The sequence below is a fragment of the Ctenopharyngodon idella genome, chromosome 23 (genome assembly GCF_019924925.1).
Source record: "Ctenopharyngodon idella isolate HZGC_01 chromosome 23, HZGC01, whole genome shotgun sequence".
NCBI classification, from domain to species: domain Eukaryota; kingdom Metazoa; phylum Chordata; class Actinopteri; order Cypriniformes; family Xenocyprididae; genus Ctenopharyngodon; species Ctenopharyngodon idella.
This window is the reverse complement of record NC_067242.1, coordinates 18,455,918-19,289,399: the sequence shown is the minus strand read 5'-3', so window position 1 is coordinate 19,289,399 and position 833,482 is coordinate 18,455,918. Positions and strand designations below refer to the sequence as shown.

The window sequence follows — 833,482 nt, the reverse complement described above, 5'->3', positions numbered from 1 at the left end:
TTTATCCATAAGCATGATTAATGTGTTTGATTTTAGAATTCAACACAACCCGCAGATGGTTTTCAGACAGGAAGACATGGAATAATAAAATCATGCCGTAGTCTGTATAATGCTGAAACTTGAGATCAATGTTTCATGCAAAATATTTCTCCTGCTGTTGTTTCCCTTTCCACAGTCAGCTGAGAAAATCAACTGGCATTTAACTGAAGTGAAATGTCAAGGTCATTCAAATGTTTTTTTTTTCTCTTTTCTCTTCTCTGTGAATCACCGATGTCATCCCCTCTGCGGTAGGGTCAGAAACATCTGTTCTGTTCTGTTTATCATAAATAGCTAAATTAATTAGAGATTCAAACCATGCCAATACAGTTCATATTTATTATTCTGCTACCACTGCATGGCTTTGAAATTTTTAATGAGATGCTGGAAATGCACAAATGCTTCTTAAGTGAGCTGGAAACTGTACTCTGGTGAACTGTGGAGTTTTACTTGAGATTTGTAAATGCCATGAGATGTCAATCATGTGGAGCTGTGGTATGATCATTCATAGTGTTCATTTAGAAAGCACAATAAATAGACGCTGATGAATGTTGAGTGTACGACACGAGTTAAAGGGTTAGTTCACCCAAAAATGAAAATTCTGTCATTAATTACTCACCCTCATGTCGTTCCACAGCCCGTAAAACCTTCGTTCATCTTCGGAACACAAATTAAGATATTTTAAAAAAAAAACTTTAATGGCTCAGTGAGGCCTTCATCACTTTCAATCAACACTTTCAATGCCCAGAAAGGTACTAAAGATACATTTAAAACAGTTCATGTGACTAAAGTGGTTCAACCTTAATGTTATGAAGCGACGAGAATACTTTTTGCGCACCAAAAAACAAAATAATGACTTTATTCAACTGTATCTAGTGAAGGGTGATTTCAAAACACTGCTTCATGAAGCTTCGAAGCTTTACGAATCTTTTGTTTTGAATCAGTGGTTCGGAGCGCGTATCAAACTGCCAAAGTCACGCCCCCCAGTGGTGAACCATTGAAATTTCAAAACACTTATGATGTAATGAAGCCTCGTTTACTGAAATCACATGACTTTGGAAGTTTGATACACACTCCGAACCACTGATTCGAAACAAAAGATTTGTAAAGCTTTGAAGTGGTGTTTTGAAATCACCCATCACTAGATATTGTTGAATAAAGTCATCATTTTGTGTTGTTAAAGAGCACGTCTGTGGTGGGCTCAGGCTTGACGTCTGTTGGGATGGTGGCGCTGGGTGGCTGCATTGTGATCCTCCTCCACCTCACCGATGGTAAAGGAGGACCCACAGTGGAACAGGAACCTGTCCACAAACTCCTGGAAGCTTGAGCTCTATCTCTCGGGGCAGGCACGCTCTTGTCTCCAAAAACACACACAGGCTTTTGTCGTTGTGGTGGACCAGATGGTATAAGTCCAGGAAGTCCTGCATGTGTCTTTCAACGGGGCTGTCCCCCGGGAGAGGAGTAGGATACGAACTGCTGCTTGATTCATTTGTAGGCCTGTTCTTGTCTCACAAGCGGTTGCAATAATGTGAAAACGGATCAAATTGCAGCAATATTAGATTTTATTAACAAAGAACTGAAGACTAGAAAACAGAAACTGAACAACCGAGCACAATGCAACGAGAACAGACAATGAACTAAGCGAATCACAGAGCTTAATTATACAAACAAACCAATCAATGAAATAAATGACAGGTGGGCATGATAATCAATGAAAAACCATGGAAACTAAACTAAACTAAAACAGAAAACTTAACTACCCCCCCCAAAACAAACAAACAAAACAAAAACAGAAGCAATACATGATTACCTAGAATATATGATCACCCGTAACACATGGCAGGGAACACGTTATCAGAGAAAAGAAGAGATTTTGCTGCGAGAGGGAAGGGAAGTTATTTTCATTAAAGATTATAAGTGCACATGAATTAAAAAAAAACATAATGATGTGCACGGATAAATAATTTATAATAAATACTGCAGTATTCGATAAAAAATAAGAATTGTCCATTTTAATTTCGCAGTGACTTTAAGCATGCCGACATAAAGACTTTTATGTAAACTGGTCACTTTATTTACATGATAAATAAACAATAAAGCCCCTAAAGTGACATTTGTGAAAGAAAGAAAAAAAGAAAAGAAAAAAAGTGAGACTGTCGCTTACACGAGAAACGCTGATTAAGTCTAGCCATTTTCTTGCAAATGTTACTTCTGGGGATCTGTAGAGCAGTGGTTTTCAATCCTGGTCCTAGGGCTCCAAGCTCTGCACATTTTGTTTGGCTCTTTTAAGGCACTCACACACTACAAGATAATCAGGCTTATTTTTGTCCCAATTCCCCCCTTCTGACAATCCTAGTTAAAGTCACGATTATCTTGATGGTTCTACAGATTATCTTATCAGATTTTCCTGTGGTGTGATGTGTGTTGAGAGTGATTGAATCTGCTTGGAAGAACGTCACGGCCGCATGATCTTAAATCGTAAATATCCAACACGTAATATTTACAATCAGAAATCCTGTTGTGTGGGGGGGGGAACCCTGAGGACAAACGCACACACACTCTGTAGATTGTCACGTGGAACGAAACGATACCAAATCAGAAAGCGAGCTGACGGAAACATAACACGACTTAATCCAAACCTTTTTTCTTTTTTTTTCAAGCAATTTTTTTTTTTTTTTTTTTTTTTTTATGTAAAAAGCTTTATAAACACTATTATTGCCATTTCTTCTTGCCTGTCCTTCACTATATTTGTTTCATGTTTGACCGCGAGAGATTTTGCGAGATTTCCAGTGTTCACAATCGACTTGTTTGAATAGAATGTGATAGTGTGTAGTCCGCTTTCTTGGTCACATTGTGGCACTCCATACTCTATAGGAACAAAACTGTTAAATCTATTATTTTTTTATTCATCAAATTTGTGGTCTCTCACATTTTGAAATCTGATAAGATTTAAAAAAAAATATTTTAGTGTGGGCCAGCCTTAATCTGACAAATTTAGTTCAGTTCTTGGAGCTAGATGTGTTAAATAAAGGAGATATAAAAAAGTGTGCAGAGCAGTGGGACCAGGACCAGGATTAAAAACCATTGCCATAGAGGATAAGCAGTGATAGGTTTTTTTTCTATATAGAAAAACACTGTGGTTTTGTACAGAACATTTTTATCAGTGTATTGGCAGGGCTGGAAGATTGCCTTGTCTTGTTGTTGTGGTATTTCCATATTAAACCTGGAGTTTAACCGAGGGCTTTGAAAACCTGCTTGCTCATGAGCTACTCGCAGTCCCACGGGATCTAAACAGGACGTTTATTCGCTCTTAGACCTGCACCATGCCCTGCTCGTTTTACCCTGTCACACTTCTTTCAGTGAGGGCAGCCGACTGTTAATTAAGGAAATGTTTACAGCGCTCTGCATAAATTACATGCTTGCTACAGAAAGTCAATGAGATTCATGTTTGGCTTTTCTCTAAAGGTGAGTATTAATAATGTTTTATACTGGGCTAATTATGCTAAACTTTTACATGGGTTCCAGATTCTCTCATTTACGTGATGAAGTGTAAAACACTAAAATGAGATAGAAAGGTCCACTGAACACCATGTATTCATTTCTGCATTTAATATAATGCAATGTTTAATTTAATATAGATTTGACGTTTTAAAAACCATACCTTAAATTTCATAATTTTAAAAATCCTTGCTATATTGCACCCTGTGTTTTGTTGCGCAGATCTTTTTCCTTACTTAACTGGTAAAATCACAATATATAACACAGGTATACAGTCATAAAGGCAACAGAGGATGAGTGTAGGGAAGTCATGTGGCTGCAGTTTTCTCTGCAGGCTGCGCCTCAGGCAGAGGAATTGCTTGCTGTAGTGGTTGCTAAATTGTCCACAGCACGTTTAAAGAACGTTGGGAGCTCTGTTATCTTGCCAGTTTATTTCTGTTTTCATTCAAGTGAGTTCAATCTTGGTTGTGACACAATGTTTTCAGCCGTTTCAGTACTTAGATGATGAACAAACTGAACATCTTACGTCATGTCAGCGCTAAACACAGTGATTACTGGTTACCAATCTCAACAAGTGCTCTCTGGGTAACCACAATTTACTGAAAGCAATTTGTGACATTGTTAATAATAGAACTGTCAGCGGTGTAACCTGCTACCAAGGCTGCCATTCAAGTGCTAACATAGACATGTGCGTGGAGAAATTACAGCCCATCTGCTTTTGAAAGATCTAGTTGTAAATAACTCATCTCAACAGCATCATATCTATAGGTTATGGAAATGCCCCTTGTCAATTACACAACTAGCATTGGGGTAAACTGTTTTCTGGGGGGTTATTTGTGTCTAAAGAGGTGAGTGTTGTCCGGTTGTAATATAGTTGCTTGGAGTGATTGAGAAAAATGTCACTTCACTCAGCAAGTGATGAAATTTGACATATGGCATCAAAGCGTCATTAAGGCTACACCTGCTGGAGGAGGGTCGAGGTCTTGAAGGAGATTTTATCAGGAGAGGAAGTGATTGCAGGATGAGGAAGGGCATGAAACAGCTTGGGTAGATACAATACAGAAATTGAGTAAATAAGGGCTACACTGTAAGATGTTGTATGTTGATAAACAGTGAAGTGTTAAGGAGACCAGCATGTGAAGAGATAGATTTGAAGGATCGATCAATCAGACCCTTGAGAGATTTCATTAGTGCAGACCTCATGTTATGTACAACAGTAAGTGATTTGCAGCCTATTTTAGCCTGGATCTGCCCTTTCAAAGGAAGAGACCTTCTGACTGAAATGTATAGTGACCACTCGGGGGGCGGTTTTATATACCAGAATTATAGACGCCCGAGAGAAAAAAAAAAAGCCATTTGGCAAATAGTTGTACATAAAACGTGTATAGACTCTAAGAATTTCTGCTTGTCAAAAATGTCACAGAAATAACTGAGAAAACAGCAGAATACACAGTTGTTTTCATGGACGTCTAGTTAACCCACTTCACAATTTTATTAAGCATTATAAAATATAATAAAATATTAAAATATTATTTAAATGAAATTAATCTTTTTGCGCACACTGTAAAAACAATTCATGATTTACCACATTTTTTCTTTTGTCCAATCAATTTTGATAGTTAATATGGTTCAGATGACATAATAATTTGAGTTTCTATTGATTGGTTTAATCAATAGAATTGTATTGTATTGTATTAACTCAAATTTTTAATTTCAATGAACTCAGGATTTTAAGGCAACCAGGTAACTTACTTTTTTTAACGTTAAACCAACAATTATTTTTGACAGTGTAGTTCAGTGGTCGGCAATAGGCCCGCCAGCATTAATATCTGGCCTGCGCCCGCAGGGAATCCGTTTACTGTCGGGAATGTGTTGTGTCGCGTGACTCGCGTCGCACCGTGCCGCATCCAATGTAGACAATATTACTGATTATAAAAACAGCGACAACTTTGTTGCCGATAAGACACCGGCTTTGCATTCACAAAACTAGGTAGGATGAACGCATAGTTGTCTTTCCATTCTTCTTTGTATGCCCTATTTTCGCTATCAACTTTCCTCTTTAGACTCTTTGATAGCGCCATTTTCTCTCACCAGCTAGCTTAAATGTTAACATCACTCTGCACACGACGTAAAAGCGTACCTCCAGCACGCAAACAATTTAAAATAAATGCAGTTTAGTACGTGAGGATGCCAAAGAATAATTCTGAGTGTAAAAGTAGACTACGTCAAATAATTATTACAATAAGTTAGGCTCCATTGTGTAACAAGCAAATTAAAATGATACACATTTATTATTCACAATATGGAAAGAGGAAATAAAACATAGTTCGTTAAGAGCTTGACTCAAACATGCTATTAATGGGCTTATTCAAGTCCTCTTTTATTTTTATTTTAAGTCCTCTTAGTTATTTTTTATCCATTCTGCATCTCCCACATATGTGTGTTTTAGCAAGGCGGTCTGTGTTGCAAGTTGGTGAATGAAGATACTTGTCAGGTCACTACTCCACTTTATTAATTTTTCCAGTGTAAAACCCGGACACCGCCACACAAATGTGGCTTTTTGTTAATGACTGTCCTACTACAGGATTTAACACAGAGTAACAGCTCACTACCAGTTACAAAAGACACTGTAACAGTCTGTCACAGGCAATTCTAGTTGCATTTTTCATCAATTAATTTAAATTATCCTTTGACTATGTTCTGGCCCGCCATCTAGTGGCGAAATTTTTTTTTTTGGCCCGATGCCAAACTTAATTGCCGATCCCTGGTGTAGTTGATGCCATTAACTAGACAAATTTTGTCAGATCCAGTGATTTCATCCCCAAAAGTGCTCCTTTTATCAATACGGTACCTTGGTAAGGGGCCGTTCACACAGAATATGTATTCCACTGCACCATTTTTCCATTGTTTTCTATGTAAACGTGCACTGGATGGATTGATATGTTTCTCGCATCTTTTGCAACGTTTCACACATGACACACTGGCACTCAAGTTAAAATAAGTAGCACACATAGCTCAATATTCAAGTTAAAAGAAGTTCAACTTTTTAATAACAAGTCTTTAGACCCTGAGCTATTTTTTTTGTTCATTTATCTGCCCTGTGATTCACATTTTTGTATTTCACTGTGCTGCTTTCCTATTGTTTTCAATGTAAACAAGGTAGATGGACATCTTTGACCTGTGCGCTTGTGCCTCACGTATTTTGCAGTGTCTCGGGCTTGACAAGGCATTCTAAAAACGCAACACTCAAGTTAAAGAAGTTCAACTTTTAAAAATGCATCTCGAGACCTTGCGTCGCCCCCCATTCCACTGCCTACACTGTTTTTGTGTTGAAAAACACATTCTGAGTGACTTTCTTCCCGAACAGTCATGTAGGCAGTGAGATTTGAACTTAATAGATCAAGAAAGTGATGTCCAGTTTTGTGTGCAATATGTATCAGATGGTCATCAAACAGACCTGTCTGAGTGTCCTGTCTGACTAAAACTAGTAACATAATGAGTATAACATCTAATTTCTAGGGCTGGGTCAATACATTGAATCTCGATTCGCGATATGAAGAATATGGAGCGATTCTGATATTTTCCGATATCAGTTTTCTCTCTCGAATCGATTCTGAGCTTAGTTTTTAAACAGCAGATGGCACTACTATACGTGCTTTAGAAACACTTGTACACTGCCTGCTTCCAGTTCCTTTACACACACCACTTAAACCTAAAATAATCATTCATAAAGTTCGAAAAGGTTGAAGCGAATTACAAAATCTCGCATCATAAAAGCATTCTGAGCTGAGGTGCAAGTATATTTAACCACTTACATGCCGAACGCACGAGCGCTGTCGCTGTCTGTCAGTCTTCTTCGTGAGCGTTTGAGAGTGTGCGGTTAAAAACTAGCCTAAAGCGCCATCTGCTGTTAAAACTAAGCTCAGAATCGATTTGAGAGAGAAAATATCAGGATCGATCTAGATTCATTGTATCGATTGAGAATCGATGTATTTTCTCATTTCTAGACATACGTTATCCTGATTTGGGCTTTCAGCTAGCTCAGGATCTGTCTGCCCCTCTCATCTCCATGTAATCCTGATCGTCTTCAGCAAAAGCCTTAATGCAGATTTTACACGGCTCAAGTTTGGCTCTAATGAGGCTGATTCATCAGAAACAGATGCAGGGTTGCCCACAGGTTGTGATGTGTTTGGCACAGAGCTTCAGATTCTTATGCAGGTGGTTGATTACATATGTCAATTCTTTGGCCCTTTCACCTCTCACTGTGTTAGCTTGATCTTCTAATAGCATTACACTGCACATTACGTTCCACCAAAATGAGCCACTCACTCTCGGGGCGCTGACTTTATTTCAGGCCAATTATAAAATAATGACCAGTTTCGTAATAAATAACCAGACAAATCAGTCAGATAGAGCAATAAGCCTATTGCTCCTTCTTCCTCTCTTCCTTTCTGAATGCAGATCAGTGGTCTGTTGTAGCAGGAAATATGGAGGTTCTTAACAGAATGATGAATGGATGGTTTTGCTGGCTCACCATTGCAGTGTTTCAATACGCTGCATACACTGAATGCTCCACTTGCCTTAGCAATGGATTCTCAGAATGATCTGAGTTTCTCTATTTAAAGCCATTAATTATAAATGACATGTAGCGTAATGCATATGGAGTACCAAAACAACTGAGTCATAATTAACAATTATGGAGTATGCATGCAGTCAGAGGCAAAAAAGTAGAGCCAGGATTTTTCTAGTGGGAATTTTAATTAATTCAAACGCTCAATATTATTGTTCTAAATCACAATAAGAACTGAATTTCACAAGGTCTAGAAGGTCATGATCTGTTTTCCTCAGTAATGATTTTAATAAAAAGCAGAGTGCTTCAACATTAATTTAGGCCTCAGAATTATATTTACTTATATTTCTTAATAAACTATAAACAAACAGTGTTTTAATTACCATCCATGTTTATTTTTTGGTCTTTATTACGGTACAAACAGAAAATGCAGGAAATACACTATATTGCCAAAAGTATTGGGACACCCCTCTGAATCATTGAATTCAGGTGTTCCCATCACTTCCATGGCCACAGGTGTGTAAAATGGAAAAAGAATGGGTCGCTCTCAAGAGCTCAGTGATAAGCGTGGTACCGTGATAGGTTGCCACCTGTGCAATAAGTCCATTCATGAAATTTCCTCACTACTAAATATTCCATGGTCAACTGTTGGTGGTATCATAACAAAGTATAAGCAATTGGGAACAACAGCAACTCAGCCACGAAGTGGTAGGCCACGTAAAATTACAGAGCGGGGTCAGCGCATGCTGAGGCGCACAGTGCGCAGAAGTCACCAACTTTCTGTAGCGTGAATAGCTACAGACCTCCAAACTTCATGTGGCCTTCAGATTAGCTCCAGAACAGTGTGTAGAGAGCTTCATGGAATAGGATTCTATGGCCGAACAGCTGCATCCAAACCTTACATCACCAAGTGCAATGCGAAGCGTGGGATGCAGTGGTGTAAAGCACGCCAACACTAGACTCTGGAGCAGTGGCGACGTGTTCTCTGGAGTGACCAATCACGCTTCTCTGTTTGGCAGTCCCATTGATGAGTCTGGGTTTGGTGGGTGCCAGGAGAATGGTACTTGCCTGACTGCATTGTGCCAAGTGTAAGGTTTGATGGAGGGGGGATTATGGTGTGGGGTTGTTTTTCAGGAGTTGGGCATGGCCCCTTAGTTCCAGTGAAAGGAACTCTTAATGCTTCAGCATACCAAGACATTTTGGACAATTTCATGCTCCCAACTTTGTGGGAACAGTTTGGGGATGGCCCCTTCCTGTTCCAACATGACTACGCACCAGTGCACAAAGCAAGGTCCATAAAGACATGGATGAGTGAGTTTGGTGTGGAGGAACTTGACTGGCCTGGACAGAGTCCTGACCTCAACCCGATAGATCACCTTTGGGATGAATTAGAGCGGAGACTGTGAGCCAGGCCTTCTCGTCCAACATCACTGCCTGACCTCACAAATGCGCTTCTAGAAGAATGGTCAAAAATCCCCATAAACACACTCCTAAACCTTGTGAAGAGTTGAAGCTGTAATAGCTGCAAAGGGTGGGCCAACTCCATATTAAACCCTACAGATTAAGAATGGGATGTCATTAAAGTTCAAGTGCATGTAAAGGCAGACGTCCCAAAACTTTTGGCAATATAGTGTTTGTACAGAAAATGTAAAAAAAAAAAAAAAAAAAAAAAATCAGAACAAAATGGCTTCTTTAAGCAAAAATCAGTAGTGTGACCTCCTGGACTTCTTCCAGTTTCTCAAAGAAGAAAATCTGAGAAACTTCTCATCAGATTTTAAAAGTTTTCTTTTCTTTCTCTCCATCTAAGAATCCTGAAAAAAATGTGTCATGGTTTCACAAAATATTAAGCAGCTGTTGTCAGCATTTATCAACATTAACTGTTTTCAACAGAAATACTTTTAAATTTTCAAGTTTAATAATCTGCTCACTTGAGATAAAGAATGCCTTTTCTGACCCCCATATCTGTTAAAATTCCCTCTGCCCTATAATGTCCTCTGTGCACCTCAGAAAAAGCCCTTACAATGGCTGTTTTCCCCCCTCTTACTAAATCTAAGTCTCCTCTTTATCAATTCATTGCACACTAACTGAGGACTCTTACCCCTTCCTCTTTTTATTGCCTTTCCAGAGTGTATTATGGTGGGGAATAGGAGTTGAGATTCTGTCCACTTTTTTCCAAAAAATGAATGGAATCTTTCTGTACGGAAATGAGACGGATAATCGCATATGTCCAAAAGTGAGGTGCATTTCTGTTTATAGTTTATTGTTGCAGTTGAGAACTAAATGCTTGATTTCAGCTCTGGCAGTTACATAAATAACAAAAAGAGACAAACAGAGGAATGTTTTATGAATAGAGGTATTTTGAATTGAGATACATAATTTAGGAAATTACTGTTATTGTATATTATTACTAAAATAGTGCCTCTAAATGTAGATATACATTCCCAAAGGCAATACAGCCCACAGTATCTGTGAAAACATTGTTTATTCCAACCTAGTGAATAAACAGTCCTTGTAGACTTTGGCCCCCATTCAAAAAAAAAAAAAAAAAAAAAAAAAAACTGTATTCTGAACATGTTGTTTCTTTGGCACTTTCTCAAACCAGTGTTTACAGGAATGGCCTCTGTGTGCGAGATCTCTGTTTTCAAATCATGGCTTTCTGTTGTCCTTTGCAGTAGGTTTGATTACAGGCATTGTGAAACATTGCTGTTTGTGAATTGGGGTTGAATGGGTAAACTTGAAAACTAAAGTGATGATTATAAAGCTTCTGCAGGAAGATAACGTTATTATAGTTTTGACAATGAAAGAGAAATTTTCCCTGGCGGCTTTTTCTCCAACTTCAGAACTGCTTATAGTGGTGTTCCAGTGGGAATATTGGTGGTGGACATGTAATTAGTTGTTTGTTTGTATGTGTGTGTGGCAGGGGAACTATATCCTTTGATTTAATCTGGGTCAAAGTCTGACAAAGCATACTGTATACTGTATGCTGCAGTAACATGTTAAAGGAATAGTTCACCTCTTATCAAACCAAGAATGACTTTCTTACTTTCATTTTAATAGTCCTTATATCTGTGACAGCTATGCAACTGACATTTTGACACTTCAAAAAGTTCATAAAAAGATCATAAAACTAATCCATATGAATTGAACGGTTTGGTCCAAATTTTCTGAAGAGACACCATCACTTTATACGATGAACAGATTAAATTTAGAATTTTATTCGACATTGATCAGCGAACATAAACAGAAGCTCAACCGAACCTGCTTGCGAGAACAAACCTTCTTGATTCTTGCAGTAGCTCAAACGTGCTGCGTAACCTCATTGGTTCTCGCATGTCAGGCATTTCTTAAAACTATACTGCTATAAAAGAATAACAGACAAAGTTCAAATGATGATGAGTTGCAGTCATAGTCCTCTCTGGCGGGAATAGTTTTTTATAGGGTACAATTTAACTTATTAATCTATGAAAATATGAATCCGACTTCTCTCCATGAAGCCGTAAACCATGTTGTAAAGGTTCTCGAGGGCACAACTTTCAAATTTGAATCATAACGTGCACTGGCTTTGACTGTGAAGGTCGCTGCTGAGAATAAAGATAAAGGTCGCCGGATAAAGGGCTGAATTTGGATTTGTTCCTTACAAACATGGATTCTAAAGATTTGGAGTACAGCGAACAAATAAAATTGATGTGATTTGTGAATTTATGTTGTGTTTTGGTGTATCTTAAGGTTGTATTGTCAGTCGCTGCATAGAATACGCCTTCTGTGTCGCACACCAAACAAACTAAATATTATAAAATGGTTAAACAATTACAGAAAATATTCATTTTAAGGTTTCAAAGTATAGTATTGTTTTACATTATGTAATCCTCCGAAACGAGTTTGCAGCACAAGTCATGAACAGAAATGTTATTTTATATTAAGTAGATGAGTAAAATGCATTTAATAAATGTGATATGTCACATGTATTGATATGACAATTGAATACAACAGATTTAAAACATTAATGCCACGATTTTAATATTAATACATGGGAATTCATACACATTCACACTTGGATACGTCACTGATTTACATTTTATTGCTGTTAATACGCAAGTATTTTTTTTTTTACGTTTTAGTGCTATAAATACGTCAATATTGTACGTTTTTGTATGTATGAAAACGTAAGTAAATTTACGTGTGGTAGAACCACACTTGGCGTAAAAATACACACGTCTTCTCATTAGATCACGTTGGGATTAGTTGTACAATCTCTTTATGAACTTTTTGAAGCATCAAATTTTCAGTTGTGTAGCTGTATGGAGGGACAGAAAGCTCTCAGATTTCATCAAAAAGATTTTCATTTGTTTTCCGAAGATGAACAAAACTCTTTACGGGTTTGGAACGACATGAGGGTGAGTAATTAATGACAGAATTTTCATTTTTTGGTGAACTATCACTTTAAGGAATGGGACGTAAAACAACACAACATCTCACTGACCACTTACAGTCACAGCTTTTTAAAAGAATAAACAGTCATAGCCCAGTTGTAGCCATGCTTTCTTAGTTTGTATTGACCTGCCTGATAAGCTTAAGTTTATTTCTAGTGTGTGACCATTTAAAATGCTGTATGAGTGGCTGCAGGGTTAGCAGGTGAAATAGGTTATACATACACATCAACAGGTCCCTGTAGTGTATGATAAAAACAGAGAAGAGCAAAAGACCAGAGGCCAGATCTGCCCTCAAGACTCAATAACTCTCCAGTCATCTTCCATGTTTAGTCCCAAGATGAGGTTTAAATCACATTCATTGCCATCATTTCTCCAGAAAGCCGATTTACCCGATGGCAGGATTTTGAAAGCAGACTGCACTTGTTCACATGTCATCAGAGCGGCTGAAGCACATTCAGTCTGGAGAGAGAGAGAGAGAGCGAGAGAGCGAGAGAGAGAGAGAGAGAGAGAGAGAGAGAGAGAGAGAGAGAGAGAGAGAGAGAGAGAGAGAATCAAAGAATGGAAAAAAGGGGTTTATAATGGGTCACTTTTGAATGCTAGAATAAAGAAGTGATCATTACTCTGTCAAGTAGAAATGGGTTCAGGTAGTGCAGAACTCTCTTTACTCCTTGTGAACAAGTGGAGGAATAAAGCAAGATATGCAGTATATGAACAGAAAGGTGTTTTTGTTTTTATATAGGTACATTACTCTTCAAAAGTTTGGGGTTGGTAAGATTTTTTTTAATTTTTTAATATTGTAAAAAGTCTCTTATTCTTACTAAGGCTGCATTTATTTTATCAAAAATACAGTAAAAACAATAATATTGTGAAACTCACTTTCAATAAATATTACTAAAAGTTTTTTTTTTTTTTTATTCTGTTTTAATATATTTTGAAACGTAATTTATTCCTGTGATGGCAAAGCTGATTTTTCAGCAGCCATTACACCAGTCTTCAGTGTCACATGATCTTTTAGAAATCATTCTAATATAGCATTTATTAGTATTGTCAGTGTTGATGTAATGAAGTCACCTGTAGGCGAGTAGTCCGAGCCAAAGTGCAGCTTTATTTACAAAAGTTTATAAAACAAACACACAATAAACAAAAGACTTGGCAGAGCTAAACATGACATGAGTTAATTTGACTTAAAACATGAACTAAACTCGAACAAACACCAACAGCGGGTTTCAAAGACAAAGCTAGACTAGTGAAGGGTGCTTTCGAAACACTGCTCCAAGAAGATTTGAAACCTTTACGAATCTTTTGTTTTGAATCAGTAGTTCGGAGCGTGTTTCAAACTGCCAAAGTCACGTGATTTAGGTAAACAAGGCTTTGTTACATCATAAATGTTTCGAAACGTTTCAAAATTTTAATGGTTCACCACTGGGGGCGATCTCTGTGAACTCATGAATCATGCGGATTCACTGAGATTCGCCCCCCAGTGGTGAACCCTTGAACAAGTATCTATGGTTTTTACTTGATCTCTGATCAGTTTTATGTACTTGTAATCATTTTAATGAAACAATAGTAGTTAATAGTCTCTTATTGGCCTGTTTAGCTGAGCCCTGAAAGTAATCAACACAGTGAACCAATGAGAACATTACACATGATACTAGGGAAGCACAAGACATGGGTTGTTTCTCAATATGCGTTCTTAAGTGATCTTGCGTCCTTGTGTTCTCGCTCTACGTCATCATCAACCGTCGAAGTTCAATTCTAATACTCAAGAACACAAGAACAGAGGACGCATGAAAGTACCCGGATGTGTTCTTGATATCGAGGATGCATCGAATGCAGAGAGGGAACCGTTAAAAATCCCAGAAGACACTGCGGGCTGTCGACATACGGAAGCCTGCAGGCTTTAAACTTCTTGTTTTATAATAAAAAGATATAAAATTATATGAAAACAATGTCTGTAATAATATGAAAGAAATCTTTTATGTTATGACATTTGTTTGTGATGTTATGTTGCATTTATTGTGTACTAGCCGCTACTTATAATATGCTGGGACGGTCAGTTGAGCAACAAGATCGCAGCACATCTCAATTCTCACAAGGATGCATTCTGTGTCCTCACATCCTTCCGAGTTCGTTCTTTCAAGGTCACCTGGCAAGACCAGACTCCATGAGAACGCAAGTCCGTTCTCTGCATTCTTGCAATTGACCCTTCGCCGGGAGTTTGATTGACAAGCGATCTAACCAATCATAACGCTGAATCCGCCATTTTGTCTGACAAAGCAGTCAGGAGTTAGAAGATTAACCTCGGTGGACTTTAAAATGGTGTGTATTGACGTCTTTCCGTGTTTGAAACAACATTCCTTCTCATGTTCATTCATGTTTATTTGATGCTATAAATTAACTAGTAGGAAGAGATGATCGGTTCACGAGCCGCTTGAGCTGAGGCGCTACAGCAATCTGTCACAACACATTAAAGAGCCACAAAACGGCTTTTATTGTTCGAATTTCTTAAATTACACAATTTGAAAGCTGGGACTTTATTTAATATCATAAGTAACCTGCTCTGTCTTGTCTGTCGACGTGTTGTCAGTGTCCTCTTTGCTCCGCGATGTGTTTTTCACTCTGTGTGGCATGACAGCGCCATGGCTTGTCGGACAAAGCAACAGTAACTAAGGGGGGGCGGGTCTTTGCGAAGGGTCAATTGAGAAACAGCCATGATCACATGAGGGCAAGGAAGTCACATGACAAGAAACCAGGAACAAAACTTCAAAATAAATGACATGAATATGAAACAAAACCCAAAACTAAACATGACATTATTTTAAAGGACAAGAAACATCATGTTTTTAATAGTTTTTTCTTTTGACTGTTCATTTTGATTAGCTTATCTCGTTGTGATTCTGTTCAATGCTTCATGAAAGATGGAATTTCAAACAGAAGTTAATTGGCTGGAGCAGAAAAGTTTCTTCAGAAAAACACCTGATCAATATCCAAGATTTGCTAGTAGCGAAAAGGTCAATGACCTAGTTTAAATAAGCAAAATTACTCATCAATCTGACTGAAAAAAAATGTATTCCACTCTAAAAATGCCATGTAATCTCAGTTGTAAAAAGCAACATTACTACAAGCTTATGTACTTGCACAACTGATTTTCAAGCCTATCATCAAAATCAATTGATTTCTAATAGTCATTGATTTCTAAAACAATTCCAAAAAGAACAACCTCAGCATCAAAAATATCAGATTTGAATAAAACAGTGTTCAAGTTACTGATGGACTATTTTTCTTTCACGTTATTTAATGAACTTAAAGTCACAGTTTTAATGAAGGAATGAGAGGATACTTGACGACAGGGAGGTTTGTATAATTCATAAGGCCTGAGCTGTTGGATGATCTGTTTTCTTTGGGGTGGCATTTGTACTCCGTCATTTAAAAATTCATTGTAAAGTGAGTCATTGGAAAGCAACCACATCGTTCCTCTCTGTGAAGACTATCTTTTATTTTTTGAGCCTATTTCTCAAGGAATCAAGGAGATGTTTCACTGAACAGTTTAATGAGATCATTATCTCACAGCCCTTTGTCTTTTTTAAACTTTCTTAACATCTTTAAGAATAAAGAAGTTTTGGTCAATGATACGTCAAGGTTAATTTAATTGCTGTGGCTCTTCCGAACCATTGCTATACTATTGCTAAGGATTTCTTCGCGTTTTGTGAAGGTTGAGCAGAAAGTCATGTCTTGATGCTTGACAGAATAAAAACATGGGTTAGCCATGCTTTCATCCCCCAACAGTGCTTTTAACAATGCTGTAAGAATGTGATGTTGCGAGCTTTGAGCAAAAAGAGTCAGTTCTGGTTCAGATCAACCAGATTTTCACTGGTGGTGGTAGGGAAATCAAATGTTTTGAGTTCCTAGCTTGGCTCGCGTTTAAAAAGTGAATGAGAGCTTGCCAATCTGGGTTTCTTTTTTCCTCTAAGGAAACTTTCCCACCAGCTGAAGCACTATTGTTTTCTGATGCAATCGTTAGTAAGAATGCTTACATGCTTCAGGCTCTATCTGGATTCTGACTCAAGAACTGGAGCACATGGATGTCTGATTCCACATTCCAGTCTTGTATTTTGTGCAACTTTGAGCAGGGTGGACCAGCTCCTTTCTACCATAATGTTCAAAGTGAATATCAGCTGGGTGTTCCTCTTTTACATCAACAAAGCTCCTCAATGATGGCTCTCCTGTGCATTGGCTGAGGAACCTGGAGTGTCGCTTCATAGAGTCATAAAAAGGTCCTAGTCTTATAAAATTGCAAAAATTGCCCTTTGGTGTGAAATGCTTTTTAAAATAGTTTTAGATGTAGCTAATTTCTCTAATTGTTTTGTAATTTATTATGACCTCATATGATCTGAAAGACTGCATGAAATATATAAATTCTAAATAATATATTAATTATTTAAATAATGAAATAAATAGTGAGCAGTTATGGGACCTACAGTATCTCACAGAAGTGAGTACACCCCTCACATTTTTGTAAATATTTTATTATATCTTTTCATGTGACAACACAGCTACAATGTATAGTAGTGAGTATACAGCTTGTATAACAGTGTAAATTTGCTGTCCCCTCAAAATAACTCAACACACAGCCATTAATGTCTAAACCGCTGACCACAAAAGTGAGTACACCCCTAAGTGAAAATGTCCAAATTGGGCCCAAAGTGTCAATATTTTGTGTGGCACCATTATTTTCCAGCACTGCCTTAACCCTCTTGGGCATGGAGTTCACCAGAGCTTCACAGGTTGCCACTGAAGTCCTCTTCCACTCCTCCATGACAACATCACAGAGCTAGTGGATGTTAGAGACCTTGCGCTCCTCCACCTTCCGTTTGAGGATGGCCCTACAGATGCTCAATAGGGTTTAGGTCTGGAGACATGCTTGGCCAGTCCATCACCCTTACCCTCAGCTTCTTTAGCAAGGCAGTGGTCGTCTTGGAGGTGTGTTTGGGGTCGTTATCATGTTGGAATACTGCCCTGCGGCCCAGTCTCCGAAGGGAGGGGATCATGCTCTGCTTCAGTATGTCACAGTACATGTTGGCATTCATGGTTCCCTCAATGAACTGTAGCTCCCCAGTGCCGGCAGCACTCATGCAGCCCCAGACCATGACACTCCCACCACCATGCTTGACTGTAGGCAAGACACACTTGTCTTTGTACTCCTCACTTGGTTGCCGCCACACATGCTTGACACCATCTGAACCAAATAAGTTTATCTTGGTCTCATCAGACCACAGAACATGGTTCCAGTAATCCATGTCCTTAGTCTGCTTGTCTTCAGCAAACTGTTTGCGGGCTTTCTTGTGCATCATCTTTAGAAGAGGTTTCCTTCTGGGACGACAGCCATGCAGACCAGTTTGATGCAGTGTGCGGCGTATGGTCTGAGCACTGACAGACTGACCCCCCCCACCCCTTCAGCAATGCTGGCAGCACTCATACGTCTATTTCCCAAACACAACCTCTGGATATGACGCTGAGCATGTGCACTCAACTTCTTTGGTCGACCATGGCGAGGCCTGTTCTGAGTGGAATCTGTCCTGTTAAACTGCTGTATGGTCTTTGCCACCATGCTGCAGCTCAGTTTCAGGGTCTTGGCAATCTTTTTATAGCCTACGCCATCTTTTCATCAACAGTTCTTTTTTTTTCAGATCCTCAGAGAGTTCTTTGCCATGAGGTGCCATGTTGAACTTCCAGTGACCAGTATGAAAGAGTGAGAGCGGTAACACCAAATTTAACACACCTGCACCCTATTCACACCTGAGACCTTGTAACACTAACACCGGGGAGAGAAAATGGCTAATTGGGCCCAATTTGGACATTTTTACTTAGGGGTGTACTCACTTTTGTGGTCAGCGGTTTAGACATTAATAGCTGTGTGTTGAGTTATTTTGAGGGGACAGCAAATTTTCACTGTTATACAAGCTGTACACTCACTACTTTACATTGTAGCAAAGTGTCATTTCTTCAGTGTTGTCACATGAAAAGATATAATAAAATATTTACAAAAATGTGAGGGGTGTACTCACTTCTGTGAGATACTGTATGTATAGGTAAACGTGAATATGTTTAAATATTAACCTAAAATCTTGATTATGATATATACTGTATCTAATAGTCATGAATCTCTAGAGGGCACTGGCTGATAGGTCCATTACATGCAATCTGCAAGCAATTACGTCATTACCGCATGGCACAAGCTGATAGGCCTCTGCTGATCCTGCAGCCAATGAGATTGCTTGCTCAACATTTAAATAGTCTTGTTCAGTCTGCTGTAAGCTAGTCCTGCAGCACACTGTCAGAGTTCCTCGAAACCCTCCACCTTCCCCAGCTCCACCTGCCTAGATCTGCTAATGGATTTATGTATGTTCTATTTATGCAGTAGTCTCAGCCTCAGACGTCACGCCCACAGACCTTTGGCTGAACGTCTGATGCATATGGCACACTTAACTAGAAACACGTCAGGATTTTCGAAGTCGTCACCTGGTTGGTTGAATTCTACAGGATGTCCGGGTGATGTGTGTGTCGCGTTCTTTAACGGTCCGCCTGGAAACGTTGTGACGCCAAACCCCCTCGCGGATGAAGAACGGCGTCATGTTTACAACTGTGAGAATGAGCACTTACCAGGATCAACTAAACGCTGGATTTTCAAAAGTATGTGAAGTTCGCAGCTCCATTGTTGCAGTAAACTTGCACAACTTTCTTGAATGAATAATTTATTAGATGCACGCCTGTCTGTTATTGTAGGGACATCGACCTTACATTTTCACGCCCCTAAACATGATTGGTTGCGTTACATGTCAGTCAAACATCCTCTTGGGCGGTCCTTGGCCAATGAAAGCTGTCATAAAGTCCAGACCTTCTTCCGTCATTCTGAAGGTCTGGCTATGTGAGACTATTTATGCAGCAGCAGCAGCAGCATATCTTACATGCTCACAGCAGTGTGTCTGTGTATCTATTAGCAGTAGCAAGTCCATACTTGTATGGAATATTCAACAGCAGCCACAGCAGCGTAGCAGATCTAGTCCACCAAGACCAAATACGTTAACATTGCCATATTCAAAAAATGAGTTGACAAATCAACTGTAAATGAGGAAACATCATCTAAAATATGCTGATGGTTTAAAATCACTAGCCCCAATATGATATAATCACAATAATCTGCATTCACATATTTAGAAAAGTAGTAAATATAAGTGTAAGTGATGGTTGAAGATATCTGTCAATGTAAATACAAAAACTGTATTAAATATATATTTTGTTATCAATAAAATGTGCTTTTTTGGATTATTATTAATAAAATGTGCTTTTTTTCCTTTAAAGAGAAGATACCCATTTGATTTATGCCATTTAAATATAATTTTATCGCTGATGAAGAGGCAATGCTCTGCTAAAAGCTAATTAGAAATTAATTATATATGTATAGTCAATTAAACTACTTGGAGAATGACTTCAAGGGGACGCAAAGATGAGACACGGCTCTTATCTGTAGTCAGTTTTCTGAGTTCATAAATCATTGCAGTGTCCTTCTGTGTAGTCAGTCTTTACAAAAGCATATACACCGATCAGGCATAACATTATGACCACTGACAGGTGAAGTGAATAACACTGATTATCTCCATCACGGCACCTGTCAGTGGGTGGGATATATTAGGCAGCAAGTCGACATTTTGTCCTCAAAGTTGGTGTGTTAGAAGCAGGAAAAATGGGCTTTTTTGTCTAGGAAGGAACATCACTAAACAACGTAGGATACTTGTGAATCAAGTATCCGGATTTGAGCGAGTTTGACAAGGGTCAAATTGTGATGGCTAGACGACTGGGTCAGAGCATCTCCAAAACTGCAGCTCTTGTGGGGTGTTCCTGGTCTGCAGTGGTCAGCATCTATCAAAAGTGGTCCAAGGAAGGAACAGTGGTGAACCGGCGACAGGGTCATGGGCGGCCAAGGCCCATTGATGCACGTGGGGAGCGAAGGCTGGCCCGTGTGGTCCGATTCAACAGATGAGCTACTGTAGCTCCAATTGCTCAAGAAGTTAATGCTGGTTCTGATAGAAGGGTGTCAGAATACACAGTGCATCACAGTTTGTTGCGTATGGGGCTGCATAGCTGCAGACCAGTTAGGGTGCCCATGCTGACCCCTGTCCACCCCGGAATGCACCAACAGTGGGCACGTGAGCATCAGAACTGGATCACGGAGCAATGGAAGAAGGTGGCCTGGTCTGATGAATCACGTTTTCTTTTACATCACGTGGATGGCCGGGTGCGTGTGCGTCGCTTACCTGGGGAACACATGGCACCAGGATGCACTATGGGAAGAAGGCAAGCCGACGGAGGCAGTGTGATGCTTTGGGCAATGTTCTGCTGGGAAACCTTGGGTCCTCCCATCCATGTGGATGTTACTTTGACACGTACCACCTACCTAAGCATTGTTGTAAACCATGTACACCCTTTCATAGTAATCCCTGGTGACTGTGGCCACTTTCAGCAGGATAATGCGCCCTGCCACAAAGCAAAAATGGTTTAGGAATGGTTTGAGGAGTACAACAATGAGTTTGAGGTGTTGACTTGGCCTCCAAATCTAATCGAGCATCTGTGGGATGTGTTGAACAAACAAGTCCGATCCATGAAGGCCCCACCTCGCAACTTACAGGACTTAAAGGATCTGCTGCTAACATCTTGGTGCCAGATACCACAGCACACCGTCAGGGGTCTAGTAGAGTCCATGCCTCGACGGGTCAGGGCTGTTTTGGCAGCAAAATTGGGACCAACACAATATTAGGAAGGTGGTCATAATGTTTTGCTTGATTGGTGTATATTGCAATATTATTAATTAGGTTGGTTATATTTATGAACAACACAGGGAATTCACTGTTGTCATTATTTTAGCTAAAACCTGCGTCTTATTCACTTATCACAACAATTCGGTTTTAAAAGCATTTGTGATCATTACCTGATTTGCACAATTCCTTTAGTAAGTCGGGTGCTAAAACGACACTATCAGTGGATATACTCGTTTTTAGTGAAATCCCCCCAGTATGTTGATCCTGACACTGCAGCTAATGTATTTAAAAACCCAAATGTAAAATGAGGGCAATTACACTGTAAGAAGGATCACATTCATCATTTGTTCTTGGTAAATCATGAACACATGGTCAGTCACACCTCATTAAGTGACTTTGCCATGGACATGGGCCAAATCACAATAACAAGCAGATGTCTATGGCAGTACGACTAACTAATCATAGAGTGGACATCATAACATCAATTACAGAGAATACAATAACTGTGGTAGTATGACTAACCAATCAGAGTGGACAACATAGGATCAGTTACAGAGAATACAAAAACTATGGTCTGAAGTAAGTATCTAACTGCATTGAATATAATTTTTTCTGTGCAAAGCTGAATTTTCAGCATCATTACTTGTCTTCATTGTAACATGATCCTTCAGAAATCATTCTAATATGCCGATTTGCTGCTCAAGAAACATTTCTTATTATTATCAATGTTGAAAACAGCTGCTTAATATTTCTGTACAAACTGTGATTCATTATTTTACAGGATTCTTTGATGAATAGAAAGTTCAAAAGAACAGCATTTATTTGAAATAGAAATCTTTTGTAATGTTACAAATGTATTTAATGTCACTTTCGATCCATTTAATGTGTCCTTGATTAAACAATGTGTACTATGAGTATTAATTTCTCTTATTAATTTTTTAATTTATGAAAGAAAAATCTTACTGACCCCACACTCTTGAACAGTACTATGTGTGTTTGTGTGAATCAATTTGGCTCACTTTTACGGAATGGACAAAAACAGCTGAGACATTCTTCGAAATGTTCCACAGACAGTCATATCGGTTTGGAACAACATGAAGGCGAGTACATGACAGAATTTTTATTTTTGAGTGAACTGTCCCTTTAAGTTGGTAGCATCATTACTTTAAATTATTCCTCCCTCTGCCAGTGTACTGGGGAGGAATCTCTGTATCTTTACGGTGGCCTAAATGCAGTTTCCATTCTTCAGAGCTATACAGCAATAATTTGTCTCATTAACAATTGATGATTTCACGCTATAGACCAACTAAGGACATTTCCACTCTTTGAGGTATTGCGCAGCAATGCTACATATACAGCCACATCTCTCTTAAGCCCATTTAAGTGGCTCTTCCCTGAGGTTATCCACACCATCATCTGACATTGAAGGGAATGACCCATCCATGTGAACCAGAAGGGTGGAGCACACAGTCATAAAACACCAAACATAGCTCTAGTAACAAGCTCGCGTATGTTAGGATCAAGCAACGTAACAACCCAAGTACATAAAATATTTACACCTAAGCATGGTATTGAAATCCAAAAGGCTCGTCATTTGTGGCTTAATTAGTTATTAGCACCAGAATGCTTGCCGGGATGTTTGGCATGAATAATAGAAGACAGTTTGAAGGTCATTAAAAGCAAGGCAGTTCGCCGTTGAGCAGGGGGAAAGCAGTTTGAATTGCCAAATGCTGCAGATTAACAATGCCATCGCTCGGCTCCCCACGCTCAAGCGACCAGTAAAGGCAAGGTGGGGGTAATTTGTCAAATGCTCTAGCGGGGCCATCTGTGCTACAGACTGACAAATGTCCCCCTTATTTGTCATAAGGACACATGTCGTACAAGCACTGAATTAATTCCCCCTTTGCAATACATTTATTTGTCATCCAGGTATTTAACCGGATTTCGTCTTGCATTGCTCACACTGTATTACGTGGGCTTGACAGGACAACAGGCGGTTACGCCCTGCCAGCTTTTTCTAATACTTTACAAGGGAAGGTGCAATATGAGGTGAATCTGGTGCCTGCGCTGAAAAAAGCAAGGAAAAGCACACTCAGCATTGAGAGCGATTGTGTAAATCAAGATGCGCCAATTTTGAGTAGCAGCCGTCCCCGTTTTCTGAGTCTCAGAAGGGCTGTAATGCGTGCATGTGATGAAATCTCCCTGTTGTTTTTGCTGGATTCTTCCATCTCCACAGCACACCCTTGAGAGCTGACGGCTTTGTTGTTTCCAGTCTATTTCATCTCTTCCTAAGCAGGCGTCGTGCAAATAACGCCATTTGGTAAATATGATGGAGTGCCATTAGAGCAGGTCAAGGCCAGTAATCTTCTAATCTCATCCCAGGCAATATGGCGCCTTCCTAGTGAACTCTCTCAGTCCGTGGCCCCTTCACCTGATAAAAAGACACGATAGAAATTTATTTGAAGAGGCCTTTCCTGGAGAGGGCAACATTTCCAGCTTAATCATAAGAAGAAGGAACATGACAAGCTGTGGGCTTTATTATTGCCTTTCTTTATCTATTGCATTTCATGACAGGGACGCCAGGCGTGACACAATACGTTTCCAGGGACGACCGATTTGTTGCAAAACTGCTGCACATTGTGACACAATTACAGCCAATAACATATTGTCACTATTGAGCAGAAACCTCTTATCTTAAGATGAAGTGAAGACATGACAAATCGTTGTTTGTAATTTTCAACCAGGTGATTCCGTGCTTGTGTTTCTGCCTGTATCTAATTCTCCCATGCATGCTCGGTTTGCTGGTCCATATAAAATAGTGAAAAAAAACTGAGTGACACTAATTACACAGTTCTAACCCCAGATCGACGATGCAAAAGCAGTCTGTCATGGAAACATGCTAAAAGCGTATGTTACCAGATATGTGCCTGAAGTTAACCCTTTAGTTAAAACTGTGTCTGCTGTAAATGTTATTGATCCGCCTTCCAGTTATGTGCTAGAGTCAGATGGTTTAATTGGCAAGGATGTTCAAGCCTCTTGTGGGAGACTTTCAAACTCTGCTATTCTGGCCACCTTGTCATCTTACCTCTCGTATTTGTCTGAGAATCAGCGTAATGATATTGTTGAGTTGATTCACAAGTATCCTACGTTGTTTAGTGATGTTCCTTCCCAGACAAACGTGTTAATGCATGAAATTGAAGTGGGTCAAAGCACACCAATTAAGCAGCAGCCATATCGGGTTAACATCAAGCAATGAAAGACAAAGTTGAGTATCTGGTGAGTAATGGTTTTGCTGTTGCCAGTCAGGGTCCATGGAGCTCGCCTTGCATACTCGTGCCCAAGTCTGACGGCTCTTTTCGCACAGATTTTCGCAGGGTAAATAATGTTACTAACGCTGACTTGTTTCCTCTCCCCAGAATGGAGGACTGTGTTGATCGTGTAGGTTCATAACGTTATGTGACCAAACTCGATCTCTTAAAGGGATACTGGCAGGTGCCATTGACACTGTGCGCTTCTGTAATTTCCGCTTTTGTTACACCTGATGCATTCATGCAATTTACGGTAATGGCTTTCGGGATGCGCAATGCACCTGCCACATTCCAACGATTAATGCAGATTGTGTTATCAGAAGTACAAAACTGCAAAGTCGCTTTAGATGACTTGGTGATATATTCTATATAACATGGAAAAATCACTTATGCACCCTCAGTTCAGTCATGGAGCGTTTGGCTGAAGCATCCATAAAGGCCTTTGCACACTGAGTCCGAAATTCGCGTCCGAAATGTTGGCACGTTAAAAAATAAATATGACCTCACGTTGTGTCAATCACATTTACACACTGCCTCTGAAACTTTCGTCCGTCATAAAAAAATTCAAATCAGGTTCAATTTTCTGCATTTTTCGCATCCGTGCCATGCATTTTGAGAGACGTTTTGACAATTCAGAGCCACGGTACACGAACGCCAAAATCCCCAATGCCATCTGACAAGTTGATCCACGTCGTCTACAGCACAGAGCAGCACTGTATGACAAACAAAGTGCGAAAAGAGGCAGAATATAAAGATAGAGTGTACCAGTATTGCTAGCAAAGCATCAAACTGAGGCACTGACATCCTAAAGTAAACGTTCGGGATAATCACGCAGCTCCTTGATGAGGTGGAACTCTCCTTCCTCTCTACGCAATCTCAGGATTGGATGTACCCAATATTTCTTCTTTCTTTCTGTCTTTTTAAGAAGAGAGAGGACAACTAAATCATGCTCACTGCTTGAAGACTTCATTTTGTATTATTTTGCGAATTTTTTCGCAACGGATTCATTAATACGCATCGGACTCAGTGTGCAAGGTCTCTGTGCGTGACGAATTTTTAGGATCACGAATACGAAAAAACGCATACGAAAATTTCGGACTCAGTGTGCAAAGGCCTTAACACTAAACTTCAGCAAGTGTGAGTTTGCCAAGGCAGTTGTGACTTACCTCGGCAAACTAGTTGGGCAGGGTCAGGTTAAGCCTGTGAGGGCTAAAGTTGAAGCCGTTGCTAAATTCCCAACACCCACTAACAAACACAAGTTGCAGCATTTCCTGGGAATGGCCGGGTACTACAGGGGATTCTGTAGGAATTTTGCTACAGTGGTTGCACCCCTCACTGACCTTTTAAGTACTGAACGCAAATTTGTGTGGAATGAAGTATGTGAATCTGCCTTTTGTTCCGCTAAAGATTTATTGTGTAATGCTCCAGTCCTTTCTGCCCCTAATTTCGCTTTACCTTTCAGCCTGCAGGTGGACGCGAGTGCTAATGGCGCTGGTACGGTGTTGATATTACTAATTAACTTAAATTAACTTAACATAATATTTGAAAGATATTTTAACATTCCATTTATGCCTTAATTGGTGTTGATGCAAGCAGATAACGCTGGTATCAAACATCCAGTGAGCTATTTTTTTGAAAAAATTTACCAGTTGTCAGAAGAACTATAGCACTATAGAGAAAGAAGCTGTGGCATTACTGTTGGCCATTCAACACTTTGAGGTGTATCTAAGCTCTGGTGACCGGTGTACACAGATCACAACCCTCTAATATTTCTGGCTCGTATGTCTAACTCTAACCAGCGATTAATGAGATGGGCACACTTATTTTAGAAGAGTTCAACTTTGACATACGTTATAAAAAAGGTGCAGATAATATCGTAGCTGATTCGTTGTCAAGGGCTTATACTGGTGATGCTTATAGCCGCGGTCACACTAGACTTTGACCGTGCAAAATTTCATCGGATGCTGCAATGGTCGAGATATGACATCACAGTCTACAGTGTCTTTTACAGATGTAATAGTGTACCTCCAGCACGCAAAAAAAAAAAAAAAAAAAATGCAGTTTAGTGCGTGAGGATGCCAAGGAATAATTCTGAGTGTAAAAGTAGACTACGTCAAATAATTATTACAATAAGTTAGGCTCCGTTGTGTAACAAGCAAATTAAAATGTTACACATTTATTATTCACAATATGGAAAGAGGAAATATAACATAGTTCGTTAAGAGCATGACTCAAACATGCCATTAATGGGCTTATCCAAGTTATTTTATCCATTCCACATCTCCCACATATGTGTGTTTTAGCAAACAGGTCTGTGTTGCAAGTTGGTGAATGAAGATACTTGCCAGATCACTACTCTGCTTTATTAATTTATCCAGTGTAAAACCCGGACACCGCCACACAAATGTGGCTTTTTGTTAATGGCTCTCATACTACAGGATTTAACACAGAGTAACAGCTCAATACCAGCTACAAAAGACACTGTAACAGTCTTTCACAGGCAATTCTCAATTGCATTTTTCAATAAATTTCTTAAATTATTATCTTTGACTATGTCTGGCCCGCCATCTAGTGGCAATTTTTTTTTGGCCCGATGCCAAACTTAATTGCCGACCCCTGGCCTATGAGGTTTCTGCCTAACAGCGATGATATATATATAGCCTAGTCCGAAAACTTAAAAAGCTGCCTTCGAAGGATGCATTCCAAGGTAGGAAGGCATCAAGGCACATTCTTATCCAATGTTAGCTTCACAACCTGTCTCCTGAGATACCTTCATCTGATTGATTTTTGAAGGCAGCATAAATGTATCCTTCGCTGCCTTTGATATCCCACAATCCTGTGCTTTCCATTCTGTGACAGTTGAGCTAAAAATATAAAGATGGCTTCTGAAAGTTGCGGTTGGTGGTCAGTTTGTGTGTAAATGTAAATTGTTGACCAATGCTTTCCACATCATTTATAGCGAGAAATTACTATTGTAGTTATTAAATATTTTGCTTAGTTATCACCAAAGCTAGAAATTAAATAGGGTGAATTCATGCCGACTGTAAACCACAGTCAAGCTACTCTTTTGAAAAGTAATTAACTGCTGCTAAAACCTACAAACAAAAAGTTAAGAGTATGTTTTCTTAAACAAAAAATATAACTTTTCAATATAATTTAATCTCAATTATGGTGAGTGTATCATTATTAAACAGTTAAATATATACTAAATGCAACAAAAACACCCCAATTTATATAAACATGAAGTTGTGGCTATTCATTGTATAAAGTAGCTAGTTAAAAGATACACTGCTGAAAAGAACTGAACTGTAAACCGAGAAATCTAGTTATGTTACCAGTGTCATTACGTTTAGTTAGTTATTCTCCAGCACTGGTTTCAATATTTATGATTCAATATTTTGTGGATTACGTGTGGCTGAATTTAGGAATGCTGACTAGACAGCCAATCAAAAACCAATGTGCTGCAAAATTATTCTGAAATAGAAATATATTTGGGCTAGATTGAAATCAATTATGGATATCCTAAAAATGGTGGTGAGAGCAATCTTCAAGCTTGTGAATATAATCAGAGATTGAATGTAGATGTTGAATTGTTGTAAATCCATATGGTGGTGGTTTACAGGTTGTTTACAATGACAATCATCCAATATGGATCTTAATTCTCTTTTTTTTTTTTTTTTTATTCAATTTCAGAAACTGACACATTTGAATAAATTAAATAAATTAGATCACTGCCCCATTTAGAAATTACACTTAGGTATAGAGAGATTTCCATTACATTCTATATTTTTTAAGGGATGTTCACTCTTGTTGACAGACATGGTCGAGTCTCTGACCTATCAGGAAATATGGTGAGATTATTTTTGTGATATTGTTGTAATTTATGACCTTTTCAGTGCTGCAATATCAGAGGACAGGATGAAATAAAGAGCTTAGTTTATGATCGAACAAATCAAGAATAAAGTCTAAAATCAGTTTGAACTTTAATAACCAATATACTGGCATCTTTCTTTATCTCCCAGTATATCGATGTTTCACCTTTAACTGCAAACATTGATCATCATTAAAGGGATAGTTCGCACAAAAATTAAAATTTTGTCATTAGTTACTCTAATCTAATTTCAAACCTGTATGCTATTATTTTCTCTGAGGAACATGCAGGAGGAGGATTTGGAGGAATGTACCATGAAACCATGCACCATAAAAGTACAGTAGAAAGTACAGTTTTTTTTTTTTAATTCAGAAATCTTTAAATGAGTCATTTGGACCTCTTTTATGGTGCTTTTTGTGTAATTTTGGAGCTTGACAGCTCCTCTTTTAATTTTATTGTATTAAAAATATTAAAGGGGACCTATTATTGATTTTGATTTTAGGGTCTACTAATAGGTTTTCATGCTTGATTTTAAAAAAAAAAAATTTTTTATAATTGTACATTTTTTTTGTGTCACCATTCTTCCCAGTCTGTCAGTAACGCTCTATTTAGTTCATGTGTCTATGAAGTCACACCTTCTGAAAAGCACAATGTGCATATAGCCGGGAATTGTTTAAATGAGGGAATGTTGTAATGTGTGTCAAAATTGCCCATAATTGTGTGAATGTGTGAGTGTATGTAAGAGCCCTGCGATAGACTGGCAATCAGTCCAGGGTTCTTTCCCCTGCCTTTGGCCTAAGAAACTAGAATAGGCTCCAGCCCTATGACACTAGAAGTGTAACAATTCCCCCGTGTCTCTGTTTCACGGACTCTTATTTTGATGTTCTTTTGTCTTGATGTGCCTGTGTTCAGTTCCTGTGGTTTAGTTCCTGTTTCCTTTGTTTCTATAGAGGGTATGCACATGACATCACCGTCGAACGTTATGACTGCGGTTACGCCCACTGAGTGGCAAAAGACTGAGTGGCAGCATTGGTTTTCAGCGTGAATGCCGCGAAAAACATACAAAACACATCCAAAACGGGAAAGAGCTTTGCGACTGACTGTACAAATAGCTTTGACACAAAATCTGAGGTATATTTTTACAGACTGCTGAAAGCTACAGAAAAAAGCAGCAAATAGGTCGCTGCAATTCACAGAAACAGCTGGACTCCAGGCAAAGAAACATGTTTTGCAGTTATCATTTTGTGTCAAAATGTTGGATTTTGGGGTAAAATCATACCCTATATATTGTATTGTTATACATTGTTTTGACAAATCATCAATTAAATATTTACCATCTTATATTCTGCATAATTTGGTGTTTTTAAATAAACACTGACAAAAACTATACAAGTTTTAGGGCTGGACGATATGACGATATATATATAACATTGATATAAGTGATCACTCCGATTTAGACCTACCTATATCGTAGTTATATAAAGCGTTCACAGGCTGATTTGCTTTATGTGTTTCCCCAGTGTTGAAATCAGGAACATATAAATGTCAGGAAACACGATTCCTGGCTGCATGCCAATATCCATGGATTAGGTTTCTTTGACATGTCATAAGGAACACTTTTGAGCCCAACCTTTAGTGTAATCGTTTGTTTTACTCGCGTTTTTGCAGTTTCCTCTATTAAATCCAGTCATCCAGCAGGTTCTTTTGCCACTCAGTCCAGCTGAGGAAGCGTGTTCTGGCGGGAAAGTGACGTCGATGCATACCCTCTATTACCATCTTGTTAGTTTCTGATTCCCTTGTTTGTTACCATGTCAACTAATCACCAACACCTGTCCTTCATTAAAGCCTCTTGTTACCTTTATGTATTTAAACCCTCAGTCATCGTCGGTTCATTGTCTTGTGTTGAAGTTTCATGCTGGTTTTTCTCTGTATTGTTCCTGGCATTTATTAAATCTGAGATGTGTCATGCATTTGCTTTGTTGTGGATTATCAAGTTAAGCCAGTACTTGATAAGAAGAGAGAGAGAGAGATTGTAGCACCGTGTCCTAACCAAACGCGATGCGATAAGATTTCAGCTACAAGCAGTTTGTCTGTCCACACCAGACGCGACGCGACTACGAGACGCGACAAAATAAAAAAATCACAGTCAGAAGAGCGTGAGGGTGGGCTCTCTTGGAAAGTGACAATGAAAATGGAGTACATAACCAAAATAAAATTCATAAATATTACACCATTTAAGCATCATTTAGGGCGTTTCACACCTAAGGATCATTTTGTTCCAAAACAGGGACTAAATTTGTTACAGTGTTGCATTTTCTTCTTGGTTCGGTTCGCTTTCACAAGGCAACATTTCAAAGCATACTAAAATGTGTTTATGCAAGTCACATGTGAGTACAACTGTCCTCTTATTGGTCAGAGTTTTCTCAGCATCATCCATCAAAATGATTGACAAATTAGCTCCATGACTTTATTAACTGTCGAGACACATGCAAACACTATACAATTGTAGCCGTCATTCCCGCTGTAAAATTATATACTACATTCGTATTAATACTGCAGCAAATTCAAAACACGCTCTCTCTGGATCTCCCAGCGCTATCTAGTGTTGTGACACATGCAAACACTATATGAATGTTATATTGCAAGTAGAGCCGGGATCAAGGCTTAGTTGGGACAGCGTTCTTGCACGGAGAAGCGCAATTACACAACATTTTATGATGAAGAGGCGCTCTTTGTTTTTCAAATACGGTAACTAATGTGCTCACTCACAGAATCAGACACTACTGCTTTTTATATAACACATTTCCCGTTATGAATATTGATATCATATGGTCTGTTGGGTTGGATTGCTTTCACATCTCAAGCAAACCACTCCAGAGTTTGCTTCCAATCGGGCCGAGACCACCTTATTCAGGCAATCACGGAGAGATTGTTTTGGTGCAGAACTGAGCGTGACTGCCGTGTTCACATATGCCTAAATGAACTGAACCAAGGAAGAAAATGCACCAGGTTCTGAAACAAACACTCAGGTGTTAAAGTATATCCTGAGTAACTGAAATAATATTTGTCATAGAATACACTTTTGTTCACAATGAGTTGACAGTTTGAACGTTCTTGTTTCCTTTTATTTATTTCAAAGATCTAAGGTGAATTGTCCATTGTTGCTTTCAGTATGGCTATAAAAGACACAAAATTATATTCAAACTCAAATCAGATACTTTTAACATTGAATAAAGCACATAAACAGTACCTGAGATGATCATTATCATACTTTGTGTTGTTGTTCCAGCCACGACGTCGCAGAAAAATAGAAACCATTTCTAAAATTGAGTCATCGCCTGTCGCCGTCATGGATAGTTAGGACAACAACTCTGATTAACATGGAAAAGATACCTTTTATCGCGTGTTGCGGCATTGCGTCACGTCTGGTTAGGACACTATGTAATGTGTACTGTACATTCCCAGAAGAAAACTCAAGACTACAATGGATGCTTTTTAAAGATTGTGATGACAAATCTAGTAAGGTTTTTCATATTTTCATTTTTAACAAATTTAATTCACATTTCTAAGACTATACTTTGTGTTATATCACATTGACAGTAAATGACAAAAACGAATTAACACTGCTGCAAGGGCGTTTCTAATACAACAGCTTAGGGAGTGATGGCAAATTTGACATTATTCTCCCTTATGACTACTGTAAATCAGTCTCTCTGTATTTTTCCCTCTTTTGCAAAGTCGTGGAAACACTACCACAGATTTTTTTTTTTCTTTTGCTATTGGAGCAAATGGAAATACAAAAATTATATTTGCTGTCATTTCCCGTTCTCTGCTATAGAAGTTTACCAGACTGTGATAACAATTCGTAGAACCCAGGAAATGTGAAAAGGGTCCATCGAGGCATTTCAGGGAGTTCAGAAACAGTGCTTACTGATATAGAGAATAACTTTCTTTGGAGTGACTTTGCAGATCTTTTTCATACTCAAACAGCAACATTACACACTAAAGAAAGTTGAACATGTAAAAAAGCATAATGGCCAGGTAAAATTAATCTTTCATGTTTAATGGAAGAAGAAAGTAAAACAGGTTTTAATTTTTTTGTGTGTGTGAACTATCCCTTTAATCACAGGGAAATAGCAATAGTGTGTATATTTCAGACATATTTTTCTATCACTCTGTGCTGTATGTCTCTTTTTTTTTTTTTTTTACCACCATCGTAAGGATTGATTCTTGTTTTGGGCCATGCCTTTGGGCCTTATTAAATCAAAATGTAAACTCACTCTCCTTTAACAAACAGCAGAGAAAATGCCAGTGGCCGGCTCCCTACGGGGTTGCACTCAGATTACTCTGACAAGTTAACTACCGTATAAGCTTCCACTTCTCTTCTTTTATTTAGTTAGGTGATGGAATACTCTACATCTCTCCAATATTGTGGAGGTGAAGAGCGGGGTATCACCCCCTTGCCTGTTATTGTGTTTACATTGCAGGCACTATAATGGGTATTGTATGATTATATTGTAATGCGTGTTGACAGCATCTGGGCTAGACTGTGATTACCCAGTAGAGAATATAGAGTGAACACATCTCGAGATGTGTCAATTCTTGACCGTATGGCACAGTGTTACCTTTCGCATATGTAAGCACTCACCTTGACTGATGTCCATACGTGGCTGCTGTAGCTGGATGGAGGACACAGTCAAAAAGGCCAAGGCAGCAGGGCCATCTGGACTCCATATGGATAAGGCTAATATCTAAACTATTATCATTACTCAACACTTTGGCGTGTAGGAAAGGTTAGCAGGACGGCACCTATCTGTCAGGACACTTAGAGAAGTCAAATTGTGAAGCACATTTTTCAGCCCAGGCTCATTAGGAAAAACGTACCTGTGTCAACATTTTTGCAAAACACAAAATACGTAGCGTCATGCACGTTTCGCGACAGTTTCAAAGTGAAATGTCCAGTGAGTGGTGCTAAAAGCGTGTTTAGTTTTTTCCGAAACAGATGAACGTGAATATGGCAATGTTTTATTACGTCGAAGTTTGTACTTATCACTGCAGTTCTGAATTGAAATGTCCGGTGAGTGGCGCTAAAATGCTCCATCACGTTTAATAACGTACACCTACATAAAACCCTAAACCTACCCGATAGTGTTACCAAAATCAAATCTGATATAAAAACGCAATCATAACCATGGCATTTTAGCTTGTTTTTGAACTCTTGTCTTTGAGCTCTTTAAAGCCCGGAACACACCAAGCCGCAGTTTTTGTTCGTCGGCCGACTGAGTTTTCTCAGTGTGTTCCACACCGTCGGCTGAAGTTGGTCCTCGTCTGCTTTTTTCAGCTGATTTGACATGTTGAATTGGCGTCGAAGCTCGTCGGTCAGTCGGGCCATCTGATCATTCTGATTGGCTGTTCAGCTACTGCCACCTGCTGGTACGGAAAGGCATTTCTTCTTACGCAGGTGCAGAACGGAGTGCTACTTGGCCGTTGGATGTCGAGCGTCGGTTTGTGTCAGGGCAACTTTGGATCCAGACGCTGCCAAAGTGAGCCAATCCTGCAGTCTGCATTCGTCGCCACTAGTTCGTCAGCGTCGGCTTGGTGTGTTCCGGGCTTTACCGTGACTCGTTTTTCACGGGATTCGTACCCAAGCTCTTTGCATCAAAAGTACAATTCTGTACCAGATGAGCTACCGAACAACCTTATTACTTCAGTAAAACTGAACATCTGGAGCTGGGTAAGTGATGCAAACCCCGAAATATATTCGTTTAGAAATCATGCACACATTTTGAGGTCATAACATAATTGTGCAAGGAGCTGAGTGAAAACAAGTCTTTATTAATCCATAATTGTAATGATGGGTCGAATGCGTGAGGATCCATTTGCAGCTTGTTTATTAAAAGTACTTACAGAGTAGACAGGGCAAAGGCAGAGACACAAACAGGGACAGGCAATGGTCGAGGCAGGCGGCAGACAAGCAGAGTAAAGTCACAGGCAATGGTCAGGGCAGGCGGCAAACAAACACAGTCCAATAAACAGTCCAATGGCAACAGAAATACAATCCACAAGAAACCGCTCAGAAGTGATCACCGGGGCAAATCAAGACTTCGCAAAGGGTGTGTGTGTGTGTGTGTCTTAAATAGTCCAGGTAATGATCTGCAGGTGTGTGTGGCAATTGGTGATTGGTGCATGTGATTGGAAGGGAGGATTATGGGAAGTGGAGTCCAGGAACTGACAGGAACAGACAGTGATCGTGACATAATGCCCCCCTTCCGGAAGGCGCGTCCTCGCGGCGTAAACGGCACAGATAGGGAGGGGGGGTGGGTACATTGGAGACCTGTTGGCAGACGGGAACGGGGTCTCCAATGCAGGTCCAGGAACTCGGGCAGCCACGGCGGGTCAGGTGCCACGGGCAGCCACGGCGGGTCAGGTGCCACGGGCAGCCACGGCGGGTCAGGTGCCACGGGCAGCCACGGCGGGTCAGGTGCCACGGGCAGCCACGGCGGGTCAGGTGCCACGGGCAGCCACGGCGGGTCAGGTGCCACGGGCAGCCACGGCGGGTCAGGTGCCACGGGCAGCCACGGCGGGTCAGGTGCCACGGGCAGCCACGGCGGGTCAGGTGCCACGGGCAGCCACGGCGGGTCAGGTGCCACGGGCAGCCACGGCGGGTCAGGTGCCACGGGCAGCCACGGCGGGTCAGGTGCCACGGGCAGCCGGCGAGCTTGAGTGCGTGGCAACCGGCGAGCTTGAGTGCGTGGCAACCGGCGAGCTTGAGTGCGTGGCAACCGGCGAGCTTGAGTGCGTGGCAACCGGCGAGCTTGAGGGCGTAGCGGCCAGCAGGCTTGAGTGCGAAGTGGCCGGCGGAGGCTTAGGAATGCCAGCCGTTCGTGCTGAAGTCAGCGGTGGATCAGCCACGCTGGAACGCAACCCACTCCGCTCCCAAACAGATCCAGAGACGTGATGTAATTCTAGAAGATCAACGGAGACTTGACTTGGCTCTGGAAGATCAGCAGAGACATGATGTGATGATGTTGTGGCCGCCATTTTGTGAATGCTCTCTTTAGAGGCAGCCATTACATGGGGGAACGAGGTGTCGCGTTCCTCCGCGACACCCACAGTAAACAGTGAACCAACAGTAAGCAGAGCAAAGTCCAGAAATTCCACGAACGACCCTCGGGGACCATTAATAAGTAAGTAGTCCTTCAATGGTTCGTTTAATCCATAGCCAAAGAAGTCAATGAGGGCACAGTCAGGCAGGTCAGATAAATAGGCAATGTCTAGAAACTTCCGAATGTGGTCCTCGAGTGTAGAATTACCTTGCCGAAGGCGGACGAGACGTATTGCTGGGTCCATGCTGGGGCTGGAAGCGCTCGTAGAAGCTGCTGGATCGTTTGATGGCGAAGTCTTCTGTAATGATGGGTCGAATGCGTGAGGATCCATTTGCAGCTTGTTTATTAAAAGTACTTACAGAGTAGACAGGGCAAAGGCAGAGACACAAACAGGGACAGGCAATGGTCGAGGCAGGCGGCAGACAAGCAGAGTAAAGTCACAGGCAATGGTCAGGGCAGGCGGCAAACAAACACAGTCCAATAAACAGTCCAATGGCAACAGAAATACAATCCACAAGAAACCGCTCAGAAGTGATCACCGGGGCAAATCAAGACTTCGCAAAGGGTGTGTGTGTGTGTGTGTCTTAAATAGTCCAGGTAATGATCTGCAGGTGTGTGTGGCAATTGGTGATTGGTGCATGTGATTGGAAGGGAGGATTATGGGAAGTGGAGTCCAGGAACTGACAGGAACAGACAGTGATCGTGACAATAATCTGGCCCTGTAATCATAATTGTGTGTGAAAACGATTAAAAGTGCTTGCTGTTTTACTGCCTCTAGTGTTCATTTCTGTTAGAAACTGCAGTGATATGTACGTATTGGTACGTATTTTGCATTTTGCAAAAATGTTGACACAAGGACGTTTTTCCAATTATTGCAAGTTACAACCAGTCAATTTAGTATGTTAATTTTATGGGATCAGTTATAAAGATCACACAAAGAATACAATAAAATTAATTAAATGTCATGTCTTTGTATCTTCATTTTGGAGCAAATGATATACATTTGTATATGTGCTCTACTATTCAAAAGTCTGGGGTCAGTATTATATTTTTTTAATGTTTTTGAAACATTTTGAAACTCTTATGCTTACCAAGGCTGCATTTATTTGATTAAAAGAACAGTAAAAGAGTAATATTATTATGAAATATTATTACAATTTAAAATGACTCTTTTGGTTACACGTTATTTTAAGCTGTCCTTGTTACAGTACTGATTAATATAAATTAACTATACTGTAAAAAAATATTTTGATGATTTGTTATCACAACATTTTTTCTTTTGTCAAATCAACTTAGATAATGTGGTTCAGATAACAAAATATTTTGAGTTTCTATTGATTAAACCAATCGCCTTTATTGTATTAACTCAAATTTTTAACTTCAATGAACTCAAAATTTTAAGGCAACTAGGTAACTTACTTTTTTAAGTTAAACCAACAATTTTACAGTGTATGTACTTACTATAGGGTTTGGTTTAGGGTTAGTAACTTGTAATTATGCATTTGTTAGCAAGTATATGTAACCTGTAACTGTCAACTTAAAATAAAATGTTAAAACTGTTTTCTATTTGAATATATTTAAAAATGTAATTTATTCATGTAATGGCAAAGCTGAATTTTCAGCATCATTACTCCCTTCAGTGTCACATGATCATTCAGAAATCATTCTAATATGCTGATTTGGTGCTCAAGAAACTTTTTTTTTTTTTTTTTTCTCAGAATTCTTTGATTAAGAAAGTCCAAAGAAGAGAACAGCATTTACTTGAAATGAAGACTTTGTCTGCTATCACTTTTGATCAATTTCATCTGTCCTTGGCAAATAAAATAAAAAAAATTACTGACCCCAAACATTTGATATACATTTATATTTTTGATAAGTTTTAATCGACTAATAGCTATTTTATATGATCAGTTTTATTACCACACTGACAATATTATGTTTTATATTCCTAAACAAATTAACTTTATACTTTCAACTTACACTGGAAATATATTTAATCACCACATTAAAAAAATATTAGCTCTTTAGTGCCTGACTGGATGATGAGGATGATTATTGCTGCTGTGTACAGAACACCTGCTATAAAACTTGCCCTGAGCTTCTTTTTTCCCCTCCACAGACCATATACTCTCCCTGAAAATGTGCAAATTAAATCCTTTGGCACATTGAATTAATATAGAGCATGTGTGCACTTCTTAAGGTGTTTAAAATTCACACTCAGAGGCAGGGATAAATGTATGCCCTCATTAAATCTCAGACAAGGATGTAACACCATTTGTTACACCACAGACTTGAAACCACTTAGCACCCTGATTAAATGTGAAAACAAAATGGTTGCAGTGACTTTGATAAGGTGTATTTGCGAGAAGCGTCACTATTCTTTTTCTTAAGCAACTGCAAGACAGGCGTTGTAACGGCTAAATTTAGCTTGTGCTAAACTACCTAAACCTGATAATCTATTAAAATTACTTATTTAAGTTCACACAGCATGTGTTTTTCTGTGTAAAAGAGATGACAGCGCACCACAACACAGCAGATTGTGAGAAAATAGTCTGTGTACAAAAAAAAAGGTTTCTGTTGTTTTGTTAATTGTAGCTAACAGCGCCTAACAGCACCTTTGCTGTTTTGTTCATCACTTTCTTTGTTTACATTTGAGTTGAAAAGTTCACCACACAAAAGACCCCTTTCTCGGTTTCTGCATAGATGTAGTTCTGGAGACCCGCATGTCTCAAAAGTGTCATTATAAGCCCACTCCTCCGTCTCAGAACGGCCATCAGAGCCACTGTACTGAATGTGCAGCGTTCGGCCGCAGATCCATCACACTCCTGCGTGTTAATTAGGAAGCAGAGCAGTGATAAACTGATGATTTAAATGAAACATCTTGTGTGTTTATCTGTCATTTGGGATGGAGGGAGGAGTACAGTGATAGGCAGATGGAGGTGGCTTATGTCTGCTCCGCGGCATGCTGGGAGAGGAACAGGAATGGCGCCAAACGCTTCTTGCCCCATAACACACAACCCAACCCAACACACACAAATGCACACATACAGCACACATATCAGTGCATCTGTCTCTGACTACCCACAATCCTGGTGAGAAGTGTCTCTCATTATCTAAAATTAGCAGCTTTCCATAACGTTGGTAATGAGTCAGGGATGGTAAATATGGATCCCAAAGCCCCCACTGGTTATTTCCTGAAACATACTAGTCATTCCCAATTCACATTTCCAATATCAGTTAACGCTTTAGCAACATTGACAATGGGCTGCTTTGTTTCTGAGAAAGCAATGAGCTTGCCCATACAAAAAAAGAAGTTAATTCAAGTGTGCTATTAGTATACTTCTTTTAAACTAAAAATAAGAAAGTATACTTTCAGCCTACTTTTTATGTACTTCTCAGAAATATACTTAAAGGGATAGTTCACCCAAAAAAGAAAAGTTGCTGTTAATTTACTCACCCTCAGGCAATCCAAGATGTAGGTGACTTTTTTCCTTCAGTAGAACAGTAACCGTGCGTTCTCACCGCCGCCGGCGAGAGCGTCACAGTGACAGGAAGTCATTCACTTTCAATGTGAGCCGGTGGCGAGCTCCGGCGAGAGCGGCGTGGCGCGTCTTGGACAGTGAGAGCGTCGAGGAGAGTTGAAGTCAGGTCAACTTTATGGTAATGAGCTATGACGCGGTTCAGCGGCAACCAGTCGGAATGTAGAGGTCTTCGCTTGAGAGGATTCCGATTGTTTGCCACAACTTGTCATTTACTTTGAACTCACAGTACAGCGTTGTTGGTAGGGCAGCCAAGGCGAATTTTGACGCTCTCGCCGGCGGCGGTGTGAACGCACGGTAAAGTAGTTTTTAGCTGAAACCGTGGTCCTCGGTGATTCATATAATGGAAGTCAATGGGTGCCATCACTTTGAGATTCAAAAAAACATATGCAGACAAAAAATACCCGTGGCTCCTGACGATACTTTGAGGTCTTAAGAAGCGAAATGATCAGTCTATGAAAGAAATTGAACATTATTTACAGCATTATTACCTGTAATCCACAGCCTGGGCAAACGGTTCATGACAGTCTGATGACATATGCTTGGGAGCTCAAATGTTGAGAATCTAAGAAAAGTCAATCTTCCCGACTGAGTTCACGCATATATAGGTTGTGGCATCCAGGGTAAGCACAAGTAAGTATGATTTTGATGAATAATACAACATGTGCATCTTCCCTCTCTGTTGTAAACAAACACAGCGTCAGCTCACGTGTGAGTTTGCTCACGCGCATACGTCATTATGCGACAGGAAGCTTGCACTCCAGACTGTTGTGAATGTGCTCTGGACCATTTGCAGAGGCTGTGGATTACAGGTAATAATGCTGTAAATAACATTCAGTTTCTTGCATAGACGGATTGTTTTGTTTCTTAAGACCTCAATGTATCATCAGGAGCCACGGGTATTATTTTGATTTGTCTGTATATGCTTTTTTGAATCTCAAAGTGATGGCACCCATTGACTTCTATTATATGATTCACTGAGGACCACGGTTTCAGCTAAAAACTACTTTACTGTTCTATTTTTATTTTTGGGTGAACTATCCCTATAAAATTACACTGAATTATACTTGACCTATACTAACAGAAAAGTCTACATATATTTGGCCTATACTTACTCAATCTTTTGATTTGAGATATACTTAAAAAGTATAATTAAGTATACTTGGTTTGTAGTTGTTTACTCTTTTGATTGAGTAGCCTATTAAATACATTTTTTCACATAGTATTACATACTGTCTTATAAACTTACATTGTTTGAAAATATTGATTTATAAAGAAAACAGATATGTGAATATGTGGACTGTGCAAGCTTTGGGGGCACTGATGGAAGTGATCTACACCACCTATGTTTTAATCATCATTCTGAATCCGATCTGGACGTAGTCTTTGACATAAACGGGATTTTCTCAGCTTTCTGTTCAAAATGTTCCATTTTTTTAATTATTAAACTTACCCACTTTCAAGTGTTGATTAAAAAAGAATAGATGAAGCTAGAATATTATGTTTATATATATATATATATATATATATAAAGCACTTTCTTTTGAGATATTGCATGTTCAGATATTCAGAACAGAATATTTTGGGGACCATGAAATTATCAAAAATGTTGGCGCTGACAACTTTTTTAAGAAACACTGGCGGGGAAAGAGATAAAGTACAGTTAAGTATAAAAATGAATACCTAAATAGGAACATAGTAGTATACTTAGGGCTAGATTTACTAAACGGGGCAAATTAGCGTGAGAGCGCAGTTCCACAAGTTTTGCGCGCGATGTACTGCTGACACGCAAATTAGATAACACAGATGCAGTCAAATCATTTAAATAATGACCAACGCAATCTAACAAGAGCAAATTAGTGTTGGGTCGCAAATAAGCAGAGCCGATGCTCTCATCAGGTGTGGGTCAACACAGGCGCAATTTGTTACATGTAATCTGACAAACACATACACAAATATAATGTCGTAGGCCAAGCCATGTTGGCTTATATACACACACACACACACACACACACACACACACACACACACACACACACACACACACACACACACACACACACAGGCCTATATATGGTGAACGTGATTTCACCAAGTACAACATGTTCCTGGATCAACATCTTTGTTGATCCTGGAACAACATTCCAATCAACCTGGGTTAAATGCTTCCACCTTTATTCAACTATCATTTCCCTCTGATTTTAGGGATAAGTTATGGGTAGGGTTAGGTTTAGGGGTTGGGAAAAGGTTAGGACTAAATTTTCGGATAGGAATGTTGTTCCAGGTTCAACAAAATATGTTGATCCAGGAACATGTCTTACTTGGCAAAATCACGGTGACCGCCTATATATATATATATATATAATGTGTGTGTGTGTATAGGCCAACATGGCAAACGATATGTTTAGATAACGTCTTCCTCTGGCATTCCAAAGAAATTAATAATCTCCCTTCCACCACACACTCTCTGTTCTCTGCAGTGTCTCCTCCTAGCAGCAACAATTGCAGCCATGTCGCAAAATGGGTTAAGACATGCTTTTTTTGGGCATTAAATAATGGCGCAAATACCAGAAAATTGACAAGCACAAATATTAGTAAATCGTGTTGCGTGATTCATTTAAATACTCTACTCCCATAAATTTTGCGTCTGAAAGAGAAACTACTACAAATGCATATGCAGTAAGGTCAGCCGCAAAAACAACTCAGTCCACGCCTTTTCAGCGCTAATTTTGCACTGCGTGTCTTTAGTAAATCCCGACAGTAGTTTTCTAATGCCAAAAGAGGGTTTGCGCTGGCGCAAGCTGTTAGTAAATCTGGCCCTTAAAGTGCAAAAATAATATAAATATTAAACTATAAGTATGATGTTAAGTTCACTTAAAGACTAGACTGGAGTCCCGAATAGCAGAGCTCGTGCAAACATAGCCACATCGCTATGATCAGATGCTTTCTTAACTGCTATTTTTTTTTCACGTGTCATTTTTTGTGTTTATTTTGTTGTTGAGAGGAGAAAACAGAGTAAATATTTAGATATTCATCTAAACACCGCTCTCAGCAAAGTGGGTGGCTTTGGGATGTTTGCTAACAGTATATCACTGCAAAGGTATTTCAAACTTCTTTTTTTGAAAATGTATTATTTTATAAATCATGCTCTATAGTAAAAGTGTTTTTAAGTCTTTATTAATCGCTAATATGCCCCGTTATCATAACTGGTGTGAAAAGGAATAAAAGTTGTTGGTATTTTACTGCCACTAGTGTTTATTTCAGCTGGAAACTGCGGTGAATTGTTAGAGGCATGTTTTTTTCCCAATGAGCCATGCTGACTAAAAACATGAAACTATATTCATAAACAGTTTGTCACATCAAAACTATTCACTCAGAGTCTGATGTCAATTTTTTGTAATTCTTTGACAAATTTATTTGATTTCTGTATACATTCTTTGGCATCTCAACAAAGATGAAATTTGATACAGAATTGCATGTATCCTTTGCAAAGAAAGCAATCCCAGAACGCATTGCAATATGCCTAGTGTAAAAATACAGTAAATCCAAAATGGTGGATGAGGCAAGAAAAAAAAAAAAAAAAATCATACTCAATATTGAGTTGAGTAGCACTCTGTAGAGCACTCCAAGTTTATTTTGATGATACACATTTTTATGATGCTGTCTTAGAAAGTTCCTAATAAGTACTGGGACAGATCACTAGATTTTGTAATAGGAGGTTTTCAAAGGTCTTGTCAAATTTGATGTGTACTTGTCTTGCGGACTTGTAATGGCCATTGTGACATCTATAAGAGATTTTTTTTTGTACTTTATTAAGTACATAAAGCAGTTTCTCTTTTGCAAGGCAGTTGAGCAGGGAGAACAAAAGCATAAACAGAAGGATAAACTATAGCACCCATGAAACACATGTAGTGCTCAAGGGTACAACAGCACTGAACTATTCAAATGGAGGAAAACAATTAGTGCTTATATAATATCAAGTTTATACCATTTACTATACTAGAAAATTCATCCACCATCTGTCTGCACCTTAATGAATTTGTCTTTTTAGATGTTTTGAACACTGTAATGATGTATTTACATGAAAATAATGTTAGGATATAACATCATAACGACTATAGGTCATGTTTTACAAGCACTTACATGAGGTTGTTACATCCATCATGTCAGTTATGTTCGAGATAAGTATAATGTGCAGTAAAATCCTCCAAAATATACAGTTTCTGCTGGAATTAAATATCATAACCATTGATATACAGTATATATATGGGTCAATGACGTGACGGGTCTTTTTTTTTTTTTTTTCGAAGGCCTTAATAATAATAAAAAACAAAGATATGACATCCAAAGTAAGGTAGTACAACTAGATCTCTTTTATTGAATCCAAAAGGTTTAAATTATATTTTGCTACATATAAAGCTATTTTATCGATTTTGAAGTGTCAAAAGGTCATTCGGTTTAACCATCCAAAGGCCAATACAGCCATTTCATTTGTGATTAAAATATCTTAAAATGTAATAAATGTATATATATTTTTTTTATTCTGGCATGATTTTATAACATCATATATCAATACAGTGCAAAATGGTATTACAATTATGTGCAGAAGTCGTTGCTTTGTTATGAGAAAGAATGTCCGTAAAAAATGAATTTCATCAATGTCATTCGGAGTAACCAATATAAAGGGACCATTTTGGATCAAGTCATGCAATTAATATCATGTGATATAATTCAGACACCTGCAAAGGACCACATGGTTGTAAAGCAAAGTAACTAACTCTCTTTTAACTATTTGAAAAATTCATGGTTTCACTTGCTCATATGCATGTCCCGAAACATCAGGTCATTTGGTACAACCGCTATAAAACATGGAAAATGTTATATTTTAAAAACTTGTACTAAATATAAAATGTTTGATTATCCTTTTGCTAGCTAGCTAGATATCAACCTGTTAGCATTGTTTGAAAATATTGTCATTCAGTATAACCAAATCTGTCATTTGGTAAAACTAAAACTTGGTTAAACTGAATTACTTTTTTGGTGACAAATTTTGTCCATCTTGTAAAAAATGATGTAAGCAGTGTTAATTGTGTATATATATATATATATATGCTCAGAACACTTTCTGTTTGCTTTTTGACGCAAATTGCAGAGGCAGCATTATAAAGACCTCTTCTGAGATATAGAACTTGCTAGTTTTTTCCCCATCAGCATTTTGTTTACTGATAATATTATGAACGCTCTAAATATTCAACATATTGTGTCTGAAACTATTGATTAAAGTCTTTGAGATGCAGCTTTTATAGATTGTTTGGAGTATTCCACATCTTAAACTGCTCGCTGCGCAGACAACCAGCATAAATAATTCAATTAGAGTTTCCTATTCTTGAAATAATGCGATTTACACTCATTGTCATTTTGTGCTACAAACATTCGTTTGAAAATTTCTGCAACTGCATCATCCTCAGCTATTAAACTAACTAATGCGATTTGTTGATTCCATCAGTCTTGAGCACTGTTTGGATCGCAAACACTCGGGGAGGGGCTTGTGCTAGACTCTTAAACTTCTGGTCCACAGAGTGAGACAGAGTGCTTTCATTAATTTCATTTGTTTCTGTAAAAGAGGATTATAGCGTGACCTTTCTGTGAAGCTGGACCAGCATCATCATTCGCACTCATTATACGAGAATTCGATGGGATTGAACCCGACACCTGCCTCCTAAGGGGGTAATTAGACAGTGAATGAATCCTCTGCAACTTTCTAAACTTATGTTGCACGGCTGTGGCACAAAAGTGCAGGGAAAGGGTGGAAAAAGAAAAAGCAACAACAACAGTTTCCCTGGGTACAGCTGATGTGCACTGGCATAACTATTAGGTTTAATGATATTTAGTGCAAATGTTTCTATTTTGCATGTTTCATCTAATTGAATACAATTTTTCTTTACAAATTGTAGTATCAGCATACCAATTTAAGTGCAAAGTTGAATTGAAAAATTGATGTCAGCCTTTTGCTTTAATGACGCCAATCTTTTTTTCTAGTTTTAAATGAGATTTTGAATCCCTGATTTCTTTATATTATGTTAATTTTCTAATTCCCTTATTTCCATAACAAACACACTCTAACAGCAAAAACAAGTTCTATTTTATGTGTCTGTCTATCAAGATTTTGTTAGGAATTTGACATATTTTAACATCAGAATGCAGTTAAATGTGATTGTGGTCCTATAGCCACAAGGGCCATTAAATTACATCAAGTTAGTCTGCATTTTTACAATCAGCTTTTAAAAGATTTGTATTATTTTTATTATTATTATTATTATTATTTCCACTGGACATGTTAAACAATTTATTATGCATTCTAAGAATTAATTTAAATGAATGAACAAAAAACATTAAAAAATTACAGATGTACCACATATTTAAACTCTAGTACTACATTAGTAGTTTGTGTTCGCACAGCTAAGTCTAAAATTAATTGCTTGTTTTACATGAAACTATTCTGAGAGACTAAACAACACTACAATGTTTCTCTAGCACACACTCTTGGCTCTGTAGCATCCTGACACCTCATCCCAACTTGAGTGTATTTAAAAAATTTATGAGGGCATTTAAAACTGGCTCTGTTATATAAAGACCTTGCAGATGGGTTTGAAAATGCTATTTGGCATAAATTAAAGTTTAATTTTTGTCCTAGATCACTTGTCTCATTCACAGCCATTATTTTCCAGAGACAACACTTTTTTTGTGCATAATTATTTTGACTTAAAACGTAGGCATGGCTGGCTTTAGCTGTGGTAATGCGTTGTTCATATATATTTAATGACGAAGCAGGTATTGCGCAACGCGCTAAAAGTGGAGGTGTTCTGTTTCACCTAATGCTTTTCTTGTTATCATGAGATGTTTCTTTTGCAGATTGGACTACAGTATTACTTCCTTTACATATATATATATATATATATATATATATATATATATACAGTATATGGGTCACGAACGAATAAAGTTTTTAAAAGTGTAGAATAACATAATTGAGATATAATTAATTTTGAAGTCTTAAGTGTTAACAATGAGATTTTTTTTTTATTTCAATTAACACTGCTTTTGTCATTTTTTTACAAGATGGACAAAATTTGTCACTAAAAAAAGTCATTCGGTTTAACAAAAATTTTGGTTTTACCGAATGATACTTTTGATTATACCGAATGACGATATTTTCAAACAATGCTAACAGGCTGATATCTAGCTTGCTAGCTAGTTAGCTTGCTAGCTAGCTAGCAAAACAATCAAACATTTTATATTTAGTACAAGTTTTTAAAATATTACAACATTTTCCATGTTTCGTAGCAGTTGTACCGAATGATCTGATGTTAAGAGAGAGTTAGTTACTTTGCTTCACGACCATGTGGTCCTTTGCATGTGTCTAGATGATGTCACCTCCTGTCACATGATATTGACCGCATGAATTGATCCAAAATGGTCCCTTTATATTGGTTACACTGAATGACATCAATTAAATTCATTTTTCCGGACATTCTTTCTCATAACAAAGCAACGACTTCTACACATAATTTTAATACCATTTTGCACTATGTTGATATATGATGTTATAAAATCATGCCAGAGTAAAAATATATACATTTATTACATTTTAAGATATTTTAATCACAAATGAAATGGCTGTATTGGCCTTTGGACGGTTAAACCGAATGACCTTCTGACACTTCAAAATCTTTAAAATACCTTTATATGTAGCAAAATATAATTAAAAGTTTGTTTGAATTCAATAAAAGAGATCTAGTTGTACTACCTTACATACTTTGGATGTCATATCTTTGTTTTGTATTATTATTAAGGCCTTAGACAAGACAAAAAAAAAAAAAAATGACCCATCACATCATTGACCCACGCCATATATATATATTACCCCTATTATGCTATTTTAAAGGTTCCTAATTTTGTTTTGGAGGTCTCCTACTATAGGTTTATATGCATCCAAGGTAAAAAAAAAAAAACACTTAATAATATATTGAATAATATTCATTGAAGCATCGCCTCTTTTTCACAGTGTCTGAAACGGTTAGATAAAGGGTTCAGTCTCTCTAAACCCCTCCTTTTCGAGAGCCTATGCTCTGCTCTGATTGGTCAGATGGCCCAGTCTGTTGTGATTGGTCTACCGCTTACACCACATTTTGGAAACAAAACACCTATTACCATATCTAAATTTCCACTCTGGAGGCTTTATCAGCACTTGCATCTGTTTTACTGTATCAATTCGAGCCAGAGTCCTCATCCTTAAGAACTGCATGCAACATGAATTTGCTTTCACAGTACAGAAAACAGCATCTTCTCGACATGATGACAACATGAACCAAACAATTCCAGGCCTCAGCTATAACTACAGTGTTTGAGGGCCGGTCAAAGTAGACTTTGTTTGCAGGCAGCCAATGAAAACCATAGGCTGGCATCATGCAAATCTGTTACAAGCCTACGTTGGTTCCTGCAGGAAGCAAGACTGGGATTACTGATGACTCGTTTTTCATTCGCTTTTAAACTCCATTTATCGTGCACTTTGATCTTTGAAACTTTGCCCCTTTTTTACGTTCACAAAGAGCTATATTACACAGTAATATCTAAAAAAGCATAATAGGGGTGCTATAAAGTGGCATGTTGGTTGAAATTAGCGGTGGGAGAAAAAATGGATCCATCGATGCATCGTGATTCTCTCTCCAATGATTCTGGATAGATTCTGAGAATTTTAGAATCGATTCTGAGCTTAGTTTTTATTCAGATGCGCGATGACGCTGAGTGTGCTTTAGAAACACCCGGATTCTGCTTGCTTCCAATTCCTCACACACATACACCACTCGAACCTTCCGTGAAATAATCTTTCATAAATTTTGGAAAGGTTGAAGCGAATTACAACGACATTCACTGCACAGGATGTGCTGTGAGAGACGCGCACTTTGTTTGATGTTGCTGTGGGCTGTCTCGTCCGTCGGTATTTTCCTTACAAATGCACTACGAAGGCATCGTTTATGTCGTTTGGAATGCAGTGGACTTATATATTTAAAATATGAAACTCACTTACAGAAGGCTGCTTTCAAATTCAAATGCTGACGCTTTGTTTGTGAAGAGTGCTCGCGTATGCGGCTGGGCGTGACTCCGTGTAAGTGTTTTAATGTACTTGCGTCTCAAAATGGTTTTATGACACAAAATTAATATAGCCAGCCAGTTTTGTCTTAAGGGATTAAACGGACAAGACAAACCGCATTACTTATTATATATCAAAAGAGATCCGTGCATGAATGCAGCTTATTAGATCTCCCGCTGTCTATGATGTAACAATCAAACGACAGTAAATATGAGAAAGAAAACGTTCAGATAATCTTAATTACTAAAAGCACTCTGTTTATTGCTTGTAATATGTTTTGTTGCTCCTCGTTATTATTTGCTACTTGCTTGTATGTTTTAAAGTTATATTAGTTTAAAATTCTTAATTGTTTTTTTTTAGTAGGCCTTTTTATAATTACTTATGTAAGGATATGTAAATGTAAGGATTTTAAGGTTCTTGTCTGTAAACTAATTAATTAAGAAAAAAAAAAGTAGGTCAAGAATCGTTTTGGAATCGAATCGTGACTATCGGAATCGGATCGGATTGTGAGGTGAATGAAGATTCCCACCCCTAGTTAAAAAAAAAAAAAGCTCTTTTCAAGTCTGTCGACCACAGTAGTTTATAGAGAATAACCATTAAATTTAATATTTAGGCCTATTCCAGAATGCCTGTAAGTCAATCACAAAAGGTCTGTGATATTAAAAAAGTGTCCTAAACATTTCGATTTGTTCTGAAGGTGTTTCGCAATAGCTGCAGTATTGCACATACATAAAAGTGTACTTGACACAATGATGAAAAACAAATCCAGGGTGTTTTAAGTGGGTTTTAAAACATAATTGGGAAACTATAGTCATGGGGTTTCTGTTTCATCATAGACAGATCAATAATTCCTTGGAGAGAACCCAGCAAATTATCCCCCAGATCAAGCAGCAAAGTTCTCCCTGATGGTAGGGGAGGTACAAGGCAAAAAAGCCCTCACAAATGGCAGGGACATATTGAAAAGCAGCGCACAAGGCACCCACATCACCATTTCCTGGTATCTTGCTGTGCTTTGGCAGATTTGAGGAGCAGGAAACTGGCAGAGAGCGTGTCTAGACCGGATGAAATTCTTCATTAATTCAGACTGTTGTTCTTCTGCTTCCCAATTTAGAAGCTCAGCAATTAAAACGACGCAGACACCAAAGCAGCTCAGTTTGAAAGCTTTCAGCCCGTAATGTTTTGGAACATTTTCTGAGCTCTTGGCCATATTGCCTGAAATTTAAATATGGTGTGTTTTCATGACATACTCAATTGATTCCGTCATCAATCTATGACATAAACTCCTATTTACTGTGGCATACAAAGTGTTTGCACACACTTAGAAGAGTCTGAATGCCATTGCATTACATACAAGAAATATATATTATATTCATTAATTAATTAATTCATTCCATATGTAGTGTTTTCATTTAAAATCGAACAAACATTGTTTTGTGAACTGCTTGAAATATATATTTTTTTATATGTATTTAAAAGTTACTTATTTTTAGTATCTAATGCAAATTCAACTTTTCAACAGTAGTGTACTTTTAATTTTTACTTTGTTTGTAATGTGCCCTGCTCTTACCCCCACAGTTACTCTCCATTTTTTGTGTAAAAAAATAAATAAATAAATAAAAAATAACTTTCCCAAGTGTCCACTTGAGCTTAGAGGTCATGTGGCTGTGCTGTCCATATACTCTAATGGAGATCAAAGAATAAATCACTCTGGGCGTTCTGTCTCATTTTCTCTCAGGGTTAGAGCAAAAAGGTGCTTCATGTGGTGTGTAACTGATGTATTACTTGAAAATATAACCTGTAAGTTTGATTCATTCTCTTCAGGCCATCAGCGGCCAGCCACAAGTGCCTCCATTCCCAATGAAAGTAATAAGGGGTTATCAAAATAAGCCTGTGAATGCTGTACAGCTGAGTGATTGATATGCACTGGAATTACTTTAGTCTGGATAACTTTCAGAACAAAAGAGCAAGAGAATGTGACTAAAACCTAATTTTGAGGTAAAAAAAAAAAAAAAAAGAGAGAGAAAAAAGTCACCGTGCATAATGGCCATTTTTTCAAATGGCCACTAATAGGTTGAGCCAAAGGATATTCAGAGGTATACTCACAGTACACTCTTAAAATCAAAGGTTTTGCAGGGATGCCATAGAAGAACCATTTTTGTTCCACAAAGAATCTCTCAATGACCAGTTCTTAAAAGAACCATTTTTTTCTTAGTGTGAAAAATATTTTAATAATCTAAAGAAACTTTTTTTCTGCTATAAAGAACCTTTTATGCAATGGAAATGTTCTTCTTGGAAGCACAGATGCCAATAAAGAATCTTTCCTTTTAAGAGTGTATGGTTCGAATTTAATGGTCACATCACCCAGAAGTGTCTGGAGAACAATCGGCCACATTTGATTGAACTATTGTGCCTTAAATTAAAGGAACACTCCACTTTTTTTGAAAATAGGCTTATTTTCCTACTCCCCTAGAGTTAAACAGTTGAGTTTTACCGTTTTCGAATCCATTCAGCCGATCTCCGGGTCTGGCGGTACCAATTTTAGCATAGCTTAGCATAGTTCATTGAATCTGATTAGACCGTTAGCATCTCGCTCAAAAATGACCAAAGAGTTTCGATATTTATCCTATTTAAAACGTGACTCTTCTGTAGTTACATCATGTACTAAGACCGACGGAAAATGAAAAGCTGCGATTTTCTAGGCCGATATGGCTAGGACCTATATTCTCATTCCGGCGTAATAATCAAGGAACTTTGCTGCCGTTTACGCTCTTGTTTGTGGAAGTCAGGTGCTAGGTCCGCCTTTTCTATGACATCACGCATGTCGTTAAAGATGATTGGTCGGGAAGCAACGTGTAGTCTGATATGTTTCTTTGTCATGCCCTCTACTGAATTTGCATTTCCATCAGCTTGAGGCTTATTAGCTGCTGGAGAGCAATGTTGGGCCAAAAGCGAGCATGCTAATGCATGCCAGGACCAGTCACGTTTCCACTGTCATTTTTGGGGCTTGATCAGGCCTCCTCGGGGCTAACGACCAGGGGTCAATGAATACCTTGTTCCAAAGCGGGCTAACTGGGGCTTGAGGAGTGGTCATAAACAAAGGCGTGTCAGGAGGGGGTCAACATTTCCTATGTTTTCATACCAGGCTACCAGCTATCTTCAACATTTAAGACATTGAAAACAATTTTCAGCTCAGAACTCACTTTCAGACGCTTCCAATTGCGATCTGATTCTGATCAGCGTATGAGGAAGAAATATTTATATGCGATGCTAAAGAATACTTATGCAAATCATTGGTTTGATTTTGGCTTCGAGGTCCAAGGCTATTGGCCCCACTCAGCAAGTTGTTAACCCTGGCTTTCACTTTCTTGGTTATTAGACACCATGAAAATCAATATGGAAAATATTTATGGAATATTGCAGCATTTATGCTAAATTATTTGTCTGTGCGCGTCATTATTTATTTATTTATTTATTTTTAATCACATGGCCTCGTAGCCTTTAATCAGAAAAGATTTCTGTGCTACCTTTAAATGCAATATGTTTACCTTTTGATGCAATATGTTAGCTTTGAATGCGAAACAGACTAATCATTATTCACTGAAAGTCATCTTCTTCTTCTTTCAGCTCATGAGTCAATTCTTTTAGATGAATCAGTTGATGCAGCTCACAAAACTAGTTGTTCTTTTTCTTGAGTTTTCGACTCACTGATTCAGTGATCTGGTTGCAGCGGCTAATAGCAAATAGGAGGGAAAATATTGTTGAAAAACAACTTGGATGTCTGTGACACAAAGCTATATCAAAACGGCTTCAGAAGACTTGGAGTATAATACACAAATTCCATGTACTATTTTATGACACTCAATACATTGAAAATAGTGTCTAGGATATTCACCTTCTTTATTCCACGAAAGAAAGAAATTCATATAAGTTTGGAAATACATGAAGGTGTATAAATAAATGAAAAAGAAGTCTGTCATTTCTTTCTTTTTCTTTTAATGGTTCGGGGCAACTCTGCATGATCAAAAGAATGGAATTTGCTTTGCTTTGTTTCTTGTATCGTTTAAAGGGTGAAACTCGCCTGTCTCACTCTTTGTTTGTGTTCAGCAGAAAAGCAGCTCATTAGGAATCAGTTTGTCTTTGATATGAATAAGGACTCGCAGCTGATTCACTCACAGTGTCTACAGTGCTTCTGAATATCTCCCGCTATGGCTGAGTGTCACAGTGAGTTTATTTCTTTATTTCAGCATTGACTTTTGCATCTGCGCCGCAGTGTGACTCTTTTGGATTCATTCTTTATTATCAACAAATGCTGTGTCTATAATTGACAAGGCTTCTAATGCAGAAAGAGGGAAATGTTTTCTTTGATGCATGATGCTGTGATGATTCCATCAGCTCTTCTGATTCATTACTTTAACTCTCCTCTGCAACAATACAATTGAATTACACAGTCAATATTGCTAGTCTTTTGTGTGGGACACACATCATATGAGAGACCTATGACCATCATTAATTTTCATTTAGGAGAACGATTGCCCCTCATTTGTAACGACTCTTGGGTGTATGACATATCTATAGGAGCTGGCAAATCTTCAGCGGTTTCTTGTAAGAACAAATTGGAAGTAAAAATAGAGATGTGAAGTCATTCAAAAGTTTGGGGTCAATAAGATTTTTTTTTTTTTTTTTGTAAAATTTCTTTGAAAGAAATGAATACTTTTATTTAGCAAGGACACAACTGATCAAAAGTGACAGAAAAAAAAAAACATTTATAATGTAACAAAAGATCTCTATTTTGAATAAATGCTGTTCTTCTGAACTTTCTATTTATCAACGTATCCTGAAAAAACTGTATCATGGTTTCCCCATAAATATTAAACAGCACAACTGTTTTCAACATTGATAATAATAAGAAATGTTTCTTGAGCAGCAAATCAGCACATTAGAATGATTTCTGAAGGATCATGTGACACTGAACACTGGAGTAATGATGCTGAAAATTCAGCTTTGCCATCACAGGAATAAAAATAGAAAACAGTTAATTTAAATTGTAGTAATATTTCATGGTATTGCTGTTTTTACTGTATTTTTGATCAAATAAAGATTTCTTTCAAAGATAGCGTATATTGACATTAAATGAATGAGCTAAACTCTAAATTAGCCAGCATTGTGAAGTGATATTGAAATAAAAAGATCTTGCCAGTTGGAAAAAAAAAAAAGAAAGAAAGAAAAAAAAAATCTTTATTGCTCAAAGGAGGTGAGTGATAGCGGAACATAAAACTGGGTCCAGCTGGAACAGATGGAAGCTTGGTGACTGTAAAACCCAAAATGTCCACGGAAGCTTTTCATTGGTGACTTATGAAAGCAATCTGTCAAAACAAGTGCGACGTTAGCTAAATAATATGCTAATGAGAACCGGCTGCCGAGCCACAAATCAAGTTTAAAATGTCAATTGTTTTGGAGAGATAGTGGTTGATTGTTCAAAGACATCATGTCTGAAATTGACCTGGATGAGGGACCAGCAAGATAATGGGGAGCAGTCTGTGTTCAGCTTTGCCAAGTCATCATTTCCACAGTGGTGTGGAGCCAAATGCTGTAAAAGTTCACTTTTTAGTTTCCACTTTTTTCCCCCATATATACACACTACCTTTCAAAACGTTGGGGTTGGTAAGACATTTTTGAAAGAAGTCTATTGTTCACCTAGGCTGCATTTATTTGATTCAAAATACATTTAAAACAGTAATACAGTGAATTATTATTATTATTATTATTATTATTATTAGTAGTAGTAGTAGTAGTAGTAGTAGTATAATTTAAAATAACTGTATTCTATTTTAATACATTTTAAAATGTATTTTATTCCTGTGATGGCAAGGTGAATTTTCTACATCATTACTGTCATGTGTCACATGATCCTACAAAAATCATTCTTATATGCTGATTTTGTGCTCAATAAACATTTTATTATTATTATTATTATTATTAATGTTGAAAATGTTACCAGATGAAGATGAATATGAAGGAGCGTTCAAAAGGATAAGGAGGAAGCTTAGTAGGCGGACGAAGGGATGGTGACAATAGCAGGCGAAGGGATGGTGATAATCAGCGCCGACGGAGGACTGGTGACAGGCGGGCGATGACGAGACCCTGGTGGAGATGGTGTACATCCGATGGCACATACTCAGAGCCCAGATACGACAACCCACTGCGGAGTCGACAGAGGGAGGAGCCAAGGTGGTGTAGAGGCTGAAGACAGCTGGGGGATGACGGACAGAGGCAGAGCCGATGGATCCCAGGGTGCAAACGGAGAGCCAATGGAGCAGAGCGACATCGCTGGACAGGAGGCCTAGGTGATGCCGCAGCGACAAGCCTCTGAGGTGGAGCTAGAGTGCCCGAGGACTGAGGCGATGCTGGTGTGATGGAGGACCAAGGCGTACCCGAAGGGAAGGAGGAGCCCACTGCAGCCATAGGGGTGGAGGAACGGAGCGTAGTGGAAAATCTGCAAGTCCATGGCGGAGGTGGAGTGACGACTGACCAAGGGGGAGCCGGTGGGACGTGGGAACCCGGTGGAGCCATAAGGCCGAGGGTGTCTGGTGGAGCTGACAGTGGGAGGAGCTAAGGAAGAGCCGATAGGTCGACGGGCCGAGACGAAGCGAGGTTATCAGAGGTCGGAGGCGGAGCCACAGGATCTACTCACTCAGGCACTGATGGTGGTTGCTCGACCTGCAGTTCAAAGTCACAGCATGGCATTACAGGAGATGGCGAAGGGCTGCAAACCTTCAGCAGAGGCAAGGCTGGAGGACTGGCTGAACAGGGCAGTGACAGATGGAGATTTGACAAGATCAAAGGTAATAAAATATAGTCCAAGCAGGTCTTAGTGCTGTCTAGAAACAGCGATGAAGGTTCAGAGCAAACAAACAAATTACAGTCTATTGTGTGGTCTAGAAACAACGATGAAGGTCCAGTTATGGGGTGGGATAGGGTGGGAGACAATACCTCCGTACTGAAGTCCATTAGCCAGTTCTCAGTCTCTGTTTCCACCAGTATACCCTCGGCCACAGATGTCGCAGGCTCACGCCCCTGGTCAGACTCACTGGGGGTCTCCTCTTCTGGGGCAAGGGTCAGCGCTGTCCACGTATCCTCAGGGTCTGGCTGACGCGTCGCGGTGGGTGGTAGCTCTCCGTCTGCAGGGGGCTCACACGATTGCTCCATGGTCTAAGGTGGTGAGACGGGCTCTGGATCCGGCTGTGTTCTGAACGATTACTCCATGTTCAAAGGTGGTGAAACGGGCTCTGGGTTCGGCTGTGTTCTTAACCGGAAGTAAACACTCTCCAGACACTGGATGATAGTGTCCCCCCAGTTTAGTCCAGAGGTTTCAAAACAAACTCGGGTAATCCACAACAATGAACACAAACAACAACCGACAACTGAATGGTGAAACAGAGCAACTTATATACACAGTGATAATGAGATGATAACCAACAGGCGTGATGATTAGATGAGTGTCCATTACAACTGATGAGTGGCGGGAAAACTCAAACAAAGGAACACGTGATGAATGAAAACAAACTAATAGTCCATGAAAACTGACAGAAAACAGTTGAGCTGCTTAATATTTTTGTGGGAACCATTATAATTTTTTTCAGGATTCTTTGATGAATAGAAAGTACAAAAGAACAGCATTTATTCAGCATAAATTATTCAGAATTTTATGCAGAAAAATTGGGTTTATATTTTCTTCACGTTTCTTCACTTCTTCACTATCATTTCAATTCATTTTTTTATTATGTTTTATGATTGAAATTCTGGGACAAGAGTAAAACAAAATCTATACATAAAGGACTTTTGAAGTATTAAAAGTAGCAAAAATAAACAATGAATGCATTTCTAGACATTGTGACCTTTGTATAACAAAGTGTAAAGTCTGTTAGTTTTAATAAAAATAAATCCCTTGGACATAACTGTGTCTGTAGTTGAAGAAATAATAAGTAAATTACATATAAAAAGTTTGTTTATACAAGAGATCATAATGTTTTGAAATAATTGAGAAGAGAAATGTCAGGAGACTGTAGGACGTCCACAGCAGCAGTGTTAGCATGAAACGACCGACTATGCTAGTTAAGTATAATAAGACACTTTGAAAATAAGCAGTACAGGCAGATACTATACATTCCTTCTCTATGTTACCCTATCTGAGGTACATATTACAGAAAATGTAGAGTGAGTGAGTTGATGTCAACTCTCAGTGGATTATATTAAAAAAGCAGACTGTTGCAGTCCACAAAAGTAAGAAAGGGCAACACCACATGACATTTGAAGATGGAATTATTATAGATGTTTACATGCCAGGTGTCAGTGGTGTCACAGATTGGCATTCTAGTGTGCTCAGCATGGCTCCTATGCAGTAAACAGACTTCAAAGGGCTGCTACTGTGCTCACACGCTAGCCGGGCTGAATAGGTGCCTTCACTGTCTGAGCCCTTCACACGCATCACACAGAGAGTTCATTCAGCGGGACTGACGCGCTGTGCACAGCCGGACACCAGCGTGAAAATTACACCCTTAAAAAGAACAACTTCATTCAATAATGTCAGGTCTCTGGCGCTCTCTCCCTCCCTGTCTCTCGCTCACTGTCTCTCTGTTGTTCTGTCCTCCTTTCTCTCTCTCAATGACATATCAGTATACACAGATAAACGCTATCATCATGCATTCCTAATGCTGTTTCCCTTGTCCTTGTCCCTACATATTTACACATAACTAGCATTTGCTATTGCAATAGGTCTATGTCTTTTACAATTTAAAAGAACTGTTTTCTATTTGAATATATTTTAAAATGTAATTTACTCCTGTGATGACAAAGCTGAATTTTCAGTATCATTACTTTAGTCTTCAGTGTCACATGACATTCTACACTTTGTTTTTCCCCTCGGTTATTTAAGTGCATCATCTGTGTATTTTAAGTGCACTTTTTCTTTCTGGAATTTTCAGTGTGAACACACTACTCGCTAGGGGTGTGCAATAACTGACAAAAATTATCTATCACAATTTTCTGGGATTTTGTCGATAATGGTAATTAGGCAGTATTTTGCTGAGTGTGTTTTTGTGCTGGTATCTTGACTGCTTCAGCCAACTCCTAAATCTGTTCATGCCTTCATATTCTGTGCATTTATTTTCTAACCTTATTAGATGTATGCATAATCTTTTATGTTAAATTCATACATTTAATCAATAAATTAAATTAGAATAATAAGACTGAATCCATCTAGATGTATTTTCACTGCATAATTAATGTTATGAGATTGTTTAAAAATAATATTTTGAATACTGAAATGTGAAATTATTATTTTTTAAAATGAAATATTTTAAATAAGAAACTAAAAGGCAAGTCATTAGTGGTGGCAAGTCACTGTCTTAATAAGTGAGTCATGGAGTCATTCATTAAACCGATTCGAATGGCTGATTCATTCAGGAAAAAAACAAGAGACTAGCTGTGTCTCATTTTCGAAGGCTGTGTCCTCTAGAGGGCACATTTGTCAGCTGCATCGGTCATTAAGGCTGCTTCATTTCAGTAAACCGTCCACTACGTTCCAAAGTCATTACAAAATTTTAAGCTTCACTAGGAATAACTGTCAATTTTATAATGGTTACTTCTAAATAACAATAAGGCATCTTTTATGATGTATGTGGCTGACAAATGAAACCTCCAAAGGACGCACCTTTTGAAATGAGACACAGCTACTGTCTTTATGAATGGATCATTGATTCGCTTAAACGCTGATTCATTCAGGAACGAATGAATCAGCTCGTAGACGCATATCAATTTGTTTTAGAACTATTTCGTTGGCGAAAAACAAACAGGTTCTGACAATATTATTTCTAAAATGTAACTCCCAATATTAAACTCGTTTGTTGAACTGTTGAACACAATTTTCAGTTGTGCTGATATTTGTGAAAAACAGCACACTTGCTTGTGTGATGATGCTTAACTATATCATATAGTAATATAAAACAAAGGGACAGATTTACTAACAGCTTGCGCCAGAGCAAACCCTCTTTTGCCTTTAAAAAAACTACTTGTCAGGATTTACTAAAGAAGCACAGTAAAAAAATTAGAGCTGAAAAGGCTTTGACACACTTATTTTTTGTGGCAGACTTTAGTTCATATGCATTTGTAGGAGTTTCCCTTCCAGGCGCAAAATTTATGGGAGGAGAGTGTTTAAATGAATCATGCAAGGTGATTTACTAAGGTTTGCGCTAGTCAATTTACTAGTATGTGCACCATTATTTACCGCCCCCACAAAAGCATATCTTAAACCAGTTGCTAATATTTGCTGCTCTTGGTAGGTTCCGTTGATCATTTTGGAAAGGATCTGCCTGCGACTGTGTTCTTTAATTTGCACGTCATCAGTCGATCACGCGCAGAACTTTCCACTCCCATCTGCGCTTTTATGGAATCGTGCTCTCACGCTAGTAGTTAATCAGGCCCAAAAACTCAAATGGGGGATTTTTGCCCCTGTATAATGAATTTTGGTGGCACTCTAATAGGGCCATGCAAAACCATGCAAAAAAACATCATAATTAATCACACTATATCGCCCAGTGCAATGCATGCATGCCCAATGCGTTTTCCGCACACATCCACTGATATTCAAATGTTGGATTGCGAGACAGAGCAGTAACACCTTTTTACTGTTTCTAGCTGAAGTGAGCAGCGAGTCAAAACAGCGGTGCGGCTCACACTACAAGCACTCAGGATCATTTGTGGTAATGATATTTCAGCTCTATATCCTCTAGTAGTTTTATCTAAAGCCAAACATGCTTTATTCAAGCCCTTTCAGCTCCAAGCGTTTTTAACTCGCCCCCCCATGTCATCTTCTATCACAGTGTTTCATTGTAGACATCGTCTGATGCCAATTTGGTAGACATCGCCCAACCCTACACTCTAATTGCCTTTTTTATGGAGTGAAAGCATGCACTCTCAAGGCATGTTTTTGTGTGTTATTTATTCAGTGCTTCCTTAAGACTAACTAGTCATCGAATCCTTCAGACAAATCAACAAGTAGTCGTTTTGGAAAAAGTGTCATTTTGCATTTCCTTACTATTATTGTGATAAAAATCCTCGAAGGATTTTAACTGCTGAACAGCCATTTAACACATTGACTCAACAAGTATAACATTTCTTTCGTCTGACACATGCCAAGGGAAAGACAATTTTCAAACATACCCAGAGGCCATGTAAATTCAGTTCATAGCTTGTATACCCATCACCTCTCCTAACCCCCCACCCCCGGAAATTTTCCTTCCGCATTCACACTCCTTTAATATTTAATCAAGACAGCAGATTCACAAATGATGTTAGCAAGAATGCATGCTAGATCATATTGTCTCATCCAGTGTCTCGTCCTTTGCTTGCTATCAATTACAACTTTGACTCCCAACTAAGTCATTTGCACTGGATTGGTAATTTGATTTCAGGAGCTCTCTCACTTGATTTCCCTTTGCCATTAATTTAATTTCACAGGCCCCCATCAGCAGATAGCACATGCTGAGACACCTATCTCCCAGAGCTAATCTCAGCAGCCTGGATTAAAATTGAGTGCAGAGGGCCGTCGCTTCATCCCTCTGTCACCATGGCATTATGAGCGGCTTGTCATTCATTTTGACAATTCTAGAAGATTTGGCCTTTGCATACTTGTGATACTGAGTTATTTGTTTATCATTATTTATTAGTAATACCTAGTTTTAGTTGTAAATATTAGTTCTGATGCTAGAAAGCAATTAGATGAGCCACGTATCAAACAATTGTAAATATATATACATATATATATATATATATATATATATATATATATATATATGCACACTTGTAACCACAAATCACTTGAGGTGTGTATATTAAAATGCCCCTACTATGCTATTTTAAAGGTTCCTAATTTTGTTTTGGAGGTCTCCTACAATAGGTTTACATGCATCCAAGGTCAAAAAACACTTTAATTTTCTTATACTATACATTGCACATCACCTAATTTTTCAAAGAGTCTGAAAACAGGTTGTTTGATGAAAATAGCATCATCGATGAAAATAGCATTTTATCGACATTTCAACAACACGAACCAAACTCTTCCAGGCAATCAGCTATAACCACAGTGTTTCAGAGCGGGTCAAAGTAGATGTCATTTGCAGGCAGCCAATAAAGATAATAGGCTGGCATTATGCAAATTTGTTACATTGTTACGTAAGTATGTAACAGGAAGTGAGACTGGTGACTCGCTTTAGCAGTTCACAGTCAAGTCTTTCTTTTAATAGAAAATAACTTTGTTGTGCACTTTAAAACTTTGCAGACCTTTTACATTCACAAACAGCTATATTACACACTGCATGGAAGGTAATATTCGAAAAAGCATAATAGGGGCTCTTTAATATATATTAGTTGATTAAAATTTTAATCAAATGATATGCTATTAATTAATATAACTTGCAGCAGTTGATTGATTAAAATCATTAAATTAAAATTTAAATATTTTAATTTAAATATTCTATATTGTTTGCCTATTTGCATATGCATCAGATGGACACCTTTGACCATTTTGTTTTCGGTTTCTTGCAAAATAATTTGAGTTTTTAAGTTATGGTTTAAGTTAAAAAAAACAGTTCAATCATGACAACTCTCAAAGTAAAATGTATATGGCAATGTTAATGTTTTTGTTCTTGGAGGACTAGACCTGCTACACTGATGCTGCAGAGCAATTATGGACTTGCTTATGGACTTGGCCGCCATTTTGGATTTTCGATCAGCGAGTGTACGCATATACGCTTCCGGTTTCGCTTTATGCCGGTGCAGAGTGCCGGGGAAAGCCGAAAATAATCTCTTATAGTTGTTTATAGAATCTATTATATCACTTAAAATACAACTAAGATATATTGTACAATCACATGAGCCAATGGCATTTAAGTGCATGCATTTATGGGTTAGTTAGATTAACGAACTCATGATGCATAACTAGTAAATATGTAGTTGTAAATATACAACTATGATTAGAGTTGTCTGCATAAAATGACATGTGAACATTCACGTTTGCCCTGTGATAAATTTATTTACTAAATACTATTTTCTCCATTCTGCGCATATATTTTCACTTACCTACATCAATTGCCCCATCAATATGATCACTACATATTTTACGATTTCTGATAGACCACCATCTTCTCTTTAATTAAAAAAAAAAAATCTATTATATCTAGCCAAGTTTTATATTTAAGTTTCTTCTTGCACCAAATGCAAGCGTCGCTAAGACCAGAAGGGCATGAGCAGAAGTAACCATGCCCACAGTCGCATCGCCGCAGCCAGCGCCATCTTGTGCACCTAGTCCATAAACACACAGACATGCTGCTGTGAGCATGTAAGATATGCTGCTGCTGCTGCTGCTGCAATAATAGACATACATAAATCCTGTAGCAGATTTAGGCAGGTGGAGCTGGGGGAGGTGGAGGGTTTCAAAGGAACTCTGATAGCGGGCTGCAGGACTAGCCTGCAGCGTACACTGAACCAGACTGTTTTAATGTTGAGCAAAATCTCATTGGCTGCAGAATCAGCAGAGGCCAATCAGTTGTGTCATTTGGTAAAAGTGAGAGAGCTTGCATATTGCATGTAAAGGACCTATCAGTCTGCACTATCCTAGAGTTTCGTGGCTGAACTAGATATGTAGACTATATGGCTAGAAAATTACAGCACAGGTACTTGCATGTTTAAGCAATGCAATCATTTAGTTGTTTTCGATGGACTGGATAGATTTCGCTCACTCATGTCTAATCACACATAAAGAAACCAGTCCCCTTTAGGCAGGCACACTGTGAGCCACCATTCTGATGAAACTGAGCTACTGTCACCATCACAGCATGCTGAATAAGAATTAGTGAAGCACAGCCTGAAGGATTGATTGAACTGTAGACTCTGGAGGATGATTTGCAAGAAAAACAGAGAACAGTGATCTAATGAAGGGAATTAAGTGATCAGTCTATTTGTAAGAGCTGTTTATTCTATTGTTGTCATCAAATTATATACAAGTCAACTTTTTTTATCTCTTTACTTAAAATACTTAAAGGGTTAGTTCACCCAAAAATGAAAATTATGTCATTAATTACTCACCCTCATGTCGTTCCACACACGTAAGACCTTCGTTCATGTTTGGAACACAAATTAAGATATTTTTGATAAAATTCAATGGCTTAATGAGGTCTTCATTGACAGCAAGACAATTAACACTTTCAAAAGGTACTAAAAACATATTTAAAACAGTTCATATGACTACAGTGGTTCAACCTTAATGTTATGAAGTGACGAGAATACTTTTTGTGCACCAAAAAAACAAACAAAATAACGACTTTATTCAACAATATCTAGTGATGGGCGATTTCAAAACACTGCTTCATGAAGCTTTCGAATCTGTGGATCGGAGCGTGTATCGAACTGCCAAAGTCACGTGATTTCAGTAAACGAGGCTTCGTTACGTCATAAGAGTTTCGAAAACATTTCGAAATTTCAATGGTTCACGTGACTTTGGCAGTTTGATACACGTTCCGAACCACTGATTCAAAACAAAAGATTTGTAAAGCTTCGAAGGTTCAGCAAGCAGTGTTTTGAAATCGCCCATCACTAGATATTGTTGAATAAAGTCATTATTTTGTTTTTTTTTGTTTTAAATTAACTGTTTTAAATATGTCTTTAGTACCTTTTTCTGCATTTGAAAGTGTTAAACTCTTCTGTTAATTTTCTTGCTGTCAATGGAGGCCTCACTGAGCCATCAAATTTTATCAAAAATATCTTAATTTGTGTTCTGAAGATAAACGAAGGTCTTACAGGTTTGGAACGACATGAGGGTGAGTAATTAATGACAGGATTTTCATTTTTGGGTGAACTAACCCTTTAAAGTATTATATGGTGGATCTATAAAGCGGCAATTTGTGGGTTAAAATTTATTATTAACATTTAAAAAGGTTAAATTTATCCAATGCACCCAAAATGGCTTAATGTAATGCACAAAAACATGTGTATGTATGTATTTATGTATTTACTTGAAAAATGTCTGTGTTTTGTTATCCATTCAATGAAAGTCAATGGATCCCATTGACTTTCATTGTATGGACAACAGTTTATTTAAATTACATTTTCCAAAGATTAAAGAAATAGGGGTGGAAGGACATGAAATCATGACAACATTTTCATTTTTAGATGAACTATTTGACATTTAGGCCTCAAACATGTCTTCTTTTCAATAATTTAGTGAACAGACTCAATTTTAAAATTATTTTTAGAAATATTATGCTGTTAATGCCATTTTTTCTTTTCTTTCTTCTTGGTACAAAGCGTTAGTCTGCTCGTAATGATGTCAGACTAGAGGAAAGTCATCTTATTTAGCCAAACTTCTAACCCTGAGAGTACATGACTGTTTTACAGACTAGCTGGATCATTGACTGCAGGCACCTCTGTCTATTTATAAGTCAGACTTCACAGAAAGCCGTTCCAAGGTGCAGGTAACTCTTGTACTCGCACTATTAAAGGCTAACTAAAGATAATTGCATCTGTATATACTGAGAAAGCATTCCCTTTAGCACCGAAACGAATACAGTCTTGATTGCGAGGCTAATCTGCTGTAGCATCGCAACATTCCTTGGCGTCAATATGTAGGTCAGGCTAAATGCATTACAGAATCATTTGGGCGTTACGGAAATGAGATACCTCACAAAGTTGTGCTGTAGTACAAATTCAGTCCAATTATGAAAAAATACTTCTGTTTTTTTATATGAAATGAGAAGAAAAATCATAAAAAAGTGCTTGTATTTGCATTAATATTTGCTGTGCGAATGTACCATTCATTTTCTGATGAGATGAGAGAAAGGAAGGTACCGGAGGAGGAAATAGAGAGGCCCATCATGCCACCCTCCAAAAGAAGACCCCCCACCTACATCCCCCACCCTCAATAAATAAAAACAGACTAAACTGCATTTGCGGCATAATAAGATGCAGTAATTAATGCCATCGATTCACATCCGTAAGGATCCCGACGCGGGGAATCCGATTACTTTTTATCACATTTCAAAACTCCAAGTTAGTTTCAGGAGCCGGTAACTTGGTTAGTGTTGGGCTGGAGCGGGAATGAGACGGCTGCTGAGCTTGATTGATGAGAATGCAGCAGGCAAGCTATTAAAAAACCAGTAGCTTTCATATCCCAGACAATGGCTATAAACATATTCTGAGAGCTGCATCCAAAATGACTCCTTTAGAGAGAGAAAACACTTCATCGCCGTAAACCCGCGGTTTATAGGATGTTCAATACATGAGTTCACAATATAACCATCTTTGCTGTCACTCATGTCAATGACAAATAGATATTGTGTACATATAAATTATTCCTGTTGGCCTCTATTATTATTTGAAGATTGGGAATACTGAGTTCAGTGTAAAAGAAGCATTATGAATGGGCTAGTGATATTTTAATTATTTAGCAATCAAATGAGGTTCACATTTAATCACTTGACGATGATACAGGTTTGTTAGAGGCATTATGGGCTTTTTGTAAACAATATGATTGTATAATTATTGGGAGGCTGTGTAAACTCTAGATGTATTGTATTACATCTAGGCAGAATTGTATATTCATGAACGAAATGAAAGGTGCACGGAAAAACATGTTAATGAGAGAAATGGTGAAGCAATGAAAAAAAATGAAAGGGGAAGATAGATTGGCTCAGTTATTGTTTTTATTCCAGGTGTTTCTTTATGTTTATATAAGCCCACATGTTCTGTTTGGAGTCTACGCGAGCCCAAGACCATTTTTTGACAAATTTGACTTGGTCAGTGGAACATAAAATTAATTTGAAGAGAAAAAAATTTAAAGTCAGTCTCAGCAGAACCTGAGGTTTAAAGGTGAGGTCACATTAGTGAAATTTTGCAAAGTCCATTGTCTATTGTCAATAGTTTGGCGATGTAATAAGTATCGCACGAAGCCACTTTCAAACCAAGCAGCTTTCAGTTGGTCAATGTGGGGAATTGTCACAAACCGCTCTGACACTCACAGGTTGAGGATCCAAGTGCAGTTTTAATAGGGTAATCCAAAATCGTAATTCAAATAACAGGCAAGAGAAACCATGACTGAGACCAAATCACAGGGAAATCCAGGAAACCAGCAGGTGATCGAAACCATAACACAGGAAATCGAAGAGAGAGAATTGCAGTGTGACACAAACAAGACTTTGCAAAGAATGACTGAAAACATAGGGCTTAAAGGGTTAGTTCACCCAAAATAAAATTTCTGTCATCAAGTACTCACCCTCATGTCGTTCCAAACACTTAAGTCTTTCGTTCATCTTCGAAACGCAAATGAAGATCTTTTAGATGAATCGAGCAGTTTAGTCCACATTTTCTGAAGAGAATCGATCGCTTGTTATGATGAATAGATTTAATTTAGGCTTTTACTCACATGTAAACATTGATCATCCGAACCTGAATAACGCACAAGAACAAACCTCTTCTGGAAGCTAAAACGTGCTGCGTAACCAATGAGATTTGAGATTCTGGAAGAGGTTTGTTCTTGTGCGTTATTTAGGTTCGTTTCAGCTTCTGCTTATTTACGCTGCTCAATGTTTACATGCGAATAAAAGCCTAAATTATCCTTAAATTAAATTAAGCCTTAAATTATCTATTCATCATAACAAGCAATCGATTCTCTTCAAAAAATGTGGACTAAACTGCTCGATTCATATGGATTCGTTTTCTGATCTCTTTATGAACTTTTTGTAGCGTCAAAGTGTCAGTTGCAAAGGCAGTCTATGTAAGGAAATATGACAGCATTCTGTCATCAAAAAGATCTGCATTTGTGTTCCAAAGATGAACAAAAGTCTTACGGGTGTGGAACGTCATGAGGGTGAGTAATTATGACAGAATTTTCATTTTGGGGTGAACTAACCCTTTAACACAGCTGAAAGTAATGACACATAATGAGTCCAGGCAGTGGCTTATATGAAAATGCAGTTCATGATGAGATGGTAATGGACTAGGGAGAGCCCTCTGTTGGAGATCAAGGGCAGTCCAGCTGGTGGATGTGACAGAAATACCCGTGACCAACTTGAAACCTTTGCGAAATCTGCGCTAGGAAATATTTTGCCCTCATGTGAAATTCCAGATCGCGTGGATTCTTATTGAAACTACACAATGGTACATATGACTGCACTGGAAAATGTAACTATTTTATGAGGCTGGAATTTCGAATGAATTTGTACAATGTAAATCGTATGAAAACGTGTGATTTTTATAAAAAAAAGTCCTGGAGAGCCACAGCCCTGCAGAGTTTAGCTTTAACCATAATTGATCCAGCTAATCAAGTCCTTCAGGGTATTTTAAAACTGTGGCTGCGTCTGAAATTGCATACTTTCTTGCGTAGGTACTTATTTTGAATAAATAATTACTTCATGACTGATAAAGAAAGTATTTTCAGTATAGTATGAGTATGTAATGCATGAAAGTAATCTGGATGTACTACATTTGCCATGCTGTCATTATCATGTGACCTACCAGCATCAGTTGCGTCTCTTCACTGCCATTGATAAATCTTTTCCCATGACCTTATGGGATAGTAAATTGTCCATTGTATGCACACTTCAGAATGTTGCCGGAAGTAGTAGGTCATCCAGATACTTTTTGCCTACTTACTGAAATGTATCAGCATTCATGTAATCAGTTAAGAAATTGTAGAGAAGAACATAAAGCTAAAATCTTAAAAATATTGGTAAATTATATACATTGCATAAAACTCAAAGTAACTTAACATAAATATATATATAGCCTACTGCATAAAACCCGACATGAACAAAAATGATAGCGAAGGTCACACATATGAAATTTTTAAGCAGGTTTTTCTTACTCTAATACACTTATTTTAGTAAAAAAGAATAGTACGGGTATGTAGGAATATTGCCTGTCATATTTTATGAAGCTTTAGCTGGACAGTAAGCACAGCAGTGCATTAATGAGGGTCAGAAACAGAAGCGAGACACTGTCATCCATTGCCCCAGAGTTTAACACACTTAAACTTATTCTCCTGCTGAATAACATTAAGTGCTGTAAGATGCCTATTTCTGTTTTGGAAGTTCATGACTGTTCAGCAGACTTTCTAAGGATTCTATTCTCCTCTACTTTTTTGTTGTTTTGACAGTGAAGAACCACAGATCCTCCCTTTCCTACTGTCCTGCTTCCATTAACTTCCTCCACAAAATATTATCCCAGTCTCTCCAGGGAGGTGTGCAGAAAACGTGCTTTGGAAAATAGTGAGTACTCCTCCGGCAACAACAGCTGTTTGCAAATGATCAAGTCCTAGGGAAAGGATAGGTATAATATTTTATGGGTCGAATGGGATTGTTGGCTTTTCTTACCTCTCCGTACTCCTTTATTTCATTAGCTACTACCTGTCTAGCTTGTTTTCCTTTCTTTCTTTCTACCCCCTTCTGTATCTTCCTATATTCCCTCTTGTTAGTCCATCACTAAATGGTTCCAGAAGAGTTAACACACACAGTTTATTCAGCACTAAAAACGATAGAGATTAGATGTGCCAGATTTTCCACACAGTGTGCAATGCAACAGTTTAATTAAGCTGAAAGCTATGTCATTTTTCAAGTATATGCAAATACATAAAGCATGTTGTTATGAACTCTCCATTTAGAGGAATATATTCTAGGTGATAAATCATGTGAGTGATGTTGAAATGCTGAGGGAGCAAGTCTATATAAGACGTTGTCCACAAATATATTACATTTTCTACCATTGTTTCTTCTTTTTTTTTTTTGTTAAAACTAATATTATACAGTGTGTAAACTGCATAAAAATAAATTACTTAAAAAATATCCTCTCACCTTAGAGGTCAACTGTATCCAGCAATTAAAATCATTCAAGAATGCTTTAATTTGCACATAATCTGTTGGAAAGTTATTCCATTCATAGTCGTAAAAACTATTATTATTAACTAATTTTGATGACCATGTAATGTTTAGCTGTGTTCCACTATAAGTTTATGAATTTCTGCATTTAGTACCTGACTAAATTGGCATCCCTGTTAACCATTCTGGTATAGTTGTTTATATTTTCATATTATAAATTTTATTTTTATTTACAATTTATTTATTTTATTTTTATGCATATTTAATGTTTATTGCTAGAAAATGGCACAGAAACACATTTTGTTAACAAGGTTGCAAAAGTTGCAAACCATGTTAAAGGATTAGTTCACTTCAGACTTAAAATTACCTGATAATTTACTCACCCCCATGTCATCCAAGATGTTTATGTCTGTCTTTCTTCAGTTGAAAAGAAATTAAGGTTTTTGATGAACACATTCCAGGATTATTCTCCGTATAATGGACTTCATTTGGCCCCAAACGGTTGAAGGTCAAAATTACAGTTTCAGTGCAGCTTCAAAGGGCTTTAAATGATACCAGACGAGGAATAAGGGTTTTATCTAGCGAAACGATCGGTCATTTTCTAAAAAAAAAAAAAAAAAATTATATACGTTTTAACCATAGACGCTCGTCTTGAACTAGCTCTCTTCTTCTTCTTCTTCTCTATTAGAATTCCGTCAGTGTAGACGCTGCTAAGTGTATTACTGCCCTCCACAGGTCAAAGTTTGAACTAATTGTTATATACTTGCACTAGCATATTGCAAGTGCAAGTATATAAACTAATCCTTTAAAGTTCTTAAGGGAAAACATTTCAGGATTTTTCTCCATATAGTGGACTTCAGTGAGGTTCACCGGGTTGAAGGTCCAAATTGCAGTTTCAGTGCAGCTTCAAAGGGCTACACGTGGTCCCAGACAAGGTATAAGGGTCTTATCTAGCGAAATGATCTGTCATTTTCTAAAAAAAAAAAAAATGTATTTACTTTTTAACCACAAATGCTCGTCTTGCACTGCTCTGCGATGCGCACGCATGACGTAATCACGTTACAAAGGTCAGGCGTGACATAGGCAGAAGTACCGATCCAGTGTCTAAAAAAGCGAATGTGCAAAGATTAAGCCAAACGCCCTTTACAAAAAAAAAAAAAAAAGAAGGTAAAACAACGATATCGGACGATTTTGAAGTTGGAGGAGAAAATTAGATTAAGTTTATTTAGCCCTACCGCGGTACTTCTGCCTACGTCACGCGTGACCTTTCAATGTAATGCGTGGCGCATCGCATCGCAGTGCAAGATGAGCATTTGTGGTTAAAAAGTATATACGTTTTTATTTATTTTTTTAGAAAATGACTGATCGTTTCGCTAGATAAGACCTTTATTCCTCATCTGGGATCACGTAGAGCTCATTGAAGCTGCACTGAAACTGCAATTTGGACCTTCAGTCCTTTCCTCAAAAATATTAATTTCTTTTCGACTGAAGAAAGAAAGACATAAACATCTTGGATGACATGGGGCGAGTAAATTATCAGGAAATGTTAATTCTTAAGTGAACTAATCCTTTAATAATGAATATAAAATAAACATTTAGTACCACTATAATTTAGTAGTTTGAGCTCCTGAGGTTGGCAACAAAAACTTTCACATTTCAAAACAACACTTTAACTGACCAATAATTGAAAACATTTTTTTTTTTAAGAGATACAGGCACTATTTTCTACCATATAACAGTTTATCTGAACTATTTACAGCATACTGTTTATCTGAACTATTTACCAGGTCTGGCTAACCAGGCTTGATATTGTGATACACAATTACGCTATGTAAGGCCAAACTCTCAAGCCCCCCCAACCAAAATACATTCTGTATGATATTTATTTTCTGTGTCAGTTAAGGTTGTTAGTGAAATTGTGTATTTTGGTGTGATCTTATCATAAAATACATCATGTGCTATTGTGAAAGTCAATTGTGATACCCCAGTGTTTAGTGGAGATATTGTTCTTGTAGGAAGCCGCTGTTTGTGGAGTCAAATTACGAAGGAGCGTCCGTCTTTTCAAAGTTAATATACGACAAAGTGTGTCCCTCAAACTTGTGAAAGTACTCTCAGCCTGAAAGAGCACTTCTGATTAAATTAGACTCCCTTGATAGAAAAAGTGAGACCAGGGTGACTATTTTTATAGAGACTCCTGAGATTGTCATTTGCAGCTATCAACACTGTGTCAGTGGACCTTGTGTGATGATCGTGCAACAAAATAACTTATTTTAGGTTGAGGGGATCAACTATGGCAGCATTAAGAGTGTGTGTTTCAGGTGTGCATTAAAGACAAGGCACAAGCAGATGGCATCTGTGAATATGCCCTGGACTTGGCAAACAGAGCCACCTTCAGAGTGCGCACTGCCAGACACTGGTTCCAAGTATTAATTTAAACCATAGCTTCTGTTAGATGATCATTATACCTTTCTTAATGTTTTAGTTTTTTATATCGTGGAAACCAGGGTGTTAGAACTGTTAGAATCATCTATGCACTATGTGTCTCAGACTTTAATAATACATTCCTATATTTATCTGTTTTAAATTAAAATATTTTATAAATCTACAACTTATTCCTAGAAGTCAATATTAAGAATAAAATGTGCTTATAGAAAACAGATGCTTTGAATTTTGTGCATATATTTATTGTGGTAAACAAATGGACTTGTTCAAAATAATACTTTTTAGCATTTTAATTCAGAAAGGTAGATAAACATTTTAATTTAAAACAGCAAATAACCTTCACACCTTTCAGTTTTGCAAATGCTGATCTTGATAGGATAAATGGTGAAGCTTACAACAATGAAAGTCTCTGAAAGGATTCAATTTAACTAAAACCAGAAATTTATGAAGTATGAAGGATTTTTGGAGGTGATTTCTCATCTCTTAACCCACAACATGTTTAGTGACCTGGCAACTTGTCGTGTTATGTCAGGTCTTCCTTCTCAAGAGGGTTTGCTGAAAAGAAAGGTCAGGAAAAGAGAGCTTATAAAAAGATGTGGACAGCTTCTAGCCTTCGGCTTGGCTTTAATTCCCACCAAACACACAGTCAGAGTCAGACAACACTTCTGATTTACTTCAGCAAGACTGAGCACTAGGTCTGAGTAAGATCTATGTGATTTGCTCAGTCGAGGGCTCTGACTAACCCAAGACCTGAACAGTGCCTCAGGTAAGCACACAGGCTCTGCTCGCGCATGGCACTGTAGTGCCTTCATTTGTACGTGTTTGTTTAAAAGTTCACATGATAATACTTTTAAGTCTTGCTGGATTTCTGTTTTTATTTCATTCTAACATAAATTTATCTATGTGTTTTTCAAACATCACTATTAAAGGCACAATGTATTAGATTTTTAGATTAAAATATCCAAAAAACACTAGAACAATGTTAAATATTTTGTTGACTTTACTTACATTATCCCCAACATTTCCAACAATGTTTAAATCCAGAGAAATCAGCAATTTTAACCAGGACACGGACCGTGTCATTTTGTTGCCTGTCAGTGACGTCATATCTGCGTTCCCCTCGACTTCCAGTTTTGCTTTCGTAGAAACCATGTAAACACTAGACGCTTTAATATATAATGTGTTTTATTATACAAGGCAACTGTTTGGTTATATTTATCAACAGAAAACTAATCATTCTTATATAGCTCAACACAGTCTTATTGTTTGAATGCTGACCACAATGGTAACCCTACAAAACTAACATGACAGAACCCCCTGTAAATCCCAACATAACACAACATTAAACTTACACTTATGTCTCCCTATGTTAATCTTGTGCAAAAACACACAAAATAACAGTAGTCTGAAGCAAAGCATGCTGGGAATCTGCTGCTCAAACATATTAAGTTAAGCTTACTACAATCAAATTTTGAGTTCACTCAACTTTTTTATATTAAGTACAATGAACTTTCATAATCATTTGAGTGAAACAAACTCATTTCATTTAAATTATTTAAATGTTTGGTTTTATAGTGCCACCAAGCGAACGCACAGAGTAACGTTATAACAACTTTTTAACACACTCAAGCGTATTTAATATGATTGTTTTAACCGTGTAAAACAGCACTGCGTTACCCCACATACGCAACGAAAAGAGCGGAAGCGGCTGACTGCAGCATAAGCATAATAAAAGCTCCCTTGGCCTCCCGCGGCTCTCGGCCGCCCTGCTTCATACCACAGTAAAGTTGATAAAACTTTAATACATTAGCTCATCCATGAACATGATTTCTGCCTGAGTCCGTTGGATTGCTTTCCATCAGCTGTAGAGCTGAAGATGACAACTCCCATGATTCCACACTCATTTACGGTGTCATCAAGCTACACCTTTGTTTTGAATAAGCGACCTCTAGTGGCGAAAATTACATATTGTGCCTTTAATCCTAAACTGCCCCTACCTGTATGATAAAGGGTCTAAAGTGCAAATATATATATATATATGTGTGCACGTTGTGCATGTGTGTGTGTGTGTGTGTGTGTGTGTATATATATATAAAACAGTTCCTGTCCTTGATTCTGATTGGTCAATAGCTGTGTTTTATTCACAATAAAACATGGCTATGACCACTTCACCCAACGGTTCTGTGTATCACTACACAACACCCTTAGAAACCACCTTTAGCAACGTAAACTGTATGTTCTCAATTGATATTGTTCATTGAAGCTTACTGTATTATGTAGAAGAGTGTTGTGAGAAAAAGATCGAGTGAGCGAGTTTATTACCTACATTCAGATTTAGCATTTTCATTCAGGTCAGTCCTATGTTCATAATAAAAAATCTGTTTAAATGTCTGATGTATCATCTTGTCCTTTTAACATTTAAGGGGTTTTCAAGTGACTAACAGCGCTAGTCAAAGCATTTGTCAGTTGTGTCTTGTTCCGTTTTCAAAACAATTCAGTCTTTTCAATGTAAAAGTCTTTGCTACTGACTGACACACTCATAAAGACAGTCTTTGCCGCCATCTAATGGCGTTAAAATGTAACTTCTGTTGCTGTTCACAGTCAGGGACTATTTTTTCCGGCGGAAGGAAGGCTTTTAGAAAAAGTTTACTTCATGAAAGTTGCATTGATACATATTTCTGGCTTTAATATTTGTATTGTGTGGTAACCGTTTTATAAAAGCAATAAGGTACTCGAGGCTAGTGCTGTATCGTGAATAAGTCACGGCTGAAGGGGTTGCAGGCGGCCTTCCGCTTCGCGTCGTACCTAACATCGCCCTTCAGCCGCGACTTATTCACGATACAGCAGAGCCTCTCGTACCTTATTGCTTACACACACACACACACACACACACATATATATATATATATATATATATATAAACTTCGAAATAAAATGGCTTTGAAATGATCTCACAAAGCCATTTCCAATACCAAACACAATATGGTATTTATACAGCACATTCTACAGCACAAACTGTCCAACCAGTAATAATCATTTGGATGCTCCATTAAGTTTTGATTCAAAAATTGTTGAGGTAATTATTTAGAGGGGTCTCAACAATGAAAATAATTAGTTTAAGCCTTAAATAGAGACTCTGATTGCAAACAGAATGGAGACGAAATTCTTGTCTGATTTTATGAAATCCTGAGCTGTTTAATTAACAAACAGACTTAAATGTTGCTGGTGTTTTCTGCCATCACTGGCTTTCTGCTTATCACAGTTAACCAGATAGCTAACAGTTTTTTCTATTATGAAAACATCCAATGCATCCACTCATCTTCTTTACGTTTGCTTCACAATAACATGACCTACTCGACATCCTGTAAGCATTTTAATGTTTTGACCTGCAAATAGCCCCATTTCATCTTTAGATCAGACCTTCTCCTTTCTTCTCCGTAAAGGGTCTCCCAGGTAATTACGCCTCCCTTTCCAAATAGCCCTGTTAATACTTATTTAGCACACATATTCTGTAATTAACAACACCCCCGCCTACTCAGTATCTTACTCAATTTGCAATCAAAGGCTGCCGTCTGCAAAGTTTTTAATTGTGCCCATGGCGATGATTTACGGTTGGTAATTACATTCCGCTTTACCCTCTATAATACCGGCAATATTCCCAGGTGCGCTCGAAGTTAGCGGTGCAAGTTAATTCGCCGCGTCCCATATATGAAATGAACAACACCCCGATAGCCTATGCGCACGTTTCTCCCGCACGACAGCGGGCTGGTTAATATGCTCACCAATTATTTCCACTTTGAGCTTTTATAGCCCTCCAGTGGGGAGTTGGAAGACAGAAAGCGTGCCTTGCTATCGTAATACAGTACAATCAGATTACGTGGAACATCCTTAACACAGGGAAACACAGGACGTATCTCATAACCAATAAATTGCTTCATTTTGAGATGAAGCCACACAGATGCTGACTGGAGGTACTTGCCTCGACACTGGTGATGTTAGCCATGCTAATGCCACAGTGGAAAAGGCTTATATATGCTATGACTAATAAGCATTATAGATGGAACGGCTTTGGATCTATGAATCACAAAGTCCTCAACTGCCAATTTAATATTCAGACCGCAGGAAGGCAAATTATAGGTGACTTAGTGTTCTCTCTATTGGAGTCCTGCCAGAGCATGTACTTAACTGACAACCATAAATAGAGGGAGTGGGATTTTTTAGTCGCTATTAAGTGTGAGTCTTCCACTAACGCAGCACAGCAGTGAGTGGCGCTGATTTTTTTTTTTTTTTGGATGCTTCACTTTGTAGAAGGCTTTGAAAAATGTCTTTAATATATCCCCAGCACACTGTTTGATACCTCTTCCAACCAAATATGAAAGAAAGAAAAAAATCCCACATATAAATAAATCTTATATCTAGGTCACCTTTATGTTTTTTGTATGGAAATGAGGCTGAGTTGCTGCAATATGAGCATATTTTGGCCCACTCTAACCAATTAGGCAGAGCTCCTGAGGAGAAGTGCGCTGCTCCTGATACCTAATATCAGCTTTTGGAACAGAGTTTGTGAGACACTGTGTAACTGTTAGAAAGCATAAGCAAAAGTAGCAACTGTGCTCTATGATCTCACAAAGAAGATATATATAGATATAACTTATACCAATAAATTACTGTAACTTTAAATGTTTTCTTTTTCAAACATTTTCTCATAAAATCACTAAATTTACCTACTTACCTTTGATGAAAATGAATCTAATCTGATTTTATATATATATGTTTATGGTTTTATTTAGTGTCTCTGAGGCCCCAAACCGAAATAATTAATTTTTTATGCAGGATTTTTATGCAGCGTATTATCAAATTGAAAATTAGTTTATAATCAGATTTATATAATATAATTGTTACTGTACATATCAACCTGATATTTCAACATATGTTTTTTTTTAGCTCTTAAAGGGGTCTCGGGGGCTGTCAGACCCCAAACAGAACGTGCCGGTTGACTTTGATTTACAATTAGATGTTTGAGGCATGAAAGACGCGGCAGCATTTTACTTTAAAAAGCGGTAAAATTCTTCCAAAATGCATTGCACTTGCAAAAGAGCAGGCAAGACAGCCTCATTGTTTTTCCTTTCCTTTTTTTTTTTTTTTTTTGTTTAACACACCATCGCTATTGTCATTAAATCGCTGATCATTTATCATAATAAAAAAAGAGTATGAGATGAAGAAAAAGGGAGAGAGAGAGAAACTCGGAAGAGAATGCGTGGAATGAGCAGATTAGCAGAGATATTTTTCAAGATTACGTGCCCCTTCTGTGGAGCTCTCAGATTTGTCAGCAGAAGAACAGATACAGCTCTATCAATAATCCATGGCATTGTGTATTTCCCAACTGATGCTATTATACTGCTCTGGATGACAGCCTGCCTCAACTCCATCTTCCTCTCCACCGGGACCAGAATCTCATAAACTGCTCTCAACACAGACATCTCATATAAAGGGTAATAACTCTAGCCAGTTAATACCACAGAATTATCCGAAAGTAGAGCAATGAACCTGCTATAGATGCCGGGTAGGAGGTGTTCTCGGAGAATGCGGTAGGCAACTAAAAAGAAACTAGGAGCAAGGACAACTGACAAATAATGCAGTTTGGATCGATTTAGAGTTTCTAAGGCTTCCTGTGCAGTGGGACACTGCATCTCGCAAGAAAAGATGGCTTTTCTTGGATTTCCTTAACCATTTTTTGAAACATAACTGACATTGTGGCATAAATAACACTACATTTGCTTCATTGTTCTATTTTTTACAACAACCAAGTGCCAAAATAACTATTTGATGCATTATTTTTATTTCAAAATAACAGAAACAATTGGGCTTAGAGATAGTCTACCCAAAAATGAAACATCTGTCATCATGTACTGAACCACATGTCATACCAAACCAGTATGCATGTCTTTCTTCTGCTGAGCACAAAAGAAGATATTTTGAAGAATGTTGATAACCAAACAGTTTTGCTTCCCATTTAGTGGGAACCGAAATGAAGTTTTTAGTTTTGTTTATGATATTATGCAATTAAATATATTCCACCCCAAAATGAAAATACCTCATGTCGTTCCAAACCTGTATGACTTTCTTTCTTCTATGAAAGACAAAAGAAGTTATTTTGATAACTAAACAGTTTCAGTTCCCATTGACTTCCATTGTATAGACAAAACATACAATGAAAATAAATGGGAACAGAAACTATTTGGTTGTAAACATTCTTCAAAATATCTTCTTTTGTGTTCCACAGAAGAAAGAAAGCCATACAGGTTTGGAACGACTTCAGGGTGCGTAAATGATAAAAGAATTTTAATTTTTCGGGTGAGATATCTTTAAAGGGGACCTATTATGACACTTTTTACAAGATGAAATATAAGTCTCAGGTGTCCCCAAAATGTGTCTGTGAAGTTTCAGCTCAAAATACCCCACAGATCATTTATTATACCATGCCCAAAATGCCCCTTTTTGGGTGTAAGCAATAACACGCTGTTTTCGTGTGTGTATCTTCAAATGCAAATGAGCTGCTGCTCCCCGCCCCCTTTCCAGAAGAGGGCTGTGCCTTTACACTTCTTTTAAGTTGAGTGCTGCGTTTTTAGAAAACTGTGCAAGATGCTGTAAAGATGTGAGACGCGAGCGCAACAGTCAAACACGTCCGTCTAGACTGTTTACATGGAAAAGCAATGGAAATGTAGTGTAGTGGAATGGAAAAACATGTTCTGTGTTCATAGATACAGCCAACAACAGAACATTTAGATTGGTTATCACGTAGCTGAGACATTCTTGCTCTAACACGGAGATAAACATGGCAGATTGTGAGTAGCTTATTCAGGGGAGGATCTAATGTTGTGTTCCAGACAAGGTTGGACATAGGAATATCCCAAATTAAATATCCCACTTCAGACCTTGGTGAGTTTCAGGCAATCAGATGTCACGTTCACATGTTGACCACATGATGTCTCCACGACACAACAAGAGCCTATCATGTTTTCGTGTCAATTATGGCAAAAACAGAATAAAAACAACATAAAATCACTTTGAAAACAGCTGACGAAAAGCAAAAATGAAGGTATTATTACATAAACTTAATGTCTAATGTTAAAGTTTGTTTTTATGTTTATGGTCATTGGAAGCAGGACTTGCCGACATCTTGGAAGTGTCTTGCTGAGGTTATTGTGTTGATCGATGTACCCCGAGTTCACAGGTCCGACTTTGAGTGGCGTTCCAGGCGTTATTGCCAAGAATGAGGTGGGGCAGATTCAGTCACCAGTTGTGGGCGGGGCCTGTTACATTGTGATATCACAATGTATAGAAAATGCGAACGACTCATTTTGAGACACTGTTTATAATTTATGGGGAATATAATAAAAAGGATTGAATTTTTACCACTATAGGGTGGTTGTGTACACACTGCTGACACAAACACCATGTAAAAGTGAATTTTGAATAATAGGTCCCCTTTAATTGCATAATATCCGAAACATGCACAATCATTTTAAGATAAATTACTTAATCAGAATTTCCCTACACAAATTTACTCTGGTAAATAAGCAAAGAAAGAACCAATTTATTCAATAACCTTCAATCTTTTGCTTTTGTTTGTCACTGTTAAATTCCTGTGCCAGGTGTTTGCCAATAGCGGATCATAACTAGGGAAGGCCGGATGATGAACCCAGCCTGTAAAGATATTCATTGTTTGCATTTCAGGGCACAATAAGAAAGACCATCTGTTCATGTCAATTGTGCTTTATTGTCTTCCTGTGTCTGCGGTGGAGCGTGCGTTCAGAGCGTTGTGTGGTTTGATGGCGGTAGGATGGGGGCTCATTATGGGTCTCAGCCTTCAGCACATCACAGCGGTGAGCAGAAATGAGAGTAAAGATGGCTTTGCGCTAACTGCAGGTCTGAGACCACAGTGATGGACACAGATGGAGGATGGAGGAGAGCAGGGATGAGGTTTCCATGGATGGGGCCCAGGGAGCAAACATGCATGTTGGCAGAGAAAGAGAGGAGCTCCCTGGAGCCGGATCTGCCAAGTGTCATACGTGAGAATGGGCCTGGCAGCAGAAAGATTCTCTCTGTGGAAGGGCCTATGAGCGCTGAGAGAGCCAGGCTGTGTCATACGCCTTCTATTAGCAATGGGAGGACCAAAGACTTTTACACAACTGATGTAAAGAATGCACTGAAGTGAATTTGAAAAGTAATTTGCGCACTGCATAAAAATGATTTGTGACCTTCTACTGTATGTACAACATAAAACTGGGTTTTGATACACACTTTTCAAACTTGAAGTAGTATTAAATTGACATGGCATCTAAAAAACAGCACTGACCCTGGAAAACAATGAAATACAATGGAAATCAATGGAAATGGAAATACAACAAGCGAAATATTGACAAAATATTCTAAAGCAACTTTTTTTTTTTTTTTTAATCAATGCTTTCAGCTGCCTCAATGTTGTCATTAAATTATCTGTATTTGGGGACTTTTTCCTTTCAAATTTGGACATATGTGATTATTTGAACTGTATCATGTGTATTTTATTTTGTGTTATTTTATTTTTTTTTTTTTATTTTATTTTATTTACAACCCTAATATCAAGTTGGTGCAAAATGAGTTTCATAAGAACTCTTTTATTTTATAATATATATATTTATTTATTTATATTTAATTTTATTTATTTATTTACAACCCTAATATCAAGTAATGGTGCAAAATGAGTTTCATAAGAATGTTACTTTTATTTTATTTTATTTATTTTTGTTTTATTTTATTTTGCATTTATTTATATTTAATTTCATTTAATTTTATATTTTATTTTTTTTATTTATTTAATTAAATTTATTTATTTTATATTTATTTATTTATTTTATTTTATATTTATTTAATTTGTTTTTTATTTATATTATTATTATTATTATTATTATTTTTATTTTATTTTTTTTTTTTACTTTACAGTCCTATTATCGTTATAGTGCAAAATGAGTTTCATAAGAATGTTACTTTTATTTTATTTATTTATTTATAATTTTATTTTGTTTATATATATATATATAAAATTTAATTTTATATTTATTTATTTTATTTTTATTATTTTAGTTTATATTTATTTAATTTGTTATTTTATTTATTTATTTAATTTTTATTTAATTTTATTTTGTTTACAGCCCTAATATCAAGTAATGGTGCAAAATGAGTGAAAATAGCAAGATGTAATGTAAATAAATGGAAATGGAAATACAACAAACAAAATATAACTTTTTTTTTCTTTTTTTTAATCAATGTTTTCGCCTACCCTAATACTGTCTTTATATTATCTTTATTTGGGGGGGTTTTCCTAACAAATTTTGAGATATGTGTTTTAGAACTATATAATTTTTATTTTATATTATTGACAACCATAATATCAAGTAATGTTGCATAGCGTGTTTCATAAGAATGTTTCTGTACTTTACTGCCAGAAAATGTCTCTTTATTCCAAACTCCATCCTTTATAAATATTTCAAAACCTTATTAAATATTTCAGAGACTAATGCAGAATTATTGGTGGTGCTTTGAGGGAACCTGTAACTCATTTTTAAATAATGTTCCATTTAATCCAGCCTCCCTATAGTGCAAATTTGAATGATGTAAAGGAAATAAATCTCAGACTAAATGACAACAGTTACTGCTAAAGATTACACACTAATATGTCAGTTCATCCAACAAAATGAATGAAGTTTGTCTTTGGCCAATTGTTGTAAGCTAGAGTTAAACTCTTGAGAAATTAAACAAATTGCTCCTTGAATGCTGAATAAAACAAACTAAAGCTGTAGTGCAAAAAACCCTCATGGGTTCTAATTATGGAAAACTATAGATATTGTATTCATTAATGAGTGCTGCAGACTACAAAGGGAATTTAAGTACATTTTAATAAGAACAAGACAACAGCAATAGGAAAAAATGCAATCTAAAGACAAAAATAAATTTGACAGTGTGCAGTAAATAACTATATTTATATTCGCACTACGCTAATGGCCATTAAATTTCTCTTAAAAGGTCAGCGTTTCGTGTTTGTTCCTAAATGCTATGTGAAAAGAAAATGTTCTTGCTCGGAAAGTGTGCATTTATTTATCTGAAGCAAAATGGCATTTGAATGTGTTAAAGCCATTAATCATGACCCGAGCTTTATGGCATGAAGAAGAAAAAAGAGAGAGGGAAAAAAGAAGCATCCTTTCCTGTTGTCTTTGTCTTATAATAGTATCATATTTGTATTTGTTAAATTCCAGAAAATATGAGACAATGCCAATGTGTTGATTAATTACTTCTGGAAATAAAATGGACATAGATATAAGAGAAGAAAGTCCCTAGCAGCATTATTGGTTCTTCCGCAAAATCTAGCTTTGTGAAAGCCTCGGGGATTCTCTGCTCTCGGTCACCGATCTCAGAATTCTCTCCTGGTTTACAATCACAGGTTAAATACATCCCAAGATGCTGTAGCTCAAAAAGTGGATCTTTCAGCTGGATTTACTAGTTAACAAGTGTTGTGTGTAGAAAATGTTGTTCTGCTTCACTGCCAGAGGTTGGTGGGCCAATTAGCATTGACAAAGACTCCCATGTGAATAGTCTTGTGTACAGACTGTCTGGATCTCACAGTCTCTGCCTTTAAGATGCACTAATGTGCTTTCATTGCACGATAGTTTCAACACATAACAAAGCGAGGAGTTCAAGACGGTTCTCTATGCATACAGCATCCTACGATGGAAAATTATAGAGTGTACAATATGAGAGAGAAAGGAGAATTAATGAGAGCAAGAAAGAGAAAGACAGGGGTTGGGGTTGTCTTGTGAAATAGGTCCCCAGGCAAAATTTTTTTTTGAGGAACACATTGAATTATGCATTATTTTTACCTTTATTTTTATATTTAATTCAATTATTTTTGCTTAGAATTATGCAATATTTGCAGGGTATTATTTAATATCCTTTTATAAAACGGATCGTTCCGGCCCTTGATTCTGATTGTTTGAGCTACGTTCGAAGCCGTTGTAAAATTCCCGAAAACATACAGCTAACCGCATTACATAATATCGCTGTGCCACTGTGTATGTTGCTGCATCTGTCTTAGCAACTTAAACATATGATTGTTCTCTATTGATTTTGTTCACTGAAGCTTATGTAAAAGAGTATTGCGAGAGAGATATCAAATGACCGAGTGTATTACCTGCATTCAGATTTAGCATTTTCCTTCAGGTCAGTCCTATGTTCATAATAAAAATCTGTTTGAATGTCTGCTGCGATCTTGTCCTTTTAACATTTAATGGGTTTTCCTGTGCCCTGCTGACACTGACAGCGCTGGTCAAAGCATTTGTCATTTGCGTCTTTTCCGTATTTACAACAAGTTTCAATATAAAAGTCTTTGCAACTGCGTGACTCGCTCATAAAAACAATCTTTACTGCCATACTATACTAGTTATACTATATTATTATATGGAACTGCAATGCATCAAGACCTGCTAGAACTACTTTAGCCGTGCGTTTCCCTGAAAATAATTGCACACCTTAGAATGTTGGTCAACCAATCAGATTCGAGCATTCAACATCCCTGTAGTATAATGGCGTAATAATGTTACTTCTGTTGCTGTTCACGGTCAGGGACTATTTTTTCCAGCGGAAGGAAGCCTTTTAATGATTTTACTTCATGAAAGTTGCATTGATACATATTTTTTGGCTTTAATAGTTGTATTGTGTGGTAACCGTTTTATAAAAGCAATAAGCCCTGTGAAGCCGTGGTTTACAGTGAATTTATAACAGCTAAGGGGGTTTTAGTTTCTAACAACGCCCCTTAGCTGTTATAAATTCACTGTAAACCACGGCTTCACGGGGCTTATTGCTTTAATCTACTTTAATATTGACCATAATCTATTTTATTTTGTTTTATTTATTTATTTATTTTTTGACAGCCCTAATATCAATGGTGCATTATTGCAACTAACCCGGTAACCAACTAATCATAGTGTCACTGTAATTCACTTCATTTTTATTACAGTTATTACTGAACTATGCTTTTATAATATAAAATATTTGCAGGGTATTATTTATTTAATATACTTTATCTACTTTAATCGTGACCATAAAGAATTTTATTTTATTTATTTATTTATTTTTTTCTCATTTCATTTCATTATTTCATTTCATTTTCGATTTCATTTAGTTTCATTTCGCCCTAATATAAATGGTGCGTTACTAAATGAACCCTCGCAAATTGTTTTCATAAGAATGTCACCGTATTTACTGCCATAAAACGTCTCTGTTTTCCATCCGTCCTTTATAAATAACCATGAACAGTAATATATAAAGAAGATTTGGTCTCCAGTTTTATTCTGTTGTCATGTACAAGTTCAGGCAGTTCACAGTTGCAGGTGTAGTTGTAGGAAAGCTGTGAATCTTTCTGGACAGTGTGTAGCCAATTATTCTCCATCACATGCCCATCTCTCTGTAGGACCAGGATGATTAGTCAGATATAGTTTTAGATGGTACAGAGTATTTCTTTTAAATCATGAAAGACAATTATTATTTTAAAAAAGAATGAATGCATTTGATCTCATTTTATTAAAATTCTCCCTAGCGCCTTTTGATTAACATATTTTTAAAGAAAGGTAACCCCAAGGCTGTGATGAGCTGTCATCTCCTCCCCAGAGGCAAAGGAGGCTCTGAACTCCCCCTAATGATGTGGCTGTCTTCTGCTCAGATCAGCCCTGCCAGGCCCCATCAGTTTGCTTAACCAAGTACAGAGGAGCACCTGAGTCACAAACTTCAGAGCATATCCAAATGCTTTAAAATACGCATTCCCTGATCTTTTCAAGATCTCTCTTACACTGGGGCTCTCAGCTGGTTTTGCTATAGGAACCACATTTTAAAGTAGACGTCGAGTGAGGCCACAACATAGTACCATGTTTACCAGATTTTTTGCACATTTTGTTTAGACGGGAAAGAAATATGCATACACATCTGCTGCTTATTTTATTCTCATTTGTAACTAGGTTTTGGTAAAAGCATCTGTTAAATAAATAAATATGTAAAAGACAAATTGTAGGACCTAAGGTGCTCTGTTTTTTGGCATACAGGTGGAGCTTTTTTTAGCCATTATGTCCCCAAAACTGAATCTTTTACAATCTTTACAATTTTTTCAAAGCAGCTTTACAGTGATAACAGGAAAATTATGCAACAAAGTTTGTTTCGGCTGTACAGCAGCTCTAGAAGAAAATAGTGTCATTGTTTAGCTTGAGTCAGTTCAGTGTTGATTTTGTTCCATTGTAAAAATCATCACTTATTAATTTAGTGCATTTCATCTGTTTTATCTATCTATCTACAGTATCTCACAAAAGTGAATACACCCCTCACATTTCAGTAACTATTTTAGTATATCTTCTCAAGGGACAATACTATAGAAATGAAACTTGTATATATTTTAGAGTAGTCAATGTCCTGCTTGTATAGCAGTACAGATTTACTGTCCTCTGAAAATAACTTAACATACAGCCATTATTGTCTAAATAGCTGGCAACAAAAGTGAGTACACCCTAAGTGATAACAGCTCTACATCTTTTAACCATGCAAAGCCACATGTCCTATTCATCATGTTCATGTTTTTGTCTGCTTGACAGGACCATACAAATGTGTGGATCTTGTGTTAGAGCAGTTAAAATTTGGTGCTTTGAGTACAATTCTCTCATACTGACCACTGGAAGTTCAACATGGCACCTCATGGCAAAGAACTCTCTGAGGATTTGAGAATTAGAATTGTTGCTCTCCACAAAGATGGCCTAGGCTATAAGAAGATTGGTAACACCCTGAGACTGAGTTACAGCACAGTGGCCAGGGTCATAGAGAGAGGTTTTCCAAGACGGGTTCCACTTGGAACAGGCCTCGCAAGGGTCAATCAAAGTAGTTGAGTCCTCGTGCTGTGTGTCAGGTGCAGAAGCTGGCTTCAAAAAACAGATGCATGAGTGCTGCCAGCATTGCTTTAGAAGTTGCAGAAGCAGAAGGTCAGCTTGTCAGTGCTCAGACCATACGCGGCACACTGCAATAAGTCGGTTTGCAATGCTGTCATCCCAGAAAGAAGCTTCTCTTCTGAAGAGACGCATGAATTACTGAAACCATGTCCTGTGTCTGATGAGACTAAGATAAACTTGTTTGACTCAGATGGTGTCCAGCATGTGTGGCGACACCCTGGTGAGAAGTACCAAGAAAATTGTGTCTTGCCTACAGTCAAGCATGGTGGTGGTAGCATCATGGTCTGGGGCTGCATGATTGCTGCTGGGACTGGGGAACTGCACTTCATTGAGGGGAACATGGATTCCAACATGTACTGTGACATTCTGAAGCAGAACATGATGCCCTCCCTTCAGAAACTGGGCCGAACGGCAGCTTTCCAACATGATAACGACCCCAAACACACCGCCAAGATGACAACTGCCTTGCTGAGAAGCTGAAGGTGAAGGTGATGGAGTGGCCAAGTATGTCTCCAGACCTGAACCCTATTGAGCACCTGTGGGGCATCCTCAAGTGGAAGGTGGAGAAGCGCCATGTGTCTAACATCCAGCAGCTCCGTGATGTCATTATGGAGAAGTGGAAGAGGATCCCAGCAACAACCTGTGCAGCTCTGGTGAATTCCATGCCCAGGAGGATTAAGGTAGTGCTAGATAACAGTGGACTTTGGTCACTGTTTTGACATGTTCACTTAGGGTGTACTCACTTTTGTTGCCAGTTATATAGACAATAATGGCTGTATGTGAATAGTGGGTATCCCCAACAAAGCAAGCCAAACGCGACAGTGGCAAGGAACCCAAACTCCATCAGGTGACAGAATGGAGAAAAAAACCTTGGGACAAACCAGGCTCAGTCGGGGGCCAGTTCTCCTCTGGCCAAAGAACGAACGCTATAAGATTATGTTTCAGGCGATGTCACGATTCAGAAGTCAGATTTGTATCGGAGCCAATCTCAGAGCATTTAAAATATTTAATACAGTTCCATCTGGTTGAAGATCGGGTTCATCACGGCGGTATGGAGATGGGTTTTTCATGAGGATGTGCCGATGGCTGTCGTGCCGATGGGGCCTTCACTGGGGATTGTATAGTAGACTTAGTCTCTGCTGACACTTCAGGGCTGCGATGTGGTCGTGTCTAGGTGCAGGTCCTCCATCTGATCTGGATACGGCCCGGATACGGCTGACTGCGGTAACCTCGGGATAAACAGAGAGACTAATATTAGCGTAGATGCCATTCTTCTTATGATGTAACAAGTACATCAGATGCTATAAGAAGTGTTCCCGATCAAGTTGACCTAATTTATGCAGTCTAACAATCATTTCACTGATTTGAAAATAGAAATTGATAATGTGGTATGTGTATGCCAGGTTATAGTGTATAATGGGGGTGAATTCTGCGTGATTAGGACACTTTTTGCCATTGAGATAAATTGGAAAAAGTGTTACAATCAACCTGAATTCACCATATATGTATATACAGTACTGTGCAAAAGTCTTAGTCTCATTATTTTCACCCCCTCAAAAAAGGTATTGAGACAGTTATTTATTTCTTTTGCTGTAGTCAGTAGGAAATATCAGTTCACATTTCCAAACATTCATTTTGCCATTAATTTTAATAATCCAGTGAGATTTTTGAATACACAAGGAGTCCGACAACAGCCGGTGCTCCACACAGAGATCTGATCTCACCATCATCAAATCTGTCTGTGATTACATAAAGAAACAGATGAAACTGAGACAAACTAAATCCAGAAGAACTGTGGCCGTGTCTCCAAGATACTTGAAGAAACTGCACAGTGTATATATATATATATATATATATATATATATATATGTATATGTATATATATATATATATATATATATATATATATATACACACACACACACAAACAGTTGGTTGGCATAAACTACAGTACATCCATCCTGAAACTATTGTTATTGTGCTTATATTTGCTCAAATCTAAACTACGCTATTATATGGTTTGTTGCAATTTCTTTGGATTTAGCATTGTTTTTTCCTGCTGTGCCAAACATCCAAATCCATTTTGGGGGCATGACCTTCCAATTTAAAATCCCTGTTCTTGTGTTATTGTAAATTAATGTATTTGAAACAATCAGCTTGACAATGTAGAAAATATTAATACTCCCAGATGAGGCTACATTTTGAGGGAACTACAGCCATGGTCATTTCAGTGTCCAGTGAGAAACATATACAATGAATTTACAATGAATATTCAATGTATTAGATGCTAGCAATTGTTGGCACACTGCTGCGCACTAACAATTTCAAGTCAAGGCTGACTAATGATACATGCCTGAAGAATATGTTGAGAGAGGGATAAAGAGAGAGACATTAAAGAGTAGTTCACCTAAAAATAAAAACTTCATCATTTACTCATGTCATTCCAAACCTGTTTGACTTTCTTTTTTTCTTCTTCTGTAGAACACAAAAGATATTTTGAAAAATGTCTTAGGGGTTTTTGTCCATACAATGAAAGTCAATTGTTGTTCTGTACCCCAGTGACAAACCAGTTGAAACCTTCTTCAAAATATTGTCTTTCGTGTTCTACAGAAGCCATACAGGTTTGGAACAACATGACGGTGCATGAGTAAAATTTTCAATTTGGGTGAACTATCCCTTTAAGAATGGGCAAAAAATAAATAAATAAATAAAAAAGTTTAGCTTCTACATGAATCAGCAATACTGTTTTCTCACCTGGGGGAATATGCTCTAAAACTAGTATGGAATGGATGGAGCCATGCCATTCTGCATAGCATTAATACATGCTTATTTCTTAAACAGCACTTGTGGATGTTATGCAAATGATTGATTTAAGGTAGTCGTCCGAACACATAGCATGCACAAATTGATTTCTTAGCCCCAAGCAAGAGTTTGCTTGTACCTACATTTTGACTGTTGTCAGTCATTTGGTTAGCACCGCGACGCAGTGCAACATCTCACATAACCACACGCAGCCTTGGTTTCTTCCCTATCCAAATATCCCAAGGCATCACTGCCTGCAATTTTCAGCACAGATTGATTTTAGCACTCCTTGAAGCCAATTTGGAATGTTTGCGTGTTCTTATATTCTACTGATTTGATCCACGAGGGAGAGTTGTTGGGAGGAAGGAGGCAAACGCAGAGGGGGATACGGATTAAATTCCATATTAAAAAGAATGGTAATAGCTATAAAATAGCAGCTGCCTGAGGCTGCTTGGAGCAACGATGAGGCCTGTCTTTCTTGTCCTTTTTACATTATTCAATTACTGGTGAAATGGAACACCTGGGACACTACCGGAGTGACAAAAAGAATAAAGAACAGCTTCAAAATATGTAAATGTTTGAACAGGGCTGCTCGTATCAGTTTACGAAAACTAAGCTCTCTTAACTTGTGGTTAGCTAGGAAACGCTAGGAAGTTAAACGCGGGGGACGGCGGGGTACATACAGGGCAGCGAACGTAGTGACAGGCAGGGACTCTGGGAGGTTGCATAGACGCTAGTGAAGCGAAACACCGAGGAACTGGAAATTGCTTCAACACATGCTCTCTCCTGTTCACTTTGCAGGCAGATGAAAGTGCTGAGAAAAATCTCCCCACTTTCCCTAAACTTCTCTGAAGTGAAGTCAGAAAGAAAAAGAGTTGTGCTCCGAAAGAAAAAAAAAACAGGGAGGGAGAAAAACGAGAAGGGAAAAAAAAGGGAAGTTAAAACAATCGTTGAGAGAGACAGAAACATAAAGAGCCAGTGGATGCTGCCATTCTCTCAGTGGGGAGAAATACTCCACCACGCCAGCTTTTGCGTTTAAAAAAGTCTTCGGCTTTGTGATTTAAAAGAGGGAGTTGCAAACAGCGAACACAAAAGAATATTCAAAAATGCTCGAGCAAAACAACCCTCTGTCTCTTCTTACCCACCCGCCCGCTCTGTCAGGGGAGATCTGCGTGGGGGTGGGTGGAGGAGAGGATTGAACATCTGAGGGGAGTGTCAGGAGTTGCTGACAGAACGCATGCAGACAGCCACTCTTATTCCGCAGAGGGCGTTGGGGTGAACTTTTCCAACATCTCTCTGCTCTGTGAGCCACATTTACACAAGGTAAATTATTTGCTCGAGCTTTCCTGCACAAAACGGATACCAGGGATTCTGACCTTGGTAGGAGTGTGTCCTCACTGGATGATCGTGTCATTGGCTTGAGTGGGCTTTGCATGCTTTGAATGGATGACCTAAACACCATGTTTTGGAGAAGAATATGACATTGAACCCTCCTATTGACATTCTCTTGGTATTTTAGATAAAAGAAAAGCTTTGTATACACTGTAAACCCGAATAGGTTGCCTCAAAATTTTTAAGTTAAGAAGTTTAACGTTTAAATAAGCAGAAATGGCAGATTTTTATTTTGTACATTTGAATTGTTTTTAACTTGAAATGCTTCAGTACACTAATTCATACATTTAACGAGTGCCATGGGCAAAGGATGCTGGGAAATAGAAATCTCAGCCCAGTTTCAGTTAAACTCAAGTTCGTCTAAATGAAAAGAAATAAGTTTATAACACTCAAAACAATGAAACAGTTCAGTTTACTTAAAATATATCAGTTCTGTGAACTTGAAAGAAAAAGAATACTCATAAAAGTTAATTTGACTGAACTAATTTGTTTAATTTAAGTTTGTCCTACTCAAACCAGTTAATTATTTTGAGAGAGAGGGTTTACAGTGTACTGTTTTAAATGTACACTGCCATTAAATGTTTGGGGTCTGTATGCGTTTTTGGTAACACTTTATTTTAGGGTCTTTTAACTAGTTGCTTATTAGCTTGCATATTACTAGAATATTGGCTGTTTATTAGTACTTATTAAATACATATTAATGCCTTATTCTACGTGACCATATTCTACATTCTTAATCCTACCCAATATCTAAACTTAACAACTACCTTACCAACTATTAATAAGCAGTAAATTAGGAGTTTATTGAGGGAAAAGTCGTAGTTAATAGTGAATATGTGTTCCCTATACTAAAGTGTTACCGCGTTTTTTTTTTCCTTTTCTTTAAGGAAATTAATGCTTGATTAAAGAGATTTACATGCATAATGTTACAAAAGATTTCAAGTAAATACTGTTCTTTTGAACTTTATATTCAACAAGTGACAGTTTCCACAGAAATATTAAGCAGCACAACTGTTTCCAACACTGATAATAAGAAATGTTTCTTGAGCAGAAAAATCAGCATATTAGAATGATTTCTGAAGGATCATGTGACACTGAAGACTGGAGTAATGATGCAGAAATTCAGAATTTTAAAATAAATTCAAACAGAAAACAGTTTAAATGTAATACAATTTTATAATATTACAACCAGTTTTTATTTTGATCAAATAAATGCAGCCTTGGTGAGCAAAAGAGACTTGTTTCTGTATATACAGTATTTCAACAGCATTTTCAGATCTTTTAGTACCCTCAAAAGTTATAGATAAAAGTCCATACATCTAAGTACACTACATCTGAGTACACTAAATAGATACTTGCAGAAGTTATTTTTGCCTTGGGCGGTAACCATAGCAACAGTGCATTGCTCCAGCTCTTTGCTTTAGGATAAGTATCGGTCGGTATATCAACAAAACAGTCCTGTCTCAATACAGATTACTGACATATCACAAGTAAATAACAAAAAAAAAAATAACTAAAAGACAGTAGACAGTTAGCTAGCTTGTGGCCATTTGGTATGTGCAATACTGAATTTCCTTGAAAATTACTGATAGAAAAATTGTAAAGAAGCTGTTATTTTGTTTTGGAGTACAAAGATAAACTTTTTTCTTTTGAAAAAAAAAAAAATAAATAAATCATGCGCAATAAGACAAGTAAATGTGAATTAAGAAAGTAATCACGGTCAAATTTGTTTTCATGCCGAGTAATTCGTGGTTAAATAACTTTTCAATAATTAATGAACTGATTCAAAATTTCCTCTTTTGTTGTAAATCTTCATTGAACACAGAAGGCCACATTCTCTCAGACATGATTCTGATCTATTGATATTCAGAACTGTGATCTCGCCTAAGTTTTATACCGTGCTTTAAAGTAGGAAACTCTGAAACATCAAGCAGTGGCGCGCCGCTAAGATGAGAGCGGAACAAAAACAACTGAATTCCATCAAAACAGATTGTCAAACCAGATGGGAAGCTCCCAAGAACTGGGCCAGGATGTGTGTGGTGCAGACTTTGAATAGGCAAACATGGTAGGCTTCACAAATAGTGAACAGAGCTGCCGAAAGACAGTTAGCTCATTACTTTCTGTAATCGAAGATTATCATTAAACCACGCCTAAAATGGCTATCCTCCAATTATCCTACCAATTATCCTCCCTGACGTGTATCACAATAGCAATTAAAAACTAATACGGTGGGCTGAAGTACAGTTTAGCCTTGTCAGTGGTGATTATGTGTCAAACTGTATTTTCCTCCTCTGGTCGAGAAAGAGGGTGATCTTTAAGTGGACTGGGTGAAAGTTACACAAACAGCTACTGTATAATTGGCCTCTGGTTTCACAGTCAACAGTGCAGGCGCAAAGAGATCTAATGTTGTGCTACACTGTAAAAAAAAAAAAAAAAGGCCAGAAGGCAAAGTTCTCATTTTTAATACATGACAGGCAACTCAACCATCTTTTTTTTTTTCACCCTTGCTTTCCATACCAACAACCCAATGCTGACGACATGGCACCTTCATTCAAAGGTCGAGGCGTGGATCAATGAACTTCAACATGGCTAATGAATTCCAGTCACTATTTTATAGGCTGTAGTCATTTAAAGGAATATTTCGGTTAAGCTCAATTGACCTGTTGCGTAATGTTGATTAGCACAAAAATGAATTCCCACTTATCTTAAAAAAAAAAAAGAAAAATAAAGGAGGAGAAGCAAAATCTGGGTTCCAGTAAGATGCTTATAATGGAAGTGAATGTGGTCAGTCTGTAAACACTGGAAGTGAAAGAGGCCAAAATTGAATTAAACATTGGATTAAAGCTGCAAGCAGCGATGAAATGCCTCTCGCACCCGTGCCAACACCACCCGGTGGCTTTAGGAAAACAGAGCATGGTTGGCAATATGCATTTAAGTATATAAATATAGGAGGACTACATCAGTCATTTGTATTTGCCACACTTCCTGCTACCATCTGGTGGCGATATGACTATAACTACATTTTGGCATGAAGATGTCTTCAGGCCAGGGCACTTATCAAACATGTGAGGCAGATTGGACATTGTATGCTCGGGTTACAACAACTTCCTGTTTCATGACGATAATAGCATGCTTTAGCACTCAGCTAAGCGTTGCTAGCATGTTTAGTACTCATTGCATATTTTAGTATGTTGCTAGTAGCGCATCACAGTGTTAAACACGTCACTTCCTGCTACCAGCTGGTGGCGATATGACTATAACTACATTTTGGCATGTAGATGTGTTCAGGCCAGGACTATTATCAAAAGTTTGAAGCAGATTGGACATTGTATGCCTGAGTTACAACAACTTTGTTCCATGATGATAATAGCATACATTAGCACTTAGCCAAGTGTTGCATAATTTAACGTGTTTCTAATATGTTCGGTACTTCATGGCATATTAAAATGTGTTTCAGGAAGTGAATTACAGTGTAATGCATGCCATTTCCTGTTGCCAACAGGTGGCACTATGACTAACTGAATATGTAGATGTCTTCAGGCCGGGACTCTTATCACACATGTGAAGTTTGGGGCAGGTTGGACATTGTATGCCTGACTTACAACAGCTTCCTGTTTCATGGCAAAACATCAGACTTTGTCAGGCCGCCACGGGCCGCCTGCTGCTTTGCTTCTTAAAAAAAATAAGAATAAAATGAGAAGAAATTGAGGGATATAATATACTGTATAAACCATATATATATATATATATATACACACACTATATTGCCAAAAGTTTTAGGACGCCTGCCTTTACGTGCACAAGAACTTTAATGACATCCCATTCTTAATCGGTAGGGTTTAATATGGAGTTGGCCCACCCTTTGCAGCTATAACGGCTTCAACTCTTCTGGGAAGGCTTTCCACAAGGTTTAGGAGTGTGTTTATGGGAATTTTTGACAATTCTTCTAGAAGTGCATTTGTGTGGTCAGGCAGTGATGTTGGACGAGAAGGCCTGGCTCACAGTCTCCGCTCTAATTCATCCCAAAGGTGTTCTGTCGGGTTGAGGTCAGGACTCTGCGGCCAGTCAAGTTCTTCCACACCAAACTCACTCATCTATGTCTCTATGGACCTTGCTTTGTGCACTGGTGCGCAGTCATGTTGGAACAGGAAGGGGCCATCCCCAAACTGTTCCCACAAAGTTAGGAGCATGAAATTGTCCAAAATGTCTTGGTATGCAGAAGCATTAAGAGTTCCTATCACTGGAACTAAGGGGCCAAGCCCAACCCCTGAAAAACAACCCCACACCATAATCCCCCCTCCACCAAACTTTACACTTGGCACAATGAAGTCAGGCAAGTACCATTCTCCTGGCAACCGCCAAACCCATACTCGTCCATCGGATTGCCAGACAGAGAAGCGTGATTCGTCACTCCAGAGAACACGTCTCCACTGCTCCAGAGTCTAGTGTTGGCGTGCTTTACACCACTGCATCCGACGCTTTGCAATGGACTTGGTGATGTAAGGCTTGGATGCAGCTGCTCGGCCATGGAAACCCATTCCATGAAGCTCTCTACGTACTGTTCTTGAGCTAATCTGAAGGCCACATGAAGTTTGGAGGTCTGTAGCTATTGACTCTGCAGAAAGTTGGCGACTTCTGTGCACTGTGTGCCTCAGCATGCGCTGACCCCGCTCTGATTTTACGTGGCCTACCACTTCGTGGCTGAGTGGCTGTTGTTCCTAATTGCTTCCACTTTGTTATGATACCACTAACAGTTGACCGTGGAATATTTAGTAGTGAGGAAATTTCACAACCTATCATGGTACCACGCTTGAATTCACTGAGCTCCTGAAAGCGACCCATTCTTTCACAAATGTTTGTAGAAGCAATCTGCATGCCTAGGTGCTTGATTTTATACACCTGTGGCCATGGAAGTGATTGGAACACCTGAATTCAATGATTTGGAGGGGTGTCCCAATACTTTCGGCAATATAGTATATATATATATATATATATATACACACACATACATACATACATACATACATACATAAACATACATACATTATATATTTTTATATAGCAATATTTTTTTTTTTTTTTAGGTAATAATATGCCTGGAATATTCCATTAAAGAGACTGGACTCAAGTGACTAACAAACACTAAAACTTGAAAATGTCAAGCACTTGAGTCTCTTATTTCAGCAGGGTTTGTGTTAATGTTTGAAGTGGTGTTTCATTAGTGTTCATTGAGGCCCTGAAGAGCAGTCAGACTCAGCATAGGCTTACTATTATTACATCGCCTCTGGCTACACCTGGTTTATGCTTATTCACATTCAACCACTGATTTGTTAGGACATAAAATCCAGTGGACCTAATGCGTTCCTGAATAATGTGAATAAATGCAAATTTCCATGATTGCAAAGTATACTTGATTACTTAAATGAGAGTTATTGTGTTGTCCTTCAGGATGACATGTGGTACAACTGAGTAGACCGACGCGTGTGCTGAAACTGTGGGTGAATCACCTGTGTACTATGCTGAATTGATTGCAGTTGAACTTTAATTCTCCCCTGAAGATTTTTATTTTGTTCTTTTGCCTTTAAACATGCCTGAAGCCCTCCTTACGGTCCTTCTTTTCGCTGCAAACGAGAATGACTTCAGTGGCTCGTGGCCTGATTTAATGTTTCCACTCTACCTTTTATCTGCAGCTCTATGATGTAATGAACAAGTCCCTATTTATCAAGAGTGACCACTGTGATCCCACACTGGCTATCCAGTTTGGCCCGTCTGTCCCTTTCAGCATTTCTCCTATGGTGTAGAACCAAGAGATGCATCACACAATCTTTAATTGGGTCTTATTTGAAGGTGACGGTTTGTTGCCGTTGGAGGTTGATCTCTTTAGCATTAATATATTCTCTGCGCACATAAATCTCCTCTTCTAGTCAGCACATCACTGAGCTAATTAGGGACAGCATCTCACATGTCTTATATATCAAATCAGATAGTTTTCACAATCTTTATTCCATCTCAAAAATACTTTCACCAATAGCTATACTGTAAGACAGGGGTTCCCAAGCGTTTTTGTCAGCCAAATCCCTTAGACATAAAATATTTACTAATAAATAAATGTCAAGATGATAATTTTTCTAGGCCGGATATCACTTTTGGCCACTGCTGTATATATATGGCTGCACGACTCTGCATTATATTGCTATTATTTTGTAAAAAATTGCAATTTGAACTGTTATATGAAATATAATTGCATATGAAAATGTCTTATGCTGTTGAGAAGTCCAGACAAACAAAAAACTAGGACTACTGCTAATGGAAATAGTTACTTTTAAGAGTGTTCACACTTGAGTTCATTCTTTACAAGAACCAACAAACATTTATATCCTAAATTCTTCACTTTCAAACATTCAAACCCTCACATTTTTAACATGTCAAATGCTGAAGCTTTTATTTTGGGTGAATATTAGTGAAATGTGGTCTTTTGTCCACGATTATTAGAAATTATGCGAATGTGAAGGCAATATTATCTTACAAAACAGCTGGCCAAGCAACAAGGTGGACACTGCAGCAATAATATGGAGTGCAAGAGTCAGGTAAGTAAAGATACCATTTCTTTTCTCCATAAGGAAATTTATTTCTAATGATAACTTATAAACCATTTAAAGACACTGTAAAAAGCAGTTGTTGCTTTAAGGGGCCATTCACACAGAACGCGTCTATGCGTCTAAAAACGCAAGACGCAGCACTCAGGAATGGTTTAAAAAAAGCGCAGCGTAAAATGCGAGGGTTTCGAGACCTGCTTTTGAGACGTGATGCAATAACGACAAAAACGGAAATAATAGAAATAGGCGAAAAGCAAAATTGACAGATACAAGTTTTGACATGGAAAAAAAGAAAATAAGATAATAAGGAGCGCCTCCTCCACCATGTTGCCGTCAAATAAAACAGTTGTCATGCCAACTTGCAACTGTAAACAGAAGCTCGCAACATTTGCCCCGCCTCCGAGTTCTTCTGATTGGTCTACTGTTTTGGAACTGACATTGATGAGCTGCATGTAAAAGTTGAAATTCTTTTAACTTGACACAGTGTATTAAAAACGCGGCGCTCATGTGCGAGGCGCTGCAAAAGACGCGAGACGCGAGCGTAATGGTCAGGCACGTCTGTCAAGCGCGTGTTTAGAAAAACAACGGGAAAGTAGCGCATTGGAATAGAAAAACGCGTTCTGTGTGAACGGCCCCTCAGGAGGTATTTCTTCCTGATTCTACCTGTAAAATCTAATTTTGTTGTTGTAACCTAATTCAATCAGGTTTATGTAACATAAAACAAGGGAATGCTGTTTTAACTTAATTAAGTTACATTGACCCAATATGCAATTTCCAATAAAGCTCAGTATGGACACATTCGACATATGCGCACTGTGACTGCACCAAACCTAGAGGGCAGTATAGTCATGACTCGTATCAGCTCTGAAGGACAAAAAAGAAGAAAAGGTTTGTGTTTGGCTGCTCCTTGCTGATCGTCGAATTTTGCTTTGATATATTATACACATTATGTTGCATCAAAGTGAAAATCACAATTGATATTATAAAACAAATATACACTTAAAAAAAAAAAAAAAAAAATATATATATATATATATATATATATATGTTGTTCAGTTTAATCAATTAAAATAAGTTAAAGTAACACAATTTAACAATCTAACCCTAACACATTGTGTTTGGTTTAATTATATTTTGGTGTGATATGTTCTCTTTATATTATTAATACTATTATTCTTTATTTTTACTACGTAAAAAATTCTTCATTTAAATTAAGGGTAATGAATTCATTGTTTAAGTGTATTTACATCAAGGTGGAAAAGGACTTTCATCATATAAAATAAAAAAGATTATATCAAAATTATTAAGTAATTTTACTTTGCTGGAAATCAGGTTATATCTACTGACAGTTATGCTTCAGAAAAAAAAAATCAGGTTGGTTGAATTCAGTTATAATCAGTAATCTTAAATAATTTATTTCATTTCAGCAAAACCAGTTATTTTAGATGTTACCACATGAGGTACATTTTCTAAGCTGAACTGACAAAACATTTTTTTCTTCAGTGTATTGTGAACTCTGAGGCTGTTAATCAATGGTATATGCTTTTGCTGAAGCCATCTGTTTGCATTATTTTAACAGCCTGGCAAACACCTACATTACCAATGTTTAATGCCAAAAATTGCATGAAGCACTGCAAATGACGTATTTGAGCCAGCCTCCCGATGCTCTCAGACTACGTTTTTTAAAGTGCCCCTATTATGTATTTTAAAAATCACCTTTCATGTAGTGTGTAACATAGCTCTGAATGTGAGTGAAAACATCCTGCAAAGTTTTGAACCTTAAAGTGCACCATATATAAAGTTATTGTCTCTCAAAAGTAAGAGTTGACTCAGAGTCAATTAAACGAGTCATTTGTAAATAGAATCCCAAGCCTTTTCGTTGTGACGTCACAACGAAACATTAGCATATTGCCCGCCCACTTATTGCGCACGCAGACGCCAGAGAGAATTCATTTTTTCAACAATACCACAGCAGTACAATCTTTTGTTGTGTTCCCGTCATTTTACTGACGACTGCTTCTCAAACCTCGGAGAGTTTAACGCAGGATTCACAAAACGCTTGGTCTTAAAATATGGATCAATGCCCAGTTTATTTGGATCAGCTTGCTCCTCTGAATCTCAACCTGTAAGTATGATTAATAATTGATGTTTATATTTTCTAGCGATCATTCAAAATTCGTTACAAAGTGTAATGCATTATCAGCTATTCACGTTTGTGCTTGGCTAACGTGGGAGTTTACAACATAGTTGTGGGCTCAGTTTACTTACATAACTGTAAAACACACTGCGTTTTTATTATTACAGTAGTATGGAGCTCTATCTGTATTGTAATAGGATGTTAAGATGCTAGTCTGCGCTAACTAGTTGAAATATTCTCTCTGTAAACAGTAAACACCCATTGTAATGTCAAACAATGATATAGCCATTTTTTTTACTTTGGTAATAGTTATGAAGAAAAGGTCTGACCAATCAGAGCAGTGCAGGTTTCGAGAGACTGATTCTTTGAACTGCTTTGTCAGGAAATGAACACAGACAGAGGATCCAAATGCAAGTATAACAATATTTATTGACAGAATACGCTGTACAATAACTTCACTCCAAATGGTCAGTCGAGGCAGAGACGTGCAGAAACGGTGGCATGCAGAGTGGCGATGAACCAGGTGGCGCAGGGCTACAGCGGGTATCAGAGACCAAGGATAATCCAACCCAGAAAACAGGGGACACGACGATAGTCCAGAATCCGAGAACCAGGAAGAGAAAAGCAGAGAACACGACACCGGGACAGCCTGCAACGAACTGACAAAGACCACATAAAGACACGCACAATATATAACAAACACTAACAAGACACGGCTGGCAACAGATCGCAATCAGACCATAATGGGTGACGCCCACACAATCATTCACTCACACCCATACACACACAACAAACACACGAGGGCGAGTAAATGAATCCATGAACTGTGACAGTACCCCCTCTCCTACGAGCGCCTCCCGGCACTCCCAGGAGAGCCTACCTGTTGATAGTAATCATCAATAAGAGAGTGATCCAGGATGTCCCTGGCAGGAACCCAACTCCTCTCCTCCGGACCGTAACCTTCCCAGTCCACCAAGTACTGGAATCCCCTTCGCCTAGCGTCCAAAATACGACGAACCGAATAAGCAGGTTCCCCATCTACGGGACGCGGCGGGGGGGGAACCGGAACCGGCGGATTAATGTTAGCATGAAAAACAGGTTTGATTTTAGATACGTGGAACACAGGATGAATTCTACGGTACGCTGGGGGGAATTTGAGGCGGACTGTCACCGGACTAAGAATTTTGGTGACAGTAAACGGGCCAATGAATTTGGGTGCCAACTTATTACATACGGAGCGGAGCGGAATGTTCTTGGAAGAAAGCCACACTTTTTAACCGACGACGTATACGGGAGGCTTCAGCCGGTGGCGATCGGCCTGGGCCTTGGTGCGCGCTCCCACCTGAAGAAGAGTCTCTCGGGCTTTTCTCCACGTGTGACGACACCTCTGGACGAAGGCGTGAGCGGAGGGGACCGCGACTTCGGATTCCATACTAGGAAAGATAGGTGGCTGGTAACCTAGACTACACTGGAAAGGCGACAGGCCCGTAGCCGACACTGGTAACGAGTTGTGCGCGTACTCCACCCAAGGAAGCTGCTGACTCCAGGAGGAAGGATTCTGAGCTACCCGACATCGCAACGTTCTCCCCAAATCCTGGTTGGCTCTCTCAGCTTGCCGGTTACTCTGGGGATGGAACCCAGACGACAAACTAACAGTCGCTCCCAGTAATCTGCAAAACTCCTTCCAGAATCTGGAGGTAAATTGGGATCCCCTGTCAGAAACCACGTCTACCGGGAGGCCATGAATACAAAAGACGTGATTAATGACAGTAACCGCTGTCTCCTTGGCAGAGCGTAATTTGGGCAAGGGGATGAAATGTGCCGCCTTCGAGAACCGGTCCACTACGGTCAACATCACCATATTGCCCTGTGAAGGAGGGAGGCCTGTTACGAAATCTAGCGCTATGTGGGACCAGGGTCTTGAAGGGACAGACAGCGGTTGAAGAAGCCCATCTGGGGAACGATTAGAAGTCTTACCACGAGCGCAGACAGCGCAAGCCAAAACAAAATTGCGAACATCGCGAGCCATGCAGGGCCACCAGAATTGTTGCTTAACCAAAAAATTGGTACGACTAACCCCTGGATGACAAGCCAGATTGGAATCATGGCCCCATCGGATAACGTCTGAACGTAACCTCTCTGGCACAAATAATCGACTCGGCGGGCACCCAGGCGGAGGCGTTACCCCTTCTAAGGCCGTGTGGACCTTCGACCTCCCATGTGAGTGAAGAGACAATGAGTCTCTCAGGTAAAATACACTCGGGAGTGGACGGGCACTCGGACAATCAAAAACACGAGATAAAGCATCGGGCTTGAAGTTTTTAGACCCGGGACGATATGATAGAGAAAAATCGAAACGACCGAAAAACAGAGCCCACCGAGCCTGCCTAGAGTTTAGTCGTTTAGCGGATCTGATGTATTCTAAATTCTTATGATCGGTCCAGACGATGAAAGGTACCCCCGACCCCTCCAACCAGTGACGCCATTCTTCCAAAGCTAAGTTGACCGCCAGCAGCTCCCTATTACCAATGTCGTAATTCCGTTCGGCGGCGGATAACCGATGAGGAGAAAACGCGCAAGGGTGCATCTTATTGTTCGTGGCGGCACGCTGGGATAGAACTGCACCTACCCCCACCTCTGAAGCATCAACCTCCACCACAAACTGATGTGATGGATCAGGGGCGACAAGAATGGGAGCCGAAACAAAGCGGCTTTTCAGATTGGAAAATGCAGCCTCAGCTGCATTAGACCACCTGAACGCCGTTGCGGTGGAGGTTAAGGCGGTCAGAGGAGCGGCTAGTTGGCTGAAATTGCGAATAAAACGCCGGTAAAAATTGGCGAATCCCAAAAACCTCTGCAGGGCCTTGAGGGGATCTGGGATTGGCCAATCCACCACAGCCTTAACCTTGTCAGGATCCATGCGCACCCCCTCAGACGACACGATATACCCTAAAAATGGAACTGACTGTGCATGAAAAACGCACTTCTCCGCCTTGACAAAAAGCCCATTCTCTAGCAGCCTCTGGAGCACTCGTCTGACGTGTTGCACATGTTCCTGAAGAGAAGAAGAAAATATCTATATGTCGTCCAGGTAGACATAAATGAACTGATCGACCATGTCTCTCAACACGTCATTCACGAGTGCTTGGAACACGGCAGGCGAGTTGGAAAGGCCAAAAGGCATAACCAAGTATTCAAAGTGCCCTCTAGGGGTGTTAAATGCCGTCTTCCACTCATCCCCCTCCCTAATGCGAACCAAATGATAAGCGTTGCGCAGGTCCAATTTCGTGAAAAGAGACGCGCCCTGCAGCCGTTCAAAGGCAGAAGACATCAATGGTAAAGGATAAGTATTCTTTACCGTGATGTTGTTCAGTCCTCTGTAATCAATGCACGGCCGCAGTGACCCGTCCTTCTTACCCACGAAAAAAAAGCCTGCCCCCGCGGGAGACGAGGAAGGGCGGATGATCCCAGCTGCCAGAGAATCAGAAATGTGTTTCTCCATGACCTCCCTTTCAGGATTAGAAAGTGAATATAACTTGCCTTTAGACGGAGAAGACCCTGGCACTAAGTCTATGGCACAGTCGTAGGGATTGACAGGGTTTGACAGATTCACCGACGACTCCTGTAACACAGAACGAGACACAGAAGAACAGGCAGACAACAAACAAGACGCATGACACTGGTTGCTCCATTCTGCCACGGACCCCTGACCCCACTAGATCCTGGGCTTGTGTTTAAGAAGCCACGGATGACCCAAGACGACCGGATGAATTGCAGATCTGGAAATAAAAAATGGCAACTGTTCAGTATGATTACCAGAAGTGATGACGGTTAAGGGCTCCGTGGCGTGTGTGATGGTGAGCAGCTTCTGTCCGTTAAGGGCGATGACAGTTATGGCATGTTCCAGAGGGTGGATGGGTATGTGCAGCCGCGTGGCCAGATCGTAGTCCATGATGCTGCCCTCCGCCCCTCGAGTCGACCAGAGCCTGGCAGGTGTGATGCCCCGATACCCACTGTAGTCTCACCGGGAGGAGTGTCGCAGACGAGAATTTCTCCAAGGAAAGACCACCCGACAGTAACTTCGGTTTTACTGTCGGGCTCTGCCTTTTACGGGACACTCCCTTAGAAAATGTCCCGCCCCTCCACAGTACAAGCACAGTCCCATCTCTCTCCGGTGTAATCTCTCCTCCCGGGAGAGCCGAGCTCTACCCACCTGCATGGGTTCAGGATCGAACGGGGGACCGACCGTGTTACCTCCGCTGGCTCCGCTCTCCTCCAGTTCTTTGAAGCGCGCTACGGGCCTCTTACACGCCGCGCGTTCCTGCAAGCGGGCGTCCACCCGCAGTGCGAGCTCAATGAGACCGTCGAGACTGGTGGGTAGATCCAGCTGGTAAATCTCCTGCTGAACACGGTCGGCCAACCCATGCAGGAACATATCCCACTGCGCCTCCTCGTTCCACTTGCACTCCGCTGCCAGGGTGCGGAATTTGATGGTGTAATCAGACACTGGTTGGATTCCCTGCCGCAGGTCCGCGAGTTTGCGAGCGGCCTCCCGTCCTGCCACCGAACGGTCGAAGACCCGTCTCATCTCTTGCGACAGGGTGTGGAACGAGGAGCAGCACTGATGTTTGTTCTCCCACACCACTGTTCCCCACAATGCCGCGCGTCCCGTCAGTAGCGTCATGACCAACGCGACTTTAGATTCCTCAGAAGAAAATGTATCAGGTTGCAAAGAGAAATAAAAAGAGCACTTCGTTTAAAAGGCTCTACAAACATCTGGTTCTCCAGCATACCTCTCTGGTGCAGGAATACGTGGCTCTTGTTGACTGCTGATGTTGGCGGATGGGTGGGGAACAGACGGTGGATCTGGCGCAGTGGGAGATGAGAGATGTTGAACCTGGGTAGATAACTCAGCCACCTGCGCCACCAACGCCTGAACGGCACGAGCAGTGGCCACCACTTGCTCGTCCTTATGATCCATCCGTTGAGCACTCCTGCTCAAATACTCCTGAAGATCCGACGACCTTGCTGGATCCATAAGTGGTCAGTTCGTTCTGTCAGGAAATGAACACAGACAGAGGATCCAAATGCAAGTATAACAATATTTATTGACAGAATATGCTGTACAATAACTTCACTCCAAATGGTCAGTCGAGGCAGAGACTGTGACGTGCAGAAACGGTGGCGTGCAGAATGGCGATGAACCGGGTGGCGCAGGGCTACAGCGGGTATCAGAGACCAAGGATAATCCAACCCAGAAAACAGGGCACACGACGATAGTCCAGAATCCGAGAACCAGGAAGAGAAAAGCAGAGAACATGACACCGGGACAGCCTGCAACGAACTGACAAAGACCACATAAAGACACGCACAATATATAACAAACACTAACAAGACACGGCTGGCAACAGATCGCAATCAGACCATAATGGGTGACGCCCACACAATCATTCACTCACACCCATACGCACACAACAAACACACGAGGGTGAGTAAATGAATCCATGAACCGTGACATGCTTCTAACGAATCATTTACGAACTGAGGTGAAATTAAATGAATATTATGAGAAAACGAAAGTGTTTTTTGACCTTGTATGCATGTAAACCTGTTGTAGGAGACTCCCAAAACAATAGTAGGAACCTTAAAAAAGGCATAATGGGGCACTTTAAAAATATATCTGCATATTTTGCAATAAACTTACAATATATTGTTAATACATAATCAATAACTTTAAATTAATCATTTTAAATTTCTCCATTTTTGATTTTATTGTCTTTTGTAGTGCTTCATGGGATTATACTCCGTACACGGGATTCACCTCGTAGCTGGTTGCTTTGGTTCATGGCCGCTGTTGCACTCTATTAATAGTAAAGTCTTCTTAAACCCGGAACACACCAAGCCGACGGTCGGCCGTCGGACAGTTTTTGTTCGTCGGCCGACTAAGTTTTCTCAGTGTGTTCCACACAGTTGGCTGAAGTTGGTCCTCGTCTGCTTTTTTTCGGCCGATTCGACACGTTGATTTAGAGTCGGAGCTCGTCGGTCAGTCGGGCCATCTGATCATTCTGATTTGCTGTTCAGCTAATGCCACCTGCTGGTACGGAAAAACATTCCTTCTTACGCAGGCGCAGAATGGACGTGCTACTTGGCCGTCGGCTCTCGAGCGTCAGTTTGGTGTGTCAGGGCAACTTTGGACCCAGGGCTGCCGAAGTGAGCCAACCCTGCAGTCTGCTTTTGTCGCCACTAGTTCGTCGGCATCAGCTTGGTGTGTTCCGTTACAATATTGCATCACTCCCTGAAAAGTAACTAGTTGCGTTAGTTACTTTTTATGGAAAGTAATGCGTTATGTTACTTTTTTCTTCATGGGTTGGGCTTGCTTGTTTGTTTTATTAAAAATAAAGAAAACAAAAGTTCTTTTTTTGGCAAATATAAAGGCTGTTTTACACCAAAACTGAATTGATTAAGCCTCAGGTTGAAGGAAATGCAAATTTCACGCCTGTACAGTAAAGGGTGCAAACCTTTCAGCTGTGCTGCCATTCTGGATTGCAGAAGAATAGGACGCAGGAGAAGAAAGTTCAACACTCTTATTTCAGTAATAAAACAACAACAAAAAAATATGAAACACAAATGTGGTTTATCTTAAGTCATTTTTGCTTATTATGGTTGAATTGTGTCATCGAAGGACATTAGTTAATAATGTGAGATTAAATACATAAAGTATATTTGTATTATTTAACATCATTTAATTATTCTGAGTTTGCATAATATTCTGAGTTTGCATTTCAGTTGTTATTCTTTTTGAGGAATACTGAGAGATGAGTAAATCCGTGCTCACATTTAGTCCAGAACTATAATAACCATCATATTCACACAGCGCACACATCGCCTCTGTACATTACTCTTGATTTCTCTCAACATGTGGACAGGAGAGGTGTCAGTCCATAAATGGGAAAGCAAGTAACTTGAGTTACTTATTTTGAAAAAGTAACTATTTTATATTTTACTTTTTGTTGTAAATTAAAAAGTAATGATTACTTTACCTGTTACTTGAAAAAAAGTTATCTGATTGCGTAACTCGCATTACTTGTAATGTGTTACCCTGATTTTCACTACAATCGATAACTGAGACACAATATGGCACCCGTTGCGTTTGTATAAAATGAGAGATATAGAGTGGTACGAGAGACAAGAAAGTAGCAGCAGTTTCAATTACCCAGACCTCTGATATACAGCATTGCCATAGACAACGGCAAATATTATGAAACTAGAATCAAGTATTCCAGAGAGTCATCTAATAAAGCACGTATATTTGTAATTTGCCATTTAATGTAGCCTAACATCTAACAAATGATCAAATTTTGTTTATCTAAATAAATATTTATATAGACATTATTTGAAAAATAATGTTTGTAATCATACCATTTATATTTCTCCAGTTCATATGAGATTTGGAAAACTGCTGACCAGTCAGTGTGGTTCTGAGAGTAAATCACAGTACCAGACAGGGAATTCCCTGCATTCCCAATATAATATAACATTGATATTTCTGATTTTCCCAATCATGCTTTCCTTTATTTTCAAAATTAAATCTAGCCTACATATGAGCATCACAATTTATGTGAAATGCAATTCATGTACTCACATTGCAAAGCTGCTTATGTATTATCAATGTACTGTTTACTTACTGAGGCAATTGGAGATGCAGAAGCAGGATAATTTTCTCATGTTTTGTGTATTTTAAAAAGAAACTCCTTTGTAGGGATCATCTGGATGCAGAATCTCCTGACTGTTTCCCCACTAGCTGCTGTTTGTTTTGGACTCTGCTAAGTATCTGCCGCATGATGCACTGCCTTTTATTCTTGTTCTTTTTTAATATAGTTTCCTTCACGTGTCCTTCCCATCATCTCCTTCATTTTTAATTATGAATTATCTCAAATGCCATACAGTATTGCTAGTGCACATTCAAGAGGAAACATGCTAAAATATCATGCTCAGACGAAGACTGAGTTAAAATGAGCACGCATATGAATATAAATGTTCGAGCCTGAGGATGAAACATTTTCATTCGACGTGCCATTTCCCTGGAGCAAAGCTTTAATCTATATGAAAAGTATGGTACCGGAGTTAATATCACCGTATCCCTTATGCAAAGACAAGAGACAATTGAGCTTTGAAAATTAAGGAGAGCCATTTAACAAGGAAATCTGCATTAAACAGGTAGATAAATCCATTAGGAATGGCTATAAAATGCAATTGTTCAATGTATTTGTCTTGGTAAGCTGGTAATTGTTCTGAATGGATTGATATAGGGGGTTTGTTTAACAGACGCCATTAAATGGATGTTTTGAAATGGCCTCATGGTCATTTATGCTTTTTAATTCAACAATTTCTCATATGTAATGCATTATTATTCAATGTTACGTCAAGAGTAATGACATATAAGTTGTTTTGTTTTGTTTCCTCTGTGTCTCAAGTAGAAATTGATCTCTGTATGTCTCTTTGGAAAGTCAAGGTGGACATTTCCTCAAGATGAAGGTCTCTTATCAGAGCTCAAAAGCTGTGCACAATGCTGTTCACCATTTTGATTGTCCAGGCCAATCTCAGAGGGAGCATATTGGTTTGAGCCATTTCCTGAGCTAGATTACCTTCCTCTGGACTCTTGAGATGCAGTTATGAGCCTCTAAATTGAGAGACTTCTAATGGTTAATCACAACCACAGAAGGAACACAAGAATATAAAGTTTTGGTATGAAAGTGAAAGTATTTTTTAAATTATTATTTAAGTTCTTAATATTTTATAATTTGCATTACAATGGTATAATGCAGTGAGAACAAAATGAGGTTTTATAAATATTATTTATAGAAATTTCATTCAGATTGGGTTAGGGTTAGGTAGGTAATTAGGTAATTAAAGTTAGATTAAAAAAAGCCTAATCTAAATAATTACCTATCTAATTGGGGTGTAACGGTACACAAACATGACAGTTCGGTACGTACCTCGGTATTGAAAACAACATAAAATTGCTTTTTTTCTTCTCTTTTTGTTATTAAACAGTAGTTTATTGAACAAATTGTGTCTCTCTTTGAATAAATTCTATTATAATTAACATTTTCTTAAGGATAAAAAACATCTATCTCAGCTAATGCTGTAAACTATATAGAAAGAGCCCTTTCTTGTATATTACTATGTTAAAGGTTAAAATTAACAACAGAGCCCAAACTATTAAATTAATTTGCTCTTTATTTTTAGATATAATAGTCGACACTCAAAAAACAAACAAAAAAAACATAATGCAAAACCCATCTTATGTGCAATTTAACTTCTAAATATAATTATACAATTATTATTTTTCTACTACAGATCATTTTTGAAACAGTCATTTATGCAGTTACTGTCATAACTTTTTTATGAAAAATTTATTTACACATATATTAAATAATTAAGGCATTACTAACAGGTAAAGTAAATATAATGAATACTATAAGCTAATATAGTGCATATATTTAGTGAAATGCTCCCCTCTAGAGATAATTTCTCTAGTAAAATAACATGCTGTGGACACTAAATGACTTGCCTGAGGTAAATGTAAAGCTACATCAGATATTATTCTCAAGCTGTTTTATTGATGTCTTTCCATGGTTGAAACACTGGTTGAGAGATTACACGTAAACATATCTATATACAATCTGTTCTTCTTCTGTGCATTTTCCTGTTGTGGAGGTTAGCAAACAGCATTGCATTACCGCGAGCGCCCCCTTCTGGATTGGAGTGTGAGTCGCCTGTGACTGACTGTATTCGTCATTTGACTGTATGCGCTGAACCGTGACATCCATACCGTGATGGTTCGGGATGAATACATGTACCGTTACACCCAGTAGGGGTGTATCTATGTATGTATTCCTTGAAAATTTAATTCATTAACACAGTTTATTCACTATAATTAAAAAAAAAAAAAAAAATGGTAATAAAATATGACAAGATCTCAGAGTTAAACTGTGTCAGAAAAAAATAATCTTAATTATGTCAGATAACACTTAAGCAAAACATGGTCAGGTCAAAGTGTCTGAATAATTTTTGGCTCCAAATTTTTATCAATTTTACTGGTAGTCCGCTGTATGAAGAATTTTTGGGTATAATATGTCACAGTTTACTTTATTTTGCTCTCCTCACTTACATAAATGAACTATAGTGTCCTGCACCCACTAGTAAAAATATATCAAAAATGTCTGAATAATTTTTGGTTTGTATGTATGTATGTATATATCTATCTATCTATCTGTCTGTCTATCTCAGTAATCAATATATTCAAATTGTTCCCTTTATTGACATGGTTTTAAATTATGTAGAAATTCCCAATTATGCAATATTACGCTTCATTTCATGTTTTCTTTAAATGTACGTCAAAAAGAGCAAAGTGCTTGTTTTATTAAACTATTGATAAAATCACACAAACACTCACAAGACTTACGAAAGACCTTGAAATGCCATACAGACCTCAATAGTTGGTACATGAAACATGAGGCATCAGTAGGTATCAGTGAAATTTCTCATCAATTTTAGCAGATGCATTGACATCACATGACAACAAGCTACTAAAGTTGACAACAAAAACAGTGTAATTAAAACTGGCAAATGGTCAAACAGTGCAACCTATTTATGCCCTGGTGCATACTGGGAAGAAGGTGAATGAGACTGAAGCACAAAATTAACTCACCTGCTTGTTGTTTCGACATAAAGAATCAGAGGACAGAGTAAAAGATAAACTTGTATTCCTGAAAGTTGTGAATTGATAGAACTTAGGAACAAGTAAATAACTTAAAAATAAATAAATAAATCATCAAAATAACTTCCCCTCCCTCTTGCAGTGACATCTCTTCTCTGATGACGTGTTTACTGGTGTGTGGGCGGGATAACCTGTCACTCACATGACATCACAGCAGTAGCAAACCACAACATCAAACGATCCAATCAATTCCCAGCGGACAAAATCAAGTCCCGCCCTACATTTTTTCTTGTTCAAAAAGCAGTTTCACTCAGATATACGTCACTATAGGGAAGAAAAGACTATTGCAACTTCTGTTTCATGCTGAAATTAAAACCCTAAAACCAACTGATAATATCCTTTACATCTAGTATGTGGTTCTAGAACCTACTGTAAATGGCTCAAGTGAGATAACTGGGAGGTGGATGATCCTGCTGGGTCTACTGTATGAAACTTGAGCTCTGAAATCAGTCCACATTGGAAGTTAATGAGCATTGTCTTTCTGGAGAAAACTGTTTTGGGTCTATAAACTAAAAAAAACACGAAAATTCAGAAAGTATTTTAAGGTGCTGCTGTTTTTTCCCCTCATAATTAAAAATACACAGTGTTTGGCCATCTGTGCACGCATAAAAATGCCTGTGAGTACACTAATTTACTGCGCCGGGTGTTTTATGATCTAACATCTTTAATGGGCTGTGTATATGTCTATGTCAAACAACAGGCTGCTCATCCTACAATCAATTTTAACAGAAGAGGACTATCTCCGGTGCCTTCATTTTTCTTTACATTTGAAACCAATACAACATAATGAGGCCTGCCAAAAATATCTACTGGTGACATTATGCGCTGTCTGAGAACCAATAGCAGTGCAGAGATCAGAGCTATATGAGGTCATCAGCTGCCTTTCATGATTGGGGGGTTAGGACCTTATATTGCTATCATAAATAACACCATGACAACCACATTGTAAATTGTGTATATGAATAATTAAATAGTATTGAGGGAAACTGTTGATTATCAAAGAATATGAATGTGCATATAAGAGGCCTAATTTAATTGAATTAGATTTCATTCAGTTGGGATGTATATATATATATATATATATATATATATATATATATACAGTCAAACCAAAATTGATTCAGACAACTTGAATATTTCATTCATTAATACAGTTTATTCACTATAGTTTAAAAAAATGGTAATAAAATATTACAAGCACTCAGAGTTAAACTGTGCCAGAAATTTTTTTTTTATCTTAATTATGTCAGATAACACTTAAACAAAACATGGTCAGGTCAAAGTGTTTAAAGAATTTTTGGTTCCAAATTTGTGTCAGTTTTACTGGTAGTGCACTGTATAAAGTATTTTTGGGTATAATATGTCACCGTTTATTTTATTTTGCTATCCTCACTTACATAAATGAACTATAGTGTCCTGCACCCACTAGTAAAAATATATTAAAAATATAAAATATGTCTGAATAATTTTTGGTTTGACTGTATATATATATATATGATGCTGACAAAAACAAAAAGCTGTAATTTTCAAGAAATAGTCAGCTAATTTTTGTAAATTTTTCTCTCACGCTCTAAAAGAAAATGGATGTCACATTAAAAAAAAGAATGACAATTCATAGCCCTTTCCAAGTGTATTTTTATTAAATAAAAAAACGTAAACTTTTATTTAAAAGCTTTGATCCAAATGCTTTGTGATTTTTAAAAAAAAAAATCTAAGACAGAAACGAAGGAAATTACACGTAACATCTCTAGAATGTCTCTCTGCAAAAGACTCTCAGATCTCAGATTTAGAAATTCATTGAAATTTACCTTCTTCTCTTTTAATTGTCAATGCTTGACAAAGGTAAACATTAATGAATCATTAATTTTTAAATCAATTATAATACCATTTTTATTATATTCACCTATACACTATATAACGGGTCTAAAACTAAATGAACTGAAAGAGACACAGTCACCCTTCATGCTCTTCATACACTTATGGCTTATGACAGGCGTTATTACAATACTGACACCTCAAATTACCCTTCATGACACAGTCCAGTACACATGTGTACATACAGTTCAGCACTCTAGAAATTAAGTGGCTTGTTTTAAAGCATACGAGTCGTGCCTTGCAGGTTCTTACGCTTTTAAAATGGTTATGTTGTAAGATATGTAATCTAATACCATAGACATCTTGCATGGAGACCTTCATTTTCATGCATGCATTTTAACCTACATTTGCGCACCAGTTTCTCTTTATGAATAAACAGAATTTCTAATAAAGCATACTAGACCAGCGACTGTTTTGACACCACATGTATATATATATATATATATATATATATATATACATATGTGTATATATATATATATATATATATATATATATACTGTATAATTAATACAGGGCCACACAATTTTATTTCAATTCTAATTACATGGCTAACATGTTTTTTTTTGTTTTGTTTTTTTTTACTGAAGGAATAAATGTACGTCTATTAGCAGTTTTTGTATCAGCTCTGGTTTTGTGAACACATTTGTATGTGTGCGTGTGTGTATGTATGTTTTATAAATCTTTGTGTGTGTGTGTGTGTGTGTGTGTGTGTGTGTGTGTGTGTGTGTGTGTGTGTGTGTGTGTTCTACGGGCCAGCAATGGTGGAAGCCAAGGCTAATTTAACATCACCTTGCTCCTTGCTTCAGTCCATCCATTCATGTCTGTATCATTATCATCAGTAATGGGGATAAGATTTTGGGTTTTATGCTAAAGGATTTCTGAACAGACAATGATTAAAGGTTGCAAAAACATTATTAATGTATTTAGAGCAGCATACACAATTGTTTATCATTCAGTCTTTAGACATCTGAGAAGATTTCTGCAGTCCGAGTGTTGCTTCAGCACCATGGACAGCGCCGTTTTATTGTAAAACTATTTTCATCGTAGTCAAGCAAAGAAAAAAGCCTTTTGCGCATGCGCGATTCATTAATACGAATTGTATCATTCATTAAAAAAATAATCAATGTTAATAATAAAAAAAGATTGAGTAAATATGTGTACAATACAATATTTTATTAGGCGGAACATTATATAGGGACTTTTCTTTTTCCACAACTTACATCTGTGAGCATTGTCACTGAACACTAAATCAATCAAAGCTACTTATTATCCGGAATGTAGAACACACCATAATGTAAATATGTATTTTATAAATTAGATAGATGTCTAGCAAAAAGTTTTAAGACGTCTCCATTGGCTGATATATGATTTTTTTTTTCTCATTAATAATCACTGTATAGCAGGTGGCCTACATTTGGCATATTTTAGTATGTTCAGCATCCAAACGACACATCATTGACGGCACAAAACAGGAATCTTCCATTCGTGCAAAAATGCTTTGGGGCCATAAAGCACTTCCGCAGCTCCACACCACACACCTCACTGGACGGAAGCCGAATCATTAAGGCTATACAAACACAAAATAAAGCACTGATAAATACACCTAGTTCGGGATTTGAAGTTCGTCTTCGTCTTAAATATCTTCTCATTTATATAGTGGTCCAGGTAATTGTCAGTTGCGAATTGTTTCCCATCGATAAAATCCAAGAACAATCGCGACTGGAAATCGCTGCGGCCAAAAAAGGCGGGAACTCCCTGTGGACGCGTCCATATGCAGTTTTGCTATGTTTCAGTTTTGTTCAAAGAACTGATACTCATTTTTCCTCGGTCTCTTGAAAATATCACTCGCAGGAACACGTTTGCGAGTCAATTATAGAGGAAAGACTAAAAATCCAGAGAACGTTGAGTATTTCCATCCGCCCATTAGATTCCCTCGTTCCAACTTGAGATGGACCCGATCCTCGCGCTCCACCATCAGTAGAACTCCGTTACTCGCCGCCTCCCGCGTGACATCCTGATCTCCAGCAAAAGCAGATATGACCGGGTACTCATTCTGCATCAGGTTAACCTGAATAACAGAACACAGCGCATTTAGTCCTTTGAAAGCAGAGAATAGGCTTTCCACGAGGGTTATGAATTACAAATAGTAATCTGTACAAAAGAATATGCTGCTCTGCTCACCTGTATGGTTTGTCTGTTGTAGACCTTGACCACATGAAAGCTGAAACTGTATATTCCTCTCCGTGGCGCGGTAAACACACTCGCTTTTAGGTCGAAGTGATTGCCAATGTTTACTAAGACCTGAAACAAATGCAACATGACGCGTTACAAATCCACTAGCAAATGAAAATCTGTGAATCTACATATCACATTTACTTTTAGCTCTGCAATTTTACACTGACACATGCGGATCTTCGAGCGCAGTGTGGCAAGCTGCTTTAACATATATTCCTCACAACTAACTAGTAAATATTTTTGTTCTTAGATTTTTTTTAATTGCTAGTAAGTAATCCAATAGTGACGTGTATCTTTTTATTTTCATTAGTATTCCAATAGTGAGAAATGTTTCACTTTTTCTGGCAACAAAATGCATTTCCCCCATTGAATTTTATGGTGATCTGTGGTCCAGATATCAATTCATTTTCAACTATGTATTGCAATTGTTGCTGGTCGATATTTCAGTTTTACAAGTATTCATTTGGTAGGTTACTATTACTTTTTATTTGGTTATTTGTAACTAGTCATCTACCAGTATCAGTTCCAGTTGTACCAGTTTTATTTATTTATTTATTTATTTGCACTTATTTATGAAACACTAGTATCTATCCTAATGGTTACATACATTTCTTATCTCGCTGCAATTTTTTTTTACTTGTTAAAACGGCTTGCCATAAGCGCAATGCAAACGCCAACATGTCGGGTCAGTTTTAATTACTACAGGTCTAATTTAATGACCGCGGGTCAGTTATTGTTAATCTAAACACAGTTCGCATGTTGTTTATCCATGGGGTTAAGTTTAGCATTTTTGACAGAAGGCTACGGGCGATTTATTTATGTATTTATTTTTTTCGCAACTGAGCAATTTGTTGAATGGCGACTATTAGCCATTGTACACATTATATCTGACCCACATTGCACACATTTAACTAAATAATGTTATTTACACGTGAAAAAAAATGGGATGTTTACTAAGGAGATTTACGCAACTGAATTGGTTAAAAACGTACATCATCAAATATGAAACGTTTGTCACTTCGTGAAGTTTCTGGGTGAAATTCCTGAGCACAGCCCTACATATGCAGTTCCTGTGATTACAAAGTAATCAACGGGACACCTGACCTGGTCAAAATAGATGGTCGTGGATGTGTTGCTCATCTCCGAAGGTTCGTGGTTTGTCCCTCTGACGGCCGAAAAAGCCACTTTGGCGCTACCGGAGCGCACAGATATCCCAAGCGAAGAGGTGACTCCTCCGTCAGAAGAGGGGTTGGAGTCGCACACCACCAGACACTTTCCCTCAAGAACGATGGGCTCCGTGTCATTCTGGCCCAAACAGAGCCCTATGCCACATCCCAGGAGAAAGGCGAGAGCCAGCATGGCAAAGGGTCCGGGACAGGCTGCTGGCACCATGATCGGAACAAGAATCCTGTGCAAACTGATCTAACCAGCAGCCCCTTGGAGGTTTGATGTGGCTCTATCACCTGGTCCAAACTAACCTCTCTCTCTCTTTCTCTATCTCTCTCACTTACTCTCTCTCTGTAACTCACCGTCACACACACTCCTTTTCCTTTCGTCTATGCGCATCAGCTTGAGGTGCTCAGAGTATTTGCACAATGTTTCCTGAATGATAAAAAACGATAAATCAGAACAAAAATATTTTCAAAGCAATAATAGTGTAATAATTTCTCAGTAAATAGCTATGCATCATATATTAATATTACGCTTGACTATCTTAAATTGCGCAACGATACGCAACCTCTAATCTCAACTAAAAATACAAGGTCGAACAGCGTTTAGCTCGCTTAACACATATTAACAAATAATAATAATAATAATAATAATAAAAGTTTTCAGTTATCTTCTTTCCAATGTAGTAAATATCACTCATATAATCATTACATACCTTTCCGATGAAATAAATCAATCAATAAAAACAACAACAGCACCATGAAATTTAATATCTATTTCTATAGGCTATGTTATCTTTCTACTTCATGCTGTCATTATGTTACCTGTTAAATCCATAGTTGGGTGTCATCTGTGTGCCTGCTCCTTCAGCTGTCTTGAGAAGGAGTGAAGCGCGCACCCAATAAGAGTGGAGAAAAGCAATTGCTCCTTCATCCTTTTTAGAGGGCGCTTCACGCCCATCCCTTCTTTTCAAGTACAGTAATAATTCTGAAACGTACGTTTCTGGACATAAAACTCAGGCATGGTCAGAAAATTGGATTTAAGAGTTTGTTTGCAATTTATATTTGCACAAACACAGCCAGGTTATTTTGGTGACATCTGTATTATTTTACACAGCAATGCAAATAACAAACATACAGTTTTGCATACAGGATTAGTAGACCTGTTATGCATTTGAAGCTGTTATTATATAGCATAATATCAGGAAATAAATTGACATGCACGTTAGAAATATCAGCATCCAGGTGGAATGCCTTGAAAGTCAGACAAAAATCTTGTGCTCCACCCTGTGGAGAAGAAGTGCTATGATCGTAAGTCTGGCCTCTCACAGAGTCAGATAATCTCTATAGGTTTAAAAACATTATGAAACATGATTGGTCTATTAGAAATATTACAAAAAAGTTGTGGGTTGTTTTAAAGTTCTGAAAGAGGGGGTTGTAGCAGCGATGCCATAGGCCCTCTCTACACTAGTGCGTTTTCGTTTTAAAACGGCGTTTTAAAATGAAAACGATCCTCGTCTACACTTGCGTTTCCACAGCGTTTCATAAACGATCTCCGTCCACACTACACGCCCGAAAATGCATGTCACATGATCGTTCATGCACACTGGGCATGCGCGTACAAGTGTAAACAGTTGCCTCTTGAGCATGTTGGTAGCTACAGTATTTGCACAGTTTAACTGCACAATGGCTGCTAACAATTACAACAAAGCCAGCAAAGATTGCAGTTCAGTCTCCATGTTATTGTTTACACGGTCGTCATGGATACGCAGAGCGAATGTGGGCAGCCACGACATCGTTTTCAAAAGTCTCCGTTTTGGTCTGTTTGTACTGAAAAGCAAACCTCGGCGTTTTCAAACTAAAACGGGGTCAGCAGCGTTTTCGAAAGTCTCCGTTTTCGAGGTTCAAATACGCCGGCGTAGTGTAAAAGACAGGCGTAATTGTTGCAAAACTTATGCGTTTTAAAACGAAACGCAGTGTAAACGCGGCCATAGGAGAACCATTTTTGGTTTCCCAAAGAACCTGTCAGTTCTTACTTTTTTTTATTGGTGTGAAGAACATTAAAAAAGTTCTAAAGAACCTTTTGTGGAATGGAAAGTTTCTATGGATGTTAAAGGTTCTTCATGCAACCTTTAAAAAAAACAACAACAAAAAAACTGTATAGCACAACTTTTTGTATTAAAAGATGTTGTTTATTGAATCTTTAAAATATGTGCAAAAAATAATTAGTATAAAAAGTGAAAGAAATTTTTTTTTTTTTTAAAGTTTAATTTAAGTTGTCTTAAATTACTGAGTAAAATCAAAGCTGTACCAAAGCTACATGTGCATTTGCACTTCTTCAGTAACTTCGAATTTCATTACTGATGAAGAAAATTGAAAACTGAAACTCCTAAAATCAAGCAGAAAGCAGAAATTATATTGAAAAGTTAAATGGATGGAAACAAAGCTGTTAAAATGTGCGTTTTCATGCATGTATATGCTTAATTGTAATTCTCTGGCCTTATTATGGGGGGAAAAAACTATAGCTATAAGCTATCAGTTCTGTGGTTTCTATCTTTTAAAAAACTTTTCAGTGAAGCTCTGGAGTTGCTGTAGAGTGTATAAAGTGCAATGTTGGGTTTGACAGGTCTGCTCAGTATGCGTTATGTCCACTGAACCCATTCTTAACCTCCCTAATTAATACTTTCCCTCACTCTTCAAAGTTGCTAATTGGAAATATTATGTAAGACGATTATGTCTGACAACTTCTAAAGAGTGAAATGGGGATACTGCTTTAATTCATAATGGAATGACTCAACATATTTATATCTGAAGTAAATAGGCATTTTTCAATATAGTATTCTTGTCTTTTAGGATACTTGGGAGACTTACCCTGTCAGGGTACAATCAGTGTCATCCCAACCGCATTTTATCAACAATTCTGGCATATAAAGAGCCAGAACAATGGTTTTAAAATACATATAAGCTGTTAGGTGAATGTTCACTGTGCATGTTCACTGGGCTGGTCATAGTCAACATCATCCTTCCTCACAGACTCTTCAGTCTTCATGCACATTTTTTGACAAGCATCACACTGTTGGTGCAGAGTGACAGGCTCTGTGGAGGTTGATGTTGAGTATCTGAGAGCAATGGCTGACCTAGGGCCTGCAAAGGGGTGAGTAAAAGAAAGAACACATCAAATGTCAAGTTGGGTGGGCACTGGGCCTGTGTATCACGGGGCCCAGAGCTGTTCATGCCTACAGAGAAGAGCTCTCCCCAACCACGCGAAACGGTGAATTATTGTGAATGTTATATGACTATTTAATCTGACAGGCAGCAGACCACCATCACTCTTGAGATCACCTAGTCTGCCATATACAAACATTCCCTTAGCTGTTTTCTGCTTTATTAAGATGTCAAGCAATATATTTTACAACCATTAACTAATAAGAAAAAGTACTTGTACTTGATCTATCTGTCTATTTATTTAGGTTTTACAGGTTCTGTTGCATAAATTAGGCCAAAAAGTTTTCAAACTTTTTAATGTCAAGGAGGACCACTCGTAAAAGTAATATACTTTAAAAATTTGATTACACTACTTAAAATATTAAACATTATTTACGTATATATATATATATATATATATATATATTGACGGATTCATCGGACGCACGTGCATTGCCACAGTTACGCGCCTGGCCCGAAGTTACTTTCGGTCTGTGTTTGTTGAACGGGTCTGGTATGAACTTTGTCGCATTTCAGATTGGCCAAGTAACGGTTCTTTTCTTCTACTGGTAACCAAAAATAATAGGCTACTGGCTAGACATAGTTTAACTTACTAGCTAATGTAATTTAGGCTACTTGTTATTTGTTTTGCTTGTTATCAGAAATAATCTACTCTAGAGGGACTCTTATTATTGATTCTTTGTAGAAGTCTACCGGAAGTTAAGTTTGAGCCACAAAACGTTTATGTTGTTGCCGTTTGTTATGTTGATATTTATCACATAAAAGTTTCATAAAAGACACACACACAAAAACTATATTCTAATAGGCCTTTATTTATGTTGCAAGGAATGAGAGAATGAACAGATAATAGAGAACAGAGAGAATATTTTCTTTCTGTTAAAAACACATGCAGCATTTTTTTTAAACTCTCAAATTGTTTCCGTAAGATACCATCAGCACCCACATTTGGCTCTCAGGATGTTCACGGTTTGAAAAGCTCTCGATAAGGCTGTTTCAAAACTATATTTCGCTCCTGGCCTGTTGGGGGCAGTATTTCTCCAGAGGGGAAAAACAGTTGTAGCAACAATGCTTTTTTTTTTTTTTTTTTTTTTTTTAAGTTTAAAAAAAAAAAAAAAAGTTTTTCTACGGGATGACATGGTATAATTCTACGCGTAAATGTTTAATGACCTACCTAGTGTGTCGGACTGTACCCATCAAAATAAAACAGTGAGATGTACCCTGTGTGTAGTGCGATTAAAGCGCTTGGCACCTGACCGGCAGCGCGCTGCCCTGGTTACCTTGACAGCGAGATGCCGGAAGAGCGAGACTGAACGGATAACAAATTAAGAGGCACTTAAACACGTTTCAGAAGAGATACAAATTATGTCTTCGCAATGCGTGAAGACTCAGAAGCAAGATGCTGAGAACCCCTCAATAATTAAATCAAAATCCATGTCCAGGTTGTTTGTTACTTTTCTTGGTTATTTCGCACCATTCCGGATTTAATGCCTCTGAACTCTGTTAGATCTTTTCAGTGTGTTTGTTTGCGTTTCATTTTCTCAGCAGACAAAAACAAACAAAAACGGCTGTACGACACCCACCGGTCTACAGAATGGCATCCAAACGCGGGCTAAAGGCTTGTGAAAACTCCTTAGAAAGGCAAGTTTTGCGAGTATGGTAACTTTTTAGCTTAGGTAACTTTTTAGCTTTTTTTTTTTTTTTAGCTTCACTGTGACTCTCTTGCTCGGATCACTAGAAATGAACGTATTTGTTGTTCTTTTAAAATAGCTTTAGTTATATGTTTAAACAAAAGGCTATCATCTATCTATCTATCTATCTATCTATCTATCTCTTTTGTTTTATATATTTTTTTTTCAAATAGGATGCCACCAGAGATCATTCTCAAGATTCTCTCATACTTAGATGCTGGGTCTCTTTTCTGCATTAGTTTTGTCAACAAGCTCTTGCATGAACTGTCCAACAGCAAGTGAGTGATTTTGTTTTTCTTCAGACTATTTATTTATTTAGTCTCTCTCAAAGCAGAAAATTCAAAATAATTTTCATCTAATTCTGATGTCCTTGCAGTTCTATGTGGTATCAGTTTTATATCCATGAACATACCAAAAAGAAGAAAGCCAACCAAGAAGACCATATGATGCATGAGGTAGGTGTGCAGGAGAGGCCAAAGGGATACTGGAGAAACACATTCTTCAAAGAAATTGCCGGCCTGAATGTGAACAAGTGGAGAAAAAAACTTCAACGCATCGACCCTTACTCAGGACTGCCACATCATACAGAGGAAGTCTTAAGGTTTGAGATTATGGCTTTTTTGTTTAGTTTAAATGATTATTGACTAATTAAATGTGTTATTGATGATCTTAAAATCAGTGTCTCTTAAAATCACTTTTACATTTTTTTTTGTGGTTATTTTATCCTTCATTTAAAGGGGTGGTTGATTATGATTTCACTTTTTTAACTTTAGTTAGTGTGTAATGTTGCTGTTAGAGCATAAACAACGTCTGCAAAGTTACGACGCTCAAAGTTCAATGCAAAGAGGGATATTTTCTTTAAAAGAATTCTCTTTTTAAGGACTACAACAAGCTTCTTCCCGGGTTAGTGACATCACTAACCTTACAATTCACATAAACCCTGCCCCTGAGAAAACGCAACAAAGGGGGTGAGCCCATGTTGGGCTGCTTTAGAGAAGAGGAAGAGTTTTTGTAGTAGAGTGTTGTTGCCATGCTGTCATTTTACACCAGAATGCTTCACAAACAAGGGTCAATTCAATGCTGGATTAGCACAAAAGATTAACATGACGGAACATGCTAGTCGACTACATAAATTTATCCACTAGCCATTTAGAAACATCCAGATACATTCTAAAAGTTGTAATGTAAGTTGCTGAGTCTCTCTATCAGTGTCCGACTCCGGTTTGAACAATGTAAGGCTGAAAACCGTTACTGACAATCATCATTTTGGCTGCGTGAGATTCTCCAGCTTTGTTGTTGTTGAGCAACTGAAGCGTGAGCTGTTAAAGCTCCGCCCTCTTCTGGAAAGGGGGCCGGGAGCAGTAGCTCATTTGCATTTAAAGGGACACACACAAAAACGGCGTGTTTTCACTCACACTGAAATAGGGGCAAATTTGACAAGCTATAATAAATGATCTGTGGGGTATTTTGAGCTGAAACTTCAGACACATTCTGGGGACACCAGAGACTTATATTACATCTTGTAAAAGGGGCATTATAGGTCCCGTTAAATAACAACGAGATCATTGGTTTGGCATCGTGACACGTAATCTGAATGTTTCTATATATAAATTTGTGCACATAAACTATGTTTAGTTGTAGTTTCTAGTTTCTGCGTTTCTAGATGTTTTGATTTCTTTCGTTCAACTGTCTTTCTGTATATCCCTACATTTAGTAATATGCAACAAGACTTTGTAGTCAAAATAACGTCTTTGTTGTGACCTACCTGATCTGTTGAAGATGGCATATTCCCCATCAAATATATGTCAAGGTGTGTTTTTCCCTCCTGCAGTGTCTGGGCTTATTAAAGGTGAGTGTGAGAGTCAGCGTCTTAGATTTGCTCTGTGCTCCTGGGCGATGGGATACGGAAACACGCTTGATGATCTGCAGGCCGCGGCGTGCTGTTGTCTTAACCTCTGATTAGAGCTGCCGGGCCACTCAATTTTTCGACTCAAAGAGCGTGTGGCATACAGGGGGAGTGAAAATAATTGTGGTCCCCTCAGAAGGCTGGGTGAATTGTAAAAATAAATTGCTTGGCCCCTACCTCTTGCCCAGACAAATCCCCATAGGTTCCTCAGTTACAAAGACACTGGAGGATGAGATTTACTTCGGTAATAATCATCTCCACTGACTTTCAGACACAAACAACAGCTATTAATCTCACTGGGACTCTGCTTGTATCTTTGTTTTACAGCATTAATTGATATCATATGGTGCCAGTGCCCACACATGATGCATCTTAAGTATTTCCCCAACCTAATGCCCTGTTTCTTTCAGAATTAATGTCATCTATTGCTTGTATCTTGCCAAACAAATACTTTTAATCAGCTTAATCAGGTTAATGACAGAAATAAATAAATAATCAGTATTTTTGTTTGTTTCCCAGTTAACTGAACTATCTTTTAGTTTTCATATTTCAACATTACCACAGTTTTGATTCTCAAGTAAATGTATCTTATTTTAAAGATTCTCAGGATACTTTTTACAGGAATACTAGATACAGATTAACTATTATTATTTAAGCAGCCTTCTGTTTTATGATAATTTGGCTTTTTACCTTGGATTCTCCACCTTTTTTAAATGTTTTTTTATTTTCTATTTAAAGTAAACATCCTTAAAAAAAAAAAAAATAACTTAAAATTGTAAATATATATATATATATATATATATATATATATATATTTCACTGATTTATTTATTTATTTTTTACCTATTGGCTACATTTTTATTATTATTTTAAGCATAAACCTCAGTAAACTTTATTAGATTTTTGCTTTATACTGGCTTAACAAATGTAATTAATAATAAACAATTCAAAATGTATTTTCTCAAATAGAGCTTCATGATTCTGGATAAATTGAGAATCACATTTTTATTTATTAAATAGAAATCACGATTCTCCCATGACTTTGAATGGACAACTACACAAAATTATATGTAATTAGAGGTTCTGAAAAATGATAATTGCTGCAGTCTGTTTAAAAATGTTTAATTAATTTGAATAAATATAAAAAAATAGTTTGAATGAATGATTCAATGACTCACTCATATAGACTGTTTGAAACAGACGAATCAGCATTTTTGAACAAATTTCTTGAATGAATGATTCAGTGACACATATTTGTCACTTTATCTGTCACTTTTTAACAGTCGATGTAATTGATACAATCTTTATTCGAAGCCTCAAGTTACTTATGGTGATTTACTCTATTTTGATCGCTTCTGTAGACATCAGTGTTTATATCTAAAACTATAAACTTTTATCCCAGTACTTTGGTCATAATTAGAATTATTGTAAGACAGAAATAATGATACTTAACAGACAGTTAGTGAAGACAGTTTGTGAAGCTGTTTCACACCTATACATGACAATTGCTCTTTTTCTGGAACAGCGGCAGTGCAAACACAGATTTGAATGTTCCAGTATAATTTTGTGAAAAGGTTTAATAGATATAGCGAATTGTAGTCATTTAGGAATAAGATTGTGTGGGTGTTTGAATCAAGATCATGATCTTTTACCAATTAATCGTGCAGCTCTAGTCTCAAAACAACATTATCTTTTAGTTTCATATTTCAACATTATACTTTTGTCAGTAAATCTTCAAGGGGTGCTCAAGATATTTTTTTTTACAGGAAAACAAGACAAATATACAGATTAAACATTATTTTTGTCAGCTTAGCCCTCTCTTTTATGTGTTTTATTTATGTATTAGTTTTTATCTTGCATAATTCCCCACTTCTACTTCAAAAAAGGCATTGCCCTTAAATGCTCTGAGAACAGAGGTGTCAGATGGGGTTTGTGTCATGTGTGTCTGGCAGGAGTCTGTGCATTACATGGGAGATCACAGTGACTGATGGGAGAGGACGGCGGAGCACCTTTGAGCAGTCTCATGCCTCCTTCAGCAGTACGGCTGTGTTTGTGTTCTGGGGTGCTGTCAGTTGGCCTCCTTTCAACCAGCTCACCTCGCTTGAGCTTCGTGGAGTGTCACGGGTTCCCCTCGATTGTCCTGCTCCTTACAGGTGTGGTAGATGCCAAAAATACAAAGATACACCTTTTCTCCAACCTAAGTGAGTGATGTAGTTGCTTCCATCATCTGTCTTTCAGGCCGGGCTGGAAATCGGATATGTCCAAAGTAAAGCTTCAAGGAGAACACAGTGAGTTGTGTGTTGCAGACAAGATTGTCAAGATGCTATATGTTGGACAGGGCGTCACTTTGGGATTCTGGCAGGTATTTTCCAATTCTAGAGTTGACACTGTACATTGTGGAATAAACATACATTTTGTTCAGTGGCTGCCAATCTTTTTTTTTTTTTTCATGCATATCTTTTTGCCTTTTTTACTTTTTTACTTTTTTTTTTTTCTTCTTGATGTTTTAAAATTTAGGATGATCTCTTAAAATCTTTTTATTTATTTATTTATTTTTTTTTGAAAAGAAAAAATACTTTTAATCTGCAAGGATGCATTAATTTATTAAAAGGGATGTATTAAAAGACTTTACAGAATATTTCTATTTCTAAAAATACTGTTCTTTTGAACTTTCCATTAATTAAAAAAATCTAGAAGAAAAAAGAAGTTTCACGGTTTCCACACAAATATTAAACAGCACAACTGTTTTCAGTATTGATAATAATAATAAATGTTTCCTAAACATCAAATAAGCATATTTAAATGTGCTCTATGTACGTTTTTGACTGTACTAAAGCATAAAAATACCATAATATGTTTGCAGATATTTATTAAACATGCTGAGTTCACATACTCGTTTCTCTGAAAACCATTGCTACAGCCAGTTATTTTACTTTGAAATTTGCGTTCCGTGTCGGAATTTCTGTCTTTGTTTTGGTCTGTGCAAGACCGCACATTGCCAATTTACCCAATAGTATTTCGCCACCCCGGGTTGCCAGTTGGCGGAAAACACATGCAGCAAATTGCAGCCATGGAAGCCAGCAAACAAACTGGGTCAGAGATCACAGATTCTACCCGACCTAAAAAGCCTCAGCATCCATCTGAAAATCTCTACGAACAGGAGCATATTAAAACGCGATATCAACTCATCATAAATCAATAAATCAACTAATTATCTTACAGTGTGTAAGTCTCCTCGCCTTCCAATGTCAATTGAGCTCGCTCCTGTTGCGTCTTCAAACTGGCAACCAGCGAGAGCGTCGAGCCTGAGGAGGAGGGGGCGGGGCAAACAATATTTTGAATTTGGACTGCAGTACCCATTTCAACCACTAGCTGTCATTCTTACATAGAGCACCTTTAAAGGATCTTTATTGAAGGATCATGTGACACTGAAGACTGGAGTAATGATGCTGAAAATTCAGGATTGCCAACACAGAAATAAATTGCATTTTTAAATATTTTGAAATAGAAAACAGATATTTTAATAATATTGTAATTATAATAATTTATTGTAATAATATTTCACAATATTACTGTTTTTACTGTATGTTTGATCAAACAAATGCAGCCTTTTTTTGAGCACAATAGACTAAATCTTACCAAACTTTTGAATGGTAGTATGTATGTATGTATGCAATTATTATTGTTATTATTATTATTATTAGCAGTAGTAGTATTAATAATAATATTTCATTGATAATGCAACAATTCTATGTTTCTTATACAGGACCAATGTGGAATTGCTTTTGTCATAGTGAACTTGCACAATCACAGACTTGTGGAAAGAAGTCTTCATGCGTCCATTAGGTATTCTTTTATTTCCTCATTTGCAAAAACTTTTGTTTTTGTTTCTTCTGTGTTTACAAAAGACTATTTGCATGGTCCACCTTTAATGGCATTGTTAAACCAAATGCTTAAATTCTTCACAAAATTTAGTGTGTATTTCAATTCACTGAATCCCTGTGGTCAATTTTTCTCTTCTTTCTCTTTTTTTTTAATCACAGATGTGTCTGTGTGAGTCAGAACCTAAATGTCAGTTATGTATCTCTGTCAGTATAGTTTGGTGGTGTAATAACTCCATCTTCTGGTGAATTTGGGCACTGTGTACAGCCTTGACTCATCAGTTCTTATACTGTCTGTATTACTGCCTTACTGTCTCTACAGTCCTAAGTGTGAAAAGGTGCATTGACACCCACTTTGTAGTTAATTTCTTTCTTTTCCTTCCTTATCTCTCTTTCATAGCGCTAGTCCATGTACAGCAACTGGAGTCAGTGCTTTGTTTGATGATGTGGACCCGGAGTATGGTCTCCATGGATACAGTGCTTACATTGAACTGCACAATACAGCGAGAGTCATCATGTCTGATCGCTTTTCCCAGCTGTTTTGCAGGAGAGGTAAATTGTGCACTCTATAATAAGAAAAAAAGAGATCAAAGTCCAATTTGGTGATAAAAATAAATGAAAACCTTATAAGCACATGATTGAGCAGTTGTCCAATTTTACACTGACATGCCTTGACAGTTGACGGTACTAGATGCTTGACAGTAGATGGCGCTAGATTCTCAAAAATATATCAATGTTGTCCTGCTCTAAGCAAAATTCTGATGTTTTTACTCTCCTGAAGTATCAGAGTTTCAACGTGTATTGACATATTGTAGTAACACTGTCCTAAACCTGATGCTCACATAGTATTCTTTACAAATATTTCATGAATTATAGAAATATATGTATGAAAAAATGTTCACAATACTTTTCTTACAGTGTACAACACATATCACCCTAATATATCATTCATTGATGCTGTATATATTCATCCTAAAAGGTATTCGGAGAGAACACATCAAAGAATCCTGAAAAAAACACAAATATTAAGCAGCAAAATTGATAAAAAAAAATATGAAATGTTTCTTGAGCAGTAAATCAGCATATTATAATGATTTCTGAAGGATCATGTGACACTGGAGTAATGGCTGCTGAAAATTCAGCTTTGCCATCACAGGAATAAATTACATTAAATATACAAAAATAATATATTTTAAGGCTGAGCTAAAAAACTTAGGCAGCTGACTTGTTGCTTCGCTGCCTTATCAGGCATTGACTTTGTAGGCAGCGTTTGCACACAAAGGTACATCACGAAACTGATTTCGGACAGACTTCTGAGGCAGCGTGATGGTTTAATGATCTACAGCAAAATAGAGTCAGCTTTGGTGATAAGCAAGTATTTATTAATATATAATAATAATTTCTCACTAGAAATGACATCAGTAGTGGAAAATGTTATTTACACACAAACTGACCACCAACGGCAACTTTCAGATGCCACCTTTATATTTTTATCTCAACTGTCACAGAATGGGAAGCACAGGAATGTGGGATATCAAAGGCAGCGAAGCATACATCTATGCTGCCTTCAAAAATCCATCAGATGAAGGTATTCAAACGTGCCTTGATGCCTTCCTACATTGGAATGTGTCCTCCAAAGGCAGCCTTTTTAAAGGGATAGTTCACCCAGAAATGAAAATTATCCCATGATTTACTCAGCCTCAAGCCATCCTAGGTGTATATGTCTTTCTTCTTTTAGACGAACACAGTGGGAGATATATTTTAAAATATCCTGGCTCTACCAAGGTCTTTAATGGTTGTGAACGGGGGGTGTGTTTTGAAGCCCAAAAAATGCATCCATACATCAGAAAAGTAATCCACATGGCTCCAGGGGGTTAATAAAGGCCTTCTGAAGCGAAGTGATGGGTTTTTGTAAGAAAAATATCCATATTTAAAACTTTATTAACTATGATAACTAGCTTCCGGCAGACGGCCGTACGCATCGATTTGAGGCGGAAGAGTAACCTGTGACCCAAGCATGACGCAATGATGAACGCCGAAGTGCAGAGAATAGAGCAAAGCAAAACACATATCACGAATTACAAGTCTAAAACGAGAAATTTTAAAGAGAAATGTTGGAGGATTTCTATATAAGAGAAGAGGAGCTTGAGTTTGTTGCACAGCCCTATTTGTTTAAACCGCGAGAGGCGTCTAAGCTTACGACACTGCTATATTCTGCAGGGGTATTTTATTTGGCGCAAGTCGACTTGCGCAGTATGCGTGCTGTCGCCTGGTGGAAGCTAGTTATTTTAATTTATAGCTTTAAATATGTATATTTTTCTTACAAAAACCCATCACTTCGCTTCAGAAGGCCTTTATTAACCCGCTGGAGCTGTATGGATTATATTTATGATGAATAGATGTGTTTTTGGGGGGGGCTCCAAAACAGGCCCCCCGTTCACTGCCATTATAAAGCTTGGTAGAGCAAGAATATTTTTAAATATGTAATACCTTAGTGCATAATACCTCTTTTTCACTCTCCAGATCAGATTTCTGATGGTTATCTTCCACTGGAAGTGATCAGTGAGAATAACAGATCCCTAAATACTCAATTGGTTGGAGATGTCAGCTTGCCTTGGAAGACTGAAGCTTTACATGGAACTATCAAGGTACAGTATCACCACACTATTTTATTCAATGTACTTTACTTCAAAATTTTTGTAAGGACTTAAAGTTTTTCATGGTCTAATTGGTGTCTCCAGGACTGTTGCATGATCAACCTCACTGTATGGGATGAAGCCAAGCAGCCTTTTTGGTGTGTCAGTGCTCCTGTTGTCATGACAAAAGTAAATCAGGACACGGTATCATACGATTTTGGTGCCGAGAGATTCTCCATCCTATACCAAGACTCAGAGGGGAGGGTGGAGATGAGGCTGAAGCAGATGGAGTATAAGGAACAGTATTTTGTGGTTAATCTAGTGATTTACATTTCTGTCGCCAAAGTGAATAAGCACTTTGGGAGAGATTATTGAAGCCTTCACATGCCATTTCTGTTTACATGAAGACCGTTTTAATATATTTGACTTAAGAACAAGCAGGGCAGCTGCAAATTAGTCAGTAACTGATTATGGCAAGATTAAACTCCTGTCATAATTATAGTGCTTAGCTTTTCATGTTAATTTTTTTGACTGAATGTTTCTATACACTTTATTATCATCAAACATTTTAATCCACATTTTCACGTATCATTACATTTTAAGGATATAAAAATCAGCCTGTCACAAAGGGAGGGATTTTCACGTCAAGTCAGATAAAATCTAAATAATAAGAAAAGAAAAGAAAGTAAAGGGAAAAAAAAAAAAAAAACTTGCATGGAATCAAGAGCTAAAGAATAAAAACGGACCTTTAAGCTGGATTTAAAGTGCCAATGTGAGCAGGGAAGCCGTTCCAGAACATGGGGGCAGCAACTGAGAAATCTCCCTTACAGCATGAGAGGGACAGAAGGAAGTTGATTGCATGACCTGGGGGCAGAGTATTATGCAAGCCTGTTTTCGCCACAGAATAAAAATAAATAAATAAATAAAAAGGTAATTGTGACATTTTATCTCACTTTTTTTTCTTGCAATTGTGAGTTTATATCTCACACTTCTGACTTTTTTCTTAGAATTCGGACTTTATATCTTGCAATTCTGAGAAAAAAGTCAGAATTATGAGGTTAAAAGTTAGAATTGTGAGTCGGCGCCGATAGCCTCGTGGGCAGCACGCCGACATGTGGCGCCGTTGCGCTTCGGGCAACCTAAGATTGAGTCCCGGCTCGCTGTCCTTTCCTGATTTCGTCCCCCCCTCTCTCTCTCCCACTTCGCTCTCCTGTCTACATAATGTCCTATCACAATAAAGGCAAAAACGCCAAAAATAAAACTTAAAAAAAAAAAATAATTAATTAATTGCGAGAAGTAAACTCGGAATCCCGAGAGAAAACATCAGAATTGTGAGCTGACTTTTTTTCTCAGAATTGTGTGATAAAAACTTATTGCGAGAAAAAAGTCAGAATTGTGGGATATAAACTCAGAATTGCAAGTTATAAAGTCCAAATTGTGAGAAATAAACTGATAAACTGAGTTATTAAATCTCGCAGTTTTATTTCTTGCAATTCTGACTTTTTTCCTCACAATTGTGAGTTTATGTATCACAGTTCTGAGGAAAAAAAAGTGAGAATTGCAAGGTAAAAAAGTCAGAATTCAACTCACAATTGCAAGTTATGTAGTCAAAATTGTGAGATATAAAGTCGTAATTGCCAGAAAAAAGTCGTAATTGTGAGATATAAACTCGTAATTGCGAGATAAAATAGTCAAGTCAAGTCACCTTTATTTATATAGCGCTTTTTACAATGTAGATTGTGTCAAAGCAGCTTTACATTGATATCTGGTACATTGTTTGACTGCACAGCAGCTCTTAAAGAATAGTGTCAATGCAGGCAGATCAAAAGCACTGTTGAATATCAAAATGTCAAGTCAAGTGTCCCCAACTAAGCAAGCCAGAGGCGACAGCGGCAAGGAACCCAAACTCCATCAGGTGACATCAGGTGGCAGACAAGTGGCAAATTGGTGTTAAAATGGAGAAAAAAAACCTTGGGAGAAACCAGGCTTAGTCGGGGTGCCAGTTCTCCTCTGGCCAACAGTGCTTTGTTACAATTCAGGTTGCTATCATAAGTCCAATAGGATCGCAACATTAAAAGTATTTATTTCAGTTCCATCCAATTGAGGATCGTATTCATCACGCCGGTATGGACGGTTGTTGAGGAACTGTGTCGTGGCTGTCGTGTCGATGAGGCCTTCACAGGGGATGATCTAGTTGACTCAATCTCTGCTGATACTTCAGGGCTGCGTTGTGGTCGTGTCAAGGTGCAGGTCCTTGGTCTCACCTGGATACGGCCCGGATCCGGTTGACTACGGTGAACCTCGGGATAAACAGAAAGACTAATATTAGCGTAGATGCCATTCTTCTTCTGATGTAACGAGTACATCAGGTGTTATAGGAAGTGTTCCCGGTTCCGGCTGACCTAATTTATGCAGCCTAATAATCCTTTAACGGATTTGGAAATATAAATTGGTAATGTGTTATGTGTATGCCAGGTTAAAGAGATGCGTTTTTAGTCTAGATTTAAACTGACAGAGTGTGTCTGCTTCCCGAACAATGCTAGGAAGATTGTTCCAGAGTTTAGGTGCCAAATAGGAGAAGGATCTACCACCTGCAGTTGATTTTGATATTCTAGGTATTATCAGCTGGCCTGAATTCTGAGATCGCAATAGACGTGAAGGACTATAATGAATTAGGAGCTCGCTCAGGTACTGGGGAGCTAAACCATTTAGTGCTTTGTAAGTAATTAGCAAGATTTTAAAATCTATACGATGTTTAACAGGAAGCCAATGCAGTGTTGACAGAACTGGGCTAATATGGTCATACTTCCTGGTTCTAGTAAGAACTCTAGCTGCTGCATTTTGTACGAGCTGTAGTTTATTTATCAGGCGAGCAGAACAACCACCCAGTAGAGCGTTACAGTAATCTAGCCTTGAGGTCATGAACGCATGAACTAACTGTTCTGCATTTTTCATTGAGAGCATATGTCGTAGTTTAGATATATTTTTAAGATGGAAGAATGCGGTTTTACAGATGCTAGTAACATGGCCTTCAAATGAAAGATTGGTATCAAAGAGCACACCTAGGTTCCTAACTGACGACGAAGACTTAACAGAGCAGCCATCAAGTGTTAGACAATATTCTAGGTTATTACGTGAAGAAGTTTTTGGTCCAAAAATTAGAATCTCTGTTTTTTCTGAATTTAGTAGTAGGAAATTACTGGTCATCCAATTTTTTATATCAGCTATGCACTCCGTTAATTTTGTGAATTGGTAAGTTTCGTCAGGGCGCGAAGAAATATAGAGCTGAGTATCATCAGCGTAACAGTGAAAACTAACGCCATGCTTCCTAATGATATCTCCCAAGGGTAGCATGTACAGAGTGAACAGTAACGGTCCTAGTACTGAGCCTTGTGGTACTCCATATTGAACTTGTGATCGATATGACATGTCTTCGTTTACTACTACAAACTGATAACGGTCAGATAAGTATGATTTGAACCATGACAATGCAATTCCACTAATGCCAACATAATTTTCGAGTCTATTTAAAAGAATATTGTGATCAATAGTGTCAAATGCTGCACTAAGATCCAGTAACACTAATAGAGAGATACAACCACGATCTGATGATAAGAGCAAATCATTAGTAACTCTAATGAGAGCAGTCTCAGTACTATGGTACGGTCTAAATCCTGACTGGAAATCCTCACAGATACCATTTCTTTCTAAAAAGGAACATAGCTGTGATGATACTGCCTTTTCTAGTATTTTTGACATAAAAGTGAGATTTGAGATCGGCCTGTAATTGACTAATTCTCTAGGATCAAGTTGTGGTTTTTTAATAAGAGGTTTAATAATAGCCAGCTTAAAAGTTTTTGGTACGTATCCTAATGATAAAGATGAATTGACGATATTGAGAAGAGGGTCTATGACCTCTGGAAGCATTTCTTTCAATAGCTTAGTCGGTATAGGGTCTAACATACATGTTGTTGATTTTGATGATTTAACAAGTTTAGACAATTCTTCCTCTCCTAAAGCAGTAAATGAATTGAATTTTTCCTCAGGGACACTACAATGCACTATCTGACACGATACTGTAGTAGACGGTTGCATGGTTATTATTTTTTCTCTAATATTATCAATCTTGCAAGTAAAGAAGTTCATAAAGTCATTACTGCTGTGCTCTTTGGAAACATCAGAAGTTGAAGCTTTATTTCTTGTTAATTTAGCCACTGTATCAAATAAAGAATTCTAATTCTAATTCTAATTCTAATTCTAATTCTCTAGTCAGAATTAGAGATATAAACTAGCAACTGCAAGTTATAAAGTCCAAATTGTGAGATATAAACTCATATTTTCTGACTTTATAACTTGCAATTGTGAGCTTAATTCTGACTTTTTGACCTCACAATTCTCACTTTTTTTCTCAAAACTGCGAAATATAAACTCTATAAACTCAACTTTTTTTCTCGCAATTGTTTATTTCTCACAATTTTGACTTCTCTCTCGCAATTGCTGAGAAAAGAATTGTGAGGATAAAAAGTTGGAATTAAACTCAAAATTGTGAGTTATAAAGTCAGAATTGCAAGAAATAAACTCGTAATTGCGAGGAAAAAAAGTCTTTGTGAGATATAAACTATAAATTATGAGTTATAAATATACTTGCAATTCTGATTTTCTTTCTCGCAATTACGAGTTTCTTTCTCACAATTCTGACTTTTTCCCCTCAGAATTGTGAGATATAAACTCGCAATTGAGAGTTATAAAGTCAGAATCGCAAGATATAAAATCGCAATTCTGAGAAAAAAAAAAAAGCCACAATTACTGTTTTTTTTATTATTATTGTTTAATCCTTGGCGGAAACAAGTTTTCATAGAGTATGGATGAAGGAGTTTACAAATATATTGTGGAGAAAGACCATTCTTTATAACTGAAAGCAAAATCTTAAAATCAATCTTGATTCTATTGGTAATATCTAATTGGATTCTAATAGAGGAGATGTGATATCTTATTCTTGCTTCTCTATATAAATCTCACTGGCATGTTCTGAACCATCTGGAGATGAGATTGAGACAGGCCTGCATACATATAATTACAGTAATTTAGCCGGGATTGTTTCCAAGTCCTTTCGTGAAAGAAACTCTTTTAATTTAGCAGCAGATCTGAGCTGAAAGGCCCTTAATAATGATAACTAATGTGCTTCTCAAAATTTAGTGATGATCAAAAATAACAAATTGGTGAATAACTGGTTACAGAAGCTGGAGAGCCTAAAGTAACAAATTTAGGTATTTTAAATGATAAAAAGTTACTGTGTCCTTGTCACCAAGTGGATGTATGATTATTAAACTTTTTTGTACTGACATATTGTAAATTTGGTTTATTATAGTGATGCTGATCAGTGTTTTTCATTGTTTTGAACTCATGATTCATGATCATGTCAAAACCAAAGGTACTGAATCCATTTAATTTGATTTTCCATCTAATCTTATTCAGAAATGGTGCATTTTCTTCCCATTACGCTTATTTCTAAATGAAATGATTTGCATAATGGATAGTTATGTTCAGTCCTGCAGAATGTTTTTTTATCGTGAAACATAACAGAATTCTTGTACGGCGGGCGGTTGATTTCACTATATTATTCATAGGCAATAGACATTTCTCTGCCCTAGAGGTAGATTATGTTCTTTTGTCATAACGTCAAGTTACACTTTAAATCTTCGCTGTATTGGTTTATGCAAATTTAATAGTCCATAAAATGTCTGTTGAAGTGCTTGACTTGAAGATGTATCATGCCATAACACCGAGGACAGTAAGTGCATGTAATGGAATTTTAGCGCGTGACTCCGTGAACAATATTTTGACTTCATAAAATGAAAACATGCTGTGACTTATATAGCTTAGCAATGTTCATTTGGCAGCAAAAGTCCCAGGAAATGGTTGCATACTGCATAATATTGTTATTGTGCAGTCTCAGCATTCCTAGCATATGACAATTGCATTCGAGTGAGGTATATAATCATGACATTGCTCTTTATTGCAGGCATTTTGACACAATTCCAGAGTCAGAATAAAGTTTTGCTTAGGTCAGTAATCAGAGGTGCCGATGTTATATGTCTGGCAGAAGAGACTGGTGTAAAAAAAAACTGGATAGTGCTGTAATAAGATTGCCTAGTGCTGTATTTTTTCCTCAGAGGTCAAGCTAACCTTGAAAACTACTTTTTTTTTTTCAACATATTCCGTGTCGTGACTCTGATCCAAATCCATTCCCTCTAGGCTCAAATGAATTGGCTTCTTGTCATGACTGAGGCTGTATTAAAGGTTTGCCTGAAGGTTAATACCCCTTATGTTGCCCCAATATTTCAATGGTTTATTGTACCGCAGTAGATGAACAACAGTGCAATGCAGCTATTATAAGCTCGCCCTGAGGCACATTTTAGTGTAGTAAAAACACTTTATTGATCTGGAAATATAGTTTTTAAAAGTCATAAAACACCAGCTAGATCTGTTAATCTATAAATGAGGCACAAATAATAATTAGTTAGCAAAGGCAAGTGAACACTATACTGTATAAATGGCCTACAACACAATATGAAATAGTAATAGGGTGCATTTGATTTAGAGAGACCAGGATGGGTAATATTGAGTAAATGATAGTAGTGGTTGCTAAAATGTGATTCATTCATGAATGCTGGATATTCCTTCAGTGTGATTACAGGGATTTTTTTCTATTTAGAGATGCGCTTGTAGTTAATCATTGCACAACTGAATTAGAAATAATCTAAAATAATTTAAAGGTCAGATTAAATGACTATGGCTGTTCAGAATAGCACACTCTTATCAGTACTGCAGTATGTAAGAAATATATTGTGCGCAGTATTCAAACGTTCTGCAAAATATATATTTATACCCAGTATACCTATTTGATCAGCCAAATGTGAAGACATTATCACACAAAATTGGTTTCAAAATTTAAAACTATTTTTAGTACACTCTAAAAAACTCAAGTTGGGTTGAAAATGGACAAACCCAGCAATTGGGTTGTTTTAACCCAGTAGTTGGGTTAAATGTTAGCTCAACGTGCTGGGTAGTTTTGTTTAACCCAACTATTTTTAAAAAATTACTATATTGCTCGGCTGGCTTAAAATGAACCCAAAATAGGTTGGAAATTAAAAATCAGACACATAATTACTAGAGGCAACAATAATAATCAAAAGGTGAACATTTATTAAGCAATTTAATAAATGTTTATTGTCTAATTATGATTCATTAAACATTAATAAACGTTCATTTATTAAACATAATAATAAATGTTAATTTCCAACTTTAACATACCGTAATTTTTCAACATACAGTAATTTTTAAACAATAGTTGTGTTTAATAAAACTACCCAGCAGGTTGGGCAAACATTTAACCAATTGCTGGGTTTGTCCATTTTCAACCCAACTTTAACTCAGCATTTGTTTTTTGTTTTTAGAGTGTACCAAGATTATGATATGAATTAAATAGCATTAAACATTAATTGTGGAACAAATGCCTACTTATCAATGCCTATTTTATTATTATTTTTATTTTTAATTGGTAGGCACTATGCAGTGTATACTGCAAGTAGTGAGCTACTAATTCTGAACAGCCTGACTTACTTTACCCAAAAGACGACAACATTGCGTCTTTCCAGTAGATGGCAGACTAGTGAAATTAATTTCTGTTCTCATTTCATAGTCATTGAACCACATCCATATTAATTAACAAATAAAATTTTTAGATATTGGTCAGCTGAGACTAGAAGATGGATGCAGTATTACTTATCATTAAGCATTACTAAGCATTAAGAGACTCTTCTGGGGCTTCTAAAAAGAGGTGTAAAGATGTATAATTATAAAATCGTCTGAGATGCAAAATTAATAATGTATAAATGATTAAAATGTGCTCAGAAAGCCATTTATAACATTTACAGATAAAATGATACTTCCTGTTACTGTGTACACAAAATCAGGAAGCAGATTACTATTTGAACTTTCTGTGATCTTTCGAATTAAATCCGCTGCTGTTTTTAACATAAATGGCGTCTCTAATGACTGACCAGCTGAGACCTGGATGAAATCAGCCTCTTCAACATCTTTTATTTCAGCAGCCCCCAAAAAAGACACAATAAATAACTAGCTATGCTTGAATGAATTAGTGCAGCCTTTTTAGCCCACAGAGTGTGATTTTAATCACATCATTTTATTAACATGCAGCTGAAAACTCCCAGTGGCATTTTGCAGCAACTTGGCGGTGTTCTCGCCCCCCTGATTAACATTTAACTCCGATCTGGCGGGACCTTGTTGCTACAATTAATTCTCTGTCATCCCAAACCGGGGTCACATGCTAACGAGGCCGCAGCCTTCGCTGTGTGACACAGCTCTGCGCTGCCATTTAAACTAAGGCACTTCCTTATACTGCTCATTTAGTAACTTAACACATTACTGAAATATATCTAAAATAACTCAATAGTTTGGTTATGGCACACAAGCCCCTCAATGCATTGCAAATTGTAGTTTTTGACCAGAGTTTGGACCTTAACCTAGAGTGCACTCATGTTTAGTTAGGTCTGACAATGGGTTTTGATCCCATTGTTCCCATTTGGTTTGTTTTTTAACCTCTGTGCAGATTGTAGAGCTGCATGATTAATCATTTAAAGATCACAATCTCGAATCAAACAAGCATAATCTTATTCCTAAATAACGATTCGGCTATGTCTGTTAAACCTTTGACAAGTACGATCACAGCAAAACTGTGGCAACAAATGACTGTAAAAAAATATATTTGTCATTGAATCATTCCCATTCAAACATGCAAATTCATCCAGTAATGAAACAAGTGGTCTTTATAAGCGAGTCATTGAATCATTATTTTAAACTGATTTTTAAAAAAAAATGGAATTAATTAAATACTTTTTAATTAAATATAATTCAGTTTTATCCCTTAAAACTCATATTTGATCGACAAAATGACGTTTAAAACATTTTTCCTGTGGAAAAAAAAAATCTTAATGCCTTAAAATAGCTTAAATGTAACTCTACACCCTTGCCTTATTTAATATACACGGATCTATGAATATGATGATTAGCCTCGCTCCACTCACTTGCATGAGCTCAGAGATCCACTTGGCCAGCTTACTGAGGTAAACGCTGCACAATGGTATCGCTTTTTACAACGTCGGACACATAACGGTAATTAATATGATTAGCGTTTTGCTTGACTACGTTATCAAACAGCTATAATGTGTTGCTAATGTTACACAAACCATGTTCACATTCACGAGTCAGAGTCAGACAGCTGCCTTCTAACAATCAGTATCTTTACAAATGCTCATAACGTCAGTGGAGAAAGGCATATAGTTCATCATAACATCACGCCCACCATATTGCTAAATCTACCCTTTTTTTTTTTTTTTTTTTTAATAAATATACCGGGATAACCTTCTTTTGAGACTCCCTTGTGCGGTGAGTTAATGATATGCTAAAACCCGCCTACACATTGACGTAAAAACAACAATATTGTGAAATATTATTACAAAGTGAAATAATATAATGTAATTTATTCCTGTGATGGCAAAGCTGAATCATTACTCCAGTCTTCAGTGTCACATGATCCTTCAGAAATCATTCTAATATGCTGATTTGCTGCTCAAGACATTCAGATTATTGTCAATGTTATAAACAGTTGTGCTGCTTAATATTTTTGGGGAAACCATGGTACTTTTTTAGAATTCTTTGATAAATAGAAAGTTCAAAAGAACAGCATTTATTTGAAATAGAATATTTTATAGCATTCTTAATGTCTTTACTCTCGTGTTTTATCAATTTAATGCATCCTTCCTGAATAAAAGTATAAATTTCTTTTTAAAAGTCTTGCTGACCACAGACCCTTTTGTAAGGTCTAATGGGCTTTAATTACTGTAGGCCTCATGCTGGCTGAAGCTTGATTAATATGAATTTTACTTTTTTTAAAATGTGTGAGACTTTCCAACAATTATTTAATTTGCATGTGGCTGACAAAAAAATTAATTTTGCTCTGCACTGATAACAGACATTGAGTGCAATCCGTCATGAAGGTTGTTTCATGTGATTGAGAGCCGTTGTATTCATATGCCAATTTAGAAACGAAAAACATCACTATGTTGACTTCGTTCCAGAAGGGTTTAAAAGCCTATTTAATGTGAACTCCCATTTCTGTCTAATCCATTTTAGAATCATATTTAGGCATTTCTTTTATGTTTGTTTCTTAAGTTCACTTGGCCTCCTGTTGTTGGTCATAGGAGTTCTCATAAATACGCGGAGGGTTTCTTTGCTCCGGGCAAATTGTGAAAATCCAGTGAGTTTGCTGACTGAAAAGACTTCACGCTTACTGCTCCGCTCAGGCCTGGAGATGCAGATATGTAGTTGGTGTAATGTGCATTATATGGATTGCAATAGCGAGACCCCTTGTCAAATCGAGGCAGTTTTATTTATATAGAGCTTTTCACAATACATATTGTTCCAAAGCAGCTTTACGGAAAATAAAGCCTTCACACCCCAAGCTAAAGGCGACTGTGTGAAAATGCAGGATGCATTCTTGCATTCAAAAATGGCTAGATGGAGTGTAAATGAATGTAGTAATAATAAGGATTAATATACTTAGGTGCATATTTACTAACCGCTTGCACCAGCGCAAACCCTTTTTTGGCTGTCAGGATTTACTAAAGACAAGCAGTGAAAAATTGGTGATGAAAAGGCGTGGACACATGCATTTGTAGGAGTTTCCCTTTAAGACACTAAATTTATGAGGGGGAGAGTATTTAAATAGATCACGCAACATGATTTACTACAGTTTGCGGTCAATTTACTAGTATTTGTGGGATTATTTAACGCTGAAAAATAGCATGTCTTCACCCATTTTGCGCTTAACATGGCTGTGTGCACTGTCAGTAGATCACCTGGGCTTTCCACTTCCAATGCTTCCAGTGCTTTAGGGGATTGCGGTCTCAAGCTTATTTGCCCAGTAATCACACTGTCAACTGTGACATCACTAAACAGGTAATTAAAAGAATATTCAGGGTATAGATTTATATAGATATTACATTCTGTATGTAAATTGGTTGGTTGGACGGATGGACAGACAAACCCAACTGTTAGGTTTTAAAATTTAAACCTATAGTTGGGTTAAAAAAATTAAACCAACAGTTGGGTTTGTCCATGTTTGACCCAAACATGGTTTGAAACAACCCATCATTTTTTTTTGATTGATTGATTGATTGATTGATTGATTGATTAATTGGTTGATTTGATTGATTGATTGATTGATTGATTGATTGATTTAAAATGTAAAGTTTTAAAATTTAAACCGATGGTTGGGTTTAAAAAATTAAACCAACAGTTGGGTTTGTCCATGTTTGACCCAAACATGGTTTGAAACAACCCATCATTTTTTTTGATTGATTGATTGGTTGGTTGGTTGATTGATTGATTGATTGATTGATTGATTTAAAATTTAAAGTTTTAAAATTTAAACCGATGGTTGGGTTTAAAAAATTAAACCAACAGTTGGGTTTGTCCATGTTTGACCCAAACATGGTTTGAAACAACCCATCATTTTTTTGATTGATTGATTGATTGATTGATTGATTGATTGATTAATTGGTTGGTTGGTTGGTTGGTTGGTTGATTTGATTGATTGATTTTTGGTAGGTAGAACATTTGTATAAAAATTTTGACTTTTATTTTTACTTTAAATATTATAGGACCGAACAGGTATGATATGAATATGATTTGCTCTGTAGATTGTTAGTTTTTCATTACTGTTTTGAAGAAGGTTTCACCCAAGAGCAACTTGCCACCAGAGTTTATAGAACAATTGTTGCGTAGGTTCTTTTTCCTGTTGTTTTGGTGCAAAGGTTTGCGCCTACGGCAAGTGCTCATTGATCTGTGTGAGTGCAGGGACACACAGCATATCCTGGATTCCAGCTACTCTGGAGATTGCACCCTTGTTATGTGTGAGCTCGTGTTGCCGTAGATCTTTTTTTTCCCTCTGCTGCCAATGAGGAATTTAATGGAAGTGTTGGTGGGCATGTCAGATTTATTGATGCTGTGGTCAGCTGGAACACTCAGAATGAGTCAGAAATGCTCCTGTTGTGTCTTTATTCGCTTCAGATTCCCGTTAGCAGTCGTTCATTATTCAGAGCCATGCATTGATGGCTAGCTTTGTGGTTTGGTGGCCTAGTGTGAACACACTATTCCCTCTGCTCACATTGTGGTGTTTACTAGTGTTATGAGTGAGGTTTTAGGGCTCAGAGCTGATTTGTGTGCATTAGCTGAGCCAGTGCGTTATGGAAAATGTCCCAGCACTACTGTTTTATGGGTCAGATTTTTTGCTATGCCAAGCCTGAGAAACATCAGCATCACACGTTGAATAAACAAATCATGTTTGTATAATAATTCCACTTTTAGTACAGCTGATGTGGAGAGATTTGATGCTCAAATAAGCAGTGTTTATGGTAGAAGAGTATGTGAACAGTCTGCTCAGTATGTCTGCCCTGTTTATTCTGAGTGTGATCGTTATTATGTTCACTGAACAAATTGAGGAGAAAATGGTTGTAGTGAAAACCATTTATTCGCCAGGTCCTTATTGTACAGTATGTAGAAGCCTGACATATCTGTGACCAAATAAGTGACAGTTGTTGTCATGGCGATGGTCCTTCATACTGCATCATGTGATTAGATCATTTACAGTGGAGGATACTCCTCAACAGCGGTGAAGGAAGCAGAGAAGAATCCATAGAAACTATAGTTAATATTCAATTATTCAATAGCATAGAAGTAGTATTTTATTTATTAAAATAACAATGATAAATTATTTTAAATAAGTAATAATTGACATTTTTGCTTAATAATAATATTAACAACAATAATTTGTTGCAAGCACAGGAACTAAAAACTATGCTCTGGTACCAATTTCCTGTTTGCTGTACATACATTTATTTAGAAAAATAGATTTATAATAGATTTGTTTATTCTTATTCATAATTAACAATAATAATTAAATATATTTTTATAACTAATACTATTATTATTGTTATTACTATTGTTGTTGTTGTTATTATAGTAGTTTAATTTCCATCTGATACATTTCAGAATATTCAACAATTTTCCAAAGCAAGAAATATAGATTTTGAGGATGCTGTCACATTTCATCCAAACAATCCTAATTTATCATTCTCAGCTCCTGCAGAGCAGCGCTCATCTCTCGCTAATGGTTTTCCTACCATTACAGATTGTAATAATCGTGAACACATTTTGATTTATGTTATTTTTTTCCCCATGAAAAGCATTAAAATGCAGCATTGGCTGATATGCCTCGATTAGGTTGGAAGATTGAGGAAGTTGTCCATTTATCGAGACCATTTTGCTGTTCTCTGTGATTAGTTCTCTGGTAAGGGAGTGTGGTCCTAGATAAATATAAAAGATCAGTTTCAGGGCAGAATATGGGAATGTTGTGGTACTTGTGGGATGTTATTTTTTATAATGCTCTGTGGTGTTGGAGCACCCCGTGCATAATGAGGAAACATCTCGGCTATGATGGTGATTGATTCTATCACACTCTGAGACCCTCAGCCCTGTCTCCATGCTGGATGATCAGTGAGGTTTTATATTAGCATGATGAATGTCTTGCAGTTATGCACCTTGAGAGGTAATGTTCTTTTAACCTCGCTCAAGAGTTGTCCTGAACAGATAACAGCCACTATATACCATGATTTAACGACTGTCACTACCACTGTGGGTAACATTTTAATAAGGAAAGAAGGTCACAACAAAATTCAGTTCGAAAATACTGTGTGAAATATCTCCAGAAATAGTATTTTTTAATAAATTATTTTGTAATTATTTATTACTTATTATTAAAGAGACAGTATGTAAGCTTCGCCGCTAGCGGTCTCTAATTCAAAACAATAACAAAGCTGTAGCTTGATGATGCCGTGAATGAGCATGGAATCATGGGAGTTGCCGTCTTCACATTCACAGCCAATGGAAAGCAATCTGACAGGCAGAAATCATATTCATGGATAAGTTAAGTTTTGTTAACTTTATTGTGGTATGAAGCAGGGCAGGGCAGAGAGCCTGGGACTTTATTTTACTGTATAGTCCTGTTCCCCATGTACTTATTATAATAACTGGGTAATAACTAACCCCTAAACCTAACCTTAACCTCATGTAGTACTTTCTTAGGTAAGTACACGGTAAGTACACGTAAGTGCGTGTACTGTAAAATAAAGTACAACCGCTGTTTTTACTATGCTTATATGCTGCATTCAGCTGCTGCCTCTCCTTTCACTTTGTTGTTTGTTTACAACAGGTCATACAGGTCACTTTATTTGATGAATTAAAATTGTGGGGTAACGCAGCACTGTTTTACATGAAAAGTGTTGAAAGTTGTTATAACATTACTCTGTGCGTTCGCTCGGTGACTGGTATGAGACATTGGCTGTATATTGCATAAGCTAGATCGATATTAAAGGATTAGTTCACTTTCAAATGAAAATTAAGCTTTACTCTCCCTCAAGCCATCCTAGGTGTATATGACTTTCTTCTTTCTGATGAACACAATCGGAGTTATATTAATAAATATCCTGATGCATCTGAGCTTTATAATGGCAGTGAACGGGACCAACGAGTATGAGCTGAAGAAAGTGCATCCATCCATCATAAACGTACTCCACATGGCTCTGGGGGGTTAATAAAGGCATTCTGAAGCGAAGCGATGCATTTGTGTAAATCCATATTTAACAATTTATAAAGTAAAATATCTAGCTTCCGCCAGACCGCCTTCCGTATTCAACTTAGGAAGAAAGTGCAACACCTCTACTGTAGACCTATCTCACCTGCACTGCTGTCAACAGTCGGATTCGCCGGTCGAAAGGGTCTGTGTAGCATAGCCAGGGATGGCTGTTTGTAATTGTAGCAGGTAAGCTGTCAGTTTTCTACTATGGTGTGTTAGCATTGTAGCCCGTTGTATTGTACGCTGTAAAAAGTAATACGCTACATCTACTCCATAAGATTTTGGCAACAGATTACAAGCAATATCATTAATTAAATTCAACAAATAGAATTGAGTTAGAATTAATCAAATTAATTCCTTAAATGTCAACCATTTAAAACGAGTAAAATTTGAGTAAAATTTAAAGAAAAATATCTGAATAACAGACAGACATCAAAGATGAATTAACAACTCTTTATTGCCATCATTGAAGACACCTGATGATAACAAGCAGAATCACTGAAGGAAAGAGAAACACAAGAATTAACAGAGGTTTAGATGTTGATGTTGATTTTATTGAAAATGTTTGGTCACCATTATGGTGATCAGTGTTGGGCAGTTTGACTCTTTGCTTTTTATGTCAGTTTGTGTTTTTTGTAAAGGTGTTTGCTAATTTTACATAATTTAAATGGTTGACTTTTAAGGAATTAATTTGATTAATTCTAACTTAATTCTTATATGTTGAATTTAATTAATGATATTGCTTGTAATCTGTTGCCACAATTTTATTGAGTAGATAGAGCGTATTACTTTTTACAGTGTACAACAGGTGGGCATTTTATGGGTATATCCACTACTATTTAAAAGTTCGGGTTTGTTAAGATTATTTTTTAAATGTTTTTAAGAAGGTTCTTATGCTCACAAAGGCTGAATCTTAATTTATTTTAAAATATAAAATCGCTGCCCCATAAAATCGCTCCCATTTTGTCAGTCTTTTTCAGTGAGAGTTAGTGATATTTGGTGACATGAATGAATGTTGCGATGTTGTGAATTGAGATATAGATCAATTTTAGTTGAATTGTTGTCACATTGGGGGCTCATTTAATTAGTCAATAGTTTGGGTGTTTGTAATGATAATACACAAGTGCCGTACAACCTAGAGAACGTTACAGCTGTCCTCTGAGAAGCAGCAACAAACAACAACCTTCTAACAAAACTCCTGAGGGTAACAGTCCAGATGTTTCTTTAATCCGCGGATAACACAGAGTGTGTAAACAAACAATATTTTAACATACAACCATATTTAGAGATATTTCTGTGGAAGAGGTTTAGATCCTGAATACAACAACCTGCAACTAGATGATGTTTTGTCTCCAGAATTAATTAAGGGTAATAGCAAATCATTAAATTTCCTTGACAGCACTGCAAACTGTGAAGGTGTGAAATCTTCATATTGAAGGCATGGATAAAAGACAAAAATGTGTTGTGTGCATGATAAAGAGAGAGAACATGAGTATGACTAAAATATTCAAGACAGCCTTCCAGCCAATGCAAATGAGTTCAAAACAGTTTCATGGCCAGGCTTTTAGAAGTACATGAAAGATGCTGGAGGAAAACGCTGAAGAACAAATTACACTACAGTCATAGTGATCCTGGTTCAAACACAATTTAAATGTAGCCACTATACATAATGTTCTTGCTTGAGTAAGGGAAGATCTTTGTTTAAAAAAATAAAATAAATAAATAATAAAAAATAAAAATAAAAATCACAGATCTCAATTTGCCAATGTGAAAAATTGCTCACCTGGTTGGGCGAAAACTGGTAAAGTGAGACTCTTAGTTTAAAATTATAAAAAGAGTACTTATTATGTAAATAATACTCTAAAGAATTACTCATAAAAGCAAATATAATATTTTTGGACACTTAATTGCATGTTAATTGCATGTTAATTGCAATTAAATTGAAATGTATTAACTTATATTAAAGACATTTAGAGTACAATTAAGGCAATTAAATACATCTTTATATGTAATTTCATAATTACTTCTATTGTCTTTGAAATATGGTTAAACTGTACAGCCGAATATACTGAGAAGCATTTATGATAAACTGAAATATACTTTAAATGTCATTTCTATTGAAACTTGAATGTCATGTTTTTAAATGTATTTGTCATTACATATTTGTAATGATGCAGTTTTTTGTAATTCTGTTCATTTAAAATATATTAAAAGTGTAATATTGAATAACACAGTACAGTTAAAATTATTACAATTAAGTACGTTACATGTGCTTTAGTATGTCACATCAAAACAGGTGTAAAAGATTATTAAAACAATTATTTTAAAATAAAACTTTTAATTTGACATTACTACAAAGTACACTTGACCACATGACCTTTTATTACAGTATTATTATATTATGCTTATATTATCTGTATTATACCATTTTTAAAATAAATTTTAAGATTTGAAGTTCACTGCATGTGCACATTTAATATAATTAAGTACACTTATTTTTTCACATGGGAGTCCAGTGATTTTTTTGGACCCTTTTCAATTTAATTGAATGGATAAAAACAGCTGAAAGTAGTACTGTATGTAATTATGCATTCATACACCTCATCTATTTGCTAATTCCTGGAAGTGTAGAACATGACAGAGATGGCTTGTACACTGGGCACGTTTGCTGTGTTCCGAGTCTGTGTGCGATAACAAAGGCAATGATATAGAAAGACGGTTAACTCCTATTACTCGTGAATGGGAGAAACTGCAACGCGCAATATGGCGGAATATGCCCCGCCTTCTAAGTAAAAGAGCCAATCGCTGATTGGTAAAGTCATTGCGTCCCTGCAGCTGACGTTAGAAGCTCCAATTCCCATAGAAACCTGAGACTCACGCGTAGGACTGAACATGCACTTTGGCTGGTCAATCCTGAAAAAAAGTTTCTTAACGCTATTTAAGCATATAAGAAACAACGTTTATTGGACAGTTCATGTCAGATTTTGTTGCTTATTTGAAATATGTTATTTAATTATGGAATGGGAAGCAGATTTCAGGATTCCTCCATTCAAATAGATAGGACTTGGTCTTGGATGCCCGAAATAGCTGCTCGGAGGTGTTGCAAATATGGCCGCAGAGTGAACAGACTTTCCATGAAAGGGACTTTGCTGCAACGCGCAATATGTCGGAATACGTCCCGCCTTCTAAGTAAAAGAGCCAATCGCTGATTGGTAAAGTCATTGCATCAGCCATTAGAAGCTCCGGTTCCCATAGAAACCTGAGACTTGCGCTTATGACTGCACATGCGCATTGGCTTGTCTAGCTGAAAAATAAGCTTTTTCAATGCTATTTGAGCTTAAGAAACAACATTTATGGGACAGTTAATGTCAGATTTTGTTGCTGATTTGTAAATATGTTATGTAATTGTGAGTTCGTCAAGTGGTTTTTGAGATTGCAGGATTCCCCCATTCAAATAGATAGGACTTCGTCTTGGATGCCGAAATAGCTGCCTAGAGGCGCTGCAAATATGGCTGCCGAGTGAACAGACTTTCCTTAAAAGGGACTTTGCCGATAGTTCCCCCGCAGTGTTAGTCTGGTTTCACACTTGCTTAATCTATCGAACCATGGTGCATTTGCATTCATCTTACACCATCACAACCGTGTGTATGATGGAACGCGGGTCAATATATGTGTTTTTTTTTATTAATTTGGTGCTATAATGCACAGCAGAGTGAATGACACTTGGGTTTACTGTATGTGTGTCACATGAAGCCGGCTTTCTGCTGCTTGCAAATGGAGTCTTTTGAGGACACAGCGGATTGTGAGCCATTCATTTGCTGCTCTGATTGCACAATGACACGGCACACTCACTCTCGCTCCTATCCAAGGTAAATAATAATAATAAAATGCATGCACAGGTTACTTTTATTCCTGAACAAGTGCATACCCGAGCCTTGACTTGCTTTCACATTCATGCACATTCATTCATGCAAATCGTGCCACAGTTCCAGTGTAACCGAACTTAATTTAAAGGCAGTCTCAGGTGTGCTCCCGGGTCCGCATGACAGTTTTCACATTACCATTTTTTCATTACTAAACTAGAACTAAACTGCCAGTGTGAAAGCACCCAGAGACTCTCACTCATATATGGTAATGCTCATTTAGTTTATTCATAAGGGGAAAGATACACAATTCGATTGTATTTTCAGGCTTTCTCTATAAACTTTACTGCCAAACATTTCTTTTTGAAGTGTTTGTGGCAACGACATTGAGGGTAGACCAAAGTCGGCTCATGGATGTGTCAGGGAGATGGGCGTCATCAGCGCTCTGTGACAAGAGCACTGTAGCGAAACAATCAGCAGTCGTGTCACCACAGCTCACACTGTGGAACCTGCTTCTCAAAATGCTCCCAATGTGCTGTCAGCTTCCTCAATCCTCACCAACAATCCTTCAGTACTGTCTCCCAAACAAGCTGTTCTGAAATACACATGGGCAATGCTAGCCCTTGTCAACGCTCTGTACTACTGACAGAAATACTTCTCATATTTCACAAAATCACACCACACAAGGCAAATTACAACCAAAGCTAATACCTTCCCTTTGTAATAATCTAGCATGTTTTGTTTGGCTTCATTAAGTTTGTTTCCATCCAAAGTTGCGAATTTATCTTATGCACAAAATTGGAAAATCATATAAAACATTTGTGAATAAAAAAATCCCATGTGTTTAAAAGAACAAAATATCTGTAATATATCTGTAAAATATCTGTAAAGAGCAAAACAGAAAAAAAAAAAATGGCTGACCATACACTGAATCCAAAAAGACTGAAGAGTTCTAGAAAATACAAAATTTATTTTATAAATTGCATGGTGCAATAAAGTGCAAAGTGCAAGTGAGTTAAAAACAGAAGAGCATGAGCAGACGTTTCAGCAGATTGCTATCCTCAGTGCTCAATATGCAACAAACAATCACCCTCTTTCTAGAAAGACAAGCAATTCAAAGCCATTAGCTGAATCCAATTGTCACAATCATCAATTAACACCAATATCAATCAATTATCACAAGTGTCACTGCAAGAGAGTCTAAAAAGTAACAAACGTGGCACAAACAAGAAGACAATTACAGAAAACAAGAAAGTTCAAGTTCTTCATTCATGCCATCGGGAAATAAAGATTTAAGTTCAAAAATTCAAAAGGCCTCCCTTTGCAACAATTTCTTGTCTCTATCTCCGCCTCTTCTATGAGGCAGGCCCAGCGCTACGGGGGGGCAAAGGGGGGCCCCCAGAAAGAATTTGTGCCCCCCCCAGTTTTCTTAAACGTAGCCTATACGTGAATTATTTAAATAAGATAATTAATTGGCGGAGCATTGCACCGCCTGTGCACAGCTAATCATAAGGTGTGTGCTCGACTGTATCAGTTTCTGACTTAAGCAGTGTGCCATCAAAGTAGGCCTACTGCAGGAGCGATTCACGAACAGTCGTCGCAGTTTCTCCAGGGCGGCTGCACGAGCTCTGATGACGACGACAGTTAATCTATGCGTTTCATGTATATTCTGACACATTCAGTTCTGCTAATGCTCACAAAATCATGCTTTAAACTCTATTCATGTAACATTAATGCTATAGCATATTGTCATAGGCCTATTTATCAAAATAAAACTGATAAATGAAAGTGGGCAAAAGAGGCACATTATTATCACTTTTCCAACATTATTCTTAAAAGTAGGCCTAATGTAAATTATGTTTTCAACAATAGCTGTGTTTATTGGCCTCGATGAGCGTGAGACTCCTGGCCTGAGGTTGTGTCCCAGACGGATTTAAATAATTTGTGAATCTTTATATTCGTGGTTTAAACAGCGGGAAAATTTAGGCTACTGTAATGCAGTTCTGTGGATCATTATCTTTTCATTGACCGACAAGATTAGCCTATTAAATTAGAATTAAAAAAAAATTAGAATTGATACTGTCTGTGAATTATTAAAAAAAAAAAAATCACAGGGGTTTAGTTTTAGCCTACATGAACAAATAGCAGAATAAACAACAGAACATGAGGGTTCATCATCATCACGCACCTGCAGCACTTCTGTGAACGGAAAAAAATAGGATTAAATCATATAAAAAGTAATAAATAGCCTAAGTCTATGCACAAAATTTATTTCACTTAAATAATTAACATATTAACAAAATGAAAGGGAAAAAATCCGACAGTAGACTAGGCTATATGAGTTTCGGTTCATTTTTGAGAAGTTCACAGAAAGGAAACTCATTGTTTATTTTACGAGCAATGTTTTGTTTTTATTGTGAGTGTAGAAAAATAATAGGCCTATTTAACCCTTCACAGATTTGAATGGTGTTACATATATGTGACCATAAATGTCTGAGTATTTTAAGTTGTTTCCGCTTTTATAAGAAAATTCAAGTGAACGCGCCGGCGCCTCACGCGCACACACAACATCAGTTTTAGTAACTTTACATTGCAGCCTGTTAATTGTCATAATAACATACATTCAGCAAATATATAAAAATTTACACTGCTCATTTTAAGTAGTCTGTGTACAATAAAAGTGTTTAAATATAGTTTAGCCTCCAAATATATCGTGAATATGGAAACATTTGGATTTGTGCCAAATTAGAGAGGTATGTTATAACGCCGGTTTCTGTTTCAGTTTAGCATTAAATGAATTTGTTTTGGCTTAACGTTTATATATTATATTTTTCACAACTAAAATAGCTATATAGTGGTGCCCCCCCATGGGATTAAAATGCCCCCCCAGTTAGGCCATCCTGGCGCCGGGCCTGCTATGAGGTGCAGTATCAAGCTACTTATTGGGATATCCACGTGATTTCTGTATATCTGTATATAGATTCTGGGCTTTAACATCAAAATCCTCCTTCCTAGAGCAGATACGATGGAGTCTTAAAAATGGACTATAGGGTAACCCACGTTTTAAAGGAGTTGGATGGGCACTAGTAGCATGAAGGACTGTTCTTAGCTGTATCTTTTCTATAAAGAGAAGAGACGATTTGTTTGTCAACAATTGATATACAAGTATCCAAGAAATTGATATTTGTAATTCCAACATTATGTGTGAACTTAATCGAAGGTCTTAAACAATTCATATATAAAACAGAAGCTTCAAAATCACTTGCAGAACCTTTGTAAATAACAAAACAGTCATCAATGTATCTCTTAAACAGAATGATATTGTCAAAAAAAGGATTGTTATTGAAGACATATCTATCCTCCAAAAAGACCAGATATAAATTGGCATAGTCAGGAGCCATGGTGGCCCCCATGGCAGTGCCCTCAATCTGTAAATAATACCGGTTTTCAAATAAAAAATAGTTTTATCCTTAATAGTTAATCCTTTTTTTGACAATATCATTCAATATCAAGCTTGCTCATGCAGACACTCATGTCTCTCTGTTTTTTTAAAAGCTATTCATTTGAACTTTCTATTCATTAAAGAATGCTGAAAAAAATGTAACATGGTTTCCATATATATATATATATATATAATATATATATATATATATATATATATATATATATATATATATATATATATATATATATATATATACTGTATATTCAAAGCAGCACAACTGTTTTCAACATTGGTAATAATAATAAATAATTATTGTGTAGCAAATCAGCATATTAGAATGATTTCTGAAGGATCATGATACCTGGAGTAATGAGCTTTGCCATCTCAGGAATATTATTTAAATTGTACTTTATTGTATTTTTGATCAAATAAATGCTGCCTCAGTGAGCAAAAACAGCTTCCAAAAAATTAAATAATCTTCCAGAATTCAAACAGAAGTGTAGATTTTTGGTAGATTTTTGTGTAGATTTTTAATATGCTTTTAACACCATTACCAGTGTTTTGGAGGCTTGTTTAATGCCAAAATCTCAATGAAACTCAATGAAAGTCCTTGTGATTATCATTTAATGATTCAGTCTTTTTCAAACTGAACAAAGAGAAACAATCCTCTTGTCAGCCTCTGCTTTTATGTTGCCATGGTTTGACAACATCCGTATGTCTCCGGGGCTGTGTAGCGTGCAGGCGGCATGTCTGTCTGGTTTGGTTTTGACAAGGATCGTCTCCACGTCAGATTAACGTGGTATCTTTTCATGATATCAAAGCTAAATCATTTTTTGGACTTGTATTGTTTTTGTGCTGCTCTTCATTCTCTTGACAGCGAAATCTAACTTTAAAAAGAAAATAACAATGCAGGTATCTGTTTCTTCTGCTTTGCATTATGTTAGTAGTGCTTATATTTGTATTGGACGAGCCAATGCAGTCCTGCGCCACACGCAGAGATAGCAAGCGCTCCAGCACATTAGGGAATTGATCATACAGCTGCTACTTCAGAAAGTGTTTGCAAAAAAGCCCCTAAGGAGCCCATTCAGCTTATTCCTGTATAATTACCTCAGATGGCTAATGGAAATCGATGGCATGTCTGTCGCATCAGCTTGATATGCTGTGCTTTGTAATGAAAGTTCACATACCTGTCCAAGGCTGAGCAGGAGGCCTATTGGTTGAACCCTTTGACATGCCAAGTCAACGCTTTTGGCAGTAACACAGTTATGGGGGGAAGGCCCAGCTAGACAGAGATGCTTTCCTACTTAATTAGCCAAAATGTGACATGCTGTTTTTGCACTCTTAGTGGTGAAGTTTATCTTGCCATAAAACATGCTGGGCTTTTATGAGAGGAGGTGATTTTAGTGGCATCAGGCAGAGTAGATGTTAGTGGCTGTAGGGCAAATTAGCTGTTAAACTATTCCAAAACTCAAACCAGGATACAAGGTTTAATGGAGAGAACAGATGACTGCTGACTATTGAGTTTACAAAGGCAGTTGTAAAACACTTTATGTGAATCATTTTGTTTTATCGTTTCAGTTGTTCTTTGTTTATCTGAGATCTGCACAATATATTTTTTGTCAATATTTGTATATATTCCAATTTTAATCAATATTCTCTCTTAATAATGAGTGTTTTGTTGTGTGCTTTGAACTTAGAATTTTTGTGTTAACAGTTCATTAGCATTTCCATTCATTTCAAAGGCAGTTGTTTGGCTGGCAGAAATTACAATTCCGTCATCTTTGCTCGTGGGACAGGCTTGTTTTGTATTTGTTCTGTTTTTCTGTGTGTGTGTGTGTGTATGTGTGTGTTGTTTTGTTCTTATTTTATTTCATTTTGTTCTGTTTGGTTTTGTTTAGTTTTTTTTATTTTATGTTTTCACTTTGTTCCGCCTAGTTTCATCATGTTTCACTGTTTCACTTTGCTTCATTCAAAATGTTGCTTGTTTCAATTTGTTTTATTTAGTGTTTCAATTTGTTTAGCCTTGTTTCATCACGTTCATCGTGTTTCGTGGTGTTTCCTGTTTCATTCCCCCTTTTTGTTTCATTTAGTTTCATTCAACTGTTTTAGTGTTTCATTTTGTTTCGCTTTGCTTCAGTTTGTTTCAGTTTGCTTCGGTTTGTTTCAATATACTTACGTTTGTTTCACCTTGTCACTTCTTTCATCTGGTTTTCTTTTGTTTTGTTACCAATAAACCCAGCTTGAGCAGAAAAAATTATGTCCTGATATGATAACAATGTTAACAAGAGACCTTCAAAAAAAAACAAGCATTGGTAAAGCATCTGCTATAACGTAATGATATTTGCTTTTTATATTGCTTGCAAGTAATTTTACCATTAACTTTTGAAGGACTGTCAATGACAAAAGATGCTTTTTGCCCCCGGATCGGAACAACTGGCTAACTGGATCATGCTATTGCCAGTCAAACCTTGACATCTTGGCTAACAACAACAACAACTACCAATTTACACTGATCTGGAACATCTAATACTTAAACATAAGAGCTGAATTATTAAAACAATGTTGTTAATTTACCAGATATCAAGAATTTAGAGCTGAACTCATTCTGAGCTCAAGAAGAGTGTATTTTCGTGACCTAGTGGCTGAGCATGCCAGTCCTGTAAACTGACAAAGGCCACTTTGCTGCCAAATCAAAACTGACAGCTTCTAATGAAGACAGAGAGAATTCATAGTTTCAATTTCACAGTCAGCAACATTCAGTGTCCAGGGCAGAACAGCATGTAAGTGGCTGCTCACACTGCTATTAGAATAGGTAAGGTCAAATCTTTCAATGTGTAATTATTTTCACCAGCTGTTACTCCACGGGGGGAACATAAAAGTACATGTGCCTGTGGACTTCGTTGGTTTTAAGGAAAAGCGGTTTTAATAAGGAATTAATGTTTGCTGTGTGTGTGTGAACAAGACTGCATAAAGACTGCATAAATACATTAAGAGTTTGCTTTTGCGGGCACAAGCTATTAAGTCTCTGCTATTGTTGATCTGTTTTGTTCTTTATTCAGGGGAAGAGCTTAAATAACCCTGCCCTGTAACCCCAATGCGGTTATAATTGCTCGACTTATTTTGCTGCTGAAATGAAAGCAGCTTAGCCATTAATATTTTCCCCTTAAATCGTAAATAATTCAAATATTTTGATGTGTAAGCCAATATCTGCTTTGGAGGAAAAAAAAAAAAAGTTAAAAGTAAAAATAGTAAACAAATAAAATAAAAATACTTTTTTTGTAAAATAGAAAGTCATCATTTCGAGATATGTCACAATGGTACATTATAACATTATTTATTTATAATTATTAAATATATTTCATTGTAATATAAATGATAATTACCTTTTTATTTATCTGATAAAAATGATAAATGGTGAAGTAAATACTACAGAAAAAACAAATGTAAATTCTACATGAAAAATTTAGTTCAGGCAAGAATTAAAAAAAAAAAGTAAATTCTATATTAGTACTCAATTCAAGCTTGTAGAAATAAAAGCATAAATATCAACATTATAAAATTAAGTAAAACTATTTAACTTTTCTGATACTGGTTTTCCCATCATGCACTGGGTCTTTAATAATAATGATAATGATAATAATGATTATGAATAATTAATAGGGTTGATTTTTTGCTGTTTTCCAGCTGTATTTACACTGTTTTATCATTGCTTTTGTTGTTAAGATTAGTAACTTGCCATTATGTGACATCTGTAGTTCATTTTTTGCTACTCAAAATGACACATTTATACTCAAAAGTGATCCATCGAATGTTACTGTCATTGTGTATTGTTTACCAAGTATTGAGGCCTCTGTGTTCAGGTGCCGCACTATACTTCTATTATGTAGATATGGTGTCTACACAATATCCATTGTATTATTTACTTGGATGTTTCTAAGTAAATCATACATTTTAAAAGCGTGGTTTAATCAGTATTATATTGTTTGTGTAAAAAGTATTGCAAAGAAAACTACAACGAAATATAAATTACTCAACCTTTTAGTGGCCAAGTTAAAATGACTTATTTTCTTTGTTAATTTTACTTAACTTAGTTAAGTAGAGTGTACTTAATTCCATATGTGAAATTTACTTAAAAATATGTGTGCAAATACTTGACAAAGAAAAATTAAGTAAATTTTACTTACTATTTAATTTTTTTGCTCTGCAGCAGAAATGTGCTTCAAACTATCAATTTTCTTCTTCATGCATTTATTCTGAAACAAAAGAAAACTAAAGTTTATTCACTGCAAAAACAAACAAAATTAAATTAAAATTTTTTTTAAAAAAAAATAATAAATAAATATTTTGTATTGCATTCTACTTAAAATATCTAAAAAAAATAAAATAAAATAAACTGCATAAAATATTATGGCCTGTTTTGTCCTCAATTCAGGAAGGAATATCTGGCCTGCAATTCAGAGGTAGAGCAGCATTCGATTCTATCGCTTTTTCTTGTTGTTTTGATAAAATCAGAGCTATTGCACACATGACTTGTCCTCATTTAGAGGTCTATAAATGGTTTCCTCCTTCGCATAGTCACTTCTGATTGCTTCCAACCCATTTTAAAGTCTCTCTCTGTGTCTGCAATCAAGTCCCATTTATCATGTATTTCCAGAACTTTTGCTTTCTCTATCATTTTTTTTTTTAATACCTGTTGCCATTTGTTTTGCCATGCTGTCTTATTTGCTCACCATAGTAACTGAGTCACTGGCCATTTTAGCTGACATTTGTGATGCATGTATCGTGTCTGCCATGTTGATGAAGGCCTTATGGCATTTGCTTGCATATGATATGCCACTGGCTTTATGATTATGATCATTTGCTGTCCTTGGGTCATTTGTTTCTTTGGTCTTTTAGCTAAATTGCTTCAGCAGATGGCTGTGAATTACCATACACATCTCAGGGCCTGTTTGGATTCCATTTCCTGCTTGTTTGGAGTCTGTTGTGCTGACAACACTATTCCATATGAATTTTCACTGCTGTTTTATTCTGCACATCATGAACCATGTTATGTTAAGCCAAGGTGAACATGAATGGTGTGAAAGGAAATTAAGCTGTTGTTGTTGTTGTTCAGCCATTGCATTCTCTTGATATCATATAATAAAAAAATCAATATATTTTATTATCATATTATACTATATTATTTTGCATTATTATTATTGTATGTGTGTATATATATATATATATATATATATATATATATGCAGTTCAAGTTACCTAAATGTATCATGGAGACTACATTAAGAACTGTTTTTTTTTTTTTTTTCATTTAAACCTGAAATAAATAAATAAAAATAAAATGTCACCTAGCAACAACACATCCCAGCATAAACACTTCCGATAAATTCTTTTAAAATTATTATAAATTAGCCTATTTTAAAGCGCCTACTTTCACAAACCACTATAATTTGAACAGAAAAACAAGCAGACTGTGACTTGGCATGTAACAGCCAATACGAATAGTAAATAACCATTGCCTTACCTGATGCAGCAAAACAAAAGTTTTATTCAAATTCAAATGATATATCGCCTAGAAAGTGTACAAAGAATGTTCCCTTTATAATCAATAAAAAGCTGTCACTCACCTCAATTCATCGCAATCTCACAAAGGTCCGCTATAATCAATGAATCAGACAATGAATCTCTTATTTTGCCTACATAATCAGGCACGTGCGCACATAGACATAAAAGGGGGCTTGAGCACCTGCCCTTTTTCTTCTTCGAGAGAAAGTGCCCTTTTTTTTTCTTCTTTTTTTTTAAATAAATGAATATATATTCCTGTTTGTGCACAGCTTCCCTGTCAAACAAATATATTTACTGAATAATAAAAAAAATACTATATATCAGGTCAAGTTCAGATGCCCTCCCTCCGCAACACGCCATTCATTGCCGCACGCACGCGCACTGTATTTGCTCGCAATTGTCTAGAAATGTGTCAAATGATTTTCGTTGTTATTACTTGGAGTTATGATAAAGAATAGAGCAATACATTGGTGCACAACTGCAGTTCTTTATCAATACATTTCTGCGTTGGGCTAACGCATATACCATGACTTTTGGGTGTTTACCACCGAGCTGTGGGATAGGTTCGCTAATATAAACACAAAACAACTTAATTCCTCTATGAGTCTTTATTTTTAGAACAGAGCGGAGCACCATTATTATTATAATACAATATAAGTGAAGCAAGCATTGTATACTGTACTCCGTGTTAACCAGCAGAAGTCATCTGACCAATCACCACAGATTAGCGTCACGCAAAGAAGGGGTTCGGCAAAATGAATCGTTTGGGAGTCGTTGAGCAAATAAGGTAAAAATAAATGCATATTATAAGACAATTAAAGTGTTTTTTGACCTTGCACACTTTTAAACCTGTTGTTGGGGACTTCCAAAACAAAAATAGGAACTTTTCAAATGCAATAATAGGGGCAATTTAAACACGTCTGATTGGCCATTGTGCTAAAGAACTCAATCTGATTGGCTACTTTTTTAAACGTTGCAAAACACGTAAATAGAAACCTTTGGCGCTCTCAAGAGCGCAAACACCAAATCTGTTTCACCAATATGCTATTATTACGGAGAAAACTGATCCTAGACCAGCAGTTATGGGCAGCTTTTCCCACTAAAAGCAAGCAGTCAGTGGTTTGAGTGAGAAAATTCCATGCTAGTCTCAAGTCCGTGGCCAAGGGAAGGCTAAGCCTTGCCCAGCCTTACACACGCTCCACCTAGAGACAGCTCTTAAAACTGTTGGTCCACTTTCAAAATGCTGGTCACACATTAGTACACAAAAGATAAATGATTTTAGTTGTTTACACAATTGGCCAAAACTGCAGACAGGTAAACAACCATATCTGTTGTGCAGTCAAGAAGAAAGATGTGTCCGCTCATTGTGAGTTGAGTGCTCAAAGGCATATCCATCAGATCATGAATCACAAGGATGTTGTCACTTGCAGCCATGTGTAAGTAATGCGGCAGTGCATTTGATCTATGATAATGACTGCATGCTTGATTATGTTTTGCTTATCAAGGATTCAACACAACCTTAGAGGTCACAACTTCCGAGTCCACAAAATCTAACACACCTCGAAGCTTTAGCTTCACTGGCTAAACTCAGCAGTAAATATTCTCTGAGAAATAAAGCTGTAGTTCAGCAGAGCAATCTGTGGTGCAGTTACTATTTGTGTACAGAGTTTATAGGATATTAATATTTTACTACAACTATGGACACGAATACACAAGTAGGACTTTATTGCAGTCTTGTTTTATGTTTGCCATAATGTAGTTGCCCTGTGCAAGGGAGCAAGTTAAGATTGATGTTCTTACTAGCTCAAAAATGTTTCTGAAATTATTTTTAATAATTGGGCAACTGAACACTGGGTGCAAAGGTGAGGCGAGTCATGCAATATCTGAACCATTAGATTCCATTTCTCTTAAAGTAGGTCTGAGGGCAGAACAGATCCTGGGCAGAGGTCTTCTCATTTAGTTAGTTATTATGCTATCTGTACTTTTTTTAAGGAGCGCTCAGTTTTTTTTTTTTTTTACTTTTACGTTTATGTTGCACCATGATTAAATTATTCCATGAGCAAAAGAGTGAAATAACAGGGGGGTTACCTAAAATAAAGCAAGTAGTACCTATTTGGATGCCAAGATTTGACCAGCTCCGTTGTAAAATCATCAGCTTTTTTAGGCTACTTAGCTTTTATTAATCTTCATCTGTGAGTGTATCATTAAAGACATATATATTTTTTACAATTTCATTGCTTTATGTCTAAAACAATTAATGAGGGGGAAATATTGAATGCACATTTAAGATTCTTTCATGTAATCATGAAAAGTTTTTTTTCTCACTAGAAGCCGCTTATTATTTTGAGTATTAATTAATATTAATCCAAAACAATACTGCTGTTAAATCTGCAGTTCAAGAAATAATTTGAATGATGTATTTATAATTTGAATTTCTTGTTTATTATATAATAACATAAATAATACATAATAAAAATAGTAAATCTCTTTGCATTTCACTATAAATTGATGTTCATTTTTTTCCCCATTTTTTGTGCATATTTTGTGATAAGTATATTAAGGAATAGATGTTTGTTCAGGAAGAAAGAATAATTAGCCTAAATAAACAGCTTTATTTAGTAAAGGTCTTAAATAAGATACTAGAAGGCAGGAAATGTGTGTGGTTTTTTTTGTTTTTATTCTTTAGCACTGTAAAAATTTATCTCAAAAGGGAAATATGAATAATTAATTATAAATATTTGGATCAGTTAATAGAATTAACTTGATGTAGCTGAATTAATATTACAATCAATTAATCTGTTCATCCAGCGAACACTCAGAAACTTGATTGTCTATCAACTCTCAGAAAGGATATTTTTTGTGGCCACAGAAAAATAACTCTTTCTTAAAATGTAGCTGTGATCTCATCATTAAAGGGACTTTGATTTACAAGCAGAGACCAGAATCAAAACTCACATGAATGTGCGCAAAAGTTTTATTTAACTAAATCATGAACACATAACTAATCTAAACAAACACATGCACACAATCATGCATACATGGGTAAAATGTAAAGTGAAAGTGAATGAAACCGAAAACAGAAACAGGAATTAAGCTATAGAAAAGAGTCAGTTCCCATTCAGTCAGCCACATTCAACGTTACATCGATATTGACATATTGGGGTCTCGCCCAATCACCTCCAAGTGGTAACTAAATGAGCCAATGGATATTGGGCAGTGAGATTTGCATGCTGAGTCCCACCTACCTGGACATACAGGTATAAATATGACCGGCATTACTCACTTCATTCTTACTTAGCTTCGAAGCCAAACGGTTGTGACAGCGATTGCTCATTTCTTTCATCCTTCAAGAGTAAATTTCTCTAAAGAGAGCAAACAGCAATTTTAACTGCTAAAAAGGAGATCATCTCAGAAAACAGCAAAGCCCCTACGGACCTCCCACTCCTCTAGCATGCCATGTGCTGTTGAATTGCCGAATGTTGGTGCGGGTCCCTCACATGGGGTACCTTGTGTCTCATGTCGATTGCTGCATCGGAGAGTAGGCTTTTATCTTCTGGAGAGGATGAGAAAGCAGAGCTGCTCCCATTCAGGGTGGTCGCTCAAGCTGAATCGTATTCAGAATTGATGGCCATGCTTTCCCGGGCCGCTGTGGGCATCAGGCTCAGGTGGAACCCTCTACCTTGCCCCGAGTGTTCGCGGTTGGATGATTGGGTCCTGGGTGCGGTGCCTTGTGCCTTTTTCCCAGAGATGCATGAGTAGGTTCAGAAGTCGTGGAAGGCACCTTTAACTGCCCAAAGCCGCTTTGCTGCCTCTTCCACTCTCACTACCCTCAATGGCTGAGCCACCAAGGGTTACGTAGACATTCCACAGGTGGAGCGTGCAATTGCGGTGCACTTGTGCCCACAAAGTGGAATCGTCTGCGTCTTCCGTCCAAGGCATGTAAGATGACAGCAACCCTTGCTGCTAATGCTTACAGCGGCGTTGGACAGGCCACCTTCGCCAGGGTTATTGCAGGAATTGCGCACAGCAACTGACCTCGCCCTCTGGGCGATGAAAGTCACTGCGTGTTTCCTTTGGCCAGACGACGAGGAATGCCATCTCTGGTTAGATCTGGCTGAGATAAAGGACAGCGACAAAGTTTGCTTTGTCTGTTGGCTCATTCAGACGATTCATGCGATTCAGATCACCAGGCATCCCCCTAGGTTCAGTGGCGTCCTGTTTACCTTGGTGGCAGGCAAGGACACCCCTGTCCACCTGGTGAAGGACGCAATAGAGCCTGTCCTTTCAGCCGAGATGAAGTCAGGATTTTACAGTCCGTACCTCATCGTACTCAAGAAAGGTGGGGATTGTTACGGCCAATCCTGTATCTGCGTGTCTTGAATCGGGCCCTTCACAAGCTCCCGTTCAAGATGCTCACGTAGAAACGCATCCTTACATGCATTCGCCCCCAGGATTATTTTGCAGCGATCGACCTGAAGGACGCATACTTTCATGTCTCGATTTTACCTCGACACAAACCGTTACTACATTTTGCTTTTGAGGGTCGAGCATATCAGTACAAGGTCCTACCCTTTCTCCCTTTATGTCCCTGTCTCCCTGCATCTTTACCAAAGTCAAGGAGGCTGCCCTTACCTCGCTCAGGGAGGTGGGCATTTGCACCTTGAACTGTCTTGACAACTGGCTCACTCTCTGGATCAGTTATGAGAACACAGGGACTTGGTGCTCAGGCAGGACCTACAACAGAGATCTTCCATATGTAGTACAGCCCCATGGGTCAGTCCATATGTGTATCCACCACATGTTACCTCCCGTCCAGCAGGGTGTGGTCTCCATAGTGTCCCTCTCCATTGAACTAGGCACGCTTCCCCAGCGTTAACAACACAGGTCATGGCTGAATAGCAGATCCGGGAATTGAGATCCAAAGCTCTCTTCCCCTTTAAAAAGTCACGATAGAGGAACAGCAGCTACAACCGTCCCCAGAGTAAGCCTCATTCCATCCATTACTATGGTATGGAGGACTATTTCCTTGGGCTTACGTGGGGCACTGGGTAGGTTTCAACTGTGTAAAGGGCAGTTGCCAAAAAATCTGTGTCTCCGACACTCGTAACACAGTTCAGTGGCTGTGGCGCTTTCCATGGGGAGACCAATATGTCAGTATCAACAGAACGTTAAACGTGACTGACTTAATGGGAACATCTAGGTTACTAATGTAACCCCTGTTCCTTGAAGGAGGGAATGGAGATGTTAGGTCCTTCCTGCCACAGCCCTTAACCACTGCTGAATGGCCGGGATCCTGTCTCGGCTGAATGATACAAAACACTATAAAAGAACATATGATTACACAGGAAAATTGGATACATCATTGTACACATCTCAACTGATGGTATTTGCAGGGTATAGGATTAGGATGGACTGTGTAGGAAAAGGTAAATCTAATAATTCTATTATAAGGTATGCATAAAACAGTATACAATACAAAAGACAACATAGAGAACAGCAATAATACACACAATATCCTGGAGAGTTGCTCATTCATAAGAAGGTTTGTCTATGAATGAATGGGGAAGAGTCTGTTTAATTATATGTATTTCAGTGGGGAAATGGAGTGAAAGTTAACTTTCCACATTCCTTTTGGTCATAAAACTTTTGCTACTGTGGTAACCAAAGGCCTGTTCTGATTTTCTGGGGTGTTAGTTGATCTTCGAGGGTTGTCCACAAAACTCTAACACGTAGTTTTCTTGTTGGGAGAGGGGGTTTGCTGGATTATTCATTAACTATAATGAATAATTGTGTGTTAGATTGGTCCAGATGCTACAGAACCGAGACATAAACATAAGCCCCTCATGTGGTTTATATCTCTTGGTTTGATAGAAGGATAAAACATCATATTGTTTATTTCTTTTGCATGAACTGATGGCGAAGTGCATGCAGCTAATGTTATCAATGAATCCTGCAGAGCGCCCAGTGTTTTCATGTGTGACAGAATTACTGTTGAAGAGTATCATTTCCATGAGCTCAGAATCCCACAGCAGAAAATTGCTTCAGTCAGGTTGCATATACGGTAGCATCTGAAATGACTATATCTGTTTCTGATAGATAGTCAAACACAGTAGCATCGACTGGAGTGTGTATGTTAGCAGCACATTCGTCCTCAGGTTATGAGGTCAGAAAACCTCTGACTGGCTGCCACTGAAGGTAAAAAAAAAGCTAGAAAGTTATTTCCAAAATGTTCTTCTTTTGATAAAAGTGGAAAATAAACAGTAGAAATTACAATCTAATTGTGGTTCAGTTTATTCTGACTGCAAATACATAGTTACATGCTGTTTGTCTGTAAATATATATAATCTGAATCTTTATATACCACTATACAAAATGTCAATCAGTCTAAAACAGACATGGATGACATTTTGCCATCAAACCAAGGGCAAACTATGATGGTTATGCCTATATGAAAAGCCTTTGAGAATTTAGTAGGTAATAAATCATTCATAGTGAAAGGCATGCCCTTTTATTGCACCAACATAAAAACAGAAAGAATGTACGTAAATGGTGTGATTCTCCTTGTGACTAGCGGATTGTTACCTCAATCAGTCCACATCCTTCATGGCCTTAAGAAAAATAGTACACTTTGCCAGTTTCATTTACTCTCTGCCATGTGTGTCTTATGTCAGTATATATATCATCAATTTGTCTTGGGAAGGACAGATACAGTCCTGCACGGTGGCCAGAGGGATTTTTAGCCATTTCTCTTCTTGAATAGTGGCCAGGTCGCTATGTGAAATATAATATGAGGAAAATATTTTCTGATTTGCTCCTAAAAAAAAAAACAAAAAAAAACTAATCAGTGAAGATTTGCCACCAGGCCACATATATAGGTGTGAAACTTCCAACACTATATTGGCCAGTGTTTCAGTTTCATAGTCCAACCCCTGTATATGTGATTTGTTTAGATTTTTATGTCATAGGAGTAGATTGACAAATTATTATTATTATTATTCTAGAGCTTTTTTATTTGGAAAACAGCTTTCATCACAACCGTCCAAGACCCAAATCTCTTTTCAGCCTTTCATAAAAGAAATTTAGACTCAATACAAAATATTGATATTCTCTAAAAGAAGATAATTTGTGTTTTTCCCTTGGTTGTTAACTCAATACCAAACTGTAGAGATTTATCAGTTTGCAGAAGCATCACGTATCTTTTTAATTATGTTGTACAACTAAACAAAAACAATAGTTGTTCCACGATAGCACAGACAATTATATAAATAGAGTTATAAAAAAGTGTTAAATATAATAAATAAAATACAATATTATATAATATATTATATGATTATATATAATTACTATAATGCAATAGTATTAGTTTCCTATACAAGATTAATGATAACACTTCATGGTAACAATAGGTTCCACTTTGTTAACGTTAGTTAAAGGAAATGGTTTGGAACAACTTGAAAGTGAGTAAATGATGACAGAATTTTCATTTTTCAGTGAACTATCCCTTTAATGCATTAACTAACAAACTAACAATGAGCAATACATTTGTTACAGTATTAATCTTTGTTAACATTAGTTAATAAAAATACAACTGTTCACTGCTAGTTCATGTTAACTCGGGTCCATTAAATAATATTAACAGATACAACTTTTCAAATGTTTTTGTTCTTTTTTAATTTTTTTAATTAACATATAATTAATAAATACTTGGACTATGATTAATAAAGAGTATTTTTCATAGTTTGTTCATGTTAACTAATCTAAGAAATGAAACTTTGTAAAGTGATATTAATGATATTAGCACATACAATTGTATAAATAAATAAAAATGTTAAATATAATCAATAAAATATAACATTATATAAGTATGATATATTATTATTATTATTATTATTGTTGTTGTTTGTCAGGTCTTACCTTGTCTATGGCACTAAGATACATGTAAATAATGATTTTGGTTAGTTACTGTCTATTGAAAAGCAAGTTTTACAATGAACAAATTCAGTATATGCCATGGCATGATAAACTTGCCAAACTTCTGGTAATGAGCCTTTTAGTCCGACTGAGTTTCTTAATCACTGTAATCTCTCTGGGATCTCATTGTGCCAATCGTTAAATGACTCAGCGTTTCTCTTTCTGACACACCATTAGCCACTTCATTTGTTTGTCTCTGTCAGAGGCCTGACACAGCATCCTCAGCCACACAAAACTTCATTGAAACTACATTGTTTGGAACATATACAAACTGTGTCTACTGTAATTTGATGTTTTATTACCATATACAAACCCGATTCCAAAAAAGTTGGGACACTGTACAAATTGTGAATAAAAAAGGAATGCAATGATGTGGAAGTTTCAAATTTCAATATTTTATTCAGAATACAACATAGATGACATATCAAATGTTTAAACTGAGAAAATGTATCATTTTAAGGGGAAAATAAGTTGATTTTAAATTTCATGGCATCAACACATCTCAAAAAAGTTGGGACAAGGCCATGCTTACCACTGTGTGGCATCCCCTCTTCTTTTTATAACAGTCTGCAAACGTCTGGGGACTGAGGAGACAAGTTGCTCAAGTTTAGGAATAGGAATGTTGTCCCATTCTTGTCTAATGCAGGCGTCTAGTTGCTCAACTGTCTTAGGTCTTCTTTGTTGCATCTTCCTCTTTATGATGCGCCAAATGTTTTCTATGGGTGAAAGATCTGGACTGCAGGCTGGCCATTTCAGTACCCAGATCCTTCTTCTACGCAGCCATGATGTTGTAATTGATGCAGTATGTGGTCTGGCATTGTCATGTTGGAAAATGCAAGGTCTTCCCTGAAAGAGACAACGTCTGGATGGGAGCATATGTTGTTCTAGAACTTGGATATACCTTTCAGCATTGATGGTGCCTTTCCAGATGTGTAAGCTGCCCATGCCACATGCACTCATATAACCCCATACCATCAGAGATGCAGGCTTCTGAACTGAGCGCTGATAACAACTTGGGTTGTCCTTGTCCTCTTTAGTTCGGATGACATGGCGTCCCAGTTTTCCAAAAAGAACTTCAAATTTTGATTCGTCTGACCACAGAACAGTTTTCCACTTTGCCACAGTCCATTTTAAATGAGCCTTGGCCCAGAGAAAACGCCTGCGCTTCTGGATCATGTTTAGATATGGCTTTTTTGACCTATAGAGTTTTAGCCGGCAACGGCGAATGGCACAGTGGATTGTGTTCACCGACAATGTTTTCTGGAAGTATTCCGGAGCCCATGTTGTGATTTCCATTACAGTAGCATTCCTGTATGTGATGCAGTGCCGTCTAAGGGCTCGAAGATCACGTGCATCCAGTATGGTTTTCTGGCCTTGACCCTTACGCACAGAGATTGTTCCAGATTCTCTGAATCTTTGGATGATATTATGCACTGTAGATTATGATAACTTCAAACTCTTTGCAATTTTTCTCTGAGAAACTCCTTTCTGATATTGCTCCACTATTTTTCGCCGCAGCATTGGGGGAATTGGTGATCCTCTGCCCATCTTGACTTCTGAGAGACACTGCCACTCTGAGAGGCTCTTTTTATACCCAATCATGTTGCCAATTGATCTAATAAGTTGCAAATTGGTCCTCCAGCTGTTCCTTATATGTACATTTAACTTTTCCAGCCTCTTATTGCTACCTGTCCCAACTTTTTTGGAATGTGTAGCTCTCATGAAATCCAAAATGAGCCAATATTTGGCATGACATTTCAAAATGTCTCACTTTCAACATTTGATATGTTATCTATATTCTATTGTGAATAAAATATAAGTTTATGAGATTTGTAAAGTATTGCATTCCTTTTTTTATTCACAATTTGTACAGTGTCCCAACTTTTTTGGAATCGGTTCTGTATATATATATATATATATATATATATATATAAGCACACCAAGCTTAGAGAGCAGCTTTTATAGACACAACTATCAACTACGTTTTTTTTTTTTTTTTTTTTCTTTTGTGAGGAACCTTCTTCACACTAAGCTGCCACACAGACTTGTGCAGTTCATTTTAATATTCAATCCATTAAACTTCTTTTATTAGGCCACCTAAAAATAGAAACAAACAAAGATGGTCCAGTGAAGCGTTAGACCTCTTGGATAATTTGGCCTATTCTGAGCGCAGTGTGAATTAAATGAGGTGTCTGGGCTTTTCATTCTGTTTGCTACATTGATTCAATTAAGACATGGAGGGATAATGAAGAAGTCACTTCAGGGTTGGATGATTCTGCCCTTTAGTTTTTAATTCGGAAGTTTTATATTTTGATTCATGTCTCTTTTCATAAGAAATGGGGCAGCAGAGGAAAGATTTAATATATTACACATTTGTTTTGTTTTTATGTTGTAGCTGGTCTCTGTAATGGAGTTTGTGTTTCATCTCCAGTGTTTGTTATACATCTTTTCCAGTCTGATGCACGCTAATGCACAAATTGAGAATGTTACTGTAAATTCTTGTTTGTATTGTTGCATTTTAAAGAGTACTCAAACACAAGGGTCAAACAAAGGTAGTCATTTTCATTTACAGGCAGAAAAGCATCTGAAACATTGTGATGTTCATTATCCTTCTCATTTTATGGTTCTGTGGCTTGGCTAAATAGACTTAATGATGGGGCTTCTGCTATTCGGAAATGAAAGGTTGAGGGAGCTAATTAGCTCCAGTTTACGACAGCTGATGCAGATGTTCTGCTTTCCCTACATAAGGGTCTTGTGTGACTATTTTTCCGTAGAAGGTCAGCAGAAAAAAACTACTTCAAATCCAGATCAATAAATAGGCTACATTTGTTAAACAAGGACTAAAGACAAAAATAGAGTAGTTTTACGAAAATGATTTACTGTCATGTAGTACTTAGTGTAAATACGGTGACATTTGATATAATTCGAGAACATTAGTTTTTTTTTTTTTTTTTTTTTAAATGTAGGTTGGTGTTATTTCAGAAATATACCATTGTTCATTGTTAATTCATGTTTATTCATGCTTTAACATTAACATTCTGTGCAAAACTTAATATTAAACTAGAATCTAAACCTTACTGTAAAGTTTTACCATACATACTATATATACAATATGTTGAAAAGTTTGGGGTCTGAAAGATTTTTTTAAAATGTTTTTTGAAAGAAGTCTCTTATGCTCCCCAAAGCGGAATTTATTTGGTACAGTAATAGTGTGTAATAGGCTATTGTGAAATATTATTCCTTTTTCTTTTATTATTTTTACTAATAATAAAAAAAGTATTACTTTCTTATTATTTTCAGTGATGAAAACAATTGTGCTGCTTTATATTTTTGAGGAATTTGAAATAGAAATGTTTTGTAACATTATAAAATAAAGCAATTTAAAATCATTCAAAGCCTTCCTTCCGCTTGAAAAAATAGTCCCTGACCGTAAACCGCAATAGAAGTTACATTTATTACGCCATTAGATGGCGGCAAAGATTGTCTTTATGAGCGAGTCACTCTGTCGCAAAGACTTTTATTTTGAAACTTGTTGTAAACACGGAACATGACGAAAATGACAAATGCTTTGACTAGGGGCTGTCAGTGTCCGCAGGGCATGGGAAAACCCATTAAATGTTAAAAGGACAAGATTGCAGCAGACATTCAAACAGATGTTTTTTTTATTATTATTATTATGAACATAGGACTGACCTGAAGGAAAATGCTAAATCTGAATGCAGGTAATACACTCGGTCACTCGATATCTCTCTCACAATACTTTTACTACAGAATGCAGTAAGCTTCAATGAACAAAATCAATTGAGAACAAACATATGTTTATGTTGCTAAGAGTGGTGTAGACAGATGTAGTAACGTACACTCAGTGGCGCCAAAGACTATAGAATAACACAAGATGCGTCACTCGTATTGTTTTGAATGGAAGAAAGTGCAACGCGCAATATGGCGGAATAAGTCCCGCCTTCTAAATAAGAGCCAATCGCCGATTGGTAAAGTCATCGCGTCACTGCAGCGGCCGTTAGAAGCTCCGGTTCGAAGCTCCTACAGAAACAGTCAGACGCGCGCTTCCGAAATGAGGCACAAGACATGCGCATTTAGGACTGCGCATGCGCATTAGCTTGATCCAGCCTGAAAAATACCGTTTTTTTGTCATGATGCGAGCGTTTAGAAACAAAATTAATGAGACAGTTGTTGTCAGATTTCATTGGTGATTTCAAATATGAAATTTAATCGAAAGCTTGGCAAACAGCTTTGGAGAATTTGATGTTTCCCCATTCAAAGAGATAGGAGCTGCACTTCAATACCCGAGAGGCGTTTCAAAGATGGCCGCAGAGTGAAACGACTTGTCTTGATACATGCGGTCAGCTGTTTTTTTTTTTTTTTTCCGGGAAATTTACAACGGCTTCAAACGCGGCTCAACCAATCAGAATCAAGGGCAGGAAATATCTGCTTTATAAGTCAATTTTTATCAATTTAATGCAGCCTTTTCTTTTTTCTCTATTCTTTATATATAAATAAATAAACATCCAATATCCAACTCAAGCATAAATAGCAAAAATATATACCAAAATATATTCTAGCCTAGCATGTTTTTTTTTGTGAACATATTGATCGTAAATATTTCATTAGATGTTTAATGCGTCATTGACCTCCTTTTTTCTGACTTTCACAGACATAAAATGATGGGTGGAAAAAAAAAAAAAAAAAAAAAAAGCAGAACCAGGAAAATACATGAGCCAGTCCTCAGCCGGCCTAACACTGAGAAGCAACCCATAAGCCTGCGGCAATGAAAACATCCATCCATCCATCCATGGGCGTCTCATCATTGTGTGCTTCAGAATGGCAGAAGAGCAGGCATGCCCGGGCAGCTTTCGTAATGTGAATGTGAGTCTGGCTGCAAGTCTCTGAGAGCATTGACACGGGCGGATACAAAGCTTCTGAGGTCAGATATATTCTATTAACCTGGCCGTACCACCTAACGACAGCTCTTATTTACCTGTCAGATCCTTTTTGTGTGGAGGAAACAAACGTATTGTCATGTTCAGTGCTGGTGACAGGGCCGCTATGCATTATTCATCTGCTCATGCTAATACAGCCCTGTTTCTTTTTCTCTTACCCTCCCTTTCCTTATTTCAGCTTCTAATCAGACTCAGAAATAAGACCTGTTGAATAGAAATGATCTCTAATGCTTCTTTCTGCATAGCTGTTAAGAGATATAAATTACAACCACTCTGTCAATCCAGCCGCCAACTCACCAACCCACAGTCATTTAAATCCCTCAAGGCACAGATTTCCTTCCCTTACGGACAAACTGCACGTTATTTAACAGGATAGTTGGCATAAACATGAAAATTATGTCATTTAATTTATGCACCCTAATTTTGTTCCTAATTTTGTTCCTTGTCTGTATGACTTAGTTTATTGTGCTGAATACAAAAGAAGATATTCTGTAAGATGTTTATAACCAAATAGCCCAGCTAATGTTCTCAGAACTGTGGCTAATGTTCTGGCAACTTTCTTCCGGTAACATTAGTAGAATGTTCGTTTAGAGTTATCTGGTCTTTAATAATGTTCTCAAAATGTTAGCAAAAAATGTTGCTTATACATTCTTCATGGAACATTTAATTTCAAAAACGTAGTTGGACGTTCATATAATTTTTATTACATGTTATTACTTGTTTCAGAACGTTAAGAGGACATTCAAAAGTAACATTCCCATGTTGGCAAAATAATGAAAATGAATGTTTCCTTAACATTCGCATAATCAAACATTTGAAAAACTGGATGTTTTGAATTTTCAGGGAACATTAAGAATTAACGCTTTCATAGTTTAATGGGAACATTAGCAAATCACATTTTTGAGTTTTGGTTACCATTGACATCCACTGAAGAAAAAAAAATGAGGGTAACTAATGACAGAATCATTTTTGGTAAACTATCCCAAAAGGGAAGTGGCTGTACCAAGTTTCTGCTTCAGGACAAGGAAAAAAAAAAAAAAAACATTAAGTAATTTCGTTGGGACTTTAAAGCATCAGAGTGGATCTCTCATAGACGTGACTCTTGCCCTTTAAAGACCTCCTCCTTCTCTGTCCCACAGACCTGCTCAATATTTCTCTGAAGAAAGGTCTCTCAAGATGAGCAAAATCAATAATCTCTTTCACACCACATTCATCCTCTTGTTTGCATTTGCCTCATCAGCAATAGCTAAACTGATCATCGGTCCCCTGCGTGTATCTGCACATATCTCCGTAGTTGTTAAGATGTTGGTTGGTGAGCAGAGGCATTTATTATATTATTCTTGTATTATCCTATACAGCTAATCTGAAGTTAAAGTGAGCTCTAATGCAACTACAACCTTACATCCATTAATCTGAACCCTCACTCACTGTTGAAATCAGTATGGTCCCTTAAACCTTCTGCTCCTCAGATTACACAGTCAGTTTGAACTGTTCCACAGGGACCGTCTCTTCATTCCCTGTCAATGTGTTCAATCACTGTGCCTGCTGTCATCCATTCTATTCAATTATCCTCTTCTGCTATGCTGTGTGTTTACATCACTATGTCTCCATTCTCAGAATGCCCCGCTGCTTTTGCTGAGATCTTTGAATGATGCAAACACTCAGGGGCCATGAAGCTCTCCTCGGAAACGCAAACAAAGGTGAACACATGGGCACACCAGAGGGTCAAGGTTGGTAGAAACCATAACTACAGCATTCTGCTACCAAAAAAATGTTTTTATACATTGAATTAAAAGTAGTATGGTTAGTAAAAGTAGCATGGCAATATATACAACACAGTTACTTTATTATAATATGGTGAATATTTTACCCTTGCTTGCTTATTCATTCATTCATTCATTCATTCAGGCAAGATATTAAACACAAATGTTTCATTATATTATAGTACATATTTTACCATTGCCTATTTATTTATTTATTGTTTGTTTGTTATTCTCAAATTGGTATATGAGCTTGAAATATAGTCATCATATTATTACACTTATTACACATATTATCCCTTAATCCAGAGTAGGTCAAAATCGTTCCAACAATATTAAAGGGATAGATCACCCAAAAATGAAAATTACCCCATAATTTATACTCACCCTCAAGCCATCCTAGGTGTATATGACTTTCTTCTTTCGGCCAAACACAATCAGAGTTATATTAAAAATATCCTGGTTTGTCCAAGCTTTATAATAGGAGTAATTGGAGGATGAGATTTTGAAACCCCAAAAAGTGCATCCATCGATCATAAAATGTGCTCCATGCGGCTCCACGGGGTTAATAAAGTCCTTTTGAAGCGAATCGATGTATTTGTGCAAGACAAATATCCTTATTTAAAATTTTATAAAGTAAAATAATGAGGTTTCGGCGTGACAGCCAAACGCATTAGACTTGCGTCTAAAAAGTGTTAACTTCCTCAACACAATGCCATGATAATCTACACTACACTATGCCATTACGTACTTCGTTATGTCCTACGTTATAATACGTAATACAACATGTAATTGTGTACTTCGTTGCGGAAGTTAACGCTTTTTGGATGTATGTCAAATGCGTATGTCACGCCAGAAGCTTGTTATTTTACTTTTTATGTTTTACGTTTAAGTTAAACTTTAAGTTTTGAATAAGGATATTTGTCTTATACAAACGCATCGATTCACTTCAGAAGGCCTTTATTAACCCCCCGGAGCCTCATGGAGTACATTTTATGATCGATGGATGCACTTTTTTGGGTTTCAAAATCTCATCCTCTGATCACTCCCATTATAAAGTTTGGAAGAGCCAGGATATTTTTAATATAACTCTGATTGTGTTTTGCTGAAAGAAGAAAGTCATATACACCTAGGATGGCTTGAGGGTGAGTTAATTATGGGGTAATTTTCATTTTTGGGTGAACTATCCCTTTAAGAATTAGTCGACTGTGTTGATGCTCATATTGTAATTGCGAGGGAAAAAGCTTCTAAAAACATGAATTGTTTTCATATACATTTCTCTTTGTAAATTATCTTTTCTTTTAAGATAAATTAAAAGAAATACTGACAATCACTTTAGGAAATTAAATGGCTTATAAAATACAAGATGTTATTTGAATAAAATATGCAAGTTCTCCACATGCATTGAGATTCTCGGGTCAAAACATTTTGAAAAGCTCCTAAAGTAATAACAGTCACTGTAGGATCGCCATAGAAGATTGCCTGAAGCATGCTACTAGCAGAAATATGTTTGTGCTCAGAATTACAGGTAAACACTTATGATCCTAACAGCAAACTGACTGTTCTTAATGGTGAACTTTGTTATTTTTGTGTCACTAGTGTTACCGAACGGAATTAGGTAATAACTGATTTCAAACAGTTTTCCCCATCTTCCTTTGGTGAGACAACCAGAGACTTGCCACCGAAGTGCCACAGACACAGATGTTGGGCACTGGGTTGTGGTTCACAGTTCCTGTTATTCATCCCAAAGGTATTCAGTGGGATTCAGGTCTGGCATTATGCAGTCCAGTCAAACTCTTCCTCACCAGAATCAGTGAATCTTTCTTTATGGACCTTTCTTTGTTTTTTGGACATATATTAAGCTAGGATAGGAGAAAATACTTTAAGTAAGCAATAAGGTACGAGGTAACCATTTTATAAAAGCGATAAGGTACTTGAGGCTAGTGTTGTATAGTAAATAAGTCACGGCTGAATAGCGTTGTTAGAAGGCAACCTGCAACCCCTTCAGCCGTGACTTATTTACGATACAGCACTAGCCTCGAGTACCTTATTGCTTTTATAAAACGGTTACCACACAATAAAAATATTAAAGCCAGAAATATGTATCAATGCAACTTTCATGAAGTAAACTTTTTCTAAAAGCCTTCCTTCCGCCGGAAAAATTAGTCCTTGACCATGAACAGCAACCAAAGTTACATTTTCACGCTATTAGATGGCAGCAAAGACTGTCTTTATGAGTGTGTCAGTCAGTAGCGAAGACTTTTACATTGAAAAGACTGAATTGTTTTGAAAACGGAACAAGACACAGCTGAAAAAAAGCTTTGACTAGCGCTGTCAGTCATGGGAAAACCCCTTAAATGTTAAAATGACAAGATAATACATCGGACATTTAAACAGATTTTTTATTATGAACATAGGACTGACCTGAAGGAAAATGCTAAATCTGAATGCAGGTAATAAACTCGCTCACTCGATCTCTTTCTCACAATACTTTTCAACATAATACAGTAAGCTTCAATGAACAATATCAATTGAGAACGTACAGTTTACGTTGCTAAGAGTGGTTGCTAAGGGTGTTGTGTAGTGATACACAGAACCGTTGGGTGAAGCGGTCATAGCCGTGTTTTATCGTGAATAAAACACATCTATTGACCAATCAGAATCAAGGACAGGAACTAACCGTTTTATAATATAGGCATAAATACCATTAAATTAATTGAAAAATCAATAAACAAGGATATTTAAAAAATAATAAATAAACAGTGGACAGATTCAGCTGCAGTTTTGTTTGGTAAACAGGTGGTAAAAACTGTGAGTCTGTGTTTCCATTTTCACATTGTTAATAAGGCAGGCTCACCCCCTGAGGTTCCTCCTGATGGTGAGATCCCTTCTTATAATTGCTTTGTTGTAGCTGTGAAATCTGCTCAGAAATTGTATCACCTCTTTCAGCTGATTTTAATGCGGCATTCCACCATATCAAACCATGCGTAACACTTTCTTTTCTTTTTTTTCCCCACACTTTTTTTTCAAATACTTTTCTCTCACTGCATGCAAAACACAATATTGTATTGAAGAAATTCACATGCAAGCAAAGGGCAGCTCTTTAAAGGAACGTGAAAAAGCGATGTTAAAGCTGAATTTGTCTTCCATGCTACATGGCTCACTGAAGATTGCCCCAACCCTTCACATGGCAGTTTAATGGAAAGTGTCACCCTGGGTAACCGCCTCCTCAATACTGCAAAATAAACTAGTACATGCACTGAAGCATGACTGGAAGTGTCATCATTTGATAGCGGTGAAGAAAAATTGCATTCATGATGAAATCACAAAACTATCAGATAGTAGAAATAAACATCCCTGAAATATTGGATTTTGTTTCATAGAAACAAGTTGCATCTTTGCCTGATTTAAGGTGATATATCACAGAATGCTTATCTTGATTTCTTGGTTGTTTTACCTTTATTGTTTATGGAGTTTACAGACTGATTTTTAACAGTAACATCCTTGAATCTCATATTGAAGTCTCATTTTTACGGACTATATGACTGCGAAATGAAAAGATTATGATTGATGAACCAGTCTATGTATTGTGCATTTAGTTTTACAGTTCACTTAATTTTAGTCAATAATTCATCTACAGTAATTACAAAATCCTCACAGTCTCAACTTTCCAATTTGTTCAGTTTTTATGACAAAAGTCAAACAAAAAACAAGGTACTAGATCACTAACATTACAAAGCACATTGGTTAGCTGAAAAATAACTCTATAGTGGAACATATTGCTGAAAAAATATCTAGAAAAGTTTGGTGTATTTTAATGTTTTTTTTTTTTTTTTTTAAAAAGAGGTCAAATGCTCACCAAGGCTGCATTTATTTGATTATCAAAATACTGTAAAAACAGTAATATTGTGAAATATTATTAATATATAAATGTTTACATAACATACAGTATAAATGTAAAAAAACATATATTATAAACAGTCTCATCATGTCTGAAGTGTCTTTCTCTGTCCTTCTAAATGGCTGTTTTCTTTGGTCATTCAGTAGCATTGGTAATGGCACATTACATTAGTAATGACAGGTAAGTGATGCTCTATACTCTGTTAAATGTTTTCTTCACTGAAGGGAGGTTGATGATTTCTACACACAGAGACAAGTTTCCTCATCTAAACTTATTGACAACCTATTCATTGAACATTCTATTCATGACCGGTTGATCACGATTCTGGAAAGTTGCAGGTCGATATCATGTTCAAAACTGAGAGCTGAATCCACATTGTGAGTCAAGGTCACAGACATTCAGTCAAAAATTTAAATTCTGTCATCATTTACTAATCCCGAGTGGGGTCCAAAACAACATGAGACCACATTGACTTAATATGGACAGAAAAACAAAAAAACAAAAACAAAATATCTTCATTTGTGTTGGATGAACATTTATGTTGATGATCCCTTTTATATATTGCATTTTATCTTGATACATAATCAGACATTAGAAATGAAAAGAAAAATAACAACTTGAATATAATGTATATTATTATTATTTTCTCCTATACGTAATCCAACCCATAACACACTTCTCTGAACTTCTGATATTATTTAGATTGCCTGGGTTTAGAACAAGAATTGATTTATCTCATATCACATACATAATCTAATCTAATCTAATATAATATAATATAATATACAGTGCTCAGCGAAAATGAGAACACCCCCTTTTAAAAAGTAACATTTTAAACAATATCTCAATGAACACAAAAACAATTTCCAAAATGTTGACAAGACAAGTTTTATGTAAGTTTTATATAACATCTGTTTAACTTATAACATGTAAGTAAGTGTAGTAATGTTTGTTGATACGGGAAGAAGGAGGCGGGAACCGGTGAATGTTAAATATAGCTTTAATAATATTCGAAATAAACAAACAACAAAACGAAAGTAAAATGCCGGCAGACCTCCGTGAGGGTCTGCCGGCATTTTGTTTTCGTTTTGTTGTTTGTTTAATAAAACCATAAAATAAATCCAGGCCTGGTCCTCTCTCATCCTTCACTGTGTCACTCCTCCTTTTATGCTTCCGGAGTTCCTCCGTAAGAGTTACGAGACCGGTGCAACGCGCAGCTGACACTCGTTATCACTTGCGTCACCGGCCTAGCGCCGTTCCCTCACGGCTCTCTCCCGCCCTGCTCGTCACATACCCCCATTGCCCCTTGCAGGCCGGGGGGTACCCACGAGACTGCGCTCTACTCCCCCCGGGGGCCAGTCTCGGCGGCCACAGCACCTGGGGGTAAGGACAGACGAGACGAGAGAAAAGGAGACTGAAGCACAGGGAGCGACAGACGAGAGAGGGAAGAGAGGGAAAAAAAATTCTTGGTCCGGTTCCCGGACACACTGCCGCTTGGTCCTCAGCCAGCCGAGAGGCTCTTCCTTGCGGTGCCATGTGATGGTACTGGGCACTCGGTGGACGGCTCGATCCTCCTTCACCCCCTGGCGGCCGGCGATGGCTCCTCCGACTGAGGGCAGCCGGCAGTGAGTCCCCCGTTCCCTGCTCCTCCCTTCATGGCGGACGGTAGCAGGCTCTGGCCCACGGCGAATGGCGGCGACTCCTCTGCTCCCTCTTGGACGCCAGCCACCCCACCTTGACCCAGGAGTACGGCAGCGAGCTCTCCATCCCACCTGCTGTATGCTCGCTCCAGCACCACCGCCTCGGGCAGCCACTCGCGGTCTTCAGTCTCCTCTACTGCCCGACCTCCTCAGCACCGCGATCCCCCTCAGCAGTGAGGGCTCTCCGACAGCATGTCCCTCCTTCCTCCTGGGCTACCGCACCAATGTAGTAATGTTTGTTGATACGGGAAGAAGGAGGTGGGAACCGGTGAACGTTAAACATAACTTTAATAATATTGAAATTAAACAAACAACAAAACGAAAGTAAAATGCCGGCAGAACCTCACGGACATCTGCCGGCCACACAAACATAATAAAACCATAAAATAAATCCAGGCCTGGTCCTCTCTTTTCCTTCACTGTCGTCACTCCTCTTATGCTTCTGGAGCTCCTCTGTGAGAGATATGAGACCTCGTTATCACTCGCATCACCAGCCTCGCGCCGTTCCCTCACGGCTCTCACCCACCCTGCTCGTCACAGTAAGATTAATATAACTTAGAGAACAAAATTTTCAGTTTTACTCAAATTAGGGTGATGCAAAAATGAGTACACCCCACTGAAAGTCTCTGGAGCAAAGCTAAATTTTAGACTACAAATGTCTAATTTAACAAGAATCCAACCACAGGTGAGTTGAATTATTCATTACACAGGTGTCCAGCAGACAGTTGACTATAAAAAGGTGTTAAACCCCTTCCAATTTCATGCTGTCAGCAATGGCACCACATGGAAGAGAAATGTCACAAGACCTGAGAAAGAAAATAATTTCTTTACACCAGACAGGTGAAGGCTACAGGAAGATCAGCAAAGCTTTACTTATCAGTCAGAATACTGTAGCAAAAGTGGTACAAAAATTTAAAAAAAAAAAGAAACTGCAACCATCTCATAGAGACGTCCAGGTCATCCACGGAAGTTAACACCTCGACAGGAGCGTCTTCTGATGAGAAGGGTTGAAGAAAATCGGCATGCAAGTTCACTGCAGTTATCTAAAGAAGTAGAAAGCCAAACTGGGGTGACTATTTCCCGAGACACAATACGGTGTACACTGCAGAGGAATGGCATGCATGGGTGCCATCCAAGAAGCCTCTCCTAAAGCCCAGGCACAAAAAAGCCCGCCTAGAGTGTGCCAGGGCCCATGCTGACAGAGATGAAGACTACTGGGACTCTATACTCTGGAGTGATAAGACCAAGATAAATGTTTTTGGAACTGATGGCTTCAAAACTGTATGGCGTCGCAAAGGTGAGGAATACAAAGAAAAATGCATGGTGCCTACAGTGAAACATGGTGGTGGCAGTGTCCTTATGTGGGGCTGCATGAGTGCTGCTGGTGTCGGGGAGCTGCATTTCATTAATGGCATCATGAATTAACAGATGTACTGCTCTATACTGAAAGAGCAGATGCTACCATCACTCCGTGCCCTTGGTCGTCTGTGCACTTTTCCAACATGACAATGATCCTAAACACACATCTAAGGCCACTGTTGGATTTCTGAAGAAGAACGGGTGAAAGTGATTCAGTGGCTCCTGATCTGAACCCAATCGAACACCTATGGGGAATTCTGAAGAGACAAGTTGAGCATCACTCTCCATCCAGCATCCAGTCTCTAAAAGAGGTCATTCTTGAAGAATGGAAAAAGATAGATGTTGCAAAATGTCGCCAACTTGTTCATTCCATGCCTAGAAGACTTGGTGCTGTCATTAAAAATCACAGAGGCCATACAAACTACTAGATGTTTTTGTTGTGGGGTGTACTCATTTTTGCATCACTGAAAAATGTGTAATATAAGTTATATTATTAATCTTACTTTCATGTTATAAGTTAAACAGATGTTATATTAAACTTAGTCTTGTCAACATTTTGGAAATTTTTTTTGTGTTCATTGAGATATTGTTTAAAATGTTACTTTTTAAAGGGGGTGTACTCATTTACGCTGAGCACTGTAATATAATATATATAATATCATTTAATTACTGGTCTTCAAATTTGGTGGCTTAAGAAAGAATGCAGCCTTGTCGTATACCTTTACTAATTTGAACCCATTCTACGCGCTGCAGCTGTGGATGGAGACAGGCTCTTCCTGCTGACACAGAGGAGCCAGACGCACGTTCACTAACGACACTGAGGCTGCTGGACAGATGTGGGGAAGGACAGCAACGTTCTTCAGGTAGCACTTTTCCAAACCATTGGGTCTTTGAGCTTTAGTGATGCAGCTGTAAGTGTGATCCAAACTGATTACAGCTGCCAGCTGTGAAAGCTCACAAAAGTCTGGAATGGAAGAGACACCCTCCACCAAGAATCCCCTCAGGTGTGTGGGAAGAGCCCTGATTCCTCTCGGGTGACGCTGCTGCAAGATGATGCCTGGAGACGCTCTTTCCAAATGAGAAAACTGATGAAACTCATCAAATTGTTGAATTGTAATGAGCTTGTAGCATGTGTGATCAGGCTTCAAGGCTTTAGGGACAGTTGTGTTAATTTTAAATATCAACATAGACATAGACATAGAATGTTGATGATCATTTAAATGTAAACAACACCTGATATCCGTAGTAAGGTCCCGTTTACACTAGTGCGTTTTTGTTTTTAAAATGCATAAGTTTTGCCACGGTTACACCTGTCGTTTACACTACACCAGCGTTTTGGAACCTCAAACGCTGCGGAGCCCGTTTTAGTTTGAAAACGGTCATGTGACATGCGTTTTCGGTCATGTAGTGTAGATGGAAATTGTTTCTGAAACGCTGTGGAAATGCCAGTGTAGACGAGGATCGTTTTCATTTTAAAAACGCCTAAGTCAATTAGAGCATCATGAGCTCTGTTACATGTACTATGCTTCTCTATTGCGTCTCTGTAAGTTGTGAACAGGAAACATTGAGCGTTTGGAAAGAAGAAAGCAAAGACACATTGAAGGTAGATTTAGTGATCTTCAATCATTAATGTCATTTGAATGTTGATTTGGTTTAAAGCGTGCAAGTATAGTAGTGGTGTCCGGCATCCTGTGTGTGTGTGTTTTATAGTCAATGTATGCTTTTTTCTCTGAGCATTTTTTTGCATAGTAAAATAAAACCTGTAGCTGTAGTTTGCCTTTTTTTGCCAAATAAATTTGTCAGATAAATACGTTAACCAAGTTTAGCATTTTGTTCTTCCCTCATATTTATTGTATGAGGTTTAATGGTTTAATCGAATTTGTAGGGTCATTAAAAACTAATATCCCCTCCGGACATCACTACTGTACTAATGTATATGCTTTGTTTAACTTTTTATTTTTGCTAACTTGCAAATCAATACATACTGTCTGCATCGACTAATCTCATTGGCTTGTTAAACAGGGTTATAAAATCTTTCCAATACTGTCCAAAGCATAATCTTTTGGATTTGGATAATTGGATTCAGTCAGATTTGCTTAATAGTATAGTGCTGTTTGTAAACCTTAAAATTTGTAGTTCACTCTTTATCTCGTTCCTTCATAAAAGCCTTTATTGCGAAATATTGTGTTGATAAATAAGTTTAGAGTGCAATATCAAGGGTTTTTTTTTTTTCATACAGCACTAGCAGTATGAAAGCTGTTACAGTACCTATTCATTTCAGTGACCGAAATACATATGTGCCACTTTCATATATGGTGTAAAACAAGCCTTACAATAAAAACTCTGATTCTGGTGATCATTCAGCCACGGTAACATCTCAATGCAAGATAATGTGTTATGATGTGCATTCTGCACTCTAAAAATGCCATTTCACCCACAGGTCATGACACCATCCTGTTTTGGAGTATTCAGTCTCCGCTCTCTGGTTGTTTTGGAGAGCCACACATAATGTAAGTCACCCTTAGACAACACATTCATCACATTCATTTCTCCCCTGAGGATGCTGAGGGGCCGTGCATGATTGATACCTCATCTCCTATGGTAAAAGGTTAGGGAAAGGGTCTGTGCTCAATTATGTAAAATCCAGCCCAACACAAGGCCCATTCTTACATCAGCCTGTTGTCAATCATATTGGTGACTCAGCTGAAAGGAAAGCCAGCATTTGCTGCAAAGCTTATCTGTACTGCTCAACTGCCTGGCCGCTGTCAGGTTGGCTAGCCACAGAGACATGTGGCCGTTCACTCTTTCAGTCTTTTGCTTTGTATATTTTCTCTCACTCTTCCCGTCAATCCCTCTCCCAACTCGCACAGGCGATTCTAGATCTGGTGGTTTCAGACCTAGTCTTTTATCTCATCCCCCTGAAAATCTTTGATTAAGTCAGCAGTTAGCTCACTTAAAAATCTGTGAAATATATTTGAAAAATCTGTTAATATATTAACTTTTCTTTCATTTTTTTGTTGTTAATTTTTTTTCTTTTTACTTTTTTACATTTCGGTGACAAAATTACTGGCAGTTTGTTTGTCCATTCCATTATGTGTTTTTTTTTAAATATTCATGTTAATAAACTAACATTAAATTTGACTAAGAATCGCTCCAAGAATTGCTTTAGTCAAAAGGTACATACTGGCGTCAGTTATCAGCAAACAAATGCTTTATTCAACCCAACTGCAAATAAGTCTTTCATGCAGAATTGTACAGTACAAACTAGAGCTGCACAATTAATTGTTAAAAGATCTCGATCTCGATTCAAACACCCACACAATCTCATTCCTAAATACAACGATTCAGCCATGTCTATTAAACCTTTGAAAAAAATCACTCTGGAACATTCAAATTTGCGTTTGCGTTGCTGCTGACCCAGAGAAAGCAGTTAGGCTATCTAGGTAGGCTATAAAATGGCTTCAAAAACAACTTTCAACCACACAGTATCGTTATTTCCATGTTACAAATATTCAAATTATCACAGAAGTACTGGGATAAAAGTTTATAGCTTGGATATAAACACTGATATCTACGGAAGCGATCAAAAATAGAGTAAGTCACCTTTTGAAAGTACCTTGGCACTTCAAATAACATTTGTATCGATTACATTACTAGGTGGCAACAAGTGACTGTTAAAAAAATGAATTTGTCATTGAATCATTCATTCAAGAGATTCGTTTAGAAATGCTGATTCATCCAGTAATGAAATAAGTGAAGTATTTATGAGTGAGTCATTGAATCATTTATTCAAAACTGATCTTTTTCAAGTCAAATCATTCAAATTAATTAAACATTTTAAATAGACTGCAGCAGTTAAGATTTAGTTAGAACCTCTAGTAAATGACATTATATTTTGTTTAGTTGTCAATCCGAATCATAGGAGAATCGTGATCTCTATTTAAAAAAAATAAATAAAAATGATTCTCAGTTTATTCAGAATTGTGCAGCTCTGGTACAAACCAGTTTATACTGACTTCTCTTGCAAGTAATGAGCTGTAGACAGAGAGAAAGCTTGCCAGTGCCACTTGCTTTGTATGACATAGTTGAAGTTATGACAATTTGTAAATCTTTAAATCATGCTACTAAATTATATCAGTCATCAGTCTATTTCTATATTGAACCATAGGAATTCATTTCATGCTGCAAGAGCAAGTGCTCATTAGCAGAACTGACTCATCATGTCCCTGAAGTCAGCTGATACTTTTCAAAAACTGCCACAAATAATGCTAGGAATACAGCACACTGCAATGTGAAGCAGCTTTATCTCCATCATAAATGCATTACAGAGGTAGAACTGTCTGCTTTGCATTTTATTACAGTAATTCATCAGATTGGATTCCTGAAATTACATAAAAGTTTGAACTTGTTGGTCAACAGAGTGTTTCATTGGGTAAACGTTTCCATTTTGCCTCATTATTCCTAAAAAATAGATTAAATGTAGATTAAAATAACCAATATTAATTCATCTCAATAATTTTCAGTTCATTATATTATATTATATTATATTATATTATATTATATTATATTATATTATAGCTCTAGAAGTAACCTGAAAATGAGCCTAATACCATTAAAAATGATGGTGCTCCCATGTGGCTTGTCTAGTCTAATTTGCAGAGGACCACAGAGCTTTCATCCTTTTGTTAGGAGTGTCGCAAGGAGGATAAGAAATGATCTGTTCGCCTAACCCATGCCCGCATGACCAAATGAGCTTTTGAAATATTTAACTGCTGCAAACCTTAAAGGTCCCTCTGCTTTGAAAGAGTAAAGTGTAATACCGTGGTTTTCCACAAATGGGTCAGCACAGACCTGATGGTCTATTTCCAGAATGTCCTTGGTGTGCAAATGTAAAATCACAATGTGATTGAAAAAAAAAGTCTAGATAGAGAGAGAAAACATGCTGACGTCGACAGATACGCAGCACTCCAATCAATCTCTGTCACGCACCAGCTGTTGTCACTGAGTGCTGGCAATTTCCTTTGTAAAGGGGTTCGGGAGATGGATTTGTTTTGGACGACAACAGAAATCAACTGCAACATTTTGTTGTGAGTTAGAAGTACTCAAATACTCAAATGAACTTGTGACAACTTTAGTTCCTACATCTGCTACTCTTGGTCCTGGGATGTATTTGTAGTCAGTGGGTGAATGTTTGAATCAGTATAAAGCTTCAGTTAGTTATTGGTCTAGTGAGAATGTTTTTGCTTTGATTGCAAATGCCATAAAATATATATATATATTTTTTTTTTATAAAAAAAAAAGAAAAAAAAGATGCTGTGTATTAGGAGTGGGAAACATCCATGTGCATTTTGTTTTGTGATTTACACTGGAATGGCAGAAAAGCAATTGATTGAGAGATAGTCTTTGAGTGCAGCTGACAAATGAAACATCAAAATAACAAATTGTAGTGGCACTCATAATGAAACAACCGAAATGAAAACACCTGTCTGGAAATTGGAGATACAGTACATGCCTGCTGTGAGCCATTTCATAAAGTGGTGGGGATAAAAAACGACTATGGTGAAAAGTGGTAGTTTAAGTTAGAAACTTTTTTTTTTTTTTTTTTTACTCACAGCGTGGTGTCCATGTGGATGAAATAAGTGATTTGTTGCTACAGCGTGTTGTCTGTGATCTGCTATCAAGAATCAGCTAAGGAATTAGTCTTATTAATCTTGTCCTTATGTACTGCCAAGGCATTGATTCCTTTTCTTATCCTTATATACACTGCCAGGCTTGTGTGATTTGATGGGAATTGAGACATGCATTGTGTTCATTTAAGGTTATGCATTATAAGTGCAGGGTTGTGCACTTGTATTGATAACTTTGAGGGTATGTTTAAATGAAAACGATGTACAGTACTAAAAACTGAAAAGTTTTTCATTTGCGATTTACGCGTACAGATGACAACGCTGTCAAAACGATCCAGGTTCACACGGATCTGTGAAAACGATTGAAAACGATTAAAAACGCTGTATTCTGCTGCCAGGCCAGTAGTTGGCGATGTCACTTTGTAAAGAAAAACTACATACCTATAGACAGAATATGTCATACGCATGCGCATGACGTTACTGTTTTCACAAATTCATGTTTTTGTAGTTTACACAGAGACAAAAACGGTATTGGTTTTAAAAACTTGCACTTTGAACTCCATTTTCAAAAGTTTGCATTTTTAGGCCCCCAAAACGCCATTTTCGTGTACAAACCCAATTCCAAAAAAGTTGGGACACTGTACAAATTGTGAATAAAAAAGGAATGCAATGATGTGGAAGTTTCAAATTTCAATATTTTATTCAGAATACAACATAGATGACATATCAAATGTTTAAACTGAGAAAATGTATCATTTTAAGGGAAAAATAAGTTGATTTTAAATTTCATGGCATCAACACATCTCAAAAAAGTTGGGACAAGGCCATGTTTACCACTGTGTGGCATCCCCTCTTCTTTTTATAACAGTCTGCAAACGTCTGGGGACTGAGGAGACAAGTTGCTCAAGTTTAGGAATAGGAATGTTGTCCCATTCTTGTCTAATACAGGCTTCTAGTTGCTCAACTGTCTTAGGTCTTCTTTGTCACATCTTCCTCTTTATGATGCGCCAAATGTTTTCTATGGGTGAAAGATCTGGACTGCAGGCTGGCCATTTCAGTACCCGGATCCTTCTTCTACGCAGCCATGATGTTGTATTTGATGCAGTATATGGTCTGGCATTGTCATGTTGGAAAATGCAAGGTCTTCCCTGAAAGAGACAACGTCTGGATGGGAGCATATGTTGTTCTAGAACTTGGATGTACCTTTCAGCATTGATGGTGCCTTTCCAGATGTGTAAGCTGCCCATGCCACACGCACTCACGCAACCCCATACCATCAGAGATTCATGCTTCTGAACTGAGCGCTGATAACAACTTGGGTTGTCCTTGTCCTCTTTAGTCCGGATGACATGGCATCCCAGTTTTCCAAAAAGAACTTCAAATTTTGATTCGTCTGACCACAGAACAGTTTTCCACTTTGCCACAGTCCATTTTAAATGAGTCTTGGCCCAGAGAAAACGGCTGTGCTTCTGGATCATGTTTAGACATGGCTTCTTTTTTGACCTATAGAGATTTAGCCGGCAACGGCGAATGGCACGGTGGATTGTGTTCACCGACAATGTTTTCTGGAAGTATTCCTGAGCCCATGTTGTGATTTCCATTACAGTAGCATTCCTGTATGTGATGCAGTGCCGTCTAAGGGCCCGAAGATCACGGGCATCCAGTATGGTTTTCCGGCCTTGACCCTTACGCACAGAGATTGTTCCAGATTCTCTGAATCTTTGGATGATATTATGCACTGTGGATGATGATAACTTCAAACTCTTTGCAATTTTTCTCTGAGAAACTTTCTGATATTGCTCCACTATTTTTCGCCGCAGCATTGGGGGAATTGGTGATCCTCTGCCCATCTTGACTTCTGAGAGACACTGCCACTCTGAGAGGCTTTTTTTATACCCAATCATGTTGCCAATTGACCTAATAAGTTACAAACTGGTCCTCCAGCTGTTCCTTATATGTACATTTAACTTTTCTGGCCTCTTATTGCTACCTGTCCCAACTTTTTTGGAATGTGTAGCTCTCATGAAATCCAAAATGAGCCAATATTTGGCATGACATTTCAAAATGTGTCACTTTCAACATTTGATATGTTATCTATATTCTATTGTGAATAAAATATGTTTATGAGATTTGTAAATGATTGCATTCCTTTTTTATTCACAATTTCTACAGTGTCCCAACTTTTTTGGAATCGGGTTTGTAAATGAATGGCCAAAATGCATAGAAAGATTTCTGTTTTAGTTGAAAACGTTGTGTAAACGGACCCTGAGTCTTTGTTTTACAGAAAGTATTGGAGCACACACACACAAGGGAACCACGCTGAGATGAGGGATGACTGGAAGATAACTTGGATGAGGTAACAGCAGTAGCTAGCAAGGTAGTCAGGAACATAATGCAGGTAAATATTCTGTAGCATCAGACGAGGTCAGACAATGGCTGAGGGAGTGTGTGTGCTCTATATAGTGCTGGTGACGAGGGCTAGGTGAGGTCTAGGTGTGCATGGTTAGATGTCAGGGGGGATGATGGGAAATGTAGTCTGTGGCACTTACAGTTAAATTGGAATTGCACTTCAAATTCAATTTATATTCAGGAATCTAATTAGAATTCAAAAGACAGATATGTATTTTGTTCACTAAAGGGGTTTTCTGGGTAACAAAATGCAAATGCATTCAATGAGCAAAACACATTTTGTGACATGCTGAATCATAAACTATAATATATGCTACCATTTAAAAGTTTAGGGTCAGTATGATGTTTTTGTCAGTATGAAGTTTCTTATGCACATAAAGACTACATTTATTTGATCAAAAATACAGTAAAAACAGTAATATTTCACAAATATTGTGAAAAATAATATAAATTTAAAATAACTGTTATGCATTTTAAAATGTAATTTATTCCTGTAATGGCAAAACTCCAGACTTCAGTGTCACATGATCCTTCAGAAATCATTTTAATATGCTGATTTAGTTCTCAAGAAATATTTATTATTATTATTGTTGTTGTTGTTATTATCAGTGTTTAAAATAATTGTGCTGTTTAATATTTTTGTGGAAACCATGATAGTTTCATGAAACTCTAGAGGGCGCAGACTGATAGGTCCTTTACATGCATTCTGCAAGCAATCACATTATCACCATACGGCACAAGCTGATTGGCCTCTTCTTGCTTGCTCAACATTTAAATTGTCTGGTTCATTGTTTGCTATAAGGTAGTCCTACAGTTCAGAGTTCCTCTGAAACCCTCCACCTCTCCCAGCTGCACCATCTAGTTTGCCAGGACCAAATACATTAACATTGCTCTATTCAGTAACATGCTAAAACTATTCCTAGAGTTGTCATAATTTATTCTTTTTAATCTTACTGACCCCAAGCGTTTGAATGACAGTGTACAAAAACCTTTTTGTGAAATATCTTTCTGTCTATGAAGTGCATTAAAGTGCAACTAAATTTTGTCATGAAATCAGTATGGTTACTCTTGTACATACATTATACTCTCCGTCACATACATTATATACACCCGGGGTTCACTCTGTGCTGAGGGCCCTAGTGTTCAGTTTTCTTTGGCAGTCCCAAGCCTATCCTTGGAGGCCCCTGAAAGTTTGAGCTCCTGGGCCCTCAGGTGTAAAATCCAGTCCTGACTGATGCACTATGTACAGTAGTGTAAATTTGCCTTGTGGTTTGTTTGGGATGGAAAAGTTTGTTGTCTTTTTAGTTTTGAAAGTGGATTAATTTTCCCAGAGTGTCACACAGATAACCTCTGAGCACCTCGGTTTGTGAGGACTGGGACAAGGAGAGAGAGGTAGATGTGTCATAAGGAGTTTCTGTCGTCTATTCCCCCTGCTCAGCCACCCTTATGACTTATTACAAAAGATACTGACACCCTTCCTGACGTGTTGTATCTATCATGAACCTCCACTCTCATAGCCCACTATAATTTGGATGCCAGTGATGGCTATATTTAGTCCATTCAATGTCAGTTAAGGACAGCGGCATATCTACACTGTAAGCATAATGGAAAAGTGGCTGATGTATACTGAAGACCTCTCACTAGTCTCACTGCACCTTCTGTTTAGAAATATAGCATGATTCATGATGCCGACCTCTATAGAGAAAGGAAGTTTTATTTGGTTGTGTATGCTTTGCATTTATTTGTAAATATAGTGTGATTTGAGTGAGATCTCTTGAGAATAAAAAGATGGAATGAATATTTTCTTTGCCAATGTTTGTAGGTTAATTTTACAGTCATTTCATTACATTTTAGTATTCGAAGGTACGCTTTTCTGATTGAAAAAAAAAAATAATAATAATTTACAGATATTTAAATGGAATTGATATTTCCCCTTCTTAATGCACAGAGCATTTATGACTACAATAACTGAGCCATTGTGGAGGAATGAAGATGACAAATAGCCAATTTCATGTGACAGAACTCATTTGCATTTAGCTGAAAATGACTCTAAAAGAGCCGTTCCACTGGCTCTTAATCCAAGTGATGCATTTGATGGCCTTAAATGACAAGAAGACAGGAGACATGAGGATAGCACAAGTTAAAGCGGTCCGCGTGATTTTGCCAAGTAAGACATGTTCCTGGATCAACATATTTTGTTGATCCTAGAACAACATTCCTGTCTGAAAATTTAGTCCTAACCCTATCCCTACCTCTAAACTTAACCCTACCCATAACATCCCCTAAAATCAGAGGGAAATGATAGGTGAATAACACTGATATAGAAGCACCTAACCCTGCTTATAAGCCTAAACTTGACAATAACTGTAAACTTGTCCCTCAAATCTTATTGGTTGATTGGAATGTTGATCCAGGAACATGTTGTACTTGGTGAAATCACATTCACCCCACTATAATAGTCAGATTTTAAACATCACATCAAACTGGGGCCAAAAACAAGTGGGGTTATGGTTTAAAGGAATCATTCTGTCATCATTTCTCACCCTTGTGTCATTCCAAACCTGTATAACTTACTTTCTTCTTCTGAAAAATAAGATATTTTATAGAATGTTTTGGTTATCACTGAATTCCATTGTATGAACAAAAGATTTCTTAAAATATCTTCTTTCAGACTATCCCTTTAAGATTGCTGATATATTGTACTGACTTTTACATAGGCACAAAAAAACAAGCACTTTAGATTAAAACGGTTATGCAAGTCACGTAACAGCTTTAGTTTTACCCGTTTATTGGAACATTACATTAGTTGTACAATTCTTCTGAGCAGACAGTGTTTTGGCCTTTGCTTCTCAGCAGGTGGTTTTATACAGCGCAGGAGATGCAGAGAACTTAAAGAGCTCTGTCTGTCTTGTCAGCTCTTTCTCCTTATGTTGCCTGCTTTCTGCGGTGTTTCCTTGCTCTTATTAGGTCGAGCTATTTGTAGCATCCTTATTTTTTGTTTGGCCAGTGTTAAGAATTGCTTACTTTATTTTGCTGGCTTTAAGTATTAATTATATAAGAAAAACGTATAAAAAAAACCCTGCAATATCAGATGAACCAAAATATCACATTGGTTTTTTATCAACCTATTAGTGCTGATCACTGATTATGCATGATTAAATTGTCTGACATACATCATATTTTATAGGATAAGCAACATACAAAGAAAGGTTTAGTTGTAGTGGAACTTTAGTATTACCTGTCCTTATAATGAAGCAGTAAATCATTTTGAATGGACACCATCAATGTATTCATAGAAGAATGTATTTAATGTAGCATGTATAATGTCCAATTCACTGTGGCCTCATCTTTCTGTGTGATTGCCCTTGGACCATTATACCTTTGCTTCAGAAACATTTCCACCACATTTGCACGGTTGAGTTCAGTAATGTAATAAATTGAGCCTTATCTTATATATATTGCACATTACATTACAAAAAGAAATATCACATCATCAGAAGAATGAACAAACGGACAAATGCTTGTCGAGACGTTATTCTCAAAGTAAAGGACGTCTTATTTGATATGATAGGACTATTTTCAGTTAAAAAAGGATGACCTTTACTGTACGCACAAGTCTTTATGCTGTTGCATATCTTGTTGCTTGGCTACCAGACTCGACTGACATAGGTTGAGGTTTGTCTTTACACGTTGTTAAGTTATATTGTGCAAAATGGAACAAGCATTATCATAACAAATTTAATGCCTCTGTGGCATGTAAAACATAGGGGGACAAGTCAACAATCTAAGAAAGAACCTAGAGATCATTTATGATATATATATATATATATAATATATATATATATATATATATATATATATATATATATATATATAATATATATATCAAGGACAGGAATTAACCGTTTTATATATATAACGGTCATATAAAACGGTTAGTTCCTGTCCTTGATTCTAATTGGACAATAGCAATGTGTTTTATTTACAATAAACCACGGCTATGACTGCTTCACCCAACGGTTCTGTGTATCACTACACAACACCCTTAGCAACCACTCTTAGCAACGTAAACATATTTTTGTTCTCAATTGATATTGTTCATTAAAGCTTATTGTATTATGTAGAACTAGAAGAGTATTGTGAGAAAGAGATCGATTGAGCGAGTTTATTACCTGCATTTAGATTTAGCATTTTCCTTCAGGTCAGTCCTATGTTCATAATAAAAAAATCTGTTTAAATGTCAGATGTATTGTCTTGTCCTTTTAACATTTAAGGGGTTTTCCGGTGACTGACAGCGCTAGTCAAAGCATTTGTCAGTTGCGTCTTGTTCCGTGTTCACAACTATTCAGTCTTTTCAATATAAAAGTCTTCACTACTGACTAACACACTCATAAAGACAGTCTTTGCCGCCATCTAATGGCATAATAATGTAACTTCTGTTGCTGTTCACGGTCAGGGACTATTTTTTCCGGCAGAATGAAGGCTTTTAGAAAAAGTTTACTTCATGAAAGTTTCATTGATATATATTTCTGGCTTTAATATTTGTATTGTGTGGTAACCATTTTATAAAAGCAATAAGGTACTCGAGGCTAGTGCTGTATCATGAATAAGTCACGGCTGAAGGGCGTTGTTAGGCATGATGCGAAGCGGAGTGCCTGCAACCCCTTCAGCCGTGACTTATTCACGATATAGCACAGCCTCTCGTACCTTATTGCTTACTGTCACGAATATGGCTCCTTCGGCCCTTCCTCCGGACCACCGGAGGGAGCCATCACCGGAATACTGATCAGTTCTCATTCGGACTACGTTTCCCATGGGCCCTCACTCCTGGGACTGATTGCACACACACCTGCACCGCATCACACTCACTCTATATAAGACACACTCACACACACACACATCGCGAAGTCTTGATTTGCCGAGGTGATCATTTCTGAGCGTTTTTCTGTGGACTGTTTATCTGTTACCGATTGGACTGTTTATTCCCTGCGACCCTTTGCTGCCTACCCTGATCTTTGCCTGTTTCCTGGACTGTGATTGTTTGCTGCCTACCCTGATCCTTGCCTGTACCCTGACTCTGTTTGTCTGCCGCCTGCCCCGAGCATTGCCTGTTACTGTTTATGCCTCTGCCTTTGCCCTGTCTACTCTGTAAGTACTTTTAATAAACTAGCTGCAAATGGATCCACATTCTGTCGACCCATCATTACACTTACATATATATAATATCATTCGATTGCTTCTGTGTCATTAGTGTGTAATATTTGGTCTCACACTAATTTGGCAGTTTCTCACAGTGGGCACCAGAATGTAGTGTGTCTCACAGGTGGGACCAAATTAATATTGTGAATTTTGGTCACATGTCAGTGAGTATGAGAGTGTCAGACGGCTATTTTGTTTACAGGGCACCATCCAAGGATTTCCACCATGACAGTAAAGTACAATAGTTGAAGATAGTTGAATAAATTTATATAAATTGGAGGGAGTTTGTCAACTGACCAATCTGAAGGGTGTGGAAAGGGGGTTTAAAAGCCATCCCGTTTGCCTGCTGTTCACTACAAGTGCATAATCTGAGGCACAAATGGCACCGTTCTTTGAAAAATCTCAGCAGATGGCTTTCTGGCTGAAGGTCAAAAACTGTGTAACAAAAGAAAAAAGAAATCTCCTTCTCATTGTGCTAGTGACATCAAGCCACATTTTACACATAAAATCATCTTTAAGTGATTTTGAGCCATTGTATCCATTGGGCATTACCATTAGAATGCACTTATGGAAGGTTAATGGTGCCATCCATAGGAAGGCAGCATCATAAAGTCACTGTATTACTATCTAACATTCAGTCCTATAGAGGTTCATCAAGACTTCAGCCTCTACTGGAGCACAGAGCATAACCCTAGATGGCCCTTATTCTTATTGATTATTCATCAGTGTCTCAAAGACAGCCTGGTCTGGCACCCCAGTGTGTGATTGGTGAAGATCCAGATGTCTTGACATTTGAAATGCCAGTGGATGAGTTGGAAAGAACAGTGAAGCAAAGGAGATGTGTAAAAGGCTTTCCCTTCTTTCTTTTTCCTCAAAGGAAACTCAATAATTGTGGTTTATTCTGCATTTGCTCAATTTTCCTCCCCATTTTTGCCTGATATTTTCCATTTCCACCTGACAATGCCCATTTCGCAGAGTAGCGAACAACAAACAGCTTATTACTTTGAGATTCTGAGAAACAAACAGAGAAATAATCATAATAAAACCTGAACAAATCTTTTCACAGTCTGCAAGTAAATAAAAACAAAGGAAGGTATTTGGAAGAATGTCAGTAACCAAACTGATCTCGCCCCCCTTTGACTACCATAGTATTTATTGTTCCTGCTATTGTAGTCAATGGGGGGCGAGATCTGTTTGGTTACTGACATTCTTCAAAATATCTTATTTTGTGTTCCACAGAACAAAGAAATTCATACAGGTTTGAAACAACTTGAGGGGGAGTAAATGATGACAGAATTTTCATTTTTGGGTGAACTATCCCTTTCAAGTGTGTTGCACTTTAGTATACAGATATAAGGATATTTAGTATATAAGGATTTCTTGAAAGATTCTAAGTAATGTTGTGTTTATCATTTTTATAATCAATGTTAAATGTTAAACAATGTTATATTGTTAGATTATTGAATATAAATGAGTAAATGCTTGCCACTTTTTTCTCCTTCATGACAGGTCAAAGTATTCACAATAATTTCAAGACTTATTAGAGTATAGGTGCATTTAATATAAATATATCAATTTATTTCATGTTTTTATTTTCTCAGACTCTTTTATTTGTAATTTTTGTTAATAGTTTTTGTCACTCATCAACAACAGTACTGATTAATGACATGGGTAAAATAAATGTAAATGTTTTAAATCATTTAACGCAAAAAATAATGAATGCATAAGTATTCATGCCATTGCTTTGCCCATTTAAATCACTTCATAAGTAACCAGCTGTCACGTTTCACATAATATCATGTATTAATTAAAACATACATATCTGAATCTTGAAACATCACTGCCTAGTGCATTTCCATGGAAACAGCTCTCATGTAGACCAGGAAACATTCACACTGGATTTGTGACAAGGTTCTCAAAGCTTAACAATTAGTGAAGATGCCTGGATTTCTTCCATTATAAGTACTTAAGAAATGTAGAGTGTTTTGTGTTGATTAGTGAAAATGAGAAAAAAGTACACTGGGAATGAATACTTTTTATGGGTACCGTATTATTTTCTTCAAAGCACACTTAAAGTGGATTGAAGCTTTTGAATAGCCTATTACAGCATATTCACACAGCACAGCCTAAAAAAAAACTTTTTCTCTTCTAATGCTATGATTTAATGAAACTGCAAAGGGCTTGTAAAACATACACAGTGATGTTTCCAGTAATTTAAACATATCTGCAATATGAGATCAGTGCTACAACTCCATAAGCATGACCCTTTTATTATTTGTTCACTTAGGAGCTCGCTTGTACCGTGCATCGGCATGACTGCACTTAACTGGATCCAAGGGCAGCTTGAAGGATCCGCCTCCAGAGGAAGAAACAGCCCTGAGGTAGTGATTATGGTCACATGTTACTCTTTTCTCATTGGCTGGTGGTGTAAAACAGCATTCACGCTGTATGGTTTCAAATGTTTGCTTGCTTTAACCAGAAATGAACAAATTAAATCCATAAACACAAGGACTTAAAACCAAAGTGTAGTACATGCAGAGAGGAAGGAGTTTGAACAATGTCAGAGGTTAAACCTTAATTTAATCTGCTTTTTCACAGAATGCACTGTAGAGCCTGTTATTTCTTGCTTTGTAGTATTACAGTTTTTCTCAATTGCTTTGGCACAGTTCCCAAATGAGAATTTTTCTCGAAAGATCAGATCTCTGCACAGTTAGTTTCTTATTCGCTCCAAATTTGAATTCATTTAAGCAAATTTCTTTTGTTTTTGCACCTGTATGCAAAAAAGTAAGTATTGTCTGCAATTTGCACAATAACTAAATGCACATGGCTTACTGATCAAAACTGATGAGTTGATTCTCAGTGAAATTGTCATACTCTTCACAACTTATAAACATTCTTTCATCGTATGAGCGATTACAAGCAAAATGATCCATTCAATTCGTATAACTTGTCCATGAATATTCCATAAATATCTATGCGATTTACTGTTTTCTGTTTGCATGTAGCATATTGCTACAAAGATAAATGTACTGTATACATGCAAATGTGCATATTCTTTTTCTGTGTGCTACAGAGTATTGACTTTTCCCAGTAAACATTTACCTACTGTTCATCTAGACAAAATTGACAGTCAGCATCAGAAATGTAGAACGGAAATTTGTATATAAAAAACATTTGGGTTGACTGACATGGTGGAAAACAAAACATCTAAGGAATTGCCTTAAAGGGTTAGTTCACCCAAAAATGAAAATTCTGTCATTAATTACTCACCCTCATGTCGTTCCACACCCGTAAGACCTTCGTTTATCTTCGGAACACCAATTAAGATAGTTTTGATGAAATCCGATGGCTCAGTGAGGCCTGCATTGCCAGCAAGATAATTAACACTTTCAATGCCCAGAAAGGTACTAAAGACATATTTAAAACAGTTCATGTGACTACAGTGGTTCAACCTTAATGTTATGAAGCGACGAGAATACTTTTTGTGCGCCAGAAAAACAAAATAATGACTTTATTCAACAATATCTAGTGATGGGCGATTTCAAAACACTGCTTCATGAAGCTTAGAAGCTTTACGAATCTTTTGTTTCGAATCAGTGGTTTGGACCGTGTATCAAACTTCCAAAGTCACGTGATTTCAGCAAACGAGGCTTCGTTATGTCATAAGTATTTCGAAATTTCAATGGTTTACTGCTTTGGAAATCGCCATCACTAGATATTGTTAAATAAAGTTGTTATTTTGTTTTTTTTTGACCCCCAGACCTATTGCTAGCTGCATTTCCATAGTCTAAAGTACCTTGAAGATAGTCCGGTGACGTATTGCTGTGCGTGACTTTCCAGTTCCCGCTGGATTTTGTCCTCCGCATATAAGCTTAATAACCCTGAACCTCATCGTCAGTCCATCGGTCATATTTTTTAAACTTCATTGTTGATTCGAATAGCAAACAACTCTTATGATGGTTGAAATAAAATGCTCCGCGGAGTCAATCAATCAAAATGCTGCGTGAACTCAACCAATCAGCATGTTCAGCTCCCAAGTCCCACCCCCGAGAGTTATATATATATATATATATATATATATATATATATCTCAGAGGTCGCGTTAACCGAAAATTTCTTTTTTAGCAGTGACAGAAAAAATCTGAAGCCCGTCCGTCATTTTGACAGATTACTGAGGCTGATGTAGCTTGTAAATGTAATTCCCACCCCTGTCCAGTTCGTGGTGAGTGTGCTTCATTGTGTCTGCAGAGCGCAAGTTCAGTTTCCAGAATAAATTTACTGTCCATCAAAAGTGCGAAAGTCTAACGCAACCTACCTCTGATATATAGCTCATTTCCCGTCACGGTAGTAAAAAATTGCCACCGTCACAGCCCTAACCCAGAACTTCATTTAGACCCTGGTTCCTGCGGTCGAAATACACCGAGTATCACCCCAAAGTTCCTAGTTCCTGGGGAAAGTTCCTGCGGTGGAAACACGGCTTAAGTAATTGTGTATCTTTAAAGTATAAATGTGAAAGTCAAGGACTAAGCCTGAAGAAACGCCTGTCAGCAAAATACACTGAAAAGAGTTTGGCACTATACACATTCACTTAAATGTCTTTAAACTCTACCCATCCCCCCTACCACAAGTTTTTACATTTATAACATTAGGTTGTACTGAGCTATTCGGTATTGGACATGCTTTTACTTTATATTAAGGTAAAATAAATAAATAAATCAAGATCTGAATCATCCACTGTGACAAAAATTACTGAGAACAACATTCACAGTGTGCAAGACACCTGTAACCTTTAGTCATTCTTAAATCAGCATGTGTTCTCCAATCAACTGAATGCCAGGCTCAGACCTCTTGCTCTGTGAGCAGGTGTGTTAGATTGTTTTTCTGAGGCATGAATCCTTTATCCTTGCATCATTGCGGAGCTCAGGATTATTTGCTCATAGTTGGATAACATTTGGGGTGAGACTATGTTACTGACAGAAGAACAGTAGAGAACATCAGGTCAGTCAAAGATGCTTACAAAGCATGTCAAAAGCCCCAGGGGTGCTTGGGAGGTGAAGGGACAGCCAGACAAGCAGTCACTCGATACCTTAGGGGATTTGCAAGGACTAACTCTGACTGAATGTCCATTGGCAGTGCATTTTATTCAGTGCCTTTTTTTCCTTCAAGAAATCAATCCAGAATGACTGATAGATATAGATATAGATATAGATATAGATATAGATAAAGATATAGATATGGATGGATAGATGTATGGATGAAATATTCTTTTCAACAGCATGATCACTTCTGATCTGTCTCTTACAAGACACTACAGGCTGCATTCAAAATACATTTAAAAAAAGGAATCAATCTTGTCTGAGCTTCATCCCAGATTTTCGGATCAAGCTTTATTGGCAATTATGTTCGCCAGAAGGCATAATAACTCAAGGGCATCAATTTGTGTGATCCAGGGATTTCAGGAAGGGTATTACTAGTAAATATAGAACCTCCACCTCATTGATTGCCTTTCAGCTACTCCGTTGCTCAGTCCGTGTACAGCCAAATGCTGCCTAATTCAGGTTCAAGCCAAAGACCATTCATCAGGATGAGGTATTTCCTGAGTGATTATACCTGTTTTTTTGTCCAATTAATGGAAATGCTAATGGATGACACACAGTTGAAGGAGCCCATATATCAATAGATAGAGTAAGACCACTCTGTTTGTACTAATAAAGATGCTAATCAATCAAATCAATTTTATTTAAGATTACATGATTAGGGCACCTTTGTCCATTTTCTTGTAATATATAATGACATGTAATAATTGCTAAATGTCAGTATTAGCATCACAGTCAAATCTGCATGAGAAGGAATTGTTGACAAAGACCTCAGGCACACACCTTCAGAGGCCTAAACCCCCAGCTCTTAACTAACATGCATAAAAACGAATGATAATCAATGAATGATAATCGTTCATATTGTTATAATATGATAATGCACTGCTGCAAACACAACCACTGTTTCGAAACAAAAGATTCGTAGAGCTTCAAAGCAGTGTTTTGAAATCGGCCGTCACTATTGTTGAAAAGTTTTTTTTTTTTTTTTTTTTTAATCATAATAACTCTCAAAGTAGTTTTGGCAAGTATGGACTTGCTACTGCTAATAGATACACAGACACACTGCTGTGAGCGTGTAAGATATGCTGCTGCTGCTTAAATAGACATACATAAATCCCGTAGCAGATCAGGTGGAGCTGGGGGAGGTGGAGGGTTTCGGAGGAACTCTGTTTGTGCCCTGAAGGACTAGTCTACAGCAAACACTGAACCAGACTATTTAAATGATTTTTAAATGACAATTTAAAAGCAATCTAATTGGCTGGCGAACCAGCAGAGGCCAATCTGCTTGTGCCATGAGGTGATGGTGTGATTGCTTGCATATTTCATGTAAAGGATCTATCAGCCTGTGCCATCTAGAGTTTCATGACCGAACTAGATATTTGTTCTTCAAACAAGATTATTCCGCTGGTTCCCTTTAGCCCCTCTTCATCTGCATTGCTATGAGGATCCGCAACAGTTCTTCATCAGCTCTGCCTAGTCCAGAGGATCCCCTGGCTATGCCTCCAGCGTCTGAACCCATCACTCCACCGCCTGCTGTTGACCTATCGGCTGCACCTTGGCTCCTCCCTCCCTCGGCTCCACCAGAAACCATCATCCTGGCTGCTCCACCAGGCTCCCTCATCCCACCAGCTCCACCTTGGTCAGACATCATCCTGCCTGCACCTTTGGCTCTGTCTGGCTCCGTCTTCCTCCCGGCTCCGCCTTAGTCTTCAGGCTTCCTGGTTCCACCATGGACGCTTGTCGCCGCAGCTCCACCTCGGTCTCCAGTGCCAGCAGTGTTGCATGGGCTCTTTGGCTCATCAGCTCCATCTGGGTCTCCTGCAGCTCCTTTTCCGTCAGTCGTCCCCAGGGTGTCATCTGCCTAGTTTCCACCTTAGCTCCTTCCTCTCTCGACTCTGCCCTGGGGCTTCATCCTGGCTGGTTTCTGGACGTCCATCTGGCTCCTCCTGTTCCTGGCTCCCCCTTGGCTCCTCTCACCCTTCCCTTCCCTATGGACTTATGTGGTGTACTGTTACATGTATGTGTTTTGGTTCTGTTTTCCCTGTACCTGTCATTTGACTCAGTTTCTCAGTTTGTTTGATTAATCATCCCATTCACCTTTGTTCTCATTAATTATCTTGTCAGCTCTTTTGTTTGCTCTGTGTATTTAGGACCTTAGTTTGAGTTAGTTCCCTTTCCGGTATTGTTTGTGTTAATGTGTAGTTTTGACTCTATTTCAGAGGAACTCTGTTTGTGCCCTGCAGGACTAGCCTACAGCAAACACTGAACCAGACTATTTAAATGCGTTTTAAATGACTACTTAAAAGCAATCTTATTGGCCTCTGCTGACTCACCAGCCAATCTGCTTGTGCCATGCGGTAATGGTGTGATTGCTTGCATATTTCATGTAAAGGATCTATCAGCCTGTGCCATCTAGAGTTTCATGACCGAACTAGATATTTGTTCTTCAAGCAATATTATTCCTCCTTTAAGATTATATGATAATGTGTTTGCTTTTATTGTCATGTTGGTATTGAGTAGGGAAGAACTTTAGCATTATCGTAACTGATATGGAACCTTATAAGTAACAGACAGCTCCCCAGGAATTGGATCATAGCCATTATATGTGATGTGTTTTTATCCCTTGGGCACACACTCTTGTAAACCAGTATTCATTTCCCTTTAAAGGTCAGATTGCCCTAGGTATACAAACAGCAGACAGGTTAAGAGGACCTCCTTTTTGAGAACTCTGTAAGAGAGCTACTGAAGTGAGTTTGTCCCTCATTATATACCAGGTATAAAGGCTATGTATTTAGCTAAGAGCATTTAGGCTCCTACATAAAGGCCAGTCTGGCAGTGAGTATAGAGCCTCAGGGTTTTGCTGTGTACCATCATAATGAGCAGTTTCAACTCTGGCTCAGATGACTCATCTCAGCAATACTTCATCTGAGTCACTGCCCACAGTTCTGTTCAGCTTTTGTTCTGAGGAAACCTCAGTAATAACCCAGTGTCATTTAAACACACATTTGGAATTAAGAATGGGTTTGCTTGTAATTCATGAGTGTGAACTTAAAATAAACTGTCAGGATTCTAAATTGGAATGACAAGAAGGAGATTTGTATTAGCCTGACAAAACAACATAATTTTGATAAATTATGGCTATTTATCCCTTGATATATTAAAGGAGAAAAATATATTAAAAGAGAAAAGAAACTCATCTATAACATGTGAGCAGGGTTTGATATCAGCACTAGAGGGACAGCTGCAATCTATTTGTCAGCTTGGAATGAATACTGATGTTGTCTAATTATCAGTCAAACCAGTGCCCACATACAGTCCATCTTGCTGAAATCCTTGTGTGGAGTCTGTGTGAAGAAGAGCTTTGTAAACTCTTGCAGAGTCTCTAGGGTGTAATTGCTGGGGGATACATATACCCTATGCATAAAACATATCTGCTGTCCTTTGCAATGAGACTTAAATATAGAGGTCTAGAGATCAACTTGGCATGGTGGGTTTAAATTTGAGATATACAGGACTGCAAATTCTCATTAAATATTGGCTGTTGCAAAATATGTAGAGAGAGGGAGCTCCCAATTATTATTTTTTAATGTTATAAATATGAATAATACAAATTCTGGAGATCAACTTGGCATGGTAGGTTTGAATGTGAGATATACAGAACTGTAAAATAAGATATCACATGCATCTCATTAAAACTAATGGCTATTGCAACAAATAATTTCACACACACGTTTGTAAGTCTATCTTTGTGAGGACATTAATGTTGTTGGATCATTGAAAAATATAACCATTTTTAATTTAAATACCCTGAAAAATACATGTAAATATTTCAGTGATGCTTTGGATAACCTATAATTAAGAAGTGGCTGCAGTGAGCTCATTTGATGGCACCTCACAAGGTCAGCTTCTTGTACATCTTCTCGCCAGAACACAGCAGTGGAGCGGCGCATTCACAATAGCAGCTTGTGATGCCGTCCCCTGAAGAGGTGCTTTTCTATGGTGAGAAACTTCTATGTCAGGCTTGTTTAGACGGTGACAAGTCAACGGACTGAATCAGAAACAGAAGCTTTATTGCCAAGTATGTTTGCACACACAAGGATTTTTTTCCAGTACATAGAGACAACAACAGTATACAGACAGTAAAATAAAAAATAAAGAATAAATAAGATCCACACGTGTGTATATATAATATAGGTGAGCCAAGACCTCTCCCTTACAATTACTAAAACGCTGTTGCTCTGTCTGTTCATCGCAATCTCGCAAAGTTACATTATAATCAATGAATCTGCCAACAATGCACAAAAAATCTCTTATTTACATCGTATCTACATTTTGTTTGTTAATGAGAGGTTTCACGAGCCTGTATAACTCAGCACTGAATAAAAACTCTGGTGTTTTGAGCGGTGAGTGGATTCTGACTAACTTAAACACCTCTGATTGGCCATTGCTTTCAAGAGATCAACAACTACAGTATGTCTGTGATTGGCTACATTGCTCAATGCTGCAAAACACATTGTAAATAGATACATTTGATGTTCTCCAGAGTGCAAACACAAATATGGACTAGAGCCTTTGCCAAACTTGTTTCGCCAATATATTACTACAGTATCAACTGAGGGTGCTCTTGCTTGCGTTTGAGAGTGCTTAGCACCCTCTAGCACTGGACCTGCCTTACTCTAACCCTAACCTTAACCTAATTCTAATCTTAACCCCATAATCAAGTTTTAAAGGCACACTATGTAAAATTTTTGGATTAAACTAGCCAAAAACCACTAGAACAGTGTTATATATTTCGTTGACTTGTGTACTTCCATTATTCCAAATGTTTCCAACAATGTTTAAATCCAGAGAAAAAAGCAGGTGAGAAACTGTTTGGATACCTTTATCGAGAGAAAACGAATAATTGATATATAGCTCAACATGGTCTTATTTTTTTATACTCGTTTTCTTGATTTGCCATGAGTAACGTGTTTGTACCATTCCTCAGAGACAACACCATTTTCTCAAGTAGCTAACAGCATAATCAGAAAGAGCTTTATTTGTAATAATAGTAATACAGCATTTTCTCTACCATTCATTATATTTCAAAATTAATTGCATGCCATCACAAGTCATCTAGCTTTTATTAATATGAGATTGATCTAGCTGCAATGTGCAACAAGTGCCTCATACCAGTCACCAAGCTAACACTCAGAGTGATGTTATAACATAACATTCAACACACGGTATTATCCGGTATTGTATTGTTTGTGTTTATGTGTAGTTTTCACTGTCTTTCTCCTACATGATGTTCTTTTTCATTAAAAAACTTCTTGTTATTTCTCTGACTCATGCATGTATTACTACACGTGACAAAATACCGGACCTAAACAGTTTATTATAGCTGTGTTTTTCTTCCCTTATTTCTTTGTTTTTTCCCCCTTCTATGGATCTGCCAGTTATTCAGCTGCTCTGCCTGGTGCAGGGAGAACGTCTACTAGAAGACCACACATGGGACTTTATACATCTAGCATGCCAAGTGCATGACCTGGACCACTCGCTCTGTGTCTTTTACCACACCAGCCTGAGTGAGCGGTCTGATGCACGCATTTCACTTTGTCGCATTCATGGAGTGGGGGCTTGTAAACAATGATTGTCCGTTCACCATCGGCCTGGCTGAGGACCACACCAGCTCCACTTCACATCCAGAGACCAGCCAACCACATCGCCCCCGAGCCAGAACCACATTGCCCCAGAGCCAGATCCACATGGAGAGTCTGACCAGGTGCGTGATCCCGCAACACTGCACGTCACTGAGGGAGTGCTTGTGGAGTTCGAGGGCTGGGAGGAAAGCCCCGCCCACAACCCCGCCACTGTGTATGTGGTTTATATGGCCTCTGGGAATTAATTTGAAAGAACTATTGGAAGTTTTTGAGCAGGTAAATTTCCTGTTTCCCCACTGGTTCCGTCCAGCCCTGAATCTCCTGTTTTCCCACTGGTTCCATCCAGCCCTGAATCTCCTGTTTCCCCGCTGGTTCCGCACAGCCCTGGCTCTCCTGTTTCCCCACTGGTTCCACCCAGCCCCATGTCACTTGTGATACCTCCCAGCCTCCCTCTCCTGCCTCCTTTGACAGCCAGTTCCGCAGCCCCTCCTCTGCTGGTTCCCTTTAGCCCCTCCTCATCTACATTGCTATGAGGATCTGCAACGGTTCTTCAGGCCACCAGCTCTGCCTAGTCCAGAGGATCCCCTGGCTCCGCCTCCAGCCTCTGAACCCATCACTCCACCTCCGCCTGTTGACCTATCGGCTCCACCTTGTCTCCTCCCTCCTTCAGCTCCACCAGAAACCATCATCCTGGCTGCTCCACTGGGCTCCCTCATCCCACCAGCTCCACCTTGGACAGACATCATCCTGCCTGCACCTTTGGCTCCATCTGGCTGCATCTTCCCCTGGGCTACGCCTTAGTCTTCAGGCTTCCTGGTTCCACCATGGACGCTTGTCGTCGCCGCAGCTCCACCTCGGTCTCCAGTGCCAGCAGTGTTGCATGGGCTCTTTGGCTCATCACCTCCATCTGGGTCTCCATCTCCAGCAGCTCCTTTTCTGTTAGTCTTCCCCAGGGTGTCATCTGCCCAGTTTCCACCTTAGCTCCTCCCTCCCTCGACTCTGCCCTGGGGCTTAATCCTGGCTGTTTTCTGGACCTCCATCTGGCTCCTCCTGTTCCTGGGTCCCCCTTGGCTCCTCCCACCCTCCCCTCCCCTATGGACTTACTTGTTGGACTATTTGAGTCTCCATGATGCGCCTTTCGGGAGGAGGCATACTGTTACATGTATGTGTTTTGGTTCTGTTTTCCCTTTGCCTGTCATTCGACCCAGTTTCTCAGTTTATTTGATTAATCATCCCGTTCACCTGTGTTCTCAATAATTATCTTGTTAGCTTTTTTGTTTGCTCTGTGTATTTAACCCTCTGGAGTCTGAGGCTGATTTGGAGTCCTGGTGTAGTTTTGACATGCCCTGACATTTGTGCTTTTTTCAGTTGTTTATAAACATATTAATGACAAAAGTCTAATTACACTGTATTCCGCAGAAACTAGGCTACAATAATATGTGAGCAACAAGTATGTACATGTTTGTATTTTTGAGAGAATTACATATATGCATGGTTTTTGAAAAAGCAAAAAAAATAAGTCACTGAAATAAGGCCTCAAAACACAAAAAAAAAAATTCACAAGACTTTTGGGAACTGTATATTTTAGTCTAGAGTTTTTGCTTCAAAATGATGTGGAAATTATCCTGCCTACTCGGATGCATAAAACAATGTATTGATTTTAAATTTCTAAGACACTTTTTGTGTACACAGGCCGTATGTGAAGAGGCATGAATCTTCATGAATAATGAAGAAAAACTTACCATGGCATGACATAAAATCCTCGGCTTGATCAAGTTGATCCTCAAAATGGAATTGAATCCAGTCATGCTCTTCCTCTGAGGTAAATCCTTTTAGAATTATTCCTCAGCGCATCTCAAAACGATGAAAAGTACATGAAACTGACTAAGCTTAATGCGTTTTTCCGAGCTGACGCGGGCATTGATCGCCTCAGAATTTGCGTCTGAATAACGCGCCCGCTCCGTGGGCGTAGCCGCATTAGCGGATAATGAGCTGACTCGCAAATGACTGACATGTCTCTCTTTTCAAACAGATTACATAAACAGAGAATATTTGTTTTCGATTTGACTTACATGATTTAAAACCTGACATTTCAACGTTTCTTTAGACATATGTCTAATTTTTGTGTGATTAGTATTCACTAAGTTACAGTTCATTTTCTGAGGGAGTATCAGATTGGACTTCATTCAGAGAGAGATGACAGGTCGCGCATCATGTTAGTTTTCATTATTTTGCAAAAAGCACAACATTTAGTTTTTACTGTGAGTGTACACAAATAAAAGAAGACATTCTATAATTTCAATTGATATATTACTTCTGTCTCTATGACAAATTTTATATTGATTTTGCTGCTATGTGAAAAAAATCCAGCAAAACACTCCGGCGTGTTTCCTGACTTCTGAGTGTTAAGACATTAGTTTGGACCATAGTTTTGACTCTATTTCTCCTATGTGTTCTCCTTTTTCATTAAAAAGACTCTCTGTCATTTCTCGTGCATATATTATTACACGTGACAGCTATGTCTTTGTTATTGTTTTAAATAAACAACCTCTTGCAGAGAAACTTACATACTGTGCCTTTACCCCTCAAACAGCCCTTTAAAGGGGTGTCAGAAAGTGAGGACCAGCCAAAGGGTGATAGATAGATAGATAGATAGATAGATTGATTGTTTGATTGATTTACATATTACATTATTTACAATACATTAAACAGTATGTGGGAATACTGAAGTACTTTCCACTTCAAGCGTCCAAATAAATTATACAAGAAAATATCTTCTGCTGTGTTTGTGACAAATGTCTTTTTGTCCTTGTCATGAGATTCAGACACAGTTCAGCCGTCTGAGTTTACACTGGAGTGTGCTGTTCCGCTGTGAATTTCAAGAAGGCTAAGATGAGTTCAGGAGTCTCCCCCGATGTCTCTGGCCTCCAATTTCCTTCAGTCTGGTTGTCTGACACAAGGCAGAATCCTTGCTCGGAGAAAGACTGATAACATGGAAAGGCATCTCACAGTTTAAAGCAACAAATGAAAATGCCATAGCCGGAGCAGATATCTGCCACTCTTCAATGCACACGAGCAGTTTACATCTGCCAAAACTCTGCCAAATATCTCCTATGCATAATCCCAAAATTGCAATATTGCAATGTATTTATATTTTTTCTGCGTCATGAGCATCACTAAGCAGAAAACAATTCAGGCCTAGCATGGATAAGAGCAGGGAGTGCAGCGATAACCCCTTTAGGGTAAACAGAACAGAACCAACATAAATATATTGCAGATATCATTAATGTTCTTAATGACAAATAATTTAATGTGACAACATAAATCAAGATAAATGACAGTCTAATTTGAAGAGGAATATCAGAAGGCCAAGTCCTGACTGTACACTGGGGATGGAGGAGCGTAATTAGCTCCTGAGCAACGCGATAAAGCTGCTGATAATACTGAATGGACCTTATATATAGGGATGCACTGATAGCTGTAGCATTCCTATTGGTAGATATGGATCAGCTGATGCAAGCATGACTGACGTAAGCTGCAAGAACTAACACTACGCTTGATTGTGTGTAATTCTATTAAAATATCTTGTCAGTAATGTCTGAAATCTTAGATAAACACTTGCTGGTTGATTCGGGAACACCAGTCACATGCTATGCTTCAAGACTGTTTGGTCTGTTACATTGTGCTCTTTAATATGCATAGACTTGCTAATTAAGCCCATCGAATTCTAATGATGTGGCCATGAGAGGACTCTGTCAGCTTAAAGGATAGGTGCATTCTGCAAACCCTCCACTCTACAGCTGTGTCAATAACTAAAGGTCTGGCATGAACTAATTAGTCGAGTTTTATTGTAGTATTTTTACATTGTTGAGTATCACGTATCAATTTATAATCATGAGGAAGCATGTATGCATTACATACTAATTTTTAATTATAGCATAATCACTTTTACGTCATAAGTTATGAATATATATTCTTATCATAAATGGACCAGAAATATCAATATTGTGTGTTAAAAAGTATGTTCCCTGCTGGAAAATCCAGCACTTCTGCTCACCAGCATGAGGTGTTGTGCATGCTGGGACCAGCATGGGATCCTGGTTTGCTGGTCTCCAGTAAGATCAGCACTATACTAGCTCTAACCAGCATAAAACAGCCTGGAATTCATGCTGGGTTTTTCAGCAGTGTTAAATGGTATTAACTTACTGTTTATTGAACTATTGTATGAAAGTGATGTCACAGTTTTAAACTTGCTGTTGGTCTGAATATCATGGCTTACTTTGGAATAATTTCATTGGTGATGAAAAAATACACAAACAAAACCACAGCAGAATCAACTGTCCGTTTCTGAATTTGAGCATCATACAGTAGAGGCGTTACTCAGTGAGCTGTTGAATGATTCGATTGAGTGAATAATTCAAATTGTGTCATTCCTGAATGCAATGTTTTGGAATGAATCGATTGATTTATTGACTCACTTATAAAGACACTTCTTTTGTTCCTGAATTAATCAGCATTTTCAAACGAATTTGGTTGAGTGAAGGATTCAGTGACTTGCTCATAAAAACACTTGTTTTGTTCCTGAATGAATCAGTGTTTTTCAACGAATTGGTTGAGTGAAGGATTCAATGACTCGCTCATAGAGTTTGCGTGTGAAATTGCATAACCTCTAAATAGTACTTCTTTTGAATTAGTAATTGCTTTGTGAGCATTAAAAAAGTGTGTTATATATAGTTTTCATGTCGTATGATTGGAATCCGCATGCACTACATTCGTCTTGTTGACCTACCAGCATCATTTGTGTTGCTTCACTGCCATTTACAAATCCTCTCCCATGGCCTCATGGGATAGTAAAATGTCCATTGGATGCACACTTTAGAATCTCGTTGGAAGTAGTAGATCATCTGGGTACTTATTGTTTTATGAATACTGTCAATTCAGACATACTACTCTTTTCAAATACTGTTTTTTGCCTAATAGGATATAGTAGGGAAGCATATTGGTCAAGTATGCAGTCTTTCTGGGACTTTGTGAAACCCGGACAAGTGGAGTGGTACAAAAAGTGAAAAGTCTCAATGCTGTTGGACTGCTATATCAATGTTCTCAGAATGCTGCAAATTTGGGGACAGGAACTAACTGTTGGATGTGTGATTGGAAAATGCTGTGCGCTTGACAGCATACAAAAGCATATGAGATCAGAGCTAATTGAGCAGGGCACTGAAATTTAACCCCAAACCTTCAAGGAGCTGCCCTCAAAATACCATTAAGATCCCACTCCTCTAAAATGTAGCAGAGTCATTGAATGCTGATGCAATTACAAGCATTCTGTAAGATCCAATTGCAAATAGGATGTTAACCGGAATACTGGTAAAATGCTCAAGGGAAGGTACATGTGTACTTTTTATGGAATTATGTAGAGGAACTGTAACACTGCATAAAAATTAAAGCATCCTTTAAAGCTGGATGATTTTAATGTCTCTTATTACATTGTGGGTCATAAAGCTTTTAACCTGAAACCAGCATAAACAAGACCAAACATGCTTGAATTAAGAACTGTGAGAGCAAAAGGAGAAACATCTCAGCATGTATGGACCTTCTGTAAAGGGATGAGTCATTAATTAAGCAGAATCCTATTCCACTAAATTCTTAGTGGCCGCTGTTGTGTTCTTTTGAATAACTGCAAAGAGAGAGAGAGAGATGTCTAGCACTGTAATTGGAGTTCCAGTTCATAGGAGCTGAGATATTATTTTTGAAAGTGCAAATGCTAACTCTAATGAAGCTTTTTACAAAACCCTTTTGATAAAGTGCTGATGATAAGAAGAACTTGGCTGAAAAGTGCATTTTACATTTGAAATTATCTCTGGATGACATTGCCTGGTCTCTTTGCCCCAGTTGTGTTCTCTCAGGAACTATTCCACCTTGCTCTTGCAGGTAAAACAGATGCAGAGGGGGCTGGTCATCCATCCTGCAGCAGGCAGGCTCCCATCGAGCTGTTCTCATCTCCAGGTGAACGCTATAGTGGAGCTGATAGTGCCTCAGACACAGTCAAGGACTCTGCTGGCCTTGCACTTATCTCAAGTTGCTATTCAGGAGAAGTGCTTGTGTGCAGTGATACGTGTAGAACAAAGACGAGTTGACCAGGTCAAAAGCACATAGCATTTCGAATGTAAGTGTTGAATAATATATTTTTAAAATGTTATTTATAATATTTTTATAATCATTTTATGAAAAGTAAATTACTTTTATGTTACTTCTTACAGTCAGCTGACTGAGACTGTCCTTCAGTGTGGAAGGGCTACGTTTAGGAATGCAAGTATTTTTTTTTTTTATTATTATTATTTTATGTATTATATTGTGCGTGTATATGGGTGTGTGTGTGTAACTTTTTTGCAACTTTTTTTTCTTTTTGACTTTGTCAGCTGTCTGAGACTCTTCTCCAGAGTGGAAGTGCTATACTTGGCTTGCAGGTATGTTTATATTGTCATGGTTATGGACTCTAATTTTGATATTCTGTTTTGTTTCCTTTTAGTTCCTGTTTCCCTGCTCTGTTTAGTTTCAGTTTCATGGGTTTCTGATTATGTCCTTGTTTGTTTCTATACTGTAGTTACTGATTATCCCCAGCTGTGTCTCATCTAGTTCTCAGTGTTTTTATACTGGAGCCAGAGCCGGCCATGATATCAGTCCCAGAGTCTACGTATGCTGCCCAGTCTATCCCAGAGCCAGGAGAGGACCACTGCCTAAAGACCTGTGGTTTGTGGATCCAGTTCCCTACCGAGTCCCCATACTTGAATCTATGGCTTCTCCACCGGTCCTGTCAAACTGTTTGGATACTCCAGTCCCATCCAAATCTTCCTGCTCCAATGTTCCTGCCTGACTTCCTGGTTCCATCTCCTCCACTGGTTCCGTCCAGTCCCCTGGATCTGCCGTCTCCGCTGGTCTGTTGAGGCCCCATCTCCACCTCAGTCCCGCAAGCCAGCGGCTCCACCTTGGGCTTCCGGGCCGTGGATGTCGCTCATCGCTCCATCACTCATATCTGCGTCAAGCGTCTTAGATTGCGACAGCACAACACGTTACATATATATTATTTATATATCGTTTTCTATTCATTTTTTAGAGGTTTGTGATAAACAACAGGTTTAAAGTATTTTCAAAAATTCAATAAATAGAATGAATTAAATAAAGTAAATTGAACAGTAATGCGTTTTTTATTTGAAATAAGAACTCTGAAATTGAATATTTAAAGTTTAGAAAATTAATTTAATTACAAGTTGGAACATGTTGCGCAGGGTTTGACAGTCTAAGGTTTCTTTGGTAACATTTGTATTTAGTAAAATTAACAATAAATGCTGTAAAAAGATATTGCTCATTGTTAGTTTATGTTAGCCAGTGCATTAACTAATGTTAATAATCTTATTATAAAGTGTTACCGAACTTTCTTTTTGTTTTTCTTTTTTTTTTATTGGCCAGCTAGTGGATTGTCAGATCATTTTTTTTAATACTTTCATATTCTGTAAATTCTTTGAGTGAGACTTGAATGTCGTTCAATCAGTGCCAACTTGAATAAGCACTGCCATTTTGTGACTATTTTGAGGTATCAATCTATATAGTGCGGTTCAGAAAAAGAACCAGAAGCCTGCTTCATATCTGTGCTGATGGATGCCTCTAAACCAGAGACAAATGAAAGGATGACTTGTGTTTTAATGTGCAGAGATATATGGGAGCTCTGGGAGAGCGAGAGACGGAGACAAAGCAGCAGTCTTCTTGAAGGCAATGTCACCATGGTTAATGCACATTAGTACGCCAACCGACAAAGCCTCTGACATTCATTGATAAGGCACAGATGCCTGAGGGAAACTGATGGAATGTGAATGTGTCTAAAATTGAACCGAGGGTTATGGCGTGTATCTTGGCAGAAAAACTTTTTTCTCATCTTGAGTGAAGGACACAGTCAACCCACCCATAGTAATGCCTCCTACTAAAATCAAAAGCATTGGCTGAATTACTGTGGCAGGACAGGAAGTGTCATGCCGACAAAAAATGGCACATTTTGAATGCAACTTCTGAAATATATATATATATATATATATATATATATATATTACCCATTCTCCAATCGCTAAACCAAAAATTGTCATCATTTACTGTCACTTGAAATTAATTATTAGTTCCCTTTCACATGTAACTCAATGCTGTGTCAGTTGCTGAAGCTATGGGAATGCATTCAGCGTGCACATGTGTCTGAATCACGTGTGAAATTACACCAGTGCAATTGTCTATGGCAGTCACATGACATCACTGGCGCACTAGCATGTCTATAAAAGGGCACCTGCATAAAACATAATCAGATTCTTTGTCTTCAGGAAGCCGCTTTGTTTGTTGTTTTTGTGTGAAAAGATAGGAGTTTGTTTGTTTGTCTTTAGAATTCAAATATATGATTGCAAGCAGTAAAAGTAAAGCTTTTAGAGCTTGTGCTTCACCGTGTCCCCATTTTATTATGGGAGATGACACACACAAGCTCTGTGTCATTTGTTTAGGAGCAAAGCATGCTTGGTCAGCTCTCGAGGGATCTGGTTGCACTGTGATCGCATCACATTGAGTTAGCTCCGCTCCCACCTGGCTCTCTTCTTGGGGAATGGGAGTTGGGCATCTGCACCTCGCGACTTGTGGGTTGAGCTCATGACCTGCTCCACAGCTAGACTCAGTCTAGACTAGACTAAGTCACTCCAACTAGACTCAATGAGCGTTTCCTGGCAGGTAATTGACACTTCGCGCTCGTGAGCAGGGCTGCCGCAATAACCGCAATATCATAATACCGCACAATTGACAAGCCAACCGCAGAGGAATGCAAGAACCGCAGCAACCGCAATATTTGTGTGTTTTCTTTTTTTTGTAAGGTTATGCCCTTCTCGTTTTACACTTAGTGCATGTGTACTGAATATTAAATAAGTTAATAATGATAACGTATTGTGTACCATGGTGATTTGTACAGAGGCTCTGTAGATTTGCACTTAACAAGCCAGTGAACGTGAGAGAGATCGACTGAGTGTGTGCGAATACCTGCCTCTGTCCATCAGGCCGAGACATATTTGTGAAAAAAGGTTGTCAAGGAAAGTGAAATCTCTGTTTTAGCATTGACGTATTGCTGGTCAGCTGAGCCTTCTAAAGTGGCACTCAAAGTTAAAATGATTTCAACTGCTTGTTTCATTACATCTCTCTTTGAATGAATCAGCGTTTTTGAACGTGTAGTTGAATGAACACTTTAAAGACTCACTCAAAGACAGTCCCTTGCTGCCACCTTGTGGCGTAACGATGTAACTGCACTGACTGACAGCCCATCTAGAATGCTCAGAGATGAGTAGTTATTCTGTAGTTATTCTGCTTATTCTAGTGAAATATCAGCAGAAAGTCTCTTGTCTAGTCAGATTTGAGGATCAGAACCAACTGTTATACATACAACAATAGCCATACTATCTTATTGTCAGGTTTATGTTCTGTTATGTGGACCATTATTTTGACATTCTCTTCTGTTTACTTCACTTCCTATTTCAACACTCTATTCAGTTTTGGTATCATTGGTTACTGAATATGACCTCGTGTTACATGGTAACACACACACACACACACACACACACACATATATATATATATATATATATATATATATATATATGTGTGTGTGTGTGTATCTGTGTGTGTGATATACATATGGCAATAATACCGCATACCACGTTATTGAGCCACTCAAAATTACCGCAAAGGAAATTCCTTCACCTCCTACTTATGAGACTTCGGTTTCTCCCCGATCTCTATGCTGAGGTGTAGTGATCATGCCCTCTAAACCATGTCAGATGACACACCACCAGTGTGACCTGCTGGTGCATAGACCTAGATCAAGGGGAGGGACTGTCTCCAGAAGCAGTTCTTGAACTCTGCAGAGCCACAGATGTCACCCTCTGCCCTACCAAAAAGATGGCCCACGCCATTGGCCGTTCCATGGATGCAGTGGTCGCTGTGGAGAGGTATCTGTGGTTGACCCTCTCAGGGATAAAGGAGAAGGAGAAATCCTTTCTCCCCAGTGCCACGGTCTCGCCCTCTGGCCTCTTTGACATTGCTGTTGACATGGTAGTTGAGTGGTTCAGATAGGCGAGGGTTCAGTCTGCAGCATTCAAACTCTACATCTTCCTTAGATCTCAGGTTCATTCAACCCCCATAACTCCTTCTGACCCAGGACACAGCATGACTGCTTGGAGGGTAGGGTCAGGAGGTAGGCATGGCTGCCCTTACCCCAACCCCCCAAGGGATCTTAGTGACATCTTTACGGCTTGTAAGTCTCCTGTAGGCCATAGGGTCCATCCTAGGTTTCCTGCTGCAGTGGCTCAGGCCCAGGAATGGACTGTTGGCAAACAGTCTTCCTGGTACGAGTAAGCATATGGACAAAGTTGATAGAGTAGAAGCTGGGCTTAGTCACAATTAGCATCCCACTCTCTTGCCCGTTGCCCCCTCAAGTACACTGAGTATGGAGGTGAGATATTGCTTCCCTTTTTAGTCCTATAGGAATAGGTGAGTTACGGAGTAGACGTGAACTTGTCGCCATTAGTGTCCCACTCCTTCATTTATCACCCCTCCAGCACGAGTAGCTGGAGGTTCCAGTGCAGATGTAGTTACTAATGTGTTTGCACACTTCCTGTAGGTTCACCAGGAATGGGTAATTGAAGAAAGAAAGAGTAGACTTTCTGATCTGTCACCCCCGCCTCCAGCACAATAAGTCTGGAAGCAATAGTGCAGACATAGTTAGAGCTATGTTAGCACGCTTCCTGTAGGTCTCACCAAGAATGGGCGATCAATCAGAAGAGAAGAGTGAACTTTGTCGCCATTAGCATCCCACTTTCTTAACTGTAGCCCCCTCCAGCAAGATAGGTCTGGAGGTGATAGTGCATAAGTAGTTGTAGCTGCGGCCTCCCTGGTCAGCTATGCCCCTGGTGCTATTTTTTCAGGAGCATTAGAGCTGCGGTAAGTTCTGTGCCTCTAGGTGCTAAGTGTCTGATCACTTGGTATGCATCTTGTATGGCAACCCCAGGCAGTCCATTCGGGTTGAACTATGCTTGGTTTGCAAGTCACAGCTAGTGGGCAGGCATTTGTTCAGTATGGCGTAGTGGGTATCAACATTCCCATAGCGCCAGCAACTGACACAGCGTCTCATTCCCTACAAAAGGGAATGTCTTTGGGTTACATATGTAACCTGGTTCCCTGAGAAGGAAAGAGACGCAGTATCCCGTTGCCATACTTCAGGCATGCCTACACATCTTCCTTCAGACATATTGAAGTTGCTGATGTTTTATGCAGGCACTCTTTTATAGACATGCTGGCATGCCAGTGACGCTATGTGACTGCCGTAGCCAATTGCATTGGTGTGATTTCACACGTGCTTCAGGTACTAGTACACGCTGAAGGCATTCCTATAGCATCAGAAACTGATGTAGCGTCTCGTTCCCTTCTCAGGGAACCAGGTTACATAACCCAGAGATGTTTATAGTAGATTATTTTTATATTGGTCTCTATTTGAACATTTTATTTTTATAATTTGATGACAAACTTTTCCCGCATTATTTTTTCCCTGCTTTATCTTATCAAGCACACCAAGCAACCCAGGACTCTGTGACTGCCACTGGTGCAAAATCTCATGGCAATTTTACGTTTTGGCGAATGGGTAGCTAATTCCTAAGAATTCTTACAATCTTGTTTGTACATTTTCATACAATCTGCTTATGCCCAAGTGACGGTTATGTTTAGGGGTGTACCTTCATGCTTATTTACAAACCCGATTCCAAAAAAGTTGGGACACTGTACAAATTGTGAATAAAAAAGGAATGCAATAATTTACAAATCTCATAAACTTATATTTTATTCACAATAGAATATAGATAACATATCAAATGTTGAAAGTGAAACATTTTGAAATGTCTTGCCAAATATTGGCTCATTTTGGATTTTATGAGAGCTACACATTCCAAAAAAGTTGGGACAGGTAGCAATAAGAGGCCGGAAAAGTTAAATGTACATATAAGATTCAGCTGGAGGACCAATTTGCAACTTATTACGTCAATTGGCAACATGATTGGGTATAAAAAGAGCCTCTCAGAATGGCAGTGTCTCTCAGAAGTCAAGATGGGCAGAGGATCACCAATTCCCCCAATGCTGCGGTGAAAAATAGTGGAGCAATATCAGAAAGGAGTTTCTCAGAGAAAAATAGCAAAGAGTTTGAAGTTATCATCATCTACAGTGCAGAATATCATCCAAAGACTCAGAGAATCTGGAACAATCTCTGTGCGTAAGGGTCAAGGCTGGAAAACCATACTGGATGCCCGTGATCTTCGGGCCCTTAGACAGCACTGCATCACATACAGGAATGAAACTGTAATGGAAATCACAACATGGGCTCAGGCATACTTCCAGAAAACATTGTCGGTGAACACAATCCACCGTGCCATTCGCCGTTGCCGGCTAAAACTCTATAGGTCAAAAAAGAAGCCATATCTAAACATGATCCAGAAGCGCAGGCATTTTCTCTGGGCCAAGGCTCATTTAAAATGGACTGTGGCAAAGTGGAAAACTGTTCTGTGGTCAGACGAATCAAAATTTGAAGTTCTTTTTGGAAAACTGGGACGCCATGTCATCCGGACTAAAGAGGACAAGGACAACCCAAGTTGTTATCAGTGCTCAGTTCAGAAGCCTGCATCTCTGATGGTATGGGGTTGCATGAGTGCGTGTGGCATGGGCAGCTTACACATCTGGAAAGGCACCATCAATGCTGAAAGGTATATCCAAGTTCTAGAACAACATATGCTCCCATCCAGACGTCGTCTCTTTCAGGGAAGACCTTGCATTTTCCAACATGACAATGCCAGACCACATACTGCATCAATTACAACATCATGGCTGCGTAGAAGAAGGATCCGGGGTACTGAAATGGCCAGCCTGCAGTCCAGATCTTTCACCCATAGAAAACATTTGGCGCATCATAAAGAGGAAGATGCGACAAAGAAGACCTAAGACAGTTGAGCAACTAGAAGCCTGTATTAGACAAGAATGGGACAACATTCCTATTCCTAAACTTGAGCAACTTGTCTCCTCAGTACCCAGATGTTTGCAGACTGTTATAAAAAGAAGAGGGGATGCCACACAGTGGTAAATATGGCCTTGTCCCAACTTTTTTGAGATGTGTTGATGCCATGAAATTTAAAATCAACTTATTTTTCCCTTAAAATGATGCATTGTTGTATTCTGAATAAAATATTGAAATTTGAAACTTCCACATCATTGCATTCCTTTTTTATTCACAATTTGTACAGTGTCCCAACTTTTTTGGAATCGGGTTTGTATTTATTTTAATAAAAATTGTACATTTTGTACAACTTACATTGAATTAATGAATACAAAATAGCCACCCTGTACAATAGTAATGTTTTCCTGTGAGATCAGGTTTGGTATTGATAGAATAAGTGTTCAAGCATTTTCTAAATATGAAAAGGATCCCCTCTTTACATGGATATCCTGAAGGTGAACTAGGTCAGTATGGAGCCAAGGATTGAACATGACATATGAGTTTGTTTTACCTCTAGCGCAGAAAGCATGGAGGGAAATACATAAACAGGTTGTTTGTTTACAGATAAAGATTCTAATTACAAATCAAGCACTCTGAAAACAGCATGCTAATCATTCCTTCCTATTCCCCAGTGAGTTCGGCTGGTGCTATATGCAGTGTTTTGGCATCCATGGTAATTTCCTGGCTCTGAGAAGTCATTACCCATTTGTCAACAAAACCACCTGGTGCCATGCAACACAACAGACACGCCCAGTACTGCATGTCTCCACCATCTCTCCTGCACTTTCATCATGTAAAATGGGAATTTTCTCTTTGAATAAGCACACTAGTAACTTGACTTTATCACATCAGTAGCTAAAGCTGATAACAATTGCATGCACTTTCCACTTATCAGTTGCTGACTGAATGTGTTTTCTCTCAAGCATTTTACATTGATGTTACTAGCATCCTTAAGTACTTTGTTAGTATCCTCTGATCATTTATAGGAGGCTGAAAAGGTTTCGTAATGGGCTGCAGCGTGTCGGACTGAGTGAGATGTTGGCGACTGACGTAACTCTGGGCTGCTAAACAAAAGGATGGATGAGTGATTTCGAGGTAGGTGAGGAGAAAGATTTAGTGAGACTATCGTTCTGCTTTATCCATCGCAGGAATAAATTACATTTTAAAATATATTAAAATCAAAAATTGTTATTTTAAATTGTAATAATATTTATTATTACAACATTTTACAAATGTGTTTATCCAATGTAATTTCTAGTACTGAGTAATAATTAACAACTTGTACTTACTATAGGGTAAGGGTTAGGATTAGGGTTTAGTTTAGGGTTAGTTGCATGTAATTATGTATAATTTACTGTTATTACTATAGTAAATACATGTAACGTGTAACAAGGACACTGTAAAATAAAGTGTTACCATTTATTTTCATTGATAAAACAAGTAGTTTAAAAAAAGTAAATACATGTAATTGTAATTGTGTAATCACATTCTCTCTCTATGGGTAAATTTTAACTATGCATTCTAGGGTTAACTTTCGAGTTGTAAAATTCTAATGGTTTAGATAGAGAGTGATTCAGTTTAGTTTCCTTCTTACCGATTCCTCCTCATGCAAACACACGAACACAGACGCACACATTTTGAGTTTAGCTGGAGGACAGTATAGTGCATGAACCTCCACCATCTGGTCTGCCAGGTCCTCTGCCAGGGAAGATCCTTTTAGTTTCACTAACCACCTTGACCATCTTTTTCACAACTGTAATCAATCATTTCTGACTTTCAGCATGTAGGTAATGGGGTTCTGCAGCCCCTCTCCATACTTCAATACTATATTTTCTAAAAAGGCTTTTATGAGACATTTCGCCACTTTCCATGTTAAAATGATCAGCATTATTTCATGTCATGCTTCCTTGTTGAAGAATTGGGCTTTATTCACGAAACAGTAGAATGAATTTCTGTGTAAATTGTAAGTAAAACAATTTGTACATAAATTGTCCCATTGAATCGAATGTGACAATTTACATACAAATGGATTTACACAGAATTTTGTTCTGCTTGTGTTTCATGAATAATACCCACTATGTTGAACTGTCTTTTGAATTCAATTTCCTTATATTACTCTACACTTTAATATTTTTTAAAATACTTTCAAATCTGAAAGGCTCACAACTAATTTTATTTGCAAATCTGTCAGTTTCCAATTACTACTGATGTTTCATTCACAAAAAAAGACCTTATTATGAAAGGTGAAAATTTGGTAAAAGGGGAAAAAAGCAATATATTAACAGTATGTGAAATCTGGAAGATTGGTGAAGGCCATTTTGGGATAAATTATTGAGCTGCCACATATTGCCGTATGTGCACTGTGCTCATTACAAATGCATGTATCCATATGTCAGGCAGTTCTAATATAAGTGTTATTAACAAAACTAGAAAGAGTTCAGTCACTAATTTGTTTTAATTAGCAAATTATTGTTTTATTATTTAGATGTTGAGCGCTTTGACTTTTAATTGTGCAAATAGGAGCATTAATTCCTGTCATGGTTTAGCTGGATTGGATGGTGGTTATTTCAAGTGTTTATTTATACATTTAATGAATATATATATATATATATATATATATATATATATATATATATATATATATATATATATATTGCATTTTTTCTTTTACATTTGTACATTTGGTAGATGCTTTTGTCCAAAATTAATTAAATACATCACTCTTAAAAATAAAGGCTCCAAAAGGGGGGTTTCACAGTTATGCAATAAAAGTGTTATGATTTCCATTTTGTTTTTCCCTGTTTTGTGTCATAGGACTCTTATTTTGAAGTGTATTTTTGTTCCTGCTGTCTGACTTCCTGTGATTAGTTCCTGTTTTCTTTGTTTGCATTGCTGCCTTGTTTGTTTCCATAGTTACACTTGTTAGTCTCCATAGCAACTCATTCCTATTTAAACCCCAGTGTTTTCTATGTTCTTGGTGTTGTCCTTTATGGTTTTATCGTGTGGCTAGTGATGGAAGAAACAAAGCTTTTCGAAACTCAAATCAATTGAACCAATTGCTTCGCAAAATGATCCACTGTTTAGAACCAGTCGCAAACAACACACGCTGGTGACCCCTGCTGGTCCGAACAGTGTAAATGTAGCAAAAACTCAGCCCAAACATGCTTAAAATGCCTCGGTTATGACTGTAACCTCGGTTCCCTGAAGAGGGAACGAGATGCTGTGTCATAAGTTTACGACACAATGGGAATGCCTCTGTGTGATTGCGTCTTGAAGCATGTTTGAAATTCATTCATTCATTCATTCATTCATTCATTCATTCAGTCTAATGGTGTGACGGAACATCATAAGTGGGTGATGTCATGACCAGGAAGGTACAAAGTACCCCTGAACCAAACAATAGTTGCATCCCAATTTGCGCACTATACACTATGCACTTATACACTATGTACTTATGCACTATGTACTCATCTATGTAGTGTATGAATTTTATACTTTTATTTTGTCATTAAACATCGGAGTCTGATACCCCCTCCCCCTCGCACTTGCACTGCGTCATAAGTTTGCGACACTATGGGAACATTAATACCCACAATGCAATGCTGACCAGTGCCTGTCTAGTGTGAATCCTGTTTGGAGCACAACTAAGACTGAAGCACCAGGGAGCCTAGAGTGAAGCCCAGATCAAGGTCATAAAACCTGACGAATGTGTGCGGAGAGGACTAGCCTCCCGTAGCACATACGTCATGAAGAGAAGTCCCAGAAAGCAAGGCTTTTGAAGCCACCATATTCTTAGTAGAATGGGCCTGAACAGCCACAAGAGAAGGCTGACCAGCCAATTCATAAACAAGAGAGATAGCCTCAACTACCCTCTTGCTCATTCTCTGCTTAGATGCTGGGTACCCCTTTCTGGGTGACCGAAATCATACAAAGAGTTGATCAGACTTGCGCCACATGGCAGCTCTGTGAATGTAAAGCATCAAGTGCCCTCACTGGGCAAAGCAGATTTAATTTCTCCTGGTCTGATGTATGAAGGGGCAGAGGACAGATGGCCTGCAACACTTTAGATCTGGCCACATTAGTGGGGACCTTAGGAACATAACCTGGCCTAGGGTAAAGAAAAGCCTTCACCATGCCAGGTGCAAACTCCAAACACAAAGGGGAAACCGAAAGGGCTTGTAAATCTCTAAATCTTTTGAGAGATGTAATAGCCAACAGAAATAAAGCCTTCAACATCAGAAACTTTTCTGAAACCTCCTCAATAGGCTCAAGGGGAACAGCCGAAAAGCCCTTCAGTACTAAGGCCAAATCCCATGCCGGAACCCTTGTGTGAGCTGCAGGCCTGAAGGGGTGGCCACACTGCACGTTTCGTTCCATTGACTTCCATTCACATGCATACAAATGGCAATGCAAGCTCAAAGTTTTGCATTTCGCTACATTCCAAAGTTCAAGCTTGGTGAACTCTGACCTGCGAATTTCGCATTACGTGAAGACGCATGACCAGTAGAAGATTGATACGTCACGGCGTGATCCCTTGGCTGAATTAAAAGAACAGTATTTTTAGCAGTAAAGTCATTTTGAATGCATTACTATTTGTTATATGTTGAATTCATGTTTATAAAAAAGACGCTGCAGAGCGTGACGTCATATCACAACTGTTACAGTGTCCGAAGAAATTTTGCGTGCTCAAAGTCTAGTGTGACCGCAGCTTGAGCCTCAAAGTGCCACAGAGGAAACGAGATACTAATGGGTCCCTCCCCAAAGATACACCACTCAAAGGAGTGTGGTAAACAGCTATGGCTGCCACATACACCTTTAGCATAGAAGGGGATAACCATGCAGAGAAACGTTTTTGCAGAAACTCCAGCACAGAACCAACCGGGCAGTTGAGGGTCTGGGTCTAAATGATAGGTCTAAATGATGCAACTGGGTCTAAATGATGAATCTCACACCATGAAGAGAACAATCTCCATTTAAAAGCATAAAGTTTCCTCATGGAGGAAGCTCTGGAGAGAAGAATGATCTCAACAACCTCAGTTAAGAGACCAGCCTCTATGAGTTGGGCCCCCTCAGGGGCCACACTCACAGCTTCCATAACTCTGGGCAGGAGTAAAATATTGAGCCCCCTGTCTGAGATAGAAGGTACCTCCTGATCAGAATTTCCCAAGGGGAGCAGTTGAGGAGGGAAATCAGGTCAGATATCCAAACGAGTTGGCCAAAGAGAAGCCACTAACAGGAGACGGGCATCCTCCCGGCGAACTCTCCAGAACTCCCGAGAGTAGAGCGATCGGGGGGGAAAGCATGCCTCGGGCACGTCTGCACCATGGCATCCATCCCCAGTGAAGCTGGATGCATTAGAGAGAACCACAGGGGACAGTGTGTCGTTTCCTGAGACGCAAATATATACACTTTCACATGGCCGTACCTTCCATATAAGAAGTCTCCATTCCCCGAGCCTCAGCCCCTGTCTCAACAGGACATCTGTCCCCTGATTTAGGCGTCCAGGGATATAAGCTACTCTCAGTGATAGCAACTTCCCCTGGGCCCACAAGAAGATCTGCTTGTAACCTTGATCATGGGCAACGGATTGCGCCTCAGGGAAAACAGCCTGGTCTTGAGCCACCACTGCAGGGGTCTCATGTACAACAGGCCAAAAGGTATTACATTGGCTGCTGCTGCCATCAGACCCAACAGTCTTTGAAACTGTTTGACAGTCTGTGACTGGCCTAGCTTAATTTCTTTTACTGCTGAGAGGATTATATCTATGCGTGTAGGAGACAAACTTGCCTGCATCGTCATATAATCCCATATTGCACCAGAAAAGTGGTTCTCTGTGCTGGAGAAAGCACAATCTTCTTGGCGTTCAGCCTCAGCCCCAGCTTTTTCATATGAGCGAGAAGGATGTTGAACCATCAAGTGCTCTGACTGAGCTAATATCAACCAATTGTTGATGTCATTTAATACACAAATGCCCTGGAGTTGCAGCGGAGCCAGTCCAGCATCCACGCATTTTGTGAAAGTGCGAGGTGACAGGGTGAAAGGAAGAACCCATTACTGGTATGCTTCGCCCCCAAAAAGCAAACCTGAGGAACTTCCTGTGATGTTGAAGGATGCATATATGGAAGTATGCATCTTTGAGGTCTATCGTGGCAAACCAGTCCTCAGATCTGATTTGAGTCAAGATTTGCTTTACGGTTAACATCTTGAACTTTAGCTTTCTGACCGCACAATTTAGATGCCGCCGATCTAAAATCGGACGCAACCCCCATACTTCTTTGGAACGATGAAATACCGTCTGTAAAACCTGGACTCTCTCTCTGGTGGAGGAACACATTATATGGCCCCCTTGACCTCTTGTTCCATAACCAGAGCCTGCTCGAGGCCCACCGTAGTGGGTAGAACCCCATTGAAAAGAGGAGGATGAGAACAAAACTGAATTCTGTATCCTTTTTTTAGTGTGAGCAGGACCCATTGTGACACATTTGGCAGAAGTTCCCATGCTGGCCGGATGGTCTACTAAGGTAACCAGTGTCTTGAGACTGGTCTCTGGTGTACTTCCACCTAGTCAGCTCAGTCCCCTGAAGCAGATACCTGAAGCAGGACCCATTGTGACACATTTGGCAGAAGTTCCCATGCTGGCAGATGGTCTACTAAGGTAACCAGTGTCTTGAGACTGGTCTCTGGTGTACTTCCACCTAGTCAGCTCAGTCCCCTGAAGCAGATACCTGGCAGGGAATGACTGAACTGACCACTCTAATAACCTTATCAGAGGTTGCGAGTCTCCTAGCGCCGCTACGTTTCTGGGTGGACACTGTGATAATGACTTGTTGGGAACCGCTGCGCCTTGAAACACTTGATGTGGTGGGGTTGGCAGAACGGCCCCCTGAGGTCACCGAAGAGAAGTCGGCACCATGTATTGAGGTGTAAACTACCCCCCCCCCCCATGGAAGGATGATATTCCTCAGATCTGTCTTATCCTTGCCAGGTTGAGGCTTCGAGCGTTTTCCCAGCCACCATTCTTTCTGTGGGGGAGCTCGAGAAGCAATGTTCTGCTTCTGCTGTGCCCCTGTGTGAAGAGCTGGCATGCTGCTAGGGCTGCTCCCACTCAGCCCCTGAGACCTTTGATCAATGAGGGAGAACCTGCTGGAATGCTGCCACTTGCTTTTTAGCCTCTTGAAACCTCTCAATGACCGAGTTGATGGTGTCGCCGAATAGGCCAGGAGGAGACAGTGGGGAATCCAGCAGGAAGGATTTGTCTTTCTCTTTGATGTTGGAGAGATTCAGCCATAAATGTCTCTCTGAAACTACCAGGGCTGCAATAGTATGGCCAATTGCTCTAGCCATCTCTTTGGTAGCCCGAAGAGATAAATCAGTGGCTCGACACAGTTCTTGTCGGGTCAGAGGTCCCCCTTCTGCCGGAACTGACTCTTTCATGAACACGTGGACGACCGTAACCGAAAGCTACTGATTACAGTTTATAAAGTTATAAAAATGGATACTTTTCTTACAAAATGTATGATTTATGGATGGATGCGCTTTTTTGGGCTTCAAAATCTAGGGTACCATTCACTCCCATTATAAAGCTTGGAAGAGCCAGGATATTTTTTAATATAACTCAGATTGTGTTTGGCTGAAAGAAGAAAGTTATGTACATCTAGGATGGTTTGAAGGTGAGTAAATTATGGGATAATTTTCATTTTTGGATGAACTTACCCTTTAAGCAGTTTTAAAGCCTTTAGTTGTCATGAAATCTGTGTCTTGAGTGTATGCTTCAGATGAATCATATAAGTTAAACCATATCCAGTAAAGTGCCATCTGCAGATAGCTTCAGGAAAGCTATAGGAGAGCAGGGTCAGGTGTGGAAGGGTTTGGCACTGAGGTAGTGGAGTATATTTTCCTGAATGTACCTTATAAGCAAGATGGATGGGGCAACGGGGACACGTGCAATGGCTGTTCAATCTTTTTTTCTCTCCTTTTCAAGAAGAGCCAGAAGCTCCAGCTTCCTGTGGTTAAGAGGGGAACTGGCTCTCCCTTTCCCCTGTGGAGGTGATGGGGCCCGAGGAGCGACACTCGGCAGTCGACTCTACCTCCCCCACCATCATGTTAATGAGGTCAAGTGATGAATTGCAGAGCCAAACTACAGGGGCAAAATGTATGAGGAGCAGATTGAAGAGTGTACAAAAAAAAAAAAAAAAAGCCAGCGGCCAGGACAAGCTGTTCTTTTTTGACCCCAAAACTAATGGTAATTCATTTAAATTGGCATATGGAGCAACAACCTCATAAATGTTGTAATTAAACTACAGGTTTACTACACTTTAAATGAAGTTGAGGTTTTTGGTACTGTATGTTTTAAATTGTCACAAAAATTATGGATTTTGTTTGGCTTGACCATTGATCTACCATGTTATATTGTTGGTATGTGTTATGCTACTCAATAGCAAAAAAATGTCGCTTGTTGAGCCTTACAATCAACTGTACCACTGATGCTTTTTGCATTTATTTAGTGTAATTTGTGCTGTACAATGTACGAAAATGTTAAATAATAAGCGTCCTGTCAAAGTCAGCCCCAGTCTTTATCATATTAAGTGCCATGATAGTTTTCTATATATTTAAAACATCATACTAATCACAATGTTCTTACTATTTTTTTTTTTTTTTTTTTTTTTTTTAAGATTCAAGTATGTTACTATTTTCAGTCTTCCAATGTTTTTTTGTGCACATTATTTAGGGATAGAGGTTTGGGTCCCCAAAGATGTGGCCTTACAATGCAGTCTTATCTGCACCAACTAATATGACAGATATCAAAATGGCTAACATTAAGGATATAGATAGAAAATAAGACCATAACTGACAGGAAGACATAGTCTTTATTAGATAAGAACAGGAAAAAATATATGAGGTGAAGCAAGACACCCAGAGGCAATTAAATATAATTCCTTTGTGATCTTTATTATCAAAATCTCATTGTTTTCATTTAGCAAGCTGAAGCGGAGTCATATTGCATTCTCCTCTAGACTGTCAGAAAACCCTCTAAATGATAAATGCTGATTGACACAGAGAAAATATAATTTTCTCTGGTTTTAAAAATCTAAGACATCAAGGGAAAAATCCTAAGGGCATTTTTTGAAATATCAACAAAAATTATGCTGGTATAACTGAATATTCCTTCAGTGCCATCGGGTACCACAGTGCCACAGTGTACTTACTGTCAAGCATGTACTAAAATTGCCTCTGCATGCCTTAGGATCAAAACTCGTCCAAGTTTGTGAGCTGACAATTACCGTCAACTAATAAACCAGTAAGTCTTTGACAATATTTGATCATGGTCAGGGCGCCATACTTTCTTGAAAGAGATGCATTGTTGAATGACTTTGTAGCCTACTTAATTTAATCTCTATTTTGTTTTAATGGGATCATTGAAACCTCTTATTATTATTATTATTATTTATTATTATTTAATCACTAATTAATCTATTTTTTTCTAGCATAGACCCTTTGCTTGAATTTAAAACAGGCGACTTTAGTCGGACAGTCATTATTGCAATTATGACACAGTTATCCAGCAAATAACTACATACATTTATGGACATGAAACATTGATTTGAATCAAAATTATTTTATAACTATTTATGTGTATTATCTTAAAGCTTCTGCTTTTTCACTACAATCGATAACTGAGACACAAGATTTGGCCACAGTTGCATTTGTATGAAACAAGAGAGTGAGCACTCAATGTAATAAGAGAGACATTAAAGTAGCGTCTGTTTCTGATGTTCATTCAGTTGGTATGAATATTGGTACACCTAATAAATTTCCAATGGCTAGATGTCTCGACTGACCAATCGAAATCAAATATTTTCATGTTTTTTTTATGATTGTAAATATTTGAGAACACATTCTGGGGCCGGATTCACAAATTTCTTCATAAGAAAGAAGTTAAGAAATGTAGTAATAATTATATATTATATAATAATTATATATAATATAAGGCATATACAGTATTAGGCAGCAAGTGTACATTTTGTCCTCAAAGTGGATGTGTTATAAGCAGGAAAAATAGGCAAGCGTAAGGATTTGAGCTAGTTTGACAAGAGCCAAATTGTGATGGCTAGATGACTGGGTCAGAGCATCTCCAAAACTGCAGCTCTTGTGGGGTGTTCCCAGTCAGTGGTCAGTATCTATCAAAAGTGGTCCAAGGAAGGAACAGCGGTGAACCGGCGACAGGGTCATGGGCGACCAAGGCTCATTGATGCACATGGGGAGTGAAGGCTGGCCCATGTGGTCCGATCCAACAGATGTGCTACTGTAGCTCAAATTGCTCAAGATGTTAATGCTGGTTCTGATAGAAAGGTGTCAGAATACACAGTGCATCACAGTTTGTTACATATGGGGCTGCATACTCTCAGCCTCAGACGTCACACCCAAGGACCGTTGGCTGAAAGTCCAATGCATATGGCACACTTAACTGGAAACACTTCAGGATTTTCAAAGTTGTCATCTGGTTGGTTCAATTCTACAGGATTCCCGGAGACGTGTGTGTCGCATTCTTTAATGGTCTGCCTGGAAACAAATGTCTTGATGCCTAACCCCCTCGTGGAAGAAGAACGGCGTCATGTTTACAACTGTGACAATGAGCACTTTCCAGGATCAACTAAGCACTGGAAGTTTGCAGCTCCATTGTTGCAGTAAACTTGCATAACGTTCTTAAATGAATAATCGGTCTGTTATTGTAGGGACATCGACTTTAAATTTTCAGGCCCCTAAACATGACGCGGACCAAAACGAACTGTGATTGGTTGCGTTACATGTCAGTCAAACGTCCTCTTGGGCTGTCCTTGGCCAATGAAAGCTGCGATAGAGTCCAGACCTTCTGCCGTCAGTCTAAAGTTCTAGTTACGCGAGACTAGTGGCTGCATAGCCGCAGACCAGTCTTTGGGCAGTGTTCTGCTGGGAAACCTTGAGTCCTGCCAGCATGTGGATGATACTTTGACACGTACCACCTAAGCGTTCTTGCAGACGATGTACACCTTTTCATGGAAGCGGTATTCCCTGGTGGCTTTGGCCTCTTTCAGCAGGATAAAGTGCCCTGCCATAAAGCAAAAATGTTTCAGGAATGGTTTGAGGAGCACAACGAGTTTGAGGTGTTGACTTGGCCTTCAAATTCCCCAGATCTCAATCCAATCGAGCATCTGTAGGATTTGCTGAACAAACAAGTCCAATCTTTTGAAAACTTTTAGCTTGTTTTTACTATTACAGCTCTCAAGGTTAACTAATCATGAAAAGTGTTGATTATAGCATTACATTTAGATCTATGGCATTATATTTAGATGGTGGCATGATTCGTTGAATAAAATGGTAGTTTTGGCTTGTGTCCAGAACTCAGTCACTGATAAACTCGCGCTGTTTGATTGACAGATCCAGCGTGCGCTGTTTGATTGACAGCTCCAGCGATTGTAAAGGGAGCGTTCTTTGATCGCTTTATATATATAATTTAATCACCGTTTAAATAACAGATTATTTTCATCCTAGTAAGAGAAACAACATGAAGTTGACTGTTTAGTCACTGACTAAAGCTTGCGCAATCCACTCCGCTTTTACTTTATCAGCTCACTCACAGCAGCTATATAGGAGTAAATATTTAATTTAACATTCTATTCATTTGATACATATACTTTCTCTGATATATTGACCTTCTCTGGTCAATTCTGCTCTCTGTTTGCACTGTTGTTGGTGTTTCTTTGTCACAAGCACTGTACTGTAAACGCCGCATGGTATCGGTTGTTGGTATCAGAGCATTTTAATGAGTACGAGTACAAGTACACGAGCCCGATACCAATACCCTATAATAAGTTCTAATCAAGTAGAGAGTTTTAGGTAAGAAAAGACACCTATTGGCATAAGAAATTGAAGTTTATATTGTGTTCCTGATACAATGATGTTTTACACAAAGGCACTCTTTGTTCAAATACATCTTAAGCTCATAAACAATATTTCCTCTAATGGGAAAAATGTGGTAAGGCAGGTTTAGACACAAGCCTTATAGTGAATAAAGTGTGTCACAGTGATAAGTTAAGCACTACATGGAAGACTGACAGCCTCTCAGCACTCACCTTCCTTTAACCTCGATCCTTTCTTAAAATGCAACCTGAAACTGGCAGGCATCAGCGGGGATAAGGCAGGTTTTTGTACATAAGGTTTCTGAGTCAATGCTTTACAATATACCTCAAAATCAAAGCTTTTCAGTCTCAGTCAAGCCAGGTCACTTTAAGAAATGCTGTTATGTTTAATACACAAGTCAAGCTAATCTTATTAACAAGAATATATGCTTATCTATACTTCACAAGGTGATATTGGAAAAGATCTATAGCTTTAGATCTTCTATAGATCTATAGTTTTGATGACTCATCCTGCATTATTTTGTCCAATCAAATGCTCTCTAGAATGAGAGCCCCACCCCCTAATACCAGCTATTGCAAGTAGCAATCTATGTTTATGGCTAAAACTTTTTATTATTGTTGATGTTAATATTTGGTTTAAACAGAAAATACATCAACACAAGAAAGAAAACTTTTCTGGAAGTTTCTATTGTCTTTAATATTGCTCATATGCATCACTTTATCAGAAAAGGATAATTAAATTCAGTGAGAGGCTATACTCACACACATTTTTGTTTCTCATTTGCTCATGAATGTAGTGTTTATGTGTATACATGACTGGTGTCCCATCACCCCTGAGCTTTTTAATTACAAACTCAGAGCAGCAGAACCTTAACCCTGCTTATCTCAATTCAAATGATAGGGATTCACACCCTTCATTAATAAGGTACTTTTTAGGGAAAGAAGAACAAATTACTTTCATTGGTTGCATATTTCCTCATATATATTTTTTGCACATGAGCTGAAGCAACTGAACTCTGCAGTTGTGGTGTTGCATACAGTAAGCAAGATAAGCCCTTATTTACATAATTGCCATTTTGTTATTAGTCATCCCTAAAATAACCAATCGGTGAGCTGAATTTTGAGTGATTTGGTCACAAAAATATTTAACTGGTTTTGCAGAGTCTTGCAGCATCTTTTGAAATATAACAAAAAGATCTCTAATAGGATTATCGTGTATACATTTACATTCAAATCCCTCTGAAAGTGCCTTGTTGAAGCTATATAGACAAAAAAAAAAACCTTCACTTTGGTTGCTACACAGTGTTGAATACTAAAGAGGCTTTTTTAAGCTTTGATGAGTAAAGGCGCAGTCGCAAGAAAGATAACTATAAAGATAACAATAGCTACATCCAAATTCAGAGGCTGCATCCTTCGAAGGGTGCATTCAAAGGCCAGTTGTGTTACAGCGGCGAAGACCATCCTGATTCAAAGGCTCCTTCAAATGCGGCCTCCAAATGCATCTTTCGTCTTTTCGCCTCCAAATGGATCCTTCGCGGCCTTGCCTACCCCAGAATTCATTGTACGGCGGTGGCGACAGGATTTTTTTTTTTTTTAGAAATTGCTGAATTTCACTTTTTTATTGAGTTTCAACATTGTAAAAAAAAAAAAAAAAAAAAAGCTTTATTAATTAAAAAATGTAAAAAAAAAAATTACTTTATTAACCTGTTAACTGTCAAACCCCCCTCCTTAGGTTGATATCTCAAAAACTGAGCATTCAGTAAGATTTTGTTTGGGCACAGTACCAAACTTTTTCACTAGATGACAACTTGATCACTTGATGTTTTTTCATGTTCATCGCTATTTCAAAATAAAGGTCTGAACAAGCCTTATGAGTATGAAAATATTCTTGTTGCAAATTGATAAATTCCTGCTCCTCTGTAATTTATTTTGACAATCAATTTTATGAAAACTAGATTGTAAGATTACAAATAGTAAGCTTTCAAATGATACATAGTTTGTCAAGATTAGTTTAGGTTTAGTATAGGATATTACTGTTTTAAATATATAATGGCTGTGGGCCCGGTGACACTTAACAGGTAATAATGTAACTGATTACATTTAATTACTTTTCTAAATTTCTAACAAATGTTTTCAACTGTTAATCATTGTCAAACATTTAAACCCGGCAGGGTTAACCTTAGAGTAGTACTCAGCACAGACTTTCAGAATCCTTCATTACTTGAATTAAGTATGATAATGCAACGTGATCTCATGAGAAAACGTGTGTATTTTTTACGTAAATTGTGGTTCTACCACACGTACATTTACTTACGTTTTCATACACACAAAAACGTACAACACTGACGTATTTATAGCACTAAAACGTAAAAATACTTACGTATTAACAGCAAAAAAAAAAAAAAAACGTAAATCATGTAACGTAAAGTGTGAATGTATATGAATTCCCATGTATTAATATTAAAATCGTGGCTTTAATGATTTAACGATGTTTTAGTCGAATTTATTGAAAGCAGTTTACTCATCTACTTAATATGAAATAACATTTCTGTTCGTGACTTGTGCTGCTCGTTTCGGACGATTACATAATGTTAAACAAGACTACAATTTGAAACCTTATAAATAAAATTTCTGTAATTGTTTAACCATTTTGTAATATTTAGTTTGTTTGCTGTGAGACACAGAAGGCGTTTTCTCCTATGCAGCGACTGACAATACAACCATAAGATACACCAAAGCACAACATAGATTCACAAATCACATCCATTTTATTTGTTCGCTGTACTCCAAATCTTTAGAATCCATATGTTTGTAAGGAAGAGATCCAAATTCAGCCCTTCATCTTCATTCTCAGCAACAGCGACCGTCACAGTCAAAGCTCGCGCTCGTTATGATTCAAATTTGAAAGTAGCGCCACCCTCGAGAAGCGTTACGACATGGTTTACGGCACTGATATCGAACGCTCATTGGTTCTCCCCTGCTTCGTCACAGATTGCGACATGCCGTGTTTCAGTGGATTGACATTTGAAATGAGTGCGCGCCTTCACGGAGAGACGCTGGATTTATCATATTTTCATGGATTAATAAGTTAAATTCTGCTCTATACCCTATAAAAAAATATTACCGCCAGAGAGGACTGTAACTGGAACTCATCATCATTTGAACTACTTTTGGTACCACTATTGACATTTTTGCAATAAATAAATAAATGATTGTGATTACGCTTGTTTGTCTGTCATTCTTTTATTTATAACAGTAGGTAGTTTAAAGAAATGGTTATGGGTAGGTGTAGGGGTAGGTGTAGGATTAGTGGCTCAAAATATCGTTTTAATGTTATATTTTTACTAAAATTGTAATTTTCCTACACATTTCTGTTTATGTTTTTTTCTTTTAACATTCTGTATAAAATGGGTAGGTTTAGGTTTGAGATGGGGTTTAGGGATCTTACATTTATCTACAAAACGATAAAAGGGAAATTATACATATATCTTTATGACATGAAAGATTCGTAAATATTTTACGTTTTTTCGCTGTAAAAACGTAAGTATTTTTACGTTTTAGTGCCATAATTACGTCAATATTGTACGTTTTAGCACCTTTCTAAACGTACAAAAATGTACGTTTTGTGTCTTTGAAAGTTACGTATTAATACCTACGTATTAACAATGAGACCAGGCTGGATAATACTTTAATTTTAAAGCACAGACACCACAAAATCAGACTTTAGCACCTCTTTTTACTATGAGATCATTCTGAGGTTAAATACAGATTAAAATCAGAGCTATGATACTGTTTTTGAAATCAAATATTTGCATAGCTATGACAGGAAACACTGGCATCTAACAATGCCTTGGGAAAAAAAAAAGAAAAGAAAAAAAAGTTAATCTTAAAAAATAAAGCATATAAACCCAAATAGGAAATGAAACAGTTATTGAATAAGCATGTATCCTATTCTGTGTCCTAAACTCCTGAAACATTAGTGTCTCATATTTTAGAGCAGTCAATGCAATTTGGGAAAGAAAACAATTAAATTAATATTATTCAACATATCCTAGCTTTTTACAGTAAATATTCAGATATAACCCTCTTTGTAATCGTTTCATTTTCATAAGTAACTGTAATTTAATTACACTTTTTTTTTCTTAAGTAACTGTAACGGATTACAATTTTTTTTTTTATTACATTTATTTTGTAATTAAATTACGTAACTCCGTTACATGTAACTACTCACTCCTCAACACTGTATATAGTTTATACTCTTGATTATTTATTATTTTATATTTAGAATGATTTTTAAAACTATATCTTTATGGTTATCATTATAGTTATCATCACCCTTGGTGTGAACAGGTCTTAAATGACAACGATAATGGACTGCATAAATCACAGTGAGTATCTTTTCATAAATAAGGTCCAGTGCAAGATATTCAGTTTTTCCTGGGGAAATTCCAATTTCGAGAAGCACTACCACTCGAACAAAAACAATCTGGCCTCTCCTGTGCTTTTCTATCAGGTACTATTGGATGATAGTGATGAAAAGGATCTGTTTGTTTTTTTCTTTTGCTATCTGTCTAAGGAAATAAATCAAGTCCTGAGGCCACTTTTAAATTTTATACTGCCATTGCAGTGAGACAGAACTCATTGAGTGTTCATAACTGCTGGAATTTTCCAACAGTGCTAACCTGCTGGAGCTCTATCATTGCTTTCTACTAATCACCAGCTTTGATCTGTTTGTGATTGAAATTTATGGTATGTTCTTAAATTCGGTATGAAACAGAAGTTGCCATATAGTCTTTTCTTCCCTATTGTGATGTATAGCCGAGTGAAACGGCTTTTCCAACAATAAAAAAATTTAGGGTGGGACTTGAATTGATTGTCATGTGAGTGACAGGTTGTCCCGCCCTCATTCTGGTTGCAAGAGAAAGGGGAAATTAATTTGATTATAGCTTACAAGGACGCATGGAATAAAAAAAAAAAAAAAGATGTGCATGGATAATTCATTTATAATAAATACTAATATATTCCATGGGGGGGGGGGGGAGAATTGTCCATTTTAAGTTCATGGTGACTTTAATATTACTGCTAACTTTTGACATTAAAAACACAAGAAATCCCCATGTTCAATCTCAACCCTTTTTCCTTTTTTTTTTTTTTTTTTCTGAGCTTCAACATTACATTGAGTGTATCACTCTGAAGATTAATACATTCAGTGTCAGAGTTAGCTTCTTAGAGCTGCGTTTTAATGGAGTATTCCATCATTATCTCTGTTAAAGTAGCCACTACTGAGTGAGGGGACTGTTAGGGCAGGGCAGACTGCTTTTTTAATGTCAACATCAATACCCTCACAGTTGTTAGACAGCCTATTTGGGTCGAAGATACACTTTTGAGCACATCATATGTGCCTAAATCCAAATCTTGAAAAAATGTGTAAGCAATTTCTGAGTTCTTAAACATTTTTTGATCATTGAAAAGGGGCAATTTCTTCTAATAACTCAATTTGTGACTGTGGCTGTCTGTGTATACACAAAAGCCTTTGATTTTGTGCTGACTTTCATGTTCTATAAAGATTAGCTGTCTTCAGTGTACTTCACATTAGCATGCTTAACCCTCTGGTGCTGTGATGACACAAAAATGACCAATTTTTTTATGAAATGAATGTACTATATATATTTTTAGGGAATTTTATGGCTCTAAATTATATTTATTTAATAGTTTTGATCCATTTATTACCCTGTTAAGCACTTTTTGAGAATAGACCTGAAAATGAAATTTCCAACTTGAAATGTCATAAATCTTGAATGCTTTGGAGCACTTACTGTGAGTAAAGTTTGAGCACTTGAATGCTTTTGAGCACTTAAAGGAACACTCCACTTTTTTTGAAAATAGGCTCATTTTCCAACTCCCCTAGAGTTAAACAGTTGAGTTTTACCGTTTTCGAATCCATTCAGCCGATCTCCGGGTCTGGCGGTACCACTTTTAGCATAGCTTAGCATAGTTCATTGAATCTGATTAGACCATTAGCACTTTAAAGCGGCAGTCCTTTGTCTTTGTTGCCATCTCTGTTTGAAACCTGCAATTGCAGTTATTTGCGGAATTATCATCTTTATGTGGGTTGTGCATCGGCACGGCTCCTCAGCGCGGATTAATCTAATTTTTGCTGTCAGTCACTGCACCGGTGTGGATGCTGTACTTTAAATCACAGATTCTACATCTTGGAAGTATGACCAAAATAAGAATTTTCACCAGAAAATGTCATCTGAACAAGTAACATGTCTGCCACTTTTGTTCTGACCAACTGAGAGAAAAAGCATTACAATAAACCGCGCTGCCAATGCTGATTAAATCTAACGATTGCTTATTAGCTCAGATCACGTCAAACCGTGCAAATTATTATTATTGGTATACTTAGTTCTCAAATTGTTAATGTTATCAGCATTGTGTGACTATTTAGTGTATTTAGTGTGTATTAGTGTTACCTGAAGATTTCAATTTCTGTAGCCACTCCGCAGTCTGAAGTTCCTCTTCTCCAGTTGTCACTGATGATTGTCATTTGGAACTTTCTGGATTACAATCCGCCATCAAAATGATAAGTTTAATTATTGCAGCTGCTGCGAGAAAAGACTATAAATGATTCGTCACCTCGACATGCTATATAGCCTACTAGCTGGAACTCCTACTTTATGTAAACAGACATGACTCTTCTGACTGATTCTGCTCGAATTTCCAGCAGAAACCTGCCAGTACCACTCTATTTAGAAAACATTGTTACAAGCTTACCGATGTGAATCGGGCTAAGGTAAGGAGATAGTTTTGGACACTGGCTGGTTATGTACTTGCTCAAAAATTGATTTTGGATCATTTTTAACCAAAAAAAAAAAAAAGCTTTAAGTTTGGTCTCTTTTTAAAGAAGACACTTGGCAGATTATTGCTGAAGTGAAGAAAAAAAAAGTGGGGGAAAAAAAGGTTATGTAAGTTTGTTTATTATTATGAAAAATGCAAAAAAAAAAAAATACTATTTTTATTTTTTTCAAAACATGTTTTACTCTAAAACTGTGAGAATTTGTGCTCAAAATTTGAGGTTGATATCTCAAAAAAGAAAAAGAAAAAAGCTGCAAACAATACTTTTTCATGACTATTTAACCTTTTCAAATCATGTCCATGTTTTTGTGTGTGTGTTCTCATAGCAAGTCCCAAAGCCTCATACCAAACTTCGTACCATTCTGATGAAGTAAAAATTTCTAAAAAAAAACCAAACGTAAAATTTTCCAGTCAAAAATGACCAAACAGCATCAGCAGAGGGTTAAGGGAGACTGATGTTCTGACAAAACATGGTTGATGAGATTATTGCATCAGGGAAAGGAATATTAATGCAAATGCATATTTAAAGTATAAAAATCACTTCAGATGATTGTAACTTTGAAGAAGCATTTAATCAAATACGGCAATGAAAAAAAAAAAAATCTAATTCTGTGTGTAATGGCACTTTCCAATACTTTCTGGTATGAAATGGAGAGAGGTTGCCAAAATATTGTGATGACCATGCAACTATTTTAGGCAACAAAAATTTATTGCATATAGCTTTGTTTATAATGTGAGCAGCAAGAATAGGATTTACCTGTATGCTCATCTATTGATGAAATATGATTTTCTTTCATGTAGGCCTAGTGAGCAGGCTTTTCTGTCATAAATTAACTTCGTTCAGTCATTATTTTAGTAAAAGGTGGGAATTGCCTTATAATTTATGGAGAATATAGGCTATATATATTCTATTTGTAGAAAAATATTTATGTGATAGATATTTTACACGGATAAATACCTTATTAGTTTGGGAAATTATTTCATACTGTGATTAAGGTATCTTTTATCAGCGGTAAACTTGGGGATTATAGGCTAATATTATTTTCAAAGATTATTTAATAACAATTCATTATTCCACACACAATATTACTCTACGAACCATTCTCACGTGAAAAACAAACTCATGTTAACTAATAGCTTAACACTGCGCACATTCATTCATTGGAGAGAAAGCAGCACGAGTGATTCCTCCATATTTAGATCGCGTCAAGTTAATTGATGAATGAAGTTAACATTTTTAAAGACAGATAAACTGAGAGATTGTTCCTGGAAGAGATTGGCTGACTCACACGAGCCCCGTATAAACCCTCGAATGAATTTATAGTGTCTGCATGCTTCGCTACTTCACTCCAATTGTCCGCAGGCTGCAGATGCTCTTCGCCAATCCAGCACTGCAGGTGCAGTTTATGCTGGAGATGCTGATAGTAGTTCTGGCTAGACATTATTCTCTTTGCTTGTTTCTTTTCCTCACACAGAGGTTTTTTTCTGCTTACCCCCCTAGATTTTGCTCTAGTGCTGCCGTGTGAGGTGTTGGATTCATTGGATCCCGCAGTCTGACCGGCTTTGCGGTGCCTCTTCAAGAACATCATCTACAACATTATCTTTAGTGGAAATATGATGAACAGTTCCGTGTGCTGCCGCATCATGTTGACATAACTCTGCTGAAGAACTGAAAATAATGAATGGCCGGAGAGGAGCGATGATATGAATTAACTCTTTGATGTGAAGGGAAGCTGGAACGGGATTTTGTACTGCATTTACTGCCGAGGAAACACTGGAATGAGGCTCTAAACACGTTTCTTGTCGCTGAGTTTTCTTGTTGAAGTTGGTTTTTCTCAACAATGGAAAAATGAATTGGAATGGATATTCTGATAAGTCTTCCTTAGAGATGGATGGAAGATTTCCCAACCTTTTATGAATCTTTTCGTGGTGACTCTGGAAAGGTGGAGCGATCAGGAAAAGCTAATGACGGACCTATTAATCCATCAGAAGCACCAGAGGGGTTTGGAAACGTTTGGATGGAAATGTTTACATCTTTTTCTGGTTTTATACGAAACTACTAACGCATAGTTGTGGATCTCTGCTGGAATCTCCATTGTCATTTATTAATATAGTGAAATGAATTCAGGGCTGTTGACATATATGCTGTGATTTCTTTTTTCTTTTTTTGCAAATATCCATCTTTTCTTCTGAAAGTATTCCGCTCTAAATGGAATTAGTTGAGAAAGCCCTTTGTGAAAGGAATAGACATGGTACATGGGAACAGGTTCCTTCACGGTGAGTCCAGCGGCCAGTTAACTTCATTCTTTTCTCTGTTTTATTTTACGCATAAGGTCTATCTGCATTTACCCGTGTGTCCTTTATTCCCTTAGGAACTTTGTGTGTGATTGTTAACTGATTAAAATCATTTAATGTGTTTAGAGTTAAAGTAAGTGATGCAACTGCATATGCATCATACAGCATACAGTATATCATATTTTCCCACTTACGTGTTGTTCCCTGCTGGGAAATTCAGCATAAGCTGGTTTCTAGCTGGTCACTAGCTGGTGCAAGTTGGTTATTAGCTAATCTAAGCTGGTGATTTGCTGGTCCATTAGCTGGTAAACCATTTTGGACCAGTAACAAACCAGCCAAAGTTGTTAGGCTGGTTTTTACCTGGTTCTTTGTAGCTGGTTTCTACAGCTAGCTTGCCCAAGATGCTCATTACTGGTTATTAGCTAGTTGAAGTTAGCATAGCATCTAGGAACAGAAACAAAGTGGCTACCAGCTGGTCATACTAGTTTAAGGTGGTTGAGGTGGTTTGTAGATAGTCAACCAGTCAGCTAACATATTCCAAAACAGTTAACTTAAGTTGAATTTATATATATATATTTTAATTTTATTGTAAGGATAGCCCCTTGAGATGTAACATCTCATTTTCAAGGGGGTCCCATATAATATATATATATATATATATATATATATATATATATATATATATATATATATATAAAGAAATTGTTTCCCAAACTTACAGTACATCCATAGCAAATTAATCAATCTGAAAGATGAATGCAAAATAAAGACCTAAATAAATGAATGTAATTATTTATTTTGCATTTATTTTTGAATTTTGTTAAAAACTAAGTAAGTGTACAAGTAACTTTTTCAAGGTATATACCAAATTCCTTAGGGATAAGGCTTCAGATCCCTGATTTTCAAACATTCCTTAAAATATTTCTGTGTGTTTTGTGATTTAGTGCAACAATAATATATGTGGGAACAACATCATTCAATCCAGCTGTATGTTCATAATGAGTCCACATGATTCTATGCTGTTTTGATCTTAAATCTTTTGTCGCAGTTGTTGCAGGTCTTCTCATGCTTGGGTTGTCTGGGGCAACAAAGAAGGAAGCAGGTAATGATGTTTTGTCACAGAATACCCACCCACTCGCCATCTCCATGTTTCCTGGCAATCTCTGACATTTGACTGCTCTCTCTCAGTGAAAAACAATTCAGGAGTACAGCCGGCAGGGCAGTGTGGAACCTGGGTGAAAGAACCAGAGGGAGGCCTTTTCACCTCACCCAATTACCCAAACAAATATCCCCCAGAGCGAGAATGCATCTACATCATTGAAGGTACAAAAATAAAAAGAAAACCCTTGTTTGAATAGTAAATGCAGCTCACAAACAAATCTTTCACGTGACACTTGGATGGTGGGGGGTTTTGAACTGTTCAGTAGCGCAGTGGCACTCACAGTGAAAGATGCAGGAGCAATCAGTTGATTGTTAATCCTATGCAGCGCCATTATGTTACTAATAACCCTAGTGTTTCATTTGCATTTATAACAGAAGGATCTATAGGTCAACGATCTCTCAATATCTGAACATCAATTAGATTATCGCTATTGGATTTCATTAAAATTGAAAAAAAAAAAAAAGGATTGTCTGTCAGTCGCATTCGTTGGACTGTATGCTGCAGTGCTGCTGCTAGCTGATAATCAAATTGCACTAAAAAGCTAGTAGCAATTGTCTTGCAATCTGATGGTTTATACGTGATAATCTTTTACTGTCATAATAAGATTACAAATGTTATGAGATCTGTTATCTCTAACTGTTACACCCATGTGGTCTTCAATTTTTGGAGCTAATTTCTCTTGATTAAGTATATTTTTCCCAGTCTTCATTCCTTATGATTGTGATGTTACTGTGCTTTGTCTACCAGTAGCAATAAATGCATGTGATTGCAATCCATGCACCTTTGATCTCAGAAACTTCCTTTGTATACTAATAATGGCAAACATGCCCAACCCAATCTCATGAGAAAATGTAACATTTTAACAAGGTTGCAATTTCTTTTAAATTTGTACGGTGTGATTTGTACATAAACGTACAATCTTTAGAAATAACGCAAGCATTAAAGGGTTAGTTCAACCAAAAATGAAAATTCTGTCATTAATTACTCACCCTCATGTCGTTCCACACCCGTAAGACCTTCGTTCACCTTCAGAACACAAGTTAAGATATTTTTGATAAAATCCGATGGCTCAGTGAGGCCTCCATTGACAGCAAGATAATTAACACTTTCAAATGCCTAGAAAGCTACTAAAGACATATTTAAAACAGTTCATGTGACTACAGTGGTTCAACCTTAATGTTATGAAGCAATGAGAATACTTTTTGTGCGTCAAAAAAAACAAAATAAAGACTTTATTCAACAATATCTAGTGATGGGCGATTTCAAAACACTGCTTCATGAAGCTTCGAAGCTTTACGAATTTTTTGTTTCGAATCAGTGGTTTGGAGCGTGTATCAAACTGCCAAAGTCACGCCCCCCAGTGGTGAGCCATTGAAATTCGAAACCCTTATGACATAACGAAGCCTTGTTTACTGAAATCACGTGACTTTGGCAGTTTGATATGCACTCGAACCACTGATTCGAAACAAAAGATTCGTAAAGCTTAGAAGCTTCATGAAACAGTGTTTTGAAATCGCCCACCACTAGATATTGTTAAATAAAGTCGTTTTTTTTTTTTTTTTGGTGCACAAAAAGTATTCTCGTCACTTCATAACATTGAGGTTGAACCACTGTACTCACATGAACTGTTTTAAATATGTTTTAGTAGCTTTCTGGGCATTTGAAAGTGTTAATGATCTTGCTGTCAATGGAGGCCTCACTGAGCCATCGGATTTTATGAAAAATATCTTAATTTGTGTTCTGAAGATGAACGAAGGTCTTACGGGTGTGGAACTACATGAGGGTGAGTAATTAATTACAGAATTTTCATTTTTGGGTAAACTAACCCTTTATGGTCCACCCCTAAACCTAACTATTAGAGGGGCATAAGCAGTACAAAAAGGTATGAATTAGATTGTACAAATTCATAAGAATTAGCCACCAATTTGCCAAAACGTAATATAGTTATGTATTGCCATGAGAGTATGTTGGACATATGACATCATCCATCATAAATTACAGCTGTCAGTCTTCATGAATTTTTTTCCCCTTTGCAGCTCCCCCGAGACAATGCATTGATCTTTTCTTTGATGAAAAGTATTCAATAGAGCCTTCATGGGAATGTAAATTTGACCATATTGAAGTCCGGGACGGGCCCTTTGGCTTTTCTCCAATAATTGGACGCTACTGCGGCCAGCAAAGCCCTCCATATATCAGATCAAGTGGCCGCTACCTATGGATAAAATTTGTTGCGGATGGTGAATTGGAAGCCATGGGATTTTCTGCGAGCTACAATTTCACAGCAGGTACATGTGATTTATGCTCCTTATGCAGTGTCAGTAATGTTTATGATTGTGAAAGATTGATTAATTATTACACCAGTGAGTTTTTGGCTTTGCATGATGGTCTTTAAGAGTTCTGGAATCGGTTTTGAGTAACCTCAGTAACCTTGGGTTATTGTTATCCCCTGCATGTCGACTTGAATTCCTGATGCAATCAGTAACTATACTCTTCAAAATCCAAGCCGCTGATTCATATAGCAATTATTGTGGGTCCATGTTGGTTCTGTCAATGATCCTAATCTGCAATTGAGCTTATTAGTCATTCTATTGCAATAAAGAAGAACCTGTATGTTCTAATTCATCTAAACCTTTTTAAATCGTTTACCTTGATCAGTTCTTAGTACCACAATGAATGCTGACAATCCTTCCCTGGACCTGCTTCAGATGTTAAAAATTGCCAATAAGATGCTAAGTGGTAACAACTACATCATTCCTCATATAATTGATTTCACATACCCTCAAAGGAATCCTTTGAAAATATGTAGCACATTGCAAAATGGTTGATTTTTATCAGACGTCTCATTCTCAGTGTGTTAAAATTCACTGCTTTCTGATCATTTGCTTTGATTTAAAATTGAATCTCTGAAGTGAGCGGCAAGTAATACTGTACCTGAGTTCAAGTGAGAGATGTTTGCGTAAATGGTGTGCAAATTGAACAGTGATAGATATTGTGTGAAGAATGCTAAAAGCAATATTTGAATAAAGCTGCAACTAAAGTTGTAAATGTTGAAGAATTTCACAGAGCGGTCGAGCTTTAAGGGCCTTGCAGATGAATTACACAGCTGTGGCACTGGGTGCAAGAGAAAGTAGCACACAATTGAAGGCAAAACTGATTTAGAGTCGTATCTGAGAAATGAGTTATGAGCCGAGAATTTTTTTCCATCCTTTTGTGAATTAGGAGGAAATTCCTTCGCCAAGTTTGGAGAAACTATTCAGCGTGAATGGATTCATACTCTCGCTTCGCAACTTGCCAGGGAAGAAACACAGCTTCCTCTAGTCTTGATAAGGAATATCAGTGGCATATAATTTACATAATTAAGGAGATAAAAGTCCCTGAATTCACTTCCCTTGATGTTCCCCCAAAAAAAGTGGAGAGTGCATCTGCTCTGCTGCAGCCAATGGTAACACATGCTAATGCAGAAGGTACAACAGATGAATGAAAAGCAGGGAATGGGGAAGGATAGAAATTGCATGTATTCATCTTCCGTAGTATTTTTCACATTTTATCGCTACAGAAAAGAACATTACTGTATTTAGTTCAAAATTGATGCTTCTTATTATCACAAAACAGCCACTCAATCAAAGATGTGTCAGTCTACCGTGTGAGAGAGGGGGGATTTAGTCTACTGTATTTTCATCCTGATTTTTATGGGCTCTGGTAGCACAACTTCTGAAATTCCCTGCATCAGACCTCATTAAGACTGCACTTGCTTGCTTCATATCAAATGATCTACAGATCTGATCTCCAGACTTTTTTTTTTTTTTTTTTTTTTGGTGTAGAGCTATGTGATCAACTTGAAATGGAATCAGTTTAAATTTGTGATTCGAGGCCTGGACAAGTCAGTATAAATAAGGTTTGGAAACCGTGAATCATTGTTTAAAAATGACCGGAATACCTAAATGTGACCCTGGACCACAAAACCAGTCATAAGCATGAATTTTTTTAAATTGTGAATTGTGAATAAATAAGCTTTCCATTGATGTATGGTTTGTTAGGATACAACAATATTTGGTCGAGATACAACTATTTGAAAATCTGGAATCTGAGGGTGCAAAAAAATCAAAATATTGAGAAAATTGCCTTTAAAGTTGTCCAAATAAAGTCCTTAGTAATGCATATCAACTCACAAAAATACATTTTTGAAATATTTACTGTGGGAAATTTACAAAATATCTTCATGGAACATGATCTTTACTTAATATCCTAATGATTTTTGGCATAAAAGAAAAATCCATACAATGCATTGTTGGCTATTGCTACAAATATACCCATGCGACTTATGACTGGTTTTGTGGTCCAGAGTCACAAATGTTTTCATGACGATGTGGACAAAATACTGTACTAAACCAAACTAAATACTGTTCCTGGCATCATATATTACAGTGTGGAACCTTTAGTGCGACCAGTGAAGTCCTGAGCTAATGCCTCTAATGAGCTGGTTCTTTTCAATCAAAAACATACAGCGCGACCAATGAAGTCCAGTTCTGATGTGAATGATTTTAATGACTCTTATGAGCTGGTTAGTAGATCAAAATAGTGAATTGGTTCCATATTGGATCAAAAACAAACATTGTGACTAGTACCGCAGTCTGATTCTTAAGAGATTGACACTTATGACCCAATTCTTTTTTTAGTGAATCAAAAAAATAAAGCTTAATCAATGTATTCTGACTGATCTGACTCACTTACTGAACAGCAAAACATCAAGGGCTAATATTATGTTACAGTATGTTGTTCTTAAGGCAAGACACTACTTGCATCTGTTGTTTTTTAATGCATCTGTCAATTTTGAGATTTTGGGCTTTTTGGCTTTTTATGAAGTGTTTTTTTTTCAGACTTTTTATTTGCTTCTGTAGATTTCAATTTCAGTAAATATCTTTAAAGGCATTTTCTCAAGTCAGAAATCTCCACTTCAGTAGCACTTATATACACCAAACCTTACATTTTTATTCCTGTCTGTATTCTGAAGGTTTTTACAGAGGGGTTTGTTCATATTTAATTTACCATTCAAAAAAAAAAAGAAAAAAAAAAGGGTGATTTTTATTTTTATTTTTTTGGTGATTTTTGTTTTCTTCTGGCTGTTGACAGTATTTTTTGATTTATGGAGTGATAAAAAGAGATATCCAAAAACATTTGACTCTAATATGTCAAAAAAAATTAAACAAGAATTGAACCTGGCCTTATCCAATGTTCAGATTTTTGTTCTAGAAATATCTGTAAATTAGTGCATCTTTAATTAGATAATGCCTCATTTGCATATTTAAACGTAACATTTCAGAAAACTTGTAATGCAAAAAAATGTTGCAGTACTGGAAGAACCAATCAGCGATTGTTAGAGTTTCATGACTGAACTTTTTACGCTATTCACCTGGATTGGGTAAAAAATATCGATTTCACGATTTTAATCGATTTTCATTTTTACGAACCGATATCGATTCTTAAATCCCAAGAATCGATTAGTCTAGTCTGTTTTCAGTTGATGAATGAACAGAACATGTAGCGCGCCTCCCATCCAATAAATCGCAATAATCTTTGTGCTTTGTTACTTTTGATATGAAGCAAAGTCTCAGATTTCAAACGACGTCCATCTTATTATGAGATTCAAAAAATAAATACCGTTTTGGCGCTGTTTAATGTGACGTGACAGATCACTGTAGCGCCTCAGTTAAAGAGAAGCGGCAGCGCGGAGCGCATGTAAACTGATCCTCTCCTCCGCTTTAATACCAGTTACAGCGCGAAATAAACATGACTAAACATCTGAAGGTATATTAAAATATACAGTACAACTTACCGAAATCCGTATCCTGTCTCATGGAATAGCTCAATCAGTGTTTCAACCTCGGAAAGACGTCAATAAAACAGCTTGTAAACAATGTCACGTAACGTCACATTTACCTCAGAAAAACCATATTCAGTGACCATAAACTCTAGAAAGTCAGCTATCTGAAAAATATAGCTATGCACCGTTACATATTCATTGTAATTTTTAATGTTCTTCAATATTTAATGCATGTTTGAATAGATCAGTTATGACAGTCACAATTTAAATGTTTATATTTCAAAAAATTATTATTAAAAAAATATTATAAAAAACATCATTGAGTGTAATTTAAGTGTTTGTATATAAATAAGTTAGTTATAAATAAGTTCATTTTAACAATATTATAGTAATGTAGTTTATACCATGTGTAGTTTACAGCATTAGTTGAGATTTTTTTCCTCTAGAAAATTTGCCATGTATTGTATCTGATATACTACATCCAAAATAATCGAATCGAATCGAAATCGTAATTGAATCGAATCGCAAGAATGTGAATAGAAATCGAATCGAATCGTGAAAATTGTGTCAATACCCAGCCCTACTATTCACCTGGGGTGTCTTGCCTAAAGGGATAGATCACCCGAAAATGAAAATTCAGTGATTATTTACTCACCCTGGTTTTGTTCTAATGCCATATTTTTCTTTATTTTTCAAGGAGAAATAAAAAAAAATGTCCTGCTCGCACTCGTCCATATAATGGCAGTCAATAGGAACTAGATTCAAGCTTTAAAGAAAAAGTTGCAAAATATCACAGACTGACACACAAGCACACCACTTCACACATACTTTCTTCTTTGAGGTAAATATCTATGTTTTGTTCCAGTTGACGCAACAACAAAGCGAGTTCTTGCATTCACTTCTGTGAACTGTCATTCCAACTGTCATCTAACTGGAGTTCCGGTCCAGAGATACTCACCTCAGAGAAGAAAGTGCATGTATTTTCAATTTTTCTAGGTGTCGTGTTTTGTGTACTGTTTTGATTAATCTTAATTTCTGTAAATGGGGTTCTTGTGTGCTTTTCTTGGGTGCTTTGCTTTTCTATCATGAACATGCACAGAAGACCAATGGTCAGGATTTATGCTAAATAATAATTAAAATGTCTCTCTTTTTTTCCCCATACACCCTGTGAAATGCACTCAGAATAATTGGAAAATACAGCACAAGTCATATGGAATCATTCACATCTTCTTCTTCAAAGCTCGAAGCTGGTCCCTATTCACTGCCATTATATGGATGAGTGCGAGCAGGAATTTTTTTTTTTTTTTTAATTTTATCCTTTTGCAGTCTGTAAAATAAACCATTAGAACAACACTAGGGTGAGTAAATAATGGCTACATTTATATTTTGGGGTGAACTATACTTTCTCAAAAGAATCATTAATGTTACCAGACTCGTTTAGAAGAATTGCAAACCTAAATTCCTCATGATTTATATCCCTAATTGAAACTAATAATGCCTTCAAAAAGTCAATTACATAATGAACTCCGATTGAAAGCAATTAATTGTCTCTCTAAAATGATAAGGAAAAATTATTGGTCAGAAGGTGCTGTAAGACTGCTGTAAATCTTGAACCTGGGCAACATGCATCCAGTTATAGGTACTGTAGGACATTTGAACATCACATGGTTTTAATGCTTGAGTTTCCCAATTTGGTTATAAAGTAATTAAAAGTGTTTTTACTCAAGGTTAGTTTCATCTGAAATTGCAGATGCATGGTATAATCCATTGCTGGATGGCTCAGTGATTTAAGAAGTAGAATGATGTTCACACTGTGTGTAATTACTTCCTGATATCGTGCGAAAATAAAAATGGTTGTGTGCAGTCACTCACAGCATTCAGATGCAATTATCATGCAGACGTTGTATGAGTTCATTCCAGTAGTCAGATCTTGCTGTCTGCTGAAAGACAAATGCATTGTGATGCCACTTCCTCTTATAAACCTACTATATAACTAACTGGATTAAGCAGTAAAAGCAGGACACTTTGTGGTTGTTTAATTTGTCTCTTTCCTTCCCTTTGTCCATCTGTCCTTTTCTCTGTCTCTCCTTCTCACTATCTAGAAAACTCACACGCTCATTCTCCTGAGTCTCACTTTCTTGTCTTCTGGGCTTGACTGACCTTATTACCCCTCCTCTTTTCCAAGAGATAAAGCTGTGTTACCAGACAAGATCTGGCTGGGTTAAATAACAGGGAGAGCTGCTCCCCTCATGTGTCTTTCCCCAGGCCACTAGCTGTTTGAAGCCTTTGTCCCAGCTGTAAACAGACGCAGCAGTAATAAGAAAAACAAGATGGACTAAAAAGCATTTCAGGGACCGCTTTTTTGATCCAGTGGCCATTTAATAACCTTGTTTGGGGAAGCCTCATGTGGCCTTTTCCTCTTTTCATTTTCAATAGCTTTGTCGAATGCAGGGAAAGGAAAGAGGAAGTTGAATGCAGGAGCTGAGAGCGGTCCCTTAGATCCAAATGTCGAAACACAGTCAGGACCAATTAAGAAATATAGCTCTGAGCCTTCTGATGTTTTGTGTTGTATGTTTTTTGCTGTCACATAATACGGTGACCTGCCAGGTAAAGTGGTGCATTTTAAAGACAAAGTTCACACAAAAATGAAATATGGTCATTTACTCACTCTCATGTCTTCTAAACTTGTACGACTTTCTAGATTTTAAGATATGTATTTATTTTTGTATATACAGTATAATGAAAGTCAATGGGGTCAGAGGAAAGATAGTCATACCAGTGTTGTTAAATATTAGATGAAAAATTTAAACTTAAATGAAAATAAGAGATGCTACCTTGGCAAAATATATATAAAATAAATGAAAGATTAATGGAATATCTTCAAAATATCTGTTTGGAGCTAGGGATGTGCGAGACAAGTCGACTAGTCAACTAAATGTTGCTGCTAGTCGACATTGGACCTACTTGTAATAAATGTTTCTATATTGGTTAATGCTAAGTGAAATGCTTAAGTTTAATGTACAATGATCATAATGCAAGGCAAGTACATTGCATATATAAATACATCATGCATATTTTTCAGTGACATTCATTCAAGTGGATGGCATGTATACACTTTCTTGACTGTCCTCTGGGGATTTGTTAGACTAGTCAAATTTCTGTTTAAACATTAATGAAATTAATAATGGTGCATATATGTGACCCTGGACAAAACCAGTCGTAAAGTCCAATTTTTTTAAAATTGAGATTTATACATCATCTGAAAGCTGAATAAGCTTTCCATTGATGTATGGTTTGTTAGGGACAATATTTGGCTGAGATACAACTATTTGAAAATCTGGAATCTGAGAGTGCAAAAAAAATCAAAATCGGCTTTAAAGTTGTCCAAATGAAGTCCTTAGCAATGCATTTCCACTCACAAAAATACATTTTTGATATATTTATGGTAGGAAATTTACAAAATATCTTCATGGAACATGATCTTTACTTAATATCCTAATGATTTTTGGCATAAAAAAATCGATAATTTTGACCCATACAATGTACACTGTATTGCCAAAAGTTTTGGGACACCTGCCTTTACATGCACATGAACTTTAATGGCATCCCATTCTTAATCCGTAGGGTTTAATATGGAGTGCACCCTTTGCAGCTATAACATCTTCAACTCTTCTGGGAAGGCTTTCCACAAGGTTTAAAGTGTGTTTATGGGAATTTTTGACCATTCTTCTAGAAGTGCATTTGTGAGGTCAGGCAGTGATGTTGGCGAGAAGGCCTGTGCAGGCCAGTCAAGTTCCTCCACACCAAACCTGCTCATCCATGTCTTTATGGACCTTGCTTTGTGCACTGGTGCGCAGTCATGTTGGAACAGGAAGGGGCCATTCCCAAACTGTTCCCACAAAGTTGGGAGCATGAAATTGTCCAAAATGTCTTGGTATGCTGAAGCATTAAGAGTTCCTTCACCAAACTTTACACTTGGCACAATGCAGTCAGGCAAGTACCGTTCACCTGGTAACCGCCAAACCCAGACTCGTCCATCGGATTGGCAGACAGAGAAGCATGATTCGTCTCCACTGCTCTAGAGTCCAGTGGCACCGTGCTTTACACCACTGTATCCGACGCTTTGCATTGCACTTGGTGATGTATGGCTTGGATGCAGCTGCTCAGCCATGGAAACCCGTTCCATGAAGCTCTCTACGCAATGTTCTTGAGCTAATCTGAAGGCCACACGAACTTTGGAGGTCTGTAGCTATTGACTCTGCAGAAAGTTGGCTACTTCTGCGCACTGTGCGCCTCAGCATGCGCTGACCCCGCTCTGTGATTTTACGTGGCCTACCACTTCGTGGCTGAGTTGCTGTTGTTCCCAATTGCTTCCACTTTGTTATGATACTACTAACAGTTGACCGTGGAATATTTAGTAGTGAGGAAATTTCACGAATGGACTTATTGCACAGGTGGCAACCTATCATGGTACCACGCTTGAATTCACTGAGCTCCTGAGAGCGACCCATTCTTACACAAATGTTTGTAGAAGCAGTCTGCATGCCTAGGTGCTTGATTTTATACACCTGTGGCCATGGAAGTGATTGGAACACCTGAATTCAATGATTTGGAGGGGTGTCCCAATACTTTTGGCAATATAGTATATTGTTGGCTATTGCTACAAATATACCTGTGCGACTTATCACTGGTTTTGTGGTCCAGGGTCACATATTTGGAACAGCATGAAGATGAGTAAATGACAGAATTTTTATTTTTGAGTGAACTATCCCTTTAAACAGGTCATTTATAGGGGTATTTTGAAGGGTTTGGGAGGAACAAGTTGGTTTATAATACCTGGACAAAGCCTTTGGTTTGGAATGGAGGGGCTGTGACGCCAAAAAGCTGTTTTACATTAGGGCTTTGTTTAAATTGAGTGTACACAACCCTTTTCCTAGAGATTGATTGGATATTTGGCCTTCTGTAGATATCCACTATTATCAGTGCATAAAATCTAGGATTTGACACAAATTATGATTGCAGATCCCGGTCATTATTATCGCCTCTGCTCTAACAAGACCCGATTGCCCTGCTGCTGGTGTGGCTTGATTTTCACTGCACTGAGGCGTTACATGAGCCTTGAAGTCATAAACAGCTAATTTTAACTTCCAAAGCGCAACTGTTGATAGATATACGGCCAAATACAAGACCAGTAATTAACAGGTCTCGCAACCATCACAGCATGCTAAAAAAAAACAAAAAAACAAAAACATTCAAAACTGATAAAAAATGCCATGCATGTATTCCAGCAGAGACATTCGTTAATTACTGGTCTTGTATTTGGCCGTGTACAGTGTATAGTGGTGGTGATTTTTCTGCAGGATATATATCGATACGCTAAGTAGGTGGCGACAAGTGACTGTCTTTATAAATGAATCATGAAATCATTAATTTAAATGATTTTATAATCCACTGATTCATTCAAGAATGAAGCAAGCAAGCATGTGTATTTATTTGTGAGTCATTAAATCATTCACTTAGCCAATTGGTTCAAAAACACAGATTCATTCGGAAAATAAAAACAATACTGTTGTGTGTTTCTCTGAGATGCAACAACAATGTGATCGTTTGGAATTATTTTCGTTGACAGAGCAAAAATAGACTGGCATTATGTATCTTAAAAAAGTAAGTTATATTAACTTCTTTATATTAAACTGTGTATAAAAACAATATCACACTTGCAGTCATGCTGATGGTCTGAAACTTTCAGTTTGTTGTCATATTACATTGAACTTTTAACAAGAAAAATATATTTTTCATGATCTCTTTAGTACAACTGTCTTCTGTCTGTATTTAAATCTCTCATATAATTGCATTTGCTATGCTGTGCATGTTGTTGTATACTCACTCAAATATGATTAGCATTCACAGCACTCATAACTGCATGCTTCTTGGACATAGCAAATAATATTCAACTCTATTTGCACATGTAGAGGATGTAGCAAAACCAGAAATAACTAATCCCAAGTCCAATAATTCTGAAAAGGCCATGATGTAGTGGAGATATTTAATCTTCTAATTTGTGGACTCGAGATCGTATTGAATTTAAATCATTCTAACGACATCTGAGATTAGAAAAGGGAGCTAGATATATGGCTTCTCTGTGCACAAGGACGCACTGTATTATTGGATATAGCGTGATGGATTCAAACCGAAAAATTGAAAATTTAACTCATGGAATGAACTTTGGGGACATTCAGGTGGCCACATTTCACCACCATCTACCTTATTTTCTCAGGCCCGATAAAGTGTTGGAATGGACAAGTTCTCTGTGCAATCGACATTTCAGGCTCTGGAAGGTTGAAGAGATTTACTGAAGTCCTTGACATAGCAAAATTTAATCTTGAGGCACAATAATCAGTCATTATTATTTCAAGATGGTTCACATCCTCCCCTCTATTAAAGTTAAGTGTAGGGAATGGTAATTAGCCGAGAAACTAAACAAATGAAGGCAGAGTAACAAATTAATGTAGATTTTGCATTACTGTTAATAGCTGAAGGAAGGTAAACAAAGTATCTGTCCTAGTTGTGCACAACTTTTATAGCATGCCTCAATAATGTCCCAGAATTGCAGAAAACATGTACAAATGCTTTGTGTAGATGTAAAAAACATGTGAATCGTACACTTTAATATGGCAGCATTTATTACCCATTATGATGTCTTGGAAGCTTGGGGTGGAAAATTGCATGCTTTGTGTTTCGCTTTAGATGTTACAACGATGAAAAATCAGAGAGAGGCACACGTAATGCTGTTCCCTTCAGAAAATGGATTCTGCTCTGGGTGGTTGAGTATAAGGGGAAAAAAACATGGATTTTCCACTGTGAAAGAACCTAAAGTCAGCACAGCATAAATTTCTTTTGAGGAGTGCAAACACAGTGAGGAATCTGAATGAGGAATGAAATCATGTATCTTTGAAAACATCACCCTGAACAATAAAAAAGCACTTTGGCTGTGCTTTGATGATCTTGGCCTGCTCATGTGTACATATGAATATCTATAAATTTATTTTAAAGAACTTGGATACAGCTTTTATATGATGAGTGTTTTTAAATTCAGAATTAAAATTAGTTTTGATATTTTGGGTGGGGATAAAGTCAAAAAATGTCAGAGTGATACAACTGTTCTAATATCATAATGAAGAAAAAAAATTAAAATAAAATTATTGAGGCAAGTGCATTAAAGGAGGGGTATCACACACAGTTTCTGCCAATCTCATGTTAATCTTGAGTACATATAGAGTAATATTGCATCCTTCATATCTCTGAAAAGTCTTTAGTTTTATCATGTTTATAAAAGATAGATACGCTGTACCGAGTCTTTCCAAAAAAGCAGAGCTCCTGGAGGCGTGCCTGCCGTGGGCAGAGCTAAAGAGTCACGAGCTTGCGCAGCTTTTGCAGAGATCGTCATCATTATAAATAAAAATGAAACAAAAACGTTCGTGTTGTTTACATTTTATGCACTTGCGCACCGATTGCCAACAAAACACAGACATCTGATGCAGCTTTACTCACCACCCGCGATCTGCAAATCCAGCGCCGAACTGGGACTTGTTTACAAAACATTCATCACCAAAATCCCGGAAACAAACAAACATACGTTCACAGCTCCATTGCTGCCCTGGAAAAACAAACTTCATCCACTGTTCCCTTAATGCTGGGTTCTTTGGGAAGCTGAAAAAGGTAATCTTTCACTCATAACCAAAAACACACTAGTTTGTTGACAGGAGCTGCGTCTCATTTCGGAGGCTGGGTCCTCCGGAGGTCGCATTTGAAGGCTGCACACGTCATCAAGGATGTCATATTTTAAAAAAAGTAACCGTAATAAAATTGACTGATATTCATTGTGAGGTGTAAAATACTGTAATTTCTATCTTACGTTGCAATCTAATGGTTATTTTTCTTAAATGGGACTGCCTCGATGATGTATGCAGCCTTCAAAGGGTGCAGCTCCTGAATTGGGACAGAGCCATTGCTGAAAAATCTCTCGGCTTCCGTATCCCGAACGAAGCATGTTGATGGCCGTGCTCTTGCTCTGGGTGATGTGTGTGTGCACGCTTATCAGGGAGAAGTGCCTATACAAGGAATTCCACCCTTTATGATGGGGTACAGGCCATACTCAGAAAAAAATCGGCGAAACATGTCCACAACCGGAAGTAGTATATTTGGCACAGAAATGCTCCGTCATACATCCAACTCGTGTTTTGAAACTTTAGCCAACTGTTTAACAGTGTAAATAAGTCAGAATGCATGAAATAGCATTACACTCCCTTCCCTTTAAGTTGTTTAGCATGATTTTTTATTTCTTAGCAAAAAGTATTTTAACAAAAATGCTTCACTGCTTATTAATATTTAAAGGATTAGTTAACTTTCATATAAAATTTTCCTGATAATTTACTCACCCCCATGTCATCCAAAATGTTCATGTCTTTCTTTCTTCAGTCGAAAAGAAATTAAGGTTTTTGATGAAAACATTCCAGGATTATTCTCCTTATAATGGACTTCAATGGCCTCCAAAAATGTTGAAGGTAAAAATTATAGTTTCAGTGCAGCTTCAAAGGGCTTTAAACGATACCAGACGAGGAATAAGGGTCTTATCTAGCGAAACGATCGGTCATTTGCGAAAAAAATGTAAATGTATATGCTTTATATAAACAAATGATCACCTTCCAAATGCTTCCGCCAAAACCGTACTTTCGTATTCTTCAAAGAGGAACGAACGCAGCGCCAGTTACATTTTTTCCGTAAGTAGAATAGGGAAGACGTAGGACATACAGCGTAAGCTTTTTGAAGAATACGAAAGTAGGGTTTTGGCGGAAGCATTTTTTTCGAAAATGACTGATCATTTCGCTAGATAAGACCCTTATTCTTCGTCTGGTATCGTTTAAAGCCCTTTGAAGCTGCATTAAAACTATAATTTTGACCTTCAAGCATTTGGAGGCCATTGAAGTCCATTATAAAGAGAATAATCCTGGAATGTTTTCATCAAAAACTTTAATTTCTTTTCGACTGAAGAAAGAAAGACATGAACATGTTGGATGACATGGGGGTGAGTAAATTATCAGGAAAATTTTACATGAAAGTGAACTAATCCTTTAAAACATTTTTGTTCACCAAATCAGTCCCTCATGACTTTGTGTAAAGATAATTAAGTCTCCAAAAAAATTGCATAAATATAACATAATTTGACCTTTTTATGGCAAGGTGAGGTTAGTTCAAGTTGAAAAGTCTTGTGGCGAGACTCCCCAAAAATGTAATAATATTTGTAAAATTACTTTTGTATCTTGAAAAATACAAAGTTCTGTCATGAAACTCTAGATGGCACAGGTTTAATCTGCTTGCAATTACATCATTCTCTATAGGGCACAGCTAATTGGTTCCTGCTATATCAGTAGCCAATGAGCTTGCTGCTCAACCTTCACATACTTGGGCAGCATTTGCTGAAGCAGTCTGAGAGTTGTCATGACAGACATACTGTGTATTTAAAAACCTAGTGATTAAGAGGTGTACACTCACATGTATTTTAGGTGTAAGGAAAACTGTTTTTTACTTGTTTATCTTGGGTGCTTATCAAAATCCTCATTCTGCCTTGTCATGAAAAATCCAGATAATGCCACACAGTCAAGTGTGGAGATTCCTGGAGCAGATCTAATTTGCTAAAGTAATGCTATCAGACTGAGCCGTTTGGCACAAGCGCCACACGGACAAGGTGGAAAAGAACGCCAGGGCTCCTGCTCGTGTTGTTTATCTCCTCCAGACTTATTTGGCTGTTTGCATCGTTTCAGTAACGGGGAGCCAGGTGCATTCTAGACTGGTTAATGGAGCATTGAATTGGTTTTAAAGAGCAGTACTTTTTTTTTGTAATTTGGAAAATGCTTGTCTTCATGTATTGTATTATGAATAACAGCAATTTGTCAGGTTTTATGTTCAATGTGGATTTTTTTTAACATAATATAGGCTAATGCAGAAATAATGTGGTTGTGCTCTGTTGTAGAGCTCAATGGACTGTGTTACATTACACACTAGCTGCAGTACAGAGGTCGCTTCAGAAGCACTGGCCTCGTTTGCAAGCACAGAATGTGCACAGGCTTATCGAACCTTACCTTTCACTCAAGGGAGATCTACTGTGTTTATCGCAGCCACCAACCAAAACTTAAAGAATCCAATAGTACAACGTTATTTAGCCGCCAACATTTTTATCTCCCTTTCCTGACCTGTTTTTTTTTCTTTCTCTCTCTCTCTACCAAAGCCAATTACCCCCCAAATCAATATGTGGACTAACTGTGCTTGCAGTCAGATGGTGAGAGAGTGAGTGACAGGAGGAGTGAGCGAGAGAAAGAGAGAGAGAGAGATCTCACCTCATTTTATTGTCTCTTAAAGACCCCATGAATTTACTTGATGAGTGCAGTTTTCATTCCTATGTTGACATATTTCATACAGAAAGTTGAGACGGGGCATTTTGAAAGGCTTGTCCCTTTTAAAGTCCCCATGAAATCAAAATTGACAATGGAATGTGGAATATTGCTGTATTTTTTTTTTTTATAAATAATTTATGTGCACATCATTACTTTTTTTTAATTACTGTGCCCTCATAATCCTTAATCAAAATAACTTCCCCTGCCTGTTGCAATGACATCTCTTCTCTGATGACATGTTTACTGGCGCGAAGACGGAACAACCTGTCACTCACATGAGATCACAGCAATAGCAAACCACAACCATCCAACCATCCAGTCAATCCCAGTGGACAAAATCAAGACCCATCCTACATTTTCTTTCTCATTCGAAAAGCTGTTTTACTCGGATATACATCACGATAGGGACCATCACAATTTCCATCTCATGAAGACTTAAAAACTTAAAAAATTAAAGAAGAATGTGGTAATAGCCACATTTAATTGGACAAATAATACAGTGCAGGATGACATCATTGATATTTTTAGTCTGTTTTCTCAGAAGAGAAAGACTGAAATGATAAAACTATTAGATACAACCTGGTCTCATGGAAAGACGTACCTGTGGAAATGTTTTTGCGAGTCGCAAAAATACGTACCAATATGTACATATCACTGCAGTTTTCAACAGAAATGAACACTAGAGGGAGTAAAACAGCAAGCGCTTTCATACACAGTTACGATAACAGGGTCAGATTATGGATTTAAAAAGACTTGTTTTCACATCTCCTTGCACAATATTATGTTATGATCTCAAACCGCTTTTTATCAAAGTGCACGATTTGTAAACGAATATATTTTGGACTTTGCATCGCTTAACCAGCTCCATATGTTTCGCTTTTCTGACATAAGCTTGCTTGGTAGCTCAGCTGATACGGAGTTGTACTTAAGACGAGGAAGCCTTAGGTACGAATCCGGGGGAAAAACGAGTCACGGTAAAAGAGCTCAAAGATGAGAGATCAAAACAAGCTAAAACGGCATGATTACAGATGCTTTTTATGTCACATTTGCTTTGGTAGGTTTAGGTGTAGTGTTAGTGGAAGGTTATTTAAAAAATAATGGAGCGTTACACTTTTAGCGCCACTCACTGGACAAATTTCAAATCAGAACTGCGATGATTCGTATAAAAACCAACGTCATAAAAACATACCAAATTTACGGCAAAATGAACACGCTTTTAGCACCATTCAGTGGACATTTCACATTGAAACTGCAGTGATATGTACGGATTGGTACATATTTTGCGACTTGTGAAAACATTCCCACAGGTACGTACTTCTAATGAGACCAGGCTCATTAGATAATATAACCTTATTGGTATCATGCTTCATATCAAAATGATCCTTGTTTAACTCTCTGCCCATAGTGTAAATCACCTCCTCATAATGTACATTGTATGTTTGCAATATTAAGCAGAGTATGAAGGACACAAAATTGCCAGCCCACTCTGATTATGCAAATAAGTCAGCTTCCAAAGAAAAGAACTTTGAAACTTTGAAAAGAACTTTCCCACCTGAAATTACACCCTTTCCATTGGTCAAGCCAAACTCAAGAGGTGTAACCTCTGCGAAAGTTAAAGGGATAGTTCACCCAAAAATGAAAATTCTGTCATTTATTCCCCCTCATGTTGTTCCAAACCTGTATACATTTCTTTGTTCTGCTGTACACAAAGGAATATATTCGGAAGAATGTTTGTAACCAAGCAGATCACGCCCCCCATTGACTACCATAGTACTTTTTTTCCCTAATGGGGGGTGAGATCTGCTTGGTTACAAACATTCTTCCAAATATTTTCCTTTGTGTTCAGCAGAACAAAGAAATTCATACAGGTTAGCAACAACTTGAGGGGGAGTAAATGATGACAGAATTTTCATTTTTGGGTGAACTATCCCTTTAAAATGGCATTATCTCAGTGGCTCCCTCTCTTCTTGTTGCTGTTCGTGTGGAAAAGACTGGAGACATCCAGTCCGACCGAGACCTATTTGTACACTCAACTAATAGTTTTACAATTCGTCTGTTCCTTAAAAAAAAGCTATCAGTTGACTTCAGAAGACTTTTATTGTCCTTTTTAGATCCTGAAAGCCTGTGGTCACTATGAATTCTTCTTTCCTGTATTCTGTAAATAATGACAGAAAGTATTAGTGTACTGTTCCTTTAGGGTTCTACTTGAATGATTTCTGCTGCTTTGGATTTGGCTAAACCCTTGCTGAGTACCTTTTTCTTTCCTCTCTTTGTTCTGCTGTTTGCTCAATATACTGTCTCTCCTTCTCTTTTGCTGTCTTTTTTTTTATGGTGGTGTACTTTCAGGCCCAGCAGCTGGAAAGCCCATGCTCAATTTAACCACATACAACATTCATCTTTTTACCCGTCCATTCATAATGGCTTGCCTACAGTGTGCTTTATTATTATTCCCTTGCTAATCCTTACACCCATTTAACCATAAAGAGGAACTTATACTGCAGGGGCTGTGAGTATAGGAGTTTAATGGGATATCCCTGAACATGCTGCAGAAACGCTCTAGCATGTCACATAAAGGTGAAGGATTTAGGTGAGATTTACAGTGTTGCCTCTGGCCCTGTACGTAGTTCGATCAAAATCTCTAAAATGGCTGTATATAATTCATATTCTGCCATCATGGCTTTTGCAGTGGCATGGTGAAAGTGGCTTGGTTCAAAGAGCTTTCAATTGGTTGATACTGAAATTAAAAATAAATAATTTTGTTTGAAACTTGGACAGAATGACATTCTTGATTGCAAAATGGCCAGTGATAGGCTTGTGTTCATTGAAATGACAATAAATAGTTTATTGATATGGGGGGCATGAGTCTCTTATATTGCATTTTTAATGTTTTTTTATGTATATCTATTAATAGATAGTACAAAAATTACTGTCATTTCCCCACCTACTGTATACACTAATACATCTCCTTATCCAGATATAGAAATGTGTTAGATATTCCCAAAGTCTCCATCAAGCTTCAAGTTCAAAATATTTCGATTTTTGTTTGAGGCAGTTTAGCGTTTTCTGTTATATTTTTATAGCGCAGTGTCACGGGGTTGAATCTGCGATTCACTTTTATATCAAAGCTCTCTCTCTCTCCTGCATTCATGAGGCCAAGTTCCCCATGAATGTCTGGACTCGTCCGCATCTCATTCATAGTCATGATGGCACTCGGCCCGACGAGGTCAGGGCCCCGCTAAATATTATCCCATGCGACCTGCTCTCCCCTGCAGCTATGAGGAACAGTGAGCTTTTAGCATTTTATTGGGCTCTAAGGCTTCCAGCTAAAGGTTGACATCTTTTGATACTCTATGTGCAAGGTGCGCCAACAAGTATTGAATCCACTGCAGCACTTTTTACTGCTGCTTACTTTATTAATTGATCTCACGGCACCTTTTGTTCTTGGAGGGGTTTCAGAGTGTGACATTTTCACCATTTGTGTGGAAGTTTGTGTGTTTGATTAAGGCTTGCAGCATTTGTTTATGCAAGCACAAATTGTTAGTTATGTGGCCACTTGCCGATTTCTCCTTGGCCGCTGACCGTTAAGCGTGCAAGTCCAGAAAGTCAATTATACGAAGCTTTCCCAGTGGGAATATTAACTTCCTAGAGCGGAACATCGTGGCTGCAGATCATGTGAGCTCATCATCTCTGGCACACAAACACTAAACAAGCCACTGAACAATATGGCTCCACTGACTTTTTATTTTCTGTTTGCCAAGCTCAATTAATCACACCAGTCGCACGGAAATCCTCCTCTTCTCTTTTATTATATCCAGTCTCTGAAAACGCAGAGCTGTTCGGTGCGAAAAATGGGGAAAGAGGGGGTAAAAAGAGAAAGTACCGTGGCTCTGTAGAGGAGAGAAGTGTCTGATAACAGTTCCGTGCTAGTGTGCTTCCCTAAGGCCCTGTTCCCTCTGAATATTCATAGGGCTTGGCAAGAGAGCCTGCACCATTTGTAAAAGGACAACTATCAGTTTTCAACTCTGACTGTAAAATGGGCCAGTATGCCTTTACAGATTCATCTGAAAAATACTGTGTACTAGAACAAGAAAATTGGCTTGTAAAAATGTCCTTATTTAATACTGTAGTTATCAGAGTTCCACAGTGATTTCCAAAAGTCATCAACATGTTTTGCAAATATTTACTTTGCTTTGAATGTTTTCATTTTTGTACCTTTTAACATTTTCTTTTCATAATTTTAAAACTTTTTTTAAAATATACACTACAGTTCAAAAGTATGTTTTTTTTTCTAAATAAGTCTCTTATGCTCACCAAGGATGAATTTATTTAATCAAAAATACAGTAATATTGTGAAATATTATTAAAATTTAAAATAACAGTTTCCATTTTAATATATTTTAAAATGTAATTTATTCCTGTGATGATACAGCTGAATTTTCCAACACAGGGTGTATCTCTATGTATCTACATATTTTTTTTTGTGCAAAACTCAAAAAACATACCAATACATGCAAATCCCTGCAGTTTCCAGCTGTAAAACAGCAACTATTTTTAATCCTTTTTTCACATAAAATTATGATTACAGGGGCAGATTATTAAGAAACACTAATAAAGACATTAAGTAAGGAATAATTGACGACAGGCTGTTGAATTCTTAGAAAATAATGCACATCCAAGGTGGTAATGCGGCCACAACTTGAAGCAGAGTGGACGTTACACCTCAGGTGTGGATTATTTTCTAAGAATTCAACAGCCCGGAGTCAATTATTCTGCTTATACTACGGTTACCACACCTCAAGACACTGTTCCGATGTTGTATTTCAAGACATTTGTCCGGTTTTTGTCCTTAAAACACTCTTGTGTGTTGGACTGATTTCTTACGCATCTCATCCCAAGCCTCCGTTGCTAATTCCAAAACATTATTTCAGAATTACTGATTAATTCGTCAGAGCAGCGCTGACGAAACGTTTCTGTGCGAGTGTGTCCGTACTATACAGTATGTGTGTACATTTGAAAGAGAGAGAGAGAGAGCGCAAGAGAGTATGCGCTTTCAGGACACAATAAAACTTATTTTTGGCAAAAACCATGACAATAATTTGTCGTTTTCATCCTATTGTTTACTATATTTATTTGCTTGGTCGGTGTCGTTGTGGGTTTTGTTTCTTTTGCTGTTATAGGCTGTAAGGACCTATTGAGATAACTGGAAACATTTGGCGAAGTGATATGGATCTGCAATGCGGTCAAGACCTGGTCAAGAACTACTTTAGTCATGCGTTTCCCTGAAAATAATTGCACACTTTAGAACACTGGTCAGATTTGAGCATTCAACAGCCCCGTAGTATAATAAACACTAATATTAATAAACCAATTAATGAACAATCAGCTATATGGCTTTCTGATATAGTAAACATGCTCAGTAGCTCGCCTGGTACAGCGTTGCACTTGTAATTTGGAGCGCTCGGGTACCATGACACGTCCCGTTACACACACAAGTCACAACAAAAGAGCTCAAACACTTGTAGAAGCAAGCTAAAATGGCATGGTTGCCTCAGATAATGTATTTTTATGTCACGTTTGCTTCTGTTAACACTATCGGGTATGTTTAGGGGTTTAGTGTAGGTGGTACATTATTTTCAAATGCAATAAAGCATGGACATTTCGATTCAAAACTGCTGCGATACGTACAACCAATCTAATAAAATACTGCCATATTCACATTAATCCTTTTCAGATAAAACTGAACACGCTTTTAGTGCCACTCACTACACATTTCACTTTGAAAGTGTCTCGAAACATGCTAGATGCAATGCAAAGTCATTTTGCAGAAATGTCGCCACAGGTAAGTTTTTTTTTCAATAAGCCTAGGTTGCAATTTTCAGCAATCATTACTCTAGTCTTCAGTGTCACATGATCCTTCAGTATGTGTTTTTGTAACCTAAATTATAGCATATTTGATTCTCATTCAGCTTTAAATCATTATCATTAGACACAGTTAATAATAAGCTATTTAGATGTCTTTTACCAAATCCGGAGGTCAGTAAATAGTATATTTTAATAGTTTTACTTCATAAATGTGATGGAAAAAGATTAGGAATTGATTGGTTCCTGAAAAGTGCCTGTGAAATGTCAAAATGGAACCAGACTGAATGTGAGTTTGCTAAAACAATGTCAAAGAAGCTATTTGGCTAACAGCCCACGCAAGTGACATCACCTGAAAAAGAAAAGTTGTTTCAGAGGAAGAGCAATTCGTTACTTTTGATTACAGATTACGAACCCAAACAATACTTTTCTTTTGGATGCACTGATGAATCATTCACAATAAGACCAGGAACACGCATTAGGAAAGTAAATAGGTTCAATTTCATGCTGACTTCGACCACAGGCATTTTTTTTTTTTTTTTAGTTTGTTATAGGTATCACACTGACGGTACTTTGTTATGCTTTAGAAAACAGGCCAACACATCAGAGACTTTCTTCATATTTTTATTTTACAAGGCATATAAGGCTGTTTCAAAATTCAGTCAACGTCAATCTGGTTGTGGACTTGCTCTAGGGAGCAGGATTGAATTGTTCACATGAACAGTTTGACTGGGGGCACAGCCAGAAACACTGAACAAGCTCCTACCCTGTCATCTGAGAAAGAGAGAGAGAGGACTGTACAGTGGATTTAAGTTCAGGCTTGGTAAACCCGCAGCTAGCCCTTAGATACACAGCCTCTAGCGTACCGCTGAACTGAGAAATAGACCTGCTGTTCCAACTGAACCTTCCAGCATACTTCAAACGACTACCGATTCAATATGTATTATTATGAGGCACACGTTAGGAGTTTGCGTGAGCATGTGGGCTCTCTATATCATTGTATTTTTTGTAGCATTAGGAGAAGCAGATTTGTACATCATGAGCCATGAATGGATGTGATGATCTACAATGTAGGATGGCTAATTTAATGGTAATGAAGTCTTCTCAGTTTTGTGCAGGTAAAAGATCATTTAGTGCCAGCATAGATTTTCTAGCTGACATCATTACGTCGTATAAGCAATGTCGTTTGCTCTCTCGGCTGATGTTGATTGCTTTGTGCATCAATCTTTCTTGAGTTGAGTCCACACCCCTTTGATTGATTACACACACTGGAGGGGAGAGTGTGATTGGATCGAGCTCTTCAACCCACAATGAGTAATTCTATAAAGTGATCTCATTAGTATTCATAGGCATTCATATGTAAAGTGTGGCTTTAGCACACGTACACTGATGTCAACGTGGATTGATGGGTTAGTTCACCCAAAAATGAAATTTCTGTCATTAAGTACTCACCCTCATGTCATTAAAAAAACGATAAGACCTTCGTTGATCTTTGGAACACAAATTAAGATATTTTTAATTGATAGTGTATTAACTAATTTCTTAAAGGGTTAGTTCATCCAAAAATGAAATTGATTCATTAATTACTCACCCTCATGTAGTTCCACATCCGTAAGACCTTCGTTCATCTTTAGAACACAAATTAAGATATTGTTGTTAAAATCCGATGGCTCAGTGAGGCCTCCATTGACAGCAAGATAATTAACACTTTCAATGCCCAGAAAGCTACTAAAGACGTATTTAAAACAGTTCATGTGACTACAGTGGATCAACCTTAATATTATAAAGCGACGAGAATACTTTTTGTGCGCCAAAAAAACAAAATAACGACTTTATTCAACAATATCTAATGATGGCCGATTTCAAAACACTGCTTCATGAAGCTTCGAAGCCTTACGAATCTTTTGTTTTGAATCAGTTGTTCGAAGCGCCAAAATCACGTGATTTCAGTAAACAAGGCTTCGTTACATCATAAGTGTTTTGAAATTTCAATAGTTCACGTGACTTTGGCAGTTTGATACATGCTACGTACCACTGATTCAAAACAAAAGATTCGTAAAGCTAGCAATTGTTGAATAAAGTCGCTTTTTTCCTTTTTTTTTTTTTTTGCCGCACAAAATGTATTTTCGTCGCTTTATAATATTAAGGTTGATCCACTGTAGTCACATGAACTGTTTTAAATATGTCTTTAGTAGCTTTCTGGGCATTGAAAAAGGAAATGATCTTACTGGCAATGCAGGCCTCACTGAGCCATCAGATTTTATCAAAAATATCTTACTTTGTGTTCCGAAGATGAACGAAGGTCTTACGGGTGTGGAACGATATGAGGGCGAGTAATAAATGACATAATTTTCATTTTTGGGCGAACTAACCATTTTGTTAGTTTTGAACAAAAAAAATTACCTGGTATACCTTTAACTACTGTATATATTAAACAATAAAAATGTGGAAACATATCATTTAATAATATTTATAAAATACTACTGAAAAAAATGCATGTGTATTTTTAGGTACACATCATCATATATAAACAACCAAGTCCCAGAGTTAGTGTTTGATTCTCTAAAAAGAACTGACTCATTAGAATCATTTTATGAGGAATCAGATTCCACTAGTGGCGCTGTATGGTTTTGATTCACTCCACAGAATGGCTCATAGGAGTCATTTGTTTCAGTGAATTGGACTACATTGATTGCACTGTGTTTTTGATTCACTAAAAAGAACTGACTTAAAAAGATCAGACTTTTTAGAGCCATTAGTTTTGTAACTAGTTTTGCAACATCTCTAAATGTTGTTCATGCGTAAAAGTGTTTCCATGTTTTATACTGTCAATACGCTAATGTTGTGCATTTCAGTGTCTATCCAAACATGCAAAAAATGCATGCACTTTTAAGTACAAATACCTGTGGTTTGAATACAAATGAGATCACACTGAGCCAGTGGCATAACTTTGTTTTAAAAAGTGGGTGGGACAGTGTGTATTGGGGGGTGGGTGTGTTGTAATTGTGTTATTACAATAATAAAAACACAAAATGTATTGACATAGACCTCATGTTTAATATGATAGTCTCATCCTTACATCTATATTACAATATATTGTTAGTCTCAAGAGCAGTCAATAAATACGTGGATTCATGAGTAATGTTAGACTGTTTTGATGGACTGATGGTAGAATTTTTGTTCGGCGTACCAGAGGTTCTGGGTTCTAATCCACCCTCGTATCATTTATTTTATTTTTTTCTCATTAAAACCAAAGATGTTCATCAGTGATTATATATCAAGAGTAGGGACACGTTTATGTGTATTTTGTTTTGTGATTTTACCTGAACGAATAGTGTCTCCGCAACAGCGCTAAGCGATAGATTAAAGCGCTCGTCCGTGTGAAGACTGCGCAGTGTGCACGAGCGCCAAGAGAGCACTGTTGCGCCACTGATAACAGCGGCAACGAGCACTCAACATTGTAGCGCCAGATCGCCTATTATTTAACACAAACGAACGAATTGCTAATCAACTAGAGATGTTTATTTTGTATACATCCGTGCCGCGACAAAAAGTGGTGGGGACAAAATCGACCCTGGCAAAAAGTGGTGGGGACATGTCCCACCCGTCCCACCCGCAAATTACGCCTCACTGAGCACTCTGACCCTCTCTATTTAAAAATAAAATATTTCAATGCACTTGCATTCTTTACATTAGATTTTAAGCCCTTTGTTCTTTTAGCTTTCAGCTTACTGTTTTGTTCTTTTATTTTTCTGCCGGAATTAAAAAGAGCTGAGCTTTACACATTTGCTGTGTAAAATGACCCACCTGCTTGGAGGCTAATTGCATTAAAAATATAAGCTGTATTATGTGGCTATCATTTATGATGTGGCTGAAAATAGAAACACTAGTTGACAATTAGTACTAATTATGATATATTAGCACTTATTCTATATATGTGAACACTGCGCTCTACTAGCATGGCTGGCTTTCAGATGGATGATGCTATATTTTTATTTACTAAAATGGGATTAAATAATGGTTTTATGCGAAGCTTTAAAAACATAATGTATGATAGAATAAAGATTGTTTGTTACTCATGGCTTTGTTCTTCTCTTAAGCATCTTTGTTATCTCAAGGAGTTAAATGCGATGAAAAACAACCACTCAGGTAGAAGACTGCATGGCTAATAGAAACGCAGAATCCATCTGAATGTCTCCCATGGCTATACTGATCAAATTAAAGATTGTAAACCATAAGGAATGAGAATGCCCTTGTCAGTCTCGATGCAGCAGGATTTATTCTGGAAATATTACCATATATGACCCCAGAACCCATCTGAATTTATTCACAAATGCTATTGAGGCTTGTTTGGGTTGTTTATATGGTGTAGGACCAATATTACCGTCCTAGTGCATTGTGGGTATACGCAGAAGAAAATATGTGAATCTTCTGGATTTAGCTACACTATGCTGTTCAAAAGTGAATATTTTCATTCAACATTGATGCATTAAATTGATCGGAAGTGACAGTAAAGACATTAGAATCCTAAAATAAATGTATCAGTTTTTCCACAAAAATATTAAGCAGCACAACTGTTGATAATAATAAGAATCAGCATACTAAGAATGATTTCTGAAGGATCATGTGACACTGTGATAAATGTATGTATCATGTGATACATTCTGTAATAAATATATACAGTCAAACTCAAAATTATTCAGACATTTTTTATATTTTTAATATATTTTTACTAGTGGGTGCAGGACACTATAGTTCATTTATGTAAGTGAGGATAGCAAAATAAAGTAAACTGTGACATATTATACCCAAAAATTCTTAATACAGTGGACTACCAGTAAAAGATTTGGAAACAAAAATTATTCCGACACTTTGACCTGACCATGTTTTGCTTAAGTGTTATCTGACATTATCAAGATTAATTTTTTTCTGACGCAGTTTAACTCTGAGATCTTGTCATATTTTATTGCCATTTTTTTTTTAAACTTTAGTGAATAAACTATAGTGAATAATTAATGAATGAAAGGTGTCTGAATACATTTTGGTTTGACTGTATATATATATATATATATATATATATATATATATATATTCACAATATTACTGTTTTATATTCTTGAACCAATAAATGCATAATTGGTGAGAATAAGAGAGTTTTTCAAAACATTAAAAAATCTTGTTCAACCTAAACTTTTGAACAGTAGTATAAATAAATACATTCTGTATTAAATTTGATTCAAACAATATATGTTCATGTATTTATGCATATTCATAGTTCTGTGTAGGGAAAAGTATTGTGAACCCTTTAATAACTGCTTGACCACCCTGTGGCAGCAATAACCTCCACTAAACATTTCTTGTAATTATGATTTTTATGACATTTAAGCAGAAATCCATGCAAATTCTAAGGATTTATGTGCTTTATAACAGCAGTTGTGCCTAAGGAAGTCATAAAATCAGAATGCGAGGTTTGACCCAAAAATTGAACCCAACTAATTACACTGCGTAGAATCATTACCTATTTTCAATCTTTGAAGACAGGGGTCTATTGATTATCCTTGCACATGCCTGGGTGAGTTTCTAAGCTGTAATTATTAGCCATTCTTTAGCTTCTTTATGATTTCATTACAGGCATGAAAACCCTTTTTGATCACTTTCCATATATCTTTTAATCCCAGCAGATTCACTGATTACCGCTTTATTATAGTAACACGTGCCTCTCGGATAAAAAGCCAATATTAGAAAATTAAAAATGATTTAAAAGGGATGTTGTTATCGCTTCTTCCCAGAGATGTTTTAATGTAAGTCAATTGATGTATCACAATTCCCATTAACTTTTGCTCCTGAAGTTGGTTATAAATACTCTTTTTAATTTAGATGGAGCAGAAGTCTGGGTGGGTTGTGCTTTATATGTTGCTGGGTCATCCCTAGGTTGTGTGAAAAATATTCATTCACTCACTCACTCACTCACTCACTCACTCAAAATCCACTCCATAAACTTTGAAGCAATTTCCCTCCATTCCAGTTACTGCATTTTGCCTTTGTAGGGCAGCATAGCTCCTTTTTCCTGTTTGCCAATGCCAGATAGAGTCACATAAGGAGGCGGGGGTCGTGTTGTATGACTAGCATGACTTGATGCAGTCCCTCTGATCTGAACAGTGCTGGCTTAATTTAGTGTGCAAACAATACCGTATTTCCCTTTGAGGTAGCATGAGTGGAGACTCACACTAATGGAGCATATCAAAGTCACCCTGAATACTCAAACGGTCTGGGCTAGTTAATGTTCACATCAAAGGCCAGTCAGTGTGCTGTCAGTTGGTCTGGGTGCACATCACAGATATTAGTGGGATAGCCAGAATTGATGTAATTGGACTCCAACTTTAGAGTTGGTGAGTATTGTGCTTGAAAGGTTAATGATGTATGCAGAAGGTGTCTGCGTTGTCGCTCTTATACAGAATGACTTAAAAAGAAGGATAAATCCAGCACAGGGTAATGCAGTGGTCAAAAGTGACCCAATAGGATATAATAATATCCTATTGGGTTCCTATAATATCCTATAGAATATATATATATCCTATAAATTCAATATGTTGTATCATTAATATTTTATAAGTTATACATTCAATTTATGCACTGTAAAAAAAAAAAAATATTTTTATGATTTATCACATTTTTTCTTTTGTCAAATCAACTTAATTAATGTGGTTCAGATAACATAATATTTTGAGTTTCTGTTGATTAAACCAATCGCCTTCATTGTATTAACTCAAATTTTTAATTTGATTGAACTCAAAATTTTAAGGCAACCAGGTAACTTACTTTTTTAAGTTAAATCAACAATTATTTTTTACAGTGTGGTATTATTATTATTATTATACTTTACAAAAAGGCCCAGTAATTAATGTTAGAGAATGCATTAACTAACAAACATTAACTAACAACGAGCAATACATTATATTAACACATACAACAACAAAATTATTAGGTTTCTTATATCATGAAGATTAATTACTGTTCAAGGTTCCTTGAAATGACAACATTTATGTCATTTAAAGAGGGAAATCTTTTAATTTTAGATCTAGAAATCTATTTTTATGACCAAATTAAAACAAAGCATATAATTAGCAGTTGTTTTATCACTGCGCTTGTGTATTTAGTGACCTAATTTAACTCTTTTAATGAATATATTATAAAAAAATCTCATTCTTTTTTACGCAAACCCCTGTGGTAGAGAATAATTTGCAAATTAGACATCACAATGCTTCATTTTGCTTGCACTTAACTAAGCTCACACACCAAATATGGGTGAAATAGGCTTTGGCAAATACAGTATATTGTGTGTGTGTGTGTGTGTGTGTGTGTGTGTGTGTGTGTGTGTGTTTGTTTTGAAGTGCAGTTTCATAGATGGTAAAATATTCTCAATTCACCTGCCACTTAATTTTTCACCCGCACACATGCATTATATTATTGCGTACATTGTAGCACACTGCTAGCATACACCTATGTTCTCATTCTCTCTCTTCCTGTCATTCTCTTCATTAGAGGTACAGGTATTGATCTCAGCACCAGCTATTTGTCGTTCCTCGGTAGATGTCGTGTTTCTCCACTCATCCTTTCTCCCTGCATGGCTTTTCGTGTGGTAGCTGAATCTGTCCATGTCCTTGTTTATCACCTCTCTGTCTCTCTACTTCTCATTTCATTCCCTTCTTTCTGTCTTCATGACATGTCTCACTTCACCCACGGATTCTCAGTCTCACTCTCCTTAGCAATTATCACACAGGCAGCCAGTCGGGCAGGCCCAGAATGTGAGATCGGTACCTGGGTCGCACTGGTTAACGCTGAGGTGATACATGAACAAATGTAGCGGAATCGATAACTGCAAAAGGGGTAAAATTGGTGGGAACTGCCGTGCTGGTATTGAGGGAATGTTAAGTGGTGTCTGAAATGAGCTGAGGGATAATTTACACAGAGGACACCTTGTTAAAGCCTGAAGTGAAGCTGCTCGGATGGATTTACCTAATCTTATCAGCGGCTCCAATGGAGGGTAGATAAAATGCAAAATTCAGAACAGCTGATGAGATTTTAACTAGATGTTTATAGATGTGGACCAATCAGTGTAAAACGTGTCACTCTGAATATAACATTCTGGTGCAGATTTCTTTTCTTTTTCTTTTTCTTTCTTTTTTTTCTTTTTTTTTTTTTTTAAATATTTGGACTATCTACATGAGGGATTGTTTAGAAAGAGTGTGTAAAGGGATCATTATTTATTAAAGATATTTGATTTTTAATACCTAATGAAAACTTGAAGTGGTTAAAGTAGAGCATTTTGCTGTATTTCAGTGAAATAAGTCATTTTCTGACATTTAATTAGTTGTTATTGACCAATATTCAATATAATTTGCAATCTAATGTCTTTCCTTTATCTGAATACACTCTAAAAGGGCTTTTTACTCACTCTCACTTTTTTACACTCTATGCTGGGTTAAAAACAACCCAATTTGAGTCACTTTGGCAACCCAGTGCTGGGTTAAAAATTTGGAAATTAAAATCACTTTAACACACACAGAATGACTACAGTACCAACACAGGCTACAGTAATAATCAAAAGGTGAAAATTTATTGATAAGTAAGAACACCTAGAAATAGCCAAAATATAGGTAAAAGTAAAAACAACATGTGTATGTGAATGAGAAAAAGTGCAGACGAGAATGGCAAATCTACACTTATACAGGTAAATTAAATTGCTTTTTAAGTTGCATTGAACGTCGCTGAATAAATATTGAAAAACTTACATTTAAGACCAAATTTGACCAGTTATTTAATTATTTTTTCTTCTATGGCCAGCGTCAGTCTTTGAGTGCCGTCAACTGGCGCCAAGGAACACTCAGACTGAAAGCCTCAGCCTGTAATAAACACTGAAAGACGTTAATAAAATGTGTGCTATAGGGAATCGACAGGATTTTACCTTCTCTGTTTAAAGTCCCCCTGAAACCAAAACTTAAGATTTTTAGCTTTTAGTATGAATATGTTAGCCTTAATGTTATGAATAAGCTGGTGTGTTCCAAAACAATGACAAAATTCGCATTTAGGAGATATAAGCATTCAAAACTTACAGTCTCTTACTTTCGCTAAAATGGATCACGGATTTTCATGACATCACATCGCACTTCAGCTTCTCATCAAATCTTCTGTCCAATCAAATGCTCTCTAGAATCTGAAGTCCCGGCCCCTCCTACACTATCAACAGCTATTGAAGCTGCGGCTGAAATCGGTCATTTGTTCACACATTTACTAGTTTCTACATGGTGAATGGCACATAGTGCACTATATAGAGAATATGGAACGATTCAGACAGTGTAAATATGCTTTTCATTGACGCGAATGAAGTCCGTTTTCGCGTTAGTATAACGTGAACCGCTGCAGCACGAGTACAGTGCTCTGGTCCAGGGACACGAGAGCACAGAGCGGATCATATCCGCGAGTCGGCTCAGACCACGAAAGGTATCGGACCCATTTAAATTCTGCACAGAATGCTATATTTTAAAGAGATACAGAGGAGATTAGGATGAGTAACGGTTAGCTATTAAAAGGAAACAGAGGTTTTACTGAGTTTAACGGCTCTGGCCGAGCTGTGATATAAACGAAATGCTATTGGCTATTTTAAAAAGAGGCAGGGCAGTTCGATATATCGCCCTGTCTTCCTGTTTCAGTTGAAATCACATCAACAATGCTGCACGTTCCAAGACACTTCAGTGGGCCTTCAAAGCATTTTTAATAATTCCTCTTTAGCGCCATTTCTGCTTTTTCAGTTCCCGTTCACCAGTCACTGCTTGAGTGATTTGGTTGTGAGAGAAAACACTCCAACAAAACACTCCAGTTTTAAAAGAACACACTCTCATTGTAGTCCGTTTCAAAGTTCTTTTTCCTATCCACTTTGATTAGTTTTCTTCTATTCTTTCACACATGCGCAAACATGGATAGGCAAAGTGGTATCTTTGTGGTATCTTACTTTGTTTATAATGAGGAGGATGTTTCATGCTGAAACTTGCAAGATGTTTTAATGGTACCTCTTATATGTCTTCTATGTCAAAAGATCAAGGCAAATTTGATTTCTCATGTCATGGCCCCTTTAATGCAAAGATCGGCAAATTAACTAGTGACTAGAATTTCAAGTCTTTGAATAGTGTTAATGTTTTTGCTATGTATATGTGACCCGTGCTGGCAAAATGAGCAAATTTTCAAAATGGGTTATTGTTATTTTCACAACCTCTATTAAAAAACCTTCAAAATGATTTGTTGGAATCCGACAAAAAAAAAAATGACTGAGCTACACCTGTTAATAACACCTAATTTGGCACACAGCTCAAATATATATATATATATATATATATATATATATGCTTGTTTTCAATATTTTACTTCAATATTTTGAAGTACTGTAATTCTGTGTATATCGGGATCGCGTGCTGTCTGAGGCGTCTTTGTGCGAGCGATTGGGATCTGTCGCTCTGTGCGAGTAAAATCGATTTGTTTACATCAGCATGAGTTTGAAAATCACATTTCATTGGTTCAGACTCATGCCATCAAAAATTCGCTATGAATATTCATAAAGTTGAAATGCTGAGCTTTAAAACGATACCAAACTTAGACTAGTTGCTGAGGGAAGCGCGAGTGGTGAAGCGAGCAGAGAAAAACTGTATTTTTCATGGACAAAAGAAAGGTACCCCTCTCAGAAAACATACAAATAAAGATACTTTTAGATGTTTAATTGCTATTTGAAGCATTTGGATCACTAGATGAGGGCTTAATGAACTCATTTTTGTGAAAACCTCAAAACATTTTTGACTTGTTTTGCCCGTAGCTCGAAATTAGCCCATGCAAAGTCCGGCTCATTTTGCCTGCACGGGTCACGTATGTTGGAAGCTGTTTCATATAGTAGTGAAAAAGTGCTGTGTTATGCAGTATTCTTTTATTATGTGAATGATATAAGTATATATTATGAGAATACTTTAATATGTCAGGTGCCTCCAATGGCAAATGTATGCAGTATGTGGAAGTAGCCCATTTGTTTAGCGTTGGGAATAGTGCCGTGCTTACACACACAAACACTGGGCTCAAAGAGGCGGAGCTGGCTGTCAGGATACATGCAGGAAAGTGACAGGTATTTACAGAATGTGTACTAATAACATCTTCATGTCTGTCTGCTGCAGAATGGGGTGTAGCAGTACTTAACTTCAAAAGCTGGGGGACTTTCCTAGGAATTGTTCCAACAGACTGTTTTTCAAAGCCAGGAAAGCTGACAGGCTCGGAGAAAATATCCAACACTGCCTGCCTGTGTGTGCGCGTGGTTGGCGTAAACTTCACACAAACACACACACACACCTGCTGTGTGCGAAGCCTCTAAGGTTATTAAGAAAAATCAGCAGCTTTTAGAAAATGTGCCAGTAATGTATTGAATGCAGACAATTGTTTAGCATTTTGTATAAACATAAAAGGGGAGACTTCACCCAAAATCCTGTCATTTCCTCTTCCTCATGTCATTCCAAACCTATGGAAGCTTGTTTCTGCCACGGAATAAAAGATTTTTTTTTTTTAAAATCTCACAATTCTGACTTTTTTTCTTGCAATTGCGAAATTATATCTCACAATTCTGAGAAATAAAGTCCAAAATTGCAAGTTATATAGTCCGGATTGTGAGATACACCGACCAGGCATAACATTATAACCACCTTCCTAATATTGTGTTGGTCGCCCCTCTTGCTGCCAAAACAGCCCTGACCCATCGAGGCATGGACTCCACTAGACCCCTGAAGGTGTGCTGTGGTATCTGGCACCAAGATGTTAGCAGCAGATCCTTTAAGTCCTGTAAGTTGCGAGGTGGGGCCTCCATGGATCAGACTTGTTTGTTCAGCACATCCCACAGATGCTCGATTGGATTGAGATCTGGGGAATTTGGAGGTCAAGTCAACACCTCAAACTCGTTGTTATGTTCCTCAAACCATTCCTGAACCATTTTTGCTTTGTGGCAGGGCGCATTATCCTGCTGAAAGAGGCCACAGCCACCAGGGAATACCGTTTCCATGAAAGGTGTACATGGTCTGCAATAATGCTTAGGTAGGTGGTACATGTCAAAGTAACATCCACATGGATGGTAGGACACAAGGTTTCCAAGCAGAACATTGCCCAAAGCATCACACCGTCTCCGCCGGCTTGCCTTCTTCCCATAGTGCATCCTGGTGCCATGTGTTCCCCAGGTACCCGGCGATCCATGTGATGTAAAAGAAAACTTGATTCATCAGACCAGGCCACCTTCTTCAATTGCTCCGTGGTCAAGTTCTGATGCTCACGTGCCCACTATTCTGACACCTCTCTATCAGAACCAGCATTAACTTCTTGAGCAATTTGAGCTACAGTAGCTGTGTTGGATCAGACCACACAGGCCAGCCTTCGCTCCCCACGTGCATCAGTGAATATTGGCCTCCCCTTACCCTGTCGCCGGTTGACCACTGTTCCTTCCTTGGACCGCTTTTGATAGATTCTGACCACTGCAGACTGGGAACACCCCACAAGAGCTGCAGTTTTGGAGATGCCATCACAATTTGGCACATCAACTAACACATCAACTTTGAGGACAAAATGTTCACTTGCTGCCATATATATATTCCACCCACTAACAGGTGCCGTGATGAAGAGATAATCAGTGTTATTCACTTCACCTCTCAGTGGTCATAATGTTATGCCTGATCGGTGTATAAATACGCAATTGTAAGAAAAAAAGTCATAATTGTGAGATTAAAAGTTGCAATTACCTTTTTTTCTATTTCATTGCGTAGACCATACAAACCTGTAAAAAAGGCGAAATATTGAAGAATTATACTGGTTGCTCTTTTCTAAACTTTAAAAAGGATGCCAAAGTCTTCTGAAGTCATGAGATAGCTTTGTGTGAGGAACAGACCTAAAATTAAGTCTGCATTTTCATGAGAGGTCATGAGAGATGTATCAGTATCTGATTTTGAACAGTTCTTTCTTTTGAGTCAGATCTTTGCAATGAATTAGTTGATTTGGTATACAAAACCGGTCTGAATGCTTAGCTTGTGAATCTGAATGATCTGCTAACTGGAGTGGAGGACAGTGTTCACAACTTTAACTTGAACATTTAGAGTTGCAATTTCCATTTACATGCAGGCAGATATTGAGGTTTTAACATGGAAAAGAAGGCAGATCTCATTCACACTGTAAATGTCACAGAGCTTTCGGATTATCCCCACTGCGCATATCAGATTTAGCACGATTGATGAATCAGATTTGCTTAGAATATATAAAATAGGTTGATTTTTTCCTGTCACAGGGTGCTTGTGGTTTGTTTTGTGATGGAAATGCAGTGTGTGTATGACTCAGTGATGTGTCATCCATTCACTGAAGAACAACTCTTCTGTTCTCAGCGCTCAAGCACTGTAAAACAATTGGAAAATGCACAAGTGCATTAAACTAACATAAGCCAGTGTTTGGAAACTCATTAATATGACCCTCTAGTCATTCAGAGAGAGCCATACACTCCCACATGCAAAATCTCAATATTCACTCTTCATTCAGCACTTATAGACATAAAACACTATAGCACTCTTCTATCTTACTCACCATCCATCCCCAAACACACACACACAGTCAACTTAAAGGGATAGTTCACCTAAAAATGAAAATTCTGTCATCACTTTTTCACCCTCACGTCGTTCCAAACCCATAAGACTTTGGTTAATCTTCGAAACACAAATTAAGATATTGTTAATGAAACCTGAGAGGTTTCTGTCCCTCCATTGAAAGTCCAGTTAACCAAAATGTCTTGTATAGAGATACGATTACTTATGTGATGAACAGAATTAATTTAGACTTGTATTCGCATTTAAACACACATCCACACATACATAGAGCGCATCACATATGGTAAACACAGAAGCTCATGTGTGCGTCACATGGTAAAACAAACAGCATATTTGAGCTTCTGTTTCTCCTATGTGTGATGTGCTCTATGTAGCCTATGTGTGTCAATCATTGTTTAGATGTAAATAAAAGCCTGCATTAAATCTGTTCATAATAAATTGACTGTCTCTTCACCAGACTTGGATTAAATCACTTGATTCATATGGATTAGTCTGTAGGACATCTTTAAAGGGTTAGTTCACCCAAAAATGAAAATTATGTCATTAATTACTTACCCTTATGTCGTTCCACACCCGTAAGACCTTCATTCATCTTCGTTCAATGAGGCGTCCATTGACAGCAAGTTAATTTGCACTTTCAATGCCCAAGAAAGGTACTAAAGACATATTTAAAACAGTTCATGTGACTACAGTGGTTCAACCTTAATGTCATGAAGCGACAAAAACACTTTTCGTGCACCAAAAAAACAAAATAACGACTTTATTCACTGCTTCATTAAGCTTTGAAGCCTTACGAATCTTTTGTTTCGAATCAGTGGTTCGGAGCATGTATCAAATTGCCAAAATCACGTGATTTCAGTAAGCAAGGCTTTGTTACATCATAAGTGTTTCGAAATGTTTCTAAATTTCAATGGTTCACCACTGGGGGGCGATGATCTCTTATGAACACTTATGACGTAACGAAGCCTCGTTTACTGAAATTGCATCAAAATGTTTTTTGGCGCACAAAAAGTATTCTCGTCTCTTCATAACATTAAGGTTGAACCACTGTAGTCACATGAACTGTTTTAAATATGTCTTTAGTACCTTTCTGGGCATTGAAAGTGTAAATAAACTTGCTGTCAATGGAGGCTTCACTGAGCCATCGGACTTCATCAAAAATATCTTAATTTGTGTTCCGAAGATAAACGAAGGTCTTACAGGTGTGGAACGACATGACGGTGAGTAATTAATGACAGAATTTTTCATTTGTGGGTGAACTAACACTTTAAGTCCTTTTTGGATCTTCTAAGTTTAGGTTACCTTGACTTTCAATGGAGGGACAGAAACCTCTCAGGTTTCATTAAAACTATCTTAAGTTGTGTTTCGAAGATTAACCAAAGTCTTATGGGTTTGGAACAACAGAAGGGTGAGTAAATGATGACAGAATTTAAATTTTTGGGTGAACTAACCCTTTAAGTACATGAGAGTAGGCCTGCATTTTGCTTTTGCCCATAACAAGCTATTTTAGCATTGGAAGTGATTCATTTTAACAAATATATAATACTTAATATATTTTAAAATATAATGTATTCCTATAATGGGAAAGCTGAATTTTCAGCAGCCATTACTCCAGTCTTTAGTGTCACCCAAACTTTTGTACGGTGTATATAGTCACTTCAGCTTTATGTACTTTTTCTACACTTTAAGTTACTAATAAAAATATTTTTCCCCCAAGAATAACTCGGCTGTAGTTTAAATTATGAGTAGCTCGTATCTTGGCAAGCTACCATTTCAAAGCAAGTTCTCCAACACTTCACACAACCAACCCACACCACCATCCCACGACCACATACACACATACCGCCCTCCCAGACACTCTCAAGTGGCACCTCAGTATGAGGGACAGGGCAACATATGCTCCCCTGCTGATAAACAAGGTGCTCCCTAGTTGGCTGCAATCTGAGGCAGATTGGATTCCAGTTAAAAGAGCATGCTGGCATGTAAATGAACCAGAGGGGGAGGCCATGGTCTGTGGCATCCTCCCTACTGGCACTTGGTAATGAGGCAGCAGTAGTGACAGGACAAACCCTGCAGAGTGACTATACCACATACATGTGTGCCCATCTCGAACCCGTATGGTTATGTCCCATGCCCACTCCACAGCTGAGGTCAACTCAAAGTCATTATCCACTGGATTTAAGTAGTTAAATACATTAAATGTTTGTTTCTTATTGCTAAACAATGGATAATGCCTGTGGAAATGTAATTTGTAAGGAATAATCCACAATGCAACAGGGATGCAAACGATGAGGTTTTAAAATGGAGGTGGTTGGTGGGGGGGGGGGGGGGGGGGGGGGTATATTTGTGTGTGGCACAAAGACAAGGGTTTCTGTTTCCAACATGTTTTGCAGCATTGAGGATTGTAGCCAATCACAGGCATCTCTGTTGAAAGCAATGACCAATCAGAGGTGTTTACTGTAGCTAAGTCAGAATCCACTCAGAATGAGTTTTTGTTTAATGCAAGTTCACTGACTGCGTTCTACACACTAACAAATCCTCTCATTATAACACCAAAGTGTAGACACACTGTAAATAAGAGATTAGTTGTGCAGTGTGTAGTTAGATTCTTTGATTGTAACAGTTTTCGCATGAGTGAGCTCAGTCATTCATTCTATACATGAATGAATACATTTAGCAGCTTCTACAGTTTAAGATAAAAAAAAAAATTAAAGCACTCTTTTTCATGTGTCCCTTTAAAGTTCCCTTCATCTAAATGATATGAGACTTCATGTCTTTTCCTACTCGTGCTATACTTCTGTCACAAACGCTGTGTTAAAGATCAGACACGAACACGATGATGAAGAGAGAATGCAGTCTTTAATAAATCCAAAGTTAAATCCACACAAGAGCTTCACACACACGTAACACTGATGATATCCGACAATGGTGAACAGAAACAAGGGAACTTAAATACATGTGCAAATGAGGTGATTAATGACACACAGCTGACAGTGATGATTCAAATCAAAAACCATGACAACAACCTAGTGGCGGGAAATGGTGCAAGCAGGAAAGCAAAGTCCAAACTGAGTGAAACTGTGACAGCACGCCCCCTCCCGGAAAGGCGCGACCTCGCGCCAGCAGATGAATGGAGGAGGCTCAGGTGGAGGACGAGAGTCCGGGAGAGGGACTGAATGAAAAGTCCAGGGTGGTGCAGGTGGCGTGATCCAATGGGTGGCCTTGAACAGGGGCAGGCTGATGGTACCCCAGTGCACAACCAGGGCTGCGCTCCACGGCGGCATCGCTGGAGGGAGGAGCCATTATGAAACAGCTGAATGACGTCATGGCGATGGCAGGAGGCGATGTCGACATAGGAGGTGGAGCCCACCACGTAGCCAGAGAGCCAATGACGCAACAGGACACTGATGACCTTGACGGCCGCGACAGAGCCACAGCGACGACCCCCCGAGGTGGAAGCAGGGATCCGGAGGGCTGAGGTTGAGCTGGAGGTGGAGCCTGAGGGAGGGCGGAGCTAGCCGCAACCGAAGTGGTGGAGGGCCGGAGGGCAGTGAACGGCCCGTAAGACCGTGGTGCGATGTCCGACCGAGGCGGAGCCGACGTACCGAGGGAGTCCAGCGAGGCCGAATGCCCGATGGTCACTGCTGACGTCAAGGATGGAAGGAGCGCAGGCGTAGGAGTCAGGGCGTCGGGTCGAAGTGGAGTGGAGCGCGCAGAGGCCGGAGGCGGAGCCACGGGCTCCCGAAGCCCTGAAAGAGGTGACTCCCAGCAGTCCAGCGTTGTAACCGCGCCACTAAGAGGAGGCTGAGGTGGAACAGAGGGGCTGATGGGAGACAGCGATGACTAGGTGGTAGAAATGGTTGGGGACTGAAGAGGATCTTGAAGGGTAATACACAAACCAACAAGAAATAAAACAGTCTCAATAGTATTTTGGAGAGGTGGTGGGAGAGGGAGGTTGGGTGGGAACAGAGAATTAGGGACATGACTGACAGATTCTGATGATGATGGGTCAAAAAGTTCAGTTTCTCCAAAATGATAGTTCTCCAGTGTTGAAACCAAAAACTCACTCTCAGCGGCGGGAGGGTGGGCGGGGCTCACTTCCATGCCCTCAATATCCACTAGAACTCCCTCGGCGATAGATGGTGCAGCCGGTTCGCACACCTGGTCAGACACATGTTGCTCAGGCTCCGTTGCGTTGTTCAACTTGGTCGCTCCCAAAGGCGCTGGCTCGAACGACGCGGCGGAGTCACTCACGTGGCCTGCGGTGGGCTCATGCTGCCGATCCTCATCGTCTGGGTGGTTTAGGTTGTACACTGGGTTATGATTGGGGCTGCACCCACTCCACGAATTCCATGAAGCTCCCCCAAGGACCCTCCCCGGATAACTGCGCTCTTGTGGGGGTGTTGAGTCCGACGATCAGGAACGAGCATAAGCAGTCATCCGGGAAGGTTGTTTGATGGGCCAGGTTCAGATAATCCTCTAAAAATATCTCGAGGGAGTGATCTCCCTGTTCAAGGCACATGAGGCGAACAGCAGGGAGGTCCATGGTGAAGGGGAAAAACAAAAAACAAAAAGTCACAAAAAACACACGTACAAAAAACAAAACACAAAAACACGCCGCAAATCACATTTAGGTCGGGTATTCTGTCACAAACGCTGTGTTAAAGATCAGATACGAACACGATGATGAAGAGAGAATGCAGTATTTAATAAATCCAAAGTTAAATCCACACAAGAGCTTCACACACACATAACACTGATGATACCCGACAATGGTGAACAGAAACAAGGGAACTTAAATACATGTGCAAATGAGGTTATTAATGACACAGAGCTGACAGTGATGACTCAAATCAAAAACCATGACAACAAGCCAGTGGCGGGAAATGGTGCAAGCAGGAAAACAAAGTCCAAACTGAGTGAAACTGTGACAACTTCATACTTTAGTACAATAAAAGTGTTTTTTTTAAATTTTATAATTTTCATTTCATAATAAATCCAAAAGCAAATACATGGGAAAATAACTATAGGCCTATTAGGGGGTGTAAATGGCAAATGAGCTTATCAGTGGTCCTCTGCAGCCATCTACTTGGTATAGTGGTAATTTCATGTAATTTTCATTTTAAAAGTGTTTGTTTTCCACCATGGTGACAGAAATAGTTCACTAAAGCATGGTAGGTTTTCCATGTTATCTGCATGAATGAAAATGAGAAATGTAAATCTCCTTTAAAGTGAAGGAGAAATTAATAAAGTTAAAAAATTAATAAAGCATTTAAAATATTATGCCGCTTTTCCACTGCGTGGTACAACCCAGCACGGTATGGCTTGGCTCAGCTTGCTTTATTTTCAGTTTGCTTTTCCACTGCAGTTTAGTACCGCTTCAAATTGGGTGGGATTATAGACTGATTGTATAGTTGCGCCGCCTCTACTGACGTGTATCCGCTCCTCGTCTACCAACGAGAGGAATGTCTGCACCTCATCTACTGACCACAATACAGCCATTTCTTTTTTTCAAGCTGCATACGACAGTTGTTTAAAAAGTTGTTTGAACAAATAATACAAATCCAATGACGCTGCTAGTGACGATTCTCTCTGACCAATCAGTGATCTGCAGTGTTTACACGTCTCATTTTAATATCGGTACGGCACGCTTGGAACCTCAACCGTTCACTATTTAAGTGAACCATACCGAGCAGTACCATGCAGTGGAAAAGCGCCAAAAATTGCATTAAAATTGTGTAATGCACACCTAGACGTGTATTATCCCGCTTATACCATTGTTGCTTGACAACACTGAGAGAGAGATGTGCGTGTAAATGACTTACGTCTGTGCAGCATCTCGCTCTAATAACAGTGAATCTGTGAGTTTAATTACTTCAAAAACAGCAATGTTACCCCCTCATTGCTGAGTAATATAATGAATTGATTTATTAATAAATAATAATGAAGCTAATTTATTAATAAAAGTCGCAAGGCAGCGTTGATAAGTTTCTGTGCTCCTGAATGTTTCTGTGTGTGAGCAGAGTGATCTCCCGTTTCTCTCTGTGTGTGTTTGTGTGTCTGTGTGTGTGTGTGTGTGCTCTTCAATGAAGGCAGCACATTATTATAAAACGGTGATTAAACTGACTTAAACTATGTGCATCACACGCTTTGAACACATACTTTCCAGCATATCAGAATAGAGTATTCAGACAAACTATGGTATAAACAATAATAAATAATGATTTATATTATTAATTGATCAGACATTTTTATTGAACTCAGGACATTAAAATATTTACTCATTGACACTTTTTAGTCATACTGTAAGTTACAGCTGAAAGCTGAAAGCATCATGTTTCTTATAATTAAAAAAGCATTTTATGTTGTAAAACATGCATTAATTATAACATGTATTCGGAGAGTGGTTATATTAAATGTTAACGAATGAAAACCCTGCTAGACTACATGATGTCCAGCACTGTAAATTGAATAAAGTTTCTATATAACTAAATGGGGTTTGATGTTTTAATCAGTGTTAAGATGTAGCAGCACTGCAAAGATAATTGCAAAGGAACTTCTCCGATTGCTTTAATCTCTCCAGCCTACATCCATTGTGATCTGGAATTAGGCAAACACCAGAGGCAGGAACTGAAGGATTTGTGTTGCAGCCAAAGGAATGCGATCACGTACTGTACTGTGCCTTGAAGGTCTTCTGTATAGCTGGACTTAATCTAGCATGTGGATCAATAAATGCATTCTAAGAGGTGTGAAGCATATATACATTTACATCCCATGTTTTTTAAGAAAAGATACGGTTATAGATGTAAGATTAGAATCGTTTTAAACTTTTCTATTATTTCTTTAATTACTTTTCCCTAATTTGTGCTTGACACATTTGTTACATTAATTTTTTACTTCCTAAAAAATAATACATTTATTAAATGTGTTAAAATCTGGGACCAATTCTGAATTGGTTATTTATTTATTTACACTGCTCTCTGAAATGCTTAATTCTGATTGGTCAGCACACAACATTCCGAGGTCAGTTATTCCCCTATAATAATAGCCACTATCAATAGCAAAGCTGTATAATATTTTTTAATATTTTGTATAATATATTTTGCGACAACAGCCGTCTGGATGTACATTATCCCTTTTTTAAATATCATATATATATATATATTTTTTTTTTTTTTCATTTTTCTGAAGAAGTTTGTATTTAGTTATGATGGAAATGGGCCAGCCAAGCCTTTTATAATTTCTTTAGCAAAACGTGAAAAATTTCATTACCATCACACAGTATTGAAGATCCTAATTTAATAATCACTTATAAATATTTATATATTTTTATATTTAAAAAAAAAAAAAAATAAAAAAAAAAAAATATATATATATATATATATATATATATAGTTTTTTTTTTTTGTATGTATGTAAGGTATTCAAATGTAATAATTTATGGAAAATAGGCCATGTGGTATTTTGTTTATTAAAGTAAAATTAAATACGTGCCAATTTGTTTTATCTTTTTTATTTTCAACAATATTAGTTTTGACTTAGACTAGAAAGGCCAATATGAATGATTGTTTTTTTTTTCTTGCTTTCCTTTTTTTTCTCAAAATCTGTGACTGTCACTCACATGAACGAGCACCAATTTGCCTCCAGTTTCTGGCATTTGTCGGCGATTTTAATTTATTTTATTTTAGTAATCATGCAAATTATTTATCAAAAATACTAAAATTTTTGGAGGGCTTTGAAAGTTGCATTTAAAATTCACTTGGCTTACATGTGAGAGTGAGTGATAAGGGAAAGGAAGAGAGGGAGAGGAGGACAGAAGAGGGGAGGAAGTGATGTGATTGCAACACACTGCTCCCCAAGGTCGCCTATAATGGATGACTGCCCACTCAAGCCTCTTACTCTGCATTCAATCAGACCACCAATCAATTATGAGCATAGCACAAATGCCTGCCTGGCCTTTATCACAATACAGTCAGAGCCGCTGCACCTCTGCTCCAGGGAAGAGAATCAGCGGACGGCTTGAGTTATTGTTGTCTTTGACTCTCTGATGCTTCCTGATTTGGGCTTTTTTACGAGAGCATCTGCTTCAGGAACAGTTTGAACTTTGGACGGTAGCTGTGTGGCTTTATGGAGGGCTGCTTGATTGCTTTTACACGTGCCAAATGTTTGTGCAAGCCAGACTACATTTCCATCTCTTTTATACCCCTTTACTTTCTGTCTGAAAAAGGAAGAACAGCTTTGAGTCGGTTAATTTTAAGGTCCAGTTCCAGGTTTTTCACATGACTTTAATCTGGAAACATCAACTGGAACTGGAACATGACTTTACATTGGACTAAATAACCTAAACACAGAGGGGAACCTCCTCATTTCCACACGCCACTGATCTTGACATATGGGGGTTGTGGTTCTCCAAAGGGAGGCAGGTTCAAGTCCCAGTCCGATTTCCCCCTCTCTCCCCAAAGACTGCATTTCGCTCTCAACTATATGATCTTATAAAAAGGCAAAATTCATTGCTTTAAAGAATATTTCGTTCCAACTGTTCTCTTGTCGGTTTGAGATTATAGGGGTCTTTTCTTTTCTAATAAAAGCCTGTACTTGACTTTCAGGCTCTGTAGGGTTTAAATGGAAGTCTTTTATAACAATAAAAGATGGAATTATCTCCTAAGAGGGTACTGGATTTATGTTATTTGCAGAATGGTTGTGATTCAGGATTTTAAATGCTTTTGGATTGGCTATTGTGCAACACAACTCAACACAAACCCTCCTTTCAAGTACAATTAGCTGTGAAACCGATGTAAAAATCACATTTTGAAGTGGTTGTATTTTGACCTGTAACCTGACAAGCTAGAAGCTGCTATTAATATATTAATGTCGGTTAAAATAGTTGAACTACAGTCAAGCTACCGTTTAAAAAGTACTTATAACTACGCTAAAAATTGTTAACAAACTGCTACTAGTACCAGACAGACTTTCAGTCTGTGGCGGGGCTTACAGTAGTCGCGTTTCCATTACAGATTTGCGCAAAACTTTTGTGATTTTCTATATAATCGATAAAAAAAAAACAATCGCGAAATGACAGTGTGTCAAATTAACCGATGTTATGCGACTAAAACGTCTTTTTTTTCCTCTCACGAATCATTCCAAAAATCATTTCAACGGATGTTGGTAGGTTTATGTATATCCCAGCCACTGCACTAGCCATTTTTTTTTAATCAAAGGAGATATAGGCATGTTATCCAAGCATTTATATCAAGGAAAGCCCCTTATACTTGGGAGCGGCCATGCGTGGTTTCTGGGTGTTTCTCCTTCCTATCTGCTTCGAGGTCTTGATAAATTCAAATTGTGGCATTTCTTTGTTGTTTAGAATCCAGTAGTCCTGTAATACTTTTGTCTTTTATGAGTTTAATAAAGAACTCTCGTCTTCTGTCCAAGCATACCACGTCATCTTTAAAGAATTATCAACTTTTACATATGGCAGTTGACCTGTAAATGCGAAAAAAAAACCTGTTTCCATTGCAGTTTTGCAAAATATTCCTTTTCCGAATTACCTGAAAAACCACCTCATGTGAGCATAAAAACATATATGGGAGTTTTTGAAAAATTGACATGTTTCCATTGAGCGTATTTTCAATTCGCAATTTCAATTTGCGCAATTTAAAGGGTAATGAAACCGCGGCTAGTGACTCTTTCTGCAGGTTACATCATTATGCTGGTAACTTCTTTATGAGTCAGTGAATTGTTCACCAATTTGTTCAAAAGCTTTGATTTATTCAGGAACCAACCAGCAGTGTTCGGGAAAATTTGTTTTAAACGTAATATTTTATTAGTTACTCTCTATAAAAGTAACTAATTACATTACTTAGTTACTTTTTATGGAAAGTAATATTTTACTTTTTTTTTTATTGGAATTTTAAATTGGATCATCGAAGATCAGCAGACATTTAATAAATTGAGATTAAATACATAAAGTATATTTATGTTAAAGGCACAATTTAAGTATATTTGTGTTAAAGGCAGATTTTTATATTAAAATATCCAAAAACCACTTGCACAGTGTTATATATTTCGTTCAGCTGTGTACTTACATTTTCCTAAATGTTTCCAAGAATTTGTAAATTCAGAGAAATTCACAATTTTAAATAGTGCCCGTCCCTCCCTTGTCACTTGTCGCCTGTCAATGACGTAATATCTGCGTTATCCCCGTTTTCCTTGTGCTGCATAGTAACTATGGCAACAGACGCGACAGCTGCGTAACATCTAGCGGCACGCTGTTGTTGTTGTTTCGTTCAAACATTATGGACCATGGCAAGCAAACTTTGGGACAAAAGGAGAAAAAAAACGAGGATCAATATTGGCGTGGCGTTTCCGAGACTTTGACTTGACAGAGATGCCGCTCTTGCCCGTAATTAGACAAGGTAAGCAAATGTAGGCTACAAGACTAATCAATGTTATATAGCTCAACACGATTAAATGTTAGAATATCATTAGTATGATAATCTAATGTTGATATAGCTTACTGTTAGTCTGATACAGCCAACAAACTAATACATAGAATAACATTACAACTTTCAACACACTCAAATGTAGTTTAGTATGATAGTGTAACATGAGACCAAGTGAAACAGTGCTGCGCTGCCTCACAATTTTAATTCTTCAAATAAACTGACCTGTATGAGAAGTATTTCAGCTTTGCGAGTAGTTCGGTAGAATGAAATGTCCTCATTTCTTTATATCCCCTGGGCCTCGCGTGTGGCACTGATATCTGTCTCTCATTAGCAATCGCGCCCGCGATTCTCGGCCACGCCCTGCTTTATAACACAGTCATGTTAAAAAAAAAAAAAAAAAAAAAGAATTAATTCACTCACCCATAAACATTATTTCCCCATTAACATTATTAGATCCATCGGAATGACGACAAGTTCCATGAGTCCACGCTCATTCACTGCGTCATCAATCTACGCCTTTGTTATTGTTTTGAAGAGTTTAGCGACCCCTAGCGGCGAAAAAATATACTGTGCCTTTAACATATTTATTGCAGTTTCCATAATATTCTTAGTTTGAATTTGACTGTTTATTCACTTTGATGAATAGTGAATCTGTTTTTGTGCAAGTGAGAGGAGTAAATGCATGCTTACATTTAGTCTAGAACTACAATAACCATCATGTTAACACAGCGCACACAACGCCTCTCCACTTAACTCATGATTTCTCTCAACATGGGGAAAGAAGAGGTGTCAGTCAATACACAGGGAAACAAACTTGCATTACTTATTTGAAAATCAAGTAACTCAAATATTTAGTTGTAAATTTAAAAGTAACACATTACTTTAGTAGTTACTTGAAAAAAAGTAATCTGATTACATAACTCACGTTACTTGTAATGTGTTTACAAGTAATTGCCAACCAGTGACTCTTTTCTGTCAGTCAATGAATCAGTCACTCAGGCACAAAACACAATCTAATGTGTGTCAGAGAGAGATAAATATCAGATGATGCTATTTAATTATGCAGTGGAAACATCTAAATTAGCATTAAATTGAACTTATTTCTGCAAAATACAGTATATAACTAGAAAACACAATAAGTCAAAACTAACTGACAATGATGAACACCTGAATTTACCTAGATGTTTTGCTTCAAAAAAAGAAGATTCATTAGGATTCATTGTGAAGGATTTATCTGATCAGTAAATTGTTTAAGTAGTCGATTCACTAAAATTGGACTTCACAGCATTACACATGAGAATCAAAAACTGAGTATTCAACTCACTCTCGTGGTGATTCGTAGCTATTTTATGTTTTGACACATTGGTGGCAAATTTGTATCTTATTTGGTTAACCCAAGATTGTAGGTTTCGGGGTGGACATTCATGCTTAGGTTTTTTTTTTCCCCCATAATTCGATGAATTTAAAATTGCTAACTCATTAAATCGTTTAATTTTCTCATGAGATCAGATTGGATTATTACTTCATTTCACTCTGCAGTAAAGCTGCAGATGCAATAAAATGCCCTAAAAAGTACAGAAATGTACAGCTTTTTGTCATATTACATTGTGTTACTGGAAGTGCAATGCTGGTGAGTACGCTAACAAAATTTGCACACACGTGTAGGATGACATTAACAGCTATTATTTACGCATTCCCGGAGGAAATCTATTGAAATGTGTTCCTTCGCTTCTGCTTCTAATGTGTCAGGCTCTCAAAATGAGCTATTGTTCTGCCTTCTTTAATGATAAGATGATAAGAGGAGAAATGTGACGTGAGTTAGACTGATATCTTGTTGATTTCACCACCTCATTCTCCTTGGCTTTGTTCACACTGCACATAAATCCAAGTTATTTTTCACAACTTTATTACTGACTGTCATTTTGTAAGTGCTGTGATCAGATTGGTTTGTTTAAGCACTGTTGTCGATATCCGGTATACAGCATCTACATAGGTTGCTATAGTGATGACTGAAGCATCAGCGCAACAGTGTTCAGCATCTTCTCCCTGCAGTGCTGAACTCGTAAGACGCATCAGCAACACGAGCGTCAGAGGGATTACTGTATTTACACCCTCACATATGCTGTGTCTGAAACTGTTTGCTTGTTCGGTGCATAGTAAATTCCACAGGTGAGCGTAGATGATTGAATTCAGCCACTGCTGTAGACATTATTGCTATATATGTATGAGGTTACCGACAAAAAATACTTCCAATCTCAGCATCCAGACTGAAAAGCATTATAAAATCAGATTTGAATCATATTTCAAAACATATTTGGATGTGATTTCATGTATGGTGTATAAATATATATATATATATATATATAACATAAATATATATAACATAAATAAATATATATATATATATATATAACAGTTCTTTCTGGTTCTCGAATCTGATTAGCTGAGAGCCGTGCGATATTCTAGTGATAACAACACTCCTACCTTTTCACCATTTGTATCACTTCTCTTGAAGCGACTGTCATGGCGACCAAGCAAATCGACGTTATTTTTTACAAATACTAAACTGTACTTTTAAGAGTTTTTTAGGCGACAATGTAGTTGTTTAGACCTGAAATATGTGACTCATATTTAATCATAGCGCCTATTTTACAATTTGTTTATATGTTTTCGGAGATGCGAGCTCCAGGCCATCAGCGGTCGTTCAGTGCTCGTGTACCCGCCGAGAACAGCTTCATCTCGGCCAGTGCTTCGGGGATTTGCCGCTGTTTTTTATAGTGGCTAAACATGAGAGATAATTAATTTTGGGTACATAAACGGGCAATCTTTGGTCTTATAAACCTATTACTTGTTCCAGAGCAAATCAAATTGGGCCGTGTTAAATTTAATAATCTATTATTAAGGCTATATTTAACTTACATCCTGTAGAGCACTGCTTTTGTACGTTTGACTGAATTGTACAATTGCACTATTGTTGTTAATTTAAATATTGTTGTTCAAAAATATTATTTTATATAAATAATATGTTGTATTTGGTATTGAGAAAGGGTCCATTAGTCCAAGTAGGGCATAATATCGATTGAGTGAAAGTTATATTAATACGCCATAAGATGGCGGCAAACTTTACGAGTGAATGAGTCAGTCGCAAGAGACTTTTAAATTGAAAGGGACTTTTGTAAACAAAGGACGTTGTTTTAGCTCTGTTATGGAAAATTCCCTTAACTGTAAAAAGGACAAATACAAGGATTGCTTTCCTCAGCGGACATTTAAACTGATTTTTATAATGGATATTTTATATTATGGACATCATCCTGAAGAATCTAATGATAAAGTCAAAACTTTATGGTATAAGTATGACAATCTGTCCAGGTTCATGCTGCTTTACCAACAGAACTAACAAATCAGAGTACAAACGTCTTGAAACAGAAACGTCTTCCCTAAATAAAATAGATTAAATGAATAAAACAGTGGGCAGAGTTTTTCATAGTGTATCCAGATTGTGATTGACTTATCCTCTGTGCACTGGTTCTGCCGTGCTGAGCCATGAATCCTGCTATAGACGCCAGCTGAATTTGAGTTTATTGATAAATCTGTCTGCAGTCCACAGCTGGATGGGGGAATGTGTGAAAGCCGCTCTTTTGATCTGACTCAAACTTTTCAGAAGTGAAGACCTGCACCAGGCCTGTGCATTGAACTTTTGATCAACACTGTCTAGAAAAACTGTGAGAACAGAGCTTCTCTTCTCTCTCTAAATAGTGAATTTTCATCACGTTCCTATTCAGAAAGTTACTGCCCAGAGATCATACTCTGTTGTCTGAATGATATATTGACTTTTTAGCAGTGCCTGTTAAGTTCAGCATTAAGTGAGACTTAAGGATTAGGATTTTTCAAAAATGAAGATTATTTACACGTCATGTCTCATGTTTTATTTTCCATGCATTTACAATGGATGAGGATGATATATATACGTATATATGGGTCAATGACGTGACGGGTCATTTTTTTGTCCAAAGGCCTAAATAATAATAAAAAAACAAAGATATGACATCCAAAGTATGTAAGGTAGTACAACTAGATCTCTTTTATTGAATCCAAAAGGTTTTAATTATATTTTGCTACATATAAAGGTATTTTAAAAAGGTCATTCGGTTTAAACCTCCAAAGGCCAATACATCCACTTCATTTGTGATTAATCTATATTAAAATGTAATAAATGTATCTATTTTTTATTCTGGCATGATGAAAGAATGTCCGGAAAAAATAATTTCATTGATGTCATTCAGTGTAACCAATATAAAGGGACCATTTTGGATCAAGTCTTGTGGTCAATATCATGTGACAGAATGTGAAACATCAGGTCATTCAGTACAACCGCTATAAAACATGGAAAATGTTGTAGTATTTTAAAAACTTGGACTAAATATAAAATGTTTTATTGTCCTTTTGCTAGATAGTTAGTATGCTAACTAACTAGCTAGCTAGATATCAGCCCGTTAGCATTGTTTGAAAATATCGTCATTCGGTAAAACTGAAATTTTGTTTAAACCAAATGACTTTTTTGGTGGCAAATTCTTGTAAAAAATGACAAAAGCAGTGTTAATTGATTATAAAAAACACATAAATCCAAGAGGTTTTTTTATCCTCCATAAAAGCAATGAAATTACCACATTAAAGGTCCAGAAATGTAGTAAAAACATCGTTAAAATAGTCAGCGTGACTACAGTGGTTCAACCTTAATATTATGAAGTGACGCGAATACTTTTTGTGCGCAAAAACAAAACAAAAATAAGGACTTTAATCAAAAAAATTAGTCTGTCCCGTGTCATTCTCCCATGCTATTTACGTCCAGCGCTTCCGTGTTCTACGTCCGAACGCCAGCTCAGTATTGGCCGGCTCCTGCGTCAGCATCACACGAATACGTTGTGCTGCTCACGTGAACAGCTTCAGCCAATACTGAGCCAGCGTTCGGATGTAAACATGGCGCTGCAACGTTAATTATTATTACTTAGTACTTAAATGTACTGTATAATTACACTGTAACACGGACACCTTAAAATAAGGTGTAACCTGATTCTTTTACCAATTGATTTTGGATACTTCTCTAATGAACTCTCATGAATGTGCCAAAGAGGGTTTTTTGTTTGTTTGTCGCACAAAGCTATCGTATGGCTTCAGAAGACTTGGAATATAGCACCAAGAATCGTGCAGTCCACTTTTATGATACTTTTGCATCCTTTATGGAGCTGGAAATCTTCCATCCCTTCCATTGCAATTGCAGGGAAAAGGGCAACATTCTTCTGCATGCTTGAAAATGTCATCTTTTATGTTACATGGAGGATAGAAAGTCAAATGTGTTCGAAATGAAATAAAGTTGAGTAAAAAAAAAAAACTTTTATTTTCATGCATGTGTTTGTGTTCGTATGCAGGACTATTTTGCAATGACAATTTATGAGGAGGGTCATGAGAGGTTTTATTAAAGCGCTGTGATATTCCATTATTTAATGATGAGCAGCATGACACCACCTGGTCACGGTCCATTACACCATTTATTGAGCTTCATCAAATAGTTTGAAAAGAAAAACATAAGCTGACATTGTGTTCAGAGATGGGTGAGTGTAGCGTGTAATTGTGTTTTGAAGCAGATGGATTGAAAACATAAGACTGTTTCTATAAATAGTTTTTATAGTGAAGCACTTTATTTATTTTGACAATAGGTTTAGTGAAGCATAATTGGACTGTTTGTGTTTTAACACATTGACAGTGTCTAAAAAGACACCTTAAACTTACCCAGCTACTGCTTTTATACAGTTTCAACATTGCCAGCGGTTGATGTCAAGAGTGTGTCTCAATGTAGTTTATCATTGTGGGATGGTAATATTTGTGCTTAAATGAAGCAGACCTATTTTTATAGGTTAATGCATCCAGTGAAATAAGTATCTGCATGTCTAGCACACTGTGCACAAATTAAAGACCGCAATTCATTCATGAATTGATCTTATCAAGAACTGTTTGCTGCATATTTAGCCACAGCATTCTGCGAACTCAATTCTGATGCATTGACTTGCTAAATTGGGCAAGATTAAATGTTTTGATTAGAGCTGGAGAGTGGGCAGGGAGGAAGGGGGAGCGATGCACTTAATTGTCTGTTATAAGCATTTTTGGCCACTATAGAAAGACAACAGAAAGCTGGTTTGTCTAATTCGTTGGAGCTGAAGCTGATTTCAATAATGCCTCTTCATGGCATTTAAATAAAGGAAGTTTGAGTGGGAAAGAGCTCTTTACACTGTTTTCCCAATGATTCATAAGAAACCATGAATAGCGAGCGTAATCTCTCCCTGCTGAATTTGCCAGTGGTGCTGCTCACCAGCATGTGTTGTGTTTTGGATGCTGGTTACTGTAAATGTTCATTAATCAGTACCTTTTTGCCTTGTTTTACAGAAAATTATCTATAACTTTCTTGAATGAAGATTGCAAAGCAAAACTGCAAAAAAACATTAAGGCTTGTTTTCAGAGAATGTTTATTATAAATTTTATTTTTCTACCCTGTTGAACAATTTCCATAGTGTGATAACGTAACTGTAATGTACAATTTTTTGACTTACTTATTTATTTATGATCTACATTGTGGGTTTTTCTACTTTTATTGATAAAATTTAGTTTAAAGGGGTCATGAACTGCGTTGTTTTATTGTTTTATAATGTTTCCCGGGGTGCATTTATAATGTTAGTATGCTTTTTACATAAAAAATGGTCATAATTTAGAAATAAAAGGCATTTTTCCTACCCTGATTTTAGCCCTCTTATTTGAACGCTCTGTTTGAAGGGGTGCGTCTGCTGAGAGACTTCAGTGTAAATGCCCACTGCTGTGATTGGCTAACATCTTTGCATATGAAATAGCTACTGTAAGTATTACTCTCTCGAAAACTTTTACCATGTTTTTACTATTACAGCTCTCAAGGTTAACTAATCGTGAAAATTGCTTATTATAGCATTACATGTAGATCTATGGCATTATATTTAGATTGTGGCATGAAAGGTTGCAGTGATGAACATTGTAGCTGATCACAGACATGAAAGCAGTGATCTTGTCATTGCAACTCAATTTCTGCACACTGAACGAATGCTTTCATCAACTAATAGTGCAAACGCGATGTAACTAAGAGATTCGTTGAATAAAACGAGAGTTTTGGCGCAAACCAGGACCTCAGACATTGATAAACTTGAGCTGTTTGATTGACAGCTTCAGTGCGCTGTTTGATTGACAGCTCCAACGATTGTAAAGGGAGCGTTCTTTAATCACTTTCTATATATAATTTAATCACCATTTAAATAACAAATTATTTTCATCCTACTAAGAGAAACAACGTGAAGTTGACCGTTTAGTCACTGGTTTGATTTACTGACACATAGACAAAGAACATCTGACTGTACATGAATCATTACATATCAGATCAGGCATTAAAATTAACACAGTTACTTACATGTTGTTGCATTACTGTCGAGTCCATATCGTAAAAGTCTGTTTGCAAAGCCTGCGCCGAAATGCGATTGATTTGCCAAAGAATCCACAGTGAAATGTACAGAATACAAATAAATAAAGCTCAACTGAGACATTCACATTGTTGAAAATTAATAACCAAATTCCTAGCATTAGGATCCTTTGAAAGGTAATGTTATTTTTAGTCCTGTATCGTTCTTCTCTCCTCGTCATCTCACTAACACGTCAGTGGGCGGAGCTAACGTTGCAATGATGAAGTAGGTGTTGATTTCTTCTGCGGAGGCGGTGTTTCACCTATAGATAGGTACATTCCGGGACGAGTCGTTCGTTGGGCCTGCTGTCAATAAAAGCTTTTACTGAACTAACAAGGAAGTTTTCAGTTCTGAAACTTTATATTCTCATAATACGAAGCTCAAGAAAAGTTGATTTCTCAATTCATGACCCCTTTAAATCGATATGTTTAAATGCTGTTTTAAGGCCCGTTCACACCAAGGATGACAGGACTATAACGATCTAAAAATCGTTCTAAATATAAAAGAAGATCAGAGTCCACACCGCAACTATAACGATAACGGCACAGAGAAACAATATCGTTGGAATCACTTTCAGAATGATTTTTTTTTTTTTTTCAGTTGATGAATGATATAAACATCGACAGCCAATTGGAATATATCCTGCTTTAAAGAGGTCGAACATTTAAAGTGGCAGGCGATAAAACTGCAGCGCGTGCTAAAACAGAACGCTATCGTCCGCTGGTGTGGACGCAAATATTGTTATAGTTATCTTTATAGTTATCGTTCTTGGTGTGAACGGGCCTTAATGTCATTACCCTAACAGAGTAAAAATCTGTAAAAAACAGTCTCTGTGCTGAGAAAGCTTGTCACCTTTAGGTGATCTAAGGAATCTTTTTGACCATTTTGATGATTTCTGAGAATGTTTGGCTTCATGCAGCTTGTCTATGCAAAAATCCATGAACCGATGTAAATGTTCAGCAGCACAGCGGAGTTAAGTAAGTCATGCGGTGTCCTCTCTGAAGACAAACACGCGCTCTGAGAGAAAGCCTTCTGTTTACCAGAGCCAAGCGCGGCAGTCTTCCAGAGCAGATTAAAACCTCTTGCACAAACACTCAATTAATCAAGTCCATTTTAAATTCCACACATCAATCCGCAAAAGAGTCTGACATTAGCACAGAAGTTATGCTGCTAAGGGATTCTGGTATATCAACAAACTCCTACTAGAACACAGCAGCTCCTTTGAAGGTGAATCTATATACTCCGTTTCAACTTTTCAAACAAAGGATTTGGGATTATTTTTAAGGAATAGAGGTGTTAAGCCTGTCTGTTCTGCATTTGAAGTGTGTTCATTTCTTTGTTGTTGAAGTCAGATGAGCTCTATATCAATAGAATTCAAATATCTGCATGCACAACTTGAATGCATCAACAGCATGTTGCCATATTTGAAGTGAGTGAATCAGCGAAAATGAAAACCCTCTGTGGAGTACAAAGTCTCGAAATGCAATCTGATGCTCTAATTACCTCTTTTCAAAATCACATTTGAGATTCGGCTTTGTCCCAGACCTCTACTATTACTACAATGAAAGAGCTCCACTGTATCGTGCTGATTTATTACATGAATAGCTCATTGTGAGCAGTGTTTATTGCAGCTATTGGAAAGCATTTATTTAAACAAAATGTCAGCATGTGAACAACTGCCTTGTCAGAGTTTCACTCCGAGCAGCGTGAAAGGTGTACTGTATTGATCGGTATAAGACACAATATGTGTCCTCAGCTACACTCTGGGAAATAGGAATGCCAAACTGTGGCCCCTCCAGCACTTTCCTGCTAAATTAACAGCTTGATCAATGACAGGGAGGACACCTATTCTCTTCTGATGAGGAGTCACTCTGTCGAAAGCAATAAAGCTGAGCACCAGTGAGATGTGGAATAAAATGAGCCGAGAACGTTCCCATTTCTGCTGCATGTGGTTTTAATGCAGTGAAAGACACTTGTTATGGTTCTTGTAAATGTAGCAGTGCGGTTTTGGTGTAATTTAGTAGCTATGTGGATTTGGATGTTGCGGTCTTAAAGGGGTACCATGCTTTTTTTTCTTTTACATTTTGTTACAATTGTTGCTGTTTGAGCATGAAAAAGGTCTGCAAAGTTACAAAGCACAAAGTCCACTCCAAAGGGAGCTATTCTCGATGTCAGTAAGCACTGTTTCTGAACTCCCTGAAATGGTTTGAGTTTTTTTTTTTTTTCTGGGAACATAAGTGTAACAATAATCAAGACATACTAAAAAGACATAAGCCTCATTTCCACCGAAATTACCCGGAACAATTTGTCCCAGGAAATTTTTTACCCCAGACCTGTTGCTGTCTGCATTTCCATCGCAGGCTAAAGTACCGTGAAGATTAGTCCAGTGACGTAGGACTGCCCGCTGGATTTCATCCTCATATAAGCTTAATAAAGCCTGAAACTCGTCGTCGCTCCATTTTGGAGTCAAATGATCAAAATGCTGCGTGAACTCAACAAATCAGCATGTTCAACACCCATGTCCCACCCCCGAAAGTTCCTGAACTTTGAAAAAGTACTACCTAGTGAGCAAGGACTTTCTGAGGGGGAAATTTTTACCCAGAACTTCATTTAGACCCTGGTTCCTCTGGTCGAAACACACCGAGTACCATGCCAAAGTCCCTAGTTCCTGGGGAAAGTTCCTGCGGTGGAAACGCGGCTGTACAGGGTGAGGCCTGGTTGAGTTGTGTTAGTGTTGAAACTCAAGGTTATGGTAAAGGGCATGACATTTCCGAAGCACACTCAAAGCGGTTGATCAATCACAACACACTGGTTTGAGCCAACTAATCAGAGCACACTGCGGTTTTCAAAAGGAGGGGCTTCATAGACACAGGAACCAAACAGAGCATTACTGACAGACTGGGAAGAGAGGTTCTGCAACAGTTTAAAATATGTGAAAAGTTATGTGTTTTGAACATTTACCATGAAAACCTAGTAGACCCCAAAAACAAAATCAAGATTTTGAAAAAGGGCATAATAGGTCCCCATTAAAGGGGATCTATTATGCAAAATTCACTTTTGCATAGTGTTTGGACATAAATGTGTGTTGGCAGTGTGTGTACACTACCACCCTATAATGATAAAAATCCAGCCACTCCTTTTTTTTTTAATCCCCATAAATCATAAGCAGTGTCTCAGAACAAGCCATTTGCAGGTTCCTGGCAATGTGACGTCACATTAGCCACAGGCCCCGCCCACGAATGTTGACAGACACTGCCGTTTTAACATAGAACCACCCTGAAAAAAGAAAATGCTCCCTCAACTCTACCGAAATTCATTTATGTCTGCACGAATCATTTCACACCGGACTGCTTTGTGAACGAATATCAATACCAAGGGACAATACAAAACAGAGGTTGTGCTAAAAATTTGTTACTCAAGGACAGATCAGTACAAACTGTTCATGATCCAGCTTATAGGTCCAGAGTGATACTGTATATATCAGAAATAAAGGTGAGAGCACTTTATTACAGTTAATCGGAGTTGATTTACGGATATAAAGTTTACCAGTTTATTAAGCACCACCTGAAAAGGCATAAGGTCTTTATATATTTGTTTACTGTTAGTTGTAACGAGTGTTTCTGTGTACTTCGCTATGTATGTTGATGATAATGCAAGGGAGAGAGAGAGAGTTTATGGATAATATTTTAATGCACACTTGCACTGTGTTTTATTAAGCTCTTACAGTGATTTTCTAGAGTGAAAACAGACACTTCATATTTTGTGTGAAGTACAATAAACGTTATTAAACTCTTCGGTAAACAGGGTTGTACTAATATATAGACAATAAAAACAAGAAGACAATATAAGTTATAACCGTAATTAAACTAAACTATACCTGTTCTATCACCATGCAGCATATATTCGCAGTTTCTGACATTATAGCGCGTCCTGACTGAATCCTGACACCGGAGAATGAGCTCTTGAAGCCCCGCCCTCTTAGGCCAAGCGCAGCAGCTCATTTGCATTTAAAGGGCTCACACTGAAACAGCGCGTTTTTATTCACCTGCAAAAAGTGGCAATTTTACCATGCTATAAAAAAATTTCCGTGGTGTATTTTGAGCTAAAACTTCACACACTCTGGGGACATCAGAGACTTATTTTACATCTTGTAAAAGGGGGCATAATAGGTCCCCTTTAAACATGTGATTTTGCTTTAGTTGAAAGCATGATTAACTTTGGTAGAAGGCTGTGATGACGAGCAGGAAATATAGGGGCTTTGGCACCAAATAGTTCTAGGAACTCAGTTATAGGAACTAGCCACTAGGATAGTTCCCTGAGAACTAATTTCTCCCCCGGGCCATGTTCCTAATTGCATTCGCACTGGGAATAGGAACTCTGAAGTGACCAACAGCGACGTCTTTAAGCACGGCAATTACAAATGCCAAAAACCGGTGGATGGAAGATGCCGTGATCGGAGCTGTGTTTGTTGTGTGTTGTGGGTTTTGTGATAACAAAGATGGAATGTAAGCACATAATTTACATGATTGAAAGAGCAAAAAGTGGGGCTAAGAGACGAAATCACCCATGACACTTTCAGTATTACATATCATTGAGGCGGAGAAAAGAACACAACCTTGAAGACAACAGGTAAATGCCGTTATCGCTGTTTTCCATGTTCGTGAAACAAATATGTTTACACAGCTTTTTAAAAATGCCGGGTACAAGTGTTTGACATGCGTTTGCCCAATCAACGTACACTTATGTCACTGATAGTTCCTATTGTGCTGGTTTATACCCTACTCTGAAGTAGGAGGTAATTGAGTTCCCTTATAAGGAGTTCCTAGAACTAAAATCGTTCCTAGTTCCTGCAGTGCAAACACAGCAAAATATTCTTCAGTCAATAGTTCTAGGAACTATGAAAAGCTTCCTCCGGTGCAAAAGCCCCTCATACCACAGTCCAAACTGCGACTCTTTGCCAAAGACACACTCTGGTAGAGCTTGGCACGGCTTTTACTTTCTGATGAACTCTGAAGTAAATATCATCACTAATGAACTGTTTAGAACTGTTATGCATCAATAGACTTGCAGCATGCATTAATTATACTTTGCGCAGTATGCAAATTTTCCTGGATTACCAGCTAAAATGCGCAGTATTAATACACAGTACACAAGGTAGAATGTGCACTTAACCTGATTATTTCCTCATTATTTATTACAAAAAATTGAATTAAAAATGCAAAATAAATGCCACTATATGAAATGTTTATTGTTACATCCTGCATTATGTTTCACATAGTATTAATCAGTTGCTTATTTAAATGGAAGAAAAGGAATGGGAAAAGTAATTTCAGTAGCTACTCCACAATTGGCTCATCTGGATTAGCTTATAACCACCATTATGAGCACCCTGAAATTAAAAGCATTTTATACACTCTTGTACGTGTCCTTTTGGGTACGAGATGGTGTTTGAATGTCTGCCAATTATCCAACACCAGTTTATTTAAAGACAGCAGGAGACTGCGCTGATACACTCTAGAATTCTTTGTCCGGAGGAATTGAAGTCAGACACAAGTTCGTAATGCACATCTTGACGTTATGTTGACTGAGCATTACGTATGTGTATTCTTACGAGACTTGCTTCCTCGCACAGTTTACGGATCTCTTGGCAGGCACAATTTCCAAGGCTGAAGAAATATAAATCTCCTTTAGGTTGTTATGGGTAAATACTGTAATCTTCAAAAGATTATAGTCTAAGCCAGGTTTTACAAACCAAGCCTGCACACAAGCACTGGGGGAATCTGGAAGTATTCTGTGTATGCATACAGATATATACACACACACATGTTCCCATTCATAACAGACGAGGCAAGAAATGCTATATAATACTGCTTCCTCTTAGCCAGATTATGCCTGCTTAGGATACTGAGGACGTTGTTTACAGAGGTCATGGTTTCAGTGTGGGAGGATTTACAGCTTCCATATTGTCCTCTCACAGTGCTTTATAAATGTGAAAAAATCTGCAGGATTTATGTTGGGTGTGAGAATTCCCTAGTAAATCATGACAATAGTGTGTGTGTGTGTGTGTGTGTGTGTGTGTGTGTGTGTGTGTGTGTGTGTGTGTGAGTGTGTGCACATCGTGCAGCATTGTGGGGATTGTGGGAAGTGCAGCATTGTGGGGATATTTTTCCTCTGTTTATGTTATAAAGTAAATTTAAGTAGTTGTTTTTCCATTTACAGTTTTGATAATCCATTCCTATCATTCCATTATCTGATGCATTTGGTATCATAAATCCTTGATTCTCGCTAGGAAGATTAGAATCTTGCACAGAGCTTAGTCGACTCTCGAGGGAGATGAATGCATTCATTGTGATGTGTGTTGCGGTGACTCCAGGCCCATCTATTGAGTGGTACTATCTCCTGAGGCAGTCCAAAAAAACTGTGCAAGCCACTGATCTAGCCATCTGTGCCACAAAGCACATGGCTAGTGCATCGGCTGTTTTATGGTTGTTATAGATGCCACAGAGGGGCATCTGTGATGAGGAGAAAGGGAAAATCTTTCTTCTTGATGTTTTGATCTCACACTGTCTATGAGGCTATTGTAGAGAAGTTTACGGAGTTGGGGTCTGTCAGCGGCTATCAGAAGATACATCCCTCTCTGGGGGTCCGTGAGGACTGAAGGTTACCCTCTTTAGGGTTGAGCAGAGTTGTGTAATGCCGTATAGATTCCCTCTACTTTGTTTACCTCCCTCCCCAGCTACTAGGGGTGTGACGAGATCTCGAAAATGTGATGAGATTAGTCGTCAAGGTGAAAAGCTGTCTCGCAATATCGCAATGAGGGTGAAATTAGCATAGAATATGCCACCTCTATGTTTACATTACACTGTCATTTTGCTTTTTTTATAGAAAAGAAATTAAAAATTTAATTCAGTTAGATAACGGTCGCTTCAATTGTAAACGATTGTAAACATCTGCTCTGCTTATCCAACATGAGCTATAGTCGCATACAGTGCAACAGGAATCACAGTTCACTGATCACGTGACGAGAGTAAGGTGAGATGACTGAAAGACCATGGCGGAGGATTCACTGCACAACACAGCCTAAGCGTCTGATAAATCTTGTAGAATGCGCGCACAGCACCGCCACTCACTATACACAGAGTACATGTGATCACGATTTCAATTTTATTTATACTGTTTTTATTTCTATGTTCAATTTGTGGAAAGGAGTTTAATTAGGAGGTCACAGCCTCAATCAGAAGTTCCGGAAGCTCATTATTCATGTACAATAAGGTCTGAAGAGACTCATGTGAAATCATATAGAAGAGAAGCCAGTCAGTTTAGTTTGTGGCAAAACCTTTTACAGTGCTTGTTTATTGTTGTCTTCCAATGCATATGATAATTCATAGTAGAACTGAAATGACATTCATTACACGATGATTAGTTAAAACAATTCAAAATGCACCTGCAGACTATTTTTCCAGTCATAAATTTTGTCATTGAGGATTTCTTAAAAATACTCTGCAAAAATCTTGTCTCGTTCTCGTGAACCCAATCTCATGAGCTAAATGTCTCGTCACACCCCTATCAACTACTGTTGGTTTTTGAAGTGGGGAAGTATGCTCCCCTTTGGATGGATGCTTTGATGGGTGCTCTACTATCCCTAGTTCGACAATGCTAATCTGTTGCACATTATGCTGTAGTGCTAAAAAAAAGGACGAAGTGCTAGTGGGTCTTAGGTGGAGTGCAGGGTTTGAGCTGCTCTCCCCCCAATTACATTGGGGTCTTTAAGTAGGGCCAATACTCCCCTGTGGCTTCCTTGGAGTTTAGAGCATGGGTGATGAGAATTATTAGGCAAACTGCATTTTGCCCTGCTCTCGTTTGCCTCCATTTCCTCCCCAACTGTTTTTGGGTTTTAAAGAAGGGATATACAGTATGCTCCCCTTTGGTGGGGTGCATCTATAGGGATGATCAATGTCACAAACTGATAGAAGTAGAGATAGATCACTTGTGGCGTTCCTCCTTATAATTGGAGCATTTTATAGTTTAGCCATTAACTATAATGATTCCTAAAGAAGTACCTTTACTCATGTCAGGGTATGAGCTATTCTCCCCTAATCGCTCTATAGGGTCGTTAAATGGACTAGAAGCTCCCCTGCGGTAGGCTGCTCCCTAAAAGCCCTGTCAAATAAAAGGCTGTGCTATGTATTTCCCCCTCAGAGCTCTTCTCTTGGGGCCATATAGAGCTGAAGCCTGTCTCTCAAAGGGAAGGAGGACAGTGTAACAGCCAGGACTTCCCATGCTGTTTATTGACTTAGGGAGTAACGTCACTACATGAGTTACATGGGATGTGCCCATGGGGTTGACATACTTCTGGCTCCGGCAGGGTAATCCATAGTCAATTTATGCTATGCCCACTATATTTGTGCATTTTCACAGCTTAGTGAGGCAGGCATTCCCTCAACACGGCATAGTGGGTATTGGTTCCCCATAGCGTCAATACCAGACACAGTGTCGAAATTCCACTTTGAAAGGGAATGTCTCAGGTTACGACTGTAACCCTGGTTCCCTGAGAAGGGGAACGAGACACTGTGACTCATTGCCATATACCTCAGGCCTGCCTGTGTGTCTCTTTCAGACAAAAGAGTTGATGATGTTTAACTCAGGTGCCCTTTTATACTCAGGACATGCGTATACTTTTGCAGGACATGCGTACATGCTCTAGTACGTTAGAAGGAACCTGTGATTGAATCTGGAAATAAAGCAAAATAACTGAGAAAAATGAGAATTAGTCCTCAGATGCCAAATCCGTAATTTATAGCATCATAAACCAACATAGTTGAATGGCAAATTTGTGACAATATGGTTTTGGGAAACATTCGTGACTAGCTAGTTGATTTCTTTAACGATGCACAGACTATGCATGTTATGGTAGCTAAGCAGCGAGTTACGTCGTATGGGAAACAAAGCCCAGTTGTCATTTTGGAAATAAAATAATTGTTACTTTTTGGCTTTTTTTATATATTTTCATTATTTATTTACATAATTTTTTAATTCTTACACACACACGTTGAGTTTTCATGTTTTATGGGGACTTTCCATAGACATAATGATTTTTATACTGTACAAACTGTATATTCTATCCCTTACCCTACCTCTAAACAACCCTCACAGAAAACATTCTGCATTTTCAAAAAAGCATCATTCTGTATGATTTATAAGCTGTTTTCTCATGGGGATTAAAAAAATTTCCCCACAAAGTATTTTTATGTTGATATTACTATAACATATGCCTGAACCTCACACATACACACACACACGTGTATATACAGATGCCAACCTGTTTATTTATTTATTTTTATTTTTATTTTTTTGTTGTATTTCATATTTCTTTTAATTTCATATAATTTCATAGTCATGCAATGTATTTTATTATAGTTATTTTGAGACATTTGATTGTTCAGACCTTTGCTGTAAAATCATTCTTAATGATTCTTTAACTGGCACTGTTTTTTTGTGCTTTTGTTACCCAAGTCTTCATATTTTTAAAGGTTGTATCTAAGATAACAAATACAATCAAGCAACTTACCCGCTATGCAGATGTTGAAGTGGAAGCGTTGAATTGCCACACAAAAGAAAGCTTTTTATATATTCATTGTAAATTCATATCTCCTATCTCACATTCAGAGATATGAGTGTCTTCTCCTTCACTCTTCTTGATGATAGATGCCTTTAGATAACCTTTAGAGGGATACAGTATTACACACGACTATGGCTGACGACTGATCCCATGGGGTCTGCTGGACCTTGTGGGTTAAGTGATGGCACATCCAAATCATAAATCAGTCCAGCAACCAGCTCTCTTGACCTGAAGGTCATTGTTTCATTAACTTCCTGCCACTCTGAATTTTCCATCCATATCTACCCACAAATACAGTAGTCATTGCTTCGGCGATGCTCCTACCTGCTCACACACAAACTGTACACACACACACACACACACACACACACACACACACACATTTACTTTATTGCTTATGCCTTATTGATTCTTGAAGTGGTAATATTCTAACTGATCTACAGTGTTCATAAATCTTGGCTGTGTTTGGAAGCAGCCACATTCTCTCTTACGTTGATTGACAGCCCATTGCCCCTGGTCTACCCTCGAATAGGCGTCAGATCTCTGGCAAAGGGAACTGAATGGACAGAAGGCTGTTTTCAACTTTACAGCAGCGCATCCGCAGGGAAGAGCAGCTTTCCTTCGGCTCACGCCGCTAACGCTGTGGGTGGGTAAACAGTGTTGTGCTTCTCTTTCATGAGATTATCAGATAAAGAATAAGGAGGATGACAGACAAGCACAATCAGATAACACCCCTACACTCAAGCAGCCTTTCTTTTCCTCCCTCACTAAAACAAAGAATCCACATCTTCTGTGGAAACTGAAATAGAGGGTGGCAGTTACCTTTGATTAAACTCAGAGCAGGAGAGTAACAGGATATGGTTTATTTCCTCAGCATTGTCCTAGCTGATCGCTGTATTGCTACAGGTAAAAGGTCTCAGAGGATTTCAGAGGATTCGTCTAGGAATGCTTGGATAGAGTGGCTAGATTAAGTTTGAAGACACTGGCCTTCTAGTGTAGCCTGCATAAGTCCAACTTGTTCATTTTGAATGGTCTCAGTGTTGTGGAAGCACACACTGTAGCTCTTCATTATACTATGTTGCAGGTGATACTTAATTTGACAAAAATAAAATTTCTCAAATGTCAAATATGAACAAATGTTCTCAATGTTCTAAATATGTATTAAATGTTCTCTTTCCTGTCAAAAAAAAAGTTACTTTTGTCAACAAAAATTAGATGCCATTTTAGAGTAAAATTAAATAGAATGAATATGACATGTGTAACATCTGCATCCGCCATCCATTCCTCCAACCGCCAGAGGGAGCCATCTCCCGAATACTGAATACTGCCGGTTCTCGCATCACTTTCTGTTCCTACCTGTTATAACTTATAAGCCGTGTTGTTTGTGCATTATGTTGCGAAGTATTGCCAGTTTACCCTGTTTGTACAGGGTACAAACGCTAAAGCATTTATATTACCCTGTTTGTTTGCCACATGTATGTTTCTCTGCCTGGTTATGACCACGACTTCTGGATTACGGATTTGGATTAGTTTGCTGTCTGGACTGCTGCTATTGTTATCGACCCTTTGTTTGTTTATTCACCGTACTTCTTGCCCTGGACCTTACTATGCTTAATAAAACACTGCACGTGGATTCAAATACTCAACCGAGTCAGTCATTGTTACAACATGACAAAATATTGTCTAAATTTGAAGGATATTGACTAAAAATTGTGCAAAAATTAACATTGATTACAGGAAAGGATTAAATACTGTTTGTATGAATGAGAAGTCCGTCTTCTTTTCAGTTGTTGCTAAAGCTGTAAATAACACCTGTAACGATAGTTACAGTGACTAAGGTAAACTCTATTATCAGATTATAAGACTATATTATAATAACATCTCCTATATCAACAGAATAGGCATGTGACCGTATGAAATTTTCATGTTGCGATTAATTGCTGAAGCTTTTATCACAGTATACGCAAAAACAAAAGTGATGCTTAAGAACTCTTTTTGTAATAACAATAACTCTGAATGTTTAAAAACAATAATACAATACACAAAAAATATATAAAGTAAAAATTTCAAACAGATTAAAGTGCAAAAGAATTAGGCTATAAAGAACAACAGGTAACACTTTACAATAAGGTCTCATTATTTAATGCATTAACTAAGATTGAGCAATAGCTACATTTGTTACAGAAAGTATTATTTTTTGTTAATGTTAGTTAAGAAATACAACTATCTCAGGTCCATTAAATAAGTTCTTTTGATTTTAGTAATGTTATTAAACAGTAATTAACATTAACTAAGAATAATTAATGCTTTATAAGTATTTTTCATTGTCAGTTTGGTAATAATAAATTAACATGTTAACTAATGAAGCCATATGTCTCAAAGTTTTACTGAACAATAACAAATAATCAGAACATTTCTAATCATTAGGGCATGTTGTAGTCCAAATTAAAATATAAAAATGTTTAAGTTTGAAAACAAATAGCCTATTAAGTCTTTAAGTATTAAGTATTTGGTGCTGTGATGAACAACATTGAGATTACAAAAAAATGAATGGCTGAAGCATTTTAAAAACTTCTCTAGCGCAGTTGCTTTGTTTGCGGGGTTTCCGGGGTAACCGCTGCATTTCTGCTGTTCCATCAGCGCCCTCTGCTGTCAGAGAGTGAACGTGCACTTTCATTCAGTCTCCTTCACTCATTCCGCCATGTGCTTCTCGCGCACGTTGGGCTTGTTTACATCTGAGCGCGTGTCTCTTTGACGCAGAATACAGCGATGTTGTGCATTTTATACGGTTGATGGGGAAAGTATTCTTAAATGCATTATAAAAATTTTAATAATTGGTAATAAATTATTATTTACGGTATTTTGAAGTGCCCACGATAACAATATCGTGCGTATTCATTATCGTGATATATCGCATTACCGAATATTGGCACGTCTACAACAGAAAGTCTTATCTTAGTTACCGAAATGCTATTTAATAAGCCAACTCCATAGAAGGCCAGAGTTCATCCATCAAATGTATTTACCAACAGTGGCTTCAAACTGTTTATTTTATTTTAAATAAGTACCGTATAGAGATGCAACATTAGGGTCATGCTGCGATCAAAAAACTACCCCTTTAAGGCAGTCATTTCGGTTATGGAAGCGTCTATTGTCTTATTTCTGACAGTAAATCTCTTTTGATATGGCGATTCTCTCTCGACTTATCTTATTTATGTAATATAGTCTTTCTCATTCCTTCTTTTTCTCAAGTCCTGATCTGAATCCTCAGTGTAGATGTTGAACAGAATGTGTAAATGTTAAACAAAGGCGAGTTGCTCAGAACCTTCACCATAAATTTGCATGCTAACTAGCCATACCTTGACCCCTTGACCCAAAATTAATAAAGACAATGTGGCCAGCACTGGCACACAAAGATTAGCCAATCACAACAATTATAATTTATATAGAAGCAATAAAGGTGATAATGCATCTAAATTAGAACTGTTTTTGCTGTAAGAAACCTTGACTCACATTATAAGTGGACTTGTAATGCAACAAAAGTGTAGCTTAAATGTCTTGCTGCATATCCTAGTCTCATATTGCCAGGAACCACATGTCCGTGTTCTAAAATAGGAGTGAATATGTCATAATAGTGATGGGTGTCCTCTGCGATCACACACACAGTGACCCACATAAGTGCACACAGGAGGGTGAAATGACAGAGAAATAAATCAGGCATTTTCACCAGATCAATCAGTCTCATGTAAAGGTAACTAAGGTACAATCCAATCCTCTCTTAATGAGTGCGAACTTATGTTTTGCGTGCATTTGTATATGTGTATGTATGAGAAGAGAAGTCATCTTCAGTGAGATTGGGTTCAGTAAATGCCACCATCTCTGTCCATGTATATGAATATCAGAGTGAACGGTGGGATCACAGAGCAAAATATCACCCATACTAAATATAAGCCGATCTAATCACAGAGGGGTGAGAGTAATTAAACTGCCCACCTATTAGTTCTGCATAGCACAATGCCGCTTCTGATAGAATATGTTCATTTATGTTAGGATAAAGAGTAGGGCTGTATTGAAGCATGAGATTGAAGCTATTCATTTTGACATATGGCAACCCACAGAACATCTGATGCTTATTGCACAAAACATATTGCACTTTTTTATCAAAAATGTTGACTGGCTTGTGTGAGCTGTTTTTTGAAAAGTAAAAAAAAAAAAAAAATCAAAGTTATTGGTTTGAAACGGTTTGAATCAGACTGAAACTGAACAAATGTCTGCATTAGCGCAGAGAAAATTTTCTTTCATATGTACGAAAAAATAGATATTATAACTGAAATATAACCAAAATAACAGATTCGATTTGAAAACTTTTTATTCCCATGTATTCCCAGGCCTAGTATATTTTGCATTGTTTTCAGAGTTTATGTTAGTGAAATAATCAGTACTTATTACTTTGGGATTGACAAAAAAATTGGTTAAGTCTCAAAACATTTCCCTTTATCTTTACATTGTTTCTACAATGTTCATGAAGGCTACTTCATCACGTTTGAATTCTTTTTTTTTTTTTTTAGTTCCAGTCTATTATTATGGAAAAAAAATCTATGCTAAAATGCACTTAAAAACAAAATGAACAGTGATTGGTTGCTTTACAAGTCAGTCAGACAGTCTAAGTGGTTCTTGATTATACAATAAGTTGCAGTAAAGACCACATTTTTTAAAGTTTGGCTATATGAGACTATATTGCTGGATAAACAATAATGTCTTGCACATTAGGCATTCTGCTCTTAACCGCTATTGTTAGACTGAGTATGGCATTTGCAATAAACGTGTTTCTCCAGAGACTGTGGAGCAGGATATGTACTTTTTTTAAATTGATGTGCATTTGAAAATAAAGAAATTTAACTGAAGAATTGAGACCACTGGGAACTGAGGAAATTTCACTGAATGTACAGTTACATAATGATGCTCCATAGCAGGTTAAAGTCTAAATTGTTCTTTAACGTTTAAAGTTATTTAAGGACAGCAGGTTGGATCAATACAACTTAGATTATGGCTTTCCATTGTTATTTGTTCAGACTGAAGTGGTGCAGGGATAACGTATTTTTGTAGGCCAACCCGAAAGCTAGCATCACCCATGGTTGTCTCGACAAAAAGTCAATAAGATTTTTTCCATTGGCTTTTGGATTAATGCAGAAAATAAGCCCATCTGACCATCAAAAGTTTTAAATTCTTGCACGTTTTGTTCATCAAGATCATATTCGCGAATGAACACAACTTTTATGAATTTTGAAGCCTAAATACAGTCACTACATGTAAGAAGCTAATGTTAGGCTATAAACAAACTACACCATAGTCGCATGACTTCAACATAACCATGATTAAGCTATCAACAACTCTTTTCATTTTTATTTAAAATCTGCAAGTTGGAAGGTTTGAGTTTGCAAAGAGTGTGAGTTAGTGTTGTAGTATTTGAGACCGGTCTTGTTAACCACTGACTTAACCAAAAACCCATTCAAAAAACCAATTACCTTTGAGACGATGGAAGTGGAATTGAACAAATGCTGGTTTATGGGTTTTAGGACTAAACCCAAAATATAGTTCACTTTTTACGCATACACGAGGGTCAGCTGAGCGTACAGTGCGTGTGACGGGAATTTTGTCATCAGAAGGGTACACGCATACTCACAAGGTGGCAACCGTGCCCTGGGGGCGTCGATATTCACAAGGAAGTCAAAGGAAAACTGACGAGAACACATGCAAGCTACAGCGACAATGGAGGCCTACATAGATGAGAGATTGTGTGAAGAGGTTAGAAAGTACCCTCATTTGTACAACTCTAGCATGAAAGAATACAAAGATGTTTACAGGGGTTGTAACTCGTGCCGAGAGATTGCTCAAAACTGCGCATTTGTTGCCTGTGTATGCGTATGAGTCAAATGAAGTATACTTGACAAGGCTGTGCGTTCGACTGTGTGTGTACACTAGTGTACGCGTAAAAAAAAAAGTATACCCAGGGCTTTATTCCTGCAGCACATTGCAAGGTTTCACACTCCAGGGGCCATATTCACAAAACATTTTATCTTACCACTAAGGGTTCTCCTAAATGGCAGCAAAAGTTCTTAGCTAAGAGTTTTCTCTTAAAACCTATTCACAAAGCTGCTGAGACCAACTTTGCTGATGGGGAGGAGTCTCTGTCAGCGATTTAATCATAGAAATATTGTAAAATGAGGTATCATGTTGCCATATACAAATAAAGGTTTTAAAATAAAAATGTTGCCATATTCAATTAAAGATTTTAAAATGTAGGCTAAGTGTCACTAATTAAACTAGTATATGTTCAGCTAATTGTCCGCCTCTTACATGTTTGCATCTCGAGAGATTGCAGAATTCAAGTGACAAATTATGTTTTATGAACAACGTTTTGGAGGAGCACATTTAAACGGTCTATCTATTCAGCTTGAGTGGAGGTATATATACACAGACGAGAGCCGAATCACATAGTTACCTCTGCATCCCTCCGCCAACCCGTTCCTCACATTCGGCCCTCTGAGGATACGAGGAGAACTCTGGATTTGAGCAAAATTCCAAGCTCGGAGCCCTCGATCCCCTTGGATAGCACGCCAAATATGCTTATTGTATATATTTTTTTACTCTATTTGATCATTTGTAAGTGTGAACTAGTGAAAAAAACTGCCACAGGTAATCAGGCATTATTATTAATTTATTAAAGATTTATTTTTGGCATTTTATCGTAGATTCAAATCTATAAATCAAAATATGTATTGCATTTATGAAGAAAAGGCTCAGCACCCAAGGCTCTATCACTATTGCCTCAATGAACACTACAGTATCTTTGGGTGGATTGCTAAGGCGGATTGGCACCAACAATCATTGTAGGACTGTTTTTGATTTTGTCTTTGTGACTTAGGAGTCCTCTTGACTACTCCTAGCGTTTCACAGATTTAGGAGCTAGTTTTAGCGTTAAAATGCTTTGTGAAATACTCTTAGAGCAAAAATTTAGGAGTCCTAAAATTAGGACTGACATGCCCATTATTTTTAAGAGTTTCTTCTTAAATCGGCAAGTTAAGAGCTACTTTTAGCCTTAAGATATTTTGTGAATATGGCCCCAGCTCAGTAGGTGGCGATAATTAACCTGTTTGTTTGTGAACCATCATAAAATGGCAAAGAAGTTTATTAAAGGGTTAGTTTACCCAAAAATGAAAATTCTGTCATTTATTACTCACCCTTATGTTGTTCCACACCTGTAAGACCTTCGTTCATCTTTAGAACACAAATTAATATATTTTTCATAAAATCTGATGGCTCAGTGTGGCCTCTATTGCCAGCAAGATAATTAACTCTTTCAGATGCCCAGAAAGCTACTAAAGACATATTTAAAACAGTTCACGTGACTACAGTGGTTCAACCTTAATGTTATGAAGTGACGCGAATACTTTTTGTGCACCAAAAAAAACAAAATAATGACATTATTCAACAATATTGAAGCTTTACGAATCTTTTGTTTCGAATTAGTGGTTTGGAGCGTGGATCAAACTGCCAAAGTCACGCCCCCCAGTGGTGAACCATTGAAATTTCGAAACACTTATGACGTATCAAAGCCTCGTTTACTGAAATCACGTGACTTTGGCAGTTTGATACACGCTCCGAACCACTGATTCGAAACAAAAGATTTGTAAAGCTTCGAAGCTTCATGAAGCAGTGTTTTGAAATCGGCCATCACTAGATATTGTTGAATAAAGTAGTTATTTTGTTTTTTTAGCACACAAAAAGTATTCTCGTCACGTCATAACATTAAGGTTGAACCACTGTAGTCACGTGAACTGTTTTAAATATGTCTTTAGTAGCTTTCTGGGCATTGAAAGTGTTAATTGTCTTGCTGTCAATGGAGGCCTTACTGAGCCATCGGGTTTCATCCAAAATATCTTAATTTGTGTTCTGAAGATGAATGAAGGTCTTACGGGTGTAGAACGACATGAGGGTGAGTAATTAATGACAGAATTTTTGGGTGAACTAACCCTTTAAATGTATTACATAGATATTGAATACTAAAAAGGAGTTTTGTGGAATTTTAAATGAAAGTTTCTACTTCCTACTGAGTCTTCTGCCATGTCTTCTCCTCAACTACACAGTTTTCTCTATAGGTGGTTTCAAAGCCCCTCCATTACAGACAGCTTGCCAAACATGTCTACATTTTTTCCACAAGCCTCTATAGAGCAGTGAAATGAGAAATATACTGGAAGATATTGCTAAATGAGCAGCCTAATCTATGTTTATTGAATGCTTCCTTCCTGTTCATGCCAGTTGCCTTCCTGTTCAAACTGCAACTCTGCATAATTTTTGAAACATCAACTGTGAGATTTCAAACACTTATTAAGGCTATTAAACAGTTCACATATCTTATTGATCAGTCTGTGTACACGTTGATTGTACATTGAATGGTTCAGTTGATATCTGAATTATATTTATATCCTATTTTATTTCTTTTTTTTTTTTTTTCAGATCCTGACTTTAAAGACATAGGAGTCCCCAAACCTCTTCCCTGTGGGTATTATTCATTCATTTATAAGCATCCTACATATGAATATATCTAATGGCTTTTCATTTCTGTAATCTGTCTTCTTATGTCTCCTCCGCTGCAGTTTGTGAATTCGAGATGGGAGGACCTGAAGGCATCATTGAATCGCAGCAGATCACCAAAGACGGCAAAGCCTTGCAGACAGAGGCAGTGGACTGCAAGTGGTACATCCGTGCCCCTCCTCGTTCCAAGGTCAGTCCCCCACAGTCAGACCCTATCCCAGCTTCCCCCTGCTCATGTCTAATAACTCCCCAGTTGTTTTCCTATTGTCGCTGTGTTACCCAGCCTGCCACATTTCTGACATATGACAGCTTGTATCTGCCTCAAGCTGTGCAGTAACTGCCTAACATACTTCAGCATTTGGCTTCCTGTTTTGCAGTCGTTTGCATTATGCAGCCTTTGTGAAAACATCTTGGGGCGGATTTGTATGAGGTTAGGTGGAATTCTGTTGAGGATAAAAATGTGGCAGTTCTTGGGCGTATGACATACAGCAGAATGAGCTCTTGCAGGACTGCTGTTGTTTTTATGGCAGATGAGAATCAAGGAAAAAGTGTCCATGTGGAAAAGGTCAGGTGGTCCAGTTTATTTGGGGTCAGATTTGTTTATATAATTGGAGCAGCAGAGCAGTTTACACAGCTGCCCTGGTCTCACTACACTCCTAAAAATAAAGTTTCTTTATTGGCATCTATAGTTCCAAAAAGAACCTTTAACATTCATAAAACCTTTCCATTGCACAAAATTATCTTTAGAATGGAAAAAGGGTCTTTAGATTTTTAAAATGTTCTTCACACTAAGAAAAAAAAGGTTCTTTTAAGAACTGTTTTCTGAATGGCATTACTATGAGAACCCCCTTTTGCAACCTTTATTTTTAAGAGAGCATTAATGCTTTCGTTTAGCCTGTCTTTTTCCATTTTTATGGTACAGTAACAGTAAGAAAAGATTGGAGTGCCATTTTTTCCCCCTTTTATTATGTTCTATGTTTTCTGATCCAAATGAGAAAAAAGAAATGCATCCTCATTAGGATCATTTATTAGATGGCTGTCATTGAATTCTGTTTGGTCAATTAATGCATAATTCTGCAGTCACACATTCTTTTATAATATTCTAAACAGTACAGTTGACCATTACGTTGTCCTTGGCAACCAATTATCTATATACACTAGTTCAAAAGTTTGAGGTCGGTAAGATTTTTTTAAATCGAAAAATCTTTACGTTTATTTGATCAAAAATACAGTAAAAGCAGTAATATTGTGATTGTTATTACAATTTAAAAATAACTTTTCTATTGTAATATATTTTTAAAATTTTAATATTTGAAACATTTTCAGCATCATTACTCCACTCTTCAGTGTCACTTGATCCTTCAGAAATCAATAATTACAATAATCACAAATAATTTAGTGCTCAATAAATATTTCAAATTTTTTATTATTAACATTTGCTTAATCTGCTTAATGTTTTTGTCACACTTTTGATCAATTTAACGTGTCCTTGCTGAATAATCGTTTTAAATATATATATATATATATATATATATATATATATATATATAAATTCTTTCTCCTTTTCCTGCTTAATATGCAGGGCATATATATATATATATATATATACACACACACTCTTAAAAACATCCGTAAAAATAGGGCACAATGTACTGTATTAATTTGACGGGATTTTCCATATTAATTTTTACAGGTGTTTTACCAGTATTATGAATTTTGAACTTCATTGCGTTGGGTTTTAGGGTTAACGTAAATGTCCATAAAATTAGCTTGAAAATGTCCAGGTAATAAGCTGCCAGTACTTTTCCTGTTGTTTTACAGATTTATTTTTTACAGTATATATATATATATATATATATATATATATATATATATATATATAAATATGTGCCCCACATATTAAGCAAGGAAAGGAAAGGAGAAAGTATTTTAGCATCAATAAAACTAAACACACTTCAGCTGTAACAGATGGATTTGCCCAGAGTCATTAAGTTACCTGTGGAACTGATCAGTAGCCATATGACTAAACACAATAAATTGCCTCCATTTCCTGTATATCTTTAGATAGCGATAGTGTTGACTGGAGAGCAAAAATCTGTATTTTGCTATGGCTCTGTGATAATATTTGTGTTTAATGTGATTTATTGCTTCAGAAATTGATTTTTGTTCTATCTGATGTCCTTCCAGAGGCACAAATCAAAAGCATATGCCCTTGTTCGTTTCACAGCGATTAGTTTCACACAGCTATTCAAGCATTTTTATCATCCACCAGCACTGCTCAAAGGAGACTGAAAATTCTAGCATTATGACTCATGATTGCATTTGTATGAATCTGTACACAATGCTTATTATGAAGACTTTGCCTTTTTTCCTCCAGTTACTTCAGAGAGTGTTGATAAACCAGTATTTATAAGGCAGACTGTGAGCAGAAGTAGTATAAGTGGGAGGATATGAACCACTCACAGAAAAATGATTGGAAGTAATTGTAATGCAAATGTAATATAAGTCCCAGCTATTAGTTTAAAAAAAAAAAAACTTTTTTATCTGAAACTGAATCTAGATCTGAATTTGGTTTAAGATGCACATTTTGTATGTACACTATCTTTCAAAAGTTTGGTTTCAGTACGTTTGTTTATGAAATCAATAATTTTTTTTCAGCAAGGATGCATTTATCAAAAGTGACAGTAAAAACATTAACAATGTTACAAAACTTTCTCTTTTTTTTTCAAATAAATTCTGTTCTTATCAACTTTCTATTCATCAAAAACTCCTGGGGAAAAAAAGTATCACAAAAATATTAAGCAGCACAACTGTTAATACTAATAATAAGAAATATTTCTTGAGCAGCAAATCAGCATATTAGAATGATTTCTGAAGGATCATGTGACCCTGAAGACTAGAGTAATGATGCTAAAAATACAACTTTCCATCACAGTAATAGATTACATTTTATAATATATTAAAATAGTAAACAGTTATTTTAAATATTTTTTTATTTTTATTTTTTGATCAAATAAATGCAGTCTTGGTGAGTGTAAAAATCTTATCAACCACAAACTTACCAACCAACCAACAAACCCCAACTTTTAATAATATATAAATATTTTATATATTTTTATAAAACATGTTTTTAAATATTTTATAAATTATTAATTATATTTTTACGGTTTCACCGCATGACATTTCACAACCTGACCTGACCTAACCTGGCCTTGTCGTACTGATATTTTAAGAGACTTATTAAACTTGACACATAATTATGAGACCTGCATTTTTCAAATGTTTGTTTCAAATTCAATATTTCAGCAAAACTGCTTATTGTATGCCTTTTACCTATGATTTGCCTTAAAAGGACTTTTGTCCTCCTGTTCCTAATGTCTCTCGTAATGTCCATATAACTTCATGTGGTCTCCATACAAGTGTAATATTGTCCATTTCATTGGAATAATTTTCTGTAGCAGCTCTGAATCAGTGTCATGTTTGTCTGGCCCTGAAATCTCACAGGAATGATTGTTTGGAGCACAGATGGCGGGGAAAGTGTTGTGTCTTCCTCTAGACACCAGCTACTGTTGCTCAAATGCCTGTCCTCGCCACATCTCTCTCGCAGGCTTTTATATATCTCATCCAATTAAGTCCAGAAGCGTATAACCTCCCAGACATGTACATCTCATCTTTCGGTTTCTTATTTGATTTACTGACAGATAGGAAAAGAAAAGGGGGCGGGGTGTATTACGTCATCATGTGTTTGCAGCAATTCATCCGCACATGCATTTCTGTGCTGCGACCGGTCCTGATTTTTCTCTCCGCTCCAGTGGGAACGTCAGCAGATGCAGGCTACAAATAAGTCAGCACAGAGGGGGATGTGAACAGCACCTCAAACACATCCACATGCCCTGAAGAGACAGCAGTCCCCAACTGGCCAGAGGTTGATGTCTCGATGTCAGGCAACCCTGGCTAATTTATTCCAGAGGAGCAGTAGGAGAACAAAGCTGAGTTATTGAGATACAATAATTCTACTGGGTAATTAGACTGTACTCAAGCATTCAAGCCTGCTTCTGAGTCTAGAGGGGGCTTGTTTCAGATGGCGGGGGTGCAGGAGTTTTGTATTCATATAGTCTTTTTTTTTTTTTTTTACTGATTCACATGTAATGTTTAAGGTAAGGAATCAGGATTGCTCTGAATTTGCTTCCAATAGGACAAGATACATTTATTACACTTTTTACAGGCTACATTTGTACATTTTCTGAAGAAATGTCAGTGGTGTTTCCAGGCATAACATTATGACCACCTTCCTAAGATTGTGTTGGCGCCCATTTTGCTGCCCAAACAGCCCTGACCCATCGAGGCATGGACTCCATTAGACCCCTGAAGGTGTGCTGTGGTATCTGGCACCAAGATGTTAGCAGCAGATCCTTTAAGTCCTGTAAGTTGTGAGGTGGGGCCTTCATGGATCGGACTTGTTTGTTCAGCACATCCCACAGATGCTCGATTGGATTGAGATCTGGGGAATTTGGAGGCCAAGTCAACACCTCAAACTCATTGTTGTGCTCCTCAAACCATTCCATAACCATTTCTGCTTTGTGGCAGGGCGCATTATCCTGCTGATAGAGGCCACAGCCTCCAGGAAATACCATTTCCATGAAAGGGTGTTCATGGTCTGCAACAATGCTTAGGTAGGCGGTACGTGGCAAAGTAACATCCATGTGGATGGCAGGACCCAAGATTTCCTAGTAGAGCATTGCCCAAAGCGTCACACTGCCTTCGCCGGCTTGCCTTCTTCCCATAGTGCATCCTGGTGCCATGTGTTCCCCAGGTAAGCGGAGCACACACACCCGGCCATCCACGTGATGTAAAAGAAAATATGATTCATCAGACCAGGCCACCTTCTTCCATTGCTCCGTGGTCCAGTTCTGATGCTCACGTGCCCACTTTCGGCGGTGGACAGGGGTCAGCATGGGCACCCTGACTGGTCTGCGGCTATGCAGCCCCATACGCAACAAACTGCAATGTACTGTGTATTCTGACATCTTTCTATCAGAACCAGCATTAACTTCTTGAGCAATTTGAGCTACAGAAGCTCGTCTGTTGGATCAGACCACACGGGCCAGTCTTCGCTCCCCACACAGAAAAATCCCCAGTGTTAAATCAACTCTGCTCAGATTACATATGGCCCCTCTCTATATAGTGTTAAAGTAACACTAAAGCAGAGTTAAAGTTAATGAGATAATTCAGTGATTAAGTTATGATTGAGCATTAGTGATGAACACCTGCTGTTAACAAGCAGAATCACTGAAGAGAAACACAATAACTACAAATGACTTCCAGCCGAAGCCTTAGATGAAATCAACTGAAGATAAAAGACATTAAATCTCTCAAGATCTGAATAAACAACTCCACAAACAGCATATTATCTCATTAACTTTAACTCTGCTTTAGTGTTATTTTAACTCTATGTAGAGAGGGACCATATGTTCTCTGAGCAGAGTTGATTTAACTCTGGGGATTTTGCTGTGCACGTGCATCAATGGGCCTTGGCCGCCCATGACCCTGTCACCGGTTCACAACTGTTCCTTCTTGGACCGCTTTTGATAGATACTGACCACTGCAGATCGGGAACACCCCACAAGAGCTGCAGTTTTGGAGATGCTCTGACCCAGTCGTCTAGCCATCACAATTTGGCCCTTTGTCAAACTCACTCAAATCCTTACGCTTGCCCATTTTTCCTGCTTCTAACACATCAACTTTGAGGACAAAATGTTCACTTGCTGCCTAATATATCCCACCCACTAACAGGTGCCGTGATGAAGAGATAATCAGTGTTATTCACTTCTCCTGTCGGTGCTCATAATGTTATGCCTGATCGGTATATATATATATTATAGCACACTTTTCTTCATTGAGCACAAATACAAGTGTTATTCAGTTAGTAGCACAGATGGTGTTGGATGAGTTTTGTGTCAAACTTTTGGGGTTGAAAATATAAAAATTAAAAGCACCACTAATTAGGGTGCAATGATAAGACTACTGTGACTGGTCTGAGGACAGCCCATATCTTTAGATTAAATATTTGTTTTTATCACATACATTCCTCTACCTTAGGGTTCATAAGGCACTGTTAGTAACTGGCTATTCAGTTGTCAGTGGATGCACTTTCAGCATCCGTTTCTGGATTTTGCTTTCAGCTGCCCTAAGGTTGTTAGATTATTAGGCGAGTCTATCTTAATAACCGGTCAGGTTCCCTTATGCTTTATTTACTGATCTGGACAACCTTTTGAAATCAATTCAGTATAATTGCCGTCTCGCACATTCCTCATATTCCACCTAGTGAATTGAGTCTAAAAAGTGCTAACAAGCTAGCACATACGGTAGTGAGTCTCCTTTCATCTTCATGTGATTCTCTAAGGAGATTGGAAACCCTTATACTGTATGTTTCATTTGTTCAGATGTGAGTGAGTGGAGTTTATGTACAGCATGGCTATAAGTGACGCCCCCATGCTGTTTTGCTGATGATGAGAGAGATTGTACACTCCGCAGCATTCCAGAAAGACTATGGCGTCACTAGTTCATTACTTATATCGTAGGTGTGAGTATATTGTGGGTGGCAAGGACAAACCGACTAATGTCGCTGGCATGACACACCGACTATAGTAGTGGAAATATGCTGAATGAAATACTATAACAGTAAGAAGATTTTGTGAGCTGCCGAGTAACACATGAGCCTTTACCCACTGGTTGAACTGAGGTGCTTCATTTACTTGTCATAATGGAACACCGAGTGCTTATTAAATGTAAAATCACCTCACTTTAGACTGCAAACTTCACCTGCTGAAAGCAGAACATTCTGTGCTAATATTTGGAAGGTTTTATTCTGTCAAATCTGTCAAATAGACTAGTGTTTATCATGGTATGGGTCATTCTAGCTGTGTATTTATAGGAATTGTACACCCAAAATTAAAACTGTCATTAACTCACCCTCATGTTGTTCCAAAACTGTTTGACTGACTTTTTGTGGAGCACAAAGAGATATTTTGAAGAGTGTGCTGCTCTCTTTTTTTTTTTTTTTTTTTTTGATGCAATTACAATAAATGGAAACTGGAGATTTAAATCTCCAAAAAGGATGCAAAACCATCGTGAAAGTATCATAAAAGTTATCCATTTGCATCTTCTGAAGACATATGATAGCTGAGAGACCGAAATTTAGCAGGTTATTCATTCCCACATTGTATACCTTAATGCTGCAATGTTATGGAAGTAGTGACTGATCTTTTCTTCCGTACTGTGATGCACTTCCAATTGTAAAAGATTTTTTTTTTTTTTTTTTTTAAAAAGAAAAAAATGTAGGGTTTTATCTAGGGCCCTATGAAATATTTTTTCCCAAATTCCGTTCTTTCCGTTTTAATTTTTCTGGATTCCGTTTTTTTTTTTCTCTTTTTTTTTTTTGGACTCCATTTTAATAGTTAAATTAAATTTTAGTAATCAAAAATGTCTAATTAATTGAAATAATGAAACCAACAATTTATTAAAAGTTTAACAAAAAAATCCATTTTTTATGGCCCTATGATATATGTTTTATTCTTTCCTCTCAAATTCTGTTTTTATTTTTTACCAAATTCTGTTTTCTGTTTTAACTTTTCTGGATTCCATTTTAATGGTTTAATTATATTTTAATAATCAAAAAAGCATGTCTAATTAATGGAATTCTTAAAAACAACAAAATGTATTAATTAAAAAAAAAGTATTTTTATGAAATGCTTTGCTTTTTCAAAAATTCTGTTCCGTATTTTAATTTTTCCTGCAATCAACTGAACACATACCATTTAATTTATCTTTTAATCATGAAATGAAACTTTTTTGACAATGTGCTGCACAACAGAGCTTCACTGTTAAAATTAAAAATGATAGAAAAACTGAGATTATTCCTTAAAAAGACAGTTTTAATAATTTATTATTAAATTATTTAAATTCTACTGTAAAACATTAATATGTTTCTGTCAAGTTAAATCGAACTTTTATTTTGACATGTTGCCGAGAGCTTTGAGTTTCTCTGTGTTTATGACGATAGTTTTCTCAAACGAAGTAGTTAAATGCTAATGAAGTGACTTTCAGAGCGGCTCTGGAGATGAATTTCGTGCGTTCATTTCCCAATATAGTGAGGCGACAGAGGATGAAAACACCACGAGCATCGCACGTGCTTCAGTGTGTGTATGCGTGCGTGCGTGCGTGCGTGTGTGAGGTAATGAAACCGCGCTTCCGCGTCATTCATTTCAGAGGCACACAAGACATGCAGGAATCATATTTAAATAGTCTAGTTGCGGTTTAACATTCACGGACACTAGTCTATATCGCAATTTGATTTAAGTGTACTGTCCTGCTTTTTATTCATTCATCGAAAATTTGACAAATTCCATGACATTCCGCTTTATACAGTAAATTCCGTTTTTATGACTGGATTCCACGATTCCTTCCGCGGTTTCTGCATGGCGGAAATCATAGGTTTTATCTCACTAGTTGTTGATCGGATGAAGGCAGATCTGACTATGAGCTTGCAGTCAATTGTAAGAAAGGGGCGGGGTTTAAGTGGGCTAGATGATTGGATGATATATTGGAAGCTTTTTAAGTGAAACGTGCATGGGTAAATCATTCACAACAAGATCACTAAAATGCATTTAGAAATATGCATTTTATATGACCAGTTTCTATTTCATGCTGACTTAGTAGTAATAGCATTGGAAAATGACAAATCATATGAAACATTTTTATGAAACTTTTATTATTATTATTATTATTATTATTATTAATTTTGGATATTCTTCACCTTTTATGTTCCACTGAAGAAGGAAAGTCATGCAGGTTTGGAAAGACATGAGGTTGAGTAAAAGATGACAGAATTTTCTAATATTTCAAATGGTGAAAATAGGAGGAGAGGTGTGAAGTAAGCTTGATTAGGGTTAGATTGGGTGAGAGGAGAACAGATGGTTCGTTCTAACACCTCGCTGGTTTTTAGAGAGCCCAAAGGAGCTGGCATGAGTGGATGTGTAGTTTATTGCCCTTCTTTGAGAGCTCATCATTGCAACTTTTTGAAACCTCTCAGTTTTGTATTTGGGTTGAAATTCATCTGTGCAATTATCATCAATCTGAGGCTTTTCTGACTACAGAGATCTGTTGTTAGAGCAAACACAGTTTACCAGGTAATCTAGATGTCATTGATATGACAGCTGGGATAGGTGGATTGAAACCGGTGAAAGAAAAAAAGATTCTTTTGACAGAAGTGCCCATTTCCTGAGTGGAAATCGAGTTCCCAGTGTGTTAGAAGTAATAGATTTCCAATGGGTGTAAGAGTCTGTGTTTTCGCTCTCTTCCCCTCTCTTTTAGATCTACTTGCGTTTCCTAGACTATGAGATGCAGAACTCCAATGAGTGTAAACGTAATTTCGTGGCGGTGTACGACGGCAGCAGCTCGGTGGAAGACTTGAGGAATAAGTTCTGCAGCACGGTGGCCAACGACGTCATGCTGGTGACCGCGCTGGGCGTGGTTCGCATGTGGGCCGACGAGAGCAGCCGAAAGAGCCGCTTCCGTATACTCTTCACAACCTTCCAAGAGCGTAAGCCTTACACACACACACAAACACAAACACACACACACTGCACTTTAGCTCACTTTAGCTATCCAACTCTCATGTGTACGTTTACTGTATTTATTATTTTATTATTTACACTGAATGAATTTTATAAAGAAATGCATGAGTCATATTTAACATCAAAATGACAATGACACTGCTGTTCAAAAGTTTGGAGTCTGTAAGATTTTTTAATGTTTTTGAAAGTCTTTTATGCTCATAAAACTGCATTATTTTGATCAAAACTAAAGCAAAAACAGAAATATTGTTAAATATAATTACAACTTAAAATAACTATTTTAATATATTTTAAAATGTATTTTATTCCTGTGATGGCAAAGTTGAATTTTAGCAGCTATTACTCCAGTCTTCAGTGTCACATGATCCTTCAGAAATCTTTCTAATATGCTGATTTGTTGCTCAAGAAACGTTTCTTATTACTGTCATCGTTGATAACTTAATATTTTTGGAAACCAAGATACATTTTTTTTCAGGATTCTTTGATGAATAGAAGGTTTGTTTCAAATAGAAATATTATGTAACTTTATAAATGTCTTTACTGTCACTATTGATCCAATTAATCCACCTTGTCTAAATAAAATTAATTTTAAAAAACATCTTACTGACCCTAAACTTTCAAACAGTATGTTTTGTATTCTATGCATTGTAATAGAATTTCCCCGTACTGTAATGTAGCATCAATCTAATTGTCATAATGAAAATCATCCAATTGAACATATAAAAGGCAATACAATGTACTATATATGTATATATATACATTTGCAAGAAAAAGTATGTGAACCACTTGCAGAATCTGTGAAAATGTGCAAAATTTTAACAAAATAAGAGAGATCATACAAAATGCATGTTATTTTTTATTTAGTACTGTCCTGAGTAAGATATTTTACATAAAAGATGTTTACATGTAATCCATAAGACAAAAAAAAAATAGCTGTATTTATTATAATGACCCAGTTTAAAAGTTTGTGAACCATTGATTCTTAATACTGTGTGTGGTTACCTGGATTATCTACAACTGTTTTTTTGTTTCGTGATGGTTGTTCACGAGTCCCTTGTTTATTATGAGCAGTTAAACTAAGCTCTGTTCTTCAGAAAAAATCTCCAGGTCCCAAAAATTCTTCAGTTTTCCACCATCTTTTGCATATTTGAACCCTTTACAACAGTGACTGAATGATTTTGAGATCCATCTTTTCAAATGAAGGACAACTGAGAGACTCAAACACAACTATTAAAGACTTTTGAACAGGATGAAGAGGTCCAAATTTTTCTTATTTCGCTTGAATATAATTTTTTTTCATTCAGTACTGCCCTTCGGAAGCAACAGAAGATACTTGCATGTTTCCCGAAAGACAAATTAAATACAATTTACACAAGTTTTCACCCCCCTTACTCTTAATGCATTGTGCTAAACACACAGTATTAAGAATCAATGGTTCACATACTTATGAATGGGGTTATTTTAATAAATTAAGCTATTTTTTTTGTCTTGTGGATTATATGTAAACATCTTTTATGTAAAATATCTTACTCAGGACAGTACTAAATAAAAAATATGTGCATTTTGTATTATCTCCCTTATTTCGTTAAAATTATTAACATTCTGGTAACACTTCAGTATAGGGAACACATATAAACTATTAACTACAACTTTTCCCTCAATAAACTCCTAATTTACTGCTTATTAATAGTTAGTAAGGTAGTTGTTAAGTTTAGGTATTGGGTAGGATTAGGAATGTAGAATAAGGTCATGCAGAATAAGGCATTAATATGTGCTTAATAAGTACTAATAAATAGCCAATATTCTAGTAATATGCATGCTAATAAGCAACTAGTTAAAAGACCCTAAAATAAAGTGTTACCAACATTCTGCCAGTGGTTCACATACTTTTTCTTGCAACTGCATATATATATATATATATATATACATATATATACCCTTTGGTTGAAATAAGACCTTGACATTTCTTGACAATTTTCATGAAACTCATCTCACCTCACAGCAAGCATGTATTTACACCCTTGTGTACATGTTTGTACAGAATTTGACAAGCACTGACATCTAACACTTCTGTACTCATTCCCTGTTTTATGAGCCACACACTTAGCAAAAATGCTCTCCCGCTCTCATTTTCACCAGCACATTCATACCTGACAGAACGCTAAACCGAGCAGGACTTGGGAAATAAAAACAGCTCATCAATGTGTCCATTTAAGAAACAAGGGCACATTTATTTAGCTGGTCCTGTCCTGCCAGTGATTTGAGCCACAAACACACTATAAATCTTGCATAACCCTGCTGAACAGACCAGCAAACTGGTTTATACTGGTGCTGGTATACTTTTTGCAGGTTAGAACATGGTGGACACGCACAGCGATGTTGTTCATCAAAAAAAAATGTAGTTTAAAGGGATAGTTCACCCAAAAATAAGAAATTGTGTCATTATTTACTCACCATCATGTCGTACCAAACCTGTAAAACTGTCTTTCTTCATCAGAACACAAAAGAAGATATTTTGAAGAATGTTGGTAACCAAACCATTGACTTCTATTGTAAGCACAATAAGCACTTCTCAAATGATCTTCTTTTATGTTCCACAGAAGAAAGAAATTCATACAGGTTTTGGAATGACATGATGGTGAGTAAATGATGACAGAATTTTTATTTTTGGGTGAACTATTCCTTTAACTTGCACAGAGAGTCTTTTCTAATGAAGCAAGGACACGCAATTCTCTTTCAAAATGAGGCACGTAAACTATTTGTTATTTAATTAGTACAGGAACATTACTCTGTAGCCCTGCAAAATCGGTTGCATACCTCCCCATGCTGAATATAAAGATCACTTCCCCTGTTCCCTCTGCTAAGTAGCCCTCATACAAATACGGGCTACGGGGGAGACCACAGATGCACAGAATTACAGGATTATTCATTTAAGGGATAAGCTGTTTCTGCGGGGACAGAGCATTTTCTAGGAAACGTGGGTTCTGCGGTGGTGCCCTGCCACCCGGGTGTCTTTGATTCGTTGGTCATGCGCAGTTGGAGTCGCATCTCTCCGGGTGGCAGCGCTAGCAGCATCAGAGACTATAAAGCGTAATGGGGGAGGAGAGACAGAAGAAAGAAGGATGGGTGCTCTAAAAGAGGATGAAGTATTGTGGGAAAAGAGGGCCAGGAGAGGAACGATAAAGATTGAGTATCTGGCTATGAGAGGAAGTGCTGAGAGAGAGAAAGTGGATATAGGGTGATAAAATGGGGGTTTAATGTTTGGCTGGTAGCACACTCATCATTAGTGCACACTGCCGGCATCAAACGGCTTTCTTTGTAATGGTCTCACCACCGGTCCTGTGACGCCCCGTCACCATTCGTCTTGTCCCAGTGGCCCCTAAAACTGACCCCAGCCTAATCACACCGTGCCGATGCTGATGGGTAAAAGATTAAAAGGAAATAATGCTACCATCCTCATTGTGCACAGCAAAAGCAGTGTATATATACTGTAGCGCATACGTATGTGTTATATCCCAGATAGCAAGCAATCATTGAAACAACGTTGAGTCAGTGTTGATGCGTCAATGCTAATTGCATTGAATTAACAATACAAAATGATGTTGGTTCAATATCACTTTTGCTCCGACAATTAATGTTGAAACAATGGTAAGATTTCAACAAAAATCAATGGTAATGCCATTGGATCAGCAGTACACCATGATTGGTTCTACATCACTGCTGTTGAATTAAAGGGATAGTTCACCCAAAAATTAAAATTATTCCATGATTTACTCACCCTCAAGCCATCCTAAGTGTATATGACTATCTTCTTTCAGCCAAACACAATCAGAGATATATTTAACAATATACTTAGTAAAATATACTTATACGAAAATAGCACAGTGTATGCCCAGCTTAATATTTCAACTACACTTCAATGGTACATCAACAATTTCCTGACCATTTTGGGCAAAACCTTTTAAAATATAAATGACACCTTTCCAGCAGTTGAGTCAGTTTAGTTTATTTAGCAGTTTAACACAATCAATGACAAAAAGATATTAAAAAAAAAAAAAGTGGGACAAAAAGGATAAAAACTTTACAGTCTTTAAAGGGTTAGTTCACCCAAAAATGAAAATTCTGTCATTAATTACTCACCCTCGTGCCGTTTTACACCCGTAAGACCTTCGTTGATCTTTGGAACACAAAGTAAGATATTTTTTGTTGAAATCCGATGGCTCAGTGAGGCCTACATAGGAAGCAATGACATTTCCTCTCTCAAGATCCATTAATGTACTAAAAACATATTTAAATCAGTTCATGTGAGTACAGTGGTTCAATATTAATATTATAAAGCAACGAGAATATTTACACTGCTATATAAACATATAATATAAACATATAAACATATAATATAAACACTGCTTCAGGAAGCTTCGGAGCGTAATGAATCAGCGTGTCGAATCATGATTCGGATCGCGTGTCAAACCGCCAAACTGCTGAAATCACGTGACTTTGGCGCTCCGAACTGCGGATTCGAAACGCTGATTCATAACGCTCCGAAGCTTCCTGAAGCAGTGTTTTGAAATCGGCCATCACTAAATAATTCGTTATTTTGGGGTTTTTTTTGGCGCACCAAAAATAAGTCTCACATATTCACAGAAAACACATTAAAAAATAAGGTGGATAGACTAAACGTAATACACATGTGCATGCCCCTTCACAGATTCACATTTTTGCAGTTCACACAGAGATGATAAGGGTATCGTTTTCAAAAACGTCCACTTTAAAACTGGGTTTCAAAAGTTTGCGTTTTCAGGCCATCGTTGTTGTGTAAATGAACGGCCAAAACGCATAAAAAAGTTTTTTAATACATGTGAAGTATATAGCTTTCTTTGCATTTTAGGAAAGTGGTTCTTTGCAGGAAGGATCATCATATTTGAGGGCCCTTGCCTTGGCATCAAAAAGTTTGAAAACCCCTGGCACTAAGAATAGTAAACCAGCAATTTTGTGCACAGTACCAGACTGCAGCATAGCAGCCCAGCTTCCACTTCTTCTGATTGATTGCGGAGCTTTAATAGACATTAGTGTGCGTTTAAAGAGAGAGGCGGATATCCTGAAGCATGCTGGAAAAGAATGGTTGAGGGAATGAGTCCGTGGTTTTGGTTCTTAGGCCCTTGAGGGTGCAGAAAACACATAATGCTCTTTCTGAGATGGAAAGAGGCAGCTGCGCGCCTGCGTCAGTCTTCGTTGAATGGCGATAGGTGGATTTGTGTAGGAGCCCAGTGTCCTTTGTGCAGCCCTATCCAGTGAATGAACACAGGATGTGCGGTTGCCCGGGTAACACCCCTGCATAACTTGTTCAGACACTTACTTATGCACCCCCTCTCTCACTCGCTTTCTCCCTCTGGTTTGCTAGCATCAGCAGCTGAACGGGGGAAACCACCATCCACTGAAAAGAGTCTTGCCCAACATACCTTTAAATAAGTGAAACTGTGTGTTCGCTCTAGAAGCAAATTATGTTTTTAGATCAGTGACTAAATGGTTTCAACTTTTTTTTACAACCAGATTCTTACATATATGACTAATTCAATAAATTTGAGATCTTTAAGTTTTTGAAGTTGAATGACTGAAAAAGTATTTTCTGGTATAACATTAGTTAATGCACTATTGAGCTAACATGAACAAACAATTAATAATTGTTTTTTTTTTTTTTTTATCTAACATTAACATATTAATAAATGCTGTAAAAATATATTGCTAATTGATATTTCAGCCTTAACTAATGAGACCTTATTGTAAAGTGTTACCACTTTTAGTGTAAGGTCTCTGTAAAATAATTTCTATGGAGGTTGAAGCACCTTTAAAGAAAGTCCAGTCTCTTTCAGTGCCTTTTTTAGGAGAAGTACAGGGCTGCAGCGCCACCTTGTGGTGGGAAGTGGAACTGTATCAGAATGTGAAGGCGAGAGTCGTGAGGACGGCACTTCTGGAATGATGAGTCATCCTAATTTACGTTGTTATTTCTCACCTGGGAACAGCTCGGGGATACGGTCATTAATAAATCCGCAAGGTACATTCAGTCAACCTTGAAGCTGTGTTATTTTAGGGTTTTTTTGTACGAACTAGGTGATCTATGTCCTCTGCAGACTGCAAAATGTCAAGTGAGGTATGTGGGAACTGGTCACACATTGATGGGCGTGTGAGGTAGCCTACTTATGCATGCGAGGTGATTGAGACCGAAGCTCCGCCCCTTCTGAAAGTCACCTTGGCTGAGCCTTCAGATAGTGATGTTGTAAATGTTATGAGAGGTTGTCTTAATGCGTACTTTCTCATTTATCATTTTATGATTTCAGCTGAGACATTTATTCATTTTTCAGCTCAAATGGAGACTGTTTGAACACTCTTTCTAATATATTTTTCACATATGACACAAATATTAGATTAATCTTCTTTGATCTTGAATGATTTTAGTGCTTTTGGAAATAATAAAGTACTTGCAGTTTGTGTCTGCATTAATTATCATCACCACATCTTGGCAATTAGGAGAAACTTGTGAAATTATTGAATAAATTTTAATCTATTCAGTAATTTAATTGAATTTTATTCATTGTATATGCATATGTCAACTCTTTTTTTTGAGGTAAAACCAGAATAATATTAATAGAATTATATTACAAAATATCTGTGCAGCTTCAACAGACATGGACTTGTTTCCATGCATATTTGAAGAGCTGTATTAAAATTCATGCATAGCAGAAGGCAACAGAATTTGATTTGGTTGGTTTGAGTAATGGGTTTCTAAATTTGAACTATATTGATGCACAGACACAGTCAGATAGACATGCAGTGTGATTTGTGAGATTAATTGTGTTCAGAGGATAAGATTATAGACAGCATCTTATTAACAGGAATAAATGAAGTGTAATATGACATTAGCATTATCCATTTTTCCCTCTCATCAGCTCCCTGTGAGGCAGATACTTTCTTTTGCCACAGTAACATGTGTATCAACAACACGCTGGTGTGCAACGGAGTCCAGAATTGCGTCTACCCTTGGGACGAGAACCACTGCAAAGGTAAAGTGTACTTTTTTTAATATCCTCTCAAATCTTTAGTGGTTTGTGAGTGCATATCTTGCCCACATTTTTCTCTAATGATGATCAATACTCGGAGGAAAGAATTATCTTAAAGTTTAAATGTTTTATAGTTAGTCAACAAATATCTTGCTGGCTTCACAGACCCACAGCTGTTAAAAAAGACCTTGTTATAAAGCCCTCAAACCTCGGCGCTGGGGTTCATTGACTGACTTTAATGCCTTTTGGAAAAATGAGCAGGCCACTAGAAATTAATTTGTATATGTGAATGACTTTGGCTCAGGCTGGATTTGAATAATAACATCAATTCATAAGTGCAGTTCAGCTATATCTGTGCTTATATTTCACATAAGCTGTTCAAGCTGAATTAACTGAATGTCGTAAATATTGCTGGGAGCCTCAATATAGAAGATACAGGAGTGCCGTTTTTTTCCCCACAATACTAGGGAAGAACAATTGTTTAAAAAAAAAACAAAAAAAACCTTTTTGTCTCAAACATCTTTGACATCAAACATAATTTATTAGTCATTATCAATTAAATGTCGAATGTAGAATTTAATTGATGTAATAAATACTCATGTTAATTGAATAATATTCATACTGGGGGTCCACTGAAAATTTAAGTTAAAAAAAAATATTTTAAAAAGCATTTTAACACATTTACTAAAGTAGACTTGTTTCATTTTGCTTTCTAAAGATTGATTGTAAATCATGATATTAATCACAATTATTTTAATTAGCCTTGGTTTTAAACAGTAATAAAAAAAAAAGTAAACAAAAAAAAACACAAAATAAATTACAAAATAGTTATTTTTTTAATATATATATATATATAATATTTGAATAATTTCATATTATATGTCATATTTAGTGCTTTATAATTTCGTCAAACCAAAATGAACAGTAAGAAATAAAAAGTAAAAACAAGCAATACAAAGTAAATATTACTAAATTAATTAATATTAAAATTAATATATACAAATGAAATATGCTGATAATATTTGAATCATTTATTTTGTTTTTAGTACAATGACATTATAAAAGCCAAATTCATTTAATTATTTAATGGAAACAACATGTTATTTATTAAATATATAATATATATCAACTTTATGATACAATACTTATTATTTTCCTCAGACCAAGATGAACAGTAAAAACAAAAAGTAAAAAAAGAAAACATAAAAAAAATACAATAAATATTAATAAATAATATTAAAAAATTAATATATACAAAGAAGTTGCAGATAACACACGTATATATATATATATATTTATATATTTTTTTTTTTTTTTTGGTATTGGCACAATGACATAAAGCCAAATTATTTAATTTTGAAATAAATATCATAAAGCCTTAGTTTGAGGTTTGTCTGCACATCTGAATGCAAATGCTTCTCTCCTCTGAACCATAGCCAGCGCAGATGTTATACGTTCACTGTGCTACATAAATGTCAAAGCTCTCCCATTAGAATGATTTACTACTTCTGTGTGCTGTTTGTAATCTCTTTGATACAACAGTTTCAACAGAAGGTAACCTGCGATGACATTGCATGCCTGCAGTAATAATTTATTATGCTTCTTGTTGTGTTTTGCAGAAAAGCGGAAAGCCAACATCCTGGACAACCTGAATAACACCAACGGCACTATCATCGGCGTGACGTGCTGCATCGTACTGATCCTACTGGTTGTATCGGTGATCGTTCAAATCAAGCAGCCACGGAAGAAGTACATCCTGAGGCGAGAAGACTTTGACCCCACCATGTTCCAGGAGGTGTTCCAGGAGCCACCGCATTATGAACTCTGCACTCTCCGCAGCGCTGCGGCCACATCCGCAGACCTGGCCGAGCTGGCCGAAGACTTTGAGAGCTACCACAAGCTGCGGCGCGCCTCCTCGCGTTGTGTCCACGAGCATCACTGCGGTTCTTCACAGCTGTCCAGCAACAAGGGCAGCCGCACTAACCTGAGTGCCCGTGAGGCGGCGGCGGCCATCCTGACGGACCTCCCACCACAACCCATGCGGCCACTTCCTCCCCAAACCAACCGCAGGAACATTCTGGTAATGAGACACACCTACTCACAAGATGCCGCAGATGCCTGTGACCTGGATGATGACCTGGAAGAAGTGCCCACCACTAGCCACAGGCTGTCCAGACACGAGAAAGCAGTGCAGCGGTCAGTATCCATTGATTTTTGATGATACAAATTCATCATAATGCATACTTTGGAAGGATTTACTCCCACTCTTATTTTTATTCCTCTTTAACTCCTCTACTCAGCTTCTCATTAATTTTTTTTAGCTGTCTTTTCTTCTTTGTTTGTTTTGTTTTGTTTTGCTTTGATATTCTCTTTTTGTCACTGAGACAGCCATCACAGTCAGAGTTGAGTTTGTAAAAGCTGTAGAAATAAAGAAGATGCATTAAGAATATGCCTGCGGTATGTTTACAGCTCTATTAGCAAAGGCTAACACTTCTAAGTGTTAATGTTTAGCTAAAGATATGCTGCATGAAGATGGAACTAAGAAATAAATAAGACTTTTTTAAGGTCCGTTTTCAGTGAGAATATATGTGAAATTATCAAAAGGGCTTCTGTTTTAACAAGGTTTCGTTTCAAAGTGGAACTCTACACTGCGTCGTGGAGTTGACACTATGGGAACACTCTTCGTGAGCCGGTGTCTGAAGCATGTGCCACATGCCAGTTTTGTAAGATTTGCTACCGCAGTCAAGTGACATCACAGGCGCGCAGGCGCTGTTCCATCGGCCGCTCACTTGCTGCCATGGTTGCCACAGAGAGGCATTTATGGCTTAACCTCCCTTGTTGTCTTCAGAAAGCTTGCGCTATGGAGATGATATAGACATGCTCTCTGGCGTATTGGGCGTAGCAGGTGTTGAACTTCTTGGTTACTACTGCAACCTCCATTCCCTGATGCAGAGAACGAGACGTGGTGTTGATGACTGATACTAGGGGCTGGACTTGGGAGCCCCAAACACCTCTTATACTCTGAGAAAAGGCCAATGAGAATTGGCGAGTGGAATTTACATGTTACTGCCCCGGACATATGGGTACGCATATGGGAGAAGGCATGCATCACTCATTCAGGTTTGTGCTGAGGAGTCAAGACAGTGTCCAGGCCATTTCAGCAGGCAGCTCAACGTTGTGGCAGAAGAACGTTGTGGACACCATGTCTTGTTCTCTCATTCCGAGACGTTCCCTATCTGTCAGTCACTTTGATATGGTGTCGATGACTGACACTAGGGATCCCCCAGGGAACCGTTATAAGGTTTTGGTGGTTCAGATGTTGGCAAGCCCTGCATGCTGGATAACAAAAGCATTGCACCTTTGCAACCTACCCAACGCCCCATGTAAGCCGTGTAGTCCTTCGTACCACGCAGGGACAGAGAGGACAGTACTTACCATGGGAATAGGTAAAGAACACTACAGAGACCATATCCTGCCCCAAGGCAGGTTAGTATGTGGAGAACACATAACATGTACTTACCAACTGGGAAATACCACACGTAGAATGAGGTCCCTGCGGTAAGTCCTACCTGAAAATTGAGGAACTACTACAAACACAGCGACTGGTGACAGAGATGGAGCTTTGCCTAGGGAAAGACACAGGTTTACCATTAGGGAAACTTTAGCGTGGAAAGTACATCATATGGGATTACCATCAGGAAATCACAACATATGGAGCACGTAGCCCAAGTATACAGGCTGACCTGAAAAGGGTATGCGTCATGAGTACTGGGCCTGGCCTCAAATACCTTCGCTGAATTTGGGTGCTGAGGGAAAACTCACATCCAGGGAACTCACATCACACGCCAGTCCAGGGAACTCACACAGAGTGTGCATGCACTCCTAAGGGGCAAAGCACACCTTTGGCCTGGTATGCCAAGGCAATGGCATCCACAATCCAGTGGGCAATCCTTTGTTTGGAGACAGTCTTCCCCTTCTGCTGTCCCCCAAAACAGGCAAAGAGCTGCTCAGAGCTTCTGAAGCTCTGCGTGTGGTTCAAGTAAACACGCAAGGCACGTACTGGACACAGCAATGACAAGGCTGGGTCTGCCTCATCATGAGGCTTCCAAGCTCACCACTTGTTCCCTGAAAGGGGTAATCGGAACTTTGGGCACATAGCCCACCCGGGGTCTCAGGATCACGTGAGAGTATGCCGGACCAAACTCAAGGCATGTTTCGCTGGCAAAGAACAACTGCAGGTCCCCAATCCTCTTGATGGAAGTGAGTGCGGTCTGGAGGGCCGTCTTCAAAGAGAGGCACTTAGGTCCAACCCCAAGGGCTCAAAAGGAGCTCTCTGTAGGCCTAGCAAGACTACAGAGAGATCCCATGAAGTAATAAGGCATAGCCTAAGAGGATGTAACCTACTGGTGCCTCTGAGGAACCTGATTATCAGGGCTCTAGCCTAAGTGATGGTGTCACTGCTGGTGATATCCCACACAAGTCTTCTGTGTCCAATCTAGGGGACAGGTATGGAGGTTCCGGAGGACTGGCCGCAGGTCCCAGATTGTGCCCTGTTCCTGAGAAAGAAGGTCCTTACTCAGGGGGTTTCGCCAGGAAGGGGCTGTCTCAAGGAGCATGAGCTCCAAGAACCAAGTCCATGTGGGCCAGCGTGTCCATGCCGAGGGGTACCTCGGCCAGGGAATACCACAGCGGGCAATGGGGTAATTCCTGGGAAACTTCACCGAATCAACTCCTAATCAGCTGGACCTGGAGAATGGAGCTTCCACTCCCCTTGAACCATAACTCGTCGCGAGAGCATGTCTGTTGCTCGATTGAGTTCACCTGGGATGTGAGTGGCTCACGGTGACTTCAGTCACGACTGACTCCAGAGGAGACTGCGGGTGAGTTGTGACATGTTGTCCGTCCTGACCAACATGTGCTTGCCCTGGATCAATGGTCGAAACCTCCGCAGGGCCAGCAATAATGCTACCAACTCAAGACAGCTGATGTGCCAGGACCAGGACCCTGACACTGTGTGCTGTTGCACATGGACACCAGGTCCCGGTGTGCACACAACAAATCTCGAGAGTGAACTACAATCAGCCATTCGCCAAGATAGTTGAGAATGCAAATGGCCACTTCCCTTAACAGGGCAAGAGCAGCCTCTGCGACCTACGTGAAGACGCGTGATGACAGGGACAGCCCAAAAGGGAGGACCTTATACTGGTATGCCTGACCCTCAAAAGCGAACCGAAGAAACGGTTGGTGTCAAGGCAAAATCGAGACATGGAAGTACGCATCCCTCAGATCTATTGCTGCGAAATAATCCTGGAGATCGCATGTTCGACATTGCCTCAGGCTGTAAGTTCTGGGTCACTAGGTGCACTATATGGCAATCTTTGGCTACAGCTTAGTTCTTTGATGATTTCACAGCACAGTGAGCAGGCATTTAGGCAGTATGGCGTATTGGGTATTTCGTTCTCATAGTGTGAACTCGATGATGCAGTCTAGAGTTCGAAAGGGAATGTCTCAGGTTACGACTGTAACCATGGTTCCCTGAGAAGGGGAATGAGATGCTGTGTTGTGTTGCCATACTTTCGGCATGCCTGTAAGTCTTCCTTCATACAAATCAAGCTGATGATGTTCTTACTAGGTGTCACCTGACTGCGATAGCCAATCAAAATTGCTGTGTAACACACATTTCAGAGTTCAGACTCTGACTCACAAGGAGGGTTCCCATAGCGTCAACTCCATGATGCAATGTCTCGTTCCCCTTTTCAGCGAGCAATGGTTATAGTCTGAACCTGTAACCATTATGTACACTATTGTTCAGAAGTTTGGGGTCAGTAAGAATTAAAAAAATAAAAATAAAAAAAAAATAAAAATTAATACTTTTATTCAGCAAGGATTCTATTGATCAAAAGTGACCGTAAATATTTATAATGTTATTTCTATTTCAAATAAATGCTGAACTAGGCCCCAAACAAATGAAATGTGCATTATAATTCCTTATGCAAAAAATACAGTGATATTAAACATACAAGCAATGATATTCCAGGTTCTGCCTCATTGGGTCTCTAAACAAACATGAATCTGAGTACAACACAACTAGGGTGTAACAGACAATCTGAAGGTAAGACTCTTTAAAACACTCAATTTCATGTATTTAAATGTTTGTCTAGTCAGTGTCCGTGAGTCAGTGTCGTTTTTTTTCTTGTACTATTTATTTTGTTTTGTGTCAAAACCCTTCATTATTGCCATTGAGATGGTAATCATTAGGATGTTACCATCTTGCTTATTGAGATCCTTTTTTATGTTGCTTGTCATGTTTTCTTTTTTTTTTTGCAAATTTGTTTTTGCAAATTCAAGTACTCCTGACAAGATGTCAAAAAGTATGGGTCACTTTTTTTTTGCATGGATGGCACTCACTTGTCTTGCATACACTTTGGGTCATTATTCAACCCTACTGAGAGGGAATTGCAGTTTGTGAACAAAAATAAGAAAAAATAACTTAAAATTAAAGACAAAAAAATCTGTCATTATTTACTCACCCTGACGTTTTTCAAGTGAAACACATAAAGGTGAGTTTTTTTGAAAGAATATCCTGGCTACCTTAACAAATTAAGCACTATGAAATTATAATTTACCAGTATTAATTTAGTATTATTTATATAAAATTATAGGGTAACACTTTACAATAAGTTAGTTAACTATATTTGTTAATTTGAACTATAAACAACATGAATTTCACAAGTGCAAAAACACATGTGAAACACACTTTGCACATGGGAAACATGTGGTTTTGAAACAGTTCTTATGTGAAATCCATGTGATCACATGTGAAACTTGGCAACATGTCCACATGTCATCACATGTGGTAAGAGTGATCACATGTGGAAAACATGGGAAATTCATGTGGTTTTTCTGTAACAATGAAAAATACTTCTACAGCTTTTATTAATCTTAATGATAATCTCAACTTTCGCTACTATATTTTTAAGATCAAAAGTTGTATGTTAACGTTAGTTAATGCACTGTGAACTATCATGAATATGATTTTTTTAACTAACACTGACAAAGGTTAATAAATGCTGTAAAAATAAATTGCTCATTGTTAGTTTATTGCATCAACTAATGTTAACAAATGAGACCTTATTATAAAGTTTTACCTATTATAGTATTTATTATTTTGAATTAGCTTTTATTTTTTTATTTTCTGTTTTCATTTTAATTTTAGTTTAAGTTCTAATTTTGTTGTGTTTTTGTCATTTTTATTAAAATTTTTATTAGTTGTTATTTATTATTATTTTATTATTATTATTAAATGTTTATATATAGCTTTAATTATTTCAGTTTTAATTTTATTAATTTTCGTACTTTTAATTCAGTTAGTTGGTGTCAGTAAGCGGTTGAATCAAAGACAGAAAATAAAGGCTGAATTACACTTTTTCAGGATATCAGGAAACAAAAACGCGAGAAACAGAACAACCACCTATTAGAGATGAGACCTGACAAAAGTAACAAACACAGGGCTATAAATACATAGGGAAACACTAGGGACTGAACAAATAATTAACATGATACAGGTGTAACATTAGTGCAAATCAAAAAACCATGCTAACTAATGAACAGGGACAAAGGAACCAACACAGAAAAATCTCAACCCAAACCCAAACTCAAACACAAAAACAGACATAACATCACCACCACCCCATCAAAAAGGCTTGTCCACATGCCTTAAATCAACAACAAAAGTCCAACAAAGGAGGAAGGGTGGGCAGGGGCTTAGGATGTAGAGCTAGAAGATGAAGACATCCCAGGACAAGGGGGGAGCCAGGGAGGAGATGACGGTGGGAGGAGCCAGGGAGTGACCCCAAACAATAGGCTTGTTCGAGATGCATCGGCGCTGAGCAGACCGATCGGCGTATGACATCAAAGTACAGCGAAAGCGATTGGAGAGCATACAAATCCTTATGCTTTTAAAATCGCTCTCGCGGTACTTTGATGTCATACGCCGATCGATCTGCACAGCGTCGATGCATTTTAAACAAGCATAATGTTAGCAGACTGAACGCCCGCAGTGGAGCGAATGGAGGGAGGAGCCATGGTGGAGCCTTAGTGGAGGGGCCAGAAGGAACCAGGGAGACCACTGACAGAGGTGGAGTCGGTGGAGATGTAGACCCAGGCAGAGCCAAAGAGCCAAAGAGACCGGACAACACCAAAGATCTTGGAGACCAAGATGGAGTCATTGTGATGAGTGGCCGAGGTGGAGTGCAACTGAGGCAGAGCTGGAAGGAAGAGCCAGACAGGGCTGAAGGGGTGGAGGGATGAGCCGCAGACAAAGGCACAGAAGTCCATGGTGAAGGCAGAGCAATGACTGACCAAGGTGGAGCTGGAGGAACGAGGAAGCCGGTGGAGCCAGAAGGAGGATGATCCCAGGCAGAGCAAAGGGAGTGAGGAGCCAAGGTGGAGTCGACTGGTCGACAGGCAGAGGTGGAGTGACTGGCTTGGAGGTTTGAGGTGGAGCCAGAGGGTCGACACAGAGTCAAAGGGCTGAAGGGAGCCAGTGGAGACAGGGTCAAAGAACTAGATAGCATGGGCAGAGGGTCATGAGACGGCCTCCTTGGCCATGACAGGGCAGGCAGAGAGTTCAAAAATGGCCTCTCCAGCCGATACAGGACAGAGAGCCCAAAAACAGCCTCTTTGGCTGATACAGGACAGGCAAAGAGTTCACTCATATCAGCCTTGCTACTTTGGGTGGGGCTCCATTCCATGCCCTCGTACTTTATGAGAATATCAACAGAAGTTGAGTTTTCCGTTCGGGGTGTGGCTGCTGATTGGGGGCTTGATCTATCAATTTAGACCTGCCCAGAAAAACACGCAGAGGCTGATGTTGTTGTAGTGCATGAAGGGGACCATCCAGAAACCTCTGCGCGTGCACCTTGAGGGACTGATCCCCCTGGAAGAGGAGGAGATCCGAGCTGCTGCTAGATCCATTCATTTGGTCAGATCTTTTGTCATGCAGGGGTTGAATAAAAGATAGAAATAAAGGCTGAATCTATTTGCAAGCAGTTCTTCAATCAAATCAAACTTAAAATTACACTTCTTCAGAAAATCAGGAAACAAAAACACGAGAAACAGAACAACCACCTATTAGAGACTAGATCTGACAAAGAAAGTAACAAACACAGGGCTGCAGATACACAGGGAATCACTAGGGACTAAATGGGATGATTAACAAGACATGAGGGCAAATCAAAAACCAACCTGGTCTCATGGGCTTGTGGGAACATTTTTGCAAGTTGCAAAATACGTACCAATACTGCAGTTTCCAACAGAAATGAACACTAGAGGCAGTAAAACAGCAAGCGCTTTAAATCGTTTTCATACACTCATGATTACAGGGTCAGATTATGGATTAATAAAGAAAAAAAAATTTCACATCTCCTTGCACAATATTATGTTATGATCTCAAAACGCTTTTACCAAAGTGCACAATTTGTAAACAAATAAATTTTGGACTTTGCATTGCTTAACCAGCTCCATATGTTTCGCTTTTCTGACATAACAAGTTTGCTCAGTAGCTCAGCTGATACGGAGTTGTACTTAGGATGCGGAAGGCTTGGGTACGAATCCCGTGAAAGACGAGTCATGATAAAAAAAGAGCTCAAAGATGAGAGATCAAAAATGGCATGATTACGAATGCTTTTTATGTCACATTTGCTTTTGTTAACACTATCGGATAGGTTTAGGTGTAGTGTTTGTGGTACGCTATTTTTAAATGTAATGGAGCATTAGCGCCACTCACCGGACATTTCAAATCAGAACTGCGATGATACGTATAAAACCAAAGTAATAAAAACGTACCATATTTACGTTCATCTAATTTGGACACGCTTTAGCGCTACTCAGTGGACATTTCACATTGAAACTGTACATGCCGATACGTATTTTCGTTGTGCAAAAATGTTCCCACAGGTACGTTTTTCTAATTAGACTGGGCTGTCAAAAACCATGGTAACTAATGAAAAGGTACAAAGGGAACATGAACTAACACAGCAAACTGAACAGGAAACAGAGCAAATCAAACAAGATAACAACCAAATTCAAACCCAGAAACAGAAGTTGGCAAGTTTTTAATTTTCGTTCAAGTTTTTCATTTAATATATAGATTTTTTTTAATTTCAGTTTTATTCCAATTAATCACCTTAAAGACAAAAAAAATCACCTTTTTGTATTACACAGAAGAAAGTAAGTTTGAAACAGCATGAGGGTGAGTTGGTGAAATATCCATTTAAAAATGGTTTTAATTTATGATAGCTTTAAATGAAAGAAACACAAATTTGTCTACTCTTTCAAAACAGTCTTTCAAGTTTGCCTAAAAATGCATTTTACCTATATTGTGATAAACTTTGATGTGTTAAGTACTTTTGAACGTGTCATGAAGTTTTTGACAGTCTTGATAATCTACAAAAAGCAGCATTTCTTCATATTAATGGTGTTTTTGCTATGTTTGTGTTTTGCAAATGATTTTGTGTGTGTCATACTGTGTAATGTGCAATGCTGTGTTTTTTCTCATCTTCCATCATGCATTGTCTCCATCGTGTAGACTTCTTGAAAATAGTGCAATCCTGGATCAGTACGAACGGGCTTCAATGAAATATGAAAATGTGGACCGGAGATATACACCAGCATGATAATAACATGGACGTTTTAAAGACAAATTTATCAAAACAACCTGCAGATGTAAAGGAGGACGTGGATTCAGTAACAAAGGAAGTGACTGTGATGAAATCGCTTTAACATGTAGCTCCTAATTTATTCGCATTACCTTTTCTTTTACAAGGTTACTTATTTAGGATTGCAGAACATGAAAGTTTGTTCATTTACATGAATAAATGTGAATCAGTGCTTTCAGGACTGTTGTAGTGCATGCATTTTATTGTCATGTTTTGCCACCAAACGTCTTTATATTTGTTAAAATGCTTTTAAGACATTGGATATTTGTGACTTTCAGCAAACACATTTTATCCACATATTTGTCTGAATCTTCAAAGACACTTTAATGTTAAGATTTGCATGCATATTTTCTTTATCATTTTAAAGTAAGTGACTGTGCATTTAGGTACAGCATCAAACCCAAGACTAATTTATTGTTGATAGGTTTAACTACAAAAATATATATATGTATAACAAATGGAATGACACTAAGCCCTTCCCCTCCCCTATAGTTTACTGCTATACTTACTAACTGCATGCTAAAATCATCAAATTTATAAGATACCATCTATGATTAAACTATGGAATCTTTCCTTTACATAAATCATTTTTGAAATACTGTAAACTCTTTCAGTTGCTGATGTTTAGGACAAATGAAGGATGACAGTAAGTTAACATTTGCTACATTTTAGTAGCACACAAACTTTGTATGTTAACTGTGTTCAAACTTTTGTAGACGCCGAATCACCAATACAAGCTCTGTCAAACAACAATAAACTATTATTATAAATAATGACATTAGTAATTATAAAACTTAAGTTTATGTTTTATGCTTTTGTTTGTGTGATCCATTAAACTGCAGTGAATATGATATCAAAAGAGCATTATAAAACCCCAAATGCAAAACATCAAAACATCTTATTCTCGCTCTCTTTCTTTCTCTCTCTCTCTTTCACACAAAGACACACACACACACGTTGTTTCCATGTTTTATGGGGACTTTTCATAGACATAATGATTTTTATACTGTACAAACTGTATATTATATCCCTTAACCGTATACCTACCCATCACAGAAAATGTTCTGCATTTTTACATTAAAAATCATCACTTAGTTTGATTTATAAGCTGTTTTCCTCATGGGAACCAAAACAATGTACCCACCATGTGTTGGGTGTAATTAATTACTAAGTAATCTAATTACAGTAATTTCCCTTGAAAAGGTAAAGTAAGGGATTACTCATAATTTTTCTGGAATTTAATTACAGTTACTTCTGATGTAATTGCAATAAAATGTAATGTTAAATATATATGTTTTTAATGTAACCTTCCTTTAGAAACTTTGGTCAGTTCAAGAATAATTTATGCAATTGTATATTGTTTATTTGAAAGAATTAAAAGTGCAGCTTCATGTCTATCTTTTTATTGTTCAACTGGTCGAGGTTGATATGGGATTTACAAAGTAACTAGTAATAAGTAATCCAATACTTTTTAAAGAGAGTAATTAGTACAGTAATCGAATTACACGGTTGAAGATGTAATTAGTAGCTAGTAATTAGTTCCTTTTTTAGAGTAACTTCCCCAACACTGGTCCCCACAATGTCAAAAATTACTGGTATTACTATCTTTACACACACACACACACACTCAAATACAAAAACAGTATGTTAAATGTCCCTGATTTTTCAAGCTAGATTTTTAGTCACCACACTAATTAAAATGAAATGTCAGTGTTTCTGTCTGTCTGCCCATTGTCATTACATTCTTGTTTTAGAATTTAAACTATATAAACAAAGGGAAATAAATGCTGTTGAGAAATGAATGAATGAATTTACATCATAAGTGAATTTCCACTTTCTTATTATATGTAGACAAAATGTCATCTGAAGTGGAAGGCACAAAGGTTTGTTTCAACTTTTTGCTTCTATAAATTTTGATGTTGGAGTATATACTTTCATGTTTATTTGTGACCCTGGACCACAAAACCAGTCATAAGTCGCACGGGTATATTTGTAGCAATAGCCAACAATACATTGTATGGGTCAAAATTATTGATTTTTCTTTTATGCCAAAAATCATTAGGATATTAAGTAAAGATCATGTTCCATGAAGATATTTTGTAAATTTCCTACCGTAAATATATCAAAAATTTATTTTTGTGAGTGGATATGCATTTCTAAGGACTTCATTTTGGACAACTTTAAAGGCGATTTTCTCAATATTTTGATTTTTTTGCACCCTTAGATTCCAGATGTTCAAATAGTTGTATCTCGGCCAAATATTGTCCTATCCTAACAAAGCTTTCAGATGATGTATAAATCTCAGTTTAAAAAAAAATTGACCCTTATGACTGGTTTTGTGGTCCAGAGTCACATTTGTTTAAAATGCTATTTTATGTGTGGCATACAAATTTGTGTACATAGGCCTGCAGCCTCACTACAGTGCGCTATAAATGCAGTACACTTATGACATATTAATATATAAGTTTATATAGTGTTATTTTAACTTTTTGGAGTCAATTTTTTTTAAAGAAATTAATACATTTATTCATCAAGGATGCATTGACAATCAAAATTGACAGTAAAGACATTTATGTTACAAAATATTTCTATTTCAAATAAATGCTGTTTAAAAAAAATCTACAAAAATATTAAGCAGCACTAAGAAATAAACATATTAGAATTATTTCTGAGGGATCATGTGACACTGAAGACTGAAATTCAGCTTGCCATCACAGGAATAAACTACATTTTAAAGGTGCAATGTGGAAATTTTGGGAGGATCTATTGACAGAAATACAGTATACATAACTATGTTTTAAGTGGTGGATAAAGACCTTACATAATGAGCCGTTATGTTTTTATTACCTTAGAATGAGCCATTTATATCTACATACACCGCGGGTCCCCCCTCCATGTCAGGTCGCCATTATGCGCCGGCATGTTTCTACAGCAGCCCTAAACAGACATACACTCTACAGAGCGCGTTTCGTCACTACAGGTGCTGGTCATATAATTAGAATATCATCAAAAAGTTCATTTTTTTATTATAAATTATTTTTAAAAATGAAACTTTCATATATTCTAGATTCCCTACATGTAAAGTAAAACATTTCAAAAGTTTTTTTTTTTAAATTTTGATGATTAGAGCGTACAGCTCATGAAAGTCCAAAATCCAGTATTTCAAAATATTAGAATATTTCCTAAAATCAATCAAAAAATGGATTTGCAAAACAGAAAAGTTAAAGTTCTTTAAAGTATGTTCTTTTGTGCACTCAATACTTGATCGGCAGGACATATTACAGCAAATGACTTGCTCCTAGCCCAAATTACTGCATCAGTGAAGTGTGGCATGGAAGTGATCAGCCTGTGGCACTGCTGAGGCACTATTGAGCCTTCAGATCATCTGTATATTGTTGGATCGACTGTTTCTCATCTTTCTCTTGAAAATATCCCATAGATTCAGGTCAGGCATATTGGCTGGCCAATAAAGCACAGTAATATCATGGTCAGCAAACCACTTGGAAGTGGTTTTTGCACTGTGGGCAGGTGCTAAAGTTCTGCTGGAAAAGGAAATCAGCATCTCCATAAAGCTTGTCAGCAGATGGAAGCATAAAGTGCTTCAAAATCTCCTGGAAGATGGCTGCATTGACTTTGCACTTGATAAAACACAATGGACCAACACCAGCAGACGTCACGCTGTTGCTTGTGCACCTTTGCCTACCCAATTTCTTCCTTCCAGTCAACTTTGCATTTAATATGCTTTGATACATCACTCTGTAAACAGCCACCCCATTCAGTAATGACCTTCTGTGACTTACTCTCTTTGTGGAGGGTGTCAATGATTGTCTCCTGGACCATTGCCAAGTCAGCAGTCTTCCCCATTAGTGTGGTTTCAAAAAACAAAAGATACCCGGATTTTATAATGTAGGGATGGTCATTTAATGAAACTCAAATGTAAATATTCTAATATTTTGAGATACTGGATTTTGGACTTTCATTAGCTGTACGCTCTAATCAACAAATTTACAAAAAAAAACTTTTGAAATGTTTTACTTTACATGTAGGGAATCTAGAATATATGAAAGTTTCATTTTTTTAAATAATTTACAATAAAAAAATGAACTTTTTCACGATATTCTAATTATATGACCAGCACCTGTATGTTGTTCTTCTAAATCGTTTGTGGTTTTAGAGGCAGCTCGCATCGTCACTACGTTGAATACGCACGAAGAAGAAGTAATAGTAGTAGTAGTCTGGTTTATTATTAGCAGAGACCTCTTTGTTAGACCTCTTTGTTTGACTTCGGATTAACGGCCACCGTATTTTGCTTCGAAATGGAGGAGTGAGCTGCCGTTGGTTGCAGTACGCAACCTCACCGCTAGATGCCGCTAAAATGTACACACTGCACCTTTAAATAATATTAAAAAGAGTTCTTTTAAATTGTAATTACTGTTTTTACTGTATTTCCGATCAAATAAATGCAGCCTTGGTGAGCATGAAATACATTTTTCAAAAATACTGAGATGTGAATGATCTGAAGGTTAACAGTATGTTAATTTCTTTACAGGCTATCACATCATATCCTAGACCTCTCTTTACTGACATCTTGTGGAGGCAGCCTCAAAGAACTTGAAGGGGTGCAACATAGTGACAAGTTTGCTTTTTTGTAAATTTGTAGAATTTGATGGGGGATATCTTGACACCGACTTGTGTTCTAAAAGTAGCCGATACTGTGAAGCTCTTGGGGACTAAAACAATTTTTCAGACACTGGACTGAAACTGAATATACAAACTGATGTACATTTTTCATTCAGTGAAATATGAATCAGACATGTTTTTGTTTCCTCTGATTTGATGATTGTAATGCTCAGATTATTTTTTAATACAAACTGTAATGTCCTGAGTAGGTGCATAACCTTTTTACTTTGCAAGAAGCATAGATCAAGACCTTTAAAATATTGTCAAACCATACGGTACCATACTTGAACCAACTGATAAACAGGTGTAGTTTGTAATCCTCCTGGTCAGGGGTGATTTTACTGTGACTATTGCCTATCTGACTAGCATCTCAGATGTTTAAACACAAGACTCACACGAGTTCTCTTAATGTTCAACATTAAGGTCAATTAGGTCATGTCTATGCATACAGTAAAATATAAGTGTGCCAAGCAAGATTTTTAGAGAATTGGTATCAAGTTGCTTACTGTTAAGAAATGTCAGAATATTTCCCTTCTACTTACGATTTGAGAAACAGAAACCTATTAATTTGACAACATGTTTAGTTAATATATTTGATTGATGCTGGACAGATTGTTTAAATAAAGTGAAACAAACTTGATCTTTTTGACAAACTTTGGAACTTTATTATGAATGGCTGAATTTATTATGTATGACTGAATGAACTATAGTTGATTTTATATTTCAATAACACTAGAAAGGGGTTTTTAGAAATGAGGTGTGTGTGTGTATATATATAATATATAAGTGAAAGGTTTATCATTTTTCTAAAGTTTTGCCATTTAATAATGTTCCTCAATTTTATAATGTTGCCATAGTTCAGTATTTCCAATATACTTTAGCAACTCAAATGTTCAGATTACGTTATAAAACCTAAATAAATTTTGGTCTAGTCTTGTTTTTGTGTTAAAAAAAAAAAAAAAAAGAAATATTAGCGTTTCTGATTCTACCAAACAGGTTTTTTCCACAATGTTTCATTTTGATTACATTATTGTAATTTTGAGTGTGGTTTCTAGAAATTTTTTAAATGCAACGTTTTGAAATATTGTAAAAAAAAAAAAAAAAAAAAATTGTGTTTGTTAGTGTTACAGTTAAATGTTTTATACTAGCCTACCAGGAGATTGTCCAGTGATGAAATTCTGAGGCGCTTTTTTACGTGAATTAGTACTTTTATTTTGAAAAATTAGGACAGAAATCGTGAAGCCAGGGACTAATGCATCCAGTTCAACTTGAATATACGATAAGGAGACGTGTGAAAGTCAGTATTAAAACATGTTAAAGTGATACACGGTATATTGTTTAGATTAACTGCCTAGACAGGTCATTTATACTAGAAGGAATCATGATGTATTCTTTCTTTAGAATCGGAAAGACGACAAACTGTGTGCAGCACATATTAAAATCTCTGCATGTCAGACTACCACAACAGATATCAGCTTTACAGTCACAAACGAATCTATGTTCTGGGTCAAACTGGACATTTTATCACACTCGCTCGTTTTATACAGGAGTTCGTTTCTGTAGTAAGAACGATGGACAGAAGGACACCGACCAGGTGTCAGTTTCCAGAAGTTCATACACACCTCCAAGCCCGTCTGCAGCACAGAAAGGTACGTGCATTACAGAAAGTTATCATATAGTAACCATCGTTTCCGTCAAAATACCATAGTTATGGTTATGAATTGCTACTGCCAACCACTGTCACTAGAAAAAGTAGGATATAATGAAGCAAAGATTTTCAAAGCTAGTTTTTAAAGAGATCCCAGCTGTAAATCTACTATGATTTATAGTGGTTACACTAAATATGATATTTTGGAAGGAACTATGTAACCTTGATGATTTTTATAAGACATTTAATGTCAGGATTCATTATAGCTAGTTAGTAAGTGCTTGTCTGATTCTATCTGTCTTTCCTCAACAGTCAAACAAGCCGGCAAAGATTTCACTTATTTGATTGTGGTGCTCATTGGACTCGGTGTAACAGGTGATGTGACGTGTTTGATTTGATACAAACCAGGGCTGGATTGTGGACCGTCATGCCCCAGGGCCTCAGACTGCCAGGGGCCTGGAGCTCATACTGTACCAAGAAAACCATTGGAGCTCCTAGACACCAAAACGCATTTGCTATTGACAATGACAGGGGCATCTAAAAAATTTTCAGTTTTCAATTTAGTTTTGTTATGTGCTTTTGTATGGGCCAAGCCAAAAATGGAAAAATATTTAACCATTTTAATCACAAATCACTGCTCAGGAAATTAGCAAGAATTGCACAAATACTGTAGATAAAGTAACTTAGAATGGAATAGCCTTCCCCTTTGTTTTCTTTACAAGTTTAAGCCGTGTGGGTCAAACTGCAGACAGTTTTTTACAGGAAGAAGAGTCAGTGTTGTTCCACTCAATGTTGATGGCTTCAAACAGTTCATGAGTAGTTGAAAAATGTTTCTCCGTTAGTTTGAGTTTAATGTGAGACCAAATATTCCCAAATAGTAGGGTTCAAATCTGGACACTTCTTGGTTGTCTTTGCAATTCGGGCAGGAGCATCGTCTTGTTGAAAAATAACATCTAATCATTTCTCTTTAGATAACAACTTTTCAATTGTGGGAAGCAAGCCATTCTGCAATATTCTCCAGTAATCCAAAGCATTAAATGACTTTTCACAGTGAAGCCGCTCACCAATACCATCAATTAAAAAGGCTCTCCAAACAATGACACCTCTTCATCCATGCTTCACTGTTGTAGAGGTGCATTTAGTATTATATTTCTCAGCAGATTTTTTAAGACACCACTCTGGAAACTGGTGTTTCACTGTGATTCATCTCTCCACACAACTTTCCATATTCTGCCAAAAACTTCATTCTGTTTTTATGATTTTCTGTGACAATAATGGCTTATTAAGCAGGTCCATAACCACCATAGACATTGAGGGGGACAAGTCCCCCCCCAATAATTAGAAATGGACAAATTGTCCCCCCCAATATTTGATGCGAGCTCTGCTGCACTCCATTACGCACCGCTCTGTTTGTTATTAGGATGACAAAAAATTGTTACAATTTTGATTAAAAGTTACATTTTTAGACCGGTCTGCCTCTGCGATTTGACAGCGCTCGTAACTGTCAGAATGATTGAGATGGCCAATCACATCAATGAAGGCGAGGCTTACTGTTCACCGAGGACGAGTGAGATTTCCAATTCAACGCTTTAGTTTAAGCAGTGAAAGAATGCATGGTGAGATATAAGTAGCTAAACATTTAATATTTGATGACTGTTTTAAGACAGAAAGGTTCAGCGACTGATAGTCATATCCAGTGATGCAAACTACTCAACATTTTTATGAAAGTTCATCGTTTTGAATTGAAAATACGTTATTATTTACATGATTCATTCATGTAATTCATAACTGAATTTGACGAGACAAGAAACAAATAGTTTAACTTGCTCACTTCGTAACTACAATAGACCTGTAACTTTTACCATTCTTATTTCTTTTTTCGTTATTCCCTTAAATCCCTTGTAATCCTTTAATTTGCTAATTTCCTGACCAATAATTTGTGGTTAAGACGATTAAAAGCTTAGTGTTTAGCCATTTTGGGCTTGGCCCATTTTTTTGCCTATGAGTGTGTGTGTATATAAATACACTGAACAAAATTATAAACGCAACACTTTTGTTTTTGCCCCTATTTTTCATGAGCTGAACTCAAAGATCTAAGACTTTTTCTATGTACACAAAAGGCCTATTTCTCTCAAATATTGTTTACAAATCCATCTAAATCTGTGTTAGTGAGCACTTCTCCTTTGCCGAGATAATCCATCCACCTCACAGGTGTGGCATATCAAGATGCTGATTAGACAGCATGATTATTGCACAGGTGTGCCTTAGGCTGGCCACAATAAGAGGCCACTCTAAAATGTGCAGTTTTATCACACAGCACAATGCCACAGATGTCACAAGTTTTGAGGGAGCGTGCAATTGGCATGCTGACTGCAGGAATGTCCACCAGAGCTGTTGCCCGTGAATTGAATGTTCATTTCTCTCACAACCGCAGACCACGTGTAACCACACCAGCCCAGGACCTCCACATCCAGCATCTTCACCTCCAAGATCGTCTGAGACCAGCCACCCGGACAGCTGCTGTAACAATCGGTTTGCATAACCAAAGAATTTCTGCACAAACCGTCAGAAACCGTCTCAGGGAAGCTCATCTGCATGCTCGTCGGGGTCTCGACCTGACTGCAGTTCGTCACCATAACCGACTTGAGTGGGCAAATGCTCACATTCAATGGCTTCTAGCACTTTGGAGAGGTGTTCACTTCACGGATGAATCGCGGTTTTCACTGTACAGGGCAGATGGCAGACAGCGTTTATGGCGTAGTGTGGGTGAGCGGTGTGCTGATGTCAACGTTGTGGATCGAGTGGCCCGTGGTGGTGGTGGGGTTATGGTATGGGCAGGCGTATGTTATGGACAACGAACACAGGTTCATTTTATTTATGGCATTTTTGAATGCACAGAGATACCGTGATGAGATCCTGAGGCCCATTGTTGTGCCATTCATCCACGACCATCACCTCATGTTGCAGCATGATAATGTACGGCCCCATGTTGCAAGGATCTGTACACAATTCCTGGAAGCCGAAAACATCTCAGTTCTTGCATGGCCAGCATACTCACCAGAAATGTCACCCACTGAGCATGTTTGGGATGCTCTGGATCGGTGTATACGACAGCGTGTTCCAGTTCCTGCCAATATCCAGCAACTTCGCACAGCCATTGAAGAGAGACCAACATTCCACAGGCCACAATCAACAACCTGATCAACTCTATGCAAAGGAGATGTGTTGCACTGCGTGAGGCAAATGGTGGTCACACCAGATACTGATTGGGTTTTTGGACCCCCCCCTTTGCAATAATCATGCTGTCTAATCAGCATCTTGATATGCCACACCTGTGAGGTGGATGGATTATCTCGGCAATGGAGAAGTGCTCACTAACACAGATTTAGACCGATTTGTGAACAATATTTGAGAGAAATAGGCCTTTTGTGTGCATAGAAAAAGTCTTAGATCTTTGAGTTCAGATCATAAAAAATGGGGGCAAAAACAAAAGTGTTGCGTTTATAATCTTGTTCAGTGTTTATCATTTTAAGTTTTGTAAATTAAGTTTTTCATCTAATATTTACATTTTATTTTAGCTTTATTTCAATTGCCAAAAAAAAAAATATATTTTTTTTTAATATATATATATATATATATATATATATATATATATATATATATATATATATATATATATATATATATAAGTTTTAGTCAACAATAACAACACTGATCGCAAGACGTGTGCCCCGGGCCTCATGTGACCATGATCCGGCTCTGATTCAAACATCTAGTTGATGATGCCATTATAATCAATTAAAGATCCCCTGCTCTGACATTTCCATGCATGTGTATATGTTCGAAAGTATAAGAATTGATCTGATTGTCATCCTTATTAGGTGGACTGCTGTATGTGGTCTTTCAAGAGCTGTTTTCCTCTTCAAGTCCAAGCAAAATTTATGGAAAAGCTTTTGAGAAGTGCAGATCTCACCCTGAGGTCAGCAAATGGTGATTGATTTGTTATGAACTGCAAGATAAACAAACCAAATATGTTAAATGCATGAATAAATCAGGTACTTGCTTTATGTGAAGGTAATCGGAGCTTTCGGAGAGCCCATCAAAGGCTTTGGGGAGACCAGTCGGCGTGGCAGAAGGCAACAAGTCAGGTAAAATTTTTAATATCAATAAATAAACCCTTTTGTTACACCTCACATATGCTTTTCAAGGTTTTTTCTTTAGTCATGTACAGTACATGAAGGATGGAATCAAGTACATGCGGCTGAAATTTTACATTGAGGGATCTGAACCAGGATTACGGGGAACTGTTCATTCAGAATCGAAGGAGGTACAATACAATCTCAGTGGAAAAAACAAAAGTGTGAGTTTCATGCAAAAGTAGTATTGACAAATATATAACAAACTACTACTTCTGTCTGACAGAATCCTGAGACCGGAAAGTATGAATTCCGGTATATTTTTGTAGAGATTGACGCATATCCCAGGAGGACAGTCGTCATTGAAGACAACAGATAAAAAAAGTACATATTTGGAATTTCAATCTTTCAATTGGAAAGATTCATTAAAAAGCTCTGAATTGAAACCGAAGAACCTGAATTTATGTCGCTACTAGGATTAATCGAGCTTGGATTTGTCATGCTTGAATTTTGTTGTGTTATGTAGACTAATGGAAATGGAAGATCTAGATATTTGGACATGAGAGTGTTTGTACTGAAACATCTTGTATTTTGTACAAGGATTTTCATGATTGTTTTATACAATATGTGGTTTAAAATAAAGATCAACTATAAAATTCACATAGAAAAGCAGTTTTTAATTAATGTAACTTGAATACATGTTAATAAAGCAATTTGATGCCGTTATTGCAAATGGTCCGTTATTATTTCTTTGCCTGAATTGCCTGAAGCGTTTAAAATATAAATTGATCTATCTTGTTTCTCTATTCAGATTTTTTTATTTATTTTTTTATTTATTTTATGAAATGTTTTACAGTTCTTTATTGTCATTGTTTTATAGAACATATGAATAAATAGCAACAAAAATATGTAACTGACAAATATATAACTAAATTAACCCTTCATTTTGCATATGCAGGCAGTATGTTAGTTCAAATGTTTTTTTTAGACATGCAGTATATATGCCCAGTTTTTATAGCGCAGTAGATCTCTGATGGACCAATGAGAACATAGCTTATTGACCTCCTGAGACTGTTAAGTCTTATCAGTTTAACCTTGCATTTCTGAAAGCCATTCAGTAACTTCTTGTGCTCGATAGATGGCGCTTTATTACTAAGAAAAATGTTTAATGTTATATATAAACATAATATAGGCCTATAAAATATATACTACTTTGAGGCTGCAAGGTCCTTCGTAACATATTTACAATTTTAAATTACATATAAACATTATTATTATTATTATTATTATTATTATAAAAGCGTAAACATAAAATAATCTATAACGGACTTTTAATTTGACGTTCTTCTCCCATTAATCCACGGAAGTAAGGACGCCTTGCGAGACAACAGAAGAACTACAACAAAACCCCCTTCGTTTGCTCATGGAAAAAAAAACACGGTACTCATTTCTCGGAAGTCCTTTGAGTCTCTCAAGTATCAGCATTTACTAACAGAGAGAGGAGCCACACTCGGCCTACATGCAGTTAGTGAACTCGAGCTGTTTGAAAAAATTACCTAGGTGTCCGTGTTTCTACTTTGTAAAGGTACATTATTTTTTTTAGCCCGTTAGCAAAGCGACTTCCTCTTGTGTCTATGAGGAGCAGATGCTTCGCTAGCTGTCTAAAGCTGGATTATAACGCTACTTATAAGGCGTTTACAAGGTGAGCTTATTTTCTTAATGAAAAGTTGTATTAAGGTCATATGACTAAAATTGGCCGTAATAAATCCCAATGAATATACTTAAAGGGTGCGCGTGCTCTGTTTGTTTGTTTATATAGCCGAACTAAGCGTGGTGGTAGTTTATTTTCAGTTTTCTGTTTATATAACGGTAACGTTAACCTAACCCTGTGTGTTACACAATATATGTTTTTAGTGTGACTTTAAAATTCTGAGCTGCTTTAAACATGAGATCAGTTGACAGTCTGAGTGATTATTCATATGTGGTTTGGATTTAATTATTAAAATCATGAGTAAACAATGCCCTGATATCGAAATGACATTTTCTTATGCTGACCCTGCCAATAAATCTTATTTTATTTTAGTTTGACAGCTTGGAAGCTGATTATGGTAATTGATACCAACTGGTGAGAAGCATGGAGCTGTACTGGTACATGTAAGTTTTTGTGAGACTTGATGTGATTACAGATGTATTGTCTCTTTTTTTTGTTTTAACCTTGTATAATATTTGATTTTGTTTATTCAAGTTTGTCTCTGTTTATGGCATGTATGCAACGTGTTGTAATAATAGTAATTATCAGTTATGAGTATGTCTTTGAGACTTTAAACATGTTCTTTATCTTGTTTTAGAGTCGTCATAATATTTATAATGATTAAGATCTTCTTCTACATCTGCTGGTATCGCTCAAGGCAAAGACAGCTTGCTGCGTACCTCAGTAATCCCCGAAATGCTCAGATCGTCATTGTGGGAGGACGTGCTTACCTACACCAGATCTGTGAGAGACAAAATGTGAGTAAAACTTCAGTTCAATTAGATCCTTTTTTTTTTTTTTTTTTTCAAGGTGTGGCCGAGTTGGCAGTGCGTCATCCGCTGTTGATATAATCACTCTTTGGAAGCATGACATAGTTTAGCTTCCTGTGGAGTACAGTGTGGGTCTACATTCAGTGTACATTCAGCAAAACAATAAGATAAAGTGCAATATGTTATGGTAACTTCTGTTGAATTCAAGTGGCATTTCACAGAAGATTTGACTAGGTAACTGACAGAGACACTGATAAGCTGATAAGCAGACAAATCTTTTCCCCTTTGATTAAGCACTTGCAGGGGGAAGAGGAATGTTGTGATCCTCTTTGTATAACCTTTATTACTGTTCAGTCAGTGTAGACACATAGATTACACCAAAATGATTATTAGTTTGTCTTGTTTTCTTTCTTTTTTTATTTACTTTTTCATTTGAAACCATTAATAATAAAGGTATGTATTCATGTCAGGATGGACAATCTTCGTGTTTAATGTTAAAGGTTGCTTACACCTGGTATTAACATGCTTCTCCTGCGACCTCTTTTGATCAGAATTGATGTAGAAAAAAAGTTTTATTTATATTTATTAGAGCTGCACGATTAATCATTAAAAGATCACAATCTCGATTCAAACACCCATGTGATCTTAGTCCTAAATGATAGTGATTCGCCTGTGTCTATTAAACCTTTGACAAGTGTGACCATAGCTAACATTCAAATCTGCGTTGGCGCTGCCGCTGACCCAGAGGAAGCAGCTGTCATGTATAGGTGTGAAACACCTTCACAAGTAGTCATTTCAACCACACAGTATCATTATTTCTGTCTTACATTAATTCAGGTTATCACAGAAGTATTAAAAAGTTATATAAAAGTTAATAGTTCAGGTAAAAGTTTATAGTTCGGATATAAACCCTGATGTCTACAATAGCGAAAAGTAACTTGAAGCTTCAGATAAAGATTGTATCAATTACATCATTACACCAGTAGGTGGCAACAAAATGTATTTTTCATTGAATCATTCATTCAAGAGATTCATGCAAAAACACTGATTCATCCAGTAAACAATTGAAGTCTATGAGTGAGTCATTGAATCATTCATTCTCACCAACTTTTAAAAAAGATATAATTAATTCATATTAATTAAATATTTTTTAAATAGACTGCAGCTATTAACATTTTGTCAGATCCTTTAGTAAATTACATGTTATTTTGTTTAGTTGTCTGTTCGGAATCGTGGGAGAATCACAATCTCTATTTTAAACAAAAAAATTGCGATTCTCAATTTATCCAGAATCGTGCTGCTCTAATACATCTAATTTTATTTTTTTGAAGAAATTAATACTTTTAACAAAGATGCATTCAATTTATCAAAAGAATTAGAAAGTAATTTATAATCTCAAGAATCCTGAAAAAAAAAAAAAATGTATCACCGTTTCCACGAAATATTAAGCAGCACAACTGTTTTTAACATTGATAGGAAATGTTACTTGAACATCAGCATATTAGAATGAATTCTGAAGGATCATGTCACACTAAAGACTAGAGTGTCATCACAGAAATAAATTACATTTTAAAATATTAAAATAAAAAAGTGTTATTTGTTATAATATTTCACAATATTGCTTTTTTCCACTGGATTTTTGATCAAATAAATGCAGCCTTGGGGAGCATGAGAGATGCTTTTCACAATCATTTACAAAAGTGTATATATGCGTGTTTCCAAATTTTTCTTTTAAAAGTAGCCACAAGTAGCAAAGTTTAAAAACCCCTGTTTTAATGGAGATTGACAGGTGAATAGGCGGCCCTTCACTGTTGTCTGGGACATATCAGGACAGATTAGCTTTTACACTATGAATGTTAAAGTGTCACATTTGAAGATTACATCTTCGCATGTGGGTTGAATAATTTGGACTTTTTTGACACGTGTATTTGTACACTTGTAATTGGATCACCCAAAATGAATCTTAACCGGCATCTTAGTCTATAGGGGAATCTTCAATATGTTTGAACACAGGAAATTTGAATCCGCTCACAGGTTTCAGTTTTCTTGGTTTTCAGACTGAATTGGAGTACGCTTTCAGAGGAAATGTGCAAATTTTCAGTGCGTGTGCATGTTCTGTCTTTGTCATTTATCTACAGGGAAGGTTTTGGTGAACTTCCACTTTTACTGTTTCACAACGCCATTTTTGACCTTAGGGCTGCATTTTTTTTTTGACTCATGATGTAAAAAGTTTCACTCTCTAAACTCAAAGCTACAACAAGGATCCGTTAAACCAAACCGAGGGCAGGAGTGTCAAATCTTGAGTCTGTGTTATTCGCACAGGCCACTAAATGTGTGAGCTCTTCTGTTCAGAAGAATAGTTTCTCTTGTTGGTGCTCAGCACTTGTCAAAACTAACCAGTGCCTGTGAAAAAGCCAGAAGAAGCAGACTTGATGGAACAAGAGCAGGACCCAGAGCTAAGGGCCCTGACAGTGCTGACAAAACCTTTTAGGAATGTTATTGTTTTTTTTGGCAGTTTGACTAAAGCGTATTCACTCGTACAGTTATGGTATCTGTGACTGTATTATAAATGAGATTTCTTTTAAAAGTGTCTGAAGTGTAGAATGTGTTCTCGAGTAGCTCTAAACTGGTTTGAAGCTGTAACGCTGCATTTTAAATTCAGAAAAAGCCCTTTGTTTCTAAATGAAAGCGTCTTATGTTCAGTAAAGCATCTGGAAGCAATTTGTAGCACAAGTATTGAAGACTGTTTCAAGCCAAAAAGAGCTTTGCCATTCAAATAAGGTTGCTATTTTAATATTTCACTGAATATTTTGGAGAAAAATGGACATTTATTAGCCCATCATACCATTGCAAGCTGAATTTTTATAGGTTATATGCCTATAAAACATGTTCTAGGTTATCTCAGTATTTCACAGCAGTTTTTTTCTCTTTCTTCAGATGTGGAGAGAATGATATATATAGGCCTGATTTTAGAAACCGAAGCTGTCTGTAGTTCTCCACACAGGAAATGCCCTTAATTTGACAACAGGCGGTTTAGATATATGTGAAACTTTTGGCCTGCTTACACGTTCACATGCCAGTAGTTGCTTTGTTGTTCTTACAGTAGTTTTATAAAGAAGTTTGTCACAGCATGCTGATATATCACATAATGGTTATATAGTAACTTGTTTAATGCCAAACAAACTGCTTTGTTGAGCAGTAGTGTAATCAAGAAGGGAAATACCAGACCATTAAGATCCAATCTAAAAGATGACCTTCTCTTTCAGCAAATTTTCATCTGAACTATGAAGCTGCATATGACTTAAAAAAGAAAATGGAGAACTGTCTCATATCCTTACTGAAACTGAGATAACAACATTGTGATTACCAGCCAAACTGAGACCCCAAGGTCTTATAGGTTATAAACGCATATAGACCTGGGCAAGTGATTGCACAATTCCATCGTTTAACAGCAAGCATTGACTAGATTTTGTTTCACTGCCACATGTATTTAAAATCATCTTTAAGATGCTTCTTGTGTGTAAAATGTCTGATTCCTGTCTGATTGTGGGTGTTTAACTCCCACTGCTGCTCTGCTTCACAGACATCAATCTGGCCCAGTTGGTACGGAGTTCAGGATGACGGCTCGGTGGGTGAACCCTCCGCCTCTCTTCCACCATCATCCTCGCTGTCTCAACTGGACATGCCTCCTCCATATGAGGCAGTGTCTGGAGGTAAGACTGACTCACTGTACGACTACACCCCAGTCTGCACTGGGACAGAAATAATTAATTTTAGGATTATTAAGAAAATGTATAAGCTTTTTTACTGGACCACTTTAAAGACCACTGAGGCCCAGCAATTTTTTTTTATTATTATTTATTTTTTTACGTTGTTTAATGTTTTTTTCCCTTGTGAATTTCTCTGAGAACACACATGCAACAGTTTTAGTTTATTTCTTTTTAAATTAACATATCAGGATAATTACAGAGTTTTAAAGGGTTAATTCACCCAAAATTAAAATTCTGTCATTAATTACTTGTCATGTCGTTTCAAACTTGTAAGACATTTGTTCATCTTTGAAACACAAATTGAGAGATTTTTTTTATTAAATCTGAGAGCTTTCTGACCTCTGATAGACTGCAACGTTATTACTAATTTCAATGCCCAGAAAGGTAGTAAAGACATCGTCAAAATAGTCCTACAGTAATTACAGTGGTTCAACATTAATGTTATGAAGCGACGAGAATACTTTTTTTGCGCAAAAAACAAACAAAAATAACAACTTTATTCAATGATTTCTTCTCTTCCCTGTCAATCTCCTATGCTGTTCACGTAGTGTAAACAGTGCAGCGCTTCCGGGTTCTTCGTCAGAATGCCAGCTCATTATTGGCCAGCTCCTGCGTCAGCATCACACGCATGCATCATGGCACTCACGTGTACAGCGTCGGCCAATACTGAGCCAGCGTTCTGACGTAGAACCCGGAAGCGCTGGAAGAGAAGAAATTGTTGAATAAAGTCATTATTTTACAAAAAATATTCTCATCGATTTATAACATCAAGGTTGAACCACTGTAGTCACATGGACTATTTTAACAATGTCTTTACTACCTTTCTATAGTGATAGTGGTAATAACATTACAGTCTATTGGAGGCCAGAAAGCTAATGGATTTCATCCAAAATCTCTTAATTTGTGTTCCGAAGATGAACGAAGTTCTTACGGGTTTGGAATGACATGAGGGTGAGTAATTAATGACAAAATTTTCATTTTTGGTTGAACTAACCCTTTAAGGTGGAGTATGCTTATAGATATGAGAGAATACAATTAATACATAAAATATGTACGGTTCCACCTCAGTTGAGGTTCCAAACGAGCTGTACCAATACTAAATGTGATGTGTAAACACTGCAGATCACTGATTGGTCAGAAAGAATCGTCACTACCAGCGTCACTGGATTTGAAACGTGAGACACCAATCGAAATGACTGTTGTGGTCAGTAGACGAGGTGCAGACTTGTTAGTAGCCGAGGAGCGGATCCGCGGCAGTAAAGGCAGTGCAACTATATCAGTCTATAATCCCTCCCACTTTGAAGCGGTACTAAACTGCAGTGGAAAAGCAGACTGAAAGTAAAGCGAGCTGTGCCGAACTGCACCAATAATGTACATTGCACATCACCTCATTTCTCAAAGAGTCTGAAAACAGTTAGTTCAAAGATTCAGTCTCTCTAAACCCCTCCTTTCCAGTCTACGCTGCTCTGATTGGTCAGATTTTTTTCCCGTATCAAGTCCAGCGTGAGTCTTCATCCTTTTAAAGTGCAAGTAAAGTGGGTTTGCAGCGCTGAAAACAGCGTCTTCTCGACAAGTCGACAACGTGAACCACGAGCCTTCCAGGCTCAGCTACAACTACAGTATTTGAGGGCGGGTCAAAGTAGATGTCGTTCGCGTGCAGCCAATAAAGATCATAGGCTGGCGTTATACAAATTTGTTACATTGTTCCATCTATACAAGGTCTATATTACACATTGCATAGAAGGAAATATTCGAAATAGCATAATAAGGGCACTATAATGAAACCATTTTGTGTGCCATTAAGAAGGCATTTTTATTCCTCTGTTATACAATCATGAATGTTTTTGGTCAATGGAGTGTTAGAAAAAGTTAACCATAAAGGGACTTGTCTGCTAATCATTTTCTAGTTGCACATGATTTGTGTTTGGAGGATTGATTTTGCCTTATTTATAGCTCTCTGTGTATGCGCCAAATCCCGATATTGTTGCAGCATACATGTAGACTGTTGCATTTAAAATCCTCTCTGAAAGTGCTTTTCCAAGCGATCGCCCACAGCACAGCTGGAATGTAAATGATTAAATGTTTGTTGAACTATGAGCTCTTCCACTGACGTTCTATTGTGTGTCACAGTTTAAGTTCATCCTTAAAAACATCTCTCCATGAGAAGTTACAGTAATTGGTCGATATGTTTACAAGAAAATCACCAAAAATACATATATGGTATGGTGAGGAGACTGTCAAGTCTCAAGGGTTAGACCAACGGTAAATACTTAACATGTCTCTTCACACTAATATGAGAAACAGCCTTTCAGTCACATTACATCTCTCCAGGGAAAGTCTCGTGCTTTCACCTACTCTGCTGTATGCTCTGTAAATGGTTAACAGGGACAATTTTATGACAACAGGGAACAACAGTTGGAGAGTGGGCCTGCGGACATCAGCCATCCCAAATTAGACCAATGCTTCTTAATTGGCAGGTTTTGTAACTGACATGCTGAGAAGGACGTTTATGAACACCAGCTGCCAGATAGTGACATTAAGACATGGAAAAGGTTGAAATGAATTTGGCAATCACGGCATTTGGCTTTGCACGTTGGGTTTACTTCAGTTCAGTCTCTGTGCTGAAACTGATTGTTCATTCAGCAGCAGAGAAGGAAATCTTCTGGTGCTTGTGTGGATTGGCAGCAAATGGAAGTTTCTGGCTCACGGCTCCATTCCTCTGAATCATTCTGTTGCATTTCCCCCTTTTCCCTTTCCATTTGTGCTCTCATTATCTCTTACAATGTCTCGTGAGTTTATAAACAGTGGATCTTAGCAAGTACATCTGTAAGTGTCTAAACGAACCCCAAGAACAAGACATGAGTTTGAAGATGTGACACATGCGTATACTACGTTTCCTTTGACCCAGAAGAGTGAAAGATCTTCAGAGCAGGATGTGGTTTTTATCAGCCTTCAATGCCACATCATTCAGCATTTCCACCGTTTCTTGATATTCTAGTGAAGTGGTGATGGAAACCCCCCCCCCCTTCTCCAAATGCTCTGTGTATAGTTTGTACCACCTGTTCCCTGGAAATATTTGGAAATATTTGCTTTTGTTTGCTGTTTAAAGACCAAATATGGCATTGATTGCTTGCAGTGCCCTGTCCTGAAGAATAAAACAGGAAATTATGTAATTGTTTTTTAAAGCATGACCTTGCTATTTTGCATGCATATTACTTTGAGTCATTGGAAGTTTTAGTTGTGCAGACAGTAGCTGAGAGTTACTAGTGTTATTCTAGTCTTATTACTATATTAAAAAAAGAAAGAAAATAATAAATGTATTTGTATTTTTAGTGAATCAATAAAAGTTGATTTGTTTTAATATCCCATTATATGTAATTTTGAACTGATATTTGTATTTATTTTTTTTTTAACTGAAAAAAATATAATTGCCGTATAATTTTATGGTTGAAAAACAGTAAAATGACATCCCAGAAGTTCTTACGTGACACATCACATATGATTTATTTCAATAGTTTCTCATTTTTGTTATCAGTAATGTACAGTGGGGTGTTTTTGTGTTGATTTTTCTGTTATTTAATTTGTTCCTTGGATTATTTTTTGATTTGTGTGTGTGTGTGACCCTGTGCACCGTCTAATTTACAAATATGGGCCATGTTTTATACGATGAACTCTGATTCATCATGTGGCTTTCTATTTTACGACCTGTATTATTACGCTGGTTATCAGTACATTTTAAGGTAATATTCAGATTTTGGTACTTCGAGTACATTGGTATATTAACATTACATCACTTAAAGGGTTAGTTCACTCAAAAATGAAAATTCAAGTTACTATATTTTTGATAAAATCCGATGGCTCAGTGAGGCCTCTATTGCCAGCAAGATAATTAACACTTTCAATGCCCAGAAAGCTACTAAAAACATATTTAAATCAGATCATGTGACTATAGTGGTTCAACCTTAATGTTATGAAGCGACGAGAATACTTTTGTCTGCCAAAAAAACAAAATAACGACTTTATTCAACAATATCTAGTGATGGCTGATTTCAAAACACTGCTTCATGAAGCTTCAAAGCTTTACGAATCTTTTGTTTCGAATCAGTGGTTTGGATCGCATATCAAACTGCCAAAGTCACGTGATTTCAGTAAACGAGGCTTTGTTACTTCATAAGTGTTTCGGAACTTCAATAGTCCACGTGACTTTGGCAGTTTGATACGTGATCCGAACCACTGATTTGAAACAAAAGATTTGTAAAGCTTTGAAGCTTAATGAAGCAGTGTTTTGAAATCGCCCATCACTAGATATTGTTGAAAAGTCATTTTGTTTTTTGGCAGACAAAAATATTCTTGTCGCTTCATAACATTAAGGTTGAACCACTGTAGTCACATGAGCTGTTTTAAATATGTTTTTAGTAGCTTTCTGGGCATCTGGAAGTGTTAATTATCTTGCTGGCAATAGAGGCCTCACTGAGCCATCGGATTTTATCAAAAATATCTTAATTTGTGTTCTGAAGATGAACGAAGGTCTTACGGGTGTGGAACGACATGAGGGTGAGTAATTAATGACAGAATTTTCATTTTTGGTTGAACTAACCCTTTAAAGAAATATACAGTTTATAAGTCGTAAAATATACAGGCACCAATATATATCTGGCAACCACAGCTGCCTTTTTTTTTTTTTGTAAAAAAAAAAAAAAAGTACATTTATGTAAATTTAACAGGATATATTTTACAATGGGAAGACATTTTTACATTGTCATTGATGTTTTTTTTTATGTTTACTTTGCCATTTTAAACCTAAATCATTGCACTCTCTCGTCTTTGTTTTGTGCAGCAAATGACCTGAAGCCTCCACCGTACAGCGAGTACGCTCAAAACGACGATACCGATGCATCCCTGAGCATCACCATCCCGGACGGCAACGATTCCAGTGCAATTAGCGATGCCCCACCCCCTTACACGCCCAGCATCACCTCTCCAGCCAATCAGCAAGTAGACAGCCACATCCAATCACAACCGGAGGGAAGGTCAAGTTAAACTTCTCTCAATATAGAAACACAACAAGGGCTAAGCGACTGCTTTAGCCCCTCTAGGTCTTGTTTTTCCATCTGGACTTATTTTCTTCTCAAGCAAATTATACAAAGAAAAAAGATTTCACATTGGCGGTGGATCTGACTTGTTCTCTTATGAGAGAATTTGAATAGTGCACAATATGCAGTATAAAGAATGAGACTGGCCTGATGCCATGTTCTGGCAGAGTCGAGCACTGCTCTGCCCACGCTGGTGTACCGGTGCTTTCAGTTCACCCATGCCTTATGCTCATTTCCTCCAGCAAAACCACCGCGCAGAGCCATACGGCAAACACCGCCATTTCGATATTTTAAACAATTACTTTCACTGTCATTTATTTGGAGCAGTGTGGAAGGCTAATGCCGTGATCACGTGTGGCTGCTTGAGGAACTGTAAATAGGCTAGTGGGTTGATTGGTGCCAAGCACGTTCTGCTTAGACAATGTCGTTGACACATTTCTTTATAATTATTATTTTTTTAAATCCCAAAGGGAGAGGTTAAAGGTGTAGTTCACGCAAAAATGAATATTCTGTCATTCGCTCACCCTCATGCTCACCTGTATGACTATATGTCAATGGTAACCAAATCTGTTAACATTCTTCAGAATATCTTTTTGTGTTCCACAGGAGAAATTAAGTCATACTGCGTGTTATGACATGAGGTGAAATGATAGAATTTTAATTTTTGCCTTAACTATCTCTTTAAAGTATAGAGGTCTAGCCTCAGGTTTATTTATAACCTCAGTTTATATGTGATGACAATTAAAAAAAAAAAAAAAAAAAAAGCCCTCTGAAGCACTTTTAATGTGTTGTAATTGCCTTAATTCCATCTGTTGGTAAGTGTCCAATATTCCTGAATCAACCAGAGCCAGTGTGGATAATGTGGCTTATGGTCATGACTCGTGTAAATGTGCGCAGTACTCTGTGTTGTATCGCTTATCAGGTTAAATGTAACACACTGATGCATTTGAGATCACGGTGCCCTTATTAACAATTTCTGCTAACCGAAATAGACCTTCCACGTGTGTGTGTGTGTGTGTGTGTGTGTGTGTGTGTGTGTGTGTGTGTGTGTGTGTGTGTTAAGGCATATGTTAAGTGTGTGATGAATTCAAACAGAACTTCCTTGTGAAAATGTTTGTGCTTTAGTGAGCACATGAAGTCATCTCTGTGCAATTGTCAGTATATCAGGTTCACATAATGGGATCAATATTTTTTTGTATTTAAAAAAAAAAAAAAAAAAAGTCCACATGAAAGGATGTGATCTATGTGTGCTTTTAGAATATGTGTGTGTAGTTCCGTCCCCCTTCTCCCCTGAACGCCCGGTCCTTCACTATGTAATTTCATTTAATCATAATTTGATTTAAAATGCTAATCCTGCAACATGTATTATCTCATTTAAACTGAAGTACTGTATATGCTATTTTTGTATTTATGGAAAAACCCTTTGAATCTCTTTCAAAAAATAAAGATTGGTGAAATGTCATGTTTGAAAACAGCTCATTTCTCCAACAAACTCAATGGACATGTTTCATACTTTTTTTTTTTTTTTTTAAATCAGTGATATGTGGCATTGATCTCAAAGCTGCATTTATTTGTTCAAAGATACAATAAAAACAGTAATCTTTTGAAATATTATTGCATATTTAAAATAACTGTTTTCTATTTCAATATATTTTAAAATGTAAATTATTCCTGTCATGCAAAACTGAGTTTTCAGCATCATTACTCCAGTCTTCGGTGTCACATGATCCTTCAGAAATCATTCTAACATGCTGATTTGGTGCATCGTTTTGGAGAATTTGTGGAAACTGATCATTTATTTATTTATTTATTTTTTTTAAAGATTTTTTTAATGAATTTTTATGAATATAAATTTCAAAAGAACAGCATTTAATTGAAATACAAATCTTTTGTAACTATATAAATGTCTTTACTGTAATTTTTGATCAACTTAATGCATCCTTGCTGAATAAAAGTATTAATTTCTTTAAAGAAAAATGCAGAAAATAACAGAATACTATATACTGTACAGTATTCACTGCATACCATGTTTGTTTTTTTGTTTGTTTTTTTTTAGTACAGGAAATAACTGAAAACATGACAATTCCATATGTACAGTATATAATGCATGCTATGTTCTTTAAAAAAAAAAACAGGTTTATAGCTCTTAACCCTAACAGTTAAATCAAACTTTTAAAAATTATGGCAGATATGACTTGCTGTTTGTTCCTCACAGTGGAAATTTTCTGGAAATCTAAGGTACATGCATTTTGTATACTGAACATTATGGAAATGTAGTATGTCACCTGGGTATTTTTGTGTATACAGAAAGTTTGCATGTTATACACAGTTGACTTGCTTTATATGTCAGTAATCATAATTCTTCTGTGGTTTTATAACTATTCTGTATGAAGCCATACTTTGGCCACTACTTTCTGACACCACTAGGGGGCAGTAGTACATTATTCTTCATTCCTCATCTGTTCGCTCACAGTGTGTTTTCTTTTAAGTTCTCTGCATCTTTATGATAACTTGCCGTTCAGGTTTTTATTTTTAACAGCTGGCTCTATATTCCATATTTCCATATTCATAATCCTGCAGAGCCAGTGCCCTCTGTGCTTTGCTTCCTACTCTCTTGTGTGGGACGAACGAAATCTCAGTCAAATCGATGAGGTGGGCGGCTCCTGGCATGTTGTACAACTTTAACTTATGACAAGAATACAGCTTTGCATAATGCTTTAAACGACTTGTACTACAACAGATCTTTCACCACATCACATGGAATCAAACAAGAGGATGTTGGAAATGCAATGTGTGTTTACCTTTTTGACATGTTAGCAGTACATTTGGTCTGCCCAGGCAATTATTACTCTGACCTTTATTTCAAATGCCCCAAACACAGTATGGGTTGAATCAGATCCCAAAAAATAAGCCTTTGTAATAAAATTGCTTAAATTATTAAAGGGTTAGTTCCCCCAAAAATGAAAATTGTCATACTCATCCTCATGTCGTTCCACACCCGTAAGACCTCCGTTCATCTTCGGAACACAAATTAAGGTATTTTTGATAAAATCCGATGGTTCAGTAAGGCCTGCATCGCCAGCAATAACACTCCCTTTTTCAATACTCAGAAAGCTACTAAAGACATATTTAAAACAGTTCATGTGACTACAGTGGTTCAACCTTAATATTATAAAGCGACTATAATACATTTTGTGCGCCAAAAATAACAGAATAGTGACTTTATTCCACAATATCAAGTGATCAGTGATTTCAAAACACTGCCTTATGAAGCTTCAAAGCTTTATGAATCTTTTGTTTCGATTCAGTGGTTCAGAGTGCCGCCCAGTTGTGAACCATTGCGATTTCAAAACACTTATGACGTAACAAAGCCTCGTTTACTGAAATCATTTGATTTTGGCGCTCTGAACACCGATTTGAAACAAAAGATTCGTAAAGCTTCGAAGCTTTATGAAACGATGTTTTAAAATCGCCCATCACTAGATATTGTTGAATAAAGTTATTTTGTTTTTTTGGCACACAAAAAGTATTCTTGTCGCTTTATAATATTAAGGTTAAACCACTGTAGTCACATAAACTGTTTTAAATATGTTTTTAGTAGCTTTCTGTGCATTGAAAAAGGGAGTGTTATTGTTGGCGATGCAGGCCTCACTGAGCCATTGGATTTTATCAAAAATATCTTAATTTGTGTTCTGAAGATGAATGAAGGTCTTACGGGTGTGGAACGACATGAGGGTGAGTAATAAATGATATCATTTTCATTTTTGGGTGAACTAACTCTTTAATAATTATAATTAATAAAGTTCTTGTTTCGTAACTTGGTTTGGAATAATGTTGTGTTTTGGGGATAAAAACTAATGTCTCCAAGGTATAGAAAACATCTTTCAGGTTATTGCAGTGGTCAGTTAAATCAGCACCAGAACACTTTCAAGGAAAGTAAGCCTTGTTATTAATTTTTCATGTTGTTGTTAATGTTCATGTTCATTACAAGCTTGACTTAATTTAAACCGAACAGGTTACTTTAATTCTCCACTGCAGTGTGTTTTGATACACAAGCTGAACTATGGCTTCAGTGTTTAATGAGCAGTGTTTATACCCGTTCTCTTCCACAGCTCATACTAGGCACATATAAGCTGCACCGCAGGCAGTCACGCTCAAGGGGAAATAAGTGACTTTGCTTTTGGCCACCCTGCAGGAAAACTGGAGGAGTTGCACCTGTGGCCATCATCAGTGTTCCTCATGTTGATCTGGTGTGAGAAACAAATGAAACGCACATATCAGACATCAGAAATGAGTCAGCGAATGGAGACTAGAGCTGAGGAAGCTTCTTCACATTTTCTCTGACTCATCTGTGCTTCCTCTGATTCTGTCAAATCTCCATTTTTTTTTTTTCTCTAGAGGCACGAAAGCTGACCTATTCTCTTGCTTTTCCTCATCTTGGTCGCTAGTGTGTGCTTATCAAGTATTCATTAGGATTATCGGATGAGCAGAAAATGTCGTGTCAGAATTATTCTTATCCGCACAGTTTTTATGAGGGTATGAACCAGATTTAAACTCTCCCAAAGTGCAGCGTCTGTAGCAGCTTGTGTTTAATTGCTACTTTGACATTAACAGTAGGAGGATAAATATACTAAAAGTTATTGCAAAAAATTACACCATTTTATGACAATTTAAAAGTTAGAACCGGTTTTACAAAGCGCTGAGGATTAGATTTAAATATTATTCCAATGTTATTCATATATAAGATTTATATATAGTTTGCCCAAAAATTTTGTCATCATTTATCATGTATGACTTTCTTTCTTCTGGGGGGGGGTTTCTAATAGCATGTTTCGTCAGTACACCGGCTGACTGCGGTAACCTCAGGATAAACAGAGAGACTAATATTAGCGTAGATGCCATTCTTCTTATGATGTAACAAGTACATGTTATGGGAAGTGTCCCGGTTCCGGCTGACCTAAATTATGCAGCCCAACAATCATTTAAAGGGGACCTATAATGCTCCTTTTACAAGATGTAATATGTCTCTGGTGTCCCCAGAATATGTCTGTGAAGTTTCAGCTCAAAATACCCCACAGATCATTTATTATAGCTTGTCAAATTTGCCCCTATTTGGGTGTGAGCAAAAGCACGCCGTTTTTGTGTGTGTCCCTTTAAATGCAAATGAGCTGCTGCTCTCGGCCGCTTTCCAGAAGAGGGTGGAGCTTTAACAGGAGTTAACACCAAGCTGGAGAATCTCACACAGCCAAAATGACGATTGTCAGTAACGGTGTTCAGTCTTACATTGTTCAAACTGGAGTCGGACACTGATGGAGAGACTCAGGAAGAAGTTACAAGTTTTGGAATGCATCTGGATATTTCTGAACGGTTAGTGGATAAATTTATGTAGTTGCTGTGGAGTTGATTCAACTCATCGATGTTGCATGTGCCATCAAATTGACCCTCGTTTGTGAAGCAGTCCGGTGTAAAATGATGGCATGGCAACAACACTCTACTAAAACAACTCTTCCTCTTCTCTAAAGCAGCCCAGCATGGCCTCGCCCCCTTTGTTGTGTGTTCTCGGGGGCAGGGTTTATGTAAATTTTAAGGTTAGTGATGTCACTAACCCTGGAAGAAATTTGTTGTAGTTTCTACCAGCTGTTTGTTGTAGTCCTTAGAGAATTCTTTAAAAGAAAATATCTCCCTTTGCATTGAACTTGGAGCGTCACAACTTTGCAGATGTTTATGCAGCAACATTACACACTAACTAAAGTTAAAAAAGTTAAATCATAATCAACCACCACTTTAACTGATTTGAATAAAATCAATTTATAATGTGTTATGTGCATGTATGTATGTATAATGCATTAAGGGCTCGCTCAAGTACTGGGGAGCTAAACCATTTAGTGCAGGGGTGGGGAACATTGATCCTTGAGGGCCACTGTCCTGCAGAGTTTAGCTCCAACCCTAATTAAACACACCTGAAGCTAATCTAGGTCTTCAGGATTACTAAAGTTACAGGCAGGTGAGTGTTTTTTCAGGGTTGGAGCTAAACTCTGCAAGACAATGGCCCTCCAGGATCAACATTCCCCACCCGATTTAGTGCTTTGTAAGTAATTAGCAAAATTTTAAAATGTATAGGATGTTTAATAGAGAGCCAGTGAAGTGTTGACAGAACCGGGCTAATATGGTCATACTTCCTGGTTCTAGTAAGAACTCTAGCTGCTGAATTTTGGAGGTTGTTTATTAAGCGTGCAGAGCAACCACCCAGTAAAGCATTACAGTAATCTAGCCTTGAGGTCATGAACACATGAATTTACTGTTCCACATCTGTCATTAAGAGCATATATGTCATATTTTAGATATATTTTTAAGATGGAAGAATGCTGTTTTACAGATGCTAGAAATGTGGCTTTCAAATGAAAGATTGGTATCAAAGAGCACACCCAAACATTAAAAAATCTTACTGACCCCAAACTTTAAACTTTTGAATGGTAGTATAATTACACTACTAATTACACTATCTATATATACACACTATCTAATTACACTATACCTATCAAAAGTGTAGTATAACCATTTTTGTTTTTTGGTTTCTTTTTCTTTTTTATGACACTTTTTTTATTCTCTTTTTTTCTCTCTCTCTCTTACTGTTAACCTCATAAATGTGTCACATTATAGATTTAAAATTGGTCGTGAACAGGTTTTACAGTCTTTTAAAGAGATGTCCCTGAAATCATTCAGAAGGGTGAAGATGCATGATATAATAAAAACTATAACTGTCAGATTTTGAGAACTGTGGCTCATGAGTGGCAGGACGTGGCTGTGTGCTCTAGTTGGCCAAGGCAGCACATCCATCCTCATAAATGTGTAGACTACTGTTAGCCCCGAGTGCCGTTACACTTATGAGTGCAGGAAGCTGCAGTGTCATGTTTTAGAGAGGCGCATCAGTCAGGCTGTTTTAGTTGTGACAGAGACTCGTTCAGTTATATGGCTGTACTGCTGTCATTTTAAGTTGTGGGAACACATGGATGCATGTGTGTTTGCTTATCAAGTGAATGGCAAAGAAAGATCACAATAATATTGTAAGAAATGTGTGTGTGTGTGTGTGTGTGTGTGTGTGTATATATATATATATATAAAATGTACAGTGCTTCCCACAGGTTTGAAATATACTTGCGGTGGTAGCCGGGTGAAAAATCCTCCTATTACCCACGGCACAAAAATGGTCTACTACATGTGACAAACAAATAATGTGTGATTTTTAACAGTATTTTTATTTATTGAAATTAATTTTAATTACATAGCATACTACATTTAATTACTAATATTTTGCATTATTATGCATTGTAAATTATGCAAAATTACAGCATTTAAATGGTTCTCCTTTTCCTATGTTCTCCTTGCTGTCATATAGTGTCTCTCTCAGTGAATGGGACACAGATTTTACTAGTAAAATTTATATAATGAATAATATATGTGTGTCAAATAATGTTCTTAGTCTTTTCTTCCTGTGGGGGAGACTACAATAATTTACTATGAATTAAATGGAAATCAAATTAAATACAATTTATTGTGTAACCAAAATACCAATAATGCCCAAAAGAAAAAGAAAAAACTTAGCGTGTGACTTTTAATTATAAACAAGCCCGAAATACACCGGGACTCTTATTTTGAAATGTCTACACAATTGCAGGCTGATCCTTCAGATTCTTACAACCGTCTAAAACATTTTATATAAAGGCCATAAAGTAGACAATGTCATAATTCATCAACTTGAGTTCATTAGCAATCGCTTGGCATAAATCTGCGCTTTTTATTGATTGAGAATCACTTTGAAGCAGTCTGAAGCGTTGCTGCTCGAGCTTGTAGAACGCGCCTTGTGACTATGCAACATGCAGCGTTCTTTGTGAAATATCCACCGCGTCTCTGCATCGCCCGTGGGATGTCAGCGGGAGTAAACAGTTCTGACGCACACATAACGAGCAGGTACGAAACGCGTAGGGCGAGGGGAGATTTTCCACTAGTTAATCGATCGCGGATGGTTTCATTATCTTGGGCGGATATATAAGTATAAGAGGATAAAAATAATAAAAGCAAAAATGCGTCTCCAAATATACTTGGGCGGCCGTTAATATACCTGGGCGGCCCGCCCAAGTAAAGTCTATGTGTGGGAAGCACTGATATGTACAGTATGTGTGTGACAGAAAATTTGACATCTTTCTCTCTTCTGACCAATGTAATCAATCTCATATATTTTTGTCCTCTTTTGGAATGTCATAGAAATGCTATTGTGGATTTTTTTTTTTTTTTTTTTTTGCTTTTGCTTGGGGCAAATGGGAATGCAAAAATTATATTTGTTGTTGTTTTTACCCAAATATGACGACTTACACTTCTGAAAACCCAGGAAATGTGAAAAGGGTCCATCAGTAAATTACAAAATAGATTTTTAAAGAAATAATCCTACAAATGTGTTCGGAAAATTCATGTGCCATTGTATTGTATGTTACCTGTCTTGTGAGTGACTTTTAAGTTATTTCCTGTCTGGTGCCCCTTTTCATAAGCTGTTTGAAATTGCCCCCTGTACCCGCTTTCACTATTACCTACATTGCTACACTAATATAGTCCATTTAAAGAAGAGAATGAAAATGAGTGAGCCAAAAGGGCTGCCGATTTTGCATAGTTTGTGCTTGCCGTTTAATAGCAAACTGGCAGCTCCAGTAGTGATGAAATTATTGATCTTGATCTCTGTCATGGAAACTAGCATATATAAACTTTAATTAAACAGTTTAATAATCAATTAAAAAAGACTTTGTACCTGTATGATATTACGCTGTACCCACATTTGACCAGTGATTTGGAAAATGGATGGATGGATGGGTGATTCAATTTCACACGCCATCTTCTGGCGAGACGCAGGAATTAATTCAGCATGACCCTCACAGTGCATTATGGGTATTCTCAAGCTGTTGAGTGTACATCAGTTGTGCACTCATTATTGCGGTGCATTGTGGGATTGAATAGATCCACTATGGTTTTAGACACCACAACAAATTGCTGTCCCCTCAAATTGTACCCTATTTAAGGGTATAGGGGGCTAAACTAGTCAGTTTGTAGTTTTCTTGTTGATTGTTCTCTGATTGTTCCCAGGTGTGTCTTGTTTGCTAATTATGCCTTGTGTATTTAAACCCCAGTGTTTCCTGTGTTCATTGTTAGGTCTTGTCCATGTATGTATGTATCGTTGGCGTCCTCAATTCTGTTCCTTGGTTTTCTAGTGTTTTTTTCAGTTTATTTTGTACCTTTATCTTGATTTATTAAACACGCTGCATTTGGATCCAACTCTAATTCCTTTCTGAGTTCGCCAATGTTACACATTGTAATTAGCATGCAAAGGAAAGGTTGCTTTGTCTTGATGTTTTTTTTTTTTTTTCCTGTGAGGACAAAGGCTTTATGAAACTCTCTGTAGTTTTTAATTATGATTCATTCAAGCAAGATGTGCTGTGGGCGAGCCCTGCCTGCTGTATGGAGACCTGTATGATTATTTAGAGAAAGAGAGAGAGGATGATTTTCAGGCTCAATATTTTGCTTAAAATTTATTTGGTGCCATCTTATGTTTTAAGCTGACATACAATGTCACATACTGTGGGCGATTTCTGTGTTGATAACAAAATAACTTGTAGATGAGGTTGGTTAACGGATGACAGGCATGAAAACTGGCCGCACTGCAGCTTTCACTCTCAGCAAGATGACAAGCTTTGTGCCAGAGATCCTCCAAAACTGCTGGCTCACTGTCTTAAACGTCCTGCCAGCCAGGTTTACTTCATAAATACTGACACGATTAATCTTGTCTCTTTTTTTTTTTTTTAAATTATTCAAAACAGAACAACAAAGTCACTCAAGGTCAGGGGCACCTAAAGTGTTAGACAGACAACAGTGCAGAGGCAAAATGTGCCTGCTGCAACAGTGATTTATTGTTGTGTTGAGTCAATATTTTAACATAAATTAATAGGGAGGGTTTTCACAATTGGAAAATTGTCATTCCAGCAAGTGGATTTCTAACTTATGGCAAAGACCTGTGGTGATATCATACTCTTTTAAATTGACTTCCCTAATGAGTTGCAGTACAGAGCCACTAATAAATAACTCTTTATCTCTAAAAGTTCAGATTAGGCAAACCTGGAGGCCAAACCACAAATGTAATGCAGATCCTATTTAAGAGTCAAACAGACATTCACTCAACAGTGACTGTCAAATGCAATATGGAACATCTTTAGGAATAATAAATTTAAAATGTGTGTGTGTGTGTGTGTGTGTGTGTGTGTGTGTGTGTGTTTATTTATTTACAGCCTGAATTCCGGAAAAGTTGGGACGTTTTTAAAATGTGAATAAAATGAAAACTAAAAGAATATTTTATTCACAATAGAACATAGATAACATAAATGTTTAAACTGAGAAATTTTACACTTTTATCCACTAAATGGGCTCATTTCAAATTTGATGCCTACTACAGGTCTCAAAAAAGTTGGCACCGGGGCAACAAATGGCTGAAAAAGCAAGAAATTTTGAAAGGATTCAGCTGGGAGAACATCTAGCAACTAATTAAGTTAATTGATATCAGGTCTGTAACATGATTAGTTATAAAAGGGATGTCTTAGAGAGGCAGAGTCTCTCAGAAGTAAAGATGGACAGAGACTCTCCAATCTGTGAAAGAGTGCGTAAAAAGATTGTGGAATTCTTTAAAAACAATGTTCCTCAACATCAAATTGCAAATCTCATCATCTACAGTGCATAACATCATCAAAAGATTCAGAGAAACTGGAGAAATCTCTGTGCGTAAGAGACGCACATTCTTTGACATTCTTGTTGGAAATCTCGGACGCCATGTCCTCCTGGCTAAAGAGGAGGGAGACCTTCCAGCGTGTTATCAGCGTTCAGTTCAAAAGCCAGCATCTCTGATGGTATGGGGGTGCATAAGTGCATTCAGGTATGGGCAGCTTGCATGTTTTGGAAGGCACTATGAATGCTGAAAGGTATATAAAGGTTTTAGAGCAGCATATGCTCCCCTCCAGACGACATCTAGTTCAGGGAAGGCCTTGTGTATTTCAGCAGGACAAGGCAAAACCACATACTGCAGCTATTACAACAGCATGGCTTCGTCGTAGAAGAGTCCGGGTGCTGAATTGGCCTGCCTGCAGTCCAGATCTTTCACCTATAGAGAACATTTGGCGCATAATTAAACAAAAGACGACCACGAACTCTTCAGCAGCTGGAAACCTATATCAGGCAAGAATGAGACCAAATTCCAACACCAAAACTCCAGAAACTCATAACCTCAATGCCCAGACGTCTTCAAACTGTTTTGAAAAGAAGAGGAGATGCTAAACCATGGTAAACATGCCCCCGTCCCAACTATTTTGAGACCTGTAGCAAGCAAAAAATTTGAAATGAGCTCATTTTGTGCATAAAATTGTAAAATTTCTCCCTTTAAACATTTGTTATGTTATCTATGTTCTATTGTGAATAAAATATTGGCTCTTGTGATTTGAAAGTCAAATTTAAAAAACGTCCCAAATTTTCTGGAATTCGGGTTGTACTATTTGTATTTATTAGTTTTATTTATTATTATTTATGTATTTTTTGTTCTGACTCAACAATGACTGCTACATTCATATGCAACTTTAGAAATAATAAATTAAAAAGTAAATTTAATTAGTTAAAGGTTTTGTTTTAATGTGCTAGTTTTTTGTTATGACTTATAACAATGACTGTCAAGTCCATGTTGAACATTTTTAACAATAATAATTTGAAAAGTAAAACAAACAAACAAACAAACAAAAAAGTTAAACTTAAACTTAAAGTAGAAAATAATGGGTCTTAAATATTTTATTTACTTTTATTTTAAATTTGCATAACTCATGTATAGTTTTGCCATGAAAATAGCCAAAGAAGCTAGCATGGCATTAAAAAAACAAAGAATCAAACAAATAAACTTAAAGGATTAGTTCACTTTCAGATGAAAATTACCCCAAGCTTTACTCACCCTCAAGCCATCCTAGGTGTATATGACTTTCTTCTTTCTGATGAACACAATCAGAGATATATTAATAAATATCCTGACACATCCAAGCTTTATAATGGCAGTGAGAAGGATCAAGGAGTATGAGCTGAAGAATATCCATATTTAACAAGTTATGAAGTAAAATATCTAGCTTCCGCAAGACCGCCTTCCGTATTTAACTTATGAAGAAAGTGTAAAACTCTTGCAGTTCAGAAAGCTTACGCTATGTCCTACACCTTCCCTATTCAACTTACGGAAAAAGCTTAACTGATGTTTTTTTCGTAATTTGAATATGGAAGACGGTCTGGCGGAAGCTAGATATTTTACTACATAACTTGTTAAATATTGATATTTTTTTTACACAAACGCATCACTTGAAGGTCTTTATTAACCCCCCGGAGCTGTTTCGAGTATGTTTATGATGGATGGATGTGGATGGAAGCACTTTCTTCAGCTCATACTCATTGATCCCGTTCACTGCCATTATAAAGCTTGGATGTGTCTGGATATTTATTAATATAACTCTGATTGTGTTCATCAGAAAGAAGAAAGTCATATACACCTAGCATCGCTTGAGGCTGAGTAAAGCTTGGGGTAATTTTCATTTGAAAGTGAACTAATCCTTTAATCTTCAGAAATAATAATTTAAACAATGAAAAATATTTTAAATTATTTGTTTGATTTTATTTATTTATTTATTTTATTTTTTTGCTGTTATTGTGAAGACTGTCACAGTTGTTGTAAGCTCTAACCCGACAGGCACACGTGATATTTGAGGCTTATCATCTGATTTGTTCGTGTAAACATTTCAGAGCTGCTCGGCGCTCAAGCTCATAACTTTGCGTGCATGTATGAGCGTGTCTGTCTGTCTTTGCGTCTGTGAATGCGTGCCATGTTAATCCATTGTCTGGCTCGTCAACAAGCCTCAAATAATCAGCGGCCCCCAGTTTCTTGTTACCGCCGGAAAATCCTTTGTTCCACCACATTAATTGAACAAGATTTCCATTTTAATTGAATTGCAATACCCATCTGCCTGTACTTAAAGGTGCCAGGTGTGAGATGTTAAAAGCTCATTCTCTGAGTCTGGCAGAGGTTATGTGCAGTCAGACAGACTCCCATTAGCCATGTTGAGAAGAAATTTTTATGGCCAGAACTGTTGCTCTGGAGAATTCAGTTTCAGCCTCCAGGCTGCATATATGGTCTGCTCCATTGCGGAAACCATCTGTGATAGAGGGTGTTATCACAGTTCATTTACACACAGTCTCTTTCCACAACTTCTGATCGAGGCTGAGCTATTAGAAGTGTTTGATCTGAACCTTGGCAGCAGTGCTGATGAGAGAAAGCTATAAAGATACTATACTCCACACGATTACCTACAACGCTTGACACAGCACTTATTTGTTGTTGGAATTATAACTTCCCCAGTCCGAGATGGAAATATTTACAAGCAAAAAATGTTTAGGAAGCACTTTATTTTACAGTCCTGCTCCCCATGTACATATACTATGTACTTATTAAAGTCATTCCAATAACTGGGTAATAACTAGGTACTAACCCTGAACCTTCCCCTAAACCTAACCTTGACCCATGTAGTTACCTTATATTAACTAATACTTTATTGGGTAAGTACACTGTAAGTGCACCCAATGTAAAATAAAGTATAACCAATGTTTAGGTATGAAAAATGTAACTATATAATATTTAGTGTCCAGTATATTGAACGTTTGGACAACCACATCAAATCTCATGTAAATATGAAATATAAAATGCTTTTCACCACTGTTGCAAGATACAAGCACAGCACATTTATTGCATGTGTCTCCTGCATGTGCAATTTTGTGCAAGTTTATCATCTAAAATCATTATTAATCTAATTATTTTATTTAATAAAATAATAGTAATACTAAAATATTTAGTATTTTTGACTTTTTTTAGTAAGTGTGGTGTACAGCAAATATTTGATATATAATTATTTTCCAAAGAAATGTATTATTGTTATTGTAATATATAGAATTATGTTGCTGTGGAATATATAATATAGACACAGTAGGATAAAATGCTGCTCATTGAATCCAAACATGGACATGAAATTTTCAATCTGAAATTGTTGTACAAATATATATATATATATATATATATATATATATATATATATATATATATATATTTTTTTTTTTTTTTTAAATAATCACAAGTCAAGTCATTTCAATGTACATTATATTAAACTGACTTAAAACATTGAGTCGAATTGAGTAAAAAAATATATTAAAAAGTTTAAATTACTTATTACTAATTATTTTAATGTGTTAAAGTAATGTAAAAACAGTATGTTGTACAAGATACAAGATCTTGACCAAAAAATGATGCACCTCTCGATGGAAATAACATCACAACATTTATTTCCATCGAGAGGTGCATCATTTTTTGGTCAAGATCTTGTATTGACAATGCAAGAGGTGAGCACTCTGTAAAGTCTCCTCCAGCACATCTTAAAAACTTTCAATGAAATTAAGGTCTGGGCTCAGAGGTGCCAATTCATGTGTGAAAATGATTCTTCATGATCTCTGAACCATTCTTTCACAATTTTAACCCTGGTGAATATTGGCATGCCCATGATATGTCTTCCTACATGGTTGTTTATGAAATGAAAAGCTACAAACTACAACCTTTAAGTGTTAAAAGAACCGTTGCCAAACATATAACATGCTAGAAACATAATCACTGTAATAATGATCCATTCATAGATTCTTACTATTTGCCTATTAAAGTCCAAACAGTGACTTTTTTTTTGTTGTTTGTTTTTTTGGCAAGGCAGTGTATATTACTGTTATGAAAAACAAAAATATATATTATTTATTTATTCATTTATTTTGCTTTTTATAACAGTAAAATCCTGATAAAAAAATAAATAAATTAAAAATTAAAAAAATGGTGTTACCACGTTACAAGTTCTGGACATATAATCTGTTCACTTTTCATTGCAATGTGAAGTAAACAATTGGAAGATGCTTTCTTATTCGGTTGGTTTGGTTGGCGGGTGCCCATGCTGAGTTCCCTCTAGGTAATGCAAAAGATAAACACTAGTCATTTTTCCTAACCTTGTGTCTGATTATTGATGGCTGAGGGCAGAGGAAATTTGTGCTGGCTGGTCTAGCAATCACTCTCAGTGGTCAGCGGCTACCATTGTCTCTCTCTCTCTTTCACTTCCTCACATTTTCTCCCTCTCACAGCTTTCATTTTGCAACAGAGGTTCTCTGTGTGATTTTATTTCTTTAAATAGTCATGTAATGAAATTTGTGTGTGATATATAGGAATAATATATTTAAATAAAGTAATAATAGAATATAGACATTAACTGGAATATTTTGCACAAAGGAACACAGTTTAGTTCTTTGCCATAACCATTATTTTTCAAGATGACTTCTTCACCTAATATCCATTGTGACTGTCAGCTTTCCTAATGTCACAAGGCTTCAAATGAACGGTCTATGAAAATGAGAATGCAACATCAGCCCTCCATAAAAACAAAAGAGATTCTTGCTTGTTGTCATTTTGAAAGATGCTGTTTTTGCTCTAGAAGCCATTGTGGCATGGCTGATAGAAATTAATTAAGTGATAATGTGGTTGTGCTCATTCAACAGCATTCAGAGAACGAGTGCAAAATGTGTGTGAGAAGGAAAGAAAAATGGACGATGGAGATTACGCAGCAGTTTAATTAAAATTCCTGATGGAGTTAAACATTAGAAACGCTCCTGAGAAACAAGTCAAGTTTGACTAGCAACTGCGTCTCACTTGTCTAATTTGATAGCCAGGATTCACTTCACTTATAAAGCAAGAAGTTGTTTTGTCCCAAAATGTTTTGTAAAAGGTCAGGATATAGCATATTTACTTCATTTCATTCTTTCTGAGGTAGCTGTTACCTCACAAACAGACTCCATTACAATGCCCTAACAAACCATAGAGAAAATCAAACTAAAGCAGAAAAACTTCCTTTCTTTGAAAATCACTTTGTGGAACAGATTCTTCAATTGCATGAAAAGGCAACATTTTGACTCATCTCTCTCGCTGGACTGAGACAATATGATTTGTTTGATTACAAACTAAATTCAATCCCATGCTTCACAGCTGACAGGCCACAGGATAGAATGGCGGTGTTGACACAAATCCTCCGATCCTAGATAATAGTCATGATTTGGGAAAACCTGTTCTTTCTTGTGTAACAGATCAATGCACTAGCAGTGCTAGACATTATAGGGATCAATCTGTTGTTTTTCATCTAGTATTTGGATTAGTTGAATGTTTCTTTGCTAAAATACATCAATTATATTCATTTAAATCATTGATATTTGTCAATACATTATGATCAACAGCACCATTGCAAGTGCGATATTGCTTTTATTCAACAGCTCAATAAACAAGTTAATCTTAAGTAACTTACATTTTAGACACAACAGTTACATTGTCTATTTTTGCTGTGCCAATGAAAATAGTACCAATAAAAATCATTGCATGATCACAGTAATTGCTGGATGAATCATTGCTTCTTAAACGAATCGGTTTAGTGAGTGATTCAATGACTGTGCCATGCTGGTGTAACCTACAAGTCATTGTAAATCCCCACCATATGAGATCAAAATGTACCCTATTTACTTTCTTAGCAGCCATTCACACAGAACACATTTTTGCATTTTAAAAATGCGAGATGCAGGGCAGTGGAATAAAAAAATAAAAATATTCACTCTATTTTGCAACATAGAAGTAAGCTATTTTCTGTGAATGTGTGAGACTTCCGTTTCATATATATAGCCACTATAGTATACAATGCCCTCCCACTTTTTCAGCAACGTTGGTTCCGAAAGTTTTCCATTAAATTCTCCCCAAGGGGTTTAAAAAAAAAAAAAAAAAGTATTTGTTAAAGCGTTATGAGCCATAAACCAATCCAACCAGCTATGAGGTGAATCAAAACATTACAAACTTTGAATTAAAGCAAAAAATTAGAAAAATCAGACAAAAACAAAGATACAAGACTGTGTACTTAATGGCTTTAGTCTGGAAAAGAACTACAATTCCATGAAGCTTTGCAAACAGCAGAAATAATTTAAAAGCGATAGAATATAAAACTGTAGCAAATTAGCTTGAAAGAGAAATGTGTATGATTACGATGAATTATAAATTAATTATAAATACTGGGATTAGTTTCAGAATTGACTGTAGCAGAATTAAGATTACAATTATTTAATAAGTTCATACACTGAACAGACAGGAAATAAAATATCTGTTATGAACTGCTCCGAGATTCGAAGGCAGAGGATCCAAACACAGTATTTATTGTAAAGGTAATCCACAATCGTAGTCAAAAAAAAAAAAAAAAAAAAAGACACAGGTAAACAGTCCAAACAATGACAAAGTTGCAAATGACAAAGGCAAAACAGAGAAATCCAGAAAACAGGCAAAAGAATCCAAAAACCAAGACATGGGAGAATCATGATACAAAGGCTCAGAGATGCAGTTCTAACTGTTCTAACTAACATGCAAGACAAAGAGTGACTGAAAAACCAGGCTTTATATAGGCAGAGGTAATGAGGTTAATGAGACACAGCTGTAAACAATGGATGATTAGACCGGGCAATGAACTATGGGAAATTAAGTTCATGCAACAACAACAAACAATAGTCCGGGGTGGAGTGCCCTCTGGCGGCAATCACAGGCACTCTACCTGGTGACTGCTCCTAAAGAGCAGCTTCCAGATGCTCCTAACAAGATCAGAAAAGTCCACGAGGGAGGTGAAGGGGATGTGGAACAGGGGGTGAGATGGAGGGCCAGGTCCATGGAATGGGAGCAGAACTGAAAACAAACATGGCTGATCAGGCAAGACTGAAACACAAAGCACAGAGAGGTTAGCGTTGGCCACAGAGGCCATGTCTAAACAGGCAGGTAGCTCGAGGGTGTCCTCCATGGATATAACTGGACCAGCAAGGTGTTTCAAGTTGGCAGGTAGTTCATGTACAACCTTTGCGGTCACGATGAGGCAGAAGTTTGTGTACGACCTCTGCGGTCGCATCGATACAGACAGGAAGTTCATGCAAAACCTCTGCGGTCGTGTCGAGGCAAATAGGAAGTTCATGTATGAGCTCTGCGGTCACGTTGATACAGACAGGAAGTTGAGATATGACCTCTGCAGTTGCGCCGAGGTAGACAGGAAGTTGAGATACAACCTCTGTGGTCGCGCCGAGGTAGACAGGAAGTTCAGGGACGATCTTCGTGGCTGGAACCACAGGCTGGAACCGACACAGGACTGGGCTCTAGGACAGACTCATGGGCTGAAGCAAGCTTTGGAGCAGACTTATGGACTGAAGCAGGCTCTAGACTGGACTCATGGGCTGGAGAGCAGTGTGCGGCCCAGACACACAAAATGGCCATTGCCGTAACGGGGAGAGCAGTTGACAGAAGGTCTACCTCTGAGATCCCCAGGCTTGACATTACCGTCAGCGGAGTGTCCTCCAAGTTAGAGATCAACGGTCTCAAATGCACACCTTAATGGCTTCATGCACAATGTTCATGACGACCGGGGACACTGACGTGGCGTCCATGACGGCTGAGGACTCTGGCGTAGCACCCATGATGGCTGGAGACTCTATTATAGCATTCATGATAACTGGAGGTTCTGGGGTTGGCTGGAGGTTTTAGTGTGACGGCCATGTTGGTTGAAGACTCTGGTATGGCAGCCATGTTGTGAACTAACTGGTGTGGCAGCAATGTTGTTAACAGGCTCTGGCGTGGGAACCACAGGGCAGGAAGGTACATATAGCATAGGGCTAGTGAACATTAAAACAGCCAACAACAGAGCATAATCCAAAAATTCGATTAACGACCCTCGAAGACCATCACAGATAAGCTTGGATTGGTAATAATTATTGAGTCCATAACAATAGAAGTCAATAACAGCAAAATCATGAAAGTCTGTGAGATTGGCAAGATTCAAGAAATCTCGGGTGTGGTCCTTGAGCGGTCTGTTATCTTGACGGAGCCGGATGAGGTCTACTGCTGAATCCATTGTGGGCCAAGTCTTCTGTTATGAACTGTTCTAATACTCGAAGACTGGGGATTCAATCTCCGTATTTATTGTAAGGGTAGTCCACAATCATAGTCAAAAAACAGGCAAAAGTCGACACACAGGTAAACAGTCCAAACAATGATAAAGTCCAGAAAACAGGCAAAGAATCCAAAACCCACGACACGGGAGAATCATGATACAAAGGCTCAGAGATGCAGTTCTAACACATACAAGACTTAGTGAAGAATGACTAAAAAACCAGGCTATATATAGGCAGAGGTAATGAGGTTAATGAGACACAGCTGTAAACAATGGACGATTAGAACAATGGGAAATGAAGTCCGTGCAAGAATAACAATAGTCCGGGCTGGAGTGCCCTCTGGTCGCAACCACGGGCACTCATAACTGGTGACTGTGACAGTATCTTCCTTTCCAAGGAAGAATAACTTTTTCCTACTGTACACAGTACTACCAGTATAATAGCATTGTAGCAAAATCAAAACGTTTAAGTGACTTTGATCTGTGTGCAGCGAACACAGACAATCAAGTGTGGATATAATGGTTTAGTAAATGAAACTACGGGTAGGCTACATAGTACATACAACTAAACTAAGCAAAGATTATGCAAAATAAAGAAAGTAAAGAAAGAGAGAGGGAAGAGCATGTACACACATGCTGTGTACACACAGTGCGGACACATAATTATGTTCAAAAACAATATTAAAGTGAATTCTGCATAATAGGTCCCCTTTAAGTCTTTTTAAAACTAACTTCTTAACATTATGAACGTCCCGCTTTTTGTCTGCTAAGTGGATATATTTACATACCGTGATACAAACTATAGCAAACTCTCTAACAATAGACATTTTATATTGTCGCCACGAAATAGATTTTTCATACCGCCCAGCCCTAGTAAACAGTAAAACTATTTTGCGCAATTGTCAAACACGTCCATTTAGCGCATGTTTACATATAAGAATAGTAGAAAAGAAGCGCAGTGGAATGCAATGTCTTCTTTGAGAACGGCCACTTAAATTGTTTTATTTTAAATAATTTATAATCTTTAATCATTCTTGTTGAAGTCACCAAGAGCAAGACCTCTAACTCCTCCACTCTAACCGGTGCCATTCTAGTAAGTAACATCTATTTTTCACATCCAATCAATGATGGATAAAATTAAGTCTTCTCCTACTTTTTTCCCTTATTGAATATGTCAGATTGGCTCAGTAAAATGGTTTGTGAACACATTTCAAGTTGACTTTAAAGCACCTGCCTTTATTGTTCAACCTATAAAAGTGTCCTTTCTGCTGAAGCATGAGATTTTACTGAGATGTCACAAAGCCATATCTGTGTGCTTTATCACTGCTCTTTTGCTCTCACTGCACTGCATGAAATTACACTCAGTGCTGAAACTGGCTTGCCATCTTCCACACAATCCAATTTCTAGAAAGTAAGTAGACCATGTAAGTAATTATAATGATCTTTCTGGTCTAACAAAGGGCGGCATATCATGGTCTTTTTCATTTTTACATCTTGTTGGAGTCTTCTCGGTCTTTCATTAAAAACACTGTAATTCTAATTTGCCTCTTTTGCAGTTGTCTATGAAGTAATCCTTATGATTTGTAACATCATAACATCAAATAAGTATGAAAAGAGGGTTTTTAATACATTTTATTGTCATGTATTGTATTAGAGAAATGTTAGCATTTCAATGCACCCAAATCATGATGTGCTGTACATATTATAGAAGCTTTGAAAATGTGAGGCAGACACAGAGAGAAGATTAGTGGCTGCAACAACCCGCCCTCTTGTCTCAACAAAGTTTGTGTGTTTTTTTTTTCCCTAAGTGAACAACTTGGTGGCAAACTAAACTTCTTCCCACCCTGTCTGCTCATTTTGCCTGACCTCTGCCGTTCACCGTGAGTAATTAAAATTAATTAACTTGTCTGGTGTATGCCTGAAACCAATTACCCCAATGTAAACTTGCTAGTCAACAAACTGTTTTCATGTGAGTGTTTTTGGGCAGCTTGTTAAGATGCAGTGGCCTCTTCTGTGGGAGTGAGAGATGATGGATGTTTACCTGCACTGAGGTGGGCGAATCATGATTTGAAGCTCAACTTAATTGCAACATTTCGATTAGCGAACACCACGACAGCATGATCAAACACACTGTAATGATAATAATGAATGTGCTGGTTTAGGAAGGAGTCCCTGAGGGCATCTGGAAATAAGCTCTATAGTTAAATAACAAATCTTTGGTCAGTGTTTATTAACTGTCTATCATCTGTTGACTTAAATTCTAACAAGAAGCTAGATGCTATACAATGTGTTCTTTTGTATTTATTAAATAAGTTAGTCTTTTGTGTAACCCCATAAGGCAAAAAATATATTTTCAAGTATATTTTAAAACATATTTGGTAATATATATATATATATATATATATATATATATATATATATATATATATATATATATATATATATATATATATATACTTATTCACGATACAGCACTAGCCTCGAGTACCTTATTGCTTTTATAAAACGGTTCCCACACAATACAAATATTAAAGCCAGAAATATCAATGCAATTTTAATGAAGTAAACTATTTCTAAAAGCCTTCCTTCCGCCAGAAAAAAATAGTCCCTGACCATGAACAGCAACAGAAGTTTCATTTTCACGCCATTAGATGGCGGCAAAGACTGTCTTTATGAGTGTGTCAGTCAGTAGCGAAGACTTTTACATTGAAAAGACTGAATTGTTGTGAACACAGAACAAGGCGCAACTGACAAATGCTTTGACTAGCCCTGTTAGTCACGTTAAAACCCCTTAAATGTTAAAAGGACAAGATGATACATCGGACAGATTTTTTATGAACATAGGACTGACCTGAAGGAAAATGCTAAATCTGAATGCAGGTAATAAACTCGCTCACTCAATCTCTTTTTCTCACAACGCTCTTCTACATAATACAGTAAGCTTCAATTAACAATATCTATTGAGAACATACAGTTTACGTTGCTAAGAGTGGTTGCCCCTGAAATACATTTTGAAATATATTTTGGTAGCCTATATGAAGATTGAAGCTAAATATTTTTTAAATTTCAAAAATATATTTCTTTGAGTTTCACTGTGTACAACATATATTTAGCAAATATTTAAAACATATTTTTGCCAGAAAATATATTTGCAGTATGGGACAAGATGACTTTCTAAAGCACTTTCCATTTTCCATTTCTTTGTCAATTTTTTTTAAAAGCAATAGAGACCATTTTTGGTGGCAAATAGTAGATAGGTTGTTTTTATAAAATGTGTTTTCTCCATTTTTGTGTATTGACAAGCTTAAAGGTGCAGTGTGTAAATTTTAGCGGCATCTAGCGGTGAGGTTGCGAACTGCAACAAACGGCAGCTCACTCCTCCCTTTCGAAGCAAAATAGAGAAGATACGGTGGCCATCTGGCCGAAGTCAAAGATGTCGTCATCTGAGACAGCAGAGAGTATGTTAGCCAGTCAAGCATTGAGGTTTCTTCTTACTTCTAACAAAGAACAGTCTCTGTTTCTAATAAACCAGATGACTACTACTACTACTACTACTTCTTCTTTGTGCATATTCAACGTATTGACGATGCAAGCTGCCTCTAAAAACACGAATGATTTAGAAGAACAACAACATAGTGACGAAACGCGCTCTGTAGAGTGTTTGTCCGTTTAGGGCTGCCTTAGAAGCGTGCCGGCACATAATGGCGACCTGACATGGAAAGGGGACCCTCGGTGTATGTAGATATGGCTCATTCTAAGGTAATAAAAACAAAGCGGTTCATTATGTATGGTCTTTATACACCACTGAAAACATAGTTATGTGTATTATATTGCATTTCTGTCAGTATGTCCTCCCAAATTTTGTTACCCAAGTTATAGTAAAAAAATGTATTTAAATATTTATGCTAAGTTTAAGTTTATCATTAAGAAACCACATTTGGTCCAAAAATAACAAGTTCCTACTGAGTGAAAGTTTATTTTAGGCAAATTTTTCAACCCTGTTACCCATCCTTTTTTATTTCATATGTTTGATCATCCTTCAAATTTCATGTTTTATCTATTTAATAAAATTACTTAAGCAATTTAGGCACTTTTTGCAAAAGATGGCAAATCTCATAAAATGCAGATTAGGTCTAGCAGTTTCTTTTGTTTAAAAAAAAAAAAAAGTTTTTAAACCGTTTTTATTTAAATAAAATATCTGTTTTTTTACCCTATCTGTGGAAAGTTCCATACAGAATCTACAAATCTGAGTTGTCATTATCTTAAGCTTGGAAATTAAAATTGCTTAGTGCACAAGCGGATGACTTGTAATTCTTATAATGGCAAGCTTTAGCCTTTGGTCTATTTGGGTTTGAGGTGAGAAGGTTGTGACTGTGGGCTGTGGCATTTTAACCTCCACTGAAAGGCCTCAGTTTATCATGGAGTGCAGGGAAGTTCCCCTGAAACATGAGATCTCCACATCTCCCCGCTCTCCTCATGAGGAAAAAAAAAAAAGCATCTGATGTGAGTAAAAATCCACTTAATGTAATATATTGGTTCTGTCTTCTACAGTGTTCCTTTATGGAATCCATTGAGCATTTGTTTTATGGGCCTCACATTGAGCTAAAATAATGTAATTTAATCACTGTTAATATCCCTGGAAATTCGAGCCTCAGCTTTATTTCAGTGTGAACTGACTTTTAATACTTGTATAGCCATTTAAAAAGCTCATTTTCATTTTGCACACCTAAATTGGTTTTAAAGCTGAAGGTGAACTTGACTCTGTGTACCTCTATATCGCTCAGATTACACACTTCACAGTCATATTCTTAGAATAAGAAGGTTCTAATCATATACATCTTATCTGAAACAAGCTGGACAGTGACAAATCCAATCTGCAACTAGCTAGACTTAGAAAATAAAAAAATAAAAATAAAAGGGGGAGGGGGGGGGGGGGGGGGGGACAGAGATAGCGAGAGAGAAACAGATCCCCAAGTGCATTTCATTATATCTCTTCATCCATTTTTATTCTCTGAGCATCATTCCACAAAATCCACTCCAGCTAGAAACTTCCTTCTTTATACAGGGGTCAGTAGTTCCAATACACCCAGCTCACTTCCAGCCTGCCCGAGCAAGAATAAAGCCGGGGTAATCACCTGACCAAGGGACTATTCACTACGCCCCAGCGAGCTGCGTGCAGGTACACAGAGGTGAATAATGTCTGGTGGACTTAGTTGGGCAGCTTGACATCCTCCTTCATGGTACCCTGAGTGGCCCCAGAGACCCCTGTCAGTTATGATGGAATCACTGCTGAGGTAGTTGTTTAGCTCCATGCTTCCCTTTTGTTTTAATGCTCCCAGTGGGGGCCAAACTTGGCAAACGTTTGTTTGGTGATGGATGGAGGTTGTGTAGCACAAGGCTGGTTGACATGGTGTGTTGCAAAAGTGGTGACCGGTTTGGGCAATGAGGCTTTATGCTGCATGTCTGGACAAATACACTATAAAAAAAAAAGATTTTTCAAAGTATGGAGTATGTTTTACAAGGAAATACAGCACAATGACGTGGCAATTCGCAACTATTTTACATTTTGGTGGCTAATTTGTATGGATTTGTACAATGTCATTTGTATGTTTTCATACAATTTGCTTATGCCCCAGTGACGGCTATGTTTAGGGGTTGGGTTAGGGGTGGACTTTCATTCTTACTTTTTTCTAATAATCTTATGTTTTTGTACGATTCACATCAAATTCCTATGAAATTGCCACTTTATAACACACTTTTAGAAGATACGGTTCTATGTAGAACGTTAAAAGGTTCTGACAGGTGCTTCATATATGTGACCACAAAACCAGTCATAAGGCGCACGGGCATATTTGTAGCAATAGCCAACAATACATTGTATGGGTCAAAATTATCAATTTTTCTTTTATGCCAAAAATCATTAGGATATTAAGTAAAGACAAAGTCCCTTTCAGACAAGTCATTTCACTCGGCGGCCATCTTTGAAATGCCTCTTGGGCATGTAAGTGCAGCTCCTATTTCTTTGAATGGGGAAACATCATATTCTCCAAAGCTGTTTGCCAAGCTTTCGATTAAATTTCATATTTGAAATCACCAATGAAATCTGACAACAACTGTCTTGTAAATTTTGTTTCTAAACACTCGAATCATGACAAAAAATGGTATTTTTCAGGCTGGATCTAGCTAATGCGCATGCTCAGTCCTAAGTGCGCATCTCTTTTGTCTCATTTCGGAGGCGCGCGTCTGACTGTTTCTATAGGAACCGGAGCGTCTAACGGCCGCTGCAGTAACGCAATGACTTTACCAATTGGCGAGTGGCTTTTATAAGGTGGGACTTATTCTGCCATATTGCGCGTTGCACCTACTCCCATTCAAAACAATACGAGTGATGCGTCTTGTGTTATTCTATAGTCTTTGGTAAAGATCATGCATGAAGATATTTTGTAAATTTCCTACTGTAAATATATCAAAAAATTATTTTTGTGAGTGGATATGCATTGCTAAGGACTTAATTTGGACAACTTTAAAGGCGATTTTCTCAATATTTAGATTTTTTTTTTGCCCTCTCAGATTCCAGATTTTCAGATAGTTGTATCTCGGCCAAATATTGTCCTATCCTAACAAACAGTGGTTTTGTGGTCCAGGGTCACACATAGAACTGTAACAATTTTAAAGGTGCAGGGAAGAAGGAGGTGGGAACGTTGAATAAAGTTTTAATCACCAAATAAACAAACAACAAAATGAAAGTAAAGCGGCAGCCCCTCACGGACGACTGCCACATATAAACATAATTAAACACAATGTAAGGCTTGGTCCTCTTTCACACTGTCGTCACTCCTCCTTTTATCCTTCCGGAGATCCTCTGTGGGACTCGAGAACGGTGTCGCACGCAGGTGACGCTTATTAGGACTCAATCCGTTCCCACGGATCTTGGCCTCATCCTGCTTGCCACAAGAACCTTTTGGGGTTCCCATCATGGCATCATTTTATGAATTTAGTTTTAATCAATTTTGTATTAATTTTTACTTATTTTGATTATCCTTTTATGAATTAAACAGCTTGTAAACATACTTTACCAATAGAAAATATTGAAATAACCTGTTAAATAAAAGTATTAAGCAATCATTTATAAATCATTTATGACATTTATAGATCCTCTTTGGCATAAAGGGTTCTTTAAATTTGAGTCTAGAAAATAGGTTGGAAAATACTATTTCAGTTTTTCCATTTCAAAATGTCATGTTTAATTCAATGTGTTACTTGCCTTTTCTTTGTACATGTTTGTGAAATTTACTAGCAATTTCTGAGTGAAAATTGTCTCTACACTACAAACTTTTTTCAGTGTTCTTGATAATCTCGCCGCCCTGCCAAAACATGTTCAAAAACCCACATAATAACCAGGTGAAGGGGTCTTAACTTTAGCAGACGGTTGCCTGGCAACTTAGTCATTAGACTGTCTTCAAAGCTTTCATCAGGAATCTGGAATTATGTATTGTTAAATACAGCTGTCAAGCGATACTGGATGCTCTTTGATTTGTGAGTCCTCAGAAGCCTCTATACCCTTTTTATGGACTTAATAATAGCAGATCATCACGCTTGCCTTCGGGCTGGCAAATATTTGATTGCTTTTTAGCAATGTTTTCTGGTTAATGAACACAGCAAATAAGATTGTCACAGGATTAAATTTTTAGTCCACATTTAAACTTGATAACGGCTTTAATCTCCTTGTGTTCCAGGAACACTGCATTATCCAAATGTAAATGTTTTATTGCCACTCATTTTGAACTTCTTACAGACACAGTAGGCCTATGTCATTCATGGAATTTAATACTCTGCTTTCATGTAGGCATTGCATATAATATTTGCACAGCCGTTTCGAAACTTTTTTTTCCTATCCTTTCCTGGCTGCATAGCAACTCTCTATTACAAGTAGGGCATTATATCCAAGTCATTATACTTTCTGATTCTAAAAACAGGCCTTTTCCCAAAACAGCATTGCACCCTAGCAAGTACAATCAAATCCTTTACAATGTATAGCTGTAAATAACTATGGATTTCCTTTTTCACTGCATGTGCTGAAGTTTATTGGAATATTTAAATGTGGTATTAATAGGCTATAACACATGCATTGTGTTAAAAATGATGCATTCAGAGTCCTCAGCTAAAGCGATAAGGAGCAAAATAGCAAAAGAAAACTCCACAATAGTGATTTCATTAGTTTCAAAACGAGGAAAAAAAATAAAGCGATTGATAACAGCAGTCAAAAGAGAGAAAGATGTCATTTTTACCGCCAGTTCCATAGCTGCTGTATTAGAAACACACTCACAGCAGCGTTAACTTTTTTTTTAATTTTTTTTTTTTTGTATTTTGATGCAACGGTAATATTACTAAGTATAGTGTTATAAATGTACATTTATTTAAAAAAAAAAAGTGAAAATATATTTTTTTTTAAAATGCAGGATTTACGATATTGATGACCGTTAAAACGCGTCATCACAGTCTGTGAAAAGGGTGTAGCCTATCCGCCATTTTTTTTTTTTTTTTTTTTTTTTTAGCAAGAGCAATGGAAATTTTTGTTTGTTTGTTGTTTGTTTTTTGAGCAATGGAAGTTGCGATAGTCTTTTTTCCCTATGGTGTCGTATATCGTATGGTGTGAAATGGCTTCTTGAACAAGAAAAAATGTAGGGCGGGACTTGATTTCTTCCATGGGGAATTGATTGGATCATTGGATCTTCGTGGTTTGCTGTTGCTGTGATCTCATATGAGTGACAGGTTGTCCCGCATGTCGCCGCAAGAGGGAGGGTAAGTTATTTTGATTAAAGATTATGAGGGCACATGAGTTAGAAAAATGCACATAGATAAATAAGTTATAACAAATACTGCAATATTGCAGAAAAAAAAGAATTGTCAATTTTTATGTCATGGTGACTTTAAAAAAAATGCTGTATGTAGGCTGTTTATGTGGTGAGGAATCGTGTAATAAAGGTGATTATAAAAAAAAATGAACACTCATTTATATAATTAGCCTATTTTATTGGCACTAATGTAACGTGACCTCTGGTGGTATCATAAGAATAAATATTTTACAAACCAGTCCTTAACTTTTGAGGGTGATAAAAAAAATAAAAAAAAATAAAAAAGTTATTAGGGCCTCCACTTCACGCACTGTAAATTCAAATTATGTTCTTCTGCTATGTTGCGCAAACTAAAACGCCCCTATTATCATCAATGAAGCTGTCCACGCGCTCTCTTGCAGTGCAAACAGGCTCGTTGGTTCAATGGGACGCTCTGGTCTTGTTGCGTCGCGTCGCTCGCAGTGTAGACACGGGGGCGCTCTCTGGCAGCGCGTCTCATTCTGTCGCTGTCTGACCGGAGCGCTTCACACAAACTGCCCAGTGAGTTTAGACTCCGCGGCTCTGCTGCACGTCTTCTACCGCTCCGCTCTCACAGTCGTCTGAGAAAGTAGTGGAAGTCATCTGGTCTTATTTGCGTGCGTTAGAGGTTGAGTTCATATAGAAAGCTGCGCTCATACGGACTATTTCCCCGTTGCGGACTGTAGAGATATTGGGATTACACGTCACATTTCACATAACTCACTGACTCTTTGCTTCTTCTCACCTACATGATAAGGAGGAATATTGTGGCACTTCTTTTGGTAAGTAACCTGTTATGCTTTTCTCCATACGAGACTCAGTTGTTCAAATAAGCAAGAAAACGAAATGTAAAGCTTATATATTTGCAGAATACAAATACTGTTTTTGTCGTTCTCTTGTAATGCTTATACAATAACAAGTGAATGTTTCCTAAGAATTCATTCTGAACATTAACAGTCAAAACATTATTTAGCCTATTTATTTTTCTCTCACACATTAACAAGGAAAACATTGTCGATATAATAATGTATAGGCTATGCTTTCATGTCTGTTTTGTGGAACTTTTGCTGATGAAATCATGTTTACCGCGTGGTGGTGCTGCCTCAGAGTAGTTTATAGTCTGACAGAGATCAAGCTTTTGACAGCTATAAAACAGTCTCACGTCTTAATTCAGTAATCTGCATGAATATGATTGTTAGCAGAGACAGTGAATAGAAAGGGGCTTTGCTAGTCTACACGTTGTTATTAGCAGATTCTTCCGTTTCTTAATTACTGTATTTTTATGTGTAATGTATGATTTTTAAAATGTTATTTCTGTAAATATTATTTTCCTCAACTGAGACGATCTTACTTCTCTTCAATAAATTTACCTAACACATTATTATAACTATTAAATGAAATATAAACTTTTATATGAACTTAAAGAAGCATATTTTAAATTAATATGAAAATACATAAATGACCAGCATGGTAGAAATCTTCTAAATCCAGCTGTCAATGGTAACTCATAGGCTACCATTTTCACAACAATGCATCTTTTTTATAATTCAATACGCAGTAATCATGTGTAAGGATAAGGCACAATAAACTTTTTTGTAGGTGATTTATATCCTTAATATTTTAAGAGTTGAAGCCCATTCTCATTTACTGGTGGATTTTTATTTTTTTTTTTTTTTTTTTTTTCATTGAGATTGGTTAGATGTTGAAGCGTGATCACTTCCACTGTGGTGATGATACAAGACAAATGAAGACATTTTCAGAATGACAAAGACTCTTTGACACCTTTTTATTAATGACTGGCAAGTATTAATGACTGCTACGTTTGATTGTCTCCTGATATTTAAAGGACAATCAATCATGAAATGTATTTGTTCCAGTTTACCTGATGTCCTACTCTATGTTAACAGCCACACTGAACCACGACTGATCAAGTTCATTCATTTTACCAATAGTTATATATACTACCTAAACCCCATCTGTCTTTGATTTTCCAGCATTGTGACCTTTGTAGTGCGTCCAAACTGTCGCCACGCTGCCGTTATCATCAAACATATCTCATTTAATCTAATAGAGAATGTGTCAGGTCATTAGGCATAATAGCATCAACTTTGGACGTTCACTCAAATGGTCAGCAAGTGTCAAATGTGATCTTTTTTTAATCACTCACTGTATATAACAGAGTAAAATGGAAATGACCATTTGAAGTAGTTTGGGAAGCAAATGTGTTTGCTTAATGACTCGTTCGGCATTCCTCAAATTAGTGGTTTATGTGGCTTTCCTGTTCCATTGGTCTCTCCAGACTGTATTTTACCCATGCTTAATATATGATGCATTCAAGTGCTGGAAGATATCCAAGTTCCCTTCAGTTTTTCTTTACCGACTGAAAGGTAGTTGCACTTCAGCATAGGATACTTTTTTTAAGACTAAGCTCAATATAGTGCATGTGTATAGTGTATCACCACCAGCAAGCTTCTGGAAAAACGTGACCCTAGTCCAGATGGTTAAATTACTTTTAGATCATAGCAGTGCAAGTCCTTTGAGTTCATTCGCCTGCAAAGGCACGGTCGTTAAGGTCCCGTAGGACAAAGCGGCTCGGGAATGTAAAGCAAAAAAAAAAAAAGTGCTGAATTCTGAAAGAATATGATGAGATACCTTTGGGCAATGAGAGCAGTTCAAATTACAGCGCAGATTCAACACTGAATCTCAGTGGACGTGTAAAAACAGTCCTAAACTAAAAAAAAAAAAAAAAGCCTCTGAGTCGTTGATTTTACCTAAACTCTTTAACACTGTAATTGTCCCTAGGCAATAATTTAGTCAACATGAGATCATTGAGTTTAAAGTTAACATCTATACAGATTTGCAAATGTCAGCCATTATGCCGTACACTGTTACATTGAAAGGACCTTTATATTAGGAACGCCCTGTAGATGCTTTAGAAATATGAAGACTGACTTTATTCCTATTTGTAACCCAAGTTATTAGTCTGCCACTGGCCTGCATGTTTTACCAAGGCATCACCAGCTATTGTAAAGTTGTTAGTATGCTGTCACTAACACCTGCACGTCTTGACAACCCTGAGAGCCTGTTGTTCCACTGACCTCCCCTGTTTTTATTAATACAATCAGAAGCAAATACAATAGCAAAAGGGATCTTAAAGGGATAGTTCATCCAAAACCTCTGTATGACTTTCATCCATTTGGAATATTTATAATTTTTTTGTTTTTGAAAGAAATCTTTTATGCTCAACAAGGCTGCATTTATCTGACCAAAAAATATAGTCACATGATCTTAGTTCACCCAAAAATGAAAATTACTCACCCTCATGTCGTTTCAAACCCTTAAGACCTTCGTTCATCGTTGGAACACAAATTAAGATATTTTTGATGAAGTTCGTGAGCATTTTGGCCTCCAGTAGACTGCAACGTTAGTACCGCTTTTTAAGGCCCAGAAGGGTAGAAAATACATTGTTAAAATAGTTCATGTTATTACAGTGGTTCAACCTTAATGTTGTGAAGCGACAAGAATACCTTTTCTGCGCAAAAAAACAAACAAAAATGACAACTTTATTCAACAATTTCTTCTCCTCCATGTCACTCTCCTATGTTGTTCACGTAGTAAATACAGCGGCCAATAATGAGTCGGCATTCTGACGTAGAACCCGGAAGTGCTGCACTGTGTTTACTACATGAATAGTGTAGGAGACTGACATGGAAGAGAAAAAATTGTTGAATAAATTTGTTATTTTTCCTTTGTTTTTTGTTTTTTGTTTTTTTTGCACAAAAAGTATTCTTGTTACTTCATAACTTTATCGTTGAACCACTGTAGTCACATGAACTATTTTAACAATGTCTTTACTATCTTTTTGGGCCTTGAAAATGGTAATAACGTTGCAGTCTATTGGATGCCAAAAAGCTCACGGATTTCATCAAAAATATCTTAATTTGTGTTCCGAAGATGATCGAAGGTCTTACGGGTTTGAACAACATGAGGGTGAGTAATTAATGACAGAATTTGCATTTTTGGGTACTGCTGTTTAGTTTTTTTCTAATTTTTTGCTGTTTAGTTTTTTCTAATACTAAACAGCAAAAACTGTTTTCAACTTTGATGATAATAATAAAAACCATTGTTAATAATTGAGCACCAATGATAATTGATAATATTAGAATGACTTCTGAAGGATCATGTGACAGACATGAAAAGACTGGAGTAACAGCTGTTGAAAATTCAGCTTTGCCATTACAGTTGTAAATTACATTTATTTTAAAATATATAGAAAACAGTTATTTTAAGTTGTAACAATATTTCATAATATTACTGTTTTACTCTAACAAGTAAATGCAGCCTTGGTGAGCATAAGAGACTTCTTCTTACAAAAGCATTAAAAATTCGAACTTCTGACCGGTAGTGTATATATATGGGGTCTAATGTTGTTTTGGACCCCATTGACTTCCATTGTATGTGCAAAAATAGTTAAAAATAACTTTATTTGTGTTCCACAGAACACATACAGGTTTGGAACAACACAAGGGCAAATAAATGATGACAATATTAATATTTGGCTGAACTGTCTCTTTAAATAAGATAATTCCATTCATCATAGTCTTTCACACACTTTTCATTTCACTGCCAGTGAATTGTGTTTTTCCATTGTTTACGAGCGGTTTTGTCCCTTGTCTATATTTAGCTCTCAGCTTGCCACATCTCCATTCAGGGGTGGTGCTCCGGTACTGATCACAGAACAGTCTTGGCAGTCTTGAGTGGAGAATTCAACAATGGCTACCACTTTATTACCCTTGTAGCATAAGTCAGGCTTGAGGAAACAGCTGGTCTAAAGAGCAAACAGGTCAGGGCTAAATGATGCGCCGACTTACTCAATCGGTAAGACACTGAAGGGTTGCTGTGGATACTTGCAACACAATCTTAATGGCAAATCAGACAACAATGGAGGAGCGAGTGTAACGTGGTGTAATTTTCACCTGTAAAAGTTTATTGAGGTTTCCGTTTTCCATTAGATAACTATGTTGTATGAAAACATGAGCTCTTATGTCAGGTTGGTCTGATGTTGTTGCAGTTCTTATAATTATCACTAATTGTATTTTGACTTTAATTCAAATTCTTGGCCTTGATGTTGATTATTATTCTAATTGCTGTTGTTTGGTTTCTGTAAACATTATATGCTGTCTCCTACAGGCTTTTGATTCTTTTTTTAGAAATTGGAATTGAAATTGAGAATGATGTGAACAAGATATGTAAAGTCACCATGAAATAAAAATTAACCTTTTTTTATGGAATATTGCAGTATTTATTATAAATGATTTATCTATGCATTGCACAGCATTATTTTTTTCATTCAAGTGCCTTCATAATCTTTAACCAAAAATCGATGACATCTCTTCTCAAGACAAGGTTTTCTCAAAAGTCATGAACAAACATACTTACAGTAAAGCTAATAGAATGTTCATTCAAAGATATCTGGTCTTTAATAACATTAGCACAAAAAAACATTGTTTATACATTGTTCATTTAATGTTTTGTTTCTGAAACGGGACATTCATCTAATGGTTTTTAAATGTTACTACTTTCAGAATGTTGAGAGATTCAAAAGTACTGATGTTTGATGACTGATAAAATGAACTGATCTCTTAATGTTCGCATAACCAAGAAAACATGTTTTTAAAACATTTAAAAAATTGGGCATTTAAATGTTCAGAAATAACATTTTAAAGGGAACGTCAGTAAAACATTCCTAGAACATTTTTTGTTAGCTAGGAATAGGGAAGAAAAGACTATCGTAACTTCCGTTTAATGTCGCCTTTAAACAACATGTCCTCCAACCAATACGCCCATATAGGTCGTTTGTCACTTCCATGAAATACGACCCATAGGAGCATTTACTTAAGTTGTGCCCCTATCGACAACAGGACAGCTTCATTTTAATGCATTGTACCCCTTTATTTGCGTCATATTTCGGGTTTCGCGTAGCTCAATTGGTAGAGCATTGCAATAATATACAACAATATGAAATTATGTGATCATGTGATCGTGGGTTCGATCCCAGGGAACGCATGTGCTCATAAAGTGTATATGCTCTAGAAATCACTAAGGGTAGGTTTAGGGTTGGGGTAGGTGTAGTCGTTGTTTAAAAAATGAGTTTTGCTAAATAGAAATAGTACAAATGCTGGGTAAGGAAGCGTGTAAAAAGTCCACACATTGCATTTAAATGAACACGCATTTTGATTGGTAACGACGGTCATACGTCATTTCATGATGATAGACGTAACACGACACTGTCATTATTTTTACGCCAGCTAGAGGGCGCATGACTTTAAAACGTAAATATAGGTCGTAATAAGGTGCTTGAAAAGGAGGAGGACAGTCTCCCTTTAAATTAGCAGCATCTTTAAAGTTCGATTCAGAGTTGTTCATAATAAATCTAGGAGCCTACAAGTCTAAAACGAGTAGGGATTTGTGCTGCATACAGTTTTTTTGCGAACGTACAGTCCACAAGAGAGGCTCTTTTATCATACTAGAATAGTTCATTCGATCTGCAGCGTTGCCAGATTGGAGCAGGACTAGAGTAATACGGACTGCTTTGAAATGCCGCTCTTCTGCAGGTGGATGCCAATGCTTTCAGGCTGATTTTTTGAGTTTTACAAAGAAAGAAAGCTGGTTTGAATGTGTTTTGAGTGAGCTCTTTAATACTCTCTGCTTCAATGGAAACAGATATGCCCACAAATCAGTGCAGATTAGCACCATCTCTCCACACTTGCTGATATGTTTACTTAGTCCTAAAACCACAAAACCTCATTACCCTTCTTTCGCTGTCATTATAAACCACAATCCTTATATTTAGCCCTGACTCACTGTATGTAAAATTTCACATTGACAAATCCCCTCGGTCCCTGCGTTTCCGCTCTGTGCTTGTATGAAAGACTTGTTTCTTTTTTGTGCATTTAAATAAGGACAGCGCTTCAGCAGCACTAATAGAGGTCCAGTTTATAATCCCATCAGACCTCAGGGTGTTATTTTTAGGAAAGACTTGGAGAGCATCCTGTTTATGTTTGAAACACTGGACCTTATGTTCTTTGGAAATAAAGGATGAGAGCCAGATCAGGAGTTTTTTTCTTTTTTTCTTTCCTTCAGCTTACCGTAGCTTATTAATGTGATGCCATTCCACCGGCGGTTCCTCTTCGAGCTGAATCATGAGTTGTCAGTCTTCTGAAAATGATTTTCCATGGTTTCTAAGCCCGGTTTAACAGGCTCGTAATTTTTATGCGGGTGAATGACGTTATAAAATGAGTGAAAGGGATGTTTGAGTGATTCTGAGTATGTTTCAAAGAGAGTTTATGGGGACACCAAACTGCCTTGAAGATTTCTGAAGACCTTTAATCAAATCGCTGACATGTAAATGAGGATGGTTGACGTTTGTTGTAAAAATGTATGGATTTATTTTTGTGGTCCATTTTTGTAGAGCTATTAGGACATCGTTCTTGATGTGTAAATTTGTATATGTGGTCTTTGAATTATGGCATAATAAATTTAATGGAGCATAAATTAATAGCTAGTGAACTGGATTGATGGTCACATCATATTCATCTTTTCTAATAAAAACACAAGTCTTTACATTCAGTTTTTTAAGCGCTAATGACAACAGAAATAAAATTAAATCATAGGTGTTAATTGCTGCATTTTAATGGTGTTTATAAACAGTATAAACAGTGATTAACTGATATCAGGCAGGCTAATTAAATGACTCATAATTACCTATTTTTATATATTATAGTAGATAAATGTTGTTTTACTGCCATCGATTGTATGTATGCATCATTTAATATGTTAAAATTGCAGTAAATCATATATTGACATTATATTGGCTGCTGGTCACACTTGCTTTAAAAAATTAAATCTAGTAAAATAAATAAATAAACAAATAGAAAAATGTATACTAAAAAGTAATAATGATAATATAGTTAATAATAATAGTAATTATTATTATTTCATTTACATACATATAAGTCAAACCAAAATTTATTCAGACACCTTGAACATTTCATTCATTAATACAGTTTATTCACTATAGTTTATAAAAATGGTAATAAAATATGACAAGATCTCAGAGTTAAACTGTGTCAGAAAAAATGAATCTTAATTATGTCAGATAACACTTAAGCAAAACATGGTCAGGTCAAAGTATGTGAATAATTTTTGGTTCCAAATTTTTATCAATTTTACTGGTAGTCCACTGTATGAAGAATTTTTGGGTATAAGATGTCAGTTTACTTTATTTTGCTATCCTCATTTACATAAATAAACTATAGTGTCCTGCACCCACTAGTAAAAATATATCAAAAATGTCTGAATAATTTTTGGTTTGACTGTATATACTTACTTTCTCAGATATACCATATATAATTGCACAGGTCATTGAAAAAAGATTGTATTCGACCATTAATAAAAATGACATAAATGAAAACATTATCCCACTAAAATCATCCATTTTCAGGACTTTAAGCTCTCGGGGCTCTCCATATGGTCTGTTTTACAGAAAATCCTCAGCCTCTTTTGTAATGCAGTGCAAGTGTGTCTGATGGATTCTAACAGCATTGTGGCCGTAGACTGAGTGGAGAGAGCGATGCAGATAGCGAGAGAGCACTTAATATGTATTTAGGGCTTTTTTCCAATAGAGCTGTAGCCTACCGCCTCCCCTGCTGCTCTGAAAGCTTGTGTCAGGCTGCGAACAGCATCCATCTCTGTCTGGGGTCCTGAAAATGTGGCAGAGCAGATAGAGAGAGTGTAGATTGATTCCTGAAGCCGGGGGTTTGCTTCAGGGTGAAGGAGGTCTGTGTCTAAAAAGAGGCTTTAATGAGTCGCCTTGGAAGGTGGTCTGTGTGGTTCGGCTCCACAGCTTTTGTTTTAACACTACGTGATTCTCTCGATTGCTGTTGCTGTGGACTGGAGAGTGAGACACGGGTGCTTATGGTTTTGTGTTAGTTCTGTTTTCTGCTTTCTGCACAGATAGTTTGTCAGTGTTATGTGAAAACAGTAAATGAAACATTTGAATACAAGCTTAGACTTGCATGTGTGATATCAAGTTTGTTACTTGGTTTCTTAATTATGTACTTAGCCTATAATATTACCATCTTCATTTTAAACTTTCTGCAATAAAGTATTATTGCATTATCTGTACCTGATTTTTATGCATTTTGTGATGCACCATTCCCACATTTTATTTTCCAATATTGATTCTGATCTTCTGACCTTTTCTGGTTTTTTTTGTTTGTTTTCTTTCATTCTGTTTAGAAAGAAACTATGGAAGCTTGTTTCCGCCATGAAATAAAAAATAAAAAAGGTAATTGTGACTTTTTTATCTCACAATTCTAACTTTTTTTCTCGCAATTGTGAGATATAAACTCACAATTGCAAGTTATAGAGTCAGAATTGCGTGATATAAAGTCAGAATTGTGAGTTACAAAGTCAGAATTGATATAAAGTCAGAATTGTGAGATATAAAGTCAGAATTGTGAGTTATAAAGTCAGAACTGTGAGATATAAACTCGCAATTCTGAGAAAAATGTCAGAATTGCATGTTTATATCATGCAATTCTGACTTTATAACTTGCAATTTTGAGTTTAAATCTCACAATTCTGAGAAAAAAAAGTCGCAATTACCTTTTTTATTTTTTTTAATTTAGTGGCGGAAACAAGCTTCATAATAAACACACACTTCTATCTACACAATTGTTTATTATTAAAAAGAAGAAAAAATTAAAAACAAATACATTAGAAAAAAATAATAAAATGCCTAAATAAATGGACACTAGGCTACTGTACAGTTTCCTGTAAAAATCTACCTCAGTATAGCAATAATTTTTATTTAATTTTTATCTTTTTAAATATTCATGTTTCCTCTAAATTACTGTGAACATAAAGTGAACATAATGGCATTCTTAATTCAAATCAGCGATTATAAATTACTTATTAATTATAAATGAATTATTATTTGTTTTACACATGCATTTTTATAATCCTGACATATGTGACAATGTATTGCACAAATGAAATATAGACCAATAACAACATTTTATGGCATTTTTTTTTTTACTTTTTGAAGCAGTGTTAGTTTAGTATTATTTTTGTACTATTTATTAATATTTTAAATTGAATTTATTAGTTTTTTAAACATTTCTATTTTTTTTTTTTTTATTAAAATATTAGTTTATTTTAGAACTAAAATGTATTTATTTCAGTTAGTTGCTATGACAGTATTTCTAATTTCCATTTAAGTTGTGAAAATGCAAGTAGGATGGGTAGAGTCAGCCAATGACGCAAGCCGGACTTAAACGTGTCCTTATGGCGCAACGTGTCAGCATATGTGCGCTAACCTTTAAGCCAGGGCGCCAGGGTGCCGTCTATGCGCTTTTCAAGTGAGAGGATGACTCAAACTCTGCGTTTTGCTTTCTTGACATCTGATATTTCTGATGTGTCGGCACTGTTCATCTGCGCTATCCAAATCTGAGGAAGCATCAGGGGACTTGACATCATCCCTGACAGGTGAGAATCCGGAGGCTCAAAAGATGCAGTGAAGTCAGACGGGATGTGACAGAAGAAAGAGAAAAAACATAACTGCTCTCCTCTACTTCATATAAAACATCCAACAGAGAGAATTTGACAGCTATGAGGAGTATTTTAAATATGTCTTTAGTCTGATAGTGCGTTGCAAATGTAAAAGCTGTTGTTTTGTTGTGAAGGTCTTTTATTGTAAGTGAAAGGATGTACTGTAAATATGTGCAGATAATAACAAACAAAGCCACAAGGTCACAGTAGAAGTGTGGGCAACTGGGCATGCAGAAAATCCCTGCTGTATCAATGAACAGCTTGATTTTATGGAAACCGAGCTCTTTCTAATCAATACAAAACCTCCTAAGTCCTGCTTAAAGCATCGAGCGGCTCCCTGAGAAGATGTACCGCATGGCTCTCCGGCGACTGATGGGGCCGCGCAGCTGCGTGCGACGCAATTTAAACGTGTCGACTGGCTCCTCTCAGATGGATGGTTGTTCATGCAGACTATATGAAAGGATCAATAGGAGATTTGCTCTTACTAGAGGCGTGTGCCATTTATATTTAAAGTCTTAAAATTGTTTTCAAGTGATCTCTTTCCAGATATATGTCTCAGTGAGGGGCCCCAGAATGAGTTAAGAAGGGGGAGTGGGAGACAGACAAACAGTTCACAGCGTGAAGCGGGTGGGTGTGAATCCCCCTCTAGCAGACACTGACAGCTTCCAGCCTGCTGTGAGGAGCCCACTGAAACTACACCAATCAGAGAATAGCAACCATGTTTACAAATGAGAGAATATTTTTAGCATGTTTATTTGGTATCTCTCTATCTATCTGTCTGTCTGTCTCTCTCTCTCTCTCTCTCTCTCTCTCTCTCTCTCTCTCTCTCTATCTCTGTGTCTGTCTGTCTGTCTAACATCTGTCTGTCTGTCTGTCTGTCTGTCTGTCTGTCTGTCAGTCTGTCTGTCTGTCTAATGTCTGTCTGTTACTATCTATCTGTCTGTTTGTCTATCTGTCTGTCTGTCTAACGTCTGTTTGTTACTATCTATCTGTCTGTCTGTCTGTCTGTCTATCTATCTATCTATCTATCTATCTATCTCTGTGTTTGTCTGTCTAGCGTCTGTCTGTCTGTCTAACGTCTGTCTGTTATTCTTTCTTTCTTTCTTTCTTTCTATCTATTTGTCTATTTGTCTGTCTGTCTATCTATCTATATCTATCTATCTGTCTGTCTGTCTAACGTCTGTCTGTCTGTCTGTCTGTCTAACGTCTGTCTGTTACTATCTATCTATCTGTCTATCTATCTATCTAACTATCTATATCTCTATCTCTGTGTTTGTCTGTCTGTCTATCTAATGTCTGTCTATCTGTCTGTCTGTCTGTCTGTCTGTCTGTCTAACGTCTGTCTGTTATTCTTTCTATCTATCTATCTATCTATCTATCTATCTATCTATCTATCTATTTGTCTGTCTATCTATCTCTATCTATCTATCTGTCTGTCTAACGTCTGTCTGTCTGTCTAACGTCTGTCTGTTACTATCTATCTATCTATCTATCTATCTATCTATCTATCTATCTCTGTGTTTGTCTGTCTGTCTATCTAATGTCTGTCTATCTGTCTGTCTGTCTAACGTCTGTCTGTTATTCTTTCTATCTTTCTATCTATCTATCTATCTATTTGTCTGTCTATCTATCTGTCTGTCTGTCTATCTATCTATCTGTCTGTCTAACGTGTCTGTTACTATCTATCTATCTATCTATCTCTGTCTGTCTATCTATCTCTCTATCTCTGTGTCTGTCTGTCTAACGTCTGTCTGTTATCTATCTATCTATCTGTCTGTCTGTCTGTCTGTCTGTCTAACGTCTGTCTGTTACTATCTGTCATCTATCTATCTCTCTATCTCTGTGTCTGTCTGTCTAACGTCTGTTATTCTTTCTTTCTATCTATCTATCTATCTGTTTGTCTATTTGTCTGTCTATTTGTCTATCTGTCTGTCTATTTGTCTATTTGTCTGTCTATTTGTCTATCTGTCTGTCTAACGTCTGTCTGTTACTATCTATCTATCTATCTATCTATCTATCTATCTATCTATCTATCTGTCTATCTATCTATCTGTCTGTCTGTCTGTCTGTCTGTCTGTCTAATGTCTATCTATCAATCTATCTATCTATCTATCTATCTATCTATCAAATGCTCATTCCAGATAATCTCACCCTAATTTCTTAAAATGGTCTTCATAATTGATTATGCATTATAATGTCTTATTACCAGCCTGACATTTGTCAGTTTAGAAAACAAATCAGTTTCAAATCATTTGTAAATTAATGGAAAGCTCTAACATCCCACTTATGTGTAGAGGAATTTCATCTTCCTCTCCTTTATTATGGTGGGTTTATTTATACAATATGACTCTTTCATACAGTATCAATCAATATTTTAGCAACATTTGAAAGTCTCTTTCCACCTGTTTTCTCCATTTATTTATTTATTTATTTATTTATTTCTATCTCTCTCCACCTGTTGCATTTACCTCAATCTGGCTTAATGATGCACCAAAGTAATACTTAAAAGCTAATTGCTTTGAAAGGTTACTCTGATAATGATGGTTACTTATGCGGAAGGAGACACCTTTTATTTTTTCTCCCTTTCGACTCTTTCAGACCCATTTTTTTCCTGGAAACAAATGATGTAACTCTGTTTCCATGTCCAGTATGATTGTTCAATTTAAGCTTCAGAGGAGCGTTTAGGATGTCAGCCTCCTCTGGCATTCATGAAGTGATTTCACTCACTGACCTAAATGTCCACATTAAAGAACAATTCAAATACATGATAAGCATAGTAACAACTACATCAATCCCACTATCCATCCTTTTTTATTTCCTTCCTTCGTCCTTCTTTCCTTCCTTCCTTTCTTCAATCCATCCTTTTTACACCATTTTATTCGGCCTTCTTTTCTTTATTCCATCCACCCTTTTCTTTCTTTCTTCCATCCATCCATCCATCCTTCCATCCATCCATCCTTGTTGGGTTGACCTTTTAAATTATTTAAATCCATTTTTACATTATTTTTATGAATTTTTATTATAGGCCTTTATCACAGTACGTGTCATCACATCCGGCTTTGATTAGAAGCGTAAAGGAATTTCCGCCTGCATTATTGTCACTTACATGTTATCCTACATGTATGTCATCTTTCATATTAATGTGTAACATTATATGATTGAGGCGATCATCAGCGCTGCCGGTGTACTGACTGCACGAGATTAACAAGCAGCGCGCAGCTCAAGTTACTGCCAGAGGAATCAGCTGACTGATTTCATTTTATTTGTAATGTTATTTTGTTTATTTTTGCAATATATAACCACCCATTATTGTCTACAGCATAATGCTATCCAATATTTCACTCAAACACGGAGGATATGATTTGTTTACAATAATCAAACCAGTTGAGTAATCATCTTTGCCTGGACATATTCCTTTATTTAAACAACTTCAGTTTGTTGCCAGCATCATAAAAGCTGTCAGGGTGAACATTTTTGTTTAATACAATAAATTTTCCCCAAACCTTTAATTTAATCCACCCAAAATAGACTTTAGTCGTACTTAATAATTTAAGCTTTGTCTAATTAAAGCTCTTTAAAGTGATTTGTTGTTTGTATTCTATTTTTGCAGTTCTGTGATAAAATAAAGTGATAAGACTCTGAAGTATTGCGCATACACATACAGAATGGCTTGCGCGCTCCCGTTTAAATAATGAAATATGCGTCAGAATATTATGACGCCTTTTTTCTTTGTTTCACGATACTCAATTAATGGTTGTAAACAGAGGTTGGTATCTTTAGAATAAGTATCTGTGCTAAATTTTACAAAAATAAATCACAACATTCCCGTGCTATGAGCACGGCCAATGTTAAAGGCTGCAGAGGAAGTTATTTTACACTAATACTTGAAACTTCCGCTTTTCGAACGCGGAAGTGTGATAAAAGGCCTATTATTTCTCATTATTTACTGAAGATCTGGGGTGCATTTCCTGAAAGCATCTTTAGTCAACTAAGGTCACAAGTTCCGTCGTTAAACCGTCGTGTCATGTCCTGAAACTGTAGTTCTAATGAACATTCGGAAACAGCATTGCAAACTACAGAAACTACAGCTCTCGAACTGTGGTTAGAATCATAGTTTCTTGTTAAATGGACATATCCATAGATCATGCTCTTGAGCACAACAAGCAAGCTAACATTCAGTATATTCTATATCTTTCATTCTATTTAAATATATATACATTTTAATCTACATATTTTATTGTGTCATCAATCAGTGCCGTTTTTGAAGAGTGCCATATGCACAAGGGAACTCCGGAGTATGACGTATGAGGGAACCCGCGATGAATCACACATCAAATAAAGCAAAATGACATGGAAGAAAAACTGTGAAGTAGTCATTAGGTGGCATGTTTGTTACAGCAGCATCTCAAAGATCTCATATAGAGTTATTAGCAGAAGTTAGGCCTATTACTCCTCCACCTGCGCGTGACATCATTAACATTAGTTCTATATTGCTGAACCATGTTACTGACTGTTTCGTGAAACAGTCTTGACTAGTTGATTAGTTTCTCCAGCGATGCATCGTACTATTGTAGATAATCAGCAAGTTAGATTGTTGTACGAGAAGCGCACTACTGTTTGATACAGTCTAAACATACATGTCCATAGTTACAAAAAGTCAGCTTTCAATGGCCAGTGTTTGGTTGCGTCGCATGGATGAAACAACTCCCAGTACTTTTGATTTAACAGTTTGTATCACTTGACGTAATGCGTCTGACATCAGTGTTTTATGACAACTCACTCTCTCTTTTTTTTCTGGTCCATGCTAAGATTGTACACGTTCACCTGTGGGACGCCTTACAGTCAAGTGAGGTGACAGTTCAAATGCGCTATTTCATTTGTATTCACTTTGGATAAATGTCACTGGAGGAGGGCTAGCTCGCTGGCAAATTACCCAACCTGCCGACCTGGAGTTCCTGCCGTGAAACAATCGGCATGCTGTTACTTCCTCTGTCCGACTTTCATTTATATTTTTGTTTCTTTTCCACCCTCTACTCCTTTCAAAAGAGACAATTCTGCTTGCAAGAGAATACTAAGTTAGAAAAAAAAAAGAACAGAAATCACCTGTTGTGCTTAAAACGTCCAATTTTGCCTAGTGGGCTATTAAGCCCTTAGTCCTCTTGCCTGCATGATTATAATATCAACAGGCGTCTTTTCTGTGAATAGTGTTGAATAAGACTGAATGAATTATTGTGAGCTCTGAACCCTGCAGTGCTCTAACACACTTTCCCTCCCAGTACAGAACAAACATCTGTTTTGTGATGAATAAAGCAACATTTTATAAACGAACATTTCAGACTCTACACCTCCACACCCTTCCTTCCCAGCTAGCACAAACATACTCGCAAATCATGGTTGCTAAATGGTTTTAGATGTTAAGCTGACAGAGATGACAGTGCCCTTGAGCAATTATTCAGAGTTATAAAAAGACACACTTGTTCCTTGAAACTCACTCGTTCTCATTGACCCCCCTGAGGTCTGCGTTCTCGCACTCCCCCATTTCACCTGCTGACCTTTTGACGGGTCTCACAGCAGTTTTCATCCATTCGTTCTCTTCTGACAGCACATAAACCGTGAGCTCAACCCTGACATCCCTGAAAGTTGCCCTTCAAACGCCATGACCCAGACTCAATTAATAGTCAAAAATAAATTCTATTCCAAACCTAGCAAGCTGCCTTGCTTGTCACTTGTATAGTACATACTGCTTATGCAAAGTGCATGAAAGACTGAACTAATATATAACGTATACATACATAGCACACATACAATATACTGGGTTAAATAAGACAATAAGAGTAATAATTTTATTCAGCAAGAAAGCATTAAATTGATCAAAAGTGACAGTACATTTAAATTGTTTCAAAAGATTTCTATTTGAAATGAATGCTGTTCTTTTATACTTTCTAATTATAAAATAATCCTGAAAATCCACAGTTTTCAACATTAGTAATAATTAGAAATGTTTCTTGAACACCAAATCAGCATATTAGAATGATTTCTGAAGGATCATGTGACACTGAAGACTGGAGTAATGATGCTGAAAATACAGCTTTTCCATCAGAGTAATAAATTACATTTTAAAATATATTAAATATTATTTTGTAATATATCTGATCACAAATACAGTGTCACATGATACTTAAAAAAATAATTCTAATTTTAAGCAGCAAAAACTGTTTTCAACTTTGATAATAATAACCATTATTAATAATTGAGCACCAATAAAAAGCTTATTAGTATGATTTAGTAATGATGATTTAGTAATGATGCTGAAAAATCAGCTTTGCCATCCCAGGAATAAATTACATTTTAAAATATATTAAAATGGAAAACAGCTATTTTAATTATAATGAACTATTTTGTATTATTTAATAATATTTCACAATATAAATTTTTACATCTTACTGACCCAAAACTTTTGAACAGTGTACTAATTTTTGTAATATTTTTCAGTATTGAAGGGGCTGTAAGTTTATTTATAAAGTTGCTCTTGCTTCATCCATCTTGGATTTATTTATTTTTAAGTCCTGGGATTCTCTTTTCAGTAAAGGATTACTGTCTTAGAATTTGACTAGAACAAGGAGCATAATTAGGTTACCTTTTGGAACATCCAGTGAATTGCTGCCTCTGTAGGAAGCTTACTAGGTTTTGGAACAGAGCAATAGTCTTTACAGGAGCCACTGGTACTGATACAGTGCATGTTCATCTGTTTATTTTTCTCTTTTTTTTTCTTTTTGTAAATGTACACTCTCTAATTGCAGTAAGAACAATAAGAATAGCTTATAATTCACACGTTTGGCACTGTTTTTTAAGATTCTAAAGTTTTACACATCATGTTGTTTGGCAATTATATTGGCCTCAGGCAATTATATAAGAGCCTCAGTCTTTAGCAGTTATACAGTATCTACTGCAGTCAGGACTATTATCATGTACTAAACTTAAGACAAAAACTAATAATATTTTTCATACATTTTCATAAATTGAAACAATTAATTGTTGCATTAAAGAAGTGAAAATGAAATGAAACTAAAAACAGTGGTTGTTAAAATAATTGAAATACAAGACCTAGAGGTGATATGGTGTGAGATGCCAGAAAGGTTACTGATTCCAATAATTAGACTAAAGCTAGACTTAAAGGGATAGTTCACCCAAAATTGAAAATACTGTCATCATTTACTCACCCTTAGGTTGTTCCAAACTTGTATACATTTTTTTGTTATGTTGAACACAAAGGAAGATGTTTTAAAGAATGTGGGAAACTGAACAGTTCTGGGGCACCATTGACTTCCATAGTATTTTTTTTTTCCTACTATGGAAGTCAATGGTGCCCCAAAGCAGCCTGGTTACAAACTTTCTTTAAAATATCTTCCTTTGTGTTCAACAGAACAAAGAAATTTTTACAGGTTTGGAATAACTTGAGGGTGAGTAAATGATCACAGAATTTTCATTTTTGGGTGGACTATCCCTTTAAATATACACTACTGTTCAAAATATAATAATAATAAAAAAAATAATACTTTGATTTAACAAGGATGCATTAAATTGATCAAAATGACCTTAAGGACATTTAAATTGTTACAAAAGATTTCTATTTCAAGTAAACACTGTTCTGTATCAATGTATCACTTTCCCCCAACTGTTTTCAACATTGATAATAATAAGAAATGTTTCTCGAGCTGGAAATCAGTATATTAGAATGATTTCTGGAGGATCATGTGACACTAAAGACTGGAGTAATGATGCTGAAAATTCAGCTTTGCTATCTAAATTACAATATATTCAAACAGAAAAGTTATTTTAAATTGTAGTGATATTGCACATTAGTACTGTTTTATTGTATTTTTGATCAAATCAATGGTGCCTTGGTGAGCTTTAGAAAGTTCTTTTTAAAACATTAAAAATAATCTTACCGACCCCAAACTTTTTTAATGGTATGTGTATAAAAATTAAATATGTACATTAAAAACTAACATTGCAGAAACTAACAAAAAGTACTCTGAAATGTAAAGTGGAATTGAAAACGCATTGCTTGCAGCCACCATGGAATGATTATTCTTTCTTCTATTTTTAAACACCAGACACTTGTTAGCAGTGCCACCTAACCTGGTCTATATGGACCATTCGGCATTGGTGAATTTCATGTTAATTGGAGAGGGATAATGAGGATTATGTATACTAGGGTTTCTCTCTCATTCTTATAAGGGATCAATGTTCTTTGGAAACAGTTAGGGGAACATAGTTTCAGTTTACCATGACTTCTCACCACACACATACTGTGCGGGATGGGGGAAGGGAAAGAAGAAGAATTCTGAAGGTGAAAAATGGTCAAGAGATGTGCGAGAAAAGCTTAGAAGGCACGTTCAACGGTAGTTCTGGATGATTTAGGAATCGGAGGTGTTTGGAATAATTTCGTGTTGGTAGTCCCCGTCTGACTGGCCCACCTGGAGGCCACATGTGGCGGCCCCAGAGAGCGGCAGACTGGAAAAGCTACAGTCATCATTAAAGTGAAGGGTGAGGGGGCTCATTAAAACATTATTTATGTGAGCTGCGATATTTTATCGCCCCCATACAATTTCATAGAGCTCTGTAAGGGCATGTTCAGCAGAGAGAAGAATAACTTATTGTTTAGCTTCCTGAGACGCCCATCATTAAAAAGAGAAGTTGGGGTGTGAGGCCATACTGCTCCCAATGCACACAAGAGTGCAAAATTCTCCATCTTGTTAGCACCTGTTTCTGTTGGTGTTTGTTTATGAACTGTTCGGGGAATGAACTCAGTTGCTCTTAAATTTAAATGTTGACAGGTTATGTGAGCTTGCTGTGCAAGGTTTATGAATGTTCTGCCTCAATGTTGTTTATCTGACTGAATGACTATTAACCCTTTGAGAATTTTTTTGGACATACATCGAATCCGTACGGCTGTCGCGCTAGAAGCTCGTTATTTTACTTTATACATTTTAAATAAGGATATTTGTCTTACGCAAATGCATCGATTCACTTCAGAAGGCCTTTTTAACCTACTGGAGTCGAATGGATTCATTTTCTTATGGACGGATGCATTTTTTTGTCTTCAAAATGTGGACACCCATTCACAACCATTATAAACCTTGGAGGACTAAGCATATTATCTCTGATTGTGTTCGTCTGAAAGTCATATACACCTAGGATGGCTTGAGGGTGAGTAAATCATGGAATAATTTTCATTTTTGGGTGAACTATCCCTTTAACAATCACTTGTTTGGTAATTTGTACCACATTCAGAAAGCAGCGTCTGTCTGACACTTCCACCATGTAGTTCTTGCTTATCCAGCTGCACCCACCCGTTTGTCCTTCACTTCTCAAAGGCATGTTTTCCTTCTTGATACTTTAGGGGAAATAAGGGTCCACACTGGTGTGGTTGTGTGGTGGGCTATTTGTGGTGAGCCCAGGTGCTCCTCACCCCCATCTGTTTGGGTGAGAGGGGACAGGAAGTTGTGGTGACTGTAGAAGGTGAATTCATGCAGAAGTTTGTGATGAAATCTGCCCTTGCAGTTTAGCAGATGGTGAGGGTTAGGATCAGGGTTGGCATTATTTCGGGATCTTTTAGAAAAAAAAATCAATAAGTTAGACATCTCTTTCTCTTAGTACATTTTTGCTAAATAAAACCGATGCCAGGCAGCCTGACAAATGATCAGACCCATTTAGATTTTTCTAGGCATGCATGCCTAAATCTCTTTCCTGGTAGGGTAAGCATGACCCAGTGGTAACAACCAATAATACAGAGTCATTATAAAGAGATTTTGGTAACACTTTAGGTTCATTAGTTAACATTAGTGAACTACATTAGTTAACATGAACTAAAAATGAACTGCTCTTATACAGCATTTATTAATCTTTGTTAATGTTAATTTAAACATTTACTAAGACATTATTAAAATCTTGTTAACATTAGTTAATGCACTGTGAACTAGCATGAACAAACAATGAACAACTGTATTTTCATTAACTAACATTAACGAAGGTTAGTAAATACAGTAACAAATGTATTGCTCATGGTTAGTTCATGTTAGTTAATACTTTAACTAATGTTTAACTAATGAACCTTATTGTAAAGTGTTTCCAAGATTTTTATGCCACCTGACAGAATATTTTTCGTTAAGTAACTGTATCATTACCGTTCAAAAGTTTTAAATGTTTTCGAGTCTCTTATGCTCACCAAGACTGCATCTGATCAAAAATATAGTAAAAAAATATTTTATATTTTAAAATGTAATTTATTCCTGTGATGGCAAAACTGAATTACTCCAGTCTTCAGCGTCACCTGATCCTTCAGAAATCATTTTAATATGCTGATTTGGTGCTCAAGAAACATTTATTTTTTTCACAATATTTTGTGGAAACCATGATACACGTTTTGTTTGTATTGTTTGATGAATAGAACGTTCATAAGAACAGCATTTATTTGAAATAGACTTGTTTTGTGTTGTTTTGATATTTCTTTCAAAAATAATCTTGACCTCAAACTTTTGAACAGTAGTTTATGTACATAATATACTGGACATTCTGTATCACGTGTGAATGTTGATTTATTAATTCACATGCACAGCAAAAAAGTTTTAGCCATACAATTAAAGTAAGTGGGGTCCTATGTTGTTTTGGATCCCACTGACTTTAAGTGTATGGGCAAAAACAGTGGAAACAATCTTTAAAGTTTAATAATTTTATCCCTTAAAACTCATTTTTGATCACCAAAATGACATATTTAAATGTTTTTTTTCCTGTGAAAAAAAAAATTCTTCATGCTTTAAAATAGCTTGAATGCAGCTCAACACCCTTGCTTCATTTAGTATACGCGAATTCATGAATATGCAAATTAGCCCCGCCTCCACACACTCACACCAGCTCAGAGATCCACTCGGTCAACTTTACTGTAGAAAACCCTACACAATGGCAAATGGAAATACTGGTTTAATTCAGCCATATATGTTTGAACCAGAAACTGATTCAGAAGAAGTGGAAGAGTAAAATTATAAAGGCTCATTTACAAAGTCAATGTATCAGAATGGTAATGCGTTTTATGTATCACTCTTTACTTCACTCTTCACTCTTTTCAATTAACGTTGGACACATAACGATAATTACTATGATTAGCCTTTTGCTTGACTACGTTATCAAACGGCTAATAATGGTACACAAACCATGTTCCCGTTCGCCATCTCAGTCTGCCTTTTAAAAATCAGTATCCTTAGAAACGCTTTGAACATTTTAGAACTTCAGTGGAGAAAGGCATATAGTTCATCATAACATTGTAATATACATCATATACGTAACTCACCCACTATATTGCTAAATGTACATGATTTTTCATACCAACAGAAAAATATACCAATATAACATAGTTAATGATATGCGAAAGCCCGCCCACACGTTGATGTGATTGGTTAAAAGGTAAGAAACACCAGCGATTTCAAACCACGTTTTCACTGCAGTTTACATTACCTTAAAATTACATTAAAAACTTAATTTTCACCACAGGGGGTCTTTAAAATATCTTCTTTTGTGTGTCATAGAAGAAAGCAATACAGATTTGGAATGACATGAGTGTAAGTAACCAAGGACAGAATTGGTTGAATACTACATTTGCTAAAAAAAGGACTAAATTGCCCACTGTCTGTCTCCATCAGCAATAGTTTTTCACACCCAACAAATACACTCCAAGGTTCACGGGGGTCCCCGAGATCTGTGGTCCACCACTGCATGTACTATATCAATACGCCAGTGAGTGCTTTGTTTAAACAATGTTATTCTACCCAAAAGTGCACTTAGTACAGCTCAGTTAGTTCTCTACAGTTCAGAAGGTGACCCAATGTAACCTGACTTGAGTGCAATAACACAGCTGCTCAAACCAAAACAAGCTCTCATCTGGTACTTAAGTGACTGTTGTTGGCCCAGCGCATGGCCCTCACTGCTTACAAACACATATGAAGAGTGATGCTCTCAGCGGAACCCTAGACATCTGCTACGGCTAGGAAACTGCTCACAGATGGACCGCCCTGTTTGTCTAGGTAGTAGGGTTGACATCAAACAAATTCTAGGAGTGCCGCGTACAGGTTGAAAGGTCAGCATGTAAGATTACGGCCTTGTAATGATGTTGTTGAGAATGTTAATGTCAGTCTGAGTCTCAGATAGCAATTTACCTCATGGATCACTGTATGGTTATACTTGTTCCCATATTGCAGTTTATGTTGCAAAAATAAGATGTTTTAGTAGAAATATGGACTCGCATTTTGTTTTAATGAAGCTGCTTGTTGATTTGAATGCTTTTAACTTTTAACACCTAGTCTAAAACAGTCCATAACTCATTATGCACATTTTGAAGGTGTAGAAACAATAAGCGACCACTGCTAGCTGCATAATTAGTCAATTTCTGCTCAAACATTTTAATGAGCAAAATATCCTGTAGATTCTTAATGGAAAAAACAAGAAGAACCAATTTTGAGGGTTTTACATTTTTATGTGGACTATTGTAATTCACCTGACACTGTCTGAAATTAGCTCTAAGGCCCCGATTACACTAGTGCATTTTTGTTTTAAAACGGCGTTTTAAAATGAAAATGATCCTCGTCTACACTGGCGTTTCCACAGCGTTTCAGAAACAATCTCCATCTATACTACACAGCCAAAAACACGTCACATGACCGTTCATGTACACTAAGCATGAGCGTACACAATTGCCTCTTGCGCATGTTGGCAGCTGCAGTATTAAAAAAATGCAAAATTTAACTGAACAATGGCTGCTAAAAATTACAACAAAGATTGCAGTTCACGGTCGTCAAGGATACGCAGAGCGAATGTGGGCAGAAAAGTCAAAAGTCTCCGTTTTGGTCCGTTTATACTGAAACGCAACCCCGGCATTTTCAAACTAAAACGGGGTCTGCAGCATTTTTGAAAGTCTCCTTTTTCGAGGTTCAAAAACACCAGTGTAGTGTAAAAGACAGGCGTAACCATAGCAAAACGTATGCGCTTTAAAGGGGTGGTTCATTGCGATTTCACTTTTTTAACTTTAGTTAGTGTGTAATGTTGCTGCTTGAGCATAAACAGTATCTGAAAAGTTACAGTGCTGAAAGTTCAATGCAAACAGAGATATTGTCTTTCAAAGTTATGGCAGTTTAATGCCTACAATTACGACCGGTTTGGACTACAACGAGCTTCTTCCTGGGTTGGTGACATCATAAACCCTGCAATAAACATAAACAGTTCCCATGAACTGTGAAGCAGTTCCCACTTTAAAAGCAGAAACTGCTGTTTATGGGCCCCAACCTGTAAGTATGTTTTATTGTTTATAAAGTTATATAGTCTCTGGGACATAAACAAAGACCAACGCGGTTTAGCTTCGCTAGCCAGTTAGCTAAATTCTATTTCATACTTCTCCAACAAACACCAACAAATGCCAACAAACTTCTATGTAATCACACCAGCGAACTTCTGTTGGTGTTTGTTGGTGTTTCTGTTATCAGTGTACAGCATTGTTTTATTACGGCTTTTATGTTGTGTTTACCCACATGCTCGTTCACTGTATATCGAAAGCTAACATAAACAGCAGTAACATTTACAAGTGACAGCATATCTAAACACTTTGACACAAATACAAACAAAAATAGTTTCATAAATGTCCATTAAAAGCCGTGCTTGCAGAGGTTCTGCTTGACCCTCTTCATCATTACTGCTATCTGGGTCTGATTCAGGCTCAAATTGATGCAATTATTTACATTTCCACTGAAGCAAAGACTGGACTTTGACTGAAGCACGTTTGCCCGTAATGGTAAGGGGTCTGGTGTTTCGGACAACGTGAATCGTGACAACGTATTCCGGACAGCGAATACCAATACACAGGGCCAGCTAACCAATCTGAGCCTATTGCGTATTTCTGAGGGAGGGACTTCATAGAACCAGGAACTTAATGGAGCGTTTTTAGGAGAAGGGAAACAGCAATGTAGAATAAAGCTAAAATATATGAAAAATACAGCGCTTTTTTAAAAACAAAGCATTAAGACATGTTAAACTGCGCCCCATAAACACAGTCAAGCCTAGGAAAAAAACAGTGAAACACTCCTTTAAAATGAAAAAACATTCCAATTTGCATACTAGTTCTATGCACTAAAAGTGCAGTATGTAGGCCTACTTCACTGGAGACAGGGAAAGTACATAGTTTTGAGCTTTTGGTAAGACAGCATGGCTTGATACAAACTTTGATCTTCGTCACCTTACTGTTTGCGTTTGCATATCATAGGTTGATTTTCCTGAAACATGGTCTGTTAGGTTTGGTTTGGTCTGGTTTGTTTAGCATCACAACAACATAGCAACACTGGCTCAACCAATGGTGTGAGTTTGAGGCGGAGCTATCTGTTTATCCATCCAATGGCAGTACAGTCTTTGGGAAGCCTTTTTGAAAGCAGAATTTTGTTTGCTGTTCCATTTGGTGATGCTAATGATGGCCTTTAGAGCACATTATATCACTTAACTTTGTCAAAAGTCTAAAGAAAACCCAAAACTCCTAGTAATAGCTCAAAAAGCTTGCACTGACATACTTCCATAATGATGATTTTGGACACTCTCATCATTCTTCTCACATACTACATGGCATAATATATGAATAAAGATGCAGCCACAGCGAAACTGTGCTGAGAATAGCAATAAAACTCCAATCTCTACTTATATTATGTCTCAGAACCCCTTTTGTATCGTTTGATCTCATCCCAGGATGTGACTGCTCATATACTATCTAATTAGCCTGCCGGGTCGCCGTATTTCAATTAGTCTAACGAGGCCTGCAGGATAAAGCATACGTCTCCAGTTAAAGTTTATTGTTTAAACTTCTTTGTCTAATGTCCAGACGGTAGTATTTGGAATATTGCCTCATGCAATTGTCAGACCAGTGAGAGAGAGAAGAAGAAAGAGAGTGGCTTGTTTTGTGGCTGCATTCTCATGCAAATATGGCTAGCACAACATCAGCAAATCATTTTACAATACACACTTTATTCATATAGCCTTCTTTTTTCTCTGTATAATGAGCTATTAGAGCATAAAGAGCAGTGAATAATGTTGCAGGCAATGCATTATTTTGCATTAATATTCTCCAACTAATCATTTTAATATTCTTTATATATTATAATATATTTTTACTTTTGTCAGCTGTATCATTTTTCATTTTCCTTATTACAGTTGTATTTTTTTCCAGTGATCTATATTCATAGTTACCTGTTCATGTGTAAAGTGATTTCTGTGTGTATGTTTATTCTTTGATCATTTGGAGATGTTGTCTTTGCAGCTAGTTTGCATGTTCAACTTTGAGAACTTGAAATGAATCCTTCAAGCAGGATGTGATGCAACAAGTGCCAGCTAATTGGAAAATTTAAATAACATCTCTAATCATTTCTTCTCTGGCGAGTTGTCAACATCTCCTAAATGTGGGTATAAAAAAGATGACATTACTCATAAAATAAGCATATGCTGCAGTTTCATCAGTCAAAGTCCATATAAATTCTTTTTTTTTTTCCTGAGTAGAACTCTTGGTCTCAGATTTTTTAATCTTTTTGATAGAAGTCTCTCACCAAACACCAAACAATAACATTGTGAAATTACAATTTGAAATATTATTGCAATTTTAAACAACTGTTTTATATTATATTATTACAATGTAAAATAACTGTGCTCTGTTTGAGTATATATTAAACTGTAATTTATTCTTGAGATGGCAAAGCTGAATTTTCAGCATAATTACACCAGTCTTCAGTGTCACATGATCCTTCAGAAATCATTATAATATGCTGATTGGCTGCAAGAAACATTTGTTATTATTATCAGTGTTGAAAACAGTAAATTTTTATCAATTTAATACATCCTTGCCAAATAAAAGTGTTATATATACATATATACATATGTTTAATGTTTTTTTCCTCATTCTTAATGGAGTCTTTGGAGAACTGAATGCATGTTTTGGTGTTTGGAAGTGAATCCATGGGGACTGAGTGTCTTATAATGAAATTATTCAGTCTCCTTAATACCTTAATTGGTTTAGATCTACATTAAAATTCATGTTGTTTTAATAATGTGCTGCATTTCAATGTGGCGTATACACCATCAGACTTTATTTTCTTTCTCTCTAAAATGTTAATAAGCTTATTAGGCAATGTTTTTAAAGGCAAAAGCTACTCATCAGAGGAGAGATATCTCTCTCACACATGCATTTCTCTTGACTTTGCCCCATATTTCGTGTCTCTAGAGACAATGGAATACAGGTCATTAGGCTTATCTACATACAGTAAACATCAGTTCATCATACAAGTCTACAAATGTCCAGAAAACACGGCTTTTGGTGAGTTTACTCACCCTCATGTTGCTCCAAACCTTTATGACTTTTTCTTCTCTGGAACACAAAAGAAGATATGTTGAAGAACGTTAGAAATGCTTTTGTCCCTACAATGAAAGTCAGTCAGGTTCAAAATAGCATTTGGACCCTATTGATGTTCAAAAAAACTGTAAAAGGTTCTTAAAAACATCATCTTCTGTGTTTCACAGAAGAAAAATGTTGTACAGGTTTGGAATGACATGAGGGTGAGTAAATGATGACAGAAATGTAATATTTAGTTTAACTATCCCTTTACCTGTTAGCGTTTTCCACTGTACCACCCGTGGTACAAATACCATTTAAAATAGACCTTAGGAATGCTATTGCTGTTTCTCCTTGTCCTCCTCTTATTTTCAGTTGTGTGATGTGTTGATGTCTGTCTTCATATAGGTGTTAAAATATGATCAGCAAATTGGGTGGAGGATGACGAAAGTGTGTTCCTTTGTGCTGACAGCACTGTGAGTGTCTGGCTGTTCTAGACGGGATGTGGAGTCAGCAGAGGAACTGACTATAATCTACCCAACTCAAAACTCAATGCTAGCTCGGCTATGCCTGCAGCTGTGCAACATGCTTGATCCTGTCAAGACAGCACGTCATTCATAGCTGGGCTTCATCACTTTGTCAACATCCTTTTTTCTCCCTCATTCTCTCATTAGCGCCGTCTTACAGTCGACTTGTGCGACATTGTGTCTGCTTGCATCTCCTTCGTCTTCATTTTATGGGACAAATTACAACCCACACATGTGATTAATTGGTTCCACTGGAACCAAGTAATTATTTACATTCCCACCCTCTGCATATCTAAAGACTCACAAAAAACAAAACAAAAAAAAAACGTCCTGACGATCAAGAGTCTTTTCCTGTATGCCGCACCGATTGTGGCACCAGTATCTTTTCACTAAAGTTGTTTTAGAGTTTAATTATACAGCAGATGGAGTAGTTCTCTTGTTATTATCTTCGTGCTATGACAGCATGTACTTCTGACCTGATTTACACTCACTTACACACTGCCACTTGGCTTTCTCAGGCTGGACGGATGTGCCAAGTGCATTGATTACTAGTTGTCCCACACTTGGCAATCAGCTGAATATGTAATGTAGTTTATGGAAGTTAGCTCTATTTAAAGTTAAACTCATTGACTACTGTTCAAAAGTTTGGGATCAGTAAGATTAAAAAAATAAATAAATAAATAAATAATAATAATAATAATAATCCAAAGTTTTGTCATGAAGCTCTAGATGGCACAGGCTGATAGGTCCTTAAAGGATTAGTTCACTTTCAAATTAAAATTTCCTTAAGCTTTACTCACCCTCAAGCCATCCTAGGTGTATATGACATTCTTCATTCTGAAGAAGCTTTATAATGGCAGTAAGCGTTACCAAACGAGTATTAGCTGAAGAAAGTTTCTCCATCCACATCCATCCATCATAAACATATTCCACACTGCTCAGGGGGGGTTAATAAAGGGCAAAGGGCCTTCTAAGGCAAATTGATTGCGTTTGTGTAAAAAAATATGGTAACACTTTATTTTACAGTGCCGTAGTTACACGTTACTACATGTACTTACTATAGTAATAACAGTAAATTATGCATAATTACAAGTAACTAACCCTAAACCAAACCCTAACCCTAACTGTAACTCTATAGTAAGTACATGTAGTTAATTAATATTAAATAATAGTACTTATTTGAGTAATTACAATGTAACTACAGCACTGTAAAATAAAGTGTAACCAAAAATATCCATATTTAACAAGTTATGAAGTAAATATCTAGCTTTCGCCAGACTGCCTTCCATATTCAACTTACAAAAAAACAGAACTGACGTCGCATCAGTTCTGTAAGTTAAATAGGGAAGGCGTAGTGTAAGCTTTTTGAACTGTGAGAGTTTTACACGGTCTTCGTAAGTTGAATACGGACAGCGGTTTGGCAGAAGCTAGATATTTTACTTCATAACTTGTTAAATATGGATATTTTTTTTACACAAATGCATCTCTTCGCTTCAGAAGGCCTTTAATAACCCCCCGGAGATGTGTGGAGTAAACGTTTATGATGGATGGATGTGGAAGGAGACACTTTCTTCAGCTCATACTCGTTTGGTAACGCTTACCATTATAAAGCTCGGATGCGTCAGGATATTTATTAATATTTCTCCGATTGTGTTCATCAGAAAGAAGAAAGTCATATAGCTTGGGGTAATTTTAATTTGAAAGTGAACTAATCCCTTAACTCAATCTGCTTGCAGTCATGTCATTCTTTATAGGACACAGCTGATTGGTTCCTGATGTATCAGTAGCCAATGAGCTCGCTGCTCAACCTTCAAATACTTGGTCAGCATTTGCTGAAGCAGTTGCAGCTCACTTTTAGAAACTCTCCACCTTCCCAAGCTCCACCTGTATAGATCCGCTCCAGGTAATTCATGTATTCTATATTATACAGCAGCAGCATGTCTTACTTGCTCACAGCAGCATGTCATGCATGTATTGGCAATAGCAAGTTCCTTACTTACTCTGCAGCAGAAATAACAGCAGCAGCAGTGTAGCAGATCTATTCCGCCAAGACCAAACATATCAACATTGTCATATCCTTTACCATGCCAAACACTCAGAGAGTTGTCGTGACAGAAATACTTTTATTCAGCAATGACACATTAAATTGATCATTAATGATGTTGTAATGTAAATAAATAAATAACAATTTCAAATATATGCGGTTCTTTTGAACTTCATTAAAAAACGTATCTTGGTTTCCACAAAAATATTAAGCAGCACAACTGTTTTCAACATTGATAATAATAAGAAATGTTTCTTAAGCAGCAAATCAGCATATTAGAATGATTTCTGAAGGATCATGTGACACTGAAGACTAGAGTAATGCTGACAATTGAGCTTGAATATCACAAGAATAAATTACATTTTAAAACAGAAAACCATTATTTTAAAATGTATTATTCATTATTATTATATAACTAAATTATATAACGGTCACAAAATAAGTTTCAAACCAAATGTATTACCTATACAGCATACAATTTCAGATGCCGCATATCTGTTTTATTAGCTAGTTTGCTAATAAAACTGTTACATTACTATGGGCGGTCAAGACCAATTTTGTATACAATGACAAATTACAGTAAAGCCAACTTGGGGACACTAACTATCCATCCAATCCAATGAGCAAGTTAAAAGAACAAAAAGCTGTTCATTGCATTTATCAATTTTAGCTTTATATTAGCTAATACCCCCCATCCATTTTTTGGAGGCCCACATAAATGCGACATCCTGCCTGTAAGTCAACCCAGAATAAACACTGGTGAACCGCCTTTTTACTTCACTCACGAGTATGAACCCTATTTATTCATAAAGGTGAGCGGGTTCAACCGCTGAAGGGCTTCAATACTACAATGGTGACATACAGCTGCGGATACTGATAGTGTAATTTGCTGCAGGTTTCGCCCAGCTCTTGGAGGCCAAGCGTGTAATTAAACCTCTAAAAATGTCAAATGTTCAGAGCGACAGGCATTATGGGCCTTATCACTGCACCTCCAGGGGGGTGTGTATTTGTGTATGCATGTGGTATATGACGGGTTAATTTGAACTGCATGCCTTTCAGTGGGAGTTTTGTGACACCTTAAGCACATACGTAGCAATTTGCATCAACAACAGGGCACCTGAAATGTCAATCTGTGTGTTTCAATGCGTGGTTTAAACAGATTTGTACAACTTAGGAAAACATTTGATTTCTCTTGTCATCTCTTTTGAGAGCTTGTGAAGGTTTACGTCTTAAAAAGGCTCCTTTGATGTGGGGGAGACTCACTGCCAGTGTCACGGTCTGGCATTTAAATGTCTCCAAAAACCAAAGCTTTGTAGAGCATGTGGAAAATATCTCAGTAGTGTCAACTAAAAGTGGTTCACGTTATAAGTTAGAATCAATAAGACTTTGTGACAAAACAGCCTAGTTGTATTCTAGAGATTGCTCTTTTACAGCACATGAGACTTAATTACGTCTGCAGTGTTTCATTTAAGTATCAGCTTGGTTTCTTTTACAATTCTTCAAGAGATATAAATTAGCATAAATTAGACAATTGAGATATCTTAGCAAAGTTTTTGACATTTGAGATATCTTCTGAAACTAAATTGACAATTGAGGGTTTTTTCTTAAAAGAAAAGAAGTCTCAAGCAAATGTCTCCAATTGCTCTTAACTAAATCTCACTGAAACAATTGAGACATGAAAAATGTAGAGAAAAAATTACTTCACAGAACATTGATATTGTTTATTACATTTCATTCTGCTTTTGGAAGACATTATGTAATATAAAACTATTTAAAATGTAATAATATCTACAAACCCGATTCCAAAAAAGTTGGGACACTGTACAAATTGTGAATAAAAAAGGAATGCAATAATTTACAAATCTCATAAACTTATATTTTATTCACAATAGAATATAGATAACATATCAAATGTTGAAAGTGAGACATTTTAAAATGTCATGCCAAATATTGGCTCATTTTGGATTTCATGAGAGCTACACATTCCAAATAAGTTGGGACAGGTAGCAATAAGAGGCCGGAAAAGTTAAATGTACATATAAGGAACAGCTGGAGGACCAATTTGCAACTTATTAGGTCAATTGGCAACATGATTGGGTATAAAAAGAGCCTCTCAGAGTGGCAGTGTCTCTCAGAAGTCAAGATGGGCAGAGGATTACCAATTCCCCCAATGCTGCGGTGAAAAATAGTGGAGCAATATCAGAAAGGAGTTTCTCAGAGAAAAATTGCAAAGAGTTTGAAGTTATCATCATCTACAGTGCATAATATCATCCAAAGATTCAGAGAATCTGGAACAATCTCTGTGCGTAAGGGTCAAGGCCGGAAAACCATACTGGATGCCGTGATCTTTGGGCCCTTATACGGCACTGCATCAAATACAGGAATGCTACTGTAATGGAAATCACAACATGGGCTCAGGAATACTTACAGAAAACATTGTCGGTGAACACAATCCACCGTGCCATTCGCCGTTGCCGGCTAAAACTCTATAGGTCAGAAAAGAAGCCATATCTAAACATGATCCAGAAGTGCAGGCGTTTTCTCTGGGCCAAGGGTCATTTACAATGGACTGTGGCAAAGTGGAAAACTGTTCTGTGGTCAGACGAATCAAAATTTGAAGTTCTTTTTGGAAAACTGGGACGCCATGTCATCCGGACTAAAGAGGACAAGGACAACCCAAGTTGTTATCAGCGCTTCAGAAGCCTGCCTCTCTGATGGTATGGGGTTATATGAGTGCATGTGGCATGGTCAGCTTACACATCTGGAAAGGCACCATCAATGCTGAAAGGTATATCCAAGTTCTAGAACAACATATGCTCCCATCCAGACATCGTCTCTTTCAGGGAAGACCTTGCATTTTCCAACATGACAATGCCATACCACATACTGCATCAATTACAACATCATGGCTGCGTAGAAGAAGGATCCGGGTACTGAAATGGCCAGCCTGCAGTCCAGATCTTTCACCCATAGAAAACATTTGGCGCATCATAAAGAGGAAGATGCGACAAAGAAGACCTAAGACAGTTGAGCAACTAGAAGCCTGTATTAGACAAGAATGGGACAACATTCCTATTCCTAAACTTGAGCAACTTGTCTCCTCAGTCCCCAGACGTTTGCAGACTATTACAAAAAGAAGAGGGGATGCCACACAGTGGTAAACATGGCCTTGTCCCAACTTTTTTGAGATGTGTTGATGCCATGAAATTTAAAATCAACTTATTTTACCCTTAAAATGATACATTTTCTCAGTTTAAACATTTGATATGTCATCTATGTTGTATTCTGAATAAAATATTGAAATTTGAAACTTTCACATCATTGCATTCCTTTTTTATTCACAATTTGTACAGTGTCCCAACTTTTTTGGAATCGGGTTTGTAAAAAATATTGCTGTTTTTACTGTATTTTGTTCGAATAAATGCAGCCTTTTTGATCCTAAGAGACTTTTTTCATAAACATTAAAATTCTTACTGACCCCAAACTTTTGAATGGCAGTGTATATTTATATTTTATTAAAGAAGCCATCACAAGGGCATCGCCAAGTTTGATAACTCCTGAACTAGAGCTTCAACAATTTACCCCATCGACTTGGTTTGCCATGCCTCAGGGGGAAAAAAGTTATTAAACTGGCCTTTATTCCAGCACTTTATGTTTGTTTAAGACCTTAAAGGGATAGTTCTCAAGTAGACCCTGTTGAACACAAAAGAAGATATTTTGAAGAATGTTGATAATCAAACAGCTGACAGTAGCCATTGACTTCCTGACTATAGAAATCAATGGCTACCGTCAACTGTCTGGTTACCAACATTCTTCAAAATAGTTTTTGTGTTCAACAGAAGAAAGAAACTCATATAGGTTTGAAACAACTTGAGGGTGAGTCAATGATGACAGAATTTTAATTTTTGGGTGAACTATCCCTTTAAGGAAATTCTTACATAATAATTGAAGCAAAATTTTCATAATGAAAACAAATGCATGTTTTATTGTTGATAGTGACTTTTTTGTTGATATTGGGCTTTTTTCCAGCATTGTCTGCTGTCAGCTCACAGACTTTTGCAGTGAGAGCTTGGTGCTGCTTCGACACCAGCGCTCATGTTCTCTTCTGGGGGGATTCAGCAGCACATGATGGTGACTTTATCCAACAGTTATGATAGTTTCATGAGGAGATAAATGTACAGTAAGAAAAGATAGTAGTGCACCCAGGGAAACTTGATTTTGGCTTTTGTGCCGGTATTGCTCTTGAAAGCTTCATATGTTGAATGTACTGATGATTTATCTTTTTTATCATAGGGAATATAGACATCTGATGAAAAACAGATTGTAGAGAGTGTTTTCTGCAGCGTAACAGTTAAAGTGTAACTTTTCCGATTTTAAACCCTCTCTTTTGTATTGTCTCTTTGTATTGTTACAATGTCAGTAGTATATGTAAATGAACAATGTTTACTCTTTTTTCCGTGTTACCTGGAACGAGAAATTCTCATTTATTTGTCAGCAAACGTCCACCAGATGACACAAAACATTGCCAGCTTTCTGACAGCTGACAGCTCCAGAGCCCATAGACAGTCGAATCGACGGAAGGTTATTAACAAAACAGTTATTGTAAGAGAGGGTTCATCACTGAAAACTGTATCGTACTTTGTCTACACTTTAAACAGCATTATGAAAAAAGAATACTATGGCAACAGCCTTCTTACCAGCAGTCCATCATGCAACAGCTTTTTGCTTCGGGAAGTTGGGCAGAAGGTGCTCCCCATTCCTTTTCTTACTGACGAAACTGACGTTTTTTTCAGTTTTCCCTCCATTTGGCCTTAAACACTGTGTTCGTAGTCAACCAGTTTGAAATGTTTTTTTTTTTTTTTTTAATCAGATTTTCCGTCGCTGTGTTTTCTCCATATTTACAATGCTTTGCAGCCTTTAGCCATTGCCTACAACACTCTGAATTCTTCACGGAAAACAGAAAATAACTCCCTCTAAACATTTTATCTTTGAATTCTTGCTCCCCAGGACAATACATGTCAACACCATTGTGACTAAAAGTTTGCTAAGAAGTATTTCCTGCTTAAGCAAAGCAGTAGGGGTGAATTCAGGTAAATGAACGGCAGCATGCCTAGTACGTTATGGGTGTTGAAGTTTTCCTACCTATTTGGCAAAAGGGATGATAACAGTCTTTCTTTCTTTTGCCTTTCTACCACATAGGCAGCCAAGTTTAATTGAAATCCCATTTTGCCAGTGGTGAATTACCCCTTTAAAATGACTATGAAGTAGCCCCATAGTGCACTGGTGATCTGGTGAAAAGTCAACCTTGACCTAGATTTGTTGTTTTAAGGCACAGGTTAAATGCATCCTAACAAATACCTTTTGTTTCAATGTTTATGAGCCTCAGGCTCTTCTTCTTGCCTTTGAAAATGCTTCTGTATGGGTGTTTCAATGACCTTGTGATTACAGGCTGGCTCAGGGGCTGTTACTCTTGAAGAGAGCCACATAACTACAGAGCCTCAGCTTGCTTTCAGCATCAGGAAAGCTTTGTCTCTTATATATCCAAGGATAGTCAGTGCTAGTTTCATCAGAGGCCATGTAGAGAAACAGACAGTTAAAAATAAAGGCTGGATACCTTGGGAGAGTCAGGGTGTGACGGGTTGAAATTGCTGGGTATGCTGTCCCAGATTTAAATTTTGACTTTGTATGTGGCTAGCCAGCCTAAAACTACTCTTTAACAGCTCTAAAGCTATTGCACTGAACATAACCCTCAATATGTCAGTCTTTAAGTAGTATTGTTTTTGTAACTAGCCTGCAATTGTGGCTGCCTACCACCAACAAGTTGAATCCAGTTCCAGCCAAACCCTCCATCAATTTTTGCCCAGTTGTTGGCTGTCAATGTGTGAGAGAAAGGAGAGTGGGTTTTTTTGTGCGTGTATATTATTTATTTTCTTTTTTCTTTTTCTTTTTTTTTTTGCTTAATATCGACTTCAACAGATCAGCGTTTAAGATTTTAAGATAAGTGGCTGGCTGTTGTCCGATGGTTGACAGATGTTGTGTGCTCAGATGTGCAATCTGTTAAAATGGTGTTGGTTTAACAGATTGAGAGCGCACTGGACCCAAAAGCAGTATTAGATTTGAGATGGAAATGGTTCTGTCTGGCTGAGAAAAATATCAGTTGAGGATAAAGAGGTTGCTAGCGGAAAATTCCATTCTTGCATTGAAAAGCAGTAAATGTTTACCGACTGACATGCACACGTTGCACCTGGGAAACTTCTGTGATAGTTATTTGCTCAACCAGCTATCACTTTAATGTTTTTTTAATGTTCAGCTTTGCCTCTTGTAATGTTTTTTTTTTTTTTTTTTTTTTTTTTTTTTTTAATGCTCAGCTTTGCCTCTTGTTTCCTCTTTGTCAGTTACAGATTCCCAAATCACAATCACAAGAAAATCACAAATATTTTTGTTGGACTTTGTTTTGCATTTTCTAATAACAACTTTTCTGGCTGTGCAGCATAGCCATTATATAGGCCATTATATATAGCCTATTTCTATACATGTTGCTATGACGAAATTATCTGTGTATATTCGGATGGAACCAAATGTGGACGGCACTGCATCAAAATTAAATGAAAAGCCCAGTTTTTATATGTAACTCTATTCTATTTATAGATTCCAAATAGCATTGTATAAATAATAAAATTATTTAGTTTTTTTATCACAACCTTTATCTAAAATAAAAATAAAAAAACTTTGAAAATATACGGAAAATATTAAGATAGCACTCCAATTTCATCCTTATATTATTTTGTTTTGCAGGTGACTGTGTTCACTTTGTTTTAAAATGAAATAACCCTTTTTGGTCATCATAATACAAAGAGATTTAAATATTCATAAAGTTCACAGTTTAGTCTTCACAAACTAATTGTAATTTTAGATGTTAATAAAATATTGCTTTATAATTGTGGTTGTTGGTTAATCAGTATAATAACAATTCTAATGAGAATGTTGGTAACCAGACAGTTGACGCTAGCTTTTGACTACCATAGTAGAAAAAAAAAATACTATGGACTATCCCAGAACTATCCCTTTAATATTATGTGGTTGAGCTGTTATGTTTCCCTTGTGATCTCCTGTGTATAACCATTTGGATTTATCATTAAAGACTGTGTTTGTTGATATTCTCTATTGCCGTGCGTTTACTACAGCCACCGATCCTGACAGAACATGGAACCAAAAGAAAAGATTAAATGGACTTAGAGCAGGAGCAGCGTAACCTCGAGGACCACACGAGAGACTTCTAGATCTGCCGTGCCTCACCCACTATTCGGATCGCTCGCTTCGCGTCTTCTAGAAAACTAGCCTCAGCAAGCAATCCAAGGCACGCCTGCCCGGTGATGGTCCTTGGGGAATTTTGCCACATTTGTGGAGTAGGTACTAGTAGACAATGGATTAGCGTTCACTATCTGCCTCATTGAGGAGGACATCACAGCTCCACTCTGGACCCAGAGTCCAGCCAGCCGCCTCCCACACTCTGCAAGGAGCCAGCGCCCACGCAGTCAAAGTGCCCAAGCCTGCTGCGATGCCTACGCCAGAGCCAACCATTGCCCTGGAACTCAAGCTCAACGAAAAGACCAACTGTGTGAGCCGGCAACACCTTCTGTCCCAGTGGGTGTGTACGAGGGCATGGAGGGAAGCTCTATCAACACTCCCGCCGCTGAAGGTGAGCTGTGAATTATTATGAGGAAGTGGAAGAGGATATATCCCTAACTATATTTCCCTAACTAATATTCCAAGTCTCCTTTGTCTCCGCTGGTCCCGTCCAGCTCCAAGTATCCTGCAATTCTGATGGTCTCACCCAGCTCCCCTCTCCCGCCTCCTCTACCCAAGACAGCCAGTTTCCTTCGGTTTCCCAGTTGTTTACTCCACTCTGCTGTGTGGATCTGCCTCTAGTCTTCCGGTCTCCAGCTTCGCCTTGGCAAGGGGATCTCCTGGCTCTGCCTCCAGCTGACGAGCTTGTCAACTCGTCGACCAAACAGCTCCACCTTGGTTCCTCCCTCCCTCGGCTCTACCTGGGGCCATTGTCCTAATGGCTTCACTGGGCTCCCTCGTCCCTCCAGCTTCGCCTTGGTCAGTCATCTCTCTGTCTGTGCCATGGACTTCCGGGCCTTCAGCTGCACTTCGTCATTCCACCTCTTCGACTCCGTCAGGCTCTGCCTTCCCCCTGGCTCCACCTTGGTCCTCAGTCCCACCGGCTCCACCTTTAGGTCCAGTCCTCTGGCACCCTGGCTCCATCTCGGACTCTTGTCGCTACATTCCACCTCGGCCTCCAGATCCATCTGTGTCACTAGGTCTCATTGGCTCTTAGGCTCTGCCTGGGTCTCCACCTCTATCGGCTCCGTCTCAGTCTGTCATCCCCCTATGTATGCCTGCCAAGTCTCCATCATGGCTCCTCCCTCCTTCGACTTTGCCATGGGCCCTTATTCTGGCTGTGCTCTGGGTTCCAACCTGGCTCCTTCTGCTCTCGTCGTCTCAATGCGCCCAGAAAAGCCACGTCTCAGACAGTGCACAAATTAAGCTCCGTTTAACCTCTTCTTGCACTTGAATGGACAAATACATGCAAAATTATGTCAAAAAATGCCTGTCACTGGTAAACATAGTCGGTTATGTTCTAAGGGAATGTAAACAGTTGAGAAAGATAATACATGTGTATCATTATATTGGATCAGTGTATTTGGTCTTAAAGTGGGTGACAGCATCCTAATAATCCTGCTTTCTGTGTTCAAACAACAAAGGACAAAGACAAAATCATGTGGATGTGGATCAGAATGCTAAGTCAAAAGTCTGGTTATAGTGTAGTGCATTCACAATGACCAGCTGAGAGTAATTCGTCAAGTCACCTGTCTGGATGTCACCACTCATGAATGTACAATTCCCATTACTTAGGCAACCCTTGCGAGGATGTCAGTCCTAACACTTATGGCCAATTAGGACATTTCTCCAGATGGAGAGTGCTAATTCAGACAGCACGACTGAGCCTTGTTCAATCCTCAAGAGCTCGCATGAAAATGCCCCTTTATTTATGCTTTCTGTGTATTGACGCCCGGGGGCAGCCTGAACCAGATGACCTGCGCTTTGCCTTTTCTGGACCAGATGCTGCTAATGCCTCCTCAATCCAGTTGCCTCAGGGGTTTTGGTAGAAATATCCGTTTTAGTGGAGACGTCAGAGTGAAGGACAGAGACAAGAAAGATTGAAATTGATCTACAGAGGAAATAAAAGCTGTCTTTGACTGTCTGTGCTGGTTTGTGTTTCCTTGTTGTCGATCCATAGTGTAGGAAACCTCTATTTCCCGTCTTGTCCCATTATTGGTTTTTCTCAGGGTAGAGTCTGTTTTTTTACAGCGTAAGTGTCTTGTCTGCTCTGTAACGAGAAGATACATCCTCAGGATGGTGCAATATGTGTCTTCTTTCACAAGTGGGTTTGAACTCCAAAGTTAAGAGGCATCTGTGTAAACATGGAGAAGAACATAACATGGTTGTATAGTTAAGACCACATACTTAGGTCTGCCGCACAGTATGTTCATTTTAAGTGTATAATTATGAGCTCTCGCTCGTGGCAATGAATGATAGCTGTGTTAGTCAGCGACCTTGCGTGTACAGAGTCTGTTGAATGAATTTAATGACAGAGTATTTTTTTATCAGTAATACTTTAAGATTTTTATTTGGTTGGCCTTCAAACTGGTTTGAAATCTATTCTTTTCTTTTTGATTATGGCTATTCGTTCTACCATAAAGAGAGAGAGATAGTTCACATAAAAAATGAATTGTCATCGTTTACTCACCTTCATGTCTTTCTAAACCTGTAAAACTTAAAAACTTAAATATTTAAAACTTAAATACAGTTGCATACTGACAAACAAAGAAGCACATTCTTTATTGAAATAAAGCCGAAATACAATAAAATATAAATATTAGTTCAAAGACAAAAATGAGAATGAGAAATGTTGCCTTGGCAACTAACTGAAATAAAAAGTTGAAGTACTAAAATTACTCAAATGATAATAAAATAATAAATAAAAGCTAAATAGAAATTTAAAAACAAAAGCTAAAACAAATGATAAAAGCACATAAAAATGACTAAAATTTAAAGTAAAATTAAATATATAAAAAGAAAATATTAATAAATATTATAATAGTTTATATGGGTCATTGACGAATAAGGTTTTTAAAAGTTTAAAAAAAAAAAAAAAAAAACATAATGGAGATATAATTTATTAGTTTTATGAAGTGTTAACAATGAGATTGTGTTTTTTTGTAATCAGTTAACAATTTACAAGATGGACAAATTTTGTCACTAAATAAGTAATTCGGTTTAACCAAAATTTGGGTTTTACCAAATGACACTTTTGGTTATACCGAATGACGATATTTTCAAACAATGCTAACAGACTGATATCTAGCTAGCTAGCAAAAAGACAATCAAACATTTTATATTTAGTACAAGTTTTTAAAATGTTACAACATTTTCCATGTTTTATAGCGGTTGCACTGAATGACCTGATGTTTCGGGACATGCGTATGAGCAAGTGAAAACATGAATTTTTCAGATAGTTAAGAGAGAGTTAATTACTTTGCTTCACAACCATGTGGTCCTTTGCAGGTGTCTGAATGATGGCACATCCTGTCACATGATATTGACTGCATGACTTGATCCAAAATGGTCCCTTTATATTGGTTACTCCGAATGACATCAATGAAATTCATTTTTCCGGACATTCTTTCTCATAACAAATCAACTACTTCTACACATAATTTTAATACCATTTTGCACTATGTTGATTTATGATGTTATAAAATCATGCCAGAATAAAAAAAAATATATACATTTATAACATTTTAAGATATTTTATTCACAAATGAAGTGGCTGTATTGGCCTTAGGACGGTTAAACCGAATGACCATTTGACACTTCAAAATCTTTAAAATACCTTTATTTTTATATGTAGCAAAATATAATTAAAACCTTTTGGATTCGATGAAAGAGATCTAGTTGTACTACCTTACATACTTTGGATGTCATATCTTTATTTTTTTATTATTGTTAAAGCCTTTGGACAAAAAAAATGACCCGTCATGTCATTGACCCATAATTACAAATAGAAGTTAAAGAAGTCTTTTGAAACCATATGATAAATGCGTATGAGGATCAGCCTAAAATTTAAGTCGTTAATCATTGAATGAGTTCATAGTTTATGACAGACTCAGTGACGTCCAATTCATGAATGAATCATTCTTTTGAGTCAGGTCTTTTCAATAATCTCTTTTCACTGATTCAATGATCTGGTTCCTTCAGTTAATAATGGAGATTAAGATTTTTAAAGAATAAAAAAAAATTAGTCTGTTATTATATCTGTGTTATCATATGGCTTCAGAAGATTTGTAATAAAGTGCAGGAGTCATATGAATCACATTTCAGGTTGCTTTTATTGTGGTTCTACATACTTTTTGAAGCTTAAAAGCTCTAGTCCTCAAACAAGTACATTATTTAAAAAATTGCTTCTTTTGTGCTCTGGAAGGAATGATATAAGGGTGAATAAATGAAGACAGAGTTTTCATTATTTGGGTGAACTATCCCTTTTATTCCTGCATTACATTCAATTCAAGATATAACCAGATTTCATTTTATTGCAGAAGATAGTCCTGTGATTCAGCACTGAATGTGGCGGACTCTAATATGTTGAGGATCCTGTGTTTCTATAGGAATAATTAGATCATACTGACCACTGTGCTCTCCCATTACTTCTCTTGAGTTAGAGGAGGACAGTTTAGCTCGTTTTAGCAGGAAGCCACTCAGACCTCAATGTGTATGTGTGAGAGAGAACACAGCCTGTAGTACTGGTGAATTGTTCCATTATTGTCACATACATTGTTATTTCCTGCATGGCAGACACTGGACCACAACAGGAATATGTCATGTTGTCATGTGCAGCTATGATTAAAGGGAATTCAATGCTTGTGTATTGTCTGTTTATGACACCCTGACTAACAACCAGCCATTATGTTGTCCTGTTGGTAATTGGTTAAGCTTGCAGGTGCCATTTTTCTGCTTTTTATTCAAGGAAAGTAGAGAGGGAGCAGGAAATTATGGACATGGAATCAGGCAATGTTGCGAGCCGGATTCAAACTTACAGTGTCCAAATGAGCCCCATAACTCAATGTGCCAGGAAGCGTACTGTACGTACACTGACTGTTAGGCCGTATCTGATTTTTCCAAGTTGTTTCTTAGGATGTGTTCACACTTGGCAGGTTTGGTTTAATTAAAACTAACTCTGGTGTGATTGCTCTGATAGTGCAGTTCATTTGAATAAGTGTGAACGTTGCCATTCAATCATTGGTGCTCACCAAACAAGCGGACCAAAACCCACCTTTTCAGGCTCAAGCATACCATACCTGGTTCCTCTCGTCATATGAGCTAAGGTGTCGGAACTGCAGAAGATTTTTGTTTGTATGTGCATTGAAGGAATTCCTGGCACTGTTTTGACTCCTTTACACATTTTCTAAGCTTTTCATGAGTTCTCATCTGGTAAAAATACCATCATACTGTATGTATGTAGATACAACAAGCGCATTTATCCCAGCACACAGCATTGTTTTGAATGTTCGGTAAGTTTCGTTTTAAAATATACGTCATAAAAGCTGTCCAATCAGGCTGTGACCTTGTGAATTTACCCTTTATTCTATATCTTTAGGTTCAGTGTTAAGAATGACAGTGTGAACGCTAAGCGAATCAGGACTAAATGTATCATTTTCTTTATTGGTCAGGACCAAAAGAGCCAAGAGAACAAACTACAAGTGTGAACACCATTAGAGATTAAAGAAAATCAGCTTGAATAAAACACCTCTAATAGATGTTTACACTTTTCACAAATCAAGTCATCATTAGTCATCCACGCTAATGTAATTCTTATCTTCTTTCTTTTTTTTTTGCTTTTTTTTTGCTTTTTTGTCTCTTTCTACGTGTATGAGGGGGTTGGATAGTGTTTAAGCCCTGAGCTACAGTGCAAAATGTTATGCAATGCAAGTGTGTGTGTGTGTGTCTGTGTGTCTGTGTTTGATTGATTATCTGTCAAATTGGATTGGGAATTGTTCATAAGAGAAAATTGAAAAAAAAGGTCTGTCCAGTAGAAAGCGATGGCTCCACTCTGTCCAGCATCTACTAACAGGAAACTGCATTCAACAAGACAAGAGGATGTAAAACCCTGTTTCCACGCACTACAGACATGAGTCTCCAGACCCATCAACAGGCCATTCAGATCTGCAGTGTGTCAGTTACCGAGTCCCTGTGGTCCCTGCTGATGAGAGCAACTTTGGCGTAATCGAGTTTTGTACTGCCCTTCGCGCACACTGACTCAATTTCATCTGTACTGTCATAGTGTAGAGAGGCTATAAGAAAGGAAAGATAGAGGGATTTTTGATTGACAGGCTAAGGCACTACAGCGGTACAAGTGCTTGGCTTTGAGATGGTGCTGCAAAGTCCTTCCAACAGACCTGCAATCACATCCTACAAAACAGAGACTCCTAGTATTTCATTTCATTTCATTTTATTTCATTTCATAGTTCACCTAAAAACCGAAAATTATGCTATTATGTTCTTATCCTCATGTCCTTCCAAAACAATAAAAATGGGAAAAACACTCAACAAATTTACTAAAACTTTAACTGAAATGGAAAATATAAAAATAAAATAAAAAATATTAATAAAAATGATAATATCTCATAGATACTAAAACAACACGGGTGCAGTACACTTCTGGGCAAAGAAAAAAAAAGGGGGCCAAGCCCAAAATGGCTAAACACTAAGATTTTAATTGTCATATTGGTCAGGAAATTAGCTAAATTTTAAGCAAATGCACTACTTAAATGGTCAGAGTCCAGATTTGAACCCTGTAGTGAGTATATGGTCTCACATTAACTCAAACAAACTGGGAGACATTTTTCAACTACTCATGAACTTTGAAGCCATTAACATTGAGTGGAACAACACTGACTCTTCTTCATGTAAAGAACTGTCTGCAAGTTTACCCATGCACATGGCTTAACCTTTTAAAGAAAACAAAGGGGAAGGCTATTCCAACCCGATCTCACTGCAATTTGTACGTATTTTACAAGGTGGCTAATTCGTACAACCTCACTCGTATGAAATCATATGTTTTTTTTGCTGAATGGTACATATTTTACAAGTTGCCAAATTCGTATGAATTCGTACGAATTACCTACCCCTAACCCTGCCCCAAACCTACCTGTCACTGGGGTTTAGACAAATCGTATGAATTCGTACGAGTGAGGTTGTACGAATTAGCCACCTTGTAAAATACGTACGAATTGGTCGTTGGCTATTCCATGCTAAGTTACTTTATCTAGAGTGTTTCTAGCTAATTTCCTGACCAGTAATTTATGATCAAAATGGTTAAGACTATTAAAAGATCACTAAATAATTTTGCCTTTTTTTTTTTTTTTTTTGGCTTTGCCTAAGTTTTTGCCCAGTAGTGTATTACTGTCCATGATTCACTATAAAGGGATAGTTCACCCAAAAATGAAAATTAAGTCATCCTTTATTCACCCTGGTGTTGTTCTAATGCAGTATTACATTCTTTCTGTTTCGGACTTCAAAAGGAAAAAAAAAATGTCCTTCTTGTGCTCGTCCATGTAATGGCAGTGACCAGCATCAATCTTTAAAAAAAGATGCAAAAGTATCACTGAATGATCCCATGTGACACATGCTGTACATTCCAAGTATACAAGGGGTATATACGATAGAGTTTGGTATGTATTATTTAAAGAAAACCCTGATCTTGGCCCTTGGTTTTTTGTGCACGGCTGCACATTCATGAGACTCTATGTATTACCACCGCAGTTCACTCCAACTCGTCCAGAAAAAGCACACAAGTTGTGAGAAATCAAGATCAATAAAAATGTGACATGAAATACAACAGCTAGAAATCCCCAAAAAGTATCCATGTACTTTCTTTACCGAGTTGAACATCTCCGGACCAGAACTCAGGAATGTGCAGTCATGCACAAAAGACCAATGGCAAAGGTCAGGATTTTCATTAAATGATACATTTAATTTCGGTTTGTTTTTCACCAAAACCAATTGTATACCCCCAGAACACTTGGAAAATATAACACGTGTCGCATGGGACCATTCTGTGATACTTTTGCTTCTTTTTTTTTTCAAAGCTCGATGCTGGCCGCAATTCACTGCCATTACAGTATGCAGTATAGAGCATACGACATTAGTAAGTATTTTAAAACATGAAAGAAGGAAAAGAAGGAATAAACCTGGCACTATTTGTAGAATGTGCTTTATGGGCAAATATCAGGCCACTGCCAGTTTTTGCTCTTCAGCCCATGAGTCTGAACTCAATCTATAACCGCACTGTAAGTTTCTCAGGAGTGCAAAACTACATTTTCTGGCTGTATGTGAACACTGTGAGGGCCCCTGTGGAGCGTGTTTACTATGTTCACTGATAGTGTAGGCCACTTCAGAGGAGCTAGAGTGCAGCTCCCTGTGCTGATTCGTGGAAGTGAGGTCAAAGGTGAAAGATGAGCATGCAGGAGGTTGGGGAGATGAATGTAATGACCTCAACAGCTGCATTTTCTTTATCTGGCTACACTCTGTGCCTGACGCTCTTTTACTACAGTATGTCATGTTAAGTTATTCTCAGTATATAGAATGGTATAAATGAAATATATACTGAGCTTTATAATGAGCACCACTTTATATGTAATTAAAAAATATTAAAAATACTTAAAAGATAAATATATATATATATGTATATATATATATACGTATATATATATATATATATATATATATATATACAGTGGGTACGGAAAGTATTCAGACCCCCTTACATTTTTCACTCTTTGTTATATTGCAGCCATTTGCTAAAATCATTTAAGTTCATTTTTTTTCCTCATTAATGTACACACAGCACCCCATATTGACAGAAAAACACAGAATTGTTGACATTTTTGCAGATTTATTAAAAAAGAAAAACTGAAATATCACATGGTCCTAAGTATTCAGACCCTTTGCTCAGTATTTAGTAGAAGCACCCTTTTGATCTAATACAGCCATGAGTCTTTTTGGAAAAGATGCAACAAGTTTTTCACACCTGGATTTGGGGATCCTCTGCCATTCCTCCTTGCAGATCCTCTCCAGTTCTGTCAGGTTGGATGGTAAACGTTGGTGGACAGCCATTTTTAGGTCTCTCCAGAGATGCTCAATTGGGTTTAAGTCAGGGCTCTGGCTGGGCCATTCAAGAACAGTCACGGAGTTGTTGTGAAGCCACTCCTTCGTTATTTTAGCTGTGTGCTTAGGGTCATTGTCTTGTTGGAAGGTAAACCTTCGGCCCAGTCTGAGGTCCTGAGCACTCTGGAGAAGGTTTTCGTCCAGGATATCCCTGTACTTGGCCCCATTCATCTTTCCCTCGATTGCAACCAGTCGTCCTGTCCCTGCAGCTGAAAAACACCCCCACAGCATGATGCTGCCACCACCATGCTTCACTGTTGGGACTGTATTGGACAGGTGATGAGCAGTGCCTGGTTTTCTCCACACATACCGCTGAGAATTAAGGCCAAAAAGTTCTATCTTGGTCTCATCAGACCAGAGAATCTTATTTCTCACCATCTTGGAGTCCTCCATGCGGGCTTTCATGTGTCTTGCACTGAGGAGAGGCTTCCGTCGGGCCACTCTGCCATAAAGCCCTGACTGGTGGAGGGCTGCAGTGATGGTTGACTTTCTACAACCTTCTCCCATCTCCCGACAGCATCTCTGGAGCTCAGCCACAGTGATCTTTGGGTTCTTCTTTACCTCTCTCACCAAGGCTCTTCTCCCCTGATAGCTCAGTTTGGCCAGACGGCCAGCTCTAGGAAGGGTTCTGGTCGTCCCAAACGTCTTCCATTTAAGGATTATGGAGGCCACTGTGCTCTTAGGAACCTTAAGTGCAGCAGAAATTTTTTTGTAACCTTGGCCAGATCTGTGCCTTGCCACAATTCTGTCTCTGAGCTCTTCAGGCAGCTCCTTTGACCTCATGATTCTCATTTGCTCTGACATGCACTGTGAGCTGTAAGGTCTTATATAGACAGGTGTGTGGCTTTCCTAATCAAGTCCAATCAGTATAATCAAACACAGCTGGACTCAAATGAAGGTGTAGAACCATCTCAAGGATGATCAGAAGAAATGGACAGCACCTGAGTTAAATATATGAGTGTCACAGCAAAGGGTCTGAATACTTAGGACCATGTGATATTTCAGTTTTTCTTTTTTTAATAAATCTGCAAAAATGTCAACAATTCTGTGTTTTTCTGTCAATATGGGGTGCTGTGTGTACATTAATGAGGAAAAAAAATGAACTTAAATGATTTTAGCAAATGGCTGCAATATAACAAAGAGTGAAAAATTTAAGGGGGTCTGAATACTTTCCGTACCCACTGTATATATATATATATATATATATATACATATATATATATATATATCTAAAAGAATATATAAATGTATTTATTTAGGAATATATAATAATTTATATAAAATATATATTTTTTCTTTTATCACTTAAGTCATTTTTTCCTCTTTTTTTTTGTATGCTTGGCAGAAAAACAAACAAACACATTTTCCCTAAACAGTGCGTTATGGGCTAAATCATAGAGACATAATGGAAATTACAGTCACTTTCCCCATGTAATTTGCATTACATGGGTCCTTGGAATACGTTATTTTTGCATAATGACCACTAAACTGTATAATTTATTGATAAAATAATTTTAAATCACATTAATATTTATGTTATGTTTTTTAAATGTTATGCATCTGCTCAGATTTTAAATATTTTGGAACAATTATCTGTGATTAACCTCTAAAGTAATGTACTGTAGAATACATCCATAAGAAGGCAAGACAACGCCTTGGTCTTCTTAGGAAATTTTGGAGTTTTAACATTAGCACACACATTTTAATCATAGTTTATAGCATGGTTATATATGTTTTATGCTATGGAAATTAAACAGTTAAGCAGAAGAACAAACTTTCACATGTAATTAGCCAGACAAATAAGATCACTGGGCATAAACAATATACACTCCAGGACTTATTTTCTTGTTTTATGAAGAAGAAAAAAAAGGCAATTGCAATATTTAAAGATCATACGCATCCCCTTCTCTCTATTTTTGAAATCCTCCCATCTGGACATAGACTCAAAATAAAAAAAGAAAAAAAGAAAAAGAGAAAATTGTTAAAAATCATTAATTAAAAAATCTTTTTTTCTAATGGCTTAACTGGAATAATATACAGTAATAGCAAAGTCATTATCATCAGGTCCTGACTTTAAATAATGATCTTTCATATAATGTTTTTTTTTTTTTAATTGACTTAGTCAATCAAGGTTAATCAAGGTTGTGAACATTATTATTATTAAGTTTTACCAGCAAAATCAATCAAACCATATCACACTCCTTCAATATTTCTCTAATTTTTTCTGCAGATTTCCGTGGCAGATGCCCAGCGCCTTATGCCCCTGCCCCAGCAGTACTGAGCAGAGTCCCGTGGACCCCCATGGCTCCCCCTGCGGAGGGAACGCCCCTGGCCCGCTGCCTAGTCCTGCTGCACAGCCTGCTGCTGCTGTTGCCCAGAGGAGTGCCCTGCCGGGGGGCCACACGGGCCCCGGAGTCCCCCTGCCACAGAGCTGAACACCCACTCATCTCTCACACAGGTCAGCATTTCTATCCCACATAACACAGCATGATAACAAGTTACCGGAGAGCTCTGTTCTTGATTTGGCATGTTAATTAATAGCACTTGCTGCGATATGCACCACTATTACTATTTGCCTGTTAAGCCATGACTTATCAAATACTGTTTCCGGGTCCAAAAAATTGCTCTGTTTCAAGTGAAAATACCATCTCAACAGCTGTTTATGAGCATTTTGCATTTATAGCACACCTTTAAGCTAAGCATTTCAAAACTCACAGTGTACAATACAGTCTCCAAGGTTCTGAACACCAATATTTTATTTTCATGATTTAGAAAATATGAATCACCATCTAACCAAATGAGATTACGGTATGGAGATAAAGGTTGGGATCATGATTTTTCAGTAGTACTATAGCACACCGTGAGGGTATATTATCACCATTTGTTGTTTGCTTTTGGGATCTGATCTGATAGAGCGATTGGACTCGAAAATGGTGACTTGTTACATCAGACTTAAAGGATTAGTTCACTTTCAAATGAAAATTACCCCAAGCTTTACTCACCCTCAAGCCATCCTAGGTGTATATGACTTTCTTCTTTCTGATGAGCACGATCAGAGTTATATTAATAAATGTCCTGACACATCTGAGCTTTATCATGGCAGTGAACGGAACCAACGAGTATGAGCTGAAGAAAGTGCATCTATCCAATATACTCCACATGGCTCCGGGGGTTAATAAAGGCCTTCTGAAGCGAAGCGATGCATTTGTGTAAAAAAAAATGTCCACATTTAACAAGTTATGAAGTAAAATATCTAGCTTCCGCCAGACTGCCTTCTGTATTCAAGCTACAAAGAAAGTGTAAACTGGCATCGCGTCAGTTACACTTTTTCCGTAAGTTGAATAGGGAAGGTGTAGGACGTAGCGAAAGCTTATTAAACTGCAAGAGTTTTACACTTTCTTCGTACGTTGAATACGGAAGGCAGCCTGGCGGAAGCTAGATATTTTACTTCATAACTTGTTAAATATGGATATATTTTTTTTACACAAATGCATCGCTTCATTTCAGAAGGCCTTTATTAAGAAAGCTTTTGGGATCTGATTTTATCTGAAATGGTTTTATATTATCTTATCCCAAAAAAATTGTTCGTATTATTTTATACGTTTTTTAATGAAACATGTAATCAACATCAGTCAACAGACTGGCCATTTAATATAAATAAATATATTTTATAGCGGCATTATATATATATATATATATATATAATATATATATATATATATATATATATAATGCCGTTATAATATATTTATAATGAATTTTGGGTCATGTGTTTGTAAATAGTCCTTGAGACATGACTACTAAATCCATTTTCCCTAAACAGTATGTTTTGGGCCAAATCATAGAGACCTAATTGCATTGACAAACTCAGTCACCTACCCTCCAGCTTAAATTACAGGACTCCCTTGCCTGGAGAGCATGTATTATAATCAATGTAAATTTAGCAGGTGGATTTCAGTAAGTAATTGTGGAGCTGAATGTCAAAACCAAAGGGGGTCTATTGGGGCTAATGGAGTGGAAAGGCAAGGTCAATGTTTTAGCTTAGTAATCAGCTCTGAATGTAAGTGAACTCATCGAGAACAAAGCAGTCGGTAAGCATGACCTAGTGAGTAGTAACACAAACTAGCAGCTAATTAACCCATTGATTTTTAAGATGTGTCCGTATGCCAGTTCACCATCTGTGTTACAGAATGAGTGTGAGCTTCAATGTCTAACACCTGTCTCACACACACAAACGCTAAAACACAAACCTTTTAATTAGCACCCCATTCATTAAATATGCACAGTGAATGCAGTGGGAATGACGTTTATACCCAGCAGTGACAGGGAGGTCTGTTTCACACACACACACACACACACACACACACACACACACACACACACACTGTTCATTCCAAACTCATAATGGTCCATTGACACCGGTTTGAAAATGCGATTCTTATGGTAGCTCAAATAATCTCCATTCTCCTTGTTTGACTGAGCTTTTGAATCAAAGCTTTCAGATCATTGAACGAGCCCCAGTCTACACATTTAACAGCCACCCTGCTGCAAAACAAAATACCTGCACGCCAGCTTTCACAAACAAAACCCCTTCTTCAGTAAAAACATTTATTCAAAGAGCACTGGGATCTGCGGGCACTGGCTTTTTCTTGGTTTCTCTTATGTGTTTGTTGAACTGCTCCACTAAGACTTCTAAAAAAAGCCTTGAACTCCTTATGCCCTTTATGGCCTCAGTTCTCATCTGGAGTTCAGATATGCTGTGTTTTCTGTACAAGTTCTTGTATATAGTTATAAATCTATTGTATCCAGTGACAACTACAAAATAACTCCTGCTATATATGAAGAGTTCAGATGCAAAAACCTCTAAGCCCATCTGAAATGAGCATTTTTTTTTACCAGGCTCCTATATTTAGGTTCAGTAATTTCACTTTAATGGCAATAAAAAGGTTATTAGTCAGTTATTGAAATGCCTTATTTTCAAATTCATTGGTATGTAACAAATTTGACTGTCTTTTACTGCAAAACCAGCTCTGGACAACAAGACATACTAAAACATCTGTTTCTGTCAGTTTTACAGCAGCTAAAGGAACACTGTTGTGTTTACTTGCTACTCGTGAAATCCTATCATTAGCACTGTAATGATGGACAAAACATGATGAAAACTTGCAGCTTGGCAATTGAAAGCTGACTCTTACTCATACGCATCTTGAAATTATATGATTCGCGTCTTCCGATTGGTTCTTCTGTGGACTTAGAGGTTTTTGCTGACAAAGGGACGTGGCGTTCAGGTTCTGCCAGCGAACCGGTATTTCTGAATGGGCTGATGCTAGGATTTAGTGGATTTGAAGCAAAAGTATTGATGAATGCATACTATGTCTAGAGAGCATTCACTTAATATCATCTCATTTTTGACAGAGTGGCGTTTTGCGGCTTTTGCATCTGAACTCTTCACATATATAAAATATTTTTAAAGCACTAAAATTAAGAAAATATTTAATTAATTTATTTTTTTGTTAATTAAAATAAATAAAATATAAATAAATGTGAATGTTAATCAATTTAAATATATTTTTAAAAAAAGTAAAAAAAAATCTTATGTAAAATAGGATTTTTATTTTATTTATTATTTTAAAATATTTAATTTATTTGTCAATAAAAAATAAATACATAAATTTAAATGTGTTAATATAAATTTAAATAAATATTAAATATTGCATTTAATTGTATTAAATTTTCTCTTTTTGTTTACTTTTCTGCATTTCATTTCTTATCTATAGGTAATTTGCTTACTAATAATTTATATCTGAAACTTGGCATTGTGTACTGCAAATGTTTTTGGCTCTTATGATAAATTGCTTGCAATGTTCTTCATTTGTATTTCGCTTAGGATAACAGCATTTGCTACTTGTGTAACTGTAAATTTAAGTTAGATAAATGTCCAATTATCGAATGTTGTCTCAATATCACTATGGCAAACTAGAATTCAACATAGATAAAAAGGGCATTGATTACTGAAGCTTTTCACACCTTAAATTGATACTTTCACACTGCCTTAATAAATACCTTCTGTTTCTCTGAAATTTCGTGCTTTGTAAAATAGTTTCCCCTGTAATTATAGTCAAACACACAGGCGGTGCTGTGCTTATCTTGACAAAGGCTATATAGGGAAGAGTGATTGATGGGACTTTTTTTTTTTTAATCTAAACCTTTCAGACTTTGTCATGCCACCCAGTAAGCCAATTTGGAGTGAATTGAAGGCTGAGAGAAACATTTTGCTCTCTCCTTAAATTTGCCTTTTTGAATCAAGCCTGCAGTCTGCATTTATAGTGGAGAATGTTCCTAGCAGCCTCTTTGAAAAAAAAAATCAATAAAAAGGGTTGAGTCACGGAGATGCGTGTGTCGATCCAGACCAAAAGAGAGACACTGGGAGCAAGAGACTGTGTTTTCCTAAATGGAACACCTCTGCTCTCTTCTGCAAAGTGGTGTGGTGACACGTTTCTCCATGGACCGCATAATCCTTGTCCGTTTGGGATCAAAAACTGGGAAGGACATCACGGACAGTCGGCTTTCCGCCCTCCAGACTATAAAGAAGATAAATATACGTCCCTCTCAGCTATTCCTGAACTCCAGCAGAGCTGCAATGTTAGATCTCTGTATAAAGGCACACTGGTTGACTATAAAGAAATGTTAATATGTCCGCCATGAAGACATAGTGCTCTGCTCATGAGTGCCAGTTTGTACAATAATGTTCTGGACAGATGTTGCACATTCATTGTGAGTCAGGTTTGTATTTTGTTTAGACTTCAGAGAGGGTCTTTTTTTCTTCTTTCTGGGAAAACAATGACAGGTTTAAGAAGCAGATGGTTCCCCACAGGTATAGTACATATCTTATGATCAGTAGGAGTGTTGTCTGCACAGCGTAAGCATTTTGAACTGCGAGAGGCGTTATACCTTCTTCGTAAGTTGAATATGTTATATGTTATTTGTTGTATGTTCAAACTTTTAAGTTGTATAAGCTTTAGCTTTAGTTAATGAGAAGGTATATGAATTAACAATAAACGAAAGTATATTTATAAATTAACATTAACCTAAAATAAACGCTTTAAAGAATGCTTTTTGTATGTTCAATGTTTAATGCATTAACTAATGTTGACGAATTCAAACTTATTGTAAAGTATAGTTTTGCAATTTAACAGAAACATTTTTGAGCAGTAAAATTTTCTCACTTGTAAGTCAGTTTTAACAAAAGCATCTGCTAAATGAATAAATGTTAATTATATAAGGGTTTTTTTTTTTCATTATTTAACATTATTAAGTGTCAACATTTGGTAACAATACACACTCTTTGTAAAGTGGTTTTGTCTCATTTTAGTTACAAGTTTGTCTTGAACTCCTCCCTGTGTAATTTTGGCTAGATAATTTGTTTAAGAGCAACTTTGCGCCAGAAGACCCCAACATTTACACAGCTGCGGCTTGTCAGATGTTCCTTCCTCTACTTAAAGAATTTTTGAAATGAGCAAACATATTAATGTCTATTAAACAAAACAGTCCTTGACAGTTCAAGAAAACAGAAGTTTAAGAGAAATCTTAGGCAAGAGTTCCTGAAGTTTTGACAGCCGGGACCTTGAAAGCTTTAAATTGCTTCCATGCTGAGGATGACTTTTGGAAACTGCCCACATTGTTTTGCATCTTCATGCTATTTTTATATGACATTCATTGCTAAAGTGGTTCTTTCGCACATTTAAATGTTTTTGCAAGATGATCTGAGTTGTATATGTTTCGATAGTACATAGAAATCTGTTATTCTAAAGAAACATTTAACATATTCAGTACATGCTGCAGAAGGACACAAAGATAAGCCGAACATGAATGTCCACCATTAGCCGTCATGAGTGGACTACACCCAGGTTTTAAGTTTTTAAATCATCACGGAGCCTTAAAAGAATTAATTTACATTCTCAACGTATGAAACCGCTTCTCAGAAACACTAGAGAACCACATTGAGTGTCTCCACATTCACTTACGAGTTCCACTCCTGCTGGAGTTAGGGCTATCCCATAGAGACATGCAAGATTTATGGAGGAACATTGTGGTAACTGATGCTGTGGATCTTTGGGGAATTTGGCTTCCTTTTGTATGCTTCAGACGTTCTTCTTCAGAAGAAAAACAACCCCACAAGAGTTAGGTGAAGCTTTGTTCTTCAGTAAAGCTATTTAACTGATTATTGAAATAAAAGAATTTTATTGAAGAAATGATATAGATTCTTTTTAATTCATTTGCATGTATTCAGTATGGTTTGCAAAGCACAAAAGATAAGAAAGCTAATATTTCTCTATCTGCATGTCTGTCATGTCATAATATCTTTATTATAGTAGTTTTGAAGAAAGGCTCTTAAGGCCGCATTTATTTGATCAAAAATACAGTATAGTAATATTTTGAAATATTATTACAATTTTAAATAACTGTTTTCTGTTTGAATATATTTTAAAATGTAATTTATTCCTGTGATGGCAAAACTGAATTTTCAGCATCATTACTTCAGTCTTCTGTGTCACATGATCCTTCAGAAATCATTCTAATATGATGATTTGCTGCTAAAGAAACATTTCTTATTATTATCAACAGTGTTTGCTGTTTTTGCTTAATATCACAGAGTGATAAGATACTTATTTTGTAAAAACTTTGAATAATATTGTCAATTGTACCCATAACCCATCTACAGTGCCCCTATTATACAATTTTAAAAGTTCCTAATTTTGTTTTGGAGGTCTCCTACAATAGGTTTACATGCATCCAAATTCAAAAAATACCCATAAAATACATTGCACATCGCCGCATTTCTTAATTTCTATTTCAAAATGGTTTGTTTGAAGATTCAGTCCCTCTAAACCCTTCCTTTCCATGAGCCTACTCTGCTCTGATTGGCCAGATGGTCCAGTCTGTTGTGATTGGTCTATCGCTTACAGCGCATGTCATAAACAGTGTTGGGGAAAGTTACTTTTTAAAAGTATTACAATATTGCGTTACTCCCTAAAAAAAGTAACTAATTGTGTTACTTAGTTACTTTTTATGAAAAGTAATGCGTTACAACAACAAAAAAAGTTCTAAAGTAATTTTGCTTATTAGTGTGGTTGAATTAGATCATTGAAGGTCAGCAGCAAAGGCATTGGTTAATAAAGTGAGATTAAATACATAAAGTATATCTTTGTAATCTAATATAGTTAATTATTACAGATTTGCGTAAAATTCTGAGCTTGCATTTCACTCTGTTTTTATTCATTTTGAGGAATACTGAAAGTTTTCGTGCAAGTGAGATGAGTAAATACATGTTCACATTTTGGGCCCGTCCACACAGAGACGAGTTTAGCTGTATACGCAAAAATTTTGTATCATATAGGCGTTTCGTCCAGACGGATCCGGCGTTTTCTATTTTTTGAAACCCGGTCCCAGAGTGGATAAATCTGAAAACGACGCCCTTGCGTTTTCGTGTACAGTCAATCCGTATATTTTGTGAAACGATGATGTCATCACCCCACGTGTCGACGGTAGTCAGACACCGCTAATAGCACAAAACAGCAACAGCAACAACAATAGCGGACTACATGCTTGTGTTCGTGCTGCAGAAGCTACTGAGCCTATTAGCTTTTCTGAAATAAAGCTTTATTTCTAAGCTTTACTAAAGTTTGTATACAGCGTGCAAGGTTTATGTGCACGCTCCAAGTCTTATTCTCCATTTTTAGTGTATCCCTGTTGCAGAATTACAGCGCCACTTACTGATCTGGCATGTATACTACATCGTTTTGAGTCGGTTTCAGTGGTTTCGTGTGCACGCAGATATTTCTTAAGACGAGTAAAAAAAAAGATCGGATAGGGAAAGCTCTGGCTTTGTGTGGATGTTGCCTTAGTCTAGAGAACTACAATAACCATCATGTTTACACAGCGCACAAAACCTCTGCATTTTATTTCTCTCAACATGGGGACAGGAGAGCTGTCAGTCAATGAATGTGAAAAAGTAACTTAGATATTTTTAACTTAGATATTTTGTTGTAAATTGAAAAAGTAATGCGTTACTTTACTAGTTACTTGAAAAAGTAATCTGATTACGTAACTCAAGTTACTTGTAATGCGTTACCCACAACACTGGTCATAAATGAAACACCCATTACCAAATCTTTATTTCAGCTCCAGAGGCTTCCTCACCACTTATACACAGTGATATGAAAAGGAACAATGGTGTCATTTTTTTTTTTTTTTTTTTCAATTCCAGCGTGAGTCCTCATTCTTTTGAAGTGCATGCTTGTCGATAACTCAAACCAAACTCTTCCATGCCTCAGCTACTGTACAACTACAGTGTTTGAGGGCGGGTCAAAGTAGATTTTGTTTGCGGGCAGCCAATGAAAACCATAGACTGGCATTATGCAAATTTGTTACACTGTTACGTAGGTATGTAACAGCAGGTGGGACTGGAATTGCTGACGACTCGTTTCAGCATAATATTTCAGAATAGATTCTTTCATTTTAGACAATAACTTTATTTGTCATGCACTTTAATCTTTAAAAGTTTGCAGACCTTTTAAATTCACAAACAGCTATATTACACACTGCATGAATGGTAATATTCGAAAAATCATAATAAGGGACACTTTAATGTGAAACTACACCCCAGAGCTGGAAAAAAGGCAATGACCAGTAGCACAACTTAACAAATTATAGCATTACTGGAACAGCTAACCCAGCAGCTATCCCATTACACAGAGGTAGGTAGGCAAAAAGATGTTAGACAGGCCAAGATTGAGGCTTTCATGCTGAGGCCAGAGGTTAATATGAAAGGCGCCACAGCAAGAGCATTTGCTATGCATACCATACACCCGCACACAAACAAACATGAATGCACTCTGGTGCCCACAATATGAATGGGAAATATAAAAAAATTGCAACAGTATCTGTGTGTGTCTGTTAGTGATGTGCGCTAACATGTGTCTTTTCTTGTTCTGCAGAAATCGAGCCTTGGATCCATCGGTTTAGAGCAGAGGGCACTGTTGATTATTCACAGCTGACCTTTGACCCAGGCCAGAACGAACTAATCGTGGGCGCAAGGTAATGGCACCTTCTTCCATCACCATGTGAAATTTAATTAGGACTCAGTCCATGTGTCTCATTATACGAACGAGTGTGTTTCGATGTCAGAGGTTCTGACAATGTGTCTGCAAAGCCATACATTCATCTTTTACTATATTTTCAGCAACACTAAATTGACACCCACTGCGAAAATGTCACAATTGCCAGGTTTCCCATGATTAGCCCAATACTGACACATAATCTGAGTCTTCACAAAGCCACACAATGAAACCGCAGGACTTTTGTGGCAGACAAAGAACAGCATAGAGCCTACTCACCAACAGATACTTTCATAAAAATATCGCACCATGAATGTGAGAATAGGATAGGATTTCCTGTGTCCAGCTCTAATTAATGAGTGTGATGATTTCCACATAGACTTTCACACTGTCCTGCCATACATCTTCAGCCAAATTAATCTCATATTCCCGATCTGTCAGCAGTCTGGATGGTCTCTAAGCAATTATTTTGTGACAACCGCAGAAATGGTTTGATATGAGGCACTGTAACAGTTCATTCACCCACAGGGCCGAGAGCGGTAGAATAATTACATTTTCTCTGAGAAGCAAGGATTACCATTCACTTCACTAGTGATTCATTGTATCTTGAACAGATTGTTTTTTTTTTTTTACTTGAAAGTAACGAGATGGAAAGTGTTAGTTAGCTCTCAGAACCTGCTCCAAAGTGCAACACATCATTATCAAGTCTGACTCGGCTAAAGAGTTGGAAGTAATGCGGTTGGGATTTTTGGTTCTCTCTAAACATCAGAATGTCTTGCTGGTGTTACAAAGAAGTGCACATAAGTGGTAATGACTCAAATGAAAAGACTTTTTTGTCCTGTTGTACAGGAGGAAACACTTGTTGAGTTTTTCTACATATACCATTGTGTTCTGATTGTGTTCTTATGATCAGAAAGCTCAGTTGCAGCAAATGATTTGCTCTGTCAATATGTCATGTACTTTGGTTCGGGTTTGAATACAGCAAACCCCCTCAAACAAGAAGAACACAAACAACTGGAGCTGAAGGAATTCAGTAATGCCCTTTAGATTGAGTTTGGGAACTAGAGTTGCACAATACAGTCATATCACTGTCAGCCAATAGATGTTATTTTTTAATATTATTTTTAAGTAAAATAGGCAAGTATATAAGACATAAAAATTTTAGACAAATTACCATGGGTTGTATTAATTCTCATTGGTTGAACACAAATAAAATATGTGTATAAAACAAAACACAGTAGTGGTGTGCAGTAGTGTTCTGAAATGAGGAGACAAAGTTTTATATATATATATATATATATATATATATATATATATATATAAATCAAATGTAAATTCATGTCCCAGTTACACTTAATGTTGTCACATTTTCCTGGTTAAATAAACATGACACTATCAAAAAAGAAGAAGAAGAAGAAGAAGTAAAAAACCAACTATAACTCTATCTATTTTGTATTTTTACATTAACAATGTAATTAATGTTCTATTTAAAACCAAGTATAAATGTCATTGTTTAAAGTTAGTGTTTTTAAGCATTTTTACATTTATTCCAAAGTTATAACTCAAGGCAGTAACAATTTAAACAATATATTTTATTTGTGAACTGATGTTCAGCTGTTCTTTTTTTAAATGAAAAAGATAACAGTCTTTATTTAAATAGTCAACTTATTTTCGGATCTTCAGTCATCAAGCTTGGTAAACACTGGTCAAAGACCTTTAATTTCCTTTAATTTAACCTTTAAGCTGATTGTGATTGCTCACTAAAAAACCCTCACAGTCATCATGTTTTCAGGCCATTTCAAGTTTAATTTTAATGTGGCAAAGTGGTTATATCTAAGTGGGTGAGTTGTTTACTTACTTTTTAATCAATCGTCCCATTTACGCCATCATTTATTCATTCAGAATGATTTGAGGACACAGAACACGCATGAAAACAAGAGGCGGGATTTATCGCATGAACTAATCAATCATAACCAATCATATACAATCATACAGAGCCCCGCACATGACATGCAGGAAAAAAACAGTAAATCGTGCATACGCTTTACTAAGCCGTTCCCTTGATTTACTAAATCGTGCGCACTACATACTATTTCGTTCCCTCAATTTTCTAAATTGTGTGCATGATTTAGCAAATTGAGGGAACAAATTAGTATGTTGTGCGAATTAGTATACAACCCGAATTCCGGAAATGTTGGGATGTTTTTTAAATTTGAATAAAATGAAAACTTTCAAAATTCACATGAGCCAATATTTTATTCACAATAGAACATAGATAACATAACAAATGTTTACACTGAGAAATGTTATAATTTTATGCACAAAATGAGCTCATTTCAAATTTGATGCCTGTTACAGGTCTCAAAATAGTTGAGACGGGGCAGTTTACCATGGTGTAGCATCTCCTCTTCTTTTCAAAACAGTTTGAAGATGTCTGGGCATTAAGGTTATGAGTTTCTGGAGTTTTGGTGCTGGAATTTGGTCTCATTCTTGCCTGATATAGGTTTCCAGCTGCTGAAGAGTTTGTGGTCGTCTTTTGTTTAATGATGCACCAAATGTTCTCTATAGGTGAAAGATCTGGACTACAGGCAGGCCAATTCAGCACCCGGACTCTTCTACGACGAAGCCATGCTGTTGTAATAGCTGCAGTATGTGGTTCCCTTTCGTGGGAACTGTCGACGCTGCGTATAACGCATTGGGAACCTTCTGCGTGTTTGCGTCATTGAAGCACTCATGTATCTAACCAATCGCGTAGCGAGACGTCAGAGGCGGGTGACGTCACGGACCAGGAAACTATAAAGCATACCCGGATGCAGAGATCGCCAGCTTCTGTTGTCTTCAGCAAGCACTCTATGTTATCTTGTGTGTCTTATTTGGTGTTGTTTGTCTACCAACGAAAGTAGCCTGTTTAAAATCTCTTTGTCTGAGGACAAGAGTTTTCACAAGCACCATATATATATATATATATAAAAAGACACGGGAAAAAATGGCGGACGAAAAACAGCAGCATTTTGTTAAATGTGTACATCCCTGCGATAGATATCTGACACCGGGGGATACACATGAAATGTGTGTTGTTTGCCTGGGGGTTGAGCACGCACAGGCAGCTCTCGAGGGGGCTGTCTGTGTGCATTGCGATCGGCTCACCCTCAGGGTATTAAGATCACGCCGGGCACTCTTTGATAAGGAGATTGCCTTGGCTGGTGTTCCCCGCGGATCGGGTCCCGCTGCTGCTGAGGCACAGCGCAGACTCCATTCGTGGGGTTCACAAATGGAGCTGGCAGAGGGGATGGAGACGGGCCCAGCCTTATCTCGTCCCTCACCTGCCAGGTCCAGTGTCTCTTCTCTGGTGGTGGAAGCACGCGCTGCGGTTTCTTCCCCCCGGAGAGAGACACCGGCGCTTCACCTCTCTTCCTCCGAGGAGGTTGATGTGGCGAGCGCCGAGGCTGGGGAGGAGGAACCGCCATCCTCTTCCCCAGCGTATGAGGAGCTCTTGGAGGTAGTGACTAGGGCTGTCGATAAGCTAAAAATCGACTGGCCAGCAGAGAGAGCTGAGACGAAACCGAAAAGTAAGCTTGATGAACGGTTTCTCCCTGCCCGGTCACTACCCCAGCGTCGGGGTTTGCCTTTCTTCCCCGATCTCCACACCGAGGTGTCGAGATCGTGGAGAAGGCCAGTTCAATACAGAGTGTTCAGCCCCCAAACATCGATCTATAGTAATATAGTGGGGCTGAAACAGCATGGCTATGGGGCGATGCCTCGGGTTGAAGAGACGCTCGCGGGCTATCTCTCGCCCGAATCTGCATCGTCCCTAAAAACCCCGACGCTGCCCACTAAGCCCCTAAAGACAACATCAGGCTTGGTGGGCAAGGCTTATGCGGCAGCAGGCCAGGCAGCAGCGTGCTTACATACGATGTCGCTGCTGCAAGCATATCAAGCTGACCTGCTGGGGGAAATCGATGAGAGCGGGGAGGCCACGTTTGAGTGCATCCAGGAGCTCAGGAAAGCAACAGACCTGGCTCTCCGTGCCACCAAAGAGACGGCCAAGTCAGTGGGTCGCTCTATGGCAGCCTTGGTGGCCACGGAGAGGCACTTGTGGCTGAACCTCTCGGACATAAGGGACAGAGACAAAACTGCCCTTATGGACGCGCCGCTGTCTCCTGCGGGCCTGTTTGGCGACGCTGTAACGTCAGTCGTCGACAGGTTCCAGGAGACTAAAAAACAATCTGCGGCGTTCCAGAGGTTCCTCCCCCGCCGCTCAAAAATTCCCCCCGGGGCTGCTGAGCGGGAGCAGCCTCGGCCGTCTACGAGCTCCTCTGCGCACCACAGAGCGCAACAGAAGTTTAGTGTGGCCACTCGTACCCCTCCGCAGAAAACCTGGGGGTCGGGGCGGTCCACACAGCAGAAGCCTTCTGGGGGTAAAGCGGACCTGCGGGCCGTTATTATTGCCAAGAAGGCTTCGAAGCGGTCCTGACATCTGTGGGTCAGGACCCAGTGAGGGCGGTCCCCTCCGGAGGGAGCCCGGTGTTAAAATATCTGGCACCCGCTTCCCTTCGGCGCCCTCAGGGGACCGTTATGCTAACCCTGCCATCCAGTGTGCGTCAGGGCGCAGCGGTCCCCGCCGACCCTCCGAGGAGGGCCGGCCGTCACTTGATTCGGCTATCTGTTGCCGGTGCGCCGCTTCAGAGAGCCGAGCCAAGTGCTCAAAAAACACCAGAGGCCAGTCTCGAGAGACTGGTTCCCTTAGTAGATTTTATGGCAGAATGGAAACTTCTACCGAATATATCGAAATGGGTGCTGCTCATTATAGAGAGGGGTTACAGAATTCAGTTCGGGTCTCGCCCGCCCAGGTTCAATGGGGTCCTTCCCACAGTGGTGACCCCCGAGCAGTCTCTGGTGATGGAACAAGAGGTTGTGACACTTTTGCAAAAAGGAGCTATAGAAAGGGTTCCTCCTCCCAGCAAGCTGTCAGGTTTTTACAGCCGCTACTTCATTGTTCCAAAGAAGGATGGGGGACTACGTCCTATCATAGATTTACGTGTGCTAAATCGCTCTATACAAAAGCTAAAATTCAAGATGCTTACACTCAAACAGATTATCCCACAGATCAGGTCCGAGGACTGGTTTGTGGCGATAGACCTGAAAGATGCGTACTTTCATGTGTCCATCCATCCTTCTCACAGGAAGTTCCTCAGGTTTGCTTTCGGGGGCGAAGCCTACCAGTACAGGGTTCTTCCGTTCGGCCTGTCATTATCACCCCGCACATTCACAAAGTGCGTGGATGCAGCCCTGGCTCCATTGAGACTCCAGGGCATCCGTGTACTAAACTATATCGACGATTGGTTGATTCTAGCTCAATCAGAGCAACTGGCAGCTCAGCATCGAGATGCTGTCCTGTCCCACATGAAAAGGCTTGGGCTGAGGCTCAATGCCAAAAAGAGTGTGCTAGTTCCGGCTCAGACTGCCAATTATCTGGGTGTAGTCTGGGACTCCACCACGATGCGGGCGCATCTGTCCCCCGCTCGTGTGAGTTCCATTCTCGCAGCCGTGAAAGGGGTGAAATTAGGCCAGTCACTCACTGTAAAACAGTTTCAGAAATTGTTGGGTCTGATGGCAGCTGCGTCCAACGTGATACCTTTTGGCCTTCTGCACATGAGACCCTTACAGTGGTGGCTCAAGACCAGGGGGTTTTCTCCGAGGGGAAATCCTTTTCGCATGATCAAAGTCACGCGGCGATGCCTTCGTGCTCTGGCCATGTGGAAAAATCCCTGGTTCCTGTCCCAGGGACCTGTGCTGGGGACTTCTGGTCGTCGTGTAATGCTTACGACAGATGCTTCCCTCACGGGCTGGGGGGCGATCATGAGTGGTCGCTCAGCTCAGGGTCTATGGGAGGACCATCAGCTCTCCTGGCACATAAATTGGCTGGAGATGATGGCGGTATTTCTAGCACTGAAACACTTCCTCCCAGACCTGAGAGACCACCATGTGTTGGTCCGCACGGACAACATGTCGGTGGTCTCATACATAAACCATCAGGGGGGTCTGCGGTCTCGCCAACTATATTACTTGGCCCGTCGGATCCTCCTGTGGTCCCTAGGGAAGCTGCTCTCGCTAAAGGCAGCTTACATCCCGGGGTATCAAAATGTGGGAGCAGACGCCCTGTCGAGACAGGGGCCGAGGCCCGGGGAGTGGAAGCTCCACCCGGAAGTGGTGGACCTCATATGGAGAAATTTCGGTCAAGCAGAAGTCGACCTATTTGCATCGGGAGAGTCAACCCAGTGTCCACTCTGGTACTCCCTAACACATCCAGCACCTTTGGGTCTGGATGCCATGGTACAGACGTGGCCGAGGCTACGTCTGTACGCATTTCCCCCGTTCGCTCTGCTCCCGGGGGTTCTGGAGAAAGTACGCCAGGAGGGGGCCAGCCTGATACTGGTAGCCCCGTTCTGGCCAACCAGGATATGGTTTTCGGACTTAGTGTCCCTACTAGACGGCTCCCCAATGGAGCTTCCCCTCAGACAGGATCTCCTGTCGCAAGCGGGCGGCACGATAACGCATCCTCGCCCAGAACTGTGGAAGCTATGGGCCTGGCCTCTGAGGGGGCCAGGTTCATAGATGCTGGTCTCCCAACTGAGGTTGTGGAGACCATCCTTAACTCCAGAGCTCCCTCCACGAGGAAGCTATATTCCTATAAATGGAATTTATTTTCTACTTGGTGTAGACAAAATGATACGGACCCTGTCCACTCTTCCATAAGCTTTGTGCTAAGATTCCTTCAAGAAAAATTCTCAGAAGGCTTATCCCCTTCTACCTTAAAAGTCTATGTTGCGGCTATCTCAGCCTATCATGCTCCTCTTGAGGGGGATTCCTCGGTTGGACGAGACCCCCTCGTCACACGCTTCCTCCGTGGTACACTGAGGTTGAGGCCTCCAGTGCGCACAAGGGTTCCGGCCTGGGACTTGGCCGTGGTACTGCAAGGGTTAGCCGAGGCTCCCTTCGAACCATTAGAGGAGGTTCCAGAAAAATTCCTCACTCTAAAAACTATTTTCCTACTCGCTATCACTTCCCTGAAAAGGATAGGAGATTTACAAGCACTTTCAGTTGCTCCATCTTACCTGGAATTTGCCCCAGGAATGGTGAAGGCATTTCTTCATGCTAGACCTGGCTATGTGCCGAAGGTCCCCACCAATGTCCCAGGCCCTATTGTGCTCCAGGCCTTTTACCCTCCTCCCTTTGGGAATTCGGATCAGGAAAAGCTGAATCTGCTCTGCCCAGTGAGGGCTCTAGATGCGTACGTCCACAGAGCTGCCCTGTGGCGAAAATCAGATCAACTGTTTGTCTGTTATGGGTCCCCTAAGAAAGGGGGCCCAGCATCGAAGCAGAGGATGAGCAAGTGGGTGGTCGAGGCCATCTCACTTGCATACGAAGCGGCCGGACAGCCTTCCCCACTGAATGTCCGTGCCCATTCTACTAGGGGTATGGCGGCATCAAAAGCCTTGATGTCTGGAATTTCCATTGATGACATATGTGATGCAGCTGGATGGTCATGCCAGCACACATTTATTAGGTTTTACAACCTGGATGTCGGCTCCACTCCGGGGTCTTCTATATTGTCAAGCTAACATTGGCAAGTACGTGAAGTTACGGCACAGCTGGGATTGCGTTCCCAATGCGTTATACGCAGCGTCGACAGTTCCCACGAAAGGGAACGTCTCAGGTTACAGATGTAACCCTGGTTCCCTGAGTAGGGAACGAGACGCTGCGTCTCCTGCCGTACCCCCAGCATACTTGCGAGTGCTTGCTTCAGACTTATCCCAGAAGCTGGCGATCTCTGCATCCGGGTATGCTTTATAGTTTCCTGGTCCGTGACGTCACCCGCCTCTGACGTCTCGCTACGCGATTGGTTAGATACATGAGTGCTTCAATGACGCAAACACGCAGAAGGTTCCCAATGCGTTATACGCAGCGTCTCGTTCCCTACTCAGGGAACCAGGGTTACATCTGTAACCTGAGACGTTTTGCATTGTCCTGCTGAAATACACAAGGCCTTCCCTGAAATAGACGTCGTCTGGAGGGGAGCATATGTTGCTCTAAAACCTTTTATTATTGAACTGAACGCTGATAACACGCTGGAAGGTCTCCCTCCTCTTTAGCCTGAAGGACACAGCATCTGTGATTTCCAACAAAAAAGTCAAATTTGGACTCGTCTGGCCATTGAACACTTTTCCACTTTGAAACAGTCCATTTTAAATGAGCCTTGGCCCAGAGGATACAATGGCGCTTCAGGACCATGTTCACATATGGCTTCCTTTTTTCATGTTAGAGCTTTAGTTGGCATCTGTAGATGGCACGGCGGATTGTGTTTACCGACAGTGATTTCTGAGGGCCCGAAGACCACGGGCATCCAATAAAGATCTTCAGCCTTGTCCCTTACGCACAGAGATTTCTCCAGTGTCTCTGAATCTTTTGATGATATTATGCACTGTAGATGATGAGATTTGCAAAGTCTTTGCAATTGTTTTTAAAGTATTCCACAATCTCTTTACTTCTGAGAGACTCTGCCTCTCTAAGTCATCCCTTTTATAGCTAATCATGTTACAGACCTGCTATCAATTAACTTAATTAGTTGCTAGATGTTCTCCCAGCTGAATCTTTTCAAAATTTCTTGCTTTTTCAGCCATTTGTTGCCCCCGTGCCAACTTTTTTGAGACCTGTAATAGGCATCAAATTTGAAATGAGCTCATTTAGTGGATAAAAGTGTAAAATTTCTCCCTTTAAACATTTGTTATGTTATCTATGTTCTATTGTGAATAAATTGGCTCATTGTGAATATTGGCTCATGTGATTTGAAAGTCTTTTAGTTTTCATTTTATTCAAATTTAAAAAACGTTTCCAACATTTCCGGAATTGAGGTTGTATTTATAAATTGAGGGAATGACTTAGTAAAGCGTGCACACGATTTAGCCTACTATTTTTTTCCTGCATGTCATGTGCGGGGCTCTGTACAATCATAATACAATGGAAGCATTGTTTTATTTTTGTACTATGGATTATTTTCTTATCCAGTTTTTTGAGGAGGCACTGTCTCCCTTGCCTCCTCTGAGGAAACGCCCCTGACACCCACATGCATGCGCGCACACACACCTAATAAAAATAAAATACATATACAATTGAAATAAATAAATAAATTGAAATTGTTCATAGGAGGTCTACATTTGTTGAATGATTATGGGTTAAAAATTATTCTTAGTTTTTGCCATTCTGCCATTAAAATCAGTTTTTCCAAATATTTTATTAGTTTTATTTTATTGAATTTTACTTTTTTATTATATTTTATATAGGTTAATGAATCGGTTATCAGCCTCAAAGATACATTAAAAAATGGTTATCAGATCGGTGCATCCCTACTGAGAACTATATGACAGTCATTTCTAGCAATCTGTGGAGGTGACAATCACAGTAAACAACACTTTATGCAGCTCGCCCAACTTTCTGTCGTTAATGTCCATCACTATGGATAGGATGAGTCAGGCGCTGTGGATCAATATTGTTCAAATTGAGCTGTGAAGAGGAAAACGAAAGTCTTGTCTTGGTTGAACTCCATGATGCTTTCGGCTCGACTGGTTATCCCTGGAGCAGATGGGTTTTCAGTGCTCAAGGCCTCAGAAACACACCCACAGCCTGGCCTAATGGACTGTGCAAAGGTTCTCCAGCTGAGCTGCTGCTTCATCAAGGTCACTGAACAACAGGGTTCTCGTGGAGATGCGCAGCAGCTCAAGGAAGATTTCTGCCAATTACCAACACCAGACTGAGCAGACCTGTCAAAGTACATACACTTAGAATGTGGAATGTTGAATCATGCCTCAAGCTTGCTGGTCATGGAATAAATTTTCTATTAACCAATCAGATTGTAGAGTTAAGGTGAAAGTTAAGGGCATTTTCCTCATATTAACCATTCAAAGAATGTTGACCTACTTGGCTAGATCACATTGTGCCTGATGCCCCACAGAACTGCATTCAAATTCAACAACAAAAAGAAATAGTAATTAATAACCTACAATGAGCACAGTATGATCAGAATACCTCTATATTGATAGCTGCATGGTCATTACAGAAATAATGGCCTAGTAGTCTATGCAAAGGAGCCACTGATAGTGAGAAGCTCAAAAGGCTTCAACAGTAATGCAGTGAAACACAATCAATAGACATGTCGATTCAGTAAGTGGACCTTAATCACAGCAACCTGATTTATCATGTACTCTCTTATACAATAAGACAGGCTCTGCTTTCAGGTTATGTACCATATTGTTTTAGCAAATGTGTTTGTGCTTCCGTCGTTCACAGATGGATGTAAAATCATGTCGGACGGATATGTGATTTGTAGTTCCACATAGGAAATTACATTTGAGATTAGAGTTGGCAGAACACTATATTGCTACACTAGATTGTATACTCAACCCAAGATGTTTGGAGGAACAAATTTAGTTGTATTTTTGCTTCCCAGAATTAAAATGCAGGCAGCATTTACAATCCTCTGCTGCTCCAAACAAGCATCTTATCCTTAGGCAAGGTCCAGCATCGGCTCATTAAAGTGACAGTAGGCTGCACACTTTGCATAAGAGGTTTTTGATTGTAATACATGGTTAGCCTTCAGCCAGGTATACGGATCATATGAAAAACCAAACTTGAACTGTTATGCCAAGTTATATTGAAAGTGGATGTGTATAGGGAGCATATTAATGAGATTTATTCAGCAATTAATTTGGCAATTTAGTTCTGAATCCTCTGTTTTATTTATAGACTTGTTTATCTCTGAAAAAGCTCAAAACATTCCTCTCACAACATTGGCCAATTGCTATCACACATGGATTCACTCGAAATGTTGCAATCCATAAAAATCTCTATTTATAACCACAATTCCCGCCCACCCTCTGAGACAACTTGTGTTCTGATTTGCGAGGAAATTTATACCTCTTTTTTTTTGTCTTTTCTTTCAGAAATCATCTCTTCAGGCTACATTTAGAGGATCTTTCATTGATCCAGGTGGGTGAAAAAGTATATGTGTCGTTCTGTCTTTCTTCTTGCTCAGACAGCTCAAACACCCAGGATGAGACTAACAGGTGTTGCTGCCGCCATGTGTAAATGCCAATTAGAGTGGCTTCACAAACTCAGAGAGAAAGACTTTGCCAATTTAAAAGTTGTCAGTTCGGCACAATGCAGACGTGACTGGTGTTTGTGCCCTGTGGGCTCGCACTGTCTGTTAAAACCATATGTAAACTCTCCCTGGGCTCCATTTTGCATTTGTGTTGTTTGAAATCTATTAACAGCTCTTATTTGGATGACCAGATGTCAGTTTGTGCTAAATTAAACTTTTTAATGCTGGCAAACAATCATGTTCTTTGAGTTTCTGATGCTAGCATCGTACTGGGCATTGATAATGATGTTCACTAATAAATATGATGAGGCTGATTAGGATTAGTTAGTCTTAAGGGGTGTTCACACTGACTGCGATTAATTGCTGGAAATTGTTGCGTCTCTGTGTTTTGCGAGGTGGCGGATCACTCTCAGATAGAAAAAGGCTCATTAAAAGGATGAAATTATTGTATTATTATTTCTTTTAAAAAGGCAATGAAGCAGGTTTGTCAGATTATCACTATTATTTATAATAATATTTGTATTATTTATTTATTTATTATACAAACCCGATTCCAAAAAAGTTGGGACACTACAAATTGTGAATAAAAAAGAAATGCAATGATGTGGAAGTTTCAAATTTCAATATTTTATTCAGAATACAACATAGATGACATATCAAATGTTTAAACTGAGAAAATGTATCATTTTAAGGGAAAAATAAGTTGATTTTAAATTTCATGGCATCAACACATCTCAAAAAAGTTGGGACAAGGCCATGTTTACCACTGTGTGGCATCCCCTTATCTTTTTATAACAGTCTGCAAGTGTCTGGGGATTGAGGAGACAAGTTGCTCAAGTTTAGGAATAGGAATGTTGTCCCATTCTTGTCTAATACAGGCTTCTAGTTGCTCAACTGTCTTAGGTCTTCTTTGTCGCATCTTCCTCTTTATGATGCGCCAGATGTTTTCTATGGGTGAAAGATCTGGACTGCAGGCTGGCCATTTCAGTACCCGGATCCTTCTTCTACGCAGCCATGATGTTGAAATTGATGCAGTATGTGGTTTGGCATTGTCATGTTGGAAAATGCAAGGTCTTCCCTGAAAGAGACGACGTCTGGATGGGAGCATATGTTGTTCTAGAACCTGGATATACCTTTCAGCATTGATGGTACCTTTCCAGATGTGTAAGCTGCCCATGCCACACGCACTCATGCAACCCCATACCATCAGAGATGCAGGCTTCTGAACTGAGCGCTGATAACAACTTGGGTTGTCCTTGTCCTCTTCAGTCCAGATGACATGGCGTCCCAGTTTTCCAAAAAGAACTTCAAATTTTGATTCGTCTGACCACAGAACAGTTTTCCACTTTGCCACAGTCCATTTTAAATGAGCCTTGGCCCAGAGAAAACGCCTGCGCTTCTGGATCATGTTTAGATATGGATTCTTTTTTGACCTATAGAGTTTTAGCCGGCAACGGCGAATGGCACGGTGGATTGTGTTCACCGACAATGTTTTCTGGAATCCCATGTTGTGATTTCCATTACAGTAGCATTCCTGTATGTGATGCAGTGCCGTCTAAGGGCCCGAAGATTACGTGCATCCAGTATGGTTTTCTGGCCTTGACCCTTACGCACAGAGATTGTTCCAGATTCTCTGAATCTTTGGATGATATTAGATGATGATAACTTCAAACTCTTTGCAATTTTTCTCGGAGAAACTCCTTTCTGATATTGCTCCACTATTTTTCGCCGCAGCATTGGGGGAATTGGTGATCCTCTGCCCATCTTGACTTCTGAGAGACACTGCCACTCTGAGAGGCTCTTTTTATACCCAATCATTTTGCCAATTGACCTAATAAGTTGCAAATTGGTCCTCCAGCTGTTCCTTATATGTACATTTAACTTTTTCAGCCTCTTATTGCTACCTGTCCCAACTTTTTTGGAATGTGTAGCTCTCATGAAATCCAAAATGAGCCAATATTTGGCATGACATTTCAAAATGTCTCACTTTCAACATTTGATATGTTATCTATATTCTATTGTGAATAAAATATAAGTTTATGAGATTTGTAAATTATTGCATTCCTTTTTTATTCACAATTTGTACAGTGTCCCAACTTTTTTGGAATCGGGTTTGTATATTATTTATTATTATTGTCCACTAAAACAAAGTCATGTGGTGCAACCAACATGAAGGGGGGAAAAAACAGAACAAGAAATGTTAGAATATTCTATTTTTATAATTTTTAATAAAATATTTTATTTATTAGACTCTAGCATCCCCGTAACTCAGAGGAAAAGTGGTTAAGTTTGACCTTTTAATGACAAGATACTTAATTATTTGTGACCCGTGCTGGCAAAATGAGTCAATATGAGCAAATTTTCAAAAATGAGTTATTGTTAGCCTTCACATTCTCTATTAAAAAAGCTTCACAATGATGTGTGATTTGTTGGAACCTGTTTGAAGTCGATAGAGTCAGCAAAAGTCCATTTTGAGAAATATCAAGTTAAAGTATTCTGAAGGTTCCAAAACAAAATCACCTAGTGACCATACTTTAAAATCCCTGGTAATATCACCAAATTTGGCACAAACCAAGTCAAAACCCATATCTATAGGAAATATATATATATATATATATATATATATATATATATATACAGTTGCAAGAAAAAGTATGTGAACCACTTGCAGAATCTGTGAAAATATTAATAATTTTAACAAAATATAGGAGATAATACAAAATGCATGTAATTTTTTTATTTAGTACTGTCCTGAGTAAGATATTTTACATAAAAGATGTTTACATATAATCCACAAGACAAAAAAAATAGCTGAATTAATTAAAATAACCCCATTCATAAGTATGTGAACCATTGATTCTTAATACTGTGTGTGGTTACCTGGATGATCTACGACTTTTTTTTTTTGTTGTTTTGTGATGGTTGTTCACGAGTCACTTGTTTGTCCTGAGCAGTTAAACTGAGCTCTGTTCTTCAGAAAAATCCTCCAGGTCCTGCAGATTCTTCAGATTTCCAGCATCTTTTGCATATTTGAAGCCTTTCCAGCAGTGACTGAATGATTTTGAGATCCGTCTTTTCACACTGAGGACAACTGAGGGACTCAAACACAACTTTTAAAAAAGGTTCAAACATTCACTGATGCTCCAGAAAAAAAATATGATGCATTAATAGATGGGGGGTGAAAACTTTTGAAATTTGAAAATCAAGGTAAATTGTATTTAATTTGTCTTCCGGGAAACATGCAAGTATCTTCTGTTGCTTCGAAGGGCAGTACTAAATGAAAAAAATGATATTCAAGCGAAATAAGAAAAATTTGGACCTCTTCCTCCTGTTCAAAAGTTTTCACCCCCCGACTCTTAATGCATCGTGTTTCCTTCTGAAGCATCAGTGAATGTTTGAACCTTTTTTAATAGTTGTGTTTGAGTCCCTCAGTTGTCCTCCATGTGAAAAGATGGATCTCAAAATCATTCAGTCACTGTTGTAAAGGGTTCAAATATGCAAAAGATGGTGGAAAACTGAAGAACTTTTGGGACCTGGAGATTTTTTCTGAAGAACAGAGCTCAGTTTAACTGCTCAGGACAAACAAGGGACTCATGAACAACCATCACACAACAAAAAAACAGTTGTAGATCATCCAGGTAACCACACACAGTATTAAGAATCAATGGTTCACAAACTTTTGAACTGGGTCATTTTAATAAATTCAGTTATTTTTTGTCTTATGGATTATATGTAAGCATCTTTTATGTAAAATATCTTACTCAGGACAGTACTAAATAAAAAATAACATGCATTTTGTATGATCTCTCTTATTTTGTTAAAATTTTGCACATTTTCACAGATTCTGCAAGTGGTTCACATACTTTTTCTTGCAACTGTATTCCACTTTTTTTGTTTCATTATTCCACAATTGTTTAACATTAATGAAACAGACAGCATATATTTTGACCTACTGTACCAAACGGATCTAATATAATGTTACACATCAGATGTTTTCCCCAACAGTTAACCAAATGTTCATTTAAACATAAAAGATAATGTTTGCGTGAATAGGCCTACTCACCTAGACAGATTTTTTTGAAATACTGTAATTCTGTGTATATGTGCATATCGGGATCACGTGCAGTCTGAGGCATTTTTGTGCGCCCGCTTCAGATCTGTCAGTCAGCGCAAGTAAAATCTTTTTGTTTACATCAGCATGATTTTGAAAATCACATTTCATTGGTTCAGACTCTGACATGGCAAACGAGACCATGGTTTGTGTAACATTAGCAACACATTATTAGCGGTTTGATAACAGTCAAGCAGAAGGATAATCATATTAATGACCGTTATGTGTCCGATGTTGTAAAGATTTGATATCATTGTGCAGCGTTTACTTCAGTAAGTTGACCGAGTGGATTTCTGAGCTGGCGTGAGCGAGTGGAGGCTATGCTGATTTGCATATTCATTAATCTGCATATATTAAATGAGGCAAGGGTGTAGAGTTACATTCAAGCTATTTTAAGGCATGAAGAATCACAGGGGAAAAAAAATTAAATATGTAATTTTGGTGATCAAAGATGAATATTAAGGGATAAAATTATTGACTACAGGGGGACTTTAAGAATTCATTTATGATATTTCATTAAAAAACACATTTTACCTTAAAAATAAATGATTTTGAAAATGAATGACTTTAGGTGACTTTGTCGCTTGTCACTTGGAAACGCTGCTAGTGTGAACAATGCTTTAGACTCGGGCATCTCCAGATGTTCTACTTCTATAAAGGCCAGGACTATCAAATCCTATTAATGAGCCCAGTTTAAAAGGCAAATGGACCTGAAAGAAGACCTGCATATCTCCCAAATTAGAACTGATTCCCTTAACAAATTTCAAACATAATTACCCAAGAGTAACTGCTGTCCTGTGATAGCTGCAGCAGGCAAGTTACTGTACGTTCTCTCTCCTATTGCATTGAACATCTTATAACCCTGTAAATAACCATCCAAACATTGACATGTTTGGAAGAAGTAGACTCTTTTCAGGCCAGTCAAACACTGGCCGTTTAACAACTTAAACATCATGGGGGCTCCTCAAAAAGGCTGACCTCCTGGGGAAAAGAGCAAACAGACCAGACCCAACTTTTGAGATGCCTTTTGTTCTGACCTGCTCACAGGGAACCACCATCACAAAGATGAGCCCTGCCATTCCTCTTTGGCCAATCCTCTCCTCCTTAATAGAATTCCTTCTTGCCTCACAGAATGGAGTGTTGTGTGTGCTTTTCCTTTTTGGTCTTTTAATGCCCTTTGTCACTTCTACAGCTGACTTTGCTGAAGGTTTCTCTGAAAAGAGAAATGCTCTGATGAGATGTTTTGATGAGAGGTTCCCAATTTAGCTTGACCCAAGGCCCAGTTCCATTGCGGTGTGCAAGTACTTGTAGGTTGTTTGTGCTTTTAAGCATTCATGACTTTGTTCTTGGGTAAAAATGACAGTATTGCATAAATGTAGTCCCCTTTCAAGATTTTTGTGTGGTTTTGGTATCACATAAATTATTAAATATGGTTTATTTAGAACCTATGTTTCTGTCTGTGTTTCTTCTCCTCTTATACTGTGCAACAACTTTCAAGGAAAACTGGTAATATCACAGGCAAGGGGATAATATGAATGATGCCGGCAATATGGTGCAATGAGCGAGAAGTCCTGAGACCTGAGAAGGAAATGACCTAGAAAGTACTGCTTTTATCCTTCATTGATCTCACAGAATAGAGCTTTCAGTAGCAATGATGCATCAGCAATAGGAAAAATAAACCCGCAGAGTGACCCATCATGTGTCTGCAACACCTCCGCTAGTGTTTAATAGCACAGGTTTGTGAAGCATTAAAAGTCTTTTAATGGAAGGATAAATGTGGCAGCGCTATAGATGTATATTGTGATAGTATATAATCATTATATGTACATGGGCAGGGCACATTTTATTTCATGGACCATTGTACAAAAAATGGGTGTCCATCCATCCATCCATCCATCCATCCATCCATCCATCCATCCATCCATCCATCCATCCATCTATCTATCTATCTATCTATCTATCTATCTATCTATCTATCTATCTATCTATCTATCTCAACATAACGTGCTGTGACAAACGTAAAGGCTCAGGGAAGAAGGAGGGGGGAACCGGCAAATGATAAATGTAATTTTAATAAGCATTTTAAAATAACCATAAACAACAAAACAAAAGTAAAGCTGCAGCCCCTCATGGTCGACTGTCGCATGAACTAAAACTAAACAACAATGTAAAGTCCAGGTCTGGTCCTCTCTCGTCTTCTACTGTCGTCACTCCCTATTTTATCCTTCCGGCGCTCCTCTGTGGAACTCGAGACCGGTGTGATGCGCAGGTTACACTCATTAAAGGGGACCTATAATGCCCCTTTTACAAAATATAATATAAGTCTCTGGTGTCCCCAGAATGTGTCTGTGAAGTTTCAGCCCCACAGATCATTTATTATAGCTTGTCAAATTTGCCCCTATTTGGGTGTGAGCAAAAACACAGCGTTTTTGTGTGTGTCCCTTTAAATGCAAATGAGCTGCTGCTCCTGGCCACTTTCCAGAAGAGGGCGGAGCTTTAACAGCTCGCGCTTCGGTTGCTCAACAACAACAAAGCTGGACAATCTCACGCAGCCAAAATGACGATTGTCAGTAACGGTTCAGCCTTACATTGTTCAAACCGGAGTCAGACACTGATGGAGAGACTCTTTTAGAACTTTTAGAATGCATTTGAACGTTTCTGAATGTTTAGTGGATACATTAATGTAGTTGCTGTGGAGTTGATTCAACTCATCGACTTGCATGTGCCGTCACGTTAATCTTTTGTGCAAATCCAGCTTTGAATTGACCCTAATTTGTGAAGCAGTCTGATGTAAAATGACAGCATGGCAACAACACTCTACTACAACAACTCTTCCTCTTCTCTAAAGCAGCCCAACATGGCCTCACCCCCTTCGTTGCGTGTTATCGGGGGCAGGGTTTATGTAAATTTTAGGGTTAGTGATGTCACTTACCCAGGAAGAAGCTTGTTGTAGTCCCTACCAGCCATTTGTTGTAGTCCTTAAACAGAGAATTTTTTAAAAGAAAATATCTCCCTTTGCATTGAACTTTGAGCGTTGTAACTTTGCAGAGGTTTTTATGCTCTAACAGCAACATTACAGACTAACTAAAGTTAAAAAAGTTAAATCATAATCAATCACCCCTTTAACACTCGCGCCACCAGCCTCGCTCCCTTCCCATTGCTCTCACACTGCTTGCCACATATACATTATATCCCAACATATACAGGGATATAAAGTAATGGAATATTGTATTAAAGATTGTACACAGTGCATGTGCTGTTTTTATGCAGTGGTATCAGATAGAGCTGTTTTCTGTATGGGTGACTGTAGATTGAACTGTTTTTTAGGGATAAAGGTTACCGTATATTGATCCAAAATGAAGTTTGGCATCATAATTTACCATGACTTTAGTTTCCTAGAGGTCCCATCGCAATAATGAAAAGCAGATTTAGATTAGAATTTGTTGAAAGAAAACTCTTTGGAAGTTGGTCAGATATACTTTAATCAGAAGTGAATGTCTCAGATGATTCTAATTTTATTAGAAATCTTCATAATAGAAAAAAGAAAGAGGTCACGAAGTGATATACACAACGAAATAAAGAGTGGTGGAAACTGTCAGTGCAAATATGTTGAGATACTGAGTTTGCAAACTCACTGACAGGTCCAGATGAAGTCTCCTAATGCTTGTCCTCTGTGTATCGTTATTGTTCTGTCAGGTTGTCATCCACAAGAGAGATGAGGAAAGCAGTTTTCAGATGTGATTTCACAATGTAAACCTGCTTATTGATAGACAAACTTCAGATGTACAAATCTGCATTGGATTTTTCATATATATATATATATATATATATATATATGAAAAAATAAAATAGCTGTTTAAAGCTTTTCTGATTTTTTAAAAAAAAACAAACATCTTTTTTCTCTCCACAAAGAGAAACCCCATGTTTTTGTCCACATGGAGAAACAGAAGTCATGAAACCAGGTATAGGTGTTTTTTTTTAATGTATTTGCATAGGAATGCTATGATGGTGAATAGAAAATGCACAGTGTATATACACCGATCAGGCATAACATTATGACCACCTTCCTAATATTGTGTTGGTCCCCCTTTTGCTGCCAAAACAGCCCTGACCCGTCAAGGCATGGACTCAAGTAGACCTCTGAAGGTGTGCTGTGGTATCTGGCACCAAGATGTTAGCAGCAGATCCTTTAAGTCCTGTAAGTTGTGAGGTGGGGCCTCCAAGGATCGGACATGTTTGTTCAGCACATCCCACAGATGCTCGATTGGATTGAGATCTGGGGAATTTAGAGGCCAAGTCAACACCTCAAACTCGTTGTTGTGCTCCTCAAACCATTCCTGAACTATTTTTACTTTGTGGCAGGATGCATTATCCTGCTGAAAGAGGCCACAGCCACCAGGGAATACCGTTTCTGGCCTGTAACAATGCTTAGGTAGGTGGTACGTGTCAAAGTAACATCTACATGGATGGCAGGACCCAAGGTTTCCTAGCAGAACATTGCCCAAAGCATCACAATGCCTGTGCCGGCTTGCCTTCTTCCCATAGTGCATCCTGGTGCCATGTGTTCCCCAGGTAAGCGATGCACACGCACCCGGCCATCCACGTGATGTAAAGGGTAAACGTGATTCATTAGACCAGGCTACCTTCTTCCATTGCTCTGTGGTCCAGTTCTGATGCTCACGTGCCCACTGTTGGCACTTTCGGCGATGGACAGGGGTTAGCATGGGCACCCTGACTGGTCTGCAGCTATGCAGCCCCATATGCAACAAACTGCGATGCACTGTGTAGACACCTTACAGTAGCTTGTCTGTTGAATCAGACCACACGGCCAGCTTTCGGCTTTCGGCTTTCAGCTTTTGCATCAGTGAGCCTTGGCCGCCCATGACCCTGTCGCCGGTTCACCACTGTTCCTTCCTTGGACTACTTTTGATAGATACTGACCACTGCAGACCGGGAACACCCCACAAGAGCTGCAGTTTTGGAGATGATCTGACCCAGTCGTCTAGCTATCACAATTTGTCCCTTGTCAAACTCGCTCAAATCCTTACGCTTGCCCATTTTTTCCTGCTTCTAACACATCAAATTTGAGGACAAAATGTTCACTTGCTGCCTAATATATCACACCCACTAACAGGTGCTGTGATGAAGAGATAATCAGTGTTATTCACTTCACCTGTCAGTGGTAAAGTTACGCCTAATCGGTGTATAATTACAAACGTTATGCATTGTATTGCTTGTATTGCTGAAAATGTTCAAATAATATTTCCTTAAATGCACTTAATTTTTTTTATACATAAAAAATACTGACTCCTGAATCAGTGTTAATGTAAAACATCATATTAGTTGTAATGATCTTCAATGGCAAGGAAATATAAACAATGGCCTCTTGGAAATGTAGATTCTTATACGGAGTCAATAGGATTCTCAAACCTAGATGGAATGAACAATACAGCTGCTTTCTCATTTGTCAAACGGCAGAGGTGCTCAAAAAAGAGCAGCTCTATTGTTCGCTCCTTATGGTCTCGGTCTACCCAGAGTCCACCTTGCTCAGCCGATTTTCCTCTGTCAAGTCCGCTCTCCCTTGAGCATTTTGCATATTGTACAGTAGCAGCACTCCTAGCGCCACTGATTAATTGCCTGAATAAATGCATTGTAGTCACTTCATTGTATTTCAAGCTTGACAAATGAAAGCCAGAGTCTGTTTCCCCAGTACGCCTCTATTCAGGCGAATTGCGAGAGTAAATTTAAATCAGTTGTTAATATGCAACAGAGAAATTGCCGTCTTTATTACTGATACATATGTATAAGTTTAACACTGTGTCATTAAATAATTGAAGTATTTTATTCTAAGTGAACGAGATGAGGTCTAGTTTTTCAGGGGTGTGTTTCCCAAAAGCATTGTTAGCCATTTATGGTTGCATGTTATATACATGTGGCATTTCCCGAAAGCATACTTCCAACTACGGTTGTCGAGCTGTGGGTAGAAGCATATTTTCTTTGTAACGTTGAATTGATCCTGCTCTTGGGCGCGATAAGCAAGATAACATTCAGTACATTGTATTAGTAATGAGCGAAGCTTCGAAACCCTTTCAAATAATTTGTTTTAAACCAGTTATTCTGAGCATGCATCAAACTGTCAAAATCACATGATTTGAGTAGGCTTTGTTATGTCAACTGTTTCGAAACGTTTTGAAATTTCAATGGTTCGCTGCTAGGGGGCGATGATCTCTGAACCCATTAAACCAGTGTCTTTATGGTTTTTTAAAAGTTTTATAAATTTGTAGGCATTTTTAATGACACATTTGTATAATAAAAAGGAAGGGTTTTAGTTAATAGTCTCTTATTGGCATAAATGATGAGAATTTTATTTTTGAACTAAGCCTTTAATTGAATCAGTTAGCAGACGTTATTACTCCACCACCTATTTAACGACATAATAACAAAATATATTGTTGAATGAACGTGGTTCAAACAACCGAGGGAAACAATTGTGACTAGCTAGTTCATTTTTCCACCGATGCATCATATTATGGTAGTTAAGCGGCGAGTTATATCTTTGTAGGGGAAACACATCCCAGGATAGTCTGGTTTACTTTTGGCAGGCTCAAAAGAAAATAAGCACAGACGCTGTGAGGTGGCTTCTTATCTGAGTGGCTTGTTGACCGATCGCCTCAGGTTAGACCTGCATGCCCTATGCACCACAGCTAGCCTGCTGTGTCAATTCAGCGCACATGCACTCATAATGCTGTGCTGCTCACTTACTCTCTATTTAACGCAGCAGTATAGCTCCTCAGCCCATGGCAGCTGTCTCGTTTGAAACATACCAACCCCGACCTGCCATTTACATTCACACCCACAGCAAATATGGTAATCATTGTGATTTAAACCGGTGTTTAGCAGTTTGCTCTAAGGGGATATGCCCAAGAGCACAATTCAACTCTCCGCTGTACTTACACACATGCACCAGTGCGTTTGGTTCAGCAGAAATAGAGCCATTACCGTGATCGATGATTTTATCATGTCAGCTAGTTGCGTGGTGATTTTGTTCAGCCGTGACTCTGGATCTTTTGTTCATTTTAATCTTGTTTATATTTTATTCAGTAGCACCGGAATGGTGAGTGACGTTGTGAACTCATGAATATTAAATAGCACGAACTGATGTTGCTAGTTAATATTCCTAGACAGTTTGTCACATTATTTGATTAATATACATAAATTTAACCATCACTTTGGAACTATTCATAAACTGATTTCCTATGCAAATGTACTTGAATTGTACAGTATTGAAAAACACTATTCTGACAATTTGCAATTTACTTTTTGACCTTTTTAAAATATTTAATTAAGAGTTTTTAAAAATGGAAAGCCAACAATTTACATAAGATCTATAAAGGAAATAATTAAATCAATCAATCAGTAAATAAATAAATGTTTGCTCACATTGCCTTGACTAACTGACTGACTGACTGACTGATGGATTAATTAATTGATTGATTGATTGATTGACAGCTATATAGGAAACAAGTAAATAAATAAATCAATCAATAAATAAATGTTTGCTCAGATTGCCTTTTAAATGTTATTTAATTCCGTGATGTCAAACTTGAAATGTCAACCATTTAAAATCAAGATAGATAGATAGATAGATTGATTGATTGATTGATTGATTGATTGATTGATTGACTGACTGACTGACTGACTGACTGATTGATCGATTGATTGATCGATTGATTGATTGGTTTTGAAACTTGTGTGCTTTAAAGTTTCAAACAAGTTGCCACATTAGGGATTTGCTAGTAAGTTAAAGCGCACAGCTGATTTCAACACACATTTGAGGGTAGATGTGCATAATTAGACTTATCAACGCATCTGATGCTCTTGATTTCACAGGAGTTCATGAAAAGTGTTGTTAACAGCATTTAGCTGTGATATTGACTTTGGCACATTATATCATTAACTTGCCTTTTATAAGCAATATAAACCCAAAGTAAAAGAGACAGATTGTCAGTCATGTATTTCATTAACCTCTCTTACTCACCGTCACTAAAACAATTACATGCACTGATCAACAGAACACTTGTGCTAATTTCTGAGGGCGGCTGTTTCAATTGCTTCCAGTTACTCAGCCATTTAAATTCATAAAATAATGAACATATGAGCTCCCTTTCAGCGCTCTACATACTGTAACTCCATCAGATGTCTGATTAACAAGGGACTAGGCTTGGACTGTGGTCTTATATGCCAATTACAGTCTGATAATGGCTACTTAGCAACATACTCCAGTAAATCCTGATGGGACTTTTTTCCATTTACATATATAATGAGTGGAGATGTATTGGGTTTTGGTAAAAGATCACTTTTGGCTAGAGTTTCAGTAATAGATGAGGTTTCAATCTCATTTACAAGCCATAGTTGCAGGGCAGGATGAGATCACCTTAAATTTCCACACTTCAGTGCACCGTAATTATGAAAATGCACAGTTAATCCAATTGAGAGAGATGCAATATTTTGTCATCTGTTGACTGTTGCCTCACATGCTATTTTCACCAATTGTTGAAATGAGCAGAATTCATTGAATACTCAAAGCGTGCCTGTGGTTGCATTCTTCAACTCAGATAATAGAAGCATGCACAACAGAAATGCTTGCGATCATTTATGCATGCCTTGTTTTGTCTTGGCAATGTAAATTCCAGGCAGAACTCCGAGAGTGCCGTGTGGTGGGCGACTAAACCCACACAGTGCTGACTGGCACTCTTTGGCCCACCTGTTCCTGACAATGACCGCTCAGTTATGGGGTCTGCACCCGACCATCTGGAACAATGGAGCAAGTCTACCATACAGAAGCAGTGAAACTGTAAAGACATTAAAGTGTGCTTAAATAACTGCAGATGTTGTCTGTGTTTTGCTGTAATATGTAACCGTTTGAATAGCCTCTAAAGAAAACCTCTAAAAACTAAAAGACAAACTGTTGAAAACAAAAACTGAATTTATAGAGCATTGTATTCTATACCATGTTTCTTCTTTTTTAAAAGTTCCATTCATTGTGGTGCTGAATACAAGTTAAATACAAAGTTAGTTCAAATATTTCTTCTCTGCCAATGAAAATAATTCCAAAAGAAGCCAAAAAATAAAGGAAAACAGAATGGACGTGAAATTGAGCAAGGCAATGGCAATTTCCCCTCTGCTCACACCGTTCTGTAATAACTCCACTCAAACTCCAGTCTATGTTTTTCATTTCCTAATACCCACAGAACATGCAGGTCAAAGTCCCTTTAAAGTAAGTAATTTCACTCGGTGGCCATCTTTGAAAACCCTCTTGGGCAGCTATTTAAGTCATGCAAGTACAGCTCCTATCTCTTTTAATGGGGAAACATCAAATTTTCCAAAGCTGTTCACCAAGCTTAAGATTAAATTTCATATTTTACATTTTGTTTCTAAACGCTCAAATCTTGGCAAAAAAAGATCATCAACAATTTAACTAATGGTCTAAAAACTACAATACAACCTAATATTACAGAATTGCTCCTCCAGTTTCTCTCTTTTGATTCTTATTAAAGTAGCATGGGTATGTTTGTCATTTGTTGACTGAATCATTGAATCAGTCAGTCAACCCGATTCGTTCAACAACACTGAATTATTCAGGAAGTAAATATCTCTACTTTGCTCGGAGAAGCTGTGGATTTGTATGGAACTATTTTTGTTAGCGGAACAAAACTAGACAATGTCACTGACAATATTGTGTATAAAATGTAAGTTACTTATTTATTGAAATAGTAAAACAATCACAATCAACTGTGCAGCCTTGTCACACTCTCAGAAAAAAAGGTACAAAGGCTGTCACTGGGGCAGTACCTTTTCTAAATTTACCCTTAAAGGGTGCATATTAGCCACCTAAAAGGTGCACAATAGTACCTAAATGGTACATATTAGTACCTAAATGGTACTGTAAACCCTAACACTCAAAATACTTGGTTTGAGTAGGACAAACTTAAATTGAACAAATTAGTTCATTTAAATTAACTGTTATGAGTATTTAGAACTTTCATTTTCTTTCGAGTTTACAGCAATGATATATTTCAAGTAAACTGAACTTTTTCATTGTTTTGAGTTGTATGAATTCATTTATTTTAATTTAGACTAACCTAAGTTTAACTGAAACTGGACTGGGATATTTCCCAGCATGCTTATTCTCTTTTTCCACTCGAAAGAGAGAGTAAATGCTAAAATTAAGTGTTATATAATGTTTTTCTGTGCAAGATTAATGGTAAGGGAGATTTAGTAGTGATTCATGTTTTGTTATGCTAATTTAGAAGAGTTTCTGTTAATGTAGGTTTTTGGAGAGTTACCATTATGGTGACAAGTGGTGCATGCGGTTTGATTTGAGAGCAGGTAAGTTACAAGTTTTAAGTTGCTGTACTCATGTAGTAAGTGCTATACCATGCTATTGTTAAAAAATTAGCATGTTGGCATTTTCTGAATTTTCTAAATAGGGTTTACAGTGAAGTAAATAACTCATTTGATGTGCAAGAACTCAAAATAATAAAGTTAATTAACTAAATATTTTATGTTAATTGTTATCAACATGTATGAGTTAGCTAACTCAGTACTTCAAGTTAGGAGCAATTAACATGTATGAGTAATATAAACTCAAAACTTGATAGTTCTGCTTATTTAAAATTGGGAACATCATAACTCAAAAAAAAATGATGAAAATGACTAATTACCTCAATTTTTTTGACTTAGCCCAACTTATTCGGGTTTACATATTTCCTTTTGAAAGGGCACCACCCCAGTGACAGCTTTTATACCTTTTTTTCTAAAAAAAAAAAGTACAGTCACCAAGTCACAGTCATACTTAAATTTAATTAAGAAAAACTGTCTTGCTTGTGTGATGTTGCTTAAACTGAAATAACAAATTTATGCTGTGTTGGTGTCTACCTGCCTCTTCCCCATTATTCACCTCTGAAAAATCCATTCATCCATTTTCCAAACCAATTTTTCCTCTACAGGGTCACTGGCCTTTGAAAAATGTCTTGTGTTAAAATAACATTCAAGTTGTTAATGGCCAAGTTCAAGTTGGTTAATGGTTACGTTCAGCATTATTACATCATTAAATAGCTCTACTGATGAATGATACTAACTAACGAATGACATTTTTCAGACTATCCTGGAAATTCATAATGCAATTTTCAAAAGTGTAATTTAACCTAATTTGTCAAGGTAATGGTGTAGTAATTACATTTAATTCACGTTTTACGCCATTTTTGCTGAGCTAAACACAACACCTTGAGTGGGCGACTACTACCTCTTAGCAATTTGTGCTGGCACACACAAAAACTGCTTTAAGACATCCTAATGCTGTCCTCGCACTCTGAAACGTTCTGCTGATGTGCAGTTTGTTTGTATGAGTGACTTTCCTCAAAATAGCTGGTTTCTAGCCTGGGATACAAGAATGAAGTCTGTTCCTGTTCCTTCTGTGACTAAGGCTTACAAAAGTTCATGAAATGCACATTTTTAAAAATGTACTGTTGTGCCTCAGTGCCGCTGCCTAGCTATAATTATGGCATATGACAATACGCTCTGAAACATGAAAGGCTATAGTATTCTTTCCTCAGCAAATTCCCCTTCTTTCTGCTCCTTCCTATCATTCCGCTGCTGTTATGTCAGGCAGAAAGTGCTATATCAGTTGCTAATGGTTATTTTGACACATTAAATCATCTTTCATGTCACCATGGATGTGAAGGAGTTTCCCCGTGTCTCCGTCCCTCAGCCTATTTCTCTGCTTTGCGGTGGCGATTTGGCATGAATGGGCCCTGCGGGGAAATTCGTTCAGCAGCATGACTGAGCGAGACAACAGATTTTCAGTCCTGCATTTGCACATTCACACCCTGCCATCTCCTAAGTGTCACTCGTAAGATTCCTCATTGGCCAGAGGGAATGAAAACCTGGATTTTTTCACCTTCATTTAAAACCTTGTAACACCTTTGGTGTTCCCATTCAAAAATGACTAGCATACAAAAAATAAGTTAAACCTCTCATTATACTATATTATCACAAAATACTGGATTCAGTCTTTTTGTCAGCTTGTTTTTTCAATTAGGATAGGTTTTGTATTTATTTTTGAAACTGACTGATTGTATCCCTCATTGATCTGAGCTTATATTGGTCAAAAATTACCATCCATTTAAAAATGAATGGGAAATATCAAAAATAAGTGAAAAATTTAGTGTTCAGGAACGTGTTCATCATGTTCATGTTCACATATGTACATGTGTCCTTGCGAAGATAAAGGCCTCGGACAAAAAGACTGAATCCAATATTTGGTGATAATTTTTGTAGGCCAGTCATTTTTGACTGGGAACACCACAAGTGTAACAAGTTGGAAAAAAATTCCCTGAAAAGTACAAAAATTATCCTCATAATTTTAGAAAGTAGTTATGCCCTGTGTGAGCAAAGTCAGTAAGTTTTAGCTCAATGCAATAACATTAACTAACATTTTCGGAAAAAAGAAAATTCTCTCCAGGTAAAAATGACCTGGACACAACATATGGGTTAATATTAGTCTGTTCAGGGCTCAAAACAATAAGGACTGCCCGATGACCCCCGACGCTCGGGGCAGTTGACAGAAATGTCCATGGCCCATTTGACCCTTCGCTGAGAGTTTGATGGACAGGCAATCTAACCAATCATAGCGCCAAATCCGCCATTATGTCCGAAAAAGCATTCAGGACAGTTAGTAAATTAACGTCGGTGGACTTGAACTTGAAAAATGGTACCGACGTCTTTCCGCGGTTGAAACATTCATGTTTATTTGATGCTACTATTAGGAAGAGATGATTGGTTCACGAGCCGCTTGAACTGAGGCGCTACAGCGATCTGTCACAACACATTAAAGAGCCACAGAATGGTATTTGTTGTTTAAATTTCTTTAAAAATGACAAAATTTGAGACTTTGTTTCATATCAAAAGTAACCTGCTCTGTCTTGTCTGTCGACGCATTGTCAGTGTCCTCTTTGCTCCACGATGTATTTTTCACTGTGTGAGATCATGTGTGGCGAAAGATCGGCAATGCTTGTCGGACATAGCAACAGTAACTAACGGGGGCGGGTCTTTGCGAACGGTCAGTTGGGCCAGTGCTGCATTGTCACAGAAGTCTGATATTTGCATGTGTTTTTAAGTCCTGCCATTTAAAACATTCAAGCGATTTTAAACATACTGAATTGAGTTCTCTTTTGCATCTTCTTGTGCTTTAATGGACAAATACACACAAAATGATGTCATGTCTTAAGCGAACGTAAAAAGTTGAGAAAGAAATAAGATGCATATTGTTATATCGATTTCATAAATTTGGTCTTAAAGTGACAGCAGCCTAATATACCTGCAGCTGTCTGTGTCATGAATTTTAATCAAACAACAAAAGACAAAGAGAAAATCACTCACAGCTCTTGACTGAATAACTTTCGTAGCTTTAACAAGGATTAATCTCTATTTAATTAGAGTGAAGACTTTGCAGTGTTATTTTGCATTTGATTATTCAGTTTCTGTACCTGAATACTACTGTTAGACCTACCTGAAAACCTTATAATGCTGTTTATTTAATTTTTTATTTTTGCTGTATTGTATTTATTTGTGTTTGAACTTTATATTAGTTAGGCTAATAGTTTTTGCTATGGTTGCTGTTGAAATTGGAATTTAAGAATTGTGAAATTTCACATGTAACTAAAATGTTGGTGTCATAATAAGTGTGTCATTAATTAAGGTCAAAAACTATGAAAACAATTATTTTGTTTGTTTGTTTGTTGTTTGGTTGATTGGTTGGTTGACTGGGCCAGTAGAAATAATCCTTAGGGTTGAGCCCTGCTGTTTCCAAAGGGTCATACGGCTGGGTATGAGTACACTACGTCCTGTTCAGCCTCGGGCCGGTGTGACATAACAATCCCTTCACATAAAGCCATGATCGAAGGCTCTCCAGACAGAGTAACATCTCAGCCAGCAGCCACAGGGCTTCTGCTGTGCTCTAGATCACTTCAAAATGAGGTTACTGTCTAGCCGGAGTCGTGCCACCTTGGGGAATGATAATTTCTTATTAATTTTTCAGTTCTGGAAAGAATAAAAATGGTTGTTGTGCCTCTGTAAGGTTTTCCTTAATTGTTTTTTGATAGTTAGCAGCCTGATTTCACTTGGCAAGCTTAAAGTCTCACATCTGGATCCGAGCCAAAGATCTCATGGTCAATAAATGCGAGGAGCTCATTTGATATTAAAATCCATTTGGAGGCAGTTTCAGACATCAAGCTTGGCATTATTCAGCAGTTCAGTGCCAGCGGTGAAATGTGAATGCAGCCATAGTCTGCGGACGCTGTCATTGTCTCCGGGACCCTCATCTCTCAGTGAAGGACAGCACACACGCTTCCTCTGAAAAGCCTGTTGTTTTTCCCAGAATGCCGGGGAGCTGAATACAAGTGATTATCATCCAAGATCTGCCTGCTTTCTATAGCCAAGTTCATTTATCCTCCCAGTGACAATCGATGATACCTGGCTAAACATAGAGATTCGATTTAAAAAAAGAGTTTCTTTTACACTTAATTCTAGAGCTCAGTAAATTCAGGAATCATTTTGAAGCATAAATCAATTGGCTGATGTAGCAAATCTGTTTTGTGTTTTATTAATGATGAACACACACCACTTGCCAATGTTAACAACAAAACATATAATTTCTCTAATGTTCTTCTTCATGTGTGTCTGTTTACAGGAGGCTGAATGGCATTGCGATGAGTTTACCAAAGGAGCCTGTTTCAGTCGGGGCAAATCAGAGGTAAGTATTTGTGTAAACTCCACAAAGATTTCACATTTTGGTTAAATACAATGTGTGAATTATAAAAGGAATTTTTAGGGGGATCGATTTTTGAGTTAATTTTGGGAAGCAAAATATGCAAATGAAATTAAATTTGTACCAAACAGGAACTACATTCTGTAGTATACCATATAAAATTTTGAGGTAATTTTTATTTTTATTTTTTTTTAAAGAAAGTAATACTTTTATATAGCAAAGATGCATTTAATTAATCAATTAAGATATGTATAATGTTATAAATGATTTCTGTTTAAAATAAATGCTGTTCTTTTGAACTTTCTATTTATCAAAGAATCCTGAAAAATGTATTATTGTTTCCACAAAACTATTATGTAGCACAACTGTTAAATTGATAATAATATGGTAGCACTTTAATTTACAGCCCTGTTCCCCATGTACTTACTATGTACTTATGATAGTAATTGTAATAACTGGGTAATAACTAGGTACTAACCCTGAACCTACCCCTAAACCTAACCTTACCCCATGTACTTACCTTATATTACTCAGTACTTTCTTGGGTAAGTATACTGTAAGTACATGTAAGTGCACATACTGTAAAATAAAGTGCAACCAATAATATTACTATTTTTTCTGTATTTTAATCAAATAAATGCAGCCTTGGTGAGCATAAGAGATTTTAAAAACATTAAAAAACTGTACCAACTCCAAACTTTTAAACAATAGTGTATCATTGAAATTTGAATTTAAGGAAGTAGAATTAAAATTATTTAAAATTCAAAGAAATTCAAAGAACCCTAATAAGAAAAAGGAAAGACAAACCTTAAATTCTGCATTAAAAAAAAAAAAAAAAAAAATGTCTTAAGTTTGAATGTTTTATAGGTCTTACAGACAGGCATTATTGTGGACCAGGGTGGGAAAACACTTCACTTCCCAGAATGCCATTACCTGTCATACTTCCTGACATTCCACTTCAACTTCTTGTAAGGTGTGGTCAGTTTAATTCATATTTAAAGGGTTAGTTCACACAAAAATGAACTCACCCTCATGCCGTTCCAAACCCGTAAGACCTTCGTTCATCTTCGGAACACAAATTAAGATTTTTTTGATGAAATCCGAGGGTATCTGATCCACACATAGGCAACAACGTCATTGCACTTTTTGATGTCCAGAAAGGTAATTAAAAACATGGTTAAAATAGTCAACGTGACTGGTTCAACCTTAATGTTATGAAGCGACAAGAATACTTTTTGTGCGCAAAAACAAAACAAAAACAACAACTTTATTCAACAATTTGAACCGTTGTCATTCGTAGTAAACTCAGATACCCTCGGATTTAATCAAAAATATCTTAATTTGTGTTCCAAAGGTGAACGAAAGTCTTACAAGTTTGGAACGGCATGAGAGCGAGTAATTAATGACTGAAATTTCATTTTTGGGTGAATTAACCCTTTAACCCATGGATTAAAAAGTTGCCAAATTTTAAATTTTGAAATTTGCCCAAACCTGCTAGACAAACGTCAACTATCTTTGTGACTTTTTAAAGAAAACATGTTTTTAAAAAAAGTTTATTGCAATATGTATATCCATGTATTATAATCATCTATGTATCATGCATCTATTTATAACCTATTTATGTTTTGTTGATATACCGTCCAATACTGATCCCAACAGAAAGCACTCAAGCAGCATCCTGCTGCTATAGTAACCGCCTCAGGCAATGCGATTTCTGTTTCCATTTGGCGCCACATGGAAATATGAGCTAACTAACTAGTAATCTGACCTTTATGGTTACTGAAACATTGTAGTATTTTTCAGACCTTTTGTTATGACTTCCTTTGGTGGGGGAGCGGGAAGTGAATTCAAACCTCCAAACCCCACTGTAATTCTCAGCTAGAACGAAGGTTGTTTTAAATGTTACCTGTACTTAAGAAAGCAATTGCCCTCCTAAAATAGCAAACCCATTATTTATGACACCACTCTTGCTCAGGCATTCCCATGTCTCTTTCACTTTGCTATGGAGTTGTTTCCATGGCACAATGCAGCAGCGACTCCCTTGTGTTTTGAAGGCTGACTGAATCAGATCAGATTTGTGCTACAAAATGTTTCTTAAATCTCCTTAATATTTCACTTACTCCAGCTCTGTCAAACATGAGATGGAGGGTCCCCCTTTGCTTTATAGTATGCTACACTGAGCTAAGCCATTCTAAGTCATATGGGAGCTGTATAGGGGCTGTGTTGCAAACCATCCTTCCAGTCTGGGCCGAACCCCAAGGTGTATTTCGAGTGCGGTTTCAGCCTGTGGAAACTGCCCCACGAGTGTTTTTTTAATTCGCTCGTGAAACGTGTTCTGAAGCCCATAATAAGATGGATTACTCTGACCAACATGTGATTGTAATTCAGAATTCCAGGAGGTGGCTGTTGTAACTTGCTTGCAATTGTGAAGCCTTTCTGTATTGACTGCACATATGGTAGCTCAGAATATCTTTAAAGTAGTAGTTCATCCCAAAATAAAAATTACATTTGGTTCCAAAAAAAGTAATTCCAGTTTTGTATGACTTTCTTTCTTCTGTTGGACACAAAAGATGGCATTTTGAACGATGTGCTGGTTGCTCTTTTCCATGCAGTTACGTGGAAGATTTTCAAGCTTCATAAGGTACACAAAAGCACTATGAATGTATCAAAAAGGCCTGTATTCCAGATGCTTTTATGTCATATGATAGCTTTGTGTGACGAACAGACCAAAATTCACTAATCTTCCCCTCCAGTGAGCTGTTAACCATTGTGACCAGATCATTGAACTCGATCACTCTGTATCATTCAGACCAGTTCTGTGAACTAAATCAATTGATTCATTCATTTTTTTTATTATTATTATTTTTTTTCACAAATCAGGCATCACTGCTTCTCTTTCTCTGTTTGAACTTCTTTCATGATTTCACAAAGCTGTCATTTTATTGTTTTGGTTGCACTTTAGTTTACAGTATGTGTACAGTGTACTAAACTAAGAAAGTACTGGGTAAAAGAAGGTAACTACATGGGTGAAGGTTAGGTTTAGGCGTAGGTTCAGGATTAGTACACAGCAAAATCACCAGAGTTAAATCAACTCTGCTCGGAGTACATATGGTCCCTCTCTAATTAGTGTTAAAGTAACACTGAAGTAGAGTTAAAGTTAATGAGATAATTAAGTGATTAATTAAGTGATGAATGAGCATTATTGATGAACACCTGCTGTTAACAAGCAGAATCACTGAAGAAAAAATAATCCTCCTCTGCTGAGATCTTGAGCGATATAATGTCTTTTATCTTCAGGTGATTTCATCTAAGACTGTGGCTGAAGTCAGTTGTAGTTCTTGTGTTTCTCTTTTCTTCATTGATTCTGCTTGTTAACAGCGGGTACCTAGTTATTACCCAGTTATTGGAATTACTATAATAATTACATACTATGTACATGGGGAAGAAGATATAAAGTGCTACCATTGTTTCAGAAGATTTTAAATATAGTATGCTATTTTTATAAACCATTTGGTTACACTTTATTTTACAGTGCCGTAGTTACATTGTAATTACTCAAATAAGTACTGAATAATATTAATTAACTACATGTACTTTCTATAGAGTTACAGTTAGGGTTAGGGTTTGGTTTAGGGTTAGTTACTTGTAATTATGATTAATTTACTGTTATTACTGTAGTAAGTACATGTAGTAACGTGTAACTACGGCACTAAAATAAAGTGTTACCGACCATTTTTATGATACTTTGATATGAAGTTTGAAAGCCTCAGTCCTAAAAAGAGTGACCAGTATGATTCTTCAAAATTCTCCTTTTGTGTTTCACAAAAGAAAGTCATACGACCTTTGGAACAATGTGAGGGTGAGTTTTCTACTCCTTTTAAGACTACAGCACTTTTTGATTATTTTACACATCATAAAGCAATATGAAAAGGTTTTTTTTTTTTTTTTTTTTTTTACAAAACATTATCTTTAATTGAATTCTATGAGAAATTGTCTTTTTCAACCACTGTATCTGGTTTCTGGAGTTTGTTCCCTCAAAAACAAAGGAAAGTGTTTGATGGAGTGAATGGTGTTCTGTCGACTTCATTTTGTTTATAATGCAAACAGTGCATAACAGCCACTATATTACACTATGGAGTGTAGCCATCTGTCAGGGGTTTTCATAAACATGTCACATCATGATGTGGTAGGCATATTAAATCTCAGTTTATTTACGCATACAGCAAAGCACTGCCCCCAGCCAAATTGCATTAGCAAATGTAAATCATCCTTTTCTTTTCATGACTCCGCTTAGTGCAGGGAAATGAACAGTTTCACGAGTTAACAGCCATTCTGATGAGGAAATAAAGTTGACCCCCTCAAGCACTGCCTTGAAACACCCTTAAATCAACAGAGAGAGAGAGAGAGAGAGAGAGCGACGGGGCAACGGTTTCAAGTACTTGAGACAAAAGTGATTTACTGGCTCAAAAAGCCTTGTAAAAATACACTGAACTGAAGAAGTACAATTCAAGAAGTCCTGTAGCTGGTCTAATATAGAAAAATATATATTACAAATGTAACAGCTTCTGTACTGCTTGGGCTTCGCATTTCTGGAAGTTGGCTCTTTAAGGCAAGGCAGTTCACTCAGTGGCCATCTTGAAAACAACGAAGGCAGATATTTTTGATGTAGCTAATATACATTATACTAATTAAAACTTTTATTCAGCAAGGATACATTAAATTTGTCAAAAGTACCAGTAAAGACATTTACATTGTTGACACAGATTTTTATTTGAAATAAATGCTGTTCCTTTTGAACTTTCTATTCATCAGAGAATCCTGGAAACATGTAATCACAGTTTCCATAAAAACATTAAGCAACTGTTTTCAACATTGATAATAATAAGAAATCTTTCTTGAGCACAAATCAGTTTTATTTCTGAAGGATCATGTGACACTGAAGACTGGAGTAATGATGCTGAAAATTCAGCTTTGACATCACAGGAATAAACTACATTTTTACCTTTAGTAAAATACTTTTTTTTTTTTTTTCGGCAAAATTTTGCATTTGTGATGGTCATCAAGATCGTTTTGAAACAATACATTTTCAGTTTGCAATAAATTCATGTTTAAAAACTGTATTTTTCAAACTGATCCATTAAACATTTTAGAATAAACAAACTCTATCAAAAGGATAATTGGCTCTTTTAAAAGAAAGGCCGGATTTCTATTTGTAGTGTGTTATGACTTGAATTGGTGTGTGTGTGTAATATATATATATATATATATATATATATATATAAATTGCTAATAGACAAGACCTTTGCTACACAAACATGCCTTAATATATCTTCCCTTATATCTTTTCACAGGAGGAGTGCCAGAATTACATCCGTGTTCTACTCGTCAACGGTGACAGGCTGTTTACATGTGGAACAAATGCATTCACTCCTATTTGCACCAATCGCACGGTAAAGTAAACGCAACAATACATTCAATATAATGCAGAGGCTTCCTGACCTGATGTTACGCTAACTTTGTCCCAAGCTCTCTCTCTCTCCCCCATTGACCTCTTTTGACATTTTCATCGCCGCGTGGGCTGTGTAGCATAGCATGTGGTATTTCAACCAAAGCCTGTGGTTTATTTCAATAAGACTTTTGTTCGTGCTTCACCTCAAAAGAAGCTTTCTTGAGATCTAGACAAAAACCACAACAAAAACAACAACTAAGGCCTATTTTTCTAATAAATTGGGAACTTGTAGTATCTTTAAGTCCCGTGTCCTTTGTGGAAAGTTCACACTTGTTATGCAGGTATCGTGCGAGCATTTGCACTTTATCTTTGACAAAATTTTTCCAATGCATGGGTTGCAGCATAGTTGCTAGCTATCGCAATAAGTGCCACTCAGTGCAGCTGATTGAAAGATAAGCATCTCCATCAAGCACATTTACTGACATCCCCCATTATTCCTCCTCACATCTCCTAGTTTTCATTCATGCATGTAAGTCTCTTGAGCTTGAATCCCTGAATTTGAATGACTGGATTACTCTTCTATCCTTTCCTCAAACCTGATAATGATGATGACAGTCGATTCGCGTACGATGGCAATCATCTCCTCGGTGGCTCTTTGAAGGATGGCAGGAATTATTGACTCAAAGCTAAATCACCCCAGGGATTTACCATCATGAGTACCTTGTGCCAGCAGGAAAGGACTTAGCGCAGCCAGGAAGGCACGAGCGAAAAGTCTCCATCGTGTCCTTGTAACAACGCCAGTGAAGCTGCTTCTTTAAACAAGCGGCTATCGAGACTGTAGTGCCGCTCGGTGTGTAGCGCAAACACAGCTGCCGGTGTCCTAAAGAGGAGTCTTTCAACCCTCTCCATTAATGTGCATTATGGGGTACCGTGTCAATATCTATGAAAGCTTCCGAATGCCATTTGTCAGAAGGTGTTCCATCAATAAACGCCTTTCATCTTTCTTCGCGCCCAAGAAAAGGCACATCCGTTCAGGCATTGGCTCGGGCAGAAGTATCTCCCTGGCACCGGCGCTTCAAAAAACTGCCTCGCCTTGCCAAACATGCAAATTTGCCTGACTTTATTGCCAGATAAATGGGCTCCGGGGTCCTGAAGGAAGCTGAGACACTTCCAGCCATTCGCGGAGGTTTTCTTCGAGCCAACATCAAGGATAATCCCCCTTTACATTGATTACACAGGGCAAGTGTTGTGGCCGTCAGCTGCATGTAAGATAAAAGCATTCAAGAGAGGCCACACAGGATCTAATCCGCCTTCGGGACAGACCGATAGGTTTGAACACAATGCAGTATGTCAGATTTCCTGCTACAAAAATAAGCTAGTCACTGAAGGCATGACATTTCGAGCTGCATAGATAAATTTGCTGCAGCTTGAGATATATTGCTCAGTCCCAAAACCATTCAGTTGTCATTTTTCTAGTAACAGATACCAGATGCATAAGGAAGGTAGGAACATCATTATAACAGAAGCTTTATTGGATTTTTTTTTTGTGTGTTTTTGATGCTAAATCGTTTCAATGCCATTTCTTGACACATTTTTAAATATGATGAACAGGATTTGGCTGCTTTCAAAGTGCTCTTCAAAATCTCTCCCTTGTGAAAAATGGAAGCAGTCCTTTAAATCAGTGTTTCTCAGCATTTTTGACTTCAAGGCCCCCAATTGACCGTTCGCAAAGACCCGCCCCCTTTAGTTATTGTTGCTATGTCCGACAAGCCATGCCGCTCTCACGCCACACATCATGTTCTCACGCAGTGAAAAATACATTGCGGAGCAAAGAGGACACTGACAACGCGTCGACAGACATGACAGAGCATGTTACTTTTGATATGAAACATGATGAAAAATGATATGAAGTCTCAAATGTCAAACAATAAATACTGTTTTGTGGCTCTTTAATGTGTCGTGACAGATCGCTGTGGCGCCTCTGTTTCTAGCAACTCGTGAACCGATCATCTCTTCCTACTATTTAATTTATATAACATCAAATAAACATTAATGAACGGAGGAAATGTCGTTTCAACCGTGGAAAGAAGTCAGTACACACCATTTTTTCAAGTTCAAGTCCACCGACGTTAATCTACTAAGGCTGAATCCCAAATGGCACCCTAAACCCTCACGGTCTTCCTCTGAGTCTGCACTTTCGTGACGTAATGCCGCTTTGACTGCCAGGTAAAGTCCTCTGTGTAGCTCGCAGACTTGTGGGCTCAGCTGAAGTGCGCATCGAGGGCGCATAGCGGCCGCAAAAGGGCCACTCGCCAGCACCCTTCTGAAACCTAAAATGATGAATGCAACATCCTACGGTCTCGTGGACTTAACGGACATTCGCACGCGGCAGCCATTTTAAGTCCACAAGACCGAAAGTGCATAGAAGTGTGCCATTTGGGATTCAGCCTAACTCCCCTGACTGCTTTGTCGGACAAAATGGCGGATTCGGCGTTATGATTGGTTAGATCGCCTGTCAATCAAACTCCTGGTGAATGGTCAATTGTCCACAAAAATATTCCAAGGCCCTATGACTTTTCCAGTCTAACATGATTTGCTGGATATTTTAGAACTTGGCAAATATGCAAATGTATATGTATATTCATTATAAAAGTGCCCATGATTTTGACTTACTTTTCTGGGTCTAGAAATTATAGTATTAAAATGAGGCTTCCTCGTATATCCAGGTTTTCCAAGAAGCGGCAATCTTGGTTTTTCAAAGACATTTACCTTTACATTTACATTTATGCATTTTACAGACACTTTTATTAAAAAGCTACTTACGTTCCATTCAAGGTACACATTTTATCAGTTCTTGCTTTACCTGGGAATCGAACCCATGATCTTGGTGATGATGCTCTATACTGTTTGAGCTATAGGAAGACAAAAAACAGTGAATTCAACTAAGAAATGTCAGTTGTTTTTTAGATGTTCTGGCTTATTGAAAATCATTTCAAAGCCTTCTTTGAGGTTGAGTCTAGTTGAAAACCACTTCTCCGTTTGTCTGCATGAAGGAACAGACATCGGTTCAAAAAACATGGACCAACACGAAAAGTCATACTCGCTTCCTGTGGTGGCATATCCCTTGTGCTTATTGTATACAAATGGAAATTACCTCCTTGCCATGGTAGCTTCCCTTTGCTGGCTAAATGTCACGCTAAGCAAGAATCAAGGCTTTGCCGTACTGCACATAAGGACAGAACGGGTGTGTTGCGAACGATTAGCATTTAGCCATTGCAGCCGCCACAAGCCGTGACAACCAAGTAATGAGATAAACATTTTTGCCGTCTCACAAAATAGCACATGACACGGCTGGAAGTAGGCCAAGCGTTTCCACAGTAATAAATGATTCGAACGGTGAAATAGTTTTTAATGCCATATCAGCTCCTTACATAAACAAAATTAGAACTTCTTCGAGGTTTCCGTCCGTAGAAATGTTTGGACATATTTTCTCTGCTCAAACAAACTAATATCGTATATTAGGTCTGGCTAGATTTGTTTTTTTGTATTTAATCTATAAGATATTTACTAGCCTTTCAGGTACAAGAATTGCAGTCTTTCTGAATTCAATTTCTTTGTTTCTCTGCACAGCTGACTAACCTGACCGAGGTTCATGATCAAATCAGTGGGATGGCACGGTGCCCCTATAACCCTCTGCATAATTCCACCGCCCTCATCACTTCCAGCGGGGAGCTCTATGCCGCCACTGCTATGGACTTTTCCGGCAGGGACCCGGCAATCTACCGCAGCCTGGGTGGACTTCCTCCTCTGCGTACTGCTCAGTACAACTCCAAATGGCTTAATGGTATGCCTTAGCTATTAGATGAAAAATGCTTCCTTGAATTATGACATCACAAGAAAAAACTAAAGCCATTAATAGCAATCAAGTGAATAATTGTGGTTAAAGGTTTTGAGAAAATGTCATTTCATGAAAATTTGGCATAAGTTGTTTCTTTAAAGGAATAGTTCACCTAAAAATGAATTTCATCATTTACTCACACTTATGTCATTCCAAACCTGTACGACTTTCTTACTGCAACACAAATAAGATGTAATGATATAGGGGGTGCAAATGTGACAGATTTTTTTATTTTATTTTGGGGTGAGCTGTTGCTTTAAGTAGCACATCTTTCTTTAAGAATGTAACTTAAATAATTGTGCATAGTTGGAAAAGCAATATATATATACTTATGAACCTTTAAAATCAATCAGTTGAATTTGTTGTTGACTTCAAATGGTGTGTTTCAAATCAAGCTTGATTTTTTTCAACTTCTTCAGTCATATGAGCTAGACAAATTAGGCATATGCCAACAGGAATGAGTTTCACGACATGCCGTCGTCTTCATAACTCATGAACACTACGCAAAAATGAATTCAATTTTAGTGTTTTTAGTCAACAGTTGATGTCCATCTGGCTTGTGGAGCAAAACCAGTTGAAAACCACTGGTGTTTTTGTGAAAGAGTATTTGCTTTTTGGCGCAAGAACAAAAATAACCGTCTTAAAAGGGATAGTTCGCCCAAAAATGAAAATTTGTGTGAATCATTTACTCACCCTCGTGTGATTCCAAACCTGTGTGACTTATGCTCTTCTGTGGAACATGAAAAAAACATTTCTTTAAAAATTTCTTTAAAAAACGTTTAAAAATTATTATCAAAGAATCTTGACAGAGAAGAATTTTACCTGATTTACATTTACATTAACTTTTTCCAATTTATTTTTTCCTCCTTCATGTTGTGCAAATGTGCTAAGCACCACAAAAGAAAATGAAATCGCTGTCAATCACCACCACCTAATCACTTTGAATCTTACCAAGTTGGCCATGACAGTTGCTCTTTTTGTCTTTGAGAAGCTTGTGCGTTCATCTGTTTTGAATGGAGAACGATAATTAAACGAGTAAGCTCGCTTTGAAAGTTTCTCACCGTAACCTTTCTCTTCTCCCATGACAAATGAGTTTGTCCATTACCTAAGCATAAGATTAATAAACGCATCTCGATGGACCAGCGGTTCTGCTCCATGTGCAATCCGTTATTAATCACTGTCATCCTGTCCCCTGTTTCTGTCAAACTCAGAGCCCAACTTCGTTTCCTCCTATGACATCGGCAACTTCACCTACTTCTTCTTCCGTGAGAACGCTGTGGAGCATGACTGCGGCAGGACGGTGTTCTCTCGCGCCGCCCGCGTCTGCAAGAACGACATCGGTGGACGTTTTCTGCTGGAGGACACCTGGACCACCTTTATGAAGGCCAGGCTTAATTGCTCACGGCCGGGCGAGATTCCATTCAACTACAATGAGCTGCAGGGAACCTTTTTCCTGCCTGAGCTTGAGCTCCTCTATGGGATTTTCACCACTAATGTGTGAGTAAAGCACTGTTTGATCACAACACAGTTTTTTTTAAGATGTCTGCTGTTATGTTCAAAGGTTTCAAACCACAGAAGTCAGCTTATGACCCATTATTTTCAGCAGGACTTCAATTTTGTGATCTGCGTTGTCAGCAAAAGGTTATTAATTGCATCGTTTTTTTTGTGTGTGTGCGAGGTAAAAGGGGACACTGTGATTTTAGACTTTCTTTTTTTGCTTACCTGCTGTTATATCTCTGGTATTGTGAGATCTGTATCACAGTCAGCAATGGACAGATCCATTTTTCACATTATGATCCACTATGCTTTAATGATTGTCAGTGAAAAAGTGTTGCATATAAGTGTGTGTGTTTGTGTGTGTGCTGACTGCCTACTTCTGATTCTGTTCTCAGCAACAGCATTGCCGCATCAGCAGTGTGCGCCTTCAATTTGAGCGCTATTACCCAAGTGTTCAGTGGGCCTTTCAAGTACCAGGAGAACTCACGCTCTGCTTGGCTGCCCTACCCCAATCCCAACCCTGACTTCCAGGTAAGCATCCAGCAAATGACAGCCACTTTTACGGACAGTACGCATTCGCTCCATCTACTTTAAAAGTTAAGTGGCACTTTCCACAAATAGGGCACAGAATAGGGCCCGAAACTCTCAAATGGTCAATGAAAAGAGGGTGCTTCACCTTCAGAGAATGTTTATCATCATCCTTTTTATCATCAAGAGTTTTATTTTCCATTAATTATTCCATTAAATATTTCGATGGGTAATGGGTAACGGCTAAGGGTTGCAAATTTAAGCTGAAATATGAACATTTATAGTAAAAACATTTATAATGTTACCAAAGAAAGTAGTACCAGAAAAAGTAAGTGCTGTTATTTTGAACTTTCTATTTATCAAAGAATCATGAAAAAACGCATCACATTGATGAACTGTTTTCAACATTGATAATGATAAGGATTAGTTCACTTTAAAATGAAAATTACCCCAAGCTTTACTCACCCTCAAGCCATCCTAGGTGTATTTGACTTCTTTCTGATGAACACAATCAGAGATATATTAATAAATATCCTGAAGCATCCAAGCTTTATAATGGCAGTGAACGGGACCAACAAGTATGAAGCTCAAAAAAGTGCATCCATCCATCATAAATGTACTCCACACGGCTCCGGGGGGGTTAATAAAGGCCTTCTGAAGTGAAACAATGCATTTGTGTAAAAATAATATTCATATTTAAGAAGTTATGAAGTAAAATATATAGCTTCCACCAGACCGCCTTCCATATTCAACTTATGAAAAAAGTGTAACGCCTCTCGCAGTTCAAAACGCTTACGTTACGTCCTACGCCTTCCGCATTCCAAGTTACGAAAAAGTTGAATACAGAAGGCGGTCTGGCGGAAGCTAGATATTTTATTTTATAACTTGTTAAATATGGATATTTTTCTTACACAAACGCATCGCTTTGTTTTAGAAGGCATTTATTTGCCCTCTGGAGCCGTGTGGAGTACATTTATGATGGATGGATGCACTTTCTTGAGCTTCATATACATTGGTCCCATTCACTGCCATTATAAAGCTTGGACATGTCAGGAGGAAACTTATTAATGTAACTCTGATTGTGTTCATCAGAAAGAATAAAGTCAAATATACCTAGGATGGCTTAAGGGTGAGTAAATCTTGGGGTAATTTTCAGTTGACCGTGGAATATTTAGTAGTGAGGAAATTTCATGAATGGACTTACTGCACAGGTGGCAACCTATCACGGTACCACGCTTGAATTCACTGAGCTCCGGAGAGCGACCCATTCTTTCACAAATGTTTGTTGAAGCAGTCTGCATGCCTAGGTGCTTGATTTTATACACCTGTGGCCATGGAACTGATTGGAACACCTGAATTCAATGATTTGGAGGGGTGTCCCAATACTTTTGGCAATATAGTGTATTTAGGGAGAATACTTTATATTTTAAATTTTAAAAACTACCTACATTTTATTCTAGGTTGATACCAATAAAAAAATGTGGGATTTGTTTTTCTACTGCCAAATAGAACTGTATTTGTGAAGAGTGCCAGGTCTCTTTCTGTTGGCAACACTCCAGCAGTAAACAACCAAAAGAATAATTGACTTTCTCACCTCAGCTTCCACCTATGTGCGCCCAATTAAAACGAGATGTTGACTGATGTTTTTGGTTTTATTGCCTCATGTTTTCGCCTGATTATTCTCAGGAAAAAAAGAATATGTGAGGTGAATTTTTATTTTTCTGAACAGTCTAATTATCCAAAGCCCACAAACACCCAAATCTGATATTGTTGATGATAGCAAAGAGGAGACTGCTCAAGTCTCTATCACAGTCATTAATTTGCCTCCATTTCCATGTCTTTGTAATGCTCATGAATTTATTAATAAAGTTGCCAGCTTATAACATTTTTGGCAGGACAATTGCAACGATAAGAGCTAATAAAGCCTGTATTCATCTTCTGTGGAGCATTGCCAACTTCACAATGACTGAGTCTGAAGTGCATTTAGATTTAAGACTCTCTTTAGAAATCTAAAGTCATGGTCATACTCTAGTGATCATCATGGAGGAATGTATCCATGTCTGTAGTATTAACCTTAAATGGCTGGTAATTGCTTGATAGTTAGAGGGTTAATCTAGGGCAGTTAAATGTGTTTTAAATCAGCATGAAATCCATGACCAGGCCCAGATGGAGTCTTTTTTATTTACGTCTCCTATGCTGAACTTGGGTGAAATTCTCCGGAATGAATTTAAACATAGTAAATTATGTTGAAAACCTGTTCGATTACATGCTTCACCTCTAATAACAAACACGCAAGGGCCAGATGCTCTGAATGACGTGTTCAGATTTCTTCAAATCTTCAGAGCTTTCTGTGGAATTGGGTGCAGATTCTATGTAGGCCTTGTAATGACCCCATTAAAATGACTTGACTACCATATCTAAACCATTTAAACACTTTCTGATCAGCATGTACTTAGTTTTTTGGATCAGCTGAATCAGACTTTCTCGTCTAGCTTATTGAAGCCGATCTCTGTGACCTGATAATTAAGTTTTTGTAGTCCACGTGAGGAGAAAAAAGTCTTTTACTTCATTCTTTTTTCCCTTTGGACCACTAGGATTCATGATCTTCAGGAGTTCCACTTTATCTAGCTTGCTGTGACATCTTCATCAAGCATTTGTCCATGTTGTTGAGACTAGATTTATGAGCTTCAAATTTATGGCTTCCAGCATTGGTGGTGCTGTATATTCTGTTCCTGAAAGACCAGCATGCACCCCATTTGAGTAGAGTTATGCCTGCGTTGATCTCTTGCTGATTGATGTTGATTATATGTGATCCAGGAGAAAGTGCAGGTTTTGTGAGGCCAGCTAATTTTTTTCTCCATGTAAGATCTTATTATCTAACAGTAATTTAGGGAAACAACTGCTAGCTACATTTCTAACTCCTTTCCTGTAGATTAAATTATCATGATTTCATACAACAAGCAAAATCATGATACAACAAGCATATATGGTTTTTGCTTGTTATTTGGGTTCTTCAGACCAACAGCTTTTAGTGAATTTTATAAAATTGTTTTGTATTTCCCCACAGACTGTTTTCTCATCATCTGTATTTCTCTGGTTCTTTCTCAGTGTGGCACTATAGATTACGGCTCTTATGTGAACTTAACGGAGAGGAATTTGCAGGACGCCCAGAAGTTCATTCTGATGCATGAGGTGGTGCAGCCTGTCGTTCCTGTGCCGTACTTCATGGAGGACAATGTGCGCTTCTCCCATGTGGCTGTGGATGTAGTGCAGGGCAAAGACATGCTCTATCACATCATTTATCTAGCAACAGGTATAGTACCACATTACGTCTGTATGGAAAGGTCTGAGGAGGTCTATAATTAGTATTAACATTTATGTACATGTAATATATTCTAAAATAAGCACCACATTAGATATACCTTATTAATGAAGGTTAATGGAGTTGCAGCACAAGATGTTCTACTAATAGTACACTACTTGCTGAGAATTGCTAGAATTGCTAATGCAGTCCATTAGTTGTGGCTAATAGGGACAAGTTTGGAACAAATGTTTTGCAAACATGTGAGAATTATTTTAATTAGTTTAATTTCAACAAGCTGATTGCTCACTAAATACCCCCCACCCCCCTCACGCTTTCAGGTCTTTTCAAGTTTGATTTTCACATGACTTGAGCTGTTTTCTTACTTTTTAAGTAGTCTTCCCATTGACATCATAATTTTTTTAAATTCAGACTGACGTGAACAAAAGGCGGGATTTATGGCACAAACCAATCATATCCAATCATAACAGATCACATAGTCATAGCGCGATGGAGGCCTTGCCTCCTCTCATGTGACTTTCCCCCATTCATTCTCAATTACCCCCCACAAAACCAACCGCACGCTTTAGGGTGTCTGTTGATTCTCTATGAGCTGAGAGGAGGCACGAGAGATGTGTATATATATTAATATCATGTGACAGGATGTGATATCATTAAGACACAGACAAAGGACAACATGGTTGTGAAGCAAAGTAACTAACTCTGTTTTAACTATTTGAAAAATGAATGTTTTCACTTGCTCCTATGCATGTCCCGAAACATCAGGTCATTCAGTACAACCGCTATAAAACATGGAAAATGTTGTAATATTTTAAAAACTTGTACTAAAAATAAAATGTTTGATTGTCCTTTTACTTACTAGCTAGCAACCTAACTAGCTAGCTAGCTAGACATCAGCCTGTTAGCACTGTTTGAAAATATTGTCATTCAGTATAAGCAAATGTGTCTTTCGGTAAAACCGAAATTTTGGTTAAACCAAATTACTTTTTTTGGTGACAAATTTTGTCAATCTTGTAAAAAAATGACAAAAGCAGTGTCAATTGATTATAAAAACCACATAATCTCATTGTTAACATTTATTAAAACCTCAAAATTAATTATATCTCCATTATTTTTTTTTTACACTTTTAAAAACCTTATTCGTCGATGACCCATACATATATATATAAACATTAAAAAAAAAAATCTTACCGACCCCAAACTTTTGAAAATATATAGATAAGTTTGTTATTCCATTCACAAACAAGAATATGAATAGTGCATAGTTAAAAGAACAGATCTGAGCCAAAAATAAAAATAAAAAAATAAATAAAAAATTCTGAAATGAACATTAAAGCTTGTAATATGAAAGTAGTCAGAAAATCCCAGGTGGCCGACTTCTCATTAAACCCAGCTTATTAGAATGTTACTTTTACCATCAAAACTTTGTCGAGTGAAGACTTCTGCATTGCCATGAGGAAGGCACAGGGGAAAACTAACTCTAGTAATTGGTGGTCCACTTGAATCAATGGTCTTTGAAGCAAGCAACAGTTGGTCACCAGGCTGAATAAAGGCATTCGACACGTTGCAGCGATGAAACATCAAAGCCAGCATGTGCTTACATAAGGAAAAAAATGTACTGTAAGCTGTCATTTGCCATCCAGATGCACACCAGAGCCCTAGAAAGCTCCAAGCTTGTCTGCTCTGGCCTGTGCACTGCTGAAACATACTGAACCTCTAGTTACCTGTCAACAGAAATTAAATTACAGGGAGGCACTTGTTGTTAAAGAACTGTGTTAAATAAACACTTGTTAAAGGAAAGGAGACACTTGCTAAATTGTACAACATAAACACACAGGACAGTCAGGGTTTAAAAGCTGTTTGCTAATTGGGCAAGCAGCGCATCTTTGATTTTATTTCTGTAATACACCAACTGTTTTCGATTATTGGCAGGAGTCAAAGCCTCATGCTGATTCAACAGCATTTACATTGTCTATCTGGTCTGACATTGAGGGAATAAATGAATGGAATAGCAAAAAAGAAAGAAGGAAAGAAAAGGAATCGTTCACCCAAAAAATGACATTATCAAAATGTCATGTCATTTCAAACCTGTATAACTTTATTCTTTTGTGGAACAAGAAAAAGGAAAATTTTAATGGCCAGTTTCCATTTTTAAAAGTGATACATATGCCTATGGAGCCCCTAAAGGGACATGGTGATGGAAAAAAAAAATATGGGATAGGAGGAAAAATTATGTCAATGTTTTTGTGTTCTCTCGCAAATGTTTTGTGTTCCCCGAGAAACTTTGCATCCGCCTGCAATATTTTTTACTGGGGAAAGTAAAAGTTTTGCGAGGAAACGCATATATTATTATATTATATTATATTATATTATACTCCCATCTCATATTTTTTCTATCACCATGTCCCTTTAGGGGCTCCGTACATGCCACATATTCCAAGTCTTCAAACTTTTGTGAACGGGCTCTTCATGAATTAAACATCGCTACTTCTCTCTTGAACACACCAAAGGTCAATATAAAGATTTTCAGTCAATAATAACTTTAATTTCAGTCTGTTCCCGTGTTATTTTAGTATTATTTATATACTATTATAGTATTTATTAATATTTTAAATGAACTTTAACATTTTAATTTTGGTTTTAGTAATTTTGGAATGTGCTTTTGTCACTTTATTAGTTTAGTCTATTTTTAATATATCTATTCAGCTTTAATCTACATTTATACCAGTTTTAGTTTTAGTACTTTTAGTACAACTTCAACCTATAAACCTTATTTATATCAGTTAGCTGTCAAAGCAACATTTCTAATTAAAGTTTTTCATCTAATATTTGTATCTTGTTTTATTTCAGCTTTATTTATTTATTGATATTATATATATTATTTTTTTCTATATATATATATATATATGTGTGTGTATGCTTTTAGCTGATAGAGAAAACGATTTTTAATAGTTTTAGGTTTGGTTAACAATAACAACACTGGTCTGTTTCTCATACAAACATCTCAAATTACTTCAAAAGTCTTGGAATATTGCGCACACATTGTATGGATCACTTTTATGACATGTAAATGGCGATTCTTGCAAGCTTCAATACCCATTTATTGTAGTTGTATGTAAAATAGCAACCAGCACAATTCATCGAAATCTCTCCTTTTGTGTTCCATGAAAGAAAGTCATACACATTTGGAACAACATGAGGATGAGTAAATGATGACAGAGTTTTAATTTCTGGGTGAATTAATACTTTACAGCTCAAAATTGCAGTCACTTGCCATGGACTTCAGTATAATGACGTGCACTCAAGATCAAAATATTTCACAGGTGCTATAAGATAAATCTTCTGGTATGGCAAACATTCCTTTATGTGCCATGTTTATAGTGTTAGCCTCAGTTCAATTCATACCAGACAATAATAGCTTGAAGTGTGAGGAACGTAGCTGGAATTTTCACAGTTGAATGGAATGAAATAGTGCACTGAAGCTTGTTTTGACAAGGGCAGGGACCTAATCAGTGGCTCTTGTAGTACAGTATCTAAAAGTTCATTGCCCCACACATTGTATGGCTCCTATAAAACATCTGACAGACAGCTTTGGCATGAACAGAAGAATAACAGCAACTACTCCAAGGATAAAACAGATATTATATAGCTTATCGAACCAATCCAGTTCACTTTTTGTGATATTATGAGACCAGTGAATGTCCTCCATGGACTCCGCAGCTGCACAGACCACATGCTCCGAAGAGGGATGTGTAACTTGTGAAACGGTGATAATTCTGTCCTCCTTTTGACTGCACAAAAGCCACCCTTTGGAGAAGATAATGAATCATCTCTAGAGAGTAGTCCGCCCTGTTTGCCCTTTCTGATCCAAATAGCACATCCATATTTAAGTTGACAGCCCAGGTGGCAGACTAGCACTTTATAGAATTTTCATGTGATTGAAGAGATCTGAGGTCATTCTCCTTTGCTGCTTCTCTGACATCATTTCCTTCCAATCTCACCAGGTCATCAGAGATGCCCCTCTTGATCACCTAAACTGATTCCTCACTCTTTTTTCCTCCCTCTCTTACATTCTCCCTAACACACTTGTTCTCAAATTTCTCTTTCTAGATTACGGCACCATTAAGAAGGTCCTCTCCCCGCTGAACCAGACCATGGGCAGCTGTTTGCTGGATGAGATTGAGCTTTTCCCTCTGAAGAAGAGGCAGCCAATCCGCAGCCTGCTTATACTTCACAGCCGCAGTGAGCTATTTGTTGGAGTCAGAGACCAGGTCATCAAAATCCCCCTGATGCGCTGCAACTTCCACAAGTCTAGAGAGTAAGTACTGCTGCTTCTCAGCAGACAGATGTACAACATCTCAAGGTAGAAATTCATAACTACTTTCTTAAAGGAACCGTTCACCCAAAAATTGTCTCATCCTCATGTCTTTCAAAAAACTACTTTTTTTTCTCTTTGGAATAAAAAAGGGGTTGTTTCTAGAATATTCAATGAATGGTGACCAGTGCTGCCCAGCACATTTTTCATATGAATTTAGAATATAGTGAACAATTCATATGGAAATGGATGATTTTTTTGTTCTTTCTGGAGCTTGACAGATCCTGTTTTCACTTTGATTATACCCTTTAATCAAAACATATTAACTTTGTTGGCGCCTATAGCCTTGTGGGCAGAGCAGCGACATATAGCGCCGTTGCGCTTCGAACCTGAGTTCGAGTCCCAGCCATAGACTGTAAAAAAAAATATGGGTGACGCACCTTCACTCTCTTCCAGTGTAGTAAGTGAAGCCGCCAGTGTGCCAATATGCTGCTGACATCTTGAGTCTCGAGTCTGCGCATAGTGAATTTGGAGTCCGAGTCTGCGCAGTAGTGAGCGCGAAGTGGAGCCGCGAGTTGCAGAACAACTCATTATGTCAGTGTGAAATAAACAGTTCTGGAAATGTAGAAATTAAAGTTAAAGATCCAATCTCCTCCCGAAGATCCAGAAAAAAGTCAGTTGGTGCTTCAGTGACTACTTCGCTCAGAGAAGCTGTCAATATCAGCTGTCAATCATGACGTCAAAACCCGCATTTTTATAGCATTAAATAACTAACTAAAAAAAACATATTTAATAAACGGACAATTTAACTAACATCAGCATGATAAAAACTGCCTAAAATGGCAGAAACCATCTTTGGAAAAAATACATTACATGGAGAGGGTGGGGTTTATGACCTATACTGCATCCAGCCACCTGGGGGGCGATCGAGACACTTTGGCTTCACTTTCCAGGACTCGTGTGGCACGCTTGGTCCCGGCTCATGGACTTTTCCCAACCCCTCACCCCCCACCCACCACCCACCACCTTGCTTCCTGTCCGCTCTATACTATCCTATCACAATAAAGGCAAAAATCGACAAAAATAAATCTTAAAAAACATTAACTTTTTGCACCAGACACAACTTTTTTTTTTTTTTTGTATTTTGTAAAAGTATTAACAAATAACTACGTATCCTATTTTTTTCACAATCCAATCAATTCACAAAGAGGAAAACTAAGTCCCAGCTTATTTTGTAGCGGACTATTTTGTTACACGCCTGAAGTTTTTGTTAGTAACTCTTTTCAATAAGACTCTATTTGTTACCTTTAGTTAATGCATTAGTTATTATGTATATAACAATAGATGTATATGTATATAACAATAGATTTTACAGCATTTAATAATTTAGGTTGACACCTTAATGATATGTAAATACACTATTGTTTTAATTTTTAATTCTTGTTCGTTCATAACTAACGATCATTTTTGTATTTACTTTCTGAAATATGTTAATATAAATACCGTAAAAGTATTTTTCATTGTTGGTTCATGATACCTAATGCATTAACTTAACTTAATGTAACTAAATTGAACTTCACTTGTTACCCATTCGTTTCCCTTGCAAATGCAACATTTTATGTCAGAAGTTAAATGCAGATACCATTTCACGATGGCTTTTAATAATACCAACATTTTGATTCCTGGCAAGATAAATTATACTACTAATCCAGCACGTACATGCCTGCAACTTAATTTTTCACTGCGCCAGGATAAACGTAATGTCACAAAGATCCTCTGCCAGAGGGCAACAAAGAACAATCATCATGTTTGACATTGTGCCTCCAGGCCTTCATATCAAGAGCACTTCTCTAATCTCTGCTCATAAGGGGAGATGGCAGCCTGTTCATCATCTCTCTCCATTTGCATTCCAATGAAAAGCGCTGAGTTATGTGAATATGAGCTGAGTTTTGCCTGATGAGCTTTTTCTATCCTGTTAAGCGGTTTATAGATTGGGAGAGATCAATTACTCACACCTCTATGCTTTCTGACACAAAAGAAGAGAGCTTATGCAAACTTTTTTTTTTTTTATTTAATAAACAGACAAAATGACTGGATTTTGCTGACATTCACATTGCTGTGTCACTGTTCTCCAAACTTTACATAACCGAATGCTTGACTTCATCTTTCCATTTGCGCTGATGATGTGTATGATAGTCCTCAATGAGTTTGAAAAGCTATTTAGTGTCTCAGAGCCGTTCTCTGTTTCTGATGAATGTTATTACCAAGACTCAAGGGAAATATTGCCGGATTAAGTTATGCCAAAGCAAGTAATATTTATAATAAGAAGCATGTGTGCTCTTTAAGGTGTTTAACTGTTTAAAGGGCTCATATTGTGTGTTTTTATCATTCTATTTATTTCCCTGAGGTCCACTTATAAAATTATTTAAAGTTTTTGTTCCACTTAGTGTCATAATTTAGTTTAGTTTACAGCAGTGTTTCCCAACTCTGTTCCTGGAGTTTCACAACACATATTTTCAAACTCTTCCTAATCAAACACACCTGATTTGACTCATCAGCACATTAGTAGAGACTCCAAGACCTGAAATAGATAGGTCAGATAAGGGAAACATCCAAAATTGTGCAGTGTTGGTGTGCCTCCACGAACAGCGTTGAGAAACGCTGGTTTACAGGACCATTTTCCATCTTTCTCTGCCTTTTAGAGGTCAACAGGCTGTTTTTTTGATGCTGTGCCTTTAAGATTTCTATGTAAATGCCCTTTTGCAATGTGAGAAACTGGTCATGTACTCCTGCTGATTGGATACTGTCTTGAGTAGGTACTTATTTTAAATAAGTTATTACTTTGTGACCGCTAAAAAGTACATTCTATATATAGAATGAATGTATGTAGTATAAATGTAATCTGGATGTACTAAATTGTCAATGTTGTCATTTTCATGTGACCTTATTTTTGGGAGATACGAGGGTCCGTGGCTCTACCTTGAACTAGAACTTGAATCTCGTGTGCCTTGATAACCAATCGCATTATAGCCTTGACATCATTGAATTTCGTTCAGAGTTGTGCGACAGCCAATCACTGTTTGCGGATACCATAGAAATATATGATAAGTGCTGTAAACTGAATCATACCTGTCGCGCAGTTGACCGTTCGCAAAGACCCGCCCCCTTTAGTTACTGTTGCTACGTCCAACAAGCCATGCCGCTCTCACTCCACACATCATATTCTCACGGAGTGAAAAATACATCGCAGAGCAAAGAGGACACTGACAACTCGTCGACAGACAAGACAGAGCAGGTTACTTTTGATATGAAACAAAGTCTCAAATTTCAAATTTTGTAATTTTTAAAGAAATGTAAACAATAAATACCATTTTGTGGCTCTTTAATGTGTCGTGACAGATCACTGTAGCCTGATCATCTCTTCCTACTAGTTAATTAATATAGCATCAAATAAACGTGAATGAACATCAGAAGGAATGCTGTTTCAACCGCGGAAAGAAGTCAGTACACACCATTTTTCAAGTTCAAGTCCACCGACGTTAATCTACTAAATCCCCTGGCTGCTCAGACAAAATGGTGGATTCGGCATTATGATTGGTTAGATCGCCTGTCAATCAAACTCCTGGCGAAGGGTCAATTGTCAGTGACTTCTCTTATAAAACAGCATTTTTGTTTTCGGTGTAAACTCTAAAAGTAGTTCAATCCAAAATGAATGTTTAAGAGCAAACATGTTGAAGATTAGCCGATGGGATGTCGATTCATTAAATGATAAGCCGTTTTCCCACAAAAGCAGTTTATTCAGCGCAGGGTAGCCTCTCCTTCATTGATATCCTTTAACAAAAACTGCCTCTTGTTTCCTTCCCTGCGTACCACAGCGTTAGCAGGCTTCTTTTTTCTTTTTTTGCTGGTGTTTATGAACAATAGGATCTATCATACTTGTTCCTTGTTTCACCTCTACTGTCTTCAAGTTTCTGATGTCTGAAAGTATTTCATAAGGCGCTCTTCCAGTTTAGTGTCAATAGATGGTGTTTTTGGACTGGAAAGGAAGTTTTTAGTTACATACAGTATGCTTTCATAAAGGAAAATTGGATTTCTCGTTATATGACCTCTTCACTTCTGCTCTTCTTTTGTCTTCTTTCAGTTGATTAATGTTGCCCTAAACTTTAATATAACGTGAGCATCTGCTCTTTCTCTCTCTCAGTGCCTGTGTGGGGGCCAGGGATCCGTACTGCGGCTGGGATCTGGTTCTCAAGAAATGCACCACCCTGGAAGAGAGCATCAGCATGAGCCAATGGGAGCAGAGCATCACACGTTGTCCTGTGAGTATCCAGAATGCACTTCAATCATTCATGCAGTGCCTCAGCCCTCAAAGCCAAATGTTTTTTGTTTTTTTTTTTTCGTATCAAGACTCTTGATGCTGATCCAGTCTGTTGGTGAAGAACAGTGACAAATGCGTCTGCTTCAACCGTAACGTCAGTCTTGCAAGATCAACTTTTTTTCTCATAACAGCAGACACCCTTAGAGGAGTTTTATAACAATGTTGAGGAAACATTGCAGGTGCTGAGACAATGCAGATCTGATGTCTTGCTGCTTTTGCAGCAAAACTAACTTTTCCTCCCTCTGTACTCAAAAAGAAAATATAAGGCCAATTGCACATGTGCGCAAGGAAACAAAGCGCAGCAGAAATTGCTGTCAGCCATAGTTTTTTTTAAAAGGCGTTCTCTGGTAACATGGTTTTATATTCCCACACTCCTTTGTGCTGACATGTGCCCTGGCCTGAGGCCTACCAGCCTGTAGATCACTCCCAGAATGCTTTGTCTAATCCTTCATGTCCCATTTACAGTGGCTCTGAAAATATTTGGACACTTATTCTTCTTGTGGTTTCATGTTCTAAAGGTTACATGCAGCATTCTGTGAGATACCAACATGATCCGCACACACACATCTGTAGACACGCATACTATATACTGTATCAGGCATTGTTTCTCACAGGGTCCATAGGTAAGAGACATTGTAGCTATAGCTGAGAAATGACATTTTGTGTAATAGCAAGTTGCCTCCCACACTGCCTGAAGAAAGCAGCATGGAATTGTTAAACACGCACAGGGAAGTGCAAAAGTGTGGGAGGCTTCACTCTCAGAGTCACTAGAATGCAAGATTTAGTATTGATTTAGTTTCACACATATTGTTTAAACATATTGGTTACACTTGGTTGTTGAGACCCAGATTTCCTTTGTTGTTGAAAACAAAAATCAAAAATGTGCTCCAAACATGCTCATGTTTGAATCTTGCCTTCAAAATGTTTGTCAATTACATGATACTTATTTTTTTGTACTATTATCCCCCCCCCCAAAAAAACCCACTCTAAAAAATGTTGGGTTAAAAACAACCAAAGTTGGCTTGAAAATGGACAAACCCAGCGAATGGGTTGTTTTAACCCAGCAATTGGGCTGTTTTAACCCAGCAGTTGGGTTAAATGTTTGCCCAACGTGCTGGGAAGTTTTATTTCATTTATTACTATATGGCTGCCTTAAAATGAGCCCAAAATAGGTTGAAAATTAATAATTAGACACATAATTACTATAGGCAACAATAATACTCAAAAGTTGAATATTTATTAATAAGCAATTTAACAAATGTTTAAATAATTTTGTTTAATTAACATTGTTTAATTAATATTCATTAAACTTATTAATAAATGTTCATTTATTAAACATTAATAAATGTTCATTTTTTCGAACATATTTTTGGTTCATTTTAAGCAAGCAATACAGTCATTTTTAAACAATATTTGAGTTAAATAAAACTTAACATTTAACCCAACTGCTGGGTTAAAACAATCCATTTGTTGGGTTAAAACAACCTAGTCGCTGGGTTTGTCTGTTTTCAACCCAACTTGGGTTGTTGTTAACCCAGCATATTTTAGTGTAAAATGATTTTAAAAAAAATGTTTTGAAAAAGTTGAAAAAAAAAAATTTTTTGGTAGTTGGTTCGAGGTTAAAAACTGGGGTTTTGAAACAGTTTTGTTTTAAAATGTTCAAAATTAACATTTTTAAATTTTAAACCCCTGTATCAAGGTTAGTAAGTTTCTAAAAGATGTCAGATAATTTAACCATCTGTGACTGTGTAAGATTGCAAAATGATGGTATTGTCTTTTGACCCACCTGTTTTTTCATCATAAACAACCACAAAAACCATTTACTTAAGTGCTGTTAATCAAATACAATTCAGCCATGAGGAACAACTGTTTTTGTGCCTATATCACTTAGACATATTAGACATCCTACTCATTGGATACTATATAGCAAGGAATCTTGCATATTCGTCCACGGGGTGTGATTGTGTCCAGGTGTCTGAGGTTGAATGACAGGTCTAAAATGACTTCAGTAGTAGAGCACAGTAAGACTAGATAAGAGCACAGTAAGACTAGATGGAGACACACTTCATTCACAAAGCCCATCTGGAGGCTGACGCAGTATGGAAATAAACAAAGAACCACATTTGTTTTCTCTGAGAAAAAAACTTCTAAAAACATCTACTTACTGTATCATCCCCATCTTAAAATTGGCAGAAACCCCATCTATATTTAAAGGAAAAGCGGGGCCTTTGAAAATGAGGTTTGTTTGTACTTTTTCACTGCATTGGAAATGTGACTCTCTAATGCGTTCGGTACACAAAGAGCACAGACAATTTCTCTCCACACAGAGGTTCATTTATTCTTCTCTATTCATAACGCAATGACAATCTTTTCCACAGAACTCATCGTGTTTTATGCGCTAGACAACATTACCTTCTCCTTTTGTTCCACAAAATATGTTGTCCTGTATCTGATACCTCTGATGTTAATAACCAGAGTGCAATAACAAAATTACATTAGCTATTCATTACTACATTCTCATATAATGCCTCAAATGAAAACATTTGCTCATTCTAAAGCGTGTTCATTTCCAAACAGGAGCCTGTGTTATTTTCAGCTATCACAAATCTAATATGCTGAAAGCTACAGTATATTTTAGTTTGGATTCATCTAATAACTGGCAAATGTGACCTTATCTGCACATTCTGCAGTAATAATTTATTTGCATTCATATTTTGTTTACTTGTTTCTGTGCCCATTTACTATTTATGTGCTCTCTTTCTTTTGTGTGTGTTGTGTGTGTGTGTGTCTAGGTGAGAAACGTGACTGTGGATGGTCACTTTGGAGCCTGGTCGGGATGGAAAGCTTGTAGTCACAGCGATGGCGGCAGTATTGGTTCATGCCAGTGTCGGACTCGAGCCTGTGACAGCCCGAGCCCTCAGTGTGGAGGGCAACCGTGCCAAGGAATCAGTGTTGAGGTGGCAAACTGCTCCAGGTATACAACGTCCTACAAATGTACAAAGACTAAAACACAAACAGGAAGTTACACTTTAAGCATAACAGATAGCTTGTTTATATGGAAGCCTGTTTCCACTTCAAAGTAAACCATTTAACAAGATATTTGCAACATTATTTTGTTGTAATTGCAATCTTATGTCACAATGTAACTTCATATCTCACAATTTCAACATGATTTCTCTCCGTATGACATTTGCGACCTTATGTCTCACAATTGTTACTTTATTTCTCATACATGCAATTTACAACTTTATATCTTATATTAGTTACTTTATTTCACAGTGTGAATGTTATATCTTGTAATTGGGTCATTGACAAATCAGGTTTTTAAAACTGTAAAAAAACATAATGGAGATTTAATTAATTTTGAAGTTTTATTAAGTGTTAACAATGAGATTATGTGGTTTTTATAATCAGTTAACACTGCTTTTGTCATTTTTTACAAGATGGACAAAATTTGTCACCAAAAAAGTCATTCAGTTTAACCAAAACTTTGGTTTTACCTAATTACACTTTTGGTTATACCGAATGACGATATTTTCAAACAATGCTAACAGGCTGATTTCTAACTAGCTGGGAAAAGGACAATCAAACATTTTATATTTAGTCCAAGTTTTTAAAATATTACAACATTTTCCATGTTTTATAGCGGTTGTACCGAATGACCTGATGTTTCGGGACATGCATAGGAACAAGTGAAAACATTCATTTTTCAAATAGTTAAAACAGAGTTAGTTACTTTGCTTCACAACCATGTGGTCCTTTGCAGGTGTCTGAATGATGTCACATCCTGTCACATGATATTGACCGCATGAACTGATCCAAAATGGTCCCTTTATATTGGTTACTCCGAATGACATCAATGAAATTCATTTTTCCGGACATTCTTTCTCATAATAAAGCAACGACTTCTACACATAATTTTAATACCATTTTGCACTATGTTGATATATGATGTTATAAAATTATGCCAGAATAAAAAATATATACATTTATTACATTTTAAGATATTTTAATCACAAATGAAGTGGCTGTATTGGCCTTTGGACGGATAAACCGAATGACTTTTTGACACTTCAAAATCTTTAAAATAATATGTAGCAAAATATAATTAAAACCTTTTGGATTCAATAAAAGAGATCTAATAAAATTAATTTTGAATTGCGATTTCAAATATGACATTTTCTCTAACTGTTTATTGTAATGTGATTCTATATATCTCAATGGATTTAAAAAAATATATATATATATTTCCTGTTTTAGTTCTAACTTTAAAGTGGAAACAAGCTTTCATACCATACCATACCATGAAAGAGCTGTTTCTGAGAAACAAAAGTTTCTGTGTGATTCTGAGCTAAATCATTTCATACAGTTATTTTGTTTTCATTTCGCAGTGCTGCATTGTAAACAGGTTTAGAACGGTCTTAAATAAGATCCTCAGTTGACAAACAGAAGGTCGGATTATACCAGCCAGCTGTGCCAGCGTTTGATTTGTGATTACTGCTGTTACGTATCCATCCTCAGAAACGGGGCATGGACGCCATGGACGGCCTGGGCTCCTTGCAGCACCAGCTGCGGGATCGGATTCCAAGTTCGACAACGTTCCTGCAGCAACCCCACTCCCCGCCATGGAGGACGCGTTTGCGTGGGCCAGAACCGTGAAGAGAGGTAAAAGAAAAGCAAGATAGCTCAATACATTTGCATATTTATTTATTTCATTTATTTGGAATTTACATTCAAAATCCACTTAGCTCAGAAATCTGAGGTGGCACGTGACTGTTTGAAAGGGCATGGCACTTCTTTTGTTTGTTCCTTTCTTTCTCACCTGCTGCATGTACAATTGCTACTGTGACTGCATGGCAGTTGACGATAATGAATGAATATGCGCTGCTCATTTCATTGCTTTTTTTATTACTCTGCCTATTATGCAATGTTCATCGGTAGAAAGCTTGTTAGTGCATAACTATCAGCACACAAACCAAATGTTTGAATGGAGGAGTGAGAGAGGTTCTTCTTTATCTGCCCCATAATTTGTGTGAATGACATCCAATTAAAAATAAACATGCTAAGGCTTGTTAATTACAGGAACTGCCACCACAGACTCCACACACACTCAAACTGTAGGTATGATGCAGCGCCGTCTAATCATGGCAGAATTATGTTTAAACTGTGCTGCCCTGAGAATGTGTGAGGTTTCTAAGCAACAGTGCATTGCAGCTGAAAAATTAGACCTGAAGTGGAGGGATGAAGAGAAGACGAGAGAGGCATCTGTTGAAAACCGTTATGGTCCCTCCATTGGAGGTGCCAACTTCCCCCAAATCGCACTTAAGGCTTTTGTCTTCAAACATTATTCATATTCTCACGTTAAAGACATCATTGTGTTCATTCCTTGAAACTCAATGGATCCTCTGACAGGATATAAAAAGATAAGGAAATGAAAATGATCTCTAATATCGAAGTTGTTTCTTCTAGACAGTGGTTATGCTTCCGGACCCAAGTGGCGACCGACAATATCAAACAAAATGGTACACTGTAAACCCTAACGCTCCAAATAATTAATTAGTTTGACTAGGACAAACTTAAATTAAACAAATGAGTTCAGTCAAATGAACTTTTATGAGTATTTAACACTTTCTTTTTCTTTCAAGTTCACAGAACTGATATATTTTAAGTAAACTGAACTGATTCATTGTTTTGAGTTTTATTAACTTATTTCTTTTAATTTAAACGAAGTTAAGTTTAAATGAAATTGGGCTGGGATTTCTATTTCCCAGCATGCTTTGCCCAGGGTACTCAAAAGGGAAAGTTAATGCTAAAATGAAGTGCTATATAATGTTTTTTTTTTTGTGCAAGATTAATGTTAAGTGGGAAATTTAATAGTGATTAATGTTTTGTTATACTAATTTTGAAGAGTTTCTGTTAATGTCAGCAAGTTCTATACCAAGCTATTGTTAACATGTTAGAAAATTTGCAAGTTAGCATTTTCTGAATTAGCGTGTTATAGCTAGGCTACTGATTGCCTCAATTTTTTTGAGTTTTACCAACTTATTCGAGTTTACAGTGTACACAAAAGTGAATGACACGAAACAGGACAGTTTTGTTTACTTTTGTACAGTAAACCATTTAGTTTTATTCTTAGAATCAATTGAAATTAGTAACCTTAAAATGAAAAACATTAAAATGTTACAAATATTAGTAACAAAATATTAGAAATTAGCATGAACTGCACAGGCCCAAATATAAGAAAAATTATTAACATGACTAAATTAGAAAATCAACAATTTTGAAAATGTACACTACTGTGCACAGTAGTACAGTTTGGGTTCAGTATGATTTTTTTTTTTTTTAATAAATTGATTATTTTATTTAGCAAGGAGACATTAAAAAGTCCAAAAATGACATCAAACATTTTTACATTGTTACAAAAAAATCTTTTGAACTTTCTGTTCATCAAAGAATCCACAATGTTTCCACAAAAAAAAAGATTAAGCAGCACAACTGTTTTCAACATTGATAATTATAAAAAATGTTTCTTGATCAATCAGCGTATTAAAATGATTTCCGAATGTCTAAGAATGCCTAAGTTATGTGTGATTATTTTAATATGAATCTTTCTCATTTTAGAGTGATTTTGAAAATATGACAAACTGAGCTCAGATTTGCCAAGATACCAAAATCTGCAATCACAAGTCATAAACTTTCTCATTGGAAAAAGTTATGGAATTCATCCAAGCTCACGATATGAGCTTCTAATTAATTTGATAGTTTTATACCTCTTTTGTTTCATTTAAGTGTCTTGGCCTGTGAAAGAGCGACTGCTGAGTAATAAAATTTTCTTCTGGGATGGAACAGAACGATCATGCCGCTGTCTTTTGAGTCACCATAGAAACACAGACATAGGCTTAAAACACGAAGAAGGCTGCAGATTGGTTTTTTTTTTTTTTTTTTTGCAGGTTACTGTGAAGCAGAGGATTTCTGCCACTTCTTGCATTTTCCATCTCCTGCCCCCCGCTTACACTTTTTATCCAAGGTGCTGGGGCACTTGATGCCCTTAGGTGTCTGAGCATAAAGGCTGTGAATAATCAGCAGAAAAGTTCTGGTGCAAGCTTTGAGTTTGGCTCCAGTCTAGCTAGTCTACAAGCCGTTGCGAGTTTTTCACACCACCCATCCACTTTAATACAACACCTTGGCCAGCCCAGCGGTGCATAATGGCTGTGAAAACATATCCGGGGAGCGCGTCAGGCCCTCAGTTTTCATTTAAGGTTGAAGGGAGCCAAATTAATGGCTCAAATGTGCTTTGTCAGTTCCTTTAGCAGGACGCTGCTTTGGACCAAAAGAAGAAAGCAACATTCCTGTTTTTGTTCCACTTTGGCTACTGCAAATTCTCTATAGTTTTGGGTCTTTTGTCTGGTATTGAAAGAAGCTTGGATTCACTTGTTAGTACTGCGGGGAACTTTTTTCTTTCTGTCCTGCTCAGCCATTGGGCATCTGTTCAGAGGTATTCAGCTCATATGTACAGTCACACTTTATTCCCTGTTCGCCAGACTGCTGCCAGATGGCAAAGTCCTCAGCACTCCACTCTGTGGTTCGGTCACCATGAGATGTCCTCAAAGAGGGTTAGAGAAAGAAAGAGAGACAGAGAGAGAATGAGAGTCGAAGTAAAATTAAAGTAATGGTATTAGTTAAAGTAATACTACAGTCAAAAATGAATTTTCCATCCTCTTACACACCAATTCATTCTGACTCATTCACGCATGAATCCGATATCACTACTTCTCTAATGAATTCCTATGACTGATTGCTTTTGATGAAATTATCTGTAGTTATAACAAACAAAATTCAAATTATTAATAAAAATAATCAAAAATAGGACCATTTTATTTATTTTTTATTTATTTTAATTGCATTCTTTGTACTTTTATATTTTAAAAAATATATATAGCATTTTATTTTGGAACTACTGGAAAATAAGTTAGTTGGAGTTTACAAGACTTACAAGTATGAAGATTTAAAAAAAATCCAATGTGATTTAATTCAGTGTTTTTTTGTCATCACAGGCTTTGAACATGCAATTAATATTATTTTAATGTGTAATAATTAAAATTCATAGCAAACCATTTTCATGTATATGATATATACTACCATTCACAAGTTTGGGGTCAGTAATGTTTCTTGTTTAAAGGGATAGTTCACCCAAAAATGAAAATTCTGTCATCATTTACTCACCCTCAAGCTAAACCTGTATGAGTTTCTTTCTTCTGTTGAACACAAAAGAAGATGTATTTAAGACAGTATTTTAAAGAATGTTGGCAACCACACAGTTGACTGTATAGCCATTGACTTCCATAGTATTTTTTCCTACTATGGAAGTCAATGGCTACCATCAACTGTTTGATTACCAACATTCTTCAAAATATCATACAGGTTTATAAAAACTGGGGTGAGTTTTTTTTTTTGTTTTGTTTTGTTTTTTTGTTTTTATTCAACAAGGATGAAGACAATTACAGTATAATGTTAAAAAGACTTCTTTTTCAAATAAATGCTGTTCCTTTGAACTTTCTATTCATCAAAGAATCCTGAAAAAAAGTATCAAGTTTTACAAAAATATTAAGCAGCTCAACTGATTTCAACATTGATAATAATCAAATAGCAAATCAGCATATTAGAATGATTTCTGAAGGATCATGTGACACTGGAGACTGGTGTAATGATGCTAAAAATTCAGCTTTGCCATCACAGGAATAAATTACATGTTAAAATATTAAATTTCTCATGTCATGCAGCCTGAGGCTGTGGAGGTCCCTGACAGTGGCCCCATTGGCCTGGTCCATAATCCAGCCCTGGTCAAAAGCCATATATCTATCCCGGCACTGGGTGTCTATAAACGCAGAGCCAGCAACTTCCATTTATTTGTGCTCAGAAACTCTCTAAAACAAGACAGAACGCCTGAAGGCAAAGAACTGTTGTTGCAACACTCCACTACTTTGTTCTGCCTGAAATCCATTTGATAAATGAATGTGTTTTTTACAGGCTCCCTCATTCTTTTCATACACCATCTCAAATGTGCTATTAATTACCACTTTTTTCTTTTTCTTTTGATCGTATGTTTCTTTCTCCTTTATTTTGTGCCAGAGCAGGGGCAAACTTGTTAAACTTAGCAAATCCGATTTGAATGAACACTATTTGCATATGCAAATTGGCAGTAGGTTCCCTTTGGCTATAAATCTTTCTTATATGAATCTCTCGACTTTTTTATTGCCCGCTACATCATTCACAACAAGTTACTGTGATCAATCGTTCTCCAATGGGAATGTGTACTCCTTCCTTATTTAAATGTTTTTTTTTTTCTTTTTCTTATTTGTATCTAATAATATTCTCTTATTTTCTAATTTGCACATATACACATATCATCAGATATCTTTGTTGAAGAAAGTGGTTGCAGACACAGGAAAATAAAAATGGATCTTGTGTAATTTCCCTTAAGTTTTGCTTCTACAGATAAATATCAACCATATGGAAGGTTATACAATGATTTTCTTTCCTTATACAAACATTTTCTTTTCCAGGAGGAGTGTGACGTTAATTTAGGCAGGCAAAATTTAAGATGCAATCTATAATGAGCATAATTTACATTGAAAGGAGGTGTTTTGTAGTGAAAGGATGACAATGACTTAATTTAAATACTCACGCCACAGCACTATTTCATCTACCACCTGGTTAAACTCAGTTGAGAGTGATTAAGTTTGAAATGTTCTACACGGAAATGTTTTACACAGCTTATTAATGAATTCTCCCTAATGTTTTTTAATATAATTCAACTGTGCATAGCATAGGGTTGATCCTGGAACAACATTCCTGTCCAAAAACATAGTCCTATCCCTACCCCTAAACCTAACCCTACCTATAGCTTATACCTAAAATCAGAGGGAAATGATAGATTATTAAGAATGGTGTAGAAGCCTTTAAAGGGATAGTTCACTCAAAAATGAAAATTCTGTCATCATTTACTCACCCTCAAGTTGTTCCAAACCTGTATGAATTGAACAAAGAAATGGAACAATATCCGGGGAATGGAACAACAACTTGGAACAACTTGGAACAACTTGACGGTGAGTAAATGATGACAGAATTTTCATTTTTGGGTGACATTAACTGTAAACCTATCCCTCAAATCTAACTGGGTTGATTGAAATGGTGTTCCAGGATCAACAAGGATGTTGATCCAGGAACATGTTCTACTTGGTGAAATCACATTCACCCTGTGCATAGCATCTTTTTGCGTTATATGAGGTCATTAGCTTGCTGATTTCTGTTTAAACAATGAGGAATTTTCATTGCGGTTTTCATGAATGTCTTAAAATAATACACAATGCACAAAATTGGTTCTGATTTTCCTACTTTACTTTTAAATGTTTACAACTTGTTCTTAGAGCATCTGTAGTAATTATTTTTTCTGTTTCGGGGTTATCTCAGGCTCAGGATGATTGAGGTCATTTTGTTCTGATTATGAGCGAAAGGAAGCTGACTCCATTTATTATTCGCTTCCTTTCAAAGATCCACTGATTGCAATGAGACCACATGAGAGCTGGAATGATTGACTGTGTGTGTCCAATCATCATGCTTTATACCAATTACAACTACCTTTCAATTACAACTACTTGTACAGCCCACACGTCCGGGTTTGCAAGTGGACAGACGGGCACAGAAAGTCTCCTCTCACTCTGCCTGCAGACCTCATTTAGATAAGACATAGTTCCATCAGTGCTCATTACACTAAGGTTAACCTAGGCATTTCCTGCCCCTGGGGACCTACACAACTGCTAGCCAGTCATTATTCTACAACCCGAATTCCGGAAATGTTGGGACGTTTTTTAAAACTGAATAAAATGAAAACTAAAAGACTTTCAAATCACATGAGCCAATATTTTATTCACAATAGAACATAGATAACATAACAAATGTTTAAACTGAGAAATTGTACAATTTTATGCACAAAATGAGCTCATTTCAAATTTGATGCCTTCTACAGGTCTCAAAATAGTTGAGACGGGGGCAGTTTACCATGGTGTAGCATCTCCTCTTCTTTTCAAAACAGTTTGAAGATGTCTGGGCATCGAGGTTATGAGTTTCTGGAGTTTTGGTGTTGGAATTTGGTCTCATTCTTGCCTGATATAGGTTTCCAGCTGCTGAAGAGTTTGTGGTCGTCTTTTGTTTAATGATGCGCCAAATGTTCTCTATAGGTGAAAGATCTGGACTACAGGCAGGCCAATTCAGCACCCGGACTCTTCTACGACAAAGCCATGCTGTTGTAATAGCTGCAGTATGTGGTTTTGCATTGTCCTGCTGAAATACACAAGGCCTTTCCTGAAATAGACGTCGTCTGGAGGGGAGCATATGCTGCTCTAAAACCTTTATATACCTTTCAGCATTCATAGTGCCTTCCAAAACATGCAAGCAGCCCATACAGTATGCACTTATGCACCCCCATACCATCAGAGATGCTGGTTTTGAACTGAACGCTGATAACACACTGGAAGGTCTCCCTCCTCTTTAGCCTGGAGGACACGGCGTCTGTGATTTCCAACAAGAATGTCAAATTTAGACTTGTCTGACGATAGAACACTTTTCCACTTTGAAACAGTCCATTTTAAATGAGCCTTGGCCCACAGGACACGACGGCGCTTCTGGACCATGTTCACATATGGCTTCCTTTTTGCATGATAGAGCTTTAGGTGGCATCTGCAGATGGCACGGCGGATTGTGTTTACCGACAGTGGTTTCTTGAAGTATTCCTGGGCCCATTTAATAATGTCATTGACACAATCATGCCGATGAGTGATGCAGTGTCGTCTGAGGGCCTGAAGACCACGGGCATCCAAAAAAGGTCTTCGGCCTTGTCCCTTACGCACAGAGATTTCTCCAGTTTCTCTGAATCTTTTGATGATGTTATGCACTGTAGATGATGAGATTTGCAAAGCCTTTGCAATTTGATGTTGAGGAACATTGTTTTTAAAGTATTCCATAATCTTTTTACGCACTCTTTCACAGCTCTGCCCATCTTTACTTCTGAGAGACTCTGCCTCTCTAAGACATCCCTTTTATAGCTAATCATGTTACAGACCTGATATCAATTAACTTAATTAGTTGCTAGATGTTCTCTCAACTGAATCTTTTCAAAATGTCATGCTTTTTCAGCCATTTGTTGCCCCCGTGCCAACTTTTTTGAGACCTGTAGCAGGCATCAAATTTGAAATGAGCTCATTTAGTTGATAAAAGTGTAAAATTTCTCGGTTTAAACATTTGTTATGTTATCTATGTTCTATTTTGAATAAAATATTGGCTCATGTGATTTGAAAGTCTTTTTAGTTTTCATTTTATTCAAATTTAAAAAACGTCCCAACATTTTTTTGTATGTTTGCAGTTCCTACCTCTTAAATAAATACTTTTTTCTTGTTTCCTTGTAAACCTCTGGGTTTTTTTTACACTTTATTTCGATAGTCCACTTTAGACATTCTACTAACTATAAGTAACTTTGCAACTACATGTCAACTAACTCTCATTAATTTGCAACTACTGTATGTTAGCAGACATTAAAGGGATAGTTCACCCAAAAATGAAAATTATCCCATATTTTACTCACCCTCAATCCATCCTAGGTGTATATGACTTTCAGCTGAACACAATCAGAGTTATATTAAAACATATCCTGGCTCTTCCCAGCTTTGTAATGAGATTGAATGGAGCTTGAGTTTTTGAAGCTCCAAAAAGCACATCTATCCATAATAAACATAATCCATACGGCTCCAGGGGGTTAATAAAGGTCTTCTGAAGCGAAGTGATGGGTTTTTGTATTAAAAATATACATATTTCAGAAGGCATTTATTAACCCACTTGAGTCGTATGGATTACTTTTATGATGGATGGATATGCTTTTTGGAACTCCAAAAACTCGGGCGCCATTCAATCCCATTAAAAAGCTGGGATGAGCCAGAATATTTTTTAATAACTCTGATTGTGTTCGGCTCAAAGAAGAAAGTCATATACACCTAGTATGGCTTGAAGGTAAGTAAATTATGGGATAATTTTCATTTTTGGGTGAACTACCCCTTTAAGCAGACAGTCTACTAATACTCTAATGACTGGTAGTTGACATGTAGTTGCAAAGTTACATTTCTGTGGAAAAAAAGATTGAAATTATAATATTCTTTTTTTTTTTATTATTTAATAATTTGTGCATTAGAGGATTCATATTCTATTATAAAGGCCATTGTTTTTGTTGCATAATCAATATGGGTGAAAAACTGGGAGATGGGTTTGTGAAGAAAAAATATTTATTTGCATGCTGAGATGTTTGTTTTAATCTTTCTTAGATATTGCAACGAGCACCTGCCCTGCCCCCCTCATGTCTATTGGTCAGCGTGGTCTTCATGGGAACGCTGCACAGTTCCATGCGGCGGTGGGATCCAGTCGCGACGACGAACGTGCGAGAATGGAAATGAATGCCCTGGATGCAGCATTGTATGTCACATTCATATTACTACTCAGCTTGTTTATGAGACATTGAACTAAGGAAATGGAAAGTGTGTGTTAAGTGTTTATATATAGGTTCCATTGCTACAATATTACAAGAACTAAGAGCAGAAGCATCATGGACTACCCTATGGTGTGCAAAACATCTTAATTATTTGTATCCTATATTTAAATTGCATGGTTAGTATAGGCAAAAAGTGTCTAAAACAGTGCGCAAGTTGCACCTATTGCACGCTTTTTCCTATGGAGGATTACATCTACATCAACACTAGTATTCAAAAGTTTGGGGTTAAACTTTTTTTTGACAGAAATTAATAATTTTCTTCCGCAAGGATGCATTAAATTGCTCAAAAGTGACAGTAAATACTTTTATATTTTTACAAAAACATAAGTGAATAAATAAATGTTGTTCTTTTGAACTTTCCATTCATCTAAAAATCCTAATGGTTTGCACAAGCACAACTGTTTTTAACATTGATTATAATTTCTTATTATTATCAGTCAGCTTATTAGAATAATTTCTGAAGGATCATGTGACACTGAAGGAATAAATTATATTTTAAAATATATTAAAATACAAATATTGTAATCATTTTTCACAATAATACTCTATTTTTGATAAAATAAATGCAGCCTTAGTGAGCATAAAAGACATTTTTCGTCCCAAAACCTTTGAATGTTAGTGTATATCTACACGCTGTATCAGTCAAGAGCATCTTACAATCCCAAAATGCATATCCTCCTTTGGAAAGCTGGGAGGAGCCTTGCGTGTGTGTTAGCCTTGCTAGAGTAAGCTGGGTTTTTCCAGGCATGAGCTAGCTGTGATATTCTTACACTACTTTTAAACCCACTCGCTGCTAGTTTAGAATAAGTCCAGCTCACATGCTCGCGGTTCACTTTTCATGCTATTCGTGGAAGTGGTTTGAATGATTTAGAGAATCTGGGACAGCTTTGAATAGTTCATTTGCTATTTGCTAAACTGTTTTATAAGGAATAGTAAGATCTGTCCAGTTTTAGAAATCAAGGCTGTCAACCTTTTCGATCTTCGCCATTTGATGAATGGCTCTAGACACAATGGCTTAAGAGAAAGTTCAGACGTTCCTGTGAGTCTTAATGGTAAAGCTCTGTCATATTGTGTGCGTATTTAGCCTCAAGGTCAGCTGCCTCAGATCCATCACCATGCAGACGACACCAAAAACACCAACACACCAAAGCATCCCAGGAATGCCAAAGAGGCTGCGAGGGCAGCGACATCATGTTGATGTATATAATTATGTATGTGTGTGGGTACAAGGGTGGTGCGTTGGCTGATTTAGATTTTTGTACTATTTTTGTGCCATGTGAACATGAAGTTACATATCTGCTGAGCTGCTGATCTACTCAAAGAGGTAATACTTAAGAACAGATGCTTTAATAAGCAAGCGTCATATTATTTTCTTTTACTGATGATTGCCAGACTTTGGCATGGGCCATACGTGCAAACAGCTGTTGTCGTTTTATGAAAAATTCCCCTTTGAAATACTAGTTGGTGGTTGTTTTGTCAGATACAATAAAAACATGATGTGTCATTCAGCTGGTAATTTTACACAGGGGTTTGTTTGTCAGAGTGGTTGTAACCTCTCTGTAATGATAGTGATGAAGCTTACAAGAATGTAGCCAGGTGTCAGAGTAGACAGAAAATTAATAATGAATACCTGGCAACCCTTAATTGGTTGTCTGTTTGTGAGATCCTTCATATGTTTAGTGTAATGATGCTCTGATAATAAGACTCAGATATTACCATCACTTTATCTTAGGGCGAGTATATTTTCAGAATCAACACAGCTGAAATCTGTGACAGGCTTGAATCTGTGAAGTACAGTGTTCAGTGTAAGATTTTAAGACCTTTTTCCCCCCTTTTTTTTCTTAGTGTTAATTAGGAAAGTTTTGTGTAATGGCAGACATAAGAAGGTGTTTTATACCAAAAATATACTCCTCTCAAAGTGCACATAATGTCAGCTAACACATTTCAAGTGTAAATAATACTGCTTTTTTCTTCTTTTTTTTAGTTTGAATCCACCAGTTCAAGAGTGTTGCTACTGGGTATCTGCAGTGTTTATGATTTGATATGGCTTATGTATTTTATATAATAATGCATGTATACAATATAAGTCTCTGGTGTCCCCAGAATGTGTTATTATACCATTTATTATAGCTTGTCAAATTTGCCCCTGTTTGGGTGTGAGCAAAAACACGTTGTTTTTGTGTGTGTCCCTTTAAATGCAAATGAGCTGCTGCTTTCCAGAAGAGGGTGGAGCTTTAACAGCTCGCGCTTCAGTTGCTCAACAACAACAAAGCTGGAGAATCTCACGCAGCCATTTTTTAGACGCGACATGTGAACGGCCCCTTAGAATGCATCTGGACATTTCTGAACAGTTAGTGGATAAATTTATGTACAGTAGTTGCTGTGGAGTTGATTCAACTCATCGACTAGCATGTGCCGTCATGTTAATCTTTTGTGCAAATCCAGTGTTGAATTTACCCTCGTTTGTGAAGCAGTCCGGCATAAACTTTTTGTTTTTTAGAACTTTTTATTAATTTTTAATTATTTTAATTATTTTAAGTCATCCCTCAGCAGGTGTGGCATGACTAACATTTGGTAGAACTACAGTACCACACGCAAAGTCCTCTTTTTGGATGATTTGTCCAAATGGCATGGTCATTTGCGCAGTTATTCTGATTAAATCACCCAAAGTGCACCCACAAAGTACACACACTGTTTAATAGAATGCACAAGCAAATTAGTATCTTTTATTTCTTAGTAAATCTCTGAAGTTTTATCTCTTATGACACCGTTTGGATGGTCCTCCGGGACTTGAGTTTATTAATTTCTTTTGAATATATTTCAAACTACTACATAAAACCATCCACAACCCATAAAAACTCTGCATCCCATTTCTCTACGGTGACTGTGCAGCGTGGGTATTAATTTAACCGGCGCTGTGGTCATAGAGAGACAAGTTTTCTCAGAGGAATTTGAACATTCCCAAAAGACAGCATTTTTCATTACGCCCCCTGACTGAGTGTATCATGCTCCGTAGTCTTGCCTGACTGATTGTGTGCTTTTCTGTACTAATAATTGAGACTATTTGTCTTGGTGGTCCGTTGTGGAGCGGCCAGCTGACGTGTCTCAGGTGAACCATTGGTAATGAATGCAATCAGCGACACCTGCGTAATGCATTGAAGTTTGTTTTCTGTAAAACATATTAGAGGCTGCTATCTCTGTGGAGTCGGGGGCATATAGTGTCAAAGATGTGAGCCGTAGAATGGCCAATTACGTTCCAACACGCACATATTTGCTGATACGCTGCATTTTTTTTGTGAGGACACAAAGGATTGAGGATTGTGTGTGTGTGCAAAGTGGATGTAATGATGCTAGAAAGCTCCAGAGAGCGCGGGTGGGATTACTCATTAGTCAGCAGATGCCTGGAGACTGAACGGGGACTGGCAGAGCTTCATACAGGGCATCCCCTAATCCCTGCCTCCACTACCCATAATGCATTAGTGATGGACGAGAACTGTATGTAATACAGTAATTCTGAAAATGAAAAATATTCTTGGGGAATGCGAAGTCTGAAAAAGATGGAGAGAGAGGGGGATAATGAATAGATTGTCGGCGGGAAAAACAAGAATGGAACAATAGAGAATTAGGGAAAGGAAGAGCCCGATAAAGTAAGATGGATGGAGAATTATAGAAATGAAAAACGTGAGCAGGATGAGTAATGATAGAGCTGAAAAAAGGAGTAGGAAAGAGAGCAAACAATCCGAAAGGTTGTATTAACCACACGTAACCTCATTATCAATGAGAAAACATGATTGATTTTGCTCGGTTTAGGTCGTGTCATGTTTTTACGTTTCAGACATCACGGGAGGCCCGGTATACTGGTATCAGGCTGCGTACATCACCACATCAGTAAGTGTTAAATCATCTTTATGATGTGCTGCCCATATGTAGGCATTCACCCAGCTGGTGAGAACATCTACATCATTGAATCCAATGTAGCATCAGCACCGCAGGCCGATGTGTTTGAGTGCGTTCTGCTGCATTATCACTTTCACTTAATACCCTCGAAAAGAGATTTTTGCAGTCATGCTTTGTAGCGATTGGAAGTTTATGAATTTTCTGATGGCTGCTTATAAGGTGTTTTATTGGAAACCAGAAAAACATATTTGTTTTTTCGCGGGTTGTTGAGGGAAGGTGTGATATTACTTTTCTATGCGATCAGACTTTTCAGATCAGACAATTTCCTCTTCTATAATAATGAATTATAATCCGTTGTAATCCACATTCTCCAAATTTATACACTTTATAAATATAAAATACCAAATACTATTGTATTATATATACATGTATATACTACAAACATGCTAAAATTGTGCAGGTTGTTGAGGAAAGGTATAGTATTACTATAATATACACAGATCAGGCATAACATTATGACCACCTTCCCCCTTTTGCTGCCAAAAGAGCCCTGACCCGTCAAGGCTAGACCCCTGAAGGTGTGCTGTGGTGTCTGGCACCAAGATGTTAGCAGCAGATCCTTTAAGTCCTGTAAGTTGCGAGGTGGGGCCTCCATGGATCGGACTTGTTTGTTCAGCACATCCCACAGATGCTTGATTAATTTGGAGGCCAAGTCAACACCTCAAACTCATTGTTGTGCTCCTCAAACCATTCCTGAACCATTTTTGCTTTGTGGCAGGGCGTATTATCCTGCTGAAAGAGGCCACAGCCTCCAGGGAATATTGTTTCCATGAAAGGGTGTACATGGTCTGCAACAATGCTTAGGTAGGTGGTATGTGTCAAAGTAACATCCACATGGATGGCAGGACACAAGGTTTCCCAGCAGAACATTGCCCAAAGCATCACACTGCCTTCGCCGGCTTGCCTTCTTCCCATAGTGCATCCTGGTGCCATGTGTTCTCCAGGTAAGCGACGCACACACACCCGGTCATCCATGTGATGTAAAAGAAAACGTGATTCATCAGACCAGGCCACCTTCTTCCATTGCTCCGTGGTCCAGTTCTGATGCTCACATGCCCGCTGTTGGTGCTTTCGGCGATGGACGGGGGTCAGCATGATCACCCTGACTGGTCTGCAGCTATGCAGCCCCATACGCAACAAACTGCGATTCACTGTGTATTCTGACACCTTTCTATCAGAACCAGCATTAACTTCTTGAGCAATTTAAGCTACAGTAGCTTGTCTGTTGGATCGGACCACACGGGCCAGCCTTCACTCATCACGTGCATCGATGAGCTCTGCCGCCCATGACCCTGTCGTAGGTTCACCACTATTCCTTCCTTGGACCACTTTTGATAGATACTGACCACTGACCGGGAACACCCCACAAGAGCTGCAGTTTTGGAGATGCTCTGACCCAGTCATCTAGCCATCACAATTTGGCCCTTGTCAAACTCGCTCAAATCCTTATGCTTTCCCATTTTTCCTGCTTCTAACACATCAACTTTGAGGACAAAATGTACACTTGCTGCCTAATTTATCGACAATAAGCTTCGATGAAGCAACTTAATGTTCCTTCTTTACTAGTTCTAAAGTGACGTTCTAAAGGCTTGAGCTCAACTGTTAAAATGTCAACTTGAAATTTGAAGTAGTTCTGCACAAAAGAGGGTTTTTAAGACACTCCGTTGTTGTTCTTATTTATTTACATACTTGTGCCATCGAACTGTTGTATAAATGCAATTAAAAATATCACACTCTGATATTTGTGTGTCCCCACAAAGATAGTAATACCAGTAATTTCTAACCTTGTGGGGACATTTCTTGGTCCCCTTGAGGAAAACAGCGTATAAATCATACAAAATGATGTTTTTTTGAAAATGTAAAAATGCAGTAAGTGTTATGTCATTGGTAGGTTTAGGGTTATACAGTTTGTACAGCATAAAAATCATTATGTGTATAGAAAGTCCCCATAAAACAAGGAAAGTTCTGTGTGTGTGTGTGTGTGTGTGTGCGTGCGTGCGTGCGTGTGTGTATGCGTGCGTGCGTGTGTGTGTGTGTTAGTATATTCTTTCTTTATACTCTTTATACTTTATTTAAAGACTTGTACTGTACTTTATTGATCAGACAATTTTCTCCTGGCAAGCAACAAAACAGAAGAAATAAATGGATTGTAGAGTAATTCGAACCATATCTAGTGTCCAGAATTTCATAGTGACTTGGACCAGTAAAGTAACCACCAAGCAGCACCCTAGCAACCACCCAAATTCCCCCTAGCAAATGCCTAGTAACATGCCACATTTTTTCATCATATTTATCTCTCACAGTGATAAAAAAAAACGATACTTAAAAAAAAAAAAGGTTCTATAATATTTTAATGGCATGTTTACGTAACTATATATTTGTATCACAGCTTGTAGTTGTAGTTTGTTCATTTGTGGAGGCATCCAGACGTGGATAATGGAAGCTTGTAATTATTGAGTAACTCGTTTTGCTTTTGTGTTCTGAGAGAGTGCAGTCTACCGTTAACATTTCGCTATGCGTAGTCACACAAATACAACACTAACACCCAACCCTCTTTTGTCTCTGAGAAAACATAGACTACTGCAAAAATCTCTGCATGGTAGAACCTTTCTAGCTGATGTGTTGATGCTCACTGAGGTAAAAAGCATTGAGTCAGCTGATTTGAGTTCATAATATTTACCATCATTAAATATTAACAGTGAAAGTGTGAAAACAAAAGCAGGTGGTCAGAGCGCACAATAAACAATGCCTAAACTTTTCCATATCTTTAACCTTGTCTATCTGCTCTTCGTCCTCGGGAGAAAAGAGGTGAAAAGAGACGAGTGAAGGGAGGGGAGGTGAGCTAGACTGCCGTCTGAGCGCTTCACATCAGCTCTCCCTCTGTCTGACAGATTGACGGATGAACAAAAAGGACTTTTATCTTATTTTGCCAAGGTCTGGCAGTCATTCAAGGTCTATTAAGCATAAATAAATGCAGTGAGAATGGACACAGCTCCCCACTCCACCAAATGAACACATATGATTTACAGGAAATCTATAGCTCCTTGTTTCAGGCCGATTTATTAAGGTGTCAAGACATGAATCTGACTGCCTCAAGTGCTAGACATTGGTACCAGAAGACGCTCTACATTATCATAAATCAAAGGATTGAAAGCTCATAACTGCTCTTTCAGATCAAGGATACAGGCAGTGTAAATGTCATATCAATTATAGAAATGCAATAAAACAATCAGGAATTTAAGAGGTTAGATTTGTCCCAGCCGAACTAAGACGAGACGTTAGAACAGACAGCGCTGCCGAAACTCATTTTAACTGTCCCATAGTGACAATTTTTGTCTTTTTGTCAGTCCTTCGAGGTTCCATTCAAATCGAAATGTCATTTTAGCTTGTGTAGGATGTACTCCCTTATTTATTCCCTCATATTTCAGAGTCTTTTTCTCCTTGCGGGCCATAAATTAAACTTGATCAATGACCTTTTCTGCCTGACTTGTTTGCGACTTGCCATGTTCAGCAAAGAGCGCGATGAAAATATTTCATAGGCGCCTGCGAAATGGCAACAAATCACCAAAGCGACATTCTCAGCATAAATGTTATAAAAAAAATATATATGTGTGTGTATGTGTGTGTTGTGTGTATGTGTGTGTGTGTGTATATATGTGTGTATGTGTGTGTGTATATATATATATATATATATATATATATATATATATAATAAGTATATATTATATTTATTATCTTATATAAGTGACATTCTAAGCATAAATGGTATCTATATATATATATATATATATATATATATATATATATATATATATAATAGCATATATAGATAATGTGTGTGTGTGTGTATGTATATATATATGTATGTATATATATATATATATATATATATATATATATATATATAATAGCATATATAGATATGTGTATTATCTGTACTTATTTTATATATTTATATATATAATTTATAATTTATAATTATGTATTTTATATAAATATAAATGTTATATAATGCATTTTAATTTGATAACACATATATATATATATATATAGAGAGAGAGAGAGAGAGAGAGAGAGAATACAGTTTATATATAGATATTTTATATAAAGTAGAAACATAAAATTATGTAATATATACTGGTTTTCATAATTGATAAATATATAAAATATTAAATACTATTGAAATATGATAAAATAAAAATGTATTTTTAAGTATTTTATTCTTTATATTATATTTATATATATATATATATATATATATATATATATTTTATAAATATATATATATATATATATATATATATATTTTATAAATATTATTATTTTTTTTTATTCTTTATTTTTTTATTTATTTTTGTCTTTTTTGATAGTTTATAAATACAAAAAATATGAAATTTTTTTATATCAAATACAATTATATGATATATTTTGTTGTTTTGTACAGGAATTCCAGTCCTGTAATACCCTCCCTTGCCCGGATCTAAAGAAGACCACTCCCTGGACACCATGGACGCCAGTGAATATCTCGGACAATGGCGGTCACTACGAGCAGCGGTTCAGATACACCTGTAAGGCGAGAGTGCCGGAGCCCAATCTGCTGGAAGTAGGGAGACAGAGGATTGAGATGAGGTACTGCTCCAGCGACGGATCCACGGGATGCTCCACGGACGGTGAGATCTCATTCTGTCTCTCTATCCTGCGATCCTTCATTTGTCACTCAGCCTTTTCCTTTTCTCTGCTCTCATCTTGCTTTTTCTCCCTGTGTCTTTGATGAAGTGAGCCCGCAGTGACTTTGAGGCAAGCCACTTGATCTATTTGTCCATCAGTGGAAAGACAACATGATGTGCTCTAGTGCTTCTCTCTTTCTTTCACTCTTTCTCTCATCTATGTGGGCTCGCTACATCAGTTTTTGGAGTGTCGTCTTACCCAACACAAGTGCTCTTGGCTGCGTTCTGCCTCTGAGAGACATGAGGAACATGTTAATTAAGTCAAATCAGAGAATGTTATTTCCCTTAGAGGTTGGGGTGCTTCCTGTCTGATAAAGTGCAACACATGCACTTAATTGTATTTATTTACCTCCTGCATGTGTGCAGCTACATTAGGTTGCACATCTGTGAACTGGTTGTGGTTTGTAAACAAGCTGTTAACTGACGGGTTATGAGAGTCAAAGTGGCACAGAGGTATATATAACGGATATGCAGTGAAAACCCTGTAACAGTAAATTTTGTTTGTGAGTGATGTTTATAGACACTCATATTCTACAGTGAAGCTCTGATCTTCAATAGACATTTACTAAGAGAAGCCACACAAACCTAATGACCAGAGCTATTTTTTGTTATTTTCCATCTCACTAATTTCCATTTTGTTTTACGAGCGAATGAGCTAAAATGACAAAAAAACATTCAGAGCCATATAAAGAACATAACAGCAACATTTAATTTGCCAATTTGTGGAAATCTTTTGTTTCTCTCAAATGCAGCTTTTCCATTTGAAAGCTGAAATACAGTAAATCAATGAGTAAATCAGTATTTGCTAAATGTCAAACTAAAATGACATTTCGTGGCCTAATGGTTAGAGAGTGTTGTTGTATCCCGAAGGTTGCTGGTTTGAGTCTCAGTAACGGCAGGAAATGTAGGTGGGGGAGGGAATGGACAGCACTTTCTTCCACTCTCATTACCCACAACTGAGGTGACCTTGAGCAAGGTACCTAACCCCCAATCACTTCCCGGGCGCCGCAGCAAAAATGGCTGCCCACTGCTTTGTGTGTGTTCAATACTCACTGCTGTGTGTGTGCACTTAAAGGGGTGAAATGCAGAGCTCAAATTCCGAGTATGGGACACCATACTTGGCTACACAACGTTCAGATTTCGCTCCCCTTGTGACGTAGGAAGGGGATCTTATTATAATATTACCACCCCTTAATCTGTATGTTTCCACCCACGGCAATGCCATTTTGTTTTCGCAAGCAACGACAGTGTACCAGTAACACTGGTCCTGGAGTGCACAGTTTAGCTACAACCCTGATCAAACACACTTGAATGTCTTCAGAATTACTAAAGCTACATGAAGGAAGTTGAGTTGGGTCGGAGCAAAACTCTGCAGGACAGGAGCGCTCAGGAAAAACCGTCCCTGAGCTTGTGATATGTCTCAGCTATGTAAACATTATCACTGATCTGATCAATTTTATTTATGAAGGGAATGTGTCCAGATAAATTCATATACCAGTATGTGCAAGTCATTTTACACCAGACTGCTTTGCACACAAGGGTCAGTAAAACACAGGATTTGCACAGAAGTTAATTCTCAAAGATGATCGATACCAACTGTTCATGATCCAATTTCATACATATTTCATAATGTTTTTTTGTCTTTCTAAATGTGTTTCATTAGCACGTTGCTAATGTACTGTTAAATATAGCTAAAGTTACCAGTTCTTACTGTATTCTCGGAGACCAAAGCCATGTTGTTATTTTCATTTTTAACCTGAAAACGCTTGCAGTCTGTATAATTCATAAACACATCTTCATTCTTATTGAGTCTCTCCAACAGTGTGTAGCTTTAGCCACGTTAGCCGTGCAGCACGCTATCAAACTCATTCAGAATTGAATGTTAGCAAACATCCACAAAATACATGCCATACCTACATGATCTGATATGCTGCATCACGAACAGTTTGTAATGATCCATTCTGAGAGTTATATTTGCTGTGTGACCTTCTGCTGTATTATTTATGCCTCAGTGTATTGGAATCTTGAGCTTGGGGGTGGGGAGTACAAGCTCATTTGCATTTAAAGGTACACAAATCAGCGCATTTTTTCTCCCACCCAAAAATAGGCAGTTAAAACATGGTATAATAAATAAAATTCATGGGGTATTTTGAGCTGAAACTTCACAGACACGTTCTGGGGACACCTGAGACTTATATATCACCTTTAAGCAAGCACAACTGTTTTTAACATTGATAATAATAAGAAATGTTTCTTGAGCCGCCGTCACATTTGGTGAACCAGGAAATCCAGAGAGTAGGATCCAATTGCAGTAATCATTTTTTAACAAAACAACCAAAAACACAAGGAGCAGAACATCTAAAGGAACTTATGAAACAATAAAAAATGACACCAACAAAACAGCCATAGAAGGAAAAGACTTGACAAACAACATGAGAAACACAAGGGTAGTATATACAGACAAGATAACAAGGTAACAAGACGCACCTGCAGAAAACAATCAAGGGAAATCAATGAAACAAAGGGACTACAAAACTAGACACAAGAAACAGGAAACTAGAAATACAACATAAAAATCCAAACAAACAGAAAACATGTAACAGCAGCAAATCAGCACAATCCACAATATTAATGTTTTACTGTATTTTTAATAAGTGCAGCCTTGTTGAGCATAAGATAATTCTTTAAACACACACATACATCCATATACACAAACGCTTAGGTTATGTTTAGGGCTCTAGCACCGTTTATAGACTCTCATATAATTCATCAGTGCTGCATCAGTATAATGCATAAATATTAAGTGCTCAGCATAGACATGATTAATTTCTGCATTTCAACCATTATTTAGCTTGAAGCACCCAGCTATACTGCTGCATGGCCTGTCATGACAGATGTTTCTTCTAAGGGCTTTTGGACAGTTGTTAACTTACTGCATATCATACAGAGGAGGCCTAGTCCCATAATCACCTCCACACTAAAGATGTGTGTTGATGTCAGTGAAGCCACAAGGGAAGATGAGTTCTGAAATGAATGGGCTGCCACTTGCCCAAGATTTAGCCTCACATCTCGGCTGGCCCATATCGATTTGAATCTGTAAGCCATGCCTGTGTGAGGAGAGTGTGATAAAGCACAGCGTCTCATTGCATAGAGTTCATGTGGGAAAATCTAAAATGGTGGCTTAAAATGACTGTATGTTGTTACATCAAGGGTTTTAAACTCGATCACTAAATGCGCATACGCACAAATTTGTGCATGAAATCTGCGTATGATTTCATCATTAATGAATCATGATTCATCAATAACTTTTGTTCTAAAATTTATTCTAAATTTATGAACAATGCATGTAATTGGGGGGAGGTGGCTTATAAATGTGTTAAGATTAGGGCTGTCAAGCGAATAAAAATTGTAATCTAATTCATTACATGATGTGCCGGATAATTAATCAAATTAATCGCTAATTAATCGCACATTAAATTTGGCTGTTTATTGCTGCTCAGAGGTGGCATGCATTTACACTGCAATTATAATCAAGTAATGCCATGAGATTAATGGGTTTATTAAAACGGTTAGTTCCTGTCCTTGATTCTGATTGGTCAATAGCTGTATTCACGATAAAACACAGCTATGACAGCTTCACCCAACGGTTCTGTGTATCACTACACAACACCCTTAGCAACCACTCTTATCAACGTAAACTGTATGTTCTCAATTGATATTGTTCATTGAAGCTTACTGTATTATGTAGAAGAGTATTGTGAGAAAAAGATAGAGTGAGCGAGTTTATTACCTGCATTCAGATTTAGCATTTTCCTTCAGGTTAGTCCTATGTTCATAATAAAAATCTGTTTAAATGTCCGATGTATTATCTTGTCCTTTTAACATTTAAGGGGTTTTCCCGTGACTGACAGCGCTAGTCAAAGCATTTGTCAGTTGCGTCTTGTTCCGTTTTCAAAACAATTCAGTCTTTTCAGTGTAAAAGTCTTCGCTACTGACTGACACACTCATAAAGACAGTCTTTGCCGCCATCTGATGGCGTTAAAATGTAACTTATGTTGCTGGTTACGGTTAGGGACTATTTTTTCCGGCGGAAGGAAGGCTTTTAGAAAGAGTTTACTTCAAGAAAGTTGCATTGATACATATTTCTGGCTTTAATATTTGTATTGTGTGGTAACCATTTTATAAAAGCAATAAGGCTAGTGCTGTATCGTGAAAAAGTCACGGCTAAAGGGGTTGCAGGCACTCCGCTTCGCGTCGTGCCTAACAACGCCCTCCAGCCATGACTTATTCATGATACAGCACAGCCTCTCATACCTTATTGCTTACTTAAAGGTAGTTTGTCCAAAAATGAAAGTTCTGTCATCATTATTTACTCACCCTCATGTTGTTTCACATCTGTATGACTTTCTTTCTTCTGTGGAACATAAAAGAAGATAATTTGAGAAATGTCTCAGTATTTTTTTTATTTTGTTCATACAATGGAAGTAAATGGTAACCAAAACAGTTTGGTTACCAACATTCTTCAAAATATCTCTGTTTCACAAAAGAAAGTCATACAGGTTTGAAACAATGGAGACGCACAACATTTCTGCTGTGGCTTAATAGGTAATATATAGGAAATATTATCCATTAACTTTTGAACAAAGTTAAGAACAAATCCATGTGTGAATGAGTGAAAAGTAGCTTTTTCAACCAACATCTTTGCATTTATGAATTATTTTGTTAAGACGCTAAAATGGAAAATGTTAACTCCTTATTAATTCGATTAGCTTAGTTGTTTAGCTAATACCAATTTTTTTTAAACAAATAGTGTGTATTATGTTAAAATTTACACTACTTTTTATAAAATGTACTTAGAAAAGTACAAGGACATTCAGCTGTGTGTAGATTAACTGAGTTTGCAGGTCTCTGGAAGTCACCTTGGCTTTGTCAAGCAGAAATCATGTGTATGTTGTCAAGTCTTTGAGATCTGAGCCTCTTTCTCTGCTTAATATCAACATTATGAAAGAAATAAGATCAACCCTGGCTGACATTTTCAGATTGGAAATATATTTGATGTCAGTTTTTTTATTAGGCCAATTTAAATCGGCTTTGTGCAGATAAGGTTCCTTGATTTCTCCTCTGTCTTTTTTAGGAGCAAATTAAAGAAATTATCAGTGTCCGCAGCAGCTGGCCGTTATTTACACACCGATTCAGGAGCTTTGCTTAGTGATCTGCAGTCAGTTTACTTAATTATAATAAGTAGATTAACCTGAATAAAAATATAATACATTGTCAGATAACAACATCACTTTCATTGACAAACTGTTGGCTGTATTTGTTTAATCCTTTGATGGTCATCAGTTAATTTACCAGAATTTATAAGTTCTGTCCTCTGAGATTATTAAAGATACAGAGGCTTGCTTCCTACAAATGAAAAGTTGTTATCTGAAGAGAAATGATCAGATGTTATTTTTCAAAGGAAGACAGTGCTCCTGCCCAAATTGCAAAGAGAAACAATAAGTGGCTTGAGAACAAGTTCATCAGGCTGAATTCTTTAGCTACCTTTACAGTACAGCACCATTTTTCTTTTAGAAAGCACAAGTGCAAGTGTTTAATGCTTAACCTTCAGTACAATAAAAATCAATACATGCACCATTATGTCTATTTGTTTGCTGGAATAATGGCAGTGGCTATAGAGTGAAAATGCTGCCTAACAGTCAGGCTACTTGTCTTAAAACCTTGAGTTTCTTCTGCAGCATAAGCCAGAGGCCGTAACTGATGATGGCCCAGGTTTGTAATTTGGATATGAGTGATGCCTTCATTTATCTCTGAAACAATAGCACATCATTTTAGCATATGACTTTAGCACTATTTTCTCATCTAAATACCGTGCTGCAAGGATGGCTCTCTCTCTCCATCTCTGTCTATCAGTCTTTTTTCTTTCTTTCCTCCTTCTTTTCTCTGAGAACCGCCTGATATCTCCAAGGCTATTTACTGTCGGTTCCCCACAGATCTGCCATCAGTTAGAATCCCACTCAGTGTCAGATTCTGCAGACCTTAGGATCTCAGTTGGCAAATTTCTCTGTGCTGCATTACACACACATGTCCTTGGATACAAAATAGAAAGTCTCACTGTCAGTGATTCTGGTCTCAACCTTTTACAGTCAGGCCCAAAAGTCACATCTGAAAATCTAGGGTTCAAAATTAAATATGAAACAGAATGTAAACTGATAGATTAGGATCTAAAAACATGGATGATTTTTGAATCAGGGAGAACATGATCATCAGGTTTTACACAAACTTGACCAGTTTTTGCATCTCGACTTCTTAAAGGATTAGTTCACTTCAGAATTAAAATTTCCTGATAATTTGCTCACCCCCATGTCATCCAGGATGTTTATGTCTTTTTTTTTTTCTTCAGTCGAAAAGAAATTAAGGTTTTTGAGGAAAACGTTCCAGGATTTTTCTCCATATACAGTAGTGGACTCCAACAGCTGCAGTACCAATGGGTTGAAGTTCCAAATTATAGTTTCAGTGCAGCTGTGGAAATAAGGGTGTTATTTAGCGAAACGATCGGCCATTTTCTAAAAAAATATAAATAAAAATGATATACTTTTTAACCACAAATTCTCATTTTGCTCTAGCTCTGCAATGTGCCACGCATTACGTAATCATGTTGTAAAGATCACGCGTGACAGGCGGAAGTACTGAGCAAGTGTTTACAAAGCGAACATGCAGAGAAAAGGTAAAACAATGATGTCGGACAATTTTGAAGTTGGAGGAGAAAATGAGACAGAGTTTTTCACCCTACCGTGGTACTTCTGCCTACGTTACGCATGACCATTTCAACATGATTACGTAATGCGTGTTGCATCGCAGAGCTAGTGCAAGATGAGCATTTGTGGTTAAAAAGTATATACATTTTTATAAATAAAGTATATAAATTTTTAAATGACTGATCATTTCGCTAGATAAGACCCTTATTCCTCGGCTGGGATCATGTAGAGCGCTTTGAAGCTGCACTGAAACTGCAATTTGGACCTTCAACCCGGTGAACTCCACTGAAGTCCACTATATGGAGAAAAATCTTAAAAAATGTTTTCCTCAAAAATCTTAATTTCTTTTTGACTGAAGAAAGATAGATATAAACATCTTGGATGACATGGGGGTAAGTAAATTATCATGAAATTTTAATTCTGAAGTGAACTAATCTTTCAAGGAGAAACAGACACAAGCCTAAAGACATTATATTAGACTAATAATATTTTATAATATTACTGTTTTTACTATTTCTGATAAATAAATGCAGTTTTAATGAAGACTTCTTTCAAAAACATTAAAAAAGTCTTACAGACCCCAAACTTTTGAGGGTATCTTTGTCTGTTGTCATATCTAGTAGTAACCTGCCCTATTTTTTTCCCTCAATCTAGCTGTTTTTGAAGATAAGAATGTATTACATAAGATATTATGAAATTAAATAGGTCTCAGACTTTTAAACCCTGCTATTTATGAGCACCCCACACTGTTCAGTTGGCCATTTGTTTCTCACTTACCTCTTGTGACGCTGGAACGCTGTATGTCACGGTAATTATATGTATTTGCATAGGCGTTAACCACCCACTACGCAGACCCATCAGGGAGTCGATTCTAATTGCCCACCCCCTAACTTTTAATAAGCGCTGGTGACCGCTAGACAGTTTACGACAGCTCTGGGGAATAGCGTAAAAGCCACACTCTTAATCCACAAGAGCTATTCATTTTCTTGATTGTGCAGGATATAATGCCACCCGTCTCGCTCAGCAGATGTACCACTGATCTTATTGTCTAACACATCACAGAATCTGGGTCGGGAAAGTTCAGAGCGTATGCTTTAGCTCTGACTTTTTCAAAGTATTTAATCACATTTAATTTGTGCTTTGCATCTTAACAACCATCAAGCATAGCAAAGTCAAAATCCAATTCCACAATATGACTTTATACTTTGGTTAAAAAAAATAAATAAATCAATGTAGTCAGTCATTTCTTGGTTAAAGTCATTGAACGCAGCACGGTTTGTTTACCTGTGGGTCCAGCATGCACTGACACCTGTGGTCCCCTGCCATTAGCCATCAGAGCCGGGCGCCCTGCTTTGAGGTGTGAGTAGATTATGAAGTAGTCTATTACCTTTGAGAGGGCTGTGTGCTCTGGTGCTGGAGAGATTATAGGTCGACCCATGTAGCACTAATGCCTGCTCAGAATGGATAAATGGCTGTGGCTCAGAGGGACTGTCACAGATGAATCTACCTCAAGGTCAGAGGTACAAACACAGATGTCACAGTGCAGACAAGTACTCTGCAGCAAAAACACTCTGTATGATAAGATAAATGTTCTTTAATACAAATGCATAGTAATCTGATAGTTATGAATGATTTCAATAACTATAAAAGAGAGAATTAATTTTGCTTTCCAATCTTTTGAAAAACAATTCAGGTGGTTTGGATTCAAATGTTTGTTGAAATACTGAAATTGATAACCCTGTCAAGGTAATGATACACTATATTGCCAAAAGTTTTGGGACACCTGCCATTACGTGCACATGAACTTTAATGACATCCCATTCTTAATCCGTAGAGTTTAATATGGAGTTGGCCCACCCTTTGCACCTATAACAGCCTCAACTTTTCTGGAAAGGCTTTCCACAAGGTTTAGGAGTGTGTTTATGGGAATTTTTGACCATTCTTCTAGAAGTGCATTTGTGAGGTCAGGCATTGATGTTGACGAGAAGGCCTGGCTCGCAGTCTCCGCTCTAATTCGTCCCAAACGTGTTCTATCGGGTTGAGGTCAGGACTCGTTGCAGGCCAGTTAAGTTCCTCCACACCAAACTCACTCATCCATATCTTTAAGGACCTTGTTTTGTGCACTGGTGCACAGCCATGTTGGAACAGGAAGGGGCCATCCCCAAACTGTTCCCACAAAGTTGGGAGCATGAAATTGTCCAAAATGTCTTGGTATGCTGAAGTTTTAAGAGTTCCTTTCACTGGAACTAAGGGGCCAAGCCCAACCCCTGAAAAACAACCCCACACCATAATCCCCCTCCACCAAATTTTACACTTGGTACAATGCAGTCAAGCAAGTACCGTTCTCCTGGCAACCGCCAAACCTAGACTCATCCATCGGATTGCCAGACAGAGAAGCGTGATTCGTCACTCCAGAGAACACGTCTCCACTGCTCTAGAGTCCAGTGTTGGTGTGCTTTACACCACTGCATCCGACGCTTTGCATTGCACTTGGTGATGTAAGGCTTGGATGCAGCTGCTCGGCCATGGAAACCCATTCCATGAAGCTCTCTACACACTGTTCTTGAGCTAATCTGAAGGCCACACGAAGTTTGGAGGTCTGTAGCTATTGAATCTGCAGAAAGTTGGCGACTTCTGCGCACAGTGCACCTCAGCATGCGCTGACCCCGCTCTTTGATTTTACGTTGCTGTTGTTCACAATTGCTTCCACTTTGTTATGATACCACTAACAGTTGACCGTGGAATATTTAGTAGTGAGGAAATTTCACGAATGGACTTACTGCACAGGTGGCAACCTATCACGGTACCACGCTTGAATTCACTGAGCTCCTGAGAGCGACCCATTCTTTCACATATGTTTGTAGAAGCAGTCTGCATGCCTAGGTGCTTGATTTTATACACCTGTGGCCATGGAACTGATTGGAACACCTGGATTCAATGATTTGTAGGGGTGTCCCAATACTTTTGGCAATATAGTGTACACGCTGCAACTTTTTGCCGGGCGATGTTGCTTGGGCACTTTCCCATTGAGAATGGGCAACAAATTTCTATCTGGATACTTTAGATCCCTTTAGTACCCAAACAACATCGCTCGGCACCATTGCTTAAAAATTTGCCCCATGTATCATCTCAGGGTTTAAGAGCATCAAATTCCCATGACTCTCCCATGACGGTACATCTGTACTATATGTCTAATGAGGTTAATGCTAACTGGCCCATTTATTGTGTGTTTTTATTCTTGTTTTAGGAGATTTGCTGCGTTCTGGACGTATCACTGGATTGACAGTAAATGGTGGGTGGTCCACCTGGGGCCCTTGGAGCCAGTGTAGTCGAGACTGCAGCTCAGGTGTCCGAAATCGCAAACGCACCTGCTCCAACCCCAAACCCAAATATGGGGGAATCACCTGCCTCGGGCCTGCCCAGGAGTTTCAGGAGTGCAATACTACACCATGTCCAGGTTAGTTTCCATTTATATACACCTTCTCCAATGTTTTCCATTCATATTTTTGTGACTTACACAGCTTCTCCAGGCACTGGAGTTGTCACTGTCAGTTGTCTGAAATTAAATGATATTTATAAATGTCATATATTTGAAATGATAACTATAAATTTAGCTGTACACTACTTTTCAAAAGTTTGGGGTCGGTAAGTTTTTGAAAGACGTCACTTATGTTCACAAAAAATTAAAAATAACTGTTTTCTATTGTAATATATTTTAAAATGTAATTTACTCCTGTGATGGCAAAGCCATTACTCCAGTTTTAAAGGATTAGTTCACTTTCAAATGAAAATTAGCCCAAGATTTACTCACCCTCAAGCCATCCTAGGTGTATATGACTTTCTTGTTCCTGATGAACATAATCGAAGAAATATTAATAAATATCCTGACGCATCCGAGCTTTATAATGGCAGTGAATGGGGTCAATGAGTATGTGTATGAGCTGAAGAAAAAGCTTCCATCCACATCCATCCATCCATCATAAATATGTGCTCCACTCGGCTCCGGGGCCTTCTGAAGTGAAACGATGCGTTTGTGTAAAAAATATCCATATTTAAACAAGTTATGAAGTCAAATATTGAGTTTCCGCCAGACCGCCTTCCGTATTCAAGTTATGAAGAAAGTGTAAACTTGCGTCACATCAGTTAAGCTTTTTCCGTAACTTGAATCGTGAAGGCGTAGGACGTAGCGTAAGCTTTGTGAACTGCAAGAGTTTTACACTTTCTTCGTGCGTTGAATATGGAAGGCGGTCTGGCGGAAGCTCGATATTTGACCTCGTAGCTTGATTAAATATGGATATTTTTTTTACACAAATGCATGGCTTCGCTTCAGAAGGCCTTTATTAACCCCCCGGAGCCATGTGGAGTACATTTATGATGGATGGATGTGGATGGAAGCTTTTTCTTCAGCTCATACTCATTGACCCCATTCACTGCCATTATAAAGCTCGGATGCGTCAGGATATTTATTAATATTTCTTCGATTATGTTCATCAGGAACAAGAAAGTCATATACGCCTAGGATGGCTTGAGGGTGAGTAAAGCTTGGGCTAATTTTCATTTGAAAGTGAACTAATCCTTTAATGTCACATGATACTTCAGAAATCATTCTTACATGCAGATTTCTTATTGTTATCAATGTTGAAAACAGCTGAGCTGTTTAATATTTTTCTGAAAACCTGTGATACATTTTTCAGAACAGCATTTATTTGAAATAGAAATCTTTTGTAACATTATGAAACATTATTTACTACCACTTTTATTTAATTTAATGCATCCTTGCTCAATAAAAGTATTAATTTCTTTAAAAGAAAAATCTTATTGACCCCAAAATTTTGAATGGTGGTGTAATTTTGTCAGCTTTTCTCCAGTTGTGTGAAATTAAACAATTTCAATTAAAATATCATATATTTAATTTGATAACTATAAATTTTATTAATTATATCCTGCATGTAAAAAATGTTTCATTAAAAGCTTGTGATAAATTATTGTTTTAGATGTAAAAATAAGTTCTCATACTAGAATTAGGACAGAAATGTGTGTTATGTAGTAGGGTAGTCAGTTATATCATAGTTCGGCTTAGTGGAAAATTTTCTGAAAGAGGTTAGCAGATCATCTGGCTCAGCACCAGCACCTATTTGTTGGAAAAGGAACACAGACAGTAAGAGCCTTTATCAACCATGCAATCTTTCCATAGAAAAAAAGTTCTATAGCTTATTAAAATGTTCTTCACACTAACAAAAAAAAAGGTTCTTTTAAAAAAGAACGGCCAAAGAGCTGAAAGGTTCTTTGGGGAACCTAAACTGGTTCTTCTATTGCATCGCTACGAATGAACATTTATTTTTAAGAATGTGGAAACAATCATGCAAACTGTCCGCCTTCACCTGTTTCTGGTGTGTAGGGAATAAAAAAGAAATTTCAGGCATCTACAAACAATAAAGAAGAGATATAACCCACTTTCTCGTGCAGTATTTGTACGAATGGAGGACAATCTCCCTGTTTTAAGGTGCGAGGACCCCAATTTGCCGGCGGAAATGGAGAGAAATCTCTGTGGCATCATTGTGTGTAATCACATTTCAGGCTAATTACACCGGCAGCGACGGGAAGGCAGGATTCAGTCATTAAAAGGCTTGTGACAATGGTGTACACCCTCTCTAAAGTTGAAGGGGGGGAAAAGCTCTCTAATTAAATGAGTGCTCATCATTATGTGTGCTGGAAATATGCTTTCTAAATGGAAATGTGCTTCTTGGGTATTTTATGATACCTAACGATGAGCAAGACACAATCAGGCAATGCAGAATTTGTTTTGCGATCCTAATTAATCAATAGCCTGTTTTTGGAGATGAATGTCACCCCAAACCATCAAAGCAGGGCAGACTGTAGTTTAGTCTTGCAGTCTCTCTTCATGATATGCTGGAAAACTAATTGCTCCTCGGTCTTAATTTTACAGCAGCTGTTTTCTAACAGGAAATCACATATTTCCTGTAAAGTGACAGTAGCAAGACCAGCGGGACTGCTTCATTAACAAAGACCTCGAGAGGTTTTAAGACCTGATTAGCCTTATTGATGTTTTTCTCTACAGGAATAATTGCCAACATATCAGGAATCGCTGCGCAAGTTTCATAAAATTGACAGATAACAAATTGTACAGCAAACTGAGCGCACTGTCGATCAGTAACTGTGCTCTGCACTTCACTAAGTTAATTCAGTTCTTGTCTACTTCCAGTGAAATGTCTTAGTAGAGCTTAAATTCAATAGCTTCTTTGTACAGACAACAGAATAATACAGATGACTTTCATCAAGCGTATCCCAGCAGGAAGCTTGGAAAAGAACACATCAAATTGCTCTACACCTTCATAAGAGTCTTTGAACTGGAGCTTGTCTGTGACCAATATTCTCACTGTCTTTTATTGGTTCCTTCTGCCTAGCTAAATCTTTACACGTTCAAAGTCAGACCTTTGAAATGCATTATTTTGTTTTGAGAGAGGCAGACAGAGGTCTCATGGTTTCTGTTGTTGCGGCTCTGAAACGAATGAATCTTTTCTTGTCGCTGGCCACAAGGGTGAAATGAAATGATCAGTCACACAGTGGGCGACATGAGCTGATTTGTCTTTTTTTTTGTCGATAGAGAAGTTATAACACATAGTAAACTGCAATATTTGGTTTACATACACCTTTAAAAAAAGCTACCTTTTCTATTTTTTCACCAAATATGTGAAATACAGTGAGTAAAACCTTCACTAACAACTATCCTGGGCTGCGTTTCCCATCCCTAATATATCCACTGATAGACGGATCCGCTGATGGACGCCTGCTTTCAAATGCTCTCGTGTGTATCTGTGTAAGCGCTCAGTGAAGAACGTCAAAGATGTCTATTTACAACATGTTTTTGAAGCGTTGATCATTGTAGCCAATCACAGACATATCTGTTGAGTGCGTGAACACAATGGCCAATCAGAGGTGTTTAAGAATCTGCTCAACAGCGCTCAAAATGCTAGGGGGAAATGCTGTATCATCACATTTTTAAAATTTCAGTACCGTCAGTACCGAAGTCTGTACTTTTGACAACCCTAATGCTAACCGGGCAAACCTTGACCCCTTGGATTGGACTGCCAAAAGTTAAAGGGACAGTTCACCCAAAAATGAAAATTCTGCCATCATTTACTCACCCTCATGTTGCCCAAACCCATAAGACTCCGATTAATCTTCAAAACACAAATTAAGATATTTGTAATGAAACCTGAGAGTTTTATGTCCCTTTATTGAAAGCCTAGCTAACCAAACCTTTCAAGATCCAAAAGGGTCTTAAAGGCATTGTAAAATCCATATGAACTGAGTGGTTTAATCCAATTCTTGTGAAGAGTCAGGAAACATTGATCGACACACATACATAGAGCACATCACACATTGTAAACACAGAAGCTCAAACATGCATGGGTGATTCACGAGAACCAATGAGGTTTGCTCTATACAGCGATGTGACGCACATGTGAGCTTGTGTTTACCATATGTGTACGTGTGTTTATATGTGAACACAAGCCTAAATTAAATCTGTTCATCATATAAAGCGATCACGTCTCTTCACAAGACTTGGATTAAACCGCTCGATTCATACAGTCTAGATTATGACCTTTTTGGATCTTCTAAATTTTGGTTACCTGGACTTTGAATGGAGGGACAGAAACCTCTAAGGTTTCATTAGAAATGTCTAAATTTGTGTTTCATAGATTAAGTTTTATGGGTTTGGAATGACATGAGGGTGAGTAAATGATGAAAGAATTTTCATTTTTAGAATAAACTATCCCTTTAAGACATTTTAACACAAAATCGGATTTGTTGCTTATACTGTATTCCATTTAGCATACAGTTTTTTAATGGTAGGCATACTGTGCAGTATACGGCAATCAGTAAGCTAATATTCCATACTAAACAGCCGAAATCTACTCATGTCAGTGACATAAGCTCTCACCCCTCTAAAAACCTGTCAGGGCTAATGCTAATGTAAAATGAGACTCAGTATATGCTTGTTTTCCTTTAATTAGCGCTAAGGCAGTCGTAGTGTTTTGTGAGTTGTTCTCTGTTCCCCTAGTTGTCGAGTTGATGACCCTGAGCTTGGCACTCGCTGAAGAGGGGAGGGAGTGAATTGATGGTTCGTTTAGCCTCATTAATTAGAGCAGGGGTCAATGTGAGAGCGCGAGGGAGAGGCAGGGCTCTGGAGCAGATTGTGTGAACAGCCTTTCTTTTCATCGACCCCCTGATTCTCAGCAGCCTCAGCATCTGGATTTAGCTTGTTTTGAATCCAGATGATTTCATTGTAGTGATTGTATCAGAGATAACTAGGGTGATGTCATTCATACATATTGTGGTACTAGATGCATAAATGTCCTGGATCTATTTAAATTAAATGGTCGACTTGTAATCATTGTTTCGTGATCAAAAACAGCCATAACCCTGCTGGAAAAAATACAGCTAAAAACATCCTAAGATGACTGACTGGTCTTAGCTGGTTTAAGGCTGGTTTAAGCTGAAAAGTGTACAAAATCTCTCTAAAACCAGCCAACAAGCTGTTTTTCCCCCAGTAGGGAATTGTTTTATGTCACTATTTTTATCCTCTCTCACTTATGTAAATGAGTTATGCTATAATTTGATAACCTCTTTAAATGTGAAATGAGTAACAACCCCAAATTTCTGAATATTAAATAGGTTCTGATATCTAAAGCATAATAGTTCTGATATTACAAATGTGATGCTTTCTGAATGACTTGTTTTTGCAGATCATTCCGTGTTATATAAACCACACTTGCCACTATCAATATGAAGTATTGTTGCACATTTATAGTTGCAATCACACTCATCACTCATCACTATTTACTGAAAGAAATGTCAGACTCTAGTCCCAAAATTATTCACGACACAAGCGCAGTAGTAATTTGAGTGTCCTCTTTTCCTTATCTTTCAGTGGATGGGAGCTGGTCGTGCTGGTCACCTTGGTCTAAATGCTCAGTGACATGCGGCGGAGGCCACTACATGCGCACACGCACCTGTAACAACCCTCCACCTGCCTACGGAGGTGACATCTGCCTGGGTTTGCATACTGAAGAGGCCCTCTGTAACATCCAACCCTGCCCTGGTACACACACTCACTTTATCACGTGCATGAACTCAACCTACGTGAACTCACACACACACGCACACTCACACCTTGACTCCAACAGGAAATTACATGGCTTTTTTTGGGATAGGAAGCCTTTGTCTTGTACCTGCTTTCCTTTCGTCATGTCTCGTGTCTAAAGCGGCCCTTGGGGGAATGAAAGAAGAGGAAATCAAAATGTCACACTTCATAGAAAAGCAAATGGTAAAGCCGAGCTTGCGATACGAAGATAATATGCATAAGCTCGCAGCAGGGAGTGCAATAGAGAAGGGCGAGATAAGGCGATTGATGACGGAGTCAAACCCCGCACATTGATCCACGGAAAGGTGAATGGGAGAAGAGAGCTTGTATTCAAATGTCAGTCCATCCATTAGCCAGAACTGTAGTGAGGTTACGGAGTGACCTTTTATTAGCTGCGTTCAGGTCTATCTGTCACACCATTCATTACACGCTCGCGTATAGCTGTACAGTGCAGCCGGGAGACGGGGAACGGGATAAGTGAGGGGAATGCTAATCAGGAGATCCTGTGTGGAAGTTCTCCTAAGCTGAATTTCAACCTTTTTAGGTTCTGTTGTAGAGTTTGGTTTAAATTAGCTAAGAGGCCAAATAGATAACACGATTTCAAGCCTTTCCTGCTGGAAAATAAAAGTCTAAAATGTCAAGCAGGTCGGGGACCAAATTTACCAAACGGCAAATTTGCGTGCTGCCGCAATCTATTGCCGGGTTCAGACTACACAATATCAGCCTGATTTTGGTGATGATTTGTAAACGACAATGGCCGTCGTGACGCAAGAATTGATTATTTCCTCTCTTACAGTGTGTCATAGTAGACAACAACTGACTTCACAATATCACGACAGAAAGACTAGCATGTTCATTTTTTTTGGTCCTCCACGATGGGTTCCGTCACATCTTTGATGTTGACCAATTGGAGCACAAAAGCTTTTCCGTACACAGCTTTCAAACATGGAGAAATGAGAGAGAGTCTTTGGTAATGGCGCTGCATGATGCAATTATGCAATGGAGGAAAGGTTCGTGGAGCTATGGCAACAATATTTCTGCCTTTATGATGTTTCCTCGAGGGACTACCATGACAGAGTGACAAAAGATAAATGATGGTGAACGATAGTGCTTCAGCAACCTGGTGAGTTCTGGAATTAGCATTAGGCTAGTACAACCATTGTTTGTTTACGCTCTTGTGAAGACAGTTGCTATTTCCGCCTTCACGCACGTCTTTAAAGATGATTGGTCAGGAAAGAATGTGTAGTCTGTCATGTTTTTTGTCCACGACAAGAAATTAGTAGTCAAAATTGCATAATCTGACAAAGTCAGACTGTCGTAACAGACAAAAATATTGTGTAGTCTGAACCCGGCATAATAAAAGCACTGATGTGAGTGGAAGGTTTTGTGGGTGATCTACTGAAAACATGTAAAGTTAAAGGAACACTCCACTTTTTTTGAAAATAATCTCATTTTCCAACTCCCCTAGAGTTAAATAGTTGAGTTTTACCGTTTTCGAATCCATTCAGCCGATCTTCGGGTCTGGCGGTACCACTTTTAGCATAGCTTAGCATAGTTCATTGAATCTGATTAGACCGTTAGCATCTCCTTAAAAAATGACCAAAGAGTTTCAATATTTTTTTCTATTTAAAACTTGACTCTTCTGTAGTTACATCGTGTGCTAAGACCGACGGAAAATGAAAAGTTGCAATTTTCTAGGCCGATATGGCTGGGAACTATACTCTCATTCCGGCGTAATAATCAAGGAAATTTGCTGCCGTACCATGGGTGCAGCAGGCGCAATGATATTACGCAGCGCCTGTGACCCCGTTTGCACAGGGAGCGTGCCTTGCAACCATGGAGACATAAGTGAGAGGCGCTGCGTAATATCATGTAACTACAGAAGAGTCAAGTTTTAAATGGGAAAAATATCGAAACTCTTTGGTCATTTTTGAGCGAGATGCTAACGGTCTAATCAGATTCAATGATCTATGCTAAGCTATGCTAAAAGTGGTACCGCCAGACCCGGAGATCGGCTGAATGAGTTGATTTTTGAGGGCGGTAAATAATGATGCAAATACCACTGATTTGACTACTGCAATCCTTAGTAAATCACCTTGCATGATTCATTTAAATACTCTCCGCCCATAAATTTAGCGGTCTGACAGGGAAACTCCTACAAATGCATATGCAATAAGGTCAGCCACAAAAACAACTGTGTCCACGCCTTGTCATTGCTAATTTCACTGTGTGCCTTTTGTAAATCCTGACTGTAGTTTTTTAAATAAGGGTTTGCTCTGCCGCAAACAGTAAATCTGACCCCTGGTTTCTTGGTTTTAAGGTCACATTTAGCCGGCAAAATCCAGTCAGTCCATTATGAATTTGAGTTTCATGTGAGGGCGATATAATTCCCCAAGGAAATTTCGCTCATGTTCAAGTTGGTCATGCAAATTCGCCACGCTGACCAACATAAAGGTTTGATTTGTAAGTGACTTCTGTGTGAGCTGTGCTTCAGATATCTCTATTTTATTAACAATGGACTTTTCTGAAAGCAAAACTTTGCAGAAATTTAATTATTTTGACTGTACCTTTAGAGGGTTTTTGGGTACTTGCCAGGCTGAGTAACTAGCTGGCCGATCAGCTAGACCTGCTAAAGACCAGTTTGGCCAGTCTGGGAGAGCAGCTAGACCATCTTAAACCATCTAGAGACCAGAAAACCATCTTGGGCTGGTTCAAGGGCTCATGAAACCCTCATTTTCAGCTCCGGTTCTCACTGCAGTTTTGAAATATGCTAAAAAAGTGGCATGGTAAGCTGTAGAGTGGAGGGGAAGAGGGGAGACAGACAACACAACAACGGCTTCTGATCCAGTCAGTTTTATTTCTCTCTCGTAAAAGGTTTCCCACAAATGCACAATGCTATTCACGATTTTACACATCAAAATGAACAAATATATTATGCATGGTTTGTAAGCTCACCTTACATTACACAACTACACACCTACTGTATCCTGTGACAGCTATATTTTAATGCACAAATAAATGCACAGCACCTCTCTGAAAGGGATAGTTCACCCAAAAATGAAAATTCTGTCATTACTCAAGTTGTTCCAAACTTGTATAAATTTCTTTGTTTTGCTGAACACATTGTTGAAGAATTTTTGTAATCAAGCACATCTCGCCCCTCCCCATTGACTGCCATAGTATTTTTTTTTTCCTACTATGGTAGTCAATGGGGGGCGAGATCTGCTTGGTTACAAACATTCTTCCAATAAATATCTTCCTTTGTGTACAACAAAACAAAGAAATTTATACAGGTTTGAAAGGGGGAGTAAATTGACAGAATTTCCATTTTTGGGTGAACTATCCCTTTAAAATCTCAGAAAATGTAGTTTTCTCTAAAGACTTCTTTTTTTAAAATGCTAAAAATAAATAATATAAAAAGAAAATGAATGAATGACAATCTTAACACATAATTGCATTAACAATAATAAATAAGATGGGCACTTCACATTCCCTTCCCTCTACATAACTTTGCATCTGATTTGAACTTGTTTTCATCATGTACAGAGAGCTGGTCTGATTGGTCCGAATGGTCCCCCTGTGACTCATCAGGGTCTCAAGTTCGCCTGCGGCACTGTGACGTCCTGTTTCCTACCAGCAACCAGTGCTCTGGCAACAGCAGTGAAACTCGTGCCTGTCTGCCCATCTCTAACTTCATCCCAGGTGGGCACACAAACACATACACACATATATACACACCCAAACACTTGCCATATCGACCCCTGGACAAACAAGGATCTTCCCTTATTGACAAGAAGTAATGCGAGACACACCAAACCATTGATTTCTGCAGTGCAGGGATAATTAGCCTCTCATCCTCTGCCTTGTCTAAGTGGCACGATCGAACAAATGCATTACAGTGATATGTTTCATGTAGCATTTGCATTCATACACTCAATACCTGAGATACTTCTGCTGTGAGAAGTTTTACAAACTCAAACATGAGGTAGCTAATTGAAAGAAGGAACATCTTATCTTAGAATAACTGTACTTCCTGCTCTGGTGATAAGTGTCTTGAAAATAATGAGGTTTTATGTGATCAACCATTTTGTAGAGATGGAAATAGCTAAACATATGATCATCACAGGAGTTATTACCTCACTTTCACTTACAGTGTAGCGCAGGAAGTGAATTATTAAGACTATTCTGTAAATCTTGCGTAAATATTGTCTGCTCTGCAGAGCCCTTGTATCTTCTTGCACTGAGTAACATTCCATTACAGCTTATTTGAAAAGTTTTAGACCTCATTTACTTCCATTACTGATCATAAAAATGTGTCACAGGTGCTACATTCCATATTCAGCTCTTTGAATTTCGCAATAATAGGTTGAGTTTGAAATTTGCTTGCTATAATGTTCTGAAACTTCTAAAGATCTCATTTATCAGCCTGACGGATTCATTTCCGTGTTCCTCCCTTGATTTTTTTTTCTCTTTTTCTCAGAAACGTCTGTTGCACGTTCAAGTCAGGAGGAAAGATGGTGTGGAGGTAAGCAGTGTATGCAGACTCATAAGTAGTGTACAAGCAGACTTGTATCGCTCTGCTGGGGTTTGACTGTACATTATCCCATTTAGTATATGGCTACTTGCCAAATAAATACAGAGACATGAAATATTGATAGAAGTTAAAATTATTATTATTTTAGCTTAAAGCTTCCCCTAATAAAAAGCCATGTTTTTTGTGGATGTTTTCTTTTTTGAAAGACATTAATACTTTTATTCAGCAAGGATGCATTAAATTGATCAAAAGTAAAATGTAAGACATTTATAATGTTACAAAAGATTTCTATTTCAAATAAATACATAGTTCAGTCATTAAACTCTAGAGGGCGCAGGCTGATGAGACCTTAATGCAAGCTGATGATTATAGCATTATCTACTGGAACAAGCTGATTGGTCCATGTCACATCTGCAGCCAATGAGCTTGTTGCTAACACATTTAAATGGCTGGTTACATTCACTATAGTTCCTCTAAAACCCTCCACCTTCCCCAGCTCCACCTGTATAGATCTGCTATGGGTTATTGATATATGCTTTTTGTGCAGCAGCACTATGCCTTACTCGCAGCAGCATATCGGCGTATGTATTGGCAGTAGCAAGTTCCTGTACTTGCTCTGCAGCAGCAGCAATAATCAGCAGTAGTCTTCTTCAGCTTAAAATCCACGTATTAGAATGATTTCTGAAGGACTTCGATTTGCTCTTTACGGAGTGTCTATTTACACTAAGTGCAAATAGCGTCCCTTGTTGGCAAACGCTATAGCTCCACCCACCAATGTCTGGTTGGGCCACTCAAGTTTTAAAAAAGACGCACAGATTTCAGTGTCTTCAGTGGCACCACAGTTACAGTAGACTTTGAACTAGCGAAATTTCATCGGATGCTGCAACGGTCGTGATATGACGTCACGGTCTACAGCGTCTTTTTTTATAAACATGAATTCAACAAATAACATATAGTAATACATTCAAAATGTCAAAATATACAACCTAATCGACTTTACTGCAAAAATATCATTCTTTTAACTCAGCCAAGAGGTCATGCCATGTCGAATCGATCTTCTACTGGTCGCACATCTCCACGTGATGCGAATTCGCAGGTCAGAGTTCACCAAAGTTGAACTTTGGAACACAGCGAAATGCAAAACTTTTCACACGAACTTGCGTTTCCGGTCTGACGCGTTCGCATGCGTTTGAATGGAAGTCAATGGAACGAAAAGTGCACTGTGACTGCACCTTAATGCTGTGGACACACTAGACTTTGAACGTGCGAAATTTCATCGGATGCTGCAACGGTCGAGATATGACGTGTCACGGTCTACAGCGTCTTTTTTTATTAACATGAATTCAACATATAATATAGAGTAATACATTCAAAATGTAAAAATATACAACCTACTCGACTTTACTGCAAATATAACATTCTTTTAATTCAGCCAAGAGGTCTTCTACTGGTCGCACATTTTCACGTGATGCGAATTCACCAAACTTGAACTTTGGAACGCAGCGAAATGCGAAACTTTTCGCACGAGCTTGCGTTTCCGGTCTGTAGCATTCGCATGCGTATGAATGGAAGTCAATGGAATGAAAAGTGCAGTGTGACCAACCTGGCTTTTAACGTGATAGACGTGGGTTCGAATCCGCCTTTTGCCGAGCTCGCATTTATTTTCAATAAAAATTAAAATAATGTTCTAAAAGTGGAAATAAACTGCGAATGAGTGTTTAATAATATTAAAAGTGTTTATTGGGAAGGGTTAGGGGAAGGTGTAGGGTGGGATTTTATTCTCCAAATAGGGCAGCATCCATTTAATAATTTTAATAAATATAATAATTTACACTCTATGATATTATTGCATCCTGTTAATGTACAAAAATATTGAGGTGCAAATAGTATCTGCCAATATAAAGTATAGATAATTACTTTTTACTCTTATTGCAAAGAACTGATACTTTTACATAGTGTAAATAGAATCTATCACTATTTTCACCTAGTGTAAATAGCATATCGCTAAGAAAATGCTGCTATTGTCACTTAGTGTAAATAGCATCTATCGCTAAGAAAATGTTATTTGCACTTAATGCAAATAGCCGCTGCCTTATATTTATATTATATTTTGATAATAAATAACATTATTAAAATACATTTTTAATTGTAATAATATTTCACAATATTACTGTTTTTACTGTCAAATAAACATAGCCTCTTTCAAAAACATATGGCAGTGTATATTAAAATTAAGTCCTCCAAGGTCAATTTTATAACAGAGAGAGAGAGAGTGAGACAAGAGAGATGAAAGTAGCAGCGATTCTTCAATGAACTGCAGTAAAACATAAGGTTCAGTATTTATTATACAAACATATCTGTCTGTTAACTGTCACAGCTGACCAATCAGAGTCCAATATTCCAGAAAACAACATAACTCAGTTGCAGTTAATCCAGTGTGCATCAAAACTGATGTTCAACACTGATTGCAGAGACAATGTGCCCCAATGCTTTTTTTTGGGAACCATTAAACAAATGCACATTTGGAATGGTTTGTCATAGTAAAGTCTTTCCATTTATAGCAATTATTGGCTGTTTATGCAGATTCACAGGGCAACAGCAATACTGACTGTAATTTGTTATAATGTTTAATTGGCTCAGGTAATGGATGATTGATATCCACTGGCTGTAGGATCAATGCTTGAGCCATCAAAGCATCTTGCTTGCATCAGATCATTTAGCCATTTTGCCTGTCTTGCCAGACTTCAATGTGTTCCACATGATCGCCGTGGGCCTGAGCAGCTCTATACTCGGCTGTCTGGTGACTCTACTGGTGTACACTTACTGTCAGAGATACCAGCAGCAGTCCCACGATGCCACGGTCATCCATCCCATCTCTGCTGCCCCTCTCAACACTAGCATCACCAACCACATCAACAAACTGGACAAGTACGACTCAGTTGAAGCCATTAAGGTGGGTATTATTCACTCATACTATCCGAAAATGTTATAAATAAGACGATTGATCCAGTATGTGATCTGTGTGTGTGTGAGTGTGTACGACTCTGTCTTGTGTCTAAATCAATTCATACATTCATACACTGCTTTCTCATAAGTAATTTGAAAAGTTTTGATTCAGTTTGTATACTCAGTATTTGTGTGAGATTGTCTCAAATGAAATCAGAAACCAATATGCAGCTCATGTCAGTACTTTTCTGAGAATGTTATTGTTGTTAGTAAGCTACTTAATCCTGAAAAAATGTACTGTTTTCTTAAATTTAGGGTTTTTTTTTTTTATTACATATTATGCAATACACTGTGAGATTTAGACACATGGATAATTTTTTCATAAGCATAGCAAAAAATAAAGCTCACCATCATTTTTCACATTTAGTCAGAAGGACAGTTAAGGCTTCATTAGGCTTGAATGTACAAGACTCATGACTAATTACAGAAAGTGCTCTTCAGTTATTGCTTGTTCAGACACTTTTGTGAAGTTGCATATTTCATCAGCTGGATATATTGCAATAGAATAGCATTACTTACAAAACATCCCGAGCTCAGAAGGGTAATATACCAAATGACTCTTTGTTTTACTGTCCCGAGACTGTAGAAAGTCACCAGCTCAGCTTCATTTCTACTGATGACAAGAATGAATGAAACTTCAAGGCTACACAATATTATTGTCATGCACAACTTACTTGTCGTATTGTTTTTCTCTTCTTCTGAATGCTGTCAGTTTGTTACTGTAAGTATGGAATATATTTTCCCATACAGGATCCTTAAAGGCAACATGACATAAAAATTGCCCATATTTACTTTCTTAATATGTTCCTGTGCATGATTCATCAATATGTTATTCCAAAGAAAAAACATCTTTATAATATTTCATCAAAATGATTTGAAAAGACTTCTGAAATGGCTAACATCACCTAGACCATGTTAAAAAGGAAAATAATGTTAACTAATAGCCAAAGAGCTGGTTTGACATTGTTTTAGGCCACTGCTGTAGGAAATGCAGTAATTTTAATGCTGCCAAAAGTTGGAAAAATGTAAATGTGGTCATCATTTACATAACAAACCCTTAAGACCTTCATTTATCTTCAGAACACACGCACACAAAAAATTTCTCTCATTATTTTTGTCCACCCATTGAAAGTCCACACAACCAAAACTTTCACGCATCAAAAAGTACAAAAAAGCAATCCATAAAGTAATCCATATGAATTGAACAGTTTAATCCAAGTCTTCTGAAGAGATAGATTATATAATCATATGGATTACATAATCCTTTGGATCACTTTTTGATTTGTAAAAAGGTGTGGTTGTGTGGACTTTCAATGTAGAGTCGTCAAAAGTACAGACTTCAGTTCCAAGTCAGTGCTGAAATTTTAAAAATGTGAGCGCTGTTGAGCGGATTCGTAAACACCTGATTGGCCACTGTGTTCATTCGCTCATCAGATATGTCTGTAATTGGCTTCAATGATCAACGCTTCAAAAACGTTGTAAAAAGACATTAATGACACTTCAACGAGCGCTTACACAGATACACATGGGAGTGTTTGAAAGCAGACGTCTATCGTGGACCAGCCGATTGGTACAGATTGGTACTGAAGTCAGTACTTTTGACAACTCTATTTCAATGGATGGATAAAAATGATAAGAGAATGGTAAGAGAGTACAACCCGAATTCCGGAAATGTTGGGACATTTTTTAAATTTGAATAAAATGAAAACGAGAAGACTTTCAAATCACATGAGCCAAAATTTTAGAACATAGATAACATAACAAATGTTTAAACTGAGAAATTTGACACTTTTATCCACTAAATGAGCTCATTTCAAATTTGATGCCTGCTACAGGTCTCAAAAAAGTTGGCACAGGGGCAACAAATGGCTGAAAAAGCAAGAAATTTTGAAAAGATTCAGCTGGGAGAACATTTAGCAACTAATTAAGTTAATGATATCAGGTCTGTTACATGATTAGTTATAAAAGGGATGTCTCAGAGAGGCAGAGTCTCTCAGAAGTAAAGATGAGCAGAGCTGTGAAAGAGTGCGTAAAAAGATTGTGGAATACTTTAAAAACAATGTTCCTCAATGTCAAATTGCAAATGCTTTGCAAATCTCATCATCTACAGTGAATAACATCATCAAAAGATTCAGAGAAACTGGAGAAATCTCTGTGTGTAAGGGACAAGGCCGAAGACCTTTATTGGATGCCCGTGGTCTTCAGACGACACTGCATCACTCATCGGCATGATTGTGTCAATGACATTACTAAATGGGCCCAGGAATATTTCTAGAAACCACTGTCGGTAAACACAATCCGCCGTGCCATCTGCAGATGCCAACTAAAGAGGAGGGAGACCTTCCAGCATGTCATCAGCGTTCAGTTCAAAAGCCAGCATCTCTAATGGTATGGGGGTGCATAAGTGCATACGGTATGGGCAGCTTGCATGTTTTGGAAGACACTATGAATGCTAAAAGGTATATAAAGGTTTTAGAGCAACATATGCTTCCCTCCAGATGACGTATAATTCAGGGAAGGCAGCAGGACAATCCAAAACCACGTACTGCAGCTATTACAACAGCATGGCTTCGTCGTAGAAGTGTCCGGGTGCTGAATTGGCCTGCCTGCAGTCCAGATCTTTCACCTATAGAGAACATTTGGCGCATCATTAAACGAAAGACAACCACAAACTCTTGAGCAGCTGGAAACCTATATCAGGCAATAATGGAACCAAATTCCAACACCAAAACTCCAGAAACTCATAACCTTAATGCCCAGACATCTTCAAACTGTTTTGAAAAGAAGAGGAGATGCTAAACCATGGTAAACATGCCCCCATCCCAACTATTTTGAGACCTGTAGCAGGCATCAAATTTGAAATGAGCTCATTTTGTGCATAAAATTGTAAAATGTCTCAGTTTAAACATTTGTTATGTTATCTATGTTCTATTGTGAATAAAATATTGGCTTATGTGATTTGAAAGTCTTTTAGTTTTCATTTTATTCCAATTTAAAAAACGTCCCAACATTTCCGGAATTTGGGTTGTAAATTATGACACAATTTTCTTTTTTGGATGAACTATCCCTTTATGTAATCAAAGTTACTACAGTAATAGCAAATAGCAATAAATTTACCAACATCATGATGCTTTTAAGAGTGAGCTTGACATTAAACCTTCTACACCCCGGTCAAAAATCCTCCTTAAAAGTGGGAGTTTTGGTATTTTATGAGCTAAATAGAATGCCACAATTGACCTTAAACTTCTTTCTGGTATGAAACAACATAATGGATAAAATCAACTCCTGCCCGACATTTTGTCTGGTTAATTACTATGTTTCACTTTAAAATTTGTCATATTAAGGAAGTAAAATGGGACGTGAGGGCTGTTTCATGTTGACTTTAATGTTATCTTCACAAAAAAAAAACCATACATTGGTTTAGTGCAGGCCTTCTTTCCGCCTCTTGCTGCCATGAGGATGATTGTGCTCCATTCCTCTTTTCAGCCTGACGTTTCCGTTCTCTTGCCTTTGGACGAGCACCACATTTGCCAGCCTTTGTCTTCTAACACTGGTGTAGCGCGAGGCCTGGAGATTTTCTACTAACTCTTGACTGGCATTACCATCCTCTCCTCTGACTCTCAGACCTCTCGCGAATCCCTTCTCCTTCCCCTGACCCTCGTGTACGTGGCAGGTGTGCTCGCCCATTCGTTCTGTCTGCATATGTCACCAGCATTTTCCCATCATCCCACAGAGCAGATACTCAGGCTTGTGAGAAGGCAGTGTAATTTTGGTGTCGTGTCGTGATTATGGCTGTCTACTACCATTTTGTTGCATGCGTTTTTTTCCCCATTTCTTTTATTCTCTACCTTGTAAATCGGATTAGTCTTTTCTTCTAAATTATTATTTTGCTTGCTTGTTATTGCCACCCCACTGAGCTTGGTTTTGGCTTACAGCTTTGTAACATTTCCTTTTAATTGTTCTTCTAATTATGTAGGAGACTTTGCGGTTTTACAAAAGACTGAATAAATATCTTTTCATCATTATCTTGAAATGTCTTTTTGTAGTTTGTTATCGTAATAAGCATTTTAAAACAAACATCTTATTCATATTTTTTTATATTTGTTTTAAATTTAACCTTTTAATATTTATGAACCTTGTCGGCTTAAGTCGTTTTTCTTTATTTCATTCAGCAAAATGAAACCATGTTGAGCATATGGGTGGCAGAAACAGCAAAATTCCATTTCTGGTTTTGTATAAAAAAGTTTGTTCCATATGTCTTGATGCTGTGATGTTTTGACTGCTCTTTTTTTCTTTTTTTTTTCTGTGAATGATACTAACTTCCTTGGCTGTTATTTTAAGATAATATAGTTAGCCAAGTGGATCAGTCTTTTGTTAAACCTTCTTCATGGTTTGACCATCATTCAGTCTCAAAGCAAGATTTTTGTTCAATTTTTCAAGTGATTTGTGATTTGATTTCTTCTTTGCCTAGATCCACAACTCAATACAGTCTGACTTTTCATCCATGCAACAAAAAATCAAGTGTTTTCCATTTCTGTTCTGTTATCTGTGTTACTGAAAACACTTTTTTCTCTCATCCGCAGGCTTTCAATAAGAATAACTTGATCCTGGAGGAAAGAAATAAGTATTTCAACCCTCAGCTAGCAGGAAAAACATATACCAACGCATACTTCACCGACGTCAACACATATGACGACTTTTAAAAATGGATCTGTGATTCCAGTCATCTTCACCACATCAACTTCAGCACCTAGTGTTTTTATTTTTCTTCGTGGGTTGCCCAGATAAATAAAAAGACATTTTAAGTGGGACCATTTTATCATCAAATGCCAATAAAGCTGTACAGAACCATTTTCAGAGTTAACAAGGACATCATGCTCTCCAATTGTGTGGACATCACTAAATGAAATTGAACAATGATGAACAAATAAAGCAGGCGATTCGATTCAACCGTGACGCCGATAAACTCTCGCTGTAGAGATGGCACATGGACGATTTGCATGATTCTCATCTAATGTGTTTTTCTTTATCGTTGCTTTTTGCATGGTTGGTCGCATTCCAGTGTTTGTGGGCGGGGCCTGTGTCCTAAATGGGTGGAGCCTTCTCGGACTGCTTTGTCTCATGTGCCGAATCAGAAGCCCCTGTGCCTCACTGAGGACCTACGGTGGTCTCCAGTGCATCTGCCTGCCCTAAAATGGGGTTTTGCAACACACCATCCATATGTAGATACCAAGGTCTCTGAAAAATGTGTTCATGTATCTCTCAATATAGGGGCACTTGTTAGTCGAGCGCTTAGCAGTGGTGGGGATATCTGTGTTTTTGTTGTACAATACACTTTTCATGACGCATATGTCAGTGTAGCTTTTATAGATGAGTCTATTCTGAAAAAAAAAAAAAAAGTCTTTCAAAGTAACCCTGTTCAGTCACCAAAACAAGACATTAATTGTCATATTAACATTTGTCTTTATGTGGTGTAAGGTCTGCAAAAAAGAGAGAATGTGAAACATTACAGGACCTTTTTATGTAAAACATTGAACATTTGAATATTATAAACATGTTTCTATTTGTTTAGATGTTTAGTAGTTCAAGATTTCATGAGGAAACAAGTATTATCTATAAAAAAAACAAACCGCTTTCAGCACAACAACTGTTTTTTCAGCTTTATTTTCTTTCATTTCAATGAATTTACTTATAACTTAACCATCCATCATGGAGGTGCTTGGGAATACACTTTTCAATTTCTACTAATTCTTTTCTACTTGTAAAACTTTGTTTGCTTGTTTTATGTGCATAAATTAAAATTGCTTCATATACGTCACTGTGTTCGATCTATGAAATGTTACATCGTTGTTTGAATTCAAATATTCACTCCAGATTTATTGGAAACCCTGCTTGTGGCTACATTCCTATAAAATGATATCCACAAACAGATTCCGCGACACTTTCAAAGTGAAATGTCCAGCGAATGACGCTAAAACACGTTCAATTGTCTCCGAAACAGATACGTGAATGTGGCAATGTTGTTGGTTGCAGAGCCCGTCGCTTATTTAACGGCTCTGGGGTGCGTTTTCCGAACAAGGATGTAACTCGCTGCTGAACTACCATAGTATGATGCATCGTTGAACAAATCAACTAGCTAGTCACGACTGTTTCCCGAAACCGTCGGTGCGTTCCAAACGGGATATATCGCCCTCCGAAGGGAAATTTGGAGTGAAATAATCATGGCCGCCATATTGAAGGGTCGTTCCAAACCGAAGTGCTCAAAACTGGCCACTTCAAAGAGCCCTTCTGAATGAAGGATTTCGAAGGGTACAACTGATGGACACTTCGGACCCCCGTGATCCTTTGCAGAGGGAAGTTGTTTGACGTCACAGAATGGGTACAGGAGGATCGGAGTTCGATTTTACCTATAAATGTATGTGTAGTATTTTTCTATACTACTGTAATGTATATATGAGTTAGATTTGGCACGTTATTATGGTCAAAACGACATTGTACTTCAACAAAAATACTTTACAGCTCCCTTTATCAGTCCATTTAAATGTTTAAAATACATACACAATATACAATATGGTGATAAACCAAAAATAAATAAATAAACTAACGTTAAACAAAGGGCGCTGCTTGCACAATCTACTCCTTGATTGTCTCGTTAAGATGACGCAGAAGTGCGTTCCAAAAAAAGAGTTTTTTTAACCCCTACACCCTTCATCCCTTCGAAGCACTCACTCCGGAGGGTAAACCCTTTTAAGGGATTAGGGCATAGGGAACGGAACGCATGGAACGCAGGGCGTATTGTCGCAAACCTGTCGTTCAACCACGTTGGTGAATGACGTCACGCAGGTGGTGGAGTAATAACTTATTTAAATGAATCTGTTTGAGATCGAATTAATGCTATATTTCTGCTATAAATTACGGACATGGCATTAGAGGACTAATTCTCATTTTCCTCGGTTATTTTGCTTTATTTCCAGATTGCATCAAATGCTTGTTCTTATGAACTAGAGCTTATGCACATGCGCACTCTTCAAAACGGTGCTTTAAATCTCTTGACAAACTAAAATATATAAATGACATTTGTATATATTCGAAATAAAATATATACATTGTACTTAATATCAACTTTCTTATTTTGCTCAAGATAACAATTTAAGTCCACATGTCATAAAAACAAGAAAATGCTTAACCACAGCTCCAGAGCTGTCGTTCCAACTACACAAGTTTGCGATGCAGTTTGCGAATGTTCGTTTGAACTATGGTTTCGGGAAACACCAAATCGTTGAACTATGTAAGTAACGACGGAACTTGCGATGTTAGTTGGCTGACGATGCCTTTGGGGCGCACCCCTGATCGGGGCATTTACGACATTGTGGTGGCGTTCATGTGAGTTAAGCTCTCGATAGGATTTTAGCAATCATTACTTGATCACACTGTGCGACATGAATCTACTAAACTTGGGTACGACATGCATGTAGACTGTATGATGAAACTATTGAATCGTAGGCGATGCAAGTTTCTATAGAAGAATAAAACGTCATCAGCATACGCTAGTGGTAAACAACCATGTTGAATTACACTTTGGCAGTTGTAGTCTATATGTGTGCTGAAAATAAAAAGGAAGAAGGGAAAAGAGCTTGAGGTAAGCAGTTTTAAGTTTTAGCGCCATGTCGCTTTGACTTGATTAAAGGGATAGTTCACCCAAAAATTAAACTTCTGTCATCATTCAGGTTGTTTCAAAACTGTATAAATTTATTTGTTCTGCTGAACACAAAGGAAGATATTTTAAAGAATGTGGGACCATTGACTTTCATAGTATTTTTTTTCCTACTATGGAAGTCAATTGTGCCCCAAAGCAGCCTGGTTACAAACTTTCTTCAAAATATCTTCCTTTGTGTTCAGCAGAACACATAAATTTAAACAGGTTAGGAACTATTGAGGGTGAGTATGACAGAATTTTCATTTTTGGGTGAACTATCTCTTTAAGAGCCACGATCACAGAAATCGCCACGATTGTTTCACGATGTCAATCTTTCATCTGGGACAGCCAAAAATCGTGCACTGTATCCCGGGCTTTAAGCTTGTAAATACGATATTTCCGACATGTCTTGAACGCACCATGTTGTAGGCCTATCACTGCAATTCGGAAAATAAATGTCCTGTGAGTTGGCGAAAAAATACTGTACCCTTTTCCAGATAGTGAGCAAAAAACAAATGTGAGATAAAACAAAAACAAAACAAACAAAAAAAAAAACATGCCGTTTTAGCTTCCTATGAGGCTGTGAGCTTTTTTGGAGTGTCGTGACTCGTGTTTCACGGGCTCTCACCGCATGGCAACGGCACGCTGTACCAGGTGAGTTACCGAGTAACTTTACTCTGTCAGACAGGTCATTTGGAGCTGATTTATGTGATGCATCAAAATGTATTTGTTTACAAATCATGCACTGTGGTAAAAGTGAGATCATAGTGGCAAGGAACCGCAGGAAAATCTTTATTAGGCTAATCGATAATCTGCCTCTGTAACCTATAGGGCTTCGGTTCAAGGAACGAAAATAAAAACCGGAAAAGAACGAAATTTTAACAGGATTAACAGCATTAACGAAAACGAAATCAAGTTTAATCATTCTGAACAGAAACGCTTATTTGAAATCAGACTACCTTTAACCGGTTAATAACGATATTTTAATTTGGCTGTCAACAAATAGGCAAATGAATTCAAAATTACACCAACAGACACTAGCCTACATCGGGGATTATCGAGTCTGTTGGGGACATAAAACGCTTAATGTGGCTTAATAAGTTAAGACTGTGTTTTTAAAATACCAAAGTCAGTAAACACATTATTAATAAAGCATACAATGTACAGACAAGAAGATGAGCCCATAAAATGAAAGCAATGCGTTTAATTAGGCGTTAAGCGTTTTCCTCCCATAACCGTTAAAGAAAATATTTAACGTGGCTTAATAATGCATTAAGACAGTGATATTAAAAGACCGAAGTATAGGCTACAGCTTCCTAACAAATCATGAAATTTAATGTCAACACAACATTTTCTATCAGTTGTTTTGAATTTTACACATGCATTGAGTGAACTGATTAATTTTACTCATAGCCTAGGCTATGCTTTTAGGTTTGTTAAATATGTTGTTGAATATGTTTGTTTGATTAATATGTGTTAATAAATCATGTGTTTTTAATTAATATACAGGATAGTTTTTGATAAATCATGGATGGCTCACTTTACTCACTTTGGTAGAGCATCCCAGGTGAAAAAAATAGTACATTTCTATGATGTACTTAAAGTGCTCTATTTTCACGCACTAATTTTGTACTTAATATACTAAAAATTCTTCTTTAGTACCTCTTAAGATAATCTTAAGAACATCTAAGTGTGCTCAACTGTGCTATTTTGAGACACCATGAAATATGAACTAAAATGTGCTTTTATTATACTATCTCTGTATTTAAAAAATGTATTTAGATAGTACATTTGAACCCATAGTGTACTACAAGTGGTAACTAAATATATTTTTTAAATACAGAGATAGTATAATAAAAGCACATTTTAGTTCATATTTCATGGTGTCTCAAAATAGCACAGTTGAGTACACTTAGATGTTCTTAAGATTATCTTAAGAAGTACTAAAGAAGACTTTTTAGTATATTAAGTACAAAATTAGTGCGTGAAAATAGAGCACTTTAAGTACATTTTAGAAGTGTACTTTTTTTTTCATCTGGGATGACCTCAAAATGTTTATTGGTATATACCTCGCAAATAACACATTATATCAACTGTATTCAAATGGAAATATTCTAGCAGGACCCTAAAGTTAACAAAAGTAATAAAGAAAAGAAAAAAAAAAACATCTAGGTATCTAAATTACACCTTTAACAAAAAGTGGCCCACTTTACTAGCATTCACCCTATGTATGTTTCTGGAGTTTTGCAAAAACATAGGTGGAGGCACGTTTTTCCATTGACATGCTGCATTAATTGGGCAGAAACTTCACAGTATCCACCTTTTTTAAAAGAACTTTCTCTGTTACCTTTAACCTGTGTGAGAAGGTAACTGAGTATCATAGATCTACTCATGTATGCTTATGTGTGAACTAGAGGTGTTGAAATCTCAGGTTCCTGTGTCTGAGGATTAATCACAGTTTACTTTGATTCATGATCATGGTTGCATAGTGCACTAGTCTGGTTCTGCAGGCTCTCAGGGTGTTTTGTTAAATATGTACTTTTCATTTGTTACATCGACATGCCTGAATTGCTTCATTTAAGACTTTTCTAATCTGTAAACATGGTCTGCAATGACTAATGTGGCATATAGTTCTCTCTTTGACCCAGCGCTCACCTCATATTGACATGTTTGATGTAGAGCCACCTGGTTCAACAAACAGCCACCCACACACAAACACATACTGGCCTGGTTTCACAGACAGGGATTAGATGAAACCAGGTGTAAGCCTTAGTTAGAAAAAAAACATTAATGTTGTTTGTCTTAAAAACAAAACAAAGAAAAATGTTGCTTTCAGTTAAAACAGCTCAAACATGCATTGTAGTCTGGGACTAGGCTTAAGCCTTGTCTGTGAAATGCAGAGGGATTTTATTTAAATAAACAAACAAACATAAACTGAACCAATAAAAAAAGAGCACAGGAAACCAAGATGCGCACCATCTACATTAACAACAAACACTGACAAGAAACCAGGGAAACACAAGCTAACAAGACACGCCTGGGAACAATCAGACTAATCAACAAATTAACTACAAACATTGCATTAGTAACAGGAAAACAACAAGACATGGGAAACAAATAAAGCCCGGAACACACCAAGTCGACGGTCAGGCCGTCGGGCAGTTTTTGTTCGTCGGCCGACTAAGTTTTCTCAGTGTGTTCCGCACTGTCGGCTGAAGTCGGTCCATCTGATCATTCTGATTGGCTGTTAAGCTACTGCCACCTGCTGGTACGGAAAGGCATTTCTTCTTACGCAGGCGCAGAACGGACGTAGTACAGTACGTAGCCATCGGGTGTCAAGCGTCGGTTTGGTGTGTCAGGGCAACTTTGGACGCATACGCTGCCGACGTGAGCCAACCCCGCAGTCTGCTTTCGTCACCACTAGTTCGTCGGCATCGGCTTTGTGTGTTCCGGGCTTAACACGTATGTCTTTATATTCAAGTGGCATGAGTTTCCAACACGGGTTTGTTTTGGGGTTCCACATTTTTTTACTTGCATGTCATGTGACCTTTAATCGTCATCAGAAAAACGTGAATATGCGTCTTAAATTTTTTGAAATATTAAATCATATTCTCAGGGGCTACAAGTAAATATTTTGAGTTAAAGGGGTTCTGCAAAGATGCACTGACAAAAGCGTATGATGTAGGATATAATTTACAATCTGGATCATTCCTATGGAGCATTTTCATATTTCATCATGTCTTAAATACATTGTATAGAGTATTAAACTCACAATATTTACCAGAGGAAATAACAAATAAACTAATTATATGTTTTATTTTCTTGCAATTTTACAATTAAGTAAACAAAGGGGGGATTTTTAAAAATTGAAGTCACTTCCTTTATGACATTCTCCATGAAGTGATATCATTTCTGGTGGAGGGAAACAACAATCATCCATAAGCAGCTAATTCTGTGATGCTTTGCTGTATTCGTTGGTATGTCTGATTCTGTTATTAAAAAAAAAAAGAAAATTATCAAAATATCTAAAGACGATTAAAAAATATCAAAATGAACTCTCATATTCTCAGTTCCTTGCTATGATTAAATGCTGTTAGGCATCCTGTCAGATTTCTTACCATTGTGTAAATTACAGTTATGATAAATTTTATAATAAAGAAAGTTCCTGATCTTGACCAGAGCGTATTTCTGTTATGTTATACAACAAGCTTGTTAATTAAGAGAAAAATGACAGAGCTGCACATTTGAGTTATGATTATTTCTGAAATGCTATGAAAAAGATTGTTGAATGTCAAAGGACATTTTTAACATTTAACTTGTTTCAGCACAAGCAGTGAAAATCTGATTTGAATACATTGAGCTGCTGTGGAAATCAATGCTGGTGCTCAGCTAAATGCACCGTATAGCCTGTGGGGGAATCATTACATTCAGATATGGACACTGCTTCAGTCAATGCCTGCTTTACCGTATCACATTATAAAAACAAATCGCTAAATAAAATTGATATAACTCACAAAACATGCTTCATATTTAAACCTGGTTGTGCGTTAGTTGGCTTTTCTGTTGATTGTCCTTCAACAATTTCAACATTAAAGGGTTTGTTCACTTTAAAATGAAAATTACCCCAAGCTTTACTCACCCTCAAGCCATCCTAGGTGTATATGACTTTCTTCTTTATGATGAACACAGAGTTATATTAAAGGGTTAGTTCACCCAAAAATGAAAATAACGTCATTTATTACTCACCCTCATGGCGTTCCACACCCGTAAGACCTTCGTTAATCTTCGGAACACAAATTAAGATATTTTTGTTGAAATCCGATGGCTCAGTGAGGCCTACATAGCCAGCAATGACATTTCCTCTCTCAAGATCCATAAAGGTACTAAAAACATATTTAAATCAGTTCATGTGAGTACAGTGGTTCAATATTAATATTATAAAGCGCAGAGAATATTTTTGGTGCGCCAAAAAAAACAAAATAACGACTTATATAGTGATGGCCGATTTCAAACCACTGCTTCAGGAAGCTTCGGAGCATAATAAATCAGCGTGTCGAATCAGTGGTTCGGAGTGCCAAAGTCACGTGATTTCAGCAGTTTGGCGGTTTGACACGTGATCCGAATCATGATTCGATACGCTGATTCATAACGCTCCGAAGCTTCCTGACACAGTGTTTTGAAATCAGCCATCACTATATAAGTCGTTATTTTGTTTTTTTTGGCGCACCAAAAATATTCTCGTCGCTTTATAATATTAATATTGAGCCACTGTACTCGCATGAACTGATTTAAATATGTTTTTAGTACATTTAGTACATAGGAAATGTCGTTGCTGGCTATGGAGACCTCACTGAGCCATCGGATTTCAACAAAAATATCTTAATTTGTGTTCCGAAGATGAACAAAGGTCTTACGGGTGTGGAACGGCATGAGGGTGAGTAATAAATGACATTATTTTCATTTTTGGGTGAACTAACCCTTCAACATTCATTAACTAAACTGATTTAGTTCAGTAAATGATGACAGAATTGACATTTCTGTTCCTTTTAAAGTCTGCTTAATTTCTTCTAATCAGTCTTACAATTTCTTTGGATTGTTGATTAAAAAAAGAACTGCTTAATATAGGTTTGCTACATATTGAGCATGTGCTTGTCTATTTTATTTATATTTTAATTTAATCTTAAAATGTTAATGTTTTAATAATATTGATGACATATTTTTCATCTTTCTTTTAATAAATCCATAATTAATTTCACTGTCATCTAATAAAAATCATCCCTGGCTTTCTCCTACAGTTCCTCCACCTCAGTTCTCTCAGATGCGCTGCTGCTGTGTTATAAAACACTTTCTCCAAAGCTCAGTTTGTCTTCAAATATTTACCAGGTAAGTTATCATTCTGACTCTAGTAAGATTTCAATGAAAAAGCTTATAAAGGAAAGACAAGATAAAGGCCGGAGTTTTTAACCTTCTCTAGATGTGATCGCACATCGCTTTTGAAAAATTGGTGAGCCACATGGAAATCATGTTAAAGAAGAAATCACAGTAAAACAAATGGGCTTAGGACTGCACAAAAACTTTCACGGTAGCTTAGTGTGCTCTCATTCTTTCACTCAAAGCCTATAGCTCAGATTTCTGTCTCTTTATGTGGTATGATAAAGCATGAGAACAAGAACTCACTGTGATTTCTGTAGCAAAAAGTGTAGAAACTCAGCATGAACTGCTGCTGATTTGTTCAGGACTACCTTGTTCTTCAAAAACCTACAAAGATTTAATTCATTTTTGCTTTTTCATTTATTCACCTCGCTTTAATTAGAGGTTACGACCTCTATTATAACAGCTGCTGTGGGGAACAAAAATGACAAAAAAAATGACAGTAGTTAATTTACTTCTTCCCTTTGCGATTGTACACATGTACTTATGTACGTAATAGAAGTTATGTAAGTTATGAAAGCAAAATAATTATTGCCCTCCATCCACTTCACACCTTCCAGTGTCACACATATTCATTTTTCAATGTCACACAAATCTTTAAAGGGTTAGTCCACCCAAAAATGAAATTTCTGTAAAAAAGCTCTGCATTCACTGCGCCAACAGCATAGGAGAATGACAGGGAAGAGGAAAAATTGTTGAATAAAGTCGTTATTTTTGTTTTTGCGCGCAAAAAGTATTCTCGTCGCTTCATAACGTTAAGTTTGAACCACTGTAGTCACGTTGACTGTTTTAACAATGTCTTTACTACTTCTCTGGACCTTGAATGTGGTAATTTCGTTGCTTTCTATGGAAGATTAAAAAAAAAACCTCTTGGATTTCATCAAAAATGTCTTAATTTGTGTTCTGAAGATGAACGACATGAGGGTGAGTAATTAATGACAGAATTTTCATTTTTGGGTAATCTAACCCTTTAACATTGTTGTGTTGCCTCATTTTGTTGTACACTGCAAAGTTAAAGCAACAGTTCACTAAACAATGAAAGTCTGGTCTTTATTCAGGCACATTCATGTTGTTCCAAACCTGAATTTCTTTCTTTTGTGGACCTCAATAGTTTTTTTTTTTTAAAGAATATCCTGTTCACTCCTAACCTTGACATTCATCCTAAATAAGTAGCAATATCTGACTCATGAACAAATCATTCTTTTTTTTTTTAATGAATCTAAAATGAATTAGTCTAAAAGATTTGTTCACAAATCAGACTGATGCTGTTCTCAGTGATTCACAGCCCAACGGAGGATATGATTATCAGTGAATAAAAGCTTAAAGGGATAGTTCACCCAAAAATCAATTACACTCATGAAGTTCCAAACCCATAAGGCTTTCGTTCATCTTCGGGAACTCAAATGAAGATACTTTTAATGAAATCTGAGAGATTTCTGTCCCTCCATTGAAAGTCTGTTCACCCAAAACTCTGACTCTTGAAGCTCAACCGTACTTGCTCAAACCTCAATGTTTTTTGCGGAAGATCAAACGTACTGGTAACAGCCACTGTACTTGCTTGAGAACCAATGAGGTTCATTCTTAAACCTCATTGGTTCTCAACCAAGTACAGTTGAGCTTCCATTTACCATATTTGAGTGCTCTATGTACGTTTGCTGATATATGTTTGTTTATATGTGAATAAATGCCTAAATTAAATCTGTTCATCATATAGATTGTCTCTTCAGAATTCTTGGATTAAACCGTTCGATTCATATAGATTTATTCTCTGTATGAATGTTTTAAAGCGTCAGACTTTAGGGTGAATAGACTTTCAATGGACATAAATCTCTCAGATTTCATTAAAAATGTCTTCATTTGTGTATCGAAGATGAATGAAAGTCTTATGGGTTTGGAACGACGTGAGGGTGAGTAAATGATGACAAAATTTTCATTTTTAGGTGAAGTATTCCTTCCAAGTATCGTTCACTGCAGTGCTTCACTTTTCCTTTAATTCAGCAAGGGTTATTCCCTGAAACGGTGTCAATGCCAGGCTGTTGATGATTGCTGTCAAAGAGGAATAATTCACTTGCTGTACTGAATACTCTAGCAATTTACAGTCCATAGCCTGTGTGCAGGGCTCATGGGAAATGGATGTTAGCTCCCTCTGCAAAAGCGCCTTATATCAGTGAGATTAGCCATCTTGACTCTGACACTCCATCTCTCATGCCTTTCATGACCTTCTGATCCTCTCCAAGATGGTTTCTACTGTAGTTCACCAACCACGCTTGCTACATTTGTCTTCACTACCCTTTGCTGCTCTCCTTTAACTCTGTGTAGGTCCAGGTCAGCAAATTGTCCATCAGCCAGTCCACCTGGAAGCTGATTTCTCTGCGTTTGAGCACTTTCATTGTAGCAATTATCACTGCTTCATTGATGATGATGACTTTGGTCCTTTAAACCTCACTGTCCTTACAGGAAAAATTAAATTAGCATTATCGCTATCTGTTAGCGTTAATTAGCAAGAAAATGTAGTCTTTTTATTGTTAATTTCTTTTGGGTGTTGTCCCTGCTCACAATCCCCAAGTGTCATGCCTGTTTTCAGATCATAAGTTGTTTTGTCAGACATACTTTAATAAGTTTTCTTACATTTGCAACAACACTGTCATGATGTCATGTGCTTCCAAGTGAAACTGAATATTCAGCAGGATAAAATCATAATTTTGTTGACAGGTTATTTGAACATAAGTTTAAAAAGTTTTGGAGATAAGAGCTGTACTTGAATGATTAGAAAATAACTGGGGGAGTTTCCAAGATGGCCACGAAGTGAACTGACTTGCCTTGACTTTAATAACATAAAATGATGATTTCTGCAAAAATAAGAGCAGAAAGATTTATCAAGAAGACTAATAGGTTATTTTGACTTCATGTTGCGTTTATCAACTTTTCTGCCTCTCTGTCGTATAGCACACAATCCCTGCCTCTCTCCCAGCCTTGACCAGTGTTGAGGTGAGGCCATGAAAATGATTTTTTCACAGTTCTTAGCAATATGTGAGGTTGCTGATGCCACCGCTATTGTTGTCACCTGCTGGGAAGCACAAAGCAATTTCTCGGAAACAGACACGCTGTGAAGTGCGTGGTGTGAGGCTTAGTGTGTTTGTGCGATGGGATTTGTCAAATAGAATTCTCAACACAAGGAGATGAAGGAGAGATTTCAGCTGCAGTGTACGGTTCCCTTGCTGCCGATTTCACTTTAAATATTCTTGACACAATAAGCAGCACTGTCAGTCAGCAGGGCCGCTGCTAAGATAGAAAAATGGACAGAACCATATGCGATTTATATTATGATGGTATTGAAAAATTTGTAGAGAAAAGACTATTATGATGACTGTAATGGCGCCAGTTTTGTTTTAAGATAAAGAAACGTCTGAGACCACAATCTGGGATTTAATATCTTGATATAAAGAATGTTTTAAGATTTGAGATATTTAAAACAAAGGAATGTTATGACAAAATGAATAAGAAATTTTTATGGTTCTGCACTGTCTAGGTGAAGTACATTTGTGACATTGATCATGTGACTCTTTGTACAGATGTTCTTGCTAAAGATGCTCTTTGGATCATCTAACATCATGCTGGAGAACTTATTTATCAGGTATTCCTATTGTAAAAGATGTTATTTATCATTTAAACAAGGAATCTTAAGATTGTCTAGAAGATTTTCTTTTTCTAATATAATGCATTTAATGAAAAATATCTTAATTTGTGTTCCGAAGATGAATGAAGGTCTTACGGGTGTGAAACAACATGAGGGTGAGTAATTAATGACACAATTTTCATTTTTGGGTGAACTAACCCTTTAAGATTGTTTAGAATATTTTTCTTATAATTTAATGCATTTTGTATGTTATTTCATCTTTATTCAAGACATTTTAAAATTATTTAGAAGAAATTAAGAAGAAAATGGTAATGGAGGACTCCGGAAGTTTGGAAAATTGGAAAATTTTTATTTAAGCAGTCTTAAGATTTCTTTGGATAAATAATAAATAACGATTTGTAATGGGGGAAAATGCATTGAATTAGAGAGAAGATATTCCAGACATTCGTGGATAGATAATAAATAACTTATATTGTATGTTATTTATAACACAGATAATACATTTGTAATGGGAAAACTACGCATTCAATTACAAAAAAAATCTTCTAGGTGTAGATTCCTTGGATAAATAACATAATTTGTAATGGAATATTGCATTAAATTAGAGAAAATCTTCGAAACAATCTTAAGATTCTGTGGATAAAAAATGTACAATTTGTAATGGGGGTGGGGATGCATTCATTTAGGGAAAAAAATATCTAAACAATCTTTGTAATAGGGAAAAATGGATTAAATTAGAAAAATTAGTGGTCTCATACTTTTTGAACCCATATTATGTCTTAATAAAGATCTGATTTCGAATGAATCTGCAGAATGGGAATGAGTCATTCTCATAGAGTAAAACAGTCATTGCTGAGGTGCGTGAGGTGAATGCTAAAATAAATGAAGGTGTCTCTGAGCCAGAGATAGACAGATGATGTTAGTCCCCACAGTCCTCCTCATCCGACATCTGGACCCACAGGTGGCTAAACAAGCCTGGGATTCAGCTGCAGGAAGCCTTGGTCCAAATCCCCGAAGCTTCCTTCCACCTCCAACCCAACCTGTGTGCCAATCCCATTTAAAGCACTGACATTTTTGATTACCAGCTGCAGTGTCCATTTCCCCCTCATCTATTTGGCTTTTAAAAAGGTGAATCAGAACAGTTGTGTTCTGCCTCTGCTGACACTTTGGCAGGCTGCAGCGGCATCTATGAGCTCATTGAGGGTTCAGCCATTTCCTTTTTCTGGAATGTTATCAATAGATGTTTTATGAGACATTCTTTTCTTTCAGCTGCCGTTGAGAGTAATCTATGTCAGTGCTTAAAGAGACAGTTGCCTGAAAATGAAAATTGTCATCATTTACTCTCCTTCATGTCATTCCAAACCTGTATGCCTTCCTTTCTTCTGTGGAACACAAAAGGTAAATTTTTGGAGAATATCCTGGATAATCTTTTCAATGCAATGAAAGTGAATGGTACCAGGAGCTGTCAAGATCCAAAATGACTAAAAATCATAAAAGTGGCCCATATGACTCTGATCTGTTTCAGATTTGGCAATGACAGAATTGTTGCTTTAAAGATCTGCTTAATTTCTTCTAAAGCTTACTGTTAAAATAAAATTTAAAAAAAGGGGGGTCTTTGATCCCTTTTTTGAAAGCATGAAATAACGTTGGTTGAAAATGTAATTTAAGCATTGTTGCTTACCTCATATGTTGTGGATAAGGCAATTTTCTTAAAATTTCTGTTAGAGCACATTAATACTGTATATTACAGACCTAAATGGACAACTTAAAAAGGGTTTTGTTCTTTTGGTAAAAACCTTTTTTTCATGGTAAGGATGACCTTTGCATGGAATTGCCCTAAACTGTCTTTGTATGAATGATGTTTGTGACAAATCGTCAAAGTATGAATTTGGATCCCACTATAAAACTTAAAACAAGACACCTAAAGAAGGTGGATGAGACTTCAGTACTACATGTTGTTGTTGTCGTCGTAAATCAGTGAAAGAGACCACCTGTGTCTCAGTTTCAGTGTCATTTCTCAGAGGGAAAATTTCAAAACAAAACTAACGAGTAATCCATCATGCCTCTGGGCTTCAGACATTGGGTTTGTAAGTGTGTCAGCTCTGATGTTGATCTCTCTCAAAAAGAGTGCTGACAATTCAAGTAAGGCACACAGCTTTCATCACTTATCTTACATCTTGTTTAACACATCTCCTGAATTAAATGTTAACGTTTGTTCTGTTCATGAAGTAGTTCCCTTTCGAGGTAACTTCTACACTGCGTCAGCCGCTGACGCTATGGTGATGGTCATGAGCTGTGTGTTATTTGCCTGGGAGCGGAGCCTCAAGGGGGCTCGATGTGTTCATTGCAATGATTTCTCACTGAGAAAACAATGCTCCCAGCTGACTCTCTTTACGAGTCAAGCTGCTGTGCCCCACGGCTCTAGCTTCACATTTGCTGAGGCAGCGTGCAGGCTACAATTGTGGGAATCTCAGACGGAGCTGGTAGAGGAGCGTGAGGGAGTTGCCCACACCTCTCCTGTCTTTGTGCCAGAAGCGGACTCATTGCTCGTCTGTAAATCTGATATAAGAAGCTCCTCATAAATCGTCTGGGCCCTTTTCAGGAGCAAGTTCATGGGGAGTAGAGCAAAACTGTGAGTGTGGCTAAAGCTAGTTCTCCTTCTGAGGAACTGGGGGTAAAGTGAATCAAGTCACACAGATCTGGGTGCTGATAAAGGAGAGAGTGACTGAGCCGGGACTAAGCCTGCCCCTTTTTCATTATTTTCCTTCTGCTTCCTTTCTTTCAGTCTCCCCCTCCCCTCCCTTACCTGAAGAGTGAGCTATAATGTTTACTATAGCCAGAGAAGCAGGCTATAATTTGGTTGCATGGCCCGGTTGCCCGTCGACACGCTAATGGCTCAGGGCTGAGGCCTCTGAGCTTTAGTGCTTTTGGTCAGCATGGTGTATTTGGTATGGTGTCCCCACAGCATCAGCAGCTGACGCAGCGTAGAAGTTCCCTCAAAAGGGAACGTCTGGGGTTACATGTGTAACCCCATTTCCCTGAGAAAGGGAACGAGACGCTGCGTTGCGCTGCCATGCTTCGGGCATACCGCGCGTCTTCAGACAATATGAATCTGTTCTCAGACTCCCTTCTTATGTGCTGGGGTGCACCTTGCAACGTCATCACACTGTTTTGGCCATTTATGGCGTGTTTGTACACGTCTGAGGGCGCACCCCCATAGCATCGGCAGCTGACGCAGTGTCTCGTTCCTTTTCTCAGGGAACCGGGGTTACACATGTAACCCCAGATGTTTTCCTGAGCAACCTGTGATGGTTGTTAGACATAATACACACAGTTTCTTGCAATTTCATTGATTAATAAATACACTTCAGGCACAACCATTATATTTAATCTTTGACACAATTCAACTAATGCTCTGTGTGAAATAATTGACTTAAAATGAGCATTGGAACCTCCTTATTGATTGTAGATTGTCATTTTGATTTAGTTGTTAACAATGTACATTAATTCAGGGGTTTTCAAGCTGTTTGATGCCACGGCCCCTAATTATCCCCTTGCGGCAAGACCCAATTACTAAAATATAAAGGCAGAAATATATTTTCATTTAAACTTGTTTTTTAACATTTAATTATTTTTTAATGTAATTCGTATTTTACATTTTTGTTTCCCTGAACCTTTCCGCAGACCTCCTATCAGTTTGAATACTATTCTTTACCTTATAAATATTGTTCAGATTTTCATTTATATTATGTCTCTTAAGCGTACTTTTTTTTTTTTTTTTGTCCTCTAAGCCTTAATTCACAGAAAATGATTTTCATCTGATGTTAGCCAAGTATTTAATCTTATTTTATCTATTCCTTCAGGCAATCATTAGGTGCATCTCAGAACAACAAATGCTCTGCAAAAGCTTGTTGATGACATTAAACAATCTATAGATTTCTACATCTAAAATAGTCTCATTTTTAAGGTTGTTCAAAACTGGCTATATAGTCCAGTCATAGACATGTTTTTTGTGATGTAACTTGGGATTTTTTTTTTTTTTTTTTTTTTAACTATAAAGTCATATGGAACTATACAATCCATTCCATTGAGCTCAGAATGCAATGACAAGACTCACCTTATATGAGCAACATCTCCAGAGAGAATGAACATTTCTGTGCCATATGAAACACCCCCCCCCCCCCCCCCCCCAAGTCAGAAGATTGCACATGATTGCACATAGGTCAGGGAAAAATCTTCCACGTCTTAATCCTGTTGTGAGGCTGTTCTCTATGTCTGATGCTGCCATTTATTTTCAGCTTAATTCATGGAGATGATTGCCTCAGTAGATGTGCTGAAAGTTACCCGTCAAGTGAGATAAATATTGAATGGTCCAGGCATGCTGTGTAAAACAAGGTGTTGTTCAACAAAAACCGAGATGGGTCAGGCTATGTGGTTCTTTTGTCTGTTCCAGATGTGACCTTATTTAAAATCCCCGTATTAATCATGTAGGATCTGCAGACAAAAACAAGGCTCAGTATTGAATTTCATCAGTGAAGAGTGTAAACTTGCAGATGCTTGTTACATTGATTGCCACACAAAAGAAACTGGATTCATTGTGGTTTTCAAGTGCTAACTTAATTATACTGTATACTATAATATACAGTAAATAATTGAAATATTTACATATATGAAACTTGTATATTAATATTATTTATTATATAAATTAATTGTCAGCCTTAAAGGGTTAGTTCACCCAAAAATGAAATTTCTGTCATTTATTACTCACCCTCATGTCATTCCAAACCTGTAAGACCTTCGTTCATCTTCAGAACACATATTAAGATATTTTTGATGAAATCCAAAGGGTTTCTGAATCATACATGGGCAGCAATGTCATTGCATCTTTTAAGGTCCAGAAAGGTAGTAAAGACATCGTTAAAATACTCCATGTGATTACAGTGGTTAAACCTTAATGTTATGAAGTGTCGAGAATACTTTTTACTGTGTTGTCAGAACGCCGACTTATTATTGGCCAGCTCCTGCGTCAGCATCACACGCATGCGTCATGCTGCTCACGTGAACAGCTTCAGCCAATAATGAGTCGGCGTTCGGATGTAAACACGGAAGCGCAGCACTGCGTTCACTACATGATCGGCGTAGGAGAATGACAGGGGAGTTGTTGAATAAAGTCATTTTTTTGTTTTTGCACACAATAAATGTTCTTGTCGCTTCATAAGGTTAAACCACTATAGTCAAATGGACTATTTTAACGAAATGACCTTTCTGGACCTCAAAAGTTGCAATGATGTTGATGCCTATGTGTGGTTCAGAACCCCTCAGATTTCATCAAAATTATCTTAATTTGTGTTCTGAAGATGAACGAAGGTCTTACGGGTTTGGGACGACATGAGGGTGAGTACTTAATGACGACAAATTAATTTTTGGGTGAACTAACTCTTTAAAAATTATGCAGTTATGCATGTAAGGATGGTAGCCACTACCAGTTAGATTGTTTTTAAGACTGAATTGCATCTGATGTAATATCATGCAGGTATTTCTTTACTGAATAAGCAATTAGTTTAGTTATATTTGTTGAAATTAGATCTGCTTTGAATGGTACCTTAGTGAATACAGCATAATTAGTGGTTGCATAGGCTCATGTCTAAATTCATGAGATGTGGGTGTCTAACCGTAAATAAAACTGAAAGTGGAAGCAGGTGGAATCTCATTGCTGACAAGGTAGTGGCTGGTGTTGGAGTGAATCACTCACATCACCCTCCATGTGAGAAATGGATCCTGTCATCAACAGGGCTCATATCCACTGCTTTTAACATCTATATACCTCTGGGTGCTCTAAACACCTTTACGGATTAATTCAATGTGTATTCATTTCCATGAAGCACAGTGAATTTCTGCTGTTAATACTGACTAATGCGTGTGTATGTGTGTGTGTGTGTGTGTGTGTCTTAGTACAAAATGTGTTTGAAAATGATTGATGGCTGCAGGAGTTTGGGCTTTATATATGTTTTAAATGGTGGTTAAATACTGAAAAGCATGCATTGACAGTCCTTGAAAATTTAAGAAGGCTTTTAGATATTTATTTGAGCCCTGTGCCATCTCGTAAAGACATAACAATACAGTTTAATCAGTGACTGTACTGATAGTCTGCACTATGGCATTTCAGGGATTGGTGCTCAAAAGCAAATTGAGAACCTTAAACATGAAAGAGATGAAGAGTGAAAGAATTGAAGTGATCAAGAATATGGCTCATCCCTCAAGAATAACGGCTCTAAAAAACCATCGTTGCATATTGTATGACTAAACGCTGTTAAATTAATACACACTTTAATTATCTCTGACATGCTGCAAGACAGCGTCGATTTTTCTTTGTCTGCCAAACAACAAACCCATCTACATATAATTTTCATTTCATCATATGCAGTCTGGTTTAGTGCATAAAAGAGCTACAAAATTTATCATCAAGGCTTTTATTCACACTGCATGTTTAGCACCTGTATTAACAGGTTACAGTATTTACTAGAAATGAAGCTTTTAGACCGTTTCTGAGAAGTTAATGTGAGCAGCACAGCAGCAGTGTCTTATAGGTTGTTTGCAATCACGTGGTTCTGGTGACGCGTAAAGTTCAGGTGGAGGGCAAGAATTGAAAATTAGAATGGAAGAGATGGAGAAAAGTCTGTACTGTGCTGGTTTAGAAAGTTATAAACAGAAAATCAGAACATATGTTGGACATGATCTGTATGTTATGAAAAGGAGCAATTTTTCTACTGAATTAGATAACTTGCCTGCCATCGAGACATAGAGAATGTGAAGCTGCCGTCACGAGTTCTAGTCTGGTTTGTTTATATCTTGCTGCCTTTCTGCTAGTGACGTTAAGGGCAGTATTTTGATTTTCTGTCGTGATTGTGAAAAATGTCGCCATTGTAGGTCATTTATGCTGAATTGATAATTGCAATAGGAACATCATCGCTCAGGGGAAAAAACTGGATGGTGTAATACAATTTTCGCCTTTTCTACGTGTAAAAACACTAAGGGAAGCAGGTCGACGGAAAGACGCCGTATAGCAAATCTAATAATGTCACTGATTAAACCCACTCAATAAATAATCACATAGCTGAGTGATTTTGAAAGTTTTGTATTTTGTTTTAGTATAATTAACATTACATTTGCGAGTATGACTCTCACCTGGCTTGTGAATGATTATAACTTGCACACATCCACTTCAAAAACTGTTCACAAGTTTCTATGGGTTTGATTTTGATTCTTATATAGAAAATTCACCTCCTGCCCTCCAGCCGCATTTTGCGCTACAGCAAAGATGTCATGTGCAAACAACCTATTCCTCAGTGATTGAGTATTTTTGAACAAATTGATTTTTTTTTTGGATGATTCAGTTGCTCATTCATAAAGAGAGTTTTTTTTAGTTCCTGAATAAATCAGCATTTTTTGAACAAATTGGTTGAATGAATGATTCAGTGACTCATTCATAATTACCTACTTGCGCAACACATTATGTTAATGCATGTAGCATGAAATGGCTAGACGTTCATTTTCCGGACTAGTTTGATTAGTTTGGACATGAATACCATTTTCAACATTGTTTATATTCTAAGAGCTTCAGTTGATTGCTAATATCTTTTATAGAAAGCATAATCTAGAGGTGGAACAATTCTGCTACATTTGAATGACCTGAACCAGGATATATTGATTATGTGTGGAATGACTTTGACACTTCTGTAATACTAAGCATTCCCTGAAATGTTCTATCTCTCAAAATCAATTTTAATTTTCCACTTTGTCCCCTGACCAATAATAAAATTAATTTAAACCCAAGTGTAATACAGAAACTGATATCATTTCCCTGGATAAATGTTTTCTCTTTAACCTTCCAATTAAATCCATGAGTGTATTAAATGAGCTTTAGGACGAGTTATTGATTGCTCACACTCTTCATAGAATCACTACATTAAACGTACTAAGAGTTAAGAAAGAAAACACAGCAAGACACTGAATTAGCTGAATGTTACCCAGAATGCCCCTCAAAGAACATGCAAATGAAGGTCACTGTGAAGTGTTGCGAGGCAAGCGTGGTTGTTAATATTCTCAGCTATGGCACCTTGCGCATAGATAAACCCCTGATGATCCATCAGACATCCACTTTGATGAATGACTTCACTCTGCATTCATTAGAGGAGATGGAGATCATAAGATGCAAAACCATAGGAAACAAAAAAAAAACTGCAATATCGTTCAGGACACACAGAGCCCCATTAACCTCCTCTGCAGGTATTTATCTTTATTATCATCAAGCGAATTATAATTTGTCAACATGATCCTGATGCCGGTAAACACAGCGTTTAACCTTAAGAACTTTACAGGATTACAGAAGATCAAATATTGTTTTAAATACACAAATACTTTTGTCAGAGTGAGTCTTGGGGGAAAACAACAAGATGAATGGTTTGAAATATAAGTTCTGGTGCCCTCTGTCTGGGAAATCTATAGTTTTATGTATGAATAATGACAGTAATAATAAATCAAATCTCCCCTTAATTTCAGTATAAACTTTTCCTTTTTTCGGTGGAGTGAGAATTGAATGTTCATGACTTTCATAGTTAAATATTGCAGAAATTGTGTAATTGCTGGTTTAAGGTTTCTATCTCTGTGCTTTTAATTTTTCTGAAGGACTGTTCCTTTAAAGCCTTGTTTCATGTTAAGTTAAATGATTAAATAGCATTTATTCTTCAGAACTATTCAAACAAGCTGATGTCACACTGATTGTATAACAACTGAATAAACTGTTAAAAAAATAGCTATAATTTCAATGCAGTTCTCAAAGCTCCAAGTCAGAGGTAACACTAATGTAGAATTTGAAAAGTCTGGCAATGACAGCTTATAGTAACCATGATGGCAAAGCTCCTGCGCTATATTCCTAGTCTTCTGGAAGCCTATGACATATCCTTGTGAAAAAGAAGTTTGCTTAATTGTATTGAATGTGCACTTGTAGTGTACTTCAAATCTTAAAAGTATATTTTAAAAAAAGTAGCCTTAATTCTAACGGTGTTAGAAGAAAAGGTTCTATACAACCTTAAGGGGTTCTGTCAGGCGCTTAATATATAGAACCATTTAGGGGTTCCCATTCATAGGATAATTTTTTCTTTTAATATTATTGAAATAAAAGGACAGTTAAGTGTTCTTAAAGAGAGTACACGTTCATGATTATGTTTCTTAATCAGTTGTCCTCAGGAAACAACATATTAGATCAATTTCAGTCTAACTTTAGACCACATCATAGCACTGAGATTGCACTAATCAAGGTGTTGAACAATTTACTCCTTGCTTTGGATTCCAGTAAACTGTTGTTTTAATGTTAGTATCTTAGTTCTGCCTTAGACTCAGTTGATCACGCTATCCTTCTTGAGTTGGCATTAAGGGCACTGCCTTATGGTGTACTCACACTAGGCACTCTGAACCGTACCCGAGTGCGTTTGACCCCCAAAGCCCGGTTCGTTTGACAAGTGTGATCGCTCCGTTCCGTGCCCCGGGCGCGGTTCGTTTAGCCGTCCCTGGCCTGCTTGGAAGAGGTGGGCCAGAGCACGGTTCGCATGCAGTGTGAATGCTAACAGCTACTACTTTTGTGTGCGCTACTGTCATCATTATGACGGCAAACAACTTTATTACTACTTGGATAGTACATTTTTCAATTAATGTAATTAATTTGAGTGTATTTGGGTGTATAACGGGTCTGGTTCTCACCTTATTGATGAACAGGAATTGTAGTTTGCGAGTAAAGCTGCAAATTCCTCCATTAACACCTAATCCTCTGATACATGCAGCACAATCAAGTGAAAATCGCTGCACGGCATAAATGATAAATCTATTAGGCAGTATCTTAGTGAAAGTACGTTTCTTCCTGTTTTCTTCCATACAAAAAGTTGCATTGTATATGACGTAAGCGTGCTCCGGCCTGGAACGTTAAGTGCAAGTGTCAGGCAGGCCAGCGGGCGAGTGGGGAGGGGGGGCAATCGCGCTCGGGCTCGGTTCAAGGCAACCATGCCTAGTGTGAGTACACCCTCAGATTCATTCACATCATGCTTCTCAGATAGATCTGTAAAGGTGATGATTGGAAATTCGTCCTCTCCCTCTGCACCGCTCACCTGTGGGGTACTTCAGGGGTCCCTGTTGGGACCAATTTTATTTTGTCTATACATGCTCCCCTTGGCTTGTATGAGGAGGAAATATAATATTTCATATCATTGTTATGCTGATGATCCTCAAATTTACATTCCTCTGAGCTCTGATTACTCTTATTCTGCCCTTTTTAAATGCTTTGAAGATATTAAATGCTGGAGTGTGAGAAACTTTCTTTAACAAAATGAGAGCAAAACTGAGATTGTTGTCTTTGAACCCCCTGGTGCTGTCTCTGATATCACTAGTAATCTAGATATTATGTCATCAAACATTCATCCTATTCCTAAAAACTTGGTTGTGATCTTTGATATGGATCTAAATTTTAAAAAACAGATACAGTTGTGGTCAGAATTATTGGCACACTTGGTAAATATGATCAAAGACGACTGTAAAAAATAAATCTGCATTGTTTATCCTTTTGATCTTTAATTCATAAAATTAGCAAAAATCTAACCTTTCATTGAAGGAAAAGAATTGAAAGTGGGCGAAAATCACATTATGAATTTTTTTTTTTCTCCAAAACACATTGGCCACAATTATTCGCACCCTTTTATTCAATACTTTTTGCAACCTCCTTTTGCCAAGATAACACTTCTGAGTCTTCACCTATAATGCCTGATGAGTTTGGAGAAAACCTGACAAGAGATCAGAGACCATTCCTTCATGCAGAATCTCTACAGATCCTTCAGATTCCAGCTCCATGTTAGTGCTGCTTCTCTTCAGTTCACTCCACTCATTTTCTTTAGGGTTCAGGTCAGGGGACTGGGACGGCCATGGCAGAAGCTTCATTTTGTGCTCAGTGACACATTTTTGTGTTGGTTTTGATGTTTGTTTTGGATCATTGTCCTGATGGAAGATCCAACCACTGCCCATTATTGGATTTCTAGCAGAAGCGGTCAGGCTTTGATTTTTTTTTTTTTTTTTTTTTATCTGTTGGTATTTGCTAGAATCCATGATACCATGTATCTGGACCTCCAGCAGAAAAATAGGCCCACAACATTAAAGATCCAGCAGTATGTTTAACCGTGGGCATGGGGTACTTTTTATCCATGTGTATCCATTTTAGTTTCATCTGACCATAGAAGCCGGTCGCGTTTGAAGTTCCAGTCTTGTCTGACAACTGAGATCATAGCACTGAGATTGCACCACTCAAGGTGTTGAACGATTTACTCCTTGCTTTGGATTCCAGTAAACTGTTGTTTTAATGTTAGTATCTTAGTTCTGCCTTTGACTCAGTTGATCACGCTATCCTTCTTGAGTTGGCATTAAGGGCACTGCCTTATGGTGTACTCACACTAGGCGCTCTGAACCGTGCCCGAGCGCGTTTAACGCCCAAAGCCCGGTTCGTTTGACAAGTGTGATTGCTCCGTTCCGTGCCCGGGCGCGGTTTGTTTAGCTGTCCCTGGCCCGCTTGGAAGAGGTGTGCCAGAGCACGGTTCACGAGCACGGCACGGTTTGTTTTGGATCATTGTCCTGATGGAAGATCCAACCACGGCCCATTATTGGATTTCTAGCAGAAGCGGTCAGGTTTTGATTTTTTTTTTTTATCTGTTGGTATTTCATAGAATCCATGATACCATGTATCTGAACAAGATGTCCAGGACCTCCAGCAGAAAAATAGGCCCACAACATTAAAGATGCAGCAGTATATTTAACCGTGGGCATGGGGTACTTTTTATCCATGTGTGCACCAAACCCATCTGGTGGGTTTGCTGCCAATAAGCTCTTTTTTTAGTTTCATCTGGCCATAGAAGCCAGTCCCATTTGAAGTTCCAGTCTTGTCTGACAACTGAATATGCTGGAGACTGTTTCTGAATGAGAGCAGAGGATTTATCTTGATTTATTAACCCTTCCGAACAACTTGTGGGGATGTAGGTGCTGTTTGATAATTTTTTTTAGGCTTTCTGAGACTCAAGACTCATCTAATCTCTGCAATTCTCCAGCTGTGATCCTTGGAGAGTCTTTGGCCACTCAAACCCTCCTCCTCACCGCGCATTAGGATGATTTAGACATACGCCCTCTTCCAGGCAGATTTGTAACATCTTTAGTTGATTGGAACTTCTTAATTATTGCCTTGATATTGGAAATGGGGATTTTCAATGCTTTAGCTATTTTCTTACAGCCACTTTCTATTTTGTGAAGCTCAACAATCTGTTGCTGCACATCAGAACTATATTCTTTGGTTTTTCTCATTGTGATGAATGATTAAGGGAATTTGGCCTTTGTGTTTCCTCATATTTGTACTCCTGTCATGGCTAGACAATTTCATGCTCATGATCACCCTGGTGTGCTAAAAAAATGTAAATATAAATGGGAATATACTTCAGAGATATTTTACTCATAAAAAATTCTAGAGGTGCCAATGATTGTGATTGTGATTTTTTTTTTTTTTTTTTTTTTTTTTTTTTATATATATATATATATATATATATATATATATATATATATATACAGTCATCTTTGATCATATTTACAAAGGGTGCCAATAATTCTGACCACAACTGTATGTGCTGTGGTGAAGAGCAGCTTTTTCCAACTAAGGCAGATAGTCAAATTAAAACCTTTGCCCTGACTTGGGCATTTCACTGGTCCAAGCATCTCTTCATTGGTACCGGTGCTGTATAGGATCCATTTTAAGATTGTTATTTGTTTTTAAAGCATTAAATGGTGTAGCCTCATCATATCTGTGTAGCCTGGTGTAGCCTCATCATATCTGTATTCTTCTGTATATACCACGCTCTTACTTAAAGTTTAAGGAGGATCATGCTTTTTCTGTAGCTGGCCCTGGACTATGGAACAGCATACCTCAGGACATTAGATCTGCGCCTTCCCTTCTTGTTTTTAAATCACGCCTGAAGACATATCTGTATTCTTTGGCTTTTGGATGATTTGTATTTGAACACTATGAACTCTCATTGTATGGAAAAAAAAAAACTTTGTAAGGAATCTTTATAATATATCTTTTTATATCGAAGAAGAAAGTCATACATGTTTGAAATGAAAAGTAAGGAAGAGTTTTTATTTTTAACTGAACTATGCCTTTAACATCCAACCCAACTATTTCTCCCTTTTTCACAGTCACACACTTCCCTTTTCTCACTCTCACGCCTTTCAATTCTTTGCTCACCAAAAAATCTCCTCTGGGTTGTTTGGATCTATGGACCAGAGAGTATATTTGACACCTTTCAGAGAAAATTGAGATGCACTCTAAGCAGTAGACCTCTCTGCTCTGAGGGAGTGCATGTAGCTGAATCAACCGTTACTCCATGTGAAGCTTAACAATGGATGACATTTTATACACATATGCAGCTAGGAGGAATGTGCTTACAGGACACTGCGAACCTCAAGGTCCAGTTCAGTGAGAAAGTAGAAAGAGCAGGTGGTAGAAAGCCGAATCCGCTTGACATTTTCCCTGATGAGTAGACAGCATGATGAAAGCCCACCCAAAGCCTCACGTCAAGTACCCCCAGGACCAATACTCCTCAGTCATTCTTCATTAGGTTGACTTGCTTTCGTTTTGGTCATGTGGCAGTGAAGAGCCAAAGAAATGTCTGTGAAAATTGGACTGAGATGTGATTTGTTTGCCTCCTCAGTCAGGTAATGTTCAGCCCTTTTCCTTCATTTGAAAAACTCCTTTTCTCTCTTTCTGTTAGTTTATTCTGGCCAGCGGCCAGGATGGTAATAGACTAGGGAGTTGTGTTTCATTGACCGCGCTAGAAAAAAATGTAAAGAATGTTTGAATTCTTTCTGAAACACAGTGGATCTGGTTGGCTGTGGGCCATGAGCACTACGTTCAGATAATTTGTTTTAAAGAGCATCATCTTTATTTCTGCATGGATTTGAATTCAGGCATCTTCTATGTGTGTGTGTGTGTGTTTAGGTGGATGTTTCATTATTTTTAGCTCCTGTGTTTGTTTATATATATCGATTCGTCCTCATTTTCCTCATCCTGTCATTTGAAGTTTTGACAGCACTGAAGGTGTCTGGGTCTTATACTTTACGTCAGGGGGAGATACATCTCGTATATAATAAAATGCCATCCAAATGAAAACAGATTGTGAGGCCAACCATGCAGCACCTTGGGCCTCCATTACTGGGTTGGCTTGCTGAGCGCAGAAGACGGATGAGACTATTCAATTTGAGTGCCGAACGGCCTCACTGCGTAAGTGGAGCATGCAGCAAATGCATGCTGTTGAACACAGCCCCAACATCAGCTAGTGAAATTAGTTTTGTAATGAGTGTTTAAAAAAGAAATGAATAGGAAGGTTTGTTGCATATGTTGTTTTTTGATTGGGATGCTGGCATGTTGGGCCGTAAAACATAGTCTACTTGTGGCATAAATGGACACAAAGTTACAATTTTTGCATTATAAAATATTTGAGCTTTGCACCATTAAACTTAGTTGAATTGTATCCCTACATATGGACTAAATGTTTACTCCTACAGAGAGTAACAACTGATATAAAACAGCAGACTGATTACATCAATTAGCTCATAATGTGTTCCATATGATATTGATATTTACACATTTACATTTTAAGAGACAGAATTTTGTGAATAACTCACTTGATAAAGACTCTTCAGCAAACTGATCTAAATGGTTTGTCACAAAAAATACATTCAAAATGAAAGCAAAAAAATATTAAAATAGTTAGTTCTGATAATTTCTTGTATTATTTATTTATATTATTATTATTATTATTATTATTATTATTATTATTATTATTATTATTATTATTGCCCATTATTCATTTTAGAAACAGTTTTTAGTATTATTCTACAACCCAAATTCCGGAAAAGTTGGGATGTTTTTTTTTTTTTTAAATTGGAATAAAATGAAAACTAAAAGACTTTCAAATCACATGAGCCAATATTTTATTCAGAATAGAACATAGATAACATAACATGTTTAAACGGAGAAATTTTAAAAATTTATGCACAAAATGAGCTTATTTCAAATTTGATGCCTACTACAGGTCTCAAAACAGTTGGGGCGGGGGCATGTTTACCATGGTGTAGCATCTCCTCTTCTTTTCAAAACACTCTTTTTACACACTCTTTCACAGATTGGAGAGCCTCTGTCTGTCTTTACTTCTGAGAGACTCTGCCTCTCTAATGGTGCGTTCACACCAGACGCGAATGAAGCCTTAAGCGAGAGTGATTTACATGTTAAGTCAATGCAAAGACGCGAATAGACATCCTGTGGTGCTATTCGCGCGAATGAGGCAGCACGAATGACGCGTTTCGGGCGAATCGCGCAAGTTGAAAAATCTGAACTTTGGCGAATTTTTGCACCGCGTTAACCAATCAGGAGCTTGCTCTAGTAGTGACGTGATTACGACATAGCGAGCGGAGGCAAAATCATCGTCGCTGTATGATAGATCATCGTACTTTTATAGAAACAGGAATAAAAAGGATCTTGCTTGGAAGAAAGTGAGTGAGGTGGTCGGACAATCTGGTAAGTTGTAAAAAACGGTCTTTACTCAATTTGAGCTATATATATACATATTGAAACTACAAGCTAGCTAAAGCCGGCAAATTGAGCTTTATTCGACATATTTTACAACTACTTAAACGCTGACAAGTTGATGTGTTTATTCAGAGGAAGTGTGCAGAAAGGAGGGACACATATTTAAAGGAGAGGGAGAGCCCCTCTCATGACGCGAATTCGCGCCTGTTTTGAAGTGAATTTCACGCGCGAATGAAGCGAGTAAACTCAAAATTTACATGCGAATAGCGCGATTTAGCGCAAGTCGCGTCTGGTGTGAACGCCCCATTAGACATCCCTTTTATAGCTAATCATGTTAAAGGCCTGATATCAATTAACTTAATTAGTTGCTAGATGTTCTCCCAGCTGAATCTTTTCAAAACAGTAATATTGAAAAATAACAGCTATTACACACTAACTAAAGTTAAAAAAGTGAAATCATAATCAACCACTGCTTTAATAGAAATCTTTTGAAACATTATAAATGTATTTACTGTCACTTTTGATTAGCTTAATGCATCATTGCTAAATAAAAGTATAAATTTCTTAAAAATAAAAAATAAAATAGAAGCTCCATTAAACATTACCAGCTAGGTTGGTTATAGAGCAGCTCAAATACAGCATTAACCAGCATGAACCCGCCTGAACTAGCATGAACTTGTAGTATCCAGGTTTGAAAATTTGACTGCACAGCCTAAATAGAAATCTTTGTTTAGTTTAGTACTTTTTAGTACCCAGAAATCTTGCTGTTTCATTGAAAAATAATATGCATTGTCATTTTGGGCTTCAAAGGTTCTCTATAAAAACATTTCCTTATTTTAATGAAACGTTGTGATGTTCATTTGAGATAATTTTCATGTGTTTTTGTGTGCTTTGCAGTCTAAGCTATACTGCACCGCCCATTTAGTGAATGAGAAACTGTCTGATTAAATTTCCCATTCTTGCTTTAAAAAAAAAAAAATGTATTCCTCTAATTGGTGGTTTGAACAAAGTTGTGCTGTTTCTTTTCTCCAAAAATGAATATACTGTACATTTCAAAGTACCAGCCTTGAGATATATATATATATATATATATATATATATATATAATTTTTTTAATTTTTTTTTTTTAATTAAGGTTCTCTAAATTATAATAACTTCAGGTGATGTCAAACATGGTTTCTAGTTTCTGTGCCTTTTTTAAATTACATCTTATATGGATTGCAAATGAAAAAGTCAGAGCTGTTGAGTGTTTTTTAACCTAATCATGTAAAGGTCCTTGAATTCAGTGCTATGAAATCCAAGCAAAACCAGATACTACAGACAGATTTAAAAAATTTGGAGCCATTGAAATACTGTATATAATTCCAGTTTTCATTAAGAGTCCTCGTTATCTAACCAGCTGTGTTGTTTGCTCTTGGACTATCCTTCTGACAGACACTAGAAGGAATGTTTACTTGCATTTTGATGCAGTGTTTATTACAGCCATAAATGCTTTTGTCATTGTGGAATACATGATCACCACCCAGTCACCAGAGAGTTATTCTATGCACTTAACCAAGTTTGAAACGTAATTTACTCTCTTTGTCCCTTAGTGGCAATAAAACCCTAATTTTATGCATCATAATTTGACCTGCTGTGATTAACGGCCCTGATCGAAATGGGCCATCCATAAAGCGCGAGACGGGGAACATCAGATGCGTGATTCGATCAAGTTTTCTAAAACTGACTTCACAGAGACTTAGATTTTGTTCATTTATAGTCAAATCAATCAAATCTTCACCTTGAAGTGTCAGTATGGCATATCAATTGCATACTGTAGAATAATTGCAAGCAGTTGCATAACTCAAATATGGTGATATGGTTAGGATATGACATGCTTATGTAAAATAATTTATAACTTCAATCTATGTGTTGATTCTTTGTTAAAGGTGCAGTATGTGATTTCCGAGAATCGTTGTTAAACACTGTTGATATTTGAAATCAACCCAAACAAACACCCCCGAAATGCATGCACACGCAATGAAAGAGTGGATGTTTATTTATCATAGCTGAAGCGCAGCAAAGCAATGTTTTGTGATAAATAAAGCAAAAATGACAAACAAACGACATGGAAGCACAAAAAATAAACATACAGTAAACAAGAGTATATACAAGTAAGATTTCGTTGTTAATTGCCTGCAGCACACCAGCTCCAGACATCACACTCAAAACCAATGTTACTCACGTATGGAGCAGAAACAACTCAACCTCGGCGTCCGTTTTCAAGCCTTCTCGCTTCTCCAGCACTGGAAAGCTTTTCTAATATTAATGCAGGTCCTAAAGCTCTTGCCCAAATTTTCTGAAGAGACTCGATCACTTTATATGATGAACACATTGAATTTAGGTTTTTATTCACATATAAACATTGAGTTTGTCTGTGTTTATCCTACTTCTGTTGTTATCGCATGACACTTAGAACAAGAACACACCACGTTTCAAGAGACCTCTGTCTCCCCGAGGCTGCTGCTGCTTCCTCCATCTCATTGATCAGAGTATTCTGGTTCAAACAAGTATGGTTGTGCAAAAAATTCCATGTCTAGTGTTACATCAAAATCATCAGAGATTGTGATGACCGATACTTTTAAAAAGCTTTAGATTTTTGTACTGCTGGTGAACACGCGCCCTCCCTCTCTGTAGTAAACAAACAGCGTCAGTTTATACGTCATTATGTGACAAACCTCGTGATCCAGGACCATTTGCCAAGGATGTGGATTGGTAAAAATGTAAATAATGTTCAGTTTCTCGCATAGACCAACCGTTTCACTTCTTATAACTTCAATTTATCTTCAGGAGCCACAGGTATTATTATTATTATATTTTTTTTATATTAAAGTGACGGCACCCATTGACTTCTATTATATGAATCACGAGGACCATGGTTTCAGCTAAAAAAAACATTCTTTACTGTTCTACTGAAGAAAAAAAAAGTCACCTATGTCTTGGATGGCCTGAGGGTAAGTACACTGACAGCAAATTTTCATTTTTGGGTGGTTTACTAGCAAATTTCAACTGCTCATGGTATGACCCATCTTAGTGGCGGCCAAATGACACTTTAAAAACAATCAGAGCTATAGAAATGCATGTTAATATTTACTAGTAAATAGTAAAAAAAAAAAAAAAAAAAAAAGTTTTTATTTATTTATTTAGATTGGTTGGGCATTCTATAGCCCTTCCTTCTCAACACACAGCCTACCTTAGATTGCTTTTAATCAGTGCACAAATCCTAAAAAACTGATTAACACTATCTGTGCTTAAATTCTGATTGGGTGGGCAAGGCAGATGTTTAGGTGGGCTCAGCCCACCCCTGCCCATGCCTAGATCTGGCCCCACTTTCCTGTAAATGTTATAAATTCACATATTTTTATTTCACACAAAGGATTATCCTGACAAGTGAGTCTCTTTAACTTCACAGATTTTAATGAATATGCACATCAAAAAGACAGAGCGGATTAGAATGAAAGTGAAATAATTCTAAACTTATTCTAAAATATTTTGCTAACATACACTATATTGCCAAAAGTTTTGGGACGCCTGCCTTTACATGCACATGAACTTTAATGACATCCCATTCTTAATCCGTAGGTTTTAATATGGAGTTGGCCCACCCTTTGCAGCTATAACAGCTTCAACACTTCTGGGAAGGCTTTCCACAAGGTTTAGGAGTGTGTTTATGGGAATTTTTGACCATTCTTCTAGAAGCGCATTTGTGAGGTAAGGCACTGATGTTGGCAAGAAGGCCTGGCTCACATTCTCCGCTCTAATTCATCCCAAAGGTGTTCTGTCGGGCTGAGGTCAGGACTCTGTGCAGGCCAGTCAAGTTCCTCCACACCAAACTCGCTCATCCATGTCTTTATGGACCTTGCTTTGTGCACTGGTGCGCAGTCATGTTGGAAGAGGAAGGGGCCATCCCCAAACTGTTCCCACAAAGTTGGGAGCATGAAATTGTCCAAAATGTCTTGGTATGCTGAAGCATTAAGAGTTCCTTTCACTGGAACTAAGGGGCCAAGCCCAACCCCTGAAAAACAACCCCACACCATAATCCCCCTCCACCAAACTTTACACTTGGCACAATGCAGTCGGGCAAGTACCGTTCTCCTGGCAACTGCCAAACCAGACTCGTCCATCAGATTGCCAGACAGAGAAGCATGATTCGTCACTCCAGAGAACACGTCTCCACTGCTCTAGAGTCCAGTGTTGGTGTGCTTTACACCACTGCATCCAACGCTTTGCATTGCACTTGGTGATGTAAGGCTTGGATGCAGCTGCTCGGCCATGGAAACCCATTCCATGAAGCTCTCTACACATTGTTCTTGAGCTAATCTGAAGGCCACACGAAGTTTGGAGGTCTGTAGCTATTGAATCTGCAGAAAGTTGGCGACTTCTGCGCACTGTGTGCCTCAGCATGCGCTGACCTCGCTTTGTGATTTTGCGTGGCCTACCACTTTGTGGCTGAGTTGCTGTTGTTCCCAATGGCTTCCACTTACAGTTAACCGTGGAATATTTAGTAGTGAGGAAATTTCACAAATGGACTTATTGCACAGGTGGCAACCTATCACAGTACCACGCTTGAATTCACTGAGCTCCTGAGAGCGACCCATTCTTTCACAAATGTTTGTAGAAGCAGTCTGCATGCCTAGGTGCTTGATTTTATACACATGTGGCATACATACTTAAGGGTTAAATTTTTAAAAATGTCCCCACTCATATAGTGAAAATGACTTGAGAACATTTAAAGTGGTCCTCACTTTTTAAAGGACTCATTAAACAGCCAAATCATGTATACATCGGTTGTGTGATGGTTAGATTTAGATTTAGCACATACCATATCTTCACTGTATAAAAAATTATTGCTTCTATAAACATGTCCTCCCTAGTTTAGTGAAATGTGTGCGTGTGCATGTTATCCGTTCATTATTATGTGCATCTGTTTGTACTTGAAAGCCCTACAATTAAATACATCTAAAAAAATAACCTAATTTGAACTTGAGCGAACCGGCCCACTGCTGTGATTATGCTATAGAGGAATTTTTAATTAGGATCTTATTAAGAGCTTGACAAACATGATTCGATTTAGAATCTGCATGTGGATGGTAATTATAGCTCACACTTCTGCATAAACGTGATTGAGTCAAGGACTTTTCTGAAGGGACCTTGAAATATCCTTTTGCTTGCACGAGTTGCGTGTGCAGGTATGAAACTTCAAAGAGGTTGTATAAATGTGAATGGTCATTTCTAGTGTTGGGTAGTTGGTTGTCAAGTCACATTTATTTATATAGTACTTTCCTAGCTAACATAAAGATGTTCTAAAACGTTTCGCTGATGTTCCCATTAAAACATTATTTCTGAATATTCAAAAGTATTAGTATTAAAATATTAGACGAATATCCAACTAAAATGTTTTAGTACATTTGTTTATTGAACGATGTATAAGTTTGTGTGCTGACATTTTGAGACCATATACCTTGAACGAATTTCCTATTAATGTTACTGGAATAATGTTTGTTCATAACTTTGAGAGAACCTTGTCAGAACATTCAAAGTTCTGAGAACATTCCCTCTTAGTGAGGTTATACAATATTCCTTCAAAGCAATATTAATAAAATATGGAAAAAACTGTTAACATTGTAAAAATGTATCAGTTAGGAAACTAATTCAATTCTGGCTGTAAAGCAGTTCTACAGAAGACAATAGTTTCATTATTCAGCTCAATTTAGTTCAGTGTTGTTCCAATTCAGTTCAATAACTGTGCCAATGTTGCAAAGTTCATCAATTATGGAACAAGTTAAATTCAGCTATATAAGCAGCTCTACAGAAGGCAAATAATATCATTATTCAGTTCAAGTCAGTTCAGTGTTGATTCATTTCAGCAACTGTGTCGATGTTGCAAATTTAGTTTCATTATCCAGTTGAATTTAGTTCAAATTTTGTTTCCATCCAATAGTCTGTGTACAGCTAAATCGATAATATTACTGAATATTAATTGTCCTTTAAACCCCCCAAGAAATGAATAAAGAATGTCTTTGTAATGAGGTTTTTATCCATCTATCTTTTATAAACAAAATCATTGTGAATAAAAATGTAAAGACTTGTTCATGTCTTGTTCCTTCGCTGTTCTCTTTAAGAGTGTCAGTGAGATTGAAGACGCGCATTTTGCACATCTGACGTGCTCTAACCCCTGCTTGGTGATTTATTAAAATATGTGGCTAATGTTCATTTATAGGGCAATCCAAAGGTCATGTTCATAAATCTGCCTCCTGATTAGCTACTCACTATTTTCAATTAACAAACTTTAATCGCTTAAGATAAAGTATGCCCCAATGAGAATGTTATGTTCTCTACATTACTTTAAGTGTTAGTTTTTATGATGTGGCATGGGTGTTCATCTCATCATATTTTCTGGTGTTGATCAGAATGTAGCATTTTTACATTTACATTTGTTCATTTAGCAGATTATTTTATCCAAATGAGAAAATAGTCATAAGAGTAAACAATATTCGTAGTACACAATGCCAAAATTAGTACAAAATTAGATATGTAAGCTTATTAGAACAGAACTGAAATGCAGCAAAAAAGAGAGGAGAACACTAAAAATAAATATGTAACTAAATTATACATTTTTTTTATTTAAAAAAAAAAAATACTCTGTAGAAACAGTGGAAACTGTAACACTATAAATATCACACTATAGATCACACTATAAAAAAACACGTGTAATCGCTTACTTTAATGCCCTCCGTGTTTACTTCCTTATGACAGCGTGCTGTGTGTGTTGCCAAGTTCGCAATTTTCCCGCAGAATTTGGTTACTTTTTCACTGTTGCTGCGGGTTGTTTTGCAACTCCATGGGTTGAAGTGAACGCATTACTGTGATATTTAACCCCCAGAACGCAATTTTAACCGGGTTACCCCACGGACCGCGATTGGGCTAGTTTTGGACTAGTTTTAAGAAGCAATTGAGTGGATTTTGTGGTAAAAACCTGGCAACCCCGCTTGTATCGTTCTTTTGCGCATGCATGTCAGTTCAGAGCCATGATCTGTTCACACTGGAAATCTGATATTGGCCACATTTAAAACAATAATGTGAACAGCTATACAAATCAGATCTGAGCAAAAATCAGAATTGAGCATTAAGGCTTGCAGTGTGGACATAATCTTAGTTTGATTCTCATTGTTTCCTGTTTTTCCTTTCTGTTTGCTTGATTTCTAAGTATGTTTGCATTTGCTGTCATAGTGATTCATTAGTTGATTGATTAGTCCCCACCTGTTCCTCATTTTCCTTAACCTGTGTATATATAGCCCTCATTTTCAGTTGGTTTTTGTCCATTCTCGTTGGTGTATAGTTTGGTTTCCCTTCTCCTGCGTGCTTCTGTTCCTGTCCAGTTTTCCAGAGTGTTTGTTATTTTTGATCTGTTGTTAATTAAAGTTGACTGCTGCAAATATATACTGCTTCTACTCACCCTTTTTGCAACCAACCATGACAGAAACACTGGAAATAACAGAAATTTCTACAAAAAATGGTTAAAGTACATTATAAGCACTGCATTAAGCAATACTTTTTGGCATGAGTAGTTCTTTCCCTCATTAAAGCTGTTAAATACATAGTCTTGTACATTTGTGTGTTTTGTTTGTTTCATTGCTTTTTTACATTTGCTTCAATCAAGTGTGATTTATCTCAGAGCTGGTTAGACTAGTCATTTTTTTCTAGTCATTCATTCTTTTAAAGTTTCTATTCATCAAAGAATCCTGAAAATGATCAGTTTCCACAAAAATATTGGCCAGCACCAGATCAGCATATTAGAATGATTTCTGAAGGATCATGTGACACTGAAGACTGGAGTAATGATGCTGAAAATACAACTTTTCATCATATGAATAAATTACATTTTAAAATATATTCAAATAGAAAGCAGTTATTTGAAATTGTAATAATATTTCACAATATTACTGTATTTATCAAATAAATGCAGCCTTGGTGAGCATGAGACTTCTTTCACATTCTTGAAACTCATTTCAGAGAATTCTTACCAACCCTAAACTTGAGTGTTAGAGTTTAATTTTTGAAAATGTCTTTCAAGAAAATGAATTTGAAAAAATACTTCCAGAAGCTGCTGAAAAAGCATCACTAATGTGATGAGTGATTGATTGATTTGTACAGATAAGACATACGCCCTGATTGAAATTACCAGTCGTTACCAATGCAGCAGTTATAATGTAGTTTATCTTCCATTGTGTATTTATCATTACTCTGCTGTTATCTCTGATTTCCTCTAATGGAGATAAAGCGTTTCATCCCCTACAAAACAAAAATACTATGCTTTAGTACAATTACCAGATGATTTATTAAACTGCTGTTGTCCATTTTGGGTGTAGATAACAATCATTAATCCAATTAGTGATGAGCCACTAGAGCCTGGACGACTCTGGAGAACAGGTTTTGTCATTAAAATGATTAAGCCCACATATAAGTGTCTCTTACGCACATTTTTCAGTGATGATTAAGGGAGTAGATAAGATGAATCTTGTTTCAGAGTGTTTTTAGGTGGTTGGTTAGACGTTGAAAAATATAGATGCTCGTTAGGGATAGTTATTTCTGTTACAATCGTAAAGAACATAAGTGCCACTCAAGCCATTTCTTTTTCTCCTAAGCACTCAATGAACCAAATGCAGCCGAAATAGCTGTTAACAGGCTATTTTCCTGCTGTGAGTACAAAAGCAAGGTGAAGACAGTCTTTTTGCTAGTATACATCCTTATAATCTCTACATCAAAGGTAAGGTCAAACTGGACAACTGGTATACAGATATAGAATATACTTAAAAAAAAACACTTTATTTTACAGTGTCATCGTTACATATGTTACATGCAGTTACTATAGTAATAACTATAAATTATGCATAATTACATGGAACTAACCCTAAACGAAACCAAGAATTTTTACAAGAAAATTCTAAGTCCCACTTTATATTAAGTGTCTTTATTAACATTAATAAATTAACCATTTGATACAATGCACTTAGTGTACATGCATGTTTTTACATTGTACTTACATTGTAATTACAGCTGTAATTAATTTCTGTAATTACATCTATAATTACATTGTTGAACCTTCCCTTACCCCTTAACCTACCCTTAAAGGGTTAGTTCACCCAAAAATGATTTGTCATTAATTAATGACCCTCATGTCATTCCAAACCCGTAAGACCTTTGTTCATCTTCAGAACACAAATTAAGATATTTTTGATGAAATCTGAGAGGTTTTTTTATCTCCCATAGAAAGAATGAAATTACCACATTCAAGGTCTAGAGAAGTAGTAAAGACATTGTTAAAATAGTCAACGTGACTACAGTGGTTCAACCTTAATGTTATGAAGTGACGAGAATACTTTTTGTGTGCAAAAACAAAACAAAAATAACTTTATTAAACAATTTGAACTACTGTTGTACGCAGTTGACGTAGTGAAAGCAGTGCAGGCTTCCGTGTTTACGTCTGAACGGCAACTCATTATTAGCCGACTCCTGCTTCAGCATCACACACAGGCGTCATGCTGCTCATGTGTACAGCGTCGGCCAATACTGAGCACTGCGTTCACTACGTCAACTGAGTATGACAACAGTTCAAATTGTCAAAGGGGTGGTTGATTATGATTTCACTTTTTTAACTTTAGTGTGTAATGTTGCTGTTAGAGCATAAACAACGTCTGCAAAGTTACGATGCTCAAAGCTCAATGCAAAGGGAAATATTTTCTTTTAAAGAATTCTCTGTTTAAAGACTACAACAAAGGGCTGGTAGGGACTACAACAAGCTTCTTCCCGGGTTAGTGACATCACATGTTTTTGCTCACACCCAAATAGGGTCATATTTGACAAGCTATAATAAATGATCTGTGGGGTATTTTGAGCTGAAACTCCACAGACACATTCTGGGGACACCAGAGACTTATATTACATCTTGTAAAAGGGGCATTATAGGTCCCCTTTAAATAAAGTTATTTTTGTTTTGTTTTTGTGCACAAGAAGTATTCTTGTTGCTTCATAACACTAAGGTTGAACCACTGTAGTCACGTTAACTATTTTAACAATGTTTTTACTACTTCTTTGGACCTTGAATGTGGTAATTTCGTTGCTTTCTATGGGAGATTAAAAAAAAACTCAGATTTCATCAAAAATATCTTAATTTTTGTTTTGAAGATGAACGAAGGTCTTACGGGTTTGAGGGTGAGTACATAATGACAGAAATTTCATTTTTGGGTGAACTAACCCTTTAACCATACCACTAAACCTGTCCATAACCTTACCCGTATCCCACCTCAATAGCAGCAAGTGTTTTGCAATACATTATATTTCAGTCTTTACTTCAAAATTTCACATTTAGTTTAATGTGTTACTTGCCATTTCTTTGTAGTTAATTGTGAAATTTATTAGCAATTTCTAAGTGAATTGTTTTCAGTGTATATTAATGTCTGTTAATCATAATAACCACTAAACTATATGTTTTCACCAGACCAAAGACAAACATGATTAAAAAATGTTCAGTAAAGGCTGCTACAGAATGATTTAAAAGTAAATGTTTAACAGTGTTTACCCTGTATGAGCGGTGAACACATTTTAAAGCAAAGACATTATGCATTACTTTAAATAATGCTAGGGAACCGTGCATTTTCCTACTAACACTCTCACTATATTAAATTCGTATAATAATGCTTTATATAATCTGTTTCCCTGTTTGTTTATTTTGTATGGACTTGCTCCAAAAGTTTCTGTTGTTTCAACATCAAGTCCAGTTGGGGTCAAGGTGGCCCATAGCCCATGGAAAGCGGGTCACAGAAAGTAATTAAAGTACCCTGTAATCTGTAATGGCTTTACCGACTGATGGTGTTTGTGGCATTTCTGCTGTCCAGTCTAATTTCTTTCCTAGTAATTTTTTTTTTTTTGTCTGTCATATTGCGGGTCAGAGACATGAATGTGTGAGGTGAGGTTAATGTTCTGACCTCTAAATGGCATCTAAAAGGATTTATTGGGCTGACAGGCTGCTTAGCACCTGCTAAAAGGACAAGAACGGCTGGGCAAAGAGGGAACATTATATAATTTGCAAGCAGAGAGAGTGTAACATTAAAGGGGTTCATATCATAAGAATATTCCTTGATGTTTTGAAATAAGAGCTTGATATATTATGAAAGCATACTGAAACTCCCTAGTTCATTAGGAACTTCTTTAACTTACTGATGTCAGACAGATGAATACATTGACACATGACCACTTACACATTGAAATGATTGATTTAAATTATTGAATGAATAAATAAAATATATTCTCTAAAATATCTCCCTGAAATGTCAATGCCTTTACCCTCTTTACATGTCAATAATCTCCAGAAAGGTATCATGTTAAGTACTAGTTTCAGGCAAAATGGTAATTGATGCTATTTTTCTTGTCTAGACTGGACTTTTAGATAACATTATGGAAGGAATAGTTTTTATTGGGCAAAAGAATAGAAGCCATGCTCAGTGCACTTTTCTTTTCATAGCTGGCAATAAATGGTTTTGCAATGTTATCAATATTTCATTGTGGAAGTTGCAAATCTTCTCAGACACAATGCTTTGCTGAAGACTGCTCTCTTGCGCTCTCTCTTTCTCTCATTCTTTATTTTTCTTGCTGTAAATACAACAAGGACCGTATGAGTCGAGGAGTCTCTGAGTCCCAGACCTTAATTAAAGCTGTTTGTTTTGTTTTCATCATATTCCATCATTATGCAGTGAGAAGAAACAGGCACAGAAAAGGAAAAAAGAGATTCCTGTATGTAGGGGGTTTATGCCATGCTGGATTTCATTTTTAACACAAGTATAATTGGCTCACTTATCAATCTATGATAATCAATCATATGTGAAAACCCATTGTTTCATATTAGTTTTTATAAGGTTGAAAAAGACCATATGCTTCAAATTGCTGCCTTTGTTTAACCATAATTTGTCTTTTTGAATGATTTTTGAGAAGTTCAATGTTCTAGAGCTAACCGTGTTTAATTGTTTTCATTTGAGTGAGATTGAAGTAATTATATATCTTGAAATGATCCATAATGTGATGTTTTTCATCACCGTTTTATACCAGCGAGGCATGTCAGCGGAGAAATGTGACCTGTCTAGATACAAAGGGAATGACTGATGGAAGATTCAGCACAGATTTCTTTATCAAAGGGACCTCAACTTCCATACGAGTTTCAAATATTAACCATAAAAATATTAAGTATAAAAAAGGGTGGACACCAGGCTTGTGCGTCATGCAGAAATGAATTGAGAATGCCTTTTTGAGGTAGCAAACAGGATTAAGTAGTGTAATTTGAATAAAATTAAAAGTAAATTTTTTTTTTTATATTTTTTTTTTATTTCAATATATTTAATAAATTAACTTTTATTACAGAGGATATATTATGGCCTTTTACAAAGTCTTGATTTTGTTTTTGGGGTCTACTTCACAAGGTTTTCATGCTTGAATGTACAAAAAAACACTATTTTTCACATATTTTACATTGTTGCAGCACCTCTTTTCCCAGTCTGTCAGTAACACTAGCCGGGTTTCCACAAACATACCGCACCATCTTTATAGGGTTAGTTCACCCAAAAATGAAAATTCTGTCATTAATTATTCACCCTCATGTCATTCCACACCCGTAAGACCTTCGTTCATCTTTGGAACACAAATTAAGATATTTTTGATAAAATCGGATGGCTTGTGAGGCCCAAGTTAACTTTGACTTTCAAACGCCCAGAAAGGTACTAAAGACATATTTAAAACAGTTCATGTGACTACAGTGGTTCAACCTTAATGTTATGAAGTGATGAGAATACTTTTTGTGTGCCAAAAAAACAAAATAACGACTTTATTCAACAATATCTAGCACTCGTCACTGAACTAAACACTGCTTCATGAAGCTTCAAAGCTTTACGAATCTTTTTTCAAATCAGTGGTTCGGAGCACTGCCAAAGTCATGTGAACCATTGAAATTTCAAAACACTTACGACTCAACGAAGCCTTGTTTACTGAAATTACGTGACTTTGGCAGTTTGAGATCGTTTGATACACGCTCCGAACCACTGATTCGAAACAAAAGATTTGTAAAGCTTCGAAGCTTCATGAAGCAGTGTTTTGAAATCGCCCATCACTAGGTATTGTTGAATAAAGTCGTTTTTTTTTTTTTTTTTTTTTTTTGGTGCACAAAAAGTATTCTAGTCACTTCATAACATTAAGGTTGAACCACTGTAGTCACATGAACTGTTTTAAATATGTTTTACTACGTTTCTGGGCGTTTGAAAGTCTTAGTTAACTTGCTTTCAATGCAGGCCTCACGAGCCATCAGATTTGATCAAAAATATCTTAATTTTTGTTCCGAAGATGAACGAAGGTCTTACACACCCTCATGTCGTTCCACAGCCGTAATAGAGAATTTTCATTTTTGGGTGAACTAACTCTTTAAAGAATGATCGACTTTTACGTACACCAGGTGACTGTAAATGCAGAAAAAAAAAATGTTTCCATTGCAGTTTTGCAAAATATTCCTATTTTGAATTGCCTGAAAAACCACCTCATGCGATCGTAAACTTTTTTTGCGATTATATGGGAGTTATTGCGAAATTGACGTGTTTCCATTGGGTGTATTTTCAATCCACAATTTCTATTTGCACAATTTGAAGGATAATGGAAACTCAGCTACTGTCTAGTTCCTGTCTCTTCTGAAAAACACAATGTGCTCTGATTGGCAGTGGTGGACGAAGCACACAAATCAAATACTTGAGTAAAAGTACAGATACGTATCATAAAATATTACTCAAGTGAAAGTATTTAGTGCTCCTTTTCAATTTTACTTGAGTGAAAGTACTTGATTTTTAATGTACGTAAGAAAAAATTACTGATTGATGAATGTTTATTTTGTAATTTTATATTATATGTTTTATATAATCCTATTGCTCAAAATAATTATGAATGATTATGAATTGTCAAATAACCAGCACTAGTCAGTATGGATGGAAGATTAGTGGATGCAGATACATAATATGTAATGTGTGTTGACAAAGAATATAAAAACAGATGAAACATATAGGGCTAAATGCATAACATTTTAAAAAATTGCTGCAGCAGCGGGGAAGATAAACGTGCATGTGTTATTTTAATTTGTGTTAGAGTTGCACGATTCTGGATAAAATGAGAATCAAGATTTTTATTTGCTTCTTTCAAATAGAAATCATGATTCTCCCATGATTCTGAATAGACAACTAAACAAAATTGCGTATAATTATTTACTAGAGGACAAAATATTAATTGCTGCAGTCTATTGAGAAATAATGAATTAATTAATTTAAAAAAATGGGTTTGAATGAATGATTTAACGACTCACTCATAACTATTTCACTTGTTTCATTACTGGATGAATTAATGTTTTTGAACAAATCTTTTGAATGAATCATTCAATGTCAAATAAATTTTACGTCACTTTGGCTCCTCCTAGGGCCATAACAATGTAATCGATACAACCGTTATTTGAAGCAGCAAGTTCATTTTAAAATGTGATTTGATCTGTTTGAATCGAGATCACGATCTGTAGACACAATGATGTGGACGTGTCGCATTAAAGCATTTCAGTGGGCTTAAACAGATCGCCCTTTACAGCAGATTTAGTTCAAAAACAACTGACCTAAATATGATTTTCAGTTACAATAATTCATCCTAAAATTCAACATTAGTAGGCCGACTTACTTTTCGCCATCAGTCATGCGCGCACTCAGAGGATCCCCAGTTCTTGGCTAATTTTCAGTCAGACTTGTAAATTCATTCACTGGAGAGTCGCTCTGAACGGATCACTGAATCAATGATTTGTTGACTCGAGAACAGCTGCAATACGATCAGTCCAATTCGTGAATGAATTGTTCGTGTGATTTGTGAACAGGATGATTGAAAAGAATCAGTTCGTGCACGAATCAGACACCGCTTTTGCGTCTCTGAGCATGTGACGATTTCTTCATTTTAAAATAAGGAGTAACAATATGTTTTATGAAATGTAGTGGAGTAAAAAGTACGATCTTATGCTTTGGAATGTAGTGACATAAGTAAAAGTTGCCCAAAATAAAAATACTCAAGTAAAGTACAGATACTTGGAAAATGTACTTAAGTACAGTAACGAAGTAAAAATACTTTGTTACTGTCCACCACTGCTGACCACGGCTGGACCAGGCATTTCAGGAAGTTCAGAGTGCTTTGTGATTAGTGAACTTTATGCTTTGTAACTTTGCAGACTATTTTCATGCTCAAACAGCAGCATTTCATATTAAAGAAAGTTGCAAATGCATAAAAGCATTATAGGTCCTCTTAAAATATTATAACCATAGTGGAAGAAAAATGTGAAGCAGCTTACAAGATAGAAAATAAAACATCAGAGTTCTCTGTTCTTGCCCATTTAGTCATTCTGAACTAATGAATCTCTTCAGTTGACTGAGTGTGTGAATTTCTTTGAATTGCAATTTAGTAAATTCTTCCTCCAACTCTGGGATGTAGCCAATTTAATTGAAATTCATATCATGAATGGAAAGGCAGGCATTTTTTTTTTTTAAATTCTGAATTTTGCAGAACACTGTTGAACACGATCCAAGGTAAAAATGATCAATGCCCAAACTATTTCAGCATTGAAGAGCATGAAGTGATGGAAAGTCGACATATGACCCAACAGGTCACGGCTCACCCACTCTACAGCCTCCCTCTGATAAAATAAATCCTGCTCTTATCAGTGCTAAGAGACAAATTCTTCTCAAACATCTGTCTGCATAATGAGGTGTCTGAGACAGTTCATCGTGGCCCAGTTTCTGTCTGGCCTGCCTGCTTAAAGACTTACAGAAACATGAAGAGGGGAAAAAAGAAAGGACCATGGAAATGAATCGAAGTGGAACCTCTCAGACTCCTCCAGGCTTGCATTTGAAATGTGTGAATAATTTCCGGGGAAAAAATCAGACGTGAGAGAATTGGTTGAAACTGCACTTTAATTTAATGTCACATTTCACCCAAAAAAATATCTACTCACCAGTAGTTAATGTATAGTGAAGTACAGTATCTCACAGAAGTGAGTACACCCCGCACATCTTTGTAAATATTTTATTATATCTTTTCATGTGATAACACTGAAGAAATGACACTTTGCTACAATGCAAAGTAGTGTGTACAGCTTGTATAACAGTGTAAATTTGCTGTCCCCTCAAAATAACTCAACACAGCCATTAATGTCTAAACCGCTGTCCACAAAAGTGAGTACACCCCTAAGTGAAAATGTTCAAATTGGGCCCAAAGTGTCAATATTTTGTGTGGCCACCATTATTTTCCAGCACTGCCTTAACCCTCTTGGGCATGGAGTTCACCAGAGCTTCACAGGTTGCCACTGGAGTCCTCTTCCACTCCTCCATGACGACATCACGGAGCCTTCCGTTTGAGGATGCCCCACAGATGCTCAATAGGGTTTAGGTCTGGAGACATGCTTGGCCAGTCCATCACCTTTACCCTCAGCTTCTTTAGCAAGGCAGCGGTCGTCTTGGAGGTGTGTTTGGGGTCGTTATCATGTTGGAATACTGCGGCTCAGTCTCCGAAGGGAGGGGGATCATGCTCTGCTTCAGTATGTCACAGTACATGTTGGCATTCATGGTTCCCTCAATGAACTGTAGCTCCCCAGTCCCAGCAGCACTCATGCAGCCCCAGACCATGACACTCCCACCACCATGCTTGACTGTAGGCAAGACACACTTGTCTTTGTACTCCTCACCTGGTTGCCGCCACACATGCTTGACACCATCTGAACCAAATAAGTTTATCTTGGTCTCATCAGACCACAGGACATGGTTCCAGTAATCCATGTCCTTAATCTGCTTGTCTTCAGCAAACTGTTTGCGGGCTTTCTTGTGCATCATCTTTAGAAGAGGCTTCCTTCTGGGACGACAGCCATGCAGACCAATTTGATGCAGTGTGCGGCGTATGGTCTGAGCACTGACAGACTGACCCCCCACCCCTTCAACCTCTGCAGCAATGCTGGCAGCACTCATACGTCTATTTCCCAAACACAACCTCTGGATATGACGCTGAGCACGTGCACTCAACTTCTTTGGTCGACCATGGCGAGGCCTGTTCTGAGTGGAACCTGTCCTGTTAAACCACTGTGTGGTCTTGGCCACCGTGCTGCAGCTCAGTTTCAGGGTCTTGGCAATCTTCTAATAGCCTACGCCATCTTTATGTAGAGCAACAATTCTTTTTTTCAGATCCTCAGAGAGTTCTTTGCCATGAGGTGCCATGTTGAACTTCCAGTGACCAGTATGAGAGAGTGAGAGAGATAACACCAAATTTAACACACCTGCTCCCCATTCACACCTGAGACCTTGTGACACTAACAAGTCACATGACACCGGGGAGAGAAAATGGCTAATTGGGCCCAATTTGGACATTTCCACTTAGGGGTGTACTCACTTTTGTGGCCAGCGGTTTAGACATTAATGGCTGTGTGTTGAGTTATTCTGAGGTTATACAAGCTGTACACTCACTACTTTACATTGTAGCAAAGTGTCATTTCTTCAGTGTTGTCACATGAAAAGATAAAATAAAATATTTACAAAAATGTGAGGGGTGTACTCACTTCTGTGAGATACTGTACATTCTATATGCGTTTATATAAACAAAACTGAAAATACAGTCATAAACACCCCAGAATATGCTCTTTTAATTTACTAATTTATTGCAGCTTTGACCTTGAAGACCCCCCTCATGCTGTGCTGTAAGAAGCCTGAAGTTCAACTTAATTAGCACTATTAGATGAGTTGTCTATCTAATCCTTCTCAATCCACAAAGAATGTTCTTCACAATATGCTCAAAACACCATAATTAGATCTTTCTATAGAGCAAGCCATCTATACTATTAAGGCGCAGGAACTTCCTTATTGCTAGTGACAGGTATAATTAAATCATGTCAAACATATCCTTGTCCATATTAATAAATACAGTGTACCTCAATCCTTCCATGTCAGAAGACGACATCTGTACATATACATCCAAGGTCAAAATAATGATGAGAAATGTCAGCTCGTTAAAGGAATTTGCATTCTATAGCATTATAGAATAACTCAACTTACACCATAGTATGGTTTATAAACTTTCAGAGACCCTCTAATGATATTTTAGGGATGTCCTAAATGGTCAAAAAGACGTTCTTTAAAATCAAACAATATTTACTTTGTTTTCTCAACTGAATTTTTATATTTCTTGCATAGACGCTGTTTAAAAAAAAGAACAGATTTTTGAGTCAAATACTAAGAAATTACTTTGAATCTACATAAAAAAATGCTAAGCCAACATGCAACATGAACAAATTATGTATTTTAGTCATAAGAATCATTTTTGATGTTTGTTGACTTTAAGTATTAGTTGTGTGGTGATACTAAAAGCTCATCTTGTTGATAAAACTATTACATAACTGCTTTGCAAGTTTCTTTTCGTTCTCTAAAGTTCTATGTAAGAGTTAATAGTATAATAATTTCTTGTTTTGCTAGTTGATAAAATTGATTGGTTGAAACCAATTGAAATGTGTATTTAAAAAAAACATCATTGGCTAAACAAAGTGTTACAGAAATCTATTATTAAGGCTCTATACTATTATACACTCTTGAAAATAAAGGTTCTTTATTGGCATTAAGGGCTTTCGCACCGGAGGAACCTTTTCAAAGTTCCTAGAACTATTGGCTGAAGTACTCGGATTTTGCCTCGTTCGCTCCGCAGGAACTAGGAACGATTTTAGTTCTAGGAACTCCTTTTGGGGGAACTAAATTAGCTCCTACTTCAGAGTAGGGTCTAAACCAGCACTATAGGAACTGTCAGTGATGTAAGTGTACATTGATTGGTCGAACGCATGTCAAACACTTGTACCCGGCATTTTCAAAAAGCTGTGTAAACATATTTACTTCACGAACATGGAAAACAGAGATAACTGCATTTACCTGTTGTCTGTAGGGTTGTGTACTTTTCTCCGCCTCGATGATATGTAATACTGAAAGTTGTCATGGGAGATTTCATCTCTTAGCCTTACTTTTTGCTCTTTCAGTCACGTAGATTATGCGTTACATTCCATCTCCAATATCACAAAACCCACCACAAAAAACAAACACAGCTCCGATCATGGCATCCTCCATCCACCAGTTTTTGGCATTTGTAAATGCTGTGCTTAAAGACGCCACTGTCGCCACTTCAGAGTTCCTATTCCTGGTGCAAATGCAACCAGGAACATGGCCCGGGGCAGAAATTAGTTCTCAGGGAACTATCCTAGTGACTAATTCCTAGAAATGAGTTCCTAGAACTATTCTGTGCGAAAGCCCCTATTGATGGTTCCGTAAAGAACCTTTAACAGTCATGAAAACTTTCCAATTCACAGAAGGTTCTTTATTGTGGAAAAAGTTCTTTTAGACTATTTAAATGTTCTCCACACTAAGAAAAAAAGGTTCCTTGGGGAACTAAAAATTGTTCTTCACTGCGAAAACCCCCTTTTTGGAAATTTTATTTTTATAAGTGTACTGACCTTGAAAGTTTCTCAACAAACAGTTTTCTACAGTGTGTGTAGCAGGTGAAACTAAACCAACAGCACACATATGAGCATGAGTGGATGTGTGTTTTTCTTCAGTGAAATGGAAATTCAATATAAAGTTATTTATATGAAGAATATTTTCAGTGTAATGTATGAAGGTAGAGGCCACTATGCAGGGCTACATGTTTCTTTTTTTTTTTTAACAATGATTATATTAACCTGCAGAAAGAGGGAGTCGGTGAGGTGTAAATTTTACCTCTGATTATGTAGGTCAGCCCGTCCGCTAAGGGAAAGTGAATATACCTGTTTTCCGACCCTGTGGAAAATTGCAAAATTAGTATGCCGATCAACATGAGCCACATAACAATATATATAGTGATGCCAGTATTTCTGAGAAGGCCATTATACAGATTGCTTACAGTTCATGCCTCTTTTGCATTGACAAGTCAAGCAGCACTTGTGCACGATTAAAAAAAAAAAAAAAATCCTTCTCATACTCATGGCCGGCTGTCTCCATTTCACTGTCCTCCAATGATTTCATTTGACCTCATCTGCTGAGATGGCAATGTCCTTGCATGAGGGAATGATTGGTCAATCCATCTTATTTTGACTGAATGGTGACCAATGAATGATGGCAGAGCTGATATTATTCCAAAATGAGGAAGCAGGGCTCCTCTGAACGTCAGCAATTACAGTGTTATCATCACCTGCCCAGACGGTATAAGGACTTATGGCCTTAATCGCAACCGATGCTCTGAGTGAGTCTAACCAGAGGCTATTTTCCACAATTCTTCACCAAACGCTTTATTGCCAGATTCAACAATGAAGTGCTTAAGCCCGGGTCTAATGACCGCAATACACATGGAGAGAAGGAAGGTTTAATATCTCCATTACTTTTCTCTTCCTGTCACTTTCTATAAAGCTGTTCAATTTAACAATACAGCAGAGGCATTTTGTTCCGCCCGGCAGTGACTCTTCAAAAACTAATATTGAATGAGAAGATAAATATTATGAAATAGATTAAATAATGTGTGAAGCACTTTTTTTTCTTTTCTTTTTTTTTTTACAGTAACACTGAAAATTTCTCTGCAGACAGCATCTCTTTTGCCTTCATTAAAGGGATAGTCAACGTGAACTCATGAGTATTCATCAGGCAGAAACCTTGTATCTCCATGTTTCGTCTTTTTATTTTATTTTTTTATACATATTATTGCAGTTGGTCACACTTTATGTCTGTCTTTGGATTTTGCAAACATTTAACCAATGAAAAGTTTGAAAAAGAGCTTGTAGATTGTATTGTCAGTCCTCAATCTTAAATGAAGTGCTGCATGCAGTTTGGATCGTCTCTGCTTGTTTGCAATGCAATTGTAAATAAAGAACTGGAATAATTACAGCATTTTCTTTACTTTATAAAGGCTAATGTGTGTAGGGTATTTGAGGAGTGGAGAAGAATGTCTTAGTCTAGCATTTGTCGTCGATTCATAGCTAATACTGACTTAAATAACCTGTGCGTATAACACTTCGTCTTTAATAACAGTTTTGGCCAAATCACAGAAAAAACTGAGCATCACAATAAACTTTATAACCTGTAAGTTGATGAAAACGTAATGTGATGCACTTGCTGCCTCAGATGCTGCTGTTCTAATGACAGACAAAACACATATGTTCGATATTCTCCTGTCAAAAACCTCCTAACTCCATTTGAGCTTGATATTGGTAAAATGGTATATAATGACACATGCAAGTGTCTGACCATATATAAAGATACAATATCAACTTTGACAACACAGGGCCCTATTTTAACGATCTAAGTGCATGCTGCAGGTGCACTTAGGTGTCTGAATCCACTTTTCCTAGTTTAACGACAGAAAAAAATGGTCGGCGCACAAGGTGCATGGTCTAAAAGGGTTGTACCTAGTCTCTTAATGCAACATGATCTCATGAGAATACGTGTGTATTTTTATATAAAGTGTGGTTTTACCACATGTACATTTACTTACGTTTTCATACATACAAAAACGTACAATGTTGACGTATTTATAGCACTAAAATGTAAAAATATTTACGTATTAACAGCATAAAAAAGTAAATCATTGACGTATCCAAGTGTGAATGTGTATGAATTCCCATGTATTTATATTAAAATCGTGGCATTGTTTTAAATCTGTTGTATTCAATTGTCATATCAATACATGTTTTAGTCACATTTATTAAATGCAGTTTATTCATCTACTAAAATTGTCATTTTCCTACACATTTCTGTCCATTATGTTTTATTCTTTTAACATTCTGTATAAAATGGGTATTCAGCACACCCATGGGCAAACAGGTGGCCGCGAGTGCATTTGATATTTAAACAATGTGTGCGCTGGACGTGAAAATGATAAATGCATCGGGCTGAAACTAGCAATAAACACTTGCGTTGCACCAGGCGTCGCATTGCGCCGGGTGTATGATAGGGCCCCACAGCGTTTAATTATTTAAAAAAAATAATAATAATAATTTCCTGAAAAGTTGCATTTTTGGAGATCCAAGGTTTTCAGCGACAATGTTTTTTTGTTTTGTTTTTTCACGTAAAATAGTTCTTCCACACGTACATTTGCATTGGCAACAAAACATAAATCATCTACATATGAACTTTAAAGACATACATTCAGATGTTAATGAATCCTTATTTAATCTATGAATATTAACTAGTGGAATTAATGCATTGATTCTATTGTATTTATGATCAATGAGATTGTTTCAGTTGCATTCATTTAACACAGTATACTATTATATAGTATAATGGTATATTGTAACTACAACTATTATTACTGTAGATTTTTCTACCTGTTTTGTTTTATGTTGTTTTATAACAGATTACTGTTATAAACATGAGCCTTATCTGAAGGGCAAGGTGGGGTATTGCTGCAATTTATAGTAATATTTTCAGTATAGCTCAGGTTTCAGGTATAATTCTTTTGAAATGGTGGTGCTTTATATAATGTTATATAGTGTAAGTGATAAATTCCTTTTGACATTTGTATTAGCTACAGTATACAGGCCACCACACAGACTTTATCAAAGAATTTGCAGATTTTTTTTTTTTTGTCGAGTTTTTGTGAGTAGGTACTGGCTGCAGATAAAGTCTAATTTGTTGGTGATTTTAGTATCCATGTAGATAATGAAAAAGTCATATTGGGATTGGCATTTATAGGCTCATTGCCGTAATCATACTTTAGATTTAATATTGACACATAGAATCGATGTTGATGTTGAAATTCTGCAGCAGTGCGATGGATCATTATATAGTCTTGTGTGTACTCCATTTAGACAAGTCTGAAAAACCAATTCCTTTTTACAAATATGCTAGAACTATTACTTTAATCACCTAAAGATTGCTTTATAAATAATCTTCCTGATTCGTTTCAACTCCTCAGCATATCAGATAGCTTAGAACTCGATGTTGCAACAGAAACTATATCGACTCTCTCTTTTCCAGAACTTTGGACACGGTCGCTCATTTGGTGGAATAAATATGTTAATGTATATGCTTTAAGTTCTTGGAAAAAGTCAACAGTTGGTCTAGTAATTGCACCAGAAGAGCGCCCAGAGACAAAACCAACACAAGCGCTCTGCAAACAGTCAATAACGCATAATTATTTATTTGCAGCCTCCCGCACTTGTGTGAACCCCAGAAGCATAATGATGTCCATCTTCCATATATGTTCAAAATACTAATCTCTAGCCTCTGAGCATTAGACCCAGAGTCAACAACTAATTAAACACATCTCTAAATAGAAACTCCATGGCCTCTCTCCACGGAAGGGGATGTTTTTCATCTCCTTATATTCATATCATTAAAGACATTAAATGCATAGGGAAGGATGCTGATATTATTCAGGCCCAGTCTCTGCAGACTTCACGTCAAACCAGAGGATGTTTGAGGGAGGTGTTTGGTCCCAGTTCGTGTGGATGGGTCTGAATGTGTGTCGGATAAGATGAAAACCTGAGGCTGTTCACAAACCTGCAAGCAAATGGCGGGATTAAAGCCAACTGGAAAGGCTCTGTGTCATAAATCACAGTCTCGCTGATGGAGTGCCACAGCGCTGAGACAGGAGTAATGCGTTCTTTACATGCATGTGCAGCAGAGCCAGTGGATTAGAGTTGAACATGGTGCTGGTTCCAATTCAATACAAGCCACATGACTAGCTGCACTGCAGCTACACTTGACAGAATTTACAACCCCCATGTTTTCTAAGCCCACTTTTAATATAACAAATGGACTGGACTGGTCTTGATTATTGGTGAATCATGTATTTTGTAAAATAACACTTTATATTTTAGCCCTTAAAAATATAAATGCAAATATTTATAAATAATTTTTACCAAACCTTTTTTGAATAAAGTGGCCAACTTCATCTTGATAATTTCATATCTAGCATTGAATGCATCCTCAATACAGGCAATGAAATATTTTCTCACTTTTTGCATAATTGATAAAAAAAAATACAGATTGATTGGAAATTATGCAATAAAAATATCCTGTTCACAAGCTAAACAAGTTCACAAATCCTTGACAAAACATTATTTGTATCAAGGGCAGAATTTTGTGTTGTATTATAAATAATATATTATAACATATTATAATAAATATACTATCGTTCAAGGATTTTATTTTTTGAAAGAAATTGATACATTTATTCAGCAAGGATGCATTAAATTGATCATAAGTGCATGACAGTAAAGATATTTATAATATTACAAACAATTTCTAGTTCAAATACTGTAAATGCTGTTCTTTTGACCTTTCTTTTCATCAAAGAATTCTAAAAAAATGTATCACAGTTTCCATAAAAATACTGTGGACTGTGTTCAACATTGATAATAATAGTTTCTTGAGCAGCAAATCAGCATATTAGAAGGATTTCTGAAGGATCATGTGACACTGAAGACTGGAGTAATTCATCTTTGCCATCACAGGAATAAATTACATTTTAAAGTATATTAAAATAGAAAACTGTTATTTTCCATTGTAATATTGAACTTTTAAAATGTAATATTACTGTTTTTACTGTATTTTTATCAAATAAATGCAGTCTTGAGCATAAGAGATTTTAAAAACATTAAAAACCTCAAATAGCAGTGTCTATAAACACAATAAATATCGATATGGTAATGGTATATAAGAATAATTCATATTTTTATGATGTATTATATTTTATGATTTAAAGGCTGGGTATACGGTGCAATTGTTTGTGTTCTAAAACTTTACATGTGTTTAACTAATAACTACTCAGATTTCTAACATCAATAAATCCAGCAAATTGTGCATGTTGTTGCCCCAGCTCTGGTTTTACATCAGTAAAGGTGTTCCGTTTTTAGACTTTACTAAAACAATTCACATGTATCAAGTGAAAATTAGGTTACAGCATTAGAAAGACGAAGAGTGTCTCACAAGTTCATTTGTTTATGTGACATGACCTACCTTGAGATTGCAAATTATATTTTAAATGAGAAGTTGAGAAAAATCTGTTTTCATCAACAGACATAAAAGTCTGATTAAAATAAACACAACCATAAAAAGGCTATTGTGTTTTCCCAAATCATTTACTCATTTTTTTTTTTTAAATGAGTACATACAGACTTCTATCATTTTTATATAGTAAATGGCGTAGGAAGTATATAGTAAATGGTGTAGGAAGCCTACAACCACAATTTTAATTAGAGATTAGCTTTATGCCTAAAATTGACATAGCTTTGGTTGGTGCATGAAGTGCACTAGATAATATTATCGTACACTGTGACTATTGAAATTATTATAGTAATAATTTCAATAGTCACAGTGTACGATAATATTATCTAGTGCACTTCATGCACCAACCAAAGCTATGATTTAAACCTGCAAACATCTGCATGATCAAATACCTGGATTTAAAAGACTTGCATAAGGGTTTAGCTCTCAACAATGTTTCTGTTTAGAGTTTGTGCCATAAAATCGTTGAATGGATGATGTGAAGGTCTGATAGCTCTCTCCTCAGTGAAAAACTACAATTTTACACAAGACGAATGATGAGCACATTAACCCAAACCCCCTGAAAAACATTCTGTCCTCTTGGTTTTTTTATATGAAGCCTACAACCACTATTTCAGGGTCATTACCGCTGCACTCATTAAATGGAAAATCAATTAGCTTTGTACTGAAGGCCTTTTAGTAATTATGAGGACTAATTGACTCCCCTATCGCCCTTTTTACACCGCAATACCTGAGATGGATGCGTTGTACATTTAATCTACTGAGATTTAAAAAAAAAAAAAAAATGCTCTAGACTCTGTTTGCTTTCAAGCTATTTGTCTTTGATGAGCAACTTTAACCAGTTGATTAGTTTTTTCTGTTTGTGTTCTGGTCTTAAAATGACTCAATCTTCTGGAAAATGTCACATTGACACTAAACTGTTTCTCATGGTATGGAGTCAACTATCTATGGATATCAATGGTGAAAGATAATGCCGTTTTATAAGCTTTTGTGTCAAAAAAATCACTTTCTTTGGTAACACTTTATTTTACAGTGCCATAGTTACACGTGACTACATGTACTTACTATAGTAATAACAGTAAATTATGAATAATTACAAGTAACTAATCCTAAACCTAACCCTAACTGTAACTATAGTAAGTACATGTAGTTAATTAATAGTACTCAGTACTTATTTGAGTAATTACAATGTAACTACGGCACTGTAAAATAAAGTGTAACCCTTTCTTTTTCAGTATTTTGCCTTGTTTTCTAGTAAATTTATCTAAACATCCTTAAAACAAGATATATTTAGTTAAGTAGTGAATAATATGATTGACATGTGAATATGTGTTCAGACTTGAGTTCAGACTTACTGCTTGTTTTAAGAATAAAACTCACTAGATTTCATTCGATTCATGCTTAAAATAATGCATCAATATATTTGGTAGTGAGGTAAGAAAAATAAGCTTCAAGATACATCCTCTTAAAACAATAATATTAATTAATATTTATTAATATATGATTTGCATTCATATTTCACGTGATAAAAGTACTTAAAACAAGATGTACTGGAAAACAAGAAAAAATAATAATTACAATTCATTTTTGATGGGTAGGATGATCAAATTAATAACTGGGAATTAACCCTCTGGTTCGTTTAGGAGTCACACTTGGCTTCTTCACGGTCAAAAATGACCGAAGCCTTAAAATGTAACCTATTAATTTTAATAAGTTATAAATTATCTAGTGTTTTTAGACATAAATACTTATTTTTATTGAGTTGTGGATTTGGATTTATACTTAGACATTCTCAAAGACTACTTTTTGTCAAGGTTTAGATTTTTTTTGTTTGAAATGTTAATTGAAGTGTCGGTTTTTTGCATTAATTTTACTACAGTCAAACCTGATCACAGAGGAGGACATTTTGTTACACATAACAGCAAAATTAAATAAAAATGAACAAGTATGTTTTATCACAGCTTAATAAACCTGGGACTGATCTGATTTCAACCTCCTATTTGTGTCTTTTGGCTCAATTTTACCATATTGTTACAGCCACATCAGTTCATATGTGTGTATAATAGTGTGTGTGTGTCTCTGCATGTGTGTAAGTGAGTGAGTGGGTGTGTCTGTTTTGTACTCTCTATGTTTTAGAGTGTAACCTATTCCTTGCTGTTCGTTTTTTTACTGCTTTGTGGCTGAATTATTGATTTTATTTCACACATTTGTAAAAACTTGCTCTGCGTTATAGTCAGGCTAGTTCGTGTGTGTGTGTGTGTGTGTGTGTGTGGGTGGGTGGGTGGGTGGGTGTCTATTTTGCACTCTTGACATTTTAGAGTGTCCCCCTTCATTGCTGTGCACTTTTTTTTCTGCACAGTAGCTGATTTGTAGTTTGTACCACCAAAAGTTTGAGTTTTAGTAATTTTTTGTATTTCCCATTCATTTCCTATGGCGGTTATTTTTGACTGCAAAGGAGCCAAGTGTGACCTTTTTTTTTTTTTTTTTTTAACTGCCCTTTAACATATCCGAACCATGTCCATGATTTTTTTGTGTTCACATAGCTACTGCGACAAAAGTCACCAAGTTTCATCCCATTCCGATGAAGCAAAAAAAAATTACATTTTCAAAACGTAAAAGAAGAAGACCAGAGGGTTAAAAGGTGAGCTGCTGCTCTTTTCTTTGTACAATTGGAGGCTATTCTTAGTGGATTATTGTGACCTTTGACTTTTTATACAAAATAGCACATTAATAGTTATAATTATTGGGTAACTGACAACTGAGAAATCTCTACTGAAATGAAGTTTGTATAGGTCTATAGAGATCATCAAAACCCTTTTCAACTTTTGGCAGACACGTAATGGCGGTAAAATGTCAAACCTAACAATATAATTTCCTAGAAACGGTCAGCTATCACGGACATGGACGTACTACGATAGAAACTGGGCTGAAGCAGAGGTTCCTCTAATGATAATCATTACCTCTAGCACATCTTTCTGCTTCATTTAAGCCATTCTTAACAGGAAGATCTATCATATCCACCAGCATGCTGCAAGTTTGTGGCCTTTGTGATTTATTTAGATTACCATTTCACTTCTATGCGCCACAGTCATAAAGGCACCTTGAACCGTTTTAATTAAGAGAATCTAATTTAGAAGTAAACCCATCATTAATGCAGCACATTCATTATGGGATTCATTTATGTGCCTTTTGCAGCACCGTCCTGAGAGCTATTCCCTAGTACAGATGCAAATAATACTCGTAAACAAGCAGAAAGGCTCATGGGATAGAAAAGAAGTAAATTAAAATAAGACAAAAATCTGATGATTCAATATGCCTTCGCTCTTTTGGCTTAGTCAGTTTTTAACAGGGTCAGCTAAATCAAACTTCACAAAGCATTTGATATTTACGGTGTTTGTACAGAAAACACCCATGAATGCTGTTTACAAAGAGTTCATCAGCTGCCTAGTTGAAAGGATAGTTCACACAAAACTGAAAATTTTCTCCAATTAACCTCGTTTTTTTTTCCTTTTATTAACATGATTATCATAGTTTTGTTTGTATTTTTTTTTCCCTGTGTAAAAAACATCATTCACTGCTTCTAGTCAAATGCAATTTCATCGTTCCCATAAAATTTCAAGTGCTGGTTTTAAATTTTAAGTGCCACACTTAAATGCATGACCGTCCCAAATCACAGCGCCATCATTTCTCATCGCTGTTCAGTCTGGGAGCTTGGAAACCCTCTTCCCGCTCTGAGACAACATTTTTAATCCATAGGATCCCTAAATTCACAACTGATCCTAAAGGGGTTGTGTTCATAACTTCATAACTTCATAACTTCATAACCTCATGAGGTGATGGATTCTGTAATTATTCTTCCATGATTACACTGTCTCATTAGCCTGCTGACCCTCCAGAGTGTTGACGTGAATCATCGCTTTCAAGAGTCCTTGTGCACAATCAGTGTTTACCAGACACCAGTAACACAGACAGAAAACTCTTAAGTCTGTTCTTTATGCAATAACACTTGAGACAAAAGTGGTCTGAAACGCATGTAAAGAAAGGTCATAAAGATGATTAATGCCTCCACACTAGGGAATGCAGAAAGAAAACTGAAACGAAACTGATGTTTAGAAATAGAATGATTTTAAAAAGATAAGCAAGAGATAATCTCCTGTCAGCCAGTCATTGTCACAAAAAATAAAAGCCTGAAAAGGTTTATTTTGTGAAAATTACTAGCTTATTATTTGCGACGATGACGGGCAACTGATAAATGAGAAACAAGATCACCAGTTGTGCTTTTGTATAAAACAAAAAAGTCTGTGGTGATAACACAGCATTGACCAATCCTATTCAAAAGCATTTCAGACAGCTGTATAAACAAAATTTGTATTTTAAAGCTGCAGTCCATAACTTTTTTTTTTTGGTTAAAAATGATCCAAAATCAATTATTGAGCAAGTACATAACCAATCAGTGTTCAAATCTATCTCCTTACCTTAGCCTGTAATAATGTTGTAATAATGTTTTCTAATTTGAGTGGTACTGGTAGGTTTTCTGATGAGTTTGCTGACTTTGTCTTTGCGTCATTAACTCACGTCTGTAAACAGAAAGAAGGAGTCCTGGCTAGTAGGCTATATCGCATGTGTGGATGCTGCTGGTGGCAGATCATTTGTAGCCTTTTTTTACAGCAGCTGGAATGTATTTAAACTTGAGATGGTGGCTTGTAATCCAGACAGTTCAAAACGACAATCATCATCGACAACTGTGGTAAAAAGTAAAAGACTTCAGACGGTGGAGAGACTTCAGTGAAAAAGGGAAAGTGACTGGGCCCGTGCGAAAACAAGAATATATGTCTGCAGGGCTTTTGAAAGGTGCCGTGACCTCCGTGATTTAAAAGGGTTTAAAACGGATGCAGAGATGGCTTTTTTCTGCTGGACAGGCAAGACTTTTCAATGGTTCATTGGGTAATAAGGTAACAGTAGCACACGTTTTTGCTTAATCCATACAGTTATGGATAACGATAATACACACTACATACATGTAGTCATGCAATATTGATGTTTTTAACATTAACAATTCAAGAACAAAGTAACCATAATAATTTGCACCACTGGTTGCGTGATTTTTTTGTAAAACTTATTTTTCAGTTGGTCAGAACAAAAGTGGATGACATGTTACTTGTTCAGATTTTCACATTTTCCAGGGAAACTTCTTATTTTGGACATACAAGACATAGTATCTGTAATTAGTATATACAGTAAAGATCCATACTGGTCCGTTGACTGACAGCCCAAACATAGCTACACCTCAAAACATTAGATTCATCTGCGCTGTGGAGCTGTGTTGATGCACAACCCACGTAAAGAAGATAATTCTGCAAATAACTGCAATGGCAGGTTTCAAACAGAGATGGTGACAAAGAGGCAAAACTTACAGACTGCAGCTTTAAAATAATACCAAATGAAAAAAACAAAAAAACAAATCACCTACTTCAAACTTGCATTTTCTGTGAAACACAAAAATAGACAAAATGACAGTCCATTAAAGTCGGCATGAAACGGAAGTTGCGATAGTCTATTCATCCCTATTGTGACGTATATCTGAGTGAAACGGCTTCTGGAATGAGAAAAAATGTAGGGCAGCAGGACTTGATTTCGTCCTTCTGGAATTGATTGGATTGTAGGAAGGGTTTACACGACAACGATGTACAAAAAACTGAAAAGTTTTTCCTTTGTGTTTTTCTTGTACAAACAACAACGTTGTCCAAAAGATCCTCGCTCACATGGAGCCATGAAAAAGGATTAAAAACGCTGTATTATGCATGCCAGGCCAGTAGTTGGCAATGTCACTTTGTAAAGAAAAACTACGAGCCAATCCACCTTGTTTTTTAGGTAAGAGCGGGTGCAGAATTTTTTAATTTAATGTGTGGAATTCGGGTCAGTGTATCTTTAGGTCATTTGTTTTTTTGATTTAATATAGAAATCAGATAATGAAAAAACTGCGCCTTTTTTGTTTTTCATTTTTTTCAAACAAAACGTAATTTTTCGTTTTTCATTCAGGGGTAGAAAATAAATAAACTTGAATATTTGATCTCTACATTGGGGGGGAATGAAACACCCCTTTCCGCTGATGGTCAACCAAACATTAAACCGTGCCGTCATCAGTTCTTCTGCAGTTCAGCGCAGCAGAATAATAGTCCTTCGCTGCTGTGGATTCTTAATGCGTTTATTGCAACTATATTTAATCTCTTTCCCATTGAACAGCCAGACTAACGAATGGCTTGACACATACTATACCGAGGCAGAGCCTAGACAAGGCTTTCTTCTTGCGTGTTCGGCAACCTACGAGTGTTTATCTCAGAGATATTATTAATATACTAGTTTATCTCAGAAATAATAATTACGTTGCACCTGCACTCACAACTACCTAATAGCCAACACCTTTGGCACACTGCCTGTTTTATTATTGCTGACCACCTATCAAAATCTGTGTGGCAACGCTGCGCAACTCACTGGAGAGCACAGAGATATGATAGTGAAGCCCAGACCAGTATCAGTTTAAGTCATCATACACAGAAGTCATAAATTAATAGTATCATTTTCAAAAACCTGTACTTTAAAACCCGTTTAAAAAGTTTTCAGGCCCCCAAAACTCCGTTGTCGAGTAAATGAACAGCCAAAACAAAAAATGTTTCCAAAAAGGCCTAAAAGGCATAAAAAGTTTCCTATTTTTAGTTGAAAACTGTAATGTAAACGGACCCTAAATGGAGGCAGGTCTGAATGCCAGTTTGTAATCTGCTGTTTAGTCCCACCCTCCACCAAGAAAAAAAATGTGCAGGGATAAATCATTTGTAATAAACACTGCAACATTCTGTAAAAAAAAAAAATAAAAAAAAATCCCAATTAAAATAAATGCCCAAATACTCACTTTTTTTTTTGGTATGCATTTTATTTTTGTCTACATAAGTACAGATATTGTGATGTAGATGTTTTCTTACCCTGACAGATTTTGGGGTGTAACATTAGATTCACCAACTCTGACTGCAGACTAGTATAATTGCTGTGGATGCATGAGATGAATTTCAATCCTAAATAGCAAAATGTTTGTTGGGAAGAAAATGGATGATGCTAGAGTATCCTCTCTAATCTTAAAAAAAAAACTTTTGAAATTGAAAAACACGGAAAATGCTGCAGATGATCCTGGATTTGGCAGCTTCTGACAGTTTTCCCATCCAGTGTGTCATGTTTTGGTTTCTCATGTCTAGCATCCTCCTGCCTTCTAAGTCTAATGCATTATGCATATTTTACCTGAGCTGTATCTAAACCCTACACAAACGGTCCTCAAAGAATAAAACGGTTATGCGGGGCTTCTCTTTAATAATTGCATAAAAGGCACAGTTAAAATGTTTTGACCAAACATCTGATTTAATCCAATCTAAGCATGTTTCACCGTACCTTCAGATTATGAACGTAAAGGCTTTTATGAAGGCTTTTAAAAAAAAATTCAAAAGAAAAAGCCTTGCGACTTAAGGCAGTTGAAAAGCAGTTTGTTCAGCTATCACTCAGTGGCACCTGTGGTCCAGATTTGAACTGAAACAGCCAAAAAGTAGCTTAGGAATCTGTCTGTGAATAAGATGCTATTTGTTTGTGTACTATATGTGTTCTGTCTCAGCTCCAAATGTCCTGTAGATACCGCTTCTCCTCACGAAGTCCTGCTACTATCTTCATAGCATCCAGTTTATCGAGTTGAAGTTCATTTCCTATGATCTCCAGTAGTGTGTCATTCACATCTTTTGCCATGTTCTTGGCATCCCTGTAAAATTGTGAGATATTGTCTTATTCCTGGTGAACAAAATGGCACTAGACAATAATAAATGGTGAAAAATGGTATTTTGTACCCACCCACAGACATAAAGACAGCCTTTGTCTTTAAGAAGGATGCTGGCAACATTTTTAGCATGGAGAAGCAAGTTATGCTGGACATATGTTGGTCTGTTAACGGTTCCCACTTCATCAGGCTCATCTCTGGAGAAGCACACGATCAGATGGCTCAGGGTTCCATTATGCGCAAATCTCTCCAACTCCTCTCTGGAAAAAAAAAAAGCAGTAATGTGCTTATTACCGTGTTTCGCTGTTATTTCATCAGTCAGTGGTTGTTTTGTGGTGGTTAAACTAAACTTATGCATTAAAACATACAAATGGCAAATTAGATTCTCTCAGATTTTGCGGTAGTTAAGTAACAACAATGGAGCTCATTAGTGTGCTGCATTTGAAACTCAAATTTTCATCTCTCATCCATCTGGCAAGAAAGTTTATAAAACCTCAAGGCTGCTGTTGTAAATTGTTCCTTTAACAGATTTTATTTCAGTTCTGAACAAATGTTCGGGTGCTATTTCAACAGAAATGAGAGATGGAAAAATGTGAAGTTAACGGATAGGGTCAAGCTCAAGGTTTGAGCCTCTTTTCCAATTGATTGCTCTGCTTGTCTGTTACCTTGAATATTCACTTGCCAAAGCCAGGCACTTTGAATTTTTTCATTGCCTTGAAGGAACAGTTCATCCAAAAATGGATATTGTGTCATTATTTACTCACTCTTCACAAAAGGAGAAATTTTGTACTGGTCACTCTTTTCCATTCATTTACAATAAATGGCCTTTAAGTTTCAAAAAGAACTCAAAAGCACCATAAAAGTATCATAAAAGTGGACTTGTGCACTACCAAGTCATCTTAATTTACCAAGTCATAACTACTGTGACCAGATCATCGAGTCAGTGAGTTTAACTTGAGCACCTGAACTTACTTCTTTAGTGTCATACAGAAAAAAAGTCATTCAGGGAACAGAGAACAGAAGGATGACTGAGTGAAATTTAAACAGATGGATGAAGCAAGCGTTTGCACACATCTGAAAATAGCCATGTTTAAATGGATCACAAAAACACGTATTGACACGTACTCTGGATAAGATATCACCACTTAAACAGTTTCCAATTATCTGAATGCAAAGAACATCTTTTTTTGAAAGCTTCTGAAGAAAATCGAGTAGTGCTGTGCAAAACAGACTTCGCAGTTACTTCAAAAAGCAATAGCACACCTCTCTTACACTCCCATACACACACACACACATAGGGTGAATTCAGGTTGATTGGGACACTTTTTGCCATTGAGATGACTGAGAAAAAGTGTCCCAATCAACCTGAATTCACCCTACATAATAATTTTAATGTATTTTAATTTGTTATTTATTCCTGTGATTAAAAAAAGTATTTAATGACAATATACACTGCTCAAACACATCCACTTTGAAAACACATCAGATCTCAAAGGGGAAAAATATCATGCTGGATATCTATACTGATATGGACTGGGTAATGTGTTAGGAATGAAAAGATGCCACATCTTTTGATGGAAATGAAAATTATCAACCTACAGAGGACTGAATTCAAAGACACCCCGAAAATCGATTTCATTGCAGCAACTCAAAATGGTACTCAGTAGTTTGTATGACCCCCACGTGCTTGTATGCATGCCTGACAACGTCAGGACATGCTCCTAATGAGACGACGGATGGTGTCCTGGGGTATTTCCACCCAGATCTGGACCAGGGCATCACTGAGCTCCTGGACAGTCTGAGGTGCAATCTGGTGGCGTCGGATGGACTGAAACATAATGTCCCAGAGGTGTTCTATTGGATTTAGGTCAGGCGAGCGTGGGGGCCATTCAATGGTATCAATTCCTTCATCCTCCAGGAACTGCCTGCATACTCTCGCCACGAGACCGGGCATTGTCGTGCACTGGGAGGAACCCAGGGCCCACTGCACCAGCGTAGGGTCTGACAATGGGTCCAGGGATTTCATCCCGATACCTAATGGCAGTCAGGGTGCCATTGTCTAGCCTGTAGAGGTCTGTGCATCCCTCCATGGATATGCCTCCTCAGACCATCACTGACCCACCACCAAACCAGTCATGCTGAACGATGTTACAGGCAGCATAACATTCTCCATGGTTTCTCCAGACGCTTTCACGTCTGTCACATGTGCTCAGGGTGAACCTGCTCTCATCTGTGAAAAGCACAGGGCACCAGTGACGGACCTGCCAATTCTGGTGTTCAATGGCAATGCCAATCGAGCTCCACAGTGCCGGGCAGTGAGCACAGGGCCCACTAGAGGACGTTGGGCCCTCAGGCCACCCTCATGAAGTCTGTTTCTGATTGTTTGGTCAGAGACATTCATAACAGTGGCCTTATTTTGTAGGGCTCTGGCAGTGCTCATCCTGTTCCTCCTTGCACAAAGGAGCAGATACCGGTTCTGCTGATGGGTTAAGGTCCTTCTACGGCCCTGTCCAGCTCTCCTAGTGTAACTGCCTGTCTCCTGGAATCTGCTCTTGAGACTGTGCTGGGAGATACAGCAAACATTCTGGCAAAGGCACGTATTGATGTGCCATCCTGGAGGAGTTGGACTGCTTGTGCAACCTCTGTAGGGTCCAGGTATCGCCTCATGCTACCAGTAGTGACACTGACCCTAGCCAAATGCAAAACTAGTGAAAAACAGTCAGAAAAGATGAGTAGGGAAAAAAATGTCAGTGGCCTCCACCTGTAAAACCATTCCTGTTTTGGGTGTCGTCTCATTGTTTGCCCATCTAGTGCACCTGTTGTTTATTTCATTAACACCAGTGCAGCTGAAACTGATTAACAACCCCCTTTGCTACTTAACTGACCAGATCAATATCACCAGAGTTTAACTGACTTGATGCTATTCTCTGATTTAAAAAGTGTTCCTTTAATTTTTAGTGCAGGCTAACTAAGCAAAGCCAAGAATTCAGCATCTAAATTATGAAACTACTTGTCATTAACAATCAGGTATTTTTATTGTACATGCTTTTTTGAAGATTTTGGAGTACATGTGTTTACGGGGAGCCACATCCATCTTAACTGGTCCAGACGAGCTGACTTTCTGGTCACAGATATCGAACTTGAGTGATCCTTTATCCTTTATCCTCACCCGCTACCCCTCCTCATGTAATCCAAATCCATTAAAACAAAGAGGCTCATTGGTGACGAAGGGGCCAAGACAAGTGTTCTTTGTTTCAACAACAATGATTGAAGCTGATTTCACCCTTTTAACACTCATAAGGATCATGTTTGATTAGAATTGATTGCAGATGCCTTGTTTTCTTTAGCAGACTGCCTGATGGCTAGCCGGTTTGCTTTTTGTGTTTTAGTGAGTGTTGAGTTTTGAAAGCCAGGTTCAGTCACTTTCTCATCTCAAATGCCACTGGCACTTTCTACTTTGTTCATTAAAGCATAGCAGACAATGAGGGTGTCACATCGAACAACACAAAACTCATTTCATTGATCGGCTTAATCAATGCAGAGGGGAAAAAATGATAAATGAAACCAGAGTGCGGACAAACGTGAATAAGAATTGTTAATACAAACAATCCTTTGATGTTCAGGACCAGTGAAGGCAAAGATAGATAGATTGAAATGGTGTGTCAGGACCTCGACTTTGAATCTTGTTTTTATTAGCTCTTATGTCAAGTAGAGCCAAGTGCGGATACAAAGTTGTGTGCCGCCCCTCGGTCACAACACGCACTTAATACTCACCAATCCAGGCACCAATGTCATTACTCGGGACCTTGCGCGTGAATTATGATTGTGTGCCTATGGGACGGCCAGACCCCAATCATCTTATATAATGTCTCATATCATATGGCCCATACTCTCAGAGGGAGCACTTTAATTTCATTGCTTTTCCAATCATTACTCTCAAGGACAGTGCAACAGGAGCCTCTGGCTGATAGCAACCAAGAGAAGACCAGACGCCAAGAGCCTGTGTAAAGCTGGCAGATCGAGTGAAAAATACTCTCAGGTTATGGAGATAACATACGATCAGGTTGCAAAGGGGGCAGGGTGGAAGAATTTTTGTGTGTGTCTGTCTGCACTGCAAAAATTCATTTTCTAAATCAGTATTTTATTGTTTTCTGGTGAAGAATATCTAAACATACTTAAAACAAAATAACTAAGTTCAAGATATATTTGTTGAACACCACTCTAATAATAAACACAATTGCTTTAAGTACATTTATATATTTTTAAGGCTGGTTTGATGTTTGTCTTATTTTCCAGAATATACAACAGATTAAAGGGATAGTTCACCCAAAAATTAAAATTCTGTCATCATTTTTCCTACTATCGAAGTCAATGGATACCGCCAACTGCCAACCGCCGTCTGGTTACCAACATTGTTAAAAATATCTTATTTTGTGTTCAACAGAGGAAAGAAACTCATACAGGTTTGGAACAACTTGAGGGTGAGTAAATGATGACTTTGATTTTTGGGTGAACTATCCCTTTAAGAAAGTGTTTTTTTTCCAGTGTGTTTCATTGCAAATACACTCACCTGAAAAGAAAGTCTTTGTCTTTGTGGCGGCATCCAAAAAAGAGCCACGTCTCTCCGAAAGTTGCTTCCTGGTTCATTTCATGTTCTTTCTCTCTGTCAGGTCAAAACAATATTGCAAAATTGAATATAATGTCTTTATAAAATGAAGTGGCATGAAATGAACTAACACTGAATACTAATCACTTAAAATAGCTTCTATTTAAAATGACTTGTTTTTCATGCTGATGATATCTATAGAGCTGGATGGCCAGTGGCCAAAATAATTCCAATTAAGGATGTCAAAATGATCTTAACTTTACAAAATCAATAGTAAAAATAAATAAATAAAGCAATATCAGCCTTTCTGTAGGTTTGGTAATACCGAGTGCAGACTCAATTCAGTAGCCGGGGGCTGTCTGACTGACAGGCGGCTGCTCTCTAATGCTCACATGCATATTTATGTGTTTATGCCTCACGGTAATATGTGCAAATGGTCGAATGTTCTTCTTATTTAAAATGTCTCTTGGTGAGTTATATTAATGTAAATAAGTAAATGTAAACAGTTGGGGGGAAAAATCTGGTTTGTGTCAAAATATGAGATCCGTGCATTAAGCCATGTATTAAGCCTAATAGACCTGCTACAATCTTTTGTGTTTCTAATAATAAAACAACTGTATTGACAATAAGAGGAAAACACTCTCTGCTCTAAATTTAACTTTATTACTTAGTGAAAAATCTCTTTTTAAAATGTAAGCAATATTTATTTATTATATACACACTACCATTCAAACATTTGAAGTCTGTACTTTTTTTTATTTTTTATTATTATTGTTTTTGATTCAAGTCTCTTATGCTGGCCAAGGCTGCATTTATTTGATCAAAAATAGAGTAAAAACAGTATTATTGTATTATTACAACTGAATTATTATTATTACAAATTGTCTCTCCAGTCTTTGTTGTCACATGATCCTTCAGAAATCATTCTAATATTTGGAAACATTTCTTATTATTATATTATAAAGTTATTGTCTCTCAAAAGTAACGAGTCGACTCTGAATCAATTAAACGAGTCGTTTGTAAAACGAATCCCAAGCCGTTTCGTTGTGACGTCACAACGAAACATTAGCATATTGCCCACCCAATTATTGCGCACGCAGACGCCAGGGAGAATTCATTATTTCAACAATACCACAGCAGTACAATCTTTTGTTGTGTTACCTTCATTTTACTGATGACTGCTTCTCAAACCTCGGGGAGTTTAACACAGGATTCAGAAAACGCTTGGTCTTAAAATATGGATCAATGCCTAGTTTATTTGGACCAGCTTGCTCCTCTGAATCTTAACCTTTAAGTATGATTAATAATTGATGTTTATATTTTCTAGCGAGCGTTCAAAATTCGTAATTTTTTATGTTATGTTGTGTAACGTACACCCTAATCACTCTCCTGCTAACCGGCTAACTCATGTTTCTGTAGTTCTGTTATTCAGATGTGGGTCCAATATTGTCTAAACGTGTCAATTAATGCAGCTTGTCTGTCTTATTACTTGGAGTAATGATCAAGGATGGAGCACGACTTTTCTTTACAGAGTCTGTTTTTTTCCTCTGCGTTTTTACTATTACAGTAGAGTGGAGCTCTATCTGTATTGTAATAGGATGTTAAGATGCTAGTCCGCGCTAACTAGTTGAAGTATTCTCTCTGTAAACAGTAAACACTCATTGTAATGTCAAACAATGATATAGCCATTTTTCTTTGTTAATAGTTATGATGAAAAAGTCTGTGTACACATCTGGCCTAAATGTTTATCTTATGTTAGAGCTTTTCAGCTTTGCTTGGCATTCTGATACAGTTCCTACAGGTGCACCTACATAAAGTATAATGGATTGGGCCATCTGACCAATCAGCAGTGTAGGCTCACGGAAAGGAGGGGTTTAGAGAGACTGATTCTTTGAACTGCTTCAAACGAATTGTTTACAAAAGATTGAAAACTCAGGTGAAATTACATGTATATTATGAGAAAATAAAAGTGTTTTTTGACCTTGCATGCATGTAAACCTTTTGTAGGAGACTCCCAAACCAATTTTAGGAACCTTAAAAAAGGCATAATAGGGGCACTTTAATTTCTTTTCAACTGAAGAAAGAAAGACATGAACATCTTGGATGACATGGGGGTGAGTAAATGTTTAGGAAATTTTCATTCAAAAGTGAACTAATCCTTTACTGATGGCAAAGACCCAAATTTATTCAAACTCATTTTTTAAAAAATTGACAGTCAGTATATTTTGGAAATGAAAGAAGGGCAAGGAAATGCTGCTGATAATCACAAAATGGTAAAATAAAAGTCGATTAAGCTACCTGACTGATCACTAATTACAAATTTAATAATCTTCTGTATTTAATATATATGATCCAATTCATAGTTTCATGATGATGAAACCATAAGTGGCATGTTGCGTTTAAATACTCTTTTAACTGCTGTGTTACCACAAAAACGCAAAATCACTCTTTGTAGAGAGAGGACCTTGATATTTATCTGGATGGGTTCTTTAAGAGCAAGTCCTCCAAAAGATCTGGCTGTGTTCCCAGAATTCCCTACACTAAGGTGACATACAGGTACCAGGCACTATCTGTACACTGCACCTGCTAAAGGTTGACAGACTTCTCCAAAGAGATAAAACAGAAGGCATCGCACAAACACAATCTAAACAGTCTTCAGGCCCTGGAAAAAAACAGCACACTGTCTACTCCACTGCATCTTTACTCCAACATAATAATAGAGGAAGAGATCTGTTAGAGACGCATTACACAGGCCAGAAGCAAACTCCACTGAGTCTACTCCTTTAGCCATCTCAGCCAACCTAAATGAAGCGTTCAGAAATAGAACACGCAGTCTGAAACTTTCAGAGGCATTAATAGAAGTGGAATGTAGAAACACCCGAAGGACTTTCAGGGTGAGATGCCCTCCATCATGCTGATATCACTGAAAACACTGCAGTGAGCAGAGTTGCAGACACTAAGCTTTCCCCATCTGCTGAACGTACAGTTTAATTGCGATTGGAATACTAATGAACCACAGTGTGGACGAGATGACCACAGGAAAATAAAACAGAGCTTCTCTTCAAACATCTACAATCTGTTCTTTATCATTTCATGTCCTTGCTTCAGTGACCCATCACATGGATTGAATCACTGGCAAGCAAAGCAAAACACTTTTGAGTCGTGCTGTCAGACAGTTGTTATTGATGCATCTATATTTAATTTAGTGGCATGTTGAGCAATGGGTAGGTAATAGAATACTAATGGTTTGTTTACTGACTGATGTTAATGAAATAAAACATGCATCTTTATACTCCAGGTATCTGGATGTTTTAAAAGTAGTATGACAACAATAAACAAAATGATGCCTATAAATTAGTTGCAAATAAATCATGTCCCTTAAAGCAAGTCAGTTATACTTGGCAGACTTATACTTGGCAAAACCTCGGTTTTGAAGTCACAGTTCGGTACAGGTTCGGTACAGCAGGGGGAGAAAACTAAACTTTTTTTATTATTATTATTATTAAACTTTTTTTTTTTTTAATAAATGTGTCTCTGTGTTTAAATAATTTAAATTAAAATTTTCTTAAAAAAAAAATAAAAAATCCATCTTAGCTAATAAGAAAACTATATAAGGAGCCCTTACTTACACATTACTATAATATTAAAGGTTACAATTAACAACAGAGCCCAAATTATTACATTTAGTTGCTATTTATTTTTAGATATAATAATCACTCAAAAAAAAAAAAAAGTTGCACATAAGGCAGGTTTTGCATTAAAGGGTTAGTTCACCCAAAAATGAAAATTCTGTCATTACCCTCATGCCGTTTTACACCCGTAAGACCTTCGTTGATCTTCGGAACACAAATTAAGATATTTTTGTTGAAATCCGATGGCTCCGTGAGGCCTACATAGGGAGCAATGACATTTGCTCTCTCAAGATCCATAAAGGTACTGAAAACATATTTTTGTTATCATGTTTGTTATATATATTTGGTGCGCCAAAAAAAAAATAACGACTTTATTGATGGCCGATTTCAAAATACTGCGTCAGGAAGCTTTGGAGCGTTATGAAATCAGTGTGTCGAATCATGATTCAGATCGCGTGTCAAACCGCCAAACTGCTGAAATCACGTGACTTTGGCGCTCTGAACTGCGCATTCGACACACTGATTCATAACGCTCCGAAGCTTCCTGAAGCAGTGTTTTGAAATCTGCCATCACTAAATAATTCGTTATTTCGTTTTTTTTGGCGCACCAAAAATATTCTCGTCGCATTATAATATTAATATTGAACCACTGTACTCACATGAACTGATTTAAGTATGTTTTTAGTACATTAATGGATCTTGAGAGGGGAAATATCATTGCTCCCTATGTAGGCCTCACTGAGCCATCGGATTTAAACAAAAATATCTCAATTTGTGTTCCGAAGATTAACGAAGGTCTTACGGGTGTGGAACGGCATGAGCGTGAGTAATAAATGACAGAATTTTCATTTTTGGGTGAACTAACCCTTTAACATCTAAATCTAATTATAAAGTTAATTTTCTACTCCAATTCATTTTTGAAATATAATCATATACACAGTGGCTGTCTTAACTTGTTTTCATGACAAATTTATTTAAACATACAAACATTATTAAATAATCAAGACATTACTAACAGGTTAAGTAAATATAATGAATAGGCTAATATAGTGCATATACAAAATGCTCCTCTCTAGAGTTCAGTTTTCTATCTAACATGCTGTCATCACTAAATGCCTGAGGTAAATGTAATGCTAGATATACTTAGATATTATTCTCAAGCTGTTTTATTGATATCTTTCTGCAGTTGAAACACTGGTTGATATGTTTACATGTAAACATATCAATCATCTCTTCTTCTTCTGTGCTTTTTACTGGTAGCAAACAGTGTTGCTTTATCGCGCATGCCCCCTTCTGAATTGGAGCGTGGATCGCCTGTGACGGCTGTATTCATCATGTGATGTCCGTACCACGACGGTTCGGGACAAATACATGTACCGTAACACCCCTACTTGGCAGCAATCTTGGTAGGCAAGTACTCAAGTACTTCTACTTGAATGATGAAAGACCAAAATATACCGCATATATTTCCCACATTTCTGATTTTATGCCTTACAGTTGCGACAGTTTCTGAAAATTGCAAATTTATACCTTACTAAGGATGGGCACGAGTACTCAAGTACTCGAACGTGACAGCAACGATCAATCATGAAAATGATGACTGCCCTGTTAACGTGCAAATTCGTGTCCTTTTGTGCAGTTGTAGTAATCAATAACACTGAAGCATCATCTGGCAGTTTTTCTAGTCATATGTTCATGTCATATTTTTATTTGTCAACACTAAATTTCGTAACAGTCTTAAAATGTTTTCGTTATCTCAATGACGGACATGTTTATTTCTTAAATTTGCAACTTTATTCCTCAAAATTGTGACTTTATACTATTTCTAAAAATCATGACTTTATACCTCACAATTGCAGGTTTATACCACACATTTGCGACCTTCTCAAAATTGTGACTTTCTTACCTCACTGTTGCAACTATTCCTCAAAACTGTAACTTTACATTTTACAGTTGTGACTATTCCTCAAAATCATGTCTTTATACTTCACAGTCATGAATATTTCTCAGAATTGCGACTTTATACCTCACATTTGCGACTTTTTCAAAATCACAACTTAATACTTCACTGGTGCATCTATTCCTCAAAATCGTGACTTTATACTATTCCACAAAATCATGTAGCAAAAATGGGCTTCCACACAAAATCAGCAACAAAATCTGTCAAAAATGATTCACATACACATTCTAGAGCAAAAACTACCAAAAAGGCAACTGGCTCTGTTAACTAACCCTTGAACTCCTACAGTTGCCAAGTGATCATTAACGATTTCTCCCATTCATTTGTCTATGAGTGGTTTGTCTTCAACCCCTTATACAGCCTCTGAAATAAATGCTCTACTTTCCAAATTTCCTAAAATACTTTCTCAGTGTTGCATCCACTAATTAAGGGTAAATGAAAGAGAATGCATGGGAAATGTTCTTCATTGAGAGCAATCACTTTATGCATTGTTTTGGTTTGAAATTTAAATAATAAACATAACCAAACACCGCCTGTCACATCCATTTCCCCGCTGTCCCACTCTACAGGAAATGATATTTCGTGAGACAGGGTTAACGTTTTGGATGCTTCTTTTGGTCACGCCCACCTGCTCAAAGCTTGGCTCAACTGAGTTTGGCATTTGAACAAACAGAGGGTCCACAGCAGAGCCATTAGCATCTGGGAGTTCAATATCCAATCTGGAAATGGGCTTCAATAAACTAGCTTTAGTGGGGCTTTATGCTGCCCCAGAGGGGCCGGTACCAATATGAAAAACCTGGATTCCATTTTGTAACACCATGCAGACCAGCTCCCATCCTGAATACAAATCAACTGTACTGCGACATCGAGGATGACATATCCGCATCCCTAAAAAAAATTACAGCCTGCAGTTGGGTAGAATAGGAGCTAATGCAATAGCTGGTACCTTTTCATATGTACAATGAAAGTGAGTCAGTGGCCTACTCTGAACATTCACCTTTATAAATCATACTATGTAATCCTCCTCCTCATTTTCCTCTGAGAATATCCGCTGCATTGTGAAGGCAAGGGACATACGGTGACATCAGAGCTAATTGTAGTCACTCAGAATAACATTTTCTGCACACGAAGAGTGAACTAAGAAATGGATATGCAAAAGCATTTTATGCCCCTTTATAACATTAACCAGAGTTTTACTTTTTCTACAGAACATGCGAGTGAACTCCATGATGCTAGGGTGTTTGGGATGATTACCAGGACATTGGTATGTTGTCATGTTTCCATACCTGGTATTAAGATGCGTTTTGGTCGATCGGATCACAAGTGGATGAGGGAGACACATACCCGTTTACACCTGTGTTTTAATCCGTCTCTTTTGTCCACTTTTAACCACTTCTGTCCTGGTTTCTTCGAGGGGAGGGTCTATGGGATCTATTTTTTTTTTTTCAGATCTTTCAATCTAATGGACAAAATAAGCTTGCGCAATTGACATATGAACACGCACGGAGACGACGGAAAAACATACAGAGAGCATCAACTTTCATTTCTGCTCTGACTGCCGCAAGACCACGGCAAACTCTGTGAGTGCGTGTTAGAAATCAAAAATAGTGAGAGAACATTGTGCTTGGTACGTTTTTGTCCAACCAATATCGAGTCTTCAGTCAACAAAGTTTAAATCCCATCTGTCTAGCACGCTTCCCATAATGTTTACGCTTTAAGTAGGCAGAGAGTAGGGCGGTCTTTAGTGGCTTTTCAAACACATTCGACTACATGAGCGTTTACACTATGAAAGCAATCCGGTTGAATGCGTTTTCAACTATCTCTGGAAGTGGTCGAAAGTGGACAAGCTGAAAATGTTATGGAGCCCCGTTTACACCTGCACTCAAAAAAAATTAATTGTTGGATTTACTTAAAGCAGTGTCAAGTGGTTCCACGCAACTATATTGAGTAATTTTTACAAATAATTTAGTTGTATGAACAAAAGAAATTCGAGTACAGCTGACAAAATTTCTTTGAGTAAATACAAATAATTTTAATTTGTCACTGTTACTTAATGTTGTTTAATGCGAACACATTTGACTTAATTTACCTTATTAAATTAACTATTTCCTCTACATAATGCACTCAAAAATAACTTGTTGAACAAACTCAATTTAATTGAGAGCAGGAATTCCATCCTATAAACATGCGTATGAGTGCGCTCAGCCTAAACACAGGCGCCACTCTTTTGCATAATGGTAACCACAAAATTCAAAAACATTACAGAAACCCCTCTAAATAAAAACATTACAGAAACTCCTCCAACATACAGTAACTGAACATTAAACACTAACATAAACTAACAACATCTTTCCCTCTACTGATAAACACATAAAATAACACTTTAATCCCTAAATTTACTCTCCTAATGCAGTCCCTTGCAAAGCATGCTGGGAACTATGGATCCACTGCCCAGTTATTTATGTCAACATTAATTTGTACGTTTCACTCAGCAATGTTAAGTTGACTGAACAAAAACTTAAGCTGACAATACTCATTGTTAGTAGAAACAACTTAAATTAAGTTAAATTAAGTTCATGTAGTTACATGAGTTTAAGTAATGTGAACAAGGATGTTTGAGTGAAACTAATAACAGTGAAAGTTCATTTTAGCATCGTCCACTGTGATCCAGTCGCCCAAACGCATATTAATACCAGGTATAAACAGGGCCTATGCGGTTGCTTAAGTGGTTTGGGTGGTTGCCAGAGCATTGCTAAAGAGTCACTAAGGTGTTCTTTAGTGCGTTGCTATTCGGTTGTTACAGTGTTCTGGATGGTTCCCAGAGTGTTGGTAACCAATTGCTACAGTGTTCTGAGGAAATTTAGTGTGTTGCTATGCAGTTGCTACAGTGTTCTGGGTGGTTGCCAGACATTCCTAAGCAGTTGCTAGTGTTCAAGCTTTTAACGCTATGCAGTTGATAATATGCTGGCTAATTGTGCCATATATGAAATGTTTGTGTATATATACAAACATTTCAGTATTTTGAGTGTAGGGAGATCGACTCGATTACGTTTGAAATGTATTGCTTTTTTTCGACTCTCTGATTGGTTTAGCATCATGGGTAATGTAGTTTTTACCAGGAATTCCAGTTAAACATGTTTATTTTAAAAATACACTATATTGCCAAAAGCTTTGGGGCGCCTGCCTTTACGTGCACATGAACTTTAATGGCCCACCCTTTGCAGCTGTAACAGCTTCAACTCTTCTGGAAAGGCTTTCCACAAGGTTTAGGAGTGTGTTTATGGGAATTTTTTACCATTCTTCCAGAAGCGCATTTGTGAGGTCAGGCACTGATGTTGGCGAGAAGGCCTGGCTCGCAGTCTCCGCTCTAATTCATCCCAAAGGTGTTCTGTCGGGTTGAGGTCAGGACTCTGTGCAGGCCAGTCAAGTTCCTCCACACCAAACTCACTCATCCATGTCTTTATGGACCTTGTTTTGTGCACTGGTGCACAGTCATGTTGGAACAGGAAGGGGCCATCCCCAAACTGTTCCCACAAAGTTGGGAGCATGAAATTGTCCAAAATGTCTTGGTATGCTGAAGCATTAAGAGTTCCTTTCACTGGAACTAAGGGGCCAAGCCCAACCCCTGAAAAACAACCCCCACACCACAACCCCACACCACAATGCAGTCAGGTAAGTACCGTTCTCCTGGCAACCGCCAAACTCAGACTCATCCATCAGATTGCCAGACAGAGAAGCGTGATTAGTCACTCCAGAGAAACACTTCTTCGCTGCTCTAGAGTCCAGTGGCGGCGTGCTTTACACCACTGCATCCGACGCTTTGCATTGCACTTGGTGATGTAAGGCTTGGATGCAGCTGCTCGGCCATGGAAACCCATTCCACGAAGCTCTCTACACATTGTTCTTGAGCTAATCTGAAGGCCACATGAAGTTTGGAGGTCTGTAGCTATTGAATCTGCAGAAAGTTGGCGACTTCTGCGCACTGTGCACCTCAGCATGCGCTGACCCCGCTCTGTGATTTTTACGTGGCCTACCACTTCGTGGCTGAGTTGCTGTTGTTCCCAATGGCTTCCACTTTGTTATGATACCACTAACAGTTGACCGTGTAATATTTAGTAGTAAGGAAATTTCATGAATGGACTTATTGCGCAGGTGGCAACCTATCATGGTACCACACTTGAATTCACTGAGCTCCTGAGAGCGACCCATTCTTTTACAAATGTCTGTAGAAGCAGTCTGCATGCCTAGGGGCTTGATTTTTATACACCTGTGGCCATGAAAGTGATTGGAACACCTGAATTCAATGATTTGGAGGGGTGTCCCAATACTTTTGGCAATATAGTGTAAGTTGAAATAATGTGGACTGACAGCAGAAGCAGAAGCAAATACCATGGATTAACAACCTTGTAGCTCACTGTAGGTCTCTCTTTAAAAGGTTTATAAGTTATTGTTCAAAATCAAACAATCACAAGCTCAGCTTCTTGCGTCTTCTCACCAGAACACAGCTAAAGCAGCTTTTCTATGGCTTTTGTCGTACCGCTGTGACACAACCTTCGATGGATGCAGCCTCTGAATTGGGACACAGCTTGCGTTTTAAATTACGGGAGGCACTTCTGGTTTAGGGAAGTTCCACTCAAAAAGACTGAAACAAATCATTTCAAATCATAAAGTTGTGCTACAAATAATCCTTATCCTTCAGTTTGACTGAATGAGCTGTAAATTTTCCTTCATGATCTATTTTCAAACGTCAGGAAAATAACAATGCTTGGTATTTTAATGTGACATGGTATAACAAGTATATCTATGACGAGCTCTTTTTAGTCACTGCATTCTTTTCATCCTAATTATTTTCTTTTTTCCTTTGTATTCCACTGTAACAATATGAAAAAAGAAAACATATATTGCGTAATTTATGATATATCCTATGTATAATTGCCTGGAACGCACTAAGAATCCTTCGGCGTGACGCGCAAAAGGGGCGCTGTTTGAAAATATGCTTTATTTTTGTAATTCTGCTAGCTGCCACTAGTGTCGCAGAAACTACATACTTCACCTATAATTTGTTTTTGTTTTGAAAGCAGTCTTATAGTTTTAATTAATTCTGTAGACATCAAATCCTTTCTGCCGAAAGCTCACTGGCAGCCTGCAAACAGATGAATTGGCTTTGACCTTTTGTGAGATTCTTACCCAGTCTCCCACTTTCTCCACAGCACAATACATTTCCGGCTGTCTGCCTGCTGCCATTGATTTACAGATGAGGAAAATCGAAGCATCCCATGCTGTTTGCTCCTAAAGAGGAAACGCTGAGCTTTGTGACACAAACAATGTCCTGCTGACAGAATGGTGATCGTTATCTTTAATTGAAGGCTGGCATCAAGGGTAGCTGTATTTAGGAGAATCTCAAGTTAAGAACCGCATGGAAACAAAGTTCGACAGCACACACTGATGGTAAACCTGCCTGCCCATGACTAATCAGTCTCGTATTCATGCACAATTGCACAAATGTGTCTAAGAAAATGCTTTTGTACTTGAGAATGGAAATGTGTAAATTGCTGCCATATCATTGTCTTAAAACTGAGCAGGCAACTTGCGTAATAACTGTTATAGAACTAAACTTTTTCTTACTGTTAACAGTCTAGTGAAAGTGTGATTTTGGTTTGACACACACTGAATGTGAGACCTGGTCTGGAGGTAATATTCTTCCCTAATATGTAGGGATACACTGAAATTTTGCCCACTACAGGGAAACTACCTCACAAAATGATACGCATTTCAATACATATGTTGTGATTCATGACTCCACTGTACTGTATCACAAAATCATAATTAGATTTAAAGTTTGCTGTATTAGTTTCATCCATAACAACAATAATGTTGTTATTATATTGTAATTTGTTATTGATCCATGGCTTGGGGCCAAACCAAACATGCTCTGCTGCATGACTGCCTCGACCTTGATGTTTTGGAAGGTGATGTGGTGTTTGAGGACAACTTTTGTCATTCATCATTAATGTCTCATCCCACTCTCACCATCCCCCAGACATGTTTGAAACATTCATCAGCCACGTTCGGCTCGGACACTAGCCCCTGTGATTACCTGTGACCCTTGTGTCACTTACAAACTATTCGTGTACACACACGGCAGGCATCACATCACCGACCAGCCCTGCACCAGGGCAGACGGCTTCATTCATATGTAGTCCTGGCGTGTCACTCTTCATGGGCCCCTGGCACAGACTATAAATCACACACGCTAAGATGACAGGCCTCCACAAGACATTTTTACAGCCAGATCCTAAATTTATGCCCTCCTTCTTTGCAATACCAGGGTCTTCAGAAACACTATTAGGCATCACAGATAACGTGGCAGTGAGCAGGTCAATAGCACATTTACACTTTCTCTTCTTCCTTCAATCTTTTTAGATGTATCCTCATCACCCTAGAGGTGTTTTTATGCTACTTTACACATGAGAATCAATAAACTTCCTTCCTCTTTTAAAACCTGGTTTATTTTTTTTGAAGATGTGTGATAAAAAGGTTTTTTTTTTTTTTTTACACTTACTGCTCTGTGGAGCATGGAGTGCTTCCTCAAATAAGGACTGTGATTTTTGTACTGACAGCCATGTTTGTACCTTTTACATATTGTAAGGACACAATTTCATTGATTATGCTGAGACCTGATGTGAAACTCACTGTTTTAAAACATTATAAAATTACAACATTTTCAGCATCATTACTCCAGTCTTCAGTGTCACATGATCCTTCAGAAATCATTCTAATATGCTGATTTGGTGCTCAAGAATCATTTCTTATTATCAATGTTGAAAACAGTTGTGCTGCTTAATATTTTATCTATGAATAAAAAGTTCAAAAGAGCAACATTTTTAGTCTGGTCTGCCTCAGCGGTCTAACAACGCTCCTCAATGTCAAAATGATTGAGACAGCCAATCAAATCAAAGTAGGCGGGGTTTACATTCTCTTTTGGCTCGCGCACCGTCTTCACGCAGACAAGCACATCAACCTTTCACGTAATGCTCTTGTGGAGACTCTTGATATACAATCATTGATGAACATCTTCGATTTTAATGAGGAAAAAAAAACAATGTATACGAGGGCAGATTAGAACCCGGAACCCGGAACCTGTGACGAGGTTAACAAAAATTCTACCACCAGACCACCAGGGAATTCAAATACTAATACAGGATCTATGTATTTATTCACTAACATGAAGAATCTCAGGACTAATAATATATTTAATGCAAATTAATGCAAATAGTTCCAAAATGATTATTTCCCAAGTAGAATTAGACCTAGAATTTCCTTCACTGTTCTGTTTCTTTATGCTTTATAAAAAAAATTTTTATATATATATAAAGCTCAAGACATGGTTACGGCCTTGCTGTGTGTGTGCGTATATATAAGGCCCTGATATACTTAAAGGATTAGTTCACATTCAAATGAAAATCACCCCAACCTTTACTCACCCTCAAGCCATAATCTAGCTTCCGCCAGACCACCTTCCATATTCTACTTATGAAGTAAGAGTAAAACTCTCGCAGTTCAAAAGTTCCGTTTTTTTTTTTTTGTAATTTGGATACAGAAGGTGGTCCAGCGGAAGCTAGATATTTTACTTCATAACTTGTTAAATATGGATTTTTTTTTTTTTTTTTTTTTTTTTTTTACACGAACGCGTCGCTTCGCTTCAGAAGGCCTTTATTAACCCTCTGGAGCCGTGTGGAGTATGTTTATGGTGGATGGATGTGAATGGAGGCACTTTCTTCAGCTCATACTCGTTAATCCTCGCTTATTGCCATTATAAAGCTCGGATGCGTCAGTATATTTATTAATATTTCTCAGATTGTGTTCATCAAAAAGAAGAAAGTCAAATACTCCTAGGATATAAAGCTTGGGGTAATTTTCATGTGAAAGTGAACTAATCCTTTAAAGCGAAGTTGAAGAGCGAACTGGCTTGACATAATTTTAAACAAAATCAGACCAAAACAAAATTTGTTTGGAGTTGATTTTGGGAGTTGGAAACAGCTCACCAAAGTGAACTTTCCAGAATAGTGTTAATTACTATTGGTCCGTAATGATTATGAAATTTGTAGGTGTGCTCCACCTTTTTAGATGTGGAAATCTCCTGTGGTTCATTTCTTCTGTTCAGTCCTGTCAAGGTTAGACATGAGTTAAAATATGAACTTACTGGAGAGCTGCTTTACAGTAAAAACTGAAGTTGTAATTCTACTTGAAAGTGACATTGACACTGTTTTTTCATGTTTAATACTGTAAAACTGCTTGCTTTAAAGCAAACATTTGTATAAAGTGCTATATAAATAAACTTGACAGGAGTGCCGATAACAGAGATCATGCGAACATATTCACATCACTATGATCAAATGCTTTCCTCACTGCTGTTTTCTCACAACTGTGTGTTCATTTTGTTATTGAGAGGACAGCAGGCAGCACATATTTACATATTCATCTAAACACCGTTCCCAGCCGAATCGAATCAGTGATTCGATTCGCAAAGCTCCGAAGCAGTGTTTTGAAATCGGCCCATCACTATATTGTTGAAAAGTCGTTATTTTGTTTTTTTGGCGCACAAAAATATTCTCGTCACTTTATAATATTAATATTAATATTATATAACTCGCATGAACTGTTTTTTAAATATGTTTTTAGTACCTTTATGGATCTTGAGAGAGGAAATGTCATTGCTTTGAATGCAGGCCTCACTGAGCCATTGGATTTAATCAAAAATATCTTAATTTGTGTTCCGAAGATGAATGAAGGCCTTACGGGTGTAGAACGACATGAGGGTGAGTAATAAATTACATTATTTTCATTTTTGGGTGAACTAACCCTTTAAGATATATTTAATTTGCATTTAGTGTGTTTAAAATTTTTTAACAAAGTAGTAAAGATTTATAATATTGTGAAGTTATCGGCCATTACATGAACATGTCTACCAACTGATATCAGCCAGAATTTTGGAATCCATGCAAAAATGTTGTATAGCATTTCACACTTCTAATACAACTTAAAATTTCATGACAACTAAAATAATATCTAAAAAAACAAGAAAGCCTGGAAAAAAAAACAAACTTCTGAATGTACCTTTGTTGGAGAAATCCAATGAAGGGGGCCACACCTGTCCCAGGGCCCACCATCACTACAGGAACAGAGGGGTCGGATGGTAAGTGAAAGGTGCTGCTGGGGCGAGGTCTGACATGTACCTGGACATGACATTTAGATCCAATCAATTCTAAGCAGTGATGGGATGCCTATATTCTGTAATCCTCCACACATGACATCTATTTAACTTTAACAAACCCAATTCCATGCATTTTGTAGATAGCATCTAAACCAAAAGCTTTTATGATGTTGTTGGTCTATTCTGCTGCAAGGATTAGTACACTTTCTCCAGAGCTTATTTCTGCCCAGCGTTTACCTCAATCAAACAACCCAATTCAGCCCAAATCCTCCCAGGGACTGTGAAAAGCTAATTTGAAGGTGAACGGGCTCGCTAATGTGTAATGCCTACAGTGCTAACCTTCGGCAGGGCTGATGTGCCTAGACGCTCTGAAGCCGGCACCGTCCCAAGGGGCCGCAAGATTGAGGAGACGTGATCAACCAGCCAGCCTGTGCACAACCCCGTCCTCGCTGGATGCTCGGGACATGCAGGGAACTCCACAACATTGAACACGAAATGAACTTTCCCAGGGTGCTGAAGGCTGGAGCTGAGGAACGAGACAAAAATAAGAGACTAAGTGCTAACAATCCAGAACGAACCCCGAACATGAGCAAGCCGGTGGACCTCATTATCTCTCTCTTAATGGCTTGCCTGTATCGGGCCCTGGGGACCCCTACTGACCGGACTTTAATATTTCATAGCCCTAATGTTTCTGTGCATTCTACCAGCATCAGCCTACTGAACATAAGACATTAGCGTAGATGCCCGACCACTTACAAGCCAAAGGAAATGGACAGAAAACAAATGAAAGTGGCAGGCGGTTCTGAAAGGCACGTACGTCCTTTGCATCCAATGTTTGACTTTGATCACAACAAATAGAGTATCATCAAGCAAGAATAAGTGACACATTGAATTCATGTCTGTCTATAATAAACCACACAACATCAAAGGAGGATATAGAGACAGAAATAATGACCTAAAACCTGGATATGTCTTTGCTTTAATTTGTGTGTCCAAATATAAAGCACAGGTGTTTCAAACAAGGTCTCTTACCTGGCAGCGGAATAGGCTCTGGGCTGAAGCTTTGGCAAATGTTCTGTAATAAAGCAGAGGAGAAATCAGAGATGGAGATGGTATTGTGACCTTGAGGCTATTCTAACCGTGTCTTGAGTTTCTCTTTAAAGGGTTAGTTCACTCAAAAATGAAATTTCTGTCATTCAGTAAGTACTCACCCTCATGTCATCCCAAACCCATAAGACCTTTGTTTGTCTTTGGAACACAAATTAAGATATTTTTGATGAAATCCGAGAGTATCTGATCCACTGTAGTCGCGTCGACTGTTTTAAAAGGTGCAATGTCGTTGCTGCCTATGTGTGGATCAGATACCCTCGTATTTCATCAAAAATATCTTAATTTGTGTTCTGAAGACAAACAAAGGTCTTATGGATTTGGGATGACATGAGGGTGAGTACTTAATGACAGAAATTTCATTTTTGGGTGAACTAACCCTTTAAGGGCATCCCCTCTCTGGATGTCACCTAAGCCTCTTGAGTTTATCTATAGAGGGCCAATTTCTCAGAATAGCTAAATTCACAACACAGTTTCATTTCGTCTATATAATATAAAATATATTAAAATAGAATAGAGCTATTTTAAATTGTAATAATATTTTACAATATTACTCTATCTTTGGCAAAAATAAATGCAGTCTTGGTGAGCATAAGAGAATTCTTACAGAAACAGACAATTTACCATTAAACAACAGAATATTCAACATGTGGAAAAAGGGCCATGCATGTGAAATTACACAGGTTTAATTGAATCTGATGTAAATGCAAATGATGGATGATATAGACAGAAAAAGTACAACTGAATTACACACTCACTGAAGACTCTGAAAGCAAATCATAGTCAAAACTCTTATCGTATTAGAGTTTCCTAGTCGTGCCTTAAAGTCCCAAACAGAAAAAATTCCGCTCTTGGTTACTGACACATTAATAAAAAGGGTTTTCATATTCTTGATGCAGAGCCTGTATTTAATGCAATTTCATATATTATACATAATAAATCGTTTTTCATGTGAGAAAACAGAGACGCTACCTTTAGGTTTGTTTTTCCATTTTCAAATTATGCAGTGATACCAGCTGCAGGAAGAATATACTGTAATCACTTACAAAAATATCATAATATTCAAAATGTATAAAAATGTATAATAATAAATTCAGTTCAGTTAATAAATTTGTAAATTTGTTCCAAACAAAGGTTTAAATGACTATTTTTTTTTTAATTTGGTTTCACCCAATAATATACATTATAGCAAAAGGCTTTCAATTAATTTTTTTTTTTTTTTTTTTTTAATACACAAAAGAAGATATTTTTAAGAATGTCCAAGAATCCAAACAGCTGATGGACCCCACTGGCTTCCATAGTATTTTTTTTTCTTTTTTCTCCATACTATGGAAGTCAATGGGGCCCATCAACTGTTTGGTTACCGAAATTCTTCTAAATATCTTTTGTGTTCAGCAGAAGAAAGAAACTCATACAGGTTTGGAACAACTTGAGGGTGAGTAAATGATGACAGAATTTTCATTTTTGGGTGAACTATCCCTTTAAAAGCACAGAGGTAGTGGTTTTTCAGCTCATAGTGTTTAAAATTCCCCTTCATCAGTCAACAACTGACATTTAATTTTCTCCAATTCGCTGAAATGATGAATCAATTTGAAAATGTTCATTTCAAGCACACCATATGCGGATGCTGAAGGTCCTCAATATTATCAATTAATTACAATCAAACATTCAATACATTGAGCAGCTGTTGCAATTACAGCCTCTCGTCAGCGCAAACAAACGCATCAGAAAGGCACATGGTGTTTTGGTGGAAAAAAAACTCTGTTCTTTAATGTCGGAAAAGCCTGAAAGTCAGGAGAGAAACTGTTTGACTGATGACAATGATCTTACTGTCAGAACACACCAGTGCAGAGTGATTTGAGAAATAAAATGAATGTGCTGTCAGACACTGCTGAACCAGCATCTCTGTCAATTTGTGCCATGGAGAATGACCAAGTTAATCCTTAATTTTCCAAAGTCGCAGTAATATTCACACAGATTAAAACTTTATATGTACACGCATGCAATGCAACAATCCACTGGCCACGTCCGCATAAATCAGCGAGGGTCACTGCATTTATGATTATCCTGCAGCTCTCTATATCTAAAGCATGGTATGTATTAATAATTTCAGCTATACCAGCTGCTTCTCAAAATCAAGGTGACTGCACATTTCTCACCTTGATGGAGAATTTTATTGCATTTTACAGCAGATGCTTACTGTACGACAAAAAAAACTCCAAAAAAACATATCCACCAAACATTGTTTGAAGGATTATATAAGGTTTATTATTACAAAATGTCATCTTTGTACAAGTCAATTACATGGCACAGTGATTTCTCAGACAGTGTGCAAAACTTACACTACCGGACAGCCAATGCTTTTTTCTCAAGAAACGAATACTCTTATTTGGAAAGGAAGCATTAAACTGACCAAAAGTAACAGCAAAGACACTAATAATGTTGCAATTTATATTTAAAATAAATGCTATTATTTTAAACTTTCTATTCATCAAAGAATCCTGAAAAAATGTATCGTGGTTTCCAAAAAAATATTAAGCAGCAACTGATAATAAGAAAAATTCTAAAATAGCATATTAGAATAATTTCTAAGACTGGAGTAATGGCTGAAATGACCATCACAGGAATAAATTGCATATTAAAATAGAAAAGTTATTTTAAATTGTAATAGTATTTTGCAACAGTACTATTTTTACTGTATTTTTATCAAATAAACAACCTTGGCAAGCATAAGAGACTTATATTATTATTAAAATTATTAAAAATCTTGACTGACAGCCTTAATTTTTTAGTTTATATTTGCTAAATTTATCATCATTATTCTTGTGTGCCCTGATATGCTTTGGTGAGACTTTCAATACAGCTATTTGAAGTTTAAAATGTATTTTTTCAGAGGCTATACTTGCAGTTAAAGAACGTATTTTGCCTTTAGAAGGAGAGCAAAAAAGCAAAGCTGAACCTCTGATCTGATGTTGTTTTACTGCCACCTGGTGGTACCGGCACTGCAAACACTAGCAAACATCAGGCACATTTACCATGCAAACTGCATATGCTGATATGAAATGTAGAAAGCATCCCCATTCCAGGAAAATCAAAGCAGATCACATGTGTTTACTGACCAAACAGGAGGCTGAGCGGAGGTAGGCAGGATGGAAAGGCCTGAAGGAGATCCAGCACACATATGTTAGTGTCCCTGATAAAGCTGTTGTAGTCTGCTGAGCCTTCTTTACTACACAGCTCCAGAAGCCTTCTTTTCTCGGAACCGCTCCGAGTGAAGTCTGCCAATGCTCGTACAAACGCCTAAAAGAACAAGAGAACAGCATACAGGGTCTGTCCAGGAACTTCAGACTACAGCCCCATGAAAGCTAAACAAATCATCCTCACCAGTACCTCAAAAGCACTGTTGCGTATAAAGTGCTAGTGCTAAATCAAAGGTTCAGAACTTCAACAGCACAGCAAATATCATGTTAAATAAGGTTAATAACACAAAATTACTTTTTTTGGAATGCTCCTTATCTCCAAACACCAGGTAAGAATAAACTGCAAAGAGCTGTTCTGTGGGATGTGAAGTGGAACCTTTGCTGCTGTAAAAGAAAAAAAAAGTTGGCTATGTATGTATTTATTCAACATTTCTGGTTGTTCAATTTTAATCTAGTTCTCTGACTTGTGGGCAGAATATATTATGTTATCTCTTTACTAGTATAGTTTGAGGAGAATGTTCCTGGTGTAACTGATTGTGTCAACAATGGCTGCAATACCTTTCTTACTGCTGTTTTTAAGCAAGTTGACCTGAACAGCATAATTCTTTTGCATTTGCAGATCCAGTCTGAGCAGCAAATCTTCAACTTCGTTGGCTCTGTTTGGACAGAGAATATCAAAGGAGTCTCCAGGCTGATAAGCAATGTCCTGCTCCTGGAGAGACAACATTTATTATAACACTTATCTTACACAGAGAACAAAACATATAAATATTTGGTTGGAGAAAAATATAAACATGACTATTTGACTGGTCCAAAACTACATTCTAAACTAAACTTTTGAGTATTTAGGCTTTACTGCAGTTAAATAGGGGTAGAATATATATATATATACACACACACACACACACACCAAACAGGCATAACATTATGACCATTTTCCTAATATTGTGTTGATCCCTCTTTTGCTGCCAAAACAGCTCTGACCCATCGAGGCATGGACTCCACTAGACCCCTAACGGTGTGCTGTGGTATCTGGCACCAAGATGTTAGCAGCAGATCCTTTAAGTCCTGTAAGTTGCGAGGTGGGGCCTCCATGGATCTGACTTGTTTGTTCAGCACATCCCACAGATGCTCAATTAATTTGGAGGCCAAGTCAACACCTCAAACTCATTGTTGTGCTCCTCAAACCATTCCTGAACCATTTTTGCTTTGTGGCAGGGCGCATTATCCTGCTGAAAGAGGCCACAGCCTCCAGGGAATATTGTTTCCATGAAAGGTGTACATGGTCTGCAACAATGCTTAGGTAGGTGGTACGTATCAAAGTAACATCCACATGGATGGCAGGACCCAAGGTTTCCCAGCAGAACATTGCCCAAAGCATCACATTGCCTCCGCTGGCTTGCCTTCTTCCCATAGTGCATCCTGGTGCCATGTGTTCCTCAGGTAAGCGACACACACACAAGAAAACGTGGTTCATCAGACCAGGCCACCTTCTTCCACTGCTCCGTGGTCCAGTTCTTATGCTCACGTGCCCACTGTTTGCACATTCGGCAGTGAACAGGGGTCAGCATGATCACCCTGACTGGTCTGCGGCTATGCAGCCCCGTACGCAACAAACTGTAATGCACTGTGTATTCTGACATCTTTCTATCAGAACCAGCATTAACTTCTTGAGCAATTTGAGCTACAGTAGCTCGTCTGTTGGATCAGACCACACAGGCCAGCCTTCGCTCCCCATGTGCATCAATGAGCCTTGACCCACGTGCCCATGACCCTGTCGCCGGTTCACCACTGTTCCTTCCTTGGACCACTTTTGATAGATGCTGACCACTGCACACCGGGAACACTCCACAAGAGCTGCAGTTTTGGAGATGCTCTGACCGTCGTCTAGCTATCACAATTTGGCCCTTGTCAAACTCGCTCAAATCCTTACGCTTGCCCATTTTTCCTGCTTCTAATACATCAACTTTGAGGACAAAATGTTCACTTGCTGCCTAATATACAGGTGATGAAGAGATAATCAGTGTTATTCACTTCACCTGTCTGTGGTCATGTTATGCCTGATCAGTGTGTATATATTAAGGTCTTTATACTGTCAGCTAGCAATAGCAAGCTTCTTAGTTCATAGCAAACATTAGCTTATTAGCTATTAAATATATAGCTATATCCCACCAAAATTGACTGTAAATTACTGTCACTAAATACAGTACATCACACAGCAAGGAGAACTTTCATGGGGTCTTTAATGCAGCTGAATACCTTAGCTAGAAAATGTTATAACTTTTGCATACATTGATTTTATATACTGTATATTTACACACACATGCATATTTGTATATTCTTTTTCCCCCATTTTTATGGTTAGATTATCTTTGGCATCACCTAACACTCAATGAAGGTAATCTATACAAAAATTAATAATTTAATAACACTGTTAAGTGTAATCTTTAGCTAATTCCAATAATGAATGATGCCTAAATACATTTGTGTAATTTAAAATGTTTGGTTTTTTGTGCATTATTTAGGCAGTATAGTTAAGAATTTTACTATTATTTAATTAATAAATAATAGTAAAATTCTTTATTTACTTAAATTCTTTACGAGTGTTAATATCTGTATTAAATGTATTCTATACATTTATTTGTTATCAGTTATAACAGTTATATATAAATACAAATAATTTGTTTATTATTAAAATAATATTGGCTCATTTATATCAGCCAGAATTTTAATATTGGTGCATCCCTACTTGAATAAACATGAATAAATATGGACTTACTGAAATATCAAGCTCCAGTAAGATGGCAGATTTCACTGCATCATCTTGAGTTAATTGAACTGCTTTTGAAATGGACACTTCACGATAACCGTCTTCACCAGATGGGACTGTGTCCTGTGAACCGAGACAGTCTTTAATAGACACAATTAAAGAAATTATATTTGATCCCATACTATTTATACCAGTGGTTTTCAACCTTTTTGACTCAAATGCTCGCCATTGTCCAACATAATTATTCAAAGCCCACCCTGCCAAGTGGGTTATTAATGAAATGCATAAATATTCCTAAATCCATGCATACATAAATTATTGCAATGATTTTATGCAAATGGATTTACAAGGAAACAGAATCTGATTCTCTGTCTTTCTTGTGTTTCATGAAAAAAGACCCATGGCATTTAAGTTTAATCTCTATACTCTATAAATATAAATGATTTTCCAGTAAGACCATACCCCTTCAGTTGACGCCTCCTCCAAAACGACCTCTAGATATGAAGGGGGGAGTGCGGGAACTTTAAGAACAGACTCTGACAACGGTGATACAGATTGCTTCAGAGATGCAACCAATGTAGTAGAGCGAGTCTCTGCAACACTGCTGTCAGATGTAACCGTTTTCCCATTTTGTGAGTCTACTTCACTCAGCTTTAAAAGATGAAGATCAACTTCTAGATCTGCCTTGTTATTTTCCTGGCCTAATGCATTTTTATGTTTATTGTCCTGTGTACAGTCACTACAGGCAGGGCCCTGTTGATCCGAAGCAGACATGCTTGAAAATGTTTTTTTCAGAGCGTCCCAGAGTCCCTCAATCCAAGGATCCACCACTACTTCAAGTCTAGAAAGAATATAGTCCCAGAGTTTGACAAGGCATTACATCAGAAAATCTGCTTTTTATATGGTTATTTAACATTCATGCTTACCCGGTGCCGTCATCTGCATGCCCAGTGGCATAGAAATGTTTAGCACCAAGTTGCTGCAGACGGCTGTCAATGGTCTTGCCCCCGTTGCAGAAATTTGCATAGTTTGTGTCTCCCAGAGCTGCATATATAACAGCATGAAAAAGTGCTCATGGGTGGAGCTCACGCTTATATAACAGAAAGATCATCTTACCTAACAGTGCATAACGCAGATGGGAGAGGTGGTCGTGCGGCAGAGTTTTATTCTTGATCTTTCTCACAAACTTCTGAGCAGTGTCTGGAGGGTCACCATCACCAGTTGTGGAAACCACAAAAACAACTGGGCGGATTTCACTGTCCACGTTGTACTAGGGATGAATGGGAATGCACAAGTTGCATCAGTCAGTTTTGACATGTGACTGTCCAAGATTTGATATCCATGAAAATAATGGTATTAAGAAACATACTTTGTCCTGGTTGCTCAGACAGCTGATGTCAGCTGTAAATCCATGATCAGCAGCTTGTTCGCAGATCTCTTCAGCTATTGACTGAGCCTGACCGCGCTGAGATCCATACAGTATCAAGAAGTGAGCAGCAACTTCACACGGCATATTATCATAGCTGGACAAAGGGAGTTAAGATGTTCATCATTTCTACATGTTGTGATAGCACTCTCAGAAAAAGGTACAAAAGCTGTCACTGGGGCAGTACCCTTTCAAAATGTACACCTTTATACCTTATTTAACCCTAAAGTGTGCATATTATTACCTAAATGGTACATATTAGAACCTTTTGAAAGAGTTTGTCTCAGTGACAGCTTTTGTACCTTTTTTTCTGAGAGCGAAGCAATAAAAATGTATTTTTTTTATTTTATAAAACATAATTTAACAAACAAAATATGATGTTATTTATACAAATCTAAATTGTTATTTGTTTTTATAAAACATTTATAAATATTTTTTAATAAACTATTACAATTTAGATGGGTAAAATACAATTAAGTATAAAATAAAATAATAAATGTATCAGTCTGGATACCTCAAACCTGGTTTTGAACAAGGGTGTTGTAACAATCATTTATATAAGCATTAATATTTAATTTACATTTTTCCTTCTAACTGTAATGTGAATTAGTACTTTACTTATTCTAAAATGAGGTTCTCTGTTTATAACCATGTGTTTACATGGCTTTATGAAAGTGCAATCTTAAACTTATATATATCACATTTAAATATGATTTATATGATGTTTATATGCTTATGGAGCAAAAACATAATCTTTCATATGCGTAAACCATAATTAAACAGGTTCCGATGATCATGTGATTATTTACATAAGCCATGAAAAAATGCCAAAGAAATCAAAACAGCCTGCACTTTCATTTAAAGTTGACAGTCCTGTGTTAAACACACCAACGACCTTTATTAGACTAACCAAACTTCAGAACAAACGTCGGTCACAAATGTAAAATATGAGCGGTGGGATTAAATTGATTTAATTAATCAAATTTACCTTGAATTTATTAATGACAACTCCAACCACGTCTTCGTTCGAGAAACATACTGAATTCCGCACTGGCATGCTTACAGAAGTACTATGAACTGATGGAACATGTAGCCGGATATTACGTTACTGTGGACTCGCACATGGCCTTGCAGAAATTAACAATTTGTAAACTAAAACATACTAGTCAACGACAAACTTCAATATGCCTAGTCAATCTGTATGGAATATAAATCTGTGGCTGAAATCGCGTTATTTGTTGGAGTTATCGCGATAGCAGGATAAACCATTAATATGTTTCATTTTTAAAATTTGGTAGATATGTTTTTTTTCTTTCTTTCTCTTTCCTAAATCATTTTCTGAAGTGTTTTACATTTTTTTGTTAATTAGTAACTCAATGACTCTTATAAAATATAGCCAAAAATGCCGTGGATGTTATGACGTACTGCACTTGGTTTGGTCCGTCCCGCCCCGAGATTCTTCCAGAACTAGCCGGCAGACCCACGCATCGAGGTGCACGGCTAACGGATTAAACCATCCTATATAAAATCAATTTAAATAGCTGTGCATTTCTCTGGGGTGGAGATTAAAAATGTCCGCATTTGGGACCCTTGCCTTCGATGAATATGGAAGGCCTTTCCTTATCATTAAGGACCAGGACAAGAAATCTCGCTTGACTGGCCTGGAAGCGCTGAAGGTACAAAAGCTAGCTGGTTAGCGGGTTCTCTGAGCTTTTTGACGGTTCATTTAATCATATCTATAATCCAGAAAACTACATACTGTTTAATGTTTTAAACTCTTATTTATTACAGTGTGCTTTTGTAGTGCGACATGGAGATAATGTTTTCTTTTATTGCGGATTTTATTGTCTAATGTGATCAATAATGTGCCTCATGTCAATCAGTGGATGGTCCATGTGCTTCCTCTAGCGGTGTTGAGTCATGATGCGCAAACAGGGAAACATTAAGATACATATTTTTTTCTTCACGAAACAACTGTAATTGTCCCTTTACTTTATTTTTATGCAAATTACTTATTACTTGTCAAGAATTCTAAGAGTATTGTTGTTTGTGACGCACCGTACTGTCAACAATATGAGATCATGCAATATATTCATGATTTCATCTATGCTATCTATAATGTGCATATATCATAATGTTATTCCTGTCTATTTCAGTCTCACATCATGGCAGCAAAAGCAGTTGCAGGCACCCTGAAAACATCACTGGGGCCAAATGGTAAGTCCTCAGTTCTGCATGTAGTCTTGCTAGTCCATTCCTTGCTGTTTTCATAATGCAGATTAATACTGTGTACAGGACTTGACAAGATGATGGTGGATAGGGATGGTGAGGTGACCGTGACCAATGATGGTGCAACGATCCTCAGCATGATGGATGTCGACCATCAGATCGCCAAGCTCATGGTCGAACTCTCCAAGTCTCAAGATGATGAAATTGGAGATGGAACCACTGGTGTTGTTGGTGAGTTTGCTTTTCTTTGACAGCTCCCTCCTCCTCTGACTAAACTGCTAACAGCTAACTGCACATAGGTTGCAGAGTTTGGCTTTTTAATGCTAGTTATTGATCAAACTCTACATATTCCCCCCTGCATTAGAGCTGCACGATTCTAGATAAATTAAGAGTCACAATTTATTTTTATTTTTTTTAAACACGACCTTGATTCTGACAACTAAACAAAATAACATGTTATTTACAAGAGGTACTGACAAATGTTAATTGCTGCAGTCTATTTAAAGTGTTTAATGAATCTGAATAAATTAATATTTTTAAATTGATTTAAATGAATGATTCAACGACTCACTCAAAGACTTCACTTGTTTCGTTACTGGATGAATCAGCATTTTTTTTTTTTTTTTTTTTTTTTTTCAACAAATCTCTTGAATGAATGATTCAATGACACATGCATTTACACCTACTGGTATAATGATGTAATTGATACCTTTAATCTGCAAGGATGCATTAAATTGATCAAAAGTGACAGTAAAGACATTTGTAATGTTACAGAAGATTTCCATTTCAAATAAATGCTGCTGTATTTATCAAAGAAATTGTGAAAAAAAAAAAAAAAATGCATTTTTCCACAAAAAAATGCATAGTTTCCACAAAAATATTAACACTGTTTTCACAGTTGATAATGTTTATTCTTGCATCAAATCAGCATATTAGGATCATGTGACACTGATGGAATTTTAAGCAGCCATTACTCCAGTCTTCACAGGAAAAATGACAACTTAAAAGATATGACAATAAAAAGTAGTTAGTAAATAGTAAATGCACTATATGTAAGATTTTTGGATTAAAATATCCAAAAACCACTAGAACAATGTTATGTATTTTGTTGACTTGTGTACTTGCATTATCCCAAATGTTTCCAAGAATGTTTAAATCCAAAGAAATAAGCAATTTTAACCAGGACACCGACCGTGTGAGCAACTGTTCGGATACATTCATAGACCGAAAATAAATTATTGTTATACAGCTCAACACAGTGAGTTTTATTGTTTAAATTTCGTTTTCTTGATTTACCGCGAGTACCATGTTTTACCATGCCTAATATCCATCTAGCTTGCTACAGTGTGCATTAAGTGTCTCATAGTAGCCGCCAAACGAACGCACCGTCGCATTATAACAACTTTCAACACACAAATGTATCTAATATGATAAACAGCACTGCGTTACCCCACATACGCATGACTGGAAGAAGCAGAAGCGGTCAACTGCAGCATAATAAAAGCTCCACTGCTCTCGAACCATGTGTCATGCTGGTCTCTCATTAGCAATCTCTACAGTGGCCTCGTTCTACTCCAACAGCTTTCAGCCACACCCTGCTTCATACTACAGTAATGTTAATAAATCTTTAATACATTAGCTCATCCGTGAATGTGATTTCTGCCCGAGTCCCGTCGGACTCTTTTCCATCGGCTGTAGACATTGAGACAACACCTCCTATGATTTCGTGAAATCAAGGTGTCATCAAGCTACGTCTTTGTTCTGAATAAGCGACCTCTAGCGCCCAAAAATTACATATTGTGCCTTTAAATTGTAATTTTTCACAATTGTACTGTTTATGCTGTATTGATTAAATAATTCCAGCCTTGGTGATAATAAAAGACTTCTTTTAGAAACATTTTAAAAAATCTTGCTGAACCCAGATTTTTGAATGTTGGTGGGGTGTCATCTTTTAAATTTGTAATATGCTGAAGTTCAACTCAAAAGTGCTATATTGTAGTATGTTTTGAAGCATATTTCTTGTTTACTCAATGAAGCTTTGTGGTCTAATGTGTATGTTTGCCCCTGTAGTCTTGGCAGGAGCTCTTCTGGAACAGGCTGAGCAGCTGTTAGATAAAGGCATTCACCCCATCAGGATCGCCGATGGTTATGACCAGGCCGCAAAGATTGCCATCGAGCAGCTCGACAAAATTGGTGATAGTTTCCCAGTGGATCCCAAAAACACAGAGCCTCTTATTCAGACGGCCATGACCACGCTAGGGTCCAAAGTGTGAGTGTCTCAGTTACTAGTTGTTTGAAATGAACCGTTTATTACTGAGAATATTGTAAGGGATCATCAAAGTAATCACTTTTTTTTTTTTGGTTCGTAGGATCAACCGGTGCCACAGACAGATGGCAGAGATTGCAGTCAATGCCATCCTGACAGTTGCAGACATGGAGAGGAAGGATGTCGACTTTGAGCTCATCAAAGTGGAAGGGAAAGTCGGTGGTAAACTAGAGGATACTCAGCTCATCAAAGGTGTCATTGTGGACAAAGAGTTCAGTCACCCTCAGATGCCCAAGGTTTGTGTTTACTGTTAAAGTGTGCCTATTATGCTTTTTTTGAATATTACCTTTCATGCAATGTGTAATGTAGCTGTCTGTGAATGTAAACGATCTGCAAAGTTGTGAAGCCGAAAGTGCGTGATAAAGTTATTCTCTCAAAAGAAAGAATCGACTCTGAACAGCCTAAACGAATCATTAGTAATTCGAATCCCACTTCTGCAGTGGCCACATGTCACAAAGTAACACATTTGCCTAATGCCCGCCTATGGTCTTCATTGGCTGACTGCGAACAATGTCTACTTTGACCCGCCCTCAAATGCTGTAGCTGGTTCGTGTTGTGTACATGTTGAGAAGATGCTGTTTTCTGCTCTGCAAAAGCAAATTCTTTGTAAACACTTCCAAAGGATGAGGATGTGAAGAGTCCGTGGTTAAAATTACCACAGCGACACAACAGAAGAATAACATTTTCACGATTGCTTCTCAAATCTTCATGAGGTCTAAATTAATTACAAAATGCAATTAAAGATAGGACAGTAGCCACTTTATTTGGGACTAACTTGCTCCTCAGAATCACAGCTTGTAAGTATGATTAATTATTGATGTATACATTTTCTACTGGGTGTTCAAAATACATAATTTTATGTTTTATATTGTGTAGGTCTCGGGCTAACTGGCTAACTCACATTATCACTGTCTTACTAAAATACTTCTGCTAATCAGCTGTGGCTCACTATTACCTACAATTGTGTCCATTAATGCAGATTATCTGTCGTTTTTACAACTCTGAGTAATGTTAAAGGATGGAGCAAGATTTGTTTTACAAACTATAATGTTATTTCAGTCATTCAAGTTAGTGCTTGGCTAACGTACGCACTGTTATTGATAGTTAAATAATACAGTTCCCACATGTGCATTGCAATAAATTAGAAATACACATTGGTTTGTTGTTGGACATACACTTGTTAATGTTGATGTAGAAGAATTACAGTTGCAACATCTCATAATATACGTCATAGTGAGTAGTGTATCACTGAGAAACGTCCTGCTCAAGTCGTCCTTGCGATGGAGGCTTGGGATGAATAACTAGTTCTTCCAATGTTTCATCATCGAACACACTCTCGGATTGATATGGTAAAATCAACGCCATCGTTACTGTCTGTACACTGTGTACAATTGCTGAGGCTTAGGAAGCTGAAGTTCAACAAGCTTCCAACAGGTGCTGTAAGTGGTAGACTAATCACAACAGATTGGGCCTTCTGGCCAATCAGAGCAGAGCAGGTTGCAGAAAGGAGGGGTTTAGACAGACTGAAGCATCGGACGAGTCGTTTGAGAATCATTGAAAAATGTGGTGATATGCAATGTATATTATGAAAAAGTGAAAGTATTTTTTTGTCCTTTCATGCATGTAAACCTGTTGTAGGACACCTCCAAAACACAATTAAGAACCTTTAAAATAGCATAATAGGGGCACTTTAATATTCATTCCTGGTTGCACATGCATGGCATCATGTATAAGGTCTTTATTAATAAGCATGTTTTATATGTTCCTCCAGGTACTGAAAGACACAAAAATCGCCATCCTCACCTGCCCATTTGAGCCACCCAAGCCCAAAACCAAGCATAAGCTTGACGTGACCTCAGTGGAGGACTATAAAGCTCTGCAGAAGTATGAGAAGGACAAGTTTGCGGAAATGATTCGACAGGTCTGTACATTGCTTGTTCTGTTTATGTACTTGCCTAAGAGATATTGTTTTAACTCATTATTTTTGTATTTAATATGTATAAGAACATCTAATATTGTTAATATTATTTAATGTTAGTACAGTGAAAACAGGAACATCTAAAAGCAGTTTTATTTTACAGATTAAAGTGCCTTAAAGATATCTTGTCAGTTTCTTTAAGAAATCTTTTGACGTTTCGCCCCCGTTCCAACACTTTCTCTAAAGGTCAAGGATACTGGGGCTAATCTTGCTATTTGCCAGTGGGGATTTGACGACGAGGCCAATCACTTACTCCTGCAGAATGAGCTTCCTGCCGTCCGCTGGGTCGGTGGACCTGAGATTGAGGTTGGTAAAAACTACACTGCAATACACTACTGTTTAAAAGTTTGGGGTCAGTATGAAGTTTTTATTTTATTTTTTTGCTTTGCAAGAAGTCTTATGCTCACCAAGCATTTAATTGATCAAATACTGTGAAATATAACTATTTTAATATATTTTAAAGTGTAATGTATTCCTGTGATGCAAAGCTGAATTTTCAGCATCATTACTCCAGTCTTCAGCGTCACATGATCCTTCAGAAATCATTCTAATATGATGATTTGGTTCTCAAGTAACATTTCTATTCAAAAAACAATTGTGCTGCTTAAAGTCAGCATGAAATCAAAATTGACCCTATTTACTTTGTCAGCACACATTACTAGTCTTGTGGTAAACAATTCATCCATGTAAGTTAATCAAAAAAAAGAAAAAAAGATTTATCTTGTCTTTAATCAAAATCTGAAATTGTACTTCCCCTCTGGAATAGTCTTCCTTCTCTGATGATGTCAGTTTGACGGCTTGGGTAGAACCAGAACCAGTGGCTCTGGGAAAAACAAGCCATGCTCTCTATTTTTCTCTTTTAATATTCCGTTTCACTTGGAAAATACATCACAATAGTGTCAGTTGCGACTTCCATTTCACAACAACTTTAATCATTTTTGTAGACGCTGATTTTTTTTTTTTTTTTTTTTTTGATTGTTTCCAAATTTACAGTTCAAAACGATAGAATTTCTTTGAAGCAAATGTTTTGTAACATTATAAAAGTCTTTAGAGTCACTTTTGCTAAATAAAAGTACAGTATTAGATATTAAAAGTATACCGTTCAAAGAAAAACTTCCAGACCCCAGACTGTTGAATGCTTGGGTATCTCACAACATTGTCTTCAGCTTTAGCACTAATGAGTTACTAATGTCTTTTGAGAGTATGAACAAACGATTTTATGCAAACATGTCCAGCTCATCGCTATTGCTACTGGAGGACGTATCGTACCCCGATTCAGCGAGCTGACCCCAGAAAAGTTGGGCTGTGCTGGGTTGGTGAAGGAAATCTGCTTTGGGACCACTAAAGACAGAATGCTGGTTATTGAGGAGTGCAAGAACTCCAGAGCCGTGACGATCTTCATCCGAGGAGGAAACAAAATGGTAAAGAGTTTTAAGTGCTAAAATGGGATTTTGCCCCCTCAAGATATTTTTTTTGTATCATGGTTACAATTTTGTGATCTCCATCACCTATTCATCTGAATCCTATAGATTATCGAAGAGGCTAAGAGAGCTCTTCATGACGCTTTGTGCGTCATCCGTAACCTCGTAAAGGATAACCGCATCGTGTATGGTGGTGGTGCCTCAGAGATCTCCTGCGCTCTTGCGGTCAACCTGGCAGCTGATAAGGTACTCTATTTTTGGCGTCATCTGTACTCTACATTCTGAGGTACAAGAGGTTTTTGTAAGCATATTTCTAAAACGCTCTGCTTCTATTCCAGTGCCCCTCTCTGGAACAGTATGCTATGAGAGCGTTCGCTGACGCTCTGGAGGTCATCCCTATGGCGCTTGCCGAGAACAGTGGTTTGAACCCTATTCAGATGATGACCGAGGTCAGAGCCCGACAAGTCAAAGAAAACAACTCTGCACTTGGAATTGACTGCCTACATTTATCAACAAATGGTATGGACTTCTTTAATATACTTCTTAAAATATAATTATTGAAAATACTCAACAGAACAGGCAAATGTATAAAAAAACAAAGTAAATATTTTATTAGTAGTGCAAAAGTAAAAAAAAAAAAAAAAAAATGTTTTAGAAAGGAGAATAAAAATTAAAAAATACAGTAGGAACAGTAGAATTGTGAAATAATACAATTTAAATTAACAGTTTTCTATTTGAATATATTTTAAAATGTAATTTATTCCTGTGATGGAAAACTTGAATTTTCAGCATCATTACTCCAGTCTTCGGTGTCCCATTCTTCAGAAATCATTCTAATATGCTGATTTGTCGCTCAGGAAATATTTCTTATTATCATCAATATTGAAAACAGTTGTGCCACATTATTTTTGTGGAAATCGTGATACATTTTTCCCAGGATTCATTGATGATTAGAAAGTTTGAAAGAGCATTATGAATTTTTATTTTAAATCTTTACTGTCACTTTTGATCATTTTAATGCATCTAATTCTGAAAAGTATTAATTTCATTTAAAAAAAAAAAATCTTACTGACCCCAAACTTTTGAACACTAGTGTATTTTTTTTTTTTTCTTTTATTACAATAATGATATGTAATGGGTTCAGTCTTAAACTGATACATAAAATATATTTGGCCTTAAATTTGATTTAAATCATGACTTTTGCAGACATGAAGCAACAGCATGTGATCGAGACCCTCATTGGAAAGAAACAGCAGATTTCTCTGGCCACTCAAGTAGTCAGGATGATTCTGAAGATTGATGACATCAGGGGCCCCGGCGAGCCTGAAGACTGAGCGACGTGTTGAAATGAACGGTCTCAAGCACTTCTAAAGGAATGTGTCTAACCTGTACTGTTATTTATCATTTGATACAGTTCAATGTAGTACCGAAGTGATCATTAAACTTTTGTTTTCAGATGTCTCTTTGTTGTCATTGACATTATTATTTTTTTTTTTTAATCTTGAGTAAAAAAAAAAGTGCCATCATTCAAAAATACACATGCAGAACTACAAGAGCTTTCAAATGGATTTCAAATTAATGTCATCAGATTGACTGCTTCTCATCATTAGACTTTCATTACAGAGTGTTTAACCTTCTCCTCAGTCATTTAACCTGTTGAAGTTTACATGTACTTATTTAACCAGTTGATCATATCTTTCCTGGCTTCCTGTATGTAGGGTTTATCGTCTGGGTTAATGTCTTCCCTCTTGCGATGGACAAACCCATGTGTCTGATTAGGGAAGATTTTCACTTGGAAGTCAGCAGTGCACTTTTCCTTCAGTCTTGTCTCTAATATGGTCACCTAGGTTAAAAGTTGGAGAACAATAAACATCATCAAATGATTGTACAAAGTTTATGGCCCTGATGTGGGTTTATTAATGCAGTTGGTCATAATACATTTACCCCCATTTATTGTTTCTCAATCTTAAGTGCTGAAATTTGAATAAAACCATATTAGACTGAATATGCTAGAACCATTTTAAAGAGAATTGTGATCTGATTATACTTAAATTGAGCCGTTTGACCTGAAAGCAAAGCATTCGTTAGGTGCAAATCAAATAAATCGGTAACACTTTACAATAAGGTTCATTAGTTAACATGAACTAATAATGAACTGCACTTATACAGCATTTATTAATCTTTAGTAATGTTAATTTCAACATTTACTAATACATTATTAAAATCTTGTTAACATTACATTAACACTGAACTAACATGAACAAACAATGAACAACTGTATTTTAATTAACTAACATTAACAAAGCTCATGGTTCATGTTAGTTAATACTTTAATGTTTAACTAATGAACCTTATTGTAAAGTGTTACCAATAAATCTCATCCATGTTACATTATCCTTATTGTGGCAGCAATAAATCAGAACTCTGATGGAATATATATATTTCAAAATAAATATTTATTTATATACACAGGGGTGCACATAACTTTTTTGGTCTGGTTCTCAAGGGAGCACCTGGAGATGTTGCTTGGTACTCACTTTATGTGACACACTTATCCTAAAAGCTGTCCTCATCTCTTTCCTCCTGACTGCTCTCCTCACTATCTTCCTTTCTCTCAAACATGGTAGATGATGATAATGATTTTTTTTTTTTTTTTTTTTTTAACTAACATTAATGACGCAGACAACAGCAAGAATATTAGGCTGCTGTCACTTTAAGAAGCAAAGCACGGACCGAATAACTGGCACACATCCGGTTTCTTTCTCAACTGTTCACTTACGACATAACCGAGAGAATACTTGCCGAGACAGGTATTTTGACATCATTTTGTGTGTATGTGTCCGTTCAAGCGCAAGTAAACGCGAAAGAGGAATTAATTCAGTGTTCGAGTGCTGTCTGACCGTCTCTCTCTCTGCGTGTGTGTGTGTGCGTGCGTGCGTGCGCGCGCTGCAGGGGCGGGGGGGGGGGGCTGTGCAGATAACAGCTCGCGAGTCCCGATTTTCGCCTCTTCTTCCGCTTTTAAAATAGTTTGAATGTGTTATTTGGCGAGACAAAACACGTCCAAATGATAAGCTTTCACTCTATGATGGTTAAATTTAGCAGTTAATCCGCGAATCACATGCGTGCCGAACCGTTGGACCTTATCCGTACGGATCACGGATTAACTGCAATCCGTTGCACACCTAATAATTAAAGAACACACTTGATCATAATGATTGCTAATCTTACCAAAGATGGAGAAAAATCCTACTCCGGTAAGTAAACGTGTACTCAAAAGCGCTTCCCTCCATGTTTTCTGGTGCGCGTCGATTATTTTTTACCGCGCATGCGCACATGTATATACACCATTTAAAAGTTTGGAGTCTTTGTTGTTTTTGAAAAGTCTTTTGTGCTCACCAAGGCAGCATTTATTGATCAAAATAACTTTAATATATTTAAAATTTTGTTTTCTATTTTCGTAAATTTTAAAATGTAAATTATTCCTGTGATGGCAAAGCTGAATTTTTAAGCATCATTACTCAGGTCTCAAGTGTCACATGATCCTTCAGAAATCATTCTAATATGCTGATTTGCTGATCAGGAAACTTTTTTTATTATTATTATCAATGTTGAAACCATTGTGCTGCTTTACATGTTTGTGGAAACCATGACAAAGTTTTTTTTAATTAATTTATTTTTAAAAAATCATACTGACCCCAAACTTTTGAATGTCTTAAAAGAAATGTGTTCTTGATATAGCTTACCTGATCAAGTGGAATGACTGAATCTTTTTCTGCAAATATGAAGAGGGTTGGACTCTTGAGATCAAACCTGTCTTCCCGCTCTCTAACGATACCTGGGTTAAAGGAATTTATATATATACAGTTATACAGTATATTGACACATATTTTCTGTATCCTTGCCTGTTCATGAAGATGCTACAAATACATTACCATAGACCGAGACACCAGCTTTAATTTCTTGATACTGAAGAGCAATGTAGTGTGTGGCAACACCACCCCAACAGAAACCCACAACACCTATATGCTTTGCACCACACTTCTCCTTAAGGTACGTCAATACAACATCCACTTCCCTGGGAAAACAACAAGATTGTTATTTAGTCTTTCTTTTGAAGGCATGTTCAAGTGCATCAGATAAGAACATTTAGTTTATTGAACTTGTACTTTTTTATGTCTGTAGGCTTTTTGTCCTCAAGCCACTGCTGAAATGTTGACCAGTCGTGAGATGAGCTCCACGGCTCTTTTCCGACAAAGAAATCTGGACATATTGCACTATAAATGCAAAATAATCAGGTAAGAACAAGGATATCTGAACAATTGTAATATTTCTATCAATATAAAACAGATATTTACATGTATCCATTTGCTGAGAGCATGTCAGCCATGTATCTGGTGTTTGGAAGCTGCCATCCAAAAATATCTTGAATTACAATAATGGCCTTCTCTGATGCTTGAGGCTTCACCACATAAGCTTTAATGTGCTCGATTTGAACTTCCTCTCCAAGACCCCCATATTCAATCTTATCCCCAATATCACATGGACAGGGCTTTGCTTCATTTGCCATCTGTTCATAAAAGGAAAGCAGGGTATGAACCTATTTAATCCCAAATTTCCCAGCAGTGTATTTCATTCCTCGAAACAATCTGCATGCTTTTTCTAAAACGTGTTTTTAACAGTTTGTGACAGTATGTGGGTTATTCTATTTCAAACAAAGTAACATTTTAATTCTAAAAAGCAATGTTGAGGAAAAAAGAAATGATAAATGCAGAGTATTTTCACATTTACTTAGTTTAACTTAATGTCCTTATTCTTTGAAATCTTTATAATGTGATCTATTAAGTTACTTGTTCAAAACAATAGTTATTAACATGCTTACTTTTCTGTGATCATGATTATTATGAGATGGAGATCTTAATAATACATTAATAATCAGAGCTGGGTAGATTACTCATTAATTGTAATCAGTTACTGATTACAAATTACATGACAAAATTTGTAATCAGTAATATAACCTCTTAGATTACACATTTTTGGTAACGTAATCTGACTACTTTTGGATTACATTTAGATTACTTTTGTGCTAACCCTTGTTTGATGTCACATATATTGTAGGATAATCTTGTACTATTTTGACAGATACAAAGAAAAAATATATTCCAAAAAATATATTCTATTCACCAACAAGAGCCTCAAAAGATTCTTTATAAAGTGCAATGTATGGACAGTTAATACTTCAAAATACTAACACTAATGTACCTGTTAGTGTTTGCTGATAGTAACACTGAATAAAACAAAATCACATCTTATGATTTTAAAACATACTTTCTTAAAATTAAGTAAATTTAGAAAACAGCAACATTACAAAAAAAAATGGAAAAACATGAAATTCACAGCAATATCACTGCTACATCAAATATATCATATATATTTCATATAATATTATTATTAATAATAATAATATTATTATTATTATTATTATTATTATATATATATATATATATATACACACACACACAACCCCAAATCAGACTTTTACTTTGACTTGTATTTCATTGCAGACAATGTGAACACAAAATATTTCATGTTTTGTCTGGTCAGCTTAATTTCATTTGTAAATATACATCCTTTCCTGTCATTCAGACCTGCAACACATTCCAAAAAAGGTTGGGACAGGAGCAATTTAGGGCTAGTAATCAGGTAAATTGGTTAAATAATGATGTGATTTGAAACAGGTGATGTCAACAGGTGATTGTAATTATGATTTGGTACAAAAGCAGCATCCAAGAAAGGTCTAGTCCTTTAGGAGCAAAGATGGGCCAAGGATCGCCAGTTTGCCAACAAATACGTGAGAAAATTATTGAAATGTTTAAAAACAATGTTCCTCAAAGAAAGATAGGAAGACATTTGCTTATTTCACCTTCAACAGTGCATAACATAATTAAAAGATTCAAGGAATGTGGAGGAATTTCAGTGCGTAAAGGACAATGGCGCCTAAGCCTAAGTTGAACAACCGTGATCTCCGATCCCTCAGGCGGCACTGCATCAAGAATCGTCATTCATCTATAAGCGATATCACCACATGGGCTCAGGACTACTTTGGCAAACCTTTGTCAAGTACCACAATACGTAGTTACATCCACAAATGCCAGTTAAAACTGTACTGTGCCAAAAGGAAGCCCTATGTTAACAGTGTCCAGAAGCGCCGTCGACTTCTCTGGGCTCTGGGATGGACCATCACACAGTGGAAACGTGTACTGTGGTCAGATGAATTAGTATTTCAGGTACTGTTACCAGCAACAAGTCCAAAAGCCAGGGTCTGTCATAGTATGGGGTTGTGTCAGTGCCCTTGGCAAAGGTAACTTGCACTTCTGTGATGGCACCATTAATGCTGAAAAGTACATAGAGATTTGAGCACAATATGCTGCCTTCAAGAAGACATCTTTTCCAGGGACGTCCATGCATATTTCAACAAGATAATGCAAAACCACATTCTGCACACATTACAAAGTCCTGGCTGCGGAGGAAGAGGATACAGGTACTTGACTGGCCTGCCTGCAGTCCCGACCTGTCTCCAATAGAGAATGTGTGGCGCATTTTGAAGCGCAAAATGCGACAACGAAGACCCCGTACTGTTGCCCACCTTAAGACTTGTTTGCAGCAAGAATGGGACAAAATTACACCTGAAACACTTCATCACTTGGTGTCTTCAGTCCCTAAACGTCTTTTAAGTGTTGTGAAAAGGAATGGCAACATTACAAAGTGGTAAATGCTTTACCGTTCCAACTTTTTTTGAAATGTGTTGCAAGAACCAAAATAGGTTCCAATAGGACCAAAATTTTTGGAAAAAAAAAAAAAATCATGAGGAACACATTAAATAATGTTCTGTTGTATTGTCTGCAATGAAATACAAGTCAAAGTAAATTTATAAATCACTACTTTCTTTTTTTATTTGTGTTTTCCATACTGTCCCAACTTTTTCTGATTTGGGGTTGTATATATTTCACCTATATTTCATATATATTCATCTATATTTCATATATATTTCCCCCTCACCACCGGAAAAACTCGAAGAATCACGAACGTATATAAGCGGCAGGTTTATTATGAAAAAATATAAACGTTAAAAAAAAAAATGAAAAATTAGGAAAATCAATGAACTGAACAATTTACTGCCATTGTGTAAATAATATGTAATCAGGTAATCCATAAAAAAGTAACTGTAGTCTGATTACGAGTATTTTAAAAAGTAGTTTACTGTAATTACAAGTACTTGATTTTTGGAATCTGATTACGTAATCCAGATTACATGTAATCCGTTACTACCCAGCTCTATTAATAATACACCTTTAGATATTATCATGTTTTATTTGCTTCCTTTTGTGGAACTTTGACAAAGATATAATCTTACAGATGAGCAAACTGGAATTACCCAGCTAAGTTTGGTTCCCAGAACGTTCTGGTAACGTATGTTTTTGGTTATAAAATTTTTCCTAAAAAATAGCCCTTACAGAACGTTCTGTTTAGGTTCTCTTTAGGCTGTCGCAAAAAAGTTGGTTACAAAAACCCACAGAGAACATTCCCAAACCATAGCCAAACGGGAAATAGGCCTGTATGATAACGTTCTGTGTTTGCTGTGTAAACACGAAATCAAAACAGTCTGCACTTTCTTCTACAGTCGACAACTCTGTGCAAAATAAACCAATAAATCTTTTTAGACAATTTGGCCACAAATGTTATATTATTAAATATGTGTAAATGGTTTGGAATTACTGGAATGCGTGAATCACGTGATTAAACTATGTGACTCCATTTAAAGTGTTCAAAGCAAAATGACTCACGACAAACATTAGGTAAAGTAAGTTAGCACTTCATGCTGCTACTGACAACAACACACACCGCATTCTACGCTGGTTTGTGCTTTGCATTTTGAAATGCACTTACCGCACCGCTGAACCTCGAATTTATGTCGCTGTGAGGAAATTAAAGGTTGAGATCTGATTCCTTATATCAATGAACACAGACTGCAGAATTCAGCGTTTGTCCCTTTTAGCAAATGGTACTCTAGCAACGCCCACTATAAATGTGAGCTCGCGTCTATTTGTTCATCGTGAGTTAGCAGAATGATTTCAGTTGAAGGTTAATGGATTCATAGATATGCTTTATAGTGTTATATATTATATATTTATTGCGTATCGTGCACCGGAACTCTATAGGTCTATAGTCTGTCATAACATTAGACACGTTCTCTGACTGCGATATCTTTGTCATTAGTAAAAATGTTCTAATTAAACACTTTAAATTGAAAAGAAAAAAATAGTCCTAGTATGCAGTTGTCAATTTATTAATAATATTATTTCATTTATTTTTTTCATAATTTTTAAATATTTGTTTCTCAGAATTTGGGTCTTCACTCATTATCCCTCCCTCCAACTACTCAAATATATGTCCCCCACCCACAAGAAACAGACACCATCAAGGTTATGATATGATATGAATTGTAGACATGTGTAAGGATGTATAAAAAAGAGCATGTAGGCCTATTTTTTTAAATGCTGTTTTATTAACTGTTTTTTTAATCTTAAAAACAGTCTAGCACAAAGTATTTTACAATACAATGTGGAAAAAACATACTGCCATTGCTTAATGTAATTGCATTTTACCGATCCATAAATGTAGAAATTAATACCTGAAATAAAGTCATGCCTTAAATGAGTTCTACTGATGACTGGTGCAGCATAGTTCTGAACATGCCTGAAGATTAACATAAGATGTACTTCAGTTTAGTAAAATTAAAGAGAAAATGTCACATTTCCAGCGTGTCATATTATAAAAATGCAAAATAACAAAACTTATATAAAGCAAGACTGAAAGGGTTTTCACAAAAGCAGGACCGTCTACTCCAAAAAAGCTTAAAAGGGGGACCACATTTACTAATAGGTTCTAGTCCTCTTTCTTGCAGCTATTTTTTCCATTTCCATGTGCCATAGCTTTCTTGGCGAGTATTAAAGCTGGTTTTAAGTAATGTGATGCGGAGTCAGTCTCTGAAAGTTCTCCTAATAAACAGAGGGAAGGAAATAATGGAATTTTGATCTTAAAGGGATAGTTCATAATTAATTTAATTAGTAATTAATTTGAGGCAGAATTTTAATTTTGACAGTTGTTATCCACCCTAGCAGAGAGAGAGATAAGCTTTCACGGCTTTATAAAATCATTACTAATTTTGTGTTTTAGATGCTGTGACTGCTTTTCTTAAGAAGTTTTTCATGAATATTAATAACTATTTCAATGGTCCTGTGGTATGACAAATTAATTTCTAAAATTCAAAATGTTTGATGTATTATCTCAGTTGAATGATATAAATGAAACGACGTCTGTATTGATGGTTTGCCACCAGAGGGCGTACTGTAACCGTTTTTGTGAACTTTACCATACATTCAGATATGTATGGTAAGGGTAAACGATACAATAGGGGTAGATAATTTTATAATATATTATATGTAATATAATACAGTATTAAAGCTATTAATTAAAATTGACAAATTAAATTGTATTTAAAACAGTGGTAAAATATTTTTGTATGCTATCATTGTTGATGTTTTATGAATGGGTTTGTGTTTAATAATTGTTTGACCCTTTGAATATTGCAGACAAGCCAATAAATGGCCTATGATAAATACAGGTAGGCCTATATGTTATGGAAAGCATGTGCCTATAACAGAGGTTAAAATAACCTAACCTGAGAAATATTGAATTGAGTAAAAATACTAATAAATAATCATTAATATCAGTGCAGTGTAATAATAAAAACTAAAGGCTATATCCCTTAAGTGTGAATGAAAATGCACTCAAAAGGCACCGCTGGGATTCGAACCCAGGATCTCCTGTTTACTAGACAGGCGCTTTAACCAACTAAGCCACGGCGCCACGTGCGCATTTGGCACACTACAGGCCATTTAGCTTCTGGGATTTACGTGCTATTCGGCGATATTTTTTGTGTAACGTAGTTAGTCACCAACTAATCCATAATTATTATGCCTGTAATAGCCAAAAGAGCCGACACTTAACTTGCATCTCCTTGGCGTGTAATGTTCTGACACAATCAAAGCAAATTGTAAAGGTCCTTTAGATACTTGACGTTGAAATCTTACAGTTTAGTTATCCTTTAGGACAGCCATCATCTTCCAGCTAAAGTGTTGAATGCATCATAGAAAATTAAAAATTCAAATGTTTCAGAACAATTCACCATCGAATATTTGATAAGTGAAAAAACGATCTCGCACAAAAACATTAACATTCTGGAAAAGTCCAATGAGATCCCAAAATGTAGTTCAACTGAGCTGAAAAAGGGGCCTAGTTCAGTTAGGACATTTAAATAGCTTTTATAAACATGCTTCAGAAATAAACAATACTGGTGTGCATCTTGAGACAAAAAAGGCACTGACATATTTTAAGATATGTCGGTTCAAGTTGCTTTCAGCTCAAACATGCATTTTTATCAGGGACTAGCTTAAGCCTTGTCAGTGAAACCGGGGATGTGTGAGATATATAGTCACAATTGTGAGATTATGTGGATTTAAGTTGCGATTATGAGAAATAATGTCGCAATTACCTTTTTTTTTTTTTTTTTTTACTATGAGGGGGATAGTATTGCAATGAAGGATATGTCAAAAAAAACTTGAAATGCCTTTCATTCTGGCAAAATTAATACTACTTAATACTACTACTTCTCAATATTTAACTTGAGGCTTAATAATACAAGCAAAAAAAGCTTTAATATCAGTTCAATCTGGTTGCTGCAAAGCGCTATGTTCATAGTTTATTTTTAAAGATTAGATTAGAGACATCTGGCCACATGACCAAAAATATCCTTGTCTACCAAATGCATCTATCTAAAGTATTCAAAGCGACTTACATTGCATTGAAGGTATACACTTTAATCAGTTAATGTATTCCATGGGAATCGAACCCATGACCTTGGCATTGCTAGCACCATGCTTTCACTGTTTGATCTGCAGGAATGCATTTTTCTTCAATATAGCACACAATTCTGTCAAACATGGCGACACACAAGCTGAAGAACAGGCTGTGGGTCGCAGCGCACATCCTGCTGATGGATCCTCTTACAGGGATAAACCCACAGGATAAGATGCTGATATCTAGAGAAGACAGCGTCTCAAATACACACTAAACCCAAACACAGCAGCACAGCAAGTGCTTGTATTCAATTAGAACACCCAGAGAGCTGAACAGTTTGAACATTTATTTCTGGAAATTAATTACAAAGTCTTCAAATACCAGTGAACCACCAGATTTTGGTAATCAAGTTAGCAATCTGATTATACTCCTCTCAAGAACAAGATACAGGGCTATGAATTATTATTATTATAGTGGAATAATTGTCTGTTATTCTACCGAAATAAATAACAAGACAAGGTTATAATCTACCGCTGTGTCTGATTATTACAGCTTGACCCTTACAGACCACAGTTTGGCATCTATATGTACATGAAAATAGCATGAATTTTGGATGATAAATGTCACACGGCAGAGACAAAAGGTCAAAGTTAGTGTTTGAGGAAGTACAAACCAACCAGGAACTCTGAAGAAACACAGCATCAGTAAATGACATATTGCCAAACACCTTCAAGATCTTTCTTAAAGGGATATTTCACCAAAAAAAATGATGATTCTGTCATCATTTACTCAGATTTATGTCGTTCCAAACCTTTTTTTTTTCTCTTCTGTGGAACACAGAAGATAATGTTTTTGTCCATACAATAAAAACCAATGGTGTTTAAAAACGTTTTGGCTCCCACTGATTTTCAAACAGACACAAAATATTTCAGTCATTCAGATTTGGAATGACATGAGGGTGAGTAATTGATGAACAATCCCTTTTACTGCAACTGATTTTAATACCTAATGGACGCCTAAACTCATAGAACTGCTGTTAGTGTTTCATTAGACATTAAACAAGATGCATATGTGCTTTAGCCCTTTGCTGGTGAAACAAAATGTGAGACACACACACACACACACATATAAAGTAGTTCCTTACATTACACGGATTGGATCAAGGCAAGGCTTTGCCATTTTAATAAATAAGTTAAAAATAAGCATAAGCACAACTAATAATGGTTGGAGAAGCGGGAACGATGCGTCCCCTAATCTCTGCTGTCCCCTTTTCTCCCTTTGCAGTCAGCAGTGGAGGACTGGTGTTATTGTAGAGCAGTAATATATGCCCTTATACGAGTGCAATGCTTGTCAACATCATCGTCAAGATTACAATCATTACAGTCATTATCGTCAAGATCCACTACAACATCACTAGTATCAGCACAAACGCATTCTTAGATTATTAAATGTGAAAGAAAAAAAGGGACAGGGAATTTTTAAATTTCTTCAGCAGTTCCTCTACTTCATTTAGTCTCCTTTTCACTTTTCTAACCACCCCTAGACGCAGCAGACTACTTGTCGTGGAATACGCACTCAAAAAACATGACTTCCTGTGAACAGAACAAAGGGATACAGAAGAACGGCACAGAGAAGACAATGTGGCGAAACATGAAGAGTATTATGTGCTCTACAGGATGATTACAGTGCAATGAGTCAGAGCAAAAAGGTCGTCTGTATCCGTTTTTTATGAGAACGCCAATGCTCGGAACAAATAACAAACCTTCCTTTCTACAAGGAAAGCCTAAAAAGGATTTTTTTCTTAAATAAGCACTGGCCTACAGTTTAAAAGCTTCAACAGTATTAGTATTACTTGTCACACCTGTAAACGTTTGTCTCCTAAACTGTCCAGAAGGTACAAAGACTCAGCTGCAGCGTCTCACGTGTTCCAGAACGTATTCTGGGAAGTGCAAACTACACACTTGCAGTCCATCCAGTTTGCAAGGCATCCTGGGATACTCGTCCTCTTTCCATTTGTTCTCCTCAGGGTCAAATGTGAGGATAGAGTCGCTGTAATGACCGTTGTAGCAAAGTCCCCCGAGCACCATGATCTGTTTGTCCAACACTGCCACTCCGTGCCCACTGCGTCCTATAGGCATAGAGGCCAAAATAGTCCACTCATCAGTCTCTGGGTCATATACTTCTGTTGAAGGGCAGCCCTGGGATTCGAAAGAGGCACGCAGTATCACACACACCCCGCCGAAGACGTACAGCTTCCCATTGTGGGAGATCATCTTATGGAAGCAACGAGCGTAGTTCATTTTTGACTTGTTCTCCCAGCAGTTGGTGAGGATTGGTGTGCGCCGCGTACGATGTTCGGACGTTCCTTCCCGTCCGGGGTCAAATACGCACACTTGTTTTGAGGTGGAAGAGGAGGTGATGCCGCCAGTGATGTATAGCTTCCCGTTGAGCACAGTGCCTTCGTGGCCGTACTTGTTTACAGGGTAAGGGTCTACAAACTCCCACTTGTCCTCAACAATGTCATATCGCTCCGTTGAATAAAACGTCTCATCGCGAGTGCGGCCTGCAACGGCGTAAATGTACTTCCCGATGACGCCGACGGCAAACTCTGATCTGGGAACGGACATGTCGGCCATGCGTAGCCAGGAGTTCTGTCTGGGATCGTAGCGGTAGACCTTAGAAGAAGCGTGGAACTCTCCGTCAGGACCTAACTCTTCACCACCCAACAGGAAAGCAAAGTTGTTGACGATGGCTAGGCAATCGGGGCGAAGCGGTACCTGGGGGCCTTCTAGTTCCCACCACACTTTGGGCCGGTGCAGGAGGAGGATCTTACTATTGACCATGCTGTGGCCGATCATTCCACGGAATACAGCAGTCTGGGGTCTCACGGATCTGATGCGGTTGGACTTGGTTTCCGCCAGCGGTTGTTCGTTCACCTGATGGAAGTAGCTGAGCGCCTGGTCAACTTCTAGTCTCAGTTGGCGGGAATAACGGTAGAACTCTGATGTCTTTACCTGTGCAAGGATGAAAGAAACACATAAGGGTCAATGACAGGAAACTTCCAACATACAAGTCATACATACACTACCGTTCAAAAGTTTGGGGTCTTTAAGATTTTTTTTAAAGCTTTCAAAATTTTAATAATTGTTCCAATTCTATGAGAATAAGGAAGTCCAGATGACAACTATAATGATAACGACACAGAGGAAAGTTATCGCAGGACTATCAAACAATTTTTTTCAGGTGATGAATGATACAAATATTGACAGCTAATCAGAATCCACCGACTTTAAAAGAGCTTGAGCATTTAAAGTGGCAGATGACATAACTTCAGCGCACACTTATAATAACAGTTGGGGTGTAGACGCTAATATATGGCGTGTATCTAATATATTAGATATACGTAGGGCTGGAAAATTCATCGAAAAGTAATCAAAACCGAAATTCAGAACGTCTAAATGGCGTAATTTTTCCATGACAGTTATTTCGGCTTTTTAATCCTGTTAATACTTTCTCCTTAAAAACATACTACCGTGTGTGTAGTCATGTGACTCCACCCTATCCAGTCAGCGCCAAGGAAGTAACACAGAGGCGAACTGAAACGCCAAGTCAACACACACAGACAGCGCACGAGCCCCGAAGCGAGATCACTTTCGCTTGCGTCTTCACTAAACTTTGTCAATTTTATGTGTTTTAAGACTTGCCAGTTTGGACATTCAAGCGATTTTAGACCATCGGATGTGTGTTATTGTATTGAGCAACTGCGCTGATGCATTGTGGCACAGGAACACTCATACAAACAGTAGGTGTACATCACGTGAAGATCGCGCGCACAGAGAGGAGCGCAGAAACTCGTTGTCAATGCTGTCCTGTGATTTATCACTAAAGTAAAAAAAAAAAAAAAAAAATCATTCTTTAAATCATAATCGAGGTAAAACTTAAATTAAGAGTTTGATTTTAGGTCATATCGCCCAGCCCTAGATATGCGCTAATATATCTTTTTAGTTAGCAGCAATCTTAGGGTACGTACGTTTACATGACAACGGTTTACTAAAAAAGTTTTTCCTTTGTGTTTTTTTTTTTGAGCACAGATGACAACATTGTCAAAACGATCCCGTTCACATGGATTCGCGAAAACAATTAAAAACGCTGCCAGGCCAGTTGTTGGCGATGTCACTTTGTAAAGAAAAACTACATGCCTATAGACTGAACACTTGCTCATGACGTCACCATTCTCACAAATCCACATTTCTGTAGTTTACACGATAACGGCATAGTTTTCAAAAACTTGCAGTTTGAATCCCATTTTCAAAAGTTTGCATTTTCAGGCCCCCAAAACACCGTTTTATGCCAAAATTCATAAAAAGTTCTCCGTTTTAAATGTCATGTAAACAGGCCTAAAAAGTAAAAATTAACTTTATTCAATTCAATATAATATATACAGTATCTCACAAAAGTGAGTACACCCCTCACATTTCAGCAACCATTTTAGTATATCTTCTCGAAGGACAATACTATAGAAATGAAACTTGGATATATTTTAGAGTAGTCAATGTGCTGCTTGTATAGCAGTATAGATTTATTGTCCTTTGAAAATAACTTAACATACAGCCATTATTGTCAAAATAACTGGCAACAAAAGTGAGTACACCCTAAGTGATAACAGTTGTATGTTGTTTAGCCATGCAAAGCCACATGTCCTATTCATCATGTTCATGTTTTTGTCTGCTTGACAGGACCATACAAATGTGTGGATCTTGTAGTAGAGCAGTTAAAATTTGGTGCTTTGAGTACAGTTCTCTCATACTGATCACTGGATGTTCAACATGGCACCTCATGGCAAAGAACTCTCTGAGGATTTGAGAATTAGAATTGTTGCTCTCCACAGCGTTGGCCTAGGCTATAAGAAGATTGGTAACACCATGAAACGGAGTTACAGCACAGTGGCCAGGGTCATAGAGAGAGGTTTTCCAAGATGGGTTCCAGGCGCACTCGGAACAGGCCAAAGAAGTTGAATAAAAGAAGTTGAGACCTTGTGCTTTGCGCAGGTGCAAAAGCTGGCTTCAAAAAACAGATGCATGAGTGCTGCCAGCATTGCTTTAAAGGTTGCAGAAGCGGTAGGTCAGCTTGTCAGTGCTCAGACCATACGCCGCACACAGCAACAAATCGGTTAGCATGGCCGTCATCCCAGAAGGAAGCTGAAGCCCTCTTCTGAAGCTTGGTCACAAGAAAGCCCGCAAACAGTTTGCTGAAGACAACCTGTCCAAGAGCACGAATTACTGGAACCATGTCCTGTGGTCTGATGAGACTAAGATAAAGTTGATTGGCTCAGATGGTGTCCAGCATGTGTGGCGACGCCCTGGTGAGGAGTACCAAGAAAATTGTGTCTTGCCTACAGTCAAGCATGGTGGTGGTAACATCATGGTCTGTGGCTGCATGAGTGCTGCTGGGACTGGGGAGCTCTGCTTCATTGAGGGGAACATGGATTCCAACATGTACTGTGACATTCTGAAAGTATGTCTCCAGACCCGAACCCTATTGAGCACCTGTGGGGCATCCTCAAGCGGAAAGTGGAGAAGCGCCATGTGTCTAACATCCAGCAGCTCTGTGAATATGGAGGCGTGGAAGAGGATCCCAGCAACAACCTGTGCAGCTCTGGTGAATTCCATGCCCAGGAGGATTAAGGCAGTGCTAGATAACAATGGTGCTCACACAAAATATTGACACTTTGGACACAGTTTTGACATGTTCACTTATTATATAAGGGAAGCACCAAAATAAAAATTCTGGGCCGAAACTGAAAATTCTGGATAAACTTGGCCAAAAATCAAAAAAGACTTTTTTAAAATAATTATTCATTTCTTATTTTAAATTTGTTTTTTTGTTTTTTTTTGGGATAACTGTATTATTACTCCACTTCCTGTGGAGTTTTTTGTGCATATTCAGAAGCGATAGTGCTCGCAAAGTTACAAAAAATGCTGCGCGAGAGTGAAACCTGAGTGCTGAACACTGAGGGGCGGGGCAGGGCGGCACGGCATATTTTCAGCCAATAATTTGACGAATTTCGGTTCATCCCTAATACATATTGTACCGACTACAAACCTGTGAACAGTAGTGTACAATGAATGTTTTTAATTTCTGAATAAAAATTCATTTTTAATAATATATCTTTTATGAGGGGCATAAAGTTAAAAACTAAAACATTCTGATATCATTTTAAGAAGTAATTCTTGAAAAGAAAATGTAAAAAGTAGAAACAAAACAGGAAATGATATCAGAGAGGACCTCTCCAAACCTTTATTATTGTCTTATAATATGCTTCTTAAAATATTGCATAATTTACGACACGTAAATTTACGACAAAATTCAAGTTATAAAGTGTCATGTGGTACAACTCTTCAAAAACGTAATGATATTTTTGAATTAGATTTTCAAATTATTTTTCTATTTTTCTTACTTGTCACTAACCTCTAAAAACATAATAAACAAGGAAGCATTGTTACCTTCTCAAAGATATTGGCAGGAGTCATGAGGCAAAAGCGCAGGTTCTGCACCACCGCATCCGTATGTCTCCATCGTCGCCGGTCATGTCTCAGCCAAGCCTGCACCGCCTCATACAGCTCAATTTCCGGAAATCGACTCAGCTGGTCACTATCCAGATATGCCATCAACTTCTCCAAACTCAAATAGGACAGGAAGTCCGGTCGCCCCATCAGGGGCACAAAGTTCTCCAGCAGAAACGCATCAAGCTGCTCCTGCACGCCTTCCACACCGACGCTGAAGTCTTCCAGCAAGCGCATGACCTCAGCACAGTTCTCCAAGCAGATCTTGGCCAGCAGGAAGGAGCAGCAGAACTCTACAGCCTCTGTGAGTTGTACGTACATGGCAGCCTGCAGGATCTCTTGCACCGTGAGCATGCTTAACTCCAATGAACCATAATACATGAAGCGAAGGACGTGACCAAACCCGGCTGCCGTCAGCCCCTTCATGTGAATCTTATCCTGGTCACGTTCCCGCATATCGGCCGTAAACATGACCCGGAAATAATCGCTTTGCGTTGCTAACAGAGCCTTGTGCGCCTGGAAGTGGTGCTCCTCGATGAGCAGAGTGACATCGAGCAGCAGTCGCTCCTCATACAATGCTCGGAAGCCCGACGACACGCTGCCGTCATGCACTTGGGAAAGGTACACCTCCACATCCCCCGCCATTAGGCACCTGCAGAGACACAAACACTCTTATAAATGATGCGCCAAGGCAAGCCAATATGTCCCAATTTAGCTGGTCATCTCTGCAAGGTTGGGAAGACCATAACTGTGATGGAGAGACAGACATTTACCATTTTATCTCAAGTATTTGATAGAAATTTTTCTCGTCTCAGAGCTCAGTATCAATCAACATGATGGGAAAGGCCTGTTAACAGGATAGTTCACCAAAAATAAATATTCTGTTATCATTTACTGACCCTGTGGAACACAAAAGAAGACATTTTGGAAACTGTGTCAGTGCTTTTTGTCCATACAATTAAAGTCAGTGGGGTCCAATGTTGTTTTAGACCCAATTTCTTTGCATAGACAAAAACAAAAGAAATAAAGTTAAATGTTTGGAATGACAAGTTTTAGGGTCAGTAACATATAAAAAAGAAAAAGAAATTAACACTTTTATTCAGCAAGCATGCATTAAATTGATCAAAATTGACAGTAATGACATTTATAATGTTGACAAAAGATTTCTATTTCAAGTGAATTCTGTTCTTTTGAACTTTCATTAAAGGATGCTGAAGAAAATGTGTCAGTTTCCACAAAAATATTAAGCAGCACAATTGTTTTTAACATTCATAATAATAAGAAATGTTTCTTGAGCACCAAATCAGCATATTAGAATGATTTCTGAAGGATCACGTGACACTGAAGACTGGAGTAATGATGCTGAAAATACAGCTTTGCCATTACAGGATTTTTCAAAAATATATTAAAATAGAAAACAGTTATTTTAATTTGTAATAATATTTCACAATATAACTGTTTTAACTGTAATTTTAATCAAATAAATGCAGGTGAGCATAAGAGACATTATTCAAAAACATTTTTAAAATCATACCAACCCTAAACTTTTGAACAGTTGTGTAAATTTTTAGGTGAACTATCCCTTTAAGACAAGATAAAATTATGCATATCTTTAATCAAGTGTTTGTTGAACTAAACAGCGCCTCCTCAAGTTCTTCATCAGCCTAATCATCTGAACTATTTGTAGTTTAGTGAATAATACATGGTGAAAAAAAACATGCCAGACTTTAATAAAGCCTCTGGAAGGACTTCAAGAACTTTCACACCTCAGCACTTCAGTTTCTGCTGCTGAAAGCCAAACTCTCTCAAAGCTCCCCCACACACTCCCCCTCTACTGCACACATACACACACAGCACACTCACCTCTGATTGGCCACGGGCATGTCACAGGGGGGTGTCCGAGCCAATCAGAGGACAGTACCTCTGTGTCCTTAGGAAATTAAATTCTGAAGATATTCACCTGACAAATGACAAATCGAACAAGCCCCAATCATTAAAATTATGTGAAAATTACCAACAGACAGAAATGCTAAAGATGCACCAACAACTGAATGTCCCACAGTGTGCAAACAGGAAACGATTACTTGAGGAATAAATAGAGGTAGAAGATAATGGAATACTATAACAAAATATCTCTGCTTGCACATTGAAAATGGACCATAACTGTGTAAAACAAATGCCTCTTATAGTTGAACCATTATTTTTTTTATATAAAGCTGAGATGAGAAACAATTAAACACTGTATAACTGGTTAGGTGGCTTGGAGAACAGTATAGGGTGATGACTTTGTGACATTACCTTTTAGAGGCCTCCTGGCCAACGGTCGGCTTCACAGCACTGAAGGGCCGTTCACATTTCCTCTGCTTGTACTTGCCCTGCTCTAAAAAGAGATGACATCCAGATTATGATTGAAAGTTGATATTTTTTCATTATTGTGTTATTTATTACAACGGATAGCTCCGGTTCATGATTATGATTGGATGAGCTGCGTTCAAAGCTGCTGAAAATTACTTTACACCTGTGAACGCATTACATCAGTATTACTGCGCCACAGTGTCTGTGTGTTGCTTGGCAAAATGACCATTCCACTTCTAAAGAACTACATTGCTTGGCGGAAGGATAATATTTTTTATCAATAGCATTACATTTTTGTGTCTATGTGTTTATTTTATGAAACCTTGCCAGGTATGTGGAATAACTGTTTTATAAAAGCAATAAGCTCTGTGAAACCGTGATTTACAGTGAATTTAGAGCAACTCCGCTCTGTCATGCCCAACAACGCCGCCCCTTAGCTGTTCTAAATTCACTGTAAACTATGACTTCTTGGGGATTATTGCTTTAATTTACCCATTGTTAATTAGTAATTACACATTTGAAAATGTTCTGCTAAAAAGTTTAAAAGAACTTATCAAATTTTACACATTCAGATGACACTGAGCAACATCTGATTGTTATTCTTCTAAGGTCGAGTAAGTGCCTATATGTAATGTGAGGGACTCTCTGATGTATTAGACAGTATAAGTTACATTCACATGCAGTCAGATCAGACAATAGAAAACAAATGTCCTATTCAAAACAAACTGCAGCCATTTGGCCACAAATTTGGAATTTCACAGAATTTATTAAAATATGATTTTAAAGCTTTACTCACCCTCAAGCCATCCTAGGTGTATATATGACTTTCTTCTTTCTGATGAACACAATTGGAAAAATATTAATAAATACCTGATGCATCTGAGCTTTATCATGGCAATGAACGGGACCAATGAGTATGAGCTGAGGAAAGTGCATCCATCCATCATAAATGTACTCCACATGGCTCCGGGAGGTTAATAAAGGCCTTCTGAAGCGAAGCAATGCGTTTGTGTAAAAAAAAAAAAAAAAAAAAAATCCATATTTTAACAAGTAATGAAGTCAAATATCTAGCTTCCGCCAGACCGCCTTCCATATTCAAGTTACGAAGAAAGTGTAAACTGGCGTCGCGTCAGTTAAGCTTTTTCCATAAGGTCAATAGGTAAGGCGTAGGACATAGCGTAAGCGTTTTACGCTTTCTTCGTAAGTTGAATACGGAAGGCAGTCTGACGGAAGCTAGATATTTTACTTCATGGATGATGTGGATGGAGGCACTTTCTTCAGCTCATACTCGTTGGTATCGTTCACTGCCATTATGAAGCTCGGATGTGTCAGGATATTTTTTAATACTTCTCCATCAGAATGAAGAAAGTCATATACACCAAGGATGGCTTGAGGGTAAGTAAAGCTTGGAGTAATTTTCATTTGAAAGTGAACTAATCTTTTAAATTCACTACCGTTCAAAATTTGAGCTAAATAAGATTTTATTATAATATAAATTAATACTTTAATTCAGAAAGGACACAAAAAAAAAATAACAAAAGTGACAGTAAAGACATTTAATGAAAAAAAAAAATCAATTTCAAATAAATCATTTCTAATTAAAGAATCCTGAAACAATTACTATTAACCTGTTTAATCAATGTTTTTCATACTAGTTCAACGAACCAAAAATAATTATTGCACATGCACCTCTGGAACAGTCCGTACAACTTACAAGAATTTGCAGGCGGTAGTCATTTAACGTCACATTTACAATAACTTAGGACACTAAAGAGACCTTTCTATTGACTCTGAAAAACACCAGGAGATAGATGCCCTGATCACCTGTGGCTGTGTAAACATGCCATAGTCCGACCAGCTGCAGGAGGCTTGAGGTCTGCAGATGTGAACAGAGTAATAAACTGCAATGTTTGTAATGTAAAACACCTAAGACAGTGCTACAGGGAGACAGGAAGGACAGCTGATCGTCCTTGCAATGCCAAGCGTGAAACCATATGTTTCCCCAGACGTGTTCGAGAACTTTGCAAGTGCCTTAGTGGAAGAATGGAGTAACATCTCACAGCAAGAGCTGGCAAATCTTTCTCAGTCCATGTAGATGAGATGTAGGACTTAAAAGAGCTGATGGCCACACAAGATACTCACTGCGACTTTTGATATTGATCCCCCTACCCATCTAAGTTCTTGAATCTTTTTATGTTCAAACTAGGGGTGCAACGGTTCTCGGTAAAAAATCGAACCGTACCGTTCTCCACTTCCGGTTCGGCACGCACTTGCACCGCGGTTCATTTTGAATGACGACACATCTATAAGGTTTGTTGACAATAGCAAAGTGTAAAACAGACAGAGTTCGGATAATGTACGTTTCAGTCGATGAATACGCATTCTGGCTCCCCAAAACGTTACAACAGCGATGATGAAAAAGCGTGGACAAAACTGTCACTCTCTGTAAACTTGGTTCACTGCAAGTGCCGTATGCTCGAATATGAGCAGTCATTTACGGCGTCATCACCCGGGTGTTGATGGCGCACGAGCGCAGGTGAGACCTGAACAGCGCACATTACTATCTGTGTTTAAACTAAACTCATTTAAGCCTTGTTAATTTAAACATTCAAGAGCAAGACGCGAAAGAGAACTCGCGCGCGCTGTGATAAGATTTGTGTGTGCGCTCATCCGAAGCGCGCACGCCCTTTATCAGACAGCGCGCAAATTTGGAGTTCTCTTTCAAGTCATGCGTTTGAACGGACAAATTCACACAAAAATGATGTCAACATGCCCGTCTTGGCATATACCCTAACAAACATAGTCGGTTATGTCTTGAGTGAACGTATAACAGTCGAAAAAATCGTGCGTTATGTCTTAAAGGGAAAAAAGCCTATTCCTGCTGCCTGTGTTTTTAATGTTAATTAAGCAACAAATGACAAAGAAATCACTCACTGCCCTTGACTGAATAGCTTTTGTAACTAAATAATGATTAATCTTTATTTAATTTATACAGAAGATAACATGCAGTGTTATTTTATATTTGATTTTTATTCATTTTCTGTACCTGAAAACTACTGTTAGATACCTGAAAAGCACTGTTTATTTTATTTGAATCTTTGCTGTATTGTATTGATTTGTGCTGTTGCTTGTAGTTTGATTATTTGTTCTTATTTTCTTTATTTTAATATGACAGTAGTCCTTTTTTCCCTGAACATTTCCCTTTTTTCCCCAAACCGTGAGCCTAAAACCGTGATACAAACCGAACCGTGAGTAATTTGAACCGTTGTACCCCTAGTTCAAACAAATATTTACACATAATAAGAAATTTTCTGGAAAAAAGCAGCTGAAAGTGGGAGGATGTTTCTCTTTTTTGCTGAGTATATGTATCACAGTTTCCACAAAAATCAGCATAATTGTTTTCAAAACTGATAATAATAAGAAATCTTTCTTGAGCAGTAAATCAGCATATTAGAATGATTTCTGAAGAATCATGTGACACTGAACACTGGAGTAATGATGCTGAAAATTCACCTTTGTCACCACAGGTATAAATTACATTTTAAGATATATTAAAACAGAAAACAGTTATTTTAAATTGTTATCATATTTCACAATATTACGGTTTTTACTGTATTTTTTTGATTAAATACAGCCTTGGTGACCACACAAGACTTCTTGAAAAATCATACCCACCCCAAACTATTGAACAGTAGTGTATATCAAACTCCAATGAGACATCTGCATGTCATACAACAATCAATCCCAGTTCCAGTAACCACCGGGATGCCTCTGGATTTTAATTACATTTCGTTTTTTATTAATTTTCCTTGTTTTGACTGATGCTGTGATAAACTTCTCAGTGAAGTTGTTAGAGAAAAGTTTGTCCTTCTAGTAAGTAATGGACATTTACAGTCACCATATCTTAATGACAAATGGGTCTATTTTACCAGTGTTCATCCTTACATTAGAATCAACGTGGTTTAATATCCTTTGAACTTAAATGAGCTCGTGTTCTGATCCTCAGTAAATAAGACACACAACAAAGCTTGACTGATTCATGGAGAAGCCAGTATAATGAATTCTGAATGACATGTTTTGATTTTACAGGTGTTTTGATCCTAAAATAAAAAAGTGTCTACAAGCGACTGGATATAAACACTGAAACCTAATGAGCTGTCTATCTAGTCACTGAGTCTTAACGAACGCTTCACGCGCATATGATGCCCAAACATGCTGTCTACCTAGGGAGCTCACTGGGTCAATATCAGAGGCACAGCCAATTACCGCTGACACGGCCCAACGAATGTCAGTCCATTACATATTAAACAATTCTGATGTTTTCAGCTACAGTACGTTAAAACGAGTACGTTATTAAGCAGGACAACGTTGTGTGTGTGAAATCAAACAATTCCAGCAGGGTTTTACCTCGGCGATGCGACTCCACGCAACCCCGCTTCGACCAGGGAGCCCGAGGTCCTTCGGACATGGAGTGCTGGTATTAGACAAAGACCAGAGAAATTAAATATGAAATCTCATTATCGAAGGAAATATGCTGTCCATTGGCTTCTTTAGGTGACAATAGACCAGTGTTATTTGGACTGAATCGCTAAATGTTGTTTGTCTATAGCCTCCACAGCGATCGTAGACGCCATATTATTGTCTGCACTGACGTCATTTCCCGATCATTTGTCGGTCGGACGGAAATATTGGAGTTTGTGTGTCAATATTCTCTGCCTACATGTACAAAATGTTTTAGTTCACTGTCACAGAAATTGTTATGAGCACATAAATCATGACATATGTTATATATTATACGTTTTAAAACGTATTAAGAGGTAAGGAAGTTTGAGCGTGGGAACCTTCTGTTATATATATATATATATATATATATATATATATATATATATATATATATATATATATATATAGTGATTATGTGTGTGTGAATCATTCAATCAAATTAAGTCATAGAAGCTGTGTGTGTGTGTGTGTGTGTGTGTGTGTGTGTGTGTGTGTGTGTGTTGTGTTCATAATTTATTTGTATGACAGCATGGCCAAAAAATATGTCCACAGAATTTGGCATGTTTCATTACATTATCACAAATAAAACAATTGACTCCAAGCACAATTACACAATATACTTCCGAAATCTTTAACAAATTTTAATAATATTTAAATAAAGGGTGAAGATGTCAAGGGATGTCAGGCCGTACATCTCTTTTGGCCACTACTGTACATGAATAGTAATGTAAAACTACAAAACGGTTGACGTCATAACCCTAAGACGGACCCAGGTTTCATTCCTGTCAATCCAACGCGTGTTCAAGTTTGTACATGTTAATTCCAAATTAGATAAATTATGTTGTTGGATATATTGGTATTTTAGGTTTGTTTGTGCTAATTATAATCTAGGATGCCATTTCTGGTCTGTTTTCTCCTTTGGATTTACTGGCCTTTACTAGAAACTGATTGCATCATCCCATGCCTACAGGACGCCGTTAGATAAATGCGTTTATAATTATTTACCTCATTGTTTGGTGTTCTGCCGTGTAATAGGGAAAGCAGAACATTATCTATATGTATACATTTAACACTACAACATAATTAAACGAGTTATGATTTAATGGTACACATGTATTTGTAAAAACGGTCAGGCGTTTGCTTGGTCACACTCTCATTCCTTTTCTTTCAAGATGGCGGGCGACGAGTCTGGTACAACGTTGGGTCAGCCTCATCTTTCTAAACAAGACCTCAGTACATTAGTAAGTATTCATATTTTGTTAATTTATGTAATATAAAATGTTCTTTGTGTACTGGCCTCATCGCGAGTTCGAGTTAAGTGCTTTTGTGTTCTCTGATTAAGGCAGGCGTGCTTGTTAGCTGTGCCGGTGAAAATACCACATGATTCATTCTGGGATGGAGAAGGACCCCATGTCGAACTTATATAAAATGTCGTGAAACCACAGCCGTTTGTCGTTACCCAAATGTCATTCTGTTTAATATAGTTCCAGTCATGTTCTACTTTGGTCATGTGCTAATCTTACATACTTCTTCTAAGCAAATTATTCACCTATGATATCCGATGTAATGTACTCGACATTAGATCTTCCCTTATGGCAAGCTTTATTAACATGTATTCCTTGAAATTAACCTTGTGGTTATTTTTGATACTGTGACTTAGTTATTAATTACTTTCAAATAATACAATAAAGCTCTAAAATAATTATTGCAAGCTACACTCTGAATCAAAAGCTAGCAATAGCAATTATTTGATTCAATTAAAGCTTGCTACAGCAAATTGCAGCTTCCCTTTTTATGGGTAAAAACTATTTTTTTCTCTAAGAGAGGCTGTTACAAGTTTTGCAGAAATGTTAAGTATTTACTTCTGGTGGTTGTCGCCCATGAACAGATTGATTTGAATGTGTTGATGCACTTGTCACTACTGACATTTTTTTATGTTGTTTTTTCACGTACAAGGTTACACCTAAAACAGCTTGCCATACTCCCTTTAATTAATGATTAACATTAACGGATCAGTTTTGCTTTATAGGATGTAACCAAACTGACTCCTCTGTCCCAAGAGATCATCAGCAGACAAGCCACAATAAACATAGGTGAGATTTCTTTGAACTGTTTTCTGCAAGATGCTGTTTTGCATACAATGTCACATTTGTTCCAAATCCAAATGCAGTATTTATTATAACTGATTTATCCATGCACATCAATATTTTTTTTTTTTAATTCATGTGCTCTCATATTCTTTAATTAAAATAACTTCCTCTCCCTCTTGCGTCGACATGTCTATGATGACATGTTTACTGGCATGAGGGCGGGACAACCTGTTACTCACGTGACATCACAGCAATGGCAAACCATAACAATCCAATGATCCAATCAATTCCCAATGGCCAAAAAAGTCCTGCTTACTTTATTCACAATAGGGAAGTAAAAAAACTTCTGTTTCATGGCGACTTTAATGATACCTTTTTGTTTGTCTTTAGGAACTATTGGTCATGTAGCCCATGGAAAATCAACAGTGGTGAAAGCGATCTCTGGAGTTCACACTGTCAGATTCAAAAATGAGCTGGAGAGAAACATTACAATCAAGTTGGGTTATGCTAATGCAAAGGTAACAATGTTGTTTGATGAAATCTCTAATTATTGCAAGCTACACTCTGAATCAAAAGCTATAAATAGCAATTATTTGATTCAATTTAAGCTTGCAACAACAAATTACAGCTTCCCTTTTTTTAGGGAATTTTTTTTCCCCTCTAAGAGAGGCTGTTACAAGTCATTTCTTGAAGAAAAGTATTTATTTCTGAGGGTTTGATATTTTTGGTCATGTTTGTTCACTTGAAGTTTATATCTTTTGCATTGAATCCCTTATCTAGGTGTATAAATTGGATGATCCAAGTTGTCCACGGCCAGAGTGTTACAGGTCATGTGGCAGCAGCACACCTGATGAGTTCCCCACAGACATTCCTGGCACCAAAGGCAACTTCAAATTAGTTCGGTATGTTGTCTAATATATATGTATATATATATTTAATACCTGTAATAAGAAACATTACAATTTTTAAATGTTTTTGAAAGAAGTCTCCTATGCTTACCAAGGCTGCACTGCATTTATTTGATCAAAAGTACAGTAAAAACAGTAATATTGCAAAATATTGTTTATATTAGTGGTGTCAAAATTGGTTTAACGTATGCGATTAATTTTTTCAGTTTAACGCATTAAAAATATTTAATGCAATTAACACAGCATCTGTTTTTTTCCATCAGAATTTGGATAGCGTTACATTATATGATCATGCTCTTATTCACGTAAATGCTTTTAAACCATTCAAGCGCCACAAGACAAGCAAGAACTCACTGTCTGTGTGACTGCTGCTGATGATGTAGTATGAGAACACAAGGGCGCAAGATAGCTTAAAATGCAGAATTTTTACAAATGTTCATGTTTTTGTTAATGAAAATAAATTTACATCTGCATCCGAGCTCAAGCTACTGCTACAGTCAACTCAAGCTATTGTAAAATGTGCATTTCCAAAAAGCAAAACATGTAATATTATTCTGTATATTATATCTTCACCATCTGTATTAACTGTTTGGTTAGTTTTTTCAGTCTAATCAATGTGTTTGATTTGAATTCAGTCTTTATATTCAGTTTATATTATTTATTTATTTCTTTTTAGACATGTCTCATTTGTGGATTGCCCGGGTCACGACATCTTGATGGCCACCATGTTAAACGGTGCTGCCGTAATGGATGCTGCGCTACTCCTAATCGGTGAGTATTTACCTTTGTCTTGCAAGTAATGATCACAACCTTTATCGTGTTGCATGAGTGGCTAAAGACCTTGTTTACTCTTTCAGCTGGCAATGAATCATGCCCTCAGCCACAGACGTCAGAGCATTTGGCAGCCATTGAGATCATGAAGCTCAAGCACATACTGATTCTGCAGAATAAAATCGACTTGGTGAAAGAGAGTCAGGCCAAAGAGCAGTATGAACAGATCCTGGCTTTTGTGCAGGGTAAGAGTTTTAGCTTAATGCTCTTCTGACATGTCATAATTTGCTGGTAGCCAAACAGGAAACCATAAAATTATCATTGCAGTTTTGAAACTTGGAGAGGTTTAAAACTGAAGAAGTGATTGTACACTTACATTACCATTGAAAAGTTTGGTGTCAGTAACATTTTTAAAATGTTTTTTAATGAGGTCTCTTATGCTCAAATAGACCGTTTTAATTTGATCAAAAATAGAGTAAAACCGTAATATTGTAAAATGTTATTATAATTTAAAGTAACTGTTTTCTGTTTGAATATATTTTTAAAATGTATTTTATTCACGTGATCGCAAAGCTGAATTTTCAGCATCATTATTGTCACATGATGCTTCAGAAATCATTCTAATATGCTGATCTATTGTGCTGCTGAGTATTTTATTGTGGAAATCTTGGTATTTTTTCAGGATTTTTTGATGAATAGAAAGTTCAATAGAACAGCTTTCATTTGAAGTGAAAATCTTCTGTAACATTATAAATTAATTTACTGCATTACAGTTTAATGCTTCCTTGATGGAATAAATGTGTAAAAAAAAAAATCTTCCTGACCCCAAACTATTGAAAGATATGTAGACTTCTATAAACATAACACTATATAAAAGTAATGATTATTTCTCAGATATAACTAAGAAAACAGAGCCGTAATATAGTTCTGCTTGTGGATATCTTGTTTACTTGATTTTAATTCTAGATATATTTTCAAAGATTCGATTCCTTGAACCTGACAAATACAGTGTTTACTTTTTCCTAAGGTTGAAACTGGAAAGGGATAGTTCTTTCTTCATTTAGTCACCTTCATATTGATTGAAACATGTATGACCTTATTTTGTCTGTGGAACATTTTTTTTTTCTTAAGGCTATCAATAGATTAAAAGTTTTAATCACACACCTATCTTGAAATTAAGCATGTACCATTTATCTTGTTTGACATAATAGTTTTGTCATCATTTGCTATATCCAGCAAAGTAAACCATACGATTGAAGGGTGATTCTCACAAAACTGTATTTTTTATTTTTTTTTTTTTTTTTCCAAGGTAAATTTAGGTGTCTTTCCAAAAAAAGGACACTTAAGAGACTCCAAAAGGACATCAAATAACCAAATGATATAAGGAGTCCATATAATTCAGAATTTTTTTGCACACTAAAGCCTATTAAAAAAAAAAAAAAAAAATACAGAAACTTTTCAAAATTCATAATGTATAGTATATGTACAGTGCAACAGCAAAGAGCTTGTTTACATATTAGACATGTCAAGTTGTGATACCGAACAGGAGATGCCCAAAAAAAACCTAAACCAATTGTCTTGACCTGACTGCATATGCATACTACAGTATACGGATCCACAGAGCAATATATTCATAACAAATTAGAACATTATCCTGGATGTGTGTGGAAAGATGAATGTACTGAAATTTGTCTGCATAAATACAATGTACGATCAGTGCAATGAGAGCGCACATTCACGGTTTGTTTCTGCATCAATATAACGGACTCACACATTTACTGTACAACTCCTGTACGTCACCGCAATCGTCTTTACCTTGATTGCGATCTTCATCCATCAAAACTTTACTAGCGAGATGCTGGTTTGCTTTATAAAGCAGAGAAATGTAGTTTGTGTATCATCTGGCCATACAGCGATGGGATGTTTTAATGTTCAGTCTGTATTTCACGCAGCTTGATGCTTGCGCTCTTAAGAAGCAATGACAGAATATGACGTTAAATTATTTTATTGCATTGAGGATTTTGAATTGATCTCATGTGTTAACGTCGACAGCCCTGATTTTTTTTTTTTTTTTTTTTTTTTTTTAATTTTAATTTTTTCCCCCCTCCATATAATGAAAGTGATTTAGAGTCTGTCAGGCTCCAAAAAACTCAAAAAAAACAAAACAAACGCACTTTAAACTCTTTCAAATCTATGACATGAGGGTGAGTAGATGATGACAGAATGGTAATATTGTGTGAACAATACATTTAACATAGACCCTTTCTATTTTACTCTATATTCATAGCTTATGTGTCCTCTAGATGCCCTGGATGAGTTTGTACAGACTGATAGGTAAACTGTGGCTTTATAATAGGATGTTTTTACTTTCATTCATTTATTTTCCTACAGGAACAGTAGCGGAGGGAGCCCCAATCATCCCAATCTCAGCCCAGCTCAAGTACAACATTGAGGTTGTCTGCGAGTACATTGTAAATAAGATCCCTGTGCCTGTCCGTGACTTTACCTCTGAGCCTCGCCTTATTGGTAAGAGACTGTTTTAATTTAAATGCTAGTAAAGAGGACTCCTTGTGCTCAGTTTGAAAGTTTAGATGAGTGATTGTGTTTTTCCCACAGTAATCAGGTCATTTGATGTCAATAAGCCTGGCTGTGAAGTAGATGATCTGAAAGGTGGTGTAGCTGGAGGAAGTATCCTCAAAGGAGTCCTGAAGGTAATTTTAGACCTGTTTGATCCAATTTAAACAAAGCTATTTTTCCCCAATACACAATGCCTGAAGCCAGAGTCACCGCGGCCCCTTAAAGTCTTAAATTCAATTTTATCAAATTTGAGGCCATAAAAAGTCTTTAACACCTTAAATGGTGTAAGTCTTAAAATTTGGGAATGTAAAAACAGGAATCGAAACTTGGCATCATGTGATTATTACGTTTTAGAAGGATATGATTTAATTGAATGTGAGCACTGCACATTTTAAAGTAAAGACACAACGCTTCATTTCTTCATTGAAGGTTCTTCATTTTCATCTTTTCATCTTCCCTGCATATGATTCCCAATAAAGTCTAATAAAATGTTTATAAGCACAGTGCAGATTTGTATACAGGAGTTACCAGGGTAACCGCTATATTTCTGCTGTTCCATAAGCGCCACCTACTGGTAGATAATGCATTTGCATTTCCATTCAGCCTGTCTTCTGTTTTTGCTCAGACCAGTGCGAAAATGTGCTCTGTATACATGGTGTTATACATGTTAGCCGGTGGATGAACAAGCAGCTAATGTTCATCCTAAAGATCTAAACTATTAAATATATATAGAGAGACAGAGAGTTTTACAGTTATAAACTCAGCAAAAAAAGAAAAATCCTCTCACTTTAAACATCTTAACAGATGTAAATATTTGTTTGAACAAAAAAAAATTGTAAGTTCTTGACGTGCATGTAATTTTGACTCATCCCTTAAAAATGGTATAAAGGTTGAAATGTGAGGTTTATCATTTTATAAATTCTTTTGTTTTTGTCAACCTGTATTTGAACCGTAAAATTGTTTAAAGTGCCCCTATTTTGCTTTTTCCAATATTAACTTTCATGCCGTGTGTAATATAGCTGTTTGTAAATGTAAAAGGTCTGCATAGTTTTAAAAAGTGCATAGTGTACAACAAATAGTTATTGTCTCCTAAAAGAAAGACTTGATTCTGAACTGCAGGAACGAGTAGTCAGCAATTCCAGTTTCATTGTTACTGTTCGTATCACTGTGCATCAAGTGCTGAGGAAGCCTCCGGAGCTGAAATTCAGATTTGGTAATAGTCCTTTAGTTTCCGACACAAGCTGTAAGCGGTAGACCAGTCACAACAGACTGGGCCGTCTGACCAATCAGAGCAGAGTAGGCTCGTGGGAAAGGAGGAATTTAGAGAGACCGAAACTTCAAACAAACCGTTTTCAGACTCTTTGAGAAATGAGGTGATGTGCAATGTATATTATGAGAAAATTAAAGTGTTTTTTGACCTTGAATGCATGTAAACATATTGTAGGAGACCTCCAAAACAAAATCAGGAACTTTTAAAATAGCATAATATGGGCACTTTAAATCATGGTTTTACAATCATTATACTATTTAGAGTTACCATATACATTGTCCTACCCTGTTATATGGTATTAATTTTATTTGTGCATGTCTAAAAAAGCATTATATTTGATTTTTTTTAAAAACCCTGTCTATACCCTGTGAAGCTCTTTCATTGTCTGCTTTACTGTTGCTATTCCTGTTCCTCTTTTCATGCTGTTCTCTTCTGTTTATTTTGGTTCAAGGTTGGACAGGAGATTGAGGTCAGACCAGGTATTGTTTCTAAGGACCATGAAGGGAAACTAATGTGCAAACCTATCTTCTCCAAAATTGTCTCATTGTTTGCCGAACACAATGATCTCCAGTATGCTGCTCCTGGTGGCCTTATTGGTATGCAGACTTCAACATTACTAAAATAATGTAATGTTTGTTATTTCTTTTGTCGAACTAAAGTGCATGATTTAATATTTGCTATGCACATTCTCTGTTGCAGGTGTTGGCACCAAGATCGACCCTACACTGTGCAGAGCAGATCGTATGGTGGGCCAGGTCCTCGGTGCTGTGGGGGCTCTTCCTGAGATCTTCACAGAGCTTGAGATCTCCTACTTCCTTTTAAGAAGGCTGCTTGGTGTGCGCACTGAGGGTGACAAGAAAGCAGCCAAGGTAAAGCATTTGTAGTAAAAATGAGCGAAACAAAATGTTATCTCCATTTATTGTTCCACAAGGTCCTGAATTTTGAATGACATAAAATATATGTATGAGTTTTAAAGCAGCAAGGCTGCATTTATTTGATCAAACATACAGTAAAAACAGTAATATTATCAAATATTATTAAAATTTAAAGTAACTTTTCAAAGTCTATTCTTTGTCAAATTGTTTCAGTCACTCAGCATGTATTTTTAATGTTAAAATGGTTCAACATTTATTAATTTGATTATGTACTTATTATTTTGTTGCAAGTGCAATGCGCTTGCAGAGAGCCTGCCTACACACTCCTCTGATTGGCTGTGATATCTGATTGATTTTGTCACATCTGGTGTGGACAAATTGCTTGTTGCTGGAATCTTATCATTGTGTCTGGTTAGGACACAGTGTTACACATTTTTTTCAGGATTTTTTGATGAATAGAAAATCTTTTGTAACTTTATAAATGTCTTTACTGTCACTTTTGATCAATCGTATCCTGTCATCTTTGCTGAATAAAAGTATTAATTTCTTTAAATGGTTAATTCACCCAAAAATGAAAAATTGTCATTGTTTACTCACCCTCATGTCGTTTCAAACCTGTAAGACTTTTGTTCCTCTTCGAAACACAAATCAAGATATTTTAATGAAGTCTGAAAGAATTCTGTCCCTCCATTGACAGCTACGCAACTACCACTTTGTTGCTTCAAAAAGTTCATAAAGAGATCGTAAGACTAATCCATATGAATCAAGCTGTTCAGTCCAAATGAACAGATTGAATTTAGGCTTTTATTAACATATAAACATTGATCAGCGAACATAAACAGCTTATCAACAGCTTAAACGTGCTGCATAACACACGTGAATGAACCTCATTGGTTCTCGCATGTCAACCAAACAGACTTGAGCTTTCGTTTACCACAACTGATGGGTGAATTGATCAATGTATGTAAATAAAAATTAAATCTGTTCATCATATAAAGTGATCATGTCTCTTCAGAAAATTTGGACTAAACTGCTCGATTCATATGGTTTACTTTTACAATTTTTTTTTTTTAATCAACTTTTCAAAGTGTCAAAGTGGTATTTGCGTAGCTGTCAATGGAGGGGCAGAAATATTTCAGATTTCATCAAAAATATCTTCATTTGTGTTCCAAAGATGAACAAAAGTCTTATGGCTTTGGAATGACATAAGGGTGAGTAAATGACAGAATTGTAATTTTTGGGTGAACTATCCCTTTAAGAAAAAAAAACATCTTAATGACCCCAAACTTTTGAATGGTAGTGTGTGTATAGTATGCAATGTATATATCACTTTATTTATTTTATAAATATTCTGATTTTATTGTACCCTCGTCGATTTTGGCTTACAGGTTCAGAAGCTGTCGAAGAACGAGGTGCTGATGGTAAACATCGGCTCGCTGTCGACAGGAGGTCGTGTTAGTGCAGTGAAAGCTGATTTGGCCAAGATTGTGCTCACTAACCCTGTGTGCACAGAGGTGGGGGAGAAGATCGCCTTGAGTCGCAGAGTGGAGAAACATTGGCGGTGAGCAAAATTTAATTCAAGACCTGTTGTTTTGTTGAATACTGTGCATCAATGAATCGTGCACAATGAGACCAGGAACGTGTTTTGAAGTAAACGAGTAGGGTCAGTTTCATGTTGGCTGTGACTTCCGAAGACTTTGAAGTTTATATGTTTTCCACATTTCATTAATGCAGTTATTGACAGTCATTGATTTCTTTCTCTTCCTGTAGTTTGATCGGATGGGGGCAGATCAGGAGAGGGGTAACCATCACACCCACAGTTGACGACGATTGAGGAGTGACCCTATTCTTTCAGTGGCTCGCACTCTCTCTGCCGGACATAATTATTAAACCATTTTCACACTCTTGTGCACAGGTCAGCGCAAAGTGAAGGGAAAGGCTCTTTTTGAGTGGAACGCACTGGCCCTGTATTTTAAAATGTTCACCATCCTCTGTGGAAGGATTGGTGTCATTTATATGAGAATTGCAATGAAAACATTATTCCTTGGCTTGACAAAGAAATTGTCAAAATCTTTCAGTGATGACAAATAAAGACCTTTTGGATCAAACCATTTGTGTACTCTTTTTTTTTTTTTTTTTTTTTTTTTTTTTTTTTTTTTTTTTTTCTGAAAATTGTGCTTCATTTCAACCACAACAAGACTTTCTTATTTAAACCTCATTCTCAAGAACAATATTTGTAAAGTTGATGTTATTTTTTTACAGCAAAGCTTTATAGAAAACGTACTCATTTAAAAATTGTGGTAAACATGCAATAAAAATCTTTTAGTATGGTTTGCAGGTTTATTAATAGTGTCTAAAGGCATTGATAGTGTGCAGTGTTGTGTTGGTTTTCACGTTCTGTATTTAATTTAAATATCCTGAACAAATATTGCTGTATATTAAAAGCATTATTAAGGTGATCTAGAAGCATGTGGTAAGGTTTTTGAGGCTTTTGAATGAGCAACAGTTTGGCAGCATTAAATATCATATTAATGACTTAAGTGCTGGTGTTAGGAAAAAATTAGACTGATATGATCATCTTTAGCCAGCCACATTTAACTAAATCTAATGAGTAATTTTAAAATAAATGTTCGAGGTATTCAATTAGTAATACGATATTTTTGATGTTTGAATATTATATTTTGTCATTATCGTTATTTCTAATATACTTTATTTTCTTTATTATTTTTGTATATATTTGTTATATATGTTTGCTTGGTTCTTGGTCTGTAAATAGTTATTCTTTACAGAAGTATGTTGGCTTGTAACTAATGTTAGAACAAATGTATTTGATGTATGTTCTAGCGTGTTCCTAAAAAGAAAAGTATAAAAACGTAAAACCACCGGGTCAATAACCGTCCATGCAGTAAACTGTATGAATGTGCTATTCAGCAAATAATTCCAACCAAAACATTTTGCTTAATAATAAGCCTTATGGTCGTTTAAACCATTTTTATAAGCATAAATCCATAACTGGCTAATATCCCGAGCTCGCTCATTCCGCATCATACGACTTTCACGCCACCACAAATTAAACCCCGTCAAAATACTCATTCACAGCCGACTTTCAAAGCGCTAAACAAAAACAAAATCATTCGTTTGGTTTTAGTCATAATCGCCTAGTTTTAAATTCGCCGAAGCACAAAAAAAAGTACAGTATATGGGCCTGCCAAAAGAGTCGGACTGCGGCCACTTGTCTGAGACTCCTTCCGCATTTTCCTGCGGCTCCGAGGCAGTGACGTGCGCCTCTGAAGGCGGCGTAAGCGCCGGAGGAGCTGGAGGCTGCAGCGCCTCGGAGCGCATCAGACTCGGCCCCTCCCCTCCGCGCTCTGCGGCGGCCCGCCCTACTCACACAAGAGCCCCGTCTGCGTTCTGCCCGAGACTGGGGGTGGGAGAAAGAAACCCGTACGGCCTTGGAAACTAAACAAAAAAAATACAACAGGTAGGCCGCCGTGTTTAACACAATCTGAAAGTTTCTATTTTTTAAATTCGCATCTAAAATGGTATTTTGGAGTGAATTGTGTATTTATCTGTTTGAGGGATTAACGCCGTTGTAATGGCGCGTAGGCCTTTGTTAGCACCGAGCCGCGGCCTTCAGAGGCCTAAAGTAGGCCGCAAAGACGAGACTCTCAAGACCTGCATGACTGATTCATAAGCAATTACACGTTAATTTCATTTGCAGATGATTACGCAAACAGTAATTGTATTGTAGATCGTGTTGAGTGTTACTATGATGGCATTTAAGTATATATTTACAAGATTTGATTAATTATTTCAATGTATTCAAAATGGCGATGCAGTTAAAAAGGGGTGTGTCTGGTTTCTATCAGTGGGCGGGGCACGGTCAGCTCAAGGCTCCGGGAGGGAACGCCCCATTTTACTTGTAAACAGATGGGAATAGAAGGGTCAACACTAAATTACAGTATCAGATTATGGGATTCATGGGAGCCTATTTGGCTTACAGTTGCTGTACTAAAAGTATAATAAGGTCATTCCTATTGTGCAATAAAAATAAATATGCTTGTGTTTAAAGTAATTCTACATAAAGTTACACTTTTAAAATATGCACTGGTCAAGATCAGGCACTTAAAATTAATTAATAATTTGATGATTTACATAATGGCAAGTTTAGTCTAGTGAGTGTTTTTTAACTGTTTTTATTTGAATATGATTTAATGATTTGCATCTTTAAAAAATGTATTTATTATTTTATGCAATATATCAAGAAAGACATGTGATAATTATTTTCATGTTATTGCCTATAACTGATAAATGGCTTATTATTATTATTATTATTATTATTTAATCCTATTGCAAGATAATTCTGACATATAATTTAATGCTGATTTTATGCTGTGAAAATCAGACTTTTTCGTCTTATGTTCTGATGTTTAATTTTCTTTTGCGTTTTGTTCCTGTAGGTCTTATATTATGCAGATGACCAGTGGAGACAATGGATGAAGATGTGACGGCTCTCTCTCTCCATTCCCATGAGCCTAAGATCATATTCCATGGGACAGGTAAAACAAACAATGACTATGATAAAGTCTCTCCGATTGTTGTTTTATGAGTATTAAGATATTTATATACAAATGTGTGGGTTCTTCTACACGAAGAGGGTGATGGAGAAGATGAGGTGGTGGTAGAACTGCAGGAGTCGGTTCTCGTCTCTGACGTGGAGGGTGAGAAGATTGCCGTGCACGGCCTCGCCCATGAGGAGCTGGTCATCCAGGAAGCCATCGAGGATGTGGTGGCGGAGTATGTGCCATGCTCAGATGATGACGAAGAGCTGAGCACCATTGCGGTGGAGACCTGTGTGATGTCACCTGATGATGTGGCTCTGGAGGATGAAGGGCTGCGGGTTGATGTGGTGACTGACGCTCAGGTACAGGAGGATCCTGACACCTGTGGAGACTACCTCATGATCTCTTGTGAGTGGCTTCAGCCATTGAGAATAGAACATTTGTTGAAAAGAATCTGTGAATATTAATTACTCATTGTTCAAAATGCTGGCAACAGTAAACAGCCTACAGTTAAGGTTCAGTCATATTTACCGTTGTTCGGCAAATTTTTTAGCTATTTCAGTGGGAAATTTAAGAGATCGGGAATTTTGTGTGATGGCAAAATTTTTTGCAATGGGTTCAAGTTGATCGTGTGAATTTGCCGTGTTGACCAACAAAAAAACTGCCTGGTTTCAAAGTGACTTTTATGTGAGCTGGGCTTCAAACATCGCTACACTGTTGACAATAGGCAATGGATCTTTTTTGTTGAAATTTTGCTATTGTTACTGCACATTTTTAGCCGTGTTTGCGCTGAAATTACCTGGAAAAATTTGTCCCAGGAACTTTTTTTCCCCCAGACTTGTTGCTGTCTGCGTTTCCATCGCGGTCTAAAGTATACGTATGGTGACGTATGACTGCGCGCGACTTTCCAGTTCCCGCTGGATTTCGTCCTCTGCATATAAGCTAAATATAGCCTGAACCTCGTCGTCGGTCCATTAGTCGAATTTTTTTAAACTCCATTGTTGATTTGAATAGCAAACAACTCTTACTGCACACACCGCAACAGACTTTTAAAAATGGTGGTTGAAATAAAATGCTGCGTGGAGTCAACCAATGTTCATGTTCAGTGCCCAAGTGCCACCTGAACTCCCAAATTCTTAAACTTTAAAAAACTACTACCTCACGAGCAGGGACTTTCTGAGCAAGAAATTTTTACTTGTAACTTCATTTAGACCCTGGTCCCTGTGGTCGAAACACACCGAGTACCATCCCAAAGTCCCTAGTTCCTGGGGAAAGTTCCTGCGGTGGAACACGGCTTATTATTATTTTTATTTGGGATTCACAATATATTAGTACCATATCAGTTATCGGCCATTACTTATTTATTTATTTATTATAATTATTATTTTTATTATTTGGGATGCAGAATATATTGGTCCCATATCAATTATTGGCCATTATTTATTATTTTATTGTTTTTTTTTTTTTTTTTTTTTTTTTTAATTTAGAGATAAAGTTATTGGTTGATATTGGATGTTTAATGCACATTTGCTTTATTTTTACATTTAGATTATATTACATTTAACTCTAATTTAACTCTCACTTAAAGTTAATCTTTAAAAAGCACCAATAATTTAATAACACTGGTAAATGTAATCTTAAAATGAATTTTAACATTTTTTTTATGCTGAATATTATAATATTGTGATGCCTAAATTCACTTGAATCATTTATAATGATTGATTTTAGTTTTTAAGGTTTTTAGTGGTAATTAATTTAGATAAAGTAGTATAGAATTCTAATATCAATTTTAACAGTTGTTGGTCATAACATGAAAATAATTATCAGCAGCATTGTAGTAGTAGTAAAGTTAATAATTTATTAAACACCAGTGTCTTTAAAGGATTAGTTCACTTTAAAATGAAAATTACCCCAAGCTTTACTCACCCTCAAGCCATCCTAGGTGTATTTGACTTTCTTCTTTCTGATGAACACAATCAGAGTTATATTAATAAATATCCTGACGCATCGAAGCTTTATAATGGCAGTGAAAGGGACCAACGAGTTTGAAGCTCAAGAAAGTGCATCCATCCATCATAAATGTACCCCACGTACTCCAGTTCTGGGGGGTTGATAAAGACTTTCTGAAGTGAAGCGATGCTTTGTGTAAAAAAAAAAAAAAAAAAAAAAATCCATATTTAACAAGTTCTAAAGTAAAATATTTAGCTTCCGCCAGACTGCCTTCTGTATTCAACTTACGAAGTGTAACGACTCTCGCAGTTCAAAATGCTTATGCTACGTCCTTCGCCTTCCTTATTCAACTTACTGAAAAACTTTTTTACACTTCATACTCATTGGACCCGTTCACTGCCATTATAAAGCTTGGATGCATCAGGATATTTATTAATATAACTCTGATTGTGTTTATCAGCAAGGAGAAAGTCTTATATATCTATGATGGCTTAAGGATGAGTAAAGCTTGGGGTAATTTTCATTTTAAAGTGAACTAATCCTTTAATCATTCTGCTGTTGCTGGAGTTTAAAACTTCCACTTTGTGTCAACATGTGGTAAATGTAACACGGCTTATTACTTATTCTTTTCGCCATTTGACAATACAATATGCGTGTTGCTTGTTTGTCACCAATGGCTTGTATTGGTTTTATTTCAGTGGATGAGGCTGGAAAGGTGGTTTCTGATGAGGATGCTAAAGTCACCATTGAAGGCACTTTAGAAGACTCAGAGGATGTGGACAAGGATGATGAGGGTCAAGAGGTCATCAAAGTATACATTATCAAGGCTCACCCAGGGGAGGATGACTTGGGTAAATCAATCTGCTGTGTGGCATTAAACATCATTACAAACACTTCTTTTTATTGTATTATATATTTGGTGTTTACACATTTATGGAAAATTTACAGGAGGCACTGTTGACATAGGAGACACTGAGCTTGATGTAGATGATACCATGGAGCTGGTGGATTCCTCTGGAATGCCTATAAGAGAGAAGATGGTTTACATGTCAATGGATGAAGCCAATCAAAACCAGGATGACATCAGTGAGTCCTGTTACTGTCAGTTTGTAATGAAGACATTTCGTCCAAGAGCCTCTGCCGATACTATGTGTTCTTCCCCCAACAGATGTGGCTAAAATCACAGATGAGGTCTACATGGAAGTGGTGGTGGGTGGTGAGGACCCTGGAAATGCTCAGCGGACACTTGACAGCGCATCACTCGAGAAAGACTTCATGCCTGTGGCCTGGGCAGCTGCTTACAGTTAGTGAAACTCATACACATTTTTTTGGTCATATTCAAAAGTTGCATTGTGCAGCGTTTTCCACAACCAATATTGTATGGCTAATAATTTAGTTCTGTACAATTAATTAAAAAGAAAAATATGCATTTATGTACCCTAACTTATATATATATTTCCTAATAAGGAAATTTTCTTACTATGAGATGGACATATGCAGTTATTTTTGTGAATTAATTAGTGAGTTAACCGATAATCACAATTGAGCCTTTTAGTATTCACATATTTGTCTTTAATCTGCAGTACAAATGTATTGGGGATATATACAGTGCCCTGCACTAATATTGGCACCTTTGGTAAATATGACTAAAGGTGGCTGTGAAAGTAAATCTGCATTGTTTATGCTTTTGATCTTTCATTGAAAAAATTCACAAAATTCTAACTTTTAATTTAGGTAAAACAATTGAAAATGGGGGGGGGAAAGCTCGTTATAAAATAAATGTTTTTCTCTAGTTCACATTGGCCACAATTATTGGCACAATTATTACAACGTCCTTTTCCCAAGATAACAGCTCTGAGTCTTCTTCTATAGTGCCTGAGTTTGGAGAAAACCTGGCAAGAGATTAGAGACCATTCCTTCATGCAGAATCTCTACAGATCCTTCAGATTCCCAGCTCCATGTTAGTGCTTCTTCTCTTCAGTTCACTCCACTCATTTTCCATAGGGTTCAGGTCAGGGAACTAGGACGGCCATGGCAGAAGCATCATTTTGTGCTCAGTGACACATTTTTGTGTTGGTTTTGATGTTTGTTTTGGATCATTGTCCTGATGGAAGATCCAACCACTGCCCATTATTGGATTTCTAGCAGAAGCGGTCAGGCTTTGATTTTTATCTGTTGGTATTTGATAGAATCCATGATACCATGTACCTGAACAAGATGTCCAGGACCTCCAGCAGAAAAATAGGCCCACAACATTAAAGATCCAGCAGTATATTTAACCGTGGGCATGGGGTAATTTTTATCCATGTGTGCACCAAACCCATCTGGTGGGTTTGCGGCCAAAAAGCTGGTCGCATTTGAAGTTCCAGTCTTGTCTGACAACTGAATATGCTGGAGATTGTTTCTGGATGAGAGCAGAGGATTTTTCTTGAAACCCTCCCAAACAACTTGGAGGGATGTAGGTGCTGTTTGATAATTTTTTAGGCTTTCTAAGACTCAAGACTCAACTAATCTCTGCAATTCTCCAGCTGTGATCCTTGGAGAGTCTTTGGCCACTTAAACTCTCCTCCTTACTACGCATTAGGACGATTTAGACACATGTCCTCTTCCAGGCAGATTTGTAACATCTTTAGTTGATTGGAACTTCTTAATTATTGCCCTGATGGTGGAAATGGGGATTTTCAATGCGTTTCTTATAGCAATTTTCTATTTTGTGAAGCTCTCATCTTTTGCTGCACATTAGAACTATATTCTTTGGTGTTTCTCATTGTGATGAATGATCAAGGGAATTTGGCCTTAATGTTTAACACATTTGTACTCCTGTGGAACAGGAAGTCATGGCTGGACAATTTCATGTTCATGATCACCCTGGTGTGCTAATAAATATAAATATCAATGGAATATACTTCAGAGATATTTTAGTCATAAGAATTTCTAGGGGTGCCAATAATTGTGGCCAACATGTTGTGGAGAAAAACTTTTATAATGTGAGTTTCCCCCCACTTTCGATTGTTTTACTTCAATGAAAGGTTCGAATTTTGTGAATTTTTTTTAATGAAAGATCAAAAGGATAAACAATGCAGATTTATTTTCACAGGCACCTTTGCCCATATTTACTAAGGGTGCCAATATTTGTGGAGGGCACTAAAAGTGTTTTTGTTCTAACCTTAGAAATTATGTAATGTGTGTCAGGTGGGGAGGAGAGTGAAAGCTGTGAGAACCGGAATGGAGCAGCTAGTGCTCTGCTGCACGTGGATGAGTCTGACATGATCGAAAGACTCAGTCGTCAACGAAGCAAGAACAAGAGCAAAAGACGTTCTGAACTTCGTCACGTTCAGACAGGTACATCTCTACTGCTTCATTTTCATTTTTTGTTGAATTTAATTATATCTTTTGGTTCGTTACAATTATGTACATTTCCATTCAAAAGTTTGGGGTCAGTAAAAAAATTTTTTTTTATGTTTTTAAAAGAAGTCTAACCATGACGGAATTTATTAGTTCAGTAAAAAGAGTACTATTGTAAAATATTATTACAATAAAAAAATACATTTAAAAAAAAAACTGTTTTCTAATTGAATATTTTAAAATGTAGTTAATAGAGTAACCCAGAAGTTAGCGGCGCACAGGTTCCCTCGATCGAAAGCCTATGCATTTTTCCCATAGACTTTTGGAAAATCGCAAAAAATAAGCTCTGTTTAACAAAGGGTTATGACACTTACACGTTTTGTCTATCAAGATAATCTTTACAAGTTAACACAACATTTATACATTTTGAAGCCTAAAAGGAAGTTTAAGCTTCCTCAAACTCAAAACAACTTTATTTAAAAACATGCTCGCTATGTATGAATACTTATCCACTTTTTTATGAGAAATGCTGTCCAAATGTCCTGTTTGTCATGGTGACGTCTAAAGTCCCCGCCAAAGGAAGTAGTCCCTTTTAGCAACTTGTTAGCAACCGCCGTTTTTAAGACACAATAAAGGTTTAAAAAATCAGAAGCGGGTTATAACTGGTGTGCTTTATGTCATAGATCAAAACGTGAAAATATTTAGAGGCTTCGTTAACCACAGGCAATTTAGCAAAAACTCATTCAAAAAACCCATAGACTTTAGGGCGATGGAACCGGAAGTCCTAAAATGCTAACTCGCTTCCGGGTTTTGCCTACAAAAACACGTCATCCCTGAGGTACTCTGAGGTACTATTCCTGTGATGGCAAAGCTGAATTTTCAGCATCATTACTTCAGTCTTTAGTGTCACATGATCCTTCAGAAATCATGTGAAAAAGCAGAAAATACTGATTTGCTGCTCAGCAAATGTTTTAATTTTATTAATGTTAAGAAACAGCTGTTCTGCTTAATATTTTTGTATTTTGTGTGTATATATGTGTGTGTGTGTGTGTGTGTGTGTATAATATATATATATATATATATATATATATATATATATATATATATATATATATATATATATATATATATATATATATATATAATATAACACGCACACACGCACACGTTATATTAAGTTATAATTCAAAAGACAGTTTTAAAAGAAATTAATGCTTTTATTCAGCAAGGACACATTAAATTAATCAAAAGTTACAGTAAAGATATTTATAATGTTGCAAAACACTTTTTATTTCAAATACATGCTGTTCTTTCTAACTTTTTCTTGGTTTCCACAAAAATGTTAAGCAGAACTGTTTTCAATGGTTTCTTGCGCACCAAATCAGCATATTAGAATGATTTCTGAAGGATCATGTTTCACTGAAAACTGGAGTAATGATGCTGAAAATTCAGCTTTGCATCACAGGAATAAATTACATTTTAAAATATATTCAATTAGAAAACAGTTATTTTAAATAGTAATTATATTTCAGAATATCACTGTTTTTGCTGTATTTTTTTATCAAATAAGTACAGCCTTGGTGAGTAAAGGAGACTTCTTTCCAAAGCAATAAAAAATCTTAACGACCCCAAACTTTTGAACACTAGTGTATATTATATTCATTTTGGTTTCTTTTTCAACTTCAGCAATCATTATTGGACCATACGGCCAGCCTCTTACGGTGTACCCTTGTATGCTGTGTGGGAAGAAGTTCAAGTCACGTGGTTTCCTCAAGCGCCACACCAAGAATCACCATCAGGATGTTGTAAACCGAAAGAAATACCAGTGCACGGACTGTGATTTCACCACTAACAAAAAAGTCAATCTCCACAACCACATGGAGATCCACACCCTCAGCAGTAAAGCACCATTTGAGTGTGAAGTGTGCGGAAAGGAGTTCCACCAGCAGGCGACGCTGTTCTCCCACCGTCTGCAGCACCACCACCGAGACTCCAAGCTTCAGATCTCACCACCCACCACCAAAATGCACAAGTGCAAGTTCTGCGAATATGAAACAGCAGAACAAGGACTTCTCAACCGACACCTGCTCGCCGTTCACAGCAAGAATTTCCCTCATATTTGCGTAGAATGTGGGAAAGGCTTCCGGCATCCTTCGGAGCTGAAGAAACACATGAGGACCCACACCGGCGAAAAGCCGTACTCCTGCCTTTACTGCGACTACAAATCGGCCGACTCATCTAACTTAAAGACGCACGTGAAGACTAAGCATAGCAAAGAGATGCCCTACAAGTGTGACCGCTGTTTCCAGACGTTCGCCGAACACGATGAGCTGTTACAACACGGACTGACGCACGAGGAAGCCAAAACGCACCATTGCACTCACTGTGACCATAAAAGCTCCAATTCCAGTGACCTGAAGCGCCACATCATTTCAGTTCACACCAAAGACTATCCACATAAATGTGAAGTCTGTGGAAAAGGCTTCCATCGGCCGTCCGAGCTCAAGAAGCACTCGGCCGCCCATAAGGCTAAGAAGTTACACCAGTGTAGGCATTGCAATTTCAAAATCGCAGATCCATTTGTTCTCAGTCGACATATTTTGTCAGTGCACACCAAGGAGCAGCAGGCTTTTCCTGACAAAAAGGGTCTTAAGAAGACGTTTGCACTCAGTGCTCATGGGGGTAAGAAAATTTTGGGCGGCGCCGGTTTGTCCAAGGGCCATCGGGAGCGCCGGGTATACCAGTGCCAGTATTGCGACTACAGCACAGGTGATGCGTCTGGCTTCAAAAGGCACGTGATCTCCATTCACACCAAAGACTATCCTCACCGCTGTGACTTCTGCTCAAAAGGCTTCCGAAGACCATCGGAGAAGAATCAGCACATCATGCGGCATCATAAAGACCTAATGCCTGCCATGTGACCTTTGCAACGGCTGCCATAGCGACACCAATCAGAGAGCCATCAGGAAAAGGTCTGTTCTGATGTAGCTGTGGTCTTCAGGGCCAAAAGCTGACCGTTGGAAAGCCAACTAGAGGCTATTTCAGAGAAAGAGGAAAAATCCACCTTTTACACTGCTGTAATGTTTTGAAGACGCATTAATCCAAAGTTTAATCAACCTTTCTTGAGAGTTTAAATCAGAAAAACTAACCGTTGTTCTGACCAGCTTTAGATTTAATGCGAAAATAGATTAACTTGCATATTAAATTATCAAGGGTGGACGTTAAGTTTTATGTTGGAGCGTCTGCTTATAAATTTGAATTATGACTCCTGTATCGCATGTTACGCAAACCATGTTTGAATAGCATTGATGATTGTGGCGTGTTTGTGCACATGCGTTTACAAGTACGGAAGTGCTAATGCTTTATTGACTGGTTTCTTAGCTTCAGATAAGCAGAATGTCTAATTAAAATGAATTGGAAATACTCATCTTATGCACTGGCTGCTAAAAAAATGTTTTAATTTGAGAGAAAATGGCTGTTCAGCCCAGGTAGGGTTTGGGGAAACTCAGTTTTCATCAATGCAAAAGGTTCTTCTAACCAAAACGCATCGCCAACATTGGCAAATTGACAAATTCCAGCTGATATTTAATAAAGAAAATGACTAGAATGTAATGTAGAACAGGTTTTCTTGATAATATTCACAAGAAAGAATTATATTGCAAATAGTTCTCAGCTCATAAGAGATGATGAGATTTGATCAGTGCAGCCGAATGGCTGGTAATCTAAATTTGTTTTAATTTAGACGCTAGTATGTTTGTGTATTTCTTGAATGTTGCCGTTTGGCTTCTGGTCTGTTTGTTGTAAAACTCACCCTCAAATTATTATTATTATTATTATTAAGACGTTTAGGGTAAATTTTATTTTTTACACAGATACTGAAAATGTATAATTTGGAATAAGAGATTCTAAAAGATGTTATGTTATGTGTATAAGAAATATTTGTAAATACAGAAGTAATAAACAGTATTTTGTGTCCAAAATGTTTTTTTTTTTTTTTTTTTTTTTATTGTAAAATGGAGAATTTGAATGAATCACCCCAACATTTGTAATTTGTAAACCAATTTAATTCAACAGCAGTAAACAAAACCACCAAAGAAAAAAATGAGAGCACTGTTCATAAAAAAAAAAAAAAAAAAAAAAGTTTGTAGGTGCGGCATTAGTGATAAGACATGTTTTTTCCAACATCAACACCAAAAAAACAAAAAACCTTGCACGTCAATAAAGACACACCAGTTAAACTTAGTAAAATGCATTATTTGGACAAGGTAATACTTTTGCCATTCTGTCCCCCTGCTTGAGACGTCCTTTGGATAAGCTCTGGAGTTGCAAATTGATTCAACTTAATGGTGTTTAAGGCACAAAGTGAAAAAGACCAAAACCAAGCAGATGAAGGCCAGCAAATTCAGATCTGTTTTTCAGGTGAAATGATCAGGCCAGCTGAAGTTGTCTTTGTCCTTATTTGGTTGATGATTCATCTGAGCATTCTCCTGTAAAACAGAAGTTAACAGTAAAAGGATTAATTTTTAAATGTATTATAACTTAAATTTACATTATCAGGGACTTGATTGTCGATTAAAATCTTTAAAATGTACCGTTTGGTGGCAGCATGGCAATGTTTTCCTCAAGGATGCCGGTGTCCAGAGAGAACTGCCTGAACTTTTCCTTCAAGTCATCAGTAATTTCTTTGGTACGACCTGTGATAATGACACATTCAGAGTTCGTTCAGCATCTATTTGTGAAAACATTTAATCTATATTGTGTACAAAGCGAGCTCTTACTGTAAAGTTTGTTGAGAACATAAGACACGCCTCCCTTGGTCTTTATAGTGTGAACGAACGCGTACTCGTCAAATTTGGCGTCAACCACGCGCATGTCATTTTCATTTTCCCAACCTGATAAAATCGAACACATTTCGGGTAAGGAAACAAAGTAAGATGATAAAAAGCAATCCAACCATTAGATGAAAGCAAAAACAGAAAGACGTACGCTGGCTGTGGAAGACAAAACGTCCTGGAGTCTCAGTTTTCTTGGCAAGGTGCGTCATCTTCCAGCAGGAACCATCACTCCTAAGAAACAAATGAAGGAATAAAAGTTATTATTACGAGAACATTTATCAAAACTCTTCTCCTTGAACATACAATAAAGCTAACTTGAGCTTACTTTAGATTAGAGTAACTGATGTCAAGGTCTCCTTCCGCGGTAGCCACCAGCATAGCAGTTCCCATTTTCATGTCAGCCTTGTGACTGACAAACCATTCTGCATTTGTAGCAAAGCCAATGAGATACCACTTTCCTCCCATCTGTAGAGAATACAACTATTTTAGGCCAACATAACCTGCTAACTCGCTCAAATCTCATTAACACCTCTGAGATAGTATTTTACAGTGAAAAACGACTGTATATTTGAATTTACCTTTTCCAGGTCGAAGTCAGGCATGGGCATGACTTCAGCAGAGGCGAACACTGCACAGAGCAGAACGCACAGCATCTTCAATACGACAGTCATGGCTGCAGAAGTGTAGGGTTCTCTCTCTGTATGCAGTTCAGAAGGTAAAGTTGGCTGTGTGGAGGAGACGAATGGCAGCCCGTTTTATCCTCAGTGAGCCCCCCAAGCCCTCCTTCAGTCCCTCCCACCTCCAGCGACAGCAGGAATGATAATTACAGTCGTTACACAACGGGCAACATGCACGTGTGGATCTTTCCAGGTATATGTGGGTTTGAGAGCATTCTTCATGCTTTTTATGACCCTCGGGCTGATGCCCGTTTGACCTTCAAAATCTACATGTAAACATTAATGTTTTTGAAAGAAGGCAGCATTTATTTGGTCAAAAATACTGTAAAAACAGCAAATATAATTACAATTTAAAATAACTGTTTTCTATTTTAATATATTTTAAAAAAGTAATTTATTCCTGTTTTGCAAAGCTGGATTTTCAGCATTATTACTCCAGATGATCCTTCAGAAATCATTCTTATATGATGATTTGGTGTTTAAGAAACTTTTATCATTAATGTTGTTCTGACTAATATTTTTGTGGAAAACCTAATACATTTTTAGGATTCTTCGATGGATAGAAGGTTCAGAAGAACTTGAAATAGAGATCTTGTGTAACATTATAGATGTCTTTACTGTCACTTTTGATGATTTAAATGCATCTTTACAGAATAAAGACCCATTCATGCCGAGGATGATAACTATAACTAAAGTTTTAATAATCATTCTAATTATATGAGAATAAGGAAGTTCAAATGACAGCTATTAAACATAAAGACATAGAGGAACCTTTTTATCAATGTTGAAAATGTGCTGCTTAATATTTTTGTGGAAACTGATACTTACAGATTATTTAGATGAATAGAAAGTTTAAAAAACAGCATTTATTTGAAATAAAAATGTTTTGTAACATTATAAATGTCTTTACTATCACTTTTAATCAGTGTAGGCTAATGCATCCTTGCTGAAGAAACAGTATAATTTCTTTAAAAAAAAATCTTACTGACCCCAAAATTTTGAACGGTATGTAGATTGCAAATTATGTCTGAATTAAGACTCAATAATACAATGCAAATTATCAACATGCATTGTATCCAAATCAGCATTTGATTTCCATGTGTCAGGCACTATATTACAGGTGCTGCAGAAGCAACTCATTTTGAGTTGAAACAAGTTCATTTCTGTGTTTAATGTTTTTCCATAAGAAAATTATTTCCTTAGGATACTTTTTGGAATATTGGATATGCAACATGTTTACTCCTTTGTGTTGTGTAACTCCGAAAAGGGTGGGCAGGCAGAGTCTTGTTTTGAGAGTTACATCACAAACCACATAATCTTACCAAAATTCCTTTGTCTTGTTTTATAAGAACTTTTTGTTACATCAAGAATTGCTTGAGGAAAAACACCACTTTCGATGCATATTACCAAGGATGTAACCATATTATTAGGGGGATGCTCCTTCCTCAATAAAATGTCGTTTTTAAAACACACAAACCTTGAAATTACAAAATAACTTTATTTTTGTCATTCTCACAGTGCTCACAATCAAAGATGCTGGCCAGTCAGTCTTAGGTCATATCTGGTGAGGAAGAAATTATAGAGTTGTTAGACAAAATTAGATATTATACAAAGTTATGCAGTTTTTTTTATTATTTTGTTTTGTTTTGTTACAAAACCTAATTTGAGGTTATGCAAGTTTAGCAACACATGCCTTTAAAACCGAAAACGTGATTATAACGCAAGCGGGAGATGCACAAATGGTTGGATTGGCTCTTTCTGTAGGATGTAAAAATTTCTTTCAACCAATCAGTAAATGTTGCCTGACACCAAGCAACGGCACTGAGAAGTTAAGAAATCTGATTCATTTAGCGAATCGATTCGCTTAATCGATTCGTTTGAAACAGTTCGCAGAACTTCTCGCACGGGGTTTTACCTGCTATTGTATATAGTGAAATAAATATTCAGATAAAGAGTTTATCACTCTCTAATGGAATACGTTGTATATTGTGTCGATGTTCTCCATTATTGTCGATTATTTTTTTAAATAAGCCTTGCGAATCGGTACATTTGAATCATTAAAAAGAACCGTTACAAAATAACGTTTCGTTCGCGAATATGACATCAGTTCGATTTATATTAGAATTTAACAATTATTGGATTACTTCACAATATATGTCGTTCTGTAAATGTACATAATAAAATATCACTTAGTTTAAGCCGATGTAAAAACAAATAAATTTAGATCTTACCCAGGACCTTTTCTGTGGACTCGCAGAACCCTGGAAAAGAGTCTCGAGTCAAAAAAAGTATAATAATAAAAGTATAATTTAATAATTGTTTTATTATAACAGGACTATTTGTCCATTGTCTCACCATAGTCGGGATACTGGAAAATGACGTCCAATCCCAAATTGAAAATCTTTGCACGATCCTCAAATTTATCCACGATTTTATCAGGCACTTCACTCGACCGTCCTTTAAAAAGAAACGAATGTTTTATTGAAACGATGCACTTTTTCACAATAGGCTAGGCTACTTCACAAATTTAAAAAAAAAGGTCATTTGTAAAACACACGTGGGCTTTTTAGATAACCCTAATGGAAACACTACATACTGATGCCATTATGACAATAAAGGATGGGTGTGAGAAGTTTAGGCTAAAATAGACACTGTAACACCTACCATATAGTTTCATGGTAATTTTCCCTGCTCTCTTCAAAACCAACATAGCATATGAACTGTAGTCCGTCTCAAGCACCATTATGTCCATATTCTCGTCAGGTCTCTTACCTGCATAAAGGAATGATGAAAAAACAGTAGCTTCAAAAAAAATTGAGACTTACAAACATTTGAAGGACACTGTATTTGGTTAAAAAAAATCAAACCAAGTGACATTTATTTTTTAGGGTTTAAATTACAAATAGATATAGGCTACTATTTAAAATGAAGACTAGTGGGAACTAGTGGGACTCTGCCTGTGTGAACCTGATGACTAGAAAAATAATAATAAAAAAAAGATGTTATAGCATTATTTGCAAATATTTTGTTGTTAATGCAATTATGTTAATACCTAATATGTTTTAACTGTATTTGTCCAGAGAGAAAATGCTGGTAACACTTTGTTACAGTGTCCTTGATATACTCAGTATATACTACAGTAAGCTGTGCATAATGTTAAGCAAATAACATTAAACAAAACCCTAACCATAACCCTAATATCACTAATCAAAATGTTATAATGAGTTAAACATGCAGGTCTACTGTCCTTTATGAAAGTATCATGCTTAAACATTTCTGGTTGTCTGAGTTTTTCCCCCAAACCTTTTCCTTTGACCGACTGTCAGATGTAAGCAGTCCAGGTCGAGAAAAATTTCAACATCTAGGAAACTAGGAAACCATCAGTTTAGATAGTGGTAAGATTGACAGGCTTTGAACTGTGGTCTGGTGGTCAGTGGAGTTCAGTCTGCACCAGATACCTACCTTTGAGAAAGAGCTGGCCAGGGGTCTTTGTTTTCATGTAGTTCTGCTTGATCTCCCAACACTCAAAATTGCTGACATTAGGAAAAAGCACAATGGATGAATACATTCTAATCTCATTCATCTGAATTATCATTTTAAAATGATATAATTGATGTAAAATAATTTTATATATATATATAATTTTATTATATAAAAAAAGATGTTTTTTTATGTTTAATTTGAATTATTGAATATTTTTAGACATGTCTTAGCAATTAAAAAAAGAGAAAAAAATTATTCTGAAAAGGCAAGTTGTTTCTTGACAATCCAATGCTTTTGCTGCATCAGCTGTAATTATATAATAGTGTAATGCTGGTGCCAAGCTGTCTAGGACCCGAGGGCTGCTTTCTAAGAAAACAAAGGACTTTTCTGGAAATTAACATTTGAACTTTCTCTTGAAAAAATTAGCATTCTCATCCAAGACACAATCACACTGAGTAGATCACAGTCATCACACCTCAGTACTGTTTTATCTGCATTTCTTTCATTCTATCCCCCCACACCCCTCTCTCTCTCTAATTCACCCAAAAAATCTATATGTGACCCTGGACCACAAAACCAGTCATAACTCGCACAGGTATATGTGTAGCAATAGCCAACAATACATTTTATGGGTCAAAATTATCGATTTTTATTTTATGCCAAAAATCATTAAAAATCAAGTAAAGATCATGTTCCATGAAGATACTTTGTAAATTTCTTACCGTAAATATATCAAAAATTTATTTTTCTTAGTGGACATGGATTGCTAAGGACTTCATTTGGACAACTTTAAAGGCAATTTTCTCAAAATTTAGATTTTTTTGCACCCTCAGATTCCAGATTTTCAAATAGTTGTATCTCGGCCAGATATTGTCCTATCCTAACAAACCCATACATCAATGGAAAGCTTATTTATTCAGCTTTATTTTATGTATAAATCTCAATTTAAAAAAAACTGACCCTTATGACTGGTTTTGTGTCCTGGGTCACATATGGTTTAATGTGAACAATTGCTATACAGCACTTTTGGTATCATTTTAAGTGTCTCAGTGTGATTACAAAGGTCTCATCCCGTTTTACGACTTAATAGAGATACTTTGCTCATTGTGGAGGGTGTGCCCTTTCATAGGCTCTTTGATGCAAATTACCTTCTGTCCCCAATAAGGTATAAACTACCCAGGTCTGGGACCTTAATTAATGCAAATTCCAATAGTTAATTCACACCTTCATTTGGAGGATGTTTTGTCTTGGTCTGATCATTTAAATAAATGTTACAAAAGGCTCAGGGCCACATTAGCCTGTAATGCTGAGTGTCTTCCATACACTCAGCATTATGTATTTTTTAGATGTCAGATTTCTGAGCATTTGATGTTTTGTATTGATTATCTTCGATGTATGTAATTTGCATGACTAATAATAAATAGTTACATCTGATTTTATTCTGATCTATTCTGAAATTATAGATTCTAGTACTGTAGATTAGGCCTACGTTGCATCCATGTTTCCGCAAATCTGCGTCTATGGTTAAGCACATACTAGAGCTCAGGTTAGATGGAGCATGGGGCACATCAGGCGAGAGAGATTTCTGACTAACTGTTTAACTTCAGTGAAGTTGTTATGCAGTTGCATTCACTATAGACCTTATGTAGCTCCGCCCCTTTTCAGCGTTAAGCTCGTTGTCTTTTGACTTCCGGTTTGTATTTCCACAGCGATCTTTCGTATTTATGAATGAACTGCTCATTTTAAAATCTTCCCGGTCTACTGACATTTGTTAAGACATCTGCTTTAAACATAACAATGCTAATGATAACTATCATTAACTCTACAACAGGTAAATCCACTTCACCAGCTAATTATTTTTCAACAGCGATGCCATAGAAATATACAGGGCTACCGCAAAACGGAAGTTCAAAGACAATATTCTAAAGATGGCGGCGCGCTTGTTTCTCTGGTAAATAAGGTCTATAGGGGGCTAGACAAAAATACTATTGAAATTATAGCAAGCATATTTAATGGTAGTAGCAATAAACTCTGGTTATTGTCTCAACTTTATTCAAGTTGTTATAGGCTATAGTTACATTAAAAGAGGATAGACAAAAATACTATAGTCTAAAAATAATATTAAGCATCTTTTTAGTTTGAGCTTTAACTAAGTTGTTATAGGCGACTACTTGGACTGTAGTGGAAACTGTTTAAAGGTAAGTGTGCAGTGTGTAAATTTTAACGGCATCTAGCAGCGAGGTTACGAATTGCAATGTAGAGAAGCTACAGTGGCCAACATAGGACAAAAATGTCGTCGTTTGAAACAGCAGAGAGAAGCAAGTCAAGCAAACGCACTCTGTAGAGCAGTTTGTCCGTTTAGGGCTACTGTAGAAACATGCAGTCGCAAAATGGCGGTTTCAAATGTAAAGGGACCCACGGTGTATGTAGAGATAGAAATGGCTCATTCTAAGGAAATAAAAACATAACGGTTCATTATGTAACATATTTATACACCACTGAAAACATAGTTATGTATATTATATTGCATTTCTGTCAATAGATCCTCCTAAAATGTACACATTGCACCTTTAAATAATGGCAAGCATGGGCGGCCTATAACCTCTGACTAATGATCAGACTGGCAAGTTTGTGACCGCGAGATCCAGATTAATGACCGGTGTAGTGAAAAAAAACGGTCGAAATCCTTCGAAATCGGGTTTCCATTAGGACATCAAGCGATCCCATTGGCTCAAATTACTTTTAATAGGTATACTCTCTTTAAATAGGTAGCACCTGATTACAATTCCTACAAAATCATGTTAAGATAAATTAAGATAATCAAGTTAAGTTAAGATAATCAAGTTAAGTTAAGATAATCAAATGTCTAGATAGCCTAAATTAGCCCATTATATAAACGACCAATAGCCTAATCCAATGCCATTCCAACCTAAATTCGAGGTCATGATAAAATGGAGTCAGATAAGAGTTTAATTTAGGCCTAACTTAAATGACTTTAACCGAAAAGACCGTGCTGGAAACTTTCAGCCACACCATTGAACACACTGTAGTTGGGCCAATTGGGTGAACCTTACAATGATCAATACAACAAAATCTTAATCTTGTTAAGTCTCTTAACTAAGATGCAATTAAGGGCCAGTATTGGGAGTAATCAATATAGAGTGGTGCAGGTATGACATCACTTTGTAGGCCAAAATGCGGAAGTGAGTTAGCATTTTAGCACTTCTGGTTCCATCGCCCTGAAGTCAATGGGTTTTTTTAATGGAATTTTGGTTAAATGGCTGAAATAAGGTCTGCGGTGAATGCAAGCTCAAGACAGTTTCACGTTTTATTCAACATAAAATGCATTAGTATTACCCCACTTGATTTTTTTTAAGCTGTCATGTGTCTTGAAAAAGGCGGTTGCTAACAAGTGGCTAAATGGGACTACACATGCAGTCAGGGTCATTAAACGTCATCACTCTGAAAAGGTAAGCTCAGTCTGCTTTTACAGCCTCATTATGCTTTGTACTCAATTGTACTCTTATAAACTATTCTAACTCAAACGTGCTGGGAAAATGTTTTTCGATTAAAAACTGAAAGAGTTGTCTGAAGCTTAGTGATGGTGACGTTTAAGTCGAGCGACCGTGGTGTAGTTTGTTTATAGCCTACCTTTAGCTTTTTACTTCTGGCGAGTGCATTTAGGCTTCAAATTTATAAAAGTTATGTTCATCTGTGAAAATTATCTTGATGGCAAAACGTGTAAGTGTCATAACCCTTTGTTAAACACAGAGCTTATTTTTTGCGATTTTCCAAAAGTGGGAAAAATGCATAGGCTTTCGATTGAGGGAACCCGTGCGCCGATAACTTCCGGGTTGGCCTACAAAGTGACGTAATACCTGCACCACTCTATTATAGACCTTATTTACCAGAGAAACAAGTGCGCCGCCATCTTTAGAATATTGTCTTTGAACTTCCGTTTTTGCGGTAGCTCTGTATATTTCTATGGCATTACTGTTGAAGAATAATTAGCTGGTGAAGTGGATTTACCTGTTGTAGAGTTAATGAAAGTTATCATGAGCATTGTTATGTTTAAAGCAGATGTCTTAACGAATGTCAGTAGACCGGGAAGATTTTAAAATGAGCAGTTCTTTCATAAATACATAAGATCGCTGTGGAAATACAAGCCGGAAGTCAAAAGACAACGAGCGCAGCGCTGAAAAGGGGCGGGGCTACATAAGGTCAATAAAGCGAACTAAAATCAGCTGGCAAGACTTGAATTCAATGAGTAAAGTGCTCCCTCTTGTGACTTAAGGAGTACTTACAGTTTTCTCACAGTGCTGACAGACACCTTGTCACCAGTGATAGTCCAAGTGACAGTCGTGCTCTCCACTTTGAAGCCGCTTTCCAGAAGATTCTTACACCGTGATGCTACAGTAAGCAGGTACCACTTCCCACTCATCTGAGAGAGTGATTTTTAAATAAGATAGTGTAAATATAATTCTGTGTGCATACTGCATTTATAAATAAATATTTTGCCGTCTGTTGAAACAGCACTGGGCAAGATTAATGGCCTATCAATGTGAATAATGTTCAGATGATGAGACTTTTTAATTCAATGTGTCAAAACGAATTAACTTAACTGCTTTGACATAAAGGATGTTGAAATATACCTGATCAATGTTGATGTTTTGACCTGGAGCTAGTTTTTCAATAGCTTTTTCTGCCTCGGATTTCTTTGGCTTCGGTGGTGTTGGTTTAAACCGTGCTCTTCGTGCCTCGGCAGGCTCCCAGAAACTGAGCCACGCGAGCACAAAGAACAGATGTAGCCAAAAGCGAATCATGAAATCAGTTGTTTTTTATCTGTTGCTTTACTAAAACGCGTTATAATAACCCTCCTCTACAGCTCTGCTAGAAATTCGCTAATAAGAGTCAGTCAACTGTCCAGTGTTGCCACACACAGATTAGGATGATGACCCTCTCGTCAGGTTTATCATTAACTCCTCAACAAACCCAAACAAATACACATACTGTCCATTTTCGACAATGTTCACTTTAATACAACCAAACATGTCATTTACAAACTTTTTTTTGTCATACATTCTTAAACGGAAAGGTTATTTATTGGCATCGATGGTTTCATGAGGAACCTTTTACATCCATGGAAACTTTCCATTTAATAAATGTTCTTTTAAATGGTCTTCAAACTAAGCAAAAATGGTTCTTTTAAGTGTTGACTGAAAGGTTTTTTTCTTCTATGGCATCATTGTGAAAAACCTCTTTTGGAAACTTTATTTTTCAGAGTGTAAAGAGAGTGCATTCTCAGATTTTAAAGGGATAGTTCACCCAAAAAATGAAAATTGTCATCATTTACTCACCCCCAAGTTGTTTCAAACCTGTATGAATTTCTTTCTTATGCTGAACACAAAAGAAGATATTTTGAAGAATGTCGGTAACCAAACAGTTGATGGGACCCATGTTTTTGTTGTTGTTTTCGCCGTACTATAGAAGTCAGTGGAGTCCATCAACTGTTTGGTTGACCCATATTCTTCAGAAGAAAGAAATTTATACAGGTTTGGAACAACTTGAGGGAGAGTAAATGATGACAGAATTTTCATTTTTGGGTGAACTCCCTTTAATGTACAGTTATATGCAAAAATACAAGATATCAAAATTCAACATTACAGTGGACAGGAAAATAATGACACCTTTTTGAGGTTGGTAATATGGGATGTTTAATCAACAACTTTCCCTTACACACAACCTCCAAACATTTTTTTTTCCTCCAAAATAAACCTCGTAAACTGTAACTCATAGCATACCACAGTGGACATTTGTTATTCAAATGTTATCTGTTTTCTGTATTTGTACTGTATAACTGTAAAATCCTGTCCAAGGATATAACTGCTGGATATCTCTGCATTATTTTTCTCTGGGCTTAAAGTTTAGAGCTACGCTGTTGATGCAGAATCTCTGGCCATTCGGATCTGGACCATCATCAAAGACATGTCCAAGATGGGCATCACACTATAAAACAAAATTACATGTTATAATGGTATCTGGGAACCTGAAATGAAGAGTGGAATTTTTATTCATTACATAATGTATGTTACCATTGCCAACACAATAACCGAAACTGGCTGACATCATTGTTTCCTGCACTCACATGTTTGCAGATAACCTCTGTTCCTGTGCTACCAAGCGAGTTGTCAGGGCGACGGACAATGTTGGCATGACTCTCGTCTTTTTCCCATGTCCCGTGAGCCTCATGGAAGGATGGCCACCCAGTTCCTGCATCATATTTTGCTTCTGAGCTATTGGAACCAAAGGCAGAATTTTGTATTTATCTTTGAAAGTTTTAACTTATGCAAAACACACACACACACACACACACACATATATATATATATATATATATATATATATATATATATATATATATATATATATATATATATATATGTGTATATATATATATATTATATATATATATATACAGTCAAACTAAAAATTATTCAGACACTAGATATAATTTTTAATATATTTTTACTAGTGGGTGCAGGACACTATAGTTCATTTATGTAAGTGAGGATAGCAAAATAAAGTAAACTGTGACATATTATAGCCAAAAATTCTTCATACAGTGGACTACCAGTAAAATTGATACAAATTTGGGACCAAAACTTATTCAGACACTTTGACCTGACCATGTTTTGCTTAAGTGTTATCTGACATTATCAAGATACATTTTTTCAGACACAGTTTAACTGAGATCTTGTCATATTTTACACACATTCACATTTTTTTTTAAAACTGTAGTGAATAAACTGTATTAATGCATGAAATGTTTAAGGTGTCTGAATAAATTTAGGTTTGACTGTGTGTATATATATATATATATATATAATTTATTTAATATATTTCTCATATTTAATATTTTCATTTTAAATTTAATATTAATTTTTCATCATTAATGTTTTTCTTTATAATTGTAAATACTGTCATTAAAGTATCAGAGTTTCTTAAAGGAGAATTACACGCTTTTAATTGTATTTTGATTTTGTTTTTTAAAAATTCTTACCTAAAAAGAGGGGAGTCACAGCAAACACAGTGGTACATACCCACCTCATTGTGATTCAGGTAGATGCCACTGAACGGCTATGAAATAAAGATGTACTTTTTTAAAGAAATATGAAAGTATCCAAGATTGTGTAAGCTGCAATGTTGTGCATATGCATACACATGCATCTTGTGCAATGTTGTTTAAACATTATTATTGCTTTGTTAACTTACCACCTCTGTGCCCTTTTCTCTTGTAACAACATACTGTTCTGGAGTCAGCTTACTCTGCCAATCTGTGGACTGGTCATAACGTGTCAGTGACTGCAAACCTGTACAAACAGTCGTAAATGCAGTACATTTTTGTCCTCATAATTTATGTACACTGGATAATACATGAAACCCATACGAAACATTTCCCTAATGAACATGTTTCAAACAAAACGTCATCTTTGGAATATTATTTTAATTAGTAACAATTTTTCAGGTTTACAGGTTTCACATTCCATCATGTTGGTCTTCTGTAGTATCTCTTTAACAAAAGTCTGGTCTTTAATGACATCATTCTCTAGGAAGTGACATAATTTCAGGTGAGAAAACAACACCATCAACAATATGGATTTGATCATTTCTGTGAATTATTATTATAATTATTATTTTTGTGTGTGTGTGGTTTTAGATGGTTTGTCTCAAATCTCAAAACTAAAAAGAAATCAGATATATGATCATATCTAAGAAACATTAAAATATATACAATTATTATATCTAAAATTATCTATATTATATAATATGTATTATTTACTTAATTTATAGAGTAAAGATCATTATCAGTCAAACACTGCTATTTTGTATTTTAATTGCATTTTTATTTGAATTCGTGTAATTTCTGGCGTCAGTGCAGGACAGGTTAATGTAGACTAAAGGTAATAAATGTTTTATTTATTTGTTCATTCATTTATTTATTTATTTAAAAAAAATAAATCATTCATCACATACAAACTGTTTCTTTTGCAGGCCTTTCTCAAAAGCCAACACTACATTTGAGTAATCAGGTCACGCATGCATGTTCTGAGCGACATGACTAGAATAACTGCACTTTGCACCGACTCACTAGATAACTAAATACAATTAAACATAAATTTAAAGTACACAAAATATAAAATAATTACAATTGAAAGAATATCTTGAGGCAATTCATTTTTGAAACACAATATATATCGAAATAAACCCCTACCCGTAGATGTGGAAATCAGCCGAATCCCTACAAATATCCTCTTTTGAGGTAAAATTGATTTGGCAGTCGCTCCGCTGGAAACGATAGAGGAGAAGCGAACTAGAAAACGTGACATTTTTCTCGACATATTATTTCATGCAGTGGCCTGACTTTCTTCACTATTAGTTAACATGGGCTACTCAATAGACTGAAAAGAAGCTGAATTGAGCTCAGTTGTCTTCTTTCCCCCCTCACAGCTCGAGCACCGGAAAACGGTCACAACTCACATACTTTATGGGTCACGGTCGACTGGCTGAAACTGATCAAACTTTGCACCTTTTGTCAGTGGACTAACCGCCTCATGCATATCGAAGTTTTGAAAAATTTGATTTTGGAGTTGTTTTCTGTCTTATCGGAATGTTTTTGCTCTTATCATCATAGTCTCTATTTCATCGTAGACTTTGACCTTACCGCCTTCCTCAACCAGTTATTATCATCGGAGATGATTCAATGGAAAGAAAATTTAACCAGAATACACATCAGTTTTGATAAAAGTTTATTGGGATTTAATTCACTTCACTTTTACAGGTTATATAATAAATAAAATATGCCTTAAAATGATAAATGATGCCTTAACCACTTTGCTGACATATTAAATGGTCTGATATGCTAAAGCTGCTGGTGAGTTGCTTTTCATAAGGTTTCCAGGTTGGTGCATGAGATCTATAATATAGATTTCAGGCTGAGAGTATCCATAACGTTTCTTTGGACCGGTGATGAGGATTTCGTTCCAGGCGTGGTTGTATTCTCCTCTTATGAGACTGCAGCTCAGCCCAATTCGGTCTGCAAGAACCTAAAATGTATTGCAATTAATCACTTACATACAATTGAGCAGAAATATCTGGTGCAACTAAGGTCATAACCACAAAGAACAATTATGGGTGCACATCCGACCAAATAATCACAAATTTGATTTTTAATGTATGGTTATTAAATTATTACAGTGCTGAAGATCACTGTCAGGTCAGTTTTACACATGGGGGGTCCTGTCAATAGCATGAAGGATCTCTAGAGCAAAAATTACCTTAAAAAGCAATGCTCTGTGAACGTAGGTGCCCTTTTTTATCTTTCCAATGAGAATGATGTTGGAACAGGCTTCAAACTTCAGCTCGCTAATGTGCAGTTCCCACAGGAAGTCATGCAGCTTCTCTGGCTCAACCTGGCCACCCATTGCCTCGCTCACTAACCTGTGAGAAATTATCACTTGTCACATTTCAGCCATGTGGATGTTGAATATGGGATGACAATGAAAAAGAAAAAACTCACATGGCCAAAGCCGTATACATTTTGACCTCATCCTGAAGTGGCGAGATGGATTCGGCAGCCTCTTTGAGAAGGTTATGAAACGCAGCGTCATACGGCAAGCTCCATGCTTCATCCACCACCATCTCCTGCTGTGGCTTACTCTCATCCTCATCCTTCTTTTTCTCATCCTCTTTTTGACCCTTTCCCTTCATTTTACTTAAGAAAGAGAGATGAGAGCGAGAAACATGGTTTACAGAAACCCATCGGTCCCACTTTATATAAGGTGGCCTTAACTACTATGTACTTACATTTAAATTAATCATTTGATACAATGCACTTATTGTGTACATACATGTTTTTATATTGAACATATTTTTAAAAATACCTGCATGTAATTACATTTGTACTTAATTTTTGTAATTATATTTATAATTACACTGTTGACACTTCCCTTACACCTTAACCCACTCTTAAACCTACCCATACCACCAAACCTGTCTCTAACGTTACCCGTATCCCATCTCAATAGCAGCAAAAATGTTTTGCAATACAATATGAACACAATAAGTACATTGTACTTATTTTCGATGTAAGTACATAGTAGATAAGGCCACCTAATATAAAGTGGAAACAACCAATCTATAAGCAGTGTTGGGGGTAACTCATTACAAGTAACTTGAGTTACGTAATCAGATTACTTTTTCAAGTAACTACTAAAGTAATGCATTACTTTTTCAATTTACAACAAAATATCTAAGTAATGCAGTAGTTTTTCAAATAAGTAATGCAAGTTACTTCACATTTGTTGACTGACAGCTCTCCTGTCCCCATGTTAAAAAAAATAAAGTGCAGAGGTGTTGTGTGCGCTGTGTAAACATGATGGTTACCATAGTTCTAGACTAAATGTGAACAGGCATTTACTCATCTCACGTGCACGTAAAAAAAAAAAAAACAAGCAAGCCCATAACGCAAAAGTAATGTAACGCATTACTTTTCATAAAAAGTAACTAAGTAACACAATTAGTTACTTTTTTAGGGAGTAACGCAATATTGTAATACATTACTTTTAAAAGTAACTTTCCCCAACACTGTCTATAAGTATACACAACTCACACACCTTGGTGTTTTGCTGCTCCTTTTGCTGCTCATAACAGATGAGGCGGTAGTTTCTGTTGGACTGTCTGACTTACGATCATCTGGTTCCTTGGTAATAGATCTGATAGAAGAGAAAGAAAGAACGAGCATTTTTAAACCTTAACATCCACAAAGTAAAAACTACTTCACATTTCCTAGAGATGTGGATCAAATGACCTTTGTGCTCACTTGTGGCAATCAACCGAATCCGCAAACACAAAAACAAAAATTCGGTCAAGTAATGTTCTGTTTATAATTTAGAATGTAATTAACTTGAACTGAGCATAAATTTTGTTGCTTAGGTCTCAAGTGGCAGAATTCCCATTTCTCTTGTGGGAGCTCTAGGCCAGCTTCCAGAGCCAATCCATGCAAAAGAATTTTCCCTGGGGGAAATTCATCTATCTGCATCTATCTGTTGTGCAACAGAGGTATTTAATATTCAAGTGTGCTGCTGTAGAACTAATGGGGTGGAAGAGGACGGGCTCGCTGTGAAAGTCTTTATTCTCCACAAAGAGCTTGTTTTGTTTCTAAAGTGAGATTGCAGAAGTGAAAAGAGATCTAAATACTAGTGAAAATAGACTGAATGTGCCCCCCAAATGACTATGAATACAATAAATCAGTGAGGAAAAAACACTATTTGTGGAGCTGTTTGATACAATGTTTGATCAAGTTTCAGTAATTTGAAACAGTAGGTTTGGATTTCCTAAGCACAACCCTTGGCCTTAACATACTGATCCGGGGGCTTCCCATTAACCGCAATAGTGGCTCGATGTTGGTTGACAACTTGTTTTGATATATCCTCTAAGGTAGGAACCTGATGACCCATTCTTATCTGCAGAAGGAGGAAGAGAAAGCAAGATAAAATAGAAGTTATTGATTTGTGCAACCTCTACGATTGAGGATTTATTTTTCTCTTGAAAAACATTCACATGAGGACCTGTCCAGGGTCGTAGAAGCCATCAGTGGTTATATCGCTGGCTGATAGGTGTCCTGTCAGACTATACTTCAATGATAGATTGCTGTCCAGAAGCTTCTGTAGTGCCAGCTCACTAAATTTGTTGTTACGGTGTGGTGACAGGTTGATTTCCTGGAGTATCTCTAGAGCTCTGTAAGATTGATGACAACAAAACCAAATGACCGAACAATCAATAAAGTTATTCTTAAACAGCCAAAACATCTAAAAGAATGAATTTCTCAAAACCTGTCAGGAACATGTCCTGCTCATATTTCACCCCCAAATCAAAAGAAAGATAAAAAATTAAGCCTATTTTGGCACCATCACAATTTTAATTAGTAGTAGTATTGCATTGTGATATTATTTTTATGAAAATTATAACAATCTGCCAATTGTCATATAAATATAACGTAATACAAAAAAGTGTGATAAAAAATATATTATTTAAATTGTAAACTATTTTTATATGATGGTGGTATTTGTTGTTCTTCCATTTATTTATTCAAAATTTACTTAAACAAATACTTAAATTGACTTAAATACAAAAATGACTGTGATTACAACATAATGAAAATGGCTAAAGAATAATGTGAATTATGTAAAATGTCCAGATGCATTACAGGAATGAGAAGTTTGAAGGAAAATGTGTTTAACTGTCATAAAACATAATCACAAATGCAAAATCTGGTTCTAAAGTAAGCTTCATTTTCTTCCAGAAATCTGATATTTGGTATTTACTGCCATCTACTGCTTTTGCTTTAACAGTTCATTCTAATGTTGTAAACATCTAAAGCCTATTAAAACCCTTGCAAGTTAAAACAGATCTCGCCCCCCATTTACTACCATAGTAGGAAAAATAAATACTATGGTAGTCAGTGGAGGGCGAGATCTGTTTGGTTACTGACATTCTTCCAAATATCTTCCTTTGTGTTCAGCAGAACAAAGAAATTCATACAGGTTTGGAACTACTTGAGGGTGAGTAAATAATGACAGAATTTTCGATTTTAGGTGAACTATCCCTTTAATGTTTTTTTGTTTTGTTTTATAAATCGAAGGCTGATTGCACCCATTTGAAGTATGGAAACTTGCTCCATTTATGGTGTTAATATATATACTTAGAAATATCTAATTTGAAACATTTAGTGTATTAAAGCATAAAACATTCTTACCCAGCATTGCACAATTCTAGGGCTGTTATTTCATCGTTTGCACACACACTAATTGCCCAGCAAGCATTTCTCCGAATTTCAGCATGAATTGATTTGAGCAGCTGAACTAAAGGTGACAGGCCTCCAACGTTTCTCAGCTGCATGTAAAGAAAAACAGAAAAACAATCACCAGAAACAGCACATAATACAATGTAGAACAATGTCCATTTACTGTACGTCCTTTACACCCCTGACCCAGAAAAAAAGTTTGTTTTTTCTACTCTCAGTTAGCTGATAAGCTGTGGCGATTGTGTAGACCTTTGAAATTTACTCTTTTGTGCAGTTCACCGCTACCTCTAGCCTGGCCTCTGCATCACAGGCCAATGAAGCCACAGCCTGCATTGCACTGATGAGTGTGTTGTTGTCAGTGGAGTGTAGCAGCTCCACCAATGCTGGCATAGCTTCATGGGCCAGAATGCTTCTGCGCAGCTCCTCTTGCGATGCCATGTTTGTCAAGACCGATGCTGCATACACAGCTGCTCCCGTGCAGCTGTCTCGCAGCTGTTGCACCAAGAGCTCATCACCCCCTGCATCATATATAGCACTGAAAATGAAAAAAGGTACATTAGAGCTGTGCAATACTGTACTTATTGACTATACAATCTTGTTGCATTTCAAGATTATGACTCACTAAGCATTGAGATTGTTGCTGTTGGTCAGGCTGGACAGGGCCTCTGCGGCGGCCGCTCTCAACTCACTTCCTTCACTGTTCAGCAGCTGCACAATGGGCCCGATCGCATCTGAAACACACAGACACATCGGCTCTTCAATGACCCAAAAGGACAAGATGATAAATTTAACAAAACTAAGTCAGATTGAATTAAAAAAGGGAAATATGTTTGGATACGTGATGTATGTGAGATTACCCAGGCATCTGAATGTGTCCCTGCTGGAAAGGTTTTTGCTCACTGCTGCCACAGCCTGGCATGCAGCAGTGCGCACACTCTCATTCTCCTGCATGAGAAGATCCGTGAGGGCTTTTTCTACATTCCGTTCATGTAGAATTTTTCTGTTCTCACCTTTATGGAGAGAAAAAAAGGACATTTTTACACAATTAAAATTAAATTATAAACTTGAAAAAAAAAAAAACATGTTCGGTCTTTTGCTTAATACTAGTTCTTACTACTGTACACTGTCAGACAAAATGTAAAAAGGCAAAACATAAGTATATCTTAAAGCTACACATATATGTACCCATAAAATACTAATATACTAATATGTACCTGTAAATACAAATATGTCCCCTTGAAGAAGTATGTCCAACATACAACCTTAAAGCACAAATTTGTACCCTTAAAATATTAATGTATATATTTAAGTACAAATATACACCCTTATAGGACTAATATGTCCTCTTATAGTACTAATATGCAACCTTAAAATACAAATATGTAACCTTAAAGTACTATTATGTCCTCTTTAATATTCATCCTTAAAATGCAAATATGCACTTTCAGAGTACATATGAAGATTTCAGATGCAAAAGCCTCTAAGTGCCATCTGAAATTTTCTTCTAAAATGAGCATTTTTATCAAGCTTGTATGTTTATGTTCAGTAATTTCACTTTAATGCCAATGAAATGACCTATTAATTGCCATTAAAGTGAAATTACTGAACATAAACATACAAGCTTGATACAAATGCTCATTTTAGAAGAAAATTTCAGACGGCACTTAGAGGCTTTTGCATCTGAGGTCTTCATATTTGTAATTTAAGGATACATATGAGTACCTTAAGTGGACATATTACTACTTTAAGGGTACATATTTGTATTTACAGGAACATATTCGTACTTTATGGGTACCCTTACAAAGATACTAATATGAACACTTAAAAGTACTAATATGCACCTTTATGGTACAAAGTGTGCCCTTAAAGTACTAATATGTACCCTTCTGGATAGTTTGTCCAAGAATGAAAATTCTGTCATCATTTACTCACCCTCAAGTCATTACAAACCTGTATGACTTACTTTTGTTTGCAGAAAAAAAAAAAACCAAACCATTTTGGTGACCACTAGCTTCCATTGTATGTGCAAAAAAGAAAAAAAAGAAAAAAACAGAGACATTTCTCAAAATATCTTCTTTTACGTTCCACAGTCATAAAGTTTTGGAACAATATAAGGGCTATTAAATTCTGACAGACTTTACATTTTTTGGGAAAATTACACCTTTAAAGTACTAAAAATGTATTTTACATGAGGTACAAAGATGTACTTTTAAGGGTACTGCCCCAGTGACAAGCTGTTTTACAATGTCTGCACGTGTTGTCTTACACGTGCAGTATATAGAGCACAAACTGTCATTTGTCAAAAAAGTGTAGAGATATGATTTTTTTTCTCCATACTGCTCTGTGCCATCCTGGCTATGGCTTTGGCTGCATTAGCCTGCGCTTCAGGCAGTGTGGATGTGCCAACAAATTGCAGTATCTGTTCCAAGCCACCCATCGTCTGAATAAGCTGCATGGCCTCGCTGTCTTCCAGACAGTTACAGATAACCCTGAGAGCCCCCTCATGCAGTTCACTAAACTCCTATAGGGAGGAGAAACAGCTGCCATTACTGCTCAATCATGTGCTGCTTGATTTTGATTGAATCACTTGAATTGTTCTCAACTTGCGTACAAGAAGTTTGATTGCTCGTAATGAAGGTGACTAAGGAGCAGTTTCGAAATGGCTAAGTGCTCATGAATAATTCAGATGAGAATAATTAGCCTACTTTGGTCGCAAGAAGCTCCAGGATTCTGTCAAAGCCCTGTACATTTCTAAAGGCCACACGGGTTTCGCTGTCAGTGGTGATGTTCTCTATGGTGCACAGTGCAAGCTGCTGAATAACTGGGAACTCTGAGCGCAGCAGATCCAGAAGTGGGGGGAGTCCATTTAGACGCTGCACAGCCGCTCGATTCTGAATGTCCTGAGTGTGCAAAAAGCAGAAAAGAGCACAAATAATTGATTTTAACAGCATCCTTCTGGAATTCAAAGGGTTATACTTTTTTAAAGCTGATCAAATATCTACGACATCATTGAAAATACAAATTGTTTCAAATTCAATTTTCGTCTAACAACTGTGTTTTGTTAGTGCTGTAAAATACCACCCTGACAAATGCCTTTTAGTTTAATTCACAACAGACCTTCTGTCTGACTCTGACATCTGTTGTCTTACTTGAACAAGATTAAATATGCACTCCACAGAATTTTTCTTTACATCAGGATCCGGGCTAGACAAGAGCTGAATAAGAGGTTCAAGTCCTTTGTGGTCAAATATCTGGATCTTGTAGGAGAAGTCCACTGACAATGACGTCAAACACAAAGTGGCAAACTCATGGACCACAATATTCTCTGAGGAAAAGAAGGTGGCGGGTAAGGAGAAAAGAAATTAAAAAGAGAATATATATATATATATATATATACACACACACCCATATACAGTCATGTGAAAAAGTTAGGACACCCTATTGAATTGCATGGTTTTCCGCTTCAGGGCATAATAAAAAATCATCTGGTCCTTGGCAGGTCTTAAAACTTGGAAAATAAAACCTTAGATGAACAACAACACATGACATATCACACCGTGTCATTATTTATTTAACAAAAACTAAGCTAAAATGTAAAAGCCATGTGTGACAAACTAAGGACACCCTTACTGTCTGTTAACATAGGAATTAAGAGTGTAAGTAACAGTCAGGTGGTGCTAATCAAATGCCTTTGATTAATTGATCATCAGCGATTGTGTGATCACCTCTATAAAAGCTGAAGTTTTGGCAGTTTGCTGGTTTGGAGCCTTCGGTTGTGTGTTAACACAATGCCAAGGAGGAAAGACATCAGCAATGATCTTAGAGAAGCAATTGTTGCTGCCATCAATCTGAGAAGGGCTATACGGCCATTTCCAAACAATTTGAAGTCCATTATTCTACAGTGAGGAAGATTATTCACAAGTGGAAGACATTCAAAACAGACACCAATCTTCTGAGGAGTGGACGTCCCAGCAAATTCACCCCAAGATCAGACCGTGCAATGCTCAAAGAAATTGCAAACAATCCAAGAACTACACCTAAGACCCTACAGGCCTCAGTTATCATGTCAAATGATAAAATTCATGACAGTACAATTAGAAAAAGACGGGACAAGTATGGCATGTTTGGAAGGGTTGCCAGGAGAAAGCTTCTTCTCTCTAAAAACAACATGGCAGCACGGCTTAGGTTTGCATCTGAACAAACCATAAGACTTCTAGAAAAATGTCCTTTGGACAGATGAGACCAAAGTGGAGATGTTTGGCCATAATGTACAGTGCCAAGTTTGGTGAAAACTAAACACAGCATATCAGAACAAACACCTCATACCAAAAGTCAAGCATGCTGGTGGAGGGTTGATGATTTTAGGCTTGTTTTGTAGCCACAGGAAGTGGGCATCTCACAGACATTGAGTCAACCATAAACTTCTCTGTATTCTAGAGTCAAATGTGAGGCCATCCGTCCAACAGCTAAAGCTTGGCCAAAATTGGGTCATGCAACTGGACAATGATCCCAAGCACACCAGCAAATCTACAGCAGAATGGCTAAAAAGAAAAAAAATCAAGGTGCTGTACTCGCCTAGTGAAGTCCAGACCTCAACCCGACTGAAAATAAAAAACAAAAGCTATGGCGAGAGCTGTGCTTAGACAAATGCCCACAAACCTCAGTAAACTGGAGCAACTTTGTAAAGAAAAATAGGCCAAAATTCCTCCAGAACAATGTGAGAGACTGATAAAGTCATACAGAAAATTATTACTTCAAGTTATTGCTGCTAAAAGTGGATCTATAAGCAATTGAATCACAGGGTGTCCTTAGTTTGTCACCCATGGCTTTTCCATCTTGGCTTTATTTATGCTAAATAAATAATGACACGGTGTGATATGTCATGTGTTGTTGTTCATCTAAGGTTTTATTTTCCAAATTTTAAGACCTGCCAAGGACCAGATGATTTTTTATTATGTCCTGATATGGAAAACCATTGAATTCAATAAGGTGTCCTAACATTTTCACATGACTGTATATACAGTATTTACAAACTTTTATGTTAGATGCAATTAATTGATTTTACAGCATATATGTGTGTGTGTGTGTATATATATATATATATATATATAATGCACACTGAATTTGAAAATGAAAAAATGAAAAAGTGAAAATGAAAAAGTGCATGTACCTTCAGGTGACAGTTTGCTGATGACTGCAGGTATCACATCCAGTGTCTTCAAACACTTTTTAACTTCATCTGTTTAAAAATGACAACTAAAAATGAAAACTATGTTGCTGAACATCCTTTGATTTACTAGCAGTGTCTATTTTTGTACCCTACGCACTATTAGAAGCCATGACGCCCAGAGCCATGACAGCATTCCTGCGCACAGTCTTGTCCTCGTGAGAAATGAGACGAGAAAGAGGTTCAATCGCTCCCAAGCACATCAAAGAAGTCTTATTCTCATCACCTAAAAATATCACCACAACAGCAGAACACACACAGGGATCAATAAAGGAGAGCCACACAAGGGAACACAGTGAGCACTTACCTCTGCAAATTTCTCAATGACCTAAGACGGTAAGAATAGATGAGACTGTTACCTTTTTCCGCGAATTTGTGGATGGCTTCACAAGCTTTTGCCAGCACCTCTTCTTCAGGAGAGCTGAGCATGAGAACCGCTGTCGCTGCTGTTTTGCTCTCGATAGGTAGAGGGTCGAACTGAAGGAATAATACTTCGGTTGAAAATATTTCAAGAAAGCACTGGAAAATCACACGACTGGAGAAAAATGTTCTCACCACATCTCTCGAGAATGGCTCGGCCTCTTTTTTTACTTTTTTCCCCATCTAGATGTCAACCCGCCAACAAGATAAATAATAACAAAAAAACCTAAATAAACAATTTCTACAAAACATGATTATAATAAACAAATTCTACAAAACATAAAAAATACCTGCTACAACTGAAAGTTGTGTGCTTGGGTTTCTTGTTTAGCTGCTGTTGCTAGGTGACAGATGTAATTTACCATTTCACCTGTAGGTGGGGCAAGAATCACTCTGAAACATGCTTGGTCAATTATTTATTTATTTATTTGAAATATGTCGGTAATGAACCGTTAGGTGGCTCTGATGTCATAATTTATTACATTATATACAAAATAATTAAATTAATAATTAGAGGAAAATATATTTAAAAAAAAAACGGGTCGTGATTAAAAGAATCTTTTCTGGTAACTATCAACAGTAACAGTACAACTAACCCTATAAAACATAAAATATGCAGTAATATTCTTTCCATGTGAGACTATTCAATATCTTATTCGTTGTTCTAGATTATTTTAATCTAATCCGAAAGTAATATTTATTAAATGCAATACTCATACATTATGTAATTATATTTATTTCAATATATATATATATACACACTTAATAAATTAAACTATTTGAACAGGGCGTTTAGGTGTTGCGGGTTAAAGCATTTACTCTATATTATTGAAAAAGTATCAGCATCATCTCGAATTTCCTCCATCTATAATGGTATGAACTCATTAGAAAAGCAGCTGTCATTGGAGTAGATCTGGACCTCTGATGAGAATCATGTTCAGACAGCAGAACCCACCCACTCCGTGACATGATTGCTGGAATGAGGAGCATGTTGAGCAGTAGGTGTTGCAGGGAGCGCCACAGAAACTTATATGTGCCAAAATAAGACTACACAACACACCCAGTGCCACCATGGACTTTTGGTAAATGAACCCATTCTTCAAGTAGGCTACAACTAAAATGCACCTGCGCAATACGTTTCTGCAAAATTTTAATTTTTCAATCTACGCCAAATCACATAATGTCTATGGCATGCCCTGGTTATTCTAAACAATAAATATTTATTCACGGTTTTTTTTTTTTAGGCTATTCTTACCATTTATTTGTTTTTTTCCCCCCCATTTATTTGTTTATTTCTCTAAAACTCGATTGGCAGCAATTAAAATAAACATTTGAGTTCTAAATCAAAATGTGTTTGTGTGTGTGTTTGTGTGCGTGAGTGCGCGCGCGCGCGTGTGTGTAGCTGTCAGTCCGTCAGTCGGGCAGTGCGGATGAGCCGGATACGCCAACTTCAAGCAATATAGATATAGCTGACAAAATTCACATCGAATTCAGACTCGGACACTTTCCACACTCGGAATACTGGCTTCGTCTAAAAGTAAACATCTTTTCGGGGCAGACAAACGACAAAGAAAGAAAGTGGGAGTGGGATTTTGCTTGAGACATATTTGAAGGGTTGCTGGCTTAGCCTGACTGGGGTGCGTTAGCATGCTAATGGAGCAGCGCCGCAGTGGATGTCTCTCCACCCGCTCTTTTTTCCTCAAATTAGACTGACGTCGTTCAGATTATATTTCATTCTCTATTTTCAATTGTATCCGTCAGTATTTCTACTATTTTTCCTTAAGCGAAGTGTTAAAAGGGCTCCCGAGGGGAGGCTGGCTTGTCAGGCTAGCTAGTTAGCAAGTAAGGAAGGCTTACTAATGAAGTCTTAAGGAGCTTTTGCAGTTTACGGACGAGAACTTAAAATAACACCGCGTTTTGCTCTTAACTTTAATGTTATATATAACAGCAGACTGTTTTATCACATTTGGCGAGTTATTCATCTGTCTAGCGAGCTAATAGTTGAGTTGGTACAGCTAGCTGGCTGCGGTTAGTTAGCTAACTGAACGTTATGCCAAATGATATTTTACTAAGAGACAGTTAGGACACCACTAGCTTAATTAAAGCACTTGTCACTGTGTGATAGTTAATTTATTGTTATACAACAAACAATGGCCTCGGTTGGTAACACTGTCTCATCGTTTGCGAGCAAAACTAAAACGAAGAAGAAACACTTCGTGGCTCAGAAAGTGAAGCTGTTTCGTGCCAGCGACCCTCTGCTCAGTGTTCTCATGTGGGGAATAAACCATTCGGTGAGTCAAACCTTCAGTCTTTTTCTTTGTTTATGTCCGTTATTGATCAATGAATTAGAGTTAACAAGGAAAGAGAAGTTCAGTCTGTCTCGCAACCTACAATTGGCAGCATCTGTTGGATCCATGCACTTAAGGATCATCAGAGGTCTGCTTTGATTTTCTGTTGTTTAACCTTCAGTTTAATGAACAACATTCTGTTTTGTCCCTTAAAGCACTTGCAGTTGCATATTATTATGTTCTTAAAGCATGTGAACAAAACTTGTCAATGTTTATATAAAGAATGGATGACTTGTTCATATTGTTCATGACTTAAGGATATTGCTCATGTCAAAAACTTATTCTCACATGCCCATATTGATGCAAACTAGCTTAAAACCTTCATTTGTTGTTTATGCAGTAATGAATCACATTTGTGAGCTCTCTGTCCTTTTATGTGCATGCAAAGAGTTTGCAAAATAATATGTATCAGTAGTGGAGTTGTGGGTGAGTAATCGTTTCCTGTTGGAAGTTTTGGTTGCAAGATGATAAGCTTAGAGGTTTATTGAAGCAAGACTCATCTCAGCTGATACTGACTGTTATTGTTTGCATCATTAGCCGTCTTTGGAGAGGAAAGCCTCCTTGGTGTGTTTCTCTTATAGGCCTACACATTTCAGTAGGGAGTGTTTCATATTTATATCTGCTTGACTGTACTTTGAGGTGAAGAACGGAAGTATTTGCTTTTAAATACCAATAATAATAATAATCCGATTTAGATGCCTTGGCGCCCCAAGTTGTCCATTTATGTTTTGTGTGACAGTCTTCACCTCCAGCTGTTTGTTAGACGTTTCTCTATGAATGAACTGTCAGACCAATATACATATTGTGTTGTTCATAAGTGTTTTTTTTTTAAAATATCATTCTTTTGAGGTCTTCAGCTTGTTTTCAGTTTCCTACTTTTTCTACACTGTCTGGTGACATTTTTCAAATGGTAGATGTGTTTATAGTTGTCTGAGATGTAATAAAGTTTTGTTATTTTCCAGTTACACATACCATTCTTAAGGGTAATTTTTCTGCTTAATTTGTTTATTTACAGTAGATAAATGTAGCCTGTGTGGATGGTTGACATTTAAGATGTTCCAGTAGACCAGGCATGAAAAAAATTAACTATTTGTTTTGCATTCATGCCCTCTTGTGAAAACACATCCTCTCTACCCATAGTCAAAACACTGAAAAGGTATGTACATGAGCATATATTTGCTAATGTTAATACTAGTGTTGTTTCTATTTGTTGATTACAGTTTAGTATTGGGTATTTAATTGGACATCCTTTTCCATCTATTTTTATATTTTTGATTACTCTTGCCCTCATCTAACCTTAATTTGCATCGGGGAAAAAAAAGTTTTTTTTACAGGGTTGTATTTTTGTTTTAAATATGATTCATTTATTAGCTTTAATCCATGAAATATAATTATTTATTTAACTAATTATGCTTTTAAATAGTAATAAAATATTATATTATATAATTTAAAAATATTGGCTAATATCTGCAATGGCCAGAATTATAATATTGTTGCATCACTTGTGTTAAAGGCACAATATGTAAGATTTTTGCATTAAAATATCCAAAAACCACTAGCACAGTGTTATATATTTTGTTCTCTTGTGTAATTGCATTATCCCAGATGTTTCCAATAATATTTAAAGGTGCAATGTGTAAAATTTGGGAGGATCTATTGACAGAAATGCAATATATACAAAACTATGTTTTCAGTGGTGTATAAAGACCGTAATGTTTTCATCACTTTAGAATGAGCCATTTCTATCTATATACACCGCGGGTTCCTTACATGTTAAGTCGTCCTTTTGCGCGGCGGCATGTTTCTACAGCAGCCCTAAATGGACAAACTGCTCTACAGAGCGTGTTTCGTCACTGTTGTTCTTCTTCTAAATCGTTTGTGTTTTTTGAGGCAGCTCGCATCGTCAGTACGTTGAATATGCACGATGCCTCTAAAATTTACACACTGCACCTTTAAATCCAGAGAAATTCACAATTTTAACCAGTGTAACGTCCCTCCTCATTGCGTCGCCTGTCAATGGTGTCATGTCTGCATTATCCTCGGGTTTCCGCTTTTACTGCCATAGAAACCAGAGCAACACAGTGAGTCTCATGGAAAAAATGCAGTAGTTGTAGCGTCTAGCACACCACTCTGTTGTTGTTGTTTCGCACAATCGTTATCGTTTGCTGCATGTTCTGTCTCCAAAAATAGCTCCAAGAAACGTAAACATATAGATGAATCAAATGACCCAAGAGTTTGGGACAAGAGGACAAATAAAATAAGGATCAATATCGGTGTTGGTATTTCCTAACACTGTTTAACAAGTCTGGTGAACAAGTCTATGGCAGTGTAATTAAATACAGTATGTGTTATAAATAGTAAGTCAGCCTTTTTGCAAATGCTGTGGGTACATTCAAATGTACTTTTAGAAGGATTGTTTTGTGTTACCCCACCATTTATTTTGGCAAATAAAGTGACATGTATGAGTAGGAATTTAGCATTAAACATTACGTTACTTGTGGCTAATTCATTAGAATAAAATAAAAACTTGTTTTATTACCTCATCCATGAACATGATTTGTGAGTCCCGTCAGATTGATGATTGAGGTGAAGACAACAACTCCCATCATTCCACGCTCCTTCACAGCATCATTAAGCTTCGCCTTTGTTATTGTTTTGAATATGCGACCTCTAGCGGCAAAAATTACATACTGTGCCTTTAAAGTTTGTGATGTAGATGAATTAGCGACAGATCCTTTCTTTCATTTTTTTTTTTGACACATCCAAGTGAAACTGATGATCAAAAAAGAAAAAAAATGTAGGCTGAGGACTTGGACGTGAGTGTGCAGTCAGTTGTAAGAAAGAGGCAAGCAAACTAAATGATTTAAGAAGTCCTGCATGTCACCAAAGAGAAGTCTGACATTTCACTGGAATATTGAGTTATTAGCCTACATTTTGATTAAAAATGACAAACTAAATATTAAAAAAAATTATACATGTGCATGGATGAATTGGTCATAATAAGATCCAATTAGAAAATAGATGGGGTAAGTTTCTATTTGATTCCAACTTTAAGCTGTAAAGTGTTTTATGTAAAAATGTTAAACCACAGCCAATCGTTGGGTTGTTTTGTATGATATAAACATCAACAGAGAGGCTGTGCTTTGTGCCATGGGTCAAAGCAGAGGTCAGGTCTTGGTCTTGCAGTGCTAGAATGGAATTGGAGAGGGGGAGGCCAAAAATCACAAGAGAGAAGCAGAGAACAGATATTTCCTTATCTGCGACAGCCCCAACAGTTAAATACATTGACTGCCACTGACTGGAGCTAAGCAGCGCTACTACATTCTGTAGGCTGCAAGTGGGCCTTGAAACCTAACCTAGTGTTGGATATTTTAGATATCAAGCAACTCTGAGAGTATGTGGTCAAGAAAGTTGAGGGTGGAGTAGTTGGTACAGCTCTCTGTGGAGCTTACACTGCTAATGAATCATGCATGCAGCTGCAGGCCCTCACTGAGCTCAGACTACTAAACAGAAAAGCAGCGGCTCTTGACCACTAAGGACCACAATGCTTGAATTTGATTAGCAAACCAGTGAATGGGGAATATAATGTAACCTTATTCTGTTTCATATCAAGCAGCACCTCAGCTTTTGTGTTCTCAAGCTGTCTGTTTTTGTGCGTCTACAAAAGGCTAATTTGTATATGCATTGAAAGTGATATGAGAATTAATGCTAATAAGGGGATATTCAGTTAAGGCGATTATGAAATCAAACACTGAGGGAAGTGGTTGTTTTAGTCCAGCAGAATCACTCATGGCTGTTTTACTACCCTCCCCTTTCTGATTACTCTGTACAGGTCTTTACTCTCTTTTAATCTCTTTATCTCTTACTTTTCTCTTTGTTAATCCCTCCATGCTTCCCAGACTCTCCCGCCCTGACCAAGAGTTGCTCTGTCTGTGTTTGGATTGCATAAGGAGTTTCTAAAAATACTCAAGATTCAGCAGCAGATCTGTGGCACTGGGAAAATAGACACACTATTTTATTTTTACACTGCCTAAGGCAAATGCTGATCATCTTCAAAGTCTTTAAAGCTCAATCATAAAGCTTTGATTAGCACTACGTATGCAGATGATCTTCACATGCTTTTCTCAGCAAGTTGCATTTCTGCTGAACTACACGTGGGATGCTTTTTGCCATTTACTTTGTCGTAGGCGTATCAGGTTCAACAAAAATTTGCTAATCGACATGCCTCTTTTTATCTGTGTAGTCTTTTCTGTGTGTCCATACTAGTAAAGGAAGATAAATCAAAACTAACACTGTTGATAGTCAGTTCATCCATAGACACCTCATTCTCTTCTTTATTTGCAAGGCTTAGATAATGACGCCTACAGAGATTCTGCGTGCCTAAGGCCCTGATTATACCTGATATTAAGATTTGTTTTGATAAATCGGATCACAAGTGGACGACGCTAAATACAGGTGTAAACGTGGGCTAAAATGTTTTGAGCTTGCCCACTTTCTATCACTACCAGAGGTAGTTTTCGTAGCTTGCTTTCGTAGTGTAAACGCTCATGTTGTTGAATGCGTTCGAACAGCCACAAAAGATATTTAAAAAACATTTGTAAGTGCGCTAGCCACACGGGATTTAAACTTTGTTGGCTGAAGACCCAAGTTTGGTTTTGTCAGAAACGAAAGCTGCTACTCGTCTCCAGTCGCGTAAACTGCGTGAGCTTATTTCGTCCATTAGATTAAAAAATCTGAAAAAACTAGAGATGCATGTATCGGCCAACAATCGGTATTGGCCGGTAAAAGCTAATATTATCACTATCGTGATAAGGGCCGATTATATTCTGTCAATCAAAAGGGTGCGGAAAAACGTGTTCGGACTGCAACTCATACTGTGTGTGAAGAAAATCTCTCTTGTTGAATTTAGTTAACGCGACAATAAGGCATTAACAGTTAAAAAACAGCAACGTTAAAGCAGGCTCTATTTGACCCTATGAATCACCTGTAGTTCAAGCCAGGGTTGCCAGGTCTGCTTTTTTTTTCTTTTCTTTTTTTTTGCTACGTCAAACATTAGTTGTAGCATCTCCCATCTAATAATCACAAAGAGCTTTGTGCTTTGTTACTTCTGATAAGAAATAAAATCTCACTTTTCAAATTCAGTCCATTTTATCACGAAATTCAAACAATAAATGCCGTTTTGACGCTTTTAAATGTGATGTGACAGATCGCTGTAGTGCCTCAGATCAAGCAGCAGTGCGGAGCCTGAGTCTTTTCTTCCACATTAATACAAGGTATATCTCCAAAAACATGCATGAACATCAAAAGGTATGTTGAAAGATACAGTACAACTTACCGGAATGTATCATGTCTCATGCAGTCACTTAATCTATGTATAGTGTACCAAGTGAGAGGGTTCACTGTATTGTTTGCAGCATTTTTTGGGAGAGACTTTTTTTGCTTAAGAAAAATCGAACTATCGGTATTGACGTCAGCTGATATCATTCTGAATAATCCCTCCCCTTGAAGAAATCAAAACAGAACTGGTTGAAAGTGGACAAAAGAAACGGATTAAAACATCAGGTGTAAACGGTAATCTCTCCTTCATATACTTGTGATCCAATCGACCAAAATACATCTTAATACCAGTTGAAAACAGGGCCTAAGTTTATTCATATGAGGGCAGCACAGGTGAATGACCTGCGTAACAGATTTACCTCAACCTTGAGTAGTACAAGATCAACATGTACCTCAGATTTGGTCATACACATCCTCACTGCTATCTTTACAACAAAGTTATAGATTGCAGATGATCACATTCTGTGTAAACGCTTCGCCAATTTGCCCAAAATCTGTGTATTTTTAATACATTTATTCTTGTTGCTGTTGCTATGTATTCACTGACTAAAATAATGCGTGTGAGCAAAGACGTTTTTTAAACACTGTCAATAATATAGCAGCTCAGTATCAGCAGCTGATGAAATTTTATTTTAGAGCATCTAAAGAAATGGCTAGCATCTGAGGTTTTAATGCATGTGGGCAAACTATGAATAGCCTCATATGTGACCTTTAGGGCTTTTTCTTTAGCCTTCCTCTAGAATTTGAATGAGTCATTTGGTTAGATAAATTGCTTCCTAGTTTCCAGAACACTTTTTCTTTGTAAAAAGGATCTAAATGGTTTTCTGTTGACATGAGAATGTGTTAGAGGGATAGTTTTAATGTTGACATAAGTGTGAGTAAATGATGACAGAATTATAACACATTATCATGTCAACACACTTCATTTAGAAAGCCAAAATTTTACTCATCCAAAGACTTGTGGGTGAGTAAATGATGACAGAATTTTCATTTCTGGATGAATTATCCATTTGAAGTTTAATTAACAAATCAACACTCTTCTGTGTAATTTGTCACAATATAATTTTAACCTGTTTCGGATCTTATTGTAGCTTTTGATTTTAGGCTCATAGGCTTGTATGCAATAAATGAAGGCATTGTTGACGTCAACAGGCTGAAATACCGAACACCCCACTATGATGAATGCACTGCTTAGAAACAAAGAGCTTCATAAACATCTGGTAGGAGGATGAGCATTCTCTGAACTAGGCTTCCTGCACTGATAGAGTGCAAGTTTGTCAGCTCTGTAGCGGAAAACCTGACTTCGCTGCCATGGAGACAAACAGGAAGTGGTAGTGTGAAACTTGGCTGATGAGATTGGTGCACAGAGATAAGTGCTTACTTCTTGAACAGATGAAACCGTTGCTGCAGGCTTGTAAAACACCTATAACGTGGCCACAGCACGATGGGGAGTCTAAAGCAGTCGCCTTTGTATGTTATTTTTGTTTAAAGTATGAGGAAGCTAGTCGAGGAGATCCTGTGCAGCTGCTCCTGGCTTTGTTGGAAATGTTAGGCCATTATCCCTGGATCCTCAAAGGATCTAGCATGTAGGTGGAAAGTGGGACAGTGGAGTATGTTGTCTACTCCAGTTTCTCAGTTTCTAATCTTGTGCAGTGCAACGTCTCTAAAACTGCTCGCTCTCCGTCACTGGCTCACGGAGTAGAATTTAAGGTTACCAGCTCCAATGGTTAACTGGTTTTTAGGCAGCTAAAGACTCATTTTTTTCAGACCAGCATAAGCATGTATTCACATTAGGTGTTTTCCATGTAAAAACACAGACTTTGCAAAATATATTTTTGTTTCATTAATTTTTTAAAGGGAGGGCATCTTGAGTGCACACGATTTTTCAGGATTAAGCCGCGGTCACACTAGACTTTGAGCATGCAAAATTTGTTCTGCAATGCAACGGTTGTGATTTGACATCACACTAAGCAGCGTCTTTTTTATAAACTTGAATTCAACATAATACATTCAAATACATTAAATGTAAATACTTTCAATCCAGCCAAGATGTCACACCTTGAAGTATCAATCTTCTACTAGTCACACGTTCATGTGGTGCGAATTCGCAGGTCAGAGTTCAACAAACTTGAACTTTGGAATGCAGCGAAATGCAAAACTTTTGACATGATCTTGCTTTTGCAGTCTGATGCATCAGTATGAATTGAAGTCAATGGAATGAAAAGTGTAGTGGTATGTATGTTACAGGGATAGTTCAGCCTAAAATGAAAATTTTGTCACCCTCATTTTCTCACCCTCATGTTTTTTTTTTAAAACTGTATGACTTTTGTTCTTCTGTGAAACACAAAAATGTTGGTCACCAAACCGTTTTTCTTACCATAAATTTTCTTTGTATGGACAAAATAAAAACTGAGAGATTCAAAATAACATTTTGTTTTCATTTTGGGTGAACTATCCCTTTAAGTATTGTTTAAATAACCATTGAAATCACTGTCAGCAATGTTATTTGAGTATTATTTTTATAGTATTGATTAATAATGTTTTTTAATAATTTTCATTTAAATTTTTTTTTGTTTAAATTTGAGTAATTTTATGTGCTTTTGTCATTTTTATTATTATTAACATATATATATATATATATATATATATATATATATGTTAAATGTTTATTTAGTTTTAATTTATTTGTAATTTCAGGTTTAATTTTAGTAATTTTAGTAGGGATGCACTGATACCGATACCAGTATTGGGCCCGATACTGCGCCATTAACAAAAACGAGCACAAAAAGTGTTTGTGTCTAGACTAAAGCCCTCTTCGGACAGGACTAGTTTTCTAAACGACATTAGAGTTACAATCGTTATCACTCGAGGTCTGTCATTTCATGTACCGATTTGGACGGGACTAACACCTCCATGTTTATCACAGAGATGGGAGTGTGTGTGTTCTGGATGTGGGCATTACAGAAGCTCACATGCTGTATTTACATGCATCATTTATGACGTATATATCTTTTAATCTATTATTTATTGATATCATTTTAATTTATTATTAAAACCCTATTTAAGTAAACTTCACGAGTTGTACAAGTAGGTGTTTATAATAAACCCACATGTGAGCAGCAAAATCTAGTATCTTACTCTTTCTTATTTGACACTGAAATTAAAATGGGCCGCCTTTACAATTTCTGCGATTTGGCTCTATTTGTTAGTTTTATCATTTATTCTTTCGTCGGATAGGCCATACTATTAAAATGAAATGAAAGTATACGGAAGATCGGTGCGCATACGGTAGCTCATGTAGGTCAAAAAGCTTATGAAGTGAAGAGTTCGTATAATACAATATCGACAATCACAGACATTCGCATTCAGACGGGATTAGATCTCTCAGAAGACCACTGAGTTTGCCGGAAAAACAGTAGGTAATTTGCTCTGGAATTTTTACAGAGGTTGTGTGAGGAAAAACACAGACATGGCAGATTCGGACGGGATTAAAATCTCAAAATACGTCTGTGAAACACAAATTTCTCTAACGACCCCCTGTAAAACTAGTCCCGTCCAAATAGGGCTAAAAAAACTCTGACAACAGAGCACAATAGAGATATCAGAGAAGGACGTCTATGAAGTAAATGTATCTAATTAACAGGATATTAAACAAATTAAATATTCACACTAGAGCTGCTGTGTGTGAGCTGAACAAAACACAGAGTGGAGCGTGAGTTTGTCGATCACATCCCTTTTTCACAGACATCGCTGGAAAGTTTGTAGTAGCAATAGCAAAGGAAGCAAAACAAGCTGCATGTTACTAACATTAACTGACAGAGAGAGAGCGTGCACACTTCTCTTGCTCTTGATTGCTGATCGCTTACTCAGCACACGTCATTTAAATGACAACTAAATGGTATGTACAAGTAAAAACATAAACTATTGCATGATTTATGTATAACGAGTAGTTCATTATTACAGAAAGGCATACAGTAATCACATGGCGTTTTCAATAAGTTTTCTGTGCGCAAACATCCGAAGCGCTCGCTCAGAAAGCTGCCTCTCAGACAGTGCAAATAGCCTATTAAATTGAGTTCTCTTCTTTCACTTGAATGGTCAAATTCACACAAAATTATGTCAAAATGCCCATATAGGCAAGTATCCTTGTGAAACATAGTCGGTTATGTCTTAAGTGAACATAAACAGAAAGAAAACGCGTGTGTGACAGTATGTTGGATATGTGCAGCTCTTAAAGTGACAGCAGCCTAATAAACCTACTGCTGTCTTTGTCCTCAATGTTAATCTAACAACAAAAGACAAAGAGAAAATCACTCACTGCTCTTGACTGAATAACTTTTGTACCTTTAATAATGATTAATCTATATTTATTTTATACAGTGAAGACTATGCAGCGTTATTTTACATTTGATTATTCAATTTCTGTACCTGAAATTCGTGATGTTTCACTGGTATCTAAAAATTTGAACCACTGGCCCAATCAGGCCAGTAGAAAAAAAAATCCTTATCATTGAGCTCTGCTGAAGCAGCTCTAAATATTCACTGTTAAAAATACAAAATATTGTAGAGCAATAATATGAACAGTGAAAGTAATAGTAGCGCCTACAATACATTTTAACAAGCATAATTAGGCATGAAAATAACTGACGGATATATTTATTTGTTAAGCCAAATAATTTGATTCATATTCTTTTGGTTTTTCTGGAAAAAAAGTGGTATCAGTGCATCCCTAAATTTTAGTGTTTACTTAAATTAAATTAAATTTCATTGAAAACAGAGGAACTCATTTAGAAATTATTTATCTTTCAATGTTCATTTTTCATTTTTGCCGTTAGTCCTTGTTATTCAGTCCTAGGTGTCAGATATACATGTTTCACTAAAAGGAACATATATAGTTCCTTATTTGTCCACGTGGTATACAGAGTCCTTAAACTCTGGTCTCTAGTTTGGTCTCCAAAATAGGCTGTAGCTACTGAGAGTGACTGAGAAGGCCCCCTGCTGTAGCTGACGTGGGGTCACAGAGCCGTTTTCCGCTCGCTGTTGCTTCACCATTGCCAGTAGACAGGCTTAGTCCTCTAGAAAGCACAGCTCATACCTCATCCTGCACGCACATGTTTCTGCAAGCGCCTGTTGCCTCTTAACCCCTCACAACACCGCTTAGCTTTAATTGCATTTCAAATAAACACCGCATTAATCCCATCCTGCGGGAAAAAACCACATTGGTTTTACTGTGTCACTATGCTTCTGCATTTTACATGCTATTTATAACAAAACATCGTCAGAAAAGGGTGTTTGAGACAGAGATTTTTATCCCCTCTGCTTTTGGTTAGCACTCTTTTGGTTTGCGGGTGATTTAGTGCCATGTTCCCTTGGCAGTATGTAGCGCTTGTATGTCGTCTGCAGCAACGCTCTGCTCGTAGCTCTCTTGATCTTTGATAAATAGTGTGTACAACAGCCTGGCGGAGGAGCAGTTATGTTTCTTTTGGTCAGACAGCCCATCTATTCTGTTAAAAGGATAAACGGTTTGTGTCAGCACAATCTAAAGAAAAACTAGTTTCTGTTTTAGTGATGAGTGGGCATAAACATTCTTGAAATTTGCTTCCTGTGTTCATAGTTTTGGCTTCCTCATTTGACATTTAATTTCCTTGAACACTTTTTTAAAAAATATTTATCATATTTACAATCCATAAACGAATAATTTTTGTTGTAATCTACATAATTTTAAGCCATGTCTAGCTAAATTTCCTCATACTTGGTGTTACAAATAAAAAAATTGGTGGCTTATACTTGGTGTTACAAAGCGTTGTGATTGCTCTTCCTACCTAGAGCTTCAGCACAGAGCTTCTGACCACAGAAATTAGATGAGCCTAACTCACTAAGCAGTAACCACAGCATGCATTACAGCCTCTTTACACTTGCTTGTGTCAGGAGAGAGGTGTTTTAAAGGGTTTCAAGTGACCTTGTTTAAAATGCCTGACTTCCTTTCACAATTTGCATTCTCGTAAAGGGTTTCTGTAACCCAAAGCCTGCTTGGCCCACAGGTTTCCCCTTTTTGACAGAAATGAAGGGGAAAACATATTGGAATATAGTTTGTCACTGTTATTTAAAGTTGCATGTCATGTGACACTTTGCAGGGCTAAATACCTACATAATTTAAAATGATTGATTTTAGTTTTTTGTGTTTATATATAATTTATTTAGAAAAAAATAGTAAGGCTGTCTAAATGTTAGTCAATGAGAAGATGCTTGGTTGAATAAATTTTAATTATTTGGTTAGTCGCAGAAAAAAAACTCTACAGGAATTGCCAAAGTCCCGCAGTGACAGATCATTAACACGGCCGGTCCATGCGGTAATGTGTCAGGCAGAAAATTCAAAGTGTGTGAACATTTCAAGAGGGTAAAGAATGACTACAAAAAGGCGACGTACAACCTCAAACATGACTTATCATTTAAACATAGTAGTAGCCTATTGTTAGCCACTTTACATGGCCACTCGCTCTAACGTTGACTATTTTAACAATGTCTTTACTACTTTTCTGGACCTTAAATGACGGTATTTATGTTGCTTTCAATGGGGGGTAAAAAACCTCTCGTATTTCATCAAAAATATCAAAAGAATAGATCATCAAAAGAAAACTCAGGAGATAAACTTAAATCACAACCACCTAAAGGATTAGTTCACCCAAAAATGAAAATTCATTAATTACTCACCCCCATGTCGTTCCACACCCGTAAGACCTTCGTTCATCTTCGGGACACAAATTAAGATATTTTTGATGAAATCCGAGAGGTATATGACTTATTCATAGACAGCAATGTAATGAACACATCGTTAAAACAGTCGACGTAAATGCAGTGGTTCAAGCTTAATTTAATGAAGCGACGAGAATACTTTTTGTGCGCAAAAACAAAACAAAAATAATGACTTTATTCAACAATCTCTTCTCTTCTGTCATTCTCATAAGCTGTTTATGTTCTCCCCTTTAGGTTCTACGTCAGAAAGCCGACTCATTATTGGCCGGCTCCTGCGTCAGCATCACACGGATGCGTCGTGTTGCTCACGTGATCAGCTTTAGCCAATACTGAGCCGGCATTCTGACGTAAACATGGAAGTCTTCAAGGTGCTTACCGCATCACCTGCGTAAGGATAATGACAGGGAAGAGAAGAGATTGTTGAATAAAGTCGTTATTTTTGTTTTGTTTTTGCGCACAAAAAGTATTCTCGTCGCTTTATTAAATTAAGTTTGAACCACTGCAGTCACGTCAACTGTTTTAACAATGTACCTTTCTGGACCTTGAAAGTGTTGATTATATTGCTGTCTATGGACGAGTCACATACCTCTTGGATTTCATCAAAAATATCTTAATTTGTGTTCCGAAGATGAACGAAGGTCTTATGGGTGTGGAACGACATGAGGGTGAGTAATTTATGACAGAATTTTTATTTTTGGGTGAACTAACCCTTTAACATAGACGATAACAGACAATAGAACTAGGGAAACTCAGGGCTTGTATAATCAGAACGTAATCAAAAGAGAAACAGAACAGGTGCATGGAATTAGGAACTATAAAAACTAATTAACAAATAGGGAAACTAACTAGAAACTAAGGAGAAAATGATCAGAGCAAACAGAGTAAAGACAAAACTAAAACATAACATACACGTTACATTATCTGCCATACTATGAAATTAATTATTGGCATCGATCAAGAATTTACATATCAATGCATTTTTATCATTCTTAGAAATAATTAATCCAGTGGATTAGCTATACATTAGTGATAGATAGATCTTAAATTGCAGTTTTATTATGTTACAGCAAAATATCCAAAAGGAAAGCCAAACAATTGACTGTTGGATGTGTGACATTCATGAAGAGGTTTTTCAAAATTGACATGCAGAACAAATGAGGTATAATCACATTTGCTCAGACTAGGAAAAAAGATAAGACATTCTGCCTCCTGTAGGTAGCACTGCTTACCCACAGTGCATTTGGGTCTGAGGCACCCTTCAAATCCAGAAGCCTGGCATTCAGCCAGCCAATAGGAAAGTCTCTAGAGACTTCAATGCTCTCCATTCTCCTGGAGGTCACATCACAGTGGGTCGATGCAATATCTCCTCGTCTTGGAAGACAACCTGTCTCTAGCCTTCTGTGAGCAAACTCAGTTAAATGGGTTGACTGACAGGCAGCGAGCCTCTAAATGCAACTTCTTTGACCTTTGGTTGCTTACACTGTTACTATTTTTTTTTTTTTTTTTTTTGAGAAAATGAAGAAATTAGCTGTAACTCGCTCCTTGATTAAAAGCCTTTTTCTTAGATCTATGTGAGATCATAAATGACTGGGAATGTGAGAAGATATCACAATTTGGTTGCATTTCCATGTTCTCTCATGTTTTATTTATAACTTTATTTTTATAGATGTATTTCCATTTCTAAATTATTTTATAAATAAAAATTCTACATTATTTACAGAGATGAACAATACATTGTCGACCGATATGAGGTTTTTATTTGTGTAATCTTTATCAAATCTCAAAACAAATAAATATACATTTTTCATACTGTACGTAAAGATAATTATCAACCAGAATTTTAATGTTTTTTTTTCTTCTTTTTCTTTTTGTACAGTATATATATTTATTATCTGCCAAGATTTTCAAACATAAAATCTTTGATCTCCCATGGTGCTTCGTGCCTATTTGATTGCTTATAATTATCCTGGTGCATGCATGTCCTCAAACAAACAAATATATCACAGTAATTAAAGCCTTCTGCAGTCCTCTTGAGTTTAGTTAGCGCTATTGTTATTTATTTATTTCTTAATAGAGGGAAAGAACCTATGAGTCACCAGATCTCTTTGTTGGAATGAAAACTGTCCACAGCAGTTTTAAATTCCCACTTCTCACAATGCAGCAGTTTCCGTTATTACGGTTTTATTACAAGTGTTGTTTTCACAAGAGCAAACTATGCAAAGCAGGAACTGATGACTGTTGAATGTAGCACATTGTTTCAGATCCTGAGCAGAGCAAAGCAGAGCATTGTGTCACAGAGATATCGCCCTCTGATGAGCAGAACACATCACTCACACTGATGCTTTCCTGTACCCAGCACATCTCAGCACCTTCTGTTTGTGTGCTTTGATTGGTTCAGTGTCACATGATTTATGTAAATTGCAAAAAATGTGCGGAGTGTGAACTAGTATTTTTAGTTCTGGCAGCGAGTGTTAGGATTTTGTAGCTTAGTGATAGCTGACAGACTGTTTAATCAGCTGATACTTGGCCGTTTTAATATTATCAGCATCTGCAGATAACCACACCCAGCTTTGTCGGTGGATTTCTTTTATTGAATTAAATAGTAAATATTCTGTTAAATATTTTAAATAAGGTGTTTGTTTCTTTTCAGAAGCTTTGTGCATCTCATTTTTCTATTTTAAATTGTATTATATGTATATTTTATAGGCGGCCCTACTCTCAAGATATTGGTATTGGTCATACGTTTCCATGCCCATATTGGGTAACCACTACACTTGACTCCCATTTAAAGACCCAAACCCTGAACAAGTAACCAGTAACTGATTCTCTCTCCTTCTCTTTCTCCTCCTCTCTAGATAAATGAGTTGAGCCATGTTCAGATCCCCATCATGCTTATGCCTGATGACTTCAAAGCCTACTCTAAGATTAAAGTGGACAACCACCTTTTCAACAAGTGAGTTCCTCTCAAACTTTTCACTTTTCCTCATCTCAACTGCTGTGATCCAACAGATTTGAATCTTTTAATCTTGTGATATTAGATGAGTGAATCTCTTGAAACCTGTCAAGAAAGTGTCTGAATCATAAGAAAAATTCTTAGTACTGAAATGGCATAATATATATTCACCATAAAATCAATGGATCAGTGGAATATTGCAGTATTATAAATGACTTATCCTTGCACATCATGATTTTTTCTTAATTCTCGTGCTCTTTAATTAAAAAAATGTTCCCCTCCCTTTTGCAGTGACAACCTGTCACTCACATGAGATCACACCAATAGCAAACCAAATTGATCCAATCAATAGAATGCTGCAAGGATGATTTATTTTTATAGGCCAAAACCAAGAAATGAGCAGTGTTGAGGAAAGTTACTTTTAAAAGTAATGCATTACAATATTGTGCTACTCCCTAAAAACTAATTGCACTACTTAGTTACTTTTTATGGAAAGTAATGCATTACATTACTTTTTCTCACCTGGTCTTGGCTTACTTGTGTTTTTTTTTTTTTTTTGGTTAAAAATGATCCAAAATCATTTTTTGAGCAAGTACATAATCAGCCAGTGTTCAAAACTTATCACCTTACCTTAGCCCGATTCACAACAATAAGCTTGTGATAATGTTTTATAATAAAACCGGTTCTGGTGGGTTTCCGTGGGAATTTCGAGCATGCCGCCATTCATCTTTGCGTCATTACGTCACATCTGTAAACCGAAAGAACGAGTCCCAGCTAGTAGGCTATATGTGAGGACGTAGCGGATCATTTATAAGCGTTTTCTCACAGCAGCTGGAATAATTACACTTATCAATTTGATGGCGGATTGTAATCCAGAAAGGTCCAAATGACAATCATCAGTGACAACTGGAGATTCACCCGTAGTCAAAAGCAAAAGACTTCAGACTGCGGAGTGGCTACAGAAATTGAAATCTACAGGTAAAGCTAATACACACTAAATACACATAGTCATACAATGCTGATGTTGTTAACATTAACAATTTGACAAAAAAAGTTTAACAATAATAATAATTTGCACGGTTTGGCGTAACCGAACTAGGCGATTGTTAGATGTAATCACCATTGGCAGTGCGATTTATTGTAATGCTTTTTTCTCAGTTGGTCAGATCAAAAGTGGCAGACATGTTACTTACTTGTTCAGATGACCTTTTCTGGTGAAAATTCTTATTTTGGTCGTACTTCCAAGACGTAGAATCTGTGATTCTGAAGTACAGTATCACCAATGTGGTGACTGACAGCAAACATCAGATTCCTCTGCGCTGAGGAGGTGTGCTGATGCACAACCCACGAAAAGATAATAATTCCGCAAATTAGGGATGCCCCGATCCGATACTCAGATCGGGTATCGGCTCCGATACTGCCATTTTTGGATCGGGTATCGGCCGAATGGGACCAATCCAAATTCGATATTGTGTGTGTACTATTCTGTGTTATTGTTAAGCCCCACAAAAGGCACAAAAGCATTAAAAAGCACCATAACGTTTCCGTGCACTATATTCCAAGTGTTCTGAAGCCATTTCATAGTTTAATTTGAGGTACAGATAAATATTTAAGTCATTAAATTAAAGTTCACGTAAATGCCTCCCTCCGCTGCGGCTGTCAGTCATTCTCAATAGGTTGTTTGCACATGACGTCATTGCTGCAGCGCGAAATGCGGCTGGAGGGCAAGGATTGATTTTTCTATATAGGAATCCTATCACAAACTCAAAATTCCTATGTTTTGCATTGTTTATGGTTGCTCAAATCTATCAAACCGAGAAACCACAATGAGCTTTTATCGTTTATGTAACTTATATCGTTTTTTTAACTTTTAATGTTGTCACCTTTTATAGCGTTTTGCATCTGCTGATACTGAAATGAATATGGATAACGTTACCTGCTTACCTTTTTTGTTTTTGACTTGGTTAAATATTCACATTCTTCATGGTATCATTTGCAGAGAAGAGAAGATATTTTATCCCATTGCATGATCATTTGGTGTTTTCACTTCAGTTTTGTAGAATTCCGTTCACAATGTTGATGTGGTTATTGTGAAAACAGTGTCACGTGCTGCTGCTTCAGCCATCATATGGTAGAAAATGTCCAAATAAAAAAATTTGTTCAACAAGCTGACAAGTCACTCCATTTCTTTGTTGGAAGGGTGTAAATGTAACTGTAGTTTTAATGTTTTCTTTGTAAATATTCACCACAAAGGAGAATCGGATGGGCATTCAGTGGACAGACACCCTTTTTTACAGTCTATGACAGACACCGGCACACTGTATTTTTATTTTATTTTTTGCATTTATTTCAACACACGACAACCAAAATCAAACCCGTAGAAGCTTGTGAACAGTTTTGAAGTGGCTGCGTGCAAGTTATGCTCATTCACAAGCCGAGTGAGAGTCATACTCGCAAATGTAATGTTAATTTTTAAACCAAACAAAATACAACACTTTCAAAAACACTCAGCTATGTGATTTATTTTATTGAGTGATAGGGAGTGGGTTCAATCAGTGACATTATTAGATTTGCTTTACGGCGTCTCCCCGTCACCTCCTCAACCTGCTTCCCTTAGTGTGTTTTTAGACGTAGAAAAGGCGAAAATTGTATTACACCGTCCAGTTTTTTCCCTGAACGATGATATGAGCCCCTGTTGCAATTCTCGATTCAGCATAAATGACCTACAATGGCGACATTTTTCACAATCACGACAGAAAATCAAAAATACTGCCCTAACTTCACTATCAGAAAGACAGCACGATATAAACAAACCATACTAGAACTAAACGCGGCGTGACGGCAGCTTCACATTCTCTATATCTACCTCCTCGATGGCAGACAAGTCTTTCAATTCAGTAGATAAATCGCTCCTCTTCATAACACAAGGTTTATGTCCAAAATATGTTGTAATTTTCTGTTTATACCTTTCTAAACCAGCACAGTACGGACTTTTCTCCATCTCTTCCATTCTAATTTTCACTGCTTGCCCTCCACATCAATTTCGCACGTCACCAGAACCACGTGATTGCAAACAACCTATTCAGCATTCAAACTGCGTGTCGCATTCGGTTACGACAGTCAACACAATGAAACTCTCTCTAAGATGATTCAAAGTTTCTATTATTATACTTCATCTGTAGACAAAGATACCAGTAATACAATACGCATCAATATATCTTCACTTTGTGCTTTGAACTTTTCAATGCGAAGCGCTGCCGCTGCGTGCTGTGGCTCCATGATGCTTCAAGCACATCATTCTGCACACGGGATGCGAATAAGCGCTTTGTGCCGCTCTGTATGGGAGCCGTTCATATTATAATACTTTTGCGCAATGAAAGATTGTTAATAGCATTTTTTGTTCTGTCCTATCTATCATATGTTGCTACCTCATTTAAAAAAAACAAACTCCGCTATAAATTTAAAAGAAATGTCTTTTAATTTTATAGTATATATTTATATATAAATATATTTAGTTTATGTCATGTATGACTCAAACATTCATGAAAAACAAGTCATGAGTCATGGATGAAGGAGTCAGCTGGACTCCTGTTTATTTTGAATGTCTACCAAGCTAGTGAAGCTATTGGTTTATTTACAGTTGTTGCACTGATGCACAATTATTTAATAAATAATTAACTACGTTTGTGTCTGTTTGTTATTTTGTTTTACAAAGTTAGGAAAGTAATGTTTAAGTCAAGCCTGATGCCTTGCACAAAAGAATCATCCCAGTTTCTTCCACACAGTTAGGCATACAGTTTATTAGGTAATTTAGCACTTTTTTTTATTATTACTTGAATATTGGTTCGGTATCGGCTGATACTGAATCCCAGGTATCGGAAGCGAAAAAATCTATGTGTTATTAAACATGTTTAATTATTGCAGATTTGCGTAATATTCTGAGTGTGCATTTCACAGTCTTCATGCATTCGTTTATTCATTCTGCTTTTTCAAGTGAGATGAGTAAATGCATGTTCACATTTAGTCTAGAACTACAATAACCATCATGTTTACACAACACACACAACACCTTTGCACTTCCTCACGATTCTCTCAACATGGGGACAGAAGAGCTGTCAGACAATAAATAAGAAAGCGAAGTAACTTGCATTACTTGTTTGAAAAAGTAACTCAGATATTTTGTTGTAAATGTAAAAGTAATGCTTTACTAGTTACTCGGAAAAAGTCATTTGTTTACGTAACTTGTGTTATTTGTAATGCGTTACCCCTAACACTGGAAATGAGTTTGCATTTTAACACTTCTGGTTCCATGGTTCACAAGTCAATGGGTTTTTTTGAATGTGGTTTTGGTTAAAAGCCTGAAATAAAGTCTGTGGTGAACACAAGCTCAAGATATTTTCACATTTTATTCTATGGCATAAAATACACCAGTAATACTTCTCTCATGATTTTATCAAAGCTTTTACTTGTTTAGAAAAAGGCGGTTGCTAACAAGTTGCTAAATGACGTGAGCTCCAAGCTTAGCTTTTTATTTCTGGCAATTGTATTTAGGCTTCAAAATTCATAAAAGTTGTGTTCATTTGTGAAAATGATCTGGATGGACAAAACGTGAAAGTACCATGAACTTTTGTTAATCACAGTGGTTATTTTTTGCGACAATTCAAAAGTCTATGGAAAAATTCTATTGGGTTTTTGTCGAGGGAACCAGTGTGATGCTAACTTCTGGGTTTGCCTACAAAAATATGTCATCACTGCAGCACTCAATTGCCGATGTACAAAATCTCCCTGCATTGTTTTTCTCGTTCGAGAAACCGTTTCACTCATATTCATCACAGTAGAGAAGACTATTGTAACTTCAACTCTAGAGATGTTTCTTTGGTGAATTCACTTTTATCTCTTTGCTTCTTTGCTTTTCAGAGAGAATATGCCAAGCCATTTTAAGTTCAAGGAGTATTGCCCTCTTGTTTTTCGTAATTTGAGAGAGAGGTTCAGCATCGATGACCAGGACTTCCAGGTAAGCTTTGTGAAAGAGAGAGAAATGATCCAAGGTGTCATGTTCAGTGTCTTAAAACCACAGCATACTGTAGTTGAACAACACAGAACACCAGTGTACTCACTACTAAACAATGCCAAATAGATTCAGTTCTGCGTGAGAAAGGCCCATGATTACCAAGAGGCAATTTAGTCATTAACCACTCAATTTGCTGTCGTAATGAAGACCATTATTCCCCGTAATAACACAGTAATGTCAGAGCTGTCCTTGCATCCTCCAGACTCCCACGTACAAATGTTCTTAATCATATCCCTTTCCCCATATCTTTTTCATAGAAGAAAATACCTTTTTTAGCAAGAATAGGCGCAATCAGTCTGCATTAGGCAGAAAGGCTTTTCTCAACATTTCTAATTTTGGCTAATGAGGAAGATATGCCTTTGTGTTTCACTGTAATCAGTCAGAGCTCAAGGTCTTGGTTAGAGCTCCCTGTCTGCTTGTGTGGGTTTAAAAGGTATTACATTATGACTGTAACCCTGACACATACACAAAAACATCAGCTTCCCAGAATGTGCTGCTTATTTTATGGTCTTGATTAGAGATGTTCAGTACGAGCTGTTTACTGGAGTCTAGGCTTCCTATGTTATACATCAGAGAAGAATGAAACCTTTATTGCACTAAGACAAGCACAAAATTTTGAAAATTTAGAAGTGTGTACAACTACATATTTTTGAAATCAACTAGTCAATTTTAAGGAATCCCTATATCAGTGGTTCACAACCAGGGGGCCGATGTTGACTATGAGGGGCAAACTTCCAAAGGGGCCTCAAGATGAGTTAAAATGAATTAAAACAAGACAAAACAAATGTTGAAATAAGCCAAAACCACTACAAATCAAGATATTTTTTTGTTTCATTCCTGCCTTTGACAACTGTTGCTTGAAAAACCTGGATATATGAGGTAGCGTCATTTTAAAAATGTATTTTCTAGCTCTGACAAAGTCACGTAAATGAATAAAATCCATGAACATTTAACTGTTACCCCCCTTTTTGAGCATAGACATGAAAATGCATACTTAAATCATTGTAATTCAAGAATGCTTTGGAATATAGACCTAAGTTTTAAAGTTTTACACTCAGCAGATTGTTGCTGAAGCACTTCAACAAATGAAAGTATGAAAAAGTTATAGAAGTTTAAATTTACTGTAAATCAAATGTACTGTACTAAAAAAATGAGTTATTTATAAAAGTTTTTTTATACTCTAAAATTAATATAAAATCAAAGCCATATGTCTAACCAAGCTGTGTTTCAAATTTGAAGTTGATATCACAAAAATTGAAGTTCCCATGATATTTTATTATACTAAAAATAGCCACCGGGTTTCACCCACATTCCATTGAAATATTTTTTGACGCATTCTCCTGTAACAAATTAATACATTTCTGTCCAAATATCACTTCTATCACAAAACAGACGTCAAATATGCAAGCTTGAGATTCAGACTTTTTCAACAATATGTGTTTTGTCAAGATTAGAGAAGTTTTGACTATAAAGTAGTTAAAATAAATTTTGTAACATGAAACATGACAACGGCAAGTAGGGGGAGGAGCCCACTAAAAGGATTTAAAGCATGATACCTATATTATGATGATTACTAAAATATGATACAAAAAAAAGGCAATAAATAAAAACACAGCGAAGCGTCCCGCTAGTGGGACGATGACAATTAAGGGGCTAATTTCTAGTTACACCAATCACTAAAATATTTTTATGGGTAGAAATTGTGAGTACAAAATATTTTTCAAAATCATTATCCAGTAAATCAAGAACTACTGGAAGAGTCATGGGGCCTTGGAATATTATTGTGGACAGTGTGGGATCTTGGAGTCAAAAAGTTTGAGAACCACTGCCCTATATAATTAGGCTAGTTTAGGACAGCTTTTCATGTCGGTCATAAGTGGGCGGTACTTGGGACCAGACGTTATGCCGCAAGTCAAAAGTCTGGCTATGCGAAACTACCTGCATGATAACAGCTGTTTTGTAATACAGATCTAGCATAATCCCGTTAATTTTCCTAGTGGTGTGGTTTTTTTTCAGTCCACCCTGTGTCCTCTGACAGCTACCTGCCTCATCATTACTATTTTCAGCCCATCTGTTCACATGCTTCCCTGCGGAACGAGCCGTCAGCTGAACAGCTACAGGCCCTAACCTGCATGACTCAGCCTGGGAAGCCTTTTGAAATCTCATATCCTGCTTTTGGTTTTGTGTTTAATGAGTAAACTTGATGAATATGTTTAGGAAATGAGGATGAGGAAATCTAAGTACATAGATTTGAGGAACAGAGACGCAGTGATGCACAAAGACAGAGGGAGGCGACAGAGATATGTGTGGGTGTGTTACGTGTTTGAGGTAGCAGACCTTGGAAATGTACATAGAGCTGCTCTGTGCAGCTGTGTCCGACACTCACCTTCACTGAGTAGAGACCCTCCAGCCTTTTCATGTGCATCATATGTCTACGATTAGCTTTTTGAGCTTTTTTTCCGAAACTGGGACAGACACAAGGGCAGTTGGAAATTGCTGTCTGCATCTAAGTGGTCATGTGTTGGTGGGCAGGGCGATTACATTAAATGATCTGCATACAAAATTTTGTTATCAGAAATTCACATACCCTTTTTCCACAAGAGCCAGTGCTCAGTGGTGAGTTCTGTGAACCTCTTTCAGAACTTCAGATATTTCGACATGACATAACTGACTGTTACTACTTAAACTGCCTACAAACAAACATGCAGCAATCAGCATCACAGTCTTATTTTTTTCTGTGCTTACTCTTATTTTTGAGTATTTCTTGTTAAAAAAAAAAAAAAAAAAATCAAAGAAATGAATACATTTATTCAGCAAGGATGCATTTAAATTCCTCAAAAGTGACAGTAAAGACTTTCACATTGTTAGAAAAAATATCTATTTCAAATACTATAAATGCTGTTCTTTTGAACTTTCTATTCATTGAAGAATCCTGGAAAAAATAGTATGGTTTCCACAAAAATATTAAGCAGCACAACAGGATTCAACATTATAGTAATAAAAAATGTTTCTTGAGTACTAAATCAGCATATTATAATGTTTTCTGAAGGATCATGTGACACTGAAGACTGGAGTAATGATGCTGAAAATTTAGCTTTGCCATCACAGGAATAAATTAGTAGAAAACTGTAGTTTCAAATTGTAATAATAGTTCACAATATTACTGTTTTCACTGTGTTTTTAATAAAATAGATGCAGCCTCGGTGAGGAGAAGAGACTTCTTTCAAAAATATTAATCTTACTGACCCTGAACTTTAATGGTCCTTATTTGTATGTAAAATCGTATTTCAGATTGAATATATAGTGAAAATGTTGTCTATCAACTGAATGAAGGAATCACACTGTGACACTAATGCGCACGGCGCAATTGCACTTAGGGCGTGTCCGAATCCACTTTTTCTAGTTTAACAACGGGGAAAAATGGTCGCCGCACCCGGCGCATGGTCTAAAAGGGTTGTCCCTATTCTCTTACTGAGTAATGGGTGTGTTTTAGGCATAACGTGCAATAAACCAATCAGTCTCATCTCCCATTCCCTTTAAAAGCCAGTTGCGCTCGCACCATGGCAGATTCGCTATTTAGATGGTGGAAAAACTGAACACTTCTCTAGCGAGGAAACGGAACTGCTCGTGCGTGAGGTTAAAGCTATCTACGGGACAAGCCGGATTCCATTAAAGCATTTTTATCTTTATTCACACAATAATAATCTTTTACATTGTAATCCTTTTATTTTAAATATTTTGCATGTTTGTATGCTGCTGCGCTTCCCTGTGTGTGTAATAAGCAGAGTGCATGTGCGTTGTGCACCCGCATATAGGCACATATTACTAACGCGCTCTTTAAATAACAAAACAAATATTGCGCCATTGACTTGAGACCAGGTTTCAGTTGGTCAATGGCGCAGTCTATTTCAGTTTCCTCAAAATAGCAATGCGCCAACAATGCACCTGAACACACCTCGTTTTGAGACCAACACGCCCAAGGGCGCACAAATGGGCGCAAATGCATTCGCTATTTAAACAACTTGGCACAGGATGTAAAAATGATAACTGCGTCCAGCTGAAATTGGCAAAAAACACTTGTTGCGCCTGGCGCCGCATTGGGCCAGGCGTATAATAGGGCTCTTAGTATTGATAGGTTAATTAATAGCAATTATTTATTTTTGTTGCATCTGTGTAGCCAGTTGTTTTTGCTTTGAAAACTTTTATGGTAATTACATTATCTTGTTTTCTGGACATTGACATTAGTGGTTGGTTCCTGGATCGAAACCAGCAGGTGTGTGCTGTAGATTGTGTACTGTTTTTCTGACTCAGAACTGTAGTGCGTAACAGGGCCAGATTGGGTTGAAAAGGGGAAAACTACTGCTTTTTAGATTGACAACTTTATGGTGTTAATCCATTGCTAATAAACATTGGTGGTTGCCAAGATGTGCTTAAAGAAAATGCGTAAATATATGCGAAGTTGAACAGATGCTAGTTAGAGACGGTAAGAGAAATTAGAACAAAAACAACCATCTGTTTCAACTTTTCTTCTTTAAATTACCATTCACTTCTAATTCAGTGTGATGATGTTGAGATCTCACTTCCGTGTATAAATGAGTGCAAGACCTGTAAATGAAAGTGTTAAAAAAGTCTCTCAGTCACATCCATCTTTGCGTTTATTATGTATGACAAGACATCTTCCTCTTTCCTATGTATGTTGGCAGAACTCTTTGACCCGTAGCGCGCCCCTCGTCAGTGAAGCTCAGGGTCGTAGTGGTGCTCGCTTCCACACCTCCTACGACAAGAGGTACGTCATCAAGACCATAAGCAGCGAGGACGTGGCTGAGATGCACAACATCCTCAAGAAGTACCACCAGGTGTGAACACAAATGCTCACACATTCCCCATACAAGCTCTATGTTTTACCAATAACTTTTAAATAAACATGCACATTTATCATGAGTAAGATGGTTATAAGGTTTTTTCTCACTGCAGTATATTGTGGAATGTCATGGTACCACACTGCTGCCACAGTTCCTAGGCATGTACCGCCTCACTGTAGACGGAGACGAGACTTATATGATAGTCACACGCAACGTGTTCAGCCACCGGTTGTCTGTGTATAAGAAATATGACCTGAAGGTAAGGATTATGAAATATGAGTGGCAAAGTCAAACGAGATGACGATTATGTTATGGTTTGACATGTTTAAATTTTTCTTCTCTGTAGGGATCTACCGTTGCCAGAGAGGCAAGTGACAAAGAAAAGGTCAGTTTCACCCTCAAACTAAATTCTGATGGGAATATATTGCTTTCCTATGTCAGTCAAGAGTAGTTTTCTGTGTTTGAAGTACGTATATTGTATGTCAAGTCTCTTTGCTTGTGTGTTTGTTAAAAATGGTTCATTCTGTAGTGGCTAATTATTTGTCACTTCGAGCACCTTAATTTACTTCGAAGCAGAGAGTGAGTGTGAGAGTGAGGCGTGCTGATTTTAGAGCGTCTGTGTGATTATCGGGTGCGCAGATGTAGATACATCCTATACTTAGTGTGTCAAGGTGAAGCAAAGTCCATAGTGCTTTTTTAAGCTATGGAGATTAAACCAAGAGGCTGTAAGCTGCAGTAGCATCAACACTGTGGCTGTAAATAAAAAGATTTAATGACAGGCTGTTTGCCTGTTAGTCATCAGAAAGTACTAGAACTTAAAGAAGATACAGTATATGTTAACAGTTAGCCACTTATCCTTGTAATTCCATGTGTCTGTGTATTATTTGGTATTATTAGCCCAAAGTCCCTATTGTCTGTCATTCATAGTGCATTTTACACATTTAGTGTTATAAGATTAAAAGTAAAACACACGCATAAACAGTACATGGCAAATGTCTTAGGCACGTTTGTATTTTCACCAAAAAAAAAAAAAAAAGGTTTTAAGCCAGTTATTTATATATTTTGCTGTAGTGTGTCAGTAGGAAATATCAGTTTACATTTCCAAGCATTCCTTTTGCAAATTATTGTAATAATCCAGTGAGATTTTTGTATGCACAAGGAGTCTGACAACAGCCGGTATGCTCCACACAGAGATCTGATCTCACCATCATTGAGTCTGTCTGTGATTACATGAAGAATCAGAAAAAACTGAGACAGACTAAATCCAGAAGAACTGTGGCAACGTCTCCAAGACGTTTACTACCTGTAAAACTACCTGAAAAACTATGTGCAAGTGTACCTAGGGAAAAAGCTGTTTTAAATGCAAAGGGTGCAAATATTGATTTGATTTAGTTAAAAGAGCTTAATTGTTAAATAAAATCTATTTATGACATTATTTTTGAAAGCATCCTCACTTTACAACATTTTTACAGAAATGCCTAAAACTTTTCACAGTATTGTAGCTTTGCAGGTAGATTTCTTCAAGTGTCTTAGAAACATTGTCACAGTTTTTCTGAATTTAGTCTGTCTCAGTTTTTTCTGTTTCTTCATGTAATCCCAGATATACTTGATGATGATGAGATCAGATATCCATGTGGAGCATACCGGCTGTTGTCAGATTTCTTGTACATATAAAATTCTCACTGGATTATTCCAATTAATGGCAAAAGGAATGTTTGGAAATCTAAACTGACACTTCCTACTGACACACTGCAACAAAAGATATAAATAACTGGCTTAAACTTTTTTCTTTTTTTTTTCTTTTTCTTTTTTTTTTTTTTGGTGAAAATACTAACATGCCTAAGACTTTTTCACAGTACTGTATATACCCTAGGCACAGAGGCCTGTGAGTTGAACAACAGATGGCCCATTGGTGGTCTGAGGGGTGTGAGGTTATCTGACTCCTATTTTAATCCTTTTATTCTGTCACAGGGCCATAGACCCTAATCCCTAGCATATCCCTGGACACTTTCTATGGTGTGTAAAGCCATAAAACGCAGTTTTAGAGGAGGATAAAAGTGAGGATTCTAATGTATTCTTCAATCACAGCTGCATACAGAAAATGTTTCACCAACTCTGAGCAGCACTCAAGATTTTTTAGGAACAATTTTTAAAATGATTTAATTTTTAATAGACAAGTTCAAAGATTAAATAAAAATGTACCTGAAGCAAAATAGCTTCAGAAAATATCTTGGTAGCACTTTACAATAAGGTTCATTAGTTAATGTATTAACTAACATGAACTAACCATGAGCAAAACATTTGTTACTGTATTTACTAATCTTCATTAAAGCTAGTTAATGAAAATACAGTTGTTCATTGTTTGTTCATGTTATTTCACAGTGCATTAACTAATGTTAACAAGATTTTAATAATGTATTAGTAAATGCTGAAATTAACATTAACAAAGATGAATAAATGCTGTAGAAGTGCAGTTCATTTTTAGTTCATGTTAACTAATGTAGTTAACTAATGTTAACTAATGAACCTTATTGTAAAGTGTTACCAATATCTTTATTGTTCTTACATATAACAAATTATATAAATGGAATTCTAATATATTCTATTAATATATATTCTGAAAACTAGTCTTATCATTTGCATCTCAAGTCAGTTATCTTGCTATTAAAATGTTTAGGTATTTACATTGGAAAACTAGACCAAAATGCTGATTAAGGAAATAATTTTTTTGTAGTCTGTTTCTCATCTGCCACATGGATTAGGCATACAGTACTTTCCTATTTATTCTCGACTCTTTGAATAAATGCTGAACCTGCTGCTGTTCTGTTACAGGCCAAAGGCAGCTTTACACACATGACTGTTGAAACTGTGCCAATTTAAGGTCACTTCTTAACAGGGATACTGACCATCGCTGTCAGCCCTGTGTCCCACATATGTAGGATATAAGGCTTCACCCCCTTCTCAGAGAACTCACTGTTTTAGCAACTATTAAGCTGCTTGTTGCCTGGCCAAGTCATGAAAAGGAGTAGTAAGAAAGGTTCATTTTCTTCACACACTCTGTTTTCTGAGAACAAACGTGGACTTTGAAGTAACTTTCTCAGAAATTTTTGCTAGTCAAACAATTATATGTTCTGGTTTTGCTTGAATGCTTAATTTCATTATTCACACAATGACTTGAATCATTGAGATACTTTTGTGAAGTTTACTGGCCATTTTTTTCACTTAAACAAAAAGTCAAAAACTCTCGTAAAACAAGCTAGAGCCGTTTCTCCCTAATCGCACATCATATTATCCTCTCTCTCAGGTTTAGATTTCTCGTCACAAGCCATGGTATGCTGGTAGTCGCCTTTTTTCTTTTTCTTTTTCTTTTTGCTTATTTTACAAGTTACATTAAAAATAGATCTGAAGTGTCTTTGGGGGGGGGGTTCTTCTTTTTTTTCACACCATGAAATAAGATATAGAAGCTGCCATTGCTTAAGAAACAAACAAAATAACCATGCTTGCATATTCTGTACAATTCAGTCCTGCAGCAGGTTAAATATTTCTCCTTTCGCTCCAGCCCTGCCAGGTTCAAGTCCATTACTTCACTTTTAAAGTCAAATGGCACATCATTTACTTCTATAATGCAACATATTTCAGGATATTCATTGGATTGTATTTGTCAGAAAACGATTGGCTCATGAAAAGTGGTCTCTCTGACTGGTGTTTGGAAGGTAGAGGTTGAAAAATAAGTGGGCTTAGTGACCAAAAATTAGTTTCAGAGGCGGAACGATTTCCAATATTGTTTTGTCTTCTGAAAAACATACACAGATGAATCTCACACAGTAAGACCGGGGACGTGTATTAATCTGTAATGGATGCAAACCATTTCATCAGTGCCCTAATGTCTGTTCACTTATAGTGTTCACTCATAATGTTGTCTGGTTTGAAGCTCTTTCCTGAACCAGACCCTTCCCTAATGCTCTTCAACCCACCAGCAGGGTGTACTTCGACTATCGATGACCTAGATTTCACAACAGTTTGATAGGTGTATGTTTGCTTTTGAAAGTTGTGAAATCTGCAAACGGTAGAGGCTGTTAAAGTCCATTAATATAGTTTTTACTGGAGTCTGGAGCAAGGGTACCAAATGAGCTAATTACAAAGAATTGCTGCGGTGTGTTCATTCTGGAGGTTTAAATCACCCCGGAGGAAATATTTTCGCCCACGTTCATTTTCAGTAGTTCAAACGAGACATAAAAAGTTATTACTTAAATATTAAGTAGTAGTAAGTAATAATTACTTACAGCTGAATCGTATTGAGGTGTTTGTGTTGGCTGGTCTACATTAATGTCAATGCATTGTAGCTACATACATCTTTAACTCTGTTTAAAAGCTAATTTCTTTTGTAGGCCATTCGGAATATCTCTAAACACAAATGTAGATCAGCTAAATCAGCCACACTGTTAGGCTGTTGCCTCATTTGTTCATATAAGGGTCCCTTGACACTACATGCAGCTGAACATGCCAAACAGCCTCTGTTTTGTGAATCTAGAGCACCCCCTGCTGTGCTGCATGATATTACATGACACAACCAGCGTGTCAGGACCTGAATTTATTTTAATGTTAATGATGAATCTCTTATAATGTCCTTAAAAGAGTCTGTAAGTGTAAGTGAGCATCTTTAGCACACTAAATGTTGTTTCTCTCTTTTCTACCAGGCTAAAGAACTCCCTACGTACAAAGACAATGACTTCATCAACGATGGACAGAAAATATACATTGATGAGGAGAGTAAGAAAACCTTCCTCGATAAGCTTCGAAAGGATGTGGAGGTAAATGATTCAGAAGAATTTGCTTTTTCACTCTGTCTGCCTGGTATCTATGGACACAATGACTTATTTATCTTGTGCACTTCCTCTTTCCCTCTTCTATCCATCTGTTGTCCTTTTTTTCCCCTCATCTCTCTGTCTAGTTCCTTGCCTTGCTGAAGTTGATGGACTACAGTCTTCTGGTTGGGATTCATGATGTGGAGAGGGCAGAACAAGAGGAGGTGGAGAGTGAGGATAATGAGGGAGAGGAGGAAGGAGAGAGTGATGGAGGGATTGTCGGGACGCCTCCTGACAGTCCCAGTAACACCCTAGACAGCACTAAACCACTCTCACCGGGAGACTTCGACCCCAGTATTGACGTCTATGCCATCAAAAGCCATGACAGTGAGTGGACAAAGCTTATGTGCTGTCTTATTAAAATGGGTCCTGTGCAGATATTATACTTTATATGATAAATAGGTTGAGCCGCGTTTCACATTTCCGGGTTTCTCAGAAGCGGAAGTCGTCATAGTTGGGTAAAATTCTATAGCGGTGAATGAGAGAATACATTAAATATATTTTTTGTGTTTCCATTTGCTCAAATAGCAAAAGAAAAACTACACAATAGTGTTTTCACAACTTTCAAAAAGAGGAAAAAATAGAGAGCGATTGATAACGGCAGTCAGAGAAAGATGTCATTTTTACCGTCACTCCCATTGCTGCTGTATTAGAAACTATAAAAAAAACTTTGCAGGATTTACGATATTGATGACCGCTAAAACGCGTCATCACAGTCTGTGAAAAGGGTCTATTGTAAATTACTCTACAAACATACACCTGTGACATCATTAAATTAAATATTTTTATGAACTAACCATTTTATAAAATCAATAAGCCCCATGAAGCCATAGTTTACAGTGAATTTAGAAGAGCTAAAGGGGCGCGCTCCATGTTGTGCCCAACAGCGCCCCTTAGCTGTTCAACATTCACTGTGAACCTCAGCTTCTTGGGGCTTATTGATTTATTGAACATATGCTATATAACAAATCACATGTTTTTCTTTATAAAGAGGACCTTAAAGTAGAATGAAATCAAAATTGGGCCTATTTCCTTTTTAAATGCATGTTCTTGTTGTTATTGTGAACGCTTCATCCATGCATGATATTCTTAAAATAAAAATACTCTAAGCTTTTATCAAAATTTAATACGGTTCCATCTTGGGTGATGTCAAACATTCTGTTCTGCCTCCATGTTGGAATGTAATGGCCACCATTCACAATCCAATCAAATCATGATTGATAAGCTAAGACACATCCTACATTTTTTACTTTACTATGTCACATTATGAAAATGTATTGCAAAACTTTTTTCCCCCCAGATTCTCCCAGAAAGGAGGTGTATTTTATGGCTGTTATTGACATCCTGCAGCATTATGATGCCAAGAAAAAGGCTGCTCACGCAGCCAAGACGGTAAAGCATGGGGTGAGTGCTTTCAAAAATAAATTTTAAGAATACTACTTTTTTTTTTTTTTAACATTTACATGTCATTTTCCAAATATAAAGAGTTGTATCACTATAAAAAATATTCTGTTAAATTTATGGTAAAAAAAAAAAAAAAAGCTAGAAATGAACCGTAAAAAAACATTCACAATGTTTCCGGTATTAAGGGATGGCATAATGGTGCCTGTGTATCTTTTAACTTATAACTGTGCATTTCATAAAGTTATAATGTTACAGTACCAAGCTACATGAAGTACCAAAATCTGCTTTTTACCTTAAAATGTACTGATAACCAGCTTAATAATACAGGAGGTAAAATAGAAAGCCAAATAATGAATCAGAATTCATCCTATAAAACATGGCCCATATTTGTACTTACAGTCAAACCAAAATTTATTCAGACACCTTGAACATTTCATTCATTAATAGTTTATTCACTATAGTTTAAAAAATGGTAATAAAATATGACAAGATCTCAGAGTTAAACTGTGTCAGAAAAAAATCTTAATTATGTCAGATAACACTTAAGCAAAACATGGTCAGTTCAGAGTGTCTGAATAATTTTTGGTTCCAATTTTTTTTCATCAATTTTACTGGTAGTCCACTGTATAAAGAATATTTGGGTATAATATGTCACAGTTTACTTTATTTTGCTATCCTCACTTACATAAATGAACTATAGTGTCCTGTACCCTTTAGTAAAAATATATCAAAAATGTCTGAATAATTTTTGGTTTGACTGTAGATGGTGCACAGGGTCACACACACAAACACAAAACATCAGCAGGGTAACATATGGCACTAAAATAATGCAATAAACATTCACTAAATAACAGAAAATTCAAGACAAAAACACCCTAATGTACATTACCAATAACAAAAATAATAAACAAAACTGTTTATATGAAACATATTTAATCATACATGATGTCATGCAGGGACTTCTTCATTTTACTGTTGTTATTTTTTTAAACTATGGATTATATTGCAATTCATAGTTTTTACATCTAAAAACCATAAATTTGACAGTCTTTTACAGTAAAATGACATATAATGTGATGTTGTTCACCGTATATGGTAAGGTAACAACCAATTAACAGTTTTTTACTGTCTTTTTCTATAAAAAATTACATTTTTACAGTGTAAGAATGGATAGAAAAAACATAATCATTAATCAAAAAATACTTATTTTTTAACATGTACCAAAAATACTGTACAGAGGATTATTTTGGGTATTTCTCTCAGTCATCTCATTCATCATGTATGCATGACTGAAACCTTTTGTAGCTTTTATCAAGGCATCAACCTCCTGTTTTTTTGTTGTTGTTGTTGTTTTTTGGGGGCCTTAGGCTGGGGCAGAGATTTCCACCGTGAATCCAGAGCAGTACTCGAAGAGATTCTATGATTTCATCACTACCATTCTGCCCTAGTCCGAGGCAGCTGAGCTGAGTCCACGGGGATGAAGAGGGACGCCAGCAGAGGGGTGTAGAACACTCACTCGCCTGCTCTGCCACAGGGGGCACCCCTACAGCAGCTACAACCACCATTCGTTTACATTTTGATTTTCATCTATTCGTTCTTTGTTTTTGTGGGACCATGAGTGATGGAAAAGGACAACAATTATACCTTTTTTGGGGGGATAGGGCTTTTTACTGCTTTCTTATGCATGCCCCTTATTCTTGTTTGTTCCGTTTGATACTTTTCTTGCCTTTTAAAGTGGAAGAGGACGACGAGAGGAAAGAGAGCGCATGTGATGGTCTGTGGCTCAGTTAGTAGAATTAGGTCTCTGGAAAAGGAGGCCAAAACAGAACTTCTCATTTGGACTCTAACTGAATCATTCATCACATCCCTACCTGAACTCACATCACGCACCCCTTGGCTGCCTGTTCTGCTTTACACCACCGACGTCAACGGCTTCGCAGAGAGGCACCTGAAGCACTTGACACCACGCCACCCGCTCGCTAACTCTCCTTACTCGCACGGCCCTCTTCCTGCTCTGGACAGACTAACAAGAAATGCTCTTTGAGCCATTTACAAAAGGAGGACCCATCGCCCCCCACTTGCCTTGTGTGGACAGACAGATGAATCTGACTGTTTTGCATGTTCCTTCAGTGTTCTGAGGCAAAGCGTTTGAAATGGAGGCGAAGGTTCCGGTAGGTATTTCGTTTGTTTGTTTTTTGTTTTGTTTTGTTTTGCAGCAACTTGACAGGAGGGAGAATGAAGACACTGAGGCAGCAGGATCAGTGGTTTCTCTTCAGTCATCAGTGAATTCTGTTACATTAGTGATTCAGTTGCCATCAGCACCTTAAACTGTTGCACTTTTTATTAGGATCACTCGGTCTGTTACGAGCTGCAACGATAGCACTATGAGGCACTGTTCAACGCAGCCTTGCAGTTTCACGTGTTGTCACGCATACGCTTGTTCTCAGCAGACAAAACATAGTTTACCTCTTGCATCGTACCAGGACACACCGTTTTGTGTTGTGTTTCAGTATTCCATGGAGGTTTGGGGAAGGGGTGCTTTGTGTATTTTTTTTTTTTTTTTTTCCCCTTTTTTTAAAACATTGTTTTTTGTTGTTTTTTTTTTTAAATGTGTATATGTCTTGTGAGTTTTGTTAGAAATTTTTTGAACGTTCAAATTGGCAGCAAAATAGATGAAACGTTGTATATTTTGCACATGATGAATGGAACCAAAATGTTCACAGAATCCTGTTGGTTCAGCAGTGGTATTTACAAGGGAAACATAATACCTGTAACAGAGGAGAATACTTTTATAAATGGCATTGAATTAGAAGCAGGTAATATGACTTAGAGATTAACATTTGTTCCTTAACTTTTCTAATTCAAAGAAAAATCCGCCTCATCCTATGTTGGTTTAGACTTTTTGATCACTTGCACATATTTTTACATTTGAATTTTAATCCACCAGAATTTTAAAGCACCACTCTGTGATTCGGTGTTCTGATAAATGAAGAATGTTACTGTTTTAAATCATACAACACAAGTACTGTCTAAAAAAAGAAAGGAAAAGGAGAAAAAAAAATGCATGTTGCATTATTTTTTAGTGTTCAGTCTGGTTTAGCCCAGAGATGGTGTATATTCCATGCTTGTTCATATTTTTATTTTTCCCCCTTGCCCTAAACCCCCCATCCCCCCACCCCAGGTCTATTTTTTTAAGATGGTCCCATACCTGCTTTATACTGTGTTTTCAATGTATACACTGTGCAAGAGTCGTGCCTTTTTACTCCAAATTATTTAATTCTGTATTTTTTAATCTTTTTGTTTTGTTTTGTTTTTTTTCAAACAGAAGTAAAATGTTATTTTCTAATATTAGGGTGGTTGTTGAAAAAAAAAAAATCAGATATTTTCAGTGTTGTTTTTTTTTTTTTTTTTTTTTTTTTGGTGTTTTGATGTTTTAAAATGTGCTGTTGCTTCAAATGGATACAACACATTATACTTTTTGTTCACAACAACACAACACTGAAAAGGTCACAATTTCTCCTTGACTGGCTAATTCTATGTGCAAAGCCTTTTGGACAAGAGTGTGCATTGTGAATTTGTTGATATGAGTAGGTGTGGCTCTTGTTATAGTGTTAATTGTAAATTGTGTTCAGGCTTTCTCAAAGCATTTTTATCTGGAAGTATTATCCGGCACCAATGTTACAGCGTCCTTGGTTAGTGTTTCATTTTCTTAATAAACTGAGCGCTGCTTGTGCCCTTGGGAAACCATTGCACAATGGGAAAAGAAGCATTTTTTATTGTTCTCATTGGGGAAGAAAACAAACCCTCGTCGTCTTGGTTGTAATATTCACAAAGAACAAAAAACAACATGGGCATGACAAAAGAGGCTGTTTTAGCGGCAGACTTTGATTAGCGTCATCGGAGCATCGCTTCAGCTTCTGATTCTGGATTCACACGCGATATATATATATGTGAATTTCACTAAATGTGAAAAGTGCTATAAGATACAGCTTCACTTAACGCCTTTTACAAAAGCCCTCCACCATGTTCTTCATTTGCCAAAAGCATTTTGCTCAATGTGTTCATTGATGCATACATCATCACATAAGCTTTGGAGAAAGAAATGTCATGTACTTTTTAGCAATTCGATTTTTATTTTCTAAACATTTATGAATGACGCGTTCGGATGGATTTTATTTGAATATCCAGGTTTACAGGCTTATTGAAAGAAGAAAAAAATCCCCTCGTTTGTGACTGTTTTAATCTAGATAGTGATGGTAATAGAAGTGATGGAGAGTCGCTGGTAATCTGCATCACACTCACAGATACGAGTCTAAAAGCTGTTGTTGAGAATAACCAAAGGGGAGGCTGTCTCATGTGTAATGATGTAAACCGATATACACTCCATTCCATAAGCATTGCTCAAAACAATAAAGCACTTTGTCTGCAATCTATGGTGCAACGTCTCATCATGTTTTCTGCTCTTTTAAATTAAGTTAATAAGAGTCACGCAGAGAATTGGATTGGCGTATTATGAAAGCTTGATGATTAACATGCACGCAATTGTACAGTTTACTCGATATATAAATGAGTAGGCTATTGCTTTAATGTAAAGCGCTTTTTTAAAATATCTGCAAACAGAACAGACAAAAATAAGATGAAGACTGAAGAAAAAGTACAAAAAAGCGCACCTAAGAATAATCATCAATTAAGAAATCCTAATATATATATATATATATATATATATAGGCTATAATATATATATATATATATATATATATATATATATATATATATATATATAGGCTATTATATATATAGGCTATAATATATATATATATATATATATATATAAATTATTTACACAGAGTATCATTATTATTAAATTTCGGAGTATATGGCTTATTTTACATTAGGCTATGCACAGAAAACGCCACAGTGAATTTAGAGATAGACCTGTCCTTGAGCGTAGCCTACTTTTGTTTACCTGCATGCGTCCATGACTGAAGAAACACTTAGATTGCGTCTTTCAACAAAAATATTGGCATCAAAATTAGAAACGGATGTGTTATAAGAGCTTAAGACAGTCCAACATGCTGAAAAGATTGATGTTTATCGTTCATGTTTATCCTTCATTCGCTAAAAACAATAGCCTACATGGCGTCTACCTTGATTGCAGACTTGCATTCAAGACAGACGCCATAAAGCTATTGTTTTTTTAATCCACAGGCCTGTTGCAATGACTTGTGCTGAGTGCTCATCTTTTACCAATTCGTTGGTCGATAATAAATTATGTATTCTAAGCTTGTTAAACATTATGTAAATGTTAAATGAAGAAATATGGAATGGTAACACCAACCTTAGCGAACACAATAAGCGCACAGACAGCAGAACTGATTTCTGTACGACAACATAGGCTAGAACATTAAAAAGATGTGTCCACGAACACTTCTGGATTCTCTTGGAGGTTAGTGATGTGAAAACCAATGCGTTTAAGAATACGACAACTGATGGTGTAGACTCTAAAGAGTTTTCTCATCTCACCCCCAGGGAAAGTCACAAATTCAGCACCAGGCTACAACCTCTGCTAGGTACGGGAAATGCTTATAATACTTAAAATAAATAATAGACTAAATTGGAATTTGAGAACGTAAAATGCAATACTTAGTCTATAAGATGTCATCTGTTATACGATTTATGAGAGATAGGGTCAAAAGTCACAGACAGTGTGTTCAAAGTTCTAAATTCTAAAGTTCTTAATACGCCGTTAGGACAGTTCCCCCGCCCTTTAATTTTGAGGCCTGTTGCCCAAAGCCACATTATACTTGACACGTAAAACTTAAAACGTAAATAAAGAGCCAGGGTGCTCAAATACAACTTCAATAGATCCTTCGCCATTACTCAGTGTAGAAGACTATAACATGAATAATAATAGGCTACTGCCGGATTTATATACGAACACAAAATATTATATATTGCTACATATGCTTTTGTTTGTTTGTTCTGCTTTGTCCCAATAGGCTACTCAATAATGTGTAAAAAATATCCATTTGACTTCTAGTTTCTGCTGTTCCCTCTGAAGCAGCTTCTTCTTCCTCCTCCTCTGGAAAGACTTGAGGCATCAACTTTAAACATTGTACTGACTGACAGGTACCAACATTTGGATGAATGGCCCACAGGGAAATATCAAAGATAAGAAAGGCTAGGCTATTCAGATTTCATTCTCAATTAACATTGTTCTGTAGAACCCTATTTCTATTGTTTCTACAATCGGAAATTCACCGAGCATCACTCTTATTTGTTTTGCGTTTTCATTCCAAGTAGCCTATACGGTATGCTATTAGTAGCCTACCCTATTAGTAGCCTATTAAAGAATTGATCTTTATTTTGGAATTAAAAGACTTTATTGTTTCTTTCTTTTTTCCTCCAGAGAACACAATTATTTAGCCTACTCATTTTATCACTACAGAGCAAGTACGCCTATAACATTTACAATCATGCACTTCGGAAACATTTTCTTATAAAAAATAACTTTTACCATTTAATTTTATCATAAAGGCCTATAACATAAAACATTAAAAGTAAAAACGTTGTTCTCCCAACTTTAACTTAACGATGAAGCAATGGTAGCCATATAATTCGCGATTTTAGATCATTTCAATTTTTATCATCGTCAAAAATAAAGCTAATCTCCCTGTGGAGAAATTAACTCAATACCTACATTCATTATTTAATTAGTTTGACGGGGGTCAGGATCGCTTGGTGTGATTTGTTCATTCCACCTTAAATCCTCCTGTCCTCCCCTTTAAGAGAAAATTCTCCAAACGTTCCCGCCCGAGCGGGGGCGCCAATAGCACGTGCAATGACGATACGTTTGCGAGCCTCATTTTTAAGAGCTGTCACTTATGCTTCTGTTCTTACTCAAACGTGTCGAGACATTGCCAGTATTTTATCATTTATGTCTACGCAACTCTTGTATAGCTCACAGCGCAGTTGGTAAAATGAGTTTCATATCTGAACATATTGTTTTATAAGGTAAATTCTACGTTCACTACACCAACCGTTTCGTCTCTTTCTCGGCATCGGCTTTTTCCTCAACAGCTCGCTTTCTTACCTGTTCACTCAACAGCAGTAGACTACTTTAGTCGACTACTATTTTGATAAAGACATTCACAGTTGAGGTTAGTTGGGAGAATATTAAAAAGTACGGTTTATATAACAAATGACCTTGTCAGAAATTCCGCAGCGAAAAGAAAAAAAACAAGCCTGAACATTTCGAAATTTTCGTTCTCAGAGACTCATCGTTCAGGTTTATTAAAATAGTGCCTAGTGTCAACATTAGTCGTTATAATAATGATTTTAAAAATATTCAGTAATAATAATTTCTCGCATCGCTGTGGTAATGCCTTGCAACAAAGCTCTTTCTTCAGGACGAATCAGGAGTGTAAGCATTAAACTTAGGATATCCAAGCTGCAGAAACAAGTTATTCACATTTTGAATATTTGCCCAACGAAACACAGACCAAGAGAAATAACCGGAATAAAAGCTATTCTGTCGTAGCCTGCTGTGCTGTTGCCAATGCAGGCTTGTATCAGGCTACGGGTTTTCTTTTCTTTTTTCCGTATAACTTTTGACAACCGAAACAAAGTTGTTTTCTGACAATACAAATACACCTGCACCAAGCTTTGAAACGGTAGTGAAGAGCCAGCCTAAAACTAAAACCGACGGTTTAAATGGTACATTTATTTGACTTTGCACACAGTGGACAGGTGACATTTTTTCTGAAAGGCTGGTCTGTTTTCTAAATCTTTATTTGAAAGATCTTTAAAATATGCTAATTCCCTTTAGCACTCTACAGGGATTGGTTAAATAACGCACTACATCTACTCACAGTGATTGTTTTAACAGATCTGTTCTTAATTGGTTAAATCCACGTTACCACAAAATCATATGGGAGATTACATTCTATGATTATATAAGTGCACGTTGTATGTATGCTAGTATGCTTAAACCTCTTCGCAAATGCCTTACGACGTTAAACTTCTAATGTGTGGCCTGGTCAGAATGGTCATAATTGTAAGGCAGGCTCACAGCAGAATGCATCACTGACCCGCATCACATTTTTCATCAGTGTTATGAAAGACGTATAAGTCAACTAATGTAACAGTTAAGGAAGCTTGTTGTTTTGGATCAGTTATTTGTTTTTACAAGTGTTTCTGAAAGAAACGTTGCTCGTGATAGAATTGGGTTTAATGATTTGTTTGACCGCAGCTCACGTCACTAATTATTTCACTAATATCACTAATTATATTGACACATGAATTATAGGTTAACACTTAATAGTTAGAATTGCCCTTATCTATAGCATAGAGCTTCAAAAGGCAAGAAATAATTAACTGTTTCTGTATCGTTGTAGAGTATCGAGCATGATTTTGCTTTGTTTGTTCATAACTTATTATTAGGCCTATCAATTTGTTTTATGTTCTTTTTCAATGTCATGACAACCATTTGCAGTTGTAAGACTCATAATGTTGATTTATTTGTCCTTATTTCAAGCAATTAGCCTGTTTTTAGGAAAACGTTAACAGTGTGTAGCTAACGTATCTGGAATAAAAGTATCGTCTTAATAAAGACAAATTTGGAAGACAAACAAGGAAGACAACATCACTATCCACTTCATTTGCAACTTAAAATTAAGCTTGTGAGAACATATAGACAGAACATAATTAACAGAAAAAACACGAATGAATCATATGGACACAAAATATTTATATTTTAGTCTTTATTTTAATTTGTATGCTTTGAAAAAAACGACCTGTCCCTTTCAAATAGTTTAAGTGGGTTTTCTTCAATCCATTTGAGTTTGATTCTTACCTGCATGGGTGTATAAGCCCTTTATGATTTCAAGGAGGGATAAGAGTCTATGATTACAAATTTACAAATGACAAATTTTTAATGTTTTGAATGAAAGGAATATTTAATATATTTCCTCATTGACTGAGGATTTTTCGGTCAATATGCATTTATTTGTTTATTTATTTATTAAACTTGTTAATGGAGAAGCAGGGGGATTTATTAAATTTATTAAATTATGTGGCTGTTGATAACAACTGGGACGCTGTTGAAAATAAAAATGCCGTCGAGTCAGTACTGTAACCATAGATAAATTCTGAGAATGATTGACCATTAAAGACCAATAGAACAAAACCCTAATTGCTTAATCAAATATCTCTGTCTCTTACAATGGATATTGTAAGTTGTAGTCATTGTCTGAAATAGAAAAACGATATCTTCTTTTTTGGAGTTCGTGTGGGGGTATCCTTTCAGGATACGCGTTGAGTTTATGCAGATAACGGAGGAATCTCTTGCCACGAGGCCGACGAGGACCTCAGTTAATCAGAGCTTTCTCCTCTTGACTTAGGCAGTTACTCTGATAGCTGGTTTAAAATGCGTGCTCTTTATATATATATATATATATATATATATATATATATATATATATATATATATATAGTTTTCATGTTAAATGTTTTACAACGTTCTGAAATAACTTAGTGGAGTAATAAGCATTAGAAAAATCGACAGGTCGAACTGGTGTTTTGTGGGATTAACAACATGGTGATGAGTTTTTTGCAGGTCACGTAACAGCATTATTTTCCTCCCATGTCCTGATCCCATTACAAAAGAAGCTTCCATGAGGCCGCTTATCCTGTTGGTTGAACCACGTGTCTAAATATGAGGCGAACGGTTGATAGTTCACCGAAGTGTTTGATAATAGCTACAATATTTATGCAAAACTTAGGCCTGTAGCCTACTTTGTTAAGAATTTTATTGTACTCTGTGCGCACTACTAAGATTATTTTTATGATTGCATTGGCAATTCGGAGTGGTGTAGCCTGTTTGTGATAACACAACATTTGCTGTCAATTGTAAATTCTTCAATTCATTAGTCGTCGTCACACTTTTACAATTTTCAATGTGAAAACTATTAAGCCAAATACTTCTACATTTATAAAGCTTAAAAGCTAATTTCTCCACAGGTTAGTTCTTTTCCAGAGTAGCGATCAACAACAGGTTGAGCATAAACTTATTAGGAGATTGAAAAATCCTTTCCTACTGAACAGCATAATGGTGGCCTGTTGAGTTCTGTGAATGAAGCCTCGAGTCCATTCGATGAAGTCAGGCCTCGAAATTAGCTAGTCAGTATGTTTCAGTGTGCAAGATCCGTCTAGCTGTGCAGTGTGTTCTCCGTGCTATAATTTGTTATTTACCATAATTTATCGGATGTAGGCCTACCTTAATCTAGGCTAGCCAACTTTTTTAACGTCCTTTTTAACATGGGATGTGTTTGTAATGCGTTCGCCTTGGTTAAAGTAGAATACTCAGTTGCTGTCCGTTTTTAGTAGGTCTACCTATAGATAGGCCTACTCTACAGAAATCATTAGCCTAGCTATTGATTTAGACGTCTGTCTGTGTATTATCTCAGTTAATCAAATAACATTTTTAATCATCGTAATTATTATTAAAGTTCACATTAACACTTTTATAGCAAATATAGCCTACATTTCACAAAGCTTAGTCCTGCTGCTGTATCGCTACTGTGTGTATTTCCATTGTGTGACAGATTTATTGCCTTCAACTGTTTTGAGGAGGCTGATGCTTGTGGGCGAAACAGCTTATCTGTGTATGGAAGCATAAACAATACCAGTAAATATTTTTCTATTATTTTATTTTAGGCTATATATTTAGCTGTAAATAATATTTACTTGCTAATGCTATTACATAATTTTATTTTATTTTATTTTTTTTTATTTCTTGAGATTTGTCTTGTGGCCCTTTTCGGCCCAAATCTCTAATGACTAAAAATATGATTCTGCACAAACTGAAATACAATTTGTGATATAGATATGACAGGTTAAAGAAATAAACCACTGACATACACTAAAATTTAGTTAATTATGCAAAAAGGTAAATCGTGTGAATTTTATATAATTAAGTGTACGTATCATTTAGAAGGACACCAACCCTTTCGAACCCCCCTCTCCACATATTTACCACAGTCTACAAACAAGTGGTTGCTGCTACAAGACCTAGCACTTGATTTCCTATGCACAAATTATCGAGTTAACTGTTTAATTCGTCGCTTATCTCAGGAGGTTCCGTTCGCGAGGAACCAGCAGCGATGTATGGGCTACGTTCTGGCTAATTGCGCGCCGTTATAGAATCATTTTTAAATATTTTTTCAAAGGTTTTGTCCTTCCTTTCTTCATCCTGCTCCTCTGCTTTTATTCTTGCTCTCCTTGGAGAAAGGAAGTCAGAAGAAGCAGTTTATCTTGAGCCTAGTTCAGCGTAATATCTAGCTACCAGAGACATATGCTGACTCTTCTCAGTCTCACACACGGATTAGCCCATTATCAAAAACTATTATAGGTCTATAGGAAAACATGGTGGTGTAACCAGATCATGATCCTGTTGTAGAAATTCCCATTTGAAATGTGCTGTTTCTACGTACTCGCTTTAACTGTTTCCTTTCCCTGATTAAAGTAGCCTATATATCCTAAGCGCGCTCATGTGTGGTTATAGGCTTATAAGTAGAGGGCTTGAGTGCATAGTGTGTATAGCAGGGCACGAGACCATCAGTTTCTAAACCCCTCCCCCACACCAACACTTTTCTTTACAATAAATAATTTATCTTAAAGTTTGATCTTACGTTTGCCTAAACCGCATTACCCAACACCGCAAGAAAGGGACAAACATTATAGCCTAATAATAAAAATGAATATTAATGAATTAAAAGCTAAAAATGAACGATCATATAACATCACACTCAGATGCATTTAATGAACAGTTTCACCATAAAAAGAAAAAAAGAAAGTGCTTCAAAATCCACCTCACGTTTTCAAGTTTTCATTTCGAGTGCATTTATCCTACACAACAATGGTATACAAAAAAAAAAAAAAAAAAAAACAGGAAAATCACAAAAATAAATATGCATTTTTATAAACAACCAGTGACTTCAATTTAAGAAAAAATCATGTCAAAATCTGACCTCAAGTATTTTAGCAAAAGCAGAAAGATAAAAAAAAAAGTCCACCTTGAGATATCCTAAGCTACCATGTTTACAGTGAGTCATTTTCCCATTTCTGTTCATTGTGGAGATCATGAAATTCTTTAACTTAATGGGGTTGTGATGTGTGCGCTACATTCTGTTTAATTTGGCTAGTTTTGAATTAATTCCTGTGAAGTTGGGACGACATAGCTATTCTGTCCGCAGTGCACTTTGACACAGAAAGGAACAAAATGTTCCTTTTATACGCTCGAGAGAGCAGACATTAAATAGTCGCGTTATAAAAATATAGAACAAGGCTTACTATAGGCTTTTAATCATTCACCTGTCAAGAGTGTCACACTATCGCATTGGAACATTCAGAAATTTCGCTAAATAGGCTACATAGTGTCTATCCCCACTTGCACACGTTAATCAAAACACAAGTAATGGGCCCATACTTTAATACGTTAAATACCCTTAAAGTCTATTAGGCCTACGTGTTTTCTCAGAATGACGTGAACCCAGTAGCCTAGCTTTAGCCAAATCTGCATAGTTTATGCCTACTCAGTGATGAGTCACATATTTTGTATTTATTTATTGTTTTTTTTTTTTCCTTTTGTAGAAAATTAGAATGTAGTTGATTTTTTTTTTTCGCCCCTCGGCAATATAATCAGAAAATTATTAATTTAGTTCCTTGGCTGATCCAATCACAGATACAATTTGCTTTTAAAGGTCTGTTTCGGAGGCAGTCTGCTTTTGCTGAAGTAAACAAATATGGTACGTCACAGTACATTCATCACAAGGCATTTATATGGGGCAGGGTACTCTAGTAGTGGAACACCAAGTTAACACTTGAATGTTTTTTTAAGGTTATACGCTTTCGAGTGCCAAGGTAATCCATATCCTTGGAAAACAGGCCTAGTGAAGTAAAAATACAATCAAAAGACCATACGAAAAGGACAAGGCTACTTGAGTCAAAGAGAAATAAACATTTACTAAGTCGTATACCCTGACCAGAATGTGTGTATATTCGACTACCGAGGTCTTTTTCTTTGATTTCGTCACGTATGTAAAACGATGTTGTTTGCAGTTGTCAGTATGCCTATAGCTCGCTATCGGCACCATTTACAATAAGAACGAGTAACAAAACCTCTCAAAAGCAAACAAACATATTGGAAATAGCACCACGTTAATGATTACAGATTTTAAAAAGGTTTTTGGGTTAACTTGCGATGGCTCTTTTGCGTAAGAAAATCGAAAAATAAAAACACATCACTAATTCACCTTAATGGGCATTAGCAAAGTGCAATGCATGGTAAATTTGTGCTTTAGCTGTTCTATACCTTAAGCTATGAATGTGCTATAGAAGGAGATCGATTTGGTGTTTTTCCCTCTATTACATCGTGCAAAATCAAACAGCTCTTGATTGTCAGTTAGTGGGCCTTTGTGTTGGGCCTACCGTGAGAGTTATGGTGTGCTGCGTGTGAGTGAACACAACCAGGCGCCAACAATTGGGGAGCACCCTTAAAATGAATAAATAAGAAGGGTATGGATCATCGGCCTACAGTAATTCAGAAATACAGTATGTAGATGAAGCATAAAGAGAAAATACAAAAGAAAAAACATTGGCCCAAAATATACCGACAAAGTCAGATGTTTTAAAAACAAAATCAGCATTTTAGTTGACACAGACCTGACAATCACTATAACGCCATCCTTATGAGAGATGGTTAACCCTGTCTGCAAAATGAGCCAACATTTGCTCCATGAGAGTTTAGTCCATCAGGTCACAAACAGCTCCACAATGTCAATAATGTTATTTTGAAATCAACCGTTTTATCGCTAGCCCAGCTTATTATAAATACCTCCGTATATTCCCGAGTCCCAAACCTCGATGAATAGACCAGCCTGTGCTCTATGAGGACGGTGTGTGCTACATAACAACAGGCCAGAAATGTATGCATTGAAAACAACGATGAAAACAAAACAAGTATATACGGGTATCAGTGCTTGTCACAGTTTTAAGACATTTCCCCCGAGCTCAAAACAACAGTTCAAGGGATAACAGAGGCTTTCCTGAATTTGTGGCTTGGAGGGGGGGGAACAACTGAATGACCGAGCTGCCATCTCCACACTGGGTGAGAACTATGAGGCAGTTGGTTACTTCTTAAAGAGTTCAAAGAGTAAGCGGGACTCAAATCTCCATCGCTGCCAATAACAAGGGACGGCGGAGAGGGAAAATTCGCCATGAATCTGAAGGGCTTTTTCAGAGATGCTACATTGGCGTTCGTTCGTTTACGTTTGCTCGCTCCCGCACAGTCTTCATTCGATCCCTCATTGCTAGCGAATTTTCCGGCAGAACGGGGGCTCCGGTCAACTTTTGCAACTGATTTCGCGGGTGTCCTCACACTTTCGACTTTCTTACCCAGAAGCATTGCCCTGTAGTTTTTTCTGACCCTTGCACCATTTTTGCATTCCCCTTCCTCGGAACAAGGAGTGTTTAAAGTGCTTCTTGATTCCTCGTTACAGGGAGGGTGTTTTTGAACAGAGCTCTCTGTGGCTTTGCAGTGGTCAGTTTCCTTAAAATGATTACTGATGCGTTGACCATCAGCGTCGTTATCCTTACATTGATATTCCTGGGGCTGATTTGCATATTCATATTCGTCAAAGGTGTCCTCGACTTTAATCTTCACGTTGTTGAGTAAAAATGGTGGCGTTTTTACTGCCCTGTTGCCCTCATTGTTGAAGCCTGAGGTAGTGATGAGCTCCTCGGCCTCTGTTTTGATAGGTTTTAGAGGTGAAGGCAGTTTGAGGGAAGTTTTTGTTTCTCTCTTGGAATTTGCTGCTAATGAAAGATTGCTGTCAGAAGACTTACAAACCGTTATTTCTTTGTCCTGAACACAGTGGGAGATCAAGGCTTGGGAGCATTTGTTTGCAGAACCCGGTATTCTTTGTTGGGGAAACGCCTTGTTTCCATTTGCATGAGGTGAAAGCCCAATATCTTTAATTTTGTTAGCGACAGAGTCTGTTGTCTTTGGATCATTTGAAAATTCAAGGCGCGATTGTGCTTCAGAGCCCTCATTTTCTCTTAAATCTGGAAAACAGGTCCGCACCGGGCAAAACTTCTGCACGTTTGCGGCATCACCATCCCTGTGTGCTTCACTGGACGATGAGAAGTCCGATTTTTGAGTTTTGCCAGTTCTTTCACAGTCCAAAGTAGTCGTTACTCCTTGGTTAGTGGGTATGTTCTGCACATTAGGCCTGTAGTGAAAAGTTGGCTGTAGGAGCAGAGGTGCTTTTGTGTTGAGACTTGAGAACCTTGCACGCCTGAAACGAATGCTCTGCACTGAAACTTGACTGGATACAGAGCTGGAATCAGACTGAGAGGAGCTCTCTTCATCGCTACTGACATCTGAAGAGTCCGATAGAGAGTCATCCTCCTCCTCCTCCTCATCTGAAGTCCCGGAGTTGCTGGTGGTAGAGAAACTCGACCCGAAATCCGAATCGTTGTTCACCCGTTCTGAAATGGAGCTAGATTCCGTGTCGCTGCTGCAGCTTTCCTGAAAATGTCCAGTATGCCGAGGATCAACGTATAATCCATGCTCGAGGTGATGAAACTGGCTCAAAGATCCGTTGGGAACTTTTGGTTTACAGCACTTCGGGACGAGCAAAACCGGATGGCTGCGTTTGCTCCTCGACCAAAACTGCCTCACGCAGCTCTCGCGCTTCCTCTTCCTTTTATAAAGTAGATCTGCGTTGCCTTGGTGCTTTGCCTGCGCTGCAATGGCGGACTGATAGATCAGCGGTTGCCGATTCACAACGTGCCGAAAAAACGCGTGTTTCTGATTAAAAGCCACACAGTTGTCAGGTATTTGATCTGTTTCATAGTTTTTAAAGGGTGTAGATGCCGACTTCGTGACCGGTTGAAAGTCACGGGCGAAGGATTTACTGTAAATTTGAGGTAGATTTGAGTGAGTGCGAGGGACAGGGTCCTGTCGAACAGCTTTATTTTTGAATGAAAAAGTCTGCGGAACGCCATGCAAACTCAACCAAACTTTCTCTCTCCAAAAGTCACTTCTGGCAGATGTGTGATTTTTGCCGTCGCACATTTTTTCGGAGGCATTTTTCGTCTTTTCCCTTCTTTTGTTTGATTTCAATACGCGCTCAGTTTTACATGAAAAGTACAGTGCCTCAACGTCCTCTCTTGAAATCAGAGTGCATTTAGCTGCGTGGAAAGCTATAGAATTTATTGCTTTGAGCTTTCGCAGTTCCTCCAAATCACAGTGATGCTTCTTCACGTTTAAATGGTCCATTCGTTTGTGTACAGTAGTCCGCGGAATATTTTTCAAGAGGTCGGTGAAGACTTGAGAAAGGGCAAACATCTGTTTGCCTTTGATAACCAAATACCCAAGCTTTACACCCTGCATTTCCTCAAAACCGGATTCCAAGTCCCCCATCTTCTTCATTGCATTAATTCCAACATTTAGCGCGGCGGATGTCCTTAAAGTAGCTTTAGTGCTGCTTCTTTATTTCAAGGCATTCTGCTGACCGGTACAGCATGGGCTGTGACATGTCCACACTGCGTGATGAACAAAAAGTTTTAAATAGAAAAATAAAAATGAAATGGCCTGTTTGAATTAAAACAATCAGTCCATTGACCTGAGCACTGCATGATCGATGGAATGTGTGTGATGTTGCCGACAGGCTGGCTGCTGCCTGTCTGAGCTCCTGTATACCTGCGCTCCCTCAGCTCCCTTCCCATTTGGCCATGAGGAAAAGAGGAAGGTGAACTGCACTGCCAGTGAGAAGGATAAAAAGCGAAGAGAGTAGGGAAGGGAAAAGGAGAGGGAGTGAGCGATAGAGAGAGCAAGAGAGAGAGAGAGAGAGGGAGAGAGAGAAATAGAGCCCAAAATGCAGCTGCTATTCCCGTTGCTGGTTTAGTCACAAATAAAATGACAGTGGGAACTGAGCAAGGCCGGAGACACCTTCATCAATTAATGCCCCCAAAGTCGACGCTGATTGGACGTTACTGACAGGTGATGCAATAAAAATGGATATTCCACCCATGGCCACCCCCATCCCCCTAGCTAATTACCATACTGTTGTAATCCCACCTCTCTTAAAGCTAATAATTCGCTCGTGATAAATTCATGCTTAGAAATTAATATGAGTCATTTTGTAGGAGTATTGTTACAACTTTGTTTTGTTGTGTTTTAAAAAAATATTAATGCTGACAAACGGGTCTGGAAGCATATATGATGTGCAGCTTAAAATTATAAATACATAATATAATTAAACATTGTCATGATATCGTTATCGCATTTCATTTAGATGCGTTTTACTATTTTAAATGTCTTTATACTACACTCTGCAAAATTTGATGCATTTATTTTTTGTAATCTATTTAATTTCAGCGAGATAAGCATTTTAACTCAAACAGAGATAAAACCTGTAATTTGAAGCAAACACTGTTTATTTACAGTGGCAAGTTAAAAGCCGACTGAAAATATCGATGGTTGCATTTTTCCAACCCCAAAGCTCATTTGAATTCAGATGCAAAAAAAGATTAGTAAACAATTGTGTATAGTGGTTTTATTTCTTTGCATATGTAATCAACATACATCACAATATATATTAACTCAGCTAATGCTTTTTATCATTTGAGTGTGTGTGTGTGTGTGTGTGTGTGTGTGTGTGTGTAAGCACGCCCCTTAAGGTAACGTTATGTGTGTACAATAATTTAGCCAGGCTTTGAGAAATCTTCAGAGCTATTGTTTCGAGTTTCCAATTAATACATATTTTCAAATTTTTAAATCAGAGCTGATGTGTCAGGATATAATTTTTTTTATAGAGGACAATGTAAGAAAACACGTGTGTACAAAAATGAAATAAATAAGAATATTTGTAGGCCTACAGGTAAACGTTTCAAGGTAAAAAAAAAATCATCGTATTTGTTCAGTACTATAGGTCTTCGTATGTGTGTGAGTTAGAAAGATGGGCTATTATTCATACTTTTTTGCGATCGAACAAAGTCCATTTTTTCACAGATCAGGCAGGCCTCCATCCCACTTCCTACCAACGTGAAAGAGAAAATAACGGGTCTTCACAAGCAAAGACTTCCCCCTCCCCCGTTTGTGTCAGTGTACAGACATATGCCGTTTTACAATGGTGAGGAAAGAGAATGAACAGAAAAAAAGTCATTTAAACTAGAATACAATACAGTTTTTTGTTATTTCACAGAAAAGTCTTCTGCTAAACTTGTGTAGGCTACATTCTTATTTCACAAAACTCTTAGTAAAAACTTACAAACATTGTGAAACACTAGATACTCCTGATACAGTATTCAAAATTTCCACTGTGTTCATAGTAGAATACAAGGCTTCTGTGCATGGATGAATACTATGTTTTTCATGGAGTGATGCTGCCTTCACGTGCTATTGGAAATTTCCTACTTCCCACTTTTGAAGTCATGATTAGGAATTCGTCGCATTCAAGTGCTTTGTTGTCGGAAAGAACAGGAATCATGAGGAGGACACCAGGTTTGCTTATTTATTGGGAAAATCTCATTAAAGTCAAAATGATATTTAGCGTCCCATTTAACAACCATATAGCCTAGACTGAAGATTCACCGCGCTCTCTAGATCTGACTGACGATTCTGGAATTTCAGTCAAATTCAGGCTATTTTCGCTGTGTAAAACATACAATAGGCTACGCTTCAAATGATTATTCATATTTGTAAATATGCACTACTTTAACGACAAGGCGATGTAGCTGTTGTGGGAAAAAAAAGTAAATACCAGTCACAGTAGCAATCGTTCTCCCCTCCACCATGTTTAAAGTTTGTAGCCCGCCCATCTCGGGAACTTGGGTATCAAAATTATCCCCGAGCTTCCCAAAGGTAAATATGACTTGAGAGGGCGTTCATGTCAAATTTTTAACAAGGAAACTCGAATTTACGATAATTCCGATAGCACTTGAAGGTAGCATGAACCTGGCAGGCGGTAAAGGTCTTGGTTTTCAGGTGTTTTTTTTTTTTTTTAGCACCCAAAAGCAATCGATGTTTTGCTACGTTTATGACAGTTCTAATGACTGGAAACAGATATTCATGAATTTGTTCAGTTTCAATCATTCCAACATTTGAATGTAAATGACCTGCCTGCTATCACCCTTCACATGGTGCCTATTAGACCTATACAAACGGAAAACAGTCAGTATGAACAAACCAGTGACATATTGGTTTGAACTTTAGTGTTATATAGGCTAGGCCTGTTTTACTCGCGGCGCTTACAGCGTAGGCTACATACACCAACATTTTTGTTGGAAGTGCTAGTTCAGGATATCAGTTTGTCATTGTAGCCTGTTAGGCCTACTTAATATTAATTGAATATTAATATAGCTTAGGCCTATTGGTTGAAATACGTTTATGGTACACTGAATAGGTAGGAACAATTAAACCCTCTGTGCCTTCATTGTATTCATGCTGATGATGAATTGTTAAATGCTAGCTTATGGCATCATTATTGCGTCCGTGCTTACATGATTATACCGTGCACACAGAGCTACGGGCTATGTGGTGGAAGTGGTCCGTGTTAATCACCACAGCCCATTTAGTGCCAAATCAGCATCGGTATTTAGAATGTACGCGTTACCACCTCACTCGACGCAGGGGCGGCAACAAAAATAGACTATAGTTCATAAAGATTTAAGGGAATGTAGGCTATGTCACTCTATACTCCAGGCTACATTTCCTAGTGAGTCGTCGTCCTGTTGATTCAGTGCACTCGGTCTCTTGTTAATCCTTCAGCGTTAAATCCTAGTGCAGCCCCTTATTGCTGTGGGTCCTGCTGCAACTGCTTCATCGAAACAAACAGAATGTTTATATGTTTGCAAATAAGCTATATTTAAACAACACCGATTTTACGTTTTTAAATGAAATGTGTGAAATAAATATTGTCAACATATATACATGGTACAAATTTGCATACAAAAAAATAAAATAAAATTGCTGACTCTTACAGATTAATATCAGAGTTTCATTTATGCTATTATATAATTATTTCTCTTGTAGACAGTTTATTTCCGCTCAAAGAGTTTATAGCAGCTATGCAGTTGTTCTGACTCAAACAGACCAAATTGAGCGATGAGAAAATGTCTCAAATATTGTTGGACCTGCATTAATGAGCTGTATTATGTAACATGATTATTTTTCTTGCATATAGGCTACATTGGTATTTTAATGTTCTGCAGTCTAGCGCTGTTGATAGTCAATTTTATTCCAACCTCTGCTGAACTCTCTATAACTTTTATCCAAGGGGCACACATCATTTGAAAGACAACACGCAGGTCCTGGTCCTTTGATTCTGAAACCTCACAGCTTGAACAGTCCTCAATTGTGACATGAGTGATAATGATTGATCTTCGACCCAGTGTGCAACGTCGTGGGTGCAAGAGTTGAGGGGTTTGCCTTTAGAAATGTTTTGCTGTCCCGTTTTAAGATTTATTTTTAAAAGTTGATCACTTTTCGAAAATCATGTTAAATTTAATCATTGATCAAAGAACGCACAAAACGTTGGGATTTCATGACTTCCAATGCAATTTACTGGAAACAATAACAGCGCATTCTGCATTCGGGAGCCTCCTTTGAATATATTTATTTGATAAACACTATGCAGGCTATATTATTAGCTATATATGGGATGCAAATAAATTCATTAAAGCATGCACTATACAACTATCACAAAGCAGAGTTAATAAGACAACAAACACAAACCCAATTGTTTCATTTTGATCACAAAGAGTGCAATGCATATACGTTATAAGTCAGTGAGGCAATACGGTGATGAATTATCATTGAATAGGCTATTTATATAATGCTGTTGCTATATTTATATAGCTAAAGGTAATTTCTAACCCCTTTTATGTAAATAAATCGACAGGTTAAAACTCGTGTTATACACGTGATTTCTTTTATTATTCAAGAAAAGAATAAAATATTTGATCATTTCTTGGGAGAGTTGTGAGTTTGACTCATTTATTGCGGGGAAATCAGGATGGGCCCTGGACCCTCAAACGTGACGGACTCGCCGAGTGGGGGTCCGCGTGGGCTACCTCACTACAACGTGCACGGAGTCTCAAACAGCATGGGAAAGACGTCCGGTGACAAATAAAAATGCGCACTGCAGCCCATTTATCATTAAGTTAAATCAAGTAAATGTGCGCATACTTTTCGCTAAGGATCACGAGCTCAAAGTTTGATGAAGAAGATTTTCACATTAGAAAGCGTGAGAGGTAAGAGGACGTTTGTTCGTCGCGCTTTAGCTAACAATAGGAGAACAAAGAACACATTTCCTTTTTATGTAAATTGTCTAGTAATTTTATAGGGGGCAGCTTAAGTGTTTCAGCGATTTCGAATAAGTTTTTAGAATTTCTCTAATGACACATTTAGACAACTTTTTAGTTTACATTTTAGTAAAATGTTTTCTTTGCATCCACGATAAATTAGTACACAAAAAGTCACGGAGGAGATAAAATTCATTAAAAGTTCTAGCAGAATCAAAACATTGCGCGTCTACTCCACTAAATTATTGTTGTCGAAATGCTACTTTGAGGATGATGTAGTAGGCTAAATGTTGAACGACATTCAAAAACATGACGAAAACATCTCGTGGGACGAATACATCGAACCTAAATGGGGATACACATATCTCTCTTGTACACACGTGCACACAGAACAGTTTCATGAATGTAAGCCCAATGTTTCTGTCGTGTCCATGAAAATCGCGAGGCACACTTTAAACACGACTATCTCTAAACAACCCTTGTTCAACTTAAAACAATACTTAAACAATTTTCACGTCTGTGAAAGCAATCATTAAAAGTAGTCAGAGGATTCTTATGCCAAAAATGTGAATAGTTCCTTCCCATCTCAAATACATTCTTCTTTCAGAACGTATGAGTTGGTACATGCAACCTGAATTTACAGAGTGAGCTGGTTGGGGGTGGGCTGAAATAACCTTTCACCCTGCTGTGTCATATCTGCATGTGTATGTGCCTGCCCCTGAGTTACCCAGAAGCCTTTGCGTAAAAGAGAACTCGTGCTACAGGCAAACTCTTCCTTATCAGTTCGAGTCCGGATCTGAGCATCCCTGCCCTTGACAGGAAAAAACACGTCGTCCATTTCACCCTCTCTGTTTGACATTCGTTACAGACCTTAACACCGATACGGAAGATTATTTAAGCTCAAAACCAGTTTGCACCTTAAAAACAACATCACCTATCCTTAAATATAGGCTAGGATATTTAAAAATGAGAACATGAAATATTAAATACTTTCATCAGATTGTTTAGATAGAACACTGACGTTCTGCAGATATAGTAATCAAACAAATAGCAGATAAAGTATGATAGATAGGTATGACAAAGCAGTAGGCCTACTCTTCTTTGTTAGGCTAATAGCATAGCCTAAGATATTAGACTGTTGTGGATTCAACTCCGTGTAAATAAGCCTGGGGAATATTTATTGGGTCTAGAAACCTAAGCCTAGACAACAGCAAGAGGGGGAAAAAAGATTAGTTAAATGTCGTACAGGCGTATGCTTTGTAAACTCTCTTTTTAAAGCAATGTAACTTAACATCTGAATAAATAAATGCACACAAACAAACAAACATATAGTTGAGTATTGTGATTTAAGAACTTTGTCCATTATTAATAAACCTAGATGTTTCTGTCAACATCTTGTGACTCAATTAGCTAAACTTACGTGGTGTTATTAAAGGTCCCAACAAATCAACTACAAGAAATTGCTCCGACAGTGAGACTGATCAGGCACAACTCTAAACGTTAACGTCAAAAAGGTCTGAAGCAGGGAAAACCGCAACAGGACTATTCTACAATAGATAATTCATTTTATTGGAACATATTATACAAATTAATAACGTATTTCGTATTATTATTAAACAATGAACGTTATGCTCCGCGTGTAAAATCAAATAATTCATTAATGTAATTGAGTATTCTTGCTTTAATATTGTAGGCCTACTGTCCGCGGGGGGCAGCCTATTTTCAATGACATGTAGGCTATAGGCCTACAAGCATCAACAAGCCTATCAGAGAATTCTGATGGACATCACGGCAGGTCGAAATAGCTCATTCAACGGCAACGCTATTGAACGCAGGCTTGTCAAATTGTGAGCTATTGCCTTGATGGTGCACCAAACACATATGTTAAAATGTTAATATAAATAATTCATTTTAAACTGACCGCACAGGTGCCATTCTTGAGGTTAAGATTAATTTATTTGGGTCATCTTTTAAAAGAAAATAGTCTAATAAGCTATGTTTTATAACTAATTGATAAATTGATGAAACATTAAAAATGGGATAGCCTATGCGGGCATCTCCTATAAATTTTAAATTGAGAATCATTTTAATGGCGTGCAGAAAAAGTATACACATTCATAAATATGAGCGGCTCAGGTTGTAACCTGATTTCCACAACATATGAAAAGGATGTTGCAGCCTATTACAGGTTTGTGGTTTGTAATGGGGTCCTGGGAATCGTTGGGTCAAGGTCTGTGCTAGTTTTAAATGAGAGTTTATTGGTACATTCACTATTTTGGCGCTAAGATTTAAGGCGCATAAAAACAACCCCGATAGGCTACATTGTTTACATTTTTTTTTTAGATATGTTAAACGGCACTTTTGTTTTTCATGGTCCCACAGATGTCATGATAGGCCTATATGGGACATTCAAGCAGCCTTGAGATTCAATAAAACTTGAAGCTATATAGCCTAAACATTTGTTAGTTTATTGGTTAGTGTTTACAATTAACCTAAAGTTTGCTTTAAGTAGCCTAACCGACAGGCAGTTTAGGCCAAACTTCGGCAAACCGCTAGCTTAACAGGGGCATATATAGCCTATACATAGGCTACTATATAAATACTACAGTACAGTAGGCCTATATAAATTGATTAAACATTAAATATGAGATATGCCTATACTGCTTCTAGAGGATCTCCTATAAATCTGAAATTATAAGAACAAATTTAAACGAGCTCCACTAATTAATTTTAAGGGGCACTTAAGTCCATTGTAGCCTATGCATAGTTTATTTCTTTGCCTTTATCTTCTATAACGTTTAAATTAAGAAGATATGTACCACTCATAAAGTTTGAAAATAAATATAATTAATTCTTGGGGGTAACCTACTGAGGATAAACTGGTATTTAATTTTAACAAGTTATTTCGCACCTTAACAGCATGTGTAACCAGAACCTGCATTACATTCGTAAGTGGAATGTACGCTGTACTCTGTAAAGTAACGTGATTTCAGCTCAAAACAAAACTCCCAGATGATCGTACGTAGCTCGAGAAGTGCAGTACACTGTAGCTCGTCGTCCTCCGCTCGCGGTAAAATTCAATGGCGTTCGCCGCGTGGATCAAACAGCCCCGAGAGGCCTCTTCCACTCCACTTGCCTCAGCCGTTCTACTTTTCCGCGCATGCGCGCACACGCGCCTCCACATCCCGAGAGCCTTCAGTACGGGGTTTGTGTGTTGAGCCAAAAAAATACCGCCTTCAAAAACAACGCAACTGAAATATGGCTTTTCATCGAAATGGGACATAAAATACGGCTTTCAGTGGAGATAGGGATTTGTGAAACAAACGCCCGACCGCATTTTTGTTGGTCTTTGTGCGCTGCTGATGGTAGATGGTATCCAGCGAGCTGTATCTGGCAGAGGAAGACGACGACTCGGCGAGTAATATGAAGGAGATGATCGGAGGCTGCTGCGTTTGCTCGGATGAGAGAGGCTGGGCCGAAAACCCCCTAGTCTACTGCGACGGTCACGGCTGTAACGTTGCCGTCCACCAAGGTAAATATATAAGACTTTCACTTTTTGTTTTTCTTGAGGAACGGAGATATTTGAGGCGGATGTTTTGATAAGTTCCCTTCTGTTGTGGTGAGAGAATTAGCTTAGCTTAGCGTAACATAGCCTATCTTAGCTTAGCTCAACGAAGAGTCAGCGTGACCTAAGTTTAACCACTGGCGCTTATTTATGGTATTGGAATGACAGGAAGGAAATGTTAAATATTTTAACGGTTAATTTGGAGCGTTAATAAGGTGTTGCGGTTGTTGTGAAGCGACGGTTCGCCGAAGGCCTGTTGGTGTGCTAGTGTTATGTGTTAGCACGAGCGCTACACGGCTGTAACAGCATGTCGCTTATGGTTGTTCATTATCTCCACTGTCTCAGGACCAACAACGTGTCAGTCACCGCTATTGAAACAGAGATGAGTCACATTGAGACAAGCTCTGTAAGTCATTACAGCTAGGCTGATAACACACATTTATGGCTAGTCAGCAAAGCTGTCAACAAATTCCGGACTCTTAACAGGATCTTGATTGGTTTTCCCACGTGTAGTTATTTGTCTTGTATTTTTTTAGTTTGTGACGCTTCAAGGTGACACAGCTCACATAAATATATTAAGAAACTTAAAGAAACTTGTCTTTGGGGGGAATATTAATGATTACAGACGTGTGAAACAGAAAAAAAAAATAGTTTTGAAAATCAACTTTTATGTTTTAGATTTAAAATAGAAATCTGATCTGTCATTTTTAAAGAGTGAGGGGCTGTCATTGAAGTTTAGTGTTTTGACTTTGAGATCCTGAGTTATTTTCTATTAAGAAATATTTTATTGGAACTATTCCTTCTTGATTAACTTTGATTAACAAGTTTTTGCTTCTACATGGGATTTAAATAGCTGACATGCTCAGATCAGATGTATTATATCCTAGATTTGGTGTCAGATCTGTCATTTCTTTCTTCAGCATATGTTTTAGGTCACTGAAGGTGATCCAGTACAAATGGATAAAGTTGTTGATGCTATTGTTAGTGTTTGGGCAGGCGTCTGATATGCTGGCTATTGATTAGCTGACTATTTGTGATATTGATGCAGCAAAACATTTTGATTAGTTTCTTGCCTTTCCTTGGAAAGTGGAAATGCACATTCATTCGCATTTGCACAAAAGTAAATGTGAAACAGGAATTGGAATACTTGCATGTTATATAGCCTATGTGAAATTAAACAAACATGTAAAGACCTTTTGTAATTGGACAAAAAAGGGATTCTCTTTACACCTTTCCTTGACCTTGATAGTGAACATGGATCTCTTTTTGGTCTACTTAGCTCTTCATTCATGCTGTTTGTTTAGAACCTAGTTTAGGTTGTTGAGTCAAAAATGACAAAGTACTTGTAATAAATAAACTTTGCTATAGATTAAAACAAACTAAACTCATTTGGAATGTTCATGAATAAGACAAACTGTTTTGAGACCAGTGACATATGAAAAGATGAGAACTTCTCACACGCCTTTGTTCTGCAAAGTGTTTAAGCTTTTGTTTTGTCTGCTCATCAAGATATAATCTAACCTGTTTCTTCAAGTGCATCTAGGCAACAGCATTTCCCGTCAAATGTCACTGTGGTACAAGTCACGTGCCACACGAGTTAACCGCGACTGCAAAAATTACCCGCTGATGGCGGGTGTTAATTTCATTCCCTGATGTTGTTGCACTACAAATATATCTCACACATTTCTTAAAATATCATTTTTAACACTCTCATGTTAATCTCAAATCCTGACAGGATGAGATAGTAAAGTTGTCAGATTTACAGTAGTTGGAAGAAAGTCTCATCATTTCATCTGTCCTTCATTCCTGTTGTTTCAGCCTGCTATGGAATTGTCCAAGTCCCCACAGGACCCTGGTTCTGCAGGAAATGTGAATCACAGGAACGTGCTGCCAGGGTGGTGAGTTTCCTCATCTTTATACAAATCTTTCAGGCTATCTGTTTTGCTGAAGTACATGTCTCCTTCCTCTTTTTATATATTGTGGATTTGTTTTCAGTTTCCATTTGTCAGATAATATTTATTATTGATACTGTGAACTGGTAACTAACTTGTCTTATAGTTTTCCAATCAAAAGCTTTGGTAGCCAGGTTGAGGGTAGAGTTTTCAAAAGTACCGATTTCGGTACCACGTCTGTACTGAAATTTTAAAAATGTGACGCTTTGAGTGCTGTTGAGCAGATTCGTAAACACCTCTGATTGGCCTTTGTGTTTACGGCTCATCGGATATGTCTTTGATTGGCTTCAATGATCAACGCTTCAAAGGCATTGTAAATAGTCATCAATGATGCTCTTCGCCGAGCACTTGCACAGATAACACACGGGAGCGTTTGAAAGCAGCTGTCTATCGCAGACCAGTCTGCTGATAGACACCTGCTTTCAAACGCTTCCACTTTCAAATTCAAACACTTCCATGTGGTTTCAAACGCTCCCGTGCGTTGATCATTGTAGCTGATGAGCGCGTCAACACAATGGCCAATCAGGGGTGTTTACGAATTCGCTCAACAGTGCTCAAAGTGTCACATTTTTAAAATTTCATTACTAATTGGTACCAAAGTCAGTACTTTTGACAACTGTAGTTGAGGGACATGTAAGGAATAATTGACAAAGGGCCATTGAATTCTTAGAAAACAATGCACACCTGAGGTGGTTATGCGTCCAGAGTGGTCGTTACACCTCGGGTGTGCATTATTTTCTAAGAATTCAACGGCCCGGAGTCACTTACTCTGCTTATACTACGGTTACCACATCTCAAAACACTGTTCCGATGTTGTATCTCAAGAAATTTGTCAGGTTTTTGTCCTTAAAACACTCTTGTGTGTGGGACTAATTTCTTACGCATCTCATCCCAAGCCTCCATTGCTAATTCCAAAACATTATTTCAAAATTAGTAATGAAGGCTTGAGCCTTGATAGCAGAATAATACCGTTGTTGATACAGTTATTAGTTGAGAGAGAGAGAGAGAGAGAGAAAGAATAATATGCGAATTAGCCTACCTGAGTCTGTGCTTCTCTCTCTGCAGCAGTGTTTCTATTACTAGCGAAACTATAAGTTTATCTACCTTGAGAACCGCACAGTTATTACCTCACTGGTGAGAAATGTCATGTAGCTTGTCATGTTGCTAAACTATTTTCATGATTAATTTGTCAGAGCAGCGCTGACAAAACATTTCTGTGCGAGTGTGTGTCCGTACTATACAGTATGTGTGTATGTTTGAATGAGAGAGCGAGCGCGAGAGAGTATGCGCTTTCAGGACACAATAAAACATATTTTGTGTCAAAAACCATGACAATAATTTGTCGTTTTCATCCTATTGTTTACTATATTTATTTGCTTGGTCGGTGTCGTTGTGGATTTTGTTTCTTTTGTGGTTGTAGACTGTAGGACCTATTGAAATAACTGAAATCATTTGTGATATGGAACTGCAATGTGGTTAAGACCTGCCTAGAACTACTTTAGCCGTGCTTTTCCCTGAAAATAATTGCACACCTTAGAACGTTGATCAACCAATCAGATTCAAGCATTCAACAGTCCCGTAGTAAATTAAAATAAACATGGTTGAAGGCCAGGCAACAGACATTTAGGCATTCAGACAGTTTGATCTTGTCAGATCAGAATACAGTGCATTTAAGATCAGGGTATGCATGGACAAATGTAATTTCTGTCAATGTTTTGTCTGTGAACTAGGGCTGTGTGATCAAAAATCGAAATCAAAACTCAGTTTTGGCTTCCAATGATTATGAAAAAAAGATAAATCAATTATTGTACCTCATGCTGTCCCTTTCCATTGTTGGCTTTCGCTCCTCCTTAAAAGCCCAAACTTGCATGTAATGTGACTTTCATAAAATGGGATGTGATATTAAAGAGAGTTATTTAAAGTGTGAAAGAGACCTTGCGCTGTTCCTCAGGCAGCTTTTTGTGGCCGTGCTCCGACACGGAGCAGAACACGGATAAGCAAAGTGAATTTTGAGCTTCGGGTGCATGCCTAAAAGTAAACCCAGTAAACATATTCATGTAAACCCAGTCAGTTATGTCTTAAGTGAACATAAACAGATGGGAGAAAATAGAATGTGTATAAGTATATTGTATTCGTGCATGAGGTCTTAAAGTGACAGCAGCCTAATATACCTGCTGCTGTTTGTGTCATTAATGTTAAGGTGACTGAATAACTTGACTGAATAACTTTTTTGTAGCTTTAATAATAATCAAAGCAAGGTTCATTTTTGCTGTAAAGTCTTTACTGTTTTATTTTACATTTTGATTATTCAATTTCTGTATTTTTCTGTTAGCTGAATACTTATAGACTTGCATGAAAAAAAATTAAAGCACTGTTTGTTTCATCTGTATCTTTTTTCTACTGCATTTGTCCTGTTGTTTGTAATTTGCTTTTTTGTTTTTATTGTATTACTGACTACTTATTTTTAATAATTCAAGGACTTTTTTTTTTACTTGCATTAGTTAGCCTAGTATTTAAAGCTGCACGATTCTGAATAAATTGAGAATCCCATTTTTTTTGTTTAAAATAGAGATCACAATTCTCCCACTATTCATAATTCATTTCTATTAATTTAAATCATTATTTAATCATTTAAATGAGCATTTTTGAGCATTTTTTTTTTTAAGTCATTTATCGCCACCTACTGGTGTAATGTCATCTCAAGTCAAGTCATCTTTTATATAGCGCTTTTCACAATACATATTATTTCAAAGCAGCTTCACAGTGACAATAGGAAAATTATTATTGAGCAAAAGTTGGTTTTTGATTGAATCACTTCCGTTGTAAAAATTGTTAATTATTACTTTAGGGGCCACTTAAATGACACCTTTCCTACTGAAAAACCGAATACCTTTAATGCATTCTTGCCGTTCATTTACATGTTTAGTCTATAGGTTTGCGTGTTTGAGTGTGTATGTGCACAGAAGCTTGGTCTTTTAAAAAAAAAAAAAAAAAAAAAAAAAAAAAAAATCTATGCGAACTGGAATAATTTGATAACATTTTATCTATACATAGACAAAGGAAAGGGAAGGAGGCCTTCGCAGGGGATAGTTTAGTTGACACTTCAGGGCTGCGTTATCGTCATGTCTAGATGCAGGTCCTTCATCTCATCTAGATACGGCCTGGATCTGGCAGGCTGCGGCAAACCTCGGGATAAACAGAGAGAGACTGATATTAGCGTAGACTCCATTCTTCTTATGATGTAGCGAGTACATCAGGTGTTATGGGAAGTGTTCCCAGTTGATGTAATGATGTAATTGATACAATCTTTATCTGAAGCGGCAAGTTCGAAAGGTGTTTAACTGTTTTAATCGCTACTGTAGACTAGTGTTGTCACGGTACCAAGATTCCAGTAGTCGGTACCAATACCAGTAAAATTTTAGGGTTCTCTGGACCAATTTCGGTACCACAGGAGAATCTGTTGGAACTATTTTACTATTTTATTTAACTTGCCTATTTTTAAAAACATATTAAATATGAAATGATATACAAATATTTGGAGCGTGTGTATGTTTGTGTGTGTGTGTATATATACCTCAATGAAATAAATTTTGTATTATAAAAAAATAAACAAACAAATGCTCAAACATCCTTTTTAACAGACGTGCGTGTTTATTTTAGCTGTTCCATCAGTGAAACAACACACTACAGCCTGTAAAACTATGAAGTAAATATCAGTAAATAATGGTAACCTAAATAATAAGAAAGTTAAGTATTATTCTAAAATACATTTTTTTTTATTTCCACACAAAGATGCGTCATATAGCCTACCGCTCTGCGCTTTGAGAGGGATGTGGGACATGAGCAGGAAAGAGACCATTTCTCTTTAATAATATCTTCATGTTATCTCCTGATGTTACAAGCAACTGACACTTGTTGTAAAAGGTCTGAAGGGCTAGTTTTACCTTCAGACATTCAAGCTATGTTTGATTTTGCGCTGCCAGAGAAAGCGAAACTAAAAATCAACGGAGTGTGTGAAACGCGCTATACAAATAAACTTGACGTGCCTTATAGAGTCTAATAACAAGCACAAACTGTGTTAAATAGAAATTGACATGCAAGCCAAAAGGTTTCTGTCCTACGGTGTTTTTTCTGCTTTACCACAATAAAGAATGCGAATATAATAGGTCTAAAAGCGAACGAAAGGAAGAAACATTTATAATCCCCTGCGTTAGTGAAGATTTGGAAAAAGAAACAGAGATTCCATGTTCAGTGGAATAACTAATGGAATATTGTTAAATTCTCTGCTAATCGGGTGAACAGATCGCGATTCGCAAAATAGAATACAAAGCCGACAAAGCTTACGGTATCTCACAAAAGTGAGTACACCCCTCACATTTCAGCAACCATTTTAGTATATCTTCTCAAGGGACAATACTATAGAATTGAAACTTGCATATATTTTAGTAGTCAATATGCTGCTTGTATAGCAGTATAGATTTACTGTCCTCTGAAAATAACTTAACATACAGCCATTATTGTCTAAATAGATGGCAACAAAAGTGAGTACACCCTAAGTGATAACAGTTGCATGTTGTTTAACCATGCAAAGCCACATGTCCTATTCATCATGTTCATGTTTTTGTCTGCTTGACAGGACCATACAAATGTGTGGATCTTGTATTAGAGCAGTTAAAATTTGGTGCTTTGAGTACAATTCTCTCATACTGATCACTGGATGTTCAACATGGCACCTCATGGCAAAGAACTCTTTGAGGATTTGAGAATTAGAATTGTTGCTCTCCACAAAGATGGCCTAGGCTATAAGAAGATTGGTAACACCCTGAAACTGAGTTACAGTACAGTGGCCAGGGACATAGAGAGAGGTTTTCCAAGACGGGTTCCACTCGGAACAGGCCAAAGAAGTTGAATCAAGTTGAGTCCTCGTGCTGTGCGTCAGGTGCAGAAACTGGTTTCAAAAAACAGATGCATGAGTGCTGCCAGCATTGCTTTAAAGGTTGCAGAAGCGGTAGGTCAGCTTGTCAGTGCTCAGACCATATGTGGCACACTGCAACAAGTCAATTAGCATGGCCGTTGTCCCAGAAGGAAGCCTCTTCTGAAGCTGGCTCACAAGAAAGCCCGCAAACAGTTTGCCGAAAACAACCTGTCCAAGAGAATGAATTACTGGAACCATGTCCTGTGGTCTGATGAGACTAAGATAAACTTGATGGTGACACTCAGATGGTGTCCAGCATGTGTGGCGACGCCCTGGTGAGGAGTACAAAGAAAATTGTGTCTTGCCTACAGTCAAGCATGGTGGTGGTAGCATCATGGTCTGGGGCTGCATGATTGCTGCTGGGACTGGGGAGCTCTGCTTCATTGAGGGGAACATGGATTCCAACATGTACTGTGACATTCTGAAGCAGAACATGATGCCCTTCCTTTCAGAAACTGGGCTGAACGACATAATGACCCCAAACACACCGCCAAGATGACAACTACCTTGCTGAGGAAGCTGAAGGTGATGGAGTGACCAAGTATGTCTTCAGACCTGAACCCTATTGAGCACCTGTGGGCATCCTCAAGCAGAAGATGGAGAAGAGCCATGTGTCCTAACATTCAGCAGCTCCGTGATGTCATTATGGAGGAGTGGAAGAGGATCCCAGCAACAACCTGTGCAGCTCTGGTGAATTCCATGCCCAGGAGGATTAAGGCAGTGCTAGATAACAATGGTGCTCACACAAAATATTGACACTTTGGTCACAGTTTTGACATGTTCACTTAGGGTGTACTCACTTTTGTTGCCAGTTATTTGGACAATAATGGCTGTATGTTGAGTTATTTTCAGAGGACAGTAAATCTGTACTGCTATACAAGCTGCACATTGTCTACTCTAAAGTATATCCAATTTTCATTTCTATTGTATGGTCCCTTAAAGAAAATATAATAAAATGGTTGCTGAAATGTGAGGGGTGTACTCACTTTTGTGAGATACTGTAAATGTATGGACTCACGTATCTCTCTCATTCGGCATGAACCAAAATGTTTCCATGGCTGCGATGTCACATTTATTTGCTAACCTATTAGCCTATTTCTTCTGTAAACAAAGCTTTGTGCTTCACTTGTGTCATATTCATGTAAAATACTGGCACAGCCCTATCAGTGGGTACTGAATATACCCAGATACTCGGTACTCCCGGTACTACAGAAATGCTGGTATCGTCACCGACTTGGTACCGAAGTACTGGTACTTTTGACAACACTACTGTAGTAGACAGTGTTTATATCCGAACTACGAACTTTTATCCCAGTTCTTGTCATAATTTGAATTATTGTAAGACAGAAATAATGATACAGTGTAGTTGAAAAGACAGTTTTTTGAAACTGTTTCACACCTATACATGACAGCCGCTCTCTGTGAATGGCAGCACCAATGCAGATTTGAATGTTCGCTGTAATCGTACTTGTCAAAAGTATTAATAGTCATAGCCGAATCGTTGTCATTTAGGAATAAGATCGCGTTTGATTTGAGATTGCCATCTTTTAACGAATAATCGTGCAGCTCTAAGATAGTCATAAATTTTCATCAGATTTTTTCCCCCCTCATGATCTTGTATTGATCCTTTAGATTCATATAAATATTTGTATTTATTTATTTATTTGTGAATTCATATTATCTTCTACAGTTTAGTAATTATGAAGCAGGTTGTCTATGCATAAACTCTGAGACTGCGGTTTCACTGTTCTTTTAAAATGTTTTTTTTGTTTTAAATCAGTGTCTGGAAGTGGGCTGAAACACTTAACCTTAAATCATATGTTTGCCAATGTGTACCGAACAGTAAACGTGGGTTGTATGTATATAAAAACTGTATGACTTGGCAGGACTCTTAGGCCTGTATGTATAACAGATGTTATCAGACTTAATAATGTTGTATTAAACTGAACATTTTTTTTTTGACTTGTCTGAATGGTAAGAGGTTTAAGCTGAAAATATCAGAAGAATTGTTCTGAATTGTGCAAAAAGCTTCTTTATGGCTTAGATATAGCTTCAGAGTTCATATTTCTCTGTCAATTAATTGAATCACTGTTTTAGTCATTTGTGGAGCATTTTCTGTCATGTAGTAACATATAGTTATTACTTGCAAGTCTGTTTTCTTTATTTCTGCTTTTTTTCTTTTATAAATTATTTTCACATAATAAATATAAGTATCAATTTGAAACATCAGAAAAAAATTATGAATGCAGAGTCTCCAAGACCATGTTTATATTCAACATCCTTGTATTATGTACTGTATTCAATTATAGTGTCCTGTGCAATGACCCCCTTTTATTTATTTATTTATTTATTTAAATAAAAAAAAAAACATGCAGTAGCTTAAAATAAATCCCTTTCTAGTATTTATAAATAGAAGATGGTGGTGGGGTAAAGGAAACATAATTGGTTTGGATAGGTAAAGTTGTGTTGGCAGTTAAAGCGGTTTCCTTTGAGAGCTCAGCGATCTGACGGCTGTACATGTGACTTGTGCAAGCTGTCAGGTAGGCATGATACCTAAGTGGCAGTTTAGAGCAGAAGAATAGTGGGTCACAAGAAGGGGAAACCTGTCACGCAATCCATTATGTAAGTATTTTTGTTGAAAGATCTGGATTCATGGCAAAACAAGGCATCCCACATAACACCTTTTTATGAGGTTAGGGACATTATTCAATGCCAACTGCTCTTATTCTGAAAAGGAACAAGATTTTTCTTCCCTATTTTGTATCCACAGGTTTGTCATGTAATAATTTTGTGGCCTTTTTGCCACTTCTAACCAATCCAAACCCAAAGATTTGTGAAAATCATAGCTTGCAGAAAGATTTCTTGCTGGAAGGTCATTCCATGTCAACCAAATTTCAAAACCTTCCCCTGCTCAAATTTTTGATTTTGTAAATATTTTTTCTGTAGAGAGACACATAAATAGTGATGATAACCAAAATGTCACAGATGTATATTTACTGAGTAATCCACTATTTTGTAGAGGGGTGTCAAAATGACAATTTTCTCCTGAGATTTGGAGCCAAATTACAGGGGCGTAAGAATGACTTTAGAAAGATGGCAGCATCGTTATTTTATTTTTACACCGAGATTGGTAAGTCTGTTAGTAAATTCTTTAGACTTTAGCAATCTTTGTTTCATTATATGCCAACGGTGACTGTTCAAAAATGGTAAACAGCACTTGTGTTTTTTGCCTCAAGTTTGTATGTCTGTAACTCAAGAAGTATTACAGATACCTTAATATCATTTTAGATTCTGGTTCTTAACAAACTTTTCTTTTGGTATCTTCATTTTAAAGGCCCTTGATGGTTCAATCCCAGAGATATGGAGATCTTAATGCAGCTCCATGAGTAAATTGGAAAAATTTTACACATTTTCAGTGGTCAAAAACCAAATGTAGGTCACTTCGCATACAGCAGACACTTTTTTTTTTCTTTTAAAGAGGAATATCTGAAGAACAAATAATGTTGAAACTAGAAATATATCTTGTATTTTACTATCAACTCAATTGCATAGAACATATCTGTCTGAGTGCTATAAATATTCCTTTTCCAAAGTTTGCATGCCTGTAACTCTAAAAGTATTCAAGATATCTTAATATCCTTCTAGATTCTCATTCTTAATAAACTTTCCTTTTAAAATCTTCATTTTCCAGGCCCTATATAGTTCAGTCCCATAGAAATGGGGATCTCAAAACAGCTCTATGTTCAAATAGTTGAATTTTACCATTTTCAGTGGGTAAAATTGCTTACCTGTTAGCATATAATGAAACAAAGATTGCCAATGGCAATTTTACTAACAGACCTACCAATCTCAGTGTAAAAATAAAATAATGATGTTGCCATCTTTCTAAAGTCATTTTTACACCCGCTCCAAATCTCAGGTGAAAATTGCCATTTTGACTTCCCTCTACAATATAGTGGATTACTCAGTGAATATACATCTGTGACATTTAATATTTTGGCTTTCATCACTATTAATGTTTGTCTTTCTACAGATAAAATATTAACAAAATCAAAAACTCTGGTTGAGTTGACACGGAATGACACTGGAGAATTTTTTTTGTATTCCCAAAGCATAATTATGAAACCAAATTTCTACATGTCCTCATTCCTCCACTTACTAAAAATGAGCCCATTTTTTTCCCCCATTTGTGCCCTGCTCTGCCACTTCATTCCCAAAGATTAAAGGGTGGAGGGGGAGAAAGCCGAGCTGGCAGACCCCTGAAGGAGGAGGACTGTCCACCACCTGTAACAAAGAGGAGGAGGACAGCAGACTGAGCAGAAGCTTAAAAACTTTGAACATAGTGGTATGTGGCAAATAACGGCATGGTTCCAAGCACAATGTTATGCCCCAATATCTAACCCTGTTCAAGGCTTTAAAGATGAGTGAAATGTCATAGTGTATATGCATGATATGCTGTGTAATAGGCCATGTGTCAGTGCCCATTTCTTTAGGACACATTCAACCATCTCTGTTGTTTTTGTTGTTCAAAAAGGGTAGTAATTGTCTTTATTTGAACATTCGTCTTACATTCCGAGGGTTTTTTCTTCTTGTCCTGTCATTTGCTTCAGAAAACGGTTGTCTAAACCAGTTTTTCTCCTTTAGCAGAGCACATCCTATTTTATCCTTGAATATAGAAGCAGCTCTTCGGGGTTGCAGCAGTGGATGTTTTCCAGCTCCAGTGAACTATCAAAGGCTCTTGTCTACAGTTTCATTGATCAGTTTTGCCAAGATGCTCTGTTCTCTAGTTTCAAGGAAGAAAATGATGTCTAACCTCTAAACTCTGCTTTAGTTTGATGTCCATGTCAGAAGTAGAGTTCCTGAAAGCCCTCAGAGCTGTGTCTGGCCTGCAGATGGTTGGATGGAGTGTGGGTTCATGTTATTTCTCCTCTTTTCACAGAGGTGTGAGCTGTGTCCCCACAAGGACGGAGCACTGAAACGAACAGATAATGGAGGTAGGACATCTAACTTCATGCTGACTGTTTTTACATTGCACTTGCTGAAGAAAAACCATCACCAGCCTTAGGCCTAATCTACATGTCATTGGCAAGAACAGACTGCAGTTGCTCAGTAGCTAAATATAGGCCAGTAGCATAAAAATATTTTATAAAATTATTGGGTTAACAGTGGGTGTTAATATTATCTCCCAATTCAAAAAGAAAATCTGTGTTGTTTTAAAATGGGGAGAGTCAGCCGAGTTTTATTGTGAGGTGATGAAATATGAAGTTCTTGAGAGGAACATATGCACTGATGAGGATGACACCTTTCTATTTTGACGCCTCTAATGAAAGTCAATGTAAAAAAATTTTTTTTAAAAATGTAATGAATTGATTATCTGTTCTATGGAGGAATTCACTGATATCCCCTGGCAGTTTTAATTATCACAGAAATGCTCCTGTCAAAAGGATATAATACCATATCTCATCAATAAGCTGTTAATTAGTCATATGTATCTTCATATGTCTCACCTTAAAATAATTTCATTTGGATTTTAGGAAAATTTTCACAATGAATAATTTATTGTTTTTTTTTTTTTTTTACCTTCTAAACTGCTTTTGAATGAATCAAAAGTTTGACGTAGTCTTGGAATATTTTTTTTGCACATAAGGCAGATTTTATCTGCTTAGTTTTTCAGAATAATTGAGCAAAGGGAGTTAGGAAGTGTGCGTGTTTGTCTCTCACCTTGTTTTTATGGGTGGGCGGTCTCAGCAGGGTCATTGTGGGGCTGAGAGGGGACGACTCTTCTTCATGCTCTGGGTTCACGGCAAGGGCAGCTCAGAGACTGTAAACATGGCATGGGACACAGCTGCGGGACCATGCCCCATCTTTAGGGGTGGTGAGCTGTTTAACGGCCATGAGGGAAACATCATTGCCCCAGGCTTATGGTTTAGCTGTTTCAGACCATGTAATCTCTTTTTTTTGGCTTGAATTTGTAAAGCCTTTTGAAATTCTTCGAGATAAGCATTCCATGTTTTGCCATTATTTACGAGTAGGAGTGAAGAATTCTGAAACATAAATTTTAGAAAGAGCTTGTTTGAACCAGCAGTGATCTCACAAGTGAGATTTAGATGTTGCTTTAGAGAAATCTTTCCATTTCAGCCAACTGAAAAGTAAAACTCAGCAGCAGTGACCTCCTTGTTCCCCAGACCAGCACATGGAGAGGTTTTTACAGGTGTTGCTACTGTTAAGTTAAGGTATGCAAACACAAGAATAATCCCAAATGAAAACACTGGAGCAGGGGCATATACCTGGCTTAACAACATGCTGAAACACATGCAAGGAAAATAAAAACTCAAAAACTCATCCCTTCTAAAATGTTCATAGACAATTTTTGCCTCCCTGCTAGAGGCTTTCAGTTTTTACTGTTGCTTTAGTCACAAAGATTTCACTAATTCTATCTAACTGTCGAACTTGAAGAACAAGATTATTTGAGTACTTTATGCTCAGCTAAAGACATCTTTGACAAATCATTCTTTTTTTAAAGTGTGCCACCCTTCTGTTTGAGGGGTTTAGAAGTTCTTTGGGGTGTGCTTGGGTTTTATTGCCTGGTTTTATAGGCTTCTGCTGGATTCTTGGAGTGACTTCAAAACAACAAAACCCACCTCCTTGTCCCTTTAGGCTGGGGTCAAAGACAGTTCATGGGTTCACCTTTAAGTTTAGGCCTGTTATTGTGCCCTTGCGCTGGATAAACAGAACTCATTTGCACATTTCTTTTTGGTAAATTTCATCTTGATGTCAATAGCGTCTGCTCTCTTTTTACAAAAATATTGCAGAATATGGTCATTAAATCTAAATCAGCTCAGTTTGGGGGTTTTGTGGTTAAAAGACAGTTGATGTGGGGGAAGAGTTTAGTAGTAGTCTGAAATTATGATATAATATTTATGTAGTGTGCTTGTGGCTGACACCCTATGGCTCAACACTTGGTCTAGACGAGAGGCAGGAGAGAATATGCCTCTGCCTCTTCCAGTCCTGGGTGTTTCGTCTTTGCAGTCACACTCAGCCCACATGCTTTAATAAGTGTTTTTCACACTGTGGAGGAAGCCAGGCGTGCCCCATAGGCATGACTGTAAGCAAACAAATGAACATAGGCTCTTTTTAAAAAAAAAAAAAAGACAGAAAATGTTTGACAGTCAGCAAACACACATATTCAATTTAAATGCTTCTTTTATGGCATTATCCATATTTCTAACCATCACATTTATTGTTATTAATTAATGATACATTTAAATGTTATTCAATTGTTTTATAATAATAACTTTTGATTTTTGTTAAAAAAAAAAAAAAAAAAAATTGTTTAGCTTATTTATTTAGTCATTTGATGGTATTTTTAAGCACACTTTTTATGCAGTTAAGCCCAGTTCCATCTTCACAGCAAGTTCCCTTAAAAATAAAGGAATAATTTAATCTTAGCATTTTTATATAACATCTACTGATCATATATCATGTGTCTTGTTTAGGTTGGGCCCATGTGGTTTGTGCTCTTTATATCCCAGAAGTGGAGTTCGCTAATGTGTCCACCATGGAGCCTATTGTGCTTCAGTCTGTCCCCCATGAACGTTATAACAAGGTAAGTTCCCTAACCTCTGAAAGACAAATGCTTATAGTCTGGATATCAATCGAAAAGCAAAGGCTCAACATAAGAGCCTCATAAATCAGCTCAACAATGTAAACAGTAAGCGTGTAAGGAGTTTAGGCCTATACTGTGAATGTGTTTTCTTAAGGGACCAAGTGCTACATTTATCAATCTTGTATAAACATAGAATGTTGCCATTAATTATACTCCAAAGCTGAATGAATGAAAACTGAGATCCATGTTATGGGAATTTACACTTGCGGCCTGAAATTACAAGAACCAACCATACTTGTGTGTCATTGAATTTCCTAATCCATCATGGAAAACCTGGAAATATCAGAGAATTTTTAAAATTGTAATGAATAAGTATTAAAGTTGGCTACAAATGATTTTTATAATCAGTATCCAGTAAACTCGAATGACTTGAAAATGACAAGGATACTTGCAGGTGTAGTTTTTTTACTACTGCCTATTGGATACTTGTGCATCACTGTAATTCAGAAGTAATTTCAATTTGCAAAGTCCAAATGTTTAGACATTAGCTTAACTTTTTGCTCAACCATGAGGTATAGAAAACAATGTTTGATCTAGTACTAATGGGATATGCCATGACACAGTTCTTTCATTTTTCATTTGAAAACCTAATTATGTTTTGTTTTCTATGGATGCCCTTCAGTGCAGTAGATAAGTAAAATACAATCAGTTAGTGTTATATGATTTGGATTCAATACTGTGTCTGATGACTCGCAGGACTAAGGAGCCAAGTTTAATCTCATGCTTGAAATAGTGGGTTTAAAATCTGGGATAAAATAGATTCAGCTCTGTTGGTAATTGAGTCCTCACTGTGAGCCAATTTAAAATGGCATGGTTATCACTTGCCTAATAATCGAGGCGCTGGGAAGGGCGGCTTCTGAGAGACTTGTTAAATTGGTAGAGCCTTCACGCTAAACAAGCTGTGGGCCGTGCAGCAATGCATTATATACCATAATAACTGCTTTCTGTATGTGAGGAATCACTTTAGTGACTTTTTTTTTTTTTTTTTTTTTTCGTTCTAGACGTGCTACATCTGTGAGGAACAGGGCCGTGAGAGCAAAGCTGCTACTGGAGCCTGCATGACATGCAACAAACATGGCTGCCGACAGGCCTTTCATGTCACATGGTGAGTCGCAGTGCCCTAATATTCCAACTAAATGTCCTCATAAGCATGTTAATATCTTTAATTATGCCATCTGTTAAATGGATAGGAATAGCAATGTTAAAGGGCTAGTTGACCCAAAAATGAAATTTCTGTCATTAAGTACACCCCTCATGTTGTTCCAAACCTGTAAGACCTTCATTCATCTTCAGAACACAAATTAAGATATTTTTGATGAAATTTGAGAGGGTTTTTTTTTATCCTCAGTAGAAAGCTACGTAATTATAAGAATACTTTTTGTTATTTTTGTTTTGTTTTTGCGCACAAAGTATTCTCATCGCTTCATAACATTAAGGTTGAAACTCTGTAGTCATGTTGACTGTTTTAACCATGTTTTTACTACTTTTCTGGACCTTGAATGTAGTAATTTTGTTGCTTTCTATAGAGGATAAAAAAACTCTTGGGTTTCATCGAAATATCTTAATTTGTTTTCCGAAGATGAACGAAGGTTGAATGAAATTAAATGAAATCACTTTAATTGTATAACAAATAGTTGAAATATAACTGTTTTTAATCTACATTGTGTACAGTCTTTTTAAAGCTGCTTTTTCTTGTCTTTGAATGTAGCGCTCAGCTTGCTGGGTTGTTGTGTGAAGAACAGGGCTCAGATGCTGATAATGTGAAATACTGTGGATACTGCAAGTACCATTACAGCAAACTGGTAAGAATCAGCTTTTTTCTATACCATACTATACTAACTCTAACACCTTGACACAAAGCACCGCTGCTGCAGATCCCACAGCATTTATGCCTTTAATCACTGATATTACAGAAATTCTGTCATTTTGTATTAAAGCATTTATGACATCTAGGCTGAGTATAAATAAAAGTTGCAGTACCGGAAATGTGTGATATCTCTATGATGAGCATATACATATAGATACACTACCGTTTAGGGTTAAAAAAAGAGTTTATTTTTCAGGAAAAAAAAATTTGTCAGCACAACTGTTTTCAACTGTTATAATAATAAGAAATGTTTCAGCATATTATAATGATTTCTGAAGGATCATGTGACACTGAAGACTAGAGTAATGGCTGCTGAAAATTAAAAAAATTAAAAAAATATTAAAACCATTATAAATTTGTAACAATATTTCACAATGTTACTGTTTACTGCACTTTTGATCACATAAATGCAGCCTTGGTGAGTATAAGAGAAAAATTTTAGGGTGCTTTCACACTTGGTTCAATTGCCTAGTCCGAACTAGAGTTCAATTGCTCCCCCTCATCCCCTGCCACCTCTGGATTGTTCACATTATATTATTTGGGTCGAACCGCGGTGCGTTTGCGTAATCAAAGCAGTTTACCCCTGTTGCATGGTACTGATGATGCAGGAGAAGGTGGCAAAATGCATAGTGTTGCTCACTGTTTATATTTTTTATATTTTGATTTTTTTTTTTTTTTTTTTTTTTCTTTCTCCACAGCAGTAATGGCACTTGTTTCTGTCTATCTGTCACAAACACAGTTTTATCGAATCATACATGATCAATAGCGGTTCACTTCTGCAATTTAGTATAATTTCATTCATGTCAGCAGTGAAGCATACTGGAGTTCACATGAACTGTACCCCCAGACCAACCCTTTTTAGGCATAATTGGGCTCGGTTCCCGGGTGCGGACCTTACACCGTGTCTACACTGGACGCGAGCGACGCGATGCGACACGTCAAAAGACAATAGAACCCATTATAATTCGTGATATTGTCTACACTGGATGGCGGCGCAGCAAGTGCAGTCCAAGTGCTTTCCAACGGCCGTCTTGTCGCATTCAGTTTAGACAGCTTTTAGCTGTTGTGGCTTGAAAAAAGTCACGTCTGGTGTAGACACGGTGTTAGTTCGGAAAACCGCGTTCACATCATCTAAACGAACTGAACTCTGACATCAATGGAACCCATGTGCGCACCAAAAGTGCTTGTGTGAAAGCACCCTTACAGACCCCAGACCTTTAGACGGGAGTGTATATGCTGGTTTTCCCATAAATTATTTCCCATAATTGTTTTACTAGTCGATTAGTATTTGATGGTCATCGTTTGTGACTCTTGTCATTAGTGCTTCATGTATTGAGGTATACTTCATGTCTCTAGTGCATTTCCAAAGCACTCAAGTGACTGATTTTTACATTCACCAATACGTGAATCATGTCGAGCACATCCTTGTGACCGTGTCATCATCGTTCAAGCTGTTATTGCGCATCCTGAATCGCACGTGAACTCACCAGGATTTCGAAAAAGACACTCCCTCATCTGGAATATCTCTCATTTCTCGAATGTCTGGCACTCCTGGTCCAATTACAGCTGCTGAAAGCTGAGCTGTGGCATAAGCCCCCCGTCCACCCCCAGTGGCCCCTGCCACCCCCACCTCGATCTCCCTCAAACCCTTTAACCCCTTAATCTCATTGACAATCAACAGCAACTCACTGGACCTTTGTCTGTGGCTCTCCTTTCCTCTCCTTCCCATCATCCCCCCTCTTTCCTGCATTTCCCCCTTCACTCTGTCTTAATACCCCTCTCAGAAAAAGAGGGCTAAGATTTCAGAGAGATACAGGGACTGCCCAGTGGCAGCTCTCGGTGACAGCATAACGGCCTGTGGTTTTCCGTCCAGCTTTGCTTGGTCCTTAGTGTGCTTGTGGGCTTGGGTCTGTGTCTGTGTGTGTGTGTGTGTGTGTGTGCGCGTGTGCGTGCGTATGTGTGTGTGTGTGGCAAGGGGTTTTACTCACTCCAGCCCTAGAGCTACACTGAGCTTTAGAGCCACAGCCCCCTGCTGCTTCTCAGATTCGTGCTGTGTGTGTGTCTATCCTCCCACTCAACAAAGGCTTCTCAGATACTGCTAGTCGTCTACAGGTTTTCTGAGTGAGGGGCTGGAGGCAGGGCTAGCGCTTTGTGATGTTCTCATAGGGGATTGTAATGAGTTGAGGATGGAGGGATAGTGATGTTTATTTATGTATACACCATTTTATTTCATTCAGGCACTTATGACTACTCTGGCTACTGGGGAATAGACTCTAGAGTCAGAGTATTTCATGATTTTTTTCTTCTTTCTTTTTTCCAAATTGGTTAGTGTTGTGATTTTATGCATTCATTCATATTTTACACATTTTTTCATGGTTTCAGTTGGGGCTTTTTGGCATCAGTGATTTTCAAATATATAAAATATAATTATATATTTTTAAATATTTAAATATACACTACTGTTTAAAAGTTTGAGGGTCAGTAAGAATTTTTTTTCCACTGCATTCAGCAGTGATGTGTTAAATTGATCAAAAGTGACAGCAAAAAAAAAAAAAAAAAAAAAATATATATATATATATATATATATATATATATATATATATATATATATATATATATATATTAAAAAATGAATGCTGTCCTTCTAAATTTTCTATTCATTAAAGAATTCTGGAAAAAAAATATCAACAGTTTCCACAGAAACATTAAGCAGCATATTGTCAACATTTATAATAAAAAAGAAAAATAAGAAACATTTATTTTTTTATTATAAATGTTGACTATGTGCTGCACCAAATCAGCATATTAGAATGATTAATTGAAGACTGGAGTAATGGCTGCTGAAAATGTAACATTGCCATCACAGAAATAAATTACATTTTGAAATATATTAAATAGGATTTTTTTTTTTTTTTAAATGTTGATATTTTACAGTATGTATTTTACTGTATTTATCACATAAATAACTTTTCAAAAACATTACTGACTCCAATGTTTTGAATGGTAGTGTGTTTTTATGTAAATATATATTTGTAGGAATTTTTTCGTCTCCCATTTTGTCAGAATAAAATGACAATACGTTGCTTGTTTTGTTTGTTGTCATCCATTGTGGTGATTGCTCTATTGTACATGACAGCATGATGTTTCTGCAGGATGTACCATGTCTCCCTGTCACCATGTTAATGGACTGACAGCATCAGCACAGTCTCTTGGATTAATAGTTCAATAGCTGGCTACTAACCCCTGACTTTTCCATGTAGGTCTTTGTTTCAGTGGGCTGCTGGTAAACAAAGACCATTTTGTGACCTGAGTTTTTTTTTGTGGCATTTGTTGTCAGTAGCTACTTTAGAGACTGTTCACTTAAAGAAATGTGGCATATTTTAGATTTTTTTTTTTTTTTAATAAATGCTATAAAATTGGATAAATTACTAGGCCAAATTAAAATTGTGTTGGAAAATGCAATATAATGGTTGGTCAGTTTGGATGTAAAGTTCATGCATCATGGCACAATGTTTTTTTTGTTTTTTTTTCCTTATTTATTATATATATATATATATATATATATATAATATATATATAAATAAATAAATTTTTCCTTAATATAAAATCATCCGTTTCTGCTGGTACATGGAGAATGTTGTTGATTTGTAGTTGTATAGAGAAATCAAATATAAGTAACTATATCAAGGTATTCTTTGGCTTTCCTTAACTACATTTCCATACGTAAAATATAGGGATGCATCGATATGAACATTTGGCCGATAACAATAATTTTGGATTTACCTATATCAAGGATTTAGATTTAATTTTTGAGAGCCTGATTACAAAGACAAAAGTTTCACCATTAAAAGCCATGTCCCATGTACACAATTATAATGTTCTCATTATAATTTTATTTAGCCTACATGACAGAATTGCGCTGTACATGTTGCACTTAACTTGTTTTTCCTTTTTGAAGTGACTCAAATCATATTTCAAGCAATTCAAATCCATCATGGTGAACAGTGTGCATCTGAACTGTCTCAGCTAAAGGAAATAATCCATTCTTTATCAGCTTTAATATATCGGCCAAATTTTCTTATTGGGCCAATAATGATAACATAAAAAATGAACACACATCGTCCGATACCGATATGGTGGCTTATATATCGTGCATCCCTAGTGTAATAGCCTTGGATGTTGGCATTGCATTAAAACAAACAAACATTACCATAGGTCGACTTGAAGAGCTCATGCAAGTTGCTTTTGATGGAGTAACCATTAAAATATATATAAAAAATTCTGATTGGTTATCATGACAATGTTTTTTTTTTTTTGTCTCTTCTTTTTCCGTAATTGTCTTTTATTTGTTTCCTTTGTCTCAGTAAGGGCTATTTTCTTTGCTTCTAGAAGAGAGAGAAGTGAGAAATAGGGAAAAAAAGGTAATTGGACAGACTTTAAATGGTAACTCGAAGTTCCTTTTTCACCTTTTAGAGAAGGAGCAAAGGCCGTGGTAGTAGGGCTCAAAGCTTAAGTGATTCTTCCACTCACTCTTTGGATAAGCACCATGACAAGGAAAAGAAGGTAAGGCAGCCTCCAGATCTACCTCACTTCCTGCCATGTGTGATTGATGCCCCCCTCCTCACGACTTCAGACTATGAGGTAAACGAACGAAACCAAAACTCTTTTTTTTTTTTTTTTTTTTTTTTTTCTCTTTCTTTTTTTTTTTTGTCCGAAATATGCAAATTACACAAGCCACTGTCACCCTGTGCCGACCCTCACATGCACACTTTTTTTATATCCCACAGAGCTTTTAAAGCCATGGGAGGGAGAAGAGTGCCTTTTATCACTCAAAGTGATTAGTATTTTGATGCTGCCACAAATTATCAACATAAAGAGTGCTGTATGCATAGAAAAGCATCCGTCATGGCCATTAGTTCCACAGAGTATGTTTAATCAGTATTTATAGGTAGTGTAGTCATTTGTTCCACTAATTTTCTATACGCAGCCATACCGAATGAAACATGCAGCGTTATTAGCCCTGCTCGCCTTCCCATTTAATTCAATTAAGCGTAGGTCCTGTAACATGGCCTCATATCAATAAATGGGTATGTAACGGCGGAAGACGATCCGTAGTGCATGTAAAAAAAAACGTTTGATTGTGCCTCTTGTCTGTATTCTTTTCTTACTGTAATAATGGTGGTATCTGAAATACTAATCCAGCAGACCTCATAGTGTGAAATGTGTGGAGGAGCTCATCACATTTATCCATCGTCATTGATAATTTTCTGCCTGTCCCTAAGCAGCGCCCACTGGCCACATATTTCAAACGCTCAGCCTCTGTACAGCCATCTTAATCAGCGATAGCTTGCCCGATTTGTTCTTTTTGAACCACATCATTAAAATGGCTCTCAGTGCTGATTTAACATTTATTTAAATGTTTTATCGTTTTCTTCAGTTTTTGAAGTTTGTTGGAAGGATTTACATTTATTTATTATTTAATGGTCTGTTGTTGAACCCTTTTTTGTCTTCATTTAATAATTTTGCTTAATAGTTGTTTTTCAAATGGTGATATAATTTATGACATTTTTGTCTTTTTTTTTTTTTTTTTTTTAATCCCCTTGAAATTTAAAAAACGTGATAATTGTGGATTTTTGCTATTCTGCAAACTTACCAACCTACATAAAGTCAGTTCAATTGTAAAGTGTGGAACCACACATGCATTTTTGTTATATAATATAATATATAATATATATACAATATAATATATAACAATATATAATATATTGTTTTATTTTGCTTTTTTTTTTTTTTTTTTTTTTTAGAAGTTGCAAATTAAAACATGTTCATTATTTTGATTATTAAAGATCATTTTAAAGTAATGTGAAGAAAGTATTAGACTGCATGTATTGCGATTCATGTATTTAAATGTAAATCTGAATGCTTAGAAATAGTCAGATGAGCACTTACAGCGGGGAGTGCAGGTCAGACATTGAGGCTTTTGGTTATTTGACACAAATTCACTAATTATTTGAATTGGTTTGAATGAGTTTGCATTGGAAATGCATACTAAATGGAGTGGATGGTGCTCTTTTAAGCTGCTCAAAGACCGACTGCAGCCTGTGTAATATAGGTCAGCAAAAGATTAAATATGAGATGCCATTTAAAGCAGTTTCTCCCAGAATTATTCTTGATATTTAACTTCTTCGCCTTATTCTGCATAGAGAGGGATTGACATGAACAATGATTCGGGTTGGAGCTGTATTCTTGAAGATCGTGTTGTGAAGTGCTCTGTGCTCCGCCATGGCTATTGTTACGACGCCTGATTTGCATTAGCAAAGGGGGCCCATCCCCCTTACTCCACATTCCCAGGTCAAAGGTCGGGGGGCTCAGATGTATACCTAGCTAATTCCAAACCCCAGGGCCAAACAACAATAGAGGCTAAAAGCTTCTCAATTTGCAGCTAGTTCAGATGTGCTCTGAGAGGCCGTCGAGAGCGGCATCTGGGAATAAAATGATGTTTTCAATCTCTCTTCCTTCTCCTGCCTCACATATCTTAAATTCTGATCTGTTTGGGATTTTAGCTTTGTTTTCTGGATGATTAGTTTTTTTGTTTTGTATTTTTAAGATTTATTATATTTATTCATTTCCGTAGTTGAATTTTAATACTTAGCCTGAAGCCTCGGGAGTAATTTCTTTGTTCGTCCTGAAAGAGATTTGCTACATTTCACTAATCTGCTGAAGGCATTGATGAATTATGATAAATGCCTTGGCATTTTGTTCTCTCTCTTTTGCAGTCACCTCTGTCTGAACTATTCATCTTTGTATAATTAAGATAGCTGTCGTCTTATGTCAAACTCTTGCAAGATGTTTGTCAGAAATTTAATTAGACCAGTAAGCAGCAGTTCATACTTGCATTTTGTCATTACATAAGGGTCTATGTATCTAGATGGTTTCAGTTTATTTATTTGATGGAATGAAGATGAATATAATGTTGTGTATTTTTCTTTTTTTCACATTCATAATCAAAGCCAAGTAGTGACATGATTTTTTTCCTCATAATAACACTGCCTTATCAACACCTTTAGAAACAATGTTAATTAAGACTAAGCGTCTTGTCTTTGCATCCTTTCAAAATTATCACTTTTGTTGGAGAGCAAATGTGGCATAACAAAGCTTTGTAATTTCTGTAAATGCACTTATATTTTTAATTATATTGTCACTATTAATAAACTTGTCATTTTGCTGGGCTTTTTGGTTAAAATTGTAATGTGTTTTGCAGCATAAGCAAATCATTTTTAAGCATAACACAAAAACAGTGACATTTGTTTTGGATATATAGGTTGCAGATGAAAACCAATAGCAATGCGTATTCAATGCAAATACAGTCTTTTCCAGCCACTTAAAAAAATTCCCAGGGTGCTTATTCAACACCTTCATTTCAAGTGTGTATGATTTTTCTGTTCTAAGAAAATGGCATTTAAAATGGTATATGCTGGAAAATAGTAAATGGCGTAAAAGAAGCAGAAGCTCATTTTCATTTTCATTGAAAAACTTGAGCCTGAGGGCCTCTGGAATTGTCCCCACCACTTGCACAGAGAAGTAGCGTAAACCGTTATGTTCAGAATAATTGTCAATTCTAACTGAGACAATGGCTGGAAGATGATTGGAAGGGGCAAAAAAAAGATAGACGTTTGTATATCGCTCCAGTGGGGAATGTGTAAATATTCTGTACGAATGGTTCAGGATCACTGCATATTTTTACAGCCATGCTCTTAAGAACAGAAACGGAGAGGTTGGAGGTGTTCGATTGGAGTGCGAGGTGTAAATTTGTTCACGCTCCTGTTTCTTGGGCGCAAATAGAGCTGTGTGGAGCGTGGCACTAGACTGGGGTGTAAATTAAGCTGCAGTAGACTCTGGTCAGGCCTGAAACGTGAAACCTTTCCCATCCAGAGGAATACCCTTGATTTTTCTTTACAGGAAGATCTTCATGAGATCTGATTCATCAGATCTTCATCTCCTTGCCGGGTTTGAATGCATGCCAAACGATTGACTTGTTCAGAATGGGACTTTCATTGTTTCACCTATTTGTGTTTCCCATCTTTCTGTCTTTTTGTTTTCAGAAATTACAGGCTAGGCTAGTCCCTCCCAAGCTGTACTGCCTTCAGTCAAAACCTTTGCTGTACCATCTTCATTAAGGTTTTTTTGTTGTTGTTTCATCACAGAAACATAAAGAAAGAGATCGCCACAAACCAAAGCACAAAAAGTCTTTGGAACTGTCACCTTCCCTGGTTCCAGCACTGATGGTGACCTCTGAGAAGGTGAGTCCACCTGTCTGTTAGACTGTTAGCCTGAGAGTTTGTCAAATGTTAATAAAAAAAGAAAAGTGCATTCTAAGCCTTTTTGCCCATGTGTGCATTTCCTTCTTGGCCACAGAGCTACAACAGCAGCAGTGGCGGAAGTGTCTCCTCTATCTCCTCCACTCAGAAGCGTCTGGATGACAGCGGAGGCCGATTTACCAATGCCAACTTCCAGGAAGTTCCATCTCACTCCAGTTCCAGTTCCAAGGATGGCGGCTCCTCGGATGGAAAGAGCTCGGATGGCAAAAGCAAGAAGTCTAGCAGTCATGGCGCCAGCTCAAGCTCGGGGTCCAGGGGCCGCAAGTCCGCGCCCAGCAAACCCCACGGTCCTGTGGTCACCACTGCGACTTCATCCACAGTCCCCTCCTCGACCAGTCCTTTTCAGCAAGGTGAGACTTTCAAACATGCCACCTTCATTTTCACTTCAGATTGTTGATGAAATGAATTGGTAAACACCCTCTCCATGTTTCTATATTGAACGGATAGATTCAAGTCTCGTGTCAACTTCCTGTGTGTGACGTTTTGAGTCTGTTGTGACAGAGCTGGATGGAATCCAGAAGCCGTAATCTTGGCATGTGTATGCGATAAGGCTGTCGTCTGGCTGGCTGCCGCTGTAATGTGGAGCGGCGAGTCTTTCCGAACTTGCAGTGCTTGTGGGTGGCGTCTGTGTGTGTGTGAGTGTTTATGTGTGTTATGAGGGAGTTTGGGAGTCAGAGGAGAAGCATGTTCCCTTCCTTTCTGCTATCAAGCCGTGATGGAGGGATTGAAGCAGAGGTCACGTCTGGAAAATTCAGACTAATCATTAATGTGTCAAAGTGCGGCAGGGGCCTCCTCGCTGGAGTTGCGTGCAAACTTCAGGGAACCCTGGAAGAAGAAACAACGCAGTGTTTTCTCAGCAGTGGACAATGAGATCAAAAGATGTTGGAGATTAACTATGAAGTCTAATCTTCTGACTGAGAATTTGTCATATTGTCTGGGCTGTTGTGACAACACCTGACACAGACCCTGCCACACAACTGTTCTGTTCGGCCACCCTGATGTAATATCCCAAGTATATGAGAGAGATTACAATATCAGCAATCTTTTATTAAATTGAGCCCTTTGTGTTTGACAATAACAGAGCTGTGGTAATATGTAAAGTTTTGTATATTGCCGCTTATGTGAATCTTGTTGTTGATCTAGGAACGGCAGATAAAAAGTAATATTCTTTGAGGCAGGATTTAAGATTTTAAGTTGTCGTCTCTCTTTTCAGACAGATTTTGCTCTTCTTCAGGCAGTAAATCAAGAGTAGTGCTCAATCTATGATCCAGCAATAAGAGATTGCAGGACTTCCTTAATGTGTTTTTGGAACAATTACAAAATGCAGCTATAGTTATCTATTTGTCATGGCAGCTTTTTTGTAATATTGCTGTATCTTCGAGACTGTTAATTGGCATGCAAGCTCTGTGTGTGTTTAGATGTTAGTGGGATAGACTGCATGGTAAAATTGGGAAGTAAAGCCTCTGCAGCCTCTTGCCACAGCTGTGAAAACATGCACGTCAGAGTTGTTTCTCTGGCTTTGGTTAAAGGACGAGTCCTTGCCTGAGGGGAGGGTCTGAATGAACACCTAGATCTGGGTCACCCTTCTTGCCTGCCTACATACCTGATTGTTTGGCTTCCTGCGAGTTTGACCGTTGCACCAGATCATGGAATTTCCTGATTTCTTCAGGAAATAGTTATTTTCAAAAATATTCTATAAAGATTTTCAAAATCAGAAAGAATTTTGATTCTGAAACTAAAAACATTCTCATCGAAGAGGTAAAGTCAAGTCATTATGTTAATTGCATTTTTAATATATTTTTTGAATACCAGATCAGGAGGAAAAAATGAGTATTAGGTATTCAACATTTCAGAGGTTTTTTTTTTTGGAGGGGGGGGTTATTCATTTTGGACAACTGATATAGTTGGGGTCAGTAAGATGATATTTTTATGAAAGAAATATTTTTATTCAGCAAGGATGCATTATATTGATCAAAAGTGAGCGTAAAGATATTTTTCATGTTTTTATTCATTGAAGAATCATTAAAAAATATAAATCATAGTTTCCACAAAAATATTAAGCAACAGCTGTTCAACGTTGATAATAAGAAGTGTTTTTTGACCTTCAAATCAGTATATTAGAATGATTTCTGAAGGTTCATGTGACACTGGAGTAATGATGCTGAAAATTCAGCTTTGCCTTCAGATAATTTTTACGTATACAGCTGTTTTAAAATATATTAAAATAGAAAACAGTTACTTTAGATTATAATAATATTTCACAGTATTCCATCTCACTGATCAAATAAATACAGCCTTGATGAGCATAAGAGAATTCTTTTAAAAAAAAAATCTTTTTAAATCTTGCCAACCCTTTTAAATGGTAGTGTATAATATAGCAAAAGTTGCTCAATTATTATGCACAGAATTGATAATGGTTTGTGTGCTACAATATTACAAACTCTTAATATAAAAGATGATTGTAGCGCTGTTGTCCAATTCTGTACTTAAAAAACTGTGGCTGCAAAAATGTCATAGTTTTATGACCATATGCCACCTCTCTGTTGGTTTATGCTGTATGTCTGTTAATGTGGTTGTGACATTAAGGTGCACTTTTATCTTTATCTCTTCCTTTTTCTCTCTCAGGTCTTTTATTAGGAAGCAGCAGCAGCAGCAGTAAATCAGTCACTAGTGGGTCTGTGGTTCAGCCCACATCTGATTTCCTCAGCTTCTCTGATCCCACCCTGAGGGCCGGCGAATCTTACACACCTCCATCCTTTGCCCGTTGCCACGTAAAGGGTGGTGCGGAAAGCGGAGCCTCTGAAGGCATGGTGGCTCTCAACACCTTCAGCATGATGTCCCTCCCCCAAAGCTCCAGTAAGCATTACGAAAACTGTCACCCGGCCGGAGAGCTGGGTGGCCTGGCCTCGGCCGGCTACAAACGACCCCAGCCCTCCTCGTCCTCTTCCTCTGCGACATCGTCTTCATCTACAGGCGAGGATGGAGTGAAGAAAAAGAAGAGGGGGAACTGGAGAAACCGCTATGGACCGTGCTTCACCACCCAGGACAGTAAAACCACTGATACCGGAGAGCACGGATCCACAATGCCCTCATCCACCTCCCCTTCGCCATCCTCCATGAGCACCATGTCCTGCCGCGGGAGCACCGTCAGCAGTACCGGAGGTGTGGGAGCGGTGGGTGCTGGTAGCAGCAGTTTGGGGATTCAGAAGTCCCCATCCCTCCTCAGGAATGGAAACTTACAGGGTATGACTGTCAGCTCCCCACCTGCTGGACCAGGTGAGCAGAGAGAGCATTTTATTTGTTTAAAGTCAGCATGAAACTAAAATTGAGCCTGTTTATTGTGATTTATTCATATGTGCACCAATTCTCGCTAATACCGATGATTATTTTCATGTTGTGGATTATAGCAATACTGTGCATAACACTAGGGCTACACGATTAATCATATTTAAGGGTGTACTCTCACTAGGCATGGTTGCCTTGAACTGAGCCCGAGCGCGATTGTCTCCCCTCCCCACTCCCACGCTGGCCTGCACTCACATTGCATTTAACATTCCAGTCCGGAGCACGCTTACGTCATTTACGATGCAACTTTTTGTATGAAGAAAACAGGAAGAAAAGCACTTTCGCTAAGATACTGCCTAATAGATTTATTTCTGTTCATCAATAAGGTGAGAACCAGACCCGTTATAAACCCAAATACACTCAAATTAATTACATTAATTGATAAGTGTACTATCCAAGTAGTAATTAAGATGTTTGCCGTCATAATGATGACGGTAGCGCACAAAAGTAGTAGCTGTTCCGTGCTCCGGCACGGTTAGTGCTCACACTGCATGCGTACCGTGCTCAAGCCCATCTGAACCACGCTCTGGCCCACCTTTTCCAAGCGGGCCAGGGACGGCTAAACAAACCGCGCCTGGGCACAGTATAGAGCAATCACACTAGTCAAACGAACCGGTCTTTGGGGGTCAAACACGTTCAGGCATGGTTCAGAGCGCCTAGTGTGAGTACACCCTAAATCATGATCAAGATTTCTGCTGTTTTTGTTTACACATAATCGTCGATGATATTGGCACATTGGTTATTTATCCTGAAAACATTTTTTTTTTTCGTTTCATATTTCTGTTATCTTGCATTGTAAACAAACCTCCACTAGCTTTCATGCTTGGGGTTGCCAGATGTCAAGAGTTTAAATCCGTCAATCAGAACTTTTCTCTCAAATGGAAACGTTTTCTTCCTAGTGTTTTACTTAATCATCCCAACGTCGTAACCATGTGTACACGCTCTCTCTGCACTGTATAAAAATGTTGATGATCTTAAAACACAAACAAACGTGTGGAGTTTAGCGTTCTCCATTGGAATTTTTTCTTTTTCTTTTTTTTTTTCCAAATGAATTTGTAATATAGCCAGTCAGTGTCTGTGTTCCTTGTGTATAAGTTGATGCTCTTTTGGTTTGTGCTTACATGCAAGTGTAGGAATTCTGATGAAATTTCTCAAATGAGAACAATCATGATTATTTAATCATGATTATAATTTGAGCAAAATAATCATAATTATCAGCTTAACCATTGTTGTGCGGCCTTAGAATGGATGATAAAATCCTATATGACTTTGTCTAAATTAAAAACAAATAACTAAAATCATTAAAAAATAAATCATATATATGTATGTGTGTGTGTGTGTGTGTATATATATATATATAAAAAAACACATTTTTTTTTTTATATATATATATATATATAAAAAAACACATTTTTTTTTTTTTCTATGATTGCGATTAAAAACACTTAATATAAGTTTTTAATATATATTTAATTGTAATAATTTCACAGTTAATCTCTAAATTAAGGTAGAAACAACATAAAGACAGTATATTTTAAATAATTGTTTAATGGCATCTGTTTATGAATGAAGGCCAGTTATTTTAGCTATTAATTATAGCCATTCAACATTACAGTGTAATTGAAAGCTATCAATTTTAACATTAGGCTTCAAAAAGTATAACAACTTTTAATTTAAGTGAACTTAAAACAGTCTTCACATAAATACATAATAAATGTCATATTTACATGTTTGTCACATAGACAACATTCACAGACGGCGCGTTCTCTTTTGTCTTGTCGCGCTTGAATGGTTTAAAAGCACTTGCATGAATAAGAGCATGATCATATAATGTAACGCAAGCCAAAGAATGACCAAAAAAAAGGATGCTGTGTTAATTGCATTAAATAATTTTAACTCGTTAAACTAAAAATATTAAAAGCGTGCGTTAACGTTGATAGCACTTTCTTTTCTCGTCTTTTTTTATCGCTCAGGTTTTCTACTTTTTACTTTTTTTTTTTTTTTTTTTTTTTTCTTGGACTCTTATACATGATTGTACATTGAAGCATATAAAAATGGGCTATCATAAATTGGCATGTTTTGGTCGATCTGAGATAATTGTTTTTCAGGAATTACACATTGAAGGGACTTTTCAATATCGCATTCCTCTAATTCATCTTAATCTTGCCATGAATTGCAGTTTTTTCCATCTCTATTTATTAAAAAAAGAAAAAATAAATCCATTTGAGGTCCGCTGTTCTCGAATAGAAGCCTGGGAACCAGCATGATGTTGTTTTGGTCTGTGCTGAAGCTCATTAGGGTAAAAGTGGATGGAGGTGCTCTCTAAAGTGCTTCCTCATTCCTACCTGATTGAGAGCTTAGAGTGGCCCGCTGAATCTCCATAGAGATGCACATTAACCTGTTGAGCCCGAGGGAGCTGGAGGAGGGAAGGAGCCCGTAACAGGCAATTAGTTAAAATTTTATTTGTTCCTCCCTGTCGTTGTCTTCGCTCGGGATCTAGAGTGAGCCGACATCACTTACCGGCTCAAGATGGTGCGTAGAAATGCCCTGACCCCTACTGGCCTTCCCGTTCACTGAGCTGGAGCCAGAACTTGCACTCTCGGTGCACATACGTGGTCACACCATTCTTTCTCACTCATTTGCAGGCACCATCTCTCTCACACCTGCTAAATCTAGCCATTGACATAAGCGCTCCATGTACACATGCCAGCTAGAATGTTTAACGGGCCTTATCTGTGGCGCCGCGCTGTTGCTTGGCAACCATTCAGCTTTTTTTTGTAGTTTCTTTCCTTCTGATTAGAACTTTAAAAAATCTGGTGTGTTTATCTCTGTCACTCCCTACTATGTGCCGTCTCACTATCACCCTGTCCCCTCTCTCAAGGATTTTTTTGTTTGTTTGGTGCTTGTTCTCCCACCCGCCCCTGCCCTCACCTGTTCCTGGCCTTTGGCTGGACTGTAAATATTTAGCTATTGCTAATGCAGGGCTACAGCAGAGTGCTCCACCTCATCTATCTGTCTCACCCTCCCTCAATGGCTCCCAGCTCTCTCTTTTTTTCTTTTTGGATGGATGACTGGTTTATCAGGGGAGCAGTGGGCGCTATTATTAAATGCAAACATTCATCTCAGCCCTGGTCGGGTGTAGGGCTTAATAGGATGTTATTTGGAGAGGGGAGAATGATTCTTATTGGTTTTCATCTGAAATTAGAAGGAAAAGCTGGGTGAGACAAATGAGTAAAATGTACTGTTCAAGGATTAGGTCACCCAAAAATGAAATTTCGGTCATTAATTACTCACTTTCGTTCATCTTCGGAAATTAAGATATTTTTGATGAAACCCGAGAGGTTCTATCTCCCATAGAAAGCAACGAAATTACCACATTCAAGGTCCAGAGAAGTAGTAAAGATATTATTAAAAAAAGTCAACGAGACTACTGTGGTTCAACCTTAATGTTATGAAGCGACGAGAACACTTTTTGTGTGCAAAAATAAAACAAAAATAACGACTTTATTCAACAATTTCTTCTCTACCCTGTCAGACTCCTACACAGTTAACACAGTGCAGCACTTCCGTGTTTGCATCCGAACACTGGCTCAGTATTGGCCGACTCTGTTCACATGAGCCCCACGACGCGTGCGTGTGATGCTGACGCAGGAGCTGGCCAATAATGAGCCTGCGTTCTGACAGATCACGGAAGCTCTGCAATGTGTCTTCAATGTAAACTGCGTAGGAGAATGACAGGGTAGAGAGGAAATTGTTGAATAAAGTCGTTTTTTGTTTTGTTTTTGCGCACAAAAAGTATTCTCGTCGCTTCATAACATTAAGGTTGAACCACTGCAGTCAAATTGACTATTTTAACAATGTCTTTACTACTTTGCTGGACCTTGAATGAGGTAATTTCGTTGCTTTCTATGGGAGATAGAACCTCTCGGATTTCATCAATATATCTTTGTGTTCTGAAGATGAACGAAGGTCTTAATTAATGACAGAAATTTCATTTTTGGGTGAACTAACCCTTTAAGGCTGGAAGACTACACAACTTTTGATAACTGAATAGATTTTAAAACGCTAGGAATTGTACGCTTGTCGACTTTAAATAGGGTTACAGAGAAAAATTGGCAATTATACACTAAACGACTGAAGATATCACACCACAAGGCTTTTAAGTTGTTCTGAACAAAACAAACTTATGCAGAAACGTGATTCCTCCAGACTGCAAATCAGGGCAAAAATCTAGGCAAATTTATGTAGCATATTCTAGCCTTTAGGGGCTGTTCACACAAAGTACAGTTTTGGCACTTTAAAAAAAAAAAAAAGAAAAAAAAAAATTAAATATGTTTTAGACGAACATTTTGTCATTTTTTTGTAGCATCTTGCACATGATACAGCTTGATACTAAAAATGTTGCACATAAGTTCATTTAAAAAATGCATTTTGTTTTTTCATTTCACTGCTCTGCGTCTTGCATTTTTTTATGCTAAAACATTACGTGTTACAGTGTACCTGTATGACTTTGTTTTCCTCTTCGGAACACAAAATATTGAAGAAAGTTTGAACCATTTTTTCCGTACTTTGATTACAATTTTGTCCATCCATACAATGAAGTCATTTAGACCTCATTGACTTTAATTATATGGACAAAACAACACAGAGACATTTTTCATTATATCTTCTGTGTTCCACAGAAGAAAGTTACACAGGTTTGGAACGACATTATACAAATAATGACAGGATTTCATTTTTGGGTTAACTATCCTTTTAAGCCTGGATTTATTACTTTAGAATGAAACTGTGCAGCCGTTCTGTCTGTTCAAGTAAACATTGACAAGCAATGCATGCATTTGCTGCATTAACTGCAGCCATGCGCCTTAACTTATCGCTCTCTGTCGGCACACATTAGATACATCAAGCCTGACTGTTCGCATGTGATGGAACATATCTTGAAGCTAGTAACCCAACGCAAAACACTACAAGACGTCGATTACTGTTCATGATACCACATTTAAATTAAAAACATCTGCCACGTTAAAGGCCTAAATATGTTCTACTGGCATGCAACAATACCTCGAATCAGTCCCTCCTTTCTTCTCTTCGTCCGTAAGGAAAGTGCAGAGGATCCTTATCAGGTTCTGGGCCTCGTCATTAACCTCCCTCTGAACTCGCATGGATTTTCTGCTGAGAGAGGAGACAGGGGTTTGACTTGAAATGCTGGCTAATCTAATTTGAAATTTCCCCTCTCTTCCCCTGATTTGATAAGGGGGGGGTTTCAGGAGGAGATGTTAAGTCCTGATCGATCGGGCCCGTTCGATCAGCACCAGATAACAGGATCTTTGTCCTTGCTTTGTTTGGTCGCTCATGTCTTGTAACCTCTAATCAAATGCTCCGTTGGTTGACCTTTTCTGAAATGTTAATTATTAACCAGATTATCAGATCAACATGATGATTTAAAGATTAATCTAATCATTAATGCATCAAGTTAGCCGTTGGTATTCACAAATCTTCTAAAAGTAAAACGAATTGGGATTAAATGGAATACCATGACACAGTGATGTCTAAGCTTCCTTTCTCTATTGCATATGCCCTATGTGGAGTTCAGAGCTTGGTACTGTAAATGCTTCACGTGGTACCTCTCCGCCCAACAATGTTTCCTTGTTTCAGCAGTGAATGTAGACTGCCGTGAGCCATTCATTCCTTTGTGTGGCAAGGGGGCCTCTCTCGTTCCTGCAACGGGTCAGCCTGGGCCATCAGCTGGGTTTATTTGAGATGGTGGCAGGGGAGGAGGGAGAGAGAAAAAGGGGGGGGGAATCAATAAAATAACAGCAACAACAAACAGCGTGCATGTCATGAACCGGCACATAAATATGAATGGGCCGCACTCCTCCCCGGCACTCCGGCCCCGCCTGAAAAGCCCTCAGTCATTTTTACAGAAGAAATAGTGAGTCGTCAGATTCAGGGAACTGTTTTCTGGGTCACCGGGAGGCCGGTGCAGAGTGCATGTTGAGAGGACTCAGAAATGCTTTGTGCTCGCTCTCGATGTCTGCTGTAATGAGGGCCTGGTCAGACAGGCCATTCAAAGTCCACAAAGTTCATCTCAGGGGCAGCGAGAAAGATAGATGGATAACCAGTGAAGGTATATTGGAGGACAGAGGTTGCCCTTACAGCTATTAAAACTTTGCTTTTACCACTAGATTACAGGTCATAACCTGTGTTGATTTGTTTCACATCCCCCAGTTGCTATGCCAGATCTCCTGCTGATAAACAAGACCATGTTATTTTTTGAGAATCCGAAGAAAATGTTTGGTTTAGTGATTGTTATTGATGATGTGCTGTTTTACTTAAATAATTTACTGTAATTGCTGTCTTTTTTGCAGGTTCGTACCCTAGCAGTAGTGATGTAGCCTGCCCATTGCCCAGTGCGGTGCTTGGAGTGTCTCTTTCCGGATCCAATTCCGAGTTACCTGCTCATCAGTCTGTGGTCACTTCCATGCCCACTCTCACCTCACTGCCCCCGACCGCCCCGTTCACCAGCACCTCATCCACACATGTGAGTATTTAATAGACCTTTTTTATGTTTACATATGTTTGTTGGATCATTTCAAATCAGATTTGGTTTTGGTGAAATGGGCGAATGAATAAAAGAAATTAATTTGAGCATAAAAATGTGATTTCAGCATCACTAGGCTAAATTAGAACTACATAAGGTGTTCTTGTTTAGCTTAAAACTTAAAACAGTTTAAATCAAGAGATTTAGCTACTAATACGCTACCATTCAAAGTTTAAGGTCAGTAGGTTTTCAATAAGTTTTTTTTTTTTTTTTTTTTTTTTTTGTATTCAGCAAGTGCATTAAATTGATCAAAAGTGACAGTAATGACATTTATAAAAAAAACTATTTCCACAAAACAAAGTAGCACAGCTGTTTTCAACATTGATAATAAGAAGAAATGTTTCTTGAGCAGCAAATCAGCATATTAGAATTTCTGAAGGATCATATGACACAGAAGACTAGAGTAATAGTGCTGAAAATTCAGCTTGAACATCACAGGAAAAATAGAAAACAGTTTTTTTTTGTTGTAATTGTAATAATATTTTACAATATTACACTTTTTACTATATTTTTGATCAAATAAATGCAGCCTTGGTGAGCATGAGACTTCTTTCAAAAACAAAGAAAAAAATCTTACAAACCTCAAACTTTTGAACAGTAGTGTATCTGCGAAGAAAAGTAAAACTGCTAATCGCACAGCTTTCTGCTCACACATATCCGTAATGCATTATCTCTCACAAAATTAACCAATTAAATAGAATTATACTCATCGTTTTTGTGCTGTGTGTTAATTTGCTCCAATTTTAGCAAGATAAATGCTGTTTAAGCACATTCATGGCACAAATAGTAATTAACTCCTAAAAGGCTCAGATGTAAACGTTGGGTGCAGCTATTTATGTATTAAGTAACTCGCATGTGATGTGATTTTTCTTTTTTCTTTTTCTACAGAACAAATGAATTTGGTTCTCAAGTGCCCGGGTTGTGCTAATGTAATATTTATGTAATTGCAGCAGTAATATTAACAGTACGAAGGAAGCTGTCTAGGGGCCGCATGTCTACATAACATGTCAGTGGGAGAAGTAAAGTTTGTCACTTCAGACCTCATTTTTCAGCTCTTAAAAGACAGTGTTTTGAGTCATTTAGGGTATTTATTACTAGGCTGCTTAAGTATATGGTCTTAACGGATGAACGTCATTGTGTTTGCATTAGCTAGTCAGAGAAGTATGTGTGGTCAAATAAACAGAACGACATTGTGAGAAAAGAGCTGTAATTGGCTTTATATTTGCTATATATATATATAGCTTTGAGTTAGTAATTATATTTATATATAAATATAGATATTTTTCTATGTTTTTGAAAGAAGTCTCTTATGCTTATCAAGGCTGCATTTAAAATAAAAGTAAAAACAAATTTCCAATAACTGTTTTTATTTTAATATATTTGAAAATGTAATTTATTCCTTTGGCAAAGCTTTTCAGCAGCCATTATGCCAGTCTTCAGTGTCACATGATCCTTCAGAAATCATTGTAATATGGTGATTTGGTGCTTTTGATGAATAGAAAGTTCAAAAGAACAGCATTTATTTGAAATAAAAAATTTTTTTGTAACATTATAAATTTATTTACTATCACTTTTGATTGATTTGATGTCTCCTTACCAAATTAAAGTATCAGTTTCTTCATGAATCAATATTTAAATCATTAATAAATACAGAATAAATGAATCAGCGACTTCAGAATCTCCTCCCACTCATTGACGGACTCCTGCGTGTGTTCAGATGACAATAATAAAGTAAAGTCATTCTTATAGGCTCCCAGTGCTGCTCCAAATGGGCCCTTTGGAAGCACACTAGAGACTGAGCACCATCTCTGCCGCTCTCCTGAGCATCTTTGTCTTGACTTGCACTGCTGTAGCAACCAGTCGTTTCCAGGCAACAGGGCTTTGTTTGTGCAGATCTGCCCTCTCTGCAGGCAGGGTGGCCTTACATTAGGAGATGAAGTAGACCCACTGATGGCCTTAATGCTGCAGGGCTCTCGGCGGTCCAGCCCTTTCTAATGCACGCTTGCAAATATACCCCATTAGCCCTAAGCTTTATGGCATAGGAGATTTAATATGATGGACTTTTTTCTTTACTAGGTAGTTAGCAGATTAGTAAACAGGTGATGTTTTTAAAAGTGTGTCTGGGGTCAGGAATATAATTCTTTTTTTATTTGATATATAACATGGTGTTTTATCAAATATATTAAGTGCGAACAATCATCCATCAGCATGACTATCCCTGAGATGTTTGCAATATTTTTTTCTTCCACTCCATCTCTAACTCTCCCTTTGTGGATGGAAGAATGGTTGGATGAAAAAAATTCGGTGGTTGCAAGCAGGGCAGCGGTGACCTTTGACCCCAGCGCACACCCCCTAGGCCCACCTCTGTCCCACTCTTCGTTAACCTCCACAATGGTGCTGAGAGCCCTAAGCCTCAAACAATCCGGCTGTCCCTCTTTTCCCTGTGCGGGCGCATTGAGCTCAGCTCGCTGATGGGATGAGGGCTGACAGGCTGGACAGAGAGCTGTGTAGTGGGATGAGGGGTTCTCTTCATACTGGTCATGCTCCCTCCTCTCTCAACACAGCCTGAAAGAGGAGTCTGAGGAATAGGGAGGGCCTGCGGGGCTGTGAGGGGCCAGGGGAATGCAGGATATTACTTTTTTTGTGTGTGTGTAGATATACTTCAGACAGAAATTTTAGAACCTTACCATTAATACTTATAATATTATTGTTGTCGTTGTCGTTGTCTTTTTATTTTATTTTATTTTTTTTACAAGTGTAATAGGTAAGGCAGTTCAAATTCAGTCTCAGGTTTAGGGTTGGAGTACCTGATAGACTTTGCTCCATGTCAAAATAAAGCGCAAGCCATAAAGCACATGTTTACATCAGTTGTTAATTGAAGATCCATAAAAGAAGCATGGTTTCAAGGTTGGTTTAAACATTGGCTTTGTATGGGTGTCTATTCACTGGCCATTTGCAAGAGTGGTTTCCAGCAAATGTGTTTCAGTTTGATGTAGTCAGAAATCCTTAAATTAGACATAAAGATATTAATTCTATAATAACAGAGCAAGAAATCCAGTACACTGTAATTTCTGCAAGCATTATTTCCTGTTTGGATCAGATAAGACCTTGATGTAGATAAAGCGAGGAAAGGAAAAGGAAAGAATGTATTGATTTTTGAAAATATGCAGTGAGAAAAAGGATGCAATAAATAGGATGTGTTGGATGAAGTGCATAATTGTATGGATCCCCCCAAAAAAATACACTACTGTTAAAAAGTTTGAGATTTTTGAAAAGTCTCTTATGCTGACCAATTCTAAAATACAGTAAAACAAGAATATTGTGAAATATTATTAAAATGTTAAAATTTTAGTTTATTATAAAATTTAATTTATTCCTGTGATGGCAAAGCTGAATTTTCAGCAGCCATTACTCCAGTCTTCAGTGTCACATGATCCTTCCGAAATCATTTGATTATGCTGATTTGATGCTCAAGTAAAAAAAAAAAAAATCAAACAGTTGTACAGGATTTTTTCAGGATTTTCTTAATGAATACAAAGTTCAAAAGAACAGTGTTTATTTGTAACATTATTGTCTTACTGTCACTTTTGATCAGTTTATTGCATCCATGCTCAATAAATATTAGCATAGTCTGTAAATTGGAATAAATGAGTAATCATCTCTTAAGTAATTCTTCATTTCTCAATAATTCTTCGTCCTCTCAATAATTCTCTGCTATTTACAACATTGTCTTACAGCAAAAGTGTTATTTAAATGCAAGTCATGTGAAGCTTTGTGTGGTTTCCACTATGCACCAAGTTTGTTGTTGCACATATGCTGCTACCTCAGAAGCAACACCGCAACCAATCCCAACCGTTATTAGGGAAATAGCTTAATTGGATTAAATAATTAGCTGCAGAAGCACATGGTCTGCATGTTGTTCAGGGCTGTGGATCTGCTGTTGCAGGCTCAGCCAATTCTTCTGGCTCACAGGAAATACAGCTGACATGGTGTTTTATCATCCAGCTCTTTGGCCAACGCTCAGGCGCACATTCATATGCGCACATGCAGGGACATGCACTTAGGCACCCACAATATTTGGTATTTGACAGTGTTTTCATCTTTAATCTAACCCTTTTTCTTATGCGTTTCTTCCTTAGTCAAACTCACTACCGGGATCCTTTAACCTGGCGCCATCCCATATGTTCGGAAACAGGCTGAATCCAAACTCCGCCATGGCTGCACTGATCGCCCAGTCCGAGAGCTCCCCAGCAGGTGAGACACGCAGATGAGGAACCACACTGATCTCCCACTGGCACAGAATTCCCTTCTCAAATCCTTTCTTCCTGCTTCCTGCGTTCTCTTCTCCCATTTTTCCTCATCCTCCCATTCTTTCTCCACTCCCCTGTGCATGTGGAATGTGTGGTCAGCTGTATCCCCCCCCCCCCCCCCCTTACCTCCTCAGGTCGCAGAGAGAGGGAGAGGCAGAGAACAAAACTCCCCGGGACAGAGAGCTGAAAGTGTGCATACCTGTTAAATGAAGCATGCTACCACTCAAACATTTCATTAATCTGCACAATGACCGCAGTGATGACACAGAGGGGATTGCCCTGGGTTTAGGAGGCAGACATACCTTAGACTCCCTCCCTCCATCCAGGGCCACTCAACACTTTCCCTGGTCCCTGCCTAAACCCTGGGGGTCTCAGTCATGAGCGAATGGGCTTGCAGGACCCTGTCATGGGGGTTGTGGTAGGGACCAGTTGAAAGCAAGAGAGAGAGAGGAAAAAAGAGGAACACAGCCTTTGAGGAATAATGGATCAGTCATGCCCTCCTCCTCAAACAGAGGTCAGGGGGTCATTTGACTAACAATAGGAGGAAGAACACCCGTCCTTAAAGAGACCACCGCTCGAGACTGGAAAGCTTACGTGCTCTTAGCACAAGCCTGGCTCTTGTCTGGTGCTCGTTCTCACCGCAGCACGTCTAAAGTGTGTGTGTGTGTAATATATATATATATATATATATATATATATATATATATATATATATATATATATATATATATATATATATATATATATATATATATATATATATATATATATATATATAAATTGAACAGGCTGAAAATTTGGCTTATATTTAGATGGAAAGATTTTTTTTTTAGGGAAATTAATACTTTTATTCAGCAAGGATATATTAAATTGATCAAAAGTAATCATAAAGACATTTATAATATTTAAAAATGATTTATATTTCAAGTAAATGCTGTTCTTTTGAATTTTCTATTTATCAAAGAGTCCTGGAAAAAGTTTCCACAAAAATATCAAGCAACACAACTGTTTTCAATGTTGATAATGAGTAATATTTCTTCATCAACATGACTGTTCTAAATTCAGCTTTGCCATCAAAGAAATAAATTTCCTTTTAAAGTATATTCAAATAGATTTTATTTAAATTATAGTAATATTTTACATTACCCGTTTTTACTGTATTTTTGATCAAATAAATGCAGCCTTGGTGAGCATAAGAGACTTCTTTCAAAAACATAATTACATATCCTATTATTATATAATAATATAAAAGTTTGCGTTTACATAATGTGTGTGTACTGTGTATATTTATGTATATATAAATACACACACATACATGCTTTTAAGAAATATTTACATGTATATTTATATATAATGTATATTTTATATATAAATATTATATATATATATATATCTCGATTAATCGTTTGACAGCACCAAAAATAATAACATTTAAATTAATAACTATGCTTTGTTTACATCTTGCATACCTGCCAGGTATATTTCAGCCATTAGCCACCCTGTTGTCTAGATATTGGACAGAAAAAACAACAACACTAGTCTAAAAATTTGTCATGAGACTAACACTAGGCTTGTTTACTTTAATGAAGTACTTGTTCTTTCCTCTTAATGCTAGTCACCTGTTGCTTATAGGCTTCCACTGTGTCGGTCAGTCCTTTTTCTTTCTTTGTTTTTTAATTTTTTTTTTATTTTGTAAAGTGATACCCGATGCTTTCGGGTCCAGTCTGCACTGCAGCCTCGGGGCTGATCCAGGGTCAGGCAAGGGGTCAGCACCATAATAAGTCACACCAGACCTTGGGCGGCTTGCACCGATGTGCCTGCACCCCCACTGGAGCCAGTCTGCGCTTGAGGTGGTAGTGGGCTGGAAAGTGTTAAAAAGAACAAGACGGTTGAGAAAAAGGAAAGGAAGGGGGGAAGGAAGCAGGGAGGAAGAGAAAAATGGGATTGGCTAACTGTGACTTGAGGGGGGTGTGGAGAAAAAAAAAAAGAGAGAGAGAGAGAGGAGCGGAGGGGGTTGTGCCTGGCGAGGCGCATATGTGATTCATTACTTTCACTGCAGAAAATGAAAAGCAGTGTCTGGCATGGGGCCTGCAGGCAGGGCGATGGGAGCCTCCACGGGAAAGAAAGAGCTGGGGTGAGGGGAAGAACGGAGGGAGGGGGGGGAGAGAGAGAGAGGTGACTCGGTGACACACTCGGTGGTGTCAGTGTGCAAGCTGAGCCGCCAGAGAGACCACTCTGCAGCCCCTAGATGGATTTCTGCAAGGGAGATCTGATGTCCACCAGGCTCACTTTGGATCGAGCCTGACATTCCTGCGTTTCCCAGGATTCTCTTGTGCCCACATCTGTACTCCGGCTCCTTATCGACTGCTCTCTGTTTACCTTTCAGATCAGGAGCTAGGAGACGGAGCTCTCGGCTTCTCCAGAAGAGGAAACTCACCAAAGACAAGCCTCTCCCCTCGGTAAGTCCTATTTACATTCCTGAGCTAGACTTCCCCTCCTCCAGGCTCTGAGATTTTGCTCGCCCTCCCTCCCCCCCAGAACACACTCATTCGCTCACTCCGCTTCCTCCCTTGCGCGCTCACCTTCCGAACAGCAGGCATTTTGAACACTCAGCTGTTGCCCTTATCGCAGTTAAACCGGCTTCGGAGTTTGATGTGGCGGCGATGTCTCAGAACGCAGAAAGATACATTTTCTGTAACCCAAGATATAGCGTTTTTTGCCCCGTGACTGAGGATATAAAATGGATTGATATTGAAGTGAATATACTGCACAAAATTGCCTCCGGATGTAATATTTTTGCTTGACAAGGTATGTTGATTTTCTGAGTTTCATTTAATTTCATTTTGTTACTTAAAGATTTGGTTTAGTTTTTTTTTGTTTGTTTGTTTTTGGGTATGAATATAAAGTATTATTTTTAAATGCAGTAATTTACTTTTTTCAGATCAATTTTACGTCTTTTTTGAGAAATGCATTTAGCTCAATATCAGTGTAAAATCTTAGCTTGTCATATTGTTTGTAAACTGTTTTGCATGTCAGCATTTTCAGTACTGAAAATATAAGGGGACGTTCTCACACGTTTTTGCATTCTGCTATGCTGCTTTTCGATTGTTTTTTCATGTAAATATGCACTAGACAGACTTGTTTGATCATTGCACTCACATCTTACATCGTCTGCAGTGTCTCGCATCATTCAAAAAAACGCAGCTCTCAAGTTTAAAAGTTCTTTGAAAAATATGAGTCTCTCTAGACTTTTTATTTTTCCAGTTCTACTGCCTTGCATCTTGCATCTTTTTTTTTTTTTTTGTGAATGGGCCTTAAATATGTCCCACATGTCCACGAATCTCATTCAGAAGCATTCTGCACCGTCTTCAGATTAACCGCAAAAATCTGTATCTGCTTTTTCTGTGATCTGCACCGGAGCAGCCATGCAGGATGATATGGCTTCACAGTCCTGTGCTGGAGATTTATTGCCTTGTGCTGCAGATCTCAGCCCAGTCGTAATTACCCCAGAGATAGATTCACGTTCGCCAGAGAGCCCTGATGTAGAGCCCAGAGCTGGATGCATTCATAATAACACAGATCGCTATCTGTCCAAACAAGAGCGTACTGATATTTATGGTGTCAGAGACGCAGGCCCAGGCTCTCTCACTTACACAAGGTTTGAACTCTGTTTGGCTTTACAGAGCAGTGCGTCTGCCTCTGAAGGCATGATGCCAGACCAGGAGTTCAACTGTGTTGTTTATATAGCAGTGGTCTAGTATGTGTTTGTAAGCAAAAACTATTAATATATTTACAACTTGAATTGTACCACTATGATCCTTAGCTTACCTCCTCATTTGCATTTTAAATTCACGATGAGACAAATTTAATAAACCTGTGTGTATATACATCTCACTTGTTGTCTATTTATGACTTTAGGTCTCCGTTAAGTGGACTTCATATCCGGTATGACTCGTCAGGACCGTTGGTTCCAGGGCTCGGCTCTGGTTCGGACACGCTGCCCCCTGTGGCCACCAGCATCGACCAGCTGCTGGAACGGCAATGGAACGAAGGACAGCAGTTCCTCCTACAACAGGGCTCACAAGGAGACGGTGAGAGGCTTTTTTGTACTCGTATAATGATGTATGTTTCTTCCGTGTACAATACTGAACCTCAACACTCAAGCACAGAGCTGTTTGGCCATGTCTTGATGTCACTGTGTTGGTCTTGCTGTGGATTTTGTTGAGCCGTAGGATCCAGTTCAGTTCTAGTGATGGCTGCTGATGCTATGTTTCTAAACATAAGCCTCTACTAGTGTAAATTTCATCATCTGTTTTTAAATTTAGTCTTAGTCCTGTGTCAGATGTCCATGTTAGATATCATCAACCTTAACCTGTTTTTTGTTAGTCAAGTCTGGCCATTTTAGTCTAGTTTTAGTCAATCCAAACTGATGTTTTAGTCATAGGTTTGTCACATTCAGTTGTGCTGCACATTAATGGTTAAACTGGTTATTTTGTTCAAAATTGTAATTGTAAATAAGTCTATAATATTTTGTCTCCTTTTTGTCAATGACATACTTGGTATAGGAAGCAATTCTTGCTTGAGTGTTAAACTTTAAGTAACTCATCCCTCACAGACATGACAGTACCAGTAAATTATGTGGCTTGTTGAGACGGCAAGTGCTATTTTTTTCTAAGTGATACAACTTAACATTTTTAACTGGCAGATGATAAAAAGAGGGGAAAAAAGTTTTGAATTAAGCAAAAAGCAGAGCCATATTTAAAGGTACATTATGTAATTTTCGCCACTAGAGGTCGCTTATTCAAAACAAAGGCGTAGCTTGATGACGCTGTGAATGAGCGTGTGAATCATGGGCGTTGTCGTCTTCAGCTCCACAGCCGATGGTAAGGAATCCGACGGACTTGGGCAGAAATCATGTTCATAGATGGGCTAATGTATTAAAGTTTTATTAATGTTACGGTTGTATGAAGCGGGACAGATCGAGAGCCGTCGGAGCAGGATGAGGCTGCTGAAGCGAACGCTACTGGTAGACACCTGCGATGCACACCGATCTCGAGTTCAGTAGAGCTTTTCTTATGCTTTTGCTGTAGTCAGCCGCTTCCACTTTTCGTTGCGTATGTGGGGTAACGCAGCACTGTTTTACATGATTGAAACAATCATACTAAATACTTTTGAGTGTGTTGAAAGTTATAACGTTACTCTGTGCGTTCGCTCGGTAGCTGCTATGAGAGACTTGTTGCATTAGATCGATATTAGTAAAACTGGAAATTGAAGGTAGCGCTAATATGACATTATTGACTGGCAATGCAATGACACGGTCCGTGTCCTGGTTAAAATTTCTCTGGATTTAAACATTGTTGGAAACGTTTGGGATAATGTAAGTACACAAGTCAACAAAATATATAACATTGTTCTAGTGGTTTTTGGATATTTTAATCAAGAAATCTTACATATTGTGCCTTTAAACACAGAACGTCATAGAGATTTGCAGGTAGAATATTTTGACCTGAGCAGTAAACAACCACCCAGAACACCTTAGCAAATGCATAGCAACATGCTAAAACTCACATTTAGAACAGCTTAGTAACCATATAGCAACACCCTGGAAACCCACTTACATGCTGGCTTTTGCATGTAAAAATCATTTAATTCCTGTTTCAGAGTCTAGTTGAGAGGGTTTACAGTACAGATATCAAAAGGCATTTTAAATTAATTTCTCTTTTGTACGCTAAAAGCCTTTTTTAATTATGGTCATCGAAATTTGGCTCATCTCATGAAAATTGTTGCTTTTATATTCAGTATAATTCATCCCTTTTAATCTCAGGGTGCATAATGATAAACTTGGGTCTATTGCTTTCACTCAAAATATTTTATTTAAAGCAAGAATAATTACTTAAATCATAAATGGTATTTTACTGCATGCCAATCAAATAATATGACGGTGTGAAGCCTGTAATTACATCTGTCCCAATAATGTAATTAATTTATTGGTTAATTCCACAGTAATTATGAGCTTCATTACCTGTCCGTTTTGTCTTTGTAGCTTGAGTAGTTTCATGATCAAGTAATGTTAAAGAGGAGGTAGTAGTGAATCTCTCAGTAGCGGCAGGTCGGTTTGTAGTGTCAGGATTGTGTGAATGAGCAGCAGCTGTTTCTGTTATGATAGAGGCTCCTCTGACGACGGGGGGGGGGAGGTCTGACAAACGCATGGAGATGCCTGCAAAGGAAGCGGTAGGACGGTTGAGTTTCTGTTTGCCGCTGATATGGGACCAGTTATGCGGTTTTGCTGACAGTGCATCTGGTTTGCATTTGGCTCGGGGTTGCCGGTCCCTGATCAGTGCTGTGTGATCCTCCGCAAGCGTGCGGAAAAAAGCGGAAGTCTGTCGTTGTAGTTCTTTCTGGAGGTCTTGAACCGCACTTGTGCCGATGTAGTTTTCACACTTGTGGTATTGGGTTCGCTGCTTCTGAAAGACTTGATCTTGGTGGTTTGCAACCACTTTTATTTTGCCGTCAAATCTTGTCAAGTCAAATCACTTTCAAAACAGCTTCACTCTAATAAACAGGAAAATAGCACAATCAATGATGCAAACTTCATCAAATATAAGACAAAGTTTTAATTCTGCTATAAAACTGCTCTAAAAAGATGCTTTAAGATTATTTGATGTTTTATATGTGTGTGGTTTTGTGTCCAGTTCTGGGAATGCTGAAGTCCCTGCACCAGCTGCAGGTGGAAAACAGGCGCCTGGAGGAACAAATCCGAACCCTCACTATGAAGAAGGAACGACTGCAGCTCTTGAGCGCTCAGCTCTCTGTGCCTTTCACCCCCGCGAGCACCACGGCCACCACTGCCTCCTCTCCTCTGTACCCCAGCAACACTCACGCAGGTTAGCAGTCTCCGCTACCTTCTGCCTCTTGTCTACCCGTACAGTTTTCACACACTCCATCTGGACAGTCACAGTCTAATCCCACCCCAAACACCCCCTCCCCCCGATGCACATATTCACACATACATGCACACGAGCCCACCTCTCACCCCGTCCGACCCCCTTCCTCCCCTCTGTTCTGCTCACGGAGCCTCCTCTCCCAGCTCAACTCTAGCTAATCTGGTCTCCGCATTCATGTCAAGTTGCAAAATCTCTCTCTCCTCCAGACATGCTGCACAGCAAGAGCATTCAGCTAGGCAGCAGTGTTTTAACAGAGTCCTCTCAACCCTTGCCCACTCAGGTAACTTCCTCTACCCCTGCTCTGCAGATGCCATCTGCTGGGACTGAGCACCTCTTTAGTTGAGTCAAGTGTTATATTATGTATATCTGTACATAGTTGAGTGTAGGGCTGGGCGGTATGACTATACGTATTGTGGCGATAATGTAAAGTGTCTATTGTTAGAGATTTTGCTAAACCGCTTATGTCATGGTATGTAAATATATCTGCGTAGCACAGTACTACTTAAAATTGTCACAGAGTGATAAAGAAACATGCATGAATGAGAAAATAAGCAGGATGTGCATGATGATATTAAGCACAAAAGCCATAAAAAAAAAAAAAGAACTTAAGGCTGATTTATACTTCCACGTCGAGTGTACGCCATAGCTACGGCGTAGGCTGTGTACCACGCGTAGCCTACGACGTAGCCTGACGTGCACCTCTTCGAAAATGTAACGACGTGTCATTTCTACGCGGACCGCAAGCGCTGTGATTGGTCTGCTAGAACCCCTTCCTCAGGTCAAAAAACTGGTGCGGAGCACTCGGAGAAGAGTGAGCGTTTTCAACTTCCATAGGAATGAAAAAATGCTCTGTTTCAGGGGACACATGCAGTCACACTGCAACAAAAGTCGTTACCTATTTGCTGCTTCTCTGCCGCTTCTATTTGTAAGCTTCTCTGACAGCATACATGACAAACTGCTTCTTCTTCGGCTTTTGCCTTGATACGCAATATGATACGTTCTCACTGCCTACTAGTGGTCTGCATGCACAACGACGCAGAAGTATAAATGAAAACGGACGCATAGCCTACGGCGCAGAGGCTCCAGCGGAGGTCCGACGCAGAAGTATAAATCAGTCTTTAATGCTGTACTCACGCTGACTGACACACAGCTGAAGCGATCGCGAGGAAAGCGGCCCCTCAGACAGCATGTGATTCCCAATTCAGTTCTCTTTCGCAGCTTATTGCATGTGAATGGTGAAATACACACACAATTATGGCAAAAAATGGCCATCGTGTGGAGTATTCATGTAAACACAGTTATGTCTTAAGTGGGAAAAAAAAAACAGTTGGGTGAAAACTGTATGTGTGTCAGTATGATAGATCCGTGCATGAGGTCTTAAAGTGACAGCAGCCTAATACCTGTAGCTGTCGGTCATTAATGTTAATCAAACAACAAAAGACAAAGAGAAAATAACTCACTGCTCTTGACTAAATAACCTTTGTAGCATTAATAAGAGTCAATTTATATTTTATTCATACATACATACAGTGAAGGATATGCAGTGTTTTATTTTTATATTTATTCAGTGCCAATACCAGTCAAATTTAACAGTTCTCTGTACCAATTTCGGTACCATAGCAAAAACTTTTGGAACTATTTTGTTTTAATTGTTTTTTTTTTTTTTTTTTTAACTATTTGAAAATTAAATAAGTAAATGAAATGTTCATTTTTAATACTACTAATGAGTATAAGTAAATTATCCATTAAAATATTAGCATGTAGCTTCAAATATTGTTCAGTTAAACATTGCTTTAAGAAAAATCTAATTAAAAATTAGTAATAAAATGAAAAACAAAGAAACACAGTACAGGTAATAGAAAAAGTGGCAGGTCTGTTGCACTTACACTTTAAGACTGAATGCACGGATCTGTTTTGACATAAAATAATTTTTTTTTGTCCCGTTCGTCAAACATCACGGTTTTGAATTCAGTCCCTCATTTTAATATGGTTGTCACTCCCGAAACTTTGCAGTGTTTACTTAAAGCATGAAAAATAACTCTTTTATTCAAATTATGAATGGGTCAGAACGCAATCAAAGAGCGCTGCCTTTATAATCAATGAAACTGATATCACTTCAGCCGCAGTGAAAACTCTTCTTATATTCAGAAAAATCTGTCTATACTGCACAATGAATAATTCTCTTACTTACATTGTCGTTAAACTTTGTTGGCTATAACGAAATGATTTGCGAGCATGCAGAGCTCAAGCTAAACAAACTCCTATTGAGAGATTGACTAACTTTAATTGATTGGCCGTTGCGTTCACACGCTCAACAAACATGTCTGTGATTGGCTACAAAGCTCACCGCTGCAAAAACACATTGTAAATAGAAACCTTTGATGCTCTTCACAGAGCACTCACACAAATACAGACAGGAGCGTTTGAAAGTAGAGCCTATCAGCGGGTACTGAATTAACCCGGTACTCTATACTACTGGTACTGCAGAAAGATTGGTAAAGATTGGTTTTTAAAATTTAAATATCGACTTGGTACCGAAGTGGTGGTGTACTTTTAACAATCCTAGTACGTACTTACATGCTAAATAAATCTGCTGTACCTTCAAACTTAATATAATTTGTATCTTTGTTCTATTGTATTTTTCCCCCGTATATATATTGCTATCATGGAATTAAATTTCTTATTACGTAAATTGGGTCTTACATAGATTTTGGTCATATCGCCCACCCCTAGTCTAGTGATGTGATGGTGTAGTACGTAGTTGCATCATAAAGTCAGATTTTTCAGATAATTGGTGGCTGTTTGATATTTAAGTGATTTGCAGCTTCATGTAGTTTAAAATGTAATTGTATGATGATACATCTATTTGGTTGGACAGGTACAGGAGGCGCCTCTCTCACGTTGACCTCTCTTTTCTCTCTCTCTCACACTCCTGTGCTTTCTCTATTCTTTCTTTTCCTTTCAGGATCCCCTGTCTGGTGGCCATAGTAGCGGAAGTAGCACATCCTCTCTCTCCACCCCTCCTTCTGCGGCCCACAGTCCCCCCCAGCAGCAGTTGAACGGAGTCGGCATGGCCGGGGTGGCCGTCCAGCCTGGCAATGCCAACTCGTCCCTGCCTGCCATAACCGGGGTGACTGGCCTGATGGGCGCTCTGCAAGGGAACCACCTGGCCATGAGTGGCATCGTGGGTGCCCTAAATGGAGTAATTCAAACCTCCCCCAGCCTAGCCCAGAACAGCAGCCCCCTGCCCCATCCCTCAACAGCTACCAGCACATCCCTACCCATGTCCAACAGTCTCAGTAACAGGTACAAATTCAACTTCTTAGACAGAGTTAAATAATAAACCTGATTAATTTGGGATTTACTTTAAAGGAGGCCTTGGTTCAGGATTCGTATTTCAGGGTCATGATAACATGGTCTGGATTAGTGATGAACTGGCAGGTGATGCTGTTGAAGATGAGGATTTGTGTGCAAATCTTACGGAAATATTAAATTAATAAAAAATAAATGCAAAATACTCCATCGTTCATAAGTTTGGGGTCTGTAACATTTTTTATGTTTTTGAAAGAAGTTTCTTCACAACAATAAAGTGAAATTGAGTTGAATTGAATGCTCACCAATGCATTTAATTTGATTATAAAAATACAGTATAAGTAATAATATTATTACAATAATATTAAATTTTTAAATATCTGCTTTCTATTTTAATATTTTAACATCATGTATTCCTGTGATGGTAAAGCTGAATTTTCAGCATCATTACTCCAGACTTCAGTGTTACACGATCATTTCATTCTAATATGCTTATTTGTTGCTCAAGAAACATTTATTATTATTATCAATGTTGAAAATGTTGTGCTGCTTAATATTTTTGTGGATTTATTTATATACATATACATGGATTTATTTATATACATATACGTACATTGCATTTTTAATTTAAATAAACATTTTATTTCATGAGATTTATCCATACAGCTTGGTACTGCATGTGTGATGCATTCATTTTTGCTTCATTACTTCACATATTTTCTGCTTTCCCGATCTCTCTTTTGCTTGCGCTTTTTGGAATGCAGCAGCATGACCACTGCGAAAACCAGGTGAGGATTGGCTTGCTTTGCCCTTTTTTTTTTTTTTTTTTTCCTCCCACACTTGCTCATTTTGTTCTTATATACCTGTTTGTTCTTGCCCCTATATGTTACAGTGCTCTTGCTTAAGTATACAGAAAGGGTTGTATTTTAATTTATATGTAATACTTTTGTCTGGCCAAGATGTTTTTGAAATGTTAAATTTTAAGTTTTCTTATGGGGGCTTATGCACTTGTGTTTGCAGTGCGGCACGGCTTTTCACCGAACAACACAGGCAGATCCTCCTCCATCATCACCAATTGCAGCAGCTTATCAACTCCCAGCAGGTCACACCAGTAAGAGGAGCACCTACACACTCTCTGTTTGAGCATTCACAATTCTTCATGTGACTTTCAACATCAGGATAAGCCTACATTACAGCTTATTATGGCCATGATCCATCTTATTAGGCAAGATGATGCTGACCGATTTGTAATTATAAACATTTAGGGGCCGATGAGTCCAAAATCATGCATAATTCCAAGAACAAAAATGGAATATACATGTTTGCATACAAAACTAATGCCACAAAACTCTGAAAGTCACAATGGGTCTTAGGGATGTTAAATTTTTGTTTTTTCCCTAACCGATAACCAATGCTCGTTAACCGACAAGATTATGCTAAATTAGAATTAAATTAAATTATAATGAATTACTGTCTGTGGCCCATTGAAAGTAACAAAATCTGTTTAATTTTAAATGCGCAAATAGCAGCATAAAGGCCCAGATATACTCAAGGCAAAGTTCTTTTTCGTTCTTCACTTAGGGGTAAAACAAATTTCGAAATACGTGACCAGCGATCTACTGTTAGCGAACATCCGATGCCACCCACACTACTGAGAGCGGCGTTTAGATGAATATGCAATTATGTGCTGCATGCTTTCCTCTCAATAATAAAATAAACACACAACAAAGTTGAAAAAACAGCAAGCATTTTTTTTAATAAAACATAAGAAAAGCATCTGATGATAGCAACATGGATATGTTAGCACGAGCTCTGCACTCTAGTAAAGTCACGTCACGTTTATTTATATAGCACTTTGTACAATATTGCTTAAAATCAATCAGCTTTACCATAACAAACATGAAAAACAGCGTCAGTGTCTCGTTTCTTCTTCATTTTCTACTATAAAGCAGCTCTCCAGTGTGTTCATGTTTTCACATGTGGCTGCCTTCGATGGACTGAAGAAGAGAAATGAGCTGAAAAAGATATCCACGTGAAAGAAGGCGGAGCCGTAAAAGTTTGCTTTGGCAAGCTGTTTTGAACTCCCAAAAATAACTCCAAACGAACTTAGATTTGGCCTTATTTGGCCCTAATGACATCACAGCAGTTAGTTCTTCGGTTTTGCTTGAAGTATATCGGGACACCTGCAGGAAAAACAGAATAAAATCACATATATAAAAGAAATACATGCACAAAATGTATTTCACATAAATTAACCGATTAACTAAACAAAATAAAAAAACTGTGTGACAAGTATTAGGCTATATCCTGAGTTTTTCCCGGTTCATTTTTGTGTCACGTTCCAAAAACAAGTTCATGGAAAGGAAATTGAGACGGAGGAAAGTGGCATCCTGTTTGTGCTATAACAGTAAAATAAAGAAAACAATGATTTGTTTTTATTGTACACAAATAAAAGTAAACCCTTTACAGTATGATGTCTTACTCTTATCTGTATGACCATAACAGACAGAGTATTTTAAGTTGTATCCACTGTGGTGTTATTATGCCAAGCACATTTTTACGTGGATATTGGAACACGAGTGAAGTTCAAAGCCTAGTTTACATAATAAATAATAGTTAGCATCCAAATATATTTTGCGAATATGGAAACATTTGGATTCATGTCGAATAAGCAAGATTGTCTACGTGAGCCCAACGTCAGTTTTTGTTTCAGATTTGCTTTAAATGAATTTGTTTTGGCTTGATGTTTATATAGCTACTTTGATATTTCATTCTTGTTCTGTTCTGAATACCATTAAATTTAAAGGATTTGTTGTAGAGTGAGGGGAACTAAAATAGCCTATAGCTGTTTATCTGTGGGATTTTCTCTCAAAAACTCAATTTTATACATGTAGCACATTTTTAACCATGCAGCAAAATTTTTCAGAAAAATGATCTTTTAAACTGTTTAATTGGTTAACAATTAACCAGTAAATTATGAGCATACCTAATGGGTCTTCCTCATAAGTGTTTATTTTAGCATCCTGGCACCTTGTAAAAACAACTTGGAATTGCAATTTTGAGGAAACTCTTGCCACTTTTCTGTGCAATATGCATCAGGCAGTCCGTGTGCCGTCTGTGGGTGTGCCGTCTTTGTCTAGACATCTCATCATACTCTGTTTGTCTGTCTGTTTAGGAACAGCAGCAGGTTCTGCTCTACCAGTTAATGCAACAACAGCAGCATCAACAACAACAGCAGCATCAACAACAACAACAACAGCAGCAGCAGAATGACATACAGCTGCAGCAGCTGCCAATCAACAGCCTCCTGCCCGGCATGCAGCCAGCTATCTCCACAAACCCCTTCCTCGCCATGCACAACGACAACAACACTCCTAAAACTGGAGTTAGTACTGCAACTATCAAACAGACAAAAGTATTGACACATATGGATTCATTTTGAAATATTCAATATAATATGTATATATTAAAATTATATTAAAGTAATAAAATGTATATAAAATATAATAAAATTTACATTATATTTGCTTATATATGTGTGTATTTGTATAATAATGTAATTATAAAGTGTATTATATTTTATATAATTTGTATTACATAATTGTATATTAAATATATTAATAAAATATATCTATTAAACTAATACATGTTATTATTTCATTTATATATTTTAAATAATAGATTTTCTAGATTTTAAGTAGCTCTTTGACTATGCTGTGATTATTAAAAATGTGTACTTGTGTTTTATTCAGAGACTGGGGGAGAAAGCTGTATCTGTGACAGGACAGGAAAAGACCTGATGCAGAAAACAACATTTTGGAGGAGTTCTGCCTTATGGATCCCTCTCATCTGCCCACCCCAAGAGGCTGGCAGTCTGAGCAGCAAGACCAGAACGTTCACCCACCGCACGAAACCCTCACCAGCACCAGCCTTGATATGTACACACACACTTGCCAGTTTGATGCCCATCTGGCAAACAACATGCTGCACTGAGTTTGAGTAAATCACTTGCTGTAAACTTACTGGGTCCCATGGGGGCCAAATGACAGGCTCACACACATATGTGCACACAGACACACAGTCTTTCTCACTCTGCCAGTGTGCTGAAAATGACACGCTGGTGCGAGTCTCTGTGGGCGGAAAATGTAGACCGAGGTGACTGAAGGATGGAGACGCTTCTGGAACAGTATCTGCTCACTGCTGTTACCTCTCTGTACCCCTTTAACAAGAAACGAGTAACGATAAACTCAATAAAAGCCCTGTCGTATTCGTCCGTCTGTGTATTTAAAGGCGTCACTTGTTTCAAAGCTGAAGCGATCGGACATTTGTGCACCATGAAGGCCTTCTCCGCATCCCGATCTTTAGCTTCCCCTGTGAGGAGGCGTCCCAAAGGTCCACAAACTGTCTCACTGACCCTGCTGCACTCTTTGAAGAGCAACTACCTCTCAAGCCAGGACACATAGACCAGGCCCTGAACCCAAGTGCCTGGCCCCATCTCCAAGCTCTCAGCGAGGGGCCGCGTGCTGGAGGCGCTGCCAGTCTCTTCCCTCCCTTCCCCCCTTTTTTTTTCCCCCAGTCAATCCATTTTTGTGAAATTAATTAATACCAATCGGCGTCACTCAGGCAATACCAGTTCAGAGAGTCACAGATCTCTGCCTGTACAGTGATTACACTGAAGAAGACAAAAACTGATTTCGAATGTTTGCTGCATTGATCATTTTTGAAGCCACCTTTCTATTGTTCTTTTTTATTTATTTGCATTCGTTGCATGTTGGGCGCAAGGTAATATATTTTAACGCTCAACTCGCAAAATGTTTTTATACTACTGTACAAAATTCTCAACTCTTTTGAGTCTTGTAAACATTTTGATGAACATGTCTGGTGTTTGAAGTTATAAGAAAAGAAAAAAACCTACTTGATAATTTTGTGGTCTTGTAAATACGCCTGTTTTCCCCTTTTCCTTTTGTTGCTATGTAAATCAACAGATGCATATTGGATTAAGAATAAGCTGTCAGAATAAATAAGATTTAGTTTAGCACACCTTTACCTCTTTTCTGTTGTAAATGCATAATTGTGATTCACTTAGTGGTGTGAAGGACTGTTTTAAAGCACTGTCGGTGTGTTCAGATCTTTTTCAACAGGCTTTCCACAAGACTGGTGACTGAATAAAGTGTATTAATTTATTTTTGTATGTGCAGGGACTTTTTTTTTTTGCACCATTTTATTGATGTGGTTTTATACGTTATTGATGTGGTATGTCCACGTTCTCATGTATCTGTACAGAAATTATGCAAAATCTCTAAAGTTTGTATTTAAAACATCGAAAGTGAAACCACACAAGTCCTGCTTCATATTAAGAGATTCTGAACACTGAGATTGTAGTGTTGCGCTTTTTTCAGTGATAAATTAAAATCTGTTTATAACAATTCTTGCATCTTGCAGTGCCTTTTTTACCTAACAGTTTGTTGTAGGTTAGCAATTCAAAACAGACGGATAGTTACTTTTCTACTGACTTTCAGTATGCATTTAAATCCAAAGCTAGAATACAGACCTGCAAACTACTTTTCATTATAAGAATGACTCATTGGTAATACAGGCTCTTGACAAGTATTCCAATTACAGAGTTCTCCAGTTAAAATGAGAAGGAATTACATGAAGTGCAAATGAAGTGCTTTTAGATTCTAATTAAAATATCTTTACATTATTTAAAGGGCTAGTACACCCAAAAATGAATATTGTCATTTACTCTCCCTCAAGTTGCTTCAAGCCTGTGTTTTTCTTTCTTCTGCTAGGCACAAAAGAATATATTTTTAAAATTAAAACCATTTCGATTGACTTCCATACAATGGAAGTCTATGAGAACCCAAACTGGGGTGCGTTTCTTAAAACATCGTTAGCCAATTAACATCTCAAGTTCCGCTGTTACTAACATAATTCAGCGATTTGGTGTTTCCCGAAACCATCGTTCAAACGAACATTTCGCAAACTTGTGAGGTTAGAAGCATAGTTTCTTGTTTATATGACATGTGGACTTAATAAATCGTTATCTTGAGCAAAATAAGCAAGCTGACATTAAGCACAATGTATATATTTTATTTCGAATATGTACAAATGTTATTTACATATTTTAGTTTGTCAAGAGATTTTAATCACCGTTTTTGAAGAGTGCGCATGTGCTTACGTGCTCTGGTACGTAAGAACGAACCCGATTGAATCTGGAAATAAAGCAAAATAACAGAAAAATTAGAATTAGTCCTCAGGTGTCGTGTTTGTAATTTATAGCTAAAATCTAGCATTAATTTGATATCAAACGGATTTATTTAAAGAAGTTATTACTCCACCACCTCCGTGACATAGCTAGATAGTGACTAGCTAGCTAGTTAATTTGTTTACGATGCATCGTACTATGGTAGTGAAGCAGCGAGTTATGTCGTTGTATGGTAAATGCACCCATGGATGTCAACATTCTTCAAAATATCTTCTTTTGTGTTCAGCAGAAGGTAGAACGTAACATGAGGGTGAGTAAATGAATCAGTTTTGGGTGAATTGACTCTTTAACACTTAACTTAAATGCTATAGTTATTTATAGTAAATACTATAGTGTTTTTGAACCATACTGTAGTAAAGTACTTGAATTAATTTGTGGTAATTCTATAGTTGCTGTGGTAACATAACAACTATAGTAATATAAACAAATTACTTTACCCATACTGTACTGTTTTCTACAACTATAGGGTATATTATACTACAGTACACTACAGTTTACTGTAGTAAAAACTAAAGTATACTACAGTATTTATTACAGTTTATCAGTTCACTATAGTTAATACTACAGTATGCTGTAGCATTCATTAACAAAGTGTTGTAAATACTATAATATATACAGTATACTACAATTTATGGTTCAAAAACACTATAGTATTTACTATAAATTACTATAGTATTTTTTCATGTGGGTTTACCATTAACTACAATAGTTTGATTATCGCACAGCCCCAATGTGGTTGCCACACTAAATCTATGTGAAAGTTGCATTGAGAATGTTATTATCCATATCCATTTATCTTATCTATATGAGTGTCAGTGCATCAGCCATTTGCATTATTTCTTCCATCCATCCATGAGCATGGAAACATAGACACTGAACTCCGTCATCCCCTTTTTTCCCCATTCTACACTCAAGAACCCCCATATTTCTGCAGTCTGTCCTTGTGTTTGCTATTTGGTGAGTGGAACCCATTTCTCAGCATGACCCCCAGGGACCTGCCCACTGTCCCTGCCCAGCTCAGAGCGCTCCTGCTGTGGGAACAGCAGGCCCCTCTCTCCCCTCAGCTTCATCAAGCTGTCCACACTACTGACCACCCACTGACCCCTGACCCCTCCACCCTAGCCCGATACGCTCAAAGCGGCACACACACAATGGGGCCAGTGACAGCATTCACGCATCTGAAAAATCTTCGCTTTATTTTAATCAGATGAAAGCATTCTTGGAAATTTGCAAAACGTCAGATTTTGTGGGGCGCCGCCTCGCTTTTCCCATGATTAAATAAGGAACTCTTTTATGAGCTAAATGTGACTTAGAGTTGGTCAATAAGCCTCTAATAATATTTTTATTCCATTCGCACGGCAGTGATAAATCAAATATTTAGTCCTTTCCCACCCAGTTAGTGATGCCTTTGTGTAAATGCCCGCTCAGAGAGCAGATGGGGTAATAGGAGGACGAGGGCAGAGAGCTGCTAAAGCCCTGTGTCGCTCTCTCCTTCTCCACCAGGTGCACTGGAGGGGGTGATCCAGATAAAAAAAATAAAAAAAACCCCACTAAAGATCCTTAGGGACGATTCATTTTCACCCCTGCTGCCTGTAAGGAATGGATTCAGCTTACAGGTAGGTAACAAAAGCTGCTAACTGACAGAGCTGGAGGGGAGGTGACTGATTTATGGTCCTTTTCTTTCTCATTCTCGCCAGAACTGTAACCCTGAATGACCATGTCAAATTGAAATTTAGGAATATTATTCGACCACAATGAAAATGTGTGTTTTGAGCTCCAGCCTGCTAATTAATTGAGCCGTTAAAGATGCTCCCTGTCTTTAAAGATGTGGGGAAAGACAGAGAAAGATTTCTCTCCGTTCATGTTTAAGATAATTGCTCATAGGATGAATATCTGAGGTAAATTACTGGAGCAGACTTTTGTAAACAGAAATCTTACCCTGCTTTCCTTTAGGTTGCTGTTTTTTTTTTTTTTTTTTTTTACATAAATCTTTCCAATTCATCCTCTTCCTGTACTCATCTGTCTTGAAATGTTAATGCTATTTAACGTCATTATACATTCTAAAAAATGCTAGGTTAAAACAACCCAAATGAAAATGGACAAACCCAGCGACTGGGTTGTTTTAACCCAGCAGTTAGGTTAAATGTTAGCCCAATGTGCTGGAAAGTTTTATTTAACCCAACTATTGATTAAAAATTGCTTTATAGCTGGCTTAAAATGAACCCAAAATAGGTTGGAAATTAAAAATCAGACACATAATTACTAGAGGCAACAATAATAATCAGAAGGTGAACATTTATTAATAAGCAGTTTAATAAATGTTTAATGTTTAATTATTATTCATTAAACTTATTAATAAAAGTTCATTTATTAAACATATTAATAAAGGTTAATTTCCAACATACTTTGGGTTCATTTTAAGCAAACAATACAGTAATTTTATAGTCGGGTTAAATAAAACTGGCCAGCACGTTGGGCTAACATTTAACCCAACCACTGGGTCAAAACAACCCAACTGCCGGGTTTGTCCATTTTCAACCCATCTTGGGCTGTTTTTAACCCAGAATTTTTTTAGTCTATCAATTCTTTTAAATAATTATATTAAATACATTCATAATTTATTCATAATCATATATACATATTCAGTCTGTTTAGTGTAGTGTTTAAAATAAAACATGCATTAATTATTTAGTGGAATTATGAGCAGAAGGTATTTGCTTGATTTATTAACACATTTATTCATTTTAGTTAGTTTGATGTTTATTTGATTTATAGGGTAGATCCCAAACAACAAACAGCAAAAAAAAAAAACTCATTAGGAAAAGATTACGAAAAGAATAAAATATTTGACAAATAAAAATAAAAAAAACAGTAAAAAGTGTAAACACTATAGGCAAAAAGTAGGGGTGTAACAATATATCGTGTCACAATATATCGCGATACAAAAATGCAATAATATGTATCGTGGACATTGACAATATGTATTGCGTGTAGTACACTAAAGTGTTTTAGTGTCACTACTACATTAAACTACTATATATAATGTTGAATATAATGTATAATAATGTAATGGGGGAATATTTGTGGGTCCTGGTAATGCCAAATGTCTTATGTTACCAGTAAAAAGTGGCCTACATTATTTTAAATATATCTAGTCAGTGACAGAGTGCAAACATATTCATCTAAAATAAATCTGTTTCAGCGTTAGAATCATGATTATTTTTATTCTGGTGTCAACATTGTTCTGTGCATTGGGTTACCAGCCCCAAGCCTATTCATTTCCACCCCCAATGTAATACCAAATGTAGCATTTTAATCAACAGTACATTTTTTGTTATCCGTTTACCATGTCTTGGAGTAATGCAATAATATTGTATCGTGAGTTCAGTATCGTGATATGTATCGTATTGTGACACGAGGGTGTCGTTACATCCCTACAAAAAAGGTATAAATACAAATGCAATTTATAATATTATTATTATTATTATTATTATTGGGTGGTCTCATGCTTTTTTTTCTATGTAACATTTTTTTGTCTCTGTCATTGCATTTTTCTTTTTGGTTCTTTATCAAAATTCAGTTGTCATCATTTCATCCCTTTGTTTAACTGACAAGCTTAATAGGATTAAAGTCCCAATCAAACATCCTTCCAGATGATTCTGAACCACTGAAGCCACATGATTATTGTATTACTGCTATTCAGTCAAACCCATCAGCAAATATCCTACTTTTCTCATGATCAGCATCTAATGCACTTTCTTTCTTTCTATTCTTTCTTATTCTCCCCTCCCACCTTTATTTCTCCTCCCTGTTTCGTTCATGCTGATGATTTCCAGCTGCTCAGGCACCATTCTGTTACATCTGCTTCTGCTTTAGTAATTAATAGCTCACTTTCCTCTCCCAGTCAGATTCAGAGACCCCCCCCCACCTCCAGCCTCTCACATACACTCTTCTCTCCTGCCTTATCAGACCTGTCAATCATGTCCAGGCTGTTTAAACATGCCGCTGCCACCCCCTCCTCTTGCTTTCTTTCTCACTTGCTCTCTATTTTTCTCCACCGCTTGCTTTCTCTCTAACTTTATTCTCTCTCTCTCTCTCTCTCTCTCTCTGTCTTTCTTCCTTGTTGTATGCTCTATCTTTCTTCACTTCTTAGCTGCACCCCTCCTCCTCCTCCTCTGGGTTTATTCATTCACATCTTGGGAGTTTGGACACACCCCCTCTTCAGTCCCATCCCCCTTGAACTCCTGTCCAACATCAACGGTTTTAGTCAGTCTGCCAGAGGCCTATGGGGACACCAGCCCTGGCTCTCCTGGGTAGCCAATAAAGGGCCACTTCTGTCCATTTGGGTGCCCGAACAAAAATCTTTTTATTATTAGTTTGTTTAATTGGCTGAATGTTGTGGTTAAAGAAATAAATAACGTGTGCTACGTAATAAAACATTCATTAATTGTTTAGTGGGATTATTAGCTGAAGATATTTGTTTGCTTGCTTATTTATTTACATGTTTATTCATTTTCTAATTAGTTAGCTTGTTTATTTGACTTTCAGGGCAGATCTCAAACCACAAACAACCAAAGCATTAATCGGATTAGGAAAAATGTAAACAAAAAAATATGATAAAAAGTATAAATAATAGTTATAAATCAAAAAGTATAAATACAATTTTTCCAGTGTGTTACTAAGAATGTGGTTACACATTTTGTTTCAGTGTTTGTAAAAAGTAATAATAATATTATAAATCAATTATTACTAAATTATATAATTAAATAATCTTTCCAGTCTGTTACTGAAAAATGCAGTTAAACATTTTGTTTCAGTGTTTGCAAAAAGTATAAACTATAATACAGGTTAAAAAAATATATAAATACAATTGCAATTTGTTAAATCACAAAGCTTTGAGGAGAAAAAATCATAAATTATTTTCAAATAATGTTATTATTTCCAGTAAATAATTTCCTGAAAATAATCTATCAGGCTTTACAGTTGTTCAGGGCCGTGTTCACATTCTGAACGGCTCCTGTGCAGCTGTGTTTCACTGTGATCCTTCCGCCGGCTCGAGGGGCCCCATCTTACACTCTCTACCTCCTCTCTGTCCTTACAGTATGTGTCCTCCCCCGCCATTGAGGGAGATTAGCGGGGCTGGGTACAGGGATACAGTCCTGGGCCTCCCCCAAACTCATCACTGCCTCCCCCCCTCCCACGGCTCCTGCGATGGACCCCCACAGGTTTCACTCCTGTTGGATAATGGTCCCAGTGTGGCCCGGTGGGACTCAGACACATCTTTCTTCATACGCAGACAAGCTTATTCTTTATCCGAAGTAACGCCACCCCCCACCCCTAAACCGCTAAACGGACGGGACCAAGAAATACACACTAATAAGTTTAGAGCAACTGATGAGAATCAATACTGCAGAAGACATACCAACTTATTTGTTCTCATACAGACAGTCAGAAAGAATAGGCGAGGGGACATTTTTCCAGTGTCTAAACAACACTGTTACACATTTTGTTTTAGTGTTTTTTTTGTGCTGTATGTCTCAAACTTTAAATAATATTTGGTAACACTTTATTTTACAGTGTCATTGTTACACGTTACATGTAGTTACTATAGTAATAACTATAAAATTATGCATAGAAATCTACTGTTTATTCCTAAACTGCTTAAATTAGTGTGAAGTAGAAAGAGTGCAGTGTTACATTTACTTCGCTATAGCGTTCGGTTGTAACGCGAAAACATGGACATTGTGTGTATGTGTGTGTGTGTGTGCGCGCGCGCGCGTTTCAGATGTAAATTGTGGAAGATTAAGAAATAGGCCTATAGGACATACATGATGATTCTAGTGTTTTAACATGTAATCAAATCAAACAAAACCTATAACCCTCTATGAAAGTGATTTCACCCCTGTTGCTAATTTAATTGGTTAAACTGATGGTGTCTCGCCTAAATAATTATTTATAAAGTGTTCTTTAAAATAAAACCAAAGTATATTAATTAAAAGAATAGGCCTAATAGGTATTTCTTATAAATAAAATACTGCAAGAACAACGTAAATAGAGTGAAAAACGGTTACATATGAAAGATAGTTATATCCGTACTGTAAACTGACTATTTGAATCTCCGCAGTGGTTTAGTTCCAGGCGGTTGGAGGCACAGTGAGAGCGGATCGAGAGAACTGACCTCTGCATGGGGGAGAGGGGGGGACTGAGCCCCTGCGTGACATTAATCTGCCCTGTCACCCTGTCTCTGGGCTCTGCACAGGAGCATACGGCACAGGAAGCATGTCCTAACTGGAAGTAAATCGCTCTAATCAATAATGCCACATATTGGCTGTATATACA

General features: G+C 37.4%; 18 protein-coding genes, 2 long non-coding RNA genes and 1 other non-coding gene across 42 annotated transcripts; 11 read left to right on the top strand and 10 right to left on the bottom strand.

The window, feature by feature from the left end:
• Positions 1-111,441: 111,441 nt before the first annotated feature.
• On the bottom strand, positions 111,442-114,629 carry cbln2b (cerebellin 2b precursor). Its single transcript, XM_051882860.1, has 4 exons — positions 114,519-114,629; positions 113,629-114,126; positions 112,471-112,590; positions 111,442-112,357 (listed from the first exon to the last, which is right to left on the bottom strand). Exons 2-4 carry the CDS (start codon positions 113,914-113,916, stop codon positions 112,160-112,162), a joined length of 606 nt encoding a protein of 201 aa, XP_051738820.1. The 5' UTR covers positions 113,917-114,126; positions 114,519-114,629; the 3' UTR covers positions 111,442-112,159.
• A 3,365-nt stretch (positions 114,630-117,994) lies between these two features.
• fbxo15 (F-box protein 15) lies at positions 117,995-132,459 on the top strand. Of its 3 annotated transcripts, XR_007927938.1 has the most exons (11): positions 117,995-118,357; positions 118,461-118,556; positions 118,780-118,884; positions 118,983-119,207; positions 122,465-122,665; positions 122,751-122,874; positions 124,279-124,358; positions 124,794-124,945; positions 126,917-127,041; positions 127,135-128,724; positions 131,303-132,459. XR_007927938.1 is itself a non-coding variant. In XM_051882538.1 (10 exons), the coding sequence occupies exons 1-10, from the start codon at positions 118,281-118,283 to the stop codon at positions 127,402-127,404; spliced, it is 1,452 nt and encodes a 483-aa protein (XP_051738498.1). In that variant the 5' UTR covers positions 117,995-118,280; the 3' UTR covers positions 127,405-128,587. The 3 variants fall into 3 exon arrangements, 2 of the variants coding, with proteins under 2 accessions (XP_051738498.1, XP_051738500.1); XM_051882538.1 differs by lacking the exon at positions 131,303-132,459 and having other exon boundaries at positions 118,464-118,556; positions 127,135-128,587; XM_051882540.1 differs by lacking the exons at positions 117,995-118,357; positions 118,461-118,556; positions 118,780-118,884; ... (1 more) ...; positions 122,465-122,665; positions 131,303-132,459 and having other exon boundaries at positions 122,686-122,874; positions 127,135-128,587.
• A 46,248-nt stretch (positions 132,460-178,707) lies between these two features.
• LOC127506278 (uncharacterized) lies at positions 178,708-207,483 on the top strand. Of its 2 annotated transcripts, XR_007927944.1 has the most exons (4): positions 178,708-178,834; positions 191,847-191,940; positions 206,229-206,463; positions 206,558-207,483. It is a non-coding gene; the product is annotated as an uncharacterized LOC127506278 (long non-coding RNA). The 2 variants fall into 2 exon arrangements; XR_007927943.1 differs by having other exon boundaries at positions 206,229-207,483.
• A 25,872-nt stretch (positions 207,484-233,355) lies between these two features.
• neto1l (neuropilin (NRP) and tolloid (TLL)-like 1, like) lies at positions 233,356-340,316 on the top strand. 3 transcript variants are annotated; one of them, XM_051882599.1, is made up of 13 exons: positions 233,358-233,551; positions 233,656-234,431; positions 235,498-235,551; positions 235,638-235,772; positions 237,648-237,896; positions 307,511-307,552; positions 307,651-307,778; positions 316,961-317,189; positions 324,168-324,281; positions 325,898-326,474; positions 330,316-330,390; positions 336,848-336,879; positions 339,546-340,316. In XM_051882599.1, the coding sequence occupies exons 2-11, from the start codon at positions 234,404-234,406 to the stop codon at positions 330,374-330,376; spliced, it is 1,617 nt and encodes a 538-aa protein (XP_051738559.1). In that variant the 5' UTR covers positions 233,358-233,551; positions 233,656-234,403; the 3' UTR covers positions 330,377-330,390; positions 336,848-336,879; positions 339,546-340,316. The 3 variants fall into 3 exon arrangements, with proteins under 3 accessions (XP_051738560.1, XP_051738559.1, XP_051738558.1); XM_051882598.1 differs by having other exon boundaries at positions 233,358-234,431; XM_051882600.1 differs by lacking the exons at positions 330,316-330,390; positions 336,848-336,879; positions 339,546-340,316 and adding an exon at positions 334,867-336,831 and having other exon boundaries at positions 233,356-234,431.
• Positions 340,317-340,901: 585 nt separating this feature from the next.
• timm21 (translocase of inner mitochondrial membrane 21) lies at positions 340,902-358,340 on the top strand. Its single transcript, XM_051882603.1, has 10 exons — positions 340,902-341,325; positions 341,637-341,699; positions 345,206-345,303; positions 345,399-345,472; positions 345,546-345,651; positions 345,747-347,162; positions 347,544-347,614; positions 347,809-347,968; positions 351,564-351,693; positions 356,588-358,340. Exons 1-6 carry the CDS (start codon positions 341,058-341,060, stop codon positions 345,837-345,839), a joined length of 702 nt encoding a protein of 233 aa, XP_051738563.1. The 5' UTR covers positions 340,902-341,057; the 3' UTR covers positions 345,840-347,162; positions 347,544-347,614; positions 347,809-347,968; positions 351,564-351,693; positions 356,588-358,340.
• A 26,511-nt stretch (positions 358,341-384,851) lies between these two features.
• On the top strand, positions 384,852-546,881 carry sema5a (sema domain, seven thrombospondin repeats (type 1 and type 1-like), transmembrane domain (TM) and short cytoplasmic domain, (semaphorin) 5A). Of its 2 annotated transcripts, XM_051882594.1 has the most exons (23): positions 384,852-385,628; positions 432,960-433,187; positions 441,727-441,826; positions 452,844-452,889; positions 471,862-471,924; positions 477,291-477,389; positions 481,019-481,232; positions 482,498-482,783; positions 483,179-483,314; positions 486,420-486,624; positions 490,744-490,951; positions 495,150-495,267; positions 498,119-498,300; positions 499,848-499,991; positions 508,694-508,841; positions 517,319-517,544; positions 527,607-527,816; positions 533,316-533,486; positions 537,075-537,230; positions 538,009-538,053; positions 540,804-541,015; positions 544,555-544,730; positions 545,652-545,792. In XM_051882594.1, exons 2-22 carry the CDS (start codon positions 433,031-433,033, stop codon positions 544,651-544,653), a joined length of 3,225 nt encoding a protein of 1,074 aa, XP_051738554.1. In that variant the 5' UTR covers positions 384,852-385,628; positions 432,960-433,030; the 3' UTR covers positions 544,654-544,730; positions 545,652-545,792. The 2 variants fall into 2 exon arrangements, with proteins under 2 accessions (XP_051738554.1, XP_051738553.1); XM_051882593.1 differs by lacking the exon at positions 544,555-544,730 and having other exon boundaries at positions 384,857-385,628; positions 545,652-546,881.
• Positions 546,882-549,018: 2,137 nt separating this feature from the next.
• Positions 549,019-624,818, top strand: LOC127506277 (uncharacterized). Of its 2 annotated transcripts, XR_007927942.1 has the most exons (5): positions 549,019-549,418; positions 554,560-554,647; positions 558,268-558,329; positions 558,451-558,487; positions 622,348-624,818. It is a non-coding gene; the product is annotated as an uncharacterized LOC127506277 (long non-coding RNA). The 2 variants fall into 2 exon arrangements; XR_007927941.1 differs by lacking the exons at positions 558,268-558,329; positions 558,451-558,487.
• On the bottom strand, positions 606,040-635,995 carry mtrr (5-methyltetrahydrofolate-homocysteine methyltransferase reductase). Of its 2 annotated transcripts, none has more exons than XM_051882595.1 (15): positions 635,843-635,995; positions 634,798-634,951; positions 634,545-634,698; positions 634,355-634,472; positions 633,891-634,269; positions 633,438-633,551; positions 631,217-631,370; positions 630,954-631,042; positions 630,578-630,758; positions 627,384-627,426; positions 626,691-626,877; positions 626,255-626,373; positions 611,510-611,602; positions 607,014-607,199; positions 606,040-606,924 (listed from the first exon to the last, which is right to left on the bottom strand). In XM_051882595.1, exons 2-15 carry the CDS (start codon positions 634,939-634,941, stop codon positions 606,780-606,782), a joined length of 2,106 nt encoding a protein of 701 aa, XP_051738555.1. In that variant the 5' UTR covers positions 634,942-634,951; positions 635,843-635,995; the 3' UTR covers positions 606,040-606,779. The 2 variants fall into 2 exon arrangements, with proteins under 2 accessions (XP_051738555.1, XP_051738556.1); XM_051882596.1 differs by having other exon boundaries at positions 630,954-631,039.
• Positions 635,996-636,285: 290 nt separating this feature from the next.
• cct5 (chaperonin containing TCP1, subunit 5 (epsilon)) lies at positions 636,286-644,269 on the top strand. The gene is made up of 11 exons (XM_051882597.1): positions 636,286-636,530; positions 637,011-637,071; positions 637,150-637,314; positions 639,154-639,352; positions 639,453-639,645; positions 641,181-641,330; positions 641,574-641,693; positions 642,623-642,808; positions 642,917-643,054; positions 643,147-643,327; positions 644,015-644,269. The coding sequence occupies exons 1-11, from the start codon at positions 636,426-636,428 to the stop codon at positions 644,140-644,142; spliced, it is 1,626 nt and encodes a 541-aa protein (XP_051738557.1). The 5' UTR covers positions 636,286-636,425; the 3' UTR covers positions 644,143-644,269.
• An 18-nt stretch (positions 644,270-644,287) lies between these two features.
• On the bottom strand, positions 644,288-650,917 carry cmbl (carboxymethylenebutenolidase homolog (Pseudomonas)). The gene is made up of 6 exons (XM_051882602.1): positions 650,753-650,917; positions 647,164-647,375; positions 646,975-647,082; positions 646,741-646,883; positions 646,552-646,643; positions 644,288-644,651 (listed from the first exon to the last, which is right to left on the bottom strand). The coding sequence occupies exons 2-6, from the start codon at positions 647,373-647,375 to the stop codon at positions 644,472-644,474; spliced, it is 735 nt and encodes a 244-aa protein (XP_051738562.1). The 5' UTR covers positions 650,753-650,917; the 3' UTR covers positions 644,288-644,471.
• A 1,744-nt stretch (positions 650,918-652,661) lies between these two features.
• Positions 652,662-652,735, bottom strand: trnat-agu (transfer RNA threonine (anticodon AGU)). Its single transcript has one exon. It is a non-coding gene; the product is annotated as a tRNA-Thr (tRNA).
• A 1,322-nt stretch (positions 652,736-654,057) lies between these two features.
• Positions 654,058-667,317, bottom strand: klhl15 (kelch-like family member 15). 3 transcript variants are annotated; one of them, XM_051882243.1, is made up of 5 exons: positions 667,051-667,317; positions 662,587-662,668; positions 662,152-662,248; positions 660,229-660,940; positions 654,058-656,739 (listed from the first exon to the last, which is right to left on the bottom strand). In XM_051882243.1, exons 3-5 carry the CDS (start codon positions 662,169-662,171, stop codon positions 655,630-655,632), a joined length of 1,842 nt encoding a protein of 613 aa, XP_051738203.1. In that variant the 5' UTR covers positions 662,172-662,248; positions 662,587-662,668; positions 667,051-667,317; the 3' UTR covers positions 654,058-655,629. The 3 variants fall into 3 exon arrangements, with proteins under 3 accessions (XP_051738203.1, XP_051738202.1, XP_051738204.1); XM_051882242.1 differs by lacking the exon at positions 662,152-662,248; XM_051882244.1 differs by lacking the exons at positions 662,152-662,248; positions 662,587-662,668; positions 667,051-667,317 and adding an exon at positions 661,062-661,188.
• An 860-nt stretch (positions 667,318-668,177) lies between these two features.
• Positions 668,178-677,745, top strand: eif2s3 (eukaryotic translation initiation factor 2, subunit 3 gamma). The gene is made up of 12 exons (XM_051881653.1): positions 668,178-668,387; positions 669,176-669,239; positions 669,627-669,754; positions 670,017-670,138; positions 670,821-670,915; positions 671,002-671,160; positions 673,307-673,441; positions 673,532-673,626; positions 675,214-675,358; positions 675,462-675,631; positions 677,026-677,198; positions 677,408-677,745. Exons 1-12 carry the CDS (start codon positions 668,319-668,321, stop codon positions 677,469-677,471), a joined length of 1,419 nt encoding a protein of 472 aa, XP_051737613.1. The 5' UTR covers positions 668,178-668,318; the 3' UTR covers positions 677,472-677,745.
• A 920-nt stretch (positions 677,746-678,665) lies between these two features.
• zfx (zinc finger protein X-linked) lies at positions 678,666-689,474 on the top strand. Of its 2 annotated transcripts, none has more exons than XM_051881650.1 (8): positions 678,666-679,118; positions 680,098-680,196; positions 680,290-680,607; positions 682,848-683,000; positions 683,098-683,235; positions 683,318-683,452; positions 685,342-685,491; positions 687,181-689,474. In XM_051881650.1, exons 2-8 carry the CDS (start codon positions 680,130-680,132, stop codon positions 688,413-688,415), a joined length of 2,196 nt encoding a protein of 731 aa, XP_051737610.1. In that variant the 5' UTR covers positions 678,666-679,118; positions 680,098-680,129; the 3' UTR covers positions 688,416-689,474. The 2 variants fall into 2 exon arrangements, with proteins under 2 accessions (XP_051737610.1, XP_051737611.1); XM_051881651.1 differs by having other exon boundaries at positions 678,667-679,118; positions 680,293-680,607.
• A 62-nt stretch (positions 689,475-689,536) lies between these two features.
• LOC127505814 (lipocalin-like) lies at positions 689,537-691,104 on the bottom strand. The gene is made up of 6 exons (XM_051881655.1): positions 690,908-691,104; positions 690,655-690,794; positions 690,481-690,560; positions 690,273-690,386; positions 690,087-690,188; positions 689,537-689,981 (listed from the first exon to the last, which is right to left on the bottom strand). Exons 1-6 carry the CDS (start codon positions 690,998-691,000, stop codon positions 689,950-689,952), a joined length of 561 nt encoding a protein of 186 aa, XP_051737615.1. The 5' UTR covers positions 691,001-691,104; the 3' UTR covers positions 689,537-689,949.
• Positions 691,105-692,484: 1,380 nt separating this feature from the next.
• c8g (complement component 8, gamma polypeptide) lies at positions 692,485-699,429 on the bottom strand. Its single transcript, XM_051881654.1, has 7 exons — positions 699,142-699,429; positions 698,794-698,930; positions 694,469-694,539; positions 693,671-693,778; positions 693,362-693,463; positions 693,238-693,267; positions 692,485-692,567 (listed from the first exon to the last, which is right to left on the bottom strand). Exons 1-7 carry the CDS (start codon positions 699,310-699,312, stop codon positions 692,557-692,559), a joined length of 630 nt encoding a protein of 209 aa, XP_051737614.1. The 5' UTR covers positions 699,313-699,429; the 3' UTR covers positions 692,485-692,556.
• Positions 699,430-699,501: 72 nt separating this feature from the next.
• msrb2 (methionine sulfoxide reductase B2) lies at positions 699,502-703,157 on the bottom strand. The gene is made up of 5 exons (XM_051881656.1): positions 702,762-703,157; positions 701,762-701,859; positions 701,550-701,626; positions 700,635-700,782; positions 699,502-700,495 (listed from the first exon to the last, which is right to left on the bottom strand). The coding sequence occupies exons 1-5, from the start codon at positions 702,886-702,888 to the stop codon at positions 700,391-700,393; spliced, it is 555 nt and encodes a 184-aa protein (XP_051737616.1). The 5' UTR covers positions 702,889-703,157; the 3' UTR covers positions 699,502-700,390.
• A 122-nt stretch (positions 703,158-703,279) lies between these two features.
• On the bottom strand, positions 703,280-713,355 carry armc3 (armadillo repeat containing 3). Of its 4 annotated transcripts, none has more exons than XM_051881893.1 (18): positions 713,289-713,355; positions 713,134-713,181; positions 712,938-713,055; positions 712,679-712,804; positions 712,522-712,590; positions 710,501-710,676; positions 710,057-710,251; positions 709,689-709,872; positions 708,209-708,361; positions 707,974-708,082; positions 707,637-707,886; positions 707,304-707,440; positions 706,117-706,285; positions 705,911-706,011; positions 705,163-705,261; positions 704,067-704,261; positions 703,825-703,987; positions 703,280-703,593 (listed from the first exon to the last, which is right to left on the bottom strand). In XM_051881893.1, exons 2-18 carry the CDS (start codon positions 713,179-713,181, stop codon positions 703,393-703,395), a joined length of 2,493 nt encoding a protein of 830 aa, XP_051737853.1. In that variant the 5' UTR covers positions 713,289-713,355; the 3' UTR covers positions 703,280-703,392. The 4 variants fall into 4 exon arrangements, with proteins under 4 accessions (XP_051737853.1, XP_051737857.1, XP_051737854.1 ...); XM_051881897.1 differs by having other exon boundaries at positions 710,543-710,676; positions 713,289-713,353; XM_051881894.1 differs by lacking the exon at positions 713,289-713,355 and having other exon boundaries at positions 713,134-713,277.
• A 1,024-nt stretch (positions 713,356-714,379) lies between these two features.
• pip4k2aa (phosphatidylinositol-5-phosphate 4-kinase, type II, alpha a) lies at positions 714,380-751,020 on the top strand. The gene is made up of 10 exons (XM_051881899.1): positions 714,380-715,289; positions 730,292-730,389; positions 735,307-735,403; positions 740,164-740,316; positions 740,435-740,581; positions 740,669-740,707; positions 745,020-745,133; positions 745,274-745,514; positions 746,488-746,591; positions 747,959-751,020. Exons 1-10 carry the CDS (start codon positions 715,149-715,151, stop codon positions 748,037-748,039), a joined length of 1,215 nt encoding a protein of 404 aa, XP_051737859.1. The 5' UTR covers positions 714,380-715,148; the 3' UTR covers positions 748,040-751,020.
• A 7,367-nt stretch (positions 751,021-758,387) lies between these two features.
• skida1 (SKI/DACH domain containing 1) lies at positions 758,388-770,722 on the bottom strand. Its single transcript, XM_051881608.1, has one exon. It carries the CDS (start codon positions 763,084-763,086, stop codon positions 760,675-760,677), a length of 2,412 nt encoding a protein of 803 aa, XP_051737568.1. The 5' UTR covers positions 763,087-770,722; the 3' UTR covers positions 758,388-760,674.
• A 407-nt stretch (positions 770,723-771,129) lies between these two features.
• mllt10 (MLLT10 histone lysine methyltransferase DOT1L cofactor) lies at positions 771,130-826,301 on the top strand. Of its 8 annotated transcripts, none has more exons than XM_051881602.1 (22): positions 771,130-771,492; positions 773,344-773,423; positions 782,672-782,797; positions 783,392-783,446; positions 785,949-786,058; positions 787,120-787,223; positions 787,827-787,920; positions 792,459-792,548; positions 796,190-796,285; positions 796,401-796,713; positions 798,989-799,639; positions 806,077-806,249; positions 810,449-810,563; positions 813,006-813,078; positions 814,538-814,710; positions 817,312-817,503; positions 817,770-817,843; positions 820,529-820,869; positions 821,640-821,663; positions 821,896-821,986; positions 824,051-824,260; positions 824,628-826,301. In XM_051881602.1, exons 1-22 carry the CDS (start codon positions 771,330-771,332, stop codon positions 824,673-824,675), a joined length of 3,396 nt encoding a protein of 1,131 aa, XP_051737562.1. In that variant the 5' UTR covers positions 771,130-771,329; the 3' UTR covers positions 824,676-826,301. The 8 variants fall into 8 exon arrangements, with proteins under 8 accessions (XP_051737562.1, XP_051737560.1, XP_051737564.1 ...); XM_051881600.1 differs by having other exon boundaries at positions 824,051-824,290; XM_051881604.1 differs by lacking the exon at positions 782,672-782,797 and having other exon boundaries at positions 824,051-824,290.
• The last annotated feature ends 7,181 nt before the right edge of the window (positions 826,302-833,482 follow it).

Excerpts from the sequence above, each read along its gene's own strand:
- fbxo15 (XM_051882538.1), top strand. The coding sequence starts at position 118,281 with ATGTCTTCGCAATGCGTGAAGACTCAGAAGCAAGATGCTGAGAACCCC. Across the intron at positions 118,557-118,779 it reads TGTGAAAACTCCTTAGAAAG|GATGCCACCAGAGATCATTC; the intron begins GCAAGTTTTGCG and ends TTTTTCAAATAG. Across the intron at positions 127,042-127,134 it reads CTTTACATGGAACTATCAAG|GACTGTTGCATGATCAACCT; the intron begins GTACAGTATCAC and ends TGGTGTCTCCAG.
- klhl15 (XM_051882242.1), bottom strand. The coding sequence starts at position 667,111 with ATGTCCGAAGGACCTCGGGCTCCCTGGTCGAAGCGGGGTTGCGTGGAG. Across the intron at positions 660,941-662,586 it reads GGCCAGGAGGCCTCTAAAAG|GTGCCTAATGGCGGGGGATG; the intron begins GTAATGTCACAA and ends GTGTCTCTGCAG. Across the intron at positions 656,740-660,228 it reads CTGCCAATATCTTTGAGAAG|GTAAAGACATCAGAGTTCTA; the intron begins GTAACAATGCTT and ends ATCCTTGCACAG.
- cbln2b (XM_051882860.1), bottom strand. The coding sequence starts at position 113,916 with ATGGTGCCAGCAGCCTGTCCCGGACCCTTTGCCATGCTGGCTCTCGCC. Across the intron at positions 112,591-113,628 it reads CGACCATCTATTTTGACCAG|GTCTTAGTAAACATTGGCAA; the intron begins GTCAGGTGTCCC and ends CATTTGTTTCAG. Across the intron at positions 112,358-112,470 it reads ACAACAGACAAACCATACAG|GTTAACCTGATGCAGAATGA; the intron begins GTGAGCAGAGCA and ends TCTGTTATTCAG.
- c8g (XM_051881654.1), bottom strand. The coding sequence starts at position 699,312 with ATGATTCGCTTTTGGCTACATCTGTTCTTTGTGCTCGCGTGGCTCAGT. Across the intron at positions 698,931-699,141 it reads AAAACATCAACATTGATCAG|ATGAGTGGGAAGTGGTACCT; the intron begins GTATATTTCAAC and ends TCACTCTCTCAG. Across the intron at positions 693,779-694,468 it reads TGGCCAGCTCTTTCTCAAAG|GTAAGAGACCTGACGAGAAT; the intron begins GTAGGTATCTGG and ends TCCTTTATGCAG.
- mtrr (XM_051882595.1), bottom strand. The coding sequence starts at position 634,941 with ATGCCGTGTGAAGTTGCTGCTCACTTCTTGATACTGTATGGATCTCAG. Across the intron at positions 634,699-634,797 it reads GTCTGAGCAACCAGGACAAA|TACAACGTGGACAGTGAAAT; the intron begins GTATGTTTCTTA and ends ATTCATCCCTAG. Across the intron at positions 611,603-626,254 it reads ATTGGATTTCTCCAACAAAG|AGAGAAAGAACATGAAATGA; the intron begins GTACATTCAGAA and ends TTGACCTGACAG.
- skida1 (XM_051881608.1), bottom strand. The coding sequence starts at position 763,086 with ATGAAGAAGATGGGGGACTTGGAATCCGGTTTTGAGGAAATGCAGGGT.
- neto1l (XM_051882600.1), top strand. The coding sequence starts at position 234,404 with ATGGTACATGGGAACAGGTTCCTTCACG. Across the intron at positions 237,897-307,510 it reads GAGCTACAATTTCACAGCAG|ATCCTGACTTTAAAGACATA; the intron begins GTACATGTGATT and ends TTTTTTTTTCAG. Across the intron at positions 317,190-324,167 it reads CTTCACAACCTTCCAAGAGC|CTCCCTGTGAGGCAGATACT; the intron begins GTAAGCCTTACA and ends CCCTCTCATCAG.
- eif2s3 (XM_051881653.1), top strand. The coding sequence starts at position 668,319 with ATGGCGGGCGACGAGTCTGGTACAACGTTGGGTCAGCCTCATCTTTCT. Across the intron at positions 673,442-673,531 it reads CTCTGAGCCTCGCCTTATTG|TAATCAGGTCATTTGATGTC; the intron begins GTAAGAGACTGT and ends TTTTTCCCACAG. Across the intron at positions 673,627-675,213 it reads TCCTCAAAGGAGTCCTGAAG|GTTGGACAGGAGATTGAGGT; the intron begins GTAATTTTAGAC and ends TTTTGGTTCAAG.
- cct5 (XM_051882597.1), top strand. The coding sequence starts at position 636,426 with ATGTCCGCATTTGGGACCCTTGCCTTCGATGAATATGGAAGGCCTTTC. Across the intron at positions 637,072-637,149 it reads AACATCACTGGGGCCAAATG|GACTTGACAAGATGATGGTG; the intron begins GTAAGTCCTCAG and ends TACTGTGTACAG. Across the intron at positions 639,353-639,452 it reads ACCACGCTAGGGTCCAAAGT|GATCAACCGGTGCCACAGAC; the intron begins GTGAGTGTCTCA and ends TTTGGTTCGTAG.
- msrb2 (XM_051881656.1), bottom strand. The coding sequence starts at position 702,888 with ATGTCGAGAAAAATGTCACGTTTTCTAGTTCGCTTCTCCTCTATCGTT. Across the intron at positions 701,860-702,761 it reads GCTGATTTCCACATCTACGG|GTTTGCAGTCACTGACACGT; the intron begins GTAGGGGTTTAT and ends CTGTTTGTACAG. Across the intron at positions 701,627-701,761 it reads GAGAAAAGGGCACAGAGGTG|CCGTTCAGTGGCATCTACCT; the intron begins GTAAGTTAACAA and ends TTTATTTCATAG.
- timm21 (XM_051882603.1), top strand. The coding sequence starts at position 341,058 with ATGATGTATTCTTTCTTTAGAATCGGAAAGACGACAAACTGTGTGCAG. Across the intron at positions 341,326-341,636 it reads CCCGTCTGCAGCACAGAAAG|TCAAACAAGCCGGCAAAGAT; the intron begins GTACGTGCATTA and ends TTTCCTCAACAG. Across the intron at positions 345,473-345,545 it reads GGCAGAAGGCAACAAGTCAG|TCATGTACAGTACATGAAGG; the intron begins GTAAAATTTTTA and ends TTTTTTCTTTAG.
- LOC127505814 (XM_051881655.1), bottom strand. The coding sequence starts at position 691,000 with ATGACTGTCGTATTGAAGATGCTGTGCGTTCTGCTCTGTGCAGTGTTC. Across the intron at positions 690,387-690,480 it reads TTTTGTCTTCCACAGCCAGC|GTTGGGAAAATGAAAATGAC; the intron begins GTACGTCTTTCT and ends CGATTTTATCAG. Across the intron at positions 690,189-690,272 it reads TGTTCTCAACAAACTTTACA|GTCGTACCAAAGAAATTACT; the intron begins GTAAGAGCTCGC and ends TCATTATCACAG.
- armc3 (XM_051881893.1), bottom strand. The coding sequence starts at position 713,181 with ATGGGGAAAAAAGTAAAAAAAGAGGCCGAGCCATTCTCGAGAGATGTG. Across the intron at positions 708,083-708,208 it reads GGACACATTCAGATGCCTGG|ATGCGATCGGGCCCATTGTG; the intron begins GTAATCTCACAT and ends TGTGTGTTTCAG. Across the intron at positions 704,262-705,162 it reads AGGAGCAGCAAAACACCAAG|TAAAATGAAGGGAAAGGGTC; the intron begins GTGTGTGAGTTG and ends CTCTTTCTTAAG.
- sema5a (XM_051882593.1), top strand. The coding sequence starts at position 433,031 with ATGGCTCCCCCTGCGGAGGGAACGCCCCTGGCCCGCTGCCTAGTCCTG. Across the intron at positions 471,925-477,290 it reads TCAGTCGGGGCAAATCAGAG|GAGGAGTGCCAGAATTACAT; the intron begins GTAAGTATTTGT and ends ATCTTTTCACAG. Across the intron at positions 498,301-499,847 it reads GAGGTGGCAAACTGCTCCAG|AAACGGGGCATGGACGCCAT; the intron begins GTATACAACGTC and ends ATCCATCCTCAG.
- pip4k2aa (XM_051881899.1), top strand. The coding sequence starts at position 715,149 with ATGGCCTCGGTTGGTAACACTGTCTCATCGTTTGCGAGCAAAACTAAA. Across the intron at positions 735,404-740,163 it reads TCGATGACCAGGACTTCCAG|AACTCTTTGACCCGTAGCGC; the intron begins GTAAGCTTTGTG and ends GTATGTTGGCAG. Across the intron at positions 745,515-746,487 it reads TGCCATCAAAAGCCATGACA|ATTCTCCCAGAAAGGAGGTG; the intron begins GTGAGTGGACAA and ends TTTTCCCCCCAG.
- cmbl (XM_051882602.1), bottom strand. The coding sequence starts at position 647,375 with ATGGCAAATGAAGCAAAGCCCTGTCCATGTGATATTGGGGATAAGATT. Across the intron at positions 646,644-646,740 it reads AGCTGGTGTCTCGGTCTATG|GTATCGTTAGAGAGCGGGAA; the intron begins GTAATGTATTTG and ends CCTTTAACCCAG. Across the intron at positions 644,652-646,551 it reads CAGTCATTCCACTTGATCAG|GTGACCATATTAGAGACAAG; the intron begins GTAAGCTATATC and ends CTTTTAACCTAG.
- mllt10 (XM_051881600.1), top strand. The coding sequence starts at position 771,330 with ATGGTATCCAGCGAGCTGTATCTGGCAGAGGAAGACGACGACTCGGCG. Across the intron at positions 782,798-783,391 it reads TAAAAACTTTGAACATAGTG|AGGTGTGAGCTGTGTCCCCA; the intron begins GTATGTGGCAAA and ends CTCTTTTCACAG. Across the intron at positions 817,844-820,528 it reads CTCAACCCTTGCCCACTCAG|GATCCCCTGTCTGGTGGCCA; the intron begins GTAACTTCCTCT and ends TTTTCCTTTCAG.
- zfx (XM_051881650.1), top strand. The coding sequence starts at position 680,130 with ATGGATGAAGATGTGACGGCTCTCTCTCTCCATTCCCATGAGCCTAAG. Across the intron at positions 680,197-680,289 it reads GATCATATTCCATGGGACAG|AAGAGGGTGATGGAGAAGAT; the intron begins GTAAAACAAACA and ends TTCTTCTACACG. Across the intron at positions 683,236-683,317 it reads TCAAAACCAGGATGACATCA|ATGTGGCTAAAATCACAGAT; the intron begins GTGAGTCCTGTT and ends TTCCCCCAACAG.